Genomic DNA, 1,125,706 nt, shown 5'->3' with positions numbered 1-1,125,706 from the left:
TAGAAATTATAGTGCTATATTATTAGATTTGTGTATGTGTATATCACTCATACCTCAATTCAAAAGGAAAAGGTCAAGACCTATAAGTAAACTGACTGTAGATGAATAAATCAATTTTCACTAAAGGGAAAAGTAAGTTTTGTAGAATGCAGTTGTCTCATATGCTGAACTGTCATATGCAAGGTATTTTTCCATTCCTGGCCACCAGTCAGATCATTCTTAGTTCACTAGTGTGCTGGAGCCAGCTTACACTGGCTTGCAAAAGCCAACTGTATACATTTAATCCCTCTCTGCCTTCAGCGACATCAAGTTGGTAGCCTGACATTGAATATGAAGGGAGTATTTACACTGTAATTGGCAAACACGGCAAATCAGGGCTCTTTTTTTGTGGGGAGCCAGTTGTTGAACATGTATCATCAGCGCATCACTGATTAGCCACTCTAGAGGCCACATTTCTGTTTCTACTCTTACAAACATAAAGGAAACATATCAAGGCAAATCCCCACAGGCCCATCCAAAATTGCATTTGAATCTTTTCCATGTGGGAACTATGGGTCATAGTTGTCTTCTGACCGAAGTGTATCTCTGTTTAATCACGTTTTGATCAGAGGAAATCTTTCTGGGCTAGCACCAAGCTGCCAATCCATTAAAGACTATCCAGATGATCAGGAAATAAGACACGGCTACGGAACTGAGGAGGGCAAACTACAGCCTAAGGTCTGTTGTAAAGTATTAAGCTCAAAATAAGCAAAGCTAGGTATTGAGCAATCAAGGGCTGTTTGTCTGGTTTGTGATTCTTAATATAATTACATATTTTAGTTATTTAGTTATTAGTTATTTTACAAATGTTTATTGATTTCAGTTTATTTTGGAAGTTTTCATTGTGAATTAATGGCTTGACAGGGTGAAAGAAGAATTTAAAAAATCAGACTTTCATACCTGTTAGTACTTGTAGTACTAACAAGGAGAATATAAACTAATGTGCAAACTATTGCTTCAGGATTGTTGCTGGACTGAATATTTTCTAAGTCCTATTTCTCTGCCGTACAGTTGTGTTCATTGCACATGCTAGTAAGGTTAACACTCAAAATCCTTCAAGCCCGGCTTTAGCAGTACGTGAACCAATAATTCCAGATGTGCAAGCTGGATTTAGAAAAGGCAGAGGAACCAGAGATCAAATTTCCAACATCCACTGGATCACAGAAAAAGTGAGGGAATTCCAGAAAAACATTTACTACATTGCCTACACTAAAGCCTTTGACAGTGTGGATCACAACAAACTGGAAGATTCTTCAAGAGATTGGAATACCAGACCACCTTAGCTGTCTCCTGAGAAACCTGTATGCAGTTCAAGAAGCAACAGTTAGAACCAGACGTGGAATAATGAACTGGTTAAAAATTGAGAAAGGAGTATGTCAAGGCTGTGTATCGTCACCCTGCTTATTTAACTTCTATGCAGAGTACATCATGCGAAATGCTGGGCTGGATGAAGCACAAGCTGGAATCAAGATTGTAGGGAGAAATATCAATAACCCCAGATATGCAGATGATACCACTCTAACGGCAGAAAGTGAAGAGGAACTAAGAGCCTCTTGATGAGGGTGAAAGAGGAGAGTAAAATGGCTGATTTAAAACTCAACATTCAGAAAACTAAGATCATGACATCTGGTCTCATCATTTCATGGCAAATAGATGGGGGGGGCGGGGAATGGAAACAGAGACTAATTTTATTTTCTTGGGCTCCAAAAAATCACTGCAGATGGTGACTGCAGCCATGAAATTAGAATACGCTTGCTCCTTGGAAGGAAAGCTCTGACAAACCTAGACGTGTATTAAAAAGCAGAGACATCACTTTGCCAGCAAAGGTCTGTATAGTCAGAGCTATGGTTTTTCCATTAGTCACATACGGATGTGAGAGTTGGACCATAAAGAAGGCTGAGTGCCAGAGAACTGATGCTTTTTTAACTGTGGTTGGAGAAGACTTGAGAGTCCCTTGAACTGCAAGGAGATCAAACCAGTTCAATCTTAAGGAAAATCAACCCTGAATACTCATTGGAAGGACTGACGCTGACGCTGAAACTCCAATACAGCAGCCACCTGATGGGAAGAGCTGACTCATTGGAAAAGACCCTAATGCTGGGAATGATGGAAGGCAAGAGGAGGAAAGGGTGACGGATGGCTGGATGGCATCAGACACAACGGACGTGAGTTTGAGCAAACTCAGCGAGATAGTGAAGGACAGGGAAGCCTGGTGTGCTGCAGTCCATGGTGATGAAAAGAGCTGGACACGACTTAGTGACTGAACAATAACAGTTTCTCTGCCCAACCCTTAATTTTTGATGTTCCAGATTGTTCTTTCATCGGTCTACACATTACCGTGGGCAATACCACCACTCCCACAGCTTCAGTTACCATTTCACACTAACAGCTCTCCAGTCTACATCTCCATTTCAGAGAGTTCTATGCAGAATATCAGATCCATACATTCAACTGCTTGCCCAACATCTGTTCTTGCTTATCCCTTAGTACCCAAAATTTAACGTGTCCAGAAAAGGAACTCGGCATCTTTTTCCCAGACATTTTCTTCCTGTGTTTCTAGTCTTAGCAAACAACACGATTGCCTCCTGCACGGCCCACGTGTAACCTATCACTCTTTCACCGTGTTCTTTTACCTCCTGAAAAATCTTGCCACTTCTTCCATTCACAGTATCACTAACCTAGTCCATACTGCCATCCATAGATTGCTATCAGAATCCTCACTGATCTCCTGCCTTCATTTTTCCGTGTTATAATCAGAATAATTTTTCTAAAATGTGACTGATGTCCTTGGCCTAAATCTTTTCAATGACTTCCTATTACCATTATGAGAAAATGCTTAGTCCTTAGTATAGATTTCATGAACCCTTCGTGAACTGGTTCTTACATACCTTACCTGTCTCTGCAGCCACCTTCCCTTCCCAAGTCTCACTGTACTGATTGTTTTCAGCTGAAAGCTGTACTTTCTTTCTTCCAAAACTCTTTTACCTTCTTTCTTTAGCTCCTCTCCGCCAAATTGAGCAGCACATCCACAGCTTTAAGGCTTATTTAGATATTGTGTCCCCTGGGGGAAATTTCTCTGCCTCTTTTAAATCCAGTTTTGGTATTTCATAGGGCTTCCCTGATGGCTCAGTTGGTAAAGAATCTGCCTGCAATGCAGGAGACCCTCGTTCGATTCCTGGGTCAGGAAAATCCGCTGGAGAAGGGACAGGCTACCCACTGCAGTATTCTTGGGCTTACCTTGTGGCTCAGCTAGTAAAGAATCCACCTGCAATGCAGGAGACCTGGTTTGGGAAGATCCCCTGGAGAAGGGAATGGCTACATACTCCAGTATTCTGGAGAATTCGACAGACTGTATAGTCCGTGGGGTCGCAAAGAGTCAGACACGACTGAGCGATTTTCACTTTCACCTCTCACTTTGGTATTTCATGTGCTTTCAGAGGACCCTGTGTTTCCCCTGTCCACATTTGTCTTGTTATATTGTAAAAGTTTATGGTCAGCTTCTTCCATTAAACAATAGGCTTCACAGGCAGAGACATGTCTATCATGTCCATAATTGCATCACCTAACACAATGACTGGCATACAGTATGTGCTCAAAATCTTTGCCAAATAAATAAATCAGCTTCATTTATTCATATTCTCCCTAGAGGGTGTTCACAAAGACCTAGAGTTGGTTGTACTTTAAAGTTTTTTGACTCCAAAAATATACCCTATTTGCATAAAGAGCATGGATTGATTTATATGTTATCACTTATAAAGTTTATTCACTTTCAGTGGAAGAATATTGCTGTTTTTGCATACATATACAGCATTGCTACTCTATGCTTACATTTTTAGAAGAAAAATGTATTTTCATGTTGTGCTTGATGAAATCACTATTTCTCCAGAATGCAAATGGTAACTCATGCTACCTAAATTTCATATTTTTCCAATATTTTTCAATAGATATTTATTTTCTAAACTTTAATTTTTAAAAATCTCAGAAATGTGAGCAGGAATTCTCAAGTATCTAACCTTGGTATTTTACGCCCCTGAATAAATTCACAACTAGAGTGACCTAGCTGCCCAGATTATATATGTTAAATAACACATATATAAAATACTTTGTTATTCTTTCTAATAAATAATACCCTTTCACAGCCATGCATTCTGAGTCTCCCTTCTGACTCCTTACATTGTTTTCTGCTTGTCAGTTAATTACTGCGCATCAAGTTTGGGTATAGTCACCTGAGAGTGAAAAGAGCATGCTTTCCTCATCCTTATTGCTGGAGCAGAAAGCCAAGGCCTGATGGATGTGCAGCTTCCCAGACAATAGAGTACTGGGAAAATCCAGATCTAGATGAGCCAAACTGTATTTCTTCTTTAAAATTACTGAATGAACTCAGCAGATGCCAGCTAAGATCCAAAACTTGGTCATTCAAATGCTTATTAAATTTGAATTGTTATTTTTTCAGCAAAGTTCAATCACTTAACCTTTCATTGACTTCATCAGCTGGAAATTCTTTACTAGAATACAGTGATTTTTACCACAAGACCATCGACCATTTTTGTTATGGGTTTACCCCTGTATTACAAGAGGCTAGCTGATGGTACATTTTTTAATGTGAGATTTTTTTAAGGAAAGAATGAAAATTCTATAAACAGTATACTTATTTATACCATAGTTGGTTCAAAACAAAATCTTCAGAATTATTTTTGTGGGAGGAGGGAATGAGATATATAACAACTCAATATTTGAGACTATGTACCATCTACAAAATGCCCTTCTCTGGTCTGTCAATAAATTTTCCTGGTTTTCAGTTCAGTCCAGTCGCTCAGTCATGTCTGACTCTGCGACCCCATGAATCGCAGCACGCCAGGCCTCCCTGTCCATCACCAACTCCCGGAGTTCACTCAGACTCACGTCCATCAAGTCAGTTTTACATATATATCAAAAATATTCATGACTATCATTTAATGTATTTTCAGCTTTAAAAGGCACAACAGTAAATGTGTAAACACACCATACAAATAAAGGTGAAGAAGAAACAGTTATGAAAGGAAAACACTTAGATGTTGGTTTGTAAAGATTAACCTAAATTAACCCTGCACAAAACCATAATGATGATTTTTCATATAAGGCTTAGTATAACATTGTTTAATTGTTAGACCAGTGGCTTTCAAAGGTTTTAATTTGTTTTGCTTTAAGGGGACTATAAATATATGAGTGATTATGATAAAGCAGAGCTTTACACAAACATAAATGATAAAAGCAGAGCTGTTTTAGTTGATTTTGCTGTAGTTCCCTGGGAAGTTAGTAAGCAGGAAATTTACTAGGGAGTGCTCTAGAGTAAGATCCTATAAAGCGAGTAAAAGAAGCAGGATGGGGCAGTTCAGTACAGTCACAGCAAGGCCTCAATGACTCTACTGGGTGTTCTCAAACGGGAATGATCCTTCAGGATTGACCTATAGTTGGGACAAGGAAGCTCTCTTCAGCCAGAAGTGACTGCCAGAGAGGACTGATAGCTGGGGGTTGTCAGCTAGCAGCATTCCAGCAGTCACCAGAGAAGACTGGCTCTTCGGAACTTTGGTTCTAATGGAAGGATCTGATCAGCACACACAGCATCCACATACACTCCCTCGTTTTCTCACCTCATCTTCCATAACCCGACTCTTCAGAGTACAGTATGAAGGTGACTAATTTCAAACTCACTAGTCAAGATACTTTTAAAAATTTAAGAAGGGAGCTTCCCAGGTGGCTCAGTGTAAAGAATCTCCCTGCCAAAGCAGGAGACATGGGTTCAATCCCTGGGTCAGGAAGATCCCTTGGAGAAAGAAATGGCAACCCATCCTAGTAGTATTCTTGCCTGGAAAACCCCATGCACAGAGAAGCCTGGTGGGCTCCAGTCCATGGGGTTGCAAGAATCGAATACAACATAGCAGCTAAACAACAACAGCCTTTTTAGTCTATTGTGTTGCCTGCTTCTGTTATGAGATTTGGCTGTTAGATTATGACAAAGTTTTAGTTGACTCAACAGTGTGCCCTGAATTCAGAAAAGGCTTGAGGTTGCTACAAATAGGTGAACAGATGATTGACAGAAAAGCTCATTACTTAAAATCAGGAGTAGGAAATCCATGAAAGTTTGTATACGTAACTGCTCACACCAAACTTATGCTAGTGAGCCCCTCAGGTAGTCCCTCACAAGGCATCAGGACAAAGCATCAGGGCATGTCTTGGGAGCTGGGTAAGTTTAAGCCTAGATGTAGGTAAGTGCTTTGTGCTTTGGCCCCTTTCTCAAGTTAAAGTAGTTTTAATCCTCAGACTTTGGAAGTGAGTTGAAAATAAGATTTCCAACGGTAGTGCAGAACTCACTTGTAAAGAAACCATATTCCCCTGCCCCCAGCACACTGCTGCAACTGATTTATGACTTGGAGATTTGGCCCTAATCATGGCTTTTCTATTTATTTGTAGCACAAAAGGTAGCAGCAGCTAAATTTGGTAATTCAGTAGGCATGAACTTTCTCTTGTCTTGGCTCAGAATATTTGGGGGGTCCCTAAGAGTAATTTTACTTACTATTTTTAATCCCTGGAACTTTAGGACTGAGCAAGATCAAGCAACACAGTGGCCCCAAGCCAGTTATATACTAAAACTATAACATTGTTTAGGCATGATTTCCCCCTTTGGTTATAGAAAAATATATTAGAACAACATACAAACTTTCAGAATGATGTCTTTATGTTAGACCTGACTTTAAGACACGGTTCTGCATTTACTAACTGTACAATCTGTATAAGTCATAACCACATCTCTTTAAAATCCAAGATTCTCTGTAAAGTGGGGTAACTATCTAAGACTGAATAAATTATTGCATATCTTATCATAGTACCTTACACATAGCAAGCTTTCAATAAATGCTAGTCATTAAACATAAACATCCACACATACGAGAGGACATTCTTCACTATCCATGGATATACTTGGAGCCATAAAAGATGAGTATTTTATTGTTGCCAAAAGATAGCTAAATACAAGGGAATTCTGTAATACTGCTATGGTTCACAATTCCTCATGATTAAAATCTTTTGTGAATTGTCTTATTAGCTTCAACTATTAGTGTTTCATGAATCAAAATGATCATAAAAATAAGGAATTAAAAAACAAGAAGTAAAGAATGCAAAGACTTGAATAGAAATAAAATATGCTCTGTGCAACCACACTTTGCTTAATGAGATGTCATTTTCTCTAAACACCTATTTACTGCAATACCATACATTTTATGTGCTCCTTTGCCTTAGTAAACTTAGGTATAGAAACACACTCACCAATGCATACACAGGCCTGCTGTGGATTTGAAGAGTTTCCAAAACGAAATCAGTTCTAAAAATACTTCTCTAAGTTTTACTCCATTACATAAGCCAGGTGAAGTGAAAGTTAGTTCCTTAGTCCTTTTTGCGACCCCTTGGACTGTAGCCTGCCAGGCTCCTCTGTGCATGGACTTCTCCAGGCAATAATATGTGCGTGGGGAGCAATTTCCTTCTCCAGGGGATCTTCCCAACCCAGGGATCAAACCCAGGTCTCCTGCACTGTAGGCAGATTCTCTACCATCTGAGCTACCAGGGAAGTTTTTTATAGCTTATAGAATTGCAAACAGCATCTTGCCTTGATTACAAAGAAATTTCAGATTAATCTGGTGGGGTTTATATGTTTCATGTTTTCAATGTGCCCCAGGAATGCTGTCACCAAGATAAATATAACTGAACCCTGGGACTCACATGCTTCCTGGGCAGCTCAGTGATAAAGAATCCACCTGCCAATGCAGGAGACACAGCTGACACAGGATCAATCCCTGAGTCAAGAGGCTCACCTAGAGGAGGAAATGGAAGCCTGCTCTAGTGTTGTTGTCTGGAAAATTCCATGGACAGAGGAGCTTGGCAGGCTACAGTGCATGGGGCCACAAAGAGCTGGGCATGACTCGGCAACTGAACACACACTCTCACATAGGAAAACGAGTATATGCCAGTATACATGGATACTTTCTGTGTGCAGGAGAGGAGAAGCCAGTAAACATTATTCGTATATAATGTTTAAAAGTATTCTTAATTTGTTCATAAAGTCTTATTTTTTTAGTCTGTAAAAACACACTAAAGGCTTATTACGATCTTAATTTTTTTTATTGTAGTAGATCTTCAACTGCATTTTCTCCATCCTGGATTTCTCTTTCTTTCTTTTTTTTTTTTTAACACTTAAGAGGTGATCTTTAGTTGAAGTTTGTTTTTCTTCCCCAGCCACAAAACTCAGGGTTGACTTGCTTGGTCAGGTGAAGGCAGAAAAGAAAAAAGTTTTCAGAATGGAAAGCACAAGTCCAGTCTTCAGAGTAAATGCAGAGTCCATTTTGAAGCATAGGAAATGTTCATCAAATTCCATTCCAGTGACTCAAGCTGGAATTCCAAGTGCAGCCCCTGGATTGTCCTGGGCATGACACGGAAGGCAAGTGTGTGAGCACTCGAGGCTGTGCGTGTGGGAACATGAATGCCACTCATTGCACAGCAGTGGGAACCTGAGTGGTAGCTGAACACCAGAAGGAGTGTATGATTTTATGCCAAGAAACTAAGGATCTAGAAGATGGACACCTGGGAACTCCTTGAAGGATCTTTATTCTTGGTGGCAGTCTAGGAAATCCTCTCCTGGTCTGGAATCTGACAAAGGAAACAGGTGCAGACCCCTGCGGTGGCTGGCCACAGGTTAGGGGGTGGTTCACTCGCCCAGAGTGGTGGCATCCTCTTGTTAGCGAGACCCTGTTGGCGCTCCTGGGACAGTATCACCTGTCATCCATCATAGTTTAAGGCTAATGCCTTAAACTAAGGCTGAAGCCTCGTAGTGAGGCTTCTACACCTGGGTCGGGGCTGATGGACAGTCACAAGCTCCCTTCTGGATCCAGATCTTAATGAAAGAAGGATTCACTGGGGAAGCAAAGCATGATTTGGAAGACAGTCCGGGCTGGCTTTGTGGGCAGGGAAGTTGAGCAGTTGCACAGAACCTGATGTTCAGAGAGGCCCCAGGCTTGGCTTAAAGCGCTGCTGCTTCCATCTCGAAATTCTTAATCCTTTCCTCTTTCAACTTGTGTTTTGGCTTCACGAGCACAGAATCCCTCTGTAACGATGACGCATGGGAGTTGAGTGAGACAAGACGTGAAGCAAGTACAAGGTAAGCCATAGGGCGGCTGATAGCCTAGAGAGGCCACGCTTCCCATGAGAACCAGAGCTTGCTTCGGACACAGAAAGAAGGCAACGACGTCCTGAGAACCATGAATGACCAAGGAACTCCCTCAAGCTCTATTCACTCATGCTTCATGCTACCCCCTGTATTTCCAATCACTTGCACTGCCATAGAATGAAGGAGAAGAGAGGGCAACTCAGTAGCTTTTTTCCCCTCAGCACTTTCTTACTTATTTGTAAGTGAAAGGCAGAGAGTGTTGGCAGAATGTGGATCAATCAAGAAGCAAACAATTTAGGGACTTCCCCGGTGGCCTAGTGGTCAAGACTCTTCGCTCCCAATGAGGGGACCTGGGTTAGATCCCCGTCAGGGAACTAGATCCCACATGCCATAACTAAGAGCCCACATATCATCCTTCTGCGAGGCATGGCATGCTCAATCATGTCAGACTCTTTGCGACCCCCTGGGCTGTAGCCTGCCAGGCTCCTCTCTGTCCATGGAATTCTCCAGGCAAGAATACTGGAGTGGGTTGCCATTTCCTTCTCCAGGTAGGTTTCTCTTTCCTATTTCCTTTTAAGTCATTCTCCCTCCCTGAAAAGTGAACGTTCCTCAAATCAGACATTTATGGCTATGAATGTTTTATAATAAATTATGGCATATCTTTAGTGCCATCTCCTAGTGTATTTCAAAACTGGTTCTCCCACATTTTCCTTAACTGTCAGTTTACGCTTTCAGATATTTTTATAAGATGCTCAGATAGAGCTTATGTTGGCAAAACACAGCTCTCCTCAGGCATTTCTTCCTTTTTCAACTTGAAACATTTCTTGAGAGCTGCATGTCTAGCTACCTGACCACCACAGTCCCCTCCCTCTGTAATGGAAAGATACTGAGCTTTTCCTTTCCTGCCGTATCACTGACACCCAAGTCAATGACACAGGTGTTTTTTCTACCAACTTGGCAAAAGACCTATGGTAACAAAGAAGACATTATTTTTGTAATGCAGAGAGTTAGACATAAAAAGACCTGAACATTAATACTTGTTTTAAATTTCAGATGCTTCACTGATACCACTTACTGGTGCTAGGAGCTGCTGTCTCGTCTCTGCCAAAGACAAACTGCTTTAACATGACCTCCTAAGCACATGAGTCACTTCTCCCTTCTTCAAGGTCTGTCAGAAATGGTCATACCAGGAAAAAAGTGATTCTAGTAACTTCTCTAAGTATATCCAAACTTCATATTTAACCTCTTCACTACCACCTGGTCAAAGAGCAGGCTTGTTGCTCCTCCTGCCCGACTCCTCCATTTCTTCTAATGCTGACCGTGCTTCCAGTTCTATGCACAGCTTTGTGCCTCCGAGAACCATGTTTTTCAATGCAGACTGCATTGCAAGATTAGATTAATCTTCAGAGGAGGCCTAGAGAATGGACAGTGATTTTTTTAGCAGATTTGGCACATATCATCAGAGCAAGACTAAAAGGAAACTTTCTGTGAGGCACCATCTGCTGCCAACTTTTTCTTTCTGGAACAAGGAACATCATCAGCATGAACTCATGTTTAGCCTAATATAAATACAGATAAATAAAAACAGATAAAGATAAATAAACAGATACAGAAATAAGTATAGATATGAGTACATACACGGGGTTACTGTTGAAAGAGTTCAGGCCATGCCACCCGTAAAATATATCACTTGTGTACATTGATTATTTTGAGCTGAAAGCACTTAAAAAGCAGCCAATGCTAAGGAGGTTTTCTCTGAACTCCCCTTATCTGCCTAAAGACAGATCCTCTAAAAGGAATTCAGTTGTCATAAATTCCCTTGACAGGAGTTTCATCAACCAGGGAACACTGACTCCTATCAGACTAGTGCACCTGAGAGTCAGACAAACTTTGTCACAAACCACCATACCATCTGTCCCATCTATTCTTCTAAAAGCCCATTCACCTTCCCCGAAAATCATTTCCTGAACTGCCTACATCCCCTTCCCCAATTAAGATGGCATCATGTTCGTGCTTAGCTGCTCAGTCCTGTCCAGTCGTGTCCAGCTCTTTGTGACTCTAGACTGTGGCCCACCAGGCTCCTCTGTGCGTGGGCTTTTCTAGTCAAGAGTACTGGAATGGGTTGCCATTTCCTCCTCCAGGGGATCTTGCCAGCCCAGAGATCAAGCCTACATCTCCTGTGTCTCCTGCATTGCAGGCGGATTCTTTACCTGCTGAGCCATCGGGGAACCCCAACTAACATGGTATGTAAGTTCTCAGATCTCACCAATTTAGGGGCGAGGGTATTCAGTTTTATTTTCTGTGCGTGAGATATTAAAGTTTAATGAATTTATATACCTTTATCCTGTTAGTCTGCCTATTGTCAGTTTATTTCATAGACACATATTTCCAAACTGAGAGCACCCAGAAGTAACAACACCCCAGTGGTAACCAGCACACTAGTACCCCTTTGTTTCTGAGGTCTTCCTCTCAAGACACCGTATCTCCGTGTGTATCACGGGGAAAATATTTGACAAATTCAGATTGAGGATCATTCTAGAACATATCTGACTGGTACTCCTCGCACCTGTCAAGGTCATCAAGAACAAGGAAATTCTGAGTAACTCTTCCAGATGAGTGGAGGCTTAGGAGACATGATTATTGAATATAATGTGGTATCCTGGAAAAGACTGTGAAAGAAAAAGAACATGAGGTAAATAAAACAAAGGAATTTCTGAATAATATATGTACTTCAATTAATAATAATGTATCAATATTGGTTCATTAGTTGTGACAAATGTACTATACTATAAATATAAGATTTTAATAAGAGAAACTGGATACTGGATATATAGGAACCCTATGCATACTCTTTGCAACTTTTCCATAAATTTCAAGCTATTCTAAAATTAAAAGTTTGTTTTAGGGTGGGACACAAACTGGGAGGGAAGCTCAAGAGGTAGGGTGTATACGTACACTTACAGCTGATTCGTGTTGTTGTATGGCAGAAACTGACACAACATTGTAAAGCAATTATCCTCCAATTAAAAATAAACTTTTTTTAAAAGTTTGTTTTACATGTATACTATCATGTAAGAATCGAATCGCCAGTCTATGTCCGATGCAGGATGCAGCATGCTTGGGGCTGGTGCACGGGGATGACCCAGAGAGATGTTATGGGGAGGGAGGTGGGAGGGGGGGTTCGTGTTTGGGAACGCATGTACACCCGTGATGGATTCATGTCAATGTATGGCAAAACCAATACAGTATTGTAAAGTAAAATAAAGTAAAAAAAAAATTTTTTTTTAAAGTTTGTTTTAAAAAAAGGCAATTTAACATATTCTACTAAATCCTTAGTCAAGTCAGTAACTGTGTATTATCCCCTTTACTATAAATGTAATTTGTGTTATCAGACAACATGAGTTCTAATGACTTCTCCTTTCATCCTCTTCTTTCTATGTATTATTTTATAGCCGCAATACAAAGTTCACAATAATTCACTCTTCTCTGAAAATTTATTGATTTGTTACTTTCCATGTATCTGATTAATGTTTAATAAGTTTCCAGGGGAAGGGAATAGGAATCTAAATGTCCTAATGCAAAGCAATGAGCTCATGCTGAAGAGCGCCTTTGGGTTTGACATATACTCCTGTGCTTCTAGAGGTTCCTGCTGGGTGTGGGGTATACCTCCAGAAGGCCCTGAAAGTGGACACACTGTGACTATGTCAGAGTCTGCTGGCTCAGAGGTCCTGAAGAGCCTCACCCCTGTTGAGAACTCTGACCTGCTCAGGACACAGCAAACTGGAACATCATCTCCTTCCCCCACCAACCCCCAAAAGACAAACTGAATCTCAGAGCTTACCCAGAAGAGAGTTCCTAGACTAGAAATATCTTTAAAAGTCTTTCCAGAGAGACCTCCCAGGTCCATATTAACATGACTCCGTGGCCTGAAGGCACCTGGAGAGGAAGGATGCAGGTTGGGTCCTGCAGGCTGGCAACCTCCTTTCGCACTCATGCCTACCCATGGGGGCATCCTCAGTGTATCTGCACCGAGAGGCCCTCCCGGGGGAGGGTAACAGGTGCTGGGTACTCCCTGTAGTGTAAGGCTTTACCAGGTTTGATAACTGCTTGTGACAGCAACACCTGTTCTCATTAAGCTATCTGTGCTTTATGAGAATTTGAAATTATTTCTGCCTGAATATCTTCAGTATACTCTCTACCAGCTTTTGAAAAAACTTTGAGAAGTATAGAGTCGGTGACTCTGACTATCCATGGGTGATTATAGAGACGATCTATACACTGAACAGGTGAAAAAAGAATTTTGCTTGTAATCTAATTCTTCACTCCTTGTCAGTGTCAGTTTAAGCACTCAAAGGGATAAAACATTATCAGATAAGGTTTTAAAAACATCTTGACCCTAGTTAAATATTAAATTTCAATTAATTGGGTTATAGTTATAATTCTATATATAATTTATTATGAATGTGCATTATATTTATTTAATTTTTATATACATTTTCCAGAAGACATAGTAAGGTGTTAACAGTGGTGACCTCTGAGTGGTAGGTGTGTTTTTATTTAATCATTTTTGCTTAGTTTATTTTCTACAATGCAGTCCATGTCCACTAAAAACAAAAGGCTATTGTTTTTAATCTATGCTAATTTATGCATTTCTTGCATTAAATTTTTCTACCTTCTATCTGGTCCCTAGCTGACAGAAAAGTGATTTCTTTAAAGGATAATCTGTTTAATGAAACAGAAAAGCTGCAAAAATACATACAAAGAATGCTAATAAACTGAGTTTTTACTCATTAAAAAAATGCTTCTCAAAGTTTTCCATGAGGTACTGGCCTTCAGGATGGAAATTTCCAAACTGTTTCCACTTGCTACTATAAAAATTGCATGAGTGATCAGGCCTGAACACAGATGGGGAAATTTGGCGATGCTTAGATGACAAAAAGGATAATAAGGCCCATACGCTGAGCTGTTTGCTTTACACTGCCCTGGTCCCAGCGGCCCCAAAGTGTTCCAAAGCCAATGTCATAACTGGTTGTTGGGAAATGAGCTTAATGTCCCAGAAAGGTCAGTTGTAACACTGAAAACCATCTGAACTGAGAACTTAGCACTGTACTTTGAACATTATGTTTATACAGTTATTTTGTTCAACTGTTTGCATTGTTGTTGTTCAGTCACTGAGACATATCCGACTCTGCAGCCCCATGAACTGCAACACGCCAGGCTTCCTGTCCTTCACTATTTCCAGAAGTTTGCTCAAACTTATGTCCATTAAGTCAGTGATGCCATCCAATCATCTCATTCTCTGTTGCTCCCTTCTCCTCATGCCCTTAATCTTTCCTGGCATCAGGTTCTTTTCCAATGAGTCAGTTCTTCGCATCAGGTGTCCAAATTTTAGAGTTTCAGTTTCAGCATCTGGAGAAGGCAATGGCAACCCACCCCAGTACTCTTGCCTGGAAAATCCCATGGACGGGGGAGCCTGGTGGGCTGCTGTCTATGGGGTCACACAGAGTCAGACACGACTGAAGTGACTTAGCAGCAGCAGTTTCAGCATCAGTCGTTCCAATGAATACTCAGGGTTGATTTCCTTTAGGGTTGGCTGGTTTGCTCTCCTTTCAGTCCAAGGGACTCTCAAGAGTCTTCTCCAGCACCACAGTTCAAAAACATCAATTCTTTGGCACTCAGCTTTCTTTATGGTCCAACTCTCACATCCATACATGACTACTGGAAAAACCATAGCTTTGACTATATGGACTTTTATCAGCAAAGTGATGTCTCTGCTTTTTAATATGCTGTCCAGATTTGTCATAGCTTTTCTTTCAAAGAGCAAAGGTCTTTTAAATTCATGGCTGCAGTCACCATCCGCAGTGATTTTGGAATCCAAGAAAAAGAAATCTGTCTGTTTCCACTTTTTCCCCTTCTATTCACCATGAAGTGATGGGACCAGATGTCATGATCTTAGTTTTTTGAATGTTGACTTTTAAGCCAGCTTTTTCACTCTCCTCTTTCACCTTCGTCAAGAGGCTCTTTAGATCCTCTTCACTTTCTGCCATTAGAGTGGTGTTATCTGCATATCTGAGGTTATTGATATTTCTCCTGGCAATCTTGATTCCAGCTTGTGCTTCATCCAGCCTGGCATTTCACATCATGTACTCTGCATAGAAGTTAAATAAGCAGGGTGACATACAGTCTTGACATACCCCTTTCCCAATTTGGAACCAGTCCATTGTTCCATGTCTGGTTCTAACTGTTGCTTCTTGACCTACATACAAGTTTCTCAGGAGACAGGTAAGGTGGTCTGGTATTCCCATCACTTAAAGAATTTTCCACAGATTGTTTTGATCCACATGGTCAAAGGTTTCAGCATAAGTAGTGAAGCAGAAGGTTTTTGGAATCCCCATGCTTTTTCTATGGTTCAAGGAATGTTGGCAATCAAGGAATGTTGGCAATTTGATCTCTGGCTCCTCTGCTTTTCTAAACCCAGCTTGTACATCTGGAAGTTGTTGGTTCATGCACTGTTGAAGCCTAACTTGAAGGATTTTGAGCATTACCTTGTGGGCATGTGAAATGAGTTCAATTGTACAGTAGTTTGAACATTCTTTAGCATTGCCTTTCTTTGGAATTGGAAAGAAAACACCTTTTCCAGTCCAGTGGCCACTGCTGAGTTTTCCAATATGCTGGCATATTGACTTTAACAGAGTCATCTTTTAGGACTTTTCAAAAGCTAAGCTGAAATTCCATCACCTCCACTAGCTTTGTTCATTGTAATGCCTCCTAGGCTTCCCTGGTAGCTTGGACGGTAAAGTGTCTGCCTCCAACGCGGGAGACCCGTGTTCGATCCCTGGGTCGGAAAGATCTCCTGAAGAAGGAAACGGCAACCCACTCCAGTATTCATGCCTGGAAAATCCCATGGACCGAGGAGCCTGGTGGGCTACAGTCCATCGGGTCACAAAGAGCTGGACACAACTGAGCGACTTCTCTTCCTCTTCCTTCTTCCAGTGCTTCCTAAGGCCCACTTGACTTCACACTCTAGGGTATCTGGCTCTAGGTGAGCAATCACACGACCATGGTTATTCAGGTCATTAAGACCTTTTTTGTGTGTAGTTCTTCTGTGTTCTCTTGCTACCTCTTCTTAATCTCTTTTGCCTCTGTTGGGTCCTTGCCATTTCTGTACTTTATTGTGCCCATCTTTGCACAAAGAGAGTATGTAGTTAATGCATTATAAATAAAGTTCAAGTTATATTAATTTGGCTCCAAATTTCACTTGACTAATTTTGGAAGTTCTATATAAGGATTCTAATTCTTTTGTTTGAATTTTTTTTTCTCTCTATTTCATGAATCAAAAGAAATTCAAGGCAAAAACAATGTGACAGAAACTATTCATCATCATCAAATATGCATGCACTTCTGCTCATGTCATAGCCTTCCCGACAGTCAGGCTGGGGCCATGAATCAAGTTCTGGTCATACATTGTGAGAAGTGATGAATGTGACAGTCATGCTGAGATGAGACTGTTAAAACTTGAGTTGCCTTTTCAAGCCCTCTTTTCTCTCCCAAAGCAACTTTGAATAGCACATGCTCCAAATCTATAAGAAGATATCTCAATCATTATTGAACTATGTTGTAAATGCAAAGGAAATATTTATTGTGTTAAATTATTAATTTTATTAATTATTAATTATTAATCTATTAACTAAGCACAGCAAAGTATACAGTGACTAATTCATACTGCCAATACTTCAGTTAAATATTTAAAAGTACAATTTTTATGTCCTAAGTAAATTGTTTTTATCCTTATTAGAAAGTAAGCTATTTCCTTTCAAGAACAATAAAAGCAAATGATACTGGAATATTTATATCTAGTCACTGTAACATCATACTGAACCTCAGTTAATTGTGATCGAATGGGTAAGACTTTAAGAAAAATAGCTTCAAGTACAAAAAAGCTTTGAGGAAAAATTAATGAATGGAAGTCAAGCTCAGAAAAATCCAGGGATTAAGAGAAATTATAAAATAAGTTCATGATTTTATGTGAAATTCACTATCAATTGACATTTCCTAAAGTTAAATCCATAACTTAAAAAATAATTCATGGAAGAAAGAAGAAAAATTCAGTTAAATAAGCATATTCCTAATCTTTGGAGGCTAAAATCTGAGATAAATAAGGTTTTGCACATGGCAAGACTTATGGTTATGTACATACTAAATGATATAAAATTGAATTTCTAAATCCAACCATTATTTTTTAGAAATCTTTTCACATGTGTCAGTTGGAATGGAAGATTGTTGAATAAGGGAGGTAAAGAGGATGAAGTTGTCGAAAGAACAAGTGAAAAAAATGGGAATTAAGAAAACTAGCAAAAATCAGGAAAGACTGGTAAAGCAGTGGGAGAAAGAAGGTGCTAGATTATTGTGTTAATAAATAAAGAAACAATGAGTATTGATCACAAATTCAATCCCGTTCAAAAAGAAAAAAGGCCCAGTGAATGTGTTATTTTATTTTGTGCCAGCAGGTGGCAGCTCTTACTAAGTGTATAACAGAGATGTTCCAGAGTATTTCTGTACGGTTCTCAGGCAGGCAATCCTGAAAATTTAATCCAGGCTCTCACTTTAAAATGGAAAGAAAGGAAGAAGCCAAAATTTTATATCAGTCACTTCTTTATACAGCACGAAAATAGGACTTTTCAAAATTGTTTAATTGTAAGAAAAATACAAAACAATTACCTTCTAGGGGTACAATAGAAACAAAATAATATTTCCTCCAATGGAACAATTTTCAGTTACTTCTTGAACTCCTTTCTGTTTCGTTTTGTTTGTTTTTGTAAACTTTGAGTTGTCAGAACTCACTAGCGTACTCTAGGTCAGATCATGAAATGCCAGGATTGGATGTATGGGACTTAGCATTATCCTAATCACACAAAAAGTGTTAAACACACACAAAAACCACTGTGCATTTCTCAAGGGTATGTATATCTTTAAATAAGTATCAAGAAGGTATATTGAAAGGACATATATGCATTAGTTCTAATGTTTATGAAAGAGAGGGAATGGGATTAGGTATAGAAAATGGAAAGAAAAAGTATATTTAGATTTATCCATAAATATGTCATAGTTTCTGTCACTTTAGTAAACAGCATATTTTTATCACACTTCCAATTGCTTGTCATGATACATACAGAAATATGGTTGATTTTTGTGTATTGACCTTATATCCTGAAATTCAGCCAAATTCACTTATTGACATTAGTATTATTTTGTAGATTCATTCAGATTTCCTATCTACAGGTTCATGTCATCTTTGAATAAAGACAAGGACTGACTATCACCAATCTGTATATATATGATTTCTCTCTATCTTTTGTCTACTTCACTGCCTAGAATTTCCAGTTTAATAGAAATGGTGAAAGCTGACATCCTTGCCTGTTTTTTAATCTTAGCAATAAATTCACTCTTTCATCATTAAGTATGATTATAGCTGGAGGTATTTTATAGAGTTTCTTCATCAAGTTGGGAAAGTTTCCTTCTTTTCCTAGTTTGCTGAAAATTTTTATAACAGATGTTAAATTTTGTGAAATACTTTTTTCTGTGTCTTTGGAAAGTGTTGTATGGTTTTTCCTTTATAGTCTGTTGATATGGTGAATTACACTGATTAATTAGCCTGAACCAAGCCTACAGTCATGCAGAAGGCAATGGCACCCCACTCCAGTACTCTTGCCTGGAAAATCCCATGGATGGAGGAGCCTGGTAGGCTGCAGTCCATTGGGTCACAAAGAGTCAGACACGACTGAGCGACTTCACTTTCACTTTTCACTTTCATGCATTGGAGAAGGAAATGGCAACCCACCCCAGTGTTCTTGCCTGGAGAATCCCAGGGGAGCCTGGTGGGCTGCCATCAGAGGGGTTGCATAGAGTCAGACACAACTAAAGCGACTTAGCAGCAGCAGCAGCAGCAAGCCTACAGTCCTGGGAGAATCCAACTTAGTTATGATGTTTTATCCTTTTTGTATATTTCTGGATTTTATTGGCTAATATTTTGTTGAAAATATTTGCATCCATGTTTACATGACATAAATTGTCTTTTCTAGAAATGTCTTTGACCTGGTATCAGAGTAATGCTAGTCTCATAAAGTAAGTTGGGAAGTATTCTTTTCCCTTCTATTACCAAAAAAATTTGAGCAAAATTGGTATATTTCTTCCTTCTTCCTTAAATGTTTGGAGAATTTACCAGTGAAGCCATCTGAACATGGAGTTTTCTTTATGGAGAAGTTTTTAACTATAAATTCAATTCAGTCTATTGATAAAATGTCTGCCATCCAACTGGGATGTTTGAAGCATTTATATTTAATGTAATTATTTATGTGAAGTATGAAAGTGTTAGTCGCTCAGTCATGTCTGACTCTTTGCAACTCCATGGACAATAGCCCACCAGGCTCCTCTGTCCATGGAATTCTCTAGGAAAGAAGACTGGAGTGGGAATTTAAATCTACCACTGTGTTATTTGGGCTTCCGTCATAGCTCAGTTGGTAAAGAATCCACCTGCAATGCAGGAGACTCTGGTTTGATTCCTGGGAGATCCCCTGGAGAAGGGAAAGGCTACCCACTCCAGTATTCTGGCCTGGAGAAATCCATGGCCTAAAGTCCAAGGGGTTGCAAAGAGTCAGATGTGACTTTCACTTTCACTGTGTTATTTTTTCCTTTCTCCCACCAGTAAACTGTTATTGTTTGTTACTTGATGGGTAGTTTATGATGGGACTTTGTTGTTGTTATTATTGTCTAGTCACTAAGTTGTGTCCAACTCTTTGCAACCCCATGGACTGTAGCCCACCAGGCCCCTCTGTCCATGGGATTTCCCAGGCAAGAATATTGGAATGGATTGCCATTTCCTTCTCTAGGGCATCTTCTTGACCCAGGGATGCAACCCATGTCTCCTGCATTTGCAAGCAGAGTCTTTACCACTGTGCCATCAGGGAAGCCCCATGGTGGAATGAAGAAGGTTCTTATTTCTCCTGGCCATCCTGAGCCTTAGGCAGGCCATGTGTACCTGGGGCCTTAGGTAAGCTTTCCCAGTTTTCCCAACCCTGCCAGCTCTTAGAATCAACCTCTTGAGAATCTTGGGCTAGAGAAGGTTTTCTGCCCCTCCTCCATCATCATACTTCTCCTCTTGTTACTCATTGCAAAATTCATGGTTGGGCAGAGGGGTTTCTTCTCCTTCTCACTACAGCACATGGCTTTTGCTTCTGTCCCTTCCTTAATAGCAGTGTATCTTTGCCTGGGCCCTGGTAGTACAATGGCTTCCTGCTCATCTCCCAGAGGTTTATAGCTTCTGCTTTGGATGTAAGAAGAGTCTAGAAAATGCACAAATTTTCACTAAGGAGCATGCTCTCAGATCCCCTGGTCTATACCCAAGATTGTACTCATAGTCATTTTCATGAATACCAGGTAGAGACCAATGGAAAAGAACTGATAAATGAATGACTCCAAGGTTCCCAAAGACCCTAAACTGCCACTGTAGTTCACACTCAGCCTTTAAGGAGTTGTTAAAAGTTTAGCTGTTTTCTTTTTCTTGATTTTATGACAACAACCTCTTCCATCTGTGATCTGTGAAAGGGGAAACAGATCGTATGTGCCATTAGAAATGAAAATGGAGAGGTCACAACAGACAACACAGAAATACAAAGGATCATAAGAAACTACTATCCTCAGTTATATGCCAATAAAATGGCCAACCTGGAAGAAATGGACAAATTCTTAGAAAAGTATAGCTTTCCAAAACTGAACCAGGAAGAAATAGAAAATCTTAACAGACCCATCACAAGCATGGAAATTGAAACTGTAATCAGAAATCTTCCAGCAAACAAAAGCCCAGGTCCAGACAGCTTCACAGCTGAATTCTACCAAAAATTTAGAGAAGAGCTAACACCTATCCTACTCAAACTCTTCCAGAAAATTTCAGAGGAAGGTAAACTTCCAAACTCATTCTATGAGGCCACCATCACCCTAATACCAAAACCTGACAAAGATGCCACCAAAAAAAGAAAACTACATCTGGTCCCATCACTTCATGGGAAATAGATGGGGAAACAGTGGAAACAATGTCAGACTTTACCTTTTTGGGCTCCACAATCACTGCAGATGGTGACTGCAGCCACAAAATTAAAAGACGCTTACTCCTTGGAAGAAAAGTATGACCAACCTAGATAGCATATTCAAAAGCAGAGACATTACTTTGCCAACAAAGGTCTGTCTAGTCAAGGCTGTGGTTTTTCCAGTAGTCATGTATGGATGTGAGAGTTGGACTGTGAAGAAGGCACAGGGCCAAAGAATTGATGCTTTTGAACTGTGGTGTTGGAGAAGACTCTTGAGAGTCCCTTGGACTGCAAGGAGATCCAACCAGTCCATTCTAAAGATCAGCCCTGGGATTTCTTTGGAAGGAATGATGCTAAAGCTGAAACTCCAGTACTTTGGCCACCTCATGGGAAGAGTTGACTCATTGGAAAAGACTGTGATGCTGGGAGGGATCGGGGGCAGGAGGAGAAGGGGACGACAGAGGATGAGATGGCTGGATGGCATCACTGACTCAATGGACGTGAATCTGAGTGAACTCCGGGAGCTGGTGATGGACAGGGAGGCCTGGTGTGCTGCAATTCATGGGGTCACAAAGTGTTGGACATGACTGAGCAACTGAACTGAATTGAATAGGCCAATATCACTGATGAACATTGATGCAAAAATCCTTAACAAAATTCTAGGAATCAGAATCCAACAACACATTAAAAAGATCATACATCATGACCAACTGGGCTTTATCCCAGGGATGCAAGGATTCTTCAATATCCACAAATCAGTCAATGTAATACACCACATTAACAAATTAAAAAATAAAAGCCATATGATTATCTCTATAGATGCAGAGAAGGCCTTTGACAAAATTCAACATCCATTTATGATAAAAACCCTCCAGAAAGCAGGAATAGAAGGAACATACCTCAACATAATAAAAGCTATATATGACAAACCCACAGCAAACATTATTCTCAATGGTGAAAAATTGAAAGCATTTCCCCTAAAGTCAGGAATAAGACAAGAGTGCCCACTCTCACCACTACTATTCAACATAGTTTTGGAAGTTTTGGCCACAGCAATCAGAGCAGAAAAAGAAATAAAAGGAATCCAGATTGGAAAAGAAGAAGTAAAACTCTCACTGTTTTCAGATGACATGATCCTCTATGTAGAAAACCCTAAAGACTCCACCAGAAAATTACTAGAGCTAATCAATGATTAGCTCTACAAGTAAAGTTGCAGGATATAAAATCAACACACAGAAATCCCTTGCATTCCTACACACTAATAATGATAAAATAGAAAGAGAAATTAAGGAAACAATTCCTTTCACCATTGCAATGAAAAGAATAAAATATTTAGGAATATATCTACCTAAAGAAACAAAAGACCTATATATAGAAAACTGTAAAACACTGGTGAAAGAAATCAAAGAGGACACTAATAGATGGAGAAATATACCATGTTCATGGATAGGAAGAATCAATATAGTGAAACTGAGTATACTACCCAAAGCATTCTATAGATTCAATGCAATCCCTATCAAGCTACCAATGGTATTTTTCACAGAGCTAGAACAAATAATTTCACAATTTGTATGGAAATACAAAAAACCTCAAATAGCCAAAGCAATCTTGAGAAAGAAGAATGGAACTGGAGGAACCAACCTGCCTGACTTCAGACTACACTACAAAGCCACAGTCATCAAGACAGTATGGTACTGTCACAAAGACAGAAATATAGATCAATGGAACAAAATAGAAAGCCCAGAGATAAATCCATGCACCTATGGACACCTTATCTTCGACAAAGGAGACAAGAATATACAATGGGGAAAAGACAAATCTCTTTAACAAGTGGTGCTGGGAAAACTGGTCAACCACTTGTAAAAGAATGAAACTAGAACACTTTCTAACACCATACACAAAAATAAACTCAAAATAGATTAAAAATCTAAATGTGAGACCAGAAACTATAAAACTCCTAGAGAACATAGGCAAAACACTCTCCGACATAAATCACAGCAGGATCCTCTATGACCCACCTCCCAGAATATTGGAAATAAAAGCAAAAATAAACAAATGGGACCTAATTAAAATTAAAAGGTTCTGCACAACAAAGGAAACTATAAGCAAGGTGAAAAGACAGCCTTCAGAATGGGAGAAAATAATAGCAAATGAAGCAACCAACAAATAATTAATCTCAAAAATATACAAACAACTCCTGCAGCTCAACTCCAGAAAAATAAATGACCCAATCGAAAAATGGGCCAAAGAACTAAATAGACATTTCTCCAAAGAAGACATAGAGATTGCTAACAAACACATGAAAAGATGCTCAGCATCACTCATTATCAGAGAAATGCAAATCAAAACCACAATGAGGTGCCATTTCACTCCAGTCAGAATGGCTGCGATCCAAAAGTCTATAAGAAATAAATGCTGGAGAGGGTGTGGAGAAAAGGGAACCCTCTTACACTGTTGGTGGGAATGCAAATTAGTACAGCTACTATGGAGAACAGTGTGGAGATTCCTTAAAAAACTGGAAATAGAACTTCCATATGACCCAGCAATCCCACTGTTGCATATACACACCGAGGAAACCAGAATTGAAAGAGACACGTGTACCCCAATGTTCATTGCAGCACTGTTTATAATAGCCAGGACATGGAAGCAACCTAGAGGTCCATCAGCAGATGAATGGATAAGAAAGCTGTGGTACATATACACAATGGAGTATTACTCAGCCATTAAAAAGAATACATTTGAATCAGTTCTAATGAGGTGGATGAAACTGGAGCCTATTAATAGAGTGAAGTAAGCCAGAAAAACACCAATACAGTATACTAATACATATATATGGAATTTAGAAAAATAGAAACGATAACCCTGTATGTGAGACAGCAAAAGAGACACAGATGTATAGAACAGTCGTTTGGACTCTGTGGGGGAGGGCAAGGGTGGGATGATTTGGGAGAATGGCATTGAAACATATATAATATCTTATGTGAAATGAATCGCCAGTCCAGGTTCAATGCATGATACAGGATGCTCGGGGCTGGTGCACTGGGATGACCCAGAGGGATGGTATGGGGAGGGGGGTGGGAGGGGGGTTCAGGATGGGGACCACGTGTACACTCGTGGCGGATTCATGTTGATGTATGGCAAAACCAACACAATATTGTAAAGTAATTAGCCTCCAATTAATATAAATAAATTTATATTAAAAAATAATAATAGAATAGTCTTTGATAAACTGAGTTTATATAATAAAGGATTTTACCTCTGAAAGCAGAAGAATGTTAGAAAGAATGGTGAGGAATCTGCCCTAATAATTAACTCATAGACTCTGATTATTGCATTTTCATCCCATGACTTCTACATTTAGCAATCTTCTTGTTTGCCAATGTTGTTAATTTCACTCTGTGTAAAGGCGTTAATTTTACTGTCAACTGAACTTTTTGTTACCAGTCTTTTTGTTACCAGCTATTACAGATACTTGCGAAGATTTCAATCCTGGGAGAAAGGACCCCAATGATGAAGAAAACTTATGAAATACTCCAGCCCATAAGAAAAAGATTCTCCCACTCCTTTTTTTTTTTTTCAATTGAAATAGACTGGATTTACAATGCTGTGCTAGTTTCAGGTATCCAGTTTGTGACTGCCACACCCAGCATCTGAGTTCAGGCCTTCGTTGTATAACCTGCATTGTTGTCGTAGCACTACAACTGGTTTCCATTATGCTGGTATCTAATATATTGCTGTCAAAATAAGCATCTTACAGTGCTGCTCTAATTATGTCACTTCAGAACATGATTTTGAAATTCTGTGTAACTCTATTGCTTGCCAAATTAAATACAGACTTTTCAACTAGCTTTCAAGACCATCCAAAACATCCCAAATATCTTTCTAGACTTGCTTCACCCTAAACCTTTGTTCATTCATTCAATAAATGGGAAGCAGTACCTATGAAGTACCAAGGCACTGTGCTGGAGTGAACCAGTGATCTAATAAAGAAAATGTCTTTTTGAGTTCTGTAAACCACTCTGCAAATTAATCAAACTGAAGGAAGAGGTCATGGGAACCTTCATTATATAACTGGTTGGTCAAAAGCACAGATAACAACCTCAGCTTGCAATGGGCATAGGAAGTAGGGAGGGATTGGGAAGTCTTGTGCAACTAAGCCCTTGACTTGTGGAATCCAGTGCTATCTCTGGGTAGATAAGGTAGAAATATAGAATACCCAGCTGGTGTCAAAACATTGCTTGTTAGAGGTGTGGGGAATTAAACTCCTCGCCTTGCAACTTTGAATTGTGTGCTCAAAACTAAAACTATTTTACAAATTGGAAAACTGCGGCAACAGAAAAGCTAAGTGTCTTGCCTGAGGCTACGTAAGGAGTAGAACTGTCATTACAAACCAAAGCAACTGATTCAAGAGTCCACACTCTTAACTACGAATTAACAGATGAAAAGGTAAAAGAAAGAATTACAAGCAGATGAAACAGCCCATGAAAATACCCCGTGGGCTTGGTGAGAATGGGGACTCAATGTCCAGGGTGGCTAGAGCAGAGAGGGGAAATAAGCATGAAGGTGTCTCTGAGAGGAAGCAGAGGCCCATCTTGCAGAACCTTCTAAACCAGGTTGTGGAATACTGTCCACTCTGAGAATGATGGGATGCCATTTAAGTATAGTAAGTAGGGACTAATAGGAATTTTGAAGATATTCTGGTCGCAGTGTGGAAAAGAGATTAGAGAGAGGATTAGAGTGGATGTGAATAAACTAGTTATTGCTGATGTACACATGAGATACATTGAGAGGTGGACTATGATAAAAGTCAGCTTGAAGAAAGAATGGCAAGTTGGAAATACATGTCTTATTGCATAACACAGAAGTCCTTTTCTAGACTTTTGTACTTGGTCTAAATACTTCCCATAAGAATTCATCTCCAATCTTATAATGGAAGTTAACAGGAAATGAATTCCTACAATATTTAACTTTAAAGAGATAATATTAGATATTATATTCTGTGGCTACATTCTGTTTTTACAAATGAGAAGACTCATCCAAGCAGTGGTGTTAATACTTTAATAAACAATAAAATAACTTGGAAAAGTACCTGGCAGAACACAGCATGTATTAGTCACTCAGTAATATTTATTGAAACTACAATCACAGACAACTAGCGAATCTGATCACACAGACCACAGCCTTGTCTAACTCAATAAACTAAGCCATCCTGTGTGTGGCCACCCAAGATGGCCAGGTCATGGTGGAGAGGTCTGACAGAATGTGGTCCACTGGAGAAGGGAATGGCAAACCACTTCAGTATTCTTGCCTTTAGAACCCCATGAACAGTATGAAAAGGCAAAAAGGTAGGATGTTGAAAGATGAACTCCCCAGGTCGGTAGGTGCGCAGTATGCTACTGGAGATAAGTGGAGAAATAACTCCAGAAAGAATGAAGGGATGGAGCCAAAGCAAAAACCATACCCAGTTGTGGATGGGACTGGTGATGGAAGCAGGGGTCGATGCTGTAAAGAGCAATATTGCATAGGAACCTGGAATGTCAGGTCCATGAATCAAGGCAATTGGAAGTGGTCAAACAGGATATGACAAGAGTGAACGTCGACATTCTAGGAATCAGTGAACTAAGATGGACTGGAATGGGTGAATTTAACTCAGATGACCATTATATCTACTACTGTGGGCAGGAATCCCTTAGAAGAAATGGAGTAGCCATCATGGTCAACAAAAGAGTCCAAAATGCAGTACTTGGATGCAATCTCAAAAACGACAGAATGATCACTGTTCGTTGCCAAGGCAAACCATTCAATATCACAGTGATCCAAGTCTATGCCCCGACCAGTAATGCCGAAGAGGCTGAAGTTGAACAGCTCTATGAAGACCTACAAGACCTTCTAGAACTAACACCCAAAAAAGACATCATTTTCATTATAGGGCACTGGAAGGCCAAAGTAGGAAGTCAAGAAACACCTGGAGTAACAGGCAAATTTGGCCTTGGAGGACAGAATGAAGCGGGGCAAAGGCTAATAGAGTTCTGCCAAGAGAACAAACTGGTTATAGCAAACACCCTCTTCCAACAACATAAGAGAAGACTCTACACATGGACATCACCAGATGGTCGACACCAAAATCAGATTGATTATACCCTTTGCAGCCAAAGATGGAGAAGCTCTATATAGTCAGCAAAAACAAGACCAGGAGCTGACTGTGGCTCGGATCATGAACTCCTTATTGCCAAATTCAGACTGAAATTGAAGAAAGTGGAGAAAACCACTAGACCATTCAGGTATGACCTAAATCAAATCCCTTATGACTATACAGTGGAAGTGAGAAATAGATTTAAGGGACTAGATCTGATAGAGTGCCTGATGAACTATGGATGGAGGTTTGTGACATTGTACAGGAGACAGGAATCAAGACCATCCCCAAGAAAAAGAAATGCAAGCAAAACGGCTGTCTGAGGAGGCCTTACAAATAGCTGTGGAAAGAAGGGAAGTGAAAAGCAAAGGAGAAAAGGAAAGATATACCCATTTGAATGCAGAGTTCCAAAGAATAGCAAGGAGATATAAGAAAGCCTTCCTCAGTTTTATGATTACTATTGCTATTTTTGATAACCATTATGTTAACAAAAAGAATTCAATAGATGTTTGTTCAGTGAGTTCTATGTGTCAGATGTTGGCCTAGGTTTGGAATATAAAAATAACTAAAATACAATCCTATGTTTCAGCTCTTACGTTCATATCCTACTGATGATTAGGTAAAAGTCTACATTACAACGTGAGAGATAACTGCAACATAGTAAGGGTTAACGCATTACTTTTAATTGTATGGGAATCCAAGCCTTATTACACTCAATTGGTTTTAACGTAGGGATTTTCATAGCATGAATACAGTAAAAATCAATGTTCAAAGCTCAAAGCTTCTGTGGTTCAAAGTTCAATAAAATAGTTATACTTTTCTTTTAAGAGCAATCTGGATCCCAGAGAAAATGTAACCAGATAATAGGTTATAAAACCGAATTTTATTTGGATTTTTATGACTGACTGGGAGAATCCATGCTTATAAGGATTATTTTGTTTAGATTAAGACCCCGGGCACTTCATATTAAGTAGGCATGCATGTGTGCTCAGTAGTGTCTGACTCTCTGTGACCCCATGGACTGTAGCCCACCAGGCACCCCTGTCCACAGGATTCTCCAGGCAAGAATACTGGAGGGGGTTGCCATGCTCTCCTCCAGGGGATCTTCCCAATCCAGGAATTGAACCTGCATCGCCTTTGTCTCTTAAATTGCAGGCAGAACTTTTACCCACTGAACCACCTGGGAAGCCCCACATTAGGCGTAGTGTTAAATATATTAAACCTGAGAAGTGGTTTAGAGGACACTTCCTTTCTGCTCAGCATCCTTTCCTTTGGATTAGTGTGGAAGTTCATCCATTCCATATTAATATTTTCAGTCCATGCAAAGCAGGTAAGAATGTCATGACTCAAACAAAATCAATTAAAATATCTCCAGATCATCAGAGATTTCATATCAGGTCGCTAGGAGGGAGTGTGATGTTCTCTTTTTCTGGACAAATGACTTGTAAAATGAAGTAGATTAGGCATCTTTTCATTATGATCATCTCTTTCTAAGAAGTCAGGCAAAGATGGGTAATCCGAGCGATGGAGAGAAATGGAGTCCTAAGGACATCATTTCAACCCTTGTATCTATCTGTGCCTTAAAGTTCTAGCTCCTCCCATCAAAATGTCCGCATACATGAACCAAAACAGTATGTATTCTACTTCAGCTTGTAGGAGTTGAGTTTCTTTTGTTTGCAACCAAATGGTCCTGACCCTTACATGCTGGTAGTACATAACATTTATTGCTGTTATTATTTCATAATTATTCAGAAGCAGTAATACATTATGCAAAACATTGAACAATATAAAACAATTTTAGCACCACAATTCCTAGGAACTTATTTAAATTAAGTCATAAAAATGAGAAGGATATTCATTTGCCAGGAAAGAAGATGAGGTAAACAGAAAGGAAAAGATTGTGATATTACACTGATCTCTCTGCTGGGCTTTTCCTTAGATATCACTCTTACCCTTTCAGAGGACAACCTGCAGTTATTTTACTAGATTAAATCAAGAATGAAAAGGTAGACTAATATCTAACAAGAAGATAATTTAATCGCCATATACTCATAAAACTAGAATACAACAGCAGTAAAATAAATGAACCACAGCTTCACACATCACGTTGATGAATCTCGAACGTGATGTTGAGTGACAAAGCCATTTCAGCCAGTAAGTGTTATAAATAACACTTAACATACCACTAGAAGTATATACAGATGGAATATAATGAAAAGTGAGGAGATAATTAAACTAATATTCAGAATAATAGTCACCCTTGGTAGGAAAGGGGAGAGACGTTATTGGAGAGGCGCAGAGGCTCTCAGAGGCACGGTTAATGTTCTATCGCTTAACCTGGGGTGACAGCATATAGGTGTATGGATTCTTATTGCTGCTGTAACAACATACAGCAAACTTGGTAGTGTAAAACAATAAAAATTCATTATCTCACAGGTTGAAGTTCAGAAGTCTGAAATGGGTCTTATGGAGCATAAATTAAAGTGTTGGCAGAGCCGAGAGTTTTCTGGAGGATCAAGAAGAGAATATATTTTGGGGCTCTTCCAGTGTTCAGAGGCTGCTGCATGTCTTGACTTCTAACCATGCTGCTCCAGCCTGCTTCTATCATCACATGCTCCTCTCTGATTCTGACTTTCCTACCTCCCTCTTTATCAGAACCCTTACTATTGCACTGGGCCACACAGATAATCCAGCTATATTGTACACAGCTATAACCTACCCACACAAGTGAGGATTTATATGGCTAGGGGAAATACATTGTATGAACTGGCAAGCATAGACAGATGTTGCCTGGAAGCACTGAGCCGTTTGGTTTGGAGCCAGCCCTCGTAGGAGAGATCTAAACCACCATGGACTCAGAGACTGGGGAAAAAAGTCTATTATGGAGTAAACACTCATTTGTCAGCAAGTGTGTAGTGCAGGATAGGTGGCAGACATTTTTTTCTGGAAATCTAGCCTTGGCCTAAAAACCCAACACAATTTTAGAACTCACTAGGTACTTTGAACCGAAAATAACAAATCCAAAACCTAAAAACGAATTGAAAGACGAATAAAGCAACCTACCTTCTAAGATCAGGAAAGGTACTGTTTTAGACTTGCTCCTTAGTTTCCCATGTCCAGCTTGATGTTAGCCTCCTAGAACAGTAAAGAAAAAAATGCTTTTGAAATCATATTTGGACCTAAATCATAACTATGCCACATTTTTGTTTTGTGAGCTTGGACAGTGCCTAATTATTTTAACTTCAGCTTTCTCATTTGCAAATCTAATTTCCTCACTGAGAAGGAAAAATGAAATAACTAATTTAAACTTTAAGATTCTAAAACGCTATGAAACTATGTTTCTGTCCTTAATGAAACTCGTGTTGATGATGAGGGGTTGACAGTGTTACCACCTTAACTATAATCAATAGAATCAAGACATTAAAAGAAAAAGAAAATGATACAACGGCATCATGAAAGAGGAGTCTGGTGGAGCAGGCCTTCTGTCCATTCAATAAATGACTAACAAAAACAATTACATTAGAAATAATGTTAATATTAGATTTGTATACTAAAGCAATCTACCTTCTAGGCAGCCATCCTAATTAACCAGTGAATCTAGCCCTTCTTCCCAGGTGCATAATTCATAAAATATGTTAATACCATAAGAAACAGTTAACCAAGTCATAAGCTCATTCTCATATATACTAAACAACAAAAAACATGAAATTACTAACTTGATGGTCTCAAGATTATGTTTCTCATAATTGCAGGAAAAATGCTAGCATGAGTTCACTTCTTGTCAAGGCCGTTGGTTCAAAGGCATGACATTATAGAAAAGGAGGAGAATAGAGGCTAACTTAGAATATTATAAATGACTCAACTAGTTGCCAGTAACCTGAATTCAAACAAATGAACAATTTTACTTCACATAAGCCACTTTATTTGGCTGGGCTTCAGCAGTTACGAATACATTCATTAATCATTAGTTTGTTTATTCAACAGATGTTTCTTGATCATATACTAAGTGCCAAGCACTGCTTAGTTGCTAGTGATTCAGTGGTGAGCAAATACAGATATAGTTTCTACCCTCTTGGAGTTAACACTAAAACTTGTTTCACTTTGCAAATCAACTATACTTCAATTTTTTAAAAAACAACAAAAACCTGTTTCACTGAATAATTGTGAGAAAGAAACAGTTAATGTACTCAAAATATTTTGTTGTAATGGAAGAAAAAAAAAGCTTCAGTGTCTACCATTCTTTGATTATTTAAGCATTTAGAAAAGTATGGGAAATGACATAAAACTACTCCAGCTCTAGTCAATCTTGCCATTGTGCCTTGTTTTGTTTCTTTGTTTGGTTTAGCTCTCCTTTGCCTCTATTTTTTCCCAATCTTATTTCCCTTCCTTCTTCCCTACTTGTAGCTACTATCCTCAATGTTGTGCTTAACATTTCTGTGTGTTAAAAAAAAATTTACTATATAAATTAGTACCTTACGGTAGTATTGTATATTTTGGAATTCCATAGAAATTGTATTACTCTGTACATATTGTTCACCAGCTTGCCTTTTTTTCATTAAAAATTTTATTGGCGATTTTAAAAAAATATTACCATAGTAGTGCTGCTGCTGCTGCTGCTAAGTCACTTGTCATGTCCGACTCTGTGCGACGCCATAGACGGCAGCCCACCAGGCTCCGCCATCCCTGGGATTCTCCAGGCAAGAACACTGGAGTGAGTTGCCATTTCCTTCTCCAATGCATGAAAGTGAAAAGTGAAAGTAAAGTGGCTCAGTCGTGTCCGACTCTTTGCGACCCCATGGACTGCTGCCTACCAGGCTCCTCCATCCATGGGATTTTCCAGGCAAGAGTACTGGAATGAGGTACCATTGCCTTAGTTCATTCACTTTCAGTGCTATAGAGAAAGGACTGGCAAACTTTCTCTGTTAAGGGCCAGACAGAAAATATTTTAGGCTTTGCAGACTATATGGCCTTTGTGGCAATTAGTCTGTGCTGTGGCACAGAAGTAGACATAAAGGACACACAACAAATGAGGATGACCATGTTCCAATAAAACTTTATCTACAAAAATAGCAGCTCAGAGCGGTAGTTTGCCATCCTCAGCTGCTGAGCAGTAGTTCTCAACCTTGACAGTAATTAGTATTACCCGGAGAGCCTTTTCAAAATACCCATGCTTGGTATTGAGACAGAGCTTCCCAGGTGGCTCAGTGGTAAAGAATCCGCCTGCCAAGCAGGAGACACAGGTTCAATCCCAGGGTTGGGAAGATCTCCTGGAGAAGCAAAAGGCAACCCACTCCAGTATTCTTGCCTGGGAAATCCCATGGACAGAGGCGCATGGCAGGCTACAGTATATGAAGTCACGAAAGAGCTGGACACAACTTAGCTATTAAACAACAGCAACAAAGACTATTTCAGTTCAGTTCAGTTCAGTTCAGTCGCTCAGTCGTGTCCAACTCTTTGTGACCCCATGGACTGCAGCACGCCAGGCCTCCCTGTCCATCACCAACTCCTGGAGTTTACCCAAACTCATGTCCATTGAGTCAGTGATGCCATCCAACCATCTCATCCTCTGTTGTCCCCTTCTTTCAATAAACTCTGCACTAAACTGAGAGTAATTGGGTGACTTAATAGTCTCAATACATAAAGAAGTTCTCTTAATATTGCTACCGAGCAAGGGCTTGACATGCAGAGAAGCCAATAATACTGCACCAGCCTTTGAGCAAAAAAAGAGCTTGTGTGCGAGGTCAACTGTCATGGCAGGAGGCAGGGCTCAAGTCTGTCTCCCCTGTCTAGGGTTTGGTTAAACTTTTTTTGAATTATGAACGACAGGCTGGTATGTAGAAGCGCTAGCGGGGCAGTTTCCCATTGGAGAGCTTTGTGTTTAGTCGCTCAGTCGTGTCTGACTCTTTGCAACACCATGGACTATACAGTCCATGTAATTCTCCAGGTCAGAATACTGGAGTGGGTAGCCTTTCCCTTCTCCAGGAGATCTTCCCAACACTTGGCCATAGACAGTAAGGTACAGAATGGTGGGTTTTAGCACTGGATCTTCCAGGACAATGGAGCCCTCATTTCTGAAAGGGTTCCAGTGTTCAGGTTCCAAGTGGAGGAGATGTGGGTTCTGAGTGTTACCTGAGGGAGATTTTCCTTATCTGCACATGCTCAGATTCGTGACTTGCACTTCTGGCTCTGCTGTGTTTGCAAGACAACTAGACATCCATTTATCTGTCGACAGAGAAGGACCAATTTGAGCTGGTCCTGAAGTTACATTAACAATTTTAACTGTTAAAGTATTGACTTATATTAATTTCTTCCCAATTCTCATATTGCCATCTAAGATTTTTACATAGTTACTAAGTCTATTATCTCTTACTAGATTATCATACTTAATTAGGTCACACCTAATCCTACAACGTATGGCTTCCCTGGTGGCTCAGACGGTAAAGCGTCTGTCTACAATGTGGGAGACCTGGTTTTGAGCCCTGGGTTGGGAAGATCCCCTGGAGAAGGGAATGGCAATCCACTCCAGGACTATTGCCTGGAAAATCCCATGGACAGAGGAGCCTGGTAGGCTACAGGCCATGGGGTCGCCAAGAGTGGACACGACTGAGCGACTTTACTTACTTTTACTTTCTAATCCTACAATCCAGAAGCAGCACAGTATGGCAGTGATCACAACTGGCTCTGTGTTGGAGCTTCCTGGGTTCAAATCTCAATTCTACAAATTAATTTTTTAATATCTTCATTATGTTTTAGCATTGCCATTTTTAAAATGAGAGTGGTAGTAACAATTCTATGACCCAGATGTGTTAATGCACGTTTAATGGGACACCTGGTACAGAGGAAGCAGTATAGAATTTAGTGCTTATTTTTATTACAAGAACAAATGTTGTGCGCCTATGATGGAGGGTGTAAAAAAGGTTTTAACAAAGTCATCCAATTAAATAGAACTGAAAATAAATAGGGTAACAAAAGGGGCACCCTCTGGCTTCAAACCACTCATGTTGGTCTGCTTATCCTCTCTGGCCTTGTGTCTGTCACAGAATGTCTCTTATGCTGGAAGAACCTGCAGCATCAGAACAGGGCCAAAGGTGTCCTCCATTACTGCTATCAACTGATTTCTCTGTTTCATCAGAGCTTTCTCAGAGGCAAAGTCCTAAGGAGATTACAGGTTCTACAAGTGGTCATTCAAAGGTGAATCCAAAGGAGCGTCAGCCTGCAGCAGGTGGCCACAGCATTGGGCAGGGAGCCAGCCCAGTGCTGGGTGTTGGTCCCCCAGGATACAAGCACTGCTACCAGTGTGGCAGACGGCCCCTTTGGCCTGGAGAACACTGTGTGATGGGTGCTGGCACCCGGGAGCCACAGACACCTGCACACACTGTCAGTGGCACCCATGTGGACCCCACCACCACAACCAGTGCCAGGTGACAGGCGCAGGCAGAGCACAGGCCGGTCCTTGGGTGGCTCTCTGGGACACCCAGTGGCAGTGCCTGGGGGGCCGGACGCAACTAAACAAATTAGAAACCAATCACAGGGCTGGAGCAAGGTCCTGTAAGCCTCTCTCTGTGCCAGGGATTAACCTTTTAATGTTAGATTGTAGAGAGATGGGAGGGAAGGCGCTAAAGGGACACTCCGAGGGCTTCTGTGTGTGTGTGCTCAGTCCTGTACGACTCTTTGTGACCCCATGAACAGTAGCTTACCACTCTCTGTCCATGGAATTTTCCTGCCGAGAATACTGGAGTGGGCTGCCATTTACTCCTCGAGGAGATCTTCTTGACCCAGGGATCAAACCCCACATCTCTTGTGCCTCCTGCATTGGCAGGCAGATTCTTTACACTGCGCTTCCTAGGAAGCCCCCAGAGGGCTTGGTGCAATAGCTATTTACCAATCAACATGAAAGTACCCCAGTATCTGAACAACAGTTGTGTGATATTTTTAATAAAATAGGTATAACAGATATTTTTATTTTGCTCTGACTGCTGAACAATGTTTTATTTGGGTATTGGTTTATTTTCTCTCAGCACTTTGAGTATATTATTCCATGGTCTTCTGGGTTTTATTGAGGCATTGAGAAGTCTTTTGAGGGTCATTATTCCTATAAATATAATATGTTTCTTCTTTGGCATTCTTTTTTAATATCTTTATGATGCAGTTGTTTTTCAGTTTTCATATGATACTTCTAGAAATGGATTCTTTTTTTCTCAGGAATTGCATTTTCCAAATTTGAGGCTTCATTTCTCATCAAGTATTGATAATACTTCAGCTATTATCTCTTTGAGTATTTCCAAACTTTATCTTTTCTTGTTTCTCCGTCTAGAACTCCTATTATACCCATCCATTCTATTTCCTCCTCTATTAACTTCTTTTTCATATTTCCATCTTTCTGTACTAAATCCTGGGCAACTCGCTCAGAATTTTTATTAATGCATAAGTTCTCTTTTAAAAAACTTATTTGTACCATGGTAAGAATTTAAAGTATCAAAGAGGCAACCATTTTAATTTTTTCTACTGATCCCTTTCGATATGACTTTCATATCACTAAATACCATGCTTTTATTGCTGGTTCTTGATTTTTTCAGATATATAGGTATCGTATCTATTATCTATTGCTGTACAACAAACCACCCAAAATGTAGTGGCTTAAAACAACTTATTATCTTTCATAATTCTGTAAGGTGACATGGTGGTTCTTCTTCATGTGATACCTACTAAGATACTGGACAACTGGAAGGCTTAGATGACTCTCTCTTGAAGCTGGCCATTTGTCTGGGCTGCCAGTTGGAAGCTCAGCCAGAGCCGTGGACAGAGCACTTCAGCTCTTTTTCATAGGGTCTAACATGGTAGCCAAATTCACAGATTCAGTTATTAAGTACTTGACACAAGTTAGGGCTTCCCTGGTGGTTTGATGGTAAAGAATCCACCTACAATGCAGGAAACACAGGAGACATAGTTTCCATCCCTGAGTTGGGAAGATCCCTTGGAGGAGGGCATGGCAACCCACTCCAGGATTTTTGCCTGGAGAATCCTCACGGACAGAAGAGCCTGGCAGACTACAGTCCATAGGGTCACAAAGAATCGGACATGACTGAAGTGACTCAGCACAACTTAGCATACACGCCATGCACAAGTTAGAATTGCTATGTCTTCTTGATTAATTCAGTTTTACGACAATTAAAACATCCCTCTTTACCACTGGTAATGTTCCTTGTACTGCTGTCCAATTTGTCTCATATTAACATAATCATACCAGTTCTATGGTTTAATTAGTGTTTGTATAGTTATCTTGATCCTTACTTTTAATCTGTTTCCACATTAAAAGTGCATCTCTTGTAAACAACACATTGTGGGATTTTGTTTTAATCCAGTCTGTGAAAAAAATTCTTACTTTTGAATTGAAGTGTTTAGCCCATTTACAGTAATAATTAATATGGTTGGTTCTACTATCTTGTAATTTGTCTTTCATTTATCCCATCAATTCTTCCTCTTTTTTCTTATTTACTGCACTATTTTGGATTGAATTATCTGTTTATTTCCTTGCTTTTAATATGCCTTCTTGCTTCTTCCACAGACTTTATAGCTATTACTGTTTGGTGTGTGTGTGTGTTTCCTTCATCGTGTGTCTTCCAATGATTGCCTTAGGGGAGTGGTTCTCAATAGGAGGCAATATTATTTCTCAGAGGACACTGGCAATAACTGAAGGAATTTTTGGTTGTCACACTGGGGGTCATGGATACCATGTGTCTGGTGGTTAGAGGCCAATGATGCTGCTAAACATCCTGTAGTGTACAGAACAGACCCCCATGACAAAGAATCATCTGGTCCAATATGTCAATGACGCTGAGATTAAGCAATCCTGTTTTAGAAATTATCATACGCATCCTTAATTTACCATAGAAATTGAAATTATATTAAACTATTTCTCTACTAATAGAGGGCTTCCCAGGTGGCACAGTGGTAAAGAATCCACCTGCCAATGCAGGAGATGCAAGAGACTCAGGCTCTATCCCTAGGCGGGGAAGATTCCCTGGAGCAGGAAACGGCAACCCACTCCAGAATTTCTTCCCTGGAAAATTCCATGGACACAGCAGCCTGGTAGGCTACAGTCCACGGGGTTGCAAGGAGTCAGATAAGACTGAGCACACACACACATACTGCTAATCGATGAATCTTACAACTGTATATTTCTATTTAACCTCTCCATTCCTTTGTGCTACTATGCCTTATAAAGTCAGTTTTCCTTTTAAAATTTTAAAGAAAAGAACCAATGGTTTATATTTATCCACATTTCCAGCACTCTTCATTCTTTCTTATAAATCTGCATGTCCATCTGGTATCATTTCCATACAGCCTGATGAGCCTGACCAGCACTTTTATAGTAAAAATATGTTGCATTAAAAATTGTGTGTTTATCAGAAAATCTGCCTTCATTTCTGAAGGATATATTCCCTAAATACAGACATCTAAGTTAACAGTTGTTGTTGTTTTTTCCTTTCAGCCCTTTAAAGTAGTCCATTGTGGCTTCAGTCAGTTAGTCAGTTCAGTCGCTCAGTCGTGTCTGACCCTTTGCGATCCCATGAATCGCAGCACGCCAGGCCTCCCTGTCCATCACCAACTCTTGGAGTTCACTCAGACTCATGTCCATCGAGTCAGTGATGCCATCCAGCCATCTCACCCTCTGTCGTCCCCTTCTCCTCCTGCCCCCAATCCCTCCCAGCATCAGAGTCTTTTCCAATGAGTCAACTCTTCGCATGAGGTGGCCAAAGTATTGGAGTTTCAGTTTTAGCATCATTCCTTCCAAAGAACAGCCAGGGCTGATCTCCTTCAGAATGGACTGGTTGGATGTCCTTGCAGTCCAAGGAACTCAAGAGTCTTCTCCAACACCACAGTTCAAAAGCATCAATTCTGCGGTGCTCAGCCTTCTTCACAGTCCAACTCTCACATCCATACACGACTACTGGAAAAACCATAGCCTTGACTAGACGGACCTTTGTTGGCAAAGTAATGTCTCTGCTTCTGGATATGCTGTCTAGGTTGGTCATAACTTTTCTTCCAAGGAGTAGGCGTCTTTTAATTTCATGGCTGCAGTCACCATCTGCAGTGATTTTGGAGCCCCCCAAAAATAAAGTCTGACACTGTTTCCCCATCTATTTCCCATGAAGTGATGGGACCAGATGCCATGATCTTCATTTTCTGAATGTTGAGCTTTAAGCCAACTTTTTCACTCTCCTCTTTCACTTTCATTAAGAGGCTTTTTAGTTCCTCTTCACTTTCTGCCATAACGGTGGTGTCATCTGCATATCTGAGGTTATTGATATTTCTCCTGGCAATCTTGATTCCAGCCTGTGCTTCTTCCAGCCCACCGCTTCTCATGATGTACTCTGCATAGAAGTTAACTAAGCAGGGTGACAATATACAGCCTTGATGTACTCCTTTTCCTATTTGGAACCAGTCTGTTGTTCCATGTCCAGTTCTAACTGTTGCTTCCTGACCTGCATTGTGGCTTACACTTGTTCTAATAAATCAGATGGAGTTCTCACTATTGTTATCCTGTAATTAGTGTTTTCTCCCTCGAAGCTTTTTTTGTTTTTTAGATTTTCTTTTTATCCTTTATTTTCAGCAATTTGACCATGATATGTGTAGGTATTGATTCTTTGTATTTATCCTGTTTAGTGTTTGTTAAGTTTTTTTGGATATATGGTTTGATGTTTTTCATCAAATGTAAATAATTTTTTTTGCTATTACTTCTTCTTCAAATACTTTTTTCTACCCAATTCTCTCTTTCCCTCTCTTTTGTAACTCAAGTGCAAATAGGCTGAACTACTTGATATTATCTCATAGACTGTTGACAATCTGAATTTTTTCTCCTATCTTTTCTCTCTTGGGATTAGTTAATTTCCTTTTAACATTTTCTAGTTAATTAATCCTTTCTTCTACACTATCAAATCTGGATGTTAAGACTAATGGATACTTTTAAAGAATATTTCTGGTATTACATTTTCCAATACAATTTTTAGTTCTAAAATTTATTTTCTTCTGATATTTTTCTTTACTGAAATATTATATAGCTTCACCTATTGTATCTATGCTTTCTTATATATGCTTCCATATATTTATAATAGTTGTGGTAAAGTTCCAGTCTACAGAGTCTAATAGGTGGGTCTTCTCTTAGCTGTTCATTCACTAAGTTGTGTCCGATTCTCTGCGAACCCATGGACTATAGCATGCCAGGCTCCTTTGTCCTCCACTATCTCCTGGAATTAGCTCAAATTCATGTCTAGGGTCATCTCTAGGTCTACGTTTATTGACTATATTTTTCTTGACTATGGTCCCATTTTTTTCTGCTTATTTTCACATCCATTAAAAAATTAACTTAGATATTTATTTTTAAGAACATTGAAAACTGAAATATAATTTGTTTTGTTTTGCTTATTCCCAGAGAGTGCAAGCCCACTCCTTAGTTAAGATGAGGGTGATTATTCAGATTATTACAAGTTATATTCAACACAGGGTTTATTTTCAAGCTTTAATTCACTCATAATCAGCCTAACTCCCCCAACACATTAACTCTATGTCTTTGATTTTCTGTTTTTTTAGTCTTTGAGTTGGGAAGAGGTTGGGTACTTTCAGATATTTTGGGCTCATTTTTAGATTCAAATCTGATAAGGTCCAGAACCCAAACATTGTGAGGATATAGAGGACTGTGTTTTTAAATACCTATTTTCCAGGATTTACTTCTTATTGCTGCTTTCCTGGTAATATTTGAGTATAAGTGGCATGTAGAGAGGGGTGAACTATCAAGGTGGGTAATTTATTGTCAAATTTGGAGCTTATTCTGGTTATCTATTGCTTCATCACATATTGCCCCAAATTTAGAAGTTTAAACATTTGATATACTGACATTTGAACTGAAATAAAACAATAAAAACTGAAATATGACCATTGTATTATATTCAGGAACCATGTGAATCAGGCTGGAGGTAACCTGCCTCCAGGGAGTAGGAATCTTCTAGAGATGGCTCCAATCACGTGCCTGCTGGTTGATCCCAAATGTTGGCTGAGAATTAAGCTTGGGATGACCCTGAACACCACCACATGACGTTTCCTCACACCATAGCAGCTGTGGACTCCTTATACTGCAGTGGAATTTGCAACATCATGTATCCCAAGAGGGCCAGCCTCAGAATTCACATATCATTATTTTCACCATTGTCACAAATTTGACCAGATTCAAGGCAAGAATCATGAACACTACTACTCCATGGAAGGAATGTCATTGTCACATTGTAGAAGATTCTGCAGGATGGAAGATACTCTTGAGGACATTTTTTTTGAAAACTCAATCTACTATAGTCTTCTTCAAAATTCCTTTGCATCCCACAAGCCCACATTATTGTCTAAATCTTGGTTGATTTCTTCTCTTCTCTTCTCCATCTTTGACAAGCTAATTATCCATCCACCTGTATTTAGTCAGTCAGTTAGTTAGTTCAGTCACTCAGTCGTATCTGACTCTTTGCAACCTCATGGACTGCAGCATGCCAGGCTTCCCGGTCCATCACCAACTACCAGAGCTTACTCAAACTCATGTCCATTGAGTCACTCATGCCATCCAACCATCTCATCCTATGTCGTCCCTTTCTCCTCCTGCCTTCAATCTTTCCCAGCATCAGGGTCTTCTCCAATGAGGCAGTTCTTCGCATCAGGTGGCCAAAGTTTTGGAGTTTCAGCTTCAGCATCAGTCCTTGCAATGAATATTCAGGACTGATCTCCTTTAGGATGGACTAGTTGGATCTCCTTGCAGTCCAAGGGACTCTCTAGAGTCTTCTCCAACACCACAGTTCAAAAGCATCGATTGTTCAGTGCTCATCTTTCTTCACAGTCCAACTCTCCAGGTGACTACTGGAGGTTTTCTGTTTATTTATGAATACCTATTTCTCTTTGGAAAGCACTTTCTCAGGGCTTTCTTTCATTCTTCATTCCTTGCTGACCTCATTGAAAAATATTATTTTTTGTTGAGGTTTTTCTTGTTGCTACGATTTGTCTTTCACATCCTTCTACATCTTAACTGAAAGCAGGAGTTTCTCTATTAGTTTAATTTTATTACCTTCACTTTTGATATCTATTAGTTGTTTTAATCAACTATTCTCTTGTGTCCCTGATTTCTTTTTTACGACATTAAGTATTTTAAGCATATGTTATAGAATCTGATTGCTTTATTACATTTATTCTATAAAATTCATGGGAATTTTTTCCTCTGCTATCCCTGTGTCTTGCCTATGTCATGGTCGTTTGTAATACGTGACTGCAAGTTCATTTTCAGTATGGTTTTATATTTACAGAAGTCCTGTGCAAACTAGATCTATTATCTCCCCCCCCAGAGAGATTCTGTTTTTAATTTGCAAGAAATCTCAAAGGTATCATTGCATCAAAACCCACTTTTTATGTTAATGTCTTGGCCTGGCATTTCAAGACCCTGAGGTTACTGTAAATTCCAGTTCCTTAACTAGTAAGATGGTAAGCCTTGTTTGTTTGTTTTTTTTTCCCTAACCCAGATCACATCAACATTAACAAATTTCCTTTGTATCTCCCACCTTTCTCTGCCCTGTTTTTTGATGCTACAAATCAATTCTGCACACTACCTTTCTCTTCCGCTGGCAGGTTCTATGTTGGGATCTTTTAATAAGGGTGATGGAGGAACACTGCAAGGAAGGAAGAAGCAATTCAATACTTGTCCGCTGTTCTATTCTCCGCATGGTGGCAAGCAGATCAGCAGGAGGGAACCCTGGTAGTGATCACCATAGTGGCCACAGCCTTCCTACTTCAATGGTGAATGCCCCCAGCCCCAGCCCACAGATATGGGTTCACAGGCAGACATGTCTCATGTAGCTTCTCAGTTACCACAGTGATGGGCAGCATGTTTCTACGGCATTCACACTGTCTTCTCAGAGGTCTGAATGTCTACCATGTAGGGCCTTCCTCTAAATATCTAAATTTCTTCTTCATTTTTCCTCAGTTCTGGGCTGGTGGTGGCTCCCTGTAGTACCTACATCTTTTAGACTTTCGAGTTTCCTTCTAGAATTAACCACTACTTACCTACTTAATGATTCCTTCTGTTAAGTTTTCCCTGCACAAATTACTAGTATAGTTTCTGAACAGGCAAGAAAGATCTAAATCAAACTGCCCAATGGACGCACTCCATATTAATCACATAACTGCTCTTATTAATCCCTCATTTTGTGAGGCGTAAATGTTGAATGAGCAAAGAAGGAAGGAAATCACTGTGTGCATTGTACTCAGTCATACTGAGCAGCTAATAAAGCTCATTATACAACCAAAAGTGAGAATAAATGGAGCACTGGTGATTCAGCCAAGAGTTCAGTAACTTCCCCTTCTAGTTTTCCTTTTATCTTAAGCCTGTCTCTGTATTCCTTTGTTCTCAGAAAATCACTTAAAGTGTCCATTTAGCTATTTACCTCTGCAAAAAGACCACTCCAGGAATTAAAGGCATTTGAGAAGAGTGATTTTAAGGAGGTAAGCCTCTCTTGTATGATAACACAAAGGTGGTCTGCATTGTAGGGAGAGCTAGTTCACTTGCACTTTTTTTGGAGAAATGTTTGTTTTTAAAGTCTGAAGTTAAGCTGCGACATGCCTGCAAAATGTTAGGACTTAATTTTATAGAACTATGCTCTTTTCAAGCTGTTGAGTATTCAGAGGCTGAAACTAGCTTTACTGCAACTTAATTTTTCACTTCTTAATACAAGTAAATATGTACCAAAAAACTAGGTAATGTTGGGTTAAGTCAAGCCTGGACTGGACTATTGGTCTTTTTATATAGTTAAGAACTAATGGACTTCCCTGGTGGTCCACTGGTTAAGTGGTCCCAGTGGTCAATGCAAGGAACACAGGTTCAGTCCCTGCTCTGGGAAGACCCCATAGTTTGCAGGGCAGCTAAGCCCATGAGTCACTCTACCCAGTCCATGCTCTAAAGCCCATGCTCTGCAACAAGGCAAGTCACCACAACGAGAAGCCTATTCACGGCAACTAGAGAAAGCCCATACGCAGCAATGAAGACCCAGTCTAATCAAAAATTTAAAAATAAAATTAATAACAAGACTTTAGGGACCATAATGATACTGGATTATTGTGTTCTGGTGAGATTTGGGGTTTCCAAGACAAAAACTCCTAGTTGGCCAGGGATAAGGTCTCCCTATTAGTGGATATTCTCAATTTTGACCATCCTAGAAAGAGGGAGATCATGGGACAGATAAGTCCTGAGAGTTGGAGAACTCATTCCTGTGTAGGCCACACTTTCTTAGAGCCTGACTTCAAGAAGTAATGTAGGGTATGCCTGAATGCATGTATACGAGGTAGAATTTTGAAAAAGCTAACTTTTCTTCATGGAATGCCAAGGATATAGCTACAAAGGAGAGAATACTTGTTGATGAAAATCTCCTTTGGCTTGTGGATAATAGTAACAACTAATATTTATATTACATTTATGAGATTACACATAATTACAGCATAATATACAGCACACTACAGGAATTATAGTGTATATTACACTAAGCACTTTTATGTTACTAAGCATTTGATTAAATGCTTAATCATTTATACTAACAATGCCAAATTTTATTATCTATAGTGGGCATATGTAGTATCCTGTGCAAATTTTGGTAATTCAAACATGCTCCAGTGAATTAAAAGGATGCATTTACCTCTATAAACTCAGTAGGCCAGGGTGCTAATGGGGTGCAGAGAATTCTTCCCAAGCAGAGAAACCCTAGGCCCAAGAACAACATGATGGTAGCAACCAATCTCAAAACAACAAAAAGTGATTAGTAGTCAATATACAAGGAGTTATGAGCAAAAAGATTCAAATTTGGAACTACATAATCCAAAAGACAGTTCAAGGTACAGATTGCATCCTGATTGACTCCAGAGTATCTATAAGAAAAACTCTTGCTTTGACTACAGGATAAACTACAATACAGAAAAGAACTTCTGAAAGGGATGGCAAAGACATAGAAAGGTCCCACTACCTGGAAGGTGGGCAAGTGGTATCTATCTAGAAGGCTGACATTAAGTGGTTATCATTGTAAATAATCTATTTGTGTCTCTTACCGGTAAACTGAATATTGTGCCTGGGTAATTGCCATATGAATAAATTCTTTAGCTGTAATGAATGAAACATATATATCTTACCAGGATACATTTGTCTATTGTCTTACTGATTTCATAACCATTCCCAAATGTGAAAGTGAAAGTGAAGTCGCTCAGTTGTGTCCGACCCCGTGGACTGTAGCCCACCAAGCTCCTATGTCCATGGGATTCTCCAGGCAAGAGTACTGGAGTGGGTTGCCATTTCCTCCTCCAGGGGATCTTCCCGACCCAGGGATCAAACCCAGGTCTCCCGCATTGCAGGCAGACGCTTTAACCTCTGAGCCACCAGGGAAGCCCATAGTTGGGAATCTGATGCTGTATCCACTTAATATACTTTCCTACAGATTCTCTTAAGGTATGTATGGCAGGGTATGTTTAACAGTAGGATTCCTGTGTGCTATTTCTTATCTCTCTTGAACCCTCTGTTCCTTATCAGTTCCTGAAAGGATCAAGAGGAGTGGCTTGACTGAGGTCAAAGAGATGGGATTCTTGCATAGGATTTCCTTCATTAGCTTTTCCATATGGTCAAAGAGATTATCTACGACCCTCTTTTGATATGGATTGCCTTTTGGCCTTATGGCCTCTATTGCTCCTTGTTTCCTTGGTAACTTGTAAAGCCTGGTCTTTTGATCTTTATCTGAAGAAGCTACCTTGTAATATGGTATACATACTCACACAGAATTCAATAAAGCACCTTTGTTCCATCAGACTTGGGTCCCCGTGTCCTTCCTTCTCTCTCTCTATTTCTGGCTGATTCCCTGGAGCGCGAAGGCCAGCTGCATAACCCAGGGAATATTAGCCTCTTTCCTTCTTTCACTTTCTTATCTTCGACTCCAGACCACCAGGTTCTGGTCCATTAAAGGACCCCAACATGTATATATCAGTGTGCTCTGCTGTGCTTAGTCACTCAGTCCTGTCCAACTCTGTGAACCTGTGGACTGTAGCCTGCTAGGCTCCTCTGTGCATGGGGATTCTCCAGGCAAGCATACTGGAGTGGGTTGCCATGCCCTCCTCCAGTGTGTGTATCAATAATATGTTCCTTTTCATTGCTGAGTAGTACTCCATGGAGTGGAAATTCCATTGGAATAGAAATTCCAGCTGGAATAGAAATTACAGTTTCTTTAAACAATTAGAGTTAAAATTTAAAGACTGTTTCACAAACATATTACTTGATTTCAGGGGTGAGAGAGGGAAAGAAAATAGTCATTATTCAGGAAGTTATTAAGTCATTCCACCAACATTCACTGATAGCAGATTATTGGGCCAAATATATCCCTATACACTTGATTACAAAAAATGACTAAGACCAAAATAGGGTCAAAATGAGTTAAGCAGCGGGGTTAAGACTGAAACCCAGGTCGGTCTAGAACTTAGGAAGCAAGAAAATGAATAGGTCAAAGAACATGTTATCATTAATAATAATTTTTTTTAACGTACCAATTTTTCTAGGTTAAATTAAGACAGTCTAAAAATGGGTACCTCTGGTTAGTTAGCATTCTAGACCATGCGTTTACTAAGCCACGCCTTACACCGGTTTTAAGGTCAACCACAGACAAAAACCCAGTCATAAAGCAGCACTTGAGGACAGTGGGGCAAACCAAGTCGCATCAGAGTAGCTATCTCTTCCCATCTACTACTGTTCTGGAAAATACGCTTGGACTGGTAAGTCTGGTGTCCCTGAATTATCTTAGGCCTCTAATTTATTTCCTCTAGACCTCTGAAATTATTTGAAGATTTGATTTTAAACAAAGCAAAGCCAGTAGGGTACTGTTTATAAACTTCCGTACAATGCTCACAGTATGGAGACTGAAACGCAAACTGGAGACCAAATAGAAAAAATTCTTGGTGCTTCAAAACAACCACAATCGGTTCTCTGACTATTTGCCATTTAGGGTGTAATATACACAAAACCTAAGCACACACCTCCCAGAGAAGTGTCCCCTTCACACCTGATGCCTCTTGACCTGGGGCTCACAAGGCTTTGGTACAAAGTTCGAAAACAGAGCCTTGCTCCTACGACACTGGAGACTCTTGGGACCAGAGGCGGGTAACTGCAAGGTGTTAAGATTTCCTAGTCAGGTCAAGGTCCAACAGAACAAAACACACTCAAGAACTCCCCGGCACACGCCGGTGTTGGCGGAAGTGACGTCAGGGACAGTCGCCGCAGGAGGCGGGGCGGCCGAGGGAACGGCCTATTGGGGCCCGGGAGAGGCCGGGGGTGTGGCGGCGTCGGTGGCGAGGCGCCGGCCTGGGCGCGCCGGAGGGCGGGGACTGCCCTCCTTCGGCAGCGGGAGGCGGTCACTCGAACTGGGCTCGGGGGCTGAGGCGACCGAGGGGCCATGCGGACTGCGAGGGAGTCCAGACCCTGCCCGGCCCTCCTCCCTCGCGCGGCGGCGACTCGGCGGCCGCAAGAGTAATCCCTGTCTTTGTTCCTTCCGTCGCCCTTGCCTCCAGGCCGCCGCGCTCCGGCCGGCCCGCCCTTGGCCCCCGAGTCCCCATTCGGCTCGTGCCGCGCGGATGCGGCTTCCGGGCCTGGGTTTGGGCTTTGAGTGGGAGGAGGAGGAGCGGCGACGCCTGGACGGCATGCGATGGGGAACTGCTGCTGGACGCAGTGCTTCGGACTCCTCCGCAAGGAAGCTGGGCGGCTGCAGCGTGTAGGAGGCGGCGGAGGGTAAGCCCCCGGGAGGAGGGGCCCGGCGCCCCTGGCTCCTCCTATTCGGCCTGGCGGGGAACCCCGGTCAGTCCCCCGTCGGCTTAGAGGAGGCTGGGCGGCCAGCGACCCTGCGGCTGCACAGACGTCGAGTGGGTGGTCGTAGTGGGGCCCTGATCTGGAGGGGCCTTCCAGGGAAAGCTGAAAAGCGGGCGAGGTGTCGCTTCTGCCGCCTCCGAGCGAGATTCCTGCTGGGCGCGCTGTCACGCGGGGAAGAGTCACGGGAGGCAACGTGTCTGGGAAGCTCGGGGCACCCTCCCAAGAAAGGGCGGTAGAGCAGAAGGATCCACCGCAGCCTGAGCACACCCTGCGTTGAACTTGGGTTTATTGCCGAAGGTGGTAGTAGCTCTGTATTTGATTCTCTCTTTGGCACTGACGGAGCAGGTGAAGAATCTGCTTCCAAAAAGTTATGTCCCTAAGAGGGGTTTTGTTTTTGTTTTTGTTTTTTAGTAGAAATCATTTGGATGTTGGAGTAAAATTAAGTTCCAGACATTGAGCAGTTAATTCTTCGATATTTACGATTTGCTAGGTTTCCTGTGGGCATTTAGATTCGTAATACCAGTAACAAGAGGGACAGTGTATAACTCTTTAATATTAAGTTTTTGGAATTTCGAGAGGAATGTCATGCCCCGATTGCTACCCACAAATTTTGTGACACCAGGGAAATCACAGTCCTTCTGAAGTTTTCTTGATTAAATCTGGGATATGCATAGATTTTTCTACTGACATCATCCATAGAATAATAGAATTTCATAATTATTCCTTTTTTCTGTGTTTATTTCATAAGACATTTAAAAACTTAAAACAAATGCCTTTGAAACTGACTTTGTTGTTGTCTAATATTTCCCAGGAATTCAAACTTAGAATTGAAAATCTGAAGCACACCACTTTATGTAAGAAATGGCATTAATTTTGCACTTTATGAAACAGATTGCCAAGTTTTCAGGATCTGTCCCATTTAACCAACATCATTAGGTAGTTCAACATACATTGAAGCCAAATGATTTATCATTTGGATCTTTTGGTGATGTAGATCTAATATGAATTACTCATTGGTTCATCAGGCATTTTGTCACCTCTGATTCTGAGTAGCTAGGGCTTTACACTGTGTCCCTTGAATGAAAAAGTAAGGATTTAAAGACTTTGGGCCTAGTTTCGTATTTTAATTTCCCTAACTTAAGGGCTATTACCGTTACAGGGGAGCATGGCAGCTATTTTATCTTCTCCACAGAAGTCATCTAAATTACTTCTAATTTTTATTTGTGGATGCTCTCATTTAGTCAAGCTGCTTTAATAGGCTTGCCTTAGGACTAGATGTCACAGAATCCTTGACCTTGTTATTGTTTTTATTTATGCTTATATGTAGTTATATTGTAGGATAATTAAAAATGGGATCTTATACCCAAATGAAGTAAACAACATTATGTTTCACTTCAGAGTACATTATTTCATGTCTTTGGGATTTTGGCTTTTTGCTCTTTCCTGCTGATTTTACAAACTAAAAGTGTTTTCCTTAGAGTATAGCATTAAAATTACGGGTTTTACTCCCTGAGCACATGAACTTTGCAGCTTAGGGAAGATAAGGGAAAAATCAGTGAATCACTGTCAGTGCTAATTGTCTGTAGATGTGCCATAAAATCTTAATAGTGGGAGCTGTACTCATTTGGTTGTGGGCCAGACTTGAACAAACAAGTTCTGTTGAGGCAATGAGAGTCTGTGGGTTGTAGACACTGTCACCTAAAACAATATAATGATGACATCCATCCTTCTGTTTTAATCCTGAAATGCAGGTTTGGACAGTCCACTACTTGAATCTTCAATTAACTTATTGTTGTTATTCATTTTAACTTTGTTTTAGGAGCTTCTAATAAACATGCAGAGATAGGTGAATATAGTTTGTTTTTGTTTACAAATAAGGTTAAACTTTACCTGTCATTTTAGTAGTTGCTTTTTTTTTTAATCCCCTGGTAGTTCTGATTTTCTTTCAGGTATAGGTCTAGATGGTTAACTAGTAGTTCATCCAAGAACAAAAAAGTTGAGGAGCAATCACAAAAACTTGATTTCTGTTTGTCAATGTGATGACCTTAGATGAAGAATCCTGGGCTTTCTTAGGCCACTTTAAGCTGGGCCTCACAAGGGTACGTTATAATCCAGGGACTGGTTTTTGAGCCTTGTAGATTTCCCACAAGTATCTCAGAGTCAGACCACTCATTTTTCACTATCCAAGTACAAAACCAGAATTATCTATTTTTAAATTTGTAAAATTTTAGAGAATTGTGGTATTTTATGTTCTAGAATATGTCGACTAGTCAGAATATAAATATCAGTGTTATGCCAGAAATCTTGATACTAGTAAAGTTATTTGGTGGTTAAAACAAAAGAAGTTAAATATCTTTTAAGTATCTTTCAGGGATAACATTTAGACATCCTAATGAGTCATCCTTTTTCACTATAGGGAGTTTTGCCTTACCCATATAGTCTAGAGGGCTCCATCTGCTGGTCAGTTCTTTTTCCTTGCGTGATAGGAGAAATCTGGTGCATAGACACTTAGCATGTTAGTTTTTTTCTTTCTCAAACTGAAGATCCAATATATTTTGTTGTGTTGTATTTTAATTCCCATTTTTATCTTACTGTATAATTCCACATAGTGCTTCCAGCTAAGATGGACTATAAAAAGAAATGGTCATGTTTTATATCCCCCTTGATATTTAACATGTGTTGGCCTTTTTGGCTCCAGCAGCAAAGTTACCTTCAGATGATAGTTCACAATGATTTTCTGTTTGTTTTTTTCCTGGTAAAAATGATTTTAATAATAACTGCCAACATTTGATTACTTCCTGTGTTCCAGGCACTATTCTTAAGTATTTTGCATTATCTCATTTATTCCTCACCACAATCCTGTGAGGAAGGTGAGTACTGTTAGAGACATGATAGATTGAGAATTAAAAGTTAGGAAGTTTAACTTGCCCAGGATAGCAGAGCTGGGTTTGCAGCCCAGGTCCTTCTGAATTGAGAACCTTTATCATGAACAGGAACACTTGGATGTACCAAGGCTCCTCATGTCAACTTATCTAAAGAATCTAATAGCTGTCTACCATTAAATGTCTGAAATCCTGCATTTTCTTTCCCCCTAGATTTCTTCTTCTGCTTCATTTATCCCCTAATCAGGGATTCGGGACTCCTGTAACAGCTCCCATTCAGAGTCTCTGTGCTACAAACTTTATGTCCTCTAGGGGGAGAGGGGTGAAGAATCCCCCTGCAGTGCAGGAGATGCAGGTTCGATCCCTGGGTTGGGAAGATCCCTTGGAGTAGGAAATGGCAACCCACTCCAGTATTCTTGCCTGGAAAACTCCATGGACAGAGGAGCCTGGCGTGCTACAGTGCATGGGGTTGCAAAGGATTGGGCTCGATTGAGCCTGCATGCACCACCTAAGCTGCTAGTCAGTGTCTTCTTAATATATACTGAACCTATGTCCTTCTTTCTTAAACTTTGTCTTTCAAATCACCTGCTCAGTGACATCTAGACTGCTCTCCCTGGTGTATCTCTCTGCTTTGGGCCATCTTCCTTTCCTGTCAGTGGAATTAAACTTTCTAAAACCCATACTTGGCTTTCCCTGGCTTAACAGTTTCCATCTGCACACTATTTCCTACAGCTAAGTTGCCCAGCCTTTTTTTCCTTCCGTGACAGATGATGAATTGCATGGCATTCAAACATACAACATAGTGTCCATCTGAATGCGCAGGATTATATGCAGGTGTGCATTTGGGTAAAGAGTGTGATCTCACTCTCTGTTCTCTCATTCAGAAAATCTTGTCAGAATACCAATCAAATAACATTAAAAGGAAACATTGACTATTCTAATCTCAGAAAACTTTTAACTCATTCATAAACCTTAGTATTTTAACTTTTTTTGATAAATGATAATCTTCCAATTCAGAGTAGTATGAAGTTCAGACACCTGACAAGATAACCTTCATCTATTTTTCCAGCCTAATTACATTTTCTATTTATAGTTCCCTTAGAGTACAGCATTAAAATTGTAGGTTTTATTCCTTGTTGACATGAACAGGGCAGCATAGGCAGGGGAAGTCAGTGAAAGGATTCTCCGTCATTTTTTCGCTTGGCATATGCCAAGTACCCGGTATACCAAACGGACGCTACCTGTTTCTGCTTTCCTAACATGCAGCGTTCTGTCTTCTTATGCCTTTCTGTATGTGATATTTTTATTCTTTTCCTGTTCTTGGTGAGCTTTTACTTATCCTTCAATATTACCTTCCCTGTGAAACCTGCTCTAACCCCCTGAAACAATATTATCTCCCTGAGGAAATAGTATTTCCTACAGGCTTAAGTCTACTGTGTATTAGGGATTGCAGACTTTTTCTGTAAAGGGCCAACTAATACACATTTTAGGCTTTGCAGGCCATAACATCTCTGTTGCAGCTATTCACCATTGCCATTTTAGCACAAAGGCAGCCAAGGACAGTATGTAAATAAATGAAGGTGACTGTGTTCCATTAAAACTTTATTAACAGAAACAGGCATTGGGCCATATTTGGCCTGTGGACTGTAGTCTGCTGCCTCCTGGTATATACAGTGGTATGGGCTGAGAGCTCTTCTAGGTCGGGAACTATGTTTTATCTTTCTTCATTTTTAGTATCTCATGTTTGTCAAATGAATATTACTTGTGAACTTGTAAGTTCTAGGAAATAGTACGTATTCTTCTTTTTTTTCAAACTATCCCCTACCTTTGGAAAAACATTACACAGTGAAACATACATCCCACCAGTTTTGTGTTGACTTTCTTTTTAGAAACCATATGGAGTACCGATGAGAATTTTAAAATATTTTACAATAATGTGTATTACTAAAATATAGTAATAAGTAGTCATTATTGAGAGATTCAGTTTGGTTTTCTGCATATTTGTCAGCTTTGAGAAATATATAAGCGTAAGATGTTTCTCTTGGAATTTCAGAAGTTAGGAAGGAAAACCGTAGTAGCCTGAAATGAGTATGAATTTCTTGGACATTCTGGGTTGTACCTTGAGGAGTCCCCAGGGCTCTGTTCTGAATCTCCCTCTGTTCTTCCTTAATATATTTGCCTTCCATAATATACTTTCCCTGGCTGATGGCAGGAAAGCACATGGTTTTACCTACTACCTGCATACTAATGCGCTCAGTCATCTCAGTCTGAGCCCTGAGCATCTTAATTGCCTACTGAGTATTTCCCCTTGGATATCAAACATAACCTCAAATTCAGTTTGTAAAGTTGAGCTCACCTTTCTTTCCTTCTCACAGTTCTTTACTCCTTTTTTTTCCCACCATTTTTTTAAAACCCCAAGTATTTTTACTACTTTGTGCCATACTTTGTGAATGGCAAAACGATATACAATTACCGAAGCCATGAGTCTGAGAAGCATATGAAAGTCCTCCCTCTCACTCATCCTCCAAGTCCCAAGTTTTCACGTTCTGTAGATTATGCCTTCTGAATGTCCCCTACCATTTTCTTCAGTGGTTTACCATACTTCCAGGATAAAGACTGAAATCTCCAGTGTAGCTTTCAAGACCTCACATTATCTGTTCCTTGCGTTTTTTGTTTGTTTTTGCCTCATTTTGTCACACTCTTCCTTGAATCAATTTCTTCCCTATTTACTTAGATAAATCTTACTTACTCATCTTTTAGTCGCCATTTCAAAGATTATTTCTCACAGAAGTCTTCCCAGTCTGTTTCCCACACTCCGAGGGTAAGTTCTCACCATAATGGAACCGTCTTCCTTATCTTGTCAGCACTTCCTCAGACTATAACTAAACCTGCAATAGTGTGCTTATTTGATTAATGGTCGTTTCCTGCTCTCGGTTTAAAGGAACACGTTCGTGCTTACTTTGCTTACCATTGACTACCCAACTCCAGGTTATATGCTTGGTATGTAGATGTTTAGTAAATACTTGTTGACAGAATTAATGTATACAGTCTTGATCTTTTCATTCCCCTTTGCTTTTGGTAGCTACTGCTGCTCCCTAAACATTTCTTTCCACTACTGGGGGCCTGGCTGATTCCTTCTTCTTCAGCTGATTTTTGATGCTCCTCTTGAGAACATAGCCCTTTCAGAGCATGGTAGTTGTTAATTCACCTGTGTGTCTGTCCCATTAGACTGTAAATCTCCTGAATCATGGGTCAATTTTTACTCATTTTTATATTTTAAATATAAATACATAGCTATGTCCGTCATTCATCCAGGGAAGTAAGAAGAATTAGAAGATTCAAAATCATGGACACATTAAGCAGCAACAGTTTTTAAAAGAAGAAGGTTGTCTACAATTTCAGATGCTGCTCATAGACTGCAGAAGATGAGTGAGAAAGAAATAAAAGACCTCTAAGGTCCCTTCTAGTTATTGGTTTCTTCTAAGTCAGGTTTCTCTTAAAGGACAGTGGCTTTTTTTTTAATCTGTGTTTTCTGTCTTCAACATGTTTAGCAGGAAGATTTGCCTCTTCTCTGCAAAAGCCCTCTGCAAAAGGAACATAATAAGTTTTTTGAACATCCATTTTTCCTAAATTTGCCTCCATTAGGGAGAGACTTATTTAACAGCAAATATTATTACTTTATTATTACCACCTATGTTGATGCTGTTCCTACCTGGAAAATCTGTTGATGGATTATCCCTTGAGATTGGAATGGTTAAACCTGCATTGATGTATTTGATACTACTTGAAAAATGATTTGTCCATGGTCATCAATGTAATAGCTTTTGCCAGGGCTTCTGTCTCTAACCTTTCCAATCCTCTGTCCAGAAAAGAAGAGTCCTGAGGAGCTTTTAATTTTTAATAGACTATGGAACAAATTTACCATGATGCTTCATTAATTATTTATAATGTCAAACAGAAGATGAAAGACTATTATTTTAACAGATATTATACAGTAGAATATGAAGAAAAGGAACTACAAGAATGTAGGATTTATGAGAATTTTTAAGTTATCTTTTACTTAAGTCACTTTGATATAAGAGTATTTGCCTGCTTTGCGAAATAGCATGTAGAAGCATAAAGAACTGTATTTTCATCCTATTCTTAATGAGACTGATTCTGTCCTAAATAAATGATTGTCTTAATATCTGCCTTGATAGCACTGATAAACAGATATATATACAAGAATCACCGTTTTTGTACCCTTTTACTTTCAGACTCTTACAAGCTCTTTTACTTGCCATGATCATTTGGAGTAGGATAGCCTATCTGTTCTACCTCTTTAATACCCTTTACATACTGGAGTCAACTTTCACTTCTTTAGCAACAGTAGAATGGTTATACAGAAACTTAACATTACTTAGAGAAAGCTCTCAGGGACATGATGATTGTGTGTAAAGAAATGTGCAAGGATTGCTTTGGAGAGTTCTAGACTGTATTTAAAAAGAGGGAAAATAGACTTTTGTTTTAAATTATTGGTTTTGGAACCTGTTTCAGCAGCTCATAATTAGTGCACCTGAATATACATGCTCTTGAATACAATGGTGGATTGTTCCCCATTTTATTTGTCATCTTCCCCTTCCCTCCAGGGCTTATGACGAAATTCATGATGCACATGTGATGTGACTTTAACCAATTATTTCACCGCTCATCACCACTCAGCTGTATTTTATGTGATACTGTGATCCTAGAGGGCTTTTGCAGCTTTTTACACCACTTTGTCCTTTTTCCTTTTCCTCCTCTGGCATTTAAGTTTTGGGTCTTGGATTTACCACATTTATTTTTTCTCCTGCACCTCCATTCCTGACACTTGCTTCTTTTCTGTTACATCCCCATTGAGATTATGACCCTTCTCATCATCTTGCATTTTCCAGTCCATCTCCCTCACCAGCTGATTTTTATCTTCTAAATATTTCTTTAATCTATTCATTTCTCTCAATGACACCACTCTAGTCCACACTGTCTAGGCTCAAATTTTAATTGCATAATTATCCGTACATCCCCTCTTTCTCTGTGCCTTTATCCCTACTCATTTCTCTATGATCTACATGGTTCCTGACACTTGCAGGAGCAAATTCTTACGAGAGCCCACGTTTTCTCTTAACTTGAAGGAAATAATGGTGTTTTCATTCCCCATATAGTCAGAGACAAATTCTTCATTAAAGGAAGAGAGTGATGATTGCTGAGGGAGAGCATATAGCACTTTAAACGTAAATCATGATACCAGAACACAGTGCTACTGGAAAACTCATCTCATTTCTGCTTTTATTTGAAAAATGGGAAAGATAGAAGAATGGGAGCACTAGATGCCTGGAATATTAGGGTACTTTATTTACATTGCATATATTTCATGAATTATGATAATATAATTATTATGGTAATAATATAATTCTGATAATACCAAATGTTTTGGTTTTTACTGATGATCTCTTAATGGGCAATAAAACTGCTTTGCATCTGTTAGCAAATAAAGATTGTACAGGAAAAATTATTTTTTATTCTTTATGATAATAAACATTTAGTCATGGTAATACACCATTCTCTTTTACTAAACCTGTCTGCATCTCTGCACACACATACACATAATAAAAAGTATTCTGATCTGTCCTAACTCCTGGATTTTTCCATCTCCCAGAGGGGTGCTTTCTGTTAAAGAATCCTGACACACTAGGAACCCACAGTGTGAGTTTTGGATCCCCATGGGAAGATGGCGGGTGTTCTCTGCCATCAGTTTAGGCAACAGTAATAGGATCCACGTTATAAGTGAAAGTTTTAAAATTTCCAGGCACTTGCAGTAGTAAAGGAGTTTGAGGGACTCTGACCTGTACCAACTTGTATACTGTAATAGTTAGAAGACATACAGTTAATGGAATGTGGTCATATCTTTGGAGCAGGTATTACATAGGAGACATTATTTGACTGCATGTGAGTTTCACTAGTAGGAGCAGAAAAAAATGATTAGAATTTTTAAATTTCAGCTTTATTCAGATATAATTGACGTAATTGTAAGACATATAAGGTATGCATCATGCTGAGTTGACATATGTATACATTGTGAGGAGGAATGAAAAGTAAAGTCAATATTTGGCCCTAGCTGGAAAAGGTAATGGATTATTTGGTTGATGTATATATGAAGTATATTGTTTTTCATTTTCTTTCTCTTACTTTTGCAGGCATGGCTTTGTATAAACATATATGATCCCACTGGGGCTTTCCACATGGCACTGGTGGTAAAGAACCCTCCTGCCAGTGCAAGAGACATAAGAGACATGGGTTCAATCCCTGGGTCAGGAAGATCCCCTGGAGGAGGGCCTGGCAACCCACTCCAGTATTCTTGGCTGGAGAATCCCGTGGACAAAGCAGCCTGGCGGGCTGCAGTCCATGGGGTCACAGAGAGACACGACTGAAGCAACTTGGCATGCATGCTTGCATGTGGTCCCACCATCTAGAGATAACCACTCTTAGCATCTTTTTAGATTTTTGTTGTTTGTGGAATCATATATGTTTATACATTTTCTCTAACAAAATTGGGAACATGCTCTTATAGATTATTTAACACACCAGTATTTTAACAAGATATTTTTCTTGATACAGTAAAAAGAATGAGATAAAATTTTAAATTTAATTGTATTCTATTCTATGTAATAAATATATATAAATTAACTTAAGATTACCAGTTTTGTAACTGTTAGGACCAATAGAAAATTATGAGTTGACTAAACGCTTAAACTGCATTTAAAAATCTGGACTATCTGTATTCTTTTGTAAGTTCGATGTTTCCTTTTTGTAAATATAAGATGCCATATGTTGGGGAATTTAAAGTTGCTTTTGAGGAAATAATTTTTATTACATTATAAACTATAGTAACTCAGTTTTAGCATTAATTGTAATTTTTAAAGTTGTTATTCTGTTTTTCTTCCCAGATCCAAGTATTTTAGAACATGCTCAAGAGGTGAGCACTTAACTATAGAGGTAAGTAGTGTTGTAAGTCTGATTGGATAAAAGTACCTTGAGAAGGGCAAGAGGGACATTTTTTTTTTTTATTTAGGGGGAAGGATGTGGACCTAAATTTAGTGGACTATTTATATTTCAGTATCGTCCATGCTGGTGAAGAAGGAAAGAATTGGAGTGGTGGGGGAAGTGTAAATGGGGAAAACAAGTTAGCAGAAGATTAAGGTCCTGTTCTTCTAATAGAATTGCTTAAGGGAGAGTGTTTTTGTGTTCTGTTTTTGTCTTTTCTGCCCTGCACAGCTGAGGTTGAGGGCACTCTTCTGTCAGTTACAGCGGCTTAGTAGCTGTGAGTCTAGACATCACTGGCCTGCCCTAGCAGAGCTGTGACAGAATCAGAGCAGCAAGTTGATCTGAAGCAACTCTACAGAAAGACTCACTGAGTTGATTATTCTTTCCTATGTAAAACATAATGACAGAATCTGCCATTTGCTCAGTCCCTACTATGCACCAGCCTTCTCCATATAGTTTATCAATGTCATTGCACATTCTTGCTACAATTCTGTTGAACAGGTGGTTGTCACCTTGCTTTATGGGTAAGAATCAGAGGCTTAGACAGGAGAACAAATTGGACTACTTTGCAACACTTATATGTGGCAACACCTATAGCCAATCCAGAACTGCCTGTTATATTAAATAAAGAAACATGTGAACCAGGAATTAGGTTTATTTGTTTGTTTTTAATAAATTACAAACCAGCACAAAATATAAGTTCAAAGTAATAAGGTTAAATACTTTAAAGTCATCACTTTAGATTCTTGTAGTTTCTAAACATTTTGAATTCACTGTTTCCTGATCTTTAAACAACAAAAAAATATTAACAGTTACATTTTCCTTTCTTTCAAGTAGTCACATATCATATTATTTCTATTTTAAAGTATAAATATTTTCATAATATAATTTAACATGATGACTTTCATTTGGTCATTTGACATGATAGCATTCATCACATTATGATCAAATTTTTTACATTTATAGCTCTAGAAAGACACTGTATTTAGAAATAGCAACTACCATCTTGATTATCAGTGAATAGTTATATAAATGAATAGATGAATAAATAAAAACATAAGATAAGTTCTTGAATATCTTTTAGTTCTATTTCTTGAGGGACTTACAATATTAAATAATTCTTTCTGAACTCAGGTGAATTAGGAAATTCTGGCAGTGTGGACTTAAAAGATCCACGAAATAGTTAATTCAGCTAGTTCAGGTGAAGGTTTTGGTATATAAGTTTCTGATTTATATAGAAAATTGCTGTAATTTTCCATATTATTTTTAATAAAAGTCACAAATGATGTATTCTTATCTTGGCTGTCTTGTTTTATAAATCAAATGAAATGGTGTATAAAGAGATACATTACGTATATCTTATAAAATAAAGGTATATTATTTTTGAAATGAAAAAGTGACTTAAAATTTTTTGTGAGACATGTACCTTAGACAAATATTCATCCTAACACTTTCTTTCTTGTTTCAGTTTGAGAATCTAGTAGAAAGTGATGAAGTAAGTATTTTCACAGTAGTACAAAATCCAATTTGTTCTCAAAGAGCATCTCACTACTTCTGACAGTTGTTTTTTAACATTTTCATTATGTTATCTTTTCTTTTAGAATTTTTAACATTTTAGTTTTTATTTTTACTTTTTAGTCCCTTATTTCCTTCTCTTAGTAATTTATATTAGCAAATTATTCAGAATTTTCTATGATGAAAGATAGGTAACACTACATATGTATATGCAGCCTCTGTAAAATACCACATATGTATATAATATATATAGTTTCATCTATCACTTATATATGTGTTTATAGATACATATTTTTAAAACAGGTTTTAACAGTGTTTTGTAGAACTTGAGGAACTTTAAGAAAAGATATTTCTAACATTTTGCCACTAAGTAGGTTAAATTCCTCAATGATCCAGAGTAAACCATTCTTTGACCCATAGTTTTCACAAATTTCTGAGAGTAGAATTTATATATGTTTGTTTTACAGTCACTTTCTGACTTTAGCCATTATATTTTTATCAGTTTTCTTTTTGTTTATTTTTACATTTCAGTTCAGTTCAGTTCAGTTGCTCAGTTGTGTCCAACTCTTTGTGACCGCATGAATCGCAGCACTCCAGGCCTCCCTGTCCATCACCAAATCCCAGAGTTGACTCAGACCCGTGTCCATCGAGTTAGTGATGCCATCCAGCCATCTCATCCTCTGTCGTCCCCTTCTCCTCCTGCCCCCAACCCCTCCCAGCATCACAGTCTTTTCCAATGAGTCAACTCTTTTCATGAGGTGGCCAAAGTACTGGAGTTTCAGCTTTAGCATCATTCCTTCCAAAGAAATCCCAGGGCTGATCTTCAGAATGGACTGGTTGGATCTCCTTGCATTCTAAGGGACTCTCAAGAGTCTTCTCCAACACCACAGTTCAAAAGCATCAATTCTTCGGCGCTCAGCCTTCTTCACAGTCCAACTCTCACATCCATACATGACTACTGGAAAAACCATAGCCTTGACTAGATGGACCTTTGTTGGCAAAGTAATGTCTCTGCTTTTCAATATGCTATCTAGGTTGGTCATAACTTTTCTTCCAAGGAGTAAGCGGCTTTTAATTTCATGGCTGCAGTCACCATCTGCAGTGATTTTGGAGCCCAAAAAAATAAAGTGACACTGTTTCCCCTGTTTCCCCATCTATTTGCCATGAAGTGATGGGACCAGATGCCATGATCTTCGTTTTCTGAATGTTGAGCTTTAAGCCAACTTTTTCACTCTCCTCTTTCACTTTCATCAAGAGGCTTTTTAGTTCCTCTTCACTTTCTGCCATAAGGGTGGTGTCATCTGCATATCTGAGGTTATCGATATTTCTCCTGGCAATCTTGATTCCAGCTTGTGTTTCTTCCAGCCCGGCATTTCTCATGATGCACTCTGCATATAAGTTAAATAAGCAAGGTGACAATATACAGCCTTGACCCACTCATTTTCCTATTTGGAACCAGTCTGTTGTTCCCTGTCCAGTTCTAACTGTTGCTTCCTGACCTGCATACAGGTTTCTCAAGAGGCAGGTCAGGTGGTCTGGTATTCCCATCTCTCTCAGAATTTTTCACAGTTGATTGTGATCCACACAGTCAAAGGCTTTGAAATAGTCAATAAAGCAGAAATAGATGTTTTTCTGGAACTCTCTTGCTTTTTCCATGATCCAGCGCATGTTGGCAATTTGATCTCTGGTTCCTCTGCCTTTTCTAAAACCAGCTTGAACATCAGGAAGTTCACGGTTCACATATTGTTGAAGCCTGGCTTGGAGAATTTTGAGCATTACTTTACTAGCATGTGAGATGAGTGCAATTGTGTGGTAGTTTGAGCATTCTTTGGCATTGCCTTTCTTTGGGATTGGAATGAAAACTGACCTTTTCCAGTCCTGTGGCCACTGCTGAGTTTTCCAAATTTGCGGGCATATTGAGTACAGCACTTTCACAGCATCATCTTTCAGGATTTGAAATAGTTCCACTGGAATTCCATCACTTCCACTAGCTTTGTTCGTAGTGATGCTTTCTAAGGCCCACTTGACTTCACATTCCAGGATGTCTGGCTCTAGATGAGTGATCACACCATCGTGATTATCCGGGTCTTGAAGATCTTTTTGTACAGTTCTGCTGTGTATTCTTGCCACCTCTTCTTAATATCTTCTGCTTCTGTTAGGTCCATACCATTTCTGTCCTTTATCGAGCCCATCTTTGCATGAAATATTCCCTTGGTATCTCTAATTTTCTTGAAGAGATCTCTAGTCTTTCCCATTCTGTTGTTTTCCTCTGTTTCTTTGCATTGATCGCTGAAGGCGGCTTTCTTATCTCTTCTTGCTGTTCTTTGGAACTCTGCATTCAGATGCTTATATATCTTTCCTTTTACATTTCACCTCATCTAGAAATCAATTTAAAGATGTATCCCAAGTACAGAAATGTTAAAATGGGAAGAAAAAAAGTACGTTTTAGAATTAGTGCAGTATGGTATATGTTTCTTAGGCACTGGTATAGTTAGAGTTTTAGTTTGTGTGTTAATTTTGATCTTTACTAATTATATGAGTTTGTGCAAATTACTTAACCTTCCTTGAGCCTACTTCTCACATCTCTAAAGTGAATGTATATAGAAGAGCATTGCTGGTTTTCTCTTTCTGTATCATTTTTGTTTTCTGAGGAAAGAGGAAAATATATTACACCAAATTTAAATTATTCTTTAGCCCAGCATTTCCCATAGTGTGTACACGATACTAGTCTCAGTATAAATTAGCATATTAAAGGTTCTGAGAAGAACTAGTAAAGAAATTGTTAAAGAACTGTTAAAATCATTTCAAATTGTCCAATTTAGCATTTCCCAAATTAATTTGGGTATAACTCCATTTTTAAAATAGTAATACATATTTATTATCATCTGATAGAACATATTTGAGAAACTATCTTTTAACCTTTTGTTTTCCCAGTAAAATTTCTCCCAGATAGTTTTAATGTTTCGTAGAATCTAGTTTCTTTCCCTTTTCAGAAGTAACTTTAATTTTATGTATTTTTTTAAATAAGCACTTAACAGGGTATTTTTAAAGTTTCTGACAAGTACTAAATGTAAGAGTTCTCTTAACCTTCAATACAGTTCATCCTCACATTTCACGACTTTTCTTTAAAAAAATGTGATTGCTTATGTTTTCCTAAGTGGCGTTTTGTTGGTTTGAGTTTGTCTGCTGACCAGTCTGTTCCTCTCTCATGTCATAGCGTTTGGTTTAATTGAATGTCATGTCCTGCTTTGCAGTGCTTCTTCCTAAGTTGATGTGGACCATTTGGAATTTTCTTTCTGCAGTTACTTAGTCATATATTTTAGTTGTGGGATGTGAATAGCTCAAATATGTAAGAAATGCATAACTCCATGGTAATTATGTTCTATAAAGTTGCTGTGAATGCTCAGTTAGTGAATACCAGAACATTACTCCTAGGGAAAATACAGCATTAGCTTCCTGCAAGCTTCTGATCACATTTTTATCAGCTGAACAACATATAACTTTGTTTTGTGTTTCTGTTTGACATCTTATTTTTAATGTATACTATTGATTCATTAACTTTGAACTCACTGTGCACAGCACGTAATAATTTATGTCTGAATGTAGCTTATCTAACACATATTTTCTTCACAAACTATCATAACTTCTCGTGTGATTAGGAACAATAGATAGCACTTTGCACTACACATGGGGGTCATTTCAAACAGCAAAATCAGCAACAGAAAAAGGGACAAAAAAGTGGCACTGCATAGGCTGCTCAGAGGGCGCCCAGCAGGTGCTGAAACAGGGAGGCAGAGCATCGCCTTCCGCCTGAGCTGGGGTGTGCGTATCAGGCAGCTTGGGTTGTTGCTGCTCTGGTCATGCTCGTGAATGACCCCAAGAATGCAGGGAGTATTGGTTTTGATGTTACAAATAAATTTTAGCTCATTGGTGAATTTGCAGTTTTGGAGTCTGCAAATAGTGAAGATCAGTTGTAAATAATCAGAGCATAGAGAGTATGTCTGTCTAGTACCATCTTGAACCCAGAAGTTCATTTGGTATATAATAAATATTTGTTATTAAAAAATTAGGAAATGCTCAGCAATTGGTTGCTTTTTAATTAAGCTAGATATTAAAGTAAATTCTGCCTTTGAGAAATAGTAAAATGTTAAAGCTTTTTGTTTAAAACACTTTTAGTAATGAAATCTGTTAAAGATAGATAAGCAGAAAAAATTTTGACTAAATAAAAATTTTATTGGCTTGCCTTAAATAGAATTCAGCTAGTAAAATTTGTGTAATTGTTTAATTAATTCTTGTACAGGGAGAAAGCCCAGGAAGCAGTCATAGGTAAGGCTTTTTTTTTTTTTAAACAAACTACTTCTATGTAAACTATAATAAGCTTCTAAAAATCCAGGCTGTGTCATCTGCTTGCTTTGAGGCATTGAACAGTTTACATTTCAGGACCTTGGTTATTTCTTTCTATAAGATTGAGATAAATAATAACATTTCAAAAGATTGTTTTAAACATCAAAGATTTTAATGTGCCTAAGTGCTTTCTTATTGAACCTAAGTTTTTATGTGTATTTTAGTTTAAAAAACTATATTAATATTGATAAGTAAATTTCTTTGAATTTTTTAAAACTTTATACCCCTTTTCCTTCCTTAATGACATTCTGAAACTTGTTTTACTAATCATGTTTTTCACTTTGTATAAATAATACCTCAAAACACACACACACACACAAAAAAGCCCAGCAGAAGTTAGGGCTAGAGGAACAAATGTAGGAGGAGACATTACTATATACAGTGCTGGTTAAAACCATGATAATTATCAAGACCTAAGGCTGGAGAAGATGAGGAGGTGGGGTGTTGGATCATGGAGAGAGAGCATTGGTTTAGTGGTTTGAGGATTAAATAGACAGACACTTAGAAGAGGATTCAGAGGACAATCAAGAAGCAGTGGGCAAAAGCAATCAGAGGAGCATAGAAAGCCAAGGAAGGAGGTAGAGACAGACTAACAGACAGATGGAGTGGAGGGAATGGCCAGCACTGCCACAGGAAACGGAAGTAATAGTATAAGGACTTAAAACTGTCTATTACATTTGGCAACACAGAAGCCATTGATTACCTAGTAATGAAAGCAGAGGCAGACGGCCATTTTTCGATGAGAGAATGGGGAGTAAGTACATAGAAGGTAAGAGAAACAGAGTAGTTAAGAGCAAGGAGCTAGACTACTTGGGTTCAGATTCTAGCTTTGCCATGACTTACGTGGACATAATCTGTCTTTGCCTCATTTCCTGTATCCATCTACCTTACAGGGTTGTTGCAAAAGTTAACATTAGTATATGCAAAACACATAAAAGAGAACCTGATACATAGTAACTGCCAGATGCGTTTTCAATCAAACTTAATTTCAGACGTTTTGGCCCAATTGGGAAAGAGAGGGAGCAGTAGTTAAGAGACAGGTGTAGATCAATTGAAAGTTTTCCCTTCTTCTTTCCTTTCTTCCTGTCTTCACAAGGAAGAGAGGTGAAAGCAGATACGAGTCGACTTAAGAAGAGAGGGGCTAATTGATGGTGCAGTGGCCCGCAGAATTCCCTGGAGTAGGGGTGGGATGGGACTAGCACCAATGACGCATGAATCAAGTATAAGCAGGGTGGGTGACCCTGAACAAATTAAGGAATGCCACTTGTGTCGAGGAAAGAAAGGAGAGAAGGGAGGATAGATCTAGGCAAGAGGAGGACTGGCAAGAAATTGAGGGATTTGATGGTTGGAGACATGTTTCCTCATGTCTCGTAGTGGGATGCAGTTGACTTCTAAGAGAAAAGAGTTTGCATGAGGAACTTAAAGAGTGTGTATGTGAAGATTTTGAAATAATTAGAATAGTATATGCAAGGAAGTTGGCCACGTATAAGTAAAGGGTATTGCTAGGGGCAGAGGCCCAAGTGTATGTTTGATTTTTTTCTAGCAGCTCTCAGCAGGAAGAGCTAATCTTGGAAATGATCCAGAGTCAGAGAATGAGTAATCTGGGTGAATAAGGTATAATGAAGGTTATGCAAGAGGGTGATTGTGTGGGTAAGAGAGTCCTTCAGATTTGCCATGGGATCCATATTGGTTGTAAGTGAAGTGAAGCCAGAAGATGATCAGGATAGATAAACAAGAGAGACAAGGGAAGGATCAAGGGCCTGAGGTGGCCAAGGGGATTGAGCAGGATAAATAGGAGGGCAGTGGGTAAGAGAGTTAAGAATTACAGAATGACATGAGGGCTGATAGCAAGAGTATAGTGTACTGAGGTTTTTTATGATGCACATCTAGGGATATGGTCAGAAAGTACCAAATTAGTACATACAAAAAGTACGAGAATGTATGATTTTTTTTTTTTTACCCTTAAGAGTTGAAATCAGCATCAAATTGCTTTAGCACATTTTGACAGTAAAATTTCAGAATTTCACTGATTTTATGAGTGTTTTATTTAAACTTGAACTTACCAGCACTTTTCTTTTCACTTTGTTTCTCTTCCTTATTTTTCTGTGTAGGCCTCTTACTGAGGAAGAAATTGTTGACCTGAGAGAGAAGCATTATGATTCCATTGTTGAAAAACAGAAAGATCTTGATATGAAAATCCAAAAAGAGGTAATTAGTCTCATGTTGCTTAATATATTTTATCATGTCTCTGTTTATAGGAGAAAGGTGTTATTAAATAATATATTGCATATGAATAGTCATTGGACCTAAATTTAGATAGACGCAGATGAAAATTATTTAAAAAAATTATTCCAGCATATAATAATTTGGCTTAGTTTGGTTTAATTTATCAGCAATCGTATGCTGCCAGTAAGTGAAGAGAATACATCCTTCTGAAAACGATCTTCTGAACTCACAGTTAGGCACTGTGGTAAAATACCTGAACCTTCGTGTTTAAAACTAACATTAAAAAATGATTGTGTTTCACAAAAAGTGGTTCATTTTTTTTTAATCTTTCTGTTAGTCTTGGATTTAATTACTCTTAATAAGTGAACCAAGTACTTCTAACAATCATAAATGTTCTATTTATTTTAGTATATTTATAGAAATGGCCTATAAATAGTTTTGCTATTCATTCAACTAAATGGAATTAGTCATATTCCATTATACATTTAAAAATAGTCTGTTTAGTACCTATTTAATACTAAATTATTTCCAATTAATGATTTCAACAGCATTAACTTCAGCTATACAATAGATGCTAATATTAGGCTAAAGAAAAATATTGTGTTGGAATTTGATTTTTAAATTTGATTTGACTTGCAACAGATTATCACTAAAGCAGTTTGTATGCTACTATGAATGGCAGGAACTTAAATTTGGAATTAATTTTTTAATGATAGTAATAAAATTCAGGACACATGTATCAATGTGACATGAACTTTGTGAAAGCTTACTTCACTTTGGTAGACAATGATATGATCGACCTTAGTTTTGAAGACCTTGAACTAACAAGGGCCCAAACAATACACTAAGTAGGGTGATAGGCATTGGAATGATTGTTGAGAATGATCACTGCATATTCTAAAGAAAGAAACAGTCTTGTATTTATGCAAACTAGATGCTCTACTTTATGACTCAGCTTCTAAGAATTCTGTAATATGTTTGATACTATTTGAAATACTTTGTAAAAAGAGAAATTGAAATAAATCACAGAATTGAAAATTTCAATTCTGTTATGCTTTGTAGAGCTCAATTCTTTTTTTAATAATTTCTTTTTATTTTATAAATAGAAACATTTTATCTTTAGAGCAGTTAGACAGGTTCTGATTTTTGTTAATCCTTATTGTTTTGTTCATGTACAGTTAGCCTTACAAGAAGAGAAGTTAAGACTAGAAGAAGAAGCTTTATACGCTGCACAGCGTGAAGCAGCCAGGGCAGCAAAGCAGCGAGAGCTCTTGGAGGTGAGGGGAGAAGACCCCAGCATATGCTTAGGGCTGCTTTTCTCCTGATTTTCTCTGACAAATCTTAGTTGGGACATTTTTTCCCCTAGAGTCAAGGGCTTCTTGTTTAACAATGAATCTATTTATTCCTACACTCTTAGGAATTTTAAAGGCAAATTAGTGGGTCTTTAGCAGCTATCTGCTGCTGCTAAGTCGCTTCAGTCGTGTCCAACTCTGTGCGACCCCATAGACAGCAGCCCACCAGACTCCCCCATCCCTGGGATTCTCCAGACAAGAACACTGGAGTGGGTTGCCATTTCCTTCTCCAGTGCCTGAAAGTGAAAAGTGAAAGTGACGTTGCTCAGTCGTGTCGGACTCTTAGCAACCCCATGGACTGCAGCCTACCAGGTTCCTCCGTCCATGGGATTTTCCAGGCAAGAGTACTGGAGTGGGGTGCCATTTGCTTTCTCCGTTAGCAGCTAGAAATAGCATCAAATTTTATACTTGACATTGAGCGTTGTTTGGCTTTAAATTAGGAGAAGCTAATTCTTGTTAGGGTTTTCCAGGGGGCTCCATGGTGAAGAATCCACCTGCCAATACAGGAGACACAGATTCAATCCCTGGGTTGGGAAGATCCCCTGGAGAAAGAAATGACAACCCACTCCAGTATTCTTGCCTGGGAAATCATATGGATAGAGGAGCCTGGCGGGCTACAGTCCATGGGGTTGCAGAAGGGTTGGACACCACTTAATGACTGAACAACACCAATTTTTGTTTATCCCAAAGAACAAATTTACTTTTCCAAAATTCAGTATTCCGTTGGAAAAATAAATATACTCTTCCATGAAACACTGCAAAAGTGACCTTTAAATACAATTTTTGCAGCTTTTTAAAGTTTATTTTTGTGAAGTTTTTCCGTACCCCCGCCACCAATTTCTTGAACTGTTAGTTTCTTATGCTTCCTAAAATTGGGATAAGCTAAGTGATTTCGCCACATAGGAATACTATATTTTTCATCTTTGTACTTGTGTGTTTGGGAGATTGACAATTTGGGTCTTTGGAAATCTTTGACATATTATCAGAGAAAATAATAGTGTTATCATAATTTACCATGTGGTATTCAAATATGGCATTCTCATAATGCCAGACAAGCTTAATACCAGACATTTATGGAGCCCTGGCAGGAATTGTTTTGATTAGTTTACATGTTTTACCTTATTTAGTCCTCACAACAATCCTGGGAGAACGATAGTGTTTTTAATCCTCATTTCACAGGCGATGAAACCAAGGAACAGAGATATTAAATAACTTAAGCTCCTACAGCTAATAAGTGGCAGAGCCCATGTTCAAGCATCGCTCAGCCAGTTTTCTGCTTAGTGTCTTGCGCCGTCTTTTGCCCGCATGAACTCTGCTGCCGTGTGAACTGAAGTGCAGTACAAGGATTATGTCGCATAATAACTACTGTGACTTAGAGAAACTAAAAAATCATGTATCATGTTTCCATGTAATTTCTGTGTGACGTGTGCTCTTTACCTCTTTCTCCTGTTTTTGGTGTTTTGACAGATTAATCAGATTATATGAGGGAGTTTTATTTTGTTTAGTAAGTTCTAAGGCATGGAAAAGGTTTAAAATTAACTACCATTTACTAAGAAAGTAAATATTTTTCTGATTCTAATTTAACCATCTCTTTCTACTATAATTCTCTGCTGCTTGCCTTTTAAAGACTAAAAAGGATTCCATATGCAGAATCTATTTGAGTTCTTGAGTTTTTTTCTTCTTGAATAAATAGATATGGGAACACATGCAGTCTGTACAGCATACACTGACGCAGAGGTTACACATTATGCGAATTCATTTGATTTTCACAATAGCGCTGTGAATTTGCTAGGGCAGTATTATAGCCGTCTGTAATTTACAGATGAAGAAACAGAAGATACAGGACATGCCAGGGACACACGACTAATAACTGTCAGAGCCACCACTCCTGACAGGTTTTCTAAATCCTTTGTTTTTATTGTTTCTGAGTAAACTCAGCCAGGTCTTTTAGTTCTTTTATTTTATTGCTAATTTCACCCAGAACAGAACTGCATATACTGTTTTAACTATTACTTTCTTGCTCCTCATCTTTCCAGTTATTAGAAGGTCTTAGGTGCAATAAGGAAGTTACCAATATATATCTTTAAAGTTATTTTTAATAGCCCTATGAATATTCTGACCATGTAAGGATTATACACTGAAAAATTAAGAGAAATTCTGCTCTTAAATAAGATGATATAGAAGTGAACAGTGGTGAATTTAAGGAAAAAGACTTCAATAGAGTCATTTTTTAAGTTTTAAAATTTTGGCATTTCATGAATAGTTTTAGAAAATATAATTTTACAGCAGACTGATCTTGTGTCACATTATGTTTCCAAAGCAAGAGAGGCAGAGAGTTGTGCAGCGATGCCGCGCTTCCAACAATGGAGACTATCAAAGGTAAATAATGAAACATACTTCTTCCCTTTGTGGTAGGAAATATTATTTCTAAAGAGAAAGCATTTCGTCTCTGGATGTTTGCATACATGTTTGTGTGTACGTGCTCCATAAAAAGAACAGTTGTTTCTTGAAGATACTGTCTTGTAAAATACTGAGAACGTTTGTTTATGTTGGAAAATCATCATCATTTATTTTAAATTGACTTTATTGCATTCTTAAGAGTGATTACATCTTTCGTATAGAATGTGATGCAATAGCACATTGAAATACCTTTGGATGAATTGTTTATGCCTTGCTTGTTTTTGTTTTCCTTAGCTCTTTTCTTAAAATAAAGTTTATGTGTGATCATTTTTTAGAAGATGTAATTTCACTGTCACATTTCCAGGAGTGTTTCCTGCTCATCCAAAGAACCTCGTTCATGCTTCAGTAATGTAAATTATAAAGTTAGACTTATGGCTGAGCTTTGGATTTGACTTCAACACTAACCAAAATCTTACCAATATTATTTTCAGTTTATTGCTAGCATTAAGAAAAGTGAGACCTGTTTTGACTAGGGTATTCTGATTGTAAGTAATTATGAATTTGTGTGAGATATACCTTTTCTAATCAAAATGACATCATTTAACTTTAGCCTGCATTAGGTTGTATTGACTATTAATCTATATTTAAAAATTCACTTTTATTACAGTCCAGGACCAGAAGATGACTTTGAATCTTGTTTGAGAAATATAAAGTCACAGTATGAAGTTTTTCGAAGTAGTAGTAAGTCTTTTAAAATATGTGGGTACATTTTAAAGTTACTTTATGCCACATTAAACAGATAATTGAAGATCCTGACTCTCTTTTTCTCAAACTTCCTGCCCTTCAATTTATGTTGCCCAAATAACTAGCTCTTAAATATACAGTTGTATTTTTACTTTTTTAAAGGAGTTGGCGAAACGGAAACAATTTCAGAGCCATAGAGAACAGATTTGTGATTGCCGAGGGGGAGGAGGGGCAGAGGAGAGATGGGATGGGCGCTTAGGACTAGCAGATTCAAACTGTTCGACACAGAATGTGGAAACAGCAAGGCCCCCCTGTATGCACAGCGAATTACATTCTATGTCTTATAATAAACCATAATAGAAAAGAATATGAATATATATATATATAACTCACTTTGCTTTACAGCAGAAATTAACATGACCTTATAAATCAACTATACTTCAATAAAATAAATTTTAAATAAAAGGTGTTGGAGTAAAGAAAAATCTCAGGCTATTTTTATAGTTATGTGTAGGGAGTCTGGCCCTCCTTTTTCCATTGAGTTTATCATATTTGAAAAATCTGTAATTCATTTAAATTTGTGTATTTACTGTGCTAGATGACCAAAAAAAAGTAAAAAGAAAGCAGGGGAAACCATTTATACTATTTCTAACAGAAGCTTACCAATGTAATGATTTCAGTAATTGTTTCTTACGATGTTAAACGGAGTAGTAGTATTTGAAGAGAGATCATTATTGCAAAATAAATGGTTGTAGTAAAGGAGTATTGTGTCACTACATCTAATTGGATTTGGTGTATATTCTAGGGCTTTCATCAGATGCCACAGTTTTGACACCAAATACAGAAAGCAGTTGTGACTTAATGACCAAAACTAAATCAACTAGTGGAAATGATGACAGCACATCTTTAGATCTAGAATGGGAAGATGAAGAAGGTATTTTATGTTTAAATTTTACCTGAAAATTTTTATTTAATTTGTGTTAATTTATAGAAATCTACTTTGTCTTTTACTTTCCTTAAACTGAAATGAATGCAAAGCCTTTAAAATTTCTTAGACTCTTATTGTATTAGTGATTATCATTTGTTGGTGAACTGTTTAGAAAGTTGCTTAATTCTTAATGTTTCTTGAGATTTAGAAGGAAAATGTTATTTTTCATTTTAAGATTTTTGTAATGCAGCCGCTTAACTCAGTAGGAATCATTGCCCCATTGTGAGCAGCTAATTAACTTTTTCTTCATAATGATGTGTGCTGCAGTCCATGGAGTCGCAAAGAGTTGGACACGACGGAGTGACTGAACTGAAATAAATAAGCAGTTTGTTAGGTTTTTTGGGAGTACAAAAGCCATAACACAGGCGTGAATTAGAATTTTACTGGTATGTCTTCCTAGCTGTAGTACTTAAGATAGATTTCTTAATCTCTCTAAGCTGCAGTTCATCATAAAAAGAAAATTATAAAGCTGCTTTAAAGAATGATTATTCAGTTATATAGTGAGGATCTAAAAAAGCTTGGCACATAATAGGCATCTATAGGTATTTGAACAAATGAAAACATGAATGTTGTGAGGATTAAATGAAATTTATGTAAAACATCCAGCACATAGTGTGACACATAGCAAGTACTCAAAATTGTAGCTAAAATGTAGATTTTGTTTAAAGCTTTTTCACTGAATAAGGCCCAAGCTTCTATTTTTACTTTAAGAAATGTGTTAGTCGCTCAGTCAGGTCTGACTCTGCGACCCCATGGACTGTAGCCCTCCAGGCTCCTCTGTCCATGAGATTCTCCAAGCAAGAATACTGGAGTGGGTTGCCATTTCCTTCTCCAATTTTAAGAAATAGGTAATCCAGAAAGGAAGAACCAATTGCAAAATATAGGACTTTAAGAAAAATCATAAACATTAAATATTTCCTAGAATTTTGAGATAGAATAGACCTTAGATATCCTTTAGACAAGCCATTAGTTTTATCAATAGAGAAACTGAATAACTTTAGCAAAGATTGAATTAAGTCGTCTTCTCAACTAAACACCATTTCTCCAGCTCTATATTTTTCTTATTATTTAGATCCCAATTAGAAAATTTTAAACTTTATTTTAACAACTTGTTCAATTTGATCTAAAGACTTTTCAGGTCTTTTAATTGCTGACTCTGTCATCCTTGCTGTATGCTAACTAGATTTTTAGATAACATGACTTTCAAAGTCATTATTCAAGTCATTATAATAGAATTATTAAAGTAGACTTCGTAGAGGACAGAACTCGCTGGAAACCTTATGATGTACAATTCAGCTTCCGTTAGACATAGTATTATTCAATTAAATACAAATCCTCAAAATTATATTAGTTTCCAGCTCCCATTTTTATCATGTCTACAAAGATGATGTAGTTTGCTAGGTTGAGTCCGTGATTTGAGGGGAGTGATAACAGTGATAGATTAAATATTTTTTTAATTATTGTTATTGTAGGATTGGATTCTTTAAGCTCGGAAAACAAAATTGCTGAACGTGTCTAGGGATTACTCTCTTATGATCTCTTCCTTGATTTTAATTCTCTTCCTAATGTGGATCCTACACACGCAGATCAAGGCTCTTTTCTGTCCTCCCTCTCTTCGTTCTGCCAAAATGATGTTTTTTTCCTTCCAAGATTTTTGCTACTTTCACTTTACTGACCAGTTTCTTTCTGTTCAGAATTAGATCTAGAACAGTTTCCCCTAGAAACGTCTCTGTTTTGTTGTGCTAGAGTCAGAATAGCAAGAGCACAGACTTTGAAGCCCAAGGGGAGGGAGTCGCATTCTTGCCCCAGCACCCCTGCATCTGTGTGACCGCGGGGGAGTCACCGTCCTCTTCCTGCCCAGCTTCCCTCAGCTTCAGGATGGGGTGTAGGGATCGTGCTGTGTGTATCTTCATAGAGGGGTTGAGGACCAGATCAGCTCAGATATGTCATTTGCAAACAGTGTTACTGGAACCTAGTAAGTACTAGAAATGTGCCTATTGTTATCATTATCATTAGAGTTATTATAACTCTGGGAAATGAAATTGTCATCTAGGTAGGAAAGAAGCTTGGCCCACACACTAACTTGGCCATATAAGACTAATAGCAATTGAAATCCTCCATCCATTCTGCTTTACTTGCAGCTTTTCAGAAATTTCATCTCATCAGTGTTACATCGAAACCGTCCTTTGTTGAGTGCTCATGCTCACTATAGGACTAGACTTTTAACATCTCCCTTAAAAAGTCTTCCATAGGACTGTTTATTTTTGAGAACCTGGTCTAATTTTTAAAGGCTCTTTAACCTTACTTTTGACTGCACTGGGTCTCCATCCAAGACGCAGCTGCTCCTTGCCGCAGTGCACCGGCCTCCCGCTGCAGCGGCTCCTCTTGCCGCAGGGCGCCGGCCTCCCGCTGCAGTGGCTCCTCTTGCCGCAGGGCACGGGCTGTTGCATGCAGGCTTCAGGAGCTGTGGCTCACGGGCTTCACTGCCCCGCGCCATGTGGGATCTTCCTGGGCCAAGGATTAGACCCAGGTCCCTTGCGTTGGCAAGCAGATTCTTGGTTAAGAAGAGTCTTAACCAAGGAAGATTGGACTTACTGGACCACCAGGGAAGTCCAGGATTGGTTTTTTTAAGTTAATTCACAGGTCAAGCGTGATAGTTTCAGTCTTTGAATAAAGTTTTTAAATCTTCACTGAGATTTCTAACAACTCTGCCCATATAATAGGAATGAATCGAATGCTCCCAATGAGAGAACGTTCCAAAACAGAGGAAGACATTCTCCGGGCAGCACTTAAGTATAGCTGCAAGAAGACTGGAAGTAATCCTACATCAGCCTCTGATGATTCCAATGGGCTGGAGTGGGAGAACGATTTTGTTAGTGCCGAAATGGATGATAATGGCAATTCCGAGTATTGTGGATTTGTAAATCCTGTATTAGAACTGTCCGATTCTGGTCTAAAGCAATATGATTCAGATCAACAAAAACGATAGGAAAACATTATGTGATCTTGTTTATCAGTTATGACCAAATGTTATAAACCAACTAGAATGTATAAATGGTTGTGCTGAGCCTTTTTGTGAGGGGAGGTAAGAAATTGTTTTGTAAATGCTTATTAGAAAGGAATAGGAATGATAGGCTGTGTCTGAACTGCTTCAGAATTAAGTGCAATTTCATCATCTGCCTTCTGCTTTTCAAATACAATTGAATGGTTCTGTCATGTTACTAATTAAATTTATTAACTCTTTAGCAATCCTGTTTACTATTTATTGCTTTTCACTTTTTAAAATAGTTGATCTTACTTCAAATGCTTCCTTAATCCTATTTTAGTAGCTAACTATGAAAATATTAAGGCATTTTGTGTTAATTCTCAGCAGACATGAAGGGAGCCTGAAGAGGGACTGCCAGATTCAGACAGAATAGTGTTCCCTTTTCCAGCATTATTTATTCCTATGACTTATTAAATTATGTCATCTAATAGTAAGCACAATTAATTTGAGTAGATGACCCTAAAGAAACCCTGAAATATAAGTTTCTTCCTACACTTACTGCATATCCTAGTATGTCAATGTTCATTCAGTCTGAGCAAAGGATATGATACATTAAAATAATCTTTCAGAATTTGGACACTTGAAGTTAGTATCAAAAGATATTTAAGAAAATATATATACTTAGGTTTTTCAGTTCCTTTTCTGTGCCACTATAAATGATTGTTGAATTTAGTCAATTGATATATTAAATTTCTAGCTGTCATTTTTTAAAATTCTATATTTCCAGTGAATGGTCTTAAAATATTTTACATGGAACATATTCTCTGTGCATGGTTTATTAAGAAAGGAAAACCTAAAAAAGGTAATACGGGTATTTCAAAGTAAATAAAATCCTTTCTGATATGAAAGAATCTCATTGATTTCATTAAGCTTTCCTTTGCCTTGTAATACAAGGTACTTTAATAGGATGGAACTAAGTAAATCAATATATAACTGTATTTTGTGATATACAGTTAACTTTTTTTGCTCTAAAGTTTATGTATCAATTTAAAAGACCAAGGATATGGCACATTCCTTATTGCTTGTCTTGATTTTGCTGAGGATTGAGTATGATTTTAGTAAGCAAACTTTTTTCAATTATTCCTTAGTTTTTGTTTTTTTTTCTTGCAACAATGACAGTGCATGTTCTCAAAATTATAGGAAGGTCCAGATATAAATAGTAACTTAAAGTTCTTGCCGTACTTTAAAAAACAATCATGTGGCCCTTTCAATATTTGAACAGCTGGGCCATAACATCTATAGTTTTGTCTCCTTTTTTTAATCTTAGGAATAAATATGACACTTTAAATATGTAAATATATTAGGTAATGCTGTTATTTATGTCTCTTAACATAATTTAAGTTGTAGCTATGTCACTGGAAATATTTTAAAGATAATCTATATTCACATTGCCTGTGTTATGCTTTTTAAAGTTTGTATACATAAGATGTATATTTTTGGTTTGGCATAAGCTACTATTGTAATTTTTCTTGGCATTTTGTTCATAAAGAATTTTTTGAAGGAATGGTGACTTCTCAAAGATTGTGAATAAACACATTTTTACATTTAAAAATAATAAATTATTTGATTATTACTAGTTTTATACCATAAACATGCAACAGTTTTGACTCCTGACAGAGCTATTTTATTCAAGACAAAAAGGAATGAATTAGTAAAGCAGGATGGAACTAAACTTGAAAATGTTTGTGTTTGAACTGCTAAGAAAAGGATATCAGTTTTCTTGCTTTATATGTTTATAGAAAACACTAGAAATAACGTTTATTCAGCAAATATTGGAGAATCTACTATATCCAGTGGGATGTTAGGGAGAGTGAATTTTACTTGATGTATAATAGGAAGCCACTGATTTTTGTAAGCCAGAGTGTGCAGGGATAAGATTTGCATATTTGAAAATTCCTCTGTGGGTGAATGTACGGTGCTCCCAGTGGCACATGGAGCGGCTTGGATAGATGACTGCTGTAGGAGTGCTCAGTAGATTAGCTGCAGAGGTGGGCCAACAAGAGTTTTTTTCATTTTGAGATGTAATTGACACGGAGCACTGTATGAGTTTAAGTTATGCAGCATAATAATTTGACCTACGTACCTCATGAAATGATTATCACAATGAATTTAGTGAGCATTTATCGTGTTATACATATAAAATTAAATAGGAAAAAGTTATTTTTCTTGTGATGAGAGCTCTTAGTATTTACTGTCTTAACTTTGATATATAACACACAGCAGCATTTATTTAATATATTTATCGTATTGTACATTACATCCCTAGTACTTATTTATCTTATAACTGAAAATTTGTACCTTCTGACTGCCTTCTTCCAGCTCACCCTCACCTTCCCCTCCACTGCTGTTAATCATAAATCTGATCTCTGTTTTTTGTTGTTTTGTATTGTTTTTGAAGTATAATTGGCCTGCAACACTGTGAGTTCCTGTTATACAACATAATGATTCGGTATTTCTATTATACATTCCAGAATGATCACCACAATAAATCTGGTTATCATCTGTCACCATACAAAGATACTATTACATAGTTACTGACTATTCCCCACACTGGGCATTTCATACCCATTACTCATTAATTTTGCAACTGGAAGTTTTTACCTCAAAATCTCTCTCACCTATTTCTGTACTCCCTTTACCTACCCCCACTTTGGGAACCAGTTGTTTATCCTCTATGTCTATGACAGGTTTTGTTACGTTTATTTGTTTTTTAGATTCCACATAAGTGAAGTCACACAGTATTCATCTTTCCCTGACTCACTTCCCTTAGCCATCATACCCTCTAGGTCCATCCATGTGTTGCAAAAGGCAAGGCTTTGTCCTTTTTATGGTTGAGTGATACACATCTTCTGTATCCATTTACCTCCTGATGGGCGCTTTGGGTGCTTCCATCTCTCTGCTGTTGTAAGTAATGCTTAAGTGAGCACCGGAGCACGTACATCCTTTCTAGCTAGTGTTTTTATTTTCTTCAGATAAGTATCCAGAGTAGCACTGCTGAATCTCATGGTAGTTCTGTTTTTAATTTTTTGAGGAATCTCCACACTGTTTTCTGTAGTGGCTGCACCAATTTACATCCCCACCAGAAGTGCACAAGGGTTCCCTCTTCTACACGTCTATTCAGCTTGTTATTTCCTGTCTTTTTAATAATAGCCATTCTGACAGACGTGAGGTGATATCTTACTGTGGTTTTGATTTGCACTCCCTAATGATTAGTGATGTTGAGCATCTTTTCATGTGCCCGTTGGCCATCTGTATGTCGTCTTTGGAAAAACATCTTCAGATCCTCTGCCCATTAACTGTAGGGTGATGCAGTCAGCATGGGGCCCTTATGACCTTGCTCACTTTGCATATCCACATGGCAACACTTAACCATAGCCTGACACACATCTTGACGGAAAGCCCTATGATCCTCCCTGGAACATGGCAAGACAGGCAGTCTTAGAGGAGCCACACAGGGCCATTTATCGTCTGCTTTGTATCTTGTAGAAGGCTGCTGTGAGGCATTTTCTGATCGCACTTGCTGGCTCCAGTGTGGCATGGGATTTCCACATTGAGGTACAGTATGTAGGCTAATAAAACTGCTTGGTTGGAGTTTACAGTTGGCCCCTCAATAGCAGACCCACCCTCCACTTAAGGCATCTGTCATCTGGCCCCCCTGGTTCAGTGTCAGCTAGGGACATCCCTAGGGACCAGAGATGTGGGTCACTGACTCCACACTGGTCTTGCTTTTGCTGTCTGTGAGCAATAAACTCTCTAAATCTATTTGAGCTCATTGACTCCCTATTGGCCAAATCTGTGGAAGGATGACGACCAAACCTAGCAACTGCAGCCAACTCTTGACAATAACTTCTTGGTTTCTGACTTAAATGTAGTAGGAGGTACAGGTATGGGAAATGCAAGTTCTGATTTGGAAAGTTAAATCTGAGGTATCTATGCAAAACAGAAATGAAGATGTCAAGTAGGTGATGGGGATATATGTCTGCAGCTTAGAGAATGGGTGCAAGTCTAGGAGTCAGTAGTAGGAGAAGGAAATGGCAACCCACTCCAGTGGAGAATCCCAGGGACAGAGGAGCCTAGTGGGCTGCCGTCTATGGGGTCGCACCGAGTTGGACACGACTGAAGCGACTTAGCAGCAGCAGCAGCAGTAGGTGAATAGTAATGTAAGTCATTATTCCAGCTGAGATCCTCCTGAGGAAGCCGGCAGAGAAGCTCAACTAAGTGCTGACCTTTAAAAGTCAGGGATAGAGAATGGGTCAGAAGCAGCAGATACGGGAGGAATTTGAGGAGCCAAAGAACGATGTCACCAGAGTCAGAAAAAGAGGAGTCAGTGATATCAAATGTAACTTGGGCACTGAGAGAAAGGATGGCTGCATCTGGTGGGTCTGGGGACAGGAATATTTGTTGCTTGTGATCATTTTTTCAAATGAAAGAATGGAAACTGAGAAGTATCTTGTAAGAGATGAAGAATAAAGAATGGTCAGTGTAGGCAATTTATTTGAAAAGTGAACTGTCAGAGCAAGAAACGGGGTAACTGGAGGGTATGTGGAGTTGTGTGAGGGTTCAGATGTTAGAACTTTTAAAATGATATAACCAGGAATTATGCCTGCTTTTATTCTTTCATCCAGTAATTGGAGAAATATGGCTTTTTAGTAGAGGTCCCAATTTTCATTTTACTTTACTTAAAGATGTCCTAATCATAATTTTAGAACACAGACATCTAAAAAAGACTGTATATCAAATATATTAATAGTGTTCTCCCATATTCATTTACTTGGTACCTCTGATTAATTATCTGGCAGGAAAGGAGGTCATGAAAGAGTTCAGTATCAAACACAGATTTCCAGTATCTGACTCTTATATCCTCAGGAAGTATTAAAGCTGAAAATGAAATTAAATTGGAAAAATGATATTAAATTTTTATGTGATTTTTTAATATTACAAATGAAAGGAGTTCTTTCTGACACTCAGAAGTAAGCAGTACTGCCTCTGTAATAAATCTTTCATATGCAGCCGCTTGTGTTCAGTGCCACTTATAATAACGTGTACCACATATAGCAGTGTGGTGAGGTCTCGCCATACTTTAGTTCAGCTGATTTTCACAGAAGCCCTTCCCAGGAGGCACTGGTTTAATCCCTGTTTTTTCAGAAGAGGAAACTGAAGCTCAGAGCTAATGACAGGTTACACAGGGAATGGTAGCTAAGCCCAAGCAGTATGATTCAGAGCCCACACTCGGCACTACACATGCTTCCTTTCTGTAGAAATTAGGACAGAATTGTTTTTGAGGATTTTCTGAAGTTTGGAGGCTTTTTAACGATTAGACTAAGTCTGTCTTTCTTTGGATGACTGAAAGACTGCTTTGAGATATAAAAAATCATATTATTGTAAAAAGGCATTTTGACCTAAGGTGAAGTTCCACTATCGTCTTTTGGCCACGCTGTGTGGCTGGCGGGAATCTCACTTTCCTAACCAGGGACTGAACCGGTATCCTCAGCAGTGAAAGCAAGGAGTCCTAACCACTGGACAGCCAGGGAATTCCCACGCCATACCTTATCTTGACTATCTAACCTCAGAAGTTTCCTGTTTTAAAACGTTACCACCTTGGGCTTCCCTGGTGGCTCAGTGGTAAGGAATCCACCTGCCAGTGCAGGAGACCAGGTTTGACCCCTGCTCTGGGAAGATTCCCATGTGCCGCAGGGCAACTAAGCCCATGCACCCAACTACTGAGCCCACGTACCACAACTACTAAAGCCCACGCGCCCTAGAGCCCAGGCCCCACGTCAGGCCACCGCAGTGAGAAGCTCGTGCCCTGCAACTAGAGTAGCTCCTGCTCACCTCAACTAGAGAAAAAGGCCACTCAGCAACAAAGACCCAGCACATCCAGGACTAAAACATTAAAAAAAAAAATGTTGCTACCTTGATACGGACTCTTGAGAAGTGATTCTGCCAACACTGTTAAGAAAGGTGTTGTAAGCAGTGCCAAGCTGGCTCAGCTCTAGTCCCTCAGTGGCCTTCAACCCACAATAAAATGTTGAAACCAGAAACAGAACTAAAATTACCGCTTTCCTATTTTTTCACCAGTGTCGCTACCCTAAATGCATTGCTTAAAAAGATACCACTGGCCAAATAAATACTTTTATATAGGTTGGATAGCAGAAGGGTGAGTGATTGGACTTAGGGACAATTTGTATCAACTAGAAGCCCAGGGAATTCCAGCCACAGCTTTTCAAGCACTCATCCTCCATCCTCACTTGAGATGGAAGATCTAATTGTTTCAATCAGAGTTCAGAGAGTAAAAGAGGAACCTCACTTGTTGTTTTAACATAATTACTGTAAGGAATTAAACAGATGTTGGAGAACTGAAAAAGTTAAAAAGGGCCATTACATAGAAAGTGAAAGTCACTCAGTCGTGTCTGACTCTTTGAGACCCCATGGACTACCCAGTCCCTGGAATTCTCCAGGTCAGAATACTGGCGTGGGTAGCCATTCTCTTCTCCAGGGGATATTCCCAACCCAGAGATCGAACTCAGATCCCCGGCATTGCAGGCAGATTCTTCACCAGCTGAACCACCAGGGAAGCCCAGATAACACAGAAGCAGCTACAAAAGATATACACACAACATATATAACTATCGTTATCTCCTGGTAATAAAATACTAGCTAATTTTTCTACAAGGCCTACTAATTAAATACTACACTCATGTTAGAGCATAAAAGAAATGCTTCCTCAGATCAGTCAATGCTGTAGATAGCAGAGACAGAATCTTCTAGAATGTAGTTATATAATCATATAGCATATGAGACTTCACCACTGGAAAGCCTCTCTTGTCATAAAGTTGCAGGTTCAAGAAGACACTGCCTTAACACTGGCACCAATTAATATACCCCTCTACTTAAAGAGCCCAAGAGAAAAATCAGTTCCTGGGACAAATGAGCCCTTGAGAACTGAAAATGTTTCACAACTTAGCTGCAGTGCGTAGTATCAGACACCAATATTTTTGTTTGCCCTCACGCCCAAACCATGTCATACCTTACCTAGACTGTCTAACCTCAGACCCCAACCCACTGTGGCCATTTGTTGAGAAAATGCTTTTCCTTTGCACCTGATCACTGACTGGAGCAGCTGTGACTTAGCATGGCCTGAGGACAGTTGATCGGGAGAATGGGCATGTGGCCTAAGCTGACCCTTTTTCTTTGGACTGGAATTGAGAGTAAGGCTGTCTTCAGGTGGCTGATCAGTAACGTATAAAATCTGGGAGCCACTGTTGGCCACGTGCCGCCATGTGGAGGCAGGAACAGAGGGAACGGAGCCAGCATGCGCTGAGGGACACAGCGGGACGCATGTGAATTCACAGCCTTTGCCAGTGGCCTCCTGCGTTCCTCCCTTACAGACGTCGACAGCAGTTCTTCCTTCAGAAAGAGTTCCAAAGAAAATGGTTAAGAGAATTAGACTCTGACTTTATTAGGTACATAGCTGTTGTTAAAATTTTGAATTCATGGAGTTAAAAACCCTGTAGTACACTTAAAAACTAAAAGTTGGTACACAAAATAATAATTCTAAACAGTGGTTCATTGGAATGTTTAAAGTATCAGTTTCAGATACTGAATATAGAAAAGGAGAACTGTATTCTTAGGAATAAACACTATAATTCTATAGATAAAAAACACAGAAAATCAAGGTATTATTGCTCAAATAAGTCTTCCCATATTAAAACCTCAGTGGCACACACACTAAAACACATGCCCTGTTCTAATACTCTGGTACTATAAATGCCAACAGGCTACAACACACATAATAATTTGCTTGTAGCCTTGACCTTGAAAACAAATGGCTGCTGTGAGATAACATGACCAAACCAAGAGACGATAACGTACAAATCAAAATGAAACAATACAAAACATAGGAACAAAATCCGGCATAAAAAGAAAAGAACATAACCTTAGTTTGAGAACACTGTTCCTTCATCATGAAGAATACATGTTGTACATTCATGCTCACATATATACACTTAAGAAAAATTCTTCATACATCCAGCAATGCAACGGGTGACTCAATCGACTACTAACACAATTTGCAGACTTCAAACAATAATACCAGATCTCAAACTTAGCTTTAACAAATGACAGTAAAATACTATACTAAGAAACGTAGTAAGTGGAATGCCTGTAAAACGAGTACAGAGTGCTTCGTCCTTCATAATTCTCTTAGCTTTCAGCATTTACCACTCATTTTCACCCGCTTCCGTGGGAGAGTTGTTTTGAGTGGAACAGGGTGAACAGCTGCCACACTCGGGTGTGGGCTTCTGGGGAAGCCACTTGTTTTCTTGCAGGAGTGGTCTTATCGACAAAAAAAACTGAATCTCAAAAAATTCTAATGACTCTCCATCTTCCTTCTCGACCAGGAACTGATAGTCGCCAAACCTAATCAGGCATTTGTCTGGAAGATCCATTTTATTTAGGTAGCCCAGCTCCTTGTCGTCCACAAGCAGATTGGTCTTCTTACTCATATTTTTAATTTCAAAAGAGACAACTGAACTATCAAACTTTTTAAACAGCTGTAGAGAAAACTGAACTCGAGAAACCTGTTTGTCCTGAAAGGTATAACGACAGGTGCTAGAATTTCGGCCAAATTTCACAACTTCGCTGGTGGGGAGTGTCTCTCGGTTACAAAACTTTATTGATTGGAATATTCCACTTCGCTGGTGGCCAGGATGGTAAAGAGTCATGTGGAGACTAGTTACTGTCTCTTCTGTGTCCACATCCTCAAAACTGGACATGATGAGCACCGGAATCTGACCTGCCTGCAACAATTAAATCAGCACATTAGTTCACCCCAGAGATCAGATTCTGAGATCTCTGATTCCAATATTTTGATGAAAAGCTTTCCAATAGGTAACTGATTTAGACTTTAAGAAAACAATACATAGGCAAGATGCTTTCATTTAACTAGTAGATATGTGAAATCTTATACCAAGCTCCATATGCACTAGTGTGTTCTATTTTCTTCTCTTTCATTTCCAATTTGACAGTAAGACCATAATCTGGACGATAACAAGGAATGATTATTGATAAAATGATTTAGTGGGGGGAAGCATATAGAAACTTCAGTTCCTTTCTCATTTAAATAGGATGACTTGGGCCCAGACCAAATAGAACAGCTGTTTGTACTTTAGAAAGAAAATCAGGAATAAAGAATCTCTTTGGGGGTGGGAGGTGGGAGGAAGGTTCAAGCGGGTGGGAAAATATGTATACTGATTCATGTTGATATATGGCAGAAACCAACACAACATGGTAAGGCAATTATCTCCCAATTAAAAATAAATGAATTCTTTTTTTAAAAAGAATCCCTTTGGTTTAAATCCTCAGGATATACATATAAGGAAAACCTACAGTTTACTAGCTAAATTAAAATTTAATGTATTATGAATTTTGTGTTTTGGGTGGAACAATATGAGTAACCGTCATACTCAGAGAAAGGCTTCTGTGATTTTTACTGTGTATTGTCCTGACTAAAGAAATGTAGACGTTAGAAACAAGTAACTGCAACACTTGTCCTTTATATCCTGACTTAGATTTCTGGTAGGTAAAGGTAAAAATAGTAAGTGCTCTAAACGTTTATTTTATTCTATAATTTTTTAATTTAAAAAATAATCAATTTCCACAAGGTAGTTCTAAATATCATAGTCTGTACTCATACTGGAGTTATTTGTTTTTGTCAGTGGTTCCTAATGACTGGACAGACAAACTGTCATTTACCCCAAGCAGCACAATCTAACTGTTCTTAATCACATCTCTCTAGAGTGCGTGGCCCTGTGGTGACCTTTCCTCCACATCACGGTATGTACCTTAGTCAGTGGAGTAGTTTAAGCAGCAATTAGTTACTAAAATCTGTGAAAGGTTTGACACAAAACTGCCATTTTAATTGGCTTTAAAAGAATTACATGCACATGATTTTAAAAATTCAAACACTTGAAAGGATCTTTTTAAGTATCTTCCCTCTCTGACCTAATCATTTTTTTTTACTCTTTCAGAGCCAACCATTGTAAAAGTTGGTTTTATCCTTACAGAATTCTTTATACAACAAGCAAAACTTTGTTTTCAAAGACATACACATTTTCTACAAAGGAAAAATTTTCTTATACAAATAGGAACATACTGTATTTAGTTCTAGACCTTGCATGTTTTTCAGTTAATAATACAAGTGGGTGATTTTTTTCCATTTATCTATACTTGTAAATATACCTCAATCTTAAACAGCTGCATAGAATTCCTTTAAACTAGTGTGGTAAATTACATCAGTAGATGGAATGATACTGAGAGCTCCCTTCATTCTTTAAATACTGTACAATATTTACCGTGGGGTTTGGGGAGCAACAGCCTTAAGGTAATCTGTAGTTTTACTGGGTTTTGTCTGCCATCTATATTAGATATTGCTATCAAAATTATGCTTGCTAAACAGGAAAAAAACAAAATGTTTTCTTTCCATGCTGTTTGCTTTTAAAGTACAATCTTTTCTTCTGTTTTGCATAGTTGTATTGCTAAAAATCAAACTCAGTTTATTGACTTAGCAAATGATATAACAAAGCAAAATTTTTTATTGATTTAGAAATACATTTTTAATTTGCTTTCATAATAGGTTCTTTCTTGACATTATTATATCATATTGCCCTAGCCAATCAGACAACAAATGCCCAGCTATAAGCAGAAAAAGAGAAGAATACTCAAAATCTTGGGGCAAGGGTAGTAAAAGTTGCTATGAAACCAAAGGCAGCAAGAATTAACACACTGCGGGTAGAACTGGTTAATCACCATGATTTGAAAATACTTTAATTACAATAATAAAGTCATTATTCAAGAAGCAGACAGCTTAAAGGAGAATAATTATAACAAGTCATGAGATGATGCAATTAGTGGCTGACAAGAAAAGAATTTGCTGTTAAAAAGTAAAAAGCCTAAAAAGAGCAAGGATCTATCATGATCTCCGCCTTGTCGGGCTACACTGCCATCACTCAAATTCATTCTTGGGCTTTGCACAGTAACAGTTCGAAAGGAGACCTGGATTTTAAAACACAGTATATTCTGGATATCGTCTTTTGGTAGCACCCAACTTTTGTTCTTGTGATCTTTGTATAACCTATTAGCTTAGAATTTAGCCTTTCGAGCAAATCCACCCTCAAGAAAATGTTGCCCTATACAGGCTCTTAATGCCTAGTTACCCAGGGCAGGTACATTATTCACTGCAGAGGAAAAATCTGACATTCTGGTTTATAAATTGAATCAATAAAGTGAATCAATTCTCACCTTTTGATGAACTTCTGGTTTCACAACTGTGACCCTCCAACAATGAGGTAGACTGTGTTACCATCTGCTGCCCCTCACTACCAGACCTGTCCCTACTGGTTCTGCCCCTTTGCAAAAATGATACTTCCCACTCCAGTGTCAACCATATTAAAGAAATGTGAATGGAAGTAACATGGAAGCTTATTTCCAAGGGTAGGTTTTAAAAACCACTATGTAGATAGACCTGTCTCTCCTCCTTCCATGTATGCCATGTCAGTGCCACGGAAGGAGCAGCTAAGCATGGGGTCTCAAAGGCGAGGGCCAAAAACAACCATAGAGACTTATAATGTGAGCAGCAAATCAACCCGCCTTCTAAGCAGTTACTGACCCATGATGTTCCCTAACATACGCACTCACCTTTCTTATGAACATATGAAATGATTACAGAGCCCAACAGTAACAAGACTGCCACTTACTGTATGCCTTTCATATGCCAGGCACAGTGCTAGCTCTTTATACATCAGTATCAGTTCAGTCACTCAGTCATGTCTGACTCTTTGCAACCCCATGAACTGCAGCACCCCAGGCCTCCCTGTCCATCACCAGCTCCCAGAGTCCACCCAAACCCCTGTCCGTCGAGTCGGTGATGCCATCCAGCCATCTCATCCTCTGTCCTCCCCTTCTCCTCCTGCCCTCAATCTTTCCCAGCATCAGGATCTTTTCAAATGAGTCAGCTCTTCGTATCAGGTGGCCAAAGTATTGGAGTTTCAGCTTCAACATTAGTCCTTCCAATGAACACCCAGGACTGATCTCTTTCGGGATGGACTGGTTGGATCTTGCAGTCCAAAGGACTCTCAAGAGTCCTCCAACACCACAGTTCAAAAGCATCAATTCTTCGGTGCTCAGCTTTCTTCACCGTCCAACTCTCACATCTATACATGACCACAGGAAAAACCATAGCCTTGACTAGATGGACCTTTGTTGACAAAGTGATGTCTCTGCTTTTTAATATGCTGTCTAGCTTGGTCATAACTTTTCTTCCAAGGAGTAAGCGTCTTTTAATTTCATGGCTGCAGTCACCATCTGCAGCAATTTTGGAGCCCAGAAAAATAAAGTCTGACACTGTTTTCACTGTTTCCCCATCTATTTCCCATGAAGTGCTGGGCCTAGATGCCATGATCTTAGTTTTCTGAATGTTGAGCTTTAAGCCAACTTTTTCGCTCTTCTCTCACTTTCATCAAGAGGCCCTTTAGTTCTTCTTCACTTTCTGCCATAAGGGTGGTGTCATCTGCATATCTGAGGTTATTGATACTATCTGCTTTTCAAAATAACCCGTCAAAATCACCACGCCACAGATGAGGGAGCTAAGTCTCAGAGGGTTTAGCTAGGTAGCCCAGGTCACAAAGCCCTGCCAAAAGGAGGATTCAAACACAGGAGAAATGCACACTCTCTCTTGCCAACTACAAACATCACTACTTACTTCACAAACTATAGCAGCCAATCAACAGGGAAGAGGGCCACGGGTTGGGTGTGCCAGAACTGGCAAGACACCAGGAATCTAGTGTTCAGAAGAAAAATGCACTGTTACTGCCTCCTCGTAGAAGAGGCTGTGAAGCACCAGATTACAGTGAGTATCAGTTATCCTTAAGCCTCATGTACGTATGTTGGCATGTCTCTAGTAATTATGGTGGCTGATTAGGGAGCTCCAAAGTTAGTGAACCATGGTCTCAGCCTTCAGGGAACTTAGAAACTAAGCTATTCATTAATTTCCAGAGCTGCAAGTTCCCTCTACAAAGTGACCTGAATCTCTGACATTTCAGAGTGGTCAGGAGAAAAAGACACTAACAAAAAAATCAAAATGATAAAATTGGTGGCTCTTTTAAATAATCACTAGCATGCAGGTGCTCAAAAGTAGCTTTTTCAAATCTATTTGGCCTAAGTTATCAAAGAAACCTAAGAACAAAGAGCTTAATAGTGAGGGAGCTTCGGGAACCTGGGGTAGGGGGTGGAAAGGAGGTGTTCTGCTGCACACTCTGTACCTGTGGGATTTTATACCTGCATCTAATATCTATTCAAACATATAACAAGTTTTTTCTTTACAAAGTCAGAAAGCATTAGTCACTCAGTCGTGTCTGACTCTTTGTTGACCCCATGGACTGTAGCCCACCAGGGTCCTCTGTCCACGGAATTCTCCAGGCAAGAATGCTGGAGTGGGTTGCCATGCCCTTCTCCAGGGGATCTTCCCCACCCAGGGATCAAACCTGGGTGGAGATCCAGGTTGATCTGCCCGCATTGCAGGTAGGTTCTTCACCATCTGAGCCAACTGGGAGGTCACAAGCCACCTGATTTTTACGGAACTAAATGGAGTTACGAGATTATTATCAAAGCTGGTAAACTATGTTCTCTGACATCAAAAAGCTGTAAAACACTGGAATGATGTGTGGCATACAGTAATACTTGTGTTAGCAAATCAGCACAATAACTTCGCTGACACTGAGCTAACAGGAAAGGAAGAGAAAACTTGGAAGCACAGCAAAAAACAGCTATCCTGACCCCCTGCACCAGGTCATCATCCAGCAGTCTCGCTCTGAAGACAAACGGAACAGAATTCAGCAGAATTAATACTTAGTTAAGCAACAGGTCTTGCTAAAAGAGTCGTAAAACCCAAAATCAGCAGGAGGAAAGGCTTAGTAAAGGCTCAGGTTTCTCTCCCCCCGGAGATGGTGTCTTTCTCCCACTCTGCCTGATTGGCTTGTTTCTAGCCGAAACTGCTGCGTCGGATGCCCGGTGGCAGCGGACTTCCGCTGCGAGGCTCAGTGTGTATTCAAGCTCCAAAAAATTTGAGAAATTCCATTCAATCTGAAAGCTAGAGAAAGTCCCAGAAAACCACGGATTACGTTATTTTCCTAACCAAGCAGTCTGAACAACGGAGTGGGTTGAAGTAAATGACAACCCACTCCAGTGTTCTTGCCTGGAGAATCCCAGGGACGGGGGAGCCTGGTGGGCTGCCGTCTATGGGGTCGCACAGAGTCGGACACGACTGAAGCGACTCAGCAGCAGCAACAGCATACATATATGCATATATTTATGTACATTTATATATATTTATTGGAGAAGGAATTGGCAGTCCACTCCAGTGTTCTTGCCTGGAGAATCCCAGGGACGGGGGAGCCTGGTAGGCTGCAGTCCATGGGGTCGCTAAGAGTCGGACACGACTGGGCGACTTCACTTTCACTTTTCACTTTCATGCATTGGAGAAGGAAATGGCAACCCACTCCAGTGTTCTTGCCTGGAGAATCCCAGGGACGGGGGAGCCTGTTGGGCTGCCGTCTATGGGGTCGCACACGGTCGGACACGACTGAAGCGACTTAGCAGCAGCAGTAGCAGCAGCAAGCAGCCTGAAGCAAGGCAGGTATACACGCAATCGCGCGGTGAGCTACACTTCATACATGGAATTATTTTCTATTTACTAAAGGGGGGGGGGCTTTGCAAAGCACAGAAAAGTACAAGGAACACGCATCCCAATAGTTCCTGTCAGTGCTCCTCCGCTCCATTTATAAATATTCCTCTATTTTGTAAAGCTAAAACCACGCCGTAAACAATCGCTCGAGCGTCTGCTCGCAGCCGAGCCAGCGGGAGGAGCAGGTGATGACTTTCCCTGCAACGCTCCTGGACACAGCTTCTCTCTCCAGGCGATAAGCAGACACGACGCAGCCCCACTTCACCCCACCCCCCCGCGCCCCCCAGACCGCCACCTGGCAGGTACCTTGGGGTTCGAGTGTCCGTGAACTTCGCTTCGCTTTCTCAGCGCCGCACCGGGTTAACGCGCGAGCCCGCGGAGGCCCGGGATCGCGGGACGCAGACCGCCGCGCTCGCTCACCGCGCCGCAGCCGGGGAGGGCGCCCGCCCGCTGCGCCGCGCCTACCGCGCAGGGGGCTTGGGGTGGGGGACGGGGAGACGGGACCGAGGGGGAGAGGGACGCAGACGCGGCCCAGTCGGGGGCTACAGGGGCTACGGAAACTGCGGGCTCCAGGCCCGGTGCGCGCGGCGACTCCTTCCACCGACCGGCCGAGTGCGCCCCTTCCCCGCAACCCTTAAGTAAACCGAAAGCGCCGAGGTTCCGGGAATCCGCGGCGCCGTCCGCCCACCCCCCCCTGCTCCGCTCTGGCGCCTTCTGCGCGTCCCCAGCCGCCTTTTCAGACCGAAAGCCCAGCCCCCAGGTCGGGTGTAAAGCGTGGCAAACCTGGCGGGGACCCCGCTTGCCAATCAAGGGCCCCTCCGAAGAGGATGTGAGTTTTGAAAAGGGGACGCGATCACCGTAGCAGTAAGGGCGACTTTCTCCGGCACCCCTCCCCCCCAAACAAACACACTGCCAAGGGTGGGGAGAGAAGAGCTGAATTAACCTAGCAAGCAAGCCAGGTGCAGGGCCCGCATTATTCTTTTCTAATCTTCACAGTCGGGAGAGTAGGTCCCCCTGACAGATGAGTAAACTGAGGCCCAGAAAGTGGTTAGGTTTCCGGGGGGCGGTGAGGAGCAGCAATATTTAAACTTGCCCCAGAGCTCCCATGGACCGAGGAGCCTGGTGGGCTGCAGTCCATGGGGTAGCGAAGAGTCGGACACGACTGAGCGACTTCATTTTCACTTTTCACTTTCCTGCATTGGAGAAGAAAATGGCAACCCACTCCAGTGTTCTTGCCTGGAGAATCCCAGGGACGGGGGAGCCTGGTGGGCTGACGCGTATGAGGTTGCAGAGTCGGACGCGACTGAAGTGACTTAGCAGAGCTCCTAAGCTCTCTCTTGCTACCCCATGGTGCCCTCACCTTACACCCGAGCATCCAGGGGCTTCCTCTCCCCGCCATCCACCTGAAGGGACTCCTCACTCAACACCCAGGGTCCCGGGTTCCAAAAGTAAGGGCTGATACTTGGCGCAACAGGAAACACAACCTCCCAAGAGGCTTATAGAACTTAGGGTGAACAAGGTGATACTCTTTTCCTGCCTCAAGGAGAAGATTTGCGATGAGCTAAAGGTGGAGAGAGCCTAAAGACAATAGGTGTCTAGAGGGAGACAGGAAGAAAAGGACCCAGAACAGCGGCCAAGGTCGTACTGGCCTATTTACTTCAGGGCTTGGGAAACCGCCCATCAATTCTGGTAAATGTCTGGTGAAAGCCTTTCATTTGTCTGGGTTCCACCCTTGACTCCATGAGTGCTTGTTTATGGGTCCATTTCTCTAGCAATAAAACAACGGTGATGCTTGCTCTTGCTTCACCACTTGATAAAGAGGTTCTGAGGAGGGGTTAGGTATTGAGCTCTCAGAGTTACATATAATCAAGAACCATAAAGCTGAGGAAGGATGAGTGCATCTGTAAGTGAAGCAGATTCCTGTAAGGCTGCGTTTTGTTCGTTAATCCCTGAGAGACAGTCACTACTTTTTTTCTGTCCAAGAACATTAGAGCAGGTGGAAGATAAGACATGCAATTTGACTACACCAATAAAGTCACACAATAAAATAATGTTATCTGAATTGCAGCGTCTGATCTCTAACCTTTAAAATCAAAGAAGATATGAAAATGCTCTATAAATTGCAAAGGATTATTTAACTCCATGCTATTGATGAATAGATAAAATTAAATGATAAAATTCATGATGCTGAACATTATTCCACGCTTCTCTGTCCTATAAGATGATTTATTTGATTTGCTAAATTATCCAAAATGAAATTTGAATAAGCCTTCAATTCCAGGTCAGACTCTAAGCTCAGTGATCGTTTTCTCCCTCTGACAACTGGTTAAAAATAATGGGCCTTAAACCAAAAATGTCTTGTGTGAGTTGAGAAACAGCCAAGAGTGCACCTTTGAAAAGTTTTTGTTCCTTAAATGTTTGAAGAGACGTTTGGTGCTGGCTACAACTCCTGGTTTCAAACTATACCACAAAGCCACAGTAATCAAAACAGTATGGTACTGCACTTCCCTAGTGGTCCAGTGGTTAAGAATCCACCTGCCGAGGCAGGAGGCATGGATTCAGTCCCCGGTCTGGGAAGATTCCACATGCTGTGGGACAGATAAGCCTATGTGCCACCACTACTGAAGCCTGTGTGCCTAGAGCCTGTGGTTGGCAACAGGAGAAGCCCCAGTGAAGAGCAGCCCACGCACCGAATTAGAGTAGCCCCCACTCAGCACAGCTAGGGAAAGTCCACACACAGTAGCAGAGAATAAATTAATTAGTTAAAAAAGTAAAATAAGTGAATGCCTTTTTAAAAAACAAACAGTATGGTGCTGGCACAAAAACAGACACATAGATCAATGTAACAGAATAGAGTCCAGAAATAAGCCCCTGCGCCGATTAATCTAGACAAAGGCTGCAAAAATATACAAAGAGGAAAAGAGCATGTCTTCAATAATTTATGTTGGGAAAACAGGATGGTTTACATGCAAAAGAATAGAACCAGACCATTTTCTTACAACAAATATAAAAATAAATTCATAATAGATTAAAAACTTAAATGTGAGCCCTGAAACCTAAAACTCCGGGAAGAAAACATAGACATTACATTCTTTGACACTCGTCTTAGCAATATTTGTGAGAGAGTTGCGGGGGGCAGGGTCTGTCTCCTCAGGCAAGGGCAACAATAGCAAAAATAAATGGGCGTGCATCAAACTAAAAAGGTTTTGCACAGTGAAGGAAACCATCACAAACCAAAAAGGAAACATAGTCGGTGGGAGAAGATACTTGCAAATGACGTATCTGATAAGGAGCTTACATTCAACATATGCAAAGAACTCATATAACTTATAATAACATTTATTTTCAAAAGCAAACAATCCAATTAAAAACATATAGAAGACCTGAACGGATATTCTTTCAAAGAAGACATACAGATGGCCAACAGGCAAGTGAAAAAAAGCTCAGCATCACTAATCACCAGAGAAATGCAAATCAAAACTACAGTGAGATATCATCTCATATCTGTCAGGATGGCTATTATCAGAAAAACAACAAATAAGTATTGGCAAGGATTTGGAGAAAAGGAAACACTCATGAATGGTGGATGGAAATTTAAATTGGTGCAGCCGCTATGGGAATCAGTATAGAGTCCACAAAAGTTAAAAATAGAACTGCCATACAGATCAACATTGCTATTCCTGGATGTTGATCCAAAGGAAACAAAACACAGATTTGAAAAGGTATATGCACCCCCAATGTTCATTGCAGCATTATTTAGAGTAATGAAGATAGAGAAGCAACCTAAGTGTCCACTGGTAGATGAATGTATAAAGAAGATATGGTAAATATTTACAATGTAACATAGTCATAAAAAGAAAGAAATCTTGGGATTTATGACAACATGGATGAACCTACAAGGCATTATGCTACATGGTCTAAGTCAGACAGAGAAAGACAAATACTGTATAATTGTACTTATATGTGGAATCTGGAAAAGAAAAAAAAAACAGTAAAAATGGAAACACTCATAGATACAGAGAACATCCTGGTTATGGTATGTTTTATAAGTCTCCAGTTATAGAATAAATAAGTCACAGAGATATAATGTACAAGATAGGGAATACAATAAACAATGTCATAACTTAGTTGGCAAATGGTAACTGAACTTACCAGAGTGATCATTTCATAAAACGTAAAAATATCGAATCATTCTCTGGTATGCCTGGAACTCATATAGTATCATAAGTTATTTGTACTTCACTTTAGAAAGGAGATTTTAAATCACTGGTATCTAAATTAGGCAAAGTAATTTGCAGTGTGTGCTTTACTTTGTTACTGCTTCTGTTTGTATAAAATCACTAAAAGCATTTTTAAAAGAAGAGGTTATTTTGAAGTTTTGCTACAGGTTTTACTTGTTTTATTGTTATTCAGGGTCAGAGTTTAAATAGAGTACCAATAGCGTTTACAGAAAAACATGAAATCATTCTTTGATAAAGAAAATGCCTTTGCTGTTGAAGGAATACAGTAGGACTTTCTGTGGTGGAGGTTTACTAGCTATTACAGGAAAAGGTTTATAAAATAAAGTCATCTCAAGCTATGATTTCTCTGAGAACAATGAATCATAAGAAGTGCCCTGTGAAAATACTTCAGCCAAAGTAACATCAGACTGAAGAAAGGTAAGAATTCTAGTACGTGCTCACAAATGTGCTCGTGAGAAGGTACGTGCTAAAAGTCACTTTTGAGGCCCTCTTATTTGCAGATTTCCTCTCTGGAAAGGAACAAAACAATTTTTGTTTTGGTTCCAATGTGATTTTGCTATTTTGACAAATCCATTCTTCAATTCTGAAGTTTCAAGCACTTTCTCTTGCACTCACAACTACTCATGGACTGTCAATATATTTTGAATTACACATAATGTGGTTAAACTCCTTTCCAGTAAGTTTAATGAAGGAAGACTTGAGGTGGCTTTAAAGCTTGGTTAGAGCTTCCCAGGTGGCTCAGTGATAAAGAATCTTCCTGCTAAGCAAGAAACTCAGGTTTGATCCCTGCGTGAGGAAGATCCCCTGTAGAAGGAAATGGCAACCAACTCCAGTATTCTTGCCTGGGAAATCTCATGAACAGAGGAGCCTGTCAGGCTACAGTCCATGAGGCTGCAAAAGAGTTAGACATGACTTAGCACTAAACAACAACAATAGCAAACCTTGGTTGTAACTTCATTTGACACAGCCAGATACTGTGAGTGTTGCTCACAGATACACAGAGTAAGCAAAATGCTTTCTGGATGGTTTAAGCATTCCTAGGCTACTAATTGAAGAAAGTAGAGAAAACCACTAGACTATTCAGGTATGACCTAAATCAAATCCCTTACGTTATACAGTGGAAGTAACAAATATTTTCAAGGGATTAGATCTAATAGCGTGCCTGAAAAACTATGGACAGAGGTTCGTGACATTGTACAGGAGGCAGTGATCAGGACCATCCCCAAGAAAAAGAAATGCAAAAAGGCAAAATGGTTGTCCTAGGAGGCCTTACAATAGCTGAGAAAAGAAGACACAGAAGCCAAAGGAGAAAATGAAAGATACACCCATTGGAATGCAGAGTTCCAAAGAATAGCAAGGAGAGATAAGAAAGCCTTCCTCAGTGATCAGTGCAAAGAAATAGAGGAAAACAATAGAATGGGAAAGACTACAGATCTTTTCAAGAAAATTAGAGATACCAAGGGAACATTTCATGCAAAGATGGGCACAATAAAGGACAGAAATGGTATGGAGCTAACAGAAGCAGAAGATACTAAGAAGAGGTGCAAGAATACACAGAACCATACAAAAAAAGATCTTCATGATCCAGATTACCATGATGGTGTGATCACTCAGCTGGAGCCAGACACCCTGGAATGCGAAGTCAAGTGGGCCTTAGGAAGAATCACTACGAACAAAGCTAGTGGAGGTGATGGAATTCCAGTTGAGCTATTTCTAATTCTAAAAGATGATGCTGTGAAAGTGCTGCACTCAATTAGCCAGCAAATTTGGAAAACTCAGCTGTGGCCACAGGACTGGAAAAGGTCAGTGTCCTTTCCAATCCCAAAGAAAGGCAATGCCAAAGAATGTTCAAACTACCACACAATTGTACTCATCTCACACACTAGCAAAGTAATGCTCAAAATTCTCCAAGCCAGACTTCAGCAGCACATGAACCATGAACTTCCAGATGTTCCAGCTGGTTTTAGAAAAGGCAGAGGAACCAGAGATCAAGTTGCCAACATCTGTTGGATCATCGAAAAAGGAAGAGTTCCAGAAAAACATCTATTTCTGCTTTATTGACTATGCCAAAGCCTTTGTGTGGATCACAATAAACTGTGGAAAATTCTGAAAGAGATGGGAATACCAGACCACCTGACCTGCCTCCTGAGAAATCTGTATGCAGGTCAAGAAGCAACAGTTAGAACTGGACATGAAACAACAGACTGGCTCCAAATAGGGAAAGGAGTACGTCAAGGCTGAATATTGTCACCCTGCTTATTTAACTTATATGCAGAGAAATGCATCATGAGAAATGCTGGGCTGGATGAAGCACAAGCTGGAATCAAGATTGCCAGGAGAAATATCAATAACCTTAGATGTGCAGAAGACACCACCCATATGGCAGAAAGCAAAGAAAAACTAAAGAGTCTCTTGATGAAAGTGAAAGAGGAGAGTGAAAAAGTTGGCTTAAAACTCAACATTCAGAAAATGAAGCTCATGGCATCTGGTCCCATCACTTCATGGCAAATAGATGGGAAAACAATGGAAACAGTGACTGACTTTATTTTGGGGGGCTCCAAAATCACTGCAGATGGTGACCACAGCCATGAAATGAAAAGATGCTTGCTCCATGGAAGAAAAGTTATGACCAACCTAGACAGCATATTAAAAAGCAGAGACATTACTTTGTCAACAAAGGTCCATCTAGTCAAAGCTATGGTTTTTTCAGTAGTCATGTATGGATGTGAGAGTTGGACTGTAAAGAAAGCTGAGCACCAAAGCATTGATGCTTTTGAACTGTGGTGTTGGAGAAGACTCTTGAGGGTCCCTTGGATTGCAAGGAGATCCAACCAGTCCATCCTAAAGGAAATCAGTCCTGAATATTCATTGGAAGGACTGATGCTGAAGCTGAAACTCCAGTCCTTTGGCACCTGATGTGAAGAACTGACTCATTGGGAAAGACCCTGATGCTGTGAAAGATTGAAGGCAAGAGAAGACGACGACGGGATGAGATGGCTGAATGGCATCACTGACTCGATGGATGTGAGTCTGAGTGAACTCCGGGAGCTGGTGATAGACAGGGAGGCCTGGCGTGCTGCGGTTCATGGGGTTGCAGAGTCGGACACAACTGAGCAACTGAACTGAACTGAGCAATCACACACGATAAAGAAGAAATTAGAAAGTGGTGCTTTTTTGTGTTGCTTCATAAGCAGGTTCTATGATACTCCCCTCTGCTCAATGCACTCAAAGCATCTTGGATACAGACTCATCTAACTCTACCCAGTCCAGCTCAGATGTTCAGATTTGGACTAACTCAGTTCAGAAGTGCCCCTTCTCAGGCTGATCCTCTCTGCCAGCCTGTGAAAACGTTCGGGATCAACTGAGATAACTCAGCTCTTTTCCCATTGTCCCCTAAATGGGGGACAAGAGTAGGTCCAAAGTATTGAGAATGAAGAAAAGCTACTCTGGACTTCACTTTCTCGCTGTTTGTGGGGTTAAACGACTGCAGTTAAAACAATTTAGATCTAAGTGGAAAGATCTGCTGGATGCACCACTAAAGCAAAAAACCAAAGTGCAGAACAAAAATGCTATAACTGTGGTGATGAGGGGGGAGATGTCTATAAACACGTGATCTACAAAGAGATCCAAGAAATGGAGCTGTAATATCGGTTAATCTGAGAGAAAGAATTTGAGAGACAGAGAAGGTGGACATGGAACAGATTTTTCATTGGGTGCTTTTCCAAACTGTTTGAATCTCAGTCTCATTTGCATGCAATATGGCTACATGCACGCACGCACACACACACACACACACACACACAGAGTTTTGTTTTGTTTTGTTTTTAAGAAAAACCAAGTCTTCCCAGGTGGCTCCAGGGGTAAAGAATCCTCCTACCAATGCAGGAGATGCAAGAGACACAGGTGCATCGCCTGGGTTGGGAGATTTCCCCTGAGGTAGGAAATGGCAACCTGCTCCAGCGTTCTTGGGCCTCCCTGATGGCTCAGCAGGTAAAGTGAAGGTGAAGTCACACAGTCGTGTCCAACTCTTCACGACCCCATGGACTGTAGCCTACCAGGCTTCTCCATCCATGGGATTCTGCAGGCAAGAGTACTGGAGTGGGGTGCCATTGCCTTCTCCAGGGGATCTTCCCGACCCAGGGATCAAACCTGGGTCTCCCGCGTTTCAGGCAGATGCTTTACCGTGTGAGCCACCAGGGAAGCTTTTATTAGTTAATAATAATATTCAATATTTATTCACTAATTGTGAAAAATGTACCACCCCAACATAAGATATAACAACACCAGAAACTAGGAGTGGGGTATACAGTAATTCTCTATTAGCTTCACAATAATTTTGCACTTCTGAACTTTTAAAAATAAAATCTTTATTAAAAAAATAACAAGTGATTTGGGAGGACATACTCTTCAATTTTCAAGTACCAAGATAATGGTATTTTTTTTAATGTTGAATTCAACTAATTTATGTTTTGAGACTCATACATGGAGAATTATATTCTACATTAAAGTTTTGAATTAAAGATGTACACATCTATAAATTATTCAGTTATATTCTCTCCTCTAATGAAGAAAGAAAATAGCACTAGCAACACAAACCTTTTTTTCGAGAATAATTGTTATTGGAGTTTGAAGGAGATTATCATATGTGCATTAGTTATATATTGTAGCATGACAAATTACCCCAAATTTAGTGGTTTGAAACAATATATAATTCCTATACCACAGTTTCTATGGATCTAGAATCTGAGTGTATCTTAGCTGGGTCGTCTGCTTAGGGTCTCGTAAGATGCTGGTCATGAGACAAGAAGGGGGCAGGGCGCAACCATTAAAGGAATGACATAATCCAAGAACACATCAGGAACTAAAGAGAACCAAATAGGTCCAAGATGGCGGACGAGTCAACTTCCACTGTTACACGTCAGCAAGCGAGATGACACACCCACAGGCGCCATGTTCATTCCAAGGCCAGCCATAAAGGTCAAAAAGTGGGCAGGAGGCCAATTCTTAGAAATCCCCACCCCTTCTCCCAAATAGCTGGAATGCTCCTCCCACTTATTAGCCTAAGAAATACCCTCCCCTATAAGAACAGATAACCCCACACCTTGCCATGTCTTGCCCTATGAGATGGCCTGTTTTTGTGAAGCCAAGAACTCACACTTGGCAGCTCTCCCAGGGACTCAGATGTGACCTGGGATGTGACCATCCTCTCATACCCTACTCTCTTTCCCACAACAAGTAGGCTGTGTTCCTTTTAGAAGCTTGTTTTTTTTTTTCTTTCTTTCTTCTTGGTTCATGTGGTTGTTGGCGGGATTCACTTGAGGTTGTAGAACTGAGGTCCCTTGTTTTCTTGTTAGCTGGCATCTGGGTCGCTTTCATCTCCCAGGTGTCACTCGAGGTTCCTGGCCATGGGGCTGTTGGCCTCTCACAGGCCCTGTCACAACATGGCTACTCACTTCAAAACCAGCAGGAGGATCTTGGACTCCTGTCTGCTAGGACAGAGACTTGCATCCAGCAGGTAAAGTATCCACCTGCAAAGCAGGAGACACAGAAGACCTAACCTTGATCCCTGGGTTGGGAAGACCCCTTGGAGGAGGAAAATGGCAACCCACTCCAGTATTCTTGTCTGAAAAATCCCATGGACAGAGAAGCCTGTCCACAGGGGTCGCAAACAATGGAACGTGCCTAAGCACACACATGAAAGAAGTCTCCTGAGAGAAAATTCTCACTTAATTTTTTGATGCTTCAATATTTTTCACATGTGGAGAACTGCAATAAAATTCAGGCTCTCAAGACAATGATGAGATGGTGAGAAGGAAATTGGCAGGGCACTTGAAGGATGGAGAGAGAGGAGTTGGCCTGCTTTTTTTTTTTTTTTTTTTTGCTTTTGTATACCAAAGAACCTTTATAACTTTTCTTTTAAATTCTTAAATGCTTATAAAATGTACATCTAGTTATAATTTCATTTTATAGACAGTTAAATGCATCTTCATTTATAAATATTTTATATTTACTTCATAGAACAGATTGTTTAATGGGTGTTAAATTTGTGTTAATTTTTAGGTAACAATAGAACACTAATATGGTTTTTTTGGTTAGAGGAGCCCAGTGGATTATGAGATCCCCAGTAGATCTGATCCTGGAATCCCCAATCACTTATTATGAGAGCCAGAGGCTATGGAAGCAGAAAGAGAAGGGCCGGTTTGGGAGAGTGAATTGTTCTACCAGGGCTTCCCTAGCGGCTCAGACTGTAAAGAGTCTGCCTGCAGTGCTGGAGACTCAGGTTCAGTGCCTGGCCGGGAACATCCCCTGGAGAAGGGAATATCAACCCACTTCAGTACTCTTGCCTGGAGAATCCCCAAACAGTTGGACATGACTGAGTGACTAACACTTAAAACTTTTTTTTTTTCTTTTGATTAGTCATTTACTTTCTCAGTTTGGGGGAAACATATCAAAAGGGCTCTACCAAGATTTATCAAATTACTACTAGTGAAATCTTTCATTCCTTCACTTTCGGATACTTCTTTAACCCAGCAGGCTCAGAAAGGACTGAGAAAATTAAAAGTACTGACATCAATAATTTTTTCAATAAAATGTTAAACATTTACCAACCTTTTCATGTACTTTTGGTATTTTTTGTCAGAATTTGGAGCACAGATTTATACTGAAGGATGATGTCCACCATGTGATGCAATTAGACAGTCCTCACTGTCAAATCCAGCAGACCGACGAGATTTTCTATGAGATAAATTCCAACCTCATTTTTCAACCCCCTCCAAAACTTGGTGATATAGGTGTCCCTGTGACAAGCTCAGCTGTACACACTAATTCTAAAATAGATAAGAGTACTGAATGGAGCCTTAACAAGAGTTTCTTTTGATAATAGATAAAAAACAATGTCATGCTCATTTCTTCTAACTGACATTCTCTCAGTGGACTGGCTCTCCATTCTGACTCAATCCAAATAAGGAGTTTTCGTGCACTTTTTTAAGAAGGGACTTCTCTGTAGCAATACAACTCCCAGAATACCTTTCACTAAAGCAATTCCTAAAGGGGAGTGTCTTATGGCGCAGAACTGCTGAAAAGTCCCCGAGAATTACACAGACTCTGAGACAATAACAGGCCATGTTTTCTTTTAAATTCCTACTTCCTGAAATGGAGGCTGTTTATGAGAAACAGTATATTTCAGGGAACTTGTGCTATAATTAACTTTTTAAGAGTTAGATTTGCTTCTTTAAAGTGTATTTCCTCTTCCTCGAGATAATGGTGAGTATCAGCCTTCTAATGACAAAAGCGTAGTATACGTGGGTATAAAGGAATAATTTTTAAGGAAGTATTTTCTTAAATTGTGATCCTGTTTTCATCCGGTGGTCTTCTCTACATTTAAATAACTTTGGAGTTTCCAGAACATTTGCATTTCTGAAAACTCCCTAGAAAGGGAGGGGGAGTGGGGGCCGGGGAAGGGCCACCTGTAGTGGTGTTAGGTTATTAGGAAGAGAAGAAAAGAAACGGTTTTTTTTTTGTTTTTTTTTTAAGGTTTAAATGATGAAGTCCTCAAGTCCAGAGGCATGCTAGAGCTGCTAGTGAAAATCTGGCTTCATTTATCACTGAATTGAGGTGTTTGATTAAGTAGTTGGGATTACTTATTTGAAAAATTAACCCTGGGACGTTTGGCTGGAGTATGTAGGTAGTGATAACAGCAGCTATCACTTTTGGCTGGAGAATTACTCTTCTCATTTGGGACGAACCGAGGGGAATTCTGCATATAAAGAAGTATTATGTAGAGGGAAAATATCTAGAAAAATTAAAATTCTTCGTATTTCTATTCCAAAGAGTCTTCATTCCAAAGCATTTTCATTAAAACGCCAATTTTAGCACTTAAAATTAAGGCTCCAAATGACTTTGGAAAGCCACAGATTAAGCACCTTTAGAATTGTTTGGAATTTGCAGGTGGGTGAGTGTGCAAAGAGGCAGGGTGGGAAAGGAGGGGGCTTTATGTCACAACATAATGGCATCTCTGTAGCGTTCGCATCTATCTGCCTCTGCCTCTTTAAACTCGGTGCAGCTAGCACTCTTATGAGAAACAGGATCCGATTTTGGTTGGCTGATACTTTATTGTTATAAACATCTTTAATTCCTCACTTGTAATCACTTTTGCTGTACAAGTCTTTACTGATGTTTCAGCATGGTCTCCACATTCTTTGCTTTCTCCTCTTTCTTCCCTGCGAATTAAAACGAGCAATAGTAGTCGTACCACAGAAGCTTTGTTCCCCTAGGTCTGATTGGTGTGTCAACAGATTATGTGACTGTATGGTATGCATTATTTGGGGTAGGGGGTGGGTGTAGGTTAATTTACCACTTGGAAGACACACAGACCTAAACAATTGTCAAACCAAGTCTTTCTATCCGCTTTATATCCAAAAAAAATTTGTCTCCCTTCACATCTCTTCTGTCCAAATTCTATCAACCTGTAGCCTCAAGGAAACAAAATACTTTAAATTATTCGAGCAATAATTTACTTTCTACTTCAAATATCTTTTTGAGCCTGAGATGAATTCTTCAATTCTTCCCCCAGCAAGACACCAGAATTTTATACTCATCTACTTGCATAAGTAGGGAGACAATAAATATATATAAATATTTTTTGAAGTTGAAAAAGCCATATGCAAATTATGATGGATATTATAAAACCCCACCCAAAATAATACTGTGTAATGAGCGCACCTGACTTGTTAAACTGTAACAATCTCCCTTCAAGGGCTGTGTGATTTAAGCTTGGGTTTAGAAGCTGGAATTTTTATTGAGTAAATGTGTGCATTTCAAGATATTTCTGAAATTCCATGTCTTCTCCCATTCCAAGAGAATGTCACTGACCCTTTTCCCAGAACACAGCACATACACTGCTTTTCCTGTCCTTTAATCTATTTCAGAAAATGAGGGCTTTTCCAAATAAAATGTCCCTTGGAAATGCTTTTGTTTCCTGAGTTTTAAGTGTCTAGGTTGAAGAACTTTGAACAGGACTGTACATTCCAACTTTTGGTGTAAACTAATTCCGTATTTATTTTTACTGTATTTGCTGCCTCTCTCTGTACTCTGTTCTTCGTTACTGACGTGCATACGTGCTCAGTTGCTAAGTCGTGTCCGACTCCTTGGTGACCCCATGGACTGTAGCCCACCAGGTTCCTCTGTCAATGGAATTTTCCAGGTAAGAATACTGGAGAGGGTTGCCATTTCCTCCTCCAAGGGATCTTCTCAACCCAGGGATGAAAGTCTCTTCTCCTGCATCTCCTGCATTGGCAGGCAGATTCCTTACCACTAAGCCACCTGGAGAGTCCTTCTTATTGACAGTGACATCTATTTTTGCAACGTTGCTTTGCAAATCACAACAAAGATGTTGTGATGTCCTTTGTTTCTAGAGTTCCATGGGACAGATTTAAAAGTAAGAATATTATCTGATGCTGTCATTCCTCTTTGGCTGAAGAACAGAAAGAGATGATCGCAGCTTAAATATCAGTTACATATTCATTTAACTTGGCCAAAATATGGTATACAAACTACCAATTTTAGGTGACACATATCCTAACTTTGAAAATTTGAGTTGTGCTTAGTTCAAGGTACATTGAAAATGCAACTAGCTTTTAAAATCTATAATTTCATGGATTTTATCGCTCAGGAAGATGCTAAGTAAAAATAAATTTACTATTGATTTTAAGGAAATTATTAAATAAAAACTATTACAGGTAATATGCAGATATAGTAAAGATTGTGAAGGTGGTATGTAAATGGCTAAAGTTTTGGAAATACTGCCCTAACATATTTGAGAAGTTGATATTTTCTGAACCAGTGAAGTATCTTTGAACTTCACTGGTCCTTGGTGACAGATTTCAATGTTAACACGATCTGCTGAATTGCCTAATTATAGATGTACAAAATATAGGTAGATAAAGAAATGCTTTATCAAACTTTTATCAGATCTGCAGCCCTCACCACTTGTCATAAAATTGAAGAGATGCAGAATCTAGCTAATAGTTTTTGAAATAAGAATCATAGAAAGGATGAATTACCCAGACTAAGTATTATGGCTCCATTCTGCCTGTTTCACTGAGGCACCATGAACTCTGAAATTGGGGTGGGGTTGGGGCTGGAGGGTAGCAGTTGGGGAGGACATGATAAGCGTCTTGTAGGTCCAGGGCCATTAACATATCATGGTATGTGCCAGTGACCATTAAAATAGTCATACTGGCAATTTTAAGGGATTCATTCTAAGGAGGAAATAATTCTAAGTCCCATGGAAAACATGTGCTAGCAGTCCAGGCTGACACTGATCCTGTTACTTGCTGCTCAATTTTGAGAGATGTGAAATAGTATTGTGGAATCACAGAGTTGGAAAGGACTTTAGAGTCTGCTGCTGCTGCTGCTAAGTCACTTCAGTCGTGTCCAGCTCTGTGCGACCCCATAGACGGCAGCCCACCAGGCTCCCCCGCCCCTGGGATTCTCTAGTCAAGAACACTGGAGTGGGTTGCCATTTCCTTCTCAATCCTCCTAATTCCAAATTTTTTCTTTTCCTAACATTCTTTTTTATATTTTATGTTTAAATAAATTTTTTAAAAGAATACATAAAATTGTTTTACACTAGAGTATAATTTACAATGTTGCATTAGTCTCAGGTCCACAGCAAAGTGATTTCATTATACGTATATATGTATATTCTTTTGCAGATTCTTTTCCCACCTAGGTCATTACAGAGTCTTCAGTAGAGTTCCTTGTGCTATACAGGGGGCCTCTGTTGATTATCTGTTTTATATATACTAGTGTGTATATGTTAATCCCAATCTCCTAATTTATCTCCCAGCACTCCACCTTTCCCCTTTGGTAACTTTAAGTTTGTTTTGGAAGTCTGTGAGTCTGTTTCTATTTTGTAAATAAGTACTTTTGTATCATTTTTTTTTCAGATATCACATATAAGTAATGTCATACGATTTTTATCTTTCTCTGTCTAACTTACTTCACCTAGCATGATAATCTCTAAAACTCCCCCAATTTTCAAGGTGAGGAAATTGAGGTCTAGCAGGGAAAGGTGATTTGCCTAAATTCACACAACTAGTTTGTGACCCAGCCAGAATTAGAACCAGATCCCCTAATGTGTGATGAATGGAAAGCGACTGGGAGCAGGGGACTTACTGTGTGGCTGGGATTCAACATGAGGTGAACAGATCCCAGAGTTCAGGAATTCACAAACAGGCAGTATCTAAAGGTCTGATAAACCAAGGAAACATGTCTCCCACTCACTATAAATGACATTCAATCTGGTCACCACTGCTAGATTAAGATGCTGCTGCTGCTGCTAAGTCGCTTCAGGCGCGTCCAACCCTTTGCAACTCCACGGACTGTAGCCCACCAGGCTCCTCAGTCCATGGGATTCTCCAGGCAAGAATACTGGAGTGGGATGCCATGCCCTCCTCCAGGGGATCTTTCCAACCCAGGATTTGAACCCGTATCTCCTGAATCTCCTGCATTTCAGATGGATTCTTCACTGCTGGGCCACCAGGGAAGCCCCTCTAAATAATAATATAAATGTTTATTATTCAGGCTTCCCGGATGGCTCAGGGATAAAGAATCCATCTACAGTGCAGGAGATGCAGGAGACACAGTTTCAGTCCCTGGGTCAGGAAGACCCCCTGGAGAAGCAAATGGCAACCCACTCCAGTATTCTTGCCTGGAAAATCCCATGCACAGAGGAGCCTGGTGGGCTTACAGTCCACGGGAGTCGCAAAAGAGTTGGACATGACTGAGTATGCTCACATTCATTATTTATTAATGCACATTTATTAAGTATATTCTGTGCAGTAGTCCCCCCCAACCTTATCTATGGTTTTGCTTTTCATGGTTTTACTTACTCTTGATCCAGAAACATTAAATGAAAAAAATTCAGCTAAATTTTTTTTAAATTATTTTTAATCTAAAAAGAAAACTTTTTGTCTGTGCTGGGTCTTCCTTGCTGAGTGGGCTTTTCTCTAGTTGCTGGGAGTGAGGGAGCTACTCTTTTCATGGCAGTGTCTTGCACCGGCTCTAGGAGTGTGGTTTCAGTAGCTGCAGCTCGTGAGCTCAGTATTTGCAGCTCCTGGGCTCTGGAACACATGCTCAACAGTTGTGGTGCCTGGGCTTAGCTGCTCCTCAGCACGTGGAATTTTCTCAGAGGGAAGGGATCAAACGTGTGTCTCCTGCAACGGATGCTTTACCACCGAGCCACCAGGCGCTTGCTAAGTTGCTTCGGTCACGTCGAACTCTTTGCAACTCTATGGACTGTACCCCCCCAGGCTCCTCTGTCCATATTCTCCAGGCAAGAACACTAGAACGAGTCGCCATGATCTCCTCCATGGAATCTTCCCAACCCAGGGATAAAACACACGTCTCTTATGTCTCCTGCACTGGCAGGCCAGTTCTTTACCTTTGGCACCACCAGGATGCCCCCAAAATATTAAATTACCTTCCCTTTAGAGTAGCGTGATGAAATCCTGCGCTGTCTGGCCCGGGCGTGAATCTCGTGATTTGAGTGTGGAGCGTCGCCCCCCTGTCAGTCACCTAGCGGCCGTCTTGGTTATCCAATACACTGTCCCAGCAGTAAGCCAGCCTTATTTTACTTCATAATGGCCCTAATGAGCCAGAGTAGTCACACTGGCAATTCGGGTATGCCAAAGAGAAGCCATAAAGTGCTTCCTCTAAGTGGAAAGATGAAAGTTCTTGACTTAATCAGGAAAGGAAAAAAATGTATGCTGAACTTGCTAAGATCTGCTGTAAGGACAAGCCTTCTTTTCATGAAGTTGTGAAGAATGAAAATAAAATTTGTGCTAGTTTGCTACCACACCTCAAATTGCAAATGTTTTGGCCATAGTTTGTGATTAATGTGTAGTTAAAATAGAAAGGCATTGTGAGTGAGTGAAGTCACTCAGTTGTGTCCGACTCTTTGCGACCCCGGGGCCTGTAGCCCTCCAGGCTCATCCGTCCGTGGGATTCTCCAGGCAAGAATACTGGAGTGGGTTGCCATTTCCTTCTCCAGGGGATCTTTCCGACCCAGGGATCAAACCCAGGTCTCCCGCATTGCAGGCAGATGCTTTACCCTCTGAGCCACCAGGGAAGCCCAGAAAGGCATTAAATTTATGCAAAAAGTTATTTTGAGAGAGAAAGAGAGAGAGAGAGAGACCACGTTCATGTAACTTCAGTTACAGTATATTGTTACAATTGTTCTCTTTTATTATTAGTTATTGTTATTCTTCTGTTGTGCCCAATTTATAAATTAAACTTTGTCATAGATATGTATGTAAGGTATATATAGGGTTTGATACTGTCAACCAAAACTCACTTAACAATAAAGTTAAGAAGAAAACATTGTTAGCATTGAAAAAAGGAAAAACTTGATCTTTGCATTCCCACCTTTGAGGTCTGGCTTCCCAGGTGGCTCTAGTGATAAAGAGCCTGCCTGCCAACGCAGGAGACAAAAGAGATGCAGACTCGATCCCTGGGGTGGGGAGATCCGCTGGAGGAGGGCATGACAACCCATTCAAGTATTCTTGCCTGGAGAATCCTGAGAATCCCGTGGACAGGAGAGCCTTTATATAATGCAGATGAACATTGCACACTAAACGGGGAGGGAGAAGGCCCAAATGGAGAGAGAATTTTATGCTTAAATTTTCTTGTCTTCCTTTAAAATATAAATTTTATCCCATTAGTTCTATCCATGGTTTCAGTCATCCACTGGGGTGTCTTAGAAACAATTTCCTGTGGATACGAGGAGACTACTGTATGTCAGTCTTATTGCTACAAGGCTTATATACATTTATTTTATTTAATACTCACTACAGTTTGTGAGACGGGTACTATTATTCATCATATTTACTTAATAAATGGTAATAATTATTATTTCCACCTCTTTGCTATGCTGTTAACATCTCTCCATTACTCTGCCTCATGCAATACACTTCCTCTACCTCGAATTCCAACCATTTACTAGAGCTCTGCCAATTGTCTCTTAATATCCCTTCTGAGTAAGATGGCACGCGTGCCAAACCAGACTTTCCCCAGTACCTGCAACTATGTCTGTCCTTCACTTGCCTTCCTGACTTGAACAAATAACTCCAAAGGAGGTTCTGGCCTTACCCCAGGCTCCTGCATCCTGCTATTAAGAGTACAGTGCCTGCCACATACCCAGTAGGAGAGATCTTCTCTTAGGAACACTTTGATAAAAGTTAACAGTTACTACTGAGGGTTGGGATTAGTTTTCTGTGTTAGGTGGGATGTGGGGGTGGGCGAAGTGGTGAGGAAGTCTAGTTCTGAAGTAAGGCTGACAGAGAAACAAGAGATAACACACGTGGAACTGCCTCTAAGTTAACCATAGGATACGAGTGAAAGAGAGGAAGGCAACGGCGACCCACTCCAGTACTGTTGCCTGGAAAATCCCATGGGCGGAGCAGCCCATGGGGTCGCTAAGAGTTGGACACGATTGAGCGACTTCACTTTCACTTTTCACTTTCATGCATTGGGGAAGGAAATGGCAAGCCACTTCAGTGCCTGGAGAATCCCAGGGATGGGGGAGCCTGGTAGGCTGCCTGCTGTCTGTGGGGTCGCACAGAGTCGGACACGACTGAAGCAACTTAGCAGCAGCAGCAGCGTGAGTGAAAGAGAAGCCACCAAAATATGTACTGAGTCACAGTGTTTTGTTAAATCACTTCTGAGTGTATCTAGGCATCACAGTTGAGAGACAAATATCAGACTGCTTGATTATGGTCAAAGAATACTTAAATTTTGAGAACTTACACTTTTTAAAACTTCATCGTAAATATTATAACTATGCATAGAAATAATGCTATCAAACTATAATGCTTAGTTCTTAGTGCAACCAAGGGTAATTCTTTTCTTTTTTACCATATTTTTTCTACAAATTTTCTACAATAACACTGTTTTGCTCTCATAATAATAACATGTTTCAAAATTCTAGAGTCTTAAAAAATATATCAGAAATAACAGTGGTACAATCTTAAAATCGTTTATGATTTAAATACTTCTTGATCATGACTTCTGGGAAGCATCTGGTAGGCTGGTAATAACTCATTTGCAAGCTAGTAGCCACCATGTGTGAAAAGGGAAGTTAGTATGAAAGAAAAGCATTGCTTATTATGCAACAGATTTCAGAAGTTCCACAGCATCTTAATACCATAATTCCCGAAAGTCACAGTTGTCAGAGAAAAAACTTCTTAGACTGAAGCTGCACACATACAAAGTAAAAGCCTCAGTGGACATGAGGGAACCAAGGAGTTCCCCTGGCCAAATTTTCTCCAAAGATGTATCCCTTCCAAACACCCCATCTGCTTCTACTCAGCCTCTTCTGAACACAGTTCTTCTAAGAGCTGGCCTTTCACTTCACTCTCCTGGAAAGGTGGGGTCATTAGCTGAGGCAGATCAGGATTTCAATGTGGACATTTTTGAAAATGTGTTGCTTATTGAATATCCAAGTGCACATAATCAAACAGTTGAAAATATGCTTCTGTAAAGTTCAAGAGAGAAGTTTGAATGGGAGAGAGGAAATAGATGATTTTCAACCAATACACGTTATTTAAAGTATTAGTCACTCAGTCGTGTCCAACTCGTTGTGACCTCATGGACTGTAGCCCACCAGGCTCCTCTGTCCATGGAATTCTCCAGGCAAGGATACTGGAGTGGGTAGGCATTCCCTTCTCCAGGGGATCTTCCCCACCCGGGGATCGAACCCATGTCTCCTGCATTGCAGGCAGATTCTTTTCCATCTGAGCCACCAGGGAAGCACACGTGATTTAAAACCATAAACTAAATGACATCACCAAGGAGTGGATTTAGATGGAGAAAGCAGGAGGGCCAGAGGCTGAGCCTTTGCACATTCCAGCAGGATGGGATTTAGGAGAGAAAGAGAACCAGTCCAAAGGCCATGAAGGAGTGACCCATAATGTTGGAGGACAGACAAAAGACCGAGGTGTCCTGGAGGGCGGTAGAGGAGGCAGGGTCTGCGTCACAAGCTGTTGGTGTGTTGACTAAGATGAGGAATGAGAATGGACCGCTGGATTCAGGTATGTAGAGTCTATCAGGGATGTTGATCAAGGCATTTTCAGTAGCGTGATGGAACGAAAGTCTGGCTGAAGTAATAGCTGTCTTCCTGTGTAATCAAAAGTGAGGAGGAGTGATGACCAGTTGTAACTTCTCCACTCTCTTGGGGGACAAAGGAACGTGAGTTTCCTCTGTTCTCTTATCCGGATGTTTCAGATAGCAAGCATGCAACAATGCCTATGACACAATGCAGGAAATAGAAACTTAGAGACTATTTCTTACTGTGTTTATTCAAAGGCCTCTGCGTTTAAAATTTTTTTTTTTTAACTAGGAGGTTCTTCTAAATCAGAAATGGATTGAAATCTAATAAACACAGATTTGGGGTAAGTTTTCATCTGAAACTTTTGAATTCTTTTTTTCCTAATGCTATAACTCTGTATAGTCACTGTAGAAAATATGAAAAGAGGAAATAATCAAAAAGTATGACTTTAGAAGCAAAAGCTCAATATTTTGGTGTATTTCCTTCTGATTAACTTTTTATGTTTCCCTTATTTTTTAATTGGTGGAAAATTGCTTTACAATTTTGTACGGCAGTGCGAATCAGTCAAAATTATATGTATACCCCTTCTCTCCTTAGCCTCCCGCACTTCCGCCCATCCCACCCCTCTGGGTCATCACAGACAGCCAGATTGGGCTCCTGGCCTCCTGATTATTTTTAAATTGTTTGCATGAATTTTGGTTATATGCACATCAAGTTTACTTTTATAACTATTTTTAATGTACACGTTTAAGTGGTATTTTGTGCTACCATCATTCCCATCCATCCACTGAATTCTTTTCACCTTGTACAGTCAAACAATCACTTTTCATTCTCCCCTCCACCCAGCCCTGGGAACCATCATTCTACTTCCTGTCTCTATGAATCTGACAACTCTAGGTGCCTTGTGTGAGTAGAATCAGGCAGTATTTGTTCTCTCGTGACTTACTTATTACACTTAGTATGATGTTCTCAGGTTTATCCTTCTTGTAGCAGATGTCTAAATTTCCCTTTTAAGGCTGAATAGTATTCCACTGTATGTGTATACCACATTTCTCGTATCCGTTTATCTGTTAATGGACATATAGGTTGCTTCCATCTTTTCTGGCTATTGTGAATATTAGCATGGTACACAGATATCTCTTCAAGTCACTGCTTTCAGTTATTTTGGGTATGTACTTGGAAGTGGAGTTGCTGGATCAGACGATTTTTCTATGTTTTAATTTTTTGAAGAACCATCATGCTGTTTTCCATAGCAGCTGTACCATTTTGTATTCCCACCAACAGCGTGCTAGGGTTCCAACTTCTCCACATTGTGGCCAACACTTTTTCTGTTCCTGTGTTTTTTTTCATAGCAGCCATTCTAATGGGTGTGAGGCAGCATCTCATTTCAATTTTAATGTTCATTCCTTTATGATTAGTAATGATGAGCTTATTCATTTCTGTAATGGTTAGTAACAGGGAGCTTATCTTTTCCTATGCTTGTTGGCCATTTGTATATCTTCTTCGGAGAAATGTTGAAGTCCCTTGACTAATTTTTCGATTGGGTTGTTTGTGTTGTTGGGTAGTAAGAATTCCTTGCATATTCTGGATATAAACTCCTTATCAGCTACATGATTTGCAAATACCTGCCCCATTCCATGGGTTTCCTTTTCACTCTGTTTACTGTGTCCTTTGATGCACAAAAGTTTTTTAATTTTGATGTAGTCCAGTTTTTCTAAAAATGGCAGCCCCCCAGTTTTATTCTTCTTTTAAAGATTGTTTTGATTATTTAGGGTCCCTTCAGATTTTATATTAATTTTAGGGTGGATTTTTGCTATTTCTGGAAAAAAAAATGATTGATCCTCAGTGACTTTTTAAAATATAATTGCTATCATGCTGTATGAATTAATGTATATTCTATTTTTTCTTACTTAACATTATAATATAGTTATTCCATTAAAATATAAACATTAGTTCACTTTATTGAAATACTTCATAGACATACTTTACAATGACTAAATGAAAGAAAATAAACAAATGGAAGTATACCCAAAAGATTAGAAAATATTTATGCTTCAAATTGTGTGACCTCTATATACTTTGGATACTATAATCATAAAGATGAGAAAATTTTTATTTGAGCCATGTCAGAGTATTAAGATGTAATATTTACCCTAAGTGAGTAGGAAGGAATGAAAAGCAATTGTATTAGTTTAAAAGTCTGTTAAAATATGTATTTATATCACTTTTGACCAAATATGACTCTGGAATTCACTTATTTACTTAGGAAACATTACTGAGTCTCTGTAGTTTTTGAAGCCCTGGAAACCTAGATTTAAATTAGATGTGGTCTGGAGAAATCCAGGGACTGCATGAGGTCACAGAGGGAAGGACAAAACTGAGTGACTTTCACTTTCACCCTCAGGGAAAGGGAATAAATACTAAAACTTCACAAAAATCTCAAATGTGTCATAAGCAGTGCAGGATCTTAGTTCCCCAACCAGGGACAGAAACTGCGCTCCCTGCGGTGGAAACACAGAGCCTCAGCCTCTGGACTGCCAGGAAAGTTCCTCACTTCCTCTTTAAGCTTTGCATTAAACCTATGGGGAAGTGGTGTTAGCCTCATGTAGAGAGGGAGGGGGAATGTTCATTTTAGAAAAGCAGATAAAATAGAATAATTGGGGCATTCGCTGGCAGTCCAGTGGTTAGGACTCTGCTTTCACTGATGAGGGCACAGGTTCAATCCCTGGCCAGGAAGGTAAGATCCCCTGCAAGCCATGTGACAGAGCCAGTAGATAAATAAATAGAATAATGTAACAATAATGTCCTACGGGATAGCACAGGGAACTGTGTTTAATACCTTGTGATAAACCATAATGGAAAAGAATATATGCGCTTAACTCACTTTACTAAATAGCAGAAATTGGCACAATATTGTAAATCAACCATACTTCAATTTTTAAAAATTAAAAATGAGCTGACTTACCTATCGAAGGTGACAGGAAGAGTGAGTGACAGGACTAAATACAAGCTCCGGGTTGTCTACCTCCAGCTCATGCCCTTTTCACTCCCCCAGGCTGCCTTTCAGTGGGTACGACCTGAAAGGAGGCTGGAGTATATACAACGGAGAGGTGAAGTCGCTCAGTTGTGTCCGACTCTTTGCGACCCCATGGACTTCTCTGTCCATGGGATTCTCCAGGCAAGAATACTGGAGTGGATTGCCATTTCCTTCTCCAGGGGATCTTCCCAACCCGGGGATCGAACCCGGGTCTCCTGCATTGGAGGCAGACGCTTTAACCTCTGAGCCACCAGGGAAGCACAACTAATTTATATGAACAAAAAAAAACTGTGACTGCAATTACTTATGCTAGGTAAGAGTCAAGAAAGGTTTTAGAGAGGTGGCACTATAAAACTCAAAAACTGAAGAATTCCCTAAAGATGGGGAGAACAGCCTTTGTTCATTCATTCATCTATTCACAAACCTGCACTGAGCTTCCCCTGTGTGTTAGTCATGGAGCAAGCTCAGCTGCATGCTGGAGATTCAAAGGAGAGCCAAGGAGACACTGGGCACTCTCAGGACTCACGGTCTCTTGGGAGACGATTAAGTAACCGATGTATAACAGAGCCTTGGACCAAGCTCTGCCACAGAGTCAAAAACAGCAGAGTGCTGTGGGATGCTACTCCAGGACGCTCAAGGGCAGAAACTACGTTACATTGCTTGCAGAGCTGAGCAAGGCAGGTTGGACTCTCCATGCCAAGACCAGAGGCCTCGACTTCAGCCCACAGGCAACAGAAAGCCAACAGACATTTTTAAGTAGAGGTGACACTGTTCTGTTTTTAAGAAGCTATCTGGCCGTCCATGAAGGGTAGAGTGTGGAAACAGAGAGGGACAGATAGCAGGAAAACTGGTGTAGAGGCTGACCGTATGAGCTGACTGTATGTACCGGCAGCAACAGGAGAGACAGAGAGAGTAGAGACCACATTTATGAGAAGTTTGTCAGTCTTCGCCGACTGTAGGATGTGTAGTGAGAATAAGGTAGGGGTCGAGACAAGAGCAGGAACAAAGGCTTGAGTTCATGTGTATGTTCAGAACCACTACATTATTTGCTAGTGAAGGACTTCTGGAGCATTTCATAAACAGCTAATACTCCTTTAATTATCAGTATTTCTTTCATATATTTAGTCACTGTAAAATACCCTCATAGTTTAATAGATCTTTTTTTTTTCCCTCTCAAGCCATTTAAACATGCCTTGCAATGCTAGTGAGTGAATGAAAGTCTCTCAGTCGTGTCCGATTCTTTGCGACCCCATGGACTATACAGTCCATGGAATCCTCCAGGCCAGAATACTGGAGTGAGTAGCCTTTCCTTTCTCCAGGGGATCTTCCCAACCCAGGGATCGAACCCAGGTCTCCTGCATGGCAGGGGGATTCTTTACCAGCTGAGCCACAAGGGAAGCCCTTGTTAGCAAACTCTTTCTCCATAGCCCAAGTGTAAACTTTATTGTAGTTACAGTGGAATATCATAGAGATGAAACAATGGATTACTTTTTCTATATTGAAATTCAAAACAGTTAATGGATTTTTACTGAAACAGTTAAAAAAAGATTGTTGGTTAGGTAAATGGTATGTGTCACTATTTTAATGTTTCAAAAAAGTTTTCCAAAAAAAAAAAAAGTTTTCCAGTTTCTTACACCATGACTAAGTCTTGTAATTTATTTATAACTTTTTTGTTTTATGGAGTGCCATATTTGTTTTCATTCATAAGTGAAAATATGCGTGCATGCTCAGTCACTAAGTCATGTCCAACTCTTTGCAATCCCACTGACTGTACCTCTGTCCATGGGATTTCCCGGGCAAGAATAGTGGAGTGGATTGCCCTTTCCTTCTCCAGGGGATCTTCCCGACCCAGGAACTGCACCTGTGTCTCCTGAATTGCAGGTGGATTCTTTACCCCGAGACTCCAGGGAAGCCCAAGTAAAAATGAACATCTATTAATAGTTATCTGGCAATGGCAGCCCACTCCAGTACTCTTGCCTGGAGAATCCCATGGACGGAGGAGCCTGGTGGGCTGCAGTCCGTGGGGTCGCTAGGAGTCGGACACGACTGAGCGACCTCACTTTCAGTTTCCACTTTCATGCGTTGCAGAAGGAAATGGCAACCCACTCCAGTGTTCTTGCCTGGAGAATCCCAGGGATGGGGGAGCCTGGTGGGCTGCCGTCTCTGAGGTCGCACAGAGTCGGACACGACTGAAGCGACTTAGCAGCAGCAGCAGCAGCCTAAGCTGTTATGTGCCACCAGAAGAGGGCAGCAGTGAGGCACTATAAAGAATAATATTTACAGATTCTTCAATTACAGACAGTTAAGACCATGATTTGAATGAATGGATACGTTCCTTCTGGCTAACATCCTAATTAACTGGCTTATTTTCTGAGCTACAGACTATGACATAAACATTGCTACAGAAATTTCAGAAAGTCTGAAGATGATCTCATAATGCAACGTGGTGAGAAATTTATGGAAATTTCTATTAAAACTGATGAGGATTAACACTGAGAAATACTCTGAAAATTTTACATCAATTTGAAAGGAAGAGATTGGACGATGAGTTAAAAGCAAGCATGTTGTTTCTTGTCATTTCAACAGTGTATGCAGAGAATGTAATAGTTTACAGAGACAATAAAAGGCATCTTATTCTCTTTGAACATTACAGATATTCATGAGATGAAAAGAAACATTTCCAGTTTGTCACGTATGCAGTAAGCAGTGAGTAGCATTAATCAACTAACAGAGGCTGCCTGTATTTAGCCAGTATCTTCTTTTAGAAACATTTAACAACCACAACGTTTAAATTGAACTAGAGTTGATTTACAATGTTGTGCTCGTTTCTGCCGTACAGCAAAGTGATTCAGTTATACATATATATCCAGATATATATCCATTCTTTTTTTAAAGAACATATTTGCTTTTCTATTATGGTTTATCACAAGATATTGAATGCAGTTCTCTATGCTATACAGTAGGTCCTTGTCATCTATCCATCTAAATGTTAATAGTTTGCATCGGCTAACCCCAGAGTCCCACTCCATCCCTCCAACACACCTCCTTACCCTTGGCAATCACACGTCAGCAAGTATTTTTTGAATACCCTTATGTGCTAGGAACTGGTTTAGGTGTTCAATATTCCAGGCTATAGGACGGAAGAGAACAGACATATTCCCTGACCTGTTGAAGAGTATAATATAGTGGGGAGGATAGACTTTAAACAAAACCTCAAAATTAATTCATTAGTTATAGGTGAGAGAGAAAATGGAAAGCAGTCTACCACGGGGCCATAAATAAATTAGTCTGGGCTCAACCCACAAATTGGAAAGTAAATAAAATTTTTAAAAGGACTCAAGAAAAACCTCTGAAGTTCTTAACACCCATTTATATTATCCTTGTGTTTTAACAATACATAGAGTGGATAAGGTGAAATTTACGGATGTTTGAAAACAACAGTCAGAAGAGTATTTGGGTAGTTGATAAGCAGCCATAAAACACTTTGCCAATTTGAAGTGTTATAAAATGCCCCGAGCCTCGCTGACCACCTCAGTCAACTCCACCAGTCATGAGGCTAGCCTGAGCTGCCGCGGACTCTCTGTCCTCTCTTGATCCACTCTAAACTACAGATCCCTATCAAACCTGGAAAACAGGTGTGTGAATATAATCCCCCCTCTTCTTTTTCATTCATCTTCATCGGTGGTTTTCCCGGGCTGTGAGTCCACTTCTAGACTCTCTAGCTTCCCTGTGAGTCTAGACCCCTTGGTTAAATGTATCTAAATGTCTACAAGCACTATAGACTTCTGTTTTGTCTCTTTGACCTCCATTGTATATACACTTCCCAGACCCGGGTTCGCTCAGCTCTCTAGGCCAGAGCTAATACAGTGCCCCAGCTGACTCTGATGGGACCCATTATGATGATCCATAGCTGAGCTCTGAAAGATGCTTGTCGATTCTTTTCTTCATCCTTAATTGTCTTTTCAATTCTCCACAGCACTGTTCCAATCCAGGTTCTCTCTTTTCAAGCTGAATTTACGCCTGCCAAATTTCCTTGTATCTGACTGATAGGTTACCGGATTATGCATGGAGAATGCTCAGATTTTCTCTGAATCATTAGCCATTTGTTTCTCCTTCCATTCTGCCTCAGAAAAACGATATTCTACCTTGTATTCAAGCCTACCCCCTCTGTGTTAAAGTGACATCTTTTTACCTACTTTGTGACTTGACTCATTATTCCTTGTCCCTTTCTTTCATTTCTCTTTTTTAAAAATTTTGCCTTTTGACATCTTCTCCTTAGCCTATACACATATTCAAATTGAATGATTCGTTATGAAATGTTCATTTCCTTTGAGACTATCTTCTCTCTTTTCCCTTCTTTTAACAGCCGCACTTCTCAAAATAGTAGTGGATAGTTAAGTCTACATTCATCCCTTTCACTTCCTTGTTTGCCACTCATCCATCAACTTCTGTCCTCTTCTGTAACCTCTCTTTACAGAAACAAGGGGAACTTCTCAATCACCCAATCTAGTTGCCTCTTTTTCTTCATGGGAAATAGATGGGAAAACAGTGGAAACAGTATCAGTCTTCATTTTGGGGGCTTCAAAATCACTGCAGATGGTGACTGCAGCCATGAAATTAAAAGACGCCTACTCCTTGGAAGGAAAGTTATCACCAACCTAGACAGCATATTCAACAGCAGAGACATTACTTTGTCAACAAAGGTCCATCTAGTCAAGGCTATGATTTTTCCAGTGGTCATGTATGGATGTGAGAGTTGGACTGTGAAGAAAGCTGAGTGCCGAAGAACTGATGCTTTTGACCTGTGGTGTTAGAGAAGACTCTTGAGAGTCCCTTGGACTGCAAGGCGATCCAACCAGTCCATCCTAAAGGAGATCAGTCCTGGGTATTCATTGGAAGGACTGATGCTGAGGCTGGAACTCCAATACTTTGGCCACCTCATACGAAGAGTTGACTCATTGGAAAAGACCCTGATGCTAGGAGGGATTGGGGGCAGGAGGAGAAGGGGACGGCAGAGGATGAGACGGCTGGATGGCATCACCAACTCGATGGACATGAGTTTGGGTAAACTCCGGGAGCTGGTGATGAACAAGGAGGCCTGGCGTGCTGCTATTCATGGGGTCGCGTGAGACCTGAACTGAACTGAACTGAACTGAGTAACTCCCTGGGGCTTCCTGCAAAACTTGTTACCCAGTATCACTTCTCCACAGTCTCCTGGTCCTCACACCTGGCCAGCTACTTCTTTTGCAGGCTACTGTTTGCCTCCTTTATTCTCGTATAATGGCTTCAAGTATTGCCCCTTATTCCCAAATGTATCTCCTGTTCTAATCTCTCTCCTGAGTTTAACTCACATTTCCCACCTCTTGTAGAGAGCACGGTTTCTCTGCAAGCTTTCATGGGCACTTCAAACAGAACTCGTCTGAACTTATGTCTCTCAGTGGCATCCAGGCACCCTGAACCACCCTGAACCACCTGCTGACTCCAGTTGGGATCTGCAAAATCGCTTTGCCCTTTGTCTTGCTGTGTCCCTATCCCGCACTATCTGTCTGCAGTGCACCTCCTCACGCCATTTCCCTTGTTTCCCACACCCTGCCTCCCCATCATTCTCCCACTTGTTGGAGTTGCCATCCTTCAATGTTTGACTCTTGTTTTACCCTCTGAATGAATAATAACTGAACTAAACCTCTTCCCTATTCTTCACCCATTCTTTGCTTAGAATTCAGCTGTATCTGATCATACTCAGTCTTGTATTTGAGATACACCTTTGTGCTTGCTGTCTCTATCAAAGCCGGAGTCCTAAAAGTATGGGGCTGTGCCGTATTCACCTTTTTATCTCTACTGCAAACCACGGCACATAGCAGAAACCCTGAACATTTTGGTTAGTTTGTATTGTTGGAAGAAAAGTACCACAGATCTTAATTTTTAAGAATTGTTTCTTTTGAAGAGCGCAGTTTGTAATTCACAGGCTACAAATTTGGGAGATTGTAGCAAGTATAAAAACAAATACACTGAATAAAGTTGACATTTTTGCCTTTATCCTATTTCAGTTAACACAGATTTTTAGGCAATTCTACTCTGTAAGAGGCTTGTTGAAGGGTGATGAAATTCTTGGAAGTCTGGTGTGCAGCGCAGGGCTGGCCGGGGCTGCGTCGCCATGGAGCGGGACGGGGAGGGGATCAGCTGTCCACGCGGCCCGCCCTCAAGACCCAGGGGCTGCGTTTCCTTCACGTCACAGTGGGCTCCCTGCTGGCCACTTACGGCTGGTACTCGTCTTCAGCTGCATCCTTCTCTACGTGGTGTTTCAGAAGCTTTCCACCCGGTTGAGGGCCTTGAGGCAGAGGCACTTAGATCAAGCTGCCGCTGCTCTGGAACCTGATATTGTTGTTAAACGACAGGAGGCTTTAGCAGCTGCTCGTTTGAAAATGCAAGAAGAATTAAATGCACAAGTTGAAAAACATAAAGAGAAATTAAGACAGCTTGAAGAAGAAAAAAGGAGACAGAAGACTGAAATGTGGGATAGCATGCAAGAAGGAAAAAGTTATAAAGGAAATACAAGAAAGCCTCAGGAAGAAGACAGTCCTGGGCCTTCTACTTCATCAGTCATCCCCAAATGAAAATCCGACAGAAAGCCTTTGCGAGGAGGAGGTTCCAATCCTTTGTCTGGTGAAGATGGTGGACCTGCTTCTGGAGACCTGGACGCAGAGGACCCTCATCTGCTGGATGAGGCTAAGAATCTTGTTAGTGTCACTTTTGACATTAGCAAGATGAATCCTTAACCCTCAACTCAACTGTCTTAGGCACGCTTTTCACAGTCATTAGCCAGGGGGAGGGGCTTTCTTTCTGTTCTTAACTACACTGATGACTTCAAGGATCGAAGGCGGCATAGGGTGTGGACATGGCCACTAGGCAGTAATTGCAGTTAATCACACTGCACTGAAGCCACTGACTGTTCATTGATTTTACAGGTCTTTGTTAGTTGGTAGCTAAGGGCTTCCAGGTGATTGGTGATCTTGATAAAAGAGACCTGGCAATGATCCTTCAAGTTAAGAGGTCCTGGCCGGTAGGAGTTTCTGTGACAGCTTGCGTTGAATGATGTCTTCCTTGTAAATGGTGAGCTCACCAGCAAGGATTACTGATGCAGACAGTTGACGGGGTTGTTCTGTAAATTTATATGTACAGAACTGTTTTAAAAAAGAGAGAGAGAGACTGTAAATATTTTTTTTTAATGCAGAGAACATTTTCAGTATCTTTATTAAATTTAAGGAAATTTCTTTATGCACTTGAATTTGTCTATCGAACATAATACAGTTTTTTATCATTCAAAAAAAAAAAGATGAAGTCTGAGGGTCTGGGATTTTGTTTTACTTTCCTTAGAGTTAGTACGTTAGCCTGCTACTTCTCCATGGACGCTGACTGAAGATGTGAGACTCCTGGGTCAAAGACAAAGGACTTCACTACTCAGAGCACAGCAAGGAGCATGACCATCATGTTGACACCAGTTCCTCATGTCTTCCTAGGTCGAAGGAGTGATACTGAGCAGTCTAGGTGGATGTTGGTGGGTTTGTGTTGCAGCCAAGTTACACTGAGTTTGAGGAATCCTCTTTGGCCCAGAGGGAGACATTACCTCATTCCTCACAGCTGCTGTAAATACAACCTGCTAGATAGCCCAGAAAAGAGAGATTGATCAGGCATTCATAACATACCCAGAGTCTGCCTGCAATGCAGGAGACCCAGGTTCAATCCTGGACTGGGAAGAAACCTGGAAAAGGAATTGGCAACCCGCTCCAGTATTCTTGCCTGGAGAATCCTACAGACAGAGGAGCCTGGTGGGCTACATTCCATGGGGTCACAAAGAGTCAGACAAGACTGACTACCACTTTACCCCCTGAGAAAACAGTTCTAGATTTTAAACCTGATGAGAATTAAAAAAAAAAAAAAAATCAGAGGGTTAATGAGAATAAGACTTTGTAGTCTACCTGGTTTTATAACAAATAAAATTTCTAACCACTTTACCTCATGAGAAGTGAATCTAGGCCTCATATATAAAATAACCACCAACTAAATCCAAAAGACCTCAGGCAATGTCTGTAACTTGCTAAGTTAGTAGTATAGAAACTATAGTTCTTTACATCTGCAGCCTTTTGCCATATACTGAGCTTCTTTGAAAGTTTTAAGAACTTTATACTCATCAGAGGATTTTTATCAGGTATGACTTTTACTCTCTCAAAATGGTAAATTGAACTGTAAATTAGAGTATGCTAGTAAACTGGATTAGAATTAAACACTTCCTTGAATGTGTGCAGTTGAACAAATAAAATACCTTTTCCTCTCAAGATTCTCTTGAAAGAAAGGAGTTAACCTGAAATTTCTTGTCAGCCTATAGAGGTGAGGTACTTGAGACAGAAGGGGACGACAGAGGATGAGATGGTTGGATGGCATCACCGACTTGATGGACAGGAGTTTGAGCAAGCTCCAGGAGTTGGTGAAGGACAGGGAGGCCTGGCGTGCTCCAGTCCATGGGGTCGCAAAGAGTCGGACACGACTGAGCGACTGGACTGAACTGAACTGAACTGACTTGAGACATGCGAGGTGGCAGCCCAGACTTGAGAGGGGAGTTACTTTTTACATTGATGATTGTAACTCCTGTTTCCCAAGACCAAATTAGCCCTAGTGACTAAAACGCTTAGGCAACAGTCACAGAAATTTTGTTATTGCCTATTCCGACTTTCAGCCTCTCCACTCCCCGTGTTTTTCAGGATGCTTTCCAAGCTCTACAAGCCTCTGCTGTAGTGTCACCGTCACTCTTAAAATTGGAGATTGACCGCCTCCAAGGTTCACAAATGTTTCAGCAACCCTAGGTAATTTGAACTTCTAAGCTGCCACGAGTTGCTCAGACTTTGCAAGGAAGGCCTTGTTTTGTACGAGCTCTAATTCGCTTGCTCCCTTTCTCTCCCCTTGCAAGGAAAGTCACCCGGGCTTCCCCGAAGCAGAGTTACAGGGCTTTTGAGTAACTCATTCATCACTCGGATGGAGCCTTCCACTCCGACTCAAACTGGTTTCCAACATAGGCCATATGCCTGGAGACCCTACCACACCTCATGGTGAGTTTTCAGCCTTCCTGAGTTGCTTTCCTTTCCTTCCCTCGAGTTTATGGAAACTTTCATCACCCTTTTATGTTTGAAAATCTTTGCAGTAGAGGTGATCATCATTTCTTTAGCAGCCATATGCTCATTACCAACATCCCATTTTCACAGTTTGCTCTGTTATTCTTCCCTGACTGCTGAGATTGTCCTATACAACCCCCCCCGCCCCACCCCCCTACCCCCCCCCCGCCCCTCTACCCCGCCCCCCCCCCGCCCCCAGAGTCATTGTTTCTTTAACTGATCAGACCAGGGAAGGACAGATGATGCCCACAGGTAAGGAGCTGTGTGTTGCGCTAAGACTTTATCTTTGAACTAAGGATGCTGAGACTGAGTCATTTTCTATTAAGCTGTTGAATCAGAAGGGCAGGTAAAGCCAGGATGAGTGAGTCAGATAAGGGTGGTTTACAGAGAGAAATAAATCAGACTCTGTCTCTTCTGTTCACCTCTGTGCTCTTTGCACCTAGCATGGTACCTGGCATAGCAGGCTTTCAGTAAGTCTTAGTGGAATGAATGAGGCAGACTGTGGGGGTGTGTGTGTGAGAGAGAGACAGACTACTTTTGCCTCCTACAGCTTTCATTTCCTGATCCCAGTCCCACATGAAGACAACCTTCATTTTCTGCCCTATGTCCATGAGATATCCCTGTGTCCATCTAATAATTTTTCCTTTATGCTAAAGTTAGTTTGGGTGTGTTCTGCTCCTTTGCAGCTAAATTAAACCTAAGAATCTCCCACTTCAGTGGGCATGTTTCCACTTGGTCCAAGTGAGCCTCACCTTTTGGGGATGAATAGAAACTCAAATTCAACTGAGAATTAAAAAAAAAAGACCTCCACAAATAAAGCTTCTTGATCTCCTTAAAAGGCAACCTCTGAAGAAAAACATGATAGAAACTGCAAATTGAGGATCCTTTTGGAGACAGGGTCAGACTTTAGGCATTGTTGAGTGAACACGACTTTATTTAAAGTCAATGGAGAGTGTCAGATATGATCAGGACACTCTTGCCAACCTAAGCTCCAGGTAGAGGAAGAAGAACAGTGAGTCACAGCTTTACCCTGAACTCTGGAATGCTACTGGAGTGACTTGGTGATACAGAGACTTCTTTACAGTTTCTGATTGTACTCTTGGCTGTTGTATAGCACACCATAGAAAAAGGTTATTCTTTCCTGCTCCCTGCCTTGGAGGACACATATAAACCTGGGAGGCAGAAAAGTAGTTGAAAAATTCATTGGCAACCATCATAGGCTTGAAACAAGGGAAAATGTAATACTGGAAGCAGTATGGTGTATTTTTCAAGAGCATAGTTTTGATGTGAGACCAATGTCAAGAACCAACTCTCCAACTTACTAACTAGCTCTGTGTCCTTGACTAAGCTGCTTAGTGCCTTAGAGCTGCAGATTTCTCATCTACAAAGTGCAGATAAAAAATACTTATAAATATGCTTTAAGTATTAGATTAGATAATGTCTGTAAGTTCCTAGGCCAACGGTACCAACCAAGTGTTCAGTAAGTAGTAAGGGTGGTTAGGATAATTAGTGCTTTGTAATACAAGGATCAATGAAAAGTGTGTTATTTTCCTGTTAACTGGAAGGGAGGTTGTATTTTTTTAAGTTTGTGTATGTGTGAGCACGTGCTCAATCATGTCCGACTCTTTGTGACCCCATGGGCTGTAGCCCACCAGGCTCCTCTGTCCATGGGATTTTTCAGGAAGAATACTGGAGTGAATTGCCATTTCCTACCCCAGGGGCTCTACACAGGGAGTGAACCCGCTTCTCTTGTGTCTCCTGCATTGGCGGGCAGATTCTTTACCACTAGTGCCATCCGAGAAGCTTAAGTTTAGAAACTTAAACACACTAAAACCTGTATTTCATAGCTCTTCTATACTGTTATCTTTTGCAAATAAATCCCTGAGTGTAGACAAATGTAAAAGAAGGGTCCAGGAAACATCTAACAAGATAGTAGTTATGCAATAGATAGCCATCAGTTGTGGTGTCAGTCAACAGCAGAGTTCAGTTTAGTTCAGTTCACTCGCTCAGTCGTGTCCGACTCTTTGCAATTCCATGGACTACAGCACGCCAGGCCTCCCTGTTTATCACCAACTCCCGGAGTTTACAACCCATGTCCACTGAGTCTGTGATGCCATCCGACCATCTCATCCTCTGTTGTCCCCTTCTCCTCCCGCCTTTAATCTTTCCCAGCATCAGGGTCTTTTCAGATGAGTCGGTTCTTCGCATCAGGTGGTCAAAATAGTAGCAGAAGCAGAGTAAACTCCCCCAAAAGGAGGCACATGTGAATTCTCACAGGTGATCGTCTCAAGACCTTAAAAGCAATTGTAGACCATATGACCTGTAGATGGCGAGCTTGGATAGGGTGAATATTAAGCAATGACTACATGGAAAAGAAAGCAGTGGGTTTTCTTTTGTTAAAGGGAGGACTAAGAAAAGCGGATACATTCTTAAAAAGCTGCACAACACACACCAAGCCAAAAGCATCCTTCGCCAACACACTGGGTTCTTTCTTCCAAGGGGACCATCAGCCTGGATGTCAGAGTGAGCCCACCCTCAGTCATGTGTGCCACTGAGAGACAAGACTGTATTTGCTGGTAGAAATGTTTTGGTTGAGTAGTCATGCTAGTTGCTAGTTAGCAATACAAGGAAAAGGACTGTCAAGTAGGGAACATAAATAGATTTCTTGTAAATCTCTTGAGGGGTATAGAAACATTACCTTCTCAGAATATCCATAGGTAACACTCTGTACCTGAACCGATTGTGCATGTCCAAAATAGCCACATCTTTTGATCTGAATATTATAAATAATTATATCCTCCCTTGCTCGATTACTGCCGCTGTGGTGTGTTTGCTCTGTTACCCTCCTCAAGGCAATTTCTTTAGGGACCAATTACCATTCTTTGCTGATGTCATTTCACTGGCTGAGGATTTCTAGAGCACCACGCAGGGCATTCAGGACTACTAGAGGAGCTCTGTAGTACTTTGAACAATGTATGTGCCCTGCCTACTGGATACATGTGGGGTTTTCTCCCTTAAAATTCTATCTTGGAGTACAGATTTTACTATCCCAGGTCACAGCTACCTATAGCACTTGAGTTTGTAGGGAAATGAGTATGACTTTCCAAAACTGCCTGCACCTACAGTGGCCTGAGATGTTCTGCTGGTTCTTTCAGCTGTGAAGAAAGCTCAGCAACTCCTCCAGCAGGCTGGACTGATGACCGCGTGCTGCCTTATAAAACAGGGTCACTGTCCCTAAAGGGCCGCTCAGCTTGTGGGTCAGGTGAAAGGACATCTTTAGACTTCTATGGTGCCTCTGCCCTGTCATTTATTATGAGGCTGAAATTATTGTCTGCACATTGGCCTCCCCACAACTGTGGACTTCCAGAGTCCAGAAACAGCATCATATTCATCTCTTTATCCTTAAACTGTTTGTGTTTGGCACACAGTAGGTACTAATAGAAATCTTGAAAGAATTAAAGAATTAATATATGTGCTTGGGATGGACAAGAATGCAGGAAGGTGGAAATGTCAATTTAGAGTGAAAAAAAAAAAAAGGAGGAAGGTAGGCAACCTACACATGAGGAATTGTACCAATGTTAGACAAATATTATTCCTAAAGAATAGAAGAAGAGAAAAGAGCCGCAGACTGTGTATGGCCTAATCCATTTATTTTTACTAACCAAACTCTCAAGAGATTGACTAACATCCTGTTAACTGTTGCCACCGGAGAACACACCTCTCCAGAGATCGCAGTGTTTGTGTCCTAATTCTATGTATTTCGTATCTTCATTCATTTTACTACACAGAGTACTAACCACTATATGATCACAATCACAGTGTCTTCATGCATTTCATTTTTTTATAGCTATTGTATATGATTTTTTTTTAATTTTTTAAATTTTAATATCTTTAATTCTTACATGCGTTCCCAAACATGAACCCCCCTCCCACCTCCCTCCCCATAACATCACTCTGGGTCATCCCCATGCACCAGCCCCAAGCATGCTGCATCCTGCGTCAGACATAGACTGGCGATTCAATTCTTACATGATAGCATATATGTTAGAATGTCATTCTCCCAAATCATCCCACCCTCTCCCTCTCCCTCTGAGTCCAAAGGTCCGTTATACACATCTGTGTCTCTTTCCCTGTCTTGCATACAGGGTCGTCATTGCCATCTTCCTAAATTCCTTATATATGTGTTAGTATACTGTATTGGTGTTTTTCTTTCTGGCTTACTTCACTCTGTATAATCGGCTCCAGTTTCATCCATCTCATCAGAATGCATTTCAAAAGGAAGAAAGTCATTAGCTCTCAGGGTGAGGCAGTTCTGGTGTTCAGGTGCTTCTAAAAGGTTGCAGTTAGGCTAAGCTATGGTAAATAGAGACGTTATTTGAACATCCAGAAATTGTAAGATCTTACCTAAGAGTGGATTTGGGTATAAAGGCGCCCACTGGTGAAACACAGACCCTAGAGCTTGGGAGGGACGAACAGTGAGGAACAGACTGTGAGAGACAGCCCGAATACGAGGAGCCACACATCACCCCAGTGCTGCCCGTGGAACTGACAGTGAGCATCTGACATAAAACAGCGGGGATAGTCGAGGACGTGGGGACTGTGTACAGTGATGGGATAGGTCTATTGTGTCTGCACGTGATAAGCACTGAGGAAACACTGGTGGAATGAACAGGCCATTCTAAGGCTGAGCTGCTGCTAAGGGAAGTCATGAACTGCTTCGCTAATGGAGCATTCATTTATAAACAGAAACTGAAATGAAAAAAAAAAAAAAGGGTAGAAACCAGTGCAGGAAAAGATAAAATGAAAAGCACTAATCAGAAACAATTCAGAAGAAAGGAAGGAAGCAATGTCTGGAAACCTGAATGAATGGATTATTATAATGGTGCTTATAAAACTCTCTGTTTCGGGCAACCAGTTTAAAAGAGAAACATGCTATGTAGTATGGTTTTCATCAGTCAGCAAAGTGTGTAAATTCATCTGGAAATGCAGATTCATCCTTAGAAGTTAACTTAAATAAGATAAATAAAAGGACATTTGATAGATTTTGTAAAAGCTGCTGCTGCTGCTGCTAAGTCACTTCAGTCATGTCCAACTCTGTGCAACCCCATAGACAGCAGCCCACTAGGCTCCTCCATCCCTGGGATTCTCCAGGCAAGAATATTGGAGTGGGTTGCCATTTCCTTCTCCAATGCATGAAAGTGAAAAGTGAAAGTGAAGTTGCTCAGTCGTGCCCGACTCTTAGCGACCCCATGACTGCAGCCCACCAGGCTTCTCCATCCATGGGATTTTCCAGGCGAGAGTACTGGAGTGGGGTGCCATTGCCTTCTCCGTTGTAAAAACTACATACATGTTATTCATGTACTAAACTATAAAGATAACTACCACCAATACAGCCTATATAACAGGTGAAAAGGAGAGGTGGGCAAGAAATAGGTTACTGCATGAACATATACACTGCCATGCAAGCAAGAAAATATAAATATTGACCACAGCCCCCATAGCAACTGATTATGACATTACAATTATAACTTTCGTAATGTACTTTGCCAATAAAGGTCCATCGAGTCAAGGCTATGGTTTTTCCAGTGGTAATGTATAGATGTGAGAGTTGGACTGTAAAGAAAGCTGAGCACCCAAGAATTGAGGCTTTTGAACTGTGGTGTTGGAGAAGACTCTTGAGAGTCCCTTGGACTGCAAGGAGATCCAACCAGTCCATTCTGAAGGAGATCAGTCCAGGGTGTTCTTTGGAAGGAATGATGCTAAAGCTGAAACTCCAGTACTTTGGCCACCTCAAGCGAAATATTGGAAAAGACCCTGATGCTGGGAGGGATTGGGAGCAGGAGGATAAGGGGACAACAGAGGATGAGATGGCTGGATGACATCACCGACTCGATGGACATGAGTTTGGATGAACTCCAGGAGTTGGTGATGGAGAGGGAGGCCTGGCGTGCTGCGATTCGTGGGGTTACAAAGAGTCAGACACGACTGAGCAACTGAAATGAAACTGAATGTACTCTCAGTAAGGAGGGGGGGAAGGGTAGTGCGAGAGGCTCTGCTCCTTCACATAGAGAAAGCTGAGCGTGGAAGAATTGATGCTTTTGAACTGTGGTGTTGGAAAAGACTCTTGACAGTCCCTTGAACTGCAAGGAGATCAAACCAGTTAATCCTAAAAGAAATCAGTCCTGAATGTTCATTGGAAGGACTGATGCTAACGCTGAAACTCCAATACTTTGGCCACCTGATGTGAAGAGCTGACTCGTTGGAGAAGACCTTGATGCTGGGAAAGATTGAAGGAGGGAGGAGAAGGGGATGACAGAGGATGAGATGCTTGGATGGCATCACTGACTCGATGGACGTGAGTTTGACCAAACTCTGGGAGATGGTGAAGGACAGCAAAGCCTAGCATGCTGCTGTCCATGGGACTGCAAAGAGTCAGACACGGCTGAACAACAACAGTGATGATCCCATCTGATCTGCCCTTGGATGAAACAGGCCATATACTGGTTATTGATTTGGAGCATACGCCATTTTCTCTAGGCTAGTGCCCCCACTTTGTAAGGTGTCCTCCACCTGGCTCTGTAACCAAGCCTTCAGCAGACTATCGCACTGCTCTGCAAGGCCAGCTGCTCCTGGTTTACGGTAAAACCAATGAATCCTGTGGGAATCCTACAGCATTCTTGACCAGAAGCAGTACTGCATGCATTACTGTGGATGAAATTAACTTTCAGTAAGTCCGCAGAAAGTTTTGCTAATAGAACATAGCAGGGGGGTAAAATCTATGCACAGAGCATAGATCCATTTTAGTGAGAAAAATTGCTACCAAGTCCACAATGAAAGTGCTTTGATATAATCATTCCACCCCATTCACCACGCTGGGAGCTGTATGGAGGGCTCAGCATGGGTTTCTGCTGCTGGCCTTTAAAGCGTTCATTTGTGGTGGTAGTAGCCAGATCTGCCTTGGTAAGAAGGTCTCATGGTTGAGCCCATGGATAACCTCCATCTTCGCTTTTGAACCTACTGAGAAATAGTGATTCCTGGGGAAGAGGACAGCTGACATTTGCAGTCCTGATCTTCCTGCCCATTTGATTACTGAGTCTCCTCCGTAGTGAGAGCCCTTTGCTGAGCATTCACATGGGGCACAATATTCTCACACCTGTGAACCTATTTTAAGAGGTCCATACAAGTACCTCTACCCTAAACCTCCTGTCAATCCAATCTTTTTCCTTCCTACTTGCTCATCATCAAAAGAAACCCTTAGACTCTATGTATATACCTTTACTATGGTGATCTTTCTCTCTAGGTAAAATGTACAAATAGATGTACTTCTTAAAGTTCTGCTTATTGTGAAGATTTATCTTCCTACTTGTCCTTCATTGTGACAGTGTGAAGAACTCTAATGCAGCATGAACTTTTTTTATGGCTCTTGCCTGTATACTGTGCATAACCATTAGTAAATCAGTCTTGAGCCATTTCTCCCCTGTCCATATACGTGGGTCCAGGTAGAGGCGGGCCTTGAAGCAAGACTAGGTGCCACAAAACTTGGAGCCATTTGCTCCCGAAATCTTCTTGGGCCTCTAGAACTTGGTTGAGTGTGATCTTGTATGTGCTGTTTCATCTTGATGATGAAGAGCTGCTCTGCCCCTCCAAATTTAACAAGTCAGAGGCCTCAGTCAGTTCAGTCACTCAGTCGTGTCCATCTCTTTGCAACTCCATGGACTACAGCACGCCAGGCCTCCCTGTTCATCACCAACTCCCAGAGTTTTCTCAAATTCATGTCCATTGAGTCAGTGATGCCATCCAACCATCTCATCCTCTGTCGTCCCCTTCTCCTCCCACCTTCAATCTTTCCCAGCATCAGGGTCTTTTCCAATGAGCCAGTTCTTCGCATCAGAGGCCAAACTACTGGGGTTTTGGCTTTAGCATCAGTCCTTCTAATGAATATTCAGGACCGATTTCCTTTAGGATTGACTGGTTTGATCTTACAGTCCAAGGGACTGTCAAGAGTCTTCTCTAACACCATAGTTCAAAAGCATCAATTCTTAAGTGCTCAGCTTACTTTATAGTCCTATTCTTCACATCCACACATGACTAGTGGAAAAACCTTAGCTTTGACTAGATGGACCTTTGTCAGCAGAGAAATATCTCTGCTTTTGGTCATAGCTTTGTTTCCAAGCAGCAAGCATCTTTTAATTTCATGGCTGCAGTCACCATCTGCAGTGATTTTGGAGCCCAAGAAAATAAAATCTGTCACTGTCATTGTTTCCCCATCTATTTGCCATAAAGTGATGGGACCAGATGCCATGATCTTAGTTTTTGAATGTTGGGTTTTTAAGCCAGCTTTTTCACTCTCCTCTTTCACTTTCATCAAGAGGATCTTAGTTCCTCTTCACTTTCTGCCATAAGGGTGGTGTCATCTGCATATTTGAGGTTATTGATATTTCTCCTGGCAATCTTGATTCCAGCTTGTGCTTCATCCAGCCCAGTGTTTCTCATGATGTACTCTGCATATAAGTTAAATAAGCAGGGTGACAATATACAGCCTTGACCCACTCATTTTCCTATTTGGAACCAGTCCGTTGTTCCATGTCCGGTTCTAGCTGTTGCTTCCTGACCTGCATACAGGTTTCTCAAGAGGCAGGTAAGGCAGTCTGGTATTCACATCTCTTGAAGAATATTCCATAGTTTGTTGTGATCCACACAGTCAAAGGCTTTGACATAGTCAATAAAGCAGAAATAAATGTTTTTCTGAAACTCTCTTGCTTTTTCAGTGATCCAACAGATGTTGGCAATTTGATCTCTGGTTCCTCTGCATTTTCTAAATCCAACTTGAACATCTGGAAGTTCACGGTTCACATATTGTTGAGCCTGGCTTGGAGAATTTTGAGCATTACTTTTTAGCGTGTGAGATGAGTACAATTGTGTGGTAGTTTGAACATTCTTTGACATTGCATTTCTTTGGAATTAGAATGAAAACTGATATTTTCCAGTCCTGTGGCCACTTCTGCGTTTTCCAAATTTGCTGGCATATTGAGTGTAGCACTTTCACAGCATCATCTTTTAGGATTTGAAAGAGCTCAACTGGAATTCCATCACCTCCACTAGCTTTGTTTGTAGTGATGCTTTCTAAGGCCCACTTGACTTCACATTCCAGGATGTCTGGCTCTAGGTGAGTAATGACATCATCGTGATTATCTGGGTCATGAAGATCTTTTTTGTACAGTTCTTCTGTGTATTCTTGCCACCTTTTCTTAATATCTTCTGCTTCTGTTAGGTCCATACCATTTCTGTCCTTTATCGAGCCCATCTTTGCATGAAATGTTCCCTTGGTATCTCTAATTTTCTTGAAAAGATCTCTAATCTTTCCCATTCTATTGTTTTCCTCTATTTCTTTACATTGATCACTGAGGAAGACTGTCTTATCTCTCCTTGCTTTTCTTTGGAACTCTGCATTCAGATGGGTATATCTTTCCTTTTCTCCTTTGCTTTTCGCTTCTCTTCTTTTCTCAGCTATTTGTAAGGCCTCCTCAGACAACCATTTTGCCTTTTTGAATTTCTTTTTCTTGGGATGGTCTTGATCACTGCCTCCTATATGATGACACAAACCTCCGTCCATAGTTCTTCAGGTATTCTGTTTATCAGATCTAATCCCTTGAATCTATTTGTAATTTTCACTGTATAATCGTAAGGGATTTGATTTAGGTCATACCTGAATGGTTTAGTGGTTTTCCCTGCTGCTACTGCTAAGTCACTTCAGTCGTGTCCGACTCTGTGCAACCCCATAGACAGCAGCCCACTAGGCTCCTCTGTCTCTGGGATTCTCCAGGCAAGAATACTGGAATGGATTGCCATTGCCTTCTCCAATGCATGAAAGTGAAAAGCAAAAGTGCAGTCACTCAGTTGTGCCGACTCTTAGCGACCCCATGGACTGCAGCCTACCAGGCTCCTCCATCCATGGGACTTTCCAGGCAAGAGTACTGCAACAGGGTGCCATTGCCTTCTCCAGTGGTTTTCCCTGCTTTCTTCAATTTAAGTCTAAATTTTGCAATAAGAAGTTCATGGACTGAGCCACAGTCTGCTCCTGGTCTTGTTTTTGCTGACTGTATAGAGCTTCTCCAACGTCAGCTGCAAAGAATATAATCAATCTTATTTCACTGTTGACCATCTGGTGATATCCATGTGTAGAGTCTTCTCTTGTGTTGTTGGAATAGGGTGTTTACTACGACCAGTGCGTTCTCTTGGCAAAACTCTGTTAGCCTTTGCCCTGCTTCATTTTGTACTCCAAGGCCAAACTTGCCTGTTACCCCAGGTATCCCTTGACCTCCTACTTTTGCATTCCAGTCCTCTGTGATGAAAAGGACATCTTCTTTTTTGGCTTTAGTTCTAGAAGGTGTTGTAGTTCATCATAGAACCATTCAACTTCAGCCCTTTTTGACATTACTGCTTGGGGCCTAGACTTGGATTACTGTGACATTGAATGGTTTGCCTTGGAAACGAACAGAAATTGTGTCGTTTTTGAGACTGCATCCAAATACTGCATTTCAGACTCTTGTTGACTATGAGGGCTACTCCATTTCTTCTAAGGGATTCTTGCCCATGGCAGTAGATATAATGGTCATCTGAATTAAATTCATCCATTCCAGTCCATTTTAGTTTGCTGATTCCTAAAATGTCAATGTTCACTCTTGCCATCTCCTGTTTGACCACTTCCAATTTGCGTTGATTCATGGGCCTGACATTCCAGGTTCCTATGCAATATTGTTGTTTACAGCATAGGACTATACTTCCATCACCAGTCACATCCACAACTGGGTGTTGTTTTTGCTTTGGCTCCATCCCTTCATTCTTTCTGGAGTTATTTCTCCACTGACCTCCAGTAGCATATTGGGAACCTACTGACCTGGAGAGTTCCCCTTTCAGTATCCTATCATTTTGCCTTTTCATACTGTTCATGGGGTTCTCAAGGCAAGAATACTGAAGTGGTTTGCCATTCCCTTCTCCAGTGGACCACATTCTGTCAGACCTCTCCACCATGACCCGTCCGTGTTGGGTAGTCCTACACGGCATGGCTCATAGTTTTATTGAGTTAGACAAGGCTGTGGTCCGTGTGATCAGATTGGTTAGTTTTCTGTGACTGTGGTTTTCGTTCTGTCTGTCCTCTGATGGAGAAGGATAAGAGGCTTATGGAAGCTTCCTGATGGGAGAGATGACTGAGGGGGAAACTGGATCTTGTTCTGATGGGCCACCAGAGAAGCATTTAACAAGAGGTCCATCAAAATAGCATCTAGAGAAATCACAGGTCTCACTATCTGCTCATTCTCCATGACCAGATATTCAGTCTTTATCAGGATGCAGCAGGAAAAAAAAAAAAAAGCAGCTGTTTCTTGAGGAAAATAGTTATTTGTCAAAGAGGTGTGGCTTTTCTCTCAATTCTAGGGGCTGTACTGTTTTATTTGGGAATTCTATAAGCTCAATGATCTGCTACAGAATACTGCACACATTAGATTTCCTGGGTCACAAGCTCTAACGGCTGGTAAAAATGGCTTACTCTTTAAACTGAACTGACTGAAGACTACTCCTTGGCTTTGGGCCCTCTTTAAATATAGAATCCTTATGGTTTATTCAGTAAGTAGGAAGGAGCAACACAAATATAATATTATTTTTCCTGTCTTATGCTAAAAATCCCAAGAAATGTGTGTGCCTCTTTCTTCATGGAATGAGATACAAGGTACGGTAAACTATCTTTTAGTTTGGAGGAGATCCCTAAGTATACCCCCTGACATCTGGACTCCTGGCCACATCAGTGAGTTAGGAGATCTCTGAACTTTCATGAAATTTATCTCTCATCCTCAGTGACATATGTGTCTTATCAAGGTGTCTTATGTATTTTACACTTTCTGACCAAACTGTGGTACCCAGCCTGCCCCACCTCGTGGATAGCACAATGCATCTCAAGTCTCTGGTAAATGTTCCCATGTTAATCCTTTTGACCCAAGGGAGCTATGTTCCTTTTCCCTTCTTAGTTTATCATTTTAGAATTTATTTACACACACATTCCCCTGGTTCCTACAGATACAAGTTAGAAAAAAAACATATAATTTTTTGTGGGGATGTGTAAACCTATTCCTTGAGGTATGACTTGGTCAGACTCTTTTTCTGGTATTTAGCCACCTCAGTTTCAAGAGGTTAGACCTGAAAACTCGCTGATATTTTCCCTTTCCCTTCCTTCCTTCCTTTCTCTCTCTCTCCCTCTTTTCTTCCCTCTCTTTATTCCTTTCTCCTTTCTTTCTTCTTTTAGAAAACAGCATAAATTGGCTTTATTTTTATTTTTTAACCTAACATACAGTAAAATTGACCTTTAGTTTGGTCTTTACCATCTTAACCCATATATAGATCTGTGTAACCCTCATACAGTGGAGATAGATAAGAAAGTACCCTGCATAGACTCACTCATAGAGTGGGTCAAGGGAGATTCAGTAGGAATTCAATCAGTTAATTCAATCAGCGAGGCACAGGCAGACAGAAATTACAGTTGAAGGTATGAATTCTATCATGTGAAACAAAAAGCTCTAACAGCAAGCAAGTTACTTCCTTGAGTCTCTTTGCCTTGAGATGCAATTTCCTTGAGTCTCATTTGCCTCTTTTGTAAATAGAGATGATGATAACTTAATGAACGAAACTTTGCTAAATACAGGTTTAACGTCTTTGTGCACCTGCTCAGTCACTTCTGTCATGTCCGACTCTTTGTGACTTGCGGACTGTAGTCCACAGGCTGCTCTGTCCATGGAATTCTTCCAGGGAAGAATGCCGGGGTGGGTTGCCATGCCCTCCTCCAGGGGATCTTCCCCACCCAGAGATGGAACCTGAGTCTCCTGCGTTGCAGGTGGATTCTTTACTGCTGAGCCGCTGGGGAAGCCCGTTTAACATCTTAGTTAAAGGGGCTTCAACTAAGAGAAGTTAAAAGCTTCCCTTTAACTAAGTGTCCTTAGTCGATCAGTGGTGTCTGACTCTTTGCAACCCCATGGACTGCAACCCGCCAGGCTCCTCTGTCCATGGGGATTCTCCAGGCAAGAATACTGGAGTAGGTTGCCATGCCCTCCTCCAAGGGAGCTTCCCAACCCTAGGATGGAAGCCAGGTCTCCCACATTGCAGGCAGATTCTTTACTATCTGAGCCACCAGGAAAGCCCTTTAAAATCTTTATTGAGATACAATTTACATAACATAAAATCTACTCATTTTAACAGTACGATTTAATTCTTCTTAGTAAATTTACCAAGTTATGCAAATGAAACTTCAACCTGAACTTACGTATTGCCAGGATTAAAGGTGTACAGCTTGAAAATTTATGGCAAAATTTTGTTTTGTGTATGGAAGTGCTGAAGTTGCCCACAGTGAGAGAAATAATTGGTTGCCTGCCTCACAGCTCAGTCACCTCAGAAGGGAAGAAATTGTCCCTGCTTCATAGCTGGTATACAACAAATCTAGGCCCATTTATTAACAACTCCAGATGCTGAATTCTGTCCATTGTTCTGTAAAGACTTTCTGGCATATGCTTGTAAAGAAAATGGCCAAGTTAAATAAGGAACTCTATTGTGAAATGTATTTAACTTGCACACATGTTCAAAATTATTTTAAAATTACCAAAAAGAGATATATTCATCTCTAAAACTACTTAGGCAACAGTAAAGAATGTGGACCAAGTAATGAAGGATTTGTATTAGATGGTTTATAAAGCTTAGGTTTTTGTAGTCTAATAAAAAGAAATATTTCCATTTGGCATGAAAATCAAAAAAATTGTCCCTTTTCGCCTTTCCTCCCAGGAAACTCAGATTCTGTGATCAGTTCCACCTTAAGTAAAACTGGGCTTCGCTGGTGGCTCAGAGGTTGAATCTGCCTGCAGTGCAGGAGAACCTGTTCCATCCCTGGGTTGGGAAGATCCTCTGGAAAAGGAAATGGAGCAACCCACTCCAGTATTCTTGCCTGGAGAAATTCCATGGACAGAGGCTTGATGGGCTACAAAGTTCATGGGGTCGAAAAGAGTCGGACATGACTGAGGAACTAACACTGAGTAAAATAACATTAAGCAGTATACTAGACATCTTCAATAGCAATTTTTACCAAATAATTATTTCCCAAATTACAACTTAGAAACCATTTTTGCCAATTAATTATAATAAAATAAAACAAATAAGATCAATTTTATTTACAGTATAATCTAAACGTTAGTAAGAGAGTATCCTCAGCAGAGGGATGTACTCACTTCTTTTCTTTGTTTTTAACTAAAAACTTACGTTTTCTGCAATGTTGTACAACTATTAGTTTGTTATATTTTGTTGAAATTAGATTACTGGATTATCAATTTGCTGCATAAATAATACCAGCTAAGCCATCTTTGTCTGCAAGAAAGTGAGCTGCTACAGACTACTGCACCTAAATGTTTAATGCTATCCCATCAAAATAAGGGTAAAGAAAAGAAGATCTGTGGCATCACTGAGTCTCTTTCCTCTGATTAACCAGTCAGATTCCCTAGATGAAAGATGTGGTTAGAACTTGATGCTAATCAAAGGACCAAAAACACTTGAATATAGTTCATTTTAATCTTAGTTGAAAAGATTGTGGATAGACACTTAGGAAAAAGTGAAATCAGTATAATATCTCTTCTTCAAGTACAGTCCAGCTTTCAGACTGGTAACGTGGATTTCAGCCTCCTCGTAATTCTCCTTGATGAAAACAGAAGCATTTCACAGTGCAGAAAGCAGAGGTTTATGAGTCTGGATACAGACGGACGCACAAGAGAACTCTGTTCATCATCTTCAAAGTGATGCAGCGATGGCAGGGCTGCTGCTGTGGCCGCATGTAATATAGCCTGTAACTCTTTAAAGAGGATTAGCTTTAGCGCGCTGGGAGCATTCAACGCTGGATTTCACGTGGAGTAGAATATGCTAATGAAATGTAAATGTCTATGGCAAACATTGCATAATATCGAAAACCTTCAAAACTCAGCTTTGTCTCTTGCACAGTGGGAAACCCAACTTTATCATATCAGAAGAACAAGTAAAAGGGAAAACCTTATACTTTTCTGCCTATGCATCTGCTGCTATATAAATGAATTTAAATATATATTCATATATATTTATATTTAAACTAAGTTGCCTTGTCAGTAGAAAAACCAAAGTTTAGTCATTCAAAAGCATCCTACTAGATTTTTGTCCAGAAATGAAATAATTTATCTTTGTAGAAAAGGATACACATATGAGTTTTTAAAAAACATTTTAACTCTATTTTTTAAACACTATTTTAGGATTACAGAAGGCTTGCAGAGTGGGTCTTTTCCCCATTTCACCTTAAAATTTCTTGCTTGTGGTCCTTTTGCCTGCACACTCTTTCTGCTCAATATTGGACAACTGTATCTTTATCATAATTTTCCATATACTGTTTTTACTACTTTCATGGAAAGCAAATGTGAGATTTGATTAGTTTCTTAAAACTGTGTGTATACTCAGTTAATATGAAAATTATTTTCACATATTTAGAATTTCAGAATACATCTGGCATTGGGAAAGTGAATTCATTATCAGGTGTGTGATTTGCAAAGCATGTAACTGTGTGTAGCTCTCAGAATCCATACACGTGGTTCCCAGAGACTGAAAGCCCCCTGAAGATTTCATCTCAATTACTAGGAAATAAAGACCATGCACACACATGCAACCGGGTGCCTGTGGCTCGATTTCCAACGCGTGATCTTTCATTAGTTACTAGCATTTCACGACACTCAACCGAATAGCTTAGGTTCTCTTGGTTTTTGTTGTTCAGCAGTGTGTGTGTGTTTTATATCTCAGTTTTGAAGGGTTTGTCTCTGTAGGCTTCAAGGGACGGTAATACATATTCATGAAAGAGCACTCTTTCCAGCCCTTGCCACCACTGACAAAGCCTTAGCTGTTTCACACAGCAAGCTGACTGGGGTTGTGTGTGGGGGCTGCACGGCCAGATTAGTGCAAACAGCGAGCCCACTTCTCTGCTTGTTAGGCCTTGCCTTCCTGACAATTTCCCCAATTGTCATTTGTGACAAGGCTGTCATTAGGTGATGGCTTCTTTTGGCCATTTTCAGATAAAGATAATTTCCTTAACTTCCATTTTATTTGACAACAAGCAGTTTGGGAGAGAAAGGAAGTGCTTCAGTAGTTTATGGATTAGGGTTTTGTCACTTCAAAGGCATCTTTGATCTAAAAATATGTGCTGTACCAAATTCATTATGTCTTTCCTTAAAGAGCTTTTAAATTTATTGATCTTCTCCTCAATTATTCTCTTTTTACGTCCAGTAATGATGTGTGAGATGGTAGTGTTGGGAAAAGCCTAAGGAGGAGTGTGGGGAAAATGCAGCCAACTGGTCACTTCTGAGGCTATTACGAGAACCAAACAACAGGTGCTTTTGTTTAGGGTCAATTCTCTTCTGAATCTCTATGCAGACAAAGGCCCCTCTGCTGTCTATAGATCAACATGAAGATATTATACCAACAGAATAAGACAGGATTATGTTTGGCATTGCAGCCTAGTAAAGATTTTGAAAACCTCACAATTTGTGCAAAAATTGTGCCCGCAATTGTCTTCATCCTCATCATTGAGTCCATGGGTTTTGAAAGCCAGCAAATGAGTCAAGAAGAAAGAGCAAGTGCTTCTTTGTGAACCAATAATTTGGCTTTCTCTTGAGGCTTTCTCCTTGAGGCTCAGCTTGCTCAAGTTCTTATAATTGGATCATTAGAAAATCATACAGAGCAGAAAGTAGAGGCTAAGAATCCATAAGTGAAAATAGACTTTAAAAACACGGGAAGATGAGCTTGTACAGTTAGATATTGGTTCTCTTGTTCAGAAGGTCCACTTACCCTTTTTGACCTCTTTGCTGCTGTTCTAAACAATTGTTACATGGAATTACTGTGTTTTAAACAACACCATGGACAAAGGAGTAAATAGTTTATATCTAAACTATCACAATTAACCATTGTCTTCTAAAACCTCACATATAATTACTTCAATTGACTGTAGCACAAGCCACTCACTTCCATTTCTACAACTAAGAAAAGGGAGTTAAAACAAATGGCTTAAATTTGGGGGAGGTGTGTGTCTATACTATTTCATTAGCCTCTTGACAGGTTATTTTATCATGTTCAGAGATATCTAGATGCTATGATAATAAGTTCATTTCAGCAAATCATAATTTCAAAATCTTACACATTAAAGGAAATGTATAATTTTAAAGCACGATAAAGTTCCTAAAAGCAATACAAATTGTTTCTTTTGAAAATCAGTTCCCTGAATTTCTAAAAACTAGTAGAACATTATGCCTTTCACTTTGAAAAATCACTTGAGAGGTTTGGGATTCTACCCTTGGGCCCTCAATACTCCTCTCTGTAAAGTCAGAATAGAAATAGCTGTCAAACAGTGTCAGAAACATTTTCCGTGTGTGAGGTTATTTTATCTTTATTAAGAGGTAGATATGATTATTAGCTTGATTTTACAGATGAGGAAACTGAGGCTCAAAGAAGGTCAGTAACTGGCCCATTGACTCATATCCAGGAAGTGGTGGAGCCAGGCGTGGGTACTTTGGGTTCAAAGCCTCTGTTCTTAGCCCTGGGACCTGGAAGACACAGGATCGAGAATACCCAAATAGTCATCTCCTAATTCCTCCCGGTACTGCACAAGTAAATGTTAGTACTCATCTTCCCTGCTGCTCTTCAGCTCCCCAGTCCTGGCTGTTTGCTCCATGCTATCCGAGGACCTAAGAGGGTGCAAGGGGATTCTTACTCTCTGCTTAGGTTCATCCAGTTTTCCTTCTGCCTGCACGTTAAACACAGGGGGATTGGCCTGCCAAAATCTGATAAATTCAGATAGTAGGGTTCAGGGTTCATTTTGCTGTCTTTTCAAGGACTCCTCCACCACTTCCTGAAAGTTCTGTGATGTAATTTATCTTGACTTTCTTTTAACCAGAAAAACCTTGATTTTTCACTTCCTTGCGAAATCAGTAAAAGCTCCTTTGGAGGAGGAAAGAAGTAGATTTTGAAGACGAATGTTTTGAAGAAAGATCTCTGTTTTGTCTTAGAGTTCACCTGCTTTGTGACACGTGAATGCACCACATTAACTGGCAGACAGCAACACCATCAGCCTGCCTCGAAGAGACCAAAGTAAACACCCGTCTCAAAGAGACTGCACTGAAATATGATATCAGCTGCAAGAGAGGGCCATCTCCTCCGGTCAAATGAGAAAAATCATATTATCCTCACTGTGGTATACAAATAGCTTGTAAGCCACATTCTCCATTTGAATGCTAACAATAAAGTGCTAACCTCACCGCTTAGGGCCAGCCCGATCCCATCTCCAAACACAAACACTCTGCCTCGGTTTTGGCTGGGGGCTGTGTCATGGCCTCCCCACCCCCACCCTTTCTTCCCCCCTGTTAATTGGCTGAGACCACCAGAATTTGGAGGACACAGATGTCACTGATCGTTTGCCTAGGGAGCACATTCATGCCCATCTGTTGCAGCCTAGAAGGCTGTTCATATATCCACAAGGCCTTCATTTAATTCTTGTCAGAAAGTAATGTAAATCCAGTTTACCTCAGAGGTCGCAGCCGAGATTTATGCCAATGAGCCCCCTGCAATTTACACACACTGTAGTTGTATAGGATGAAAAGAAAGCCTTTCATGTTGGTGCATATTAACAAGAAAGCCTGCCTTCCGAGAGGGCCTTTTTGATTGAGGTTTCTCCTGATTTTAATACAGCCGATGCCAGTTGGTATACCCAGCTTTAGAAAAAGAGAAAAATCTAATCTTTAAAGTTTCTTCTTTTATAACAGGTAAAAGAGAAAGAGAGAAATCCTAGCAAGTGGCACTGCCATGCCTTTAATTATCCTTACGAAACAAAACTCCCGCGAACTCGGAGAATATAGAGTGTGACAGGAGAGCGTGTTCTGGCTTGAATTACTGCTGGCTGAAATCTAGAGAGAATTCAGTTGTGAGCAATTGTCTTTCCAGTGTGAAAATAGTAGGAGTGACCATCTGAACTAGTCTCTGGCTTTTCAGCTGTCTCTCTCTAGTGTATTTAGAGGAAACTGTGAAATTTGATCAACTTTCTCTGGACCAGGCTGGGTAGAAATTGATTCATTAGTGAAATGGAAGCATACATATGTAATACGCACATATATATTTGTAGAATTATTTTATTGGAAGTATGATAAGAGTACCTAGAAGGGCTTCTGTTAATCCTATCTTTCTGTGTATTAACACACTCTGAAATATTCAGGACTATGTCAGTAAGCTGGAAGGCAAATGGCTTTAAAAACACCCATGGAGTCAAAATCTTCTTGAAAGTTTGAATATGCCCCCTTATTCTTTATGTGATCTTAAGACAAATTACTTACCCTCCATGACCCTCAATTTTCTTATTTCTAATGTGGGAATAATAAAGCCTACATCACAAGGGATTGTGTCTGAGGTGTATAGTACAAGAAGTATAGAAAGTATTCAACCAATGAAAAATTCCCTCTCCACCCTGCCTTTTGGGGTCAGCAAACTGTGGGTTTAGAATACTAGTTAACTTAATCCAAATACCTAAACATTCAAATCATAAGACTAATTTTTCACATTTAGAAAGTTTTTGAAGACAGATGAAGTTGGAGATTTTTTTTCTTCCATGGTTTGGAATTTTTGTTTTGCTTAACTTTTTAATTCTCTAAAAGTAGGATAGGAGCATGTCACTCATATGGCAAAAATAGTCACGGCCTCTCTACTTACTCACAGTAGTTTATCTTCTGTGTCCCCCAGACAGTGTTAATAGGGGATGAGCTTCTTGTGTTTTTATAGACTGAACTCATTTACCTGTGCTAATAACTTGGAAATATTTGGTATGATTATTTTTGTACCACATTTGCCTTTTTGTTTCTATTTTGCTTAAGATAATATTAAACTTGGGATGTGATTTCAAAGTACAAACTAACAGAGAAATACAATAGCATACCCTACAAATATATATAATGGGTGTATGGGTGGAATAGAGCTGTGATTAAAAAAATACAGTGTGTTATTGGTAACTCATTAGGCAGACACTCCAGATGTACAATCACAATCTGGGCTGGATTATGAAGCTGGATAAAGCCATAGCCTCACTTTACGGAGCCTTACTCCACATTAGGGAACTGAAGCCCAATTTTGCTGGCTATCTAAAGCTGGGACTAGGCAGAATTAAAGTAATTTCAGAATTGTCTTTTGCTGCCTCTCAGAGTTCACGAAAGCCATTCCTTTTTGCCTGTGTGCTGTGCTCAGTTGCTCAGTCATATCTGACTTTTTGCAACCCCACGGATTGTAGCTCACCAGGCTCCTCTGTCCATGGGATTTTCCAGGCAGGAATACTGGAGTGGGTCATTTCCTTCTCCAGGGGATCTTCCCAGATGAGAGATCAAACCCAGGGCTTCTGCATTTCCTGCACTGGCAAGTGGATTCCTTACCACTGAGCCACCTGGAAAGCCCTCCTTTTTGCTTTACAGTCCTCAAAACAAAATCTTTACAGAATTTTATAAAGAAAGATTTCAAATATATGCAGAAGTGGTGCAAAATACAAAATCTAATGTAATTTGATTCAGCCTCAACATTTAATGACCTATAGCCAATCTTGCCTAATTTACATCCCCACTTCCATGAGAGAACTGCACTTCCATGCCCCACATCTCAGATTCATATAATTTTATCTGTAAATATTTCAGAGTATTTCCTTAACAGATATGAACTTCTATTTAAGGTAACCACAATACTGTTATCTCACCTTTATGTTTAAGACACTTCCTTAATATCATTTATTGTGACTTAATATTATCATAATATTATATGACTTAATATTTTGCCCCCTCCCTTTTAAAATAAGTTTGATTACTTGGCTGTCATGTTCCAAATTAGTTGTTTTGCTTCCATGACATAGTGGTTTCATGAATACTCTTTCATAATGACCTTCTTTGGGGATATATGTAGTTGGTATATTTTGTGGTATGTGGTAGTATCTTCCTAGAATGAGAATTTATCATCTGATTGAAAAATAAAAATTGAGTCATTATCCTGCTCCTACCCCACCCTCATTGATTCAGTTGGGTAAGTTTTCTAAACTTCTTAGCTTCAAATGAAACTGTTAATATATGGGAAGGCCACTGTAGAATGTGGATGGAAATGATACTGCTCTGGGAGATCCTGCTGAACATTCATTCAGACTAGTCTTTCCCCATGTGGGGTCTTGCAGATTTTGGTACGTGAGTGCTTTTTAAATAAATGTATAGCATTTTCCCCTTTTGATCAGGGCAGGCAAATTGCTGTATGAAGCAGTAAAAAGAGTAAGAGAGGATTGCATTTATAGCCAGTATAACAAAAAAAAAGACAGTACAGTGCTTAATTTTTAAGTTTACTACCGCTAAAAAAAATGTTTCACTTAAAAGAAATTCAAATGCTTATTGTAATCAGAAAAATCCACTGTGCTCATAAATAATGACCCCACTTCTCAGTTGGCTGTATTGAGGTCTCCTGGGAGGAGATGTATTTCCTCCCTGTCAGGATTAATCTATAAATGCAATCACCACTTAGACTTCATCAGATCCTTCCTTTCTCTTCATTGGTCCCCCTGGAATTATATTACTGCTTGAATAAGGTCAAATTAGGATACTTTTTTTTTCCCAAGAAAAAACATAGCTGCTCTGTTTTCAGTGCTTTAAAATTTAAGAATCAAGTCTGCTTTTTAAAACAAATCAGGTTATACATTTCTGTCACAGTATCACCATCTACCTAAATAATACATTTTTTTTTTTTTAGTGTGTTTATTGGTTTCTTCCCCACAAAATCCAGGACACAGAGTGGTCTCATGAAAAAACCAGTGGACTGAATGTTTAAAAGCTTGTGTCTAACTCCAGCAGATAATCCCAGTGAGTTGTCATTTGAACTTGGACAAATCACTAAATTTCTGACTTTCTTTATCTTCAAATTGGCACCATATTACTTGCCACCTTCCCCACTGTAATCTTATAATCAACCCAATTCTTCTGTTTCCTCTTATCAATATGTACTATGAAATACCTTTTCTTCTATAATAGTGGGAAAGATAGAGTCCATTCTCTGACTTGTCTAAATTTAAGTAAACTCATCCTGTGGGTCTGAATGTTGCTTTGGAATTTTTTGTAAGTTGAATTAGACACTGATTTTATTTCCCCAATGAGGTTATCTTTGAGGATTGGAAATATTTATTCTGTTTCCTGGTAACTTTCAAAAGTTTGAAGTACAATATATAATGGATACTCAATAAATGCTTAACTACCACTCAGGAGTTTGCAAATACTAGTCAGTATGTATTATTTTATTACTCTAAAAGTTTTACTCTAAAAGTTAGTTATTAAAACAAAGCATTAAGGAAACAGTAGTAAACAAAAAATTTTTCTACCAGTAATAGATTGTGTAAGAAACTAGTGCGTTTTACTTGTCTTTTATGATTTACTAACTTTTTAAAAACTTTTTTCTGTATCACTGTTAACTCTATACTGGCAAATATTCCTTCAATAGTTAAAAAGCAAAGGAGTTAACACCAAGTCTCAGATCTCTATCCTCTTTATTAGAGAAAAGAGGAAATAAGAGTTCTTCCCCTTGAGGAACTACAAAAGAAAGTGACTGGAGTGGCTGAAAAACAATCAAATTGTCCCCCAAATCAGGTGATTGACACACTGAGCACATTAGTTCCGACAGTGAGTGGCATTTTACTCAGTAGCAGAACTCTTACAGAAAGCATAGGATCCTGAGATTCTAAAACGGCACTCATTTTCCAAGTCAGCCTGAAGAAGAGAGGGCCTGCAGGTTCTCTGCAGGTTCAGAGAGAGCAGAGTGGGCCTGGGTTTTTAACTGAGCCTTTTTATTTACTTTTTAAATTTTATTTTTTTAAATTGGAGGATAGTTGCTTTAGAGTGTTGCATTGGTTTCTGCCATACATCAACATGAATCAGCCATAGACTTCAACGTGTTCCCTCCTTCTTGAGCCGCCATCCCACCGCCCACCCCATCCCACCCCTCTGGGTTTTCACAGGGCACCAGGCTGAGTTCCCTGTGCTACACAGCACCTTCCCACTAGCTAGCTATTTCACACGTGGTAATGTACATATTTCAATGTCACTCTCTCAATTTGTCCCACCCACTCCTGCCCCCGCGGCGTCCGTAAGTCTGTTCTCTATGTCTGAGTCTCTATTCCGGCCCTGCAACTAGCTTCATCAGTACCATCTTTCTAGATTCCATACATATGTGTCAATCTATAATATATATTTTTTTCCTTTCTGACTTATTTCACTCTGTATAACAGTACTTTAGACTTTTCAGCTAAGATGAGCCATGCTGAGGACTCTGTGTTTGCATGCGTGCTGGGATACCTACCTCAAGAGGTGAAAGCGAAAGCGAAAGTGTTAGTCACTCAGTCTTGTCCAGCTCCTTGCAACCCCATGGCTCTTCTTTCCACGGCATTTCCCAGGCAAGAACACTGGAGTGGGTTGCCATTTCCTTCTCCAGGAGATCTTCTCGACCCAGGGTTCGAACCTCCATCTCCTGCACTGGCAGGTGGATTCTTGACCACTGACTGAGCCCCCAGAGCAACTACACCTCAAGAGGTGAATACCCCCAAACATGCTATCTTTCCTTTCCTGACACTTTTTTCTTTACCATCAGACAAAAGTAGCAAAATTCTGTTGTAAAATCCTTGTCCTACAGAGTCCCATGCCGCTGGGTTGTCACTGTGTTAAAGTAGTTTGGTGTGTGGATGTTTGCCCCAGTGAACAACGCTGTTGCCTTTTGGCCCTCAAAGCCCGTGAATATCTGAGTGCTGCTCCGTCACGGCCCACGGCCACTTGCCCCTGGAGGAAACACAAGTCTGTGCTTGTTCCCAGGCCAGAAGGAGGCTCCCTGCCAAGATCCATCGGTTGCTGGTGACATGCACATGCTGTGTGAATCCCACGGCCACATGGTAGACTTTTATTATGTCTGTCCAGGAGTGTGGTCTGCCGATCCCCTGTCCGGAGGCCCAGCCCCAGGCGCCTTTGACACTGCAAGTGTAAAATAAATAAGGAGCTTTGCCTGTGTCTCAGAGCAAAGAAGAAGATAAGGGGCCAGGGGTGTTTCTGTCTGATCTGTAATCCGATGGCCGCCCTTTCCCTTAGCTGCTCCCGGGCTCACTTTTCTGATACCTCAGACAGATGACTAAACCAAGTTAGCTGGTTTTTAAGTGGTTCTTTTTAAAGTAAATAAAATTTACATCTTTCTTCCTGAAGTTGTCTGACTGGTCATAATATTTCAATTCTCTAAGAGCATTTTATTCCTTCATTGAATGTGGATCTGGAGAATTATTTAGGGGATAATCCCATTATTACATGGCTTTATACTGAGAAAATGATCAAGAACCTGAAGACTTTACAGAACCAAGCAATTTTTTTCTCAAAGCCATAAACTCTAATGAAGCCAACAAAACCCAAATCCAAAGAAAAAGCAGATTAAGGAGGAACTGGGTGACCCTTTAAAAAATAAAATTTTATTTCTTGAAAATTGTATTGACAACAGTAACTGATACCTACAGAGCACTATTTACATTCTAAGTAACATTCTTCATATTTTACAAATATTAACTCAATTGACCCTTTTAGCACTCTGTGTGATTAGTCCTATGACTAGCCCTTTTTTAGAGATGAGAAAACTGAGACATGATTTGTCTAAGGCTGCTCAGCTGGCAAGTAGTGGAACTGAAATTTAAACCTAAGAAACCTGACTGCAAAACGCAAGTGCTTCACTTGGCGGCCAGCCGATAACTTAGACAGTGAAACTGCAGTTCTTCATATCAATACCTTCGTTTTTCTCTTCCAACAGTTTCAGAGTCCCCTCATTCCTTTTCTCCAATACAGACTGCTTCTTTGCGGGCCATCTCTAACTTCAAAATCCACATGGTTCTTTGAAAACTAACTCTTGGCCATGGGAATTATATATACAGACTTGAAAATATTTTGTTGCAAAGTTAATCTTAATCTTCATATTTGCTGGCCTCACCAAAAGTACATAATGCTTCATAGCCCTGGCAATTTATATCATAGTATGCTTCATGCGGGGCTTCCCAGGTGGCGCTAGCAGTAAAGAGCCTGCATGTCAATGGAGAAGACAGACACGGATTCGATTCCTGGTGTGGAAAGATTCTCTGGTGAAGGGAATGGCAACCCACTCCAGTACTCTTGCCTGGAGAATCCAATGGAAAGAGGAGCCTGGTGAGCTACCGTCCATAAGGTCACAAAAAGCTGGACATGACTGAAGCAACTTAGCCGCATGCAGGCATGCATGCTTCATGCTATTTCCATATACATACCATAGCATCACCTGGACTTTCTCCCTATTCCACCCCTGGAAACTTCCAGTAAGTTTGCCATTCTGACTCTGTAGGAGTAAATGGAGCACTTCAGTTGCCTCATCCGCCACAGCACAGACTGCTCCATTTCTTCTCTTAATGAAATTTCTCTTTTAAAAGAGAATTGTTTCTCTCCTAGCAAATTACACTTGCTGTGTTAATCTCCAGAACTCTAATACTATTTAAAAGGTAGCAAACAATGCTCCAACTAGCGCACAATTGCACTCATCTCACACGCTAGTAAAGTAATGCTCAAAATTCTCCAAGCCAGGCTTCAGCAATACATGAACCGTGAACAAAGAATTGATGCTTTTGAACTGTGGTGTTGGAGAAGACTCTTGAGAGTCCCTTGGACTGCGAGGAGATCCAACCAGTCCATTCTGAAGATCGGTCCTGGGTGTTCTTTGGAAGGAATGATGCTAAAGCTGAAACTCCAGTACTTTGGCCACCTCATGCGAAGAGTTGATTCATTGGAAAAGACTCTGATGCTGGGAGGGATTGGGGGCAGGAGGAGAAGGGGACGACAGAGGATGAGATGGCTGGATGGCATCACCGACTCGATGGACGTGAGTTTGAGTGAACTCTGGGAGTTGGTGATGGACAGGGAGGCCTAGCGTGCTGCAATTCATAGGGTCACAAAGAGTGAACTGAAAGTGTGTTTTGAAAGTGAACTGAACTGAACTGAAAGTGTGTTTTGAGGACAAGTCAGAATCCCTGAATTCTTATCCTGATCTTTGCTTGTTACTCGACCTCTTTCTGCCTTTCACTCCTCTTCATGGCTCAAATTCTTTACCGAGAGTTTGAGTAGACAATATCTGCTTCCCAAAAACATGCCTCAGATTAAAGGCCCTTCAAATTTGTAAGAATAATTTTTCCTACTCTGTGACTGGCTCCCAGTTTCATGCAGTTCTGGATTTGAGACATAACAGAGCCTGTATATGGGACTGCTCTTCTTCTATTTGGGGTGCAGAGATACAAAGAAAATTCCCCTAGAAGGATCATTTGGCAGTCATAAGCACAGGAGCCCGGAGCAGGACCAGATGGCAGGCCTGACTCACCTTGACCTGAGAAGTTGCTTTTCTCGCCATGGGGGCTAGGCTAATAGTTCTTCAGATGTCACCGTAGCTGATGAAGTGGGTAACTGTAGCCGGGGAGTAACAGCAGCAGACCCTGAAACAATGACTTTTTCTTTTTCCTCTTCTTTCTTCCTGAGGCCAGCAGGTAACCTGTTTGTGACCCGGAACACTCTCATTGCACTTTCCTGTGCAGTCAAGTTTGATAAACACATGCAGGGAACTGGAGAGGGTGGTGCGCAAGAGCAGGAGAGAAAGAGGGAAGAGGCAGCACTGGGCTCCGATCTCCCGTTTTAACAAGGCGTGGCCCTGAGGTTGGAAACCTTGGTACCAAAGAGCCATAGCAAAGACCTTCATTTTCACTTATAGAATTTTCTAACGTCTATTTCACTATTTTTTTAAAAATCCCAACACTTTCCTTTATCAATGGATGGGAAGATAAATTTCTGTGCAATCTAGTGTTTGTTAAACTAACGGTTCAAGTCGCCTGTCTCATAAATTCTTTCAGTAGCCTGTGCATACTCATGGCTTCCCAACACAAGAGGAGGATCTCTTCCTTGAATTCGAACTTCATTCCCCAACTAGATTTCTTTCCTTCTCTTCTCTCTTCAGCTATTCCAAATCCTACCCTGGAGAAGCCCCTGTGCAAGTGCGCCTCCCTGCTCTGAAATCCTGAGCCTTTTACTCTCTTTTGATGAAATCACTGGCTCCAGTCCTAAGGGTTTGTTACCTATGCAATACACCTAGATTTGAATTTCCATCTTATTATTTTTAGTTTTTTCATTAAATGTCAATAGGCATCAAAAACTTGTGCAGTAGGTGTAATATACACAAAACACAGTGAATATCCATAGATCCAACAACCAAGTTAAGTAAAAGAACCTATCACTTCCTTTGAAATCTCCCGTGTCCATATACCCACCTCCCAACTTCTTCACTCTTCCCTCAGTAAATCCAGTGTTCTGAATTTTTGGTTTATCATTCCCTTACTTTTATTTGTAATTTTACCTTATGTATTTGTATCTTATGTATGTTGTTTAGTTGTGAATGTTTATAAATTGTATGCATGTATTCATCTGTGGCCTCCTTTTTTATTTCCAAAATTCATCCATGTTGTTGTATGTAACTGTAATCACTCATTTGCTTATTCTATTCAGTGTATAATTACACTTCAGTTTTCTAATTCATTCTCCTATTGATGGGTATTCAAATTGCCTCCTATTGTTTGCTACTACAAACTGTGTTACAGTGAACATTTTTATACGTATTTCCTTAACCCAGGTCCAAGAGCTTCCCTACACTAGAGTATATGCCTAAGAGTGGACACCGAGCCACAGTGTGTGCATCTTTGATTTTACTGGATATTACCAAGCAGTGGTGGATGGGAATAAAACACTGGCTGTTCTTGACAACTATTATCCAACTTACATTTTTCTTCCAATCAAGAAGTTGTGAATGTTTTTCGTTGTGGTTTGAGTTTCTGTTTCTTAATTACTGATGAGCAAACTCTGGGAGATAATGAAAGACAGGTAAGCCTGACCTGCTGCAGCCCATTGAGTCATAAAGAGGTGAATATGGCTGAGTGACTGAATGACAGTAATTACTGATGAGGCTGGATTCTTTTCATAAGTCCTTTGACCATCATGTTTCCTTGTGTGAAGCATCTGTTCAATTTTTTGCTCATTCTTTTTCTTCTATGATCCTTCTCTCACTGGTTTACAGGAATTCTTTACATATTCTGGATAGAAATCTTTCGTCAGTTACATATGTTACAAATACTCTCTCCCAGTTTGTGACTTGTCTTTTCATTTTCTTTTCGATGTCTTTTTATTAATCAGAAAAGTGTCTTTCCAGTTAATTAAATATATCAATCTTTTCCTTTATAATTTGCTATTTTTGTGTTTAACAAATTCTTTCCTAACCATAAGTCATAAAGATAATCTTTTAGGTATATTTTTTAAGTTGAATGGTTTTGTTTTTCACATTTTGGTCTTTAATCTGACTTGTATTGATTTAAAATAAACAGTGAGCTCAAAGTTATATATTGAGCTCTGTAATAAGTCAAGTTTTCATATGTATTGGACTCCTGATTTTATTTAGAAGATCAATTTGGTCCATCTTAGTGCCAATAATTTTTGTATCATTTAAGGTAATTTTTTATTATTGACATTGTCTCTACTAATGCTTTTTGCCTTGAAGTCTATTTTATCTATTAATATAAGTACATCAGCTTTTAGTTAGTATTTTTCTAGTATATCTTTTTCCATCTTATTACTTTTACCTTTTCTATATTCTTATGCTTTCCTAAATCCATGTAACTATTTTTAATCTAGTCTATCATTATCATTTTACTATAGTATTTAATTCCTTTATCTTTATCAGAAGCATTGATATGATTATGTTCCACTTTGAATTACACTTGGCTATGTAGTATTTATCATTTCATAATAATGACTTCTTTGACTTGAGTCATTTAGAAGTATATTTCTTAATTTTCCTTTTTCTTGCCTTCTTTTAGATCTTTTTTTTCATTTTTTTCCTTCTGCTAGTTTTAAAGTTATATGTTTTATTTTAATTTTTTAGGGATTATCTTAGACATTTTATCAGAGTCTAATGTTAATGTCTCCAATCCTTCTGACCAATTCAAGGATCTTAGAAAACTTAAATGTCAATCACTGTCCTTCTGACATATATGCTTGTTGTTTGTGTTTGTATATATATTTTTAATATTTTTCACCCTACAAGACAGACGTTGTTGTAGATTTTTGCAATCACTATTTGTTTATACTCAGCCAATAACATACCACTTTTATGGTTATTATTTCTCCTTGAATCTCTGGCTCTTCACCTGTAATTAGTTTCCTTCTACCTAAAGTACTAACTATAGACGTATGCTTGAACTATTGATGTTTATTATTATTTTGCAGGGTTTCCCCCTTCTAGCATAGATTAAAGCTATCTTTTCACTGTCTCCTAGTTTCCATTGTTGCTTTTAGGTAGCTATCTATAAATGTATTGTTATTTCTTTGATGGTAATCTGCCTTTTCTCTCTGGCCATTTTAAGGATCTTCTCTATATCTTTTTTGCTACCTAGTTTCACTGTGATATTTCTAGGTATGAATTTTTATTTGTTTGAGTATTATGGGAATTCTGATTATTGTCTTTCTCCTGGCCTAAAAGTTGTTAGTCATCCTCTCTCCAAAGTCATTCTGTTTCTTTCCATCTAGGACTCTGAATATATGTTAGAGCTCTTCCTCAGTCCTCCGTATTTCTTAATCTCTCTCGCATTTTCCATCCCTTTGTCTTTTTCCTGTTGCCTTCTAGGTGGCATGTTCTGATGTATCATTCGGTTCAAAAGTTCTGTTTTCAGCCAGAGCTAAATTTGATCAAATATATCCAATTCCTTACATTTAAAATTTTTAATTATTATAAAAAATAAATAATAGAAATTTTATGATTTTTAATATGCCTTTTTATAGTTTCTCGATCTTTATTCATACACTCAACATACTCTTTCGGTTCTTTAAACATGCATATTCTGTAGTATAGATCTGAAATCCCCTCATCTATAGTCTTTTGTGGGTCTAATTTTACTGTTGTTTCTGCTTTCATCCATTGTTTCTTTTTACCTTATATATTTTGACAGCTTTGATCTGGAGCTCATATTTCTTGGTATTTTATAGGTGAGCATCTTTGAGACTTGGGTTGAAATCAGATTTCTTTAGAGATGATTATGTTTCAGTCAACCAGTTGGCCAAGAAAACCACCAACCTGGGCTTATTTGTAAATAATTTACTTAAAAATAATTATCAGCTAGAGGTTTTTTGGATCTGTGACTTCAGATTTGCAAGAGAAAAACTTTTTGTTCTCTTCCTTGAAGCTTCCTATTTTACCATAGACCATTTTCCTGAAAAGCAGGGGAAGAAGATGAGAAAACATTTTTAGCTCACCCATATGCTGTGATTCATGGGGTCGCAAAGAGTCGGACACTACTGAGCGACTAAAATGAAATGAACTGAACTGAACTGATGCTAAAAGTACAAGCTTTAGGATCTCAGTTTTATGCAAGGGGTGGGGGGCGCTGGTCTCTTCTTATACCTCCCTCCTGGGTAGGCCTTTGGTTTTATTTCCTATCCTCCCACATTCTAAAATAATGAAAACCAGTTTCAGCTCACAATGTTTGGCAGATATACTCAAGGCAAAGGTTAGCTTCCGTGTTAACTTTCTAGCTTCCAGTTTTCACTTGTTTTGTCTTCTGTGCAGTCTTTCCTCTCTTGCTATTTCGCTGATACACTTTAGGGATTTTAACATGCTTCTCCAGTGTTATTAGTTGTTTTCAGCAGGAATGTTGGTCAGAGCATAGTCTTCCATACTGCTAGAAATATAAGGCTACTCTTTAGCTGTTTGGTGGCTTAGAAGTTGGCTTCTCTTCCCTTTTTATGCAGTTTTTAAATGGTAACAAATGTCTGTCATTCAAACATCCAACCAAGCTACACAGTTGTGTTACACTCCAATCAGATTTTTTTCTCTTTTTACTTACCCATTTCCACCACCAATCCCTTCCTTGTGGCTCAGCTGGTAAAGAATCCACCTGCAGTGCCAAGACGTGGGTTCAATCCTGGGTTGGGAAGATCCCCTGGAGAAGGGAAAGGCTACCCACTCCAGTATTCTGGCCTAGAGAATTCCATGGACTGTATAGTCCATGGGGTCGCAAAGAGTCGGACACAACTGAGCAACTTTCACTTCACTTCACTACCAATCAGTATAAGACGTGTTATGGTCAGAGGGGACTTGTGATGTGGCTCAAAAGAGGATGAAAGTGTGGGAAAGACTGGATTGTCGTTGCTAGGGCCTGATAGGAGAAACATATTCTTTTTGTTGAATATATTTTCTCCTAAAAACAATGTGATAAATAATTTTGAATGTAGATGAAAAAGATTTTTAGTATAATTATTCATGTGCATATGAATTAAATGAGTTCTGTAAGCTTGCTTATAAATTTAACCAACCATTAATTGAATTCCAAAGATAATTTAAATTGAGCATTTAGAATACAATCATGTGTGATATGCTTTGTATAGTTAATTTTTTATATATGTATGTGTTATTCCTCTAATTAGTTGTAAATTCCCTAATGGTAGAGACCATCTCTTTTACTTCTTTATGCTTCCCCACATCCTCAAACCTAAGATTCTCACTAGTTGGCTGGTCAATTATTACCGAGGTGGTAGCCAGTAGACCATGGAATACTTTTGGAGTTCTTTCATTTTCCTTAATTTATCCCCTAGTAGAGGCACTGATCATACAGTGGAAAAAACTCAAGCATAAATACCAAAAGAAATGGGGCTTTGAATAATTGCCTCATTTTCTTCTTTCTAATGATGGCCAACTTGCCAGTTATTCTGTAACTTAGCCACTCAGCTAAATTCTTAATCATGGATAGAACTGAAGTATCAATATGCCAAAATCAAATGCAGAATGTGTGAACACATAGCCATTTGGCTGTATGTATGCATGTGTGTCTCAAATTGTATGATTCTGTTTGCATGTTTCATTGCTTTTTCTGGCCTCTTTCTACTTGATTTTTAAGGAAAAAAATATAGGGGACATTAAAATAGAAAAAATAATACATCGATTATAAAAAAAAATTGGGAAACATCCATTTTCCAATTTGGAAATAATGTATAGCTCATAGAGTGTTGCAGTTCAAGGGGGAAAAATTGATATGTGTTAAAATTGAAAATGATTCTTTTTATACTTGAAGCTGACCAAAATTTTCAGTGGGACTGTTGCCTGAAGGAAAATTTCCTGGGCTCCAGCCTCTGTTATGTCTAACAATGAACCATACAAATCTAGACAGATGGTTGGATTCCAAAGTGTTTCTCATATGACAGTATTTTCTTCCTATTGTCTCTCCTGAATTCTATAGGGAAAGGGGGAAATGCTGTAACTTTCAAAAAAGTATGGAGAATATCTTCAGTACAGTTTGGAAATTCATAAGGAACAAACATTCATTGTCCTGGAAATCTCTCCTTCCTTTTTAGACATGCTTTCTTGATTAAAATCTGGTTGCTTATGTTGGACAGTATGATTTATCTTCCTTGCTATATTGCTAGAAATAGATGTATTTATGCCTTTTCTTGTCTGTATTCTGTGTCTCAAAGTATGTCAACATCATCCATTCAGTTTTGAGCTATGGTGAAGCAGACATTTGGGACTAATCCTTAAGAGCATTCCTAGCCATCCAACACCAAAGCTGCAACTACTCCATAAACAGTTCCCAAATCTGTCCGATTTTCTGTATTTCTGATATCATTACTCTAGTGCAGAGTCCTGGTATCTCTCACCTGGATTCTTGCAATAAGTACTTAACTGATCTACCTGCCATTTCCTCCCTGCCCTCAATACACAAACTATGTTCAAAACAGGATGATCATTCCCAGGTGTAAAGCTGGTTGTGTTCCTATTGTTGCTAGTAGTTTTCTGTGACTCTTAGGGTAAGCACAAAATTCCTTACCTAGTACACAAGGCCTTTCACAGTCCCTGCTTACCCTTCCAGCATCACTTCATATCAACTTTCTCCTTTTATGTATAGTTCAGCCAACCTGACTTTTCATTCCCTCTATACTTCCTCCTACATTAGTTAGGGCTGTTCCCTACCATTTCAACTTCATTAAGCCTTGTTCCTCTTTCAGAGCTTGATTCAGGCATCACATCCTCCTCGAAGCCCCCAGTAACCCACCCTGTCCTTACCCAAATGATTAGGTCAAGTCCTGCTGTTTGCCCTCACAAAACCATGGATCTTATCTCTCTTTCACAGCACTTAGACAAAGGGAAGAGATTTATGATCTTGTACATCAGGAATTAGGGTTTCAAGTGAGGAAACAAAAGCAAAGAAGAATATTCAGCAATAATCTGGCCTCTAAGATTCAAGCCAACACTTCTAAACCACAGAGGAAAGTATGCATAAAAATATTATATTTCAGTGTATTGAAAAGAGCCAGGAATTTTTCAGCAAATAAACATCAGATGTTGTTTAGCAATAGACAACCTTGTGCTGCTGAATATGGAATTTAAGACTTGGAAAGATTTCAACAACTGTTCCTAATCAATCAGCTCAAAATACAGATGAGAAAAATGAATCTCAAATGTGAATCTCAGAGGTCTCAGGCACAGATAGTTAACAGTAGAGAACGAAGTGGAATTAGTCATTGAGCATTATTACATATATATGTTTTCCTATTTCTAGGTCCTCTTTTCTTTGCTATATACTCTTTCAGCTTAAAATATTAACAGAAACAAAGCAAATAAAAATTATAGTGGAAGACAACTGTCTGCCTTAAGAGGATGATACAGCACCAATAAAACATTACTATAAACCTTTAGACAAAGGCATGATGTGCTAGTAAAATTTTATATAGTGCAGTTTTATTTCTTTGCACACAAGCTCTTGTATTTTCTTATTACACCTCTCTTTGGGCTTCCCTGATGGCTCAGATGGTAAAGAATCTGCCTGCAATGCTAGAGACCTGGGTTTGATCCATGGGTCTGGAAGATCCCCTGAAGAAGGGAATGGTTACCTAGTCCAGTATTCTTTCCTGGAGAATCCCACGGACAGAGGAGCCTGGCGGAGCCCCAAATAGTCAGACACGACCGGGCAACTAATGCTTCTGTATGAAGTCCTTAAAAAAGGGAGAAAGAGAATCCCTTTCTTGATTTAACTTAGGCCTTAAAGAAAATTGTGTCCTCCTCACCCATAACTCATTCTGAGCAACTTTTGTTCTTAACCTTCTCATCCAGCACCTGCATTTCTCAGTCTGCACATAGCTTCCCGTTACAGTCACCATCTCCTTTTTTCAGGGAATGGTGGGAATGGGATATCACTGCTACATGGCCTCTTGCTCACTCTAGTCTGCTAATTAACCCTGACCAGTCATTATTGTTTAGTTCTTCTCATAGAAAAGCAAGTTAATGGTCAACTTGTACCACAGAAACACTAACTTAACAAACACTTGAGCTAAAAGGGACACTGAAAACTGGTTAGTCCAACAACCCAATCCAAGCAGGAACACTTTCTGAAACATCTTAAGCAGAAAAGAAGTTAGATTTATATTTACATTTAAATGCTTCAAGTAACTAATTTCATGACCTCACTTATGTGAATGCTCTTTCAAGTAACAGAACGTTGCATGAAAGCCCTCTGCTTGTGTTCTTCAATAAATACATGATGGTCTTCACAAAACAAGTCTGTCAAGTTCTAAAATTTCGCTTTGGCAGTTCCATCTGTGTGAAGTAAGTGTGCGTTATCTGTTTTAAAACCTAAAGCATAACAATTCAGGTTAGAATGAGAATTACAAAATTTAGGTTTCACGGCTTATCCTTCATTTTCTATTCCTTTTAAACCATAAGATAGAAAAATGCTTTCTTGCGATTTCAAATTCGAAACCAACTTCTTAAAGTGAGGGTAGCAGAGCACATTTTCCCCAAGAACACTGCAGTAACTCACCACTTTAATATTTTTAATGATTACTAAAGCAGTAAATTATTGTGTTGCATGGATCTGCGAGGTGACAGAGCGAGTCGAGTCATCCATACATCTGTTATACTTTCTTTCTTTTCAGATTCTCTTGCATTGGTAATAAGATTCTAAGTGCCATACAAGAGTGCCTAAGCCAAATGGCATCTCCACTGTCTATCCTGGCAAATTCAGAAAGATAATAACTTCCGTTGTTTTGTTTATAATGTACATTTTTTTTAAAAAAGGAAAGCAAAAAGATTTGTCAACTGCTATGTATAAAATAGATAAACAACAAGGATCTACTGTATGGCACAGGGAATAGATGAAATTGAATCACTTTGCTGTATACCAGAAATGAGCACAACATTGTAAATCAACTATGCATGCATGCATAGCAGTTACTTCAGTTGTGTCCGTCTCTTTGTGACCCTATGGACTATAGCCTGTCAGGCTTCTCTGTCCACGGGTTTCTCCAGGCGACAATGCTGGAATGGGTTGCCATGCCGTCTTCCAGGGGATCTTCCTGACCCAGGGATCAAACCCGTGTCTCCTGCATTGCAGGCGGATTCTTTACTGCTAAGTCACTGGGGAAGCCCAAATCAACTATACTTCAACTTAAACATGATTTATTAATCAAGAGACTTTTTGGTATTCATTTGTCAGGCATTTTTTATACTGTCGGTGAGTTATTTTGTTCTTGAAATTACCTTGACTGCAATAGCTCATTACAACATACTCATATTTACATAAGTCTCTCAACTGTATGTGTGTTAAATAGGATGTAAGTAGATCTTATCCATATGATGGATCTAGAAAACTGGATTTTCTGGGATTTCATTTCTCCATTTTATTTGGCAATGTGCCTGGCAGTGAAGAGCTTTAAATTTGACATCTGTCATTGCCTATTTTGGTCCAAATTATATGATGCTAAATACCACAAAGGACGCTGCACAGGGGAAATCAGCAGTGGGTTACGAGAGCGGTAAACTTCATATTACCATGTGCTTGTGTCTGAATATTAGAACTGTTAGCCAGACGCTTCCTGTAGACTTTCAGAGAAGCAGAAAGTGGTGTGCCACTGGGATCCAGAGGCACTGATGTGAAGTGTGCAGAAGATACATAAATCATAGGGTATATTCATTTCATTTGACTCCATGTGATTCCACTGACTACACTGTGGGTGACTGAGGTCTGCCCCAGGACCCTCTCCCTTCTGCTCTCTGATGCCTTCGAGGTGCTGCCCATCTAGACCAGGCCTGCAGTAATTTCACACCCTCCCCTAATAAACTCCTCAGGGGCTGTCATGTATTTTCATGTGTTTGCTCTATTATCCCTCCCTGCTTGAGTCTTACATATAATTGATGACGCTTCAGTTAATCATCTCTCCCCTTCTTTGTTCACCAGGTACCTAAGGCTTGAAGGGGCTCTTTTATTGAGAATCGATGTCTTCTCCTAGGTAATTGATCACCGTAGACCCAGGGACACTCGACTCATCATCAAGAGAGGGTAATCGTCATGAATAATCAAAAAGCTGTGGCTACGCTGCTGCAAGAGTGCAAGCAAGTGCTGGATCAGCTCCTGTTGGAGGCGTCAGATGTGTCAGAGGAGGACAAGAGGGAGGACCAGAGATGCAGAGGTGAGGTCCAATGGGAGGCGCTGGGGGCAGCGGGGAGCCGCAGGTTTGCCCTCCTTTACCCTGTCTGAACGACACGGTCTCATCTCTGCCCTATTTTTCTTCTCTTGGCAGATGACCACCGAGAGATGAGTGGATTTCTAGGGCATGAATGGGACATGGGCTGCGGGTGGACGGGCAGGGGAGGAAGCCCACTTTGTTGCAGTGAATTGCTGTCAGTTTGAATTTTAAGCTTCAGTAAACACGAGGGCTACAAGAAACAGTTTAGTTCAAGAAGAACAAAGGGCCCAAGTGGGCTGGTGCACGTAAATTTCAATTATTAAAAAATTGAAGCAACTTCTGAATGGTGGTGCCTACTTTTGTTTCAAACTAGGCTTTTGTGCCTCATCAGTTTCCATAGACATCTACAGTTTCCACAAATATGTCATCTTATCAGTCCCATCTCTCTTTTTTGACCATCAATACATTTCTCATGTTGTATTTACATACCATTTATAAATAAATTTACTCAAACTGATAAATACTTATTACATCATTACCAGGATTTGAGAATGTGGCCTTTTCGCTCATTCATAGTTTGTACCATACCTAGTTTTCGATGAGTCATTGTTTGGGAAATTTCAATCACAAAATCTAGATAGTTAAAGCAATTCTAATTTCTTCTTTAGCTAGTTTTGGAGAGGCAACCTTCTTTCCTTAGATTTCTTCTTAGCATTCAGATAAATTTCCCTTCATTTCTATCAGGGTATCTCTCTTATGTGCTTTGAATATTTTTCTTTGTATTTTTAGTTGACTGCTATTGGTTACAGAAACAAGATTCCCATATAAAATGCACACTCCCCATCTGTTTTGTTTCTGTTAATTATGTAATGGGAAAAGTTTCTGGGAGAGCCTTTTCCCCACATTCTTGTATAGTGCATATGTTTTTACAGGGGAACTTTTAGGTGCCTTTAGAAGTCTAGTTTTCTGTAACCTGTCTGTCATCCGTGCTCTTTTCAAGATAAAATGCCCTGTGTCCAGTTGTTTCATAACCTTAGTGTTTTCTTTCTTTACTGGCCACAAACATCAGTGTCTGATTTTGCTCGCCCCAGTGCTGGTCCTCGTTCTCCCCAGGGGCAGTGTGTTGTGTTCTGTTACTTCTCCTGAACGTTTTCTCTTCTCCTTTGGCTACATCATGTCCTTTGTCCCTTCAGCTTAAATTCCTTTAAGTTTTGTGTTCTCCGTAGTGAAGACTCTGAACCCCTAATCGGGGAGCGTTTTCTTTTTCTTTCTCTTCTCTAGTGCCACAGAATAGGAGAAATAATCAGTTTAGTTCCAGATAAGGCAAATCACGACTGCAAAATCACTCAATTAGCCATGGCCCTCCAGGTGAGCTGCTTGGGGAAGTCAGAGATCAGAGAGGCAAAGGAGGCTCCTGCTCAGTCAGGGGCTGACTGCTGGGGTGGGCTGAATCTGATCAACCAATGTGGGAGGAATCCTATGCTGAGCCATCGACAAGCTCAGCATTTGCCCATCGCCACTGCCTGTTGCACGGTCCATCCAAGCGCCATTGCTGCAGCTGGTCGCAGTCTGAGCGCAGAACCTGTCCCTCGGCAGCTGGTTCCTGAGCAGCTCTAGCTCACGGTCGGGCTGCCGCTGCCACCGATGTCTCTCTCCCGCGTGAGCTCGCAGAGAGAGGCATTAGCACAGGGTCATTTAAGGCAATGGGGCAGCAGGACTCGAACGTTAACACTGTGGGTTTCATTCGTTTCCCTCCTCCTCTCAACCCCATCATTTTCCCTCAGATGTTGTCCCAGTCAGCATGGGTGGCTAGCCTTAGAGACTCTAACCCCCCGCAATAGAGAAGCAACTGAAATCCAAACACATAGATATTTTAAAAACATATTTCAGGGGCATCTTTCATTTCAGTGTGCCCCACTGGACAATCCACATTCTGGCACGACCTGTAGGGAAAGAGAGTGGTATGAGGAGGAAAAAAAATTTTTTATAACAAACAGATTTTCCTCATCACCATGAAGAAAAGTTAAAAGTAGTTAAAGCTATTTAGTGCCAAAATATAGTGAAATTCCATGAATCCAAAAATCACATTTCTTTTGTCATTTTACTACTTCTCTGACTCCTGAGTTTGACACTCATAGGCAGAGTGTCCAAACAATTTATCAGAATTAAAATACTTTTGAGAGTGAAAAGGCTCTGTTAACAAGCACGCTATGACTACATGCTGCTGCTGCTGCGAAGTCGCTTCAGTCGTGTCCGACTCTGTGCGCCCCCATAGACGGCAGCCCACCAGGCTCCCCCATCCCTGGGATTCTCCAGGCAAGAACACTGGAGTGGGTTGCCATTTCCTTCTCCACTATGACTACATGGGACTGTCCTAAGCAAACAGAACTGGATAGTCATCCTATTCGTGACTATTTAGAAATATCATTTAAGAAATTTTCTCTACACGTACATCAAAAACATTTTCAGAGATTGAAAGTACGTCAATGGTGGTAAGAAGAGATTGTGAAATCAGGTTGGTCTCCAACCTCCTATTTTTGCTTTCATTAGAGGAGTGCATTGCACAGAAGAGGCTCAATAGTTCTGGGTTACTGAATGAGGCAGGGGGGACAGTGGTTTCACTGTGATATTTGTAAGTCACGCTTAGTAGCCAGTCCAGATCAGTCATTCATTGATGTAGCCCATGAATTATCCCCTCAATGCCAAGAAATCCCTCTCCATCGGGAGGCTTCCTTACATTTGCCCAGTTGGTGGCAAGGACACCAAAAGGCATCATGAGCCAAGACAGAGTTAGGTTTTCTCCCTTCTCTTCTTCTTTTTTTTATTCTCTCTCATACCTCTTTTGTCTTATTTAGCATATCTCATGTAAACATAAGACTAATCTTTCTTTTAACCATCATGGTGGGATTTACAAGCATGGTAGGACATGATGCCTGTCTTCAGGAAGCTCACAATCCACAGTCCAGTGAAAGGACAGATGTAGCTGGAGAGCAGTGGGGTGGATGCTGAAAGGAGTGTGCCCCTGCGGGCTTGAGAATGCTCCTGAGGAGCATCTCAATTCCACTGGGAGATCATGGCAGGGCTGATGAGAAGAGCTTGGTCATTAGGCAGCTGAGGCAGGACAATGCCTAATATGAAGGCAGGATATACAGAAGCATTAAAGAATTTTATGCAGAGCAACGTCCTAGTCCATCTTATTTTTAGAAAAATGGGACTCAACCATGTGGAAGATGAAGTGGATAGGAGGAGATAGAAGACAATGAATCAGGCAAGAATTACTGATGATTAAACGAAAGAAATCCATTTTAGGATCCACAGAATGTGCTAACCAGTTAGACTCAGGGAGGAAGAGCAAAAAGTCTAGACTGACTTCTGGGTTTCAGACTTGGGTGACTCAGTGAATGGCAGTAGCATTCATCAACAGAGAACAGAGAGGGAAATACAACATTTAGAAAAAAGGTAATGAATTCAGTGTTAGATATACTGAGTCTGAGGTGTCTGCAAGACAAGCGCTTAAAGATGTATAGCTGGCAGTCGTGTATACAGGTCCATGATCCCTTATTCACAACCCTGGTGGTCACACGTGCTTCAGAATTCAGAATTTTTTCAAATGTTAGAAAGGGTAGTATGGTGCATATACCATTTGTTATACTAACACTGCAGTAGAAGCGAGGGACAGCACCATCAAACATTAAAACTTTCAGGGCAAAACGTTGACTAATCTCACCATAGCAAGATTACAGATAATCTCCAGTCAGTTCAAGTCTGGTTTGGGGCCAAAGTTAAAAAAAAAAAAATCTAGTTTCCAGAGCTTTCTAGGTTTCCCAAGTTTGGATAAGAGATTACTGACTTATATTTTTAATGAAATTTGATGTCTATTAAGAGATTGAATATATCTCCTAAAGTGATACAAGGCTATTTCATAATAAATTGATGTGGGTTTGTTTATATTCATCGTCTATATTCAGACATAGCCCACGGTGAAAGTCTGAGGCGAGGTGAGGTCTTACAGGAGTAAAAAAGAGATTGATTTGCTGCGTTACCCAGCCGCAAGCCCCAAATGCCATTCCGTCTCAGGCCCTTTCTCATTTTACAGGAAAAATAATATTTCCTTCATTCCTTTCTCTGATTCTTCATGCAGAGACAGTCACTGAAGTGCTTTACTTCCTGCTAAAACCTTTCTTAATGCCTGACTACCCCAATTTACCTGTAGGGCAAAGTAGACCAGGGCCACCCCCTGACAGATAGCTTTTTGCTATTCTTCTTTGAGTCAGAGCACCAGGTTAGGCCAGCCAGTGAGAAGTAGGAAAAAAAAAATTGTGCCACTGAGGTGCTTCATCATAACATAGGTAACTCAACAACCTTTTCTTCAACTGCAATTTGCTTATCTGAACTCTGACCTTTTCAGCCTCACTCCCCAGCGAGTTAAGAACCCTGATCCAGGAGGCAAAGGAAATGAAATGGCCCTTCGTGCCTGAAAAGTGGCAATACAAACAAGCTGTGGGCCCAGAGGACAAAACAAACCTGCAGGATGTGATTGGCGCCAGCTTGCAGCAGTTACTGGTAGGAAGAACCACACCACCTGTTCCTTGACACCCCCAAGTGAGGCATTTAGCCTCTAAATGGTCTAATAGATTAAATTTCTCTGAAGCATAAGACAGCCCCTACCCTTATGGTCAGCTCTGCCAAATTGACTAATGTTGGGGGGAAAGCTTTTCAAAGAGCTCTGTTTGCCCATAAGACCTTCTGTTGGAAAGGCGAATCAAGTAAAAGTGGAGAAGCGTGGTCAGTGGGCCAATGAGAACCTGTCGTGCAGAAATATCTGCATGTTCTTGGTGGGCTGGAAGCAGTAGTTTTAATTCCACCATGCTTCATTAGCATTTTTATTTTGAAATGCTACTTGCTAAGAGTTGGGTAACTTAAAAAAATAAACTCACCACTATTTCATCCATGTGACTTGGTGTCTAAGCTGTTGAAGCCTGGCATGTCCCTTCCTGAGTCCTGCCTGAAATCCTGTTCTCTCCCTTATCTCCTCATGATTCACACTGTTTGGGAAGTATCGTCAGAGTCACTGGCATTATTATTCCTTAACTCACTTAATGGAAATGAATCCAACGGGTACCTCTACCCCAGAGAGGAGAGAGCCTCAAGAATAACACATGAACTCAGATTGGAGCCCAGATTTCAGGCTTAGGTTCTGGGGGTGCTTCTATAAGTGCCAATTTGCTTTTTGATAGTGTTCCCCAGCCCCCCACATTCTCTTAGATGATTATCAAAGGGACTCTGTTAGCTTGTTTGGTTTTTTTTTTTCCACATAAAATACAGACATTTGTACGGAGACCAAGCATTACAAGCAATGACAATCTCTTAAAATTTTTATTTTATTGGTTTACATGGGAATGTGTTTGGGGGGGTCATCCCAAAATAAATGTATAAATAGACATTATCTTTGTCTATCAAAAAAAAATCCAGAAAAGATCCCCCTGATCTATGTACACATAACAGCATTGTTGGAGACTTCGTAGAAACAGTAACCTCCTCATCAACATTTCCCACTCTCCGAAAAACAGGCTGAAGTTAAACAGACTGAGGACCACAGGCAAAGGAAAGTGAATGCTTTGAACAAATCTGGTGGTGAGCCAGGGTTTTTAAATAAGTATGCTTGTTATTAGTGGAGAAGTGGAATGGAAAACAATTATAGTGTATATATCATTTTGGGTTTATAGAATGCTTGTATGTACATCATCTTATTTAATTTTCAAAATAGCCCTCCAGTGATCATTACCATTATCATACCCATTTTGCAGATGACAAAGTTAAGGTATGGGGAGATTAACTTTCTCATGGGAGCAGATCAGTGAGTGGCGGAGCTGTGACTCAGCTCCTTCCTCTGTCCTACGCCAATTCTCCCTCTAGGAGCCCCAAGGGATGAACTTGAGCACCCAGGTGGAAGCCCTGAAACTCGTTTACTCTGATGCAAGCTGTAGGCTGTCCGGTAGAACTTTCAATGATGGAAATGTTCTATATTTCTGTTGCCCAATACGCTAGGCCCTGCCCTCATATGACTCTTGAGCACCTGAAATGTGGCTAGAATGACTGAAGAACTGAGTTTTTAGTTTTATTTCATTTAAAAAATTAACTTCTACATACACATTTCCATGTAACTAGGGCTACTATCAGAGAAGGCAATGGCACCCCACTCCAGTACTCTTGCCTGGAAAATCCCATGGACGGGGGAGCCTGGTAGGCTGCAGTCCATGGGGTCGCTAAGAGTTCGGCACTACTGAGCAACTTCACTTTCACTTTTCACTTTCATGCACTGGAGAAGGAAATGGCAACCCACTCCAGTATTCTTGCCTGGAGAATCCTAGGGACGGGGGAGCCTAGTGGGCTGCCGTCTATGGGGTCCCACAGAGTCGGACACGACTGAAGCGACTTAGCAGCAGCAGCAGCAGCAGGGCTACTATTTAATTAGCTGTGCTCAGTCTCTCAGTCGTGGCCAACTCTGTGTGACCCCATGGACTGTAGCCCACCAGGTTCCTCTGCCCATGGAATTCTCCAGGCAGGAGTACTGCAGTGAGTTGCCATTTCCTTCTGCACTAATTGGATAGTGCAGCTCTAAAGCAGTGGTGCTTAAAGTTAGATTTCCAAACAAAAGCACTTCAGTTCAGTTCAGTTCAGTCGCTCAGTCGTGTCCGACTCTTTGCGACCCCATGAATCGCAACACGCCAGGCCTCCCTGTCCATCACCAACTCCTGGAGTTCACTCAGACTCATGTCCATTGAGTCAGCGATGCCATCCAGCCATCTCATCCTCTATCATGCCCTTCTCCTCCTGCCCCAATCCCTCCAAGCATCAGAGTCTTTTCCAATGAGTCAACTCTTCACATGAAGTGGCCAAAGTACTGGAATTTCAGCTTTAGCATCATTCCTTCCAAAGAAATCCCAGGGCTGATCTCCTTCAGAATGGACTGGTTGGATCTCCTTGCAGTCCAAGGGACTCTCAAGAGTCTTCTCCAACACCGCAGTTCAAAAGTATCAATTCTTCAGCACTCAGCCTTCTTCACAGTCCAACTCTCACATCCATACATGACCACAGGAAAAACCATAGCCTTGACTAGACGGACCTTAGTCAGCAAAGTAATGTCTCTGCTTTTGAATATGCTATCTAGGTTGGTCATAACTTTTCTTCCAAGGAGTAAGTGTCTTTTAATTTCATGGCTGCAGTCACCATCTCAGTGATTTTGGAGCCCCCCAAAAATAAAAGTCTGACACTGTTTCCACTGTTTCCCCATCTATTTCCCATGAAGTGTTGGGACCAGATGCCATGATCTTCGTTTTCTGAATGTTGAGCTTTAAGCCAGCTTTTTCACTCTCCTCTTTCACTTTCATCAAGAGGCTTTGTAGTTCCTCTTCACTTTCTGCCATAAGGGTGGTATCATCTGCATATCTGTGGTTATTGATATTTCTCCCAGCAATCTTGATTCCAGCTTGTGTTTCTTCCAGTCCAGCGTTTCTCATGATGCACTCTGCATAGAAGTTAAATAAGCAGGGTGACAATATACAGCCTTGATGTACTCCTTTTCCTATTTGGAACCAGTCTGTTGTTCCATGTCCAGTTCTAACTATTGCTTCCTGGCCTGCATACAGATTTCTCAACAATAGCACTTAGTATCACCCAAAAACTGGCTCAGATTCTTGGGCCATATATTAGTCTTACCAAATCAAAAACTCTGGGGGTGAGGGTCTAGCAATCAACACTGATAAGCCCTTCTGATGATTCTGACGCACGTTAGAGTTTGAGAATGACTGTTGAAAAGAGAACAGGGTGGCGATTGATTGGGCAGCTCAAATAAGTCCATTAGGCTGCTTTAGCCCATAATGTGTTTAAACTGGGAGCTTTTTGAACTCTGAGCATCATTTTCTTTAGCTTACCCAGGAAGCTATAAATTAAAGACAGAGAGCCTGAACAAAAATGTGAGAGGAGAAGGGCTTTGAAAGCCCTGGGTGTTCAGCCAGTGGCATATAAGCTCTGTGTATGGCTTCCAAGGAAGGTGAGAGCATGGTAGCTTCAGAGGAAGAGACCCCTGCTTCGACCTTCGAGGCTTAGAAAGTTCCTCTGGATTTCCAGCGTAGACTGAGATGTAGCACATCTCTATAACCAGGGTTTTACTCCCTTCATTTCATCCATGCTTACTAGATAGCCCTAGGTGCATTCAAAGCTGGTAGTGACATTGGCCGAAAAACTGGAAATGGTGTTTTAAAGTCTTGCTGCATTTGGGGGTTAATGTGAGTTGAGAGACAAATGGCTCATAGGTGTTAGACTGTGTCAGGAGTCCATTCATTATTGCTTCTACTTTCCCTCTATATATTGCACAGATATCACAATTGGGGGAGCATAAAGGCACAAAGAATTTAAGAAGTTTATGCCCTGCTCACAAGGTCACTCAGGGGCAGCTCTAGGAATCAGCCCATTAGGCTGCTTTAGCTCATAATGTGTTTAACCTGGGAGCTTTTTTGAATGCTTAGCATCATTTTCTTTAGCTTACCCAGCAAGCTATAAATTAAGCAACCACACCTCCCAAAGAGCCTTGAGATGCTTTCTTATTGTGTCAGACCCCAAGTGCACAATTGCTAAACCACTCTGTTTTGTAAATGCGGAGAACTGTAGTGCTATCTTAGCTTGTCAAAAGTATCGCAAGGAAATTCCATGATTTGTTTTTGTCCCATTATCCACTGATTTCAATATCACATTTTACCAAGGCTGGATGGCCATGTTATTATAATAATCAATTAATTGTGAGATTCTATTCTTACACTAAAAAATAAAGGTTGCTGAGTTTTTTTTCAGTTATGTGTTCTTATAGATTTGTTTCATAAATCTAAATTTCCATGATACTTTTATACCTTGAAACAAATCCTCATAAAAAGTTTTCCTTCCATTTTAAAAATTAGCATTACATTTGGAGTGTAAACACTACATTTAATTCCATAGATAACAGAGCAAAGTTAAGCGTGAAACTGTGCTGAGTGCCTGAGTTGGTAAAATGAAGGGTCATTTCTAATGTCCCTCACTTAGGCTTAAGTTAATTAGCAAAAATCATGTGTTTTGTGCTCTGCTTTCTGCTCTCCACAGCCTCCTCTGTTTCCTCCCTCGCCTACTTTCCCATCCCCCCATCTTCTCTCCTTTGGTGTGTGGCCACAGACAGAAATTTATGGCAGGGGCCAGCCTCCTTTACACTCCACACAAAGCTTGCTGACTTGAGAGAGTCTGTCCTCCCTCTCCCAGAAAAAACACCTGCAGTACGCTCCCCGAGAAACCTGGAGAGATGGGAGATTAATGGGGCTGTGATAGCTGGGCAGTGTTTTTGGTATTATGCCCTCTCCCCAGGTAGATGGGTCTTTTCCGAGATGATACCAATTATTTATTGCTGAAACATCTGTTGATAACTGCAGCTGCCCTTGTGAGACAAAGCATATCACAGGGTCACAGGCTATAGGGACGTAAAATCTTACCTCATGCTAGCTTCAGACTATTCAGCAACACCCTCAAGTCCATGGGTTACCGTCATCTGTAGTGTCTCATCGTGCCATAGAAAATACTTTGTAAACATTGCCCTGCCCTGCCCTATAAGCTTTGAAGTGTTATTTCATCTTCATCGGTAATTTATATTCCAGTGCCATTGTACGGTGGGAAAAAGAGGGGGAACCTTTTTTGTTTTCTATCTAATTGTATATCGCCTGACACTTTGACCTGTATTATTAGTATTAGTCAGAAAAAGGATTTTCTCCCTCTCTTATTTAAAAATAAAATTTCAAGGGAAAGTAAGCGCTCCTTCAGCTCCTTTCACTCAAAACAATGTTTACACTCTGAGAGGGAAAGATGAAAAGCACAAGCAATTTTTTTCAAGTGTCCAAGAAGGGCATTTCAGTTTTTGAAAGAGAACAGTAAGGCCCTTATAAATATCATTCAGAAAAACCTTTGATGGATTTTTCAAAAAGTATTGAAAGCTTTTAGCATTAGCTTCTGTTTAGCTTGGTTTGGGTGGACACAGTAGAATTCTAACTAGTAAAACTGTCCTTACGTGTGAGATGCCAGGACATGAAGGCACTTACCTCCATATGATTGCCGACTTGTGTGATTTCTTCAGTAACTTGTACACTCCTGAAAAGGACAATTGCTACCTAATTTAGGGAAGATATGAAAAGAAAACTTCTGAAAGGGAGATTAAGGGCATGTTTGGATTTGTATGTCAGTGGCATTTGGGAGAAGATGGGGTTGCCAGGCCAAAACTTGTTTCATAGACCGCAGTTTTGAGCATTCCCTGCAAATTTGGGGGTCCTAATGCTGGGAGGGACTGGCCTCTCCCCAGCTCTACTTCTGTGGGGGAGGAAACCTGAATTTAGTCTGGCACCTTTGTAAGGAGACACACTGCAGTCTTCACAGGCTGGCTGATTACAAGGGGATGAAGCAGGCTCAGAATGAGGATTTTTTTTCCATTTCCTTTTCAACTTTACGACCATGAAAATGGGTAATTTGATAACTTTCATCCAGCAGACATTTTTGGAAATATCTGTGCTACCTTGCAGTAATTTTAAGAGAGATTTTTAAAAAATGATTATTGGTTTTCTTATGCTAATATGGTTGAAAAATGTTTGTGAATGGAGTTTGATAAATTTAGCTTTCAGGATATTTTTTAATAAGTCTCTTTAGATATTCTGGGTGCCTTTAAGTTGACATTTTAGATTTTGAACTACTTAAAGTATTAAATGGTCAAGAATTAAAACATGAATAAATGTAAGAATTGCTCATTACGAGATTGCAGGGAAATATTTTTAAAAATCTAATTACTTTACAATATTGTATTGATTTTGTCATAAATTGACATGAACCCACCATGTAATTAATCCGCTAAAGTAATTAGCCTCCAATTAAAATAAATAAATTTATATTTTAAAAAAAATTCTAGTGTGAATAACCTGGGAGTAGAGAGGTGAAAAGCAGCCTTTAGCAAAAGATAACTAAAGTATGAATTTATTAGAAAATGAAATGTCAAGTCAAAGAAAGATATGAAGGGTATGAAGACGAGGTAAGAGGGTGAGATGCTTTCCATGGGAACAATAAAATTTCTTCCATGAATAAGTTCTGGGTTAAAAGATCATCTTAAAAATCATTTTTAAAGCATTTATTTCAGATAAGTTTTCATAGTAATAGTAGAGAACTCAACACCCATAGTAGATACGTTTGGGATTATGATTTGTTCAGCAAATGATTTTTCTCAAATGAGGTTTTCATCTTTAACTATGGCCTTGGGACTTTAATAACTGAAATGTTCTTCATCAGGATGCAAAAAAGCAAAGTGAATATAAACTGTATATTTGTTCATTCATTCAGTAAAACTTTACTGAGTGTTAACACATGCCAGGCGTTGATATAGATCACCCAGAGTAATGTAAGAGAAATCGAAGACCTAATTTATGTTCTGGAAAAACTGCAAGAATGAAGAGATAGGGCAACGCTTTGTCAAAAGTCTGCTTATTGGAATGGTCCCTTCTATTTATTGAACACCAAATATGTGGCAGGTACTCAACACATGTTCTTCTAATCCCTACAAACTTGGCCCTATGATCGATCTGCCCTACCTGTGAAAGGTAGATAGGAAGTGATGACGTTTCTCAGTCCCAAGCAGTATAAGCCATTGTGTAGTTCAGCAGTTGGAAGCTTTCCTTTGCTTCATAAACAGGAGAAGGGCTACTCCCTCAATCTGGATCCTGGAAAGGGGCAGAAGCGGAGCCTCAGAGTTGGAACCAAACTGCACCCAAATGTGAAATACAGACAACCACCAAAAACTTTATTATTATAGGTCCTGAAATCTGGGGGTTATCATACTTTTCCCAAGTGTTATGGGTTGATGTTTTCCCCATTAAAATACTTTGAAGTTCTAACTCTCAATGCTTCAGAAAGTGACTTTATTTGAAAATAGGGCCGTTCAGTTCAGTTCAGTCGCTCAGTCATGTCCGACTCTTTGTGATCCCATTCACTGCCACGTGCTGGGCTTCCCTGTCCATCACCAACTCCCAGAGCCAACTGAAACTCATGCCCACTGCATCAGTGATGCCATCCAAACATCTCATCCTCTGTCATCCCCTTCTTTTCCCACCTTCAATTTTTCCCGGCATCAGGGCCTTTTCCAATGAGTCAGTTCTTCATATCAGGTGGCCAAAGTATTGGAGCTTCAGCTTCAGCATCAGTCCTTCCAATGAATATTCAGGGCTGATTTCCTTGAGGATGGACTGGTTGGAGCTCCTTGCAGTCCAAGGGACTCTCAAGAGTCTTCTCCAATACCGCAATTCAAAAGCATCAATTCTCCAGCACTCAGCTTTCTTTATAGTCAACTCTCACATCCATACATGACTACTGGAAAAACCATAGCTGTAACTAGATGGACCTTTGTTGGCAAAGTAATGTCTCTGCTTTTTAATATACTGTCTAGGTTGGTCATAGCTTTTCTTCCAAGGAGAAAGCATCTTTTAATTTCATGGCCGCAGTCACCATCTGCAGTGATTTTGGGGTCCCTAAAAATAAAGTCTCTCACTGCTCCCATTACAGATGTAATTTGTTCAGATAAGGTCATACTGGAGTAGGATGAGCCCTTAATTCAATCTGACTGGTGTCCTTATTGGAAGACAGCCATGTGAAGACACAAAGATGCAGAGAGAATGCCAGAGGCATTCTGTGATGGCAGAGGCAGACGTTGAGGTTATGCAGCTACTGGCCAAGGAATACCAGGGATTTCTGGCGCCACCAGAAGCTAAGAGAAAGGCATGGAACCTTAGCAGAGCACGACCCTACTGACACTGATTTCAGACCTCTAACCTCCAAAACTTTGAAATAGCACATCTCTATGTTGTAAGCCTCTCCACTTGTGGTACTTTGTTATGTCAGCCCCAGGAAACTAACACACCAAGTAAAAGCTGGCTTATGCACATGTAGAATATGAGGAAGCAAGAAAGCTCTCAAATGGTTTCAAGATTCTTAGCATGCCATCTTATGTCCCTACAGGAAGAAAGGTGAAATAAATCACTGTCAAGAACAGAATTTGTTCCAAAGAACAAAAATAGTTTCTACAAGAAAAAAAAATGTAGGTTCTAGTATCGACTGTATTATATCATCCCTAAACACGGGAGAAAGTCGATTGGAGAAAACATATCACAATACAACAGCCTGCTAAATATCTCTATTTGCATGCTCCAGACAGCTCCACTCCAATAGGTCAAAACCTGAACTCCTCATCTTCCGTCTCCTTCTCCCTCCACCAATCACATTTTATCCTCCTCCAGTGGCCACATGTAATTAAATGTTACCACAAGCCACCCAGTCACCCAAATCAAGACAGGAATCATCTTTAACTCTATCTTCACCCTCAATTCTCGTACTCATTGGTTATCACAGCCTCCTGATTTCCCCTTAAATATCTCTCAAATGACATCTTCTTCAACCCTATTGCAGCTATTCTGGTTCGGACCCTATCATCTCTTTCCTAGATCACATCCAACTCCTCTCCCTATCTAGTCATGTCTCCTGTATTATAAGGATAGTAAGGTTATGCTGCAGGAAAAAAATCCAAATAGCTCCAAAACCTTAGGGGTTTAAAGTAAATAAAGACTTGTTCCTTGTTCTTCCTTTGGGTCCCTCTGAGGGGACACTGGGGGAAGCTCAGCCTTACGTCACTCTTCCTCAGGGACTCAGCTTCATGGAATGCCTATCATTTAAAATATTGCTGATTGCTATGGCAGGGGGAAGAAGAAATTGTGACTTGCATAGTGGCTCTTAAATATTTTCATACAGAAGTGGCCATCGGTCAAGATAAGCCATGCAGTCATGCCTCACTTCAAGGAGCCAGGGAAGTACAACTGTACCACATGCCCAGAAGGAGGAGACCCAGAAACAGATGGGTGGACAGTCCCCATTATTGCCACAGCTCCACAAGTTTTCTCTGCGCTGTAACCAAAGCCATCTTTCTGATATAGCAATCTGACATTTTTTCTTGCTTAAATCTTTGGTGTGAGGGTGGAGGAATCTCAGTTAATTTAGAAATAATAAATAAGTAACATGTATACTTTACAAAAACACCTAAAACTAATCCTGAACAATAAAATCTAAATAAATTTGAATGAACATTTTCACTAGAGTGGTAGATTACAAGCTAATTTTTTTATATTTCTTTAATTTCATAAAAGACATCTGCTACTGTTATTAAAAAAAAAAAAAAAGGGAAGATGATTGAGAGAAAGAGAAAAGCCTCTGCTGTCCAGTTGTCCTCAAATCTAAATAGGATCAAATATTCAAAAACCTAAGTAAGGATAGTAAGGTAATGGTGCATCACTTCTCTGAGAGCAAAAACAAGTACTGAACTCAGATTCTAATGGAAAAGCTAACATCATTAATTAAATGACATTGACCATGCATCTTTCCACTAATAAAGTGAGGATTCAAAATGCAGTGCTCTTGTTTCTGAATCTTTCCTTTTCCCATTTGATGGCCTGCTATGAGCTAAGTTCTCCTGTTAAGTTTTTGGAGATCATTTTAGCACATATGTGTGCATACACATACAGACACCTATGGAATATACATATATATATATATCTCCATATAATTAATATTCATGAATACAAGTTATTTCTTTATTGAATGATAGAATACCAAAACTGGAGGGAAATTTTGTTGTTCAGTTGTGTCCAACTCTTTGCAACCCCATGAACTGCGGCACGCCAGGGTTCCTATCCTTCACTATCTCCCATAGTATACTCAAACTCATGTTCATTGAGTCAGTGATGCCATCCAATGATCTCATCCTCTGTAGCCCCCTTCTCCTGCCCTCAGTCTTTCCCCAAATCAGGATATTTTCCATGAGTCAGTTCTTTACAACAGGTGGCCAAAGTATTGGAGCTTCAGCTTCAGCATCAGTCCTTCCAGTGAATATTCAGGGTAGGTTTCCTTTTGGATTGACTGGTTTGATCTCCTTGCTGTCCAAGGCACTCTCAAGAGTCTTCTTCAGCACCACAGTTTGTAAGCATCAATTCTTTGGCATTCAGCCTTCTTTATGGTCCAGCTCTCACATCCATACTTGACTACTGGAAAATCCATAGCTTTGACTATATAGACCTTGGTTGGCAAAGTGATGTTTCTGCTTTTTAATACACTGTCTGGGTTTGTCATAGCTTTTCTTCCAGGGAGGGAAATGTAAAGGTCATCTATTTCAAGCCCATCATTTGATAGATGGGGAAATGAAACCCAGAGAGGGTAAGAAGTGACTTGCTGTAAGTTACACCACCTGTTAGTGGGAGCAGCAGGACCCAGCACCCAGGTTTCTGAGCCTGACTGAGCCTGGCATGTCTTCCCTGAGTCTACACAGGTCCATTCTTCATACACGGCTGCTACGGGCCAGGGCAGCCTTTCCCTGGTGCATTCCTATTGCCTCGGCTGCCCTGTAACCTGCTCTCTTCTCTCTCTGTCAATGCGATTTCACTTTTTTACTCAGTGCAGGATTGAGACAGAAATCTTATATAATTTTCAATAATCAACATTTAAAACTTTAGTTTCTTCTGCTGAACATTATAGTTCTTCTTTTGAAAAGGAGCCAGACAAAAGGTTCAGATCCTTCAAAAATGAATTTCATTTAATACGTAAAAATTAGGCACCAAGAGAATGAAACCTTCCGAGGATAAATATTAGTCCCAAGGCCTATGCGAATTCAAACTTTAAGATAGCATATGATTAAAATCACCAAGGATTTAAACCCTGCTCTAAAACTGTGCCAAAAAACTACCCCCTTTAATACGGTACTTTCAAGTTTCAATGGAAGATAAATTAAAATGGTGACTTGTCCTTAGAATTCTACCAATGAAACTTTGGTTGCCACAGAATCAGGCATGCAAGTTATCCCTTTGATGAGGACTAACCCTATGGCATGGATTTCATGTCTCCTCATAATGAAGCCCAAAAGCTGAGCCAAGTCGGTGGAGTTGATCAAACTAAGACAAGTGGGCAGAGCAATCCAGTTCAAAATGCAGAAAATGAGCAGATTGAAGTGCTGGGCAGAAAGAAGAAAGTGATGACCTTCAGAAAATGATCAGTCCTAGGGATGTGCTTATCCTGTCCTGTCAGCAAGAAAGAATAACATCACCTCCTACACTTTATGTTAAGCAAATTAAGGAGGTTGAACAATATTATCTCTAAACATATATATATATATATGTATCTCCACATATCTGATGCTGTTTATATTAATTGAACCGCAGTGTTTTGTTGTATATCAACAAGCACCAAATACTGACAATCTCATGTGATTCTGTATGATATGCTTTTAACAACATATTAATTTGAGGACAACCCTACAAATAGAACTGATTATGCCCATTTTGCTGATGAGACAGTTGGCTCAGAGAGCTTGAGAGATGTTCCCTATCCACACTACAAAGTGTGGTTAAGCTGGGATGTGACCCTAAGCCTCCCCTCTGTGCCACCCCCCTCTGCCTGCCACCATCCCTTCATGATGTAGAATCACTTGCCTTGCTTATTAAAACAACTTGCTTCTGAGGGCAGAAACCAAAACCTTTTAAGCTCAACAAATTCAAAGATATTTGGAATTACTTCTTTCTCTTTTTGGCTATATTTGTATAGAACAAAAGAAAAATCTTTTACGATCTCATTGATTAATTCATTCTGAATCAGTTGTTTTTAATATTTTTTACTGATCATCAGTAAAAACTTTTGAGCAGGCACTCTAATACACATTTGTTTGTTTAATAAAGTATATGCAGGTGCTATGCATTCCTATGTTATATATTTCTGCTTTAATACAACCTTTCTGCTTGTATTAAAATTATAATCAAATATGATTAACTGTTTTTTTAAACTCAGCTTAGCAGTGCCTGTTGAAGATATGGCTAGCACAGTTTATTTCAGTACTTAGTTCTAATGACTGTAATAGTTGAAAAAATTATGTCTCAAAGGTATGTTGATCCAAATAAAAGAGGTAGGCTGTGATTGCTAATTCACGCTACTCATATTTCAATCCACCCACCAATTATGAAAAATCATTTGTTGAAATTCAGCTAGCAAATTTCCACTTTCCTTAATGTCAATAGTGTGCTTCTGCAAGGTAATCAGAAGACATTACATTTTAACAAAGGATGTTGAAACTTATTCAAATTCTTCATTTGGAAGATTTTTAAACAGGTTGAAAGTTTCCCATTTGTATGAGTGTTTTTAATATAGATACTTTCTTTTAAAATCACAATGCTGAAAACACTTCCAGTATCATTATCTGAAAAATATTTTCAGAATATCTGTTGGATAACATACTGTTGTCAGCTACTTGTCATCGCAGAAAGGCTAGTAAATTTGGAGCACCTGTGTGTTTCCATTAGCTGTTTCCACACCTCAGATAAAACTTATTGGCTGTGATACTACCAAAGTGGGCTTCCCAGGTGGTTCAGTGGTAAAGAATCCACCTACCAATACAGGAGCACAGAAGACACAGATTCGGTCCCTGGGTCGGGAAGATCTCCTAGAGGAAGAAATGGCAGCCCACTCCAGTATACTTGCCTGGAGAATCCCATGGACAGAGGAGCCTGGCGGGCTACAGTCCATGGGGTCGCAGAGAGTCAGACACGACTGAGCACACACACACTGCCAAAACACAAAACTAGCACTTGTCTGTTTATAAAGCTATGATGGCCAGACTCTTTACATTTGACTATTGTTTAAAGAACTTTGCTTTGAGCTTTTTGCAGTCTTTCCCCCCTTATTATGAATTATTCTGAAGTGTCTTTGATTTGTGATAATATAAACTGCGAATCTATTTAACCAGGTATAACTGCAATATCCGAGAATGCAATGGCACCCCACTCCAGTACTCTTGCCTGGAAAATCCCATAGATGGAGGAGCCTGGTGGGCTGCAGTCCATGAGGTCGCTAAGAGTCGGACACGACTGAGTGACTTCACTTTCACTTTTCACTTTCATGCATTGGAGAAGGAAATGGCAACCCACTCCAGTGTTCTTGCCTGGAGAAACCCAGGGACGGGGGAGCCTGGTGGGCTGCCATCTATGGGGTCGCACAGAGTCGGACACGACTGAAGCCACTTAGCAGCAGCAGCAGCAGCAGCAACTGCAATATAATAAACTGAAAACAGTTCAGTGGGTGAGTCCTCATCATCGGCCCCTCCAAGATGAGCAATTCCTCTGTGCAGTTTGTCATGAGTCACCATTTGACATACAGGCAAAGGAAGGGGCTAGGGTCTACCCACTTTTTAAAATGTTATAGTAAAGCTTACTTTCTTTCTCATTGGTAAACTTTGGTGGAAACTTTTAAATTTTTCATTATATTTTGAGATATGAGGGACTGATTCCACACACCTACCACCAGTCCACTCTCAAAATAATGTTATTCATTGAGTATCTACTAAGTGCAAGGCACTTTACATATATTTTTCTTTAATTTTCTCAGTAATCTCTGTGGTTTTATTATCCTTATTCTATATATAACAGAATGAAATTTTAAAAATTAAGTAGCTTACTTAGTTTGGACAAAGAGGTGTAAAGCAAATAGTGCCTCAGCTCAATCCAAGCCCAGTATTTTTCACTTTCCCACAGCATCTCCCCCTAGTAACTGATTTGATTCTCTTCCTCCTGAGAATAGTCTCAAACTAACTTTTTTTCCATACGCATGTGCAATCCATCACATTTTGAAAGCATTACCAACCCAGTCCTGGAACTTTTTATATTTCTTCACCGTGTAAATACTGAAAGCAATATATGTTTCTTTCATGGTTACTGAAAACCTTCTATCATGTTAGGCATGAATTATTCCCACTGGCACTGTATATGAAATTGAAACCTCTGCGCCTCTGGAGTCATTGTCAAGTAGAATGTTAAAGGGGCACAGGAGTCAGACCTCTAACGTTCTTTCCCAGTAAGTCTCACATTTTACGATTTGTACACAGGACTACAGCAGCTTCCAGTCGTTCTTTGTGTAAGGCCAAGTCTTTGCCTAATGCGCTTAAAATGCACATAATTTAGACTTGCTCATGATTTTAGTGATTTATGGTTGAGATTCTAAATACTGCTCAAGGGACTGACTGAACCAGGATTACCTGTGTGTCTGTTTATCTGTGTGTATCTGTGTGGGAATATGCATTAGCTGGGGAGGGAGAGAAAGAATGAGGAAAAGTTTAGCTTCTAACATTTTTTTCCACAAGTTCTACTATCCAGAGATTCTGATTTAGTGAATAACCAATCATACTTTGTGAATAACTTCCTAGTAGTGAGATTTTTTTAAATGAGGTTTTATTGCAGCAAGGCTAACCTTTACTGTTAAAACATTGATTTCTGCTTTGCTTATATAAATGTGATTCTCTTGGATAATAAGATTCTAAAGTGACAAGTCAGTCTATTTGTTTTTCTAATCGTGCATAGCTCTTAAAATTGCAACAGGCATAATTAAGCTCTCAAACCTTTCAATGATAATTATTACCTTAAGAACAAATGAAAAGTCCTAGGGACAATGAGGTCCAAACAGTTCTCTTTGTACTCTGTATCTGCCACTATTCTAGTATGTGGTTTTGATAATAATGTCAATGACAGTCTTGATGAAATTAAGGTCATACAGGTAGGGATTAAGGAAGCTGACTTGGGCTGGACTGCCTGGGTTGGAGCCCTGTCGCTGCCTCATTAGCTTCGTCATCTTGGGCACCTTACCTAAACACTTGGCTTCCATTTTTCTACCCCTACAATGGTATAACTACTTTATAGACTGTTAGAGGATTAGTGAATGAATAACGTGGGAAATGCTTAGAATCGTGCCTGTCCTTCACTCGCTGAGTCATGTCTGGCTCTTTGCAACCACCTGGACTGCAGCACCCCAGGCTTCCCTGTCCTTCACCAACTCCCAGAGCTTGCTCAAACTCATGTCCACCGAGTCAGTGATGCCATCCAACCATCTCATCCTCTGTCGTCCTCTTCTCCTCTTGCCCTCAATCTTTCTCAGCATCAGGGTGTTTTCAAATGAGTCAGCTCTTCCCATCAGTTGGCCAAAGTATTGGAGTTTCAGCTTCAGCATGGTTGCAGGAAGGGGAAATCCCTGCCAGGGCCCGAGAGTGGACTCTTGTCTAACATTTGGAAATGAGTTGTCTGAGGAGACACACATGCTGACAAAGCAAGAGAGTTATTGGAAAGGGCACCCAGCCAGAGAACAGCAGAATAAGGGGAGGCAAATTTCTAATAATGGCTGGAATTAAAGTGGTTGCTCTAGAGGAGGTGAAGAGTGGTCAGAGCTTGTGCGTATTTTAAAGGCGGGAACCAACTATATAGCTGAGCTGTATAGCTCTGCTCAGTCTTCTGTGATGACCTAGAGGAGTGGGATGAGGGGGTGGGAGAAAGGCTCAAGAGGGAAGGGATGCATATATATATTTATAGCTGATTCGTGTTGTCATACAGCAGAAACTAACACAACATTGAAAAGCAATCATACTCTAATTTTTTAATTAATTAACTTATTTTTTGGCTGTGCTGGGCTTTCTCTGCTGCAAATGGGGCTCCTTTGTAGTTGCGGCATGCAGGATTCTCGTCGTGGTGGCTTCTCTTGTTGCTGAGCATGCGCTCTAGGGGTTCACGGGCCTCAGCAGTTGCGGTTCCCAGGCTCCAGAGCGCAGACTCAATAGCTGTGGTGCGTGGGCTTTGTTGCTCCGCAGCATGTGGAGTCTTCCCAGACCAGGGATCGAACCTGTGTCCCCTGCATTGACAGGCAGATTCTTAACCACTGAGCCACCAGGGAAGCCCTAGACTCCAATTTTTTTAATAAATTTTTTTAAGGTGTAGCCAATATCATTTGCAGATGGATTCGATGTAGAGGATGAGAGAAGAGCCACCAACAGAGTGAAAACTCTAAAGGTTTGTCCTCAGCAAATGAATGAATGAATTGTCATTAATGAAATGAAGAAGCAAGTACCGAAGAGAAATTAAAGTGTTTTGTCTTAAACATATTAAGTCTGAGATACGTAACTGACATCCGCATCAGGCTATTTATCTCGCAGGCAATTTTGTATACTGCACAGCACTGCAGGGAAGAGACTCAGAATTCTTTTTTTTTTTTCTTTTTTAACTTAAATTTATATATTTTTAATTGGAGGATAATTGCTTAACAATAGCATAGTATTTTAGTTTGGAGTTATCAACACGAGTCATATTTGAGGCCAGGGGACCATCTAAATGAGTGTGTGCTAGAGAACGGAAGCAGTCTTAGGACTGACTCCTTGGGCCATCAACATGCAGAGGCTGGAGAAGGATGTGCCAGCAAAGCAGAGTGAGCAGTCAATGAAGGAGAAAGAAAACCAGGGGAGTGTGAAATGCCAGAAGTCACATGAACAAAAAAGGAGGGGTTGATGGTCACAGCCAAATGCATCTAGGAGTTTGAATAAGATGAGGATTAATAAACGATCATTGGATTTGGAGGTTGTTGGCAACCTTTAAAAGAGTGGGTTCAGTGGAGTGTTGGGGAAGGTGAGAAAGCATGGCAGTGAGTTTAGACAACTCTTTTGAGATTGACTGTAAGGAGGGACAGAGAAATCGGACAGGTGCTAGAAGGAGAATGCTGGGGACTGGCTATTTGTACCCTTACTTCCCACATTCATAGGCTGAAATCCTACCCTTCAAGGTGATGGTTTTGGAGGAGGTGCTTTGGGGAAGTGATTAGGCCTTGAGGACAGATTCCTCATGAATGGGATTAGTGCTCTTAAAAAGAAGTTCCAGAGAGACACAGAGAAAAGATGCCACCTGTAAACCAGGAAGAAGGCCCTCACCCAACATCAGATCTGCTGGTTCCTTAATCCTGGACTTTCCAATGCCAGAACTATGAGAAATAAGCTTCTATTGCTTATAAAATACCCAGTTTATGACATTATTGTTACATCATCCTGAAAGGACTAAGAGATATATGGTTAAGGAAGGACTTTTTAAGATGGAAGGTACAATGTTTGTATGCCGATGAGAATGATCCAGCAGAGATGAGGAAATGAATGATGCAGAAGTGAAGGGAAGTGTTTACAGGCATCACGTCCTAGCGTAAAGCAGGCAGGATAGATTCAAGTATATAGCGGCAGTTGGTCTTAAACATGCCAGTAGAGTAAGGAGGACACATGAGTTACAACATAAGAGGGTTGGCAGATTTGGGAAAGAGAGTAAGGAAGGTCTCACCTCACTGACTATTATCTTAGTGAATTCAGAAGCCAGGTCATCAGTTGAGTAGAGGAGGTAAAGGGGCTGTGGCAGCTGTAGAGGAGAGCAAAGGTGTAAAAGCTGGATTGTCTGGCCATGCTGAGGGCAAGCTTCAGGTTATGGTCATAAATTTGAAGTGTTACAGTTGTGTGTTTTTCTCCAGCCACACTCATTTGCTTGGGTGCAAGCCCAGTTTAGGTAGAGAATTAGATATAATTTGAAAATATTAAGTGACAATAAATAATATTCATCTTCTCCTGTGTTCAGAACCTACTGAAAGACAGATGTAAAAGAGCAACCTTTATTATTCTAAAACAGGAGAACGTAGCTCTAGGTTTTTGGGTAAGTAGTTGGAAAATTCTTCATGCATCTTGCTGCTGCCAGGCCCCTTCCCTTTTTGTAGAACAGGGAGGAAGATTCGAAGAGAGGAAAGAAGAAGGTCTGAGCCTGCTATGCCATTCCCATCAGAAAACTCACTCAACTCCCATCAGGGAGGAGGGAGTGAAGGGTGGGGAAAGAGGCTAAAGGTCAGGGACAGGTGGTTTCAAAGCTGGAATCATTGGAATCACCTGGGGATCGTTGGTATCACCTGGGCATTGTAAGTAGCAACTGATGCCTGAGCACACATCCAGAGATTCTGATTTAACAGGCCAAGGGTGCCATCTGGGCATCTAGATTTTTAAAAAGCCTCCGTAGGCGATTCGAATATGAGGTCAACATTTTCCTTTAACAGTAAACATGGTAGAATTGCCAGACAAATATGGCGGAAGTAGAAAGTGGCAGAGGAGTCAAGAATGCTTATTTAAAAGCTGTTATGTTGATGCACCATGGATTTTAAGAGGCAAATGAGGACATGAGGGACTGATGGCATAGCCAAACAAGCAAACGAAACAGTAGGGTTAGCAGTGTGGCTATCCCATAAATGTTGCAGAATCACTGAAGTTCGGCTATCCAGGAAGAAAGCTGGGAGAATAGGAGATAAATCAGAAAGTCAAATGGCAAGTTCTGACCATGAGAGTGACTAAGGTTGAGTGTAGAGCAAGCTCGCTGGAGATCAGGAGGCCAGCGAGACAGGGTAAGTCATGTGTGCTGGGTAAGTCATGTGTGCTGGGTAAGTCATGGGTGCTGGGTAAGTAAGTCATGTGTGCTGGGTAAGTCATCAGTATGGACGCTGAAATCACCAAGAATGATGACGAGAGTCATCGCAGCCATAGCAACCGGGAATCCAGAAGACAGGTGCAGGTCCATGGTACGCGGGGGCCTTGAGCTTCACCAGGATCCTGGTGGATCTATTTTGATATTGCTTTTTCTTTCAACAGGCAGCCCAATTCCATTCACAGTAGATGTGTGGGAGGGAGGGTAAGAAAGCAGGGATAGATGACCCAACATATTATCTTCAAGTATTGGGATCAAGAAAAAGGTTATATCAAGAACTATTTTCTGAAAGTGATTGAGTCTGCATGTTCCACTGGTGAAATGAAGGCAAGATTGATGAAATATTAATAAGCCCCAAGCATAAGCTGTAGGAAAGTTCAGGGTTTTTCCCGTCCTCCTCCTCATGGTTCAGTGGGTGGACAAACGTGGAGCATTTGTGCTTGGTCTTCCCTTGACCTTGAGGAGTCCAGTTGGGTCGGTTGACTCTTACTCTGCTTTACTGTTGACACATAACTGTGTAGGCGTCAATCACTTTTCATTTGTTTATTCTGCTAATTCCTCACCTCAGGACATTTCCCCCTCTCCCTTTCCCCTGCCTTTTTCCTATCTCCCAATTTGCCATGCAGCAATAATTTCCCTTTACACTGCGCCTGCCAATTGCAATGCCAGATGGCTTTGGTTCTGAGTCCCCTCACCCAGCCCCCCTTGAGAACAGCTGCCATTGTCATTGCTGTGAACACATCACGGCTTTGAACCCATAGCTGGGACCCAAACTTGATGCTCAGCATTGGGAGGGGCTAGCGTTAATGCAAGGAACTCTGAAAATAGCACACACTTTTCCTTGCTGCTGTTCAGCAAAAGCCCTTAGAACAGGCTCTTTAGCATTTTTTCAATCATCTGTGTATTGAAATCTCATTGTGGAATTTAATTCCTTTACCACCTGACTCAGCTTCCTCGCCATGAAGTTCCCTTTGTACCACAAATTCAATTAGAACCCCATATTTCCCATCCTGAAAACAGATGCAAAAAAATGTAGGGTATGTGTGTGTGTGCACATTTGCAAGCCTATCTTTAGAAATCCAGCATACACACTGCCTTATCTGTGTCCATATATTTTCATTTAAACACGTTCACTCAACAAGAAAAACACAATTTAGTGACTAGTTGAACAAGATTTCCCTTAAGTCAGCCTCCGAGCAAAGATAAAGGAATAGAATTCCTTTTTTAAAAAAATCTTGAGTTATGTTATATTGGTTCCATCACTAAAATTCTGTTACTGTGACATCATCTTAAAAGATTTTATTTTTGAGTCCTCTGTGATGGCAGGTCCGTTGTGGGCCTAAAAACCCAAACAAAAAGAACCCTGAATCAAATACCATGTAGACCAATATGCATTTCAAAGGCACTGCCACGTAGTCAGTGGGTTAGGGTTTTTGTGTTGTTTTCTTTTTTTTTTCTTTTTTGGGGAGTGGGGGAGGGAAAGGGACTCTCTTTCATGTTAATCTAATTGTGCATAACCCAGGCACAGTTTGCCATGTAGGGAAACTTTCTCTTTCCCTACCACACACCCGGGGCCTCCTTTCATTCCTCCCCTTCTGAAGTCAGAGTGCTCCCCGGGCAGACACTTGGGGGAGATTCCCAGGATGGTGATGTATTCGGCTTTGCTGCTGAGGAATTTACTATCCCCTCACTTGGCAGCAAATGAAAGTGGGTATTAATTTCTCAGAGTGCTGGTAGAAACACGAGAGCGGGACTGCAAGCATGATACCCACCCAAATCTGTATGTGACGCACAGCAGGCCGCCGTTTCAAAGGAGGGAGAGGAAAGACAATGACAAGAAAGAAGAGATTCTCCGGAGTTGACTTTCTCTGCATTTTGCGTCGTTAGGTTTTGGAGAAAGATGCGAGAGGTTCAGGCCCTGAACGGAGTTAAATTATGCAGCTGTGGGGACGCCAGGCCCTCCAGAATAGGATGGTTCGTTTAGATTTTCCACAATGCTATTGAAGTGCTTATTTTCCTCCTGAAGAGACACAAACAGATGCAAACTTCTGTAAACACTTTAGAAATGAATTCAGAGAGTTTGGCCTCTCAGCAGTGCTCAATAGCTGACAGAAAAATGTCTAATTAGTGCAAGTGGAAATAATAGGGCCACTTGGATTCCTTCCATCCTCCTCCGAGTCTACTTCTCCAAGGAACTCAAAGGGCCTTTGTCTGGCAGGTCACCCTCTCTCAGGCTTTTGTGCTCCAAACTATTAAGAGTAGAAGGGGGAAAAACAGATGAGGCAATGTTCTCTGCTCAAATATATGGCGTGTTCATGCGGGATGCAGAAGAGGGTGTTTGCAACATCCTTTTCAGGTGCTCGGAAGGGATTCCTCCATTGGCCACAGCCAAAAGCAGCTCGCACGTGCATGCTGAGAAAGCTGCCTTTCAAGCACCAGCTTCCCTTCGCCAACTGCTCGTGGAGCCTGCTCATTTTCCTTTTCTTTCTTTTCTTTTCTCAGTTTCTAGTAACATCACTCCTTAGACAGGGCAAAGAGAAGAAAGAAATTAAATGAGAGGCTCCACCATTTTCTGAGATAAACCTTAGAGATGTTATAGGAATGATCTGTTACTTCCTTTTTGCTCTCCTGAAAATTCCGCTGACATTTATTGTACGAGTCTATCTTCGCTTGGTGCCATTTTGTCATACAGGGAAATGGGAGCAAAGGAACTAAGTTCTTGTCCCTGTTTTGTTCCCCTTCATTTATTAAGCACCCATAATGTGCCAGGCTCTGTGCTGAACAATTGACCCACATTTCTTCTAATTCTCAAACAGCACTAAAAATCGATATTATCCACATGTCACAGATGAGGAAACTGAGACTCAGAGAGGTTAAGTAACTTGCCATGGCAAATGAACAGAAGACCTTGGACACAATCCAGATACTTACAGTTTCATCTCAGACGTTTTTTATCCCTAGAAGTGGATTTGGATGGTTTTTACATCTCTGAGGTCCCTTCAGTTCAGTTCAGTTCAGTTCAGTCGCTCAGTCGTGTCCGACTCTTTGCGACCCCATGAATAGTAGTACACCAGGCCTCCCTGTCCATCACCAACTCCTGGAGTTCACTCAGACTCACGTCCATCGAGTCAGTGATGCCATCCAGACATCTCATCCTCTGGCGTCCCCTTCTCCTCCTGCCCCCAATCCCTCCCAGCATCAGAGTCTTTTCCAATGAGTCAACTCTTCACATGACGTGGCCAAAGTACTGGAGTTTCAGCTTTAGCATCAGTCCTTCCAAAGAAATCCCAGGGCTGGTCTCCTTCAGAATGGACTGGTTGGATCTCCTTGCAGTCCAAGGGACTCTCAAGAGTCTTCTCCAACACCACAGTTCAAAAGCATCAATTCTTCGGCACTCAGCCTTCTTCACAGTCCAACTCTCACATCCATACATGACCACAGGAAAAACCATAGCCTTGACTAGACGGACCTTAGTCGGCAAAGTAATGTCTCTGCTTTTGAATATGCTATCTATGTTGGTCATAACTTTTCTTCCAAGGAGTAAGCGTCTTTTAATTTCATGGCTGCAGTTACCATCTGCAGTGATTTGGTAGCCCCCCAAAATAAAAGTCTGACACTGTTTCCACTGTTTCCCCATCTATTTCCCATGAAGTGATGACATACCTTAGAAGAGTCAAATTCATAGAAACAGAAAGTAAAATGGAGGTTACCTGGAGCTAGGGAGAAGGGAGAAAGGGTTTATTTAATGTGTAATGAGTTTCATATTTGCAAGATAAAAAGTTCTGAAGATCTAATTTACAACAATATGAATACACTTAACACTACTGAATGCCATACTTAAAAAAAGCTAAGACAGTAAACTTTATGTTCTGTGCTTTTCTACCACAACAGAAAAGGGGGGGAGGAAATGATAGAGACTTGAGTTCCTTCCTGCCTGACCCTGACCCTTTGACTTTGTAACTTTGGAAAGTCGACCTCTCAGTCTGTTTCCTTACCTTACTTAGATTTTGTAGTTACTATAAATATAAATGAAATCACGTGTGTGAACATTTTTCATAAACTATATGGTACTACAAAGATGGAAACCATTATTGTCAAGGAGGAAAGGGAGGAGAATCAGCCCTGGAGAACAGACCTGCCTCTAAACATTGCATCCCACATAGGTACTCTTACTCAGAAAACTGAAGCGAGACCCCTATGAGAATGAAGAGCAGAACTAAACATCAGGCATGCACCTCAAAGAGAAGGGGCTCACTGTGGCTTGCTGAGTACCCTCCATAGGGTCATGAGCGGGGTGACAGGAACAGAGTTGCTGTTTCAAAGAACGGTTTAAGAGAGCCTGGCCATGGCAGACGCTGCACATTCTGCAGATAGCAGCTCACATTGCAAACCAAAGGGCCGTGTTGTGCACCTAGCGTCGAGGACTCTTGATCAGAGACTCCATGTTAAACAGAGCTGGGCATAGATAAAGTCAGCAATTTCCTTTTCTATCTTTAAATTTACGTTTTACAAATGTCAAATGACTGCCTTGTTCTCATTTTAAAACTTGTGTTTTCAGATTAATGGTTTACCTGACAATCCTCAATAGCAGTTTGGAGCGTTTCCGTTTTAGTTAGGCATTTTTGGTTGAGTTAAACAGAGGCTCACACAAGGAAATTCATAGAACAGGGTGTACATTATTATGAACATACACATGGGATGATAAAGGAAGCCTGTAACTCTAATAATAGCGCTGGTGAAAACGTGGATCTGGATTCACAGTCACGCGGGTGTTATACATAAACGTAGCTTAGCGAAACTCTACTCTCTGCTTCTTCCTCTCCTGCAGCAACAGGAAAATTCTGTGTTTCTTAGTTTAAACTGATAAATTCATTTTTCAATCCAGGCCACAGAGTCATGGGCTAGGTATGAGGTAGGTACTCTTAGGTTAGCCTTCAGCTGGTGGTAAGATGGGAAGAGGGGATCAAGGTCAACAAAAAACGTTGCTGCTTCAAAGGCAGGAGCTGTGAGCAGAGCAGTTTCCTTTAGAAAGGGTTATGGTGTGTTAGGTGGACTTCCCAGATGGCACTCATGATAAAGAACCCGCCTGCCTATGCAGGAGACCTAAAGAGATATAGGTTCGATCCCTAGGTAGGAAAGATCCCCTGGATGAGGGCACTCTAGTATTCTTGCCTGGAGAATCCCTTGGACACAATGAGTCACAAAGGTTTCGGACACGACTGAAGCAACTTAGCACACAGCACACATGGTGTGTCAGGTAATGATTAACATTGGGGTCTTTGGGCAGATCCAATAAACAACACCTCTCTTACCCTCCTAGAGCAAACTAAGAAATAAAACAAAAGAGTTAGGGAGACAAGAGATTAAATATTACCTTTAATTCTGACAAAGGCTAACTTGGATACAGCTAGGTTTTAGGGCAAGGGGTTCTGCTAGATGAACCCCAGAATTATGTTGACTTCCCTATTCAGTCACAGAAATTACTGAGCCAAGCAGATCACCCCATAAGGGGTGGTTTTCTAGATAAGGCATGACATAGAAGAGCAGAGAAGAATCCCTATTTCCTTTAGACACTCTGATCCCAAAAGAAAAAATTGAGGAGCTAAGCAATGCATGCCCAGTTTCTTCCCAAGTTTACCAATCAAAATCGTCCACCTCTCCTGGGGCAGAATAAGTAGAAAGAGGCCAGGAGTGCTGCAGTAACTGAGCTCCCTGCACATGGAAGGAAACAGCAAAGGAGAGAAGAGATATTCCCCCTAACAATTGGTATTACTATTAATATCACAATTTCAATAGTGATCAACTAAGAACAAAAGGACAAATACCAGAGCACATTATCACTTTTTAAACTTAAAAAACACAGTAATAGGTTAAAAGCCTTAATGAGAATGCATTAGTTTGAAAAGAGAAGGATTATTGCGGTGGTTCTTGGTAGCAAGGTATAAATGAAAAGAAATGTTGAGCTGGCCAAAACATTCATTTGGGTTTTTCATAAGATATTCTGGAGAAATCCAAATGAACTTTTTTGGTCAACCCAGTAGGATTTTAGGAGTCAGAATGGGAGGAATAATTCAATTGGATGATTAAAATACTGATTTTGACAAGTAAATAGAATCTGCCTCTTAGGATTTTTGGTGATGATTAAATAAATTAATACATATAAAGCTCTTAGCACTGTGCCTGGTACCTAGTTTTGCCCAATAAATGTTAGTACTCATGTGATGAAGAAAGCAGTGTTTGTATAAAAAGATTGTGGTAGGAAAATGGCAACGCTTATAATGCTTTCTAAGCTTCATATGTGAACTGACAAGCCCAGAAAACATTCTACTTGGTTTAGCAAATGGGTGGTAAATTCATTTATGTTCAGCTGTGTGACTTTTAGTGTCTTTAGCATAATACCTTAGGCTTCCGTGATCTCAGTTGGTAAGGAATCTGGCGGAATCTGGCTGAATCTGACTGAATCTGAAGGGATAGGCTACCCACTCCAGTATTCTGGCCTGGAGAATTCCGTGGACTGTAAGGTCCATGGGGTTGCAAAGAGTTGGACATGACTGAGCAACTTTCACTCACAGTATAATACCTTAAAAGCCCTAAATATGGTGTTTTTCCATAAAAGTTTGCCTCATTTAAATCTCTATTTCTCACTCTTTGTTATACTTGCATGTCTGAAAGTACATTCAGACATCCTTTTCTTATTTTATTCATTAACTACACATGACCATATAAATATAAAATATTACCTAGACTTCTATATTTCTTATTAATTAAAATGTAGGCAATAAATGAAGCAGGGTGTTATGAACTGATATGGAAAGCTATTCTAGATGTTATGATGACTGAAGAAACCAAGTAACACAACAGTATGTCTAGTGTAATTTCATTTAGGATGGAAAGGAAGGAAAAGAAAGGGAGAGAAAAAAGAGAAGGAAGAAAAAGAGAGAAAAGGAGAAAGAGGAAGAAAGGCACTGCAAGGAATCAATTAATGTCTAAATATACATAAAAGGATTCGGAGAAAGTGATGGCACCCCACTCCAGCACTTTTGCCTGGAAAATCCCATGGACGGAGGAGCCGGGTGGGCTGCAGTCCATGGGGTCGCACAGAGTCAGACACAACTGAGCGACTTCACTTTCACTTTTCACTTTCATGCATTGGAGAAGGAAATGGCAACCCATTCCAGTGTTCTTGCCTGGAGAATCCCAGGGACGGGGGAGCCTGGTGGGCTGCCATCTATGGGGTCGCACGGAGTCGGACACGACTGAAGCGACTTAGCAGCAGTAGCAGCATACATAAAAGGGTAGAGGAAGTTCTGGAAAGATCTCTGTGAAACCATTCTCAGAAAGAACAAGTATGAAATTGGTGGGAGGAAGGGAGAAAATAAAGTAGGGAATCAGGAAACAAAGGGGCACATTTAATTTTGACTTGGTATTGTCTGGACTTTTAATAGCATATATGCATTTTATCACCTGTATAATTTTAGAAATGGAATAGGGAAAATGGAATAAAAAATACTTAATCCCACAAATGAATTGGGATGACGACGACGATGATGACTGTCTTTTGGTTCAGTCTCCTCCTGGCTCCCCTAGCTCTAGGTTTTGTTGTTCTTTTGATCACAATACCAAGACGACTAGCCTGGTCCCAAGGCTGCTCTCTTTTCTGCGGGCGCTCTTTCGGTCCTGTTGATGGTGTCTGGTGGATGTTCCCCCAGGCGTGCCTGAAAGCCTCCATCCTCGCCCGGGACTGCGCCACGGCCGCCGCCATCGTGTTCCTGAGCGACCGTCTCCTGTACGGGCTCGACGTCTCGGGCCAGCTGCTGCAGGTCGCCAAAGCGCTGCACAGGCTGCAGCCCGCGACGCCCATCGCCCCGCAGGTGGTCATCCGCCAGGCCCGAATCTCGATGCATGCAGGTAGGCTTCCTCCGGCGGGCCCCCCTTGTCCCGGAGGCGGCCCGTCCGGGGCTCGTCTGCCCTCGGGGCTCTTTGACTTCCGCAGGGCAGACGGGAACCGCGGCCCGCCGGCCTCCCTCTGCCGCCTCCCGCGCTCCCGCCGGCCGGCCTGCCGCGGCGCCCTTCCACCCGCCTCTTGCCAGCACAAAGGCCCTGGCATAAAGGGTTTCAGAGCCAAAAGCAATAGAGAAAATTGTGAAAGGGGGTGGAAAATACTAATTGGAGCTTTTGTCGTCTAACAAATCTGTCCCGCTGCTTTCAAACAGGGGTATCTGAATTGCTGTACTTCTGACCAAGAGCCTTTAAAAAGCAGATTAGAATTCTACTATTTTCTCTTAGCTCTCCTGTCTCCTTTCTGTAGGGCCACTTGACTATGCTAACAATAGAGCTGACAAACCCACTGAAGTAATTTGAGATTTTTTTTTCCATCACTAGGAGCACCGGTACAGTACCTGATTAGGCCTTAAAGTATCTTTTTTTTTTCTTTCTGTCACTTTGAATGAAATGAAAAATGAGGCTGACATTCTAACTGAGGCTGTAATGTAGAGGAGGGCTGGTGGGGGTAGGGGCCTGCTCTGTGTTACAGCAAAGTTCACTTCCATAGAATTCTTGAATTATTTAAATTACTGATAACCATAAGGTTTCCAAGAGTGAAAAAGTAAAGGACAAAAAGAGAATGCAAGTTGCCTCTGCCAGAAACAGAACTGGCTCATTTTTAAAACTGGGTTTAGCTATTGCTATTGTTTTAATAACTTTGTACTTGAAGAGGTTAAAATATCTTTTAACTACTTCATTTCCTTTGAAAAGGAACTGTACTGACTATACTGAATGAGACAGTTGCTGAATACAGAGAGGGGCAGAGATAAAAGGACAGAGAAATGGGCCTGTGGAGGCTAACTTTTCAAAAGCCCAAGCTCATTCACTCTCAAGTTCTTGCAGCTGTGTGTAAATTGTACCGGGGTCGTCTTATAGAGTTTTCTAAAGTAACTACATCAACAGAGTTGAACTTAGGAAATAAAAAGTGTTACTTCAAATATCCATAATTGGGGACATTTTTATAATGTTTGGGGTTTATCATCTTTAAAGTATGAGAGAAACCTAACCACTAATGTTCCTCCTGACAGCATCAGATGGAATGATGTGTCAGCAGAACGTTCTCTGGTGAGGGGGCGGTGGCACCGAAAAATGAGGGATGCGTGTGGGCAGGCAGTGTCCTAACGTCTGTTCTCACTAAATAGAACTTGGAACAGAGGGCATGTCTTATAATACACTGATTTGCTGTAGTGCAACATGCTAATCAAGGTCAAGTTGGTAGGCAGGCGTGTTGATAGCTTTGCTTTACACAAGCAAATAATCTTTCCACTTATTTGGTTGGTTGGTTGTCTCTCACATCTCTAACCAAGGTAGTATCGAGTTTTTCTCCTGATGATGGGTTAAGCCTTGCTACCATCATGAGTAGTACACTTCTCTGCCCACATATCATATGTCTAAGGTATAAGTCGTAGATCTTATTCTCCAACAGTTGGAGTTGTCATTTCCTCAAAGATAGTACCAGAGGTGCCACAAGAAGACAAACTCAGCCTCAGGGTTAGGTGCTTACTTGTGAACATCTGCCCCCAAACATCCCTTGAGCCTCTACCTACTCTGGGTTTCCCAGAGAGAGAGGGGGGCTTAGAGCAGGGGTGGTGTCCTGGAAAGCAGAGAAGGTACAGGGGAAGGGCATCTCAATCCCCAGCATTTGGGAAACGATGATGGAGCAGAAGTGTGTGCGATACTATAAGGGTAAGGAAAAGGAACGAAAATAATGCGAGGGGACAGCACAGTCTTCTTGTTTTGCCCTTTGACCTAGCCTTCCTGGTACCCACTCAAAACACATTCCAAAGGTCTGAGTATTCAACATCATGAGATTTCAGAGGCAAAAGAGGATGTCCTGGGCCTGCTCAGCTCACTCTTGCCTGAAATTAGACAAAACGTTTCAAGCCACAATTAGAAATATAGATTCAGACTTACAGTTCCATTAACATGGAGAAGGCGGAATCTTCTCCCATTACATAAATATAGTAAATTCAATGTTTTTAAATGCATGAAAGATAGATGTTCAAAGTCAGAATAGTAGATTACTGCTCCTGACACTATAGCCAAAGGGATTTACACTTGGATACAGTCTAAGCGAAGGGATTGCCGCCTTAATTCCTGTGCAGGGACAGGGCCTTGGGCTTCGTGGGGTGCAATATTTGCATAAAGCTGGAATTCTTAAAAGTCTGCGCAGCTATGAAATGGGACCGAACAGCTCTACCAACCCAACTAGAGAAGTAGGGGAGGGAAGCCTGCTCTCTGCCCAAGCCCTGAGATGGAAGCCAAATATATACATATGTTTTGTTGTTATTGTTCAGTCACCCAGTCATTCCTGACTCTTTGCGACCCCGTGGACTGCAGCACTCCAGGCCTCCCTGTCCCTCACCATCTCCCGGAGCTTGCCCAAGTTCAGGTTCATTGCATTGGTGATGCCGTCCAGCCATCTCATCCTCTGATGCCCTCTTCTTCTCCTGCCCTCAATTTTTCCCAGCATCAGAGACTTTTCTAATGAGTCGTCTGTTTGTATCAGATGATCAAAATACTGGAACTTCAGCTTTAGCATCAGTCCTTCCAGTGAATATTTAAGGTTGATCTCCCTTAAGATTGACTAGTTTGATCTCCTCGTAGTCCAAGGGACTTTCAGGAGTCTTCTCCAGCACCACAGTTCAAGGGCATCAATTCTTTGGTGTTCTGCCTTCTTTATGTCCAGCTCTCACAACCATACCTGACTCCTGGGAAGACCACAGCCTTGACTATATGGACCTTTGTCAGCGGAGTAATGTCTCTGCTTTTCAACACACTGGCTAGGTTTGTCACCGCTTTTCCTGCCAAGAAGCAATTGTCTTCTGATTTCATGGCTGCAGTCCCTGTCCACAGTAATTTTGGAGCCCAAGAAGAGGAAATCCGTCACCGCTTCCGCTGTTTCCCCTTCTAGTTGCCATGGAATAATATATGTATATATCCATCCAAAAAGAAATAGCAGCAAGTCTGTGCCAGGGGTCCATGTGGAGTCTGAATTTACCCACAATTACCCCAGCAAGTAATTAAGAGAAAACTAATTCAGTACTGAAATTTCTGGGGCCTAGCAGACCAAGTACAAACCTATGCTCCAGAGAAACATCCACACTCCAGAGGTGTCTCTCAATGTCCTGACCAGAAAGGTACACAGTGTCGCTTCTGCCACGTCCTCTGTCCACAGTAGGTCACAGGGCCACTTCAGGCTCAGGGGAAGGAAAATAGATTCTAGATTCCACTTCTTGTTGGAGGAGTGGCAGGGTCACATTGCAAAAGAACATGTGGGTCAGAAGAGATTGTTGTGACCGCCTTTGGAACACACTCTGCCACAATCAGGTATATGGCTGTGTGTGCACTCTGAAATAGGGTGGTCCGGGAAGGCCTTATGAGACAGTGAAGTGACATCTGAGCAAAGACCTAAAGGAGAAGGGAGCAAGCTTTGTACATATCTGAGACAGAAGCATTCCAGACTAAAATAATTGTAAATACAAAGACCCTGACTTGGGAACAAGCCTGACAGGTTCAAGGAATAGTCAGGAAGCCACTACCACCAAAGTAGGAATGAGGATGCGGGAAAGAATGGTAGAGATGAGGTCAGAGAAGTCCTAGAGGCCAGACCATGTAGGGCTTAGAGGGACCTGGAAGCGGAAATGGATAAAAGGATAAATGATTGAGATTCCTACTTACATTCATAGATTAGGCCTATGAATTAGGTTAGGCCTATGAAACAGTCATTCATAGGTTAGGCCCCTCCTATGTAGTGTTGATGAAGTCAGTGAAAAGTTTACAAAGAACTTCTCTACCAACCCCCTAAAAAATTCCTTCCTGATAATTCTATTGTGGTCTAGTTGCTCAGCTGTGTCTAACTCTTTGCGACTCCATGGACTGTAGCACACCAGGCTCCTCTGTCCTGGTGGGGTTTCCCAGGCAAGAATTCTGGAGTGGGTTTTTTGTCTCCTTCTCCAGGGGATCTTCCTGACCCAGAGATTGAACCTGGGTCTCCTACCTTGCAGGCCGTCTCCCGCATTGCAGGCGGATTCTTTACCAACTGAGCCAGCAGGGAAGCCCTGATAATTCTGTAAATAGTCCTGTTCACTTCACAAGCAACTCAACCCTACTTTTGGAGTAGAGTCCTGGCATAGTTTTCACAAGAAGGAGATGCAGCCTCTGAGAAAGGTTTGCCTATACTTCTCAAGCCTTACTCTGTATGAATGGATTGTTTATTCATGTAAGTGAACACATGTATATATACATGTGAATCTAATTGCAGTTTCAGTTACTACATAACTTCCCGTCTTACCGATTCCTGAAAACCGCATCTTCTTTTTCACTTCTGTGTGTGATGTAGTTACTGATTTTAAAGTTTAATATAGGATGTTTCCCTGTTATAACGTGTTAACCTTAGAGCATGAACAGCAGTACTATTTAAAGCACGTGTTCAGAACTAATTATGTGGCATTTGGTTGCTTCTTTTCAGGGAAACTTTTAAAAGCCGAGTATATCCTGAGCAGTCTAATAAGCAACAATGGAGCAACGGGTAAGGTGCTGTCATATCGCCACCATAACCCTCACGCACCGTCCCTACCAGAATTCCAGTTCAGAAACAACTCAGTGACCTCGTAGTTACTATGCACTGGATATTCCTGAACTCCCCGGAACTGGCTCTGCCCCGATGAAAGAAGTGGCTTTGGTCGAGCAGTTTACTTCTCTGTGTTCCCATTTTCTCTTATCAAAAATGAAAACAAAACCACCAAGTCTTCTAATATTGCCCTGCTTTATTGTGGAGGGTGTTACCTAATCAGCATTCGTTGTGAAAGTAGGTAACTCCCTGGGCTTCAGAAAAGGCTCAGCTGAAGCTTTGTAAAGAATTATGAATGAAAATTGAGCCTGTAAGTTCAGGAGAATACACTTACAGCTTTATGTATTTAACTGATCTGAAAAATAAACTGTATTTGGCTACAGAGAAAATGTAATAAAAACGTATTTTGAAATGGATTTCTTAGAATGTTTAATCATACATGAAAGGAAGGAAGTCCTAATAGTTGAGTAACAAGTAATTTAAGCCTCAGATATCTTGTCTGAATTTCTAGGCATTCAACAAGTGTCCCAACAAGTTGAACACAATTCCCAGCCAACTTTTTTTATCCTTATTTTTTGGCTGTGCCACACACGGCATGTGGGATCTTAGTTCCTGGACCAGGGATTGAACCTATGCCCCCTGCAATGGAAGTTCAGTGTCTTAACCACTGAAGCTAGGGAGGTCCCCTAGTTGACTTTTAAGCTCAATATACTTGGATATAGGTCCCAAACTCCTTGAAACTTGTAGACATTTCCAGTGGGAAGCCAACTGGACGTAAAAATATTGACCATACAAAGCCACCATCACTAACCTACAACATGCATCTTTCCCATCTTCTGCACTCCCCAGCACACACACATGTAGATTAAAAGCCAGGGAGAAAGTAAGGGGGTTAGTGTGGCAGAGCGCAGTGAGAGATTATGATAAAGAGCCTGACTATTTTTGATGTTTGGCCACTGGCAGTTATCCGGCCCCAGCTTCTTCCCCTTGTGCCCCACATCTGGACAGGCTGAGTTTTTTTTAAGCTCATTTATCAGTAAACCTTGGCCTAGCTTGTGGGAACCTTAACCCCAGCCCCACACCCTAATCAAAATAAAAAGAGAAGCCACCCACCACTCCCTTCACTTAAGTCAAACGGACCAGCAGAGGTGCCTTCCCTGCCCTCCTCAGAAAGGCTCATTATGTGAGCACTAAATCTTTTCATATCCCCTCAGTGCATGTATGGAACCATCAGTTTCAACATCCAAACCAATTTCGGGTGAATGGGATGGATCCCGCCCTCCTCTCAGGAACCACAAGACAGTGGGGGTGATGCTGTAATTAATTAATCTGGGAAGCCTTGGAGGCAAGACCATTGAGGATGAGCCCTGCAGTAGGAGTTGGAGGGAGCAGAATCCCAGGTAGTGGGAATGACAAGTGCAGATACCATGAAGCAAGTGTGTGTGTGCCTGCACGCATGCAGGTGTTCAGTCGTGTCTGACTGTTTAGGACCCTGTGGACTGTAGCTCACCAGGCTCCTCTGTCCGTGAATCTTTCCAGGCCAGAGTACTGAGGCAGGTAGCCATTTCCTACTCCAGGGGATCTTCCCCGTCCAGGGATCGAACCCGCATCTCTTGCATCTACTGTATTGACAGGCAGATTCTCTACCACTAGCAAGAGTTGGCTGCTCTTATAAGGGACACAAGCAGAGCCCAGTTGGTTATGGGGAGAGGTGGGGACCAGGCAGGAGTCAACTCCTGTGAAGGCTTGTAGGTCATAGGTTAGATCTTATTCTACATACAGAGAAGAGATTGTCTACCGAATCTATGTCACGTGTTCATGAAGGCTTCCATGACCATAGTTTTATTTCACCAGGCTATTTCTGTAATAATTCAAGGCCAAAAATGTTTTTCTTTTCCCCTCTCTTTTATTGTAGGTACCTGGCTGTACGGAAATGAAAGCGACAAGGTCCTGGTGCAGTCAGTCTGCATACAGATAAGAGGGCAAATTCTGCACAAGCTGGGTACAGTCATCCTCTCAGTCTCGTTTACCAAATCTGCCTAAGAGATTTCACTGTGGGCTTTTCTCATTGGATCTGGTTGATATTGTTCCGCTTCCCTTAGTTTCCTCATCAAAAAGAGACTGACACTTAAGATGCCAGGAATATTATGAGCATTAACAAAACAAAATAGTTTTCTGTTGAGTTTTGTTAAAGAAACTTGCGTTTCTATATTGTGACTTTGCTTGGTAATATTTCTGGCATCTGGCTGTCAGTTCAGCAGGACTCCATGTGATAAGTGACACTCTTATTCTAAACCTATGCTGATAACTGGGCTTCCCAGATGGCGCTAGTGGTTAAGAATCCACCTGACAATGCAGGAGATGCAAGAGACACGAGTTCAGTCTCTGGGTCAGGAAGATCCCCGGAGTAGAGAACGTCAACCCACTCCAGTATTCTTCCCTGAAAAATTCCATGGACAGAAGAACCTGACAGGCCACGTGCAGTCCATGGGGCTGCAAAGAGTCAGATATGGCTGAGTGCATGCACACACCCTGATAACTTACCCATGTGTTCCTCGGAGGGTATTTCTGAGTTTTACTAGCAAAGCTTGCTGCTAAGTCACTTCAGTCATATCCGACTCTGTGCGACGCCATAGATGGCAGCCCACCCGGCTCCCCTGTCCCTGGGATTCCCCAGGCAAGAACACTGGAGTGGGTTGCCATTTCCTTCTCCAAGGCATGAAATGAAAAGTGAAAGTGAAGTCACTCAGTCGTATCCGACTCTTAGCGACCCCATGGACTGCAGCCTACCAGGCACCTCCATCCATGGGATTTTCCAGGCAAGAGTACTGGAGTAGGGTGCCTTTGAGGACCTTAATTGTATTTTAAAATGCAAACTAATGTATTTGAAAATTTTGAACAGAAGATGGTAATTGTTTTCTTGAACATAATGGAGATAATCATTTATATATTAATATATTTCATATGTACACATGTGATATGTAATATTTCTTACTGTTTCCCTGTGAAAGGGAAAAATTATCTGTATTAAACCAACCGGAAAAGCAGATTGTTGTTTTTCTAGCAGGTTACTATCTGCTCATTGCTGTCGATCTAATCTAGTTGTAAATTTTCTTACAAAATGCAAAGTCATCTTTCTGTATTAGTTTTTAAAAGTATTTTCTGACACAAGAGCACAGATACTAGCAATTTGTCCTGTCCCCTTTTTCCAGGGATGTGGTATGAAGCAGCAGAGTTAATATGGGCCTCGATCATGGGATACCTGACACTTCCTCAGCCAGATAAAAAGGTTGTTTGTCTCGTATTTATTTTCTCATTTCCTATATTTGCCTTTGGTAAGTTATTACCTTATGGCACAATTGAGTTTATAATTCATCAGTTTTATTGGTTATATTTGTGTTGATTCGTCTGGTTTATTGACTGCCAAAGCCTTTGACTATGTGGATCACAGCAAACTGTGGAAAATTCTGAAAAAGTTGGGAATACCAGACCACCTGACCTGCCTCTTGAGAAATCTGTATGCAGGTCAGGAAGCAGCAGTTAGAACTGGACATGGGACAACAGACTGGTTCCAGATCAGGAAAGGAGTACGTCAAGGCTGTATATTGTCACCCTGCTTATTTGACTTCTATGCAGCGTACATCATGAGAAACGCTGGGCTGGAAGAAGCACAAGCTGGAATCAAGATTGCCAGGAGAAATATCAATAACCTCAGATATGCAGATGACACCACCCTTATGGCAGAAAGTGAAGAGGAACTACAAAGCCTCTTGATGAAAGTAAAAGAGGAGAGTGAAAAAATTGGCTTAAAACTCAATATTCAGAAAATAAAGATTATGGCATCCGGTCCCATCACTTCATGGCAAATAGATGGGGAAACATTGGAAACAGTGACAGACTTTATTTTCTTGGGCTCCAAAATCACTGCAGATGGTGACTGCAGCCATGAAATTAAAAGATGCTTACTCCTTGGAAGGAAAGCTATGACCAACCTAGACAACATATTAAAAAACAGAAGTTAATTTGCCTACAAAGGTCCATCTAGTCAAAGCTATGGTTTTTCCAGTAGTCATGTATGGATGTAGGAGTTGGATTATAAAGAAAGCTGAGCGCCAAAGAATTGATGCTTTTGAGCTGTGGTGTTGGAGAAGACTTTTGAGAGTCCCTTGGACAGCAAGGAGATCCAACCAGTCCATCCTGAAGGAGATCAGTCCTGGGTGTTTATTGGAAGGACTGATGCTGAAGCTGAGACTCCAATACTTTGGCCACTTGTTGCAAAGGACTGACTCATTGTCAAAGACCCTGATGCTGGGAAAGACTGAAGGCAGGAGGAGAAGGGGACGACAGAGGATGAGATGGCTGGATGGCATCACCAACTCAATGGACATGAGTTTGAGTGAACTCCAGGAGTTGGTGATGGACAGGGAGGCCTGGTGGGCTGCAGTCCATGGGGTCGCAAAGAGTCAGACAGGACTGAGCACAAGCATGAATGAATGAACAGTAGGACCAGAAACATTTAAAAACTCCCTCTCTGTCTTGCTCATCCTTACTCACAACTAGACTCCTGGTATGTATTTAGTGTTTCTCTATATATTTGCAACTATCTGTTTGTATATTTATTTCTACTGATCTATTTATTTCTACTGGTATTGATTTTATTATATATTTAGCCTTTACCTCACTCCATAGCAAAGTTGGTATGGCTCAACTGCATTCTGTAAAATCATTCTCCTTTGGTTAAGTGGGAAAAGACCTCAGCCGTTTACATAGCATCTTTATTTGAGAAATTGAGAAGCAACATTAGCTTTCCTTGATGTACTCATCCTCTGTGACTGTGAGAACATTCTCCTCGTTAACTGAAGCTTTGGGTTATACATTTCCCTGAACTGTGTTAGCAACACTGCTGCCTACAATCCTTTTAACAACACAAATGGAGCTGGGGGTGGGAACTCTTGTTTGGGTCAGTTCTGTATACCTAACATTGTGGACAAGTTCATGTCGACGATCGAGCAAAGCCCTGCTAAGAAATAGCTGAGTTTACATTATGCCCATTCCTCAGGATGTGATAATCTTTCAAGCCCAGTGACATCCAGTCAAGAAGTATCTTCAGAGTCATAATAACAAATGATAATAATAAGCAATGGTTCATACGGAGGGCCAATCGTTGACTTTGGGACTTGAGAGCAAGAATTGACTGTAAGTTCCTCATCTGCGTTTTGTTTGTATTTCCTTGCAGGGCATTTCCACATCGCTAGGTATATTGGCAGACATCTTCGTCTCCATGAGCAAGAAAGATTATGAAAAGTTTAAAAGCAATCCTGACATTAACCTGGTAATCATCACTTGGCAAAACTACAGTGCAGAGTGGCATCACCTACAAAACTGTCAGTGTTATTCTTGGTTCATTCTCTCTCCAAGAGTCAGGGAGAGTATCTCCCTGTATCTTCCCTCACAGTATCTCACAGTATCTCACAATATCTCCCCTCTTCGAGTAATGTGAACAAGCCTGAGGAACAGTTCCTATGCTGTCCCATTTGGCTGTATTACCCCAGCACCAGACCTACAGAGGTATTAGGGGAAAAAAAAGAATGAATGAAAGAATGAAATCAACGTGATAAATGCTTTGAACCCCATGATTTCCTTTCAGATTATCACAAAATTCAGTTTCTACACTTGAACTCTCTCAATGACAAAGTAAAAGGGTAATAACTTAAGATTTTAATTAACAGTCTGTTCAAATCAGGGCATCAGTTGCTTGTCCAGGCTCCTGTCTGTAATAGTCATGATTATAAATATTTATTTATTGTTTTATAACTCAAGAAGTGTGTGTACATATGTATGTGAGCCACACGCACCACGTCTACCTAGGCGTAAGGTAGAGCAGAAGGTGTCACTCCCATTTTAGAGGAAAGTAAACTAAGGTCTAGAGAAACTAGGTAACCTCCGCAACCTGCACAGTCAGTAAGAAAGAGAACTGGGAGCAGAAACCAGATCTCTAACCAGTTCAGAGCATTGCACAGACATTGACTGCTTTCCTGCACTGCACTCAAGTTGACATTTTAATAGTATCATCAACATTGCCTTTTTTTCAAATACCAAAACTACAATAGTAGCTGTACTCAGTACTAATTAGTGTAGCATAAGAACACATATCAGAGAAGGCAATGGCAACCCCTCTAGTACTCTTGCCTGGAAAATCCCAGGGACGGGGGAGCCTGGTGGGCTGCCGTCTATGAGGTCGCACAGAGTCGGACACGACTGAAGCAACTTAGCAGCAGCAGCAGCAGCAGCAGCAGCAAGAATACATATAGCTTGCGGCTTCTACTCTGAATCTTAGCAAAATGTTGCTTTTGCTATCAGACAGACCAAAACACAGGAAAGGGGTTATGTTCCTTGTCCAGTGACGTTATCTCTGAGGATTGTTTAAAATTGCAAACTGCCCTCCCGCCTTGGACCTCCTTGACCTCTTCTTACTGTATTTTTCTCTGGAACATTTATTGCCATCTCAAATATTACACACTTTACTTATTTTGTGTGTTTTTGATCCCCTCCCCTTAATAGAAAATAAGTTCATTGCAGGCTCACTGTCTCCTCTCTCCTTCGTGGCTAGAACAGCGCTTGGCACGTGGGACTATTCAATACATATTTCTGGAATAAATGAATGAATCTTGTTTGCTATGAAATTGTACATTAAAGCCTTCTTTGCCAAGAACAATGCATAAATCATTAGTGAATCTGACTGCAAAACGCTCAGAGTTCTGTGAACAGAGAGCTGCATGATCCTTTGAAGAAACTAGTCTGAATTACTTTGCGTGGGCAGGCAAACTACAAATGTTGGCACATGTGAGGCTGTCTCTGTGGTGCAAGTTGGGGATGGATGGTGTATGGGTGTGGGGGAAAGGATGGTCAATGTCCTGGGGTCTTTGCCCACTTACTCTTTCTTGGCACTGTTCTGAAATGGTTGTGGTGAGGCGTAGGGCACCCCTCAGAATCTTGAAAGAAAAGCAAGGGAATTTTATAGCCTGTCTTTTGCTAATGGGTAAATAATTGTCAACAGTATACACTCGGCCTCTTGTTTTCTCACAATACACTTGGACTCCTGTTCCCTCGCAGCGCTTGCTGAAGGAGTTTGACCACCACTTGCTGTCAGCCGCTGAAGCCTGCAAGCTGGCGGCTGCCTTCAGCCCCTACACGCCCCTCTTCGTGCTCACAGCTATGGTAAGCAGGGCATAGCCCGTCCTTGCTCCTCTCCCCAGTGACAGACATCACCAGGGGGAGGGGAGAGTTGCACCTTAAGATAGGATTTGTGTGCATCACTAGGTAATTGTGAGCGGACTTCATGTATGTAGAGGTCAGATCAGCCAGAGTAGTGACATCCTGCTGATGGGGAGCTAAGTTACTGCAACCGGGGGATATGATGTCAGAATCACCTAAAAACCCTTTCAAAATACATATTCTTGGGCTCTACCCTAAATCCACTACATGTAAAGGCCTGGGATTCTTACCCAGAAATCATTCATTATGGAATACCTCCCAGGTGATCCAAATATCCAGAGGGATTGGGAAGCCACAAGTCTATTGTTTTGACCATCAATAAACAAATTATGTGTTTGTATATAACAAAATTATTTCGTCCATGTCCCATGTATAGACTCTGTTTGCTGAAAATAACATTAGCAACAATGACAGCAATTTTATCATCTTTGATCAAAAGCATCAGGGCTACAGTAGGATGGAAGCTAAAACTAATTTCTTACCCCATTCGTGCCAACCAATCACATATGTCCTAGCCCCTTCTCCTGAGGCATCAAAAAGACCACAGGTCCCTGACTCAATGTTTATGTATTTTTATTAGAATATCCATGGCACATTTTTTAAAAAATACTATCTCTAATATCTGTCCTCTAGGAATGGAAACTTTTCCTGATTCACTTCCAGTTTCTAATTCAGTGTCTGATTTTGTATCTGATATTTTCCTCAGAACATCCGTGGCACATGCCTCTTGTCATATAGTAGTTCTAAGGACTGTCCTCCAGGAATGAAAAATTCATATCTATGTGAAGCCAAAGAAGCCTTTGAAATTGGCCTCCTCACCAAGAAATGTGATGAACCAGTTACGGGAAAACAGGAGCTCCATAGTTTTCTTAAAGCTGCTTTTGGTCTCACCACTGTGCACCAAAGACTCTATGGGGAGATGGAGACCGTCCAAACAGCCAGTCAGCTCTGTAGTGAAGCTATGGGAAAGCTGTATACGTTCAGCAATTCCTCCAGAAGTCAGGAGAGAGAAGCTGTCTCTCAGGAAATCATGTCTGTTATCACCCGGGTGAAGGAACAGTTACAAGTTCAAAGCTTCTCAAATTTAGATGACAAGTCTTATGTTCCAGAGGGATTCAGGCGTGGGTCAGAGAAGCCCCTCTTACTTGGGCAAGTGGATTTCCCCCAAATCCTTGGAGCCTATTCACAGCACCACACTTCAGTGTGTGAAATATTTGAAAGCACGTGTGGAAACAACAAAAATAAACAGAAAGGTATGAAAACAGGAGTCTGTGTCACGGATCTGAAAACAGAAACAAAAAGCATAGATACCGTGAGTGCCACGGGGGACAAAGCACATTTTGAAAAAGGCATGGTGATATCTTCCTCCCAAATGGCAATGAACAGTCAGGAGAAACTCAGGAGGGCGGGAAGGAGAAACTGGGCCGGTTCTGATGCGTTTCGAGTCTCCGTGGATGAAGATGTGGAGACCGAAGCTGAGTCAACAGACCACAGCAGCGGTGGGGGAGCTGTCCTGAACAAGTCTCTGAGTGACAGCCCAAGCTCCAGTTCTTGGAGCAAGTTATCAGGGCACCAGTCTTCTACAAGCTGGGAGGAAGTGAATTATGTTGATGATATGTCCGCAGGAAGAGAGCTGAGCAAGGACGAGCATCTTGTGGACACGCAGTGTTCCACTGCCCTGTCAGACGAGCAGGAAGTGAATGGGGCGAGCAGAGCTGAGCACCCATTGTCTTCAGAGCTGCACGGTCTCTCTCTCCAGGTGCCCAGGGATGACAGTTTAGAGTCTTCTCAAGGTCAGCTGCACGAGTCCATGCCCTTGGCAACCTTCCCACCTCATAGCACAACAGACATTTCATTGGCCTCTGGTGGAGGGCGGTTTAAAGGAGGCATGCAGGAAGTTGGAAATGTGGGGTCCAGAAATACTTCTGCTCATTCCAGACCCTCATTTTGTTCTGCTTCTTGGACTTCTGATTCTGGTTGGCCTAAGAATGTGGCCTCATATCCTTCCATCCAAGAAGAAGAAACCTTTGAAACAATTGATGAGTTTCGAGATATCAACGGTGATGCCAAGGACGAGGATGAAGAAGAGAAGAGAGAAGAAATCAAAGGAGGCACAGGTCCTCCATTTAAAGATAGCCCCTGCTGGGTTGACCCGGAAGGAGAAATAGCAGAAAGAGCAGAGGATGTTCCCGTAGACTTCCACTCAGTCGTGGACGAGTCTCTGGACGAAAGTTCCACAGTAGCATGTAACTCTTACACTCCTCATTGGCTTGTTCAAAACCCTAACTCAGGAAAAAATGGTTGCTCAGTCAAAGAGCAGGGCATTGACCCTGATGCCTCCACGGTGGGTGAGGAGAGCCCACTGCTGGGCAGTGCAGATGTTCACACCACGAGCACACGTGGCTCCCCTAGACCGTGCACTTGGAAGCAGCCGCACATTCAGGGAGCCCAGATCCCCAGTTCCTCAGTAAGCAGTAAGACTTCCACCCCTGTCCTCAGCGAGGACTGCACTACCACGGAGGAAGCAAATGAACCTGGAAACCTGCTAAACTGCAGCCAGAACTCCAGCCTATCCTCACCTTGGTGGCTGAAATCACCGGCAATCTCCAGTGGTTCTTCTGAGGGAGAAAATCCATGGTCTTTTCTGAATTCCAGTGGAAGTTCTTTTGTTTCATTGCCAGGAATGACAAAGCAGGCGATCCTTGAGGCCCGCACCCTGCAGCCTGATGACTTTGAAAAACTCTTGGCAGGGGTGAGGCATGATTGGCTGTTCCAGAGACTGGAGCATACAGGAGTTTTTAAATCCAGCCAGCTCCACGGAGCACATAGTAAGTACACCCTTTCAGGAAGCATCTCTGTATGTTGAGGGCCCTCTGACGTTTCTGTTCTGTGGATCACTTAAAGCTTGTGAAAGGTATAGACAGCTGTGATGCTTTGTGAGTACACAGAGAAAGATGTAGTTCGGGGGCCTTCTTCACTCTGTGATGGACTCTAAAGGTTGCAAAGAATAGAGGCTCACTCAAGCTGCCTCATACATTGGAGGTTTGCTACATAGGCAGTAAGGGAGGATCTTACCAACCGTGGGAGCAGTCATCAGTCAGGGTTTGAAACAGCTCTAGATGCCGTATATACTATCTGTCTCCTCTGTTGATTCTCATTGCCACAGCTGGTTTTTCTCTGTTTCCCATTCAAAACTCCAGGGAATGAAGTTTGCCCTAGTAACACATCATCCTTCTAGTAGGCACTCATGTTCACACCTTTGCTGAGTGGTTTCTTGCCAGGCTCTGCATTGATCACCTGCATTTAGCTGCTGCTTCCTGCCTCAGGAACAGCACAAGGAAGCCTGAGCTGGGGCCACCCAGCAGTCAGCGTGTCTAACGCAGCTTAGAAGCAGTGGAGAAGCTGGGGAGAAGACAAAAGAAGGTTCTTCTCTTAGCCCAGAGGATCACATTGTAATAGCCTCCAAGGTACTGAAGAATTATTTGAATGAGGAAAAAAACTATTGTAAAATGCCTTTCAGAGGAAACAAGCTATGTGGATTGCTAAGTACTGGATACTAACGTAGTAGTTCTCAACACTGGTACCACATGAGAATCTCCCAAGAGGCTTTTTAGCTCTTTAAATCTCCCAGTGCCTCACCCCAGAGATTCCAGTCTCATGTGTCTATGGTGTGGGTCCAGGCATCTGTATTTTTTGAGCTCCCCAGTGATTTTTTGTATAAAGCCAATGTTACAAACTTCTGCTTCAAAGTATTTCAGTGTTTTACCTGGCACCTTGAAGTCAGACTAAAAGATCAAATTGTGGCCAGAAGAAGCAACATTTTCTAATAATAGGGTTTCCCTGCTTACTGTGAGTTTATGCAGTTCCAAAGTCACATTTCTGAGAGTTAGGTACCGGCTTTACTGTTTTGTCTGTTTGCCATTTTATGGGTGAAAAAGCACCTGGGAGGAAGCAAGCCCCAAAGTTGAAGAAACCGGACAAGTTATGCATCCTCTCCTTGCTCCTTCCCTTCATTCACTGCCCTTTCACATGGGTGTGCAGAAAGAAACGGGACAAGTTATGCATCCTCTCCTTGCTCCTTCCCTTCATTCACTGCCCTTTCACATGGGTGTACAGAAAGAAACTGGACAAGTTATGCATCCTTCCTTGCTCCTTCCCTTCATTCACTGCCCTTTCACATGGGTGTGCAGAAAGAAACTGGACAAGTTATGCATCCTCTCCTTGCTTCTTCCCTTCATTCACTGCCCTTTCACATGGGTGTACATGCAGCCCACCTTCATTTCCTTCCCTGGCTTCTCTGAGTCACCCAACCCTGAGCATCATCTCTCCACAACCTCAGTCGTCTCCTTCCTCCCCACCCCAAACCTGTAGGCTCATCTCATTTTAAATATTCCCTTCTCCTGAGTCTCCTGTTCATTTATTCATTACCACAACCTAGTCTCTGGAGGTCCTTGTTCACTTTATTTTAACTTGGATCTCAAAATGTTGCATTTCTTTCTTAGGGTTCATGTTGGTCTTCCCCCTCAAAGAGATCCTTTCTTGCTTGCGCTGATCTTTCTTTCTTTAAGGTGAAAACAACCCTTATTTTTTCCTCTTTATCTTTTTCTTTTTCAGTTGAGTTTTCATCTTTGTACAGTAGCTATATTTTCTCAGTAATTCCTGGAGTTTCCCAACTTAAAATATGTAAGAGAAAATCCGGTTGAACTTTCATATGGAATCTAAGATCCCTGGAGTTGCCAGGAACTTTTGGAGAAAAATTATTCAACTTATTTCTATCTATATGATCTCACATAGGTAGCAGCCTCTTTTATTTGAGATTCCCAGATAATCAGAAGAAGTTGTATTCACATGTCACTTGTTCTAAGAAGGTCTCTGGGCTTTTGCTGTTTGAAAAGCCCTTTTATTTTTCATTACTTTCATAAAGAAACTCTGGCCTTAATACCTTGCCATCACAAACAAGAGATTTTGTGAATCAAAGGCAATTTTCATTGTAATTTCTCAAACTTTGCCTTCTTATTGTACTTCACTAACGTTTTAGTAATAGTCATAGAACAAGATAAAATTTGAGAAAATATATTAAAAAGTTGAATATGTCAAATGAACACAGATTGGTACCTGTGTTACAATTCATCTTATCTGTGAATTGCAAGATCTTTTTGAAAAATAAGGTCAGTATTCATCTTATCTTTTATTCAAGGTGCTCTTTTGTTAAAATATTCCAAGAAATCTGAACTGTGGACAGCCCAAGAAACTGTTGTATATTTGGGGGACTACCTACATGTGACAAAGAAAGGCAGACAAAGAAATGCATTTTGGGTACATCATCTTCATCAAGAAGAAACTCTGGGCAGGTATTGCTTGAAAACATATATAATAATGTGTAATGGCTTGATTTGTCCCTTCTGTTAAGTAATTGTTTATGAGACTATAAAAAGGCTGGAAAAAGTGGCTAAATGTTTTCTAATTCAGCTCCTTTTCCTCTTCCTCATTAGCTAATTAATAACAGTTACCATAGATGGTTGGATGGCATCACCGATTCAATAGACATGAACTTGGGCAAACTCCAGGAGATGGTGAAGGACAGGGAGGCCTAGTGTGCTGTAGTCTGTGGGGGTCACAAAGAGTCAGGCATGACTCAACTGAGCAATAACCACCATAGTCAGAGAACCCACATTATGTCAGCCATTGGGCTGGATGTTTTATGTACATGATTTTAAACCCCTTGGAGAACATTAACCCCATGGTACAGATAAGAAAAATAGAGTTTCTTGCCATATGACAAGTCAGAGAGTCTTGAACACTCTCATTGAAAATGCTGGCAAAAAAGGCTAGTTAAACCATGCAAGCCACACTTCTGATTAAATGAGTGAGCCTGGAAGAAACGGCACAAAACTCCTCTGAGGCCAGTAATGAAACATATTCAGGGATATAAGTGAATGCTGATTCCTTAAGACACTTCTCTTTAGAGGTTTTGGGCAGGGGTGGGATGAGGGAGCAACTCGTGATAAAAGTTACGCATGAAAGGGGATGAGTTCAGAGACCACTGATATAAAGCATTGACTCAGGAATGACTATATCCTCAGAAACAAAAACAAAGGTTAATTTAAAAAATGCCATGTCACTGAAGCAAATAACCTACAAAGATTTTTTGCTTGGCCCTAATTCTTGATGACAACTTTAAGCAAAACTCACCTGCAAATTAGTGTTCACAGGTGGTCCTCGTTTGGTATAAGGCCTAATTTTATACCATATGTATATTTTAAAGAACCTATGGAGCAAGACTGTTAAAGTTGACCTTGCTCTTTTCCCAAATCCAAAAATTATTAGAAATAAATAGGAAGAGAAAAAGAGAGAAATCGGGAAATTCTTAAATAGTAGAAATACATTTCTTGAAAAGGATGTTGATAATAATAACAATAGTAAACATGTAAATTTCATGTGCCAGGCCCCTGTTTTAAGTCATTTATATATTAACTTAATCAATCCTTACAAAACCCAATGAGGTAGGTACTATTGTTATCCCCATCCTACAGATGAGGGAGCCGAGACACAGAGAGGTTAAGAAACCTCCCCAAGTTCGCACATCAAAGTGGTGGAGCCAGGTGATACAAGTATAATTGTGTACCCCCCCACCCCAAATTCGAGTTGAAGTTGTAACCCTGAGTAACTTAGACTGTGATCTTATTTGGAAATGAAGTCACTGCAGATGTAATTAATTAAGATGAGATCAAACTGGAGTAGGGTGGGCCCAGAATCCGCTACGACCGGTGTCCTTATAAAAGAGAGGAAATTTGGAGATGATAGAAACATACAGGGAGGATGCATGTGAAAATTGTAGCTACATGGCCACCAAGCCAGAACCGTCTGGAAAAGTTGACAGCTCCTTCTCTTGCGTCTTCAGAGGGAGCATGACTCTGCTGACACCTTGACCTTGGACTTGTAGACTCTAGAACTATGAGGAATCAATTTCTGTTGCTTAAGCCACCCAGTTTGGACACTTTGTTACAGCAGTCTTAAGCAACTAACACACCAGGATACCTGATAGGAGGATCTGAGATGGGATATAAAAGAGAGAAAAAGAGACATGGAAGATGGAACAAGAGGGTCTAACATACATCTGATCAGAAAAAGATAACAGAGCAAATAGGAAAGAGTTATTATTTTAATAAATCATTTCTGATAGTTTTCCAAAATTGCCTAAATATATTAATCTTCAAATACAGGAATCACAGTGAATCCTGGATAATATAAAAAGTGTTGTACATATATTAGGTGATGATAGAAAGCAAGTATTTGTAGAGATGAAGTAATCACAAAAGGAAGGGGGAGAGAAGGCTTCTGGTTGATCTGTTGACCTGTATAAGGTCATGTTGCAGGCAGTGAAAGATCTGGTTCCAGAGTCCATGCATTTTCCAGCATCCTGGCTGGCTTTCTTGACTTACCCACATCTGGTGAACTGCTACAAGTGGACACTTTCTCATATAAGGAGAAAATAAATCGGTATCACCCCTGGGTCAATGTATTCATCAGGGTTGTCCAGAAATGCAAAACCAATAAGATGTATATGTCTATGTGTGTGTATGGGTGTGTGTGTGTGTGTGTGCTGTGCTGTTCTTAGTCACTCAGTTGTGTCCAACCCTTTGTGACTCCATAGACTACAACCAGGCTCCTCTGTCCATGGGGATTCTCCAAGCAAGAATACTGGAGTGGGTTGCCCTACCCTCCTCCAGAGGATCTTCCCAACCCAACGATTGAACCTAGGTCTCCCACATTTCAGGCAGTTTCTTTACCATCTGAGCCACCAGAGAGGCCCAAGAATACTAGAGTGGGTGACCTATCCCTTCTCCAGGGGATCTTCACGACCCAGGAATCAAACCGGGGTCTCCCGCGTTGCAGAAGGATTCTCTACCAGCTGAGCTACCAGGGAAGCCCATATGTATGTGCGTGTGTGTGTGTGTGTGTGTGTGTGTGTATACAGAGATTTATTATTAGGAGTTGACTCACATAATTATGGATGCTCTCAAGCTTCAGCATCTGCTGTTGAGAGAGCTGACGATCTATAGTTCCAGCCCAAATACCAGCGGGATTGAGGCCCAGGAGGAGATGATGTTTCAGTTCAAGTCCAAAAAGCAGGAAAAGACCAGTGTCCCGGATCAGAGGCAGTCAGAAGAAGAATTATTTCTTACTTGAAATAAGCTCAGCCTTCTGTTCCATTTGGCTCTTCAGTTGATTGGCTGAGGCTCACCCACACTAGGGAGGGCAATCTTCTTTACTCAGTCTACTGATGTAAACATTAGACTCATCCAAAACACCCTCACAGAAACACTGTGAATAGTGTTTGACCAAATATTCGGGCACCCCATGGTCAAATCGAGATGACACATAAACTTAACCATCAGGCAGCTAGTATGAATTGTGTGCCATTGTTCAGGTGGCGCTTACAAAACTATCTGAGTCATGAGATAAGATGATATTAACTAAGATAGAAAAAAAGTAACGTCTTTCAAGCATTTTTGCATCTCTCTCTTAGTCTCTTCTCTCTTACTCTAGAGTAGGATCACTGTGCATCTCTTTCTGTGGCTTTTCTGCATTCACAGATACGTTGGGAAAGAATATAAGGAGCAGAAGGGGCTCTGGCACCACTTCACTGATGTGGAGAGGCAGATGACCGCACAGCACTACGTGACGGAATTTAACAAGAGACTTTACGAGCAGAAGATTCACACGCAGATCTTCTACATACCAGCCTCAGTATTGCTGGTAAGATTAAAGAAATCAGGGGCATGATTAAACAGGTCTAGAAATATATCTGGGGGCTTCCCAGGTGGCACAGTGGTAAAGAATCTACCTGCCAATGCAGGAGACTTGGGTTCAACTCCTGGGTCGGGAAGATCCCCTGGAGAAGGAAATGGCAACCCACTCCAGTATTCTTGCCTGGAGAATCCCATGGACAGAGGAGTCTGGTGGGCTGAAGTCCATGGGGTCGCAAAAGAGTTGGCCATGACTTAGGGAGAGAACAGCAACAGTGCTCCTAAGTAGCAAAGCCTGAGTTCAAAGGCTGAGATCTACTGACCTCAAAGTGAGATCTACTGACCTCGAAACCCATGGCTTTCACCATTGTTATACATCTCCTGTTTCTATTTTTCAGATCTTAGAAGGCAAGACAATAAAAGGATGTGTCAGTGTGGAACCTTACATGCTAGGGGAATTTGTAAAATTATCAAATAACACAAAAGTGGTGAAAACAGAATACAAAGCCACAGAATACGGCTTGGCTTATGGCCACTTTTCTTACGAATTTTCCAATCATAGAGATGTTGTGGTTGATTTACAAGGTATGTGAAACTGGGAATTATTTTTTGTGTTAGGATTATTTATATGTTAATATGAGGTTTTATAACTAGTGCTTCCCTGGTGGCTCAGACAGTAAAGCGTCTGCCTGCAATGCGGAAGACCCGGGTTCAATCCCTGGGTCAGGAAGATCCCCTGGAGAAGGAAATGGCACTCCACTCCAGCACTCTTGCCTGGAAAATCCCATGGACGGAGGAGCCTGATAGGCTACAGTCCATGGGGTCACAAAGAGTCGGACACAACTGAGTGACTTCACTTTCTTTCTTTCTTTTGCTGCTGCTGCTGCTAAGTCGCTTCAGTCGTGTCCAACTCTGTGCGACCCCATAGATGGCAGCCCACCAGGCTCCCCCGTCCCTGGGATTCTCCAGGCAAGAACACTGGAGGGGATTGCCATTTCCTTCTCCAAAGCATGAGTCATTATTTAATAGGTTGTTTAGTGCACAGGCTACTATTTGGAATTAATCAGTCTTGCTGTAGATAGCAAATGACGGATGGGAAATTTTTCTAAAGCTTCTACAAGTGTCTGAGGGCATCAGATAATCAGTGAGGAGATCTGGCTCACATTTTGTTGGGCTTAATTCTAGAGCAAATCCATAACAGTTTTCTTTTTTAATTTTACTCCGGTGGATTTGGGTGATGCAGGTTTCTTAGGATTGTGTGTTTTAGTATGTCAAAACACACTTTCTTTGCTCTAGCCCTTTACCTTCACTACAGGTGTGATATTGGGTTTCATAAGTGGGATCGTTATGGAACAGCAAGCTGTATACCTAAATCTAGCTTCCTTTAAAATCTGCATAATATGTAAATTTTGTTTTAATCTGGTATTTTATCTAACAGAATTATTAGCCATCATTCTGTATTTTATTTAAATGATAAATGAGTTTTGTTATGATTATTTCTAATAATAATCCTCCAAGATGTTTCCATCCCCCATCCACCACATTTATCATCACTGTGTATTATGTATTTTGCTTACTTACATCATTTCTTGATCTTCACAAGAATGTGACACCGAGTACAGAGATTTTTTTACTAACTTGTTCACAAAACACAACAGTGTTTTGTGCAGTGTGTACACTCAATAAATATTTGTTAAATGAACAGAGGAATGTATGAATTGATGAGCAAGGCATTAAAGAAACTTCTGAATCATGAAAGAAAAATATTCAGTGTGATTTAATAATTACACTAAGTGCATGCTATTGCTGATTCCTTGAAAACTGGTTGTCTGGGCATGTCATATTTGACAAATTTAATTACCCAATATTCAGTTCTTCTTAGACCAATAATTGGAATATGCCACACCAGATCCCTTAGCAGAAATTTATTATTCTTCAACCACAGGGCTTCCCTTGTGGCTCAGCTGGTAAAGAATCCACCTGCAATGAGGGAGACCTGGGTTCGATCCCTGGGTTGGGAAGATCCCCTGGAGAAGGGAAAGGCTACCCACTCCAGTACTCTGGCCTGGAGAATTCCATGGACTGTGTAGCCCGTGGGGTCGCAAAGTGTTGGACACAACTAAGCAGCTTTCACACAATAGGATGACCAAGTTACCAAATGTCTATTTCACTGTATGTATATTACATTTTTTCTGAAACACTTTGCTGAAATTTATAGAGGATTTAATTCTCAGACATATTTGTTTCTTTTTTAGGTTGGGTGACTGGGAATGGAAAAGGGCTCATCTACCTCACAGATCCCCAGATTCACTCAGTTGATCAGAAAGATGTCACTACCAATTTTGGAAAGAAAGGAATTTTCTACTTCTTTAATAACCAGCATGTGGAATGTAATGAAATATGCCATCGTCTTTCTTTGACAAGACCTTCGATTGAGAAACCAAACAATCCATAGACTATCTGGAGTGGTAATGACCACTCAGTGCTGCTCACCAATGCTGGGCTCTCCTCTCCATCCAGACACACAAATGATGGCGCAGCCTGGTCCTTGGTTCCGGTGGGCCATGGGACTGGCTAGCCAATAATTTTTGAGAGGAATTGAAGAGTATCTTCTTCAGGCCGATATTCAGCTGCCAGGCAGCACTCTATAGAGTCTCTCCCTCTGCACAATTGCCAAGAATACATCAGAAGTCCCACAATGAGAAGAACTCAGGAAAGAGCTCCAGTTGACCCATGATGAACACGAAGCACATATGAGAAATAAGCTTTTCTAGCTGAAGCCATCGAGATTTGGGGACTTTAGTCACTGTCCATCAAGATTGATACTTTTAGCATTTTTCTTATTGATTTAGGAATTCTTTATAGATATATATTAAAGATTCAGGCCTTTGTGGTATGCATTCCAATTTTTTATCTTTTGACTTTGTAAGAAACTTTCTTTTCCATGCAGAATTTGTTTTATGCTGGTGAATTCATCAGTCTTTTATGGTTTCTAGGTTATACGTCAGCCATAGAGCTTCACTACTCTGAATTTTGTCATTCCTTTTTCTCTTTTATTTTTTTAATATTTATTTGCTTTTAATTGATTGATAATTGCTTTACAGAATTGGGTTAATTTCTGTCATACCTCAATATGAATTAACCATGCTGCTGCTGCTAAGTCGCTTCAGTCGTGTCCAACTCTGTGCGACCCCATAGATGGCAGCCCACCAGGCTCCCCCATCCCTGGGATTCCTCAGGCAAGAACACTGGAGTGGGTTGCCATTTCCTTCTCTGATGCATGAAAGTGAAAAGTGAAAGTGAAGTTGCTCAGTCGTGTCTGACTCTTCACGACCCCATAGGACTGTAGCCTACCAGGCTCCTCCATCCTTGGGATTTTCCAGGCAAGAGTACTGGAATGGAGTGCCATTTCCTTTTCCAGAATTAACCATAGGTGTACCTATGTCTCCTCCCTCTTGAGTCTCCCTCCCACCTCCTGCCATTTCCACCCTTGTCTAGGTTATCACAGAGCCCCATTTTGAGTTCTGTGAGTCATACAGCAAATTCCCATTGGCTGTCTATTCACGTATGGTAGTATATATGCATCCGGGCCACTCTCTCCATTTTTCTCACCCTCTCCATCTTCTCCCCTGACTCTTGTCCATAAGTCTGTTCTGCATGTCTGGGGTTTTGTTATTTGTAACCCTTAATATTTTCTTCTAGCACATTCACACTTGCAGGAGGTGTCAGGGAGATGGTCACGACAGTCCGCACTTGCACCACCCGGATGTGCTGCTCCATACAGGTTTGGAGAGCAGCGCTTCCATGCTCTTGCTGGAGCTTACAAAAGAGATGGGTGAGATACTCCCTCACTGTCCTTAGTCTTTAGGACTGCACCTGGTACACACTCTCTCCTTTCTCCACTATTCATTCTCAATTTCTCTTAACTATCACCTCAACAAATCTTAGTGCCTTATCCAGTGATGTAACTCAGCCCTACGCACATGAACATCCTGAGTTCTGAATTCCAGGTAGGTGCGCCTTTCTTAGTTTGAGGTTACTGCACGTGTCTGTTTACAATTGCAGCTAGAGCTGCTGAGAGCCATTCGGTTCTCTTGCTGTGAACACAGTTGACGGACGCCTCCAGGCTGCCTCATCTGGATCCACCACTGTGTGCGCTCAGCCAGTGACTGAGTGAGACGTGGATGCCAGGCTCAAAATGCTTCTGACAGGTGAGGGCACAAAACCTTCCCACTGGCCGGACCAAAACTTCCTCAGAGCTCTGCTGTAATCTCTGCTGGGACTGCTCCTCTGTTTGCCCTCCCCTCGCACACTGCCAGACCTCCATCATGGTCCCCCTGCATACTGCTGTTCTCTCTCATTTACCCCTTACAGTCATTTCCCTCAATAAATGCCTTGTATGTTTTATATTCCTTCTCGGCATTTGCTTCTTGAAAAACCCAAACTTAACTAAAATTCATTAAAGAAAATTTAAAATTTTTATCCTATTAACAAAATAAAGGGGAAAATTCATAATTTCAAAGATGCAGAAAGATTATTTAATAAGGTTGGAAATCAATTTATGGTTAAGAAAAGCTCTTTGCAAATTAGACATAAAGAAAAACTTCCTGAATCTGAAAAAAAGGTATTTTAACTTTTCTTTTGAACAGCAATATATATCATAATTAATAGTGAAACACTTAAAAGTTTTCACTTGAGAAAGGGAACAAGCAAATGTGCTTACTATCCCAACCCTATCCACATCTGGAAAAATCAGAATATATATATTTACATATATATAGTCTCTGTCCCTGATTCCTGGCACAGAGCTCTTAAATCCCTTGGAATTTACTGATAGGCTGGTCTCTTGTTATAATAAGGTGACTCTATACCTCTATAATAAATCAATAATAAAATAACATTTGGGGGACAATTAGGGACTTTTTAGTTTGTGTTGAGTATTCGATAAAAGTTAATGAAGTGATGTATTTTAAAAATACAAAAGCCAAAGAGAAGTGGAGAAATGAAAGAAGCTTGGCTCTTTCTCGATAGTGTTGAAGCAAGGAGAAGGGTATATAAGGATTCATTACACTAATCTTTCCCCTTTTATATATACTTTTAAATCTCCACAGAAATTTTTTAAAATATGAGATCATATAAAGGAAAAAATATCAAGAAAAATTCAATATATGTTGGACTGAGTAATTCTACAAACCTCTAATGAGGAAATAAACAGAAATGTGAACAAATTCTTATATACAACTGAGTGTATCATAACTTTGCTTATGATAGTAAAAAACAATTTTTCAACAGCAGAGAAATAGTTTTATATATTTAATTTATCCATATGACTACTATTCATTCATTTAAATTGTATATTTTTAAAAATATTTAATTACATACAAACTTTGAAGTAAAAAAGCAATCTTTAAAACAGCATCATACTATTGATCATAATTTCAGTGTATATATATATATATATATATATATATATATATATATATAAACAATATATGTATAATACATGGAAATCTTCATTGTATTTTTCCCTGGCTAGTGAATTTGTGGTAGGGAACTTTATTTTCTTCTCATCTATTTTTTTCCAAGCTTTCTGCAATAAGCATGTATTACTTATTACCAAAAAATAGTATTTAATGAGAAATTCAAATGATTCTCTTTTTCAATAGAAAGCCCACATTATCGGACGATCATATAGTGCTTTCTGCTTTAGCCCATTGCTACTCCCAGTCTTGTAATACGTTCTTTAGGAACACCGAGCTGCTTATCATGTCCATTTGTAATCCACCCTGCCTCCTTCCACCCCAGCACGAAGACGCTTCGTGACTTGATAAGTGTTTTCGTGCTTTTCTTACACCGACGGGGACAATTACCCCCTATATCTTCTCATCCTTGAATACTCACCTCAACCAACACCTCCTTCAGAAAATCCTCCCTGATATCCATCACCCTTAGATATCCCACCAGCTCAGTGACTTTCCACCAGCTCGGTGACTTACCCCCTGTGACCTCCCCAAATAGCTATACAACTATCACTGCGCAGGCTCAGTTATCATGGAAGCTAATACACTCTTGCATCACATTACCTACACTATAGGTAAATTATAATTATCTGTTGTATTATTTATGTTTTGCTACATGACAAATTACCCCAAAACTTAGAGGCTAACAACCACATTTATCTACCATCTCAAAGCTACTCAAGATGAAACAGTGGCAAGTGTCCCTGCTGAGTAATGCTGGCTCAAAATCTCTCCTGAGGCCTGCTGTCAGACGTCAGTGGGACTGCAGTCACCTCAAAGTGTGGCTGGGACTAGAGGGTCTGCCCCCAGGCTCTCTCTCGTGACTCTTGGCAGGAGGCCTCTTCCTTGATGGCCGTTGGCCAGAGGCCTTATCTTCACCACATGGGCCTGTCCATATGAAAACATGGCAGCTGGCTTAAGCCAGAGCATAAAGTCCAAGGGTGAGAGAAACAGAAGTCACAAGGTCTTTTATAACCTAGCTTCAGAAGGGACAAACCATCACTTTCATATTCTGTTAGTCACACAGAAACCCTGGTACCGTGTGGGAGGAGGTCAAAGGGCATGACCAGCCAGAGGCAGGAGTCGCTTGGAGGCCAGCTCGAAGGTGACTCTGTCTGTCTCACTGGCCTAAACTGAGTCTTGGGCCCCTTTGTATCCCCCACCGCACATCTGGGTATTATAGAGCCCGCTTAACAGTTGATAGTTAGTTCATTTTTGTTTAAATACGTGAGTAAATGAATGAGACGTCACTGGTAAATCTATGTATTTTCTATGCTCAATAAGTGCTTACTAGATAACTACCTCTTGCTACCATAAGGCAAGAGGCAATAACGAGCGATGTCTTAATTACAGAAGGAAAGAACTTCTGAGCTCTCCAGCCTTCAGAAGGCCGTTCTCCAATAAGGTGAGTTGTAGGTAGGTTAAGTCGATGGACAGAAGGATGGAGAAAGTTGGAAGGAAAGAAAGGCAAAATTCCCTCCAATCCTACCTCTCTGTGTATAAGGAAAACTATTTGGCTTCATTCTGTTGACCTTTTTCTAACTTCTTTCCCCTATTCTTTAATTTCTCATAGCAAAGTTGATATTAGGACATTTTCAAGTAACTTTTAGAAAAATCCCGCTATAATTTTTCTAAATCAAACTAAAGAATTTTCATTATACTCTCTTGTGTATAAAGTTGTGAAATTACAATATTTTAAAAGCTGAGTTTTGAGGAATTGAGTTCAATGTAAGGAGACTTAATTTCTGTCCCTTCAGACATGAAAAATGTCAGACTTTTCATACTGTCTTTCAGCAGCGCTATTGTTTTGAAGATGATGCTTGTTCTGTGCCGTTTGCATATACAGATGTCCTCTGCCTGAACAGTTCAGTAGAAACTAGGTGTAAAGTGTAAGAAGCCAGAGAGAGTGAGAGAGAGAAAAAAAATAAATCTCTTTATTATGGTGCATAAACCTTCAGTGTGAGGGAGCTTTGCAGCTGCACAAGGAGAAAAATGCATTCAAAACTATAATGCCAGTGTGAATAATCCTTTCTCGAATGCTGCTTGCAGACTGCCCCAGCTTTGTCAGGTGAACTTGAACCAAGCCATCAGATTGGCCCCCATTCCCATTGCACACCCTGTCTATCACCCCAGGGCATTCACCATCTTGACTGTTGTTTAAAGAGAACAAGCAATCCATCATTGAACCAGGGAGTCACTTTCTCATAGAAAAGTAAAATCAGCATGTGACACTACTCAGCCCTAGTGTTTTGCAGATTAAAATGATACATGGCGACTCACGTGTTCCTAGGAAGATTAAGTCAGTTATCTTGTTCCGCTGCCCAGACAAAAGAATTCCCCTCGAGCAGTGAGTGGAAGCTTTACAGAAACTGAAAAGGTTGGGCTCAACTGTACAGTGGTAAAACAAAATTTAGCAAGAAGATAGAAACAAGAATGTTAACTTTACATGTAGGCAACTTTCCTGCAAAAGATGATACAAAGAATCCATCCTCAACAGGGGAGCTATTAAATCTTTCTACAAGCCTCTGCTGTTTGAGGTGCCAATTTTATTACCAGAAATGGATACACAATTTATTGTCTGACTGCCTTAGCAATTGACTTAAATACAGTGAAATAAATGAGCAGCCGCTGGCCCTGGGGCAGTTAGCTTCCTAAGAGTAGGTTACAATCCTATAGCTACAGTATCCAGTTATTAACACTGTTATTCCATTGCGTGATCTACACAGTGATAAAATTTTTAATAAATCTCACACAGAAATGAGTTCACAATGGAAGGCTAGGATTATAGCCTTTAGTTCACCACACTGAGGCCAGTGTTTATTGTATTACAGAAAGCAGATTTTTAAATATTTGAATCTATAGTGGTTATATTTGTTTTTAAAAGTAATTTTCAAAAGGAAGAAAACTAGAGGAAGTATCAAACTGTCTGCGATTAAGTAAGTGCATTAATTAAAGTCATCATAAGAAAAACTCATTTCTCTTTAATTAAATTTTTTAACTTAAAATAATATTAAAGTTTAATTTGTGTTCTGCCATTTAGGCCTTACACTGAAAATGACACATGAGAAAGAATTCTGTTTACTTTTAGGTCCTCATGAATTTTAGGCAACACTGTTGTTAGAAATGTCTGTTTTTACGTTTTGGCTATACTTTGCCACATCAAATTTTCTTAAATGGTACAGACCATTTTTCTAGTCAAAAGGGTTTCAAATCAAAGAATGCCCTATTTTGTAACTTTTAACTAGATTTTCAAACGTTACTTACTTAGTAACCATCTATATGTTCTATACACATTCTGCAAGAATAGATGATAGTGCTAAGAATATATGTTTTCTCCGCCAAAGACAAACACCCGATTTAACCTTCTTTTCCTACACAAATCACCAAAGAGGAGAGGGACTATTTAAACACTTTTGTTAGACATTTGACATGGTCTTTTCCAAATAACAGAAGGACCCACAGAGCCTGGCTTTGAAGGGCCGTGTTCCCAACATGTTTTCAATAGGGAACATTCTCTCCGGGCTGAGCACCTGGATCATGGGCAGCGTTCCCTTGGGCTGGACAGCAGTCACTGAGGCACCTGCAGCAAAGAGGATGGGATATGAGGGACGGGAGCCTCTGGCCAGCTGTATCCTTCCCCAGCCTTCAGGGCATGTTAGTGCAGGAGCCAGGCCAGGCCAGACTAGCACACAGGCAGGCATCATCTGAGTGGCTTTGCCCCTTTGCCCCACTGTGGACCAGTTAGCAAGATCCTTCAATGGGTGTAGTTAAAGGTTAAATGCAATGGAGCCTGGGGTCGTTGAAACATGCCTTGTGCAAGGACTCAAAGCCGTAAATTGTACTGACAGAGGCAATTTAAATTATCAAAGTCCTAGGACTTTCAGACAGCACCAAAGAAGATGATCTGAGATTGAGCTGGATATTAGTGAGAGCCTCACAGTTCAGCATGACCTTGTCAACCTACCACAAAGAGACACGAGCTCATCCCCTCCTGCCTCTTCTTGCCACTCCATCCTGGCAGCTCAACCTTTGCCTTGTCTGAGGCGAGCAAGGACACACACTCAACAAGCAAAAATTATTCCTAAGTATCTTGAGACAACATAATCACGTATAAAGTCGAATTAAATTTGGCATCTCTCAAACTCTGCGTTGCTAGGTATCAGCTTTTATTACATTTGACTCTTGGTTACCAGAGGGAAGGGGAAAATGCAAGCAATCAAAAAGAAGCCTATTGTTTTAGACCCTTTCTCTGCAGGCCAGTAACATGCTGTTGTTGTTGTTGTCAAGTGGCTAACATAGCAACTGATGACTGGGAAATAGAGAGCTTCAAACTGCCCGATATGTCAAGAGAAGCCAGATTTTTGTCAGTAACTTAAAAATTAAAAGATTGAGATAAAATAAGTGCTTTGGTCACTTGATATATGTCAGCTGTTTTACTCCCTTGATGATTTTTGAAAATGTGCCCAAAATGCCTTGCTCAGAACACCTACCAGAGTATATCTCAAATGCTAAAATGGTGAATTGAAAAAAGTATTCAAGAAAATTTAATATTTTATAAATTTTAAAAATCAATCCAGTCATCAAGAAAATATTTTCTTCAGGAAGCATTTTATAGTTTGGTACAGCTTACTCAGGCAATTGCTAGAAGAGAGAAGAGACTCTGCCCACTGGTTTGTATATTTATTGTAGTGTTTTCCATTGGCAAGACTAATTATATATTTCATCCTACTAAAAATCGATATTCTCTTTTGCCTCTGCAAAATAACACTAGAGTTATTTTCTTTTTCAGACACTTAACAACATCATGTTCCTTATGAAAATAGCTAAGACTCAGAGAGCCACAGGCACCTAAGTCTAAATTCAAAAGTATGAACGTTCAGGAAATACACCCACTTTTTTTGGAGAAATCTGTTTAAAAATCCAGACTCTGAATAGCTGCTTCTCAGTTGGAAAGGTCACTTTAAGTGTACTGATCACAATATTAACTAGAAATGACCCTTGTCATCATTCTCAGCATGTGGGACAGAAGAAACAAATGAAAAGACACATCCAGAAGATGGTTTCTAGAATAGGCCACTTGGATGATAGATGAGACCCTGTGACTGTGGACCACATGGGCACCCAGGGCACTGTTCCCCCTGTGGGTGTGAGGGCGCTGGGTGGCTTCAGGATGACAGGGCTGCGGAGAACTGCAGCAGCTCTGGACCACCATCCCGAGGTGATGAGAACATTGCCTAAAGCTTCCTGGCTAAGCACACTCCCTCACTAACATGTTTCAGATTTCGATGTTGCATTTTTGTGGCTATAGATTCCTTCCTATGCACATATTATGGGGAATAAATCAAGAAAAATGTTTTCATTATACGATGTCCACAGAGTTTCTCCACCTCGCTCTTTAGCTGTTGTTGGGAAGGACTTCACTAAGTGGGTTGAGCTCTGTCCTCGAACAGTAAACAGAGTTAAGTTATAGAGCCAGCTGCTTGCTTGCCAGGAAGGTTGGAAAGAGCATCCTGTCTTCACTTTTCTCCCCATGTTACCAAATCTCCTGCACCCTCTCTTTCTCCCTTCCTGCCTTTCTAAAACGAAAACCATGAAAACTAAAAATCAAGAACTTCTGGTATTGAACAGATGCATGGGGCTACACACATTTTCTGGTCTTTCTACTTCTGGGAAATAACTTTTAAACACCAGCTAGTGGTCAGATCAGTTCAGTTCAGTTGCTCAGTCGTGTCCGACTCTTTGCGACCCCATGAATCGCAGCACGCCAGGCCTCCCTGTCCATCACCAACTCCCAGAGTTCACTCAGACTCACGTCCATCGAGTCAATGATGCCATCCAGCCATCTCATCCTCTGTCGTCCCCTTCTCCTCCTGCCCCCAATCCCTCCAAGCATCAGAGTCTTTTCCAATGAGTCAACTCTTCGCATGAGGTGGCCAAAGTACTGGAGTTTCAGCTTTAGCATCATTCCTTCCAAAGAAATCCCAGGGCTGATCTCCTTCAAAATGGACTGGTTGGATCTCCTTGCAGTCCAAGGGACTCTCAAGAGTCTTCTCCAACACCACACTTCAAAAGCATCAATTCTTCAGCGCTCAGCCTTCTTCACAGTCCAACTCTCACATCCATACATGACTACTGGAAAAACCATAGCATTGACTAGACGGACCTTAGTCGACAAAGTAATGTCTCTGCTTTTGAATAGGCTATCTAGGTTGGTCATAACTTTTCTTCCAAGGAGTAAGCGTCTTTTAATTTCATGGCTGCAGTCACCATCTGCAGTGATTTGGTAACCCAAAAAAATAAAATCTGACACTGTTTCCACTGTTTCCCCGTCTATTTCCCATGAAGTGATGGGACCAGATGCCATGATCTTCGTTTTCTGAATGTTGAGCTTTAAGCCAACTTTTTTACTCTCCTCTTTCACTTTCATCAAGAGGCTTTGTAGTTCCTCTTCACTTTCTGCCATAAGGGTGGTGTCATCTGCATATCTGAGGTTATTGATATTTCTCCTGGCAATCTTGATTCCAGCTAGTGCTTCTTCCAGCCCAGCGTTTCTCATGATGTACTCTGCATATAAGTTAAATAAGCTGGGTGACAATATACAGCCTTGACAGACTCCTTTTCCTATTTGGACCAGTCTGTTGTTCCATGTCCAGTTCTAACTGTTGCTTCCTGACCTGCATACAGATTTCTGAGGAGGCAGGTCAAGTGGTCTGGTATTCCCATCTCTCTCAGAATTTTCCACAGTTTATTGTGATCCACACAGTCAAAGGCTTTGGCATAGTCAATAAAGCAGAAATGGATGTTTTTCTGGAACTCTTTTGCTTTTTCCATGATCCAGCGCATGTTGGCAATTTGATTTCTGGTTCCTCTGCCTTTTCTAAAACCAGCTTGAATATCAGGAAGTTCACAGTTCACATATTGCTGAAGCCTGGCTTGGAGAATTTTGAGCATTACTTTACTAGCATGTGAGATGAGTGCAATTGTGTGTTAGTTTGAGCATTCTTTGGCATTGCCTTTCTTTGGGATTAGAATAAAAACTGACCTTTTCCAGTCCTGTGGCCACTGCTGAGTTTTCCAAATTTGCGGGCATATTGAGTGCAGCACTTTCACAGCATCATCTTCCAAGATTTGAAACAGCTCAACTGGAATTCCATCACCTCCACTAGCTTTGTTCGTAGTGATGCTTTCTAAGGCCCACTTAACTTCACATTCCAAGATGTCTGGCTCTAGATTAGTGATCACACCATCGTGATATCCAGGTCATGAAGATCTTTTTTGTATAGTTCCTCTGTGTATTCTTGCCCCCTCTTCTTAATATCTTCTGCTTCTGTTAGGTCCAGACCATTTCTGTCCTTTATCGAGCCCATCTTTGCATGAAATGTTCCCTTGGTATCTCTAATTTTCTTGAAGAGATCTCTAGTCTTTCCCATTCTGTTCTTTTCCTCTATTTCTTTGCATTGATCGCTGAAGAAGGCTTTCTTATCTCTTCTTGCTATTCTCTGGAACTCTGCTTTCAGATGCTTATATCTTTCCTTTTCTCCTTTGCTTTTTGCTTCTCTTCTTTTCAGGCCTCCCCAGACAGCCATTTTGCTTTTTTGCATTTCTTTTCCATGGGGATGGTCTTGATCCCTGTCTCCTGCACAATGTCATGAACCTCGTTCCATAGTTCATCAGGCACTCTATTTATCAGATCTAGGCCCTTAAATCTATTTCTCACTTCCACTGTATAATCATAAGGGTTTGATTTAGGTCATACCTGAATGGTCTAGTGGTTTTCCCTACTTTCTTCAATTTAAATCTGAATTTGGTGGTCAGATGGTCATTTCTAATTTTACCTGCAGTCACTCCCATTATGTCCCCTTGAAGGGAAGCATAAAATGATAGGTATATACCCTGGCTCTGCCACTTGCTAGAAGAGCGGTACCTAGCCTCTCAGACCCTTTGAGTCCCTTATGGGAAGGGCTTCCCTGGTGACTCAGAGGGTAAAGCGTCTGCCTGCAATGCAAGAGACCTGGGTTTGATCCCTGAGTCAGGAAGATCCCCTGGAGAAGGAAATGACAACCCACGCCAGTCCTCTTGCCTGAAAAATCCCATGCACAGAGAAATGGGTGGAGAAAGAGACACCGTGGAGTGTTAAGAGGACCGGAGGTAACATGCGTGAAGGACTTAGCCCAGTGGCTGGCATGTTTTGGTGTTCAGTGAAGGGCAGAATTGTGTTATCATTAGTATCTAAACTCTCCTCCCTTTGCAGGCCTGCTGCTTTCATTTTCCCAGCCCCACTTTCACTAACTTTAGTGGCCAAGACCCCTTAACTGCATGTCATCTTGGATTCTCATTCCCAGACTCAGGGAATAGTCTTGCTTTTAAGAAGTCATTTCTTTTTCAAATTTAAAAAAAAATTGAAGTAGAGTTGATTTACATTGTTGTGTTAGTTTCTGGTGTACAGCAAAGTGATTCAGTACTTTCTTTTCCACTGTGGTTTATTACAGGTTATTGAATATAGTTCCCTGTGCGATAGAGTAGGACCTTGTTGTTTATCTATATGAGGTGCAAGAATGCATATTCATTAATCCCAAACTCCTAATTTATCCTCCTTCCACCCCCTTTCCCCTTTGATAACCATAAATTTATTTTCTATGTCTCTGAGTCTGTTTCTGTTTTGTAAATAAGTTCATTTCTATCATTTTTTTGAGTCCACAGATAAGTGATATCATATTTGTCTTCCTCTTTCTGATCTAATCACTTAGTGTGATAATCTCTAGCTCCATCCATGTTGCTGCAAATGACACTGTTTCATTCTTTGATGAGTAATATTTCATTGTACAATGTATATTTACCAAATCTTCTTTATCCATTCATCTGTCAATGGACATTTAGGTTACTTCCAGGTCTTGACTATTGTAAATAATATCGCTATGAATATTAGTGTGCATGTATTTTTGTGAATTAGAGGTTTTTTCTGGATATATGCCCAGGAGTGAATCATATGGTATTAATAAAACTATTTTTAATTTTTTAAAGAGCCTCCATACTGTTCCCCATAGTCCCTGTACCAATTTACATTCCCACCAACAATGTGAGAGGGAAGATTCACTTTTCATCACACCCTCTGCAGCATTTGTTATCTGTAGACTTTCAGTATTGACCGTTCTGTCTGGTGTGATACTTCATTGTAGCTTTAATTTGCATTTCTCTGATAATTAATGATGTTGAACATCTTTTCATGTGCCTTTTGGCCACTTATATGTCTTCTTTGGAGAAATGTCTATTTAGGTCTTCTGCCTGTTTTTTTATTGAGTTATTTAGGCTTTTACTTGTGAGTTGTGTGAGCCATTTATATATTTTGGAAATTTTCCCGCTGTTGGTAACATCGGTTACAAGTATTTAGGAAAAGTCAGTTCTAATCAGGATATGAAGAAGTGGGAAATGTAAATAACAATGGAAACTGTAGTAGGTTCATTCATGTAGTTATTTATTGGGTTTTGGCCAAAAAGGTTCTTTTTTTCTATAATACTAATGTTTATTCACCATTATCATGTTACCTTGAAATATATTTCAGCTGTATCAAATTACTTGTTTTTTAAGTCAGCATCATCTTATATTGGCAAGTTCATATGATTCAGCCTAAATAACACTCAACATGATCCTCTTGTTCCATCTCTGTTCAACTTCCCCTCCAGGCAGCCCCACATCCTCCCAGCCCCCACCTGACTGCAGTTCCCCAGGTATGACGTGCCTTCCCACAACTGTTTCCTGAGGCTCTTTGCTATGCCTGCAGTATCTGCCTCTGCCTCTGCTGGGAAATTCTTGCCCTTCAAGACTCAAATCAAGTGTCTCCTCGTCCAGGAGACCCTCTCTGACTCTTCTCCTACTTCCCTCTAGTTACACATGCACACAAAGACACACTTGCACACATAGTTGCAGAGTCCCCGTTACATCATCACAGACCTGTTATGGTGGGACCTCGATCGCACAGTAACTACTTGTTTACGTATCTGCCTCCCCCATCGGATTATGAGCGCGTGAAAGCAGAGATTGTCAGTTCATTTTGTCAGCACCAGTGCCTAGCCTAGCACTTGGTCGTTAATAAGGCACTGTTGAATGAAAGAATCAAATCATTAAAAATCATAAGATTAATTAAGAGTGTAGTTTTTTGATTGGCCCATTGGGGCATAACTCCTGGTGTAATACAGTATTTAACGTTGTGCTATGAACACTGCTCGTGTTCCATAAATGTTTGTGAACTGAATGAATGAATGATGGCAGGTGAAAAATCTCTTAATTAGATCCAGAGGGTCCTCTTTATTTGTAAAATCCCAATAAGAAAGGCGTTCTCAGACACTGAAAAAAGCTATGCCGCCATCTTTGTCTTACAAAAGACTCATCTGAATGATAATGAGTGTGGAAAATGGATTAGCTCCTGGGTGGAGGGGGGGCTGGGGGGTTTTTCTTTATTTGTTTGTTATTTGTTTTGGTCTGGGTAAAAAAAAAAAAAAAGATGAGTGCTCCATCACTTAGGGAGATTTAGTCCCCTCTTATTTTCCATGATTTTGATTTTAGTGTTTAAAATTAAGCTATTTTGGAAACATGAATTAAATTGGTAAAAATAATAATAATAATAATAATGGTTCCCAGTGTTGTATTAAAATATTGATTTTTATCATTATGATGCATCTGCCAATCATTTGACTCCGGAGAAATTGATTATTACTTGTTCTTGGATCCTAGTGATAAGGCATCATTATCTCTAGGAGTATTCTACTGTTATGTGGTCATATTTGCTGGTTATCTAATTTTTAAGATGATTATTATAAATGTCCTTACATGTATTATTACACAATATGTTTCAAATAAAGAACTGAATTATTACAAAAATAAGCAATAAAGAAGACCTAATTTATTGGTTTTGGCTCAGAAACCAAGTGTTTTAAAGTGCATTCAGAAGGGTATTTTTCAAGTTCCTTGAATTAAAGACTGTGGTTTGTCCTTTAGCCAGAGCAGCGAAGCATCATTGAGATTAAGGGTACATCATAAAACTAAAGACAAGCAGAATAGACTTCAGAAAAAAAAAAATTATCAGGGATAAAGAGGACTTTTAATTGGGTTAGTATTGGATTTATAAATCAAATTGGGACTCTGATGAAGTGTCTGACTCTAATTTTGATGTTTGCTGATTGACAGCTCTGAAGCCCCACCACTCTGCCTTACCTCTCGGTCCCACATCTGGACAAGCTGACCAGGAAGCCCCGGTGCTGTGTCCTGTGGCACCAGCAGGAAGTTAAAAGCATGAAACCCCAACGCATGAAAGAGCTCTCTGCTGCTGCTGCTGCTAAGTCGCTTCAGTTGTGTCCAACTCTGTGCGACCCCATAGACGGCAGCCCACCAGGCTCCCTCATCCCTGGGATTCTCCAGGCAAGAACACTGGAGTGGGTTGCCATTTTCTTCTCCAATGCATGAAAGTGAAAAGTGAAAGTGAAAAGTAAAAGTGAAGTCGCTCAGTTGTGTCCGACCCTCAGTGACCCCATGGACTACAGCCTACCAGGCTCCTCTGTCCATGGGATTTTCCAGGCAGGAGTACTGGGGTGGGGTGCCATTGCCTTCTCCTGGAAAGAGCTCTCACACAAGCCTTATCCTCTACACACCATAAAACCCTAAGCCCATTCTTTTAAGCCATGTTGCCCTCCTTTGGGAGGCTGCCTTGCTCTTCCCAGAAAACTTCCTTATGTGAATAATAATCTCACACCCTTTTGGTACACATGTGGCATTATCAGTCTTGACATCCAGATTGCGGATGGGGTAGAGACCCATTTCGCATCTGCAAACTGACCACAATAGGGGGAAACTGGCATTTTAAAGCGTGTGAAATATTCTGATCCGTGAGTACCATACATCTCTCCGTGTGTTTAAGTCTTCTTTAATGTTTCACATAAATGCTTTCTCGTTTTCAGCATGTACATTTTGCCCACATTTTATTAAGTTGTCCCTAAGTAGTTTACATTTTGATGCTGTACATAGTCTTTGATGTTGTACATAGTATAATTTTCTTATTTCAGTCTAGCACAGAGAAACGTAATTGAAGTGATATCAGCAGAATGGCAGAATAGGAGTTCTCTACCTTCTTCCCCACACAGTACATCTACTTTTGTAATCATCCACAGATACGAACATCTTTGTTAGAGCCAAGAAGTCTGGCGGAGAAACCCCAGCATGTCATTGAAACTGAAGAATCCAAAAATAAACCACTGAAGGGGTAAGAGGAACAATTTCACTTTGCCCACGTCACTCTTCTACTAAGGCGCAGTGCCAAGAATAACCCCCACAACCGTGACTTCCTTCACCAGGGAAACTGAGAGCACATATGAGTACCCGGATTCTCCAGCCAGACAGGATGCTACCCAAGAAACCCAGTTCTTTCTCACCTCACCCTGCGAGTACTAAGGTGATCTGCAGACTTGAGTGGTGGGAGAAGTTGAGAGGGCACCAGCCAGGGCTCAGAGTTCATCAAAGGAATGCTGCAAACTGCTTCACCCTACTAACTGATTCACAGGTCCTGTCAGAAAGCCCGTCCGGGAGAAACCGGAAATAATGTAAATCGGAAGCATTACCTTAATACAGCTCCCCCTCACTTTGCAAAAGAGCCTTTCCAAATTATATATGTGCATTTTAATCAAGGCCTTCTAGAAATAACCCTTCATCTGCACTAGTTCACTCCACAGTTTCTGAATGGCCATCCTAGAACTAATACCAAGCTGGTTGTGTCAGAATCATTCTTGCTAAAAAAAAAAAAAAAAAAACAGATTCTGGGCTCTAGCCTCAATAAGTCTCATCCTATAATAAGTCTGGGAAAGGAGCTGGGAATTTATAAAATATAACACAAGGGATTCTAGTGATCAGCCCCGTCTGGAGACAAAAGAAACATCCATGTTTCCTGGAAACCACATTGGCTGTATTAGTAATGGAAGGTAAGCTTGTGGTCAACTGCAGGTCAATTCACTTAGCATTATTCCATCCTTAGCATGGTAGATAGTACTGCACCATGTGAACGTGCCATGCCTTGTTTAACTTATGCCCTTTTGATGAACATTAAACTTGATTCCAAACTTTTTTTTACAAGTAACAAACACTATAATAAACACCTGAGCATGTGTGTGTACATGTGTATGTAAAGAAAGAGAGACAATAAGAGACAAAAAGAGAATTTCTGTGGGTAACGTCCTAAAAATAGAATTTCAGGTTCAAGGGGATATGCTTTTCAATTATTGAAACAACCCCTCCAAAACCTCGCTATATAAGCTCCTCTCTTGTTCCATGATGTATAGTATTTATCAAAGGATGAAATACTTTATATCATTCCCCAAAGAATTATATTAATTATAGTTATTAACTATAAATAATGTCACTCAAGTCAACGGTAGTTATGATTATTCTAGATTTTTACTAATCTGGATTTTTATACTTAAAATACCATGTATATTTGTTTCTGAACTTTGCCCCAAAGTTCAGCATGCCAAGTGTTGAGACATGGAGGTTTGAAGCAGAGAAAAGGTTTATTCAGGAGTCAGCCAAGTGAGGACAAACGAGGCCAAGTCTCAAATCTGCCTCCCCCCAGGCAAGAGGCTAGAGATATTTATGGGATAAAGCTGAGGCATGGGGACCATGGAGAAAGGTGATCAAAAACAAGGAAAACGTGAGATAATGGTCCTTCCATGTAGATTCCCAAGGCACAACTCAGTTGCAAACCTCTTCATGGGAAGAAAATGGTGGGGTTAGCACAATGTGAGGGTGGAGTTTTGGGGCTTCTGACGTCACACAGTCACCGAGGGGGCACTTGAGCATGCCCAGCTGGAGGGTCAGTGGTCTCAGCCAGTCAAAATCAGCTCAAACTAGACACAGCTGACTCCAAGTTCATGAAAGAACATCTTGAGCAAACATTGTTCAGGCGACCTGACACTTGGAGGACATGCAAGTTTTTGCAAAAATGCTCAAAGGGAAGATTCATCAGAGAAGGTAAGTTGTAGGCCATTATTTATTAAGCAATCTATAGTTTAAAGGATAACTGGTAACTACCCTTGGTTTCATATTTAGTACACATTTCCAAAAAATAACAAAATAGCAGCCATTTGTTGGGACTGCCTATGTCCCAACCACATTCTGTGTACTAGCTCGCCTAGCTCTATTTAGAAACAGGGAACCAAAGCTAAAATTAAGGTGACCACACAGCTAATAAATATTAAAAATGGGTTTGAACCCAAGCTAACTGATCCCCAAGCTTGGGTATGTGATACTCAGAGTATTCAAGTTTTTATCTTACTGTGATGGAGCCATGTGAATTATAGGTGTAGTACAAGCTTATTGCAACATACATAGAAAGGCCTTATGGTCACCTCAACCTGTTCAAACAACTGTGTTTATGAACAGCTAACTCCCACCTAGTCCACTATCTCATTTCTCAGGTCTTCTGTGTGCTCTTCAAGTCTTCAAAAGATTCTAGGTATGGCTGCAAAAGGTGAACTGTTGCATTAGGAAAAAAAAAAAAAAAGGATTGCTCCGGTAGACCTGTTAATAATGACCACATCTATCTATGACAGGGGCTGAGGGGAGGGTTAACATTCTAACTCCCTACTTTCTTCTTCTCAAACAAAGGAGGGGAGAACTTTTGAGATGTGTCATAACTGAGTATGCATGTAAATAGGAATTTGGAACTGATTGTTCTTTGTTTATTAAAAAAAAAACAACTTCCTTCCTTCGTCAGCATTAACTCAACAAATACTTACTGAGCTCCTACTATGTGGGAGGCACTGTTACAGATGCTGGAGATGGTGTTGCATGAAGCGTGAACATGCACACACACACACACACGCACACACACACACACCCTCATAGATGTTCCAGTGAGGGGAGACAAGGTAAACAAATTAAGTTAGTAAGGTAATATACTTGTTGGAGATAGGCGTGAGAGAAATAAAGATGGCTGGACCTTTCCAAAGCAATGTACACAACTGGACAAGAATTTTAAGAATCGTATATGTATTCAATACATTGCGTTTAATTGAATTAATATCTAAAAATAAGCTATAAACTTATAAAGGAAAATATCACATGTTGACTTGGCTCTCTCCAAGTCTCTGCAAGATAAGGTGAAAATCAGATCTCCTTACTAAAAGATCCATACTTTTATTACTTTTCATGAAATTCAATGACAGAGTAGTATACTGCATCCAGCCTTTGGAAAACAAGGAGGAGAACACTAGTTCATAAGGAATCAAGCAAAAATCCAAACTGCCCTGCTTGGGGCTGGTTCCTCCAGTTTTTACTACCTCTCTTCTGCTCTACAGCTCTCTGCTCTGAGGCCTACCCTCCCCCTCTTCAGCAAACCAGACCATCATGTTAATAAGAGTTGATTTGTAAATAGCGTCTCCCTCATGCCATCTCCACCCCCCTTTGGCCAGGATCCTACTTTTCTGCTCAATGGCACAGATGCGGCTTTGAGCTGACTGGGACCAGGCAGCTATTAGCAGCAAATCCAGTGAGGGAAATTAATGAAGGGGACAACTAATAAAAGACAGCTCAGGACAGCCAGACTAACTTGCTCCGAGCAGTAATTAACTTTTTTCTTTTTTTTTTTTTTTTTTTTAGCTCGTGAAGGTAAATATGCCATCGGCACTGGTCCAGTCTAACTCTTCTTTATTAAAAAGGAAAGAGCAAGAGCATTCATGGGGAGCTGAGACTTAATCTATTTTTCCCCCAAGAAGAACCATTTTAAATTACTTGTGTGATGTGTTTGTAGATCTGTGATGCCCAAATCAAGATATACCTTTAAAGACGAGAGAAAAAGGAGGCAGATGAAGAAATATGAATCTCTGAATAAAAGAAATAGTCATCTTCTACTTGGAGACAGCTTGAAAGAGAATCTTTTTTAAAGGTTTGCTTTTCTTCCCTACATAAAATGATCGACTTTTTCTGTTCAATGCAAATGCTGACTAAAAACAAGATTGGATTCAAAGTGCATGACGAGTCTTAGATGTCAGTGTTAAATATTAGCCTAGCTTGAGGGACATTTCAGTTGCCTTGCTCCAGCCTCCATTTCCCTTTTTTAAAGACACAGTTATGAAAAGCAACTTAAAATTGGCTTTCTTCATCTATTTAAAAAAAATCAACACAGCAGTTCTTCTGAAGATATGTCTTCTGAAAATATACATACCGACATAAAACTGTTGAGTTTCGTCCAAAGTATTTCTAAAAACACACCTATAGTATTTTATTTAAAAAAAAAAAAACACTTTGAAAGTCAGAACTAGAAGAGACTTTAGAAATATCTGGTTTTATCAGGCTGAGAGACTTACCCCTGGTCACATAGCCAATCAGTAACAAAAAAGATCCTTATCAAAAATTCAGCCTGTTGATTCAATTCAATGCTCTGGCTTCCCTAAAATGAGAAGCCTCATCACATACTCTAAAAAGTTAATAAGCTGATTTTGGTACTTCAGCTAAATCTGTAATTTATCAATATAGTCCCCTAATAGGCTTGGATACAACAGGATCAAATAACATTTCATTTGTTATTTTAATTCTAAGTGTCCCAGGAATCAATTTACTCTTCTATCTAGCCTCCAGAACCTATGGTACCATGTCAATCACATTCAGAATTTTGTTGTTGTTCAGTCATTAAGTCGTGTCCGACTCTTTGTGACCCCATGGACTGCAGCACACCAGGCTTCCCTGTCCTTCACTATCTCCTATAGTTTGCCTCAAACTCATGTCCATTGAGTTGGTGATGCTATCTAACCTAATCCTCTGCTGCCCTCTTCTCCTTTTGCCTTCTATCTTTCCCAGTATCAGGGTCTTTTCCAATGAGTTGGCGCTTTGCATCAGCTGGCCAAAATATTGGAGCTTCAGCTTCAGCATCAGTCCTTCCAATGAATATTCAGGATTGATTTCTATTTGGAGAAGGAAATGGCAACCCACTCCAGTATTCTTGCCTGGAGAATCCCATGGATAGTGGGGCCTGGCGGGCTACAATCCATAGGGTCGCAAAGAGTTGGCCACAACTAAGCATGCAGGAGCTTACTACATTCTGGACAGGATGTAGTAAATACATAATTATGTGCAGAACTCTCTCAAGGATAGATGGCTTCAAATAATGGATGCCCTCCCAGAAAACCACCTTCAGGCAATCAGTAACACTATGTAATGGAGAGTACAGCTCCATACTGTTATTTCCCACAAGATAGCAGAAAGGGTAGGTGTGGTGAATAAAAGGACTTTATACATACTTACTTCTGCATCAGCAGTATGGAGAAATAAAATTAATTTATTAAAATAAAATAGAGAAAATGAGGACAGTGACACTAGATGCTTTAAAAATAAAATAGCTTTTATTACATAAGGTATGTAAAGTAGTCAAATTCAAAAGAACAGAAGGAAGAATATTGGCTGCCAGAGGTTGGAGGGGAGGGGAAATGGGGAGTTGTTGTTTGATGTGTGTAGAGTTACAGTTTAGTAAAATGAAAATGTTCTGGAGATTGGTTGAAAACACTGAATATACTCTAACTGTACAGTTAAAAATGATAAAGATGATTTAAAAAAAACTTTTAGAATGGCTATAGACTTTGAGGCATAAAGCTTTCTTGCATGTCCAAAAATAAAATTATCTTTTATAACAGAATCTTCAAACTATGTAACCCTATGGACTATAGCCCACCAGGTTCCTCTGTCCATTGAATTCTCCAGGAAAGAATACTGGAGTGGGTTGCCATGCCATACCCAAGGGGATCTTCCCGACCCAGGATTGAACCTGCATCTCCTGGGACTCTTGCACTACAGGCAGATTCTTTACCACTGAGCTATTGGGGAAGCTCCATTCAGAGGCGAGCCACCAAGTTTTCAGACTTTTTTTTTTTTTGCTACAAATAAGTTATAAAGTTTTCAAATAAATTACATCCATGTTAATTAAAGTGGGCTGTTTTGATGCAACAACAACCTTCCAATCTTCATGGCTTTTAACTCAAAAGTTTTTCTCCCTCAAGTAACACCCACTGTGAGTTGAGGTGGATACTTCATATACTCTTTATATGATCACCCAGAAGTCCAACCAGCTTTAATATTTTGGCCTCACTCACTCAAGAGAAGAGGAAGATAGAGACCACAGATGTAGTCTTGTCCTATTGTAAGGGGCCTGAGCATGCCCAGTAGGGTTAGAACATCAGACACTGGTAGAGACTAGAAATGTCCTCCACAGTATCCAGCAGCAGGATTTTGTCCAGATGGAATGAAATGAAATCACAGGCTTTAAGAATTCCAGAGTAGAATAAAAATGGCACCAATGAAACATGTAGGAATATTGCCAAGTGTATATGGGAGGCACTGTCAGGACAAGAAATGATTCTTTTCAAACAGTGATACAATGCTGAAGGGCAGTAGCTGATGGTTGTGACTGTTACAGATTCCACAAGAAGATTCCATGAGACACAGTGAAGATACTGTGTGGTATAATCATAGCTGCTTCGTTATGTTTTTTGAAGACTCCCAATCCCTTCAAGTATGCTATCAAAATTCTAAAGTGTGTCATGAATATCAAAATGTGGAGAAGTCTAACAACTATGAATACTCTCCTACTCTCTTACAAAAGATCTTGTAACATCCCTTATTTTGCTGGGGCAGATGGTGACTGCAGCCATGAAATTAAAAGACACTTGCTCCTTGGAAGAAAAGCTATGACCAACCTAGACAGTATATTAAAAAGCAGAGACATTACTTTGCTGACAAAGGTCCATCTAGTCAAAGCAAAGATTTTTCCAGTAGTCATGTACAGATGTGAGAGTTGGACGATAAAGAAAGCTGAGCAGAATTGATGCTTTTGAACTGTGGTGTTGGAGAAGACTTTTAAGAGTCCCTTGGACTGCAAGGAGATCCAACCAGTCTATCCTAAAGAAGATCAGTCGTGAGCGTTCATTGGAAGGACTGATGCTGAAGCAGAAACTCCAACACTTTGGCCACCTGATGCAAAGAACTGACTCATTGGAAAAGACCCTGCTGCTGGGAAAGATTGAAGGCAGGAGGAGAAGGGAACGATGATGAGATGGTTGGATGGCATCACGGACTCAATTGACATGGGTTTGAGCAAGCTCCAGGAGTTGGTGATGGACAGGGAACCCAGGTGTGCTGCAGTCCATGGGATCGCAAAGAGTCAGACACGACTGAGTGACTAAACTGACTGGAAAAGAGCACCACTGCAGAAAATTGAACTTAGTTGTCTTTTTGGTGGAAAGAGATAGAATTAGCAATTATCAGATGTCCACCAGCAGACGAATGGATAAGAAAGCTGTGGTACATATACACAATGGAATATCACTCAGCCATTAAAAAGAGTACATTTTAATCAGTTCTAATGCAGTGGATGAAACTGGAGCCTATTATACAGAGTGAAGTAAGCCAGAAAGAAAAACACCAATACACTATAGTAATGCATATATATGGAATTTAGAAAGATGGTAACGATAACCCTGTATGCGAGACAGTAAAAGAGACACAGATGTATGGAACAGTCTTTTGGACTCTGCAGGAGAGGGTGAGGGTGGGATGATGTGGGAGAATGGCATTGAAACATGTATCTTATCATATGTGAAACAAATCGCCAGTCCAGGTTCAATGCATGATACAGGATGCTTGGGGCTGGTGCACTGGGATGACCCAGAGGGATGAGATGGGGAGGGAGGTGGGAGGGGGGTTCACGATGGGGAGCACATGTACACCCGTGGCGGATTCATGTCAATGTATGGCAAAACCAATACAATATTGTAAAGTAATTAGCCTCCAATTAAAATAAATAAATTTTAAAAAAAGAATTAGCAATTATCTGGAGAGCTAAGAACCAGGGAGTTGTCACCATAGGGATTTGCTCCAGCCTCCTTTGTAATGCAGTATCACCATTACCATCTTATACATGTTGTTATCATGAAAGACATAAATATCTGAGAGATTCAGAATAATGTAAAGGTGAGGGGTCTCTGGCCAGTGACTTTGTCAGTTCAGCTTCATCTTCTGTAGCTTAGAACCATGTTGCTCTGATAAAAACTCCAGGAAGTCTCAACAACTCTCCCAAATGTAAGCGAGCAGAATAGTCTAAGATTCCAGAAGTTTTATTCTAGTAGAACTGAAACCCCTTTTAAATTATTTGCTCACCGAGAAATAAAACTCAGTTTTCACTACAGTCCTTCTGATTCTTACCAGACTGAAGATGTCAGATGGACTCTCCTAGGTCTCCTGAAAGTGATAGGAACTTCTTTTGCAAAGCTCTGTTAGTAAGGTTGACTTCCTTCTAATTCAGAAGAAACACTGGGTTTGAACTCAAAACTTTTCAGTGGCTTTACTGCTCTAATAGCAAAATTCAAGTTTTCTTATTTGTCTATTTCAAGCTGCTGCCATGGCCGTTTTGAGTTAAGGAAGATACTAGTTCAGATAGATTTGATTCTGTCTTCTTTTTGATCATGTTCTACACACTGTGAAATGAAAAAAGTATTAATGCATTAGTGCAATAGTCATCTGAAGTTTATGGTTAGACTTTCTCCATACATTTTCAAAGGTATATTCCAGGTTTTACCTCATTTGGTTTCTTTTCCAAAATGATCTGGAAAGTGAGGCAAAAAACAATTATATCCTCACACTGAATCAATCTTCTTGTACATGTTTGCATGTAGTGTTTCAATTTATGTAAAAGGTTGAAAAAAACCACAAAATCAAAGTTATCCCAGAATCTCTCATTTTTAAATTATTTCAGTGCACAGCAAGATTTATGTGTTAACAGAAAGAAAGCAACAGCAAGCCCGTGAGGCTGTCTTTTGTCACACCGGCACTAGTTCGGATTCTTTCTGCTATTCTTATACCAAGGAGGCAATAAACCCCCTTGAGAGTCATAGAGCTGCCTGCGGAGCCCTGACAGGGCATAGAAGCCTTTATGCCAAAGTACAATGCACAAAGGGATCATAAACACATTTGAAAAGGAAGATGACCTCTTTGTCACAAGGAGTTAGGCTTTACTGCAAGCTGCTACCATGGAAACCAGCCCCCAGCTTTCTCTGCTTATTTTGAAGTTTCCTGTTCCCCATATAACATGGACTTCAGCACTTTTAGTTAAATTGTTTCTAGATCAAATAAAATTGGTGAAAGGTTTTGGTTCTTTGCTTCATGGTTGAATGTCTCCAAGTACACCTACAGGTCCTGAAGGAAAACAAGGAGAAAGTAGTGATGGAATCATTAGGAAGGAAAGGTGAAGAAAAAAACTGGCGTCGCGGTCTGTTCTACAATTCAACAAGATCAGAGAAGAGATACACTTGTTATTAAATCATTCAAAGACCAGCTACAGTCCAACAGTGTCTCTTAGAGGTGTGTCCTTTGAAATAATTTTAGCTTTTTGCCTCTGGATTTCTTTCATCTCCGGAATTCAGTATACCCTAGAGTGTCTACAGAGCAACTCTCAAAGTCCAAACAAAATTACAAGTATACTGCCGCTGGGGAAAAATCTAGAATGTTTTATTTTATATGATACAAAGAAAACCGATTGTTTATACAGCTACAGCCTTGAAAAGTAAAAAGAAGAGAATTTATAATGAGCTAAGCAACCGTTGAAGCTCTGCATCCAAAAGCTGATGAGACGCTTGAAGAATGGCCCGTGGTCCAGCTCGGAGGATGCGGGGACTCGGAAGACGGAGAGGTAGTGAGACCCGGTGGCTCAGGTGCTTCGGGGATCCTTCTTCCCCTCGGGAGTCTCCCCACTCCCGGCCTCCCGAAATCCTGGACTCAGGGCGGGGGAGGCTGTGCGTTTCTGCCACAGGTGAGACCTACCCAGCCTGGAGATCAGAGCTGGCACCTGTCCAGTTGCTGGGGCAGCCCCGGCTTTTAACGTAGTGTTTCTAGTCAATAATCAAAGCTGACTTTTCCCAGTTTGCGCTTGAAGGGCTGGAGAAGCTGGCGCAAGCGAAAGCAAACAAGAACACTCGCATCGCCTCCCCTCCTCCCGCGACCCTGGCAGAGAGAGAGAGAGACGAGAAGTCATTTACTGTAGCGCACACACACCATCAGGACTCTTTCCCACTCCATCTTCCGACTCCCGCCACCTTGCACGGAAATCGCAGCTCCGGCCACACTGGCTTTCTCGATCTGCTTTCCGGATGAGTGAATTTCTTTGCTCCTCTCTCCTGTCGGGGACCATCTGAAACTGCCCCCAAGTTGCGTTCCCAGGGACCCTCCCCACTCCGTTTTCACTCGAGAACCAAAGAGCAGCTCACTTCGGCATCCTCCAGAAGACAAACCCCATCCATTCATTCATCTGTGGGTGAACAAGAAGGAAAAGAAGAAGCAGAGGTGGGCCACCAGGCGAAGCGGGAGCGAGAGGAGGACAGTGCTGGGTAAACCAAACCGGGAAAAGAATAACGGGTGAGGGCGAGGAGGACCGCCTCGCCCCTCCTCGGCGCGGGGTGGACCCCTGCGGGCGCCCACGGCGAGCCACGTGGAGAAGCCCCAAGGGAGGGGCAACCCCCGCGCGCCCCCCCCCCCAAGGGTTTTGGAAAAGAAACTGCTGCGGACAAAGAACCCTGAAGGACAGAGAGAGGTGGAGGGAGGTGAGAACCCTCGTCCTTCCTCCTTGCCCCCCTCCTTTTGGACATTCCTTAGGTTTAATCATTAAAGTGGATCCTTTTTGAAAAGGAGGCAGCAGCTGAACAGTGCCGTTTCTGAGAGTCTGCCGCACACTGTCAGTGAAGTGAAAGATCTGGACCGAGCTTGGTTGCCTCGCTACCAATAGCAGACTTGGGGAGACCAAGCCTCCGATTTCTGGCCACATCAAAGCAGTGATTATGCAAATACCCTTTTTTTTTTTTTTAAGAATAAAATGGAGGGGGAATTATTTATCAAACAATGAACCCCCTGCCAGGGCGGGAAACAATAGATCAGACTAGATAGCCCTTCTAGCCCCAGGCTAGGGGAGAGGGAAGGGGGGGATGCTGGCGCCCTCACGTTTTATTGGTCTAACCTAATTTCACTAATTCTCTTTTCACACATTTTCTTTGGCGGATTCGGAGGCCAGGACTTTCACGCTCCCGGGAGCGCCCTGCATTGGCGAGATTCAAGGGCTGCCTGCTTTATTTAATTAATACATTCAAAGCTCGCCTGGGCCCGGAGAGCCTGAGGGTGGGGAAAGACGGAGGCCGGACGTGAGGAGGAGGCGCTTTTAACGGGTTCCAGGTGTCGATGCCCAGAAGTCACAACAGGCCCAAGGCTGTGCGGTGCAGGGGGCGCACGCGGTGGGCGGCAGCGAATCGCAACTTCCAGCCTCTCCAGCAAACCCGACCTTGCCGCAGCCGGGAGCCCAGGCGACCCAGACCGGAGGGTGGGCGCTGCAGAAGCGGGCCTTGGGCCTAGATATCCTCTGCGGGTAACGGGACCCTTGCTGCTTCCCGGCCAAGGCCGTCCGGGGCCTTCCGACGCCCTCACCTCCACTGGGCCCTCGGGGCTCTCTTCCTGAAACTGCGCCCACCCGGCTCCTGCCCAGGGGCGCCCGGGTACTCCTCTGGCTCCCGCTTCGCCTGGCGGACCTCTGTTTCTTCTTGTCCTCCTTGTTCGCCCACAGATGAATGTATTTTAAATCTGGTGAAGGAAAACCAATCTTAAGTCCTGGGCACTTCAGAACAAGTAAATACAATCAATGCCTGAAGCCTGACGGCTCCAAAGCGACGATCCACCCGGGGCAGGACCAACCCTCACACTTCTCCGCGCTTAGGTAAACGCGCCACCGCCGCGCGCCGCTGGCGCTGGGAAGATCTGGCAACTGTAGCGGTGTGGGACTTCATCAGAACATTTGCATGGTCTTGCTTGTAGCGGCTCTCAGCAGAGGGCTCCAGAAATAGAATGGCTTGGTTTAGCTTGCCCAGGAACCTACTTGGTGCAGACAAACCAAGCTGGTCACAGGGCAGGCACAATGGGGGAGGAAGGAATGGATTAAATCGAGGAGCGACTATATTCCCTTCTGCTGAAGATGAGACCTGTAATTCTCATTCTTACAGGGGAGAGAAGAGGACGGCTGGGCCTCAACCCACAGGCTGTGGAGCTTGCGGTGGGTTGGGAAGGAAAACTCCTAGTGCGAAGTGAGGCAGAAAGAACGTTCTTAATCGCTAAAAGTGATCAGACGCCATAAAGAATAATTGCACCTATTAAAATAGGGCTTCCCTGGTGGCTCAGTGGTAAAGAATCCTCCTGCAATGCAGGAGACCCGGGTTCGATCCCTGGGTTGGGAAGATCCCCTGGAGAAGGGAATGGCAACCCACTCCAGCACTCTTCCTTGGAGAATCGCATAAATGGAGGAGCCTGGTGGGGGACAGTCCATGGGGTCGCACAGAGTCGGACACGACTGAAGTGACTAAGTGACAGCAGCAGCGTAAAATAAGATGTGTTGTAGATAGAGAAGGAAAAGCCTGAGTGTAGATCACAGGTGGTAGACGGAATTCCTACCATATATGAGGTGCTTCTCATGTGTAAGAGGACCTGCAAACTCTGGCTGAACGAGACTCTGGCCCTGGAGTAGCTGTGCAGAGGCGACAGCTAGATTCAACTGGGTTGCAGGTTAAGTCATTAGCTGTATTACCATTAATCAAACCAAATCAATTGAACCCTCTCTCAATCCATGCCTCTCCAAATAAGCCATTAGGGTCACCACCTAGTTATAGGATTCCCATCCCCCCTTCCCCCTCCAGTTGAGTTTTCCTGAGTACCTGCACCTGAAGAGTTGCCTCCCCAGACCTGTGTCAGGAACCTGTTTCTTGGCAAGTTTCCAAAAGAAGACTGTTCTCACAACCATCATCATCACTAAAAGAACAGTGATTTGGCATTAAAACTGTGATGTTTTAGAATTCGAATACTACAATTGCTTGGCTTTTTAAACACTAGAAACATAAAAGTGTAGGAGAAATATCTCTTTCCCCTTATTAGATAATCAAGAGTGGTTACGAATAATAAAATCTTTAAACTAGAAGGGGTTTTCCAACAAGTCTCTCTTACATCCAGAGATGAAAACCAAACAAATCCTGGGTTGGTTCTTCCTTTTATTAAAAATAGCTATTCAGTTATTAAACACAATATTTCTACATGAACAGAGAGGAGGAGTAGTTAGGACATTTTAGAATGATCATTGGTTTATGCAGAGTAGTGGAGGATTTGTTTAAACTGGAAGCAGATATGAAATTCATGAGGGTGGGGGGAACTATGAACAACCAACATTTCTTTGCTGGCTTTTTTTTTTTTTTTGGCTAGTGAAGTCTTGGCCACCCTCCTCTAAAGTGGTCAGCCTTCACTTGATCGTCTTTGACCCAAGGCCAGTCAAAGAGCATTGATTTCTGCTTTGGAGACTGAGCTGCAAGTTACAGAGTTATGTATCCTGGTGATTAGGAAACCATTTTTGCTTTCTCTCTGAAGATGTTTTGACTATGTAAACTGCTTTAACAAAGACTGAATTGGCTAACATGAAATCAGCTTCCAATAATGAATTCATAAACTCTCAGTTATGTCACAATGTTAGAGATCACTGTCCATCCCTTTTGTTTACAGACGATAACTGAAGCTCAAAGAAGTGAAGTGTAAGAACCAAATTTCTACACACTCCGTCAAGATAGTTCAACTCCACTATTTTTTAAAAGAAAAGTTTCTGAACTTTGGTGCTCATCATTACTTAATTATAATTTAAATTCCCAAAACCAAAACTTTTTTTTTTTAATAATCTTGTTTGCTCAGAAATTGATTTCTTAAAAACCAAGCTTTTATTTGTATGGAGAGTTAACTTTTATATCAGTGTTAGTGTCTTGAATATAATTCAGCTTCCTGTGATTGCTTAGACCTTATGTCAATGAAATCTTGTGTCAATGAAATCTACACACAAACATTGACAAAACAAAAGCAAACAGGTACTCAATTTGATACAGGGAGTTAAGAAAAAAGTGCAACTTATTCTTCTAAAAGCCACCTAAACAGGAAAGTAATAATGAAACACACAAAAATTATGAAAATTAGATACTTTATTTATAGTTTAATCACAAGAACAATTTTCTTGTTCTTTCAAGACGTAAATACATACTAGAATAAACTCTGTAGAATATACAAAAAATACATACTTTTCCCATGAAATTTTTCTTTATAATAAATAGAAGGAAACACGTGTGTGGCTGATCCTGATAATGCTCCGTGTCTGCTTAGGTTTTCAGTCTGTTGATTTATTTTTAATCTCTTGAAAGAACGGGGGAGTTTCTTCTCCCCTAAAAGGTCGAGATAAATAATTCATGAAGCAATCCTCCCTCCTGATTTTTCCGTTTTCCTCCACATTTTTCCTTTTGATAGAGAGTTCAACCTAAATTTCCACGCTTGCATTCAATCATTACAAAGCCTACAAATTATACAATGACTTCTAACCTGGCCCTCTAACAAAACAACTTTTTCCCCCTTATAAATCATAAGAGACAGATGGCAAAATGGAGAAGAAAAAGGAAAGAGAAGAGCGGGACAATAGGCATTGTGACGAATCTGGGAAACAGAACAAAGTGCACATCAGAGAGAGAAAGTTTGGTTTGACAGGTGAAATTCCCACAGCCCGCAGGCAGCACTGGGAATAAGGCAGATGCCAGCCATTGCAAATCTGTGGATAATATTATTACCGGTAAAATCATTCAGATGCTAAAACACATTTCTTTCTACTCGACATTAACATCTCTATGTAGAAGCAAAGGTGAAGAGATCACAGGAACCGGTTGCGTTCCCCCTGGGAGATTCACATGAATCTCACCGAGAGGGCAGGAGCGTCAGTCCGCCCTACAAACTCTTTAGACGTGTCACCTTTATCTCTTCCCAGCATCTTTTTACCTTAAGTGCCTCCCCCCTCCCCGCCCCAAACTCTACAATCCTCTTTGACAATAAGCTCCATCATACCAATAAATTAGAGAGCCCGGCTGAACTAAGGAAGCCCTTAGCCAAGGAAGGCAACAAATAACCGAGTAATCAGAACGGCTACACATGCTCTGAGTAGTGAGACGGTTTCCCGGGCATGGAAAGCGGGGGGCAGGAGGGGGGTGGGTGGAGGGCTTGATCGGGGGCAGGAAAGGGTACCCACTAAGGCCTGGCGTGGGTAGCAGAGATGGCAGTTCTAGATACAGTCCCTGACTATGGGGAGGTGAGGTGCGTAGCGGTGCTTGTCTGGAGGTGGGGGCTGCCAATAGTCCATGTCTGAACCCTCCGGGCTGGCGGGAGATAAAGTGCAGCTGTAGGGGGAGGTGGAGTTGGAGGACGCCGAGGAAGACTCCGCGGGGCTGTTTGTGCAGCTCCACGTGGAGCCGGGCGAAGGGCTGTCTGCGCTGCTGCTCAAGGCGGCGCTAGTGCCTCCCGGGCTCAGCATGACTGCCTCCGAGAAGAGCGCCCCGGGCAGGCCGCCGCCCCCGCAGTGATCAGCCAGGCGCAGCGTCTCGGTGAGCGCCCATATGTAGTTGTGAGCGAAACGCAGGGTCTCGATCTTGGTGAGCTTGGCGTCCTCTGGGAATGTGGGGAGCACCTCGCGCAGCGCGTCCAGCGCCGCGTTGAGATTGTGCATGCGGTTGCGCTCGCGGTTGTTGGCCTTCAGTCTGCGGGTCTTCTTGATGCGCTGCACGGTCTCGGCCGTCTTGGCGCCGCGAGAAACAGCCCTTGCCCTCGGAGGGCGCCGCTTGCACTCGTGCACCACACCCAGCAGCCGCGCCGGCCGGCAGCCCTCGGCTCCTCCCGGCGAGCCGCCCAGCGCCGCGGGCCCGGCCTCTGCCCCAAGCTGCCGACGCGCTCCGCCCGCCGCGCCCAGCTCCTCCTCTTCCTCCTCGTCAGCGCTGGAAGATACCGGGGTCAGAGCCGCCGAGGCGGGGGAGGCCGAGCCAAGCAGCACCAGCACGTCCTCCTCCTCCTTTAACTCCAAGGTCTCGGATTTGACGAACATCCTGTAGAAGAGAGCAGAGAGGGAGAAAGAACCAAATGGGGTGTGCATATAGCAGCAGAGGTAAGCTGTCAGTGTTATCCGGACTTACTGCTGCGCGCCGGAGAAGACCCGCTTGGAATCGCGCCAAGGAGGAAAGTAAATTGGGGAGGAAACCCTGCCTGTGTTCTCCCAGCTCGCGGGCGCCCCTTGTTGTGACCCTGTCGCCAGCCAACTGGGTTCCGAACTCTGACACGCCCTGACAGCTGGGTTCTCTCCCGGGAAGGGACTGCGACCCCGCGACAAAAGATTGGTAGCCAGCGAAGGGCGTTCGGATGCGGTGGGACGCCGTGCGGGGAACTCCCCTAAGCTGGAAGCCGCAGCGCGGGTACTTACTCGGTTCTCTCTCTAAACGTGCCTGGGCGTCGCTCTTTGGCGCGTGCTGCGGTTCTCCGCGCAGCCGGGAGCTCAGCGCTGCTCCTTCTGCGGGCTTGGAGGCACCGGGCCTGGCGCTGCTGCGGCGCGGCTCCGCGGGGGACCTCTCTGACCGGCGACTTTGCCAAGAGCCCCGGCGGCCTCGGCGACCCGCCCGGGTCTCGTGTGTTGTGGTGGTGGTGCGTGTCTGTCTTGTCAGTCAGTCCCTGGACGCGCGGCTCCTGGCACGCGACTCCCAGGCACTCCAGTTAAAGCGAAGCTGCTTGTGGTTCAGTGGCTGCGTGTCTGGCACACGACTCTCCTTAAAACCCCTTATATACCACCAAGAAAACAATCAGATCTGCCCCCGGGGCCCCCACCGCCCCCCCACCCCCAGCCCTCAGCCGCAGCTTTCTCCTCCCCTCCCCTGTGCTGGCCCCCCTGCTCCCCCGCTTTTCCCTACCCGGCTTACTCTTTTCATCGCATTATCATCATTCATTTCTTTCTTTCTTCACCCACTTCCCCCCCTCCCGTGGCCCTGCCATCCATCCATCCTCCTCTTTCCATCGCCCCCCGCCTCTCTTTCCCCCCTTTATCTAATCAGCATAACACGGTTCTAAAGCTCCCGTTGGAGCTCGAGGCTGCGGTCGGACTGCTGGAGCGGCGGCATCGGCTCAAGCTGCGGCTGTTGTCGCCGTCGCTGCCCATTGTGATTGGTGGCTCGCGCTCGGCTGGAGCGTGCCGCTAATTTATTAATGAATGGAGGTCGCGAGGCGCAGCTGGCCAATCAGGGCGCCCCGGACTCCGGGAGGCCTGCGAGCCACGCGCACAGGAGCCCGCTCCCTTTCAGCGGCTCATTAGGGGCCGGGGCGCTGGGGGCGGGTGGGGAGACCAAGGCGACCGCCCGGGTCCCAGTCCTCGCGGCCGCACCCCACCCCCGTCCCGACGCGCACGCGCACGCACCGCAAGGCAGCCGGCGCCGTCTGGCCTCTGAGCTCCCGGACGTCGGGATCCTGGAAATTAGTTAATAGGGGTCAGAATCCCAGGAAAAGTAGTAAGCCCTCTGCTGCAGCCGGACGTCTCTTGGCAAAGCTTCTTAGGAACGGTCTCAGATAGTAAAGTATTTCAAAACGCTTTCGTTTGGTTAAAGGAGGCATAGGGTATGGATGGCGAGCTGTGGTCACTTGGCGGGCAAGCGTGGTTAGGTTCCAGAAAGACTGACGTGGAAGGGCGAAGAGAGAGGATGTTGGAGGATTCATAGAGGCGTCTTCTGACAGGGAGATCGAGCAGAGGAGCAGCTGATGGACTTTTAGAGGAGGTGAAACTAAAAACACTGACTTATTAGAGCTAAAAGGGGCCTCCTCATTTTACGTGTGACACACAGCACCATACAGGTTTTTGGTTTTCGGGGAAGGGTGGCGGGCGTTCGGACTAACCCCTGTTTATGGTGGGGCGGGACCGCAAACGGCTTCCTGCATAGGTGGCAGCGGGGGGAGCCGCCAACTTGTAGCTCGGCAGGGCGAACGGGCTGCGTTGACATTTCCATGACCTCTGCTCCGCGCTGGGGGGCGTTGTAGGGACATGGGGCCCGTCCTCCCGATTCTCCCGGCTTTTCAATAGGAAAAAAGAGCTGGAGGGCTACTGGACCTCGGAGGGAACTTGTTCTGAATTGCTCAACAGCCATCCCTCCCTCCCTCCCTCCTCCTCCTCCTCCTCTACCCCCTCCTCCTCCTCCTGCCCCCCTCCTCTTCCTCACGCCCACCCTCTTGTCGAAGTGGCTGACTTCTTAGAACCACAGCACCCAGAAGTGTGTGCTGGGCCGAGTGTTAGATGGTGCGTGGGGAGCGGAATGGATCTGGACTCCAGTAGATTGCAGAGGAGTTTCTTTTGCAGATTAAGTTTCAGCAAGGCTCAATAGGAATGTTAAGATTTGAGAAGTGGTGAGAGAAAAAGAATGTTGTCTGTGGTCTCGGTCTCATTTGGATTGTAGGAATTGGAAACAAGCTGTATTTCAGAGAAAGGGTCGATGAAAGTGTTCGGGCAGGGTTTTAATTTGTTTAATGTTTCCTTCAGGGAGATAATGAGCAGGCTCGGAAGCCATAAAGTAAAGAAAATGAAAATTAGAATCTCATGAAAGGGACTGCTACCCGCTGCAGCTATCCAACCTCAGGCTTCTTTGTCTTGAAATAATTGCCACAATTTTCACCTTGCTGGTTGATACTTGTGCTTTGAATCTCTTCCCCCAACCCCCACTTTAAAAACAAATTCCCTAAACATAATAGCATTATTTCCCTAGTATCCTCCTCAGTTCTTTTAGAACAGCTTAATTTCTCACGGTAGAAGTGCAGACATTAAACAAGAAAGAAGGGAAATGTTTAGTCTCTTCAGAACACAGCATCTGCCTGTCTCACCCTTCTTTGGGTGTCTCTCTATGTATCATGAACCCGCAGAATAAGAACTTCATAAGAGAGTTTGTTCAAGAAAAAGATGCATCAGTAGTGAAAGATACCAAAAGTGCTTACCATGGTTGATGCACACATTAGCATTATTTTATAGGATATGATCACTGAGGCCAAATAAGTAAATATTCTTTACAGTCCCCCTAAAATCTACTGTCTTGTCTTAGTCAAAAATGAAGGAACACATGGGAGCAGATGCAGGATTTTTGTATTAATTTGGAAAGAAATAGAATGAGAAAGCTAGATTCTGAGGAAATGATCAACAGCTGCTAAAAACAAATACTGGAATGATGGGAGATATTATGGAGTGTCAGCTTTTACATACCTACACATCATGGCAGGAGTGGCCTGCAAAGAAAGACAAGCCAATAGGTTAATGCAATAGAAACAAAGGAAAGTTTACTTTCGTATCAGTAGAAACATACTTCTTTAGATAGGTCTTAAAATTTTTGGTCTGGCTAGGAAGTGCTGGGTTGATTTGATGATAAACTATATTAGGGGGGAAACAGAATCAGAATCCAATTAAGCGGAGGCTTAAATGAAAACCTGATGAATTTTGTATAACTCCAAACAAACACCAAGATCAAGCTGGTTTTAGTGAAACTAGCAGTAAATGGATTTCTTTGGATGATTTTTAAGACTGTTTGGGTGTCTGATCCCTCAGTTTTTATGTTCTTCCAAGATTTTATGTTTTTATGATGCACTGAAAGGGTACATGCTTTTCTTTGTCAAAACCCAAACTTTCTATACTGTCTGTAAGAAGTTAATAATGACTATTTAAGAGTATCCTGTGCAGATATTTAGTAATAGTAAAATATTATTAGGGTAAATCACACATTTCTGATTCTGGAAATTTCCAGGAAAGGAGACTCTTTCCAAAAGGAAAAAGTATGCAAAGAAACATAAGCTTGTGTACATATTCAAATGACCGAAATCAATCTCTAATCTATGTAGCCATAAAGCTATCATGGAGTTTATGTAACTATTTTTAAAGTAAGGAATTTGTTGGCTATATGCAGTGAGTGCTTTGTGTTAGATTACTGTGCAAAAGTATACTTTTTTTTTTTAAATCACCCTCTATATTATCTTCCAGTTTCCCTGGTGGCTCAGTAGTTAAAAAAAAGTCTGCCTGAAATGCAGGAGACCTGGGTTCAATCCCTGGGGTGGCACGATTCCCTGGCAAAGAAAATGGCAGCTCACTCCAGTATTCTTGCCTGAGAAATCCCATGGACAGAGGAGTCTGATGGGCTACAGTCCATGGGGCTGCAAAGAGTTGGACACGACTGAGTGACTAAACAATAACATTATCTTGGAATTTTAAGAATTTTGGTTCTGTTTTTGATTTGTAGCCTTCAAGAAAAGCATCACTGTTCATAATATATCCGGAAATATTTCCTACTATGAAGAGTATTGTTTTTTAAAAGAAAAGAACATCAAGAACTATTAACACACAAGTGCAGTTCAGAAGCCAGCCATTCACACTCAGTCGCAAAATTTTATTTGTTCCACATTTTGCTTGGTTTTGCTGAAAGAAAGCAATTTCGATTTGTACTCAGATTTCCAAAGACGCGGCTAGTGCCAGATATCCTTAGCTGGACCCTTCTAGCACTCTTTTAACTTAAATAAATTCAAGAGGCACTTGTGTGGTCTAAAAGATTGTCCAGATGAAACGAGGCTGAAATGTTATGCGAAGGGGGAGGGGAGCGCGTGAATAGCGTCAGTGAATTTGGTGACCAAGGGCCGCTCCTGTCCATTGCGTGAACTGTCCTAAAGGGTCAAACTGTTCATCTTCAGCCCCTCTTTCTGTGTTCAATCCCTACTTTAAGAGAACAAAAGCTCAAAGCAGGCAGTTATCAAGAAATGGGAGCCCAGTGATTTAAACTCATCCCCAAGCCTTAAAAAGAAAGGAGGCCCGAGAATGTGTAGGGAGAGAAAAGTGAAGTAAGGGGAGCAGCGAGGGGGGTGGAGACCTTTAGAAAGGCTTTGTTGTTTTTAAGAAGCTTGAACTTTGAGACGACCCAAGAGCCCTAAAGTTTAGGGTAGGTGTTGCTGTGGGGCCTATCCACACATCCCATCCACACTCCGACCTCACAAGTGGCCAAAGAGGACAAATGGTCACCCCACCATACTTTTGCTGCTGCAGGTGAATGGGGGGGGCGGGGAGGGATGGGGGTGAAGATAGGTCCTTTTCCCAGAAAGAGCAAAAGTTGCCTCCCCAGCCAGCCCGTCCCCCAGTTCACAGTAAACCAACTGTCCTGCCTGCAAGGAAAGGGAGGGGCTCTGCTCTGCTAAAAAGGACTACATGATGCGTCTGCCAAGCATGGCTTTGTAGCCTAAATCCTAATCCACCCGGTTAGCTCTCCGAAAGGCGGAAAGATGGAAAGAAAAAGTTAGTCAATCCTGAATAGCTTTAGTTATTTGCTGGGGACTAGAAACACTCCGGTTTCCAGAGTGGTTGAAGACCGAGTGGAAATGATTAGCCCCCTCTGTATCCCCCCGCCCTTCCCCGCGGAGGGCTCTTCGCCATGCCAAAGTTCATTACTAGTGATGAGCAGATGGTGAAGCGCTGCGAGGCAGAGTGGGCTCGGATATTTTGGGGGTCCCCTTCTGTGGAGGCAAGGAGGTCAAGAACAATAACAGTGTAAACTCATCACCCCCTCCCTCCCCGACTTCTTACTGGACCCCTGTGCGGAATTCTGTCTCATCCCGGATCTCTCCCTCGGGTCCTGTGGGGGAGGGTTTGTCTCTCTAGTCCTGCAGAGGTCGGAGCTAGGATGGTGCGCGGCAGCTTCAGTGCGCCAGCCCCACCCCCTTCCGTATTTGGGGATCGGCCAGGAGAATCTACAAGAGGAGGTGCAAGGCAGAGGAGGTCGTAACCCCCCTCTCTCGGGACCCTTATTCCCTTGCCCTAAACCCGTATAATGTGCTTTGGCGCCCCAAGCCAACCATTCAGGGAATCCAGCTTGACGCACGGGGTCTTCTTGATGGTGTTGAAATCCACCCGGCAGGTGCTGAAAGGCTCCCTTCCTTTTGCGCCCTCTCTACCCTCTTCCCACCAGCTCCGGAGAGGCAGCACCCGGCAGGCTTCTCTGCACTCGGTAGGCGACCCGCTGCCCGAGCACTCCTCTTCTTTCCCACGAAGGAAAGAAGTCGCTGTAGGAGATTTGACCAGTCTCCGCCAGCTTTCTGATTGTTTTCCTCAGGTAAGGGGAAAAGAACAGCCGGCGCTTGAATGAGGGGCTGGGGGCCCACTAGGGAGAGAAGCCCCCCTCACCCCTCTGTGCCTGCAAAAAGGGACATTGGCTATCCAGGGGAAAGTGCAAGAAAGAGAGCACTAATCGCTGAACCAGGAGACAAACACGATTACCAGCTCCGAGCCTTGAGTCAGAAAGTCTCATAGACTTTAAGATGTTAATCCCCGGCATAATCCTTCCTTTGGCGTGTAGGAATAGTGCAGCCACAAGAGTTGTTTTGTTATTTATATTGGCGTTTAATAAAACTCAGCCAGTGGTGAATGGGCTGCCCACTCTCCAATGGTAATTAATTCCCTATTTCAGTGACCCAATTGTCCTGGGACAGAGCTGTGAGCCCGTCCCGGTGCCCCGGTCCCTCTTTGTGCGGATACATGGCCCTCGTGCTTCAACAGCTATGGAAACTCATTCTTTTGATGTCATTCAAGGAGTTTTCCTTGGGCATCTTCTAAACTTCAAGGACCCTTTTCTTTCTCCGTTTCATGAAAAGCAGTGCGAGCTTGACCACCTCTGTAGAATTTAATGATTTGGTGAAAGAACTCTTTGGGGTTTGTGTAAGGAGTTAGACAGAGAGAAAGGAAATTTGGCAGCCTGCTCTCTCGCGGGGACAGTCCCAAACCTGAAAAACACAAAACTCATTCAAAGCAATGGAAAAAAGATCTGAAAGCTGATTTTCCCTCTCCTCTCCCCACTAAGGAAAAACGTACCCTCCCCAAACACTGAATTCTCTTCTGGAAATTATTGTTTGTTGATGATATAAATTAAAAGGGTCAGATTGGGATGAATAAATTCGAATCCTAAGCAGAGAAAGTTCTTTAATTTGTTCCTTTGGACAATATCATCTTTCTACCTTAAGGCACTCATTCAGTCATCCCTCCCTTATACATACACTGGTAACCAGTGTGAGCCAAGCACTGCACCAAGCCCTGGGAACAACGCCTGCACAAAATAGACACCATTCCTACCCGCATAGAGCTTACATCCAAATCGGCAGACAAACAATGAAAAAATTAGAAATGTCAGAAAACCGTGTTAGGTAGACAATAAGACTGTAATGTAATACAGCGTCGGAAGAGAGCCAGGCTACGTTTTATTTTCATGGATCCAAAAGGATGCTTTAGGACACAAACCATTTGGGGTCGACCCTAGCACCTGATTAATTCGTCTTTTCTTTCCCCTCAAATTTCATTCCCTCCGTGAGGCGCGGAGTCCGCATAGCAAACGAACCGGCAGCTGCGGTCCGCGGGTCTTAGCCGCGCGCCGGTGCAGAGGCCGGCATCACTTTCCGCGCAGCCAACCGCCCGGGCTCCAGGCCGGGAGGGGGCGGCCGCGGCGCGGCCGGTAGCGCTCCCTGCACAAGTAGCTCTTCTATGTCTTTATACGCACTTCCAAAAAAACTTTCGCAAGTCACAGAAACAATTCAGAATTCAACTAAGAAAATACAGAGTGAACCATATGGCCTGGGTGGCTCGAGTCGGCTGCATTTTACTCCAGACAAAGAAGGGATTGAGAGTTGAAGGAAAGGAGAAAAAAACCAACTTTCCGGCTGATGAAGCTGTTGTCTGGAGGCAATGATCCCAAATCTGAAGGCTTTATTCCGGCTCCGACGGAGACGTGATATGTCATATGATTAGCATCTTTCATATTTACAAGAGTGGTATGGGCTGCCAGTCTTGAGAGAAAGGCTAGAGAAAGAAGGGGGCATATGCTGAAATGGATTTAGCATTTGAAAGAGAGAAAGGAGATCGGATAAATACACTTAAACGAGGATTTCGTTTTACTCCTGTTGAGTTCTAATGGATTGTTGATTGAGATTTTAGGGGCCTGGAACCGAGGTGTCAGCAGTAATTTAAAGAAGGCATTCAGTCCTCCCGCGCCTCTTTTCTCCATTTCCCCCCTCACCCCTCCCACCCTCTCTCATTTACGCCTTCAAGCAGTACCGGGGCGGGGAAGGCTTTTAAAACAAAACACAAAACAGGATCTCAGGCTCGGGCGCTGGCCGAGGGAGCCGGAAAGCGGCTGGGTTTGGAGGCGGAGCCCCCTGCGCCCCAAGGCGGCCTGCGGGGCGGCACCTGAACCTCTGCAGGTCTGGCCGCAGGTGCGGGGCCGCTGCGCGCGCGGCGAGGTCCTGGTGCCCTCTGGCGGGGTCCGCGGAGGAGCCTTCGCCTCTTGGGGCTGGGCGACGTTTCGCATTCCTCCTGGGATGCGCTCTGGGGCCTTCACCTGTGGCTCCGGTTACGGGCGCGTAGGCTCGGCCACTTCTAACCTTCAGGCTCAAAATTGTCGACGGTGTGCTTCTGCGAGTCGAAATAAACTGACGCGTAAGACACCTCTCCCGGTAGTTCTGATGGCTGCCAAGTTTGAGACGAGCAGGCCTGGGTCCCAAGACTTCCGTTGTGAGGATTTAGCTATTTAGCAGCTAGAAGTGAGGCCAAGACTCAGTACTTTGGGGGAAAGCCCTGGACTCCAGACTAGTAAAAGGACCTCTTATGCGCTTGCTGGGAAAATACTGTATCTGTACGGATCAGTATTTCTCCTCCCACCTACAGCCATTTCGAGATTCATTCTCCAGACTGCTTGTCGCTCCCCTGGTATTTTTTATTCTCTTCTGAATTGATGTTCAGCGCCCATTTTAGCTAGATGTCGGGTGTGTAAAATGTTGGGAGAGTGCGAGAGGCACCAAGTGCCGTCGCCTTAGGCCTCATCCCCTGGATCCAGACACCCAAATTCCCATTTCTCTGCTTCATCGCATTTCTGCTTCTGTTTGCTTTTCCTTAACTTTGTCAGGCAAAATTGTACTTTGCCAAGTGTACCTGTGAATCTTTTGAGTTGTCCACATCTGCCAAGAGTAGAGATTGACTCATAATAAATACAATACTGTCACAATACCAAAATGTCATGCAGAGTTTAAGATCATATTTTTGATTGATATTTAGTTTTTAAGTTTTATTTTACTTTTTGGCTGTGCTGAATCCTCCTTGCTGTGCAGGCTTTTGTCTTGGGGCTGCGAGCTGGGGCTACTCTCTAGTTGTGGTGCCAGGACTTCTCCTGGCCGTGGCTTTTCTTGTTGCTGAGTGTGGACTCTAGGTGGCAGGGCTTGGTAGTTGCAGCTCCAGGGCTCTAGCGCACAGGCCCAATAGTTGTGGCTTACAGGCTTAGTTACTCTGAAGCACGTGGGATCTTCCTGGACCAGGGATCAAACCCATGTCTCCTGCATTGGCAGACAGATTCTTTACCACTGAGCCCCCAGGGAAGCCTGGATGTTTAATTTTTTTAAATTTCGAAATAACGCTTAGTGTGACCCCAATACATATGATATGTATCTCTGAATGATTGTAGGGAAATACAAACACATACATCCTGGACAAAAAAGTATTCATAGTGGCTATCTTTTTGTTATTAGTAATTTAAATGTTCTCTTTTTGTGTTTTCCGAGCAAATTTTGGAACATTTATAATCAGAAATTGTTATTAAAAAACAACAACACTGGCCTTCTGCAAAGTGCCTCTGTCTTTTCTACTCTTATTATTAAAGATTGGGAGTAAATTTCAGATCAGAGATATCTGAAGTAGGGGGAGTTATATCATAGTTAAGTGTTAAGTTATATCATAGTTAACTGTGAGCTATATCATAGCTATATCATAGCTCACAGTTATAGTTAAGGCCCTAGAAGTTGGACCCTTTGGGTTAACATGGGATATTGTAGGGCTGCCCAGGTAAAGAATCCTGGAAAAGGCTTCCCTGGTAAAGAATCTGCCTGCCAAGTGCAAGAGATGCAAAGATTCAAGTTTGATCCCCAGGTCAGGAAGATCCCCCAGAGCAGGAAATGGCAACCCCTCCAGTATTCTTGCCTGGAAAATTCCATGGACAGAGGAACCTGGCAAGCTGCAGTCCATCGGGTCACCAAGAGTAGGACAGGACTGAGCACAAACACAGGATATTGTAACGTGGTTTTGTTTTCTTTTTTTTTTTTTCAGAACCATGTAAAACTTGTTCTTGAACTATGATGGAAATGTTGTATGGAAGAGAAACATTCAGTGCTAATTAAAAAAACAATTTTGTGGGGAAGGTAATTACTTTACAATATTGTGCTGATTTCTGCCTTACATCATAAATCAGCTACAGGTATACATATGTCCCCTCCTTAAGCCTCCCTCCTATCTCCATCCCATCGTAGCCTAGCTCATCCTAGACCATCAAGACGAACTTGGGTTGAGCCCCCTGTGTCACACGGTAAATTCCCACTGGCTATCAGGCTCCTCCGTCCATGGGATTCTCCAGGCAAGAGTACTGGAGTGGGTTGCCATTTCCTCCTCCAATCTATTTTACATATGGTAATGTATGTATTTCCATACTGCTCTCTCAAAATTTAATTTTTGTTAACTCACAGTTCCCGGGGTTTCACAGAGAAAGAAAAGCTTCTCAATGCTATTATTTTCTCTATTCTGGGCAAATCACGTCTAATTTTCCCAGAGAGATGAGATCACAGGGACTTGATGAATTTCTAAAGGAAGATTTTTTACCAATGTCTCAAAGTAATAATTCTCTTATTTAATAATATTTGCTAACAGGAAATTACTTGTGTTTAATCTTTCTTAAATGTGTTTCTTGACCAGTCCTCAGAGGTGATTAAAAACTTGCCTCTTCTGTTATTCTGTGCTTGAATATATGGCATCTAAAGCTTCTATTTTTAAAATAATCAGGATCCGGAAGATGTTTAATTCTGAATTTTGCTTACCTATGCTTTTAGGTCTTAGGCTTTCTCTGTTGACAGAAACCATCTTTACCTCAAGGGAGGCTATTGTGGGTTGCTGTTTAACTCTGCATTTTTAAAGCAGCAATCACCACACTGAAACTATGTTGTACTATTGTCAGTGCATGAGACAGCAGGACTTGGAATAAGAGAAAGGAAAGGATTTGCAAGAGGATAATTCTCGGCATTCTTCTCAGCAAATTCTCTTTTTCTCCGGGGTTTTTATTTTTGAGGATTTGAGAGTTCATTTTCTCTTGAAGGAAAAGAAAGAATAACCCCACAATGCAATATCGTGCAGAAAAATCAAGAGAGATTTTCATGGTAAATGTTTACTAAGAAATTCTGAAAAAAAATGAAACAGGCTAGAAATAGAAACTAAAAGTTTATGTCAGTATTAACCCACACTTGAACTCTTGGTTACTGCCTTAACTCGAATATAGCTTTTCCCTTTTAAAAAATTTCCCAGCTGTAGAGAATCTGTGTGACTAAAAATTAGAGGGAAGTACAGCTTTAATATTTCCATGAACCTAGTGACCACTGCTCTTATACCAATTATTTGAGTTGTACTGGATTTGAGACCAACACTATTTCTCAGAAGACGAGTCATGGAGGCTCAAGGACATTGTTTTGGGGCTAAGTGCAGTTCCTTAAGTTGCTGGCCACTCCCAAAGAATCACATGGTATTTTGGATTTTGTTCTGAATCTTACTTTCATCCTCAGTCTCAGGAAATTGGCATCAACAGTGCTCACTTTTCCCTATGCTGATGCTTGAAAACAATCCCTTTGTTTGAAATGAGCTAATTATGAAGTAACATGGTATTAAAATAACAGCCTTTCCTTTCCTCTTATCCCAAGTGTTTTTCTTTTCCTGACAAAATAGGGATGAAATAAAAATATGCCATACAGAATTTTAAAATAATAATGAAAACATATGCAGACAGTCTAATCAGAAGTCAGTAATACATTCCTTCGTTCCACGCACTTGGCCAGGAAAGAATACCTTGATGTGATCTCAGTCACAATTTGCTGGCAGCTGGAAATTTCTAATTCAGTATTTAAGAAGAAATAAACCTGTACCTATAGAACATACAGTGAATTTAATCATTGTCGGAAAGCTAAGTCAAAACTGAGGTCAACAAGGCATGAGGACTCTCATCTTTTTCATTTCCTCTTTATTCATTAATATGGATCAGACGGCATGTACTTCATGGCTGTGCCAAGGCCATGTGGATCAGTAACAGTGCTCTTGGCAAAACCGTTTTCAGAGGGAATTAGTGCGTTTTTTCCTTATTGGCTGCACTGGGTCTTCTTTGCTGCACTTGGGCTTTCTCCGGTTGCAACAAGTGGGGCTTATTCTTTGCTGCAGTGCATGGCTTCTCTTGTTGCGGAGCACAGACTTTAGGTGCACGGGCCTCAGTAGTTATGGCTCGAAGGCTCTGGAGCTTGGATTCAGCAGCTATGGTGCACAGGCTTAGTTGCTCCATGGCATGTGGAATGGAGCCCATTCCCAGACCTGGGATCAAGCCTGTGTACCCTGCATTGCCAGGCAGATTCTTAACCACTGGACTACCAGGGAGGTCCAAAACTGTCTTCTGAAGGAATGATTTCTGTTGCAGTTTTTTCTTCATTTAGTTTTCCCCTATATTTTTAGGTTGCAGTAAGTAGCCAAAGGAGGCAACATTTTCTGGCGTACTTTCCTAAAGGCTTATATGGGTGGCTGATACCTCGTGAAAACTGGGGAAACAGGAACTACCTCTTGTAAAGGAAGCAGACCTACACTCAGCCTGTTGTTCAGTCGCTCAGTCGTGTCCGACTCTTTGCAACCCCACGGACTGCAGCACCAATAAAGTATTTTTAATTTAAAAGCAAAAAAATAAATTCAAAGGAATCTCCTATAGAAAAAGTCAAAGATATAAACAGCAGTAAGGATAAGATACTTATCATTCCAGGAGTTCATCATCTGACTAACAGGAATTTCAGAGAGAACAGAGAAACCAGAGAAGATGAAATTATCTCGGAAGTGAAGAACTGGCGAACAGATTTTAAACAACAAAATTCGTACAACAGAATATGCTCAAATTAAAAGGGATGAACTGCTGATCCATGTAATAACATGGATACACCTGAAAACATGCTGAGTAAAAAAACTCAAAAGAATAGACACTGGTTCAATTTACATGAACTTTTAAGGCAGGCAGAACTGATCTATGGTGACAGAGTAGATTAGTGGTTACCTCACGTAGGGGAGGGATTGATTGAATTCATAGGATTTTTGCATGTTAGAAAAATCATTTTGGTGGGAAGAGTGACTGTAAACAAAGAGCTGAGGCGCTTATTAAGGACGTATAATTTCTGGGCCTATGGGACCTGTGAGATCAGTTATCATAAATGTATTGTGGCAACATCTGCACATTAGTATAATTTTCTCTCCAGCACCCTGCTGCCCAGGTGTAAGATAGTGGAAAAGGATGTTTGGACTGGTCCCTGGAAGAACCTGCAGCAAAGAGGCAAGGCATCAGGACTGTTGAGAATGATTAAACACAATGGTGTCTTGACAGACAGGAAAAGGTAAAAGGAGGCTGGTAGAATAGTAAGGAGTCAGGAGATGAGAGATGTTGCTGGACCTGGCAAGTATGTGGAGGTCAAGTGAGGGCGAGGTTGTGGTCAGCGACATGTTGAAGTAATTTAGGTGATGACAAATCTCAGGCAATTTTTAAAAAGTACAGACAACATGGAATAACTGTAGATATGCTGTTTAGTGAAAAAGGCCAGGCACTGGAAGATGTGTGTGGTAGTTGTCGTTTCTTGTTGTTCAGTTGCCCAGTCGTGTCCGACTCTTGGCAACCCCGTGGACTGCAGCATGGTAGGCTACCATGTAAAAGGGGAGACCATTTATATGTGTGGACTTCCATGTTAGCTAACTGTCTCTTGAAGGAAATATGGTATCAGTTGACTCTGGAGATGAGAGCTAGGTAGCTGGGGACACAGGGTGGAGGGAGACGTTTCACTCTCTTCCCTTCAGTTCCTCTTGAATATTGACCCCACGCATATGCTATTATCTATTAAAAATATATAAGTAAAACTAAAAAAACAAGGAAAAGGCAATAGATGTGCTATAATGAATACAAACAACACAAAATAAGGTCATCATACTTAGCATATGAAGGTCTCCTTCAAGTTATATATGCTTAGGTACATAAATGACCCAGTAGAAGATGGCAAGAGAAATGTATCCTATTTGGTTTGTTTTGAAATATAGGAAAAAAATGCTTAATAAGAAGGCAATCAAAGAAAAGAAAGGCAGATCACTTGATTATATTATCTAAACACTTAGCATCTCCTGTGATGGTGCTGATCCCAAATTATAAATGCAAAATGGCATTCTGAAGAGCCAATGGCTCTAAAGTTATATGTGCAGTTTCTTTGCAATATGTCATCTATTTTGTCCTTGACTCTTTATATTCAGTCAGCTTGCTTATAACGTATGCCAGCACATAAAAGCAAGTCACATACAATATCTAGACTCAGTAATTACACTTTGCCTGATACCCTGACTCATGTGATGTCACCATATGGGTCCAGATTATCATTATGCATTCAAAACGCTGGATAGGGCCCGTGATAGTTAAAAGAAGTCAAAGACCAACAGATGTCATTTGGTTTTACACATGCACACAACTGTGTTGAAAGACCTAGAATTTTTTCATGGCTCAGAATTTGTCAACCATGTATGTGTCTTCCTCACCATGTATAGCCATCCCTCTTCTTACTTCTCACTGCCTTACTTGGTCCTCAGTGTCTGGCCTCAACCTCAAAACCCAGTGTGAAAGGCTGATACTGACTCTATCATAAGAAACCTGAGGATACAGGGAACCTGAGCTCAGGTGTATCTGAGCTCCCGATACATCATGGCCTTGTTGGTTCTTGGTTTATTTAGAAGTACATATTCCAAAATTAGGCCCCCCAAAAGCCCAATTTTCTTACTTCCAGGATTCCACCCAGTTTCTCTATTAGGAGAGCTGTAGCTTGCCCCATATAGGGGTAGAGTGATATGTAACGGATTCACCTATTCTTCATGCCTGGGCTGACAAATAAACCAAGCTGCACGTCTGTTCCAGAATGAACCAGGCTGCTCTCCATGTAACACAGACCAGCCACAGAGTAGATGCTTAGTGAATGCACTGACTTCAGTGGAGCCAAAGAATCTGTTCTGTTCTAAGAATCTACAAATCCATCTTCATTCAGCCAATAAAATCAATGGACTTGAAGGTTTTAATAAGCAATCGTTACCTTAAAACTCACTTAGGAAGTCTTCTCCACTAATTCTTTAGCCTGTGAGTTGACTGCTTCTTAACTTTTCATACACACACACATGCAGACCTTCATTTACTACATTATCAAGACCAGATTTGCTCAGTTAGAAAGAAGAATAGTAAAGAATATCAATAATTAAGAGACTAATAGAAGAGTTTTTTAAAAATCAGCATAACTGGTGTTTTAGGATGAAAGGAATTCAAAGGCTTGCAGTGATATTTGGATTGTATTTTTCCTTTACTTTATAATCAAATCATACTAATATAAGCCAAAAAACACAACTTGAACTAAACATACATTTCACTCAAGACTAATTACAAAGCAGGCATTTCAAATCAGTGTTGAGCTAATGCTTTTAGAGCAATTATTTAATTTTCAGGGTCCAATATCTGTCGAGAAAATCACCAATTTCCATTTCATTCTTATTTAATATAAAAAAATCAAATTAGTATAAAGCTATTTCACAGCTGTCTTTAAATTAAACTGTAGTCAAGAAGAGCGTGAAGCATGTGGGGTTTCCTTTGGCATCTCCAAATCAAACATTCTTTTTGTTCAAATATTAAAGAACTATACCAATAGTTATGTTTTATCTTGAAGTTTTAAGCTGGGCTTCATAATCTCAGCTTTTAACTTCTGATTTTTCACAAGTAACTCAAATATTGAAACATATGTTTCTAAGGATAGGGGTTCGCTGCAGAGCGGAACAGAATATGAATCATTAGTTTTTCATTAACTTTTGATAATAAAAATCACCAGCTCAGTCACATTACTACCTTTTTGTTGATAAATCAGTTTTTCTTCCATTATATCCAAACAGATCTTCTAGTAGCGAATGTAGACCTTCAAGAACTTCAAAGAAAAATCAACAATCCCATTTTTCTAGCAAAGTTCATTTACCAGGAAGGTATAGATTGTTCAAACAAATTATTAGTAAAGTGTTGCATATAAATTAACCAAGTTAAATTAACAGCAAATCAGTCTGGTTTAATCAGAGAGGATTGTAGAATCTTTGGTTCCAGTCTCTCACAGTTTGATAAAGTGAATGACTTACCACTCAGGCAGTGAGTGTAGTAGAAAAGCCTCAGCTGGATTGGTTTGGGTTCTAGCCCTGTCTTGTACTACGTATGGTCGATTAGATGGACCACTTCAATTTCTCTGTTGGCTTTATCGCTTATAAAGTGGGGAAACTACTTGTTCTCCTCCCTAGGGATCAATGTGGTGTTTGTAAAAGAAATGTTGGAAAAAACCTAACACATATACCCAAATGCCTGTATAAAGCAAAGGCAATTGATGAGTGGATTTCAGTCTAGAAATTGGATTGTTTCATTCTATGATGCACAAACAGACGTTTTTATAAATAAAAATGTAGAGAACATTCTTATTATTTTTTATGGCTGAGTAGTATTCATTATATAAATATACCACATCTTCTTCATCCATTCATCTGCCAACAGGGACTTAGGTTGCTCCCATGTCTTGGCTTTCGTAAATAGTACTGCAGTGAATCCTGGGGTGCATGTATCGTTCGAACCATGGCTCTCTCTGGATATATGACCAGGAGTGGGATTGCAGGATCATGTGGTAACTCTATTTTTAGTTTTTTCAGGAACCTCCATAGTGTCCTCCCTAGTGGTTGTACCAATATACATTCCCACCAACCATGTAGGATGTCCTTTTCTCCACATGCTCTCCAGCATTAATTATTTGTAGACTTTCTGATGATAGCCATTCTGACTGGTGTAAAGTGATAGCTCATTGTGGTTTAGATTTGCATTTTTCTAATGATAAGTGATGTTGAACATTTTTTCAAGTGTCTGTTGGCCATCTGTATGTCTTTTCTGGAGAAATAATCTATTTAGATCTTCTGCCCATTTTTTGATTAGGTTGTTTATATTTTTGGTATTGAGCTATATGAGTTATTTGTATATTTCAGAGATTAATCCCTTGTCAGTAGTATTGTCTGCAAATATTTTTTCCCATTCTGTAAGTTGTCTTTTTATTTTGTTCATGTTTTACTTTGCTGTGCAAAAAAACTCTTAAGTTTATTTCTTCTCATTTGTTTAATTTCCATTGCTCTAGCTGGTGGATCCGAAAAGACATTGCCACGATTTATGTCAAAGAGTGTTCTGCCTGTGTTTTCCTTTAAGAATTTTATAGTATCCAGTTTTACATTTGGGTCTTTAATTTACTTTGAATAGATGATGTTAGAGAATGTTCTAATTTCATTCTTTTACATGTAGCTGTTGAGTCTTCCCAGCACCACTCACTGAAGAGACTCTCTTTTCTCCATTCTGTATTCTTGCCTTTGTGACAGGTTAATTGACCACAGGAGCATGTGTTTTATCTCTGGGATTTTTATCCTGTCCCATTGATCAGTATATCTGTTTTTGTGCCAGTACGACATTGTTTTGATTCCTGTAGCTTTGTAGTATAGTCTGTAGTCTGGGAGCCTGATTCCCCTAGCTGTTTTTCTTTCTTAAGATTGCTTTGACTATTTAGGGTCTTTTGTTTCCATACAAATTTTAAAAAAATGTTCTGTGAAAAAATGCCATTGGTAATCTGATAGGAGTTGCATTGAATTTGTAGATTGCTTTGGGTAGTATAGTCATTTTGACAATATTAATTCTTCTAATCCAAGAACACAGTATATCTTTCCATCTGCTTGTATCATCTTTGATTTTTTCGTCAGCATCTTAGAGTTTTCAGAGTGCAGGACATTGTCCCAGAGGTCTCTTAAACTGTTGCAATTTCTTTTCATTCTTTTTATTCTGTTCCAGGGCAGCGATTTCCACCATTCTGTCTTACAGCTCACTTATCTATTCTGCCTCATATATTCTGCGAACTCTCTCAGATAACTGCTTATCTCCATGTCACTTAGTTGTTCTGGGGTTTTGTCTTGTTCCTTCATTTGGAAAATACTCCTTTGCCATCTCATTTCGTCTGTTTATATCTGTATTTTTTATATGTGGAAGGTTAATTATGTTTCTCAACCTTGGATAAGTGGCCATCTGTGGGGGATGTCCTATGTGTCCTAGCAAGGGCCAGGGACCAGCTGGTTGCAGGGTAGGTCTGATCTGCATCTGCAGATTTAGTTCCACAGGCTGCAGGATCTTAGTTTTCTTACTTCTGGTTTCTGCCCACTGGTGGGTGAGGCTGGTCTGGAGGCTTGTGCAGGCTTCCTGATGGGAAGGGCTGGTGCCTGTCCACTGATAAGTAGAGCTGGGTCTTGGCCCTCTGGTGGACAGGGCCATGTCAGAGGATGTGTCTAGAGGTGGCTATGGGCCCAGGAAATCGTTAGGCAGCTTGACTGCTGATGGATGTGGCTGTATTCCTACCCTGTTTGTTGTTTGGCCTAAGATGTCCCAGCACTGGAGCCTACAGGCTGTTGGGTGGGGCAAGGTCTTGGTCCCCCAGTGGCAGCCTCCAGGACCGTTCACATCAGTGGATGCTCCCCAGTACCTCTGTCACTGGTGAGCTCCACAGTGCACCACACCACCCCAGAAGACCCTCTAAGACTGGCAGGTAGATCTGGCCCAGAGCCCTATGAGGTCACTACTTTTGCCTAGGGTCCTGGTGCACATGAGACTGTGTGTGCCCTCCAAGAGTGGAGCTCCTGCACTCAAGCCCTGCTAGATGTCAAAACCAAATGCTCTAGAGACTCCTCCTCTTGATGCCAGACCCCCAGGCCTGATGCGGGACTCAGAACCCTCACTCCTGTGGAAGAACTTGTATAATATAATTGTTCTCCAGTTTGCAGCTTGCCCACCTGGAGTGTTTGGGATTTGATTACATCAAATAAAATCTTGTTGAGTTTCTTCATTTTGTCTTTGGGTGTAGAATATTTTTTGTTATTGCTAGGTTCCAGTCTTTTTACTGATGGTCGTTCAGCAGTTAGTTGTGATTTTGGTGTGCTCATGAGAGAAGAGCTCAAAGTCCTTCTGTTCTGCCATCTTTTCACATCATGAAAATGTGGCTCCTTTGTTGTTCCTATTGTTGACATCATGTGGTGCTCAAGTTTGAATTCTCAAGAGAGCCTGGGAGTAAACTGGTCCATTAAGGTTACTCCTTTTCTTCCGGTTTTAAGACACACAGTTCCAGGGTAGGATAGTAACTTCTGGCTCAGTGGGGCCTGTTTAGGGTAATGACAGATCACTAAAGGCTTCTCTCCACTCCTGTCTTCCCAGATGGTGATGCAGAGCTCAGCTGGGGCACGCAGCTGACTAGCCTGCAGGTGGCATCTCACATGCTATCTCCAGGCCTGGGTCTCTGTCCTAGTTAACCTACTGAAGACACACAGAGCTCACAGGGGTCTGCAGCAGGCAATGGGTGATTTCTGGGGTGTCTCCTATCCAGTTGTGTATAACCTGAACTCAAGTTACAGCTTTTATTTACATTTAAAGAGCACCTGCTGTTGTAACCATTAACACATTGTGGACAAGGCTTGGAGAATTACAACTTTTGTTAGATTCATTTTCTCCCAAACAAAAGAAGAGTTGCATAGAGGTAGCCTGGGTCATTTTTCATAGTGAAGTAATTCCAGTAAGCAATTTTATGCATCTTTTTTTCACTGTGCTGGATCTGTACTGTGGCATATTATTCGTACTGTGGCAATGTATTCCTACTGCAGCTCACAGCCTCTAGAGCTTGCAGGCTCTCTAGGTGCACAGTGCGGGCTTAGTGCCCTGTGCAATGCAGCATCTTAGTTCCATGACCAGGGATTGAACCCATGTCCCCTGCACTGGAAGGCGGATTCTCAACCATTGGACCACCATGGAAGTCCTGCATCTTTAAAATAAATATTGAGTGACTTGAGCCATGAGCTTGTAATTGGTAAAGACAAATATTTCATTGATATTAATTATAATCAAGCCCTTGCTATTTTTCCATGAAGGATAAGTAAATGTTCCTTTGTTAATAATGGCTAAAAATCATACAAGTGGTTTATTTACATACATAAATATAGAATATAAGCATAGAAAAAAGACTGAAGCAATATATCAGCAATTATTATCTCTGTGTAGGGAATCTCTAGATGCTTTTTATTTTTCATTGTGTAGTCTTCTGAATTTTTCAAATTTTCTATAAGGGGAATGTATTCTTTTTATAATGGTTAAAATCCATTATAATATATACCAGTAACTACTGTGCAAACAAATACACAGAGAAAAGACCAGAAGGAAATGAGCCAAGGGGAGTCTTTCATTCATTCTTTGTTCATCCAACAGATCGTTATTGAGCACCTACTATTGCAGAGTCATGGCCGGTTTTGAGCACTGCTATCTCTAGGAACGGACTTTTAGATACTTTTTTTCCTTTCTTTTGTACTTTCTTAAAAGTTTTATTGTGAAGGAATGTCCCTCATGGTCCAGTGGCTAAACTCTGCATTCCCAATCTGGGCATGCAGCCCAGGTTCGATCCATGGTCAGGGAAGTAGATCCCACATGCTGCAGCTGAGACCCAGCACAACCAAATAAACAAATATTTTTTAAAAGGAAGTTTTATTGTGAATGTTTTTACTTACAGAATGATAGGGCAGTATATTTCTTAAGATTCTGATAGCACTGTAGTTCAGAAAGGAGCATGTCAGTATAACTGTGTAGATGCATTTTAAAAGATGAGTTTTTGAGATAATCACTTATTTTTGAAGTAACATCCCCATAAAAGCTTTTTCCTGCTCCTTTTAAAATTCATTTCTTTAGAAACAGAGCCATAATTTTCAGAAATAATTTTTATTGGTGAGATTTTATAGTTCCTTCAACATTTGCCTATCTTAAGTAATTATACTTTTTATGAAGAGCAGATTTTACTTATATTTAAATCTTTTTTTCCCCCCAATTACAAGAGTTAGGGAGTAATAAAAATATACAAATGTATAGTATAAAATGAATTTGAACTTTACAAACTATACCATGTCTTTTTGTGAATAAGATTTTTTATCTGTCAATTTATCTTTTTCAGCCTTTTTCTTCTGTTTTTCTTCTGCTTGTTTTTCAAGATAATCTTTAAGGAGAAGGTCCAGTTGTGGTTCATACTGGCTTGCATGCTGCAATCCACCTTCCCTCCCTTCAAAAGATACAAAACATGAGACAACTATATTTTACAGTGGTGTCCATTTCATCATTTCATTCATCACCCATAGTGGCAAATTCAGAGTAGTTCCTACCTGAAACACCCCAGGCACTAACACAAAAGTCAGTTTTAATTCAAAATGCTTGAATTAAATACATTTTTGTTTTACCTTCACAGTGTTGGATCACACGCCCCCATAGTCGATTTTTCCTCAGACAGGCTAAATTTCCTACAATCAACAAATGCCTCCTTCCTCTGGTCAATGCAACATTCATTCTTTTTTCTGAATCAATAAATCCTACTTGTCTGGTCCTTACGCAGGACAGAATAATGATCTCCTTTTCAGCTCCCTGAAAAGCATCTACTGTGGACACCTGCACAGCTTTCACGTTAGGATGGTCGAAGTCCGCAGCACTGAGTAGATGACAGAGCTACAGAGGAAAGATGACCAGAATCATGCAGTGCAGACAGTGTCTTCATGAAGAACCTACACCTCTCCGCCTGCCCTTGGCTGCCATTATCATTTAACTAATAGTGGGTAACTTTCATTTTATTACTCACAGAGACTTAGTCTCTAAAATGATAAATAACTAGGTGATAATATAAGTTACAAACCAAAATCAAAGTGATGATTTATCTATTGCTGGGAACTCATCTGGATATACTAATTTAGAGTTGATAAACTAATAATGAAACATGACAAATACTAAAAGTAAATTAATATAAATTAAAACTAGTTAGAAGTAACTGGCTTGTGAGTAGATTAATATCTGGGATCTATCTTTGATTTACTGATAAAATGTAACAATAGTGAAAGAACATTTTGGAAAACAGATTCAATCCCATCTGTCTCAAAACACAAAGCATACACCGTATTTCCTTCCCTCTAATTTGTTTATTTGCATTTTTGCCCCAACAGCTGTAAACGGAATTTAATTAAACCTTGTTAGGTTTACATCTAATTATATAGAAAAAAGCCACAGTAGACAAAAATCTAAATGCTGCTTTTTAATCCCTTAAAGTCCTAAAAGCTTTTCTAGCACCAAACCAATACAACCTAAAGCACAATGAATGTAATAACAAATATTATAATATGAAATTATAATATTTAATAATGATAAGTATCATCATATGTAATACGGACCTTGTACATCTGGGATTTGTATAATGTTATCACCCCAATCATGGAGCCCGCTATTCCACTTGCAATCAGTGATTGAATCAACTTGAGTGTAAAAGCAGCTTCTGCCACATTATGAAAGCTGTTACCTCTCTCAATCTGGAATAAGAAACAGAACCTAGATTATATTTCCCAGAAATGCTACAGAAAGTCCAAGAAAGTCATACAGACAACAACAATACAATTAAAACAGGAAGCTAAACTGGGTTGACTCTTATCAACATTAATGTTATTTACCTGTTCCAGTCCTTTTACGTTATAGAAACACAGAGTTGGAAGCCATTCCAGTAAAGGGCTCCTCTCTGTTTCGGAAATGCCATTCATGAGATTTCCTTCATAAAACAGATCATTAGCAATAGCACTGATTGTGGGGTGACAACGGTACTGAGTTCTCAACAGAATTGGCTTGTGACCCTAAGAAATTTAAGTACAGAAAAATAAGGAATTAAAACATTTTTTTCCTTAGGGGAAAAAAAATCCACAATAATATTTTAAAGTTTAAAACTACTGCCATATTGTGCTTTAGTAAATAAATTACAACCATGATAAAATGGACTATGAATAAAAAGAACTTTAAAAAAATTAATAAAAATATTTTCATAGTAAACTTAATATTAAAATTATAAAACAAATCTTAGACTAGTAAATTTGGTATCTAACATTATACCTTCAGAACCTATGTGGAGTTGGCCTAACACTAAATTGAAAAGAAATCTTTAAAAACAAATCAGAAATTGTTGGTGATAACCCATTAACGTTCCTCCTTGGGTACAAGCTATTTTTCACTCCGAATCTTCAAACAAGTTTCTAATTTTGCTAACAGGTCGTAAACTAATTCCCATCTATTTCAGGGCTCTCCTGGTCTTTATTTGCAAAATGTTCTATAATACTGTTTGAACATTTTGAAAAGTTACAAGGTACTCTGATAATAATATGTAATAAAATGCAGGGTTAGTGATCACATGGACAAAGCAGAAAAATATGTGAGGAAAAAAATCAATCCCCAAAACTCTTTTAGGGCATAAATTTATGAACAGACAACCCATCAAATGGAAGAAAATATTTACAAATTATATATCTGATAAGGAACTAATATCCAAAATACATAAAGAACCCCTACAACTGAACAACAGAAACAACCCAATTCAAAATTGGCAAAGGGCTTGAACAGGCATTTTTCCAAAGATAATGCATGAAAGATGTTCAACATCATCATACATTAGGGGAAACACAATGAGATACCGCTTCACACCTATTAAGAAAGTTATTAGTTTTTTAAAAATGAAAAATAACATTATGGTAAAGATGTGGAGAAATTAGAACCCTTGCACATTGCTGTTGGGAATGTACAATGGTACAGCTGCTATGGAAAACAGTTTGTCAGTTTCTCAAAAGTTGGATATAGAAATAGCATCGAAAGCTGAAATGAAAAAAGAGAAAAGAAATAGCATCAGACCCGCAGATGCACTTGGGCTCTTCAACAGTGGACATGGATGAGAGAAACGTCATAGCCTGTTTTTATTTTATAGCAAAATCAATATACTTACTACCCACTACTAAAATTCACAGGGGAAAGATTCATTTTATTGTTAGGTTATTAGTGCTCTCCTTTTCGTTAAGATGAGTACTTTCTAAACGACTCCAATTAAAACAATTTTAGGGCAAGGACCTGGTCTTGCCCTAAATATATTGTATTTTCTATCAACCTACACAGTGAATAATCAGTGAATGATAACTCTGTATGAATTCAGAAGTAGTACCATTAAGCAGAGTCGGTCAAAAAGAGTTTGTTCCAGTCCATTTTCGTGAGCTGCATCAGAACCCTGAATAGTAGGAGGAAGCTGTTTGGGATCTCCAACAAGTATCAGCTTTTCACACTCAAACCTACAACAAAATTCTAAAAATTAATCTAAGCAATGAGAAAAATATGCATTAATATCATTTATTGCACTGTTTTCTAAAATGTATTTCAAAGAATCTGAATACCCTGAAGTGTACTGAGAACATACAAGGCTTAATAGTGCTACTAGGTATATTCAAAGGCTTTAAAAAGTTATGCTTAAGTAAAAAATCCTCTACATAACTTTACTTTTTTCCACATAAAACCTATTAAGTGTCCCCTGCCTTGGCAAGGAATCAGTATTTCACAGAACACACTTTGACAATAATGATTTTTAGAATCTATAAACTTAAGACTTAAAAACTTTCTTAGAAGTCACTTAGCTTAAACTTTTGTTTTACAGATGAAGCCTATTAGGTTCTCAGGGGTTAAATGTCTTTTTAAATAGGAGTAATATATAGCAGGGGAAAATCCAAGTTTTGTAGAAAAACCTATATCCAAGTTTTACCTCTATTATATTCTATGGACACAGCAAGTTATTTAATCTCTACAGTGTCAGTATTTTTATCAGTAACCTTGATATAATAGTACCTTGCAAGGATTATTGCTGTTGTAAGAATTTAAGCATGTAATGTGTTTAGTATACAGTAGATGCTCCGTAAATATTGCTCCTCTTCCCTCTACGCAAGGCCTTACTCTCTCCATCCCCGGCTCCTGATTAGGGTGACCAAACAGTCCTGGTGCCCAGGACTGTCCCAGTTTAAACCCTGAAAGCCCCCTGATGCAGGAACCTCCCAAGTCTCAAGCAGAGCATCACAGTTGATGCCCTCCTCCCTCATCCTTTACGCCTGGGGGAAAAGATCTGTAAATTCACCAAAATAATTGTGTGCTTTATTTTAAAAGTGTTTGTTAATGTTACATCCCCATTTTTTTTTAAGGGAAGAAACCCCATACTTTTGCTTATGATGTGTAGAGATTTATTGCCATATATATTGCATCAAAATATATTAACATAAAAGTACTGGTGAAGTAAAATCTTCCTTGTGTATTTTCAACACTTGTAAACTGGAAATCAGAAGATTAAATATTTACTATAAAGAAGGAAAAAGCAAAACAACAAAGAGGGACAGAACAAGGCCTAGGACTTGAGCCTATTAGTCTGGGCTAGTTTAGCACACCCTCCTCTACCTTTAGGATTCCTCAGAAAGAGACGCTTTAAAAGCAGTATTTCAATGGGCTGAGACAGCTTAGAAGATTTCATAGTTTCCTAAATTTTAGTAGATAACTTTCAACTTATTTTTCTTTATATATGTTATCTACTTTCATAATCTAAAAACTATTCTCGAACGTAAACACTGGAATTATATCAAGGTATTCTTCAGTAGAGTTAGGTTCTTTTTTTTTTTTTTATCCTTTTGTTTTTTTATTTTAATTTTTATTTTTTTTAGTTTTTTATTTTTTAAATTTTAAAATCTTTAATTCTTACATGCATTCCCAAACATGAACCCCCCTCCCACCTCCCTCCCCATAACATCTTTCTGGGTCATCCCCATGCACCAGCCCCAAGCATGCTGCATCCTGCGTCAGACATAGACTGGCGATTCAATTCACATGATAGTATACATGTTAGAATGTCATTCTCCCAAATCATCCCACCCTCTCCCTCTCCCTCTGAGTCCAAAAGTCCGTTATACACATCTGTGTCTCTTTCCCTGTCTTGCATACAGGGTCGTCATTGCCATCTTCCTAAATTCCATATATATGTGTTAGTATACTGTATTGGTGTTTTTCTTTCTGGCTTACTTCACTCTGTATAATCGGCTCCAGTTTCATCCATCTCATCAGAACTGATTCAAATGAATTCTTTTTAACGGCTGAGTAATACTCCATTGTGTATATGTACCACAGCTTTCTTATCCATTCATCTGCTGATGGACATCTAGGTTGTTTCCATGTCCTGGCTATTATAAACAGTGCTGCGATGAACATTGGGGTACATGTGTCTCTTTCAATTCTGGTTTCCTCGATGTGTATGCCCAGAAGTGGGATTGCTGGGTCATAAGGGAGTTCTATTTGCAATTTTTTAAGGAATCTCCACACTGTTCTCCATAGTGGCTGTACTAGTTTGCATTCCCACCAACAGTGTAGGAGGGTTCCCTTTTTTCCACACCCTCTCCAGCATTTATTGCTTGCAGATTTTTGGATCGCAGCCATTCTGACTGGTGTGAAGTGGTACCTCACTGTGGTTTTGATTTGCATTTCTCTAATAATGAGTGATGTTCATTGCAACAAAAAGAATAAAATACTTAGGAATATATCTACCTAAAGAAACTAAAGACCTATATATAGAAAACTATAAAACACTGATGAAAGAAATCAAAGAGGACACTAATAGATGGAGAAATATACCATGTTCATGGATTGGAAGAATCAATATAGTGAAAATGAGTATACTACCCAAAGCAATTTACAAATTCAATGCAATCCCTATCAAGCTACCAGCCACATTTTTCACAGAACTAGAACAAATAATTTCAAGATTTGTATGGAAATACAAAAAACCTCGAATAGCCAAAGCAATCTTGAGAAAGAAGAATGGAACTGGAGGAATCAACTTGCCTGACTTCAGGCTCTACTACAAAGCCACAGTCATCAAGACAGTATGGTACTGGCACAAAGACAGACATATAGATCAATGGAACAAAATAGAAAGCCCAGAGATAAATCCACACACATATGGACACCTTATCTTTGACAAAGGAGGCAAGAATATACAATGGAGTAAAGACAATCTCTTTAACAAGTGGTGCTGGGAAAACTGGTCAACCACTTGTAAAAGAATGAAACTAGATCACTTTCTAACACCGCACACAAAAATAAACTCAAAATGGATTAAAGATCTAAATGTAAGATCAGAAACTATAAAACTCCTAGAGGAGAACATAGGCAAAACACTCTCAGACATAAATCACAGCAGGATCCTCTATGATCCACCTCCCAGAATGCTGGAAATAAAAGCAAAAATAAACAAATGGGATCTAATTAAAATTAAAAGCTTCTGCACAACAAAGGAAAATATAAGCAAGGTGAAAAGACAGCCTTCTGAATGGGAGAAAATAATAGCTAATGAAGCAACTGACAAACAACTAATCTCAAAAATATACAAGCAACTTCTGCAGCTCAAGTCCAGAAAAATAAACGACCCTATCAAAAAATGGGCCAAAGAACTAAATAGACATTTCTCCAAAGAAGACATAGAGTTAGGTTCTTAAACTGTGACTAAAGAGGCACCTTTAATCTGGTTAAGAGATGTGCAATGTTCCAACAGAATCCTAGCACTAGAACTTTCAAGGCTTTTATGAATTACGTGATTCAGGTGTCTAAACTGTGATCTAACCAAATTTTGATATACTAACTCCTCCCCACCTCAAATTTCCTTTTACATTCTTTTAAAGAATCAGTTTAGTACTTGCATTGCTAGGAATTTTCACAAAAGTTTGGTAAGAGTTTCAACTGAGGAAATGTTTGAAATAACTGTAACATCCGAGAGTCTTTGGAAAAGAACCTCTTAGGTTACCTTGCAATGGGAAGGAGAGAAGCAGGTTCTGTTATTTGACTACACTCATCCAGGACAACCACAGGGAACTTCAAATCATTCATGCATGGGAACGGGCAGGCTGCACAGGTAACTCCAACTACTCGAACCTTCATTGTAATGAGAATGTTATTAACAACTATTAAACAAAAGAATATACTTACCAAAGAACTTCTAGGCTAAAATCATAAATGAGCTGCTGCTGCTAAGTCGCTTCAGTTGTGTCCGACTCTGTGTGACCCCGTAGACGGCAGCCCACCAAGCTCCGCCATTCCTGGGATTCTCCAGGCAAGAACACTGGAGTGGGTTGCCATTTTCTTCTCCAATAAATGAGCTAGTCCTAATTTAATCAGCACCAACCAGAAAACAGGCCACGTGACATCTACATTTTCATTATTCCCACACAAGGAATTCCTCTTAAAAGGATTTTACTTATGAACAAGTGACACCAATGAGCAATAGACTATAGCAACATAGCAGTATGCTGGATAAGGATGTAAAGTAAGTGTGTGCGCTAGTCAGTCGTGTCCGACTCTTTGCGACCCCATGGACTATAGCCCACCAGGCTCTTCTGTCCATGGAATTCTCCAGGAAGAATACTGGAGTGGGTTGCCATTCTCTTCTCTAGGGGATCTTCCCAAGTCAGGGATCAAACCCTGGTCTCCTGCATTGCAGACAGATTCTTTACCGTCTGAGCCACCAGAGAAGCTCAAGTAGGTTCACATAAATGACTAATTTGTACTAGCTGAGTGTAGTCAAACTAAGCCCTTCTGGATTTGGTTGGGGAAAAAGGAGGGAAGTTAAGTCCATACTTGGAATAAAAAGCTAGTCTGAAGCATTCTGAGGACTCCTAGAACCAAAACTTATTGTAGACATTACTATTTCCAATTTTCTCTCCTTCACCATGAGAGTATTTATTACTCATCCACACCCTTTACTGTATGACTTTGCAGCGCTTCCCACCAGAGAAGTAGGTGAAGTATATTTCCCAGCCCCACTGATGCTGGGCTTGGTCACATGACCCTGCTATAGCAAGTGCAATGTTAGCAGACATGCTACGAACAAAAGCTTTACATGTATCTGTAGGATCCAGCCTGCCCTCCTGCACTTCTGCCATCTGTCAGGAGAGGGCCATCATGCCACAGACAGCTGTTCTCAGACTGAGAGGTATGACCTACACCACCTGACCACAGAATCACTGATTCATGAAGTTTGTTGTCTTCAGTTACTGAGATTTTGTTTGCTAAGCAATGGTATTTCAGCAGTAGCTCACTGAAATGGTGCCAAGCACCTTGATTGTCCCAAACCTCTTGCAGAAAGTGACCCATGTCCACCCTGTCCAACAAGTCAACAACCCTCTTTTCTTCCACTCCCTTTTCTTCCCCCATGCTTTGTTTTATAGGAGAAAGCTACTGAAGACCTCTCTCCTCAAAGCTGACACCCTGTCTTGAGCCAGAACTTGACAAGGGCGATGATACTACTTGCTACAGCCAGAGACCCTATGTGTCCAACGTGGGCTCCCAATACCTGGGATCCATGGTCTGAGCCTCCCAGGTTCTTGGACACATTTCAGACAGACCCTGAAGGGCTTGGTTTTCTAGGAAAGCATCAAAGATAAAATTCACTTGGATATTTGGCCCAGTGTCAATAAAATAAAACACGGATTGCATAGACAGGCTCACTTTAGTTGACTCTCAGCTATCATAGTTGGGTTTTATTTATTTACTTAAGGGAAATAAATAGGAATAATATTTCTCTCAATAGGAATAAAAATAATATAAATTAAAGAAATAAACAACTGACGCTGTTTCCTCTCACCTGTTTCAGCAAGGTTTTATTGGTCCCCAGTTTATGCTGCTCAATACTTTTCCTCACATAGACTCTTTCCACAGGGGTCAAGTCTTCCTTCATGAGTGCATGTAGTTCTTTTAATTGTTCATTTTCATTTTCTGAGCCAGCATACAAACTTAAAAAACAATTACATAAAAGAATACCCTTTTATTCTATTTTAGTAGTATCACAGAAAAGCAAAACACAAGAGTTCCTAAATTAACACCAAGAAAAAGGCTTTCTCTAGTCTTCTTCAAAAACCAAATTTAAGGTAAGAGTTATGTAAAATTATACTTCTGTGTACATTCTGTGACTTTTGGATTTTGGCATTCTTACCTGTAAGGTAAAACTGGCTTGGCAATCTTTCTGACACTCCCAACTCTGACAAACTTTTCAAATCCAAGACTAAGAAGCCTTTAAAGAAAACAGGGTGAAACAGATTTACTGTTTAGAAAACAGAATCTAAAACAAAATTTCATATAATATACACATTATGAAAATAACTTTGTATAACAATATATTTTATAGTCATGTAGTTTAATGTGAAATGCCTAAACTCAAAGGCAATGTAGCTGAAAAACTTTTTATAAAATGTATTTCAGAGAATTTTTAAAAATATGTATTATCTTATGTTGAGGGCTCATGAAATGTTCATAAAATACTGATGTTAGAATTTATCACAAATAAAATTGCCCTAGGGACTCCCTGACAATCTACTGATCAAGACTTTGTTCTCTCACTGCTGTGGCCCAGTTCCATCCCTGGTTGAGGAATTATAGAAGATCCTACAAGCCGCATGGCATGGCCCAAAAAAAAAAAAAAAAAAAACCACAAAAATAAACAAAAAAGACAAAACTGCCCTAAAGACATCGTGGAAAGCAATAGCTACAATATATTTAACATCAAGGTTTAGTGGGAAGAGTGTTAGCCTCTTTATATACCTTGCCTTGATAATTTAATACTCCTTACAGCTCTGTACGATATCTCATCTTAGAGATGAGGAACTGAAACTCAGCTCTAAGTCAGGTATTTTGCTAAGTCAGGCCACATGGCTAATAAGTGAGGCAATCATGAATCAAACCTGGGCAAGTCTGTCTACCTCCAAAAGATATGGGTGACTGTTCTTCCACACCCGTGACCCCCCTAGTAAGGGCTTTGTGCAGCAGCAGCCCTCTCCCTTCCCTCTTCCGTATCTTACAGCTCCTGCTTTATGTGAGGAACAGAGGAGGGACTCATTGAACATCCAGGCTTCTGAAACATCTATCACCTCAAATGGAGAATAAAGAACTGGAAAATGAAAGAAACTATGGCTCTCCAAACATCGTTTTCCTAGATAATCTTGAAGCAGTTTGTTTAATGTCAATCAATACATGAATAGACTTCAAGTTTTGCATTTTTTAAGTTTTTGTCTTGGATAGCAGCCATTTTTCAGTCTGAAAAACTAGTTGATATATGTTTTTCAATATAAGTGTGTTAATTCTATGAGAACAGTGTAGTATCCTCATCATATCATGGGCAAAAAATATTTTATTTCTTCTCAAGAAATTCTTCATCCTATTCTATCCATTGTGGTTGAAATGCATTATCCAAGTACATAGCTAAATGTCAGTTCAGTGTGAAGAAATGTCTGGGTCCAGCTTACACGCAGTTGGGATAGATACAGATCCTAACTGCAGTCCACATTCCTCAGGCCCTCATCAGAGGCTTAAGCATTAAAGAATCTCTTCTCTGTTTTTTGTTACCTTTCATAGTCAGTCCTCACTCTTCTGGCTTCTTGATTTTTCTCTTCTAAACAGATCAGAGTTAAATTTTTATCTCAAGCTAAGCAATCTAAAGTTCTCTCTAGTTTGTCCCCAAGTAACTGCTCATTATCCTGAGTCAAAAAATATCCTCAGCCACTGTTAGATTACTTAGAATAGTACACACAGGTAGAACTTGCCTAGAGGGCAATCTTACAAAGAATATCAAGAAGCTTTAAAATGTTCATACCTTTTGTTCTAGGCCTAGGTCTGTCCTCAGAAAAGAATCAGAAATGGAGACAAAGATTTATGTTTACGGATCTTGGTTACAATATTATTTATAATAGCAAAGGCTTGGAAAGACCTTACTGATCAAAAATTGTTTATAGATCAAAAATCATGGCATATAATAGAGCTATGGGGAGGGAAGTGGGAGGGGGGTTCAGGAAGGGGAACACGTGTACACCAGTGGCGGATTCATGTTGATGTGTGGCAGAACCAATACAATATTGTAAAGTAATTAGCCTTCAATTAAAATAAATAAATTTAAATTTAAAAAAACAGAGATATGACAATTTTGGTTTCTAAGACAATACCATAAAGAAATAATCTGAGTAAAAAAAAAAAAAAAAGCAGGACACAAAACAAACAGTATATACTGTTGAAAACTAAGTTTGGAAAACAAAATGAATGTCTGTATATGTATTGCAAGTCTGTAAAGAAATGTAATAAAATGTTAGGGCTGCATATTTTCTACTATACCTATTACCTAATACAATTATAAAAGTTAATTTTTTTAAAAGCTATACTTATAAATAATGGATTATTTCTCCTAATTAAACTTTATCATTTGTGTTGAAATTCAGATCATTAAACATTGGAATACTGGTAAAACATTATGTGATACCTTCTTTGCATTTTTTAAAAATCTTACACAAAAATTTTACCCTGTATAACAGATTGCACTATTGCTTCCATGAAACAGCAAGAAGCTAACCTTTTAGTTTGTAACTAGGAAAAAAGATCAAGCTTCCCTGGTGGCTCAGTAGTAAAGAATCTGCCTGCCAATGCAGGAGACATGGGTTTAATCCCTGGGTTAAACCCCTGGAAGAATGGATCGAGAAGATCCCCTGGAGAAGGAAATGGCAACCCACTCCAGTATTCTTGCCTGGAAAATCCCACGGACAGAGGAGCCTGGTGGGCTACAGTCCATGGGGCCATAAAGAGTTGGATATGATTTAATAACTAAACAACAGCAACAAGGAAAAAAATCACATACGAAATCTGATGATTTTGGCACAAGGATGGGACAAAGGTAAAACTAAAGGTGGATCCCTCTTATTGAAACCAAAACATAATTTCATCAAACTGTTAGCTATTTTACTATTATGTGTTCATACAGGAAGGTAGATGAGAGAACAACCTGTAACTTGGTTCTGCAATTTTAGCCTACTTTCAAAGTAGCCACCCTAAGCTCCTGGGTCGGAGACAAAGGACTTTTACTCATGGCATAGGAAGCAGCATAAGCACTAACGTGTCTACAGTGGTCTCCTGTGGTCCCCAAGTCGTATGAGGAGACACAGAGAATGCAGACAGACACCTGCACTGCAGTGGACTGTAGGAAAGGAACACTGAGCCTGGACATCCACTATTTTTGTAACAAGAAATCAGCAGCTCTGCTGTTGGTCCTGGAGGGAGATATCACATCATCAGTCAAGGTTGCTTACTGCAAACACAACTGGGAAAATGTGTTGGGTTAGGTGGATTGCCTCCCCCAACAACGTATGTCCTTGGCTAGATTTTTACATGAGTATCCCATCCTGTGTCAAAACTGTCAAGTTTCGTATGTATTTTATCCTACTTACAAACTATTAAGTCAGCCTCTTCCTGTTTCATGGACTCTGGTTCTTGAGTCAGAGAAAAAGGCCTTGCCTGTCCGGCATGCCCAGCACAAATGTGCATGGACATTTAGGGCCCATGGTAGACTGCCTCTCAACAGCAACCTAAAACATTAGGCACTTAAATACACCTGTCCTACCTACCCAAGAAGCACTCTATCAACAGCTACATTAGTAGAAGAAGAAATTAGAAGTTTCCACGGTCTTGCATTTCCAACTGTAAGAGCTTCACATTTTTCAAATAGTTGCACAAAAAACAAAATCACCACGGCCAGCAAGTAACTCTTCCCTGCTCCGAAAACACCTAATTATTTTGAAGGGGGGAAGAAAAGTAAAAGCAATATTGTAAATAAATTTCTGAAAAGCACAAGAAATATCTCATCCATCCATCTCCCTCTCTCCTTCATTTAATTAATTTATTTAAAAATATTGTGTGCCCACCTTGTGTTTAATTAGCACAAGGAGTAAATGCATAGATAATCAAAGACTTTCACATTTAACGAGACCACAGTCTACTTAGGAAGATAGACAAGTAAAGAACAATGATAAAACAATACGGTTAAGTAAGGCTATTGGCATTAGAGAAAGAACATCTCTCTTTCCTTTGGTGGAGATGGGAATACTTCCTAAAAATAAAAAGAATAGGAGAACTAAGTCTTCCAGGGTAAGATATTCCAACTCTTAAGGAAAGGATCATTCCAGGCAGAGAGGTGACAAAGCATGAAGCTGGTAAGTATTTCTGTATGGCCTGTAGCAAAAAGGCAAGAGAGGAGACGGTCTGACAAAGATGACAAGGGGATAAATCGCAAAGAGTTTTGCTTGCTAAGGCTAAAAGTTTGAATTATATTTTAAAGGCCAGTGGAAATCAACGAAGAATTTTAAGCAATGGAACTGACTTAATCAGTTGTTTTTTTTTTTTTAAGAAAAACTACTTGAGTAAATGGTATGGACCTAACAGAAGCAGAAGATATTAAGAAGAGGTGGCAAGAATACACAGAAGAACTGTACAAAAAAGATCTTCATGACCTGGATAATCACAATGGTGTGATCACTCATCTAGAGCCAGATATCCTGGAATGTGAAGTCAAGTGGGCCTTAGAAAGCATCACTACGAACAAAGCTAGTGGAGATGATGGAATTCCAGTGGAGCTATTTCAAATCCTGAAAGATGATGCTGGGAAAGTGCTGCACTCAATATGCCAGCAAATTTGGAAAACTCAGCAGTGGCCACAGGACTGGAAAAGGTCAGTTTTCATTCCAATCCCAAAGAAAGGCAATGCCAAAAAATGCTCAAACTACCAAACAATTGCACTCATCTTACATGCTAGTACAGTAATGCTCAAAATTCTCCAAGCCAGGCTTCAACAATATGTGAACCGTGAACTTCCTGATGTTCAAGCTGGTTTTAGAAAAGGCAGAGGAACCAGAGATCAAATTGCCAACATCTGCTGGATCATGGATAAAGCAAGAGAGTTCCAGAAAAACATCTATTTCTGCTTTATTGACTATGCCAAAGCCTTTGACTGTGTGGATCACAATACACTGTGGAAAATTCTGAGAGAGATGGGAATACCAGACCACCTGACCTGCCTCTTGAGAAATCTGTATGCAGGTCAGGAAGCAACAGTTAGAACTGGACATGGGACAACAGACTGGTTCCAAACTAGGAAAGGAATGCATCAAGGCTGTATATTGTCACCCTACTTATTTAACTTCTATGCAGAGTAAAGTACATCATGAGAAATGCTGGGCTGGAAGAAGCACAAGCTGGAATCAAGATTGCCAGGAGAAATATCAATAACCTCAGATATGCAGATGACACCACCCTTATGGTAGAAAGTGAAGAGGAACTACAAAGCCTCTTGATGAAAGTGAAAGAGGAGAGTGAAAAAGCTGGCTTAAAGCTCAACATTCAGAAAATGAAGATCATGGTATCTGGTCCCATCACTTCATGGGAAATAGATGGGGAAACAGTGGAAACAGTGTCAGACTTTATTTTGGGGGGCTCCAAAATCACTGCAGATGGTGACTGCAGCCATGAAATTAAAACACGTTTACTCCTTGGAAGAAAAGTTATGACCAACCTAGATAGCATATTCAAAAGCAGAGACATTACTTTGCCGACTAAGGTCCGTCTAGTCAAGGCTATGGTTTTCCCAGTGGTCGTGTACGCATGTGAGAGTTGGACTGTGAAGAAAGCTGAGCACCGAAGAATTGATGCCTTTGAACTGTGGTGTTGGAGAAGACTCTTGAGAGTCCCTTGGACTGCAAGGAGATCCAACCAGTCCATTCTGAAGGAGATCAGCCCTGGGATTTCTTTGGAAGGAATGATGCTGAAGCTGAAACTCCAATACTTTGGCCACCTCATGCGAAGAGCTGACTCACTGGAACAGACTCTGGTGCTGGGAGGGATTGGGGGCAGGAGGAGAAGGGGACGACAGAGGATGAGATGGCTGGATGGCAACAGTGACTCAATGGACTTGAGTCTGAGTGAACTCCAGGAGTTGGTGATGGACAGGGAGGCCTGGCGTGCTGCAATTCATGGGGTCGCAAAGAGTCGGACATGACTGAGCGACTGAACTAAACGGAACTTGAGTGAAGCCCGGCTTGTTGCAGTTCATGGGGTTGCAAAGAGTTGGATACAACTTAGCGACTGAACAACAACTTGAGTGAAAATATGAAGTAAGGAAAAACTAAAGGTAGATCAATTAGAAAGCTGTGTGAGATCATAACTAATACATGCTAACTTTACTAAGTGCCTCCCATGTGCCAGGTACCATTCTGAGCTCTTTATCTATGTTAACATTTGATCCCCCAAACCTATGAGACAGATGCTATTATCACACTTTATTTTACAGAGGAGGGAATGAAAGCTAAGAGCCCACACTCTCACTAACTAGGCGATATGGAGGTATGTTAAAGGCCTGGATTGAGTGGGTACAAATGAGCAGGAGAGGATAGAAAATATGAAATGAAAATGAAACATCAGTATGAAAAATAGGAGGAAACGAGAAGGGACATCTCAGTGACTGATCTAATGGGGGGAAAGAAACAGTAAGAGAGAGGGAGGAGGGTTAAGAGAAAATCACTTAATCCAGAGAGAAAGATACTGAAGGGGGTTCAGGTTTGAAAAGATCTGTTGAGTTATTCTGGAATCTTGTTTGACTAGGAAATTACAAAGGTGCAGATTGAGTGACACAGCTTATATAACAATGTATTTACTATTAGAACTGTTTTCTTTCTGCTTCTTACCGTGGATGATCGTGATAGGGAGGGTGTGAGTTGCCAGTTCCTTCGCTTCTTCAACACTCTGGCGTGATGCCATCATTTGCGCTATCTGAATTAGAGCTGCAGCCTGATCTTTGTTTAACTTGTGCGCCTGAATTAACTCACTAGCCAACTTCAATGTTGCTTCTATACTGAGTAGTTCAAATTTTGTGTTGATATTTGAGAAGGCTGGTGGGATAAACTTTCTCTTATTGACTCTCTTGTTGTTCATTGTAGTTGATGAAGACCTAGTAAAAAGGCAGCATGAAAAAGATTTTTTTAAATGAAAGGCTTTTGAAACAGGTAAGTAGACCTATTTGTAACTTAGCCTTCACTTTATAAGCATCACAGAGAAAGGTTTTTTTGGAGACACAAATGAACATATACCCCAGTTTGGAGGAGGGTGGATGAAAACAGAACATTTGTTGAAAACCTACTATATGCTGGCAGTATGCTAAGCATTTTATGTTACTTGATGTAATCTTCACAACAACACTAAGTACTTATTTATCCCATATAGCGATATAGAAATATTAACCTCTTCCCCCAAAAGCACACAGTTAATAAGTGGTATGCTAACTTTAAAGCCCATGTTCTGTTAAACAAAACCAACTAAGACAGTTAATATAGCTTCCATTTAAGGTAAAATGGAAATAAACTGGTTTTATTTCTATTAAGACTGAATTAAAAAAAAAGACTGAATTCATTTCAAAGTAGATAAATGACATAATGGATAAGGATATTTACCTTTTTTTTTTTTTTTTAAGGATATTTACCTTTTTACCTAGGACTTCATTATGGTGAAAAAAAATGAAATACCACAAGTTAGATCATAACATTCCAAATTAGAATGTAGACTTTTTCTATCACTTTACAGTAAATTCAACATGTCACTTCCAATTTTTTAAAGAAAGGGACAAGGTGGTTGAGAAATTAAAAATGAAGATATAGGTTATGTCAAGAATAAGATCAGTATCAATACATATACTGTATTAAAGCTGTAAAATGTTACATAATTTTAAATGTTTAATAATTTGCAACATAAAATACAGATAAATAAAAAAATAAAAACACTCAAAAGATCCTTAAGAAATTATTCCTTGAAAAATGAAAAAAAAAAAAAAGAAAAATATCTGCAGTAACCCTTGTTAGCCCCAACCACAATAAATAAATAAACAGATTAATTGTTGGGAAATGATGTGTACCTCCCCTTTCTCTTTTTAACTACTAATGAAGAGGAACCCCATAATCCCTGAAAGAAAATTAACACTTTGTTGGCAAAAATTTATGTAACGTACTTTTACTCCATTTTCATACTCATGATTAGTCACCATTTTTGAATACCACCAATGACCCAAAGGTAAACACTGACTTACATTGCTATCAGGTACTGTGTTAGAGGCAGAGTAGCTGGATTAAAGTAGTCACGAATATTCTTTAAAGTGGTCAGCTCTGTGCTGGCATTACAAACCAATAAGGCGTGGACCACTGCTATAGACGCAATACAAAACATGAACATTTAATATAAACAAATGGACAAAAAAAATTAAAAAAAAAAACAACTATTAAATGTCCATGTAACTCAGTTATATGGATTAGTCACAACATAAACCCTTAAGTATATGCAGAAGTCCTTTTATCCATTAAACCAGTATACTACCTGCTCATTCATACTTTATAAACTGCATCACATATCAAATTTGGACTTCCATATATCAGTTAATGAAACAAGAACAACTGTTAGGGCATGGCGACACTGCTTAACAGCTGGCAGTTCCATTTATCAGCATACCACATTGTACTATATAGTAGCATGTGTGTAATTTGAACATTTTTTCCTCAGTTATTTTATAGAAATATAAGGAAAGCAGATTAGAATGCTGTTTATTGGTGAGGAAACAACTGCAACAAATATGAAAATATGCATTCGAAAAATGACAAGTGTTCACTTAATTAGGCTCTTACTGAACTCAAGCTAATTGACGAGGTTTATTCCGTTCTAAAGGGAAAAAAAAATAAAGTTTAAAAAGTCTATGAAATAGGTGAAATGGGTCATTAAATGCCGTGTCTTAATTAGTTATGGATCAAATTGAACCATCAGAAATTATTCCAGAGATCAAAATGTATAGAGAAGTAACAGATTCATAGAATTGGATAGGAATTCAGCTTACCAGGTTGGGAAGATCCCCTGGAGAAGGGAAAGGCCACCCACTCCAGTATTCTGGCCTCAAGAATTCCATGGACTATATATAGTCCATGGGTTCGCAAAGAACCAGACACAACTGAGTGACCTTCACTTTCAGTTTGAGCTTACTAAAGCTTTCTTTATTAAAAACTAGTAATAATTTAAAAAATAAATAAATAAGGCTCATACCCTATTGTGTTATTAACAATTTCTTGGGACCTCCTTGGCAATCTAGAGGTTAAGACTCCATGCTCCCAATACACAGGTACAGGTTGACTCCTGGTTAGGGAACTAAGATCCTGCATGCCACACAATATGGTCAAAAAGAAAAAAGAATTTCTAAAGGCAGATGATAAAATAGCCTCAAAATGAAAATCATCATATCCAACTGCTCACAAAATCTCCTGTAAAATCTACAAGACTTTCTCAATATAAAAATGGTTTATTAAATATATACTACTAGAATAAACCAAGAGAATTAAATAAATCAAGAACCAGAACTTGTAAGAAATTAAGAAAATTCTTATTTATATTTTTAGAAATCAAGTATATACCATGTAAAATTCAACTATAACAGAACACTTAAGTGAGAGGTCAAGATTTTACTGTACTGTTTGTTAGCGCTCTGGGACTTGAGCTATAGAAATATTCTGTATACATGTTTTTAGGAACATCGCATACAGTAATAGGAAGAAGTGAAAGTGAAAGTGGCCCAGTCGTGTCTGACTCTGCGATTCCCGGCGGTCTGACTCTATATGATCCATGGAATTCTCTAGGCCAGAAGACTGGAGTGGGTAGCCTTTCCTTTCTCCGGTGGATCTTCCCGACCCAGGAATCGAACTGGAGTCTCCTGCATTGCAGGTGGATTCTTTACCAACTGAGCTATTAGGGAAGCCCAATAGGAAGTAGAGGCGGATGTTTTTTGTTGGCTTTTTCACTGCTACCAATCCATCTGCCTCCACCCGCCTCATGCCTGTGTGCTCAGTGGTGTAACCCCATGGACTGCAGCCCACCAGGTTTTTCTATCCATGGACTTTTCCAGGCAAGAATACTGGAGTGGGTTGCCATTTCCTTCTCCTTTTTTGTTGGCTTTAATCAAATGATCCCACACAAAGTTGGCAGGCTTGCTTACAGTGCATCACATGTCTTTCATTCTTTTTAAATATAAAGTAATATGGTCATAGTAATACTTACTGTTAGTGGGCCAGTTTGAAGGGAAATAACCTTTCAAAGGTAGAAGCTCTACCTCATTGATAGATGATGGTCCAAAGAAAGTACTACATGCAATAAAAGTATCCAATTCAAAGTCTAGGGTTTTTGAAACCACCCAAAGATCATCTGAAAAGACAAACACTTTTACAGGTCTCAGAACAATCCTCAATCCAAAGCTACCTCGGATTTTCTTTGATGCTTAGTCCTACACTGTTTTTCAAAAAACAAATATGGTTATTATAATTGACATGATTCCACCCAAACAGAGACCTGAACTGGTACCATTTCATTTCCATGATTTTAACTCAATTTTATGCTTTTAAAGTTACTTCATAATTATTTTTAAAAAAAACACTATAAATAAAAACAACATCTAACTCATTTTTCTCTTATAAAACAGTTTTATAGCTACATTTGATTTTTCCAAGGGAGAATATTAGCCTAAAAAGATGCTCTGCCCTTTAACGGTTTCCATGCTCAAATAAATGTGGCAATCTGTGGACAGAATACAAGTTCTCTTAATAGACTTCCAGTTAACAGATGCTCCAGATTAATTAATGTTCTCCTTTCTTCTCCACAGTACACTGAGCACTCACGGCTAGCAGGCTACTTTCCAGACTACCCCTGCATTATTTCTACCATCAGTTTGAATTTACACCTACAACGAGTCAATTCCATTTGTTCTAAAACTTACTTACAATATTAATAGCTGTATTTGCTGCTTTACTTTATAACTTAGTGATTTCCCTGGTGGCTCAGATGGTAAAGCGTCTGCCTACAATGTGGCAGACCCAGGTTCAATTCCTGGGTCGGGAAGATCCTCTGGAGAAGGAAATGGCAACCCACTCCAGTACTCCTGCCTGGAAAATCCCATGGATGGAGGAGCATGGTAGGCTACAGCCCATGGGGTTGCAAGCAGCTGGACACGACTGAGCAACTTCACTCACTCTTCTATAACTTAATCACTATAAGTATGAAGGGGAAAATTACTGTTTACAGAAAACTACGTTCCCACTTTTGTAAGTCCAATGCAAATCACATATTAAAACGGAAAAATCTTGAATTAAGGTTGTTTAATGTGGAACCAATTTTTTAAATTCTTATATTAACTCATATTCAATACCCCTACAGAACTATTTTTTTAAGGAAATATATTTAGGAAACTGAGGAAAAGCTGACCTATAGTATAATTTATACCCAATTTACTTAAAAATATCTGCCAGTTGAGGTAACATATACTTAAGCAATTTCCTATTTGCAAATACTTTTTTATTTAATATTCACAATTTTAAAAAGATCTCCAATTCAAAATAGCTGACAGAAAAAAAAAAAAACCTCTCCTTTCTCCCTAAATCCTATTGAAATGACAGAAGACATATGAAATCCAAATCCAGTACAGTGCTAGAAAACAGCCAGTGGTGGGGCAGGGAAAGCCAGACTTATTTCAGAGATTCTTAAGGAAGTCACAAAAGGAACGGGACAAAAAGGATGATAAAATCTTATAAAATCTTACAAAGCTGGGAAACCACTAATCCTTCAGAGATAGAAAGGAATTCTAAAAACACACACACAAAGAATTTCCCCCAACAGATTCCTAGGTTAACTCCAAGCTTACCAACCAAGGAATTACAGGTACAGAAGGCCAACTGGAACATTATTTAATAGATGATGGAATAATCCTATCACTCTTGGAGCAGTTGACTCCAGAATCCATCCTGAGGTTAAACTCTGGGGAAAAAACTAAGGCTACCAAAAGGACTTTGAGCATGAGAAATGCGGCAGCAACCCACGTAGCTGCTAAGCACCTAGGATAGGTAAATAGATCAGAGTCCATCAGCAGGTCATGTATGTATGGGAATTTTGTGTTTTAAGTAAAACACAATAACCTATGTTACGTTCTGGGTCAGCAGACATTTTAAATGTCAGATAGGTAGTATTATTATTACTATTTTATACATGAAGGAAGATAGTCACCATATATATATTTATATATTAACAAAAGATTACATGAAAAATATATAAAGAACTGTAAGATTATAAACAAAACAATAATAAAATGGGTAAGGAGAAATATATAACTAATAAACACATGAAGAGCTATTCAACATCACTGGCAAGCAGAGAAATGCAAACTAAAACCACAATGAGATCATTTCATACTCATTTGAGTATGCTGAGTCACAAGATAGGAGTATAAACTGACGTCACCACTGTAGAAATCAGTTCGGCACTAGAGCCTACAGGTTTGTGTGGCATTTTCATTTCCTGTAACAGCATTTTCATTCCTAGAATTATATCTAAAAGAAACTCGTGCACATCTACAGGATAGTATAAGAATATTTATGGCACACTGTTCACAATGGCAGACCTTAGAAACCAAACGATCATCGATGGAAGAGTGAATGAATGAACCGTGGCACAGTCACAAAATAAAATGCTATACACAAAACAAGTAATCTAGACTAGATTTTAGATCAACATCAATAATATCTGTGTGCTGCAGCAATGTTATACTATTAAGTAAAAAAGATAAATTCTATAAGATTACTTACAGAACTATATCACTTGAGTAACATTTTAAAAACCTTAAAACTTAAAATATGCTTTCTAAGGACCTTATGTACGCTAATTTGGGTTAATTATTATGTTGGTTTCACGACCTACTCCTGTGATTTATCCTCACCTAGCTTGCTTTAGTTATTTGATTAGTTATTTTAAATGATTAAAGTGAGTCAACAAAGCAAAGCTAAATCTAGTACCTATTATAGCTACCTGTAGTTCATACAAAGAGCACACAGCACACCACACATATAACTGAGATACAAGGCTAGACTCAGTCACAGCAGCATCATATCAACCCACCTTTGCTGTAAGCAGATGAACTTTCTTTCCGACTCAGTTTAAGATAAAGTTTGCTCTTAGGTTCATTATAAAATTCAGGATCTACAGTAGTAAACTTCTTTAGTTTACCGTACCGTTTTCTTTGAAAATCAAATCCTTTTCTGCAAAATGAGTAAGAGACAAAACTGAATTTGAATACTGAAGTATGAAGTTTTTTTGAGATAATTAACATACATTATTCCAGGTGTACAACATCATGATATATGTGTATACTATGAAATTATCACCATAATAAGTTAACATCCATCACCACATAATCACAAAGTTTTTTCTTGTAAAAAAAAAATGGATGAAGTTTTTTATTTTTAAATAAATAAAGGGGAATTCCCTGGTGGCCCAGTGATTAGGATGCCAAGCATTCACTGCAGAGGACTTGGGTTTGATCCCTGGCTGGGGAACTAACATCCCACATGCTGCAAGGCATACCAAATAAATAAATATATTGAATTTTTTTAAAAAGCACTGAAGAACTCATTGCATGTATAAAATTTTTTTATTTTAATGAGAAATCTTACTCTTATCAACTTTCAAATATACAGTAAAATAATATTAACCACAGTCACCATGCTGTATATTACATCTGCAGGACTTATTTTGCACCTGAAAGTTTCAAAGTACAAATGTTTTTTTAAAAATTTCTTTAAAATAGAGTATGAAAAGGAAAGAACCAAAGAGTGTGTATGTTTATATGCTTTTATATACTGTTGTTCTGATTAGTCAATAAGTCATGTCTGACTCTCTTGTGACCCATGGACTGTAGCCCCCATGGACTGTAACCATGTAATTCCAGATGTTCAAGCTGGATTTAGAAAAGGCAGAGGAACCAGAGATCAAATAGACAATATCCGCTGGATCATCAAAAAAGCAAGAGAGTTCCAGAAAAACATCTACTTCTGCTTTATTGACTATGCCAAAGCCTTTGACTGTGTGGATCACAACAAAATGTGGAAGATTCTTAAAGAGATGGGAATACCAGACGACCTTATCTTCCTCCTGAGAAATCTGTATGCAGGTCAAGAAGCAACAGTTAGAACTGGACATGGAACAACAGACTGGTTCCAAATCGGGAAAGGGATACGCCAGGGCTGTATATTGTCACCCTGCTTATTTAACTTATATGCAGAGTACATCATGAGAAATGCTGGGCTGGATGAATTACAAGCTGGAATCAAGATTGCTGGGAGAAATATCAATAACCCCAGACATGAGGATGACACCACCTTTATGGTAGAAAGCGAAAAAGAACTAAAGAGCCTCTTGATGAAAGTGAAAGAGGAGAGTTTAAAAGCTGGCTTAAAATTCAACACTCAGAAAATGAAGATTGTGGCATACAGTCCCATCACTTTATGGCAAATAGATGGGGAAACAATGGAAACAGTGGCAGACTTTATTTCCTTGGGCTCCAAAATCACTGCACATAGTGACTGCAGCCATGAAATTAAAAGATGCTTGCTCCTTGGAAGAAAATCTGTGACCAACCTAGACAGCATATTAAAAAGCAGAGATATTACTTTGTCAACAAATGTCTGTCTAGTCAAAGCTATGGTTTTTCCGGTAGTCATGTATGGATGTGAGAGCTGGACTATAAAGAAAGCTGAGCACCAAAGAATTGATGCTTTTGAAGTGTGGTGTTGGAGAAGACTCTTGAGAGTCCCTTGGAGTGCAAGGAGATCAAACCAGTCCATCCTAAAGGAAATCAGTCCTGAATATTCATTGGAAGGACTGATACTGAAGCTGAGACTCCAATACTTTGGCCACCTGATATGAAGAACCGCCTCATTTGAAAAGACTGTGATGCTAGGAAAGATTGAAAGCAGGAGGAGAAGGAGACAACAGAGGATGAGATGGTTGGATGGCATCACCGACTTGATGAACATGAGTTTGAGCAAGCTCTAGGGGTTGGTGATGGACAGGGAAGCCTGGCGTGCTGCAGTCCATGGGGTCGCACAGAGTCCAACATGACTGAGCGACTGAACTGCACTGGACTGCAGCCAAACAGGCTCCTCTGCTCATGAGATTTCCCAGGCAAAAATACTGGAGTGGGTTGCCATTTTCTTCTCGAGGGGATCTTCCTGACCCAGGGATCAAACCTGTATCTCTTTCTACTTGTGCATTGGCAGGTGAGTTCTTTACCACTGAGCCATCAGGAAACACACTTTCATATGTATATATCAGTTCAGTTCAGTTCAGTCGCTCAGTCATGTCCAAATCTTTGCGACCCCATGAATTGCAGCACACCAGGCCCCCCTGTCTATCACCAACTCCCAGAGTTCACTCAAACTCATGTCCATTGAGTCAGTGATGCCATCCAGCCATCTTATCCTCTTTCATCCCCTTCTCCTCCTGCCCCCAATCCCTCCCAGCATCATAGTCTTTTCCAATGAGTCAACTCTTTGCATGAGGTGGCCAAAGTACTGGAGTTTCAGCTTTAGCATCATTCCTCCCAAAGAGCACCCAGGACTGATCTCCTTTAGAATGGACTGGTTGGATCTCCTATATATACACAATAAAAATACATTGTGTCAAAGACAAGCCTCACAGAAACGTCATTACTTTTCAAAGAGACAGATAGGAATAGTATCTAAAAGAATACTTCAGTTTCTATAACTGTAAAATGGAGTAATAGATTATATTTCCATAGCTTATAAATTATGACAATTAAATAATATTGCAGAGTGTTTAGAAGAGTACCTGACATATACAAGCTCCCAATAAATGCTGTTATTAAATTATCATCCAAATGATCATTATTTTACTTTTTGGGTAATTCAACTTTTATAACAACTGTTTCGAAAAAGTAGCATTCTATGATACTATAAACTATGTAGCTGAGGTCTGTGAATGATCACTATGTATTATCCTCCACTGATAAAAATTATTCTTGGGATTTGTTTCAGAGTTTTCTTCAGGATTATGATTAATGTAAAAGTGGTTAGAAAAATGGCATTCCTGCCAGTAATCTTGATATTGCTGACACTGCTCAATGTTTGTTTAATGTGGTTTACTTGCTAAGTTGTGTCTGACTCTTTGCGACCCTGTGGACTGTAACCCACCAGGCTCCTCTGTCCATGGGATTTTCCAGGTAAGAATACTGGAGTGAGTTACCATTTCTTTCTCCAGGGGATCTTCCTGACCCAGGGATCAAATATACATCTCCTGCATCTCTTGCATTCCCAGGCAGATTCTTTACCACTGAGCCACCCCAAATATCTGCTCAATATTTAGAGGGGACCAAAAACAGCTTTAGAGAATTATTCCCATTTTATAGTTATAAAAACTGAGGTATCTTTTAGATATTTTTCCTAACTCAATCTCTTTGAAAACTGGTGATGTGAGGTTACTGTTTTGATACAATTAGAGGCAGTTACTTAGCATCATAAAACATACCTCACGAAAAGTTGGCATTCCTCATAGAGGGGTATGTTTTGACTTCTTAAGTAGAAGCCAATACTTTTTGTATCACTTAAAACCATGCTAGGTAGAGATTTTTCCTGTGTTGAATATCCTGGGGTCATCTCTTCAAACCACTTAAAAAACTTACATTGGTTAGCTTTGGGTCCATCACAGGCGTAAAAGAGACGACCCTGAGGGGACAAAGATACTGGAGCTTAGTAAGAAAGATAATGTTTTTATTTAGTCAGTTATTTTGCTGTCTTAGTACCATGTTTGTCAAGACTTTTCTAAAGGCTGCTTGGAGACTTCTCCAATATTATTTATGAATTCTTGCTTTTGCAACTAAATTTAAGTCCAAATTTACAAACTCAACTAACGACGAAGTGGAATATGCAAGCAGTGGAGGAAAGTTGTATTATGAGTGAAAGTACAGTTACAAGTACAAACCATCAGTCAACATTATACACATTCTACTAACGTTAACTTCTTCCATAATAATGTTATCAGCAATCTGAATTAAGTCAGTATGCTTCTCTATTCCTCTGGCCTTATCAGTTTTGTTACTCATACTAGAGGCCAGTTTTAGCCCTTACTTTCTTCAGGCTCATCCCTGCAATCGCTAAGCCCTCAGGTGGGGACACATTCCCTTCTCAGTGCTCTTCCTGTAATTTGCGCATCCCTCCTATTTTATAAATTCCAGTATTACATAAAATTTCCTTTTACATCTTTTTCTCCATCTGCTACTATGCAGCAAGTTCCCAAGCAATCTGAAAGCTGATCTTAACTCATATTTTTGTATCCTCGAATGCAGATCATCTTTCAGAAAAAATGTACTGAGTGTTTACTATATGTTCGTTACTAATGCCTCAAGCAGAAGACTCCTAGTCAAGACTTAACCCTTTAACCTTTTGTACAGCAACAGGTACCAAGACTTTTATAAACAAGTAAGTCTAACAAAAGGAGGGGAAAAGAGGAAAAATACCTTATTTGGACCTTCCTTTTTCACCATGACCAGTTTTGCAGGCTGCTGATGATGGCAGGATGGCACATTATTGTCTACATTTTTCAGTTTGTCTCCATCTGATGATGTGTAAAATGATATGTCAACTTTTGAAAGAGCTTTGTGCAACCTTTGTGCCAATCCAAATAGCAATATATTTAAATGTTCTACAAAACAAATTTTTAAGGTAATTTAAAAATATATACAGATGAAAATTAAATACAAAATAATTTCAAGTTTGTATCAGATATGTACTATTAGTTAAATCTGAAAATAGCCTTTGACAGAGTAAACTGTAACATAACATTAACATCCATTTTTAAAAAGACGAGTATTACTCTTGTATTAAAAAACAATCAAAACTAATCACACACCATACTTAAAATTTCCTACTTGATTTATCAAAACTACCTCTAACACTTTTAGTTTTAAAAAAATTTTTATACTACATATTGAAAAAGATAATGCTGTCATTTCCCACTCTTAAATTGTCTTAAATAGACAATTTTGATCTGAAATTAAAATATAAGTTACTGTCAAAACCTGGATTAAATATATAGAAAATACCAAATCTCAAGCAGAAATTTAATGTAAAAATTCATCATATAAGATACTATACTTTCTCACAGTTATACTATTGACATTAAGCAGCAATCAATCATAATAAAATTTTTTAAAAAATCTTGTCTCATACCTGTGAGACAAGATGTAAAAATCTGCTTATAATGAGCAGGAGACTGAAAAACAGCTGGTATGTGAATTTGCCTTTGGAGAAGACATGCAGATTTTACTTTCTGTCCACTTGGGAAGCATAGCTCAGAGTCATTTACCTCCTGAAATGCAATAATTCAAGTTATTACAATAACTCCAGAAAAATACTGTTTATAAGCAAATTCTATAGATATTTTTTCTTTTGATTTCCAGAATGCAAGAAAATCATTTTCTAATTTTAAATGAGAAATTGAGTATAGCAGGAAAGGCTATGACATCACACTTTTAATGATAAATAAGACTAACTTTTCTTGTTGGCCCCTTAATAAATTTTTAAATATTTTTGTAGGAAAAATTTAACTGATGTGAATGAATCATTATGTATCTCTACTTCTGGTCACAATTACAGTAAGAATTGTTCATAACCAATGTAAATAGGATGTACCTTTACCGTAATAATGATCTGGTCAGCAAAACTGAGCTGATAGTGAAATGAAAATAATCAAAACTGAGCTGACAGTAAAAATGAAAACAACAGTAATAGTAGTGGTGGAAGTGATGGTGGAAACAGAACTATAATTTAAGTACCTTTTATGTGCCAGATACTGCACCAGACACTCTCAAATATGTAATTTAGTGTTTACAACCTCTAGAAAGGTCTTAAGTCAAAGATGTGACTGGGACTTTCCTGGTGGTCCAGTGCCTAAGACTCCATGCTCCGAATGCAGGGAGCCTGGGTTTGATTCCTGATCAGGGAACTAAGATCCCATAGGCCACAACTAAGACCTGGTGCAGCCAAATAAATTCATTAAATAAATAAAAAGAATTTTTTTAAAAAATGTGACTGTAGCAAGAGTTCTGGAAAACTCTAAAAAAAATCCTAAAGCCACTGGCTTCAAGACTAAAATCATTTCACCTGTATGACTTTGGTAATTCTTTTGCTGAAATTCAGATAAGTACTGGAAAAGATGCACCAAGAAAACGCTGGTACATTTCCTCACCTGTAAACCTCCTGTTAGACTGCAGTTGTAGTAGGCATACTCTCCTAACAAATTCTGAATTTCCTCGGTCTTAGAAGCCTCGTTTACATTCAAAGAAAATGCCTTCTTTCTGCAAACCGAATCTTGACTGCTAAAATCCTGCTGCTGCTGTTGAAGCATGTGTTTCATCATTTGTAAATGCACAGAGTCTAAAGAACTTTCATTCACAGCATCATTCTCTCTTTCACCTGTGTTACTAAAATGCATCCCAGGAACAGCCTCAGCAAAGAAGCCATCTGTTACTTTCTCATCAACTCTGTCTGGAGCAGTCAAGTTGCACTGGCGTATATTTTGATATTTCAGCCACTTGCTTTGAGTAGATGTATTATCAAGAAGTGAAACATCACTTGGAGTCACTTCCCTAGATTCGTTAGAGAAAGAAGCTTCACTTTGGTCCTTGGGCCCAAAGCTAAAAGAAGGAACTGCTGACTCTTCACACAGGCTGAATATGGGAGAACCGGAAGACTTTTGCCTGTCACGGTCCATCATAAATGAACAAGAATCTAAGTCAGGTGGCCCACTGGCAGGTGGCAAAGTAACAAGTGGAGCTCGGGTTCTACTTACTTCAAAGGAAAGCCTTTGAAGGTTCTTCTTATTCTCCAGAGAACTTGGTTTTTTCATTACTGAAAAAAAAAGAGCTGATTAAAAATGTATTATAGATATCACTCAATCTTTATATAACAGTGGGTATCCATACAAAAAAGCAAAAATTACCTTCTGCCTTGTGCCAGAAAAAGAAAATCACATTTCCTTTAAAAAATTTTAATGGTTTTGGTCTCAAAAAAATAAAGATTTCAAACTTAATTTTAGACTCTGAAACTTTTTTAAGGTTGATATTGAAATCCTTCTCTTTTTCTTTTCTTAGCTAATAATTTCCATTCACCACCACCACACCTACCCCACCAAATACTGCATTATATTTATATAGCACTGAACTTTTCAAGTACTTTACAACCAAGAAGGGATTCATCATTCTCACTTTACAGATGAGGTTGCCAACCAAGGCCTAGAGGTAACATAACTACCAATTGACAGAGTTAAGACAAGAAACCAAACTTAGGTTTTGTTCTCAACTTTATATTCCTTCTCCAGAGACTGAAGTTCAAGGTTTATTTATTGATGTGTTATAACCTCTCATATACTTATTATACTCATGGATTAATATGTTGACCTTCAAGGTAAAGAAGACTTTTAGCTTTATTTTGATACATTGTTATGTGATAAGAGTTCAACTGTGGTAAACACATGTTATGGCAGATTTTGGCTGAGTTTCAGAATTCCTTTCAGCATCACTAGTAGTTGATATATTCCTGAAAATATTAAAAGCAGTAATATTTGCTGAATAAATAGTAATACCGCATGAGAACTATATCAGCTTAAAGTTTTTACCTAAAATGCTATGGTTTCCTATTTTATAATAATGTTCCCTCTTGACAGAGTTTCTGTTTCGTTGGAAATAAACCCTGGCAGTCACTTGGGAAGGTAGCAGGACAGCAGGTAAGTCAATGGCATTCTTTTGTAAAGTGTTATGATGTAATCCTAACAAACTGATTAAGCAACATTGACGGGAAAGTTAAAACCTGATTAAATAGTGAAAGTCATGGCAGGTCTGTGTAGACCATCTGCCTGTCACTATCACTTCACTTGTTTTCAATGCTCACTCTTCCCACACTGACTCTTTCCTACCTTGCTTCTACCACCCACACTCACTAAACCTTCCCCAACCCAATTCTCCAGACACTTTACGGCTTTCTTTCTTTTTTTTTTTTTCGGCTTTCATTTTTATATCATCCACCCACGACCAAAAAATTACCTACAACTTTACTCCTCACTCAGCCTAACTTCAGAATCAAGGGAAGATACACTGATGAGATTGCAAGAAAACAGAGAGGAACAGAAGTTAGTGGAAGAGATCCTATAGATATATTATCTTATCAAGAAGCAGGAAATTACTCACAGGGAAGAGGTATAATGTATGAAGACACAGAAGCCTGAGAATGCAGCTGAGGTCGCAGCAGTTGAAGAGCTCCCTGATAATGCCAGGATCCCAGAGCAAAAGAGGGGAAGCTAAGAGGTTATGAGAAGGTCAACCATGATTGACACTCACAATGAACCCGTTCCCTGGGAGGGGAAGGGGCTACAGAGGGGCCAGGCTCTGGAATTACAGCTGTGAGAAGTGTTGGTAATGGTAGAGGTCTGAGATGAGAAGATGAGAGGATAAAGAAGGAAGGTACCAAAGAACTAGAAGGGAGTACTGGATTTGGAAGTAAGAGCTGTCCTCAACAGAAAAAGTCAAAGCAGAGTGTGGGAAGGCGTGAGGGTATAAGACAGTGAGTCTGGTTTCAAGATTATTTTTAGTTTAGTAGCAATCTCTCACGAAGAAGGCGATGGCACCCCACTTCAGTACTCTTGCCTGGAAAATACCATGGACAGAGGAGCCTGGTAGGCTGCAGTCCATGGGGTTGCGAAGACTCGGACACAACTGAGCGACTCCACTTTCACTTTTCACTTTCACGCATTGGAGAAGGAAATAGCAACCCACTCCAGTGTTCTTGTCCAGGGACGGGGGAGCCTGGTGGGCTGCCGTCTATGGGGTCACAAAGAGTCGGACACAACTGAAGCGACAGCAGCAGCAGCAGCAGCAATCTCTCAAGTGAAAAATTTCATTTTACACGGACAGATAGATTAGAACCATAATGAGATAATTACGGGAGCAATTATGTACACTGAGAAAGTGAACATTACCAGGTAAAGTTTGCGTTTTCAGGGACTCCTCAGAGAATTCTAGCATGAAGTCATCATCTCTTGAGTTAAAAGATAAAGTAGAAACAGGGCTTAATGTTGAGATCTTCTGTTCTGGTGACATCACCTATCCAGAAAGAAGAGACAAAACTACAGACCAAATCCTCTTATTGCATTTTTCCCCTATAGCCTGAACAAATTCTAGTAACTGTATTATAAAAACGATGCTTTCAAGCACATTGTGCAGAGCTATAGTGGGGCAAAGTTCCTTCCAAAAGGGCAGGATAGAATACATGCACTAAAATAAACAAGGATATTGGAAAGTGAAATACAGAACATAAACCTGTTAGATTTATTTGAAATGGGTCAGATTCTGATTTGGATTGATATAAGTTATGGGGATTTGGTTGTGAAGATCAGGTTCCAGTCTTAGGGACACAGGCTTAAGGAGACCTCATGTCTGGAGCTGGGAAGGCAATACTTCCTGCAAACCCAAGGCCTGAACAGCTTTCTCTTTATGTCTTTAGGTCTAGGGTATATCTACAGTTGATCTAAACTTCAAAATATTGCTTCTAAATGGAATAAACTCCTAATATCTTCCATATCTGAATAGTCATATCATCTCTATGTTATTCTCCTTCTAACAGGATTTAATTTTGTTGCTACTTCTAGAAATTAATCACCTTAAAAATCTAATATGGGTTGCAGTGCTCTGTGATAACCCAGAGGGGTAGGATGGAGTGGGAGGTGACAGGGAGGTTCAAGGGAGAGGGGACCTATCTATACCTATGGCTGATTCATCTTGATATGTGGCAGAAACCAACACAACATTGTAAAGCAATTATCCTCCAATGAAAAAAAAATCCAGTATGAATTGAACAGAGCTGGGGCCGGGGCCTCAAAACCAGCTGGAATCGGGGCTTCTGTTGCCACTAACTCTGTCTCTTTCTCTGCAAGCCCGCTTCTGTGTCTCTCCCAGGAGACCAGACTCTTCTGCATGGCAGGAAGCACAGCCCACTGAAAAGTTCCTAAGAGTCCCACCGTTAACCACTGTGGCAGATGCTGCTGCTGTCCTGCCATGTCTCCCTGGCCTATCTCGGAGGTCATCTACAGTGGGGAATTGCTCCTCTCCCTGTCCCAGGCTTCCTACCTCAGCATCTACATCTTTCTGTCTGAGGACAGCGGCTGGGACAGCAGGCAGAGCAGGCCAAACGTGCCAGGTGGTTAATATAACAAGGAGTACCCTTCAGCCAAAGAGATGGGGACTGGTATGTGAATACCTTACTTTTCTTATTCTTCAGGGAGGACAATCCTGAGTTTTGTTTTACAGGCCTCTTAGTGGGTCCCCAGTACGACGCAACACCTTTTATTATTGCTTTCTTCCCCGTCTCCCAGTGTGACTGTGTTTGCAGATGGGGCCTTTAAGACGTAATAAAGGCTAAATGAAGCCCTAAGAGTGGTACCCTGATCCACCAGAATTAGTGTCCTTATAAGAAGAGAATTCTCACTCTCTTGCACTCTCTTTATCCACGTGCACATACCAAGGAAGTATACATGAGAACATAGTGAGAAGGTAGCCGTCCGTATGCCAGGAATAGAGTTCTCATCCGAAACTTGATCTTGGACTTCTACCCTCCAGAACTGTGACAAAATAAATTTCTGTTGTTTAAGTCACTCACCCTCCGTTACAGCAGCCCTAGCAGACGAATAGAGCCCTGCAGCTGACTGCACTCAGTAAAGCCCACTTCAGTCCACTTTGTTAAGTCAGAAATCCAGGAGGCTTTCTCCTCCCCTTCCTTCACTCTGCTCTCTACATCCAATCTAGCAACATCCATGCTTCTGACTCCAAAATTTATCTTACATCTAACTACCAACTCCTCTATACTTTCACTGCCGCAGTCTCTTCTTCAAGTCACTGTCATCTACAGCTAATTTTAACTGGTTTCCTTGCTTCCACCACAGTGTCCATCAAATCCATCTTCCACACAGCAGCCAGCAAAACCTTTTAAAAATGTAAATGTAATGAGTTTTCTGCTGAAACCCTTCAGTAATTTCGCAATGGAACATAGACCAATGTTAAACCTCTTAATCTGACCTGCAAGACTTCACGTATCTGGTCCTGCTCACTTTCCCAATTTCATTTGATTACTGCTTTCCCTGTGACTTTCCACAATCCAGCTACTATGCCCTTCATTCACATTCTTGAACCCACCCAGCTCTTCAGTCTCAGGGTAATTACACTTGCTGTTTCTAAGATTCACCAAATTTTTTTACTCACAACTATTAAAACTGTTTAGGGGATTCCCTGGCAGTCGAGTGGTTAGGACTCAACGCTTTACTATCGGGGCTGGGTTCATCCCTAATTATGGAACTAAAATCCCACAAGCTGCAGGGTGTGGCCACAAAAACAAAGCGAAAAGAAAAACAACTTTGTTCACACTATACCTTATTTTTTTCCCACGAAGTCCTCTCTGTTGATTTAAAATTATTATCCAAATAATTATATAAATGGTCTGAATCTTTAGGAGGGAAATCTAAAATTGCTGTCAGGGGGGAAAAAGCATGAATATTTATATACTAGTTTGTTCAATGTCGAATAACTTTTTAATATTATATTTTATTTATAATATACTTACAATCATTTTTAGTCAAGTCCTTATTAAACTCAGCTCTCACTTGAAAATTGTCTTGAATAGTAAAGCTAGTTTCTCCTTTTGGAAAGTTTTCTTCATTTGGAAACTAGAAAATAGAGATTCATTTATCAGTTTAGAAAAAAGTGTGTATACATCCATAACTTTACCTATCTATCTATATATACATATATATATATATATAGTTTATAGTTATAACTTGAGACACAGAAAAACAAAGAGATGTTATGAAGCCAATTCCATTCAGGGAAAGTAGAGTATATTATATTTCATCAAATCGTTTGGCTCATACTTCTTATCTCTTAACATCTTTGAGGTGGGAATACACCTTGAAAATGATGACATTTTACATCTCTATAGCACAGACAACAGCTGGGACACAGTTATCTCTGCCTGTGCAAGTGTGACTACACGCAAGAGTCATACTGGTCAAATAATGATCACAAATATGAATTTGTGCCTTGTTAATATTGGACATATTAAAGCAATTCTATTGTTTATATGTCCTCAAGAAGACCAAACTAGGGTTTAGCATCAAACAAAAAGTATTGTATTCATGGAAAGACAAGAAAACAAAGCAGTGTGATATACAATAAAACTCTATGTTCAAATAAATCTAAGAGTCTTTCACTAAATATAACATTAAAAATCCAAGTGAAGGTGAACAAAGTTCTGAAGATCTATTTTGTAGCACTGTTAATGTACCTCCCACTACCAAAGTGTGCACATAAAATGGTGAAGATTGTAAATTTTATAGTATGTGTTTTTTACCACATTTTTTAAAAGGCAGTGAAAAAGCACTGTGTAAGGTTAATTGACTAGTGTTAATTTCTTAGTATCATACATTATAATGGTGCTTCTTACAGTTAATTATAGTATCTTGGGATTTTATGAAATACAAGATAATTTTTTAAGTTCAGATACTGCTGTGTGCAAGCAATCTGTCACACTTTAAAAGTTCTTATCTCTTTTGGTAAATCCAGTCATTTTGCCTTAGAACACTTTTTATAAACTTGGGATGTAAAACATGACCATACTGATGTATGTGAAAATATTTAAAAATAAAACAAAGGGACATAAATTTCTTTTGCAGTATGGAGTACTTCTTTATTCTCTTCTCAAAAACAAAACAAACAAGAAATGAGAAACAGAAACACCTCTTACCTTTGATGAAACTAAGAAATAATGGTATCCCTGAATTACAATATATTAAAAGGACGGGGAAACAGTATAGGCTTAGCAATATGGAAGAAAGTCAAACCAAAGTACCGACTACAAGAGATCCTAATGAGAAATAAACAAATTGATAAACCCCAATAACCATGGTAACGCTCTGTTTCTTAAGGGCGGAGGTTACACGGCTGTCTTCACCCTGTGGTAATTACTGAGCTGTGCACTTATGGTCTGTGCACTTATTTTGTATGTGTTTTATGCTTTAATAAAAAATGGAAAAATTTTAAATCTCTTTAACAGATACTGTTTCAAATACATGTATATATCCTTTTCTCAATAATCTCTTCTATCTGGTAGCAATGAGAGGTACTTGCCATCTACTTAGCAGGGGAGAGGGGTGGATATCAGAAGGAAAACAAATCTAATAGCTGTTTTTTTCTACATATAATCTGCCTATTTGCTCTTGTCATGAATTCCTAATATTCTCTGAAGTGAAAAATAATCAAGTTCCTGATCCTAAAAAAGGCAGTAAATCTTTCAAACAGTTTTATCTTACTTAGTTTGATTTATGATGCTTCATGTGAATTTACTAAGCTGTTTTTTAACTTACAGCTGTACGAAGATGTAAATATGTTTTCTCTGAAAAATTTAGTATTGGCATAAAGAAAATGATTTGGCAAGGTGCGACTGTAAGAATAATTTTACCTGCAAGAAGTCAGTCTGCATACAAGTGCTAGGCAACGCTGGTGTCAAAGAACAAGCGTTTGTTGTGCGGCTTTCATACACAGTGCCATCCAAAACCTGATTGCATTCGACCTGCGAGCTGTGTCCTCTGACCACCACAGTGCTAGAAGCAGATCCTTTCACTTGGTGCCCTTGAAACTCAACAGGCTACAGTAAAGTATTAAAACGAGCAGTGAGAAATGTATTCACAATGCACATATACAAAGAACACTGCATAATTCAGTTTTCTATTAAGTATTACTTTTTTTTTTTGGCCATGACACACAGCTCGTGGGATCTTAGTTCCCCAACTTAGGATCAAACCTAGGCCTTAGACAGTGAAAGCACAGAGTCGTAACTATTGAACCACCAGGAAATTCCCCACAGCTCTGCATTACAGACATCATGTGCGTGAGTGCATGCTAAGCTGCTTCAGTCGTGTCCAACTCTTTATGACTATGGACTGTGGCTCACCAGGCTCCTCTGTCCATGAGATTCTCCAGGCCAGAATACTGGACTGGGCTGCCATGCCCTCCTCCAGGGGATCCTCCTGACCCAGGGTTTGAACCCGTGTCTCCCGTGGCGCCTGCACTGCACGTGGATTCTTTACCGCTAAGCCACTGCAGAAGCCCCTATAGCCATCATATTATGCTACAATGAAGTTTCTTCTTTTCTGTATACTAACTGAACTACAAGCTCCTTGAGGGCAGAAACTCTTCCGCTTCATCAAGGTATCGTGTGCATTTAACACCATGCTTGGAATGCAGGAAGGGAAGAAAGAGAAGGAACAGAGAAAGCATTTCCTTTGTTTAAAGGTTTTGTAAACTATCAGGCTATTAGCAAGGGAGATGCTGGGCTCTTAGCCTCCCAGATAATCGGCTCCTGTAGCTCTGAGGACAAACGAGGTCTAAGAATATCAAGACGGACATGTACCTCCGAGGGGTGCTCTCACCCACCAGAGACCTGGTCTGCTTTCAGACTGCAAATGGCTTTCTCTGCTGCCCCCTTGAGGGTTCTAGGATTTTTACTCTACACAAGGTGACAAAGTCTACCCAGAAGATGGAAAAATAGTGTGTAGAGCTGAAGGAAAGGATGTAAAGAATGAATTTATTTTTAACTGATAAATTAACAAAGTGACAATAATATATAATCTGAACATTCTTACTTAAAAATGGAGATTTTAGCTCCCTCTCTCCCTCTCTTTCTCCCTCTCTCCCTCCCCCCACCCCCCACCCGCCCCGTGCCCTCACGCCTGGAAGATGGGTTTTCCTGCTATCTTTTAATAAAATAGAGCTGTAACACTGAGCTGTAACACTGATTTGCCTAAAAGCTATAACATGGTCCATTTGAGACCTGAGAACTATAACACTGTCTGTCCAAGACCTGAGAGCTGTGACATGCCGAGGGGCTTTAATGTCCGTCATTCCAAATCTTTGTTGTGACGAGACCAAGAATCGAGGAACAGACATGACATCGCGTGACATCTATGGTGCCGTGACTTGGATATAACCTGGCTGAAACAACCTCCGCGTGGAAAAGGCCAAGCACAGCCGGAACCCAACTCAGTGAAGCTCCCGCGGTAGACGCGGAACGCCAAGAAAATCCAGCGCAGGGGAAGGCCCATCGAGCTGGAAACCGGGACAGCGGAAAGCCCACACGGCCCAGTCTCAGATCCCAGAAGACCTCCAGTTAAGAAACCTTGGACCACTGGACAAAACCCCGAGAAGGATTGTCAGAAGATCCTCTGACCAACCCTGAGGAAATCTGGTACACTGATGGAAGCAGCTTTGTCTTGGATGGAAAAAGAAGAGCCGGGTCAACAAGCTACAACATGCAGTGCCAGTTCAACAAAGATATAAAACTACAGCCGACCACGGAAAATACCACTCACCCTTAGATGGACACCACTATAAGGACCCTGAGGCTTGAGACCAGCAAGAGGGGGAGGCCCAATACCCCTCGCCGTCCCAGTTCAGCAGGAAGTAGCCAGAAAGACCTCGACGCCTCTATTACCAAAGAATTGGGCCTCCCATCTCTTGAGGGGGGAATGTCAGGTAGGTAAAATAGGGAAAAGGAGTCCAAAATGGCAGTGGCTACAAGACAAGGAAGGGAAAAGCCCGCGAAAATGAAACAAAAGAAGCTCTGGGGACCAGAGTGAGGACCCCAGGTAAGACAAACAACACTCCTGGCTGGCCCAGTTTACATAGGACAGGCCCAGGGAGAGAGAAACATATAAATAGAAGACCAAAAAAAAAAAAAAAAAAATGGAGATTTTAAACCACACATTTTAAAGGAACTAAAATGCCTCTGGAACAGGAGTTTTGTTGAAAACACTCTGAATTTTAAAATATAACACATCAATAAAAAAAGTCTAAACCTTTAAAGACTGTATATTTCTACATCGTTTGATGGGGAATACAAATTCTCTATAAGCAAACAGATGCCTTGCTTTGTTTGCCGCTATGCCTATCTTTTCCAGAGGTATGTTGAGTTTTAAGAACAGAATCATTATTTACAAAACCCACCCATATATATCCTGTTATCTCTATCAGTTTTTGCTGTGGAGTGGGTAGTACTACTTAGAGCTTTGGTCATATACACTTCTACCCATTTAGCCTGAAGTAAAAGTGGTGAAGTAAGCTATAGTAAATGAAAAGCTGTGGACATCTTCACTTTGTTCTGCACTGAGCACTCATTGATGGTACTTTATATATATCATTGTGTCCAATCCCTAAGGTATCCTATGTGTACATAATGCATTAGTCAGTGACAGAGAGAGGGCTCAAGACCAAAAAAGGGGTAGCCGTCATTAGCTTTTCTTGTTCTTAAAATCAGGTTAATTCATTTTGCTCACTAACCTATCTATGAAAACTCTAAAGTTGTGTAAAAAACAGCAGGAAAACATAGTGAGTAAAAAAATCAATTCACAAATTTTACCGTGGGGTCTTTACCGGCTTCTCTCTCCACTTGTTTAGGAATAACAGCTAGAAAAGCAGTCTTTTCTTCAGTGCCCAAGGGAAAGAACTAGGATAAAATATCAATTGGTGTGTTAGCTAAAATAATTTTATAGGTGGTTTATGAGTTTGGTGGGAAAATGTTCCCAAACTTAAAGCACATGTCATCTCCATCTCGCATCTCTCTATACATACACACAATAAACTACCCCTGGCAAAGGAGTGCTCTAGCAAAGAAAGGACTATACTAGTTAATGTAAAACCTCAGCATATTAGAAAATTCTAATTCTAAACTTTAATTGAAATCTTCTAAAACAGTATGTTATAAATCCCATACTAAAATTTATGTTAATGCAGATTATTTAATTCAAAAATTAGTGTGAAATTAAAAGACGAAAATCATAAAAAGTGTAACACTATTTAAAAAATGAATCATTTTCTAGCAACTCTAAAACACAAGATATAGACCACAGCAACTAGTCATTTTTAGTTCAAGTAACTAAAATAGCCATAATTTCTCATGTGAATTACAGACTTGGAGACTTTGAGACTTAACAAATGAACTCAACTCTAAGAGTAATTTTATGTTTAATAATTATGAAGAAAAAAATTGTCACCAAAAGAGGTAAACTGTATTTCTTCACACATGGTCACTTTCATTTATAACTCTATAAGCACAAATGCCAATCAAGTAGCTCTTAGAAACATTCAACTCATATTTTAGAACTAGCATTTTTAATACTAGTGAATTTTAAAACTTAACTAGCATAGCATAATAGCTTCTAGCTCCTTTGCTGTGTGTGAGCAATTACACTTACATAACAAAAGTGAAGGTGGCATTAAGCATATCCTCAAAGAGCACCCTAACTTTAAATTTTGAGAGTGCCTTCTATCACTACTATATATGAAGAGTTTGTTCAGAGTTGTAGCAAGAAAGCTATTATGAAAACAAAAATGTACTTCGATGTTAATACTAAAGAGATTTAAATTACTTTTATTTTGCAAAAGATTCTAAGACCTTTTTCATTACTGTGAGATTATAAAATATTTTGCTTTAAAAATATATGACATTTACTTTAAATGGCAACTCACCGTGAAGGGAGAAACAGTGACAGTGTTAATCTGAAATTTATACTTTGTGATAATTATCACTGAAAAAGTTTAACCGTATTTCTTTTAAGTGAAAACAAAGTAAGAATGTGATCATTTGTAAGTTAAATTAGGAAGCTGCTGTTATGTTATACATTTGATCTTGTAATACTAATATAAGGGTGAAAAATGACTGAGTCACCACACTGAAATTTGTTTTGTTTTGTGCTGTTTTAAGCAACACAGCCTGCAGATGCAGCTGTAACTGTCAATGGCAATTCTTGGATTAGGTAATGCTTGCAAGTTTGCAAAATTAGCTTTATGATAAAAGATGTTATTTAACCAAATCCTATTGGCTACAAAGGGCACTTATACAAGCCAGTAGGCTCATCTAAATGAGTAGAAAAGGGTAATTACAAATAAATTTGAAAACTGGCAATATAAAACACAAACATATAATTACATGCCATACCTATATATACAGATACAGTATCTAACACATTTTTAAAGTTAACTCACCTGCAAAGACTGAAGTGATTCACTTGGTTCAGCTTCATTTTCTTTTATCATCTTAGGAACAGAACATTAATATAAGCCAGAAACATTAATATAAGTTAGAAAAAATAAAGGACACTATTAGTAGTAATCAAAGAAATAAAAGGTAAGTGTTGATTAAATACTATTTCACTTAGGAAGAATTTTAAAAGATCTTAGTACTGGTAAATATAAAGTGAAACAAATATTCATTTGACATTAAAACATTAAAATATTTCAATCTGACTTATATCAACATCTAAGAAAGTTGTTCTTGGCCTTTCAAATTATCAGTTCCACTTCTGAGAATTAAATCTAAGGAAACACTTTAAAATGTAAATAATCATTTATGTGCAAAATTATCTACTAAAGTTTTATTTACAAAAGCAAAATGCTAGAAATCATCTAAATGTCCAAAATAGGGAACGGCTTATCCAAAGCATAGGATATCCACAGGATGGAATGGTAAGTAACCTTTAAAAGGTACATTTAAGAGTTTTTAATAATGTGAGAAAATAAAATACGATATTAAGCAGAAAGGATATAAAACTATCTAGAATAAAACTATTTGTACCCATTAATCTAACCACATTTTTTAATACGCCAAAAAAAGCTGGAACTGTTAACAGTAATTATCTTCAGGTGATATATATGCTAAGTCGCTCAGCCATGTCTGACTCTTGAGATCCTACAGACTGTAGCCTGCCAGGCTCCTCTGTCCAAGGGATTCTCCAGGCAAGAATACTGGAGTGGTTTGCCATTTCCTCCTCCAGGGGATCTTCCTGAACCAGGGATCAAACCCATGACTGTTATATCTGTTACACTGGCACGAAGGTTCTTTACCATTCAGGTGGTTTGGTAAGTTTTATTTTTTTACCTTTTTCTGTATTTAAAAAATGAGGGGAAAATTGATAGTATTTTTTAAAAAAACAGTAACATGAAAAATAAAATGATACAAACTAGGGGTAAATGAAACAATAAAAGAACTGTTTCTTCAAACGTGCTAAAAGCATCTTCACTGGGAAACACTAATTTAGATAATTTATTCTAGAATTTCAATTCACCCCTAATTAGTATTTTTTTTTTTTTTTTTTGGACTGTGCCAAAGCTTGGTTGCAGCATGCAAACTCTGAGTTGCAGCATGTGGGATCTTAGTTCCCCAGCCAGGGATCAAACTTGGGTCCCCTGCATCGGGAGCCTGGAATCTTAGGCACTGGACCACTGGGGAAATCCCAGTATTATTATTTTTCACATTATTTCCATGGTTCCCAAACTAGTGTAACAAGGTACTTTGGGGTGCCTCAGTGTACTCAATGGGGGCTCCATAAGATGATTTAAATTTGAAGGAAACACCATGTCATTAGATATCTGTCAGAAACTGAACAAACTACTAATTCAAGGTAGCTCAGTTTCAACATCAAATCTCCTGTCATTTCTGTCAGTGACATCTTATATTTGTGAAGCTGGGTTTTAGGAAATTGCTATGATAAAAATCAATTACCAAAAGAAAAAAATCAATTACCATGCAAAAATCAGTGTGGACCTAGAAACTGAATCTATTCCAAGGTTTGAGAAACCGGACAGTGTCCAACAAGTACATGCATTCCATTAGTAAATGTCTAAAAATAAAATGTAATCATTTTACATTTTATTGTAATGTAAATGTAATCATTTACATTTTATTGTAATCATTTCACAATCATATATGCATATCCTATATCATCATTATGTTATATATCTTAAACTAATACAATGTTATACTGTTAATTATATCTCCATAAAACTGGAAAGAAAAACCAAAATGCTTGCCAAGTTAATTGGGCATGATAAGTTTTTAATACTACTAACTAAATAAATGGAACTGCTAGGTATTTCCTTTGGCCAAGCGATGCATAAAATCACTGAGATACAGGGGAGGTGGTGAACCAAGATAGCTTCAAACCCTCGGTATTTCTATAATATCATTACAAATTCTAGAGCATTCAACATGAAAATAATATATATACTGACAGAAAAAAAAAATGTACCTGATGAGGATCCTGGTTCAGATGAGGAGACTTTGGTATAGCTTGTGAAACAATTGTAGTCAATGGTTTCCCAGCTATAATGGACAAAATCCAATGATCTTATTCGTCAAACATATAGTAGTGCTCTAAAATTTTTTAAAATTTATTTCTAAAACTGAGTGAAACAACGAATGTAACCATTATTTTGAAATTACAGTATGCCAGACACTGTGGAAATAGCAGTGAACAAGACAAACAAGATTCCCTTGAAAACAGAGGGACACAGAAGGTAAATAAATTCAGCTTGTGATACAAAAGGATTTCATAACACAGGGCAATATGATAGAGCAGTTTTAGCAGGATGATCTGGAGAGATCTCTCATGGGAAGAAATGCTGAAACCTGAGGATAAGAAGACCGGCTATGCAGGAATAAAGATGTTCAGGAAAAAGGCAAAAGGAGTGTCAAGACTCTGAAACAGAAAAGCTGGTAAGGCTGCAGAATGGAAAGGAGGACAGGGTGGCTAAGTCAAAATACCTTATCAGTTATCTGTTTAAGATGGGATTTTTTTTTTCCCTAAAAGTCACCAATAAGACTATAATTTTTAAGTGTTCAATTCTGGTAAAATAAAACAAACAAACGTAGCTGTATCCAGTGTAAACTTCATTTTTTACCAATTATTATTTTTGGTTTCATTATTTTTCTGTAAACATTCAGACTATATTTAAATGAAACAAAAATTTTAGAACTTGAGCTAATTTATATAAAGAATTTTTAAAAGGCACTAGATGAAAATTTTTTCCTTCACTGCCTTCACTCAAGAATAAACTTCTAAATTAACATTTCTAAAATGTATCCCATTATCTCACAAAAACTTTAACATATTGGAGAAAATGTGTTTTGTTTTTATTTTAACATTTTCACACATCCTAAAATGGTGGTAAAACGGATTCTTCTCTAATTCTGAATTAAAATCCATGAAGTCATTTGTTAAATTCTAATAAGAAATTTCATCTCCTCAAACTGTCTCAAGAAAACCAACTTAGTCATTTGTTAGAGAAACATCTATGTCAGAAAATACAGTCAATCCTCATTATTCACAGATCCCACTTACTAAAATTTATTTGTAACCCCAGAATCAAAGCTGTATTTCTGAGGTCATTTGCAGACATGCACAGCTATGAAAAAATGAGTTTCTTGATGTGCACATTCCCAGCTGAGGTAGGAGACACTCCACCTGCTAATTTCAGTGCTCCTGCTCCAAGGGTCCCTTTTGTGATCTGTTTAGTACATTTTTCATAGTTGAGGGCTTTTTATTGATGACTTTGCTATTTTAAATGTTTCCTATGTATAGTGCTGCCTAGTGTTCCTAAGTGCAAGAAGGCTATGGTGTCCCTCATGTAGAAAACAAGTGATAAGTTTCATTCAGGCAGGAGCTAGAGTGCTGGCGGTCATAACTTCAGTGTTAATCAATCACCAGTATATATTAAGTAAGGCATCTATAAATGGAAACACACATAAAACAAGGTTTTACCACCATATGACCCAGCAATCCCACTCCTAGGCATCTACCCTGAGGAAACCAAGGTTGAAAAAGACACATGTATCCCATTGTCCACTGAAGCACTATTTATAATAGCTGGAACAGGGAAGCAACCTAGATGCCCACTGACAGATGAATGGAAAAAGAAGTTGTGGTACATATACACAATGGAACATTATTCAGCCATAAAAAAGGGAACAAGCTTGAGTCAGTTCTCATGAGGTGGACGAACTCAGAACCTCTTACACAGAGTGAAGTGAGTCAGAGAGAGAAAGATAAATCTTGTATTCTAACGCACATATATGGAATCTAGAAAAATGGTTCTGAAGAATTTACAGGGCAGCAATGGAGAAACAGACACAGAGATCAGACTTATGGACCCGGGGAGGGTGGAGGAGAGGGTGAGATGCAGGAAAGAGTAACATGGAAGCTTACATTACTGTATGTAAAGTAGACAGCCAATGGGGATTTGCTGTATGTCTCAGGAAACTCAAACGGGGGCTCTGTATCAACCTAGAGGGGTGGGATGGGGAGGGAGATGGGAGGGAGGTTCAAGAGGGAGGGGATATATGTATACCTATGGCTGATTCATGTTGAGGTTTGATAGAAAACAACAAAATTCTGTAAAGCAATTATCCTTCAATAAAAAAAATAAATAAAAAACCAAGGTTTTATACTAATTAGCTGATGAAATGTTCTGACCAGAGGTTTGAAGGAAACTAACCTTGCATTTCTCCTAACCTTCATTTCTCCTAAAAGCAATGGCCTACTATTCACTAATTTACTGTTTGGTAACTTCATAGAACATATATCACACAAATAATGAGAATTAACTATAATCCTCTTCTCCAACTTGATGAGAAAAAAGAAAAAAATTTCCCAAAACTAAAATTTGTAAGTCCTAAATCTTATATTAGAAATTTATATCCTTATCTGATATTTCATAACCACATTCTACCTACATTTTTCAATAGTTTTTCATTTTTTTTAGAAAATAAACTATAATAATAACCAACAGATTTAACTACATTAAAAAACATTTTCTAGATATAATAATTTATTTCTATTTTTCTCAGGGATTCCTTGAGATAGTCAAATAAAAGTTCAATTTTAACTTTTGAATATTATAAAGTACATTGTTTATTTGTTCATATGTACATATTAATTATGTCCTACATCATTTTTCTTTAAAAAATACGCTGTTGGCAAATACCATAAGCCAAGTCAAAAGGCCAATCAATAACATACTGAAAGAAAATATTTGCAACATATATCATAGACAAAGGGCTGATATTTCTAACCTTTAAAGAATTCTTCCAAGTAAAAGAGAATAAAAAGACCAACAACCGTGAAAAGACTGGATAAAAAGGTAGAACAGACAGTTTGAGAAAAAAGACAAATGATGTTTAAGTATGAAAAGCTCAATTTCACTTGTAGTAGTAGAAATACAAATTTAAAATATACTCTCATTTCTCATCTATTAGATTGGTAAAAATTCAAAAGTTTGGCAACACACTCTATTGGCAATGCTCTGCTGAAACTGGCACTCTCTTACATTATTAGTGGGAGTGAGAAATGATATGATTCCTTTGAGGGAATTCTGAAGTATCTAACAGACACACACTTACTCAACAAACCTACTGCTAGGAATCTGCCCTGGAGACACACCTGCAATAACATGCAAAAACCCAGAGAGTTACACAGATATAAAAGCTTACTCATTGTCACATTACTTCCAATAACAAAATACTGGAGACTGGTTGCACAAATGATGGTTCAACCACACAGTAAAATATTACACAGCTGTAAACAAATAAAACAAGGATGAGACCTGCCATTCTAACCTTCAGGATTGCTATCTGGCTCATATGTCTGTAGAGTTTCTTGTTGTTTAAAGGAGGTATTTTTCAATGCTTCCAAGCCTTCCAAAGCCGTACTGTGTTCAGTCAATGATTTTAAGAGAGAAATGCTATTTACTAATCCAGAAATTTCTGAAGAATTTCTAATATTATTCCAGTATTGTTTGCTTTCTCCAGAAGTTTCTACATCAATATGGTCCTGGGATAAACTTTGACTCCTTCCCACCTCTTCAGATTCAGGAATATGTGATTCTGTGTCTTTGGAAATATGTGTTTTTCCCAAAGGGTAACACAAAGAATTGGAAGCTTGGGTCTGTGATTTATCAAGTGCAATACATTCTTTAGAGTGAATCTGTTTGGCATTTAATAGCTGGGTACTGTTACCACTGCTAGAGGTTAATGGTAAAACCTGATTGGTATTTTTGTCTGAGTCACTTCCCACAATAAAAGGCCGAGTCTGAGCCTGTTCTGAAAATAGGTTGTTTTCAGGTTTCTGATCAGTGGCTATGTTTAAAAAATGAGGAATATGTAAATTTGCGTTCATACTTTCAGATTTACTTGGGAAGGAAGCACTAATGGATTTATTAGCGCCTTCATCATTTTCTACATATCTATCATCAGTCCACTCTAAAGATGAGTCAAAATTGCTTAATGTGTCACTACACACCTCCTTTCTTTCTTTCCCAGTGTTTCCAGCTTTCCAAGTTCCTGTGTCATAACCTACACAAGTTCTATCACAAAACTGTGATACCACAGTTCCACATCCACAAAACTGTGATAGATTCCCATGAATCTCTTTCATGGGAAATGTCTCTGAAAGTTTGCCCCCAGTAGACGTTAAGAGAGGCAGATGTTCACTGCCAACTTCTTTACAACTTATATTCTCACATCTTGAATTGCTGCTATTAACCAAAGTTGCCTTCACCCAATCCTCTGAATCCTGGGAAATTTTGCTGCTTTCCTGTGATTCCTCTTCAGTGTCACTGGTTTCGAAATTGTTTAGATTAAATGTGACTTCCACAAGTGGCTGTGATATATCACTCATGGGTTCATGAATACTACTAAGGCTTTCATCGTTAGTGCTTTTAGAAAATATATCATCAGAGATCCCAGAATTGTTACTTAGTGAAGATTCAATTTGGAGATGATCATACTTCTTTTCTGGTGTTCCATTTATATTTGTCTCCTGTGCTTTCTCTCTAAGAAGAATTGATCCTTTTTTGCCTATCTGGTCATTTTGATCAACAGATCTTTTATTATTTTTTTGAATGTCAGAATCTAACAATAAGCCATCATTTACTACAATGCTACAATTAATTGGTAAGCTACTGTTTTCATAGAGTGAAGGAATTTCTAGTTTTCCTTCTTGATCCCAGGATTGATCATTATCATCTATTGGCTTATCTTCATTATACCTTTTTCCCTTTTCAGCACATGTTTCAAAGAACTGGATCCTTTTTTGCATCGAAAGGTCTTTCAAGTTTAAATTACCTTCTTGGGTCTTGGGTTTCTCTTCCGTATCTTTTCCATCTACTGCAGAAGAATGTGCAGGTGAACTCGGTGAGGATAAATACATGGCCCACCGGCTTTTATTTCTCATGGCGTTTTCTGATTGATGCTGGTTGTGCAAACTTTCTGTGCTCTTCACTTCAGCATACTGTTCCTGTTCAATTAAGCAATTTGGTTCAGCAGGAATTTCTAAACCTCCTTGGGGCTGTATCCGAGGGAAATGGCCTATAATCTCAGAATTTAGCTCCTTAGACGTACTTGTGGATGTGGACTTCAGAAGAGCCAATATCTGGGCTTTGCTTCTAATGTTTTGTGAAACTCCTAAAGCGTGAGATGCCAAACGATCTCTTTTCACGGGTTCATCTTCGGTCAGTAAAGCATCTGAATGCTTATTTACAGAACTGACAGGAGAGCAAACATAATTTTCTTCACATAGCACTTCTGGGTTAATCTTGAAGGATGGAGTAGAGATAACTGAAGAAAAAGGTATGCCATTTCGCTCTCTGTTCTTGTAAGTGACAATGTTCTCAGAGTCTGTTGGCATACTACTTGTATCTTTCTTGCCAATTGTAGAAAACAAAGGAGGTGTGCTGTACAACGGAGAAAGAAAAACAGGACCAGGTTTCTCAGACTCAAGTGAAGCAGCTGGTTCACTATTTTCTGTAATAACCGTTTTCTTTGGCACTTGACGTGGTCCTTGAAAACCCTAAAAATATTAAACAATTATTAGCTATTCTATAGACGATAAAGAAAATGTAAAATGCACTAGCTAAAAAAGAAAAAAGAATGTGCATGTTTTACAAGATAAAGTAACAATTAAGATATAAATTTTGGGAACCTTCCCTGGTGGTCCAGTGGCTCAGACTCTGCACTACCAATGCAGGGGGGCTGGGTTTGATCCCTGGTCTGGGAACTAGATCCCACATGCCACAACTAAGACCCAGCACAGCCAAAAAAAAAAAAAAAGATATAAATTTTGCTATGCTAAAATGCAAACACTCATTTGTATTAAGATTAGAGTTTACTTCCTTTCTACCATAGTGCAAGTGAAATCACTCAGTCGTGTCTGACTCTTTGTGACCTCATGGACTGTAGCCTGCCACATTCCTCCATCCATGGGATTTTTCAGGCAAGAGTACTGGCGTGGGTTGCCATTTCCTTCTCCAGAGGATCTTCCCAACCCAGGGATCAAACCCGGGTCCCCCCACTGTAGGCAGGCGCTTTACTGTCTGAGCCACCAGGGAAGTCTTTTCTACCATAGCCTATACTATGAAGTACAGTTTTAATCATATAGTGCAACAGCTTTACAATTCACTACTTCTTGAAATGATTTTATAGATATATATTATTATTTTCAACAGAGAAACTTACAGTAAACTTCCTTTTTAAACCAGCAGGCTGACACCCAAGGGATCGGCCAGAAGACGTAAACCTCTTTGAATTTAACGCTGGTGCTTCTTTAATGACACCCTGCTTGACAGCTGTGCTTCCAGCAACTTTAACCTCCTCAACTGTGATTAAGTACCGATCACTTTCTAAATCATCTCCAGGTTTAACCTAAATTTTAAAGAATAAACATCAAAATCATGTATGTCTAATTATTTGATTATATACGTGTTGCAATAAACTTCAAGCACAGGCAAAGACACAATGGATATTCAATAAATAGTTGCTAAATGAATCAATAACTATTTATTACTATGTACTAGTTAACTATCAACAAGCACACAAAAAAGTAGTACAACAAAATAAATTCACTAATTTGTTTATTCAGCAATACATATTAAGGATTATATGAGCACTTTTGCTACATGCTGGGGATACAAAGACAAACAAGAAAACTGTGCTTCATCTCAAGGATTTCACTTAGAATTCATAAAATTAAATATAATTCTTAAATTAGAGCTATTAAATATCAGTTATATATGTATATCTTTATAAATTAATTGAATTAGATGTATAAAATTATCACAAATTATTACAAACTATTACTTAAACAATCATATTCCTAATAGCATTTCTAATCAAAATAGCATTTCTAATCAGTTTAATAAACAGAATACAGTACTATTACCATTTCAGACTGCAACATAAAAAGATTATCAACCTAGCTGGTAATATGGAAAATCTGTGTATTAGCATAGATAAGCTACTCAATCTTTACTCATGAAATAACTTTAAATGAAATAACAATAACCACTGTTACCATCAATTAAGTATCTATTAAAATAATGCTCCTCCTAGACCCTCTTTTGATCAATATTAGAATTCCACCACCATTTTTGTCATAAAATTTTAAAACAGATTAAGTACCATGGCCAAAATCAACACAATGATAATAACAATATACACTTTAGCACTTTGAGAATCACTGTACTAAACAGCGAGGCACTTTACCTAAGCTATTTCTAATTTTCTGACCAATCAAGTAGAATACGTCCATGGTCCTCATTTTATAGTAGATAGGGTGAACACAGAGAGGTTAGGTTAGCTAGGAAGTGTGTGAAAGCGGGAAATAAATTCAGAACAAATAACTTCTACTGTCCTTATTCTTTATACTAAAATATTCTTTTGGTTCCCTTTCCTTCCTTCTCCAGAGAAAAAACATGACTGTTTGAGAAAATATTTCAAATAAGAACAATTTCACAAAATATATCCCACTGCAGTTCTCTGATTATCAAAACCACATAATAGAGTTAGAATAACTTTCTTAGCTCAAATCCTAGCCTTACCACTTTAACTCTGTAAACATGGGTAAATTATTTAATCTTTCCGTACTCTACTCTCAGTCTATAAAAATCACAGGGCTGAATAAAGATTAAATAATATCTAAAAGCCTTTAGCAGAGTCTAGCTAATAATAAATGTTCAATAAATACTATCTATAATTACTAACATTAGTGCCATTACTATACTATTTAACAATATTCACAAAGGAAGTAAAAGATTTTTTAACAATAGCTTAAATATAAGATATATTAAAATACCTCAGGGCATTTAAGAAATAAACTCTCCAAACATCCTCCTTTGTCATCATATAAAATTGCCTATATTAAAACAAAACAAATATTAACAATGTTTAAAAAAAAGGATACAACATAATTCTACTTTTTTTAAATATCTTCAAAGCAAACAAAAAGTTGTTATATAAATAAATCATGTCTTAAAGGATTACCCACTTTGTAAACTTGGATTAGAAAGTGCATCTATCTCAAATGTTTACTAACCATCCATTCAGTGTGTGTAAAAAAGCAAAGGCATACTCATAAATTCAAGAAATTAATCCCTACCAGGAGAACCTTAGAATGAAACTGGAGAGAAAACCAAATTGGAATAAGTTACAGGAGGCAAATCAGGAAACAGTATCAGTAAAGAGCTTATTGTAATGCTGTGATATGAAGGATCAAGGAGATGATTAGAACTTGAAATAAGTCCTCAGCAATGGGATAAGACAATTGTTTGAGGCATAAAAAGTAACACTTACTGAATGTGCAGGATATGGGAGAAAAAGGAAACTAAGGTGATGATCATTTTCTGGCTTTCTCCTGTGTCTCTCTAGCTCTCTAGCCATGCTGCTCACTGTTCAGTCGCTCAGTCATGTGTGACTCTTTGCGAACCCATGGACTGCACCAAGCCAGGCCTCCCTGTCCCTCACCATCTCTAGAAGTTTGCCAAGTTCATGTCCATTGCATCAGTGATGCCATCCAGCCATCTCATCCTCTGACACCCTCTTCTCCTTCTGCTTTCAATCTTCCCAGCATCAGGGACTCTTCCAATGAGTCAACTGTTTGCATCAGGTAACCAAAATACTGGAGCTTTAGCATAAGCCCTTCCAACGAGTATTCAGGGTTGATTTCCCTAACTGATTTGACCTCCTTGCTGTCCAGGGTACTTTCAGGAGTCTTCTCCAGCACCTCAGTTCGAAAGCATCAATTCTTTGGTGCTCTGTCTTCTTTACAGTCCAGCTCTCACAACCGTACAATTTTACGTGGCCACTGGGAAGACCACAGCCTTGACAATAAGGACTTTTGCCAGCAGAGTAATGTCTCTGCTTTTCCATGTTGTCTAGGTTTGTCATAGCTTTCCTGCCGAAAAGCAATCATCTTCTGATTTCATGGCTGCAGTCACCATTTGCAGTGATTTTGAAGCCCAAGAAGAGAAAATCTGTCACTATTTCCACCTTTTCCCCTTCTATTTGCCATGCAGTAATGAGGCTGGATGCCATGATCTTAGTTTAATAGTTTTAAGCCAAGTCTCTCACTCTCCTCCTTCGCCCTCATCAAGAGGCTCTTTAGTTCCTCTTCGCTTTCTGCCGTTAGAACGGTATCATCCACATTTCTGAGGTTGTTGCTGTTTCTCCCGCCTGCCTTAATTCCAGCTTGTAACTCATGCAGCCCGGCATTTCTCATGATGTGCTCAGCGTGTAGATTAAATAAACAGGGTGACAGCAGACAGCCCTGTCGTACTCCTTCCTCAATCTTAAATCAATCAGTTGTCCCATACCGGGTTCTAACTGTTGCTTCTTGACCCGCAAACAGGATTCTCAGCAGACAGGTAAGACGGTCTATATTCCCATCTCTTTAAGAGCTTTCCACAGTTTGTTATGATCCATACAGTCAAAGGCTTTAGCCTAATCGATGAAACAGGTTCAAAATGAAACTCAGAATCTTCATTGTTCCCTCTAAATGTGCTTTTCTTTTTCAGAGATCCTATCTTACTCAGTACCATAAGCATAATACAGAAACCTAAAAGTCCCTCTGGATTCTCCTCTCCTTCATATCCAAGACCTTCAGATTCTGTATTTTCAGTTTCTCTCTATTACCATTTCTCTCCATTGTCAATGCTAACGCCTGCATGGGCAGAGCCCCATTATGTTTTGTCTATATTATTCTACAACCTCTTTATTATAAGTCTTTCTAAATCCAATCTTTCATCCTACGTCACTTAAAATGTATATTAGACATAGCTGCCAAAGGGATCTTTCTAAAAACAGAAACAATTACATCATTCTTCTGCTCCTAAATCTTCACTGGCACCTCAGACTGAGCACACAAAGTCCTTTATAATACGCCTCCTGCCCAGGTCTTTAGCTGTATCTTCTACAGTCTTCCAACATGGACCTTTATTCGAGCCACAGTCAATTGTTTCTAGTTCCCAGGAGTGTTTCACACTGTGCTACACCTCCACATTGTTACAGCCTCGACACCATCCTGGCTTCCTTCCCTCAAACCTATCAACTTTGTTTACAAAATGAAACAAATACTCAAAAGAATACTCTTCATCCAGAAAGATTTCTTTGAACCAGAGTCAAATTTTAACATCTCTCATTTATAATCTCATAAAACCTTAAGCGTATCTCTGTACATATTTTAATTATTAGGCTCTTAGATAAAAATTGGATAAAAGTCCCTTGAAGACAAAATCTAACAATAGTTACCTATTCACTGCATGTTTTAAATGTGCCTGGTACCTCCTTAAGAGGTTTGTTTTCTTACAAGTAGTCTTTCTATATTAAAAAGTGTCTTTTACTGATAATTTCAGAGTGATAGAAATGTATTAAAGGAGGGAATATGGAGATCTTTAACTGCTGGCTTCATTCAGGAGGATACAATCTTGCCGTGTCCAATGTTATCAACTCATCTGTAATAAAGTTCTTCTTTTAAATTTGGTAATATTAAGAGAAACAATAGAACCCACATCTCCGGCATTGGCAGGCGGATTCTTTGCCACTGAGCCACCTGGGAAGTCCAAAATACACAATAGATGTAGGTTCAAACCCTGGGTCGAGAAGATCCCCTGGAGAAGGAAATGGCAACCCACTCCAGTATTCTTGCCTGGAAAATCCCATAGACAGAGGAGCCTGGAAGGCTACAGTCCATGGGATCACAAAAAGACACAACTCAGCAACTAAAAAACAACAATTGTTTATTGTTCAGAGTAAATCTTAAAAGTCCTCATCACAAGGAAAAGAAAAAGAATTTTTCTAACTATGGATGGTGATGGATGGGAAATAGACTTACTGTGATCATTCTGCAATGTATACACATATCAAATCATCAAGTTGTATGCTTGAAACCATAATAATGACATGTCAGAAATATACCTCAATAAAATAAATGACTACAGTAGACTGCTGTCCCTCATCCCTTCAGTGGAAGGCCTACATAGAACAAAAAGGCCAAGTAAGAGAAAACCCTTGCCTGTCTCTGAACTGAGACATCCGTTTTTTCCTAACTTATAACTCAAACTGAAATAATGGCTATTCTTGGGTGTCAGGCCTGTTGGCATAAACACTAAAACCACATTATTAGTTCTCATGGGTCTCCAGCTTGCCAACTACAAATGTTGCAACTTGTCAGCCTCCACAATCACACTACACAATTCCTTCCAATAAATCTACCTTTCCTCCATAGAGAAAGAGATAATTTATGTATCTTTATATATCTCTACAAAAGCATGAAGGCCTGAGTCCTGAGTAAAAATTTTAATCATGAGAAGACAATTAGCCAGCAGAAAATACTTAGAAGTGGACAGTAAGCAACATTAGGGGAGTGTGGTGTCACAGAAGTCAAATGAAGAAGAGGTCATATGATGAATGAGGAGACAAGGGTATTAAATAAGGTCATGAGAACGGATAAGAGTACAACATTTAAATTTGACAGATGAAGATAATGATAATCAGGGTGGGAAAAGAAACCCATAGAAGGATCACTATATCTAGTAGGGTCAAAGATTTATCCTAGTAAATAGTTCTCTCAAAACTTGATAGGATATCAGAAAATAATGAAGAAAATCAAAAACAGAAGAAAAGAATCCTACACATAATTTCAGAAATTGGCAGCTTTTCTAAAATATGTCACTCTATAGGTACCATTACACTGTGAGCATTATTGTGGTATAAATATATTTTATAGTAGTTTTTTGGTATAGTTAAACTCTTACTACTGCAATGAAAAAAAAAAAAGCCAAAATTCCTAAAAGTTTCATATAAAATCTGATTTTTTTAAAAATCAAAGGAAATTAAATAGTATTAACTGACTTTTATAATTCACAAATTAATCACTGTGATATAGGAATAATTTGACAACTTCTGTTTTCACATCATATCAGCTTACGGATATATCTAAGGTTTTATCTACAGACTCTTCTTAATATTAAATCAAAAGAACCCAACTTTTAGACTCCTTAGTCCACTGTTTTGCACTTACTTTGTTTCCTAAGTGAGTGATCTTCAGAATTCCATCTTGCCACACTTTTGACTTCTTCATCTTTTGATGAGTATATAGTACCTTATTTCCAAAAGTATAAAGGAAAGAAATGGTTTCTACTTATACGTATTAAATGTTATATGTATTTTTATACCCTTCCTTTATACAAAAAATATGTAAGACATCACAAGGATCTTTTGTTTATTAAAATTAAAGCACAGATATCATAACAATGAAACATCAATTTAAAAGAAAAGGAAGAGGAGACGGAAATGGCAACCCACTCCAGTATTCTTGCCTGGGAAATCCCACCGACAGAGGAGCCTGGTGGGCTGCAGTCTGTGGGGTCTCAAAAAGTCGGACGTGACTGAGCATGCGCACGTGTATGCATATATGATGTATGGATCCAACTTAGAGCCTTCTAGATGGCTACCTAGTCGTTGCCATACAGTTTATTAAATCATGTGTCTCCTCTAAACTCCCACTTTTATAATATTCCAATTCCAATGTGTATTTGGATACATTTGAAAGAAATTAAAGTTTTTCTTGATATTTAAAAAAAAAAAGAAAAGGAAGAAAGAAACCTGGTCATTAAAGACAATGGAGGTGAGAAAGAAGAGGTGAGAGTATAAAGGCCCCTGACACCAAACAGGTTAAGAACCATTAATCTAGACAGAATAGACGTGCCAGTCTTTCGAGAGAAAAAAATTATGCCCTGGTTCCAAGCTTCTGAACAATTTGTTCCAAAGAACTTTGCATAACCAATGTGACTGGAGAAGGAAATGGCAATCCATTCCAGCACTATTGCCCGGAAAATCCCATGGACAGAGGAGCCTGGTAGGCTACAGTCCATAGGGTCACCAAGAATCGGACACGACCAATGTGAACTCTAGGGTTGCCAGACAGAATACAGGGCAATATTTAAGAGATGCATACTCATACTAAAAAATTATTCACTGTTTATCTGAAATTCAAGTTTAACAGAGTGTCCTATTTTAGGTTTGGGTTTTTGTTTTTCGTTTTTCTTTGGTTGCACTAGGTCTTAGTTGCAGCATGTGGGATCTTCTGTCCTCATTGTGGCATGCAGAATCCTTCACTGTGGCATGTGAACTTTTAACTGCAACACGTGGGATCTGTTTCCCTGACTAGGGATCGAACCTGGACTCCTTGCTTTGGGAGCAAGGAGTCTTAGCCATTGGATCACCAGGAAAGTCCCAGGTTTGGGGTTTTTTAAAAATTTATTTTAGGTTTTTTAGCTAAATCTGGCAAATCATTTGTGAAACATGAAAGGAAGGAAGGAAAAAGGAAACAGTGAAAACAAATAAGACTTACAATAAATTCTTGGCTTTCCATTATTTCTTCTGAAATTAGGTTCAGGTGCAGAAAATAATCAGTAGTCATTCAACTATTTATAGCACCTAAAATGAAAAATGACAAATATTCAACCCTGATGAACAGAATAAGTATCAACTACAATTTTTCCCCACCAACTCTTGACCAGAGAGGGGTATTTAAGTGTTGAGACTATGTAATCACCAAGGGAAACACACATGTAGGGAATTCCCTGGCAGTCCAGTGGTTTGCACTCTGTGAATCACTGGTCAGGGAACTAAGATTCCACAAGCTTCCAGGGTAAGCCAAAAGAAAAAAAACCAACCCACAGATGAGTAGGCTGCAGACATTTTTCCAGGTGCCATAATATATATCAGAAAATGGATTCTCTCCCCGCCCCAGAAGCTTGGTTTCTCTAAGAGCTTCAATTTTAAAATTCTCTGAATTGCTATGATCACCACAAGATGGCCCCCTTGCATTTCAAATTTTTCCTTTTACCTTTCCAAAGTCAATGTAACATAGTATCTAAAACCAAATATACATTATAATACACTCTCCAAGGAAAAACTTTTTCAATATAATTGCAATGAGTACTATATTTATCCCATGCTATTGGATAAAACTGTTATTGTGGGCAAATCTGGAAATCTAATATCACTGACAATGAACTGAAGTAAATAGAGATGCCAAAGAAAAGTATTATTATTTTTAACCACTGCCTTAGATCCCTGGGCCAATAGCATTAGCAACACCTGGGAGCTAGTTAGAAATTCAAATTCTTGAGTCTTGAGCTATTAAATCATAAAGGCTGGCATTGGGGTCCAGTACCTGTAATTTAAAAAGCACTGCAGGTGCAGTGATACACACTCAAGTCTGAAACCTACAGGTATTCAATAAAGCAATAATTTGCAATTCTGGATTAAATTCATCCTTTATATGTATAAAATGTACAAAAATAGACCACCTACATGTTATTTATAAATAACATATATTTAGTACTTACTGTGTGCTATGTACTGTGTGTACAGAGCGCTAGGCCAAGATACTAAAACGAACAAAATACTACTCCTAGTCTCAAGGAATTTCAGTATAGCAGGGTAATAAACAGTAATTACAAAAAATATGGAAGGAAAAGCACTAGAGGGACACCCAACTCAGTCTAGGGCATCAAACAAGGTTTCCTGAAAGACATAATGCATATACTGTAAACCGAAATAATCATTAACCAAGGAAAAATCCCAAGGAGGGTATTTCCAAATAAGAATAACACGTACAAAAAAGCTGTGGAAGGCATAATCAAGGAACTCTAGTTTATAATCAAGTGTAAGATAGTGAGTTGTGAGAGATAAGTCTGAAAAAGTGAGCAATAACAGGATGCGAAGGGCATTCTATTTTATGCTAAGTTGTTCGGACTTTTTAAAAAGACAGTAGGAGGCCAAGGCAGAATTTCAAGAATACGTTAACATAATCTGACTTGGGTTTTACAAAGATTGCTCTGGCTGCTAAATGGAGAAAGGGCAGGGCAAACAGTACACAAATGAGAAATGAATACTTGTCCCATGATATAGTTCACAGCACAGGGCCAGACCTACAGAGGCACTGCCTTTCAGAAATATAACTCCATATCCTAATCCCTCCCCTCCAGCTAACAGGATTGATAGATGCCTAGTGAATGCCAAGAAGGTAACAGAGGTCCAAAGAAACACATAGTTGACTGCTGGTTGAACAGCAACTTGCTTCTAGCCACTGAATGGGTTAGACATCAAATATATGTAGATAAGACTACATAGTGTCAACACAATGCTTAGCATGTAGCAGTTAACATTAGATCCCTTTAATAACAGTTATTATTTATTCAGTGTAAATTATATGCTAGAACACTGTTAAAATGCTTTAAATTTTACACCTTATAGTACAGATACTACTTTTTATATTCATTTTACAAAAACAGGAAGTGAGGTACATCAGTATGTAATTTGCCTAAGCTCATGAAGTAAATAAATGGCAGATTCAGAATTTAAAACTAAGTAGTCTAAATTCTGGTGTTCCCATTCACAAAAACTACATTATGTGACTATGGAAAACCTACTGTAACAGGCAAGAATGGGACTGGATTCTTTACATATAATATTTATCAGTCTCATAATCCTAAAAGTTGTTATTACCATCACAATTTACAGGTTAGAAATCCAGTATTTACTTCTTTAGGATTACTTATATGCTGTTTACCAACTGCAAAATAAATTCCCCCATTGTTTTTCTAAATTAGAAATATTACTTGAGGGATTTGCGATGTAAAAGGTATTGAGACGGTCCTAACTCTTGTTAAGTGGTAGATTACTTTAAAGAATTACACTTCAAAAAAAAGGGAGAGATTAAATGTTTTGTGATAATTTAGTACAGAAATACATACATATCTTCACACACATTATTGTGCTGTTTTTTAGATTTATGTATAAAATTCGGTGTTATCACTAAAATATGACCTGTTCTTGCTAAGTACGATGAGATGTTTTTGGTCCTTTTCTTTTGGAACAAGCAGGATCTTTCGAATCCCTAAGTGGTTCACAGATTTAAAAATTTAAGAATCACGAGCCCAATAGCCTTTTAAGAAACGGTCCAGTCCAGACAACCAAAAGATGCTCACATTTCATTTGCCAACGTTCTAATTATCACCAGCTTGTGTAACCAGATGACAATGAAGAAGGGACCCTTTGTCAGTCCTAAAAATAAACAGCAAAACCATCCCGGGTTCTCACACGGATACCGGAACTGCCCAGCAGGAGTTGGGGGAAGGTGGTAAAGACGAAGCACTAATTATTTACAGGTTGCTGGGCCAAGCCGTGAACCAACCTTATCTCCACACAGTTTCGTTACCGAACCCCGTCTGGCGGAGCAAACTCCTTCGCCCGTCGCATCAAAATCAGTGACAGCACCTCGAGCTCAAAACTCCAGCCTATCTACCCTCAATCCCCAGAAACTCCCGAGTGGAAACAGCTCTTTTAACTTGCTCATTGCACAAAACCCACTTTCGAACTTCTCCCGCGAAAAGCCGTGACATCATCAACTCGCGACCGCACCAGATCCAACCCCACTATTTAGCCCGCCCACCACGGCTCCGGACCTGAATGGCCGTTTTCAAACTGCCAATCAAGTTCCTCTTTGGCTGCTAGCCTCTATGGCGACTGCGTTCTCCGATGTCCCGCCCCCACGCTGAGCGGGCCTACGCCAGTGACGTAAATGTCGGTCGCACAACCTCTGGGCCCATCTTTTCCAAGGCGTTCGGAAGAATTGTCGCTCATGTGACGCTAAAATAACCACGACTATAAGGTTCGGGGGACGCGAAGGACTGAAGAACGCAGTCTCTGGCGCTGTATTTTGGGAATTGGACAGAGTAAGTTCTAAGTGGACTCTAGGGAAGCCCAGGTTGGGTGAGATCTAAATTACTCTCAGTGTTTTTCTATGCCGGTCCTTTCTGTCATCTCTGGTCCTTCTCATCCCGCCCCCTCCCACCAACCCATCAGTTAGATTGCCCTAGTGTCCTGGTTCTCTGTGCGCACGCGCAAGAGTCCTCCGGCAGCCCTTGCAGTTCCGGTTTTCTAGTGATTGGGGGCGCTTGCCGCCCGGTTTTGGGAGGTTTGGGGTAGTCCCGCGTCTGACGGCTTCCTTGAGGAAGGACGGGTACCTAAAGGGGCAGTAGTCAAAAGGGGAATTGCTTTTCTTCGCAGATTCGAGTTTTGGTGGCCAAAAGATAGCGAATGTGGACTTGTATTTTTAAATTGAGTCATTTCCTTTTTCAGAACTTTTGTCTCTGTCATTCAGAGAGCTGAACATCCAGTTATGGAAGGAAGAAAAAATACAGTGTATTATTGAGTGCGTTAATAGACATACTTAAAAGGGAAATAGATGAGGCGGTTGTTTAGGGGAAATGTGCTAGCAGAAAGCTAGAAAGAGTAAGATGCCGTTTAACCTGGTCCTTGAAAAGTGAACAGAACTTGATAAGACAAGGAAGACGAGAAGCTTTTAAAGCAGAGGCACAGAGACAAGAAAGTAGGCAACGCTGGATAGTCAGATGTGACTAGAACTATAGTTCTCTTAACCTTTTTGACACACCATTTCCTTTTAAAACGTGATTTAAAAGATATGGATGAGCCTCCCAGGAAAATACATATACATCTCTAAATATTTTCTATAACCTTTTAAAGAAAAATTGTGAAAGACGTTGAAATAGCCAAAAAAAAGAGGTGTCTAGCTTACTTTTCCAGCTTACCTCTGCTTTTCATTGTCATTGAGCTATGTTACAATTATGTAAGTTATAATTGAAATAAGTCTTAAGAGTTATTGCCCTGATTAGTGTTACATCTGTTAACAAGTTCATTTCAATATTTTTGCTTGCTTGTATTTGCGCTTGTCTAGTTTTTGAGTTCACCTTTGAACTGGTTTTTAGCACTTAACTAGTTCCCTGGTTAATTACTTAAATAAAATGATTGACGAGTTCATTTTATAAATGTAGAAAAGTCATGGTTTCACCTTTAAAATTTACCTTTGAAAATTTCGTGGGATTTACAATAATTTTTGAAATCCATCCCAAATTCCATGGATTTCAGGTTAAGAATTTCTGAGCCAGGAGAGATGGACTTGTGGACACAGCCGGGGTGGGGAGGGAGAGAGTGAATGAATGGAGAAGGTAGCATCAACAGATACACACTACCGTGTGTAAAATGGATAGCTGGTGAGAAGTTGCTGTATGACACAGGGAGCCCAGTCTGGTGCTCTGTGTTGACCTAGAGGAGTGGGATGGAGAAAGGGGAGGGAGGCTCAAGAGTGAGGGTATATATGTATATTTATGACTGATGGTGGCGCTACTGTTAAAAAAATCTTGCCTCCCATTGCAGGCGATGTAAGATGCAATGTTAGATCCCTGAGTCAGGAAGATCCCCTGGAGGAGGGCATGGCAACCCACTCCAGTATTCTTGCCTGGAGAATTCCTTGGACAGAGAGGAGCCTGGATGGCTGCAGTCCATGGGATCACAAAGACTCAGACACTGCTGAAGCGACTTAGCACGAACACACAGATGGCTGATTCGAGTTGTTGTACAGCAGAAACCAACACAACATTGTAAAAAAAAAAAAAAATTAACAATTTAAAAAAAGGATTTCTGAGTCAAAACATAGACTACATGGTAAGAGGTTGCAAGAGGTTCTACTAAAACGTAGGCAGTGTGAAAGTTAAACATACCTGAGCTTACTTACCTAGCTAGCTTTAGCCAGGTCACTTAACCTTTGAGCCTTTGTAAAAAGTTAAGAGAAATAACCTAGAGGGATTATGAGGATTTAAAACAAGGTGTGTAAAGTAACTGGTGTTACACAGTAACTTTTATTCTTTGTTTAAACCCTATGAAACTAGTTGATTCATTTAACAATTTTTTAAAAATATATGCTGTGTTACCAAAAGATGCTAAAGAATTATTATTGTTGAAAGTTTTAGCATTAGAGTCACAAAATTAGACCTGTGTTTAGACAAGTTACACAGCTTCTGTGAAGGATGGAGGATTTCTCAAACAATTTATAAACAATTTCCGTATTATTATAACAGTAGTTGTGGAAAACACTGGATGAAGATAAGAGCCATTCCAAAGGTTACATTGATAGGGATTAATGACAGATTGGTAAATGATAAAATGATAATAAATAACAGTTAGATATTGTTGACTGTGTGCTGTATAGCAGCAATGGAAAGTGCTTTATCCATTTTGATTAATTTTTAAAACAACCCTAGTATGTCAGTATAAATTTTATTCCACTTTGTAGATCGTAGAAAGTTGAGTTAACTTGCCCCAAATCCATAGAGCTAGTAAATAGCTCGACTGGTTAACTAAGTAGAATATGTCATCCTTAAAGAAAATGAGGGTGGTGAGAAGAACAGCAGAACAGACATTGCTAAGAAAGGTAAGAACTTTGATTTGGAATGTATGGAATGACAGTATACCTATTTGTTATCATAGGACATTGAAAAAGTAAACTATGACTATCATGTAACTTCCTGATCTTCTGCAACCAATGTGTAGCGAAGAGAACTTGTACCATAGCTTAATTCCTGTTTAATCTAATCCATATCTGTACTCGAAAATGAAGGTATATTTGATTCTCCACAGATTTTTAAGATTGAAAATTGCAGAGTGTTATTCACATGGGGCAAGATTTTCTGAACTTAATTCTCCAGGCCGCAAAATATATATATATATATTTATATATGGGAAAGGAAGGAGAGTATCAGGGCTGAGAAGAGAATGCTGGGAAAAGTCTGATTTCTGGGAGATTTGTGGCTTTCTGTGTTTATGCAGTTTTGTCCACTATCTCCTTAGATGGTGGCTTTGACGATGAAAACAAATGGAGAAGTAGTGTGTGTGTGAAGTCGCTCAGTGTTGTCCGACTCTTCGCAACCCCATGGACTGTAGCTTATCAGGGTCCTCCCTCCATGGGATTCTCCAGGCAAGAGTGCTGGAGTGGGTTGCCATTTCCTTCTCCAGGGGATCTTGCCGACCCAGGGATCGAACCTGGGTCTCCTGCATTCCAGGCAGATGCTTTAACCTCTGAGCCACCAGGAGAAGTGGTAATCTGCCCTTTATAGATTTTTCAGATGAAAGAGTTAGTAGTGAATTCTGTAGTGACGATCATAGCCTACATTTGTATTTTGTTTATAATTCTACCCCCTTACAAAATAACTTGAAATGCTCAATACTTGACAATTTATTAGATGCTGTTAGTTATATTACTTAACTAGACAATAAATGCCAAGGTTGTGATCAAGCTGAAGTCTCTGCCTTCTTAGTGTTTATATTATAATGAAGCAGGCAATAAAATTATAATTCCAGGTAGGAATAAGAGCATATAAGTATAGAAAGTGGTGAGTGAGGGAGGGTAGGGTTATGGTTGGCAGGGAAGGGATATTTTAGATTTGGTGAAAGAGAAAGCCTCTTTGAGAAAGTGACATTTGCAGAGGCCTGGGTGAACAAGGAAGTAATCCCTGCAGATGTGACAGGAAACCTGGGAAACAGCAGGAGCAAAAGCCGTGGAATGGGAATGCATTAGACTGTTCAAGGAACAGAACGATGGTGTGTTGAGGTTGTAATGAGCACCCTGAAAGAAGTTGCAAGTGATGAAGTTAGAGCGAAATCCCCAGGCCAGATGTAATAGGACCTATAGGCCACAATAAGGATTTTTTATTTTATTCTGACTGGGATAAGAAACCTTTGGAGGATTTTGTTCAAGAAATTGACATTTTATTTATATATTTAAATGATCACTCTGACTGCTATCTGGAGAATTGACAATGGAAGAGGAGTAGAAGCAAGTAAATGGGAGGATGTGTTTGAACTGCAGGCAAGGTACCCGTGATAGCTTGGAGCAGGTGGTTGTGATGGAAGAAATGAGGAGTCATACGAATTTTGAAAAGCTAGAGCTAACAGAAATGCTAATGAATTGGCTGTGGGGTGTGAGGAAGAAATTAAGGATTTCAGTGTTTGTGCCCTCTCAGCAGTTTTCACTGGTATTTTCCGAGACGGGAAAAACTAGGAAAAAAACGTGGTTTGCTAAAATTTGAGAGTTCAATTTAAGCTTGAGATATGCTTCAGATGAATAAGTGAAGAGGTCAGGTGGGTATTTGCGTGTTGGAATGGGGAGGTAATGGGGTAAGTCGGGAGTGGAGAAGACAGGTTTGTGAAACATCAGCATAGAGAGCCATGGAGCTTAACGCCAGAGGCCCTCTGGAACGACATGTGTGTAGATAAGGGAGCCCAGGACTGACTGCATTCAGTCCTGGGCATCATGGAAAGGCAGAGCAGAGTCAGAGGGTCCAGAAAAGTAAATGGAGAAGACAACTCATGGAAGCCAAATGAGGAAAATGTTTTGTGAGGGAGTTAGCAACTGCAAATGCTCCTGAGAGGCCTGGTAGATAGTGGGGATCCTAGTTTTCAGTTTCATTAGAATGATGGAAAGGAAAGCCTGACAGGATGGGTTGAAGTGAGAGTGGGAGATGAGAAATAAATGGTTATGCAGCACCTGATTGTTTTTCTAATGATCAATTTTGGCATGTACTTCCATTTTATGAGTTAGGCTAGCATCATCTAAATAATTACCTATGTTTTAGAAATTAGTAGTTACCCGATCAACAGAAGCCTGTTTTAAAAATGCCAAAATACTCTTCCTTTGATGAGAATGCACATTTAGTTGGAGGTTTGAAGTGAAATGCATTCATGGCTTGGTACCCTCCTCCTGAATGTCACTTTGAAACAAAATCTGTTTCTATCTGCAGCATCCCTGCTGCACTTTCAGATTATAGCTGACAGTCAGACTCAGGAGACACAAATAGACTTTTATCTAATAACTGTTTACTGAGCTTTAAAGGATATAAGACAGAAGATAGAGTAGGGGCAGAATCTTCATCTCATCTGGAGAACTAGTCCCAGTCTTCCCAAAATACAGCAATTAACCCACATTCACGGCTTACCCCCCTGCCCTTATCTAAGACTAGTACGGTGTTTTCATCACCTTGATGCCCAAAAGCCCACCAATCTATTCTATCATGCTGGTCACAGCCTCAAGGCCTGCATGCATACCAACTAATAGCATCTCCCACCCCAGTGTGCCAGAGAAGACAGATGAAACTTGCCATTTGTCTTAGTCTCACCCCAGGCCCCCTGTTAGTTCTTTGCTTACTCATTTTTGTGTGTATTTAAGTTTAGTGTATCAGCTAAGATGACACCATTCAACAGATTTTTGTATTACTATATACCAGGAAATGGGAATGTACCAGGGAGCAAAATAAAGAAATAATTCTTTAGGATAATAAATTAGTAAGGTTTTAAGTACAGTAGAGAAGACAGGGAGATAGTTGTCTTGTCAGCAAGTAAAGAACATTTTTAAAAATAAAGTGTTTTTCTCTCATTGGAGGTTGTGAAATGAACATGTCAGTATATCATTCTATACTAGAACGTATGAAAAAATGCTGTTAACATAAGAGATAAATCTTATAAGAAACAGGCAAAATCAATGTTTCCGCAGCTAATAGTGAAAATGTTTCCCTGGTAGAGATATTTGAGCCCATTTCCCTTCAGATAAAGGATAAATTATTTTTTGGTCACTAATTATACTTAATATTTACCTTTTCTTCCTATTTGACAGAAATGGAAACTGAAAGTGGAAATAAAGAAAAGGCAATGGAAGAAAGCATAGAAAAGAAAAAAGAAGTGGAGAAAAAGAAACGGTCTAGAGTTAAACAGGTGCTTGCAGATATTGTGAAGCAAGTGGACTTCTGGTTTGGAGATGCAAATCTCCACAAGGATAGATTTCTTCGAGAGCAGATAGAAAAATCTAGAGATGGTTGTAAGTTTCCTTCAGTGTATTATACCAGTTTTAAGAGCTGTATCTATTTCTAATCCATATATGCTGCATATAATGTACAATGTACACAGTTGAAAATGCTTTTGAATCTTTTTTAAACTTATGTTTTCATTAGATGTTGATATATCACTTCTTGTGTCATTCAACAAAATGAAAAAATTGACCACAGATGGAAAGTTAATAGCCAGAGCACTAAAAAGTTCTGCTGTTGTAGAGGTAAGAATCGTTACATATATTACGTGTCACATGATACTGTTAATTAGTATTGACTTTATGTACTGTTTTAAAGCTGGATTTAGAAGGCACCAGAATCAGGAGGAAAAAGCCACTGGGTGAAAGACCAAAGGATGAGGATGAGCGGACTGTGTATGTGGTAAGCCATTTTTCAGGAAAAGCTCGGAACTGTTGTCTCAACAGAAACATTGTAGTATTCAATTTAAATAAAGCTTTATTTTCAGTTGTTTTTAACACTTTATTATTACTAATTTATCATAGGAACTACTTCCCAAAAATGTTAACCACAGCTGGATTGAGAGAGTATTTGGGAAATGTGGCAATGTTGTTTATATAAGTATACCACATTATAAGTCTACTGGGGACCCAAAGGGATTTGCCTTCGTGGAATTTGAAACAAAAGAACAAGCTGCAAAAGCTATTGAGGTAGGTCCACAACCTAAAAGAAAGAGAAAGAAAATTACTAAGTGTTTTAAACAGTAACAAAATTTTGCTTATTTCATTTCAGTTTCTTAATAACCCACCAGAGGAAGCACCAAGAAAACCTGGTGTATTTCCCAAGACAGTGAAAAACAAGCCCATTCCAGCTCTCACAGTAACTGGTGAGTTATTACTAAAGACTTTATTAAACATACATGAAGTAAAAATAAGTAATTAAAATAACATTGTTACAGAAGAAAAGAAAAAGAAAAAGAAGAAGAAAGGCCGAACAAAGAAAGACGACAATATCCAGACCAAGGAGTCAAATATGGACGCAAGCAACGAAAGTGTCTGTAAGAAAAGATCAAGGACCACATCTGAGAGCTCTGAAGTAGAGGTTACTGAACCCCAAAAGCAACCCACAAAGAAAAAGAAAAAACGAGAAAAAACCGAAGGATCCAGCTTACCTTTAGTCAAAGCAGGGAAGAGGAAAAGAAGCAGCTCTGAAGATGCTGACTGCCTCACTCCCAAAGCGAAGGTTAAGAAAGTGTCTCAGAAAGACCACGTTAAAAAAGAAGCTCCAGAAGTTTGTAAAGAAAGCAAAGGTATTTCTGACTTTATGTTTAGGATTAGATAAGGAGAGTTTTCTTCTTAACTCATGTCTTTATTTCTTGTTAATTTAGAATTAGAAGTCTCTACGGAAGAGGAAAAGGATACTGGAGATATAAAGGACGGATCCCTACTGAAAGCAAAAAGAAAGCATAAGAAAAAACATAAAGAGAGGCATAAAATGGGAGAAGAGGTTATTCCATTACGAGTACTATCAAAGTAAGTCACCAGTACAAATTATATTGTTGGCAAATGACACACTCCATCACCATTGCTAAAGTGCAATTCCAATTTGAATTGAACAGAGTTGCATATTAGCAACAGTAATGGCCTGAAGCCATGATCTGCACAGAAGTTGCAAAATGTTGAGGTTTAAAAAGGAACCACCGCACTAAAACATGGAAGCACTTATTTTTTTATGAAGTCACAGCAAGTGCCTCCATGTTAAAGTAGAGGGTATTCCTTAATAGATTTAAAGGTCCATCTTGAATATACCAAAGACCAGCAGTGTAAGTAAGTACTCCTTGCATTTTCTTGAAGATAAAATGAAAAAAGAAGACTTACCATCACTAAAACATGGAAGCACTTACTTTTTTAGCTACAAAGCAAGTACATCCACGTTTAAGTGGTGGGGAGCCCAGTCTTGGGAAAAATAAAAACGTGAATCTTAACCTGTAAAGTACATTTATAAAATAATCTGGGAACAGAATAAATGCCTGACAAACTTACATTAAGCAAAATGGAAATAACAATTTCACCGTTAAAAGGACTACTTGCTACATTTTCATTACTTTCAGAGCTTCATTAATAGCCAGTTTCAACAGTTTGTTTGGCAAAATGCCAGATCGTAAGTCCTTTTAAAGTACTGACTTGGAGACACCTCCACTGAAACATGGAAGCACTTACTTTTGCTTTACACAGCAGGTACCCCCATGTTAAAGCAGAGGGGATCCCCTTTTAGCTTCGATAAATTATATAAAAGTTGCCATCTTGTATGCAGTGGCGTAATTTGGATTCACTTCTACTAAAACATGGAAGCACTTACTATTTCAAAAGTCACAGAAAGTACTACCATGTTAAAGTTAAAGGGAGCCCATCTTCTCAAGAGGTGGAAGATAAGTAGAAGAAATGGCATACCTTTTAAGAGTTTCTTTCTTAACTTTCCTGGATTACAGTTTCCAAAGACTCCGGTTTTCCTCTTGGAGGGTTAAAAGGCAAGGACTTTGGGTACTTCTATTTATACTATTCTTAACCCCTGAATTCCTTTTCCCTTTTTATCTCAGAGAATCATTACAAGAGCCCTTTGTTATTCTAATGTATCAGCTCTCAGGGAATGTATGGTCCTGGGTGGGTCTGGATTTTTTTTTTTTTTTTTGAAGTATACAGATGTCAATGTTAACAGCTAAAACCATTACCACAGATATTCTCCTCTTTAAAAAAAAAAAAAAAATCCCCTATCTGCTTGTTTGATGGCACAGATTAGGGTAACAATGAGTGCTCCTGCAGAGCCAGGAGAGGCATTGTGTTTCTATCTGGAGGAGCTCTAGCTGTTTGAAGAAACCTCTACACGTTAAATGTATGTAAATAAATAAATTGCTTCCATGGGGTGTTTTTTTTCTTCTTAGAAATTCCTTTGACTCCAGTAAATACTGAGGAATGTTACCTTTCAAATTGGAAGCAGTTTAACAAATCTTAAAATTTTAATTTTTCACCCAGAGTTAACTGACTTTTCTAGTTAAATGTTACTAGTTAGTTGACTCAGTGCTTTTATTTTTGTCAGTCACATATTTGAAAAATACTCAAGAATTGAATCAGCAAATATAAAACATTTAATCTGAATGTTGGGACAGAGGGAACTCCCCTTTTCTTGTTTGCCAGATAGACTTAGAACTCAGGAAATAATTTAAATGTGTTTAAAGAAAGATTGGGAGAATGAGTGGTTGTAAGTCACTGAATGTCTGTATTTTGAGACTTACTTTTTATTTAATGATCTGTTGTCACTGTTTAAAAGTACAATTATTTTCACTACAGAACAGAATGGTTGGATTTGAAGAAAGAGTATTTAGCACTGCAAAAAGCCAGCATGGCTTCTTTAAAAAAAACAATATCCCAGATAAAATCACAATCAGAAATGGAAACAAATGGAGTACCTACTAATTCCGGAATGAAAAATGAAAAAAGTAAGCATCAATATGATAGTTTTTGTAACATTATATTGTACTTATACTAAAACACACTGAGTTATTGTAGGATAAACTTTAGCTTTTGAAACTCAATTATATAGTGGTTGTTATTAAAGCAATTACTGATTTCTCAAGTTGTCCAGATATGATTTATCCTTAACCTAAAAATATTTGAAGGGCTCATTTTAAACTGAATCTTTTTTAATCACATAAATTTTCTCTATACAGTTTTCATTAGTAATCAAAATTAGTGATGAGTGCCTAGTCTGTAGTTCATCGCATTTGTAGAAACAAAGATGATCTTTTATATTTATATTTTAAATTCCCATAAGTTGAAAATATAAATTTCCACATTTGAATTGTAACGGTGTACCTATACCTGTTTATTTCTTTATTGAGTAAAACAATTTGTTATTGGTTCAGTGAAAGGGGACATTTTTTCTTTAAGATTTTAAAAGTGTTCTAATGCTAAAAGTTTGCATTTACAGTAATAAGAGTTTCTGTATTTTACTTTATGGTAATCTGTAATAAATAGTATAACTTACAACATAATGACCTTATGAGTAAGTTTAAATTACTTAAATAAAGCTGGGAGACCATTACTGATACTCTAGAGCAGGCCTATAAGCATTAAATTATTAAATTAAGGGATATTTTTCTGGTCTTGTTCTTTTCGCGTCAACAGCAAACAGTGAAGAGTGTGGTCCTCAGGAGAAAGTTAATGCAGCAGGACCACAGTTTGTGAGTGGTGTGATTGTGAAGATCATTAGCACCGAGCCTTTACCTGGCAGGAAACAAGTCAAGGTAATGCTTTCGAATCCCCATGATAGTTGTTTCTCTTTCTTCGTAAAAACCCCCCTGTGAAAGTGTTTTGAATATGGAAAATAAGGCAAATCAAATTAGAATTTGTTCTTTTGTGGTAAACTGCTTATTGGGTTTGATTCCATAATAACCCTTTAAGTCTGACTTGAAGCAAATTCTGATACCTGAAATTCCTCACTGAATCAAATTTATACTGAATTTAGTTTAATCCTTTATAGGAAAACAGCAATTTGTGCTTATTTTTATTGGTGCCCCAATGGTTGTATATAGGAAAAGTATGAAACCCTACTGTAGTTATTATAGCAAAAGAGGAGATTAAGTTAAATGCTTTTTCCCAATATTTGTTTTCTCAGGGAACCTTTTTTGTTTTTCAGAAAAAATCCAGAGAAACTAGATTTTGGAGCAATACTTAGGGATAAAACTTTCATAAAGATTGAACTAACATTAAAGTTGGTTTGTGATTGTTTCTAAAATAAAACTGTAACTATTTGCTGTTTTCTTATTTGGAGCAAACTAGAGAATTTGTAGTTTGTTTTCATTAGAGCTTTTAGTTTTCAATAAATTCCTAAAAGATTTTGTGACTTAAGAAAAAATCGGAACTATTTTGAAGCAAAAGGGATAGTATGCATATTTTTCACTTACCGTAGACTTAATTTTTGTCTGTTAATGAATCCTCTTGAGAATTGAAATTTTCTCCTGAAAAAAATGCAGGATTGTTGTTTTTGGCAAGAAGAGCGTTTAAAAATTTTATTCCTAAAAGTTTTTTTGGTATTTTCAGTCCACACCGATTATTTTAAAATTTTTGAAACAATTACAGGAAAGTGTAAAGTATTTTGACAATCTCCAGAATTTATAGTTTACACTTGAAGTTCCTATCCCTGCAGTTCTCATCGTCTTTTTTCATTTTATACAGTTTATCCCCTACAGCATTTTGTACTAGCATGGCAATATTTGTTATTCCCATACTCTTTTTAGTGGGAATACCCTATTTACTTTTAAATTTTCTCATCCATTTAAGTGAAACACTTTCTTTTTAATCTAAGTAATGTGTTCTGTAACATAGCAAGTATATTTATAATTCTTAGCTGAGGTCAGCACCATATGGTATGTTGTTTTGGTTTTCCAGAGACTGTTACCAGTAAACATTTTTTAACTTCTGTAACCATTAAAGTTGCTCATTGTAACCATCTGTAAGCACTGTTTATCTGAAACCCTATCCCTTAAAATCCTGTATCTGTCACTAACACGTAAATCTAGACTCTCACTATAGTATTGATGAGGAATTTGGTCAATCCCAAATTGATATACTAGCTTGCACTTCAAAATTTGGTAGCAAAATAGACTTTGCAATAAAAAGGATTAAAAAATTGAAGATGTAAATGCTGCGGTGGTTAGTCAGATGGCCCAAGTTTTCAAAGAAAAATTACTCAAAGTTTGTTATTTTGAATAACTGGAATAGGTTTAATTATATTTATCAGAGAGATTTTATTATCTAAATGGTAATTATGTCAATTACAAATTCTTCATTTTTGATCACCAAAATCATAGAATAAATGCTATTAACCAGGTAAGTACTTACATTTTGCTGGAACAAAAACTGAGCTATGATTCTTACTGCTGTCTGTGAATTGCCCATGTGATAGCCAGGTTAATTTGTCATTCTAAGAAGGGTTTTAAATCTGGAGATTAGCCTGACATTATAATGGATATTTAGTAAATATATCAGTTACAAAACTCTCACTACTACCAGTAAACACATTCAGATTTCATCACTTAATACTTTATATTTCCTTCTTTGTGTTTAAATTAAATACTCATTAACTAGATAGAGAAATGGGAAGAATTGGCAAGTATATTTCTCTCCAGTTTTCAGTTTTTAAATTGAATTTGCCTATAAAGTGTCTATTTTGTGATAAGCAGTGTTTTAAGTGTTGGATAAATTAAGACTTAGTACCTGGCTTATATTAATATATAAGCATGGATTTTTACTACTTATTCTTTATTATTAACTAAGGCACTTTTCTTATGAAGTAATATTTCCAGGTATTGCTGAGTTCTTTCTGTAATTCAGAATTTTAAAATTCAACATCAAAATGTAATCTAGGGAATCCTCTGGTGGTCCAGTAGTTAGGATTCCAAGTTCTCACTGTGAAAGACTTGGGTTCAGTCCCTGGTTGGGGAACTAAGATCCCACGAGCCAAGAAGCGTGGCCAAATAAATATTTCTTTTAATAAATAAATAATCTAAATCAGTTGCATCTTGAAATTTTAGGTTTAAACTCAAGGGGTTGAGGTAGGTAGGGCTTGCTTTTTTTTTTTTTCTTTCAGTTGGGAACCTTCAGTTACTTTAGCTTTATGAATGGAAGTAGATGAATTAAGAATTAGTGTAACATTCCTGCATAATTACCTTGCTTACACTGTAGAACCTGCTGTGAAAAAAAAAATGACTTGGGAATGCAGGAATCTTGTTAATTTGCCCTCACAGCAGGCCTTATAGGTAAAACTTCTCATTGCTACGTGACTCTAAGAGGTTGCTTAGATGTTTTATCAGAGTAAAACCTCTGGCCCTCTCTGTATTCCCATAGACAACTTGAGAACCAAACATCTTTCTGTGCTCCTTGAAACATTTTTCACAAGTGGTTATAAAAAGTTTGCATATATTTTAAGTCCTAAGTGATTTTATCCAGGTAAGTGGAAACACAACTTCTTCCTTAATGCCATTTCAGTTTTGTTTTTCATTTTACTCTCTAAACCCAGACATGGAGCCCTTCTTCTAAATTTGAGGGTTAGAGGAAAGTATTTGTACATTCTGTACTATAGATCTTTTCCCTTATGCCACATTCCCATCTAGTACAACTTTAAAGATACTGTTAAATGAAAAACAGTTGTTAGAGTTGATGTTAAATTGGTCCTCAGCTTTGTCCAAGTCCATTCCTAAGAGCATTTGTTTTGAGGTCTTTTTTTTGGTGGTGGTTTGGTTTTTGGTTTGGGGTCCGTTTTGGGCGTCTTTCTTATTAGCTTATGGGATCTTAGCTCCCAGACCAGGAGTTGAGCCTGTACCCTTGGAAGTGAGAGTGAAGAGTCCTAACCACTAGACTGCCAAGGAATTCTCCATTTGTATATATCTTAGAAGCTAACTGGGATGAATCAGTTACTCCTAATTTGAAATGATACATGGCTTAATTTTATAATAGATCCTACACTGGATTAATTTTAGAATTATAATGAAATGTTTTTATTATTTATTTTAAGCCCTTCTAAATTCTAATGCAGGATACTTTGGCAGCAATCTCAGAAGTTGTTTATGTTGATTTGCTGGAAGGAGATACAGAATGCCATGCTAGATTTAAAACTCCTGAGGATGCTCAAGCAGTAGTAACTGCACATTCGGAAATTAAAAAGAAACACTGCTGGAAACTAGAGATTCTTTCTGGTAAAACTTTATAGAACCTCCTCTTTTTTTTTTATTTTAACAATGCTTATTTTAGGGTGACTGTTTTATAATTTCCGAGTTTGGCAAATGAAACTGGGGGAGGTTTCTTTACACTAATATGTGCAAAAAAGGCATTAAATAACTCAGACAACTATTCTGGTTCTACTGAAAATACAAAGCTATGGATGTGTTTCTTCATTTATATCCTTATGTTCAGTGATAAGCATTTTTGTGTTTGTTTGTTTGTTTAAAGGTGATCATGAACAGAGGTATTGGCAGAAGATTTTGGTAGATAGGCAGGCCAAACTTAATCAACCTCGTGAAAAGAAAAGAGGCACTGAGAAGGTAAATCAGTTCATACTTTGTAATTTTAATTTCTGGCTGTTTTCTTTTATAATTTGGTGGTAAATGATTATTTAAAGATTGTCTTAATGGTAGAAAGCACAGTGTATTTAGAGTGTAGTTTTTAAAGATATGAGTCTCTACAGATAAGACTGAGAAACTATGCATATCATTCCCAATAGCAATGGTAAGCTTTATTCCTTTTTCTCTAGAATAGCTGACAGGGGAAATAAACAAGCTTAAGTTAGTACATTAAATAATTTATAGAAAAAAATAATAATTTAAAGCAAGTCTCTCAGTAATTTTACTTTTAAGAATTTATCAGATGTTTATTGTTGCTAGTAAGCTGTTTATTCTTTTTAAAAATATTATACGTGTTAAAGTTAGTACATCTTAAAGTGCTTAGAGCAAAATAGGGCATATAATAATTATCAATTTCTAAATGTGTACTGTAAAAATCAGTAAAATCCAAAAAGATGTATGTGCATTATTTTATGAAAAATCATACTTCCTATGTTCTGAGTTTGTTAATTGTTCCTATTTATAAAATTCTTTTTTTTATAATTGGAAAATCAAATTTTTTTCATCAGTCTTGCATCTCCTAGGATTCATTGGAATTTAAAATGACTTGGGAGGAGGTTTCCTACTGATCTTTGTTAATTCTCTTTCCATAACTGCAGACTGAATTTGTTGAGATAGAGAGACCTCCTTCCTCTTTAAGGACTCTTTCAGGTCTATGAGGTGTTAATTTCAAAGCCTACTTAAGCTTTGATTAACTTAAATGTTAAAATCATTAATCCAGAACTCACAATTGAAATGAAATCACTTTGTTAAATAATATTTTTCCTTCTAATTGGTGTAAAATATCATTTAAATTGTGTATATTTTTAAAACTAGAAAAAAAGCAGTTTCGTATTTAAGAAAGACTCCATCTATATACATTAAATTTGAGACAAGGAAATATACACTGACAGAGAATGTTGTAAATTGGGTTGAAACCAGTGAGCAGTTCTGTCGTTGAGTTGAAGAGTTCTCATGTGTTAATGAATAGGATCAGGCTTTTAGCATGATTTGTATGTTAGGCAGACATCTGAGAGTATAGAATTCTAGCTAAAGCAGTGAAAGTACTAGTTTGCTCATTTCATAAAATGAAAAAAGGTTCCACACAACCTAGCTCCTCAGAGGAGAGAAGGTTATTCGTTTACTACTTTGTTAATTCATTTAATTAACATTTTTGGTATTGGTTTGTGTTAGCCACTGTTTAAGAACTGAGTGTCTAGCCATGAGTAACAAGGTCTCCTTTTTTCATGAGGCTTAGAGTTAATATAGGTCAGATGATGACCAGTGCTGTGCAGAAAACTCAAAAAGTATAATGAGGTACATCAGATGAGGTTCCTTGGGAAGTTCTCTACAGAGGTGACCGTAGTGCAGACCTTAAGGAAGTGAGCAGACAAGCCAGGAGAATTTAGGCGCTCCGCTTGACACTCTGAGGCAGCAGAAAGCACAGAGGTCTTGAAGGGAGATTGTCAGACTAGGAGGCCAGTGTAGCTGGGATACAGGAAGCAAGCAAGCATGTTAGTAATGGAAAATAAGTGTTTTAGAAAATATTAACAGTCAAAAGTATAGTGTAAATGCCTCACTGACATGCCATTCTACCATTTCTACAGTAGTATACTTGAGTGAAAGAAAAATACTAATAGAAAATCCTGGTTATTCTTTTCACTTTGTAGAGGAGAGGGCTACTGGGGACAGTTTTCTAAGCTCTATTCAGTTTGTAAAGAATTAAAAGACAATTGATAAAGAGATACTTTGTTTTCTATGTATGATATTTTGACATAAAAATCAAGTGCAGATAAATTAAGACCTGTAACAAAAGGTCAGTAAGATGAAGGAAAGACCTGCCATAAGGGGTCTCATTCATTCTACCTCAACCAAATCTTTCTAGTGTACCCTATCACATTAAGCATTTTAGTAAAATTAGATAACAGGTAGTGGAGACACAGTGAGGCTTTTCTCATTTTTCTTTAGCTTGCAAAGCACATTTGAATTTTTTCTTGTTTTTACCAAACTCGTCTTTCCTTTATAGTACTGACAGGTCAGCTATTAAACAGATAAAGATAGAATTCATAAAATTTGCGAAAAGCATATGGTTGTGAGTTTTAAACACTTAAGTTTTGACTCCACTGATCAGTTTGCTTTTAGTTTAACCTGAAAGCGACTTCCTAAAAACTTACCACAATTAAAAAACTGAAAAATAAATAATGGTGACTTCCTGCCAATGACCACTTATCACCAGCTTAAAAAAACTATTTTAATGAATAGTCATTAGAATCTGTGTTTATAAGAGAATAAGATTTTCATTTCCTCCAAAGCTAAATATGCTACTTTAGTTTTTCTATCAAGAAAGCTTTTGGGCACTTTTTTTTTTTTTTAACTGTATCCAGCTTTATTAAAGATACTTTTCATAAACAATCATGGTATTTCAGGCAGGACGTGGGCAGACAATCGTTAACAGTATACAACTTTCAAACTCCCTTCTTCAGTGGACTACCAAAATCAGAAAGCCACTATAAAAACCCAATGAAATCTTCATGTGATGCTCTGAACAGGGAAAGTTTAGAGTGAGGGTTGACATTTCACATTTAGCATGTTGTTTAACAACTTTTCACAAGCCAACCCTGACTTTCAGGAAATGGAAATGAAAATGGCAGAAGTATCACTCTGAGGAGCCGCAGTCTAAAAAAAGGAACTGCTGCTCTTTTGAAGGACGCCATCTCAACGGTGACACTAGAAAGTCCAGATTGCCTGACATACTGGTCATCAATTTTGGGGGGGCACGGGGTTCAGGTTCCAACAGGTCTCTCGGTTTAGTGGAGTCAAGTCTGTGCTGAGGTGGAGAGGGAGAAGAGGACATAAAAACTAAATTTTAGTTTTCCCACACCACAAGGCGTTTGTGCCAAGGTGGCTAATGTGTGTCAACATCAAGGAATCCCTCCTTCCTGGGAACCAAGAGGAAGTCTCTCAAACTAGGCGGGAAAGGTATTTTCCCCCCACGTCAATTCAGCTTCTGAGACATTCTGTTAGTGATGTGCCCTTCCCCAAAAAAACAACAATGAAGTGTTCTGTGTGCTAACAACATAGCTTAAAAAAAAAAAAAGTAAAACAAAATTCTGCATTTTTATAAAACTTGATAAAAAATAGTATTTCAAACTGTACAGTCACCAGAAGTACACAGTTATCAAAAATGCACACACTTCACTTGGCATCTCCAGCACCTTCAGCTTTCTGTGCCTGGTCTGTTTTGGCGTCTCCGTTTTCTGCAGGGTTATTCCCGTCCTTGCCAGCATCGGCTTTCCCCTTTTTCCCTTTAGGTACCTTCTCTCCCTTCTTTGCAGGGGCCTTTTGAGGCTTGGGCTCTGGCTTTGGAGGATCAGGTTTAGCAAATAACCTTGCAGATCTTCTCTGTGGTTCGTCCTTCACCTTGGCTTTATCTCCTTTAGCATCCCCTTCAGCCTTTCTCTTGGGCATGGTGGCTGTGGCAGTGGGACGGAGGCGCTGGACACGGGGATGCAGTGGGGCGAGGGCTTTAAGTCGATCCAGGGGTCGCTCTCACCTCTTCTTCACACTGCTCCGCTTTTGGGCACTTTAAATGGTCTTCTTTATTCTGCATAATTTCATTTGCCTTCTGATTTTTGATTATTTATGTAAGAGTGTAATAATAAGTACTTTTAATAGCAGATCCTTATTTAGAATATTTCTCAAATTTGTAAGCAAAGTGTCTTAATACTCAAACCCCAAGGGACATGATGAAACAAAGATTGGTCTTCAACCCTCCTAAAATGTCAAAAAATTTTTTTTAATTTTATATTGACACATTGGTGATTAACAGTGTTGTATTAGTTTCAGGTGTATAGCAAAGTGATTCAGTTACTACACATATACATGTGTTCTTTTTCAGATCCTTTTCCCATTTAGGTTATTACAGAATACTGAGGAGCATTCCCTGTGCTGAATAGTAGGTCCACGTTGGTGGAATTATGGTTATTTATTAATTAAGTAATAACCAAATTATTGGTTATTTTTAATTGAAAATAATTTTAGTAGTCTAGAACTAAAATACAAGGATCTTAGATAATTCAAAGATTTAATATCTACATTTAATAAGCTCTAACTTAGGTAGTTCTCTCTGTAACTGATTTGACCTGGGCTTAATTGTCTCATTTGTTTTCCTCTTCCCCTTTTTAAAATATTTTATTCAAGCTAATAGTTGTGAGATTTTTCTAGTCATAATTATCTTTCTGTTTTTAGGTATCCAGTTCCTTCTAATTTCTGATTTTTTTCTCTGTAGTTAATCACCAAAGCTGAAAAGATTAGACTCGAAAAGACTCAACAAGCAAGTCAACACATTAGATTTTCTGAATATGACTGAAAAAAATTTTTTGTTTACCTCTTCAGATTTCACTGGATAGTAGAGCTATTCTTAGGAATATCTTTTTTTTTTTTATGGTGGTAATGCATAATGTTTTTCTAAAAGCTACATTTAATTAAATAGTTTTTCTTCAATTTGTAAATACGACTTTTCCTGGAGACAGTTACATTGTTTACCACAGTTGTTCTGTAAACCTTGCGTTTGTTGAAATTATATGACACAAATCAACCTCAAAGTGATTTAGAAAATAAATGTGTTTGAAATTATCATTAAGTTTGCTGTTTTTATATCACAAAAACAACATATATGCAAAAATAATAATACTATCTAAATAGCTTGGAGGAAGTGTTTAACAGAGAATGCTCATTGTGCTTTTTATTTTGTAACTTGCTTTTTCCATTGGAGATATCTTAGATATCCTTTCATGTTGATTTATACAGAGGCGTGTGTGTGATATTTCATTCTGTTTATTGTACTTTGCCTGTCCGAGCTTCCATTGAACTGACCATATGAACTGTTTGCAATTTAAATGTTTTAAACATACTAAGTTTGTTTTCATAAATGAAGTTAAACGTTTTATTTTGATTAGACAAAATAAAATGTACCAGATGCTATAAACAAAGAAAAGAATATCTTTTAGGAACCAGCCTTTGGTATAATTGAAGTGTATCATTTTATTCAGGAAAATCACAGAAGTGAGTGTTGAAGGCCTTCCTAGAACTGAATGTCCAGGGATGTACATGACTGGCATCTTAATCTCTCATCAGGATATCAGGAAAGTACTCTGGATGACCTTGGGATTCATTTCCTTGGGCTACAAACCCATTTCTAGTCCCATCAGCTTTGTCCAGCAGTGGCGGATTAACTTGGATGTCCCTTGGATGCATTGTGGGAGGCAAAGAATCAAGAATCTGTTCACTCCTATGGGCCAGAGATTTGAAGAGATTGGCTGCATCAGGTTAGGGTAGCAGCAGCTTACTACCAAAAATAGGCATGCTGGGAGGTTGCCACTGACTCACTAGTTTTTCTCTCCCCATGAAGAAGAGCTAGCGTACACACTCATGAAGAAAAAGAATGATCAGTAAATTCTTGCTAAACGCTCTTATAAGGATTATGACTAAATATGCTCTGGTTGATCCAGAATAATCGATACTAGGTGTATGTCTCAAGGATTCAGTTAATTTCAAGGAGGGCTGTCATAAGGTGACTTTGGAGAGGTTATCAAGTAAACTTTCAGGAATTCTCCCCTTGGCAGTCTTTAAAACAAGATAGAAAGAAAGTGAAGTCGCTCAGTCGTGTCCAACTCTTTGCGACCCCATAGACTGTAGCCTACCAGGCTTCTCCATCTATAGGATTTTTCAGGCAAGTGTACTGGAGTGGGTTGCCATTTCCTTCTCCAGAGGATCTTCCTGATCCAGGGATCAAACCCGGGCCTCCCACATTGTAGGCAGACACTTTACCGTCTGAGCCACCAGGGAAGCCTAATCAAGACACTATTGTAGCACTTGGGAGGCATTAGTGAAGTAAGTCAAAGATCCCTCTCTCATGGTGCTTATATTCCAGCAGTAGATAGAGACAATAAATAAAAATAAGTAAAAATTACACAATGTTAGATAAGTCCTAGGGACAAGAAGAAAAAGATGGAGGGGGAGAAAATTTCATTCATTCATTCTTGCATTTGTTCTTCAGTTCACTTAACTAAAGGAATACTTATTTGACCCCAGCTTCCCTGGTGGCTCAGATGATAAAGCATCTGCCTACAATGCAGGAGACCTGGGTTCGATCCCTGGGTCGAGAAGATCCCCTGGAGAAAGAAATAGCAACCCACTCCAGTATGCTTGCCTGGAAAATCCCATGAACCCAGGAGCCTGGTAGGCTACAGTCCATGGGATCACAAAGCGTTGGACACGGCAGAACAACTAACATTAACACTAACTAACATATCAGACACTCAGACTGTAGACTTGAGAGACATGAAGAAAAGGTAAGGTCCCCTACCTTTGAGGAATTTACAGCGTTGAGGGACACTGGCAAGTCAACAACATAAACTGGCAGTACAATATAAGTATCAGGACAGTTACTCCAGATGATATGGGATAGGTTCCTGAAAGAGTCCTAATTCTGCATGATCTTGCAAGATATATAACCTTTGATCCTTCAGGTAAGTATATTCCCTTCCTTAACCAATACTTAGCACATAGTAGCTGCTTAATAAATGTGAGTTGAATATGTGCTTCAGGATGTTCCCCAGGATCAAAGCTTGATTTAGTTGCATAAAGGATATTTTCTCTTTCAAGTCGCTGATTCTCAGTGTTCATGTTCCTTTTTTTTCAAGTGTCTGCTACACGCCTGTGTGTCTGTCAGTGGGGTTTGCTTCCCTTAACTGCAGTACTGATTTAAGCACCTTGCAGTACCTCCGTATCACTTTTACAAAGAAAACCTCATTGGCTATTGTCTTGTGTTGGTTGTTTGCAGTGTTATCTCAGTGAAGTAGGTGCCAATGGTATCACCACTTTAAAAATGAAGAAAGCTGAAGCACTTGGCAAAGGTCATAATAGATAGCTAGTCTAGGGTTTAAACTCAGTTTCTCTTACTCTGAAGACCACATATTTAATGATTAGGATACCTCCCTTTCTCCCAACCTCTTGCCAACTTGTTTTCTCCCTCATTTCCTTTTTAACCAGTGCTTTGCATCCCATAGTAGAGATGTACTGCAATTTATATAACTGTACTTCTACTGGACTTGTAGTTGTCTGCTCTGTTTTATTACTAAAAGCAATGCTGCAATGAGCATTGTATCCCCCACCTTTGTTGACATGTGTATGTCTGCAGGATGGATTTCTGGAATGAAGATTGCTGGGAGAAATCTATTTTATATAACGTGACTGAAATAGTCCAAAAATGCTGTATAGACTTTCACTGCCAGCAACAGTTATTGCATTCTTATAAATATCTTCTCCCATTCAATCTCTTGTCTTTCAGTTTGGTTTATGGCACTTTTATTTTATAGATATTTTATATTTTTAAAGAACTATATCTTTGTTTTCTCTTTCTTTGGCCCCATCGAACATGGGCCCATGGCAATGAAAGCACTGAGTCAACCACTGGACCCTCAGGGAATTCCTAGAGCCTTATCTTCTAATCTGCTGTTAACAGAACTTGATTTCTCCTTCTGAAACCTGTGAGTCCTGTCTGTACTTCATTTCTTGATTTTGATACCCAGAAGACAGAGTTGTAAGCAGAAATCTTTCTTGAGTTAGCATGGGTTGAGTCTGTTCCTTGCAGCCAACCACAACCTTAAATAAATATCGTACTTCAAAAAAAGCAATACCATTCTTTAAAAAATAAATCGTACTTTTAGGTTCATGAATTTATTAGGCAGTAGTAATTTCTCAAAAACTCAGCAGACTTCCTATCTGATTTTAGTGAATTCCCCATCCTAATAACCACATCCTTGGTTTTTTTAAGACATACTTCTGTGCTATGTTGGTTCCTTACCTCTCTCTGGATTTAAGAGAGCTTTGGTGACAAAGTTACACTATTCATTTAAAATTTTTCCCCTGAATTCCCTTTTTTTTTTTAAACTCGTTTTAAAATTGAAGTATAGTTAATTTACAATGTTGTGTTAGTTTCAGGTATATAGCAAAGTTTTACATGTATATATATTTTCCAGATCCCTTTCCATTATAAGCTATTACAAGATACTGAATACAGTTCCCTGTGCTATTTGGTAGGTCCTTGTTTTTAAATCACACATTTTTAAAAATGCCTCAGAAAGTTCATAATAGAAAAAAGCAATTGGAATGGAAAACTAGGAAAGAGTTACACTAAGAAAGAGTCAATATTGTCACTTGTACTTAGTCCACACTTGTCTATTGACCTTCTTAATGATGCTATACCAACAAGGCTGCCTTATTCCTATAGAGGCACAAGTCTTACACTGATGGCAGTATTTGCATAGGTTACAATGTGAATGGTGTTCTTGGATTTGTGCAGTGCACAATCTGCCCACTGTTCGTGGCAGCCCAGTGCACAAGAATCTTCAGCTTTTTGTATTTTGTATTTGAGAATATTCTTCCACTCTTGAAGGAAAGAAAACAAAAACTTAACATTCTCTTAAATCATCACAAATAGGTCTGAGGTAATCCAAACCTAGAGACAGGATTTGTAATCTAGACCAGATCATCATCTAAGTAGAGATTTCAAGGTCAGGAATTAAGGCAAGTCTCTAAATGTGGTCCATCTTCCTGAGATTTCCAACTACTAAAGGACACTATTAGTTTTTCATGATTCTTTTCTGTAGCAGTACTTAAAGCTTAACTCCATTCCAAAGGTATGGAATATAATTTATGTTAGCAGAAGTTTTTAGATTTGCTTTGTCTTGACTAAACAGGGCTTGGTATTAAGAAAAGTGTTTTAGTTTTTAATACTATAAACCAATGAGGAAAGATTCAATAATAGAAAAGTGATTAAGGATTAGCAAGTATTAATATAAATGGCAGAGGAACCAGAGATCAAATTAGCAATATCTGTTGGATCATCAAAAAAGCAAGAGAGTTCCAGAAAAACAATTGACTACGCCAAAGCCTTTGTGTGGATCGCGACAAACTGGAAAAGTCTTAAAAGAGATGGGAACACCAGACCACCTGACCTGCCTCCTGAGAAATCTGTATGGCAGGTCAGGAAGCAACAGTTAGAACTGGACATGGAACAACAGACTGGTTCCAAATAGGAAAGGGAGTCCATCAAGGCTGTATATTGTCACCCTGCTTATTTAACTTATATGCAGAGTACATCATGAGAAATGCCAGGCTGAATGAAGTACAAGCTAGAATCAACATTGCTGGGGGAAATATCAATAATCTCAGATATGCAGATCACCCTTATGTCAGAAAGTGAAGAGGAACTAAAGAGCCTCTTGATGAAAGTGAAAGAGAAGAGTGAAAAAGTTGGCTTAAAACTCAACATTCAGACAACGAAGATCATGGCATCTGGTCCCATCACTTCATGGCAAATAGATGGGGAAACAATGGAAACAGTGGCAAACTATTTTTTTGGACTCCAAAATCATTGCAGATGATGACTGTAGCCATGAAATTAAAAGACGCTTGCTCCTTGGAAGAAAATCTATGACCAACCTAGGCAGCATATTAAAGGCAGACATTACTTTGCCAGCAGAGTAATTGCAGTACTTTGCAACTGGAATCCATAGTGTAGTATACAGAGTAATAATTATACCAATGAGCAGTTATTTGAAAGAATAACAATATCAATATCAGCATGCTTATATCCCTGCAATAGACTTAGCTGATGCCAGGCAAAGAAAAGGCTATTTTATGTCTTCGATCCGTTTGATAAGCCTCTTGATTTGTTAATCTTTTGCCTGGAATAGATTTAGATTTGTATTTCCGTGAGAGTCTGGTGGCATGAGTAAATAAAAATTGTCATGATTTAAGGAGTTTATTTTCCTGTACTTAGAGCAATTCATGGAATTAGTTATGAAGTAACCTTTCAAATATACACCTACCTAGTCCTTATTTTAGGGATATGGACAAAATTAGGATGGATCGTTAGCAATTAAGCATCTTGTGGGTTAACTAGTGAATTCATTGTTCAGTTGATAAATTACATTCTGAACCGAATGAGTATAGAAAATAATAATGTACATCTTTACCTAAAATACTACAAAATTCATTATTTCTGTTGCAACAGAAGTCAGCCCACAAACTAAAGTGTCCTAGAAATGTAACTTTATTTTCCTATATAATTCAACTCGGTTTCAAGCCCAACATCCCATAGAGGATTTTAATCTCAATCAATTGAGGGTTCTCTCCCTTTTACTTAGTGTTGAGTCAGAATTCTACACACTTTTGCAATACCCAGTTGTGGAGGCCATTTGCTCCAAAAATTGAGAAGACAGCAAATGTAAAAATAATAAATTTGGAACTCGTCTGGCATGTTTGGAACATAGCAAAGAATTTCAGCAGCTGAAAAGGTAAGTAAAAAGAAAGAAGAAAAAGATAAAAGGATAGGTTGATAAGGATCAGTTCAGTTCAGTTCAGTCACTCAGTCGTGTTGACTCTTTGCAACCCCATGAATCGCAGCACGCTAGGCCTCCCTGTCCATCACCAACTCCTGGAGTTCACCCAAACTCAAGTGCATCGAGTCGGTGATGCCATCTAGCCATCTTATCCTCTGTTGTCCCCTTCTCCTCCTGGCCCCAATCCCTCCCAGCATCACAATCTTTTCCAATGAGTCAACTCTTCGCATGAGGTGGCCAAAGTATTTGAGTTTCAGCCTCAGCATCAGTCCTTCCAATGAACACCCAGGACTGGTCATTAGGATAAACTGGCTGGATCTCCTTGCAGTGCAAGGGACTCTCAAGAGTCTTCACCACCACAGTTCAAAAGCATCAATTCTTCGGTGCTCAGCTTTCTTCACAGTCCAACTCTCACATCCATACATGACCACTGGAAAAACCATAGCCTTCACTGGACGGAACTTTGTTGGCAAAGTAATATCTCTGCTTTTGAATATGCTATCTAGATTGGTCATAACTTTCCTTCCAAGGAGTAAGCGTCTTTTAATTTCATGGCTGCAATTACCATCTGCACTGATTTTGGAGCCCCCCAAAATAAAGTGACACTGTTTCCACTATTTCCCCATCTATTTCCCATGAAGTGATGGGACCAGATGCCATGATCTTCATTTTCTGAATCTTGAGCTTTAAGCCAACTTTTTCACTCTCCACTTTAACTTTCATCAAGAGCCTCTTTAGTTCCTCTTCACTTTCTGCCGTAAGGGTGGTGTCATCTGCATATCTGAGGTTATTGATATTTCTCCTGGCAATCTTGATTCCAGCTTGTGCTTCTTCCAGCCCAGCATTTCTCATGATGTACTCTGCATATAAGTTAAATAAGCAGGGTGACAATATACAGCCTTGACGGACTCCTTTTCCTATTTGGAACCAGTCTGTTGTTCCATGTCCAGTTCTAACTGTTGCTTCCTGACCTACATATTGGTTTCTCAAGAGGCAGATCAGGTGGTCTGGTATTCCCATCTCTCTCAGAATTTTCCACAGTTTATTGTGATCCACACAGTCAAAGGCTTTGGCATAGTCAATAAAGCAGAAATAGATGTTTTTCTGGAACTCTTGTCCTTTTCCAATGATCCAGTGGATGTTGACAATTTGATCTCTGGTTCCCCTGCCTTTTCTAAAACCAGCTTGAACATCTGGAAGTTCACGGTTCACATATTGCTGAAGCCTGGCTTGGAGAATTTTGAGCATTACTTTACTAGCATGTGAGATGAGTGCAGTTGTGCAGTAGTTTGAGCATTCTTTGGCATTGCCTTTCTTTGGGATTGGAATGAAAACTGACATTTTCCAGTCCTGTGGCCGCTGCTGAGTTTTCCAAACTTGCTGGCATATTGAGTGCAGCACTTTCACAGCATCCTCTTTCAGGATTTGAAATAGCTCAACTGGGATTCTATCACCTCCACTAGCTTCATAGTGATGCTTTCTAAGGCCCACTTGACTTCACATTTCAGGATGTCTGGCTCTAGGTGAGTGATCACACCATCGTGATTATCTGGGTCATGAAGATCTTTTTTGTATAGTTCTTCTGTGTATTCTTGCCACCTCTTCTCAATATCTTCTGCTTCTGTTAGGTCCATACCATTTCTGTCCTTTATTGAGCCCATCTTTGCATAAAATGTTCCCTTGGTATCCCTAATTTTTCTGAAGAGATCTCTAGTCTTTCCCATTCTGTTGTTTTCCTCTATTTCTTTGCATTGATTGCTGAGGAAGTCTTTCTTATCTCTCCTTGCTATTCTTTGGAACTCTGATTTCAAATGGGTATATCTTTCCTTTTCTCCTTTGCTTTTTGCTTCTCTTTTCACAGCTATTTGTAAGGCCTCCTCAGACAGCCATTTTGCTTTTTTGCATAATCACAGAAAACTAGCCAATCTGATCACATGGTCCACAGCCTTGTCTAACTCAATGAAACTAAGCCATGCCGTGTGGGGCGACCCAAGACAGACGGTTCATGATGAAGAGGTCTGACAGTATGTGGTCCACTGGAGAAGGGAATGGCAAACCACTTTAATATTCTTGCCTTGAGAACCCCATGAACAGTATGTAAAGACAAAATGATAAGATACTGAAAGAGGAACTCGCAGGTTGGTAGGTGCCCAATATGCTACAGGAGATCAGTGGAGAAATAACTCCAGAAAGAATGAAGGGATGGAGCCAAAGCAAAAGCAACACCCATTTGTGGTTGTGACTGGTGATAAAAGCAAGGTCCGATGCTGTAAAAAGCAATATTGCATAGGAACCTGGAATGTTAGGTCCATGAATCAAGGCAAATTGGAAGTGGTCAAACAGGAGATGGCAATAGTGAATGTTGACATTCTAGGAATCAGAGAACTAAAATGGACTGGAATGGGTGAATTTAACTCTGATGACCATTACATCTACTACTGTGGGCAGGAATCTCTTAGAAGAAATGGAGTAGCCATCATGACAACCAAAGAGTCCGAAATGCAGCACTTGGATGCAATCTCAAAAACAACAGAATGATCTCTGTTCATTTCCAAGGCAAACCAATCAATATTACGGTAATCCAAGCCTATGCCCCAACCAGTAATGCTGAAGAAGCTGAAGTTGAACGGTTCTATGAAGACCTACAAGACCTTCTAGACCTAACACCCAAAAAAAAATGTCCTTTTCATTGTAGGGGACTGGAATGCAAAAATAGGAAGTCAAGAAACACCCAGAGTAACAGGCAAATGTGGCCTTAGAGTACAGAATGAAGCAGGGCAAAGGCTAATAGAGTTTTGCCAAGAGAACACACTGGTCATAGCAAACACCCTCTTCCAACAGCACAAGAGAAGACTCTACACATGGACATCACCAGATGGTCAACACCGAAATCAGATTGATTATATTCTTTGCAACCAAAGATGGAGACGCTCTATACAGTCAGCACAAACAAGACCGGGAGCTGACTGTGGCTCAGATCATGAACTCCTTATTGCCAAATTCAGACTTAAATTGAAGAAAGCAGGGAAAACCTCTAGACCATTCAGGTATGACCTAAATCAAATCCCTTATGATTATACAGTGGAAGTGAGAAATAGATTTAAGGGACTAGATCTGACAGAGTGCCTGATGAACTATGGACAGAGTTTCATGACATTGTACAAGAGACGGGGATCAAGACCATCCCCATGGAAAAGCAAGGGAACGATATCATGAAATATCAGTCCAATGAAACCAACATCAGTATGTAACTCTTTGAAGTGAAGAAGGAAAATCAGATACCACTGAAACAAGATTAGAAAGCCACTAGCATATCTTGGTCATGAGAAAGTAGATTTAAGTGAAAATGGAAAGGGTATGAAGATTGCAAGGCCTGGGTCCAAGGCAGAGCTGACAATCTGGATTGATTCATCAGACATAAGTGTTGATGGAAGTGGAACAGCCAAAGCCTGGGATTTTAGGCTGGGTAGCAGAACACAGCAGTTGATTTTAAAAAAAGAATAAAAAGGGGTTAAGATGAGAATTGATTTTCAGAGGTAGACTGGTAGGGTAGAGGCATGATTCTTAGCTTCTTAATATGTGCTAATTTGGGGGTGGAATTCTAAGTGGAAATGTCTTACAGGTTATTGGACAAATGGGAACCATAATCAGATGATAGCAAGAGGCCAAACACAGGGATTTGGGTTTCCCCCACATAGCTGTGCTATTGAGACTGTGATGCCAGAGCAGCACTCTGGAGAAGAGGGTATAAGGTCACATATATCATTCATTTATTTGTAACATATATTTAGTCGTTTAAACATGCAAAAGTACAGAATTAAAACTCAATGAAAGTAACCTAAGTATTCAGTGTGCTGCCAGAAGAACCAGTGTTTAAGTCTTACAAACAGCAATTGCACTAACAACTCTCTTCAATTTCTTATTGAAGTACAACTTGTACACTGAAAACTGTACTTTAAAGCTTAGTCAACATCAGTGAAATTTTACAGAAGGAATACATTTGTACCCAAATAACCAGGATAACCAGCACCCAAATCAAAAAACAGATAAGTACCGTAGAAACCTCTCTCACTCCCTTCACCAAGTGAGGACTCAACATAGATTAATTTCACCTGATTTTGTGCTTTATGTAAACAATTAAACATTTAGATGTTCTTTTTTGATCACTGTTTTGCTCATTCCAGAATTACTTCTAAAAGAAAAATCCTAAATCATTAGAAAGAGACTAATTGTTTACATAATGGTACATTTATTCAGGGCTTTCCTGGTGGCTCAGTGGTAAAGAATCTGCCTGCAATGCAGGAGACATAGGTTCAATCCCTGGGTCAGGAAGATTCCCTTGGAGAAGGAAATGGCAACCCACTCCAGTATTGTTGCCTGGGAAATTCCATGGACAGAGAAACTTGGCAGGCTATAGTCCATGGGGTCACAAGAGTTGGACATGACTTAGTGGCTGAACTACCACCATATTTATACAATTGAATACTCTGTTGCATTTAAACTAAAGCGGAGAAAAGATGTTACAAATCAGTAATATAGTATGAGCCCATCTGGGCAAACATATTAAAAAGAGAGTATCTCCTTTAAAAAAGCATATATCATATATGTGCTGTTAAATGTATTAAAGGCACTTTAGAATAATACACAGGAAACTTGGTAATAGTGATCCCTTCAGTGAAGAAGAACCAAAGTAAAGACAAAGAATATTATGTCTTTCTGTCCTGTTTGCATATTTTTAAAAATGCATTATTATATTTAATTTTTTTAATATAAATAGAAAGTTGAAGAATCCTCTAAACACAATTCTTACATTTAAAATGAGAACTCTTCCTGACATTTGTACAATAAGACATTGGCCTTTGAACTTAAACTGTAGTGTTGGAAAGGCTCTGCAGATTCTAGGAGGAGATGGTGACCCACTTAATTGTTTAAGCTGCTAAAATTGTTGGTTTAAACTTTGAATCAGGCCATTTTCACAGTCATCATTTTGAAAAAACCATGGAATAAAATTGGACCGATAATTAGTATGCATATCTATTACTCAGGAAATCCAAACAGTTTTAAAAGAAAGTAATGGGAAGAACAAAAAGAATGTTTGGAAGCTTTAGCTGCTATTACTAAGGAAACCAAGTTTATTTGCCCCTTCTCCAGATTAAAAAAATTTTTTTTGATTAAGGGTAAGGAAGGAATACTAAATAAAGGAATGGAAATATATTTATTTTTGAATTATCTCAAGTATTGAAAATTAACTTTAAATTTTTTATTTAAAAAAAATGTTACCCTGCTATTATATCTCAGATACATAAATAATACAGATTCTGAGGAGAAAAATAGAAAATATATGAGAAAAAAAGAAATTCACCAAAATTCTATATATCTTATTATACTGTTTCATAATTTTCTATGTTTACCAAGTAGTATACTATAAAGGTTTTTCTGTCAACAAATATATTCGAGTCAGGTTTTTAATCTGCAAAGTAGAGATAGTAATATTACCTACCATTTGGCACATGCTTGGCATATGGTAATCATTCATCAAATCTCTCAAAATAGTGGAGAAAGCAATGGCACCCCACTCCAGTACTCTTGCCTGGAAAATCCCATGGACAGAGGAGCCTGGTGGGCTGTTGTCTATGGGGTCGCACAGAGTCAGACACGACTGAGCGCTTCACTTTCACTTTTCACTTTCATGCATTGGAGAAGGAAATGGCAACCCACTCCAGTGTTCTTGCCTGGAGAATCCCAGGGACAGGGGAGCCTGGTGGGCTGCCGTCTATGGGGTCGCACAGAGTCGGACATGACTGAAGCGACTTAGCAGCAGCAGCATCCTTATTTTTAATAGCTATTTGGTATGCCATTATGTTATCTCCATAATTTATGAATCAATCCATTATTGCTTGACATTCAGTTTTCTATTTTTTTCATTTTTTTTTCATGTGTGCTTAGGATAAATTCCTAGATATGTTCACGGCAGGTAAGGAGTGAAGTATAGAGAAGGCTGGGGCATGAAATCCTCAGTAAGGGCCTGCTAAATATTTCTAAAAGCCTTTCTTTGCCGCTCCTATAAAGTTAATACGGTTTATGCTCTGCATGTCAAGAACCTACTTGCTCCTGTGACCGTGACTGACGAGACCAGAGCCAAAGGCACACACGTGTGCTGGCCTGGGGGAATCCAGTCACTCCAGCCAGTGTGCCAGTGGGCCCCACAGTATCCTCACTCTGGGCTGTAGGTCTCTGAGGAGCAAGCTGAGCTAATGGGAGGTTCTCCAACAGGACTGCTTTCATCACAGGCTTGATTGGAATGGCTGGTGAGTTGACATCTGTGTCATATTCTAAAGTAATCTGAGTATGTCTCTCCCCCGCCACTTTAAAGGATCTAACCTTCCATCTTCAAAATGAAATAAGAGAAACTGGAAGAAAGGGACACCTAATGAGAAATTTCTAAGACACTATAAGTTTTTTTTTTTTACCTCTGAATATGCCTGCTGTTTCTGAGTACCAGTTGCTCACTGTTGATGCCTGAATGAATCCTCAGATATGCTGTTTCTTCCCAATTGTGTGTTCAGTGTTTTAGTTATCTGATTAAAACACTTTCTAAGAATAAGCTGTCTGAGATATGCAGATGATACCACTCTAATGGCAGAAAGTGAAGAGGAACTGAAGAGCCTCTTGGTGAGAACAAAAGAGGAGAGTGAAAAAGCTGGCTTAAAACTCAACATTCAGAAAACTAAGATCATGGCATCCCATCACTTCATGGAAAAAATGGAAACAGTGACATGTTTTATTTTATTGTGCTCCAAAATCATTGGGGATGGTGACTGCAAACACAAAATTAAAAGATGCTTGCTTCTTGGAAGGAAAGGTATAACAAACCTACACAGAATATTAAAAAACAAAGACATCACTTTGCCAGCAAAAGTCCATCTAGTCAAAGCTATGGTTTTTTCAGTAGTCATGTGGGTATGAGGGTTGTTCTATAAAGAAGGTTGAGTGCCGAAGAACTGATGCTTCTGAATTATGGTGCTGGAGAATACTTGAGAGTCCCTTAGACTGCAAGGAGATCAAACCTGTCAATCCTAAAGGAAATCAACCCTCAATATTCATTGGAAGGACTGATGCTGAAGCTGAAGCTCCAATACTTTGGCCACTTGCTGCAAAGAAGCGACTCGTAAAAGACTCTGATGCTGGGAAAGATTGAGGACAGGAGGAGAAGGGGGCAACAAAGAATGAGATGGTTGGATGGTATCATCAACTCAGTGGACATGTGTTTGAAAAAATCCCGGGAGATAGTGAAGGACAGGGAAGCCTGGCGTGCTGCAGTTCATGGGGTCACAAAGAGTCCGACACAAGTTAGCGAGTGAACAAGAAGAAGCTGCTAATCACATTATGCTATTCACTCGCATTCCTCACTGATCCTACCTAATACCAGCCCTCAGGACTGTTCTCTGTTTCTATGGACTTATTTTGGTTTGGATGGATCTGGCATTAGTCTCAGATTTAATATATCATATATCAAGATTTCTTAGATTACTTTTAAAGAAGAAAGGCTGACCTCAATAACTATGAATATACAGATTTACCAGCTTACCTAAGGCCCCTAGTCCTTACTACACGTTTATCCTCTCTAACCGGAAAATATCCAGCTTGGTTCATGGCAGCCTAGAAGTCACTATCCTATCCATATTTTATTATGAGTATGTGTGCGGAAAGTGAAGTGTTAGTCACTCAGTCATGTCTGACTCTTTGTGACCCATGGACTTGAGCCTGTCAGACTCCTCTTGTCTGTGGGATTTTCCAAGCAAGAAGACTGGAGTGGGTTGCCATTCCCTTCTCCAGAGAATATTCCCAACACAGGGATTGAACCTGGGTCTCCTGCATTGCAGGCAGACTCTTTACAGTCTGAGTCACCAGGGAAGTCCAGGTATGTAGGAAGAGACTTAATTTATGTATAGTGTATTTAATTTTGTTTAAGTAAAAAAAAAAAACAATTGGCCACTTAATTGTGGCATCTTAGTTCCTTGGCCAGGAATTGAACCTGCCCCCCCTGCATTGGAAGCATGGATGGAGTCCTAACATCTGTATTGCCAGGAAAGTCCCTGTATTTAACTCTATGTGATATATTGTGAATATCCATTTCTTTCTGATTATGAAATAAACATAGGTTAGTGAACAAACAAGTTCAAGACCAGAATGATCCCACTCATGTAAGAGAATTAACACACTTAATTCAGGTGTAAATTTTATATATGCATATAGAAATAGGACACATACTAGCCAGACTATTAACACTGGTTATGTATGCAGAGTGGGATGGGGCATTGATTTTCATCTTTTACATTACACATGTCTGTGTGAATTAACAGTAAAAAGAATACTCACAGTTGGTTATGGTGCCAGGCATGGTTATGAGCACTGTGCGTTTATTCACTCCTAGTGATTACAGCCATGAAATTAAACGATGCTTACTCCTTGGAAGGAAAGTTATGACCAACCTAGATAGCATATTCAAAAGCAGAGATATTACTTTGCCGACTAAGGTCCGTCTAGTCAAGGCTATGGTTTTTCTAGTGGTTATGTATGGATGTGAGAGTTGGACTGTGAAGAAAGCTGAGCACCGAAGAATTAATGCTTTTTGAACTGTGGTGTTGGAGAAGACTCTTGAGAGCCCCTTGGACTGCAATGATATCCAACCAGTCCATTCTAAAGGAGATTAGTCCTGGGTGTTCATTGGAAGGACTGATGCTGAAGCTGAAACTCCAATACTTTGGCCACCTCATGTGAAGAGTTGACTCATTGGAAAAGACTCTGATGCTGGGAGGGATTGGGGGCAGGAGGAGAAGGGGATGACAGAGGATGAGATGTCTGGATGGCATCACTGACTCGATGGATGTGAGTCTGAGTGAACTCCGGGAGTTGGTGATGGACAGGGAGGCCTGGCGTGCTGCAATTCATGGGATCGCAAAGAGTCGGACATGACTGAGCAACTGAACCGAACTGAACTGCACAGTCCTAGGAGATATATTTTACCTTTGAGGAAACTGAGGTTCAGAGAAATTGAGAAACTTGTCCAAGGCCACACAGCAAGTAAATGTCAGAGCTGGGATTTCAAACGAGGTGTCTCCAGTGCCTAGATCTGCACCTGGTACATAGGAAGCATCAAAAAAGAGATGCTGGTCACCTCAAAATATGCAGAAAAAGAATTTACCAAAATTCAACATCCTTTCACAATAAAATTCTCAACAAATTAGGTATAGAAGAATGTATATCAATATAATAGAAATAAGAAATAATAAAATAAATTTAAAAATAATAACAGAAATACCACGAATAGTCAAGTGTATCCTAGGGTAAAAAGATCCCCCAAATATACTGCAAAAGCTTGTTCTTTAAGCTCAGCTGAGCCCATTTTCTACCATGCTTAGAAGCAGTCCCTCTTCCTACAGGTGAACAGTGACGTATATGAGGGTCGTGTCGTGTGACAAACGAATCTGTAAATGCTAAAGCACGCTGAAGTGTAGCTTCATAATCACACTCAGAATTGTGGAAGAAGTCAGGGAAGGGCATGTTCCCAGTTCCCAATTAAGGAGGCTTCTCCGTACTAATCAAATTGTCACACTCTCAATCCTCTCCCCCTCTTTCCCTTTCTCCTCTCTCTCTTTTTCTCCCTTTCTCCTTTCTGAGCATGTATGGTTTGCTTTTCAAGGTCAACATACATATTTTATGACTCCATCATATTTGATGGGCCCACAGGCACACAAGAGGAACTGAAATAGTGAGAAGAGAGAAGAAAATACAGGAATGATGGCGTCTGCTGGCCAGGAGGCTACCCAGTGATTTTCTTTGGTTTATATCAAGTAGGAAATCCTTACACTTCTTTTCTCACCATCCTAGTGGCTTACTTTCCCCAAACAAAATCTCATTTCTGTATACTTTTGGCCAAAAGTTAGTGCTGACCCTTAACATGTACTGAATGAAGACCATGAGTTCTGATTTTTAAATACTTTGTTCTCCCTAGCTCTTAGAGTCCTAAACTGGTTTGGAAAAGTTTCTCTTTGAAATCATCACCTCCAGGTTGTGAAGTCTTGGCAAAATTCCTACACTGATTTATTATTCGTCAAATCTGCTCTTGATTTAAATTCACCATGGTATCCTTGATATAGATGGACCCCAGAGTAAACAATTAGAACTCAATTATAGATGCCTTCTTATGCGTCTAGACTATCAAAAAGAAGAAGAAAGCTCAGGATTAGTACTGGACTGGATAGCATCACATTTTCCCTCCTATTTAATATCTTTGACATTTCTAAAATACCAAGATTTTTAAGAGCTATTTCCAGCTTTGTTGCTGCTCCAGTTAAAGATGGCGAAACTCAAGTCTTAAATAAAACTGACATTGTACACAAAGGATGTAGCAAGCAGTGACTTCACTGGTTTGATTAATGTAAAGTGGTAGAGCCTTTACAGCTGAAGGCAAGCGGAGGTTCAGAAATGTAGTTCAGAAATGCAGTGTTAGCATTGGTTCCAAAAAACCCGAGCTACTTTTGCATGATAGAAATTTGGTGTGTTAGAGATTTTTTTCCAGCCCAAGTTTGTTCTTATTTGGTTGCTAAGTCCTATCTGACTTACATGAGAATTATTTCACATAGTGATGCTGAGGGAATAGGGGAGTTATAAAGCAGATTAAGTGTAGAAACAAAAGGAGAGTGATATAATAGTGCAAATAAGTTTGTCTTATTCACAACAATTCCTGCTCTAAATGACTTATCTTGCCAACAATATAAACCTGTGGATTTTACTTCTACATCAGCATGCATTTCAGATGTCAACTTTTTTTAATTGTTTTTATCACATCACTGCCTCATTATAAATCTATCAAGAGCCCCTGTTTACTAGTTACCGTATCTCTCAGTTTAGCATTCTGGGCTTACTGTCAACTCTCCAACCTCAACTTTTGTTATTCCCTAGCATGACCTTCTTCTTGAGCCAAGTTAATTGGCAAATAGCACCCAGCATATGACTTGCTAGTTCCTCTCTTTGAGCCTTTGGAAAGGCCATTCTGTAAACCTGGAATGACTATCCTACTCTCGGCCAATCCAATCTCTCAATGCTGATCCAAAACTTAATTTTCTTCAGGGAGCCTTCCTATTCGGATCACTTCTTTGCTGTGTATTCTCTAATCACTTAAGTACCGTGGTGCTTCTTACTAATTTCCTTAAATTACTTCATGTGACGGTCGTCTCTACAGACTTGGGACTGACTCTTTTTTTCTTTGTTATTTGAATTAAATTTAGCACATGGTAGCACTCAGTGCTGTTTTCTGCAGGAGATTCAAATGCTCTTGCCACTGTTTGTCATAAAAATCGAGTTAGTTATTTTCCATTTTTAAGCCACTGAGAAGGAAACACACAGAAAGATTATAAAGCATAAAAATGAAAAGCATATTGGCTAAACTGATACATGGGAGTGTGTACACAAACCAAGTGAAAATGAAACAGTAGCCTCATATCCTTCATAGATAAAGGTGAAAGCATAAATAAAAAATTAAAATCATATTGCAAAAATAACGCATATACACGGATTTCAACTCAGTAAAATGTTATGCATACCCACTTCATACAGTTTAAATGGTGTTGGAGATTAATTTTTCTGTAAATTTGTTTTTTTTCCAAATTGAGGTATAGTTGTTATATTTTATTAGTTTCAAGTGTCCAATATGGTCCATATTTATATAGATTATACTGCATTTAAAGTCATTGTAAAATAATGCTCTCTTTCCCTGTGCTATACAATATGTCCTTGTTACTTGTTATACATAGCAGTTTATATCTCTTTGCAAATTTGCTTGAGTATAACAAAATCCAAGACATGAGAGATGAGTGATGAAAATTGCTAAGTTCTGCTTCTTTGAGATATATGAATATAGTCCTCCCTTCCCTCTTTTCCTTTCTTTCACAAGCCCACAAGGACTGATGAAAAACCTAGTCTGAGCATGGAATTAGAGGCTGTGATCTATCACCAGGTGATGGTCCTGACGCTTTTTAGAGTTGCAAAACTCCTGCACAGGGCCCAGCTTCACTAGTTCAGTGGCTCTCAAGCTTTAGTGTGTAGCAGACTCCTTGAGGGGCTGGGTAAACTTGTTGGGCTCTACCTGCAGGGTTTCTGATTCAGTAGGTCTGGGGTGGGACTGACACTCTACACCTGAAACAAGTTCCCAGCTGATGGAGATGCCGCTGGTCCAGGGACCACAGTTTGAGGACCATTGTTCTCATGTCTGTCTCATGATTATACATGGAAGTGTATTATTAGCTCATACAACACATTATTGGAATCATCTGGCTTCTTCTACTTGCTTATGCCCCACATCATATTCCCTTCTGGGGTAACCTATAGTCTGCTTCCAACATACTCCCTCTCTATTTATACTTAATTTCTCTTCCCCTAAGATGTCTAAGTAAAAAAAGAACACCATCCTTAAAATAGCCGTTCACTCCATCACTGCTTCTTAACTTACCTATGCCAAGAAAGAGAGAGTTATAATTAAAAGTTTTCCAGGGCACGTTTTGGACAACTCTGCTTTAGTTGGCATCTGAAGCTGGTGTTTAATCCTAAGGCTATGAGACCCTGTGCAGGGCAGGAGAAGTGTTTGTTTTCACTACACCTCCAGCCCCAATCTGTGTATCATTGAAATGTCTCTACTGATCCTATACTTACCTTTGAAATACCTTGAAAAATTAGGAGGGAGCTTAAGACCTTTCTTACATTGTTTTAATCTCAAGAAGTTCTTGAAAACTGACTTCACAGAGACACAGAGACTTGAAGAGGCCCTGGGTACTGGTGTGAGGGTGTGCGTGCTATCAGAAGTGAGAAGAATGCTGTCACCACATGACAAATGTTCCTGCAGCAGCTGGGAAGGCATACATGGCTCCCAGTATGATACAGTGTATTTTTGTCTGGAGTCACGTAGCCTCTGCCTTTAAATATCCAGTTCACACTTGGAAAAGATGGTCCAAATACAAGATCATTTTAAATGTCTAATTATTATATGAAAATAGAGGATTGCAAATCTTGGTTTCTTAAATGTTCCCATTTCAAGGTTGAAATAAGGAACAACAGAATGTGTTCCTTGTTGATAGCATCTTATTTTGGCAGACTTACACAGTCTTTATTTCTTACTGTACGATGTGGCTATATTTAGTTAAGTCATTCCCTTCCAGGCCCTTGAAGCAATTTTTCTCTTTCGGCTCTAGCGCTCTTAGAGGAAAAGGAGAGATCTATTAACATGAATGAGAAATGACCACAAAAGAGTGATTGATTTATTTATTGTGTGTGTGTGTGTTTTTTTTTTTTTTTTTAGTTGCCGCTTCCAAGATCTTTAGTTGAGGCCTGAAGATTTTTTTTTTAGTTGTGGTATGCAAACTCTTAATTACAGCATGTGGGACCTAGTTCCCTGACCACGGATGGAACCCAGACCCCCTACATTGAGAGCATAGAGCTTTAGCCATGGGACCACCAGGGAAGTCCATAATAGGGTTTTAATACGGTGGAATTTCTGAGATGAGGTTTAGGTGTTCTTCAGTTGCCTAGATTAATGCAGTATTGTTTCTGGCCCACTAAAGAGGCTTGACTTTCTGCAAAATGATCAGGTAGATGAGTTTATCTTTTGATTTCTAAGACTGTTCTGGTCCGTGCTCTTTACCTCCTTGGATGTCCCACCTGATTCTCATGCTTCCTCTCAAGATTATACTTTTACTAAAATGTTTTCTTAGATAATGCATTTCAAATGGCACTATATATGATTCATTCATTTATTCTTTTGGCAAATATTTCCTGTGTAGCTATCAATGGGTAAGCATCAGCAATAAAATATATATCTGCCCTTGCTAAACTTAATGCACTAGTGGAAGGAGACAGCAATCTATATAGAAACACATATACACTATTTTGGATTATGACACATTCTATGGAGAAAAACAAAGCCAGGAAGGGTTGGTGTCATTGAAAAGATGACAGCTGAGTGAAGAACTTGCAGGATAGGAGATGGGGGAGGCTCGGTTTTAAGTCCAGGAAGAGCAAATGCAAAAGCCCTGTGGTGGGTGTGTGCCTTGGCTACTGAGGTGCGAGGCTCACACGGCAGCTGTGGAGTCAATAGGGGACAGCGCGATAGAGTGTGAGGCCAAGCACAGAGCTGGAGATCGGGTGATAGCGGTCCTTGGAGGTAAGGAGGTTACTGCAAAACTTTTTTTTTTTAATTTTCATTCTAGAGCAGATGAGAAGCCACTGGAGGGTTCTGAGCAGAATAATGTGACCTTAAACATCTTAAAGTACTTCTCTTCCAAGACACAAAACTGTAAAGATAAAAACAGGGAATTCCCTGGCAGTCCAGTGGCTAAGACTTGGAGATTTCACTGCAAGAGGCACAGGTTCAACCCCTGGTTGGGGTATCAAGATCCTGCATGCTTGCAGCATGGTCAAAAAAAATAAAAGTAAACATAATATATAATTTTATAAAATAGCCGTCACATATTGGCCAATTAATACATATGTGCTAGCACTGTACTAGGCATTTTACAAGGAGCTTCTGAAATAGAATTTCAGGGGTAGGAGGATATTTTTAGGCACACAGTATCATCTTTCTGAAATCACCTCATTTTCTCTCTTCCCGTGTCTATAGATAAGACCAGCCAGACAGTGCCCTGAATTTTGCTGGCAATGTGAGCATGAAGCTCTTCTTTTAGTGACAAAAGGTAAAATAAAAAGTAAAGATAAAAGTTTCAAAATACATTGTTCCAGAAATAATATTCTCACTGTTAACCCATCATTAGAGGGGGACCCATCATTGCTAATTCATCATAAAAAAATTCTGAGCAACTTTTAATGCTTCATATTCTCTCCCCTCTTGGACCCTAAGTTCATTTAAGGATGATGCAGGACAATTATTTCTCTTCTCTTTCTTAAATGCTCTGCCTGAGCCAGATTTATATTTAGAGTCCCTAGAGTTGATGGCTAATGCAAACTCCTGTGTCAATTCAGTAGTGCAGGGTCTCAGGCAACACACGGGAAAATTCCTAGAGCTGTGTCCTACTGGCCGCTCTGAAATTGTCAGTCCCTTTCTTTCCTTTGACATACACCCAGGTAGACTCCATAACCTAGGGTACTGACATGTGAGTGATAGTGCTAAGCACCATTTTTCGACACTGAAGGACCTCGGCAATTTCTGTCTCCCTTGCAAAAATCCTCAGATGCCTATGCTGGCAAAGGATTTATACTCACGTTTATATATGCTAATCTATTTAATTCAGTTGCAACAAATACACATGAGACACGATTATAGTTGTGAGAAGAAATAAAGATTAAAAAAAAACTATGTGCTGGCATTCTATTAGTCATTTAAAATATATCATTTCATTTAAGACTTACATTTGCAGTTGGGAGCTATCAGCTTCATTTCATCTAAAGAAATTGAAGTTTAGAGAATTAAATTGCTTAATGAAGTTCCCACAATTAGTAAGTAGGAAAGTCAGGAGTAAGATTTCAATTTTAAATTACATCAAAACCCGTGTTTTACCAGCACAAACGATAATGTTTTATAAAGTAGAATATGAATATGAAGCATACAGTTTCTATAGAGTTTCATTATTTCATGGAACATTGAACATAAGTAAACTATTTAAACTGTGTATTCCTGTGGCAAGAGATTTCTTTGATCTTTTATTGAAGTGAGAATGTCTCCCAAACACAAGGAAGTTCCCTAAAACAAGGCTGATCATTAGGAGCTTAAGGGATCACTCAGTACCAGCCTGAGTCTCACGGGGATTTGCATCCTGCGGTTAGCACAGGAGTGGGAGTGTAGGCTCACCACGTCTTAGTGTGTGTCTCCTCAAGGGCAGGACAGAGGAGGAGGGTGGGGGGTGGAGGGCAGGCGCTGGTGTCCGGCAGGAGGCCAGATGCAAGATGAGAAGCAACAGCAGCTGAGGACCCAGGGCCTCTGAAGCCTGTCCTTCCTCTTCGACCTTGACTTACTCTTTCCATTTTCTTTGACATCCAGCATCAGCCTTCTCTCACTTTGTCTTTTCCTTTTCCTGAACTGAACAGGTGAGGCTTCCTGCATTCCTTTGAGAAAAACTTTACAACAATATGAAACTTCCATTCAAGGAGGCAGCTTTATTTTTCCCTTCAAGATGAAAATTTAGGTTATTCTCAATTGTTGATGACCAATAACATGATTTATGGTGAACTGCAAAGGGCATATATACATACATTAAAAAAAAAAGGCAGGGGGAGGGAACTTGCCTGGTGGTCCAGTGATTAAGAATCTGTGCTTCCACTGAAAGGAGCATTGGTTTGATCCCTGGTCGGGCAAACCACATGCAGCATAGTGTGGCCAAAAAGAAAAAAATATGTAGAACAGTGTATGCCAGGAATTAGCATTGTTGCTTGGATTACAGCTCTTGGATTCCTTTTTTCCCCTTGTACATTTTATAATGTTCTTTAGTGAACATTGCTTTTTTAATAAAGAAGATGACGATTGTTGTTCAGTCACCCATTTGTGTCTGACTCTTTGTGACCCCACGGACTGCAGCACGCCAGGCCTCCCTCTTCCTCACCATCTCCCAAAGTTTGCCAAGTTCATGCCCATTGCATTGGTGATGCCATCCAGCCATCTCATTCTCTGACGCCCTCTTCTCCTTCTGCTTTCAATCTTTCCCAGCATCAGGGACTTTTCTGACGAGTTGGCTGTTCACATCATGCCAGGAATTAGCATTGTTGCTTGGATTACAGCTCTTGGATTCCTTTTTTTCCCCTTGTATATTTTATAATGTTCTTTAGTGAACATTGCTTTTTTAATAAAGATGATGAAGATTACACATAACTTTAAAATGTGTATGTGATGACTTACCGATATTTTTAAAAGTGGAAAACAACATATGATTTGGAAAGGCTACATAAGAACAGATGTAGCACCAAGATAGACTTAAAGACACTAAATATAATAGGTGGATAGTTAAGGAAACTGTAGAGAGTCTAGCATGGAAACTTCCAAAAGCCTTCTTTTTTTGGAAAACTGTTCAGTAGATGCTAATAGCTTGCTGAGGAAGGAACGGCTAAAACAACCACTGAGCTTGATGGGTTAACTTGCTTAAACTCTGATGGGTGGGTTAGCAATAGTCAAAGGCAGATCGTATTAACATCCGAGTAAATTCCATTCCATTTCATTCCAACTGACAGTCATTTAAAAAGTCAGTTGGGATGGGAATTCCCTGGAGGTCCAGTGGTTAGGACTCAAAACTTTCACTGCTGGGGCCCCAAATTCAATCTCTGGTCAGGAGACTAATATCCCAAAAACCCGGTGGCTAAAAAAAAAAAAAAGAAAGAAAGAAAAGTTTTTTATTTAAGTATGTTTATTAAAAGTGGAGAAGGAAATGGCAACCCACTCCAGTATTCTTGCCTAGAGAATCCTGTGGACGGAGGAGCCTGGTGGGCTGCTGTCCATGGGGTCACACGGAGTCGGACACGACTGAAGCGACTTAGCATGCATGCATGCATTGGAGAAGGAAATGGCAACCCACTCCAGTGTTCTTGCCTGGAGAATCCCAGGGGCAGAGGAGCCTGGTGGGCTGTCGTCTATGGGGTCGCACATAGTCGGACACGACGGAAGCGACTTAGCAGCAGCAGCATGAAAACTGTGTGGAAAGATGTTAAATGAATAAATTGGAATGTGAAATTGTATTTATAGCAGGAAAACAAATGTGTTTTTTTTTTTTGGCTGCTCTGGATTTAATGTTTAGGTAACATGGATGTGGTTTTGGATTTCTGACTCATCAGATACAATCAAAATATTAAGCAATTCAGCCTTCCAAAGAACCAGCCACGAAATCTGAAATACCAGTGTTCTCAGGGCATCGGGATTAGCAACCTCTACCTGCTTAAATTCTGGGAACTGATATGCTGTGCTTTCTCCGGGATACGTTCTTCAATTAAGCCAATATGATTTTGTCTCCTGGAAACCTGAAGCTGTGACTGTATTCCATTCCAGGACATGACGCTGTAGCATGAACAGTTGCTCATTTCTGACTCCTTGCGATCCCATAGACTGTAGCCCACGAGGATCCTCTGCCCACGGAATTTCTCAGGCAAGAATACTGGAATGGGCTGCCATTTCCTTGTCTAAGAAAAACATTATTGTTTTTCAATAAGTTTTTTAAAAATAAAAATAATCAGCATTAAAAAATAGACTGGAAGGAAATCCACTAATAGTCTATCAGTGACTTTGAAGGCGGAACATGAGTAAACTGTTTTTCCTACTTCTATTTTTCAACATTTATAAAACATTTTAAGTGTGTTACTTTTGAATCAAATGGTAAAGCCATAGTACTAGAAGTTTAAAGCTGCCTTTTCACCTATTAAACAAAAAAATTGAGAAAGATTATTCTTCTGGGATTTTTTACTGAAAATTTAGATGTCTAGGCCTCCAAAAATTTTTTATGTTCACCAACTTCAGTTTAATTTTGGTCTTATTTATACAAATATTTAGTAGTTATATTTTAAATGAATGTTGTTGTTAGGCAAATTATTCATTATTTTTGACCCAGCAATCCAAATTTGAAAATTTGGTGTAAAATTATAATCCAAAATTAGAAACATTCCTTCAGGGCTGCTTATAATAAATAAGGAAGAAATGGAAGGAGCTACAAGCAGAATAGTGATTAAAATAGTAACCATTATAAATGTTACTTTTGAATACTATCTAGACAAAAGGCAAAGCTAAATATGCAATAAGATGATAGATTATGCCCAATAATGTCATTATGTAAAAATATGTTGTATCTTGCAAAGTACTAAGAAAGGAATATACAAAACATTAGTAGTAGATTTAGGGAGATGTAACCAGGATAATTTTCCCTCTATTTCCTTAAAAAATATTTTTTATAGATGTAGCTTGTTTTTTAAAGGGAAAAATTATCTTTTAAAAAACCACAGCAACATCACTCAAAAAACAATCCAGGAAGAAGAGGGATTACTTTGTATGAACATGAGTTTTGGCTTGGGCCCAGGTGACAAGTGGCAGAGTTCAGACCCTACGAAAGGATGAGCGGATGAATGAATGAAGACAAAGTCCTCTGCATTCAGGCCAGTTTAACTGCTATCTTTTCCCCATATCTCATATCCAATCAGGGTTTGTCAGCCTTAGCTCCAAAAATAACCCAAACCTGACCTTTCTTATCACCTGCACTGGTACCATCCTAGCCTAAAGTACCAAACTTCCAGAACTGGGCATTTGTAGTAAGCTCTTAACTGCCCCTGCCCCTACTTTCTTTCTTGCCGCATACAATCTATTCTCCATAAAGCAGTAAGAGCTTGACGCGGAATTTCTCACTCTTCCACTCTAAAACCTCCAGTGACTTTCAGTGTCAACCAAAATGAAGCTAGAAGTCCCTACTGAGGCCTATCCAGCCCTCTGCCTCTGCCCCACCTCACATATCTCTGACCTCATCGGCTACCCGTGTTCAGTCCATTTTGGCCACATTAGCTTTTTGCTCCTTCCTTAGGTCCTTTGCAGCTGCCTTCCCCTCTGCCTGGAATTCTCTTCCCCAAAATAACCGCAAAGCTTGCTTCATCACTTCATTTAGGTCCCTGTGTAAATGTCAGCACATCAAAAAGAACTTCCCAGATTCTCCTATTAAAAATAGCCCCATTTCCATCCACCCCTCTCCTGTCATTCTCTATGTCTTTATTCTTCTTTGGGTTTCTCCATAGCCCCTTTAACCACCTGAATATTCATTTGTAATATCTATCGCCCCTACCATTCGCCTGGCTAGAACAAAATTAGAAAACAATTAGTAATTGTTAAATGATTATTGATATGATCTCCCCTCTGAATTATCTCAAATATTTATAATAAGGGCATCTTAAATTCATTTCTTCTTCAATGTCAATTTTGAAAGCTGAAAAGTTCCAAAATATCCTATATAAAATAATGTATTACACTGACTGTAAAATGGCAAGTACTAGCTATCTGGCATGCAAGGTACTATAAAGTAACTTGTATACCAAATTGGAAATATTTTGATTGATTGCATTACAAATTTTAAATATATTGGTTAGCATTAATTCATATTGGAAATGATGTATAACTTATGACAGAAGAAATATGGCAGCAATTATTTATTGATATTTTTCTGAGGTTATGTCTCGTGACTACAGGGATCTGAAACTTGATTTCAACCTCCTGACTGACTGCAGATTGTCTTAACAATTACCTAGAAATACTCCTTCCACAGAGCATGCCCTGTACAGTTGTCTCAAACAATTTAGATGCAGGTCAAGAAGCAACAGCTAGAACTGGACACGGAACAACAGACTGGTTCCAAATAGGAAAAGGAGTACGTCAAGGCTGTATATTGTCACCCTGCCTATTTAACTTATATGCAGAGTACATCATGAGAAACGCTGGGCTGGAGAAAGCACAAGCTGGAATCAAGATTGCCGGGAGAAATATCAATAACCTCAGATATGCAGATGACACCATCCTTATGGCAGAAAGTGAAGAAGAACTAAAGAGCCTCTTGATGAAAGTGAAAGAGGAGACTGAAAAGGTTGGCTTAAAACTCAACATTCATAAAACTAAGATCATGACATCTGGCCCCATCACTTCATGGCAAATAGATGAGGAAACAGTGGAAACAGTGAGAGACTTTATTTTCTTGGGCTCCAAAATCACTGCAGATGGTGACTGTAGCCATGAAATTAAAAGACGCTTTCTCCTTGGAAGAAAAGCTATGACCAACCTAAAGTGAAGTGAAGTCACTCAGTTATGTCCGAGTCTTTGCAACCCCATAGACTGTAGCCTATCAGGCTCCTCTGTCCATGGAATTTTCCAGGCAAGAGTACTGGAGTGGGTTGCCATTTCCTTCTCCAGCAGATTAAAAAGCAGAGACATTACTTACCAACAAATGGCCATGTAGTCAAAGCTTTGTTTTTTCCAGTGGTCATGTATGGATGTGAGAGTTGGATTATAAAGAAAGCTGAGTGCCAAAAAATTGATGCTTTGAACTGTGGTGTTGGAGAAGACTCTTGAGAGTCCCTTGGACTGCAAGGAGACCCAACCAATCCATCCTGAAGGAAATCAGTCCTGACTATTCATTGGAAGAACTGATGTTGAAACTGAAACTCCAATACTTTGGCCACCTCATGCGAAGAACTGACTCATTGGAAAAGACCCTGTTGCTGGGAAAGATTGAAGGCGGGAGGAGAAGGGGACAACAGAGGATAAGATGGTTGGATGGCATCACTGACTCGATGGACATGAGTTTGGGTAGGCTCCGGAAGGCCTGGCGTGCTGAAGTCCATGGCATCACAAAGAGTTGGACACGACTGAGCAACTGAACTGAACTGAACTAAACTGGTTCCACAGAGCATGCCCAGTAGCATTGTCTCAAGCAGTTTAGATGCACTGAATGTTATGATCCTTGCTAATGAATGTATTCTGAGATAATTTAACTCCTCACCTGTTTTGTGATCTTGGCCAAGGGACTTAACTTCTCTAGACGGCCATATCCTTGTCTGTATGGGGATAATAATAGCAGATAACCAGTAGGCTTACTATAGAAATTAAATCAGGCAATATCTATTAAGTAGTTTAGAAGACAGCAGAGGTTTAGGAAAAGGGGCATGTTATTAATGAATATAGAAGGAAACTGCATTTGCTAAATTTATGCTTCCACAATGTGCCCAGACTTCCCTGGTGGCTCAGATGGTAAAGTGTCTGCCTGCAATGTGGGAGACCCGGGTTCAATCCCTGGGTCGGGAAGATCCCCTGGAGAAGGAAATGGCACTCCACTCCAGTACTCTTGCCTGGAAAATTTCCATGGACTAAGGAGCCCGGTAGGCTGCAGTCCATGGGGTCACAAAGAGTCGGACACGACTGAACGAATTCACTTTCACTTTAAGTGCCCAGCCCCAGTAAGTGCTTTATTCAGTAGTGCAGAGCTCATGCTCTGAGACCAGACCTGAGCACGTGGGTCTTTCTTTTCCTTTTGACATTTGTTTATTTGGCTGTGTCGGGTCTTAGTTGCAGCCTAAGGGTCTTGGTTGCTTCATGCAGGCTCAGTAGTTGCGACAGGCCAGGTTCAGTTACTCACAGTATGTGGGATCCTAGTTCCCCGAGGAGCAGGGATCCAACCTGCATCCTCTGCATTGAAAGTGGATTTCTTAACCGCCCAGCGGTCCACCCACTGGACACCAGGGAAGTCCCCTAGACCGCTTGTTTCTAACCCTGCCTCTGACACTACCAGGGTGATCTGGCGTAATTTGCTTAAACCAGAGTTATCCTACGGAAACATAATATGAGACACATAAGCGATTTAAAATTTTCTAGTAGCCATGTTAAAGAAAGTAAAAGAAACAAATGAAATCAACTTTAATAATGTATTTTACTTATGCCAATATATGCAAAATGTTATTTCATCATGCAATCAATGTAAACTCATATTAATGAGATAGTTTACACCCTTTTAATTTGTGTTAAGTGTTTGAAATCTTATGTGTACTTCACCCTCACATCTCAATTCAGACAAGCTACATTTTAAATGCTCACCTGCCACACGGGCTAGTGGCTATCATGTTGAACAACTCGGCTTAAACTTCTGCCTGTTTTCCTATCTGTAAACTGTGTGTAAGAACAGTACAATCTGGAGGGTGGGAAGGAGGGTGAAATGCGTGAAGAAGGCCAAAAGGTGCGAACTTCCAGTTTTAAAATAAATAGATCAAAATAAATAAATAAATAAATAAAATAAAATAAATAGATCATAGGGATGTGATGTATACCATGGTGACTATAGTTAATAGTACTGTATTACATATTTGAAAGTTGCTAAGACAGTAAATCTTAAAAGTTATCACAAGAAAAAGAAATTTTGTAACTATGCATGGTAAGGGATGGTACCTAGACTTATTGTGGTGGTCATTTTGTAATAATACAAATATTGAAATCATGTTGTGTACCTCAAACTAATATAATGTTGTTTGTCAATTATACCTCACTTTAAAATTAAGATAACAAAAAATAAATAAATAAAATTAAGATAACATTAAAAAAAAACCCTGTCTAGTGTGATTAAATGAGTTATTAGATATGAATGCTCAACACAGTTTTAGAGTCCAAATAACAAAACCCTCTCCAAAAATGGCCTGGTGGTCTGTCAGGGAAAAAGAACCACTCAGAGTAGAAGAAGGGAGAGCTGCTGACAGGAGCCTGAGTAAGACTATAATCCTAAATTAGCAAAGGTCACAAGATTGCTTGTAAGAGGCTCTGATAGCATACATTTAAAGGGTTTATAAGATTTGCCCAGTGAAATTTTAATGTTCTATCATTTTGCTGAAACTTCAACTTTCTATTTATTATTGAAGTATACCCCTATGTTATTTTGCAGGTGCTCATTTTTACAAGAGGGAATGTCAAATAGGCAACTACTCTTAAATTATTTTCTTTAAAATTCTTTTATTTTACTGTGGTAAGTCCACTTAACATGAGAGTTACTCTCAACAGATTTTTAAATGTACATGACTGTTGACTATTTAAATTATTATCTTACTCTATTTGCAAACAAGTCAGTAAGAAGGGTGACTTTATCTCTGTTTTTCAGGTTATAGATCTTATAGGTGAAATTAAGGGAGATAGCCAAAGGTCACCCAAAGAATGAACAAAGATTTGGGCCTGTATTTATCTGTCTCCAAAGCTCATGCTCTTTTCATATACTGAAGAATACATAGACCGTGTCAGATTTTTAATTAAATTGACCTTGTGATTTGCCTTTTACAATACCATACATTAATACCATTTCTATCTAAAGCTCAACGAATCATGAAGGAAATCAATCTTAGCAGGCAAAAATAATTGCCATTATGACTCCCATCCTAGAAATCATGACCATTCTCAGAAGAAAGTCTTCAGGACCTCGTTCTGAATCTGTGTTTTGTTATAGCAATTTGTTTCTGTTACAGTTATAGCAATTTTCACAATGTGGCTTCCAAACTTGTAATAGATCAGAATGGTGTTAGAAGAGCAGCTGCCTCAGGTGGCATACTGACAACAGTACTAAGTGACAAATGATTTCATATTAGCAAGGAAGGAAACAGAAAAATGTAGAGGGAAAACTTAAATACTTCAAAGAATAGCAATAAGGAGTCATTTAGAAGAGTCAAGCAGTCTCGGTAGTTTTTTTTTAGAATGCAGGGAGGTTAGAATACATCTTAGAAATTTTTCTACATAAAATGATTAATATAAAAAATTTGTGATGCTTATAAGAAACACTGTCAACTATCCTTAAATATCTCCATCCATCTATCCACTAGACACTGTATTTAATTGAACCCAGAATCCACGGAGTTTGCATTCAAGTGGGGAAGAGAGACGTATAAATCACCATCACATTATGACGATATAATACCTGTCACATGTAGGCACTCAGATGTTTGTTGAGTGAATGAATGAGTAAGATAGGTAAAATAAGGATGTAAGACAGATAAATTTAATGAGACTGATATGGGAGCAGGAGTAGCCGAACTTAGAAGAGGGATCGTAAGCTGTGTTTTAAAGACTGGAAGAACATTTGCGTGATAAGGAGCAGCATGTCTGAAGGCCAGATGGTGGAACACGTGTGCAGGTACAGGAATGGTAGATGGGGGTAGACTGTGAAGAGCTTCGTGCGCTGAACTAAAGAGTTTAGATTTTTTTTCCTGAGTACGATACAGAAACTTTGAAGCAGTGGAAGCAGAAGTGCCCCCTGATTAAACATTTGCTTTAAAAAGATCATTCTAGGATAGATCACAGGACTGGAGTGGGAGAGGCCAGTCAAGAAGTTCCTGCACTAAAAAGATTTTCCTAGTAGCCCATGAATATTCTACTTCTATTTACGGATTCTTAGATCACATTTTAATTGATTAAAAATACATACAAAGTCAAATGTACGTTTTCCCATCTATACATCTACGTCTAACTTGACTTCCTATGCTTATATTCCCCCATTACCTTACCAAGAATTAACTTCGCTAAGGAAACAAGTTCTATTATATGCAAGGAAGGAAGAAAAAAAAGGCAGTGAGAGCCTGAAAAGAGATAGTGGCAACTGTGAGTAAGAGAAGTGGACTGGGACCAAAGAGACTGGTATGAAGAGAATTTAATAACTGACGTGGCTATGACTGGACGAAGAGAGGAAGGAGAGTGAGATAACCTCTGAGTTTCCGATTTTCTCTGAGAGAACGCGGAGAAGCAGCGGAAGTGGCTGTGGACACGCTGAGTTAGAGATGCTGACAGGGCCTGAATAGTTGACCTCTAAAGGATGTTTCAGCCTCATTCAGGTCTCTCATTATTATTCTCCATATTGCTTTTTGCACTGTAAAAAAAGAAGAAGAAGAAGGCATAAAAGTGAGGAATCTATTCCAAGGACACAAACTGAAATTTGCTTGTGTGTTAAATTGAGAAAAAAAAAGAGATATTTATCTTAACAGCTAACTAATATATAAGCACTTTCTGCAGAAATAGGAAAATAATTGCTTAGTTTGGGGATCTAGACGTTATTTTCTTTGCCACAGAAATAAACTACTCTCCATCTCTCTCCTGTTCTTTCTGATCTATTTTTACAAAATCACATATATGTGCCATCTGCAAACCAATGAAATTTGCTATTGAGATTTTCCTAGTTGCCCATGAATATTCTACTCCTATTTACAGATTCTTAGATCACATTTTAATTGATTAAAAATACATAAAAGGTCAAATGTACATTTTCCCATCTATAAATCTACGTCTAACTTGATTTCCTATGCTTATATTGCCCCTATTCCCTTACCAAGAATTAACATCACTAAGGAAACAAGTTCTATTATATGTAAGAATTCTTTTTTTTTTAATGTAAGAATTCTTATGAATTTGCACAATTGTTTTCTAGTTTCCTTTTTTAGAACAGTGCTTTGTGAGAGCATACTGTTTCACATTTTCTGAAACACCTTAGCTGTTTCAGCAATTGTGGGGTTAAACGTGTCCTAAATCTGTAGTTTTCCTCAGTCTTCCTTTTCCTTCACAGTTTGCTAACTGCTGGGGCGATATGATCTTGGTACACTAAGATACTCCCTGTTCTTCAACAGGAAGTTTTTCCAAACACAAGGGTAAGTCCATGAAAGACTGCTCGCCCAGGTGCCCTCCTCAGATAGCTGGTTTTCACCTTAGCTCTTCACGCACCAGCACCAGGCACTCTGCCCTGGTTGAGCTGGAAGATATCCCAGTAGAAAAGAACGTCAGAAGTCTTCTGGGTTTCCTCCACCCAAGGTGACTGTTTCTGTCTCTTAAGTTCAAATTAAATCGTGTTGACCAAATGATAAAGCACATAACAAATGAAATGTTTTTTGAATATTACATATTTTCTACTGGAAAGACTGTCCTGAGCCACACCCAGGATGATATTCATGAAGTTACCATTATACTCCTGAAAACAGCAATGGCCTATATCAATCTCATAACATAATTCCTGATGGTTAGAGTCACTGTGATATGATTTCTTAAAATAAGTTGTGATAGGAGATCCTGTGGCATCTGATAATAGCACACTGCTTATAGTATTAAGATTCTAAGTTACATCACTATGCAGTAAAAAGGAATGAAAAACTCACTGGTGGATGCAACAACTTAGGTGGGATTTCAACAAAAAAGTTACACTCAAAAGGTAACATACTAATATATGATTTCATTTATATTCAATATAACATTTTAAAAATGAGAACATTTTAAGATAGAAAGGACAGATTAGTGCTTACCAGGGTTAAGGAGAGGTATCTATAAAAGGGCAATGTGCAAGATCCTTGTGGTATTAAAACTCTTTAATATATTGCCTTTGATGGTGGATATCTGAGTCAACATAGATGGTAAAGCTGTATAGAACTTAATCTATGTCTACCTTCGTACACACACACATACACACAAAGTTCAGTTCAGTTCAGTTCAGTTCAGTTCAGTCGCTCAGTCGTGTCAGACTCTTTGCAACCCCATGAATCGCAGCACGCCTCCCTGTCCATCACCAACTCCTGGAATTCACTCAGACTCATGTCCATCGAGTCGGTGATGCCATCCAGCCGTCTCACCCTCTGTCGTCCCCTTCTCCTCCTGCCCCCAATCACTCCCAGCATCAGAGTATTTTCCAATGAGTCAATTCTTCGCAAGAGGTGGCCAAAGTACTGGAGTTTCAACCTTAACATCATTCCCTCCAAAGAATACCCAGAACTGATCTCCTTTAGAATGGACTGGTTGGATCTCCTTGCAGTCCAAGGGACTCTCAAGAGTCTTCTCCAACACCACAGTTCAAAAGCATCAATTCTTCGGTGCTCAGCCTTCTTCACAGTCCAACTCTCACATCCATACATGACTACTGGAAAAACCATAGCCTTGACTAGACAGACCTTTGTTGGCAAAGTAATGTCTCTGTTTTTTAATATGTTATCTAGGTTGGTCATAACTTTCCTTCCAAGGAGTAAGCGTCTTTTAATTTCATGGCTGCAGTCACCATCTGCAGTGATTTTGGAGCCCCCCAAAATAAAGTCTGACACTGTTTCCACTGTTTCCCTATCTATTTGCCATGAAGTGATGGGACCGGATTGCATGATCTTCGTTTTCTGAATGTTGAGCTTTAAGCCAACTTTTTCACTCTTCTCTTTCACTTTCATCAAGCGGCTTAATACCTCTTCACTTTCTGCCATAAGGGTGGTGTCATCTGTGTATCTGAGGTTATTGATATTTCTCCCAGCAATCTTGATTCCAGCTTGTGCTTCTTCCAGCCCAGCATTTCTTATGATGTACTCTGCATAGAAGTTAAACAAGCAGGGTGACAATATACAGCCTTGATGGACTCCTTTTCCTATTTGGAACCAGTCTGTTGTTCCATGTCCAGTTCTAACTGTTGCTGCCTGACCTGCATATTGGTTTCTTGAGAGGCAGGTCAGGTGGTCTGGTATTCCCATCCCTTTCAGAATTTTCCACAGTTTATTGTGATCCACACAGTCAAAGGCTTTGGCATAGTCAACAAAGCAGAAATAGATGTTTTTCTGGAACTCTCTTGCTTTTTCCATGATCCAGCGGATGTTGGCAATTTGATCTCTGGTTCCTCTGCCTTTTCTAAAACCAGCTTGAACATCTGGAAGTTCACGGTTCACATATTGCTGAAGCCTGGCTTGGAGAATTTTGAGCATTACTTTACTAGGTAGATTGTATCAAAGTCAATATCTTTGTTGTGAAATTATTTCTTCATAAAATGTTACCATGACAGGTAACTGGACAACGTGTACAAGGAATCTTGGCATATTATTTCATAACTGGAAGTGAATCTATAATTATCTTAATAAAAACTACAATTTAATGAGTAATGTGAAGAATCCATAGTTTGATTATATCAATATAGGCTCATATTTTTTAATTATTATAAATTTGTTATATAAGTTATTTGTAGGTATTAAAAATTTTGAAAAGTAGATTTACATGTACTGATATGGAAACATGCTATACTGTACAGTGAAAAAGAAATAGGATGTATAACACTGTCACCAAATTATACTTCTTATCTCTGCAAATATGTATGCTAAGAATTTAGGAAGGACAATAAGAGACAGTTTTTGGTAGCCTGCTGCTGAGACATGGTACTAGAATAATGGGGAATGGAGGACTCTTAATTTTCACTTTATATACTCCTGTAAAGTGTATATGTTGTTTACCATGAACAGATATTACCTTTACCTTTTTTTTTAAGTGAACTTTTTCTTTCTTTCTTTCTTTTTTAATTTTTAAAATTTTTTATTTTTACTTTATTTTACTTTACAATATTGTATTGATTTTGCCATACATTGACATGAATCCACCAGGGGTGTACATGAGTTCCCAAACATGAACCCCCCTCCCACCTCCCATACCTTTACCTTTTTAATTAACAGTTTACAGAAAAGATTATAGCTTAATAACTATTCTAAATCTTAATAAAATTTATGAAATACTGAAATATATTTGTAAATATGAGAGTCAAAAATATCTGGAATAACTTTAGGTAGTATGGTATCAATAAGCTGTCAACTAAAAACCAATGTGTTTGTCAAAAGTTGCCTCTCTACCCTCCCTATTATTTTGATGAAACCAAAAATGACTTGAAAATGAGAAAAATAATATATATTTTTTAACTTAAAAAACCCCACGTATTTGGAAATTAAATGTCCACTGTTCAATGATGGGTGTATTTAAGAAGCCGTGGGCTTCCCAGGTGTCACAGAGGTAAAGAACCTGCCTGCCAATGCAGAATATGCTGGAGAGGCGGGTTTGATCCCCGGGTTGGGAAGATCCCCTGGAGGAGGTAATAGCAATCCACTCCAGTGTTCTTCCCTAGGAAATCCCATGGACAGAGGAGCCTGGTGGGCCGCAGTCCACCGTGCCACAAACAGTCAGACACAACTGAGCACATACAAGACCAAGAAGCTGTAACAAGGAATTATTTATAAATTCTATAGTTTATATATAATATAATTATATTAGAAAATATTTGTAACAGAATAAAAATGAAAAGATAATTTACCAGAATTCATTGCATGCAGCTGGAGCTGCTCAATGCAACTAAATACAATGTGGAATCTTGAAAAGAATTTTTAAAATTAATGAAGTTGAAATATTATATGGGTGTATAAGTCTATCGTTCACTTATTAAGTATAGTCTTAATGAGGACAGAGAGCGTCAACCAGAGCTTGTGCAGTCATGCTGCTTCTGTGCAGTGGAGATGAAGGAAAGTAAGTCAAGGTCAGCTGTGTCAGATGGAGACAAAGCACACCGCGGCTCAGGAGAGGTGCCCACCAGGAAGCCCTGGGAGGATCAGAGAACGTCCAACCTGCGCTGGGTGTTGAAGACGGTAACAGTCTGCGAAGGGGTGAGCAAGATGAAAGGAGGGACACGAAAGACACAGGAACACAGACGTGAGACTTGCATGGCAAGTCCCTGGGATGGGGGACATGCTAATTCAGAGAGGGAGATGGGCCCAGTTCATGCTTAAACTCGGACTTTATCCTGATGGCACTGGGAGCCCATGTAAGGATTTTTAATCTACTGGCAGGGTGGAGGGGTGGAGGGGTGGAGGGGTGGAGGGGTGGAGGGGTGGAGGGGTGGAGGGGTCGAGGGGTCGAGGGGTCGAGGGGTCGAGGGGTCGAGGGGTCGAGGGGTGGCGGGGAGCAGAGGCTGCAGGCCTCTCCCTGGGGTCTTTAGCTCACGCTTCTCCAGCCTGTAGACTCTTCGCTGGAGGCTCTCCATTTCCGCCCTCTACTCGGCCACCGCAACCCAAGAAGCTCCCAGGCCCACCTCAAGTTCATCCAAGGTGGCCAAGCCCGTCCTGCGGGGCCTTGAAGAGTGTGTGGTCTCAGAGGAAGGCCTGCCCTGGAGACAAGAATGAAGAGTTCTGGCTTCCTGAAAGAGAAACCAGCTGAAAGTTCCTGAGCGCATGAAACTAAAGTTGAAACAGGGTTTCTAGGTCCACTCCCTCGTAAGCCAGAACCCCTCCACATCTGCGTCGCCCCTGCGCATCCCGACCCGGAGGCCCGGCTGCATCCCGACCCGGCGGCCCCAAAATAACACTTTTTAAAAAAGTTCCTTTGTAAAATCAAGTTCATTTTTATTGTTTTCTTCCCTCTCTTTCTGGCAACTCCCTCAAATAATAAAAAAAACATCATTTTTATTTCATGTCTATTTGTGGCATTTGTGCTGGGTTTTGAGAAAAAAAAGCAAGCATATGACATAATCTTTGACTTCAAGATGATGATATAGCTACTGGGAAATAGAGTATATAAATAAAATATACATACGGTACAATAAGCATTATACATAAGTATTATATATACTTTAAAAAAAAGTCGGAATTATACAGTTGCCATAGACAGTAAGTGGTAATAAATTATAAGAGGATGAGGCAGTTACAGAAGTTTAGGGAAATCCAATAATACTTTTGCTAGCAGGCCGAAATAAATGTGGGGATTTATCTAAGAATGAGTGTTTCAGCTCTACAAAGATTTATGTAGAGAAAAGACAGGAAATAAAATTGAAGACCAGTAGGTCAGTTCTAACATGTAGTCTTCAATGTCAGTTTGCTAACAGTCTATATTTAATATGAACATAAAACTTGGATCAAGAGCTATATAAGTAAAGCAATTATCCTTCAATTTAAAAATAAATTTAAAAAATAAAAGTACAAAAAAAAAGATCTATATAAGCTAGAATATCTGAATTTCAGTCTCTTGGTTTGTTTTGTGTAACAGAAACTCCTGTCCTTTTAGTTGATTAGTTTTGAGATTGTTTTGGAGCTTATGCATATTGGTTTGAAAAGTGAACATTGTTTTAGTGTGTTTATTTGGGAATGGGCCCAATTATCTTTAGAGATTTATTACCCTTTTCAAATTTGTCTGGAAGCTGGAGAAAGACTATTTTAACCTTTGCTAGGCTTCCCTGGTGGCACAGTGATAAAGAATCAGCCTGCTAATGCAGGACATGTGGGTTTGATCTCTGTGTAGGGAAGATGCCCTGGAGGAGGAAATGGCAACCCCCTCCAGTATTCTTGTCTGGGAAATCCCATGGACAGAGGAACCTGGCGGGCTATAGTCCATGGGGTCACAAAGAATCAGACATGACTTAGGGACTAAACAACAACAGCTGCTGCTAAGTCACTTCAGTTGTGTCCAACTCTGTGCGACCCCAACAACAGGGTATATTGTGGAATGCAAGGACTAGGGTTTTAGACTACAAATCCCAGCTAAAATATCAACTATACTGTATTAGAACTATTTTCTCTTATGAATAAGATGGGTCCTTAGATTCTTTTCCAGTTATATATGGAAGTAGAGGAGAAAATGCCCGCAAGCTGACTACAAAGCTCTTGCCAGGTGCTGTGCTGCAGGTAATGATCCTCAGCATTCATATGCCATACCCACCTTATCACGTACAGTGTGCTGTCACAGGTATTTCATTCTCAGGCGTGTGGCCCGTGAGAAACACCAAAATGGGTAGAGTAATGGCACGTTAGTGGCAGACCCATAACTTCTTAGGAAGTTGATTCAACTTTTTGTGTGACCTAGTCTGGTGCATTGGAGAAGGAAATGGCAACCCACTCCAGTGTTCTTGCCTGGAGAATCCCAGGGACGGGGGAGTCTGGTGGGCTGCCGTCTGTGGGGTCGCACAGAGTCGGACACGACTGAAGCGACTGAACAGTCTGGGGACACATTGAAGCATTTACTTCATGTTATTCATGGTCTTCAGCTCATCTGAGCAAACAAGTAAAAGCAGGTGGAGGGAAATCAAGTTAGAAATCAAGTTAGAGTTAGAAAAGGAAAGAAAAGAATGCTCTTTAGTCAGAATCAGAAAACACCTGGGAATTTTAATAAAGTTCCACAGTAGTAAAACTGACAACGTATTTGACAAGGGTTCTGCAAACAGTGCTTACTAGCCATGTGACTAGGGTCATAGAAGGAGACTTCTCTGGGCCTTACTTTCCTTAACTGTAACGTAAGTGTCATGTTCTTCTGCTACCCCATGTATTAGTTGTGAAGACCGAATCTGTGATAGAAAGCCTGCAAATGAAAGAGTAATTCTAATGGGAACTTCAGATTAATGAAAAAATAATATCTAATATTGTTTCACACTCACTTAATTCCCAGACACAATAATTCAGTGTTTTATACCCCAATTAGACCTCCTTCCCCAACTTGACACATACACACACACACAAAACAACTGATGAATAGAAAAAAAAAAACAAAACTGATGAGGTTTAGAGCAGTAACTTGCTTAATGTAACAGATTATAAGAGACAGAATCCGAACTCAAAGCCAAGTTTGTCACACCAAAAAAACATACTTTTATTTTTCTGGACCTGCACAAATATGTATGCATGTTGGCAAGATGGTAATGAGTCTCCATTATGAAACAGAAAACAGGAGCTAAACTGGAAACTTTTGAAAGGTTGGGGGCCCTGTGTTTCTAGAAGCTTGATTTGAAATGCTAATTAATGCATCTGTAAAATATATTGTGTATTCATGATGCATATAATAATATTGGGGGAGTTTTGTGACCCTAAGAAAGTCACAAGATCATGAATTTCTGTGTAAATTTCAATTAGTCTGTAAGAAGTTATAATCCTTCCTTAGAGGAAACAAAGCATTCACTTTTGAGAAGTGTTGGCTGTTTTCTGAGAATTGTAAATCAAGAATTATGAGGTCATGTTTCTTTTTTTTCTTGTTAAAGTACTGTTGTGCAGCATGAAGGGTCTTAGGTCCCCAACCAGGGACAGAACCCATGGCCCCAGCGCTGGGAGTTCAGAGTCGGAACCACTGGACCACCTGGGAAGTCTTGTGCTTATGTTTCTCTGCTTCATATTTGATATAATGGTCTCTCAAAATTATTTGTACAAAGACGCATACGAACCTTACACACACACACACACACACACACACACACTTTCACACACACAGTTTGGTGGAACTTCAATGCAGTCAGCTATCTCTGGTTATAGATTATGATTCAAAATTGTTTCAAGTTGTGGTTCTTTAAATCATAAGCTTTAATAAGTACTTTTTTTCATACTGTTCATGGGGTTCTCAAGGCAAGAATACTGAAGTTGTTTGCCATTCCCTTCTCCAGTGGACCACATTCTGTCAGACCTCTCCACCATGACCTGCCCATCTAGGGTGGCCCCACACGGCATGGCTTAGTTTCATTGAGTTAGACAAGGCTGTGGTCCATGTGATTAGATTGACTAGTTTTCTGTGATTATGGTTTCATGTGTCTGCCCTCTGATGCTCTCTCGCAACACCTACTGTCTTACTTGGGAAAGTTCTTACTTGGGAAAGTTCTTACTTGCTGCTGCTAAGTTCTTTTAAAGTTGGACTGCTGCTGCTGCTGCTAAGTCACTTCAGTCGTGTCCGACTCTGTGCGACCCCACAGATGGCAGCCCACCAGGCTCCTCCATCCTGGGATTCTCCAGGCAAGAATACTGGAGTGGGTTGCCATTTCCTTCTAGGCACTGGGAATTTAGAAAAAAATAAAATCCAGCTTTAACTGTTAGGCACTAGTAGTCTGTTTGGGGAGCCAACTGTGTAGACAGACAAATTACGAGAGTGCAAATATTATAACAGAACTAGGAAAAAGTGCTTATGGGACACAGAGCTCAAAACTCTAGTGTGTCTGAGGGAGTCAGGAAGGCTTTCTCTTCATGCAGGTGTTGCCAGGTACATGGAGGTTATCAGATGAAGAAGAGAGATGAAGCCAGAGAGAACCCAGCACAGGTGAGGCTTCAGTCACAGGCAAGGCTAGCTTTCAAGAACTGAGAAGTGGTGCTTCCCTGCTGGTCCAAAGGTTCAGACTTCCAGCTTCCAAGGCAGGGGGCGAGGGTTTGATTTCTGGTCTTGGAACTAAAATCCCACATGTCATGTGGCTCAGCCAAAGGAAAAAACAAAACAAAACTGAAGAGAGGCAGGAACAGAACATCAATGAGGAATAGAAGGAAACAGGCTCAAAAGGTCAGTTGTGGGCAGCCTGGGAAAGGCAGGCATTAGGGAGAAAAAATCCCAACCAACTAATAACTTGAAACAATTTTATTAGGACAACAACTATACCGGAAATAGTTGCCTAAAAAGTAAATAGTATGTGAATGGCATGAATAGCATTTCATTATACATCCCAATATATGGAGTTTATATAATGGATGTACTCAATTTAGGTGATTTCCAGGTTTTATTGTTTATTTGTTTATGTTTTTAGTATTATAAAGAGTGTTGCAAGTAAAAAAAGAATTTGCTCCTGTTCATGATTATTTTCCCAATTCAAAAATTATTCATATTTTTAAGGTTTTTTTTTGTACAGCGTGACAAAGTATACTTCAAAGTGTTTGAACCAATTTACATCTCTATCAACAATGCCTGAATATTCTTTCTGAAGCTCTAGGGAAATTTTCATTACTTGAAATCTCTTCTCTGACAGTTTATAAGTGAAAATAGTATTTTGCTTTTGAATTTCTTTTATTTTTAATGAGACTAAACTTTTTTTTCTTCTGTTCATTGGAATTCACTATTCTTTTGTGAGTTTTCCTAAAATCCCTCCTTCCTTTTGATAACGTTTGTCTTCCCCTCATACTAAGGATATTAACTCCATCTGTCCATAAAAATTGTGTAAATACTTTTTCTTGGTGTTATTTAACTTTTTAAATTTTTTTCTCTTCATACATATGAATATATTACACATTTTCATACCCAAATTATAATAATGTGAGCTTTAACATAAAGAAATATTATACTCTCATATGGGAAAAAATCCATCATCTTTTTCTTTTTTATTCTTTTATAGCTATCCATAAAACTATACAAAAAAGGTCTGATCACCTGGATAACCACGATGGTGTGGTCACTCAGCTATAGCCAGACATCCTGGAATATAAAGTCAAGTGTGCCTTAGGAAGCATTACTACAAACAAAGCTAGTGGAGGTGATGAAATTCCAGCTGAGCTATTTAAAATACTAAAATATGATGCTATGAAAGTGTTGCACTCAATATATCAACAAATTTGGAAAACTCAGCAATGGCCACAAGACTGGAAAAGCTCAGTTTTTATTACCATCCCAAAGAAAGGCAATGCCAAAGAATATTTAAACTATCGCATGATTGCGCTCATTTCACATCCTAGCAAGGTAATGCTCAAAAATCCTTCAAATTAGGCTTCAACAGGGTGTGAACTGAGAACTTCCAGATGTTCAAGTTGGATTTAGGAAAAGGCAGAGGAATCAGAAATCAAATTGCCAACATCTGTTGGGTCATAGAAAAAGCAAGGGAACTCCAGAAAAACATCTACTTCTGCTTCATTTACTACACTAAAGCCTTCGACTGTGTGGATCACCACAAACTGAGGAAAATTCTTAAAGAGAATACCAGACCACTTTACCTATTCCTGAGAAACCTGTATGCCGTCAAGGAGCAACAGTTATAACTGGACATGGAACAACACTGAAGAATTGACGCTTTCAAAATGTGGTGCTGGAGAAGACTCTTGAGAGTCCCTTGGACAGCAAGATCAAACCAGTGAACCCTAAAGGAAATCAACCCTGAATATTCATTGGAAGGACTGATGCTGAAGCTGAAGCTCCAATACTGTGGCCACCTCATGCAAAGAGCTGACTCATCGGAAAAGACCCTGATGCTGGGAAACACTGAGGGCAAGAAGAGAAGGGGGTGACAGAGGATGAGATGGTTGGATGGCATCACCTACTCAATGGACGTGAGTTTGAGCAAACTCCAGGAGATAGTAGACAAGGAAGCCTGGCGTGCTGCAGTCCATGGGGTTGCAAAGAGTTAGACATGACTTAGGGAATGAACAATATAGCTCTCATTCTTGAAAACATCTCCTTCAACACAAAAGGTATATTAATATGAAGAAAGGCTTTTACTTCAAAGTAAAGGGATATTATAGATTTTATCCTGAGGGCAATGGAAAGCCATCAGGGCTTTTGAAATCAGAGAATATCTTTTTTAAGGAAGGTAATTCTGGATGAATTATGCAAGATGTCCCAGGATACAAAAATATCTGCAGTGTCATTATTAAAAGACTACACTAGGCATAGCTGAAATCCTGGACTGAAGCCATGGATATGGAGAAAAAGAAGCAGGATGTTACCATATGAGAGTTCCCAGGGTCTGGCGAGAGATTATACAGTGGAAGAAGTGTAGAGAGGCCTAGAGTTACAGTTCCGTTTCTCATTTGAGCCACTCAGCTGATGGTGAGAATCTTTATCCAGTTTAGGAATGAAGAGGATGGAGCAGGTTTGGAGTATTTGTTATATGGATGGATAGATGGGATGGATAAGAAAAAAGGGATGTGTTATGCTTTAAATATTGCCTATTCTAGGGACTGAATAATGTCATTAGTTAACCCCCTGGAGCAAACACTTTCCCAGAATACTCTTCACTGTTGTGGCAGGTGACAAGTGATGCCAAGATTTATGAAAAAAGGAAATATTTCCCAGTCACAAAATTGTGTTATAAATCTACCTATCCATATCTATCAACCCCAATCTCTACCTCTGTTTTTGTATTTGTCACTTACCTATCTGTCTACTTCGAACCTTAACATTATTTATTGATATGCTTCTTTTTTGTTAATTTGAATTAAATGCCCCAAGCCACTAGCGACTGAAGACTGTTTGGATTTCCATGTGCCCAGTCATGACACAGAAGAGCAGGAAGTCATAGCTGAATTACTGTCATTTGCTTGCCTTACCAAGTTTTCCACAATTCTCTGAAACAGAGTTTTTCTTTTTAACCCTCTTCAGCCTCCTATTATATTTTCTTTTCTTTTAAGCTGAAGTATAGCTGATTTACAGTACCATATTAGTTTCAGGTGCATAGCGAAGTGATTCAGATATACATTTTTTTCAGATTATTTTCTGTTATATTAGGTTATTACAAGATGTTGAGTATAGTTCTATGCAGTAAATCCTTGCTGCTTCTCTGATTTTTTAAGTCTTCATTTAAAAAATGTATTCATTTATTTGGCTGCCTGGGTCTTATTGTAGCACACAGGATCTCCTTCCTTGCAGCATGCGGGATCTTTTTAGTTGCATCATTCAAATTTCAGTTGGTGCATGTGGGATCTAGTTCACTGATCAGGGATACAACCCAGGTCCTCTGCACTGAGAGCCTGAAGTTTTAGTCAGGACCACCAGGGAAGTCCTTATTTTATGTATAGTACTGTATATTTATTAATCCCATACTCCTAATTTATCCCTCCTATGACTCAGCCTCTTATTTTTTAGGTAGCTATTATTACATAAATAGGTAATAATAGTAAAGAGGAGAGGGAGAAATTGGGAAATTGAGATTGACATATACACACTACTATAAATAAAATAGATAACTAATAAGGACCTACTGTATAGCACAGGGAACTCGATACTCTGTGACGGTCTAATGGGAAAATATTTTCAAAAGAGTGGCTATACGTATAACAGATTCACTTTGCTGTAAAGCGGAAACTAACACAGTGTTGGAAATCAACTATACGCCAATAAGAATTTAAACACTAAGAGTCGGACACGACTGAGCGACTTCACTTTCACTTTTCACTTTCCTGCATTGGAGAAGGCAATGGCAGCCCACTCCAGTGTTCTTGCCTGGAGCATCCCAGGGACGGGGGAGCCTGGTGGGCGGCCGTCTATGGGGTCGCACAGAGTCGGACACGACTGAAGCGACTCAGCAGCAGCAATCATAGCAGCAGTAACTATATTATTGGGTTTTTACATTATGTGTTTATAATGTTTATGTACATTATCTCATTTAATAGCCACAGTAACTGCAAAGTAAGTACTATTATTCTTTCTATTTCACAGATGGGGAAGTGTAGAAACATTAACTAGAATTTCAAGGTAGTAAGTGGCTTTTCAGTTCACCATCTTAACCAGCATACTACATTGACATCCTAAAAGTTTTCACCTTGGTTGACTAGAGGAAATGCTTGTAAGGGGTAAACAAACAAACAGTTTCTATGATGTAACTTCATATTTGAACATGAATGTAATTCTTATCTGCACATTTGAAAACCATAGTATAGTGTTTGAGTTATAGTATAGAGTTTGGGCTTGAAGATTTGAACTAGAATTCAAATAATGATTCTGTAGTCAAACAAATTTGAAAAAAATATTTAATTCATTTAACGAATATTTATTGAACATCAATGTGTCAGGCACTGTACAAAGTGCTGGAGGTTCTAGGTATTTTTAACAATGAGCTGGACAGCCTTGATGCTCCAGTGCTTAAGAATCTGCCTGCCAATGCAGGAGACACAGGTTCGATCCCTGGTCCAGGAAGATTCCACATATAGAGGAGCAACCAAGCCCATGCACCACCGTTACTGAGTCCACGAGCTCTCCAGTCCATGAGCCAGAGCTGCTGAAGCCCATGTGACTAAAGCCTGTGCTTTGCAGCAAGAGAAGCCATTGCTATAAGCCTTCGCACTTGCAATGAAGAGTAGCCCCGGCTCACTGCAACTAAAGAGAGTCTGCACACAGCAGTGAAGATCCAGCAGAGCCATAAATAAATTAAAAGAAAACAAACAGTGAACAAACCACTTCCCTGTCCTCATGCTTACCTTCTAGTGATAGGTGAATGTCAATAAACCAATTAATAAATAAATAAACTCTGTCAGAACAGTGACAATTGTATAGGAGAGATGCTCTGCAAGGTAATAGAAACAAGAAGGGTAGAGTGTTATTATCTTACAGTATATATTAATTTTCTAGGGGCGCTATAAGCCACCAAGCAGGTGGCTTAAACCACAGAAATCTATTGTCTCACAGTGCTGGAGGCTGGAAGTCTGTGATATAGCTCTACAGGGTTCCTGTAGAGGGCTATGAAGGGGATTCTATTCCATGCTGCTTTCCTAGAATCTGGTAGTGTGCTGTTTTTTAGGTAGATCGTCTCAATCTCTCCCTTAATGTTCACATTCTAGTTGTTCTCCCTATCTATATGTCTATATCCAAATTTTCCCTTTTAATAAGAACACTGGTCATATCAGACTAGGCACCCACTCTACTCTAGTATGACCTCAACTTAATTAATTACATCTGTAATAACTATTTCCAAATACGGTCACATTCTGATATAAAAAGGATTCAGATTTCAATATCTGCATTTGGGGGGGTGGGCACATACAACAGTTAGAACTGACATGGAACAACAGACTGGTTCCAAACCGGGAAAGGAGTACATCAAGGCTGTATATTGTCACCCTGCTTATTTAACTTATATGCAGAGTACATCATGAGAAACGCTGGGCTGGAGGAAGCACAAGCTGGAATCAAGATTGCTGGGAGAAATATCAATAACCTCAGATATGCAAATAACACCACCATTATGGCAGAAAGTGAAGAACTAAAGAGCCTTTTGATGAAAGTGAAAGAGAGTAAAAAAGTTGGCTTAAAACTCAACATTCAGAAAACTAAGATCAAGGCATCTGGTCCCATCACTTCATGGGAAATAGGGAAATAGTGGAAACAGTGACAGACTACTTTTTTGGGCTCCAAAATCACTGCAGATGGTGACTGCAGCCACAACATTAAAAGACACTTGCTCCTTGGAAGAAAAGTTATGACCAACCTAGATAGCATATTAAAAAGCAGAAACATTACTTTGTCAGCAAAGGTCTGTCTAGTGAAAGCTTTGGTTTTTCCAGTGTTCATGTATGGATGTGAGAGTTGGACTGTGAAGAAAGCTGAGCGCCGAAAAATTGACGCTTTTGAACTGTGGTGTTGGAGAAGACTCTTTCGAGTCCTTTGGACTGCAAGGAAATCCAATCAGTCCATCCTAAAGGAGATCAGTCCTGGGTGTTCATTGGAAGGACTGATGCTAAAGCTGAAACTCCAATACTTTGGCCACCTGATGTGAAGTACTGACTCATTTGAAAACACCCTGATGTTGGGAAAGATTGAAGACGGGAGAAGGGGATGACAGAGGATGAGATGGTTGGATGGCATCAGTGACTCAACGGACATGAGTTTGAGTAAGCTCTGGGAGTTCGTGATGGACAGGGAACCCTGGCCTGCTGCAGTCCATGGGGTTGCAAAGAGTCAGACAAGACTGAGCGACTAAACTGCACCGAACTGACAATTTACCCCATAACAGGGTAATCAGCAAGACCTCACTGATAAGGAGATAGTGGCATCAAGGCCTGAAGGAAGTAAGAGAATGATCCATGCTGATAGCTAGGGGAGGAGTGGTCCAGATACAAAGGACCTGGGGCCTGAGTAGGCCTAGCATGCTCAAAACCAAAACATAGAAACAAGGTCAGTGTGGCCATGGTTACTGAGTGAGGGGATGGTTGGAAATAAAGTTCAAGCCATGGTGGGCAGGAATGGAGGATGGGTTATATAGATCTTCCATCAGGAGCCGGAGAGGCGTTTGTTGTTACTCTGCGAGAGAAGGGGAGACACAGGAGGAATTTGAGCCCTCCCAGGTGCTCTGCGTGAGCCACAGGTAAGCAGCAAGGCTGGAGGAGCAGACTGTTTAAGACTTTTGCTATCAGGCACATGAAAGATAACGGTGATTTGGACCAGACACATTGTGGTGGGAACACAGAAGTAGTTGGATTCTGTATGAATTGCTGTTAGAGCAAATGGGGATCATGAGAACAATAAAGAATTGAAAATAACTCAGAGGTTTTTGTCCTGGGCATCTGAAAAGGTGGGAAAAGCTATACTAGAGCAGTTAACTTGGCCGTGAAAGATAAAACAGAGCCCAGTTTTTTTCTAATTAAAAATAAAAAGCAGCTCAGTTTTGTACATGATCAGCTTGAAAACTCTTAGATATCAATCAGGTAGAGGTGAAGACAGTTGGCAATAGGGGTTTGAACTTAATGGGGAAGATGAGAGATGGAGACATATGTTTGGAAAGACATATTAGAATATAGAGTCTATTCAAAGCAATGAAACTGTGAGATCCACAACAGAGTTGTGGATTAACAACTGAGATAGAGAAGAAAAGGAGAGCCAGAACTAAACTCTCTGACATTTCAAAGCTTAGAGGTCTGAAAGACGAGGAAGAACAAGTAAAGGGGACTGAGGACAACCAACCAGGGAGGTAAGAAGATGATCAAAAGGGGATGGTGTCCAGAGGCTAAGGGAAGACATTTTCAAGAAGGAAGGAGTGATTTAAAAAACTCTTGTTTAGAGGACAAGCCAAATGAGGGCCGAGAATTGACCATTAGACATAGTACTATAGGGGTCACTGGGAAGCTTGTCATTTAGAGAAAGTTTTGTGGAGAAGATGGAAGAAAGCCTGCCTGTTGTGGGCTCAAGGAAGAATGTGAAGAGAGGAACTGGTCATGTTAAAACTTTATAGAGGATCTTGCTGGAAAGCAGTGTAGAAATTGAATACTAGCTTGGGGGAGAGAGAAAGGAGGCAGACGAGGGTGTCTGTGGCAATGGAAAAATTAAGAGGCAACAAAGTAATCTCTTGAGAGTCATCTTCTTATCTGTTCAGTTCAGTTCAGTCACTCAGTCATGTCCGACTCTTTGCGACCCCATGAATCGCAGCACGCCAGGCCTCCCGGTTCATCACCACCTCCCGGAGTTCACTCAGACTCATGTCCATCGAGTCAGTGATGCCATCCAGCCATCTCATCCTCTGTCGTCCCCTTCTCCTCCTGCCCCCAATCACTCCCAGCATCAGAGTCTTTTCTAATGAGTCAACTCTTCACATGAGGTGGCTAAAGTACTGGAGTTTCAGCTTTAGCATCATTCCTTCCAAAGAAATCCCAGGGTTGATCTCCTTCAGAATGGACTGGTTGGATCTCCTTGCAGTCCAAGGGACTCTCAAGAGTCTTCTCCAACACCACAGTTCAAAAGCATCAATTCTTCCGCGCTCAGCCTTCTTCACAGTCCAACTCTCACATCCATACATGACTACTGGAAAAACCATAGCCTTGACTAGACGGACCTTTGTTGGCAAAGTAATGTCTCTACTTTTGAATATGCTATCTAGGTTGGTCATAACTTTTCTTCCAAGGAGTAAGCGTCTTTTAATTTCATGGCTGCAGTCACCATCTGTAGTGATTCTGGAGCCCAAAATATAAAGTCTGACACTGTTTCCACTGTTTCCCCATCTATTTCCCATGAAGTGATGGGACCAGATGCCATGTTCTCAGTTTTCTGAATGTTCAGCTTTAAGCCTATATGCAGATAACACCACCCTTATGGCAGAAAGTGAAGAGGAACTAAAAAGCCTCTTGATGACAGTGAAAGAGGAGAGCGAAGAAGTTGGCTTAAAGCTCAACATTCAGAAAACGAAGATCATGGCATTCGGTCCCATCACTTCATGGGAAATAAATGGGGAAACAGTGGAAACAGTGTCAGACTTTATATTTTGGGCTCCAGAATCACTGCAGATGGTGACTGCAGCCATGAAATTAAAAGACGCTTACTCCTTGGAAGAAAAGTTATGACCAACCTAGACAGCATATTCAAAAGCAGAGACATTACTTTGCCAACAAAGGTCCGTCTAGTCAAGGCTATGGTTTTTCCTGTGGTCATGTATGGATGTGAGAGTTTGACTGTGAAGAAGGCTGAGCGCGGAAGAATTGATGCTTTTGAACTGTGGTGTTGGAGAAGACTCTTGAGAGTCCCTTGGACTGCAAGGAGATCCAACCAGTCCATTCTGAAGGAGATCAGCCCTGGGATTTCTTTGGAAGGACTGATGCTAAAGCTGAAACTCCAGTACTTTGGCCACCTCATGTGAAGAGCTGACTCATTAGAAAAAACTCTGATGCTGGGAGGGATTGGGGGCAGGAGGAGAAGGGGACGACAGAGGATGAGATGGCTGGATGGCATCACTGACTCGATAGACGTGAGTCTGAGTGAACTCCGGGAGATGGTGATGAACAGGGAGGCCTGGCATGCTGCGATTCATGGGGTTGCAAAGAGTCGGACACGACTGAGCGACTGAACTGAACTGAACTCTTATCTGTAAAGAGTCATAATAATTCCCACTTCCAGGAGGCAACTGAGGGAGATAATGATCAGGTGTTGGAAAGCAGTTCGCCCTCAGTCAATGACAGTGCCAACTGCATTCCTGAGAAATAGTGATGCACACAAGGCTGGCCCCTGTGCGGGAGTTTACCTCTCCTGCCACGAGGCCTGGCGCAGACGAAGGTCTGCAAAAGCTGGCCCTGCCCTTTCAGTTCTTCAGTGCTGCAGAAAGGATGCCACCTGTCTTAGTGAGGATGGGGGCCGTCCCTACCCTGTACAGTAGCTGGCACATGCTTTCTCATAGTGAAGAAGGTGGGAAGGGATCTTGGGGAAGCTGGAAACTCCTAAGGCGTGAGACACACGGCTGAAGTCACCTCACTTGGCCAGCTCACATGTGACATAGGTGGAAGTCGCAGTGGCATTTCACACTGCGTTCACTCCAGAAATTAATTCCTCCTTATCAAGAGGGAGTGATTGGCAGAACAAAGAATGCGTGTCTGCAGAGGCTGGCGGTAGGGTGGGTGCCTATCACAACGCGAAAGGGGCGAACACTTCTGAACAGGACGTGTGCGCACGGTATGAATGGAATAGAGCTGAGCGAGTGTGGCGACGCGCAGGGCAGAGCCGGACGCGCCCCAGCGGCCGGGGGCCTCCCGAGGGAACGTCTGCTCGTGATGCGGGAGCGCCCGCCGAGGAGCCTCCTTATCCCCACCCACCTCCCGAACGCCGGCAGTCAGTGGTGCATATAGACATATTTCTGGGAGCTGTCCATGAGCTCATCGCTTTCCCGGCGATAGCAGCAGCAGCAGCAGCAGCAGCACCAACAGCAGCGAGGGAAGCAGCCGCATTTCTCCCGGCGCCGGTAGAATAAGCCCCGCCGCTCGCACATCCAGACACACGCGCGGCGAGCGGCGCCGGGAAGCAGCAGCCGCCGACCCAGCCCCGCGGCCGAGGTCGCGCCCGGCCCCGCCCGCCATGGCCCCGAGTCTCCCGGCCGGGAGGTAGGTGCGCGCGGGCAGGGGGCGACAGGCTCCGGCCAGGACTCCCGGCCGGGCGGGACCAGCTCCGGGGGCGGCCGCCCCTGGCACTCGGCGGCGGAGCGGCCGGCCGGGGCCGCGGGCGCGGCGGAGGAGCCTCCCGGCCCGCCTGGGGCCGCGGGCTGCAGGCCCGGCGCTGAGAAGCCGCGGGAGACGCGAGAGAGCCGGGCGTGACAGCAGGAGGAAGCCGGAGCACCGGGAAGATGGCTTCTCCCACCTCCCCGGCCCCGGAAGGCGGGGCCTCCACCCCGCCGAACCCGCCGCGGATTCGTCAGGTGGGTGCACGGGGCGCGGGGAGGGGCGCCGGCACCCCATTGTCCTCGCCTCCCCCGAGGGCGAGGTCCTCGCCCCCGGGTGCAGAGGCTGACCGGCGGGACGGACACTGGCGGACCTGGCCGCGTCGCCTGGCCCAGGACCTTTCCTGGAATCCCCTCTCCTCAGTCTCGCTTCACACACATAGAAACATGCACAGAAACACACACGCGCTCTTAGAAAAACGCTTTCTCCAAAAGCAGGCGTGTAACTTCTGCGCACACATACATGCATGAGCAGGCTCAAAAGACACCCCACAAACTCATCCCCCCGTCGCGCACAGAGGCACACGCCCAGCTATCACATGACCCACTGCGGCGCTACACCAGGAAAAAGGAGCCCGTGGTGCCCTGATGGGGGACATCTACCCTAGACCCTCATCCCCTTGACGACCTTGAGAGGGACGGCTGGCAGCATTCACCTCCCGCCCTCGGGAGAGGAGTAACTGTGTCTGGAGGTTGCTTACCAGTTCTCAACTTTCAGAGAGAGCTACACCCAACAATTGCAGCCCTGTATTAGACCTTAGTACTAGAAAGAAAACATGTGTTCCTGTTCTCCCGACGTCTGCAGAGACACAGTTTTTCCCCAGCAGTGCAAGGGGAGGGCGGGCGGTGATGCACATGTCTTTGGCTGTCTGAATAAGCCCTGTTTTCTGTTTATATGGTAATATTAAAACATGAGAGTACTCCATCTGGTTGTGATCTGTGATTCGGTATCTGAAAGAGCTCTTTTTTCCTCCTCCTTTTTGTGCTACTATTGCATTGTCAGGAGCTATAGCATTAGCACTTTCGGTTATCGCAGTAGTAACACAAGTGTCAGTGTGCCCTGCGCAGGGTAGTGTATGAGTGTGACAATATGATCCCCTGACTGCCATAGGCAACCTCTTTACCAAAGATAATTGAACTCCTGTTGAGAAATAGGATAAAATTGGATAATGGAGCAGGAAGATCATGTCAAACAGAATGGTTTTTCTCCAAGCTGTGGGGAAATTTTGAAGAACCCAGAAGCTTTAGAATTTATGACATGACAGTAAAATTTGGTTGACACTTAAGAAGGTCTTTGCCATATTTGAATTTTAATGTGTATTGATAATGTTATTTTAGGGATAACCTTTGTTTATGTGCATTTTTAATGTAATGACTAAAAAAAAATCAATGTGTACTTTTTTTAAATGGCCCTCTATGTCTCAATGAAATTGTTAGGGTTTTAAATGCTTATAGAATCCAAGACTCTAATTTTGTGACAATACATTTTTAATTGCACTTGGAGCTGTTTTATTTCCCCTGAAAAACTGTGGTAGCTGACATCATTACACCTATATTTGTGATATTTAGACATCTAAAAATGAAGGCAAAATTACTATTTGCAATACAAAAAAAAATCATATCCTACAGGAAAAATAATTTTTATTCCTATTTGGCTAATATGTATGTATATATGTGTGCATAGTTATATAAGCATTGAGGAAGTAAAATATGTTAGTAGAATATTTATGTTAGTAAAATATTTTAGTAGAATGTAAATACTCATAGGAATCTCTCTGAAGTTGGATTCTATATTTAGGATAATTCTGCTGATTTAAGAAATAGTATTTGAAAATAGCTACTAGAAAAAATTTGCATGAAAGGTCATTGATGTTTTGCAGAGTAGATACTTTACTTAGAGGACTTCCTAATTAGAAGCTGTGTAAATGACATCATGCTGCAACATACAAGTAATTGATATCGTCTGTTTAGCCTTTCATTTATATGACCTTACAGAGGCACTTTTTTAGTGATTGGTGCATTAATTTGCATAGGATGTAGAAATGGGTTGCTGGAATTATTGGTCATCTTGATCTCCCTGATTCATTCAGGCAGGTGGAATGGAAGTACTGACAACATCTGACTGCAGCATTACCACTTTCCTGCAAGTGATTTTGAGCAAATCAGAAATTAAACAAACAGAAGGAATAACAGTGTTTTCCTGCGAAGCAGTGAAATATTTTAGTTTCCAGTTCTAGTGTATTTTCATTATGTCACTGTTTCCCCGACATGTTTCTCCTTGTTCTTTAGTATTCTTTTTCCCAATCAGTTCTGGACTGAATCGGAATTAAAATAAAATCTGAATTCTTTTCCTCTTTTTAAACCATAATTGACAGAAAAAGTGTTATTGAAAGAACAGAAAAGTCCAAAGGCGAAGGATTTTAATGAAATACATAGCATGGGTTTTAGCAACAGATAAACTTATTGGTCATCATTGCAATTATATAATAGAAACATTTTTTATTTTTAAAAAATTTATTTATTCATGTTATTATTTTTGGCTGTGCTGGGTCTTTATTGCTGTGCAGGCTTTTTTCTGTTTGCAGTGAGCAGGGGCTGCTCTCTAGGTGTGGTGTGCAGGCGTCTCATTGCAGGGGCTTCTCTCATGGAGCTGGGCTTCAGTAGCTGCTGCTCCTTGGCTGTGGAGCACAGGCTCAGAGTTGTTGCACAAGGGTGTAGTGGGCCTGCGGCATGTGGGGTCTTCCTGGGCTAGGGACTGAACCTGTGTCTCCTAGCCACCAGGGAAGCCCCTAGAAATATATTTTAGAAAGGCTTTCAGTAAATATATATATCTTGTAAATATGCATATTTAACTACTAATTTCAATGACAATATGCTATGTGAAGACTCATTTATTCAAGTTATTCAGTACAAAGTAATGTTTCATATCCTAAAGATAAAGAAATGAAAAAGATAAAAATCTTATCCATTAGGAGGTGTAGGTGTTTTTAATGAGGATAAGCATTAAAGTAATTGAAATTTGAATTGCCTATGGGGGCCTTTCCACATTATTTAAAAATGTATTTGTCAGCTTTTTGTTTTGATCATTCTTCTAATAGTGAGTCTAATTCCTAAACTTGCATATACCTAAAAAGTCATTGTATGACTGAATTAATGTTTACATACATTTGATATATAATATATTTCATTCTCTTTTAATTACTTAATCTGTTATTAGAATGACATATTAAACAGTATATATTATTTTTACAACTTGATCTTTTAGGCAGTTTTTCTTTTCTTTTTTTAGCTTTTGGAAAATGCTGTTGTAGCATGAAATAGCTGGAAGAGTCCAGTGCCTTTGCATATGCAGTTAAAATCGAGGTTTCCAAAAATGAGCCGATCAAGGGAGAATGACCTTTATCTTCATTCTATCCATAACTATCGTGTTAAGGGAAAGAAAAATTTATTAATATGCTCTGTCTCCTCAGGCTCCTAAGATAATAGATATTTATTTTTTCCTCTTTCAAGAGGTTATATTTTGTTTATTTTCTATACAAGATAACTATAGTACAGAAGTTTCACTAGTTTTTTAAAACATTTAAGTCAAATTAGTTACCAAACTACAAATTTCCTGGATTTCATTTTGTATTTATTCTTTATCCATTTTCTGAACGTAAAAGAAAAATTAAGAAATGATAGTTTTGCAACTAAGTTTTGAAATAGTTTATCTACATATATTACATACTTCAAGAGATCCGTATGATTTCTATGGCTATTGCCAGAAATTTTAAATCAGTTAATTAAATGAGTATTGATTAAGATCTTGAGTTAAGATACTTAGCTAATATCTTTCTGGGCCTTATCATCTTTCTGATGAGCTATGATGAAAAATGAAGAGTCCGACTCTTTGTAACCCCATAGACTGTATAGTCCATGATATTCTCCATACTGGAGTGGGTAGCTTTTCCGTGGGTAGATCTCCAGGGGATCTTCCCAACCCAAGGATCAAACCCAGGTCTCCCGCACTACAGGTGGATTCTTTACCAGTTGAGCCACAAGGGAAGCCCCATGAGCTATGATAGGAGTATCCAAAGCATTGATTACTTTGAGAATTGGAGAGCTATAAGACATCCTTTTTAATTGGTGCCAGTAAAATTTAGTGTCCTTTTCTTGTTTCTTGATCAATCCTTTTCCAAGATCTGTGGGTATTAGTGTTATTTCATTTCTGGCAGCAAACCAGTGTTCATTCTTTCTTTGCTGTAGAAACTCAGAGACATCCCAGATGGTAATAATAAAATATTTACAATGGGCAGGTGTGATGCCAAGCAAGGCACAGTTTTCCCAACAGTCCTGTGAAGGAGATGTTATTATTATTCCCATTTTCCAGATGAGAAGTGTGGGTTTAGAGAAACTAACCTACATCCTCAAAGTCATAGCTAGAAAGTTGCAACTATGCAACGTGGGCATTTAAAACTTGGTCTTGATGCCTTATTTCACACTCACTATTGTTTTTTGGTCTTCTAATTTGTGACTATTGGGGGAGATCTTAGTACCCTTGCTCCTTTGAGCCATGTGTAACTGTTCTCAGGAATTCTCCTTTAGTTTGCCTTAACTGTAGGATTTACAACAGAATTGAAATAATTTTCATTATATCACTTCATCAAATGAGAATGACTTGAATTCCCTTTCTACTTCTGTATTCTTTAAGATAGCATTTCTCCAGCTTCATGGTTGCTAAGAGGAGAAACTAAGGTGCTCATTTAGCTCTTGTTTTCCCTGATGTGAAGTGTTAGTCACTCAGTTGTGTCCAACTCTTTGTAACCCCCGTGGACTGTAGCCCGTCAGGCTCTTCTGATCCATGGAATTCTCCAGGCAAGAATACTGGAGTGGGTTGCCATTCCCTTCTCCAGCGGATCTTCCTGACCCAGGGCTCAAACCCAGGTCTTGTGCATTGCAGGCAGATTCTTTACCATCTGAGCCACCAGGGAAGCCCTGGTTTTCTCTGCGTGCTCCTCAGTTATTCCTGCTCTTTCCATGTTGCTCCTGAGTATGAGCTGAGATAATAATTAATTTTGAGAATGAGTTGAATTAATGGAGAGTCTTCTTATTCAGGAATAAATAAATAGTCGGCTTTCATTTTCAAGGTTTTTAAGTTTCTTCCAGTATTAATTCTATTCTTTGTTTATGCTTGTTAAAGTAAGTTATAGTTTTGAATTTTCTTTTTATGTAAAGTATTTGAGTTACAAAAAGAGGATTCATTCCTTTAGATGGTGAAAGGATGAGAGAGAGAAAAGCAATACGTGAATATAGTGATTCATTGATATAATTGGTTTCAATCTTTAATTTTTTTAGTTTACATACAATAAAATTCACTTTTTTATATTTTTGATAAATTTTGACAGAATCTTAGAGTTGTGTATCTTATCAGCACAATCTAAGTATGGTACAGTTCTAGCTCCTGGAAACTTCCCTTGTGCTTATGCCATTGGAGTCAAACAAATCCTCCTACCTCCAGCCTCTGGCAGCCAGTAAGCTGTCCTGTATCCCTATATTTTTGCCTTTCTCAGACTGCTATATACACGGAATCATTCAGAACATTACCCTTTGAAACTGTTTTTTTTTTTTTTTTTTCTACTCAACATAATGTCCTTAATAGCTATCTAACTTCTTGCATCTGTCAATATTTTGTTCCTTTTTATTTGAGTCGTATTTCACTGTGTGAGTGTTTAGCCATTTAGAAAAAGGACATTTGGGTTGTTTCCAGGTTGGGGCAATTTTGAATAAAGTAGCTATTAAATATTTGTGTAGAGGTTGTAAACATAGATTTTTCACTTCGCTTCGATGTATACCGAGGAGTAGGATTGCTGGACCATGTAGTAAATATCTGTATAACTTCATAAGAAACTGCCAGACTGTTTTCCAAAGTGGCTATACCGCTTTTGCCTTCCTTCCAAGGATGAGTGGGAGTTTCTATTGCTCCAAGTCTGGTAAGGCCTTTCCCCGCCTTGTTTTAGTCATGCTAATGGATCCACTGAGGCATTTCATTGTGATTTTAATTTGTATTTCTCTAATAACAAAGATGTTCAGTGCTTTTGGCAACATTTTCTTTGTTGAGGTGTCCATATATTTTGGCCATCTTTTAAATTGAGTTGTTTTCCTTTTATTGAGAGAGTTTTTTTTATATATTCTGGAGACAAGTTCTTTGTTAGATATATGACTTGATATTTTGTCTTTGTCTATTTCTTCTCTTTTAATTCTCTTTCTGGTGTTTTTCTCGAGCAAGGTTTTTTTTTTTTTTTTGATCAAATCCAGTTACCAGTTTTGTCTTTAATGAGTGGTCCTTTTGTTGTATCTAAGAAATCTTTCTCTAATCCAAAGTCACAAAGATTTTCTCCCATTTTTTAAAAAATCCTATCATTTTGACATTTGTTTGTCAGTCACTTTGAGCTGATTTTTGCAATGTGTCATTCAAGGGTTCTTTTTTTTTTTTTTTGGTCATGCCATGTGGCACTTGGGATCTTACTTTCCCTATCAGGATTTGAAGTTGTACCCCCTGCATTGGGAGAACCACTGGACCTCCAAGGAAGCCTCCCAATAATTCTTTTTCTTTTTTTCTTTTCATTACAGATTAAGTTTTTATTGTGGATTAAGAGATTTTGTCATTTTGTTGTTTAGTCATTAAGTCTTATCTGAGTCTTTGTGACCCCATGGACTGTAGCCCGCCAGGCTCCTCTGTCCATGGGATTTTCCAGGCAAGAATACTGGAGCCAGTAATTCTTAAAATCACTTAAATGACCAGACTTCCCTGGCAGTCCAGTGGTTAAGAAGCCACCTGCCATTGCAGGACACACAGGTTGGATCCCTGGTCTGGGAAGACTCCATGTGCCATAGAGCAGCTAAGGCCATGTGCCGCAGCTACTGAGCCCTGGCTCTAGAGCTGGTGTTCTGCAGCGACTGAAGCCCACACACCTAGAGCCTGCATTCTGCCTCAACAAGAGAGGCCACCGAAATGAGAATCCCGTACGTCACAAGAAGAGGCGCTCCTGCTTGCTGCAACTAGAGAAAGCCCGCTTGCAGCAACAAGGACCCAGCACAGCCAAACCAAGAAATCACTTAATGACCTGTATATGTAGCAACTTGCAAAGCAGATAATCCGTATTTTAGATTTCAGATTAGTTAAGTGGATGCACAAACAGTATAAATAGTTATTTCAGGATTATCTGGCAAAAAAAGGCAGGCTGAACAGTGCCCTGATTAGTTAATTATTTGCTCTTTATCCAGTGAAAAGATACTGTATTTTAAACAAGAGATCAATCAATCACATTTTCAATTTTAACTATCCTTTGGTGGAAGGTTACTAATAATGTAACTCTCCTTTACATTTTCACTTGGATATAGAAAGTATATACTTGGATATATAAAAAGTAGCTCTTAAAATGAGAAATTTATTTTCAATTGTCACTTATAGGATATACCTTAGCAGCCATTTAAAGAGATAACTTCCTCAGATTTTTCAAAAGAAAAGCCATTGTTCTATAAAATTAGCTGTAGTTCATTTGGAAAATTCTTCCTAAAAAGGATGTTAGGTCTGTCCCTGCTGTCCAAAATCTTACAGTCCTCCATAAGAAGATATCAAGCAGTTACATAGCTTGCTATAATACATATAGAATATGGTAAGTATAAAAATAGAGTACAAAATACTATGGGAGGAAGATAAAATAAGTTCATTTTGGTTAGAGGAAATCATATTAGGTTTGGTGGAACAGTTGAAATCTGAATTGAATAGTGAAGAATGGATTTCATTTTGACAGGTAGGGATTAGATAAAAAGCATTTTGGATCCAGAATAAACAGCAAGAAGAGACACATAGAGATGGAAAAATATTAGAGGGCAGGCGGAATGGTTAGTAATCAATCCCGATTGGCTACAGAGTGGGAGACAAGGAGTGATTCAGTTCAGTTCAGTTCAGTCGCTCAGTTGTGTCTGACTCTTTGCGACCCCATGAATCGCAGCATGCCAGGCCTCCCTGTCCATCACCAACTCCCAGAGTTCACTCAGACTCACATCCATCGAGTCAGTGATGCCATCCAGCCATCTCATCCTCTGTTGTCCTCTTCTCCTCCTGACCCCAATCCCTCCCAGCATCAGAGTCTTTTCTAATGAGTCAACTCTTCGCATGAGGTGTCCAAAGTACTGGAGTTTCAGCTTTAGCATCATTCCTTCCAAAGAAAGCCCAGGGTTGATCTCCTTCAGAATGGACTGGTTGGATCTCCTTGCAGTCCAAGGGACTCTCAAGAGTCTTCTCCAGCACCACACTTCAAAAGCATCAATTCTTCGGTGCTCTGCCTTCTTCACAGTCCAAGTCTCACATCCATACATGACCACAGGAAAAACCATAGCCTTGACTAGACGGACCTTAGTCGGTAAAGTAATGTCTCTGCTTTTTAATATGCTGTCTAGGTTGGTCATAACTTTCCTTCCAAGGAGTAAGCGTGTTTTAATTTCATGGCTGCAGTCACCATCTGCAGTGATTTTGGAGCCCCCCAAAATAAAGTCTGACACTGTTTCCACTGTTTCCCTATCTATTTGCCATGAAGTGATGGGACCAGATGCCATGATCTTCGTTTTCTGAATGTTGAGCTTTAAGCCAACTTTTTCACTCTCCACTTTAACTTTCATCAAGAGGCTTTTTAGGTCCTCTTCATTTTCTGCCATAAGGATGGTGTCATCTCCATATCTGAGGTTATTGATATTTCTCCCAGCAATCTTGATTCCAGCTTGTGCTTCTTCCAGTTCAGCATTTCTCATGATGTACTCTGCATAGAAGTTAAATAAGCAGGGTGACAATATACAGCCTTGATGGACTCCTTTTCCTATTTGGAACCAGTCTGTTGTTCCATGTCCAGTTCTAACTGTTGCTGCCTGACCTGCATACAGATTTCTCAAGAGGCAGGTCAGGTGGTCTGGTATTCCCATGTCTCTCAGAATTTTTCACAGTTTATTGTGATCCACACAGTCAAAGGCTTTGGCATAGTCAATAAAGCAGAAATAGATATTTTTCTGGAACTCTCTTGCCTTTTCCATGATCCAGCAGATGTTGGCAATTTGATCTCTGGTTCCTCTGCCTTTCCTAAAACCAGCTTGAACATCAGGAAGTTCACGGTTCACGTATTGCTGAAGCCTGGCTTGGAGAATTTTGAGCATTACTTTACTAGCATGTGAGATGACTGCAATTGTGTGGTAGTTTGAGCATTCTTTGGCATTGCCTTTCTTTGGAATTGGAATGAAAACTGACCTTTTCCAGTCCTGTGGCCACTGCTAAGTTTTCCAAATTTGCTGGCATATTGAGTACAGCACTTCCACAGCATCATCTTTCAGGATTTGAAACGGCTCAACTGGAATTCCATCACCTCCACTAGTTTTGTTCATAGCGATGCTTTCCAAGGCCCACTTGACTTCACACTCCAGGATGTCTGGCTTTAGATTAGTGATCACACCATCATGATTATCTGGGTCGTGAAGATCTTTTTTTGTACAGTTTTTCTGTGTATTCTTGCCACCTCTTCTTAATATCTTCTGCTTCTGTTAGGTCCTTACCATTTCTGTCCTTTATCGAGCCCATCTTTGCATGAAATGTTCCCTTGGTATCTCTAATTTTCTTGAAGAGATCTCTAGTCTTTCCCATTCTGTTGTTTTCCTCTATTTCTTTGCATGATCGCTGAAGAAGGCTTTCTTATCTCTTCTTGCTATTCTCTGGAACTCTGCATTCAGATGCTTATATCTTTCCTTTTCTCCTTTGCTTTTCACCTCTCTTCTTTTCACAGCTATTTGTAAGGCCTCCCCAGACAGCCATTTTGCTTTTTTGCATTTCTTTTCCATGGAGATGGTCTTGATCCCTGTCTCCTGTACAGTGTCATGAACCTCGTTCCACAGTTCATCAGGCACTCTCTCTATCAGATCTAGGCCCTTAAATCTATTTCTCACTTCCACTGTATAGTCATAAGGGATTTGATTTAGGTCATACCTGAATGGTCTAGCGGTTTTCCCTACTTTCTTCAATTTGAGTCTGAATGTGGTAATAAGGAGTTCATGATCTGAGCCACAGTCAGCTCCCGGTCTTGTTTTTGTTGACTTCTCGTCTTTGGCTGCAAAGAATATAATCAGTCTGATTTCAGTGTTGACCATCTGGTGATGTCCATGTGTAGAGTCTTCTCTTGTGTTGTTGGAAGAGGGTGTTTGCTATGACCAGTGCATTTTCTTGGCAAAACTCTATTAGTCTTTGCCCTGCTTCATTCCGCATTCCAAGGCCAAATTTGCCTTTTACTCTGGGTGTTTCTTGACTTCCTACTTTAGCATTCCAGTCCCCTATAATGAAAAGGACATCTTTTTTGGGTGTTAGTTCTAAAAGGTCTTGTAGGTCTTCATAGAACCGACTGGAGAGAAAATTGGTATGATATCATGGAGAGTCTTCAGTTTACCTGAGTTTGGTCTTTATTCTTTGGAATATGAGTACTCTTGCTAGGGTTTGGCTTTATTGTCCACCTCTCTCTCATCCCCAGATAAAAGCTACCTTCAAGTAAAATTATCATCTTCATTATCACCTAATCATGGATATGCCATATTTTCACAATCTTGTGAATAAAAGTTAGTTTAGGAAACATTGCTGTTTTTATCTATTTTGTAACATAAAATCTAAGGAAAACAATAGGTTTACTCTCTGCACAGATACCTTCATGCCAAGTTCCCTTAGACTCTGTGTTTTTTGATCAGATTGCCTTTTCTTGAACAAAAAATGTTGGAGCTTTTGCTACATGTTGGGATTTTAGTTGAGGGACTAATTTATTTCAAAGGCTAAACAATAATAAATTTAAAATTATAGCTGTCACTGAGATGCTTTTGTGGAAACGTAACTTATAGAACACTCAGGAAAAAAATGAGCATTTTAGTCGTTGTTACTTATCTGGTTTGTCTCATTTGAGTACCAGAATCTTGACTAATGTCTGAGAATTACACTAGGTATTTTTTTGTAACAATGCTTGCAAAAAGTTCTTCAGGACTTTACAAAGGTAATGAAAGAATACATAGGTAATAATGAAACTCACAAGATAGAATGAAAATTGCCTGTATTTGCAGATACAATAAGTTAAGCATATCCTTGCAGTTATTAATATTCTTCAGTGGGGTTTCATATGAAGTTCTGTGCTTCTTCAGTATCTCTCAGTCCTGTCTGGATTTCCCTTCTTCCAGATAGAGCCTGATCACATTCTGAATCCCATATCTTTCCCTGTAGTGTTTGTGCTATGGTGGATAAATTCTTTAAGGTCATTATCATTACCTGTACGTTAATGTCATTTGATGCTGTATTTAATCTGGAAATTGTTAATTAATTTTATTAAAAATTAATTTAAATGTTATTCAAAGTACTAAGTTTTATCCTATGATTTGTGGACTATTTTGCCACTGTCACTTTATAAATCTTCTACCATTATATATCTATTATCCTCTTAATGATAGGTCTCCAATCAGGGTCTTTTGTCTTGAGAACGTGTATTTGGCCATGATCACCATTTGGGGAGCTGTGGGTGATGGGAAGGTTATTTTAAGTTATAGCTTACCTTACTAGGTCATTTCTGGATGAGAGTTCAAGCTCAAAACAGACCTCACTGGGCAGAATGATGGTACTTCCAATATTACACACGACCAGAAGCAGAGTCTGTGGGGATGTGCTCAAGTTTGGTGAATGGAAGCCCAGCAGTAAATCAAAGATGTGATCATGCTCAGTGAGACTGGTATCTCACAGCTGAAAAAAATCAGAGGAAATATCAAGATCTGAGTTCTTGGCAAGTGCTTCATCTGGATTTTATTTTTTTCTTTTAATGGAAATGAAACATTCTTTTATTTTACCTGAGAAGGTCTGAAAACAGGTTTGTTCTTTTAAATGCTTTATTTCACATAGGCTGAAGTAGTAATAAATCTCCTCAAATCTTCTGCACTATATTTGTTTATTATTTATTTCTAATTTTTTGGCTGTACTGCATGGCATGTAGGATCTTGGTTGCCTGAACAGGATTGAACCCGCATGCCCTGCAGTGGAATTGTACACTATTTTTATATTTAAGTTATATCTCAACACTTTTACTTTATAATAGATGGTAGCTTGCCAACCGCTTAGTATTAAAAATCAAACACCAGGAAATGCAATTTTTCAAATCCATTAACTTTTATTCAGCTCTTATGGTAATAAATGTAGCAGGATCACATCATTTTTCTGCAGTGTATGATCTAATATATTGCATTTATCTGACCTTTTTTCTGACTGTCCTAAGGATAGGCTTATAAAACTAAAAGAAATCATCCCACAGATTTTATGAATACTGTGTTTCTCTTTTGATGTCCATCTTTGCTTTAATATCATAAGGTTATTTTACCCTAGTTTATTTTGGGATCAGGCAAGTCAAATAAACCTTTTCTGGAACTGGATTTAACTTGGTTTAACCAATTTGCTGCCCCATGTACTGAGTGATAGTCATAAACACAAGCAAGAATATTAGATGCATGATTTTGTGATATTGCTTAAATTGTGTGAGCTTATAAATTTAAGAGTAACAGATATATTTAACGTAAATTTTATGGGCTAATCACTTTCATAATGCCAGTTTAAAAAGAAAATTATTTATTTTATACATTTGCACTATTGAGCTAAAAAATAATACTTGGTAAATCAGTATATTTAGTATTATTTACTATCCATGATGTTTATCAAGTATTTGTATAACTTTGTTAGTTCTCATAGATTCTATTTAGATACCAATGAATGTTTGCCTTAAGAAAACACGAATTTATAAATATAAATAGCTAAAATGTACAAGAGTAAGAGTAGACTAAATCAGAGTACTATTTGGATAAAAAACCTTGCATGTCAACTTAGAAAGTCCTATCTCTATTTTTGATAAAAGCTTAGATTATTGTATCAATGAATTAATTCTTTCATCTGAGTACAAAATGTTTTATTCATGAATGCCTCTTTTATAGCCATCTTCTTCAGTTATAAAAGAAAACCAAGAACACACCTCTACTTCTGAACATCGTATTTTCACGTATTCTTGCTTTCTTCCTATTTCAGAAGAATTATCCTGACTTCAGTCACACTCCTTTTGCTTATTCTAGGACTTGACTATGTCCAGGAGGTGTTTTTCTTTTTTCCCCAGTCTTTTTCATCTTTATTGTTATAGAGACTGGGTCAGGGATGAGCCTGATGGTGAGGTTAAGGAAACCCAACTGCTGTGGATAGAAGGATGCTTTAGTTGAGAATTTAGCAAACTGACAGGCATAATCCTTCTAGACTTCTTACAAGTATTGAGTCTGTTGAATTTTCTCTCCTTCCTGAAACTCTTCCTAATACGATTGTAGAGCTCCATTCATATGTTTATATTAACTCCTCTGGAGTAATGGTGTTCACACTTAACTGAGCCTGAGTGTGTGCTAAGCTCTGTGACAAGTACTCTACCTGTATTATCTCGTTTAATTCTCCCATCCATTGTATAAGGTAGGTGCAATAATTATCCCAATTTAAATTATCCCAGTAATCATGCCAATTTTTTTAAAATTTATTTTTTATTTTACTTTACAATACTGTATTGGTTTTGTCATACATTGACATGAACCCGCCATGGGTGTACATGAGTTCCCAACCCTGAACCCCCCTCCCACCTCTCTCCCCATAGCATCTTTCTGGGTCATCCCAGTGCACCAGCCCCAAGCATCCTGTTTCCTGTATTGAACCTAGACTGGCGATTCATTTCTTACATGATAGTATACATGTTTCAATGCCATTCTCCCAAATCATCCCACCCTCTCCCTCTTCCACAGAGTCCAAAAGTCTGTTCTATACATCTGTGTCTCTTTTGCTGTCTCGCATACAGAATAATCATTACCATCTTTCTAAATTCCATATATATGTGTTAGTATACTGTACTGGTGGAGAAAGCAATGGCACCCCACTCCAGCACTCTTGCCTGGAAAATCCCACGGACAGAGGAGCTTGGTGGGCTGCAGTCCATGGGGTTGCTAAGAGTCGGACACGACTGAACGACTTCACTTTCACGTTTCACTTTCATGCACTGGAGAAGGAAATGGCAACCCATTCCAGTGTTCTTGTCTGGAGAATCCCAGGGACGGGGGAACCTGGTGGGCTGCCGTCTGTGGGGTCGCACAGAGTCGGACACGACTGAAGCGACTTAGCAGCAGCAGCAGCAGCATACTGTATTGCTGTTTTTCTTTCTGGCTTACTTCACTCTGTTTAATCGGCTCCAGTTTCATCCACCTCATTAGAACGGATTCAAATGTATTTTTTTTAATGGCTGAGTAATACTCCATTGTGTATATGTACCACAGCTAATCATGCCGATTAAACTGAGGCTTAGTATTAATAGTTTGCTCAAGATCACACACTAAGTAAGTGGCAGAGTGAGGGATTCATACTCACATGTGTTAAGCAGAATGCTTGTCCTTAAACAGAGCCTGTGATACCACCTCTTCATGCCAGATGCCTTTGTAGTGACTGGAAAAAGAGAGGTGAAAACATTCAGCACTCATGGAACTTATGCTGTAGTTCTGTGGGAAACATGTTAATGGGAAAACAAACTAAACAGTTGTTGTGTGGTTACTCAGTTGTGTCTGACTCTTTGTGACCCCATGGACTGTAGCACACGAGGCTTCCCTGTCCTTCACTATCTCCCAGAATTTGTTCAAACGCACGTCCATTGAGTCGATGATGCCATCCAACTATCTCATCCTGTGTTGTCCCCGTCTCCTCCTGCCGTCAATCTTTTCCAGAATCAGGGTCTTTTCCAATGAGTCAGTTCTTTGCGTCAGGTGCCCAAAGTATTGAAGCTTCAGCTTCAGCATCAATCCTTTCAATGAATATTCAGGACTGGTTTCCTTTAGGATTGACTGGTGTGATCTCCTTGCTGTCCATGGGACTCTCAAGAGTCTTCTCCAACACCATAATTCAAAAAACATCAATTCTTCGGTGCTCAACCTTCTTTATGGTCCAACTTTCGCTTCCATACATCATGACTACTGGGAAAACCATAGCTTTGACCAGATGGACCTTTGTTGGCAAAGTCATGTCTCTGCTTTTCAATATGTTGTCTAGGTTTGTCATAGTTTTTCTTCCAAGGAGCAGGTGTCATTTAATTTCATAGCTGGAGTCACTGCCCACAGAGATTTTGGAGCCTAAGAAAGTCTGTAATTGTTTCCATTTTTTCCCCATCTATTTGCCATGAAGTGATGGTAAAGTGTCTATAACATGACTAAGATAGGGAGGGAATTCCAGGCAGAGGAAAAGCAGATGCAAAGGCATGGAGGTAGCCAGCATATTGAGTTTTGGGGAGTTATCCGCAGTCCTGAATGGCTGGAACACGGTGTTTGGGGAAGGTCACAGGAGATGAGACTGGTGAGTCAGTCTGGAGCCAGATCATAAAAAGCTTTATTTATTATCATGACTGATTTGTTGTTTTCTGCCCTGTGTTTCCCCAGGCACTGCTTTACCATTCTGCTTCTTCACTTCCTTTTCCTTCCCTTGTTATCTAGATATTTGTGTCTCTCAGAGTTCTGCTTTCTATCTTTGAGTTTCTTCTTTTATGTATTTATACTTCTTGCCAGACCCAATCATCCAGCCCTATAGCCTCCACTGAAATTCTGACCTTTCTTCTATCTCTATTTTCCACCCACTCTTGAGTTAATATTTTCATCTGACCTCTGTAAACTTTCTCTGTAAACTTTTTATTCTTCTGATCCTTCAAACTTCAGTTCAGTTCAGTTCAGTTACTCAGTTGTGTCTGACTCTTTGCAACCCCATGGACTGTTGTTTCATGTCCAGTTCTAACTGTTACTGCTTGACCTGCATACAGATTTGTCAGAAGGCAGGTCAGGTGGTCTGGTATTCCCATCTCTTTCAAGAATTTTCCACAGTTTGTGGTGATGCACACAGTCAAAGGCTTTGGCATAGTCAATAAAGCTGAAGTACATGTTTTTCTGGAATTCTCTTGCTTTTTTGATGATCCATCAGGTGTTGGCAATTTGATCTCTGGTTCCTCTGCCTTTTCTAAATCCAGCTTGAACACCTGGAAGTACATAGTTCACATACTGTTGAAGCCTGGCTTGGAGAATTTTGACCATTACTTTGCTAGTGTGTGAGATGAGTGCAATTGTGCGGTAGTTTGAGCATTCTTTGGCATTGCCTTTCTTTGGGTTTGGAATGAAAACGGACCTTTTCCACTCTGTGGCCACTGCTGAGTTTTCCAAATTTGCTGGCATACTGAGTGCAGCACTTTCACACCATCATCTTTTAGGATTTGAGATAACCTTCAAACTTAGTATATCTAAAAAGATATCACTGCTCCCCACTCCACAGAAAGTCTCACATATATGGACTAGATTGAAGGGAAAAACTAGAGGTTGGTTTTACAATGTATTTTTAATAATTAAGGTGTATCAGAGCACTTTACTATGCAATGAATGAGTCATATGTGTTGTCTAGAGATTATGTTGGCAAATGGAAAAACCATTATGTTCTGGGAAAGGACTTAACATTTGGCTATGACTATTTGTGAGAGATGAAGTATATAACATGTCCATGATTAAGAAGTCTTGCCTCCCTGTTGTTTTTGTGGAAAGTTATGTAGCATTATCTCATATTTTTAAAAATCATCTACTGTACCTGCACCAACTTTGTGGGTTCCTTTTACTGTCTTTTTTTTCAGTTCAAAAGCCCATGCCCCCAAGCCACTCTGAAGGTTAGGTTACATGGAAGGTATGATAGGAGAAGGATGCTGAGGAAAGGATAGGAAGGAAGATGAAGAGTGCCCGTGGCCTCTTCAAATTGAGTTTGCTGTTGAGATGAAGGCAGTAGAGATTCCTGCATCATCTTGGAGCAGACTAGGAGGTTGGCTGCTCTGAGGAAGGCAGTGTCATTGTTTCAGTGAATCACCTGGGATCCCACTAATCTAAAGTCATGGCATCTAGAGCGATTTAAATGAGTTTCTCCTAGAAGAGAAGTAAAAGCGTCAGAGAGGGAATATGCATATCTTGCATGCGTTATTATTGGACTTCATTGGTTGTGCAGTCTCATAAAGGGTTTATTAACTTTTTAATTTTTTTTTTTTTAGCTTGTTTTGGCTGCACCAGGTCTTCGTCGCTTCCCCTGGGCTTTCTCTAGTTGTAGCACGCAGGCTTCTTCCTGTGATGCTTATCATATTGCGGAGCACAGGCTCTGGAGTGTAGGTGCTCAGTTGGCTCACAGCAATGTGGAGTCTTCCCGGATGAGGGATCAAACCCGTGTCCCCTGCAGTGGCAGGTGGATCCTTAACCACTAGACCATTAGGGAAATCCTGTTTCATTCATTAGCTTTTATGTCCACCCATTCCTGTATCTGCAGACATATTGTTTGAATGATTTTTAACTCAGTTCAGTTCAGTTACTCAGTCGTGTCTGACTCTTTGCGACCCCATGAATTGCAGCACGCCAGGCCTCCCTGTCCATCACCATCTCCCGGAGTTCACTCAGACTCATGTCCATTGAGTCAGTGATTCCATCCAGCCATCTCATCCTCTGTCGTCCCCTTCTCCTCCTGCCCCCAGTCCCTCCCAGCATCAGAGTCTTTTCCAATGAGTCAACTCTTCGCATGAGGTGGCTAAAGTACTGGAGTTTCAGCTTCAGCATCATTCCCTTCAAAGAAATCCCAGGGCTGATCTTCCAAATGGACTGATTGGATCTCCCTGCAGTCCAAGGGACTCGCAAGAGTCTTCTCCAACACCACAGTTCAAAAGCATCAATTCTTTGGCCCTCAGCTTTCTTCACAGTCCAAGTCTCACATCCATACATGACCACTGGAAAAACCACAGCCTTGACTAGATGGACCTTTGTTGGCAAAGTAATGTCTCTGCTTTTCAATATGCTATCTAGGTTGGTCATAACTTTCCTTCCAAGGAGTAAGTGTCTTTTAATTTCATGGCTGCAGTCAGCATCTGCAGTGATACCCCCATTCTGTATGCTCTAAATTGCTTCAAAGCTGGCAGGGACAGTTCCTGCAAACAGAATGTCATTGCACTATAGCTTCTATTTGGTCTTCAACTCTCTCTCTTTTTAAATCTTTTAAAATTTATTTTTAATTGGAGGATGATTGCTTTACAATCTTGTGTTGGTTTCTGCTGTATAGCAGTGTTAGTCAGCTATAAGTATACATAAATACCTTCCCTCTTGAGCCTCCCTCCCACCACACCCCACATTCCACCCCTCTAGGTTTCAGCTCTGTTTAACTCACTCTTACTTCTGGTTCCCAAAGCTTATAAATTTGAATCGCCTAACAGTCTCTCTCTCTCTCTTTCTTTGCAAATGATGAAGTTCAGTTCAGTTCAGTCGCTCAGTCGTGTCTGACTCTTTGCGACCCCATGAATTGCAGCGCACTAGGCCTCCCTGTCCATCACCAACTCCCGGAGTTCACTCAGACTCATGTCCATTGAGTCAGTGATGCCATCCAGCCATCTCATCCTCGGTCGTCCCCTTCTCCTCCTGCCCCCAATCCCTCCCAGCATCAGAGTCTTTTCTAATGAGTCAACTCTTCGCATGAGGTGGCTAAAGTACTGGAGTTTCAGCTTTAGCATCATTCCTTCCAAAGAAATGCCAGGGCTGATCTCCTTCAGAATGGACTGGTTGGATCCCCTTGCAGTTATGGTCTACATTCATAGCTGTTTAATGGAAGAATTTACCTACAACACACACAAGAAAAATACATACACATTATTTAAGATAGTTCACCTAATCGTGCCCTAAGCCATACAGATATCTACTGTTTAGGTCACCAGGAAGCTGAAGTTATCCATCCCAAGATGGTTGGTTCAGTGCTTCAATAATGTGGTCAGTGATTGAAGCTTCTCTAGGCCCTCTGTTTTGCAGTCCTCAAGAGTTATGTCATCTCTCTTGGTCGCAAGATGGTTGCCACAATTCCAAGCACCATGTCTTTGTATCATAGCTAAAGCCAAAAGGAAGGGTAGGGGGAAGGTGCTGGCCAGGTCTTCCTCTGGTTTGCCTCCTTCTTATAAGGGAGGGAAATCTTTCCTAGGAGCCATCCTGCAAAAGCCTCCTTTCATTTCATTGTTAGAACTAGATCATGTGCCTGCCTACCCTTTGAAAAATCCCTAAAAATGAACAGGATGACATTTGGTTGGGTACATTGTCATCCAACCAGAATGGTTGGGAAAAATTAGAGAAATGTGTTTGGTAGTCAACCAACAAATCTGATACATCTACATAGATAGAATTCCATTGAATTTTAAATCTCATAAATCTGCAGTTAATTTACTGGATGTTTTCCATCCTTAGATTTAAAGGTGTTATCTTATATCAGTATATATATCTATATATCTGTCTCATAGATATGTTTGTCTATATATCTATATCTATCCATCTATGTCATATATATATATATATCTACCTCAATGGAAAGTTATGACCAACCTAGATAGCATATTGAAAAGCAGAGACATTACTTTGCCAACAAAGGTCCATCTAGTCAAGGCTGTGGTTTTTCCAGTGGCCATGTATGGTTGTGAGAGTTGGACTGTGAAGAAAGCTGAGTGCTGAACAATTGATGTGTTTGAACTGTGATGTTGGAGAAGACTCTTGAGAGTCCCTTGGACTGCAAGGAGATCCAACCAGTCCATTCTAAAGGAGATCAGCCCTGGGTGTTCTTTGGAAGGAATGATGCTAAAGCTAAAACTCCAGTACTTTAGCCACCTCATGTGGAAGAGTTGACTCATTAGAAAAGACTGTGATGCTGGGAGGGATTGGGGGCAGGAGGAGAAGGGGACGACCGAGGATGAGATGGCTGGATGGCATCACTGACTCGATGGACATGAGTTTGAGTGAACTCCGGGAGTTGGTGATGGACGGGAGGCCTGGCGTGCTGCAATTCATGGGGTCGCAAAGAATTGGACATGACTGAACTGACTGAACTGACCTCAATGGAAGGAAAAGTTGTTTTTAAATTCTTTTTCTGTTTAGCTATTGCTATAAGGACTTTTGTGGTTGTTGTTTCCATGGTGATCAAAAACACTGTCATCTAAAAGCATTTCTTTAGAACTTAAGAACAAAAGACACAGTTTAGATGATGATCACAGGAACAATGAATATGGTTCTTGACAACTGCTGAGAATGTGCTTTGAAAGAATTTATTCTTCGGTTGGAAGTGATGTATGAATTACATTACTGAAGTTATATCTACTTTAAAATTTTAAAATGTCATCAACAGTAACAAGAGTCTCAATTTTATATTCAAACTTCTGAGAGAATCTGTTAGAGATGGTCTATCTAATAATAATTTTTATATTAAATATTGTCTTATCTTTTCAATTTCAAAGTTATACTGAGATAAATGAACTTTTTTAGGTGAGCTATCATTAGTTCATTCAACAAATTTTTTGGATGCCTAATGTGTATCAGACAGTATTATAGGATTTGGGAAAATAACACGGACAGAAATGAAGTCCTTGCTCTCACAGAGTTTACATAGTAATAGGTAAAAGGGGTAGGCAACAAAGACATAAAAATAAATATATATGATCTCACTGGCATTAGGATGACTACTGTCAAAAAGCAGAAAATAGTGTTGGTGGGGATGTGCAGAAATCCGAACCCTGTGCACTGCTGATGGGAATGTGAAATGGTGCAGCTGCTGTATGAAACAGTATGGTAATTGCTCAAAAAGTTAAAACTAGAATTATCATATGATCCAGCCATCCCACTTCTCGTTATGTAACCGAAAGAATTGAATGCAGGAACTTGAACAGATATCTGCTCACTTGGGTTCAATGTAGCATTATAGCCAAAAAAGTGAAAGCAACTCAAGTGTCCATCAGTGGAATAATGGATAAATAAAAAATCTATACACACACATATACATAGGGCTTCTCAGGTGGGGCTAGTGGTAAAGAACCTGTCTGCCAATGCAGGGGACGTAAGAGACTCAGGTTCAATGCCTAGGTCAGGAAGATCCCCTGGAGGAGAGCATGGCAACCCTCTCTAGTATTCTTGCTCGGAGAATCCCATGGACAGAGGAGCCTGGCAGGCTGCAGTCTGTAGGGTCACAAAGAGTGAGACATGACTCCAGCGACAGCCTGCACCATGCTACATGTATATATATGTTTATGTGTAGAGCCGTCTCTTGGAATCCATAGGGTATCAGTTTCAGCACCCCCTCAGATATCAAAATCTGAGGATGTCCTTTGTGTCAAATGGTGTAGTCTTTGCATATAATATGCACATCCTTCCATATTCTTTATATCATCTCTAGAATACCGGTAACACCCAATATAGTGTAAATCCTATGTATTTAAATAGTTGCCTGCCATGTGTCAAATTCGTTTGGTTTTTAGAAAATTTTTTTGAGTATTTGCAATCTGTGGTTGAGTGAATCATGGATGTAGAACCTTGGACATGGAGGGCCAACTGTACATAAAATGGAATATTATTCAGCCTTAGCAGAAAGGACTCTGACGTGCTGCAATAGGCATGAACCTTGAAGACACTGTTAGGTGAAACGAGCCATCCACAAGAGGACAAGTACCCTCTGATTCTGCTTATATGAGGTGTCCTCAGATTCACAGAGACAGAAAGCAGAATGGTGTTTGCCAGGGTCTGTGGGGAGGCGAAGTGGGAATCTTGTTGGATATAAAGTTTCAGTTTGGGAAGATGAAAAGAATTTTGGAGATTGGTTGCACAACAATGTAAATAATAGTTAAGATGGTACATTTTATGTGTAGCTTACCACAGATAAAAAAAGTATCAGGTGGTGATAAAGTGAAAAAGTGAAAGTGAAAAGTGAAGTCACTCAGTCGTGTCCGACTCTTTGTGACCCCATGGACTGTAGCCTGCCAGGTTCCAGTCCAGGGGATTTTCCAGGCAATAGTCCTGGAGTGGGTTGCCATTTCCTTCTCCAGGGGATCTTCCTGACCCTGGGATTGAACCCTGGTCTCCTGCATTGTAGACAGACGCTTTACCATCTGAGCCGCCAGGGAAGTCCTATTGAAAAGAGAAAACGAGATGATTGTGGGAGCACGAGGGAGGTTGGGGAGGTGTGAACTGTTATTGTACATTTGGTGGTCAGAGAAGACCACCCTAATGAGCGCCTACCAGGCAGAGGTGTGGAGTATCCGAAGGAGGGAACACGCATCTGGGAGAAGGGCGTTTTAGGCGGATGTCAAAGCAAATGGGAACGGTCAGAGGTAGGGCCCGTTTGTGTTTCGGGAACAGGGAGCTTGGCAGTGTAGCTCAAGCAAAGTAGGTGAGGAGGAGAGTGGTAGCAGGAAATCTCAGATCGGGGGGTGATGAGCAGATCATGTTTCAGGTTATGACACTGAGCATGTATAAATGCATCCTTGTATGAATAAAATATGGGTATTATATTTCTCTGTGATTGCAGGCATAGTGTTGGTTTTTTTGAAAGCAGATGATTGTATTGATCGAAATCGTATATGTTTCCCCCCTCTACACCTCTGCGGTTAACAGATAAACATTTGTATTGGCTAACACAGTCCCTGGACCAAATTCATATGATTCTTTCTCACCCCTTCAACCCCCTATGCCAGAACTTCTTCAGAGTCAGAAATTAAGCTTATCTGAAGAATTCTATTATAGTGAAAGTAAATTAAAAATAATGAAAATCAAAGTATCAGCGTTACTGATTTCAGTATTATGAGTCATTCACTGGGCAGTATATACTAAGGTGGGTCTTCTCAGTGTTTATAAATATCTAGCTAGAGCTTACTATGGATTTTATATATGAAATTAAATAATACACACATGGCTCAGTATATAGTGGTTGTTGTAGGGTGAGTTATTGTCCAAATACCATTATATGAGCTAACCCAGATTTTTACATGGAACTGAAAAAAAAGAAAACCAAACAAAAAAACTCAGATAATTATGAAGTGATTTGTGATAATGGAGCAAACCTAAGGTTTAGCCTCAAAAGACGACGTTAAGTATTTCTGTTATTTCCTGGATGTATACCCTTTGGAAGGTTATGAGTCCCCTCTGAGCCTCAGTTTCTTCACTTGGGAATAATATCCATTCACACGGTTGCTGTAAGGATTCGCTGAGACATTGTAAGTGAAGCGTGTGGAATACACAGTTAATTGTTATGAAGTTATAAATCATATATCATAAATAATATCACTCAAATAGAAATCATTCATGCATTTGCAGTGCCTCTATTCTATCTAGGAGGGAATAAGGGTGGAAATCCTGCTAGAAGTGGCAGAGACATTGGGGGAGTCTGTCTTGAGCTGTATTTCCATAATAAATATAGTATTTTAGTTACATGGTGTGTTTTGGGGGGCCTCCTGGGAAGTAGGGCTCCCTGAGTACCACTATAAATTTAGTTATTCTGAATATTATAGGGTATTTGAATGATTCAAAATCAGAGAAAGTACTGTCATATATATTATATTAGTATATTTAGTAACTAATATCTGCATATTGTGTGTGTGTGTGTGTGTGTGTGTGTGTGTGTGTGTGTGTGTGAGAGAGAGAGAGACATAGACAGATAGTGGTTACCAAGTGCCAGACACTTTTATAATGCTTTACATGCAGTGATATGCCATGGGCAGCTTGAGAGAGCCAGTTTGTAAAATATGAGAAATTCTGTAAGCTGATTGGCTTTATGTTGGTAACTTGAAATTAGTCATGGAAGGAAATAAGCAATCTCTGCAGTGTAACCTTATCTCACAGTCCAGTTGTTAAACATTTCCCATCACACCACCGTATGTGTATCAACTTATTTTAATCTCAAAATGACTCCATAGAATGAGTACCATTATCATTCCCATTTTACAGATTAAGGAACAGATTAAGGGAAGTTAAGGTCCATGGCCCATGGTCACTCAGGAAATAAGTAGCAGAGTAGAAATTTTAGTTAGAGCAGTCAGGCTGTAGAGTTCAAGGCCTTGAACTCTTTGCATTGCTACTATTGATTACCCCCAAAGAAGTGTTCTCTCCTTACAGTGCTTTCTACAAAAAAAATGCAGCCTCACAATGAAGGTTGTAAGGTGCTCTTAAAAGTCATCTATGCGGGTCTTCATCGACACTAGACAATATATCAAGTCTACTCTGGATTGTAAAGGGCCTGGGTCTCCTTCTGCATCTAAATTGCACTCACTGTTCTTCCTGAGATGCAGATTCCTCACCAAAAAAAGTAAAGAATTTGGATTTTATTATGTCTAAAACATCTTCTGGGGGTAAAATTCTTGCTTAAGCAAAGCTTATCTAGTTCTGCCCCTTAGCCCTGATGTTTGGAGACTCGGCATCCATTCCATATGTAGCCCATAGCTCAAATTAAGCATTTGAGTCCACTGGTAATTTTTCTCTAGTTGTTTCATACAAGTATATTTTTTTGCACAGATTAGGTAGGTTTTAGACTAATAGCCTATTGTGATTTTGCAAGTTAGACTTTAAACTTTGTGATGGCAGAAACGCTGTTTGGTTCACTGGTGTAGGCTCAGCTTCTAGTTCAAATTAGGCATTTGTTGAATGAATAAATGAAATTTTCTTTGAATTGAACAGGTCAACTTCAACAAGGATTAATACTGTGAATAGAGGTTGAATATATTGGAGGTGGAAAGAAATTGGAAAATTGGACACAGATCAGGTTTATGATGTAATGTGATGTGACTGTGTGTGTTAACATACATATTTGTGTCTCTGTGCGCAAAATATGGAAGAAAATGGGAGAAACTAGCAACATTGCTTTCTTTTTAGGGGTGAGGAGTGAGCGTTCAGTTTTGAGCCCTCTCAGAGTCTCTCTTTATGAGAAGATGCCGTGTTTTCTGCTTTCCGGGTGAGGGAACTAACTCCCCAAACTGGCTTACTGACGTGGCTTGACAATTGTATAGAACATTCTCCTTAGTGTAATAAGTGATGGGAGAATTCCTGCTGTTCCCACTTTCTAGTTAAGTTCAAGGCCAAAATGCACCCCAGGGATGACTTAGTCCCTTCTGTCTTCTGTGTTCAGAGTCATTAATCGTCAGGAACTATTTACTGAGAAAGAGTGCTGGGAAGGGACTTGTTAGGGGTATGTAAAATCAGTGAAAGACAAGTTACCTGCCACCGTGTGGTTGTAATCCTCATTTTGCTTGGTGATACATGGATGTGGAGAGTGATCAGAGAAGGCTTTGAGGAAATCTGACCAAGAGAATATGTCCTTTTATTTTATCAAAGGGACCCCATCTTTCAAGGAGTACTTTCATTTTCCATTGTCATTTATTATAATGAAAATTTATTTCATGGAATGATTTTCTGTTGGACAAGGTGCTCATGCTTATTTTTAAAACAAAAGTAATACAGGGAAGATTAAAAAATCTTTTACCATCCAAAATATAAGCAGCATTATTGTGAAACATTTGTTTCCATTTTTACTTTGTATAGTACTTTGTTGGTGTGTGTAGGAAGTAATCTGGGCATTTTGCCCAGTTTGGTTTAATTTTTGTTTATTTGTGAAGTGTCTTAGATTGCATTATACTTATTAAATCATTACTGTTATTAGCTGTTGCTAATGATACATCATAACATGTTCTTGTCAATCTAAGTTTGAAGTAATAAAAACTTCCTTCACTAGGGCAGTCTTGTGTGTTGTCTTGGTTCTGAAATACCACACAGTGGAAATATAACTGTAACTACCTTGAAGTTGAAATTCCCTGGATTGTGGTTAAGCGTTTCTCCTCTGTGCTGTTCCCTTAGTGCGAGATCAGAGTGGCTCTCTTCTGATCTCCTGGTACCCTAGCCTTTTCTACTTTCCCTGTCGCTTCAATCTTCCCTATCTCTACCTGTCAAGGCTCAAGTCATCTTCAAAGACTGACACCAATTTTACTTCCTACAAGAAGGCTTTCCTTATCACAGTAACATTCACACCAAACTGATGGATCTCTCATTTCCTTGAACCCCTACACTACTGACTTTCTGTACAATTCATGTGGTATGTATATTCATTCTATTGCCTTTCTTTTTTATTGTGGTAAAAACTTCTGACTCAAGCATTTCTAAGTGTGCAGTTCAGTAATGTTGAATATGTTACATTATTGTGCTGCTGATCTCTACAGCTTTTTCAGCCTGCAAAACTTAACTTCTGTACGCATTAAACAGCAGTACCACATTGCATCACTTCGACAGCCTCTGGTAACCACCATTCTACTTTTTGTTTCTATGAATTTAGCTACTCTAGATACCTCATGTGAGTGGTGCTTGGTTGCTTCAGTCGTGTCCGACTCTTTGCAACCCCGTGGATATAGCCAGGGTCCTCTGTTGGTGGTATTTCCCAGGCAAGAATACTGGAGTGGGTTGCCATTCCCTCCCCCAGGGCGTCTTCCCGACCCAGGTGTCAAACTCTCCCCTCCTGCATTGTTTGGTAAAGTGGATTCTTTACTTACCACTTAGTCACAAGGGCGGGGAGGCCCGTCATGTAAGTAGAATCGTACAGTATTTCATATATTACATTTTTCTTGATTGTAATTATTCACATATGTATCTTTTCTTTCCTGCTAGATTTTAAGCTACCAGAAAGATACTGTCATGTACATTTCCTTCTTTTAATGTGCATCTCTGATTGTTCGTATTGATTGGAACAGAAATGTTTTCATTAAATACTTTCAATAAACTTGTATGAAATGAATAAATGGAGATTTTCAAATTTAGCCCATCTATAGCTTTAGCTACATGCTGTGCATGCCATATGAGGGCTACTTCTGCAGCATTTCTTATTCTTGGGTTTAAACATTTTTTTTTTTCTCAATAAGTTTTAATTTTGTTGGCAGATTTCATGTAGATAATTTGTCTGGGAGTCATTTGTACTAAGTGTTTCCTAAATTCTTCCTTTTCTTGTCGGCTTCAGAATAGAAATAAATCCCGTGTATTACCAGTACTGTTCAACTAAGTCATGGTATTTTACACTGCTTTGCCTAGCTTAATGACTTTAGCAGCCAAATTAGCGAATTTACCTAACCTAATGACATTGCTGCTAAATTTATCTTAAAGAAATAAAAAAATTAGAACCGTAGAATTAAAAAGAAAATAGAATTCTCTAATTTCACACATGAAGAAGTTGAGTCCAGAGAACTGGGTTTAGAGAGGTATGTAAAGAGCATTGTCACCTCTCCTCTGAGATGGCACATTTCAGGCATCTACCAGTTGGGGAGAAAATTTCTGGTGAGACAGATTTTCTTTGCATGGTCATATCATTACCATAGGTGCTGATGTTGGCAAGGCTAACTCTCTTTCTGCCAACCGCTTTTAGAGGTGAAATATTGCGGATTCTCCCACTTGACCAGTGGTCCTGGAGGAGCTCTGCTGAGACTAGAAAGACAGGTGGTCAGTGTGACAGATACGCTGTCTTCTTCCTTTAAGAAGCGCAATTAAATGGCTCTGATGAATGGATGGTGGTGGTGGTGCTTTTCTGAGAATCACTGTAGTGTTTTTAAGATCTTGGGCTCTGAAAGCGCATTGCTGAGTTCAGATCTGGCACTGAATCTTGCTTGCTGTGTGACCTTCACCTGGTTACTTCATCTCTCTAACCCTCAGTTTGGTCATCTGTAAACTGGGACTAGTATGTGTGGCATGGGGCTTCCCTGGTTGCTCAGTTGGTAAAGAATCTGCCGACAATGGAGGAGACCCGGCTTTGATCCCTGAGTCAGGAGGATCTCCTGCAGAAGGAAATAGCAACCCATCCAGTATTCTTGCTTGAGAAATCCCATGGACAGAGGAGCCTGGTGGGCTATAGTCCATGGAATCACAATGAGTTGGCCATGACTTAGCAACTAACTACTACCACCATGAGGAGCACAGACCCATTGTGAGGATTAAGTGATGCCTACAATGTGCAGATACTTCATAATGCTTGATTTAATAACACATCAGATTCTCTTATGTTCAGAAAATACATGACTGCTTGACTGGGGTTGGATGGTCCACATCTCAGACGGCCCGTTTACAGACCTGGGAAGTTGGTGCTGGCTTGGGGAGGAGATTCAGTTCTTGCTGTCGGCTGCATTCTCAGCGCTTTTCCGTGGGGCCCCAGCATAATGATTTGGGCTTCCTTCTGTGTTAGTGGTCTCAGGGTAGTTGAATTATGTACCTGGTGGAGGTTGTTCAGTCGCTAAGTCATGTCCAACTCTGTTGTGACCCCCGTGGACTGTAGCCTGCCAGGCTCGTCTGTCTGTGGGATTTCCCAGGCAAGAAATACTGGAGTGGGTTGCCATTTCTTTCCTTCTCCGGGGACCTTCCTGACCCAGGGGTCGGGAACCCACACCTCCTGCATTGGCATGCAGATTCTTTACCACTGATCCACCAGGGAAGCCCCCATGTACATGGAGTAGCTTCCAAATCACCGAAAGAGGATGCTGCTAAGCTTTCTTAAGGTTTGGGCCTGCTTATCGAAAAAGAGTGTCTTCTGCTGTATTTTATTGGGTACAGTGTGTCAGATTTGAAAAGAGGGGACTGCACAGGATGTGAGCAGCAGAGGGCAGTTTATCGAGGCCCATTAATCTAACAGACTGCCACACTTTTCATCTAATATACATATTTGACTACCCTTAGTGTATAAGAGGATATTCACTTATTATTTCCACCGTTATTTACCGAGCATCTATCCTGTGCCAGGGCTCGCAGTAGGCACTGCGGATACACAATTGGACAAAATGCACAAGATCCTTGCCTTGATAGAGCATACGTCAGGCAATTAAACAAATGATTTCATTAACTTGTGATTTGATGGGTGCTCTGAGAATGGTAAGAGCTATTTGTTGGCAGGGTTTAGCGGGCATCTTAACGTAGTCTGGGGCTTCCTCAGTGGCTCAGCTGTAAAGAATTCGCCTGCAGTGCAGAAGACACAGGAGACACGGGTTCGATCCCTGGGTCGAGAAGATCCTCTGGAGGACAGTATGGCAACCCACTCCAGTATCCTTCCTTGGAGAATCCCATGGACAGAGGAGCCTGCTGGGCTATAGTCCCTAGGGTTGCAAAGAGTTGGACACGACTTAGCAACTAAGCATTAACCTAGTCTTCGGGTTCAGGAAAATTCTGGATTCTGAGGTAAAAATGACACATTCAGTATGAGTTCAATGAAAGAAGAGAAGCAGAGGTAAAATAGGTAAGGAACAGTCTCTTTTGTCTGAATACTCTGAATACTAAATGATGGGAAACACTTAACATGGTAAGATGCAGGGGAGGAAACCTTCTAGATGTAAAAACTGATTGCTGAAACTGGAAGCGTGTGTGTGTGTGTGTGTGTGTGTGTGTGTGTTGTTGTTGTTGCTCAGTTGCTCAGTCGTGTCTGACTCTTTGTGACCCCATGGACTGCAGCATGCCAGGCTTTCCCGTCTTTCATCCTGGAGCTTGCTCAAACTCATGTCCATTGAGTCGGTGATGCCATCCAACCATCTCATCCTCTGTCGTCCCCTTCTCCTCCTGCCTTCAATCTTTCCCAGCATCAGGGTCTTTTCCAATCAGTCCGTTCTTCACATCAAGTGGCCAAAGGATTGTAGCTTCAGCTTCAGCATCAGCCCTTTGCCGGGGTCCAGCCCCGGTGGATCCAGGGTGATTCGAAGGTGGGGACGGAGTCAGCGTCTTTGGAAAAATACATAATCACAGATATAGAGAGATTAGAAATGGATAGTGTAGTAGGAAGATTAGTGGAGAAAAAGAGGCTGAATAACTTGGATTACGTGGAATAGCATCCATGCTCCAGATGGGAATTCAGCCAGAAAAACGGGAGCAAGAAAGAAGCGACATGGGGGAATCAGTCTTTCCGGAAACTGATCCGATTTCTTTATTTTTGGGTTTGCTTATATACCTTTTGTTACACATAGGGATGAATACAGAGTCACGCAGGGGGTCAGCAGTCCTGACCTTTATCAAAATCAGGTGCTTCACATAAATGTATTAAAAAAAGGTACATCATCTTCTGGCCATGAGTGAGACCTGCTGACATTTTATGATCCTTTCTTTCTGATAACCAAAAAACTTATTTCTTCCAAGGGTGTTTTTTCTTAAACCAGGCACCACCCTCCAAATAAAGTTACATTCCTATAGGGTGAGGGTGTAGTGAGTTACAATCAAGAAAGGAATTTATTTAACCCAAGGTTAACATGATTAATCTTAAAGGTTAATACTTATTTCTCCTATATGTTTAAAGGTTAATACTTATTTCTCCTATATGTTAGTTATATTCATTATAAGGGTAGGGAACATGGAGATTTAGCAGCAAACATCAGCCCAACAAATGAAAATCCTTTCACCAATGCTCCCCTTAAGATCTATTTAGTCTTAAGATATGATAAAGTTACATTTTTACATAGCAAGGACACAGAGATTTATAACAAAGTACAGTGATCTATTACAAAAGAGAAAATCCATTAACTCAAAAAGTCTAGTATTGCTAACATCAAAAACTACTATATTTCCTTTTCTATATTCCAAATATATTGAGTAATATATTCTCAGGTGCCTAAGGATATGGAGGCCTGGCGGCAATCATTGACTCAACAAGAAGAAAAAGCCCTATGCTAATTAAGACTCTCAAAATACTCCAAAATTCTCTGTGCTGTTTATGGTTGAGAGGTAGTAAACAATCATGTGGCAGGAGTATGGATAATCCTGTCACACAAGCTAGTCTGTCAGCAGAGAGGTTTGATCTGAGACATCCTTGTCCCACCCAGAGCAGGGAATTAGCAGCAATTATTGACACAACAAATGAAAAACCCTTCACCAATATAATTCCTAACCAACCCACTATACTAATAATTTCCAACTCCCCAAAAGAATTTGCCTTTAGTAAGTCTAAAACATCTCGTGCCTCTCAGGTTGGGAGGCTGTAAACAATCACATGTGGCCGGACGAACCTATACAGGTGGGCTAGATAACCTTCAGAGGAGTCCATAAGCTGAAACACTCTTGTCACGCCCAAGAAGTTTTATTGCCTTGGAGCTGCACGTTTACTCCTTCTCCGAGAGAAACGGTTATGGGGGAGAGCCCCCCGTAAAGTCAGAGGTGTAGGTGAGAGCATAAAACAGACTCTGGTTTTGGGGTTAGATGCTCGGGAACAGGGGGTTTCCTGAGGCTTGATCACGCCTTTGCGTATGCCAAGCCTCCTTCCTCATGACCTTTGCCATGGGCGGAGTTCCTCACGCCGGCCCCGGCAGCCCTTCCTATGGATATTGAGGGTTGATTTCCTATAGGATTATGTGTGTGATTGACGTTCCTTTCTGTCGTGGGACTACTCAGATTGTGCTGTTGGTTTACTGCTCTCTAACCTAGAGTCATGAGCCTGTGCTTAGAAACAACAAACAGAGAGGACTGCATTTGATACTCAGGAATCTAGGGATTGACCCTTTGACCTTGAGGTTATCAGTAAAATTCCCAAGTGATCCCAGAAGTGGAGAGGCAAGTAGACCTGGAGACATACACATATATGGAATCACTTTGCCGTGCACCTGAAACTAACACAATTTTGCAAATCAGCTATACTTCCTGCCCCCAGTAAATAAATGATATGCATAGGATGGGAGCTTTTAAAAGCTACCTCTGTCCACACCCTCTAATGCCAAGTTACCAACTTCCTGATATTCCCTTCTGAGAGGAGGGGCAGTTTCCTCCTACCTCCCCTCTACTCTTTCTGATAAATCTGTGTTGTTGCCTTCTCTTTTGTTGGCAGAGGGAAATATTAGAGAATCACTGATTTAATTCAAGTACACTAAAAAGTTTCCAGAAAAACAGTTCTTAAAAATATCATTGTCATTGTGGAACATAACCAGTGTCCAATTTCCTATTAAAGTAGGAATTCTTATCAATTAGAATTAAAAGGAGGCCAGTTTAATCAACTGAGGTATACTCGCATGTGTAATGTGGAAGCTGGATTCAGTCTAGTGATTTAGGCTTCATCCTGTGTTTCTGCTTTAGAGATGAAAACCATGTGGTTCAGGTTTAATTTTTTATTGTTTTTGGCTCCATCGTGTGAGCTCTTAGTTCCCCCATCAGGGATGGAACCTGCGTCCCCTGCATTGGTAGGCAAAGTCTCAACCATTGGACCACCAGGGAAGTCCCCAGGTTTTATTTTTCAAATATGTTTTTGTTTTATTTTTAACATTGATAAAAACATACATTGAAATTTTTTTTAAAAAGGTACAATAACAGGAATCCACAAACTTGAGTTAAATTAAAATCTCCATTTATGTCAAGCCTGGCACCCCACCGTTAAATCTGCATCAGTAGTACCTGGTTTCCTTTTATGTTCGTAATCCTGAGCCTCCAGAGGCTCTTATGCTGTCCAGAAATGTTACAGCAGTTCCCTCATCCCATGTATGCAGATTTCAGTGTATTATTACTCTCACTGGGGCAGGTGCTAGTTAGAAGAAGACATCCAGAAGTACCTCACCTCCAAAGTTTCTGATTCAGTGAGTGTGGTGGGCCTTGAGATCTGTAATTTCTTATAACTTCCCATGTTTTATTAGTACTGCTCGCTGGGCACCACACTTGGCAAACTAGTGCCTTAGACCATTCACTTTATCACTGTATGTTATAATTTCATTTCTCCATTCTCTTAAACATCTAACACCTCATCCTTTACCTTCACTCTCACTTTGCTTCTGGATTCACTGAGAAAAATTAAAGCCATCAGAAGAGAACTTCCCATAAGCTCCCATAAGCACCACCCTGCTTGTCCACCAAGTAGAGTCAAGCACATAGCCAACTCCAGGTTATTATCTTAGGTAAGTCTTACCAACTGTCTTTACAAGAAACATAGATACACAGTTATTCTAGTAAAATAGAGCTCATATCACTTTATATATTGGGTTGCTGTATAATTGTTCATTGAATTATACAGATAAAAACAAAACTAATGGAGGTTAGGACCTTTGAGATCCTGTGTAGCAGAATCATTTTCAGACTTCATTTAATGTGGAATAGTGAGACAGGAATTGAAATGAGACAGAATAATATTCAAGAAGCAAAGGTGGGGAAGGGGGGTGTTTTGCATCCATGGTAAAATTAAGTAGATAAAAACATGCAACAGTTATTCCATCCACTGTCCTGATGAAGAACTTCTGGAAAGCTGCTTATTAGCAGTTGCTTATGAGTTGCCGAACATTAATTGATAATATGTAGGTGAGTGACATCATCTGAATTACTTTTTAAAAAATTCACTCACTACTGATGGAGATTAGGTGAGAGGGGGACAAGAGTATTAGCAAAACTAGTTAAGATAATGTAGTAATCCATGAAGAGGTAATGATAACCTGGATTAGAGTAGTATCAATGGAGATAGAGAAAAGTGGATGGTATTGAAGGTATTTCGGAGATAAAGATGCAGACTTCCTGATGAATTGCCTATGATGGGTGAAGGAAAAGAAGGAAACAACAGGATGCAAAGTTTGTGATTAAAAAAAAAGTAGTTGCAATAATTTAAAATTTCCACCTAAAATACTTTCTATATTACCCAAATTGTCACCTTGAATTAATAATGTTAAAAATGAGTCTAAACCATTTAAAAAGAAGTGTAGACAGAGGGTGAAAGTAACTTCTGAAATATTTGAGTGCTTTATACAATCAAAACTAAAGTATGCTGTGATTTCCTGGCAGTCCAGTGTTTAGGACTCTGAGCTCTCACTGCTAGAACTGGGGTTCCATCCCTGTTCGGGGAACTAAAATTACCACAAACTGGGTCAAAGGAAAAGAGAGAGAGAGAAAGAGACGTATGCTATGAAATACATTTTCAAATTTTCCTTTTATGACATAATATTTTATATTCAGAAAATATGAGGAGATATATATATATATAAACCTTTATTTTTTCGAGTGTAAATTCCACAAGGGCAGGGATTATATATATCTCATTTGTCACTTCCCATGAAACCCAATTGGAACTAAATAAATATTGGTAAATTATATAATACATATATGCAAATATTATTTACATATATACATATGTATAATCTTACATATACTTTCTGAGTTTATATCTAAAATATTTTGTTTATAGTCAACATTTTGACTAATTTACTGAGTGACAGATACTTGAGGCGGCCAGTCTTCTGTCCCATCAGTATGACCTTGTGTTACCATATTTTCTTCAGAAGGATGTGGGAAATTTGTCTAAATAGATTGCATTCCTGATTCTTTCTAGCTCCAAGCAAGCCCAGGTAAATGTCAGGTTAGTAGCGAACGGTTCCTCTACCTATTTCCATGAAACTAACAGTTTGCCCTGAACTAGAAGGTATTTAGATGCCAGTGCACAGTAAGCATTAATGCTCACAGGGCTGTAAAACAACCTGTATGCTTCTGGATTTGTCAGGAAAGTATGGTTGGAGTTTCAGGGCTGGGGGAAGATGTGTACAATACAAACATTTTGATATTAAAACAATGGATGAAAATTTAATCTTTGTCGGTCTATCTCTCACCCCCGCCTCAGCTAGGATGATGAAGTAACATTTCTTAACGCACCTTTGCTCTTTTGCGTTTTCTGGTTCTCATCTCTTTTGTCTTGCCTCGAATGTTCTCTATTTTATCCTTTACTTTGCCGCCAGCATGATCTTTTTAAAATTCAGATTTGATCCTGTTATTTCCTTGCCTGAAACTATTGAATGATTCTTTATTGCCTTTAAGATAAAGTTCAGAGTCTTAATAAGGCTTGTAAGATCCTGATTTGGCCCTTCAGAGCAGGGCCCCACGTCTCTGAATGGGCCATGCAAATTTTGCTTCTCATACAAATTCCTTTGTTTGGATTCCAAGCCTTCCTCCCTCCCTGCCACCCAGGCAGTCTGCCCCTTTCTCTAGACTCATCTTAAGAGTCATTCCTTTAGGGGAGCCTTTTCTGAGTCTCCCAGGTTGAATTGATCAAGTCTTTCTTTGTGCTAGGCCTCTACCTTTATAAGCTTTCATTGTTGCCACCTCTAGTTTAATACACTTCTTTTCTTCTGCTCTTTGTGTTTGGCCACACTGCAAGGCATGTGGGATCATAGTCCCCTCCCTGGGATGGAACACGAGCCCCCTGCAGTAGAAGGGCGGAGTTCTAGCCACTGGACCTCCAGGGAAGTCCCAGTTCAATGCGCTTCTTTGTTTTAACATCTGTAACATCCTCAAGGGGTTGGACTTTATCCCCACCGTCTAGTATGATGCATGATGCAGAGAAGACACAAAATATATGTTCTCTGACTTCTCAAATGAACGGCAATGCTTTTCTTGGGGAAAACCATTCTACAGAAGGAAACTCGTGTGTGCAGGCTCTGTTTTCTAGCTCGGCTGTTTTATTTTCCAAATTCTTACTACAAACCAGCTCCTTTTAAATGTGCTTGGGGTCAGTATTTGTTGTCCAGGTTCTGTTTGAGGGAGTGGGGGAAAAGAGGAAAAAGCAGAAACAAATGGTTATTGCCAAAGGGAGAAAAGCATATTCTCTGAAGGATTATCACATGTGACAACTATTCTCTCCCAAGCAACAACCATTTACTGTGTGCTTCAGGATCCAGAGATTCAGAGATTCAGCTTGCCTTTCTCACCGGGACATAAACACCCAGGAGACCAAGATGAGTGTGACTCACTTTGTTCAGTGATATAACGGCTCCCACTGAGCTTTTCCCTAAACAGTAGACTTTTGTCCTTCCAAAAGCATTTTCCAGTAAGGCCTCTTCTTTCTAACAGGTCTGTCAGGTCTATACTTGGCTTTACCCAGGTAGAGGGTTTCCTTTTCATTACACGGTCACCTGGGCAAAGCAAACTCCCCTGTCCATGCTCTCTGAGGGAAGAGAAGTGTGGGAGAGCTCTGTAGAGTTGCCTAGGATAAATACTCATAGTCATATTTTGCCCTGGATATAATTTTATCATGATACATTTAGTTTTGGTTTCTTGTTCCATTTGAATTTCATCATACTTGCTCTGAAATTGTTCGTGAATCTTTAAAGCTGGTATTGGATTCCATTTTCCTTACACTTTACTTGAATAAGTTATTTACCATTTAGGGCAGAGAATAATAAGTTATTTACTATTTAGGACAGAGAATAAGCACTTAAATAAATAAAATAAAGTGGGATGAATACCACACAAACTCAGGGAATGCTCCACAGAGAATCTGAAGTCCACACTGTTTCTACTGTGTCCTTATCAGACTTTTCACTAAGTTGTTTCTGTGTGTGTGTGTGTGTGTGTGTGTGTGTGTGTGTGTAGGGTGGGTGTGGAATTGGATGAACTGAGATGCTAGATAAGGCCAGTTAAGGCAGGTTGGGACCACAGTGTTAAGCGCGTGTTTGCCTTGATAAGGAAGAGTTTGGGCGTTATCCTTTGAACAATGGTTACCGGTAATAGATTTGTAAGTAGGGAAGTAACACGAACAGCTTTACTTTGTTAAAACAAAGTAATACTAAAATGAGGAAAAAGTCTCCCTAAATGAAATGCCAGATGATCCGCAAATTCCATTCCAACAATCCACAGACAGATTTTGGAGATTTCCATCTTCATTCCATATGTCCTTCTGAGATCTGCTGGGGCCAGCAAATCAAGTCAAAGCCCAAATGTTGACTGTGCTCTTTTTCATGAAGAGTATGGAACTTTAATCTTCCTTAGGCTGTAAAAGCAAATCCTTCCCCACATCAGCTCACTGCATCGCTTGGTCAATAACACAGTCGTTAGGGAACTGGCTTCTTTCCCAGTCTCCCCATTTTAATGGTTTCTAGGTTCTTTCCTTTCCATTTGGAACAGAAACATGAAAATACAGGCAGTCCACGGTTGGTAACTGACAAGTCCATTACAGTGGACCCCTGTAGGAGTCACTTTGTTTAGTTACTAAATTATTATTTACATATTTTGTTTTAACTGTACATATTGAATTTTATTTTAAAGTATTTTTCCGGTTACAGCATGTGTTGTGTGTTTGTTGCTCAGTCATGTCCAACTCTTTGTGACCCCATGGACTATATATAGCCCATCAGGCTCTGTCCGTGGGATTTTCCAGGCAAGAATACTGGAGTGGGTTGCCATTTTCTTCTCCAGGGGACCTTCCTGACCCAGGAATTGAACCCAGGTCCTGCATTGCAGGCAGACTCTGCCATCTGAGCCACCAGGAAAATTACAGCATAATACATGCTTATAAAAACTTGAAATGCTATGGAAATACATTAATGGAAAATACAAGTTGGAGATAGCTAAAGATAACTTCCTTAGCGTGCAGTCTTCCAACTCTTTACATGTCTGTTCTTTAAACCAGCACATGTAGATGTATATTTTCCTGTAGTTTAAATTTTCGCTGAACATTTTAGGTGAAATAACACAAGCACCTTGACTTAATGGCTGCGGAATTACCTTTAATGGGTAATTCTGCTCTTTGGGGACATTTGCATTGTTTTCAATTTTCATGTTATCTTTGATATTTCCTCAGGATTAAATCCTAGAAGTTGAATTTCTGGGTCAGATTGTGTGTATTTTGAATTTTATTATGGACTGCCAAATTGTCCTCTACCGTTGCAGCACAAATTTACATTCCTGCTTAAAGAATATGAGAGTGTGTGTTTCAGCAAATGCTTGTCAATGATAAATATTTCCTCTCATTTTTTATCTCTGCCAATCTGACATTGGATTAGCATGTACTTCTTCATCTGTCTTTAGGTTAGACATATTTCTATGAGCTTGTTGTCCTATCTGTGAATGTTTGCTCACAGTCTTTGTTCTTTCCAGTTGCTGCTTTGATCTCTTTTTAATTATGAGGACTTTTTGTCTATGGTGACGTGTGATCAACTAAATTTTTTTGCAGTTGATTGGAATTCTTGAACTCCATTTATCACAGTTTTTCTTAATCCTGTTCATAAATTGGTGTTCATATTTACCACTTCTTTTCCTTTCATTATATACTTCTCTAATTTTTTTCCTGTGACTAATATTTAAAAAGAAAAATTCCATATACACCTACTGTACAGATACTGAAACATAAGCATCAAATATAAATTCATACATAACAACTCTAATAATATTTTTTGTCTTTTTTTTGGCAATACAGTGTAGATCTTATCCTGTAAATTTACCACCGCTGCTCCTCACTTCATCCCTTGAAAAAAATCTACTGAATTTTCAGTGGTATAGTTGCTAGGATAATTTGGAAGTTAATTAGATATGATTACACATATTTGTGATGACAATTAAGTTAGCATGTATGACCAAGTTTTGTTAATCATTAAAATGTACAAGAATTAAGAAAATTGAAAATTATATTAATCGTAAGGAGCACTTTTTTTGTGTGTTTTACATTAGTTGAAGCTGCTTTTTTAAAAATTTCTTACATATGATGCAAATAAAAGGAGAATCCAAATAAAATGTCTTTTGTATTTTGGAGGTAGCAGAGTTAATTTAGGGGCCAGAAGTGCCTTTAGACACCTACTTCTTTCTAACGTGCAAAATTATCTGGATAAAGAAAAATATCATTATTTGTCTTGTATTAGAAAGATGCAGATGATGAGGTTCTTATCTTTTACAAAAGCTTTACTGTTAAATTATATTCAATTTTTAATCTGAAGATTTGCAGAATAGCAACAACTCTGACAAGTTAAAAGAATTTAGTAATTTTATTTTTATTACTTTAGAATTGGTTTAAATGACTTATTATTATTTTTTCATCTATTATTTTAAATGTTAATTATGCCCAGCAGGGAAAACCTGATAAAGTTTTTAAAAATTATTCCTATTATTTGGTGATCATATACTTTGGTTATTTTATGTTTCTGCAGAGACTTCAACAAATGTATTCAAATATCCAATTTTAAGCAGTAGCTAGGTCTATAACTGTATTCATTTATTTCCAAGATCCCTAAAATGAACTTCAGTATGCATTATATTATTTCAGGAATCGAGTGCAATTAACAGTATCAGATGCATATTCCCCCACAGAAAGGAGTAACAGTAACCAGGTCTTTTGAGATTGAGGAATTTCTAAGAACGAAAGTTATAATGAAGGGTATCAACATCCTGAGGTGATACATTCTTCACCCAGAACTCTGTGGGGATTCTCAAAGTGAGAAATTCTTTTGTATCTTTGAAAACAGGAAAATCAAAGGAATTTCTTTTAATCTGGTTTACATCCAGGCCAGTGAGCGGCACTAATAAGGAACAAACACATTAGCACCAAAAGGAAATGATAATTAGAAATGAAATCTTAATCCAGAGACCACAGGCTGGGATCTCTAAAGCCTCACCACTGGACTTTAAATAGAAAAAATCACATTTAAAGGCCCTAAATGGTAATGTACAATGATATTTGCATGTGAAAATGAGTGGTTTGAGCGCAAATTGGCTAGCTGAATACCTTTTGTAGGAGAGATGGAAGGTGATTGTTCTCCTGGGGTATAGGGCATGGGGGAGGCAGAGTTTTACTGGAAAGCATTAAGTTTAAGAGTAGACTTATCTGCAAATTCATAGTTACATGTCAAGTCCTGACAGTTAAGCAAATAGACTTGGCTCTGAAGCGATTTAATAGTGATTCTCTAATTCCTGATTCCGTTTACTGGAATTCAGCTGCCCTCTTCTTCTTCTTTTTCAGTATTTATTTTTAAATTTTATTTATTTATTTGGCAGAACCAGGTCTTAGTTGAGGCATGCAAGACCTTTAGTTGAGCAAATGAAGTCTTAGTTGTGTCTTGTAGGACCCAGTTCCTCAGCTAGGGAAGGAACCTGGGCCCCGGCATTGGGAGCATGGAGTCTCAGCCACTGGATCACCAGGGGAGTCCCTCAGCTGCCCTCCCCGCCTTTAGTATAGTCTTAAAGTATTTATTCCTTTATTTGACAGTGCTCAGTCTTAATTTCCACAGGCAGGATATTTGATCTTCGTTGCAGCATCTGGGATCTAGTCCCCACATCAGAAATTGAACTTGGGGGGAGCACAGAGTCTTAGCCAATGGACCACCAAGGAAATCCCTCAGTTGCCCTCTTAATATTGAGAACTAAAAGAAGGTGGGAAAAGTATGGAGAGTGATAGGACAGAATGAACAATATCGACTCTAGTAATAGACTTTAACCCTTCAGTATCCTAGGGTTGGAAAGGAAAAATATTAATTATTATATCAGTTCAGTTCGGTCCGTTAAGTCACTCTGTCATGCCTGACCCTTTGCGACGGCATGAACCGCAGCATGCCAGGCCTCCCTGTCCATCACCAACTCCCGGAGTTCACCCACACTCCTGTCCATTGACTTGGTGATGCCATCCAGCCATCTCATCATCTGTTGTCCCCTTCTCCTCCTGCCTTCAATCTTTCCCAACATCAGGGTCTTTTCCAATAAGTCACTTCTTTGCATCAGGTGGCCAAAGTACTGGAGTTTCAGCTTCAATATCAGTGTTCCAATGAACACTCAGGACTGATCTCCTTTAGGATAGACTGGTTGGATCTCCTCGCAGTCCAAGGGACTCTCAAGAGTCTTCTCCAACACCACAGTTCAAAAGCATCAATTCTTCGGCACTCAGCTTTCTTTAATAGTCCAATTCTCACATCCATACATGACTACTAGAAAAACCATAGCTTTGACTAGACAGACCTTTGTTGGCTGTCTCTGCTTTTTAATATGCTGTCCAGGTTGGTCATAGCTTTTCTTTCAAGGAGCAAGCGGCTTTTAATTTCACGGCTGGTTTTGGAGCCCCCAAAAATAAAGTCTGACACTGTTTCCCCATCTATTTGCCATGAAGTGATGGGACCAGATGCCATGAGCTTAGTTTTCTGAATGTTGAGCTTTAGATCAACTTTTTCACTCTCCTCTTTAACTTTCATCAAGAGGGTTTTTAGTTCTTCTTTGCTTTCTGCCATAAGGGTGGTGTCATCTGCATATCTGAGGTTATTGATATTTCTCCCAGCAATCTTGATTCCAGCTTGTGCTTCTTCCAGCCTACCCTTTCTCATGATGTACTTTACATAGAAGTTAAATAAGCAGGGTGACAATATACAGCCTTGATGTACTCCTTTTCCTATTTGAAACCAGTCTGTTGTTCCATGTCCAGTTCTAACTGTTTCTTCCTGACCTGCATACTGATTTCTCAAGAGGCAGGTCAGGTGATCTGATATTCCCATCTCTTTCAGAATTTTCCAGTTTGTTGTGATCCATACAGTGAAAGGCGTTGGCATAGTCAATAAAGCAGAAGTGCATGTTTTTCTGGAACTCTTTTGCCTTTTCAGTGATACAGCAGATGTTGGCAATTTGATCTCTGGTTCCTCTTCTAAAACCAGCTTGAACATCTGGAAGTTCACAGTTCATATATTGCTGAAGCCTGGCTTGGAGAATTTTGAGCATTAGTTTACTAGTGTGTGAGATGAGTACAATTGTGCGGTAGTTTGAGCATTCTTTGGCATTGCCTTTCTTTGGGATTGGAATGAAAACTGACCTTTTCCAGTCCTGATGAATTTTCCAAATTTGCATATGGAGTACAGCACTTTCACAGCATCATCTTTTAGGATTTTAAATAGCTCCACTGGAATTCCGTCACCTTCACTAGTGTTGTTGATAATGGTGCTTCCTAAGGCCCACTTGACTTCATGTTCCAGGATGTCTGGCTCTAGGTGAGTGATCACACCATCGTGATTATCTGGGTCATGAAGATCTTTTTTGTGTAGTTCTTCTGTGTATTCTTGCCACCTCTTCTCAATATCTTCTGCTTCTGTTGGGTCCAAACCACTTCTGTCCTTTATTGAGCCCATCTCTGCATGAAATGTTCCCTTGGTATCTCTGATTTTCTTGAAGAGATCTCTAGTCTTTCCCATTCTGTTGTTTTCCTGTATTTCTTTACACTGACCACTGAGGAAGGCTGTCTTATTTCTCCTTGCTCTTCTCTGGACCTCTGCATTCAAATGGGCATATCTTTCCTTTTCTCTTTTGCTTTTTTGATTCTCTTCTTTTCACAGCTATTTAATGAAGCCTTCTCAGACAGCCATTTTGCTTTTTTGCATTTCTTTTTTCGGTCTTGATCCCTGTCTCCTGTACAATGTCACGAACCTCCTTCCAAAGTTCATCAGGCACTCTATCTGTCAGATCTAGGCCATTAGATGTATTTCTCACTTCTACTGTATAATCATGAGGGATTTGATTTAGGTCATACCGGAATGGTCTAGTGGTTTTCCCCACTTTCTTCAATTTAAGTCTGAATTTGGCACTAAGGAGTTCATGATCTAAGCCACAGGAACTCCCAGTCTTGTTTTTGCTGACTGTGTCGAGCTTCTCCATCTTTGGCTGCAAAGAATGTAATCAGTCTGATTTTGGTATTGACTGTCTGGTGATGTCCATGTGTAGCGTCTTCTCTTGTGTTGTTGAAAAGGGATATTTGCTATGACCAGTGTGTTCTCTTGGCAAAACTCTATTAGCCTTTGCCCTGCTTCATTCTGTACTCCAAGGCCGAATTTGCCTGTTACTCCAGGTGTTTCTTGACTTCCTACTTTTGCATTCAGTCCCCTATAATGAAAAGGACATCTTTTTTTGTGTGTTCGTTCTAAAAGGTCTTGTAGGGTCTTCATAGTACCATTCAGCTTCTTCAGCATTCTGGTCGGGGCATAGACTTGGATTATGGTGATATTGAATGGTTTGCCTTGGAAACAAACAGAGTTCACTTGTTGTTTTTGAGAATTATAAGATAAATGGCATAAATTGGTAAATATTTCTAAATCTAGCATAACCCTAACCCAAGAGTAACCCTTGCACAATGAGTTAATAGTTATTGTAGAGATTCCCAAAGATGTCATCATATGTATATTTATTTTTCTTCTAATTGATGAAAAGATTTGGCTATCATCCTAGAACTTAATGAGTTCTACATTTGCTATTGAGATGTAGTAAAAGCTGTTTTCATACAGACATTTTTTGGTAAGGCATCCTCTAAGTGATTCAATATCTTCGGTACATCAAGAAAATGTAGTGATGAATATTGTATGACGTGGACACTAAAAGCCCTTCTGGAACACTCACTTGTTCTTGAATTTCTGTTCCAATTTACAAGGGATACCTGAGGCAAAAATCCCTATTAAATCTGGAGCTAAATCACCACATTTGCCTTTTTTATACAAAGATGTTTCCCATGTTTAATTCTCATGTAATAATTTTTAGACTGCAAATTAAATTGGTCTTTGTGGATTTCATAAAGCAAATGTAGAGGCACCATCAAATAAAATTCAGAGTCCCCAGTATGCTAAGATCTAACTCAGGCTTGCTTCAACTAAACTGCCAGTGGAAAGATAGAAAAAGTCTTAATAACAAATCTGAAGCACTTACTTTTAGGAAAGTGAGTGACCCAGGGTCTTTAATTCCTGGAGAGGGCTAGTTTCTGGAAAGAGAGTTCATGATAAACTCTTTCCTTAAATCTGACTTTTTTTTTTTTCCCTGGGTCTGCCTGACTTTTGTTTTTTTTAGGTTGGCTGTATCTTTGCCTTATGGTTAACCTGTGAGTATTTGTTAATTTCATACACAAAAAACACATTCCTGTTTACCCTTGTTTTCTTACCTGCTGCTGTTGACTTGTTGGCAGAATTCTGCTGTTGGCAGAATCTCCCAATGTGATTCTGCCCTGCATGTGTTCTGAGAATGAATGAATATAAGATTCTTATCTACTCTGAAGCAAGGGAGTTGAAAACCACTTAGTTGGAGAACATTTTGAAACACAATCATACTTTTTAAATGCTTGGATTTATTGGAAACAAAAATTACAGATAATCAACTTGCTGCTGCTGCTGCTAAGTCGCTTCAGTCATGTCCGACTCTGTGCGACCCCATAGATGGCAGCCCACCAGGCTCCCCTGTCCCTGGGATTCTCCAGGCTAGAACACTGGAGTGGGTTGCCATTTCCTTCTCCAATGCATGAAAATCAAAGTGAAGTTGCTCAGTCATGTCTGACTTAGCGACCCCATAGACTGCAGCTCATCAGGCTCCCCAGTCCATGGGATTTTCCAGGCAAGAGTACTGGAGTGGGGTGCCAATTAGCTTACTGAATAACAATTAAAAGTTGAGGTGGTTCTTTAAAATAAAGACATTGGATTGATTCAAGATTCTATGTCACTTGTAATCGATTCTTTTGTGTCTGTTGCACATGTCAGCATTTATCACCATCTGTAAAATGTTATTACGGGTAACGTCCTTGTGAAGATTTCAAATTTCTTATGGGGACATGTCTTGGTTGACTGTGCACTTAGGTATAAAACTAGATCCACAGATATTAATGGCAAGCATTTGCTTAGGAACCTAAATAAATAATTTGAAATTTAGGAGAAAATATTTCATTCAGATAATGTAAGAAAAAGCATGGGCTGGTTACTTTAAAGCTTCCTGAAGTCATCTGTTCCAACACTGCAGTGCTTTTGAGCTTGATGGGCTGCTACTGAATAGAATCACTGGGTTGAAAACCATCACAGTAATATTTTCTAGGATTGCACCATGATGTTCTGGATGATGCTAGATAACAAAGGAGCAAACTTTTAGGCATAGAGGTTTATCATTGAACATAAAGGGGGTTCATTTCACTGTTGTTCAACTCTAGTTACCTTCCAACACATTATTCTCTTACTTCCATCATTTTTTACTTGGATATTCATAAAAGAGAGTTTAAACAGATCAATCGTGAACAGGCACCTCTTTGTTTCCATGCTGGAGAGCATGGATATTATTAGGCTTTATTTATCTGTAAAGACATCCCCTTTGTCTTAAAGAAAAACAGATATTCAAAAGGTAATGCTCAGAATTCCAGAAAAACATCTACTTCTCCTTCATTGACTATGCTTCAGCCTTTGACTGTGTGGATCACGCCAAACTGGAAAATTCTTAAAGAGATGGGAAAACCAGATCACTTTACCTGCCCCCTGTGATACCTGTATGCAGGTCAAGAAGCAAGAGTTAAAATTGGACATGGAACAATGGAGTGGTTCAAACTTGAGAGGAGTACGTCAAGGCTGTCTGTTGTCACCCTGCTTATTTAACTTATATGCAGAGTACATCATGTGAAATGCTGGGCTGGGTGAAGCACAAGCTGGAATCAGGATTGCCCGGAGAAATATCAATAACCTCAGATATGCAGGTGACACCACCCTTATGGCAGAAAGTGAAGAGGAACTAAAGAGACTCTTGATGGAGGTGAAAGAGGAGAGTGAAAAAGCTGGGTTAAAATTCAACATTCAAAAAACAAATATCATGGCCTCCGGTCCCGTCACTTCATGGCAAATAGATGAGGAAACAATGGAAACAGTGATAGACTTTATTTTCTTGGGCTCCAAAATCACTGCAGATGGTAACTGGAGCCATGAAATTAAAAGACACTTGTTCCTTGGAAGAAAAGCTATGACCAACCTAGATAGAAAGCCTAGGTTAAAAAAACCTAGATTAAAAAGCAGATACATCATTTTGCCAACAAAGGTCTATCTAGTCAAAGCTATGGTTTTTCCAGTAGTCAGGTATGGATGTGAGAGTTGGGCCATAAAGAAGGCTGAGCACTGAAGAAGTGATATTTTGAACTGTGGTGTTGGAGATTCTTCAGAGTCCCTGGGACTGCATGAAGCTCAACCCAGTCAATCCTAAAGGAAATCAACCCTGAACATTCACTGGAAGGACTGATGCTGAAGCTCTAATACTTTGGCCACCGGCTTCAAAGAGCCGACTCATTGGAAAGGACCCTGATGCTGGGAAAGATTGAAGGCAGGAGGAGAAGGGGTCGTCAGAGGAAGAGATGGTTGGATGGCATCACCAACTCGATGGACATGCGTTTGAGCAAGCTCTGGGAGATAGTGCAGGACAGGGAAACTGGCATGCTGCAGTCCATGGGGTAGCAAAGAATGAGACACGACTAAGCGGCTGAGGAACAACAACAGCGCTCAGTTAACTGAAGAATAACTAACAGAAGGAATCAGTGTTTATAGAAAGCCCTGGGGAAATCCTGCAAAAAAACGTGTTTGTGATTGAGCGCATCCAGGAGAGGCAAAGGAAAATGGAAGCCCTCAGACAGAAGCTCACTCGGTAAGAAATACCTACTTCTTTTTTAGAAAAAAATCACCCTTCAGACTTTTATGTATTTAGGTACAGATAAGTTATAGCTTCAAGCAAGAGCACACTGCATTTTGACCAGATGCGTTGTTTGCTGTCTAATAGTAGTATTTACTACTAATGTAACTCTTTGTATCTATTGTGTATATCTATGGGCTTGGATTTCTCCAAAGCTCTACTACCTGTCAGCACAGTCCTTCAAATATCGGCAGATGAAGCAAGACCAGTAGTGCGTTCAGGAGAAGCCCCCAGGTGAGGCGTGAGAGTCAGAGTTACTCTGTGGAGGAAGAGCACCTGCAACAGAGGCTTGAGGCTGAGGGCTTGTGGGAAACTTCCTGAGAACAGCATTGCTGTGAAGTGGGGGCCGTGAAGGAAGGAGCCAGACCCAGCCAGGAAAGTTGCTTGCAAGAGAGGGAAGGAAATGCTGCTTGTATCCTCTGAGCCCTGGCCTAGAAGGAAACAAGAGGCACTTATTGCCCCAAATTTTAACAACCAAGGGAGTTAAGCATCTCTCCTGCTTCATCCTTCTGTTCTGGGTGTGAGAGCGGTGCTCACCCTGCATGCATCCATGCTTGTCACTCAGGGAGGGTTGGTGGGGTTGAAACAGATAACGAAGAGCAGAGAATGATGGCAATAATCTCGTGAGGACAGGACTGCAGAATGAGGTTCCTAATAGTGTTTTGTTTAGAACTCAGTAGATGACTGATGAATGAATAAAGGATAGATTTTTTTCCCCCCTTGATTTTTCTGTCTCCTAAAGAAACTATAGTTCTTCAGTTGTTATTTATCCTCAGGTAGTAAGTCCTAAGAATTGTAACAAAAACGTCAACCAGAGCATACTCCAAACTATGTATGTTCCCCCTCTCCTCTGTACTCGTGGTACAAGCAACTCCCTAAAATGACCCAGCCTTCATTAAGCAGGCTTCCTAGCTCTGCTTCAACACCATCTCTTTAAACCTCAGCACATCCCCCACCAAGATAAGGTCTAAGAAATCTGCCCCACTTCTGAAGTTGTTAACAACTCCCTTGGATTCCTTATGCAGATAGACCTTACTTCCTACTTTAGAGATAAGATCTCTGCCATCTGGTGTAAACTCCCTCCACACCTTAGCATATCTCAGGATGCATTCCAGCCCCTACAGTTTTGCTAAAGTTGTTTCCTTCAATGCCCACCCCCTGCTTCTATTTCCCTCCCTCCCCCCCTTCTACTTAATCCTTCTCATCCTTTAGGACCTAGTCTAATCCATAACTCCTCTGTGGTTTTCTCTGCCCACATTTCCTACCCATAATAATATCTTTCATGTTTGATTTCAGTGAGGTCTGTCCTAAAAAGTCTTAAGATGACTGAACTCCCAGCTCCTTAAGTCCCCTCCCAGTCTTACTCCATAGGTTTAGGTATTTGCCTAGCTGGTTGAAAAACGTAGACCTCTATGTTTTTCATTCCCAGGGCTGTGTTAGCTGCACCACTATGTTTTGTTATTATATTTTAAAAAATAATTTTAGTTGTTTATTTTTGGCTATACTGAGGCTCCCCGGCTGTGCGGGCTTTTCCAGCTGTGGCTTCTCATTGCGGTGGCTTTTCTTACTGTGAAGCCCGGGCTCTAGGCACTCAGGCTGAAGCAGCTGCACCACGTGGTCTCAGTGGCTGTGGCTCCTGGGCTCCAGGGCACAGGCCCAATAGTTGTGGCACATGGCCTTAGTTGCTCTGTGGCACGTGGGATCCTCCCGGATCAGGGATCGAACCCGTGTCTCCTGCATTGGCAGGTAGATTCTTTACCTCTTGAGCCACCTGGGAAGGCCCACCATATTTTAAAAATTAAAATCTAAGTATTTCTTCTCTTTCACAGGTTATCTGATTGTGGTATATGGCATTCTAAAGGCTTGGACCTTCATAAAACTGATTTCCAAGTGTTCACAGATTTTTTTCTCAACTATGTGAGCATGTGAGCAGCTTGAGGATAGCTCTTGAGGGCGTCCATGTACTCTGCCTGGCATTGGAATTCAACCCAAGTTTACACTGGTTCACCTGCACTGAAGGCGTAGCCCCTCCCTGGGCCTGTTTCCTTTTTGCACAATTTTTGCACTTCATGATTTCTAAGACCCTTTTCAATTATAAATTTCTGTACGTAATTAAAACTTCTTGTAAACTAAAAGCATAGGTAGCTGTCAACTTGTGAGCTGAGTTGGGTCCATGTTACATTTTCTGTTGCATGGGTGTTGGGGGCTGAATTTTGGCAAACATTTTTAGTATCCAGTGGTTAAAAGGCTTCACCTAAAAGTACAGATTTTAGATTCTCTTGGAAAAAATGTGGTTTCCTTCTGATAGATATTGGTTGGAGTCACTTTCTTATGGTGACTATCTGTGGCCTTGATAAAGTTTACCATTTCTGTGGTCTACAAGCCTATTATAGCTTTTTGTTGTTATTTCCTAACCACTGTATGTACTGTGTCTGAGTCTCTGCCCTAAAGCTGCTGAGGACAACTTGCTAGAAAGAACAGTGGTAGAAGTGAGAGAGAGAGGAGTCCTGTAAAGAAAAACTAGGAGTGGAGATTGAGGGGATGAAATTCTGAATGAACAATTCTAACGTAACAGTGGTCACCCCTATAAATTAAGACAGAGGAGGAGGGATGGAGAGAAGACTTCTACTTTCTCCTTTAAATGCTGTGTCCTAACAATCTTCAAGTGGGAAAGATCCAAGCTGAAAACTGTAAGGCACATCAGCAACTTAAAAGTAGCTGATATTTACTGTGTCAAGATTTTAAGTCTGATAGTAGACCAAATGTATAGAGCTTGTGTCAGGAGCAACTCCTGTTCATTCTTTTAGCTCCTCAATAAGCACTACAGAGTGATATGGACGCAGAATAAATATTTATTGAGTTTCAATAAGAGAACTAATAATCTTAAGATTATTGAATATATTTCAGCATTTCTCAAAGTTGATTCCTTTGGGCTCTTCTTTGGCTAGCTGAGATTTATAGATGTGATTTGAACCTGTTGGGATAATGGTTCCAGTGTCTCTGACCATGAATCGGTCAGCCCCTAGTCTGACTATTCACCGGAGGATGTTTACTCATTTGGTCCCAGGCTGGGCCCACGGGTTCCAGGATGTCAGTATGTCATCTGACTTTGATTCTGCCCTTTAAACAATATGGGCCTGGTTTCTACAGTGTGAAAAGTCAAGACTAGATTCTTTAAGGCCAGGTGGAAAGTCCTTCATAAATACTTGTTCAATAGAAGACTGTGGTCCTTCCATTGTTACTTTATCCACACTATTATTTAGGGATGTAACTGCTACAGAAAAGAGTGGAGGAAACCAGAGCCTTATCTTAAAAATAGCTATACTTCTGGTTTCAAGAAATTAAATAATCTAAACCTGCAAGCTCTGTTCAGGTCTGTCTATAGTTTCCAACCTTGTTTAAAATGTAAAACATCCACTCTTAAATCTCAGATCAAAAAATATGCAAATCAAATGTACCATTTAAGATTTTTTTCAGGAAAATGTAGATCTGCTGGTCTGCCTTTTCTAATTTTTAGACAAATATGTCTTTTAATTTTGAGCTAAAGTAGACTGTTGCCTTTGTATTAAGTTTTGTTGGAAAAAGCTTGATAAAGCGCTAGCCTTCATAAAATCATAGATTGCTGAGAGAGAATATGAAACCAATAGGTGTCCTGTCCCTATCAGATAGAGAAATTTGTACACAGTTTATAGGAAAACAATCTGAGACTCTTAAAGGTTCTCTCTGATATATCTTTGACATTATTTGATATCACTTAATTAATGACATTCAGTTCTTACTGTGGGTGAGAAGGTACAAGATGTGTAAGGAGCCTCTTACTCCCAACTACTGACAGACTGGGGAGGTTGGGAAGAGGCAGTGTGATAGGGAAAGGGGCTGGCCATAGTAAATCAAGAAGATGAAGACAAAAGTGAAGATGTTGCAGGGAACTCCCTGACGGTCCACTGGTTAGGACTGTGAGCTTTCTCGGCCCAGGGTCTAGGTTTGCTTCCCCCCCACCAAAAAAAAAAAAGAAGAAGTGAAGGTGTTGCAATTCAAAAAGACTGGGAGCATACCAAGTGAAATGATAATTACTCAGAAGGCACTTAATTAGCATTGTTTCCCCCCTAATTTGATTTGCAATCTTGGCTAATCTTGCTAATCCTTATAAATAGGGTAATGGTTTTATTATTATTTCCTAACTAGTGGTCATAAGTTTTCGACACTATTTATCTGTATAACATCATCTTCTATATTAGAAATTATTATTAAAGTAAGTCACCAAGTTTCTAAATAGTTTTTGAAAAGGGAAGAAAATAGCCTATATTCCTTAATAACTATGAGTGGTAAATGCTTTTTGAGTAGAAAGACTCCTCAGTTCCTTTAACAAAGGGTCTTCCTTGATGGGGGGCTTCCCTCATAGCTCAGTTGGTTAAGAATCCGCCTGCAATGCAGGAGACCCGGTTTGATTCCTGGGTTGGGAAGATCCCTTGGAGAAGGGATAGGCTACCCACTCCAGTATTCTGGCCTAGAGAATTCCATGGACTGTACAGTCCACGGGGTCGCGAAGAGTCAGACATGACTGAGCGATTTTTCACTTTCACACTTTCACTTCCTTGCTGGGAGGGCAGCAAGAATGCAAGGTTGATTTCTGGATACTAGAGCCTTCAGCAAGTGAAAAGTGGGATCCAGGAAATTCCCTGTTGGTCCAGTGGTTAGGACTGTGTGCTTCACTGCAGGAGGCATGGGTCTGATCCCTGGTCTGGAAACTAAGATCAAAGAACATTGATCCAGTTAGGTCAGTGGAAAAAGGGGCTAGAAGAGACAGCAAGCATTGGTGGTTTGTTGATTTATTGCTTTAAAACACTCTTTTTCCATATTACAAACCAATGTCCAACTATTGTAAATAGACCATGGTTTGTAGAATTTTCAAAACACTATTATTTTTTCTCTTTGAGGATAGGAAATTATGTTAGGTGAAGGGAAGGATACTTTGAATCTTAAAATATATGTAGTAATTAAAATAGTTTTAGTGATATCTTATAGATGTACTGCTGCTGCTAAGTCTCTTCAGTCGTGTCCAACTCTGTGCTACCCCAGAGACGACAGCCCACCAGGCTCCCCCATCCCTGGGATTCTCCAGGCAAGAACACTGGAGTGGGTTGCCATTTCCTTCTCCAATGCATGAAAGTGAAAAGTGAAAATGAAGTCGCTCAGTTGTGTCCGACTCCCAGCGACCCCATGGACTGCAGCCCACCAGGCTCCTCCGTCCATGGGATTTTCCAGGCAAGAGTACTGGAGTGGGGTGCCATTGCCTTCTTTCTTATTTTGCCATTGCAAAAATAAGAAAGCATATAAGCAAAAAGACAAAGGTAAAAATCCCTGATTTTCCACCTGAAAATGGTCATCATTAACATGTTGGTATATGCTTTTCTGTTTTGTTCCCCTCTGCATCTAGTTTTTAAAAGGAAGCCACTCTTCTTGCAATTAGAAATCAAAATATTTTATATCTGGGAGGAACCTAAGAGATGGAGCTCAGATCCCTCATTTAGAAGTAAGTAGATTGGCAAGGAGATCCAACCAGTCCATCCTAAAGGAGATCAGTCCTGGGTGTTCATTGATGCTGAAGCTGAAACTCCAATACTTTGGCCACCTCATGGGAAGAGTTGACTCATTGGAAAAGACCCTGATGCTGGGAGGGATTGGGGGCAGGAGGAGAAGGGGACGACAGAGGATGAGATGGTTGGATGGCATCATCGACTCAATGGACATGGGTTTGGGTGGACTCTGGGAGTTGGTGATGGACAGGGAGGCCTGGCGTGCTGCAATTCATGGGGTTGCAAAGAGTTGGACACGACTGAGCGACTCAACTGAACTGAACTGAAATGAGATTGGGTTCTGAGAGGTGAGCCACGCAGCTGGTTGTTGATAGACTGAGGCCTCAATCCCAGGTGACGGTGTCTTCCTTCACCACATCACACAGACACATCATTCTTCTGAAGACCTTAGACTCCAGTGTAAGAACAGATGGCACAGGAGAAGCTGGACTTCCCCTGACACTGAAGTTCAGTGTTGATTTGTTTAGGAACTTGATTTAAAGGCCAAGATTGTTAACGGCAGTAGAACCAAAGAACAAGCCAACAAAAATAAAACTGAGGTGATGAAAGCCCTTTAAGCTCTCAGTATGTTCAACAATAAACAATAGTCATTATAAAGAGTTGTGTACTTCTTCGTGTTTTTCCGATTTTTAAAATTACTCTTGTTACGAAAGTGTTCAGTCCTATAGAGTAGTAGAATAGTTTGATGATCCTCTCGATAACATCACTCTGACTCAACAGTTACTAACTTTTGCTCTTACTTCATCTAAACCCAATTTTTACTTTCCTCCTTTCCTTTATTTTTGTGGCTACAGTGTTTTAAGGTCAATCCCTGACTTCTTTTCATTTCACCTTTTCCATTTGTGATGATATCATCCTGCAATCCCTTGTTACACTTCTGTGGTTGACGGTGTAGCTTGACGCTTTCTTGAGGTCTGTTCCTAACAGTGACATTTCTTATTAGTACCTTGGCAGCATTAATGAGAGTCTACCTTGATGGCACACCATGTGTCAGGCACAAGTCCAAGCGTTTTCCATGTGTTAATTTATTAAAGCCTTACAACAACCCTGTGAAATGTGTCTAGTATCTTCTCTGGTTTTATAGATAAAAAATTTGAAATATAGAGAATTGATATATGATGGATTCCTTCTGAGAAGTTCATCACTTACTTCATAAGGAATTCACAGTTAATAAAATTGAAGTCATAGAGTTTCTCAGGCATGAATATCTTACATTTTCCCACATTTTCCCTGTTGCATTGTAGAGTTAATCTTACTTTTCTGTCTGTAGCTGTCTCATCATAATACAGGAGTAAATTCTGTGGATTGAGAAATGGTGTCTGTGGTAAAAGACAGGAATATCAAGGGCTTCATAATTTGGTATTGTTGACTATGGGAGAAGAAAAAGTTTTCCTTGATCTTTTTAGGTTCCTGTCTGGGTTTGGACATGAGACTCACAAAGAGAGATTAATAGGAGAACGTATACAAATGTATGTAATATTTGTTGTTGTTGTTCAGTCATTAAGTCATATCTGACTCTTTGCAACCCCACGGACTGCAGGCTTCCCTGTCCTTCACTGTCTCCCTGAATTTGCTGAGATTCAGGTCCATTGAGTTGGTGATGCTATCTAACCCTTTCATCCTCTGCTGCCCTCTGCTCCTCTTGCCTTCAATCTTTCCCAGCATCGGGGTCTTTTCCAGTGAGTTGGCTCTTCACATCAGGTGGCCAAAGTATTGGAGCTTCAGCCTCAGTCCTTTTTATGTAATGTAAGTGTTATAAAACACACGCACCCTTAAAGCAAATATCAGAAGAAGTTAAAGTGTTAGGAGAAACACACGGACTGAATCCGCTCATCCTGGCCAGGCACCATAATAACCATTGAGTAAGTTAGTTTACGACAGGGCGTTCTTGTAAGGAAGAAGGAACTAAAAAGCCATGAGCAGCTAGAGGAGTTTGAGAAAGATCAAAGGGAGACACCATGTGTCCGGCCACCTCCCAGAATCCTTCTCGCTGGCATCCATCTTGGTTGGGCAACGTGTGTGCCACCAGGAAGGACCCCGAGGCAGAATGATTGGCCTAAGACCACCCAGAGGACTTTCTTGGTGGCTCAGACGGTAAAGCGTCTGCCTACAATGCGAGAGACTTGGGTTCAGTCCCTGGGTTGGGAAGATCTGCTGGAGAAGGAAATGGCAACTGCTCCAGTATTCTTGCCTGGAAAATCCCATGGATGGAGGAGCCTGGTAGGCTACAGTCCGTGCGGTTAAAAAGAGTCAGACACGACTGAGCAATCTCACTTCCTTTCCCTAAGATAACGCGGAAACTGATGCCATCATCATAAAACCCAAGACTGTGAGCCATGAGGCAGGGCAGTCCTGGATTCCGTTACGCTACAGCTCTTCGCCTGGGTGCCCCTTCCCAATAAACTCTTCTGCTTTGTCAGCACGTGTGTTCTTCTTAGACAGTTTATTTCTGAGTGTTAAGACAAGAGCCCTCTTTCAGTCCTGGAAGGGATCCCTCTTCCTGCAACAAAATCTGAGGATTTTTATATTTGGTTGACAAATGGTGGAAGGTCCTGGAAGGATATGGTAAGACAAAGGGGGTGAGGTCAGTGGAGTAAACTGGGGAAATTGAGCAAGTCCTGCCCATTCAGGTTTCTCTCTGTGTCCCCTTTTCTTAGAAGATAGGCATGCTTGTTTCCTCCGGTGTAGGGAGGGCACCTGTCACGTGAGGAACTTGAGACCTGCTTCAGGGAAGGTCAGAAAGGTCTTCCTGCACCTGCTGTTTCTCAGATTCCTTCAGCTTAAAATGTTTAATATGCCAGATGGATGTATTCTGAGGTAGTATGTCCTGATCATGGACTCTGTCATAATCTTTCCAAAGAAAGTGAGTGTTACTCGCTCGGTCCTGTCCGACCCTTTGCGACCCCATGGACTGTAGCCTGCCAGGCTCCTCTGTCCATAAAATTCTCCAGGCAGGAATACTGGAGTGCTTTGCCATTCCCTTCTCCAAAGGATCTTCCCAAACCCAGGGATCAAACCCCAGCCTCCCTCCTTGCAGGCAGGTTCTTTACCATCTGAACCAGCAGGGAAGCCCCTATCTTGTCAAAGATGCAGTGTTGTGGATGTGTGGTTGTGTATAAGTTTTAAAGTTAGAAAAAGAGAATTTTAAAAAATTTATTGTCTAATTTGGATTTGAAATGTAAGCCTACATACATTTTATTCTCTGATCAGTTTTGAATGTCACGTTCTTCCATATTAGTTTTTCTATTTATGATTTTCAGAAAACAATACTAAGGATGAGATTTACTAAACTGTCAGAACAGTCTTTACAAGGCAGCACATCTTTCTAATTACCAAACTTGAATTGCAATTTTCTTTTACCTTCCTAGCAATTGGTATCGGACAATAAGAACAAAGGTGGAAATTGCATAAGAATAAGAGGATTCCCTCTGGTCTGTTCCTTGGTGGTAAATTCCATCTCAATACTGTAGAGAGGTGGGGGGTGAGTAAATTAGCACGTGAAAGGAGAGCCCCTTTGGCTCCCATTCTTAACTTCTGTGGCTTTTGATTGGCTTTGGTGGGATCCCTCCAGCATTTTCCTGTCATCCAGACTTGGAACCTTATTTAATTATTAGAGATTATTAGAGTCTAATAATCTCAATGAGCGCTAAGAATCTCTTGTAGAGGACTTGATGCTTTCAGAGTGCTTCTGCATCCATGATGTATTTCATTTTTTTTCTTCCCTTCATCTTCTCCCTGTCCAGTTTGTGTTAAGTTCCTGTTGATTTCGTGACTATCATATCTTTTACTTTTTTGGGGGGGGGCCATGCCAGCAAATTGTCAGATCTTAGTTCCCCAACCAGGGATTGAACCTGGCTCATGGCAGTAAGAGCACAGACTCCTAACCACTGGACCACCAAGGAATTTCCCATGCCTTTTAGATTCAACCCCTCTATTCCAGTAACTCATACCGTAAAAATCACAGCATGGTGGAGCTGGAAGGATCCTTACAGACCATTTAATTTGAATTCATCATCCGTTAAATAAAGCAGCTGAGATATGAGAGTTACCTAGCTGTGACAGTTTTATAGGTCTACCCCACCATACCTCCCAGCCCCCTGCAGGTACCTGGACCACTTTGCCTTCCTGGCAGAAAGTCATGGTTTGACTGCTTAGTTCCCCTCTCTCATTCCCATCCCCACCTCAATTCCAGTTCGTTCTGTGTGAAGTTGGGAGGAAAATATTTTTCTAATTCCATTTTGTTAAAGTAGGGTTTTCTCCTCTAGACTTAATGAGAGCTCTTATTTTCTGATACACGAAACCAAAAGTTCTTTAGGTGGGTTAATTGTGTATATCTGCTTTATAAATTATTTCATTTTATCTTGAACATTTATCTGTTTTCTTTACAGTAAAAACATTTCATTTAAATGTATATGGCTTTTGTAATACACTGACGTTTGGGGGTATATATGCTTAAAATATATTGAGTTAGAATCTGTGCCATTTGTTTCTTTTGTATACTTTTCACCATGTTTAATACAGTGTTCTGAGTTGGTTCTCAATAAAAATAAAGTTCTCTTTGAAGCTGAGTGCAAAGATAGTGCTTGGAAATATTTCTTTCTGGAGTAGGTTGCCATTCTGTTCTTCAGGGAATCGGCGCAACCAAGGGATTAACCCAGATCACCTGCACTGCAGGCAGATTCTTTATACTCTGAGCCACCAGGGAAGCCTCCTTTCTTTCAATAATGAATGTTTATTTAATATTTACTAATCTTCCTCTACTGTGCTTCCTCTATTCAGCTCAGTTCAGTTCAGTCGCTCGGTTGTGTCCGACTCTTTGCAACCCCACGGACCGCAGCACGCAAGGCTTTCCTGTCCATCACCAACTCCCGGAGTTCACCCACACTCCTGTCCATTGAGTCGGTGATGCCATCCAACCATCTCATCCTCTGTTGTCCCTTTCTCCTCCGGCCTTCAATCTTTCCCAGCATCAGGGTCTTTTCAAGTGAGTCAGTACTTCGCATCAGGTGGCCAAAGTACTGGAGTTTCAGCTTTAGCATCAGTCCTTCCAAAGAAATCCCAGGACTAATCTCCTTTAGAATGGACTGGTTGGATCTCCTTGCAGTCCAAGGGACTCTCAAGAGTCTTCTCCAACACCACAGTTCAAAAGCATCAATTCTTTGGTGCTCAGCTTCCTTTATAGTCCAATTCTCACATCCATACATGACCACTGGAAAAACCATAGCCTTGACTAGACGGACCTTTGTTGGCTAAGTAATGTCTCTGCTTTTTTAATATGCTGTCTAGGTTGGTCATAACTTTCCTTCCAAGGAGTAAGCTTCTTTTAATTTCATGGCTGCAGTTACCATCTGCAGTGATTTTGGGGCCCAGAAAAACAAAGTCAGCCACTGTTTCCACTGTTCTTCCTCCATTATCATATACCTGTTTTTGCATGTACTTGTATTTTTTTGTCATGTCACTCTTTTTTCTCTGTTCTTTTTAGTTCTGTGCTACAACTCCTGTAAGAAAAGACAGATTAACAAGAGAAAAGGATACAAGTTTCTTACAGTGAGTTTTATGTAATATCAGTACCTTTCTAAGGAAATGAAGACCCAGTGAAACTGGATGATGAAACCTGAGTGTTTTCATGCTAGGCTTGATGGAGGGTGAAAAGTTTTGGGAAGGTGCAATGACAGGACAGAGGGTATGAGGCAGGTGCAGTGAGTGAACTGGGAAAACTCGGCAAGGCCTGTCCACTCAGATTTATCTCTGTGTCCCTGTCTCTTTGGAGATAGGGGGGACCCTTTTGTCTGAGGAGAGGGAGGGTTTTATGATCTGCTTTAGAGGAAGGTCAAGAAGTCCTTCCTGCCCCTGCAAGTTCTAAAATTCCTTCGGCTTAAAATGTTAAATATGCCGAGATGCCATATTTTAGGGGCTTCTCAGGAGATGCAGTGGTCAAGAATCTGTCTGCCAGTGCAGGGGACCTGGAGATGCGGGTTTGATCCCTGCCTTGGGCAGATCCCTTGGAGCAGAGAATGACTACCCACTTCAGTGTTCTTGCCTGGAGAATCCCTGGAACAGAGGAGCCTGGCGGGTCACAGAGAGTGGAATCCGAGTGAGCACGCACACACACGCACATATGCCGTGTTCTAGGTCAGTGTGTTCTGAACTCCATGATGTAAACTCTTTGAGGGAAAAAAACAAAGCCTCTCATGCATGGCATATAGTAACTTTTTTTTTTTTTTTCACTAAAAGCTTTTTCCATTACTTTATAAAGTATGGAACGCTTCACGAATTTGCGTGTCATCCTTGCGCAGGGGCCATGCTAATCTTCTCTGTATCGTTCCAATTTTAGTATATGTGCTGCCGAAGCGAGCACCATATAATAACGTTTTAAGAAAAATTTCCTTCATCTATTTACTCTGGAAATACCAAGTGCTGTAGGAGTACCGAGAAGCGTAGAGGAAGGAGTGACTAATTCTTTTATAGGTGATATAGTGTTAAAGGAAAGTGGACCTTGAGCTGGCCCTTGAATTTGTTGGGCTAGGGGGAAGGACTTTTCAGGGAAAAGAAATCATGTCATTAGTATAGAGAGAGTTCCAGCATTTTAGATGTGACTTTATCCAAGTTGTCCCATTTGATCAGTGCACTGAATGAATGAAAATATAGACTTCTAAGAGTTAGTCTGTTTCTTTGGAATACAAGTAAATAATGTTTTCTTAGCTTTTGATTAAATTAATCATTGTAACACAAGAGAATACAAGTAAATGTGTTAGCTAAGGTGAAAATTACTAAGCTGAAATCTGCACCATCAGTAAAGTGAGGTAATTTATTTGGTTAAGCAGAATATCTTCTAATTTAAAATTGCTGTAAGCTTGATAATACAAGATCTTTCTTTACTTTTCTAAGAATTTCTAATATTGTATCGTTTTTAAAAATCAGTCTAAAAATATTTAATGAAAAAGGATAAAATTAAGCAATGAGTTAGATTTTTCTAAATACTTTGACACCCTAACCTGTACTCTATTTTTTAAATACTTCAAAATTTAATGAAAATTTAAAAATGAATTTTTAGCAACTTGAAAAACTGGCATTTTTTAAATGCTCATGCTTCTGAGCATCTGGTGCCCTCTAGTGGCAGGAACGAACTATTAAATCCTTAATTTAGTGTTTTGAAAATGTCAATACTATTTGATTTAGTTAATTTTATGCATATTCAACATTTCATTAGGAGAAAATTAGGCTTTCAACTAATGAGAAGGAAAAACTAATTTGGATTAACATAAAGTAATAACTCCTAGAAACGCTGTTGGAATACTTGATGAATATTCAGTTCATTTAAGAAAAAAAGAATCTGTTGGCTGCAGTTCTCAAAAGGTGTTAAGGTACGTAGTTTGAAACTGACACAGTTGTCTAAGAATCTATGTGTATCACTCAAGAGGAAATGAAGGACATGCCAAGTGGAGTGATAATCTACATAGTTTCTTTCATCTATAGATTTTCAGTAATTAGGAAATTTTGCCCCTGGGAGGTAATAGTCTGCTCCATTCAAAAGATAGATAACCAAGTGCAATGGAATTTTCCTTGATCCCAGAAATCACTTTATGCACGTACAGATTATTGGATAACTGGTCAGGTTTCTTTTGAAAAACTCAGGGCAGGATCATGCAGCTTTAAAATCTTAAAATCTTGCTTGTTGTTGAAGATCAGTTTCCACACCAGTGGAAAGATGCTGCCCATAATACTTAAAATGCCTGTGTTTGTCATCACGCCAATGGAGGGCCCAAGTTCCAGAGTCTGGAGAATGAGTTTGGACACTAACTTCAACCCTGGCTGTTGCCATTTATCCTGTTGCTGGGCTCCGTTTTCTCCTCTGTACAGTGGAAATTGTAACAGCTCATTGTTTATTAGTTTATACCTTAAATGTGTTGGAGAAGGCAATGATACCCCAAATGTGTAGGTAAAGCACTTGCTAATTTTAAAACTACTTTAAAATAAGGTTATTACTATTCCTAGTAATTGCTACTGTTTTTTGGAGGCAGAGCTTGAGGAGACAGAGATGGAGGGCCATTCAGGAGGGTTATTCCAACCCAGCTTCCGGCAACTGCTAAGACATTTTAAAAATGCCGGTCTCTGAGTTCAAAACTATAATGCGCAGAGGAGGTTAGGCCTGAAAGGTCAATAAAGGCAGGTAGAATTAGCCTCCCCCGGGAAGGGGACTGGACATTTCTCTCTGGATCTGGGAGCAGTGTTTTATCGTGCACTGTGCTCTTTTCACTGTGTAACTGTTAAGGCTTAGTTTGGGTCTTTGTGGAGTCTCTAGGGTGTTTTCATTTGCCTTTGTGAATTGTCCTTGAAACTTTTCCAAACACATTTTATATCAATTATCACTTTATTTGGGGCTTCTCAGGTAGTTCTAATGGTAAAACCCCACATGACTGTGCAGGAGACGCAAGAGACATGGGTTCGATCCCTGGGTCAGGAACATCCCCTGGAGGAGGGCATGGCAACCCAGTCCAGTATTCTTGCCTGGAGAATTCCATGGACAAAGGAGCTGTTGGGCTGGGGTCCATGGGGTCATAAAGGGTCAGACCAGACTAAAGATTCAGGCTTCATGAAAAACACTGCTTTTCCCTACTTGAGTCTGCTGGTAGAAGGTAGCACTGTCAGACTCCAAAGAGGCTTCTGAAAAAAAACAAAAAAGCAAAAACCAAAAACCAAAGAGGCTTCTGGAACAGAGGGTTCACTCATCTAAGGGTTCATTCTGCACTTTGACTAGCTCTCAGTTCAGTTCAGTTCAGTCGCTCAGTCTGACTCTTTGCGACCTCATGAATAGCAGCACGCCAGGCCACCCTGCCCATCTCCAACTCCCGGAGTCCACCCAAACTCATGTCCATCGAGTCTGTGATGCTATCCAGCCATCTCATCCTCTGTCGTCCCCTTCTCCTCCTGTCCCCAATCCCTCCCAGCATCAGGGTCTTTTCCAATGAATCACCTCTTTGCATGAGGTGGCCAAAATATTGGAGTTTCAGCTTCAACATCAGTCTTTCCAAGGAACACCCAGGACCGATCTCCTTTAGGATAGACTGGTTGGATCTCCTTGCAGTCCAAGGGACTCTCAAGAGTCTTCTCCAACATCACAGTTCAAAAGCATTAATTCTTCGGCGCTCAGCTTTCTTCACAGTCCAACTCTCATATCCATACATGACCACAGGAAAAACCCTTATGGCAGAAAGTGAAGAAGAGCTAAAAAGCCTCTTGATGAAAGCAGAGACATTACTTTGACTAGCTCTACCATCTGGCAAACAGGAAGTTTTCCGTCAAAGAAGTCGTTCCCTTGGAATCCACACACTTTTCTTCCACCGATGCATTTTCCTGCACCTTCTAACCTGGTCTCCTCACTGCACTCTCTCTTCTCAGTAATTCCTAGCCCCAATCAATGGAGAGCCCAAAATAAAATTACTGAAGCTAATTTCAGGAGTTGCAGGGAATCTTGACTATTAAATAAGCCAGAGGAACCTTGCTGGTGTCATAGTATTAAAATAAAGCAATGACAGTTGCAAGTGTTTCTGGGGCAAAGCTTCTCAATATATCTTGTCTTTTCTTTCACTGGAAATCACCTCTTTTTTTGGCACTCTCTATGCCCCCTAGATTTTCCAGCCTCTCTTTTTACTGGGCACCCTGACTGTGCTCTGGCTTCCTATCTGAGCCCAGGATTTCTATTTCAGTTCTAAATGAAAACCATAGTGAAGAGGCAGCAATACCTCCAGGGGCTACATGTCTTGGATTCTGGCACGGACTTTGTTTTCCAAGACTCTCCTTTGTCACTGATACGCAGCCTCCCTTTAGGGTCTACTGGACCGCTTCCACCTAGTTCTAACTTAATTGCTTTAATAGTGAGTGGGTTGGTTAGTCCAGCTCTTTGAATCAGCTGTTTCTGTGTTCCTTTCTTCTTACCATCCGTATATGAAAAGTGGGTGTACATTTGTACACACACATTTTCTCACTGGATCTTATACTACTACCCTTCTGGATAGGTTACAGTGATCCCATTTCACATGTGTGGTTCACTAACTTAATGACTTGCTACATGAACAAAAATTCTTAAAAAATTTTCAAAATTATTTTTCTGTGTTTGGTCTTCATTACCGTGTGGGCTTTCCTCTAGTTGCGGTGCTGGGCTTCTCACTGCAGTGGTTTCTCCTGTTGCAGAGCACAGGCTCCGGGGCATGTGGGCTGCAGGAGTCGTGGCTTCCAGGCTCTAGAGCACAGGCTCTGTATTTGTGGCACACAGGCTGAGTTGCTCTGCAGTGTGTGGGGTCTGCCTGGACCAGGGATTGAACCCGTGTCTCCTGCATTGGCAGGTGGATTCTTTACCACTGAGCCTTCAGGGAAGCCCCCAAATTCTTTTTCCTACAACATTCAGAAAACGAAGATCATGGCATCTGGTCCCATCACGTCACAGCAAATAGATGGGGAAATAGTGGAAACAGTGGCTGACTATTTTTGGGGGGGCTCCAAAATCACTGCAGGTAGTGATTGCAGCCATGAAATTAAGACGCTTCCTCCTTGGAAGGAAAGTTATGGCCAACCTAGACAGCATATTAAAAAGCAGAGATGTTACTTTGTCAACAGAGGTCCGTCTAGTCAAGGTTATGGTTTTTCCAGTGGTCGTGTATGGATGTGAGAGTTGGACTATAAAGAAAGCTGAGTGCGGAAAAGTTGATGCTTTTGAACTGTGGTGTTGGAGAAGACCCTTGTGAGTCCCTTGGACTGCAAGGAGATCCAACCAGTCCATCCTAAAGGAGATCAGTCCTGGGTGTTCTTTGGAAGGAATGATGCTAAAGCTGAAACTCCAGTACTTTGGCCACCTCATGAGAAGAGTTGACTCACTGGAAAAGACTGTGATGCTGGGAGGGATTGGGGGCAGGAGGAGAAGGGGACGACAGAGAATGAGGTGGTTGGATGGCATCACCGACTCGATGTGGGTGGTCTCTGGGAGTTGGTGATGGACAAGGAGGCTTGGCGTGCTGTGGTTCATGGGGTCGCAAAGAGTCGGACACAACTGAGCGACTGAACTGAACTGAACTGAACTCCAAGTTCCCTGGCTAGAGCCCTATAAACTGATGAAAAACAGATTAATAAGAGAAAAGTGTTTAAGCTGATATAGTGCAAGTTTTATGTGACTCAGGAGCCTTGATAAGGGAATGAAAACCTGAAGCAACTGTTAAGTCCTGAGAGTTTTTGAATTAGGTTTGATGAAGTATGAAGTCATGGAAAAATATGATAGGAGAAAAAGGTAGTTAACTGGGGGAAACTTAGCAAGGCCTGTTCCTCTCTGAGTCTTCCTGTCTTTGGAGATAACAGTGTTCCTTTCCTCCAGGTATAGGGAAGGCAGCTCTCGCAAGAGGGTCTTGAGACTTGTTTCAGGAGAATCAGCAGAGGTCAGAGAGTCCTTCCTGCATCTTCCATTTCTCATATTTCTTTAGCCTAAAACATTCAATATGCAATGGGGCCATGTTTAGGTGAACTGTGTTCACTAGATAATGGCAGAGCCAAAACAAGATTACATGTCTCCAAGATCCTAGTCCCATGTTCTGTTCTTTGAATTACTCTCCCTCTCTTTTGTCTTCTTGACCTCTTACCTCTTTTCCTTTCTTCAAATACTATCTGCCTACTGAGATTTTTCAAGGACAAATGTTGAGTGTGTACTACATCAATATTTTCTATGCAGTCTTGTATTTAATCCTCATGATCTTGTAAGGGAAAGATCTTATATGAACTTTTTTTTTGTTTTTAGTTTTTTAAAACATCAAAGTATAGTTGGTGTGCAGTGTTACATGTTACAGATGTACAGTATAGTGATTCACAATTTTGAAAGGGTGCACTCTATTTGTAGTCATTATAAAGTATTGGCTATATTCCCCACGTTGTACAAGCTGCGAACCTTGTATTACAGATGGCGCACTGGATGAAATATAAAGTGAAGAGGTCTCAAGTCACATGTCTAGTGTTTGGTGACGTGAAGATGTAAATTGAGAAATGGGATTTCAGAGTTCTTGCTGTCAACTCCAGTGCTATGCAGGTTTTGTTTGTTTGTTTTTACTTAAAAAATCCTTCTCTGATCTTGTCAACATGTTCTTTTCCTTTCATCACCAAAAATCACATCCACTATCTCTATTCCCTTATCCCCTGCTTACCCTGGCACTCCTTGCATTCTGGCTCTCCATCAAAAACTTGTTTTTAAGATCAGCAATCACAGTTGTCTAACATATTCTCTTTCTCTTTCTCTTCTTAACCTTCATGTACTCTTGGCATTGATAAGTCTTTCCTCTTTCTTGAAGCTCTTTCCTTCGTTTTCTGTGACACATGAGTCTGACTGGTCCTTCTCCAAACCTCTCATTCAGGCATTCATTCATTCAGTGTGTGTGTGAATGCCTCGAAGGAGGTTGACAGGCACTGTGCTGGTCACTGGATGTTGGAGAATGAGTTCTGTGGTGTTTTATGTTTTGTTTCTCAACTTGATTGCTTATTATATGGATGTGTTTACTTTGTGAAAATTTGTCAAGCCCTACATCATGATTTGTGCACTTTATTAATCTTTAACAAAGCATTTAAAAACAGTAAGAGCAACCAGGAGACTAGGGTCTCGTGTGGGAAAGACACACAGCGTTATAATACTGTACGATCTCAGTGCTATGGTATTATACTGATATGGGTAACCATCCTTGGGGTCCTGGGAATTTACAAACCGAGCAGTGAGAACTGAGGTAGTGGTGCCGGAGTTGAAAGTGAAAAGAATGTTTAATAAGGTCAAGGAGTTTGAAGATTTAATTAAGAGTAAGTAAGTGTAAATACTTTTTGGGCAGAGGTTATAGCATGTGAAACGTACATTTAATACATAGTGAGTTTCCTGATAGTCTAATGGTCAGTATTCACTGCTGTGGCCTGGATTCAATCTCTGGTTGGGGAACTGAGATCCCAAAAGACAAAACCAAAAAAAAAAAACCAACCAAAAAACCCAATACAAAACCATAAAAACCCTCAAGCAAGCAAGCAAGCAAGCAAGCAAGCAAGCAAACGAAAACCATAAAGACATAAAGAGAGCTTGAGGAAGACTCCATAGCCATCCATCTACCCGACAGATTTTGAGTACCTATGCCTACGTGGGCTTCCCAGGAGGCTCTTGTGGTAAAGAGCCTGCCTGCCAGTGCAGGTAGATGTAAGAGAAACAGGTTTGATTCCTGGGTTGGGAAGATCCCCTGGAGGAGGCATGGCAAGCCACTCCAGTACTCTTGCCTGGAGAATGCCACGGACAGAGGAGCCTGGCGGGCTGCAGCCCACTGGGTCGCACAGAATTGCACACAACTGCAGTGAGCGTACATGCACACACGCTTAGGGACTGCGCTGGGAATGACAAACCCAGTCTCTGCTCTCGATGAGTTTCCTCTCCAGTGCGGCATGTGAGATTTTCAGTGAAGCAGTCAATTTAAGGTGTGATGAGTTAACTACTACCAAGAGAGAACATGCTGATACTGAAACTGAAACTTGAAATTAATGAACAGACATTCGCCTGGAAGCTGAGGCCAAACCCTAATGGTCATGTTAATTGCTTAGGATTTTATCCCAAAGGCCATTTTTTCACTGGCACATGAAAGGGTTAGAATTGAGGTTGAGGATGTTTCTCTCTGTGCCTGCAGGATTTAGACTAAAAGCAAGCATGTGTTAGTGCTAAGTTGCTTCAATCGTGTCTGACTTGTTGCAACCCTATGGACTGTAGTTGGCCAGGATCCATTGTCTTAGCCATTGGACCACCAGAGAAGCCCCATCACTTACACTTTAGCATAACTCTCATATTTATTCCCCTACATCTCATGATTATTTTACCTCCACCATCCTCCCATTATATAGCTACTAAATATTGACATTATCTTTGACTATTTACATGTCCAATCAGATGGCTTTTGGTCCCATGGATCTCTTTTCTGTTGTAGTTCCCTAATCTATGGCTCCTTCTAATTCAGTCACTTTTGTGTTTTTTATATTTCTCATTGATTCTTTCCCTTGTATCTTCTAACTGGTCTTCTTGACCCCACTAAATCCCTTTTAACTTATGGTTTGAACTTGGTACGGCTGGCACAGGTGGTAATCATCAATCAAGATGACCTAAAGAGCTTTCTATTACATTCTGCTCCCCTCAAGCCACCCAGGATATATCAGACTTTCAGCAATACACTTTTTCTCTTCTCTCTATATTCTACAGAAAACTAGTGAGTAACAGTCCAGTTTTTACCAAAGAATGAGAATCAGTTAGAGTGATTTCTGGACCTGAGATTACATTTCACTAGATTTTTAATGGGGTTCAGGAATTTGTAGTTTTAGACTCTCTGGTCTAAATAATTCTGTGTGCTATGTGCTAAGTCACTTCAGTCATAGCCGACTCTTTGTGACCCCCATGGACTGTTGCCCACCAGGCTCCTCTGTCCATGGGATTCTCCAGGTAAGAATACTGGAGTGGATTGCCATGCATTCCTTCAGGGCATTCTGTATACACTTGCTAAAGTTTCATTCTTCAAACACAGGTCATGGCTAACCTGGGGTTTCACTTTTTTCTGGAGTCAGAAGCCTGTGATTATGATTTGCCTACATTGTTTATGAGCTCTGTGACTCTAGGCTTCAGTAGTATGTGAACTGAGACCTTCCCGATGTTCAAGCTGGGTTTAGGAAAGGCAGAGGAACCAGAGATTAAATTGCCAAAATCTGCTGGATCTTGGAGAGAGCAAGGGAGTTCCAGAAAAACATCTACTTCTGCTTTGTTGACTATACTAAAGCTTTTGACTGTGTGGATCACAACAAACTGTGGAAAATTCTTAAAAGAGATGGGAATATCAGACCACCTGACCTGCCTCCTGAGAAACCTGAATGCAGGTCAAGAAGCACCAGTTAGAACCAGATGTGGAACAACAGACTGGTTCCAAACTGGGAAAAGAGTATGACAAGGCTGGATATTGTCACCCTGCTTATTTAACGTCTATGCAGAGTACATCATGTGAAATGCTGGACTGGTTGAGTCACAAGCTGGAATCAAGATTGCTGGGAGAAATATCAGCAGCCTCAGAGATGCAGATAATATCACTCTAATGGCAGAAAGTGAAGAAAACTAAAGAGCATATTGAGGAGGAGGAGAGTGAAAAACCTGGCCTAAAACTCAACATTCAAAAAACTAAGATCATGGCATCTGGTCTCATCACTGCATGGCAAATGGAAGAGGGAAAAATGGAAGCAGGGACAGATTTTCTTTTCTTGGGCTCCAAAATCATTGTGGATGGTGACTGCAGTCATGAAATTGACACTTGTTCCTTGGAAGAAAAAGCTATGACAAACCTAGACAGCATATTAAAAAGCAGGAGAAAAAAAAAAAAAAAAACCAAAACAACCCAATCAAAAGCAGAGACTTCATTTTGCTGACAAAGGTCTGTCTAGTCAAAGCTATGGTTTTTCCAGGAGTCATGTATGGATGTGAGAGTTGGACCATGAAGGAAGGTTGAGGGCCAAAGAATGGATGCTTTCAAATTGTGGTGCTGGAAAAGAGTCTTGCGAGTCCCTTTGATTGCAAGGAGATCAAACCAGCCAATCTTAAGGGAAATCTGCCTTGAATATTCACTGGAAGGACTGAAGTTGAAGCTCCAATACTTGGCCACCTGATGTGAAGAGACGATTCATTAGAAAAGATCCTGATGCTGAGAAAGATCGAAGGCAACAGGAAGAGGCTCGAGAGGTAGAGGATGAGACGGTTAGATAACATCACTGACTCTATGGACTTGAATTTGAGCAAACTCTTGGAGCTAGTGGAATACTGAGGAGCCTGGCATGCTGCAATCCATGCAGTCATAAAGAGTTGGATGCAACTTAGTGACTGAACAACAACAAACTTGGTCAAGTCCTTAATATCTTTGAGCCATGTCTATAAAATTGGATGATAATAAATCATGACATTGAGTTCTTATCTGGATCAGTAACTTCTTCAATTATGAAGATCTTTTTTATATTCACATTCCATTTTCTTCTTATAGTAATGTAGATATTGATACCCACTCAGTTTATCTCAGATTCCAGAACTGGATGGTAAAGTGTGAATGGCCCTAGAAGAAAGAGTAGCCAAATGGTGACATATAGAATTGGAGCTATTAAAAAATCCTTTCTTGACTCAGGCCAGTATAAATTCCAAGCTGCAGGCTGGTATCAGGAATTTGATAGGGCATTACTGAGACAGGATGTGAAACCACCACATTCACATATGCAAAGTAAAATTTGGGTCAGTGGTTATCAGCTTGGCTGCTCACAGGACCTGAGAAGCTTTAAAAACTACTGATGCCCAGTTTCTATTCCCAAAGTTTCTGATTTAATTTGTCTACAATAGAGCCTGCAAAGAAGTTTAAAATACTCTCCAGTACCTGGTTTGATTTAATGTACAGTTATAATTATCCAACTCTTTGCAACCCCATGGACTGTAGGCTACCAGGCTCCTCCGTCCATGGAATTTTCCAGGCAAGAAAATTCTTGCCTGGAGGGGGTTGTCATTTCCTTCTCCAGGAGATCTTCCCAACCCAGGGATTGAACCCCGGTCTCCCGCATTGTAGCCAGACGCTTTACCATCTGAGCCACCAGGGAAGTCCTCAATTATAATTTAGAACCATTATTTTAGGATATCTCTTGAGGAGTCTGCCTTTTTCTTCCAAACAGTCACTTATTAAACTGGAATGGTCTTTTTAAAAAAGAATTTATATACAGCTTAATATGTGCCAGGCATTGTTCCAAGCACTTCACAAATGTTAATTCATTTGATCTCATCAACATATAAAATAATTATTATATCTGTTTTACTGATGAAGAAGTTGAGTGTTGAGACATTAAGCAACTTGCCCGTATTTTGGATTCAAGTAGGCTTGAAACGATGTTCTAAGTGTGTAGGTTAAGCTGTTTCTCTAGATTTCCTTTAGCTTTAAGATAAAAAGGAGGCGTGCGCTCTCTCGCGCGCGCGCGCTCTCTCTCTCTCTCTCTCTCTCTCCCTCTCTCTCTCTCTCTCCCTCTCTCTCTCTCTCTCCCTCTCTCCCCCCCTCTCCCTCTCTCCCCCCCTCCTCCTCCCCCCCCCCCCATCCCGCATGCCCTCACGCCTGGAAGATGGGTTTTCCTGCTATCTTCTAAATAAAATAGAGCTGTAACATTGAGCTGTAAGGATGATTTGTCTAAGAGCTATAACATGGTCCATTTGAGACCTGAGAACTATAACACGGTCTGTCCAAAACCTGAGAGCTGTGACATGCCGAGGGGCTTTAATGTCCGTCATTTCAAATCTTTGTTGTGACGAGACCAAGAATCGAGGAACAGACACTCGCGTGACATCTATGGTGCCGTGACTTGGATATAGCCTGGCTGAAACAACCTCCGAGTGGAAAAGGCCAAGCACAGCCGGAACCCAACTCAGTGAAGCTCCCGTGGTAGACGCGGAACGCCAAGAAAATCCAGCGCAGGGGAAGGCCCATTGTGCTGGAAACTGGGACAGCGGAAAGCCCACGTGGCCCAGTCTCAGATCCCAGAAGACCTCCAGTTAAGAAACCTTGGACCACTGGACAAAACCCCGAGAAGGATTGTCAGAAGATCCTCTGACCAACCCTGAGGAAATCTGGTACACTGATGGAAGCAGCTTTGTCTTGGATGGAAAAAGAAGAGCCGGGTATGCAGTAGTCTCCAATTTTGAGACCATAGAGGCTAAGCCTCTGCCACCAGCAGTCAAGGTACCAGGACACGACACCTGGATTCACTACTCATGGGTCAAGCTGTGGAAAAAAACAGAAGAGGACACTCAATACACCTGTCAACAAGCTACAACATGCAGGGCCAGTTCAACAAAGATGTAAAACTACAGCCGACCACGGAAAATATCCCTCACCCTTAGATGGACACCACTATAAGGACCCTGAGGCTTGAGACTAGCAAGAGGGGGAGGCCCAATACCCCTCGCCGTCCCAGTTCAGCAGGAAGTAGCCAGAAAGACCTCGACGCCTCTATTCCCAAAGAATTGGGCCTCCCATCTCTTGAGGGGGGAATGTCAGGAAGAAGACCTACCCCCACCCCAAATGAAAAAGAAGACCCGCCGCCCAGATGAAAAGCGCTAACCACAAGGATATGGACCCTGGACTGGCTGAAACCAGAAGGTTCACGATGCTTGAAACTTCGCCTTGATGCCAGCCAGTCCAAGAACTGGCCATGAGTTGGCCACATTCTGCTCCCTGAACACCAAAAAACTCCTTACTACCCTCTCCAGGGTGGGCCACATGGTCTTCAGGGCATCAGCCCACTGTGGCCCCCTTTGCCTGGCAAAAAAATTGAAGCTACTCTCTTCTACTTTGCTCCAAAAAAATAAAAAAAAAAAAAGATAAAAAGGAGTGGGGAGACCAAAATATTATAGCACAGCTCGTACTCTTCAGTGTTTTTCTTTAATCAAACATTTATTTAAAAAGTTAGAAATTGTTTAAACTAATCTGTAAATAGCATCATTATGTAGAAACTATGTAGGATAGGCTATAGAAAACTGTAGAAAGGATGCATATGTATTATTTCTTCAGTTCACTGATAAAGTTCTCATTTTTTAATTGACATTAGAAAAAATTTTCTAATATAAAGAAAAGTAGTAACAGGCTAGTGAAAATCTATATATCCAGCAGCATTTTAACAAGATAATTAAAAAGCAGTTAAAGAGAGAATTAGAATGCTAAATGAATCTCTAACACAGTGTCCTAGCTTTAACAATTAAGATCCTACCATATTTGCTTCATCAGTCACAAATGACAGCTTCTTAGTGTCATCTAAGATTCAGTCTATGTTAAAATTTTTCCATTTGTTCCCCAAACGTCTTTTACCTCTTATTTGTTAAAGTCAGGATCCAAGCAAGGTCAGCGTATTTATTGTGTTTGGTTGTTTTGTTTCTTAGGTTCCTTAATCTAGGTAGTTCTCACTACCCTTTGTCTTGCTGAGAGAGAGGACCAATTCTCTGCAGAATGTCTCCTTTTTGAATTTGTCAGGTTGAAGCTCTGTTTTACTAATAACTTGTTTTATCTTAATCCTGGCTACTGGTGACCTCAAACATTTTTTTTTCTTTTTGTCCTTAGTCATTTGCTATTTTGTAAATCTTTTTATTTGTTGAAACCCTTATTTGCCTTTTACCTTCTAACAGTAGATATCATTTTGTTCTGACTTGTTGAACAAACTTTTCCCACTCTATTTTTTTTCCTGATGGGTACTTCTGACATGCCCTTTATATTGGCTATGCCTGACAGCTTTAAAATTTTTAGTTCTATGATGTCAGAATCAGGGTCATCCACCCCGCCAACCCCACCTCCCCAGATCAGTAATTCTCAATCCCTTGTGTCCCTGGTGGCTCAGATGGTAAAGACTCTGCCTGCAATGCGAGAGACCCCGGTTTGATCCCTGGGTCTGGAAGATCCCCTGGAGAAGGGAATGACAAGCCACTCACAGAGGAGCCTTCTGTGCTGCACAGTTGCAAAGAGTTGGGACACGACTGAGTGACTGACACACACACTGCCCTCTAGGGGAGCTTCTGGAAATGTGTGACAATTCGAGTTGTCACAGTGAGGACTTCTAGCATCTGTACTGATCATAGACCAGGGATGTTAAATGTTCTTCCCTACTTGGAGTAATCCTGACCAACTAAGAATTACCTTGCCTAAAGTTATTATAGTGCCAATGCTGGAAAACACCACGCAGGTGACCTTGGTTAATTTACTTTTACTTTTGATTGATACACCAGCACATAGTAGGTGCTCCATAAATATTTGTTCAGTGAATAAATTTTGGAATTTGTCCTTTTAAAGCAAACTGTTTTCACACACACACACACACACACACACACACACATTATACGAAACTATTTTGTTAGAATTTACAAGTTTAGTTACAAGTGAGAAAAACTCAGTTCACACTGCATTATGTTATAGGAAAGTTCCAGGATTCTCAACTTCAGAATTGCTAGATCCATGGGTTTAAGTTGTATTAGTGGTACTTGAAGAGTAGGACACGACTGAGCGACCTCACTTTCACTTTTCATTTTCATGCATTGGAGAAGGAAATGGCAACCCACCCCAGTCGTTCTTGCCTGGAGAATCCCAGGGACGGCGGAGCCTGGTGGGCTGTTGTCTATGGGGTCGCACAGAGTTGGACACGACTGAAGCAACTTAGCAGCAGCAGCAGCAGTGGTACTTGATTTCCTTTAACTTTTGACTTTTTATTCTGAATATTGGCTTCGCTTTCTGATGGGGTCTTTCCTCCAGAGAATGCCTAGCAGCTTAAGGATTACGTCCTTTACCTTGAAGTGCAGGAGAAGGAAGGATTTCCTTTTCCCAACAGTTCCAACCCACACTTGAATCTTCCTAGACTCATTTGCATCACCAGCTTGTACATGAGGGCTTCTCAGGTGGAGCAGTGGTAAAGAATCCACCTGCCAGTGCAGGAGACACAGGAGACTCGGGACCCAGTCAGGTTCAGTCTCTGGGGCGGGAAGATCCCCTGGAGTAGGAACTGGCAACCCACTCCAGTACTCTTGCTTGGAGAATCCATGGACAGAGGAGCCTGGTGGGCTACAGTCCATAGGACCACAAAAGAGTTGGACGCAACTGAACACACACACTCACGCATGCTTGTACCTAAACCAATCACTGTGGCCAGGGGAGATGGATAACATCGATGGGTCAGGCATGATTTGTTCTTTTCTGTACTCAGGGCAGGCGTTGAAGTTAGCCCATTGGCCCCAGACACTTTATCAAAAGAAGAGGGGATGGATGCTGAACAGGAACAAACAAACAGCAAAACAGCACACATATCCATTGCTCAAACCCATCACACAGTACAGAACACTAATCAAATATTCACTCAGTCATCATCATCATCAGTATCTGAACTGGGCACAGATTTTTAAAATGTAATTATACAGTGTAATTTTATAATACCGAATGTTAAACATTATTTGTGTATTTTAGATATCTTACGATGTAAAGCATTATTCCTATCTTACCACAAGACTAGAAACTAAAGGAATACTCCAAATAGAACTGAAGGTTTTTTTAAAAATTTATTTCCAGCCACGCTGCATAGCTTGTGAAATCTTAGTTCCCCAACTAGGGATTGAACTCAGGTCCTTGGCAGTGAGAGCCTAGAGTCCTGACTCCTGAATGTGCGTGCTAAGTCTCTTCAGTCATGTCCGACTCTTTGCCATGCCTGGGACCGTAGCCCGCCAGGCTCTTCTGTCCCTGGGATTCTCCAGGCAAGAATACTGGAGTGGGTTGCTGTGCCATCCAGGGGATCTCCCCAACCCACTATACTCCCAGGGAATTCCCCGAAAGAGCTGAAGTCTTTTTTTTTTTTTAACATGTCTTTTACAGTCTTCTTTTCCATTTATCTGTTCTTGGCGGGCCTGGCTCTTCGCTGCTGTATGTGGGCTTTCTCTAGTTGTGGTGAGCGGGTGCTCGTCTCCAGCTGCGTGCGCAGGCGTCTCACCCAGTGGCTTCTCTTGTTGCCGAGCGCAGGCTCTAGGGCACGTGGGCTCGTTAGGTGTGGTGCCTGGGCTTTGTTGCCTCAGACCATGTGCAGTCTTCCTGCACCCAGGGATTGACCCTCTGTCCCTGCGTTGGCAGGCAGATTCTTAACCACTGGGCACCAGGAAAGTCCCTCCTCCAGAGTGCCTGCCTGCAGGGGGTCTTCCTGACCCAGGGATTGAACCAGCGTCTCTTAGGTCTCCGGCATTAGCAGGTGGGTCGTTTACCACTAGTGCCACCTGGGAAGCCACCTTTTAAATGATGTTCCCCACATTTCTTATTTTGCTGTTTAAAAAAGACTTACTCTTTGTTCTCTCTGGGATCAGTTTTATGCTGACAGTGCAAATTTATGTCACCAGCTCAAAATTTCATTTGGGTTCTAGACTTTTGTTTCCATGTTACTTTTTGTTGTTTTTACCTGGACGTCTTATAGCGACCTCAGACTCGTGATGTCTAGACCTGAATTTATCGTTCTGTACTCACATGCTTCTGCTCCTGTTTCAAATTCTCTAGAAAGAGGACTGTTGGCTTCCTTAGTATCTCAGTTACCTGTTGCTGCAACAATGCTGTCTAACGTTCATTCATTATTCTGGCTCGTAGCTCTCAGCTGGTTTCCAGCATGTAAAGTGAGGTCAGCTGCCCCTTGGTTGCATGGTTCTGCTGAGCCTGGATAGGCTTTCATGTGTTTTGGGGGGGCGGGGGGCAGCTGGCTATAGGCTGGTCTAAGATGACCTTAGTTGGATAACTGGGCTCTTTTTCCTGTGTCTCTCATGTAGATGTTTCTCACGTCCCTGTAGGCTAGCCTGAACATGCTTGGAGAATATGCTCCTAGTGATCAAAGAGGAGCAAAAAAAGGTGGAAATTCCTAAAGCTTGTTCAAGTCACTTTTTGCTCCGAGCCTGCTATTGTTCCATTAGTGAAAGCAACCCCGCCCAGAGTTAGAGTAGGCAGGATCTAAGTATAGGGTAAAGGGTATAGATATTGGAGTCTATTTAATTGGGGCCATTAATGGAATCAATTTACTGTACTTGTCTAAGTTTAACTCAGAGTTATCCTTGGTTTTTCTCTTTCTCTTACTTTTCATGCAGTTTGTTGATCATGTCTCCTTTATTTTTAAACTTATTTTTTATTTTGTATTAGCGTATAGTTGATTTACAATGTGTTACTTTCAGGCATACAGCACAGCAATTTAGTTATACATATAAATGTATCTGTTCTTTTTCAGATTCTTTTTCCGTATAGATTATTATAGAATATTGAGTAGAGTTCCCTGTGCTATACAGTAGGTTATTATTGATTATCTGTTTTATATATAGTAGCGTGTACATTGGAAAAGGAAATGGCAACCCACTCCAGTGTTCTTGCCTGGAGAATCCCAGGGACGGGGGAGCCTGGTGGGCTGCCGTCTATGGGGTCGCACAGAGTCGGACACGACTGAAGCGACGTAGCAGCAGCAGCAGCAGCAGCTGTTAATAGAGAGTTAGGTTCCTTCCAAATCTTGGTAGTTACAAATAGTGCTCCAATGAACACTGGAGTGTTCATTTTCTAATTATGGTTTTCTCCATGTATACTTCCAGGAGTGGGATTGCTGGGTCATAAAAATAGTTCTACTTTTAGTTTTTTAGGGAACTTCCATCCTATTCTCCCTAGTAGTTGTACCAACAGAGTAGGAAGTTCCCTTTTCTCCACACCCTCCCAGCATTTACTGTTTGTAGACTTTGTTAAGATGGCCATTCTGACGGTGTGTGGTGACATCTCATTGTATTATTTCTCTATAAAACTGAGCATCTTTTCATGTGCTTTTTGGCCATCTGCATGTCTTCTTTGAAGAAATGCCTACTTTGATCTTTCCATTTTTTGATTTTTTTTTTTTTTTAATAAGGGGCTACATGGGCTGTTCATATATTTTGGAGATTAATCCCTTGTTGGTCACTTTGTTTGCAAATATTTTCTTCCATTCTGTGGGTTATCTTTTCATGTTGTTTATGGGTTTCCTTTGCTGTGCAAAAGCTCTTAAGTGTAATTAGGTCCCATTTGCTTTTGTTTTTATTTTCATTACTCTAGAAGGTGGTTCCAGAAAGATATTGCTGCGATTTATATCAAAAAGTGCCCTGCCTGTGTTTTCCTCTTAAGAGTTTTAATCACGTCTTCTTTATTCTTCGTTTGTCTTCATCAGTGCCCACTAATACTAGTTGATTTAAGACCTTAACCATCACTCTCCTAAATTATTCTAATAGTATTGGTAGAGTTCTCCCACCCCTACCTCATTTTATCAAGTTCTATATCAAATCACAGCAAAACTGGTTCAGTTTCTCTAAGAACCCTGTAGATTTGCCATCAGTTTGGTTTCCCTTTCTGGAAGTTCTGACCCACAGCCCCAGAGATGTTTTAGCCCTCCTAGGCCTGAGCCTAGAGGAGCTTCAGGGAGTGTGGGCATGCAGTGTGGGCAAGCCTGCTGCGGATTCTGTGCTGTTTGTTCATCCAACTTCGAGTATGTTACTGCATACAAGTTTGTGTGCCTGACACACAATGAGGCCAACCGGTACCAAAACCTTGGAGTTTGGAGAAGAGAAAGGTTTATTGTAGGGCCAGGCAAGGAGATGGGTGGCTCATGCCTCCTGAAACTCGTAACCCCCCAAGGGTTTCAGCAAAGCATTATAAAGGCCAGGTCAGGGAGGGGGTTCACAGGGTATGTGGTCAACATGGGCACAGTTCTCCAGTTGATTGATATTGAGGTAACAGGGTGGCTAAACTGATCAGTCCTTAGGCACCAGTGGGTCTGGGGGCTACATGCTCATGATCATCAAACAGTTAATTCATTCCAATTGGTGGTGGCTTTTAACATCGGAAAAACTCAGGAAATATGCATGAGATACTATTATCTGGGTACTTCCAAGAGGAGCTAAAGCAGAGGATACGGCGGAGAGATCTGTACTGGGCAGGGTCTTAAACCAAAGGGTCCTGCTCGCTTATAGACAGGGTATCAGAAAGCATCCCAAGGACTCACACTTCATTCATCAGTAATGTCACTGGTTACATGGGAGGAAAGCAGTTTTAACAGTAGCTAATGCTCATGAAGATTCCAGTTCCCCACAGAGCGCTCATCAGCAGAGAACCGGATGCATCAGCGTTGGAAATAGTTTCTGGAGGCCTCTAACACTGGGGTCACAGAAGGTCACTAAAACAGACCCTGGTTGGGATGCCAGTGTCTCTCTGTGGTGTCTCCTGGTGGGCATGCCTCTGGTGATGCCTTTCAGAGCCTTAAATTGCCAGATTTTCTACAAGAGCAGCAGCTGGTACCACAGGCTCCACATTTCTAAAAGAAAGTCTAGAATCTCTTATGCCCAAAAATGCTGGGTTGGGATATAGGAATATTTCCACCACAAGGACGGAGTGAGAAAGTGTTTGGGGAGCACTGTGACCTCAGAATCATCATGGTGGAAGTTAGCAAGTGTCTCATCCAGGTCTGGCACAGGTGTCTTCGTTTTGTTTATGGCCCTGGGACACAAGGGATGGAGAGGGATTCCATGCTGGAGAGCCTGGTGTCGACTTATCTCGCTGATCCGAGGAGCTCTGGAGCTTTGTGGCAAAGGTCCCAAAGGTATACTCAATTCAGTTCAGTTCAGTTGCTCAGTCATGTCCGACTCTTTGCGACCCCATGAATTGCAGCACGCCAGGCCTCCCTGTCCATCACCAACTTCCGGAGTTCACCCAAACTCATGTCCATTGAGTCAGTGATGCCATCCAGCCGTCTCATCCTCTGTCATCCCCTTCTCCTCCTGCTCCCAATCCCTCCCAGCATCAGAGTCTTTTCCAGTGAGTCAACTCTTCGCATGAGGTGGCCAAAGCACTGGAGTTTCAGCTTTAGCATCAGTCCTTCCAAAGAAATCCCAGGACTAATCTCCTTTAGAATGGACTGGTTGGATCTCCTTGCAGTCCAAGGGACTCTCAAGAGTCTTCTCCAACACCGCAGTTCAAAAGCATCAATTCTTCGGTGCTCAGCTTTCTTCACAGTCCAACTCTCACATCCATACATGACCACTGAAAAACCATAGCCTTGACTAGACAGATCTTTGTTGGCAAAGTAATGTCTCTGCTTTTGAATATGCTATCTAGGTTGGTCATAACTTTCCTTCCAAGGAGTAAGTGTCTTTTAATTTCATGGCTGCAGTCACCATCTGCAGTGATTTTGGAGCCCCCAAAAATAAAGTCTGACAGTTTCCACTGTTTCCCCATCTATTTCCCATGAAGTGATGGGACCAGATGCCATGATCTTAGTTTTCTGAATGTTGAGCTTTAAGCCAACTTTAACACTCTCCTCTTTCACTTTCATCAAGAGGCTTTTTAGTTCCTCTTTAGTCCTTTACTAAAAAGTAATCACATATTGCTTTTCCCTGTTTCTGTCTAGATAATATTTTGGGAATCTACTTTTTGGGAAAGAAATGTACATATTAAATGTACAACTATTTTTATTACAATGTGAGGAAAACTCTGGAACATATGTATAAATGTCCCTCCCTAGCTCCTCTTCCTTTATTTCCTTCTTAAACTGGGCTCTCTCCAAAATCTGCCCTCAGCGCTCTGCTTTCACCATCACCCAGCTGTGAAGCCCCCGCTCTGAAGAAACTAGAAGACACCCATTCAAGTGTTCAGTTTGTGTTAAAGACGGGTTGGGTTGGTTTAACCTTTGTGTGGTGATCATACAATGTGTATTTCCACTCTGTTAGTGTTTATTGAGTGAGTCTTAGTCTGTTCCGCTGCTGTAACAAAATATCACAGCCTGAGTACCTTGTCAACAAAAGCAGTTTAATTCTCAGTTCTGGAGGTTGGGAAGCCCACCATCAGGATGTCAGCACAGTTGGCTGAGGATCTCCTTCCCCGCTGCCAACTTATCACTGTATCCTTATGTGGCCACAGGGGCCAGGGAAGTCTGTGGGCCTTTCTATAAGAGCAATGATTTATTTATGAAGACTCTACCCTTATGACCGAATCACCTTCCAAAGGCTCTGCCTCCTAATGCTATATAACATTAGGTATTAGAATCTCAAAATACGAATTTTGGGAGGACGCAAACATTCAGAGCACAGCACAGTGCTTTCAAAGTAGGCTAAGTAGTAGAAGAGACAGAAATGAATTAAGGTCACCATCACGTCCTTTAGGGCAAATGTTATTAGATAAGTAAATAGCTACCAGGTACCTGTAAGAAAAAGGAAGCTCTCATGGAGGTGTGAGAGATGAGCCATGGGTGGCACAAAGATAACTGATGCTCTGAATCCCAGAAGTCTGTTTTTTTTTTGGGGAAATCACTCTCACTGTTTAATTCCTGAATGGCTTTTGTTTGGGCTTCATCCATTTTGTGCAAGTTATCAGGAGCTCGTCCTCTCATTAACTGAGCAGCTTAACCCATTCCTGGATAAAAAAGTCAGATCAAGTTTATAATCTGGGATTTCATGTGAGTTGCTTCTAAAAATTGAAATGCATTTTAACTTTTCTTATTAGAGGAAAATAAAAATAATATGGGTAACAATGACTGTAAATGTTGGTGTGGTGTGTTCTTGTAATTGGGTTGAGTCGTTGCCATACACAGTTTGGCTCTGAAGGGTGAGCTACCGCTGGCCAGCAGTAAGCACATCGAAGACTCAAATGGGCAAAATCACGTTGTGGGGAACTTGCTCATTAAGTCAAATTTCTAAAAAGCCCTGCTGATAAAAATATTAAAAATTTTAGAAATTAGTTTAACAAAGATCTGTAGTTTCATATTTGAGAAATAACCACTATGAAGATTTAGGTCTATTTCTTTCTAGTCTCATATATATCGTAGAGGAAGAAAATTTTAAAAATTTATTTACTTATTTATTTTGGGTGTTCTGGGTCTTCCTTACTACATGGGCTTTTTCTCTGGTTGCGTCCAGTGGGAGCTACTCTTCTTAGCGGAGTACGGGCTTCTCATTGCAGTGGCTTTTCTTGTGGAGCACTGGCCCTGGGGCGTGAGGGCTCCGTAGTTGCAGCTCCTGGGCTCTCGAGCACAGGCTCAGTAATTGCGGTGCACGGGCTTAGTTGCTCCACAGCATGTGGGATCTTTCCAGATCAGGGATCAAACCTGTCTCTCCTGTGTTGGCAGGTGGATTCTTTACCACTGAGCCACCAGGAAAGCCCGTCTTATTTTTTTATTTTTACTACACTCTTAGGCTCTCTGGCTGGGGCCCTATAAATTAGACTGACAGAAGACAAATTAACGAGAGGAAAGCAACCACATTTATTTTAGTTTTATGTGACATGGGCACCTTCATAAGGAAATGAAGACCTGAAGAAATAGTTAAACCTGAGTGTTTTTATACTAGATTTGATGAAGAATGGACAGTCATGGGCAGAAAAGTCTGAGCTAAAGGTAGTAAACTGGGGGAAACTTAACAAGGCCTACTCATTGAGCTTCGTCTTGGTGCCCCTATGCCTTCAGAGATTTCTTCCAGGTATAAGGAGGGCACCTCTCACATGCAGGTATTATGACTTATTTCAGGGAAGATGGGGGAGGTCAGAGAGTCCTTTCCATATCTGTCATTTTCCTTGAAATATTGATTATGTCAAGGAGCCATATTTTGGGGACAGCATGTTCTGAACTCCATCAATATTTAGCAAATTTAAATTAGATAATTAATTAAATTTTATATCATGCTTTTCAGTTCAGTTCAGTTCAGTTCAGTCGCTTAGTCGTGTCCGACTCTTTGCGACCCCATGAATTGCAGCATGCCAGGCCTCCCTGTCCATCTTCAACTCCCGGAGTTCACTCAAACTTACTCACGTCCATCGAGTCAGTGATGCCATCCAGCCATCTCATCCTCTGTTGTCCCCTTCTCCTCCTGCCCCCAATCCCTCCCAGCATCAGAGTCTTTTCCAAAGAGTCAACCCTTCGCATGAGGTGGCCAAAGTATTGGAGTTTCAGCTTTAGCATCAGTCCTTCCAATGAACACCCAGGACTGATCTCCTTTAGGATGGACTGGTTGGATCTCCTTGCAGTCCAAGGGACTCTCAAGAGTCTTCTCCAACACCACAGTTCAAAAGCAATAATATGGTCATTAAGTATCTTTTGGAAACTTCATTTTTTTATTGGCAGCACTGCATTCTACTTTATGGTTATATCGTAATTTATTGCCTCAAGTTGTATTCTTTTAAGGTTTGTGTGTGTTAGTCACTCAGTTGTGTCTGACTCTTTGTGACCCCATGGACTGTAGCCCACCAGGCTCCTCTGTCCATGGGATTCTCCAGGCAAGAATACTAGAGTGGGTTGCCATTCCTTTCTCCTGAATATCTTCCTGATCCAGGGATTGAACCTGGGTCTCCTACATTGCATTCGGATTCTTCACCCATCTGAGCCATCAGGGAAGCCTTTTTTGTTTTTAACTTTTTATTTTTACTTTGTTTTACTTTATAATACTGTATTGGTTTTAAAGTTTATTCTAATCAAAATATAGTGAGGTAAAGATGAATATTCTTTGTATGATAGAGAATTTCTACAAAAATATCATAATCAGAAATTAACTTTTGGCAACAGTCTCTTTGCTCTTTGGATATTTAGGTGATATCTCATCTGAGTCTAACAGATATGTCTAGTGCTTAAATATGCTCAGCAGTGTTAATTTTCTCAATTTCTCATTTTGTTAGACATGAGTCACCTGTTTGAGACTTTTTTTTGCTAATTGTATGTATGTAACTTTTAACAATACCCAGTAGCAAACATTTATTGAACTCTGTGTATTGACAAGTATTAGATCTGGGAAATTACAGAGGGAAGTCAAATGAGGCCTCTGCTCTTCAAGAGATCTAATGTAGTGAGGCAAAAATATGAGAAGATGATAAATGATAATCAAATTTAGTTTATTAATCAACTATTCTCTGATCTACAGTTCTGAATTAAAGGAAAGAAATTAGGCAGTAGAAATTACATATATATTTTTCCCCTTCTCTAGTGCTGGGAAAATAATACCATCGTGTTAAATATGTGCATTGATTATAAAATACATCCCTATTTCACAAATGTTATGTGTGTAAAGATATATATTTCAGGATTAAGAAATTACAATTTATATGTATGTCTCTGATATCTCTCAGATATATATCTACTTACCTATCACCTATCTAGGGTTCAGCTATTGATCCACATTTTTTTTCCTTTCATATTGTCTATGTGCATGCTAAGTCACTTCAGTCATGTCTGACTCTGCGACCCTAGGAACTGTAGCCTGCCAGGCTCCTCTGTCCATGGGATTTCCCAGGCAAGAATGCCGGAGTAGGTTGCCATGCTTCCAGAGGACCTTCCTGACCAGGGATTGAACCCACGTCTCTTACGTCTCCTGCATTGGTAGGCAGGTTCTTTACCATTAGTGCCACCTGGGAAGCCCCTTATATTGCTTAAGAGAGTCTCTTATTCTAGGGCTATTTTCATGGTTCTTCCTCCTTCAAGTCACTTCTCATCTTGCTCATTACTTCCAGATGAATATTCCCAATCCCCAATTCTCATCAGAATGTAGTAAAAATGAAGACCTTGCTGGCCCTGGGGCCACAGCTGATTCTGGGATTGGCAAGACACTTGATTTTTGTATTGGCTACAAACCAGACCAAGGTCCTGCTGGTAATACCTGAGACCCTGAAGAGATGATCATGGTGGCTGTCATTGGTCCTTTCCATTTCTGTGGTTGTTGTAACTGGATAGTCCCACAGATGAGCTATGGAGAAAAGCACACTGGATATAGTATACCAGAGTCTGAGGCCCCTTTTTGTTTCCTATCTTGGTGTCTTCAATGAAGTCCCATATAGTCTTAGTCAGCTTTTGTAAATCAGGATAATAATTATTCTAGCTTCCTTTAAGACTACGGTAAAGAAGAAACCAGCTATGGATATGAAAGTTCTTTTAAAAGGATACATTGTTTCATGAATATATAGAAGTTAAATTTTATCAGTACTCTGCTACTTCAAGGTCTGGCTGAACACAAATCCTGAAATATGGCTTCCAGCCAACTTCCATGTCAAACAAACATCTGTGGAGGATACAGTGAGACCTGGTGGTGCCAACACCCGGGAAGATGAACATATAGGCCATGTAGTTCTTTGCCTTGAGAGGGTCATCTTGTCTGCCTCCTCTCAAAGCAGGTCTCTGTGCCTTGCTTACCCCTTTGCAAGAGCTGTCATGGAACCAAATCCTTGAAAATTGATGGCAGGCTACAACAAGATTGGCTAGCTATATTATTCCTATTTGTGTTTGGGGGGGTGGGGACACGAGAGAGTGACTTGACTGTCAGATAAACATTCCGCACACCATTGCCTGGAATGGCAATTTATTGCTTTGCTATTTTTTTTTTTTTTTGAATGAGAAAATTGAATTCCATAATACCTTCCGACTTCTAAACATCACCTTTTCCAGGCAGCACTTTGTTGTTTAGTCCCTAAGTCATGTCTGACTCTTTACAACCCCATGGGCTGCAGCATGCAAGACTTCCCTATTGTTCACTGTCTCCCGGAGCTTGTTCAGATTCAACTGAGTCAGTGATGCTATCCAACCATCTCATCCTCTGCTGCCCCCTCCTCCTTTTGCCTTCAATCTTTCCCAGTACCAGGTCTTTTCCAGTGAGTTGACTCTTTGCATCAGGTGGCCAAAGTATTGGATCTTTAGCTTCAGCATGAGTCCTTCCAATGGATCTTCAGGGTTGATTTCCTTTAGGATTGACTGGTTTGATCTCCTTGCAGTCCAAGGAACTCTCTCAAGAGTCTTCTCCAGCACCATAGTTCAAAAACATCAGTTCTTTGGTGCTCAGTCATCTTTATGGTCCAACTCTCACATCTATACGTGACTACTGGAAAAACCATTCCTTTGATTATACCTTTTATTATTACCACTGTTTTCTGACTTCCGGAGCTAGCTTAAATTGCCTATTCTTTACACCGGATTGAACCTCTAAGGAAATCTCCTTTGTATCACAGTGGTCAGAAATGAGGGACTTCCAGGCGGTGCTAGTGGTAAAGAACTCACCTGCCAATGCAAGAGACATAAGAGACGTGGGTTCAATCCCTGGGTTGGGAAGATCTCCTGGAGGAGGGCATGGCAGCCCACTCCAGCATCCTTGCCTGGAGACTGCATGCATGGTCAGAAATGAAAACCTGTTTCTACGCAAGTTTTCTACATTGTCATTCAGTTTGTGTGACATGCAACTTCCATTCATCAATGTTCTCTTCTTGGACTGTGGAAACACTTTTTGGGTGAGGTTCTGTTGTATTTTCTATAGTTGCACATATCTTATACAATCAGTGTGAAATAGGTTAGTGATATTTTTTATAATACTGCATTTTCTTTAAAAATCAGTCACTTTATTCTCATTGAGTATGCAGTGTAATAGTGTATAGATTTCTCATTTTCTTCTCATTTACTCAGCATAATTATCTTACTTTTACGAATGTATGAAAGACAGTCTCAGATTTTATCACCAGCATTTTTCTCGAAGTCCTAGAGAGGTGTACACTACACAGTTGTTTTATATAAATATTTATCTATCTTAATTTCAGACCTTTTCACAATTATTTTTATCAGTCTTTTCTTGCTTCCTGTTGAATGTAATCTTACAGTCAAATTATGGAGGAAAATAAAAAATTTATGATAGAGCTTGACTTTCTGTTTTCCCAGAACAAGGTGTTCATTGCAGTGCATCTTTCAAGGTTTCCTTTCTCCCAGGAACTCTGCCAGAAGACAGCATCCTGTTCCCAGACTCCTTTCTCTGCTGCACCCAGTCATTAGAAATCAGTGAAAACTCTGCAGTTGAAGGCCCATTAGCCTCACAGGGGCTGGCAGGAAGTGAATTTGCTGTACATCTCCAGTGAAGGACAATGCGATTAAGGGCTGCAAAGCTACCAAATCTCAGAGTAAAGATTTTCAAGTTCTATTAACAGCATACTCTTAAGACACTTTCATTTCAATTTGATTCAGGGCTGGAAACCCAAGAAGCACAGGTAGAACACAATTGTGATTATTGAAAAAAACAATTAAATTCCATAAGTGAATCTCTGCATTGAGTTAGCTGGAGAATAGATCTCTGGGTGTTTACAGTTCTTTAATGACCATAGTTGAGTCTGTTTTTAATTTTCAATGGTATTTCCTTTTCAAAAAGGCTGTTTGTTGGTAATGCCTTGAAAAACTACACTGCCAAATTTCTGACTTCCATTCCCATTGCCAGTGGTAACAAATAGTATTTTATATATTCTTTTAGAAATAGTGAAAAGTATCTAAACTGTCTCAAAAGTAGAATTAGGTTCATATCCTTCAACACTGTAATGTGAATTTAAAAATGTAAAATTACTGTGAAAGAGACTGTCAACCATTTGTAAGATGTGACCCAGTTTGGATCCTGATTTGAAAAAAACTGTAAAAAACACACACACAAAAGAAAAACTCAACATTCTATTTCTTCTTCCAAGTACTGGCTGATTACGTGGGAATGTTCACTTTATAAAAATTCAGCAAGCTGTGTACTTATAAATGCTGCAAGACAAAATTTACTTATTTATGAGGCAAGCCAGGAAATTGAAGCAATGAGTAGATATTTGATAATATTAAGGGATTTTTAACTCTTAAAGTGTGATAATGGTATTTTTAGTTATATTTCTGTAAAGTCTTGTGTTTTAAAGATATGTGCTGTGATTCATGGGGTCACAAAGGGTCGGACACGACTGAGCAACTGAACTGAACTGAACTGAATAAAGTATTAATGGATGAAATCTAGGATTCCCTTTAAAATAATCTAATGTATGTTTCTGGGAACAGGGATAGAAATGAAACATATTGGTCATGATTTGCTAATTTTAAAACAAAGTGATTGGTACATCTGGACTTATTGTACTAGTCTCCTTGCTTTTGTTTATATTTAGACAGTTTTCCATAATAAGAAGTGAAAAATATTTTCATGAAATCGTACAGCTGTACGAAAAGCTGTAGAATATAATAGTAGTGTAACAAAGCACAGCCGAGCATGACCAAGCACAGCCCTTAGCACTGCAGCCTTTGTTGGGTGCTATACCCCCACCCCCGCATCCTGTTAGTAGATAGGGGGTACTGTGGGACTATTAGTGATCCTTACTGGTCCTACTCAGCCATTGGTTGGTAATGTGCCCCTCCCACAAGCAGCCAACTGTCAACGAATGACCGTTAGTGGTCCTGCTCAGTCATTGGTTGGTGCCAGGCCCCTCCCACAAGCAACCAACTGTTAGTAAGTGACCGTTAGTGATTCTGCTCAGCCATTGGTTGGTGCCAGGCCCCTCCTACAAGCAGCCAACTGTAAATGAGTGACCCTTAGTGGGACCATTCAGCAAACTGTTGGCAGAGTCGTGGTCCTCAGGCAGAGAGTGAGGTAAGAAGTGGATCTTGGGTTTCTCCATGGGGCTTTCCGGCTCAGCAGGCCTCAGGTCAGCATGTGAGCGGGGGTGGGGGTGGGGGTGGGGGGCCCAGGAACAGGCTGGAGGCTGTGTCCTGCAGGGCTCCAGAGCCCTTGCCAAAACTGCCCACTGGTCGGGCTGAGGCCTTGAGGTGGCAGTGAACTTCTCCCCCATCCCTGCCTCTGTGAAGTAATGGCAGTGGCCCTCTGTCTGGGTCACAGTCTGTGGGGCCTGGCGCCTGCCGTTGGTTGGCCTAAGGAGTCTAAGGGCCAGCTGGGTCCTGGGCATCTGGCCCCCTCAGTGGTGACAGCTGGGTATGGTCTAAGGGAGCTGCCAACTGGGATCTTTTTCTTCAGCCAGGACCTGGACCTCAGTAAGGGGGAAAGTTGTACCCAGGGACCTTCCCTTTCTTGTTAGAACAGAGAATAACATTTGTTTGGTGGAGATTTAGGAGAGCATCATTACCTGACAACACATGTAGTTGTGTTTCAATAACAGTCATCCTTGTTTAGTTGCTAAGTCGTGTCTGACACTTTGAGACCCCATGGTCTGTAGCCCACAGGCTCCTTTGTCCATGGAATTCTCCAGGCAAGAATACTGGAGTGGGTTGCCATTTCCTTCTGTAGGGGATCTTCACTGACCCAAGGATTAAACCCACATCACCTGAATTGTAGGCGGATTCTTTACTGCTGAACCACTGGAAGCAGTAGTTGAATCTAATAGTGCTTACCCATGTGCCAGGTACTATTTAAGTGCTTAATACATATTCAATTATTTGATCTTCATGTACTCTTGTGAGGTATGTTTTATTTTTATCCCCATTTTACAGATGAAGAAATTGGGTTAAATAACTTGTTTCAGGTCATAGATCTAAATAATGGTGGATTGACATGGGTTCTTGTGAACCCATGTGTATCCTCCTCTCAGCTTAAAAAAAAGAAAAAACTATTTAGCATAGTCAAACACCACGTACACATGAGGCTGAACCATATATGACATTGCTCTTTTTGTTGGTGAAAAATGATGGAACATTAGCAGTATCATGTGGCTTAATCTGATTGTGCTCCTGCTCAGTCAGCTTAACCCCATATCTTGTCCCAATTACATCCTCCCCACTAATACTCAGGTGAGTAACTAACATCATTCTGATGCATTTCTTTGTACTCTTATTTCATATATATGTGTCCCTAACAGTAGATGGAATTGTCTCTCATGTTTTAAAAGTTCATATAAATGATATCATATTGTTAGTATTAATACCACTAGTAAATGTAATATCATTAGTAATAAGTATTATTATTTTTTATTTGGCTGCTGTTGCACAGCATGTCGGATCTTAGTTCCCTGACTAGGGTTCAAACCTGTGTCCTCTGCATTGAAAGGGCAGAGTCTTAACCACTGGACCACTGGGAAAGTCCCTTGTTAGTATTTTTGTAATTTGCACTTTACCCTCAACTTATGTTTAGAAGGTACATTTATGTTGATATATTTTATAAATATACTGTGGTATACTCTGGCATACTATACAATTGAAAATACATAAACTAAAGCTAAACTTCCCATTTTCACTTATTTTTCAATGTCACTTATTCTTTGGTGTGCATTACATCATAGAAATATTAGTGTAGTGAATTCTTTTTTATTAGCTGCATAGTATCTATTCTTTGTATGGGGTAAACCAATTTATTTAACTAGCTCCCTAATGATAGACATTTAGATTGCTTCTGGTCTTTTGTTATGACAAGAACTGCCCCTACAAATGTATTTGGCATACTTGTATGATTTATGTTCAAAGGATGAATACGTATCAACAATGGCAAGTTAAAAACTTTACAATTAGTGGATAAAAATCCCACATTTAACTTCTTTTCCTTCTCGAACATATTTGATTGGGTTTTATTTGGTCCTCCCTGAAAACAGTCCAGATGGTTCTCACTGATTCTCATGACACTGTATTTCATTTGTTCTCACAGAAAAACATCCCCTCCCGCCCCTACCACATCTCTAGTGCAACTTTGAATGTGCGTGGATCGACAAAGCAGATAATGTGGCTGAACTGGAAAATGTTTACTTAGTTTGATTCTGTGGCCAATAACATAAAAAAGAGAGAAAGAAGCAGAAATATGAAGAAGGAGGACGTTTTCACATAATAATATATTGTCATATAGAAATAACCTCAGTGTAGCTTTGGTGAAACAGCTGCTTACTCTTGAGAGAGATTCATCTTCAAGAGTCTAGGAGCTGTGGATACAAATGATGGAAGGGTTTGTACATCTGGATTGTTGGTGGAAATATTTATCCTTTTTTTTACTGCTCCAGTCTCACATTTCTTTGGCCACCTCTCCTTGATCCCTAATATATCTTTCTGCTTAAGTCTGGATTATCAACAGCCTTTTTGTTGACCCTCAATGGTTGAGGCTCTTGGAAGCAGTGACTCTTTCTCACATAAAACCTGTAAAGATACAGGGAAGCCTGAGCTTCAGTAATGACTGCTCGCCATACCAAGGTGAATCTTCTCTGCCAAGCTTCCATCGCCCTTGTGCTATTGGTACACACACTTGTGGAAAGAGATGAGGTGCTGGAATGGCTGGAAAATAAGTCGTTAGTATTTGGTGTTGTTTTTTACTTCCGAGCTTTTCTCTTATTCCCAGGTTAGCAATCCTTAGTGGTCACTGTTCCTGCATTGTAGGTGAATTTTTAGTTGAAATTATCTTGGAAAACTAGATGCTTTTTTTTTTCTTTGAATATGAAAGCTTATTTTGTAAAAGGTTTCAGTTGCCCTCACTTCAGAGAGAGTCAAAGAAGATGTTTCAATTAAAGAATTATGGCTAAATTAAAAAAAAATTAAAAGCATACAACTAGACACAAGAAAGAACATTTTAACATCTTAGAGGGCTTCCCTGGTGGCTCAGATGGTAAAGAATCTGCCTGCAATGCAGGAGACCTGGGTTCGATCCCTGGATTGGGAAGATCCCCTGGAGAAGGAAATGGCTGTATTCTTACCTGGAGTATTCCATGGACAGAGGAAGCTGGTGGGCTACAGTTCATGTGGTAGCAAAGAGTAGGACACGACTGAGCAACTAACACTATCGCTTTCACATGCCTTTAAACTTTCTTACTACTTATGCTTTGCTTTAAAAATACTTATAAAGCAGACCCAGCATTACTAGCAACTCCAATACTTTGGGCCACCTGATGCAAAGAACTGACTCATTTAAAAAGACCCTGATACTGGGAAAGATTGAAGGTGGGAGGAGAGTGGGACAATAGAGGATGAGATGGTTGGATGGCATCATCAACTCAATGGACATGAGTCTGAGTGAACTCCGGGAGTTGGTGATGGACAGGGAGGCCTGATGTGCTGCAGTCCATGGGGTCACAGAGTCGGACGCGACTGAGTGACTGAACTGAACTGAACTGATGATGTATGACGTGGGCCATCTTTTCAGATGCTTATTTGCTATCTGTATGCCTTCTTTGGTGAGGTGTCTGGTAAGGGCTTTGGCACATTTTTTAATCTGGTTGTTTTGTTATTATTGAGTTTTAAGAGTTCTTTGTATATTTTGGATAACAGTCCTTTTTCAGCTATGTCTTTTGCAAATGTTTTTTTCTCTTGACAGTGTCTTTTGCAGAGCAGATGTTTTAATTTTAATGAAGTCCAGTTTATCAATTAATTTTTTTATGGATCATGACTTTGTTGTTATTGTTCCCAAGGTCAACTGGGAATTTATCTCCTAGATTTATAGTTCTTGTATTTTACGTCTAGGCTTGTGATCCATTTTTAGTTACCTTTGAAATGAAGAGTGTAAGGGCTTTGTCTAGATTCATTTTTTTCTTTTTTTTTACATATGGTTGTCCAGTTATTCCAGCACCATTTGTTGAAGAGACTACTTTGTTCCATTGTTTTGCCTTTGCTCTTCTGTCAAAGATCAGTTGGTTATATTTATGTGAATTTATTTTTGTCAACTCTGTTCTGGTCTGTTGATCTATTTGTGTATTCTTTCACCAATACTGTGCTGTCTGGATTACGGCCACCTTATTGCAAATCTTGAGGCTGTGTAGGATCAGTCCTTCAATTTTGTTATTCTCTTTCAATATTGTGTTGGCTCTTCTGGGTCTTTTGCCTCTGCACACAAACTTTAGAATCAGTTTGTCAGTATCTATAAAGTAACTTGCTACGATCCTGTTTAGAATTGCATTGGATCAATAGACCAAGCTGGGAAGAACTGACATCTTGACAGTATTGTCTTCCTATCCAGGAAGATGAGTATCTTGATTTCATTCATCAGAGTATTATTTATATAGATCTTATACATATTTTGTTAGATTTATACTACCTAAATATTTCTTTTATTTTTGATATAATGCAAATTTTATTGTGTTTTTAATTTCAAATTCCACTTGTTCATGGTTGGTATATTGAAAGTAATTAGCTTTTATATATTAATCTTGTATCATGGAACCTTGCTATAATTGCTTATTGGTTTCAGGAGTTTGTTTGTTTGATCCTTTTGGACTTTCTACATAGATGATCACATCTCTGCAAATAGTTTTGTGTCTTCTTTCCCAGTGTGCCCTTGTGTATCTTCTATTTCCTTTTCTTGCCTTACTGCATTAGCAAGGACTTCCATTATGATGTTGCAAAGAGGTGGTAAGAGGGAATGTCCTTTCCTTATACCTGATCAGATTGGGAGATGCACATCTTTTTTGTGTGTGAAAAAAGAAAAGGTTTGGAGAGCATCTGCTTATTATGTCAGCACACTGCTGGGTATTTAAATACCTTTGGTTATCTGTTACACATAGGTATAAAATCAAATATTGCTATTTATGGTACTAAAGTCACACTTGCAAATTAATTTATTTCAGTCTCAACTGATAGGCACTCTTGTTTTTTTAAAGTTTTGTCAACTGTGCAATGGCAAAATGAAAGTTGATTCAGTTCAGTTCAGTTCGGTTGCTCAGTCGTGTCTGACTCTTTGCGACCCCATGAATCGCAGCACGCGAGGCCTCCCTGTCCATCACCAACTCCCGGAGTTCACTCAGATTCATGTCCATCGAGTCAGTGATGCCATCAAGCCATCTCATCCTCTGTCGTCCCCTTCTCCTCCTGCCCCCAATCCCTCCTAGCATTAGAGTCTTTTCCAATGAGTCAACTCTTTGCATGAGGTGGCCAAAGTACTGGAGTTTCAGCTTTAGCATCAGTCCTTCCAAAGAAATCTCAGGGTTGATCGCCTTCAGAATGGACTGGTTGGATCTCCTTGCAGTCCAAGGGACTCTCAAGAGTCTTCTCCAACACCACAGTTCAAAAGCATCAATTCTTCGGTGCTCAGCCTTCTTCACAGTCCAACTCTCACATCCATACACGACTACTGGAAAAACCATAGCCTTGACTAGACAGACCTTAGTCGACAAAGTAATTACATTAGGCGAAAAAAAAGAAGGAAAAATATAGCTAGTGTTCAAGGATCTTCACAAGTGAAGACCGTAATCTACTGAATTTACTTTTTGCTGTCCCCTGGATAAACCATTCTTTAGGGTAGACCTGTGTTTTCACTATTCCTAAAATATATCACACTAGGCTTTTTATTGTTGTTGTAAGGAAGAAGTTCATTAAGGTAATCTTAATGAATATAATATAATGAATATAAACACCTTAAGATATAGGGGTTTATTGTAAATACTAAATGTAAATACTAATGTTTTCTGGTGTCTTTCTGGGTGACTCCTCTCTTCTTTGCTTCCCCCTGTTCAATCTTCTCTGCATTCTCCTTAGGAATTCTGGAGGGAGTAGTCTGATTGGACTAATTTCCATTGTCTCAAAAGGAAGATGATGCTTGGAGACCACGGAAGTGGAGAAAGGCCTAGAGAGGAATGACTTTTTCGAGAGGCTGTAAGAATGCAAAAATAAAAATACTTACATTGATTAAATTTGGAGTTGAATTTATTCTGGGCTTAGGAGTGTGGGAAGAAGCAACATGGTCTATAAGGACAATAAGGACAACGTAGATTAATGAATTCTTCGGATCTTACCAGTGATTTACTCAGGTATATGGTTTGTATTCCCTATCCCCCTTATACTCTAGTAAATCTGTGCTTAAAAAAAAAATTAAACTATTATTGTTGTTTGTTATGCAGTTGCTAAATCATGTCTGTTTGTAATAATTGATTTATAGTATTTGTGTTCATTTCAAGTGTACAGCAAAGTGGTTTGGTTATACATATATATGTATATGTTTATATTCTTTTAAATTTTTTCCATTATAGTTTATTATAAGATATGGACTATGGTTCCCTGTGCTGTATAGGAAATCCTTCTTGTTTATTTTATAAGTGGCAGTTTGTATCTGCTAATCCCATACTCCCAGTTTATCCCTTCCTTCCTTCCTTCTCTTTTTGTAGCTGTAAGTTTGTTTTCTGTCTGTGAGTCTGTTTTTGTTTTGTAAATAAGTTCGTTTGTACTGTTTTTTTAAGAGTCCACATATAAGTAATATCATATGATATTTGTCTTTCTCTCTGACTTACTTCAGTTCGTATGATAATCTCTACGTCCATCCACATTGCTGTAAAGGCATTAGTAAATCTGTGCTTTCGATCTCTGTGTTGTGGATCACAGCAGTTTCAAAGTAATTTTTTTTACAATTCAGATGTGACATATTTAGAAGAAAAGCACAATAGAATAAGAGAAAAAGAAAAAAAATCGGTGGGAGAGGACATAAACCAAAAGGGTCCAGGACTTGAGGACAGAAATCTCCCTCTCTTTGATCTTTGGAAGAAGCCAGAGAGTTACCCAAGAGGGTGACTGCAGGGGGCTCACTGAGAAGTTCCCCAGACACCACAGGACTATGCTTATATGCCCTTCTAATGTAGCAGAGGTGGTTTACAAAGCTGTGCATTGGGCTCCCTAGTTTATCCCTATGGAAAAAAGAGAATGAGTAAGAGAAAGCTCGTTTAGACATTTTGGACATAAGAAAGGTGATAAAAAAATTAGTGAATTTTGCTGGTGAGAAGGAGTGAATAAATTGTTTGTCCACAAGGTAAGTAGAAATAATTATTCTCAATGATGTGCTTAAGTATCAGGTCTCCAACCAGCTGGTCTTGAAGTCTATCTTCTGATTTCTGAGTCAGATGACTAGATTTCCAGCAGAATGAGGGGGGCTTATAGAAGGTTTTTCTTTTTAGACAGGTGGTCTCGTTGACTGTTGCCTTCTTAAGAGTTTTTAGTGGTTTTTAGAAAGTAGCTTTTCCTCAGGAAAATGTAGGACTAATTTATCAAAGTATCATGCCTCTGTATTACTCATAGCGTATTTCTAGCTTCCACATTTTAAAGAGAGTCTTGGTAAATTAGAATATGTCTAAGTAAGAGCCCAAGGATATGGAAGATTGTTAAAATATTGGGAACTCTTCATGTAATCTCTTCTTTTAATTGTGAAGATGGATTCAATTTATTTCATGGAGCCCCAGAAGTTTGGTTTGTTGGGTGGGAGCTGCAAAAAGTAGGTTTCTGCTTAAAATAGGAAATTTCCAACACTTTTAATTATTTGAGAGTGGAATTAACCACCTTGTAAAGCTGATGTATTATTAGTCAGCTGCAAAACAAAATTCCATGCCCTAGGTGGAACAAGAGAAATTTATTTTCTCACAGGGCTGGAGGCTGGAACTCTTAGGTCAGGGTTCTGGCTGATTCAGTTTCTAGTGAGATCTCTTTTCCTGGTTTGCAGGTGGCTGCCTTCTCATTATGGACTGTCCTCTTCTGGTCTTTCCTCAGTACATGGAGGGAGAAGGAGAGAGAATGAGCGAGTGCTCTGGTGTCTCCTTTTGTGAGGACATGAATCCTTTTCCGATCAGGCCGCCTTTGGCATCATTTAATCTTAATTACTTCCTTACCAGCTTCATCTCCAAATACAGCCACATTGGAGTTAGGGCTGTAGCAAATGAATTTTGAGGGGACACAAATAAGAGAGGAGAAGCCTGTGTTTGGAGTGTTCAAATAGAAACTGGTTGCCATCTGTCAGGAAAGTTTTAGAGGAAATCCTTGAACTAGGAGAGTCTTGCAGATGCTGTCAGTTTTCTGAAGGAACAAGGTCAAGCTGTCAACTTTTGAAGACAGGCATATATTGGGGCACACATTTGAAAAAAAAATTTGATTTTATTCTGGAAGTCTTGGGAGCCAAAATGACAGATTTTGGAAAATCAAGGTAGAAATAAAGAAAACCTCTAACCTCTAGAGCTGCCTGTACATAGTTAGATTTGAGAATTGAAAACGTTAAAATCTCCCTAGATGGAATTTCAGAATATCTTAATCTTCATAAATAACAGAAATAAAGGGAACGTATATGTATTTGTGCTATTGTTGGTTCTTTAAAGGAAAAATTTATAATAGCATTTTAAATATGTTGTGTAATTCCTGGATGTTGATAACTACTTCTTGACATCAGTTACTTTCATTATTATTATCTTGGCTGGGCTGGGTCTTGGTTGCTGGGTGCTGACCTTCTCTAGTTGTGGCAAGCAGGGGCCCCTCTCTAGTCGCAGTGCACTGGCTTCTCCTCATCGTGGTGGTTTCTCCTGTTGCACAGCATGGGCTCTAGGGCATCTGGGCTCCAGGAGTCGTGGCACGTGAGCTCAGTAGTTGCAGCTCGAAGGCTCCTGAGCACAGGCTCAGCAGTTGTAGCGCACGGGCTCAGTTGCCTATGGCATGGGGCATCCTCCTGGAACAGGGATTGAACCTGTGACCCCTGTATTGGCAGGCAGACTGTCAACAACTGGACCACCAGGAAAGGCTGATAACTACCTTTTGAGAACATAAACCTCATTTAATTTTATTTTTCAACATGTTCCAACAGAATTCCTGATTCAGTAGGCAATGAGGTAAATTTTACATCTGTTAGGATATCAGAATTGAACCAATACAACTAAACATTTGAATGATTTGAAAACATTCTTATATAGGTCATATCTCCTTGGAACTTGAACTCTTTCTTTTTTTATTTGTTAAATTATCAAAATATGGTACATTTACGGGAGACTTAGAAAATACAAAATAAAGTTGCATGTAGTTCCATTGTATATCACAATTATTTTTTAAGTAGATAAATCAAGATTTTGGTTGGAGTTTCAATATCAAGCTGTATAAAATTAATAGAATGAGTATACAGAAAAGTAGAAGGATATACTTGAAAAGCACTATGAACCAATTCAACATAATTAAGGTTTACACAATTTTCACACAATAGGATACAAATTCTATTCAAGCAACTTGAATTCTTTTAGCATGAAAAATAGATGATGGTTTGCATTGTTCAGTGTTGTTGATGACTATAGAATGGTTACTAAGAGGACAGTCATCATCTTAGGTCTTTGATATTTACTCGGGGTCTCACAATTTTTTTTTACTTATTGAATTTTTTGGGCATGCTGGGTGACATGCAGGATACCAGTTTCCTCACCAGGGATCAACTCCGTGCCCCCTGCAGTAGAAGAGTGGATTCTCAATCACTGGACCATGAGAGAAGTCCCACAAAAATATATACTTTATCTTAACTGCAGCGTAATAAATATTTGTTCTGCTACAAGATGTTAGAAAAACATAGATGCTGCTGCTGCTGCTGAGTCGCTTCAGTCGTGTCTGACTCTGTGCGACCCCATAGATGGCAGCCCACCAGGCTCCCCCATCCCTGGGATTCTCCAGGCAAGAATACTGGAGTGGATTGCCATTTCCTTCTCCAATGCGTGAAAGTGAAAAGTGAAAGTGAAAGTGAAGTTGTTCAGTCGTGTCCAACTCTTAGCAACCCCATGGACTGCAGCCTTCCAGGCTCCTCCATCCATGGGCTCCTCCAGGCAAGAGTACTGGAGTGGGGTGCCATGCGACACATCATAATTGTCTGTCTTCCATGCTTAGTTGATTTGCTGCTTTTTAGAAACATGGAGAAATCACAGGCCAAAAGGAAGGAGAGAAATAGAAAAGTTTTGTCCTGAAAAAAAAGAGAATGTGAATTTTATTTGCATGGCATCCTATTCTTTTGTTTTTGTTTTAGTATATATTTGATACATGCTTATTATAGAAAGCTTGAAAAAGAGTGCATTATTTTTAAACTTACCATCTGTTACCTTGAAACTAGACTTTTCTGGGGATAACATGAACTCATCATCCCTTTTGATCTAAAATTATAAAATAAAACCACTACAATGTGGTTTACTTTAAAAAGAACTTCAATTTTTAGAATTAAGGACCAAAAAGTATTAAACATATCAGAAAATCTTCAAATTATTTTTTTATCTTTTGATGCCATTCTTTAAATTATTTTGCCCCCCAAATTAAAATGTCACAAATGAGCCAAAAGTTGAGATAGGTTATCAAGATTATTGATATCAAAGGCTGGAATATTATTTATATTTTGCTCAAATAATATAATTATAGGCATTTTGTTATACAATAATGGCTTAGAAAGGTAGTTATAAGGAAAGTAGTTTTATCATTATTATTTACCCTTAAAACCCTTTTTATCTCATCATGCAACTAATTATTCAAAATTAGATAGGACTTATTTTGTGTTTTGGTTTATCACATTGCTGAATAACCAAATCATAGAAACTCAAAGACTGGACTATCCTTAGAGATGGTTTTAGTCAATTTTTATCTTTAATAAATGAGAAAACTAAAGCTCAGATAGAAATGAGAGAATTTCCTTCATTGAGTAACTACCAGCTCCCCCTTTCCCACCAGCCCCATTGCATTTCATCACATTTCATTTGTGGGTTTATGGCATAATGAAATGAACTGTTAATTTCCCCCATGTTGATCCAGTGTGTTGGAAGACATATTAACAGTACAAGAGACCCTGAAGTGATTCTGTGACAACAGTGGATTTCATTTTAAGACAAGCCATAAAAGGTCATGAAAATCCTTTGGAAAGTTTTCATGCAGTTAATAGCTTATTTGTGCAGATTTCTAACTCAGAAGTCTTATAAAATCAATTGCTGTGTAATAAGATTTCATTTATAAGAATTTGATATACTTAATGCAGTATTTTGATAGACAAGTCCCCTGTTGTCTGGAAGAGGAACTGGTTATTTACTGGAAGATACTCAATTGGTTGACTGATTAATAAAAACAGAGTGTATAGTTATCTTGCTTGTTTATCGCTTTGGTTATCTGTAGCCAATAAAATCAATCCCTTAACAAATACTCCAGAAAATGCAATTAAAGTATAATTAACTCTACACAGTCTTGAATGCTTGTAGGGGAGTACAGTATACAAGCTTGCATATAAACCTAGTGATTTTCAGGCATCAGGTTTAATTTCTTAAATCAATATGAGGCAGGGCTGTTTTCCTTTTGAGCCACAGGAGGTACTGAATGCAGAGATAAGAAGCACTTTCTTCTGTTGCCTCTAATTATTCTTGTTGGGAATCAATTTTTAAGTGCTTTCATCAAAGAACAAACTTGCTGCCAAGAGCCTTATTTGCTGGACAACATAAAAGTTTAGGTATAGATTTTTGTTTTAAGGGTAACATCAGTTCAGTTCAGTTGCTCAGTCATGTCCGATTCTGTGACCCCATGAACTGCAGCACACTAGCCCTTCCTGTCCATCACCAACTCCCGGAGTTTACTCAAACTCATGTCCATTGAGTTGGTGATGCCATCCAACCGTCTCATCCTCTGTTGTCCCCTTCTCCTCCTGCCCTCAATCTTTCTCAGCATCAGGGTCTTTTCAAATGAGTCAGCTCTTTGCATCAGGCAGCCAAAGCATTGGAGTTTCCTCTTCAACATCAGTCCTGCCAATGAATATTCAGGACTGATTTCCTTTAGGATGGACTGGTTGGATCTCCTTGCAGTCCAAGGGACTCTCAAGGGTCTTTTCCAGGGACTTCCCTGGTGGTCCAGTGGTTGAGACTCCATGCTGCCAACGCAGGGAGTGAGGGGTTTGATCCCTGGTCAGGGAACTAAGATCCCACATGCCATGAAATGTGCCCCGCACCCCGACCCCGCTCCCCCCCCCCCCCCAAAAAAAGAGTCTTTTCCAACACCACGGTTCAAAAGCATCAATGCTTTGGTGCTCAGCTTTCTTCATAGTCCAACTCTCACATGCATACATGACTACTGGAAAAACCATAGCCTTGATGAGATGGACCTTTGTGGACAAAGTAATGTCTCTGCTTTTTAATATACTGTCTAGGTTGGTCATAACTTTTCTTCCAAGGAGTAAGCTGCTTTTAATTTCATGACTGCAGTCACCATCTGCAGTGATTTTGAAGCCCCCTCAAATAAAGTCTGCCACTGTTTCCACTGTTTCTCCATCTATTTCCCGTGAAGTGATGGGACCGGATGCCATGATCTTCGTTTTCTGAATGTTAAGTTTTAAGCCAACTTTTTCACTCTCCTCTTTCACTTTAATCAAGAGGCTCTTTAGTTCCTCTTCACTTTCTGCCATAAGGGTGGTGTCATCTGCATATCTGAGGTTATTGATATTTCTCCCAGCAATCTTGATTCCAGCTTGTGCTTCTTCCAGCCCAGTGTTTCTCATGATGTACTCTGCATATAAGTTAAATAAGCAGGGTGACAATATACAGCCTTGATGTACTCCTTTCCCGATCTGGAACCAGTCTGTTGTTCCATGTCCAGTTCTAGCTGTTGCTTCTTGACCTGCATACAGATTTCTCAAGAGTCAGGTCAGGTGGTCTGTAGTCCCGACTCTTTCAGAATTGTCCACAGTTTATTGTGATCCACACAGTCAAAGGCTTTGGCATAGTCAATAAAACAGAAATAGATGTTTTTCTGGAACTCCCTTGCTTTTTCGATGATCCAGCAGATGTTGGCAATTTGATCTCTGGTTCCTCTGCCTTTTCTAAAACCAGCTTGAACATCTGGAAGTTCATGGTTCACGTATTGCTGGAGGCTTTGGAGAATTTTGCGTGTTACTTTACTAGCATGTGAGAGGAGTGCAATTGTGCGATAGTTTGAGCATTCTTTGGCATTGCCTTTCTTTGGGATTGGAATGAAAACTGACCTTTTCCAGTCCTGTGGCCACTGCTGAGTTTTCCAAATTTGCTGGCATATTGAGTGCAGCACTTTCATAGCATCATCTTTTAGGATTTGAAACAGCTCAACTGGAATTCCATCACCTCCGCTAGCTTTGTTTGTAGTGATGCTTTCTAAGGCCCACTTGACTTCACGTTCCAGGATGTCTGGCTCTAAGTGAGTGATCACACCATCGTGATTATCTGGGTCATGAAGATCTTTTTTGTACAGTTCTTCTGTGTATTCTTGCCACCTCTTCTTAATATCTTCTGCTTCTGTTAGGTCCATACCATTTCTGTCCTTTATTGTACCCATCTTTGCATAAAATGTTCCCTTGGTATCTGTCATTTTCTTGAAGAGATCTTTAGTCTTTCCTATTCTATTGTTTTCCTCTATTTCTTTGCACTGATCGCTGAGGAAGGCTTTCTTATCTCTCCTTGCTATTCTTTGGAACTCTGATTTCAAATGGGTATATCTTTCCTTTTTCTGCTTTGCTTTTTGCTTCTCTTCTTGTCACAGCTATTTGTAAGACCTCCCCAGACAGCCATTTTGCTTTTTTGCATTTCTTTTCCGTGAGGATGGTCTTGATCCCTGTCTCCTATACAATGTCACAAACCTGTGTTCATAGTTCATCAGGCAATCCATCAGATCTAGTCCCTTAAATCTATTTCTCACTTCCACTCTATAATCATAAGGGATTTGATTTAGGTCATATCTGAATGGTCTAGTGGTTTTCCCCACTTTCTTCAATTTAAGTTTGAATTTGGCAATAAGGTGTTCATGTTCTTAGCCATACTCTGCTCCCAGTCTTCTTTTTGCTGACTGTATAGAGCTTCTCCATCTTTGGTTACATAGAATATGATAAATCTGATTTTGGTGTTGGCCACTGGTGATGTCCATGTGTTGAGTCTTCTCTTGTGTTGTTTGAAGAGAGTGTTTGCTATGACCAGTGTGTTCTCTTGGCAAAACTCTATTAGTCTTTGCCCTGCTTCATTCTGTACTCCAAGGCCACATTTGCCTGTTACTCCAGGTGTTCCTTGACTTCCTACTTTTGCATTCCAGTCTCCTATAATGAAAAGGACATTTTTTGGGGTGTTAGTTCTAAAAGGTCTTGTAGGTCTTCATAGAACTGTTCAACTTCAGCTTTTTCAGCATTATATGTTGGTGCATAGACTTGGATTACTGTGATACTGAATGGTTTGCCTTAGAAACAAATAGAGATCATTCTGTCATATTTGAGATTGCAACAAAGTACTGCATTTTGGACTGTTTTGTTACTATGATCGCTACTCCATTTCTTCTAAGGAATTCCTGCCCACAGTAGTAGATATAATGGTCATCTAAGTTAAATTCATCCATTCCAGTCCATTTTAGTTTGCTGATTCCTAGAATGTCGACATTCGCTCTTGCCATCTCCTATTTGACCACTTCCAATTTGCCTTGATTCACGGACCAAACATTCCATGTTCCTATGCAATATTGCTGTTTACAGCATCGGATCTTGCTTCTATCACCAGTCACATCCAGAACTGGGTGTTGTTTTTACTTTGGCTCCATCCCTTCATTCTTTCTGAAGTTATTTCTCCACTGATCTCTCCAGTAGCATATTGGGCACCTACCGACCTGGGGAGTTCATCTTTCAGTGTCCTATCTTTTTGCCTTTTAATACTGGTTTCTTTTTGCCTATTCATACAGGGTAACGTATTTCTAAAGAGGGAGCCAGTGGCAGAAATTGACTCCATAGGCAACTGTGAGACAGAACAACAAAATGATTCTGGGCTAAAAGAGTTAGAAAATAATTAGGTTTGAATCCTAGTCCTAGGACTTGCAAGCAAATGACTTTGGGAAATGCTAATTGCTCTAAGCCTTAATTTGGTCATCTATAAAATGAGGATAATAATATGTTCTTTATAAAAATCAAATGAAATAATGAATGTCAAGCACCAGTGGCAGTATCTGGTACGTGCTACAGGTCTTATTTCCCTCCCTGTTTCCCTGCAAATCCAGTTCTACTTCCTTTGGATTCCTTTGGAGACTAAACTGCAGAATAACTGAGGTGGGTACAGAGAACATTGGCCTACTACAGAAGCCATCTTTTCTCTGGACACTGTGTGTATAGGTAGGGGATTGGGATTCCCATTCTCCAGTGTGCCCCCTTCCTAACCCTTTCTCCATTTTCAGGCTGTGTAAATCCAGTTAATTCCACTTCCCCAAAGCCTCATCTCTGGTTATATTACTTACAAACTTGACATCAGAATGAAGGCCTGCATTCCAGGGTAAAGTGATCCAAGATCTGTCCCAGTTGCTTATAGAATCCCAGTGCTCAGGTAAGGTTGGTTACTGTTATTCTTCATGGAAGATAGACAAGACTGCAGATGCTAAAGTAAGATAAATGTTAACAGGATCAGAAAAGGAAACTGGATTAATCTTTATTATTGTCATTTTTTGATTAATCTTTAAAACAATATGGGAAAATATATAATATAAACTTTACTATTTTAACGATTTTAAGGTAAGTGTACAAGTTTAGTGACATTAAATACATTTGTAATGCAAGCATTACTTATATCCATATCTAGAACCTTCTTTTTTTGACTTTGCCATGCAGCTTGATGGATCTCAATTCCTTGACCAGGGATTGAACCCAGGCTCTCAGCAGTGGAAATACCCAGTCCTAATCACTGGGCTATCAGGGAATTCCCTCTAGAACATTTTTATTCTTCCAAAACTGAAAGTCTATACCCATTAAACAGTAAGTCCCTATCCCCAGCCCCTGGTCACCACTGTTCTACTTTCTATCTTTTTTGAGTATTCTAGATACTTCACAAGGGGAATCATACAGATTTGTGCTTTTGTGACTGGCTTATTCTGCTTACCATAATGTTTTCAAGGTTCAACCTGTATTGTAGCTTGTGTCTGAATTTTCTTCCTTTTTGTAGTTGAGTAATATTCTTTTATATATATGTATATACACACACACACACACACACACACACACCACGTTTAGCCATTCCTCTGTCAATGGTTACTTGGGTTGCTTCCATTTCTTGACTATTGTGAATAAGCTTTTAAAGACACGAGTGTATAAATATCTGTTCACGTCTCTGCTTTCAGTTCTTTTGAGTATATACCAAGAAGTAGAATTACTGGATTAAATGGTAGTTATATTTATAATTTTTTGAGGAATCACCAAACTTTTCCATAGTGAGTATATTATTTTACATTCCCACCAGCATTGCACAAGAGTTCCAGTTTCACTATATCCTTGCTGACACTTGTTCTTTTCTTTTTTTTCTTTTTGGATAATGTAATCCTAATGAATGTGAAGTGGTAGATTAATTTTAAAGAAATGATGTATAATGCATAACCTGTCTAGGCTCCATGTATGTAATGAGTGCCTGTTAAATGAATGAGCAAGAATTTGCATTTCATATATGAAGTGAAATATCATTAGAAAATAATCCAGGATGTGTTACAGTACAACTTAATCATCTAGCCATTAATGAAATGGAATGTGTGCCATGCACTACATTAATCATTAGTTCATAGTTCAATAAAAAGTGAGCCAAGACAAATGTGGTTCTGATAGCTTGCAGTTGGATTTGTGATCTCCGATGAAGCAGATTTAGCTTTGGGACCAGGGACCAGACTTGATCACTCAAGAGCTTTTGTGTAGCAGAGTTTTACTAAAGTATAAAAAGCGACAGAGAAAGCTTCTGACATAGTCATCAGAGGGGGGGTGCAGAGTGCCCCCCTCACTACTCTTACCAAGGCCTTATCAACTTTCATCAGACCTACTCCCGCAACATACATCTTAAATTAACAAGATTAGAACTAACAATGGAAAGGTCTTTTGGCTCTAGAGTCTGTATTTTCCAAGCTACATTATTGGTAATGGTACTGTATTCTAGTTTTTTGTGACACATGTATTTTCTTTTACAAATTAGTGCATGTAATATATACATATACACCAGCTTCCCAAGTGGCTCAGTGGTAAAGAATCTGCCTGCCAATGCTGGAGATGCAGGAGACAAGGGTTACATCCCTGAGTTGGGAAGATCCTTTGGAGAAGGAAGTCAACCCACTCCAGTATTCTTGCCTGGAAAATTCCATGGACAGAGGAGCCTGGCAGGACATGACTCATCACGTAGGCACACATACATACACACATGTATACATATATATGTATAAAGTATATATGTGTGCATGTATATATATATAATTTACTTCATGGGATTCAAGCCCCTGGGGGTACTGGAAGTGAAACAGGCCCTAAAGGCTATAAAGCATCTATTGTATGTAATGAATTAACTCCTCTTTCCATCTAGATTGGGAGTAGCTATTTGCCAGCCTTGGAAGAATTGAGAAATGATCTCTCATATAATTTTCTGTATTCTGTGTTCAGATGAAGAACCCCTGTTAAGAAAATCTACCTCAGTGACTTTGTACTTTTGTGTGAAGCAATAAAATCGAGCTTCTGCGCCTGCTCAGCTGAGGACTGTTCGCTGGACCAGGATAATGGCAGAAGCATGGCGGAATCTGTCAGCTCTCCTACCCTATCACTACTTCCGCTTTCTGTACAAATTCAGAAAGATAAGGAGGACGAGTGCTTGGAGCTGAGTCACAGTCAGATTTTCTTCCTGTGCAGAGGAGAATGGGCTGTTTTTGGAGGGGAGACGGTGGGTTTTATTTGTCTTATGCCCAAGTAAACAAAATGCTGTAACAATTATGCTCTCATTTTGCTTATTATGCTCAAGTCATGTGTTGAACTGCCTCCCCGAACATACATGTATAACACTTTGCTAATGGGATCTGCATTCCTCTTTCTACCTATTTAATTCCATGATGTGAAGAGCCGACTCATTTAGAAAAGACCCTAATGCTGGGAAAGATAGAAGGCAGGAGGAGAAGGGGCTGATGGTTGGATTAGAGGTTGAGTAAAGAGGATGAGGATGGTTGGATGGCTTCTCTGATTCAGTAGACGTGAGCTTGAGCAAGCTCTGGGAGTTGGTGAAGGGCAGGGAAGCCTGGTGTGCTGCAGTCCATGGGGTCATAAAGAGTTGGACACGACTGAGCGACTGAACGATGAACAACAAATAAGTATTTATTGAGATCCTACTATGTCCTGAGTACTAGGCTTTGTTGTTGTTGTGTTGTGCTCAGTTGTGTCTGACTCTTTGAGGCCACATGGACTGCAGCAGGCCAGGCCCCTCTGTCCATGGGATTCTCCAGGCGAGAATATTGGAGTAGGTCCTGATGATAGAAAGGTGATCCTGTAGTGTATTGGTGGTGAAAGACAAGTGAATAGGCAATTATAATTGTGAAGAATTAGTAAATGACAGAAAGCACAAGATCTATCTTTTCTGAGATAGAACAGAAAAGAGACCACTAACTCAGACAAGAATTAAGGGGAGAATTCTTGGGAAAACTGGTAGCTAACTTAGGGGCTATCAATTTAATAGGACTTAGCTAAACAAGGAGAGGGAGAGTTTCATTTCTTTCTTTTTTAGAAGAAATAGCACATATACAATTCCAGCGTGGTAAGCATACATTCTTAAAAAAATGAAAAAAAATGAGCATGGGGGTTTAGACCAAAATTGTGAGGGTGTGAGATAAAGGCAGAGAAGGAAGCAGGAAATCGCTGATCTGGGATATTGGAATCCTTTGGTGGCTTTTTGGATGTATGATGTGAGGGAAAAGGGTGACTGGTTTCTGGCTTGGCCACTGGATAAATTGGAAAACAATAGGAGTATGAGGTTCCTGAAGATAGTAAATTCAATTTTAGGTAGTTTATATTTGAGGTGCCTGTTTAACAACCAAGAAGGGTTTTGGGGTGAAAAGTTTAGGGGGAGGTTAGGGGAAATTATTGTTGTTGATGTTTTAATTCTTACCCCTATTGCCAATCCTCTTTTAGGATCCCACTATAGGAGAAATAATTTATGAATTAGAGTTATTTCCTGTAGGATTGGATCCAAAGAGTATAATAAGCAGGAGCATATAACTTGCTGCTTCTTGGAAGCGTAATGGGCTGAGGTAGTATTGTTTTGATTATCACTTTCTGCCAACAGCTGAACAATTGTGCTTTTCTGTTTAGTTAAATATATGTATGGTTGTACATAGATAAGGTCTTGATATATCTGTTGATGTGTGCTCATTAGCATTAGTTGGAGGAGATAGTAATATTACTTTATATACCTTTGAAAAAATGAAAGTGAAGTCGCTCAGTTGTGTCCAACTCTTTGCAACCCATGGACTGTAGTTTACCAGGCTCCTCCGTCCATGGAATTTTCCAGGCAAGGATACTGGAGTGGGGTGCCATTTCCTTCTCCAGGGGATCTTCCCGACCCAGGGATCTAACTCCCGTCTCCTGCATTGCAGGCAGACACTTTACCATCTGAGCCACCTGGGAGGCTTATATTGCTAGATTTTTTTTTTTTTTAAATGCAGAACACTTTATTTTAATGAAAATTATTGAGTGAATGGTTGAGCAAAATTATAGAGTACATTGAGTTGATAAAAAATAGTTAAAGGGGTAGGGAAGTTTTGAAGGGCATTGCAGAAGACATAGAAAATAAAAAGACTGGAAGTAAGATACGTGGTTTGCGGATACTCTACAGACTGCATAGAGCAGGTCTTCCTGCCTTCTTGCCGCCCTAAGTGGTTACCAGGAACCATGTATAAGGATTTTTGTCATTCAGTTGCTGCTGCTTATTTTATTCCGTTGTAGCAGTCCTCCAACATCATACCTGTTAGCGAGAATGATGCTCAGCTGGTGCTCACTGGTAGGCTGTAGTGGTGATTATAGCTAATGTCTCTTGTGATTGGTCTAATTACTGTTGTTATTATCACTACTGCTCTAGTTATTTATACTCTCTGGCATCACTCATCTAGGAAGCCTTTCTTGACATCTTCTTTTTCATCCAGCTCCTTTCAAGTTGAACTTTCAGCTCCTTCTCTGCCTCTCCAGTGTTTCCTGATAAATTCTATCGTGGCTCCTCTGGTGGGTTGATTATTGACCCCTAAAAATATCTGGTCCAAATTCCTGAAAGCCTTACGTGTTACCTTCATTGGATAAGGATCTTTGCAGATGTCATTAAGTTAAAATCTTGAGATGAGAACTATACTGGATTATCCAGATAGGCCCTGAATGCATTACAAGTATCTTTAGATAGGCAGAGAGAGATTTGACACACACACAGGGGAGCAGGCAGTGTAAGTGGAGCAGACAGAGATTTGAAGATGTTGGCTTTACAGATTGGAGAGGTGTGGCTGCAAGCCAAGGGATGTTGGTAGCCACTAGAAGCTAAAAGTGGTAAGCAACAGATTCTCCCCTAGAGCCTTGGGAAGGAATACAGCCTTGTTAACACCTTGATTTTGATTTAGCGAAACTGATTTCAGGATTCTTTAACTCTAGAGATCTGAGAGAATAAATATCCTAAATATATTGAAAATCAATTGTTTATTTGAAATTTCAATCTAACAGGGCAGGCATTTTATATTTTATTTGGTAACCCTAAATAGAAATTATGTGTTAATGTTTGTACTACTATTTAGCAACATTTGGTAAAATGGATGCTTGGGGGGAAAAATAATTTTACAAATAGTTTAAAAATATTTTTATCATTGAAATTTTCAAATGTATTCAAAAGTAGGGAGAATAGTGGAATGAAGCCCCATGTATTTGTCCCTGAGCTTCCACAATTATCAGTGTATAGTCAACCTCACAGTTTTTAAAACAATTCATTGTTCACAATAAGCAGCCCTGGTGGTTTTGTTTTGTATGTATATAATTATGAGTGTATGTAAATATATATAGCAATAAAGGTGGTGGCAATAGCACTGAATTTCCAGATAGCATATCTTTCCAAAGGAAACAGGGAAGTGGAGAATGATAAGCATTTATATATGAATGACAGGAGAGCAAAACGAGACTGTGATTGAAGGTGCTTGCTATGGAATGCAGATGTGGTCAATATTTTCCAAATATAAATTGAAACATAGGCACAGGGACCAGTAAATATAACTTCTGGTAGTCTTGTTCTGCTAAAAGCAAAGCATTTCATGAGGCTTCAACTAGCTTTGCTGCTTTTTACCTCTGATTATAGCAAGGAAGCAAGCAGGAGAGTGGACATCCAGAATTTGATTCTGAACGCCAAGGAAGAACAGATTGGAAGCCTGGAAGTGCCTTCCACTGGGGGAGGGTGTAACCACAGGGCCATATCATCCCTGAATGTGAAGTCCTCAGGGAATGGAGGGTTGGGCTTAGTCAGACCATGGCTGTAGGAAAAATAGACTTCCAACATTCAGGTTTAGTTGTATGAAGATGGTGAATGATGTGCAGGTTTGAGAGAAACAGAAAATTCTGTTAAAAAAATTACAGTTAAGCTTCATACATTTTTATGGGGAGAAAGAAGACCAGAAGGCATCCTAGCACCTGCTGTTGGTTGCCCATCCTCATAACAGGTGGTGTGAACCAATGGAGTGGGCCAGGCCGGTAACTAGCTGAGAGTGCCTTTGCTTTCTTTTATTTTTTATTAAAAAATTTTTTTGGAGTATAGTTTATTTACAATGTTTTGTTAGTTTCAGATGTACAGCAAGGTGAAACAGTTATACATTTTTTTTTTGTAATAGAGCTGTCTTATTTATTTATTTTCTAAATTTTAATTGGAGGCTAATTACTTTACAATATTGTTGAGAGAATCTTTTCTTTTTCCAGCTTTATTGAAGTTTAATTGACAAGTAAATTTGTATATGTCTAAAATATATGAAGATGTAAGAATGAGGACAGAAAAATTAATAGGAAAATCGGTCAGGAAAATGTGCAAAATGTGTCAGAAGAAAGATTGCTTGTTTGTTTACATGTCAGTCATTAAGCATTTATTGTTCTTTCACTGTGCACCTCAAAAATGATACTGTATTACTTTGGGATCTTTTTTTTTTTTTTTTTAAGTTGCTCAGTTGTGTCCAACTCTTTGCGACCCCATGGACACCAGGCTTCTCCATCCATGGGATTTTCTAGGCGAGAGTACTGGAGTGGGTTGCCATTTTCTTCTCCAGAGTACTCTGGGATCTGATCTTGGTCAGGGAACTAGATCCCACATAATGCAACTAAAGATCCTGTATGCCACAATGAAGATGGAAGATCCTGTGTGCTGTAAGTAAGATCCAGTATGGCCAAATACACACAAATAAATATTGAAAATAAAATAATATCTATTTGCAGAGGACATGGGGAGAACTATGTTCATTGATATAATGTGTTTAGTATGTTACCTGGCATGCAGCAAAGACTTTATAAATGTTCTTTGGTATAAGAATCAAAATTGAGAGGCTGGAGTCTTAGCCACTGGACCACCAGGAAAGTCCCAATAGATATTATTTTAATCTACATTTTATAACTGAGGAAACTGAGACAAAAGAGTTACCTTTAGATAGTAAGTAGCAGAAGGGAGTTTTGAGTCTAGAATCATACACATTAAGTAAAATACTTTCTAATTATTCTCTGATGATTGATGTCTATAATGAGAAATATTCAGTAGAAGAATACAGGTCTATAGTAAATATACTTATAAGTGACTCCATACATGTCAGCCTCACAAACTAATTGAGAAAGATATCTAAATTAAGATATTAGTTTTACATTTCAATTATTGATAGTTAAAATCTGATTTAAAGAATGGTTGAGAAAATTATGTTCTCTATTTTGACATATACTCTTTTGCAGTACTTCAAGACAACAAATGTCACCAAAGAAGAATAATTTGAAATCAATATCACTAATTGTCTGTAAATGGGTATTTCTTAAGTAATCAAAATTATTATGATAATTAAAATAATCTTAATCTATTTATAATCCTTTTTAAAGGTTGTACAATGTGATTTATTAGATGTATACAGTGTGAAATGATAAATTAACACATCACCTCACCTAGTTACCAATTTTTATTGTTCTTTTGATAATAGGCATGCTAACATATGTGAGGTGATATTTCACTGTGGTTTTGATTTGCGTTTCCCTAGTGGTGAACATTTAAAAATGCGCCTGTTGCCCATTTGTATGTCTTTGAAAACATGTCTGTTCATGTTCTCTGTCCATTTTTTAATCATATTTTGTTTGTTATTAAGTTGTGTGTATTCTTTATATATTGTGGATATTAACCTCTTATAGGATATATGATTTGCAAGTATTTTCTCTTATTCCATGGGCTGCTCTTTCATTTTGTTGTTTCATTTGCTGTACAGAAGCTTATTAGTTTGACATTTTTTAAAAATTGCTTTTGTTGCCTGTGCTTTTCGTTTCCTATCCAAAAAGTCACTGCTAAGAAGTTGTTTTCCTATTTTATCCTAGGACTTTCAAAGTTTCAGGTCTTACGTTTAAGTCTTAAAATTTTGATTTAATTTTGGGGTATCGTGTAAGATAAGGGTCTAATTTCATTCTTTTACATGTAACTGTCCAGTTTTCCCAACACAGTTTTTTGGAAAAGATTATCTTTTACCTATTGTATATTCTTGGTGTCCTTGTCAAAGACTGGATAACTGTATGTGTGTGCATTTGTTTCTGTTCCATTGATCTATACATCTGTTTTCTGCCAATCACATACTGTTTTGAATACTACAGTTATGTAATATAGTTTGAAATCAGAAAGACTGATGACTTCAGCTTTGTTCTTCTTTCTCAGGATTATTTTGGTATTCAGGGTCTTTTGTTGTTCCATATGAACTGTGAAAATTTTTCTATTTCTGTGAAAAATGTCTTGGGAATTTTGATAGGTGTTGCATTAAATCTATAGATTGCTTTGGAAATATGAATATTTTAACAATATTAATTCTTCAAATTCATGAATATAGGGTATTTTTCCATTGATTTTTGTCTTTAATGTCTTTCATCAGTGTTTCATGGTTTTCAGTGTACAGGTCTTTCACCTTCTTGGTTATATTTATTCCTAAGTTTTTTTTTTTTTCATGCTATTGGAAGTAGGATTGTTCTTTTTTTAAATTGTCATTTCTGATAGTTGGATGTTAGTGCATAGAAACAGAACTGATTTTTGTATTGATTTTGTGTCCTGCAACTTTACTGAATTTATTTATTAATTCTAAGTTGGCGCGTGTGTGTGTGTGTGTGTGTGCGCGTGTGTGTGTGTGTAGTCTTTAGTGTTTTCTATATATAAGGGCATGTTATCTGCAAACAATTTTACTTCTTTCTTTTCTATTTGGATGCCTTTGTTTCTTTCTGCTGCCTTATTACTCTGGCTAAAACTTCTGGTACTGTGCTGAATAGAAGTGCCAAAGTGGGCATCTTTGTCTTTTTCCTGACCTTACAGATGCTTTCAGGTTTTCACTATTGAGCATGATGTTAGATGTGGGCTTGTATTATACAGACGTATATAATACATATTATATTGAGTATAATGTTAGATGTGGCTTGTATATGTTCTTTTGTTGAGGTACATTCTCTCTATACCTAATTTCTTGAGGGTTTTATCATGAAAGGATGTTGAAAATCTTGATGCTTTGTGTGCCCCAGACGCTGACCTAGACTCTGAGGAGACCATTATAAAGTATCCAGAGGAAGGCCCAGGGTTCCAAGAGCTAATATTCTGGTTGTAGTTTAAGACCCCCAGGGAATTAGGGACTGTGACAAAGTATAGCCCGAAGGCTCTGTGGACTTTTGTATCTCTTTTTTTTTTAAGATTGTGTGGGGCAAACAGAATGAGTCTGCAGGGGAACCTGGCGTTGGGGAGGGCTGTTACTTTCTCCTGGAGGATAAAGGTAAAGTTTCTTAGCACGGCTTCCAAGGCCCTCTAACTGCGGTCTCTTCCCATCCTTGCTTCTGCTATTCCATAGCGCTCACTCCAGCAGCGCAGAACTGTTTCTAGTCCTCGTACATACTATGCTGTTTTGCGTCTCTGTTTGTTGTTCTCTCTGTTGTCTCTCTGTCTCCTATTACAGTTGCTGTTAAAATGCCTGCTACTCATTAACTGTAGGTTGAGTTGAACTGAATGTGACTCAGCATTACTTGAGTAACTTAACATCTTGCTGAGAAGACAAACGTGTATGCAAACACCTTCATGGAAGTACATGCAGGTACCATAATAAATTCATGGTTCTAGGACCTAAGGAATGATATTTTAGAGCAATGAAAAAGTGCAGATACAATTCACAGTCAGTAATTTTTTAGGAGAACTGGAGAATGGTAGAGATACTGGGTGATGAGTGATTTTTATTCATAATTTTAGAAAAGGGATCATCTTTGGATTGTGATGTACAATTGGGTTTGCCATTGGTTCTCAGCAAAATTTAGAATGAACTGAAAATAAGAACTATGTGAGCATTCGGAATGGGAAGAGATATCATTAGGAATCAGTTTGAGTTTACAAAGAGCAGGTGAGATCAAACTTGCTCCTTTTTTCATAAATCTCCTAATTGATAAGGAAATGCTAAAGATCCACTATTTCAACTCAGCCCTGGGTAATCCCCCAGAATGAAGTATTTGGTTATTTTGTCATTGGATTTGGTTCTTTTCTATTTGTTAGACATGTTTATTACATTAGCAGATGAGTAAGTTTTAATTCCTTGAAAGTAAAATTAGGATTATAGGTAAGTAAGTGTTAGTCGCTGAGTCGTGCCCGACTCTTTGTGACCCCTTGGACTGCAGCTCACCAGGCTCCTCTGTCCATGAGATTTTCCAGGCAAGGATACTGGAGTGGGTTGCTATTTCCTTCTCCAGGGGATCTTCCCAACCCAGGGATTGAACCCAGGTCTCCTGCACTGCAGGCAGATCCTTTACCAACTGAGCTATTCGGGATGTATAGTTAGGCTGAAATGATGGACCACTGTTGATAAGATGAAATTTCATAAGGATACATATAACGATACATATACAGATAGATTCAGCATTCATCTGCTTATGTTCAAGAAAACATATTAATATTTTAAGAACAATTTAGTGGAAAAGTTCTAGTGATTTTAGTTGACTGCAGGCTTGTTCTGAGCCAATAGTGTGGAGGACTGCCAAGAAAAGTGGGTACAAATCAAGACTGCATTAATAACAGCTGAGTGTTCAGGATAGGATAAATAATAATCCCACTTCTTTGTGTTTCTCAGACCACATATATTTGGAGTCTTGAGTCCTTAGAAATCTGAGTTTCACATTTCCAGAGGAAACACAAAGTGGAGTATATTTGGAAGTGGGTAAGCAGGACAATGAAGAAAATGAAAAATCATGTCAGGAAATGGCTGAATAAACTGGGAACTTAATTGCTGTCTTCAATTATGCAGAAGAAGGAATACATAAATTATATGTCACTCCAGAGAGCAGAACTGAAACAGTGGGGTTGGGAAGTTTGAAGGAAGTACATTATAACTCAATATGCTGAAGAATTAAGAACTGGAGCTCCTAAAATTTGAGTGAGATTAAGTATTAATTGTCAGTAATATAGAGATGATAATTCTTTCCAATTCAATTTTAATCAAACTGCAATAGAAAACAAATAAACTAAAATGAGATTTTGGGGGAGGTTGGGGGCAAATTCCAAAAATTACCTACAAAAACAAATGGACAGGGAAAGGAAAATACTGGGTGATAACACTTATATGTGGAATCTAAAAAAATGAAAATTAGTGAATATAATAACAGCAAACAAAAACAACAGTATTGAAAAACAAATGGGCAATAATGGCTTTAAAAATTGGTAAGAAAAGTTGTTTTATTATTACATAAAGCTATAATGATTAAATTAATATGACACTGGTATAGACAAGTTATTGGAATAATTATCTCAGAAATAGGCCCTAATATATCAACGCTTTAATAAAAGACAAAAGAAGTATAACAATTGTGGAGAAAGAGAAGGATTATTTAATCAATATTTTAGGACAACTGGTTTTATAATTGAGGAAGGACAAAATACTGCAAAAAACAATCCAGGTAATTTAAATTGTTACCTAGTTTAAAAAAAAGTCAAGCCATAAAATTTAGAAATGAATATTTAGAAAACTCTTGGACTTGGAAAGAACTTTTCTGTGTTACTATGTTTTACTATAAAACCTATCAAATATGAAAATAAATGGGGTGAATAGCATGACAAATATCCATACACTTCTATATAGGTTTATTGATCATTAACATTAGCCGTATTTACTCAATTTTATTTTTAAAGCATTTGGTTATAAATCAGAGAATGTTGCTTTATCCCTAGATTCTATAGTATTCATCTCTAAAGACATTTTTCCTAAGCATTATTATCACATCTAAAACATTAATAAAAATTTCCTGATATCTTCTAATATTCAGTACATATTCACATTCTCTCAGTTGTCCCCAAAGGGCATGGTTTTTTGTTTGCTTGTTATTAGCTAATTTGCCCAAACCAGGATCTAATCAGTGACACACAGGGCTGTTACCATTTGGCTATTATAGATCACATTTCTCTGTTAGTCCAGGAAAGTTCCTCCCTTCTCTACTCCCTCTTTTTAAACATTTAGATATACTTGCTCAGATTTAGCCTTGTAGTACAGAATGAAGCAGGGCAAAGGCTAATAGAGTTTTGCCCAGAGAACTCTCTGGTCATAGCAAACACCCTCTTCCAACAACACAGGAGAAAACTCTACACATGGACATCACCAGATGGTCAACACCGAAATCAGATTGATTATATTCTTTGCAGCTAAAGATGGAGAAGCTCTATACAGTCAGCAAAAACAAGACTGGGAGTTGCCCGTGGCTCAGATCATGAACTGGAGAAGGCACTGACAACCCATTCCAGTGGGTTACTCTTGCCTGGAAAATGCCATGGGAGAAGCCTGGTAGGCTGCAGTCCACCGGGTTGCTAAGAGTCACACATGACTGAGCGACTTCACTTTCATTTTTCACTTTCATGCATGGGAGAAGGAAATGGCAACCCACTCCAGTGTTCTTGTCTGGAGAATCCCAGGGACGGGGGAGCCTGGTGGGCTGCCATCTGTGGGGTTGCACAGAGTCGGACATGACTGAAGTGACTTAGCAGCAGCAGCAGATCATAAACTCTTTATTGCCAAATTCAGACTTAAATTGAAGAAAGTAGGGAAAACCAGTAGACCATTCAGGTATGACCCAAATCAAATCCCTAATGATCATACAGTGGAAGTGATAAATAAATTTAAGGGACTGGATATGATAGAGAGCCTGATGCACTATGGACGGAGGTTCGTGACATTGTACAGGAGACAGGGATCAAGACCATACCCAAGAAAAAGAAGTGTAAAAAAGCAAAATGGGTGTCTGAGGAAGCCTTACAAATAGCTGTGAAAAGAAGAGAAGCGAAAAGCTAAGGAGAAAAGGAAAGATAGACCCATTTGAATGCAGAATTCCAAAGACTTGCAAGGAGAGATAAGAAAGCTTCCTTAGTGGTCAGTGCAAAGAAATAGAGGGAAACAATAGAATGGGAAAGACTAGAGATCTCTTCAAGAAAATGAGAGATACCAAGGGAACATTTCATACAAAGATGGGCTCAATAAAGGACAGAAATGGTATGGACCTAACAGAAGCAGAAGTTATTAAGAAGAGGTGGCAAGAATACACAGAAGAACAATACAAAAAAGATCTTCATGACCCAGATAATCCTATGGTGTGATTAGTCACCTAGAGCCAGACATCCTGGAGTCCGAAGTCAAGTGGGCCTTAGGAAGCATCACTATGAATGAACAAAGCTAGTGGAGGTGATGGAATTCCAGTCGGCTATTTCAAATCCTAAAAGATGATGCTGTGAAAGTGCTCTACTCAATATGTCAGCAAGTTTGGAAAACTCAGCAGTGGCCACAGGACTGGAAAAGGTCCGTTTTCATTCCAGTCCTAAATAAAGACAATGCCAAAGAATGCTCAAACCACTGCACAATTGCACTGATCTCACAGGCTAGCAAATAATGCTCAAAATTCTCCAAGCCAGGATTCAGCAATACTTGAACCGTGAACTTCCAGATGTTCAAGCTGGTTTTAGAAAAGGCAGAGGAACCAGAGACCAAATTGCCACCATCTGCTGGATCATCAAAAAAGCAAGAGAGTTCCAGAAAAACATGTACTTCTGCTTTAATGACTATGCCAAAGCCTTTGACTCTGTGGATCACAATAAACTGGAAAATTCTGAAAGAGATGGGAATACCAGACCACCTGACCTGCCTCTTGAGAAATCTGTATGCAGGTCAGGAAGCAACAGCTAGAACTGGACATGGAGCAACAGACTGATTCCAAATTAGGAAAGGAGTACATCAAGGCTGAATATTGTCACCCTGCTTATTTATCTTATATGCAGAGTACATCATGAGAAATGCTGCGCTGGAGGAGAAACGCTTGTGCTTCACAAGTGGAATCAAGATTGCTAGGAGAAATATCAATAACCTCAGATATGCAGATGACACCACCCTTATGGCAGAAAGTGAAGAGGAACTAAAGAGCCTCTTGATGAAAGTGGAAGAGGAGAGTGAAAAAGTTGACTTAAACCTCAACATTCAGAAAACTAAGATCATGGCATCCGGTCCCATCACTTCATGGCAAATAGATGGGGAAACAGTGGCTGACTTTATTTTTGGGGGCTCCAAAATCAGTGCAGATGGTGACTGCAGCCATGAAATTAAAACACGCTTACTCCTTGGAAGAAAAGTTATGACCAACCTAGACATTGAAAAGCAGAGACATTACTTTGTCAACAAAGGTTCATCTAGTCAAGGCTATGGTTTTTCCAGTAGTCATTTATGGATATGAGAGTTGGACTATAAAGAAAGCTGAGTGCTGAAGAATTGATGCTTTTGAACTATGGTGTTGGAGAAGACTCTTGAGAGTCTCTTGGACTGCAAGGAGATCCAACCAGTCCATCCTAAAGGAGATCAGTCCTGGGTGTTCATTGGAAGGCTGATGCTGAAGCTGAAACTGCAGTACTTTGGCCACCTGATGCGAAGAGCTGACTCATTGGAAAAGACCCTGATGCTGGGCAAGGTTGAAGGTGGGAGGAGAAAGGGCCGACAGAGGATGAGATGGTTGGATGGCATCACGACTCAATGGGCATGAGTTTGAGTAGATTCCGGGAGTTGGTGATGGACAGGGAGGCCTGGCATGCTGCAGTCCATGGTGTCGCAGAGTCAGACATGACTGAGTGACTGAAGTGAGTTGGACTGAACTGAACTGATATACTTGTTGAAGAGACTGGGTCAATTTTGTGGTAGAATGCATCTTCTGGTAAAATTCCACCCTCTGGACTTCAATGATTGTTTCCCTCTGGTTTTATTTCACTTTTCATTAACTCTCCATTGTATTTTCTATAAACTGAAAATTGTGATCTTAAGTTATGACTAAAGTCAGGTAAAACATTCCTGTCAGGAATTCTTCATGAGTGACGCTGTGAATATCGTATTATTTTAGGAGTTGCATAATACTCAGTTGTTTTTCTTTTTAGAATGCAAAGCTCCTTCACTGGATTGATGGTTAATGTCCAAGTTGCCACATGAGTCCATTGTAAAGTTACCATTGTTTCCCTTGAGGCAAGTAAATAATCTATGTGTTGATAATTTGGCAGCAGATTAGTATCCAGTCCCTTGTCAACCTCATACTCAGTGCTTTTAGCATCCATTGCTGATTCTTGCCTGAACCACAGTTTCCATTACAAGTTGCCAAATGATGACTTTCCCAATTCGATCAATGTTTTTGCGTTCAGTCATTTTGCATTCATTATTTGGAATTCTTCTGTCAAAAAAAGCTTTCCCTTGTCAGTTGGAGCTAATTGTTACTCTGAAGTACAGTTCCACATGGAAAAGAAAGAATTAATACTTAAATTGCTCTCTTTACCAAGTTTTTTACAATTAAATTTATTTTTAATTAAAGGATAATTGCTTTTACAATATTGTGTAGGTTTCTGCCAAACATCAACATGAATTAGCCAGAGGTGTACCTATATCCCCTCCCTCTTGAACATCTCTCCTACCTCCTTCCCCATCCCATACCTCTTTACCAATTTTCGAGTAAGGAATTAGTAGTCAATGTGTTAATTTTTTTCCTGTGTTGAGTGTGTTTAGAATTTTTACATATTCCAGTACATCAATCAACTATAGTATTCTTGATGATGCTGTGATTGTGTTTTGGTTAATGCACATTTCCCAAATAATCATGATGGTGTGATCACTCACCTAGAGCCAGACATCCTGGAGTCTGAAGTCAAGTGGGCCTTAGGAAGCATCACTACGAACAAAGCTAAGAGGTGATGAAATTCCAGTCAAGCTATTTCAAATCCTAAAAGATGATGCTGTGAAAGTGCTGCACTCAATATGCCAGCAAACTTGGAAAACTCAGCAGTGCATTGAAAAGAGGTTGTGGAAAGACACCATAGAAATATAGAGTTAACTAAGCAGTCCTAATTGTTTCATTCCTTAGCTGTTCACTTCCAGGCAACAGAGATGTGAGTGAACAAGCTCTCTGTAGGTTTCATCCTCCAGCTTTTGAGATGTTCAGTTGATACTGAGCAGAGTAGACATTAGCTGATCCCCCATTGAGCCTTGCCCAGATTGAAGATTTGAGCAAAGAAGAAATGCTTTAAGTCAAGTTTGGTGTGGCTCTTACATAGCCACAGTAATTAGGACAGATGTTTTAACGAAGTTGGTCTTTGAGAGTCTCCCCAAACTGATTCCTGTGTCCTTTGACACAATGCTAGTGCTCTTCAATAGTTTCCCTGTTTTCTGGCATAAGAGAATGTCCTAAGTTTACCTTGTACATTCTCTGCCTCAGATCTGAAATCAGCCTCTTCTCCTAAAACCCCCTAAAAACTTTTTACTGGGTAATAGTATTTAGGTTTCAAAATCTGGGCATTAGGAATGCTTTTCATGAAACAAGTTGCAATAAAAGAATTACAAACTTGACAACAATAAAACATTTCAGCGTATTTCCCAAAAGCAGAATTGAAAGACAAACTATGAAGCTTAGCAGAATGGACAAGAGTACTAAAATTCCAATAAAAATAAAAAATGACATGAATAAGCAATTCTCAAAAGATGGAATGCTGATGAGCAGTAAATCATGTTTAACTTTCTAATAATAAGAGAACATATACTGTTATTGTCCTTTATCAATTCAATAGATTTTCTTTGAAAGAAATAAGCTTCAATGTTGATTAAAATGCAGTAAAACTATAATCTTGTACACACTGGTGGAAATGTCACTTGATTTTTGGCTTTCTGCTAAGTAACTGGGCAATATGAATTAAGTTGCAGTATTAAAAATTGCAACAACTTGTATTAGTTAGGATAGAGCCTCAGATGCTGTGACAAAGAGGTGCCAAATAAAGTGTCTTAAAAAAAATTTATTTTTCTCCCATGTAATAGTCCATAGTAAGTGGTCTAGGATGGAAGAAAAGCTCTGCTTTCTCTGGTCATTTGGGGGCCCTGTTTTCTTCCCTTCTCTTGCTCTGCCATTTCCGAAGTGTTAAAGCTGTGTGGTTGATGCTAGGTCACAGGTAAGTATGTATTGCAGTTCTTATCAAGGGAAAAGAAAGAAGTCTAGAATAAGCCTTTTTATTTTAAACAGGAGATGTAGAATTCTGTTTACAAGGCCTCATCTAGCAAGGGAGGTTGGGAGCTGTAGTCTGCTCAGTTAACTACGTATCTAGCTTAGACATTATTACTTTGGAAGAAGGCCATATCCTTCAATTCAATAATTCCACTTTCTGATAGTCTATCCTAGGGAAATAAATCAGTTACAGAAAATGTGTTAATTACTTAAAGAAGAATAATTCAGCCAAGGAGAGTAATGTTCAGTGTTACTTACTAAAAAAGAAAGGCTCTTGAGAAACATCTATGCACTATTATTGAAGGGTTTTAGAGGCCATGGAAAGGAATTAAATGAGATGGGAAACTGCTGGAAAGTTTCAAGTAGCAGAATGATGCAGTCTGATTAAGAAGAACATTCTGCTTCCTCTATGGAGGACGGAGGAGGCAGTTGCCATAGTCTAGGAGACACATGGTAATGTAGTCTGGACTAGGGTTTTAGCAGTAGCAGTGATAGTCTTTTAAATATTAAACTTTTATTAGCTGTATAGATTTGGAAGGAGTATTTTGTCTGTGAGGCCAGATTTCCTACTTTACTTAGCCCATATAGTAAGAGATAATGGCAAAATATCGCTAAGTGAGGTATTGGTACGGACACTTACCTGGAAAGTGTTATTTTAAAATGTTCAAGTTAATTATGTTTATAAAGTTAAAGGTGAGCAAAATGCCAAGAAACTAAACTAAACGATACTTCTCAAATAGAATAACACATCAATTTCATTTTCTTGTATCTTAATATGCTCTTTCCTACAGAATAATCAAAAGCATTTTAGCTTTGATCTTTACATTTAAAGTGGATTGTGTTGTTTTTCTTGCGTATTTATTAAAGCTATAATATCAGTGTTTAGATAATGTCTATATATCCTCATTGTTATGGAAATAATCTAGTCTAATAATCTATTAATCTATATATTATTCATCTAATAATTTATCTGTCATATATATGTAAGATTTAAGCCATCTATTTGTTTTGCATCAAGCTTGTGATATTTTTTTCCTGAGATTACCAGGTTGCTTGTTTGGAATTCAATATGAGATTCCGAGAGGCAGCTAATTTCCATTTATTCTCTATTGGGAATAATCCACATAAAAAATAAAACTGTTTTGAGCCAATTCATTCTCACTACTTATTGAACAACTATTATGTTTAAGTTACTGTAAGTAATACCGAATTATATGACATACAGTGGGTTTATAAGCTGGTTAGGGAGATCCAGTTTCCACATAAATATCTGAAGTGAAGTTGATTAACCAAATTCATGCCTAGTAATACAGTTAAAGCAGACAGAGTGAATCCTCCTCTTGATTAGGGAAGAATGTATTTTCTGGTCATTGATGCCTAGCTTGGCTATTATTTTGCTTCATAAAAGCATAATAATTTTGGTTATTCTTAAAGGTTATATTTGTTACCATTTAGCATAATAAAATTAGGGTAAAACATGGTTTTGTTATCAGCATTCAGATTTAGTATTAGTTGCAGAACATATCATAAGGAGCCTTGATAAAGCTATTACTTCCACAATTATTACAGAAATAGAACTAGAAGCCCTGTGCCAAATTAAAGAAAATACTGAAACGATGCCTACTGTTCAAATATTCACCTCCTCCCTGCAATTTAATATTCCACCTTTGTTGCTAGGTATCTGGTAGGCGATCAGTAAATTGTCACTGAATGAGTGAACAGAAGCATTAACAGATGATCCTGACTTTCTACCTACTTACTTATCTGTCTCTCTAGGTCTACAAATCTATCTCTGTTGGACTGTATTATGAGTTCCCTCACAGTGGAATTATTGTAACTGGCCCTGAGTCTAGTGGTTACCTCCCTGAGATGATCTTCTGTGAACTAAAATCAGTGGTGACTAGCTTATAAGATCTACAGAGACCCCACCAATATTTTGTGATACCTATGTGTGTGTGTGTATAACATGCGTGATAGTCTACAGAAAGGTTGTGGGGTGGTGGTGATTTGCAGGGGAAACTCCCCCTTGTATTGGCATCGTGACAGTGGCTCATTTCTCACCTTCCCAGAACCAGGCGTGGAAGTCCAGTTACTTCCCATATAGCTGATGAATTCTGGCTGCAAACGAGTCCAAGTCCTTTTCTTATTTTTCCTTCTGTTAGAAACAGAAGAAATCAAGCCAGAAAAATATTTTGTGAGAAAACAGCAGTTCCCTATTCTGTACCACCTGCCTAAAGGCGAGCTGAAGGCACCCCAGTGATGCACCCACGAGTGTGGACGAGGCTGGCGGATGGGCCGTCACGCCTGGCTGGTCTGATGTCACAGCGGATCATGTGGTGCTCTGTGGGCAGCTGGGACTGGCCCGCCGAAAGCACATGGATTACAGTCTGAAGCTGTGATGGGAAAGTCGGCTCCTGGGCTGCTGTCTCCCAGACATCAGCCTGCGGGGAAGCTGGGGGCTCTCTGATTTGCTCTGCTCCGGGGCCCCCTCCTGCTGCATGACTCACGGGCACTTTGCTGAGAAAAGCTGCTGCTCCCAGTAAGTGCTTAAAGACGGGCTTTATTCAGAGCGTTTTGAAGCGAAAAGGAAACGATGGTGTTGTTGGGGGTGCCTGGAAGCCCTTTGTAAAACACTCTCCCAGAATCTGGGCTGGGCAGCATTGCTTTCTATGCCATCCTGGAGTTCACAGGCAGCGCCAATGTGCAAATGTCCCCCAGCCCTGATTTTGGTTTGTTTTCCACGTGATGTGTTTTTCTGAATTTCATTTTCTATTTTTGTGATTGTAGTGTAGATATGCTTGATGTGGTTAAAGCGAACTGATTTCAGATTCTCAGACCCCTGGGTGGACTTGGTGTGGTCTCTGTGTGGTAAGCGAGCGGGGAGAGAGGGTGGTGGCTTTCTAGGTCAGAATCATTGCTTATGTTAAGAAATTGGCTGTGTCTGTGCTGGAAAAATATTTAGCAGTTGCTGGTTCTTTTCTGCTTTGGGTGAGTGTTGAGAGAGAAAGCAGGGTGAACCAGCAGTGAGGAGCATGTAGATTTAGAGTCACTGGTGTTGATAAATTGCCTTGTTTTTAATGGTCAAATTATGTTAGGTGGTGTCATCTGGCGGAACAGGTGCCGGCAGTGGCAGAATGATGGAGTTCTCACTCTCTTTTCAAATTGTCTCGCCTGGTTCAAAAGCCCAATTAAAGAGTGACGAGAACTGCGAGAGTGCAGATTCCTAAGCCCAGCTTTTGGGGGCGATTTTAATTTTTTTGCTGGTAACATGTATCACATTCCCACACTTAGGCATCAGAAGAGATTCTCACCTTGGCAGTGTTTAGGTGTGGCCTTTTTCGAGAACAGGGGAATAAATTCAGTAACATCTTACTGTTCTTTCTGGGCATATGACACTAAATGTTTCAGAGACTGAAAATAAATGTGTATGGTTGTAAGGGATTTTCAAGGGAAATTTAGAACAAATTGTTTGTCTTAGCTGTTTTTTATGAAGACTTGACAGAGTTTTAGGTCAAGTTATATAGGATGTCTACTTGAAGGACAATAGCAAATACATAGACTATGTCTTTAAGCATTGAAAAATATTTATTCTTTCTTTGTTTTATTTTGAGGGATAACCTTAGTCTTTTCTGTGAGTCTCTGCATAAACTGTGGACTTTGGGGCCAAAGACCAATTCCAGAAACATTTAAGCATTGAGGAAACTTTGGGGTGGGAAAGATGGTGAGGTGGGAGCAAGGAAAGTAAGCAGAGATGAGGTCTGTTCTTTTTTTATAGCCTTTTGCAAGAGATGATTTAAGTCACAGAACATCACACAACAGACAAGAGCTTGCCCCACCCATAGTGCTGTGAACATGGATTATTCACTTGCCATTTTATTCCACTTAATTGTATGAGCACTCAGTGCAGAGAGGGTTCCAATTCATCCTTTGAGCTCTGTGGAATAGAGTACAAGCCAAATAAAATGAAGCATAGAAAAATGAAGCTTCCCCCTGTTCTGCCCCACCCCACCTTGTCTGCCTTCCATATTGTTGAGTGAAGCCAGATTTATGCCGGAAAATGCCCTATCACTGCTTGTAATTCTGTTAGTTATTTCAGAGACGCTGACAAAGGCAGAGGAAATGCAGCTGGTACTCTGCTGGTAAAGTAGGTGAGCACAGTATGAGGTGTGTCTTCAGAGGTGCTTTCACTGACATAGCCCTCTCTCGGCCTGAGACCACACCTCCTTTTTTGGCCATGTGCCAAATTCCATCTCTCTCTGAAGGGAAGCCTGATGAAGCGCTGTCCATGCTTGGGCGTGTTGATTCCTTGGACGCAAACTCGAGGAGCCCTCATCTCTTTGTAAGAGAACACTGCCCACTTCTCAGGATAAAGACGCCCATTTATGGGAGTTTTAGAGTTTCTTTTCTGCAAAAGTCGATACATGGCTATGAAAAGAAGTGGAAGGAAATGACCCATTTCTCCTTCTTACGGTAAACGCTCCGTTTACTGTCTTTGTATTCCCTTGTCTTAGTATCATCTCTTTTGGCAGGCTATGATTAATGCAGAGAGGCCATCTACACCCAACTTTGCTACTTTTTAGGGAAAGCACATGCAGGGAGGGACTTAGAGTTGAACAGACCATATTCCCTTATTTTAAGAGGGGAAGACTGGCCAGAGTTATACATGTGCTGAGTGGTAGAATTAGGACTAGCACCCAGATCTCAGTCTGCCTTCTGCAGTCACGCATCACAAGGAAAGAGTCTTTTCCTATGTACTGAGGTCCCCCCACCCCAACTTGAGGTTCTTTTAATTTAGGTGTGGTATTACTGGAGTCGTAAAACCACTGGAATTTCGCTTTTCTTAGAATATCTTGGAATAGATTGGAAAGTCCTTAAAGAGACAATTTTCTTTTCCTTAGGGGTGTAGCATATATACAGTCTTCACAGGTCATGTGGTGAGATCTCAAACACCTGATCATCAGTTTTCCAGTCTTGCCTTCCTGGGAATGGGGACTACCTTAACTAATAGAAGGATTCTTATTCTTTTATTTTGGCAAATCAAACACGCCAAGAACATTTAGAAACTTCTTCCCGTTTGGGTAGTTTTCTGAGTCATATTAATGTTCTTTCTTTATGCAGGCCCTATTTACGGTGACGTATTTAAAACTGTTTATAAGAGATGCTTAATTTAAAATAAAATTTCAGCTTGACTTACTCTCCTAAGATTACTACTAGACCCAAAAGAATTTTTGAAACATACTTATTGATTTAATGATAAGATATACAGAATACCACAATGCCTCTTGTGAGTATAAAAGATAATATAGTATTACACTGTTCCTTTATGGTATTAGAATGTCCCTCTGTTAATTATTCAATCTAATTTTAGTCAGGGTGTGATTAACATAGTTGTTTGAAAATTTTTTTTCTAAAATAAATATGAATAAATGTCACGTTATTCATATATGTTAATGCTATTTGTAAAAGCAATAAACATGTAATTAGATTGGGTACAGTTTAATTACATTTTTTGGAAACCTTCACTACAATACAGAGGCCCTCTGATTATCTCCTTAATGTGCAATAATCCGTTTCTACTGGTCCAGTGAGGGTGTCTTTTCATTCTAGACATTAAAGTATAGTGATATATTGGGAGAAATTAGTTCTGGTAGCTTTGGGTGGTTTCAACAAGAATAATTGGAACACTGTTCTAAGAGCCTGCACTCTCTAGCTCAGAAACAAATGGCTGCATGTGTGACATTTCTAAATGGTGACATAGTCAAGGAACCCTCTGATTTTTTAGTTTAGGCTTCAGGTTATGGAGAAGGGGGGAAAACAGAAAAGGGAAATTAGGGGTTAATGTTTCTAATAAGGGAGAGACTCCAAATAAAGGAACCACTTATTTTTTAAAAGATGTAACTAGGAGGAAATTAAAAAAAAAAAGTGTTCAGTGGAGCCTCCATGCAGTGAATAGCTGCTGCCGTGGCTGGAAACTTCACTCTTAGGTCTCGGGTGCCTTTAACTGGTTCCACGTAGGCCGAAAGCACAAGCAAGTATCTCTTGTTGTAAACAAAGCAACAGATTTAAGTTAATGCTAATGTGTTCACAGCCAGATCCTAAAGCTTTTCAGGGTTATTATAACACACTGGGCTCTTAGCCCATCCATCTAAATGTCTAAAGTAGGCTAAAGTTATGGATCAGCCCATTGTATACACCATCCCACATGAGAGCCAGATGCTACTGTTTACTGTGCTAGTAACTCAGCCAGCTTCAATGTGAAATCTGAGATTGCAGTTTGGGGTCAATGGAAGCTATAGATTGATTTTTCCAATCATGAATTCAAGGTCCTATGCTCCAGTCTGTTTTGATTAATGCTTCTTTTTAGAGCAGTCTCTTAAACCTAATATACACCCAACTGTCTAAACTGTTTAGATGAAGAACTTCCTTGTGAAAACTGTTTATTGTCTTTTGGGCTTTGGGTTTGGTATAGGTCTTCAGCATATTTTTGTCCTTTGTCATGAGCACAGAAAGGAAGGCATGAAGATCTATTGTATAATACCACACTTGAAAATACCACTGCAACACAGCCCTTGAGAAGACTGCATAGAAAAATAGTTCTGTGTATACCGATTTAGAAAAAGACTACCTACTCCTCTCAGTTTCAGAGAAAATTCTGTCATTCGAGACCCAGTATTGGGTTTTGTTGACTTATATATATATGTCTTATTTTAATCTTACTTCATTTGATTTGTGCCTTTTTTATCCAATTTTCGGGAGGTATCATAAGTAATAATAATAATAATAGCAATTGCCACTGCTGAGAACTTCCCATATGCTATACCCTGTACCAACATTTCATTTATTGTGGACATTTCACAGATGGTAAGGTAAACTTGCATCAAAGCACATGACATCAGCCAAGATTCCAACCAGGTCTTTCTAAGTCTAAAGTTCTCTATCTTATAACTTATGCTTATTGTTTCACCTATGGATTTCTATTGAGTTGTGCACACAAACTAAAAGGTTATAATAGAGCCCTTTTTATCTATATACAATACAGATTTGGTGATGGGGGTGTAATTTACAGATGAGGAGGGACTGCCTTTATTTTAGGTAAGATTTCGTTGTGTTAATGAATTGTGGTATGATATGGTTAAAAGGTATGGGGAAGGCTTAGAAGTAATACTAACTTGCTTATTAGTGTTACTCTAAGTATAGCATCTAGAAGACAGTCCCCATAGCAAGTTACTAACGAAAATATAATTTAACAAAACTTTGAATTACAGGATCTTATTTTTAAAAGAGTAGTTCTTTCAACTTTATCCAAAACATGGTAGACTTTACTATAAAGTTCTGCGATGATTAAGGACTTCCTAAAGTAATCAATGAAATTTAATGCACTAATGTCCAGAGAAAACCTTAATTCAGAAAGATACATGCACCCCAATGTGAAGTAAGTCAGAAAGAGAAAAACAAATATCATATATTAACATATATATATATATGAAAACTGGAAAAATTTACCGATAAACCTATTTGCAGTGCAAGAATAGAGGTGCAGATGTAGAGAAGGTACTTATGGACACAGCAGGGGAAGGACAGAAGAGACAGATTAACATATTTACACTACCATGTGTGAAATAGATGCTAGCGGGAAGCAGCTGAATAGCACAGCGAACTCAGTTTGGTACTCTGTGATGGCCTAGATGGGTGGGGTGGGAGGGAGGCTTTCGAGGGAGGGAATATATGTATACTTATAGCTAATCATGTTGTTGTATAGTGGAAACCAATACAACATTGTAAAGCAATTATCTTCCAATTAAAAATAAATTTAAAAAAAGAAAAAAATGTAATTTAATGCACTAATACTCCAAGAAAACTCTAATTCAAAAGATCCATGTACCCCAGTGTTCATTGCAGCACAATTTACAATAGCCAGGACATGGAAGCAACCTAAATGTCCATCAGCATAGGAATGGTTAAAGACAAGTGATGCATGTACACAATGGAATATTAGTCAGCCATAAAAGGGATGAAATTGGGTCATTTGTAGAGATGTGGATGGACCTAGAGACTGTCATACAGAGTGAGGTAAGTCAGAAAAAGAAAAACTAATCTATGAATGCATATATGTGGAATCTAGAAAAATGGTATAGATCTTATTTGTAAAGCAGAAAGAGACACAGTTGTAGAGGACAAATGTATGGACACGAGGGGTAAAGACAGGGAAGAATTGGGATTGACAATATGCACTATTGATGTATACATAAAATAGATAACTAATGAGAATATTGTATAGCACAGGGAACTCTCCTTAATGCAATGTGGTGGCCTGAACATAAACGAGGTCCAAAAGGGAGTGAATACATGTATGTGTGTGGCTCATTCATTTTGCTGGACAATAGGAACTAACAGAATGTTGTAAAGCAACTATACTGCGATAAAAATTCATTTAAAAATTAAATATTTCACAGGACAATATTACTAAAAATCTGAAAAAGCACATTATCATATTTGTTATGTTTTCCTTCTTTTGTGTATCTTTCACGTCCCTGAACTTGAGTAATCAGTTGGCCATGTATCTTTGAAATCTAGTTCTTGAAAGAAAGGTCAGGTTTTACCTTTGTCTTCTCAGCTGGGCACAGTGGCTGGTACAAGATGTTGCTTGTTCTTGGAGGGCAGTTCTTTCAAGGTGTAAGGTTAATGGTTGAAACTTCAAAGTAGAGTTTCGTTTGATTTTTTAAGAGAATACATTGTAGAAAAACAGAAAAGCATCTAAGTAATCCAAACTGAACTGCTTGTGCCTTGGTTTTTGGCAAAGCAATCTGACAAATCCTTTCATGCTAGCCGTTCAGGATAACTACATATTGTTGCTGGTCTTGTTTGTGACACAAAAATGCCCTTGGATGTGCTATCCAAGAGCTAATGCAAAATAGGTTTCTGAAAGTTTTACATATTAGATCTTTTCCTCATCTTGGTGTTGGAACATCAACTCTGCCATTCATAACTTTTCCTCATAACTCAATATCATTGGTTTTATAATAAAAGAAGCATTAAACTATCCCTAATGAAGAATGAAGCTGAGTTGCAAAGTGGATTTTGCACTATTTTACAGTCACATAATTATTTTGTTTTGCCCAGGAAAGCCTATTGGTTCTCCATGTTGTATATTTTATGCTTACTAAAACTGTCGGTATATAGAAAAGCATATTCTTTCCAGTTGTAAAGGGACTTGTGGAATAATACTGCAAAATATTAAATACCACATCCTAATATTGTATGGTATTTAATTTCAGAATAAATTAAATCCTATAAGAACATGTGACCCAGATGTTACTAATAAAAATAATTATTATTCTAAAATTTCATACCGGGAATAATAACATTCCATGATTTTCTATTTGTTATGTACTCTGACTTCATTTTTCATTAGTGGTTGGAAAGAAATTTGGAAAAAAAATATTTAAGAAGGAAGCATCTTTGTGCTTTATAATCTCCCAATATGCTGCCTCAGTTAAGTCTAAATTGTTGCTGTAAAAAGACAACTATACATTTGTGTTTAGGCACTAATCTATTTAAATTATTTAAAATTAAATTTGGAAAAAAGGCAAATCTTCCCTAATGACCCCTAGCCTGGTGTCTGTTAGCTGATCAGCAGTTACCTGGGTTGAAAGGACACAGAATGATCTGTAGTAGCTGGATTGTATATAGGTCTCATTTGAATGTGGGACAGTTGTTAGTTTTCATTTGGAGGATAATAGCTTTACAATATTGTGTTAGTTTCTGCTGTACCAACAACATGAATCAGTGTGAAAGTAACAGTGAAGTTGCTCAGTTGTGTCTGACTCTCAGCGACCCTATGGACTGCAGCCCATCAGGCTCCTCCGCCCATGGGATTTTTCAGGCAAGAGTGGGGTGCCATCGCCTTCTCCGATGAATCAGTGTAAGTATACGCATACTCCTTCCCTCTTGAGCCTCCCTCCCCCAGCCAGTTCCCACCTGTCTGTCACAGGGCACTGCGCTGAGCTCCCTGTGTTATGCAGCGGTGTCCTACTAGCTGCCTGTTTTACACAGGGCAGAGTATATATGTCAGTGTTACCCTCTCACCTCATCCCACCCTCTGAATGGTGGTCTTGCTTTCAGCTTAACCACTGAAAAATAAACAGAAAAGATTTGCTCTACTGAAGAAGGGCTGGAACACAGAAATATAAAAAGGATTGAACAAGAAGCAGCCAAACGTGAGGTAGTAAGTAAGGCAGATGACAGTAAGCTGAAGTGGCATTCTTTTAGATCATAGTAGCTTTAAAACACAATACACCATATTGGATTAAACAGATATCTGATTTTAGAGACATCAGGGCAATTTTCCAACATAATTGGAAGGATCCCAAAGTTAGATTAGTTTAAGCTGTGGCCGATAATCACAGTTAATGATTAGTTTTGATGATACATGATATACCAGATGTTTATACATTGCTTTTTTTTTCCTTTTAATTTCTGATTTATGTTTTTGAGCATATAATATAATATCCGAAAATTTCCCCTGTGGCTCAGTGGTAAAGGATATACCTGCAACGCAGGTAGCTGCAGGAGACATGGGTTCAATCCCTGGGTCGGAAAGATCCCCTGAAGAAGGGCATGGCAACCCACTCCAATATTCTTGCCCGGAGAATCCCATGGACAGAGAAGCTTGGCGGGCTGCAGTCTGTGGGGTTGCAAAGAATCAGACATGATTGAAGCAACTTGGCACGCATCCTAAATTCAACAGATACAAAAGGACAAACACATCTTCTTTCTTCCGTGTGCTGTAGTTGCCCTCTTCAGAGACAACTACTGATTTTAGTTCTATGTGTATTTTCTGATTATATTTCATGATTATGTATATATATGTATATACTCAATGTGTACATATATATTAGCATAGTACATACACTTTTCTGTTTTTTTCACTTAATATGTCTTGAGTATTGTTCTATATCAGTATACACAAAGTTGCCTTATTCATTAAGCAAATATTTTATCGTGAAAAATACCAAATGTATACAAATTTAGGATATATAAGGAACTCCAGGTATCTATTATCCAGCTTCAACATACATATTAATATTTTGACAGTTTTACTATATATGTTAGAAAATATTGAGATTATCATTAACTTTGTTCCAATGATACTGGCCTTAGTTATTAAGTTAAAAAGAAAAATTCCTTATTGATTAGTGAGACATGCTGATGTATTTATAAATGAGATGATATGTTGTCTAATGTTTGAAATTTACTTTAAAATATACAAGAAAAGATGTCTGTAGGAGGAATAGCTTAAATCAAGATTGACAAAATGCTGAAGTTGGATGGATGCAGATTCATTATATTACTTCTCTGCTATTGTGTATGTTGGACAATTTCCATAACAATACCTTTGATACTCTGATTTCATCTCTGCTGCTGCTGCTGCTAAGGTGCTCAGTGGTGTCTGACTCCTAGCGACCCCTTGGACTGCAGCCTACCAGGCTCTTCCGTCCATGGGATTTTCCAGGCAAGAGTACTGGAGTGGGGTGCCATTGCCTTCTCCAGATTTCATCTCTAGCTCTCCTTTTTTCTCTGGAGTATTTTAAAATAAATAGATGATATCGTGTAATTTCACCTGTAAATACTTTAGTTTGTATTCCTAAGGCATACTGAACAAAAACCCACTACAATGCTATTATCACACTCAGAAAGTTGATATCTTTAAATATAATTTATGATAAAATCCAGTCTATTTTTACATTTCCCTGATTTTCTCAAGGATGTCTTTTTAAAGTTGTTTTGTTTAAATTAGGAGCCAAATCAAGTCCACATATGGCATTCATTAAAACTTTTAATCTTTAATAATTCTCTTCCTTTTTTAAAAAATAATTCTCTTCCTTATTCATTTAAGAAACTAAGTTATTTATCCTAAGTTCTTTTACCCCACCATCTGGATTTGACTGTTCCCTCCAGGTGTTGTTCAATTTGTGCCTCTATCCCTGTATTTGGGCTTAATTGTATTCAGATTGAATATTTTTGGCAAGAATCCTTCCTGGGTGGTGCCTGCTGTGTTCTGTTCTGTGGATACATCAGCTTAGGAGGCTCATAGGGCTCACTTTTCACTTAAAGTAATTCAGAAATTGAGCAGAGGATTTGGGTGGTGTCGGTCTGATCTGCCTATTGTAAAGTTTCCCATCAACATTTTATCCAATGTTTTTGGCATCCTGTGATTATTACTGCCTCAGTCTCGGACACGACTGAAGCGACTTAGCAGCAGCAGCAGCAGTCTATTATTCCATTAAGGTGGCAAAATGATTTTCTAGTTCTTCCATTCCTTTCTTGCATCTATTGCCTGCAAGTGTGTACAAAAATATTTCCCATATCAACTTTTTGACTAATCTAAATACAGTTGGCTTATTCTTTTAAAGACCATATGGCATTTGTTGTTGTTCAGTTGCTAAGTTGTGTCTGACTCTTTGCAACCCCATGGATTGCAGCATACCAGGCTTCCCTGTCCTTCACTGTCTCTCACAGTTTGCTCAAACTCATGTCTGTTGAGTTGATGATGCCATCCAGCCATCTCATCCTCTATCACCTACTTCTCCTGCCTCAAACTTTCCCAGCATCAGGGTCTTTTTCAATGAGTCGGCTCTTTGCATCTTGTGGCTAAAACATTGGAGCTTCATTCAGCCTTAGCATCAGTCCTTCCAATGAATATTCAGGGTTGATTTCCTTTAGGATTGACTGGTTGATCTTCTTGCTATTCAAGGGATTCTCAAGAGTCTTCTCCAACACCACAGTTCGAAAGCGTCAATTCTTCAGTGCTCAGCCTAAGGTCAACTCTTATCTCACTAAGACCTCATCTTAGTGAGGTCTTCATCTTAGATTTATGCCTCCATTTACTGCTACACTTACACTTTTTCTCTCTTACCCCTATGGACTTTGGCTTCTAGCATCTCCGCTCCTTACTTTCTGATCTATCTTTCTATTCTCAGAAGCACCAAATGTTGATGAAGTAAGGAGACATTCTGCAGTACTCCTTTGTCCCTGTTACTGGATAAAACTGGCCTTTCTCAGCATTACCTCATTTCTTTTCTCCCATGTTCCTATATAATAGCTGACAAGCGCTTTTTTTTTCACTGGCCCCAGGTTTTTCAGATATACAGTGTACAGGAAGGTTAAGTGATTTGAAATGATATGTTGAAGATAATAACGGAGTCAGCACTGCAGACTGGAAAAGAACAGTTGGCTCCCTGATGCTTGATCAGGCCGTTTTCAATGAAATCTGCTGAAGGGGCACACTCATATTTTAGTAACAGTCTGGAAAACAAGAGGTACTTTTGGTAATTCTAGTGATACTCTATCTGCTTTGACAGAAACATACCATGAACATGTGCTAAGTCTAAAAAGTGGTGAGGCGAAATATTTTGAAAAATTTAAATGACTTTTAAGTATTGAAAAGTGGTTTTGGTTACGATGAATGGTGTATTAATGAGATTTGGAGCAATCACAAACTCTCACAGAATGGTTTTGTTACTTAAATGAAAAATAAAATATAAAGCAGAGGAAAAAGATCAGGAACATGGAGGCTGCTTATTTTTTCAGTGACTTTACAGTTAATCCATGACAAGTTAGTTGAGATGCACATGACCAATGTTAAACAATAATGACCCATCTCTGCTCTTTAAACAAAAATTTTATGTGCCTAGGATGAAGGGTGATATGAAAAAATTTATATGTAGCAGTTGAAATTTTGTCTTGCACATTCTTAGCACCTGGGACTTCTTCAGAGGAAAACCTCTATAAAATGCTTCATGTTGTGTGTTCAGTTACATGACTAATCATTAACAAGTTTAAAAAATGTTAACAAGGGAAAATACTTCTGAACTCTGAGCTTCTGACATCAAGAGTTATTAGACTTGAGTTCTTTTTCAGGAGCTATTTAACATTCTTTCACATATTGTACCAGCTGTCAGAGACCTGGCTTGCAAACAGATCTGGAGTTGTCTTGAATCCGAAGGAAACTGATAAATAAAGGTGGCTCTCTCTCTCTCTTTTTTTCTGTAGAATGAGGACCAAGAGGTCTGACATTTCTTGGACATTTTGCCCAGTAGCCTGGTAATGTAGACATCGTCCAGGCCTTCTTGTAGGAAGAATTACATGCACAAACCGTTGTCCAAAACTGACCAAATCATTCTTAGGCATAGCTTTGCAGCATAAATACTTAGTCCCTGCATTCAACAATACCCCTGCCTCACTGGGCCAGCTTTTGTAGCTTTACTGAAAGGCGTGGTTATTTCTGTTACTTCTGACTGTGAAGAGATGCATGAATTTCTGATAGCCCCCACTGAATATTCATTTTGTTAATTTCAGCTGTTTTCCATTAAAATAATATGTGCTCCTTATTAAAAACATTCAACAGAATACGACTCAGCTTTGCCAGCAGCTTTTGTGTGGGAGAAATTCATATTAAATTAGAGCTTCTCCCTCAACTCTTCTGTTTTCATCCAAATACCAGAAGTTCCACTGAGGTCTCTCCCATTTGACTTATCTGAGGACACCTGACAGAGATGAGAAAAGGGCCCTAGAGCAGAATCTACCAAACTGGAGCTCTAGAGGTCCATGAAATGTTAAAGATGCTCTGTATCAAAGAGTGTTCTGAGGGAGTTCCCTAGTGGGCTTGTGCTTAGGACTTCCCACTTTCACGGTTGTGGCCCCAGCTTCAGTCCCTGGTCAGGGAACTAAGATCCCGCAAGAGGCAGGACACAGCCAAAAAAAAAAATGTATTCTGACTTGAATAAGATTGAAATACATTGTATGCGCCTTCCCACACGCCTTCCTGTTTAATATACATCAGCATAAGGGAAGCTAAGCTAAGTCACTTCAGTCGTGTCCGACTCTGTGCGACCCCATAGACGGCAGCCCACCAGGCTCCCCGGTCTCTGGGATTCTCCAGGCAAGAACACTGGAGTGGGTTGCCGTTTCCTTCTCCAATGCATGAAAGTGAAAAGTGAAAGGGAAGTCGCTCAGTCGTAACCGACTCTTAGCGACCCCATGGACTGCAGCCTACCAGGCTCCTTCGTTCATAGGATTTTCCAGGCAAGAGTACTGGAGTGGGGTGCCATTGCTTTCTCCGAGCATAAGGGAAAGGTACTGACAATTCTTGCTATTGGCTATGATTCTAAATACATTTGACAATAAAAATTTTTTTCTATTTTTTTAAAAAATAATTATCAGTAGTCTTCTGGAGGATATCAGTGTATCATGTTTGGTAACTGTTGTTCTTAATGTGGTCTTTGATTCTAAGACTTAACTATATTGCCCTGAAAAAATAAAATAAGAAGCATATATTAGAGTTGACTCTAAATATCTCCTAAATGACATATTTCCTATTTGTCTACTTATGTGCAACTTAGTTTATTTATATATATTTTTTAGTTTATTTAGATTTTAAGGCAACCAACTTTCATAATTTAAATTCAAAAACTGATATTAAGAATAACTTGTATTTCTGTTAATAAGTATAGTATTTAGAATAGTATTACATGCATACAAATGTTACGTGACTGTGACCACACAAACAAAATTGTTTTAAGAAGGGAGATAGTATCTTGATTTTTTTCAAGGTGTGTAGAAAAATTGACAATTTCTGAATCACCAGACTACTTGAGTCTGTTAATTTGTTGAAAAATTATATTCATCTTTTTCCTATTTTGAGAAGACAGTTCCTCTAATGGGGTCCAGAATGGTACTGGTAACTTATGTTGATTCTCCTGAAAGCTTCCAACAATGCTGTGAAGAGAGCTTTAGCCTCCCTTTCTGGGTTCATGGAAAGATGGTCCTTAGCATAGGTTGACAGTGCGATCTTTGTCAGATAAGACTTTCATTGTACTTTCTTTGTTTCTTTCTTATGATACCAGTCACTTTTTAATCATGCATTATTAATTGTGTTTTATAGTTTATCTGTACCAAGTAAAGTTCCTGAGAGTATATATCCGTCATGTACCTGTTTCAATGCTTTTCCCTTAGCCTGGACTGGACCAGTGTTTGTCAAATGAATGACTCAATGAATGAATGAATGAATGCATTAATTTAGAATGGAAATCCTAGCAATATCAGGTGTGTATGTCAATTATCCATCAGTTGATCCATGCATTTTTATCCTTCCCTACTTAAAATTTGAGGAAACTCCCAAAGATACATATATAGAGAGATTAAGGAAAAAGCTAAATTAAAATTAGGTAAGATAATTACAGCAAAGAAAAGGGTTGGAAAGTAAAATGAGTAAGACTGAACCTTGTTCTGAAAAATATATACCATAAAATCTTATGCATTTGCAAGGAGAGAACATTGATTTGGTGTTAAACTTACTAGAAGCGTATGAAGGAAGCGGTTGATTTTCTGTGTCTAGAAAATTATGTTGCCAGTTGCTCACATGAAACAGTTATTGCTGAAAGTATGACCAGAGAGAAATTCTTCTCATGGTATATCAGAAGGAGTTTACTGTGTAGTATAAAGAATAATGTATTCAGCTTGTCTTTAAGTACAGCAACGCATTTCAAAGAGTATTATATTACCCTTGGTTTATACTGGTAGCATCTTCACCATAGCTTATATAAAAAGTACAGCTGTGGAAAGGGATAAACAGTGGTTCATGAAATCCTGTGATAAAGACAGAATTGGAAAATATCTGTTAAAACATTTTTTGCAAAATCTATATTTAGCAATTAATGTGGATATAAAGTTTCACTAGCAGGTAAAAGAAAAAAAATGTGGATGAGTATAAAATGTATTATATCATTATTAGAATAGATTATAATCAAATAATAGAAACGGTTGTCTGGAGATGGGGCTCAAATATTGATGAGCATCATTTACTTTTTTTTTTTACTTTTCTATGTATAACTATAGAATGCAGCAAGCAGAGCTAGTTGTTAAACAGCAGGGAAAATTCAGTTAAATAGAGAATATATTTCTTCTTTAGGTTGTAGTTTAAGCTCCTTTTCAGTAGAAGGAAATTGACTGTAGTGAAAATTCAGATACCAGTTATCCCAGAAAATGATTACTTAAAGAAAGGTGAGAATAGAAACCAATTAAAGAAGAGCAGGCACCTGGAGCCCTCTCTTGGGGATGGGGAAAGTTGGATAGAAGTGTTGTAACTGCAGGGATGTGATAGCAATAGTATGTCTTTTGGGAAATTAACCATCAGTTTCTTATGTACTTGTGTGGATTTTATATTGCCGTCTTGTAACAGAGGCACCACCAATGTCAGTTTGGAGGTATTTGTCCACATGCAAAAATTTACTGAGGGCTTCCCAGCTGGCTCATTGGTAAAGAATCTGCCTGCCAAAGTAGGAGCTGCGGGAGATATGGGTTTGATCCCTGAGAGGGGAAGAGCCCCTGGAGGAAGAAGTGGCAACCCGCTTCAGTATTCTTGACTGGGGAATCCCACGGACCAGAGAGTCTGGCAGGCTGCAGTTCATGGGGTCACACAGAGTCAGACACAACTGAGGTGACTGAGCACACACAAAAATTTGCTGAAGCGTTTGATAAAATGTGACATCCCCAGAGTTAAATCTTGGGGACTTTTTTGGCTTGTTGTCTTAATATTAGAAATTCTGAGGTTGGGGTAAAACCTTACTCTGACCTCCGTCCTTACTTCTGACTTGTGGCGCTGGTGCCGGCAAGGGTAAGCAGACAGATTTAGGATGGTAAATCAGCCTTCTTATTTGGTTTCTGATTTCTTTGAGTCACCATACATTCAGGAGTTTTAAGCCACATAAAAAAATTATAATCCTGACCCTCAAAATATTTTCTCCATCTCTCTTCCCTTTACTTTTTGAAGCAGTAGTCTTGCCCAACTGTATCTCCTTCCTTCCTGTTAACTTCTAATAGGCCGACCCCTACAATTTCACTGACTTTGTGCCAGCAAAAATCCCCAAGTTTATTAGCCTCTTTAAAATCTCCATCTTAGTTTTCCTGTGCCCCATTTTATATTTCTAAACCAGTCTTCTTCCTGTCTGGAGTTCTCTCCTCTCTCTTGACCTTCTCCTACCCCTGTGGCTATTTCTTTTTGGCCTTGTAAAGTGCCTTTCTTTACCTTTTAGAGATTATTCTTTTGTGTATTTCTCTAGCTTTTCTCTCCTTTTTCTGGAAATCTCATTCATCCTGAGGTTTCTACTATATGCTGATGATCCCTGCAGGAGTCAGAGTGAGGCTAAGCTGCTGCAACAGAGAGGTAGACAGGTGATTCTGTTCCATCTGGTCACCCAGGATCTCAGTTTTCTTCTCTCTTGTACCTTCACCATCTGCTAATGTGCTGTCTTTATTTGTACTGTCTGCAGTAGCCCAATAGCACCAGGAAATGAAGATCAAGAATGGCCTAAGGAAGTGACAGGAAAAAACAAACAAACTATGCAGTGTTTCTGCTGAAATTGCATTGATGAGGATGTAGTCTGCTGACCCCCTGTAGTATCTAAAGGGGTTGGGAGTGAGCTTAATGCCTAGGAGGATGAAGGGGGAGAAGGTGAAATTATTGGGCCCCACAAAAATACCTTTAGCCCCACTGTCTGATGTTCCACCTTCACAGATCTGTCTGCTTTTTGATGTCTTCATTTTAAAAATATATTTCATTAGTTCTTTTTTAAATTTCAACTTTGTTGAGGTGTAATTGACATAAAATGATAAGATATTTAGAGTATATGTTGTGGTGATTGATTCCATAAACATTGTGAAAGAATCTTCTCGTTTAATGTGATGTCTTCTTCTGTGTATCCTGTAGACACCTCAAACTCGTCAAAATGAAACAAATGTGAACTAATTGTTTTCTCCAAGTCTACTCCTCCTAGCAAACTTTCTCATTCTTAGTTAGTGGTCATTGCTATGTTGCTTAAACTATAAAAATCTTGTTGTTCAGTCACTAAGTCCTGCCTGACTTTTTGAGACCCCATGAATTGCAGCATGCCAGGCTTCCCTGTGATTCACTATCTCCTGGAGTTTGCTCAAACTCATGTCCATTGAGTCAGTGACGATATCTGACCATCTCATTCTCTGCCCCGCGCACCGCCCCCCCTTCTCCTCCTGCCCTCAGTCTCTCCCAGTATCAGGGTCTTTTCCAATGACCTTTTTTTTTTTTTAAATTCCCCATGGCAAATTTGCGACCAGGTTCTATATATTTTATTTTGACCATGTTGCATACAGGATGCTAGTTCCCTGACCAGGGATAGAACCCTACTCCCCTGCAGTGGAAGTGCAGTGTCTTATCCACCAGACTATCAGGGAAATCCCTCCAAATTCCATATATTTAAATTATTGAATCCATCCTTCTACCACTGTCCATGTCTATCTAGACCCTAAGAAACTTTATCTTGGGACTTCCCTGGTGGGCCAGTGGCTGGGACTCCACAGCCCAGTGCAGGCAGCCTGGGTTTGATTCCTGGTCGGGGAACTAGATCCCACATGCCACAACTAAGACCTCGCCCAGCCAAGTAAATAAATAAAAATAAATATTTAAAAAGCTGTATCGTGTATTATTTTTGAAGCCTTCTGACTGATCCCCAGTCCAAAAGTTGTTTCCTTAAATGTCTGTCCTCTCCACACAGCCACCGTATTTATCTTTCTAAAACACATATGGATGATTAAAATTCTGTAATGGCCCTCCATTTGCTGTGGGTTTTCTTTAAATATGATTTTTAGAACTGGAATCCTTTTTCCCTTAAAATAAATACTATTCCAAATTCCCCCTATAAAAATATGCAGAATTCTTGAATGGGCATTGTCCTTAGAATGTCATTTGAAAATTACTGGCCTCGGGATTTTAATTCAGATTACTTGTTGATAATTAGAAGTCTCTCACAACCCAGTCCTAGCTGACCTTCTCAAACTTACCTTTAGCCAGTATTTCTATCATCTCTGTTCTAGTCACGTGGCATCAATCACTCCAACACGAGTCAGGTTCTCCTGGGTCTGATTTGCTCCTGTTTCTTCAGTCCTGAGTGGTGCCTCCCTGTTTGCTGGCCACACCGGTACTCACGTGCAAGAGCATGAGCTTTGGAGCTAGATAAACTTGGCTTCAGAGCTCATCTGAGCCTTGATTTCTTCTTTGGAAGAATGGATTAAATAAGAGAATCTACACAAAGTACCCAGGCCAGAGAGAACCTCAAAATGTCAGTTTCTTCACACCCTTTCTCAAATGCCACTTCTGTATTTCTGTGTGTGTGTGATTACTGCAGGAAGAAGTTGGTTTCCCCAGTCTGTGTTTCTATAGCGTTTGATAATGCTTCTGTGGGCTTCCCTGGTAGCTCAGTGGTAAAGAATCCATTTGCCAATGCTGGAGAGTCAGGTTTGATCCCTGGATCAGGAAGATCCCTGGAGTAGGTAATGGCAACTGTCTCCAGTATTCTTTCCTAGGAAATCACATAGACAAAAGAGCCAGTGGGCTACAGCCCATGGGGTCACAGAAGAGTTGGGCATGACTTAGCAACTAAACAACAACAATGCTTCTATAAGAGAACTTTAAATTATTATATTTATTTATGTACATGGTTGTCTCACCTGTTGGACTTTGAGCTCTTTGAAGACAGGAGTCTTGACTCACTCACCTTTTATCCTCGGTGCTAGGGAAAAACAGATATAAAACCAGTGTCTTTAAAGCTGATGTGCATTGAATTGAATTGAAATGAAATGGATTTGTAGTAGACCAATAAAGGTCAATCAGTTTTCTTGGCTCCGACTTACCCTTCCCATGAGGAATGGTAAAGGAATTGGATGGATGGGCATATGCTGTTTTGTAATAAAAAGGAGCAGACTTATGATTTTGAACATGAAATGGCAACTGCTGGACTGTGAAACAATCTGCAAAATTGCATTTATTCTGGAGTGTTTTGTTTTGGCATCAGTAGGGTAGAATGTTGTTTCATAGTCCATGTTTATTGAACCATGTAAGGGATTTACAGGAGCATCTGTTTGGAGGCCAAAGTTGAAGTGGGGCACAGTCCCAAAAAAGTGACATGTAAGACAAATTGATGTATTCAAGCATTCAGAGTTGACAATATAATCTGCTATTTTTATAGAGGGCATTTTGGCACTTGAAGCAGGGTATATATTTATGTGACAAAATCAGGCTTAACATCAGCTTCCCCCTATCAAACAAATAAATTATTCTTCTTTATTTCTTTTTTTTAATGTAGTTAAAAAAAAATATAACACATGATTTGCCTTCATAACTGTTCTTGTGTGTGTGTGCTTAGTCACTCAGTTGTGTCCAACTGTTTGTGACCCTATGAACTGCCTCCTGTCAGGCTCCTCTGTCCATGGGGATTCTCCAGGTAAGAATACTAGAGTGGTTTGCCATGTGCTCCTCCAAGGGATTGTCCCAACCCAGGGACTGAACCCATGTCTAGCTAATTAAAGGCAGATTGTTTACCGACTGATCCACCAGGGAAGCCCAAGAATACTGGAGTGAGTATCCTATCCCTTCTCCAGGGGATCTTCCTGAGGAATTGAACCGGGGTCTCCTGCGTTGCAGGTGGATTTCTTACCGGCTGAGCTGCGAGTGAAGCCTTCATAACCATTCTTAAGTGTATAATTTAGTGGTGTATATTTACAATACTGTACAACAGATCTCTAGAACTTTTTCATCTAGTAACAGTGAAATGCTATACCCACTTAACAGTAATTATTCTTTTTGCTTTATCCCTGCCTTTGGCAACCACCCTTTTAGTTTCTATTTCTGATTTTGACTTCTCTAGATACTTCACATGAGTGGTATCATGGAGCGTTTGTCCTTCCATGACTGGCTTATTTCACTTATAATATTCTTGAGGTTCATCCATGTGGTAGCATGTGACAAGATTTCTTCCTTTTTAAGGCTGCATACTATTTTCTTATTTGTATCTGCCACATCTTATTTATCCATTCACCTGTCAATGAACTTTTGGATTGTTTCCATCTCTTGGCTATTGTGTTAATGCTGTGATGAACATGGGTGTGTAAATATCTTGGAGACTTTCCTTTGAATTCTTTTGGATAAATACCCAGAAATTGGGTAGGTAGATGATATGGTAATTCTGTTTCCATGTTCTTTTCAGTAATGGCTGTGCCATTTTGCACTCCCACCAATGTGCACAAGTGGTTTCAGTCTCTCTTCATTTTCACCATGTTATTTTCCTGTTTTTGTAATCGCCGTCCTAATGGGAGTGAGGTAGTATCTCATGTGATTTTGATTTGCATTTCCCTAATGATTAGTGGAGAAGGAAATGGCATTACTATGAAATGGCATTACTGGAGAAGGAAATGGCAACCCACTCCAGTGTTCTTGCCTGGAGAATCCCAGGGACGGGGGAGCCTGGTGGGCTGCCATCTATGGGGTCGCACAGAGTCGGACACGACTGAAGCGACTTAGCAGCAGCAGCAGCAGCAGCAGCAGCAATAATTAGTGATGTTAAGTGTCTTCTTTGGACAAATGTCTATTCAAGTCCTTTGCCCATTTTTTAAATTGGATGTCATTGTTGTTGAGTTTTTCCTTACATTGGATATTAACCCCTTATTAGATATATGATTTATAGTTATTTTCTTCTATTCTGTAGGCTGCTTTTTTCACCCTATTGGGTGTTTATTTTGATCTTCAGGAGATTTTAAGTTTGATGTAGTCCCACTTATCTGTTTCTGCTTTTTTTGCCTGTAGTTTTGGTGTTCTATTTGACTTTTTAATTTCTTTCAATGGCATTATCAGTCTTTGTGTTACATGGGTCTGAAGTTTTGAAGTTAGCCCTCTCTATTCTTCCTTGTCCCCTGTACTTAGTAGTTCTCTAGTACCCCTCAATTCTGTAGTAGTTCTTATACCCATGCTCTCTCTCTCCACTCCACTGCACATCTGGTTGATCAGTCCTCTCAGGATTTCTCTATCTCCTCGTGTGTTGTCTCTCACTTTTCCAGGCTACTTGATTCACTGCCTCTAGCTTATGCTTCTTAAAGAAGCATGTGTCTCGTCATCGATCTGTTTAGAATACTTAATGTTTGCCCATTGCTATCCAGAAAAGTCTGAATTTTTCTAAAAGCTGGCTCTGACTTACCTCTCTAGCCTATCATTTGTTCTTTTCTCTCGTTCCCTACACAGACTTTATAGATTAGTCAGTCAGGATTAATCGCCTTTCTTATGATGCCCCGTAGTTTTCCGATTTTGCCTGTGCTGGTCTTTCTGCTTGGAATGCTTTAGCATGCATTAGTGACCTGCGTTTGGTTATTCATCTCTCTGTCTGCCATCTTCTGCGCTTATTTCTTTATACTCACTCCTAGGGAATTCAGCTTTAACTGTAACCTATATGTTGATATTTCTTAAATCTGCATCACTGTGTATGGTCTCATTGCCTGAAGAACATTACTGAGGTTTTAGGGGACTAATGACTGGCACTCAACCGCCACACCCGGATATGAGCTAGGTAAGAGATAGACTGGGAGTAAGTCAAATGAAACCAAAACACCATCTTTACTATTAATAAAGTTGCAACTGGAAAAAGTGGCTCATACTTAGAAATCGAGTTCCTCATACTGGGCCTAGAACTAGACAGTCCACTTTGAAACTTGAACAGGTGGAGGGTGAGCAGGATGTACCTCCTCCTGGTAATTGCTGCCCAAGATGAGCAGAAAAAGGAGAGATGTGGGACTTGTCTAACTTTTACTCTCAAATTCCTCAATCAGCCTCATGTGGGAAGGAATGAATGAAGAGGTGGAGTGAGGCCGGGGGATTGCACTACTGGACATTCATCCACGTGGAGGAAACATCGGGAGTGGGAGGGACATTTCTCCTTCTCCCCTCACGTACTTATCTCCTTATAAGTATCTCCTTATAGCCCAGGCTCATCCCAGATCCATGTTCATCACGTCCTCCTCAAAGACAGCTTTCCTTCCTGACTACTCTTATTACACTAGAACTTCTCAAGTAACTTGACTTTGCTCATTTTCCACAAGTATAATATCATTCAGTTCAGTTCAGTCGCTCAGTCATGTCTGACTCTTTGCAACCCCATGGACTGCAGCACACCAGGCCTCCCTGTTCATTACCAACTCCCAGAGTCTACTCAAACTCATGTCCATTGAGTTGGTGATGCCATCCAACCACCTCACCCTCTATTGTCTCCTTCTCCTCCTGCCTTCAGTCGTTCCCAATGTCAAGGTCTTTTCAAATGAATCAGTTCTTCACATCAGGTGGCCAAAGTATTGGAGTTTCAGCTTCAGCATCAGTCCTTCCAATGAATAGTCAGGACTGATTTCCTTTAGGATGAACTGGTTGGGTCTCCTTGTAGTCCAAGGGACTCTCAAGAATCTTTTCCAGCACCACAGTTCAAAAGCATCAATTCTTCGGTGCTCAGCTTTCTTTATAGTCCAACTCTCACATCCATACATGACCACTGGAAAAACCATAGCTTTGACTAGATGGACCTTTGTTGGCAAAGTAATGTCTCTGCTTTTTAATATGCTGTCTAAGTTGGTCATAACTTTTCTTCCAAGGAGCAAGTTTCCTTTAATGTCATGGCTGCAATCACCATCTGCAGTGATTTTGGAGCCCCCCAAAATAAAGTCTGACACTGTTTCTACTGTTTCCACATATATTTGCCACGAAGTGATGGGACCGGATGCCTTGATCTTATTTTTCTGAATGTTGAGCTTTAAGCCAACTTTTTCACTCTCCTCTTTCACTTTCATCAAGAGGCTCTTTAGTGCTTCACTTTCTGCCATAAGGGTGGTGTCATCTGTGTATCTGAAGTAATTGATATTTCTCCTGGCAATCTTGATTCCAGCTTGTGTTTCTTCCAGTCCAGCGTTTCTCATGATGTACTCTGCGTATAAGTTAAATAAGCAGGGTGACAATATACAGCCTTGACGTACTCCTTTCCTGATTTGGAACCAGTCTGTTGTTCCATGTCCAGTTCTAACTGTTGCTTCCTTTCCTGGATACAGATTTCTATCATTACTTTTCTTTAAAATGCTTCTTTTCTTTGTCCATTCTTCAATATTGCTGTCACTAACTCATGACAGGCCCTTATTTGTAAGCATTCTCATTTGCTTCTTATTGAAGACTGTTTACAAATCTGGGGTATTTTGGATTAAATGCACATTGGTATCTAAGTGGTTCTGCATTGCATGACATTCTTTTGTGACAGACTACAGCTTACCAGAAGCACTTTAGAAAGGAAATGCTTTTGGAACATTTCATGCTCATTCCTATTGCATCTTTGCCCAAGTGGACATTTATGCTTGGAAAAAAGCCCCTTGACCCTTTATATTCTTAAATTTCCAATTCAACTTCCATCTCTCCTGGATAGCTTTCTGTGTACTCTAGTTGGCGTCTCTGCCATGGTACTTAAAAAATTTTATATTTTATAATTTCAAAATACTATTATTATTCTTGGTTTTAATTTTTCAACTAATTTTCTTGAAGTCAGGAGGATTTCCTTTGCTTATGTGTGCTCAACCTTACCCTACATATCTAGTATGGACTAAAAACAGCAACAACAAAAATCAGTGACACTGATTAGTAGAGAAAGTTAGGATAATGTGAGTTACTTGATATATTTGAGGTTGAATTTCCAGGCTAAATTGTGAGTCTTCCACATTTTAAAAAGGAAAAAAAAAAAAAAACTTCTCTGTGTTCTAGTTATGAATTTCTGTAAATGAATAGGCATTTATAAGTGTCCTATTTAAAGTTCTGATGCATTCCTTGCTGGATTACAAGACTCTAGACCCTTTTCTTTGTTGGATCCTGAGAGAAGTATTGGAATGGAATATTGACAGGAAAAAAAAAAAAAACAAACCCTCTCAAGATAACACATGGCCTCAATCAAGAAAGCATCAGAAAGAATTAAGCAGGAATTTGGAGAAAAGACATATTGTCATCTGGGCTCATTGATTTTAAAAGAAAACATTTGGGTACATTTAATATTTAAAGCCACTTTCTGGACCATTCATCTTAGAAAATAAAGGAAGTTATTTATTTATAATGACTCCAGTTTCTCTCTGCTATATGTAGTGATGTTTGAATTGACTGTACAATAGCATAAAATATCTGATGGAAAGGCCAACAAGTACTCTAGAGATACCTACTACAATTTAGTTTACTAAAGGGAAATATTAAAAGAAGGAGATTTTGTCTTACTTCAGTTCAGTCACTCAGTCGTGTCTGACTCTTTGTGACCCCATGGACCGCAGTATGCCAGGCCTCCCTGTCCATCACTAACTCCCAGAGTCCACCCAAACCCATGTCCACTGAGTCGGTGATGCCATCCAACCGTCTCATCCTCTGTTGTCCCCTTCTCCTCCCGCCTTCAATCTTTCCTAGCATCAGGGTCTTTTCAAATGAGTCATTTCTTTGCATCAGGTGGCCAAAGTATTGGAGTTTCAGCTTCAACATCAGTCCTTACAATGAATATTCAGGACTGATTCCCTTTCGGATGGACTGGTTAGATCTTCTTGCAGTCCAAGGGACTCTCAAGAGTCTTCAACACCACAGTTCAGCAGCATCAATTCTTTGGTACTCAGCTTTCTTTATAGTCCAGCTCTCACATCCATACATGACTACTGCAAAAACCATAGCCTTGACTAGACGGACCTTTGTTCACAAAGTAATGTGTCTGCTTTTGTCTTACTCACATCCATATAGTTGTTTTTTTCTGATAAATGCAGAACAGCTTGAGAGATTGATTCCCGAAGTTTTTATTGTTCTTGACTTTTAGTTGTTCCTTTTAATAGTAGAAGAACAACTATTGCAAGTTATCTTATCAGTTGAGTCTCCCATCTTTATGAGTGTTTTGGATAGCTAAGAATAAGAAATCTTGGAGAAACCTGGAATGTTTCTTAATTCACAGGATTTCAGGATCTTGGAGCAGGTGCCATGTCTAGGAATGACTATAAGATGGTGTAGAAATAAATACCTTAAACGTACATAAATGTCATTCATTCACTCAGTAAACAAGCACTTATTAGTCCCCAGCTATATACCAGGAATAATGTTAGGCACCAGAGATACTGAAATAGTTTAGATACAGTTCCTGTCCTCAAAGAGCCCAGAGTGTATTAGAGGGAGATGTGCCTGTAAGGAACAGAGGGCGATAGGAGTGTCATAGGGATTTCGCTAGGACTGTTTATTTATTTATTATTTTAGGTCGCTGGGTGTGGCTTGCAGGATCTTGGTTCCCCAGCCAGGGACTGAACCCCACCCCTCAGCAGTGACAGTGCTGAATTCTAACCACTAGACTACAGGGAATTCCTGAAGCTAGAACTCTCTATGACCAAGACTAGGGAACTGAAAGAAGGGATGGGCACTTCTGCAGAAGTTGTGGGATGAAGGAGGGATTGCAGGTTTGTAAAGGCACAGCAGTGAACATGATTCTTAAATAGAATCATATAAACTTGGGGTGAGGGTTTACTAGCAAGAGATTATGTAGATTGTAGAACTGGAGGAGGTGGGGTCTAGGAGCAGAGGAGGGAATCTTTCAGGCAGAATAAGATACGTGCTTGAAGAACCAAGATTGTAAGAACCAGTCTGGCATGTTTAAGGAACTTTAAGCCATTTGGTGTGATTAAGGCAGGCGGTAGGAGAGGAGAGGCTGGTTGTGCGGGGCAGTCGACAGACAGACTGCTGTGCTGTGGGGACGGGATCACCTTGTGTTGCCGCTTGGTTGCTTTTGGAGAAGTGCTGTTGGTGGTGGCAGGCAGGCAGGAGATAAATTGGGAGAGTGTTGTAGACTCCAGAGAGATGATAAGGGCCATTGCTGTAAGAATTCGAGATTAAATCCACATGGTTCGGCAGTTTACCTGTCTGGAAGTGGTTCCAGGTTTCAGGAAAGTACCAAAGGGTTCTTGCTCAACCCTTGTCCAAGATTGGAGTCAATCTTGGAGATTGGCTCTCTGAGTCAATTGGATTCAGGAGCCAAACAAGATGATGGATTCATAATGAACTTGTGTCTGGGGGGTTCAGTTAGGACTTGCTGTGCACAGGTTGGGGGTGGTGTGAGGAAAAGATGGGGAGGACTGTGTGCTGAAGGGAGGGGCTTGGCATGGGAGGAGTCGGGTAGCATGGAGGCGAGATGCTCTGACTTAATTTTAATTGCTTACATTTTTGTATTACTTGTGTTTCTGATTGGGTGTTGAAGAGTTAGGTTGAAGGCATATAGCCAAACCTAAAATTTTTTTTTCAGTTGTTTTTGAACTTTAAGCTCCGATTGAGACAAGTGTTGATTTTGCAGTTTAGTTTCTTAATCTCACAGAGACACTGAAGAAGACAGGCTGTCCACTCTCTGAGTATGGACCACAGCCTTGGCTTCTGAATGGCTGTCTGATGTTGGGCAAGTTAATGAGTTCTTTTCTCAGTTACCTCATCTTGAAATGGGAAAACTTAGGGAATTTCCTGGCAGTCCAGTAGTGAGGACTCCACATTTTCACTGCTGAGGGTCAGGGTTCAATCCCTGGTCTGGGAACCAAGATACTGCAAGCTGTACAGCACGACCAAAAAATAAAATAAAATAGGAAAGTTTATTAAGCAGGAATCTAATGTATAATACTTCTCTTTCCTGCATGAGTTATACATTAACTCGGTGACAAAGGATTCAGGCAAAGAGATAGCAAACTACTAACTTCAGTGCTGAAAAAACTGGGTGAAAGGATGTGGCTTTCATGTGTGGAAACAGTGAGCTTCCTAAGCTTCTTTCTCTCAGTGAAGACCCTGGAATAGGTCAATTGCATTGTTGGCATGGATGCTTTCTGCTGTATTTTGTGAAAAAATCATTTGTCTGGGCTGAAGGTTGCATTCCCCGATGGACACACCCCTGGCCTCATGCAGTTGATGACTCCTGGTGGGTCACACTGCTTCCTGGGATCACCTCAGTGGCAGCACCTCTGGTCCAGAGCCTTGCTGCGCCCATCTGCACCCTCTCGGCACCTACCAATCAGTCTGCTCAGACTGAAGGATGGCCCACATTTCCACTCGGTTGTCTTTGTGCAGTGTAAGCACCTGCTGGGGCAACTTTCAGCTCTGTTCTTTCCTACTTGGGAAGTCGGAGCAATACTAGTGACAGTTTTTGTACTGCCCTGATGACAGGTCACATACGTTTTGACACGTGCCTCTGTTCCTCTTTGTCTTCCTCTCATAAACTACATTTTTAGAGCACAGTTGGGTAGAATACAGAGTTTTTTCTCCAGAATGTTTATCAAGCTGCAGCAAAAATATCTGTAATGATGATAACTAATATTTCTTAGTCCTTTCTGTGTGCAAGGCATTGCCATATTGAGTTATACATACTAGCTTCACAACAAGCCTATGATATAAGTGTATCATGTAGGTGTGTCTGATATATGTGAGGAAACTAGAGGCGCAGAACGGTTAGCGACTTATCTAAGATCCCACATCTGGTGAGTGACGGAGCCAGGGTTCAGACTCTGGCAGTCTGGTTCCAGAGTCCCTGAGCTTAACCACCAAGTGCCCCACATCTTCAAGGTAATGAGTGAGTGAGTGAAGTCTGACTCTTTGCGACCCCATGAACTGTAGCCTACCAGGTCCTCCATCCATGGGATTTTCCAGGCAAGAGTACTGGAGTGGGTTGCCATTTCCTTCTCCAGGAGATCTTCCTGACCCAGGGACTGAACCCGGGTCTCCCGCATTGTAGGCAGACGCTTTACCGTCTGAGCCACCAGGGAAGTCCTCAAGGGAATAGCAAATGGGGAGTAACAGGGGGTGCAAAGGTCGCTTCCATTACCCTCCCCGTTCTTTGCTTTCTCCAGTCTATTTCTCCTATTTCTCCTATTTCTCCAGTTTTCTCCTGCTTTCTCCAGTCTATTTCTCCTATTTTTCTAGTGCCCTCAGTGACTGCATTTTGTCTTTCTGAATAAATGGGGTGTTTTTGTAGCTGCTGCCACTGGGCTGGACTCTCTTTGCCCTGGTAAAGAGGTACCTCCCCCCAGCCCCATGCACTACATGGAATGCCTCTTCTTATCCTCCATGCCTGTCCTCACCTCCTGTCACCAGTAGGGCCTCTTCTGCTTGACAGCACTTGACCTCTAAGCTCTCCACCTTCAAAGGAAAAGCAAAATTTCCCTAGTATTTTTTTGAGAGATGAGAAAGTAATGATGGTGATGTGTGAGAGGGTGTGTGTGTGTGAGTGTTGTGAATGCCAGGCCTTAATCCTTTCCTTTATAAAGTTTGCTGACTGTAACATACCTTTCTTTCTCATCTCCTCCTTTTCTTTCCCCAAGAAGTTGAAGTCCTCACTGTAACTTCAGCTGTTTTCAATGAGTGATGCAGAATATAACATTTAAAAAGTGGTTCCATGGCAATTGTCATTTGGGAAAACCATGGGTTAAAGAAAGTTATACAAGCTCCTTTCCTTCAGAACTTTTCAGAACTGTAAATGCTAATATGGTTTAGAATCTTTAAAATTTATTTATTTAGTTGATTGCACTGGGTCTTTAGTTGCAACATGTGGGGTCTAGTTCACTGGGCAGGGTATGCTAATGAACACATGGAATCGTTTCAAGGAGGATAGAACATTCATTCTTTTCCAAGTTTATTTGATCAAGGTACCATTGTTTGGTTTTTGTTTTATTTATTTATTTATTTTTGAGAACATATCATTGGCTTGTGTTATATAGAATGCAGCCTTGGGAAAGACACTTGCGGATAAGGAAGCACCCAACCAAGGAGATGCCTACGACTTCATCTACTTTGACCTTTTTTTGCTAATTTTTAGACTTGAGAGTACATAGAGGTCTTTTAAAGATTATCCCTAGTGAGGTGCTTGATGTGATGGGGGTCTTGTTATGTAGAGTGCCTGGACCTTTGTAAATGAACCACCCTGTCATCATTTTTTGGCCTTTGGAGGGATATGAGAAGAGTCTCCTGTTGTCTCATTGCTGGGCTTAGCTTGAGCAGTGTGAGTGAAACTAGATGTGGGTACCTGCCCAAGAGATGAGTTAATGCAGGATTATTGGACCTCTGTTCAGCTTGCTCATTTCTGTTTATACTATTGATACAAACAGAGATAGATCATTAGTATTTTGGGACCTCACATTTTTTGTTTAGATGTCTGATTTTACTTAGACTGTATTCAGCATTCTGGGTAAAAATCACAGCCTTGCATAACTTAACTTGTTTTGTTTTGGGTTAAATAGTCTCGGATATACTTTTAATGAATTCTGTTCAAGTTTCTGCTCAATTTCTGTAAATTCTGCTCAGACTGTTCCCAGTGTTTTACAGTTCTCTCTGCGTATGCCGTAGTTCCCTGAGTATGAATTCTTGACAATGTTTCTGTGCTGGGGCTGCTTCTCATTAAGAATTTTAAAAAAGTTTATTGTTAAAGACAAAAGTATTTTGACAGCTGTTAAAAGGGTAAGGAAGACTACTTAGGACTATTATGAAAAATGTCACGACTATTGTAGCAGAAGTGTGAGTGAGATCAGGCTCGACTTCCAATGTAGCAAAGAGAGCTGGGGATTTGAAGCCAATGAGCAGAGTGAGGGAGTCAGTGGATGGAAAGTAATGACGAGGAGACATCAAGGGTAGGAGAATTCTTGCTGAACTGACTTTACAGGATTCTTGCTGAAGACAAGCTGAGGTGACTAGATATCAAGAGTGGGAGATGAAGTATTTGATCAGATATGCAGGGTGGGAGATTTTCTAAACTCACTTAGCAGAATTCTTGCTGAAACTGATCTATCCAGTCCTAACAAGGATGGGGCCAAGACTAAGACTTAGTTGAGGGCTCAAAGGAACCTAACTAAAGTTTGGTAATGAGTTGTTGGTGTTTCCTTGCTAAGTCGTGTCTGACTCTTTTGTGACCTGCATGGACTGTGGGGCTTACCAAGCTTCTCTGTCCATGGGATTTCCCATGGACAAAAACACTGGGGTGGGTTGCCATTTCCTTCTCCAGGAAATCTTCCTAACCCAGGGATCAAACCTCCGTCTCCTGCATTGGCAGGTGGATTCTTTACCACTGAGACACCAGAGAAACCCTTGGAGTGAGTCTTTTGTCAATCAGTGTGAAGAAAAAAAAAAGATTTTAAAAGGACTGTGAGCAATAGACACGTGGATGAAATTACTTTTCTAAGAAATGAAGGAAGGTATTCCTTACACTTACTGAGCTTTTGTATTTCAAGAAGTCAGGAAATGTCAAGTCAATAGTGTCTACCTTCTGAGCTCACCCTCAACTTATTATGTAAACTGTGTTCTCTGCTGCAGAGACCATAGCACAAGGGGCAGACGCTCATGGTTAGGCCAAGGCAGCTTGAAAAATCCATTGACAAGAATTTATTTGTTTATAACTTGACACCATGGATATTCTGAGCCTTGTACACATTGCACAAGGCTTGAACTGGGTTTAAAAGAAGAAATAACATATTACTATGCTGCAGTGACTGACTTAGTCACCTCCTACTGATTAGAAACGGTAACAGAATGCCCACCACTCCAAGTGCCATTAAATATGCAAGTAGAGGAATATGAGGGCTTCCCTAGAGACTCAGCAGTAAAGAATCCACCTGCCAAGGCAGGAGACACAGATTTGATCCCTGGGTCGGGAAGATCCCTTGAAGGAAAAGGCAACCCACTCCAGTGTTATTGCCTTGGAAATCCCATGGACAGAGGAGCCTGGTGGGCTGCAGTCCATGGGGTTGCAGAGAGTTGGACATGACTTGGTAACTAAACAATAACAACAAAGAGGATAGTTAGAGGTCCAGTGTCCCTGAAACTCTAGTGTCTATACACATCACCTGGATGTTGTTAAGATGCAGATTCTGATTCCATAGGTCTGGAGTAGGGTCTCAAATTTTGCATTTCTGTCAACCTCCCAGGTGATGCTGATTCTGTTGGTTTTTGGATTTGTAGCAAAGATCTAACTCAAAAGGAATAGCACTAAGTGCTCTTTCAAGCAATTTATTAATATTTACTCGTCTCCCCTAAAATTAAAATGAGTACTTCCTAGTTTCAAACCATATATGAATTTGTAGAGAAAGAAAACCCTCTTCCTTCAGTTATTGGGATGTTCAAATTAGACTAAAACTGACAAAACAATTAACAGGAGAAAAAACATATACATTTTATTTGGTGTTAATGTTTTAATTTTAGGACACAGAGCCCCTTATAGAAAGAAAACAAAAATTTAAAGAAGCACTTAGCCTCATATACCATTTTCACAAAGCGCAATAAATTGTGGAGAATTGATTAAGTGAAGGAAAAAGGCTTTGGGTTTCTATGGACCATCTTTTGTGGGAGAGTAAATATATACTGTGGGGAGGAGGGTGGTGGTGGAAATAATGGAGTATAAATGGGCTTCCCTGGTGGCTCAGTGGTAAAGAACCTGCCTGTCAATGCAGGAGACACAGGAAATAAGGGTTCAATCCTGGGTTGGGAAGATACCCTGGAGAAGGAAATGGCAACCTACTCCAGTATTCTTGCCTGGAGAATCCCATGGACAGAGGAGCCTGGTGGGCTATAGTCCGTGTGATCACAAAAAAGTAAGATGTGACTTAGCGACTAAAGAGCAACAACAATGAAAGATAAAGGCTTTAGTAAGGCTTGTTTGTGCAGATCAGTCTTGGTGTTAAAATCTTTCTGTCTGCAGTAATAATGCTTGTTTTCCATTTCCTGGTATGGCAGAGGGAGGGGAGAGCACCTTCCAAAAGGGAAACTGATGTTCCACTTTTAGGCAAATAAAGTGAGGGCAGAGATCTCTTTCTACATCCCATATTTGCTGTTGTTTAACCGCTTTCAGCTCAAGACAATTTTTATACAAAAGTGGCATATTTTATGACAGGATAGTTTGATCTCCTTTGTGTTCTTATTACATGGTGAAGAAAATCAGAATTTTAATTTATTTCTCACTTCCAGGCAGTGAAGATGACTACTATTTCATGGAAATTTCATGAATTATTTATTCATAAGTATCACTGCTTCCTTCATTCTAGGATCTCTTGTTAAGAGGAAGCATTTTTATGGACACAAGCTCCTAATGAGTGATAATATTATTGCTCACAAAAATAAGGTCAATAAGAAAAATAATAAAACTGTCATATATTGAGCACAGATTATGTGCTAGGCATTCTTTCAGGTGCTCTTTATATATTATCTTTCTAAGTCCTTATAACCACACTGCAGTTTAGTATTGTGAAATGTATTTTGATTGATGGATGAGGAATCATAGTTCAGAGAAGTTAGGTACCTATAATGAAAGAAGGGAAATTTGAGCTCAGATGTGCTTGACTCTAAAGTTGTTTCTAATCATAAGAGCAGATTTGGGGGCGGTAATGTCAAAATTTGGGGGAATGATGTCAAGGTCCCTTATTTTCTCAGGAGGATTCTATTCTTCACGCTCCATCTTAGTTCTTGTGTTGATTGAAACAGAGGGAAAATTAGAAAAGAAGATCAGCTTGGCTTAAGGATTTTGTTTGGGACCATGACTGTGAGTAACATCTTTGAAGACAAAGATGATTTAGAGAATATTTACCATCTTATTTTGTCTCCTTTGAAAGTTTCTCTTTTTATGACCTGGAATATTGCTTCATGATTATGTACTGCAAATGCTAATCAGCCACTTCTAAAGTATATTAATACACATACACAAATATTTTCAGTCGATTGCCACACTGGCAGCAAAATACTCTGCATAATTTTTTTTTTTCTGGTGAAAAACAGCAAGAAAACTTGATATGTAAGCTGACAAGGCCTAAAGACAAAACACAAAGCAAAGGGCCTGATGGATCCTATCTACTGTAAGTTTTCACAGTTGACTCAACCTTCAGAGGCCATGCCTCCAGTCATCCTAAAATCCCACGATGCTTATCTTGTCAGCGATTAGTGGGATCAATCCGAGTACACCCACCATCACCACACGTCACTCGTATATGGCATTCTTGTCTGTACTGTTTTACCATGCTGCTAACACACTTGGGAGTTACAGAAGTAAATGTCACTTCATAGCTTTTATAGGGTTTTGTTTTAGAGGGGGACATACGTGTGGGAAATTTCCCACTTAACTTTGAGGTGGGCGGTGGTGGCTTCAGTGGTGCCTCTCTCTTGCGGTGTGGCCAGTCAGAGTTCTCAGGCTCTTTTTGTGCAGAGAGCAGTTCCTGCGAGCAGAGGAAACGAGTGAAAGCTGTCTTCTCTCGCATCTACAGGATCACTACCACGTGATGCGATACAGTGAGAGCATGTTCAGACCAAACTGTGTTCTGTGAACACACATTCAGCAGCTGGCAAGTACAGAAGCAGCCACACAACCTGAAATGCAGCTGCTGTTCTCCACTCTTCCGTGCTTTCCTGTAGTCACTGATGTACGAGTTCAGTCTGAGGCAGTGTTATGCTGGTCTGGCAGCAGCGTTCCTGCCCGCGTAGTTGGCACAGGTGACAGAATTCTCTGTTATGTGACAGATGCGGGAACACGTGAGATTCTGCTTATAAGAGCCACCTCATAATTTCTATGTTGCCAGGCTAGACAGGTGCTCGGCTCTGTAGGGTAGGACTGTCCATCCCACGTTTCCAGCCCTTCCCCATTGCCTGAGCACCACGCAGTTCACCAATAACAGGGTGTATCGAAGGCCTTTGTGTTCATTTATGATGCCTCTTGCATAGATTCAGGTGGAGATGCTTACGTGTTTCCCCAAACAACCTTGGGAATTTTGACTCTTGGTGAGGGTTTCTCCAGTGCAGGAAACGACCCCTAGGAAATGTGGCTTAGCTGCCCTCAGAGTGTGGATTAGAATCAGTTTGCGTGTTTGCATGCTAAGTCGCTTCAGTGTACAACTGCATTATCCCACCGCCTACCCTGAAGTCTCTGAAGTAAAATGACAACCGAATATGTCTTGGCTGAGGGCTGTATAATCGCTGGGCTAAATAGTTCTTGGGCAAAGCTAAAGAGAGAACTTCGGGGTTTTCTGAGCACAAAGCATTTTCTCAAAGCATTATACGTTTGGATAAGATAATTACAAGCATTTGTCTCAGTATCTACATTAAAGCACCATGCCTTTTACACTCCTGGTACTCTTCTTTGATGCTTTCTGGATTTGGGAAAGAGTAAGGGCAGCTGGGTCCAGATAGATGTTGGTCTCTCTGGGTTTCATCTGGCCTCAGCAGGCTCCTCCTCCTCATGTCTAGGAAGGCTTCAGCCCTCAAGGGAGCTGTCTTGGCCCATGTTTGTCTCTTCTATTGTCTCTCATTTGCTGCCAGCTTGTATGGCAGGAAGCCAGGGATTTTTGTTCTGCTGCCTGAAGTCTTGTTCAGAAAGTCTCTGCTGAGGATCCAGTGTGTGTGCTCGTGGGTCAGCGTGGTGGCAGTTGCAGCGCTCCTCATCTGTGACCACCTTGCCTGGCCACAAGCCCTTTCTGGAGTTCCCTCTCACCTGGCTGATTTCCATTTGGTGGCTAAGAGCCAGCACTCTCCTGAACTGATGATCTTGATTGCTTGACAGAAAAAAAGCAAAAACCTGAACAGATGAAATTTTAGTACTAAGTTTGCCCTGGTTTCCATGGTGTTTGTTCCCTAACAGCTGGCAATACACAGGCTAATCTGCTAATCATGGGCTGACCACTCTCTGCAGGATGCAGAATACTATTCTCTACATCCATTGGGTGGTGTGGGCTTCCCAGGCGGCCTGCTGGTGAAGTCTGCCTGTCGTTACAGGAGTCACTGGAGATTCGGGTTCAATCCCTGGGGCAAGAAGATCCCCTGGAGAAGGGAATGGCTCCCCACTCTAGTATTCTTGCCTGGAGAATTCCCACGGACAGAGGAAACTGGTGGGGTCACAAAAGAGCTGGACACGACTGAGCATGTGTATCCACTGGGTGGCACATCCCAGCAAATCTGGTCCATTCTGTGGGGAAAAGAGCTGTAGTGAAAGTAAGATTTGTGTCAGCATTTCTTTCTTACAGTGTGCTAGCACTCGGAGAATAAAACGTTTATTTGATTTAGTGCCATTGAGTGTTCTTCTTTCCCAGTCACCCTCTCCTCCCACAGTCTCTTGGAGTCAGATTTACCATTTAAACTTGTGACTCAAGTTTTTAACAGAGGTTTTTTTCTTCCTTTTTTTTTTCTTAAGTTTTAATTTGAACACTAAGAAATAATTGAGAAGATCTGGGTTTTGGACCCACCCTGCTGCTAATGGAAAAGACACTTGAACCCTCTGGGCCTCAAGTTTCTGGAAAAATGAAGCATTTTGAGAAAAATAATTACTGTATCTTTAGGTCTAAAATTGTGTAGTTTACATATACCATATAGTTACAACATAAGGCAATAGTTGCCAAATTAGGAGCTTCTTTAGTTTTGTGGGTTTAATAAGTATCAGTGGAATCTTAAAAAAGTGAACATTTTTGAGTGAAAAGATTTTACAACAGCTAGTTTTTCAGTGTGAGTTTTGCCTTCCAAGTTTGGGTGACTGGGGCTATTGTGATCTGGGGTCCTGAGCCATAGGGGCTGGCAAAGGCTACAAAAGAATTGCTGCACTGTTAATTCTGCCGGACTTTTCTAATGGTAAACAAACTTCCTTTGACATGCCCAAGTTTCCAAAGCGGTGCTTTCCTTAGGGAAGGTAGTTGCAGCAATAGGAGCAAAGCCTTTCGATTTAATTCAGTGGCTGAACATGAAAGCCAGGCATAAATCTTAGAAGAACTGTGCTTTGCTGGCAGGCAGAGAACTCTCCCTGCACTCTGATGTGGGGATATGCAGGAGGAGCCCAGGAGGTCCCTGGGAGGGTGCAAACCAATTAAGTAAAAGTCTTGAGCTGAAATAGCTTTTTATCATCTGGGTGAGAAGCCACAGATTTAAAGAAAAGGGCTATTGTTTGACAAAGACCTAATTAGCTGGGCTACACTCAAGCTCTTGGATTTCTGTCTTCTTGGGAAAAGGAAAGGTTGAAATTGCATATGGACTTCTAATTAGGTTGGAATTCCTTGAAATTTGGAACTTTTAAATCTATTTCTGAGGAATTTAGGATTCTCCCAAAGGCTGATCATATTTGACTAACAAGGATTTAGATTGAGACCCAAACTAAACATGTGGTTACTCTGGTTTACTGAGGGTTGTCTTAAATATGCTCTTTACTGCAGGCATGGTAGCCTACATATTTTAGCCTCTTAAAGCGCATGGACTCTGAAGCAAACAATAGGTGGGTTTCAAATTCAGCTGTACAAAATCTCAACTTCATAGCTACTAAATAGCTGCTTTGAGGGGAGTTACTTGAGTTTATGTATAAGATAGGGTAAGTAAAGAGTTAATAAGAGGATTAAATAAAATTCCAGGGACATGATCTGTGTCCCAAGGGACATGATGAGGCTTCTAATCTTTTTTTTTCTTTTCTTTTTTTTAAAATATAAATTTATTTATTTTAATTGGAGGCTAATTACTTTACAATATTGTATTGGTATGATGTTTTAAAATGGAGCTCTTTCCTGGTGGCAACATTGTATCATAAATGTGCATTGAGATAATTCTTTGTTCAAAACAAGCAAACAAAAAGGTGCTGAGAGAAAGAGGAAAGAATAGGGGGGTAGTAGTCAAAGCTACATGGAGAACATAAAGAAATTTTTCCTTTTTCTGTAAAAGCATTGAGAACTCAGCGCTGAGTTCAAATCCAGAGTCAAATCTAGAGTGACTGGGGCAAGTTACTAAGTGACTGGAGCAAGTTATTTAGCTTATCTGCTTCATTTTCCTCATCTAAAATGGTGAAGGTAATAATATTCCTAATGTTGTCAAACCCAGGCTTGTGTTCCTGGTACACAGTGAGGTCCAACAAACTGAAATGTCTGCGTTTGGAGCAGTGATTTATTACAGGACCAAGCAAGGAGAGCAGGCAGCTTGTGCTCAAAAGATCTAAACTCTGGCTTTCAGGAAAGGGTTTTTAAAGATAGTGTTAGAGGAGAGGTTCATAGGATGTGTGAGCAACTCATGGACATTCTTCTGATTGGTAGCTGGTGAGGCAATGGGGTGATGTATCCGGAATCTCACCCTCCTGGTTCCAGCCAGTCTGAGGTGTTTGTAGTCAGAATGCAGTCACCATCCTTCACCGGGGTGGGTGGGGGTCCTCAGTTTCTGCAGAACAACTCTGATATTCATCAGATCTATCTCCCTTCAGGAGGAGTTAGGAGTTTTGTGGCTGTTGTCCTAATCATTAACTGCTTAATCCTGCTCTTTGGAACTCAGGGAAGGCCTAGGAGTCTAAAGCCATCCCCCTTTTTTTTTCTGGAAAAAGAACAGGGGGGCACAAAAGGGATTTTGTACCTGGAAAGGCCTTGTGAGATCCTGCTCAGTTTCAATCCCCCCTTTTCTCTGATACTCCTCAATTTTGAAGGGGAACAGCTGCAGGACAAGAAAGGAAAAGATTGGGGTAGAGAGGTTAATTATTAATTTGACAGAGGAGCTGAGTTTTAGGGGGTCTAGTTTCACTGGGGGTGGTAGTGAAGATGAAAGAAAGGGTGGAAAGAGAATATCTGGCATTTGCTCAGCACCCAGTAAAAGTTAGGGAGCATCGTCCCCTCCACCACTGTTGTTAAACTGCTGAGCTCTCAATATAAAAAATAGGAACAAAGAGGCTTAATACAATGGTGCTTGACAAATGTAAGGAAGGATTCCTCCTCTTGGAGTAAATTTATTTCATTATTTTTTTAACATCTGATGATTACTTTTTGATTTCATAGAGATGCAGATGGTTTGTCCAATGAGAGCAGTTCTAAGCTATGTTTTTAAACATGCTAATCTTCCATGTGAAAGCTGGACTTCATTATTTCTAGAGTGTTCCTGGCCAAAGCAGATCAGAGGTTTAATTTTTGGAATGCTAACAAGGGCAGCTGTATTCCAGAGTCCCAGTTGTTTTTATGGAATTTTTAAAAAAGCTCAGAAACAAAACTAGTGGGGAAAATGTTTATGGACTCTGCTTTGAGTCTGATTCCTTTGAGAAGGGTTATTTCTCCTCAAAGTAGATGGCAATGAAATTAGTCAATCAAATACTCAAATGTGAAGTCTTATGACCTAATCATATTGTTAGATTAACTAATTTATTTCTTTGCAATTATTTTATATATTTGATTTAGAAAACATTCATAAGACATGAGATAAATGTATTTCCTATGAATAAAAAAAATTAAATGAAAACCATTTACTCTAGAGGATTCAGGAAATTCCAGAACATGAATTTTCAAATAAATACAGTTTTTATACATAAATTATCATGTGTACCTTTAGTAATAAAGCAAAGATTTTGGAATCTATTAAATGTTTTGCCATTTTATAATTTCTTCTAATTTATGTTTATGTTTTATTCCTGGAACAAAAGGTTAGCAAACTACCTCTTCCCTCCCAAAATATGCTTTTTCATTTAAAAAAATGACTTAGACAATAATTTCTACACAATGTGAGTGTAACTATGAAAATATAACAAATGTTTCAATAAAGAAAAAGGCTAGGAGGAAGAGTGGCTATGTTTGGGTAGTAGAAATATTGATGGTTTAGTTTTTCTATCTTTCAAATAGTATCATTAAAAAATATTAATGGTCATGTATTATGTCCTAATTAAATAATTTGTTATTTTATGTAAGGTATAATAAATTCAGTGGCCCAAGATTTCAGCATTATCTTAAAGGTTAGAAAATTTTGTTTTTTTTATTTTTCACTCTTGCACTGCACAATTTTGGGGAAAATATCTAACTTTGGGGTATCTTTATATATTTTTCATGTAGTGATGACTATTTTTTGTATTGTAAGGAAAACAATCAAATATTTGTAAACAAAGGAGGGTCAAATACTATATGATGAAATACTGTTTTTAAAGGAATTCAGTTCAGTTTAGTTCAGTTGCTCAGTCATGTCCGACTGTTTGCAACCCCATGGACTGCAGCATGCCAGGCGTGCTTGTCCATCACCAACTCCTGGAGTTTACCCAAAATCATGTCCATTGAGTCAGTGATGCCATCCAAACCATCTCATCCTCTGTCGTCCCCTTCTCCTCCTGCCTTCAATCTTTCCCAGCATCAGGGTCTTTTCAAATGAGTCAACTCTTTGCATGAGGTGGCCAAAGTATTGGAGTTTCAGCTTCAACATTAGTCCTTCCAATGAAACTCAGGACTGATCTCCTTTAGGATGGACTGGTTGGATCTCCTTGCAGTCCAAGGGACTCTCAAGAGTCTTCTCCAACACCACAGTTCAAAAGCATCAATTCTTTGGCGCTCAGCTTTCTTTATAGTCCAACTCTCTCATCTATACATGACTACTGGAAAAACCATAGCCTTGACTAGATGGACCTTTGTGGACAAAGTAATGTCTCTGCTTTTTATTATGCTGTTTAGGTTGGTCATAACTTTCCTTTCAAGGAGTAAGCATCTTTTAATTTATGGCTATAGTCACCATCTGCAGTGATTTTGGAGCCTAAAAAAGTAAAGTCTATCACTGTTTCCCCATCTATTTGCCATGAATTGATGAGACCAGATGCCACGATCTTAGTTTTCTGAATGTTGAGGTTTAAGCCAATTTTTCCACTCCCTTCTTTCACTTTCATCAAGAGGCTCTTTAGTTCTTTACTTTCTGCCATAATGGTGGTGTCATCTGCATATCTGAGGTTATTGATATTTCTCCTGGTAATCTTGATTCCAGCTTGTGCTTCATCCAGCCCAGCATTTCTCATGATGTATTCTGCATATAAGTTAAATAAGCAAGGTGACAATATACAGCCTTAACTGTTGCTTCCTGACCTGCATACAGGTTTCTCAAGAGGCAGGTCAGGTGGTCTGATATTCCCATCTGTTTCAGAATTTTCCACGGTTTCTTGTGATCCACAAGTTAATGGCTTTGGCATAATCAATAAAGCAGAAATAGATGTTTTTCTGGAAGTCTCTTGCTTTTTCCATGATCCAGCAGATGTTGGCAGTTTGAGCTGTGGTTCCTCTGCCTTTTCTAAAACCAGCTTGAACATCTGGAAGTTCATCGTTCATGTGTTGCTGAAGCCTGGCTTGGAGAATTTTGAGCATCACTTTACTAGCATGTGAGATGAGTGCAATTGTGTGGTAGTTTGAGCATTCTTTTGAGCATTACTTTACTAGCATGTGAGATGAGTAGAATTGTGTGGTAGTTTGAGCATTCTTTGGCATTGCCTTTCTTTGGGATTGGAATGAAAACTGCCCTTTTCCAGTCCTGTGGCCACTGCTGAGTTTTCCAAACTCACTGGCATATTAAGTGCATTACTTTCACAGCATCATCTTTCAGGATTTGAAACAGCTCAACTGGAATTCCATCACCTCCACTAGCTTTGTTCATAGTGATGCTTCCTAAGGCCCACTTGACTTCACATTCCGTGATGTCTGGAATTTTAAAGGAATTAATAAAGGATAAATCGACAGTACAGCCAGGGGTCCCCAAGAGGCTTTCATTTATGTAGGAATACATACAACCAGAAAAACTGTTTAAATGAGCAGTCACAATAAGAAGAAACAGAGATTGAGTACAGTGGAGGCGAGCCAGAATCATTTGTAGAAGGAAGAAGACAGATTCAAGATGATTCAGTTCAGCTCAGTCATGTCCGACTCTTTGCAACCCCATGAATCGCAGCACGCCAGGCCTCCCTTTCCATCACCAACTCCTGGAGTTCACTCAGACTCATGTCCATCAAGTCGGTGATGCCATCCAGCCATCTCATCCTCTGTTGTCCCCTTCTCCTCCTGACCCCAATCCCTCCCAGCATCAGAGTCTTTTCCAATGAGTCAACTCTTCGCATGAGGTGGCCAAAGTATAGGGAAGACCTAAAATAAGGATTCTGGTTAAGAAATGAGTATTAGCATCCTTTTAGCATTCAATAAAGATTTTGTTCCAGATGGGATCAAAATATCCTTTAATCAGAATACATCACTGATTCTCAGTGCTGTCCCATTATTGTGACATTATTACATTTTGGGAAAGACCAATAACGTTTTCAGTAAATGGTAAGGATTTTTTAAACCTAGGTTTAATCAACATACAAAATGGTGGAATATTTAAAGTGTACATCTTGGTGATCTGACATACATATACATTGTGAAAAGGAACTTATTTCTAGTTAATTAACATATTGATAAGGATTTTTAAAGATTTTATTTTTTAAGATGGGCATTGCCAAACATCTGCACTGATGACTTTCCTTTTGTTTTTCCACTATTGATGAATTCTAATTTGAAACAGCACATAGCACATTCTTACTTCAGGTATGTTCATATCCTAAATGAGATGTCAGAGTGTTAATGATCTCAGAGACTGCCACTTACTATGTATCAGGCACTGATCAGGGCCCGGGAACAGGAGATATGCCATTCCCTGACTTGAACTTCTGCTACTCTGTCTCTAAGAAGAGTTTGCATTATGGGCTGATTTTATAGGTTAATTGTTTGTTACTGTTGACATTATTTACTGCCAGTAATAAAAAAAAAGGGGGCAATAACTTTTATTAGGGTTTTGAGCCTACACCTCCAAGACTTTTTTTCTTGTGTACATGGTCAAAAGTGATTCATTAGCTCATGCTATATTTTGAAATTATATAAAAGCAACTAGGTTCTATGCTGATGACCCTTTATTTTGAGGGATTATTAGGAGTAACCTGGGGATTCGTTAGCCTTAGGAATGGCACATGCTAAGACCTGTGTGTGATGATGACTCTGATCCACCCAACGGTACAGGTGACTTCACTTGCTGCCAAAGTAACGGGGAGAACTGTGGCTCAGCATTTTGAGTCATAATCTCCCCAAAGCTTTGTAAACAGTCCTGAAACTTAATGTAGAGAGTTTATAAATTACAGTAAAGAAATTAACCTTCCCGTCTTTTGTTTTCTCAAAAATTTTGAAACCTCTCTAACTTGCAATTACAATGAATTTTGGTGTATACCAAACTCACCACTGTAGAAGGTCTCAATGGGAATGTTTGTGTACTGTTTTTAACTCAAATTTGTTTTTTTTTTTTTAATCTCTTTGAATCTGTGAGAGAATATATATGTATGTATATAACTGATTCACTTTGCTGTACATCTGAAACTAACACAACATTGTAAATTAACTATCTTTCAATCTTCACAACCCAGGGATCAAACCCAGGTCTCCCACATTGCAGGCAGATTCTTTACCACCTGAGCCATAAGGGAAGCCCAATTTAAAAAATGGTTAAAAGTCTCTTTTTGAAAGATACTGGGGTATAAGTATAATATCACGTGTGTTTGTGCACGCACGCGTGTTAGTTGCTCAGTCCTGTCCGACACTTTGTGACCTCATGAACTGTAGCTGTCCAAGCTCCTCTGTCTATGGAATTCTCTGGGCAAGAATACTGGACTGGGTAGCCATTAGGGTTTTGATCCAGGGGATCTTCCTGATGCAGAAATTGAGCCCATATTTCCTGCATTGCAGACAGGTCGTTTACTGTCTGAGCCTTTAGACAAGCCCAAGTATAACATTACTGTGTTACATAAAAAGGATGTGTTTTGTGGCAGTGATCTCACTGTAGGTACTGCTAGGTTCACCCATGAAAAATAGATGATTGAGCTGCTTACAGAATGATGAGGGCAAAACATAATGTGGTGTGGAGTTGGGGAGCAAAGTGAGTCAATAGAATAAAGTTTTGGGGCAGTTAGAATTCATAAAAGGTGTAATGATAGAAAACACTACAAGGTGTCTAATTTCATTTTATACCATAACCTTAAAAATATAGATATTTTCATTTACCTAAGATTTATTTTCTGACATATATTCTTGAAACATTGAAGATGGATGTTTCACAAATTTCCTTGCAGTTTTAAAAATATCTATTATTGGCAGAGGATGGTCCACTAGATTTCTTATGTATTCATTCCAAAAGTCATTGCTCCAAGTTTTAAAGAAATTAATTACTCTGTTATTTTTCCATAGCAATGCACATTTCAGTTGTTGAATAGTGTTTTGTGGGAAATTAAGATTAATTTACTAATAACTAATTTACTAATTTAATTTACTAATTAACTAATAACACATATATGTGTGTACATGTATGTACACACACACACACACACTTTTGACTTTGCTTGATTGTTTGGTGAATCATTTTGCTACATTTATGAAGCATTCTGTTTTAAAAAGTCAGCACTACTGTTTTTCTTAAAGAAATACTACTCATAATTGTTTTTAAGTTGGGGTATGATATATGGTACAGCAAGGAAAAATTATCTTTTGGAGAACTAAATATTCTTAATTATTTGTTATTGGGCATACTTTGTGACTATAATTTATGTCCTCTTCAGTTCAGTTCAGTTCAGTTCAGTTCAGTCGCTCAGTCGTGTCCGACAATTTGCGACCCCATGAATCGCAGCACGCCAGGCCTCCCTGTCCATCACCATCTCCCGGAGTTCACTCAGACTCACGTCCATCGAGTCGGTGATGCCATTCAGCCATCTCATCCTCTGTCGTCCCCTTCTCCTCCTGCCCCCAATCCCTCCCAGCATCAGAGTCTTTTCCAATGAGTCAACTCTTCGCATGAGGTGGCCAAAGTATTGGAGCTTCAGCTTTAGCATCATTCCTTCCAAAGAAATCCCAGGGCTGATCTCCTTCAGAATGGACTGGTTGGATCTCCTTGCAGTCCAGGGGACTCTCAAGAGTCTTTTCCAACACCACAGTTCAAAAGCATCAATTCTTTGGCGCTCAGCTTTCTTCACAGTCCAACTCTCGCATCCATACATGACCACTGGAAAAACCATAGCCTTGACTAGACGGACCTTTGTTGGCAAAGTAATGTCTCTGCTTTTGAATATGCTATCTAGGTTGGTCATAACTTTACTTCCAAGGAGTAAGCGTCTTTTAATTTCATGGCTGCAGTCACCATCTGCTGTACCTCCTGTAAATCCTAGACAGGAAAAATCCTTAAGCAGCATGATGCAATAATGCTGCTTATCCAGCTGCTGGTAAGAACATAAAAATCTTTACTGTGCAGAGGACTAGTTAAGGTCTTAGTCCACATACCTAAGGGAACAATTTATATGAGATTATATAATGACAATAAAAAGACCGTTACTAAACCCAAACTGCAGAAGAATAATGATAAGAAGCAGAATACTCTTCAGATACATAATTATATTTATATAGCACACAATATACATCATTGTTCTTTTTTATAGTTTTTTAATTTAGTTATTACAGAAAATTGATGTTAATAAAATATTTTAAAAACACAAGCAAAATGAAGATAATAAAGTTCATTTATTGTCCAACCACCCGGAAATTAAGTTAATTTTTGATGTTAACACTGGTGTAAACTTTTTACGTGTTTTTCTTCATGTTTATTATTATTTTTTAAAGATATGGAAGCTTTACGTTGTGGTCCCAATGTTAAATTCTTTACTTTTTCATAAGTAGCTTATGTCTATTATCCATCTACCTACTAAAAGACATCTTGGTTGCTTCTATTTTGTGGTGATAATGAATAAAGCTACTATAAATAAACAACAAAAGTCAATTATATCTAGCGGAAACTATGGTCTTTTCCTTTTCCCTAACAATTCTACATTGTCTGCTGATAAACTTTTGTGGTAGTTTATAAGTCTTGGTCTGTGTCAGAATAGTTACTTCCTTGTATCAAAGCTTGCCATAAATTGTAAATATATCTAAGTTTGTGCAATTACTTCAAATTACTTTTCCATACAATATAAAATTATTTTTATTTCTATAGGTCTAGCGATTTTCTAGATTTATGCTATACTGGATTTCTAAGTTCTCCTTTATTATACTCTAAAAAACTTATGTTTTCTCTGTAATGTCCCCTTTTTCTGCTTTTATAATGATTTCCTTTTTTTGAGGTCTGTTACACAGCTTGTGACCCCACTCCAGTAGTCTTGCCTGGAAAATCCCATGGACAGAGGAGCCTGGTGGGCTGCAGTCCATGGGGTCGCTAAGAGTTGGACACGATTGAGCGACTTCACTTTCACTTTTCACTTTCATGCATTGGAGAAGGAAATGGCAACCCACTGCAGTGTTCTTGCCTGGAGAGTCCCAAGGATGGGGGAGCCTGGTGGGCTGCCGTCTGTGGGGTCGCACAGAGTCAGACATGACTGAAGCGACTTAGCAGCAGCAGCAACACAGCTTGTGGGATCTCAGTTCCCTGACGGGGATCTCAGTTCACTGACCAGGGATTGAACCCTGGGCCCTGGCAGTGAAAGTCTGGAATCCTAACTACTAGGCCACTAGGGAACTCCAGAGGGCTTTTAATTTTTTCTTGATTTCTACCAGCTCATGTTTTATCTCCTTTGAAAGTATTGGTATCTCCTTATCTTCCCTAAGTACTTGTATTTTTAGTTTGTGCTCTTATTTTATAAATGCGATTACTTTTAAAAGTTTAAAAAGCATATTAATATTTTTGATTAAATCTGGTCTGTTTTGGGGAGCATTTTTTGGTGAATGATCTTAATTTGTTATTTCTGCTGTTTTTCTTCTTTTTTTGCATTACTTTTTGTATAAATTCGGTTTTTTTAAAAAATTGAGTTATAATATGTATACCGTAAAATTCACCATTTTAAAGCAATGTATTTTTTAAAGCATATTCATAGAGTTGTGCAAATAACTCTATTTAATTCCATTATAATATTTTCATCACCCCCAAAAGAAACTCTATATCTGAAAACTCTGTACCTGTTAGCAGTCACTCCCCTTTCCCACTCCTTTCAGTTCCGTTCAGTTCAGTCGCTCAGTTGTGTCCGACGCTTTGCGATCCCATGGACTTCAGCACACCCGGCTTCCATGTCCATCACTAACTCCTGGAGCCTACTCAAACTCATGTCCATCGTGTAGGTGATGCCATCCAACCATCTCATCCTCTGTCGTCTCCTTCTCCCACCTTCAATCTTTCCCAGCATCAGGGTCTTTTCCAATGAGTCAGTTCTTTGCATCAGGTGGCCAAAATATTAGAATTTCAGCTTCAGCATCAGTCTTTCCAATGAATATTCAAGACTGATTTCCTTTAGGACTGACAGGTTCGATCTCCTTGCAGTCCCCTCTAAACCATGTTCTTTTTCAGTACTGTTTTGGCATTTTGGATACTCCTTTTTTTTTTTTTTAATCCTCCTTTTTTATTCCTGATTTTAGTAATTTGAGAATCCTTTTTTTTTTTCTTGGTCAATCCAATTAAAATTTGTCAGTTTGTTGATCTTTTCAAAGAACCAACTTTTGTGTTTTTTTGATATTTTTTCTGTTGTCTGTTTTGCTTAGTTATTCTCCAGTCTTTATTTTTTCCTTCTTTCTGTTTGCTTGTGGTTTATTCTGCTCTTCTTCTTCTAGTTTCTTGAAGTGAAACATTAGATTTTTGATTTGAAATATTTTTAACATGTATACAGCTATAATTTCCCCCCTGCTATCATTCCAATCCATAAGTTTTGTTATGTTGTGTTTTCATGTCAATTCATCTCAAAGTATTATCTAATAACCCTTGTGATTTCTTCTTTGACCCATTGGTTACTAGAAGTATGTTATTTATTTTCTACATATTTAAAAATTTTTAATATTTTCCACTGTTATAGGTTTCTAATTTCATTCTCTTATGGTTGGAGAATATTCTTCATATACTTCCAGTTCTTTTAAATTTAATGACTTGTTTTATGGCAAAATATATAGTGTATCTTAGAGAATAGTCCATGTGCAAAATGATTTGAAAAACATTTTAAGAGTTCATGTTTTTAAATTTGAATATGATAAATATGGATAGATATAACTCATAAACTAAAGTTCTTTGAGGTTCTTCACAACTTTTCATAATTGTGAGCAGGTCCTAAGATTAAAATGGCTGATAACCACTGACTTAAAGTAATGGTGACAAATGACCCTAGACTCAAATTTGACTGTGATTATGAAAGATGATGATTGCCTTGCCAATAAGTATAGGCTTTCTTTGTAATCAATAGGAAGTCCGTGGGAGTTTTTAGCAGGAATGAATAATTACAGTATCTCCTGCATTTCTGGAGCATGGAATAGTGCCTTCTACTTAGCAGCTCAATAAATATTTGTTGGATGATTGTTTGAAGTGTGGATTGAAAAACTGAGAGGCAGGCAGGATAACTAGTCTGTTTTCAAAATTTTAGGCAAGATATGCTTAGACGAATGAAACCCTTTCTGAGAAATTATGTTTCAACTCTCTAATTACCTTTTCCCCCGTATTTATCATTAAAGCAAAGGTGAAATGCTCCTTGAATATTTGGATTTTTTTTTTCTGTAGCGTGTTCAGTGTCTTTCCAACAGTTTAAAGTGGTTTCATGAATGTGTATGGGCTTCCTGGGTGGCGCTAGTGGTAAAGAACTTGCCTGCCAGTGCAGGAGACACTGGGACGTGATTTCCATCCCTGGATCGGTAAGATACTCTGGAGGAGGGCACGGGCATCCCAGGCAACCCTTTCTAGTATTCTTGCCTGGAGAATGCCATGGACAGAGGAGCCTGGTGGGCTACGATCCGTAGGGCCACAAAGAGTCAGACATGACTGAAGTGACTCAGCACGTACTCATGCATGTCTATAGTCAGTCCTTTGCCAGCGTTGCTATTCAGATGTTGGTTGTTTAAGTAAAGAGAAAGCCAATACATATAAACTGAGCACGAAACAGATGAAAGGGATTCATAAAACCCAGGGCTGATCTCCTTTAGAATGGACTGGTTGGATCTCCTTGCAGTCCTAGGGACTCTCAACAGTCTTCTCCAACAGCACAGTTCATGCATTATGGTTGATAGCAAATTATTTCTTGAATGAGTAAATGACCATCTTTGGATTTTACTCAGTGGATTCTCATGGTGCCAACTGTCCTGTCACTTATTCTATACCTTAGTGACTCCAGATTTTTCTGTAAGTGTGTGACTTCAAAATCTGTATGTAAACTGGTAACTTCAAACCTATATGTCTAACTCTTCCCCTAACTTTAGATAGACACATACACACACATATAGACACAGAAATACATATTTGCTGCTTCTGAGATAGCTTCACCTGGTTGATCAATTGAATACTTCAAATTCAGCGTTTTCCAAACTAAACTGGTTCTTTTCTCCATGATTTCTCCTTTTTCAGTGACTCTTATTTTTAATGGCATTCTGGGCATAAAATACTAAGGGGGACTCATTGAAGGAGAGATTATATTTTCTGACCAATATGAGAAGTTCAGGAAAGATGTCAGCTCTGAAATAGGACTTGAAAGGTAAACTTGGAAAAAAAAAAGGTGGAAGTTGCATAAAAGATAAAATGGATAGGATTATGGTAGCCAGTTTCTAAAACGGTCTCTAAAGATTCCCACCTCCTAACATTTACGTCCTGTGTAATACTCTCCCGCACTGAATGGGGCTGGCTCCTGGGCAGGGCATTGCCAAAACTTGTAAGGCTGGGTTATAAAAGATGTGTGGCTTCTATCTTGTTCTGTTGCATCAGTAGCTCTAGAGGAAGCCACCTGCCTTGGTGTGGGCCCCTCAAACAGCCCCATACCTGTAGAGAGGTCCATCTGTTGAAGAACTGAGGCCTCCAGACAGCAGCCATGTGTGTGTCCCTTCCTGGATACAGATCCTCTGTCCTAACAAACTTCAGATGCTTGGAGTCCTAGCCTGTGTTTTGATGCAACTTCCTCAGAGACCCTGAGATAGAACCACCCAGTCAAGTCACTGTCCAATCTCTGACCCACAGAAACTGAAATAATAATTGTTTATTATTCTAAGCCATTAAGTTTTAGAGTAATTTGTTACATAGCAATGGAAAACTAATACGGAAGGCTTTTTGCTGTATACATTTTAATAGGTATTGTACTCTTGAACCATGGGAATGTATTATCTGTATAAACAAACACAGCAACTACAAAGGGAGCTCTGAAAATTAAATCTCTGCCTAAATCCCCCCGTGGTTTCCCATTACGTTTCGAATTCCTTGCACTTAGCCAGTCTGTGTGATCTTGTTCCACTTGCCTCTTCATTGTCTGCAGCTAGGAGGTACTTGGTGCTGGTTTCCCTGGACTTTCGTCTGTATTCTGACGTTTCAGAATTCTTGGATCAACAAAGATCAGCTTCTTGAATTGAGACCCCAGTTGTACACCCTAAAGCAGCTCTTTAATTGCTGAGAGAAACAGAAACTTTCCTTAAGACAGGAATGAGTTTGGCAAATACTGAGTTTGAAGTAGCGATTGATCAGCCAGGTGAAGATACCTCAGAGGCACCAAATATAAAATTCTCTGTGTGTGTGTGTTTGTGTTGAAAGTTAGGGGAAAAGTTAGACATATAAATTTTTTAATAGAAGGGATATATCCTATGTGTTTCTAGCACAGTGGGATACACACACACGATTTTATAGATGTGTAATTAAAATGTAATAAACTGTACATATTTGAAATGGCAACCCACTCCAGGGGGGACTGGGGAGCCTGGTGGGCTGCTGTGTATGGGGTCGCACAGAGTTGGACACGGCTGAAGCAACTTAGCAGCAGCAGCAGCAGCAGTACATATTTAAAGTATACACTTTGATAGATTTAAGATAAATCTGAAACCATCACTATAGTCAAGATAGTGAATATAGCCATTATGCTTAAAAGTTTCTTCCAAACCCTTACTTCTCACATCATCTCTCTCTTCTCCTAATTATTTTGAACAAATTATACTTCTTTGGGGAAATTCTAAATGTTTCCATCATTATAGAAAGTTCTACTGGAAAGTGCTTGTGCAGGTCTGGTAAAGAATACCCCATTTTATTTTGTTGTAGTTAATATACTGGTTGTTTACAAAGTCTGTGAGCGTTGCAACCTAATCGTGTAGGGAAACAATTCTGTCTATTGACAGTTGTGATGAGATAGCTCTTGAGTTTTAGGGATGTGTTTGCCAGATTGAGATATAGCAAGCTTACCCCATTATGCAGAGTGTGAAATGCTAACAGCAAATCATCATCTTCTTCCAGGAAACTAGCTCCTGACTGTAATTAGAAAAGTTAGCTTTATAGGTTGAAGAGAGATTTGTAGTTTTTGATTGAAGTAGGAAAATAAAACTTGCTGCTTCCATTTAGTTATCACATACAAATATGATCAGGGGATTCCCTATCTGTATCCTCTGATCCTCTTTCCTTTTCCTCTGTTTGATTAGACTAGAGGTTGGTAACTTCCCTATAAATTCCTCAAAGAGATTGATAAATTAGGATTAGGTTAGGATTGATGAATTAGGAAGGATCTTAGTCCTTTTCACTTTCACCCAAAGCCCTCGACTGAGAGGAATATGGCATAATTCAGTGTTTCCCTGGAGAATAGCTCCAGTGGTTTGTTTCTTGGGGAATAGCTCCAAATCAGATGTACAGATAAGGTAAAAAAGTAAAAATCGTAACTATGCCTAACATACAAAAATAGTTTTTCTTTTTTTTTTTAACAATTACAGTGTTATTAACTATTTTCTTATAAACTGAATTCTCATTCTTCTTTATAAGAATGAAAATATACATTTTAAGTGTTATTTACCTACTGTATCATAAATTATTATGTTATCAAATATATTCTATAGCACAATTTAAAATAGCTAATGTATACTTCTTTCCTTTATTTTTTAAATCATGAAAGTATGATAACATTTATAGGAGACTTGGAAAATGCAGAACAAAGTTAGCTAATATATATTTTTGTTTAATGAAATTTGAATATCAGCTGTTGTGGATAAAGACATTTTTTCCTCTAAGCTTTTTACCCTTGAATTGTTTTTATAGTCCCACATACAGGGGAAAAAGTACAAAAGTAATTTCAAGCAATGTTAGGGTCAAGGTTGCCAGGTTAGTTAGAAAAGAAGAAAATATTAATTTTTAGTTGCCGAAATATTCATTTGTAGTTTAAAATGTGTTTTTCATTTCAGATTCTGAATGATGTTTACTAATTGGAATGGCTGGAAATCTGATCTGGTAAATGGAATTTGGCAGCTGGACCATGGTTTAAAACAATAAGAATGTTGATTTAGGATCAGAATCAAAGGATACCATATCTAATTGAAACTTTGGAAAAATTGATGTAGGCAACATGGAATTATCCACATTAGAATTAAGCAAGAATACTAGGTGTAAAGCACCAATAATTGAAAGATTAAAAAACAAAGCAAAGCAAAAAAACTCCTAGATTCTGTTGATTTCATCACTTAATATAAACAGAAAATATTTTAGGTTTTTAAGGAAATCTGAGAATATGAAATATTTCTAGACAAATTCTATGAAAATGAAAGTGTCTTGTACAAAGGATGCAAGCCTGTCTTAGCTTGTGGCAGAGTACAGTAGGTGCTCATGGAGCCCCAGGCTGGATTAATTTATATACTCCTTTCCCCTGGAGAATATGGTGAAGGGGGCCATGATTGCTGAACGCATGTGGTGAGAGGCTACTCTCTGGTCTACCTGGGAGTTGTATGCATACTCACGGTCACTTGTGTTTCTATTTGTATTTGTGATTGTAGTTATGCAAACATATGTGTTACAAAAGCAGATGAAACATATTTGAAAAAAGTTATTTTTATGACAAGCTTTGGAAAGATAATAAAGGTGAGTCAAGGTGGGCCCGAAAACTGAAAGATTAGAGAGAATTTCCTCTTTGATCATGAAGGATCTGTATTCAGATTGTCACACATCTGGCCTGACACTTTCCCTCCACTTACACTGAAATTTGAAGTAGTAGACTCTCCTTTGAGGCTGTGGTGTGTGCAAGGAAGAAGACTTAAAACTTGATATTGCCGTCATGAAATTAAACCAGGGCTCTTGGCCTTACACAGTGGTGAATAAATGACGTTTAATTAAGTTAAAGTATTTAAGTTATTATATATATTTTAAACTGCTTCTCCATTCTAACCTTTTCAATTTATCAGTCAATACTTGGACCTGATTTGTTCTAGATAAGGAGGTAAGAGAGTGAATTTAAACTGTGAGTGATTTTCAATAGGGATTTAAAAAACAAGAAGATTCTGTAACAGTTCAATCAAACTTGGTCTCATTTCATAAATTCCCCTGAGTAACTATAAAAATGTGACTTAGACTCATCAATACTTTTGGTAATTATAGAAAAACTTGGAATTCTGATAAAAGGTTTCCAAAGCAGTGATGGATAGAATATAAATTTTTAGCCTTTTAAAAGTTTTAAATTATTTTTTTGGCCTTGTCACACAGCATGTGTGATCTATGTTCCCTGACTAGAAATTGAATCCTTGTCCCTTGTGTTGGAAGCACAGAGTCTTAATCCCTGCACTGCCAACTAAGTCCCAAATATGTAGTCTTTAAAATTCTCTCTAGTAGTCTTATCACAAAAATGAAACAAACTGGCCTCTTTTGACTAAATAGTTGAAATTGTTGTTCTGTGGTTAATAGAATAGATTAGGAGTTTCATTATTTTTTGACTGTGGGTTGCAACTCTTTTGGTGAAGAGCCAGATAATAAGTCGTTTTGACTTTGTGTATTATATGGTTACTACTCAATTCTACTCATACCCAAAGCAGCCTCAGACAACATGTGATCTAGTCAGCATGGTTGTGTTCTTATACTTATGGGCACTGAAATTTGAATTTCATATAATGTTAACATGTCATATATATTCCTCTTCTTCAGATTTTTTCCCAACCATTTAAAAATATAAAAACTATTTTTGGCTCGCAGTCTGTTAAAAAACATGTGGGTGGCTGGATTTAGCCCTTGGGCTCATTTGCCAATTCCTGGTCTAGCCCTCATTCTAGTTACTCAGCACTGCCTTTTCATGACCTAATCAGGATCTTTCAGCATCACAGAAACACATTGTGTTTATATTTGCTTACACTTTTTTTGCTCGTATTTTTTCTTGCCTGGAATAATCTCTTTGTGTCTCCTAATCCAGAGTTAGCTTACTTCCTCTATTCCTCGTAATGTTCCCAGCTTCCCTCAGGTGTCTCCTTTGCCTTCAGATTCTTTTAAGTACCATTGCTGTCTTTCCTATGATTCAGTTCAGTTCAGTCACTCAGTCCTGTCCGGCTCTGAATCGCAGCACGTCAGGCCTCCCTGTCCATCACCAGCTCCAAGGGGTTCACTCAGATTCACGTCCATCGAATCAGTGATGCCATCCAGCCATCTCATCCTCTGTCATTCCTATGATTAGTGTGAGTCAGTCCTTCATTATTGCAGATCTGTGAGCTTTGATTCTTTTGGTTATAACTTTTGGGACCAGAGATCATGTATTATACTCCCTCTAATTTCCCTCAGCATAGTAGGAAGCACACAAAAGATAAATACTTATTAGATTGGCATGTTTCTTGTCAAAATACAATATTTATTATTTTTTCACTAAATTTTAAAGCACTTTTGAGTCTTTGGTCTCAAATATCCTTTTCCCCTCGTCTTTCTTAATCTTTTCCACTGCCTTTCTTGTCCATCAGTTCAGTTCAGTTCAGTCGCTCAGTCATGTCTGACTCTTTGCGACCCCATGAATTGCAGCACGCCAGGCCTCCCTGTCCATCACCAACTCCCAGAGTTCCCTCAGACTCAAGTGTCCATCGAGTCAGTGATGCCATCCAGCCATCTCATCCTCGGTCGTCCCCTTCTCCTCCTGCCCCCAATCCCTCCCAGCATCAGAGTCTTTTCCAATGAGCCAACTCTTCGCATGAGATGGCCAAAGTACTGGAGCTTCAGCTTTAGCATCATTCCCTCCAAAGAAATGCCAGGGCTGATCTCCTTCAGAATGGACTGGTTGGATCTCCTTGCAGTCCAAGGGACTCTCAAGAGTCTTCTCCAACACCACACTTCAAAAGCATCAATTCTTCGGTGCTCTGCCTTCTTCACAGTCCAACTCTCACATCCATATATGACCACTGGAAAAACCATAGCCTTGACTAGACAGACCTTTGTTGGCAAAGTAATGTCTCTGCTTTTGAATATGCTATCTAGGTTGGTCATAACTTTTCTTCCAAGGAGTAAGCATCTTTTAATTTCATGGCTGCAATCACCATCTGCAGTGATTTTGGACCCCCCAAAAATAAAGTCTGACACTATTTCCACTGTTTCCCCATCTATTTCCCATGAAGTGATGGGACCGAATGCCATGATCTTCGTTTTCTGAATGTTGAGCTTTAAGCCAACTTTTTCACTCTTCTCTTTCACTTTCATCAAGAAGCTTTTTAGTTCCTCTTCACTTTCTGCCATAAGGGTGGTGTCATCTGCATGTCTGAGGTAATTGATATTTCTCCCGGCAATCTTGATTCCAGCTTGTGTTTCTTCCAGTCCAGCATTTCTCATGATGTACTCTGCATAGAAGTTAAATAAGCAGGGTGACAATATACAGCCTTGATGTACTCCTTTTCCTATTTGGAACCAGTCTGTTGTTCCATGTCCAGTTCTAACTGCTGCTTCCTGACCTGCATACAGATTTCTCAAGAGGCAGGTCAGGTGGTCTGGTATTCCCGTCTCTCTCAGAATTTTCCACAGTTTATTGTGATCCACACAGTCAAGTGCTTTGGCATAGTCAAGAAAGCAGAAATAGATGTTTTTCTGGAACTCTCTTGCTTTTTCCATGATCCAGCTGATGTTGGCAATTTGATCTCTGGTTCCTCTGTCTTTTCTAAAACCAACTTGGACATCAGGAAGTTCACGGTTCACGTATTGCTGGAGCCTGGCTTGGAGAATTTTGAGCATTGCTTTACTAGCGTGTGAGATGAGTGCAATTGTGCGGTAGTTTGAGCATTCTTGTCCATAGTCATGCTCAAGTCTGCTCTTTATAGAAAAGCTAACAACAGTAACAGTAAAATGTTCTGCTTATTTTGGTATATGTCTATTCTGTATTGAATTAAGGAATTAATTTTTTCCTAAGATAATATATTTTGGATATCTAAAGGGATGGGGATGAGGTGGCCCTGGTTTCTTTCTGGGAACACTTTTCTGCCATGACGTAAGGAGGTGGAGCCACATGGAGCACCATCTCATAGGGCTGAGAAGGCAGAGATGAGAGCTTGAAACTGCTGGAGCAGCTGGGCTTTGTAGGGCAGGACTCTGGGGGAGTGTCATAGAAGTCTTCTTGGGGACTTACTGTGCATCCTTGACCAAAGGCAAGCCTGCATCTGTATAAGGCAAGATTCCAGGGGGTCCAGCGGAAATCTGCTGCAGGGCAGAGAGGTGAATGTAATACAGAGCTTGTACTATGCTGGGAGGTGGTCAAGTTCTGGTCCAGTGAGAATGGAGATACCACATTGGACACTTTGTGTTTAGCTGAGATTCCCTAAAGACCATGCTTCAGTGAGTGTGTGAAGCAGGGATAAGAGCTGTGGCTTATCCCTACTCAAGTTTAAGTTCAAGATAGATTTGCCCTGACAAAGAATGCAAAATGGATCCTTATGGGACTAAAAGTGTTTGTGAATAATTTAACTGCCTTCCAGAAAAAAAGTACAACATACTTTACATGAAGATGACATAATCCAGACTCCCTACAATATATCACCCACAATGTTCACCAGACATTAAAAATATTACTAGTTATGTGGAAAAGATGAACAAGATCCATGATCAAGAAAGAAATGCAGTCAAGAGAAAGAGAGCCTGAAACAACCCGGCTATCGCCAACCCACAAAAAATCTGTAGTGCCTTTTCCCATGTTTAAAGTTGATATTTAATACATCCTTCAAGATTCTATTTAAATGGTAGGAAAATTTCAAGAGGCTTCCCTAAATTCCTTCAACTTGAAATAATTTATTTCTCTTTTGACTTCTCACTGCTTTATGTCTCTTCCATGCTACCTGATTATCTTATATTATGGTTACCTTGTCGTATACTGTTGTGAGAGTTAGACCATAAAGAAGGCTGAGTGCTGAAGAACGGATGCTTTTGAATTGTAGTGCTGGAGAAGACCCTTGAGAGTCCCTTGGACAACAGGGAGATCAAACTAGTGAATCCTAAAGGATATTAACCCTGAATATTCACTGGAAGGGTTGTTATAGAAGCTCTACTACTTCGCCCACTTTATGCGAAAAGCCAACTCATTGGAAGAGACCCTGATGCTGAGAAAGACTGAAGGTAAAAGGAGAAGTGGACGGCAGAGGGTGAGATGGTTAGATAGCGTCACTGACTCAATGGACATGAATTTGAGCAGACTCAGGGAGATAGTGGAGGACAGAGGAGCCTGGGTTGCAGAGTTGGATACAGCTTACCTACTGAACAGCACCCATCTACATGCATATTTTATTTTCTTGGTTGAGGTCAAGGATTGTATTTCCGAAAAGGTAATTGCTAATTGTTTTTATCCTAAACGTTGAATAAATTTATTTACTTCTGTCTTCTCCTTTAGAATGTAAGCTCCTTGAAGACAGAGACTTTGTTTTTATCACCAGTATTTTCAGCAATTTGTGGCAGATAGTAAATGCTGATAAATAGTTATTAAGTTTCTTATATTTACTGGTATTTGGCCAAACTTTGATAAATATATGGGCTTCCCTGGTGGCCCAGGTGGTAAAGAATCTGCCTGCAATGCCAGAGACCCAAGTTTGATCTCTGAGTCAGGAAGATCCTCTGGGGAGAGGAATGGCTATCCACCACAGTATTCTTGCCTAGAAAATCCCATGGACAGAGGAGCCTGGTAGGCTCCACTGTCCATGGGTATCAAAGAGCGACTAACACAACACCAGTATGGTACTCATTTTAGCGTTTCATGATAATTTATTTTAAACCATTTGAGTGTGTCCAGAAAAATCTTCAGAGTTTCAAATAATTTTTGTCTGAAATGACAATTGCAATATAAGGCCTATTAACTGACATCTACATTTTAATTAAAATGAAACATTCATTTCCTTTACAGGATGCTTTTAGCTGTAGATTTTTTTGCTTTATATGTATATCATACTGATGGTAATTTTATTCTCTCTTTAATAACAACTCACAAATTAAAAAAAAATCAGTGAGTGGGGGATTGCTAGTTATATAAACAGTGACAGTGGTTAATAGAATGTTTAATGTCCTCATAGTTTAAAGTTAAAATGAACCCTGTAGACTCATCTAATTATCACATATGATAAAATAAATTAATTCCAGAAAGTTAAAGAGAGTGGTTCACAGTCAAGAAAAGTTGATATTTTGGATAACTAATAAAACTTTTTTTAAACAAAAATGTATGAGGAAGTTTTTTTTTTCTTTTTGCGTTCTGAGATTAAACAAATGTTTGTATTTTACAATGTAACTAAGATAGATACTCAATATGAAAACATTCTTTTGGGGAAAATTTTAGCAAAATAAGTAGCTCTAAATAATTTTAATTTTGAAATTTTCTTTCAACTTTACAGAAAAAGAGTCCTGACTGTTTTCTAACCTCTCACCCTTCCACCCCCTCAAAAAGAAACTAACAATGCTCAAAGAGATAAATCCAGTCTTTGTTCCTCCAGATTCTTTCAACCTAGAACTGGCACAGCCACTGGCCTGGTCTGATTATAGTTAATCCACTGCCTACAGCATGACAAATGTTTTCGGTCCAAGTTGAATGGCAAAGTCTTTTCAAATAGGAAAAGTAGTTGTCAGCTGTCGTTGTTGTGGTACCAACATGTATCATGTCAGGATAGCCAAACAAAGAAGAGGATGATTCAGAATGCTGACCGCAGTGCACTGAACCTTATTGACTCTGGTGGGGTTTTTGGAAAACTTGTTAGTAGTAATGCAAAAAAAAACACCAAAAAACAATCAGGGCATAAGCTCCACATTCTATTTGGTTCCTTTGACTGATACAAATTTATCTACTAACTTATAGTGAGTGGTGTTGCAAAAATGTGAATTACAATTCCTAACTCTCCTATGAATGACATGTTTCTCTGTAAAATCTCAATTTATGAAGGTTTTCTTAAAATAATAATTCCTCAGTTTTTTAAGCTTGTTAAATAGAAACGACTTCAGTTAGTTCCTGAATTCTTTGAGTGCTATTTCTCTCAAAGTTCTCATTTAAGAAGATAAACTATAAATTCACTTGTACACTGTGGCTACTGTCAGTCTTCTCTTTCATGGAATCTATTAGCTTTTCTCTTTGGAGTGAGTGATGCATGATGCTGCTTCTTAATAGAGTACTGTCTAGACTGTCGCACACATTTATAGATGTGTGCTCCATCCTGCTCCTTCTAGCTACAGTGGGGCCCATAATTCTGTAGCGCTACACTGAATAGAACAGTGTAAACACTTACCTCAACTGTATTTTAGATATCACACTTTGGATTTCGGGGATGTATTATTTTTTATATTTCTTTCTTTTTTTTTTTTTGCTTGGTTCCTGATTTTTTTCTTTTTTTCCTTTTAAAAAATAACCAGTTATTTCTACTTTACAAAATTAATGTGAGAAGTGAAAGTACACCACGATACCTTATTTATTAGTGAGTAATACGATGCAGTCAGTTTATGCTTTAATTTATCCTTGGGAAGAACTAAGTTTATGGCCTTTATTTCACATCCCAGTTGTTAGGGAATTACTGAATCCATAGGGAGTTACATGAATTAAGTAATAACAAGAATTATTTGAGTTTAAAGAAACACAATCACTCCCCGATATAATGATAGCCAATGCTGGATAAATCCACATTCTTCAAGGATTTAGGGTTCCAGAGGTTGGTGGGACTGTGATATTTTCTTAGTTTAGTGCTGTTCTAAACTTATTTCTTCTTCTATAGTTTGTTAGGTGAAAACATGTGATTCTTTGGCATCTTGCCTCACGACCATCTAGCTAAGCCACGCTATGAAGAGAGACTACTGCAAAGATGAAATAAATATTTTTTCCTAGATAATAGGCTTAAGAAATGTTAAACTCATATTTAGTGGGTTTTTATGCATTCAGGTCCCCTCCATTCTTTCTTTCTTCTTTTTCTTCTTTTAAACATAGTACAAGGAGGTACAAACCCTGTATTCCTTGCAGAGTAGTTTTGTTCTTTCCTAGCGGGAGAAAGGGAAAGAACTTCATTTACCTTGCTGCTCTGGGATTTCCTTTCCTGTTCCCTCAAGATGTCTTGAAATTTGGCTCCTCAGTCTTTGAAGTCCCAGATTCTAGAATTAAAATGTGTATCCAAGAGTGTGGTGTGGTTTTGCTACTTCAGCCTACATGGTAAGACCACCTACAAGGAGTGGACATTCCGGCTTCAGAATATTGTGTGGCCTTCAAGGAGTGCATTATGTAACGGATTCATTTTCATAAATAATTCCCAGTACTGTAACTCTGAAGAATAAAAATTATTGTAGGAATAAACGGTATAAATTTCTCTTGGCTCTTAATGTTAAATTCCTATCCAAATCCTGTTTAATTCTTCTAAGAATTCTTTTCCATTTGTAGTAGAAAAATCACATGGAATATAAGAGAAACTGTTCCAAAGAATAACTAAACATGTACTTTTTTTTTTTTGAGACCTTATCATGTTCCACGTACTTTTCCAGCATAATCTTATCTTTGCATCATAGCCATGGGAGCTGGTGTTTTAAACTCTATTTTACAGAGAATATTAGCTGAGACTCAGAGAGGTTACACAACTTGGCCAATGCCACGTAACTAACTATAGCAGAACCTGGTCTTGAATCAAGGTCTATTGACACCTGTTTTTCTGATTTTCCTTCCTCTCCGTATTCCCTTTGTATCTTAATGACTATTATAGAATATTCTTGTGCTGTTTTCTCTTCCAGCCATGTCAAGTTAACTATTATTCTTTTATTGGAAATAGGATGACACTATAATTTATTCTTCAAAGAAGGACACTTTTGAGAGTGAAGTGGGGTGCTATTACTTATTCTGGGAAAATAGACTAATCCCAGAATTATCACAGGCAAATTAGAATGTATACATACTTTAATTATAAAAACAAACAAAAACCTCTCAAGCTGGGATGGCTCATTAAGAGGAGCAGCCCTCACGATAGAACTTAGTCAAGCAGAACCATGATTCTGCTATTTATTAGCCAAATAATTTTTGTGACAGTATCTCACCAGTATGCCTCAATTTTCTCATATATAAAATAGGAATAATATGATTAGTACCTGTTTTATAAGGCCATTGTTTTAAATGAAGTAATACTTATATAGCACTAAAACAGAATAAAACATTTGGTGAGCATTGTCTGTTTTTATACATAGAGAACTTTGAGTGCCATCCAAACACTTGTCAGATGATAAATATAGCTTCATTGGTTCTTAGAATGTAAACATTAGTTTTTGGAAAGTATTACATAGTGAGTTCTCAATAAATGTTAATTAAATGAATGAATGAATATACTATTCCAGATAAATAAAATGTGCTAGCATCCATTTGTGTTATAAGGATAATTTGTATTTTAAAGAAACTGAAAGGAATGGAGATGAGCAGATAGTTTTTGATGGTGGCGGTGGAAGATGGGAGTTTGGGTGGGAGGAATGTGGGCAGCTCCTGGGGGGCAGACTCAGATGGGATGTGGGAGTTCTAGACGTGTTCTCTGGGCCAGTAAAAACTTCTAGGTGTCAGGTGTCATGAAGGGGTGGAAATGGAAAAGGCTTTTAGATGAATGTCATTTGCACAAACATGTTATTGGCATCATATGCTGGGAAAAGAGAAATAGCTCTGGCATGGTAGGAAAATTTGGCTCTTGAAATCAGACTGTCTCTATTAACCTTGAGCAAGTCCCTTGGGCAGGCAGACTCAGCTGCTTCACAGGAAAGCTAGGGATAATAATATTTCCTTTTTAAGGTGGTTGTAGGATTAGAATGAAGTATGTGTGTGCGTGCATGTGCGTATACATGAATATAATGTTTGCTCATAGTAGAAATTCAGCAAATGACAGCTTTATAATTTTTAAGGATCATAGCAACTACCTGACTCATAGAATTTTGAAGTTAAGTACTTGAAAGCTGTTTGTGACTGTAGAGTGCTTTACAAAGATGTGGCCTTGCTATGAATGCTGACGTTGTCCTAGTTACGAGCCCTGGTCCTTGGGTGTGCTGGCCTCCGGAAATAGCCGTGCTCCGTATTCATGTGGTCAGAGTTGAGGCTGTGACTGATGTGTTTGCTAAGCGTATATTGAGGTTAAACTTTAAAGCATACTACTTTTTAAATTCCCTCAAAAAAAATCCCTTAGTGCCCTGAGATCATAGGATATGGGGCTTAAGTGGTTTTGAGCTTAATTACAATCTTTGAAAAACCAGTTTGACGACACATATTCAACTATCAAATGTTGCCACATCAGTGGCCTTTAAGGTGAGAAAAGATGCAACCTTCATGCATTTACTTGAGCTTCAAGTATCTTATTTGTATTTTTTCTTACAAATTATTCAGTAAAATAGATAATAGATCTAAAAAATAGCCATTTCAACTGCATTTTGGATAAATGTTTAAGGTTTTTAACTGTTTTTTTTTGTTTCCTTTAGAAGATTAGATTCTGAGATTCAAATTAATTTTGTAAATATACTTAAGAATATGAACATCAGTTTTTTCTGATATAAAATGGAGATACTACTACTTTATTTGGTTGTTGATTGAGTTAACACGATAAAAGTTATGAGATGCTTAGAAAAGTGCCTTATACCTACAAGTGTGAGATATTATTATTATGAATATGAATAATGATGCATCTTAAATCTTAGCATGCTATAAATAACCTCAGGAAGTGATAGTATCATATTAATTACCATTTATCAAATTCTACGTTTTGCGTACGTCCTTTTTAATGGTCTTGGAGGAAATCACTGCAGTGGTTGAGATATTTATTCAATACCATACAGACAGGAAGTGGTAAAATCAGGATACAAACACAAGCCTGTGCAGTTTCCACCATGTCGTGTTGATTCCTAGTCTCTAAGCTCAGTGATGTCCTAGTTGACTGCTTGTAAGCATATATTTTTTAGCCAAATTCTTTCATTTCTTGAGCATCTACTGTATACGAGGCATGTAAGGCCCAGTAATACAGAGGTGAATACAACACTGGCTCTATCTCTGGGAACTTCTGTGAGGAAGGAGGACTCCATGCATTTGTATAAATAGCTTCTGCTGGCCTTTTCTTTTCAAGGAGATAACTGTTATTGACTGACATAAAATTTGGGGGGCTACTTATTTTCTCTGGGTGTGCTATAAAATGTTTCACAATTGCCTAAGAGATAAATGTAGAAAACACAGGAAAATGCAATTACTTACAGCTCCCTGTTGTTTCTCATTGAAGCATGATGTTTTCTTGGATTCAGTAGCTGCCCCAATTTTTCCATCATCCCTTGGCCATTCCACTGTGAATTCACCGGGATGGAAACAAGGGGGGAGTCTGTGATGCTCATGGTTTCGGTGTGGTTTCTTTTGAGTCACATTAATGAAACATGCTTTAGAACAGCCAAGCTCAAAGATATGGTGAGGCTGCATGGGATGAAGGCCAAGTTGGGTATATACATTTTTTCCCCCTCAGTTTTCATGACTAACAAGTGATAAAATTTCAAGAATTCTCTAAATGCTTGGCAGGGTTAATGTACCAGTTATGCCACTGGTGACATCAGGATGCTGGTGCATTAGACACATTTTGTGCAGTAGTTTTTTGAGGCCACTTCCGATGGAGCCTCTTAGAAATGAAGCATCAATGTTCTGGTAAGTGACCTAAGAATAATTCAGGTATCCTGAGTACTCTTAAACATATTTTCCTAATGGAAATTTTTATTGTGATAAGCATTGAACCACTTAGTTTCATTGCTATCATATTCCATTTGTCTGAGTGAAAATACAGATGGGACTGAAAACAGGCGTAATGCCTAATTAGCCTAATGCCACAGTGCATGACATCAGTACAGTACTTAGGGAGAATTTGATACACTCACCGTAGAGCCTGTGAATCTTCTCTTTCACAGATTTGAGGAGGTAAGCCTCTTTTCAGTTTAACAGAAAAAAATAATCATTCAAAGCAGGATTTGCAAACAGAATTTTCCTTCATTAGAGAAGATCAGCGTTACTTTCCCCACCAATTTTATGGCCGTTAAGGTGAAGAAAGCCATCTGCTTCTCCCCAGAGTAACAGAAAGTTATCATTGTCTGTTCTTCAGGGGAATTAAATAGATTTTTTAAATGCTCAAGTGAGGTCACCGTTTTATGCCCATAGAGCGCCAGAGCTTGCAGATGCTGGCACTTCTGTAGTTTTCAGACAAATGAAAAAACCCAAAGGAACACTTTTAATTCATAAGCAACTGCATCGCATAGTTGTGTTACTTTGAAATTCTCCCTAACTGCGCCCTCCCGCAATCATGAGTCCCCAAACTGATGAGAAATGCAAGATTCTAATGTTTAAAAAGTGCTGGCAAAGACAACAAACCGGGCAAAACATCCAGTCAAATCTATCTTCCTGAGTATTCATGAATCCCAGAATCAGAATATAAGTTACAGTGATTTAAAAATCACTTTCTTGGTTGGCAGTGATTTCCGGGGGACTGTTGGACTCTGAGAGTGTGTGTCAAAGTGAAAGTGTTCACGTCGTCTGTGTTTCCATGTTGGCCCATTGTGGCCCCTACACTGCCTCTGACTGTGTTGTGTTTGTGAGTCAAAGTCTCATTTTTGTCTCGGCAAGCTGCACAATGGAAGCGTTTGTTTTCAGCCTCTTGTCACTACACTGCTTCAGTTCCAAGCCACTGTGTCCACACTCTGAGAAAGGAACTGACTTTAGAATGCTTCGAAGGGTCAGCAGAATTGCTGTACTTGGAGTAAAGCGCTGACTTAATTTACGCCAGCTGGTTATTTTGAGAGCTTACCTGTTTGTATGTTGTTTTCCAGCCATAGGGGAAGTAACGACAGTATACTTTCAAAAATTATTTCTTTTGCCACGGGTGATACAGACCATGGTTTGAAAAAGTTCTGTTTAGAGCAAAGCCATTTATTCACCAGGGTTGTAGTCTTAAGTGCAAGCAGGAATTTCTCCTACATTCCATGTGTTGCCAAGTCCTTTGCTTTGTCTAAGCAAGTAACATTCTGAGAGATAAGTCTGTGCATTGGAAAGAAGGTTCAAACTGTTTTCACCAGAATAAAATAAAGAGCAGGGAGAAAGAAGGTTGAGGAACTCAGCATGAAGCTTCTCAGCTTGTTGAGACTTCTCTGTCCTTGTAGAAAGGATAAATGGGTATCTGGATGCTTTTTTGGGGGTGGGTTAAGACAGAGGTTGAACTCTCATTTAGGGCATCTCAGATGCTGAGAAAGGGGTTAGAGAGCTTTCAGCCAGTTTTTATTGCTGCTATGGGGCTGGTTTGGATGAAAACTATGAATGCTGGGCTTTTTCAGTTGTCACTCAGTTGTCATCAACCTGAGACCTATTAGGGGCTTCACCCTGTGTTCAGCCTTGGAATGTTGGCCATGGGCACTTTCCTGCTCTAAGGACAGCTCCTTCTGACTGGGTCACCACTGACTTTGTAGTCAAACTGTCCTTTGCTGCTGCTGTTAAGTCACTTCAGTCGTGTCTGACTCTGTGTGACCCCATAGACGGCAGCCCACCAGGCTCCCCCGTCCCTGGGTTTCTCCAGGCAAGAACACTGGAGTGGGTTGCCATTTCCTTCTCCAGTGCATGAAAGTGAAAAGTGAAAGTGAAGTCGCTCAGTCGTGTCCGACTCTTTGCGACCCCATGGACTGCAGCCCACCAGGCTCCTCAGTCCATGGGATTTTCCAGGCAAGAGTACTGGAGTGGGGTGCTATTGCCTTCTCCGAAACTGTCCTTTAGGGGAAAGCAAATCGCTTAACTCCAAGTGTGAGGATGCCGACGGAGCACGCGTGAACTATGTACAGAGGTGTCAGTGAAAGTGCAGCCTCTTGTATCCCAGGTGGAGATTGTTCCTCAGTCACAAAGTCCTTTTTTCAGTTTCCCTTCTCCAGTGTGCTCCCCCACTGGTTCTTTTCCAGGTGGTGATATGACAAGTCTTCTTTTGCAGCCAAAGCTCGAGTCTCCTCTCCTTGAGTTTCTCTGGTCACTGGTCACTGAAGAAGGGGCCAGTTCTTTAGGGATTTGGCAGTGAGTATTCAGGGTTTCACTCAAGCAAAACAAAAACTATATCTGCCTCCAAAAACATTGTGTGACTCTGGCTTCTGGAGTCCATCACAGAAGTTAATCCCCACTCCTGGATTTTTCCGTGAGCCTCAAGTTTGCTGACTTAATCTGCCAATCCTCTCTTTCTTTGCCCAGTGCCTCTTACTGTGTCTTTGTTTTTGCTACTGTTTCTATTTTCCCCTTCTTGTTAATAGAAGTTCAAATGGAAAAAATCTTATGTCTCAAGCAAAAATTATTTGCGTACACGATAGAGAAAAGAGGCTGATTTTCTCTAACCTCTTAGAATCAGGCTCTTTATTTTTCATGTTTCAGAAAAGTGTGGAGAGAACTGCTTATTAGTTGGCCATTAAAATTCCCTCATCTGTGAAAATGAAGGGATGAGAGCAAAGAATCTCTTAAGGTCTTTCTTGTGCCAAAAGTTTCCAGGCACTGATGATGCTCTGTCTCCTTGTGGGAGAGAACAGATGGATCTCAGCTTCCATACTGCTCATCTTTTCGATCAATGCATTGAACATCTGTTTGGGATTTCTGACACCACTGGGCTACAGTTCCCACCGCTCTCCCTTTCAGCTGGCAGCAACAGAATGCCTTTCCAGAAGGGGTCATGCCTCTTGTCTCTGGAAGAGTCTTTTATTCTTATTATTTCCGAGAATAATATAAGAGACGCATACATGCAGGCTAAGTCACTTCAGTCACGTACGACTCTGTGTGACCCTATAGACTGTAGCCCGCCAGACTCCTCTGTCCATGGGATTCTTCAGGCAAGAATACTGGAGTGGGTTGCCATGCCCTCCTCCAGTGGATCCTCCTGACCCAGGGATCGAACCTGTGTCTCTTATGTCTACTGTACTGGTAGGCCGGTTCTTTACCATAGCGCCTCCTGGGAAGCCCGATATAAGAGATAGTTTCCATCATATTTCCTTTTTGAGACTGGGAAATCTGTTTTGGGTAATGGAGAAAAAAAGATACATATTCCTCTCAAGTAGCTCAAAAGAACAGATATTTAATATCTAGTATAGTATTAATACATAAAGTGAAATGTCAATTTAAAAGGTAAGAATATATTTTGATTTATTTCATCAAGGAAGAAGTGAACCATTTTAAAAATTAACAGACTTTGTTTTTTAGTCGTTTTATGTCTACAAAAAAACTGAGCAGATAGTACAGAGAATTTCGGTATAACTCTCTAACCCATTTCACCTATTGTTAACATCATACAGTAGTGTAGTACATTTGTTACAATTAATAAGAAATGACTATGAATTATAGTTCTTAGTTGTATTATTAATAGTGGAGTGGGTAGCCATTCCTTTCTCCAGGGGATCTTCCCATTAGGGAAGCCCAATTATTAGTGATAGTCTACAGTTTACTGGGTCCCCAACCTTGGCTCAGATGGAAGAGAATCTGCCTCCAGTGCAGGAGACCTGGGTTCAATCAATGGGTTAGGAAGAGCCCCTGAAGAAGGGAGGCAACTCACAGCAAGGAGATCCAACCAGTCCATCCTAAAGGAAATCAGTCCTGACTATTCATTGGAAGGACTGATGCTGAAGCTGAAACTCCAATACTTTGGCCACCTGATGCAAAGAACTAACTCATTGAAAAAGACCCTGATGCTGGGAAAGATTGAAGGCTGGAGGAGAAGGGGATCACAGGGGATAAGATGGCTGGATGGCATCACCGACTCAACGGACAGAAGTTTGAGTAAACTCTGGGAGTTGGTGATGGACAAGAAAGCCTGATGTGCTGCAGTCCATAGGATTGCAAAGAGTCAGACACGACTGAGCGGCTGAACTGAACTGGACCATCGTCTACATCTTTCTAAAAGGAGTTCTCTTAAAATAAAACCCACTGCACAGATTAATGTGCATTTATGTATTTTTGGTGTCATGCAAAATTATTTTTGTACTATTTATTTATATATTGCTCCATAAACGTTTTTTTCTCATTTTGTCAATGAGTATTCACGTTACTACTGCTTTGTGCATGTCATGTACAATTTCCTTCTTCCTTCTCTGGCCCACATTTATCAATATCATTTTCTTAGCCATTGGCACAAATGACAGGTTCAGAAACATGATTTTCTTTACAGAATTGGGTACAGAGCAGGCACCTAATAGAGGTAGCTATTTTATTATTATTAAAGTGTAAGCAATGTGAGAAGTCTATTCCTTAAAATTTCTTGGATCCACCCCTTGTGCAGTGCTACTACCTCGGTTCCTGCCATTATTTTCTCTGCTTTTCTTTGGTTAAGAACCCTGCAGCTAGAGTGGGCTTTCTCAATATTAAGTTTCGTTACATCCTTTGTGTCTGCACTGTAATTTGTTCTCATCTGCGTATCATGATGACTGTAGATTAGCTAATCACTATTCTTCGTCCTGCCTCCCTGCACGATGATGGGATCTCTGAGGCAGGGACAGTGTCTCATCCACTTTGAATGACAGCCCCAGTACATTGTAGACTCAAAAACCGTGTGTTAGATGAATAAATGAATGAGTTTAACTGTATTTGGAGGATATCTAGTGGACATCTTCATGCATTGACTAAAATATTTGCATTTGTTTTTATTTTATTGCCCACCTTTCATAAGCCTCTGAAACATCTTTGGTGAACATTTTCAAACATGGATCAAAGGAAGGAGAATACTATAATGAATCCTCATGTATCCAGTAAGCTTGAAACTCAACATCATTTTGCTAATTTTGTTTCATCTATCTCCCATCTTACATATTTTGCATTTGATTTTGCTGGAGTATTTAAAAGAGAACACCAGCAGCTTCCCTGGCAGTCCAGTGGTTGAGACTTTGCCTTCCAATGCTGGAGGTATGTGTTTGATCCCTGGTCAGGGAGCTGGGATCCCACATGCCTCATGACTGAAAAGCCAAAACATAGAACAGAAACAATGTTGTAACAAATTCAATAAAGACTTTTAAAATGGTCCACATCAAAAATTTAGAAAAGAAAAATAAAGACCCCAAGACATCAGGTCATTTCACTTATAAATATTTCAGTATGCCTCTTCTTGGTAAGTTCTTTTTTTTCCCCACCATGCCATTAACACAGCTCTTTAATATAACTTAATACCAAATATCTAATATTCATATTTTCGTGATGACCCCAAATCTGCCTTTTTTATGGTTGATGTGTTCAAATCAGAACCCAGATAAGACTTGTATGTTACATTCAGTTTTTATGAGGTCTTGTTTAATCTTCACTTTTAGAGGAGTGTGATTTATATCAGTTCAGTTCAGTTCAGTTGCTCAGTCATGTCTGACTCTTTGCAACCCCATGGACTGCAGCACACCAGGCTTCCCTGTCTATCACCAACTCCCTGAGTCTACTCAAACTCATGTCCATTGAGTCGGTGATGCCATCCAAACATCTTATCCTCTGTCAGCCCCTTCTCCTCCCGCCTTCAATCTTTCCCATCAGGGTCTTTTCAAATGAGTCAGTACTTCGTATCAGGCGGCCAGAGTACTTTAGTTTCAGCTTCAGCATCAGTCCTTCCAATGAGTATTCAGGACTGATGATGGACTGGTTGGATCTCCTTGCAGTCCAAGGGACTCTCAAGAGTCTTCCCCAACACCACAGTTCAAAAGCATCAATTCTTTGGTGCTTAGCTTTCTTTATAGTCTGACTCTCACATCCATGCATGACTACTGGAAAAACCAAAGCTTTGACTAGATGGACATTTGTTGGCAAAGTGATGTCTCTGTTTTTTAATATGCAGTCTATGTTGGGTCATAACATTTCTTCCAAGGAACAAATGTCTTTTAATTTCATGGCTGCAGTCACCATCTGCAGTGATTTTGGAGCCCCAAAATAAAGTCTGTCACTTCATTGTTTTCCCATCTATTTGCCGTGAAGTGATGGGACCAGGTGCTGTGATTTTAGTTTTCTGAATGTTATTTTAAGCCAGTTTTTTCACTCTTCTCTTTCACTTTCATCAGGAAGCTCTTTAGTTCTTCTTTACTTTCTGCCACAAGTGTGGTGTCATCTGCCTATCTGAGGTTATTGATATTTCTCCCAGCAATTTTGATTCCAGCTTGTGCTTCATCCAGCCCAGCGTTTCTCATGATGTACTCTGCAGAGAAGTTAAATAAGCAGGGTGACAATATACAGCCTTGATGTACTCCTTTCCCAATTTGGAACCAGTCTGTTGTTCCATGTCCAGTTCTAACTGTTGCTTCCTGACCGGCATACAGAGGCAGCTCAGGTGGTCTGGTATTCCCATCTCTTTCAGAATTTTCCACAGTTTGTTGTGATTCACACAAAGACTTTGGCATAGTCAATAAAGCAGAAGTAGATATTCTTCTGGAACTCTCTCACTTTTTTGATTATCCAGCGGACGTTGGCAATTTGATCTCTGGTTCCTCTGACTTTTCTAAATCCAGCTTCATCATCTGGAAGTTCGCAGTTCATGTATTGTTGAAGCCTGGCTTGGAGATTTTTGAGCATTACTTTGTTAGCGTGTGAGATGAGTGCAATTGTTTGGTCGTTTGAGCATTCTTTGGCATTGCCTTTCTTTGGGATTGGAATGAAAACTGACCTTTTTAGTCCTGTGGGCACTGCTGAGTTTTCCAGATTTGCTGGCATACTGATTTATGTCAAAGATAGGTAAATGATGGTCTGCATAAAAAGTGTATTTCTGCTTCGATTTTTCTCTGTTCTACTTAAACATTTAATAACAATAGGCCTAGAATTAGCCCTTTACATGATTGAGCATTCTGACTCAGGCATGCATTTCTTCAATAAGTATTTACTCATGCCTACTCAGTGTTAAGCACAGATGTTCATCAATTAAAGTAGCAGTAGCAATCCCTGCCTCATGGAACTTGCATTCTGGTGGCCAGAGCCACTGGAAGTGATAGTGCTAGACTTGACCTGGAGGGAAGAAAGGCAAGTTTACCAATAAGGCCAGAATATTTCACTGATGTAGATTTGGCACTTAGGAACTAAGATGTAATTAAGCTTTGAAGTATTTTGCAGTTGACAGGTCCTTAAATCATTATTTTCATTACAGTTACTTATCTCTAACTCTCATCCAAGCTGTCTGCCTTCTTACTAGATGAATCTCTTTAAGACTCTATTTTGATCCTGTCATTTCCTTACTGAAAAACCTGAAGTATGATGCATCATATTCTATCAATCAATAAAGGTCAAACTGCATAGCTGGACACTGAAAACCCTGAAGTCCAACCTTAGCTTCGGTTTTCAATTTTATCTTTTTTATCTTTCTCTTCTGTTAGCTCTACTGCAGCTAGTAATAACTCTGCTAGTCTCTTCAGCTTGCCTTGGATATTTGCTATGTATCTTGCTTGTTGTTGGTTGCTCAGTTGTATCTGACTGTTTTGCAACCCATGGACTGTAGCCTGCCCGGCTCCCCTGTCCATGGACTCTTCCAGGCAAGAATGATGGATGGGTTGCCCTTTCCTTCTCCAGGGAACCTTCCTGACCCAGGGATTGAACCTGTGTCCCCTGCGTTGGCAGGCTGATTCTGTACAGCTGAGCCACTCGGGAAGCCTCTGTGCATCTTGCGTGTGAGTTGCTCAGTCGTGTCCCGCTCTTGCAACCTCATGGACTGTAGCTCGAAGGCTCCTCTGTCCAGGAATTCTCCAGGCAAGGATACCGGGTGGGTTGCTGTTTCCTCCTCCAGGGGATCTTCCTGACCAAGAGATTGAACCTAGATCTCCTCCACTGCAAGTGGATTCTTTACCATCTGAGCCAGCAGGGAACTCTAGGCCTGGAGTAATGCATCACATGTTACACTTTCCTTTGGGTCTTTCTCTTCCCTCCCATCTCCTTCCCTCCAGTTCTTTTTTCTGTTCTCTCCTCTTAATTACTTCAAAGTTCAGCTTCATCACCTCAGTAAAGGTTACATACCACCAAGCCATTTAATGCCTGCTCTACCAATGATGATGGTGGTTTAGTCATAAGTCGTGTTCGACTCTTTGCAACCCCATGGACTGTAGCCTACCAAGCTCCTCTGCCCATGAGATTTCCCAGGCAAAAGTAGCGGAGTGGGTTGCCATTTCCTTCTCCAGAGGATCTGCCTGACCCAGGACCAAACCAGGGTCTCCTGCATTGGCAGGTAAATTCTTTACTGCTGAGCCACCAGGGAAGCCCACCAATATGTCACTTAATTTACCTTGCCTTCATTTATAACCAACTGTGGCTAAGACCTAGGCTTTATAAGCCAGAGACCTGGATTTGATTTTCAGTCTAATCACTTATTAGCAGTACAGTCTTGGGCAAGTCCTTTTATTTCTCATATTTCTCTTTCCTTGTCTTAGAGTAAAAATATAAGATGATTTCATGGAGTTGTTTTTAACAGTAGCTTGGATAATGTATATAAAGTAATCAATGTAATTTTTGGTACTTGGAAAATTCTATAGGCTCTATTATTATTGAAATAATTTTAGAAAATTCTACAAGTTATTGTTATTATTAATTTTTGCTTAATTATGTCATCTCTAGCTAGACTGAATGGCCCTTAAATAATGCCTAGTATACTCTTGATACTGCATATCATTTTATGGGCAGTCATTTTTTCAGGTTCCTGACCTACCACCTTTAACCCTGGGGTTCCTACATAGTCATCTAAATATTGATCCACCTGTCCAGATATTATTTTTAGTAGTCAGTTGTGAATGGACAACTATAAACTATGAACAGAAAAATACTTTGTGAAAAATGACCAGAACATGCAGGGAAGCAACTGTAGCCATTTTTCCTATTTAAGGAGTTATTAAAATGAGGTCAAAAAGATTAAATTTGTGAGTCTTTGTCTTTACATGGGGTTTTCTATTAAGTTTAGGGAGGAAAGAGATGTTGAGAAACTGACGCTGAGAGATTCTGTCTTGTTAATATTTTATTTGTTGCAAATGGTTTTCTGAGTTGTTTCCTTGCCAACCTCAAAGCAAAATACTCTCCTTTGAAAGAAGAGAAATCAGAGTGTGATATATTTCACTGCAGGAAGCTATTCACAGTCAGAGGCCAAGAGAATCCAGTTAAACTATGTATTTGGAAGAGGCCAAGAAAGTGCGTTTTAAACTCAGCTAAGCACAGGACACTGCCTCATTAAGCGAGGAGAGTTACAGGCTCACAGTGAAGGGGGAAGCACGCAAACTGCTTTTGATTTTCTTGGAGAAGAATAAACACGTATGCAAAGGCCCTGGCACTGGTTTTCGGTTTCAAAAGGAAATCAGGCGTGTTCTTGTCAGTGGAGCTCAAACTATTCAAAGACTCGACAGAACAGCCCAATGGGAGCTAGATGTAAGGACTTCAAGCTCTGTGTTGGTGGCAGTCTCTTGAAATTGGGACAAAAATGAAAAGTAGTTGAGTGCAAGCAGTTCTAAGTGTCAGATGGAACACTTTGCTCGGTGTGTGGTGTACTACATTGGTTTTTCTGTTGTGTGAGATGTTGAATCAGGTCCTTGTGAGTACATGCATGAGTATTAAGAGCTGGAAAGCAACCCAACCCACAATTACTATTCTGCGATGTTATTGGCTATTTGTCTTGAACTTTAATTGGACAAGGTTTCTGTGAGCTTGTTTTCTTCTTTTGACACCTGGAGACGATGTTTTCCGTCTTTCAGTTTGATTGGCCTTTTCCATGGATACATCTTATGAATGCTTAAATGTTATACTTTCTAAATTGGTGCTAAGGCACAGAGAGGATTGCTCACCACAGACAAAGTGGACGAGGGAAGACTTTTTCTAAACAGCATTATGCAAACTGTGTGACCTCTATGGTTAGGTACATGATTCTAAAGCACTTTGAAGTGATGGTTCTGGTTTAAGTGTCTGAATAACTCTGTATGATTTTGTCAGCTCCTAAATGATTGTGTGAATACAGACACTACATCTGTTGAAACTTTAATCTCTTCATCTAGACATTATTATGAATTATGATGTCACTCAGTCGTGTCTGACTCTTTGTGACCCATGGACTGTAGCACATCAGGCCTCCCTGTCCATCACCAACTCCCAGAGTTTACCCAAATTCATGTCCATCGAGTCAGTGATGCCATCCAACCATCTCATCCTCTGTTGTCCCCTTCTCCTCCTGCCTCCAATCCCTCCCAGCATCAGGGTCTTTTCCAATGAGTCAACTCTTTGCATGAGGTGGCCAAAGTATTGGAGTTTCAGCTTTAGCATCAGTCCTTCCAGTGAACACCCAGGACTGATGTCCTTTAGGATGGACTAGTTGGATCTCCTTGCAGTCCAATCTAGACATTATTATGAATTATGATGTCACTCAGTCGTGTCTGACTCTTTGTGTCCCAGGGACTATACAGTCCATGGAATTCTCCAGGCCAGAATACTGGAGTGGAGAGCCTTTTCTGTCTCCAAGGGATCTTCCCAACCCAGGGATTGAACTCAGGTCTCCCTCATTGCAGGTGGATTCTTTACCTGCTGAGCCACAAGGGAAGCCCTAGTCTAGACATAGGGTAGATGAAATAAATAGGGCAGGGAAGAGAAATGGTGGGCATTTGATAGTATATGTATCAGAGAAGGCTCTTTCTTATTGGGAATTTTAAAGAGCCTCCTGGGAAAGTGAAGAATGACACTGCCTTGGCTCCATAATGGTTCTAGAATAGCCTGTAAGTAGGAAGGCTTGCTAAAACATATTATTAGGCCCATTTCCCAAATTTTTAATTCAGAAGACCTAGGGTGGGGCCCAGTACTGTGCATCTCAGTTCCTAGGTGATGCTGACATACTGCTGGTCAGAGATCACTGAAGTAAGGTAATGATTCTTGCCTTATTCTCTCAAACTTCAATATGCAGAAAGATCACATGCAGAGGTTGTACAAAGTTGTTAAGTCTTAAAAAATTATACTGGAGTGAGACTCAAGGCTCTGTGATTTTAAAAAAAGACTTTAGTGATTCTGTTCAGTGATTTTGTAATTGGTCCAGGGAGACCAGTCTATGGGCTCCATGCTGTTGGAACATCACTATCCCTTTAGTACTTGGGTCCTTCATATATACCTGTTTATAGCTCAACTGTCAGTTAAAGACTGTTAAGAGGGCTAATATGCCTTGAAGAGTAAGAGATAATAAAATGAGAACATTATAATATTTGTTTTATAATATTTTAATGGTTTAATGATACAGTAGGCCAAATCACATTTGATAAAAATATAATATATTGTGATATAATATGATGAGCATTTAGCAAAACCTGATATAACAAGACTTTAGCATGAAAAAGTTGCCTAATCTCCTGATATCAAGTAAAGTATAAATAAATTTTTTAAAAGAGGCAGCAAAATGTAACAAACAAGTTGGCAGATGGGCAGCTCCTGACTTCAGCATTTAGCGCCTAGGCATATGATTTAACCTTCTGTCATCTGTGAAAGGGATTTAGTAATTCCTGTCTTATACGTTGGGCTTCCCTGGTGGTTCAACGGTAAAGAATCCTCTTGCCAATGCAGGAGATGCAGGTTCAATCCTTGTATCAGGAAGATCCTCTGGAGAAGGAAATGGCAACCCACTCTAGTATTCTTGCCTGGGAAATCTCATGGACAGAGGAGCCTGGCAAGCTACAGTCCACGGGTCGCCAAAGAGTCAGACACAACTGAACGACTAAACAATCTTACATGTTACAGAGAATTAGATAGATGATACATAGACATATTGTCGATATTTAATAAATGGTAGTTATAAGGGAAGAGGAAATGACAGGATGCAGGCATCTCTCGTTTCAGTTTTTCTCACTGCAGTTTAGCTGTGAGACAGGAGATGCCTGTTCAGCTTAACATTCCTTGGCCAACAATTTCAGTCAATGCTTTTGTGTGAATTTTAGACCGACTCTGCAAGTAAACATCATCCCTCATCTTTCTTTCTTGTGACAATTATAAATGTAAAAACTTGAAGATATAAAACTCAGAAAATTGGAAACTGATTTTGGATGTTATATAATAGAAAGCATGTCTTTCTTTGATTAAGTAAATATATGGTAGATGCATATTTTCTGGAATGCTAGAAAATATTTAAACAATGAAGTGAGTTTTTAGATATTAATATTGGCATGGCTAAGGATCATGAGGCAAAAAAACAACATTATATAATAATATAGTATTTATGAAAGCAGCTATATGTATGTATATAAAGGGATTCTGGGAGTAGTGTGTCTCCTGTTAAGCCTGGTTCTTCCAAGAACAGTTTTCTCATTACTTTCATATCCTTTGTGCATAGAATGTTCTTCTTTGTACTTTTTATGCTTCCATTTTTTTAAAGAGAAGGAATAGGAAGCATTCAGCCAGGATTCTTTTTTTATTTTTATTTTTTACGATTGCACCTTGTGGCATGCAGGATCTTAGTTCCCTGACTATGGTCAAATTGGTGTCCCTGGCAGTGGAAGTGTGGAGGGGACTTCACCACTGACTGCCATGGAAGTCCCTCAGCCAGGATCTTGAAGAGATTTTAATGAAGAGATAGTTTAAGGAGATCTGAGTCAGGTTAAGGGAGCCATCAATGGGTGGTGAGGTATTGTGGGGGCAACCACCATCACCCTCAGGTTAGACCTGAAAGGCTAAAGTGTGGAAACTGTGTTACTTGAATGCAGAATGGAATCTGTTGAATCTGATGGAATCTGTTGATGCTAGAAAAATGCAGCTCTTTCTGGATGTCAAAGTAGGGAGGGAACATGAAGAATACATATGTTAATATCTCACCGATTCCGCTTTGGGATCTGTTGCTGGAGCATTGTACTGAGCAAACACAAATGGAAGTCAGCTGGTAGGAGAGCTTGTGAGACACACTGTGGGGTCAGCCTCATAGAATGAGGGAAGGGTAGAGAAGAAGAGTGAACAGATGGGAGCTCAGGGGTGCCTAGGAAATAACCAGTGCAAGCAGTTATTTCTTTTTTTAATAAGTTTAAAAACAATGAATTATCTTGAGATAAAATATGGAGACAGGAAAAGGAGATAAACTTTTCTAAGTATGTAAAGAGGAATAGCAAGGAATTTGGTCTGTTTGTAGGATGGGTAAAGGGAATTAATGATAATGTTGGAAAAGGTATTTTGAATCAGATAGATGATAAGTGGTTTTAATGACAGTTTCAGCATTATGGGCATTATTCTGTGGATTTTAAAATTAATTAGAAAAGGTGTATTCTTGATCATTTCAATTAAAAAGAAATCTGTAGACTATTATGGAAACCCAGATATTAGTAGGAAAAAGTAATGAAAACAGAAGATAGGACAGAGAGCATTGTCAGCGTAGAGAGAACACTGACTTAGGACCAATGTCAGTTGATTTATTCTAGGCATCAGTGTTAACTGTTACCATGAACTTGTTCAGTATAGACTCTGACCTCATTCCTCATGGAAAGAGGTGTTTCACATGGCTATTGTGAATTTAAAAAAGTAAAAATATATAAAATGCCTGGGATTAGGTCTAGATGCAGTCTTCTGTTATCGGATGATGATACCCACCAGTTTTTGAGTGTAAAATTTATGCCAGGTGCATACTATCTCCTGTGTCTAAGCCCCCAACTAACCTCATTTCAGGAGGAGAACTCAGGCTCAGAGTTACGCCATTTGCAAAGGGCCTATTGTCAGCAAGTGGCCAAGTCAGACCTTGAGACTGGACCAATAAGATCCCAAAGCCAGGCTCTTGCTATTAAATCACAGTTCCCATGCTTTGGCCTTTTCTCCCATAAGGCACATATGCACTTAAAGTAGCTTTCCGAAAAAAGCCAAACCACATAATTGTGTAGTAAGTTTTATCTGAAAATCTGATCAGTTAAAATGATTTAGGTTGGTACTTATAGGCTCCTAATGAAAAGGTATAAAATGTTTGAATATTATGTGGGAGGCAGCATAGTTTATAAGGGATAAAATATTTGAATATTGTGTGGGAGGCAACGTAGTTTATAACTGGAAGGACCACTAAAATCAAAGGCTGCTTTGGAGATGCATCTCAGTAAGTCATGTTAATTGTCCTCATTGTCATGAACTCCAGATTGGTCTGAATACCTTTGTCTAATTATATTAACTTCTCTAATGGGAATACTCAGGAAGAACTTGTGAATTTTTCTTATGGTTTTAAAAGCTGTGATGTAATTAGAGAAATGTTAAAATTTTTGAGGAGCCAATAAACTTTCTAAAGAGAATAAACACAAAAGTATATGAGATAATAGTAGTAATGTATATCAAGGAGAAAATGTAATGAGAAAGAAGTTCTTTTTGGAAATAGCAAGAAAAAGTATTAAGTAATTCAGAATCAGCTTAGCAAAGGGTGTGCCTGGACTATGCAAAGAATACTGAAACTCTTTTGGGAGATGAAAATAAGGGATGGATCACATGGCAAATAATTGTTAGGATGTCAGTTCTTATCAAGTCTGTTTATAGACTGAATGCAGTCCTAATAAGCCTAGTTGGAATTTAAGGACTTTAACTCTCAACAAATTGGCACTACACTTCAGTTGGAAAAGACACAGGCATGAATCAGTTCAGTTCAGTTCAGTCGCTCAGATGTGTCTGACTCTTTGCGACCCTATGAATCGCAGCACGCCCTATGAATCCTATGAATCCATCACCAACTCCCAGAGTTCACTCAGACTCACGTCCATCGAGTCCGTGATGCCATCCAGCCATCTTATCTTCTGTCGTCCCCTTCTCCTCCTGCCCCCAACCCCTCCCAGCATAAGAGTCTTTTCCAATGAGTCAACTCTTTGCATGAGGTGGCCAAAGTACTGGAGTTTCAGCTTTAGCATCAGTCCTTCCAAAGAACACCCAGGGCTGATCTCCTTCAGAATGGACTGGTTGGATGTCCTTGCAGTCCAAGGGACTCTCAAGAGTCTTCTCCAGCACCACAGTTCAAAAGCATCAGTTCTTTGGTGCTCAGCTTTCTTCACAGTCCAACTCTCACATCCATACATGACCACTGGAAAAACCATAGCCTTGACTAGACGGACCTTTGTTGGGAAAGTAATGTCTCTGCTTTTCAATATGCTATCTTGAAACAATAATAGAGAAGGATGTATCGTACCTGATGTAGGGACACGTAAATCAGCAAAAGTTAGGACCAAAGTGAAAAGAAATTGAAAAATGTGTATACACACATACTGAAATGATAATTTATGGAAATTTGACAAAAATTTTTCATTAGGATAATGACTATTGAAACAGCACTGCAGTGCACACACTTGCAGATGTTAAAATGACGTGTATGAACGGTAGATACAAACATGGGGAATAGTTATAAGTGTAAATTACAGGTAAAAAACGAATACAATATTTTGTAATTATAGTGTATTATATGTTCTCAATTTAAAGAAGAACATATTCATGCCTGTTTGAATGAATATCTGTTTAAATGAGTACTTATTCACATTTGTAGGTTTAAAAGAGAAAGAACGTGAATAAATAAACCTGTTGACTTTAGTAGTGGAATAAGAATGATTTTTGTTGTTACTAAAATTGTCCTATTGTTTTTATAATGTTTTAACAACTTACTTAGAAGTTTTAATATAGGTTATGTAAACTTTCATATAGACTGTGCCTAAAGCATCAGCGGAAGCATATTGGCTAAATAATGTTTGTCATACTAAATGTGAACCAATAAAAAACAATTTGGAAGTATGAACACAGAATTTAATTTTGCTCTCAATTATCTTGACCATCTCAAATCTACTAATGTCACTTAAAGTTCTTTATAATTAGATGAACATTTTCATAATTTTTAAAATTTGTTTTGCTTACTTTTCTGAGCTCTTGGAAGATTTACATATTTTTGGCTGCTCTTTCATATTTCTAATAGAGTGCGATTTTCTTAGTAACAGGTTTATCAATGTCTGCGACAAAACTTATTAGAAATGTGAAAGCTGTTCCTTAAGATAAATTGATATGATTTCAGACTGATGTTTTCTTTTTTGTTCTTTTAGGTAAGTAACTGAACAGGGACATGAAGATCTGACATTTCAAATGACAACCATGTTGCAAAAGGTACTTTTGGTGTTTTTAATATTACTGTGGAAGGAATGCTATAAAAAGACACAGAGGTTGAAATGCATAAGTTCTATTTTGGTCAAGATTTGTGTGTGTGTGTGTGTGTGTGTGTGTGTAAATAGATTTAAAGGTCTTCCCAGGTGACACAGTGGTAAAGAATCCGCCTGCCAATTCAGGAGACCCAGGTTTGATCCCTGAGTTAGGAAGATCCCTTGGAGTAGAAAATGCCAACCCACTCCACTATTCTTGCCTGGAAAATTCCATGGACAGAGGAAGCTAGCCATGGGGTTGCAAAGAGTAGGACACAACTGAGCATGCATCCCAATGCAAAACAGATTTAAAGATGTTATAGTTTTAATAATTTAAACATTTAAATTATGGGAAATGCAATATGATAGGGCTTTTCTTTCTGAGTCTGGGAAATTATTGTTAGTATTATTTAGGATTGGAAAGATAAGTAAATTGATCACTTTATCTCATATTCATTGGTAGAATGAGGGAGATGGTGGAAAGAAATTAGATACAATGGACAAAGTGAATACATTGGGATTTGTGCATCAAAATTGTCTGTTTTTCTCCAAAGGATTGTGGTTTGTTTTCTGTGATCAAAAAATTATCTTCAGAATTGCTCATAAAATTGATTGCTCTAAGTTTGTTAGTAAGGCAATTTGATTTTGGATAATTCAAACAGATTGCGTCAGTGTGGAGAATTTTCCAGATTCTGTTACATGAAAAAGATTTTTAATAGAGGAAGAAAGAAATAATGCACTTAAAGAAATAATAGACTATAAAACTTAAATATCTGTCACATTTGTGATTTGGGGAAATCCAATTCCTTTTTGAAGTTATGAACCTTGTTTAGAAGAATTTCTTTATTTTCAAGAAGGAATCTTTAAAATATTACAGAAACCATGATGTCTGGTTACAAGGGAAACAATTGCATTAGGAACTATTAGATGAGCTGTGTGACTGCATCAGTGTTGGCAATTATGCACAGATCTGTGACATTTAGATGCAATGAAGCATGTATTGTCCCTTTATACTAAATTAAAAATTCATTCCAGTGAATAGAAGATATATGAGAATACTAAAAGAGGAGAAATTAGCTTAATGTCTGTATAAAACCACAATTTATAAAACTTTTTAGTTTTGCTGAAGGACCTTACAAAACCCAGGGCAAGTGCTCTGAAGAGGCTTAATTTGAAGCAAAGTTTAAAAAAAGTTAGGGAAATAGCTTTACATCAAAAAGTTTATTCTTTTCCAATGATGATTGTTTAATTAGCAAGAATTTTCTCTACTTTGTGGCTATTTTTTGAATGTCAAATGAGAACCAGGCAACTTTATTAATACTGATAATAAGAGAGCCCTAATTAGCTTGGGCTATTTTTAGACAAGGCAGCTATTACCCTGTCTTATTATATTAATATATTATGATACAATTTGCTTCACTCGAAATACCAGTGATATTTCCAAGCATAAATGCTAAGCTGGCAGTTGGATAGATAGATGAGTCTTAGAAACTCAGAGCAGAGATCTATGGTAGATTTTGGAAACCATGGTCTCACAGTTGGTAACTAAGACTGTGGGAATAAATGAGACCAATTTAGTAGAGATTATAGTGTGATGAAGAACAGAGGACCAGTTCCAATCCTTGAAGAAAAGGAGAGAATGATGAGACAGGTCAAGGAAGATGAAGACTTCAATAAACCCACTGGAATTTTCCACATAAATGTCCTTAGTGACTTTGGCAAAGGGGAATTTTGGGGGAATGGTGGGGGCATATGCCATACTGGAGTGGTTTCGAGAACAAATGTGAGGTAAGGAGATAAAGTTGGCAAGGAGATAGTTCTTATGAAAATTTTGTCTGTGAATAAAAGTAAAGAAAATCCAGTAGCTGGAATGGGATGGTGGGACGATAGAGTTTCAAACGTGTTTTAATGTTACTGGGACAGTGGAGAGAAGGGGATGGATTTAAGGTGTGGGAAGGAAGGGAGGGAGGGAGAAGCGGTGCAGGAAGGGGGACTCCCCGTATCTGATGGGAGGAGCCCCTCACGTACCTAGGGCAGTGGCAGCAGAATGTGAACAGACACGGACAGGCTGATAGGTTTGATAGAGGAAGTTTAGGGGAGTGTCAGCAAACATTTCTGTTTTCTCCATCGTTAGGGTGTGGCCAGAGTAGTTAATAGTGATTTGAGGAAAGAAGAAAAGTTTGAAGTAGTGTTCGTGGAGAAAGGGAGAGGGAACATTGCATTGGGTTGGTATCAATGACTGAAATTTGTAGTATGGTCAAATTCCCTAAATTTTATCAGTGGACTAAAGCTTCCAATCTGTTTACAATTCTCAACTGACCACTGTAGATCATGACAAGCCTTAAGGTGGTGGTAGGAAGATTTATTTAAATCTAATATATAATGACCTCCTCCCAAAGAATTAAAATAGAGCCATATTTGAAGACATGGACCTAAGTGTGGTGTTTTCCCTTAACTTGCATGAACAAATGTGTGTTTATAAGTGAACTATATGTTGAGTATTTCTTCCTAAAAATCAGAAATCTAAGATATTCAGCTTGTAGAAAAGGGATAAAAGAAGTTGTTGAGTCTTTTCTCAGGTACTCATTTTTGGTGTGTGTCTCCTAAGGATGGTGTTTTTATGGCAAAATTTAAGAACACTGTTTGACCAGGTGATTTTTTTTTTTTAATCCAAAACTTTTGTCTTGTGTGCCATGACTGGAGAGAGCCTGCTGTCTGAAGCTACTTAGGCACCGCTGTCTGAAGCCACTCAGGCGTGTTCTTCCTACTCTGGCCTGGGTCCTCTGCACGGTAGAGTTAGACTGTGAAAGTATTAAACAGGCCCAAAGATGAAAAACTTCAGTTTGTTGACTTTGAATTGGGAGTATGTTAATATATCCATTTAATGAGAAAACTCTAAACTTCTATTTCCCATTTTGGTTCTTTTGAGTGTTTACTTGAGAGTGTAGAGATTTTTATAAAACTCGAAAGAGCTCTAGTTGAGGGACTGTCAAATGTTGTTTTAGCTGCAAAACCACATTGAAAAATAAAATCTGTGTAAATAAAGATAAAAAGAGAAGTATTCTGGTTCCAGTAGGCATGGGGGACCTGAACCCAATTGCTCTGGTCACCTCTTTCCCTTCCTTCTTCATCCACTTTTGTGTAAATCCCCTGAGACATCACCATTGACCATTGTTTGAAAAATTGCACTTGTTTGAAGTGGAACATTGTTTGAAAGTTACAATTCTAGGTAGTCTCCACAACCATACTGAATTTCACTAAAATATAAAGTTCTTAAGATAAACTAACTGTGACTTTAATATAATTTTTCTCTCTCCAACAGGCAGGTTAGTGTTTACTTGGACTTTTTTGCTTTGTTAGTGCATAATTATCTTATATTGGTAACTTTAGTGATAATAGATACTGATTTTGGCCAAGGAAACTCCATAAAAAACATTGCTATATATGTGCAAATCTGGAGTTTGAAAAGCCAGGCACTTAGTTTAAAAGTTTGTACATGGGGAGCCTTTTACTAAGTTCAGGAGTGGTCATCAAAAGATGGACATAGGACTATGGCAGGGAGGATTTAACTGCCTTGATCTTGAGCAGCCATGAAAGTATGTGATACAAGTTATAAAGATGTTGTTCTGTTAGGATGTGACTTTATCTAGGGCTGACAGTATTCATAGAAATAGAATGGGATGTTTTAAAGAAAATAATAATAACCTTTTGGGAACTAGAGCATGGATAAGGTAGATACAGGGAATGGTCAAAAGAAAGCTAAATTAGTGTATGTAGAACTTGCTAATAGAGTCATAAAGTCAAACTAATATGCAACAGTGTTGAACATGTGAACAAACAGTATTTGTGCCACATGCTATTTCAAATTGTACACTTCAGTTATTTTTGATAGTTATAGCACCTGAATGAGGTAAATATTATAACTTGATTTTGTATTTGATGAGTCTCCCAGAGGTTAAGCAGTTTGTCCAACTCACACAGTAAATGACCAGCAAGTGTAGTGGAGTCAAAATTGAGATCCAGATCATTCCACCACCACATGGCCTATTGAAGTCAGACTCAACAGCCAGCTGGGATTAGAAGTAACTGAAGTGAAAACAATGTCCTCACTGTTGAGACACAGCAAGAAGACGGCTTGTCCTCCACACCGGAGTGCTTCTCAGGAAGTTAGGCATCTCCACTAGCTCACCAAGAAAGAAGTGACTCTAACAGTCCAATGAGGATTTTTGTCCTTGGAATCTACTGTCTTTCTCATTGCCTCCAGACAGTCCTTCCTCTAAATACTGTGGTGATTAGAGGACTGTCTCTTCACGGCTCAGGTCACTTGGGGCTTTATGCCACCAACAACTTTCAATAGTGAGTTCAGATGGGAAGAACTCTGAGTGGCGCAGGACTCCCCGTGGTGTCCCTGACTTGAGAGTCTGTCCATCGATGGTGAGAGCTTTGTCTTTTTATTCCAGAATTCATTTCCTGGGGAAGGAAAAAGAGCTCAGCTCTGGGTTGTGCCCTGACATCTTTCATTCAAGTGTTGATCCTTGAATCACACACTGGGATCTGTATCTCCTAGTATGTGAAATCTTGTTCTGGCTATACAGAAGCAAGTAGCAAAAGGAAATAGCAATCGAAAAGTTAACTATGATATCATGTGAGCCAGAGATAAAATTTACAATCTTGAGTTTTCAAAAGGCTTTTCAAGACTTGTTTAAAATGTGTAGGGTTACTGGGAGAACGTAGCAAAGACTGATAAACTTCTGAGATGTTAGGGGATAGAATTCCCTGCATTGATACGATTATTGATGATGTGTGATTTTGTTTGCCTGTGATACCAAATTTTTTATACTTAAGTGGTTCCAATTCCTTTTGTATAAATCAAATATAATATTTGAGACTTTGCTACAGTGCTGGAATATTGACCCTTTGTTCTGATCAGTAACTATGATATAATTTGCTTTAATTTAGAAAACTCAAACTCTTAAGCTCTGTATCTTCTGGAATACTTTTTTCTTGGAGAATGTATGTAATTAGGAGTAATGATAGAATTAGACTTGTTCATATTAATCCCCTAGAGTGTTACTAAGCATCAAATCAGTGTGGCAGCTTCCTAGATGCTCTCTCCCTCTCCCCACCCCCTCCCCTCGCTGGCTAAATTTAATAGATATATAATCTTTGTATTACTGGAATTGTATTTTACATACATTCTTACAACTGAAGAATTTTGTCCTTTTGTTTTATACTATTTCCTATTTTATTTTGGTTTTGGTTAAATCTATTTACAGTTGGCAGAAAATCCCTTTTTCTGTCCTCACTGTGAAAGAAGGGGAATATGAAAACTCAGTAAACCAAAGTACTACTGATTTTTCTGAAAGAAAAGAAGAGACTTTGGTGGGGGCGAGAATGGGTTCACTCCATGACAAGGTTTCTGGGAACTAATCAGTCCCCACGTCTGTGGTTAGTTTATGTGCAACGCAACCATGGAGAAAGGATTGATATCTGGTATAATGAACAAAGCTCTCATGAGCTAATTGATTACTTTTTTCCAAGCAAAATTTGCCTCCCCTACCCCCACAGTTCCTTCATTTAATTTGTATAAATTATTCTAGCTGTGCTAATAATTCTTTATTACAGTTACTATATTGATCACGTAATCAGGGGCACAACAGTAAAATTTGTGTTATCTTTTTTATCAACCATATTCTCTAGTTTTTAAAATTTTGTAAACAAAGGAACAATAGAGTAAGCATGTTTGTCTTGGAGAAGTTGGAGAACTTTTTTTTTTAAATCACAAACTGATATGAATCACAGCGATCTACAGTGTCTGAATCCACATGCTTAAGGGCAAAGGATATGAGGAAAGCAGGATCTTCCCCTTCAGTGGACTAAAGCTGGAAATCCTGATCTCACAGCAAAGATCACGCCCTTCTCAGCATGCATCTGGCCCTTTTCGTTTTGCTTTCATCAGCTGGAGCTGCTCAGTGGTGCAAAGAAAACATTATAAAATGATTACAGCTTTTAGAAGTGCTTCTGAACTCTTCAAATAATGGTAAGAGTTGCAAATCTTATAGGAAGAGCCTATCATAGAAAAGCGTTATTCAACTCCACAGGGAATGGTGAATGCCAGATAGTGAGAGCTGCTCTAAAGTGAAATACTTACAAGAAGGGGATACTGAAGTGTGCTTTGTTGAAAAGCTTACAGGGAACAAATGTGTGTTTCATTGCACGTCTAAACCTAGTGTCTGTAAAGGGTGTCTGTGGCCGCCAGCAGAGGGAGAGTGAAATTTTGCAGATGGATAAAAGAACTTTCAGCAGCCTAGCTTAGTTCTTTGGCAAAAATCCAGTGCACTGGGAATTCTCCAGCAAAATGGGTTGAACTTGGCAGATCTGGAAATGTGCATTTTTCTACTCAGAATAATCAGGCAAACATAAACTTCCAGAGGAACTAATTATCTTTTGTCTCTTTTACCTTAGAAAGAGGGTAATATTTGGAAGACAATTAACTCCTAAGAGGTTTTAGAAGCAACATTTGCAAAATGTTGAAAGAAAAATCTATATTTAACCTTTATCAAAATATTTTTAATACCCATTTATGCTCTTTAAATAGTTTATCATAATTAACAGAAGCCCAAGTCGTATGGTTTCTAATTTGAAGACATTTATTTGCTCTTTGCCGTTTTACCCCAAAATTCTATTTCATTATCATTTGTTTTCTTGCTGTTTATTGCTTTAGTTTCATTGTTATGAAACCAGTGCCATCATTTCTCTAAGTATGTATCTGTATGAAACAAATCCTGTTTACATGACAGAAAAACAAGTTATAAAAGAGTTGTTGTTCAGTCACTTAGTCATGTCCGACTCTTTGTGACCCTGAGGACTGCAGCTCGCCAGGCCTCCCTGTCCATCACCAGCTCCCGGAGCTTGTTCAAACTCATGTCCGTTGAATCGGTGATGGCCTCCAACCATCTCATCCTCTGTCATCCCTTTCTCCTCCTGCCTTCTATCTGTCCCAGCATCAGGGTCTTTTCCAGTGAGTCGGCTTTTCACATCAGGTGGCCAAAGTATTGGAGCTTCAGCTTCAGCATCAGGCCTTCCAATGACTAATCTCATTATGAAAGAGTAGAATGAGTTTACTCCAAAGAATATTTTCTAGAAAATGTTGGCATAATGAAAATGTGTCACACACACACATATATATAAATATTAACATACAGAATATACTTTATAGTATATGTGTTTGTGTGAAAATATATGAGATGGGTGATGACATGGTCTTTCAGAACAAATTATTATAGCAATTTAAAGTAATCTGATACAAGTGTTTTAAATTCAATATACATATTTTAAGTTTTTTTTTAATCATACAGAATTAAATCATACAAAACAGTAGAAAGGACTGACTTATTTGAAATGTAAATCTTTGATTTTCACATTTCATAGAATTTTTAGTTACAGTTGGGATATTACAAAATATTTAATGTGGTTAAATTATAGGCATATTTAAAGAGAACATACATTTTTAAGAATGGATGGTGGATGAAAAGTTGTTAAAATAAAATGAATAAATTCATGTATTCTGAGGTGAAAAGATGGCCAAAGTAGAAAAAAAGAAAAATGAAAGAAAAGAAAGTTTTGTAATGCTATGCTTGAATCGATTGCTGTGCCTGGCCACAGTAAATATCTGAAGGACACCAAACTGTTAATGGTGGCTGCCTTTGGTAAATAAGACTCTGTCAGTGGACATGGAAATTTTAATAAATAGATTCTGTATTGTTTGGATCTTCTTTCAATGAGTGTTTATTAATACATATATATTCAAATATACGTACACACACCTATATATATATATATTTAAGAAAATATGTATATATTTTAAGAGGAATAACATAGTGGAAAGACTACTAGTCCTGACTTTGTAATTGAGTGTGTAACCATTAAAAAAAGTAAATAGATTTTCTTATTTTGATATTATTATTTTCTCTTAATATTTTATGATTATCAAGAGAATCATGGATAAGGAAGAGAAGATTAACTATTTTATTGTTAAATAAGGTCACTGACAGGTAGAAAATATAGCAATTCTATTTAGATAATTAGTCTAAGAACTTTGCAATTAGTGTAGAGTTATGATGGTGTCAAGAGAGTAGCACTGAAATAAAATTGTTTCTATTTGTAAATGTTACTCTGAATGAAAGTAATGAAACTGGAGAGTTGCAAAAACGTCATGTGATAGAGAAGATTATCTGTGATAGAGTGACAAAATTCATCATTAGCCATTGCTAGTGAGTGGGAAAATAATTAGCATCTAGCTTTTTTCCCTCATAACATGTGTAGAGTTTTGGTTTGGGTCCATTAGTTTCACTTACTATAAATCTACATTAAAATTCCATATGGTCTGATAATGAATACATCTAGGAAAGCATATTAGGGAAAAAATGTACTAGACTGAATATTCATTAAAGTCTCAAAGGTTTCTTCCAGATCTATACTTTTCTGATATAATAAGTCAATAAAGGGTTGGAACAAGATGCACTACACAGGCCCAGGTTACCTATGTCACAGTGAAAGAACTAATATTAGCTTGTCGTCAGAACTACATAGTTGTTCCCATCTATTGTTGCTGGTTCATCCCACTGTAACTATCCATATTATCTGATACCACTCGAATAGTGCCATTTAAATATTGCCTGAATAACAAATATTTATATAATATAAAATATTTCAGTAAAATAATCAGTCATCAGCACTTCAGCATCTTTTTGCAGTACAATTTTTTGGCAAAATGAAGCTCATTGTAAAAATCTTTTGACCAGTATAATTCCTCTCCTTTTGAATCGGTAAAGTTATTATCATTCCTACTTTCTGAGCAAAGTAACTAAGATACTGAGAAAAAAGATTTGCTCAATATAATAATTCTTAATAAAAGGTTTTTAAAATGAATATGATCTCTGCCATTCTAAAAACAAACAAGGTGAAAAGGAGGGATAGGAGAAATGGAGGGAATGAGAGAGTGTATCATATGAGTACTTTGTCAAGTCCAGATCTACCCCTTTTAAATGGAATACTTTAATGCTGAAAATTGATTTTAGCTTGTACTTTTAAATTATTTTCCTAAAACATTGTTTTTGATCAGGGTTAATTTGAATAATACCTTTGGAAGAGTGCATATTCTTGAATTTTCCCAGTTAGACTTTCAAATTTGTAAGTAATTCCAACACCTTGAATTCTCTAAATGTTTCAAAACTCTCATATCCTTTATTCTCTTCATCTGTATTGTTCTTATCTGTAAACATGTTAGACTTGTACAGATGTAGGTGTTTTTATTTAGTAGCTTGAAAGCTCTGCTTGGAAACTAGAGAAGTTGTAGTGTAAGGCTTAATAAACATGGTGCAGTTTGCTATGAAATTTAGATGTAATAACATCTTCAAGATATGTTTTCTGTATTTATGTTTTCTTATATTAGGGAACTTTTCACAGATACTATTCTGTGTTCTTTTCAATGGAAATGTTTTATTGCAGTAGTAGCTGACATCTTTAGTACTTACTCGCTGCTAAGGACCTCAGGCACATGTTACTTTGAGGTAGATTCTTATACTCATCTTGTAGAAGTGGAAACCAAGGCTTAGCCTGGCTGTATAGCTTGTTTGGATAACATCAGTTGTGGCATAGCTAGGCTTCAAATCCACATCTGTCTCGAACATAAATATAATAATGAAACATCCATTTGTGTAGCACTTACTAACCACATCCAGTCGATGATAGAATTAACGTAGTTATGTGATGGCATACAGTTTCTAACATGAACTACAATCTGATTCCACGCTTGCTTACTGTTGTTTCTGTAACCTGAGGGGGAAAACACCCCAGCTTATGCGTGTTCAGATTGAGAGGCAGTGGCACCTGTTGTTTCCTGTAAGTTAGAGCTTATAAGGGTCTTACAGAGCAGTCCAACCCCTGTTATCTTTAACATTCAAATCCCTAACTCACAGTTGAAATGATAGTCTAGGAAGAACATAATAATGTTTCTTCTGTTGGAGGCAAGATCTGTTGAGGATACATGAAGGAACATGTAAATTTGAAGATGTGAATCCTATTTTTAGAAAGCTTAATGCAACGCTGGATTAATGATAATGGTAATCACTGGGGCTTCTGAGGCTGAGTCTCAGTGACTGCTAGTTTCTTCTGAATAGTTAAAGAAATTACATCTAGACTAAAGGGTGTGACTAAATTTAGTGTCTTTTCCCAAGATAATAAGTCTATGACTTTTAGTGAATTGAATTGAGCTAAAAAATTAGATTTTGATTTCTTTTCTAGTTATTATTGCTCTTTCGATTTCCTGGTTTGTTTTCTAGAGAAAGCTGAAGAGCAGGAGTCTTGTCCATTTTCTTAACCTCAGGATTCTCAGTGCCTAGGAGCTCATGATGGAGCTTGGTAATCATATTGGGATAAACAAACGGCAAATGGCAAACTAGATTGAAATAAATCTTTGCCAAGAACAGATTTGACAGGAAAATTAGACTCCGAACAGATTTTTCTTAAAAGAATAAGTTAAAATTGTCAAGCATAATATAGGATGGAGTTTATCTTGAATAATAATTTTGAGTTTTAAAAACTGATAACAATATAGTATAGATTATTTTTCAGTTTGTGTTAGGTTTTGGTCTTGCATTTGCTTTCATGATGTAGGCTTTGCAGTTTTGCTTCTGGGCACATGACTTTGCTTAGTATAATTACTAAGTCTAAGTGTACTTAGTATAACTTAATGTAACATTTGGCTGTGTATATATCCTTAGCTGCTCATTCGCGTCTGACTCTTTGAGACCCCATGGAATGTAACCTGGAGAGGTTTCTCTGTCCATGTGGATTCTCCAGGCAAGAATACTGGGGTGGGTTGTCACTCCAGGGGATCTTCCCAATTGAGGGATTGCACCCAGGTCTCCTGCATTGCAGGTGGATTCTTTACTGTCTGAGCCACCAGGGAAGCCCAAACATTTGCCTATTAGCACAGAATTTTGTACCCAGGCCATCAAAATTAGCACATGGAAATTTTTTCCTTTCATGTATACTTTTTAGTGTTTTTAATTAATATTTAGCTTCTGCATTGAGAAAAACTGATGTATGACTTTCATTAAGATAAAAAAGTTGTTCAACTGTCCAATAAATATATTTGTTTTAGAGATCAAGCGATACTTTTGGTTGGTGGATTCTAAATGTTACAATTCCTGAATTAATAAAGCAAGCACATGAGTCTGTGGAATTTTTGTGTTCCAATGTGATTTGATGAGGAAATGGGCTAATATTAATATCTAATAGTTTATGGACGTAGGTAATACAAATCTGCCTTTGATTTTATTATTGAAAGTTAATGCACTAAATGTAATATTGCATATTTACCACTGAGCAGGACTCTGAACCTCAGTAATGGAAACTTTGAAAAGTGGGGTCATTTATTGAAAACTATAGTTATGAAGCAGAGGAAATTGATATATAAAAACTTGATGAATAGCCAGTGCATAAATTAAAATTTCTACCTTCAATCTATTAAGTATACAAGTATTTCAATGAAATATATGTAGTTTATGTATATTTTATAGGAATTTGGTGATGAGAGTAAAAGTATCAGCTTTCTGCTAAGCCTGTGCTCTCTGTATAGTCTTATGGGACAGAGAGTACTGTAATGGTCAAGGCCGTGTCACTTTCAGATCTCCCATTCCCAGCACCGGGTCTGACACATTAAAAAGGTAAAAAACTAAAATCTCAATACGCATTTGTCAGATAAGTGAGTAAACGAACATATGTGAGAATATCTTCAACCATTATAATAGCATCAGGATTTCCATTCAGTGTATTTGAATGAATAATTCAATGATCAAATTACATATTTCCTTACTATATATTAATACAAAGTAATGTTATAGCACTTTAGTGGAACTAAGATGACTTAAACAGGGCTCTGCTTTTAAGGAACTTATAATCATGAAGGAGATATACAGGAACAACTTAAATTCCAATTCCATAAATGCTGTGGGAGCAGAGAAGAGGGAAGCCTTAAGCGAAGGACAGTGGATATTTCAGAGGAAAGGAAAAGCGTTTGCAAAGGCACAGGAATATGAAGAAAATGCCAGTTCCAGAATAGCAAGTGATTCAGAACAGTGAGTCCTCGGGGCCTATGGACAGGGTAAGTTTGAATAGAGGGCCCAAGAGTCACACAGCTGCTTTCAGCTACCATCTTTCTGCACAGCACCAAACACCACGTAAAAAAGAACTAAAAGTCTCTTTACTGATAGCTCTCTTGGATATAAGCTACATTTAACATCCAGTTCTATAAGCTTTTGATGCTACTGCTTCTAATGTTATTTCTCATTCTCCTATTTGAGATGTTGCTTCATGACGTTCGATATAACGCATCCTGTGCCCCACCACCAACGCTGCCATGAGTGGCATCCCTGCTGTTGGTACTAACTGTAGGAGGTAAAATTATAAAAAAGATGGGCTTAGATCACAGGGGACCTGTTTTCCATGTTGAGGGTCTGGTGAGAAAGAGGTAGCATTAGCAATAAACTTCAGCTGTTTGGTTGTTATGATGCATTATAAGATGGCATAGATCTCAGTGAATCCATCATGGTTTTGTATTGAATCCTTACTTTGTAGGATCAGGAACTAAGTTTGTTAGGACATCAAGAGTAAATCTCTTAGGGGTGAATTTCATGTTAACTGAACTCACAGAATGTGATATCTAAAACAGGATTCCACTATATTTTTACAGCTTTGGAATAGTGCTAACATGAGTTTGATATTCTGACTACAAGCAAATGAAATTATATGGGTGTCAAATATTTACAGAAGATTTTTCCATAAGCATGAGACTAGAGGAAGAGGAAGATACTTATATAATTTAATTGTCAGGGGCATTAGCCTAGTATCCCAAGACACCATCTGCATAAAAGCGTTATCTGGCTAGTAGGGTAGGCGTGCAGGTGACCTGGGGTCCCTGCATCACTTTCCTTGCTTGGACTGGCACTGTCCACGTGTTTCTTCTTTGACTCTGCTTTACCTGTGAGGCCACCATTGCCCAGACCCTCCTCTGGTCAGAGCATTCTCCTGATTAGCAGTGTATTCAGGAGATAAATGGGTTTTATTTCATGGGCCATCTCCAGCTGATTGGAAGTTGCTATCTGGAGCTGTCTTGAGAAGGACTTGGAGACTCAGACAAGCTTAGAGGACTAGAGTGCCTGGAAGATTGTGATTGAAGAATGTTCTGGGCTCCAGGAGGGGAGGGTAGAGATAATTCACTATATTTTCTTTCTCTGCATGAATAATTCATATTAGGTACTGGTACCTGAAAGAGCATAAGCAGAAAAGTGACCTCATCACATTTTCCTTTAAGGAGGAACCAAGATAATGCAGTTGCCTCCCCAGTTTTGATGTACCCAGTATCACTGAGAGTAAGCTACTTGGGAATGGGTAAGCTACTTGGGAATAGCCAAGGGAAATCGCAGAAATATCTAACCTTGGAGACTAGTTTTCTATAGTTGCCTTCATCATGATGGCATTTGTTGTCCAAGTGAATACTGTTTTTCCTATATGAAGAATAAGGAAAAACATATTAAAAAATATTGGCTTTGTTGAGCAAAGCTGAGGGCCTTTTCATAGAGGCAGCACTCCTCAGTTTAGTGGGAAATTCTTGCTTAATTCTGAGTAATGGTTAACTGAAAGGCAAGCCCATCATACTTCATGGCCTAAATCTACTGGTGCCTTTTAATTTGAACACTGCTAGGTATTATTCATGCCGTTCCGCTAAGTGCTTTTAATGCTCTCTCCCTCACTCCCATGTCCACATCTGAGGATTTATAGTTTTGTTTGTTGCTTTATTTTATTAGTAAGTGGACTCAGTTTGATAAAGCACTACCTAATTGATAAAGAGGGTCGTTTTCATCTGTTTTGCTGTAGGCAGAATTAGGCAGTCCCTGACTGTAGCATGAGTTGAGGGCACATCTCACTAACTATGTTGAGACTTTCATGAGCAGCTTTTTTTTTTTTCCAGACATAGACTTTTTAATGACTTGAGTCTCATTTATCTGTTAAAGAGTATTTTTGTATATGAGGCACCTGGCTTAGGGATATAATTTATTGTAAGACATGGTGTTTTTGCAAGTAACTACCAACTAGTAGACTTGGGCCTTTTATGATCCAGAACTCTTTTTGTTTTTTGTTGTTTTTAGTTGATGAGCCAGACATCATAATTGATGCCCTTTTTTTTTTTTTTCCCAAAATATTTGTATGTAGTTTTGGCTGCACTGGGTCTTGGTTGCTGCGTGGGCTTTCTCTAGTCGCAGTGAGCAGGGGCTCCTCTTCACTGTGGCACACAGGCTTTCCGTTGCTGTGGCTTTTGTTGCATAGCAGGGGTTGTAGGACACAGACTTCACAGGCTCAATAGTTGGGGTACACAGGCCTCGTCGCTTTGCAGCATGTGGGATCTTCCTGGTTCAGGGATCAAGCCCATGCCTCCTGCTTTGGCAAGCAAGTTCTTTACCACTGAGCCACCGGGGAAGCCCTAATTGATGCTTTTTATGTGCTAGACACATAGAAGATACCAGAAGGTATACTAGCATCTTCCATTCATCCGCTGATGGACTAGGTCGTTCCCAAGTCTTGGCTATTGTGAATAGTGCAGCTAGGACAGTAGGGGTACATGTATCTTTTCAAAATTACAGTTTTGTTTGGTATATGCATGGAAGTGGGGTTGCTGGGTCATATGGCAACTCTATTTTTCATTTTTTGGGGAACCTCCATACTGTTTTCCATAGTTGCGGCACCAACTTATATTCCTACCCGTAGTGTAGGAGGGATCCCTTTTCTTCTCACTCTTCATCATTTGTTATTTGTAGACTTTGTAACAATGGCCATTCTCATTAGTGTGAGGTGATTCCTCATTGCAGTTTTTTTAAAAATTAAATTAATTTTTTAAAATAGTTAATTTTAAAATTCTTATTTTGTAACAGCCGATTAAGTGTTGTGGTAGTTCCAGGTGAACAGTAAAGGGACTCAGACAGACATATACATGTATGCATTCTCCCCCAAACCCTGCTTCTATCCAGGCTGGCATGTAACATTGAGCAGAATTCCATCTGCTATACAATAGGTATTTGTTGTTTATTCATTTTTAGTATAGCAGTATGTACATGATCTGATTTGCATTTCTCTAATAATTATTGATATTGAGCATTTTTTCATGTGAGAAGCATCTTTTGTATTAAATGATAGCAGCTATATGGAAGTGTAGTTTATACTTCCATTAACTTTAGTCAGAGTTCATTTATCACAGATCTTTTTCTTTATAGGTATTAACTATACTTTTAGAAAAACATGATATTTTAAAAAAAACATGATATTTTAAATAGAAACTTAACATGAGAAGTCATTAATTGTCATTATGTTGATTGAAATCCAACCTTTCAAGTGAGGAAATAATTAGTTTATTTCATGAAAGCCAATAGAAGATAATTGATGTAACTAATTTGGATATATATTATATTATTTTTAATTTTCCTAAATCCTAAGAATTTGAGTTGCATAGAGTTTTTAATAGTCTCTTTATTTTTCCTAAGACAAATGGAATAAGTGCATTATTTTGCTAAATAGCAAGCAGAAAACACATAAGCCAGCATTTTGCTCATACTTCTGTAATGGGAAAGAACCTTTTATTTGCTTTAGTCATATTAAGTGTCTTGCTAATGCTTGAAAATGTAAGTGGAGCCAAACTAAAGTTCTAGTTGGGAAATGAGAAAAGTGAATTTTAATTGCATGAAAATGTTTGCCATCAATGAAAATTGAATGTCTTAATGAAAAAGTTATTTTGTCTAGAAAACAATAAATATAGTTTTAATTAATGAATATATCAATCTGCTTATAGTATTTTCTCATGCAGATATTAATAAAATTTATTATATTTTAGAGTAGATAATAATAATATTATAGGATTTTAGTTCTCCTAGAAAAGACCCTTATAGATCATTCAGTCCAGTCATCTTATTTTAAGTGCATTAGAAGTGGAGGTTCTCCACTGGGCTAGCTAGTCGCAATGCTAGGTTTAGAGCTCACATCTCCCGTCTCTAACCTCAGAATGTTGTTCCTCACTCAGTGCTGCCTCTGATTATGGTATATAATATCGATTAAACCTTTTATATGACACAAAATCAGTCTGCATTTCTAATGTTGAGGAGACTCAACTCACTTTTCTTTCCTCGAATATTTGTAAAATACATTATGTCTTGGCAACAACTCCTGAAATGGTGTCAGGTGAGAGACGTGATCTCATGACATTTGAGTCAGAAATGTCAATGTATACATACACCTTCCCACACTCAAACAAAATGTGTTCCCTATGGAAAAGCAATTAGCTAAGAAATGGTAAATGTTTCAAAGATATTACACACATATCAGAGGATATAGAATGTAGCACTAAAGATTTGTTTTTTTATTAAGAGCTATGCTTTTAAAATCTGAACAAAATAAAGCAATCTCAATGAGTTTTGATTACAGATATACATTATTTTCAGTTATGAATAGTAATTTCAGCTTGAATATTTTATATTCTCTTGGAATTTTGAAAGATTTACCACAATGGTTATAAATAATGTGCAGACTGGCACAGAGAAGCCAGTTATTGCTTACCTTCTTCATAGATACAATGTGTATAGATTTTGATAATACAAAGATGGTCTTTGATAATCAAAGATGGTCTGTTCTTTTTTATTTAATTGAATCGTCATGTTTACTCCGTAGACTTGCTTTAATTCTGACTATGCCTTATTGCACACATACATACTTAAGGTTAAAGAATTTTCCTTCTACCTTCTCTCGCTTTCTGTTCAGGGTTGCTTTAAATGCCAAATATAAAATTGTTAAATTTTACATTTAACATGCAACCTTTAATCAAAACTTTGGCTTGAATAGCTTAGGGATGTCTGGTTAAGAAATATTCAGACAGTCTTCTTTATTTAAATACATCACGTTATCAGAGTGTTTTTAATGGTGATTAGCCCAAATGAATAATTCTAAGTATTGCCTTCTTATGTGAAAATTTTCTGCTTTAGGTTTCTTTTTTTTTATAGTCACTATTATATGCTCTGATTCAGAGTTAAGTAAGGTGCCTTGAGAAATATGAGATACCATTTCTCTCTAATTTTTATTAGTTTTTTTAAGAGCGACTTTAAATACAATTCCACATTTTTACATTTCTATTTGTTCCTGTGTTTAAATGTTTGTGGCCATGGCAACTAACAAGAATTTATTACTTGTTTCTTGTAAAATGTCCAACAGCATGATCTCCTATGTATAGTGCTTAGAATGCACAGCAATTCAGCTCTGGGTCTCTTGTCCTTGTGTACATCTGCCTGGGGACTATTATCTGACACACAGCGGAGGGAATAGAAGTCTGGTCTGGAAGCTGGAAGACTAGTTCCAGCTGCAGCGCTGTTTAATATTGTGGCCTTGAACACCTGACCCACATGTTTAGGCCTCAGTTTCCTAAATTGTTAAATAAAGGTGTAGGGCTGGATGATGGAAGAAATGCGAAGGGCAATCCCTGTGGGAAGGGGAGACATCTCACTGTTCACCAACCCAGGGGAAGCTCTCCAAACCCCCTATTTTGGGGATGTTTTTGGAACTTCATCATGTCGTATGATTCTTCATGAACTCCATTTTCAGCCCCTCTCCCTTCTCTGGAGAATGGGGGATGGTGGAGCTGAAAATAACAAGCTTCTAAACAAGGCTTGGTGTTTCTGCGGATCTGCCGCCATCCGGGATCTCACTAAGACTTACCTTTTTAGAACAAAAGGCACTCCTGTCTCACAGGGAAATTCCAACTAGTGTCAGAAACTGGGGCCAAAGATAAACTATTAGAACAGAAAGATTATCTTTTTCAGTCCTTGTTATTTACATGGATTTTAGGCTCTCTGTGCCAGGAACCAGCGAGAGACCAATATATATATATTTTTTCTATTATCTTAAACACCATAGTGCCTATTGATTAAAGTGTGTTTGACTTGGAAATACTTGAGATCGTAGCAAAAACTGCTCAGTCTGGTATGATAGATTCAGAGATGGGGTGAATCACTTATTTTGAGCAAAGTTTTTGTAAAGAGATTACTTAAAGTTTCAAAAAGGTCTTAAAGTTTAATGCTGACTTAATACATTAACCGGTTCAGACAGCTCAATATCAATGTCACATTTTAGTTAAGTATGGCCAAACTCTGAAAAAACAGCTGTAATTAAAAATGACTGTCTAATACTTATTGTCACTGACATCAGCCTAGCAAAACTTAAGATACAGAAGCGGAGGCAACAGAGTTACTTTTGCTTGCTTCTCTTTTTTCTAGTATTATAAAAGATAACTTGTTTTTAACGTTCCTTTTAAAAAAGAAAACTTACATAATGCTAGGATTATTTTTCTAACTTCAAAGAAAATAATACTTTGAATTTGTTGTTAGAAAAGCATAGATTTAAATGTCATCGCCAGATAAGTATTAATAGTTTCAAAATGGAGGTCTGGTTTTTCATTAACCAATATATTCTATTGGACTTATTCTATTTTTGGCATTTTTGTATTTTGACATATAATAGTGCTAGAGTCTAAGCCAATCCCACTTAACACATTAATACTAAACTAGAGATTAGAGAAATGAAATTCATTTCTATTCCAATACTTTAAATAATTCCTATAGAAGATAATAATGAAGACTTTTTAAGAATGTCTTTAATGTTGTTGCTTCTTTGCCTTTCCAAATAAAATGCTCAAGCGATCGCTTTGGTAGAGAGTGTTGTATGTTGTAGGTACTTAAACTGCTAACTGAAATATTAAACTCTATAGTATGGAACTCTATAGTATAGTTTTGGAAGCTGATTATTAGGCTAATTGTTGCCATTTTGTTTTAAATGAGTGTTGGGCCAATAAAATGCTAACAAATAGCAAGCTCAAGTTGTAGATGAAGTTGGGGGAAAATAACATGAACTAGATATTTTTTTAAATAAAAAAGATTGTGTTTTGCAAATATGAATTAACTATTAAGTAAAAAAAGTGCATGACTGCTCTAAAATTAGAATGTTTATTTTAAATACTCCTAAGGGCCAAGTGCTGAGATTGGAACAAAATGCGAACCAAAGTATTAATATTAAGTCATCTCTTGAGTAAAGTTGTAAAAAAAAAAAAGAATTGGTCACTTTTTCTATGTTGTTGAGGCATTTTAGATATTGAAATAGAGAGGAATGAGGATTTGGAAAGAAATACAATGCAACGCCCAAATTCTTGGAATTTGACTCAAACCAAAAGGAAATCATCTCTGAAATTTAGCACAAATTTAAAAATAATGGTTCTTCCAGTTGCGATGCACTGTCACACCTCTGTTTTAATGACCTCAAAGATACTTCTATAAGTCTTGGTGTGAAAAACTAAGCGATGATATGTAAAAATGTTTTTTCCTATATAGTTAATTTATTTTTTAAAGAATCTTTTTCCCAATTTATTAAGAAATATTTGACATACATCACTGTGTAAATTTAAGGCATCCAGCATGATGGTTTGATTTACGTACAATGCAAAATGATTACCGCAATAGATTCAGTTAACCTCTATCTCATATAGATACAATAAAAACAGAATGAAGAAAAAAAGGGAAAAATTCTTCCTATGATAAGATCTCTTATAATTTGCTTTCTTAACAATTTTCCTATGTCTAGAAGGCAGTGGCACCCCACTCCAGTACTCTTGCCTGGAATATCCCATGGACGGAGGAGCCTGGTAGGCTGCAGTCCATGGGGTTGCTAACAGTCAGACATGACTGAGCGACTTCACTTTCACTCTTGCACTTTCATGCATTGGAGAGGGAAATGGCAACCCACTCCAGTGTTCTTGCCTGGAGAATCCCAGGGACGGGGGAGCCTGGTGGGCTGCTGTCAATGGGGTCACACAGAGTCGGACACGACTGAAGTGACTTAGTAGCAGCAGCAGCAGCTTATAGCAGTGTTAGCTCTAATCATCATTGTACATTATATCCTTGTGCTTATTTATCTTCTAACTGGAAGTTTGTAACTTTGACCAACTTCCTCTAATTTTCCCTCACTACATCCTACATGTCTGGTATCCAGAAGTCGGATCTCTTTTTCTATGAGGTTATTATTATTTTTTAAATTCCACATGTTAGTGAGATCATACAGTGTTATCTTTCTCTGTCTGATTTATTTCACTTATCGTAATGCCTTCAAGGTCCATGTGGTAGCAAATTCTTATTTTCTTTACGGTCGAATGAGATTCCGTTGTATTTATTTGTGCTGCAGTTTCTTTATTCATTCGCACTGATGGATGCTTAGGATGTTTCCGTAGCTTGGCTGTTGAAAATAATGCTGCAGTAAACCGAGGGGTGCAGGTATCTTTTAGACTTAGTGTTGGTGTTTCTTTTGAACATATTCTCGGAAGTGGACTTGCTGAATCATATGGAAGTTATGTTTATAATTTCTGAGGATCCTTCATACTGTTCTCCACAACGGCTGCACCAGTTTTCAACAACAGTGTGCAGTGGTTTCCCTTTTCTCTACATCCATGCCAGCAATTGTTATCTTTTGTTTTTCTGATGATGTCCAGTCGAACAGGTATGAGATGGTGTCTCATAATGGTTTCTGTTTTTATAAAAATGATTTTTAAATTAATTAAAAACTATATACTGATATTTTAAAGCGATGAGCTCCTTAGATTTCTTGAAACATCTCCAGAAAATTCAAGTAGTTTATCCATGGATGACACTTAGTTTTAGATGACTAGTGTGTAATATGGATAATGCTTGTTGAGAAAAGAGCTTTTTAAAAGCTGATTTACTATTTTATTATGACTCCAAATTAAAAATGATCATATATTTAATAATAAAGTGAAGTCGCTCACTCGTGTCCGACTCTTTGCGACCCCATGGACTGTAGCCTACCAGGCTCCTCTGTCCATGGGATTTTGCAGTCAAGAGTACTGGAGTCGGGTGCCATTTCTTTCTCCAGGGGATCTTCCCAAGGAAATTGTTAAATAAATTATGGTTTATCTTTATCCATGAAATGGAGTATTATGCATCCATTCTTAAAGTATCTTTTAAAAGAAAAGTTAATGACATAAAAATGCTCATTATTTATTACTTTTAAAATTCAGGATGAAAAAAATGCATCCAATATGCCCTCAACTATATTTTTCATATGCATGAAAACATACAAAAGAAATATGTATGTAAATAGTGGTTTTATTGGATACTTATCATTTTTCTTCAACTTTTTAATTTCAAATTTTCTTAGGATGAACACATTATTTTTTAAATTGCAAACTGCATTTTTTAAAGCTTATTTATTCCAAATCTTATTTCAAGCCACAGTGGTGAAATAATCATTATCAATAGTATATGTTAAAAGCTAGGTATTTTTCTGAAATGTGTGGGGGAAAAGCAACAGTGAATGCAAAAATACCTTTGTGAGCCTGAAACTGGGATCAGTTGCTTCAGCTCACCTCTCAGATTAGCAGTCATGATCTTAGAAGAATAACATTCATATGTTTCTATCTGCCATGGGAAATTATATGACATTTTTCCATTAATACAGAAAATATATCTGCCTAATGTAGGTTCCATTGCTTATATGAATTATGTTCTGAAAGAAAAATTGCACATGGTTGGAAGAAAATAATAGCTTAATTCTGGCAAATCCCCACCAAGATGAACCTGGCATAGTCCTCCTAATACATAATGATAGTGATAGTAAGTAACTCAAAGAAATTCTTAATTAATAAAATCTGATGGTGCAAATATCCTGTAAACATTTTAGGGTTTTATTACCTGAGTGTAATAAACTTGGAAGAACTTTGAGAGGTTATTCAGAAGAGTTAGCTGGTACAGAATATAAAATTAATTAAAGTTGTAGAGCATGGCATAAGTTTCTTTCCTGGGCTTCTCTGGTAAGCAGCACATTTATCTACTGTTGACTATAATTACGATAGTTACAGGAGAAAATTTGTAGTGATCATGAAAAGAAAATACAGTGATACTTTGCTTTTAATAGGATAGTTGCAACTGAAGTCAGCCATTAGTTTGTGTTCTGGACTCCCGCACAACAAGTTCAGAACTAACTTCTTTGAACTTTTTCTTTTCCGTCGATTAACAGTGTGTCTTTCCTGTGGTCACACATCAGGATCATTAAAAAAGTCCAGAGACTTGGATCCTATGCCTGGAGAACCGGCTCCAGTAGATTTCAGTAGGATCAGAGTGACTATATTTAAACAAAACGAAACAGAAAATCTCCTCTAGTCATTTTGAAGTGTAGCCTAGATCAGGAATGACTGGGCTGTATGTGCAGATCATTGAGAATATGAAGAAGTAAGACGTCCACGCGTCCTCAAAATTGTTTACTCTCTGAAAGAGTTCAGAGTCTACTCTTTAAAATAGGTAAATACTTATTTTTTCTAATAGAAACTATTATCTTTCTTTCATGAGCACTCATCCCGCATATTGATAGTTTTTATGTCTATTGTCTGAGGTTCTACCGTGCCAGGAATACAGTGACAGAGAACAGGCTGATTGATTCAACTATGTCAGAATAAATTGTCAAAGATCTGAAATGGGCAGGAGAGATTTCTGGGTGTCTGTTCAGTGAAGTGGTAGGTGTTATCAAGGAGACCTTCCTAGAATTATCTGATGTTGTAAGGCTTTGCGTATTTAATTCTCTTTCCAGGCCATTTTATAACTTTGTAGAGGTAGAAGTTAATTTGTAGAAAGCTGATAGGAATGCAAATGATTCTTTTCCTTAAAAATGCTGAAAGACTTTGTCCAGTTTGAATATGATTAATTTCTGTTTTATATAAAAGATAATCCAAAACAATGTTTTTGTGTCAAAAAGGATAGCAACCAGTTTTGTATATGCCAGCCAATTATCTCAGCACTTAATGTACATAGCGACCCATGTGTAAGTCTGTTCTTCAGATTCTCCTCTGAACCAGTTTTACTGATCTTGTCATTAATTAGATACATAAAATCTGACATGTATCATCAAATATTTGAATGATAGTTATGATTTTACCTTTTCAAAAATGATGCTTTCTCAACTGTAAATCCTCGCATGACTTAGATTTGCCTTTGGAAAGGATTTCCTATCAGAAATATTTCTATACCTGCTGCTCTTCCAAGTGGTGGCTGTTTTCTCACTTAATCACTACTTGGGACTGGCGTTGGAGATAGAATATATATCTTTCTTGCCTATCACTGCTTCTTTCATAAGCTGAGACGAGTCTGTCTCTGATATCACACAGAAAAAATTCTCAAAATCATCTACCTTGTCATTTTCTAAAAATCTATTCTGGCAGATTTATTGACAAAAAAATCAACCATCCTGCAGCTTTTAATTACATCATAATCATTCTTACCTCTTTTGCTAAGCTATAGTCATAAACCCCATTGTATTCACTAGAGAAACTTTCCATGCTCCCATGGCAATAAGCAAAATATGTCAAAGCTATATGTAAGTTGTAATTATTTCTTTGACCTGTTGTGTGGAGATGTGACTTTGCTTTTGAAACAATTCAAAGATCCTCTCTTGCTTTCCAGACCAGTAAACTTTCTCATACCAAATGATCAGAGCCATTATAAGGCTATCTCTAGATATTTTTCATGTTTAATTAAGAAAGTCTCTGCTGTGCTATTAGCCTATAAAATGTATAAGCATTTTCTGATTTTCTACTTGTCTTATTGGTTCATTTTATCTTAAAAAATAAAATAAATTAATATGTACACTTTGGGAAATATCAGGAAAAATTTTGCTGAAGAATAGAATCACCTGTGACAACATGTTTAAGTTTTGAAATAATAAGTATAGCTGCATTTTTAACTAGTGCAAATATAGAGAAAATAATAATACATTGGAATTCACAATAAAACAGTTGCTGTGGGGTGTTTTTTTGAATTAGCTTTTGCAATAATTATAATTGATAGGAGGAAGTGTCTTATTTTCCTAAGCTGATGCAGTTAGGAAGTGTTTTAAATAGAAAAAGAATATATTCTGAAGTCATTAGCACTTACAATAGAAAACACAAATGACACTATGAGATATTTCCATTATCAATCATAAAAATGTACATTTTTCTTAAAACATCTAAGGTAGAATATTTTGGAATAGTAACTGTTACGGACTGAATTGTGCCCTCTCAAAATTCATATGTTGAAGTTCTAAGCTCCAGTACTCCAGACTATATTTAGCGATAGATCTTTAAAGAGATAACTAAAATGAGATCATTAGAGTGGTCCTAGTCCAATAGGACTTTTGTCTTTGTAAGAAGAGATTAGGACACAGACTCATTCAGAGTGAAAACCATTTGAAAATCCAGGGAGAAGACAGCCATCTATAAACCCAGGAGAGAGGCTTCAGAAAAAACCAATCTTGACTACACTAGACTTTGGACTTCCGACCTCCAGAATTGTCAGGAAATATTTTTTCTTGTCTAAGCCACCCAGTCTTAAGTTTTGTTTTGTTTTGTTTTGTTTTGTTTTTCATTGAGTTCAAGATAGTATGAGGAACCATGTGTTTTTAAGTTTATAAGTCGGTCGATTTGCTCTTACCAGTCAATGTTTATTTGGCTCATCCTTTGGTCAAAGTTAACTTCTGTATTTAGTAAGTCTCTGATTTATACTGCTATATACCTCTTCATTTAAAGATGATCATACTATTCTGTAGGCAGATATCTATTCTAAACAGTTTGCTGTGATGAAAGCAAATTGCCTTTAGGATTAGGGGAAAAATGAAGAAGTGAGGAGAGCTTTGTGGAAGGGGCATTCCTGACCTAGTAGCCTTGCTGTGACGAATACATATCCTGTCCTTTGGACTCAGCTTGGAACTGTGTTCACGTGCAGCCAGTGCATTTGTCTTTCTTTTTCTGTTTCTGTCGTGATCAGCCTAGGCACTAGCCAGCTGGCCAGGCTGATTTTCCCCTTACCAATCTGTTTCTTTACCTCAGTGACTCTCTCTAGGGGAATGCAGAGATAAATGAGTTTGGATTACAATGAGCCATTGTTCTTACATCCCGATGCAGGCTCTCACCATAACCATCTGATCCACAGATTAAACCTGGATTCTCTGATGACCACAGGTCTCGTGATATCCTTCCACAGGATGAGGACTGGCATAGTGGCCTGTTCTCTCTTGTTACCAGAAAGTAGAGGCTTATATAGGTGTTGGAAGAACTCTCCTATACCCATTTACGATGAGTTGTTACCCAGTGAGGAGACTGTGATGGAGTTTCTGACTCATGAAGTGCAATCTCTAAGTGACTCTCTTGCCACTAGCAGAGTAATGCATTTTTTTGCTTCCAGACCTATAAAGTGGAGCTGGTGAATAAGATGGCACTGAGAGGGTAGAGGAATAGAATATTTGGTGGTGGAAGTTCTTATCAGGATGGGAGCCCACCTTGTACAGTCATTTTCCTGATTATTGACAATACTCAGGTGTTGTTTAGGGTGCCACCTATGAATACCAACCAGGGTATGAGGGGCAGAGAGAGAAGGTGAGATTGGACTGTATATGGGGGAAAAAAGTGAGATGTAAGACTGAGGCTCAAATTGATAAAGGACAGCAGGTAGGAATAGCAGGTGGGGTTGCCTTTGACAAGTGTAAAATGTCTTAGTGGGGAAACTATATTAAGCAAGGATTGAGAATAACTGCTAGGTTTGGTCAGAAGAACACATGTGGAATAGGACACTGAGGTTTCAAGGTGTCAGGTGGAGATGAACAGAAAGTTTGATGTTTTGTAACAGTACTGTAATCTTTTCCTCTTGGTGATGGTAAGAACTTTTAAGCCCTTTATGGACTCTGCATGTGACTAGGGAGAAAGCCTGGGGTCATTTCTGGGAAAGTGGTTGAGCAGAACCAAGCCATGGAGACCAGAGTCTTAATGGTTGGAAATAGAGAGGCCGGAACCTGCAAAGTTGGTCTTCTCCTCAATCCCATGTTATCATTGGCTCACAGCATAAATGAATGGGGATGCAAGAAGCCCTGCGTATTTTGTTGGTTAATGATAACCTTGGTTGCATACTACTAATATTATGTGCTATTCCAGGATTTCTACTTTAACCAGTTCCATAAAGGCTCCTCTCCCAGTTGAAGTTACTGCAGGTTGGTCTTGATACCTTGATTAGAGAGTCAAATGATGATTCCATCAGACAGCATCCCATACTGATTTATATCCCCAATCCTGCTATCTCTAGTTATCTTAATAGGAATTGCATATTTTTTCTTATAGACAAAATTATTTTTCACTCATATTTTGGAGTTGTGATGAAATCAAACACTCAGGCTTATAGGGACTCAAAAATTGGAAACTGCTGCTTAATATAGGTGCTGAAGATTTGGTGTAATTCATATTTTAAAAGACCACAGAATATCATAGTGTTCCTACTGCCATTGACTAGCTGTCTATCAACAAGTGTTAATATGTTGTTTAATAAGTGCAAGGTTTAGCCTCTAGCCTGATGAAAGTGATAAAGGTAAAACATTTGGCTGAAATAGTGAACAGTCTTAAACAAGCTGCTGCTGCTGCTGGTAAGTTGCTTCTGTCGTGTCCGACTCTGTGCGACCCCATAGACGGCAGCCTACTAGGCTCCTCCGTCCATGGGATTTTCCAGGCAAGAATACTGGAGTGGGTTGCCATTGCCTTCTCCGAATATAATTTTCCTTCATTTAATCAAAGGAGTTAACTTCATGTAGGCTTTGATATTCTCCTATTTCTTCCTATATTCAGGAAAATGTAAATATCAGTTAATTGATTAATCAGTCAATTTTCCCTTTCATCTTTGCCTCCTTAAGCATATCTTTTCCCGTTTTGTTTATAATTTCCATGGAATAGAAGAAATAAGAATGGATCAGGAGTTAGGGGTAGCCTGACAGGCTCCTGTGTCCATGGGATTCTCCAGGCAAGAATACTGTAGTCATTCCCTTCTCCAGGGGTTCTTCCTGATCTAGGGATTGAACCCTGGTGTCCTCCATTGAGGGCGTATTCTTTACTGTCTGACCCACCAGGGAAGCCCCAGGTAAGGGGTATGACTCATGAAGAAAATTTATTGCAAAAAAATCCAGCCATTTTGGATAGAAGCAGAGAAATTAGAATATGGGGTGGATAATTAGGTGATATTGAGAAGTTATTGTTAATTTTGTTAGATGTGATCCCAGTTCATGGTTATGTGAGCAGAAGTCCTTATAGTTTAGAGATGCATATTAAAAAATTTAGTGATGGAACGCCAGGATGCATATGCCTAGAATTTGCTTTAAAATACTACAGAATAAAATAACTTAGATGAAGCCAATGTTAATAATTGTTAAATGTAGGGAAAGAGATATGGGTGTTCACTTTACAAAACTCTCTGCTTTTTGTATGTCTTGAAATTTTCCATAATAGAAAGTTAAACAAAAACAAAACTAGAGACAGGTGTTTTATATTGGACCCACACTCTGGATATGTTAATGAGCCCTTCTGATTCTCAGTGTTTCCAACTTAAAACTGAAAAAAAAAAAATGCATTGTACAGTGAGGATTGACCCATAGAACTCATGTAAAGAACTCTGAAGAAATAGAAAGTGTTTTCATAAATGAGGTACAAGTTATAAACAATCATTTAACTTTAACTTATCCTTGTGCAAAATTTTTTTAAGCAAACTAGAAAATTATGATAGATATAAAGGAGATTGACTAAGAAAAAAACGATGACTGTCTGGAAATTATATCCTATTAGAGTGGCCAAAGACATTGTGGAGATTTAGCTTAGAGGGGGAGTGTTTGGGGGAGATGGGGCCAGTTTGTTGCTTTTGAATATTTGGAGATTTGTGGAAAGAGAATCACTATAGTTCTGGAAAGCAGAATGGGACCAGTTTATGGGAGTATAAAGTGGAAGGTTTGGGTTCAGAATTAGAAAGGTCTACTTAATGAGAATTTCTCCAGATAGAATTTGATTATCTTGTCAAATAAGACTCTGTGGTTGAAGCTTTCAGTGGAAGCTAGTGACCTACTATCAAGCCCCTTAGCAGGGGTGGGGGGTGGGGGTTGGATGCTCTTGAACCTTGAGAAAACTTGCAGCTGTTTGTGGTTTTGTAGATCCCTGTAGCTCCATATTTTTCTATTTTTCATTTTATCTAAGTCATTATTCTCTCTCAACATTCTTTTCTTCTCCCTCTGGTCTCCTAATTCCTCTCTACTTGAGGTTTTAGTCAACATCTCTTTTTCCAGCATTTAAGTCAATTCAGTGGTATTTTATTAGGTTCCATGTTTTCTCTTTCTGTCATTAAAGGTCACTGTCAATCCCCCTCCTTCCTTCTCCCAGCATTTACTGAATTTATTTATTCATATTTTGTTAAACACATAGTTATATATTAGGAAGATGATGGAAAATAAACTTAGAATAAATAACTATTGGGCATTTTCTACATGCCAGTGATATTTTGGGTACTAGAGGTACAGCACTGAACAAAATTAGCAAAAGATTCTTGCTCTCATGGAGTTTATATTCTTGGAAGAAGACAGAAAGCAAGCTAATAATAATATATTTGTTAGATAGTAAGAAGTGTTATATGTGAAGGATAGTTTATATGGAGGATATGTAAACTATATATGTAGGATAGTTGTCGTTTTTTTTAACATATAAAATGGACAGGAAAGTCCTTTCTGATTGGAAGACATTTAAGCAAAGATGGGGGCTTCCCTGATAGCTCAGCTGGTAAAGAATCTGCTTGCAATGCAGGAGACCCCCATTTGATTCCTGGGTTGGGAAGATCCCTGGAAAAGTGATAGGCTATCTGCTTCAGTATTCTTGGGCTTGCCCGCTGGCTCGGATGGTAAAAGAATCTGACTGCCATGTGGGAGACCTGGATTCAATCCCTGGGTTGGGAAGATCTCCTGAAGGAGGAGAGTATGGCAACCTGCTCCAGTATTCCTGCCTGGAGAATCCCCATGGACAGAGGAGCTTGGCGGGCTATAGTCCATGTGGTTGCAAAGAGCTGGACACAACTGATTAACAAAGCGCAGGACAGCACAAACAAAAATCTAAAGGAAGTAAAAGAACAGGGTTAATGTTGGAGGAAAGAATATTCTGTATCCAGGGAACAGTGAGGGCGAAGTCTAAAGTTGGAGTGTGCTTGGCTTGTTCCAGGAATTCCAAGGGGTCCACCGTGGTTCAGTTCAGTTCAGTTCAGTCGCTCAGTCGTGTCCAACTCTTTGCAACCCCATGAATCGCAGCACGCCAGGCCTCCCTGTCCATCACCAACTCCTGGAGTTCACTCAGACTCGCGTCCATCAAGTCAGTGATGCCTACCATTTTGCTTTTTCATACTGTTCATGGGGTTCTCAAGGCAAGAATTCTGAAGTGGTTTTCCATTGCCTTCTCCAGTGGTTGGAGGGGTAATAAGCAAGGGATAGTGAAGAGACCGCAGTCAGAGATATGTGTGTGTATGTGTGTAAGGGTACAGCTGGGGTGCTGTAACATACAGAGTCAGGCAAGGGCTTTAGCTTTTCTCCTAGTGAGATATAGGGTGCCATTGGAGATTGCCAGCTGAGAAGTGACAGGAACCAAATTGCATCCTTTTTTATTTTGGCCTCACCAGACAGCCCGCGGAATTTCCTTGGACCAGGGATCAAATCTAAGTCCCCTTCAGTGAAAGCTCAGAGTCTTAACCACTGGACCACTAGGGAAGTCTCCGATTGCATTTTAATGTTTTCTTTACTAAAGATTTATATTCTTGGAGGTGAAAGTAAAAAAACAAAACAAACAAAAAACTTAAGAGTAAAACTGTGAAGGCAAATATGATACAACTTCTTGTTTATTTGAATAAATATTTTGGGGCACAAACCATGGGCCTATGGGGCTTCCCTGGTAGCTCAGCTGGTAAAGAATCTGCCTGCTCGATTCTTTACCAGGATACCCGGCTTGATACCTGGGTCGGGAAGATCCCCTGGAGAAGGGATGCACTACCCACTCCAGTATTCTTGGGTTTCCTTGGTGGCTCAGAATGTAAAGAATCTGCCTGCAATTTGGGAGACCTGGGTTCAACACCTGGGTTGGGAAGATCCCCTGGAAGAGGGCATGGCAATCCACTCTAGTATTCTTGCCTGGAGAATTCCATGGACAGAGGAGCCTGGTAGGCTACAGTCCATGGGGTCACAAAGAGTCAGATATGACTGAGTGACTAAGCACAGCACCATGGGACTATAGCACCTACAACAATATCAGTCATGAGAGAAAAAGATGTCTAAGCCACAACCCTGCCTTTGAGACCGTCCACCTTGTCTTCTCAGTTCTGTGATTTTTGGAGACTGCGCTAAGCATAACAAGGATGACAACAAGTGCCCTTTTGAGGTATTTCCATCTATCATGACTGCTCTCAGCATCTATCAGTGACTGCTCTCAGCATCTATCAGTGGTGGATGCTTTTCTTCTAGAGCGTTAGGTTGTCATTTCTGTAATTGTGTTAATAGAAAGTTTGTAAATGGAGGAGCTTCTCTATTGTATAGCACTAAGTGGAAGATGATTTGACCACTAAGTGCAAAGAGTTCCTGTGATTTGAGAAGCCGGAACAAAAAGAATATTGTTAACACTTATTAAGCTGTTACTATGTGCTAGGTCCAATTCTAGGCATTTTCATGTATTAACTCATTTCACTGTTGCAACTTGAAGAGATACTATTACTACCCCTATTTTACAGACGTGGGGGGGTCAATAACTTTCCCTCAATCTTTTAACTGGCAAGTGGGAAACCAGAATTCTCCAAAATAGTCCACACTCTACAGAGGTCATGTTCCAAACTATTATTTGTACTTCAACAACTTTAAAAAAAAATTACGAACAAATAAATCTGAACTTGCTTTCAAAGAGCTTACACGTATATGAAGGGTTGGATGAAACAGTGGTAGTGTGAGTCAGGAGGCAGATGCCCCCGCCACAGCCAGCATAAAACAACTGGAGATTCATTCCCTATTGACCGAAATTCCAGAATGAAAATAGCAGGACGGTTAAAAGCGGGGAGGCTGGGCCCTACTCAGACGACACATTTCTTTAAGTCAGGAGATCTCTCTGACCACACAGGCACAGAAGACGCTCATTGGAAGTCAAAGGGGAGTTATGTGTAGGGATGTTCTCTACCCATACGCCTTTTTAGTAAAACCCATCTTTGCTAAGAGATGTAAGCACACACATGGGAAGATCCTGCTGCTGCTGCTGCTAAGTCGCTTCAGTCATGTCCAACTCTGGGAAGATCGCGAGATGTACCGAATATGGACTGTGAACCAGGCAAATCAGAATGACTGGCCAAAGCAAACCCAAAAGAAATACTCCATAAAAGTAGTTCAAGCTGCCACGAGGTTGGGAGTCAGCTACTCTCTCTTTGCTTCAGTCCACCAGTGTGCCTGTCCACACATACAGTACTCTTTTCCTCTTAATAAATGCTTTGTTTCATTACTTTCCATCTTCTTGGAAATTCTTTTTTTGCAGAGCTGAAGGCCCAGAGCCCTTGTCACTGACCACTGATCTAGGGGCTAGGATCTGGTGCTTCACTGCTGCGTCTCGGCCCCAGTCACTGGCTGGGAGCCCAGGCCCTACTCCAAGGTATTGCAGGATGAGGCCCTCTGAGATAAGTAGGTGTTAAAAATCTTACCTTTCATTTCTTACCTTTGGGATGGCAGCTCTATGCTGAAGCGACTATAAAAGTACCCAAGATACGTGAGTAAGACTTTATTTGTATGATCACAGTTCTTATCTCTTTCAGTTTGGGCATCTTTAGGTCTGAATAGCTTGATTTCTGTATATGAAGCATTCATTACACTGTCATGTTCTGGAAGAAATTCCTGTTCTTTAGTCCTAGCATCAGAGAAGGCAATGGCAACCCACTCCAGTACTCTTGCCTGGAAAATCCCATGGACAGAGGAGCCTGGTGTAGGCTGCAGTCCATGGGGTCACTAAGAGTCAGACACGACTGAGCGACTTACCTTTTACTTTTCACTTTCATGCTTTGGAGAAGGAAATGCAGCCCACTCCAGTGTTCTTGCCTGGAGAATCCCAGGGACGGGGGAGCCTGGTGGGCTGCCGTCTATGGGGTCACACAGAGTTGGGCACGACTGAAGCGATTTAGCAGCAGCAGCAGCAGCAGCAGCATCAGTCCTAGCATACCCTAAGTGTTCTATTGGCTATGATGTTTTCAGTGGTACAGTCCAGTGGTTCAGTTCAGTTCAGTCGCTCACTCGTGTCTGACTCTTTGTGACCCCATGAATAACAGCACGCCAGGCCTCCCTGTCCATCACCAACTCCCGGAGTTCACTCAAGCTCATGTCCATCGAGTCAGTGATGCCATCCAGCCATCTCATCCTCTGTCGTCCCCTTCTCCTCCTGCCTCCAATCCCTCCCAGCATCAGGGTCTTTTCCAATGAGTCAACTCTTTGCATGAGGTGGCCAAAGTATTGGAGTTTCAGTTTTAGCATCATTCCTTCCAAAGAAATCCCAGGGCTGATCTCCTTCAGAATGGACTGGTTGGATCTCCTTGCAGTCCAAGGGATTCTCAAGAGTCTTCTCCAACACCACAGTTCAAAAGCATTAATTCTTCGGCGCTCAGCTTTCTTTACAATCCAACTCTCACATGTATAGATGACTAGACGGACCTTTGTTGGCAAAGTAATATCTCTGCTTTTCAATATGCTATCTAGGTTGGTCATAACTTTCCTTCCAAGAAGTAAGCGTCTTTTAATTTCATGGTTGCAGTCACCATCTGACACTGTTTCCACTGTTTCCCCATCTATTTCCCATGAAGTGATGGGACCAGATGCCATGATCTTCGTTTTCTGAATGTTGAGCTTTAAGCAAACTTTTTCACTCTTCTCTTTCACTTTCATCAAGAGGCTTTTAAGTTCCTCTTCACTTTCTCCCATAAGGGTGGTGTCATCTTCATATCTGAGGTTATTGATATTTCTCCCGGCAATCTTGATTCCAGCTTGTGCTTCTTCCAGCCCATTGTTTCTCATGATGTACTCTGCATATAAGTTAAATAAGCAGGGCGACAACATACAGCCTTGACATACTCCTTTTCCTATTTGGAACCAGTCTGTTGTTCTATGTCCAGTTCTAACTGTTGCTTCCTACCCTGCATATAGGTTTCTCAAGAGTCAGGTCAGGTGGTCTAGTGGTATTCCCATCTCTTTCAGAATTTTCCACAGTTTATTGTGATCCACACAGTCAAAGGCTTTGGCATAGTCAAGAAAGCAGAAATAGATGTTTTTCTGGAACTCTCTTGCTTTTTTGATGATCCAGCAGATATTGGCAATTTGATCTCTGGTTCTTCTGCCTTTTCTGAAACCAGCTTGAACATCTGGAAGTTCACAGTTCACGTATTGCTGAAGCCTGGCTTGGAGAATTTTAAGCATTACTTTACTAGTGTGTGAGATGAGTGCAATTGTGCGGTAGTTTGAGCATTCTTTGGCATTTCCTTTCTCTGGGCTTGGAATGAAACCTGACCTTTTCCAGCCCTGTGGCCACTGCTGAGTTTTCCAAATTTGCTGGCATATTGAGTGCAGCACTTTCACAGCATCATCTTTCAGAATTTGAAATAGCTCAACTGGAATTCCATCACCTCCACTAGCTTTGTTTGTAGTGATGCTTTCTAAGGCCCACTTGTCTTCACAGTCCAGGATGTCTGGCTCTAGGTGAGTGATTACACCATCGTGATAATCTGGGTCGTGAAGCTCAGTGATACAGGGGCTCCTCAAACAGCTCCTGTAATGGTTGATTTATAAAAATGAGGTGGTCTTTGCAAGAGATGAGCTCTGTCATTTAATAACTGAGTGACTTCTGGCAAGTTATTCTTGCTGTTTGTAACACAGTTTCCTCAGCTGTAAATGAGGATAATAATAGTATCTACCTCATAGTGTTACATTTAAAATATTGAGTTGATATTTTCAAAGCAGTTCAAACAGTTCAAGATAGATAGTAGATAGTAAACACTAATTAAAAATGCTATTTATTATGTTCATAATTCCAAAAATCATGTATCTTGTCCTAGCCAAAATATCTTATCAAAACCATATAGCTAAATGTGTTCAAAATAGCACTTTCACAGATTTTAAATCATTTGATCTTTACAAGACCCCCTTAGATGAGTAAGAAGTTCATGGTGCTTAGGTGAGTTGTCCCTGGTTGCTCACCTAAAGGTGGGTTAAAGGTGAGCTAAAGCTTGGACTTGAACGCACAACTCTAGACACCTTCTGCTGACTTCTCTTCCATCATTCTAGACTAGTTTTCAGGGGTTCTATCCATTTGTGGTGAAGAGTCTATCCACTATTATATGCGTTGGGGTGTGGTTAAGTGATGGATCATACCTTATGTTAGAAGGTGGAATGTGTCAGCACACTTAGTCTGATAGGTCTTCCATTTCTATACTTTTTGTTTCCCCCAAATGGTATGCTTTTAAATTGTGTTTTGGTCACAAAAAATGCAGGGTAAAAATAAAACCAAAGGAGAGACACAAAGAATACATTGTGAACAACTAGTTACATTTATTCTGATCCGTGAAAACAGTGCCACCCAGTGGAGTTTTTCTAGACAGCTCTGCACCAAGAGGAAAAGTGGAAATAATGGAAAACCACGAAGGAAGGAAGGAAGGAAGGAAGGTCGCTCAGTCGTGTCTGACTCTTTGCGACCCCATGGACTGCAGCCTACCAGGCTCCTCTGTCCATGGGATTTTCCAGGCAATAGAAGGGGACATGAATCACCGAGTCTGCTTACCACCTTAGAATCTCTAGTGTACTTTTAACCACTCATCAGTGGAATATTACACTGGAATATAAGCACAATATTTTTTCTCTTCTGTTCATTACTGTATCCCCAAATCCAGAACAGCCTATCACACGTCACAACTCAGTATTCATTAAATGAATTAATTAATGAGCTGACTTCTCATGTTTACATTAAAAATATTATTTGTATATTTTCTTTAGCTGGACAATTTTCTATAGTTCATATATAAAAACAAGATTGAAAGTCTTATTTGCACTTTAGAATTTTGAACTCTATCTCCTTTTACACAGTCACTTTGCTAATATATAAACTTGAAGCATATTTTTTCAAAAAAACCAAAATAGGGCTTGTGGGTATGACTAGTTCGTTAAATTTGCTTGGAGAATGGCAAGTCAGTCAGTAGAAAATGGGAAAGCTCATGGGCAAAGTAATCAAGTACAGAGGAGTCCATTTAAAAAACAAAAGGTCAGGGAAAAATCATTCTTTAAAATTACAGTTTTATTTTAAAATTGGGCAGTCGTTCAAGTGAGACTACCCAAGTTAGACTCAAAATTCAGAAAGTGCGAAAAATGTGAAAATCCTCCCTCCCTGTCTCTGTCTTTGAATTTCCCAGCTCCCTTACCTGGAAGCCACCCGTGTTGTTTTGCCGTGGTCTTTCCTGAGTCGTCTTAGATGTTTGCAAGTGAATACACCTGTCTATAAGATTGTACCTCATATTATAAAACTACTAGACAACTTAAACCTATTATTATTATGAAGAACAAAATTTGATGGAAAACTTAGTTACTTAGTCATCTTAACTTTCATAATATGCTTTTAATTATTAAAAATAGCAGTGTTTTCCCACTGAAAAAATTCCTTTAGGTATTCCCTGAATTATGTTTCAACAGGGGTTCTTATTTTAGTTTTGTCAATTTCTTAAGTCAGTTGTCACAGTACATTTGTCCTTGCATGTACGTTACTTACACAGAGTCTCTGTATGTTGCTTGACAGTTTTACCAGGCTGTTGCGAATGCCCAGCAAGCACTTCATGTTTCCAGCGCCTTGGTAATTTGCTGCAATCATAGCAGCAGGTGGGAGAAGCACAGTTCCAAGCATTTTACCTTATCAAATGTTAGTTGCCTGTTAACCTGGCCAGGTTTTTGCCTAATTTCTTTATTTTCCTATTAAGAAACCAGGTAAAGACACAAGATACGTATTTATTTGACAAGTCATTCTTAAATATGCCTGTAAACCTAAAACTATGCTAGAGACTAAAAATCACTTAGTTATTATGTAGACTATTTGTGGTAAAAATTCTACCTAGGGACACGTGAAAAAAAAAAAAACTAGTGACATTTTAAAACTTGGCTATATTTGAACACACACACAAGGAATGTCTAATTACTTACAAAAAAACATAGTGACACCAGATCACTTTCAGTCTTTGGATAATGAGAAGTGATGTCATGAACTTTTTAAGACTCTTCCAAATGCTGGCAGCACTGTGCAGAAAACTTGGGTACCTTTTAATATCATGCAGTGAGTTTCAGACTGTCTGACACACGGTCAGTTGGATAACTATTATGGGACTTCATTTAACACAACAGCCTCTGAATCATACCTGCAATGCCAGCTCAGTATTTGTATTTTGAATAAAGAACCCAAAGTTAGGGAATCTATTGAGAATCTTTGAACTTTTTTTTTTTTTTTGGTCTGGTTTGTTTTTGCATGGGAAAGCAGCATTTTTAGTTCAGAGAGCTTAAAGCATGTTGATTTGTCCCTGACCCATCCGTCTGTCTTGGTGAAAGCATAGCCAAACAGGGATTCTTGTGTGAAGCTGTAAGATTTATTTATGAACTGGAGTACAAATCTTAATGCTTGATTTCCCATTAAGAACTTAAGAACAACGGGTGAAAGGGACAGATACTTTCAACCCACCATACTGCTGTAGATAATATTTTGGCGTTTTAAAGGTTGAGAAAACATACTGAAACACCACTGTCAGAGGAGTTTGGCTACTTTGCCATGAATGTATTAAAAGCATCTTTATGGACTTCCCTGGTGGCGCAGATGGTAAAGTGTCTGCCTATAATGCAGGAGACCTGGGTTCAATCCCTGGGTCAGGAAGATCTCCTGGAGAAGGAAATGGCAACCGACTCCAGTATTCTTGCCTGGAAAATCCCATGGACAGAGGAGCCTGGTGGGCTACAGTCCATGGGGTCGCCAAGAGTTGGACATGACTGAGCGACTTCACTTCACTTCTGGTGGCTCAGATTGTAAATAATCTGCCTGCAATGCAGGAGACCCAGGTTTGATCCTGGGTCAGGAAGATCCCCTGGAGAAGAAAATGGCACCCCACTCCCATATTCTTGCCTGGAGAATCCCATGGACAGAGAAATGTGGCGGGCTGTAGTCTATGGGGTCACAAAGAGTCGGACACGACTGAGCGACTAACACTGAGATATTTGTATTCTTCATTTATGTAATATGTACTTAAATTATATGTTGGAGAAGGCGATGGCACCCCACTCCAGTACTCTTGCCTGGAAAATCCCATGGATGGAGGAGCCTGGTAGGCTGCAGTCCATGGGGTCGCTGAGTCGGACACGACTGAGCGACTTCACTTTCCCTCTTCACTTTCATTCATTGGAGAAGGAAATGGCAACCCACTCCAGTGTTCTTGCCTGGAGAATCCCAGGGACGGGGGAGCCTGGTGGGCTGCTATCTGTGGGGTCGCACAGAGTCGGACATGACTGAAGTAACTTAGCAGCAGCAGCAAATTATACGTACTAAAATTATAACTAAGAATAGTTAATAATATGGGAAAATGTTCATGCTATGTTGCTGAGTAAATAAAATGTATCAAAACATATTAGAAAAGAATATAAACTGTGTTAATCTCATCTGGTTAAAAAGAAAAACACTTATACATGCACAGGAAAAAACTGAAAAGTGTGTATCAAAACTTTGATAGACAACCTCTCTGTGCCTCAGTTTCTTCAGTTTAAAAGTGAGATTAATGACAGGACTTATTTCATGGGGTTGTTATAAAGATTAAATAAAATAATAGTTATAAAATGCTTAGAATAGTGTCTCCTATAAATAATATCTATTATTATTGTCATCTTTGTTGCTATGAATAGTGTTTTATAGATTGTTGTGTAGATTTACTTTCTTTTTTTCCTTACTTTACTTTTTAATTTTTCTATAGTCAATATGTTAATTTTATGATTGTTATTTATTATTTAAAGACTTCCCTGGCACTCCAGTGGATAAGACTTCGCCTTCTAATGCAGGGGGTATGGTTCAATCCCTGTTCAGGGAGCTTACATCCCTCATGCCTCATGGCCAAAAAACCAAAACATGAAACAGAAGCAATATCGCAACAAATTCAATAAAGACTTTAAAAATGGTTCACATCAAGAAAAATCTTTAAAAAAGTATGTATATATATATAATCTATTTCTAGGAATTTTTTTAGTTCCCAAATGCTGTCATCCAAAGCTTAGTGAGGTAGCTAGGCCCTCATCACTCTCCTTTGCAGCCTATACTGATACTGTAATTCAGTATCTGAGGTTTGTTGTCAGTGAGGATCTTGCTGATTTTGTTTTCCTTTGTGTCTAATGCTCTTCCAGTTCCTAGTCTGTGCTCAGTGAACATTTGTTGAATGAATGAAAGCTAAGGATATGTTCAAAGGCATTTATAGCCGTTTAATATTTTGTGCTATGTCATTTAGTGATATTGCTCCCACTTTACAGATGAGAAAACTATGCTGACTCACAACAAGCAAGCAGTGGGGTCAGGATTTGAACCCAGGTAATGTTATGAAAGGGAGCTGTCTCTCATGAGAAAAATGAGGAAAAGTGATTAAAGCAATACTATTAAGGAGTTGCACCAATAATATAAGACATTCTTGAAATATCTGTTGGTACTGAAAAAATAAAACCAGGAGGAACAGTACAGAATGTGTGCATATCTCGCATGCTTTCCAGATGGGTTTGCACGTGTACACATGCCACATTCTTTCCGTATAATTTCCCAAGCAAATCATTTCTATTTATGTCAACTTTATATTTATCTGCATATCTCTTTATATTACCTCAGATTCATAAGATATAATTAAGAAAATAATTTTCTCCATTAATTTCTTACATGCTATCTCTTCTGGGGGAGGGAAGCTTTTAAAATTCACAGTAATCAAAGTATTAGCAACAAGACAAATGGCAAAATGGAACCTAATTTTACTTGCCCAAACATGTAAATAATTAAACTTGGTAGCCATTTTTAAACAGACTCATTCATTTAACTATGGCTGTGCTGGTGCTCGTTGCTGTGCAGCCTTTGCTCTAGTTGGTTACAGTAGGGGCTGGGCTGCAGCTGTGGTGCGCTGGCTTCTCGCTGCGGCGGCCTGTCCTGCTGTGGAGCGCAGACTCCAGGGCCTGCGGGCTTCCGTAGTTGTGACACGTGAGCTTAGCTGCACCATGGCACGTGGCATCTTCCTGGGCCAGGGGATGAAGATGTGTCTCCTTCACTGGCAGGCAGATTCTTTACCACTGAGCCACCAGGGAAGCCCAAAACATAGTAACCATTTGGCAGCTCTTAATCTTTGTTTTCTTTCTCTAGACTGCTGTGTAGGGGGAGATGGCAGAGTCTTAAGTCTCATATTCATTCTGCTGTGTGCTCAGTCACGTCTGACTGTTTGCCAGCCCGCAGACTGTAGCCCACCAGGCTTCTCTGTCCATGGGATTTTCCAGGCAAGAATACAGGAGAGGGTTGCCATTTCCTCCTCCAGGATCTTCCCGACCTAGGAATCGAACCTGCCTCTCTTGCGTCTCCTGTATTGGCAGGCAGATTCTTTACCACTAGGGCTACCTGGGAAGCCCAAGTCTCATGCTGCTGCTAAGTCGCTTCAGTCGTGTCCAACTCTGTGTGACCCCATAGACGGCAGCCCACCAGGCTCCCCCGTCCCTGGGGTTCTCCAGGCAAGAACACTGGAGTGGGTTGCCATTTCCTTCTCCAGTGCATGAAAGTGAAAAGTGAAAGTGAAGTTGCTCAGTCGTGTCTGACTGTTCGCAACCCCATGGACTGCAGCCTACCAGGCTCCTCTGTCCATAGGATTTTCCAGGCAAGAGTACTGGAGTGGGGTGCCATTGCCTTCTCCCTCATAATAAACCCTTAAATCTGAGTTCAGATTTAAGCAGAAAGATGGGGCTCAGCGGGTAGCTAAGTCTTCTTATCCTAGATGCTAGATGCTGATGTCTGAAATGTACAGCTTGAAAGGAAAGTGTATCCTCTGTGAGAACTCATTATAAACATAGTTTCTCTCTGTGTCTCTTCGCTTCCTTCTTCCTCTGTTGGAGAAAAGTAGAGGTTATTGGGAGAACCAGATTCCTGTTAGTCTCCTTTCTGTTTATTTTCACTTTTGACCGTTGTGCCCTGTTGGGAGTAACTCTTGACTAGAAGTCATATGATCTGGATTCTAGTCCTGGATTTGATTTCTGTAGGATTCTGTCTTCTCATCTTCACAATAACAGCATTAGGCATCTGGAGATCCTTTCAACTTTATACTCTTCTAATTTGATTGTATATCAAAGGTGTGTGTGTGTGTGTGTGTATGTGTGTGTACACAATAATGTCAAGATTAATGACATTTTACAAAAATAACAGTAAAGTGGAGCCTATAATAATTTTTTCCTGTCTTCTCCTCTACCTCATTTTGCTATAAACATTTGGAAGATGGAATTGGGGTGGTGGAAAGAGATGATTACTCAGAGAATATAATTTAATTCATTTTCTGGCATTCTTGGGTAATATTTTTTGATTAGGAAGGCAGAGTTGGCATTCAGTAACAGGCTTTATGGATTCAAATCTAATTTGTCTGTCCGATATAATTTAGATGACTTCAGACTACGTATGTGAAATGAGAATGGATTTTGGTAGCTCTGCATCAGAGAAGTCTAGGTCTTGTTTGCAGAATTTTCAGTCCATTGAACTAATATTTATGTTTAATGAGAACTAGGGAAAACGTGCATCAGGGTTACCTACATAGAAAGCAGCTTTTAAACCCACTTTCCATGCTGGACAAGCCTTTCACTTCATTGTTCTGAGAGGGCTTGGTCTCGGATGAATCTGCTCGTTGCAGCCTGTTCCTAATTGACAAGATGATGACATATGGTATTAGCTGCTTTGTCTATTTGTCTACCATAATCTCACCCGCAGACGACTGTGTAAGTATTTCCATTTCCAGTTAATAAACAGGCAGTGATGTTTGCAGTTGATAGACCCACCAAACATAGTATTTTCTTTAACTCGGGTAAGCAAAATCATGGGCTAATTTGGAATTTTTCCAAAGATGTAAAGATTCTACCTCTTTGTGATAGGATAATGGGAAATTATTATTATGAATAAATACGTTTAGTGAGTGATATAGCACATAAAAAGTATCCTTAACTTTAAGAGCCTGGGCCTTATAAACTCAAATTTTCTCTTTTATATTCATTTCCTCCGTTGTTGATGGTGTAAATGGGTGAATTCCTGAGGTCTGATGAGCCAGGTGGTTGCTTGTACATGGCAGTTGGGAAGTGATTCCAAGGTTAAGGTGCAACGTAGAACAAGAAAGGAAACGACCGCTTATTTTCAGCAAAGAGCTGAGGCAGATAGTGTAGAATAAAAATGTGGCCTGTAGAGGACATTCAGTTCAGTTCAGTTCAGTTCAGTTCAGTTCAGTCGTGTCCGACTCTTTGCAACCCCATGAATTGCAGCACGCCAGGCCTCCCTGTCCGTCACCAACTCCTGGAGTTCACTCAGACTCACGTCCATCGAGTCAGTGATGCCATCCAGCCATCTCATCCTCTGTCGTCCCCTTCTCCTCCTGCCCCCAATCCCTCCCAGCATCAGAGTCTTTTCCAATGAGTCAACTCTTTGCATGAGGTGGGCAAAGTACTGGAGCTTCAGCTTTAGCATCATTCCTTCCAAAGAAATCCCAGGGCTGATCTCCTTCAGAATGGACTGGTTGGATCTCCTTGCAGTCCAAGGGACTCTCAAGAGTCTTCTCCAACACCTCAGTTCAAAAGCATCAATTCTTCAGTGCTCAGCCTTCTTCACAGTCCAACTCTCACATCCATACATGACCACAGGGAAAACCATAGCCTTGACTAGGCAGACCTTAGTCGGCAAAATAATATCTCTGCTTTTGAATATACTATCTAGGTTGGTCATAACTTTTCTTCCAAGGTGTAAGCGTCTTTTAATTTCATGGCTGCATTTGCCATCTGCAGTGATTTTGGAGCCCAAAAAAATAAAGTCTGACACTGTTTCCACTGTTTCCCCATCTATTTTCCATGAAGTGATGGGACCAGATGCCATTCCAAAGTCAGAGGATCACTTCTGGGGCTTTTCTAGGTTTGGAATACTGAATGCTAGTGGATGAGAAAGAATTACTCAGTTGCCTAGGTTGAGGATGGATTTTAAGTTCGAGACCCTATATTCTTAGAGAAAGTAATTCTGGGTTGCTGAAGAATTTTTGGAGGAGGGCGTAGAGGAGCTATCCCACGTGGAAGGTCAGGAGTGGTGGCGGTAAGGAGATACCCCTCATCCAGGGTAGGGAGCAGCGGCTGTACTTTGCTGGAGCAGCCGTGAAGCGATACCCCACCCCAAGGTAGAGGACAGTAGAGGTAAAGAAAGGCAACACAGCCATCAGTGGACTGGTGAGGACGACGCCTCACCTTTGAGGAGTAAGATTCAGTGTAGGTATTTCTCCCTCTAGTGGCTGATTACCTTTTAGGAAAAAGCAGCTTATTGAAAAGGCCAGTGCTACAGTGAAAGCTAACATTCTCAGACCAAGGATTTGATAGCCAAGGTTTTATACAAGTTATTACATAGCATTGAACCAGCTGTGTACCAGTCAAAATGGACAGGGTTATCCTGAAGTGACAAATGACGACAAAACTTATTTACAGCTACAAAGATTTAGCTCTTGGTTTTGTCACATATGCCTCTTGGATTGGTGGGGCCTCTGCCTCACACTGCCCTCATTCAAGGCACGGGCTCATAGAGCTTCCACCATCTGCAGTAGCACCGTGTGCCGTGGCTCAGGTGATGTGGCTGTCGACTGAGAGGCTTCTCCTTAAAGTTAAGGAATGTCACTTCTCCTCATACTCTGGCTAAACCAAGTGCAGGACAAGGACAGATCCACCTTGGGCCCAGAAGGAGGAGAACCAAAAATACTGGTGAATTGCACCGAGCTCAACTGAAAGGAGCAAAGTTTATTTCCAATTACTATTTAGTATCAAGATTTAAGGAAAAAAACAGACACAGTGACTGATCACGAAAAGTTATTTAATAAATCCCTGAGTCAAGGCTAGCTATTATCAGTAACCACATGGCAGTCACTTCGAGAAGTGTAGCTGGGAATGCCTCCGTGGACAACAGGCTGAGGAACCCCAGTTTACGAAACTGAAGTTTTGTTTTCTGAAAGTATTAATTGCAAATTATCACTAAGGAGAAGTTTGTTTCCTTGGGAAAGGGGTGTAATAATTCAGCATGAATACAATAGCAGACACAGGACTGCACTCCCACCTGCAAGCCCCAGCCTCAAGAACTCAGATCAACAGACTCTAGTTTGAGAGATACAAGGCTGTATCCTATCGTGCTTATAATAAGTGATGGTGGTGCTGTGATGCCTATTTTATGGACATGGAGCCCAGGCTGGAAGAGGTCAAGTCACATCTCCCGAGTAGCACGGAGCTTTGTCTGTCTGGCCTCAAAGCACATGTGTTCAACCACACACTCTGCTAGCTTGCAGCAAGCCCAGTGGCATGGGGCACCCGGTTGCCGGGGCCTTGGGGAGTCAGGCGACTGCCTTGGTATGGCCGGATCAGCTGACTCCCTGGGGAAAGAGTGACCGATCTTGGCACTCTGTAGTAGTTGTGCTCATAATCTTACCAGAATAAAGTGTTTTTAAATGAGTGACTTTCTAGACTCCTGCTACAGAAGCCCAGTTATTGTTGTTGTTTGCCCTGGGCGTGGGAGAAAGGCCTTGTCTGAGGCTGGGAGCCAGGGATCTCCCAGAAGGTGAAGACCAGAGCCCTTCCTGGAAAGGAGCCCTTGCCCGGCAGAGCTGGCTTCCTGATACTTGGATGTGGTGGGGTTGAGGGCGAGGTGGGCTTTTAGGAGTCAGAGCTCTGGGAAAATGAACAGGCTGACCGGTATGCCCTAAGTGCTGCCAAAGTGAGAGCAGGCGTGTAAATAGCAGAGGCTGTGAGGGTTCTTGTAAATTGAAGACTGTCTATAATTTGATTAAGGCACAGTCAGCTAATGGACCTTTAAAGGGGTGCTTAAAGCAAACCAAGCGAGGAAGATAGCACTCAGGGAGAATTAAAAGGCAAATAGGGTGAAATTTTCAGTCAACCAGATGTAGGTATCTATTATTCACCATTTCTAACTTACAAATAAATGAGGTCTGTATCATATATATTGTTGTTGCTGTTTAGGTGCTACTGCTAAGTCGCTTCAGTCGTGTCCGACTCTGTGTGACCCCATAGACGGCAGCCCACCAGGCTCCCCTGTCCCTGGGATTCTCTAGGCAAGAACACTGGAGTGGGTTGCCATTTCCTTCTCCAATGCATGAGAGTGAAAAGTGAAAGTGAAGTCGCTCAGTCGTGTCCGACTCTTGGCGACCCCATGGACTGCAGCCCACCAGGCTCCTCTGTCCATGGGGTTTTCCAGGCAGGAGTACTGGAGTGGGTTGCCAGTGCCTTCTAAGTCATGTCCAATTCTGTGACCTCAAGGACTGTAGCGCACCATGCTTCTCTGTCCCTGGGATTTCCCAGGCAAGAACACTGGAGTGGGTTGCCATTCCCTTCTCCAGTGGATCTTCCCAACCCAGGGATCAAACCACATCTCTTGCATTGGCAGACAGAGTCTTGACCACTGAGCTATCAGGGCAGCCCTATATCGTGTATATATATACACCAGGAACAATATCAGTCCAACTAATTTTGGTGTTTACAATAGTAAAAAAAATCTGCTTTTTCTTAAAACTACTAGACAATGCCAGGGTTAGTTCAGTTCAGTTCAGTTACTCAGTTGTGTCTGACTCTTTGCGACTCCATGGACTGCAGCACGACAGGCCTTTCTGTCCATCACCAACTCCTGGAGTCTACTCAAACTCATGTCCATTGAGTCGGTGATGCCATCCAACCATCTCACCCTCTGTTGTCACCTTTTCCTCCCACCTTCATTCTTTCCCAGCATCAGGGTCTTTTCAAATGAGTCAGTTCTCTGCATCAGGTGGCCAAATTATTGGAGTTAATATATATATTATATATATATTATAATATTATTATATTATATTGGAGTTATATATTGGAGATATAGCTTGTTTTATTGACTTCTCACAACAACCCTATGAGAGTTGTTGGTTATGATTCCATTTTATAGGTAAGCGGACTGAAACTTAAGCAGATAATTTTCTCTACAGTTATACAGCTGGAAAGTCGTGGTTCTAAGCTTCAAACATCTGCTTTTCTTTGAAATACACTTGCATAGGTGATTATTTTCAGTGGATCATTTCTAATTTTAAGTTGAAGAATTACCTCTTTTCTCAAAGTCTCTGCTCACCCCACATTTCTGGACTCCCTTTCCTAGTTAACACTGATATGAAACCAATGCAAAAAGAGCAGTATTTTCTCTCGAATGATTCACTCTTATGAATGGGTGCTGCATTAATTAAGTCCACATTATCTTACACATAATATGCCCTTTGGGAGTAGGAACCATAACTAAGCAGTTATTTAACCCCATTATTAATCTCAGTGTGGTGCCTTTCAATTAATGGCTGATTTTATGAAGTGTAGTTCTTTTATGGTTGGCATTTTACTTATTTCACTAACTGATGACATATGCCCAAAATTTAAATAAAAATCTTTGCTTTGGGAGCTTGCTGTCAAATATGGTGCTTATACTTTGTTCTGAGTTATGCCAAAAAATGAGTAGAATTATTTAATTTGCTTTCATAAAGTCAAGATATGAGTGGTGGCACCAGTGGTAAAGAACCTGTCTGCCAGTGCAGGAGACATAAGAGGTCAGGTTTGATCCCTGGGTCAGGAAGACCCCCTGGAGGAGGGCGTGGCAACCTGCTCCAGTGTTCTTGCCTGGGAATCCCATGGACGGAGAAGCCTGGTGGGCTATGGTCCATAGGGTTGCAAAGAGTTGGACATGACTGAAGCCATTTAGTATGCAATCACACAAGAGAAGAGTGCAGGCATCTAGAACAAAGCCACAGAGGGTCGGCCTCGGAAACCTGCATAATTGAAGATTGTCATCGTATTGTTTCCACGCAGTTAGATAGTATATGTTTAGCATAGATGTTATATTGATAATATATGTATGTATATATGTATATATATATATGTATATATATACATACACACACACACACACATCCCATGTCCACTTTTTGTTTTTAGTTCATTTTTGTGAGAATTGATGTAAAATTTTAAGTGTTTGGATTAAAGTTGGACATATTTGCTGTTTGTGTTTGGGCAATTTTAAAGCAACAGTAATTCATCACTGAAATGGTCCCTGGTTAAGGGAGAGACAGACAGATCAATGAGCCAGGATAGAATTGAGAAAGAAATCCAGTTATATGATAGATGTGTAGCTGGCTTGATTCAGTGAAGGGGTTGCGCACAGGAAACAGCTTTGACTTTTCCCTAGCATTTCATTCAAGCTCTGTCATCCTTAGCTCTGGGTATCATCTCAAATCATCTGATAGCTTTTGGTCGCTTTCAGGGGCCCTTTTTAAGATCTCATTTTCAGACCTTTACAAAGTCTAGTCTATGTGCATCGAAGCTTTATTTTGATATCTAGTCTAAAGGCGCTGTCTCCTTTCTGCTCAGGCGTGACTTTTGCTTGGATGTGGTGTCAGCAGAGGGTAAGGAGGAGTGAGGCCTGTGCTTTTACTCTTCTCGTCCCGTATTACCCTCACTTCAGTCTTCCCGGGTTGGGAGGAAAAGGGTAATGAGTCATGTGTTTGTGGCACTTTCGTTCTGTATCAAGCGTCCTCTTTATTTCAAGTACTCAGCTGCTGCCTCTTTTGTGAGGCCACCGTCAATAGAATTCTTTGAGGATCTTCCATGAGATTTCTCCAGTGAGTTTCCGAGTTTCTCTCACCCCTCAGCTTTTGTCCCAGACAATTCAGCCCCCACCGTTTCCTGTTGGGTCCTTCCATCCCACCAGGTAGCAGCTTTCTTGACAATGCCTATTAGTTACTTAAGCTACTTGAGTCTAGTTTCATTGGTCTTAGTGTGAAAGAGAGGTTGGTCTATCTTTAGCTGGGTAGAACTTGGAACCATCTCCCAGGTGGTTCTCTTGGTCCCTCCTTTTTCTACAAGGCTTGGTGGAGGGGAGATATCGCAGAGGATTCTCTTCCCAAAATTGTCTTCAGAGAAACAGCCTTAATGTGTCTAGCCATCTTGTATATATTCACTGGCTGACTCATGTATTTTTTGATTGTTGTGGAGATGATGAATCTTTTTATTGGTTATTTTTAGAATATTTGTAGACACCGCTGACCTACTGGGGCTTTGACTTAAATTCTGGGCCAAAACAAAGAGTTTTATTCCATGGTATTTTTCAAATATAATAACCATACATGTTAGAGAAAATTCTTTCCAAATGGTGTGGTATATCCTGCTGACCATTTGGAACAAAAATAGTATGATCTCTATTTTAATACCACATACAAAAATAAACCTGAAGTGGCTTAATGATTAAAATGGTGAAAAAGTTGATAATAAAATATAGTAGAGAAAAAGAGATATTAATCATTTAATCTGGGCAAAGCCTTTCTAAATTTGATGCCAAAGAAACTGTAAAGGACAGTGATGCTTAATGGAGATATGCAAAAATGAAAGACGTTTATATGATGTGCACCGTTTAAAAGACTAATTATACAATAGATAAATAATTTGCAAAACAGGCTAATATTCTCAATATATGAGATAAAAAATAGAAACATGATAGAAAAATTAACAAAGGCTAGAAATAGGCAACTCAATAAAGATAAATATAGCTGTGATTATATGTTCAGTCTCACAAATGACTTGCTATTTGGTTTGTATTAAATGTTTCCTTCCTTTCCTCACAAATTTTATAGGTTTGATCCTTTTCCTTCAGGTCTTCACTATAATGCCCCTCAACTCAGTAACACTCTGTGTCACAGCCTGCCTGCCTCTATTTGAATAGAACTATCTAAGATCAGGAAACTAATCTCTGTTTTTGTTTGTTTGTTTTTTTTACATATGTCTAGTGCTTGGTCAGGGTAGATTCTCAAATGTTTGTTGAGTAATTGTATAAGTGAATGAAGGAGTTAATAGAAGGTGAATTGAAACATATAATATTTACCTATTGAAAAAGGTTGAAAACAGAAGGTGCACAGTGTGGGTGAAATAATGTATTCTCATAAACTAGCACAATATTTCTGCAGGAAAATTTGGCAGATTGAATCAAATTTTAAAATGTATAGGTCATTTTAATCAAGTAATTTCACAACTTGGAATTTATTCTAAGAAAATTACTGGACAAATTATGCACAAAGATATATGCATATGGTTGATTATAAAAGTATTACCTATAATAGGGAAGGGTTATTAGTAAGTAAATTAATAAATAGGAAATTGATTTGTTGTAGCACATCCAAACAACCTAATATTACACAGTCATTAAAAATGATGTATAGATCTTATTTCTTGGCAGAAAACAATGTTTGTGATACAGCAGGGGGAAAATAAAATTATAAAAAAGTATGCATAATATGATGCTGTTTTTGTAAAACGTATACAAGGATTTTCACCAAAATATTGATAGCAGTTAATTCTTTAGTCATTTTATGGGCCATTTTACTTAATTTATATGGCCTTGTTCATTTTCTCAATTTTTATGCTGAATGTGGACTATTTTGATAACTAGCTACTATACAGGCAGCCTCAAAAATGGTCATAATTTTCTTTCCCAGTATTATTTAATGAGTCAATTGAAAAAAAAACAGATGAAATAATTTCTTTGTAAATTCCTTGTTCCTCTTAGTTTTCCTGTGATTTTCATGATTCTTGTTATTGCCACCTAGTGGATGAGGAGTTGTTTACCATTTTACTATTTGAGATTATAGCTTCTTTTTTCTTTCCCAAAGATAGCTCTATTTTTAAAGCAGTTTTTTAAAAAAAAAATGACCAGGGGTGTACTGGTAAATGTTTGACAACAAAATTTCCAAGAAACTATATATATTCATAAATTTTAACAAATTCTACTCACATAAAAGATGCACACAATTAATGTAAAGGTAGCACACAATGTACAAGTGATAATAAAGTAGGAAATACTGTTTATTTAAGCTATATACACCTAATGGATTATCACAGAATGCTTTCATTGATTTTTTTGCTGACATCATGTGTCTGTAGCTAAACGATGGCTGCAGTTCAACCATAACTTGAAGTATAATTGATTTACAATATTGTGTTAGTCTAGGTGTACAATAAAATGATTTTGTTACATACATATGTGTATATACACACACACACATATATAATTCATCTCAGATTATTTTTCACTAGATGTTATTACAAGATTGACTATAGCTCCCTGTGCTACACACTAAATTCTTGTTGCTTCTCTATTTTATATATAGTAGTTCAGTTCAGTTCAGTTCAGTCGCTCAGTCGTGTCCGACTCTTTGTGACCCCATGAATCGCAGCATGCCAGGCCTCCCTGTCCATCACCATCTCCCGGAGTTCACTCAGACTCACGGCCATCGAGTCCATGATGCCATCCAGCCATCTCATCCTCGATCATCCCCTTCTCCTCCTGCCCCCAGTCCCTCCCAGCATCAGAGTCTTTTCCAATGAGTCAACTCTTCACATGAGGTGGCCAAAGTACTGGAGTTTCAGCTTTAGCATCATTCCTTCCAAAGAAATCCCAGGGCTGATCTCCTTCAGAATGGACTGGTTGGATCTCCTTGTAGTCCAAGGGACTCTCAAGAGTCCTCTCCAACACCGCAGTTCAAAAGCATCAATTCTTCGGTGCTCAGCCTTCTTCACAGTCCAACTCTCATATCCATACATGACCACAGGAAAAACCATAGCCTTGACCAGACGGACCTTAGTCGGCAAAGTAATGTCTCTGCTTTTAAATATGCTATCTAGGTTGGTCATAACTTTTCTTCCAAGGAGTAACCGTCTTTTAATTTCATGGCTGCAATCACCATCTGCAGTGATTTTGGAGCCCCCAAAAATAAAGTCTGACACTGTTTCCCCGTCTATTTGCCATGAAGTGATGGGACCGGATGCCATGATCTTCATTATCTGAACGTTGAGCTTTAAGCCAACTTTTTCACTCTCCACTTTCACTTTCATCAAGAGGCTTTTTAGTTCCTCCTCACTTTCTGCCATAAGGGTGGTGTCATCTGCATATCTGAGGTGATTGATATTTCTTCCGGCAATCTTGATTCCGGCTTGTGCTTCATCCAGCCCAGCGTTTCTCATGATGTACTCTGCATATAAGTTAAGTAAGCAGGGTGACAATATATAGTCTTGACATACTCCTTTGGTGCCTGTTAATCCCATGCTCCTAATTTATTCCTGCCCCTTTCCTCTTTGGTAACTATAAATTTGACTGTCAGGTCTGTGAGTCTGTTTCTATTTTGTATATAGGTTCATTTGTAATAGAGTCTACATATAAGTGATATCATATAGGTTTGTCTTTGACTTATTTAGCTAAGTACAGTATTCTCTAGGTCCATTCACGTTGCTAAAAATGGTAATACTTCATTCTTTTTTGTGGCTGAGTAGTATTCTGTTGTGTCTACACCACATCTTATGCCAGTTGTCAGTTGATGGGAACTTGGGTTGTTTTCATGTCTCACCAGTTGTAAATAGTACTGCTGTGAATGGTGAGGTACCTATATCTTTTCAAATTAGAGTTTTTTTGGATATATGCCCAGGAGTGAGATTGCTGGATTTTGCGGTAGTTCTATTTTTCACTTTTTAAAGGAACCTTCATACTGTTCTGCATAATTGGCTACACCAATTCACATTTCCAGTTATAGTGTAGGAAGCTTTCCTTTTCTCCACATTCTCTCCTGGATTTATTTGTAGACTTTTTGATGATAGCCATTCTGAAGGGTGCTCATTGTTGAGTTCAACCATGATTTGATACATAGAGTTGTGTTCCAATCCACTCTTTTCCCAGTTATATGTGATTTGCTCCATAACTGTTTATCACTCTTGTATGAATTATGTTCATTAAACTCACATCTCACCTTTAGCACTAAACCAAGTCCCCTTTGTATAGCAATTGTAAATTTCTGCTGTGTAAATATTCCCACATAGTCAGTCTTAATCTAATCATTGTGGCCTTTCTAAACACAAATTTAGGAGCAGATGCACAGTAGAACACCATTACACAGTATTTTCAACATAAACAGGTATAATAGTACAATGTAGTAAATGTGATAAATAGGAAGAGATAAGTTTGAAATATACAGTTTTCTTTAGTTTTAATATAATATTAAATTTTAATTGTATTAAAATATTATTAAAATTAATAACTAAAATTATTATTAAATATTTCATTGTAAGTTACCATAACCTCAATAATTGTTACAACTGACTTGCAAAATTCTTGAAAAATTGACTCTTGGCTCTTGCAAGCCTGTGTTAGCCAGTTCCAGTACATCATTGAATATAGCTTTTATCTTTGCTTTCTGAGTTATCTTTATTGTTCTGGGAAAACTGCAGAACCATGAAAGAGAACCATTCTTTGAATTTCTAATTTGTGCAGCATATTATGGCTTGTCTTATTGTTATCTGCCTTTAGTATATGTTGAAGAAGAGTAATTACTTACTTAACATGCATTGATTAAGGAGAAGACTCTTGCTTGACACATGTCTTTTAAATCTCTGAGCTTCTTGTTAAAACATAAAGGTGGGGGGGGCTTCCTTGGTGGTCCAGGGGTTAAGAATCCCACCTTGCAATGAAAGAGACACCGGTCCCATCCCTGGTTTAGGAAGATCCCACATGCCTCGGAGCAACCAGACCCATGTGTCACCACTACTGAGCGCAAAAGCCACAACTACTGATGCCCACATGCATAGAGCCTGCCTGTGCTCCACAACAAGACAGAAACCACCACAAAGAGCAGGCTGCAAAGTACAATGAAGGATAGCCTCTGCTCACAGCAACTAGAGAAAGCCATTTGCAGCAACAAAGACCCACCACAGTCAAAAATTAAATGTTAATTTAAAAAGGGGGAATAAAGCATAAAAGATATATGCAAAGTTCTCAGTTACTGAGTGAAATTATTATCACACAGACAGTTATCCAAAATAAAATATCTCTTGGGGGTAGTTTTATGAAATCTTTTAAAATTGTTTATTCATTTGATCATGTTAACACCCTGTTAAGAGGGTATCATTACTCCCATATTATAGGTTAAGAAATGGGAATACAGAAGGTTAAGTGGCTTGACCAAGGTCAAGAGAGATTAGGAGAGTTATAATAATAATAAAGATTATAATAGTAGTATGTGAACCGAGAACTTCCAGATGTTCAAGCTGGATTTAGAAAAATCAGAGGAACTAGAGATCAAATTGCTAACATTTGCTAGATCATACAGAAAGTGAGGAAATCCCAGAAGAACATCTACTTCTGTTTCATTGACTATGCCAAAGCCTTTGACTCTGTGGAACATAACAAAATATGGAAAACTCTCAAAGAGATGGGAATACCAGACCATCTTACCTGTCTCCTGAGAAACCTGTATGTGCGTCAAGAAGCAGTAGTTAGAATCTTATGTGGAACAGCTGGCTGGTTCAAAATTGAGAAAGGAGTATGACAAGGCTGTTTATTGTGACCCTGTTTATTTAACTTCTATGTGGAGCACATTATGTGAAATGCTGGGCTAGATGAGTTACAAGCTGGAATCAACAACCTCAGATATGCAGATGATACCACACTAACGGCCAAAAACGAAGAGGAACTAAAAGGCTGCTTGATGAGGGGTGAAAGAGAAGAGTGAAAAAGCTGGCTTAAAACTCAGTAATAAAAAACTAAGATCATGAAATCCGGTCCCATCACTTCATGGCAAATAGAAGGGGAAAAGGTGGAAGAAGTGACAGATTTCTCCTTGGGCTCTAAAATGACTGCGGATGGAGACTATAGCCGTGATGTTAGAAGACAGTTGCTTCTTGGCAGGGAAAGCTACGACAAACCTAAACAGTGTTTTAAAAAGCAGAGACATTTTGCTGACAAAGATCCATATGTTCAAGTCTATGGCCTTTCCAGTAGTCATGTATGAATGTGAGGGTTGTGCCATAAGGAAGGCTGAGTGCTGAAGAATAATGTGTTTCAACTGTGGTGCTGCAGAAGACTCTTGAGAACCCCTTGGATTGCAAGGAGATCCAACCAGTCCATCCTAAAGGAAATCAACCGTGAATATTCATTGGAAGGACTGATGCTGAAGCTGAAGTTCCAATACTTTGGCCACCTGGCTGAACCTCTGACTCTTTGGAAATGACCCTGATGCTGGGAAAGACTGAAGACAGAGGAGAAAACGGTGACAGAGGATAACATGGTTGCATGGCATCACCAATTCAATGGACATAAACTTGGGCCAATGTCGGGAGATGCTGAGGGACAGGGAAGCCTGGCGTGCCGCAGGCCATGGGGTCACAAAGAGTCGGACACGACTTGGTGACTGAACAACAACTGGAACAGCAGAAACAGTGTCACTACAGGACTTGTTGGCCAACAACTGGAGATACACTGAACGTTGTAGGTAGTGTTTCATTTAATCCCTTCAGCAAACCAGTAAGTCTCTGTTTTTCAATTAAGGAAATCAGATCATAGAAGAAGAGCAATTGGTGCAAGATTATAAAAGAAGGGAAAAACATGAAGTTTCACAGCCGGGTGTGTCTGACTCCTGAATCTAATTCCAAGAGTCGCAGCAATCTCCTGCCCGCCCACCCCCCCCCCCCCCATTTCTAACCTGTACTCTGTATTCTATGCAGATAAAGAACTGGAAATGTTTAAGATCCGACTCATTTCTCAGGCAGGTCTAATTTACTATTTGAATGTTCCAGGGAAATATCATTAAATACTACCTTTCTCCTTAAACAGGATTGTTTTTCCTTTTTATTTTCCCAAATTTTGGTTATTTAAAGAGCCTCTAAAAAAAAAAAAAAAAAAAGAGCCTCTGAGGAATGTTTAGTATCTTTCCTTTAAATAAATAAAGGAATCATGATGGATGGTTTTTAAAAATATTTTCAAGTTTGTGATAGAGATAATACTGACTAAAACTTACTGAGTTATTTTTAAACCATCGTTTCTGTTTTTAACAGTATTCATACTTTTTTCCCCCTTTTCTTTCTTCAGACACTTTTAGCCTTATCTGAGCGTCTTCTTATCCAAGCTTTGATATGTGTAGTAATTTCTCTTTAACTATTTTAACACCCAGGGGGAAAATACACCATAGCTGTTTTTTAAAATATCTAATTAAAGCTGATTTCTTGTAATAGATATACTCTGTTGTACCACATCTTTGTAGAGTTTTGTTTGCTCATTGACTTTTGTCACATATGAGTTTCTCTCTGCTAACTTACTAAAGTTAATATTCTGCTATTTAGAGGACTGTATATTTTCAAACAATTAGCCACTCAGTAATACAGCTTCATTGTTCTCAGTTTCTATTTTGTATCATTCCGGAAAGAACATGCTGAATTCAGGTATTTGATTCTATGTGAAACTCAAAGACTGAAGTTCTTTTCTGAGGTTCCAGTGAGGGAGATGGTCACACATCAGAGTGGGAGGCCACCCTGCCTCCCATTCCTGAGCCTCCTCACCTGGATGTAGGGAGAACCCCACCATTAGCTGTTGAGAGGATTACTTGTTTCAGTTCAGTTCAGTTGCTCAGTCGTGTCTAACTTTTTGCGACCCCATGGACTGCAGCACGCCAGGCCTCCCTGTCCATCACCAACTCCCAAACAGGATTTAAACCCAAACAGGATTTTATTGCCTAATTGCTATTCCTTTGTGAATAATTTGGTTCATTTTTATGGTATTGTATTAGCCAATGGATATTGATACCTCCCTCTGCTGTCTTCCTCCATCTCTCCCTTCCTCCCTCCCCCTTCCTTCCTTCCTTTCTTCCTCCCTTGCTTCCATCCATTTATCTATCCATCCCTTCATCCCTTCCTTCCTTCAGTTCAGTTCAGTTGCTCAATCGTGTCTGACTCTACGACCCCATGAATTGCAGCATGCCAGGCGTCCCTGTCCATCACCAACTCCCGGAGTTCACTCAAACTCATGTCCATCAACTCGGTGATGCCATCCAGCCATCTCATCCTCTGTCATCCCCTTCTCCTCCTGCCCCCAGTCCCTCGCAGCATCAGGGTCTTTTCCAGTAAGTCAACTCTTCATATGAGGTGGCCAAAGTATTGGCGTTTCAGCTTCAACATCAGTCCTTCCAATGAACCCCCAGGACTGACCTCCTTCAGAATGGAATGGTTGGATCTCCTTGCAGTCCAAGGGACTCTCAAGAGTCTTCTTCAACACCGCAGTTCAAAAGCATCAATTCTTTGGTGCTCAGCTTTCTTTATAGTCCAACTCTCACATCCATACATGACTACTGGAAAAACCATACCTTTGACTAGACATACCTTTGTTGGCAAAGTAATATCTCTGCTTTTGAATATGCTATGTAAGTTGGTCATAACTTTCCTTCCAAGGAGCAAGCGTCTTTTAATGTCATGGCTGCAGTCACCATCTGCAGTGATTTTAGAGCCCGCAGAAATAAAGTCTGACACTGTTTCCACTGTTGCCCCATCTATTTCCTTCCTTCTTATATTTCCATAAATCAATTCAGTAATACATCAGCCCTAAAAAGGCATAGTTCCCTCTACAGAGTTAAAATGGCAAAAGCACTTCCATTAACTTATTTCCTGAACTGAGGCAGAATATTATTTGAACTCCAGTTATGCCATTTATTGTCCATGAGAATAATGTGATAAAGTGTTTAAATGGAGGGGATGGTGCACCAGGAGCCCTGATGGCTCATATCTAACACACAATTCAAATATAAGCACACTAGTAAGAGCTCTAAATTGTTAAACAGGTGGGTGGTTTCTGGGCTTCATTCAGTAGAAAATTGTACTAGCTATCTAAACTAGTAATTCCTGGTTTTTAACCTCCATTGATTTCTTAATAGATTTAATTTTATTTGACCATTAGCTGGCATTTACTTCTAAACAAAAAGAATAGCAGTATCTAAGTATAGTCTCTAAGAAGACATCTTGATAAACTAGAAAGGCACTAGTTTTAGAAATGAAAAAGTTCAGAGAATTGAAGAGTAATCTCTGCTTTTTGTTTGTAGGTACAAATTCTGTGTAGAGAAAGTATTATAAATAGGGTTTGCCCCCTGGCATGAGCATAAGATGGGTAATATTTTTGGATAATTATTTTGAAATATGTAGTAAAAACATGAAAGTGTACACAAGCAAGAAGTCAACGTCTAGGAATCAGCTCTGAGGAAATAATCCCAAATATATTTTAAAAAACTCTACATGGCTAAATATGTTTATAATTGTGAAAAATGTAGATCTCTGGCAAGAAATATGAAGTCACATTAACTATGCTCATATTGCAATTATATTAACACAAGCAAGGCAACAAAATGAAAATTTATGACAATGTAAGTAAAAAGAAGGTAAAAATCATTTTCTTTGATACAAATGATATAAAGGTTCACTAAAAATAGGCAAAAATTTAAACTTTGTGTGGAAGACAATGATGTATTTAATAGTGATTGTGGCCTAACATTTTTTTTAAAAAGATCATATTACTTTTATAATAAAAATCATGAAAAATTAAGAAGCTGCATTCCTCATTCAGAACTAGGCATCTGATTAACCTAGGCCTAATGATTTGTACAAACCATCTTTCATCCCTATAATAATTTAAGATTATACTGAAGGTAAGAAGTTTTAATAGTGAAAGGGCCAGAACTTTAGAGATCACATATTCCAAATTTCCATTTGATTTGTAGATATGACAGCAAAAAAATGCTAAAACTTTAGTCTTTTAATTCTTAGTCTAAAATCTTTTAAACCCCAAAACATCTTATTGTAAAAACCTTTTTAAATGAAAACGAAGTTAATGTATGCTTGATTGCATAAGGAATTACCAATTTACTACATGCATACTTATAGCCTGATACAATGGGATTCCAGTTTGTAATGTCATGAGTGTTATTTACGAAAAACAAGCATATTATATGCAGTAATATGCTGGGCATATAAAACATCAATTATGTAATTGCCAATATTTATGTACTAATCTTTGAATAATAGGATTTGAGGGATGACGGAAAATGAAGGATCTATGTCTCTAGTTAGGAAAGTTTGTATGGATGCCACCTTGTTTCCTTAAGAATTTTTTTTGTTGCAGCAATACAGGCATTTATTAATTTATTCATTCACTTAATAGGTACTTATCAATCACCAGTTGCTATATTTAGTGCAGGAAAGATAATTATTAGCAAAAACATTAAAATGATTTTTATTTTTATTCTTCCTTCAAAGAGAACTGTTGCATTTTACAAATATTAGGCACAAGATAATCATTGTGGATGATGTCTAAGTCATTTTCTCGTGGGGTCTTGGTGAAAAAGCTAAAATTGAAAGAAGGGAGTAAAGTGGATAAAGACATTGAGTGCTCTGGGTATCAGTTAAGTATAATGGCTAAGGATTGGAAGGTGGACACTATCTATACTATGTAGTTGATGGCATATTTCTTTAAAGTGGCCTCTTAAATTTCAATATAGTGTATCTGCAATATTGCCCTTGTCTTGAAGATTTAATATGTACCACATAAGGTTAAGTTGATTACACTTGAAAAAGAGTTAATGATAAACTACTTAATATATGGAGCCAAGTGTTTGTCCCTATCCAGTGATAATAGTTTCTTTTATTGGGTGAAAAGGAGGCTGAAATTCAGACTTAACCCCTAAAGAAGCAGATTTTCTGGGGAAAAAAGTGTCAGAATATGAAATGTTATTTTATTAATGAAGTGTTCCCTACTGCCACAAATGAAGAGGATGTTCCTTAGGGATATTAATAAATTATTTTTGATTCTCTAATGCTTTAATCAATGTTTTATCTAAATGAAGTGATGCAAAGGTGAAAAATAAAGGCCTAGGATCTTCATGGAGATATCATAAGACACATACATGCATATGGATAGCTAGATCGATACTAGCTTATTTTACTTGAGTTAGTCTCTAACTCAGGTACCACTTTTTATGATCAGAATTCTTTCAAATTTGTTGATGTTTAGAAACATATGTACATTCAAGTTTTCTTCTTTGCCATTACTGAAAGTGCTGGCAGTAAGATTAAAGAATGGAAATAAGAAATACTAGCTGATGAACTCTAGGAATATTGGAGAAGAATTGTAAAGTCCAGGCACCAGTACTTGTGTGGTCCATGAGGAGCACCTTGGGACTTCCCTGGTGCTCCAGTGCTGCCCTGGTGCTCCACTACTCTGCTTGCAACGCAGAGGGCAAGGGTTCATACCAGATCAGGGATCAAAGATCCTGCATACTGCCTGGAACAGCCAAAAAAAGAAAAACATGAGGAGAACCGTATGTCAACCCAGTTTGAGACACTCCTGTTTGATAGCTGCCTCAGAACTGTCAGCCATTACAAATGCTCCTGCAATCTGGAGGTCAAGGCTTAGACTGATCTAAGATTAAACAGCTGAAATGCCTTGAAACCAGACAGAGAAAGTGCATAATGGAAACTCTGATGAGCCTTCCATTGTGTTGATCTCCTGTGGTGACACTGGTAATAATTAAGAATTTATTTCAAATAACCTGCTGCTGCTAAGTCACTTCAGTCGTGTCCGACTCTGTGCGACGCCATAGACAGCAGCCCACCAGGCTCCCCCGTCCCTGGGATTCTCCAGTCAAGAACACTGGAGTGGGTTGCCATTTCTTTCTCCAATGCATAAACGTGAAAAGAGAAAGTGAAGTCGCTCAGTCGTGTCCGACCCTCAGCCTAGGTGAAGACAAAAGACTGCGTATCCATGCCTAACGACTTGGATGCATAGTATCATCTAAGAGGAAAGCTTTTGAGAAAACCTCACTATAATAGTACGAAGCCCATCTGAGTCAGGAATGTCAGGAGGTGCCCCTAGGCTTTAGGGCCTACGTGTATTGTCAGAAAGCCACTTTCTGAGGGCAAGGTTGTCTAAACACGATGACCGTAAATGAAATGTGTGTAGATTCTGGTAGATTCCAAACCAGAGAAGGAACAGTGTGAATGCTGCATTTTAAAACATACTGTTATCTTTTGGTATCTCATTTCCAAAGTGACTCAAAATGACAGAAAATAGTTGACCGTTACACCAGACACATTTGTTATTCAGTTACTCAGTCATGTCTGACTCTTTGTGACCCCATGGACTGCAGGATGCCAGCCTCCCCTGTCCTTCACCATGTCCCGGAGTTTGCTCAAATTCATGTTCATTGAGTCAGTCATTGCCATACAGCCTTGTCCTCTGAGATCTCATCCCATCCACCAGACACATAGAAAGTTTCTATTTTCTAATATGGTTTTTCTGGTTCCCAAGTATAATCCCTGTTTGCTGCTTTTCCAATTTTTTTAAATGTTATTTATTTACTTTTGGAATTTTTGGAGATATCCTTATTTCACTCATTCTTAAATATGTCTATACAGCCATTAGAAAAAGTATGTGATCTCTGTTCCCTGTTATAACTGTTTGCAATGCAGCTTGCAAGTACCATGTTAAAAAATGAGATATAATTGACACCAGGGCATTGCAATAGAATGGGGCATAAGATGATGGTCATATCCCAGGTCTCAGGTGAGTCCCTGAGACATGCCACCAAGTAAGGGTCCTTGGCTTCTTGCTGGAAAGAATTCAGGAGTGGGCTGAAGTAAAATGAAAGGAAGTTTATTTAGAGAGATACGCATTCTATGTATAGAACATAGTTCAAGTCAGAAAGTGAGAGTGACTCGTTTGTTTTTTTTTCCTGCTTTTTTGTTGTTTGTTTTTTTAAGAACCAGAACTCAAAACATCTTTTATTTTAGAAGAAATTACTAGTTCTAATCTTGAATGCAATCATAATGCCTAAAATTAGATTGTGTTTAGCTCAAGACCAGAATTAAATCAATTTAAAATAAGCAAACACTATTATGTTGATAAATATATTCTTTAAAATAATAAATTAGTGATAATTCTTAAAATAAAATTTACCTCTACCAATATTTTCCTTAACTGCACCATTTTTATAGTAGTAAGAGCAATTTATTTTATATATTGGCTTGCCAAGTTTCCTTCCGTGCTTTTTCCCTCTTAACCTTTGTAACATCCCCATGAGGATATTGAGGATAAGTATCATTACTCTAATTTTACCAAAAAAATCAAGGTTCCTCAGAAAATAACAATTTGCTTTTTCCCTTAGGATGTAAGTTCCAGGTTTTTCTCAGTTTACCACATTGCCTTATCATCAGATGCTTTTACAGATCATCAGATTTGTAAGCTATTTGCAAAGCTCAATTTCTATGTGAATCTGTATAGCATGGTTATTTTTTTAAGATTATTGTAAATTCTTTAGCTTATGTAAATTGTTTAAGTAATTGCTATTATAATAGTGGGCTGAATTGAGGCAAATAGGTTACAGATAAAATTCCTTTACAAAAATGCCACTACAGAGAAGAGTTCTATACAAACAGCTATTTCCTTGCTTGGGCAAACAGCCCATGGAAAGTGTTTGTCTGATCTACTTGCAGTGAATTCTGTGTGAAGAAAAGCAAATGCAGTACATCATATGCAGCAACACTCCTGTGTGCTACCTTCAACATTGGTGGGAAAAGGAGAACTGACTTAAAGGATTTTTTTTTTTTCAGGTATACAAGTGATCGTTACTTCTTTCCATCTCAAAGATACTATCAAGCAATCTGTTTTTACACCAGAATTACCAAAACAAAGTTATGAACATAAAGATTCTGAACATAGGATGGAGAAAGGAAAATTCTATATTTAATCAGCTTATTTCTTTAGTAGGTTCTAAATGCCTTAGAGACTGAGCATTGGCTTACCTATAGGTACTGTAGCTAGACAATAAAATTTGCTTTTTGCAGACTATGATTTCTATAACCAAGATGAAAGCATGTTGCATTTGCCTTCATTTTTAGACCATTGAACCATGTGTCTTTGGTCAACTTCTCGTTAACAGTTTTCTCCCATTTTTCAGTTAATGTAAGATAATATGCTGATGGAGCTTTCCAGGTGGTGCTAGTGGTAAAGAACCTGTCTGCCAAAGCAGGAGACGTAAGAGACTTTGGTTTGATCCCTGAGTCAGAAAGATCCTCCATGGAGAAAGAAATGGCAACCCACTCCAGTATTCCTGCATGGAGAATCCAATGGGCAGAGGAGCCTGGTGGGCTACAGTCCATGGAGTCCCAAGAGGTGGACCCGACTGAGCGACTAACACTTTCACATTCACAGAGTAGACTTAAAAGCTTTCAAGAAAACAAAAGAATGCAGTGGTTCTCAACCTTGTGTGTCCATTGTAATGACTTGAGGGGCTTTAAAAGGTAATGGTATTTGAGTCCTTCTTCAGAAATCTCTGATTTAATTTGTCCGGAGTGGGACCTGTGCCTAGGAATTTTTGTGAAGCTTTCCTTTGGAAGCTTCCTACCTACAATATGCTGTCAGAGTTAAGAACCATTAATCTAGTCTTTAGTCTTCAAACCTTGGTTCCCTGTAGATGAAAGTTAAAGCGAAAGTGTTAGTTGCTCAGTCTTGTCTTAGCCATGACTCTTTGCAGCCCTGCAGCCCGCCAGGCTCTTTGTCCATGGGATTTTCCTGACAAGAATACTTCCTGTAGATAATTGGAAAACTAAATATGGAATATATATCTAGTTTAGGTCAGTTCAGTCACTCAGTCATGTCTGACTCTTTACAACCCCATGATCTGCAGCATGTCAGGCTTCCCTGTCCATCACCAATTCCCGGAGCTTGCTCAAGCTCATGTCTATTGTGTTGGTGATGCTATCCAACCATCTCATCCTCTGTCGTTCCCTTCTCCTCCTGCCTACAGTCTTCCCCAACGTCAGGGTCTTTTCCAGTGAGTCAGCTCTTTCCATCAGGTGCCCAAATGTTGGAGTTTCAGCTTCAGCATCAGTCCTTCCAGTGAATATTCAAGACTGATCTCCTTTAGGATGGACTGGTTGGATCTCCTTACAGTCCAAGTGATATAAAAATTTACTCTTATAAAATTTAGAAAATTATTCACATTAGTCACATTAGCCACCTAAATTAGTGTTAATGTTTTACTTTTCTTTCTAGTCCTTTTAAAATTATATATATATATATATATGTCTCTCTCTATATATAATTAGGTCTATATATAGACATATATATATATACTTTTAAAAGCAAATTTGTGATCATGTTGAAAATTAATCTTTCTAGTTAATTATATAGTAGGAATTTCTTCATGTTTATAAATATGCTCAGAAAATGTTATCAGTATTGCTTTTTTTTTTAACTATTTCAAGTAGTGCTACAGTGAATATTTTTGTACATAGAGTTGATTTTTAGAGAATTAAAAATAACTGTGCTTGAGTATGACTGAAAACCATAGCCATGTTTAAGATGGCATATATAGAAAACAATGTATTCTATATAAGACTTTGAAAATCTATTATGAAATCATTTTATAAACAATTGAAAAATCTTGATTGGTGGTATTTGGTTGACAATGCATAAAATGTTGTAAAGCCTATTAAATAAAAGTGTTACTCTTCTGACCCTTTCCTTTTGGAATGGCAAAATCTCATTTTCAGCCTGAACAAGCACTGCCAATAAATGTAAGAAAGCTTGATGAGAGCCTTGGGGTTAGCATGTCAAGCAAACTGCAGGCTCTTTTGGCATAATAGTTGTTTGGAGATGTTCTAAAGACAAACTGAGCAGCTTTGAGTGGTAGGAGAAAATATATTCTCTACAGATAATTTAGAAATATCCTTAGTTGATCTCTTCATGAAATAAGAGATCTCTTCATGAAATGTAATAAGATCTCTTCATGAAATAATTTTATTATTTTAAAATGTTGCAATATTATGGTATTGTACTGAGTTTCAAATAAGAAATATAAATGATGTCATCTCCACCCACCAGGAGGGTATGCTTTGCATGTTTGTGCACATGGCCTGGCCTTTCCAGGGCTGAAAACCAAGACTCAAGATCAAGATTAAACTAATCCAGATCTTTTTTTTTTTTTTTTGAACATGATTTTTAAAGAGGTGAAACAGTTTTCCCCCAAGCCACATTATTCTGTGTCAGAACTGAGACTTGCATTTGAGGGCTTGAGTTTGCCTCGTTTCCTCTCCCCACCACTTAGACGGAGGTTCAGAAGTCTCTTTCCTTTATTTGATAATCCAAATAGTAATTTAGATGAGAAAAGTTGTCCATTTTTAAATGACTTTTGCCTTTTTAGAAAAATCTGTGAAAATGACTACTGAAATGTTGTATACATTTCCAAAGATGTAAAAAAATAAAAATGAACAGAGATGATACCAAAGTTGTAGCAAGTCGAAAGGATTAATCGTTTCATATTTCTCCTTAAAAACTATGTCAAGCCAATATGTTTTTAATGTTATATTGATTTTTATTTTAGTTCAATCCTTTATTTTTAGCTTATTAGTCATACTCAGACAGCTCTTAAATGCAAAATCCTTAGATGTGGGTGGCAGAGAGACATAGCAGCTTGCTTATTTTAAATTTAATCATTTCCCCTCTCAGTCTGAGGTGAATAGACAGATACGTGTGGACATATCAAGGAAGACTGTCAAATCCATTGTCTCTCAAAATAGATAAAATCTAACTAATCCATTTTGTTTAGCATCCAGACATTTCCCTAGAAGTTGATGGTAAATTACATATGTTAGGAGATAAAATTAGATGATTCTTACAGTGATTTTTATTCATTTTTGACATTTTAAAATTTATTCCAGAGAGATTTATTCAGTCATAGAATATGTAAATTTTGAAGGCATTGGACTTTCAGTTGATTATTCGTCTGAAGGACCTTCCTATGAATCATTAATTATAATTTAACATGAATTATTAGTGGGTTAGTGAAATTCTTAAATTAAAATCTGTATCACTGAACAGGGTTCAAAGAGGTAGTAGTACTATTAAATCATGGTTAGATGCATTGATCCTCGCAGGCACAGATTTTATTCTCAGATGTTAGAGCAGTTGACTGGGGTATCTGTCACCTCACCATTGACAGGGCTCGTCAGACTGGCTGGTCGGTGCTTTCCCCTGGCTCAGCTCTCCTATGCCGTACTCTTGGCTGAAAGGGATGGCCATCCCAGAGAAAAGCCTGAGTCCTTGGTTGAGGAATTGCTCATGTAGCCCTAGGCTTGGTTGTTTCTTCTACTTCTCTTTAGGAAATTTATCCTGCCCCCAAAATGAAGAACAGAGGGATAAGGATATAGAACTTCTGCCAAGAGAGATTCCCTATAGAATAACCTCCTTTTTTGTTTTTCCTCTTTTCCTACATTCTGACCACTGTTGCCAATAGCAACTACTGTTATAACACTCAAAGCAATTTTTACTACAATAGGAAGGAATCCCAAGTTAGAAATTACATGCTTTTTCCATAAGGGACACAAACGTTTATTATATAATTATCTTAGTATAGGGTTAAAGCATTAAATGATATATCCTAGAGAGTTTAATATTTAACTTACTGTTTAGGTGCTCATTTGTTTATTGATACTGACCTTTCTTGATTTTTTTAAACTGGTCCTACATATCTGGAGGAGCTGGTTTTCGTGTGTGTGTGTGTGTGTGAGTCTTGGCCTCAGATTCATCCTGATAGCCTGAACTCAGAATGGCTCTCTTCCTTAATAATAATTACAGATTAAAATTGCTTAACTAGTAGTTTGAATAGCACAGGAACTACACTGTAAGTTCTGCATACGTTGTCTGATCTTTACCTTTATATTGCAAAGTGTGTGATCACCCACATTGTACACATGGAAAAATGAGGGTCTGGGCCAATGGTGGTGGTGTTCGTGGTAAAGAACCATCCGCCATTGCAGGGACATAAGCGATGCAGATTCTATCCCTGGGTCTGGAAGATCCCCTGGAGGAGGGTACGGCAGCCCACCCCAGTATTCTTGTCTGGAGAATCCCAGGGACACAGGAACCTGGAGAGCTGCAGTCCCTAGGGTCTCAAAGAGTTGGACACGACTGAAGGAACTTGGCAGGTACACACATGGTTAATAAATGGTGGTATCTAGATCTCTCAGACTTCAGGCACTGAAGCTCTGTTTTCTTGACTCCACAGCTCTCTAGTGAGAGCTACTTGCATCTCCACTTAGATTTCAGGCCATAAAAAATGCCTTGAATATTTTTTGCCCTGGACATGCAACATTTCGTTTTTCCTGGGGAAGAGGCTACCATTTCCTCAGTGTCCTGGGAAGAGGTATTGCCTTTTCCCAAAATTTTCCTTTTTATTTTTAGATCTCTCATTTTAGTTCTTAGCCTTCTTTTCTGACTTCTCATGCAGTTGGCCTTGCCCAGGACTTGCATATTGAACAGTTTATGCTGTTTCCAAACTATGTTTAGATGTTTCAAGGGTAAGACTTAAGGAAAATGAAGTGGTAGGGAGGGGAAAAAAAATGGAAAAGTGAGCTTGAGGCTGATGTTTTGGAAAGGTGGAATATGAGCTGAATGGTGTGGAGGAGAAAAACTCAAGCAAACCTCATCTCAGTTCAGTTCAGTCGCTCAGTCATGTCCGACTCTTTGTGACCTCATGAATTGCAGCACGCCAGGCCTCCCTGTCTATCACCAACTCCCGGAGTTCACTGAAACTCATCATATCGTTTTAATTGACAGTTCTGCCAAACTATGTATATATGTACATATATGTATGATATAAATCTCTTTTTATATGTTATCTCTATATAAATGATATATGACATGTAAATGCTAAATGATTCAGGAGAGCTTACAAAAGTACATATAACAAAATGGTTAAGTATAAATGGAGATTTAAAATCTTGATTACATAAAATATCTTAAAGTGATTTTAAAAATGAAAAACCCTAATTCAAGAAAATATAAAATGAATGCATATTACAGATGTCATTCATCATATTAATTGATGAGGGAACAAGTAAAATGTTAAGAATCAGTCCAAAGAACATTTGGGTTTTACTAAATTTATTACAATTTATTAGATTACTAAATTAGATGCAAAATTGGTGACTGTCCAACAGGGCTATAAACCAAGATATTCTGGTTCCACTGGACAGAAGTTATTTGCAAGTCTATTGACAGAATCTACATTTTAACTTCTGTTTCAACAGAGTTGTAAATAGAATGTCAAGCACAGTACTGCACAAAATCATATGCAGTAGTTTCTTTTGCCTATTTCAAGTTTGATAATTTTTCTTTAAGATAATTCATAAAATTAGTGTAAATGATCAAGTTTAAAGGTGGGACATTGACTAAAAGTTCATAGACTAGCTGTAAGGTCCTATATAATTGATATGTTTGAAATCTGTATTTAGTTATAGGTCTTCTCGGAGAAGGCAGTGGCTTCTCGAAGGATTCTTCTCGGAGAATCCCGTGGATGGAGAAGCCTGGCAGGCTGCAGTCCATGGGGTCGCAAAGAGTCGGATACGACTGAGTGACTTCATTTTCACTTTTCACTTTCATGCATTGGAGAAGGAAATGGCAACCCACTCCAGTGTTCTTGACAGGAGAATCCCAGGGACGGGGGAGCCTGGTGGGCTGCCGTCTATGGGGTCACGCAGAGTCTGACACAACTGAAGCGACTTAGCCCCATAGGTCTTCTGGTATGCAAAGAGAATAGAAGATAAGAAAGGGTAGAAGATTTTATGGCTGAAAATAATACATCAATTCATAAAAAAAAGACAAATTTATCCTGGGGAGCCTCTTATTAGGGGTCAGGGAATGGGAACTTGGAATTTTACATCTCAGTCCTCAAAACAGTTCTCCAGAAAATGCAATAACAAATGTCGTAGAGCTGTCTTCTTAGTGCCCTGTGATGGAGGCCTCAGAAATGATGTTAAAATCCACCCAAATAAAGCAGTTCCACTGGGACTGAGATAGGGTGAGAATGGAGTGGAAACAATAATTATAGTCCAAGAATCTGACTTTAAGATGGCTTATGTGATCTACCTCTAGTAATGATTCTTTTCGAAGAGATGTAGAAGAATCACCCAAGGTTCAATGAGCTCTTTTTACAGTTGAGCCAGGAGCAGTGTGAAATTTAAGGGAAAGGAGTGAATGCTTATGGTGAATGATGTTGGATTTGTTATCTCTGAAGCAGAAGATTTAGCTTCGGGACAAGAGACCAGTGTTGATCACTCAAGAGCTTCTGTGTAGCAGAGTTTTATTAAAGTTAAAAAGGGACAGAGAATACTTCTGACATAGACATCAGAGGGGGGACGGAGACTGCCTCCCTCGCTAGCCTGAGAAAAGGGAATTATATACTTTTTCGATCGGTTATTACAATAAATCAAAAGACTGTTTCAAGGTTGTAAAAGTCTTACCAGACCCATGCACACGATATACATTTTAAGATAATGGGATTAGAACTAACAATAGGAAGGTCTTACCAGACCCACTCCCATAATATACATTTTAAAATGGCAGGATTAGCTGGAAGGTTTTCAGGAAGGAGAAACTGTCCTCAAGCAGGATACCTTGTTGTTATATAACCCTTAGTATAGAGTTTAAACTGAGTTGTTTGTTGTATAATCATCAGTTCCCTTAAAGAAAAAAAATTTTTTATGTGACTAAGACTAAGGAATGTAGAGAAAAAAAGACATTTGTCCTTTCCCCCTCCTTGAGAATTCCAGACCCCTTTCTCCTCCTCCTATCAACCTGCCTAGGAATTGCCTCTCTCAGGAGGCCTGCCAGGGCAGAAACAATAAGGGTATTGAAAACATGTTGTGTAGTGCCTGACGTGAGGTAAGGGTTCAGTAAACTAACTGCTATTTTCATCACTATCATTATTATTCTTAATAAAGTAAGCTTAGCCGTGCTTCTTAGATATGCAGGTGGGGATGTTAGGTGGACTGAACTGACGGAGGTTCAGAGCAGAGAAGGGATCTGGTGGTGAGTGTCGAGAGTTGCACGCACAGATGTTACTCTCGGCCAGGGGAGGGCCTGGGTGCGAGGGTGAGCGGGCGGCGGTGGCCTCGGCCGTAGGATGGCACAGGTGATGCAGACAGTCGTCCATAAATGTAATTCCCTCCATAAAACTTCCGTATGAGTAGGACCACAGAAAGCCGAGGTTATTTTCCCTGGAATGCATGCTTTTCCTGTCTTTATTTTTAAAATCGAGTGAACAGATGCAGTTTGAGTTTCACAAAACTCTAGCAAATAGGTGTGGTAGGATATTTTTATAGTTTATAGTTCACAGATTATAGAGAAGCAGAGTGATACACTCAAGATTTAAATATATGTTTTAAAATATACATTTATACTATATAATTATAATAATAATCAATGATGTATTATATATTTATCTGTAGGTGGCAGAGTTAGGCCTTGACCTCAGAGCTCTGACTAGCTTAGTGCTTTTCTCTCTTCTCTTTCCTCCTCCACTGTGTCTTATCTACTCTCCTTGCCTAGTTCTGTTGTGTTGCTTTTGATAAGGATCCAATGAGACATGATCCCAGAGAGCTGATTAGCATTTTCTCAGGTGCTGGCCACTGCCTTCCTTCAAACCTGGCTCCCTCTTCAGACTTAATAAGCATGCCCTTTGCGCTGTCATTTAGGATACTGTCTGAAATGTTAACTCATCCAGTTGCAGGCCACTTCTTGCCTTTGTTCCTTCGGTCTCAGTTGTCACACTTTGGGTGACGGGTTGTGTGATGTAGGTTGTGCTCTATTGAGGAACAGGATTAAAATCAGAGATGTATTTCTTATAGGCCACTGCACTGTTGTTAAGGGTCAGTCACTGTCCATCTGACTGGATAGATAACTGAAAGGAAGAAATATTTCATTATAATCTTAGGAAAGCCTCAAATTACTTACGCCACCAGCTCTAATACTTGAAAAAGCAAGTCACTGAAAGGTACAATAATTAAAGCAGTGCCTCACCGTGACCTTGTCACTTGATTCTCTGAGACATAAAAATTGTTTGCAACCTCAGTCAGCTTTTGATTCGTGGTGTCTTTGAAGAACAATTCGAATCATGTATTGGAAAGAGGCCAGGAGACCCATCTGCTTAGTTTGTCTTTCTAAATTGGGTGCAGTGCGTAGTGCTGAGGGAAATGGCACACCTCTCTTATTCATGTTTTCATGAGCCTTCTCAGTCTCTAGAGAATCCACCCATGCACTGTTAAATTGTGTCATTTGTGGAAGCACAATGACAAGGGCCTAAAGTGGAAAGCAATATAGAGTTAGCAAGAAAACATTTTCCTTTAAAAGAGGGCCTTGCTAATTTCCTATGTCCAATATAAAGAGCCTAGAGGGATCAAATAAACATAAAATGCTAATTCGAAAGGCCTACTTTCTCTTGTTGCTAAATTAAAATACCACTTGACATTTCATATAGATCATCACAGTGAAGTGGAACTGCAAATGTTTGCGAGGAAAGGGAAAATAAAATTAAAAGAAGAAAGAGGGGATATAGATGATTCTGGACTTGTCTTATTTCTCCTTCCACCTCCCCACTATAAATAAACAATAGCAATAATAGCCAGAATTTATTAAATGCTTTCTATGCAGCAAGGCCTACATATGGATTATCTCAGTAATCCTTGGGATAATTTTATCATTTCACATTATAGATGGACACAGTGAAGTTTAGGGAGATTAACAAACTGGTCTAGTCTCATTTCCCTAATTAGTGTTCTTTAAAGAACTCACAAAATCCATAGACATGTCATGTCTGTTTCTTCTCTCCAAGTTAGACCCCAGTCTTGCCTTGGCAAATGTAGAAAAAGGAGAAAGGAAGTTAGCATAGGTGTATCCTGTGCTTACTTAAAAGTGGAGAAGCAGGGTTATCAAAAGAAGAGAAGAAATACCATAGAAAGGAGTTTTCAGTTTCTGTAGTCCAACATTTTCATTTTCAGATGTTTTAACGATACTTTCAAGATAATAAAATAGAACATTTAGTTAGAAGTAAGCTTGGACTTGAAACTAGTTTTGCCCATTTCCAGTCTAGTACTATCCATAGACTGTATTACGTTGCTTTTCTTAATTTCAAACTGAGAAAATGCCCCCTTCGCAGACAATTTAAGTTAGATGTGGCTATGTATCTGTCTGACATAGACTTTTTGTAAAGGCATATACTGGTTAGGAACTTCCATTCAGTTACTTGTATCAGTATATTTTATTGATGTTTATGTTCACTTAGCAGGAATTGTAATTTTCTTAAGTTCATGATGATTATTTTTTTACAATTTTTTTCTTGCTAGAGTAAATTTGAAGTTGCCATTGATGCTTCAAATAAAATAATATAGTTTTCAGACTGTCAAATATCATTGAAGTCAATATAAACTTGGAAGGAAAAAACACTGGATCCTAAAAGATTTTTTTGGAAAACATTACACAGAACTTCAGATGATTTTTCCTTGTTTGGTAGTATGGAAGGGCTTCCCTGGTGGCTCAGCTGGTAAAGAATCCACCTGCAATGAGGGAGACCTGGGTTCTATCCCTGTGTTGGGAAGATCTCCTGGAGAAGGGAAACACTAAATACAGGAAAAAAAAAAAAAGGATTTAATTAAGCTAGAGGAAATAAATCAAAAGGAAGGGCTGACAGTTTTATCTACAGTGACCTATTAATTGAAAGCAAACATCATCAACCTCTCTAATGTTTATTCCCTCCATAAATAATATACAGCAGGACTGGAAGCAAACTCTGTTTTAGTGTTCTCCACTTTTTTTTTTTTTTTTTTTACACAAAGGCTTTTCTTAGTGTTGACAGCAATCAGGAGGCATGGCTTACAGTAGTTCTTCTATATTGTGGTAATCAGATAATTTCAATTAAACTATTAGATTATTAGATTACAGCAGCAATTAATTACTTTTTAGAAAATTTCTCTACACATGGAGAATGGCTACCATTTGTGGGTATATTTGAATATGCCAAATCTGTGTCTAGTGTTAGTTAATCTTTCTTTCTTTTTTTTTTTTTTAATTCAGAAAGCCTCAGAAAGATAAGAGGTTGTTTCCATTTACTTTTAATTGATGTTTCTCAATTTGAAAATGTGATATACCAAAACTTGCTTCTGACATTTTTTTGTTTCTTGCAGACTTGTTTCTACAATCCACAGTTTCCCTGTGCCTTTGTTTTGTGAATATGTTGGTGTAAGTGCAGTGAGGAAGCAGTTTAGGAATTAAAAGAGTTTATTGTGAACAATCCTGGGCTTCCCAGGTTGCTTTTAGCACTTCCATGGTGGCTTAGATGGTAAAGAATCCGCCTGTAATGCAGGAGACCTGGGTTCAATCCCTGAGTCAGGAAGATCCCCTGGAGAAGCCAATGGCAACCCACTCCAGTATTGTTTCCCAGAAAATTTCATGGACAGATGGGTCTGGAGGGCTACAGTCCATGGGGTCGTAAAAAGTTGGACACGACTGAGTGCATGCACACGCGTGCGCGCACACACACACACACACACACACACACAGAGGCCTCCATGGGTTGTTTATATCCAGCAGTGTGTGAGGAATTGCTTAATAAATTTTACGATGAAACATAAGGTGATATTAGAAATGTAAGGTGATACTACTATTTATATTGGTTTTTTTCTAGACATCCATTCCAAACTATGTACTGTGCTGTGCTTAGTTAGCTCAGTCATGTCCGACTCTTTGCGACCCCATGGCCTAGAGCCCGCCAGATTCCTCTGTCCATGGGGACACTCCAGGCAAGAATACTGGAGTGGTTGCCATGCCCTCCTCCAGGGGATCTTCTCAACTCAGGAATCGAATGCAGGTCTCCCTGATTGCAGGCAGGTTCTTTACCGTCTGCATCACCAGGGAAGCCCATTCCAAACTAGAGAGACTTGTAATTTTGATTTTTTTCATTTGCCTTTAAGAGGGCTCCAGAATCACCGTCTTCAAGCTGACTGCTTCTTTGGGTCCCTACTGTACTTTGAATCTACCTCTGTTGTGAAGTCTGCTTCTTTGAGTCTCTGCTCACAACGTAGAGATGCATTTACATGCATGTTTGTATTTTCCAGAGACTTAGTTCCTTGAGAACAGGGAGAAAAGGCCTTAGTCATCTTTGTAGCCCTAGAATTTCATACTGGGTTTTGCCAATTGCATGCTCTTGCAAGTCTCTGTTGAGTTAGATTTAATTTGCTAGACAAGAAAGCAGGGCTTATGTATTCTATTCTTCCACTTGTTTATCTTTTCTTAAAAAAAAAAACAGAGGTTTGCTCTGCTAAAAGAAAGTTTATACTGAGCCAAATTTATTTTAAAGATTAGGTGTTTATGGAAGGAGAAGCTAATAGCAGGTGTTAGACTAATCACTGGAGAAGGAATGGCAACCCACTCCAGCATTCTTACCTGGAGAATCCTGTGGACAGAGGAGCCTGGTGGGCTGCTGTCTGTCCATAAGGGCTGCTGTCCATAGGGTCACATAGAGTCGGACACGACTGCAGCGACTTAGCATGCATGCTTGCATTGAAAAGGAAATGGCAACCCACTTCAGTATTCTTGCCTGGAGAATCCCAGGGACAGGGGAGCCTGGTGGGCTGCTGAATATGGGGTTGCACAGAGTTGGACACGACTGAAGTGACTTAGCAGCAGCAGCAGCAAACTGTAATCTTATAGCTTTCTTTCATCTTTATTGTAATCTTTAAAGAAATGAATTGATCATGTCAAATATGCTGTTTTGATATGGAAATAGTTACTTTTAAGTTATTTGTTATGGCTAATTACCTTTCTCCCTTAGAGAATATTGTTGAAATTAACAATAGCAAAGTACACTTTTCTTCATCAACAAGGTACAAGCTGTTTTGAATTCAGTTTCAAGAACAATTTATATTAACTCTAAAAGAAATTTGAAGTTAGTTTGAATCATTGACTGTAATGTCTTTTCTGAATTTCTTTTAAATGTGATTCTTTTTCTAATGTCTGTCATCATTCTTCTTTAAGTACTTAACATTAATTTGTTCATTTTTTCATAAAATTCTGATAAAAAGTATTTATTAGTCTTTTTTGAAAGTTTGTTTCCTGTTACTTTCATTTAAAAATTCCTCTTACTCTGAATTTGCAAGGTAGTTTTGATCTATTTTTAATTTTATTTTTTAAATTTACCATTTAAGCATTTTTAAGTGTATAGTTCACTGGCATACCACCATTCCTCTCTAGAACTTTTGCATTTTCCCAAACTGAAGCTTATATCCATTAAATAATAACTACTTTTCCTCCATTTTCTCAGACCCTGGCAACCACCTTTCTTCCTCATACCCGTATGAATCTGATTATACTATATACCTAATGTAAGTGGTATGATGTTTGTCATTTTGTGACTAGCTTATTTCAGTTATTGTAATGTCTTTAGAGTTTATCCATGTTGGAGCGTGTGAGAATTTCCTTACCCTTTAAGGCTGAATAATATTCCATTGTACGTGTATACCACGTATTGCTCACTCATTCACCCTTCAGTGGACATTTGTGTTTCCATCCATGTTGAAAGGAAAAACTGGGAACTATCATTTTTTTAGACTGAAGTGGGCATCTTCTTGGAGGACATTTTGGAAGACATGCTGAAGGATGAGGTCATTGAAACAAAAGATGATAGAAAAGAAAATTTATCAAAAGAAGAAACTTCAAGACATGTTTCTGTTTTAAAGGGAAAGGTAGAGAAAGAGGAGAATGGAGGAGGTATGATCATTGAGAGGTACAGGGAGAAGCAGAAAGCTGATAAGGGGAAAGTCTTGCGTTAGAGGTCAGTGATCTCAAGGATTAAATTTTGAAAAAGGATCGTCATCTTTGACAGACACTGAAAAGCCACACTATTGTCTCATATACAGCTATCAATGTGAAATAATCAGAAAAACAGAATAATCTAGTTTGTATGAGTAGCATAAATTGAACTTGTCCTGTAGATGGGGAGACAGTGACATAAAAGCTGGCCAAATTTGAATCGAACCACCAAGAACACACTGTTTACACCTTTAGCAGTTCTAGGAAGTACCATCATTTAGTGTATATTCTGTTACTCCTCCTGATAGTTGAAGGAAAAAGCAGATATGGAAAAGCTGTTTTGCAGTCTGTGCAGTGGAGTTCATTCTTTCAGTCTTTGTTATTATTGCAGAACTGTTTTATCCTCTTTTTGGAGAATGCAACAGTATACACCATGGCAACCAGTATACCAGACCCACACGGTATTTCAGCCACTCCAACAAGACTAATAATAGGAATCATTTTCATTTCTCTCATTAACTCTAAGTGATATTTTTTAGCTATCTTTAAAGTCAAAATACTCTTTATTATCTTGAAGGAAAACTGTCATGCTGAATTAGAAAAGAATACTCATTTCTCAATATAATGTGTTTATTTCCTCACATCACTATATATTTTATTTTATTCAGCACGCTAGATTTTTCTTATTTTCTAGATCATGTATATTTATATAATTATTCAGATAATGACAAAAATGATTGTGTTTCCTTGGCATTTGTGTGCATTAAATCTCTATCTGAGGGGCATAGACTTCTAACATCAGAGTGTAAAATGTGGGCTAAAAAAATTGAACTTCCTTTATAAATTTATCTCCTGTAATTTCTTTTCCTCTTTCTCCCTATTTTAATAGATAAAATGGAACAGACAGAACTGAGTTCTAGAAGAGTGAACAGCTGTTTTCCCCTTTTGTCCCTTTCATGGCTCCTGAATCATGATTCAGGAGCCACTTTAGAAATTTTGGGGACCTCAGGGCCATCATTCAACAACCCAAATATTTTTCAGTAGATGTATGGAAGTTGATATAGAGTCTCCTTAAAAGAATTTATCTATATTTCTAATATTCTAAAAAAGAAATAGTGATGGTAATTTGATATCCTACTGCCCAAAAGGGATTTTAACAGTTCTAGACAGTCCTGGGCAACACTCTGCTGCTGCTGCTGCTAAGTCACTTCAGTCGTGTATGACTCTGTGCGACCCCATAGACGGCAGCCCACTAGGCTCCCCCATCCCTGGGATTTCTCCAGGCAAGAACGCTGGAGTGGGTTGCCATCTCCTTCTCCAATGCATGAAAGTGAAAAGTGAAAGTGAAGTCGCTCAGTCGTGTCCGACTCTCAGTGACCCCATGGACTGCAGCCCACCCGGCTCCTCCATCCATGGGATTTTCCACGCAAGAGTACTGGAGTGGGGTGCTATTGCCTTCTCCAGGGCAAAGCTCAGTCAATATGAAATCATAACCAAACTTCTCCTACTCTGTGTTCAGTTGTGTAGAATTGGAATTAGTGCAATACTATTTACAATAGCCTAGACTTGGGAGTAACCTAAAAGTCCATTGACAGAGGACTGGATAAAGAAGATACGGTACACATATGCAATGGAATATTCGCCATAAAATAGAATTAAATAATGCCATTTGCAGCAACGTGGATGGACCTAGAGATTATCATACTAAATGAAGTAAGTCAGACAAAGACAAATATCATATAATTCACTGTGGAATCTAATTAAAAATAATACAAATGATGGTGGTGATTTAGTTGCTAAGTCATGTCTGACTCTTACAACCCCATGGACTGTTGCCTGCCAGGCTCCTCTGTCCAGTATTCTCCAGGCAAGAATACTGGAGTGGGTTGCCATTTTCTTCTCCAGGGGATCTTCCCAACCCAGGAATTGAACCCAGGTCTCCTGCAGTGCAGTCAGATTCTTTACTGACTGAGCTACGAGGGAAGCCTCTGATACAATACAAATACAAATGAACTTATTTATAAAAAATAATAATGCAAAGGAACTTATTTATAAAAATAAGCAGACTTATAGATTTCAAAAACAAATTTATGGTTATCAAAGGGGAAATGTTGGGGGGAAGTTTAAATCAGGAGTTTAGGATTAGCGTACACACGCTACTGTAAATAAGATAGATAATCAACAAGGACCTATGGTATAGCACAGGGAACGCTACTCAATATTCTGTGATAACCTAATGGGAAGATGATCTGAAAAAGAATGAATATATGTATATGTATAATTGAATCACTTTGCTGTGTACCTGAAACTAACATAGTATTGTAAATCAACTATACTCCAATAATGTTTTTAAAAAAGGAAAATCAAGAATGCTTCAATAAATTAAAAATATATTTTCAGAGGAAAAAAATAAAAATTAAAAAATTGAAATTAGTGTCTTTGTTTTTCTGATGTATAGGGAGAGGATCAGGAAGATTGATAGTGTAAAGTGGCAGAATCAAGGTCTGAACTATGATCCAGAGCCCAGGTTTTTATTACTAGATCCCTGCTTTCCATGTAAAGAATAAAGATGACTGGGTGTGTAGAGCCCCAGAAATTCATCTAATCCAAGTAGGTTACTGACTATTTTTTTAAAATTTCAGCTTTACTGAGATATAATTAATGAATAGTGATTTGATATATGTTTTAATATACATTGCAAAAGGATTTTTTATCCGTTAAAGAAATTTCTATTGTTGTTGTGAACGTTTGTGTTCTACTCTCTTAGCAAATTTCCGTTATATAAAATGTTATAAACTCATAGTCCCTATGTTTTACATTAGGTCCTAGAACTTAGTCATCTTACAGATGAAAGATTGCACCCTTTTACCAACCTCTGCTTGTTTTCTCCACCCCCTAGCCTCTGGTCGTCAGTTTTCTACTTTCTCTTTCTGTGTGTTTGATTATTTTTTAATATTCCACATATAAGTGATAGCATTCAGTATTTGCCTTTATCTGGCTTTTTTTTTTTTAACTTAGCATAATGGCCTCAAGATCCATCCATGTTGTTGCAAATGTTATTGACTGTTATTAAAGTTCATCCTAGCAGTCAGGAGTGAGCTCATACATGCCAACCTGCAGAGAACATTCAGCCCGCCTTTAGATTCGAGCTGCTCAATTGTGTTACCAGTATGTACTGAGCCGCATGTAGCCCCTGATAAACTAAGCTCAGTGAACTAACTCCTCTGTAGTGTGGTTTTTCCTCAACAGTGTCTAACATTTTATTATGAAAAATTCAAATATATAGAGTAACTGTATTGTGAATGTTCATATGCCTACAACCTATATTCTATAATTAAATTTTTATATAAATTCATCTATATCTGCTGTTATCAAGTTAGCAATATTTGTATTTCTAACCTACCTACTGAATCACCGAAGGGGCTCCCACAAAATACCCACATTTTTTTTGGCAGTGCCATCTGGTTTGCAGGATCTTAGTTCCCCAATTAGAGGGTTGAACCCATGCCCCTTGCAGTAAAAGGGCAGAGCCCTAGCCACTGGACCACCAGGGAAATCCCCAAATCTACTTTCGAATTCTGTTCTATGCCTAAGCCTCTCCTACTGAGATGTGTGTGTGTCTGTGTGCTAAGTCACTTCAGTTGTGTCTGACTCTTTGTGACCCAATGGACCGTAGCATGCCAGGCCCCTCTGTCCACGGAATTCTCCAGAGTAGAATACTGGAGTGGTTGCCATTTTCTCCTCCAGGGGATCTTTCTGACCCAGGGATCAAACTTGAGAATCTTATGTCTCCTCCATTTGGCAGCCAGGTTCTTCACCACTAGCACCACCTGGGAAGTCCTACTGAGATATAGTTCCAGCTATTACCAGTTGAGTGTTTTCTGCAAACTTGTCATGTTGCACTCTCACAGGTAAGAAATTTGTATTACAGTTGCGACTACCACACAACACCCACCTGTACCAGCATACTAAGAATGCTAACACAAGCCTGTTTTCTTCCCCCTTCTCTCTAGTCATTTTTCTACGGGTGGAAGATAGGCAGTGACAACAAAAGGGCTTCTAGAGAAGGCTCTCAAACAGTGACGCGCTTTCCCTCTGAAGCTATGTCGTGGTTTTAACAGAAAGAAACCTCTTTCTGAGCTTTTATTAAGAATAGTCCTTTTTTTCATATTAATAAAATGGTTCTCCTCTGGACGTTTATAAAGATATTCACTCTTCCACAGGGACCTGATTGGTTTAATGTTAGTTCTTTGAAGCTACTAGCTTCAGAAGACATCTGTATATTACTTTAGTAATATAGCAGTCTACCTGTAGTCTCATTATTCAAGTTGTTGGAGGGCCGTTCTGATTAGGCTTCACAGCTCCCTTAGGAGGGCAGGATTTGGGACTGAAGATCTAGGGACCCTTGGCTCTGATTAAAGAAATATACTCTGGTCTAAGTTAATAGAATCAGAGTTTAAGATCCCAGTAAAGTCAATTGGTTTCTGTTTGTAACTAAGCTGTACAATATATTTAGAAAAATGTACAATTCCTGTATCAGTTTCAGTTCAGTTGCTCAATTGTGTCTGACTCTTTGCAACCCCATGGACTGCAGCATGCCAGGCCTCCTTGTCCATCACTAACTCCTGGAGTCTACTCAAACTCATGTCCATTGAGTGGATGATGCCATCCAACCATCTCATCCTCTGTCGTCCCCTTCTCCTCCTGCCCTCAGTCTTTCTCAGCATCAGGGTCTTTTCAAATGAGTCAATTCTTTGCATTAGGTGGCCAAAGTATTGGAGTTTCAGTCTCAACATCAGTCCCTCCAATAAACATCCAGGACTGATCTCCTTTAGAATGGACTGGTTGTATCTCCTTGCAGTCAAAGGGACTCTCAAGAGTCTTTCCCAACACTATAGTTCAAAAGCATCAATTCTTCAGTGCTCAGTTTTCTTTGCAGTCCAACTGTCACATCCATACATGACTACTGGAAAAACCATAGCCTTGACTAGATGGACCTTTGTTGGCGAAGTAATGTCTCTGCTTTTTAATATGCTGTCTAGGTTGGTCATAACTTTCCTTCCAAGGAGTAAGCATCTTTTAATTTTGTGGCTGCAGTCACCATCTGCAGTGATTTTGGAGCCCCCCCAAAATGAAGTCAACCACTATTTCTCCATCTATTTGCCATGAAGTGATGGGACCTGATGCCATGGTCTTAGTTTTCTGAATGTTGAGCTTTAAGCCAACTTTTTCACTCTCCTCCTTTACTTTCATCAAGAGGCTCTTTAGTTCTTCACTTTCTGCCATAAGGGTGGTGTCATCTGCATATCTGAGGTTATTGATATTTCTCCCAGCAATCTTGATTGCAGCTTGTGCTTCATCTAGCCCAGCGTTTCTCATAATTTACTCTGCATATAGATTAAATAAGCAGGGTGATAATATACAGCCTTGAAATACTCCTTTTCCTATTTGGGACCAGTCTGTTGTGCCATGTCCAGTTCAAACTGTTGCTTCCTGACCTGCATACAGATTTCTCAGGAGTCAGGTAAGGTGGTTTGGTATTCCCACCTCTTTCAGAATTTTCTAGTTTATTGTGATCCACACAGTCAAAGGCTTTGGCATAGTCAATAAAGCAGAAATAGATGTTTTTCTGGAACTCTCTTGCTTTTTCGATGATTCAGTAGATGTTGGCAATTTGATCTCTGGTTCCTCTGCCTTTTCGAAAACCAGCTTGAACATCACGAAGTTCACGTTCAAGTATTGTTGAAGCCTGGCTTGGAGAATTTTAAGCATTACTTTACTAGCGTGTAAGATGAGTGCAGTTGTGCAGTAGTTTGAGCATTCTTTGGCATTGCCTTTCTTTGGGGTTGGAGTGAAAACTGACATTTTCCAGTCCTGTGGCCACTGCTGAGTTTTCCAAATTTTCGGACATAGAGAGTGCAGCACTTTGATAACATCATCTTTTAGGATTTGAAACAGCTCAACTGGAATTCCATCACCTCCACTAGCTCTGTTTGTAGTGATGCTTTCTAAGGCCCACTTGACTTCACATTCCAGGATGTTTGGCTCAAGGTGAGTGATCACACCATTGTGATTATCTGGGTCATGAAGATCTTTATTTACAGTTCTTCTGTGTATTCTTTCCACCTCTTCTTAATATCTTCTGCTTCTGTTAGGTCCATACCATTTCTGTCCTTTATCGAGCCCATCTTTGCATGAAATGTTCCCTTGGTATCTCTAATTTTCTTGAAGAGATATCTAGTCTTTCCCATTCTATTACTTTCCTTTTTTTCTTTGCACTGATCACTGAGGAAGGCTTTCTTAATTTCCCTGCTATTCTTTGGAACTCTGCATTCAAATGGGCATATCTTTTCTTTTCTCCTTGCTTTTCACTTTCCTTCCTTTCACAGCTATTTCTAAGGCCTCCTCAGACAGCCATTTTGCTTTTTTGCATTTCTTTTCTTGGGGATGGTCTTGCTCCCTGTCTCCTGTACAATATCACGAACCTCTGTCCAAATTTCATCAGGCACTCTATCAGATCTAGTCCCTTAAATATATTTCTCACTTCCACTGTTTAATCATAAGGGATTTGCTTTAGGTCATACCTGAATTGTCTAGTGGTTTCCCCCACTTTCTTCAATTTAAGTCTGAATTTGGTAATAAGGATTTTATGATATGAGCCAAAGTCAGCTCCTGGTCTTGTTTTTGCTGACTATATAAACTTGTTTGTTTCCAAGGCAAACCATTCAATATCACAGTAATCCAAGTCTATGCCCCAACCAGTAATGCTGAAGAAGCTGAATTTGAATGGTTCTATGAACATCTATAAAACCTAGATGTTTTGTAGACATCTAACACCCAGAAAAGATGTCCCTTTCATTATAGGGGACTGGAATGCAATAGCAGGAAGTCAAGAAGCACCTGGAGTAACAGGCAAATTTGGCCTTGGAGTACGGAATGAAGCAGTTCAGTTCAGTTCAGTTCAGTCACTCAGTCGTGTCCGACTCTTTGCAGCCCCATGAGTTGCAGCACGCCAGGCCTTCCTGTCCATCACCAACTCCCGGAGTTCACTCAATCTCATGTCCATTGAGTTGGTGATGCCATCCAGCCATCTCATCCTCTGTCGTCCCCTTCTCCTCCTGCCCCCAATCCCTCCCAGCATCAGAGTCTTTTCCAATGAAGCAGGGCAAAGACTAAAAGAGTTCTGCCAAGAGAACGCACTGGTCATAGCAAACACCCTCTTCCAACAACACAAGAGAAGACTCTACACATGGACATCACCAGATGGCCAACACTGAAATCAGATTGATTACATTCTTTGCAGCCGAAGATGGAGAAGCTCTATACACAGTTACTATATATAAATAGCCAAGTTTTTCTAACTGAACAAGTCATGATTGTATATTCCATTCATATGCATTTTAAGGCTCAAAAGCTTCATTTATAAAAAAAATATGAATTTATAGTATTTGAAATGCTTTCAATTCTAGTTTTAAATGAGGGCATGTATTCTGGTAACCAACATGAGTATAAAACCAGTGAATTGTAAAAACCTCAGAAAGGTGGTTAGCAGAGGGTTTTTCTCCTACGTTACTCTAGCCGGGGAAGTGCTGAGAGTGGAAGAAGAAACACATGCATGGAAAAAATGGCTTTGACTTTGGAGAAGACTCTTCCTAGTAACATTCCGCTTGGAAAATCCTCAACATGTCTGAGATGCCCTATATATGTGTGACTGACTGCAACGTATCTCTCTGTAGGTGACATTTTTCCAGAAGACAGTAACAGAGTGTTTGCTTTTAAGGTGTTTCACTATTAAGCATTCCAGTATTTTGGATTTGTGAGACATCAAATTGCTAAATGGTATTATGGGTGTACTATTTAGATAGATAGTAGAGTAATAGTATTTTGGGTGATAAAGTTGGTATAGCTGTTCAGAGGGAACATTTAGTGCTTGTAGACAACAACACTGCGCCATGTTCCACCTTTTCTGTTCAGATTTCACTTGCACTTTGATACACTAGATGGTATCAACACAGATTGCATATATCTAATTCAATTTTTCACAAATCAGCTGCCCAGTTATTTCAAGATCTTGCATGGTTCTCTGGTCCTGTCTTCCCATCTGTTCATCCTAGGTTGGCATACAGGGCAGATGTCTGCTCTTCTGGCTGAGACTCCCTCTCCTATGGTGGGCAGTGCTGGGCTGTAATCAGGTTACGTGCTCACCTCTCCAGGTGAGGTTAGTGGAAGAAGAGGGTGATCGAAGATGAGATGGTTGGATGGCATCACCGATTCAATGAACGTGAACTTGGGCAAACTCTGGGAGATGGTGAGGGACAGGGAAGCCCGGCATGCTGCAGTCCATGGGGTCACAAAGAGTCAGACAAGACTTGGAGACTCAACAACAACAACAACAGCAGCCACTTGTGCTTTGTTTCAGGTACTAGCCTGGTTCAGATTGGAGGTTGGCTTTGGGACCCGCCTTTGCTAGAAGATGTCCTGTCTTGGGGAAGGGAATGCCTGACTAAATGTGGCAGGACACAGGAGTGACCTTCATTTACTGAATGATAAATGAGTTGAATGATAATAATATCATTTCAGATTCCAGGAAGTGACAGTATTTGTGTGCAACAGAATAGGAAATAGACCAGGGAAGGTGACTCAGATATCAGAGCAGAACTAGCGTAGGAAAGAAGGAATGGGCTCCAAATTAGGATTTCATTTATGCTCTAGTACTTTCTCAGTGCCCTAGTGAAAAGAAATCAGTCCCTTGCACTGCAGACTAATAATAGCTACACATATGTGACTGCTATGTGAGAAAAGAATCTTTTCGAAGTTGCTAAGCTAGCATACTTGAATAGGTTAATTTGTTCACTAGACATTTATTGGGCACTTTCTGTATGCCAGGATGTTCCCTGGTGGCACAGCCTGTAAAGAATCTGCGTGCAAAGCGGGAGACCTGGGTTTGTTTCCTGGGTTGGGAAGATCTTGGAGAATTCCATGGACAGAGGAGCCTAGCAGACTACAGTCCTTGAGTTTGCAAAGAGTTGGACACAACTGAGCCACTTTCAGTTCACTTCTGTGTGCCAGGCTCTATTCCCACAGCTGGGTGCAACATTAAACAAAACAGAGAAAACCCTTTGTTCACTGGCCATTTACATTGTGGTAGCAATCAAGTGTCCTCAACAGAGCTTGTCCCTGTTATTCTGGTCACCACATTAGGAGCATTGCTTACAGGATGATGGCTGAAGTACTCTGAGTGGGGGATCTGCTTCTTAGTTACGTGGACTTGTTATTCCATGTTTTACTCTAACCCTCCCCTTGGGTAGATTCTGAGATGTGGAAGTGAGGCTTTATGAAACCAGAGGAAAGAAGGATTGAACTGAGAAGAAATCCAGCATATACTTACTCTCAAAGCAAGAGGAAACAATTTGCTACAGGGCAAGCAGTCACCTCCAGTCTCTAGACTTAGTCATGGAAACTGGAGAATCCTATCCAGAGAAACAATGACTGATTAACTTGGGATATATTTTAGCTTTGTTTACTTGTTGTTTGTTAAATTGTTGTTGTTGTTCCGTCAGCGTGTCATGTTCATGTTTGTTAAATAGTAACAGCTAAAATACATACAGTGCCTTATGACCTACAGTCTCCTTTCACCTAATTCAGGCTTTATAGAACCTAACAGAAACCCTGTAGGTGAATTGAAAAGGTCCGTTAACCTGTATGTGTATGTGAGAACATATAGATGAAATAAAGGTTAGAGTCTTTATTCTGCTTCTAACTTTTAATCAACTTTTGCTGGGTAACCCAAATGGTTAAAAAAATCTGACGGATGTCAACTGCAAATAAAGCACACCCTAATATTTGAGAATTATTATTTTTAAAATATTGATTTATTTGTGTATTTATTTGGCTGTGCCAGGTCCTAGTTGTGGCACTTGGGGTCTCTTAGTTGCTGCATGCAGGATCTAGTTCCCTCAGCAGGGACCTAACCCAGGCCCTTTGCGCTGGGAGCACAGAGTCCCAGTCCCTGGGAAGTCCTGAGAATTATTTTCTATTCAGCAGACATACTGAGAGGACTTGACGCCTGGAAGACCGCCTCTCAGACAGTTGTGAGGGACTCTTCTGAAGAGTTAAGGAGCAGCCACGATATACAGGCATTTTTGGCAACAAAACCCTGGTGGTCTGAACATCAGAAGATTGTTGTTAATTAAAGAAAAACCAGACATCTCGGGTTAATGAACTTAGCATTTTTCAGTGCATGGGAAGATTGCAAGAGTCTGTGCTCTCTGAAATCAGTCTTTTGATATGCACCTTTACTGTCTAGGGTCGGTATCCTGTTTCCTGGGTTTTTTTCCCCCAATCTGAATCCCCTCAGGGTACACATGGGGCAACTTCAGTTGCTGATGGCTTGATGGACTGCAGCGTCCTTTGATTACTGACATGGGAGGAGACTTTCTTCATCCACCTGGGAGAGAAAAAGAGCTTGGTCTTAGTCTGATGGGAGGAGGCAGATTTTCTAGGTGAGCCACATGCCAAGAGAATGATTCTGCTCAGCTCTCTGTAGACAAATGTTACTTTCATTTATGTGTAGATGTATCTCCATGTTGTGTTTTTCTTAAAGAGGATAAAAACCAGCACATCACTAGAGGTAACCCTGGAGATCCAGTTCTTCTCATACTTTAATAAGAAAACTGAGACACAAAGAAGTCATCAGTTTCCCAAGTTAAAAATTTCTTAATAGTATAACAGAAACTCATAAAATAGGACAATTTACATTATAATATTGATGAAAATGAAATCTGTAGACACAAACATATGGTAAAACATGTGGTCTTACCGATTCATTGATTCCTCTTAGCCGTAATGTTTACCTGCCAAATTTCTTTCTGTTTGTGGTGCTATTTTATATTTTTTGTAGCTAATTGATTCTGGGGATAAAAATAAGCCCTAGTGCCTCTGACTCAGTAGCCTCATACAGTTCGTTCTCACTATAGTTTCATAAAATATGTCTCAACCGGGCAAATTTTAAATGAGTAGTTTTCGAAAATACCCTGCAGCCTCGTGGTGTAGTCTTGTCAACTCCCCAAAACGGTGGAAATTCATAAGAGATCTTGGAAAGAGAAGAGTTTTAAAGGGAATGGTGAGAGGTCTTGGAAAGAGAAGAGTTTTAAAGGGAATGGTGAGAGGTCAGTGAGCTTGATGGTTTAATGGTAGTATAATTGTGTGCCAGGTTTTGTACTGTGGGAATAATACCTGCTTTTAAACCAATGGATCATAAGGAGATATTTTTTTTAACTTTGGATAATTCATGACTGTATCCTTCCAAGACGAAACTGAGAATTAACATTGAATTCCATAGCTCAATAGGTGTTGTTGAAATTACAATACATTAGCAAACTGAATTAATAATTTTTGACACTAATGTATGTATTAAGCCAAAACAAGAGCTTTGAGGCCCTGAGAAGGCTGGCCTGAGCAGAATCTCTAAGAGGGTAGATGACACTCTACTCTGAGTATTATTTTTGGATTAAGCCCAGATACTTCTTTGTTCTCTGATATCCAGCATGTTTGTGGTTGTGTACCTTCTATATGTCATGCATTGTCACGAGTACTAGGAACACAGGGATAAGTGAAACAAAGTCCCCAGGTACATGGAGCTTATGTGCTAGCGGCAGTTGCGGTCCTGAGCTCATCCATGCATACAGACATATTTCTGTTTGATGGACTGTCATCTTATCGGAGCATCTAATTCATTGCTAGGTAGATCTGCATGCTGATGCTTGGACCTGAGTGGATCAGTGAATGCAATAATAAAAACAGATATTAACCAATTTTCTAGTGATGGTTTTCACTTTATCTCAGAGACATCTTTACAGGTTCTCTTTGACACTGAGGAAAGGAATTTCTTCTTCCACGCTTTTGTCACATATTACAATAAACAAGTAGATAGATAAAATCCCTTTCACTGGTAGATTCATTACAATTAATAGCAAAAAGAAAAATGATGTGATTGTTTACAGAATATGACATTTTTATTCTAGGGCCAATAATTCATAAGAAAATTAGCGAAGATTACTTTGGGTTTCCTCTACTATTAATAATAAAGTTTGGCAGCACTCAGACTGCAAGATTTTATGAGTAAGTTCTTCATTAGTTTAAAAAAATTCTTTGTGATCTATATGTTGAATTTTTGATAGTATGGTCTATTTTCATGGGATATTGGTGAGGATTCCATGTCTTTTCCAACTTCCATACAATGCTAGTGGGAATGTAAAATGGTACAGTCCCTCTGGAGAAAAATATGATTGTCTCTTAAAAAGTTAAACACACACCTACCATACTCAGCCATTTCACTCCTAAATATTTACCCAAGATAAGTGAGAGCATGAATCCATACAAAGATTGCTGCTGCTGCTGCTAAGTCACTTCAGTCATGTCCGACTCTGTGCGACCCCATAGATGGCAGCCCACCAGGCTCCCCCGTCCCTGGGATTCTCCAGGCAAGGACACTGGAGTGGGTATGCAAATATTTACAACAGCTTTATTTGTAATAGCCTCAAACTTGAAACAAGCCAAATATCTATCAGCTGGCTAATGGGTAAACAAAAGGAACAAACTATTGATTTCTACACCAACATAGATGATCTCAAAATAATTATCTAAGTAAAAAAACCTGGACATAAAACAAACACATACTGTATTATTCCATTTATATAAAACTCTAGAAAATGCCAACAAATCCATAGTGACAGAAAGCAGAGTTATGAGTTTCTGGGGACAAGGTTGGGTATAGAGAGGGTCAGATTACAAAGAGACATCAGGAAATTTGGGGGAGTGATGGATATGTTCATTATCTCAACTGTGGTGATTGCTTAACATATGTTACATGTATATACATACATTAAAGCTTCTGATTGTATACTTTAAATACATGCAGGTTATTTTACATAAATTTTACCTCAATAAAACTATATTAAAAAGGGAAAGCATATATATTCATTTTACACATCAAACACGGACTGGGCTCATAGAATGCAATAGGAATATTTTACTGCACTATCCACTTAATTTGTATCATAATATTTCATTCATTTCAACCGACATAAATTTTAGAGTTCTCTTCTAGTGCTTCTGTGCTAAGTGTATCTTCACTAGTCAAGAGTGTCAACTAAAAAGATGCACAATGTGAGAGTTGCGAGTTAAGTTTTATTGGGGGCAAAAGGAGGACTGCAGCCTGGGAGACAGCGCCTCAGATAGCTCTGAGAGAGGAGACTGCTCCAAAGAGGGAGTGGGGAAAGGTTAACATATAAGATTTTGGTGAAGGGGAGTTCAATGCAATTGGTTACTTGCTTTACAAGAGGTTTTCTGCTGGTCACAAGGAGCTGATGTCACCATGAAGGGATTTAACGCTTTTCTAGATATGAGGAGATGCAAGGATTGGGATCATGAACTCAGTTCCTGAGAATATCTAACTGTCTAAACACCAATACAGTATACTAACACATATATATGGAATTTAGGAAGATGGCAATGACGACCCTGTATGCAAGACAGGAAAAAAGACACAGATGTGTATAATGGACTTTTGGACTCAGAGGGAGAGGGAGAGGGTGGGATGATTTGGGAGAATGGCATTCTAACATGTATACTATCATGTAAGAATTGAATCGCCAGTCTATGTCTGACGCAGGATACAGCATGCTTGGGGCTGGTGCATGGGGATGACCCAGAGAGATGTTGTGGGGAGGGAGGTGGGAGGGGGGTCCATGTTTGGGAACGCATGTAAGAATTAAAGATTTTAAAATTTAAAAAATAAAAAACTAAGAAAAAAAAATAAAGGATTGCAAACTCATTAAAAAAAATAATAATAAAATAAAGACCTGTCCCGTCAGTGTCCCTGGCGCACAGAGTGCCTCAGTCTCTACCCTGACCTCCCTTCAGGGCGCGCTGCAGGTCAGTAGCTGCAGTAGCACAGGGTTCAGCCTCCACAGAGGCAGACGGCAAACGTCCTGGAAAAGCACATTTGTAGCTGACAGGAGTATGATGGAGTTTCTTTTCCAGTAGTAAGAGTAGTAAAAATTTTCCAATCGAACGTGTATTGCACTTTGTGGAATCTGGCAGAATCAAATCAAATCTAGGAGCTTGTCTCCCCTAGCCCCCTCTCCATTTCACCCCTCCTCCTTCCCCCAGGAAACCACTGCTAATACAACAAGCTTTAACAGTGTCAACCAGGTCTTCATCTTGAAACCCTTCAGAGGCTGAGGTGATTTCTCCATCACAGTTCAGTTCAGTTTAGTTCAGTCGCTCAGTCGTGTCTGACTCTTTGCGACCCCATGAATCGCAGCACGCCAGGCCTCCGTGTCCATCACCAACTCTTGGAGTTCACTCAAACTCACGTCCATCGAGTCGGTGATGCCATCCAGCCATCTCATCCTCTGTCGTCCCCTTCTCCTCTTGCCCTCAATCCCTCCCAGCATCAGAGTCTTTTCCAATGAGTCAGCCCTTCACATGAGGTGGCCAAAGTACTGGAGTTTCAGCTTTAGCATCATTCCTTCCAAAGAACACCCAGGGCTGATCTCCTTCAGAATGGGCTGGTTGGATCTCCTTGCAGTCCAAGGGACTCTCAAGAGTCTTCTCCAACACCATAGTTCAAAAGCATCAGTTCTTCAGTGCTCAGCTTTCTTCCCAGTCCAACCCTCACATCCATACATGACTCTTGGATTTTTCACCCTTGGGAACTCATTTCTACTCAAACACTAAAAACACTCAACAGAACTCCCTTGTTCTTAGAGAGTGTAGCGTTTTGTTTTATTCTCACGGTATGCATGTACACAAATACTTTGGCCATTATTTTCTAATTGTAGCATCAGTTTTCACAAAACTTTGTTGAATTTTATAGCATGTGGAAAATTGTAACATACACCAAGGTCATCTTTTGGGCATGTGGTCCTAAACATGATGGTCTTTTTTTTTTTTTTTTTACTAAACATGACGGTCTTAATTCCTCATATTTTATTCTCGAAAGTTAAAAGAAATTTTAAAAGGTCCATTAGTTGAGACTAATATTTTTATAGTCTGGCACACTTTGAGTTTTTCATAAATCTCAGAAAATCCAATGGTAATAAATAATTGCCATTTTCAAGGTACATTTGGCTGTTTTGCCAAGGGCAAACTGACTATTTCAAGCAGAAGTCAATTATGCTTGCCTCATATTAGGTGCAATTTTCCCCTCACCCCCTAGGCCCTGAGGGTATAATTCAGAAGCGGTTTTGTGTCCAAAATGACTGATGGTGTTTAACAACTGTAATACTTTGTACCATTTGCCAGAAGTGTCCCTGTGCCTTTCGTTCGATCTCAGTCACGTGGAGGCATGTTTCGTTTGCATTTGTCAGGGTTTTCCAGGATGACTTTTAGGTTGAAATGTTAGTGAGGAAAAAAGAGCTCAGCAAGCCTAGTGTAGAGTCAGCACTGGGTGTCTTTTATTTTATAGTGACTGTTTCATATTTGGAACAGGTTCCAGCATTTCCTACATTGTATTATGCAGAACACTGGAGGTTCATAAGCTATTAATAGGGGGTTAGTTTAAAAAAAAATGAGTGTCATGGTTAAATAAATTTGGGAAACTGTTAAATGAAGTTGAACAGATTCCTCTGTTGCAAGATTTCTTGGAACCTTTCATAAGTTGCTGTATTTTTAATCTGTAAAATAAGCATAGAGTCCACAGTATAGACTAAACATATTTGATCACAGCACATTTTTTTAAAATAAAAAATACCAGTTTTCATCTTGCAGGAAATAAACACACGTCTAAATTAATTTGGAGAAATCTTTCTATATATGCCGGTTTTCCTGTATATTTTGTTGCAAATAGAAAAAAGGAGAAATCAGGAAGATAATCAGGAATTTAGCAAGAGTAACCTAGTTTCTATTCTTGTATATGTATAAGGCATACACATATATAAACTATTGCAACACATCTATTAGACAACTCTGTATGTGCACATTATGCCTTTTTAAATATTAAAATTGACATGCATTATACTCTGCCGTTTTCCTGTGTGATGCAGATAGATGCTGAGATCATTCCTCATGGTTGAAAATATTTTGCTCTATTTTAATAATAAAATAGTGATAAAGAATATAATTTCAAAAGAGTAACTAATACTCTATATTAAAAGTGAAAGTGAAGTCACTCAGTCGTGTCCGACTCTTTGTGACCCCCATGGACTGCAGCTCACCAGCCTCCTCCGTCCATGGGATTTTCTAGGCAAGAGTACTAGAGTGGCTTGCCATTTCCTTCTCCAGGGGATCTTCCTGACCCAGGGATCGAACCCGGGTCTCCCGCATTGTAGGCAGACGCTTTTACCATCTGAGCCACCAGGGAAGTCCTATACTCTATATTAGGATGTCACAGATTTCCAAGCAATTTTAAATGTATCATTTAACTGAGTCTTTGAAATCAAACTGTGGAGTAGACAGGTCCAGTCTGACTTCCTTTTACAGTTGAGGAAATGGAAATCAGAGAGGTTAAATGACTTGCTGAAGACCACGCAGCCTGATCTAAGCCTCTCAGGAGGCAAAGGGATAAAAATTCCTAAAGTCTATATATAGCTTTGAAATACTCAGTTCACTGTTTTGGTTCACTGAAGAATATCTGAAATTGCATACTGCAAAAGCAGGGGACTTCCAGCAATATACCGTCTTCCCTTCTCTCCTCCCTCCACGTCCCCTTCCTAAAAAAATTAAAAAAAGAAGAAGGAAAGAGCCCATGGAATACCAACCACGAGGGCTTTTGCTGTGAACTTTAATTTTATTTGAACCTCCCCGAATCCTGTCTGGCTTTTCTTGACAAACATCATAAGAAAGTTGATTTGGGGCCGTGAAATCTAGAGGGTCTTAGAAATGACTACGGGCTAGATTGCTAAAGAGACTTACTCAATAACATATAATAAAGCTAGGGCAATCTAAGGTTCTTAATACACCACCCAGTATTTTTCTCATCATACCACACTGGCCAGGGTGTTAATGGAGGATGATAATCCGATAAGTGTGTGGCAAGTTTCAGGGATATAGAAAGAAATGAAGAGAAGTTGAATCTGGTAGCTAAAGACAGAGTCATAATTTGAGTAAACCAGGAAAACTAGATTTGTGCACACAGCTTCTGATGAAAGCATGTGGGTGGTTCAGATCAACTACCAACAATTGACTCAAAACTCCAGATGCCTTCACGTGGCTCCTTGTTATAGGTTCATGACCGAACAATGTTGATTTTATGATTCTCCGTATTACCCAAACCATCATCACTGTAAGGAAGATTGTAAAGACATAATTATTTGTCACTTTTTCTAAATGTTTACAAAAAACACAGGAATAATTTCTACAAAATTTTGGTCTCATCTGTGATGGTAAAGATATGAGATGAGTGTTGAACGTTTTCTTCCTTTCTATTGCATTTTTCTTGCTTCTGTTCTTTAAAAACAGTGTGAACCTTTTAATAAAAATACTTTTTTTATACAGAAAAACATAAAGCAAATGTAGTTTATGAAGCAAAACTACCAGAGATAAGACTGCAATCAAATGATTGACATATTCTTGAATATTCTGAGAGTGTGTCAGATTAATAAATATTTAACTAAGATTTTTCCTTCCCCATCCCACTCCACCCCCCAGAACTAAGCCACTCAAGTGCCCCTATATTTCTGATGAGATGAAAATTATTCAAATATTATTTTACCTTTGATGTTGGTGACCACTCACTCTTTGTGAGTTTGGTCCTGCACTGGATTCTGAGACACCGCTGAGTCAATTCCACTTACAATTCTGCTTATTCCTCAGTCTCACAAGGATTCCCTTCCTCCACTTGACACTTAGAGTCTGGGGTTTCGTAGGTCTCTGCTGTCACACCTGTCCCCTCCACCTCACCACTCGAGTGAATGGTGATGAGGTAAACCACCACCGAATGAGCATCTTGACTTTGGCAGTGTGTTTCATCTGTCTCCAAATATTTACTGTCTTGAAGTTCTGTCTCTAGTCCTTGCCTGGTACGTGCTCAAGGCAGAAAGCTGGAATCTTCCTTCTTTCTTTACATATTCTATTATTTATAAGTCCTGAAATTCAATTCTACTTCCTGAGAATCAATTTAATACTTTCATTGAACTCCGTAGTTCAGATCTTTGTTATTTCCTATCTTTAAGTTTGAAATATTCTCCTATTTTCCTAATTTCTGGGCTAGCCCCTAATTTCTGGGGGTACTTTGGACCTTTTCTGTTTATAACCCTTAATATCTATAAAGTTTAAACACCTTGCAAGGACACAGAGTTCCCTTGTGATTGGACTCTTACCCACCTTTTCAGCCTCATCTCCTCCTAACTCTCTCTAAGGTTCTGACAGATTTGCTCTGAGAAACTATTTACAGTACATCAAGTCACCTCTTTCTCGCAGGCATCTGGACAGATTTTTCCATCTGAAATGCATTTGGTCTTTTGGGACTCCTCTGTGTGCTCATCTCCATGGTCCCATTTTCATAGAGTGCTTTTACAGACTTTTTAAATGGCACACATCACATTATAGGCGTTAAACTCTTTTTAGATATCTTATCGTGCAATTCTTTGTACTCCCAATTAATAACAGCAACAGGAAAGATAAAATACTTTAGAATAAATAAAACAAGGAATGCGTGAGCTTTTATGAAAAAACAAAAAGTTATATCTATTCCTGAAGTCTCAAAGATATGAACAAAAGGAAAGGCAATACCATGTTTTCACATAGGAAAATTCAATATCATATACATTTTTCTCCAGTTAATCTATACGTTTAACATGATGCCCAAAATAATATTATTGTTTCTTTTTTCTATTTCTTTTTTGAGCAAGACAAGCTGAATCTAACTTTCAAGTGAAAAAATAATCAAAAATTGCCTAAAAGCTTCTATAAAAGGTGAACAATACATGGGGGAAGAGAGCTGTGCATGCGTGCTAAGTTTCTTCAGTTGTATCCGACTCTGCCCACCAGGCTCCTCTGTCCATGGGATTCTCCAGGCAAGCATACTGGAGTGGGTTGACATGCCTCCTCCAGAGCATCTTCCAGACCCAGGGATTGAACCCATGTCTCTTACATATCCTTCATTCGCAGATGGGTTCTTTACCACTAGCGCCACCTGGAGCCTGGATATTTAAAATATTATATTAAATATTTAAAATGTTAAATATTTGAAAATACTATAAAAGCATGAAACATAGAACATTAGTTTTGGAATACGAAAAGAAACAAGTCAATGAAACCAACTGGAAGATGAAGAAATAGACTGGAATACATATGAGGACTGAATATATGATTAACATGACATCTCAAATCTGTAGAGACTACTGATCAGTTAGGAAAAAGAATCTTATGTGATACCACAATGAATGGCAATGAATTAAAGATTTAAATATGAAGAATGGAAGCATAATATAAATCCTTCAATAAGCCACAGGAGAATATTTTTATACAACTGGAGTAGGGAAAAATCTTTCTAAGTATGACATAAAAACAGTAAGCCATAAGAAAGAAAAATAAGTTCAACTACATATAAAGAATTTCTGCATGCGGAGATCACTATAGTCAATTCAAGAAATAATCTCTTAATAAGGGAAACATTTGCAACTTGTGTCATGGACTTAGGACTTATTTAGGAAATATATAAAGGACCCTCATATATGAATAAGAAAAAGTCCAATGAGCCAATAAAAATAGGTAAAATAAATGAGATAGTTAACAGAAAATGAAATGTCTTGGACATATGAATAGAGGCATGATTTTACTCACAAGAGTGGTACACATTGAAGCTTATTGGGGTATCATGCATCATCTTTCTGATTAGAAAAATGAAGAAAATTCTGATAATTGTGCTAGAAGATGTGGGAAGACAATTTTTCTCATGGGTTGTTGGTAGGACTGTAAGTGGGTACAACTTTTATAGAGGGTAGTTGGCAAAATTTGTCAACATTACAAGTAAATATGCCCTTTGATTAGGTATTTTTACATGTAGGGATTAAATTCACAGATATAGTTAGAACTGTATTAATGTATTTCCTATATTAAAATATAAATACAACTTTATTTTATTTTTAAAAACCTTTATTCATAAGATTTTAGTCCACCATTGTCCTTTTCTCCTTACTACATTTCTCCATCACCAGCTAGGGCAATGTGTCTCCCTATATTTTGCTTCAAACATGTAAGACTCTCATGAATCCACCGTGAATCTGACGAATGCATTTCCACAGAAACTCATACTTTAAAGACTGTTAGCAATTAGAAAATTTACAGAAGGAAAAGAGTTACTCTTCCTATCTTCTATTTTGAAACTGAAATGCTAGCATTTTATTTAGCCTGAGCAAATAAATGGTCTAAAAATTATAGGTACCCCATACACTGGCAGGTACTATCCATTGCTTTTCTAAAATATCTGTTTTTAAAGAGAGTTGTGTCTTTTAGGGTACATGCTTTGATTTTATAATACAAATGGAAAAATATATAATACATGGAATTTCTTGACTTATTTTGTGGAGCTGTTGGTTGTAAATACTTTGACCTTGGTCATGGCCTCGGGGGAGTAGAGTAAGCGTTAAGCTTTTCAAGCAGGTGGCTAAGTCTGACCCTGGCCCACAAACCCCTAAAGATTTAGCCCTACCTGACAACTATATTCAGAAACTGTGAAGAATCAATAGTTCCATTACAGGACACCCAAAGTGCCATCTGCTGAAGTGGGTATATGTATTTTTTCCGTGTACTTTATTCAGAGTGTTTTATTCTCCCCATCCCAGGAGAAAACTATTACTCAAAGAAAAGAAAGAGCTCTGAAGGACTTTGATGTAAGAAAATATTATTTAGCATCACATCACATTAATGATTTGGGTTGCTAAACAGAGAACATGCATACTGAATTTATGAACAGTGTGCAAGTTTGTATCTGAAAGTACAACATTAAGATTTAAAAACAGAAACAAAAAGATAGAAGTGAATAAAAAGGCAAGGTTATATAAACACAAGCATAACTCAACTGAAAGCCAGTATTAGAGTAGGTTGCAAAATAAATGTGGAACGATACCGTCATATGGTAGTAATACGGCATGAAAAAATGAAAATGCAGCATACAGAAATTATAGAGTGCTATTTCTCCACACCATATAAATCCAGCTCGTGAGCTTCAGGATCCCAGTTCAGCTACTCTAAAATCTTCCAGGGTTAAGAACAGCAAATATTTTTTTCCTTGGAGCCACCATCATGTACAGTTTTAATTAGTACATTTTACAGTAGTTTTTACCCTGATAGTATTGTATCTGCACCATTCACTTCTTAAGCTTTTTTATTTTTATTTTTTTCCTGAATGGAATTTTTTCTTTTTCCTTATGAACTAAGTTTTAATGGAAATAAACTCAGGTTATAACTTCAGGATTTCTCATTTGCATAGGACTGTGAACACTGCTTAAAGCCTTCTGTGCTACGCTTTATTGGCTATTAAAGGCAGTTAAGTGGAGGTTTTTCTACAAAAGTCTTGTATTTGTAATTAGAGGAAAACCTCGCATGATTGTCATCTGTTTGTTTTTGCAAGTGTAGCCTTAGCATTTAGTTCTGATACGCCAATAGGAATGTTATTTTAGCTTTAGTTAAGATTGAAGTTTTTAGACAGGAAATTTAATTCTCATACCAGAAGGAGTATTTTTGACCTCTGATTATAGCCAGTTTTAGGCTAAAAGTTTGAAAATCATTTACCAAAAAAATGTAATAGGTGATGAAAGAATTTAGTTTAATTCATGCTTATTATGTAGTTGGGGGGGAGTTCCCCTGAAATAAGCCTTTGGTATTTGGTATTTTAATGTGAATTTAAAAGAAATGAGGTCCTCTGTAGAAAAGTTAAACATAAGTGTATCCAAATACTACTGGGAGAACATCGGGCAGAAAATTATTGAATCAAAGGTGATTTTTCATTTTGTATCATTAGTGGGATAATTTTATTATCTAATATCCCAGACACGCCATTACTTAAACAGCATGCTCGGTGGCCGTTGGCAGGTGTGGCTCTGGGGTCCTGTATTCCACGTCTGGGGTAAATAGGAGCAGTGCCGTCCAGATGCTCCCCAGCCCCCAGACCCAGCCTGTTCATTAGGGAAAAGGGCTCAGTGACCAGAGCTAACAATGACACGCTCGGAAATAAAGCAAAAAACTTGCAGCTGCTGGTCTTCAGCTGCCTCACTTAAGGGGCCTCAGAGAAAGAATTCTGTGTTCTAAACAGCACTTTTTAAATAACAATGCAACACACCTGCGCACCATAGTCTAGGCAGAGGGCTGGCGGGAACTGATTCCTCCACCAGGCCTGAGCCAGAGATGTTTAATTATAATCATTGCAGACATGCAGATAAAGGAGAACTCTGTTCTGGTGAGTGACTTGGTTTTGTTTTGCTTTTTGAGCCGCTGTTAGAGAAAGACCTAAGTGAGATGGATGTGGTGTCAAATGATTCCTCAAAATGATAGCAAATCCATGCCGTTCTTGATTTAAACGTATCCTGGAAACTATAGTGTCCACAAGATCCGGAGCTGTTTTAAATATACATTAGTCATTTTAGAATTTGATGTGTTTAGGATGTATTTCTTCATTGTCCTGATACCTTTTCAGTTGAAGTACCTCCAATTTCATAGCAATGGTCCCAGGTACATTAAAGGTACAAAATATAAAACAGAGTGTGCAAAAAAGACAAAACATTATGTGTGGGAAACAGTGTGTGGCAAGTCTGCAAACACTGGGATATTTCCAGGTAGTTTCCTGAAAATGCTTTTGGAGGTTGAAGGAAGCATATTGAGAATGTTTTGTGTAAATGTGGCTGTAATATGATGTAGCTTTTCTGTTTCCAAACGCTCTGTAGTTCTCGAGGCTGTGGGTGGCTGGGTCAGAGGACAGGGCGCTTTCTCTTGCTCGGTGCTGGACTGCTTCTCAGGATAAAATGGGTCTTGGCAACGAATTTGGAAATTTTAGCATTTGGTTGTATGTGTCCTTTGTAAAATGATCCACAGTAACTCAGCATGATGAATCCATTTTAGAAATGCCTCCTTGTGGATTTTAAAAATGTTTTACCTTTATGAAGTAGGTTTGTGTTTCTAATTCTCAGCCTCTCTCCATCAATAGGAAGAGAGTTGTTTGGCCCAAGGTTTTTGGTAGATTCCGTGGTTTTCAAGGCCTTGTTGTTGGGAGAGATCACATATATACATGTATACACACCCGATATGCTGGTGGTACAGTATGGGTAGTGCTTTGGTTCAAGAATTAGGCAGGAGAGCAAATAACATAATAAATCCACACTTGGTGAAAAAGTGACAGTTTGAAACAGTTGAAGAAAAAATGTGCAACATCTAGAGAGGTTTACTTTTTTGTTGTTGGAGTAAAATCGCTTGACAATGTTGCTAGTTTCTGCTATACAACAAAGTGAAGCAGCTGTATGTATGTTAAGAGAGGCTTACTTTTATCTTTCATTTTTATTCTGTGTGGTTTCTCATTTTGGTGGAGCTGTGCTGTGTGGTCCTGACTTGAAGAAATTCTTGATTGTTGCGACCTTTTTGTAATAGTAAGTGTTTTCAGAGAAGTGTTTGGTGTGAGTGAAAGTCGCTCAGTCATGTCCGACTCTTTGCGACCCCATGGACTCCATGGGATTCTCCAGACCAGAATACTGGAGTGGGTAGCTGTTCCCTTCTCCAGGAGATCTTCCCAACCCAGGGATCAAACCCACGTCTCTGGCATTGCAGGGAGATTCTTTACCAGCTGAGCCATCAGGGAAGAACGTGATGTAATGTGAATCAATTAATCATGGACAAGCGTGTGTGTGTGCTAAGTTGCTTCAGTCATTTCTGACTGTTTGTGACCCTGTGGACTATAGCCTGTCAGGTTCCTCTGTCCATGCGGGTTCTTCAGGCAAGAATACTGGAGTGGGTAGCCATGCTCTCCTCCAGGGGATCTTCCTGATCCAAGGATCTAACCCAGATCTCCCATATTGCAGGCGGATTCTTTACTGTCTGAGCCACCAGGGAAGCCCAATTGTGTGAGGCAAATAGGTATCTGCCCTCCTAGAGCTAGTTAGGGGGAGACAGTCACTAGATTGCAAGCCAAGAAACAAATGAGATCACCAATAGTTATAGGAAGAACTGTGAAGGAAGAATAACCAGCGTGTGTGGTGGAGAGTAACTGCAGGGGTTTTCTTTAGGCTTAAGTGGGAACCCACTCCGAAAGGAGACTTAGGAAGTCCAGACCTGAGGGATGAGAAGAAGCAAGTCATGTAACAGTCAAGAAGAGAGTATGGCAGGCAGAGACAACACCGGGTATATCACTGTCCACATTTTCTTTGTTTTGATATATAATTGAGGAATTTTTAAACTTTTGAAATGTAATATGGTTAAATTCAAATACTAGGAAACATTTTCAGCAGTGTCTGTGGTAGCACTCTGCAATCAAACACATGAGTATTTCTGCAGTGAACCATAAGAATAATCACACTGTGTGAGACAAATAAAGCCTCTGAATAGTCTCACTTCCAGTTAGATTTTGGTGTTAAATGAGTCTGGTCAGATCAGGTTTTTCTGCCAGTTAAGTTATATATAAAATTTTGATTTTTTATACTTTTTAGGTTTCAAGATGACAGGTAAGAGGGTTGTGGAGCAGGATTTCATGATACAAGACACCATAATTAATTTAGTCAATGCCACGTTTTTATATATTTAGACTGTTTCCAGTGAAGTTATTTGTTATTTTTGACTGCTGGGTTAAACATTCTTCTAATCATGCATATGTGCACGATAATAATTTTCTTATATTAAATTTTTATATAGGGATGTGCAAAAAGTTTTCAATGCAGAATTAAGATAGAATTGAAAGTTTAAAATAAATATCAAAATTGGAGACCCCTCAAAAGTGTTTTCTAATTCTGTCTCTTAGCTGAGAGTCATTATTTTCAGAATATTGTATCCATGTCTCAAATTTAATAACTTTCAAAGGCAATGACAACAGCAGCAAAAGATTCTGGTTATTTTTCACCTTAATTCCTTCCCACTGTACTCCTCTATTTATAACAGAAACGGTATATATATGGAGAGACTGGGTTATTAACTGCCAGAGTATAGCCATTCAGGGGAGGCTAAGAATGTAATTGGGCTCTTTCCATATCAGAACAGAATGATTCAGGATCTCAGTTTATAGAAAAGCATCCTTTATTCAGTTATAGAATCATGGACTGTGTTTGTAGCTTTCTGGGCTGTTTTCTTTTCTGAGCCTTCATAGATCTGATCCTGCTTTTGACCTTCCTGTTATGATCAGCCTGGAGATGACTGCAGAATTTGGTCTTCAAAATCTTATCCTGCTCAGGATGTGACAGGTCCTTTCCTGCAGAGCAGTAACTCAATCCATCGCTTGTATCAGCTCTGGCTTAAGCACGCGTGATAAAGGCAGTATTTTTGCTGTGCCCCCTCATAATTAGCCATACCCTCACTCTCATTAGTGGCTGTGGTTTTTCAAGTGTGATACCGGTTTTGATGAAAGCTTTAGAATCAAAATGTCAAATTGTTGCTGTAGGTCACAAACATGAAAGTTTTTTGTTATCTCTGTTAATTCAGTATGAAATATACTATTTGAGAAGCATGTAAACTTTAGTTACTACAGTATGAAATTGAAAGATTCTGCTGGTTTACATATACTCCAAGGGCCAAATGAAACATCTTCAGTTTTTAGCCATGTGGAATACACTTTTATATGTGCTTATTGTATGCATATAGGATGTGTTCAAGGCCAAGGTATATTATTTATTAACTTGCTATTCCATTGGACCTCACAGGCCTCTCTCATCCATAGATGTCTGTCACTGAATTCTGTATATTTTAGAGATTGGAATGTCAACATTATTCTTCTTGGAATAAATGAAGGGACTCTGTGGGTGTGAGTTGTGGCTGGTTGCTAAGAATATCTCATCAGGTTGCATTGCTATAGCAACAGTGTTGCTAGGACTTTAAAGTTTCCCTGCAATCAGTTGGAATTCATAAGTGAAAGACATTATTTATCTCAGTGGTATTTTAAAGTGATCCTAGCTAGCATAAGGCAGGAACTCCATACTTTGGAAAGGAACTGATATCCCCAGTGAAATGCACTCTAGTTTATGGTTAGTTCAGAGTATGTAATCTTCAGTACCAGGGTGGTAACTTAGCAAACTGTTTTTTGGAGTGTCTTGATTTCACAGATACTACCTAAGTCAAGGTCAGTACCATCTGACTCTTCTAAGGGCTCACAAAATAGTCAGACCATCAATCTTCACACATTGATTATTTGAAAGCAAAACTATTGTTTCATATTCTGTCATACATCAGAATGCTTGAGGACTCCAAAATAATATTTGTATTTCTCTCTTTTTCAAAATGAAAGTGATTTTTTTATTTTTAATTATACGTGTTACATATTTTTAACCTAAAATATAGAAAGTTTAGATTAAATAAAGCAGATAAAAATCTCCTAGAGCTAACTGCTTTGTGCATCTTGTGGTAAAGATCATGTATATCTGTATCTGCTAAATAAAGAGATGTACAATATGTATTTGTTTCCATGGCAGTGTGTTTTTAAAAGATATCTACATTGAATTATCTTGTGGTTTTGACATTGTTTTTCCTTCACAAGTACAGTGAAACATTGAAATGGTCAGAGCTTAGTCATAAAGTTGAAATCCTTTATGTTTACTAAATATCTGTTCTGTGCTGTTTCAAGAGGTATTCAAAATATTTGGCTTAAGGATTTGGTTAATCACCATCTTAATAGAACACAAAGCCAGCATTTTTTCTTGTTTTTGTCACTAAACTTTTGAACCAGGGAAAGAGACTGTGCAACTGTTTTATTTCAACTTTGTAATGAAGAATTTTAGTCAATTTATGGAATTAAAATAAGTACATATTTTAAGAGGTTGAGCGCTTAAGCCTGGAGAGTTGGTTTTAGGTTGACTGAATATGGGGTTGAGTCAGGCATGAACCAGAAGTGGCATCCTCTATCTGTTGTTTGTCATTTCATGGAGACCATGAATGAAAAATAAAACAGCATATCTTTGATGATTTCATAGGATGATTGGCTAATCAATAAAAATTGAGATGCTTGTGAATCGAAGAGAAATTACTAATAGCCAGTATGTTTTGAGAACTAAGTATGTGCTGTGAAGCTCGCTCAGTCGTGTCTGACTCTTTGTGACCCCATGGACTGTAGCCTGCAATGCTCCTCCGTCCGTGGGATTCTCCAGGCAAGAATACTGGAGTGGGTTGCCATTTCCTTCTCCAGGGGATCTTCCCAACCCAGGGATCAAACCTGGGTCTCCCGCATTGTAGGCAGACGCTTTACCATCTGAGCCACCAGGGAAGCTCTAAGTATGTGCTAGACACTCTTAAGAAGATTCCACCTCTATTAATAATAATAACCCTAGGAAAGTTCTATTATTATTCCTATTTTACAGATAAGAACACTGAGGAAGAGTGAAGTTGAACACCTTTCCAAGGTTACATGACTACTAAGTATTAGAGCCAGAATTCAAGGCCCTTCTTCTAAAACCTCTGTGCTTTGCTCCGAGGGATACTAGATGGTTGTATTAGGCCAAGCCATTCATTCTATTGGGGATATTCATGGCCCATAATTTTGTTCATAGTTTTGCTTGTACAGACCTTAGTTTTTGTATTTTTGTTAATTCATCCAGGGGCATACTATTTTTAATGGTGTGCTCACAGTAAGTACATGCACAGGGTATGGATTGATTAAACCATTCACGAAATAAGATACCACTTTTTCAGATAGACACGTCATCTTCACACCTTGTTTTTTTTTGTGGAAATCTACTCAGGGAACCAAATTACAAATCAGAAAGTTCTGACGAAAATGAAATTAGAATGACTATTTCTCAAAGTATGTTTTCAATTTCACTGTATCTGGTTTTCTTTAACTCTGGGGATGTATTACTATCAAAGAATAAAAAGTTCATGTAAGACCAAAGCACTTTCACTTCACAATGGTACTGGCTAAAAACTAGCCAGTTCGTATTAACTGGCTGTTCTTCATGCATTTAGCTTACTTTCTGTTATGAAAAATGAGAGTTTAGTTCATTTGCTGACCTACCTGAAGAGGTAAAGGCAATATTGCAAAGTGGTTTAGGATCATGGCTATTGTGGGCCAAGAGACTGGGTCCAGTCCTGACTCTGCCACTTAGTAGCTATGTGTCTTTGACAAAGCTACTTCTTTCAGCTGTTTTTGGACATTTTTATATATTATTTTACTGAAGTTAGTTGATTTACAATGTTGTGTTACTTTCTGCTATACAGCAAAGTGATTCAGGTATATATATATACATATATATACACATACACATTCTTTTTTATATTTTTTCCATTATGATTTGTCATAGAATATTGAATATAGTTCTCTGTGCTATACAGTAGGGACCTTGTTGCTTATCCATTCCATGTGTAATAATTTGCATCTCCTCACCCCAACCTCCCTCTTTGTACCCCCCGATCCCCACCAAGCCCCATCCTCCTTGGCAACTACAAGTCTGTTCTCTATGCCCATGAGTCTGTTTCTGTTCTGTAGAGAGGTTCATTTGTATCGTATTTTAGATTCCACTTCTGAATGATATCACACCGTATTTGTCTTTCTTTATGACTTCACTTTGTATGATAATGCCTAGTTGCATCCATGTTGCTGCAAATGACATTGTTTCATCATTGTTTCTGGCTGAATAATATTCCATTGTGTGCATGTACCTCGTCTTTATCCACTCATCTGTCAGTGAACGTCTAGATTGCTACCATGTCTTAGCTATGTAAATAGTGCTGCTGTGAACATGGGATTGCATGTATCTTTTTGAATTAGAGTTTTGCCTGGATATACATCCAAGAATGGGATTGCTGGATCACATGGTGATTCCATTTTATTTTCTGACGAACTGCCATCCTGTTTTCTGTAGTGGCTCTGCCAACATACATTCCCACCAGCAACGGAGGAGGGTTCCCTTTTCTCCACATCCTCTCTAGACACTAATTCTCAAAGCCTCAGTTTTCTCATCTTAATAAATGGAAATAATAAGTAACTTTCTGCTATGGATTGGCTGTGTTTCCCTTGTCCCCATTCATATGTTGAAAACCTAATCCCCAAGTTGATGATATTAGGAAGTGAGCTGTTTGGGAGGTGATTAGGTGATGAGAGTGAAGTTCTCATTAGTGGGATTAGTGCCCTTTAAAAGAGACCCCAGAGGGCTCCCTTACCTCTTCTGCCCTGTGAAGGTACAATGAAAACTCAGCAGTCTGCAACTCAGAAGTGGGCCCTCACCAGAACCCGACCATGCTGGCTCTCTGATCTTAGACTTTCAGCCTCTATATGGAAAGTAAATTTCTGCTGTTTATAAGCTGGTCTAATACCCAGTCTGAGTATTTGTTATAGCAGCCTGAAAGGACTAAGATACTCACTCACACTTACTGTAAAGATTAAATTAAAAAGTGTATATGAAAAACTTTCATTATTTCTGTCACTCACGTAGTGCTGTTAGTACATAGGAGCCACCATTCTTTTCATATGGATTAGACTTATGAGATATCATTTCTGTAAATAGAGAGCATGAAAAATTTTATCTATTGTTAATGGAGCAGGTTTAAAGAAATTTTAGAAAGTATGTGGCTTCTGGCAAACCCCTAGCCTCTTTTAAGCCTTAATTTCTTACTTTCTTTGACAAGATGTAGTAATACCTGATTTTCAAGGTAATAATAGAGTTTAAGGATGAGATGAGAATAGACTTAGCTCAGAGCCCTAAATACATGGTTAGGACTACTTTTTAATAGTGTTCAGTTCAGTTACTAAGTCGTGTCCGACTGTTTGCGACCCTGTGAATCGCAGCACGCCAGGCCTCCCTGTCCATCACCAGCTCCTGGAGTTCACTCCAACTCACGTCCATCAAGTCGGTGATGCCATCCAGCCATCTCATCCTCTGTCGTCCCCTTCTCCTCCTGCCCCTAATCCCTCCCAGCATCAGTCTTTTCCAGTGAGTCAACTCTTCGCATGAGGTGGCCAAAGTACTGGAGTTTCAGCTTTAGCATCATTCCTTCCAAAGAAATCCCAGGGCTGATCTCCTTCAGAATGGACTGGTTGGATCTCCTTGCAGTCCAAGGGACTCTCAAGAGTCTTCTCCAACACCACACTTCAAAAGCATCAATTCTTCGGTGCTCAGCCTTCTTCACAGTCCAACTCTCACATCCATACATGACCACTGGAAAAACCATACTAATTGAAATTTCAAAGGCTCTTATGTTCCTGATCATATGCCCAAACTTTGAGAGCGTCTAACTCAGCCCTCTGTGTGCTGCCCATTGCATTTTCAGCTGTTGAATTAAATGTCATGATTTAATATGTTCATGAGGTCATTAATATGGATTTATTAGTTTCCTTTTTTTGCTGCCTGCAGTTTTGTTGCTCTTTCTTCTACTTCATGAATAGTGTAAAGTATATGGGCTGTTGGAACATATTGAATCGTGTTCTGTTTTCCATGCGAACTACATGGTCTAATGATTCCTGTTAGGGAGGATGCCATTTCACAAAAGCAATTTCGAAGTCCTGTGAAAACTTGACAGATTTTAAATGCTCAATTGTGCATATATTTTTTGGTCCATGTGTTTATTACTTTCATGAATTTTTGCTCATTTTCCTAGAGAGTTAAAGACAATTTAGCATAGATTTTAAAGGTTATGCTCAAGGTTTGAGGAATAATGTCCTGTATAACTGGTGAGACAAGCAAATGATTAATAAGGAGATGATGATATGGCCTTTTAAAAGTCAGTATTTGCAAAACACACATGTAATATCTTTCAGGGAAAAAAGATGTAGAAGCATTTGAGAGAATCGTCAGAGAAAATGATAATTTTCCTCACATTGTTTTGTTTTGTTTTGTTTTTTTTCCAAGCAGGCTTCAGTCTTTAAGGGCTTTTGGAGAATGATCAAGAGGGCTTAGCAAGATGGAAGACCATAGAATCTTTCATGTGCATTCTTAATGTCCAGGAAGCACAAGCTCTTGTAGGTTCTTTATCCACCAAGTTTCTGCTCAGCAACTGGTAGCTCTTACAGTGATGCAGGACAGTTGCGGAAATGGCAACATTGGCGTGTTGTTTTGACAACCACCTGTTTCATTTTCAGAGCTAGAGTCGGACACCACCGAGCGACTGAACTGAACGGAACTGAATGTCTCTTCTCTGCCTCAGGATGCTCTTCCCAGGCCTCCCATTCTTCCCTGGGTTGCCGCCTGGGCCCTGCAAAGGCTATATACTAGTGAAGGGTTAAGTGATAGGGTGGAACCTCCCTCTGCCTCTAGTGGCCGGGACCTTTCTCCTCCACCACAGGGGTTTTGCTTCTTAAATGGTCAAGACCCAAAGGAATGAAAAGTGACACAATAGGAAAGTAGGCCCAAGGTAGCAGTGTGAAAAGAAAGCTGGATCCTGGTTCTGTTGCAGGAAAGGGGACTCCTTCCAGGGTCCGAAGGGCTTCCCTTGTGGCTCAGCTGGTAAAGAATCCCCCTGCAATGCAGGAGACCTGGGTTCCATCCCTGGGTTGGGAAGATCTCCTGGAAAAGGGAAAGGTTACCCACTCCAGTATTCTGGCCTGGAGAATCCCCTGGACTGTATAGTCCATGGGGTCGCAAAGAGTTGGACACAACTGAGTGACTTTCACTTCATTTCACTTCCAGGGCTTGAAAGGGAGCGCTTGTCTAACACTCGGAAATGAGTTGTCTGAGGAGACACATGTGCTGACAAAGGAAAGGATTCCTGGGCAGAGAGCAGTAGAGCGAGGGAACCCAACCCAAGAGATCTGCTCTGCCGAACGGCTCGATGGTGATGGGATTGGTTTCTGTGTTGTCTTTGGCCAATCGTTCTGACACAGGGTCCTTCCTGGTGGTGCTCACATTGCTCGGCCACGATGGATGCCAGCGAGAAGGATTCTGGGAGGTGGTCAGACATGTGCAGTCTCCTTTTGAACGTTTCCTGGCTTGTTAGTTCTGTGTTCCTTACGGGGATCTCCTGTTATAACTCATGCAAATGGTTACTATGGTGCCTGGCCAGGGTGGGCTATTTCAGTGAGTTTGCTTCCCTAACAGTTCTGTAGAACCCACCTATACGTTCTGCCAGAGAGGCTGTGGGAGGTGTTGAGGGAGAGATGAGAAGAGGCTCTGTCTCTGAGGGTCAGAAGCGTGTGGCTTGCCGCTGATCACCCTACCTCACACAACAAGAAGGGCTTGGGGGCCATGTCTCCATACCCCCAGCCTGACTCCTCTCTCCAGCAGACAAAGGAGAATTACCATTAGCATTCTCTACCATCCCCTTCATTTCTAAGCAAGTGTGTACTTAGAAAGGTGGCAGACCACTTCTGAAATAGCAAATAAACAGCTCTTAATTTCTAATGTAAAAGTATCTCAAAAGACTTTGTGGCTGATTTTTGACCTCTATGTATGCTACTGAATTTTCTTTTTGCAAGGGTTAATTTTCCTGTTTTGTTTAGCTAAATATTAAACTTTCATATTCTTTGAGTACATTGTGTAACCTAAAATTTCCCAGTACCCATTGTACTTTCAAGAAGTATCTTGGGTGTTTGGAAACTCTGACTTGATCAGTTTTCTGTTTTTTGAATAACTATGGTTGTTATGACCAACCTAGATAGCATATTCAAAAGCAGAGACATTACTTTGACAACAAAGGTCCGTCTAGTCAAGGCTATGGTTTTTCCAGTGGTCATGTATGGATGTGAGAGTTGGACTGTGAAGAAAGCTGAGTGCCAAAGAATTGATGCTTTTGAACTGTGCTGCTGGAGAAGACTCTTGAGAGTCCCTTGGACTGCAAGGAGATCCAACCAGTCCATTCTGAAGGAGATCAGCCCTGGATGTTCATTGGAAGGACTGATGCTGAGGCTGAAACTCCAATACTTTGGCCACCTCATGCAAAGAGCTGACTCATTGAAAAAGACCCTGATGCTGGGAGGGATTGGGGGCAGGAGGAGAAGGGGATGACAGAGGATGAGATGGCTGGATGGCATCACCGACTCGATGCACATGAGTTTGGGTGAACTCTCGGAGTTGCTGATGGATAGGGAGGCCTGGCATGCTGTGATTCATGGGGTCGCAAAGAATCAGACACAACTGAGCGACTGAACTGAACTGAATGGTTGACTGTATGAACTATGCAAAAAATAGAAAAAACAAAAAGTGAAGCCTGGTGTGCTGCATGTATAGCATGGTAGTCTTTGATCCTTTTACATTAAAGAGAGAATTTTGCAAGACTAAGACTTCTACTTTGGCCTATCACAAAAGAGATAAGCTAAACCAACATTGCAGAAATCAAAGAACCCTAATACATTTCCCAAAGACTCTATAATTTAGTTGATGGAGTCTCTCTTCATGAAGTATGCTGCAAGTATAAATCTTTTAGAAACTCATATTATTTGGGTTCCATCCAAACCTTGAATTTGCATCTCTCATTAACATGCAGATTTTCATGTGGACCTTTAATGCTTCAGTTGTTTTAAGTGCACCTAAAAATGGATTAGAAATACTTGGCTAATGGGGTTGAATTTTAGCTGCAGCATGCAGTTTTTACAGAAGCCCTTATTAACTACACACTCTGAGCCAATGGTATATGATGCAATGAGATCCATACCAATTGCTCTGAAAAGCCTTTTCTCCCTACGTTTACTTCAGCGTCAAATGGCCCAGCAGACCTGATCATTAGATACAGAAAACATTCACTTTCTGGATAATTGGACGTGGTGAGTGTGAGGGCAAAGGGCCACTGAGGCACTCCTTCTTATGTGAATTTAATGGATACAAAGAAGAAAAATTCAAAGCCATACATGTGAAAACAATGGGGATTTATCACAATTCTCTGTGATACTTCCCTTGAAAATAACAAGATGAAATGTTCCGTGTTTGGTTTTTAAAAGAGTGTTTTATTTGTCAGTCATTCTCGATGTCTCTGTGCTCAAACTGACAAGACCAGTATTCTGCTGCCTGAGGCAGCTGGCTGAAATTAATGATATAAAACACAGGCAACTTTACAGGAAGCCATTTTGCAAAGCTAGTGGTTGTGACTTGGAGGAAATTTGAAATTAAGTCTGTCTTGGGGTGAGGGCCGTCCTTTGAGGGATATTAATCATTGACCATCCCTCAGAACATCAGCTTGCAGTTAAAGTGCGTAATTTTGCTTTGGTAGCACAATTCCTAAGGAACCATTGTGTTAAAAATCAACATCATAGGAGTGGGTCATATTCTCTTTCTTAGGAGCAAAGCCTGTATGAATGGAAGAAAAATTAAACCATTCTTTACTCTGTGACAGCTCACCAGTCCAGAAACTTAAGAGTTTAAGTTTAGAGTCTAAAGGGTGCTTCCTTTAGCACTTCTGCCAAATGTGGTGAGTGAGATGATTTTTTTTAAGGCCGTAGCCAGGGCTAATCAAAGCATAACTGTAAGAAATAAAGCAGTTCTAGCGTCAGCATGGTTTTCCCTCTGATCATGTCACAGATCAGCGGAGCCCAAGGCTTGGCGGCTGCTTCTTCAGCGTGTCCCTGGGTGGCACTACTGTCTTCACTTTCCACATTTCCTTGGGATGTAAATGGACAGAGTTGGGTTGATGATTCTTGCAAGAATATACATTTCTTGTTTCATTCCACAGTTCCCTCTGATTATCTATTATTCTTTTCATCCAAGTAGACACATAAATTCAGGGTGTAGCTGAATGTCCTAAAATATTGGACTTCTCAGATTAACCAACTGAGGAGAACTATGTGACTTCCTTATTCTTGAGCATTTATGATAGGATTTCAAACACTTTTATTTAGGGTAACAATTAAAGGTGTATGTTCATATTTATTTTAAAGATATCTGTACTTACAGATTCTGTGTTTAAGAAAAGGTAGTTAACCTACTGCCGGTAGGTTTGAAAGAAATTAAATATTTTAGTTAAGATATTCTGTATTATTCAACAATATTTATTTAAAGATTCTCGTCAGTTCTCTGTCACTATACTTATAGTCTGAAACAGATACACAGATACTTTAATCACACTTTTAAATAAAGTTTTGAGCACACATTCTATATCTAAAATCTGCCCTCTGTATAAAAAGTCAGTTCTTCAAAGCAAAATATTTTCAGTTACATGTTTTTGTTTGATTTTTTGGAACAGAAAGAAATCAGGTGAAACAAAACACACAAAATATTACAGAAAAAATCATTTTAGTTTTTAATGACTGAGTAAATGCAACTATTTTTGCTCATATTAGTACTTGGATCTTTTTTTTTAAAAATTAGTCTTAAAAAAGGAATGAAAATGTATTTTCATGGATGTGTATTAAAAATAATTTTGAACACAAAAATACCTTCTGTATATGAAAAATTATAATGCTATTCAAAACAATTTGAGTACTTCAGAGAATCTGGTTTTGTAGCTTTATAATATTTTAGGGAGAAAAGTCCCAATTTTCTGTTTTATGAAAGAGATCACTAGCTTAAAATCTGAAGTAGCCAAACTATTTTTTATGACCATAAAAATCCAGAAAAATAGTGAATATATTGCTAGATACAACTAAATATATTTATGCTGTAGATTTTATTTCTGAACTAAATATAGATTAGTAAATTGTTCTCTATCATCTAATAAATATGTAGATGCAATTGTATAGATAAGGAGCAAACTACAAAGACTAGATCTTATTAGTTGCATCAATGATATATTGGTCCTCCTGTGATTCGGAACATCTGGGTAACTGGTTAGGCTTTCAGTGATAAGATTGTACTAGCTGTGCAGAATTCTTCTGTTTTGAATGTTTGTCATTTAAAAAATTTATATGCAAGACATTTCCCATTTTCACAGTCTTGAAATTTTCTTCTTTGTATTTTTTGGCTCCCTGAGACAAAGAAATCTTTTTCACTTTTACTTATGAAACAGCTTTAATGATAAAATATTTCTGGTCTGTATTGTAGCAAAAGACAAGGAAGGATTCTTAATGAATGTATTAGAAAAATGGAGAGAATAACATAGCAGTTCATTTAGAAGATAGGGATGAGAAATCAGATATTTCTTTGGGTTAGGGAAATAGAGAAAATGTAACTTTTCTCCCTTTTTTTCTTTTTGACATATTCGTTCACTGTAAGGCAGGAGCTATAGCATTAATTAATAAATAATGATGGAATGGAACACATTCTTTGGAATGCAGTTTATGGCTTCTTGCCCACGATGGCAGAACAGCTGTTTCTGCTGAATTATTGGAATGTGAGAAGAAATGATGTAAACGCTTCAAAGCACAGAGAGTAAAGGGGATTTTTTTTTTCTCTTAAGTCCCAGTGAATAGAAGCTTTTATACACAAAGAAAGAATTCAGAGAGCCCTGTACTCTTTGAGCACAACACTTCTCCTTGTGCATTCCCATTATTCTGCCAGATCCTCAGGGTACAATGTTTCAGGGGCTTCTGGTCGCACAGGACTATTCTGTTCTCCCACGGATCACTCAGAACCAGAAGACCCTATATTCACCTTCGGGTGAACCTCTATAAGATCTCTGCAGGGAGAGGGTGGGGAGCAATGGCAAGCTGGGGCAGGGCTGGCAGGGGATGCAGTGGGGTAGTTAGGGGCTCTGGAGTTGAAAGACCTCCAAGCAGACCCCAGATCTGCTTTGTAACACTGGGACCTCTGTCAAGTTAATACAGAGAGCATGTTACTCAACTGTACCTCTATGCTTTATCAATAGCATGAGGATAATAATAGAATTGATCTCATAGAGTCTTTAATGAGTATTATCAGAAATGATTTATGTAAGGGAAAATGTCTGGCTCATGTAAACACTGAATAAATGGTAGTTATTTTTATTAGGCATTTTATTCCACAGCACTTCTGAATAGGTCTGTTGTACAGAATGTGACATTTATGGCATTGAATAATTTCTATACTTTAAAAAAAAGATACTGAAATGGAAGTCAAACCAGATCCTGATCAGACACCACTAAATACTTGCTGTGTGATTTAGCAAAGTCATTTAAATTCTTCAAATCTCAGTTCACTTATCTGAAAAATGAAAGTAATGGTTTCTATTGATTCTATGCTTATTACATTCTAGGTGCTGTGCTAAGTGCATTATAGGGCTTAACGAGGTTTAATCGCCTTAACAACCTTAAATAATAGGAACTATTACAACATTTTACAGAGAAAGAAACAAGTACAGAGAAGGAACCTGACTCTGTTCATTTAAACAGCCCCTGTTACCTGTTAGATACCTCTTCTTGATGCTCAACATATAGCCATGAACAACTCAGACAAAAAAGGCAGGGTCTTATAGGCCTGTGTTCTAATAGGGAAGGGGAATGAAGAATTAAAAAAAAAAAAAATATATATATATATATATACATTGGAGTGATAAGTGCAAAGAGGAAAGAGGAAAAAGAAAAATAAAGCTGTGAAACATGTGGGATGACTTATAATTTTAGGTAGGGTCACCAGGGACAGTCTCACAGAAAAAGGTGGCATTTTGGAGGTAAAAACCTAAAAGGATTAAGGAAGAGTCCCAGAGAAAAGAAAGAAGCAAGTGTTTGCATTTTCAAATGCTCCCTTATGTTGCTGGTATAAATCTACCTACCTCTTTGGGCTCTTGAGAAAATTAAGGGAAATAATATGATTAAACTGTGTAAACAATAAAGCACTAGGTAAGTGATAATTATTACTATTCAAAAGAGGAAGAGAACATTGCGATGCAGTTTAGTATCAGACAGAGGTCTATCAGGTTTTCTCTACTGTTTTCCTGTCCTTTTGTTCCTTAAAACTACATTTTCAAAAAATGTTCTAGTACACACGATGTGAATTCACTTCCTAAGGCAATCACAATAGAAAAAACACATCACTGCTGTTCCACCTGATACAGACTCATCACTGAATTTCAATAGCTCTTTAGAAACATTCAGAATAGTTTTCTGCCTGTAATGGAAACCAAACATTTTTTTATAAAACCATTCTTGGTTTCCCAAATGAAGGCCATTTGGGATATCAGAAATTTCCTCATCCTCTTGCTGATATTAGCTTCAGTGAGACAGCTTGTTCAAAGTGACAGATTTTTATTAAAATGCTCCATTAATTGTTAGGTCACCCATATGATTCAGTCAAGCCTGCCTGAAAACTAGCACTGAAAACACTTGTAAATTTTATTTCATGATTCTCTAATGACCCAGTTGAGACCAGGTTATTCAAAATGACTGACAGCTTACTCCTATGATTGAATCCAGGATCCTCTTATTTTCTGTTCTTGTTTTCTTTTTTAAGGTAGCTTTAAGTAAGAATTCTTCCAATATATTTTCTGAAGTTCAGGAGTCTCAAAGTAAAGGGATTCATTAAAGAGAAACTCATAGAACTGAAAGAAGGTTTTCGTTCAAGGGTGCAAAACTTGCAGGTCATGTAACCTACAAGGTACAAGGCCTTGTTTTAATTCTGAAAATAGTGAGTACCACTCTCATTTAAGTAACTGTTAATACCCAGTGTGATGCTTCATTTCTTTTATTTTATTAAAAGGAACTTTAAATATAAATATTAATTTCAGTTTTGTGGTAAAAAGGCCTCCCAAAGGCTGGGAGAGGATGATATAGAGAACTTTGGTAATGGATCCTGAGCTGAGAAGGCATATTCATGGTAGAGTCAGGAAAGAAACTCAGCCTGGATTTTGGAGGAGAGAGAGATGACATTTTTTATTTACCCTAACTGGGTTAGATCTCCTTTTATCTATTTTGTATGATTTTTTAAATAATCAAATAACTTTGCCATCTTTATAAGGAGATGCCTTTCTGAGACATGTATAACTGTTTATTACTCATTGATTGGGACATAGTATTATGTATTTATGGCCACCTCTCTCCCTATGTGACTGTTAAAGCTGGCTTACATATAAGTATGTATTAGGTAATGTGAGCCATGGCTTTTGAGGAGCTTGGAATCTAAAGGGAAAGAAAAGACACTTAGATAAAACTGTTGTAAGAATTAACTACGTTTTAAAATATTAATAACAAGTTATGTTTAAACAATGTAACACTAAGCTTCCCACTTGGAAGTCAATGGTCTGGATTGCTTTCTTTTATTTCCTCCTTTCCCCAATCTTTTAGAACTTAGAAATTTTCCGAAGTTTGGATAATTTTATATTAATAGGTAAAAGCTTTGGGATTCTTTGGTCAGGGCGTCCAGCAAGATTGCTTTTACAGAGAATATATGTGTGTGTACCTGGATGAGTTTGTTTGTGTTTCCCCCTACTGGGAAGGAAAACTAGGGTAGATCATCAATTTGTCCATGTGATGTTGCTGATCATATGTGTTTGATAACATACATGAATTAACTGGTTAGTGTGTTTGGGCAAGTTCAGCAACATTGCTCCTGTCGTTTATGAATGCATGTTTTCCCAGCTTGCAAATTAAAGCTTAAGAGGAAAAGCATTACTTTTATTAGAATCTATTCTAATTCCTCATCCTTAAATTGGACATTCCTAACCCATATTGTGTTTGATAATCAGTTCCAAGATAACAGCATTTTCCAACTGGAAAGGGGCTCAGCTACAAATTCATCGTTTTTCACAGTGACTCAGAGTGGTTCAGAGATTTTTCTAGTTCTTGGGAGCCCTAGAATCCTGGTTATATCCTACAGGCACTTGACCATTCCCTGCCAGGGGACACTGTCTTTATGTGAATGAATTTTCAATTCAGTTCAGTTCAGTCGTTTAGTTGTGTCTGACTCTTTGTGTCCCCATGGACTGTAGCATGCCAGGCTTCCTTGTCCATCACCAACTCCTGGAGTTTACTCAAACTCGTGTCCGTTAAGTCAGTGATGCCATCCAACCATCTCATACTCTGTCGTCCCCTTCTCCTCCTGCCCTCAGTCTTTCCCAGCATCAGGGTCTTTTCCAGTGAGCCAGTTCTTCACAATGGGTGGCCAAAGTGTTGGAGTTTCAGCTTCAGCATCAGTCCTTCCAATGAATATTCAGGACTGATTTACTTTAGGATGGACTGGTTGGATCTCCTTGCAGTCCAAGGGACTCTCAAGAGTCTTCTCCAACACCACAGTTCAAAAGCATTAATTTTTCTGTGCTCAGCATTCTTTATAGTCCAACTCTCACATCCATACATGACTACTGGAAAAACCATAGCCTTGACTAGATGGACCTTTGTTGGCAAAGTAATGTCTCTGCTTTTTAATATGCTGTCTAGGTTGGTCATAACTTTTCTTCCAAGGAGTAAGCCTCTTTTAATGACATGGCTGCAGTCACCATCTGCAGTGATTTTGGAGCCCCCCAAAATAGTCTGTCACTGTTTCCACTGGTTCCCCATCTATTTGAAGTGAATTTTAGGGTTATATCATTCATTTAGGGCTAACTATGATAGAAAAATTTAAAAATGTAAAAATATAGTTGCTCCTTGTCTTAGTGTGGCTGACACTATTTCACTTAACCTTGAGGGGGTTCAGGGAGTGGTCTGTTTTTAGCAGAGACTTCATTGCACCTTTCATTGGGTAATGCAGTGATGATGAGTCCTGAAAAATCAGCCAAATTTTTATCATTATGCTTTCTTCTATCCTGACAGGAGCCGTGTTGCTAAATTTCGAGAGGTTAGCATAATCAATACAATGAAGCTATAGCAAAAGAGATGATTTCTCCTTCCATTAGTTGAATTTTTATAAAAGTAATACTATGTTCGGATTGATTAAAAAAAATCTGTGTATAGCTCCAGGTGATGTCTATTATTAAAAAATGGTTTAAAGTATGGGTGGGATAGGAAATTAGGAGTGAGTCAGTCCAAGAATATGGAGCACAGAATAGAGTGAATTCAGATCACAGCTTAAAACGCTGTTCTTTCTCATTAAACCCACATCTCGTTTCACAGGTTCCACACCCGCAGTCTAACCCAGCAGGAGCCCGGCTCTCCATGGATGGCCCTGGCTACCTCAGCCCCATCACTCTCTGCCTCCTATCCTTCACTCCATCCACCTAGACCTTCTTGGTCTTCAAGTTCTCCATGCAGGCACATTCTAATCTGCTGCTTGGAACGCCTTGTAAAGAAAGATGTGCTGGTGGCTGGTTCCCACACTCCATTCAGGTCTTTGAACAAAAGCCGCTTTCTCAGAGCCATTGTGTCTGAATACCTCATCCAAGACCTCTCCACCCTCACCACACTCTTACTGCCTCACCCTACATGGTCTTCGTGTCACCACTGGCCATGTTCCATCGTCATTTGTTTCCTGTCTCTTGGCTCTGTTATTCCAGCTTCATGAGTTGGGGTCTTTGTTTTGTTATTGTTATATCCCCAGCATCTAGATCAGTTCCTGGTACTTAGTAGGTGCTTAATAATAATTGGAGTAAAATCAGTGAGTTCCTTCATGAGAAGATAATTTTGAAAGGCAAACAGGGAAGGAAACCAGCAAAGTTCCTTCCTTCATGGAATTTAACATATTTAGCCTCTTATTTTAGTAACTTTACCTACATTCTAATCTATTAAAGCAGAACATATATCAGGCCTAGAAACCAGGGAATGAGAATAGAAACTGAGAAGAATACATTTAAAGGAATTCTTTAACTTATTAACAGCAGAAAATTGTATATTTACTCAAAGAGCATCTTCTTCCGCTGCAGAAGCAGGGCTTAGTAATGAACAGCATATGTTCATCAGTTTAATTTAAGGATTACAAACATACTAGACCTTCTCTCAGAGACACAGGTGAGATAGTCTGTTGTTCAATTTTAGGGTACCAGATTTCTTTTCTCCCATTAAAATGTTTTTCTCTCTACTAATTTATTTTGTTAATTTGTCACATGAAGAAAGCACTCTTAAAAGGATGCAGAAAATTTCTTTTATCTACAAAAACAAACAAACAGTAAAAGTTTAAAAAAAAATACAGCAATAGTCACCTGACCCGTGACCGGCAAGATACTGTGAAGGTCGCCGGGACAAACAATTCTCTGTGTCTTTGTGAGGAACACAGAGCTTGTAGATTAATGACCCTGAGGACATAATGCAAATTTAAATACACCTCCGGGGTGGGGGGGGGGGAAATACACCTCTGTTTCCCAGCCTTACAAAGAACATACAGGGAATGCCATGTATAAGTAATTGTTTGAGACTGGAAGCTAGTACAATTTATGTTATTGGTTCTAAATATTTGTTAGTCACAAAATTTCAGTCCCTGTGATAACAGCAAAAAGTATGAAGAATGTATTATTCAGAATGTTAAAGGTTAATATTTTCCAGCATGTACTTTCGTTTATGTTTCAAACTAAAGAGAATTTCTTTATTTTAAAAAAGAAAAACAAATTATTTATTTATTTTGACTACACCATGCAGCATGCAGGCTCTTTAGTTCTCCAACCAGGGATGGAACCCGAGCCTCCAGCAGTGAAAGTGTGGAGTCTTAACCACTGGCCTGCCAGGAAAGTCCCCAGACTATTTTTTTTAAATTTGTTTTTAACTGGAGAATAATTGCTTTACAATGATGTGTTGGTCCAAACTATTTCCTAAAAGCAGTTCTAGGTTCACGTCAAATTTAAAAGTAAGGTACAGAGATTACCCAAGCAACCCCTTATCCTTACATTCATAGTTAATCTGCTTGTGTCAACTTTTAGAAATTAATATTTTATGTTCTGTATCTTTTATTTTTAAAGCATACAATTGATTTATAACTCTGGGAATGTTATTTCATTATTATTCAAAAACTAAAATTCTGAAAGTCATCATTTCCCTCCTAATTCCTATTATATCCTCAATCCTTGTTCAAAGTACCCCTCGATATTCCTCCAACTCTTTTCTACTTATTTTCTTTGGCTCTTCTTCTGCCCTCTTTACCAATTTCGGACTTCCCTGGTGGCTCAGACCGTAAAGCGTCTGTCTACAATGCGGGAGACCTGGGTTCAGTCCTTGGGTCACGAAGGTCCGCTGGAGAAGGAAATGGCAATCCACTCCAGTACTATTGCCTGGAAAATCCCATGGACAGAGGAGCCTGGTAGGCTACAGTCCACGGGGTTGCAAAGAGTCGGACACGACTGAGCAACATTCCTTCCCCAATTTCTAAACATAATAGCCAGCATCAATCTTCAGATGCCACTCTAATCACATTGCATTTTTTTTTTGCAACAAGGCAACATGTTGCCTCTGTGAACTCTCCACTCTTTATCCCTAGCCACACACACTGGAAATGTAAGAATCATGATGTAAGAATCGTGACAGAGCAAGGAAGTTTGTATGTACTCGTGGACTTGGAGAATCTCCTTGGTTATTGTGTCTTTTTTGTTTTTAGAGTTTTTTTTTTGATGTGGACCATTTTAAAATCTTTGTTGAATTTGTTACAGTAATACTTCCTTTTTATGTTATTTTATTTTTTTGCCTCAAGGCCTGTGGGATCCCAGCTCTCTTACCGCACCCCGTAAACTGGAAGGAAAAGTTTTAACCCCTGGACCACCGGGGAAGTCCCTCCTTGGCTGTTTTTATACATCACTTCACTGCTGCCCCCTCCTTCACACGTGTTTTACCTGACAGGCCCATCTCCAGTCGTATTCTTCTTTTTGTTCAAGCAAATGTAAATTTTTCTTTTCTTTGAGCCTTTATGGATAATATCCAAACTCCTGATAACATAATGTTTCTCCGATTCAAAGCATTGCTAAAAATTAATCTCTGTGACACTTTCTAACGCTTCTTTTTAATCATACTCACATTCTTTCAAAATGAATGTAGCTATCTCCTTATGCAATTGTAATTAGCTCTGTTCTTTCTTGGGCTTCTATGAATGGTTAATGAGTGCTTCTTTCTCTTTGTGAAATCTGTAAATATAAATTGTTAAGGGGATCCTAGGGGGTTGGGGGGATGGGGAGCATCTCACTCTGATGGAGCGATCAGGGATTATTTTCTGGGAAAAAATGGTTTTCAGGGATGTGGAGATATGGATGTATAACTAATAGCTGTGTAACTTTCAATAGTGAGCAGTGATACATGGTTGAACTCGTGTGTGTGTGCTGTGTGCTTAGTTGCTCAGTCCTGTCCGACTCTTGCGACCCCATAGACTGTAGCCTGCCAGGCTCCGTGGGATTCTCCAGGCAAGAGTACTGGAGTAGGTTGCCATTTCCTTCTCCAGGGGAATCTTCCCGACCCAGGAATCAAACCCAGGTCTCCTGCCTTGCAGGCAGACTCTTTACCGGCTGAGCTGCGAGGGAAGCCCATCATTGAGTTTACGTAGGTTATTTCATCTTTATGTATGTTAATGTCCTAATTTATAAAATTAGGAGGTCAGGAATATGAATTAAAACAGAAACAAGCATGTTAAATAAGCAAATGAAGCTGGATGGGCATAAGAAGCATTTCATTGTTTCTTGATCATTTTGCACTTTGACATTTAATAGCCACAAAGGATGAGATAAATTTCTTAAGGGAAACCGCCCCACAAACACAAGTGCTATGATGTATGGCAGCTGACACTTGGGACCTGATATGTAGAAAGCAAATGCCCTATCTGAAGGGAACTGTAGCAGTTTAGCTCTACTTATTGTTGTCATGTAGGATTGTGAGCTCAATGTGTCTAGACCTGAATTTTCAAAAGAATTGAGAAATTGGAATTTTGATACAAAATCTCTTGATTTTTTAAAGTGACCTCTAACAAAACAAAGCTGTGTAGACCAAACTAAACCCAATGAGGTCACACAATGAAGGCATACCCAGCTAAGGGCCTGCCATGATATGTTTCCTAACGACTAGATCACTCTAAGATTCCTTTCTGTGCTAGAGAGCTCCATGCTAAGTTCTTTGAGGGCAGGAACTATCTATTCTTTATATAAAAAGCATTGCTACTGTGGATCAGCAACTGACAAAAATACTTAATCAGAACTTTCCTTGGATTGAATTTTTATGGGGAAATTTGACCTATAAAGGTACTTTTAGTGGACAAAGTACATAGTTATAAGGGAAGTTATGTTTAAGAAAGAGCCCAGGTGATAAACTCTGGAACCTATGTTAGAATCTGGTTAGAAAAGATTTAACAGGATGCAAAGGAAAATGACAACTAGCTGGAGTATGTCTGAAAGTACAGGACAATGGGGAATCAAGGAGAAGGGAGTTATTCATAATAGTGGACTGTGCTGACCAGCTTTGGGGAGTGAAGAAATCAAGTGATTAGTCCAGGGAAGAAGCAGTTTGATTTGGCTGAGAGGAGGTTATTGGAAACCTTGGAAACGGTGGCCCTTTGCATGAGCTGAGATGGAAGCCAGCTTGGAGAAGGTTACCGGAGTTAGCAGTGAGAAATTGGAAGCTCCGGAAGTATGCGACTTTCTCAGGAGTCTAGATACAAAGAGAACAGAGACTAGGGGAGAGTAGCGGAATCCATTGGTTTCAGGGAAGACAGTGTGTTGGAAATGCGGAGTACCTGTGCTCGCTTGAAGCTGGATGGTGATACACTCTCTTCATTGTTACTGGTATATTGGAAAGTAAGTGACCTCTTTTGACTAGCATGCCTGGTGACTTATGTGAACCCCTCTCTGGTGTGCAGAGTTGAAACATAAAATTTCTTGCTAGCTTCTGCATGAGATAATTAATAAAATTATGACTCATCACTTGAGTGTATTTGGAGTATATTCACAAGTTCAATACCTTCCCTATCTCGCAGGTTGCCAGAAATCAACTATCTCTCCTATGTTTGAAAGTCACTTTAGCATGTAACAGTGTCTCCAGACCCATGGATTTAGTTCATTAAAGGTGGCTTGTACTTTAAGAAATTGAGTGTGGGGCCAAGCTGAGCCAAGAGCTTCCTGTGGTTATTTTTGCAGGCTGTGCAGAACAGGATCTCTACCTGTCTATGCGTAGCCCTTCCTCTGAATTCCATGTCTGTCCCCTTCCTGGGGCCACTATTACCTAAGCTGACCCACATGCTCTGGCCTTGGACTCCATCATAATATCAGATTGCTAAGAGCTATGGAAGACCTCATGTCCTCAGGTGTCTTACAGCCATTTCTTTTTTTTTTTTCTTCTACTGAATAGTACAACACACTTCTGTTTACACGAATTTTAAAGTTCCTGTTAGCCTGTTTGCAGAAGTTAAACATAAATCCTGTGTTGTATGGTATATAGGCAATACATAGAAATAGAAATCTGTCTTTTTGGTTGACATTCCCTAAGAAACATAAATGAAGCTTGTATACAAGAGGGGAGACTAGTGGATTTATCTTGAAATGGTGACTTTGGATGAAATGATTGATTTTCTTGGTTATACTATTGTGCTGTTGTGTAATGTGACATAGTTTTATTGATATTAAGAATAACATAAATGTGATGGTGTAAAAATGTGCATTCCTCCAGCAAATCCATTTATTTATTTCAGATTTAAAATTAACTTACTTCAAATTTATTTCTTCTCTTCTGGTAAAGGTATTAAAACAGGTAACTGGGAATTCCCTGGCAATCCAGTGGTTAGGACTTTGCACTTTCACTGCTTAGGGCACCGTTCAATCCCCGATTGGGGAACTAAGATCTCACAAGCTGCCTTAGTGCAGCCAGAAAATTAAAAAAAAAAAAAAAAGGTGACTGATAGTTATCCATCCAACTAGCATTTACTTAGCACCTTTGTGGATTATGCCCTGGTGCTGATGATAAAGCATTTGAATGTGTTTATGTGTATCTAGCAGGGAACATGGTCAATTAAGTGACTGCAATCGAGCGGCAGGTGCCGTACCTCGAGAACACAGCGTGAGCAAGCAACTAAGCCTACGGGACAGGGCTTTCTCAGAGGAAGTCACCTGTGGCAGAAAACCCGAGGAGCATCGGAGGGAGCCAAATGCGGGGTGTCGGGCGAGGGTTCTGAACAGAGGGAGAGGCGGATGACACCGTCCCAGACTCCAGCCAGACAGAGCAATTCAGAAAATGCAGAGAACATTTGTTAGCTCTCATTCATCCAATGAAGAGATATATTAAGCACCTACAGTGTGCCAGGCACTATACTAAAGTCAGTTATAAAGTCAAAGCAACTATCTTCACGTGTCTGCTCTGTAGTCAGGAAGCAGCATTAACACATTAACAAGTAATTGCAGGACCGTATGTAAGCAGTGGGATAGACAGACATGTACAAAGGCTGCAGTGGGACAAAGGAGGAATAGCCAGTTATGTTTAGAGGTTTGAAGGGAGGCTGGAGACTTTTTTTTTACCACAGTCCAAAAGTTAAAGGGGCTTTTTGTTCAGTTTTTACTTAGGTGCTTAATTCTGAATTCAAGATTGTACTACCAAGGTAATATGTTTGCTTTCAGCTGGTTTCAGAATAAGACACCTAGAGTAAGTGCTTGTGGAGTCTACTCATTCTATTTGGGAGATTGTTTCCATGATGGAGAAAATGAATTGCTAACTCAGATGTTGCAGGAGAAACTTTAAAGGCCATCTACTTCCATTGCACTTTGCTTTATGTAAACCCAATACACGTAGTCTCCTTAGGAAGAAGATTGAAGTAAACAGTCAACTCAAGTACTCTGTATTAATATAAATTAATATCTTGGAATGATGTGTTGCTCAGAGTTGTATTTTTTTTTTAGTATATTTCAGCTTCTAAAAGCTTGATGATACCTTGTATCAATACAATTGAATTAGTTTAATACATATTTTAAAAAATATTTATTTATTTACTTGGCTGTGCCAGGTTTAGTTGTGGCACAATGGATCTTTATTTGCAACAGGCCAACTCTTGGTCGCGACATGTGGGATCTATTCCCTGACCAGGGATCCAACTCAGACCCCCTGTATTAGGAGCATGGAGTCTTAGCCATTAGACCACCAGGGAAGTCCCACAATTGAATGAATGTAGATGATTAAAATGGAAACCTGGATTCGGACTAGCTGGGAAAACTATAAACACTATTAACATATAAATAAGAGTAAATTATACTGATTCCTAGAAATTAATTCCTAGACAAATAATATTTTAAGTAAACAAAATTATTCTAAAGCAAGGACCTTTTTTGTTTTCTTCTAAGGAGCAGGCATCTTTTAATTTCATGGCTGCAGTCACCATCCGTAGTGATTTTGGAGCCCAAGAAAATAGAGTCTGTCACTCTTCACAATTTCCCCACCTGTTTGCCATGAAGTGATGGGACCAGATGCCATGATCTTAGTTTTTTGAATGTTGAATTTTAAGCCAGCTTTTTCACTCTCCTCTTTCACTCTCATCAAGAGGCTCTTTTTCAGTTATGGTTTCCTCAGGGTATATGCCCAGTCATGGGATTGTTGGGTCACATGGTAGTTTTATTCCTAGGTTTTTAAGGAATCTCCACACTGTTTTCCATAGTGGCTGTATCAGTTTACATTTCCATCAACAGTCAAAGAGGGTTCCCTTTTCTCCACATCCTCTCCAGCATTTATTGTTTGTAGACTTTTTGATGATGGCCGTTCTGACCAGGGTGAGATGATAACCTCCTTGTATTAATAGTTCTGATTCACATTTCTCTAATAATGAGCAACGCTGAGCATCTTTTCATGTGTTTATTAGCCGTCTGTATGTCTTCATTAGAGAAATGCTTGTTTAGGTCTTTTGCCCACTTTCTGACTGGGTTGTTTGTTTTTCTAGCATTGAGCTGCATGAGCTGCTTGTATATTTTGGAGATTAATCCTTTGTCAGTTGTTTCCTTTGCAATTATTTCTCCTGTTCTGAAGGTTGTCTTTCCACCTTTGTAAAGTTTCCTTCACTGTGCAAAAGGTTTTAAGTTTAGTTAGGCCCCATTTAAAATTTTTTTATTTTTATTGTCATTAATATAGGAGGTGGGTCATAGAAGATCTTGCAGTGATTTCTGTCAAAGAGTGTTTTACCTATGTTTTCCTCTATGAGTTTTATAGTTTCTGGTCCTACATTTAGGTCTTTAACACATTTTGAGTTTATTTATACATATGATGTTAGGAAGTGTTCTAATTTCATCCTTTTACATGTAGCTGTCCAGTTTTTTCCCCAGCACCACTTGTTGAAGAGACTTTCTTTTCTCCAGGGTATATTCTTCCTTTGTCAAACATAAGGTGCTCATAGGTGCATAGGTTTATCTCTGGGTAAAGAAAGGACTTTTATGATATATGGGGATTTAGGGATTTGACAGAAGGTACTACAAATAAATATGGCAGACCTTTCCCTTAAAAAATGGACCTTTAGCACTTAAGAGGCCAGAGTGATTAGTGCGGCCCATTGAGACCCAGCAAACTGGAGTTTCCTGTTCAGAAAGACGCATCCACAGTCGGGCTCACCTGCGCACCTTCTGACTTTCGCCTGTGCTTGTTCTCTGTGCCTCCATGCTTCAGAATGACGTCCTTATCTTGACAGCCCAAATGCCCAGGAGAGTAAGGAGAGAGATTAAAGAGGTAGGGTTACAGGGATGTCTGTTGACTTGTTCTTACATTTAAAAGTGAGAGAAATAATAAAATGCACATACCTTATCAATTAATATTCACACAATTTTGCGTGGTTTTCTCCTTGTTCTATTTGAAATTGGTGTAAAAATTTAATAAATTTGAAATTTAGTGTAAAATCTGGTTTACTTAAAAATTTACCTGCTACTAAAGTATATTTTTTCAATGAAAAATAAATCTATTTGTTATTTAGAATAAAAATATATATTAAAAATAATGTCAAATAGACTGGCAGTATGGAAAATAAAGCATGTATTTCATCTGTGGAACTAAAGATCAGAAGACAAAGTACATGCTTTATATTGTAGTAAAAACAATCAGATAACTTAAAGGAGGGGCTGAGGGTGGAAAGTCTTATATTTGACATCACTTGATAGGTGACTCAGGAATAAAGAGTCCTGCAGGAGGCACAGGAATTGCGGGTTCAGTCACTGTATCAGGAAGATCCCCTGAAGAAGGGAATGGCAGCCTGCTCCAGTATTCTTGCCTGGAAAATCCCATGGACAGAGGAGCCTGGCAGGCTACAGTCCATGGGGTTGCGAAGAGTTGGACACGACTTAGTGACTGAGTACGCATGATAGCTTCCTAAACAAAGCAGTTGTCTCCAGCCAGGCTGACTGTTGGGCAGAAGAGTGACCTTGAAGCAAGAACCTACACAGTTCTCGGTAGCACATTTCCTTTCTTTTAGAATATCAAGCAACTGGAATGAGTTTGGGGCCACTTGCTTTAGCATCTTTAGAGAGGAGTAGAGGAAAGAATCTGGAATATATTTGTCAGATTTGTACTTCATGCAAGGCAAGACCCCAAAGGATAGAAGTAAAGCTCAAGTTGTTTTACATACAGAGAAGTATGGTACTTTTGTAATTTAAACACATAATTTGACTCAGCAAAAGAAAAGAAGAAAAAGACCAGGGGAAAGATCTGGTATAAGCTGAATATTAACAATACAATGTCATTATTTTAAAATGTCTGTTCCGTGATGATTGTAGTTTTTGTTAAGTCTGTATTTGTGAAAGGCCAGTGTACTTTAAGAACTAACAGGTAAAACTGAAGATTGCTGAAAAGTAACCCAAATGATATAAAAGAAAGAATAAGAAGGTCATACATGAGTACATATTTAACAAATCAGGATGGTTCAGTCCAGAAAATTAAAAAATAACAAATGAGCTTAAAAATTACTTAAATAGATGCTTTTAAGTACAGGAAGGAATTTTTTAAGTAAGAGGAAGGTTGATTATTTTGTCTTTAAATTGAAATGGAAGGAAAAGAGTTTCAGTAAAGGCAAAAAGACATTTTGATGACTATCAGATTGATAACTATTAGAGAAGACAAGGAGAATAGTGAAATTACCATCCTGGAAATCTTGACTGAGATAATGAATGGTTGTTTTTCCCGAAAATTTGAGATATTTACTTACTTGAAAAATACTTGGCAGATGACTTGAATTGTCTTGTCTACCATTCCTGAGACTATAATTTGAAGTTTGCCAAAAACTCTGAAAAAAATGATAAGTTTTAATTGAAATAAATGAAACGCAGAACTATGTAATGTTATTTTTGAGACTCCTATGAGATGCATTAGGGAAACTTACATTTTATAATTAATTTCTTAATTGCCTGAAAATTTCTCTTTCTTTTATCCTTTTTTGGGGAGATACTCATCTCTCTGTGCAGTAGTCATATATCTTGCCTTAGGTTTATTCATTTAAGGAGAGGGAGGGTGCCCTGGGGACTGTTGGAGAATAATGGGCAGATGGGCTGATTTCTTGCTTATTAGTAAGCTGGAATGGTTTGGCTTTAAACTTCTTCCTGAGGGAGAGGAGCCACTTAAAATGAGGTTTACTCAATCATGGAAATATAATTAAAAGTAAAGATATTATTTTGTTTCCCCCAGCCCTCACTTATTTCTAATTTTTGGTATTCTGGCTTGATTTGGTGATTTAGTGTTGTCACTGATGAGTCCTTAAATGGACCAGTGGTTTGTTCTTTTGTTCTTTTGTTATCAGGGTAGGACAGATGTAACTGCAGGGTTCAGCGGGAGGTAGCTGGGAGAAGCCTCTCATTAAAGAAGAACTGGGAAATCCCATCTGAACATCCTTCCTCCTATTATTTTGTAAATGTAGGACACATGATGAATAAAACAGTGAGATCCTTAGAATCAAATGCAAGGGTATGTGAGAACTGCAGTAAACCCTGTGCTTTCTTCCTTCTTTGTCTTTTTTTTTTTCCTTCCCTTAAACAAAACCTTCATAAGTACTCAAGCATAGCAGGATTTGAGGTAGTCCCATTTGATGTCATTACTGTGTGATCAAATTGAAGTGTAATCCCTCTATGAGCCCAATAGAGTACTTTAGAAATCAAGAGCTTCTCAAACCAAAGCATCCCAGATATCCATGGCAGAGATGTTAATGCCCTCACACATGAATCAAAGCATTATCTTGACTCTAATTAGCAGTTCTATTTACTGTACTACTCTGGCTACAAACACTATTTGAAAAACATATGCAACTGTGGTTTGGGGGAGGGAGAAACACATGAGGAATGTTTTGAATCTCTTGTTTTTTTCTGTAATTCCAGTTGGCTTCTACATTTAGAAAACCCGTTATCCCATGGATTTGTCCCAGACCTGGGGCACATGGAAAGTCAAGGGCATGGGTTAAATATAAGGAATGTGAAAGAGTGGAAATGTGAACTGGAGGACCTGCATTGAAGCCTGTCTCTGCCACTGACTGGGGTTTGCTTTGGCTAGTACTTAACCTCTTTGAGCTACAAGTCTCCTCCCATGTAAAATGACAGAACCAAAGAGAACCTCTTCATAGAGGGTTCTGATGTTAGACCGAGGGCAATAATCTAGGTGAAGTCACCTTGTGAATGCCATGTGCTATGATATCAGTTTGGTTTCTCACTGGGGAACTAAACTCCATTTTCCCATTGGGGCATAAGAGGGATTCCAGAGCAACGACAAATCAATCTTTCTTTCTCTGAGTCCTTTTTCTATTACCAGTTATTCTTCATTCCTGCTTTTACACTTACTCATTTTTGATCATCTCTAAGTTTTATTTTTTAATTGAATTATATTCGATTTACAATATTGTGTTGGTTTTAGGTATAGTACAGCATAGTGGTTCAATATTTTTATAAACCCCCTTTAAAGTTATTACAAAAGCATGGCTATGTTTCCAAATGCTGCATAGTATATCCTTGTTGCTTACCTGTTTTATACATAGTAGTTTGTATCTCTTAATCCCCTACCCTGTCTTGTCCCCTCTCTCCTTCCCTCTCTGCAGTGGTATCCAAAAATTTGTTCTCTATATCTGTGAGTCTGTTTCTGTTTTATTTTTCAGATTCCACCTATAAGTGTTAACATTCAGTATTCACCTTTAACTGTTTTCCCAAAGGGGTTCACTGAGAGTATAGATTATTAATTTCCCAATCTGGTAATTTTGGTGTTGAGATTCTGGAAATAGATGGAGAGATGTTTGTGTGGTTCCCAAATCTTCCCCTTAGCAATGAGGGACGGCTGTAACATGTCTGTGAGGTGTTTTCAAAGGTAGCTGCTTCTGTTTTCCAAAGTCAGTGCTACCAGTGAAAGATGTAAGAATCAGTTTAGTACAGCCACCCATACTGTTTTCTTTCTCATAGGATAGTGTTCCTAAGCTGAGTTAGAATTCTCACTTAAACACTTATAGAAATATCTTTTCTGAAAATATCTGCTATCAGACAGGTGAAATATTGTTCTCTTACCCAGGAAAACAATGAGTTTCTCCCAGAAGAATCAAATTTTAGAGTGAGTTTTGGAAGAGGGTCCAGTTGACATTCACTATACTACAAAAGAGCTTCCATTAGCAGAAGCATCTGCACTCTGGTGGAAAAGCAAATGCTGCTGTTTGCCCACGTGGGTCATTTAAATTAGATTACACTTGAGAAACATCAAACAGCCTCTTTCTGGTGTTTGAAAAACCAGTTATTATCTGGACTTCAGAAACATGGTAAATAATCATGCAAGGAATACCATGTGGCCACCAGTGTAATGCAGGATACATCACGATCTTGTATTACATGAGGTGAGAATGATTGAGTGTCTTCCAGGGTTACAAGCCTGTAGAGCAACCCTGGAAATCATACCTATAGTTTAACTTTCTTATTTCAGAAATAAAGACACTGAGCTTCAGGTAAAGTGACTTGCCAACCATCGTAATATCATTAGTGGTTGATCCAGGAATGAGACTCTTGAGTCTTGACTGCTTGTCCTGTGCGTGCACGTGTGTGTGCTGAGTTGTGTCCAACGCTTTGTGGCCGCATGAACTACAGCCCTCCAGGCTCCCCGTCCATGTAGTTTTCCAGGCAAGAATACTGGAGTGGGTTGCCAGTCCAGGAGGTTGTCCCTCCTCCAGGGAATCTTCCTGACCCAGGGATCAAACCTGCTGTCTCAGGTGTCTCCTTCATTGGCAGGCAGATTCTTTACTGCTGTGCGACCTGGGAAGCCTTGCTTATACTGTACAGCAGACCAAAAACTCAAGGTGAATAATGGATGATAGGGGGAAAAAAAAGGGCTCTCTAGGGAATTAAACCTTAGAAAATTGAGAAATACTATTAAAGTCAAACAAAACTCCACATCAAGTGTGAACTTTGTATTATTATCATATGCCTTTTATTATATTTTTGGAGAGGAGAGATTTCTTTCCCTAGTAATAGCTACCGACAATTTGAAAAAGAAGTTTGTGGATTCTATTTCAAGTTGGGTCAAATGGGAGTTGTCATCTTCACGACTGCTCTCATTTAATAGTATCCTGAAGCCCAGCCAAGTATGTGACTCTTTATGGTAAAAAGCAAATTAAGTGGGCATCTTCCATTTGTTTTAGGTGTATAGGGTCTAAGACAGACAGCACTGTAGGGACAATCTAACTGCCATGTGTTACTGGCACTTGACCCCTATGTTGACAGTCTCCAGCAGTCATATGCCTTAATCTCCTACATTGTCTCATTACCATATCTTGGATGACTGGTTGAGTCATCCAAGGAATGAGAGTGAGTCTTGACTTCCTCGTTGAGCCTCCTGGTAGAATGCAGTGTGTAGACCTGTTTTCCTGCTTGCTGAGGCCAATCTGTTTTCCTGCTTGCTTCGTTTTTTTCTGTCAGTATGCTGTCATGTCAGATTAGCTGGAAGAATGGAATAAGTAAATTTGCTGCTGCTGCTAAGTCACTTCAGTCGTGTCCAACTCTGTGCGACCCCATAGATGGCAGCCCACCAGGCTCCCCCGTCCCTGGGATTCTCCAGGCAAGAACGCTGGAGTGGAATTACCAAAAAATTTCTAGAGGAAGAGGCTCTGAATTCAAGGGAAGATCCAGGTTGAATGTTGGAACAGGAATGCCTTAAAGATGGGTAAATTTGAGAATGAAATGATACTGAGGGGAAATCAAGATTAATGTAAGTATGTCACAGATGTTCTCTAGATAGGCCAAAAAAGAAGAATCTCTGCTATCTATTTGTATTTTTATGTAGCTTATAACCAGATGGAGTTTTTTCAGTTAAACTTACAGTAACTAAGTAGTCTAGATTTATCTGCTGTCTATTCAATTGATATGCATATTCAAGAAATATGCACTGTCTGCTGAGTGACCAGCATTATTGGAAAGAAAATACTGATGAAAAGATACTGTGACCAATACCAAGGCACCTCCTGGAGGTGGTTTTAACCTTCCTAATTTATAGCAAAGGTGGGAACAGAGAGTTTCAATTAGAAGAAACCACCTTTGTATGTACCCTTGAAGGCAAGACATATTTCTTAATTATCTTTGCATCTCTAGAATGGAGAACAGACCCCAGCACTTAGCAGGTGTACAATAATGTTTGCTGAAGGAGTATTGACATCTTTTTTGGACAAATGTAAAGAATGAGTAAATGACTTGATTCTTTTCCACCTAATGACCTCCCTCTCTCCATTTCCCCCTATTTCCCTGCTCAGGCTACCATGTTGAGGAAGTGCATTTTGGCATCTCTAGTGGAAAATGAAATTCACTTTCCTATGGAAGACATGTTTAAAACAGCAGTTTGGATGTAATTGAAAAACCATTTGGGGGAATGCAAAGAGTTTTGTGGGTTATCCATCAGGTCACATATATTTTCTGGGACCAAATATGTTCAAACTTGGAACCCAATCCTTTTTATAAATTAGGGTCTCACATCCACCTTTTATATATATATATATATATATATATATATATATATATATATATATATAAGCTTTTCTACTGTTCTTACTGCTTTGACTGTAGAGGGAATAAAAAATATCAAGTGCCTTTCACTCAGGATAAAAAGATATTTATAAAGGGGATAAGTGGTGGTGTGGGGAGTTGTTCCAAGTTCATCCATTGTTTTTTTTATTCAACATTGCAAGGCATTTAGTTGGGCATAAAAGATAGATATATATCAAACAGTTAACTAGCTTGTGTGATTAATACACAGAAGGAGCCCAGTAATCTTGAGAGAAAGAAAGTTCAGTGTACTTTGCAGTTAGAAAAAGCTCCATGATCAGTTTTGGACTTGAGGTGGGTAGATTTTAGGGAGAAAAAAGAAAAGAAGAATAGGTAATTTTTTTTTAACTGGGAATTATTCACAGGCCCACCTTATTGATGCAATTCATAAACGCTCATTCTAAAAGATCGGATAACATTTTCTTAAGAAAAATTTGAACACATTGTATTGTGATATATCTATCTCCTTTAAAATAAACCATTGAATAAAACACTTGAAGACAGAAATATATAGATGAATTTGAGTAATAATTGAGGGTATTCAAACTTTATTCTGAGGATGATGAAGACTAGAAAAACATGTTTTATGAACAACAGAAGTACAATAGTCTGCAGGTCAGATTGAAGGAGGAAACTGGAAGGTGATGAGGCAGCAAATTCTGTTGATTTAAGTAGTTCAGGTGGGAAAAAGAAAGTGGTGGCACAGTGGCGACAGGAAGGAGGGGAAGACAGAAGAATAAATGAGATTTCCAGGGTAGAAACGAAAGACTTTACTTCCTGGGTATGAAAACCTGAACAGAGAGAAGGGGGAAGTGACAAAAGTTTCTAGCCTAGTAGACATTTTCTTTCTGTCCAGACTGGTGGGTAAAACTCCACAGCATCCTTATGAGTGCCAAATTTGTTTTACAGCTCCACATAATTTGTATTATAACTGTCAGCATTTCTGTTTTCCCTAGTTATTTCTGACTTCATTTGTTGACCTTGAGTAAAGTTAGGTTCTATAGTCTCATGTGTTTTTCAATGTCTCTGTTTTCTATTAGAAGAAAGAAAAGGAAATGGAAAATAAAGACAGCCACACCACGTTCTGATTGATACTGAATCACTGGCTATTTAATCTGCAATTAAATTCTCTTTGAGGCATATTTTGTCCTTTAAAATGTAGGTTCATAGATTCAAGGACGTGTGGCAATAAAAAAGAAATAGAGAATATCTAGGAGAAAAATAAGAGAATGAACATATATTCAGAGATGTGGAAACTAAGGTCCAGGTAAATTATATGATTTGCTGTGAGCCGTGTTGTCAGTTGATGACAGCATGCTGATGAAAACCCAGATGTGCTGACTTTCAAACCGTTGCTCCTTACTGTGTGTTATAGTAATATTGGCCAAACTACAAATAATGTGTGCTGCTGCTACTGCTAAGCCGCTTCAGTCGTGTCCGACTCTGTGCGACCCCATAGATGGCAGCCCACCAGGCTCCCCCGTCCCTGGGATTCTCCAGGCAAGAACACTGGAGCGGGTTGCCATTTCCTTCTCCAATGCATGACAGTGAAAAGTGAAAGTGAAGTGGCTCAATCGTGTCCGACTCTTCGAAACCCCGTGGACTGCAGCCCACCAGGCTCCCTTGTCCATGGGATTTTCCAGGCAAGAGTACTGGAGTGGGGTGCCACTGCCTTCTCCAACAAATAATGTGTAAAATCTTCCAAATGTTTACAACTAAGATAACTGTTAAAACTTATTGCACAGACATGTATGTAGAGAATTTGTAGGAAATCTTGTTCAATTTCCACTTACATTTAGACAGTCACAAAGAACAATTTGGCATTTATCTCATCTGTATTTTTTTAAAAACTTTCTGTTGAAGAGAGAATTTCTGTTGGTTTCTTACACTTCTTTACATTTCGCCCTGGTTTTCTTTGTTTAGATTATTTTTTCCAAGATGTTGGTATAGCATACAGCCCTAGAAGATAGCAGAGCAAAGATCAGACTTGCTTATTATCCAGTATAATAAAGATAATGACTCCCTGTGGAGCAAAGTACAGATATGCTTATTGTCTGCTGTAAAAGATTCAGGATCCTAAGAGTTCCTCTCCCGTGTACAACCCATTGAGTGTGCAGGTATGCATTTGAGCCTCTGTGAAAATTGATAGTAAGGAAAATTGACACAGGTATATTGATGTCCATGCTGCTTGCTATGCCATGAGTAATAAAGTTCTTTGTCTTGGACCCAGGAGTTTCATATCTTCTACCAACATCCATGAACCTGTAGCAGGCTAACTTGTTAGCTTGCAAGTAGGATCTCAGACCCTTCACAATTCTTAACAGTTTCTAGGTAGAGAGGTTAATGGACCTTGGAAAAGTCTGATAATTGGCTAGGCATAAAGGAAATTTGCCTAGGCATAAAGGAAATTTGCCTAGGCGTAAAGGAAATTTGTCCATCATGTTGATGGACATAAGTTTGAGTAAGCTCTGGGAGTTGGTGATGGACAGGGAAGCCTGGCATGCTGCAGTCCTTGGGGTTGCCAAGAGTCGGACACAACTGAGCAACTGAACTGAAAGGAAATTTGAAGTGCTGTATATCAGTTTTTACTTGGTTAGACTTCTATAATTTTAGATAGAATAGTCATAGATCCAAGTGTGGCATTAATATCCTGGGATTAACTGATAGTAGCATTTGTGAAATAACACTTTCTTTCACCCTTTACAACATATAGAGCATTGAATACATTATTCTTGTTATATTCTAAAGGTTTGTGTGAATTGACATAGTGAAAAAAGTTATTTTGGGATATTTATGCAGGATCAACTGGCAAGTAGATATTATATAGTAATTTATATAGATAGTCAGTGTGATCAAAATGGATGGATTGACTATACCCTGGTTCCTGAATTTTGCAAAAAACTTCCTTGAGGAAGATTTTTCTTCCTACCTGAATTTGGAAACGCTCTTTCACTTAAGCTTATCACTATACTATCAAGACCCAAGGCACAATTTGCTCTTGGTAGTTAAGCAGATTGAATAATTAAAATAGATACTGTCTGTTTTAGTTTTACCACCAAGCCATAAACACTAAATCTGAGGCCTAATTAGAATAGAACACTAAGAATATAGATTGATAAAGAAAACCCGTTAGACACTTAGAATTTGTTAGGGCCCTGAACAAATATAATATCCAGCATTTGTATATATCAGCCCTATAGACTAAATTTTGGGCTGTAGTAACTGTGCAGTTAACAAGTTAATAATCTTGTCTCCAGTTATTTATAGGGTTTAAACAACGAATATGGGTGCAGTGCATACCTTTCTCTTTAGACATTCAGTTCAGTTCAGTACAGCCGCTCAGTTGTGTCCGATTCTTTGCGACCCCATGAATCGCAGCACACCAGGCCTCCCTGTCCATCACCAACTCCTGGAGTTCACTCAAACTCACGTCCATCGAGTCAGTGATGCCATCCAGCCATCTCATCCTCTGTCGTCCCCTTCTTCTCCTGCCCCCAATCCCTCTTTAGACATTAGCTGAAGTTAATTCTAAACTATAACATATTTTCATTTTCTTTTTAAGCTTTTTTATTATCATATTTTTTTATCATATTTTTCATACTGTGAAATTTAAGGTTGTTATGAGGCACATTGATATTATATGGAAGGATAGAATGGATGTAAGAGTGAGTGAGAGGTCAAGGAGAATGAAAAGAAAGAGTAAAAAGAGGAAGTACAAGACAAGCTGCACTTCAGATATACAAAATACTTCCTGTGAATTTATTAGCCACAATGGGTCACAGTTAGAAAGTGTCATATGTGAGACTCATCTTCAGTGATCAACAGAGACTTTGCTTTAAGAGGAAATAGTCCACTTTGACTCAGTAATATATAGTTAATCATTCCAGAAATTAATATTGATGACCTTTTTTTTGTAATAAAATAAATGAAAGAATGCAGAACACAGCCTTTATAGCTAGCAGAGTCTGTTCATTTGGAAAAAGAGCTTGTGTTTATAGTGTGCAGAATCAGCCCTTGTTCACCTGCCACATTGCCTACGTTACTTGCCAGCCGTCTACGGCAGGTTGCATTTTCCAAGATGGCTTGGAAAATGGTCCCATATGGTCTTCTGTCAGGTGACCTTGCCACCCTTCTCATCAGGAAGTGGAGTCCATTTCTTTACCTTCTGAATCTGGACTGGCCTTGTGACTGCACTACAATATGGTAGCACCCTTAATTGGCACTTTCCACAGCCTACCTCTTAGAAGCCGGCTGTCACAGAAGGATACAGTCACCTTGAGACCACCACACAGTGCGAAGCCACAGCCTTGCGCGACCTGGAAAATGAAATGCCATGTGGATAGAGAGAGAGACCAGTCAGTACCAGATGTACGAGTAAGGATGCCAGTGTGGGAGTGGGGCCTCCAGCCCTGGCTGTCTCACTTGATACCGCATGAATATGAATGGATCCGTCAGCTGCGCGCTTCCTGAACCCCAGGCCCACAAGTCTGTGAGCCAAATAGAACTATTGTTTTAAGCCACTTAGTTTATGAGGTAGTTTGCAACAGCAATAAATATTTGGAATACCATCAGTCTGGACAGGATGGTAGTTACAAGTCAGAGCACTAATAGATATAAACTCTTCACTTTGACCTTGTTTTAAATGGATGGAATAGTAGTGGTCATTCATTAATAATTCATTCTCATCTGCCTTTTTTAATTATAGCCATTTGTTTAAAGTCTCTTTGAAGCTTTAAAGTTCATAGTATCACTAATTTTCTGTCATTTTTTGAGTCTTTGGAGAAGAGCAACATTGGGGGAAAAAACAGTCCTCCTTTGCCCTCTCCTGTGATTCTGTTATAGTAGATGTTATACTAAACTCTGGTCCAAACTTGGGATACTTTGCAACATTAGAAAATATTTTGTCTCATTTAGTTCTCTACTTCTCATGCCTGAAACATTTATGCCTGGTGTATAAGGAATCATATAATTTTTTATCTGTTCTTTCAATAACTGGGCCATCACTGGGCCTATGTGTTTGCTGAGGAGGGAGGGCTTCTTGAAGTCTATTATAGTAAAGAGACACCCCACTGGAAGATATCAATCCTCGGTCAGGAATGAGAAAACTTGAAGTTGAATTCAAAGTGCTAATAACTGTAGGTACAGCATTGAGTAAGTAGCATACAAAGTTGGGCTTCCATTTTCTTGTTAAAAGCAAGGAGCTGGATACAGTAGTCTCTAAATTACCTTCTAACACTGTAATTCTTTGTGGTTTGTCACCTGTGACCACTGTGGTTATACAACTTCTAAAATATGATTTATATTTGTATGAGACTTAAGCCTCTGGATTATTTTAATGTGGGGTATTTATCAAGGGCCACACGATTTCTCTTTGTAGTTTAAAAAATTGTTGTAACTTATTTTCAAGCTGGGTTAGGTTAAGGTTTAAAATGTTTACAGTAATAAAGTTAAATTGCACTGGGAAAATGTCTGTCAAGGACACAGCCTGCCCGAATGTACCATTTGCATCTGCAGAGAAACTCAATTATAACAGCTATTTTCAAGAACTCATACCACTGGAGACTGAGCAGAGTCACCCTATAGTAGAGCAAGCAGATAACAGTGCGTCCTAAAAAACTGACCTAGACAGGGACATGTACATGGTGAGCTCACCCGTATTTTGTTATTCGCGCATAAAATTCTGCCTTTGATCTAAAGTATTGTTGCTGATATTGATGTAAAATGAGACTGTAATTAATGACTATGCTAATTTTCGGGCTTCCCAGGTGGCTCAGTGGTAAAGAATCCACCTGCCGATGCAGGAGACACAGAGACACAGGTTTGATCCCTGGGTTGGAAAGATGCCCTGGAAAAGGAGACTCACTCCAATATTCTTGCCTGCAAAATTCCATGGACAAAGGAGCCTTATGAGATATAGTCCATGGGGTTGCAAAGAGTCAGACATGACTGAACACACACACAGACACACGCTAATTTTAATAATTAGGTTCTTCAGGTTCCCTGATAGCTCAGTTGGTAAAGAATCCGCCTGCAATGCAGAAGACCCTGGTTTGATTCCTGGGTCAGGAAGATCTGCAGGAGAAGGGATAAGGCTACCCACTCGAGTATTCTTGGGATTCCCTTGTGGCTCCGCTGGTAAAGAATCTGCCTGCAATGTGGGAGACCTGGGTTTGATCCCTGAGTTGGGAAGATCCCCTGGAGAAGGGAAAGGCTACCCACTCTAGTATTCTGGCCTAGAGAATTCCAAGGACTGTATAGTCCATGGGGTTGCAAAGAGTCGGACATGACTGAGTAACTTTCACTTTGACTTTGCAGGTGAAGTGAGGTACTCAAATTGTTTGCTGGGGGTTCCCAAAGCTCCTTTTTATGCTGGACATGGTATATTTAGCAATCAAATATCTCTTTGGTAAACCCTAAAGGGGAAGAACTAGGTCCCTAATCAGTTGTTGCTGATGCTTCAAGATACATCTCAATGAAACATTTAATAAACCTGCTTCAATCCAGGCTGAACACATACCATTTTACATGAGAAACAAGGGTCTTTCTTTCCAATCATTCCCTGAGAGTCGTGGTTGTTCAGTGAACTAATTTCTCTCTAATTTCCGTTACATCTTCTGTAAATAATACAGATAGCTAAGATTTGACATCAGCTTTCTAAGTGCGCCTATGTGAAGATTACCATGGTATAAAGGCTGCTCAGTGAGGTGGCGTGAGTCCAGGATCCTGGTCTTCCTTCAGCTACTAACTAGTCATAAAAGCTTGGGAACAACTTCTAATCTTCCTGAGTCTTGTTCTTTCTTTGTTAAATGAAATGGATTTCCAAAATTTTTCTTTGAGGCCTTTCCTAAATATAAATCTTCACTGAGGAGGAGGTCTCTTTCTTCTTGTGTTTTAGGCAGGATGTCTCCCCATTGCCCTCTTCTCACTTCCTCCCAGAACTTTTAATTTTTGTTGGTGTTGTTGGGTTGCTCAGTCATGTATGACTCTTTGTGACCCCATGGACTGTAGCCCGCCAGGCTCCTCTGTCCATGGGATTCTCTAGGCAAGAATACTGGAGTTTTTGCCATGCCCTCCTCCAGGGGGTCTTCCAGAAACAGGGATTGAATCCAGGTCTCCTGCTTTGCAGGCAGATTCTTTACCATCTGAGCCATTAGGGAAGCCTGAGTATATATTCTAAGCTAAAAGGGTCAGGTATCACACTTGGATGGAGCTTCCCAGGTGGCTCAGTGGTAAAGAATCCACCTGCCAATGCAGGAGAGGCAGGTTTGATCACCGAGTTGGGAAGATCCCCTGGAGAAGTAAATGGCAACCCACTCCAGTATTCTTGCCTGGAAAATTCCATGGACAGAGGAGCCTGGCAGGCTACAGTTCATGGGCTTGCAAAGAGTCAGACATGACTGAGTGACTAAACACACAGGCATGATCACACTTGGATACCTCCATGGGGCAATAATCAGCCTGTGGACAGGTAGATTGGTTGAAACATTAAGGCCTAGGATGAAGTGGTTACTATAGGCCTGACTGGGGCGACCATACAACAAGTGGTCCTTGTCTCAACTGCAAGGATGTTGCATAGCATTACTTCAGGCCCACCTCTATGGTTGGGGCTATTCTCAAAGAATGGCAGTTGTGAGCTGGGAATGAACCTGATTGGTATTTGATATAATAGGTATTCCTATTAATTCTATACAAATGATTCTCTCCAGTTGAAATGAAAAGCCTGAGGGCCAGCTGAGTTCTGGGCACCTTGCTCCCTCAGTGATGACAACGGGGAAGGGTCTGGGATCCTGAGGGTGCCACCAGTTTAGATCTGCCTCTTTAGTCATGCCTGGGCACTGGCAGGAGGACCCAGACTGGGTGCTGAATGAATGCTTTCAGACAGGGTAACTGGTCTGTACAGGGACTCCCCTCATCTTAAACGAAGACTGGACCTCAGAGGGTAAAAGTTGAGCCTCAGGACCTTGCCCTTTCTGCTCAGTACAGAGGATAACATTTGTTTTGGTGGAGGTGAACAGAGCATCGTGACCTGGCTGTGACCTGACCTCAAAAACAAAGGATCTGACACCAAAAAGTTTACAACAACTAACCACAGCCTTCCCTCACCTTTCCTATAAAAGGGCTTTGCTGAAAGCTTTTGGGTAGTTTGGGGTTTTTAAGGCATGACTCATTGGAAAAGACCCCGAGGCTGGGAAAGATTGGGGGCAGGAGGAGCTAGGGACGACAGAGGATAAGGTGGTTGGATGGCATCACCGACTCAGTGGACATGGGTTTGGGTGGACTCTGGGAGTTGCTGATGGACAGGGAGGCCTGGCATGCCACGGTTCATGGGGTTGCAAAGAGTCGGACAGGACTGAGCGACTGAACTGAACTCAACTGAAGGCATGATCCACTTGTTTCCTTGCATGGCCCTGCAATAAACCTTTCCCTGCTGTAACTCTGATGTTTTAGTGTTGGTATTTGACCTCACTGTGCAGTGGGCACATGGACTTGTGTTCCATAATGCTAGAACAAGTCATATGCCTGGGTGCATTTGCCAGGGTGGCTGGTAAATATGGTTGTATTAGTTTCCTAGGATTGCCATAACAAAGGGCCACAAACTGAGCAATTTAAGATAACAAAGCTTTATTCTCTCACAGTTATGGAGGATAGAAGTCTGAAATCAAGGTGCTGTTAGAGCCTCGCTCCTTCCAAAAGCTCTAGAGAAGGATCCTTCCTTACCTCGTCCTAGTTTCCGGTGGCTGCTGGCAATTGGTCTTTCTTGGCTTGCAGCCGTATTACTCCTATTTCTGCCTCAGTCTTCACATGGCTGTCTTCCTGCTATGTGTCTCTGTGCCCAGATTTCTCCCCTTTTATAAGGATACTAGTCATTGGATTAAGTCTAACTCTAATCCATCATGACCTCATCTTTACATGATTCTATTCACAAAAGGCTCTATTCCCAAGGAAGGTCACATTCACAGGTGCTGGAGGGTAGGACATAAATCTTTTTTTTTTTTTTTTTGGAAGAGGGGACAGTTCAACCCAGGACAGTGGTCTAGTTGGCCAGGAGGAAAAGAGATTTTCTGATGAACGACTGTCCAATCTCTGCCTAGTTGTTAAGATTCTCTACTACAAGTATTAGTGAGTAGGAAAGATTTTTGAGAATTTTGGAGAACTAAGCCTTTATTGATAGCACTGTTTCTGTGAAAAAAATATTTTTAACACCAGGAGACTTTAACTGACAAACTTTTGGAAGATAACCTATCTTTAAGACACAATTGCGTACATTTCAGGGAAATTCTCCCAACTCAAATAATGCTATAATGTGTCAGTATGAGTGTGTATATATGTCAGATTCTGTAATGTTGTTAATTCAAATGGTTTAATAAAACATACTAGGCATAGTAAACTTAATATAATTACCTCTAAAACTCCATGCTTATAAAATATGCTTAAAATAAAACTAATAAAGATTTCCTTTTTCTACTTGGATCATTGTCATCTGACTATGGTTTCTGCTCTTGGCATTTTCCATCTTTTGTACTTTATTAAGTGGCTGCTCTTCATTGAAGCAAGCCATGATTTAATAAAAGAATAGTGACATTAGAATTAGGAGACGTTGAGCTCTGTCTCTTATTAACCTTGTTACCTGGGGAAAGTCACCCAAACTGCTTTTTACCTCAGTTTTTTCACCTGCACTGTATTGATGTTAATCTTTTTCCCTGTGTGGTTGTGAGAGCCCCATAAAGTCACTAAATAATTATGTCATCTGCCAGTATTGTTATAAGCCCTCAGGCTAGATCAGTGAGCAAAGAACTCAGTCTTTATGGACCTTCCATTTTGGAGCTACAAAGTATATAAATTGTAAAATGCTTTAAAATGTAAGGTACTATCAGTTCAGTTCAGTTCAGTTCAGTTCAGTTGTGTCCGACCCCATGAATCGCAGCACGCCAGGCCTCCCTGTCCATCACCAACTCCTGGAGTTCACTTAAACTCATGTCCATTGAGTTGGTGATGCCATCCAGCCGTCTCATCCTCTGTCATCCGCTTCTCCTCCTGCCCCCAATCCCTCCCAGCATCAGAGTCTTTTCCAATGTGTCAACTCTTCACATGAGGTGGCCAAAGTATTGGAGTTTCAGCTTTAGCATCATCCCTTCCAAAGAAATCCCAGGGCTGATCTCCTTCAGAATGGACGGGTTGGACCTCCTTGCAGTCCAGGGGCTCTCAAGATACTATTATCACTGCTATTTTACGTGCTGCAACTCTAGTTTCTCAAATATCTTTAAAAATCTTATGTGAAATCAAGCTTAGCTCCTAGATGTCAGAAAGTACACAAAATATGAAGAATTTACCCACTGGAAGTTTAGCCATAAGTATAAATTCATGGTAAATATTTACAATGTTTCCTTATTGCATTTAAAAATCAGCCATGGGCCCCTATTATATACCATCCAATGTCTTAGGTTCCACGTGGAATGCAAAGACAGTAGTCTTGCCTTCAAGAAGCTTCATGTCCAGCTGGACAGATGCCCACAAAAATTGCACTATAAGATTGGAAAGGGAAGAGTGTCCGCTAGAGAGGCACAGAGAAATTGATTGAAAGCTTCAAAAGAGAAATCCACACAATCACAATACTATAACATGTTGTTGATAACCTCTATGTGTATAAAATTCACCTTCTAATATTGTAATGCATGTAATACTACTAGCACCTGTTTATCTACTTGCTGAGATGTTTATTTAACACTTTGAATATGGGTGCTTACCTCTGTGGTATGCTGGTCTAGTATGTGTACTTTACTTTCACTCTGTAAAGACAGTGTATTATGGAAAGGCTTAGCATTTCAGAAGAAGCACACAGTGTCCAAATCGGAGGCCCGCGGGTGTGTGTCTAAGTTGTGTACTATGTATTTGGATGTTGAGAGAGAAGGCAGTGTTACAAGAGGTGGGTTCAAACACAATCAAAAGTTGCTGATTCATAAAGTAATGAAATATGAAGTACATCTGTTTGTGATTTACATTGCAGAGATGATATAAAAACAATGATTAGGTTCCTAATTGGGCTACCAAACCCATTGATTGAAAAGCACATTCTGGCATCAAACACGAATAAAGGGTATTAATAACATCTCTCTCCTATAGATCCAGTTTGTGGAAAAGTTTTCCTTTTTCCTTTTTTTCCCCTTTTGGAGTATCATAGTTTTTCTAATGTGTTTGACAAGAAATTCCCATTTCAGGACTTTTGAACTGCTTTTCTCTTTGCCTGGAGGGCAAGATTAGCATCTATCTATAAATCCCACATGGAACCTAACACATTGCATGGCATATAATAGGGGCCTAAAGTTCGTTCTTAATGCAATAAGGAAACATATTCTTCCTCCAGATAATTGCTTTGCTTGGTTCTTAACCTCATTCAGGTTTCTAGAGACTGTTCTGTCAGCAGCTTATCTAAAATAGCATCTGTTCCCCATCGTTCTTTACCCTACTTCCCTCCACCCCCCGCCCCCGCCATAGCTCTTAGCACCGTTATTTGTGTTTACTCTCTGTTTTCCCTGTTAGAATATAAGCACCATGATTGCAAAAAACATTGCCTGTTTTGTTCACCATTGTATCCCTGGAGGTTAGGACAGTGTCTCCCTAGTGGTTAATTCCTAGCACATGATAGGCATTCAGTAAACATTTATTGAGTAAATTAATACAGTTTCCAGGCTGAGGGTGCTCCTAAGAAAGGTCAAAAAGGAGTTACTATGGGAACAGGTGAGGGAATGAGTGAAGAGCTGGCTGAGGGGATAGTGGAGGAATGGGGGGATATTGTGAGGGATTTTGGCGTGGGCTCTGACAGCAGTGGGGGTTAGGCTTTTGGGGCTTTTGTAGAAGTTCTTGTAGGATTTCATTTAGGAAAAAAGAGTTCCGTTGCCTCTGTCCTATCTGTGGGATCTGAGGAATCATGAGGGACGGGTTTGCTCCCAATTTTGGTAGCCATTTTCCTGTAGGAAACATTTTTAAGGTAGATTTTTCTGAGTTGAAAAGTACCTATATTTGTAATAATAATAGGATTACAATAACACATTTATATGAAGTGAAGTCACTCAGTCGTGTCCGACTCTGTGCGACCCCATAGACGGCGGCCCACCAGGCTCCCCTGTCCCTGGGATTCTCCAGGCAAGAACACTGGAGTGGGTTGCCATTTCCTTCTCCAATGCATCAAAGTGAAAAGTGAAAGTGAAGTCGCTCAGTCGTATCTGACTCTTAGCGACCCCATGGACTGCAGCCCACCAGGCTCCTCCGTCCATGGGATTCTCCAGGCGAGAGTACTGGAGTGGGGTGCCATTGCCTTCTCCAACACATTTATATAGGAGCCTTCAGTTTTCAAAGTGTATATATATAAAATCTCACTGATTTAATCCTTTACTCCATTTTTACATTTAAGTATTCTTTGTGTTATCCTTTGAGTTTGTTTTCTAGGAATAGAGATGAGTGTTAAGTATGTGCTTGTGTGTCTTTGTACAAAACATGTTGGGGTCTGGTTGTATCCACAATTTACAACAAATTGTGACCACCTCAATATACAAATATGGCCACCACAATCCAATAGGTGAAGTTGTTTTTTCTTGTTGTTGTTGTTATAAAAACAAACGCTGATTTCTTTTCTCATCGAGAAGAATTCTGGAACTTTATAAACTCCTGGAGAGCAGGAATTATGTTTTGTTCATCAGTTAGTAGAGAGAATTACGTTAAGAAGACTTTTAAGATCAGCTATAAAATGTTTCAACTCTACGACTTTCTTATATTTATGTTACACACACACACACACACACAATATATATATATATATCTCTGGCTGTAAGAAGCTCCTGGCCTGTCAAAAATAGACAGCTGGGTGAACAGTTGGGTATTACAGGTGCTATGTCAGAACAGTTCAGGGGAAGGAGGAGGCAAGGAAGAGGAAGTGGTCCGTGCTACCTGGTTGCTGGGGAGCCTGCTCCCAAGGCTTTACAACAGAAATCATCTTTGAGCTGAGTTATGAAAGATTATCATCTGGAATCAAATGAAGAACATCTTAAAAATGTAGCTTACCTTTACTTTAGAATAATAATGGCTAACCCTTTTCATCGAGTAGCCTCTTCACCAGCTAAAATGTACCTCTTCAGGTTCAGAGACGCATTCAAGGATGTCACAGTTTTCTCATTACACATTGTGTCTGCTCGGTGTTGAAGTACCTGTAGGAAAAAAATTAAGTGCAGGTTTTGCGTGTGGGTGGAAAGCCGATCGAATTGCGGGTGTGTCAAAAACCAACCAGCAGAGTCCCCAATCATTCGAGTCCCTGGTGGTTTTTTTTTTTTTTTTTTTTTTTCTGAAGGCTTTCTTCATTGTAACCGGTCCCTGATGGTAATTGGTTGAATCAGATTTAACAATGCAGTCAGATAAACAGTTGTGGCAGCTGCTGCCATGGCAACGCCACCGTCCTCACCCTCCCAGTGCGCGCCCCTTCCCCACCCCTCGTCCTCCGCCTGCTTTCCTCCAGTAAGTGCATACTCGCTAGTGGTCTGTGCCGGCGGCAGGGTTTAATGGCAGAGCTATTTTCTTTCCAAACTGTTCGAAATGATGAACGAAGATGCAGCTCAGAAAAGCGACAGTGGAGAGAAGTTCAATGGCAGTAGTCAGAGAAGAAAAAAACCCAAAAAGGTAAATTGCTGCCGTATAGAGGTGTGGTTGTGTGTGTGTGTGTGTGTGTGTGTGTGTAATATTAGTGGGGCTGTAGAAACCGTGGAGCGTTATGAGTAACTATAGACTATAACTGTGCCAAGCATTGCATTTTAAAGAGGCAGGTGCAAGCTGCTGCTTTTTGAGAAGAGGAAGAGAACTGGGGTTCATAATGGATAGGTTGACTGGAGCATGGTGAGGAGCACAGAGTTAAGGTGTGTTCTGCATACGTATTTGTGGCCACAGATGCTTCTGGCAGTAACTGGGTACAGAGAGAGTCATTTTATGTTTTGAATGGGTGAGTTCTTTAGAAGGGAATGGGTTAAGCAGTGTGGAGCAGAAGGAAGATTTGGGGCCAGATGTGTTTGCTCCGTGGTGATCCTGAGATGGCTGGACAGTGAATGCCTTTTGCCTCTGTGCTAGGTGTATTCTTAAGGAGAAAAGACTGTTCTGACAGGAGAAATTTGATCCCCACCATGATATTTCTTTGGTTTGCTTAGCTCCTCTGCAGTTTTCCCAGACATTAATGTGATAGCTCTTTCATTGATTAAGGTAAATAGCTAACAGTGTTATGGAGGAGGGGGTATTGGGCACACAGAGCAAAATGTAGGATTTCTTACCCTGGCGTACATTCCCACATCTGTGATTATCATGGAAATGATACCAGTGAGAAACAGTGGGAAAAGATGCAAACTATTCGGCCCCACCCAATGCCAGCACTTCTTTCTTTATGGCCTGACTCCTGGTAAACTGTTGCAGCCTCACAGAGCTCTTTGAGCTCCACCTCTGAAAGAGATGCCTTTGAAATAGTCTCCTAAAATCTTTTATTTCCTGAGTCAATAATATGGGCCAGATCTGTGATTCTAATGTAAATGGTTTCCAGTGCTAGATGCTTTAGGGTTTTGAATGAGCAGATTAAAAAAATAAGTATCTTGAAGAAGCGAATATTTTTTTTATTTTAATAATGTAGAAATTACATGGTGTTTGAAGTGATAGATCTGTAATGTACTAAATGTCTCATAATTAAAAAAATTCAAAACCTCTAATATCAAAAGATCACTGTATAAGCAAACAAGGGGTTAGTATATTTGTACAATGCCATGTAATTTGATAAAAATAAGTATGCTCACCTATGACAATTTTTAGATAATAGCATGAGGATAATGATGCAATCTGATAAAGGCAAAAGGATAATTCAGGGCAGGCAGGAACATTGGTAGAATATGCTTTTGTACTTAAAGATTCTGGATACCCCAACCCTTGAGGTCATTTTTATAGTGTTAGCTAACTGATCAACATTAAAAGAAAACAATTAGAAAAGAGAAAGAGAGCGAGAGAGAGGAAAAAGGGAATTTTTGCTTGAATTCACAATATCATTCCAAAATCCTCTTAATTTCTCTCTGAAGGGCCTGGCCTATATTAGAAACAATATACTCAGAACTATTAAAGGGTTTGAGGATGTATCTCAAGGAGATTTTAAGCTCTGAGTGATGATACTAAATTCACACAACCAAAGCCATCTTAAAGTGTTTGAGGGGATAGAGGAGACAAAATCATCATATGTGATAATTATAATATTTTTAAAGCTCCACCATTTTCTCAAACATATTTACTTTAAGAATAAATTTTCTTCCACACTTGCAGTCAAAATGATAGCAACTGATAGCAAGCTTTGAATGTGTGTATGTTTGTACATACATTGATAGGCATATATTAAATGAACTGTTAAGATAGTGAATTTTGAGTATTAAAAGTAATTTCATCTAAAAAGAACACATTCACACATACACACGCATAAAGATCCTTCACTTTGATAAATCAGACATAAGTGGGTTGGAATCTTAATTCTATCCTTTCATATTATGTTTGGAGCCTATCACTAATTTCTCTGATCCAGGTCCTCATTTGTAAGATGTGAATACTTTTTGGTATTTTGTGAGGGTTAAAAATAATGTATATAGTATTGTTTGAGCAGTATTTAATATATTATTGACAGTAACTTTTAGGTGTTGTTGCTGTTCCCTTAAGTGGAAATTATTTACTGGAATAAAGCATATAGAAGGAAAGTCTATATATAGAGACTATAGAGATTATTTTAGAGAGGCATAATATACTGTTGGTACTTTGCAAAGGCTTATAGTCACTTTTCAAAATGTCACAAGTTATATTTAAAATCGGAAACTTTTGATTTCATACAAATTATTGAGATTTACAAAAATGTACCCTAGGTCTTCAGAGTCCTGCTTCACATCTTTTGCCCAGCAGGCAACTTTAATTTAATATTTAGAAACTTTTAAATTGTCCAAGCCAGAAAACACCAGACATCCCTCTCTCCTGCTAAATTCAACAGACCATTAAATGTGCTTTGATGAGGAAATAATAATCAAGAAATAAGCATCCCTAATAAGGATGAAATCTGAGAAAAGGATGAAATCTGAGAAAAGCAAGAACTGGAGCAAAGTCAATGCCGTATATCACTTTAATTCAGTTGTCTGCTTTATACTAGAGGTTTCTATTGAATCCTCTATAGGATTCTATACAGTATCCAGGATTACAGACCACCAGGCTCACTGTGGCCTGGGTGTTGATCTAATATGTTGAATCTTAATTTTTGGAAATATGCCTCTTCCTCAAGTAAATATCTAACAGATGAGCACAATCCACCTGTTTATTCTACGGCTCACAACAGTAACTCTTCTGAGGGTCAAAACTAAAGGGTCCTTTGCCATAAAACCCACCATGTGAGAAAATAAACTCGTTTATTTTGCATTAGAAATTTAGTGAGTATCTGGAAGTTAGAAATTCTTTTAGCTTTTGTTAAGAATGTCTGTTCTGACTTCAGTCACTGAGTTTGTTGGTGCTCTCCTGCAAAGCCTACCAGGAGCACACATGGGGTTAGGTGTGCTGGGATTACAGCCCATTGCGCTGAGGATGGATGTTCATCATGGGGAACTGAGTGTGAAATGACCCATTAGATTTGGACCTTGAATGAGTGATCTGGAGGAGGGTCCAAGAAAATGAGGACTCACTCTGGGTTGGGTGTTCTCAGGAAGCAGGGGCAGTTTTATGATTGTGTATCCCAGTAAATCTTAGCTCTAGGAGAGCAGACTAAAGCTGAATCAGTAAAGAAGTGGCAGTCTCTCAGAAGTCTGGAATCTTGTGGCTTGGACAGTATTCATGTTTTGTCTGTGTTTAGACATGATAAGAGAGTGGTGTCATTTTTGTCCCTCTCCATCACGGTCACATAGTGGCCTGGTCTGATGATGGGATGCTCTGGGAAATTATTTATGTTCAGCAGCAGAACACCAAGGTCAAGCTGATAGGAACAGACCAGTTCCTGGATGTCAGTGATAGCTTTTTCTCAGGCTTGTACACAAAGATGCTTTTGAGAGAGACAGATGTATTTATTATTGGCTGCTCCTTAGAGTCCAAAGAAAATAAATCAGATAGCGTTGTTGCCAAAGTATTCATAGAAACTTTTTCATTTAGTGCTCCATTAAAATATTTTCCTTAAGGCCCAATTATTTCACACAAATATCAGTAAATCTTAGCTGAGGCACAGATTTGAGGTTGATGTTCTAGTGAGGTTCAGTGGAGAAGAGGATATGGAAATGCTGGAATTCTCACCTGGTATCCTGAACGAAAAGGAAGCATTGACTCTTGTGTGATGTATCAGGGTGAGTGTTTAGCCTGTTCTAAATCCCAACCAACTCTATAAAAATTTCTTATCCCAGATAATATTTTGGCAGATTAGATGAAAATAATCCAAGACCATATTCATGTGCAGCATCCCACACTTTTCAATTCTGTGTCAATGACATTACAATGGATTTGCCCTGAAAGAGGCTGCAAGAGCCTTAGGTGATTTGCATAAATGATAATGGAAATGCCCAGACATCAATCACATATGGCAGAGCCATCTGAAGCCACTAGGTTTGGTGAGTTCTTCTAAAACAAGTAAATAATTAAATGGCTTTATAATTATTTTCCTTGTTTGGTGAAATGAATATAAAGATGAAGTTGAAATATAAATGTGTACTGTAGTTTTTAACAGAATAGCAAGATAAAATGGCTTTATATATACCTTATATTCATTTAAACAGTTTTGACCTGGATCATTATTTGAGAATATTTATGACCATTGCAACATTATTTTGATTTTATATAATTTTATTGCTGTTTACTTGCCACCGCCTAAATGGAGAGATGAAAGTAGTGCCAGACATATGATTGAAATGCTGCCATTTTAAATTCTGCCATTGAAACATGAGTGACAAACCTAGTGAAAGGTTTATTTTTATAGCAGCCACAGCAAGCATGACTTTTTTAGTGAAATCAGGTAGCAGATACAGTGTTTGGGTGTTGGCTCTGGCAGTTGTCTGGCAGTCAGATTAGTTTTGATTTCAGTTAGTGCCTGATCTTGTTCAACCAGGACTAGAAAGGCTTCAATGTATAATTCTCCCAGAATAATACCCCATTTCTTCAATTTTCCAAAAACTTATTATTTACCCTTTATTTTACATTAGTTTATAATCCAAAACAGTGTGTGTTGCTGGAAGATGGCAGTTCCCCATCAGTGAAGGTACTTAAAATGACCATCTGTCAGAGATGATGGAAATATTTTTACTGGATGGAAAAATCCCGTGCAACTTGATATTCCATGATTTTCTTTCTATATCTGTGACTCGTTTCCATTTCTTTGGACTCACCTTCATGATACTTATTTTTTTTCCCACTGCTAATTTTATATGCAATAACTAGAACATTAATCCTAAAATGTGCTTTTTAGAGTAAAGTGCTGTCTGCTGACCACAGCTACCAGAATTACCTGGGTTGCCTACTAAAAGAATAAAATTCTTAGGATCCACTTTAGATCTGCTCAATCATTTTTGGTGAGTTTTGATAGGCGTCCCACTTTTTTTGATGTGTGCTGGAGTTTAGAACCATTGCTTTGGAATGTGGTCTGCAAGCTGAGTTCCTTTAGAAAGAAGAATCTCTGATTTCAGTTAGATATGTTAAATTGCTTCTTGGCTATTACATTTGTTTATTTTAAGTCTAAATGGCAATAGTAATGATACAAGAGAAGAGAAAGGATTTTTCTCCTATTGTGTTCTTATTCTACGTCTAGAACCTTGAATGCTTCACATACACCATATCATTTAATCTTCACAATAACTCCTGTCGGAGTACTGTTATCCCAGTTTTGTAGATTAGCAACTGGAGACTCAGAAGCTTCATCTAGAGATGGTGATAGAGAAATGATGGACATTTTCTCCACTAATCAAGAAGTGACATATTTTGAACCATTTTTCCCATGCAAACCAGATGCTAAGTTATTCTGTGCTAAGCTATTCCTGTGTCTCTAGCAAAGCTTCTAAGCTATCTATAGTTTCGTCTTCTGCTAAAATTTCCTCCAGATTTTTCCCCCCAATGTTACTTCCTATCTTTCATCAGTTGATCACGGTTTCCAAAATGCCCACTCTAATCCCTGGAAATAATATGTAAAGAGGATATTTGTCCTGACTCTCTGAAATATTCTTCTAAGCAGGACTTCTCTTCCTGTTCATTTTGCGTCCATTACATCTTGTGGCATGTTTGTGTAGATGTTCCTTTCAGTTTACACAGACAATGTACTGGACTTCGAAAATCCACAGAAATGAATGGAATGCCAAAGAAAAGTAAACAGGTATCTTGACGTGGTTTAGGTGTGTTAAATTAAGCTAGCATAAAAAGTTGATCCTTCTTTCATAATGTGAGTTCTAATTATTCTTTTGAGGAGCTTTGTTAGCATGATATTTTCAGTAATTATTCTATAGAAGACTGTTCTTCATGTACTCTTTTATGAAGTGTTTGAGGTTTCTTTTTCCTTCTTGATAAAGTTTCTAAAGAGACAAGTGATTGCATATTGAAATAGAATTAAGATCTTTAATCTGCATTTGTTAGAACATGCTCAATTATAAATGAGTCTACAGTTGTGTTTCTTTCCTGCTTGCATTCTGTAGTAGCAGAAACAAAATCACTATTTTTATCTTAGTTGGCACTGAGCAGATTCATCACAGCAAATAAATTTACCGTCTCCATTTCCTTTGACTTTGGAAAGTCAGAGTTGGGATTGCTACCAAATGAAACAATTTTTTGATAGAAAAAAATCTTTCGTATACTTGAGACCAAGTAAATATGATAGGGCGTTTCTTTTCTTTGAAATCCATTAATGCCTTCCAACCCTTCAGGGAGGGTGAATTTTTTAAAGCTGCTGCTGGTGGTGGTTTAGTCGTTAAGTCATGTCTAACTCTTGTGACCTCATAGACTGTAGCCCACCAGGCTTCTCTGTCCATGGGATTTTCAAGGCAAGAATACTAGAGGGGGTTGTCATTTCCTTCTCCAGGAGGTCTTCTCGACCCAAAGATTGAACCCGTGTCTCTTGCATTGCAGGCAGATTCTTTACCACTGAGCCACCAGGGAATGAGATAGTTAGAAATGTTCTAGCTAATGATACACCTAAATCTAGAGGGTAAGCTTATGCTTAGTTACCAGACCTGTTTTTTTTTTTTTTTCCTCCTGGTAGCTCATAGACAACTATCATCTTCTACCCACTAATTTGTGTTTGTGTTCATTAAGACAAAGACCTTGATTTCTAACACTTACTTAACGAGCTTCAATTTCTAAGAATCAACTTGTTTAACTCAGCTTAATTTAGCTGTTTCTTCCTTATGCATAGAAAAGTTCCTTTAATTCACCAGTGGTTTGCTAGGTGTATAGTCCTGCAATAACTGCTGTGGTATTAACTAAACTGAAAGTCGATGCTTGATACCCTTCCTTTGAGTTTATAATCTGGTTGAGCAGACATTTCTATTGAAAAATAAGCCATTTGGAGAAATATTATGAATAATATGTATAACCTATGTTCTAATAATTATTATGTTGTACATTGCCAAAAATTAATTCTGTAAGAGCTTGGAGGAGAACAAGAGATCAGTGTGATTTTGTGAAAACACTAAGCCGTATGAGTGGATGAGCAATAGCCCTAAGCCTTGGATTTCAATGAATACTTCAGTATGAAGGAACACAGGCAATCAGATGGAGCAACGTGGGCCATATAGTTTCAAGTTACACCCATGGCGGATTCATGTCAATGTATGGCAAAACCAATACAGTGTTGTAAAGTAAAAAAAATAAAAAACAAAATAAAAAATAAAGAGCAAAAAATAAAAATAAAAAAATAATAAAGACTAAGAAACTGTTGAGACATTGATGGTAGCTCACAGCTATAAACTTTGAGAGTGAACTCTCGCTGTTGTGTCCTAATGCTCTGAGCCTTGGTCGGTTCTGGGCTGGCATTTTGCAATCCATTTTCTTTGGGGAATTTTACTGTGTCCTTCTCTTCTATATCTCTAGTCACTTATTTATGAAGGCCTTGCTCCATATATATTTATATTTATACATTATTTCTGTAGTCAGTAGTAAATTCCAATAAATAAACATTGAGAACATTTTTATAAATTATCCGAATTATCAGTTTCTGCCTTTACCTTAAGAGATACTGATATGGTGAACTCAGGACTGTAACTACCTAGAACACTTATACAGGAATTTCTAAGATTTTGCATATTAGCTGAAAATGGCTTTTCTTATTTGGTTATTATTATATCCGTTGTGCATTAGCCTGCTTTGTGTATTGGCATACTTCTGAGTTCTCTCCGCGTAGCTAGGTCCTGTTGTATTTTCAGATCTTCGACTATGAAATTCATGACTTTTTCCTTTGTTCCCACTTACCTGGTCTGCCTACAGGTTTCTGCCCTTGGTCTTTGTCCATCTTCACTGACAGGCAGAGTGACTCATGGCCAATTATTTTACCTCTAGCTGCCTTGGACTTTCTATCCATAAAATAAGGACAGTAATAGCTACTGCTACTTCAAAGAACACTTAAGGTATGAAGAGGAAGAAGTAAGGGAGTATTTTCTAAGTAAAACTATGAAGACAGAAATAAGTGTTAGGATCTGTGTGGATTTTGCAAATTTGAAGAAGTTAAAAATGAAACGTGGACCATTCTAGAATGTTTCCCAAGTTCTAGTAAGTGATACCTTTTTATAAGCATTTTAATGTAATCATTTATTGTCATGCTGATCTTTAGCAACAAATATCTCTGGCAAAGTGAACCAGTTTAGACGAGGGTGTTCTAACTTTTAAAAAATTATTGAAAGTTTTAAAAAAGCAAAACATTATAAGAACTATATATGAGAAGTCTGGTATTTTCTGTGTCCGGATTTCGGTTCTCTTTTCATAAAATGTGTATCTCTAAAGATTCCTTTTCCTAGATGTTCTAAATATTTGCCCTGATTTGAGAGGGTGTTGTGGCAAGATGCCCTCCTCTCTTATTTTATAGCATTGTCTCATTGTACTCATTACACAGAGAGGTGGCAACAGAGCTAAAAACCAATATTCTAAAATGAAAATCAGGAAGAAAAGAAAAAACTAGAACAAGTACAGATACTTTATATTCAGTAATTTAGAGATACAGTTAGAACCATCCATCCTATTGGCTTATTAAAATGAGTCTGAGTATTTGCTTTCATTAACTCACATCCAGTGAAATCTGTGTTAGATGTGTTTCACTTGCTATAATTGTATAGTATTTTCCATGTAAGACAATAAATCATTTCAGTGCCCTCTGAAATCAGTCAGATTCAAGAGACAAGAGGAATTTGGTATGCATATGTTGTCAAGAACTGTAGTAGTATAGTCCAGTTAACAATTGTGTATGCAACTGAGGCTTAGCGTGATTTATCATGTATCATCATTTGTGCAGAAAAGTTGTTCCAAAGCTTGTATTTAATGGCCAAAGAGTAGACTTGGTAAATAGCCTATAGGAATCAGTTCTGTTCTGCCTCAGCATGCAGATGAGAGGGCTATCATCATAGTGTGTCTGTATGAATTATTCCTCTGTCCCAGGACTTTGATGTGGCTGTATGCCACACACCTGTTGATTGCTGGGTCACACAGAATGTACTGGGGGTGTGTGCCTGTGACAGCGTTGAGGCAGATTTGTCATATTCAGGGTTGTGATGTTTCTTTTGAATCTCCTGAAGAAAGCTAATATGACTTTTAGTATGATTGTCAGCTTCCCATCCTCTATAGAAAGTCAAGGTGCTGCTCTGCCCTGATGATGCCTTATCCTGTGTAGTAGAGGTAAGGAGAAGGATGGAGGGAATGTCCCATGGCCTCTTCCACCCATATCAGAAGACACGCATCAGAGTTTGTAGATTCAGCAGGATACAATACATTTGCAACTAGAGTTTATCTGCACAGCAGATTTTTTTCTTTTGGTATGGGTTTCAAGGTACTATAATTGTTCATTTTGAACAAGTAAATCTGATATTAGAATAGAATCTACATCACAGAGTTTACCCTCTAGTTCTAACAAAGGGATTTGGTTCTCCCAGGACAACATTCAGAACAAAATGAAACAAGTGATGGGGATAAAATAAGGTACATATGTAAAATTCTTTTTGGAGAGTTTTGTATCTGTACGTTGAGAATTCCAAAATTGGCAACAGTTTCCTCATAGCCTGTAATTTATAGTAGTGATTAGGAAAAGTCTTAATGTCAATTACCCATTTATTTTAGTAAATTTAGACTATTTTGAAAACCGTATTGGAGTAACATTAATAAAATGTTTGTGACTAATACATCAGTCTGTTCTAAGACTCTGAATAAGTCCATATACTGAGCTTAAGCCTTTGACTGTGTAGATCATGACAAACTTTGGAAAGTTCTTAGAGAGATGGGAATACCAGGACATCTTACCTGTCTTCTGAGAAACCTGTATGCAGGTCAAAAAGCAACAGTTAGAACCCTGTATGGGACAACTGATTGGCTCAAAATTGAGAAAAGAGTACAACAGGGCTGTCTGCTGTCACACTGTTTATTTAATCTATATGCTGAGCACATCACGAGAAATGCCAGGCTGGAATAAAGATAGGCGGGAGAAACATCAACAACCTCAGATAAGCAGATGGTCCCACTCTAATGGCAGATAGTGAAGAGGAACTGAAGAGCCTCCTGATAAGGGTGAAGGAGGAGAGTGAAAGAGCCAGTTTAAGACTAACTATTAATAAAACTAAGATTGTAGCATCTGACCCCATTAGTGCATGGCAAATAGAAGGGGAAATGGTGGAAGTAGAGACAGATTTCCCCTTCTTGGGTTCCCAAATCACTGCGGATGGTGACTGCGGCCTTGAAATCAGAAGACAACTGCTTCTTGGCGGTAAGGGGATGACAAACCTAGACAGTGTGTTGAAAAGCAGACACATTACTCTGCCGACAAAGGTCTGTATCAAGGCTATACAACCCAGTGGTCACGTTGGTTTTGAGAGCTGGACCATAAAGAATGCAGAACACCAAAGAATTTATACCTTCAAACTGTGGTGCTGGAGAAGACTCCTGAAAGTCCCTTGGACAGCAAAGAGATCAAACCAGTCAATCTTAAAGGAGACCAACCCTGAATATTCACTGGAAGGACTGATGCTGAAGCTGAAGCTGCAGTATTTTGATCATCTGATGCGAACAGATGACACATTGGAAAAGTCCCTGGTGCTGGGAAAGATCAAGGGTAGAAGGAGAAGAGGGCATTGGAGGATGAGATGGATGAATAGCATCACTGATGCAATGGACATGAACTTGGGCAAATTCTGGGAGATAGGGAGGCTTGGTGTGCTGCAGTCCATGGGGTCGCAAAGAGTCAGACATGACTGGATGACTAAATGACAGCAATAATGACACTGGGGTTTTAGGATTAATAGTGACTGGGTTTTGGTTTGAATTGCTCAGCTATTGAGGGCATAGTGCTAGTCTAGCCACTATATTCCATATAGACCAATTATCTGTAGCTCAAACCTTGGACTTCATTCTTAACCTTAAAGAGCAGTTGATTGAAGGGAGGCAGAGAAGGAGAATACTGCTAGATATGTGTAAATCCAAATCCATTACCCAACACATACACTTTGAGAAATGGATATTGTTGAAACATTTATGTATCAGTATTCCTCCCTAATTACTTATCTTTCTCTTCAATAAAAATGTTCTCTTTTGTAGAGGGTCCACATGAGGAGTGAGTCCTCTATAACTTATGTTTGCCTAAGTCAATTAATTATGCTTTTTCCAATAAACTGAGCAATTTAATAATAGAAAAAATATTCATTAAGAAAAGTAGTTCACCTCATTGTAACAACATTTTACAAGAATAGATAAAAAGCAATAATTAAAAGTACTGAGAGCTTATAGTATTAGGTGCTAGCCACTGTGCTGAGTTCTGCATAGATTAATTTTCTCTTCACAATTATTCAATGAGTGGCTGACCATATAATCTTCATATTAAAGATGAGGAAATTGATCTAAATGGATTGAAAACTTCCAAGACTGAATCTGTGTAGCTATCCCAGATGTAACCTGAGGTCAAACCTACCATTTTGCCTATCTCCAGAACCCCCTCATATGCTGATAGAACAGGTTAAATAATTAAGACAGGACCCAAGAATGAAAGAGATAAAGGTTTCTTTATGTGCTAAACCCATTGTTACCAATATGCCTTCACTGATTGGCCAATGAATCTAAAAAGCTATTTTGATTGAATTTTTTCAAAAATAGTTCAAAATAAAAATATAAATCCAAATAGGAAAATGTTTTTTATGTAGTTGTTGACTGAAATTCTCAAAAGCTTTCATAATATCCAAGCCAGAGGTGAATTCTTAGTCTTAGCCCTGGAACACTGAAGAATGGAGCTTTATCCATTGGTATTTCCATCTGTTCTTCAGCTATTTCAGTCAAATGACTGACACTATTAACACGGCCTCTCCAATATAAGGAGGAATTTGTTAGTGAGTTTCTGTTGCTTGTCCTAATTTGAAAGGTCACTAATCTATCATGTGTTCCATAATCTCATTACACAGCAGGGACCTCTTTCCAGTTGTTAAAGAATCAGTAGGAGTGATTGCACTATTACACGGGGCCAATCAGGCATTTGTCTCCTGGCCGTGGAGTAACCTGGACCTTTTGAGAGGATAGGAGGTCCATTTCCACACTCTTCCAAATGGCCTAATCCCAAGTGGCTTCCATGCCTGATTTGTGAAGATAGTTCTTAGGTAACAGCAACAAGTCCATGTGATTTGGGTACTTTTACTGTTGACAGAATACCTTGGTAAGACAAAGAACTACTCTTGGAACAATTTTCTGAATCACTGGCCAGAGTTCACTGAGATACTGCACATCCTTTCCTTATTGCTTCTTTCTGATTATAATATTAAGGGATGATTTTTTTTTATTGTAACGTCTGACTTACACTTTATCTACATGTGAAGACAATTAGTAGAGTGGAATTATTTTTTCCTTTGCAAAGAAATTAATTTTTCTTTTCAAAAAGGATATTAGGAGATCAACTTTTTATAGGTTGCCTATACAGCAATGTCAAAAGGTTTAGGAAAAAATTGTATACACACATACATATACATTTTTATTATTCTGAGTTTCAGCTATAATACTATTGGAGATGGCTTAGAAACGTTTGATTTGAAAAAGAAGTTATAACCATACTCTAACTCACATTTGCCTGGATGTTTGAAATACCTTTATTATTGGTGTTGTCCTAAAAAGTTTCTGTAATGAATTATCCTCATTCTAAAAAGCTAGTGCTATGCCATATACAGATTTTAGATTCTTGTGTACAACCGGATTATTAATTTGGAAGTAATAAATTGAATTTCCAAATGTCCAAAAAGTCTTCCTTCCTCTTATGGTGGGTTAGACTACTTTTATCTGTGTATGTCAGAATCTGTGAACAGTCTCAAGTTCCAACCCAGGAGTCAAGATCATGTGGAAACTATCATGGGATGGCCTATGATTCAAATATCATGTACAGCTCACCTTAACACTTTAACATAAAGAAAGTAACATTAGTGTGCGCTATGGAATTTTTACTGTTTAGAATGATTTCTCATTCATTTCAAGGTGATCAGTGAGTTTAGGTTTTGTTATATTCTTTATTGGCTACGAACTCTTTGTATATTCCTATATGAATACATATCACCTTTTCATAGTACCTTTTTTTAACCTCCAGAGGAACTTTATTTTGAATAAAGATTATTTAATACTATATGAGATGCAGATGACACCACCTTTATGGCAGAAAGTGAAGAGGAACTAAAAAGCCTCTTGATGAAAGTGAGAGAGGAGAGTGAAGAACTTGGCTTACAGCTCAACATTTAGAAAGCTAAGATCATGGCATCTGGTCCCATGACTTCATGGGAAATAGATGGGGAAACAGTGGAAACAGTGTCTCACTTTATTTTTGGGGGCTCCAAAGTCACTGCAGATGCTGACTGCAGCCATGAAATTAAAAGACGCTTACTCCTTGGAAGAAAAGTTATGACCAACCTAGATAGCATGTTGAAAAGCAGAGACATTACTTTGCCAACAAAGGTCCGTCTAGTAAAGGCTGTGGTTTTTCCAGTGGTCATGTATGGATGTGAGAGTTGGACTGTGAAGAAAGCTGAGTGCCAAAGAATTGATGCTTTTGAACTGTGGTGTTGGAGAAGACTCTTGAGAGTCCCTTGGACTGCAAGGAGATCCAACCAGTCCATTCTGAAGGCGATCAACCCTGGGATTTCTTTGGAAGGAATGCTTCTAAAGCTGAAACTCCAGTACTTTGGCCACCTCATGGGAAGAGTTGACTCACTGGAAAAGACTCTGATGCTGGGAGGGATTGGGGGCAGGAGGAGAAGGGGACAACAGAGGATGAGATGGCTGGATGGCATCACTGACTCGATGGACGTGAGTCTGAGTGAACTCCAGGAGTTGGTGATGGACAGGGAGGCCTGGCGTGCTGTGATTCATGGGGTCGCAAAGAGTCGGACACGACTGAGCGACTGAACTGAACTGAACTGAACTGAATTGATCTGAAAAAGTGAACAGAATTCAATAAACTGAGAATATGGGACCCAACATGGAACTCCTAGAATCTTTTTGATACAAATAATTACATCATGGGGTGATTGATACTTAAGCAGATATGGCTGACTACGTATTTCTATATTTCTACATTTACTGTACTGAATGTTCTGGAATATGAAAATGATTCCTTGCATTTGCTCAGTGGCAGTTGTCTAGTACTTATTCATCTATTACTTAACCAGTAATTTCAAGACTGTATAGCTGAGATATTTAAAAATAGATTTAATATTTTTACTTTTTCCTTCTACAGAACTAATTTGATTAGTGCCACAGTGAAAAGTAATTATGTCTATTTACCCAAAAATGACCTTGAGAAATGAGGCGGTTATACCAATATGTCTGTATTATCAGTTCAGGTCAGTTCAGTCACTTAGTTGTGTCTGACTCTTTGCAACCTCATGGACTGAAGCACGCCAGGCCTCCCTGTCCATCACCAACCCCCAGAATTCACTCAAACTCATGACCATTGAGTCGATGATGCCATCCAACCATCTCATCCTCTGTCGTCCCCTTCTCCTCCCATCTTCAATCTTTCCCAGCATCAGGGTCTTTTCAGATGAGTCAGTTCTTCACATCAGGTGGCCAAAGTGTTGGAGTTTCAGCTTCAGCATTGGTCCTTCCAATGAATATTCGGGACTGATTTCCTTTAGGATGGACTGGTTGGATTTGCAGTCCAAGGGACTCTCAAGAGTCTTCTCCAGCAATTCAGTTCAAAAGCGTCAATTCTTTGGTGCTCAGCTTTCTTTATATATTTATGTATTTCTTTATTTTTGTATTGGTCTGTATTATAGGTGACCAAAAATCAAGTTCTGTAATGTATTATCTACTTGAATCAAAATTTTGAAATTGAATATGATATTTAGTAAAAATATATTCAGTGGAATAGATATGAGCATGTATTTATATATATATGTATATGTATAACAAATATTTGGATATTGCCAAATAATAGCAAAAGAGACCATAAAATTTGCTACCTTTTCTAAGTTATAGTACTGGATTATCATTTAGTAAAATCATACCTGCAGCCAACATTGCAGGTAAGATAATATCTTTAACAGTCATTATTAAAATAAATTCAGAGGAAGAGGGATTTCAGTATTTTCTCTCAGAAAATATATTGTAGCTCTTGAGTTCACTTTCACTATATGTCTAGTCAAAATTTGTATTTCTTTAATGGGGCAGATGTCATTCTCCATTGTAAAAAGAATTGCGTTTTGTTACAATAAAAAGACTTTTTATGTGGCCGCTTTCTCAGTTGGGAGAAGATGGAAGACCAAATAAACTGGTAAATAGTAATCTACATCTATGATATTTATTAGAGATTATTTTCATTTGCTGGCAGTTGTTGTTTTTGTGTTTTAATTTCAAAAATTCTTAAAAATTAATGTACATATGAAAATCAAAAAATTGAATTATGGAAAATGATATTTTGTCTCATAATAAAATACTTCTACTTTTTAAAATTATGAAACCAAAATCAATGCAAATGTAACAGTAAGGCTGAAAACTAAACCTCTGGTCTATTTTGAGTAGACATTATAATAATTTTCAACTAAATTCATTAGAATTTATTTAGGTTGCAAAGGGAAAGATATGTTTCTGCTTCTGTATTTCATTTGATGGCTCAAATGGCACTTTATTTATGGAAAACTCACCACTAATAAACTCACTCATACAATGTTTTATTTTGGGGTTGACCTAAAACATTAAACTGAAATTGATTTTTTTAAAAGACACACAAAAATTTTTATTTATTTTTTTCCCAGTAGATATGTGCAAATGACTTTCCTTCTGTTGAAAGTCATTTTTGGAACGTTTAGCACCGTGCTGCAGTTTAAATTGTATTGGTTTTAGGTATTAAAGATGTATATGACTTACTTTTTGAGAAATTTTGACTCAATTCTTTATGAATTTGAAACCCTTTAGAGTTTGATATGACATAAATGCAATTCACTGCAAATCTAACAGCTAAAAAAAAAGATCCCTTCCACTTCCCTCATCATCTCTCTGTGTGGATTAAGCTCCCTCAACAATACTCCTTGGGGCTTATCATGATGATAGGATTTTGTGCCTGCTTTAATTGTGTTTCCCATATGCAGGTGCCAATTGTTCAGTGAGTACATACATTACAGCAGGCGTGCCAGTCAGGATTTAGCCAGGATTAGCCAGGAGGACTCTATGCTCCACTGTGGCACAGAGCCACCTTTTGTTTTTCCCGTGCCAGAAGCCCCCTGTTACTCCATTTTTTTTTTTTTTAGAATATCCAGACTATTGTGAACAATATGACCTTGTATGATTCTTTGAGAAGTAAGCAATCTTTTATTTATGGTTTAAATCATAAATTGCCATTCAGTTTCTGTGTATCTGTAGAAGCTCTACCAAATAAACAATTTTAGAATTGAAATTTAAACAAATGTAATACCTCTCAAATATCCATAGTACCTATCCTATGTGTATAATACACAGGATAAAAGGTAACATTTTTTATTATTGCAAAACCAATAGATTTATGAATGCTTAGTGTCTCTCCCTCTCTTGTGTGTATGAATATGTGTGTTAATGTGTATGCATCCAAGTGACTTTACTGTGTGATTCTTATTAATTTCTTTGAGAGTATAAACTTTAGGGCTCCAAGTAGCTTAAAATGGAGCTGAAATTAGCTTAAAATTTCTAAGTCCAAATGTCTTATTTTATATGAGGACACTAAGATGCAGAGAAATCAGATATGTTGGCCACAATCGTGTCATTAGTGGCAGACCTGGACCTAGACTTCATGTCTCCTGACTCCTAGAACAGTGATCTTTCGATTGCTTGGGGGTCGTCTTAAATAGCAATCAGAGCCTAGTAATGAGAAGAATAAAAAGTTTCGATTTTGAGCAAGGTAAAACTTTACGAAGGCCCCTTTTATGCTTATAGAGGAGACTTAGGTCAGCTGACAGGACAAGCCATGTTTCTAATGCCAAGTGATGTGCTAAGCTTTCATCTGCAGGGTTATTAGGCAGAAGCTAATTTCTTGATATTTAGTATTCAGATGCTTCATGAGAACTTGTTATACTAGTGCTCTCAATCTAGGGCAGTCTTGGGACATGTGACGGGGGGCTACTTTCCTGGAGTCACTACTTTTGTGTCCACTGGGTTCAGGTATATATTTTATAATACGTGAAGGCCTTTAAAAATTAGAACTTTAAAAACAAACTAAAAAAGGTAGCTGGAATCAAAACATTATTAGGAAACTGTATGTGGATTTGTTGAACCGTTAACATATATCCATCTTATAAGGGGACTTAGTTTTACTTAACAGACTGTGTATTAATAGCTTCAATTTTAAAAAATCAATTACTCTTGCATTTATTCTAAATAACAGACTGTGTATTAATAGCTTCAATTTTTAAAAATCAATTACTCTTGCATTTATTCTAAATTATTAGACTATAAGATCTGTTGCACACACTTTACATTATAACAACCCACAGTTCACGAGATCTTTTTCTGTCCCAACTCCACCTTCAAGCTTCAGCATACATTTTCCCTCCTTCTCTATATCCTCAGTGGAGTACATCCTGTCTCTGTTCCTTGCCAGGCTCACTGAATTCAAGATAGATTTTTATAACACCTAAATGCTTGTATTATTCCTAGTCAACAGTTAATATCAGATGGTGGTGCAGTATTATTTAATATTCCATTCTTTGATGTTCTTTTAAGCATCTAGTGCTTAAGTGTAAACTTTAAATTTTATCTGGAAGTATTTTCCTTGGTAACTCAGTGGTAAGGAACCCACCTGCCAATGCAGCTGATGCAGGTTCGATCCCTGGGTCAGGAAGATCCCCTGGAGAAGGAAATGGCAACTCACTCCAGTATTCTTGCCTGGGAGATCCCATGGACAGAGGAGCCTGGTGGGCTACAGTCTCTAGGGTTGCACAAGTTGGACATGAGTTAGCAACTAAACAACAACAAACAACATATATTGACTTGCTGTGACTACAAACCCAAGATGCAGTAAAAGTGCTAGAAGAGCTTGCCAAAAGGTTACTTCTAAGAGCCTATCAAGCAGCTTTAATATTTTATTTTGGATTATGCAAAGTTTATAAATAAGACTGTTAAAAAATAATGGGGATGAGAAGACTTTCTATCACTTTATATCTGAGTAGAGGGAATAAAATGGGAGTTTATATCTCTACCCCATTGGGCAAGGACTGAGGACATGCAGCTTCAATTTTTAATCTCTTCCTACTTTGATTCATGTTGTCCTCCCCCACCTCCCAACACACACACACACACATACACACACATGTGCGCCTTATGGTTCTCGTAAGCCTCCTGCAGGGGCTAATAGATTCATTCTGTGAGTGTTGACATTTTTGTTGCTCTGCTACTCTTATTAGGAAAGGCTCTTGGTTACTCTTGCAGGGTGCTCTTTATTTATCCAGGTACTATTAATCCTTCACTGAACACACATTTATTGAATGCCTCTGGACACTATACGGTGCAAAATAAAGAATACTAATTCCTTGAAGCCCAAGAATATGTCTCCCTCACTTAATAGCTGATTCTCAGATGATAACTGATATGCTGGAAGTGTGCATAGTCTAGTACAAGAGCAGAGAAGGGCCAGGCAAAGCTCGTGCAAGTGGTGGTGACTGAGTTGAGCTCTGGAGGATGAGTGGGAGTGACCCGCGCACAGGTGCAGCAGAAGCATTTCTGACCAAAGTTAGAGCATGACTCACGTCATGAGAAGTGGAAATAGGCCTGCTCACCTGGAGAAGAAGCGCAGAATGGGGCAGAGGTCAGAGTCTGGAATGGGACAGGTGCTCTGCTGTGTGTGAGGTATGTAAGTTTGGATGAGCAATTTAGCTTTTCTGTGTTTTACTTTCCTCATCTGTAAAAATGGAGATAATTATAGAACTTGCTTACTAGGGTTTCTGTGAGAATTAGTGAGTTAATATATGTAAAGTGCTTAGAGGAAGACTTGGCAATAATGAACATCACGTAAGTTTTCTTTCGCTAGATTATAAAGTGGAAAGTAAGTCGGGCATGTGATAAATGAGGCTGAAGATACGGGCAAAAGGAAAGCTGTTGTGCCTCATGGTGGTGAGCTTGGACTGTATGTTGTGTAGCTAAAGGGGAGACTTTAAAAGGCTTTAAGCAATGAGGTGATGTGACCAGATTTAGTTTTTCCATCACTCTGGAGACTGAATTGGAAATTGTGCATGCGTGCATGCTCAGTTGTGTCCGACTCTTTGAGACCCCATGGACAGTAGCCTGCCAGGGTACTGCCTGTAAATCTGTCCATGGGGTTTCTCAGGGAAGAAGACTGGAGTGGGTTGCCATTTCCTCCTCCAGGGTATAGGGAGAATTTATCTAGGAAGCAATAAAGCTTGGGAAATGTGATACGGGAATAAACTAAGATGTCATAGTGGTAGGTATGGAGAGGAAGGGACATAAACTTAAATGAGTCTGATTGTGGATAGTGGTGAGGTGGATTAAGGGAAGAGCAAGAGTCAAAATGACTCCTTGGTGTCCAATTTTGGTGATTTGGTGGCTGGTATTGCTAACAACTGGCATAGTAAATAGCACAGGAGGAGCAGATTCAGAGGGAAAGGTGTTGGGTCCTAATTTTCACCAGTAGGGCTTGTAGTTCCTGTAGGATATGCTGAGGGAAAAATCCAACAAACATTTGAAGTGTGATACTTGGGGGAATGATCTGGATAGGTGTAATTTTAAGAACCGTCAGCATGGTGAGGTTGAAATCGTGAGCAGTAATGAAATCACTCATAGATGGAGGATGGAATCTTGGAGACACTTGTAGTTACAGGGAAGGCTAAGAAAGAGATTCTCAGGATAGAGACGAGAGGAGATAGAGAGCTCCCAGGAGAGCTGGGAAAGAGCAGATGCTCGCCTTTGTCTCCAGGTATGCTAATGCCAGGGCAAACCATGAGTCTAAGGTTGCCTGGTTTTCCACCCAGGCTGCATGGCTTATAGTGAAAATGCTAAGTGATCACATGTTTCTCATTGGTTAGGTGGACCAAGCTCATTCTCTTGTCCATTGATCACATTGTGTCTTTGGGGTCACTGAGTGATGCCAGTTGATTTTCTAAGCATGCTGTATCATTGGGGCATTAAGTAGATTGTTTAGGTAGTTATTCCCACACTAAAGAGATCACTAAAGATCATTTGGGGAGGTTCAAGAGGGAGGGAATGTATATATACTTATAGCTGATTCGTGTTAATGTATGGCAGAAACCAACATAACATTGCAAAGCAGTTATCCTCCAATTAAAAATAAGTAAATTTAAAAAATGGGTAACCAACAAGGTCCTACTGTGTAGCATAGCTGTGCTTAGTCGCTCAGTCATGTCTGACTTTTTGTGACCCCATGGACTATAGCCTGCCAGCCTCCTCTGTCCATGGGATTCTCCAGGCAAGAATACTCGAGTGGGTTGCCATTTCCTTCTCCAGGGCATCTTCGCGATCCAGGGATGAACCCAGGTCTCCCACGTTGCAGGCAGGTTCTTTACCATCTGAGCCACCAGTAGAGCATAGCAATCACTGCTCAATATTATGTAACAAGCTAAATGGGAAAATAAATTTTAAAAGAATAGATATACATATATGTATCGCTGAATCACTTTGTTGTACACCTGAAACTAATGCATACTTCATATAAAAGGTTTTTAAAAAGTTCATTTGGGCAACTATTCCCAAAGAAATTCAGATCATCTCTATGATATTTTTCTTCAGTTTTCTCTTGAGTGTGGAAAGACCTGAACTTTATAGCTACATCTTTGCAGAAAAACAAATCTGCTAATAATTGCCTGTAAATACCAGATAAAAATCTTTAAGCTATTCCTGCCTTTGTGAGTGAATTTCTCCTATACAAGGAAAAAATTGTAAAGATATACAAAACTGAGGCAATTAGTTATGTATATACTGGATGTTTTGCATGTACGTGATGACAGAAACTATTGTAAGAATATTTACCTTGTTATTTTAAAATAATTTGCAAAATAGAGATCTCTGGAAGTCCTTTAGACTTGTGTTACTCTTGTTTGCTTCCACCAGTTGCTGTATTGTGAATGTTATACAAACAGGCATCCCCTAAAAATGCTGGAAAATTGTAACTTGATGATATATCATGAAAAGCAAATAAAATTACACCATTTTAGTAATGGAATAGAAAAGTGCCTACAGGAGCACCTGCATGTATTTTCCAGATTTCAGATTAGAGTTTGATATCAGATGGGGATCAGATGGCTTCCTGGGTAGCTCAGCTGGTAAAGAATCCTACAGGAGACCCTGGTTCTATTCCTGGGATAAGAAGGGATAAGCTACCCACTTCAGTGTTCTTGGACTTCCCTGGTAACTCAGATGGTGAAGACTCTGCCTGCAATGGGGCAGACCTGGGTTGATCCCTGGGTTGGGAAGATCCCCTGGAGGAGGGCATTGCAACCCACTCCAGTCTTCTTACATGGAGAATCCCCATGGACAGAGGAGCCTGGCAGGCTACAGTACGTGGGGTCACAAAGAGTCAGACACAACCGAGTGACTAAGCACACACAGAGAATCATGAGAATGATCCAGAATGACTCATATGATTGTATACTTGTTACCAAGAGAATGATAATATGGCTGAGAGTCCCAAAATGTAGGCAATTGTATAATAAATAAATAATAAAGTAGCATTCTAGATTTAGGGAAACACTAAAAAGATATAAAATCAGGTAAGGGCTGTCAGACTCAACAGATGAGGAAAGTTAGAAATGAAGCCCAAAGTCCTGGAAGGCATAGGTGATGTGGACAGATTGCAGGGGACACTGCAGAACAAGGAGGGAACTTTGTCTCTGGGCTTGTAATCAGCAAGGTCAGGGAGAAGGGAAGAAAAGAACATTTATGCCCTAATTAGCCAGCAATTTGTTGTAAAACAACCTTGCCACCTGGAGAGCAGAATTGTAGTGTCTATTGGCACAAGCCATCAAATGAGCCAAATTAGAGCAGGCCAGCATCCAGGTCTCCAGGACAAGATGCAGTGGACGATTAGCAGAAGCTGGGGGCGGGGCGGGGGGCGGGGCGGGGGCGGGGACTGGGGAGACAAGAAAGGGTACTCAGTAAAAGAAGGGACAGTGCAATCCCAGAAGATCCTTGAACGTTCATGAGACTTCCCCACTGCAGTCAGCCTTCCCCCCGCCCCTCCCCAATTTTTTGCTACACTGTGCCACCTGTGGGATCTTAGTTCCCTGGCCAGTAATCCAGCCCTCGCCCCAGGCAGTGGAAGCACAGAGTCTTAACCACTGGACCACCAGGAAAGTCCCGCAATCAGTCTTTTAAAAGTCAAATAATTCATTTGGCCTTTGGCACAACTACTGTGTGTGTTATCTTAAACTGAGTATTTTGCTACTGAGTGAAATTAAATAGGACAAGGAAAGAGCTGCTCATCTTTTTATTACATCATCATTTATGCTGAACTTTTCCATTAAAGGGTATTGTTTCTCTTTAACCTTGGGGACCGCCTGTGACTCACTGCTTTTCTTATGCTAAATAGCCAAGGTGTCTCTGTAGTTCATCACTTTTCCCTTGACCACAGTCCCTATTCATTTCTCCTTCTCTGGCCTTCCTCAAGGATGTATGACTGTTCTACAGTAGTGCTGCTGCGAAGTTCTGTCTTCTGCTTGACTCTGTTAATCTCCTCCTCCCTTTCATCTTGTTTTCTCTGCAAGGGGGCTTCAGAGCTTTATATCATGCTTTAAATGAATTATCTACCTCCGTGTTGACACTTGACCAGAATAACCTAACCCATCTTATCCCAAGCCCAGTTGGATGTCCAGTCAACTGGAGGTTCAGCCCACATGTCAGTCTTTACGCCACTTGTCTGTTTTGCTCCTCATCCTGGGAGAACACTGCGGAGAACTGGTCCCTAAATTCTCCTCTCCATGCATTTCTGCTCAGAGAGAATATGTGTCATACTCTCCAAATTAAAAATGTAGCCTCGAGTATCCATTTCTGTGGTTGTGGAATGTTTTCCCTTCTAGACAATGCTGATCAGCTTTTCTTTGCCCTCTACTGAGTTCCATTCCTAAAATACCAACATTGTCACTTTATCATTAAATTCATGAAACTGTGGGTCTTAATTTGACGTGTAATGGCGATTCTCCGCACACATAATTTCTTGGCATCTTTTACTCCGGAAATAATCAGTACAAATGGCATTGCCCCATGTTTGAATTATTTCTTCTGATTTCAGCTGAATTTAGTGACTCACTCAGTTTGAATTCCAACAAAAATGCACTTACTTGAATTTCCTGGAAATGCAAGGTGTGTTTGAAAAATCACTGCATTTGTCTGAAAGATGGAATGTCCGCCCTGTGAGTCTGTCACTACACTTCTGGAGCAGCAACCATTCCTGCTCAGTGAGATTGTGCATTTCCTTGAAAGGCGATCCAGTGGCCTCATTCCCCTATGTGACTTTCCTGACTTTACTTGCTGTTGCCATTGAAGGCACTGAATCTTTTGAAAACACTTAAATACTAATTAAATTTACGGCATGTGTCATTAACATCCCATCCTGCCTTGGTCTTTTCTGTCTAAGACAATAAGCCCTTGGGACATTTGAAATGCTTTTATTTACTTGCTTAGTAAACCCTTAGTAATCGATCATGGTATCCAGTTTTGATGACTGTAATGGTGGTAGATAGAGGACACTGTCACACCCCAGAGAAGTTTTGAGCAAGAATGTCTAGCTAGATTTATTTAGAAAGAAGTAACAGACAGGAGAAAGCCTTAAGAATAAAATTAAGTTCATTTTAAATTGAGATGACAATCATCGCATAGTTCTAAAATAATGACTGCTTCTAATATATACTGTTCTTGTCTTAATTACCTCACATTTATTTAAAAACAGGCCTAAATGAAATAGGAGGTGACAGAAGCTTAGGCCTGATGTCTTTTCACTCGGATTAGCGACAAGGAATGGCAGATATAACAGCGTGGTTTCCAATGTCAGTCAGCAGATAGGATGGAAGCCTAGATAATAAACAGCGTTTACAGTTCATTTTAATGAAGGCAATGCTACATATTTTTGAACAGTGGTATAGAAATGTACAATACCATCCTCAAACTGAGGGATCAGGTATCACTTTGTGAACATCTCCACGTATTTCGTACCTGTACCTTACCTGGACTACTTACCTTGGTTGGCAAAACAAAACAAAACAAAAAAAAAACCACAAAACTCTTCCCAGACTTAAATCCACCTTCTCCTTAACCAAGCTTCCTCATTCCTTGATTGACTAACATGCTTACTCTTCCCTACTCACTACCCATCAGTTCAGTTCAGTTCAGTCGCTCAGTCGTGTCCGACTCTTTGCGACCCCATGAATTGCAGCACGCCAGGCCTCCCTGTCCATCACCAACTCCGAAGCATTGATGCTTTTGAACTGTGGTGTTGGAGAAGACTCTTGAGAGTCCCTTGGACTGCAAGGAGATCCAACCAGTCCATTCTAAAGGAGATCAGCCCTGGGATTTCTTTGGAAGGAATGATGCTAAAGCTGAAACTCCAGTCCTTTGGCCACCTCACTACCCATACCCCAGTAGAATTCATTGCTTCCTTTTTATTGCTCTTGCTGTTTAGTTGCTAAGTTGTGTCTGACTCTTGTGCGACCCTGTGGACTGTAGCCCAGGCTTGTCTGTCCATGGGATTTCCTAGGCAAGAATATTGGAGTGGGTTGCCATTTCTTCCTCCAGGGTATCTTCTTGACTCAGGGATTGAACCTGTGTCTCCTGCATTGCAGGTGAATTCTTTACTGCTGAGCCACCAGGGAAGCCCTTCTGTTGCTATAATAGCTTTATAATCTGGTCTAGGCTTAGACTGTGGAACACCCTTGCCTTTCTCTCTTTTTAATAAAATCTGCTCCATACAGCCATAGATTAGCCAGAAAGACAAGTACCTTGACGAGGCATTTACAAACTAACCTCTCTACTCTTACCAACACTTCTACCATTGTCCTATTGATGTAAGTAGGAGTGGCCTTTGGCTTCATGATAACCTAAGGGCTACTTGGTATGGGAAAGAAGGCCAATAAAACACAGCTTCTGTAACAACATTTCTATGCTCATACCAAATCCTCTATGAACATATCATGTAGGGTTACCCAAGATAGACGGGTCATGGTGGAGAGTTCTGACAAAACGTGGTCCACTGGAGAAAGGAATGGCAAACTACTTCAGTATTTTTGCCTTGAGAAGCACATGAACAGTATGAAAAGGCAAAAAGATATGATACTGAAAGATGAACTCCCGAGGTCGGTAGGTGCCCAATATGCTACTGGAGAAGGGTGGAGAGATAACTCCAGAAAGAATGGAGAGATGGAGCCAAAGTGGAAACAATGCCCAGATGTGGATTTGACTGGTGATGAAGTAAAGTCCGATGCTGTAAAGAGCAATATTGCATAGGAAGCTGGTCCATGAATCACAGTAAATTAGAAGCAGTCAGACAGGAGATGGTAAGAGTGAACGTTGACATTTTAGGAACCAGTGAACTAAAGTGGACCAAAATGGGTGAATTTAATTCAGATGATAATTATATCTACAACTGTGGGCAAGAATCCCTTAGAAGAAACGGAGTAGCCCTCATAGTCAACAAAAGAGTTGTAAATGCAGTACTTAGGTGCAATCTAAAAATGACAGAATGATCTCTTCATTTCCAAGGCAAACCATTCATTATCACAGTGATCCAAGTCTATGCCACAACGAGTAATGCTGAAGAAGCTGAAGTTGAATGGTTCTATAGGTCTTCAAGACCTATAAGACTTTCTAGAACTAACACCCAAAAAAGATGTCCTTTTCATCATAAGGGACTGGAATGCAAAAGTAAGAAGTCAAGAGCTACCTGGAGTAACAGGCAAATTTGGCCTTGGAGTACAAAATGAAGCAGGGCAAAGGCTAACAGAGTTTTGTCAAGAGAATGCACTGGTCATAGCAAACACCCTCTTCCAACAACACAAGAGAAGACTCTACACATGGACATCACCAGATGGTCAACACCGAAATCAGACTGATTATATTCTTTGCAGCCAAAGATGGAGAAGCTCTATACAGTCAGCAAAAACAAGACCAGGAGCTGACTGTGGCTCAGATCACGAACTCCTTATTGCCAAATTCACACTTAAATTGAAGAAACTAGGGAAAACCACTAGACCACTCAGGTAAGACCTAAATCAAATCCTGTACAATTATACAGTGGAAGTGAGAAATAGATTCAAGGGATTAAGTCTGATAGAGTGCCTGATGAACTATGGATGGAGGTTTGTGACATTGTACAGGAGGCAGTGATCAAGACCATCCCCAAGAAAAGGTGATGCAAAATGATTGTCTGAGGAGGCCTTACAAATAGCTGAGAAAAGAGGAGAAGCTAAAGGTAGAGAAGGAAAGATATACCCATTTGAATGCAGAGTTAAAAGAATAGCAAGGAGAGATAAGAACGCCTTCCTCAGAGATCAATGCAAAGAAATAGAGGAAAACAATAGAATGGGAAAGACTAGAAAATTAGAGATATCAAGGGAACATTTCATGCAAAGATGGGCACAATAAAGGACAGAAATGATATGGACCTAACAGAAGCAGAAGATATTAAGAGGTGGCAACAATACACAGAAGAACTGTACAAAAAACATCTTCATGACACAGATGGTGTGATCACTCACCTAGAGCCAGACATCCTCGAATGTGAAGTCAAGTGGGCCTTAGGAAGCATCACTATGAACAAAGCTAGTAGAGGTGATGGAATTACAGTTGAGCTATTTCAAATCCTAAAAGATGATATTGTGAAAGTGCTGCACTCAATATATCAGCAAATTTAGAAGACTCAGCATTGGCCACAGGACTGGAAAAGGTCAATTTTCATTCTAATCCCAAAGAAAGGCATGTCAAAGAATGCTCAAACTATCACACAGTTGCACTCATCTCACACACTAGTGAAGTAATGCTCATAATTCTCCAAGTCAGGCTTCAAAATTACATGAACCATGAAATTCCAGATATTCAAGCTGGATTTAGAAAAGGCAGAGGAACCAGAGATCAAATTGCCAACATCCATTGGATCATCACAAAAACAAGAGAATTCCAGGAAAATATCTACTTCTGCTTCATTGATTACATCAAAGCCTTTGACTGTGTGGATCACAACAAATGGTGGAAAATTCTTAAAGAGATGGGAATACCAGACCACCTTACATGCCTTCTGAGAAATCTGTATTCAGGTCAAGAAGCAACAGTTAGAACCGGACATGGAACAACAAACTGGTTCCAAATTAGGGAAGGAGTACATCAAGGCTGTATATTGTCACCCTGTTTTATATGCAGAGTACATCATGCGAAATGCTGGACTGGATGAAGCACAAGCTGGAATCAAGATTGCTGGGAGAAATATCAAAAACTTCAGATGATAGCACCCTTATGGCAGAAAGTGAAGAGGAACTGAAGAGACTCTTGATGAAAGTGAAAGAGGAGAGTGAAAAGGCTGTCTTAAAACTCAACGTTCAAAAATCGAAGATCATAGCATCTGGTCCCATCACTTTATGACCTGTAGATGGGGAAACAATGGAAAAAGTGACAGACTTTATTTTTTCAGGCTCCAAAATCACTGCAGATGGTGACTATAGCCATGAAAATAAAAGATGCTTGCTTCTTGGAAGAAAAGTTATGATCAACCTGATAGCATATTAAAAAGTAGAGACATTACTTTGCCGATAAAAGTCCGTCTAGTCAAAGCTGTGATTTTTCAGTAGTCATGTATGGATATGAGAGTTGGACTGTAAAGAAAGCTGAGCTCCAAAGAATTAGTGCTTTTGAACTGTGGTGTTGGAGAAGACTCTTGAGAGTCCCTTGGACTGCAAGGAGATCCAACCAGTCCATCCTAAAGGAAATCAGTCCTGAACATTCATTGGAAAGACTGATGCTGAAGCTGAAACTCTAATACTTTGGCCACCTGATGATAAAAACTGGCTCATTGGAAAAGACCCTGATGCTGGGAAAGACTGAAAGCAGGAGGAGAAGGTGATGACAGAGGATGAGATGGCTGGATGGCATCACCGACTCAATGGACATGAGTTTGAGCAAGTTCTGGGAGTTGGTGATGGACAGGGAAGCCTGGTGTGCTGCAGTCCACGGGGTCACAAATAATTGAACACAACTGAGCAACTAAACTGAACTGAAGCAGATCCTCTGCCCAGGGCATCTCCAGCAGGGAGAGATGAGAGGTAGATTTGTATGGAGTCATTTAAGAAGCAAACTCAAACAACATAGACAATTGTATTTTTAGGGGGAAAACTGTGTCTTGAATGGTCGAGTTCAAGTGGCAGTATATCCAGGTATTCAGATGTCAGTCTTCTTGCTAGACTGGTCTTGGTGACATCCAAGTAAAGTAAGTATGAGATAGTCTGAAATTGAGAAGAATCTTTTTTAGAGGTTTTGGTGGTGGGACTAGAGGTACTAGCTGGATAGGGAAGTTGTGGTAATTGTTCAGGCAGTGTTGTTGTTTAGTTGCCAAATCGTGTCCGACTCAGCATGCCAGCCTTCCCTGTCCTTCATCATTTCCCAGAGTTTGTCCAAGTTCATATCCACTGAATCGGTGATGCCATCCAGCTATCTCATCCTCTGTTGCCCCCTTTTCTGTCTTCAGTCTTTCCCAACATCAGGGTCTTTTGTAATGAGTCAGCTGTTTGTATCAGGTGGCCAAAACAATACCTTATTCAACTCAACCAAAATCTGAGAAATTACCATGATGGCTCTGATTGTAATTTCTATTTTCTTTAAAGGCTTTTTACTTCAAAAAAAATTTTTTTTGCTGTCCTTCCTTTCCAGCTCCTAAAGCTTATGTTTAGGTTATTTCTGGGTGCTTAATTAAAAATACTAGTGTCTCTATTCAAACCCTATTATAGAATTTATGACAGTTGAATGGTATTGTTCACAGACCTGCCTATTTTCTCCACTGCATCCGTTAATTATTGCAGTTTTGCACAACTTGGCACATAAATGTTGCCCAGTTAATTTCTTTTTAGTATTATGAGTAAATTAACTCATTATTAATTGAACACATACAATTTAGATCTCTACTAAATAATATTGAAGAATACTGAAGAATACTGGATAATATTGTCAGGGCAACCCAATATACCTGGGTCATTTGTGTAATTCTGGTGATACCAGGACTCAGCCTGAATTGCTTAAATAATCCCCCTGGTGCTTTGTAGAAGACTGTAAGGCAGCGGTAGAAGAAAGCAAAGGGAATAGCATTCTTTCCTCCAGCTGGCTTTTCAAACACCCTACTTCCTTGTTTCTATATAAGAAAATCTCCTGCATGCATTGCCAGGAGAGTCCCCTTAGGAATTTAAAAGAAGAAAGAAAAGAAAGCAAGATACAGAAACCCATTGCAGTGTTTTCTGAAAACAGCTTGGCTCTCCTGCTGGTCACCCACGGCTGCCAGGCCGTAGAAACACCGCATCTGATGGCACCCAAGCCGCCTCTACTCAGCATGCTGGAAGCTTGTGATTAATTTTGTTTGACAGTGGCAAAAAGTGCGCCCTACCTTGGATGTCAGCTGATTATTTCCAGTATGGTTGCTGCTGAAAATTCCATTAATGATTTGTAATATCTATTCAACTCAAAGAGAGGAGAAAAGTGCTTGTCCAAAAAAAGAAAATTAAATTGGACCCAGTCTTATGGAAAATCTTAATTTACAGAGTGAACATTTGAGTGGAGGAATATATCAGCAATTTCACCTTTTTTGTCTTTTTTTACAGAAGGATTTGTTCTGTTATTGACTGTCTATCACTAAAGAATGTGTTGTGAAGAATAAAACTTTTTTGATTGATATGCTTTCCTTTTCTTCCCAGTATTCAAGTATGGAAAATTTACATGTTCAATTTGATGTGTATTTATTAAATGCCTACTGTGTTTAAGGGCCTCAGTAAATATTTATTGAGTTGAACTGAGTGTACTGTTCTGAATATTTATGCCTGAGACCTAGTGTGACCCTTTGGAGAGCCTACCATCTAAGATAGTGATTCTCAACTGTGGCCACATGTTAGAATCTGATGCCTGGTTCTCACTCCCCAGATACTTTGATTTAAGAAGCCTTAGGTGAGGCTTGTGGCCTCAGTAGTTTTCATATGTCTCCTCATACACATAATGTGCTGCTGGATTTGAGGAAGGACAGCTGGTCTAAAGGAAGTGACAGGTACATGGCCAAGTTCCAATAGATGTTTAAAGGACAGTGTTTTTAATGGTCTGTCTGTTTGAAAAGTGTGAGGATTTAGAAGAGGGGTGAATTACATTCTATTGAGGCCATCAGGAAAAATTTCACGAAGGAGGTAATATTTCAATGGACTTGACATGTGTGAAAATTTGATTGGCAGAGTTGGGCATCCAGGAAGAGGGTCAAAGGCAAGGATGGGAAAGAATGGGCCCAGTTCTGAGAACACTGAGAATGATTATGGTAAAAGGAGTACACAGCTGATTGTTGTTATGAAAAGTACTATGGATTTGTATTAATTATTTTGGGCTAGCAAGAGCTCAAGTACATGTATGAAATGATGGGATATTTCAGCAACCTTTTTTCTCACGCTCTAAGAGTTACTCCTACCACAAGGTTGAAAGTGTCTCATGATATAATAGATATCATGATAGGCATAGATACAAAAATGCACTTTAGACAGCATTGTAAATTATACTTCAATGAAACATGGTAATGAAAAAGGTACTTAAGTAAGTAAGTGTTAGTCGCTCAGTCGTGCCCGATGCTTAAGCTCCCAGGCCAGGCCGTCTCCCTGTGTATATCAGGTCTGTTCTGGCATTCAGGTTTCCGGGGATAAAGTTTCACAGGCCCCTCTTCTTCTTTCCCTTCTGCCACATGCCACCAAACCCATGTGCAGTGGAATGGCAGTGGCACAGTATATTGGATTATAATGGGTTTCAGAGGTGAGTTTTGAGGACATCCATTTGAAAAGGAAATATTATCAAGGTCTACAGTTGTAAGATCCTCATTTAAGATATTAGGACGGGAACTAAAGAGGAAAACTTCTTCAAAGTCACTCAAATTTAAATGTACAGTAGTTTTGGATGGGGTGATCTGGTTAAATATCCTTAGGTTGGTATTTGGCAACAAGAGCTATTTTGCTTTATGTACAAAAACCATCTGCCTTTCTCAGTCTTTAGCGTGCAAAAGAATATGTGAGGAAGTTGTTAAAAAAAATTATTCCAACCTTACTGAGATTCTGATCTTGTAGTTTAGAAAAGGCTCAGGTATCCGCACTGAAACAGATATTCCAAGAGATTCTGTTGTTCTTAGTTGGTGCTAATAGTACTTACTATATTTGAAAAAAACATTGCTTGTAGGCGTTATAATCTTAGGAATTAATAACTTTCTTCCAGTATCAGTATTTCTAAAACCCACTTGTCAGGCTATTACCTGAGCTTTGTAAACTGTAGATTGATCCACTTGATCAGGCAGACTTTCTGAAGGAGATGATATTAAGAAATGACTTTTTAATTCACTGTAGAATTTCATATTCTAAGCATTGAAATGTACAATCGATTATATTTGAGTATTGATCATGTTTCATTTTTGTAGAAAATAGTTCAGTACATTTTTTTGGTAAGAAATCTACAATTAGCATCTGATTTTCCGAGACTGAAAACTGTTTTGTTGGTTTGGTTTGTTTTTTTCCATACTTACCATTGTAGAAGGGAGGAAAGGTAGGAGAAAAAAAGTGAAGTGATGTTTCTGTCCATCTGTGGGCTGAGAAATATTAGATAATTAGTTATCTTATTGTAAATCTGCTGCAGGATCCGTGTTGAATTTTATCTTGGAAAGTGAGGAGTTTGTGCCACTTCTCATGCTTAATTTATCAGTGAATTTTTGCAACTGTGAATAGTCAATGACTTCATTGCATTTCCATGTAAAATGAAGCTAAGAGAATTTGTAATATAAAAGGAGATTGTTGTTGTTCAGTGGCTAAGTCGAATCCAACTCTGGGATCTCACGAACTGCAGCATACAAGGTTCGTCTGTCCTCCACTATCTCCCAGAGTTTTGCTCAACTTCATGTCCATAGAAGGAGATACAAGAGTTAAAATACTCAGGTAGACAAATTTGAGATACCTTTTTGACAAGTAAAGATAAATATATATTTGTTGTGTGTATTTAAGACACCAAGAAATCTTTTATTTGAGATATGATTAAATTACCTCCATGTTCCATTTCACTTTATCTCTGTTCTTAACTTTATTCTGCATCAAGTGACAACAACAAGTGTTTGTAGCATTTTAAACTTTGTTATATTCAGTCTATTCAATCATTCATGTGGGATTTTGTCAAGGGAGGATGTAAAATCCCATTCTCTGAATATCTTTAAAAATAGAAGACAATTCAGGAATACTTGCAAATTTTTGTTTATTTTTATTATTATTTTGACTGGGTCTTCCCTGGTTTGCCGAGGCTTTCTCTAGTCGTGGTGAGCAGGGTTCCTCTTTGTTGAGATGTGCAGACTTCTCACTCTGGTGGCTTTTCTTGGTTTGGAGCACAGGCTCTAGGTTTCTGGGCTGCAGTATTTGCAACACACAGGCTCCACGGTTGTGGCCCACAGGCTTAGTTGCTACATGACATGTGGAGTCTTCCCAGACCAGGGATCAAACCCATGTTGCCTGCACTGGCATGAGGTTTCTTATCCACTGTGCCACCAGGGAGGTCCTACAAGCTTTTGGATTAGCAAATTCAAACGTGAATATAAAACATTATTTAAAGGTGATGAAGGTTAAGAGTCCCTCTTATATGTTGCTGGTGCTTTTTTGAAAACAAGAGTCATAGTTGTATTAAAAAATCTGTGTGTGTGTGTGTGTGTGTGTGTGTGTGTGTGTGTGTGCTTAGTCACTTTAGTCATATCTAACTCTTTGTGACCCTGTGGATATAGCTTGCCAGGCTCCTCTGTCCATGGGGATTCTCCAGGCAAGAATATTGGAATGGGTTGCCTTATCCTCCTCCTCCAGGGGATCTTCCCAACCCAGGGACCAAACCCATATCTCCTATGTCTCCTGTGTTGGCAAGTAGGTTCTTTACCACTAGCACCACCTGGGAAGCCCCCCAAATCATAAACTCTTAATATTTCCTCAGCTAGTAATTCCCTCTGTAAGAATTTAAGGAAGTAGTCATTTGAACAAATTTGAACAATCATCTCTGTAAATGGATGATCATTGCAGCTTTCTTTGTCAATAGCAAAGTGAACTTTACTGTTGAACCATAGAAACAAGGGTAAACATATTATGTCATATTCGTATGAGAGAAAATGCAAAATGTTTTTAATTAATTTATTTTTTATTGAAGGATAATTTCTTTCCAGAATTGTGTTGGTTTCTGCCAAAAATCAACATGAGTCAGCCATAGGTATACGTATGTCCCCTCCCTCTCGAACCTCCTTACCACCTCCCTTTCCACCCCGCCCCTCTACTTTGTTACAGAGCCCCAGTTTGCATTCTGAGTTATACAGCAAATTCCCACTGGCTATCTATTTTACGTATGGTAATGTAAGTTTCCATGTTACTCTCTTCATACATCTCACCCTCTCCTTCCTCCCCCCAACGCATGTCCGTAAGTCTGTTCTCTATGTCTAGTGTCTTCTTTGCTGCCCTGCAAATAATTTCACCAGCCATTTAAATGTAATATTTTTCAACAGTATTTAACAGGAAGTATCTCATCACATAATCAGGCTTCTCTCATATAATGTTAAGAGAAAAAACAGGATTAATAAAATTAATTTTGAGAACAAAAATAAAAGCATACACATAAAAATTGAATAGAAACAAAACCAACAATGGTCATATCTAGAGTATTGGATTTGGGGTGACTTTAATTTCTTTCTTGATAATTTTCTGTATAGTTCAAAATCTTCTTTGTGAGCTTATGTGGCTTCCATAATTAGGAAACATTTTAAAGAAATTTAAACGTTAAAAATCCAAAGTTGTGTGAAGTGTGGTTCTCTGAATGACAGGAGGATGAATGAAATGGACCTTTAGCGTCCCTTCAATTTTAAGGACCATCTGTCCAGTTCTGTTAACCAGTAACCATCGAAAGAAGTTAGATCCAGTTAGTAAAGGCAAAAAGAAATGTGTCTTTGTGAGTTCTATTCTTTATCCCCGTGCATATCTGCTGCCTTACTAATGGAGCTATTTATTGAGTTCAAACTGTCCCCAAGGAAGGCTGCTTTCTACTTTGCTTCTATGCAAGTGTTGTTCACTTTTTACAACTGGCTACTGAATCAAAGCCAGCAGCTGGCCATCCACACTAGTACAGAGAACAATAGTCCAAGCCCAAGCTTCTCAAGAGGGGCCCTGCTCCCATATCTTGAGTATGCCTGCCTGAAAGGCAGACACTACTGAGTACAGTTGTATCTGCTCCTGCTCATCCAAAAATACAGAAACTATGAAGACAGAATGCAGGATGGCTACATCTTATTGAGTGACCTTGGAAAACTCGAGTGAACTTAAATTTATTCATCTTTAAAATTGGACTCATAATGGCTTTCTCTAACTCCTGTAAAACGTGTAAGAAAGAAGTTTGTAACCTACATTTCTAAAATAGTTGTTAGAGGATTAGGTTCACATTTTTCTCGTGATTTCTTTTCCTTTTCAAGTACGTGGTGATGCTAAGGAGACAGTAAAATAGCATCAGACCTCCTGCCTTGCCCAGGACTGCCTGCTGCTTTGTAATGTGATCTCAGAATGGAGTGCAACTGGATGGCCCGATGCTATTTATTATCACCACTTAAAGTGAGTCCATATGCCAGTAGCATATTGAGCTGACAGGCTGTGATGTCATTGGCAGGAGCAGCACTACCAGAAGGCAGAGCGGCTGAGGATCGTTTGTGACATTACTCTCTCAGCATATTGGATGCCGCTGGTCAGTAGTGGCAGTGATGTCTGGGGAAGAAAGGTCAAGTGAAGCACCATGTTACTAGTGATTTAGTGAACAGCTACAGCCTGTCTGCGGTGTAGGCTGGACACAGATGAATTATGATTTCTTTTCCTAAAATTAAGCTTAAACCTCATAGAGTCATCAGCACCGAATTCTTTGCCTTCTAAAAGTTGATTAATTTTGTGGTAGATAGACATTTTCCTCTTTCTTGTCAGAATAGAAAAGTACCCAGGTGTGAGCCTGTCCTGCTGTGTTTTCTTTAGCTGTTTTATTACCAAATTTATAGAGCAGTAGTCCTACCTATTTGAGAAAGGAGAAATACTATTGATGTTTTTTACAGAACAATATACTGTTCTGATTCTCCTTCTGCCTGACTGATTAAACCTTGCCTGATGCTCTCCATAAGATTTGGTGATTTTTTTTTTTCCTGGTATGCAAAGAGGTAAGCAGGCACCATATTTTTTGAGATCTTTAAAAACTAAGGTACATTGTCCTTTAGGCAATGAAGTTTCAATCAGGAGAGGAAATTATGGCAGTATTTGTAATTATAGAAAAGTCACTTTGGCAGCTATGCAGGCAAGGAGACATAGGATGTGATTATCATCCAGGCAACAGATGGGGACTTCTTCAGTGAGGTATTGGTAGTCAGGGATGGGAAGCAGAATTCAAGAAACACTCAGGAGGTGAGATCAAGAGGTAGAGACTGGGTGTAAAGCTGACTGCCAGGTCTCTAGATTGGGGGTCTAGGATGACACATTAACAAGTAGCTGTCAATATTCTCTGTCTAGTTACAGTCTAGCAGAGAAAGGTAAAAACGTGTAAGGATGTTTCGAAGTCAAAACATGAATTGAACAATTGGTGTGCCAGACATTATGCAAAACATACTTTGTCTCGTTGATCCTTCTCCTCAGTCCTGTGATATACTGTTGTTACTGCTATTTTAAAGAAGAAAGCGAGGCTATGAAAAACCCGGCAGTGCACTCAAGGTCAATGGACCAAACTTTGAAGCCTCCCAGGTAGACTGATTATAAAACCTCTGCTGCACAGTATCTAGCAATGTCTACCTATAAATATTCTAAACAAAGTTCAAAAAGGAACATTGAAGCACTTAGAAGGCCCAACTGCCAGAGGCTATTTTAGGATTAGTCATTCATGTAAAAATAATGCAAAGTAGTAAGCTGCTTTCTTCTTAAACTCATAGCTTTAACATCCAAATAAAATTGCTAATTCTCAAATTAGAGACTCGTAGAAGGGAGTTTCAAATGGAGTTTCAGATGGAAAGTTGCAGAATATTTCATATAAACCATTGCTTTCCTAAAAATGAAAAATTAAAACCTAGAGAAAGCTCACTTGCTCCAAAAATTCTCATGGTGAAACAGATGGAACCTAGGCAAGAACTAAAGCACAGAATATTCAAACCTAATCAGCGATGAAAGCAGAAGGCACTTTTAACCATCCGAGAGAGAGCAGCCAGCTGCCGCCCTGACACTCTTCATGTCTTGCTCCTGGTGGATACAATTCTAGCTAATTTGGCTATGGTCCTTCCTGACTTCTAAGAATTATGAACTTGCCAGTGGTTAGCTGGGCTTTAAGATGATCTCTAGAGCAAAACAGTTGCTATTGCTCCCCTAAGGAAGATATTTGTGTGTGGTTTATTAAGGTAGAATTGGTTTTGTTTGTTATAGCAGTCTGCTGTTTCACAATCAGCCTCTAATGGTTGTATTTTTCATTATTATTCTTTATCACTAGAAGCCTTTAAAAATCAGGAGTAATAAAATAGAGTATAAAAACCCTGGGAAGCCTTTTAAGTTGTTTGATAGAAGAACAAGTGCACATTCTGGAAGCCTCCTTCCCATATCATTCTGAGAGAATGTACCCAACGTAACGGATATAGACTCTAGTATCTGTAGACCTTAGATTCTAACCAAAGTTAAAGATCACCTTCTAAATTGAGCGGTAACCAATTTATTTATCTATTTTTATTATTTTATTTTGTAAAAGTTGAAATATAGTTGACTTACAGTGTTTCAGGTATACAGCAAAGTTACTCTTTTCCATTATAGGTTATTGCAAGATATTGCATATAGCTCCTTGTTCTATGCAAAAGTTCCTGTTGTTTATCTACTTGTACATAGTAGTGCGTATCTATTAATCGCAACCTCTTAATTTATTCCCTTCACCTCCTTTCCCCTTTGGTAACCGTGTTTGTTTTCTGTGTCTGTAAATCCCTTTCTGTTTTGTACATAAGTTCGTTGATCATTTTTTAGATGATACATGTATAAGCGGTCTCACATCTTCTTTATCCATTCTTTTCTTGGTGGACACTTAGGTGGCTTCCGTGCTTTAGCTATTATAAACAGTGCTGCTCTGAACATTGAGGTGCATGTATCGTTTCGTACTAAAGTGTTTGTCTTTTCTGGATATGTGCCCAGAAGTGGGAATGCTGGATCGTATGATAACTCTATTTTTAGTTTTTTAAGGAACCTCCAAGCCATGACCAGTTTTTAGATGATTATAATTGTGACTGACTAAGTTACACAGGAAAACTGATTTCATGATTTTATGCTCTTACAGGTTCAAATTTTCAAGCCTGGAATTAGTATAGGTATATGCAAGACTTCTAAAAGCCCTTCAAATGGAAGGCAAGAAAATCTGTTATACCTGTGATTGGCTTAGTCTGCTCACTGGTTTTCCTGTTTGTGCCATCACCTGGTGGTTAGTGGGCAAGTAACTCACTGATTTTTTTATTTTGTATAGCTTTGTATTTGGAATCAGTCTCCCTAGGACAGAAAGGCAAAGGGGGGGTGTGGCAGAAAGTGAAACTAGGGATACTGTGAACAGGAAATAACAGGGGTGGAAAGGGAGGAGCTGACAGAGAAAAAAGATACAGCCAAGCCGAGTAAGGACAGTGTGGTAACCTCCACACTGATCCATTAGAGACGCGTTGACCGTATGGACAGAACTGTGTGGGAAGATTTTAATCTATAAAATACATGAACAAACTATTTTCAAGCTCTTTAAAGGTATTACTTACAAAACATATATCAGACCCTGCTGCTGCTGCTAAGTCGCTTCAGTCATGTCCCACTCTGTGTGACCCCATTGATGGCAGCCCACCAAGCTCCCCCGTCTCTGGGATTCTCCAGGCAAGAACACTGGAGTGGGTTGCCATTTAGGAAAATATTAGATTGTGTTTTTTAAAGAAGTTGAATTTCTTTTTAAAAATAATAAAGAGATTTCACTAACTCGACTGTCTTTGCATTTAGTTAGGCTTGTTAATAAGATTTTTACTGTGTATATCTAGTACCACTTACCACTTTAGATTTTTAAGCTCAGCATAAATGGATACCAGTGGGAATCTCCTATGTATATTGATTGCTTTTAAGTTTAAAATAGTCGTTAGTTCCTTCAAAGAACATGATTCCACTCTGGGGTAGCAGTCTTCAATGCCTTGCTGGAATGACTGGGCATTTTTTCCCAGTTAATAAAGCTGACTTCCATTGAATTTTGAGTTCATCACTAATTCGATCCCAGCAGAATGACATTAAGGACTGTTTAGTAATAAAGTCGGAGAAGGCAATGGCACCCCACTCCAGTACTCTTGCCTGGAAAATCCCATGGACAGAGGAGCCTGGTGGGCCGCAATCCATGGGGTCACTAAAAGTCGGACACGATTGAGCGACTTCACTTTCACTTTTCACTTTCATGCATTGGAGAAGGAAATGGCAACCCACTCCGGTCTTTTTGCCTGGTGAATCCCAGGGATGGGGGAGCCTGGTAGGCTGCTGTCTATGAGGTCGCACAGAGTTGGACACGACCGAAGCGACTTAGCAGCAGTAGCACCAGCAGTAATAAATTAATAAGAAGCCGAATATTTAATTGAATTTAAAAAAAGACCTGTTCTTTGGTGTGAAAAGTTTTTTATCATTGACAGTTCTTGGGGAGATTTTTGCTGTCATGTCAACTATTCATAGCAGAATCTTGCCTTACTCTTCTTTGGGACCAAGGTTTCGATGGTTGAATAAATTATTTAAATCACTTGTGGAGAACATGTAATCATTGTTGGTTCAGACTTCAGATAGTTTTATAAGTGCTTTTAATGATGATGAAAAATTATTTATTAATGACAGGCAAAATTGGCAAGTCTGTCAAGTCTTGGGTTAGATCCTGTTTCCTTGGGAAAATCTTTTCTACTTAAGTAAATTCAAGCATTCTATACTTTTTCATCTTGCTCCCTGTAAAATAACTTGATCCTACTTATATTCCCAGCAATTAGTACAGTAGCTGCGCCTTCTAAGTACTTGATAAATATTTGCCCAATAAATCATACATGAAAATCTGTAATATACAAAATTTTACATTTTATACCAACTTGGATTTGGATTTATATGATCGACATTTTTGTGTTTAAATATGCAACAAAATGTATATAGTATTTCAACTTCATTTAGTACAAGAATGTATTACTTCTTATTTCTGTAGGATTACTTTTATTTTCAGATTTTATAATAGTTAAACATTTTAATAACTGATTTAATGATATTATACTACTATTAATGATGAAATGCCATGATTATTAAAGTTTAATGGAACATGTTTAGTTTTAGCATACAGTTTACTCTTTCCATTGTATCCATTGGACTGTTTACAAAACCAATTCAGTTTTAGTGTTTGAAACATGATGAGAGTATTCCTCTGTTGTGGATAACTGCTTCAGTTGAGAATATTATACAAGAGGGGAGAGAAAACATGGTTCAAATATTCTGACTCAATATACTTTTCATCTTATGAATATTACAAAACAATGTCTCTGTAATTTATTCTAGTTCTCTCTTTAAATTTAATATATTTAGGGTTCATTGTTATGCTTCTTAAAATATTGTATAAATTTTGTTATAAATGTTGAGCCATCTTTGTGAAACTGATTCTGCTTAAAACTGCAAAATCTGTCTGAATCTCAAAGGTGGAAACATGTCTTGGTAGCTTGGGCGCAAGTAGTGTGAGTTTCTCTCGAGTTAGGAGGGTGTAATTGGTACACGCCCTCAGCTTCATCTGGATGGAACAGTGCATTTCCATATAATTTCCTTTAGAAGTAACTTCAATTAGGTTACACAAATGACTTGCATCTTGTTCTTAACTCCATCTTCTTTCAGAGTCACAAACCAGGTCCATGACGGATTAAGGAGTGGGTAAGGGGGATTAACAATGTATTCCTTCCACTGTATAATCTGTAAGGCGCTCTGAGCCAAGCAAAATCATGTGGGCATTGAATTTCAAAGCTGTAACATAGATGTGTTGATTTATAATGACAGCATTGATTAGGAAAGAAGAAATCTCAATCTCATTAAAGATAGTAGCCAGTAGCAAGTTTAGTACAGAAAATATTTATGTATCTGGAAAAATCATTCATTCATTCATGTTATTTGTTTTTCCTGAAAATTCTCTTGGCTATTTAAGATTTTATGCTAAATTTAGGTGATATAAGAGGGATGGTTGATGGTCACTATCGTATAAAAGCCTGAAATTTCATGTCTTCGTACAGAAGCAGCTTAGTTTTTGTTCACATAAAGTCTAGTGCAATGATGATGGATTGGGAGTTAAGGTTCTTATGTCTTCTGCATGCCGTTGTCAGGGACTTGGCTTTATATGCGTTTGTTTAGAGACTCGGGTTGATAGAAACTCTGCTTCTTCTAACATTGGCTTCTGAGGTCTCCCTCGGGGTTTACCAACTAAGGAAAATGTGGAGAATCGTGTAGGATATTTTCATCTGAAAGGGGTGTATTCCTTCTATTTGGGTTCCATAATCTGTCTTACTGTTCATGGGGTTCTCAAGGCAAGAATACTGGAGTGGTTTGCCATTCCCTCCTCCAACAGGAGAAGGGGCGACAGAGGATGAGACGATTGGATAGCATGTTGACTTAATTAATGGACTTGAGTGTGAACACGCTCTGGGAGGTAGTGAGGGACAGGGAAGCCTGGCGTGCTGCAGTCTGTGGGGTCGCAGAGTCAGACACGATTTAGTGACTGAACAACAGCAATGTCTTATAGTCTAAGCAGATGTAAAGGGAACAAGAAGACAGGGTCTTCAGCGGGTGGCCATTTTCCAAAAACAATACTTCTCTGTGAAAGGACAGCATGAACTTTTAGTAAATAGCTAGCTTCCTCTGCTTTGGTTAGAAGGTGATTATGATTGCATATTCGAGCAACAACTGAGAATTGTCTTTAGAGTAATGGTATTAAAAATAAGGCTATTTTTAAAAACAACAACTAAGCATTATCAATGCATAATTGAATAAATTTAGGACTATTGTTTTAGAACTACATGGGTTGTGTCATCAAGTAGAATCCCATTTAAATGATTATGGAGATATTCTTAAATATCAGAAGTTTAAAATAGTTATTTCCTTTTTTTCCTGCTCTGGTGATTGTTTTGAAGTAACGCAATAAAAGCTGTCTTTCTGTAGCTGCTTAAATAAAATTGCTAAGCAAGATGATAGTTTTATTTAGAAGATATATTCAATACATCATTTTGTATTGTAATGATTATGACATATAATCATTCTGTGCTGCTAAAATAAATTTCTGTGATTAAGAATAACTGTGTCCTTAGAGTACTTTTCAAAGTTTTCTGAGTCCTTATACCACTTGAGACAATCAATGAGTCTTTGAGAAACATAGAAAAGGTGTTATTAGTCCCCTGTTTGGATAAGAAATATAGACTCACAGTGTTTAAATGACTAGCTTAAAATCCTTTGGATTGTAAGTATTAGATGCCTTAGAAGTATAATCTTGTAATGCTGTTTTCTTTACTTCCGTGACTGCATCTATCTGAACACTGGAAAAGACCATTAGTCTGAATTTTTCAGTTTGTACAATCTATAAAAATGACCACTGATGCAGGTGATGTGAGACTCGCAAGGTGACTGAAAGAACAGATCAGCATTGTTGGGCTTACTCATTTTTGCCAGTGTAGGCATATCTCGTGTATTAGCTTTTAAATATTTATAGAGTAGAATTCCAGGAGTGGATAGATCTTAAGGCTTTTTCTTTTAATCTAGAAGGGCCATCAAAACTGTAGCTCCAGTGTATTTCTAAATGAACCCAGAACTCCTCTATATTTTTCAAAATGCTTTTTTTTAGTATAGTTGACTTTTAACCTTTTTGTTCATTGGTACATTGATGAGCTTTTATTGCCTAAAATTGTTGTTAACAGATATAACAGACTAAGTCACTTTTCTCAAGAAGATCAGTCTCATGAGGTCAGAGAGTAAGCAGAGACTTCTCAATCCATAAAGGTGATGCGAGAAGAATATTCAGGGAGCCTTATAAGCCCCCAGAGTAGGGTGGGATGGAATGGGTGGGATGGGGTGGGTGCCATAGAAGGTGATGTTTGAATTGGTTCTGGAAGGATGAGTAGAAGTTCAAACCAGACATGGTGTTTTTTAAAATATAAAATATAAAGTTCAGTTACATTATAATTATTTAACTTAAAATTCTGAAATAATATCAAAACATAATATCTACATCTGGGCTTCAGAAAAGGAATTTGAAGGATGGCTCAGTAGAGAGCCATTGGTTCAGTTCAGTTCTGTTCAGTCACTCAGTCGTGTCCAACTCTTTGTGACCCCATGGACTGCAGCATTCCAGACCTCCCTGTCCATCACCGACTCCCAGAGTTTACTCAAACTCATGTCCATTAAGTAGGTGATGCCATCCAACCATCTCATCCTCTGTCATCCCATAAACACTGGGAAATAAAACCAATTAAAAATATAGGATACTGTAGTAGACATGAATTATGGTTGAGTGTGTGTTAGTCGCTCAGTTGTGTCCAGCTCTTTGTGACCTCACGGACTGTAGCCAGCGAGGCTCCTTTGTCTATGGAATTTCCTAGACAAGGAGACTGGAGCAGGTTGTCATTCCCTTCTCCAGGGAGGGCAATCTATTCCATAAATATAAATCTCTTATGGTTAGATTTATAATTAACTTGAGCTTATTCTGTGCTTCCTCACGAACAGTGACCCACGTGTATCTCTTTGCAGTGTGCCCTTCTCTTTACTCTGTCTCTGTGCTACCGCTGGCAGCTGCCGCTCAGTCGCTTCAGTCGTGTCCGACTCTGTGCGACCCCATAGACGGCAGCCCACCAGGCTCCCCCATCCCTGGGATTCTCCAGGCAAGAACGCTGGAGTGGGTTGCCATTTCCTTCTCCAACGCATGAAAGTGAAACGTGAAAGTGAAGTCGCTCAGTCGTGCCCGACTCTTAGTGACCCCACGGACTGCAGCCCGCCAGGCTCCTCTGTCCAGGGGATTTTCCAGGCAAGAGTGCTGGAGTGGGGTGCCATTGCCTTCTCCACTACCTCTGGCTAAGCCTGCATTAATCATTTCCCGTGCCTGCTGTGATGTACTTGTTACGTGTAGTTGTTTCCATGTGTCTAACTTACGCCCAACTTTATTGTGTTAGTCCTTGTCCTTTACATGTTTCTGTAACACTTTTGTTTCTGGAGGCTTTGTGTTTTTGTTTTTTTTTTATTAATTCCAGTGGCAATATTTATTGCCTACCTAGAAGTCACCAGTGGATGCAAATTGTGACTTTGCATATTAAGATTCTATGGGAGATCAGAGAAAGTTCATTATAGAGAACAGACCTAAAACACAAGTTTGTAATACTGTTGAACCCTCTGAAGGCCCTGTTAGCAGAGAGGCTGGCTGTGAGGAAAGGGGTGGGGAAGCCTTACCACCCCAGACTTAGATGCAGCCTAAGAGGTTGAGAGGAAGGAAGGACTTTCAGTCGCTAGACTTTGTAAAACCTTGACCTATTTTTCCTTGAAAAAAAAATAGTTTCTCATCATCTGGACCAGTTTTCTTGAAGCACTGCATAAATGTAGGGAGGAAAGATGGACAGAGTGGAGGACCTAGCAAGACTGCTTTTAGCTTCATGTCCTTGTAAAATCTGTCAGCTGGCTAATCGGTTTTTCCTTATATATGTCCCCAAATCTGTTCCAGTGTTATATATTTTTTGATCATTTATCAGAAGATTATAGTAGAACTAGTTTAATATATTTAATATAAACACAAAAACTGCCTCAGAATTCATTTAAGAACCACTGTGCTTCCTTAATATATACCTTGAAAGCATCTTGCCTGCCTTTGACATGAGTTTCAAAAGTCAATAAAAGATAGTATGTCTGCAAGATTCTCCCTTCTTTTTTAAAAAACCGTTTTGTTTTTTATTGAAAAAGCAATACAATAAAATTAAAGAAAAGTTTGAAAAGAGGTTAATTGCTATATTATCTTAAAATCGAATTATATTCCATTCTTTGCACTCATTGATATTTTTCTAGAGTTGCGATTCAGTTTAACTCAAGCATTGATCATTCATTTATTCAACAAGTGTTGACTAAGTGCCCACCCTGTGACAGGCCCTGTTCTGAGTGCAGAACACACTGCCGTGGATAAAGCAGTGTCCCTCCCCTTATGGTGATTATGTTTAGTGGAGGAGGGGTAGGGCAGACAGGGGAGACATCAATCAACAGACAGACAATGTCAGATGGCAATAAAGTCTATGACCAAAGCTAAAACCCAGTAAGGGGCTAGAGAGTGATATGTGGCTGTTTAAACTAGGGTAGTTAAAGAAAGGAAGTATTGGTGACATTTGATTGGAGACCTGAGAGGGAGTAGCCTCTGTGACTCTCACGTACGCCATTCCTGGCAGAGAAACGGTAGTTCCTGAAAAGGGAACTTTCTTGGTATGCTTGATGAGGAGCAAAGGGTCATTAATTCTGAAGCATATGAAGCAAGAAGGAGAATGGTCAGAGGTAAAGTCAGAGGTCACCAGGGGCCACACTTAATTTCTTCTCTAGGTGGCACGTGTATGCTGGGAGACAGAAATACAGAAGTGACTAAGACAGCCCTTAGCTGCACGGAGCTTACATTCAAATAACGCATGGATGTAAAGTGAATAAATGACATTCAGTGTCTCAGGCGCCATTGTGAAGGCAGGAGCAAGGTGCCGTGGATATTATAGCTGACTGCCCTGGCGGGACAGTGATGCCGAAACGGAACCTGAAAGATGAGGACGAGCTTTCCAGGACGGGAAGGGAGGAGCATATGCCAGAGTCAAGGTGTATTTTTAGATTTAACAAAATGTCCAGTGAGATTAAGATAAAGCCAAACAAAACCCCCAAAGATGTATTTTGGAAAGTAATGGGAGATGAGGCTGGAGAATAGATTAGAATCAAATTGTAAAAGTTCCAAGTCAAAAAAAAAAAAAAGAGAAAACTGAACATTAAATATCCCAGACAGTTTTTCCTTTTTAATTTGAGTTACTTTATGCTATGGAAGTTTAAAATTTTATCAATTACATTAAAGTCATTGTTTTTCCTCTGTTTTTTTTTTTTGGAGGGGGCACTCCTTAAAAGTAGGGCAAACTGTTAATAAGAATTAATAATATCAAAGATAGATCTATTTTTCTATTTCTTCAGGGCAGGCAAATAAGAAGAATTTCCATGTTTGCTTTAACTTTCAGTTTGGGGGAAAAAAAAATCAAGATCTCAAAGCTGTATCTACTTTACTTAATAATTACTTAAAAAAAATGATCGATTTTCTAGTTTCCTCACAGAAATTGAGTTAGTTCTAGGGACATAAATATAGTAATCTATTTTTTAACAACTCTTTCTTGCTCAAGTAATATTTTCAGGAGATTCCATATGATTTGAATGACTGTTAGTATTATTTAAAATTTATTTGCTTTATTGTCTTACATCCTGGCTGGAAAGTTTTAGAAATGGATTGTAAATAAATTCTAGACCCTGAACATAAACTTCCCAATGCAATATTTTTATTGGTATTTTTTTTTATTGTTTGTTTAGCTTTGATTTTGTAATCATAAACCTAATTCTATAATCCAGCTAGACCTACATGGAGACAGGAAAACACTGACCTTGAAGAACTGCAGTGAGAGCATGATTATGCGATATTGCCTGCCAATGAGGGTCGAAGGGTGTTCTCCTGAGCTGCAGGAGGAGGACCTGGTGGTTAAGGTAATACACAAGTCAAATTGATTAGAAGCACTCACAGTGGACATTGGTGAGCTTCTTGATGGTCCTGCCAGTCCTTGACCAAAAGTGCTCCATGACTTCTAATATGTACCTTCTTTTGCCTTACTTGCATGTGCCGCCCGCCCTCTCTGTCTTGACAGTACGAGTAAAAAATGGAACTTTTTGTGTTGGCCCAGTATTTGCCACGGACAAGATGCCCAGCTATGCTTCAGGAAAAAGTTTGCATCATCAGATTTCTCCCCCTACAGGAACTTGCCGCTAGTGCCTTTACCATGTGAGAAGTCACACCTTGACATACACACTCCAGAGTAATTCTGTGAAAGCAGCAACCTTTACAACCAAATCTTCTCTCTCCAGGGGTCAGAATGCAAATATTCTGCTGTCTTTGGAACTTTGTTTGCAAGTAGCTTGAAAGAGATGTGGCTGAAGGTCTCACCCTTGACTGTGATGTCAAAGAACAGGGCGGGTTGACCTCGGCTGGGTGTTGATGTTGGTGGCATCTGCAAAACCTCATTGGTACTGTTTTTGAAGATTAAAATGCTCCTAGAATTCTTCTAGCAGTGCTGTTATGTTGTCTATAAGAAATCAGAATTCACTTGTGAATGTTGTTCACTGGGTAGGTTTAAGGCTGATAAATTGCTGAGTCAAACTCTCCCTTGACGCTCTTCATTACAGTTAAAAGTACTGTGTGTAGTAATGTCTTGGGAACCACAGGCTGTGTGGAACCTGAGCTCAGGGACTCTGAGGTTCTTCAGAGGTGTAGGCAGCCCCATAGAGGTACAGTTGGGTCACTGGGAGTTTTTCATGGGCGCCTCTCTGACTGTGTGACAGAGAGGCCTTTCTTTAGTGGTTGCCAGCAGTCGCAGTTCACCTAGGAATGATCAGATAACACTGGTATTTTAGAATATGTATGTCCTTGTGAACAGAACATTAGCATCTTCCTTAATCTTCAAACACCATTTTAAAGTGGAGATTTTCAGAGCACATCATCATCCACAATTGGCCTCACATGCCTAAAAGCACGATTGTGCTCTTTCTTTAATAAGCTTTATGTAATAAAGCTCAAAATCCCAGAATATTAACCTTTTACAAAATGTTATTTAGAAAAGAAGACCATTTTATGTCTCCAAAAGACAGTGAAACAGAAGACAAATGACCTAAGTTGGGAAGGCAACCAAACTGTATCTGGTTTTTTTGCTTAGTTCATGTGTCGCAATTTGTTACACAGACATCGTTAGCACCATATTTTACAGATGAGTAAACCGAGGCTCAAGGAGAAGGCAGTGGCACCCCACTCCAGTACTCTTGCCTGGAAAATCCCATGGACGGAGGAGCCTGGTAGGCTGCAGTCCATGGGGTCGCTAAGAGTCAGACACGATGAGCGACTTCACTTTCACGTTTCACTTTCATGCATTGGAGAAGGAAATGGCAACCCTCTCCAGTGTTCTTGGCTGGAGAATCCCAGGGACAGGGGAGTCTGGTGGGCTGCCGTCTCTGGGGTCGCACAGAGTTGGACATAACTGAAGCGACTTAGCAGCAGCAGCAGCAGCAGCAAACTGAGGCTCAAAGACACTGGATGACAAGATCATGAATCCGAATGCAGCCTTTCTGGCTCTGACGTCCATGGTCTTGCCTATCATGAGTCCTGGTTCTGCTTAAACACGTCATTAGTTTGTTCTGAGCCTTAGTTCTGCTCTAGTTAATTATTACAGCATAACAAACCACTGGAACACTTAATGGTTTAAAACAACAGCAGTTTAAATTCTCTCATACTCTAGTAGAGTCAATCAGTTCTCTTTCATGGTGGTCTCAAGGCAACAGAAAAGAAGGTAGAAATGAAAGTTGCAAGGTGTCTTGAGACCTGGGCTCTGAAAGTCCCATGGTGCCGCTTTACCACATTGCACTAGTCAAAGCAAGTCACAGGGGAAGCCCAGACTCACTGGGATGGAAAAAGATTTCGTCTCCTGATGGGAAGGACTACAAACATATTATGATCATATCTAATTGGTTGCTATTCTTTTCTGTTTTTGACTTTTAATATGTGATATTGTGTTGCATTATTACCAAAACTGAAGAATGTTAGAAAATAATGCTTTAGGTTCTTGAATGTATCTCCTAATTTTGCCCTACTTTACCATTTCAAAGGAGATTTGAGCATCAAGGTATCTTCAGTTCAGTTCAGTCGCTCAGTCGTGTCCGACTCTTTGCAACCCCATGAATCGCAGCACGCCAGGCCTCCCTGTCCATCACCATCTCCCGGAGTTCACTCAGACTCATGTCCATCGAGTCGGTGATGCCATCCAGCCATCTCATCCTCTGTCGCCCCCTTCTCCTCCTGCCCCCAATCGCTCTCAACATCAGAGTCTTTTCCAGTGAGTCAACTCTTCGCATGATAGGGCCAAAGTACTGGAGTTTCAGCTTTAGCATCATTCCTTCCAAAGAACACCCAGGACTGATCTCCTTTAGGATAGACTAGTTGGATCTCCTCGCAGTCCAAGGGACTCTCAAGAGTCTTCTCCAACAACACAGTTCAAAAGCATCAATTCTTCAGCACTCAGCTTTCCTCACAGTCCAACTCTCACATCCATACATGACCACTAGAAAAACCATAACCTTGACTAGACGGACCTTTGTTGGCAAAGTAATGTCTCTGCTTTTCAATGTGCTATCTACGTTAGTCATAACTTTTCTTCCAAGGAGTAAGCGTCTTTTAATTTCATGGCTGCAGTCACCATCTGCAGTGATTTTGGAGCCCCCCAAAATATAAATAGAGCCCTCTGTAATTTAAGATGTTATGATTTATAAAAGACGGTAGATTTGTAGTTAAAAGGAATTTTCAATAGATTAAAACGATTAAAAAGAAATGTGAAACAATATCTAGTTCATAGGGCATAGGAATTTTCTTCTAGACTTACAGAAGCATAGTTTACTGAAATGCAATGAAATGTGATTTTCTTTATTGTATTTTTTTTTTGCATAGAAACAAGAAATAAGTAAAAGCTATGTGAAGTCCAACTCTTGCCATCCTTTAGATGGTTAATACTATTAGATCCAGTTGTTTTTATATCAAGAAGTCTATAGAATCATATTATGAGCATGGAATGGTTCTGGCTAAATGAGGAGAGGGCAACAGAGGATGAGATAGTTGAATGGCATCATCGACTCAATGGACACGAGTTTGAGCAAACTCTGGGAGATACTGAAGGATAGGAAGCCTGGCGTGCTGCACTCCTTGGGGTCGCAGAGAGTTGGACACAACTGAGCGACTGAAAAACAAACAACAATGCAGAAATGCCTGCTAACTCCAAAGGTTTTCTCCCAATATAACATTTCTCACTGACATCCTTTCTTTCTAATAATTATTCTAACCTTGAATATGACTTTCATAAAAACATCAAATAATTGATAAGCTTCCATTTTGTGTTATAAATCATGACTCTTAACTCTTAATTAAGACGCAAACTCTTAATGGTTTGAGACTGAATAGAAATTGCCCTGTTTGGATAGGGTGAATGCAGTGTTGGTCACCATCACCCCTTCTTCTTATGCTTATATAACCTGTTTACCTCTAGATGCATTTTGAGTTTGAGATAGCAGAGGGCTTATGGCTGACAGGATCCAAACACCCCTGTGATGTTTGAGAATCAAAGACTTTGGAGGCTACAGTGGGGTTTCAGTGGTAGATACGTGACTGAGTGTGGAGACCATCAGGTGTATGGGCACAAAAACAAATACCAAGAAAGAACCTCTGTCTATCCACCTCCTGATCGAGTTCCGAACTGCAGTGGTACAGATTCTGTCTGTCTCTGAACCGTATCATAAACCTGATTTTGGCAGTAATACTTCAGGGCTAGATTGCACCTGCTGTTTTAAAAATACTTAGCAGTCATCTTTAACATTATATTGAAATGCAAGCCAACATAGCCTGAAATTGTGACTTCTCTGAATACTCTTCTAAAGCTATAAAAAACTAAAAAATATAATTTCAAGTTACCTTGAATTCTGAATTCAGGAATCTAGGCAAACTAAATAGTGGTCAAATTCTTTCATCATATTTTGGATTGATATCCAAGCCTCTTTTTATGTATAGTTCTTCTGTGTATTCTTGCTGCCTCTTCTAAATATCTTCTGCTTCTGTTAGATCCATACCATTTCATTGATCACTGAGGAAGGCTTTCTTATCTCTCCTTGCTATTCTTTGTAACTGCATTCAAATGGGTATGTCTTTCCTTTCTTCCTTTGCCTTTCACTTCTCTTCTTTTCACAGCTATTTGTAAGGATAACCATTTTGCCTTTTTGCATTTCTTTTCTTGGGGATGGTCTTGATCCCTGCCTCCTGTACAGTGTCACATACCTCTGTCCCTAGTTCTTCAGGCTCTCTGTCTATCATATCTAATCCCTTGAATCTATTTGTCACTTCAACTGTATAATCATAAGGGATTTGATTTAAACATACCTGAATGGTCTAGTGGTTTTCCCTACTTTCTTCAATTTAAGTCTGAATTTGGCAATAAGGAGTTCATGATCTGAGCCACAGTCAGCTCCTGGTCTTGTTTTTGCTGACTAGAGCTGCATAGAGCTAAGTGGGCCTTAGGAAGCGTCACTGTGAGCAAAGCTAGTGGAGGTGATGGAATTCCAGTTGAGCTATTCAGATCCTAAAAGCTGATGCTATGAAAGTGCTGCACTCAATATGCCAGCACATTTGGAAAACTCAGCAGTGGCCACAGGATTAGAAAAGGTCAGTTTTCATTCCAATCCCAAAGAAAGGCAATGCCAAAGAATGCTCAAACTACTGCACAATTACACTCATCTCACATGCTAGTAAAATAATGCTCAGTTCTCCAAGCCAGGCTTCAGCAATATGTGAACTGTGAACTTCCAGATGTTCAAGCTGGATTTAGAAAAGGCAGAAGAACCAGAGATCAAATTGCCAACATTTGTTGGATCATCAAAAAAGCAAGAGAGTTCCAGAAAAACATATATTTCTGCTTTATTGACTATGCCAAAGCCTTTGACTGTGTGGATCACAAGAAACTGTGGAAAATTCTTTAAAAGATGGGAATACCAGAGCACCTGACCTGTCTCTTGAGAAATCTGTATGCAGGTCAGGAAGCAACAGTTAGAATCAGACATGGAAGAGACTGGTTCCAAATAGGAAAAGGAGTACGTCAAGGCTGTATATTGTCACCCTGCTTATTTAACTTACATGCAGAGTATATCATGTGAAATGCTGGGCTGGATAAAGCACAAGCTGGAATCAAGACTGTTGGGAGAAATATTAATAACCTCAGACATGCAGATGACACCACCCTTATGGCAGAAAGTGAAGAACTGAAAAGCCTCTTAATGAAAGTGAAAAAGTTGGCTTAAAATTCAACATTTAGGAAACTAAGATTGTAGCATCTGGTCCCATCACTTCATGGCAAATGGATGGGAAAACAGTAAGAGACTTTATGTTTTGGGGCTCCAAAATCACTGCAGATGGTGACGGTAGCCATGAAATTAAAAGACGCTTGGTCCTTGGAAGAAAAGTTATGGCCAACCTAGGCAGCATATTAAAAAGCAGAGACATTACTTTGCCAAGAAAGGTCTGTCTAGTCAAGACTATGGTTTTTCCAGTAGTCATGTATGGATGAGAGAGGTGGACTATAAAGAAAGCTGAGCGAAGAATTGATGCTTTCGAACTGTGGTGTTGAAAAAGGCTCTTGAGAGTCCCTTGGACTGCGAAGAGATCCAACCAGTCCATCCTAAAGGAAATTAGTTCTGAATAGGAACTAATAGGAAGGAGTGATTCTGAAGCTGAAACTCCAAATACTTTGGCCACGTGATGTGAAGTACTGACTCATTTGAAAAGACCCTGATGCTGAGAAAGATTGACGGCAGGAGGTGAAGGGGATGACAGAGGATGAGATGGCTGGATGGCATCACCAACTCAATGGACATGAGTTTGAGTAAACTCCAGGAGTTGGTGATGGACAGGAGGCCTGGTGTGCTGCAGTTCATGGGGTCGCAAAGAGTTGGACACGACTGAGCAACCGAACTGAAGTGATCCAAGCCATTATGATATGTGTTTCTTGATCTCTCTATTTTAAAATGCTATGTGTTCTGCCTTGTTATTATTAATTTTTTCCAGAATATAGTTATGAATTTCATGTCAATTTTAAGGTTGTTTAAAAAGAAAAAAATTACGAAGTTTTTCTTGTTCTCCTTTTTGAATCAAAGAATGGATCACCATGAATAAATTTTGAAAATGATCAAAATTAGTTTTTGGCAGTAGTAGCTAACATTATTGAGTGCTTATTACATGCTAGTATTTAAAGTTCTATATTAATTAACTCATTTATTCCTATTAGAGAGCCCTACTTTATAGATTTAAAAAATTGAGGCATAGAAAGGGGATAAAATTTGTCTAAACTCACAGAGCACAGGAATGTGTTTCCTGGCAGTCTGTATTCCAGATCTGCTCTTAATCACTCTTTTCTACCACCTCTTGCCTGGTTTCTCTGACACGCATTCCAGCCTCTGCTGAATTTCATAAAGGCCTGTTTCCAGATGTTTCAATAATGTGCAGGAGTCTACAATGTTTGTGGCTTCTGGAACATATTGTATGAAACTTAAAGACTTTTCATCCCAGGTACTATGTGTGCATGTGTGTTAGTCTCTCGGTTGTGTCTGACTCTGTGACCCACCTGATCCACTGTCCATGGGCTTCTGCAGGCAAGAATCCAGTGAAGTGAGTCGCCATTCCCTTCTCCAGGGCATCTTCCTGACTCAGGGATCAAATCAGGGTTTCCTGCATTGCAGGCAGATTCTTTACCACCTTAGCCACCAGGGAAGCCCTGTAGGGACTATAATGACAGATAACAACAAGATTCTTCAATCTGAAGATTTGTAGAATCTTATAAAACAAAATCATGTGTTTCTACTCTAAACATTACTTTTCTTCTCTAAGATGGCTTGAATAGAGTCAGTGTACACTCTCAAAGTTCTTCTTAAAATGTGGTAATGTGCAAGGATGAAAATGAAGGTTAGAATGTTTGAATTTACCTAGGGCTTCCCAGGTGGTCCTCGTGGTACAGAATCCCCCTGCCAGTGCAGGAGATGCAGGAGACACAGGTTCAGTCCCTGGGTTGGGAAGATGCCCTGGAGAAGGGAATGGCGATTCACTTCACTGGAAATTGCAACACACTGCAGTACTCTTGCCTGAAAAGTTCCATGGAAAGAGGTGCCTGGCAAGCTCCATGGGGTCACAGAGTCCGATATGATTGAGCGCTTGAACACAGAGCACAGATTTGCATTTGTTTAGAATGGCATCTGGTGATAGGATTAAAATCCATGTGGTCAAAGTGTTTACCATACAAGATAGCAAAGGTATATACTACACTTATCCCAGTGCAGAACTGCCCTTACCCCTGACTGTGGGGACTAGGGTTTAATAAGTATTAAGCTTAATAAATATAAGGAAGAATTAGTGAGAAGTAACTTGACGCAGAGGCGGAAACAATGGTATAAATCCTTGCTAATCAAAGTATAACCATAGGCCAGAAGGACGGGCATTCCCTTGTAAAAACTGCATAATCTCAGATGCCAGCCCAGACCAGGGAATCAGAACCTATGTTTACATTAATGAGTGATTCATGTACCTGCTAAAGTTTGAAAAGCACTTGGCTAGAGATATTGGATTCCACCAGTTATTAGCTGTGTAATCTTTAGTAAGCCACTTACTATGCTCATATTTTAGTTTCCTCCTTCCTTGTCACTTGCCACATTGATTCTGGACAAATTATTCTGTATCTCCATTTAGTTGCTTGGAAAACAGAGGTAATAATAATACCTACCTCACCCTATTGTGCATATTAAATGATGTAATTGTTAAAAGGTGTATGGACTAACATTCACTTGTTGTATGTAATAAATGCATGCAGTGATTTTTTTCCTTGTTTCTCTGATGTACTGTATTATATTGCCTTTATCACATAGCAAGTGAAATAATACACTTATTTCAGAATTCCCTATACCTGTAGATAGACATGTTTTATGCATGTTTTCAATTTTATGAGGTAGTACAAAATTGTTTTCCAGTTATACCAATGTAAATATGCTTTTAAAAATTGAAAGTAAAAGGAGCAAGATTTTCCAGTTAAAGAGCCCAGTGGAAGAACATTGTGGTAGGAATTAGACAAACTATATTCTAGTCCCATTCTCTTGACCTTGAACCTGAAGTCTAACATCTTTGGATGTCATGACTATTATATGAGAACATAAAATGCTATAAAATGCTTATAGTACTCTTTTACAGATTTTATAGAACTGGCAAAACCACTTACCATCTTAATGATGAGAATTTGTGTTCCGATGACTATTCTTTTGTGGTACTATATCGGGTACTTTTAGAAGTTTCAGAAAATCGTTCAAATGATTGTTACTGTTTCCACCACACATATATGCTCTAATTACCCATATCTACAGAGAAGGAAATGGCAACCCATTTTAGTATTCTTGCCTGGAAAATCCCTGGAGTGCTGCAGTCCGTGGAGTCGCAAAATATCGGACACGACTGCGAGACGGAGCATTCACGCAATCCATATCTAATCCCAAATCCATTATTTCTATAGGCAATAACTGGCTATTTGAAAATGCAGTCGCTCATTTACTAAAGCTTGGAATAGAAGTTGGCTGTCCTCTCCTTTTTCTGTCACCTTACTGTCCAGGCTCTATGTGAGCATATTGGCTGAATCATTGCAAACGCGCAGCACATCTTCACTGGATGAAAGACAGAACCTTCACTCTAATTGTCTGTTTTCCATTGGAAATTCTCTGAAGTTAGTTGCTTCTCTTTTCTGGTTATAAAGTTTGTAGCAAAATTTCAACTCTATGATAACCAAGTTGTTTTTGGTTTGGAGTTCATTAATTCTTCTTTGCCTGAAAAACCTCTCCCAAATTCCTAATCAACTCAGTCAGTGTTTATGTGGATCCAGAGTGTATTATGAAAGTTTTATAAATGAATAGAACTTCTTGGACCTTTCTTCATTTGCTGCTTTCAGTTCTCTTTCTCAATTAGTGATGATAAATTTTCCTGGTGAACATGTGGCCAGCACATTGAATAAATATTTAAACTGAGTTGCCTGTTAACGTGAATACAAATTCAATGGGGTCATTTTTTCTGCTTATTTTAATTCATCTGCAACTCATATCCCATTGAGGTTCTCTGCGATTTTTAAAAAAGGGTAGTTTTTTAAAAACCATGAGAATACTGTTTTGCTTCATTGTCAGACTCATAAATAAGTAAAGACTTTACTTATCAACAGATCTCTGAGGCAGAGACTTTGTGTCATTAGAAAAGAGACAATCTCAAGGGAACCATGTTTATATAAAGTTTAAAAGTTTGGACATTCATCTGGAGAAGGGACTTTGGTTATGGATGCAAAATTATTACTTCAATACTGAGAAGGCCAGAAAACATTTACTGCTATGGAGAGGAGTGTGTAGCTCTTGTTTGGGTGTGTGTATCTTCTTTTCTACTGTGTGTGTGTGCTCAGCCGTGTCCGACGCTTTATGAGTCCATGAGCTGTAGCCTGTGAGGCTCCTCCGCCTGTGTACTTTTCCAAGCAAGAGTACTGGAGCGGGGTGCCTTTTCCTTCTCCAGGGGATGGGATCGAACTTGCATCTCTTGTTTCCTGCGTTGGCAGTTGGTTTCTTTACCACTAGCAGGGCCACCTGGGAAGCCCCTGTGTTTTAGTAACAGCTTTTAAAAATATAATTGACATAAATATTTAGTGTAGTGTACAATATGACAAGTTTTGACAAATGTGCAAACCATAAAGCCATTACCACAATCAAGATAATCAATATATTTAGTTATATTTGGATTGATTGAGATGTTCAATTGAAATATCCAAACCAAATCCCATCTCTTCTCCAGAAAAATGTTTTACTATTATGTTTACCATTATGTGTTTAGTCACAAATAAATGTGCACATTTATTGTGTACATTACAACGTATACAAATGTATATGTTTATTGTGTACATTTATTTGTGTTTAGTCATTGTTTTTATAAGTGTCGTTTAGGTACGAATATATTTTTAATTTAGGGTGTGGCTGCAATTTATACTGTAGCATGACTGGCCTCCAGTGGTGTCTTGGCAGAATAGCATTGCTGCTAGATTGAAAGCAACAGAAGAATATAGAGACCAATGATACATCAGCTAAGATCATGCATCACGTGCTAATCGGAAGGGCTAGCAGTGAAAGGGGACATCAGGTCTTCCATAATGGGAGGTCAGAACTGCCTTCCTCTAATCTTGGGATTCCCCCACCATGGGAAAAGCGTTCTGATGCTGGGGGTCACTTTATTGCAGTTGTTGCTCAGGCCTGTTTCACAGAGAAAGTTTTATACTGATTTTCTTTTTCTCAGTGAAGAGACTTATTTCTCTCTGGCTATCTTCTCTCTGCTATGCTGATAGTTCTCCAAGATATACCCTTGTTGTATTACCTGTTTTTTCTTTTCTGCCTTTTTCTCTGGCAGCTTTTAATTTTGGCTAGATACTCTAAGAATTCTGAAATGGTGCCTATATAGGTGAAAATGAAGGATCCACCCATGTAACAAGAGCCCTATTAATTTGAATTAATTTGAATTTAAAATCAATGATAGTGTGGGTAACTGAGAGGTTTGCGTGAAGACAGAGTATTAGACCTTAAACTGTTGTTTTGGCATGTCCTTTCTCCTTATTATTTTTCTCTATTTTTCTATAGTCTCCAGAAATGACACCTCTTGTCACCATAAATAAAAGGATACAGACCCGGGAAAGAGCCTAGATTAGAAGAGGTGAAGCAAATATTGTATTTTTTTTAAAATTATGAATGTATTGATTCTTATGTAGAAAGTCAAATTCTTCAGCATTTTGAAAGGAGAACCTCAGCTACCAGTTGGACTGGTTAGGACCAGCTGTGAGCAAATCTGCACCACTACTGTTTTCCAAGATTATGCTGCTCGCCTCCTGCAGGCCCCCGCTGCTACACCCTTTTTCTCCTTCTGCTTTCCTGGACCAGGAGCTCTGGAATCTTCTTCATCCCTTGCTTCAGTCTCTCATCTAGATACACTCATACTGTATATCTCACTGTTTCTGCTCATATTTATTTTCTTCTGTAATTTATGTGGCATTTTGCTTTAGTTAACTAAAACAATGGCAATGGCTGACGGAAACCACATCTGGATTCCAAACGTTTTTAGGCCTCAGCAGTCATGGATACAAATGAGGTCAGTTTAATAGTCACGGGTCTTCTTTAATGACCCGTATCCCCATCTCAGTCTCCTGAGAAGCCTGCTGTCCTTGCCCTCATTCACCACTCTTGTATTTAAGGAAGGGAGGGATCACTGGTGTGGTCTAACCAGTGTTCGTCTTCAAGTCTGGTGAGCCAGCTCATTGGCTGTTGTAAGATTTCTGAGCACGTCACTCCTTTTCTCCACTGCCCACTGCTCTCTCACCAGGCTCCACTGATGCATCAGTGCCCTTGAGGCACCAAGGAACTGACTGGAATGCATTTCCCACCGTGCCAGACGGGGAACAGCAGCCAAAGCACTGTAGCTTGTGCCCCAGTGTCTTACAAATTTCTTTCCAGTTCTTTCTGCAAAGTAGCTGACTTAAATATCTGTGACAGCTGCCAGCTCTTCCTGTTTCCTGAAGATGACCTTGTTACTGCATGAATCTTCTGTGAATCACTCCTTTTTCTATTTGAATGAGTTATTTTTTTTAAATTGTTGCAGTATATTTGATTTACAATATTGTGTTAGTTTCAGATGTGTGGCAAAGTGATTCAGATATCTTCTCTCTCTCTAAATGTATCTTATATGTGTCTTATATATATATAGAGATATCTGATATATATAGAGATACAGATATAAATATAGATTTTCAGATTCTTTTCCAGCTTCATTTCCATTATAGGTTATTACAAGATATTAACCGTAGCTTCTTGTACTGTATATTAGGTACATGTTATTTTGTATACAGGAGCATATATCTGTTAATTCCAATCTCCTAATTAATCCCCTCTTTTCCTTTTTGGTAACCATAAGTTTGCTTTCTATGTCTATAAATATGTTTCTGACATGAACTCTTTTTTTTTTTTTAATTTTTCTTTATTTTTTAAATTTTAAAATCTTGTCAGCTGCAAGGACATTAAATAAAATGGCTAACTGAAGTTAAATATACAAAAAAAATATGTTTCTGTTTTGTAAACAAGTTCATTTGTGTCATTTTTTAAGATTCCACATATAAGTGATATCACATGATCTTTGTCTTTCTCTGTCTGACTTACTTCACTTAGTATGATAATATCTAGGTCCATGCATGTTGCTGAAAATGGCAATGTTTTCTCTTTTTTATGACTAATAGTCTGTTGAATATATGTACCTCATCTTATTTATCCATTCATTTGTTGATGGTCATATAGGTGGCTTTGTAAACAGTACTGCTGTGAACACTAAGGTGCATGCACCTTTTCAAATTAGAGTTTCCATCTTTTCCGGGTGTATGCCCAGCAGTGGGATTGTTGAATCATATGGTACTTCTATTTTTAGTTTTTTGAGGAACCGCTGTACTGTTTTCCACAGTGAGTGCACCGGTTTATATTCCCTGCAACAGTGTAGGAGGGCTCCCTTTTCTGCACACCCTCTCCTGCGTTTATTATTTGTGGAGCTTGTTTGATGATGGCCATTCTGACTCTTGTAAGGTGATAATACATTGTACTGTTAATTTGCGTTTCTCTAATAATGAGTGATGAGGAACATCTTTTCATGTGCCTATTGGCCATCTGTATGTATTCCTTGGAGAAATATCTGTTTAAATCTTCTGCCCATGATTTGATTGGGTTGTTTGTTCTTTTTATATTGAGCTGCATAAGCTCCTCATTTATTTTGGAGACTAATCCCTTGACAGTCACATCATTTGCAAATATTTTCTCCCATTCTGTGGGTTGTCTTTTCATTTTGTTTATAGTTTCTTTGCTATGCAAAAGTTTATATGTTTGATTAGGTCCTGTTTATTTTTGCTTTTATTTCTTTTCTTTGGGAGACTGATCTAAGAAAGTATTGCCGTGATTTATGAGAGAGATGTTTTGCTTACGTTTTCTTCTAGGAATTTAATGGTGTCATGTCATACATTTAAGTCTTTAAGCCATTTTGAGTTAATTTTTGAATATGGTGTGAGGGAGTGTTTTAACTTCAATAATTTATATGCAGTTGCCCAGCTTTCCCAGCACCACTTGCTGAAGAGATTGAATGAGTTGTTTTTCGTTTTTAACCTAAAAGTTCCCTGAAAAGTGAAAGTGTCAGTCACTCAGTCATGTTTTAGCCCATCAGGCTCCTCTGTCCATGGGATTCTCCAGGCAAGAATGCTGGAGAGGGTAGCCTTTCCCTTCTCCAGAGGATCTTCCCTACCCAGAGATTGAACCTGAGTCTCCTGCATTGCAGGTAAATCTCATCATTAATTAGGATTCATTAGTTTACTGATTGATTTATCACTGGAACCATTAAAAATTCATAGTAATAGTGGCCTAAATGAGATAGAAGTTCATTTCTGTTTCACATAAAATAATCTGGGGCTGATGAGGTATTCCCCTGGGTCAGGAATCCAGGGTCCTTTTATCTTTTTGCCCAGCCGTCCTCACCATTAGTCTTCTTCCTCATAGCCTGGAATAATGGCTTACACTCTAGTCATCATATCTAGCAGTTAGGAGGGGTATTCATGCCTTGTCATTAAGGACACTTTGAAAAGTTGCAAGCAGTCATTAAAAAAAAAAATCCTTTCGGTTAAAAATCAATTTATCAGGATCAATTAATGTTTAGATCATTCTCAGAGCTATCTGCTTTTGGTACACATTTATTTCAGGAGGCATTATGTGGTTGAAAAAATGTTCTAATTTTTGCCTAAGGCTGAACCTGTTTGAAGGGAAATTAATTTTTAGATACAATCAAGAGAAATTGTAGACAGATTCAGTAACATCATATGCTGCAGATATTTGAGAACTGCTAATCATTTTACCTTTGAGAATGCTAATTTTGAAATTTCAGTAAGCCATTAACTCAGAGGAAAAACCAAGAAAGCTATAGGCATTTTTCTTTTGTACATACACATAAGCATATATACGTGTATGATTTGAATAAAGTGCTACACAGGTCTAACATATCTTAGTGATCAATAAATTCTATGCATGTTTCAGAGTTTATATTGCTTTTCTATATTTGCCTATATGTGTGATAGGGGCTTCCCTGGTAGCTCAGCTGGTAAAGAATCTGCTGGCCAGTGCAAGGAGATGCAAAAGACATGGGTTCAATCCTTGGGTCGGAAAGATCCCTTGGAGAGGAAAATGGTAACCTAGTCCAGTATTTTTGTCTGGAAAATTCCATGGACAGAGAAGCCTGGTGGGCTACAGGTGTTGCAAAGAGCCCAGCATTGCTGAGCACACATGTACACACTCATGCATATGTGTAATACGTGTTGAGTTTCTTTTGAAAAGTTCAAACATCCAGATGAACAAAACAAAACAGCAAGAACAGTGCTTAGAAGGACATTTATGGCCTTGAATGCAGTTTTAGAAAAGAAAATCCAAAACCCAGTAATCTAGGCTGCCACCCTAGGAAGCTGTAGGAGGAAGAGCAATGTAAACCTCAAGCAAGCAGAAGCAAAGAAATAATAAAAACTAGAGCAGACGTTAGTGAAATTGAAAATAGTAAAACAATACAGAAAATCAACCAAACCAAAAACTGGTTCTTTGAGGAGGTCAGTGAAATTGATAAAATTCTAATGTTTGGGACATCCCTAGTGGTCCAGATGTGGGTTTGATCCCTGGTTGGGGAACTAAAAATCACACGTACCAATGGGCAACCAAGCCCACCAGCCACAATTAAACCCTGATATAGCCAAAAATAAATGAATAATTTTTAAAACTCCTAACTAGGCTAACCAAGAGGGAAAAAGGGAAGACATAAATTATTAATATCACAAATGAAAGAGGGACTATCAATACTGACCCCATGTACATTAAAAGGAAAATAAAGAAATATTTTTTATTGAAAAAAGAAATTGATTAATTCACTGAAAAATATAATTACCAAAATTCATATAAGGAAAAATAGTATGAATAAGCCTGTGCATACATGCTCAGTTGTAACTGACTGCAACCCCATGTACTGTAGCCTGCCAAGTTCCTCTGTCCTTGGGATTTTCCCAGGAAGAATGCTAGAGTGGACTGCCATTTCCTCCTCCAGGGGATCTTCCTGACCCAGGGATCAAACCTGGGTATCCTGCATTTACTGGCAGATTCTTTATGACTGTGCCACCTGGGCCTATGGATAAACCTATATCTATTAAAAAATTATATCAATAATATCTTTTCAATCACAAAGCATCAGGCCCAGATGATTTCACTGATGAAGTCAACAAAACATCTAAGGAGGGAATAATATCAATTCTCTACAATCTCTTCCAGGGAATATAAAGAGAGAGCACATCCTAAACCATTCTATGAGGCCATCATTACTCTAATACCAAAATCATGACAAGAAAGGAAGACTGCAGACCAATATCTGTCTTGAAAATAGATGTAAAAATCTTTAATAAAAATATTGACAAATAAAGTAAAATGATGATATATGAGGTTATTTCAATAGTGAAAAATCAGTTAAAATAATCCATTACATCAATAGTCTAAAGCAAAAATATTATATGATCGTATCAATAGATATAGAAAAAAATGTTTGACAAAATCAAACATCCTTTCAATATGCTGAGTTACTAATAAATCATTCATGCGTTCATCCATCTGTCAAACAAAAAGACTCCATATTATGTGCTAGTAAGTGTTTGTGGCACCAGGAACTTGCCTTCATGGAGTTGACATCCCAATGCGGGGGGCGGGGCAGGGGGAGACATTAACCAGGTAAGAACCTAATTAACTGGACCATTATAAATTGTGATAAATGCTATACAGATTGTTATAAGAGAGTTTTATAAGAAAACCTAATTTGGCTTGGTTGAGAACGTTATCAGAGGAACCTACTATAAGCAAGTAACCCTGAATCTGTGATTTGAAAGGTGAGTGAGGAGAATGAAGACACCATCCTAGGCAGAGGGAAGCAGATGTCCTCCAGTGGGACAAGGCTTGTGGCGCACAGGGACAGGGACTGAAGTAAGACCAGGTCCCTGGAGCAGAGTCAGGAGAGGAGCAACGGACAGCCAGGTCATGAAGACTTTGAGACTGTTGCTAAGCTCAGTGTGAATTCCTTGGAACTGTTTAGGCATTTGCTAAGCAGTATGCAATTTATACTTTGACACCTTTTTATTGAGAGGAAGGCAGGAGGGATGGAGGGAAAGTGAGGAGTTAATAAGAAGCTATTGTGATTGCCTTGGTGAGAGGCAGTGATAATGCAGGGATGCGAGGAACACAGAGACGAAGATACATTTAGGTGAGAAAGCATAGGTTCAAGATAGATTAAATGTGGACAATTCCCAGGCTGCTGGCTGGCTGCTCTTCATGGTGCATGGTGCTGCTGGGGAATATGTGTAGCATGAGAAGAGGTGAGACCCCAGGACAGTTCTGAACATCTGAGTTCAGATAATGGATAAGGAGGACACCTCAAAGGAGGCTGAAGCATAGCTAAAATGATGGGAGGAAGAACAGAAGTTTCTAGAGCCAGAACTGCGGAGAGTTTTCCAAACGAGTAAGGAATATTCAGGCATATGAAATACTGTGAGGACTGACAGCCCTCCATTAGATTTGGCAACATGGGGGTCACTGGTAACTTAGGAAGGTATTTTGAAAGCACATAACTAGACTGAACTGAATTTCTAGGACATCCTCATCTTTATCCTTTTCACCTTTGTATCGTCACCAGGGAATGACTGCATTTTCTGTTCCACTCCAGCTTATCCTCCCCTATCTAATTTTTCTTTTCTTTTCTTTTTTTTTTTTGAGCCAAAAGAAAAGTATGACACATGGAGAGGGCAGGCAGGGAGAATGGGACAGGACAAAAGAAAAAGTTAATGCAACACATGTCCAATATATAATTATTTTCTACTGTCCTTCATAGAATTACTTTTCTTCCTTTTTATATTAATTTACTTACCTTCATCTACTTAGGAGAATCAGTAATAAAATATTATCTGTTTTATCAAACCCATGTGAATACATCCTTATTTTGTCTACTCCTGGCAGGTTAAGTCACAAATAGAGCTCTCTTTGCAATGTGATTTGCTGGAACCCATTGTATAAAATGAAATTGGCCTCAATTTGGAACATAAATACTTGACATGGCTTGTGTCATGATGACTTGAAATTTCTCATATTTTTTCACTTATTTAATTTTTTATAACATTCATAGAAGAAAGGACATGGCATTAAAGGCTAAGAAATAAATGCTTATATGGCCAGGAATTGATGGCAACTTTGATGTCATTTGTGGTACAAAAACATCAAATGTTTTAAATGTAGTATTAAATATAGTGTTGCTGCTGCTGCTGCTGCCAAGTCGCTTCAGTCATGTCCGACTCTGTGCAACCCCATAGATGGCAGCCCACCAGGCTCCCCCGTCCCTGGGATTCTCCAGGCAAGAACACTGGAGTGGGTTGCCATTTCCTTCTCCAATGCATGAAAGTGAAAAGTGAAAGTGAAGTCGCTCAGTCATGCCCGACTCTTAGCGACCCCATGGACTGCAGCCCACGAGGCTCCTCCATCCATGGGATTTTCCAGGCAAGAGTACTGGAGTGGAGTGCCATTGCCTTCTCCGAAATATAGTGTTAATTATAGTTAAATGTAGTTTTAAAGATAGTGTTATCTAAGACTGAAGATTTCTTCTAAGTAGAAAATGTTTCTCGAGATAAAAAAGAATATTAGTGACATTTTCAAAGCAATTTTTGGAAGTAATCAAAAATTGCTCCAGTATATGCATAATTGTGAATTTACTGTAAATGAGTTAAATAATCTAGAATCTTGCTTGACACTAAGCAAAATCCAGTTAAAATAATGCTTAGTACTTTTGAGACATATAAGATTTCTGGAAATGCATTCCTGGATATAATTTGTGCCTTGAATGGTTGATTCTCATTTAGGAATATTAGCTTTTATTGCCACTGTTTTAAAAGTCAGCTGTATTACATTGATAGAGCATATACATTAGATGTATCCATTAGTCATTTTTAAGGATATTGCATAAATTTTGCATGAAATATTGAATGTTTATTTAATATTTATAAACATTTGAATGTTTATTTAACTACAAAGTAAGAGGAAGATGTTTAAGCCTAGTTTGATAGTAAAAGATGAATAATATTTGGATTTTAGGAAGTTAAAAAATATGAATTGTCATTTTTGTCCCTATCTTCCTACATGCCTTTCATTCTTGTCCTTGGAAAACAGACAAAATGCTGACTTGGGCAGTGCTTTTTAAAATATCAAGGCTCTAAGAGACCTGAGGTTTGATGAATATTTGTTGACGTTAGAAGCAGATTGAAGGGTAAACCTGCTTTGTCCACGTGACTTTTCCCCTAGTCTGTTTCTTTTTTCAGTATCAGGCTAAGAATGTAACCCCTACTTCATGTTACTGTTCCCCAGGTGAAATGTCATAGTCTTTCCCCCCAACAGTTAGTGATTTATGATTTGATGAAGACATCATGAGACTTTTCAGTTGGGAAATAAGGAGAAAAGCAAAAGCAGACTTTCACCTTAAAAAGAAAATTGAAAACTTTAATATCACAGAAGAGCTGTGTAAATCTGGACAGTTGTTTTGAAGACGAGTGAAAAGCATATAGAATGGAGGAAAAACTGAAGGACAAGGGAGGATCGTTAAAAAAATAAAGTGAAGCGTCATGTGATTGAATATAAATGAAAATACAATGGGCGAAGGTGAAGAACAGTATTTTGGTAGTGAGCACAGTACCTTGGGACTCCTCCAGCAGTGTCTCATTAGGAACAGTGAGCAGCAGAAACAGAAAACAGTGAGACTTGGTATACCCAGTAGTTAGGGTAGTGGTAGAAAATGGCCTCAGGAATATGTGATAATCCAAACATATTGAGAGGATCTAATGTGTGTCCCAGCAGACAGGTAAGGCATGAAGATGGAAATTTGGGAGGAGAGTTGTTCCTGGTATTTGGTAGAATGATGGGCAGTTGGTGACAGGCAACTATGGAACCCAGGTCTCCTGCGTTGCAGGTGGATTATTCACCATCTGAGCCACCAGGGAATCCCTGTCAGTAGGTAGCACTTCTGAAGTCATAGGCATTTTACTAAGCCCGGTTGAGATTAAATTTTGACATGAAAGCATAAACCAAGTTATCTAAACTGAGATATAAAAGTGAGTTGGTCCTGCATTTTAGATAATTGGAAATTAATTCCTAAACCCTTTTTGCCTTGGGACAAGATTAAAAGAATTTGAAAGTGAACATCAAGTGGCCTCTGCTGGGAGGATGGGAACACTGAATACTGGGGACTGGATAAAACCTCATCAGTTAGTTTTAGGAAGCGGTAATGACAGGGGCTGGGCGTATGAAGAGGATGGGCATATCCCATCCCCAGTGATACAACAGGAAGATGGGATTTCGAAAGATTGGATACGTGAAATAAAATTCAGTTCAGTTCAGTTGCTCAGTCGTGTCCGACTTTGCAACCCCATGAATCGCAGCACACCAGGCCTCCCTGTCCATCACCAACTCCCGGAGTCTACCCAAACTCATGTCCATTGAGTCGGTGATGCCATCCAGCCATCTCATCCTCTGTCATCCCCTTCTCCTCTTGCCCCAATCCCTCCCAGCATCAGGGTCTTTTCCAATGAGTCAACTCTTCGCATGAGGTGGCCAAAGTTTTGGAGTTTCAGCTTCAGCATCAGTCCTTCCAATGAATTAACCAGAAATTAATCCAAGTTCTAAAGAGACTATTTCAAGGCTCATTCATTTTTAAGGCTTACTACTGAGGCTTCAAAATATACAACAAATAATTTTCCAATTGGGTTTCATAAGCATGAAAGTTCATTTGTGAAACAGGTTTTGGAAAAATAGTATTGTTCTAGGACCTGGCTTGCTTCAGAAATTGCACATCCAAACTAAGAGTTGAATATTCTAAAGTGATTCTACCATTATGTTTAGAAATTTACTTTAAGCAAAAAGACTGATCATATTTTATTAGTCAAATGTATGTAAGATTAGATCTCACAGTGCATATTACTAGACAGTTTAAGACTGCATCAACAGGTAATTTTTAATTAAGAGAAATCCTGGTTTGGGACTTGACAACTGAAAACATTCAAATGTATTTGTTGTCTGCAAATTTTAGTTGCTTTGTTTCAATTTCTTTTTTAAGAAAACTGCAAGGTATTTTAATAATAATCTCCATTATATTCTTCTAGTTAGATGTTACATTACATGGCTTGGCAGAAAGGATATTTCCTGTCTCTCTTCTGCAATAACAGAAAATATCCACTAAACAAAAATACACGTATAGTAAGCATTAAAGGAGTCCTATAATCCATATGAAAACATTTAATTCCTCAAATAATACTTTAGAGCAACTGGCTTTAATATCTTTCAGCCAGCAGAGGGCTACCAAACTCTATCAATTTCTATTTACACACATGACTACAAATTTACATAGTTTATTTCTCTGATATAAACTATTAAATCCAGTTGCTCTAAAGAATTATTTGAGGAACTGAATGTTTTGATCCCAAGTGGCACAGTGGTAAAGAATCCACCTGCCAATGCAGAAGGTGCAAGAGATGTGGGTTTGACCCCTGGGTTGGAAAGATCCCCTGGAGAAGGGAATGGCAACCCACTCCAGGATTCTTGCCTGGAAAATTCCGTGGACAGAGGAGCCTGGCGGGCTACAGTCCATGGCATCTCAGAGTCAGACAGACAAGACTGAGCACAAACACACCGGATTTCAGTTTTCTAGTTTTTGTTTGTTTGTTGAGCACCAGATCCTTTTCCTAAAATGGAATTTTCCAACACATAGAGGAGATACACGTGGAGCTGCTTTAATTGCAGAAGAGCCCCCGAATGCCTCTGCAGAAACCCCAGTGAGGTGAGGAAAATAATCGAAACTCTCTGCTCTGATTTATCCAAAAATATTCTTCCAAATTCAAAGTCAGCTCTTCTCGAGCAGTGTCGTAAATATTTTTCCCTCTGTGACAATCATAATGCTGACACAGCAGGAAAAAATAGAAGCAGAATAATGTGTGAGTTATGAAAGTTCCTCACACAGGTTTTTGTCTTCAATTATAATTCCGACTGTGTGGTTGTAGGTCTTGTTTTTTTTGTTTGTTTGTTTGTTTTGTTTCAGGAAAGATGGCCGTTTTATTTCCAATCTTAGGAATGGAAAAGACTTTTTTTAACTATTTAAATTGGAGTATATCCGATTAACAATTTCAGACGAACAGATGAACAGTTTCAGATGAAGAGTGGAGGGACTAGCCGTACACATACATGTATCCATTGTCCCCCAAAACTCCCCTCCCATCCAGGCTGCCACATAACATTCAACAGAATACCCTGTGCTGTACAGTAGGAGGCAAAGGCATTTATTTTGACCGATTTTCTCAGTTTTCATAGGTGTGCCAAACTGATAGACTGTTTGTGTACTTGTGAAACTATTCCTGTAATGGGGCCAGTGGTGCCCTTTACTAAAATTGAATTTTAGGGACTAATTACAAGAGTGAAAAAGCATTCCATCTCCTACCTGTTTCTTACTTTGCCTTGGTTATAAATCTATTTACAAGAGAAACCATTACAGGACCTTCCATTTGGAACTGTGGCTCCCCCGTGGCCAGACGGTAATTGTTCTTTGTTTTGTTTTTCCAATCGAGAGTGAAGCTTTTGTAAGATGTTCCTTTATTCTGATTGAGGCCTGGTCTAAGTCTTTGGTACTTAATTTATTTAAGCAACACAACTATAAAAGTCATGCTTTCATAGGGGCTAATGACTACTTTCCGAGGCACATGTGTTATCTCCATCTATTCAAGGTACGGTAACAAAATACAGACTGGGTAGCTTATAAGCAACAGGGATGCATTCTTAGAGTTCTGGAGTCTGGAAGACCGAGAATAAGCAACAGGGATGCATTCTTAGAGTTCTGGAGTCTGGAAGACCGAGAATAAGCAACAGGGATGCATTCTTAGAGTTCTGGAGTCTGGAAGACCGAGAATAAGCAACAGGGATGCATTCTTAGAGTTCTGGAGTCTGGAAGACCGAGAATAAGCAACAGGGATGCATTCTTAGAGTTCTGGAGTCTGGAAGTCCGAGATCAGGGTGCCAACATGGTCAGGTGAGATGAGGGCCCTCTTCCAGGTAGCAGGCTTCTTGTTGTATTCCCCCATGGTGCAAAGCAGGCAGGGAGCTCTCTCGGGTATCTTTCACAAGGGCATTGATCTCGTTCATGACCTAGTTGCCTCCTGAAGGCCCACCTGATAATATCATTGCATTTGGTATTAGGATTTCAACCTGTGCATTTTGGGGTGAAGGAACAAACATTCAGACCTTATCACATGTTCATTGACTTTAAGACTTATTCTGTGTTACAAGGACTGTGTTGGCTTTCGTTATTCATGTAGTCCAGAGAAGTGAGTTTATTAATGGTGTTGGTTATCCAAAGTGATCAGCATTTTCTATCTACACACACTATTTTGAAGGTTATTCTATCTCATGTCCTATTTCCTGTGTTTCTGTTTTACAGGTTGAATGTGCTTCCCTTTCATGCGTTTATATTCATGCTTTTCTTTTTTTCCTCAGAACAGATGTTATTTGTGCGCGAGTTCTCTTGGTTCTATTTGATAGACATTATCCCCATTTATAGGACTTTCCTGGTGGCTCAGACGGTAAAGCGTCTGTCTACAATACAGGAGACCTGGGTTCGATTCCTGGGTTGGGAAGATGCCGTGGAGAAGGAAATGGCAATCCCTATTTATATAAAAAGAAGACTGAAGTCTTTGTCGACTAGATAATATACCCAAAGTTATAAAGCCAAAGTTGGAATTCAAAACCCAAACTCAAGACCCTTTACTACACAAAAGAAACTCTATTTTCTAACATTATCAAAACTATTATTTTATCCCTTAGTAAAAAACCAAAAAGATGATTAACGCAGAGAATCAAAAACAATGATACATACATATATAAAACATTTTATTTTAACTTGAAATGTATACATTGGAATTTTTTTTACCAATGGTTTGATGTAAGATCATAACATTTCATTTAAGAATATTTTGTTTACGAACTTGCCACTGTTTGGGGCTTCACCTTATCTTTTTTAACAATACATACTCATAGGTATTGTCTCATCTCTGTTTTTCAGTTTGATATCTTTTAATTGGAGTCAGAACTTAAAGACATTTTCAAAACAATTTGCTTGGATAATTTCTAGATTTTCAAAGCCACTTCCCTCATCTTTTACATTTGTTTCAGCAAGTATAATAATTATTTATACCTATAATTCAATAATAGTATTTGTTAGGGATTCATCTTTATCAAGTCCTTACAAAGCATTTATGTTAATTTCATAAAATAATTCTTTTGCACCCATATTTCATTAGAAATGATTTATTAATTTATATTATATAATCACAATAAAATTAAAACTGAGATTAAAAAGATTGTTAGTAAATGTTCCTGGCTCTTGGTAATCATACAACTTTACTGGTGGGAGAAGAATATACACATAGTATTCAAGAGCTAATAAGCTACAAGCTTTTAATATTTGGTGAGCATTAGTCAGTATTTATAGAGAGCATAGAGACATTTTATTAAGTAAAGGTTTGTTAGAACTTCTACTCCATGTTTTTTAAGAAATGAGGGGAGGAAGAAAACTCATTCCCTTTCTCTGAAGACACTGAAATCTAAATGTATCACAGACTTGAAACATTAAAAACTCTCTATGCTGCTGCTGCTGCTGCTGCTAAGTCGCTTCAGTCGTGTCCGACTCTGTGTGACCCCATAGACGGCAGCCCACCAGGCTCCCCCGTCCCTAGGACTCTCCAGGCAAGAACACTGGTGTGGGTTGCCATTTCCTTCTCCAATGCATGAAAGTGAAAAGTCAAAGTGAAGTTGCTCAGTCGTGTCCGACTCTTCGCGACCCCCTGGACAGCAGCCCACCAGGCTCCTCTGTCCATGGGATTTTCCAGGCAAGAGTACTGGAGTCGGGTGCCATTGCCGTCTCCAAAAACTCTCTATAGTTTTTCTATTTTACAATGTTTGGTTGAACATTGCCTAAAGTTTCTACCTAAGCCATCAAGTTTGTTTTTTGTATAAAACTTCTAACTTGTGAAAAATATTTCTATTGTATTTTTTCAGTAACATGTATTTATTAGATTTTGGTGCCATTTTTGAATTATCAAACATTGAAGGATGCAATTCTTTATTAAGGTTTGTTACTTCATTGTTAAAACTTTTTATTAAGAAATAAGTATATTGTTCTAAAGCCCTATAGTATATATTGCTTCTACAATTCATTTGATGCTTATATTGCCCTTTTATCTAACATTTATTGTTATTTGTTCTTATGCAAATAGTGTAGTTTGGTGGAAGGGTACAGAAAAATATGAGATAAGACTGTGCTTGAAGAGTTCAGATTATTTAACTTCTAATCTGCTTAACGCTACTTTGGGGAACCAGAACTGAATATTTTTTTCCTTTAATTTATCTCTTTTGTGTCTGTGCCTTGTCCATAGTTCCCTTTTGTTCAAGTCTTTATAGGTCTGTCTCTCTGCTCTGTGGTTTTTGCTGTATGTTTGGTTGTTTTTTATTGCGGGCAGGTCACTGTACTTGAAAAATTATTTATGTAGATAATTTGAGGCCCGAAGGTAACTTCTTCAGAGAAGATACATATTTAGTTCTCCCAGGCTCTGTGGTCACAAATCATTTGGAAATCACCCTAATCCAAGTTCAGGGTTTGAGTTTTGTTGAAACTCCAGGCAATAAAACCTCTGCTGAAGGGCTGCTTATTTATTATTCTACTCCTAGCTTGAGAATATAGCTTTTTGTTGTAGGGAGGCACTTATTTGATTCTGCACCTTGTTTAGACATTGATTGCACTTTGATTTCTGCCTTCCTTTTTAAAATTACATTTTAGTGGAGTACAGTTGCTGTACAATGTAGTGTTAGTTTCTGCTGAACAGCAAAGTGAATCAGCTGTATGTATAAATACTGGGTTGGCCAAAACGTTTGTTGAACTTCTTGGCCAATCCAATCTATCCCCTCTTTTGACTTTCCTTGCCACAGAGCATTGAGTAGAGTTTCCGATTTCTGCCCTCTTGCTGATGAACTTTTCAAAATGAAAGTTCAAATTTTTTAGGAAATACACTCAGGAAAAAAAGGAATTTCTCTGCTTTTTTATCTCCCGGTGGTTCCATTTTCTTTCAGTTTTGCCTAGGAATTCCTTGTTATCACGTCAGTTATTTGTTGCTATTAAGAAGTTCTTTTTATATTTCATCCAACATGGCTAGTGTGTTTCAGTAGCTGGAAACATGTACTGTATATGTTGGTGTTTAGTATTTCCATGATTGATTTGATTTCAAAGTGGTATTTGATTTCACCAGGTCACAGAAAAGACTTGACCATGCCTTACCTCTAAAATGTGGTTTCCAAAGAAAGTTTGATTAAATTTTATACTTTGGCTCCCTATTCATGGACTATGACTTTGCATGAGTAAGTATAAAATGAAAAGTGCTGGTCATGCCTAAAGCAAGAAACATCGACTGCCTACCAACAGATTTTATTTATAGGTTAATTAAACAAAGGTTGCAATAAAAAGAACATTTTTTGGAAACAGTTCATGGACACTCAGTGAGTCAGAGACGGGATGGCTAACTATATGGAGTAGCACCAGAAGCAACAATAATCCAGATCTTCATAAAAATTTCTAACTACCCATGGATATAATGGTAACACTTTATGGTACTTCAGTTTTCTGGTACAGCAATTCTGCCACAAGCGGATTTTTTTAAAGTGTTTGTATTATTGAAACACCATATTTTATGTCTTTTATACCTATTGAAGTATCTACTACACACACAGAAACTCTACTGGGCATTAAAGTGGTTGTTGAAACTCTGGAAAGTGTTTATGTGCATGTTTTAATGATAAGTGCATTGGGTTGGAAAATCAGAGATCTGAAATGTCTATCACTGATTTGATATTTGATCTTCAGCAGATTTGCTTATAGTCTAAGATTACACTTTGCCCTTTTTATATGGTTAATTTTGAAAAACAATGAGACCTTTTGGCTAATAATTTACTGGCCGGGAATAATGAGTTAGATGGCTACAATTCATGGTCCATAAAAAGTATAGAATAATAGCCCATTCATTCAAACCCCCACTTACTGGCCTTACTGATTTATAAGCAAATATGTTATTTCACAAAAATTTAGGATATACATGGCTTAATTTGGATTCACACAAAGAACAAGAATTAAAAATAATTTTGTCACAATCAAGAAAATATCTGTTTTTGTGTCTAACTAAAACGTGTTCTGTCAAACTATTTCAGTGGCACTTCTGTAATTGACATTGTACAAATATCAGCCTTCAAGTAGTGACCAGACTCCTCTCTCCCTTACCAATAACTTGTTTCATTTGAGATGCTAAAACTACTGTCAAATAATAATTCCTGAGTAAAAGTAAAATTTCTTAAAACATAAATTCCTTTATGGATAATGCTGCTGCTGCTAAGTCGCTTCAGTCATGTCCGACTCTGTGCGACCCCATAGACGGCAGCCCACCAGGCTCCCCCGTCCCTGGGATTCTCCAGGCAAGAACACTGGAGTGGGTTGCCATTTCCTTCTCCAATGCATGAAAGTGAAAAGTGAAAGTGAAGTCGCTCAGTCGTGTCCTACTGTGACCCCATGGTCAAGATTTGAATATTCATAGTGTCAGAAACTAGATAATACAAAGGGACTGAGATGCTGCAAGGAAGTCTGAGAACATATTAACAGCTAGACTTTCTCCTCCGTGAGGGCAGAGACTGTCTTTTTCACTAAGGGATCCCCAGTGCTCCTTGACTGGCTCTTAGGGGCCTTCAGTAACTATATTTGATAAAAAGATGGCACCAGAGACAAGCTGTGCAGTAATGAGGTGGGGACAGGGAGAAAGTTTTTATTTGAAAAATATTTTAGAAGTGCTTTTTAAGATTAATTCCTAGGCTTTTAATCTAAGATATTATAGAGTAGATTAAAAGGAAGAAAGATTTTTAGCATTGTGGGGCTTTTCTGATTCCTGAATGAATTTGTTTCTTTATTTCCTGTCCAACTGAGCTCGAGAAAATAAATTTGAATAAGAAGCCTCGATGGAAGGGATTTTCTGTCGAAGTTTTTCACAGTGGGCAAATACAACCCATGCTCACAAGCTTCCATCTTCACCAGTGAGGCTAAGGCACAGTCATCTTTGTTCATCTAAATTTGCAATTGGGGAATGAATGATTGGAGATGAGGGTTGGCAGAATTCAGGGAGAGATGGGGTGTGTCTCTCTTTTTCTTCTGAATTGTGGCTTTTTCGATTTTCCCTTCTCTGTCTGTGCTTTCCTCTTACCTCTCCGTGTTACAGATGTGGCTGCTGCCCATGATCCCCTGACTGTTCTCATAGAGCCGAGGCCTATGCTGACAAAATGTTAGCTATTTATCTCCTACAGTTTGTGTGGCTGGAAGTTTTTCACTCCTTGTGCCCTTACCATTGTTACCAGCTGGAAAGTTTCTGGGAAACCTCAGAAGTGCTGTGAGCTTGTTTCAGAGGCTGGAAGGTGAGGGCCTTGGTACTGCTTCTGCTTCTCCATCCTGAGTTATGTTGTTTTTGTTCAGTTGCTCAGTTGTGTCTGACTCTTTTGCAACCCCATGAACTGTAGCCAGGCTCCCCTGCCGATGGAATTCTCTGGCAAGAATACCGGAGTGAGTTGCCATTTTCTTCTCCAGGGGATCTTCCTGACCCAGGGATTGAACTCCAGTCTCCTTCATGGCAGCAGATTCTTTTACCGCTGAGTCACCATCCTGAGCTATGGAAACTCTTTGTTTCCATTCCTCAGGCAGAAGTAGAAGGAAGACATGATTTGGGTATTGTAATTGTAACCAAGGCATCTTCCTACAGAAAGTATTATCAATAGAAAGTAGGACCTATTACACTGCCAGCAAGCTCTGCTATATTAATTTGTGTCATCAAATTGACTTTTGGTTTGGCTTGAGTAAAACAATCTGGGGGCTTCTCTGGTGGCTCAGGAGTACAGAATCCACCTGCCAATGCAGAAGACACGGGTTTGATCCCTGGGTCAGGAAGATGCCTTGGAGAAGGAAATTGCAATACACTCAAGTATTCTTGCCTGGGAAATCCCATGGACAGAGGAGCCTGGTCGACTATAGTCCATAGGGTTGCAAAAGAGTCAGACACAACTTAGCGACTAAACAACAACAAAACAAATTGGGCGGAGATATAGCGATGTAGTCACTCATTTGGTCTACTTTACCTTACCCTGACCATTCATCTGTCTGAGAACACACGTACATTTTTAAATATGGATAAACACCCTTGAACTCGAATAGAATGAACTCTTGGTTCATAGTTCACGTTAGCAGAGCCTTTTAATTTTTCCTGACTAGGTGATATTTTAGGTCTTTGTAGTACCTTTGCTTCTTTTCCCACTTACCATCCACTTTCCATTTGTGGAGGAGTGACAGTATATGCTGTTTAATTGTATAGCTGCTTCTCCTGGGTGAGGCTGGGGAGAGAGCAGGGAGATTAAATTGCATATGGCTAGCTCAGTTGTTATTGACAACGTCCCGACTGATGCCTGATGTCTGCGGAGGATTTTCTTGGGATTCTGGATCAATGGAACGCTAGAGACTGAGAACAGCGAATGGCCGTTTTCTCTCCTGTCTTTAAAGTGAAGTATGTCCTCTCTGGAGAGCAGTCTATCTAAGCTGGCTCTCAAGTTTAAATGTAAACGACAGTGTGTTCCTTACTTTGAAGGCAGACACAAGCTTATCCCAGTGATGGCCAAAATGCTTTGTAAAAGGAAGCAGGTTTTGTTACAAGTTCAGAATTCAGCCAGTATTCTCTCTCTGCTGGAGGCCTGATGGGAAGACTCCTTTTTTTGTGGTACACGCATCATTTAAATGGCCTGGAGCTCCTGGGACTGGAACCTGGTGCCCTGTCTCTGCAGAGGTCAGCTGGTGAGTGTATGCTGCTCTTTCTTCAGAAAATTGAGACTTTTTTTTCCATTCAAATAGAAAATCATAGGAGGGTGTGAGCAACACAAATATACAAGAAGGAATGATTTTATAAAATGATTTTCTCGACAGTTTACTATTAAATAAGTCAGTAGTAGAGAGGCAACATCATCACTGGATAGGAATGTCCGGTCTGACGCTCCAAAAAGGATTATGTGCTTCTATCCATCTTATGTGGGAAGAAAACTTTCTGTGATTGGGAAAAGGATGAGTGAAAAATCACAGGCTAAAAAAGAACTTGTGATCAGTTTATTTTATTTAAATGTATTCATACTAGTCTGAGATTTCCTATAATTTGAATAGGAGAGCCCACAGTGAGGCTTTCTGGGTGCGTTCCTTCTCCTGAGGTGGGCTGATTTAAAAACACAGAACCTCATCCTTCCTGCCATTCCTGGGGAGGGCTATCTGGAGCAAGTCATTGTCCTTCTGGGGTCCTCAACTGTAAAATCACGGTGACTTTGCTCCCTGAGTTGCATCCAAAGATATTATGAGAAAATGTAATCAAAGCAGTGTAATTATTGTTTTTAAAGATCTGGCAATCATGGTGCTTTGTGGAAGATTAATGTCAAACTAACATCTGATTTATTACCTTCTCGTCATGTGACAGAATGAGGAAAAGAGCTCTCATACTTTTTGTAGAAAAATGGAGGGAATCTAGAGGATTAAGACTTTGTTAACTGTGCCTAAAATCATTTTTGTAAACTTATTAGATTGCAGTTTTAAAAATATGTAATTCTCCTGGCACTAGAAAATCATATAATTAAACCAATATTGTCCAATTTTACAAGTAGGTCTATTGAGTTCATTAAAGGCTCATTAAAGGCCCCACTTTCTTCTCTAGCTATGCTTGTGGTTTTTCATTTTCCTTTGGGGAGGTTTATAGAGAGGAGAAGATATTGTGATCCAGTATAAGCAGGTTCTAAAGGGGTGTGGGAGAGGCATCGTCCCAGACAAGCCCAGAAAGATTCTCACTAAAGAGAATCTGCTTTAGGAGACTCAGGTACAGTTTGTTGGGATTCATGTTATTAAGTTAAAAGGATATTCACAAATCAAGTAAGACTTGTTGGTTGTAAACATTTTAAAAAATGATGAGAAGAAAAGAGAATGCCAGATGGCGTTAGGATCACCCTGTGCTTCAGTCTTGTTACTTTCGCTGAACCACTTTCATTTCTAACAGCAGCTTTGATACCATCACAGATGATTATCTCAAAGTCCCTCAGAGGAGAAAATGTTTGAATTATCTTGTATCAAGTGGCAGGTCATGACTCACCTGGTCAAGGAACTTAAATATCTATGTATGTTTCTTTGTAAATACGTATAAGATTTTCCAGAGGCGGGAGTTAGTAAGAAGCTGATTTTTTTTTTTTTTTTTTTAGAAGATGAATTCTCAGCTGCTCAAGTCAGAGAAAGCTATGCTCATCATATATAAAAAAAAAAAACTAGTAATGCTGGCTGAAAGTTAACCGACCTGTGAATCTTCATGGTGCTAATACAATGCCGGCTCATGCCGTGGCAATTATTTATATTTTTTGACTGACTTGAGTCCAATTTAAGTGCAGGGTTCCCTGTATCAGGGGTCCCCAACCTCCAGGATCTAATGCCTAATAATCTGAGGTGGAGCTGATGTAATAATAATAGAAATAAAGTGTATGATAAATGTAATATGCTTGAATCATCCCCCAAACTTCCCCCCCATCCCAGTCTATCAAAAAATTGTCTACCATGAAACCTGTCGCTGATGCCCAAAAGGTTGGGGACCACTGCCTTGAACTACCATGAAGTACATTTTGCTTGCTTATGGGATATTGTATTAATCCTTTCTTTCAACTTCGTTTAGGTAAAAATGAAAAATTACAAATTATGTTGTAATAGGTCAAAATATGTAGAGATGACCCACGGTATAGAAAATTAGTATGTTCCCTCCCAGAAGAGTTACTCTCTTCATGTAGTATGGGAAATGAAACGTTACATTTTCCTTTATCTAGGTAGATATGTCATAGAATTAGGATACAAAAATATGCCATTTTGTAAAAGAGCACTTTTAATAGTTTACCTTTTTCCTAATAATAGGATCTAAGTAGGATAGGATTATATTGTTTAAATGTCAACAATTATAGTACAAGTCAAAAATTTTCTTCTAAAATGAGACAACTGTGTGATTATATGTAGGGATGGGGGTTCCATAATCCACTCTGTACAACACTGTGTTATGACTCTAGAGCCCAGAGATGAATAATTAAGAAAGGAGTGACATTTTTTTGGCCCTAGATAAAATTGTAAACTTCTAAGAAAAAAGACTGGTACTGTAAGCGATTGAAACCCTATACAGAACTGCATCTTCTTGAATTAACAGGTTGTATCCTTTCTCTTCTTTCATTGCGTCTCTTTTTGGGTATACATACAGGAACATCCCGAAATATTAATCCTGTGTGACCTCATCACGTTAATTTTGTATTTAAGGAAAGCCTTTGGTAATGAATGATGAGTACCTGTGTGCCTCTCAGAATGATGGCGAGTGACTTCAGGTGTTGCCTGCTTCTCTCTCTCCCTTTCTCTGCCTCTGCTCTCCTCTCTCTCTTTGGAGGGCCCCTCTTTCTCCCAGGATAACCTGGCTGAGTCCAGATTATGCTGTGTACTCGCTGACAGCTCCTTTCCATTCCCTGCTTAATGCAGCTGCCTAATGCGGGCTCACGCCTGACAGTACTCCCAGCCCTTCCCAGACGGGCTCACCCCCGTGTTTCTCTGCAAGTGACTCCAACTGCTCTCCTCTTCCCGCCCCCCCCGCCCCCCCCCCCCAAACTGCAGCGTTGATCTTCCCTCTTAAATGACCCTTGGAGAGGGGAAGGGCTGAGAGATTTAAGAGACGGGAATTCATGTCATGTGCTACAGCAGAGCAGCCCTAGCAACGGCAGTAGCAGCAGCAGCAGCAGCGAGTCATTTAGCAAGACTGCACCATTTTCTTCTCACCCTGCGTAGAGGTGTGGTTGCAAGCGGCAATCAACTACCCACCCCCTACCAGTTCCACGGAGGTGGCCTCTTCCTGGCTCCAGTCGGAAGACACAGACTGTCTGGAGGAGTCCCCAAAGACCGTTCCAATTGGTGATGTGTGTCTAAGAGGAAGGCTTTTTCAACTAGTAGGATGCTTGTCTGCCCTTGCGGCCATCCAACGGCTGAAGAGCTCGGAATCTAGTGCTCCGCCTTCCCCGTGGGACCATTTCTAAGTGTGGGCGCCCACCTATGCCCGCGTGTGTGCAGGTGTGCGCTCCTGGAGGGGCTTGGCCGCGGACCTTGGTACCTTGTGAATTATGAATGCTGCGGAGGCTGGAGCAAGATTCCGACCTAGCTCGGGGGCGGAGTGGATTATTTTGTGAGTGTTCTGGCTGCCAGCCGTTGCCCTGGTGGGGGAAATCTCCTCCCCATCTAGCTCTAATATCACCTGGATTGCTGGGGAGTGGAAACTGAGCTGCCGCAACTGCTCCTGCTGCTCTCCTCTGCAAAAATGGCTCACGCTGCTGCTTCTATTAAAAAAGTTCGAGAGGCTGAACTGGATGAAAAGGAAAAAAACCTTGAGAGAGAGAGAAAAAAACAACGGAAAATCCCCAGGGAACGTATGGAACGGAAAAGAAAGGTATGAGGAGCATCCCTTTCGGCCCTTGCTTCTGAGGCTCAGTGTAGAACCATCAGCTTCAGAGCTGGCAACTTCCTCCTCCCTTCCCTCCATCATTACCCTGCACCATTTCCAAGCTCAGTTTGCAGGCTATAGCTCATGCCTAGATTTGCTGCATTGGGAGGAGATGCCTGAGCAGGGCAAATTTCCTTGGCTTAACCAAGTGAAGACCAAAAAAAACAACAAAAAAAGTCTCCACTTCATTTTTCTGCTTTTCCTTAATATCTTTATTCAGTCTCAAAGCTAGGTGTTTTTTTTTAATTCCTCCAAGTGACTCTGAACACTTGTCATAGAAGCAGGAACGGTTGGTTGGAGGGTTAAAGTATTTTCTTCTTGCTCATCACCTCTACTACAGGATCTTTAGCCTGTGCCTTCTCTCCGACTTTATGTATCTGCTGTAGACCTCTGGTGAGAATAAACCGCAGGTTTTATTTACTCTTCCCCCACCCCACCTTGTAAAGGTTGACACTGATCCATATCAAACTAAACTGAAAGTATTGATGCAGTGAGCTGTGTCTCAGAATTTTTAAAATTATAATTTTAATTAATTCACTTTTTGGTTTTCATGATTAATCTTATGATTTTCTTTTCTGACTGTAGCCACTAAGTGAAAAGACCAGGGTTAAGTAAATGGAACAAAATGTTGATTCCACTTACATTAAAGTATAGAATCATTGTCTTTCTCTTTCTGTCTTTTAAAATATTTTTTTCTTTAAGACAGAAACAATCTTACAACTTGATGGAACTGAACTATTCCGTTAGCTAGTGGTCTGTTTCTATAAGGCAAGGAGATTTCTATAAATGCTTTAATTAACAAAGTGGGTCAGTGAATAATTTCAGAAGATGATAAATGACATATTACATTAGCAGAGCATAAAAATAGTGGTTTGTACACAAGCCGTTAAACATAGCTCTGGGATTAGGGATGCACTGGGGATCCATAGGCTTAATAATCCATGTGCTCAATGTCTTTTGTTTCTTCAGTAATAGATGCGTTTACCTTTTCATTTGGGGGTTGTTATCTTTGCCTCACTTTTGGAAGGACACTTGAGGACCCACATCAAGTTCAGATCTTACTGCACAGGGACTCCTTACATTTCAGTTTTACTACTTATTTCATCAGTAGTTAGATCAAATGATTGTCATTAGGCGATACAAACAAATAAAATTTTCAGTATATTATTATTTTCCTTCTGGGGGAAACTTTAATACTGCCTGCCTGACCTTTAAATGGCCTTGTTTTAAGGATGCATTCATTCTGTTTTATAATATCAAGAATGTTATTGGCTATTTTGGTGGGAGTCGGCTCCCTTTTTGACAGTTACTGCAGTTCTGTTTCTAATTGTCTAAATGGAACACTGTGCCGTAAAGTAGTTTCCTGTAATTATATCTTTTTTTAATCTTTTGTTCTCTGAAACACAGTGTATTATTTTTTGGCCAGGAGTGCTTGTTTAGCGTATACTGTAACCTAATAACTTTGCCTACCTAAAGTACCACTCCTACCGCTCTCTTGGTCTGCCTTTGGCTTGCTTCTGTATCTAGTTCAAGCTTCCTCTTTTTCTGTACTTTAGTAAAATTGCAGAGCCACATCATTAAGATGGAAGAGTGCCAGCAGTTGCTGAGTCTCAGTTGCCTGGGTGCTGCATTGCTTTAGCTTGAATCCAGCTCGGCAGAGAGAGATCATTGGTTGATCCTGTGATCATATGATGGGATCATCTGATCTTCGTATTTAGATAGTATCATTAAATTAGGGAAATAATGGCATAGCTACTATTTGTTTTTGCTCCTCCTCTTTTAGGGGGGAGATACACGACTCTATTGGTCCTCTTCCCTTTCCTACTGTAGATGTGTGTGGCATCACACAGCTATTCACACAGCACAAGTGCTTGCTAAAAGAGTGGCTGGGTGTTTTAGCTGTGTGAGGTTTATCTTCTCTATATATTTCCACCTCCCCCTCCCCTGGCCCTATGCACACATAACCAAATTGAGTTAGTTCTAAAATTTGGTTTAAAAGAAGAAAGCTCTACCTCAAAATTACTCCTTAAGGTATATATAATGGTAATTCAAAAAGAAATGAAAAAAGGATGGTTGCTTATTAGCAGCACTCTGGAACACCATCTCTAGAAATTAACCTAAAAATGATTATACTTTTATTTGCTGATGCCATTTTATAACCATAAAGGAATACATCCGTTGTAGAGATGATTGAGTTTATCATTTACATATCCATTTGTAAAGTGTATTGTAGATGAACCAGTTTATTCAAAAAATTCAGATGAGACATGCCCCGGTGGTGTTAAAACCAACTGTGGATTTAAAAAAAATTAACTGATTTTGAAAACACTTTTACTGAAGTAAAATATTATAGAGTATTAAATCAATTAAGCATCCTCATATTTAGATTTCATTTTAATATTCTTTTATAAACTTGCTGTTAATTAAAATAATCTTTGCATTGTTATTTTATATTCCATAAAACATTTTAAATAAGTTTTAATTATTTGTAAAGTTAAAACACTTTGCATGCTTGGCCGTCACCCCTCTACCAGCTTCTCAGTGATACGGTTTTTGTAAACGCTGGATTTGTATACTGAGGAACCTAGTTTCAACTTCATTACAAGCAAGATTTATCTTAGAATAAAATGTTCAGGCTTCTTTGGACTGTTTTAAATATAGTGTGTACCAAACATATATGGTACATGTGTCATACTGCGGTAGACCAAGAATAAAACTAAGCTTCAAGCAAATGGACCAAGAGTAAGATCATTTGAAGCAAGCTAATTTATCATTTATTTGCTTAAAAGAGTACATTGATATTCTAGCTTTTTTACAGAGATGAGAGCTCATTATTTGCTGATTAACTTAAGTCATTTCTGTATATGTCCAGATATATAGTTTTCATACTAAACTCTGAGAACTTTAGACTTGAGGATTCCAAAAGGAATGCTTTCTCACAGACTTCTAAGACTTTGTTCTAGAAAGCAATTTTGAGTATAATATTCATTCCACAGTCATATACTCTTTCCCAAACGTAGTTTTTTTTAAATTTGGAAAAATGTATAATTTTCAGAGGATCACCAAACAAAACGGTTTTGTTCTTGAAAGGAAAATATATGTTTAAATTATCTTTGTCATTTAAAATTATGATTACCAGTTCAAATAAATAGATGTATTCTCCATTTTTCAGCATGGACAAACCATTTTCTAATCCATCATACTGTCTGAAATATTTATTTAAATCATATAGCATGAAAGGCAATTTGTATGACTAGTTCTTGGCATTGTAATGCTAGAATTATTCCTATTATTTTTATTTATACTATTAAAATGCCAAAGTTCATATTTTGTGTGAAAATTATGGTAATATTTACTGAGTACCAAGGTGGTCCCATGTCTGGCACACACATTGTACTATTTAATCCTAATGGCAGCTCTATACATTAGGTATTCTCTCCATTTCACAAGTGAGGAAACTTAGGGTCACATTATGGAACTTGCTTAATCATATCCAACTAGTATATGGCAGAGTTGGGATTTGAACCTCAGGCTCCAAAATTCATTGGGAAAAAAGGTAGTGTGATTTCTTGGTCTTACACCTACCCTGAATCTAGAGCATAAGTAAATCATTTAATCTGCCAAAGTCTCAATTTTCTAACCTCTAAAATATTTTCATATAACTGAGAGAAATTTAATTACTGTGGGAATAAGTTAAATGACATATTTTAGAGGAAACTGTATACATTTAAGGTTATGCTTCTACTATAATTGCACCAAAATAGTCCATGAGATTTTTTTGGAAAATCAATTGTTAGAAGTCAACATATGCTTCTTAAACATAGCAATTGCTGTCAGTGATAAATGATTATATATGGTCAGTCTTTGTTACAGTTTTATCAAGACATCAGATGTATTTGCGTAGTTACACTTATTTAAGTAACACAGAAAGGTGATTTTGCATAGGATTAAGTAGAAAATCGGAGAAGGCAATGGCAACCCACTCCAGTACTCTTGCCTGGAAAACCCCATGGGCAGAGGCGCCTGGTAGGCTGCAGTCCATGGGGTCGCTACGAGTCGGACATGACTGAGCGACTTCATTTTCACTTTTCACTTTCATGCACTGGAGAAGGAAATGGCAACCCACTCCAGTGTTCTTGCCTGGAGAATCCCAGGGACGGGGGAGCCTGGTTGGCTGCCGTCTATGGGGTCGCACAGAGTTGGACACAACTGAAGCGACTTAGCAGCAGTAGCAAGTAGAAAATAAAAGCAAACTTTTTTCCAAGTCCTTTTCATTGACTCTCATAAAAAAGGGTTTTGATCAGTTATTTGCTTTCTTTTAAATGTATATAATTATTATTTTGGAAAGAATAAGACTTATTTCTAGGATAACTTTTGGGTACTGTCCCAACCATATTCTTCTTGTCCATTTTGTTATTGATGACAATGAGAAGTCTTACTGAGTATATTTAATGGACCTATCACTAAGTTGTAAGGGAACATGGAAATATAAAGAATATTGAAAGTTAGTTAGTATACTTTGTTAAAATGGAGAAATGCTTATTTACAAGTGTGGAGAGGAATGTATTCTGTAACTTTTGAATTATGTTATGGGTTTAAAATAAGCATAAAATACAATGACCAGCTGAGCCTGCTTTCCTGGTGGTCTGAATGCACTCAGTTGTATAGGAGGAGGAGAGGACAGGCCAGTCAGCTCTCCTGTGCTGGCCCCTTCTGCACGGACACCCAGCCTGCTCCTGAAGGGAAGCCCTCCCGTGAGATGAGCAATGCTTAGTCAAGAACCATGTATGCAGTTTTCTGGATAGTAAGCTAAATGCAATATGCTTAAACGTACAAATCACAACAGAATGATGTGGGTCCTGCATACTGTATTACATTCGAGAACTCTTCAAATATGGAAAATTCCAATAATGTATGTTAGCACTTGTATCAAACTGTCTTCATGTCGTTTCGTATAACCCCTTCAGCGACACATTAGTACTTCCAGAAACCACATTTACATAAAGTAGATTGCTGAGATCTTGAGCTTGATCTGGACAGCTTTCTCTCTTTTTATGTCTTAATAGTCACTTGAGTCTAAATAAGTATGTTCAGGCATATCTGTTTACATGGGGAAGCTTCTATAGAGTCACGATTTTTTTAAAACCTATATGTTTTTTCTTTTGCATTCCTTCTATCCTCCTCTCTTAGTTCAATTCAGAAACCCCTTCCTGGCTAGAATAATTATTTTTATGTAAGTGACTTGCACGATTAATGGTACTCTTGAATAGCACAGTAATCTAAGTTTTTATTAGTTTTTAATTATAAAGAACCTCTTTCAACCACTTGAGTGGGTGACTAACTACTAGTTTAGGATTACAACTGTCAAATTTGTGGGATTGTGGCAGAAATAGTCCCAAGTATATGGCTTGAGATAAGTTTTTAAGAAGACTAAAAAGACAAAAATCTTAAATAAGCTACTATGAATGGGTTCATTTTTGGAATCTAAATTCTTTAAGCATACTTCAGTGGAATTCGCCACCCCCTTTTGTTTATGTTAATCTGAATTCATATAAATGTTTTAATCTTTATGAAAACAGATTTCATTGGTGACCTTTATTAAAAAATTTTTATTAGTTACTGTATTCATTTACTTGGATAAAAGTAATGCTATTTATCGTACATTTTTACATCATAAAGAATACTGAAATATTTTGTAGAAGTATTATAGGAGTCAGTGAAAATACAAGGAAGTTAAGAATTCAACTCGTGCCATATTTAATGATTTTTTGTGTTTGTATTTTTCCATTATATCACTCTTCTCATTTGTATTTCTCAAAATAATTTCTTCACAAAGAATGACTACCTTTATTATCAGAGACAGAGATATAGTATATTAAAATAAAGAATAGTACAAAAAAGGCACTTCCCGAATTTTGGAGTTCTACAGGAATTGCTAGTGGAATCATCAGCTGTTTGAGTATGACCCTTTTGCTTCAAAGGTGACTTGTCATTTTTAAATGCATATTGTGGAAAATCTCATTAAAGTCATCTAGCTCCATTCCATTCATAATAAATCAGGATCCTGGGGTAGGCTAAAAAGGAAAGAAGACCATAAACTATATACATTTAAAGCTCCCCTGGTGATTCCAACCAAAATTGGAAACCGCTGCAATAAATACTTTCATCTCCCCATCATCCTTACTCTACCCACCCCATCTTTGAATTTGAAGCAATAGCAGATCTGCTTTTAATAATCAGTATGATTCCACATTGCGATTGAGAAAAAATTTTCCATGTGTATATATGAGACACCATAGTGATTTTTTGAATGTTTAATGACACGAATTGGTCTATCTAATAACTAACTAATTTTTTGGAATTTTAAAAAATTATAGGATAAAATTGCTTTACAATGTGGTGTTAGTTTCTGCTGTTCTTCAGCGTGAACCAGCCATAAGTATACAAATATCTCCTCCCTATTTGAGCCTTCCTTCCACCCTGCCCTCCAGTTACCTTTGAGCATGGAAAAGAGGAAACAGTTTTATCAGATAAGTTGAAAGGCTGTATGATCTGCATGAAGTATGACTGTCTCTGTCCTAGTGGTATGATCTTCAGGAATGAGGCTGTGTGTTTCTGATACATACATATATAACTAAGCTCATAGAGGCCCCAGGTGTTAGTCAAGCTGAATTTTTGAAAGAAGACCACTAAAGTGTGATTTAAAAATTCTGCCTTAAATAGACTGTGCTGTTTTGAATAAACTTCGATAAATATCCTGGGGATTTAATTGGTAATTTGTCAGCCTTGGAGACCTCAAACCTTTAGAGACATCAGCAGTTCTGAAACTCCTAAACACAAGACAGCAACTACTTTTTGTTCTTTGTCCTTGACTTTGGTAGATTTTCCATATCTTTAAAATAGTATAAAATCCATGAATGTAGGGAAGAAGGAAGGAATGAGCAGCTCATAGGTTAATTCTCTCTCCCAGTTCCTCAGATATCTCCTTTTAGTAGTTCTAACTCAACAAACTCTTTAGGATGCCAGGGTTGTGTCTGTTTGTTTCTTTGTTATATTTTTGGTTACTCGCATGAATGTTTTACCAGCTGCTCTCTCAGTCTCGTCCTCGCTCACCAGAGCTTCCAGGGTAGCCAGAAAGGGATTCCCCACCAGGTTATACAGAATTCTGAAATGGACTTTTCAGCATGTATAGCTGGACTGTTACTCCCTCCATTTTCCTTCACTTCATTAGTACCTTGCCCAAACTTTTCCCATTAGATCTGCGTTGATGCCAGCTTAGCCCTTTTCTAGAGATGTCCCTTTACTGTATATTTATCATTACTATACTGCTCATATCATGAGGAACACCTCAATAAAAAAGTATGTATTATTAAGGAGAAATATCAGGGATACAAAAATTATTATGAACATATCAACCTCATCTTTATTTGGTTAGAGAAATAGTATCATTTTACAGTAATAATTTCGCATTAATGCGTATTTCTTGGCTCTCTATATATTTGCATGCATGCATGCTTGTGGCTCAGTCGTGTTCAGCTCTTTGTGATCTCATGGACTCTAGCCCCCCAGGCTTCTCTGTCCATGGGACTTTTCAGGCAGGAATGCTGGATTGGGTTGCCTTTTTCTCCTCCAGGGGATCTTCCTGAGCCAGGGATAAAACCTGTGTCTCCTGCATTGGCCAGTGGATTCTGTACCGCTGACCCAAATAGAGACCTGTTAATTACCAATTTTAACTCATTTTTTCACAGTTTGTCTGTAAAAAAAGGTTGAAATCGAAACTGACTTTGACCTCTATGTATCTTTATGTGAATAATGATGGTTTTACCAAATATCTTTTTTTTTTCAAGGGAGTTATTTACTCTCTAGATCAATTTTTTTTGAGAGTTTTGCTTTATTTGTTGGATATTCTTAGGACTTCAAGCCTAGGAGACAGCCTTTCAAGAGACCCTGAGAGAATTGCTCCAAGGAGGCAAAGGGAGGAGCCAGGTTATATAGAAGTTTTGCAACAAAGAAACTTAATTTCAAGTGCTAAAGTAGTATTTGATCCCTATATATTAATGAAAAGCTAAAGTAGATTATCTTAGAGTTCATGTTTGTGTTACTAATATAATTTTTAAAAATTTTTAAAAATTAATATTGATTAGATTTTAAAAGTAAATTATGTTAGCATTACAAACATGAACTCTTAAGAATCTACTGTAATTTTTTATTAATTATAGGGATCAAATATTACTTTTGCATTTGAAACTAAGTTTAGCTGCCAATCCTTGCAAGACATTCAGCACGATTGGAGGTGGATATGGTACATAGGGTTATAAAGAACAGAAAACATACTAGAAAGCTGTTTACTAATTTAATAAGTGATATTTACATAAAATTACCAGATACTCCTAAAGTTCCATAAAGACAAATTCAGGAGACCTGTGTATGATTGCATCTACTAACTATGACACTGGGCAAACTATTAACCTGACTTTAGTTTTCTCACATGAAATGATGTGGCCCTGAAATCTATTAGCGATCTTTCTTGTTCCTATATGATTCTGCACTGTTTTCAATTGTTTTTGCTTTTCTTTATTTTTGTAAGTGATTGAGGTAGTTCCATTGAATTTCCAAGTTTTCCTTCATATAATAAGAATTGCTTTGGCCTGACACTATGTCCCAGACACAGTCCCTGCAACCAAGAAGCTCTCATACCACTTGGGGTGATAGATACAAATAACAAGAATAAATGTTATTTGGGCCATTAAGGTGGAAGGGAGATTGTCTATTTTTGTGTATATGACGCAAGTTTTATTTAATAGACTGTGTATTTTTGTAAGCTCTTATTTGGCAGAGAAAAATAATGGAAGAAAGTAGTTCCTGTTGTGGTAACACTTGAAATTTTCTGGAAGTAGTTAAGACAGAAGATACAGAAAATGAAGTAATCTTATGAAGCTGTGCAGTTGTTTTTGTTTTGTATTTTAGGGACTGATTTGAGTCATTTTGCAGGAAGAAGTTTATTGTGGTTCCATTATTTTCTGTTAGAGCCTGTGTATCCTGATAATGCCGCATCTTATAAACCCACAGCAAGTATCATCGTGGTGTTAATCGTTTTACAAAGATCCAATGATAGTGATGATAGCTGCCTTTGAACTAGAGGGTGCTATGGCGAAAAGAGCCCGTGGTAAGCACTTAAAGGAACCTCAGCAGTTCACAAACAATTCAGCTGTATAGCTCAGTGAAAATAAGACCTTTCCTGCATTCTTCTAGGGATAGTGGTACAAACTTCCTCCTTGTTTCCGGCTTCTGCCTCAAACTGCTCAAACTGTGCCAGATGCTTACATCCTAGCATGACTGAAACCAATAAAGTATAGGTAGAACAGGTAACCTGGAAACATGACTCCTTTGAGGAGGTCACTTAGGAAATGAGGAGCTTTTGCTTGGGGCAGTTACCTACCAAACATGGGGCTGCAAAGCATGTGGGCTCTGAAGGACACGAGTCAAAGGCTGGGCGTGGGTGGTGGAGAAAAAAGCCATCTGCGGAAGCACAAGTTGTCATTAATGGGGAGGAGCAGATGACAAAGGACCCAGCAGCAGATGCCAACCCTATAACTACAAACACTTTATCAGCCACAGAAAGGACTTTGTATATAACATAAAACACTCACACTCACCCATTGAACACAAGTGGCAATATTTCAGAACTTTCGACTTTTATGCTAGAAAACAGCACTGGAAGAAGAATTTATAGTAAGCTAGTAAGGGAAATCTTTTTGGCCATCAAAGGAAGCTTGGTAACTGAGATGCATGTCTCTTTAATCACTGTAATTAGCCTTCACACATGAGCCTTCTGGGTTATGTATTCTAGAGTAAGTTGCGTAAGAGCTTACAAAACCATTTAGTCCCTCCAATGATCTTTAAAATTCTGTGAAACTCAATCAAGAAACTCAGATGATTATTTTAGAAAGTTGAACATTTTCCGCTTAAAGCCACCCAGAAGCTTTTATATTGTACTTATTAATTTCTCTTCTTTTTTATGTTACATTAAAAAATATTATCAAAATTCATTTCCCATTAATCCTCCTATTTCCATTATGAATGCAGATATACTTCAGCATATTGCACTACCTTGGATAAAATAATTATTAAGTGAATAACTACTACGAACTAGACTTTGAATGGTAAAGATTTTTGGTTGAATAAAAAAATAATTTATATCAAACAACGTCTCTTCTAGACAGGTACTTGAGTTTGTTTTGGTAATGTGTATAAGTATATTTATTTGCTGGTAATAAAATTACATTGGCAACTAACATTTGCTGAGCACTTTTCATCCTCCCATTGGTGTGCAAAATTATAATTTTACATAGTTTGAATTCCTGGGATAATTGTACTACTTCTCTGCCTCTTTTGTAAGTTGACACATACTGTGAATCTTGCAGAACCTATACAGTTTGCTCCCGCCGTTTCAGTGGTAACAGTGTATGTCTTGAGTAGCCCTTTTTCTACCTTGGCTATGAGAATTGACTTTGTCTTTGATTTACCATACTTAATTCTCTGATTATTTTCAGAAGCAGGCATCTGCTCTCCACATACAGATAATAACCTCACAAATTATGACTCAATCCCTGGTCCCTCCCAAGAGTACACTTCGTTTCTAGTTGCAATTTACTTTCCTACTGAATGGCCAAACTCAGTAATTTTTTTCCTTTCTGATTTCTTTGCCATTAGTCGTCCGCTTGCCTACCTCAGTCTAGCTTGATAGAATATTTAGATGTGTAAAGTTGGTTCATTTATCTGTGTAATGTTGGTTCACTCTTGACACTAAATTCATCGCTATGATCAAGGGTATGATGACCTTGTAAGCTGAGCTGTTTTCAACAACCTCCTGTAGAGAGCACTTGTACTCTAATCAGAACACACACAAGCACTTCTGTTAATGTTCCATGCATTTTTCTCTGTGTAAGTGACTGCATGATATAGTGATAACTAAATGTGTTTACCTGGGAGGACTAAAGTTCTTTCTTTAAGCCTACGTACTTTGTAGTTTTAATTTATAAGATGAGAACGGTGTCCCACATACCCTGGTGTCATGGAATTTGACCGATTTGCTGTGTCGATAATAATGGCTGATTTTCTTCCTATACTGTGTCACCATTGCCTAAGACACAGTAGATACCCTACCAATTCTAAACACCTGAGTACTAGTTTTGTGTCATCAACTCTAATTTGTTATAGCTTAGTCTTTTGAAGCAAACCTAGGAAGAAAAGTTTATTTGGTCAACTTGTGGATTGTAGCATAAACAGTTATCACAGAATGAAACAGAACCAGAAATGTTAACATTTTATGAAAAACTATTCTCAATTACATTTATTAGCAGGGAAATTAAAGATATTATGAAGAGTGGGACAAAAATTTTTCTAGAGGAATATTTTTTATCTTCCTTTGTATGTTTGAAAGTTAATGCACAGAATTTGCATCTTAAAAATCACACTAATGTTTAAAACTATAAATTAATAATTTTGTAAACTATTAATTTCCTGTTTTCAGTGCAAATTCCCTTGTCTGCGTAGTATTTGAAACTTTCCTCTGGGGTGCATGAACTCTGCTGCATTAGGCTGGCAACACTCTCTCATAACTCCTGTTTGCCCTGTTTCTCCTCTTAACCTTGATCCTTGTTCACACATAATAATGGCACGCTTTGCTGGCCAAAGTCAGTAACTGTTTCCGTTCTCTTCCTGCTCTATTTTGATGAATGCTACCCAGGCTCCTGTGATGAAGTGTCTGCGTGCCAGTGACCCATACATGTGGCTTGTTTAGATATAGGCTGCACTACTGAAATCATGATTTTATCCTTTGTGAACTATATCAAGGTTCCAGTGATTTCTAAAACTTTTGAAGGATTCTCTCTTCTGTCTTAGCATACACGCATGCGTGCTAAGTCGCTTTGGTCGTGTCTGACTGTTTGTGGCCCCATGGACTGTAGCCCACCAGACTCCTCTGTCCATGGGATTCTCCAGGCAAGAATACTGGAGTGGGTTGCCATTCCCTTCTCCAGGAGATCTTCCCAACCCAGGGAGCAAACCCGCGTCTCTTTTGTCCCCTGCATTTACAGGCAAGTTCTTTACCACTAGTGCCACCTGGGAAGCTCTCTGACATGTGTGGGTTTTTCCAGTGGAAAGCTGCTAGAAAGTGTACACATCATTGTAGTGCAAAAATAAAGCAAGGAACTGTGAAGCTCATTTAGACTTTAAAGACTGGCAAAGAAACTGGCATGTCAGTGTATTTTATAGACTGTCAAGTGGAGAGCAATCTGCAGAACAGAACACCAAAGGCACACTTCTGTTGCAACAAGCAGTATATTGTAACCGAGTATAAAACCTTCTAACATTCCTGTACGCAAAAGCATGGTGGAATTCAATGGGATTCTTCATGAGTCTTCATATTCTGAAGAAGCAGTTTTTTCCTTTGTGAAACCACATTTATTTTCATGGAAGATTCAGGGGGTAAAAACACACACAGGCAAGATATAAAAATGAAATATAGACTTCATACAAAAGCTTCCTACGGCTTTTGTAAAGATAAAAGCTTTAATGGTTCAAAGGCTCTTCCCACCCCGCTTTCTTCTGTGAGTTCAATGATTGTCTAATTCCTTGGAGTACATAGGTCAACAGTGTGACCTACTAGAGAAGTAAAGTTGACTAGGAAATTATCATATAAAAGAAAAAATAGAACACTGTTCTGAGATGTCACAAGATGATAAATTCTATTGCAACTTGATTAGAGGTGTTTTTTTTTTTTTTCCTTCTAACTAGCTTATTTGAAGTAGTATCTTTTCTGAGAAAACCTTTCCTTGGAACTCTGTTCCTAAGGTATGATGTATATGTATGCACATAGGATCTAGATTCTATACATCTGTATTTCTCAAAATTTTATTTCTCTCCTCTACTTTTTCTCCCCCTGAGTTTTCAATATATTTAAGTTACAGTGTTGTCATCTTATTTGTAGTGTGTACTTCAAGTGTACTTAAGTATGTGAAATTAAAAACAAATTTTGGAAGTTCAAAAGTACCAACATTTAAAATATAGAATCATTTGACAGCACTACTTTCTATCTTGCAACGCTGGCTTGAGGCCTGATGACACGGTCTCAGTGAGACAGCCCATGAGATGGATGGGAACGTTTGGGGTCTGGCTTTAGACCCATGGAGTTGCAGTCTGGACCCAGACAGGTATGCCAGGCTTTGCTGTTGTTTAGTTACTAAGTCACGTCTGACTCTTGCGACCCCAGGGACTGTCGCCCTCCAGACTCCTGTGTCTATGGCGTTTCCCAGGCGAGGATACTGAAGTGGGTTGCCGTTTCCTTCTCTGGGGGTCTCCCCAGCCCAGGGATTGAACACGGGCCTCGTGCACTGACAGGCATATTCTTTATCACTGAGCCATCTGGGAAGCCCATGCCAGATGCGGCGTCACACAGTCACCTCATCCACAATGTGCAAAGCGGCAAACACTGGGGTTTTTATTGGGCAGGGGAATATAGCAGTGGGGAATTTCAGCGGCTTGGCAATCAAGCAGGCTTCTCTTCTTGGCCAGGATGATATGACTCCATGTTACAGATTATGGGACAAAGCTTTGGTATTGGAGAGAAAAGTGTCATAAATGTACCTTGGAAGCTATACCACCTACCACCTTCTTCGTGACAACCCTCCAACCAGAGAGAGGCACACAGACTAGATTTAGAAGGAAGGGTTACTCCTTTTCAGTGACAACATGGACAGAAAAACGGAGAGGAAAATGAAGTTATATTTGGGGGATGACATCATTACTGGTTGTCCTTAGATGCAGATGAAGCTTCAAGGACTTGCTTCCAAATGGTTGGTAAATGAGACAGGGGAGCAGGAGGAACTTTTCCTGAAACTGACTTCAACGTGAGCTACCACTAGGTGGAAACCTGAGGAAGTTTGACCCATTTGCTTTGAAATTAAGGATGAATGGATGCAGCAAATGGGATCTAGAGAGAAATAAGACCATATAGCCTCTGTAGTTTTTTAAAAAAACAATAATTCATTATATTATTTGATCCCCACAATAAAGTATATTTTCAGCCTCATTTTTCAGGTGCATAAATGAGGTTGAGAAAGATTAATTTATTTTCCTCCAAATCTCAGAGCAACATCCCAGATATCCAATTCCAGAGCTCATGCCTTTTCTCTAAACCATGCTGGTGTGTACTGTGACACAATATCTAATTTTTCAGCACTTTTAAATTATATTGTGTGTGTGCTCAGATGCTCAGTCATGTCTGACTCTTTGCAACCCCATGGACTGTAGCCCCCCAGGCTCCTCTGTCCAAGGGATTCTCCAGGCAAGAATACTGGAGTGGGTTGCCATTTCCTCCTCCAGGGCCTCTTCCCAACCCAGGGATCAAACCTGTTTATGTTACATCTCTGCATTGGCAGGTGGATTCTTTACCACTGCTGCTGCTGCTCTTATGTCGCTTCAGTCGTGTCCAGCTCTGTGCGACCTCATAAATGGCAGCCCACCAGGCTCCCCCGTCCCTGGGATTCTCCAGGCAAGAACGCTGGAGTGGGTTGCCATTTCCTTCTCCAATGCATGGAAGTGAAAAGTCAAAGTGAAGTCGCTCAATCGTGTCTGACTCTTAGCGTCCCCATGGACTGCAGCCTACCAGGCAGGCTCTTCCATCCATGGGATTTTCCAGGCAAGAGTACTGGAATGAGGTGCCATTGCCTTCTCCATTACCACTAGTACCACCAAATTGTAGAACAGATAAATAAATACAAGTGCAATTCAAACAAAGAAAAATAAAGTGAGGAAAATTTATCATAGCTAACATTTCCTGAACAATGCAGTGTGCCAGGCACTATGTTAAGTATTTATATAGCAACTATTTCAACTCTCACAACACTGTGAAATAGAAATGATTATAACCCCCTTTTGTCAAATGGAAAAATGAGGTTTAAGGAAGAAGAAAGAGAAAGCTCTTGACAACTTGTATCTGCACTTCTACTTATAATGCTGGAGAGAAAAGTAGCTGTGATGTAGGATATATAACACCAAGACACATGAAAATATTTCTGACATTTCCAGGAACAAAGCAAATAGGATAGAGCAGCCTCTTAAGAGTCATGATGTGCTTTACCCTATATCAAGTTCTTCAATAGTAAGGTTATAGAATGAAGGACAAAGTCATTAAAATTATTAAGTGCTCAAGTATGACTTGCATCTCCAACAATCAAAATAACTTCAAAGCAGATGTCGAAGTCCTAGATGTCTCTAAGAGGAATATGTTGTAAAAGTGGAAGATAGATGAGGTAGGTCTCGTGGAGCTGTGAGTATCAAATAGCTGATTAATTTGAAGTCAGTTTATCAAACTGTGGATGCAGCTGGTTCTAAATTTTCTTGAAAGTTAGTTTTTTCACTGGACCGTAAAGAGAAGCCAAGGACCAAAATACAAAACAAACTGGAAAAGAAAGATCACGGAGGCATTGTTGATTCTGAGCACAAAAAGGTATAGAGCACATAAAGGTCTTTGGGTGGCCTTTCGGCTTTGCTGAGCAGTGAGGACCAGGATCTGTATGTTATCTGTGTAACTCAGAGAGATCGATCGTGCTGTTCCTTAGTGTGGGCTATTAATAAACTGAACTATTTTGGGTTCCAGAGCAAAGAGAAGCAAACTTTTAAGAAATGATTTTTAACATTTGATCCCCAAAGCAGCTAGAATCAAATGTTATTAAAATAGAACATATTTCGGCAAAATTGACATTTTAAAATGTCAGTGGTTAATGAAAGCTACATTTGCACTTATTGATGTCATAAAATGCTTCTTAGTCAGTCAAATAAAACATTACCTATGTGTTTATTGAAATTTGACAAAAATCTGATTAGAATCTTGCAATATAATCCTATGAGTTATTAAAATATGAAGTTAGGAATAAATGTTATTGCCATAGGGATTTAGAAATTGTAAATTGTAATTTCAAGCTTTAGAATTATCATAAAAAAGGCAAGACTTTGAATTTTTGTGGTGCTCCTTTCTTCAGGACACAGATTTATTGCAGTTAACATATATCAGAATCACTGGCAGCTAATAGTGGCAAATATCGGAGAGTTCCACTTGAGAACTTTAATTGATTATTTTTTGTGAACTAAAGTTGAAAGTGCAAATCTTTTCTACGAGTACCTACTGTAGATAGATCCCTGTGGGGTGTTTTTGCACTTACGGATTTGCTGTGCTATTGGTTGTTGTCTGCAGATGTTCGTGTTTTTCACTGAAGGTTAGATATGTGAGAAGTAAGGGTACGTGTGAAGAAATAAAAACTGGCGAGAGGAGATGGAAGTGGGTTTCACAGATTGGAGGCAATGTCAGAGGAGGTCCTGACTGTATAGAGGTGATGGCCAAGAAGAGGATTAGATGTGACAGTAAAGGCAGGGATTATTGATAATCTATCATCATCAGTAAAAAAGAGCCAATAGTGAAGGAGCACAGAGCAGCACCCCAGGTGGAAAGAATGGAATGAAAATACGTTTCTACCACAAGTAACACATTAGAGACCCAGAGTGCCCAAACCACAGAGTAGTGTGGGGGTGTAAACATTCATTGTAAGAGTAATCTATTTGGGCCTCTAGACAACAGTCATTGCATTTTTCTGGCATTAGCAGTGATTACTCTCCATAGGTTTTAGCCATGGATGAACTATCCATGATAAAAATCAGTAGTTTTTCTCTTACTTAATAAACCATATTCTGGTTTGTGGCTACTTTTGTGGTCATTTGTATTTTTGTTCTTTTCACGCCTGCTCATATGCTAATGATTACCAATAGGTTCAGTGCCTAGACTATTTCATGACAAAAATTAAACATCTGAAAAAATGATCATAAGAGAACTGACAGAATAATAATATGAACAAAGCCAAGGCGCGTTAACTGGTAATTGAATAGTTTGCTGTGGATTGCCATTCTCAGAGATTTATTGAAGGATTTCTGTGTGTACATCAGAAATATTACACATTTGCCTCTTTTTACATAAATGATATATTTGAACCTGGCTTATACTGCTGAATAAATATTAATGAGATGAATGAAATAAATGTTTTTAAAAGCCAATTTTATTTTAAATGTGTTAAGGAAGATTATTTTTTTATATATTCAATAATCAATTACAAGTGGCTGCTATATCAGAAGCATTATCAGAAGCACTGGAGACAAATAGGAAAATAAATATACAATGAACTCATACTCTTGTGAAGAAGACAGGCATGTAAAAAGATGATTACAGTTCAGTGTAGCAATCACTGTGATAGTTCTGTTGGCAATAGGCCCTAATCCTGTTGGCCAGGCAGGGCTTCCAAGAGAAGTCTTGCAGATATAGAGGGAGGGAGGGAGAGAGGGGATCCAGGTGGAATACTAGTTGTTTATAAAAGTCTGGAAGAAATTACAAGAGAAAAGGCTAAGGTGAAGGGAGGAGGGGACCAGATCGTACAGGACTCTGCAGACCACATTAGAGATTCTCCCTTTTATCAGGAAAATTATGAGAAGTGCCCTGAACAGGTTTAAGCTTTGGAAAGATCCCTCTAGCTATGGTGTAGAGAATGGATTGGAATAGAGGAAGGCTAGAAGTAGGAACCTGTTTAGGAAGTGGTTATAGTAAAACAGCCAGGAAATGGTAAATTCCTACGTAACACAGTAGCAAAGGGGTTTACAAAAGTAGCCTCTTCAGGCCTGGGTGTATGGAAAAGGGGACGTTAAATACATCAGCAGTTTCCAGCTGGAACACGAGGTGTGCAAGGGTGCTGCTCAGTGAGCTGGAGAAGACAGGGTCGGGAGTGGGTTTGGGGGAAACAGTGGCTCAGAGGAGAGAATTTTAATGACCTTGGAAAGCCCTGAGCATGTTTAAATGCCAACTTTTAAGATCTATTAGAAAGGAGAAACTTTTTAAAAAGATTTTTTAAATAACCTCTCTTAAAATACTCAAGATTTCGAAACAGATCTGTGTTTTCATATCGTATTTACGTTCCCTCTTTCTTTCCTTCCCTTCTTTCTTATCTGCTGCAGAGAAGATATCATTTGCTGAGCTCATAGTATGATTTATAGATTACAACTCTAAAGATTAAAGACATACAAGTCTTAGTATAAGAGTCTGTTTACTGTAGCTCATTATTATACAGGTAAGAATAAATTTCAGCATGGCAGCTAGCAGCACTCTGTTCAGTATTCATTCTTTAACAACACGTGGCCAATAACATTGTAGCTCAGAGGACGTAAGACCACACTGACACTATGAAGACTTGAGTTTTCAATATTAATTTTATGATATTTTAATTTTTATGGTTTTTGATTGGCTATAAAATTATTCTGCCATCAAAAGATGTAAGACATTATTAAAACTTAAAAAACTTTCCACTTTTCAGGGAGAATAACTGATATTTAATCAGTATATTTATTTATTTAAAAAATTTATTGACGTATAGTTGATTTACAATGTTGTATTACTTTCTGCTGTACAGCAAAGTGAATCAGTTACACGTATACATGTACTCACTGTTTTTGGGTTCTTTTCCCCTATAGGTCATTATAGAGTGCTGATAGTTTCCTATGCTATGCAGCAGGTTCTTTCAGTTGTCTATTTTGGGATTTCTTTGGAGGGAATGATGCTGAAGCTGGAACTCCAGTACTTTGGCCACCTCATGCGAAGAGTTGACTCACTGGAAAAGACTCTGATGCTGGGAGGGATTGGGGGCAGGAGGAGAAGGGGACGACAGAGGATGAGATGACTCGATGGACGTGAGTCTGAGTGAAGTCCGGGAGTTGGTGATGGACAGGGATGCCTGGCGTGCTGTGATTCATGGGGTTGCAGAGAGTCGGACACGACTGAGTGACTGAACTGAACTGAGTGTGTATATGTGCTTCCCTGGTGGCTCGGACAGTAAAGATTGCCTGCAGTGAGGGGAGACCTGGGATCGATCCCTGGGTTGGGAAGATCCCCTGTAGGAGGAAATGGCAGCCCACTCTGGTACTTTTGCCTGGAGAATCCCATGGACAGAGGAGCCTGGCAGGCTACAGTCCATAGGGTTGCAAAGAGTTGAACACGACTGAGCAACTTTCACATTCACATGTGTATATATCAATCCCAATCTCCCAATTTATTTCCGCCCCCATTGGTTGCCGTAAGATTGTTTTCTATATCTGACCAGAATATTCTAGTATAAATAACATATGAAAATAAAGTTGTTTGTACTTTAAGGTGCATAGAATACATTTGTTCTAGAGAGAGCTTAAAATAGATTCTAAATTAATTATCATTTGGACAATGAAATTCAGATGCTTTCTGGTACTCTAATTTATCACAGCCTTTGAAATAAATTCAATTTAGTCTGTCATCTTGTAGTTCATTTAATTCTAGATTAAATGCACACTCAACAAGTAGTTTTAAAAGAAAACTAGTGATACCATATTTTACAGTCAAACTTGGATGAAACTAGTTGTTTCAGTGTTTTTAATATATTACAAGAATATTGGGTACCATACTCATAATAATTCAGTTTATAATTTTGATAAATACTCATATCTGCTCCAATTTGGTTATATATGTAGTTTGAAGTTGAATTTGTTCTTGATTGATCAATACTTGGCTATAGCCTGACAGTCTGTTTCAAATGGTGTGTCTGTGTGTATACATCTGCTCTTATTTTGTTTGGAAAATATTATTTTAAAATATTTGAGACCAACAAATTAAAATATCTGAGTATATGATTGCATTGAACTGGACTCTGTTTTACAGCTGAAGACATTCTTGCAGTAATGACAAGTTGATTAAAACATTTAAACCATCATGTTGGATGGCATAACCCTCAAAGTTGCTGAAAAGTTGCTATTTCTCTGGACCCTCCAGGGTGAATGTACAAACTGAGACTATAAATGCATGTAGCTTAACGCCTGTGAATCATCAAAGGAAAACATTGTCCAGCTTCTGAGTGAAGTGAGAATTGAGAAGTATGGAAAGGATAAGTAAATTTTAATTTTTTTGTCTCAGTCATGGATAATTAATTTGAGCTTCCTAGTGGGAGTTCCTGTATGCTTAATAGTAGGACATTATTTGAAGAGATTGATTATAAATTCTTACTACTATAGCTCTCCTGTTTATCTTGTCCTAAGGTTTAAGTCCTGTGTCTAATCGCTGTGGTGCTCAGAGGCCTCTTTGATAGGCAGGTCTAGAGAACCGTGGCAAACAACGGACAGAACAGAGCTGGTCAGCTTTCTCCGCAGCCTTGGAGAACGTTGTTCCTTTGAACACTAGACTTTCCCCATTAACTGATCCACAGCTGTTCTCCACACCATTCATTGATTTTTAAATCACCTTAACAGAATCCTTTTCGGATTCCCTTTGTCAGCTATCTTTCTAGTTTATAGGTGGAAATTTACAAGAAGTGTTGATAAACTAAAGCCAGATTGAAGTAGAGCCCTCTACCTGCTTTTTTATTTTTGTCACGTGGTCCTCTCTATAAACAGTGCTTGTCGGGAACCCTTGCTTTAGTTGTTAACCTCTGTCTGAGTATTATGTACACATATAGTTTTCTTCAGAAAAAGTAGCAGTGCACAATGGCTAAATTGTTTTATTCATGTTGTGTTTCAAAATCCAGTTTAATGTGACAGGGCATAGAGCTGGTCAAATGGCCCTTTAGACCGAGTTTGCACACCCTACAATTCTTGCCTCATGGTCTCTTGAATGTTAGTCAAAGACATTTACTGAGTGCCCACTTTGTGGTGGGCATTGTGTGGAGTAGCCTTTAGAAAACTTCTCAAGTTGTTAGCACTGTTTATTAAAGAATGTCGTCCTTTATGTACTAGAAGTGAAGAGCCAGCAGTCTGGAATGAAAATAATCACTGGCAGGAATGTAAAATTAAATTGGTTAATTGATGTTTGTGGGCATATGAATAGCTTGGCAATATTCATCTTGATTAATTTATGTGTAGCATAAACAGTAAAACACCTTTGCAGTGACCTCAATTAGAAAAGTTACGCCACATGTTACTACAGGGAATCTAGCGTGGATCTATAAATTATGCAATGGTTTTTCTGATCGATCAATTATATAACAGTTCCGACTGGTGAAAATCATTATATATTTAACTTCTAGTCAAAGACATGACATTGAATGTATCCAGACAAGGGAGAAAATAACATGCTGCCTCAGTTTTTGCACAAAGTGTTCCAGTTTTATTTCCACAGGTCAGTGGTTCCAAAGTTAGAAGAACCTGTCCTTGGTTTCATGTGGTTGGGCATGGAGAATTTTGCACACAATAGGAGTAACAAAATACTACTCTAATCCGATAAATACATTTGACCATAACAATTAGTCTTGAATTGGGGGGAAAAAGGCAGAAAGACAGAGATGGTTTGTAATTTAAGCAGATTTCTAAATTCAGCAGAAGTAAAATAAATCTTACATATTAACAGTAGCCTTCAAAATACAATCAAAGTGTTAACTAAATATCATGTTAGAACTGTACACTTGGTACATGATAGTTCAGATTAAGAGAGATTTTACCTTGAATTTTTCATCTAATAGATATTCCTGAAAAACCCTTACTACTTGGAAGAGAGGGAAAAAATGAATTTCCATGATTCTGAGTGAAATTTTCTTTCTGATTTGCCACTTTTAAGAATTTTGGCAAAAGATTTTCCTTTCAGTATTTTCTATATGATAGCGCTTGCCCTTTAAGAACAAATGAATCAAAATATTTGAGGGAAAATGAAACCCTTACTAGTATTTGCAGTTGATTTTCAAACACGTCTCCTACAGAGTCCTATAAAGCTATCCTACCTCGCCCATTTTGGTGAATGAGACCATTCCAAGTGAAAGTTCTGTTACAAACTGTGAAATATAGAATAGTGGCAGGGTGCAGTTTCCAAAATGTTTGAAAGTTTTCAGTGGGGCTAATATTCGGAAAGTGAAAGAAAGTGAAGTCACTCAGTCGTGTCCGACTCTTTTGCGACCCCATGGACTGTAGCCTACCAGGCTCCTCCCTCCATGGGATTCTCCAGGCAAGAGTACTGAAGTGGGTTGAGTCTACATCCTCTATGCTAACAAAGAGTTGGCCATATCTCACACTATGGTCCTTTCTTCTCTATTAGTCTCCCAGGGAAATGCTATGCGTCACAGTCAGCTCATAGCACAGGGGCCCGTGATGCAAGATGCTGAGTACTTATTCTTTTTGTTTGTTTTTAACACTAATGAACTAAACAGATGTCACCTTCACTCATCACCTTGTGTTAGATGTATGTTCAAGTGTTAACTTATTTCATAGAAGTAAAGAGCTTCAGAGCTGGAAGGAATCTAGCAATCATTCAGTCATAACCCCCTTATTTTAGAAAAGAGAAAATGAAAGCCCTGATTTGATATAGGTTACACACATCTGCACAGGTGTATTAGTAGTAAAACCAAAATCCAGAATTAGTTACTCCTAGCTATGAGGTCTTTTCATGCCTCTGCAGAAGCTGTGATCTAACTCTATAGGTTAACTTGTAGAACCTTGACAGGTATTTCTTCTCCAAGGTGTTAGTTTTCTGATGATTCTGTAATCATTGCTTCTTACTTAGGAGGTGAAATGTAAAACTACAGGGGGTGGTTTTCAGATTTGCCACCATAGGGACTGCAGGAGCTACTTTCAGAAGATTAGAGCTGAGAAGATGGCCTTTGTTCTCAGTCCTGAATCACTTCTCTCTTGATGGATTTGAAACACAGCAATATAGGTGAAATAATAACAGTACAAGTGCCTGAGGATTTATGAAGATATTGCAAATACGTCACATCGCAGGTGTCTGTAATTTCACTTTCTACATCATACACCAAGTTCAAGTATCCTGCTCCAAGTGTGGCCAAACATGCAAATATTTGCTTTCTGAGTAATTTGCCCTAATGACTTTGGAACATTTTTGAGAAACAGTGGTGACATTGTTCTGCCCTAGCAGAAAGCATACTCCTTGTTGTATCCACAGAAATCCTAGCACTCTGTGGGCATACTGTCGGGGCATGGGTGCGGCACAGTACACACTAACTTTCCTTCTAGATGACACCGTGTTAGGTATATACATTGTCATGTCACCCGAGGCTTTGTCACAGACTTGTCTGGCGGTCACTCTGACTTAAGCACTAGGTGTGAAACTGGAAATGTCGTAACTTCTGAAGTAATGCCTTTTTCTGTGGACCCTTCCCATCGTTTTGTCTTGATCAGACTGAAAGCATCAGACCACTGGCAAAGTTTGGGATGTGAAAGCTATTTGTTGGAAGTTCTGTTTTCAGTAGCTATTGTATCTTCCAAGTCAATACTTTAAATCTAAAAGCCAGAAAATAGAAAATGTCAGCAGTTGTAGGAGCACCAGTCTTGTGTACTTTTCCTTTGCCCATTTTTGTTTAGCCATTGACCTTTGGCAATGGGATTTTGGTACCACTATGGGACATATTTTGGGCTGCTCAAATGATAGCAGCGTGGATATTATAGTCAACAAACATGACATTTCTCTTCTAGGAAAAGAATGAGAAGATGTCCCTGGAATAAAAATGTAAGAAAAAGGTTGAAGATTGATTGCTAGTCCTTTAGAAAAAGTATCTTCTAAGAGTTGTTAACAGCTTCTTTGTTGGAATTTTTTTTTTCTTTTGTAACAAAGCACTACAAATTCTTTTCTAGGAAGATTCACCCAAACAATGTTAATATTTTTTTTCAAAGACTAAAAAGGGTGTTTATTGCAGATCTGGAAATAAAATTAAAGAATTGTCATGTTTAAAATGTTTATAATGATTAAATCTATCACTGTTAATGTAGGAAAGGAGAAGTTTAGGTCAGTGTAGTCCAGTTAAATATTGATGTTACAAATTGTGCTCCTATCTGCGGCTACCTTTTATTCATTTACTTAACAAACACTTAATACTCTTGTGTGGGTTTTACCTCTGAGAAGGTCAGTGAGAGACATGAAGAATATTATATAAAAAGACAAGAGCCAATGGTAGTCTCAACTTTGTTCAAGATAGAACAAATAGAAAAAGAGACTACCATAGATGTAATTAAGACTCCCAGAAGGAAGTGAATTTTAAGAGTTTTGCAAAAGACAATGAGCTTGTACTGGCAGAGGAATGGCAAGGCGTGCTTGGCTGAAAGAGAAACAGAATCTAAGGCTCAGTGGTGGTAGAATGGGTAATGTATTAACATGGCAGAAACATGCCAGGAAAGACTTTATGCTGGTGAAGCACTGTAAAAGTATTTTACCAAGCACCGAAGAACATCTCTTCCAGTCTGGAGTAGTTAATTTTTTCCTTTTTTCAACATGGTTTAGTACTGATTTTCAGATCTGAGCTCAGTGAAGGCTCAAGAAGGCTAGAGAGAATTTTTAGGATTTGCTTCCAGTTATTAAGTTGCATAATTCTATATAAATTGAATATTAAATTTCTTGTTTAAAAAAAGTCAACTAGTTGATTCTAAAGGTGGGGCTAAATGGCTAGTGAAACCTTGATTTATATTTTGAATAAAATAGTGCATATATATTCAGGAAGAAGCAGCTATTGTAAGAGTTTGTAATGCATTGTAAGGCTTTTAAGTGCCTTCTAGAAAAGAGAGGGAAATTTCAAACATATTCTTTTGATAGAATTTGTAACCACATCATTAAACATCATAGCTTACCTTATTCCTGCAGAACATGGTTCAAGTACATAGAACATTTGATGAAAAACTACCATACCATGCAAATAGTTTATTTAAGGATAATTCAGGCAACATGGAAGGCTTTTCCTTGATATACCTCAGTTACCAATCCAATCGTGTAACTGATACTGAAGCTCCATCTTTTTTAATACCTTCATCCAAACCTTTAACATTTAAAGTGTTTACATTATGTTACTCTTTGACGTGAATGAAGAAATCATGTCCACCCCTCCATTGTTGTCCTGATACTGTTGGTTCAGTCAATTAAAAAAAAAAGTCTATATATATATATACACTGTGCTGTGCTTAGTCACTCACTCATGTCCACTCGTTGCGACCCCAGGGACTGCAGTCCGTGAGGCTCCTCTGTTCATGGGGATTCTCTAGGCAAGAATACTGGAGTGGGTTGCCATGCCCTCCTCCTGGGGATTTTCCCAACCCAGGTATCAAAGCAGGGTCTCCTGCATTGCAGGCGGATTCTTTACTAGCTGAGCTACCAGGGAAGCCCATATATATGTATACTTAAAGCTGATTTGATCCCTGGGTTGGGAAGATCCCTTGGAGGAGGAAATGGCAACCCACTCCAGTATTTTTGCCTGGAGAACCCCATGGACAGAGGAGCCTGACGGGCTACAGCCCATGGGGTTGCAAATAGGCGGATACAACTGAGCATGCACGCGACCCAAGCAAATAGCTGGTTCATATCGTCGTACAGCAGAAACTAAGACAGCATCGTAAAGCAGTTATCCTCCAATTAAAAAAAAAAAGAAAGAAATCAAAGGTTAAAAAACAAACCAACCAAGATTGGTAAAAGAAAAACAGCGCGAGGCTCTTACAAAAGTCAACAATCCAGAAGTATCATTCTCAGATTTAAGTTCATAGAGTTTTGGACAGCAATATAGAGTAATAGACTATTTCTGGAATGCCGTTTTTAATGGAAAAAAATGACAAAGCATGTTTAGTTTTTTTTTTTTTAATGCCAAATTGAAAGGTGAGCTCTAGTTATCAAGTGTAATGTGTTTGATTCATAAGTATCTTCCACTTCCTGTTTTCCCCAAATAATCATTTTCAATTCAGTTGAAAACATTTAAGCATTTACTATTTAATATGTAACATATGGATGGATGACATAAAAATCAAAACTGGACCCTACAAGTGAATAGTTTAAAAACCTATTTGGAAGAGAAAATATGCATACACAAAACAAATAACAATTGAGGAAGGATAGAACTACTAGAATAACTAAATATATAAATTTTAGAGGAAGTTCTCTGGGGGGAATAAAGTTCAGCCCATAATATGTGTTAGTCGCTCAGTTGTGTCCGACTCTTTGCCACCCCATGCACTGTAGCCTGCCAGGCTCCTCTGTCCGTGGGACTCTCCAGCAAGAATAGTGGAGTGGGTTGCCATGTCCTTTTCCATCAACCCATAATAGTCTATAACAAAGTCGTGATTTTTTTAAAATCATCATTGGCTTTAAAAACCTATGGTTTGCTGTGCTTATCTCAGTGGAGAACAGTTTCTTTCAAAATCTGTAATATGGTTTCAAAGATAGTATGTATTGTGTTGAAAACCATTCTTGAATATCTATTATAAAGCTGAGTGAAGCATTTTCAAAATAGTACAAATTAAAACAAATTATGTAAAAAGTGTTATTTACTCAGTCTGACTCTGCGACCCCGTGGACTGTAGCCCGCCATGCTCCTCTGTCCTTGGAATTCTCCAGGCAAGAATACAGGAGTGGGTTGCCATGCCCTTCTACAGGGGATCTTCCCGACCCAAGGATCCAACCGTGGTCTCCTGCATTGCAGGCAGATTCTTTACTTTCTGAACCGCCAGGGAAACCCAAAATGAATTATAAATGAAGCAAAATGTTTGTTCTTCCTGAAATGCTGGCAGGTAATGAAAAACTGTGGATAACTTATAAAATTTCAAACATCCATATTGGTGTAAAATGAACCATTTTGATGGATGTTTTTCCAGTGGACTTTAAATGCTGCAAGGATGGTTAATTGTCTCCTGTAAATGATTATGAAAAAAAATCTATTTAAGCCAAGGGGCTGCTTCTTGGTTTATGCAATTACAAAAGTAATTTTTACCTGTTATGTTGGTGAAGTGAGGTTAGCAGCTTTGGTGTTCTGTGTGAGTAGAAAGACTGAGGGGGAAAAATCAAAGGCATTCATTGAGTAATGCAGGAATTCTATGTAGAGACATTTTACACAGCAGGAACTTAAGTCCATGTGTAAAGCAGGCTGCTCGCATGGTGAAAAACAAAACAACACCGCCCCCTGCCCTGCCCCGCCTCGGCCTCGCCCCCCCTCACTGCATTGACATGCATAGCTGGCCTGGTAGGTGTAAAAATAGACTGGCAGCGCCTGAATTGGAAATGGTCACTGAAGGCAGCCTGCAGTTGCTGGGGTTTTGAGTTCTCTCTGACACCAGCAAGCCAGCCAGCAGATGGGGAGAACGGGTGAGGGGCGTGTAGGGGAATTGAGCAGAGGAGCCAAGGATCGCCTGGATGAATCGTCCACGTTAGTGTCCCCCTGGGAGCCCTGGACAGAGCATAGAGGGCAAGGCCGGGCCTACTGACAGCAGGAAGAACTGAGATGGGGAACGCAGCTCTCTGCCCGTCTTGCCAAGCGGATAAGAGCGTAAGAGCACAGGGACACTTGCAGGAATTGGACAGAACCCCAGACTACTACGGCTGTCACGGCGAGGACACCAAAGAACTTGGGCCGCGGGTAAGTTCTGAGCTCCAGACCGGAGGAGAGGAGGATGGTGGCATAAGAATCAACATTGGACCTCATTGGTTAAAGCTCTGAACTTCCTGGAAGGAAGCTGACAGAATAAAACCAATGCGATCAAACCAGCTGACTGCCTCTGGTTCTGTGGCCTGCTGCTGCTTCCTCCTCGTGACCCGCGAGGTTCATGTTTGCACCTTCTGATCTGACTTTAGCGATGAACTGACATGTGGGAGTATTACAAGGATGCCATCTCTTTAATTTAAAATTTGCAAAACTGAATATATATTTTATTACAGAGTGACTTGCAGCAGTATTGCACAGATTCACTTACATTCAACCGGTTAATTTATTTTGCCTGTTGATATATTGATAGTTGATTTTTCATTAGAATCACAGATTATTTTTGAAAAGCTCATGCTAACTTCAAATCTCAGTTTCAGCCTATAAAGGCATTTTTTCTTCTAAGATTTAATTGACCTCAGTGGAAAGCCCTTTAAATACTGTTCCTATTATGATAATAATATTTTGTTCAGGGTCCTAGAGAAGTTGAGCCATCACTTATTTAAGTTGACTTACATGCTTTAATAATTCAGTCGTGGTAGGTTCCCTAAACTGGTTACAAAGGCTTATTGTGAATTTTTTTTTGGGGGGGGGGGAGGGCCAGAAATCTTTCTGAAATATTTTGATTTTCATTTTTGCTGGAGGATAAAGTGTATCTTTGATCTGTCAGATGCAGGAATTTGACCTGCATTGCAAGGCATTTGTTTCAGAGTGAAACCATGAAACTAAGATAAGGAGGATTTCCGAATCAGAGAAGCATGCTTTGTATTAACACTTTGAAGGGTTTGCCTGATATTTCCAGGAGTGAGGACTTTGAGGCGACTCCCTATGCTCTTTGGCTTTTGCTCTGACCTGGATAATTTCATCATATTGTAGCTTTGAAATTCTGTCAGCCCACAGTGAAACAGAAAGAGAAACTAAGAATTTATCAATAAAAATAACGTGCAGGGCCAGCGTTTGCAGCTCCAGTGAAAAGGGTCTGTCAACACTGTAGTGCAAAGGAAGATGGTGCTCTGGAATTAGAAAGACGCCACCCCGGGCAAGAGATGAAGCAAAAAGGTGGGGACGGAGGTGCTCCCCTGCAGAGGGAAGCTGCCTGCCTTTAAAACTGCCTTAAAAATAGCTTGGGTTTGCGACCCAGGGCTGTCGCAGGTTATGGTTTAAGGTTTAAATTTCCCATATCCACCAGGAGTGTCATTCAGAATTTCTGAGTAGCCACTTGGAGTCCAGTTATCACCTGAAGGGGCTAGAGAGGGTGAACTTTTGGGTAACTGTTCAGCAGCCTCTACAAGCTTGCTTAGTTGCATTATATATTTATATTTTCTAAGCAGTGACTACCTTGTTCAAAAAATAACTTCTAGGGATTTTTTTCCCCTTAATTTATCATTTAGGCCATTCTTTGAAATATTAACTAAGACTTCCTTCAATATTTTTAAGTTACACAACTCTATTCCATGTTTTCACCTCTTAAAAACCAATAAGGAAAATGTAAAGCATGAAAATAAATTAAGAGTACTTTAAAAGTCCAATATAAAGGCCTATTTTTAAAATGTAGAGAAGAGACAGTATTCTGATGCACTGATGGTTTCTTTCAGGTAAAGAAGAGCAAGTGTTAGAGTTAGTGAGTTAAGAAGAGCAAGAAGAGTTAGTGTGATTTTGAGATGCAAGGGCTAAAATAAATTCATTTAAAACTTCTGAGTTCAGAAAATGATTTAAAAAAGCTTTTTAAGAAGAAATAATCATTCCCTTGTTAAAAATCCTCGTATCTCTTGTAATATAGATATTAGCCCTAAAAAACTTTTGAGTTGATTTTTTAAAAAATAATTACAGTCTAATTTCTGTGAATTAAATAATATACTTGTAGCCTGCTGATAGTTAAATAAATCCTTCTGTCAAAGATTTTACAGGCAGGAGCATATAATGATTGCTGTGATATGGAAAGAAATGGCAGAAGTGAATGCACCTGTTGTCTGCCTTATGTAGTGATATTCTGCTCAGGATTTTATCACTTTAATCATGGGCAAAAAGATTAATTAATATCAATAATAGCAAGCAAAATATGTGGTTCTCTCTAGCTTAAGTTCCCCAAATTTAAGTAATCTACCATCTTTCTTTACTTTTTAATGGGTACTGTAAGACTGAAGTCACTCACTCCTTAGGCCATCTAAATAACTACATATCTTAATTAGTCTCTTTCTGTATCATTCAGGCTTATCACAATTTATGATTCAGTTAAGAGGTTCAAGTCTTATTATATTTTTATAATATTCTTTTTTTAAGGGGAAAACCAGAAACAGAGGTCCTTAGCACTTTTTTTTTCTTCTGAGAATTAACTTATACATGTTTTATAGAGCTTGTTGTGTTTGGGGACCAACAATTTCCCAATAAATTTCCCAACTTTATTCATAATCAGAATTAAATTCATGGGGAAAATTTAAATTTAAGATTCTAAAATTGCTGGGCTTTATGTAAATTAATACTTCATTCTTTTCCTTAAGTTTTTATTTAGAATTTTGGATATTCTGACATTTGCTTGTATAGATAAGTATAGCAATGAGGAATAAGTATGTTACTAGAAATTGTGTTGGAAGTAAGCAAGCAAAAAGAATTTCTTCTTGTGTGTGTATATTTGAAATTTCACTTATAGACTTATCCATTTTTAAAACGTTTTTAATTGGAAGAAAATTGCTTTACAGTGTTGTGTTGTTCATTTTTTATAAGATAAAAAAATCAGACCAGAATAATTTCCAAGTTTGTTACATAGTTAAGCCCAGAAGTTATACCAAAAAAGTAGAAAATGAAACTAAATATTGTGGCAATATAATAACTTCCTAAGCTTTAAAGCAACTTTAAAAGACTATAGCAACAAAGATGAACAGTTCATACACCACCGCATGTAAAAATTCTACAGCTGGATAAAAATAGGTTATTTTATAACTTATGTACAAATTAATAATTGCAGAGCCAGATTCAACAAACCCCTTCTGTAAAGGGCTGGAGAGTGGATTTTATAGGCATTGTGGGCACGTGGGCTCTGTTGCAGCCTCTCTGCTGTGTTTGGTTGTAGAGAAAAAGCAGTAGTAGACAGGAGACAGCTGGCTGTATTAAAACAATTACTAAATTTTTAAATTAAATTTTTGATTGCTGGTTTTTTCAGCCACTAAAATATTAATTTTAGTTACTTTTTACATTTTGTAATACTATCCTTTAAAAAATAATAAAATGTCATTCTATTTGTAAACAAGGAATATAGTGATATTCAGTCTCAGAAGAATGCTTTGAGGCTGGTAGACATTCCTGGGTATGCTATAAACCTTTTCTAAATATTTGGAATGCAATCTGGGAATGTATTTCAAACTAGTTACAGTATCTCTTTTCATTTTGCTAGTGCAGTGAGGACGCTAGTAGCAAGGAGGTATTTGCATGGGGAAAAAGAGTAGGCAAACCTTCTGGGCAGACTCCTAGCCCCAACTACACTGGACTCCAACCCCTCTATTGTGAGTATTCCCAAGCCTACCCCTCCCTTACTGCAAACTTTAAGGGTGCCAGAGAACTCTACCCTCAGAGACCTTATTCCAAATCCACCGAGAAAAAAATGTCTGGAGAGGTAAGCGTCCTGAGCATCTGTTAGGGTTTTCCTCTGAAGTGTGGTTGTCTCTTACATCAGTCCTTAAAGGCTCCACAGTCTGCTATTATCAGTCAGCTTGACAGTTCCAGAAAGAGGAAGCATGTGGGGCAGGAGAGAGTCAAGAACAAAATTCAAGTTCTTACTCAGAGTAAGTTCTAGTAATAGTTCTAAATGTTTCTGTTGATCACAGAAGGGAAAATGGGATTGTTCTCAGATACTTTTTCCTTTTCATTTACGCAGATGACTGGTATGTTTATTCTAGGTTCACTTATTAAAGAGGAAGTTCTAAGAGATACCTTACAGAATTTGTCCTGGATCCTTAGGGGAGCTCTATCAGGGACATAAGTTTGCAAAGCCATGCAGGGGCTGAGCCCAGCTTCCAGAGAGACAGCTTCCCATGATTTGGTAAAGTGCAGTCTAGAGCAACATCAGGGATGTATCTTTGTTTCTTGTTCTTGGCTTGTGTTTTTGTTATGGCGTCATTTATAGATTTGCATTTTGGTCTGTATATTTTTCTTGCATGAAGATCATGTACTTTTCATTGTAGTTTCTTTACTATTTCGGATTAATTTGTCTTGTCCCAAGAGCAAAACCATAAATGTGATGCTTCATTGCAAATGTTACTTAGATTATCCATCCTGATTTTTGAATTACGATATCCTTGTTTTATCAGGTTTTTTCTCAGAGATTTTTATTGTCTTGTTTCATTTATTTATTTCCCCAGTTATAGCAAAGAATTTTATTTTATTTCAGGTTTTTTGTTACTGTATAAATCTTCTGTGACTTTAGTCCATGATCATTGAGCTCTGGTGTTATTGTGAAAACGATTCAGTACTTTTCTTCTGTGCTGAATCAAAAGGTAGTAAGTCAGTCAGAAAATATTTATTGAGCTAGGTATTGATCTGAATGCTGGCGATATGTTGATGAGACAGAGTAAGGGGAGACAGACTTTAACCATGCTTAGGGAGGTTTGGGGAACATGGTGCCCAGCTCAGGTAGGAGTGTGTTGGGTTAATTTAAGGGGCAGAAAGACAGCGTGGTTGCAGCATTGTGAACAGAGGGGCTGGCAACAAGGTCTGAGAGGTGGACCCAAGCCTACCTTGACAGACGTTTAGCTTTCTTTCTAATTGTAGTGGGTCTTGGTAAAGGACTTTGGATTTCATTTAAAGTACAGTGGGAAATCTCTGAAAGGTTTAGGGAAATAGTAGAACCTCTGTTTTGCTTCAAAAGATCTCTGTGTCCCTCCTCCCACTCTTACTCCCTCCCTATGTCTCTGTCTCTGCCTCTCTCTTTGTCTGTCTTTGCTTGGTGGAGAATGGGTTGTACATTCTATCAAGGGAGGAAGAAGGGGAGCTGATTTGAGCTGCCCAGAAACCCCTGAGGTAAACAGTGTTGTTTAGTTGCTAAGTCATGCCCAACTCTTTTGCAAGCCCATGGACAGTAGCCTGCCAGGCAAATGATGACATAGGATTAAATCAGGGTGTTATCAGTGGTAGTGCAAAGTTATCAATTTCTCGGAGTACGTTTTGTTTTTATCAAAGGTTGTATCGGCATATAAAAGAAAGACGAGGAGTTATTGGTTTAAGCAACTGGGGACCAGATGGTGCTGTTTACTGAGATGGAGTGGCGTGTTTAAGAGTGTGAATGAATGTGGTGTGTAGGTGAGAGAAAGAGATAATTCCTTATCCATGAAGTACACAGACTGTCAGGAGGGTTAAACTTTTCAAGTTTCAGTTCTAAGAAGACAGAAATAAGAGACTTGGATATTGTGAACGTTACCTTGTGAAGTCTTTCTATAACGGCTAATAAAAGGTCCTTCATATAGTTTTGTTATGAACCCTCAAAAGATCTGCAAGTATAATGAAAATCTTTCTGGGAAAACATTAAGAGTATAAAATGATACAGAGCATGATTATGTAACTTTTGGATGATTTATTAAAGGTAAATATTGAAAGAAGAAAGATATGGCTTCTGTCCTCTAGGAATTTTCAGTCTAGTTGTAGAAGCAGGGCTTATTCACATGAAATCAGTGAACCCTCAGTAGGAGAGTAGGTGGCCCTGTGGGTGGTGAAATGAGTACCTACAAGATGCCAAGGAAGGAGAGGAACGGCACAGCCCACAGTGTTTGGGGGATAACCACAGACAGGGCTGAGATTCAGCCAGTATGGAGGAGAACAGCTGTGCCAGTTGTTTCCAGTTTGAAACGTTTTCACGCAGACTAACTAAATAGCTGCTTCTGTGAGCTCACCAAGCTGTTCCTTCTATAATGCCTACCTGGAGCCCACCCCAGGATGCTTCAGCTTACTTCCAACCCTAACATGAGCAAACAAAGGATTACTGTGTGGGCCAGCTAGGGGCCTTCAGGACCACTTTCCTCCAGTGCTACAGCCAGCATCCTATGTGATTGTTTGATGTGTGAACTGTACCAGTTGTTACATATTCTGAATATCCAGTCTGTTAATGGATATGTTGTAGCCTGTAGTAGATCTTTTTATTTTTGAATGTTTTTATTGCAGTATGCTGCTGCTGCTAAGTCGCTTCAGTCGTGTCCGACTCTGTGTGACCCCATAGATGGCAGCCCACTAGGCTCTCTCGTCCCTGGGATTCTCCAGGCAAGAACACTGGAGTGGGTTGCCATTTCCTTCTCCAATGCATGAAAGTGAAAAGTGAAAGTGAAGTTGCTCATTCGTGTCCGACTCTGTGCGACCCCATAGACAGCAGCCCACTAGGCTCTCCCGTCCCTGGGATTCTCCAGGCAAGAACACTGGAGTGGGTTGCCATTTCCTTCTCCAGTGCATGAAAGTGAAAAGTGAAAGTGAAGTCGCTCAGTCATGCCTGACTCTTAGCGACCCCATGGACAGCAGCCTACCAGGCTCCTCCATCCATGGGATTTTCCCGGCCAGAGTACTGGAGTGGGGTGCCACTGCAGTATAGTTGGTATATAATATTATATAAGTTTCAGGTGTACAGTGTAGTGATTTACAGTTTTTAAAGGTTATACTCCATGTATAAGTATCACAAGATATTGGCTGTATTCTCTAAACTATACAATATATCCTTGCAGTTTATTTATTTTATGTATAGTTTATACCTCTTAAACCCCTAGCCCTAACTTGCCTCCCCACCCTCTGCAACTGGTGTTGACCAGTTTGTTCTCTACGTCTATTTCTTTTTTCTTATATTCACTAGTTTGTTGTATTTTTTAGATTCCACATAAAAGTGATATCATACATTACTCGTCTTTCTCATTTCACTTAGCATATTACCCTTTAAGTCCATCCATGTTGTTACAAATGGCAAGTTTTCATTCATTTTTATGACTGGGTAGTACTCCATTGTACACATTATATAGATATGCTAACCTGCAGTAGATCTTGGAAGCAGAGTACAATCTTGGTTCCTGTTGGGAAGAAGGGACATTTCCTAAGCATTTTTTGAACGTCTATTAAGTGCCTGGCATGGGGCCTACCAAGATGAATAAGACCTGCAAGCTTTACTTGAAGGAGCGTGATCCAAGGATGGACAAAGCAGGAGTCCCAGTACTGTGTTACAGTGCGGTGAGAAGGCACAGGGTGTGTGGAATACCTTAGAATGACAACCGAGTCTCAGAGAGTTACAGAAAAGTCAAATGTTGAAGCATAATGAGCAGATCACAAACTCCGTCTTGGAGTCAGTTGTAATGTTAGAATGATAAGAGAAGCAGTGTATGAGTGCCCCTGGAGGTGACACCTCATTTTTATTGGACATATGTGGGATTTGTGAAATGTGGTTAGTATTCATGACATCAGGCTATCAAGAGCTTCATAAGCCAAGCTTCAGAATTTGGCTTCTGTTCTACTGAAAGAGCCCTGACAAAGGCTTTTTTAGGAGAACCAGTTGGATTGTGGAGAAGGTAATGGCACCCCACTCCAGTACTCTTGCCTGGAAAATCCCATGGACGGAGGAGCCTGGTAGGCTGCAGTCCATGGGGTCGCTTTAAGAGTTGGACACGACTGAGCGACTTCACTTTGACTTTTCACTTTCACGCATTGGAGAAGGAAATGGCAACCCACTCCAGTGTTCTTGCCTAGAGAATCCCAGGGATGAGGGAGCCCGGTGGGCTGCCATCTATGGGGTTGCACAGAGTCGGACACGACTGAAGCGACTTAGCAGCAGCAGCAGCAGCAGATGGATTGTGGTTTGCATTTCAGAAGCTTCACTCTGTTCTCAGTGCCTCACAAGCACCTAGCACCTAACAGATGCTCAATAAATGTTTTTGGAAAATATGAATTAATTAATAGCTAAGAAGTCACCCAAGGTAGCAAATCTAGTTGTGGGCATTTTGTAGCTACAGGTGACCCACAAGCCCCTGGATAAAACCAGAGGCTGTGAAGATTGAAAAAGTGATAAAGATACAAAAAGCATTTCTAAAAATATTTAAAGAACATGGAAAAACTAAGAATTGAAACTAAGAAGTTTTAATTATAACCTTCTGCTCAAAAAAAAAAGTACTACAAGTACACACACATTACTGCTGTGAAATAGTAATTGCATAAAGCATATTTACTATAATAATTTCTTGAACTATTATGCATTCTCCATACAAAATTATTCAAAAATGGAATAGATGCCCTCAGTGAAAGGTTACACTGTGATAAGAGGAATCATTTTCATAATATAAAAGATCAATATATATACTATTTCTGCTATATTTTTCTTACAGTGATGTTCATCCAAACCAAATTTGAACGATGTAATAATTTTTAAATCTTCTCTCTGCTATATTTAATAAGATTGGGTCTACCGGATATACAGTGGCCTTTGCAAGGTCACAGTATGGTGGAGCTGAGAAGACTCTGTTGAGAGAGAGCTGTCTTTCCAACCGTGTTCTCTTTTCTTCCCACACAGGCATCTGCTGTTTCTTACCCAGTTTCAGTTGCTGTTTTGGATTGAATGCCCTTTTAATGGGTGAAACTTAAAATTTGTTTGCCATAAGAAATAGCTACTGGCTTTCTGGTTTCTTCATTTTCATTTAAAGGTTTCTCTTGGAAGTTTGGGGCATATAATATTACATTTTTATTGCCAAAATTTTAATAGTTTGACTTTTCAAACCTTACATTCATGTCATATTTCTTTGACCTTATGTGATTATAGTAAAACTTCCCTTAATATTTGCTTATATGAGGTAAAATGTTACAATGATCGTCAGAATCATAATCATTTCAATGGTGTCTTTGAGCTAATGAATTCTATCTAAAACCTATGTGAAAGCCAGGTGTTGAATAGAGATTGTGAGCTGAAACAGTGTTTTTGATTAATTATAAATGTTGCTGACATATTGTTTATTCTAAAATTTGGATTTTTCTACTCTTTACCTACCTCAGTTATCAATGAGTTTCAAAGGGGGCTTTGAAATATAATCTTATGTTTTACCTGATACCATAGCAATTTCTATATCTAGTATAACAACTCTATTAAATAAACATATCATATAGTTAAAATTAAATCTCTAAGACTAATCATTTGTCTAGTGAGGAATTCTTACTTTATCATGGGAAGGATCACGTCAGGCCGAAATAATGCATTAAAACTAGAGTTGAAGCCTCTTTAGATTTGCTACTTTGGAATCATATCTTTCTAGACTGTCAGCCTTCTGAGGGAAATAAGAAGGCATGTGTCAATACTGAGACATCTAGTAAAACAGAAGTAAATAGGAAAATTTGTGGTTCTTTTTCTTTTCGAAAACCGCTGGTTGTCACATATAATTTTTCCTTTAGATTGACAAAAGAAAAAGCTCATTTTTCAGAAGTGAAACCCTTTTAACAGTTCTCTGTTAGTAAGGTGTATGTTTCATAAAATTGTCCATATATCTGTAGTATATAATTATTTCTTTAGAAATGGCTTATCGTTTAGCTTCTTATGCATTCTTAGCTCATACATTCTGACTGCCTAAATGATTGCGGATGACATAAAGGATAAAGTGTATTTGGGTTGTGTAATAAATACATAGAATGAGAGGTCTAGTTAATCCCTTATGTCATCACCTCTCAAAGTGTGTTCCTTGAACTGCTCTCATCAGAAGAATCACCTGCAGTGTTTTAAACTGATGTAGATTGCTGAGCTCCACTCCAGACCTTCAGAATTAGAATCTCTGAGGTGGGAGCCAAGAATATTTATTTAACAGGATTAAGCATGATCTCTAAGTAACCCTTAAGTGCATTAGTGTATGATAACCACTGCTTTATGTTCTAAGTGGTTGACTTTACTGAAGAGATGGGGCTGCATATGTAACAACTGCACATAAGGGCATATGAGTATAAAAACCCTTCATATTATATTAAGTTTCTTCTATTTCAGGTTAATTCAACAATTGCCAAATTCCATTTCCTGACAAAGACACCAGGACCACATAGGACTTGGGAACTAAGGCTACTCTGCCAGTGAATGGGGCTTCCTATAGTCCCGTGCATTATCTTAAAAGTAAAGGTGTTTGCATTGTATTGCAATGAAACTTTAAACCACAACTCTTAAATGTAAACTCTACTTCTAAAAAGTAATCATCGCTATATACCTATATAGAGTCCTTTCATTGCTTAAGTTTATAAACTTCCATCAGAAACCTAGACACTGAGGTACCGTAAGACGTTGTTATGAAAATGTGCCCCCGATTTTTTGTGAAAGTCAACATTTCATTCCATGTTGAGCTAGAACAGTAAGATTGTTCTGAATGATTTGATCCTCCCGTGGAATTGAAGTCGAGTATAATTTCCTGGCTCAGTTCCACACTTGTGACTAAAAAGTCATGTTGCATGTGAGGGATGATTGACAGTTCTTCTGGCCTTATTAAAATTTCCTAGTAAAATAAATTAACTAATGTGAGGTGTTCAATATTCACTCTGTCTGTTTTCAGTGTTTAAAAGTATATGTGCGTTTCTGAAAGACCTGTAAAATTAAGTATTAAATCAGGTTTTTTCCAAGCAAGTAAATAGTGAACTCCATTGTGTGCATACTCCCTTCTTTCTTTCGTGACACAGCATGAGCATATAAATACAGGTTAAAGAGCCTGTCTTTTCTTTGGTGTTGGTTTGTGTAAACTTACTAGTGAATTCTTTGAAGAACTGAGCAGTAATCCAGATGGACAGGCCAACTTCCATTTCCATTTAAAGTGGCTCACGCAGTTCTAGCCATGTCAGACCTTGGCCATGAGATCGCCCGCCAAGTTACGGATCCTGGGGCGCCTTCTGGTCTGTGGCTAACTGCTTGATTTGGCATTGGGACTGGATCTATTCTTCTGATAATAAACAGTTGACTTAGATGTGGAAAACAGCAGGAGAATAAAAAATAAGTAAAAGGGTGTAGAAATGTCAATGCATCTGTCATTTATTGAGCTCCTATTGTTTGCTGGGTTATGTAATGGTGGTCTACATACCATTTATATATACAGCTTTCATTTACTCCTAACGATAGCTCTTAAGCAAGTATTAAAACGTACTTTTACTGAGTGTCTGCTATCCCAATGTACTCTTCTTAGGGATTTTACTTGTATTTCCTAAATTAGTCCATATACATTTTATGAACAAGTAAACTGAGGCTTATTTGAGTTCAGTGCTTTGCTCAAGGTCGTATAACTCATGGTAAGTGGTAGAACTAGATGGAAAAGGTAGTTCTTCACATTTCTTCTTCTTTTGTTCTCTTGTGATTTGATGGTTATCTTTAGTGCTATGTTGGATTCCCTTTTCTTTTCTGTGTGTGTATCTATAACAGATTTTTGGTTTGTGGCTGCCACGAGGTTTTATTTATAACAGTCTGTATATGTATTTGTGATTGATTTCTTAATTTTAAATGCATTAAAAACCCTACATTTATAGTCTCCTTGAAAAGATAGTTCTAAGCTCATTGTATTGGACTTTTGGAAGAAAGCAAATTGTACAAAGGAAACATTAAAGAAAATTAATAGTGGGTTCAATGATTTTCAACAATTGAAAAAATTGCCCACTTGGGAAATTTCAAGTAAGATCAGTACTTAAACTCTATACCCAAACAAATTTCAGATAATTAAAAGTTAAATGGAAACAAAAATAATTTTTTAAACCTAGAAGAGAATGAAAGGAAGTATTTCATTGATTTTAGGGTTGTAAGACATAAAAGCGATGGAATAAAAATCTAGAAGTAGAAGTTTATACTTTTAAAATTTCCATTAAAGAGAAAATAGAAAACTTGGAAAAATTTGCAACAAATATGGCAAAATATTATCTTGCCTGTATGAAGTTTTTAAAAATAATAAAAAAAGACATTTGAAACTCTAAAAGGACAAAAATATGGGCAAGTCAAAGAAGACAAAAATTGCAATAGGCATTAAATGTATGACTGAGTTTTTAAACTCTTCAAAAATAAAAAAGATAAATCAAGACCATAATGATAGACATATTAATTGAGTAAAGCAGATTTGAGCATGTGACTGAGTTGAGAAAGACTATTCCACAAACAGTTATGGTGACATCTGCTTCAGCCTCTCTCAAGGATAGTTTTGCAGTATTAAAATATGTATCAACAATCTGCATCCATTTGACAGCACTATTCCATATTGAGGAATTTGAATAGTGGACATAATCAAGGCAAGGACAAAGACTTAGGTATATAACGTTTTGTCATAGCAAGCATTCTTTCTCCATGTGGGATCTTAGTTCCCTGATCAGAGACCAAACTTGTGCCCCCTGCCTTGAGAGCACAGAGTCTTCACCGCTGGGCTGCCCTGGGAGTCCCTATTGTAGCGTTCTTGACAACAGTGAAAACAAAGGCACTATTCTGCAAATAACTAGGGAAAGCTAAAAAAAAAAAGTTGTAATCCAACTATAAACTACTATATGAGATTTTGAATTTCCTTTACAACTTTTGAATGGTGTGAAAAGTGAAAGTGAAGTCGCTCAGTCGTGTCTGACTCTTTGCGACCCCATGGACTGTAGCCTACCAGGCTCCTCCCTCCATGGGATTCTCCAGGCAAGAGTACTGGAGTGGGGTGCCGTTTCCTTCTCCAGGGGATCTTCCCGACCCAGGGATCGAACCGAGGTCTTCTGCATTCCAGGCAGGCATTTTAACCTCTGAGCCACCAGGGAATGGTGTAGGCATTATCAATTTGGTAACGTTAGTTTTTATTTTTATTTATTTATTTAAATTCATTGGGTTTACTTTAATTTACAGGCTTTTGAAAATAGACCATCCACTCAACAGATTTGCTTGAACAGCTCGTGTACATCAAGTAATGTTAGTTTTTGAAAGTAGAAGACGAGGTATTATTATCCCAATTTTGTAAAAATATTACTTATATGCATAGATACAATGTATATTAGAAAACTTCTAAAAGAAAGTACATCGAAGGGTGGGGTGATTTGGGAGAATGGCATTGAAATATGTATAATATCATATATGAAACGAATCGCCAGTCCATGTTCGATACATGATACAGGATGCTCGGGGCTGGTGCACTGGGATGACCCAGAGGGATGGTACGGGGAGGGAGGTGGGAGGGGGGATTCAGGATGGCAAACACATGTACACCCGTGGCAGGTTCATGTTGATGTATGGCAAAACCAATACAATATTGTAAAGTAATTAGCCTCCAATTAAAATAAATATATTTAAATTTTAAAAAAAGTACATTGAAATAAGCAGTGTTAAGTTTGAGTAATGGAACTAGAGCTGCTGACTGTTTTTCTTTAATGTATGTTTTATTTTTTAATTTATTTTTTGGTTGTGCTGTGAGGTTTGTGGGATCTTAATGACCTGACCAGGGATAAGTGCAGAGCCTTAACCACTGGACTGCCAGGGAGTTCCCTTTAACTCACTGTTAAAATGTTCTGTGAGAATATGTATATGCTTTTATAGTGATTCCCCCTGTTGTTGTTTTTTTTTTAAAGAAGGGAGATTTTAAAAACAAAAAAGGACTTAAAGAACCTAGAGAGTTATATGTGCATGCTAAGCCACTTCAGTCTTGTCTGACGCTGTGCAACCCTATGGGCTGCAGCCTGCCTGGCTTCTCTGTCCATAGGAGTCTCCAGACAAGAATACTGGAGCAGTTTGCCATGCCCTCCTCCAGGGAATCTTCCCAACCCAGAGGGATCAAACCCAAGTTTCTTAGGTCTCCTGCATTGGCAGGTGGGTTCTTTACCACAAGCACCCCCTGGGAAGCCCAGAAAGTTATACTCTGATGGAATATGCTTTTCTGTTTCCTTTAGGTTGCATAAGAAATTATTATTTACTATTCTACATTTAACTTTTCAATTAATTTGGAGGAGAGGACTTTTTATAGGTATACTTTACTAAAGTTTTACTAGGAAAACAAGATTTACTATTGTGTTTGTATAGGTGTAATCAACATTTAAATAGCAGGTATGGTGATTAATTAAGAACAGCTGAGAGAGATTTTATCCACTTTGGAAGCAGTCCAGGTTTAAATCCCACTCAGGAAAATGTGTCAGTAAGAGCTTGTAAAAGTCTGCATGCTGCTTTGAAAACAGAGGAACAAATGTTGTCTTTGAAGCCTACTGTGCTCTGGAGCTTGAAACTTTTTCCCTGTGCATCGTAGTAATAACAAGCGTGATGGAGACATTGCTCTGGATTCACTTGTTGAATATAATATGCAATAATATTTTGAAGTACTGTGTTTGAGTCCCTGAGAGTCACAGCTCTCGAGCTAGCAACATTAAAGAAAAGAAATCTTGGTATTCCAGTGGTGTCAGTGCCATATGCTCAGACTTCAGGCCCTGCCCCTGGCACGGGAGAGGGAGTTGGGTGCCAAGGGAAACCAGAGCATGATCACTGGGGCCACCAACATGACTGCATTAATTTGCCCCCAGAACAGGAAGCAGCAGACACTTCTACAAGGCATTCAGTAGTGGAAAGATATATGGCACCTTTGGGCAGAGCCTGGGAGATGGTATCTTATGGTGATATGATCATGGCCTCTGGAATAAGACTGACTGGGTACCGAACACAGCTCTGACACTTATTACGAAATATCCATGGACAAGTGCTTTTTCTTTTTTTTAAGTAAAGTATCTTTATTATATTAAAAATAAATCCAAAGGAAATCTTTCATGTAAAACACTGGGGAAAATCACTTGAAGTATTTATCTTCAGGGCCAAACCTAAGTTTGGAGGTAGAATAGTCAAAAAGTGAGTGAAGTTGCTCAGTCGTGTCCGACTCCACGCGACCCCATGGACTGTAGCCTACCAGGCTCCTCTGTCCATGGGATTTTCCAGGCAAGGGTACTAGAGTGGGTTGCCATTTCCTTCTCCATGGACGAGTGCTTTAATCTAACAATACCTCAGTTTCTTCAATAGCATGTTTTATTCAATGAGAACCTAAATATTTTGGCATATAGTAGGATTAGCCTACAGTTAGTATTGTAGTAGTAAGTGTGAGAAAGTCAAAAAGTACAAACTATTATTCATTCCTTCAGGGAGCTGACTAGCCAGAGTGTAACCACACAGAGCAGACTGCACATCACACAGTCTCATGAGTAGAAGAATGACTTAGAAAAAAGCAGATCTAGGTGGCGTGTAGAATTCTTTTTTTGTTTCGTTTTCTTTTTGGCTGCACCATGTAGCATGTGGAATCTTAGGTCCCTGACCAGGGATTGAACCTGGACCCCCTGCAGTGGAAGCACAGAGTCTTAACTACTGGATCGCCAAGGAAGCCCCATAGAATTCTAATATGGTATATGTCAGTTCATATGCTATCAGAAAATCCTTTTTAAATTTAGGAAAAAATCACTAAAACGACATGAATGTGCACGAACCTTGTAAAAATGGTCAACAATTGACTTATTCAGTGTGCCTTTGACAATTATCTTTGAATGGAACATAGTGAACGCAAGTGTGGTGACCCTAATCAAAACACGTGCAATTAATTCTCTTACTTGAAATTATAACCAGACGAGAAAGGCTTTAGGTCAGGATAATCTTTGTAATGATTTCTTTACATAATTCATGTTAAATTAATAGTTAAATCTATGAAAAGATGTCATTAGTAGGGGGAACTGAACTGCTAAAATATGCCACACTTACATGTGGAAAAGTGTTAGTTGCTATCGTGTCTGACTTTTTGGGATTTCCTGGACTGTAGCCCCGAAGGCTCCTCTGTCCGTGGAATTCTCTAGGCAACAATCTTGGAGTGGATAGCCATTGCCTTTTCCAGGGCATCTTCCTGACTCAGGTCTCCCGCATTGCAAGTAGATTCTTAATTGTCTGAGCACCAGGAAAGCCCAATAGGAAAAGGAAACCAAACAGAAGTGGAGCTTCTCCAACTATAAAGGACGTACCTTGTTGGGATGCCACAGGAGTTTAGTATATACCCAAATTCTCATCAAGCTTCATATTATGTGCTGGGTTCCCATATTAAACATTGCTAATCAGAAGTGGCACAATCTAAACATCTTTTGATTTTGATTTTTATTGAGGTATAGTTGATGTACTATATTATGTAAATTATAAGTACAGTGATTCACAATTTTTAAAGGTTACACTCCATTTATAAGTAAATTTATAAAATGTTGGCTGTATTCCCTATGCTGTAAATTATATATCCTTCTGCTGCTGCTAAGTCTCTTCAGTCGTGTCCGACTCTGTGCGACGCCGTAGACGGCAGCCCACCAGGCTCCCCCATCCCTGGGATTCTCCAGGCAAGAACACTGGAGTGGGTTGCCATTTCCTTCTCCAATGGGTGAAAGTGAAACGTGAAAGTGAAGTCGCTCAGTCATGTCCGACTATTAGCGACCCCATGGAGTGCAGCCCACCAGGCTCCTCCGCCCATGGGATTTTCCAGGCAAGAGTACTGGAGTGGGGGGCCATTGCCTTCTCCCATATATCCTTCTAGCTTATTTTATACATAATGGCTTGTATCTCTTATTCCTCTACTCCTGTGCTCCTCTGCTCCTTTAATCCCCCTCCTTTCCTCTCCCCATTGGTAACTACTAGTTTGTTTTCTATATCTGAGTTTGCTTCTTTTTTGTTACATTTACTCAGTTCAGTTCAGTTCAGTTCAGTTCTGTCGCTCAGTCGTGCCTGACACTAGTTTGTTGTATTTTGGATTCCACATATAAGTGATATCATATGGCATTTGTCTTTCTGTATCTGACTTATCTCACTGGGCATAATACCCCCCAAATCCATCCATATTGCTGCAAATGGCAAAATTTCATTTTTTATGGATGGGTATTATTACATAGTGTGTGTATCTCTGTATATGTATATATCTCAGCTGCTTTATCCAGTCATATGTTGATGGACATTTAGGTTGCTTCCATAGCTTGGCAGTTGTAAATAATGCTGTTGTGAACATCAGGGTGCAGGTACCTTTTTGAGTTAGCAGTTTTGGTTTGTTTCAGCATGGAATTTCTGAGTCACATGGTAGTTCTCTTTGTAGTTTTTTGAGAAACCTCTATACGGTTTTCCACCATGGCTGCACTAATTTACATTCTCACTGACAGTATACAAAGGTTCTCTTTCTCCACATTTTTACCGTTTGTTATTTGCTGTCTTTTTGATGATAGCCATTCTGACAGGTGTGAGGTGATATTTCATTGTGGTTTTGATTTGCATTTCCCTGATGGTTAGTGATGTTAAGCATCTTTACACATGACTGTTAGCATCCGCATTTCTTCTTTGGAAAAAATGTCTGTTCAGTTCTTTTCCCCATTTTTTAAAAAATTGAATTGTTTGGTTTTCTTTTCCCCCCCTGTTTTTTTTTTTAAGTTGAATTGTTTTTTTTTTTATGTTGAATTGTATAAGCTCTTTATATATTCTGAATATTAACCCCTTGTCCATCATATTGTTTACAAATATTTTCTCCCACTCAGTAGGTTGTCTCCTTCACTCTCCACACAAATTCTTACACACACACCTCACACACACCTGTGCACATAAATGTTGGTTTAATTTTATATATCTTGTAACAGATATAAGAATGTGGAGGTAGAAGTACATATATAGTTTCCCTATGAGTGAAGTGAGGTGTATTTTATATGCATAATAATTCTAAAAGAAAATAGCCTCTCTCATTGGTATCTTGGTCAAAATAATTTAAACATGCCAATCATCTCTTTTATTTAGAAGTTAGTCTTATTGTAACTACTGGGGATAGTGCAGTGTATTACTATGTGTTGTTATACATTATAATCCCTTCTTCTTTGGATAATTTTTGCAATAATGGAAGCTTAGGTTACTGCTTTATGTAAAGTTTCCCCCTCCAGAAAAGAACAATTTTATAATAACAAAACAATAACAGTTTAAACAATTTTATTAAAAATCATTTAACAATTTGAGCAATAATAACAATTTTATAATAAAATTATAGTTTATTATTTCTGAGAAACAGGATACTAATAGTTCTATGTAGTCAATATCAGTAAAACACTTTTTCTTTCTGTGTTTAATTTCTTTACTAATGTCATAGTTGGCAGTTATCTGTTAAACTAAGTAAGCTCAGAGAATGTTGAGTCCATGGCCTATGTAACCAATTCCACTGTTAAGTTTTCCCATGATTTCAGCTGTAAGATAATAATGATACAGATGGAGGGCCCGCATGCGTGCTAAGGAGCTTCAGTTGTGTCGGACTCTTTGCGACCCTATGGACAGTAGGGTGTACCCCACCAGGCTCCTCTGTCCACGGGATTCTCCAGGCAGGAATACTGGAGTGGGTTGCCATGTCCTCCTCCAGGGGGTCTTCCCAACCCAGGGATCGACATTGCATCTTCTGAATATCAGGCAGCTTCTTTACTGCTGAGTCACTGGGGAAGTCCCGTAGTTGGAGGGCATCCTGACCCCATTACTCTATATTCACATACCCTTAGGAAGAGTTAGGCAAGATTTGGTTTTATTGTGGTTATCTAATAGAATTATAAAGGTGAAATAATATAACAAGTATAAATGTTGCTGATCAGGATTTTGGTTTTTAATTTATTTTTTAATTGGAGGAAAACTGCTTTACGGTGTTGTGTTGGTTTCTGCCATACAACAATAACCAGTCATAATGACATATATAATCTCTTCTTCTTTAGCCTCCCTCCCCTGCCCCCATCCCATCCCTCTAGGCTTTCACAGAGTGCCAGGCTGTTATATAGTGTGTGTTATATGGCAGTTTGCCACTAGCTATCCATTTTATACATGACAGTGTATACATGTTGATTTTAAACCAAGTTTTAAAATTTAGTAAGTCTGTGAAAATGTACTTGATTCACCAAAATTTCATTAGTTTAATTCATAGTGACCAGTGCTGCTTCATGTGTCTATTTGGCCAGTTTCACTTTGTTGAACTTCTTCCTTCATTTTGTCTTATTTCCACAAAGGTTTATTGATCTACTCTCTGTTAAACCCTGTGCTGGGCCGTGGAGACACCCAAGATGAATAAGTGATGGCCTCATCTATCCTGGAGGGTCAGGCTAGTTTGGGAGAGAGATGTGTCAGCGTATATTTGGGGATCCTGCTGTAGCCATTCACAACATTTGGTGCAGTGTTGTTTTTATCACTAGTAGTCAACAAGTGTTTATGAATGACTGAATGAGTCTCAGGGTGTTATGGAACCCCAGAGTAGTGGAACTTGGTCAGACCTGAGGCGAGAAGGGTGGGTTGGGAGGGTGTTGTGAAGATGTTTTCCCAAGCCTCTGGAAATAGACCCACAGGATCCACTTAATACAAATTCTTGTAGAAAATTGAAGGCGGGAGGAGAAGGGGACAACAGAGGATGAGATAGTTGGATGGCATCACCAACTCAGTGGACATGAGTTTGAGTAAACTCTGGGAGTTGGTGATGGACAGGGAAGCCTGGCGTGCTACAGTCCGTGGGATCGCAAAGAGTCAGGCATGACTGAGCAACTGAACTGAACTGAACTGTAGAAGTCAAAGAATAAAAAACAACTAATAGAGAATTCTCCATTTCTCATTAAACCTGGCTTAAGCTTAATTTTTAAAAAACGGTCTTGAGCATCTGAACTAAAGCTTAGTTTCATGAGATGAATTAACCCTACTTTTGTTTTTAGTTATGTTTAAATTAGGAGATCCCTTACTTTTCAAAATTCTCTTTGGAGTTGATGCCAATACTTTTACCCCAACAAATCAAGAATTTGTTTTGGAAGCTGCCTCAGAAGAAGTTCAGATATTCTGTGAAATGCAATAATAACTGGAGGGGTTTTTATTGACTGATTTCCAACAGAGATTTTGTAGTATAAGCTAAATTTTTTTTTTTTTTAAGGCAGTGCAAGCTACAGATACTTGATTTGCTAGTCCTTTCCCACTGCCATGTGTCAGGTACTATAATTAATTAAACACATTTCTTTTTAAAGCCACTTTTCCATGCCTTTTTTATATTTGAGTGTAAAGTTAAGGAATCTCTTTACCTTTCATAGAATTAGAACTGAATAGCTGGAGCCATTCTAGACATTTATAGTTCATACATAGCACAAGGGTAAATTTAGAAAGTTACAGCAGGTCACATCCATTGTGGATAAAGCGGTACTTCAGTTGTGCCCTGGTCTTATGGGGAAACGTCAGCTGCATGCTATTAGTATTCTAAGCTCATGAGAAACCTCCCGTACAGATTTCTGTTTTAGTCTCACTGGTATATGCATATACATGTATACTGAAGTATACGTATACATTGTAATTTTTATTTTATCAGCACTTCCTGGCATTCATGCAAGATGTTGATAGGTCAGCAGTATTTGCTTCCACAGGCAACACAAGAAGTGCTTTCCTATTCTGAGGAGGCTCATTGACAGAGAAATGGTAAGGAGTGAAGACAAATCCAGTATCACTGCAAAAAACCCCAGACCATGTCCCAGAGGTTACGCTGTGGCCTCTGTCTATAGTCCACACACTCTCCTAGACCTTTCAGTCTTGCATTTTGAACACACTGCCATGCTGGGATAGCACATCAGACTTCATTAGACCAAAACCACACTGTTGTGTTCTCTCCAATTTTAGGTATTGTTTCCCCAATTTTCTGATCTTGATTAGTATTATTGCTCATTATGTACCACAGCTAGATGTTTCCAAGCTTTCCTTAATTTCTTCTTTCCTATAAATCCTTAAGTTCAGTTCCCCCAAGTTGTATAACTTCTTTCCCCTGCATGTATGACAGATCACTTCCTTTTTTCACATTGCTGTCCCTGAAACGTTGCTCACTAGGACCATTGCAATAGTATCCAAACTGTCTTACAGACTTCATTCCCTTTACCTCTAACTCACCCTCCATATGTGACTCCAGTGATTATTTTGAGGACAGCATTCTGATCTTGGCAGTTCCTGCCCTTTCACCTAAAGGGTAATATTCAGTCGTCTTCTTATAGCATGGAAGAACATTCATAGGCTGGGGCCCTGCCTTACGTGGAGAATTTTAACTTCTTTGTCATTTCCAACTTTATGATTCACCACACTGCATTGCTCATAGTTTCCTGCCTACTGTCTTCTTCCCTACCACTATGACATTTCACTTGCTAGTCCTATGCCCGCTGTGTCTTTCACCTAACTTATCACCAGGAACTGTGTAAAATACTGTGTTGCTATTCCTATTATGTTCCAAATGTAAAATATATTGTAAAACACACAAGAATTTATTGCTTGGACTACTGTTTCTAAATGGATATCCATGGATCCATTTTTGCCCGCTTCTATCTGATTCATGGACTATGTTGCAGCTAAAAGATATTTTCTAAAGGCAGATCTTAAAATCTTTTGAGGGGATGTATGTGTGTTCAGTCACTCAGTCTTTGTTACCCCATGGACTGTAGCCTGTCAGGCTCCTATCTCCATGGAATTTTCCAGACAGAGTACTGGAGTGGGTTGCCATTTCTTACTCCAGGGAATCTTCCTGACCCAGGGATAGAACCCAAGTCTCTTGTGTCTCCTGCTTTGGCAGGCAGATTCTTTACCACTGAGCTACCTGGGAAGCCTTTGAGGGGATAGATCATGTTTATTTTTTCTGCATTTAATTCTTTGCATTTAACACACTGCTGGGCTTCAAAATTGTCTTATTCTCAACTAAATAACTTCTTATAAAGAACTGGTTAAATTCTTTTAACTATTAAAAAATTTTTTTATTAAAGCATAGTTGATTGACAGTTTTGTTAGTCTCTGGTGTACAAAAAAGTGATTCACACACATATATATATTCTTTTTCATATTCTTTCTATTATGATTTATTAAAGAATACTGACTATAATTCCCTGTGCTATACAGTTAGACCTTGTTGTTTGTCCATCCTATATATATATTTTATTATCAAAATAATCTGTTTTTAGACTAATTTGTTTTCACTTTTTTCAAACTGAAGCTTTGATTTTTCCAGTATGTACACATTTATATCTTTTCAGTAATTTAATCAAGTTAATAAAATGAGTCAAACTGGGGAACGATTTCCTTCTTATACAGTACACATATTGTGTATCCTTTAGGTATTTTTAATTTAACTTTAAAGTTTTGTTGACTTTCAACTGTGCACCACTGGGCCAGCATAGAGTCAAGAAATGAGTGTGAAAAATGATTTTGTATGTTATATTTAGCATAATGCAGACTTTTTGAGAACTGGAATTTTGCTTTCCATGTAGATCATCACAGATGTACAGAAGAGTCTGAAAACTGTATACTCCTTTGGGATCCACATGCTTTGGAGAATGGGTTGAATAAACAACTTCTCAAAAATTATATGCACATTAGAAGGATTGACTTTTGCCATTTTGTAGATAACAATAAACTTAAGACAGTTTAACCAAAGGGACTAGTGACTCAAATTATTTCCAATAAGCAACATAATTATAATGCTGAAATTCCTGACACCCAGTAATTAGAAAGATTTCTAAAAAAATAGAAATGCTAAGAGTGGCACAAATAGAGTTCTTAGGTCTGTTATTCCTATAAAATTAAAATATCATCTTGGGACAAAAATGATACTAGAAAGTAATGAATTCAAATTCCTATTTTATTCTGGAGTAGATATTAATATTATATAACATATGTACTCAAAAAAGTAAAATTAAAAAATTGAGTTACTCAGTTTTGATGCCTTTTCTCTAAATTGGTCTTTTATGGAAAATGATTTCCTATAAATGGGAAATGAGTCCAGTGTTACATTTTAAACAAGTAGAGTCAGGTTATCACTGTGTGTGGTTGGTAAGCTGTAAATAAGTGATACTGTTCTAGAAAATCAATCTGACTGACAATTACAGATATACACTGGACTGTTGTAAACAGAAAACTCTTCTGTATCTCCATGTGAGTTTTAGGAGGGCCACACTAAAATTAACAATGTAAGAATCAAAAAATACATGCAAGTTCTTCTAAAATAGTGGTCATATTTTAAGGTAAGCCACTGTGAAGCTTTCCTTGGAAGAATGTATTTTCTTGTTCAGTCTTGAATAATTCAGTGCTAGAGAAGCAACCAGCTCTTTCGTGTGTACAGTGTGTGGGGGTGCGGTCAGTGCCTCCTTTGTGCTGTGTCCCGAAGCTGCTTTTGACTGAGTGATGTCTGCTTCAGAACAGATGGTCTAAAGATGAATAATCAGACCAATGGGGATAGAAATTCAGTGCCTACCTCAAGGGGGCAATAGTAAATTAACACTGTAGGATGCCCAGCATAATAAAGAATTGATGAAAGACATTTTCACTTGGTTGGGTTTATTTTTTTTCCTATCACGACAGTTCTAAAGGCTTTCAGGGAGACTAAAACCTAATTCAGGTTCATTTATCTTGATCCTTGAGTATGGCAGTGGGATAAACTCTAATATACCTTTCCTCCCAAAGGCTCTGTAATATTTTAACACATGGATTAGTCAGGGAATGAGAAGAGTTTTGTGTAGAGAATATTTCTTAAAGAAAGAATTAAATAAACAATTGTTACCAAATTATATCGAAAGCTCTGTCTTTTTTCTTCTGACTGGAGTGTTATTATGGTAGGTTATTATTCATTTATGAAACCTACTCTTATGGACAGTGCTGGGCAAAGGGAAATTCCTTTGGGGATTTGTGTATATGACAGAAGGCTTGAACATCTCTTCCATGCTTTGGCCCATGTTCATTTAAGTTTAAGATGCTGGCAGAACATTTTTACGGAGATGTCCAGCTCATTGAAAATTAGGAAAGATATTAGGCTTGGGATACAGATTGTTTTAAAAATATGTTTTCAATGTTTTACTCTCAATTAATACTGGTTGGAGATCCCAAAGCAATAGTAGAGAACTGTTTAGAATTCAATCCTATACAGATGTGGTGTGTGCTATTAAATTTCTATCGTGGAACTCTAGGTTTTCATTTTTTTTTTTAATTGGAGGATAACTGCTTTACAGTGTTGTAGTGGTCTCAGCCATACATCAGCACAAATCAGTCATATTTATATATATCCCCTCCCTCATAAGGGGCTTCCTTGGCGGCTCAGATGGTAAAGCTTCTGCGTGCAATGCAGGAGACCCGGGTTCAATCCCTGAGTCGGGAAGATCCCCTGGAGCAGGAAATGGCAACCCACTCCAGTACTCTTGCCTGGAAAATTCCATGGATAGAGGAGGCTAGTAGGCTACAGTCCATGGGGTTGCAAAGAGTCGGACACGACTGAGCGACTTCTGACTTGCATTTCCTCCCTGGTAAGCCTCAGCCTGGCCCGCCACACCCCCGCGCCCGCCTCCCCCCCCCCCCCCATTCAACCCCTCTAGGTTGTGGGCGTGCCAGGCTGGGGCCCCTGTGTTGTGCAGCAGTTCCCCACTAGTTACTTACGTTACACACGAGCATGTATATATGTCCATGCCATTTTCGCAATTTGCCCTACCCCCTCCTTCCTCCAGTGTTTCTACCAGACTGTTTGCTTTGTCTCGATTTCTTCTCAGTAAATAGGTTCACCAGTGCTATTTTTCCAGAAATCAGAAAGAGAAAGCCAAATATCAAATATTAATGCATGCATATGGAATGTGAGTTTTCATTAATTTTGTTGTTGGCATGTGAAATGCAGATTTCCATTATACGTCGGCTATTGAAAAAATTAGCGAATATTATGGAGGAACTAATATTCTGTAATATAAGATATGTAGAATATTTTTGTTGGCCTTTGCCTTGTTAGCGTTCTGAACATAAATAAATAGAGCAGAACTTTTCAAATCCATCAGTTCAGGTAGTCCTGTGAGGGGTGGTGTATGGCATGAAGCGTAATGTGATGGGATACCCCTACACCAAGAGGAACCTGAATGGTTGAAAGTGAGGGTCACAATCTCCTGACCATGTGCCATTTTTTTCCCAGTACGATATGCTCTTTAGGGAGGAATAGTAACTCTAGATCAACAGTTTAAAGCAATTATTAAGGTGCTTAGCTCACTGACTGTAGTACTACCTTTAATCTGTTTGTGTAATTGAAACCTCCCAAAGAGCTTTCCTGGTGGCTCAGACAGTAAAGAATCCCCCTGCAGTGCAGGAGACCTGGGTTCCTTCTCTGGGATGGGAAGATCCCCTGGAGAAGGGAAGGGCTACCTACTCCAGTATTCTGGCCTGGAGAATCCCCATGGACAGAGGAGCTTGGTGGGCTACAGTTCATGGGGTCTGCAGAGTCAGACATGACAGAGCGACTATCACTTTCATACTTTCACAGAGTTTCTTATCCCTTGGAAAAATCTGAAGCATTCAGTTGCAGTGTTCTAAAATTTAAAATTGTAAGATGAACCTGAAACTATTTAATCTAATGTCTGACTTATAGGTATGGCAAAATATTTCCCTTTTTCTGATTTCCTTTGATTTGTAAGTATTGTGGTGGAGCCATTACTATCTTCCCATTTAAATACAGAAAAAAAATTGACATGTACTTTGTGACAGAATTTCTGAGTTCTGTAGGCGTTTTAGAGTCATAGGCAGAACATATAGCTAGAATACAAATAATCAAAATCTGTTGATTTTTCTGACTTAGGAGAAGTTGTTTTAATTTTCAGTTTATGATAATGTTCAGTAGAAAACTGAAACTTATAAACACTTAAGAAAGTTTCTACCTTTTCTTTGTAAAAGTTCCTGTTTTAGTTAAGGTTTCAGTATGTCTCATTTGTAATTTTTGTTAAACCAAACTCATGTCAGCAAAACAGAGTTACTTTTCAAGTCAGACTTCTACTGTCTGAGGATATACTAACTGAGGAATTCATACTTCTTCTGTTTAATAATTATTTTTAAATGGATATATCTGTGTATAAATCACAGGGAATCTGAAGTATAAATAGTTATCAATCAAATGTACAATTATTTTTTTGATTTAAGGTTTTTGTTCCTATTAGTTGTGTGTTCTTGCCATATTTTTAATTTACTGAGGAAAGATATTGTTACATTGTTAGTATTTTGACTCAGTGTTCAAAAATGTGATGCAGAAATTTTTTTAAGGTATAAAATTATCTCTAACAACTTACTTCTATTTATCCTAGAAGACTTAACAATCAAGATCTTTGAGCCATATCTAGTCTTCCTGGATTCATGTTAAATATTTTTGAAGACCAGAGGATGCTATTAGAATAGTATAATAAAAAGATGCTCTAGAATTTGACTCAGCATCACAGTTTGAGTTCAAGGACATAGCCATGCGTACTTAGTAATCTGCATTGTTTCTTTCTTGCCTGTGTGGCACCTTGAAAGTAAAAGAGCAGGTCACTCAGTTGTGTCTGACTCTGCCACCCTATGGATGGTAGCCCGCCAGGCTCCTTTGTCCATGGAATTTTTCCAGGCAAGAATTCTGAAGCAGGTTGCCATTTCCTACTCCAGAGGATTTTCCCGACTCAGGGCTCCCTCTCTTGGTCTCTTGGTCTCCTTCATTTGCTGCTGGTTTCTTTACCTCTAGCGCCCTGCATAATATGAATAATCTGCATTAGAAAAACTGCCTCCACAGTAAAAAAAAAATATATATTGCTTTTGAATACTAATTTTTTCATCTATTTACTCTTCAGTGGTTTTGTCACCATTGTGTAAGTTAGGAACAACTAATTTTTCAGTGTCACCATCTTTTTAAAGATGGTATCCTGTGGTATCCTATAGGCAGTTCTTCTCATGGATAATAATCTCAGGGGAAACATTGATAATGAAAAGATTTATTTAGTGTGCTAGTGCGAATCAATGTCAAAATGTCATATGAAGTTAAGGAAAAAAAAATCTTTGTCTTTATGTAAAAGTAATTTCAAATGATCTTGCATATCAAATAGGTAGTTGCTTGAAATATTCAGGTGCAATTTATTTGTTTAATTAAAGTTAGATATTGTTTTGATACAATTCTCAATTTTATGTGTTAATCATTAATTATTTTAAGTATTGTTTTAAAAGTAAAAATAGAACCACCTGTATCGGAACTACAATTCTTAAAACATATGTCAATGAAGTAAAAACAACCTTTCGAGAGGGTATGTTAATTCTTTCTGAAGATCAGAGCTCCTTCAGCATTTTCCATTTAGTTGCAGTGTAAAGACCTGTTAAAATGACACTAAAAATGTAGTTTGAGCTGCAGTGTACAAACTTAGGTTTTATCGTAATTTTTGTTATTAGTGGCCAGCTAAATTGAAAGTAAGTGGGGTTTTAACACTCACTTTAACAGTTAGGACGCTTTAACAGTTAGCAGGATATTTTCAAATACTCTGGTCTTCTAGCAGCACCTTCTTATTTAAAGCAGATAATACATATGCCTCTATCCTTTGATTTGCCATTGTTGTCTTGCCTTTATAATTTACAAGATAAACTGCAATTAAGAAAAGCTCAGTCAGTGTCTACTGTGCCCTAAGCACTTTAAATCATATTTCATTCTTACAGCAATTCTATAAAGTACCTTTATTTTTTTGATAAGGAAATTGAGACCCACGAAGACTCAAGATCATACACCTTGTGATTTGCTGGACATAGTTTTAACATTCCTAAGAAAAGACCTAAGGAATTGTAGAAATGTCCCTTATTTTATTATGTTCATATTAAGATTTTTCCCCTCAAGTGATTTTAATATATTTTGTTTATTTTGTATTACTGTAAAAATGTAGATCTCCGGGTAGGCAGGTAAATGACCCCATTTTTTTTTTTTTTTAAAGAATAACTGTATCCTAAGAAAATAAGCAAATTCCCTAAGTTTCACATGAAAAATGTGCTTTCTTATGGTTAATTGGTTGGAAAATATTTGTGGAGGGTACAGGATAAGCCACAGACTAAGGGGAGGTACCCAGTGTCACTTGCTAGGTTAGTTGAGGCTGGTGGCTAATTCATCCTAGAGGATGTGAGCGTCTCAAATATTAATAATATATTCCTCTCTTTGGAGTATGAAAATAGTTTGTAACCTCTAGTATTATGTTTATTAGACTAATAATTTTTTATTAAAAACATTTTTGGGGGGCCTCACCATGTGGATTGCAGGAGTTTAGCACTCTGAGCAGGGATTAAGCATGGGCCCTTGGCCTATGAGAGCTTGGAGTCCTAACCCTTGGACTGCCGCAGAATTCCCTTTAGTGGTAATTTAAATGTAAAAATCAAACTACATAAAACTCCTTAAACTCTTAGACCATTACTAAAATGAAAGTTGTACAAATTAAACATGAACAGAACTACAAAACTAGTATTATTCAAAAAAAAAAATAGCGCCAGTGTAATAGAATGGACAGAACTGTGTAAAACTAATCACAGATGTTGGTTTAATAGTAAAAAGATTTAACCTTGTATTTCTATAATGTATTTCTGAATTTGCCCTAAATAAAAATACAGAGCATACATTTTTAGAAGCATGTCATACAACCATTATTAATACATTTAAACTTTTGTTTCCTACTTCAGAATAAAAACATAAAGCTATCAGAGAACTTCTCCCATGCCAATATTGAAAGTGAAAGTGAAGTTGCTCAGTCATGTCCAACTCTTTGGAATTTCCAGGCAAAAGTACTAGAGTGGGTTGCCATTTCCTTCTCCAGGGTATCTTCCCAACCCGGGGATTGAACCTAGGTTCAACATTGCAGGCAGACACTTTACCATCCGAGCCACCTGGGAAACCAGTTTTAAAGGCATGCTATTTGATAATCATTTAAAACTCTCTTCATTTACTTGGTGATGGAATTAGTATTGTGCTAAAGATATGTACCTAAGCCAATAACACTGCAGTTAGGAACTGAAAAACATTTTACTCTGGATTTTCTATTATGCTTACTGCCAATAGTCAAGGCAAGTTGGACCACTCAGAGATAGCATCTGAGCCTATTATTTGTAACTTTATTTTTTTATTAGTGGGTTTTTTTTTTTTTTTTTTTTTTTGCCTCTCTGTGCAACATGTGGGACCTTAGTTTCCTGGGCAAGGATCAAACCTGCTCCCTCCACAGAGGAAGTTTGGAGTCTTAGCCACTGAACTGCCAAGGAAGTCCCTATTAGTATGCAGGGTCTGCAGCTTAGTTAGTAAAGAATCTTCCTGTAATGCAGGAGACGCAGGTTCAATCCCTGAATTAGGAAGATCCCCTGGAGAAGGAAATGGCAACCCACTCCAGTATTCTTGCCTGGAAAATCCCATGGACAGAGGAGCCTGGCGGGCTACAGTCCATGGGGTCCCAAGAGTTGGACACAACTTAGTGACTAAACGAACACTGATGTGCTACTGTGTGCTGTGCTCAGGTTCTTTAGTGCATCCTGCCGTGCATGATGGCCAGATTCTCTGACGAGTCTCAGTTCTAAGGCAAAATATTTTGCATATTGTGCATCTGTCTGTATTCCATCTCCCCTTCACCTGTTATGCATTGAGTTATAAACACAAAGTCACATACCGAAGATAGATGGCTGTATTCAGTAAAAGGGTAGCCATCCAGAAGACCTGGAACATGCTTATATTCTCCCTGTTAGGCTATTATTGAACTGTAGGCATAGACGTTTTGCAAAATCTTGGAGCAAACTCAAGGACCCCTGTGAGTGAGCCCCTGGATCTTTTGGGGAAGCACTCCTTCAGGCCGAAACGAGGCTCTGTGGACGCACATTCCTCCTTGCCTTTCATGTCCGCTCTGCTGGATGCTGAGAAAGTATTGTTTTTCTAACATTTGGATCAAAAAACGTACAGAACTGTGTCAAGAAGAATTGAAGAGGAAATTTTTCTTTCTCGGCTTGAGATGCCACACTCGGGACAAGTTTTAATGACATCCATCTGTTGCGGATTAAAATAAGTGGAGCTCAGCATTTGAATGCCTTGTTCAGAGTCAGACTTTATATAGGCATAAGCACAGTTGGTTTTAGGATCCAGAGTTCTAGGGACAGACAGCAACAAAGCATAAAAAGTTAGTCTGTATGTCAGACTTTGCTCTCAAAGGAATTGCTGTTGCCTTCTTCTCTCTTTCTCGTGCTTTTTGTGCGTGAAATCTCCTGGGTCAAGCCAAGAGACAACAGTCTGTTTTGAAAGCATGCCTCTCCCATTACTAATACCTAATTTTAATTTTTAAGTTCTTACTTTTGTCATACTCAGAGGGAAACATAGCGTGGTAAAAATTGCTGCGTCTCTCACCAGGAGTCCCGGAATCCTCTTTCATCTCTGTGTTGATTGAAGGTAACCAGACTAAAAGCTGTTTATCCTAAGCTCTTATGTCAAGAGCTTTAATCACAGATTGACCTCTTTGTAGTACAGGGTTTGCAAGTGTTTATCTGGAAGTAGGAGAAAAATATATACTTCTGTACCAATCTATACTTTTAACCTTCAGTAATGCCAGGATCTACATATACATTTTGAAGTTTCATTTTAAGTTTGTTCTTGAAACTCATGATCTGAAAGCATTTTATAATAACACACTTAGTTGCATTTGCAAAATGCGTTTCTAATGCATTTTCTTACTTTGGAGAAACTAAATCCTTTAATGGGGTTCTAGAAGAATACAGCTTATAGCAAAATTTACTGTGACTCAACTGCTGAAGAGATCCTTGCCAGGATAGCTCACGTGTTTCCTTTCCATTGGCTCTAACCTGTCTAAAAACCTGGAAACTATTTTTTTGTTGTTGCTAGAATTCCAGGGACTGGCCTTAAATCTTTTACTTGCCTTTACTTTTTAGGAGTTTGATTCAGAAAAGAGAAAATTAGTTATTAAAACTTGTTATTATGTAACAGCAAAAGCAATCCTCAATGTCATGCCCAGCCCCTACAGAAGGTTCTGAGAGGGTCTAATAGGTACCCCTCCATGACACCTGAAGTCCCTTCAGACCAACAATAGCACCCCCCACCCCCAAGCTTCCACAGGGTGTCTTTGGGTGTTTCTTCATTCCTGCAGGGTCAGCTACACCCTCTGTCTCTACTTCATGGCTTTCTTTATTTTTTTTATTTTAACAGGGATGATAGTGAACCCTGATCATAGTTTGTGAGTTTGATCATGTTAGACATGTAGAGAAAGACAGTCAACTGGCTTTTTAATGCAGAATGTACTTTACTGTCTCTTTCCTTATTCCGAAGTGAATGTGTTTCTAAGTAGTTTGTCTCAAGCCAACTCTTCATTTTTCTAGGTGCATAGATGGCTGATAAATTTGAGGCTAAAGCTGTCAGCCAAGAATTCTCTCTCTAGCTAAGGCACTCTATCAAGCAAGTGCCAGGATTTACAGAGCAAATAGGTAGACCAAGGGCATACTGAGGTTATCACAAACAAACTAAACCTATAGCTGAGCTTAGGTAGCTACAGTAACATCTGCTTTGATACTTTGCACAGATGAGGCAGAACAGCAGATAAGACTTGCTGCTTCGAGACTGAGAAACAGGAGTTAAACCTTGGATCTTCCACTGAAAAATTCTGTGACCTTAAAAATTTTCTAAACCTCTCCTCACCTATTAAATGAGCATAATAATAGTTGCTTTCTCCTGGTATTATTGTAGTCACAATATAATGCATATGACTTCTTAACTCTGTGCCTGACCCACCATAAACATTCATGTGCTCAGTCTGACTCTTTGTGGCCCGTTGGACTGTAGCCCGCCAGACTCCTCTGTCCATGGAATTTTCCAGGCAAGAATACTGGAGGGGGAAGCCACTTCTTACTCCAGGGGATCTTCCAGACCCAAGGATTGAACCTGTGTCCTGCGTCTCCTGCATTGGCAAGTTGATTCTTTACCACCAGCACCACCTGGAAAGTGCTTGACATTCATAAATGTTACTTATAATTATGAAGCCTTGTGTACCGGATGGAAGTACTTTCTAGGCATCATCTTTAATATAGTATGTAATATATGTGCGTACTAAGTCACTTCAGTCATGTTGGACTCTTGTAGCCCGCCAGGCTCCGCTGTCCATGGGGATTCTCCAGGCAAGAATATTGGAGTGGGTTGCCATGCCCTCTAGGGGATCTTCCCAACCCAGGGGTCGAACCTGCATCTTTGGGTGAATTCTTTACCACTAGTACTACCTGGGAAGACCAAGAATATATATAGCATGTGGATTCATTTTTAAAAACCTAGATATTGGAAATAATGCTGCTGTCATACTTTTCGTGACCTAATGTTATTTAATTGCTGTTTTGTAATAACTAATGTTTCTTGTGGGATATTGACAGAGCGTAATGCAAAGTATTATCATGTTTCACTTCTAAGTGCTAGGGCAAGAAACTTGAAGGAGGAAAATCTTCCTGGCATTTAGAATTTGCTGCAAATCCCAAATACTTCCATAGCATAGGCATTTCAAAATGAGTTACCATTCAGTCCCTGCAATGTTGCAGATATGCCGGGGGCACCCTGCCATGAGCATAGCTTTCAGGAAGGGTGAAGCGCAGAGTGGGGAGGAGGAAGGTAGCACCATGTTAGTCACACCGGGATATGTTTCTGAAGGCCCCGAGCATGCAGTCCAGACGTGCAGATTTCAGTCGTACCTTTTGACTCCTCATAAATTATCTATCAAATTTGTAAATATATATGGCATTGTGGCATTTGGCTTAAATGTGAGGTAATTTTGTCTTAGGGTGTTCAGTCTTCCCCGGTGTAAATCATTTTAACAGTCTGCAAGTAATTCCATATTTGAGACTCCCAGAGGAAACACTTCCATTTCTATGTGTGTACTTCATCACCGGTCATAATAAACAGGTCCAGGAATATGCCAAGGGCCCTTGCCGAGTCCTTTCGAGAGAGAAGGAGGCAGCAGTGTAGCCTACTGGGGAGAAGGGTGGATTAAGAGCCATCTCACCTGCATCTCCCTTTCTAGTAGGTCCCTTTTCGTAGGGATCTACTCTTGTAGGTAGGTTGCTGTTTTCTCTTTGCGTGTGTGTGTGTGTGTGTGCTAAGTGGCTTCAGTCGCGTCTGACTCTTTGTGACCCTATGGACCATAACGTGCCAGTCTCCTCTGTCCATGGGGATTCTCCAGACATGAATACTGGGCTGGGTTGCCATGCCCTCCTCCAGGGGATCTTCCTGATCCAGGGATTGAACCCACATCTCTTATGTCTCCTGCATTGGCAGGCGGGTTCTTTACCACTAGCGCCACCTGGGAAGCCCATTTCCTCTTTAGTCAGATGTTACACCACAAGATCTATAGAGTGAGGCCAGTATCTTGGAACCTAATGAAGTTTTATCATCATCCTTATGTTAAGGTTTGAAAATCAGACTTTGTCAGCAAGTCAGAGAGGCAAGGTGCCTGTGGCTACGTCTCTGAAATAGCCTCCTTTGGACATATTTTTTGGTGGGGGTGGGGGGATTCAGTTGATTTTCTCAGGATCTGGTTTTGAGAGGAATGGACTCAAGATGAGGACTTAGAAGGCAGTTTCCACTCGGACTGATCATCTTTACCAAGAGATTTGAATCTGGTATTATGTCAGCTGGTTTAAATTTAATCTTGTTCTTCCAAAATCACTAGGATCACAAAATTTGCATTGGCCCAGTCTGTACCTGCCAGCTAGCACTATCTGCTTTCCTCAAAGCATCCTTGCAACTTTCTGTTTTTCCCCTATCATAAGGACAGATGACTTCCAGGCGACCCGTAGTCGGTATTCTCCCTCAGATGCATCTGAAAACCAGTCAAGGAAGAAAGAAGAAACCCAGAACCTTTCATTTCTTTGCAGTTTTTTATTCCTTTTTGGCTTCATACTAGGCTCAGTATAAAGTCACTAGCTTCCTGAAGCTAAAATGATTGGGTAACAGTGGATTTGGGGGTATAAATTCATCTTCAAATGTAGCCAAAGATTTGGAATAAAGCAGTACAATTATTTTTATTTTAATGATTCTTTTACATTCTTTAATAGGGCAGAATGTATTCCTATTGACATTAATGTCCTTAGCCCTCTAGAAATGTTGTGAGGTTGCTCACTAGTCCTATTAATTGTTATTAAGTGTTTTAAACTCAGGTTTGAATTATTTTGCAGCCAAAGCTTTTCTGACGCGCGGTGCAAACATTCTTGTTTCTTTGTTTTTGATATGTTCTCGCTTTATCAGTAACTCACTGAAGCTCTTTTCTGTCTCTCACAGTCTGACAGCAATGCAAGCTTCCTCCGTGCCGCCAGAGCAGGCAATTTAGACAAAGTCGTGGAATATCTGAAGGGGGGCATAGACATCAATACCTGCAACCAGGTAAGCGCCCTGCAGCTGCCTCTGTATTATACGCCAAAGACACTCCTGTTACCTATAGATACACTCGAAAAGCCCAGCAGGGTTTTTGTCTCTTGTTAAATTTACTAAAATAGCACCAGTCCAGAATTATGAAAGTTCATTTTTGCCTCCTTACCAACTTTTAAAGCCTCAGACATTTGTATCTAGAGCTAATAATACCAGCAAAGTAGATAGATCAAAAATGATTGAACATCAGGTTTGCCTATGAAATGATCTGGGCTGCCCTTAGCTGAAATACTGCTCATTTATTATCAACTAGTTATCCAGATGCTGGCTTCTATTCTTGTCTGCTGTAAGCCTTTTATTCAGGGGGTAACTGATTATTACAACTTGGGATAGAGAAATAAAAGAATAAAATCAAAATTATGCACCTACTTACCCCTCCCCACCCTGCCATTACTTTTAAAGTATGGATTTGAGTGAGAAGAGTTTGAAACTGTTGGCTTAAATGAGGTGTTTGGATTATTCATTTATCACATCCATTTGCTAAGGACTTCAGATGGTATTATACATTCTGGATATTATTTGATCCCAGGGATGTTGAGACTTTTGTGTTTTCTGTAAGATTTTAATACCATGAATAAAAGTGTCTCGTGAACACCAGTATTCGCTATAGTGTGCTAAATGTTGCTGATGTGTGTGTGTGCATGACAGAGCTAACTGGGAAATGAGTAATCCTGCCTAATTATAAGCTAGCAGGAGATAAATTTCATTGTCTAGTTCTAAATCATCTATAGAATGTCGTGATATATACTGATATATATATCCTGATGTGTATTTAGTGCAGTTATGTTCATTCTGTAGTCCCCTGAAATTAGTGAATCTTTCAAATACAACTTCTCAAAAACTGAATCCAGTGTCTTGTCATACTCAAACTTGCTCTCCTCCCAAATTCCTAACTGCTGATTTTCTTTTTGTTGTTCAGTTGCGAAGTCGTGTGTGACTCTTTGTGACCCCATGAATTGCAGCGTGCTAGGCTTCTCTGTCCGTCACTGTCTCCCTGAGTTTACGTAAACTCATGTCCATTGAGTCGGTGATGCCATCTCATCCTCTGTCATCCTCTTCTCCTTCTGCCTTCAGTCTTTCCCAGCATCAGGGTCTTTTCAAGTGAATCGCTCTTCTCATGAGGTGGCCAAAGTATTAGAGCTTCAGCTTCAGCATTAGTCCTTTCAATGAATATGCAAGGTTGATTTCCTTTAGGATTGACTGATTTAATCTCCTTGTTGTCCAAGAGACTCTCAAGAGTCTTCTCCAGCACTACATTCCAAAAGTATCAATTCTTTGGCAGTCAGCCTTCTTTATGGTCCAATTCTCGCAAGCATGCATAACTACTGGAAAAACCATAGCTTTGACTATATGGACCTTTGTCAGCAAAGTGATGTCTCTGCGTTTTAATACGCTAAGTTTGTCATAGCTATCCTTCCAAGGAGCATCTTTTAATTTCGTGCTGCAGTCAGCATCTGCATTGGTTTTGGAGCCCAAGAGAAAGAAATCTGACACTGTTCCCATATTTTCCTCATCTATTTGCTATGAAGTGATTGGACTGGATGCCATGATCTTTGTGTTTTGAATGTTGAGTTTTAAGCCAGCTTTTTCACTCTCCTCTTTCACCTTCATCAAGAGACTCTTTAGTTCCTCTTCACTTTCTGTCATTAAAGTGGTATCATCTGCATATCTGAGGTTGTTGATATTTCTCCCGGAAATCTTGATTCCAGCTTGTGCTTCATCCAACCCAGCATTTTGCATGATGTACTCTGCATATAATAAGTTAAATAAGAAGGGTGATAATATACAGGCTTGACATACTCCTTTCCCAGTTTTGAACCAGTCTGTTGTTCCATGTTTGGTTCTAACTGTTGCTTCTTGTCCTGCATACAGGTTTCTCAGGAGGCAGGTAAGGTGATCTGATATTCCCATTTCTTTAAGAATATCCCACAGTTTGTTGTGATCCACACAGTGAAAGGCTTTAGCATAGTCAATTTCCTTACTAATACTTAGTTCCAACAGGCTTCTACCCTTGTCTTCTCCCCTACTTCAGTCCAGCACTCCTTTCCTGGTTCATTTTCCACATCCACAAATTTGCATTAACCCACAGTATGGTCACTTACCATAGTTGCTGTAAGCCCCTGCTTAATTAGGTTCTCTCTTCATCTCGTCACTCTGGTCAATCTCTATGCTGTCTTGAGTCATCTTTCTAAAATAAAAATATTTTTATGGTACTCCTCCACCCCCAAACTTTCTATGGCTTCCAATGCTTAGATCAGTGTGGTTGTCATATAAAAATTACCTGCAGACTTTTGCAAAAGGTGCAGGAATTTCCTTGCTCTTCCCAAGACTTTCCACTATAGGAAGTATTGTCACCAATGGCAATATTTCTTGTCCTTTAGGGAAGTATATCTCTTGGCATAAAAAATATTGAGTGCTGCTTGCTTTTAGGAATCAATCTGCTATAACCCTGAGCATCCCTATGTATTCCTTTGGGTGTGACAAGAATGAAAGACACTGAATGCTGTTTATCTGGGGCATATCTCAAGGTAGTGTTTGCAGTGAGCAACCTTAAGGGATTAGGTAGCTCATTCCTTCAGAGAAAATGTAGGCTTATTCATTTTTAGTTTAAAAGCTGTGAATCCCTGAAGGTTAATTCTTCTTTAACACAACCCACGGTATGCACAGGTATCCATGTTCCTCTGTGTAACTTCCTTGGGATTGGGAAGGGACATAGGGAACTGATGTAGGCAACATGTTGACAGCCAGCCGATTCTTTGCTGTGAACTATGAAGTCCACTGAGCTTCCCTTGTGTCTCAATAGTAAAGAATCCACCTGCAATGCACGAGCCTCAGGAGATGCAGGTTCAGTTCCTGAGTCGGGAAGACCCCCTCAGTAGGACGTGGCAACCTACTCCAGGATTCTTGCCTGGGAAATCCTATGGATAGAGGAGCCTGGTAGGCTACAGTCCGTAGGTCGCAAACAGTTGGACACAACTGATGCAACTTAGCATGCGTGCATGAAGTCCATTGTCTTTCATCTAGGAGACTCGGGTCTTCTTCTAGCATTAGGAAGCCATAGCAGTTTAACAGTTTCACTTATAGGTAAGATAAAATAGCAGACCTTACATAGTTTTTGGCGCTGACATATGGAATCAAGCCAAATGCCTTTATCCTAGTATATAAGACCTTCACATTTTATACTTCCATTTCTTATTTGTCTTATATTTCGTTATGAATTCTTTTATTTGATATGTTTCTAGTAGTTTTTGAACAAATAATTTGGGGTTTTCATATATTAAAAGAGAAAGAACATCCAAATTCTTATTCTTATTGCTGTTCAGTCTCCAAGTCATGTCCGACTCTGTGACCCCACGGACTACTGCTGTCCTTTACCATCTCCTGGAGTTTGCTCAATTTCATGTGCATTGAGTCGGTGATGCTATTTACCAATCTCATCTTCTACTGCCCCTTTCTCCTTTTTCCTTCAATCTTTCCCACCATTAGTGTCTTTTCCAATGAGACAGCTCTTCATATCAGGTGACCAAAGTATTGGAGCTTCAGCTTCAGCATCAGTCCTTCCAATGAATACTCAAGGTTGATTTCCTTTAGGATTGACTTGTTTGATCTCCTGGTAGCTTAAGAGATTCTCAAGAGTCTTCTCCAGCACCACAATTCAAAAGCATCAATTCTCTGGCACTCAGCCTTCTGTATGGTCCAACTCTCATATCCAAACATGACTATTGGAAAAATATAGCTTTGACTATATGAAATTCCTATATAGATGTATGAACTTCCTCCAAATTCCTATATAGACATATGAACTTCTTCCAAAACTGCCTGTGAGAATGAATATAAATTGTTTAAATATTTTAACATGCTTTTTTAGAGTTTTTTTCAAGTACATTAAATACATTTTCCCAATTTTAATACCAATTCATTAACATTCTATATTTGTAATATGCTAGAAAAAAGGCATGAAACTGTCTGAGGTATTAGTTTATTTAGATAAAATCTTCATAAGTGATGCCAGAAGAGGAACTCAAGGAAAACGACATTAACTTCAGTCAAACCAAGTCCACTTTACCCTAAAATATAAGAAATATCTTAATCATATAAAAGATCTTTGGATTTTTTTTAAAGAAAAACTCTCAGCAGTAGATGCTGACTTCTTATCTGCTTTATAGAGTTATGAACCTAACCTCTTGAGTTACCTAGAAAAGTTTTGAGTAGCTTGACATGTTTTTCTTGTGGCCCAGTGTCCACTAACACATTACTATAAAAGGGAAGAACATTTGTTTTTGTGAGAAGGCAACAAAATGTCATGAAATCACACAGAATTTAGAGCCCAGAGGCTCAAGTTTAAGTTCTGTCTCCACTTTCGTCAAGTCATTTCAAGTTAGAAAGTGACATCTTTCTAATCTCTAGGACAAGAAAATAACAATATGTTCAATTTTACACAGTGAGCAGCAAGGTGAATTAATATATGAAATACGAAAGGACTTTCTAAGGTGTACATATTCTAATTGCTATTACTGTGTATAATCTACTGAGACCCAGGAAAATTGAAGTAGACCTCCTTGCAAAGTATGACGTTGATTCTCCTCAGTCACCAGAATTTAACCAGGTAATAAAGTAATGCAGAGTTGCAAAGAATGGCAAGGAGGGATAAGAAAGCCTTCCTCAGTGAGCAGTGCAAAGAAACAGAGGAAAATATCAGAATGGGAAAGACTAGAGATCTCTTCAAGAAAATTAGCGATACCAAGAGAACATTTCATGCAAAGATGGGCTCGATAAAGGACAGAAATGGTCTGGACCTAACAGAAGCAGAAGATATTAAGAAAAGGTGGCAAGAATACACAGAAAAACTGTACAGAAAAGATCTTCACGACCCAGATAATCACGATGGTGTGATCACTCACCTGAGCCAGACATCCTGGAATATGAAGTCAAGTGGGCCTTAGAAAGCATCACTATGAACAAAGCTAGTAGAGGTGATGGCATTCCAGTTGAGCTATTTCAAATCCTGAAAGATGATGCTGTGAAAGTGCTGCACTCAATATGCCAGCAAATTTGGAAAACTCAGCAGTGGCCACAGGACTGGAAAAGGTGAGTTTTCATTCCAATCCCAAAGAAAGGCAATGCCAAAGAATGTTCAAACCACCGCACAATTGCACTCATCTCACATGCTAGTAAAGTAATGCTAAAAATTCTCCAAGCCAGGCTTCAGCAATAAGTGAACCATGAACTTCCTGATGTTCAAGCTGGTTTTAGAAAAGGCAGAGGAACCAGAAATCAAATTGCCAACATCTGCTGGATCATCAAAGATGCAAGAGAGTTCCAGAAAAACATCTATTTCTGTTTTATTGACTATTCCAAAGCCTTTGACTGTGTGAATCACAATAAACTGTGGAAAATTCTGAAAGAGATGGGAATACCAGACCACCTGACCTGCCTCTTGAGAAATCTGTATGCAGGTGAGGAAGCAACAGTTAGAACTGGACATGGAACAACAGACTGGTTCCAAATAGGAAAAGGAGTATGTTAAGGCTGTATATTGTCACCCTCCTTATTTAACTTCTATGCAGAGTACATCATGAGAAACGCTGGACTGGAAGAAACACAAGCTGGAATGAAGACTGCTGGGAGAAATATCAATAACCTCAGATACGCAGATGACACCACCCTTACAGCAGAAAATGAAGAGGAACTAAAAAGCCTCTTGATGAAAGTGAAAGTGAAGAGTGAAAAAGTTGGCTTAAAGCTCAACATTCAGAAAACAAAGATCATGGCATCCGGTCCCGTCACTTCATGGGAAATAGATGGGGAAACAGTGGAAACAGAGTCAGACTTTATTTTTCTGGGCTCCAAAATCACGGCAGATGGTGATTGCAGCCATGAAATTAAAAGACGCTTATTCCTTGGAAGAAAAGTTATGACCAACCTAGACAGCATATCCTAAAGCAGAGACATTAGTTTGCCAACAAAGGTCTGTCTAGTCAAGGCTATGGTTTTTCCAGTGGCCATGTATGGATGTGAGAGTCGGACTGTGAAGAAAGCTGAGCGCCGAAGAATTGATGCTTTTGAACCATGGTGTTGGAGAAGACTCTTGCGAGTCCCTTGGACTGCAAGGAGATCCAACCAGTCCATCCTAAAGGAGATCAGTCCTGGGTGTTCATTGGAAGGATTGATGTTAAAGCTGAAACTCCAGTACTTTTGCCACCTCATGCGAAGAATGACTCAGTGGAAAAGACCTGATTCTGGGAGAGATTGAGGGCAGGAGGAGAAGGGGACGACAGAGGATGAGATGGCTGGATGGCATCACCGAGTCGATGGACATGAGTTTGAGTGAACTCCAGGAGTTGGTGATGGACAGGGAGGCCTGGCGTGCTGCGATTCATGGGGTCGCAAAGAGTCGGACACGACTGAGTGCGACTGAACTGAACTGAAAGTAAATATTGTTGTCTGGTGTTTGCTCTGTTTTAATACCATTCAGGAATGTACCTCAAGTAGAGGTTAGGCAAATGAAGTGACAAATGCTAACTAATTAGTTACTACGTATCAGGCTTTGTGTTGATGGCCTGATACTTCATCAATCAGCAGAGACAAATGTAAGGGGGACACTCCCCTGAGTACAAATACAGGAAGAGTCCATAAGTAGCTAAGTGATGTCCTCAGGGTCACAGAGGTCTGTTCTCTTTCAACTTGTAATCTTCCTGAGATGTTTGAATCTGCCCTTCAAAATTTGTCGTGGTGCTGCCCTTTATTTTAAAGCTCAAATCTTATTTTTAATGTAATGTTGCTGGTATAAAAAGGACCTTATTCATCCACAGATTAGCATAATATGCAATTAAGGGAACTTTTAAGTCAAAGAGCACCACCACCAGGATTACTACTTAAACTCAAATAAAATATAGAACAGAAATAATTCCCAAACATCCAGGAGAGCAAAAGAGGCAACTCTTTAGCCAAAGTATTGCTATTTCTAAATACATAAAATATCAAAGCTAATATTGCATATCTTGCTCATAAGCCTGAGCTTCTGGGGAGCATTATGACATGTAACATAGAAACCAGGACTTTCTGTACCATGTTGTATTTCTCAATGAAAGGCAATCTGGGCTGTACCAGCTTCCCAAAAATACCATGTGTGTTGGCGTGCTAAGATTCCTTAAACTAAAATATGGATGAAAGTCCTTTTCTGAATAAAATTGGTCTCATAACTACCATGAAAATTTTCAAATTTAATTGAAAAATGCCATTTGGCTTCTACTTTCATTTGAAGGATATGACGAAAATTCAAAATTTGGCATAAGATAGATTTCTTTAAAAAAAAGAACTGAATTTTCATTTTTCTCTTTTCATAGCAATCACAATTTTTTTAACTTTCATTTTTGTTAAAAGATTAAGCTGTTAATGTATTTTCTATCTCTTGTACTTTCAGAAAAAGAGAATAAATCTTAGCTTTTGCTCCCTATTTTTAAAACTCATGTGTACTTATATTTACTTAGTAATTATTCATAAGATAATATTATAAACAAAGTTAACATCTAGATATTAAAAATAGCCTCTATGATCTTTTCATAAGATTTTATAGCCAGTCTGTGGCTCAGACGGTTAAGAATCCACCTGTAATGCAAGAGACCTGTGTTTGATCCCTGGGTTGGGAAGATCCCCTGGAGGAGCACATGGCAATCCAGTCCAATATTCTTACCTGGAGAATCCCCATGGACAGAGGTGTCTGGCAGGCTCCCAGTCTGTGGGGTCACAAAGAGTCAGACCCGACTGAGCAACTAAGCACAGCATATACATCAATAAAAGCCTCTGAAGGTTCAGATACTTTCACCATGTACAAAACTTATTGGTTCCACTGCAGTGACTTCAGAATGAAGGATATCACATTCATTTATTGGACATAATTCTAATTATTACCTTAAAGGTTAACAGTTCTTAAAGTGTTCTGATTTTTGGTCTTGACATTTTTACCACTGAAGTGATAAAGTGCAAAATATCAGTTACAGCCTATGTTTCATTTCTCAAAAGCAGAAGGCAATGTCAGTGCACCCACCAATGACTTTATCATAAGCTCACATAGTTATGACTCAGACCACACAGCCTTTTTGGAAGCCACATTAAAAATGTGGGTGCTGAAATCCAAATTCTCATTTCAGCCACCTCTCAGCTACCTGACCCTGGGCAGTCAACTTCTTCACAACCTGTTTTCTCAAAATAGTGATCATAACAACACTGAAGTCATAGGGCTTTTATGATAATTAAATATGATGTTTGCAAAATGCTTAACAGAGCAAGCATTCTAAAATTATTAGCAAATTATAATCCTTGTACCAGTGTAATATTTTTATATTGATTCTCAACCTGAGCTTTAGTAAAAGTAGTGCTGGTTCTCATAGGCAGAACATAAAAGGTATTATCATAGCCTGTGTCATCAAATAGGAAAGATCCCATTTAGTAGCAATTTGGTAACAGTTACTGTTTATATGGATTATTTTAAACTAAAATTTTTTTTGGAACAAAAATCTTTTTTATGAATGTCATTTGGCTCCATCTGGTCAGAACTTCTTTTTAAAAATGCCAAAAACAATTGTTAGCCTGGGACTTTATAAAGATAAAAAGAAAAATGAATAGCTGAGAACTGAATTCATAAAATTAATGGAATATGAAATGAACTACACCCAGTTTTCTAACAAGTGAAATGAAGTACAAATATTTGTACAAATAATCTAGGTGTATATCTATGAGTTCATTGTGACACCTCTTTTAGAGGAAGCAAAAGGTAGTGCATTTTTCTGATTCAGGTTAGGTACACTCTTTTGTTATTGGATTCTGCATCATTCTCTGATTTTCTTCAATACATTAACACTAATTCTTGCTTTATACTGAGTAGTATTGACTCAAATTGGATTTCAATGATGTCTGCCAAATAATTGGAGCACTTAGAATTTTCAGTTTCAGAGATAAGTCATTCAATGTAAAGAAATTCCAATAGAGACTTTTCCTCAGCTAATTCTCCATAGCTCTTAAAAGCTTTATTTCCATGTGTAACCACCCAGATTTACGAAATGTTTGAAATGTAACTCTTCTTTCACTTTAAAACAGCTTTCCCTGGTGGTTCAGATGACAAAGCGTCTGCCTGCAATGCAGGAGGCCCGAGCCTGCAATGCAGGAGGCCCGAGTTCGATCTCTGGGTCAGGAAGATCCCCAGGAGAAGGGGAGCTCCAGTATTCCTGCCTGGAGAATCCCATGGACAGAGGAGGCTGGTGGGCTACAGTCCATGGAGTAGCATAGCGTCAGAGAAGACTGAGCAACTAACATTTTCACACTTTTCATTTAAAAACTCCCAAGGGTAGCTTCCTGCAGATTATTCCTGTCACTGTCTTCTTAAGTACTTTGCTAAGTGATTTAGACTGAACAGAACACTTTATATTCTAAGAATATTCTTCAGTGCTTGCTTTCTATAACTTAAAAGATGTTGATTTTTAAACATAACAACCAGGCAGTTGCTCATTCCTCCCTAGGTCATCTCAGATTTTACCCTCATAGCAGCCTTTCTGCCAGTCTGAATGCAAGCTTACCATCTGTGGATCTGTTTATTTAAGCACATATTATATGTTTACTGTGTGGCAGGCAGAATTCTAGGTGCCATGAAGGGAGAAGCAGAACCCTGCCCTCATGTAGCTTACAGTCTGCCTGAGAGGAGAGAGATGGTCACCAAGGGAAAAAGTAAAGTATGTGGGAAGAGAGATGGCAATAGATGACAAGGAGAAAAATACAGCCAGGACGAAGAAAGGGAGGGGGATGGGGAGCAGCATGTTATTGAAGGCGGGATGGTTAGAAGACCTGGAAGAGTTGAACAAGGAAACTCGGCTTGTTTGGAGGGAGTACATTTTATTTTATTTTTTACTTTTTCTTGGAGTGTGGTTGCTCTACAATGTTGGGTTAGCTTCTGCTGTACAGAAAAGTGAACCAGCTATAAATACATATATCCCCTCTTTTGGGGGTTTGCTTCCCGTTTAGGTCACCGCAGAGCCCAGAGTAGAGTTCCCCGAGCTCTACAGTAGCTTCTCGTTAGTTATCTCCTTTATCCATAGTATCAGTAGTGCATATATGTCAATCCCAGGGAGTACTTTTTAATAGAAGCCTTAGCAGAGAGAAAGCCCCAAGTGAGGAGTGTGCCTGGCGTGTTTGAGGCCAGTGTAGCTGGGTAGCATGAGGGAGGGGAAGAGAAGGTCAGGGGAGAGCCCAAGGCAGCACCAAAGAGCATATAGGCTATTTCAGGAACTTTGGCTTTAATTTGAGGGAAGAGGATTGATTAGGAGTAATAGCAAAGACGGGGCATAAACTGACTTTATGTTGAAAAGTAGCCCTTAAATTGAAAGGGAGCAAGGGCAGAAGGAGGAAATGCTTTGGGATACTTTATGAAGAGGGAATGTTACTCTTTACACAGAAGCATGCATTCAGTTCAGTTCAGTTCAGTCACTCAGTCGCGTCCGACTCTTTGCGACCCCATGAATCGCAGCACACCAGGCCTCCCTGTCCATCACCAACTCCTGGAGTTCACTCAGACTCACGTCCATCGAGTCCGTGATGCCATCCAGCCATCTCATCCTCGGTCGTCCCCTTCTCCTCCTGCCCCCAATCCCTCCCAGAATCAGGGTCTTTTCCAATGAATCAACTCTTTGCAGGAGGTGGCCAAAGTATTGGAGTTTCAGCTTTAGCATCAGTCTTTCCAATGAACACTCAGGACTGATCTCCTTTAGGATGGACTGGTTGGATCTCCTTGCAGTCCAAGGGACTCTCAAGAGTCTTCTCCAACACCACAGTTCAAAAGCATCAATTCTTTGGCGCTCAGTTTTCTTCACAGTCCAACACTTCCATCCATACATGACCACTGGAAAAACCATAGCCTTGACTAGATGCACCTTTGTTGGCAAAGTAATGACTCTGCTTTTGAATATGCTCTCTGGGTTGGTCATAACTTTCCTCCCAAGTACCTTTTTAATTTCATGGCTGCAGTCACCATCTGCAGTGATTTTGGAGCCCCCCAAAATAAAGTCTGACACTGTTTCCACTGTTTCCCCATCTATTTCCCATGAAGTGATGGGACCAGATGCCATGATCTTAGTTACACTTCTGTAATACCTTAGGTGAGAGATGAGGTGTTCTGTTCTAAGGCATCAGATTGGAGAGATATGAGAAGTGGTTGGAGTCTCGATATATTTTTAAGATAGAGCTGATAAATGTTGTTGATGGATTTAATGTAGTCTGAGAGCCAGAGAGAGATATTGGGGATGATATTGGGCTACAAGGAGACTCATGAGGGTTGAAGATTTGTTACTGGAGAGGAGAGAGAAGTTGTAAAATGATCGTCTAGGAGAGTGGAAGAGAGTGATGAAGGGTAACCGAATGGTTATGTGTGTCTGTGCTCAGTTGCTAAGTTGTGTGTGACTCTTTGTGACTCCACGGACTGTAGCCTGCCAGGTTCCTCTGTCCATGGAATTTTCCACTCAAGAATACTGGAGGGGTTGCCATTTCCTTCTCCAGGGGATCTTCCCAACCCAGGGATTAAACCCAAGACTCTCCCGTGTCTCCTGCACTGGCAGGTGGATTCTTTACCACTGCACCGCCCGTGAAGTGAACGGTTGCCAAGCAGCAAAGTAGAATGAGTGGAAACAACAGGAGTTGGGGATGAAGGTTGGGGTCACAAGAATAGTGAGGGTTAAAAGTTTCATTAACTGAGATGGGAAAGACTGTGATTTGAGTAGGTTTAAGGAAATAATCGTAAGTTCAGCTGTGAATATAAGTTCAATTCATCTATTTGATATCCAAAAGTTGGGCATGTGGTTGGGCATATGAGTCTTGGGTTCAGAGGAGAGCTTTTTACCAGAGATACATATTTTGGAGCATCCAGTGTTATAGATGTTATGTAAAGCCATGAAGGTGGAGCATGTCCCCAAAACAATATATGAAAATGATGTGAGAGAACTGAAGAGGTCCAAGGACTGAGCCTTGGGACACTCCAACTCCTAGAGGTCAGGAAGATGAGGTGGAGCTGGGAAGGAGAATGGAGAAAAGTGCCCCGAAAAGTGGGGGAAAACCTGGAGTGTGGTGTCCAGGAAACCGAGTGAAAGGTTTATTTTCAGGTGGAGAAAAATGCTCTGTAAAACACTGTTCAGATAAGCTGAAGGAGGGAACAAGAGCCTTAGTAAAGTGGTGATAGCTAATGACTTGATTAAAGCTTCCTTGGTTGCCTGACTGGAATTGATTCAGTCGAAATGGGAAGACCAGATACTACTGCAGGGACTCTATAAAGGGAAGGAGAAAACAGAGGAGGGAGCTGGAAGAGGAGGTAGAATTGAGAGAGGCTTTTAAAAAAAATATGAGATAAAGTATAGCGTTTTTGTCTCATTAATGGAAAAAATAAGCAGAGGGGTGAAAAGTCAATGAGGCATGAGAGAGAAGGGAGAAATGCTGGATGCTGCCCTGAGGTGGGTGAAAGGGGACGGGGCCTGGTATACACAAGGGGAGTTGGCCTTTGCTAAGAACAGGGCTAGTTCAGGAAAAGGGAAGGGTTTACAGATAAAAGAGCAAGAAGCACTTCAGAGGAGGTGCTGGGAGCTGGATGTGGAATGGAAGTTCTTTTCATTGCTTCTGTTTTTTTTTAGTGAAATCTGAATGAAGGTCATCAGCAGAGAGGAGAGATGGGAGAGAGGTGGTATTGGAGACTGAGGAGAGAGACGATGTGATATGATCACCTAGGGGAATGGGAGAAACAGTAAGAGTGTGGTTGCCAGGCAGCATGATGAGCGAGCATGTATGCGTGGGTTCTTCTGCAGCCGCATTCAGACATGGTGTCACATGGAGAGGTCTGTCACCAGGAATGTGGTTCAGCTAAGCATGTATGGTATAGCTTGAGAAGGTCAACCCAACTGAGGATGCCTGCAATGGAATGAATAAAATTATTTTAAAGACTATGCATGGAATTTAGGCTGAGTGAGGAAAGAAATGGACACAGTAAGGAGGTGAGCAGACTCTAGGTGTCAGGGACTGGACGATTGTTGGATTTGGGTCAGGAGATTGGCAGGAGAGTAAATGGTAGTGAACAGATTCGATGCTTGAAGTTGAAATCCTGGAGGAAGATTCTGTTACTGGATATGACTGTGGAGAGAGTAGATGACATAGAGAGAAGGAAACATTATTGATAGAGAAGTCAGGATCCTGACAGTGGTTTTGGAAAAACCACCTTCGTATTTGTTGGAAAAAGTGGCAACAAACTAGAAGCAAAATCTTCAAGAGATGAGGATGGAGTCTGAAAGATACAGGCTGATGGCATCTGGAGATTTATGTAAAAGGAGAAGGAAAAATAGTTTTGAAGAGCAGTGAGGAGCAAGAAGCATCAGCACAGCTCCACCAAGTCCAGTGGTTAACTGGGGCATGGGGGATAAATATAATATTATCACTTGAGTGGACTTCAGGGAAGAAGTGGTTTTGAGTTTCAGTTAGAACAGAAGGGTTAAAAGGAATGTTAAGAAAAGAGATTTAAGGCACAGAGACACTGCTAATAACCACATGCATGTGTTCTAGAAGACCTTCTGTAAGAGTTTCAGAATATGGGAGGTGATCAGAGATGATCAGAAAAAGGGACGCGTATGGGGGTTGCATTTGGAGGGATGAGGATTGACCTGGTGACTGGCATACACAAAGATACAGGGTATGCTAAGTTCTGTTAAATTTAGTTTATATAGTCCCAGCCAGATAGTGATGGTGAGACTGTGAAAGTTGCCTGGAAAAAGATATGAGGCAGTGGGGAGTCTAACCAGGAGCCCACAGAGCTCTGGAGTCCCGCCTTGATTTCGGCTGTGGAGGGTCAAGAGAGGGAAGATGTTTATCCAAACATGTATTCAGTAGAGCTCTTCAGATACTCACAGCCGCCAAACACAGGTGGTGTGTGAAGTGAGGTGTATTTAGATGCCATTCTTGCTTAGTCATTTTTCTGCTTGGTTTCTTTCCTTGTGCCATTAAAAATCAGCCAGCTCTTCTGCAGTAGCTGAGGTTTTGCCCACTCCTGGTCTAACAGGCTCTTTCTTGGCTAATCACTAATTCCAGTCTTTTCCCACTCGTCTATAGACGTTTCCCAGGCCTTTACCATGCCTGTCTACCCTCGTAATTTTCTCTTTCTCCTGTGTGTGAGTGTGTTTTGATGATTGTAAAGGAGCAACCCCCAATCCTAGGATCTCTAGTCTTCAAATTCTTCTCTTATGGCTAAGGAGTAGGAAAGAAAAGGAAACCCTGTTTTCAGATGGCAGCTTCTTCAGATTCTTAGAAATGAGGAAAACAGACATGTAGACGAGAATTCAGCAGCTCCATGTGGTTGTCCATTGAAATGGACATGATCGGGAGCTACCTGTCTGTTGATGAGCCTGTGTATGTACAGGTGTATAACTTGATGTAAGTGATTGATTTTAGTACCATACTGTTTTTTCTTCGGTCTCTTCCCTCAGAAATTAAAGGTCTTCAGGGTAGGATAAAAGAGTCTAAAATGCAGATGGACAAGGGCTCATAAGGGCACACCTTGGAAAAGGTAATGCCTGGCTCTTCCCTTCCTCTGACTCCCTTCACTACCACCACCACCACCAAAAAAAGTTACCAACAATACAAAGAAGATAAGTTCTTTGTGCAGGGTAGAGGGTACGGTGCGGACAATCTGATATCAAACCCTGCACCTGATCATGTACACAAACCCATTGCTGGGGTGAGAGAAGGATGCTCCTGCTCTTGGGAAAGAGGTTTATTGGAGAACCTGTGATGTGATATTTCCCTTAAGGAATGAAGGAAGATAGCAAAGTGCCCATGGAAGGCAGGGGAGAGAAGTAGGGATGGAAGGAAGCAATTTATCAGGGAGATGAGAATATATTTTCTCATCCAAAGCGACCAAAGAGGAGTTGCTTAAGAGATTTGCTGTTCAAATTCTGTTGAAATTATTAATTTGAAAAACAAACTATCTATGATCTCTATAGCCTTTTTTAATGACTCCTTTTAGTGGGATTTTTATGTCTCTAAAGAAGGCACTCTGTTTTTATTAACCATTTGTATCCAGAGCTCACAATTTAGCAAAACGCAGAACGAAATGAATGCACAACCCACAAATGGAAAACTTGGAACATTAACAGCATAGAAAGATTAAGGGGTTTAAAAAAGAGAAGTCCCTGAAGTATAGCAATCGAAATATGGTTACTGACTTATATGAACCAGCTCACGAAGAATGATTTATAAGCTAAAATTTAAGCTTCAGTGTTGTTTAGTGAAAAGGGCACTTTGCTGGAAGGACTGGCACACAATAGGTTTCCAATTAATATTCACTAAAGAATAATTGGATAAATATGGATATTGAGCCATTCTCCTAAATCATTCTGAATCTCATATTACCCAGTCATGAAATGGGAAATAATACCTGTGGTATTAAATAATACTTTATTGCATGCCGGGTACATGCTCGTCACTGTCTATGTACTTTATATATGTAATAACCTTCACAGTGTAGTTCTCTTCCTCAAAGCAAGACTACTTTAGGCTCAGATGATATCAGAGAAAACCCACTGTGTTGCACACACTTATTCAGGGGACAAATTATGGCTGTGTTAGTTGCAGTTGGATAGAAGTTAACAAAAATGTTGGGCTGGGCACAGTTACTGATTTCACTCAAGCTAGAGTAGCTGGACGGAGAAGGCAATGGCAACCCACTCCAGTACTCTTGCCTGGAAAATCCCATGGACGGAGAAGCCTGATGGGCTGCAGTCCATGGGGTTGCGAAGAGTCAGACACGACTGAGTGACTCGACTTTTCACTTTCACGCATTGGAGAAGGAAATGGCAACCCACTCCAGTGTTCTTGCCTGGAGAATCCCAGGCATAGGGGAGCCTGGTGGGCTGCCGTCTCTGGGGTCGCACAGAGTCGGACACGACTGAAGCGACGCAGCAGCAGCAGCAGCAGCAGCAGAGTAGCTGGATGGACAAATTCTGGATAAATTCTAACAAGTGTATTCCTTCCAATATGATCAATATTGTCAGTATTCATTTCAGGTAATTTATAATTCTCTGGGACATAGTAAAGCTTCTAATGCTTAGGAAGGTTCTTTTACTTTAATTGGAGGATAATTGCTTTACAACCTTGTGTTGGCTCCTGCTGAACAACGGCCCCCATCAGTCATATATGCAGGGGCCTCCCTCTTGAGCTTCGTTCCCCTCTCCCATCCCACACCTCTCAGTCATCACAGAGCATCAGGCTGGGCTCCTTGTGTTACGTAGCAGCTTCCTACCACATGCTTCCTTTTACACATGATAGTGTATGATGTCTGTGATACTTTCTCAATCAGTCCCGCCTCTCTCCTTCCCCTGCTGTGTCCACAGGTCTGTTCCCTATGTCTGCATCTCCATTCCTTCCCTGTAAACAGGTTCATCTGTACTCTTTTTCTAGATTCCATATATATATATATATGCATTATTATGTTCGTTTTTCTCTGACTTCTATAACAGGCTCTAGGTTCATTCACCTCACAACTGACTCCAATTTGTTTCTTTTTATGGCTGAGTAGTTCTTATCTTGCCTCCTCAAGCATCTGTGCTACTTTCTAATTGGAGCAACCCAAGTTTCATTAGGTTATGTTTACGAACCATCTCTCGAGGCCATATTTCCTCTACTTAGAGAAGGAGACTATTTTGAGAACCGTGAGAATATATCTGTATGCTTCAGGTTAAGAAATACTGCATTAAAAATTCATGTTCCTTTAAATGACCCTTGGGAATCAATCAAGAATATGAGAACAAGAAATTGCTAGATGGTATTTAATTAAATGTGATTATTCAGATGATCCAGCATACATGTGTATTAACTTTGAGATTGGCACTTGCATGAAAATGCCAAATTAACAAAATTCTCAGAGAATTCAGAGATCCTTAAGAGCACATCCAAGGATTTCAGGCTGAGAGAAACCACTTTAAGTATTTATCTCAGAGTCTAATTTGCTGGTATATATGTTAATGTTAACCAACTTCAGCCTCAGAGAGTGCACTGTTCTTGATTGTATTTCCAAAGGCTAAAGGTGGATGTAATTGTCCCTGACTTGTCTGTGCACCCGTCGCATTTACTGACAAAATGCACAGTTATTGGGTGAATTAAGCTAACTCTTGTTTACCTCTGCATGGCACTTACTATTTATTAGCTCATTCATTGTAAGAACATTACTGGTGTCCTTCCTCTTGTTCCAGGTACTATGTTAGGTGTAGAGTTTACAAGGTTGAATAGATTTGACTGTTGTTCATGAGAAACCTTATTTCTCAGAGAAGATAAACAGGAAACACACAATACAATCAATTGTGAAAAGAAACAAATTTTGTGATTGGGCAAAGGATAACGCGACTAAGCCAGTGAGTGTATCTGAGACAAATCTGAAACTGATACCAAGTACAAATTGCAGGAATCATTTTATTATGATGTAAAACAGAGTGATGATGAGCTGCTTAGAAGACTGCTGTAAGCTAACTTTTGTTGTTTGAGGGTTCCCTCCTCTCTCTTGCCGTAGTCTTGTAGAGCCCAGAAAGCCAAATTTGGCTTATTTTTAATTAAAATTGTAAAATGGGGGGAGAGATGATTAATTATTAATTCCCTAATAACATTACTAGATTTTTTTATGGGTACCTTGAAATGTAGACTTGGTACCTAGAATGATGCTTGGCATTTAATGCATGTACAAAACTGTTTAAATAGTTGAATAATTGATATTCAGTTATTATTAATTATTGAATTTAAGCTTTCTCTAGTCTATATTAATATAAAACTCTGTGCCAGGCTTAACAGTAGCAGGACGTGGCGCAACTGGAATGAACTGTGTGGGACCTTTTAAGGGTCTGTTCTGTGTTACTTCCTTCCCTTGGAGACCCTGCCACTCTTCCCTCTCTCACTTCAATTTTACCCTTTACCCCTGAATGCACATCCAATTCAGGCTGTCCTACTAGGGGAGTGTTTTCATTTCATTTTTTAAAAAAGAGATTGCTGGTTAATTCTGATGTAGCCTCCTTCCCCTGCTTCTAATCTTGATAAATTCAATGTCAGAAGGAGAAGAGCCTTGTTTTTAAAGTTTTCTGTCAAGGTGAGTTGATTGAAAAGTTAAACGCGTGATAAGTATACAAGGAGAAGACTTGTATATTTATTCATCTCAAGGATACTTTCCTTAAATCATCTGGAAATTACACTCTCCTTACTTGTTATTTAAGAACCAAAGAATTTTATTACTGTATACAACTTAAAAGATCAACTACACTGAACCTGCTTAACCAACTAAGTTTGGCATGTACGTGACGCAACAGTTAGAACTCTCTATAGAATTCATTTCTAATTTTGACACATTTAGACATTGTAAGTGTAGAGGCCTCGAGGAAATCATTTTTCTCCTTAACTGCTGACTTATTATCAAAGGCTGAGATATTTTTATTCTAAAAAATACCAAATAACAGTTGATGAGAAACTGAGGTCTAAAGGAAGTGAAATAAAATTATAATAAAGGGCCCATATAGTTTCCCTTTGTCTTGATTGTAGGAGTGGAGTATTGTTTCTGAGCTAGAATCACCAGGTAGTTCATAACTCATAATGTTCCATTCAGGGTTAAATGAGTTAATGCAATTAAAAGGTTAGAGTCAAGCCTTACACAAGGGTATAAATTTGAATAAGTTTGAGTTATTATTTAAATGATTTGCTGCTGACTTGTAATGTTTAAATTGCTTTAAACCATGATATTAGAATAAGTAGCTCAAGTAATTTTCTGTCTGTGAGTGTCACGGTAAGTCAGCTGTCTTGCTTCAGCACAAGTCAGATACTAAAATAATTTATCATTTCTTACAAAATTAAATTAACCAAAGATCGTGTGAAAATGATATTTACGTTAAGAGAGTTAAAACTCAGAAGTAAAATAGCAGTTCTTTGAATTATTGACAGGATGGCTACTAAAGGACCAGGTTCCCATCTGCTTTTTTTTGGGTTCATTAGAATTCTAAAAAAATTAAAATGAGGCTTCCCAGGTGGCTAAGTGGTAAAGAATCCACCTGCCAGTGCTGTAGACAGGGGTTCAATTCCTGGGTTGGGAAGAACTACTGAAGCAGAAAATGGCAACCCACTCCAGTATTCTTGTCTGGGAAATCCCATGGACAGAGAAGCCTGGTGGGGTGCAGTCCATCGGGCTGCAAAGAGTTAAACACGTCTGAGTGAGTGACTGAGCACACACACACTTGCACACACATAGACAGCAGTGCGTTAAACACGTGTGTGTGTGTGTCTAAGCACACAGAATTCAAAATACTTTTCAAAGTAATCATTTCTGTTTAAATTAATAATTTTCCCAGCCCAGGTAAACATTATGGGTTAGACCCCAAACACTCAAGACTGGTTTGCACATGCTGGGCTGTGGGCTTTAAAGATGGAGAAAGGGGCCACCAGCCAAGGAATGCAGGTGGCCTCTAGAAGCTAGAAAAGGCAAAGAAACCGTTCTACCCTAGAACCTCTGGAAGGAAAACAGTGCTGCTGACACCATGATTTTAGCCCAGTGAAATTCGATTTCAACATCTGACTTCTAGAATGCCATTTGCTTGTGGTCCATTTCATGAAAAAATACTCAGTTCAGCTCATCATCCGTCAGCCAAATGTCTGTGATAGAAAACAGAAGGAAAGACTTAGGAATATGTGTGAATTTATTACTATTTGCATCTAACCTACTCTTGCATGTTACTTGATAAATTCCAGACAACAGAAACATACATTATTTTATATTCTCTTATAAGTAGCTATCTGAAGTGAGCAGAATGGAAATGTCCCATTTTATACTAGTGAAGAAACTAAATTATATTGTCAGTAATAGAGAGACAGGATTGGGTCCCTAACATGTGTCTTCTCTACTATACCACAACCCTTCTTAGAACTCAAAATGTGGATGTCATTTAACTGTGATTCTGCCAGTATTTTCAAAATAAAGAAATCTTGTTTATGCCAATGTCATTTATTTTATTTACATCACAACACTCATCTAAAATGAAAATTACTTTTGAAATTTCATGAAATTTCTGAAATTTTATTTCATAAAATTCAAATAGACATATCATAAAAACCATTTTTCTTTTAGAATGATCATTTTATCAGCTTTTTAACTTACTTATTGGTCTGAAACAACATCTTGTTTCCCCAAGATGCTCTCATGTTTTGGGTCTTCAAGCTTTTCTTGTAATGTAGAGCAGTGTGCGTGTACACATACACACACAAACACAGGTGCACACTGCATGCACACCCAGTGCAGATGTGTGCACATGTGTTCAGTTCAGTTGCTCAGTCATGTCTGACTTTTTGCAACCCCATGGACTGTAGCACGGCAGGCTTCCCTGTCCATCACCAGCTCCTGGAGCTTAAACTCATGTCCATCGAGTCGGTGATGCCATCCAACCATCTCATCCTCTGTCGTCCCCTTCTCCTCCCACCTTCAATCTTTCCCGGCATCAGGGTCTTTTCAAATGAGTCAGTTCTTCACATCAGGTGGCCAAAGTATTGGAGCTTCAGCTTCAGCATCAGTCCTTCCAGTGAATATTCAGGACTGATTTCCTTTAGGCTGGACTGGTTGGATCTCCTTGCAGTCCAAGGCACTCTCAAGAGCCTTGACTAGATGAACCTTTGTACACAAAGTAATGTCTCTGCTTTTTAATATGCTGTCTAGGTTGGTCATAACTTTCCTTCCAAGGAGTAAGCATCTTTTAATTTCATGGCTGCAATCACCATCTGCAGTGATTTTGGAGCCCCCCAAAATAAAGTCTGGCACTGTTTCCAGTGTTTCCCCATCTATTTCCCATGAAGTGATGGGACCAGATGCCATAATCTTAGTGTCCTGAATGTTGAGCTTTAAGCCAACTTTTTCACTCTTCTCTTTTACTTTCATCAAGAGGTTCTTTACTTCTTCACTTTCTGCCATAAGGGTGGTGTCATCTGCATATCTGAGGTTATTGGTATTTCTCCCAGCAGTCTCCCTTCCAGCTTGTGCTTCTTCCAGCCCAGCATTTCGCATGATGTAGTCTGCATATATATTAAATAAGCAGGGTGACTATATACAGCCTTGACATACTCCTTTCCCTATTTGGAACCAGTCTGTTGTTTCATGTCCAGTTCTACACTGTTGCTTCTTGAACTGCATACAGATTTCTCAGGAGGCAGGTCAGGTGGTCTAATATTCTCATTTCGATAAGAATTTTCCACATGTGTACATGTGTATGTGTACGTACAGTTTCACCAAAAAAAAAAAAAAACCGAGATAATATCAACACTTGCCATTCACACTATACTCCGTTTTTCTTTGTTCTACGTCATGTTTTGAAATACGTTGATTGGCAATCCATTAAATAGATTTTAGATGTATTTGTGCATGATAACCTACCATTTGAAACACTAGTGTAGAGCTACATTGTTTTCAGTTCAGTTCAGTCACTCAGTCGTGTCCAACTCTTTGCGACCCCATGAATCGCAGCACGCCAGGCCTCCCTGTCCATCAGCAACTCCCGGAGTTCACTCAGACTCACGTCCATTGAGTCAGTGATGCCATCCAGCCATCTCATCCTCGGTCGTCCCCTTCTCCTCCTGCCCCCAATCCCTCCCAGCATCAGTCTTTTCCAGTGAGTCAACTCTTCACATGAGGTGGCCAAAGTACTGGAGTTTCAGCTTCAGCATCATTCCTTCCAAAGAAATCCCAGGGCTGATCTCCTTCAGAATGGACTGGTTGGATCTCCTTGGGGTCCAAGGGACTCTCAAGAGTCTTCTCCAACACCACAGTTCAAATGCATCAATTCTTCGGCGCTCAGCCTTCTTCACAGTCCAACTCTCACATCCATACATGACTACTGGAAAAACCATAGCCTTGACTAGACGGACCTTAGTCGGCAAAGTAATGTCTCTGCTTTTGAATATGCTATCTAGGTTGGTCATAACTTTTCTTCCAAGGAGTAAGCGTTTTTTAATTTCATGGCTGCAATCACCATCTGCAGTGATTTTGGAGCCCAGAAAAATAAAGTCTGACACTGTTTCCCCATCTATTTGCCATGAAGTGATGGGACCGGATACCATGATCTTCGTTTTCTGAATGTTGAGCTTTAAGCCAACTTTTTCACTCTTCTCTTTTACTTTCATCAAGAGGCTTTTTAGTTCCTCTTCACTTTCTGCCATAAGGGTGGTGTCATCTGCATATCTGAGGTTGTTGATATTTCTCCTGGCAATCTTGATTCCAGCTTGTGTTTCTTCCAGTCCAGCGTTTCTCATGATATACTCTGCATAGAAGTTAAATAAGCAGGATGACAATATACAGCCTTGATGCACTCCTTTTCCTATTTGGAACCAGTCTGTTGTTCCATGTCCAGTTCTAACCGTTGCTCCCTGACCTGCATACAGGTTTCTCAAGAGGCAGGTCAGGTGGTCTGGTATTCCCATCTCTTTCAGAATTTTCCACAGTTTATTGTGATTCACACAGTCAAAGGCTTTGGCATAGTCAATAAAGCAGAAATAGATGTTTTTCTGGAACTCTCTTGCTTTTTCGATGATCCAGCGGATGTTGGCAATTTGATCTCTGGTTCCTCTGCCTTTTCTAAAACCAGCTTGAACATTAGGGAGTTCACAGTTCACTTATTGCTGAAGCCTGGCTTGGAGAATTTTGAGCATTACTTTACTAGCATGTGAGATGAGTGCAATTATGCTGTAGTTTGAGCATTCTTTGGCATTGCCTTTCTTTGGGATTGGAATGAAAACTGACCTTTTCCAGTCCTGTGGCCACTGCTGAGTTTTCCAAGTTTGCTGGCATAGTGAGTGCAGCACTTTCACAGCATCATCTTTCAGGATTTGAAATAGCTCAACTGGAATTCCATCACCTCCACTAGCTTTGTTCGTAGTGATGCTTTCTAAGGCCCACTTGACTTCACATTCCAGGATGTCTGGCTCTAGATGAGTGATCACACCATCGTGATTATCTGGGTCATGAAGATCCTTTTTGTACAGTTTTTCTGTGTATTCTTGCCACCTCTTCTTAATATCTTCTGCTTCTGTTAGGTCCAGACCATTTCTGTCCTTTATCGAGCCCATCTTTGCATGAAATGTTCCCTTGGTATCTCTAATTTTCTTGAAGAGATCTCTAGTCTTTCCCATTCTGTTCTTTTCCTCTATTTCTTTGCACTGATCACTGAAGAAGGCTTTCTTATCTCTTCTTGCTATTCTCTGGAACTCTGCATTCAGATGCTTATATCTTTCCTTTTCTCCTTCGCTTTTCACTTCTCTTCTTTTCACAGCTATGTGTAAAGCTTCCCCAGAGAGCCATTTTGCTTTTTTACATTTCTTTTCCATGGGGATGGTCTTGATCCCTGTCTCCTGTACAATGTCACGAACTTCAGTCCACAGTTCATCAGGCACTCTCTCTATCAGATCTAGGCCCTTAAATCTATTTCTCGCTTCCACTGTATAGTCATAAGGGATTTGATTTAGGTCATACCTGAATGGTCTAGCGGTTTTCCCTACTTTCTTCAATTTGAGTTTGAATTTGGTAATAAGGAGTTCATGATCTGAGCCACAGTCAGCTCCTGGTCTTGCTTTTGTTGACTGTATAGAGCTTCTCCATCTTTGGCTGCAAAGAATATAATCAATGTGATTTCGGTGTTGACCATCTGGTGATGTCCATGTGTAGCGTCTTCTCTTGTGCTGTTGGAAGAGGGTGTTTGCTATGACCAGTGCATCTTCTTGGCAAAACTCTATTAGCCTTTGCCCTGCTTCATTCCACATTCCAAGGCCAAATTTGCCTGTTACTCCAGGTATTTCTTGACTTCCTACTTTTGCATTCCAGTCCCCTATAATGAAAAGGACATCTTTTTTGGGTGTTAGTTCTAAAAGATCTTGTAGGTCTTCATAGAACCGTTCAACTTCAGCTTCTTCAGCGTTACTGGTTGGGGCATAGACTTGATTTACTGTGATATTGAATGGTTTGCCTTGGAAACAAACAGATCATTCTGTCGTTTTGAGGTTTTATCCAAGTACTTCATTTCGGACTCTTTTGTTGACCATGATGGCTACTCCATTTCTTCTGAGGGATTCCTGCCCACAGTAGTAGATATAATGGTCATTTGAGTTAAATTCACCCATTCCAGTCCATTTTAGTTCGCTGATTCCTAGAATGTTGACGTTCACTCTTGCCATCTCTTGTTTGACCACTTCCAATTTGTCTTGATTCATGGACCTGACATTCCGGGTTCCTATGCAATATTGCTCTTTACAGCATCGGATCTTGCTTCTATCACCAGTCACATCCACAGCTGGGTATTGTTTTTGCTTTGGCTCCATCCCTTCACTCTTTTTGCAGTTATTTCTCCACTGATCTCCAGTAGCATATTGGGCACCTACTGAGCTGTGGAGTTCCTCTTTCAGTATCCTATCATTTTGCCTTTTCATACTGTTCATGGGGTTCTCAAGGCAAGAATACTGAAGTGGTTTGCCATTCCCTTCTCCAGTGGACCACATTCTGTCAGACCTCTCCACCATCACCCACCCGTCTTGGGTTGCTCCGTGGGCATGGCTTAGTTTCTTTGAGTTAGACAAGGCTGTGGTCCTAGTGTGATTAGATTGACTAGTTTTCTGTGAGTATGGTTTCAGTGTGTCTGCCCTCTGATGCCCTCTTGCAACACCTACCATCTTACTTGGGTTTCTCTTACCTTGGGCGTGGGGTATCTCTTCACGGCTGCTCCAGCAAAGCGCAGCCACTGCTCCTTACCTTGAATGAGGGGTATCTCCACACCACTGCCCTTCCTGACCTTCAACGTAAAGCATGAGTTTGGAAATCAGATCTAAGTTTGAGTTTTTTGTCTTCCTCTTCTTAATGGTAAGGATCTTTGAGGCAAGTCCCTTGGCGTCTTAGGGTTTTAGTATCTTCATCTGTAAAATATTATAATGTGATATAATATATGTTCAGTGTAGAATATAATAATGATATTTATGTCATAAGCTTGTCTTTCATTCATTAAGTATTTATATCTCAGCTCCGATAATATTTTCATTCTTCTTGGTAAGATTTTGAAGGATTTCTGCAACTCTTTCTTCTCTCAGGTAACTCACCATCATATTTAGTGTCTTTCTCTATCTTTGGGAATTTTACAATAGAAACATTTGGCTGGACAGGGGAGAAGGACCAGCAGCCATAAAGGGAGCTACCAGCTAGGGATGCTAGATAGGCCTTCTACTATGTTTGAAATGGAGATCCAGAAACAGGCTTTATAAAGTAGTATCTTCAAAGCACTTATATTCTCACTTTTCTTTATAAAGTTATCAATGAGTCACAAAATTTCAAGCCTCATTGTAAATATTTTTAAATTAAAGACTCAGTAAATCCTCATAAATATTTATCATTTGCAAATTAAAAAGAAAGTCTTCAGGATTTGAGAATAACTCACTAACAAAACAATATTCCTATTCGATTATCCGTAGCTTGATTTACTTATTAAATCAGAAATCTTTGGACATCAAGACACAGTGTTGTTCAATCGCTCAGTTGTGTCCAACTCTTTGCGACCCCATGGACTGCAGCCTGCCAGGCTTCCCTGTCCTTCATCATCTCCTGGAGCTTGCTCAAACTCATGTCCATTGAGTCAGTGATGCCATCTTGTCTCTCTGTCATCCCCTTTTCCTCCTGCCATTAGTCTTTCCCAGCATCAGGGTCTTTTCAGATGGTCACCTCTTCACATCAGATGGCCGAAATATTGGAGCATCAGTCCTTCTGATGAATATTCAGGATTGATTTCCTCTAGGATTGACTGGTTTGATCTCCTTACAGTACAAGGGACTTAGTACAAGACTTGACTACAGTACAAGAGTCTTCTCCAGCATCACAGCTCAAAAGCATCAATTCTTCGACACAGTAAAACCAGTTAAACTGATAAAGATGACACATGCTTTACTTTTCCTTGTTTTCGTGAAAACTGAATACATTCTTAATTCTGTCACACAGTGAGTACTCTTAGTTTAGAGCAGCCACCGTGAAAGAGATGGGAAAGGTGCAGATAGATTCTGGATGAGTTTACCGAGTGGGAAGTGGATTGGGAATATGTAAACAGTCTTTTTCATTTTGAGTTTGATTTTTTTTCTTCCTGTTATAGGTGATTCCTTTTATCAGTGTCATTTATGCTAATGGCAGAGTAAAACTCTAAATGGTGGTGTTTTATTTACTAAGTTGTGTTTGACTCTTTGTGACCCTTTGGACTGTAACCCACCAAATTCCTTTGTCCATGGGATTTTCCAGGCAAGAATACTGGAATGTGTTGCTGTTATCTTCTCAAGAGGATCTTCCTTACCCAAGCATCTCCTGCTTGGCAAGTGGATTCTTTACCACTGAGCCACTTGGGAAGCTTGAAACAGTAAATAGCATTTCACAATTATTTGCATCTCTATATGTGGGCATTTAGTTGCCTTTGAAAAGAGCTTCTGGTTTCGTGTCTCTGACACAGGAATCCCATTAAGAGTGGGGGTGGGATGGAGGTTAGGGACCAAGTTTTGCTTTCTCCTGTTATTTGCCTTTTGATGTATCCATCTTTTTCCTTTAATATTTTTCAATAACTCATATTTATTTGCAATTGCCTCCTTTCAGATATTTAACTATTGATGTTATTAAGGAAGTTATATAAGTTAGTTATACTTTTCAAACAGATTGAAGAACCTTTAACTCTACATGTAAGTTTTGCAAAGTAGAATAGACAAAGATTTGAAAAAGTCATGGACAAGTATATGTTAGTGTAGAAGCAATTTTCAGTAGTTTAATAATAAATATTTCAGGGCTCTTTGGGGCTCGAAACTATGCCATGGGTCCTCCCTTAGCACCTAGCACCTAGAGCTGATCACTTGGTCGGAACTTAGCAAATGCTTGTTGATTAACTGCTAAGTTTGTATTAATTACAGATTTGTCCTAGGATGCTAAACAGTTTAATGGATTTCGATGCTTTTAACATTCAGTTATATTTAGCTGTTCTTCTTGAATCTGTTCCTCAGCTTTTAGAAATGGATTAATCTATGCATATTCTGTGTGTGTCAGAAATGTAAACAATTGTCAGTGGCTCTATAAAATTTTATTGACTGTTTCACCTGGGTTTTCATCCACTAGTTTTATATGATCATGGAAAAGCAGTCAATGGGCAAAATATCTCATAAAATCAGTTAGAGAAATGGAGAATAGAGCTGATTGTAAAATTTAATTGTAAATAAAATAGTACAATATTACTTTAAAAGTGCTAATGCAAAGAGGTAACTCTGTCCTTCGATTAATGGACATATGGTTGTTTCAAAGTAGTGGTAAGATCTTATTTTTTAACCATGTGGTATATTTAGTCATTTTAATGATATTATATAGAAATAGCATTAATCCAAAAGTTGTGTAGATCAAGGTGATGTCTTGCTTGGGATTCACAGATGTATAAGCCCAATCAGTATTTTGCTCTCAGTAAGCCAGCTCAATGGATATTTTTTCATTGTTTCAAAAGACTCAAGTTCATATATTTTTGCTTATTCCTTTTTCTCAAGTTCATATTCTTTTATCAACATTAACTTACATAAAGCCAATATCAAAGAGTTATCAACAGTAGCCTGTTTTGGTTGGTCTGTATTCAGGATGCCGCCACAGTAAAGACATCAGCTGGTGGGTCAGCCTCACAATTCCTGGGTCCACAAGGACCCCTGGTCGTGGGCCTTGGTTCCAACACCCAGGTGAGGGCAGCAAGAAATGCTTGAAAGAGATGGAGACAGAGATGGCCCTGTTCCAGCAGGCAGCTCTGGGGCTCTGGCAACCAGAATCCCGACTATATACCTGCTTCACCCACAGTCCCCGCAGGAGAAGCAGTGCAGTCCCAGCAGTTCCAGCGGCCTGCCCAGTGATGGCAACCCACACCTACTGGCAGGCCCACACCTACTGGCAGGTTGCGCCAGTTCCAGGCAGCTATTGTAGCCGCAGTGGTTCCTCCCATGGCGGATGCCCCTCCTTTTGTGGACTTGGGTATGTTTAGCCATGGTCATTGGAGTCACCTGGACAGTCCAGTGGCTTGAGACGCCCTGTTTCTGCCACCAGCAGCTGTGGCCACCTCGCCCGAGGGCTCCTGTCCTGCATCCAGCCCTAATCCCCCGCATGCTACAGTGAGCACCATCTACTCTTTCCTCTGCAGCAGGTGGTCCTCACCCCATGGCCTTGCAGCTCCATCACTAGGCCCGCGTGGGCCTCCTTTTCTGCCTGGGCCATCCCTGGTCTACCTCTAACACTGCTTCCAATGGCTTGGAACCCTGGGCCCCTTCTCTGGTCTGCTCTGAGACCTCTCTTAGAAGAGCCAGCAGCGCCTCAAGAGGTGGTCATTGGTTTGGGATTAATCCTGAAAGAGAAGGAAGGGGCAGTGATATTTACTTCTTCGCCTCTCTGAATCAAAACCATTGGAAATTATTCTCTGAAATTAAGAGCTTCAAGCTAATGCAGAAAGAGAGAAAATGTTAGGATCAGAGTCTGTCTATCCTCTGGGTTTTATACTTGCTTAATATTAGCGACGGTGTGCCTCATCATCACTCCGCTTCTGAGCCTTGTTGCTTTCTCCTTTCAGAATGGACTCAACGCGCTTCACCTGGCTGCCAAGGAAGGCCACGTGGGGCTAGTTCAGGAGCTGCTGGGAAGAGGGTCTGCTGTGGACTCTGCCACCAAGGTAATGTTTGTGCTGGTCATATTTATCTCATGGTAAAGAAGAAACAGTTTCAACCTTCTTTTCCCTGGCTGTATATTTCAGAGGTTTGTAGGAATACCAAGATTCTTCACAATGCAGAACTGAAATTGAAACCCCTGTTCATTAAATCTTGCAGAGTTTGAATTGTGTCCTTTAGGGACTTAACAGAGACTAAAGAATTCTGTATCTTTAGTTTTTAATATTTTATCTTTTATTTTCTCATTTGATTCACATAGAGACTAGATTAATATAATCCTCTATAGACAAAAGCACCTATTTTCCCAAGATTAATTCATTTTTAAAAATGAATTGACATAGTAAACTACTTGATGGAAATGAACAAGTGATTTTCATGCTTTCAGTAAGTTGTTATAACTTTTAATATATTCATTTAACTTGATAGAGAATATACAGATACTTTATACTCTAATGGAAAAGAGATTTTTGATCATAGGTTGAATTATTAGGGCAAAACTAGATTTTTGTCACTATAATGTGTATTTGTAAAGAAATTGAGCTCATTTTTAAAGGCGTTTTTAAGATGCTCAGTACACTAGTACCTGTTACTTGTTGATGCTGTTTTTGGTGAAATATATTTGAACTTTGGGGGATCATTTCAGAAACAAGTATTTTAAAAAATATCATCAGTGGTGACAAATCTGTATCTTTAGAAGGTGAAAATTTAATTTGGAAAAAAAAAAAACACCCATAGCCAATCAGAGTCAAGCCTGTTGACTAGGGCTGAAGTATGACAATTTGATTGTGTTTGACGCAGAGAGAGGTTGCAGGCACCCCAACCCCCAGCTGGGTCATTAGCCTAGTCAGGAATAGACAAAAAGAGTGCTGGAGTAAATTAGAAATATGACCATTTAACCCGAATTTCCAATACCTCATACATAATTGCCAAAATGTGGACTGACACTACCCCCAGTGTAGTATACAGCAGTTCCAGTGGAAATATAAAAACAAAACCAAGTGAAAAACTCTTTGGCAATTCCAAAGAAGTTAAAATATAAGTTCACCATATGCAAGAAATTGCTTACTTTTAAGTCTAAAGAGAGAGTAAACATTTTTAACGTTTCTCTTGAGAACGTCAAATAAAGTTAAACATTTAAAGAATGTAAATTTGTCATTTTCTTCACCACTTAAAATTCCTAGGTTTCGCTACATAATGAAATAAATTCAGATAAACTTTTTTTTTTTTTTTGTTAACTTTATCTTTAGGGTAGGACTTTTTTTGTTGTTGATTAAATGACATGAATGGTAATATTGTCACTCACACACGTGTATGCACGTGTCCCAAATTATTTACTTCAGTAAGATCTCAAGTCTTTCCATGTTCTTAACATTAAACCAGGATTGTACAGAATAGAGAAGGAAAACATTGTATAGGATGGCCAATGTTTTGATGGTAAAAATTATTTTTTCTCGAGCTGGGCTGCTATCTTAACAGAATAACAAGTTTTAAGCACTTGAAATAATCAGCAAAATTGAAAATATCTGTACATTTTGATTTCTACAAGGTTTAGAAGCCTCCAACATTTTCTATTTTGTTTCAAAACAGAAAGGAAATACTGCTCTTCACATTGCATCTTTGGCTGGACAAGCAGAAGTTGTCAAAGTTCTTGTCAAGGAAGGAGCCAACATTAACGCACAGTCTCAGGTATTACATTCTGATTTTCTATAATGTAAAGAAATTTAAATTAACCTTGTGAAATTGATGTAATATGTTTAGCCAGCTATTGGGTACATAAATTTCCTATAAACACTCTGTGATTTATTTCAGCCAAGTTATTTTACTAGCTCGTACCATTTCTGATTTTCCTTATGTATCATCATCTTCCTCTTCTTTTCTAGCTTCTTTCCTTTTCTTTTTATTTTGGTTGACATTGTTATGCTAATTTCTGCTATACAGAAAAGTGATTCAGTTTTACATATATTTGCATACATTCTTTTTCACATTCTTTTCCATGGTTTATCATAGTATATGAATATAGATCCCTATGCTGTTTAATGGGACCTCGTTGTTTATCCATCTAGAGATGTAATAGTTTGCATCCGCTAATTCTGGATTCCCAATCCATCCTTCCCCCTCCTCCTTAGCAACCACAAGTCTGTTCTCTGTCTGTGTATCTTTTTTGTTTTGTAGATACGTTCATTTGTGTCATATTTTAGATCCTACTTATAAGTGATATCATATGGTATTTGTCTTTCTCTCTCTGACTTATTTCACTTAGTACATCATCTTCCTGTTAATATAACTTGAAAATTTGACAAGTTCACAGTCTATCATTGTCTTTAAGTGCATTAAAAAATGATATAGTGTTTTTCCTTGAATGTAACATCTGTGAAAGGTGAATTATTCATGCAAGTTATATCACTCTATAAAGTATTTTCCTTCCTTAAATTAAAAAAACTTATCAAAAAATTAATAGTCCAGTGGAGAATCTGCTATAAAGTGGGAATCATACTCCTTTGGGGAGTTTCATGTTAAATGTGGGCTTTACAGATCTCCTTAGGGAAATAGGAAAATTCAAGACCCATAGCCTTATGGTGCATGTAATACTAATTATATGGTATAGAGAATGATAATCTTAAAATGAAACTAATTACAATTTTAAAATAATAATCACAATGCACCATACTACAAACTTGATCCCTATTTTTTCTGGTTGAAAGGTCGAGAAAATATTGCTTTGCCAAAAGCTTTATTCTTAGTTTCTATTATATATTTATGCAGAAATTGAGGTGCATATCTTTCAAATCCATTTGTTCTGTTTTTAAAGTTTTTAGCCTTTCTAACAACATAGACCACACCAGAGGTGTTATTGGCAAAATAAACCAGTTCCTGTGTGTCCGTTCCTTGGGTTAATCTCTCCAGCTTGCCTTTGAAGACCTTTGTACAGGAATACATATTACCTGTACTGTTCATTCATTCATCACGCAGACATGGTTCTGCTTGTATAAGTGACACAACTTCTGGACCCAGAAACACTAGTGGGTGGAATTTAAAATCAGCCCTATTTTCTTTGACCTTAACTGTAGGGAAGAATCTGTTGAAATTACAACAGATAAAACATTATCAATTTTTATCTCTATACCATACTGTTTTGAATAACCACATTTCCCTTTATAAGTCACGCTTTTAGTTAAGTGTGTATCAGCATTTTAACACTTATTGAGAATATGCCATATTCTAAAATCTTTGTTAAATGAAATTCTTTAAAATAATCGGTATCATTGTAAAGAACTCTAATATATTCTATAAAGTATAATGGCATCTTGGGCTTAGAGACATAGGACACTGCAAAATTGACTGCTCCAAAGTAAGGGATAAAAACTTTTCTTCATTCCTGTTGATGTTTGGTAGAAACCAACACAGTACTGTAAAGCAATTATTCTTCATTTAAAAATAAATACGTTAAAAAATTTAAAAAAGAAACAAGCAAACTTTTCTTCATAGCTAGAGAATATCTTTTGGCTTTAAAGCAGAGTTTCACAAACTTTAGCCAGCATCGCCTGAATGACTTGTTAAAACACCTGTTTCTGGGCTACACCTCAGAGCTTCTGATTCAGTTCAGATGAGGGACCTGAGAATTTTCATTTCTTACAGATTCTCAGGTAATGCTGATGTTGCTGATCTAGGGACCACACTTTGAGAACCTCTGCTTTGGAGAGAATGTAAGAGAAAACTGAGTGTAAGGATATTGCAGTAAGATTGTCTAAATACAGATTCAACTGCATATAATAAATCAGTAGTCTGTGACCTTAAAAAGAGCATGGAAACAGAAACCCTCCTTATCCCATAGGAGGTTGCTTTTGATGGAGAGTTTACATATATGTTGGTACTGTATATCTATCAAAAGAATTTGCCTACTTTCCTCAAAATGGTCAACTAAGCGTAGTAATTTCATATAAGCGGACAGGTATCAAATGCTGTAAGGTAAAAACTTGTTAAAAGTTATATCAGTTATTTTACTGTCTGTTAGATATTATATGCTTTGGAGACTTCTCAAAGAAAACAAACCATTTAATCAGTGATTTGCTTTCAGTGTCAATGAGGCTGTTCTTTATAGTCACACCATGCCAGATTATAACAGATCTTAAAGGAAATTTTATATTGTCTTTGAGATTAAAATAATTTTTATTTGTCTGTATTCAGTTAACTCAATTTAGGTTTATAATGTAGGGAATCCTGACGGATAGCTTCACACTAATTTCTATATTTTCATATATTTTTGTGAGAAAGTTTTAGAGTAAGAAAAAATCATAATTAAAATTTAGTTTTTCGAATGCCTAAGTCATTTGATGAGATCTATAACACTATTTGCTATATTAAATTTAGGTAGCCATCACTACCAATTAACAAAAATTATTATAACTGAGAATATTTTATAATTTATAATTGAACTTAAAATGCTGGGATTTATGTAAAACAGATTGATTATTTGCCATGTGTGTGAGCAAATTGCAAAGGCATCATTTTAAGGATTGTTGAAGGAGAATGTGAGCCCTTCTCCATGTATGATTCTTGTCAGTGGCGGCTTGTTAAGGTACAGATTTCTTGTGTGAGAACAGTGAATGTCAGGTGAATCAGTAGGAACTGTGCTTATGATGGTTGGACACTCACTCCCTTTTGAGAACCATAAAAAGAGCATAGGAATCCCAGATGTATAATGTTAAATCCTGAATTTTGTACTTGAATTACGTCTTCTACTTTTTTGTGAGAACCTAATGCATGGCGAATGCAGAATAGTCTGTTACTGTAGCATCATGCACTCTAGTCTGCCTTTGACAAACTTCTGAGTTATTTGGAAATGGAGCACTAAGGTTATTGTTGAATTGGGAACGTAGGAAACTCTGAAAGGCTCCAAGGAACCGTCACTGAATCAACATTTACAGACTCTTAGGTTATGGAGATGTATGCCTCTATGGATTCTTATGTATTCTCTTCATGAACAGTGAGATCCATGGGAGGCTTACCTTCATATGGCACCGTGCCATGTTTGGTAGGTAGTATCCTTCATTCAAGAAGAATTCCAGAAAACCAGCAGGAACAATTTAAGTGTTTTAAGTAGAACTAACTATGTGATGGATAGAGAAACAGTCAGCAAATGATTCTTTGTTCAGCAGTGGTAGCAGTGTGGTCTCTACTGAGTCAGTTCTTGGTGTGATTTTAACCCTCGCCTTGACCATGTAGCTCCTTGGCCTGGTTCTTTGGTCTTCTGGATTTAGTGGCGTGAAGATCTCAGCAAGACCTCAGTTCTACCTTCACTACAGACCCCAGAGGATAATTTTTTTCTTCTGGCTGAAATCCTATTAAGGTCTAAATAAGCTGATTCTCTTGAAGCAGAATCCGTACAAAAGGTTTAATATGAAAAAATTTTAACTAGTATTTGTTGTATAAATATATGGCAATATATAAATGTTATATCTTTGCAGAAAGTTCAAAACATGAACATGTGCTATTTCTCCAAAGATATGTGGCCTGAGAAATCTCCCCTATTTAATTTCCTCTATCAAAATTTGTCAACAGAGAAACATTTCTCTATCAACTCTTGTTCCTCATATAAGTGTATGTTTTTAGATCTTTATTATAGTCTCTCTATATAAAATTATTAAAATAAGAATGCTGCTGTTGCTAAGTCACTTCAATCGTGTCTGACTCTGTGCAGCCCCGTAGAGGGCAACCTACCAGGCCCCCTGGTCCCTGGGATTCTCCAGGCAAGAACACTGGAGTGGGTTGCCATTTCCTTCTCCAGTGCATGAAAGTGAAAAGTGAAAGTGAAGTCGCTCAGTCGTGTCCAACTCTTAGCGACCCATTCGACTCATTCCATAGTTCATCAGGCACTCTATCTATCAGATCTAGGCCCTTAAATCTATTTCTCACTTCCACTGTATAATCATAAGGGATTTGATTTAGGTCATACCTGAATGGTCTATAAAATTGTGAGTTAGTTGAAGTGTACCACATGATAATTGGTTATATATATTCTTTGTGAAAGGATACCCCCACAAGCCATCAAGTTAATTAACAATCCATCACCTCAAATATTTCTTCCTTCCTTCCTCTCTGTCTTCCCTTCCCTTCTTTCTCTCTTCCTTCATCCCTCCCTTCCTCCTCTCCTTTCTTTCTTTCTTCCCTTCCTTCTTTCTTTTATAAGAACATTTAAGTTCTATTCTCTTAGCAAATTTACATTATACAAGTGTTATCAGCTATAGCCACCATGTTATACTTTAGCTCCTCAAACTTTATTCACCTTATAATTGAAATTTAATACCTCTTACCAACCTCTGTTTCTCTCATCCCCCAGCTCCTGGCAGCTACTTTTCTACCCTCTGTTTGTATGAGTTTGGCTTTTTTTTTTTTTTTTTAGATTGCACATATAAGTGATACCGTGTGGTATTTCTCTTTCTCTGTCTGACTTACTTCATTTAGCATGATTTCCTCCAGTGACCTGTTCTCTTAAAGAAAGGAGTTAATATTACTATTAGGGATAAGAGGAGATAGTGTGTGCTATGGCAAGATGAAGTAGCGCGTGCATGAGCCTAAAAGAAACCTGAGGGTTGAAACATTCAGGGGAAAATGAGATATATATGAGGCCTGAGAGAGAAAATGAGAGCCTGTGGGGCCCTGTGAACCATGTTGAAGAGTTTGTTTTAAGCTGTTTGTCCTAAGCCCAGTGTGAGGTGGAGATGGGAGATAACATGGGACTTAGGTTTTGAAAAGGTCACCTGGTGCAGTTAGAGAACAGCTGGGAGGGAGACGGGACAGATGCAGAGCAAACTGTTTGGAGATGATTGCAGAGGCCGACTCTAGCCAATAGGTGATGTTAGCTCAGAGCGGAGTGCTTGCTGGTGCTTTGGGTGATGGAGAACGGGAACTGCTTTAAAGGAGATACAGGACCTCGTTCATCACTTGGTCATGATGGCATAAAGTAGGTGAGGAAGAGGATGGTGACAGTGATGGCTTTTGGATTTCCCATAGAGGACGCTGGATAAGGACAAGGTTTTGTTTTTGTTGTCAGGGGTGGGGTGGGTAAAGAACATGAGTTTTAGGTGCTAGCTAGACATCCAAGAGGAGGTTTTAATGGGAAGCTGGAGCTGCAGGTCTGGCGTTCAGAGAATTCTGGAATGAAATGAAGACATTTATGGGTCATCTGACAGATAGAGTTATTGAAGCAGCGGACTTCAATGAGACTGCCAAAGCAGTGAAGCCAGGGAGAGGTAGAGGAGGGTGTAGGTTTCAAAGACATTTTTCATATTGAAGAAAACTTGGGACATATGGCCAAAAACTGTAAAAATGTTATAGTAATTGTCTTGAGGATTCTGGGTCCTTAATGTAAAGTGAGTGAAAAATAGTACATTTTGAAGAATTAGAATGAGAACCATTTAAGACCAGTGTAATGAGCACTTGATTTAAAGTTGGACGGACTTCAGTTTAACAGTGATTAAGAGCATCAACTCAGGAGTCATAATCTAGAATCCTAAATCCTGCTTCACTGACTAAGCTTGTGATTTTGAGCAAGTTCCTTACCATATTTGTGTCTGGGTTTACTTATCTGTAAAACAGGAGTAACTATATTACATAAATCTAGGATTATTATGAGGATTGAAGTATGTAGCACAATCCATGGTACATTGTTGTTGTTTTTTTATTCTTTTTGTTGTTGGCTTCATGGGCATGGGAAGGATATTGCTCTATGTGGGAAGCAATGGTTCAGTTGTTATTGATTCATTAGGTCCTAAATTACTTTCCCTCTTTTTATTAAATTTATTGATTCTTAGGAATAAAAACATAAGGTGCAATCTAAGTTTGCATTCACAAGTAAAGCATAGTGTAAAAGAGAGGAGAGCAGGGTAAGGACCACTGAAAGAAACCTGGGAACCACTGAAAACGAAAAATAAAAAAAAACAAAAAGAGGCACCAAGAGAAAACCCAAAATATGAAACTATATCAAGGCCTTTTAAACAGATCAGAGATTTGCAACTTATACACCTACTTCAATTCTGATTAAAAAGTGATTCTTGTATCAATGTGCACACCATATATTGTATATAATGACAAACATTCTAACAGTCATGAGTTTGTTAGTTGTGCCAGTTTATAACTCAGACATTTGATAAACTGGACCAACTGCAAAGACTTTGGAGATGGCCCATCTTTTCCTTTATTCTAATGTGTCATTCATTAGCAGTTAAACAGCTTTGCAGTTTGGAGCTAGGTTCAGTATCCTACAGAGAAGGAAATGGCAACCCACCCCCGTTTTCTTGCCTGGAGAATCCCATAGACAGAGTAGCCTGGCAGGCACCAGTCCAGGGGGTCGCAAAGAGTCGGACAGGACCAAGCGACTGCCACTGACTCCCTCATTCAGTGTGTTACACCTTACATGGATACTGTGGTGTTTTTTTTTATTTTATGAAATTGTTTTGAAGAGCTTTTGACCTTCTGTATTCACTGTATTTTGTGCTTTCGCAAAAACAGTAGAGGTAATAGGGTGGGGACAGTATTCTATTTTGAGGGTAAGTCTCCTCTAATGAACTATTAAGTATTTGCTTTATTTTGGGGCTGTGAGTTCCTAACATTCTCTCCTTATTATGTCCCTCACCAATTATTAGAGTTTAGAAGTGAAAGAGTAGTATTAGAGACAGCCTATCTCTAGCACGAATTATAGGAATCTGAGGTCTACAGAGCCAAGTGTCTTACCCAAAGTCATATTGGTGTCACTTGTCTTCTGATATCTGGTTAAATACTCCATGTGATTTGAGTGTCTAGCTATCTATCTTAACAGGTAACATGTGAATTTATTCTTATTGTAAACAATCAAAACAGTGCAAAAGTATACTTAAAAAGCGCTAATTCCCATTTCCCAGCTACCATGCCCTTCCTCAGAAGTAATTATTTTTCTGGTTTCTTTCTATGCAGTTAAACTCTCTTTATACCATTGATACATTATAATACTTCATAAGTAATTGCATTTTTATTGGCCCTTCATGGAATTTTTTAGGTATGTGTGTCTGAAACTCTGAAGAGCACAAGGAAATTTATTGAGAATATTGTATGATTCCTCGCTGCATTATTTGTACAGAGATCAGCCATTTCTTCATTTTGTAGAGAGGAAATTGAGAGTTTAGATAACATTCATGGTTTCAGTGATTTTGTTTATATCCCAAACATTGATTAATTATATAACCATAATTGAAGATGAAAATTAGCATCTACCTTATGTATTAAGTTTTTAAACTTTCATATTTGGTACAATTCCTCATAATTCTTTTTAAGTGTTATTCTAACCAATATCTTTAAAAAAATTTTATTTACTTACTGTTGGCTGTGCTGGGTCTTTATTGCTGTGTACCGGCTTTCTCTGGTTGTAGTGAGTAGAGGGTTATTCTTCGCTGCAGTGCACAGGCTTCTTACTGTGGTGGCTTCTCTTGTTGCACAGCATGGGTTCTAGGTGCATGGGCTTCAGTAGCTGCAGCTTGCAGGCTTAGTTGCCCTGCAGCATGAGGAATCCTCATGGACCAGGGATTGCACCCATATCCCCTGCACTGGCAGTCAGATTCTTAACCGCTGGACCGCCAGGGACGTCCTCTAACTAATATCTTAAGTATTCATTTATTTTCTTATTTGGGAAAGTTTGCAGCACCAAATACGCAAGAGGCCTGGGTTCAGTCCCTGGGTTGGGATGATCCCCTGGAGAAGGGAATGGCAACTCACTTCAGTGTTCTTGCCTGGAGAATCCCAGGGACAGAGGAACCTGGCGGGCTACAGTCCAGGGGGCCACAAAGAGTTGGATATGACTGAGTGACTAACACACACACACACACACACACACATACAAGCAGTGCCCAGTAATTTACTGCACATGTAAAATACTGCAAATTTATATGTAAATATATTACACCTTTGGGGCTTCCCAGGTGGCGCTAGTGGTAAAGAACTTGCTTGCCAATGCAGGTAGATGTAAGAGACATGGATTTGATCCCTGGGTCTGGAAGATCTCCTGGAGAAGAGCATGGCAACCCACTCCAGTGTTCTTGCCTGGAGAATCCCACGGACAGAGGAGCCTGCTGGACTATAGTCCATAGGGTCACAAAGAGTCAGACACGACTGAAACGACTTAGTACTGGGACATATTACAGCGTTAACTATAGCTTAACTACTTATGTGTTATAACTGAAATCTTCGGATTGTTTCTACTTTTTATGTCCACTCTTGAATCCATGAAATCAAATACATGTTTTTAAGATATAAAATTTCCCATGACCACTTTTGACATTGCATAGGTAGGCAGCATAGTGAAGTGGATGAGAACACAAATTCTGAAGCGAGATTATCAAACTCTTCTACTTCCTACTCATGTAACCATGCTTCAGTGTCTCCCTCTCTAAAGCGAAATTGAAAGTGAAGTCGCTCACTCATGTCTGACTCTTTGCGACCCCATGGACTGTAGCCTACCAGGTTCCTTTGTCCATGGGATTTTCCAGGCAAGAATACTGGACTGGGTTGCCATTTCCTTCAGCAAGAGATCTTCCCAACCCAGGGACTGAACCCGTGTCTCCCGTGTTGTAGGCAGACGCTTTACCGTCTGAGTCACCAGGGAAGTCTTCCTCTCTAAAAGGGGCATAATAATAATAGTATTTCCCTCATAGAAGTTGTTGTGAGAATTAAGCTAGTTAACTCATGTATAGCACTTAGAATGGGGCCTGGCATAAGAGCTCAATGACTGTTGCTGCTGCTGCTGCTAAGTCGCGTCAGTCGTGTCCAGCTCCGCTAGATTCAATGACAGTGCATTTGTGTAATGACGGCCACTCGGCATACTCAGTGCTGCCTGTTCTTAGCAAAGTGAAGAATGTAACAAAGTCAGCTCATTGACGTAGATTAAGAGATTGCTACTAACAGTGAAATCTGTAGATCACGTGACTGGCTTTTTCCACATGCTCTTCAGAGCACTGCCATTTGGCTGTAGTTATTCTAAGCATAGATGCAATAGTAATTTGCTTGGTTAAGTAATTGAATGATCAGGTCTTTTAGCGTATAAACATTGATTACCTAGAGACCCTCACAGCTTCATACTAATGGATTAAAGAATGAGAATTCTCAATTTATATATTCTGGATAGTGAACACTGAAGTACAAATAGCAAAATGTGGTTAGAATGAAATGTCATTATTTTTGAAAATTGCTTTCAGGGGCAAATTCCAAATGTCGAAAATTCTAAATAGAATACCATAAACCTTATAAGGATGGTTTACATTTTGCTTATAGTACAATAATAAAAAATATTTTTGAAGATATCTAAAATATAGTGCTAGTACACCTTAGTTAGAACAAGGTATCAATGTTGCTAAAGTCCCAGGTTGAAGAGAAAGTTTAAATTCTTTAAAAAACGTCCAGAGTGTTTCATTGATATGGACTGGTTTTCTTTAAAGTTCCATACTACATTTATTATTTGGGCAGATAGCACTTTTCAGGATTAATTGGTGGTACTTTTAAGGGTCGTTTTAGTCCTTTACTACTCATATTTTTGTATCTAACATTGTAATATCATTTTAAATGATGTTTCAAACATGTATTTAAATTAATAAATTAAATTTTAATTTTAATAATGTAAAAAATATTCAACTAGTAATATTAGGCTGCTTATGAAGGAATATACCAAAAACCACTGAAATGTCAGCCTAAATGTTAAAATATTAGAAGTATTCTCCTTAAAGTCTGAAACAAATAAAAAGACTCTTGTTTGTGATACTATTCAGCATTGCAGTCAAGCCCTAGCCAATGCCGTGAAATAAGAAGAATATGAATGAGAAGAAAAGACAATATGGTTTCATATAAGATTTAATTGTTTACATAATCCAAAACTAATCCGTTATTAAAATATTACTTTCCTTCACTAATTTATTAAGAGCTTACTACCTGCATAATTCTATCCCATGCCTCACAAAGTTGTCCTTTTGTGAAAATACTATGATTTTCAGCAGTATGAAAGCTGAAACTTTTTTATTCTTTAAAAAAGTTAAATATTAAAGTAAAGAAGGGAATTTCATATCTAAAAATGACAGATTAGGACTTTAAGGGCTTCTGGTGGCTCAGTGGTAAAGAATCCACCTGCCAATGCAAGAGACGTGGGTTCCATCCCTGGACTGGAAAGATCCCTTTGAGAAGGACATAGCCAACCACTTCAGTATTCTTGCCTGAACAGAAGGGCCTGGAGGGTTAAGTCCATGGAATTGCAGAGTTGGGCATGACTGAGCATACATGCACAGAAGACTTTGAAGATCTTAAATGAAATTAGATTTGAGAAGTACAAGCAAGAGAGTTCCAGAAAAACTTACACTTCTGTTTTATTGACTATGCCAAAGCCTTTGACTGTGTGGATCACAACAAAATGTGGAAAATTCTTGAACAGGTGGCAGTATCAAACCACTTTACCTGGCTCCAGAGAAATCTTTATGCAGGTCAAGAAGCAATAGTTAGAACCAGACATGGAACAACAGACTGGTTCCAAATCGGGAAAGGGATACGTCAGGGCTGTATATTGTCATCATGCTTATTTAACTTATATACAGAGTACATCATGAGAAATGCTGGACTGCAAGAAGCACAAGCTGGAATCAAGATTGCTGGGAGAAATGTTAATAACCTCAGATACACAGATGACACCACCCTTATGGCAGAAAGTGAAGAACTAAAGAGCCTCTTGATGAAAGTGAAAGAGGAGAGTGAAAAAGTTGGCTTAAAGTACAACATTTAAAAAACAAAGATCATGATATCCAGTCCCATCACTTCATGGGAAATAGATGGATAAACAATGGAAACAGTGTCAGACTTTATTCTTTGGGGCTCCAAATTCACTGCAGATGGTGACTGCAGCCATGACATTAAAAGATGCTGGCTCCTTGGAAGAAAAGCTATGACGAACCTAGACAGTATCTTAAAAAGCAGAGATGTTACTTTGCAGACAAAGGTCCATCTAGTCAAAGCTATAGTTTTTCCAGTAGTCATGTACGGATGTGAGAGTTGGACTATAAAGAAAGCTGAGCACTGAAGAATCTATGCTTTTGAACTGTGGTGTTGGAGAAGACCCTTGAGAGTCCCTTGGACTGCAAGGAGATCCAGCCCGTCCATTCTAAAGGAAATCAGCCCTGAATATTCATTGGAAGGACTGATGCTGAAGCTGAAACTCCAAAACTTTGGCCACCTGATGCAAAGAACTGACTCATTGGGAAAGACCCTGATGCTGGGAAAGATTGAAGGTGGGAAGAGAAGGGGATGGCAGAGGATGAGATGGTTGGATGGCTTCACCGACTCAATGGACATGAGTTTGAGTAAGCTCTGGGAATTGGTGATGGACAGGGAAGCCTGGCTTGCTGCAGTCCACGGGGTCATAAAGAGTTGGACGTGACTGAGCGACTGAACTAAACTGAACAAGTTAAAGCTTTATTATAGTGTGCTTATATAACTCACTTCAACCATATTTTCTGTTCTTCTCAAATCATTGGTAAATTTAAAAAATGATTTTAAAATGTCACAAAACCTTATCATTGTGAAAATATATATTTTTTCATTTATAAGCAGCAGTCCTTTGAAATTTTGGATTTTCAGAAATTGAAACACATAAGAACCAAAAATGTCATCAAAAGATATTTATTATTTTTCCAGTTGTACTAGGGGTTGTCACACATGCAGTCTGAGCCTACTTGGTAAAATATTTTTAAATCTAACTATTTTAACATATTGATTTAAAGACTCCCACATAGCAGAAAATGTAAGCAGTAGAGTGAAACTTTGACATTAAAATGTAAAACAAAGGTGTATCGTTTCAGGAGAGCAAGATAAAGACTCTACTAGGTGACCACAAACACAATTCCATTCAGTTCAGTTGCTCAGTCATGTCCGACTCTGCGACCCCATGGACTGCAGCATGCCAGGCCTCCGTGTCCATCACCAACTCCCAGAGCTTACTCAAACTCATGTCCATCAAAGTCGGTGATGCCATACAGCCATCTCATCCTCTGTCATCCCCTTCTCCTGCCTTCAATCTTTCCCAGCACCAGGGTCTTTCCCAATGAGTCAGTTCTTTGCAAAGTATTGGAGTTTCAGCTTCAGCATCAGTCCTTCCAATGAATATTCAGGACTGATCTCCTTTAGGATGGACTGGTTGGATCTCCTTGCAGTCCAAGGGACTCTCAAGAGTCTTCTTCAACACCACAGCTCAAAAGCATCAATTCTTCGGTGCTCAGCTTTCTTTATAGTACAACTCTCACATTCATACATGACTACTGGAAAACTATAGCTTTGACCAGATGGACCTTTGTTGGCAAAGTAATGTTTCTGCTTTTAAATATGCTGTCTAGTTTGGTCACAACTTTTCTTCCAAGGAGCAAGTGTCTTTTAATGTCATGGCTGCAGTCACCATCTACAGTTATTTTGGAGCCCCCTGAAAATAAAGTCTGTCATTGTTTCCACTGTTTCCCCATCTATTTGCCATGGCGAGATGGGACCAGATATCATGATCTTGTTTTTCTGAATGTTGAGTTTTAAGCCAACTTTTTCCCTCTTCTCTTTCACTTTCCTCAAGAGGCTCTTTAGTTCTCTTCACTTTCTGCCATAAGGGTGGTGTCATCTGCATATCTAAGGTTATTGATATTTCTCCCAGCAATCTTGATTCCAGCTTGTGCTTCTTCCAGTCCAGCATTTCTCATGATGTACTCTGCATATAAGTTAAATAAGCATGGTGACTATATACAGCCTTGACGTACTCCTTTCCCTGTTTGTAACCAGTCTGTTATTCCATGTCCAGTTCTAACTGTTGCTTCTTGACCTGCATACAGATTTCTTAGGAGGCAGGTAAGGTGGTCTGGTATTCCTTTCTCTTGAAGAATTTTCCACATTTTGTTGTGATCCACACAGTCAAAGGCTTTGGCATAGTTAATAAAGGAGAAGTAGATCTTTTCCAGGAACTCTCTTGCCTTTTTGATGATGCATTTGATGTTGGCAATTTGATCTTTGGTTCCTCTGCCTTTTCTAAATCCATCTTGAACATGTGGAAGTTCACTTTTGCATACTGTTGAAACCTGGCTTGGGGAATTTTGAGTATTATTTTACTAGCATGTGAAATGAGTGTAATTGTGCAGTACTTATGAACATTCTTTGGCATTGCTTTTCTTTAGTATTGGAATGAAAAGAAACTGACTTTTTCCAGTCCTGTGGGGTTTCCAAATTTATTGGCATATTGAGTGCAGCACTTTCACTGTATCATCTTTTAGGATTTGAAATAGCTCACTCAACTGGAATTCCATCACCTCCACTAGCTTTGTTCGCAGTGATGCTTCCTAAGCCCTACTTTTCACATTCCAGGATGTCTGGCTCCAGGTTATTGATCATACCATGGTGATTATCTGGGTTGTCTAGATATTTTTTGCATAGTTTTTCTGTGTATTCTTGCCACCTCTTCTTAATATCTTCTGCTTCTATTAGGTCCATACCATTTTGGTCCTTTATTGAGACCATCTTTGCATGAAATGTTCCTTGGTATCTCTAATTTTCTTTAAGAAATCTCTAGTCTTACATCTATTTCTCATTTCCACTATATGGGAATTTGTATGGGATTTGATTTAGGTCATACCTGAATGGTCTAGTGGTTTCCCCTACTTTATTCAATTTAAGTCTGAATTTGGCAATAAAGAGTTCATGATCTGTGCCACAGTGAACTCCTGGTCTTGTTTTTGCTGACTGTATAGAGGTTCTCCATCTTTGGCTGCAAAGAATATAATCAGTCTGATTTCGGTATTGACCATCTGGTGATGTCCATGTGTAGAGTCTTCTCTTGTGTTGTTGGAAGAGGGTGTTTGCTATGACAAGTGGATTATCTTGGCAAAACTCTATTAGCCTTTGCCCTGTTTTATTCTGTACTCCAAGGCCAAACTTGCCTGTTACTCCACGTATTTCTTGACTTCCTACTTTTGCCTTCCAGTCCCCTATAATAAAAAGGACATCTTTTTTGGGTGTTAGTTCTAGAAAGTCTTGTAGGTCTTCATAGAACCATTCAACTTCAGCTTCTTCAGCATTACTGGTCAGGGCATAGACTTGGAACACTGTGATATTGAACAGTTTGCCTTGGAAATGAACAGAGGTCATTCTGTCATTTTTGAGATTGCATCCAAGTACTGCATTTCGGCCTCTTCTGTTGACTATGATGGCTACTCCATTTCTCCTAAAGGATTCCTGCCCACTTTAGTAGACATTATGGTCATCTGAGTTAAATTCCCTTATTCCAGTCCATTTTAGTTCACTGATTCCTAAAATGTCGATGTTCACTCTTGCCATCTCGTGTTTGACCATTTCCAATTTGCCTTGATTCATGGACCTAACATTCCAGGTTCCTATGCAATATTGCTCCTTACAACACTCCTTATAGCATCAGACTTTACTTCTATCACAGTCACATCCACAACTGGGTGTTGTTTTTGCTTTGGCTCCATCCCTTCATTCTTTCTGGAGTTATTTCTCCACTGATCTCCAGTAACTTATTGGGTACCTCCTGACCTAGGAAGTTCATCTTTCAGTATTCTATCTTTTTGCCTTTTCATACGGTTCATGGAGTTCTCAAGGCAAGAGTACTGAAGTGGTTTGCCTTTCCTTTCTCCAGTGGACCATGTTTTTCAGAGCTCTCCACCATGACCTGTCCATCTTGGGTGGCCCCACACAGCATGGCTCATAGTTTCATTGAGTTAGACAAGGCTGTGGTCCATGTGATCTGACTGGCTGGTTTTCTGTGACTGTGGTTTTCAGTATGTCTGCCCTTTCATGGAGAAGGGTAAGAGGCGATGGCAGCTTCCTGATGGGGGAGACTGACTGAGGGGGAAAGTGGGTGTTGCCACAGGCACAGGAACCTGGCAAATTTTCCATTACTTCTGAGTAAGAGATAGAAGGCAATGAAATATGTTCAGTTAACCCTGGAAAACTGCACGCGGGGCTGTAGACTCCATGAGAGACGCTGTAGTCTTTTGGCTATGAACCCCTACTCTGTGACTTACTATTTGTATGACCTTGGGCTTATTACTGAAACTCTCATTGACTCTATATTCTCGACTTTAAAATAGGGATAATTGTATTTACTGCGCAGTTTAAGTATAAAGATGAAGTGGGTCAGTACATGTAAAGTGCTTAGAACAAGTCCCTGGTGCACAATAAACGCAGTATTCTGCTGTTGCTTGTTTAGTCACCAGTCGTGTCCAGCTCTTTGCCACCATGTGGACTGAGTGCACCAGGCTCCTTTCTGTCCCTGGGATTTCCCAGACGAGAATATTGGAGTGGGTTGCCATTTCCTTCTTCAGGCTGCTGCTGCTGCTGCTAAGTCGCTTCAGTCGTGTCCGACTCTGTGCGACCCCATAGACAGCAGCCCGCCAGGCTCCCCCGTCCCTGGGATTCTCCAGGCAAGAACACTGGAGTGGGTTGCCATTGCCTTCTCCAATGCATGAAAGTGAAAAGTGAAAGTGAAGTCGCTCAGTCGTGTCCGACTCTTAGCGACTCCATGGACTGCAGCCCACCAGGCTCCTCCGTCCGTGGGATTTTCCAGGCAAGAGCACTGGAGTGGGGTGCCATTGCCTTCTCCCCTTCTTCAGGCGATTGTCCCAATCTAGGGATCAAACCCAGGTCTCTTGCTTGGCTGGCTGATTCTTTACCACTGAGCCACCTGGGAAGCCCAAATGCAATTTATATATTAGCTATTATCCTAATTATTAGATATATTGGTATTACCTGCTTATTATTGAGTTATTGAGTGAGAGATAAATGGTATGGAGATCAGTTAGGACAATATCTGTTAGTTTGGATGATTGTCCATTCCAGCTATGAGGTCATTATATTATCCGGAGAGAAGCAGAGGAAAGTTTTGACAAAAATTTTATCTTTAGTGATTAACAATATATAACTTTTTCTTGATATAATGTAGGTTCAGAGCAAAGGGCATGAAGTTGAAAGATGAGAAAAGGAACTTTCTGCAAACAGCAAGAAAGAAAAAAGACTGTATTCATTGAACACGTACCATATGCCAAGCATTGCTGTTGCTGCTGGCAGTGCAAGAAAAAGAATCTGTTTTATCAACTTTTTCATAGTTAAAACAACCAAACTGGAAAGTATTACCTTTCTCTTGTATCTTTTTAAAAATTTATTTTTAATTGGAGGATAATTGCTTTACAATATTGTGCCTTGTGTTATCTTTATCTAATAATTAATTTTCTCTTTTCCATTATTTCAACATAACTTACACTTTAAACTGCAGTATTTAACAAATTTTGTTAAATATGATTTCATAGTGGAAAAAGCTGTTCTTTTTATCTTGTTACACATGAAAAACACATTTTGAAGGCCAAAGATAAGAAAATCACTTGCTTAGAAAAATCCTATTTTTTCTTTTTCCACTGTTAAATTAAGCTACCCTCTCTACATTTTCTTGGTATAAATCAAGTCCCACCCTCTTAATATATTACTTCATGTAAAGAGCAAGCTATTTTTGGCAAAACTATTTCATGACTAATATTTGTCATCATCTTTCAGTTTCCTGAGGAAATTATTAAAACAGTATACATTTTCCTGAACCATTTTACCAATTTTTTGTCACCTTCTGATTTTGTAACTAGAAACAGTTTCAGCTCAAGTTAAAGGATGCTGTGAGCAACCTCACACAGTACAGGCTTTCTCAACTAGTGTAGTTTATAACACCAAGAAGGAAAAGCACTGTCTATTGACAAATGAGATTCTAAGTTTAGACCTGTAAAGGTGCTTAAGTCTAAAACAACCTGATTCTGTACTTACATGATTTAGTAAACATTTACTTGCCATAGCCAAAAGAAAGATAAGAATTCTGTTCAATGGCAATGATGATGATTTATAAACAGAAACTAGTAGTAATCCTTTTGCAATTAGATCTGTTAAGACATCATCATTTGGCAACATAATAATTATTACTATCTTAGAGACCATGAGAAATGTGGGAGGGCATGCTTCAGAAACACATCTAAAAGCTGGTTGGTTGCTGCTGTGTACTGTTTGAAGCCACCATTCAGGACTATCAGAATGTTTTTGTTCAAAATCTGATTTTTAATGGCAGAATAAGGAATGGATTGGACTTCCCTGGTGGCTCAGAAGGAAGGAATCTGCTTGCAATGCAGGAGACACGGATTCTTTCCCTGGGTCAGGAAGATCCCTTGGAGGAGAGCATGGAAACCCACTCCAGTATTCTTGCCTAGAGAATTGCCTGAATAGAGGAGCCTGGTGGGCTATGGTTCATGGAGTTGCAAAGGCATGACTGAATGACTAACACTTTCACTTTCAAGGAGTGAATGGGGCATATTTATATCCACATATGAGTGAACTTGAAGGGTACGTCTTCCCTCAAAATAATTTGGATAAAAATTTTAGCTTTTCTATTTTGAGATCAAGAATTCCATGCACCCAAACTTTTTAAGCAGATCAAACACAGTTTTTGAAGAGAAGGGTTGCTGTTCGTACCTCTAAGTTGCAGTAAGGCAGCCTCTGACTCAAGAAGGATATATCACGCTCATAGCTTTCAGGAATAGCATGAATCAGCCTTGTCACCTCAGATGCTAATTAGAGTTTATTTCCCTGGAGGAGAGCTTGCTCTCCATTCAGTGACAGTTCTTGCCTTGACATTTTTGTACCCGAGACCACTCTCGCAAGGAATAAATAGCCTCAGGAATGCTTAGACAACCAGCTTCTGTGTCTTCTCTGTCTCTTGTATGAAATTGAGATTCTAGAGGGTAGTCAGCAAGCTTCCTTTTTCCAAAAATAAGGCAACTCCCACCATCTCTCACATTCCCCTTATTTCTGTGGCTGCAAAAATTCAAGTGTTCAGTGATCACAGCCAGCTCATTCTGGGCCCTGCTTATCCTCACTAGATTTCTGCAACTAGTTTGTTGATTGAAGGCCTTTATAGCCCTATCTTAACTATAGGTATATATGTTAACTCTATGTGTATATGTAACCTAAAGTCCTTTGTGAATATGAATATATTTCAAATTATAAATAACACTCCAAGGGACACCAAGTCTGAGTACATGACTGAGTGGTTTCACGTGTTGTCTACATGAGTTTCTGAATCATTACATTATTCATTCTTTGAGGTTATATCTTTGGCAAGTTGTGAACTACATGTATAGAGCAGCGGTTAAATATTGAGTATATCATCTGGGGCTGGTTATTTTAATGGATCTATTTTCTTTCTCGGTCTCAACACTGCCTGGAAGCACTGTCTGCTGTAACTCCATGGCAGCTTTTAAGAGAGGTTAGATAAGGGTAAATCAACACAGATAAAACCCCATACTTAGTAAGGGAAGAGTTCCGTATTAAGGCTTTTGTTGCCCTGCTGCTGCTAAGTTGCTTCAGTTCGTGTCCAACTCTATGCGACCCCATAGACAGCAGCCCATCAGGGTACACTGTCCTTGGGATTCTCCAGGCAAGAGTACTGGAGTGGGGTGCCATTGCCTTCTCCAATGCATGAAAGTGAAAAGTGAAAGTGAAGTCGCTCAGTCGTCTCCGACTGTTAGCAACCCCATGGACTGCAGCCCACCAGGCTTCTCCGTCCATGGGATTTGCCAGGCAAGAGTACTGGAGTGGGGTGCCTACTACTCTGTTATTCAGATATTACCGAACCTGTTTATATTGCAGAGTTTTGTTCTAATTTCTGTTGGTGTAATATGTCTAATATGATACAAAATGATATGTTATTTATATCAAACAAAATGAGATGTTATGAGAGGTTATTTATATTTATATAAATTGTTACTTATATAACAATTTGTATGAAATTGTTAACATTTGACAAGAGGTAAGAATAGCAATGCAAGTCTGACCACTATTGAGTGATTAAAAAAACTTATAGCAAATATTTTGGAAACAAAGAAAAGGAAACTTTTACTTGGGAAAATTAAGAAAAAAATGTTTGAAACCCAATGGGGTTGGGTGTCTGCATGTTCTCAACAATATGGTTTAATTTTTATATTAGCTTGCAAAGTACTTTAATTATTAAATGGCAAAAAGTGACTGACATCACTGAGGGAAGCAATGATGTCATTTGCATTAAATATTTAAACTTTCTGAATACGTGTCTCAGGTGATAAAGAAATGCTATTTGATCGCATTCTATATTTATTAACAAAACTAAGTTTCCTAGTTGGAGCTGTTGACAGGATTATGAGAAATATGGCTTTACATTTGTTGGTCTAAATGAATCATATATTGTTCTGATGTTAGGTGTATTTTTAAAGACTTAGAGCAGCATTTTATTTTCTCAAAGCCAGCTGAGTAGAAATAAGAAAACTATTTAGTAAGCATTAATTTAATATTTTTGTATAATGTGCAAGAGAATTACTTATTACTCCCATTATACTTATTTTGAGTATTTTAATCTGGTGAGTCAAAGTTCTTTGATCCTTATTAGATTTAATCAACCTCAAAATAGTAAAACAATAATCAATTAAGTTAGTACTATAGCTTAATTTGGGGCTTCCCTGGTGGCTCAGACAGTAAAGAATCTGCCTGCAGTGTGGAGACCGAGGTTTGATCCCTGGGTGGAAGAATATGCTGAAGGAGGGAATGGCTACCCACTTCACTTTCCTTGACTAGAGAATTCCATGGACACAGGAACCTGGCCAGCTATAGTCCATGGGGTTGCAAAGAGCTGGACATAACTAAGACTAACACAGCTTAATCCAGGGCTTCCCAGCTAGCACTAGGGGTAAATAACCCCCTCTGCCAATGAAGGAGAAGTCAGAGACGTGGATTCGATCCCTGGGTCAGGAAGGTCCCCTGAAGAAGAGTACGGCAACAACCCCCTCTAGTATTCTTGCCTCGAGAAACCCGTGGACAGAGGAGCCTGATTGACCTACAGTCCATAGGGTTGTAGGGTTGCAAAGAGTTGATACAACTGAAGCAACTTAGCATGCATGCATAGCTTAATTCAAAATAATTATTTCAGTTTTAGGGATTTTACTCTGCTGAGGGAAAATAAAAGCACCCCTCCAGTGATTGTTATTGGCTTAATTTTCTCCATGTCATAGGCCTGTACAATAGTCGATATTTTTGCTTTTGGAGGTGACACATTTCTTCTTGCTTCAAAAGTTTTGGGTCATTATGAAGCTGCCCCAAAATGCACACTTTTTTAAAGCACCTGCTACATATACCAAGTAAATTGTGTTACAAACTAAAGTTCTGAACCTAATAATCTATGTTATTTAGCAATTTGAGCGTCTAGAAAAGTATACTTAAACCCTATGTTTCAGATAATTAATTTCCATGTAATTTCAGTATTCAAATATTAATTAACTATATGTTAAATTTTCATCTTTGATGTTTAGACATTTTTATTACTTCTATAGAGATTAGTTCTATTAAAACATCTTCAAATTTAATTTTTATCATTAAAATCATTTACTACACGTGCAACATAAAAGCATTTATATAGATTATTATATAAATTTTATGTGATTAGTGAGAAAGCATTTAATCCAGGGGTACATAAATTTGCTATTTCTATCAATAATTTAAATAAAAGTTAGCATTTATATGTGGAAAAACAGTAATGGGAGAAAACTTACCACTGAATACCTTAGTTAGTATTTGCCATTCACACAGAAATATTTTAAATCTTATTGCTTGGAAGAGCAAATATATTTCCTTACTGAAAATGATCCACTTGCCTTTTTGTAGTTTAACCTCATTCTTAAAAGTCTAATTATATTTTTATTATTTTCAGTTTTATTGAAAAAATGTTTCAGTTTTATTGATCACATAAGCTTAAGGTGTATAGTGTGATGGTTTGATTTACATATATTTTGAATAGTTACCACATAGTATCAGCTGACATCCACCTTTTCATATAGATATGATAAAAAGAATAAGAAAGAAAATAAAAATTTTCTCCCTGTGATGAGAACTCATAGGATTTACTCTCTTAACAGCCTCCTGTATACCATACAGTAGTGTTAGCTATAGTCATCTTGTTGTAGATTGCATCCCTATTAATGTTTCTACTTCTGTGATATACTTTGTAATACTCCGGATTTCCTGGAATATACTTTATTTTAAACTAATGGCAATATAAGCTTTATTTTAGTGTAGGTGTCTATATCAACTAGGATGCCTTCAATTGCAAACAAGAAAAAACTTACTTCATATTTGGGTAAATAAAAAAGGGACTTTCTTAGTTTTCATGAGAACAACGTTCAAATGCAGCCATGCTATGCCTGCTGCTCAGTAATATTCAACTCTTTGGGATACCATGGACTGTAGCCCGCCAGGTTCCTCGGTCCATGCAATTTCCCAGGCAAGAATACTGGAGTGGGGTGCCATTTCCTACTCCAGGGATCTTCCTGATCCATGAATCAAACCAGCATCTCTTATACCTCCTGCATTGGCAGGCAGATTCTTTACCACTGTGCTACCTGGGAAGCCCACAGTGTTGAAACAGATAAATGCTCAATTCCAGCACTAAATTATTTTTGTTGTTTCCCCCCACCTCCCCCTGCCAGGTATTCATAGCCAAGAGCTCAGATTCACTCTTTCTCTTTGCTGTGGTTTCTGCAGCTTTATTCTAGACTGGGTTTCCATGTGGACCTAAGATTAAAGCCAGGGATTTTCTTGCTCAGGGTTAAAATAAGGGAACTCTGCTCCAGCTTTCCATAAGAGAATCCTGAGTCTGACTAATTGGGCCATCTTAAACTCTCTTGCCCAAACTTGAGACACTGATTATATGTAAGAGAATGAAAAGTGTTGATTGTCTTAGGTCATCTGATACTCTTCCTGGAGCTAGACGATGAGGGGAGAAGTTCAATTTTGTTGGAATTACGTGAACTGTGTCAGGAAAGACACAAATATCTAGAGTATCTCTTAGATATTCTAAGACAAAACCAGAATGCTTTTTTAAAAAGTGGAAGATTTCAACCATAGCATCAATTAAAACTATGTATTTTAATCAACTGAAAAAAAAAAGTGGAAGGATCCTGGGTAGGCATTAACCTACCGCCATATCCTGGGCATTGCAATAAAAAAAAAATTCAGTTGCTTTCTTTAGTTTTAAAATGTCATTTACTTTCTTTTAAAATGCATTTGCTTCCTCTATGTTTATTTAAAAATTCATTTGACTTCTCATTTTTTGTTTGCAAATTCAAGAACATAAACTGTGTAATTATTCAGTAATGGCTTAACAATGTAATGAGGTATCTATTTACCTTTGTAAAGTAAAACACGGAGATAAATGTTTTCAGTATTTTGGAGTTCTGTGAGAATGAATAAACATCACCAGCTACCTTAGCTCCTTTGTAGAATGAACTGGTGCTATGTCACCTGTTAAATTTAAAATTTAAATGAGAAAGGAGAAAAGCACAAATCTAAGCTCTTGGTAGTTGTCAGGAACTGAGGGTAAACTGTTAGTCAGAAGCTGTTTAAAGCTAGTGGGGGTGATGGAATTCCAGCTGAGCTATTTCAAATCCTGAAAGATGATGCTGTGAAAGTGCTGCACTCAATATGCCAGCAAATTTGGAAGACTCAGCAGTGGCCACAGGACTGGAAAAGGTCAGTTTTCATTCCAAGCCCGAAGAAAGGCAATGCCAAAGAATGCTCAAACTACCGCACGATTGCACTCATCTCACACGCTCGTAAAGTAATGCTCAAAATTCTCCAAGCCAGGCTTCAGCAATACGTGAACCATGAACTCCCTGATGTTCAAGCTGGATTTAGAAAAGGCAGAGGAACCAGAGATCAAATTGCCAACATCCGCTGGATCATGAAAAAAGCAATAGAGTTCCAGAAAAACATCTATTTCTGCTTTATTGACTATTCCAAAGCCTTTGACTGTGTGGATCACAAGAAACTGTGGAAAATTCTGAAAGAGATGGGAATACCAGACCACCTGACCTGCCTCTGGAGAAATCTGTATGCAGGTCAGGAAGCAACAGTTAGACCTGTACATGGAACAACAGACAGGTTCCAAATAGGAAAAGGAGTATGTCAAGGCTGTATATTGTTACCCTGCTTATTTAACTTCTATGCAGAGTGCATCACGAGAAATGCTGGGCTGGAGGAAGCACAAGCTGGAATCAAGATTGTCGGGAGAAATAACAATAACCTCAGGTATGCAGATGACACCACCCTTATGGCAGAAAGTGAAGGGGAACTCAAAAGCCTCTTGATGAAAGTGAAAGTGGAGAGTTTAAAAGTTGGCTTAGAGCTCAACATTCAGAAAACGAAGATCATGGCATCTGGTCCCATCACTTCATGGCATCTGGTCCCATCACTTCATGGCAAATAGATGGGGAAACAATGGAAACAGTGAGAGACTTTATTTTTTTGGGCTCCAAAATCACTGCAGATGGTGACTGCAGCCATGAAATTAAAAGACGCTTACTTGTTGGAAGAAAAGTTATGACCAACCTAGACAGCATATCGAAAAGCAGAGACATTACTTTTCCAGCAAAGGTCTGTCTAGTCAAGGCTATGGTTTTTCCAGTGGCCATGTTTGGATGTGAGAGTTGGACTGTGAAGAAGACTGAGCACCAAAGAATTGATGCTTTTGAACTGTGGTGTTGGAGAAGACTCTTGAGAGTCTCTTGGACTGCAAGGAGATCCAACCAGTCCATTCTGAAGGAGATCAGCCCTGGGATTTCTTTTTTTTATTTTTATTTTTATTTTTACTTTATTTTACTTTACAATACTGCATTGGTTTTGCCATACATTGACATGAATCCACCATGGGTGTACATGCGTTCCCAAACATGAACCCCCCTCCCACCTCCCTCCCCATAACATCTCTCCAGGTCATCCCCGTGCACCAGCCCCAAGCATGTTGTATCCTGCATTGGACACAGACTGGTGATTCGATTCTTACATGAGAGTATACATGTTTCAATGCCATTCCCCCCAATCATCCCACCCTCTCCCTCTCCCTCTGAGTCCGAAAGTCTGCTATACACATCTGTGTCTTTTTTGCTGTCTTGCATACAGAGTCGTCATTGCCATCTTTCTAAATTCCATATATATGTGTTATTATACTATATTGGTGTTTTTCTTTCTGGCTTACTTCACTCTGTATAATCGGCTCCAGTTTGATCTGTCTCATCAGAACTGATTCAAATGTATTCTTTTTAACGGCTGAGTAATACTCCATTGTGTATATGTACCACAGCTTTCTTATCCATTCATCTGCTGATGGACATCTAGGGTGTTTCCATGTCCTGGCTATTATAAACAGTGCTGCGATGAACATTGGGGTACATGTGTCTCTATAGAATCCAACAACACATTAAAAAGATCAGACACCATGACCAAGTGGGCTTTATCCCAGGGATGCAAGGATTTTTCAATATCTGCAAATCAATCAATGTAATTCACCACATTAACAAATTGAAAAATAAAAGCCATATGATTATCTCAATAGATGCAGAGAAGGCCTTTGACAAAATTCAACATCCATTTATGATAAAAACTCTCCAGAAAGCAGGAATAGAAGGAACATACCTCAACATAATAAAAGCTATATATGACAAACCCACGGCAAACATTATCCTCAATGGTGAAAAATTGAAAGCATTTCCCCTAAAGTCAGGAACAAGACAAGGGTGCCCACTTTCACCGCTGCTATTCAACATAGTTCTAGAAGTTTTGGCCACAACAATCAGAGCAGAAAAAGAAATAAAAGGAATCCAAACTGGAAAAGAAGAAGTAAAACTCTCACTGTTTGCAGATGACATGATCCTCTACATAGAAAACCCTAAAGACTCCACCAGAAAATTACTAGAGCTAATCAATGAATATTGTAAAGTTGCAGGATATAAAATCAACACACAGAAATCCCTTGCATTCCTATACACTAATAATGAGAAAGTAGAAAAAGAAATTAAGGAAACAATTCCATTCACCATTGCAATGAAAAGAATAAAATACTTAGGAATATATCAACCTAAAGAAACTAAAGACCTGTATATAGAAAACTATAAAACACTGATGAAAGAAATCAAAGAGGACACTAATAGATGGAGAAATATACTATGTTTATGGATCGGAAGAATCAATATAGTGAAAGTGAATATACTACCCAAAGCAATTTACAAATTCAATGCAATCCCTATCAAGCTACCAGCGATATTTTTCACAGAACTAGAACAAATAATTTCAAGCTTTGTATGGAAATACAAAAAACCTCGAATAGCCAAAGCAATCTTGAGAAAGAAGAATGGAACTGGAGGAATCAACTTGCCTGACTTCAGGCTTTACTACAAAGCCACAGTCATCAAGACAGTATGGTACTGGCACAAAGACAGACATATAGATCAATGGAACAAAATAGAAAGCCCAGAGATAAATCCACACACATATGGACACCTTATCTTTGACAAAGGAGGCAAGAATATACAATGGAGTAAAGACAATCTCTTTAACAAGTGGTGCTGGGAAAACTGGTCAACCACTTGTAAAAGAATGAAACTAGATCACTTTCTAACACCATACACAAAAATAAACTCAAAATGGATTAAAGATCTAAACGTAAGACCAGAAACTATAAAACTCCTAGAGGAGAACATAGGCAAAACACTCTCTGACATAAATCACAGCAGGATCCTCTGTGATCCACCTCCCAGAATTCTGGAAATAAAAGCAAAAATAAACAAATGGGATCTAATTAAAATTAAAAGCTTCTGCACAACAAAGGAAAATATAAGCAAGGTGAAAAGACAGCCTTCTGAATGGGAGAAAATAATAGCAAATGAAGCAACTGACAAACAACTAATCTCAAAAATATACAAGCAACTTATGCAGCTCAATTCCAGAAAAATAAATGACCCAATCAAAAAATGGGCCAAAGAACTAAATAGACGTTTCTCCAAAGAAGACATATGGATGACTAACAAACACATGAAAAGATGCTCAACATCACTCATTATTAGAGAAATGCAAATCAAAACCACAATGAGGTACCACTTCACACCAGTCAGAATGGTTGCGATCCAAAAATCTGCAAGCAATAAATGCTGGAGAGGGTGTGGAGAAAAGTGAACCCTCCTACACTGTTGGTGGGAATGCAAACTAGTACAGCCACTATGGAGAACAGTGTGGAGATTCCTTAAAAAATTGCAAATAGAACAGCCCTGGGATTTCTTTGGAGGGAATCATGCTGAAGCTGAAACTCCAGTACTTTGGCCACCTAATGCGAAGAATTGACTCATTGGAAAAAACTCTGATGCTGGGAGGGATTGGGGGCAGGAGGAGGAGGGGACGACAGAGGATGAGATGGCTGGATGGCATCACCGACTCGATGGACATGAGTCTGAGTGAACTCCGGGAGTTGGTGATGGCCAGGGAGGCCTGGCGTGCTGCGATTCATGGGGTCGCAAAGAGTCGGACACAACTGAGCGACTGAACTGAACTGTGTACTCAGCAGAGTCATTGCTGTGGAAGATTCTGAACAAGTGTGAGGCAGGAAGCTGCTTTAAAAAGTATATAGGCTATCTGCAACGTCCAGACAAGCACACAGGGAAAGGTAAATAACAGAAGATGGTAGACAATTTGATATAACTTGTATGGAACAGGCTACATTCTAGAGGGGCTTCCCTGATAGCTCAGATGGTAAAGAATTCCTCTATAATGCAAGAGACCTGAGTTCGATTCCTGGGTTGGGAAGACCCACTGGAGAAGGGAATGGCTCCCCATTCCAGTATTCTTGCAGGAGAATCCCATGGACAGAGGAGCCTGGTGGGCCCATGAGGTCAGAATGAGTCGGACACAACTGAGCGACTGACACAACCACATAGAGAGGAAGGTTGAAATTGGCTAAATTCTGTTAATGAAAAATTCTCAGAGGATTGAGCCCAGCATTGAGAAGGAGCTAAGGTCTGCCGCGGGGAAAACTGAAACAGAAGGCTTTCCACATGGGAAGATTAATTACAACAAAGGCGGAAGGTACAGTTGAGCTTGGTGAGTGTAGAAACGCTGATGAGAGGCTGGTTTGGAATGACACTCTATTACGCATTGAAAGTTTGTTCTTAATATGACAGTGGGTGAGGATAGAAACGGTCTTTGTCCTTAGCCATGGTCGTTGCTTATGGTCAGTAAGATGACAGTCAGTGCAGGAAAGTGTTGCAAATAGTTTTAAAGAAATTGGTTCAGGTTGATGTATAAGGTGCACTGGAGTAACTTGAAATATGTGATAAAATACTGTCTGTCAAATTTGCTGCTAAAACACATGGCAGATTAGTGTAGTAGGAAGAACATGAGCTCTAGAACTAGTTATATGTTGGTTCAAATCCCAGCTCCATGTTGTAATGGTGTGAAAATTTAGGCACACTTCTTTTTTATTTTAAGTTTTTTTTTGATGTAACTATTTTAAAAGTCTGTATTGAATTTGTTACAGTATTGCTTCTGTTTTTTGTTGTTGTTGTTGTTGTCGTTGTTGTTTTTTGGCCATGAGGCATGTAGGATCTTAGCTCCTGAACCAGGGATTGAACCCACAACCCCTGCATTGGAAGGGGAAGCCTTATTCACTGGACCACCAGGGAAATCCATAGTCATGCTCCTTAATCCCTGTGAATGTTAATTACTTTGAGTCATATAGAGATATATGACTTATTTCACTCGTTAGGGTTAAATAGCAAATATAAAGTATGTAGCCTTCTCTCTCCTCACGACCCCTACCTTAAATTTCTTAGTCACTGGAAATAAAGACTGGAAGAATTCTCATGCCTAAGAGTGCACTTGGGCATTCTTCGTCAAGCAAGTCACAGCATTTCTAATGCTGTCACCTCTTGTGAAGAGTCTAAGAGAAGGCTCGTTGTCTGATTACTAGAGAGAAGTCTGTTCTCTGAGGCGATGGAATTCTGGTTGAAGGGGACAGCTGAGGGGAGAGGAGGGAGCGCTGCATTTAGCGTCATTCAGGCTTCAGACCCTGATCGTACCGCTTGTGGTGTGCCCTTGGGTGAATGACTGTGAACTATAATCTCCTTTCTTTTAACATTTATTTATTCGGCAGCATGTGGTATCAATGTTGCATCATGTCGGATCTTCTGTTGCGGTACACAGACTTTCTAGTTGTGCTGCTCAGGCTTAGTGGCTCCAACGCGTGTGGGATCTTAGTTCCCTGGCTCGGGATCAAACCCGTGTCCCCTTCAGTGCAAGGCAGATTCTTAACCACCTGACCAGCAAGGACGCCCCAGCCATCATCTTAAATGATGTTAATAACATAGAGTGGGGATGGAACACGATGACATAGCAAACACTTCATAAAGTTTAACCTTCCTAGAAAAATTTAGTATTGATCATTTTAGTGTCATGTAATAGTTTAGCTATAATCCTTTAAAGAGACCTTTGGAGAAAAGATGGTTATAACAGATAATATCCTAACCATTGTAAGGAAATGGCATGTTTAGATTATCTGAGAAAATTTATATGACATTTTAATTAATAAAATGCCTTCTTAACTACTAAGCGAGTGTATAATTGTATCTTTTGTTCTTTTGCCATAAGCACACTCCCGAAGTACACAAAGTAGCCTTCATTTTTGAGAGTGCAATTAGTACTCATTGGCTTTTTGCATCCTTTGCAGCTGTGCATTTACAGTATATTTAGGCAAATAATTTGAATCATCCTGACTTTGAAGCTATGTGATAATTTGGGGATGCTTTCTAACCTTATCCCTCACAATGCTAATTCAAAATAAGATGATACATAGTATTTGAAATAGAAACTAGAGGAGTAATTCCTAACCAGTGCTAACTGGTATGTGACAAACAGCCTCTGAGCACGTCATAGCTGAGGCTGCTGAAGAATTCTGCTCTGTGAAAAAGCTAAATCTTGATAGTGACCTTCCTGCAAAAGACAGAAGGTTTCATTGAAAAGGAAATTATACTTTTGCTGAGTTCAAACCCAGAGTTATTTATGTGCTGTCGTGTCCGACTCTTTGTGGTCCCATGGACTGGAGCCTACCAGGCTCCTCTGTCTTTGGAATTTTCCAAGCAAGAATACAGCAGTGGGTTGTCAGTTCCTTCTCCAGGGGATCTTCCCTACCCAGGGATAGAACCCAGGTCTGCCGACTCTGATGTCTCCTGCATTGACAGGTGGATTCTTTACCACTAGCACTACCTGGGAAGCTCAGAGCTATTTATACCCACTACCATTTTCTGCTTTTAGAACTGATTGTGTAACTTGTTGATGAGTTTTCCAGTAGATATGGAGAGTATATGTAATGTTTTTATCCACTGGCAAATGACACAGGGAATTAAGAGTATTATAAATATTTAAAGCTGCTGTTTTCAAACTCTCTGAAATACAGATTGCTCCATCTAAGCAAATATATGCAAACTGCCTACTTCACTCATTTCTTCTTCTTATTGTGAAGACTATATCATTTTTAAATGCAAAATACTAAAGGAAAAGTAACACATGACTATGAAATTATGCTGCTCTGTCTTTGTTCAAACAGTGATAACTCATAAAACTCACTATTCTACTAGGAGGAACCCTGATATACCTCCTGGGAACACAACAGTTTATAAACAATTGTCCTAGTAGTCTGCAAATAAGGAAGACATTGAACAGTTGTGACGCCTCAACATCAAACAGAGGACCCCGTTTATTTAATATTTTATTTTCAAAATTTTTAGGTTAGATAGCATTTGAAGAAAGTTGTATGATTAGAAAATTTGAAAAAAACAAAACAAAATTAGGATCTGAATTTCTTTTGTGAACAGAAAGGGGATAGTTGAGAGTGAGAGTGGAAAGAGACATGGTCGGCAAGGTAGACCACGGCCCGATCACATATGGCTTTGTTGGACATGTGTCAGTTAGTTATTGCTATGTAACAAATTATCCCAAAACGTAGTGGCCTAAAACAGTAACAAACACATGTTATCATTACCATATATGTGAATCAGGAATTCATTAGTAGCTTAATGGTGAAATTATGGCTCAGAGTCTCTTAGGAGGCTGTAGAGAAGAGGCTGACCAGGGCTTTCCTGAGGCTGGAGGATTCACTCCCCAGAAAGCTTTCTATCACATGGTTGACAAGGCGGTGCTGATTGTTGGTGAGAAGTTTCAGTTCTTTCTCTTGTGAGTCTCTCCACAGGCTGTTTGAATGCTAACATGACATGGCAGCTCATTTCCTTCAGCACAGACAACCCAAGAGAGACCTGGTAATAGGACAGGGACTTTAGACCATGGCCCCAAGGAGTCACACATGTCAGTTCCACCCTAATCAGTGCATTGGAAACAAAGTACTAAGTTGGCCCACACTCTAGGGAAAGAGAATTATGCTCCACCTTTTGAAGGGAGGAGTGTCAAAGAATTTGCAGACACATTTTATTTTTGTGTATGAATTTAAAATTTTTACTTATAGTTTTATTTTAGATACCATTGCCAACAACACAGTTCTTTTCCAGAATTCTGTCATGATATGTACATAAGATTTGAGCTTTTAGACATATGCAGTGCTCTTTTTTGGTAAATTTTTATTTTATATTGGCGAATAGTTGATTGATTTACAGTGCTGTGTTAGTTTTCAGTTGTACAGCAAAGTGATTCAGTTATACATATACCTAAGTCTATTCTTCTTGGGGATTTTCATATACATACCACTATGTATAAAGTAGATAATCAGTAAGAACCTACTTTACAGCATGGGGAGCTCTACTCAATATTTGTAATAAACTTTATGGGAAAAGAACAGGCAGACGTATTCTAAAACCAGGACAGACATAAACAAATCTTGGGTCCTAGTCCACTTTATTGATTCATCCATTGTTAAGCATTGTTATGTGTGCGGATGAGGCCTCCCAGGGAAGGTGACACTTGTGTCAGGGCTTGAAAGATGAGAAGGAAAGGGTTACAGATCCCGAGCATCTTTGCCCCTGCTGTGCCATTTATTTCCAACTGACCTGTTCCAGGCTTCCCAGGTGGCTCAGTGGTAAAGAATGTTCCTGCCAATGCAGGGGATGCGGGTTCGATCCCTGGGTTGGGAAGATCCCCTGGAGAAGGGAACGGCAACCCACTCCAGTGTTCTTGTCTGGGAAATCTCATGCATAGAGGAGCCTGGTGGGCTACAGTCCTTGGGATCACAGTTGGATATGACTTATCAACTAAACAACAGCAAACCTTCTGGTCTCTGCTTAACCTCTTTTGCTGCCCTGTCCACTTGAAAGTTCACTCAGTCTCTGGGTTAAAATTTCCTCAATTGTAAAATGATGAGTCTCCTTTTAGATAGAACATCTTAATCTAGAAAAATAGGGCAGTTTTTTAAATCATTGAAATATACTTAATTTTAGTAGCATAGAACTGAAATTAAGAACAAATAAAATGATAATGAGCAGTTATAAGGAAATTAATTTGAACATCATTTGAAATTTCCATAATAATTTTCTATTCTTTTAGCTCACTCTTGATATATAAAATTACCTAAAGTATATCTTTAGCTGGGTAGTAATATGCTAAATGAGAATTGGAGTTTTCTGTTAGAAGCCTAAGAGATCTTTGAGTTTTTTCTTTTAATTTTTAGACCTGTAAGAATCTTTTGAGTTTTCACACAAAAATCACATCTCTTGAGAGATAGAGAAAATGAGAAAGAAAAAAAGAGCTGCAAAGAATGTTTCATTTTCTCTAGATCTACCCTCTTGATTTCATTAGTTCCTAATTTCCTCTTAGATCTGTGTGCTTAGGCCAGTGATGCCATTTTTCCATGTTAATTGCTCACTCTTTAGTGCCCTGAAAACATTTTATTCATGTTTCTCTTTTGGCAATTATAATGTCTTGTGCTATGATTCTGTGTATGTGTAGTGATCAATGAATTCTGTTGCATCTTCTGCTCTTGAGGGCAGGAACAATATTATAGTCATAATTGTTGCTCTCAAAGCAGCTATTCCAGTGCTAAAGTGAAAAACTTTAGAACAAATCTGGTGCTGTTAAAAAAGACCTTTTTTTGAAGTTTTCATTATTGTAAAAATTATGATCTTAGAAGATAACTGGGCTTACTTTGTTAATCACTTCTCAATATGTATAACCTTTAAGTCATTATGTTATGCACCTGAAACGAATATCATATGTCAATTTTATCTAATTTTAAAAAATACCTATTGAATTGAATGGTAACATTGACTCTTACGTTAAGATGAAAGTGATTTTGTATGAACAACCATTTCAAATAATCCAACGGATAAATCTTAATTTGTGTAACAGAAGAATAAGGTTATATGTTCTGGCATAATTAAGTCTGAAAAGTTAAGATTTGTTAAAAATTGGTGATAATGATAGTTCTTAGAATTTTGGTCCTTATCTAAAACTTTGATTCTGATCCATTCATTACTTTTCATACTCACATTATCTGTTGCTATATAATTTCTTTGAAATGACATATAAATAGCAATAGATTAATTGCATTAAAATCTTCCCAATACTGTAATAAATCTATATTTGTTAGGAAAATTATTAGCTCATGTTCATTCAATTTTCCAAAATAATCCAATTACCAAAAAATTTCTCTCCAATACTAAACCCTCATTACTGGTTCATAGTTATATCACTAATGAAAGTAGGAAAAATATTTTTGGTAATATTGCAAGTGTTTGAATTTTCCAAAATATAATTTCTGGATTTGAAGAAAAGTCTTTTAACTTTTCAATAAATCTGAGAAATGTTATAATGACTAATAAATTATGCAGACTGAAACCACTTTCAATCTTTAAGTAGCATATAAATACATATAAATAGCTAATGACAGTTCAAAATCCCCAAATCATATTAAATATTTCTAATCCTCATTTCACATCTGAATTATTACAAAAATCTTCTTTCTACTCTTCCAGACTATTCTCTGATGGTTTTTTAATTCATCCTCCCCATTCTGGCAATGTTATGTCTTTAAAATGCAAATGTGAATATGTCAAACCCCTGTTTAAAACCCTTTGTATGTGCATGTGAAGTCACTTCATTCATGTTCGAATCTGTGTGACCTTATGGACTGTAGCCCGCCAGCCTCCTCTGTCTGTGGGATTCTCCAGGCAAGATTACTAGAATGGTTTGCCATGCTCTCCTCCAGGGGATTTTCCCAACCCAGGGATCAAACATGCGTCTCTTAATGTCTCCTGCACTGGCAAGCAGATTCTTTACTACCAGCGCCACCTGCTGCTGCTGCTGCTGCTAAGTCGCTTCAGTCGTGTCCAACTCTGTGCGACCCCATAGATGGCAGCCCACCAGGCTCCCCTGTCCCTGGGATTCTCCAGGCAAGAACACTGAAGTGGGTTGCCATTGCCTTCTCCAATGCATGAAAGTGAAAAGTGAAAGTGACGTCACTCTGTCGTGTCCAACTCTTAGCGACCCCATGGACTGCAGCCTACCAGGCTCCTCCTCCATGGGATTTTCCAGGCAAGAGTACTGGAGTGGGGTGCCATTGCCTTCTCCTAGGAAGCCCTAAAACCCTTCGGTGACTCCCAAGACTTTAGAATAAAATTCAGATGCCTTTGTGTGAGGGATGGGTGCTGATCCCTGCCCGTCTCAGCCTGTTCTCCTCACTTGTCAAAGTGAATTTTCTGGAAATCCATATACGGTCAGGATTTTCTCTTCTCATGGGCTTTCCTCTGTTTGGAAAACCTTGCCTACCTCTGTGCCTAAATTCTGTGTTTTTTAGCTTAGCTCAAGCCAAATCACTCCCAAGTTCTTCCAAGTATCACTCCCAAGGTTTCCTTCAGATATAATTTTTTTATTCCGTTGAGTTCTGTGTCCCTTTATGTTCTCCTTGTATCCAACACATAATTTTTTTAAAAGAAATTTAACTAGATATGTGCTCACTGAATTGTAATACTGTAGTTTTCTTACTTGTCCATCTCAGCCTCTGGACCATGAGCTCCTCATAAGCAGGGAGCTTTCATTTCTGAATCACTGGAGCTGAGCACAATGCCTGGCAGTGAAGTCACCAAACAGTTTTGTTTAGTGAATAAATATAAATGAATGGCAAATAATTAATAATTGCTATGGAGAGGAACAGCATTCAAAATATTTAATAACTAGTTGGTAGAGGCTTCTGTTGGTCACCTTGGAACTACTCTGACAACAAATATTTAATTTATTGTATTTATTTATTTTAAAATATGTATTGATTTCTTCATCTGTGCCAGGTCTTAGTTGCAGCATGCAGAATCTTTAGTTGTGGCCTGTGGGATCTAGTTCCCTGACCAGGGATTGAACCCAGGGCCCCCTGTATTGGGAACGTGCAGTTTTAACCACTGGACCATCAGGGAAGTCCCTGTGACGTTGATATCAACAAGGAGTAAATATCAAATGTATACTTTGATGCCTACATGCAGTCAGACTGTTACAGAAAAACATGGAGACATAATTTATTGGAAAGTACTTGTATACACGGACACAGGAGCCAATAATCCTGTGTTGAGGACCTGTCAATGCAAGAAGATAAAAGCTTCCCTATAAAACTGACAGTGGTGTTAAAGTGTTGCCATGCCCTTTCCCAGTTACCCAGAGATGTGTTTCATATTGTCTGGTAGACTAGTTCTTACTAAATAGCATCAGTAAGTGAAGGAGGGATAATTTCCAACATCTTTAGCACCTGTAGTAAATCTTTACTGCCTTCTTACTTCACACATTTAGTAACAGTAAATAGCTCCCCTTCCTTCTTAGCAAAGATGATGTCTTAGCTCATGTGTCCTTCATCTTTTCCATACACTTTCTCAAATATTGCAAAAGCTGATTAATCCCATATTTCAATTTCTGTCCCCTACCATCCCAAACCAAGGCATCTGTGGTCACCAGAGTGACCTTTCCAAAATGCAACTGTGATCCCTGCCAAAAGCCTTGTCATCTTTTGCATTGCCTATAACAAAGTCCTAAAGGTAGTTAAAAAAAATTTTTTTTTTAATGCATGTGTGTTGATTTCCTATCTGGATACTCCACTTCAAGGGAGGCAGGGTAGTCCCTAGGCTTTCTTACAAGTTTCACAGGAGATTCTATCACACAGCCAGGCTGAGAATCCCACATCCACAGGATCGGGTCCTTTGTAGGGAAGAAGGCTCTCCGTGGACTGCCTCCTCCCTGTCGCTTCCAGTTCACTTAATACCTGTGAGATTTTTGGCAGGGTTACCTAATACTTGAGCCCCAGCTGCCTTATTGCAAATGGGGATAATAATACCAGTGTTACAGCACAATTTTAAATATTCAAGATAGTATTGGGCCTTTTATCACCTGAACTGAGACTCTCTTAATAATTACTCCAAGATATTATTCATAACTTAGACCATCCCAGGCAACTGAGACATGTGGTCATAGTAATTTGAAGCCTTATATTCAAAGCATTTCTCGCAGTGAATGATATATAGCGTGTGTTCAATAAATCACTTTTATTTTCATTGTTCTTCACATCTGCATCCCGCACTCTGTTGGAAGCCCTTACATGCTGAGGTTGTGGCACAGAGAGCAAATGGTGATCAGGGTGCCCCCTAACTAAGATCCCGGACGTTTGTCATTGCCTTTCCCCCCTGGACATTATACACTGTCACCATTGATATTTCTCTGTTTCTAGATTTTCCCTTTTCTTGTCTATTATTCTAGTCTACCATTAAAGTCACAGGGCCCAGGACAAGAGCGCAAAAGAGGTCCACTCATAGCATATTTTTAAATTAAAAGTTATGTATCAAGCAAATACACTATCAAATCAACCTCCATTGGGTTTCCCCAGGGGCTCAGCAGTAAAGAATCCGCCTGTGATGCAGAAGATGCAGGAGACATGGGTTCAGTCCCTGGGTCAAGAAGATCCCCTGGAGGAGGACATGGCAATCCACTCCAGTATTCTTGCCTGGAGAATCCCATGGACAGAGGAGCCTGGCAGGCTGTAGTCCATAGGGTTGCAAAGAGCTGGACATGACTGAAGCAACTGAACATGCATACCTCCTCCTACATTGATAAATATCTTTCTAGCAATATGATAAGTCCGAATTTAGACTTCTTAAAAATCCTGGAGTTCATTTTTTGCAGGATTGGGACTGATTCTGGACTCTGGCTCCTTCCCCTTCCTCACCCTAGGCTCCAACCATACCATAGGAACATCATGTGTAAAGGTGTAGACACCCCAGCCTGTACATTCAGGCTCTGTTCATCAATCACTGGCACCCTTCCTCACAAAAACATCTAGTAAGTGTGTGTTAGACTCGTGTTGCTGCTGTAACAGTTATCATAAATTCAGTGACTTAACATAACTCATTCTTCGTATATTAACACACGTGTATACAGTCTAGAAAGATGGTGCTGATGAACCTATTTGCAGGGCTGCTGCTGCTGCTGCTAAGTCGCTTCAGTCGTGTCCGGCTCCGTGCAACCCCAGAGATGGCAGCCCACCAGGCTCCCCTGTTCCTGGGATTCTTCAGGCAAGAACACTGGAATGGGTTGCCATTTCCTTCTCCAATGCATGAAAGTGAAAAGTGAAAGTGAAGTTGCTCAGTCGTGTCCAACTCTTCGCGACGCCATGGACTGCAGCCCACCAGGCTCCTCTGTCCATGGGATTTTCTAGGCAAGAGTAGTGGAGTGGGGTGCCATCGCCTTCTCCATTTGCAGGGCAGCAATGGAGCTGCTTTTAGAAAAGGCAGAGGAACCAGAGATCAAATTGCCAACATCTGCTGGATCATCAAAAAAGCAAGAGAGTTCCAGAAAAACATCTATTTCTGCTTTATTGACTATGCCAAAGCCTTTGACTGTGTGGATCACAATTAACTGTGGACAATTCTGAAATAGATGGGAATATCAGATCACCTGACCTGCCTCTTGAGAAATCTGTATGCAGGTCAGGAAGCAACAGTTAGAACTGGAAATGGAACAACAGACTGGTTCCAAATAGGAAAAGGAGTATGTCAAGGCTGTATATTGTCACCCTGCTTATTTAACTTATATGCAGAGTACATCATGAGAAACGCTGGGCTGGATGCAAAAGCTGGAATCAAGATTGCCGGGACAATAGCAATAACCTCATATGCAAATGACACCACCCTTATGGCAGAAAGTGAAGAGGAACTAAAAATTCTCTTGATGAAAGTGCAAGAGGAGAGTGAAAAAGTTGGCTTAAAGCTCAACATTCAGAAAACGAAGATCATGGCATCTGGTCCCATCACTTCATGGGAAATAGATGGGTAAACAGTGGAAACAGTGTCACACTTTATTTTTGGGGGCTCCAAAATCACTGCAGATGGTGATTGCAGCCATGAAATTAAAAGACGCTTACTCCTTGGAAGAAAAGTTATGACCAACCTAGACAGCATATTCAAAAGCAGAGATATTACTTTGCCAACAAAGGTCAAGTCAAGGCTATGGTTTTTCCAGTGGTCATGTATGGATGTGAGAGCTGGACTGTGAAGAAAGCTGAGCGCTGAAGAATTGATGTTTTTGAACTGTGGTGTTGGAGAAGACTCTTGATAGTCCCTTGGACTTCAAGGAGATCCAAGCAATCCATCCTAAAAGAGACCAGTCCTGGGTATTCATTGGAAAGAATGATGCTAAGGCTGAAACTCCAATACTTTGGCCACCTCAAGCAGAGTTGACTCATTGGAAAAGACCCTGATGCTGGGGATGGGGGGGATTGAGGGCAGGAGAAGAAGGGGACGACAGAGGATGAAATGGTTGGATTGCATCACCGACTCGATGGACATGAGTTTGGGTGTACTCCGGGAGTTGGTGATGGACAGGGAGGCCTGGCGTGCTGCGATTTATGGGGTCTCAAAGAGTCAGACACGAATGAGTGACTGAACTGAACTGACTGAACTGAATGGAGTTGCAGACAGAGAGAAGAAACTTGTGGACACAGTAAGAAGAAAGGAGAGGGTGGGATGAATGGAGAGAATAGCATAAAAACATGTACATTACCATATGTAAAATCGATGACCAGTGGGAATTTGCTGTATGTCTCAGTGAGCCAAAAGCAGTGCTCTGTGACAACCTAAAGGGGTGGGATGGGGTGGAAGGAGGGAGGGAGGTTCAAGAGAGATGGGACATATGTATACCTAAGGCTGATTCATGTTGATGTATGATGGAAAGCAGCACAATATTATAAAGCATCCTTCAATGAAAAATATCAAGCTGTAGTAAAAAAAAAAACCCACAATTTATTTTTTTTGTTATTCTTTTATAATTTTAGAAGTCTGAAGTCTAAAATCACTCCTACAGGGTTAATGCCAAGGTGCTGGCACGGCTGATTCCTACTAAATGCTCCGAGTAAATCTTTCCTTTCTCACTTGCTGCCTCCCTATTGTAAAAACCTTTTGTGATTCCATCAAGCCCACCTGCGTAATTCAGGTTAATCTCCTCATCTCAGAATCTTTAACTTAATCACATCTGCACGATTCCTTTTGCCATTATAGGTAATATTTACATGTTCTGGGGATTAGGATGTGGACATATTTGAGGACTACTTTTCAACCCCTGCAGGGTGTGCTTGCCAGTGGGCCCTTGAGAGGATGATCCCAAGGAAGAAGTCTGAGCCAGCGCTTAAGCACACTTGGGGCTGCACGGGAGGGAGCTCTGGGTGGCAGCATGTCTGATGTGTGATCTGAGGGCAGGGGAGCTGCAGGATCAGAGAGGGAGTGTCCCCTTAGCCTCTGGATCCCTTACCCTGCTCAGCTAGAGGAGGTCCCTTTAAAGTCCACGACCCAAGACAGAAGCCTAAGGATGGCCCATTGCTCCTTCCCCCTGCCATCTGGCAGCCACAGTGTATTTACCTTTCTCCTGATCCACATACAAGGTTCCGAGGGAAACATGTAAGCAACTTATTTTATTCTGTTCAAAGTTCTTTTTTTCTTTTTGCATCTCTGCCTTTTACTTGTCGTGAAAGAGCCCCAATCCACACCCACTCATTGTTTGTAACCGTCCTCACTGGCTTTCCCTTCCTCTGAATCTCTAATTCCATCCTTCCGCCACCTCTTCAGTTCTTAAAATACACAAGATTTCACCTGTTTTCTGTGTTTTTTAAAAAATATGCTCTCCAGCTAGCAAGTTATTCCTGAATCCTACAAAACTGTCAGTTCATTCCTCTTGTAATATTTCTTTGTTTTAAAATTTCCACCATCATTTGAAACCTACAGATTTTCTTTTGTAATCAAATTTTAAATAACTTTTCTTATTCCACTTGTATCTGTGCGTGCATGCTCAGTTGCTCAGTCATGTCTGACTCTTTGTGACCGAATGGACTGTGGCCTGCCAGGCTCCTCTGTCCATGGGATTTCCCAGGAAAAAATACTGGAGTGGGTTGCCATGCCCTCCTCCAGGGGATCTTTCCACCCAGGGATCAAACCCAAGTCTCCTGCATTGGCAGGTGGGTTCTTTACCACTGAGCCACCCAAGAAGCCCATTCTACTTATACCCTTGTGTATTTATATTTTGCTGTATCTTGACCATTTTGAATAACGTTTCCACACTTATAGAATGTATACGGAAGAATTTTTCAAAAAAGCTATTTTTCTTTCCTTGTAAGTTTTTGAAACTCCCTGAAGTTTCATCTGTAGTTTTACTTATTCTCATTAATGCATTCAAGTTTTAAGGGAACCAACTGTGTTTAAGATTCTGACATAATTTTGAGAGAATGTTGAGTTTTGATAGTTTATGAATTATTTCATGTGTTTTTAAAAGTAAAGCTTTATGGGTTTTTACCGTAATAAAATATTACATATTGCAAATGTTCTAATGAAAAGAAAATTTGCCAGTTTAAACTTAGTTTCGAACTCATTTATAAAATGTAAATGCTTTGAAAAACAATGACTACATGATATTGTCATATTACTGTGGTATGTTCTCCAGGAGGGCGGATGTCTGTCCTGTTTGTGATCATTTCCCAGCAATGGCCCAGCTCCCAGTGCTTGGATTTTTGTAAAAAATTGAGTAAATGAATATGAGAATTAACAAATAATAGAATTTCAGAATAGATTTTAAAAAGTAAAGAGGGTTCAGTATAAATCATGCTACCTCAGTCAGAACATTGAAATACAGATTTTTAAATTTTCAATCAGATTTATAATGTCTCCCAGGCTATTTTGATATGAGTAATATTTTATACCTTTAAGAATGTTGAAATGTGTATATTCAAGATAATGATCATCTGTTTAAATGATTTATGAATTGATAAATACAGGAGATATTACATAACATTACTTTATATAGATAGTATATATAATGAGAATTCTATATATTATAGAATTATATAGATATTTAGATACTAAATAGCTTTAGTTTTAACACAGTGTTGGGTGATAAGAAATGTGACTCTCTGATACTGAAATGAAGGCAGGAAATGAGGGGGATATTTCTTCCATTTCTCCTCCTTCTTTGAAATATCTTAGGTGGGAATTGGTTAATTTTGATTTTGTCTAATTTTATGATGGTAAATGCAGGTATGACTTCTTCAGTATGAAGGTATGTTATTTGTTTCAACAGGTCAGAATTTTTCTCCATAGTGTTCATTCTTTCCTTGTCTTGCATTCTTCCCTGCTTTAAACTTGTCAAATGACTGAAGATGCCTGTTTCACTGTTTGTCCTCAGAATGGCTTCACTCCGTTATACATGGCTGCTCAAGAGAATCACATTGATGTGGTAAAATATTTGCTGGAAAATGGAGCTAATCAGAGCACTGCTACTGAGGTAAGACTGTCAGCTCTGAAGACTTGAATTTTTCTGATGTTAATGTCCATTTTCTTTGTATCTAACTGTAAAGGGTCTCCGTTATCTTTATTTTAGGAATGTTTATGTCACTATTGTAATCTACAACAGTGGCCGTGAACGAGCAATCCAGGGCACAGTTCAATGAGTTTATAATTTGGGATTCATATCAATTTATTCTTACGTGAAATCACACTTCCATCAATTTTGCCATTCTGTAGCCTTTTTGGAGCTTTATACCATTCTCAAATCAAATTATAGTAAATTCTACCCATCTCTTTTCATCATTATTTTATCTTTGTTAGGATCTAATACAATTCCTTAAAGGGACTTTTTTTTTTAGTGATAAGCACTGATTCATAGTTCTTTGTATTTGTACAGTTTCATGAGGAATAGAACATCAGAAAGGCGTTCGTATTTCTGAAGTTCAAATTATGATGTGGTTGTATGACTGTGCTTATGGCAGCAACTGAGTAGAATGTTCAAAATCAATCCAGTCTCCAAATATTCAGGACATCTAGACATAGAAATGGTTTTGGAATTAGCCAACATGGTGTATCACTTTCCTTTCCCTGTGTGTGTTCTCCAATAAGCAGAACCTGCTTTGTATTTTCCTTCTGATGTTTGCCCTAGGCAGATTAAGGAATGACTTTAGTGACTGTTTGGAATAGTGATTTGTACCTGATGGTCAGGATGTTTTCGAGCTTGGGGAAAATGCTCAGGGGCCCCCCTGGGAGGTTGGGAGTAGGTGACACTGGAGAGGAAGGGAGGAGACCTCCACTGGGACATGCCTCTCCTCACCCATTTCAATCAGCTTTTATTTCCCTGGTTCATGTTCTGTGGCTCCACTGACAAAACTTCAAAACTCCTGGCGAGGAGTGAAAGATGACTAATAGAAACTGTCTTGTTAATTTTTAATGTCTAAATGACCTCCTTTATGGGCAGTTAAATCTCCAGATGAAATAAACACAACCTGCATTCTAACCTGCATTATGGGGAGAGGTCATTATAAGCTATTGAACTCATGTCCAGGCCCTTTGATAGAAAACTTTTTGTGGAGCCTCATAGTAACTTTCTGACCGCTTATTCTCATTAGTTAAAAACAATCCCAAGACATCACTATTAATGAGACCACGTTTCCTGCTTACGACTGGAAAATACAAATACCTAGTGTGAAACGATTTCATATTCTCTACTAAGCACACACAGATTTTACCCTCTTACCACATGAGTACAGTGTAATTTTTATAACTATGATTTATGATTGATTTTATGACTTTCTGAGATACTAATTCTGTCAATGAGTGGTGTGTGAATATCCTCAGGCAAAGCTTGGGTAACAATAGGAGACTATATCTCTGCATCACATCCTCTGAGAATTGTAGCTAAATATGCTTATCTGCATTTGTTTTATTTCCTTGAAAACCGATTCATTTACCTGGAGAAATCTTTACACTATAGAATTCTGCCAATCATATAGACTTATTATTTCTAGTGTGTGGTTTAGGGAAGCGCGGCCTGCCAGCACTCTCAGCTGTCTTATGGCTCCTCCAGACTAGACCTCTGTACCATCCCAGTCTGTTTCCAGAAATATTAACACCTTTTTATGTGTGTTGCATTGGTTGAGTCCATGTCACACTGTGGTCCTCAGAAAATGAAAGTGGTCTTTGATTTCCACACAGAAGTCAGTCTTGCAAGAAGAAGAGCCACCGAAGTGGCTCTTGCAAGTCAATCACATGGGGTTTTGAATCCTGGTGTAGATTCATTTACGCCTGTTGTTTCATTTTTTAATCATTTGCGTTAGGAATCCTCAGTTGTGTCCAACTTTTGCAACATCATGGACTGTAGCTGTCCAGGCTGCTCTGCCCATGGAATTTTCCAGGTGAGAATATTGGAGGGTGTTGCCATTTCCTCCTTCAGGGGATCTTCCCAACCTGGGGATCCATCCCATATCTCTTGAGTCTCCTGCCTTACGGGCGGATTCTTTACCGCTGCACCACAGGGGAAGCCCCTTAATCATTTAAATAACTATAATTTTTTCTGAGTGGACATGTATAAACTTAATTGGTTCTTCCACACCACTGGCCTTAATGGTTATCAGCAAATGCACTAATGGAAAACTCTTTGCATGTTTCCCTTTAGTCTATTGGGCTTCCCAGGTGACACAGTGGTAAAAAATCCACCTGCCAATGCAGGAGATGGGAGTTTGATCCCTAGGTCGGGAAGATCCCCTGGAGGAAAAGATGGCACCCCACTCCAGTATTCTTGCCTGGAAAATTCCGTGGACAGAGGAGCCTGGCAGACTACAGTCTGTGGGGTCGGAAAGAGTCAGACCCAACTGAACAGGCACGAGTGCATGCTTTAGTTATCATTCTGTGAATAAATGACATCTTCATGGGCTTTATAGTTGATTACTATGTGATATTTTAGGCTGTATTGCTAAATACCTTCAATGATTATGTGTGCATGTATGAAAATACCTAAAGAAGACACCCTGAACCCATTAACAGCCCTAATTTGCAAAAATTACTAAGCAAGACATTATGACCAGTTTATCAGATAGTTTGAGATCATTCAGTATGGCAGTGAAACTCATATTTGAAAAGAAATATTTAAAGTTTTGAAATTTCCCATAATTATAGCAATTGGCATTGGTAAATGGATGGTGAAAAATGAAGCTTATTGAATTTTAATATTGGTTTCCTTTTCATAGAGTTAGTGGAGATACTTGAAAAAAATAATTAAAAAAAATATTTACTCTTCTTCCATGAAGTGTAGATTAGGATGAAATCATGTGGTGGAGATTCAAAGTTAAATTCTCTGCAAGGAATTATCTGTCCATCCAGCATCATTTTTATAATTTTCTACTTTCTTCCTTCTTCCTGAATTTTACCAAAATTGAAAGCTAGGAATTTTTAAATCAGGCCCTGTACTGTCAGCAAATGCCTTGTCTCTAACGAAAAAATAAAGTTCACACTCTTTTAATATAAACTATCTCACTCTTGCAGGGGGAATCAAATTAAATATGTGTGATAATGAGCCTGTTCTTTCCTCCTTCACAGAGGACTTGATTTGTGCCAAAGTTCCAAATTTAGGCTACTCTCTTTCATCTTACAACACTACATGCTTTACTCTTCCATTTCATTAAGTAATGTGTTGATTTGAAATTCACTTCTAATTTTGAAAATTCAGTCCTTATTGTGGTAGTGTTGCAGGAAGGGGGACCCCTTCCAGGGCCCGAAACTGGGCTCTTGTCTAACACTCGGAAATGAATTGTCCGAGGAGACACATGTGCTGACAAAGCAAGAGATTTTATTGGGAAGGGGCACCCGAGTGGAGAGCAGTAGGGTAAGGGAACCCAGGAGAACTGCTCTGCTGCGTGGCTTGCAGTCTCGGGTTTTATGGTGATGGGATTAGTTTCCGGGTGGTCTTTGGCCAATCACTCTCATTCAGAGTCTTTCCTGGTGGCGCACGCGTCACTCAGCCAAGATGGATGCTTGCGAGAGGGTTTCTGGGAAGTGGACAGACACGCAGTGTCTCCTTTCCACCCTTCCCGAACTCCTCCGGTTGGTGGTGGCTTATTAGTTCCGTATTCCTTATCAGGATCTTCTGTCGTAAAACAGCTCATGCAAATGGTTACTCTGGTGCCTGGCCAGGGTGGGCGGTTTCAGTGTGCTTCCCCTAACAGCAGTGCATATATGATATGTACACTTGGGGAAAATAATTTTCCCTCCGAAGTCTACAGTTACCTTTTTTAAAAGTTAGCTAATTCACTTATTTTTGGTTGTACTGGGCCTTCCTTGCTGCACAAGCTTTTTCTCTAGTTGTGGCACGCGGAGGCTGCCTTTATTGCACTGCGCAAGCTTCTCATTGTGGCGGCTTCTCTTGCTGCGGATCCCGGGATCTAGGGCGCGGGGGCTTGGGTAGTTGTGGCCTGCGGGCTCAATAATTGCAGTTCTTGGGCTCTAGAGCGCAGGCTCAATAGTTGTGGTACACCGGCTTCGTTGCTGACGGCATGCGGGATCTTCCTGGACCAGGGATCAAACCCGTGTCTCCTGCAATGGCAGGTAGGATTCTTTACCACTGAGCCACCAGGGGAATCCTAAGTTACCTTTTTAAAAATTATTCTTGGAAACAAATGGAGCAGTTGGATGTCGTTAAATAGCCATGGTGTCTGGTATGCATTTGTTAGACTTACCATCCAATTCCTCTTGTCTCTTCTATGAATGGAAACTTTTAATTCTGAGACTTATTTCAAGCTTTTGTGAATTAGGGGAGGTTTTCACATTAACAGAGCCTAGAGTATATTTTTGTTTCTACTTGTCACCTTTCCATTTTTGAATACATGTTTCCAGAGAGAAAATATAGCTTCCCAGTTTTCCAGTATGGTTATCCATTTACCACTAAGACTCCTCTAACTTTGATGATCTGTGCTATTTCTTTAATTTTTTTTTTTAAGTTTCAAAGTGAAAGGCTGATTTTCTACATTATTTAGCACAATTTTATATTCAAAAGACATTATATAATTCAACTAAGTGCAAAATTAATGAACTAGCCTTATTTGCCAAAGAATTTTAGATTATATTATGTCCCAGGTTTCCCAAATTAATTGGGAATAGACCATCCCATTAACAGTTGTTGTTTTCCCTAATCAATACAGAGATATTTAGCAGCTTTGCAAAGTTAATCGTGTCATTTATTTCCCTGTGTTGGCTACCATATCAGTCAGACTTGATTTTCATTATTTCTCCCCTTCCCACAGTTTTCCTTATATAAGCAGGCATCACTTTGAGTTGCTTCTAATTTTTATTTTCAGATTCAAAACATAATTGAGCATATCCTGTGTGCAGTATGCTTCATTAGGAAATGCAGATGTTTTTAAAAATATATATAGAACAGCTATTTTAAACTATCTGATGAAGCTGGTACATAGTATAATAAATGACTATAATTTGCTGCAGTCTTCACAGTAATATTTATTCCTTTCAATGTTTTTGTCAATCTTAATCTTTAATTTGAAAATTAGATGCACTGTTTCTTGGAGTTGAATCCCAGGCTTCCCAAAGTTGATGGAAATTTTTTCCTTCTGTCTTCCCAGGATGGCTTTACGCCCCTGGCGGTGGCACTCCAGCAGGGACACAACCAGGCAGTGGCCATCCTCCTGGAGAACGACACCAAAGGGAAGGTGAGGCTGCCAGCTCTGCATATTGCGGCCAGGAAAGATGACACCAAATCTGCCGCCCTCCTGCTTCAGAACGATCACAACGCTGACGTGCAGTCCAAGGTAAAAGCTGCATGTGCTTGTGGACAGGAACTCTTCAGCTGCCGGCTTCCTCCTGGGGGATGATAAAGAAGTAGGCCACGGTGATAATGCAAAATTACTTCTGGCCATCAAAAGAGATAAGTTACTTTCAGAGGTATTTCAGAATAAAGGGGACTGTCTACTGGGTACAGCAAGAAAACAAAAAAAGAACCCTATAAGATAATTTTCTCTAAAAGGTGAAGCTTTTTAGAAATCTTCTTATTTATTCTGTTTATGATAAAAAATAACAGGAACAGAAATAGAAAGATACAATTGTATAGTGTTGTGGTTGCCTTTGCTAAATAGAATGCATTTTGGCATGCTGGAATGGTGTAGCCAATTGCAGAGAGCAGGTTGATTGTTTCCTTAATTTTGCACTATGTAATATCTTCCCTCTTTTCCCCACACAACACTGCTTCAGATGATGGTGAATAGGACAACCGAGGTACAGTATTGCGGTTATACCAAAATATATCTTTTTAAAAATTTTATTGTATTTTTTGTCCGATTAGAATAAATGCTCACTAATTCATACTAATGATTAGAACTTTCATTAGTAGGAAATTAATTTGGAAACTTTGTGTATAATTAGGGCAAATAGGTAGTTCAAAAATTTTAATATAACATATTTTTGAAACATTATTAATCAGTATAACTATTTAAATAGCTCATTAGAGTAGAGCATGAAACAATACTGTTCCATAATATTTATTTTGCTAAGTGAGCTTTATTATTAACTTTTTGCCAATGAGAGATGTGACCTCCTTCTCTTAATGAGAATTCTCCATTTAGAATCTAGTGAAGTGTAATTTAAGGAGGTTGCTCTGCCAGTGTTTCATCCTCTTATCTAATTGCAACTGCCCTTTTTTGTATTTTTTTATCACGTTCTATATAATCAGTAATGATGTTGAACATACCATGAACAAAATATTTTCATCATCTTGCTATCTGATAATAGTTGTCATGAAATCATCTGTTTTCCGCATACCTAAATAAGTCCCATCCACCAACAAAATCAATGAGAGCGTTTGGTTTAGAGTGTGTGTGTGAGAGAGAGAGAGTATGTCTGAGTGCGTGTGTGTAGTGGTCTCTCTTTGTTGCTATCAAGAGGCACTAATACAAAAACCGTTGAAAGTGTATTATAAAAATTAAGCTGTATTATAAAATTTAACCTTCAAAGGCAAGTGACTGTTTCTGTAGATGATTTTCACTTTGCTGAGAAAATTCTCTAGATTAACATTTCATATGATCACTGGGTTGTGGACCTATGAGGATTTTGAGCATTTGTGCTTAGTATAAGTAGTGTATTTCTAAAACTAATACCTGTTTATTAACAAGTTTATCCATTGAGATGTGAATAGACTTAAATTCTTCATATCATTTCTTCTGTTCCAAATCTTCGGTCAGAGACTTTAAAAAATGCCCAACTGCTTGGTGAAATTGCTCAAGACTGGAATAATACAAATTGATATATCTTAATTACTGATTTTAATATTTTTACTTTTAAGTGATTTTTGGTAATTATTTACATTTTTGAAAGCAGGTTCTAATCATTATGCAGCAATTTGAGTAGATACATACTGAGTTAGATGTGTTTCTTCAAGGACAGTAGAATAACAAAGAAGAGAAACCCATTCATCCATAGTCCTGTAGAATCGTGACCTGAGCCTTCCATCTCCCTGTTTATCAGGGAAGGATTCCTGAGGGGCTTACGCCAGCCTGATGCTAATCCAAGAGTCACAGCCTGAGGCATCACTGTGGATTTTCAATGAGGCTGTGTCAAGCAATAAATTAGTTTATTTCTGAAAATGGGAAAAATAATATTATTATACTTGAATGATTTGAAAATGATTCATCAGTGATCTCTGTGTTTTTCTGAAATTAAATTGTAACTCAAATAATAGATACATGTTCAGGATATGACTGGGTGACAGGAAATATCAAGATAAAAATGAAAAACATCTAGTCAATTATTTCCTAAAATATTAAAGTTTGACATTTTGTAAAATAGCCCCCAGGTTGTAGGCTGATTTTTTTTTCTTCTGTATTGACATGAATATTTGGCATCATGTAGACACAAAATAAAAATATCATGACTATAAGCGTAGGCTTTGGATTCATAGTTGCTATTCTTATTTTGTATCTTGCTTCGCTAGAGTCAGAAATTATTTGCAGCTAATTTGGCTACTAGCACAGAGGAATTTCTGTTACCTAAGGTATCTGAATACTTATTTAGACTATTTTAAAAGCAAAGTCACTAAGTGAATAGGAAAATAATGGTTGTGATGTGAGTAACATTTCTTAAGAACAATATTGTGTATATCAAAATTCATTTCAAACAAAAGAGGGCAATGCAAAATGGTCTCAGAACTGCAGGATTTGATACCCAGCTTTACAGGAACAGTCTTTATTGTTCCTGTTATTTTTATTAAGCAATGGAAATTATGGAGAGCAGGAACAATGCTTTTTTTAATACAGTAAATAAGAAAAGAATCAGTATGCTTCTGCTGTGAAAATGGCAGAAGTTTCTAACTATGCTTTCATTAGCAAAAATGAAAGGAAATATGCTTTTCTCTATTTAAGATTTTCAGACTCATTTTTAAAACACTCAGAGTAAACCGTTCTCTAATGCTCATATGATTTAATTTATTTTTTATATTAGTCTTACTGATAAAATTTATTTTAATTAAATTCAAATTTGGATTCCACTTAATTTATTTTATTTTATATTCATATTTATTCTACTGTATTGTTTAACTATTGCTTTTTAAACTTTTTTTCATAACAATATAGACGGACAAAACTCAGTTGTTAAAGAGGATAGAAATATCAGGATAGTATAAATGATGTGGGATGAAATTGTATATCTTCTGTAAGAATTTCTCACAATGTATTCATAGTTCCAAAGATTCAATTATCAACTAATGCTATTTTTCATTTTGAAAAACACCCAAACTAAAACACAAATTTTAAAAACAGAAGATGTGAAATTTTCTTGGGAAAAACATTCTTTATTCATAGTTATATTCTATGGCTGAAAAAATACTGTTGTTTAATCATATTTTGTTTTGCTTTAAAGCTAAATCAACTCAGGAAACATGGTTTTATATAAACAACCAATCTCATAAATAAATAAATTGTTATAGTAATTAGAAATAATGTTGCCAAGAAATATAGGATTTTTGTTTACCTTTCTATGTTGACTTATTTACCACTAAATTTAAGTAATACCACTCAAACTTAAAAATCTTATTAAAGCATTCATGACCTGATTTACTTTGCCCACGTGTTAGGTAGACAGTTACCATGTGACTTTCTTCACTAATCCAGTGACTATAACACATGGCAGTAAAATGCTTTACTCACTGCTGGTTTCTTTGCTTTCCATAGAGTGGATTCACCCCTTTGCACATCGCTGCCCACTATGGAAACGTCAACGTGGCAACTCTTCTTCTAAACCGGGGAGCTGCTGTGGACTTCACAGCCAGGGTATGGATTCAAATAGTTTCTCTTTTAATTTAATTTATTGGTTGACTGGCTACATTGTGTGGCTTGCAGCATCTTGGTTCCCTGAGCAGGGATTAAACTGAGCCCGCAGCAGTTAAAGTGTCCTAACCACTGGACTGCCAGGGAATTTGGCATTTCACTAAAGTAAAAATAAACAGTGATAAAGATTTTATTTATTTTTTTCTTAATGGATTTATCTGTGCTGGAGAAATTAGATTTTCCATTTTTTTTCTCTTCAAATCGTAGGAAGTCATTATGAGCCAGCAAGTGAAAAGTAGTGTGTAAATTCACATGCATGCAGATCATTTTCGATAAGGAGGATGCTGATTCTGACATCAATATGAGCAGTTATATTTAAAGGTCACACCATGAATCATGAATGAGAAGCTTCAAGTCAACAAAAAACTGTTAAAATGTTCAGTATAAAATATATAAGTACATTTATACTGTGTCCTAACAGTGATTATAGGGAACATAATTTGACATGGATTTTTTAAAATAAATTGAGAATTTGGTCATATGAGGAGTCTTATTAGCTAAAGATATTACGATGTGTTATAGGTTTAATGGTATACTTTCATTGGAAAGAATTCACTTACATGACAGATATAAAATTCAGTATACTTAATATACTGTAAACGCAATACTTGATTTTGCAAAATCATAGCATACCAAAAAATCAGGTACATATCCTTGACATCATGATGATTATAGAATAGCCAAGAAAAGAGATACATATAATTCCTGCTTACAGTGTTTTTGTCCTTAGAAGTCTTCTGCCCTGAAACTGTATTGAGTTATTTTCAAGTTTCTCATTCTGAATTATTCTGAAGATGTTTTTAAGAATCCTTTTTCCATTGGGTATTTATTGGCATATGTATATTCCATTTTTAAGCATAGCAAACTTTAGGATCCCAGAATCTTTAAGTGCATGAATGTTTTAAGAAAGATAGACTTTGGACTAGGTAGGATCTGAAATTTTGCTTCTGTTACGCAAAATTGCTTCCTTTGGGTCTTGACTGTGATGTGTCGATTCAGTACATATGTTGTAGTTATTGATTAACTTAGTTATGCAGTTTTATTATGTTTTTCATTCTCTATAGTGCTATGTAGTTTGTGTGCTTTTTTTGTTCCTTAAAAATCAAAAGCATTGAAGCCATAGAAACCTTGGATAAAATTGCAAAATAGGTCACAGTCTCCTTTGTGCTCTTCAGCACAAAGCCATCACCACCATGCCCTGTCACACCCAACATGCTCTTGCTTGGTCTCTCCACTTTGTAGAATGGAATCACTCCTCTGCATGTGGCTTCCAAAAGGGGAAACACAAACATGGTGAAGCTCCTACTGGATCGTGGTGGTCAGATTGATGCCAAAACTAGGGTGAGTGTCTCTGTTCTTTCAATTTCCTACCATTATTATTTTTTGTATTCTTTTAGTAGGCACTTTAAAATGCCAGTCCCTAAACACAAGCAGTGCATTTTCAAGGAAATCACCTTCTTGGATTTGCTTTAAAATTCATACATTATATAAATGTTTTACATGATAAAGTGGCATTAATATTTGATCATAAGTACCCAGAGAAGCAAAATGCTAGCTCCTCAACGAGACAGTTTTTCAAGTTCTTGTTTCCTGATTTTCTGGGCACAAAGATCAAAAACTGAACTTGCTCATCTGTGATTTGGCTAGTCATAAATATCAAGAGCCCAAACTCATTAGGACACATTAAGCTACGAGAGTGTGGTTTTTACATAAAAATATTTTAAAACATGTTGAACATCTTTTGGGTTGAACTTTTCAATTCCTAAGTCATTTTTCTTAACTGGTTATACTGTAGGGATCTGAGCAGGAGATCTCTGGTTATGCTTATAGAAAAAAAGGCATACAGTTATTGCTAGGTTGCACGTTTACTCATGTCAACTGGCCAAGAGGCAGTGCCCTTCATTCATTTCAAATTTTTTGAGTGAAATATAGCTCTGAGTTTTTATGCAGTCCCCAAAACTAGATACTAAGATAGCAGGACAAAGCACTGTTTAAAGTGCAGACTCCGAATGCAGAGTACCTGATTTCAAATCCTGCCTTCTGCTTACTAGCTGAGTGATATTAACCTTTTACTTGTCTTCTCTAAACTTAGTTAGGCTAATAATACTACCTGCCTCTTAGGGCTGTGTGAGAATCAACTCTTAGGTATTTTTTTAAGCATTTTGTGGTTAGTCGCTCAGTTGTGTCTGACTCTTTGCAGCCCATGGACTATAGCCCACCAGGCTCCTCTGTCCATGGGGATTCTCCAGGCAAGAATAATACTGGAGTGGGTTACCATGCCCTCCTTCAGGGGAGCTTCCCAGTCCAGGGATCAAACCCACGTCTCCTACATTGCAGGTGGATTCTTTACCATCTGAGCCACCAGGGAAACCCTAAAATACTGGAATGGGTAGCCTATCCCTTCTCCAGAGAATCGTCCCAGCCCAAAAAGCAAACCAGGTTCTCCTGCATTGTGGATTCTTTACCAGCTGAACTACCAATAAATTACTTAGCTACTCATAATTTTTATCATGTTATGGAAATGATGTACAATTACTTGCTTAAACATTAAACTAGTACTTTAGTGTTAAGTCTCGAGTACATTTGATTACTCATAGACTTAAGCAAAACTTTAAACATCCCTATTATGTAAAATTCTGAAATGTATGGTGGAAGAAGTCTATATAAGTTAGTAGATAGAATATGTCCCTTATGATATTTTATTATCACTTTGTTTAATTCTGGGGCTTTGCATTCTCATAGTCGAAGGAATAGAGATCTAATTCCCTTGCAAATCTTAAGACTAAAAAATATTTTAATAAATCATCATCTTTGAGCTTTTAGAAACTATACCAGTCCCAGACTATACATTTTGGTTTTTAATGACTTTAGACTATGTTGCTTTTTACATCTCATTTCTCTACGACATTTGGTCCAGAGCACCTGGGTCATCATGTGGGAACTCTGAAATGGTTTGCTTTGTCTGTCAAGGTCTTTGCTGTGATGTCTAGTGTCTTTCATCAGGGTTTTATGTGGTTTCTGCCCTTTGCTTTGAGGGCCTGTCTTTTCTCTTGCTATGCTGTAGGTATGCAGAAATTGGAATAATTACATATAATGTCACATGCTTTGCTTACTTGTTATCTGTATTTGAAAGAAAGAGTTTCGGTGCCTCCTTCTTTAAATCCATTCTTTACATAATGAGTCCCTTTACACTGACCTGTCTGTCTCTACTGAGACTCTCTAGTAACTGAGAGGACCAATGTAAAGATAGCACTTTGTAAATGCAAAAAAAAAATTATCTACGTCAGTGTTTTAAGGATGCATGTTACTCTTACTAATGCTTTTCTGGTGTATTCATTCATTATTGGGGCGATTGATTTTGTTTTTATTGATCATCACAATATTTGCTTTGTCCTTTACAATACGCTCTAATTTGCTGGCCCTTCATACATTTGCGTATATGATTTAAAGGACTTCCCTTGTAGCTCAGTTGGTAAAGAATCTGCCTGCAGTGCAGGAAACCCGGGTTTGATCCCTGGGTTGGGAAGATCCCTTGGAGAAGGAAATGGCAACCCACTCCAGTATCCTTGCCTGGAAAATCTCAAGGACTAAGGACAGAGGAGCCTGATGGGCTGCAGTCCATTGGGTCACAAAGAGTCGGGCACGACTGAGTGGCTAACACTAACACTTAACACTGTATGGTTTAAAAGTGTAACTGCAAGTGAGCATTGCTTTTTCATAGAAAGGGTTCTGAGAAATGGATTTTTATGCTGGTTCTGTCAGTGTAAGCATTGCTTTCTTCTTCTTACAGGGAATATTTGGACTGTATTTCACCCAGTGTAGCTTTTAGATATAGCAAATAAACAGAATTTCACTCAGGAATTTATAAAGTGAAAATAGACTTTCTAATTGTACACATTCCTTCCTTAAATAAATAGTTATTGATTTCCTACCTGACGTTATGAACCCTAGTGATACAGCTGTTAACAAAGACAGACTAGATCTCTGTACTCAGAGATGCATATCAAGAATACCCAAGGGAGCAGGTTAGCAGCATACTGGTAAAAGTTTAATAATAAGCTCTTCAAAAAAATAAACTATAGACTCTGATTTGTAGCCTTTCCCTCTGGTGATTCGCATGGTGTAAATACTTCCATACTTCTATCATGGCCAACCAGAGCTACCAATGTCATATCACTGACGCAGAACTGAGAAAAGCTAGGCAAAAAATTGACTCTCACCGATTTGCGCAAACTGATTCCAGTGTACCCTGGGATCAGTCACAATACTGAAGGTGGCACTGAGCTGTTCCCGTAAGTGAAAACATTTCCTCATTTCTCAAGTAGAATTTTAAAAGCTGTTACATTCTTTAGGTTTGGGCTATAATTATTAGACCCGTATCCTTCTTACCAAAAGTAAAATCTCATAGAGGTAAATGCTGAAAATCCAGGACTATGTCTGGAATCAGGAGGCCAATTCATGGTTTGTTTTTTCTTTTGTCCTTTAAAAATATATTTTAAAATTTAAAAATGTTGTATTTGTTTTTGACTATCTTTTTAGGTAGTATAATAATGTGTCTATAGATTAATTTTAAATAATATACATATTATTCTGTAATATTATATGTAAAGGCTTTGGGGCAATTTAAAAAATCAAACCCACAGTTTCTCACCACTTTCACCAGCATTATGTCAGTCATTGAAACATTTTGCATTTCAGAGGCATTCTCATCATTGACTAGAATCTCATGTGAAACTCTTAAGACATTTTCACCAGAGCCTTGGTTTACTAGTGTCTGAAAAACCTCATTTTCATGTCAAAACAAATGTTATAGCTAGTTAAACATGATATTATTAACTTAACTTTTATTAAAGGCATTATTCTTTTTTATTTTTAAACTTATTTTTATCTAAATGTGGAAATACTTCTTATAAGGATTATGGTTAAAAGATTGAAATATGTATTTCAATGCAAGCAATAAAAATGTACAAAAAACATTAGAGGATGATAAATGAAAAACAATGCATCAGAAAAAGAGATCACCCTTGCTACTTATTATTAGAAGTAATAATTAAAGTAGTAGCAGTGGCTATAAGCTGTCATATGCACATGCTTTTCTAGGCACCTTGTTAAGTACTATGCTAATATCATCTTAATTCATCTTCCTAACAACTTACCAAGTATTATTGTTTTCTTGTTGAGAAAATATGGTGGTTTCAATTGAGAAATGAGACTACCAGTGTGAAAAATGAGTTTCAGAGGAGTTATATAACTTATCCAGGGACACACAGCTTAGTAATTAGCAGAGCTTATATTAACACATAGACTTCAGGATACATTGCTGGAAGAATAATCTAAGCTGACAGGGAGGAGAGGAAAAGATAAGAAGAGAAATGGTTGTAAGAAGCTAATGCTGTGGGTTACTAGCCAGATACATGGTGTCCTTTTAAGGATTACAGACGTCAGGGTGTGATTTGAATGATTCCAGTGTGGTGGGGGGAAGAGAACACACAGAAGGGGCCTCTGAAGCGGGAGAAAAGGTGATCTTCAAATACAGTCTTAGGAATGTAAGTGGAAAAAAAAAAAAGGGTAATGAACAGGTAATAGCTCCTAAGAGTTTAAAACATTCTTGAATATAAAACATCTCGATAAAGATTTGGGGCAGGGGATGAGACACTGTACTTTTTAGAATATATCCAAAATCTTCCCAGATTGATAATGTTGGGCAACTTGAATTTGATACAATTTACATATCGTTTATACAGGCAGATAAATTACATCACTAAATTGTAATATTTATTAGTAGAACCAATTATTTAACCCTTACTGCTCCTTGATATTCTGGTGGGTTTATTAAGTGTTCTCCATATTTTCCTATTATTCTGAGAGCATTTTGGAGGTTTCAAAATGATTATGCAATGAATATTTCATATAATCTGTAGAAAGCAATACCTTTTCTAAAAGTGATTTAAAATAGCATCCCTTCATCTTTCGAACAAGGCTGTAAGTTAAACTGGGTAAGAAAAACCATCCTCATTCAACATATCGTGAAGCTGAGCCTCAGGCAGATTCACCCAGAATCTGGGTTGATCCGAGACACACGCACACCCAGAGCTCAGTGGTTCCAGAAACCACTGGACATGCCGGACTGTGTGCGTCGTGTCTTCATTTACTGTGTTGGATTTCTCAAGCTCTAGATCTCCATGAAGCCCCCACCAAGAATAGTTTTGAGATATAAAGTTGCATCTAATTGCTATTTCACTTATAATAGAGCAACCAGTGCTCAGTATGTCCACCACCAGTCACTGGTACCAGTGTACAAATGCGTCATCATGGTAATCACCTTGCCCACACAGTTTTTCTTTTAAGTTCTTTTTGGCAAACTTTAAAATTAATTGGCATCTCAACTGCAGTAGTTTATATATATATATATATATTGCAGAGAAGACAGTCTTTTCATGCTAATTCTCAGATACCCCAAAACTGCAGGGTCTATTTTGGTTGCTAGTATCTCAATACTGGCCGAATAGATTTAACAAAGCAAGGAATAGTTATCATTAAGGTCCTAGCCAAAATCAGAGGACACACTCAAATTTGATAATTTGACTAGAGATTATTCAAGGGCTTATTTACTCCATTGTAGCTGGACTGAAGGGGAGGCAACAGGGAAGGTGGCATATCCCTGGCGCTAGTTGCCCACAGGGCTCATTACCAACCCTAGGTCTGAAAGGTGAGAAGTAGAAGAGGTCACCTGCCCTTCAAAGGAGAGAGCTGTACACGGAAGGCTGCTTTGGTAGGAGTGCACACTTGGTTAAAGAGACACTGCCAGACACTGCAGACCCTTCAGGAAGTTGCTTCCATATCTTGCTGTGTATCCCATTGGCCAACCCCAGCCAGAAGCCAGGGGGCAGGGTAGCCCACGGTAGAGAAGGGTAGAGCACAGATCTGGATAGCTAGCTTAGACATCACAGAACGTTGGACCAGGAAGAGTGTTGCAAACCAGATGAGTGATATTCATTAGGAGGAAAACATAACCCAGAGATAGCAGTCATTGAAGCAGAAACACAAAAGGTAGGCCATTAAAATTCTGGATAAATCAGAAGCTTCTAAAGTCCTCTTAACTGCTTGTCATCCCTCATTTTCTCAAACACTACATATCTTCTCAACCTCTTTTCCTGAGGCAATCCTTTTTTTGTTTTTCCTTTAAATCTGAAATCACTAGTAAATTTATGTACTCAGGGTTTTATTTTCTGTTTTGCTTCTTACCCATTGTTCTTATATATCTTATACCATATTTTCCATCTATTCTGCTCTTGGGCCATGTTACCCATAAAGCCCAAAAGACAGAGGGTACTTGGAGATTCAGTTCAGTTCAGTTGCTCAGTCGTGTCTGACTCTTTGCGACCCCGTGGACTGCAGCACGCCAGGTTTCCCTGTCCACCACCAACTCCTAAAGCTTGCTCAAACTCATGTCCATCGAGTCAGTGATGCCATCCAACCATCTCATCCTCTGTCGTCCCCTTCTCCTCCTGCCTTCAATCTTTCCCAGCATCAGAGTCTTTTCCAATGAGTCAGTTCTTCACATCAGGTGGCCAAAGTATTGGAGATTGCCCTAGAGTTAAAAACTACCCGTGACATTATCAAGGTCAGAAACATGCAGTTGTGTCATAATTTTGACAGTAGTTTAATGCTATTTACTGATAATAAATTTAATCTTTGAAAAATAATTATGTATTTTGTAAAATGATGGAAATATGAGCAGAAACCTTTAGAAGAAGGTGAAAAAAATTGACCCTTTTTTTTTATAAGCCTCATGGAGCATTTCAGAAGAATTTATCAAAAGTGACCAATCAAGGAGAAGATAGATGGACAAGTTAGATTAAGAAGAATTTTTAGGAGCTGTGTTAGAATAACCAGAATGAAAATAGAATCATCAAATATCATCTCTGGGGGTGGCTCCAGGCAAGTAGGACTTTGAAGTTCAGCAAATGCAGCACACTTTGCTTCTCCATCTTCCTAAATATGCAAATTCATGACCAGCCACAGTTTCTTTTTATTTTTTATTTTTTATTTTTTACGTTGAACCTCCACACATGGCATTTTTCTTTCTCTCCCTCTTTCTGTTTTGTCTTTGCCTTTCTCTTTCTCTCTATCAAGATCTCTCTATCTTGTTTTCTCTCTTACGTTTTCTTCTCTGTCACTTAACTGATCTGAGTCACTGGAACTGAATTTAGGAACCCCTCTCTTCAAGATGGCAGTAGATCCAATCTTGGTTGGTTTGTTTTAAGTGAACTCAGGCCTATCTTTCATTCTTTTGGCAGGATGGGTTGACACCCCTTCATTGTGCTGCAAGAAGCGGTCATGACCAAGTGGTGGAGCTTCTGCTGGAGCGGGGCGCTCCCTTGCTGGCAAGGACGAAGGTGAGTTGTTACGAGGAAGACGGTGTCCAGCAAACTCTTTAATACATTTTTTGGTAATATCTATTCTTGAAATCAAAGCATCAGCTGAACACATTCTAGTTCCTCAATAGTTGTGTTTGAGGAATGAGTTGTAGGTATCAAACTTTAAAAATTATTTTAAAAAATACATGCATTGAGGTGTATTAAATGTGTCAGTTCAGTTGAATCGCTCAGTCATGTCCAACTCTTTGTGACGTCATGGACTGCAGCGCGCCAAGCCTCCCTGTCTATCACCAACTCCAGAGTTTACTCAAACTCATGTCCATTGAGTCAGCGATGACATCCAACCATCTGATCCTCTGTCCTCCCCTTCTCCTCCTGCCCTCAATCTTTCCCAGCATCAGGGTCTTTTCCAGTGAGTCAGTTCTTCACATCAGCTGGCCAAAGTATTGGAGTTTCATTCAACATCAGTCCTTCCAATGAATATTCAGGACTGATTTCCTTTAGGATGGACTGGTTATATCTCCTTCAGTTCAAGGGACTCTCAAGATTCTTCTCCAACACCACAGCTCAAAAGCATCAATTCTTTGGCACTCAGCTTTCTTTATAGTCAAACTCTCACATCTGTATATGACTATTGGATAAACTGTAGCCTTGACTAAATGGACCTTTGTTGGCAAAGTAATGTCTCTGCTTTTTAATATGCTGTCTATGTTGGTCATAACTTTTCTTCCAGGGAGTAAGCATCTTTTAATTTCATGGCTGCAGTCACCATCTACAGTGATTTTTGAACCCCCCAAAATAAAGTCTGTCACTGTTTCCACTGTTTCCCCATCTATTTGCCATGAAGTGATGGGACTGGATGCTGTGATCTTAGTTTTCTGAGTGTTGACTTTTAAGCCAACTTTATTTTATAGTAAATGTATAACTTCCAATTATTTCTGTATTTTTACCTGCTGTTCTCTCTGTAGATAGAAATGTGAATATTACTGTATTATATGTAAATGAGGATATTATATATGTGATAATGTCTCTAAACATTGTTAGTCTACATTTTTATGATACTCTGAGATGGCTGTAAAACACATATAAAATTATGTTTTAAAGACGTACAAGTAACAATACAAGAAAAGATTGTATAGGTTAAGCTGTCTAATCTTTATTTGTTAGACAGTACTATTAAAAAGAATTACTCACCAGTGGTATTGGTTGATTATAATTGGGATTAATAGGTGATATGAAAAGCAAAAGTTAGGATAGTCTAGCTACAGAGAACCATTAAACAAGCATATTGTTCTCTATGGCATAGTACATCTAGTATATTTTGGTCTCATTTCATCAGTGTTCGTAGCCATGAGGAAAACTCTTATCCATACAAATAGAAACAGAGTGATGAGCTGATTTATTGGATATTTTCTTTGGGTTACCAAAAGATATTGTGAGGCACAGTTTGCAAATAATCACACAGAGTTATTTAATGGGAAATGTAACAACACTTGGATCCTTAAATAGAGCAGAAATTTAGACAGGGGGCATTTCTTTTATTTTCTCCCTATTGCATTTCTCCCATCCTTTGAGCATGATTCATATCAACTGCTGCTGTAACTAGGGTAAGCTGAGAAAAATAAGGCAGTACACAAGGACATATTTTTCAATTTATGTTATAATTAAATATTTAATTGAAATCATTGGAGCAAAACCCAGCCCACAGGTTCAGAATTTGTATGGAATGAACTCAGTCTTTAGAGATGTGCCTCATAGGTCCTGAAAGAGTGGTTTCAAATCAGAAGTATATGAAGACAAAGAATAAATCATCTGCATCATTTTCATTCTCATATCTATACTATGAATGTTGTAGAGATCTGCCTTTAAAATGCAACCTTTGGGGCTGGGTAATGCATACATAATTAAGGAAAATTTTTGTTGAGGAAATAGATTGAAATTTAAATGGAAGGAACAAAGTTTCACACTGGTCATGCTATAACTAATAAAAGACCTGTATCAAATGGAGGGTAGGCAGATAGGCCAGTCCACAAACTATAAAATAATCTCATCTGCAGAATTCGCCTGTAATTATAATCACTAATGAGGACTATGGATTACCTTGATGGAATTTTTTAATGGCCTACTTGTAAAAATCAGATGTCATTCATATATCATCAAACTGGTCTTCCCAGGAGACTCAGTGGGTAAAGTATCTGCTTGCAATACACGAGATCCAGGAGACGCAGGTTTGACCCCTGTGTCGGGAAGATCCCCTGGAGAAGGGTTTGGCAAACCACTGCAGTATTCTTGCCTGGAGAATCCCATGGAGAGCGGATCCTGGTGGGCTACAGTCCTTAGTGTTGCAAAGAGTCAGGCGTGATTGAAATGATTGAGCATGCAGGCACACGTGCATCATCAGTCTATCGTAGTGAGTAGCTGCAATGTGCCAAGCAGTGTTCTGAACACCAAGGGACTGTCAAGAAAAATAATATGCCATCTGTAGTTTCAAGAAGCTCGGAATTTACGTGGGTAAGATAGACAAGGAGTTAGCTACAAAAAGTAGAACTATGTTTATGGTAAGGAACAGAAGAAAGTGAATTAACCATCTTGGAGCGAGGTGACAATACAAGCCTGGAAAGGGCCAAGGCAACTAATACCAGACTAGCTTCCCTCCCTCTCCATATCGCCCGGCTTTGTATCATCTTTTATTCCTCCTTCAAGCAAATATTCATCTATCTAGTTGTCAGCCTCCCTCTTTCTTTGAAAATTCAAATTCTCAGTAAACTGTGACTCTTCTCTACAACTCATCCTTTAGAAAAAAAACACAACACAAAACATGTATCTATTATTTATTTGGATGCACTGGGTCTTAGTTGTGATGCAAGATCGAGTCCATGACCAGGGATCAAACCTGGACCTCTTGCATTGAGAGTGTCGGGTCTTAGCCACTGGACCACCAGGGAAGTCCCCACAACCCCTGTTCTAACTGGTGATTTTAACAATCTTGGTGAGAGCAGTAGATGATCCTCATGCTTGGCCTCTCCGTTTGGTCACTGTAAAGCCTCTGTAATTTTTGTGTTTAACCTCCCCTTTGTCCAACCACCTCCTTCTCTGTTTCACTGAATACCCTCCAGAAGCCCAACTCCAGAAAAGTGTTTATTGCGCTGGTGCCATTAGGCAGGTGTTGAACTGTCCCTCATTCACCTTATGCCCTCACCTCTATGCACCAGGAATTCCCTGGTTACTTGTACCACTTCCTGACATCCTCATACACACTTGCTACATTTCACCCTGATAAGTCCAGCTCCCATTTTTGAGGCTGAATGGGGCTCTCTTTAACTTTGTAATCCCTGATGATCCCTGTGATCCCTGAGTCAGCCTGATGCTGCCTGACTACACACTGTATTTTCCCTGCCATCTGATTATTCTATACATTTTCATTTTCCTTCAAACTTCTTTGTGAAAAAAATTTTATTAGAGTATTGTTGATTTACAATGTTATGTTAATTTCAGGTGTGAGTGTTAGTTTCAGCAAAGTGAGTCAGTTATACATACACCCACTGTTTTTAGATTCTTTTCTCATATAGGCCATTGCAGAGTATTGAGTAGAGTGCCTGTGCTACACAATAGGTCCTTATTAATTATCTATTTATTTTTAGTAGTGTGTATATATCAACTTCAATCCCCCAATTTATCCCTCTTCCACCCTTATCCCTCCATAACCTTAAGTTTGTTGTCTGCATCTGTGATTCTGCTTCTGTTTTGTAAATAAGTTCATCTGTGCCCTTTTTCTAGATTCCACCTATAAGTGATACCATATGATATGTCTTTCTCTCTCTTACATTACTCAGTATGACTAAAATGTGGGCCTGGTTTGGTTTTGATGTGCAGAATGGGCTGTCTCCACTTCACATGGCTGCGCAGGGAGACCACGTGGAATGCGTGAAGCACCTGCTCCAGCACAAGGCGCCTGTTGATGACGTCACTTTGGACTACTTGACGGCCCTCCACGTTGCCGCACACTGTGGCCACTACCGTGTAACCAAACTTCTTCTGGACAAGAGAGCCAACCCGAACGCCAGAGCCCTGGTAAACCTGGCCCAGTCCACGTTAAATGAACACAGATTGACACCAGCAAACCCACACTGATTGATCAATGGTTGCAGACAGCAGCAGTGCATGGTTACAGATATGCAATTAATTCTAAATATGTCACCTCCCACAAGTTGCCTGCCTACTTCATGCCTTCACAGTTTGCTGTTAAATAATGGCAGGGATAGGTTTAAGAGAACACCAAGGTAACATTGCCATAATTAGCAAGTCATAGATAATATGAAACCTCTGGAGTGATAAGCATTTTTAAATGGAAAATCGGAGTTGCAAAATAGGCAGTTACAAAAATAAGTTCTATACACCTCTATATAGAGTCAGAATAAAATTGTAAAAAAGCTAAACTTTATAACCTTTGGGGGAAAAATGTTTTAAAGTGAACAGATTTGACTGTGTAAGGTAATGTAAAATGTAAGCTGTAAAGAATTCACTCGGAGAGGTACTCAACCATAGACTAATAGAAAAGTGATGCTTTTCATCTCTTTACTTCAGGAAGCATTTTATATGAACTATTTCAGCAGTTGCTCAAGAGAAATCTGCAAGTGGTTGTCCCTAGAGCACCTTCTGTTTTCCTCACGGTCTAATATTGAATAAGTTTCCTTGCTGCACTTATATCTTAACCGTAATCATTGGAAATATTAGGAGTGTATTAATTTATGCCTCTTGTTTCCTAATTCTCTAACTAAAGGCAAATCCTTTTTTCTATTTGTTTATGTCAGTTAAATTAGTCTTCAGGCAATGAATATTTAAGAGAATGTATTAGAATTAGAAAATATTGGATCTACTTTTATAAGAAATTTTCCATTGGAATCAACTTATTTATTATTGCTTGGGAAACAACTATACGTTTTGGGTTATGTGCAATTACATGATGTTTGTTTTCTTATAAAGAAAAAAGTACTCATTTTTAATTGGATAGTGGCCAATAAGCTTGTAAAATATCATACTCTAATCATTGAAGATCTTTTAAGTGCTACATATACATGTGGTTATTTATATCTGGCTTGTTACATAGCTAATAGATGGGAAATTAGTTTTAAAATGTTGTGAATAATAATGTCATAGGTTAAAGAAAATTATATACTTTCCCGAGAACTGTTAATGTAGCAAAATATTTTCTGATAAAAAGTCCCTATTGGGACATGCAAAATTGTTAACTAGCAGAATGGATACAGCTATTCCATATAGAGTCATCATCGTTCAAATAAAAATATAATACTTAAACATAACACATAAGGATTAAGCATGGGGTTAATAAATTTTTATGTAATTTCCCCCAATTCCTGCACATTATCCTAGTATGGAAAGTTAAAAAGTACCTTAAAGACTTCTCCACATTTCTTTGCTTTTAAGAGATATCTTCTTACAGTTATTTCAAAAATTCTTCATACTATTTTTGAAAATATTTCAGCACTTTTTAATTTCTTTCTAAAACAAATATATCTTGATTGGCATGTTATAAAAATATATTAAAAATATAAGAAATATAACATGGCTATAAAGATATTATCAACATAAATAATGATTTCTGCTAACATGCAACAACTCATAAAACGTTTTAAATATAAACAGTATAACTTCTGGCTATAAAAAATGATCAACACAAATAATGATTTCTGTTAATTTGTAACACCTGTTCACTAAAAAAAATAGTAGCTAACCTGAAACATTTACTATAGAGGTAGTCATAAATCTTAGATTTTCAAAATAAAACAGGTAATGATTTTCACTCTAAGAAATAGCCCATCATCAAAAAAAAAATGTATTCTTATCTTTGAAGCATCTTTAAGCCATTTCATCATCTGTCCTATTAGTATACTTTAAACCATTTTAGAACTAAACTATAATTATGTGTGTTTTTTCCATCTTAGAAGAATAGGCCCACGCCCCTTTTGTTTTCTCTGTAACCACACAACAATGCCATACCTGCCCCCCACATATGACACAAGCCACCAGGAATACACCATCACTGTCTCTCTAACTCCAACAGCTACAGCGTTTGAAGAAATGGTAACATTATGTGACGATGTAGCATTACTGCCTGCAGTGTGCCAGCATGGAGTTGTGTGAGACTCGTTTCTGCATGTTTTCAACTAACTTGATTGTCTTTTGCACAGAATGGTTTTACTCCACTGCACATTGCCTGCAAGAAAAACCGCATCAAAGTCATGGAACTGCTGGTGAAATATGGGGCTTCAATCCAAGCTATAACAGAGGTAGAAAAATGTTTCAGCTTGTCACGAAACATTCCTTGTCGTACTCCTTCTTCCCCTTCCTTCCACCCATCTTCTGTCCTCTCCGAGTCTGATTTATCTGAAGAAGCCCCAAGGCCCCCACCGGTGCAGAGGAGTAAAACTGCTGTCGCTTTGTTTCGCAGTCTGGCCTCACACCAATACATGTGGCTGCCTTCATGGGCCACTTGAACATTGTCCTCCTTCTGCTGCAGAACGGAGCCTCTCCAGATGTCACTAACATTGTGAGTATGGCTTGGGTCAGAATAACCACAGGAGAGAGAGCGAGAGGATGTGTGCGGCTGTGTGTAGAGGGGTGTGTGTGTGCGATCAAAGCTCAGTGGCCGGCCGAGCTTTGGGAAGCACCCCTGTGATAACTTTATTGAAATAATTGCTAGGATGTCGCTGAGGAGAACCTCTATAGGGTAAGAAATATTTCCCACAGTACATTGGAAGCTGTGGAGCAAGACTGTGTCAGCTTCCTGATGCAGACGAATTGGCCACACATCTTAAATACACTTATTAAAACAAAATGTGTTTTAAGAGGTGCTCTGAATGTGAATGAATTATTGGTTGGAATAAAAACTTTATGGCTCAATATACTTGTTTTGAGTGAATCATATCCAGATAATTTTGGTTAAAATATTGAGTACCATAATTGGTTATATCAAATGATTAACCAGAGGTAGACCAAGAGTTGTTTTGGTTTTTTTTTTTACTTAATATCAAATTCTCCCTCTTTAAATTACATAGATTTTCCATTTTCTAACCTTACTATGATTTTTCCTTTTGATTTGATTCTGTTTGCTGAAATAGTTATACTTTGCAACTTTTTCACATGTCCTAAAGTCCATGTTGGTCTCCAGACAACTTTTGTTCTGCCAATAAACGCTGGATATTTCAGAATTCTCCTACATAATCTAAGTTAGGATTTTTATTTCCCATTTCTTATTTCTCTCATTTTCTTGGAGTCTGCCCAGTTAAACTTTGATCATTGAATGCAGATTTTCTTTTGAACAAGAGAACTTGCTCTGTACAAGGTGATGTCAAGTATTTGAAGCTCACCAGGACCCACTGAACCACTGAGAGGCTTTAAAAAAAGTATTCAACAGAAATAACTCCCCCAGTACATGTTAGTGTTTATTATTAATTATGCTTTTAAAAGCAGTTGGTTTACCATGGCTATTAATTTTGGGTATCCCATTCATTTTAGGTTGTAAAACAGAATGTTCAATTTCACTTTTATTCATATTCCCTCTCACTTTCTCATTTCCTTGTGTTTTACACACTGTTCCCATGCTGAAGATTCTGATGCATGGACAAAATCCATATGAAATAAATTCATTAGATTTTAAATGTGATTTAGTACCTTTCCATAGTATTCACAATTGGAGTATAAAACCACTGAAGAATTGAAATCTAGTCTATATTTATAATTCCCCTACTTATACCTTATTGATCCTAAAGTAATACTGTATGCAAATTTTAATTTCTCCCTTAAAGATAAATTTCACAACATGCCAACTTGAGTTTAATTTATGGTCACTTCTTAGGACTTTAAAAGAAATCAACAGCATCATTTTTTGTGTTCAGAAATGACTGCCTCTCTTTTTTTTAATTGAGACCCGTACAATCCAGTACGTGTTAAAAGAAGTTCTCTGAAAAAAAAAAAGAAGTTCCCTGAGTACTTTCTCACTGTACTGTATTTTCCTTCTCTTCATTAAAATGCAGGATCTCAGGAGCAATGGGGATACTATGTTAATTACATTATCATGCAATAATGCTATAATAATATAGATAAGTATAGTCCATGCAATGCTTGATTGAAACTCCCTATGTTAATCTTTCTGAGGGGAGACTTTTTGGAAAATCTTTTTGAGGAGAGATTTTTGCTAAATATTTTCTTAATCAAAGAAATCCACAAGAAATGGTTGTATGATTCTGTGGCACTCTTAATTTGGTTCTTAACTGACCAATTCAAAATTATTTGATGCTATGGATTTACTCCATATTGATATGCTCCATTCCACAAAAAACAAACAAACAAACAAACAAAAACACCTGTGTAGGCTACATATAGATTTTCAAGTAAAAATAAATAGCAATTAAAGCAATAAAAATATTGACATCTTTAGGTTCCTAAATACTCCCAAATTTGGCAATTGCTATATTAAACTTTAACTTCCACCTGTTGGTCATTATAAAGTTCTTCATTCTTCATCTTCTCATTTGTCCATCCATACTCTTTTCCTTCAAATCCTTCAAAATAAATATTTGAGGGGCACCTGCCAACGTAATCCTCTCCTTGAACATGTTTCCTAGTTGCTTTTTGTTTGTTCATTTTAAGTTTTGTATGATGTGTCCTTCAGGGAACAGATACCATATAGATAGGATTGCCAGAAAAAATACAGTACTCCCAGTTAAATTTGAATTTCAGATAGACAACACATAATTGTTTTTAGTATATGCATTCCCCAGGCAATAGTCTAGACACACTTACGCCAAATCAATTATTCTTTGTCTGGAATTCAAATTTAACCGGCCATCCTGTATTTTGATTTGGTAATTCTGGCAACCCAACATTTAGAGGAATCTATCTTTCTGTAGCAGTGGGATGCCTGTGAACTGATGTATTCTCAGAACGTGAGGCATAGCTACTGGATCCAGAATTCTTTGCAGGTTGATTAAGAAACCATGTGAACACTGGCTGCCTGCTTGCTGTGTCAGAGTTGGTCATTTCCTGACCCCAAAGTACCCCACCCTTGGAGCCTTTGTGTGTTGCCTGAAATCATGTTGCATTTTTGAATGCAATGCTGTCTGTTGTGCTTTGATGCTTTCCAACTGATGTAGCCAAAGTGGAAGTCAGCGTAGCTGTCCGCAGAGTCGGTCTTAATGACGGGGAGGAGGCGCATGACATTTAGTACCTGCTTTGGACATGAGCATACTCATTCTCCTGCCAGTCTTGTTTCTGTCTCAAAATTCACTCCAGGTTTGAAGTGTGCCAACAACTCAGTCATGTGCAAATATTATTACTGTAAACTTCCCTTTCCAGAAAGCTCACAAATGTACTTTAAAACCTAGAAAGCTGAGCCGACAGTTGCGATACATCCATAATCCAAAGTACGCATTGACAAGCGTGGGAGTAAAAACCCCAGCACTCTGGGGGCTGTCCAGACTGCAGTGTGGGGGACACAGAGTTTTTCTCTTCTTATAGTTAATCAGTGGGTTCATGGCTTAAGTTCACACTGCATATTATATTCAAGAATGTCCCCTAATCCTTAAGGTTAATTAGCTTAAGATAAGGAAAACAAGATCATTGAATAAGATGAGGTACCCAGTAACTAAGAAATGGAAGTTACTGATTAAAATAATATATAACATCTTTCATTTTCTTATTTATACTTATATATAAACAAGGATAACATAAAGCTAAAAGAATAAGGACAATTTATGATAAAAGTAAATTATCCAAAAGTCATTAAATAAGAATTGAACACGGCCATTGTTTTAAAGCAGACAGATGATTTGCGTGTATATGTGTGTAACTTTTCTTTGAATATAATGTTTAATATTTTAGGGTTTATATCTTACTTATCAATTTCAAATGTGTAAAAACTATAAAAAAATAACTTGTTTTAAGTACAAATAAAGGTATTGAAAATACTAAGACTAATACTGGAAACACTACCTTTTGAAAACCCCTTACTGATAAAATTTGGCTTGTAAAGGAAACATATAAAATTCATCATTAAGTAGGTACTCCTGAGACCGCTTTGATTTAACTTCTTTTAAGGAAACTTATTTTTGTCTTCATTTCTTCCAAAATTAGTAAAATTGCCATATTATTATAGGACTGTGAATAAAAAATTTGAGGTTTTTTTTTTTTTCCCCTAAATCAGAAGATCTTGCTTCATCTATTTAGGGACAGGTTTTAAGTGATACAGAAAACTTAGAAATTGTGGTTGGCTGAAGAGGAAAAATCTTCCCATACATCCAAAGGGTAAAACAAATACAGCTATTCTGATAATGTTATTTGATGTGATAACATACTCCGATACATTTACAAAAGTCAAAAAAGAGCATCAGAAAATAAGGCCATTAGAGGATAAATGAATCACCAACAAAAAGAAAATTAGAGTTAGATATCCAATTCAGTGCTTTTAAATTCAGATCATTGGAAATGAATTTCTTATAATTTCATAAGGAGTGGAACACTGAACACTAGCAAAAAATGAACTGTGAGCTAAGTACCAAACTAAAGTTTGTCTTAAATCTGCTTAGTCTAAGTGTTTGTTGTGCAAAGAATCAGAAGAAATTATTCACCGGGACTTGTCAGGTGTTATCTAATTACCTCAACCAACTTTGAAATCAATTTAGTCTGTTTGGAACGGTTTACTTTACCAGGTTGAAGTCAACCTTCTTTTCTAGTATAGTTGTGGTGACAAAAATAACTTTTATTCTAGAATCTTGTTCTTTTGTAATTGTAAAATTGTTTAACAGAATGAACCCCTGCTTTCTTTAGAACTACTGTGGTTTTAGTATGCCGATTGGAAAAGAAAAAAAAAAATCTCTCTCTTAGAGGCAGTAATTAACAGGCTTCCTAATGAGAAAATTCTCTTATGTCTAACCGTCATCCTTCACGCTGCAGGGTAAGCTGCCTTTTCCTGATAGGCGTGTCTTCCTTGATGTAGCACGGAGATGCTTAAGGAGAGACCTGAAGCTCAGTGCTGCCCACCTCAACCTATGGCATTGCTAACGCTGCTGTACTCACTGCTGAGTGGTTCTATCAAATAACTGTCTGTAATTCAACATGCTCATCAGTGATAAGCAGGGACCTCCTGGGCAAATCAGATTTCTCATAGGAGCTGTCTGTAGTCTCATAACACCAAGACAAATGTAAAATAATAGCTTATTTCAGAAGTAGATGTTGAGTTCTGGAAAGGAATGGCTTCCGTATGGTGCAGGTGCTGCGGTGTTTTGTGTTGATTTGATCTTCAGCCTCTGGAGTTTCGCATTAGTAATAACAGGATGAAGTCGTAATCAATAGGCAAGTGTGACAGATTTAGGTTTGCTGGATAAAAGACGACTTCATGTCACCAAAGACAGTTTAGTTTATGTTGGTTACAAAGTCAAACCTCAGGGTGTCCTGGATGTTTGGGTAAGTTCGCTAGTTTTGTAAGGAGTGAAGTGAAGTGAAGTCGCTCAGTCGTGTCTGACTCTTTGCGACCCCATGGATTGTAGCCTACCGGGCTCCTCCGTCCATGGGATTTTCCAGGCAAGAGTACTGGAGTGGGTTGCCATTTCCTTCTCCAGGGTATCTTCCTGATCCAGGGATCGAACCTGGGTCTTCCGCATTGTAGGCAGACGCTTTACCATCTGAGCCAGAAAAATACTTACATAAACATTTGTTCTATCTATCCTTATGAAGATGGAGAAGATACCTAACTGTTTTTCCAGACTGGAGAATTATGAAGTAATTGTGCCTTTACCTAGATTTCTTACACCTTTGGATATAATGCTATCTTTCACAAAAAGGCACATGTTTATCGTGTGCCATCCAGAGCGATGGGTTTGCTTAAGATTCAGTGATCTCTGTTTCCTGGCAGCGCGGGGAGACGGCCCTGCACATGGCGGCCCGTGCAGGACAGGTGGAAGTGGTCCGATGCCTCCTGAGGAACGGTGCCCTCGTCGATGCCAGAGCCAGGGTAGGTGCTGGTGCTTGGGGCTTGCTGCTGTTACGCTCATGACTTTCATCTCCAAGGGATGCTGTTGTCCTTCATCTCCTGATGTGGAAATGCCAAGGACTGTAGGTGAACGCACCAATTCAGTAACAGGTTTTCAGGCAGAAACAAAATGGTACAGTGAGTATACACGATGGAAAATACACTCCAATTTTAGAAACGTTAACATTTGAAAAAAATATACAGTATATAAGAAATTTGGCATTAAGTAACATTTTAATGATTTTTTTAACCTATGAAAGCACTTCCACAAATATCTTCATTTTCATGAGCATTAATATTTTTATCTATATTATAAAGATACTTACATAATAGTTATTTCTTACCACCAAAGCTGATCAACTTTCCATAGACATTTCTTACTAGTTACTGAGAAACAAATCATGTTCAACGTTTTCATGTTTCCCCTTCGTCTGCTTTACTTTCCTCCTTTTTGTAATGAGTTCCACTCTTCTTCTCACTCTGATTTTCCATGTTTAGATGTTCTGCCCTTCCACTCTTCCAGAATATGGGAGATTGTGTGATTGGCTTCTTCCACTTCTAATTCCCCCACAACTTGATTTTTTTTTTCCCTCTTCTTTTAAAAAAAGTTTTGCTTCCCTGTTGCTTTTTTCACTTTCTTCCTTTACACTGAATATTTTAGCAAGATCTTCTGTTTCCTTTTCCACGCTGTTCTGTTAACTTCTACACTAGCATCTTTCGGATTCTCATAGAAGATTTAAATACTTTTTCTCTCCTTGTTCAATATCTAAGCTAGAGCTCACTTCAGCATGACTCCCACCATTGTGAGTCCATTTCAGAAACATTAGTGTACTGGAATGAACGCATTCTGCTGGAGTCATACAAATTGTCATTTTAGGCAAGTCATTTCACTTCCGGGTCTTTATGCTTAAAATGTAAGCTTGGCCTTAGAAACCTTGAAACTCCTCTAGACTTCCTTAACATTCTCTGACTCTGTGGATGTTGCAGCATTTTATCCTGCAGGCCTTCATGCAGAATGCAGTGATGCATGGGCAGTCTTGACATTACTGTTGTGTGTTTAGATTTTATCCACCTTTCTATCCACTGTACAAGTAGTGTAACTTACATTCTTTGGTAATCATTATTATTATTTTATGCTCTTATGGATCAAATGTTTTGTTATTCAATCTCTATTCTTCCCTGCCTTGGCATTTTTCTTGGTTCCCTCTCCCCTCCCTGACCCTTAAAGACTATTTTTTAAAAGCAGTGTTAGTTTCACAGCAAAATTGAGAGGAAGGTTCATAGATTTCCAAAAGGCACCTGACCCCATAACCTCCAGATTATCAGCATTCCCCACTGGAGTGGAACGTTGATTATGAACGATGAACCTACATTGATACACCGTGATACCCTCAAGCCCATAGTTTACACAAGGGTTCCCCCTAGGTGTCGTACACTCTCTGGGTTTGGACAAATGTATAATGACATGTATCCATCCGTAAGGCATCAAACAGAGTAGTTTCACTGCCCTAAAATCCTCTGTTCTCTACCTATTCTCACTTCCTTTTAAGTTTGCCTGGCAATTCAGCTCTTAGAAAAACAGTTATGGTCAGTCAATGCCCTCTGAGTCCTATGAACTTCACTAAGTTTACCAGAAATTGTGGTAGTGTTCTGGTAAATATTTTATAATCCATGCTTAATCATAAAAGGCCTTCACATTTCTCTCTCTCAATATGAAACGAAGTGAAAGTGAAAGTTACTCAGTTACGTCTGACTCTATGTGACCCTTTGCGACCATGGAATTCTCCAGGCCAGAATACTGGAGTGGGTAGCCTATCCCTTCTCCAGTGGATCTTCCTGACCCAGGAATCGAACCAGGGTCTCCTGCGTTGCAGGTGGATTCTTTACCAACTGAGCTATCAGGGAAGCCCTCTCTCTTAATATGAAACTACCTAATAGTTTGAGTCAAATTCCCACATGCATGCACTTCTGAAAACTCCCTCTCTTAACCTAATACCATTGTGCTAAAATTCACTTTCTTACAAAGGGGAGACAGTAAAGTTTTACCCGGTTACCACACTGATCTGTGTGCTTGCCCCACCCCCTGGACCTAACTGGGGGCGCTGCTAGGACCTGCGCTTCTGGGAGCTTTCTAGCTTTAAGTGCCCACGTTCTGTTGGCACAATATGGGGGTCTGGCATTTTCTTTAGGTATTGAGCAATCACAGGGCTCCTAATTTAAACTCACTTGAAACTTAATGAAGATTTTAGTTAGCTGCCAGCAGATATGGTTCCTGGGGATCTTGTTAGCTAGAAACTAGTAGCGGAAATTTTCTCAAACATTTAAACCCGGTCCCAGCCATTGCTTTTTTGTCATTTTGGTAAAAGGGGTTTGGGGCTCAGAAAGCCTCCCTGACTTTTCAAGCTAGTAGTGATGGTAAGGCTGAGCCCATATCTGCCTGGATCAGGCTGTATCACAGTCAGTGATGCTTTATGATGAGAGAATTGCTGCCCCTCATACTGTCGATGGTGACTGCAGCCATGAAATTAAAAGATGCTTGCTCCTTGGAAGAAAAGCTTTGACCAACCTAGACAGCATATTATAAAGCAGAGATATTACTTTGTGAACAAAGGTCCATCTAGTCAAAGCTATGGTTTTTCCAGTGGTCATGTATGGATGTGAGAGTTGGACTATAAAGAAAGCTGAGCACTGAAGAATTGATGCTTTTGAACTGTGGTGTTGGAAAAGACTCTTGAGAGTCCCTTGGACTGCCAGGAGATCCAGCCAGTCCATCCTAAAGGAAATCAGTCCTGAATATTCACTGGAAGGACTGATGTTGAAGCTGAAACTCCAATACTTTGCCCACCTGATATGAAGCACTGACTTATTGGAAAAGACCCTGATGCTGGGGAAGATTGAGGGCAGGAGGAGAAGGGGACGACAGAGAATGAGATGGTTGGATGGCATCACCGACTTGATGGACATGAGTCTGAGCAAGCTCTGGGAGTTGGTGATGGACAGGGAAGCCTGGCATGCTGCAGTCCATGGGGTCCAAAGAGTCGGACACAACTGAACAACTGAACTGATAGTTGGAGGAGACCGAGAAGGTCAAGACACACAGTTTTTCTTGAATATCATCTTCTCTGCTTTCCCAATTCTTTGTTTTGAATTGAATTAGCTTTAACTGGGGGTGGCAAATTAAACCTTTGTTATTCAACAGGAAAACAACAACCCACACATTCAGAAGTCTTAGAATCTCTGATTTCAGGTGGAAAAATTTTCTTATTGAATCTGTATGTTCTTTCCTTTTCAATTTTCAGATAGGATTGTACCAAAAATTGAAGAAATTAGGCAAGAAAGCTTATTTCTTAACTTTAAAAATAAACAAAAAACAAGTACCTTAATGCTCTATGGTCTAAGAACCAAGAGACACTGATAATTTAGCCAGTTACTCGGTCACCACTAGTCAAGGTTTGTCGCTTCCCAGCTATGGATTGAGGGGTTATCATTGCCTCAACTCTCTCCCTTGCTCGCTGAAAACACATGTTAGAGCGTGTCACGTGCAATACCCACCTCTGTCAAAATCTGCTGGGCAGAAGTCCAAGAAAGGACACCCAGAAACGACAGATGTTCATGATTGCTGTCCTCAAGTTCTTTGGTCTTTTGATTGTTGCTGTTGTTTTTGCTCTCCATTGATTTGGGTAGTTGTTAATTCTCTTCACTCGTCTCTTATCTCCTCTATATTTCAGAGAAAGTTGTATCTTTTAAAGTGTTGTCAGTTTCCTTTTCTATCGAGAATCCCCCATTGTCCTATTAGTTTTCTTATATGTGTGCTAAGTTGCTCAGTCATGTCCAATTCTTTGCGAACCTTTGGACTGTAACCCACCAGGATCCTCTCTCCGTGGGATTTTCCAGGCAAGAATACTGGAGTGGGTTGCCATGCCCTCCTCCAGGAGATCTTCCCAGCCCAGGGATCGAACCCATGTCTCTTATGTCTCCAGTATTGGCAGGCAGGTTCTTTACCACTGGTGCCACCTGGGAAGCCCATTAGTTTTCTTAGTGGCCGTCATATTGTCTCTGTAGAATGAATAGACATAGAAATGTCTTTAGAATCCATTGCCTGAGTTCACGTTCTGTTTTAATAACTGAATAACCTTGGACAGTCCTGGAGAACTCATTTAATTCCTCTGGAAAAGACCGACTAATACATCCTACACCTTCCTTTGAGGTCTGTTATAAGCATAGGACTTGTCGAGTACATGAAAGACATTTAGAAAGTGCAAATTTTTCTAAAATCCCAGTTCTATATAATTCAGTTCAGTTCAGTCCCTCAGTCATGCCTGACTCTTTGCGACCCCATGAATCGCAGCACGCCAGGCCTCCCTGTCCATCACCAACTCCCGGAGTTCACTCAGACTCACATCCATCGAGTCCGTGATGCCATCCAGCCATCTCATCCTCTGTCATCTCCTTCTCCTCCTGCCCCCAATTCCTCCCAGCATCAATGAGTCAACTCTTCGCATGAGGTGGCCAAAGTACTGGAGTTTCAGCTTTAGCATCATTCCTTCCAAAGAAATCCCAGGGCTGGTCTTCTTTAGAATGGACTGGTTGGATCTCCTTGCAGTCTAAGGGACTCTCAAGAGTCTTCTCCAACACCACAGTTCAAAAGCATCAGTTCTTCAGTGCTCAGCCTTCTTCACAGTCCAACTCTCACATCCATACATGACTACAGGGAAAACCATAGCCTTGACTAGACGGACCTTAGTCGGCAAAGTAATGTCTCTGCTTTTGAATATGCTATCTATGTTGGTCATAACTTGTCTTCCAAGGAGTAAGCGTCTTTTAATTTCATGGCTGTGGTCACCATATGCTGTGATTTTGGAGCCCCCAAAATAAAGTCTGACAATTACTGTTTATTATTTTGTTCTTACCATCCTGGAATGCATATAGGCTATTTCATCTCTTCTTTTCACTCCCTCTTAATACTTCTTTTCTTATAACTTTAAGATACTGTGTTTTTTGAATAGTTCTTCCCCACTGTATCTTCTCTATTCATTCTTAGCCCTGGAAGCTGGCCCAGCTTTTCCTCCTTCACCTTTGTTAGGACATGCCCTTGGGCAGATGAGAGATATACCTCTTTTCATCACTAAGGTTACCCACAATTTTCTTTTTATAAGAGAATAGTTTGGCCTGGTTTTCTGAACACTGAAAACGTTTTCCTGTCCACACATTAGAGTCAGGTGTTTTCTTGAGCCTCCTTGAATGTGTCCTTCCTGTCTCTTATACTAGCTGTATCCTCTCCCTTTTTAAAATGAAAAGCACTTGGCAAATTCTTAACCCCATTATCTTCTTGCCAGACTTCCATTTGATCTTTGAAGTCCTGGATGCAAGTCCCAGACCTGTCTGCTACGTTTCCTGGAATGACATCTTTTAAAATTAGATTACGATATCTTCTTTATCCACAGTCTCTCCTTGAAGAAAATAACCAGCATGAGTATCCTTGGCTTGCTAAGTGGAATAATAACATTTTCCCAGCATCCTTTGTTCTTTTTCTCTTGATACAGTTCCCAGAATACTGTCTCTCGGTGAAAGCTTTTGGATGAGAATCTAGGTCTTAGGACTTCTGGACTAGATTTCTTTCTTATTCAGAACCATAAGCTGGTTTATATTTAAACATCAGTGAGGGCTGAAGCCTTAATGAGTTGAGAAGCATTTTGGCATGTACAGAAAACAATGACCAAGTTCATGGAAATATCTACTTTTAAAAAATCTGAGGAAGAGTTTGTCATTCTGTAATAAGATATAAGTTGTGGTCAGAGTTGAAATAATTTCCTCTGGGGTAGAGGTTCCTAGAGATTCCGAGAAGACATCATGAAACATCTCGGTGAAATGCATTGTTGGTAAAGTTCGGTGTATCCTGGCACTAACTTTTTCCTTGACTTGAGTTGTAGGAGGAACAGACGCCTTTGCATATTGCCTCCCGCCTGGGTAAGACAGAAATTGTTCAGCTGCTTCTGCAACATATGGCTCACCCAGATGCGGCCACTACAAATGGGTACACGCCGCTGCACATCTCTGCCAGGGAAGGGCAGGTGGACGTGGCCTCGGTCCTCCTGGAAGCGGGGGCAGCCCACTCCTTGGCAACCAAGGTGAGAAGAGTGGCTTCCCGCCGACGTGGACCAGGAGCAGCCCTGTGTCCCAGAGGCAGGGAGGGCGGGGCTCCTGTCAGCCTCCCACTCACTTCTTTCTCTTTGCATGTTTTAGATTCATTTTCCAGATGACCAAGGGGGATTGTGAGATCACGTATAGTGTCTTCAATAAAGAGGGCTGGATTTTCTTCTTCTAATTTAATGCCAGTGTTATTTCTAGAACTGTATTATTATTATTGTTTTGGCCAGGCTGTCTGGCTTGTGGGATCTCAGTTCCCTGACCAGGGATCAAACCTGGGCTCCCTGCGGTGGGAATGTGGGGTCCTAACCACTGGACTGCCTGGGAATCCCCCCTAGAACTTTAATTAAGATGATTTCCATAAAGCAGGGGCTACATTCTCTTCACTTTCCATGGTAAAATCTGTTAATATAGTGCCACAAGGGAAAAAAATACTATTCCCAATAGCATTGAGCTAGTATTACTAGTGAGGAAAAGAACACTGCATTAGATTGGCAGTACTGTATTTGTTAAGAGTTAAGAGTTTGTTAAGAGTACCACCTAGAAGTTCACTTTATTTAATCTTGCATTTTCCCAACCTTGGTATCAGCTATCACGCCTTTTCTGGTTTCTACTTAACCAGCTCACGGTGGTTCAACAGTGGACTAAACAGAAGTGGGCTGCAGAATCATACTTTATTAGTCACTATTGTCTAATATAAAATTAGACAATTTAAATCTAATTCTAATCTAATTAGAAAATTAGATTTTGTAAAGAAGATCTATATCACAGAATTTTAGTTATGTTCAAAGTTTAATGCTAGGGCAGACAATTTTTTTTCCACTTGACGCATTCTATTTGAGATCCACTATTTGAATGTGACTTAGAATGAAAAATGAACACAATTTACTGGAGCAAAAGAAATGAACTAGTCCAGAAGAGGAGAATGAGCCATGTTACAGCCTACAACAACTGAATTAATTTGCAGGGCAAAATAATTCCGACAAGTCCAAAAGTGATTCAGATTATTAAAGAGATACCTTCAAGTTGCTCATAATGAAAGTAAAAATGAAGTCGCTTAGTCATGTCCGACTCTTTGTGACCCCGTGGACTGTAGCCAGCCAGGCTCTTCCGTCCATGGGATTCTCCAGGCAAGAATACAGAAGTGGGTTGCCATTTCCTTCTCCAGAGTATTTTCCCAAACCAGGGATCGAACCCAGGTGTCCCACATTGCAGGCAGATGCTTTAACCTCTGAGCCACCAGGGAAGCTTGCTCATAATAAATAGACATAAATACTACATCTAAGAGAGAAGGAAGCTTTCAAGTATAAACTGAAGTATTGTGGCTTCTGTCCTCTTAGCTGTAGAAGCAGTCCATTATCCGTTATAAATTTGATCCTTGAACACTGAGGAGGTTAAGGGCACCCACCTTTCATGCAGTAGAAAATATTCATATAACTTGCAGTCTGTCCTCGTATCCGCACTTCCTCTGTATCCTGGTTTCTTCCATATCCATTGTACAGCCTTGGATTCAGCCAAATGCAGACTGTGCAGTACTATAGTATTTGCCACTGCAAAAAATCTGCATATAAGTGAACTCCCACAGTGTAAACGCATTTTATTCAAGGGTCAACTCCATAATAATAATAGCAGCAATAGCAGCCCAAGAAAGGTTGGGTGATTGTCTCCTCAGACAAAGGTGATAAATAAATGAAATTCAGATATGCAAAATACAGAAATAGGGAATAAAATATAGTTGTCCCTTGTCTTTCAAAGATTTTTAGAATTAAAGATATATCTAAAGCAATATTAAATTACGACAGTTAAATAGAAGAAACTATTAAACAAAACAGTTCCACCGTGGAAGTGCCTGGGGTTCTGAAGAGTAGTTGACTCATCATTATTAAAGCTATTTGTGTGTTTATAAATATCAGAGGGCAAGTGAAATCCTGATGAGATTAACATAGGGGAAGGAGGAAAATGTGTGACTCAAGAGAGATTTTCCACCCTCTATTTTGTGATTCTACAGTAAAGATTCTATGTAGTCTTGTCTAATAATAGTTTCCAAATTTATAAAGGGGCTGGACCACTATTCCAGCAAGACTTTAAGGATAAAAGTTTAGTTTTTTTCTTCTTTACCACGTGGTTTGTCTCAAAGAACTCTACTTCACCCTGGGGGTCACCCCGGTCATTGTGTGTAGGGAGGAGAGTATTAATAACATATGTTGGCTTAAATGGACTTCTTATATTCCTCCCACGCTTGCAAAAAGCAGATTTACTCTCCTCCAAAGACTGACTAGTACCTAAGGTTCAAAAAAAGCAAAAAGAAAAGACATCTTAGTTAAAAATAATGTGTAAAGTGATACCATGAGAAAGCAGCGTTGTTTCTTGAGGGATGTTCTGTATTCTGACGAGGGCCTAAGTGCTCTGGAGGATAGAGCATATCTTAGACCACTTAACCCAGGTGTGTTTGTTGTGTGTGTTTTGCAAGGCCTGGTTAGCTTTAGAATCCTCCCACACCCACCGCAGTGCCAGAAGAGCGTGTGGTTAGATTGTCTGGCCAATAGGATAGATTTGAGATCATGGTGTAGGAGCTGTGCCATCCTAGAGATCTGAGTCCAGGAGCTTGGCTATATTTGTAACAGACTGCTAATTACAGAGTGATGTGGATTAGGCACACAAGACATTGAATCTGTACATACAAACGTGTAGGAGAGCAACAGTTAATCTGGTGTTAATCAGCTCAATAGAATGCCAGAAGTAAAGTGTATTTTCCAAAAGGTATTAGATAAAGGGTGGGTCTTCTGAGAAAAGGGATAACAGTCAGGAAGAGAGGTGGTTTTTAAGGTGAACACTTTTTGTTCTGTCCACCATTCATCTTGCTATTTCTGCAGGAAATGCTATCAGCTGAATCACAAATCATTTTATTTTATCATGACTGCTAAAATACCCTAAATCTTAGATGAAGAAATTTGGAATTCAGATATTATGAAAAGAATAGGAAAAAAGAGTCTGGACAGAAGGCACTATTGGTTTAATCCTGTTAACTTTAGAGGTAAGAAAAAGACAGGAATATTTTTTCACTCACAGATCAGAGCTATTTTACTGACCCTTGCGCATTCCAAGCCTATAAGGTCCAATTTCAGTCTCCAAGCCCTCAAAATAAGATTTTTTTTTGTCCAGTCTATCAAGCCAAACTCTTGCTTGTTAAAGTTTATTCCTTATTCTAGTCCTCGTTTATGACTAACAGATTTAATGTTTCCAGTATTTTTCCCAAGTGGAGAATCAACATAGTTTGCTTAGTAGGTTTTGTTAAAATGATTTTGTTAGCAGTCACAAAGACAAATGCTGCATTTTACTTTTGTTCTTCCCATTTTCAGAAGGGTTTTACCCCTTTGCACGTAGCTGCCAAGTATGGAAGCCTGGATGTGGCAAAACTTCTCTTGCAACGCCATGCTGCCGCAGACTCTGCGGGGAAGGTAAAAGTTTTCAGTAATGCACGTTTGTTCTTAGCCTGTAACTCGGTTAAGTTGGAAACTTGGGGGGTCGCTGTTTCAAGATATTTTTCTCACTCTTCTGAAAGAAATATCAATATAATTGTTGAAACTATGCCAAAGAGACATGATGCAGGTGTCTGTCCATGACCTGTCCACATACATACCGATTCTGAAGGTGTTTAAACAAGCTGTGTCTCAAACGTGTGTTGGTATCACAACAGGGTCCAGAACTTCTGTATATTAAGAAGAATCCTTGCAATGTTAATGTAATAATTCTTACATGGCATTTTAGACGTTTTTTTATGGTGGAATCCAGATGCTCTGTGTTAATCGTAAGCTCAACTGCTCATTTTCAGTTTTAGTTACATTTCTAGCATGAAAATCATGAGATATTTACTTTGATTTTTTCCTATTGACTATATTAATGCATTAACGTGAACTTAATCTGTATCAGTTTCCATGCATCCTGGCAGCTTTACAGCAGCTAATGCTAATTTATTAATACTGAAACTTAAACACACCCTTTGCAGAATGGCCTTACCCCGCTCCATGTTGCTGCTCACTATGACAACCAGAAGGTGGCGCTGCTGTTACTGGAGAAGGGTGCTTCCCCTCACGCCACGGCCAAGGTGAGGAGCCCAGAAATGGCTTACACATGTAGGATGTAACTGTTCTGATGGTGCGTGGGAACTGGTTTTTAAACATACGGTATTGTTATAACTGCAACTAGTACTGATAGTAGCTTTTGGTATTAACATTTTTTCCCTTCCATTTGATTCCACAAAACCTTTTAAAATTTTTTTACAAGTCGGCAAATATTAAGGAGATGGGCCCAGGAGCCAGGAAAGATGACTCTTTCTGCCAGGACTCCGTGTTTTAGACTCAGAAGTATGAGTTTTGACTTGAGAAAGTTCAGGTTTTTCCTTTTCTTGTATAAACCAAATGTTGTGATACACCCACCCTTTTATTTGCTCATTTTTTTCTCAGAATTTCCACTGTGCTCTATGAAATGCTCTTTGGTTTTTAAATGTTGCATGCTTGTTAACTATAGCATACATCCTTTTAAATTTCTAGTCTAGGAATGCATTTTTGGGAGTATGTGTAGTAGCAACTCATAAAAGAGCTCCAACTAAGACTTGAACCTTTGGATGATGTTTCTATCATCCGAGCCGCCTCTTTATTACACTGAAAATACACGAGTGTCCTATAACACCTAACGTCGTTATTGTCTGCTGCATTTATTCATTCAGCAGACATGTATTGAAAACATGTCAGAGTTTATTTAAAAAGAAACTATTTATTGTGGTGGAAAAATATTCATGCTATATTAGATGACATAGCAGAGCAACAGCTGTTAGCATCTATATGCCGAACACTTGACAAGCAATGTCTCATTTACTTTCATAATGATGCTGTGAGATTAGGGTAATAATTTCTATCTTACAGATGAGGAAGTGAGATTTAAATAGGTTGGTTTGTAAGTCCAAAGTCACATGACTAAGAATTGACAGAACAAGGATTTGATCTCAGACAATCGGACTTTAGAGCCAGTACTCTTAACTACTAGGGCTGTTGTGTCCCACAGCATTAGAGAGAGAATTATCCCGCTTTTAGAATAGCAATATGTACATATATACTCACATGTCTATTTAAATTATATACATTATACATACGTAAGAAAATGGAATACTCTATTTAGAAGTATATTTTGTATAATACCAAATATTTTGTATATAAAAATGTTATATATGATAAACTATTACAAATACTTAAACTTTTTACCCATACCTATATATGTGCCTATATGTGTACGTATAAATATATATACACATATTTTATTGTTACAAATATATAGCTTGTGATGTTTATCAAAAGAACAGGGCAGATTTTATTATTGCATATACTATTCTTATTGATAACCCCTGTTCTCTATAATGTCATCAATTCTGCATTTGTCATAAAATGTCTTTCTTCTTACTAGACTATAAACTATTTGAGGACAGTAATCATGTGATACTCACATTTGTATGTCTCTGAGGTGTCTCATAAAGTTGTATGTAGGTTCCCAATACATTTTAGTGAAAAAATGAAGACTGAGCAACTATCCCAATGGAATAACATCCCAGTGTTTTTTCCATTAACTTTCTAGGCTGACCATTTTGAACAAAGATAGAAAGACTTTGTCAATACCCAATACAACTCTTTATCTGAACTCTTAATATATGTAAAGAAAGGGTTGTTGTAAAACTATAAATGGATGTTCTCCCCCCACAAGAGACTCTCAATCTACCAGGGAGAGAAGACCTAACTTATAAAGTGTATGGTTTTTCTAAAGAGACAAATATAGCCTTGATCTCTCACCTGGACAAAGTGTGGTCCTTACTCAGGAGCAAACATACAGAGTCCCGAAGACTGGGGAGAGCAGCCTCTGCTCCAGGGTTTGCAGTGGGCAGGTTTCAGAGGCTCCTCTCGTATCTTCTGCTCACCTGCCCCGGCTTGTCAGGGAGCATGAGGCCTGCGGCTCTGAGGCTGCTCCAAGAGGCTGCCAGTGGGCGGACCCCAGCCCTACTGCCACTCTGGACCCCATCCATCCCCCACCCCAAACCACCCCACCCCATCTGCCACACACACACACACACACACACACACACACACACACACACAGCTCTGAGGCTGCTCCAAGAGGCTGCCAGTGGGCGGACCCCAGCCCTACTGCCACTCTGGACCCTCTGCTCACTACAGCACCCTAACCGCCCCCAAACCCCATCCATCCCCACCCCACCCCACCCAACCCCACCCCACCTGCCCCCAAAACACACAGTCCCTGGGATCCTGGAACCTCTTTGCTTCTTTCTATCAAACTCCAGAATCCTTTCTTAGTTTTCATTGGGTTTGTTGTTGTTATTTGGTTCCCCAAAATTTGACTCTATATGGAGTTAGGAGGGTTCTTCAGACTAGCAGGTTAAGTATCTGCTGGACAGTCAGACCTCTTATATTGCTACAACAGCATTCTCTTTGATCTCTTGTGTTGTTCTTTTTATTTTTTAAAACCTCTCTGTCCTTCTCTACATGAGTCCCGGATTTTACCTTACCTTGGTAGGTTTACTGATACTTTGCTTAGCTTTGGTAGTCTGTGCTACAGGACTGGGGAGAGTTGGGGCTGAAGAAAGAAAGCCCACTGCAAAAAAAAAAAAAAAATTGTAAACTTATAGGGTCCACAATAATCTATGTGCTGTTCTATTCAGTAGAGCCCATGGTTCAAGTGCAGTGTTCTAGATCACGTGGAACATAAGGGGCCTGTGAAAAGACTTCCAGGAAGAGCTGCTGAATTTCCCGAGCAGCTCAGAGGGAAATGTCCACTGGAACTGAAAGATGCTTCTGTTGACTTGGAGAGAAGGAGACAGTGGGATAACATAGGGATGTGTGAGGCTCCAGATTTCATGACTATACAGAGGCCTTTTAAAGTCTCAAAGCCCCTTTTCGTTTTTCAGTACACTTTGCAGTTAGACTTTAGGAGTCTCATAAGAAGCACTTCATCAGTATGCTGTGCTTCCCTTCAGCGTCTCACAATTAATGGCAAGTCACTGTTTTTCATGAAAAATTCTACCAGAATTCACAAAGAGGAGGAAAGGAAACAGTGTAGGTTCCAGACTTCACTTGTTCCGGAGTTTTGCTAATCTGTTTGTCCTTTTAACTAAGTATGAGGTTTAAACTTAGGCTGTTATAAGCAAAGTTTGAGTTCTCTGGTTTCTGGTTCTCTCCACAAACTCCCACGTAAAACTAGTAGCCTCATATTTCTACCTTTGAGCAGCTTTTAGAGACAAAAAGGAGGTTGAGGATTTTAGTTGGCCACAAGATTAATATAAGCTGATTTTATTGTTTAAATTGAAGAAAGTAGGGAAAGCCACTAGGCCATTCAGATCTAACCTAAATCAACCCCCTTATTAATATACAGCGGAGATGAATAAATTCAAGAGATTCGATCTAGTAGACAGAGTACCTGAAGAACTATGGACTGAGGCCCATAATATTGTACAGGAGGCCATGACCATAACCATTCCAAAGAGAAGGAAATGCAAGAAGGCAAAACAGTTGTCTGAGAGGGTTTTACAAATTGCTGACGAAAGAAGAAAAGTGAAAGGCAAGGGAAAATGGGAAAAATATGCCTAACTGAATGGAGAGTTTCTGAGAATAGCAAGGAGAGATAAGAAAACCTTAAATGAACAATGCAAAGAAATAGAGGAAACCAATAGAATGAGGAAGATCAGACTTCTCTTGAAGAAAACTGGAGATATCAAGGAAACATTCCATGCATGAATGGTCATGATAAAGGACAGATGCGGTAAGGACCTAATGGAAGCAGAAGAGATTAAGAAGAGGTGGCAAGAATACACAGAAGAACTATATAAGAAAGGTCTCAATGACCCAGATAACCACGGTGGTGTGATCACTCACCTAGAGCTAGACATCTTGGAGTATGAAGTTAGTGGGCCTTAGGAAGTATCACTATGAACAAAGCTAGAATTTGTTCTAGCTTTGATGGAATTCCATCAAATGACGATTCCATCATTTGATGGAATTCCAGCTGAGCTATTTGAAATCCTAAAAGATGATGCCGTGAAAGTGCTGCACTCAATATGTTAGCAAATTTGGAAAACTCAGCATGGCCACAGGACTGGAAAAGGTCAGTTTTTATTCCAATCCCAAAGAAGGGCAATGCCAAAAAGTGTTCAAACTGCCATACAGCTGTCCTCATTTCACATACTAGCAAGATAATGCTCAAAATCCCTTAAGCTAGGCTTTGAGTATGTGAACTGAGAGCTTCCAGATATACAGGTTGGATTTAGAAAAGGCAGAAGAACCAGAGATCAAATTGCCAACATCCATTGGATCATGGAGAAAGCACGGGAATTCCAGAAAAAACATCTACTTCTGCTTCATTGACTAGGTGAAAGCTTTTGACTGTGTGGATCACAACAAACTGGAAGTTCTTAAAGAGATGGGAATATCAGATCACTTTACCTGTCTTCTGAGAAATCTGTATTTGGGTCAAGAAGTAACAGTTAGAACTGGACATGGAACAACAGACTGGTTCAAAATTATGAAAGGAGTATGACAAGGGTGTATATTATCACCCTGCTTATTTAACTTATATGCAGAGTGCATCATGCAAAATGCCAGACTGCATAAATCACAAGCTGGAATCAAGATTTCTGGGAGAAATATCAACAATCTCAGAAATGCAGATGATACCACTCTAATGATAGAAAGTGAAGAGGAGCTAAAGAGCCTTTTGATGAGGGTGAAAGAAGAGAGTGAAAAAGCTGGCTTGAAACTCAACATTTAAAAGATCATGGATCTGGTCCCATCACTTCATGGCCAATAGAGAAAAGGGGGAAAAGTGACAGAGACAGACTTTGTTTTCTTGGGCTCCAAAATCACTTCTCACAGTGACTGCAGCCATGAAATTAAAAGGCTCTTGCTTCTTAGAAGGAAAACCCTGACAAACCTAGACAGGGTATTATAAAGCAGAGATATCACTTTGCTGACAAAAGTCCATATAGTCAAAGTTATGGTTTTTCCAGTAGTCATGTACAGATGTGAGAGTTGGACCATAAAGAAGGCTGAGCCCTGAAGAATTGATGCTTTTGAATTGTGGAACTGTGGAAGACTCTCAGACTCTTGAGTCTGTTGGATAGCAAGGATATCAAATCAGTCAATCCTAAAGAAAATCAACCCTGAATATTCATTGGAAGGACTGATGCTGAAGCTGAAGCAGCAGTGCTTTGGCCACTTGAGGCTAAGAGCCAACTCACTGGAAAAGACCTTGATGCTAGGAAAGATTGAAGGCAAAAGGAGAAGACGGTGGCAGAGGATGAGATGGTTAGATAGCATCACTGACTCAGTGGACATGAATTTGAGCAAACTCCTGGGGATGGTGAAGGACAGGGAGGCCTGGTGTGCTACAGTCCATGGGGTCGCAAAGAGTTGGACATGGCTTAGCAACTGAACAATAACAGAAATCTTTTTCACCACACCACACACGCTGACTGGCTATGGTAGGCACATACTAAATAATTGTTATATGATTAAAAAGTACACTCCAACTTGAAGCACATTGGTAGGGGTGTTAAAACAAGATCATGGAAATAATGCTGTTTTATTCTGTGTTATTAAAATCATATCTAAAGTATATTAACAAATGAGAGTCAGTCCAAAGCACGTCCTCCTCAATGGAGAACTCTAGAAATGGGGCTTCTGTCAGGAATAGTTGAAGGAATGGGAAATTTAACCTGAAAAAAAGACTAAAGGGAGATATGAAAACCATCTCCAGGTATTTAAAGGACGGTGATGTAGATGAGGAATCTGGCTTGTTGTTCTTCAGGAGTAGCATTATGATGGGGAGATTTTAAGCTTTGGGGCATTTGTGTCTATATCTGTCTTATAGTAGAATGGTTTGCAAAGATTTGGGTGTTATTGGACTGAAACTTACGATGAGCAAGAATTTGGATTTCTTATAACCTTACTTTTTAACTTTTCTGTTGATTAGGGATTCTTATTTCCATTAGGCGTACATCAGGGCAATGGCTAAGGTTACAACATAGGTGTGTTTTTATTTTTTTAGAATGGCTACACTCCTTTACATATTGCTGCCAAGAAGAATCAAATGCAGATAGCTTCCACACTCCTGAGCTACGGAGCAGAGACGAACATCGTGACAAAGCAAGGGGTCACTCCACTCCATCTGGCCTCGCAGGAGGGACACACAGATATGGTCACCTTGCTTCTGGATAAGGGAGCCAATATCCACATGGCAACCAAGGTATTCCAGTTTGGCCTCTTGCTTTCGCGAAGAGTCTTTTGAGTGAACATAAATAGAAACCAATCTAAGACAATTTGAAACAAAAAGGGGGGCGTGTATTGGAGACAAACAGGGATATCTTATAGAATTCAAGGGAAGCAAAGGAGTCAAGCCTTATGAGGGGCTGGAAAATCAGAAGGAAGTGAGGGGCAAGGCTCACAGACTCTGCCTGGAGGGCTGTCTGGTTGTGTCCTGACTTTTCCGGCAAGTTGGTATCCTTTTCCTCTCTCTGTGTGCCTGCTCCCTTTGCTTCTCTATGTCTGTGACCAGAGAGGCTATCCTATCGCTCCCAAGAGTTAGTATCACCACAGTTCAAGCAGCTGTCCAGATTGCTATAGAACCTGCTGGTCCTACTTCCAGATTCCAGAGAGAGAGGAGACTTGGCTGTTTCATCTTGGGCCCAATCCAAACACTTGCTTCTAAGCTGTCGTTCTGTGCCTGCAACCCAAGTCATTCTCAACGGGGCTGAGCATCAGAGGCACCTGTTGATCAGTAGCAGGGAACTCAGTAAACTAATGATTTCTGCTTAGCTTGGGTGGTTATGGTGGTGGTCAGAGAATCAGTGTTTTTAATAAAGCTTCTCTCCAGAGAATAGCCTTTGTGGACAAGTGTATTAACTATAATAGAGCAAGTCAGGGACATATTGGAAAAAGATATTAAAATTTTTGCAAGTACATGCCAGTCTTTCTCCATATATATCCATAACCCTGTCTATTTATGTATCTTATCTTTTTTTTTTTTTACACTTCTTTGTACTCCATTGGAACCAGCTGCTGAGAAACAAAAAAATTGGAGCTTGTTTATAAGTTAGTCATCATTTATATCTTCTGATGCTTTTTTTTTAACACATGGTGTGGGTTTAGTGAAAGTTAAGTTTCTTAGGATTTCCCACAAATAAACAAATAAGATATTTTCCACATTTCACTGTTGAGTTAATTATTACTTTTGGAGACTCAATTGTAAGTTGGTCTTAATAACATTTGTAAATAGGTTATGTAGCTTATGTCCTTTAGAAAGAGCTGTGAAAAAGACAGAGTGTCTTGACAGCCTCCAGAGTCCTATTCTGTGCCTTAATCCCTCAGAAGTATTCCAGTACATTCCTTGCCCTTATGCATTTCTCTCTTCTCTATCAAAAGGCCTCAGAGATCCTTTTTTAAAGTATGGTGAGATGAATTATAGGCTTAACCCTCCAAAAGATATTTGCATTTTTAACAAGAATGAACATGAAGATGCTTTACGGTGAAATTCAATGTGTCAGTCAGACAATCCTTAAAGTCTGGGGCATGGGTTTCCTTGTGATTGTTAAAATCATGGGACTCAAGGGGTCTTTTAGCTCACTGGGGACAGTCTCATCATGAAACCAGTGGTAGAATATTTCATTTTACATCAGTACACAAATGAGTCATATGTTTATTGACCATTAAAAACAAATCTTCATTTGAGAATAAACACAAGAAATCCATAAACGAATCATGCAAACTTTTGAGTAGAATTGATATTTCGTGAAACTGATCACACTGTGCTTCTGATGGTGTAATTTTTAATTCATAAAAATCGCACACATCTATCTAGAATCAGTTTGCTGTGTCCTCCCTGATGGTATTCTTCTAAACATATTACTTCTTTTGAGACAATTTTAGCAGTCAACAAATACTTAATGAGTATTTTTGAATATTTTCTCCACTCAGCAATGGAGAAGAATATTCCATTTGAATTACAAAGTATTTATGTTATCTGTATAATGTGATTTCAATACTGGGTGATTTCCTAAAGATCAACGATGATGTATTTGTTACTGGAGTAAAACTTTAGTAAATATGTTAAGATATATCTAAATAACAATATGATATCGAAAAATATAACTTTGCTTTTTGGTTGGTGTTATTTATTTTATAAATTATAATAATAAATTTATATGAAATAAATACAGGAAAATGCAACTGTGAAGGTATCTTAGATAATAAGCGAAGCTAATAATAAATTTTCCATTGCTCTTTCAAACTACATACATATATTCTTTTTCTATTTAAGACCAACTAAAATCAGGGACTTCCCTGGCGGTCTGGTGGTTAAGAATCCATGCTTTCACTAAAGGGCACATGGGTTCAATCCCTGGTTTGAGAATTAAGATCTCTCATGCCACTCAGTGTGGCCAAAAAGAAAGAAAGGTCAACCAAAATCAACTACTATGCTCTAAGTGGCTATTTCTCAGTAAGAACTATAATACAGAAATAGATATTTCATTCCTTACCCAATCACCCATCTAATAATAAAACCAATTGTAGAGTCTACCAGTGCATCTTAGGAAATAGATTACTTTTTTTTGAAAAGAATTCTTTCAACATCTTCTGTTTTCTTAATTTATTAGGAAGGTATACATAATTTGATGTACCTTTACCATAATAAACTGTAGAAGATTTATACACTGGTTGTTAGTTTGCCATCTTATATTGTAAAAAATCCATTCTGCAAATAATGTAGCAGTCAGCACATACATTTGGAATGCCATTAAAGATGCCTTTGAGACATCTGATGATTACTTCATTTAATGATCACTTCAGTAACATTTTTAAAAGACTGATTATTTATTTCTAAGGGGAAATAATTTTATGTTTGCTATTTTAATATAGAGAATAACAGTATGAAGAAAAATCTGCTTTGTCCTAATATTCATAATGTTTGTACTTTGGGACTATATACTATTTGTTTAGAAATGATAACATTGTAATGCAGAAGGGTGTATCTTCCATCTCATTCTTACGGTTTGTGAAACTCAAAGCTGAGCTCAGTCAGAACTCTACGAATTAAAAGGCCTCAGACTTAAACATAAAGACTTAAACTTTCTCTAGTTGGAGAATCTTTTTCTGTTTTTTTTTACTCTGTAGCTATTACTTCGATTTTTTAAAGGTCAGAGAACGTGTCACTTTATAGAAGTAACACCATGGCTAGAGAGCATGAATTTTGAAGAACGTGGTTTAGATTTCTCAACCCAAGCAGCCTGCAGGAGAGCCGGCCTGCAGGCCATAGTTGAGACACTTTGATTGGATATGAGCTCGGGGAGTGAGAGTGCCAACTGAGAGGACAAGTAGGATAGCGCAGTATGGAGAGGCAAGATGCACCGGGAGAGGATAAATACGCTAGGTGTTTGAACGATACAGCAGGAGATGAACATATTTTATGAATATCCTGTTGCTGCTGCTGCTGCTGCTAAGTCGCTTCAGTCGTGTCCGACTCTGTGCGACCCCATAGACGGCAGCCCACCGGGCTCCCCCGTCCCTGGGATTCTCCAGGTGAATATCCTGGTAGCTGGAATGTAAGTTCTAAAAGGGCAGCAGCTTTTGTTCACTGATGTATTCAAGTGTCTAGGACACTTCCTGGCATATGAGAGGTACTCAAAAAACACGTTTTAAACATACAAGTGATTTAGGTTTTAAAGATACCCTTTAAATTTCAGTTTTGCTTGATGGGAGATACTTACATATGTAGTGAGGCTGTCATTGACAATAAATCACTTTTCCCTCCGTTCTCTATTCTTTTATTAATTCTTAACTGTACTTTATCTGCATGCCTAATTACTTAAAGTAATTACTTGATGTACCTATGCCAGGAAATTTACATATAACTGGCCAAATATATGGCGTGATATATGAGTGATCGGGTCACTATTTATCACTTAGGTAAATCCCTAAAATAGTATCCTGTCTTTGGGTGCTGGAGAAATTTATTCTGAACTCATTTCCTGTAACTCTGGATGTTTTTTACATTGATGTGATGTTTTACTGATGAAAATATACATTATTGCTGCAGTTATAAAGTAGAAGTAGTAATTGGTTGATCAGTTATTCAAGTGAATAAATAGATTCAGCAGGAGAATCAGAACGGGTTTGAAATGAATGTTGTTTGGAAGCTTATTAGCTGGGTTATTTTAAAATCTCACATCGTAATATAAGTACCCAATACAGAAAATGTAATTTGAGGGCAGTGTTGATTAACTTAGAGAGCATGTCTTGATGGAAAGTTATATTCACTTGGAGGGTTTGTTTTAGATATCAAAAGATGCAGTTTCTAGGGAGCGGTTCTGAATTTTCCAGGATTTTTTGCACGACGTGCTATTATAGATGCTACTGTGTATTTTCTTCTTCAAATGTAACCCCCTTGTTTCATTCTCTCCATAGAGTGGACTCACATCTTTACACCTTGCCGCCCAGGAAGATAAAGTGAATGTCGCCGATGTTCTCACCAAGCACGGGGCTGACCAGGATGCTCACACAAAGGTAAAGCCAGTCACTGTTGATGTCGGGACAGGTCCTATCCTGGATGATTCCCAGTGGCCCACATTCATGTCACCCCAAGTCCAAGTCCCCGCCCCTTCAGACGGCCATTCTGATTTAATTGTGGCTCTCTCTGCTCACAGATATGTAACGGTGCTCCATTTTTGCTGGAATCAAGTCAAATGGATAGCAAAAGATACCAAAAGATTCCAACTTTGCAGGCTTAAGTTTACCCTCTCCCCTTCATCACATCGGAGAAGGCAATGGCACCCCAGTCCAGTACTCTTGCCTGGAAAATCCCATGGGTGGAGGAGCCTGGTGGGCTGCAGGCTAAGAGTCTGACATGACTGAGCACCTTCACTTTCATGCATTGGAGAAGGAAATGGCAACCCACTCCAGTGTTCTTGCCTGGAGAATCCCAGGGATGGGGGAGCCTGGTGGGCTGCCATCTATGGGGTCGCAAAGTCAGACACGACTGAAGTGACTTAGCAGCAGCAGCAGCCTCATCACATCTGTTAGGCAAAATGAGTTGCTTTCTTCTTTCTGTGCCTGCTTGCCTCCATGTCCTTGCTTTCTAAACAGCTTTTCTCTCTCTGTCATTAAATTCTCCGAGCTCACCTTATTCCCATAGGTGAGCAAACACAAAATTTTCTGTGTTCTGTGCGTCTCCTCTGGATCCTATTAGACTCAGTCTCTCTTCCTTGCTTTCAGATCCTATTATCTGTGTCTCTCTCTTAGCTCTTTGTCAGGTTAAGTTGCCCAGTGACGGATCTGCTGTGCTGCGTTAAGTTCCTATGCTCTGAGGTCTGCTCTATGTCTGTATCCACAGGATGCATATATCATCTGCTAATAATATCTGTACAAGCAAACAGAATTTCTACCAATCCTCCCAGAACTGAAGTTCTCCCTAATCCCTCTCCCCTTCAGTGTTAACCACTGGAGTAGTAACTTACTTATTATTCTTTATAGCTTGGTTACACTCCTTTAATTGTGGCCTGTCACTATGGAAACGTGAAAATGGTCAACTTCCTTCTGAAGCAGGGAGCAAATGTCAACGCAAAAACCAAGGTAAAATGCTTGCGCTCATTTCTGTTTTCTGTGAACCATTGGTTCAGCCACAGGGACACTTCACCAGCTCACCATAGTTACATATTTTCCTCTTAGTGCTTCTAGTGATTTTGAATAAGCCATGTAGCTTTGTGCAATTGTTTGAGACTTTTCTTTGTAATAACCTTTGACAGCCATGTAGGTCAGCTTCAGAACTACTTCTGTTAGGAAGTTCAAGTAGCTGACATTGATTTAACAATTCACGGCAGGATGCAATAGATGCCGGCAAGAACATCTTGATGTTCAGGCCGATTTCCTTTACCTTGTTTCAGAGCCTTGACCCCCCTTCCCCCAGCCCTCCTCCCATAGTGAGAAAATACAATTAGGCCGCCTGGACTGCCTGCCTTTCATTTTAATGAACTCTTGTCACATTTGGAATACCACGTGGTTGTGCTCAGTGAGGCAGTAATAGGTAAGCCTGGGTTGGGAGTTTTCAAGGATAATATAGAGCTGAGTATGTTTCCTGGGGTAATCTGAAGGGGTCTATCCTGCAAAGCATGATGGGAACATAACACCACACTTCAGTACATTCAGGTTATTTCAAGGGAAGAGAAATGGGTAAAATAACTGTTGGTACTATGCATAGTGTAAGCTACGAGCTCCGATTTTTTTTTAGCCCAAAAATGTATGTAATTGCATCATTTATATATCACAAATCCCCAATTTTCAGCTATGTGAGTAGGCTCAAGTAAATTACTGTGAGCACATTCAGGATTTTTCAAAGTCATCATTCAAGGTGATACTAATTAGAAACATACACAAATTTCAGAAGTTAGCTTTTTCATATCCTCTTTGAAGCATAAACAAAAGCATGTCTATACATAAGCATATTTGTAAGTGAATTAAAGTTATTTTAAAATTATACTATTAACATTTGAGATACAAAACTTCTAATCTGGCTCAGGCAACAATGGTGACTGCCTAGTTTCTGAGCAGTTCTTGAGTTCTCATGAAACTGTACTTGGAGACTTATTTAAAAGCTCCAATATGAGGTCTCCCTCAGGCATTAATGTGTAATACCATTTTGGCTGAGTCAGTTCACGTACCAGTACTACAGAAAAGACTTGGAATCCAGGTATTCTCTTGTAAGGCCTAATGCAGCAATGCAAAGAGATTTTGGCAGAACTTGAAAATATTTACTATATTTTTATCTTAGGTGTTTGACTGTTGAAATAGTTATAATATTGAGGAGCCAAACATGTGGTCTAGATAGCATCATTTGTCTCCCTTGGGTTTGATCTGCATTCAAATGGACATTTAGAGAAAAATCTCAGTTTAACTTTTAAGGTTTTTAAAAAGTGAACTATGTAGATTTTACTTGCAGTTGGAATTCTCTTTTCATATCTCTTCAGAGGAGTGGATTGATCCATACCCCAAAGGACAGTCTTTTAATACACTTCAGAATGTTTTCACATAGAATGACACTTTTGGAGAAGAAATTTAGTTTTCTTCCTCACATCTCATATGTAACCATAGTTACTACAAATTGTTTTGATGCTATGAAAATATGTGTATTTCCTTTACTCTTCAAACGTTCATCACTTGGTATAAAAATTTGGAAAAGTTTGTAAAACTTTGGTGTAGTATTTATAAACGCAATGGAAAGGGAAAAAAAAATTAAGAAATATTACTTATTTTATGCTCCTGAAATATCCATGGATTGCCTGATTTGAGAGCAGAGTGCCTGCAACAGCTATGTTTTCAGAGTCCCTGAAGTTGATTTTTATTTCCAGGTTTCCTGGAGTCATCTCATTACAGGGATACATAGCAGACAAGGCTGAGCTGATGACATTGCAGTCTGAGAGATCCTCAGACAGACTCTCACACATACGGTACATCCCCATGGATGGAAAGGCCCAAGTGAAAGCATAGACGGAGTCATGTGACACCCTGTGCATTGCTTTTTCAAAAGTCTTTAAGTCAAGTAAATTTTAAAGCTCTAGTTGGCTTTATTAAATGAGTCATGAATCGGTGGCATCCATCTAGCAAGTAGGGAGGAGTTCCCAAGGAAGACAGAAAGGGAAGGGTTTCTAAATGCAGAACAAGGAAGTCGTAAAGAAAAAAAAAAAAAGTAACCTATGTATGGCAGACAGAAGGGGTCTCAGTGGCAGATTACCTCATCTTCCTTGTATGCAGGGGGCCCACGTGGTGGATTATCTCCTTGGTGCAGACCAGAAAATTCCTGACTGACAATTAAGTTGACATTTCTGGGGAGGTTGAAGCTGCTATTAGGTTAGGTGTTAAGCCCCAGTGTGGTGGGGTTGCCTGGCATAAGTGACTCTATTTGGGGCCTGTAGTGTTCTTTTTAGCAGCATAGAGATAGTCACTTCATGTAGACAGGAGAAGCAAATGTGCCTGTGGGTCATGAAGAGGGAGTGGCACTAGAAATAGGGGATGTATACTCTTAACACGTTTAAGGTATGAATGGGCTGCCCAGAGCTTAGAGCCCAGGACTCAGGGCTGAGGCAGGTGGACAATAAAAAAGTAATCTGATGGTCGTTGTCTTCATGATCTGCTACCTAGGATCGGAACCTAGAATAATTGTGAACAAATGACTTAGCCCCGTTATTTTCACTTTCATCATCTCTGAAATAGGGAGACAGTTCTTCATTCACTCATTTGTTCATGGATTCATTTATAAGACACCTACTATGTACCAAGCACCCTCATTTTCAGAATGGTAGTAAAGATTAAGAGAATAAAGATAAGATCCAATATCTGGCATAAAATGGGTCCTTAGGACACGACAGCTATTACTGTTTCACTGTGCCTCCAAGGATTCCAGTGCAATTTGCTTGCATTGATGTGCATATGCGACCAATCCAGAGAAGGCAATGGCACCCCACTCCAGTACTCTTGCCTGGAGAATCCCAGGGACGAGGGAGCCTGCTGGGCTGTCGTCTGTGGGGTCGCGCAGGATCGGACACGACTGAAGCGACTTAGCAGCAGCAGCAGCATGCAACCAATCTGTACCATCCCTAGCACTCCTAGAGTTCTGAGCAAGATTGGCTTCTCACTAACCTCAGCTACAATTTTTCACAAATCACAGTTGCAGAACTTTGATCTAAGTGAAAGTTCAGACCAGAATGTTTAAAAGAACCTACTTTTAAAGGAGTTTTTATTTGAAACTGGGCCACTCAGCTTCCAATGAAATCTTCTGTTCAGTGTGTACATCTTTGACTGAAGATTTTCTGAAAGGAATAGAAGGTTTTGATGTACTGTCACTGGTTTAGAATTGCTAAAACTAGCCCAGAGGTTAGTGACGCAGGAAGTCGCAGTGAACAAACTGGTTTGTATGATCCTCCTAGGTTTCAGTTAAACAGTTGAGGCTTCCATTTTTCCTAGGGAAGGAATCGCTTTGATAACACTCTTCCTCATTATAAATCTCCTCGCTCAGCATATCCATTGTGAATGCTAATTAGAATGCTAATTGGTGAAAATATAATATCAGTTACCATTTGGAGTCTGTCGATCTTGCTAATTTCAGAAGCCAGCCTCTTTGTTTAGCGGACCATAAGGTGTGAGGGAGTTTCGCTGCTGAGAAAATGGGTTGCTGGTGATATCTTGCTGCAGAGAAACAGGCCTCCGCGCCGACTCGGGTGTAAATAAGACTACGAAATTCAAAAAGAAGGCTAACTAGTTTCCCTCCTTCTCCCGCACACCGCTGCTGGGTCCGCCGCCGCCGCCGCCTGCAGAACGGCTACACGCCTTTGCACCAGGCCGCTCAGCAAGGCCACACGCACATCGTCAACGTCCTGCTGCAGCGCGGGGCCGAGCCCAACGCCGCCACCGCGGTAAGGGGGCGCCGGCTGCCCCTCACCACGCTGCCCCTCTTTCCCTTTGATTAACTCAGAATCCCCCTTCCCGGGAGCCGCTTGGCCGAGCTGAGTCCCCCAGCCCCCTACATCCTTCTTAAACCTCCGCACTCGGGGGGGGGGGGGAAAGCCCGGGATTTCCAGAAATCAGCATGTGATTTCTGAGAGCGCTGGTCCCGGGAGAGAGTGCAGAGGCCTGACTCAGTTTTCCCTCCCGGGAGGGGGCCCTCGGCTCGGGCTGCGGAAGCAGGCTCGGCTTCCAGCTGGCTCTCGGCTGGGAGCGGAGTCCACCCCTCCCGCCCGATCTTCTTAAGGGAGTACGCCTTTTGAGGCCGCTGGCTCCGACTGAGCTCTTTGGGATGTGGAGCCATTGAAATGTAAACTAAGCGGTGCAATTAAACCAACCGAGATCCCCAGTGGCCTGGCCTGGGGCCTCAGTTGCTTGCTAGTGTTCTTTTGCTGCACGGAGAACTTCTGCACAGCTGTAGCTAAATATGTTGCCGCGTTCCCTGTGGTAACATCTTACCTGCTGCAGATGGCCTGCCTGCTGATGAGGGCTGAGTGTACTTGATTCTTGTTCTTCGGAGGCCTCCTTCTGGATTCAAAGGTGACTCTCCTAAGCACAGTACAGAATTCGGAGCGCTTCCTTGACAACCTCAGGGTTAAAGCAATCGAGTGCTTCTTATTAGAGCAGGCAGATGCAGCTTGTTGTGTTACCATGGTGACCTGGGCTATAGTTTGAAGAAGTTACAAAGAAGATTCAGATGTAATGGTAAAAACTAGTGATTTTCCTAAGCTGTGCCTTGTTTTGGAAGAAAATGCTGGCTCATGTGGAGCCGCGGGTGAGCTCATTGGCTCACCCCGCCATCCCTCCACTCCGCTCTCACTTCCCTTTCTCTCTCTTTCGCTCGCTCTTCAGAATGGCAACACTGCCTTGGCGATTGCTAAGCGTCTGGGCTACATCTCCGTGGTGGACACCCTGAAGGTTGTAACGGAGGAGGTCACCACCACCACCACGGTAAGTAAAAGGAACCCATCGACTTTGGCTCCGTTGTTGTGGTTTTTAAGCCACAGGCATTTTCATTTACAAAATGTTTTGAGTGTTTGAACTTCTTTGTGTGAACAGGTTGTAGAGACTTTGGGTGAATATATTGTAAAGAGCCTGTGTACCTTGAAGTATGCAGATGTAAACGCATTTGCACAGCTCATAGGGATTTCAGCTTCCTTTTGTCAACGTAAATCCATATAAAATGTGAGAATGCAACTTTATACCACTTAGCCCTTTTTCTGTGACTCACTTCTTTTTCTCTGGCTCTTCTGCCCTGTTGCTGGGGTTGGGTGTGACACGCACTGCTGGCAAAGTGGTAGGACACTCCACTTTTCATCTCAGCCTGAAGGTCACTCCAGATGCTGGGAAGACCTTGACCCCTTCTTAGCTCAGGACTAGCTCAGATGCATTCGCAGTGAGAACAGTTCATCCTGATTTTCTTCCTATTTCTGAGTATTATTTTTTATTCAAAAAGAAAATTGAGTGTGCTTAGGAGAGAAACCGTGTCTGCATCTTGACAGAGTGTATATTTAATTTTTTTTTCATTATATGGAATACAAGTGCTGATTCTTTAGGCCAGTGATCATCACTGGCCTTTGCCAGAGAAACTCTGGAATAGTGAAGACCGTGATGCAATTGTTCCTAATGCTCTTGTGCTATTCAGTTGGAGCAGAGCTTAAAGGAGGCCTCCTGAGAGGGAGACTCACAGCTAACAGTGCTCTTTGCTTTTCTTTATTAACTTTCCTCTTTGAGCGAGAACAACAGCTCTATAATTTCTATTCCTAAAGTAGAAAAGTAGAGTGACAGCAGATCACTAGCTGTTCCTTAGAGATGAGATGAGATCCAATGAGATCATGAATCAACAAGTAAAAAATTCTGAATGAGGTTCTAATACATGCTCCAAGCTAGGAGCGATGCATATAGTTTTAGAACTCTTGCTTCTTTTGATAGATGTGAAGAAGAAGAAGAGAATTTTGTTCTTCAGGCTGGCAGCAAGTCCCTGCTGACAGACCTTGAAGCAGTTTGACATGAAGTTTTAAGTAGAGTGGAAGGATGATGTATTAATGAACTGCAAGACACAGACTGATTCTAGATAAGAAAATGGCACTGCTTGTTTCCCCAAGCGAAATCTTTGGCCAGTACGCGACAATATTTTTAAAGATTTAAAGCATAGCATTCATAAATTATATAGGAGAAAAACAAGTCTTGTCACCATCTAGCGCTGTCCTGAGTCACTGTATATGAATGGATCGTAATGGCTTTTTCTTACTGTATGGTTTCTTATACCAGGAGAATCTTCACATTAGGGACCTTTACGTATGTCTTTATTTGGAACCTTTGAAACAGTGTGCACATCACAGATAAGTGGAACTTTAGGTGGCAAGATTGGCTAAACATTTGTGCTAGTCTCTCAACTTTATAACCTCTTCTTTCTAGGAGTCATGTATATGCGTTTTTATCAAATGGCCACTAGATGGCCTCTTTTTGCTCTCGTGACCTGCTTTCCTTTCATTTAGTCTTTATTGGATATAAAAGGTGTGTTGGATTCCGTGCTGGGTGCTGGAGTCATCAGTGATAAAAACATTATTCCTCCCGACCAATAACTTACAGTGTAGGGGGAGTGGAAAATGAGATTGTAAGTTTTGAAAGAAAATCTTCTTTAATATTACCAAAACTATAAAATTTACATGTTTCAAAAAGATCTCAGGCTCATAAATATTACTTAGAGTGATACTTTAACCATTCAGAGCTATGTTTTAAAAGAGGAGCAATTGCTTTTAAATTCTATGGCCACACAAGTTCTCAGATACCTTGTCACAAATCAGACATCGGTCATATCTCCACATGTAGCTCTAGGGGGATGTGAAAACTCCTCAAAGCTCCTCTGTGAGCTTTTTTTCTTGTGTCTATTATTCTTTACGCTGCCTCGCTAAGCATTGCTCCAATAAAAACCACCGTACTTAGCAATCAAATTTCTGTGTGAAAAGCCAGCAAATAAATATAAGACATAATAAAATGTTTTAGATTGTAACCGCTTTCAGTACGCAAAATGAGAACTCATCGCCCACGTTAACCACACGAGTACCCCCTTTCTCTAAATGGGTAGTTTTACCGGTTACATGCTTTGCTACTGTCCTGTCTTTCTTTTCTGCTTCTCTTAGCATTGGATTCTTGGAATTATGAGTTTCATTGTTTTATGAGATGGAATTTGGGTCTAAGGATTGAAAATACAAACCTATTCCTCCTGTGATGTAGGTCTTACGACTTTATACTCTTTTTCAGAAGGGATTTTCATTCTTTCTTTTTCCACATAATGATGATATTTAAAGCTATGACAATTATTTAGTAAGTTACAAATATGCCAAACATTGAGGGTAGATCTAGGATTCAGATTTAGGTTGTCAGATTACAAAATCCATATTCTTAATCTTTCTGATATAATTGACCTTGGCTTTACTAAAAGTAGTTTAATAGGAATTTTCAACTTTTAAAAACTTACATAAATAATACCCTTTATTGATTTTCATGGAAGGATCATATTCAGTATCATTTTCTAAAGTCTATAGAGTCACTAAAAATTATTTGGAACTACTCACTGGTGGTAGGCAAATAGCATGAAGCAATTTAATAATATGTAAAATGAACCAAATTAAATTTAATATTATTACCATTTGAATGTATTAGCTGAGCTACAGCCACACACCTAACATACAAACCTCACATCATTCACTTAGTACAATGTGCCATTTGAACAGCCATGTGAGCTCTTTGCCATCAGAGAAAGTCTCCTTAGCTATTCCTCCTTCCAGAGTTCTTTACCCCAAAGTATGAATAAAGTCATTGTGTAGAGAGGAGAGTGAGGTAGCAGTTTGTAAAGGAAAAGTCATTGCTTCAGAAATTTGTGAGACATTTTGGGATTGCAGTTTGTTTCCTTAACCTTTGCTTTTCTAGCTTCATAAGACGCAGCAGGGAATATGAGACAGTTGAGCATTCTCCAGGGATTACAATTATTGTCTGTTTGCCGGAATGGACATCAAAGTGGGAGGGACACATTTCTGGCCACAGAAGCCAACAAGCTCAATCTCCTAATGCACTTTGGAAGAACTGTGAGATATGACTCATCCTTTTGTTATTGATCGTGCGTGCTAAGTCGCTTCAATCCTGTCCAACTCTGTGCGACCCTATGGACTGTAACTCGCCAGGCTCCTCTGTCCATGGGATTCTTCAAGCAAAAACACTTGAGTGGGTTGCCATGTCCTTCTCCAGGGGATCTTCGACCCAGGAATCAAACCTGGGTCTCCTGAATTGCAGGCAGATTCTTTGCCATCTGAGCCGCTAGGGAGCAGTGGCTCAGATGATTGATCAGCAATCATCAGTTATTTGCACAGTGTTAAAGTGTTGTGTTTTGTGTTGCATATGATCATTGATATGTAGGGCATACATACTGAATAACCTAAAATAAAAATGAGTGAAAAATAATAAAAGTAATAAATAAATAAAGATGTCATCTTAAAGAGATAGTCTGTGTACAGAGCTTTTTAAAACTTTTGACTCAGAACACTGAGTCACACACTCAGAACACTTTGATTCAGAACCTTCTGCAAAAGGTTCTGAATGCAGAACCTTTTTAAACTTTTGACATATTTTTTCCCAATGTGCTATAATTGTCTCAACCACATATGAGTAGCAGTTATTTTTGGCAATTCACCTTCATTGAGACTTTCCAACCTTTAATAGAAAAATATTACTTACATAGTACTTAAATCATATACAGAAGTTATGTTAACATGTACAGTTGGTATAAAGGTTGAGCTTGCAGTACTGATGGGAGACTGTGGCCGCTGGAAGGCGGTACACTAGCTAGGGTGGCCCCGAATGCTGTGACTTGCAGAGTATGTGATACTAAGGGAATGGTTGGCCAGGGGACCATATGGAGGGCGGTGAAGCACGCTTTTTCTTTCACATGAAACAAACCAGGCGTTATCCCCCATTTATAAAAATAACATGTTAAGGACTCATGTTTTATTTTCTGCATTATTATGTAAGTTAAGTCTGCCGGGTATCAAATACTTGTTTTGCCACAATATATGATTTAACTACTTCCTATTAAACTTACACTTTGTGCACTACTCATTTTAATTTTAAAGTTGTTTCTAGTCTTGACCATAGAATCTGAGATTCTATAGCAGAAGAAGATGCCTATGATCATTTAATTATATCCTTGTTTTCTGTGGACTATTCAGATGGAGTTGCCCAAAACTATATTTATGTTTGGCTAATCAAGTTTTCAAAGGACAGTTCATTTAAAGGGATGGGTTTTTTTTTTTTTCATTTCTTTTATCATTAGTCATGAGTACAAGACTTATTATCCATTTAACAAATATTCACTGATGATTTTTTAAAGGTCAGACACTATGTCATGTAAAAATGCGTCCTATATTTACTGCTTTGTAAATAGAAGGCATTTTTAACATCTACCAAAAAATATCCATGACTAATATGATCAGTGTGTTACTTTTTCTGTTGCCGCATATATTTGCTGATAGTAACTTTAATAGCATGCAGTAACCAAACTAATGCAAAGCTAGTTCCGCTGTCACGAGTTCAAAGAAAATACAGTCACATTATCAGCATCTGAAACAGAAACTGAGAATGTTGGGCAATGTAAGTTACCTATTTAAAGTATATTTCTATCAGTTTTTAAGTTGAGATGCATCCTCTTGTGGAACTATTTCCAGTGAAGGACAATTACTCTAGAACGTTCCTGCAAAAACTGACTTTCTAGTGTAGTTTAATACAGCAGATATCCCTTAACTTTTTAAATCATTTAATTTACACTTAGACTTATTTTTAAAGTTTCCCCAGCAGTCATAATTTAATAGGATCTCATTATCTCTATCCTATATATAAAATGCAAAAAAAAAAAAAAAGTCATTTTCCTGCAATCTATGCACTTTCTTAATACAGGAAAAGGGTAACAGGTTGCAAATTGAGTTGCACAATAGACCCACCCGAAGAACATTTTTTAAACACCTGTAATTGGTTCCTCTCTTAAACGATACAGATTTAATTGACTGTGTTGAGACCCAAGCAATAATATGTTTTAAACTTCTCTAATAATTATAATACGCAGCTAGAGTTGAGAACCATTGATATAGAACTTAGATTATCATCTTTTTGTGTTCAATTCATAAATTAATCTTATAACCAAACGGTGTATTTTTAAAATTTGTTCATTCATCAAATACTTATTTACCCCCTGTTAGTCTCCATAATTTTGGATAGGTGCTTTTGTCATTTCTACAGTGTTTACTTTGTTTTCAGTGAATAAGACATTATGGAACTATCTGAACATCAGAAGCAACATTCTGGAAAGCTGAGCTTCCTACGAGAGTCTTCAGTGTGCCCTCCTCTGGATAACATAAGGCTTTCTCCATTTCTTCCTTTACTTTTCTTCCCCAGAGGAAATCTGCGTAGTCATTACGTGGATTTTAAATGTATTTGCATAATTTTATGTCATCGATTTGTTCCTCTGTGTGTTTGAGAAGCCCCTACTATGTTTCTGGTTCTGTGGAAACCATCTCTTTAATGACTCACACTCAGGTAGGAGGCGGCTAAGGCATGCACAGGTGTGTGTGGCGTGGCCCCCATGATGTTGTAGGAGTGAGTAGTAGCAGATAAACACAGCTAAACAAATACATGCATTGGGGAGGGTCAAGGAGTGTTTCTCCAAGGAAGTTACATCTTACATGAGCCAGGAAAAGAAAAAAAGAACATTTCTTGTAAAGAAAAGGTTATGGGAGGAAAATGGAGGCGTAAGAGAACGTGGCTGCCAACACGGATGCAGGGTTGGGGGAGCGATGTGGTCTCCCTGCCTCTGGCTACATCACCAGGCATTATCGAAGCCAGTTCATCTGACTCCCTGACAACCTAGGCAGTTCATCCAAGTGAAACTTAACAGTCAGCCATGCCCCGTCCCGCATCCATGGATTTAGCCAACCTCGGATCATATAGTAATGTAGTAAGTACTTTTGGAAAATAGCCTATGTAAGTGGACCCATGCAGTTCAAACCTGAATTATTTAGGGATCAACTATATTCAGTTTTTTTCTGAAGAAAATGGGAAGCTGCTGAAAAGTTGTTCAGTATCATGTTATAATTTAATCAGTCCCTCTTACTACAAAGAAATTATACCTGTATATTGGCCTTCCCTGGTGGCTCAGACGGTAAAGAATCTACCTGCAATGCCAGAGACCTGGGTTCGATCCCTAGATTGGGAAGATCCCCTAGAGGAGGTCATAGCAACCCACACCAGTGTTCTTGCCTGGAGAATTCCATAGACAGAGGAGTCTGGTGGGCTACAGTCCTTGGGGTCGCAAAGAGTCAGACATCACTAAGAGATGAAGCACAGCACACATACAAATATATTTTCAAATTAATCAACTGAATTTCCCTATAAATATGAAGTTCTTTAATGCTTTTGGAAAGAAACGAGCTGGTAATGGGATACTAAAGACAAACAAGTCTGGAATATCTATGCAGCAAAGTTTAAAAACCTTGACAACCTATTGACTGTATTTTGGTGTCTTTAGTTGAAGATTATACTCTTTATTCTGAGAGATTAGTCTTTGAACGTTCTCATGGCTATGCCAATTGATGTACTTAATACACTTTCAATACAGAAACAAGAGACAGGGATACAGAAAAAAGAGATTGAGCCATCTCTAAGTGATATTTAAAGTTGTGGGATTTGACGTTTTATCTTTAGTTTTTAATCACCTTGGTATCCCTGGTGTCTCAACAGTGCCTATCATGGAATAGGCACTCAAAATGTTTCTTGAGTGCCTGAATGACTAAAAAGTTCAGAGGACCTTTGTTTTTAAGACTAACTTAATATCAAATTATGATAAGTTATGCTAGCTAATATTTATTGAATACTATTATATTCTAAACTCTGTTCTTAGAGCTCTTCTATATATTGTTTCATCTAATCTTCATAACAGTTTTAGGAAGTAGTATTATTATTCCCATTTTATAAATGAGGGAATTAAGGCATGGAAAAAATAGAGGCTTTGCTAAGGCCTCATAGCTGATGAGTGATGAAGTTAGAATCTGAACTTAGGCAGCCAGACTCCAGAGCGTGATCTCGTAACCCTACCTGGTACGTCAGGGCTGGAAGGCAGAGAATTTGGCAGCTCTGGGGTGCTACTGTGGAAGGTGGCTAAGTAGCAAGCCAGAATTGTAGCCCAGTGAAAGTCTGCAAGGATGGTTGGCCATCCACTGTTGATCTTGGTCCAGAACACATGCATCATATTTTCTGCCCAAGCCTGTCACATTGCTTACAACTTCTAACCAATGGTTTTGTTTGTAATAGATTGCCTGTGTTCACTGCTTCTTTTTAAAGATTGTCTAGAGACATAACTTAGTCCATTTTAGGGAAGCCCTGAAAACATGAATCTGTTTCCTCCACATGGCTCTAATGCTATTGCTAAAGAATGTGTTTTGCAAATGGGAACTCAAAATAATGAACTTTCTCTTAACAACTTCACTGGAATAAATGGTCGTTTATCTTCAGAAAGAACAAAGGAACTTCCGTAAAGGAGAGTAAGAGAGTAAGTTTCCAGAATGTCCACGTGGAGGAGACGGCGTGCTCAGGGCCTGATCACTTGCTGATGCTACTGACTGTGTTCTCCTCTAGGATTCTTCTAATCCTTTGTCTTAAGTTGAACATTAATGATTTTTGTCTTTCCAGACTATCACTGAAAAACACAAGCTAAATGTTCCTGAGACCATGACTGAGGTTCTTGATGTTTCTGATGAAGAAGGTAAGACTTTTATTCAATCTCCTATGAAATCTGTCACGATCTTACATGAAGGAAATCATCTCTTTTTTTCAGGGACGAAGCTGGTACAGTGGGTGTAGGTGACAACATCTTAGCGCTTAAAGTCACTTTTTCACCTTCGTTTCAGTACATTTACTTTTTCAGTTTGAGGGGAGGGAGGATTCTGTTAATGTATTTTCAACTGGTGTTATCTTTAATGACTAAATAACAGGACTGGGAAAAGGGAAAGCAACTGGAAACTGACCATCTGTTAAAATGTCTACCTGATAACACAGTTGTTGTTAGTATGGTTTAACTGTGCTAAAATATGTTCTTTATTAAAATGCCTGAAAGCAAAAGAACTTAAAGCATGTTTTATCGAGGGTACATTGAGAAATTTCTGCTTTCTGATTGGTTCAATCACACAGAATCTACTTTAAATCCAGAGGAAAATAGCCTTAGAGAAGGTTAAGAATAGCATAGAAATTAAACCTGAGATTTGATTCTTTAAGTCAGAAAATGTGCCTGCTATAGTTTAAAAGTTGATAAAAATTATCTGAGCCAGTGGATTTCAAAGTTCTGAGAAGCTCTGTGAGGAGCGCTAGGGACTCTCTGGGGTGGGTAAGAGGTATTATGCTTGAGGTCCAGCCAGCAGGTTTGCACTACTGTACTTCACCAGAGTAGTTGACTTTTCTTGAACAAAAAGAAAAATCTAAAAAGTTTGTGAATGAATAAAGTGAATAACCAAGTTTCAGTAGTACAGCTATTGGTCAGGCGTACATGTCTGAAAAACGTGTGTACATATGTATGCACGTAGCAAGTGTATATGTTTGAAAAACTGTTGCCATACTGGCCCTAGTAGTAGGCCCCATGCTAACTGCTTTTATGGAGAAATATTAAAGATATTTCTTTAGGTTCTTCAAGATAAAATCATAAGGCCAGACTTTCCATTGAGATGCCCTCGTTGGAAACCAGTTCATTAATTCACTTATCAGTGACAGACATTGAGTTGTCTCAACTTTTGTAAGGACTTATGATAAGAACAAACAAATGTTGGGTCAGATTGAAAGATGTTGCCAAAAATAATGGTTCCGGGTATTTATTATGATGATTCTGTCTTCCATCCTAATACTTGCCAATTTTCTGCATTCGTATTTGCACACTCTATTTTGCTTTGTGTGATCATCTTTCTTATCTTCACTTACATGTTGAACAGCTTTAAAACAGTTTGGTGACCACTTTATTGATGGGGAAGTCCTTAGTGATTCAGGTACCTTTCGAGGAAATTGTTGGAGTGAAAGCCTGTCTTTGCTTTAAATTTTTCTTAACTGGCTAGAAGCAACTTGCTTAATATTTACATCTGGGTGCCTAATACTCATCTGTTTTTGTTTTTGTTTTATATAGCACGTGTAATATGAGTGGAATTGTTTCCATGTGTACTTGAGTGTGTGGATTGTATTAATTTGGAAGTTTAATGCCTTGAATTGCTTATACTATAATACTAATGATTTGAAACTATTATTGAGACCTATTAACTAATTACACTATCTAATGACACTATAGAAATATTTTTAGAAACTGATATTTCTTCTTAGAATACAAATTTAGAGAAAAATTAATTTTTGGCAAGTTGACATTGAATTAGCATGAACATATTAACTTCATTAGACTGCTTGAATATGTAGTCATACCATTCTTGGATAAAGATTTATTTTAGATGTAGTTAAAAATATATTTGGTTAGTAATTATAATCTAATTTTTTTAATTACCTAGAAATAAAGTAATCTTTAAAAATTTAGGGGAGACTTTGGCACATAGGGAAAAATGAATAATATAAAATATCCTTTCTATCAAGAAGACTCCAAAATACATGTGGTACCACTTTAAGGAAACCTATTACATGAAAATCTAAATTTATAAATGAGATAAATTAGGTAGTGATTATTAAATTTAAAAATAGTTCCTTATTTCTAAAATACTTGATAAAGAATTCCAATGGCTAATGCTTCCAAAGTATTTACTGAGGGTTTAGAAATTTCATTTGTATGAAACAACCTCTTGAACCTATGCATTGCATAACATAAGATCTAGTTATAGCATCTTATATACTTTTGCTAAAACTTTTAAAGTTATTAGTGATAAGAACTCTGAAGGAATATTGGTGAATGATCACGAATATCTTTCACGGTGAGAGAGGAAGCTTCCTGTGGCTTCCTGCGTGCCAAGTCGCTTCAGTCGTGTCTGACTCTTTGTGACCCCGTAGACTGCATCCCACCAGGCTCCTCTGTCCAGGAAATTCTCCAGGCAAGAATGCTGGAGTGGGTTGCCATTCCCTTCTCCAGGGGATCCTCCCGACCCAGGAATCAAACCTGAGTCTCCTGCGTCTCTTACATTGCAGGCAGATTCTTCACCACTAGCGCCACCAGGGAGCATTTTTCCCTACTAAGAAATTCAAGTCGAATAATTTTCTCGTGTAGAATATAGCTAAGTATTGTGAAGTAACATTTTAGTACAATTAGTATAAAAGAGTTTGACTAGTTGACATTGGCGATCCTTTAATTTTTTGTGAGTTTCAAATGTTTTCTTGGAACCTGCCATCATTTATATGGGCGAAGTACAGCTGCATGTGTTTGGACAGTATTAGCTAATCCCTGTTTTCTTTACAACTCTACTGTTTTAATAATAGTCTGTGTATCAATAGTTAGAAGAGTATTCAAGCCAAGTATAGATGTCCTAGCAGGCCAACTTGCTATAGTGAAATCAGAATTTTCCGTTCATGAATCCAGTCTGCAGATGGTGAAAGTTATGTTACTGTGTGTAAGCGCTATGACTGGTACTGAGGCAGAATCAAAGATGAACATATATGGAGATGCAGTGGATAAATTCATGAAGCGCGGCTGAAGGCACTGTGCCATCCGCTTTTTGTGTGTGCCTGGGAACATCACGAGCAGGACCCAGCATGGTCTCGTGGACTTGCTGAGAGACGAATAGGAGGGTGGCGCAGGTTTTAGGGCGTGAAAAGGAACAGGACGGAAGGTCCTGCGATAGGAAAGTACAGAGGGGGACACAGGGTGGATCTAGCCATTCAGTGTGGCTGACGGGTTAAGACATGCGGATTTCGCTGTGGAAAGCAGGTATCTGAGGGAGAAGAAAGCAGTAAACATCACAGCGCTCGGAGCGTTATCCCATCCCCAAAGCACCCATATGAGATCAACTGTGGATTTCCCCGCATTTTATTTTCAGGTGAGAAAGACTCACCTAAGGGTGAGGAGACTGAGGCTTAAACATATTCAATAGTTTGTTCCGTGACACAGAGCTACTAAGTGGTAGATGTGGAATCTAAACCCACTTGGAAAGCTGCTAATAGCTCAGTCAGGATGTAAAATAAGTCAGATGGCAGAGAAGTGGGAATTCCATCTAAGAATATTCTACTGTGCAGACTAAAACCAAGCTGCCAATGTAATCCTTTACATCTTCGTAGGATTGTGAGCTGCTTCCTATCTTTGCTGACTCAGCTCCCCAGCCGTAAATTACATGATGGGGCTCTGGGATTATAACACCTGTGTAACTAAATTAGCTGTGGAAATGTGACCCATGTGTCCCTTATACTCAGGGATTTGTGAGCGGGAGGTTTGTACAAACTTCTCCACTCGTTCTCTGGGATGGTGTGTCCTAATAATCAAGAGAACTCCAGAGTGGCTGAGTGTTGGGATGAATGCAGAGGCACACCTGTCTTTTCCTTTTGGCCCACTTCCACTGTGGACACTTGACCCTAGGATGGCACCTCCCCCAGATTTCAGTCCTTTACACACTTAACTGCAGAAGTGCTAAGTAGTCTTAAGAGGGAGAGACCTCAGGAACATTTCAGAGACTCTCCTTCTTCCTGGCATTGTGAAGGGTTGTCAGGAGGAAGAATCCTGGGCCCTTCCCACTGTGCGTAGGTATCTGTTCCCATACTCTTGTGATCTGTGCCCTCTAGAGACTGACGGTGGCTCAGGCCCTGAGGACTCTTTAGTTTCTGGATATTAAAATAGGAAACTTTGAAAGCAAGCAATACATGAATGCTATACAATTAGTAGGAAAGGGTTTTCATGAAGTTGTTTGGAATAATTGGAGAATACAATGAAAAACAAGTTAACTCCTAAAATCTGGCAGTCAGAATTCTGTGAAGTAAGTAGAATTCTGTTAAGTAAGTAAATATGTAATGTCAGGGAAGGGGTTGTTCAAATATAAGAAACAGAAAGGAAGTTCACTTTAGGTTTGTTATGACGCAAAAAAAAAAATTCTTTTTGAGTAATTTGCTTTTTACTTATTTTACAACAAATAAGAAAGTTGATAAGACAAAGAATTCTAGGGTATAACCACTCTGTCATGAACTCTTTCCAAGCCTGTAGAACTGTACTTGAACAAATAAGGGTTAAGTATTTAAATTCAGAATCTTATTTGAAAGTAGTCCTATATCCCTTTTGCCCGCCTTGGCTCATGTAGGGAAGTAGTTGTACTGTGTGTTCACGTAGGGAATTTGCAGAGAGAAGCAGATGGATGAAGAGGAAGGTGGGGAAAAAGATGAGTCGGGGGTCACCATGCTGAACCCGAGACGCTTATAGCAAGTTCGGGGGGGCAGCCCAGGAAACATTTGAATATGCACATTGAGTTTGTGAGAGAGGTTTGGGATGGATGCACAAAGTGTGTAAGCAAAATGCAGGAGATCTTTGACGTGTTAAAAACGCATGGTTATGTATCAAATAAGAAGAAAGTGTGGAAGGGAAGTGTCAACATTTAAGGAGAGTGGAGACTGGAAAGAAAGACTCAAAGATGTAAGGGGGAAGACCAGGCAGGATTTACGGTCAGAGAAATTAAGGAGGGGAGTTTTGCAAAGAAGTCACCTCTTGGCCCCTGATTCATTTGTAAAAACAGAAAGCCTCTCTTTGTGAAAGGAAAAGGACTCAGAGTATGAAATAAAGAAGGCCTAAGCGTTGGAGGAAGAGATTACTGTATTCCAAAGAGGGCAGGAACACGGACGTTTCTGAGGAAAGACAGGGCTGGCAGAGAAGCAGAGGTCGAATAAAGGCTCTAACAGACAGGAGTTCAGGAAGATGAGAGATGAGGGTTTAAAGGCTGGGATAGGCTCTCCTTGGACTGTAGAAGTCATCTTCCTTACCGCGTTGAAAGGCAAGAATATGGTTGTCTTATTTTTTTGGACACTATAATAACATTTAAAGCATTATCTGTATCATGTTTTTTCCAGACTTATTTTTCATTAATGTCTATAGACATTTCTGCTTTCCATCCCACACTGCAGACACTATCAAATAGCATGGTTTATACACACATGTCCTGGGAGAGGAGTTTTATGGAGAGAATAGTACCTGAGTACGCACCTTTCCAGATAATTCCAACATTGGGTTAGCATCTGGCCGCTGACACCAGCGTGTTGGGATTCTGCGTCTTTGACCATTTCTCTCTGAGACGTAAGTGTTCCCTGGCGGCTCAGATGGTAAAGAGTCTATCTGCAGTGCAGGAGCCTTGGGTTTGATCCCTGGGTCAGGAAGATTCCCTGGAGAAGGGAATTATAACCCACTCAAGTATTCTCTTTTTTATCATTTTATTTAAATTTTTTATTTTATATTGGAGTATAGCCAGTTAGCAATGTTGTAATAGTTTCAGGTGGGCAGCAAAGGGACTTGGCCGTACGTGAAAGTGAAAGTCAAAGTTGCTCAGTCGTGTCTGACTCTTTGCAACACCATGGATAAAGAATCCATGGAATTCTCCAGGCCAGAATACTGGAGTGGGTAGCCTTTCTCTTCTCCAGGGGATCTTCTCAACCTAGGGATTGAACCCAGGTCTCCAGCATTGCAGGCAGATCGTTTACCAACTGAGCTATCAGGGAAGCCCACCAGCCATACATATACATGTGCATTCTTTCCCAAACTCCCCTCCCATCCAGACTGCCACATAATGTCGAGCAGAGTTCCAAGTGCTATATTGTAGGACCTCCACTCCAGTATTCTTGCCTGGAGAATTCCATGGCTAGAGGAGCCAGGCGGGCTACAGAGCATGGGGTCGCAGAGAGTCGAGTTGGATGCGACTGAGCGACTCTGAAACATAATTGGGCATCAGGATAGACACAAGGCCACCGAAGGGGTCTCTGAACCCTTGAACTTCACATTTGGTAATACAGAGCCTAGGGTGCAATTTTTTTTAATGTAGCAGCTGTCTTGGGCAGATAGCACTGTAATAAAACCATCAAAATGCAGAAATGTGGACGGATGTAAAGGACATCCACTCTCACGAACTCAGTGAAATAAGGGCTCTTTCAGTTGTGCATTGACGTATCCCCACAGTCACTCAGTCTGATATATTTGATTAAAAGTGTCCTCTTCCTGTTGCTTTCTTTCTGTCTTTTAATATAACTACATGCACAGGAGGGGCAGGCTAAGTTCATTTGCATCTTCTACAACGTAAAACTGCTGACACTGGGCCTTGCTTCTCGAGACGGGGAGTGAGTCCAGCTGAGTGACATTCTCTTCTCTTTCCTTCACCGTGTAAATCTTCTGTCCACTTAGGGATGACAAGAGGGGAAGAAGAAGGGGAGGAATAAGACAGAGAACCTGAAGTGTAAGCCCTACTTTATTAAGGAATTTTGAGTAATTTGGGGGCTTCCTTGGTGGTTAAGGTAGTAAGGAGTTTGCCTGCAATGCAAGGAGACCCAGGTTTGATCCCTGGGTCAGGAAGATCCCCTGGAGAAGGGAATGGCAACCCACTCCAGTATTATTGTCTGGATAATTCCATGGACAGAGGAACCTGGTGGGCTACAGTCCATGGGGTCGCAAAGAGTTGGACCTGACTGAGCGGCTAATGCTTTCACTTGTGAGTGATTTTAAGAAGAAATTGAAGCTCATTGTGACTTGTCTTTGTTCTCTGTAACCATCTTGGTTGCTAAGAGACTGGTGAGAGCTGGCAAATTATGAGAAGCAAGATGAAATGCAAAAGCCCATTGACTCTGGGGATGGGTAGGATGCCTCAGTCTGGGTGAAATTAGGAATTTGATGCTAGAAGGCAAAGCTCAACTATTTGATTGCTGGAGCTTAGAGGAAGGTTGGGGTAGTAGAGTGGGGGATAGAGCAAGAACGAGAGAGTACATTCAGGCACTTTTGGGTTTTAAATAGTTCTGTAGGCCTTTTGCTCAAGGGATCCATGAAGTACAGCTTGTTTTATATGTCACCGTGAATTCAGCCATCCCCTCTACTTTCTCATAAATAAGGCTTAGTTTTCTCAAAGGTTAACAAAACTTGCATTTTCTTTTCTGAAATAATTTAGGCTTATATCCAGACAATACTTGTGTTTTAATAAGCCAAGTCTTAGAATTGATCTTAGAACTTTTTGTCTCCCAGAAATAAACGAAGGGGGAATCACAACTTATTTGACTCATAAAAATACTCCTGTGTAAAGACTTACCAGTTATACAAGAGGGAGAAAGCGGAAAGTCCCACAAGTCCTGTAATAAAATGTCCAAGCTTCCTGATCTCATTGCTGTGTTCAGAGACAGACTTTCTTCGTAGATTCTTCCCGTTGCTCACCAACATGAACACTGACTAACGCTAAGTCATTCCACTTAGTATTCTCTCAGAAAGCAATGCACGTTACTCTTATATTCGTACTGTTTGTGCTTCCCTCCATGACCCCTCACACACCAGCCTCTCACTTGAAATACACTCATCTCTGCCCATCACACACCCCACTCCAGTGCTCTTGCCTGGAAAATCCCATGGGCGGAGGAGCCTGGTGGGCTGCAGTCCATGGCGTCGCTAAGGGTCGGACACGACTGAGCGACTTCACTTTCACGTTTCACTTTCATGCACTGGAGAAGGAAATGGCAGCCCACTCCAGTGTCCTTGCCTAGAGAATCCCAGGGACGGGGGAGCCTGGTGGGCTGCCGTCTGTGGGGTCGCACAGAGTCGGACACGACTGAAGCGACTTAGCAGCAGCAGCAGCAGCAGCAGCAGCAGCAGCCGCAGCCTATCACAACTGCCCCCAGGCAATTGACCATCTCCCATTCCTTCTTCAGCTATCCCTTTTGCAGCTTCCCTGGAATTTCCTAGGACCACTGCAGCAGAATCACCGCAGATTTATCCGCTCGCAGGTCTGGAGGCTGAAGTCCGTGGTGGGACCATGCTCACCTCCGAGAGCTGCGGGGAAGAACTCTTGGCCACTGCTTCCAGCCTCAGTGCCTGTCGGCAGCCCTTGGTGTTCCTGGGCTTAGAGACATGTCTCTTTAACGTCTGCATTCGCGTGGCATTCTCCTCCGAGTCTCTTTGTGTCCTTCTCTGTCTCTTGTGAAAACACTCTTTTTGAAATTATCCTGTATGATCTCATCTAAATCCTTCTTTAACATCTAGGACCCTGACTCCACATAAGACCACATCCTGGGGCTCCAAGTTGACAAAATGAAATTTCGGGGGGACACTGCTCAACCCACTGCACTACAAGAGATCTCTCCCTCCTTTGGCCTTTTTGGTCCGTAAAGTTAACGAACATCATGCATTTCATGTGGATCTGTATTGTTATTTATCTATGGGTTGCTGCTGTTGCTATTGGAGAAGGAAATGGCAACCCACTCCAGTATTCTTGCCTGGAGAATCCCAGGGACGGGGGAGCCTGGTGGGCTGCCGTCTATGGGATCGCACAGAGTCGGACACGACTGAAGCGACTTCGCAGCAGCAGCAGCTGCTGTTGCTGCATCTGGTTTTGTGAGGGAACACTTTAAGGAAGAGATTATATACAAGAGTTGAGGGGGAACCAGTTTAACAAAATTAATTTTAAAAATTTACTCGTGTTTTCATTAGAGTTATATTTATGAACTATTTAAGCAGTGCAATTATATTTTTCTTTATATATTTTCAAAATTATTTTGTATAAATGAAGTTTAGCTTATATTTCAGAGTGTCAACACTTTGACCATTTTGTGTTAACAAAAATAATACCTAGTAATATTATATCCTAGAACTCTATAATATGTCCTTATGTATTATTTAATTCAGATCCCCAGCATGTGAGATAGATTATTAGTATCACTCTCATGGGAAGATTAACTGGCCAGTAAGTAGCAGAATTAGAATTTTAAACCAGGTCTATCTGATTTTAAAGACTCAACTTTTAATTACTTTTCTGTGTAGCCTCACTCAACTAAAACTAAATAAAAATATAATTCTTTCACTGAGGAAAAATAAAAAGTAATTTTAATGATGAGACTTGTAACTGCCAAATATTAAGTGTAATGATTCTGACAAAAACCTCCAGTGGTGAATAGATTGCATCTCTGTTCACTGGAAGATCTTTTGTTCAAGCTGTCTTTGGCTTTAAGTAATTTAGAAAGCTAATAAATCTTTTGATTATGGGCTGTTCAGATCGTGTATACAGGGAAGTGATAAAATGCTGAAGACGTGCTTCTTACGGTTCTTTGATGCTGTGTCTTTATAAATAAGTTAGTGCTGATTTGAAATAGTTATTTTAAACAGAAGAAATTAAAATAATATTTAACTTAAAAGAATGAAGTACATTCCTTCCAGTTTACACTGACATAGGTTTTCAGGCTTTGTGTGATTAGTGCCCTTCAAAGATCTTCAAAAATAGTTTCTCTGAGCTAAATTATTCCCCCATTCTGGCACATTAAAGCTTTAGAGAGCATTTGTGTGAATGAGGTATCATTTACTGAATTTCCTGAAATCTGTATTTTTGAAAGCGTTCTATTCCAGTTCATGGGCAGGGAATGTACTCTCGCCATCTGTGCTTCCAAATGACAGCTACAACACTTAGTCATCTCTTTCTGCCACTGCTTCGTTGCTTAGCTCACTTTTTCCCTGGTACTTCACCTTTGGGAAGCCATCCCAAAGCTTCCTTTCTAAGCTCTGTAATGTTTTTAAAATTAAATCCCTGGTTGTTTATTAAAATGTCACAATCTGCCCACTTCGTTGAAGTGTTCTTTTCCTAACGTGCATTATTTTGGTAATATCTGTATATAAGCCATAAGCCATATTAACTCCATTTAGTACACTTCTTCTTTGTTTTAGAGCAGTAGATATTTCTTAGCATATTGTTGATTACATGAAGACTGTTAATGCTGGCTACTGTGTATAAAATTATGGAAACCACATTCAGAAGCTAAGTTGTACATATTGTACTAACTAAGTTAAATATAAAGCTATAAATCAGCTATTATGATAATAAATGAGTAAAGAAGGTTGACTGATATTAAAAGAATTCCAATTCAGGTAATTATTTCTTCTTGTAAAGTAATAGGAAAATGGGTCAAATATTGTTTCCCTGAGATTCAGCACTTTTTAATTGCATGTGTTCCGTTTCCTCCAGTACGCAGTATTTCAAGTGATGTCAATGCTATTATGCTGATTTTTTCACAATTATAATCATATTTTGTAGTTGATATTACATTCAACAAATAAGTCTCCATCTCTCTCTGTTTCAAGGTGATGACACAATGACGGGTGATGGGGGAGAGTACCTCAGACCCGAGGACCTAAAGGAACTGGGTGATGACTCCCTCCCCAGCAGTCAGTTCCTGGACGGGATGAATTACCTGCGATACAGCTTGGAGGGGGGACGCTCCGACAGGTATTCACAGAAAGCACTCCCTTTGCGATGATAGTAATAAAAAAAAAAAGCAGACACGATCATTGACATTTCAGAGGTATCCTATCCTCTCAGCAGTTAAAGTATTATCTTATGGCATTCTCTAACAACTTTGTGTCCATTTTAAAGGAAACTGAGGCCTAGAGAGATTAAGTCGGTCAGTGAAAGTTTAACTTTGTCAGAAGCAGAGTCATGACAAATAAAGAGCTCTGAACCATTAAAGTATGATACTTCTAATCATCTGCAACTTTTTCTCGAGGCCAGTTAAAAGGATGGTTTTGCCTTATGGGCAGTCTGTACTCAGTGGCAGTTACAGGTACTCCCAAACCCCCTTGGGGTTTTTGTTAGTAGAATCATTTCTGTGAACCAAACTGTATTGTGAAGAAGGATTTACAAATAACAAATTGAGAAGGAAACATTGCCTGGAACTGACTGTTTTATGAAAAAGAATTGGAATAGAATCCTCCAAGAGGCTGGATACCAAGAGCAATCTGAGCAAAATCTGAAGGAGACCAGGTTTTATCACCAGATCCAAGGAGGTTTACATTTTATTCTGAAATATACAATCAATTTTGGGGGTTATTACTAACTAGCACATCAGGTGTTTATTATTTTTTGAGACAAACTGACTAAGAACATTCCATGGTGCCTCATCAAAAGTATGACTGCCAATTTAGATTGTGTGTGATTGTTCATATAATGTAATATCTTTTGCCAATCAATAATCTCAGGTTTATACTTTTAATATTGGCTCTATTTTTGGCTATATCCAGCAAATGTGGAGTGTAAGAAATAAATACCTTAAAGCCTAGTCAATTTTAAAGGGATAATTAGCAAAAACAAGCCTACCTTGGGTTTTTTCCTTGAGTACTAATGCCTCCCTCCTATCTTTTTTTTTTTTTTAATTCAATGTGCATATAAGTGCCTTTCTGGACTGGCTTTGTGGTAGGTGCTGGAGGTACAAAGATGACTAAGATATGATTGCTAAATTCACAATCTAATGGTGTGAGAGAAAGATGAGGCCAGTGGTACCACAGTGTACCTGGATCCCTGAGGCTCAGGCTTCCTGGAGCGGATGAGCCTAGATCGAGAAGGAATGAGTAGTAGTGGTGAGGAGAGGCAGGGAGGGCATTTGAAGCTTTAGGGAGGTGAGCAAAGGCTTGTGGTGTGTGAGAGAAACAGTAGTGTAGTACAGCTGGAGTGCAAGTGTGAAGGAAGGGAGGCCTCGTCTGCATTTTGGATGATCTCTCTGACAGTGAGACAGAGGGTAAATTTCAGCGGCTTTGTCAAAGGGCCACCCACCTCTGGCAGTAGTGACCAGCTGAGAAGCTCCTGCTGCAATGTTTGCTGGAGTAGCTAGGACAAGACTTGAACTTTTAACCTGGGCGGTAGCAATCCTGGAGAGAATTTTAGAAGTGAAAAATTTGAGAACATATCAGTGAGGCAAAACTGGCCAGATGTGGTGACAGGTTTTATGGCGTGCGTGAGGAAGAGGAAGAAGACCCAATTGGCTCGTTGGCTTCAGTAACTTAGATGGAGAGGGTCCTTGGGATCAGGATATAGGGGGAGCTGCTCAGAGAGTGAGGGTAGGGGAACTTGTGAGGGGTCAGTGTTCTAGATTCTGAATTTTGATACGCTGATTGATTTGAGCCTTACAGTCTTATGAGATTCTTGAAAGACTTTAAATTGCAATAAAATATTTATGGCCTTGCAAAAATTCACAGTAATCTGTGAATAATCATATTGCTGTTATCTAAAAATCCTTTTTTTTTTTTTCAGCTTGATTTCTCTTTTGTAAGAATAAGTGCTTAACTTGATCCTTTTGCCTACTTTGAAATACTTAGTGCGGAGAAAGATTTAAAACAATGCTTTCTATAAGACTAGTATCAGTGGTTTGAGGATTCTACCTAAACTGAATACTTCTCAGCTTGTAAAGACAGGGGATATGAAACAAGGAAGACACGATCAGTTGTCTGGGGCCACGCTTGCATTTGTAAAACGCCAGATGCATTCATCCTTTCCGAGCTGGCATTATAGTCAGTGTTTCATTTTCATGGTCGCATTTTTTTTTTTTTTTTAGTTTTGCTTAGCCAATTGAATATGTTATCTTTTTCGGTAATCATTTTTTCCTTCTCATTTCCTTATTTGGTGTGCTTTCAATAGTACCATGCCCAGGTAGGTATTAATTGCATACCATGAAAACGTGACCTTCCTGGATACACCCATGTTTCCCTGCTCACTGCTCAATATATGTGTATTGTGTGTGTGTGTGTGTGCGCGCGCGCGTACACGCATGCATATATGTTTTGGCAAGGATTGCTTATATTCTAGAATTATGGATTTATTCTCAAATTAGGATTTTTGTGTATTAAATTGAGTATCTATTAATATTTGAGCTAGAGGAGGGGGAATATTTTACTAGGATGAAAGTCTGTGACATGCCCCCACCCGACTTTATTTTAACTGTCACAGCTCCACCTTGTGGTTGATCAAACATTAGCATGGCTTCCCCAAAAGAAAAGTGTTTGTGTTAAGTCACTCAGTCATGTCCGACTCTTCGTGACCCCATGCGCTGCTGCCCACCAGGCTCTTCTGTCCATGGGATTCTCGAGGCAAGAACACTGGAGTGGGTTGCCATTTCCTTCTCCAAAAGAAATGTAATTAGCCTATTCATAGTTGGAGATGATAGAGAAAATTACTCTGATGCCTAAAATGTATATGGATGCAGAGGAATAAAAATAGCTAAACTTCGATTACATTGAATAGCAACACAATCAAGATCTGATTAGTTGGATTTTGTTTCCATTTTATTTTATTATTGCTTACAAATTAAAAAGTGCTATTCAGAGTCAGTGCAGAACTAAATAACAGTGAACCACAAAAGCTTCCCCATGTATTAAAGCAAACACATTGAATTTTGGGATATTCACTTGTTATAACAGCTTTGAAAACACCATTAATTGAATTTCTGATAAATCTTGCAGCTTACTAAGATAGTAATTATTACACTTTTCAGTGAAATTACAAACACTGATACTACCTAATATGTGTCCATAAAGCAGCTATATCATGGTGAAAAAGTTTAAATTTAAGATTATAAAAAAACTTTTGGCTCATCCCTTAGCTGAACAGCAAGTAAAAATGTACACTTCTATAGATATGTTATGGCAAGTTTAACTGAACAGCACCACCTCTGACCTAATTTTTAAAAAGTGGCAATTCTGTTGCAAAATATTTGCATTTACTTGCAGTGTTTTAAACCAGAGTAGACAGTTTCTGATCCAGAGACTTGAATTATAGTCATCAGTCCTTTAGAGAGAAGAATTTCCTTACTCTTGGAATATTCTAACTTCATTAATTTCATTTCAGTAGATTCTTTGATAGCATAGAAAAAAGAGCAATTAGAACTGTAAACATTAATTAAATACCAATTAGCATTTTAGAAGGCAGTAAACAGAGAGCAAAAATAAAATCAGAGGGTAGAGATATTCAGACATATGGTTATAACTTGCTCATTCTCTTCATTCTGTCTCTCTAACTTCCCTCACTCTCTGTAGATCCTAATATCATTTTCTCCCTACCCTAATCTCCTTTTTGTGATCATTTTGTCTGTTTCTTTCTTGTCTTCTCCCTCTGTGTTTCTTTGGTCTTTGGGCTCTAGGAAAGACAAAAAATAGCACCAACATCCCTTTTCTCCTCTTGGTTCAAAACCAATTGAAAGGTAGACCCAGGTATTAGGTCGATGGATATCAGTAATCCACCTTTATTACTGACACACTTACTGCAGGATGTGGCTTTAAATTCGCGTTCCAAGGAACTCTTAAAAACCTCATTAATACCTCTTTCCATTCACACCCAAAGGAGCCCTTAAATACCTCGTTCCTAAAGCAGACACACCTCCACTCGGTTGTGGGGTCTCCCTGAGAGCGGCAGTTGAGACCTGGCTGCCTCTCTACAAGTTTATACTTTTACAGTGGTGGCAGCCACGTCACTGGGTCTTAACTGAGGCATCTTTTTTTTTTAATCCATTCAATTTTTTCCCATCCAAGCTAAATATCCATTTTCCCTTTGAGACCTGTGTTTCTGCTATTGCACGGCTGCATTTAAGGGTAAAGTCTACATAGTGAAGGAGTCTCTACATGCTGTTATGAGCAGGCATTTTGATTCCTGTACTCCAGTGCCTGTTGGTCCTTCTGTACTGTTCATTAATATAAATCTAGCACTTTTAAATGTATCAAGTCACCTCTGGATCTATGAATTTCAAAGCCGAGGATAGAGACTATGTAATTAGTACATCTAAACCCAGTAGATCTTGATGGGGGAAGATGGATGAGCCCATAGACAACATATCATTCCAAGAGGTTGACCTCTCTACTATTTTTTCCCTTCTTGGTTCAATTCAAAACAAAATAAAGGAGAAGAGAATTTAAGAGCTGTTGACGTAGTGCTGCCTGGTACGAAACACATACAAGTGAATCTTTAGCTATCTTTGTAGTTTAAAGCAGGAAAAAAAAAAAAATACTCAGTCCACCAGTTGAGACAAGCTTTTGCTGAGATTAAAGACCCCTGTTCCCAATAGTTTAATCCCTTTCCTGTCCTCAATTTCAAAGTCAGGCCAAGGTTAGTCACAGTAGCCTATTTATGAAGTGCACCATCAAAATATAGCTGCATAGCTGTAAAAATAACTATAATATAAGCTGCTTCCAGGTGCCAGAACTAAAACCCCTGTGGAGAGTTTGCTTGGCATCCAGGCTGCTCCTGCCACGGCTGTGTCAGGAGCCTCTATCTTCCCCAAGAGCCTGTAGGACATAAAATAGTGTATTGACAAATTCTATTTAGATTTAATTGTATTATAAACACAGAGACTTATATAGGTGTAAATACATAGGATCAGATAATTTGACTTTTTTGATTCATGTCACTTACCCTCTAATATTCAGCATTTACTTTGAGGGCATAGATCCTACAGCAAAATAGGAGAAGGCCCCAAATTGCTATAAATTATCTACCAAGTGATGATTTCCTCAAAGATAGATGGAGATATTGATACCTCTCAAAGACGACAATATATGGCTTACAAACTTAGGTATATTTGCAAAAGAAAATAGTTTCTACTAATAGATCTGCTAACTTGATGTTTAGTCCATAATTCTACAGCGCTTCACTGGCCAAATACCTACTGGCTAAAAGTAAATGAAATCTTGCTTCTATAAATAAGGTGAAAGTTTGCCTATCTCTTCATTTTCCCTTATGGGCTTTGGGCTAGTATTTTGAATACAGATCTTTAATTCTTGGGCTAACCTGTATAAAACATAGTTTATTTAAGATACCAACGTGTTTGTCATTTGATTAGACAAATTGACTAGGAAGTAAGGAAATTGCATCTATGCACATATTGAATTTCACCCATTACATATGAGTATGTAATTCAGAACTTTGAAATTCAGATTTACCAAAACTGTAAAGCATTGCTTACCAAGGCCTAAATCCCATTGTGAAGCCAAACCTCAGTTTTGGTCAGTGTCGGCTGGCAATTCATTTTCACGCTGGCAGCTGTGTGTGCGCACGCGTGTTGTGGGTCGGTCTTAGAAACGGTTTTTCGTGCTCTTGCATCTCATTGCCACAGCAGCCAGCATTCTTTGGTGCTTCACTCACCACACACAGGACATGCACCGGGAGCAGTGCTGTCCTTTGAAATACCTTTGTTGGAAACACCAGAGACAAACCGGAGAAACACTGCTTCCACAGGAAGCGTGCATCTGGCCACCATTCATCTCTCTCTGTAGCTTCCAGGGGTGTGCCCCAACATTCAGTCATTCACAGCTGGAGAGGAGGAGAAAGAGGTGTGGAGAGAAAGGAAAATGAGTGAAAATGAAACCTCTCTCCGAGGGCTGTCTTCTACTCTACTAATATTTTTCCTAGCTGCAGGGAGATTTACATTTAACACAGATTTAAGCAGTCTATCCTGGGATTACTTTCTGTGTGAATTTCTTATACTAGCAGTAAGCTACAGTTGCCGGTTTAACATTTCTGGGAAGAAAATGAATCAGATTAGGAGGATCAAATTTTATCTTCTGGATTCCCTTGTGCCCTGGCCATTGAGTGGTAGGAACCAGTCAAAGGATGTGTTAGTTTAGTTGCTGGACAGAGAGGTGTGGCAACACAGAGACCCGGGTTTCCTTCTTCCACAGTTGCGATTTATGTCCCCCTGGAAGTTGCACCGTTAGCTAATAGCACGCTTTTTTCATTCTCCTGCTCGGCTCATCATTCCATCCTCCCAACCCTACTACTGCTGTTGGTATATCACCATGACCTCCTGCCAACCTACCAGTCTTCGATCCTTCAGTTCCGACAGGTCTCACACGCTGAGCCATGCCTCGTACCTGAGGGACAGTGCCATGATCGACGACACAGTTGTGATCCCCAGTCACCAGGTATGTGACTTTTTGCCTTTGCGTTTCTGTTTTCTGGAGGCCTTTTTAACATTATCTGATGTTGGAAATACCTGGAAGATTTTTAACCTGAAAAAACACAAACAAAACTGTCTTAATTCGGACGATAAGCCTAGGATAAGAGATTTACAAGTTTTTCAAAAGCATAAAGAATGTTTGCTGCATTTCTCAATGAGCAGAGTTTTCCTAAAATAATATACTACTTGTGTCTTCAGCTATACTGGATTCTTCTGTGAAGATTATATATAAAACTCAGTTTCTCTGTGAAATCTCTATTAAAGGAAAATGTAAGGTTGGATGCATTTTAAAGTATAAGATAAAAGGTACAGGTTAAAACATGTCTCTCAATATTTAAAATTGTTTTCTATGAGAAAAGGTGTAGAATTTGTTATGAACTCAATTTTAGATATGATTTTATCAGTTTTGACTGTTTTCTGGAAGGAAGTAGATGAAACCTATGTTTTTCAAAGACAACTACTCAAGTGTAACCCCACATCAATAATGTAAGTTAAATCGGAATGTATTTTAAATGCCTCATATCATATTTTTAAATGAATGTTTTTCCATGTAATACCACTTTCTGTGATTCCAGTTATTGAAGTTCATTATATTTTAATTTAATTGGAAGAAAGTCTTTCTTATTAAATCCAGTGTTCTTTGTGTTCAGGTGACAACTCTAGCCAAGGAGGCAGAAAGGAATTCTTATCGTCTAAGCTGGGGCACTGAAAACTTGGACAACGTGGCTCTTTCTTCCAGCCCTATTCATTCAGGGTGAGTAAATCAATATTATGTATCCAGATCAAGAGGTAACAAGAGATGAGTGAAAATAACAGCTTTGTCCAGTAGCTTTAGCTGATGGCTAGCTTACAGGGGAAGTGACCTTTTTTAAAAAGGTCATGCTTTATCCGCCATGGACTCTCTCCACACAAACAGACCAGCAAAAAGGGTTGAATTCCACACAGAAGAACTGCCATTGTTTTAAAATAACACATAGAACTGCGTCAGATAGCTTGTTAACTAACCAGAGTATACCTGTGGCCTCCTTATTATTCATATTTTTGTCTTCAAGATTCCTTGAAAAGAGGGGCAAGAGCATTTGCTTTTGAAAGTTCTGTTTACTAAGATTGACTAGTTTAATAAATGCCTTTCCTTGCATATTAATGCATTTAAAATAATGTTCACAGGAGTCTGAGTCATACAGATCTACAAAGGAGTTCACATGATGGTTGAAGTAGGAATATATTAAAAAGGGAGGTTTGAGTGCAACCAGTTAGGTTCTCAATTATCATTCTAAAGTCATTCAGGTAATATATATGACACTACTTAAGAAATGCTGCCTATTTATATTATCTCGTTAAAAAATGGGACTTTGAGTTAATGATTTTAAATATCCTTAGAGATGATCTTAAGTTAGAAGAATTCAATTATTTGGAATATAAATTACTTAAGGGGCTTTAAATTGTAATACTCTTCACAACTGGTCTTTTTCTTACATTTTAATGGTTTCAAGTTGTATAGTAATTCCATAATTATGAATAAACTTTTAAAATGTTTTTCTTTAATTACTTTTTAAACCCTGCTCATATTTTATCTAACTAAATATAATATTTTGATTTAAATTATTATCCCAAACTCCTTATCCATAATCCCCAGAATGATTTTGAGTGATGGATCCTTTCTTATTTTTATTATTCTAAAATATTCTCCTTTCAGGAAAGATTCTAAGATACTGTAGTTTAAAATTTGGGACTTCTTAATCTGATCTGTTAAAGGCTCGTAAAATTAGTTGCATAGATATAAAATTAGTTACATAGATACTGAAAATAATTATAATACTCTTCTATGTTAAATAAGTAAAAGCTAGTTCTTGATGCAAGTGTTATTCAGGGGAATAAAAGCCAATTAAACCTCGTTCAAATTTACTTATTTTAAGTAGGAAATGAGATAATTAAAATCTGACAGCTATAAGCGGTTCAAAAAGCATAACATCACATACTAAAATTTTCCACAATAATAAGAAGAAAAAAACCTTGGGCCTAGAGTGTTGATGGATAATAGATCAGAATTTAGAAACCATAATCTAGTATTTGAAGTCCATGTCCAGCCTACAAAGTGACAAGATAATTTTAAGCAAAATGTGACATAGAAAAATTGTCTTATTGCAGACCAAGATTTTAAAGATCCTTATTTTTTTACTATGAAACATGATCACTAACTCTGATCCTCAACTCTGGCTGTACATGGGAATCACTTGGGAGCTTTAAAAATACTGATGCCCAGGCCCCAGCTGAAACCAGTTCTATCACAGTCTCTATTGTTGGGGCCTTGCCATTGGTATTTTCTACACGTACCAGCTGTCAAATATATTTGTTTTATATAGGCTATTAGAAAGGAACACTATTGCCTAATAAAGCTTCGACTATAAGTTTGGCTTAGGTAATTTACATATGACTAGTTACCTCAAATATCTTTTTATCCTTTCCATTTACTTAAGTATTCTCTCTTCACACACTGTTGAGTTCTGCAACGCACCAAATTTTGTGCCAGGCACCAAGGAAAACAGATGAGTAAGTCATAGCCAGTACCTTTAAGAAGCTTGCTGATGTGTTGTTATTTGAATTTGGGAGACAGTCTCCAAAAGAGCAGTAACATGATGGTTAAGAGTGTGCTTTGGAATCATATCAAACAGAATTCAGATCCTGGCCCTGCCATTCAATATGTGACACTGGGCAAGTTGTGTAAAGTGTTTCAGTTTATTTATCTATAAGATGAGTATAATATTATAGACTCTATAGGGGAGACTTACGGATTAGATGCTTCTTAAGTAGTTAGCATTTTGCCTAGAAAGAATAAGTACTCAATAGATTTTAGCCATTAGTATTTATACAATCCACACACATATCTTTAGCAAATTTCCAGTTAGTGAAACAAAAGTATTCTGAATTCTCTAAATGGGAATAACCAATGTGGTACAATTCATAATGGCAATGTTTGACTTATTTTGTATCAGGTAATCTATCTTAAGGTTGTGTTTCTACTATAGTATTTGAATGAATACTGCAAAAGATGACTCCAAAGAAATGGATAGTTACCACTAAAAATTCAATATTTCCGAGTGTGATGGTATTTGAAAGCTACTGTGATATTAATATAAATACTATTTATAATATATCATATAAAAATGACTTCTTATAATTTTATTCACTATACACCAGGTTCCTGAGTAATAGTTTTTATATAATTTACAAGGAGCTGAGTTTCTCTTTAATTAGGTGAATTCCCAGCCACTTCAAAGCCTGCCCAAATTGTAAGAAAAAAATGATTTTTGATGGAGAAGATAATAAAGCTAGCTTTTATAAGCATATGTCACTAATTTGTGGATAATGATCTATTAGATTAGATGGAGATTTTAGGTTAATAGAAGACACAACTTCTACCAATAAGCACCATTATTTTCTTTTACTTCTACTGTTTCCAATGACTAGTGTTCATCACAATAGGAGAATAGGTCTCGGTGATTAAAAAATCGGTTCTGACCAATAAATACAGCCAGTACCTAGCAAAAGAAAGGCTGACTGTAATATTGTTGTTGTTGTTCTTAAAGAAGTTGCCTTACTGATTCACAGTGTGATGATTATTTCTAGTATCCTAACCATGATCACATCCAGTGCAAGCTTGGATAAGAGCTTAAATTTTACATTTCTTCCCCATTTCATAAGTGCATAATGAATCAACAGATGTAAGCCACAAATTCCTATGAATAGCCAGTTTTGTGACTCATTTTAAATATTATTTCAAAAGCCTTTATTGTTATAGTTTTTTAATGTCAGCCAAGTGCTAACAAATAAATGCCAGTTCATAATGTCGTATATAAGACATAGTAACTAGAAGTCAATAGGAAAGTAAAGTTTTATAGGACTTTTTCATAAAAACATGTTGAAGATGGTTTTGCTGTGAACCTAAAACTACCCTAAAAAATATAGTCTATTTTTTTTAATGTAAAAATGTTAGCTCATATAGTGGAAGTTGATATTTGAAATTCATAGAAATTAAAGATGTTTTTCATTTGATGACATCAATATTTATCTAAGTACCTGTGGCTGTTAATTTAGTTGTTCATATATTTCAAACACTCTTTTTTTTAATGGTACACGAAGGTAAATTCTTTGGGGTGAAGAAAATTGTTTCATAAAACAACTGCTTTGTCAAGTTAGGTTTCTGGTCCAGAGGATACACATATCCATTTGTAAATCATCAGGTGTTGAAAACCCAAGTGGACTCTTATGAAAACGTACGGAGCATTTTGAGGAAGAGCAGATTCAAGCAGAAGAGGAATGAGACAGGACCGTAAAGCAAGATCAAACAATGTGACCAGCGAGGAAGACAGGGAATGGAAGGCTTGAGAAAGCCCTGAGACTCCGTTCACATAGTTTTTGTTACCTGTAGTAGGTAATTAATGTTACCTACTCTGCCTTATAGTTTATGCTACTGTTTGTCACTGGAGCTAATTTTTAAATAGCACCTTTTCTGTTTGCATTTCTTACGTAGCAGCCCAAAGGGCATTACCATTATTTTGAAAGTCTTACAAGTGTGAGTGAAAAGCTACGGAGGCAAAACTATGTCTATCAAATCAAAGACTTTTTATCTTTCTTTATACTGCCCCTTGATGTTGTGTAGCTTCTTGGATATGTAGACTTTGAGTACCCACATACACCAGTGTTGAGTAAGGCCACAAATCCCTCTCCAGTGATTTTATATCCCAGTTCCCTAACCTGGGAGTTACTCCATAGCCCCCATATCTGGGTCTTCTCTCAGCCTTTTCATAGAGCTGTATCTCATTTGTATTTCCATCCTTTTTTTCAGTGGGCACGGTATTGGTATATAAATATTTCATTTGAAAGTCACTTCTGATTTCCTTCTTTGTATTTCACTTGATCCATTCCTTCTCTGTGCTAAAGTATCTATTCTGTTGCAGCCGCACCTCTCCATGTCTTGATCGTGACAACAGCAGGTGAACTTCCGTATAATTCCTACTCTGAACATGTTGCCTCTCCTCTTCCCCTTTCTCCATGTCTTTCTCCCTGTACCTTGCCTCGGGATGCTTTAGTGTGACATACCTAGCCAGAGAGAGCAAGAGAGGGCGCACACGAGGGAGAATGGTGTATTGCCTCCACATCATGACCATTACTGAGTTCCCCATTATGGTGCAGGGACAGCGAGTATTTGTTATTTTGTTGGAAATAAGTGGGGTTATGCTAAAATGAGCGTAGACCTAATGTGAGAGGCTGTCTTCATCATAAGTCTCCGTATCTCTGCTGCTTTTGAGAGAAAAAGGGCTACATAGAGCTGAAAGATGTTATTCCCAGCAACTATGCAAATTGGTTAAGCTGTTTTCAAGTTACAGTAAAGGTTATGATTTTAAGTGTCACTTAGCAAGAGTTTTTTAAAGCTATAGTCTAGGGGAACCAAAGGCTGAAAGTTTATTAATAGTACACTTGCTTGCTAGTACTGCTTTAAATGCAACTTTTGATATTTTGGAAATTGTACTATAGAATGATTCCAGTGTTCTAAAAATATCTATGCTTCTATGTTATTTTTATAAGCTTATTTTTAAAAGTTCTTATCAGACTACTGGTTATAGTATTTTTATTATACAGTCATGCATCAGGATCAGGATACTGAAGATTGTCTACAAATCAGACAATTTTCAATTTTGACAAATTTATATCCATTTTTTTTACTTTTTCGGCAATACCCACTAAATATTTTGTGTCTATACATGAACATAGTGATAAATACATTTTTGGTGATTTTAACAGGTTTGAGGCACTTTATTTCAAAGGTGTTTTCATCAGTTTTTCAGTTGATGGAATTTGGAAGATTAGGAAGAAATTAAGGAAATTATAGAGGACAGGGAGCTCACGGTACGGTTTTCTCACAGTAACCCAGAAATCAGATTTAATTCAAGGCCCTCTTGCTATGTATGTGTAAATCACTGAAGCACCCTGATGACAGATTTCTTTTTCCTATTTTCACTCAATAACTAACTCTGAATGCTGCAATCTCCTCTCCATCCTTACCCCATGGTCCTGGATGAATTAAACGTAAACCTAAGGATTCATAACTTTTGGGGTGGAGGATATAGTCCTCAAAAGACCAGAATCATTGTTTTCTGCTGCCTCCACTGAAGCATGTATCTGTCTAGCTAATCAACTACATATTCCTAGGCAAGTCATTTGCATAATAATGGTGGATTGCTTTTGCTTTTATCCCTTTTAAATTGTGATAACAGTGTATCTCACAATTTTGAAAACTTCAATAAGGATTTCTACTTTGCATGACTGCTAAATTTCCTTTGAAGAGTAAGATAAACAATTAAAACCAAGTATGTTATGTGATGTTTTTTTGTCTGTACAGTCTGAAGTCAATGTTTAGTGTAGTATGTGTATAGATTTTTTGCAAAACTACTCTTGATTGTTTTAGCCATACAGCAAAAATAGTATATATTTCTTGGAGGAATAGCAGTTTGTTTTTCAAATAGTAATGCTTCCAGAACTTATGAAATGGAACATTCCAGTAGGTCGCCTAACCTAGTTAGAATTTTAATACCAGAATGCCGAATTAGAGTTTGAGTTTAATCAAAGTCTCTCATTTTGGGGATGAGAAAACTGAAACCTAAAGATGTTAAATGACTTGCCGGAGGTTACAGCGGAAATTCAACACAGGGTTAGATCTCGTGATAGATCCAAGCTGGAGCCAGGAAAGAATGTGGTACTTGTTGAATTATCTTGTGCTCTATACTAATAGTGTTTTTTACATCTTCTTTAGTACAGTTCATAAACTCATCAAAACTCCATATTAAACTACTTTAGCAAAGTTCTGGGTTCACTGTAGATATTTAATAAATGTTAGTTTCTCTGTTTAACTTTGTATATTATATGCTAATTTTAAGACATTCAAAATATATAAAATTATATGCATTTATTGAATTCTATCTGCTTGACCCACAATGATTTAATTCTCATTCTACCCTTAAGTGGTGATAGGATGATCCCTCATTGACAGATGAGGTTTCAGTCACAGCTCACAAACAATGGAACTGAACTTCAATCCATTTATCAATACATTTTACTTTAGTTCTTTTCATCTCCCAATGTTAGGGTTAGGGTTATCTTGTCCCATTTTTAATCTCCTGAAAATATGAGAAAATCAAATTTACTTAATCAAATCTGGTATGTGAACTAATTTCTCTCATGATTCACCCTAACCTTTCACTTTTTCCTGTGATACCAAAAAAAAAAAAAAAAAGTCTCTTAACATCTGCTTTTTGAAATTGTTATACATCACAAAATAACTATCCACTAATCTATTACCTCAGCTTCGCTGGTGGCTCAGTGGTTGACAACCCGCCTGCCAATACTGGTGACGTGGGTTTGATCCCTGGGTTGGGAAGATCCCCTGGAGAAGGAAATGGTGACCCACTCCAGTGGGAAATCCCATGGACAGAAAGGAGCGTGGCACACAGTTGGACACAACTGAATGACTAACACACACATCCAAGCAGTAACACCTTTGATATCCTGATATTTTTAATGAAAATATTCAAATGCTAAGCCAATTTTATATTATAAACTATTGGGATTCACTGATTAGCATGTTGACTTTTATCAAAAGACTTTGTATCAGTACCTAGAAAAAAAAAATTGAATGGTTACTTCTCTTATTCTCTTTTAGTTGAAGGAAAGACTTTTATATATAATTCTGCATAGTCAGCTTTTTAATTAGTTGGAGAAGGAAATGGCAACCCACTCCAGTGTTCTTGCCTAGAGAATCCCAGGGATGGGGGAGCCTGGTGGGCTGCCATCTGTGGGGTCACACAGAGTCGGACACGACTGAAGTAACTTAGCTTAGCTTACTTTGATGAAGTCTGACTGGTGTTTGGTCCCTGGTTGTCCAGGGACCAAAGAATTAAATAACTTTCTACTTTAGCCTTCTTTTCAATTAGAAATAAATATATACAGCTTCTCACAACTGACCCTTTTCACTCTTCCACCATTCACTATTAAGCAGCATCTACAGTTACACTATTTGAGTCTGATTTGCTTAGAGTATTTTCTTACTAAATTTGTAAACATTTTTATTCATGTTGACTATCAATATTTAGCTCTTTCATGACTTCCCATCCCTTTGTTTCTTTCTTGATAGCTTTGTGATTTACATTCTTCTCTTTCTGCCTGCCCCTCTCTTCCTTCATCTCTCTCTCCCTCTCTCATCTAATAATTCCCTCAATAGAGCTTGTTGTTTTTTATTAGCCTAGTGCACTTCCTTTAGTTATTTCATAAAGACACAAAAGCTTGTTTCTGCTGGAAATTTTCTCTGACTTAGACACATTGCCACTTTAATTTTTCAAATTTGCTTGCTGTTCTGGTGTGATACTTAAATACAATTTTCTACATCTGTGATGACACCAAGACATATATAGTTAGATTTATTTACTGCAGCTCCAGTCTTTAAGTCCTTTTACTTCCCAGTCTTTGGTCTTTCTTCATAGAGTTTTCATTCCTAACAAAATCATTACTTTGGTGTATCCAAACTCTTGGTTTTCTGCTTACTCTCATTTTCTACTTATCCTCTATCAAGGGAATTAAATATGTTCACTCTGTCATTTTCAAGCAGGGAAATGCCTGTAGAGGAATATTTAATATTGAAGACAATCCTTCTCGTCTATTTAGCTATTTTATGAACTGAAATGAATGAGTGTAGTAATTTGAATGAGGTCTGACTGGATTGGTTGTCCAGGAATCAAAGAATTAAATAACCTTCTACTTTAGCCTTCGTCTCAATTAGAAACAAATATATACAGCTTCTCACAACTTACCCTTTTCACTCTTCCATTCATTCACTATTAAGCAATTACGTATTAACGGCCTACTATGTGCCCCATTCACATTGCACTAGGCCCTTGGGACACACAGGAAGAAATTTGGAGCACAGGGTCACTGCCACTGTGACACTGATATGGACCTGTGTGTGGTTAGGTCCTTCCTCCTTGACCAGGAGAGTAACTGATTCCGAGTAAGTGAAATCATCGTGTGGCATTTGGGGCTTAGACTGTGAGCATCTCGGCAGCACTGACTATGTCTTTACTTTCTGTATCCTTGCTAAGTTCCTAGGAGAGCACCTGGCACTTTCAAGAAGTGTACAAAATGTGACATGAAAAGCAGCGTGGAAATTATGGGGTACATGAGAACAAAAGAGAATTTTAAAAGAAAGTAACATAGAAATCAGAGAAAGTAATCAAACATGTAGGTGCTTAGACATTGTTGCAGCCAAGTATATAGCTACTTCAATTCACTCCTTACAGAATGCACCACTAGAAGATATTCTGAAAGGAATATATAGGCTGTGAACCATTACTGGAATAAATCTAGTGCAAATATAATAGCATGTACCATGAATGGGGAAACACCCTGGATGCTTTCCAAAAATACAGAGAGTATTGGATGTTGATAATATTAATCAGATGTATTATAGTAATTCCGTACTTTTTTGAGTCCCTGTTCTTCAGCAATGGTGCTAGTAATCAAAAGATGAAAAAGAACTCAAAGAAAGTAGAGAAAGTCAGAAATACAGCATTGAGTTCGAAATAGCACCGGTCGAAACTTCAGTCATTTTTTTCTAGTTTTTATAAAAATCAATAAATATCATAGTCAAATGAAAATGATCAAATGGAAAAGAAACCTTTCTAGTCATCTAGACGTTTTACCAGTTCTTTCATTCTTTTGAGCGATAGTGCATTTTAAAAAGCAAATAGAAAATAATTTAAGAATTCCTACTTAAACGCTAGTAATAAGAAAAGCAGCCAACATTTTCTCATTGCATTTTGATAAAGACCAGAAACATCCACACCTCAGAGCTGACCTGTTGCTTATACTCCCCAGTTTGTGCCCCGTACTAAAAGCTGAGAGGACGGGGTTGGAACCGATAGGTCTAGACTGGCTCCTGCATGGGGGAAGAAGAGTGAGACCTCCTCTCTCGGTCTTGTTCTGCATGACTTGCTTCAGATAGGCACTCTGGGCTCCTTCCCAGATGTCTGTATTCCTAGCAGCAGGGTTCTGTTCAGTAGCATGCTTGATGAGTTCTGTGTTCTGCTATGAAGAGGATGCTAAGGTATTTTTCCTTCACTTATTTAAAAATAACACAAATATATTGTGCTTCTATCCCGTAACTTACTGTAACGAAATGCCTTTCAAATGTTTTACGTGTTTGTCATGGATGCAATGTCTGAGTGTGATGAATCTAGTATAGTTCTGTGCTGGTTAAGCTATCCGTAGATCTTACGACACCTATGTGTTGCTTTCCTCTTTCTGTTTTGGTATAAAATTCTTGCAAGTGCAAGGAGAATTGGGAAAGACAGTAATGTTATTTGTGAGAGGGTGTGCACATTATTTGTGTGTGTCTTTGTGTATATGTATACGACCAGCAGATTGCCTGGTTTAATTTTTCCTCCTTGACAAAGTGAGTGCTTCCCACACTTTGAGTTTTACACTAACCTAGTGAGACGAACTCAAACTAAGCTGCAGAAACATCCTGAAGGAACCAACCTCAGAGTTGAGACAAACCCTTTCTCTTGGTACAGTTAAAATAAGCCAAATTACCTTGGATCATTATTCCCCTATTCATGAACAATTAGGTTGGCAAAAAAGAAGCAAAAGAAGAGATGCCTTTACATTTCCGAATTACTAGCTATAATTTTCCATGTTTAATTTATTATAATTTGGGGAAAATCACAATGCCCAGATGTCTTCCATTAGCATGAGCCCAGGATTTCCCCCTCAAAACCTAGAGCAGAGGGGATTGATAATCATGTTTTCTTTCTCTCCTATCAATTACAATGGTATAGAAGAGATATTTCTACTTAAGAAGTGAAAAAGCACCTTTGAATCGGTAAATGGGCTCTTCCCAAAGCATTTGATTATTTTGGTTTTCCTCTTTTTCCGAATGTAATCAGTTAAAAACCCGCATCCTGGGTATGACAGTGTTGGAGCGGGATGCATGTACATGGATTTGGTCTTGAGAGAAAGCCTTTGAATTTTTCTTAAGTCCTAGAATTATGCTAAAATGATCTGGACATGATGTAATTTTTAAAAGTCAAGTTGAATTAACTTAGAAAAGCTACAATTTAGTCTTTCCTCTCTGCTCTATCTTTATATTATTTCAAACTATGGATTTTTCAGGACTCATATAGAGGGAAGCAAATGCCTCTGCATTTATAACAAAAAGAGACTCATATTCTTTATGTAATTTCATTCCACTTTCTAAGTCAGATGGATATATGTTTAATTTACAAGTTCATGTTTAATATTACCATTGTCAAATTAGGAGCAGAACTGTTCTTTAGTAACAGATCAAAAAATACAAAAGTTAAAACAGCAACCAAACTGAAGTAAAGGCACTGGTATACAGTAAAATTACTTTTTAAGGGCATGCTTTTGGCCACCATGCATATAAATAAGAAATGTTTTCAGAACAGAGCATTATGGGAAAAAAGCTAACTTGACAAAGCTTGTTGATCTGCCTTCGATATTTCAAAACACCGCCTAATCTTCCATTTTAATTTTTAGTTTCCTGGTTAGTTTTATGGTGGATGCCCGAGGTGGTGCTATGCGAGGATGCAGACACAACGGGCTCCGCATCATTATTCCACCTCGGAAATGTACTGCCCCAACACGAGTCACCTGCCGACTGGTCAAACGCCATAGACTGGCGACAATGCCCCCAATGGTGGAAGGAGAAGGCCTGGCCAGTCGCCTGATTGAAGTCGGACCTTCTGGTGCTCAGTTCCTTGGGTAAGGGTTTCTGCTAAACCTCCCAGTTAGTCAACCGGTGAGCTTGAGTCCTCTACATGAAATCACTAGGATGGAATGGAAAAAGGTACGTCAAGCTTTTGAAAGAAGATTGGCCCCTATGAAATTTTTTAAGAATTGAAAGTAATGCCTCAATGTTTGACCGCACTTAAATGCCTCTTATTTTAAGGCATTAATGGGTTAAGCATTCAGGTTGATTATTACTCTTTCTCTTTGGATGTGATAGTGGCTGCCAGGCTTCCACTATGAATAATCATACTTTGGTTGAAGGTAGGTATTTTTTAATCTGGATTTCAGTGGGAAAGTCGTAGAGAAAAAATACAGTTGGCCCTTGAATGATGCAGAGGTTAGAGGTGCTGACCGCCCCCTATACCGTCGAAACTTTGCAAACACCTGAGGGTTGGCTCTGCCTGTAAGAGGCTCCGCCACATCCCAGGTACTGCATCTGTGGATCCAACAACCACTGATGGACCACGTGGTTCTGAACCATTTGCCGTTGAAAAAAATCAAATGGACCTGCCTAGTTGTTCAAGGGTCAACTGTACTAGTCTGTTCTGAACATGAACTTAACGTCTTATATAGTTACTACAAACAGAATCATCATCTTCGCTTTGGAGGGCAGTGTTCTTTATAGCACATACAAAAATTTAATCTATGTGATTTGTCTTTTCTGTTATCAAAATTGCTACCATGAGTTAAAAATTATCCTGGCAGTTTTATTTGGCATAGATTTCATTAAGAGGACAAAAATCCAGACTGACGTTTACCATGCTCATTTTAGCAATTTTGAGCAGAAATAAGCTTTTCTTCTATTTGTACTGCTGCTGTGATATTACCTGGTATCTCAGTATGCCAAGAAATGAGTAGCACCTCCTGAAAACTGACAAAACAAAGTTTTGGAGGGGGACAAGTTTCAAAATATTTTGAAACAAATCAGTTGTATACAAGTCTTGTTATATAAAGTCTTTGTGCTGAAAAACTGGGAGAAAATCCTATTCATTATGAACTCTTTTGCTTTGCCAGTGTCATACTGGGGAAGTGGATTTCTGCCTTTAGAACTCAGGAAACTGTTCTAAAGCCTCATAATTTGGAGCAAACTGTTAACAGGTTGTTCCAAATTATGTTCACACCTGAAAAGGTGTGTGTATGTATTTCCCAGTTATGGAAACTACCTCCCACGTCCTCCAATCAGACAGACCACAGATTTAGAAGGAGCCTGTGAAGTTCTGGGTTGCATCAGAAAATTCCATCATGGTTGGAATAATTCCCCAGTGATTCCTTTCATATTCTGTACAAGGTCCTTTCTCCTACAGATAGTTGTAGGCTTTTTAATAATTGTCAGATCTGTTGAGAAATACCCATGAAAACTTCTGGCCTCATTACAGAGTCAGAGTTTTTATTGTATTCCCAACAGCTTTGTCTTTCCTGTGGAGCATATTTTATTTTATTTTTTTTGGCTCATGCCCTGGCGGTGAACCTCAGCAGGAATAGATCCGACCCCAAGCGCCCTCCTTCCACGCGCCTCCATTGCACACTCTGGGTCTCTGTTCTTGCTCTTTGTGACCAATGGAGGGGGCAGAACCAAACGCAGTGTGAAACCAAACTTCACTCTGTTCGTCAGCTGGTGACGCTGGGGTTCTGTGGAACACAACACCTGAAGCTTACCTATGTTCTTTCTTTCACTGCTGCTTTGGATGTACTCAGTAAACTTCACCTGCCAACGGCTCCTCCCCCACTTAATGAGGGAGAAAGTTTGGTCAGCCGCATCCTTCAGCTGGGGCCTCCTGGAACCAAATTCCTTGGGTAGGAGTGACTTAAAACAAATTGATGGCTGCGGGCCCCCATTCTTCTCCTCCTTCTGCAATATGATTTCTCTTTTTGTCATTGTGCCCATGACATGTCCCTCTCTATGATTTAAATTCTGTACGACCTATCTTTAGTGGACCATTTCTGACCCTTGTGGTATGTGACTTTTATTTTTGAGTGATGTTTTTATATCTTTTCCCTTAAGTGCTGTGACCTTCATTTTCGTTTAAAGCATGAGATTTCTGCCTAGTTGTACTATGTGCTAGTTACGATGTTGTTATGATAAATTCGGAGTCTGTATCAAAGCAACCTGGACTGAAAAAAAAAATCAAAAGCCTCTCTGGATTTCGAGAGTGAATGTGACTGAAACACAGTAGGGCCGTGCATGTTCTGGATCCTGAATAAAATAGGCACTGGACACAACCTGGCTGCCTGCTGAGCGCTCCTGTAGCGCCGCCCTGTGTGCACATGCCTATGTCTCCTTGAATGGAAGAAATAGACGGAGAGAGTCCTTGAGTGCATGCCTCTCGAGTTCCGAAGCAGTTGTCTTTTCTGACATCTCCTCATTTATGGCACATGAAATTACGCAGTGTATGAGCCATTTTCCCTCTTAAACCATTTTGTCATTTTGCACCTTGTAGAAAACATTTAAAGAGATTGGCATACCTCATAGATATGCATGTCCGTTTCTTTTGGTTAAATGTGTTATCCTTACGTTTATCAAAGGAGAAGTTCCAGAATGCCACATGCACTCACAGGGAGACATCATTGGCTTAAGGTAGCAGCATGGCCCCGAGGATTGGTGCCCCTGAGGTGGAGTGCTAGCTGCAGGGCTCCGGAGGATGGCCCCGCTCTGTCCCTGTCCCCAGAAAGAGAAGAATTCCAGGTCACTTTGCAACAGACCGCATCGAGGTGCTTGTCTTGCTGGTGGTTAGCTCCTGTCCACACTGAATGTTCTGCCTTGCTGTGTCAGGCCTGTGATCGTGGAGATCCCTCATTTCGCTGCCCTGCGAGGAAAAGAGAGGGAACTGGTGGTCCTGCGCAGCGAGAACGGGGACAGCTGGAAAGAGCATTACTGTGAATACACGGAGGAGGAGCTGAATGAAATCCTGAATGGCATGGATGAAGGTACTTCATACTGAAGGTTTTAAAAGGACTCTGAAGTGGAGGCGTGATAGTGATGCATTTGTTTATATCCTAGGGGGCGTGTGTGTGTTACCTAGTCCAATTTTCTCTGCTGGCGCTTGCACAGTAAAGCCTGCCTATTGACACGAGGTTGTGGTGAAGGAAATAATACCAGGTTATTGCAGGTGCCAAACAAGAAGTCTGGGTTTTTGAGCATTAGTTGCCCAGACCCCTTGTTTAGCACCAGTGACTCAGTGCTAAAGAATCCATCTGCCAGTGCAGGAGACGTGGGTTTGATCCCTGGGTTGGGAAGGTCCCCTGGAGAAGGAAATGGCAACCCACTCCAGTATTCTTGCCTGGGAAATTCCATGGACAGAGCAGCCTGGCAGGCTACAGTCCATGGGGTTACAAAAGAGTTGGACATGATTTAGTGACTAAAAACAATAGAGTGTTCTGGTATATTACCATGGTGATGCATTGGAGTGCACAGTATATTTGCCTTGTCTTATTTTTGTTGCATTCAGGAAAATGAAATTTTTTAATAGTAAATATCTTGGATTAATAAAGAAATACAGTCCATCTCTATCTTTCATGCAAACTTTTCTAAAATACATGTATATGGAATTTAGAAAGATGGTAATGATAACCCTTTATGTGAGACAGCAAAAGAGACACAGATGTAAAGAACAGACTTTTGGACTCTGTGGGAGAGGGAGAGGGTGGGATGATTTCGGAGAATGGCATTGAAACATATATACTATCATTTAAGAAACGAATCACTAGTCTAGGTTCGATACAGGATAAGAAAAAAAGAAAGGAAAAAAAAAAAGAAATAGAATAGATGCTGTTTCCAGAGAAGGCAATGGCACGCCACTCCAGTACTCTCGCCTGGAAAATCCCACTACAACCTAGTAGGCTGCAGTCAATGGGGTTGCTAAGAGTTGGACACAACTGAGTGACTTCACTTTCACTTTCCACTTTCATGCAGTTGAGAAGGAAATGGCAACCCACTCCAATGTACTTGCCTGGAGAATCCCTGGGATGGGGGAGCCTGGTGGGCTGCCGTCTATGGGGTCGCACAGAGTCGGACACGACTGAAGCGACTTAGCAGCAGCAGCAGATACTGTTTCATAACAAAATGAATAGATATTGGATAATATATCCATGATTTTAAAAAATACCTAATCTGAACATTTAGATATTTAAGACACTGATAAAAAGTGCTAAATTTTTCTATAGGAAAACTTACATATACCCATAACTACTACATTATAGGACAATAGAATTTTTTCTTTCATTAACATTTTTCAGTTGGAGGAAAATAGCTTTACAATGTTGTATTGTTTTCTGCCATGCAACAATGCAGATCAGCCATATAATGCACATACTGTGTGTGCTAAGTTGCTTTAGTCATGTCGAACTCTTTGCCACTCTGTGGACTGTAACCCACCAAACTCCTCTCTCCGTGGGATTCTCTAGGCAAGAATACTGGAGTGGGTTGCCATTTCATTCTCCAGGGAATCTTCCCAACCCAGGAACTGAAACCACACCTCTTACTTCTGCATTGGCAGGCAGGTTCTTTGCCATTAGCACCACCTGAGAAGTCCTTTACCTCTCTTTTATGCCTCCCTCCCCTGCCCCATCCCATCCCTCTAGAGCATCACAGAGCACCAGGCTGGGCTCTCTGTGCTATACAGCAACTTCTCAGTAGAATAATACTTTTAACTTTCTATTAAGGACTTAGGAAAATTAAGTTCACTCACAGTTTACACTTTTTAAACAGAGAGTTAGCTACGGTTGAATTTCATATGCACACTTACACGTATAGTTAAGGATCGTGTTTTTCATTAGGGCTTTAATCTCTGTAAATCTCAAATCCTAGTTTAGGCCATTTAGCCTCAGGTTGAAATACTTTAGTTTGGCTAGAGGGAGGTGTTCTTTCTTAGACTTCCTGAGGTTGCACAGAGATGAGGTGTCAGTCCTGATAACCAGGGATATGTTCCACTTTACGTGACTACACAAATAGGCACTTGTTTTTTTGCCCAAGTGCCAAGAACATACCAAAATTTGCATTGACCTGGGCACACAACTGTGTGGCTGTTTGCCAGATTTTATCAGTCTTCCAGGACCACTAATTGTAGCTTCATGTGTGGCTCATGGATAGTGAAGTGTAGCCTGACAGCAGCTGCTTTAATGTTTCTTCCTGTATCCTGCTGAGGGTTAGTAAGAAGAGAGGCCATGGAAGAGGAAATGATGCCTTCTAGACGTGTGGGTCAGTATTTTCCAATTAAGATGAAAAGATCAGGATTCTTACTGATAAAGCTTGTTCTGTCCTGTATTTAGCTGCTTCTGCTCCTGGGAACCATTTCTTTTGCATGCGTTGAGTTTAGGATATTTCCCTCTGATATATTTACCTGTCATTAACAATGCCATGTTGTCCTTAGATGGGGACCCACTCTTATATAATTTTTTACATAAATAAAAAGCTCATTTTGAAGCAGAATTGAATTTGTATATTTTTATGTTTGTTATGTTTGTTCTGTGAAAACCTGTTTTTTCATAAGTATATGCTAGTAATTGCCAATGTATCAGTCTTCAGTCATGAATGATCAGATGCTGGGACTTCTGACTTTTGCTATCTACTTATATTCAAGAGTCAAGAAGAAGGCACTTGCTGTTCATGCCTCTGTAAGAATTGTAAAATGCTTTCTAAAAATGAATAGCTTTCCATAATCTCTTAAAATTCAGTAATCTACTTAGTTCAAAGTTTCAAATTTTAAACCAGTTGGATTTACTGTATTGCCCTACATATCTACACTAATGCAATTTATCAAGAGTCCATTATCCCATTCTCCTGATGTTAGATGATCTGCTTGGTAAGTTCATGATTTCAGGGGAATATTGAAACCCTAAATCTGCAATCAGTGATCTTTTTAAAATATCCACGGTGATTATCTCAGAGACAACCATGCCACTGGAATGAACACACTGATACAAATCTTACCCTTCGAAGACAGATTTTATTCCCACACTACTCCCCTGAGAACCAAAAGGACCATATTACTAATGAAAACCACAAATAACTAGTTTTGAGCTAACTTTGAAATTTGTAAAGAAAGGAGCCCGTGGTCAATTTCCTCTTCCTCACGTTGAGCCAAAAATAGGACAGGTTTGTTTCATTGCCCTCAAACCCCCTTACTTACAAAGACAGCCTTGCAATATCGCACCTGGAACTAAATGCTTTGTTTCACAGTGCCCTGGAAAGATGTCGTTTTCACAGAGAGAAAATGTGCGAACCAAATGCTGACAAGTCTTGAGAGATTCTGGTATTGTTAGGATAGCCTTGCTTTTAAAATTTTCCTATTATTTAAAAAACGTTTTTGCTGCCACATCTGTTCAGTGTTAACCTATGCCAGTGAGTTTGCTAGAATGCTTTCAAAAGCGAATCCTTGCTCTGTGAAGATGGGTCATTTCTTATCTCAGTGCTGGATACCCCGGAAGACCTAGAAAAGAAACGAGTCTGCCGCATCATCACCCGTGACTTCCCACAGTACTTTGCGGTGGTGTCTCGCATCAAGCAGGACAGCAACCTGATTGGGCCGGAGGGAGGCGTGCTGAGCAGCACCGTGGTGCCCCAGGTGCAGGCCGTGTTCCCCGAGGGGGCGCTGACCAAGCGGATCCGCGTTGGCCTACAGGTACGCCCACAGCAAGATGCAAGTTAACCTAACGTGGATTTTATTCCGGTGATTCAGAATCAGCTTTTCCAAAGAGGATTAAATGGCTAAAGCATCCAGTTATTCCTGGGTGAGCAAAAGCTGCCCTTAGAAGTCATCAGTGGCATAAAGTTTTATATGAGCGTTTGGTAACAGTGGGAAATTACAGTTGCCATATTTGAAGACACAAAACTGATTTATGAAATAAAAATGTATTAAGAAATTTGACATGGAATATAATGATGTATTGTTTATTTTAATATTTTTCCTTTCTTTTAAAAGGCTCAACCTATGCACAGTGAGCTGGTTAAGAAGATTCTGGGCAACAAAGCTACCTTCAGCCCTATAGTCACTTTGGAACCTAGAAGAAGAAAATTTCACAAGCCAATTACCATGACCATTCCTGTCCCCAAAGCTTCAAGTGATGTCATGTTGAATGGTTTTGGGGGAGATGCACCAACCTTAAGATTGCTATGCAGCATCACAGGTGAGTCACATAGGACTATTTTGTTAATAATAGACAGTTCTGGAAGAAGAAACTTAGATTGTAAATGCTAAATTACCTTTGTTCTAAGATGCCTGCATCTTACTAATATGCGTTAATTCAGGAAAAGCACACTGACTAGGGAAGTGAGAGGGGACAGGAAATGAACTAATATTTTCTAAATAAAGCCTGATGCCAGCCAGACTTTTAGACACTTGAAACACATGGTCATTTTTATCTCCAAAGTAGCCCTCTGAGGAAAGTTTAATCCCCTTTTACTAGAAAGGAAAACAAGACTGAGAGAAGTTTTTTTACAATTTGCCTGAGATTATACTGTAAATATCTGACAGAGTTGGGATTCAAACCCAAGTCCATGTACCTCTAAACCCAAGCTTTAAGCCTTCATTGAAGATATCACCTTATACCTGTGGCAAACTAAATGATACCTTGAATAATTATACCAACTATTTCAAACTTTTCTGTCCAGGAATTGGTTATGACTTTATCATTAATCTGTTGGCTAACTTCTCAGTTGGAAGTTGCAATAGCTTTCAGTTAACCATCAAACTCCAGAAAGATATTCCCAGGACACTGGTTGTCGCAGACCAATACTACTACCACAGATGGTGAGAGAGAAAAAAATCCACACAAGTAACCTGTGCTGGAACTACATCAATGAGAATTTCCCTATTTAACAGAAACTGAATGGTACTAGCATTCAGTAAATATTCATACTGTTTTTAGTAGGAATAATAACCATATCTGCTTCAGTATTATTGGATTTTTTTTTCATTTCTCCTCATTTTAGCAGGAGTGTTCATCCTTCTTTTATCCTCTCTCTCATTCTTCCTTCTTATCAATGTTTTTTTTTTTCCTGTACTCTTGATAGCAAACCATTGAGACTCTACCCCACAAGTTTAATAGTATGACATAATTTTAAAATACATGGGGGTTTCCCTGGTGGTCTAGTGGTTAAGACTGTGCTTCCAGTGTAGAGGGCTCAGGTTTGATCCATGGTTGGGGGAACCAAGGTCCTACATGCCACATGGCATGACCACCAAAAAAAAAAAAAGACACTCAAAACCAAAACAAAGCAAAAATAATAAAAGAAAATATGTGCCCTAAAATGAGAGTAGTGAGAAATCATATGCTTCACTCAGGGCCTCTCCCAGTTATTCATGTCTGCTTATTATATAGCCTTCCCATACTTACTGATTCATGTGTATATGATTAATCATCCTATAATATGCTATGTAGCAGCGCAGATGCAAAACAAGTCGGATTGAAAAATGTCCGTGGCACATCCTGCCCTTCTAGATGATCAAATGAAGATACCACCTGGGCCTTGACACCATCTAGTCTAGTTATTCTGGGCCTCTGTCTTGGGGTGGATTTGTTCTGAGCAACTTCTTAAATTTACTTGTTAATTTTTACAAATATGTTAGTAGATTTTTGGATTTTTGTGTTTTGCTGTATTATATAATTCTGTTTAGAATGTATATTTTATGGGCCTCCTAGAATAAGGAATTTTGATAACTCATTCCCTTCTTTAAAATTCCTTTAGAGTCAAAATTTGTCTTCCTCTCAAACATACATTTCTCCTGCAATGCCTGAAGACAGTGTTGTCCTTATTTATGCCAACTTAATTTCTCAGTAGAAGTGAAAGTCAGCATCACCCTCCAGAGTGATGTGTCGGTGTACAGAGGCATTCACTGATTTGTTCTTTCACTTTGCAATATTTACTGAGCTTTTAATATTTTCCAAGGATTTTTGCCAACCTTCAATCGCAAATTGAAAGGAAATTTTGTTTCTTGAAAATAATTGCCTAAAATATCAAGTGAAAGAGTATTTGGATTTTTGCTTTAACAAAGCATTCAGCTCCTTGGTTAGTCGAAGGATCTTTTAAAATCATCAACTGAATACAATTCAAAATTATCTTCAGAAACTAGCAATTACAATAAAAAAAAAAACTTTAGAATGTCAGGGAGAGAAAAGAGCACCTAGTAATTTGAAGCAGTTATTCAAATGACCTCCCTTAAATTTAGTTCCGTGAAATGTGGTGCTAATGTCTGTTTCCAGTGTGTCATTGTCTTAGCACGTAGTTTTCAGTCACTTTGTTTCCAGGGTGTCATCCTGAAGAGTGAATGAACGTAGCCAGAAGCCAGAACCACAAAGCCTTTATTTTATAGCACCGAGTTTGGAGTTCTGCCTAATTTTTTTTCAACAATCCTGTTATTTCAGGTGGAACCACCCCTGCTCAGTGGGAAGATATTACAGGAACTACGCCATTAACATTTGTCAATGAATGTGTTTCCTTTACAACCAATGTGTCTGCCAGGTACGGTTATACTGCACAGAAAAACCATTGGAATTGTGTGCCCAAATGTCCTTTGTTTTACTTTGTTTCATACATTCTTTAAAAGTAATTTTTTGGGGGGTTTGGTTTTAAAAATGGTCTGCATTTACTTTCATGTCTTAAACCAGACTCACCAGTGAATGTAATAGTGATAATGCATTAATGAAGTATGAAGTACAGCCATTCAGATTAAAATCTAAAGAAAGTAAATTATTGCTGGCTATTACTGTATGACCCAGACTCTAGTTTTAGCAGCCACAGCCAATTTTTCCAGTCCTGAAGGACTTAGGAATGATGAATTTCCTGCTGTCAACAAAATAGCCTGAACTGTTGTTTTGTTTTTTTTTTTCCCCAAACAGAATGATAACCAAACCACAGAGCATATCATGGTTTGCTTGCACAGTTTAGAGTTTTCAGTGACTTGTGTGCACCATAACATATTTACACATTATCCTTTTTGTGTCAGATATCTTTAAAAAGCTTAAGCTGTTTAGTTTCATTGCATGTGTATACACCAACTCACTAGTTCTCATTTGCTTGATCTTTAATGGATTGCCAAGTGTTTTCCTATTTTAATTTGATTACTATAAACTCTTGTGACTTAAGAGCAAGAGGCAATATGTCCATTTTATTTTATTTTACTTTATTTTACTTTACAATACTGCATTGGTTTTGCCATATATCAACATGAATCCACCACGGGTATATACGTGTTCCCAATCCTGAACCCCCCTCCCACCTCCCTCCCCATACCATCTCTCTGGGTCATCCCAGTGCACCAGCCCCAAGCATCCTGTATCCTGCATCGAACCTAGATTGGCAGTTCGTTTCTTATATGATATTATACATGTTTCATTGCCATTCTCCCAAATCATCCCATCCTCTCCCTCTCCCACAGAGTCCAAAAGACCAATACAGTATGCTAACACATATATATGGAATTTAGAAAGATGGTAACGATAAGCCTGTATTCGAGACAGCAAAAGAGACACAGATGTATAGAATATGTCCATTTTAAAGATGAGAAGGTGAAGTAGAGAGTAGTTAAAGCTTACATTCTTATTCAGGGGGTAAAACGATAGATGCATGAATAACAATGCACAGCAATAGCTGGGTGTGGTGATCCATTTGTAGTCGGAGCCACCCAAAGGGCTCACCTGTGAGTCTCTGATTCTGTGTGTCTGTGTGTCTGTGTGTCCTGCCATTCACTCATCTCCACTCTAATGCCAGAAAATGACAAGTTCTGAATGGAAAGGTACAAAAGAGTTACTGAAAGAATTCAAAAAAGGGTGTTCACATCAGGGTGGTCAGAGAGAAGGTAGCCCATGAGATAGACAGAAACCTAACAGGCAGATAAAAGTGGAAAAGAAGGTAACATGAGCTGAGATGCAGAAGGGCATTGGAGGCTGGCAACAATGGAGTCTGTAATTCAGAAATAATGCCAGAATGTTAACATTATTTACAGCAGGCCTTATAGGAGAGACAAAGAAATCGGGAGTTATTATATTATTATAGGAATAATGTAATTCTTTCAGACAGTCGAAGAAGCAGTGAGTCAAGGATAGCTGAATCAGTATAAAGAGGAAGGAGGTAATACTGAGGGCCTGCCAAGGACCAGGAACTAGGCTGCCTTCAAAGCATTACAGTAAATGAAATAGGCCAGACCCAAAAGAACAAATATTGCGTGTCTCCACATAAATGAGGTACCTAGGATAGGCAAGTTCATAGAGACAGAGTTTAATAGAGTTTACCAGGGACTGAGGTGAACAGGAAGGTTCAAAGTTACTGTCTAATGGGTATAGTGTCTCTGTTTGGGATGATGAAACATTTCTGGAAATGGAGAGTGGCTGTGGTTGCGTAGTATTTTAAATGTACTATTGCCACTGAATTTCGCACTCAAGAATGGTTAAAATGACAAATTTTACATTATCATTAGTGCACACAGCCCATTTCTTGGAGTTGAGGCTGCCAATTAAATTATATTTTATCACAATTAAAAAGTAGAAGAGGAGAGATAGATCAGGAACTTGAAGGAAAGAAAAGCTAAGAAGATAAGGAAATTTCCAAATCTTTAAAGATTATGAGCAATGAGTCAGGAAGGAGGGATCAGTGATGGAGGAAGGTTTCAAAGTGAGAGGATCTGGAAAAAATCTTGGACGTGTATAAAGAGCAGATTGAGAAAATGTGCATCTGATGGTTACTGCTTTTTCTGTGAAGTTACCTTTCTGAAGGCCTGAGGGGTGTCATAAAGGTTTAGCAACATTACTGTAATGTATAAAATGATATCTAAGGGAAAAAATTACCAAAATATGTCACAGATTTGACTGAAGCTAGAAATGATAAATTATTCACAAAGCCAATAATTTCTTCTATGGATTATATTAAGCAGTATTTAGGAGTTCTGAAGCAAAAGCAGATTTTTTAAAAAAGTAGTTTGGCTGATCCAACCTTGGTGACTATGAGTCCTTTGGAAAAGAATGATGAGATGAAGAAACATTAGGTAGATTTTGTTGAAAAGAGTTTTAGGAAATGAAATGAGGAACAGCAAGGGTGATGAAAGAAAATAGAAACTCATCCAGCAAGATACTGGTATAATACCAGGGTGCACCATAAAAGGATTCTAGACGCTGAAGATGTATTTCAGAAGACTGAATACTCAGAAGACTTCCCAAGGAAGAAAGTTACACAGTGTTTAATATTTGGGCTGAAACACCTGCACATCCTTGTCTCTCCCTCCTTCTCATCCATCCTCCTCCATTGCCCCCTCCCTGTCTTTCTTTCCCTTTGTTTTTGCTTTCTCTCATTATCTCCCTCTCTTGCTTCTCACTTTTTCCAAGAGGCATGCAATGATGACTCTGATTGTATTGAAGGAACTGATTTATTTTTCATGTAACTGACTATCCTTTTTCACAGTTGTGGAGTCCATGGATACAGAGGGCCGACTGTATTCTGCCTTTTTGTAAAATGAACCTGAGCATCTGTGGATCATGATATCTGTGGAGTTCCAAGAACCAATCCTCCGTAGATACTGAGGGATGACTGTAATTAAATTTCAGATAACTGACTTTGTTTTATTTTATAGGTTCTGGCTGATCGATTGTCGACAAATTCAGGAATCTGTTACCTTTGCATCACAAGTATATAGAGAAATTATCTGTGTACCATATATGGCCAAATTTGTAGTGTTTGCCAAATCACATGACCCCATTGAAGCCAGATTGAGGTGTTTCTGCATGACTGATGATAAAGTGGATAAGACCCTGGAACAACAAGAGAACTTTGCTGAGGTGGCCAGAAGCAGGGATGTGGAGGTACTGTGTTTCAAAAACCAATTTATGTTAGCAGGTTGTTTACACCTCTTTTAATATATTTAAAATAGTATATAATAAATGTTATTCAGTCGCTAAGTCGTGTCCAGCTCTTTGCAATTCCATGAACTGTAGCCCACCAGGCTCCTCTGTCCCTGGGATTTCCCAGGCAAGAATACTGGAGTGGGTTGCCATTTCCTCTTCCAAGGGATCTTCCCGACCCAGGGACTGAACCTGCATCTCCTGCACTGGCAGAGGGGTTCTTCATGCTGGGCCGCCAGGGCAGCCCATCTAATAAATAATGCCATCAGAAACAGACCATCAACATCCTGATCAGCTAGAGGGCCAGTGTCTACAACGCGCCATTTTCAGCCAATTTGGACCCATTCAGTAGGGATAAAAGGACTCTCTTAAAGATTATTAAGGGAGAAATTATGCATTATCAATAAATTATAAGTATATAAATGGATAAAGCAATTTACGTGTTGTTATGTTTCCTTGTTTTTTTGAGGTGACTATTTATTGGATTTTTTTCCCCTATTATTCTTTAATCATAAAGAAAACAACCTGGAGGGGTGGGATGGGTGGGATGGAGGTTCAGAAAGGAAGGGGCATGTGACTCCCGTGGCTGACTCATGCTGATGTACAGCAGAAACCAACACAATATTGTAGAGCAATTACCCTCCAATTAAAATTAAGCAAATTTTAAGGAAATTTAAAAACTAGTAAAGGAAACAGCCCAGGAGGTATATCCTTTGTGTAAACGTAAAAATACAATATCCAGGGCTTTGCTACACTACTCTGTCTTATTTCTTAATTTTCCATAAGTGTGTATTTTTGATATTGAATTCAAGTAACCCAGTTCATTGTGATGTCAAAAATATAAATTTATGATTTAAAGACATATTGATTTGGGAAAATAACATGGTACAGTGTTAGAAATGAGTACAGTAAGATTAAATGCCCCCATGCATTTGAAGATTCCTATTACTAGTAAGGGACTTCCCTGGTGGCTCAGACGATAAAGCGGTAAAGCATCTGTCTACAATGCAGGAGACCCGGGTTCGAGCCCTGGGTTGGGAAGATCCCCTGGAGAAGGGAGGGGGTGTGCTGGTCCATGCTTGTCACAGATAAGACAAAATGTCAGTCAGGATTTTAAAGATTATTGTATGCACATTTTAAGAATGTTAATGTTCCAGTAATGTAATAATTTCAGCTATGGTATTCTTTTTGTTTTTCTCTATTTTCGTCAGGTCTTAGAAGGAAAACCCATCTATGTTGATTGTTTTGGCAACCTGGTGCCATTAACCAAGAGTGGCCAACATCATATATTCAGTTTTTTTGCCTTCAAAGAAAACAGACTTCCTCTCTTTGTCAAGGTAATATATACATGGAATTTGGGAATGTGTTTTATTCAGCATCAAGTAAGGCTTTGACTTCCTTTGGTAGAAGAGAATATTTGCTTTTCAATCATTTCTAATGATTTTTTTAAGTATTTCTATAAAATTTTAAACTCCTAAAAACTATTTTTTTTAAAATTTCAGATTCAACCTTGATTTTTAGTTATAGGCTAAAGAATGAGGGACAAATTGCCTGCGATTAATTAGGAAAACTGGTCATTCTTTTCCAAATTTTAAGAGAAGCCTCTCTTAATTTTTTTAACTATTATTTCTTTTAAATATTTGTGTTTAAATTTTTTTTGATATATGAACTTCACAAATGTGGAGACCAAAAAGAGTTCTTAGTGACAAATTTTTATAGTAAAAGCTCTTAAAAGACCCAGTGAATCTATCAAGAAATTATCCCAGATAGAGCAATAGACTGGATATACGTTCATAAATTCATTCAATAAACATTTGTGGAGACACTTCAATGTACCATGAATTTGTTGTCCCTGTTTAGGAATGTTAATCTAAGTTAGGAATTTATCATATTTAACATATGCAATTTATCATAATTTAACATATGCAAGTTACATTTTAGATACCAGTTCTGAAGAGAACAAAGATGAGTATGAGGGAGAGATTTCATGAAATAAAAGGAAATAATAATTCTACTTAAGTTTTAATGTCCGTTTTCTCAAGATCTCTACTGAAAGCCTTCATTGTGCCATTTCTGGTTCAGTGGTTTTCCTGATTAAAGATAGGTTCTTCTAAGGGGTATTGGATCCATTTACTATGCTATGTAATTATGCTAATATTTGATATTGTTAGTGGGCAAAAGTTTTCAAATACAAAAATAGGAAAATGACTTAAATATTTCTCTAAAGAAGATGTACAAATGACCAATAAACACATGAAATGATGTTTAACAGCAGAGAAATTCAGATTCAAACCACTATGAGATACCACTCAGTACTCATTAGGATGGCTATTATCAAAAACAAAACAAAATAGCAAATATTGGTGAGGATATGGAGAAATGGGGACCCTGATGCCTTGCTGGAAAGAATATAAAATGGTGTAGCCATTCCATACTGTGGAAAATAGTATGACAGTTCCTCAAAAAGTTAAAACATAGAATTAGCATATCATCCAACAATTCCCCAAAAATTGAAAGCAGGGACTCAACCAGTTACTTGCAATATTCATAGCATCATTATTCCCAATAGTCAAAAAGTGGAAATACTCTAAATATCCATCGACAGATGAATGGATATACAAAATGTGATATATGCATACAATGTAATATTATTCAGCCTTAAATGAGTAAAATTAGCCAGACACCAAAAGACAAGTATTGTATGTTTCCTCTTATATGAGCTACCTAGAGTTGTCAACTAGTCAGAAAATAGAATAGTGGTTACCAGGATATGGGGGAAGGAAGGAATAGAAAATTATTGTTTTATGGAAACAGTTTCAGTCTGTGAAGGTGCAAACATTCTGAAGATGCATGGTGGTAATGATTGTACAACAATGTGTATGTACTTAATGCTAGTAAACTATACATGTAAAAATGGTTGAAATGCTGTTTTATGTACAATTTAACACAATTTAAAAAAAAAGAAATTCTGGTATATATTGCAATGTGAAGGAATCTTAATAATATTATGCAACCTGAAACAACAGATACAAATGAACAAAGATTTATAACTCTGTCTATACAAGGTACCTAGAACAAGCAAATTTATAGGGACAGAAAGTTAAGGAGAGGCTGTTAGGTGCTAGAGAGAGAGGAGAATGGGGAGTTATTGCTTAATGGTGTAATGTTGCTGTTTGGGATGATGGGAAATTTTGCGCAGTAGTGATACTCACATAACTTTGTGAATGAGCTTCCTGCCACTGAGTTGTATGCATAACAATGGTAAGAATATAAGTGGAAATGGTCAGTTTTGTGTTACATACACTTTATCACAATATTTAAAAAGCTGAATGATTTTTTAAATCGTTCTAAATGATAATAGGAAAGGGGAAAAGGAACACTTCCAAATCCTCGCTTAGCATCACCAAGTGAATGTTACTTTTCTCTGGTTGTTTTGAGTGTCATCTCACTAAAGTGAACAGTGTGTGTCACACGTGAGTGAAGCATGTATGCCTTTCTTGTTCAAGGTACGTGATACGACTCAGGAACCTTGCGGACGACTATCATTTATGAAAGAGCCAAAATCTACAAGAGGCCTGGTGCACCAAGCTATTTGCAACTTAAACATCACCCTGCCAATTTATACGAAGGTATTATAATCTGCTGTAGTGCAGTTCAGGCTGTAGAGGATTTGATTTTCAAATCCTTTAGAATAGATACAGGCAAAGACACTGAATGCAGCCACGTATAATAGTCATTTTTGATACCCTGTCCAGTTTGTGATTTTCCGTTTAAGTAGGGAAAAAAGTAGCTCTACCTTATTTTGCATTAAATTCACTTTGATGGAAAAGTTTCTATAAGTATGTATTGGATACGGAAGAGAGAAGATTTCAATGGAAGATGTAACCTTTTGGACTGATTTTGAACATGAAATTACTCACTTTGCCTTCCTTATTGTTTTTATGCGCCCTCCTGGCACCATGCTCGTAGTGCTTTCGGCCCTGCCAAAACATTATGAGTCTATTAGCTTCTGTTTCCTGCCAGTTCACAGGCGGATTATGTATTATGAAATTCAGAGCAACTTCAGGGTATTTTACCTTGTTGCTAAAATAATTATGTGTTCATTCTGTAACCTGTACTATCTGGGGAGCATCAGATTCATTGTTCCAACTATTTTAACATGATGAGTATACAAAATACTCACATGTTATAGGAATAGATTTGAAACATTGTTGAAAGGAAAATTAACACTTGACCCAAATCTACTAGAAGTTTTTCTTTCTAGTCAAACTTCTCCTCTTTACAGAATTCCTTGATTACTCTGATAAAATCAAAGAAGACTAGGGAATAGATTAAATGTTGGGAAAAGCTTCTTTTATTTTTTGAAAAATTTTGACCAGTATTCCTTTTTAACGGAAAGTTCCCATGTGGCAATTTACGGAAGGTTATAGCAAGTTGTCAGAGTGTATTTTAGAGGTTGAAAAGTGGGATACTAGCAGGTGAGACTTGGAGGAGAGGTGAAAGGTCAAAGTGAATGTCGCTCAGTCGTGTCCGACTCTTTGCGACCCCGTGGATTCTACAGTCCATGGAATTCTCCAGGCCAGAATACTGAAGTGGGTAGCCTCTCCCTCCTTCAGGGGATCTTCCCAACCCAGGGATCAAACCCAGGTCTCCCTCATTGCAGGCTGATTCTTTATCTACTGAGCCACAAGGGAAGCCCAGGAGGAGAGGTAGAAACATATTTAAAATCCTAAATCTTAACTCCGTGAAACAGAACATTTTCTGTGTTTATTTTCATTCACCATTTTTCATGATTAATTATTCTTACAAATTAGAACTCGGTCACATAGAGAAAACTATGTAGCATCGTATTTAACACTAAATTCTTATTTAACGATCAAAATGAAATACCACAATCTGCGTATGTAAATTTACATGTTATTACAAGAATTAAAATACAGTGGTAGGGATATGCATCCAAATAACCGTTATCTAATAGCATTCCAGTGGTAAAGAATGTACTTTGGGGGTTGTAGTGCTGAGCACTTTTGAATCACTGAAGCAGAATGCCAAATAAGAACCACAGAGAAATATGTAAATGCTGGGGCAGTCCATCTGAGTGATGTGTAAAGATGAATGAGCTTTGTCTCTGATTCAAATGAGCTTTCAGTATGCTAGAAAAGAAAGCATTTAGTTCATTATTCCTTTTTGTATCTAAGTCAAGATATATCCGGCACAGTTATTAATTCTATGATGGTCCCGGACAGCTCTCCATTTAGTAACTAAAACAAAAAGAAAACATTGACAAACATGGTAGAGTTTAGATATATTTTAGAACAGAGTAGCTCTTTATTACAAGAGAACTCCTAAGTATTGCCTGTGTATTGAAAATATCTTCAATGCATGTTCATTTGTGGCTTTTACATGTTTAATCAATACCTGTAATGGCTGAGATAGTCAGTTCAGTTGCTCAGCTGTGTCTGACTCTTTGCGACCCCATGGACTGCAGCACGCCAGGCTTCCCTGTCCTTCACCAGCTCCCGGAGTTTGCTCAAACACATGTCCATTGAGTCGGTGATGTCATCCAACCATCTCATCCTCTGTCATCCCCTTCTCCTCTCGCCTTCAATCTTTCCCAGAGTGAGGGTCTTTTCCAATGAGCCAGTTCTTCGTATCAGGTGGCCAAAGTATTGGAGTTTCAGTTTAAGCATCAGTCCTTCCAGTGAATATTCAGGACTGATTTCCTTTAGGATGGACTGGTTGGATCTCCTTGCTGTCCAAGGGACTCTCAAGAGTCTTCTCCAATACCACAGTTCAAAAGCATCAAGATATTATGCTGAAATATTATCATCACCATTTCTGTAGACATATGCCATCAAATCCACGAAATGTCACACTTTGTGACTGCTGGTAACCTATATCTGAAATGAATACATTTATAATATTCGTTCTTTTGTCTAATAGATTAGTATATTTATAATTTTGGTTCTTTTGAATCTATAGATGTTTGCATTTAAATCAATCTTCTTTAATTTTTGTGCTTGTCTTCTGTAAACTGTTAGTAAGAAAAAATATGTGAATGCTAACTGTATGCTTGCCTGTTGATGTTTATTGTCAGGGTATTTAGTCTTGTCTTTTCTTCTAAATACTCTCTACTCTTCCTGCTCTCTTTCTCCACCTTGCATGGCATCTTGGGGTGGCCAGGAATCAGAGTCAGATCAAGAACAGGAGGAAGAGGTAATTATATGGCCTTGTCGCTTGTTAATGGCTGTGTCATTGCTGTAACCACTGATAAGAGCACATGATTAACAGAGAATGGTTATACAGTTGTTTTTAGTAATCGAAGGGTCACAGTTTTACTTAACTCCCTGAACTTGTTTTCTCATGTTATGGGCTCATTTCATAGGACACTAAGACTTCTCTATAATGTGCAATAATACAGATTTCTCTACCAATTACTGAAAATCAAACCAAAATCTCAGTGGTTCTCAAAGGTTGGTCAGGAGATGCCAGGAGGATAAAACCGTTTCCTTAATACTGAGTCATCATTTGCCTTTTAGCCCCCATATCCTCACAAGCTACACAGAAGTATTCCAGAGGCTGCATTGCCTATGATGACATTATCACCCCGACACGCTGGAGTGTGTGCTTGTTTACACTCGGGTTCTTGTATTTTCTCAGCTGTCATTTATAATACAGATACATATTTACATATATTAAACATAAGCAAAAGTTCTTCAGACTCCCCAGGATTTTTTTAGGAGTATAAAGGGAGTCTTAAGAACAAAAGTCTGAGAACCACTGAAATCAAAAGGAACATATAGTTCATCCATTTTACTGTACTAATATTATAATGCAGAACTCTACCAATAATGAGCGCTTCTTATACGGTAGACACTTTATTAAGTATTCCACATACCCCGTCAACAGCGATCTCACAGTCATGCCAAAAGATGTATGTTGTCATACCATAGGGGCTATATGACAGAGGAAAAAATGAGTCTTAGAGAGGTTACCTTGAATAAATAGCCATTTGAATTATACCTGCTTTGATAGTCAAAGAAAGTATTTTGTTTTCCTAATAAAGATCTGAAAATGCCTAAGCGTTATAGAAACAAAAGAAATTATTGAAAAAGTTACTATACTTAATTAACATATTGCTTCATATCTCTAAGAAAAATGGAATTGTTATTTGTTTCACATAAATGTTTTCAAATATACCAGTTTTATTTTTTGATGTTATTCTGATGGATTTGAAATACAAAACCCTAAAGAAAAACATAATAAATACCCTTGTGCTCACCAGCTTAAAATTTAAGGCCTTTATCTGTTCAGAGACTACCCATCAATCCCCTTCTTTATTCATACCAGCCGTGGAGCAGGATGAGAGGGGTCATTATAGACTCCTTGTCCTACCGTGTATGACCAGATGCACAATAAACTTACAAGACTGAAGCCATGCTTACCCTCAAGTGTCCGGTCACTCTCTGCCTCACATATTCAGTTTCCCTTCTGTAGCTGATGACTCGATCCCCAGGCTGGTCAAAATGACACCTACATACTTTGTTGAGAGAGCAACACAATTATGAAACCAGCTTTGCTATTATATCCAAATGAGTTTTTCTATTAGGCTTACGATTTTCTATTGAATATTTTCAGGAACTATTCAGTGCAATAGACCTAGTTTGTGTTATTTTGGGGATTTGGAATTCTGTCTTGTAACTAATAATGAAACTGTTTCTATAGAACATATCACCCTGGCATGTTCTTTGCTTTTTCTCAACTAAATTGACACTTACTGTTTTATACCTACTTCACTTTTTTTTTTCCTGGCCCTTTTCTCTAATATGTATTTCTAACAGCAAACACCTCTAGGTCATATCTTCCCAAAGAAACATGTTGGGAAGGACTTTCTACCCATAGAGTCTAGAAAGCAGATTTGTTTTTTCCAAAGTTAGGATAAGAATCAAAGACATTCTTGGGGAAGAACTGTAGCAAATTACTCTGACCTTCCTATAACTTATGGTGTCTCCCATGTTTATAATTATGATAGAGTTTATTGTGTACATCGGGGATGTGGGACACAACACTATTTGTAACCATTCAATTTATGTATCTTTTCTTTCAGATCGATATGACATCAGAAAAAAGTAAGATTTCAAATAAAACTGAGTTTGTTTGAAAGCTGGCTACAATAAAGAAAAGCATGAATTAAGATGCAAGCTAGTTGCCATTACTAACCATTATAATAATTATATTTTTATATTATCCTTATTAATCATTAATATATTTTTAGAGAAGCAGCTTGGCCAGTTAAATTATGAATATATCTAATTTGTGAGCAAATTATCAGTAAAATGCAATGATTATTCATCTAAGCATTCACTTTCTTTTGGATCCCTATTAACCCTGCTTTTGCTGTTATGCTTGTTTAGAAACTCACCATACCATTTTTGTCCATTTGTTAGCATAACATTGTCATCTCATTTTTTTAAGCTCTGAAGTGACAGTATCACTTTTTATATCAAGCGACCCTGACATCAGCAGAGAGCTCATTACTTATGTAGGCCACACCTGCAAAAGTGATACTGTCTCAATAGTTCTCAGCTAAAGCTAATGTTCCCCTCACACCACCCCCCGACCCCTTGCACCTCTTACTGTGGTGAAGTGTAACTGACTTCTCTAGGGCTGAGGTCTAATTATAAAAGTGTTCTGAAAAAATTAAGAACCAGGAAAAGCAAAAAGGAAAACCTCCTGGATGAAATTACTAATCGTAACAGTATGTCATAATAGGGCTAATTTTAAATAATGATGCAAAGCCTAAACATAATATAGTACAGAAAGAACTGATTTTTATAGACATTGAGAGAGCTATCTTAGAGCTCATTTTAGGTTTGTAGCATTCAGTTAAATTTTCAGTTTGTTGGCTTGTTTCTGGTGACTAGGTTCTTGTGTGGAAGAAATTGAGTTTTTCAGGATTCTTTCTTACTCTTATGCCCCAAATGCTTTAGAAAAAAATCTGATTTTTAATGTTTATTCATCTAAAGATTTATTTTGATTTACTGTATTTCAGAGTGTTATTCCTGAAAGGAGAAAACTTAGAAGTATGTTTAATATGGTCTTTAGGCCCAATGCAGTAATCTTTGGACTTCCCCCCCCTTTCTTAAGGTCCTAGCACAATGTTAATTTACTGCTAAGTTTTTGAAATACTTTTAATTGAGTCTCTTTACCCTCTTAAATATGAGGGTTAAGATCATGATGTAAGATACAAGCTAGTTGCCATTATTAACCACTATAAATCTTTGTTTAGGACTAGCATATTTAAAATTCTGGATGTTTTCATTGTTTTATATCTGAACAAATCTGTATTAATATAAGTTAAATGTATCTTTATATATGCATTTCACAGAGTATATCCCAACAAATATTCTCTCAAGAGAAGGCACTTATGTTTATAAAAAATTTTACATTATTATTGATTTCATTAATTCCTTTTTATAAAGAGATTTTATTATTCCACTTTTTTCTTTGGTACTAATGTTTATTTAAATGACCCTTTATTCCTTCGATACAAGCTTATAGGAATTAAAAATTCATCCATCTGGCTCAATCATTTAAAAAAAAAAGGTTACTATATTGATATAGTGCCATTAATCCTCCTGAATGAATCAAGGTATCGTGACTGTTTAAAAATTTTCAAATATAGGCTTACATTTGGCCTCCCTTTGCAGGGGCTACACTGTGCAGCATGTGGGATCTTAGTTCCCCGACCAGGGATCAAATGCTTATCCCCTGTAGTGGAAGCTCTTAACCACTGAACTGCCAGGGAAGTCCCATGTTTGGCTTTCTTTTAATGTAAAAACAATCATAAAATAATCTTCATCCAGGTATGAAATAATCTCCAAAGAAGAGCTCTGTTGAAAGGGCTTTTTGAACTAAGGTCTTTAACTGAGTAAATTCTAAGAGTTTGAGTTTTCCTCCTTGCTTTAATGGGTGCAGGCACCCACTGCCCATGCCTCAAGCATATTGCATTGAGCATCTTGTTATGGACTTTTAGGGAAATAACTATGCTTCACCACAGTCGTTTTCCGCATTTGTTCTAATCTCTCACCATCTTCCCGCCCGTGCATCTCCGCAAGGCTGCCTCTCCCACCAGTTTTAGTGCACCTTTGCTTTGCATGGAAATAACTTGGCTTACATAAACTGTGTGTGTGTCCCGTGTGACTGTCTCTGATTTGGGTTGCCATGCATCACATTTTAACTTTGGACTCACATATAAGTTTAATCACAATCGTTTTTGTTGTTTTCCTTTCCTTTCCTTTCTTTCCCTCCTTGGTCTGTCCATTATGTGTCTAAGCAAGGAGGTTGCTCCAAGGAAAGGACCATGCCTCTCAGCACAAGACTGTTTGTTTCACTGTTAGGTGTGAATTTCCCTTAGATGAAATGCCGGTTTGCAGCTAATTCAGATATATTTTATATAGTCGTTGTATATTGGCAGAACTAAACATGCTGCGTTCCAGATTTTTCTATGATTAAATAATGTATATACATCATTAGGAAGTATTCTGAGTTTGCTACTACTGGCTTTCTCCTAGAGGAAATCAACTATCTGCAATTTCTAATGCTTTTTTCCTTTTTTTCCCATATTCATTTTTTTTCGACATTGATCTGTAACATCTGAACAATCTTGAGATATCTCTGTGTAATTTCACTGCGTTCGTTCTTTGTTTTGTGATTGTGTGTGTCTTGATTATTTGTTAAAGCTTTGTTATATGTGTGGATGTGCTACAAGTGAGAAAATTAAGCAAGTTATTTCCTGCTCATTTTTCCTTTTCAGTTTTTTTTCCGTTAGCCTTGCTTTGCTTTTGTATCCTGAGACCTTGTGGATCCACCATTCCCAGCCCATTTTGTTGTCCCTCCCGCCACGACAGGAAAAGACACTGTGTCGTTTCAGTCCTGATTACATTTGCCAATATCTTTTTTGATTTCCATTTTACTTTCGATGTTTTTCCATTCACATCAAAGATGATGAGACAGAATCTACAGAAACATCTGTCCTGAAAAGTCACCTGGTTAATGAAGTTCCTGTCCTGGCAAGTCCGGACTTGCTCTCTGAAGTTTCTGAGATGAAACAAGATTTGATCAAAATGACCGCCATCTTGACCACAGATGGATCTGATAGGGCAGGTTCCATCAAAGTGAAGGAGCTGGTGAAGGCTGCCGAGGAAGAGCCAGGGGAGCCTTTTGAAATTGTTGAAAGAGTTAAAGAGGACTTAGAGAAGGTGAACGAAATCCTGAGAAGCGGAACCTGCACAGGAGATGAAGGCAGTGTGCCGAGGTCTCAGCCAGAGAAAGAGTTAGAGGAGGAGGAGTGGGTCATTGTCAGTGAGGAGGAGATAGAGGAGGCTAAGCAGAAAGCATCTTCAGAGATCACCGAATACCCATGTGTAGAAGTTAGACTAGATAAAGAGACCAAAGCAGAAGTAGAGAAAGACTCAACGGGGCTAGTGAACTACCTTACTGAGGATCTGAACTCCTACGTGCCTCCTCACGAAGAGCAGCCCCAGAAGGAGCGAGGTATGGTAGGGGAGAAGCGTGAGGCTCAGGGTCCCAGCAGGCGCTCAGAAAGCGAAGGCAAGGATGCACCCTCAGAGGAGACACAGAGTACACAGAAACAGCCCAAACCAAGCCTGGGGATAAAGAAGCCGGTGAGAAGGAAACTAAAGGAGAAACAAAAGCAGAAGGAGGACAGCTCACAAGCTGGTGCAGAAAAAACAGACCTTAAAAAAGGGAGTTCAGAAGAGTCATTAGATGAAGACACAGGTTCAGCCCCCGAGCCTCTTCCCGCTGTAAAAGCTACGTCACCTTTGATAGAGGAAACGCCCATTGGTTCCATAAAGGACAAGGTGAAGGCCCTTCAGAAACGAGTGGAAGATGAACAGAAAGGTCGAAGCAAGTTGCCTGTCAGAGTCAAGGGCAAAGAGGATGTGCCAAAAAAGATAACACAAAGGACACATTTGGCTGCATCCCCCTCTCTGAAGTCAGAGAGGCATGCGCCAGCATCCGCCTCCTCTAGAACAGAAAGACACACTTCTCTTTCCTCCTCTGCCAAAACAGAAAGGCACCCTCCGGTGTCACCGTCGAGTAAGAACGAGAAACACTCACCCGTGTCACCCTCTGCGAAAACTGAAAGGCACTCCCCTGTGTCCTCTGCAAGTAAAACTGAGAAACACTCACCCGTGTCACCCTCGACCAAAACGGAAAGACACTCCCCTGTGTCCTCTTCTGCAAAAACAGAAAGACACCCACCTGTTTCACCGTCGGGTAAGACAGATAAGCGCCCCCCTGGATCTCCCTCTGGGAGAACCGAGAAACATCCGCCAGTGTCTCCTGGCAGAACAGAGAAACGTTTGCCGGTGTCACCTGCTGGAAGGATGGAAAAGCATTCTCCTGCCCCAAGCTCCGGGAAAACTGAGAAGCACCTGCCAGTGTCACCTTCTGGGAAAACAGACAAACAACCACCTGTCTCCCCCACCTCAAAAACAGAAAGAATCGAGGAGACCATGTCTGTTCGGGAGCTGATGAAAGCTTTCCAGTCAGGTCAGGACCCGTCGAAACACAAGACCGGGCTCTTTGAGCACAAATCTACAAAACAAAAACAGCCGCAAGAAAAAGGCAGAGGTCGGCTAGAAAAAGAAAAGGGGCCGATAGTAACCCCAAGAGAAGCGCAGAAAACGGAGAGTCAGACAATCAAACGAGGCCAGAGGTTCCTGGTCACGGGACTTTCAGAACCCAGAAGAGCAGTCCGTGCTTCCTCCACAGGGTTGAAGAGAGAAGATGGGGCTGGAGAAAAGGAGAAATCTCCCAACCACAAGACACCCGAACCTGTTCAGCCAGTGCCTGAAGAAGAAAGCCATAAAGACAGCGAAGTCCCCAAAGAAAAGCTGGCCGACGACCAGGGAGACATGGATCTCCAGATCAGCCCAGACCGGAAAACCTCCACTGACTTTTCTGACGTCATTAAGCAAGAACTGGAAGACAATGACAAATACCAGCAGTTCCGTATGACTGAGGAGCCTGAGAAGGCACAGCTTCACTTAGACCAAGTGCTCACTAGTCCTTTCAACACGACATTTCCACTAGATTACATGAAAGATGAGTTCCTCCCAGCCCTGTCTTTGCAGAGTGGCGCTTTACCTGGCAGTTCTGAGAGCCTGAAGCCCGAAGGGGTGGCAGATTCTCCGTGTGGCAGCCTGATGGAAGGGACCCCTCAGATTAGTTCAGAGGAAAGCTATAAGCATGAGGGCCTAGCCGAGACCCCTGAGACAAGCCCAGAGAGCCTTTCCTTCTCGCCAAAGAAAAGTGAGGAGCAGATCGGGGAAACACACGAAACTACCAAGTTAGAAACAGCACCAGAAAGTCATTCCGAAAAAGGACATCCCTCAACCAAAGATGTTGCTGATGGTTCTGAAGGGCAAGGCGCTGCAGTCACTGAGGCAGCAGAGTCCTCTGCTGAGTGTCAGCTGACAGAGGCCACCCCAGACCCTTCCAAAGACATGTGCCCCCCACAAGAAGGCGACAGCCTCAGTGGTCAGAGTGTATCATTAGCAAAAGAAACACCCGAAGGACTGACTGAGGAAGCGACCTGTGACGAAGGTCCGGTTGCACACATTAGTCCATCCCACAAGCCGCAAACTGATACCGAAGCTCAGGAATCCACAGCCACCAAGCCCTCAGAGGAGCCCTCGCCGTTGTCGGAGGCTGATGTAAAGGCAGGCTCAGGGACTGAATCAAAGCCCCAGGCAGCCATCAGAAGTCCGCAAGGGTTAGAACTCGCACTCCCTAGCCGTGAGAGTGAGGTTTTCAGCCCCGGGGCTGATGAATCCTTCGCTGTGAGCCACAAAGACTCCCTGGAGGCCAGCCCTGTGCTGGAAGATAACTCCTCACACAAAACTCCCGATTCTCTGGAACCAAGTCCTCTGAAGGAATCCCCTTGCCGTGACTCTCTTGAAAGCAGCCCCGTTGAACCAAAGATGAAGGCTGGAATTCTCCCAAGTCACTTTCCTCTTCCCTCAGCTGTTGCCAAGACCGAGCTCTTCACGGAAGTGGCCTCTGTGCGGTCCCGGCTGCTCCGAGACCCTGACGGCAGTGCCGAGGATGACAGCCTCGAGCAGACGTCACTCATGGAGAGCTCGGGGAAGAGCCCCCTTTCCCCAGACACCCCCAGCTCCGAAGAAGTTAGCTACGAGGTCACGCCCAAAACCACAGACACGCCCAAACCAGCTGTGATTCCTGAATGTGCGGAGGAGGACGACTCAGAAAATGGGGAGAAAAAGAGGTTCACACCGGAAGAGGAAATGTTTAAAATGGTAACCAAAGTCAAAACGTTTGATGAACTTGAACAAGAAGCAAAGCAGAAAAGGGACTACAAAAGGGAACCCAAGCAGGAAGAATCTTCTTCATCCTCTGATGCAGATGTCGACTGTTCAGCAGACACGGATGAACCAAAACACACAGAGAGTGTTGAGGATGAAAGTGACGCTCCTGTGGTAGTAACAACAGAGGGCAGGAAGGCTTCTTCCTCCTCAGAAAGTGAACCTGAGTTGACGCAGCTGAAGAAAGGTGCTGACTCAGGTCTCTTGGCAGAGCCAGTTATTCGAGTGCAGCCTCCTTCCCCACTTCCATCCAGCATAGACTCAAATTCCAGTCCTGAAGAAATACAATTCCAGCCCATCGTTTCCAAACAATACACTTTTAAGATGAATGAAGATGCTCAGGAAGATTCAGATAAATCAGAAGAAGAAAAAGATTATAAATCTCGCTTACCTGAAGACAGTCATGCTCTTCCCACTGATGGACCAGAGATATCTTATGATGATCTGAATGGAGATACTTATCAACCAAAACTTTGTGATAGCGTTGGGTGTGAGATTGGGAGTCCTACCAACTCAGCCGCTCCTGTCTCTTCAGGTCTCCACAGTTCCCCTGGTGACGATGTCAGTGAGCAGCTAGTTATCCATAAGGAATCACTAGCCCTCCAAGACACTAGTGAGAAAGACCTAGAAGAAGAGCTTGATGTTCCTGGAGTCGAATCTCCACAAGCAGATCCCCCCAGTGAAAGCTCTCCATCTTTCTCCTCTTTACCTCTTTGTCCAGCATCTGAAGCAAAAGAATTAGATGAAGACATGGTCTCTACAGCTTCTGCTACAGAAATGGAGGTCACAAAAACTGACCAAGCTTTTGAGAGCTTACCAGAGGACTGTTCCGTTCAAGATTCACTCATTACTACTCAAACTGATAGATCATCCTTGGATGTTCCGGTGTCAGACCCAATAGAGACGGATGAAATCTATGAGCCTCAAGTCATAAGCCCATATGAAAATGTTCCCTCTCAATCTTTTTTCTCTGGTGAAGAAAGCAAAACCCAAACAGATACAAGACATGCAAGTTTTCATTCTTCTGAAGAGTATTCTGTTACCATCACATCCTCTGTTGAAGATGTAGTAGAGACAAGCTCCTCTGATAAAACTGTTTCAAGTAAAGAAGCTAATTTTGAGGACCAGGTCTTGGAAGTAGAATCCAAGCAAGAGAGTACCTTGCAGGAAGTACAGTCAGATGGAGCCTCCTCATCTTTGGAGACAACTGTACCAAAAACATCAACAGTTGTCAGTGAACAGATAAGCAAAGTCATTATCACAAAAACGGATGTGGATTCTGATTCCTGGAGTGAAATCCGTGAGGATGACGAAGCCTTTGAGGCTCGAGTGAAAGAGGAAGAACAGAAGATATTTGGTTTGATGGTAGACAGACAGTCTCAGGGTACCACCCCTGACACCACTCCTGCTAGGACCCCAACTGAAGAGGGGACCCCAACCAGTGAGCAAAATCCATTTCTCTTTCAGGAAGGAAAATTGTTTGAGATGACCCGAAGTGGTGCCATTGATATGACCAAAAGGTCCTATGCCGATGAAAGCTTTCACTTTTTCCAAATTGGGCAAGAATCCAGGGAAGAGACTCTCTCACAAGACATGAAAGAAGGGGGTACAGGTGCTGAGGCCCCACAGGTGGAGGCATCAGCTGAGTCATTAACACTCTCAGAATCAAAAGAAACAGTGGATGATGAAGCAGAGTTACTCCCAGATGACCTGAGTGAGGAGGTAGAAGAAATACACACTTCAGATACCCCACTTAGCTCCCAAATAGACATTTCAGCCTCCATAGAAACATCCATGAAAGAGGCTACTTCTACAGGGCTTGAGGACCTACCCACCAGGCAAATGGGTGATTCCCTTCCTCTGTCCAGCGTGAAGCAGACCACTTGCCCTGACTTCCCTGAACAAGTTGTACAAGTTCAGTTAGATTTTTCCACAGTCACTAGGTCTGTATATTCAGATCGGGGTGATGATTCTCCCGATTCCTCCCCAGAGGAACAGAAATCAGTCATTGAAATCCCTACTGCACCCATGGAGAATGTGCCTTCTACTGAGAGCAAATCCAAAATCCCTGTAAGGACTATCCCCACTTCAACCTCAGTACCTCCGTCGGCGGAATATGAGAGTTCTCTTTCTGAAGATTTTCTACCCGGCCTGGATGAGGAAAGTAAAGAAGATGAAGCAAAACCAAAGTCTAAAATCCCCGTGAAAGCACCTGTCCAAAGAGTGGAGCAGCAACCTTCACATCTGGACTCACCTCTAAAGAAGACAGATGGTCCCCAGGGACAGGACTTGACAAGCAGCGCACCAGATGATAGAAGCAAATCTGAATCTGATGCCAGTTTGGGCATGAAGACCAAATGCCCAATAGAAATTAGAAGTTACATTGAGACAGAAACAGAAAGCACAGGTGAGGAAGAGGAGCTTGAGTTAGAATCAGAGGAAGGGGCCACAAGACCAAAGATATTTGCATCCCGATTGCCAGTAAAGAGCAAAAGCACCACATCTTCCTGCAGGGGGCCCACAAGCCCCACAAAAGACAATAAGGAGCATTTCTTTGATCTTTACAGGAACTCCATAGAATTCTTTGAGGAGATTAGTGATGAAGCTTCCAAGTTAGTGGATAGACTTACACAGTCAGAAAGGGAGCAAGATTTAGTTTCAGATGATGAAAGTAGTAGTGCCCTGGAAGTTTCAGTAATTGAAAACCTGCCACCTGTTGAGACCGAGAACTCAATTCCTGAGGACATCTTTGACACAAGGCCCATTTGGGATGAGTCCATTGAGACTCTGATTGAACGCATCCCTGATGAAAATGGCCATGACCGTGCTGAAGGTATTTGCCAGCCACTGGGATTCCCTGTGCTACGCATGTCATAAATTGATATAGTTTTGTTTTTTTTTGTATGTCTGTTTTATTTGGTGATTTGTGTCTCATTTCCTTTAAGCTTTCTGTAGTGGTTACTATGTTTGTGTAAGCCCTTTGTGTTTTGTGCTTTCTCTGTATACTCTTGTCCGTGGAAACAATCTCAAGATTGAGTAATGAGAATGCTTATGGAAAACATAAACATGATCGGCAGGCAACCAGGATCTTGCCTTTTCTCTAGCTGCTGCACGTGAGGCCATGCAAGCTTTGAGTTTTGTTGTTCTGACTTTGCAGGCTTAGCCTCAAATTAAGCACATGGATTTATTTGGTTTGGTTTTGTATTATGAGGATTCATTGCTTTCTCTTCTTAACCTTTGTGTACTTTGAAATAATTAGTACTTTGCAAGTTTATGATCATCAGAAAGCCGTTTGCACAAGATGATTTCACATATCATGAAATTCTAATTGTTGTGGATTTGTTTTTGATTTAGAAAGGTTGGATTTCAGATACCAATGGTAAATACTTTAAGCAGTCATAAGGTAAAAGCATGCTTTTCATTTATGCGACAGATGAATAGAGAATGGACTCTGATTAGATGCAGCAGACAACGAAAACTCAAACTTTGCATGATTTAAGTTGACTGTGAGGGGATGATGACTCTTTGAATTATGAAAAAAGGAAACCATAGATGGCTTTGAGAAGAAGCCTCTGGTCTTCCAATATCTCTACAATAAAGACTATTATCTTAAATTTGGATTATAAAAAATGTCATGATACCATGACCTAAAATGCTGCCCATCAATTAACGGAAGTTAAAAGGCAAAATTTTAGTCTGTGGGAGTATTATCTGAGTTTACTTAGTGATAAGCAGACAGAAACTTTGCCCAAAAAACATATATACATACTAATATAAGGTACACATACAACTATGTACATTTTTTTCTTCCTTCTTCCAAGGTCACCAGGACCAAGATAAACATTGTTTCTGGCCATACGGAAAAAAACCGGGATGGTCCGATCAACCGGTGATCTAGATCTCTTTTGAATCTTGGAAGTGATTTTTTGCTACGTGACTCAGAAGTGATCTTATACTCCCACAGGCAATATTAGGAAGTCCTAACTAATTACTCCACTTCTCCATCCCATTTATGATTTTTCTGCTGTTTGATGAGCAAGATGATTATCTTAGGGTGGGCAGTATCCTCTCAGACAATTTAAGAGGAAAGTTGTAAGAGTACTAGAAATCAGTAACTTATGCAGTTATGTCCAATGGCTAGTCTTGATTAAAGAGATATGGAAGCAGATGGTTTCCATGATTTTTATTAAATGTATCCCCCCCATTCCATTCCAGAAATCAGGCAAACACACAGTTTAATATGATTTAAAATGGAATAGTTAACTTGTGCTATAATCAGATATTTGGACAATTGACTGTCTTTCTTTGGATGATCAGTACTGTGGTTCCTCTCCTGTCATGGACAACTTTTGGCCATTCTGTTTTTGACCTTCTGTAGATCAGCAGGATGAGCAGGAACGGATTGAGGAGAGGCTGGCATATATTGCTGACCACCTTGGCTTCAGCTGGACAGGTAAGAGGCATGTGACCCATTTCTTCAACAAAACCTGCTCGGTTTGAATGGCATAGTTTGCGTCAGCCAAGTGTCATTAACAGTGAAAAAGGTCTTTTTTCCCCCTTTGAAGAAGACCACATGGAATAGTGAAAAGAATGATAAACTGTGAACTCAAAAATCCAGGGACTGCATTAACTCACTGTGTGAACCAGGGCAAGCCTTCTATTGTCTCTGGAATTTTGAATAATAGAACTTTAGATTGAGAACAAAACAACTCCCACCACCCTCCTTTGGATATCTAAATTTCGGAGAGATTACTGTGTTAGATGCAGTTGTCATAGAATTTAATTTGAAATTCAACCAGAATTTAATTTGAAATTCAATTTGAATTTCTTGTTTTAGATACCTTGTATCAGATATTTTCATTGCAAACGGTACTAAATGTAACTTCAAATGAAAGTTAAAATACATATAAATGAGATGTTCAGTAATTTTCTGAGAAATAGGAATGTTTCAGTTTAGAAATTATATGTTAAATAATTTTTCTGATGCAAAGTGAATTCTAAAATCAATGTGGCTTATTTATAAATCAGGATTTAAAAGGTATACCCTTTCATCTTTCCTATGATATAACATACTAAAGCAAGATTGTCAGGATTTTTTGCTTTTTCCTAGTTTTTTTTTGGTCTGACCTTTATGTCATTTGTGACTACTTAACTTAAACAGTATAAGCGCTTCCCCGGTGGCCCAGACAGTAAAGAATCCGCCTGCATTGTGGGAGACCTGGATTCGATCCCTAGGTTGGGAAGATCCCCTGGAGAAGGGAATGGCTACCCACTCCAGTATTCTGGCCTGGAGAATTCCATGGGCAGAGGAACCTGGCAGACTACATAATTGAAACATTATAAAGTTAATATTAAGCTCCTTTAAGTTTCTTAAAGATTTAGTATGAAGTCATAATACTCTTAACAAAGATAATTGATAATGTAGAATAAATGACTGAAATAGAATTTAATAATACTGATCATATTTATTTAATTGAGGAATTTAGAGGAAGGGAGGATCTCAAAATATCCCTAGTTGACTTATTAAATAGGTAGCATTCCAAATTATTTACTTTGCCTTTTAGTATGTATGTATGTATATGTATGTTAAATGCAGTATCTATTATAGTTGGTGAAAATTCAAACCTTAAAATCATATGGAATGGTATAAAATGTAAACAAGTCCCTCACACTGCCTACATCTTATCTTCAAGTTCCATTCCTCAAGGGTAACTGCTAACACTTTCTCATATATTCAGATAAAATCTGCAGTGCTCACGTGTATGCCTATTATTTAAAAAATAGAGCTGTGTAATGAACAGTATTTCTCATACATAATCCATCAGCATAGAAATATCTATGTAATTCTTTTAAATACATATTTAACTCCACTGTATAGGAGGCCATTTTATCAATGGCCTTTGTTGATGGATGCCTAGGTTGTTTCTTGTTAGTGGCAGTAAATACCTTTGGGCACTGGTAGTTTTGTGGCTGTGTCTGCAGGGCATGGGCTTCTCTGGTGGCTCAGAGGTAAAGAATCCACCTGCTAATGCAGGAGATGCAAGCAGTGTGGGTTTGATCCCTGGGTCGGGAAGATCCTCTGGAAAAAGAAGTGGCAACCCACTCCAGTATTTTACCTGGAAAACTCCATGGACAGAGGAGCCTGGCGGGCTATAGTCCATGGGTTCGCACAGAGTCAGACAGCGCACGCACGCACTGTAGGGCATACCCCTAAAAGGAAAATTGCGGGGCAAGGATATGTATCTTTTTAATTTAGAAAGATATTAGCAAATTACCCTCTAAAGAGGACACCTCATTTACACACACACACACCCCTGAATACATTAGCATCCATGTAGAATGTTAATGGTATAGACTTTAAATAAGAACTTTGTGGCTTCTTCCCTAGGTCAGTTAATGCTTCCCAGACCTTTTATTCATATGACTTAATGTTATAGAAAAGAGTTTATCCAACCACCATAATACAGCTTCAACCAATATTTATCCAAGTACTGAGAAACAGGATTTATAGTATTTGAAAATTACCAAATTATGATTAAAAGTGAGACATGGTCTCTTCTACTGTTTTCACTCATTTACTTTCCATTATCTTGGTTAAGAGTATAAGCCAGTATTAATGGTCTCTTCTCAATTTTGGAATTAAATGGGCCTGAATTTACGTATTTTTTAATCATTGTTTCAAACTTACTTTTTCCACTGTGACAGTGATCAATTCTAAACCCAGTTGTAAGGAAAATAACTGGAATTAGTGCTAGAAGAGCAAAGGCATATGAAAGTCTTTTCTGATAGGAAAACATAAGGGAACTCTGTTACAGCAGTACCAAGAACGCACCGTTTGCAAAATCACAAGACAAGGTGCTGCGACTCAGACTTGGAAGCTAATGTGTTTACGAAGAAGTATTTTCTCTTCTAGAGTTAGCAAGAGAACTGGACTTCACTGAAGAGCAAATTCATCAAATTCGAATTGAGAACCCGAACTCCCTCCAGGATCAGAGTCATGCACTGTTGAAGTACTGGCTAGAAAGGGACGGGAAGCATGCTACAGGTAGGTGGGGAGCTCTAACTAAAAGGCAGTAGGATGGAGGTGGAAATAAGCCTTATTCAATGCCTTTTATGCCAGGTGCCACCAATCTGAAGTGCTGCTCTAAGCAAATGAGAAGAGGTGATAACATTTCTCAGATAACCACATTGCATGAAACTCCTTGTACTGTGTTTCTGTGAACAGCATTAAGTAGTGAAAAGTGATCCTAGCACTGGTTGCTAACAGGAATCTTATTTAAGAAATCCTTAAGGTTTCTAAATATTGACAGCAGACACTTGCTTTATTAGTCATTGTTTTATTGATGGTAGATTACATTCAGTTTCTGCTTCCTTTACTCCTAAATGACTAAAATGGGGGAAAAACGTCAAGTGGATATTCTGACCACATCAAACAAAATGGGAAGTAGCCATAACTGCTTCTTATCCTTCAGCTGGTCTAAATTTGCTATTTCCTTTAATATCTCTTTGAAGACCTTACCTAGAGACTTCCAGCCCACATTTATCTTTCCTTCTCTTACCATTTTTCTCGACAGGATTGCCAGAAAATAAAAATAAAAATAGAGAGCACCCAGTTAAATCTAAATTTCAGGTAGTCAACAAATACTTCTTCTAGTATAAATATATCCCATGCAGTATTTGGGATATACTTTTACCTAAAAAAATTGTTTTTTATCAGAGGTTCACATTTGACAGGACCTTCTACGTGTTGTCTGGTAACTCTGCTTTTAGGGCTTATTACCATGCTGTGTCACTCATGCTGTGTGTTTGTCTTGTTTGTTTGCTTACAAAGATCCTTAGTTGGGCTTTGGCTGTTTGGGGTACAGATATCAAAGTTTTAGTAAATTTTTTCCTATACTTAAAATGTATCAACGAAAAAATTGACTAAGACAACTAAAGGAAAGGGTTTAAGGGACTAACCCTCTGATATAATCAATGTTTTTTCTTTAATATCCCAGATACCAGTCTCATTGAATGTCTCACCAAGATCAACCGAATGGATATTGTGCATCTCATGGAGACCAGCACAGAATCTCTCCAGGAGCGTATCGGTCACAGCTATGCAGAGATTGAGCAGACCATTACCCTGGACCATAGTGAAGGTCAGACAGCTTGTGTGTGTATGAGTGTCTGTTGTGTACGGTTAATTCAGGCAATGGGACCCACCATCTTCCTTTCTCAGAGGGTTGCCTATGGTCTTCGGTCATACATTCTTCTCCTCACTACCCTGAGGCTTCCTTGCCCACTTTAGGTACCCGAATACTGCTCATACTTTGATATTTCCTCACCGTCTCAGTCATCGTGGGCTGCTCCAACGGAAAACCATGATCTCCAACAGAAAACTATGGTAGCTTAAATAACAGAAATTTATTTCTCTTGGTTCTGAAAACTGCAAGTTCCAGGTCTGGGTGATAGCATAATCAGGGTCTGGTGAGGGCCCTCTTCAGGGTGGTTCATGGCTGTCTTCTTGCTCTGTCCTCACGTCAAGGACAGCCAGCTCTCTAACCTCTTCTTATAAGGGCACTCACTAATCATATTCCTGAGGGCTCTCCCCTCATGACCTAATCCCCTCCTAGGGATACATTGTCCAGATACCATCACGCTGGGACTAGGGTTTCAGCATATGAATTTGAAGGGACCCAACCAACGTTCTCAGGTGGCTCAGTGGGTAAAGAATCTGCCTGCAATTCAGAAGACACAGGCAGATGCAAGTTTGATTCCCAGGTCAGGAAGATCCCCTGGAGAAGGGCATGGCAACCCACTCTAGTATTCCTGCCTGGAGAATCCCATGACCAGAGAATTGGGTGGATTACAGTTCGTGAGGTCGCACAGTTGGACATGACTGAAGCGACTCAGTGTCCGCACATGCACACAAATAGTCCATAGCAACCATCCGCACAGGTGACCACCCAGTGCCCTTTCTTCAGCTCCTTGGTGGCGCTTCTGCTGCTTGTGTCTTTTACTCTACCTTAGTAACCGTTTCTATGCCTGCAACCCAAACTGAGTCCTCAGTGACTGTACTACTTCCAAGTCCTAACTTGAGGTATTATACTTGCATCGTCTTTTGCTTCTACACAGTCATCCTTCAAACCCACTGGACCTCCAGCCATTGTTCCTACCTCATTTTTTATATTAAAATTTCTGTAATTTTCCCTGACTCTTTCTCCTTCTGTCTGTCTCATCACTATTTTTGCACTTTCTCTTCTTTTGAGCCTCCAATATTTCTCTTCTTTTCTTTTTTTCCAACCTGATCATAATTCACATTCTAATTCACATTTTTCACATAATTCACATTTTTAGAAAAAATAACTATAAGCAAATGTCCATATCCATTTACCACAAAATCTCCCAACTTACGTGCGTCTCAGTGCTTATACTCTACCTTCCCTGCTGTATGAAATGGCCTTGCTTTGCTAAAACCATCATCTCGTCTTTCATACTGGATTACATCCCCTTTACTAGCTATGGGCTTCTCTCCTGCAGTGACCCACTCTGTCTTCCTACAACCATGCTCTAGAGCATTACAATGTACTTCATAGATCCCAGCTTTAAAAAACGAAGCAAAGCAAATCCAACATGTCCCCCTGACGGTTCTGTTTCTCCAGCCATTTCATGGGAAATCTCTTCCAAAGAAGAGTCTAACTTTCCCATCTCTACTTTTTCTCTTCCTGTTCTCTATAGAACTGTCTCTAGAATCCATACAGGCCATGTGTGGTCATCACCACTCAACAGAAAAAAATCTTGCAAAATTCACCAGTTTCTCCTCATCACCAAACGCACTGAGCAACTCAGTCTTCATCTTCCTTTACCCGCTTGTAACATTGGACACAGAAAATTAATCCCTTCTTCTCCTTCTTAAAATGATATCCTCTCTTCTTTTTTCCCCTGTTTCACAGGGTAGTCTCCCTCAGTGTCTTTGTGCAGTTTACATTCTGTAAATTCACGCAGTGGCATGTATTATTGTCAGCGGGAGCCTCATAGCTTGTCCTGTCTCCCTTCTCTCCCTGTCTTTCCAAGTCCGAGACACCTGACTTCTGGGCTGATCCCTGAGCACCTCCATCTTCTCAGGCTTCTAGGCTCTGGTGCTTTCTGTTTCCTCTGTTCTGAGGTATTCTTCCCTCAGATCATCAGGTACCTTTTTCTCTCACTTTATTCAGGCCTCTGCTCAAGTATCAGCTCCTGAAAGGAGCCTTTTCTGACAAGTTTATCTGAAATACTGGCCCCATTTTACTCTATACTTTTCCCCTGGTTTCCTTGCCCCCTAAAAGTTATTATAAATCTATATCCACAGAAATGCAAGTTCAATGAGGCCAGAAACTTTTCCTGTCCTGTTTACTACTATGTATCCAGCATCTAAACAACACCTATTAGGTATAAAAACTCAACATATTATATCTGTTGAGTGAATAGAGAGATAGATAAACGTCAGTCACATCTCTGCCAAAAAATTTTTCAGTGACTCCTTATTGCCTTTGATATAATGAAATTCCGTGCCCTGGCCTAAGAGACCTTTCATAAAAAGAGTACTAACCTCAGAGTGTTTGTTTAATACATGTTCATACTTGAAAAGCACCTATAATAGTTCCCGTGCTGTGCTAAGTCGCTTCAGTCGTGTCTGGTTCTATGCGATCCTATGGACTGTAGCCCACCAGGCTCCTCTGTCCATGGGATTCGCCAAGCAAGAATACTGGAGTGGGATGCCATGCCCTCCTCCAGGGGATCTTCCATATCCAGGGTTCAAACCCGTGTCTCTCATGTCTCCTACCTCGGCAGACAGGTTCTTTACCACTAGCACCACCTGGGAAGCCCACAATGGTACCTGATGTGTAGTATAAATATTCAGAATGTGTTAGCTAGTAGTAGTAGTATTTTTATTACCATTCTTACTAACCCTCTTCTTACTACGTAGGTTTATGCCTTGATTATTGCAGTGGATTCCTGCTTATCTTTAGGTCTCCTAAAGATGTCCCACCCTCTGCATTTCCTTTCCTCATTGTTTAACCCTGTGGATGAACTTCCCTGGTAGTTCATCAGCTAGTGCTGGTGGCCCAGTCACTGTGCATTTTCATATTTCTTACTTGCCTGTGCTTCCCTAGATGGTCAGTATTAGATGGAAAGCAGACACGGTGCCTCTATCAACTTTGTAACCATGAACCTATCACAGACGTAGCATAGTTACTTAATAAATACCTACTTAATATAGTTAAGCTTCAATTAAGCACTTACTTTGAATCATTCTCCCCTCTAGGGTTCTCAGTACTCCAAGAGGAGCTGTGCACTGCCCAGCACAAGCAGAAAGAGGAGCATGCTGCTTCTAAAGAGGACGAGGCCTCTGACCACCCTCCCATCGTCTCGGAGGAAGACATTTCTGTTGGTTACTCCACTTTTCAGGATGGCATCCCCAAAACTGAGGGTGACGGCTCTGCAACCGAGCTCCTTCCCCAGACTCAGAAGGAGCAAGTTCAACAGGATTTCTCAGGGAAAATGCAAGACCTGCCTGAGGAGTCATCTCTTGAACAGCAAGAATACTTGTGAGTTCCAAAAGAAAGGCTGTGCTGGGTCAGTCCAGAGATGCCAGCCAACTTGGCGAGGGTGCCAGCCATGTCCAAGCGTAAAGCGTTTTCAGATAGTTCTCAAATGACCCCACAGATAACAAGTGCCAGAACTAGAGGAAAAGAAGCAAGATATTTAATAGACGTCGTGTGGCAGCATTGCACGGCACAAGTCTGCCTGAACCACTTTCCAGTTCGGTGACCTTGGGTGAATGCCTAAGCCCTTTGAGTTTCCGTTTCCACATCTATCGATTATGATAATAATATCCACTTTACTCACCTCACAGGGTCAGAGGTCAAGGGTGTGTCTCTGAAGGCATTGTTGATGCTGTAGACTGTGCGGCCATGACTTGTGTATCAGGCTGCACCTCACTTCTGTGTGTGCGTGCCGGTTGTGTTCTGACTGGTGCAGAGTGTGAACAGGGCAAGTGCAGGAGAAGCCACCATGTGTATTTCAACAAAGCTATGAGATGGCTGACAATAAATACAGAAATGCCGCACAAATTACGCATACAGATTGAAAGACCGTTATAGGTTGGAATGGGAATGAAGAGAAGTCGTCTAGAGAGCTTCTGGATAAAGGAAGCTGCAGAGTGCAGTGAGCTTAGAACTCAAGCTCTGGGCTTCCTGGAAGCAAAAGCAAAAGCAAAAGCAAGTTTCTTAAATGACACTTGTCTAGAAAACCGACCAGTTCACGAGAAAGGCAAGCATGTCCCCGCCCTGAAATGTGAGACTAGTGTGTCAGGAGGCTCTTTGTCGTTGACTGAGCTTTATGCTGAAATCACTGGATTTGGAGAAGAGGGTAAAATGGGCATTAAGATGACCTTGCCTTCCACAGAGCACCGCCTTCTCACCCACCTGCCTTTAGATTGTAGGGGAGAGCATAAAGGAGAGGTCAGGAACAGACAGAAGGAAGAAGGAAAACATGGGAAGCAAAGAGGAACTATCAGAAAAGCACTCGGGGCATTTAACATCTATAGAGTGACAGAAAATTATAATAAAGTAGGGGAACATTTTTTTTTCTTTTAGAAATTGAGATGATAGGAACATCCCTGGTAGTCTAGTGGCTAAGACTCCATGCTCCCAATCTCTGGTCAGCAAACTAGATCCTGAGTGCCTCAACTAAGACCTGGTGTAACCAAATAATTTTTTAAAAAAGAAATTGCAATTATAAACATTGCATTACTAAAACTATATCAATAGAAAAAGTTTCAATACCAAAAGATCTTATCAAGTAATAACGATTTTCCAGAGATATAACAAGAATCTCCCTCTATTTATAATTATGGTAACTATATTTAACATGGGGTTTATATATTGCTTTTTAAAATTTTTGCCAAACTTTGGTCTTGCTTCAGAAGCCTTATTGTCCATGGATCTTTCTTATATAAACCTCCTCAGATCATCAATATTACCTTGAGTTATCAAAGAAAGATGAAATCATTTATTTATTAATATCTCATATTATTTATTACCCGACTTTGTAGAGATTAGGAAATGGTAATACATTTGAGAATAATTTTTACCTTTTTAAAATGCATCTTTCCCAGTCAATGCTACATCAACGTGCTGTAACTATATTTTACATACAATATTTGTTCACAGTTCATTTCTTGGCCAAATTTAGAAAACATATTTATACTTCCATGGACTATGAAGACAGATTTCATCTTCCCTTCCTTCAGTGGGGGCACAAATGCCTGTGTTCTCATGGTATACTGGGGCTTTTCCATTTCAGCGTGACAACCCCAGGGACAGAAATGTCAGAGACTCAGAAGGCCACGGGAACATCGGGCTCCCCCGCCAAGACACCGGAGGAAATTGTCACCCCTCCCGAGGAGGAGAGGCTGTATCTCCAAACTCCGACATCGAGTGAGCGGGGAGGCTCTCCAGTTGTGCAGGAACCTGAGGAGCCCCCCGAAAGCAGGGAGGAGAGTTCACCTCGGAAAACCAGCCTCGTGATCGTGGAGTCGGCCGAGGACCAGCCTCAGGCCTTCGAGAAGCTTGATGAAGATGCTGCTTTTCAAAAGGTAAAATCTCCCCCTCTGTCTCTTTGTCCACGTGGAACAAAGCTCCACACCCTCTCCCATGTCCTTTTCTCCAGTGACCTGTTTTTCTCACAGAACAGCTTGCCAAATTAATTAACTTGGGCCATGGGAAGCCCGCCAATCCCTAGAACCCGTGAATCTAGAAAAAGAGTACTACATGGTCCTAATTCTAGCTCTTTGACCATCAGCCCCAGTTTTATAGTTGGAAACCCTTTTGCTAAGAAAAATGAGCATTGGGGTGAAATAATATACCTGATATTACCTTTCAGAATTACTTATCTTATAAATAAAGATGACTAGTGAGGGGAATTTACCGAGCATCAGGTAAGCTGGCCAGCCGTGGGAGAGTGCTGGAATCTGCCCTCTTGGCAAGTCTGTCTGTGCGGTCCGGTGATAAGCACACCAACTGTGGGTACTGAGTGGGGTTTACCTCCCAAAGCAAATGTTTCTCATTAGAGGAAGTATTATTTCCAAGTGGGAGCTCCTATTTATTTTAAGAATGACTTAGAAAAAGGACATTACACCTACGCTGATGGCTGGTTCCAAAAGTCAGAAAACGAATAGCAGCATGAGGACGCGTCACTGTCTTTTCTCTGTTTTTAAGTGAGGTTTTGATATTGTGGAGAGAGGTGGAGACCATCTTAAGAAACTGAGTTGAACCATTTATTCTCAGAACACGGTCTGAATGGTTCGTATTGCTCCTTCCTCAGAACTCCTGGATCAGAATGAACCCAGGGAGGGGAAAGGACAAGAACCAGCATTTTCAATAGCTCCCTGAAGGAATCACACACGTACACACACACACACACACACACACACACACACACACGTGTGAACTTCTTTCTGAATTAAACAATATAAATTAAATTAGATATATTTTTCCTTTTTTTGGATTTAAAAACATTTTATATGTCAGAGTATTTTTAAAGCATGCATATACATCTTTTAGGAAAGAATGTTTTATAAAAGAATTAAGACTGGAGGGAAAATGTCTTCAGGCTTAACATCTACATTTGTTTTTGTTCACTCTGAGTGTGATGTCTGCTGGCAAGATTTATCTAAAATCATAGTTTAAAATTAGGGGAGATCCAGGCAGATAAGAACTGCTCCAAATTTTGGCAGCTATTTTAAATAATGAATTCATCCCATGAATGGATGTTTATTCCAAGTTTGCCTTTGTACAGCCTTTATTCGTCTCTCAAGTTCTTGGCTTAAATGAATTTCTAGTAAAAATGTTTCATAGATGCTGTCTGAACTTAAAATTTGCCAATTTTAGTCTATGAATATATAGGCTAACTGAACTGGACACTTGAAACAATTACCTGGATAATTCGTATATTTAATCTGTCCTATGCACATGAGTAAATTTTGATAAATTGCCCTATATTCCACATTATTTATGTGGGGCTATTCTACTTATTATTGATGAATTTCTAATTCCTTCTCTTAAGCTTCCTATTTTGACCCTTTTCATCTCATGACCCTGACTTAAGGGTCCAATTTCAGTCACTTTTCTTACTGACCATATTTCTAGGCAGTAGGTTCCTAAGTGTACTTAAAGTATAATTTGGCTGGAAATTTACATGTTTTCCTGCAGCACGAAAGAATATGGAAATATAAGTGAAATTTTAAAGTATGTTGACAAAATTTAGTTGAGTAATCTTTTCTATTTTTCAATAGAATTTTTAAAAATAGCATTCCATTAGGAAAGAATGATTCAATATATGGCTCCCAAGAGATATGTTTTCATCTAAAGTTATGACCTTAGCTCCGGCTCTGGCTTTGGGTCAGACCCATAAAATTGGATTGGCCTCTGCACCTCAGCTCCTCTGCACAGCGAGTCTAATACTATTCATAGCCTGTCTTCCTTGATGGCAGGGAAACTCACTACTGGCCAGATACTAGCTACAGGAAATTTTGGCTTCCTGCAGAAAGTTCTTCTACAAGCATAGGCTATTTCTGTGCCTTTGGTGGGTCATTCCACGCCTGAGCCCAAGAATCGACAGCTCACAGGTGTTTTCTGAGCTGCCTGTGATCTGTGCCTGCATCAGGAGTTGAAGTCCAAGAAGAGTAGGCAAGTTGCTTCTTTCTTCTGATGCAGTTTGACGGATGGGTGCTCAGGCTGCTCTCAGAATTTCAGATTTTTTTTTTTTAATTCAGTAAACAAAAAGCTATATTCTCACTGAAGTCTGAGCCCAGCATGTGCCTTTTTCACCCCTCCTGGCTTTTCTACCGAAGCCTCCACGAATAGAACTTGCAGAAACCAGTGTGAGCTAAAACAGAAACCTGTAGTGAAGAGACATTCCTTAGCATGATAAACAGAAACCCTGCTTCCGTGCTTCCACCAGGAGCTAACAGAGGAATTAGGTGAGCTGGAGGCCAGCTCAGATGAGGAGGCGATGGTAACAACCAGGGTTGTCCGCCGACGAGTGATTATTCAGGTACCAGTTGTTCCGTTACTGCACGTCCAGGACACTTCTGTCCCCATTACCCTTTGAGAGTGAGCAGCCTGGAGTGGAGGGCTTGGCATGCTCCTTAGGTAGTGCACGGCCTTGAGAAAGCAGATCCTTAACCCTCCTAAGTTCTGTTTGTAAAGAAATGCAGCAGTAATGACATCCACAGCCCCCCTCTGAGAGAACGAACAGCAAGAGCAAGATTTGGCATCTCCAGCTCCACCCACCTCACCTCTGGCTGGTCTATTTTTGTTTGTTTGTTTAAGTTTGAGCTAACTTTGGTCAGATTTTCTAGCATGTTATTACCCACCTGTTTTTTTTTTTTTTTAAACTTACTACTTGACAGGATTTGGCATCTCAGCAATGCTTCTCAAAGCTCCTTTAATTTTCTAACATTCCTTGCATTATAAGCACTTGGGAGTAGTTCTTTAGCACTGATGTTAAACACAGAAGTGACCCTTTTCTCTCAACTGTGTAGGGAGATGATATGCCTGACATACCCCCAGAAACAGTCACAGAAGAAGAATACATCGATGAGCATGGACACACCGTGGTAAAGAAGGTATTATCTTAAGTATCTTAACATGATTGATTCAAGTTTTCTGTCTAAACGTGTATCAGTACCCTGGCACTGTCACTTAAAAACAAGTTACATGAATAAAATGTCTTCTAGGTTACTAGGAAAATTATTAGGCGGTTCATCTCCTCTGATGGCACAGAGAAAGAAGAGATTACGATGCAGGGAACACCACAGGATTCTGTCAGTGTTGAAGAAGGGGATGGCTATTCCAAAGTCATAAAACGCATTGTATTGAAGAGTGACACCGAGCAGTCAGAGGTGAGCCCATAACGTCTCCAGAACTGACTTTATGGAGAGGTGTAAAATAGAGCTCACAAGAGTTGGACGAGATAGTTTAATCCTGTTGGCCTCACTTCTCCCCTTTGTAAGGCAGTCTGTGTTTAGTTACACATTGATTTTTTTTTTGTCTTTGTGATTTAGAAAATTTTTAAATAACCACGAGGGAGATTTGTAACCACTGTACTGACTGTCTTTGGTCCTTTCCATTTCCACTTTCTCATTAATTCAATTGACAGCAGCAGACATCCAAAAGTCAAAATTTTAAAGACAGCAATCCTATTAGGAGGCAAGTGGTAGATTCTGGAAAAGAAACTTGTGCAAATGCACTGTGGTGCTGTGCCCCGTCAGTCACCGCAGCCTTCTCTAGGGCACCTTTGATAAATACTGGATTTCTAAACTTCTGCATTTCAGAGTCACTGAAATCAGGATCCAGAAACTCCCTTGATTTGTAGTTTCATTTCTTCCTGTTTTACTTCCCTCTTTCAGAAGCGTATCTACTCTCTTTGACATGTAGTTTGGGACATTCTCACCATCTTGCATCCATTCACATCCTCAAAACGTTATTATTATACACATGAGGATCTCTAAAAATCTGCATTGTCAGTTTCTCATGTCTCTCTAAGCTCCTTCTTTGATGGTTAATTTTGTCTTCATAATGTCAGAACAACCCATTTACACTTGGGAAAAGAGAGTTCATCCATAGGGCACTGTGTCTGCACTGAGCAGCCAGTTCCTCAGTCATGAAACTTCCTGATCAACCTCTGTCCAAGCAACGAATTAAGTGGCTGATTTGGTGCTGTGTCTGTATAGTCATTACCTAGATGTTACCAGTTGATTGTAGTTTTTTTCTGCTTCTTGTGGACAAAAAGCTGTTTTTAAGATACACCATTGTAGTATGTGGGTTTTGGCCTAGAAAAATTCATCATTGTTACATTTTGGTCATCAGAAACTGTATGTTGTGTGTCCTTCATTCATCAGGTAACTTTGTCTGAGCCCAGCATTTTGTCCAGTACCTCACAATTTCAGGCTGAACCAGTGGAAGGCCGTAGAGTCAGCAAAGTTGTTAAGACAACTGTGGTCCATGGAGAGAGGATGGAGAAACATCTGGGGGATTCTAGTTTAGCCACTGATCTTCCTTCAGCCAAAGATGACTTTGAAGAGGTATAGAAGCGTCATCACCTTGTCTTTATGTGCTTTCTGTTTGAGAAGAAAATGATTTATCATTGTGTCATTCCATACCTGTATTCATGGAAGGATGCAGAATAATTCAAGAGCGTAGAATTCCTATTTGAATAATGTGTACAGTGAAATAATTTTCCTCAACATGTGTTCATTTGAGCCACCTGAAGAGTTTTGAAAAATCCATATGACCAGGATTCACTTCAGCTCATTCTGAATCAGAATCTCCAAAGTGGGGGCATGATGGTACCTCTTGCCTTAAAGTCTCAGAACTGACTTGTACTTCCAATTAGTAAGGGAAAAAATTAGATATTGCCCCTTATTTTTGCTCATGGATATTCTCAGATATTTCCAATGATAAGCATTAAAGAAGATTCAGATATCTTTCATAACCATAAATAAATCAAGCATTTATAATTAAGTTCTGATTTTCAATAATTACAAAATGGGTCCACAGTGATATCCATAAACACTTACTACAATACAAAAACTCCTCAAATTTTGAAAACCGAAACAAATTTTTTCAGATAGTAGCAAGCTAGTGTGGCAGAAAAACTTAGTGTGAACTGACAAGGAATTGTAATGACTTGGAGTCTTTTTTATTCCAAAAGAATGAATGTTTGTGTTTTTCTATTGATATATTAATGGGTATGATTTCAGGATGCTGTCCCTAACCCAGCTGAGATATTAGAATATACCGTGTATACCTCATATTACCTAAAATCCAAAAAGGGAAAAAACCTGAAATTTGAAACACATTTGGTCCCAAAGATTCAGCTAAGGGCTGGTGGGCATGTGCAAAATACGTCTATGAAACATTCTTTGCTATTGAAACATTTTGAAGTTAAATGTTATGTGTTGCTGCTGCTGCTGCTAGGTCACTTCGGTCATGTCCAACCCTGTGCAACCCCATAGATGGCAGCCCACCAGGCTGCCCCATCCCTGGGATTGTCTAGGCAAGAATACTGGAGTGGGTTGCCAGTTCCTTCTCCAGTGCATGAAAGTGAAAAGTCAAAGTGAAGTCTCTCAGTCGTGACTGACTCTTAGCGACCCCATGGACTACAGCCTACCAGGCTCCTCTGTCCATGGGATTTTCCAGGCAAGAGTACTGAAGTGGGGTGCCATTGCCTTCTCCAAAATGTTATGTGTATGCCCTCTTTTACACCCACAGTATGCATTGAGATTATATATGAATGCATTAGGATATTAAGAGCATACTTTATTTATAATACTCTTCACATTTTGACAACTGGCGACCTTGAACTATCAAAAGAAGAATCCCCTGAGTTATACACTTTGGGCTTTATTTTTTTGTTGCTTGTTTTTGCCTCTGGTCATTATTGATTGTATTTGTCATTAAAGTCTGCGTTGTAGAAAGGAGCAGGGTGAGGCGAGGAGGAAATTAGAAATCAACCAGTATAGGCAGGGACAACTGTAAAGTAGTTGAACAAGTCTCCTTCATGAATGGAAGAAATTTTACAGACCTGTTAAATAAAACCTGATCCTTAGATCTGCTCCTAAGAATTGCTTTTCTTTATCCTTTCAAGCATGTATTTTTATATTGACTATCCATTATGCAGAGTGGTAGATAAAGTCTGTGGTTTATGATGGACTTTGTCTTGTTCTGTTTTTTCCTTATTTCAGGCTTTGAGTTACACAGGTAGCCACATGAAAGTCTACTCCCCCAGTTTAGTAGAGAATGAAGTCCTGAAGGAGGATGGATCAATAATTAGAAGGTTTGGGTTAGCATGGGGTGATGCTTTGCCAACTAACACTTTTTAAAAGCTTTCTAATTTTAAGAAAAGATAAATAGAGTCCGCACATCTACCCTAAAACCTCTGGGAGCTACAGACTCACCCTGCATTTTAAGACTTCCGTCAAGTGACACTTCTGTCGATGTGTCATTCCTGAAGTGTTCTCCTGATGCTTTAAAAGTAGTACTCAGGTGCTTCCCTGGTGGCTCAGTGGTGAGGAATCCACTTGCCAATGCAGGAGACCTGGGTTCAATCCCTGGTCCAGGAAGATCCCACATACCACGGAAATGAAGACCCAGCACAGCCATAAATAAATGAACAAATAAAAAAATTTTTAAGTAACACTAAGACATGATAATAGATGACTGTTAGACAGTCCCTTCGTAGATTTCAGCAAGTCACCAGTTTCATTGGGCCAACCATCTGGGATATTCCATTGTAGAACAGAGTAAGAGGAACCCAATTAAATTGCTCACAAATTAATCTAGCTGCCTTCAGCTCAATCTTGGTAAATCATTCCTTTGATGGGTTTTTGTCTTTAACAGCTGTTTCATGATCCTGCATGTGAGTGGCAAATAACATGAGCATGAATTTGATACCCATGAAGCTGAATGTACCTAGTGAGGCTGAAACTGGGGGCCTAATAAATTCAGAAAGCATTATAAAAGCAGTAAGCAGCTCATATCTGTGCATATGAACAAGAATTCACTCTGAGGCTTTCTGGTCTACCCTCATCCCCATCGCCTGTTCGATATGTAAACTTGGGCACTGTTACCTCACTTCTTTCTGGACTTCTAGCAATGCCATGTGTATTAACAAAATGTTCTCAGCTTCTCATTGAAGACACAGTGGAAATTGAAGTTACTGCTGTGCATTTCATTTCAGTGAAAAGAAAAGAAAGATGGTCATTTATAGTACTCTACAAGACTATTTTTAGCCTTATAGAACATAATAATTAGAACAGTGAAATTAAAGGTTCTGTCACAATTCCACCCTCCAACCACATGTGAAAAACAGCCCCCAGCTAGGAATTTAAGAGAGAGTAATTGCTCACAGAACTTTAAAAATGCTATATGAATTAAGGATAAAGTGCTTTTTATACTCTGAACTTTTACGTCTTTTTACTCAGTTATTCATATGGGACCACATAAACCACGCACACCCTAGCATCACGAGATCTTAAGATGGAATTAGATTGAGACCAGTTCATCCAGAACTGTCAGTGACAGCTGGTGAATTTGAAGCCGGGAATATAGACATCTCAGTCCAGTCCCACAGCTACTTAGTTTATGGAACTCTATTTGTGATCCACAACACTTTATCTTACATGTTGCTGAAGACATTCGATCACACCCGCTGCTCCCCTGATAGGCATGCAGTTCATCCCACTGTTTGAGCCGTCATGTAAGTGTATTCATAAACACATTGATTGACGTTTGTGGACACAAAGCACCAAGCAGTGTCCTCTGATAGAAGCTTAACCCCCAACGCCAGTGCCCTGAAGGTTTATGCTAGATCTTGGTGGCAACAGTCAGAAATTTGCATTTCGGGCGAAAAAAATATATATGGATGCTGAATAGTGATAAAACAATCTGATTTCAACCACTGGCACCAAATTTGATGTTTTACTCAAAAGGAACAAGTGAAAGTTTGCTTTCAGGTCCCAAATAATTCAGGTAGACTCAAAGGAAAGGGGTGATAAGACAGCACAAGAGACAGAAGGAGACAAGATGTCCAAAGGTAAGCCGGAAGTGTTTTGACTGAAGTCAGCCATTTAAAAAATCAAGGTGTTCTTGACCGATGTGTAGAGATGTCAGAAGGAAGAATAATGCTTAAGGGCAGCCCGTGGGCAGAACCCTCAGCTTCTTGACACTAGGAATCTGTAAGGAAAATACTGGGTAAAGCTTCAAAAACTTGATACTTCCAATGCTGGTATAAAGTTGGTCTCTGTGGCCTCATGGTTATAGATTCAAATCCTGAAATCTTTGATTTTGGGCCCTGCTCTCTAGTAACTGAGCTATTTTTTTTATTTGGAGCATTGCTTAAATTCTCTGAGATCCAGTTTCCTTACTTGCTATTATAATAATAGTACCTGGTCCATAAGACATGTTCATCACTTATTTGTGGAGTGAAGAATTGTATTTACAAGTAGAGAGGGAGCAAATCACAGTGTGATCACCTTGCAGTAAGGATGCAGGAAAATAATTGTACCAATATAACAGTACTTCGAGCTGAAGCAGTGCCCTAATCAAAACAGGCATGATTGTACGGTTAGTTCTTAAGAGAATCATGAAAGCAACATTTAATTTATTTGAAATATTTCTTAAAGTTTTAAAAAAAAATGCTCCTTGTTCCAGAATACTTTTTAGAAATCTCATGAGTCATTTAAATAGGAGAGCCGTGTTTGAAAGAAAGAAGTGCAGAGATGGTAACTGCCCAGTACAGAGGCGTCGACAATAAGTACTGCCTTCATGTCTTGGGTCCCCTCGTGCCAAAGGTAGTAGCTGCCTTTAGCAGTAAAGAAAGAATGTAACATTCTCTTGTCTGCTTTCCTCCAGGACAACAATGAGTAAAGCTAGAACCCAGAAGAGGGCTGTGGTGAAGGACCAGCAGGGAAAACGCATTTACTTGGAGCACCTGGAGGATGTCCCAGAAGCCCTAGACCAGGATGACCTCCAGCATGACCTCCAGCAACTCCTTCGGCATTTCTGCAAGGAGGACTCGAAGCAAGAGGCTCAGTGAGGGGCTGCCCAGTTCTCACACCAGAAACCACACCTTCACTCAATATGCAGCGTCCTGTTTCATAAGAGGAGTGACCTCACTGGCCTGATTAATGGGATACCCTGACATTTCACTTCTAGGAAACATGCGGCATTTGGTTTGAGTTTTCCCCCATCCTCTTTAACTGTAAGCTAATTTGTGACCAAAGATAGCATCCCTTACTCTGGATGCTGTATCCACTACTCTGTTGTGTCTGTGCTGACCTGGGACCTGGCCACCTCCATTGTTATTCTTGGCTTCTGCACAAGCTCCATGAAAATCCATTCAACGGGAGAACTTCACCTGCAGACCTCTTCAAATGATGACACGTAGGAATCCTTCCAAGAGATACCCGTGTACGATGTATATAGCTAATGCTCAGATGAACACTATATTAAAATTAAAACCACTGCCTATCATGACTACACTGGGCATCACGGAGTAAAAGGCCTCTAGAGGAATTGGTGAACCACGGTTCATTAAGACATTGCTAACACAATCGAATGATAATACAGTTCTACCACAAAAGAAGCACTTCAGACCTACCATGTCCTTAGAATTTCCAGAGTAGCCCTGGCTCCTAGTTAAAGATGGGTTCATAACCTTGAAGAACTGTCCTAACTAAGCACTTACTGCTGGTGCTGGCCAGCCACGATTTATGACTCTCCAGCCGTCATCGAGGGCGGGGAGGCAGGGAGCCGAGGCAACGAGATGAAGCAGTGAGGTGTTCAGTTGCCAGCAGCAGCATCCCACAGCTGTCTAGCATCTTCAGGTCCTTTAGATTTGGGACATGTTGGCAGGGTATTTTAAAAAGCTATAACTACTGTAGTTTCCCAGTTTTCATTGCTGCTTTAGCAAACCACGCTGTCTTATTGGTGGTACTTTCTCCTGGCCACTGCACTGTAGATAATTCATCGGAAACAAGACTTGCCCAACACAAATGGTTGAACTCCTTCACCATGTTGAAGTGGTTTCTTCTTTTTTTTTTTTTTTTTTCCGCTCCAGGTTTATATCTTCTCTAATACCTGCATGTAGCATTGAAGACTCAAACCACAAACCCCTCTTCTAATCACATCGATGGTTTTCATTCTTTTTACCCTCAGCAAGCACTTTTCACTTTTCTGCTAGGTCTGTTTTGTAGCTTGCAGACGAGATTGAGAAATCCTGAAAATTTTGGTTTGGGTTTAAAATTTTTAGTTTATTTATTTGAAATCCGAACTCCCTTGGAAACTCAAGTGCATTTGTGCACGTTCCTGTCTGTCTGCTTCAAAGAAGGGACTTTAATCATCTGAGTGATTTCCATGTCCCACTCCTCATTACTCTAGTGGTTGAAGCTGTGTAGCATTTTAACATATATATATTCACAAATATATTCATATAAACAGTATACATTTTGACTCAGTTATTTGTTAAAGAAAAGTATATTCAATGAAGATGAAATTTAAAAATTTTAAAAACTAGAGTCTATCCTCCAGGGATTGAACATTTTCCAATTCTATCTGGTCTTTTCCGGTTGTGCGAAAATGACTCATTGTTCCGAATGTCAAAAACAAAGATGACAAACAATGGTACTTCATCATTTCAAGTAATGTTGCCAAGAGAGAAAATTTCCTGGGAGGGAGGTTTCCCACAAGCCAAATCTCCTAAACCTCAAATGATAGCACTTTTTGGCATTTGGATAGGAAATAAAGCATTCTTTGGCAGCCAAAATGAGGGAGGCCAGTGGTGAAACTTTTTGAGCACACCATGGCCTTCTTGTCCAAACCTTCACTGGAGCTCAAGAAAAGCATTTCTGTTGTGTTATTTGCAGTGCAGATGATGTCTGTGTAACAACATAATGGTTATTCACCTTTTTTTTTCTTTTTTTGGTTTTGATTTTTGCTGTGTAATCAAAAAACTTGAATACTGTGAGAAGAAGTGAATTTTCAGTTGATGAATCAGCATCTTGTTCCCATGGTGATAACACTAATTGAATATATCTTTGAGGGCATGTATTAGTTAACGGAAAAAATACAACACTAACAATACATAGCTGCAATGTGTACAATGGCTGATTTAATTAAATAAAATGTACAAGTGTTAAATGTGGCAACAGTGATTGGTTGTTCTTTATCACTCACCTTTGATTCCAGGAGATTACAGATTAATATTAAAGAGATAACATAGATGTGAAGCCTGAAGGAAGACACAATTTGCTTTTGTTCTTGTTTGGGAGCTGAATATTCTTCATGCCCGATGCTGTTAAGCACTGGGAGAAACAGACTGTATTCTGTCTTGAAAGAATTTTTATTGTTATGCAAAAGGAGAAAAACAATGATTTATTTTTAGTTTTTGGATCACAAGTAAACGAGAAATGAGAATTTGGGGGCCTGGAAGAGATGCGAAGAGGGGCCGTGATTCACTTCTCTTCTGTGCGGTCATGGTGCTCAGAGAACGCCTTCTGCCTTTGGGAGCACCGTTTAGCTCTGGGGCTTTACTCGTCTCTCAACGACTGAGACTTAGAAGTGAAACGGATCCTTTAATGCAAATAAAGGACAGGGCAGGGATGTGAAAACCTGAAACCAGTTTTGTTTGGAGAGTATCTTTGGTTTTGTTTTTGGAAGAAGTCCTTTAGCGCTGCTATGACGTTTTTACTGCAGAAACAACAGAAAGACACAGCTTAAGAATTGAGTCGTTTTATTTATTTTATGCTTTTTTTATTGAAGTATAATTGCTTTACAATGGTCTGTTACTTTCTGGTGAAGTGAATCAGCTCTGTGTATACATGTATCCTTTCCTTTTTGCACCTCCTTGCCACCATCCCCCACCCCTGGTCCTACCCATCTAGGTCATCACAGAGCACCCAGCCGAGCTTCCTAAACGTTGTAGCAGGTTCCCACCAGCTATCTAGCTTACCCGTGGTAGTGTATGTATGTCAGTCCTAGCCTCCCAATTTGTCCCACCCTCCCCTTCCCCTAACCCTGTGTCCACACGTTCATTCTCGGCATCAGTGGCTCTGTACCTACCCTGGAAATGGGTTCATTCCAACCCATTCGTGTAGGGCATTCTCAGTGCCCTACACGACTGAGCAACTTCACTTTCACTTTTCACTTTCATGCATTGGAGAAGAAAATGGCAACCCACTCCAGTGTTCTTGCCTGGAGAATCCCAGGGACGGGGGAGCCTGGTGGCCCGCCTTCTATGGGGTCGCACAGAGTCGGACACGACTGAAGCGACTTAGCAGCAGCAGCAGCAGCAGTACCGTTTTTATAGTTTCCACATGTATGCATTAATATACAATGTTTGTTTTTCTCTGACTAACTTCACTCTAGGTCCATGCACTTCTCTGCAAATGACCCAGTATCATTCCTTTTTCTGGTTGAGTAATATTTCATTGTATATATGTACTGTGTCTTCCTTATCCATTCACCTGTTGTTAGATGTTTAGTTTCCATGTCCTGGCTACTGTAAATAGTGTTGCAGTGACATTGGGGTTACATGTGTCTTTTTGGATTATGCCCCAAAAGTATATATGCTCAGTACATATGCCCAGTATGGGGATTGCTGGGTCTTACGGTACTTTTATTTTTAGGTTTTAAAGGAAACTCCATACTGTTTTCCACAGTGGCTTTATCAATATACATTCCCACCCATAGTGCAAGTTCAGTTCAGTTCAGTTGCTAAGTCGAGTCTGACTCTTTGTGACCCCATGGACTGCAGCGTGCCAGGCTTCCCTGTCCATCACCAACTCCCGGAGTCATGCCTATCAAGTCAATGATGCCATCCAACCATCTCACTGTCTGTCATCCCCAGCATCAGGGTCTTTTCTAATGCGTCAGCTCCTCTGCCTTTTCTAAATACAGCTTGAACAGCTGGAAGGTCTCTGTTCATGTACTGTTGAAGTCTAGCTTGGAGAATTTTGAGCTTTACATAGTGCAAGAGGGTTCCTTTTTGCCACATCCTCTCCAGTAATTTATTATTTGTAAATATTTTGATGATGGCCATTCTGACAGGTCTGAGGTGATATCTGTACTTTTGATTTGCGTTTCTCTAATAATTAGTGATCTTGAGCATCTTTTCATGTGCCTCTTAGCCATCTGTATGTCTTCTTTAGAGAGGTGTCTGTTTAGATCTGCTCATTTTTTGATTGGGCTGTCTTGTTTTTTTGATATTGAGCTGCATGAGGTGTTTGTATATTTTGGAAATTAACCCTTTGTTAATTGCTTCATTTGCAAATATTTTCTCCCATTCTGAGGGTTGTTTTTCATCTTGTGGTTTCCTTTGCTGTACAAAAGCTTTAAGTTTAATTAGGTCTCATTTGCTTATTTTTGTGTTTATTTTCATTAGGAGGTTAAAAAAAAATCTTGCTGTTGTTTATGTCAGTGTGTTTTCCCTATGTTTTCCTCTAAGAGTTTTATAGTGTCTGGTCTTACATTTAGATCTTTAATCCATGTTGAGTTTATTTGTGTGTGTGCTGTTACGTAGTGTTCTAATTCATTCTTTTACACATAGGTGTTCAGTTTTCCCAGCACCATTCATTGAAGCGGCTGTCTTTTATCCACTGTATATCCTTGCCTCCTGTGTCATTGATTAGGTGGCCATAGATGTATAGGTTTATCTCTAGACTTTCTATTCTGTACCATTGATCTATATTTCTTCTTCTGTGCTGGTACCATACTGTCTTGTTACTGTAGTTTTATAGTATAGTTTGAAGTCAGGGAGCCTGATTCCTCTGTTTTACTTTCTCAAGGTTGCTTTGCCTATTCAGGGTCTTTTGTATTTCCACACAAACTGTAAAATTTTTTGTTCTAATTCTGTGAAGAATGTGATTGGTAATTTGATAGAGATTGCATTGAATTTCTAGATTGCCTTGGGTAATATAATCATTTCACAGTATTGATTCTTCCAATCCAAGAACGTGGTATATTTCTCCATATGTTTGTCATCTTTGATTTCTTTCATCAGTGTTTTACAGTTATCTGAGTAGAGATCTTTTGCATGCTAATCTTTAATTGTTAGTATATAGGAATGTAAGATATTTCTGGGCATTAATTTTGTATCTTGCAACTTTACCAAATTCACTGATTAGCTTTAGTATTAATAATTTTCTGGTGGCATCTTTAGGATTTTCTATGTATAGTATCATGTCATCTGCAAATAGTGACAGTTTTACTTCTTTTCCAATTTGGATTCCTTTGGGTTTTTTTTCTCTGATTGCCATGGCTAGGACTTCCAAAACTGTGTTGAAAAGAGTAATGAGACTACACATCCTGTCTTATTCCTGGTATTAGAGGAAATGCTTTCAGTTTTTCACCATAGAGAATGGTGTTTGCTTTGGGTTTGTTGTATATGGCTTTTATTATGGAGGAGTAGGAGGACATGGAGTTCACCTTTCCTCATAACTTAGGGTGCCTACCAGATGCTGATAGGGGACTTTGACACACAAGGGGACAAGAGGAACTCCTGAGTGACCAGGTAGAATGTTGGGGTGGGGAGGAGTGGAGGTTAGGACTGGCACCCCTGGCTTGGGGAAGAGAGGTGTTCCCACACCTGGAGAGGCCCCTCACTGCAAGGGGATCAATGGGGATGGGGAGAGATCCTCCAGGATTCAGAAAATCAGGGAAATGCTGCTAGTGTTTCCCCTACCCACTCAGGCCCTGGGGAGCCTGCTAGGGTCCTAAGTCCCGCCCCCGCACCCCAGGCCCTGAGCCTGGACCCCGCCTGCTCCCTACACCCCACCCTCACAGCCAAGGCCTTTTCTGGTCCTCTTTTTTTTTTTTTCCTTTTTGCTATTGTTCTGTTTTACCTTCCAGTTATTTTTTCATTTCTATTTTTCCTAATATATGTTAGCTTTATAATTTTAGTTTTTATTCTTTGTTATTGTTCTGCTCCCTTTTGTTTGGCACACTGTGCGGCTTGCGGAAATCTTGGTTCATGACCCCTGAGCTCCTGTGGTGGGAGCACTGAGCACAAACTGCCGGACTGACAGAGAACCTCAGACCCCAGAGAATATTAACTGGGGTGAAGTCTTCTGAGGGTCCTCATTTTGGCACCAAGCACGGCTCTGCCCAACTGCTTGCAGACTCCTGTGCTGGAGGCCTCAGGCCAAATATCCAGTAAGACAGGAACACACACACACACACAAATGAGATGACAAAAAAACATGTTACAGATGAAGGAGCAAGGTAAAAACCTAAGATCTGTTTAAATCTCACCTAGTATGGGATAGAAAGCTCACTGGATCTGGCTTATCAGCCTAGTTGATTTGCAAGATCTTCCAAAATTGAATACCAATTACACTTGAAGTATTTCAAAGAAAAAAGAATCAACATTAAAAGGATTTTTTCCTAAGTGGGAGAAGCTGTGTGACCATCCCATTTATTTCATGTGTTATGCTTTCTATTGACAGGAACTCTGAGCTTCCATTTCCTTGAGCTTGATTAGGAGATTAAAGCATCAGAGAATGTTCAATGTCTTCCCGTGCTTATGTGGTTTGCAACCCCAAATAAAAATTGAGCAGTGATTCATATCACATTTTACAGAAAAATCTTTAAAACATGAAGTTGAGGGGAACCCCCTAGACTGAGGGAAGATTATGCACATCTCATGAATGACTTGAGTTAACTGTGGATAGGTGCAGATCACCTACATGCACATTGAAACCGACTTGAATTTAAACTTGAGTTGCCCTTGTCGTTTATGCCACCATGGCAGTTCTGGGTGTGGCAAGTAGACAATAAACAGATAAAGGGAAGCTAAACAAATATTTAATGAGAACCAAAATCATTACAAGATTTTCTTGATTCACAGAGTAAAGGTGGTCTGCTTATTTTCATTATGGTATAAAAAAGGCATTGGAAAGCCTGTCTTCAGTCATGCCCTATTGAAAAACTACACTGTCCTCCCTCCAGTTAAGGTATGATTTTTATTTCTGATCTAATTAAAACTAGAATTACAATCTTAGAATGAATCACCTATGTCAATATGTGACTTTTTCTCACTCAACAGAATATTTAAGAAAATATTTTAAAGACCTTAAGAGAAACCTGCATTCCCATCCAATTCTTGCACACAAGTTAAACTATTCTTTCTTTATTATTATATTCAGACTTCGTGGGAAAAAAGAAGCACTCCCTTGTTTTGAATTACTCCATGGTATTAATATACATCAATATATTGATCAATATACTTTATATGTCAATACACATCAGTACACTTCGGGCTCAGCTGTTCTGTATAGTAGCCAGAGACTCAACAGATCTCTTCAATCACTGGAAATGTTCAGCTGATACATCCTTGAAATGTCTCTGTGAAGCAAAGGTTAAATAGACGACATGAAGGTTAAACAGATGATCGTGAATAAGACTGGACTGGAATCAGCCTAGCTATGTCAGCATTTATGTGACTTTGTGAATAGGTTTACCCACTTGAACACAATTCCCTTATGAGGAAAATAAGAGATAATAATCAGTTATCCCTCATTATCCTCCAGAAATGGTTCCAGAAGCCCCCCATGGACATCAAAACCCATGGATGCTCAAGTCTTCTGTATAAAATTGCCTGATAGAGTCAGCCCTCCAAACCCATGGGTTCTGCGGCCAAGGATTCAGTAGGCTACAAAATGGTCCATAGTTGGTTGAATCCGAAATGGGAGAACCCACATAAGGAGGGCTGACTGTACTTGCCTCAGAATCCTCTCGCCTTACCAGATGCAGGGAAGGACCTCAAGTCCTGCCTCACCCGTCACCTTTAATCCAGAAATGTCACCATGTCCTATGTGTCCTTGGAGGCCATTAGGCATGGACCCATGTTTGTGACCTTCCACCTCTGTGGGAAGGAGTGAGCCTCTGATTTGGAACTGAAGGTGGGAGCCCTCTAGGTTAGCAAATTTAGCCACTTCCTCCCAGAGACTCACAGGACACGCTTGTCAATTAAGCCTTTGATTTACTTCCCTTCTGAGGAAGGATTCTTCAGGATCTCATTTCTTCTCATCAGGTCCTTAGAGCACAGTTCTAGTTTCCAATACTTTTTCAGACTTCCCACACATATTCTGTTGGGGGTTTTCTTTCTTTCCTTTTTTTTTTTTTTCCACTTTCAAAACTGCAGAATTGCATAAAACCACCCGAACTCTCCTAGGTCCAGCTTAGCTGCTGTAGGGAGAAGTGCTGGCAGGGGCCTGAGCTGGACTGGAGGCGGGTCTGAACACAACAGCTGTCTTCGTGGTTGTGCAGAAACAATTGAATTATAACGTCAGCATGAAATCCTCATCCTGCCAGTTTTTTCCGGGCGTTGAACTCAGACCTCCTTTAAGCCGTGATGTAGGCAGGGTTGACATGCCTCTAGCGTAGCAGCAACTTCTGCATGAGTTGGCCTTGTATGCATTTTCTGAGTGACTCCCAAATGTTTGATACCTTAAAGAACCACCTCCCCAACCAGTCTGTCACTCCAAGCATCAGAGGGACAATTTGGAGCGTCTGTTCCAAAGATGCAGTTACTGTTTAGACTGGTGTGTTCGTTTCCTAGGACTGTGATGAAAGAACGCCACATATTACAGGGCTTGAAAAACAGATGTGTTTTCTGGCAGCTCTGGAGGGCAGGAATCAGGTCAAGATGTCAGCAGAACTAGTTTCTCTTCTCTTTCTCTTTGCCACCTTCTCACTATGTCCTCACATTTTCTTTCTTCTGTGTGTAGGTAGCCTGGTGTCTCTTTGTGTGTCCAAATGTCATCTCATGTTACCAGTCAGATTCAGCTGGGCCAACTATAGTGGTCTCATTTTAAACAAGTCATCTCTTTAAAGGCCCTGTTTCCAACTACAGTTACATTTTGAAGTACTGGAGCTTAATGCTTAATTAATCCAATGTGAATTTTGGGGCATACAATTCCAATCGCAACAATTGGATTTAGTCTGCTTTAGAAGTACAAACATCTACTTCTGCTTTATTGACTCCCCTAAAGCCTTTGACCAACTATGGAAAATTCTTAAAGAGATGGGAATACCAGACCACTTACCTGCCTCCTGAGAAATCTATATGCAGGTCAAGAAAAAACAGTTAGAACTGGACCTGGAACAACAGACTGGTTCCAAATTGGGAATACATCAAGGCTGTATATTGTCACCCTGCTTATTTAACTTATATGCAGAAAACATCACGTGAAATGCTGGCTGGATGAAGCACAAGCTGGAATCAAGATTGCTGGGAGAAATATCAATAACCTCAGATACACAGATGACATCACCCTTATGGTGGAAAGTGAAGAACTAAAGAACCTCTTGATGAAAGTTAAAGAGGAGAGTGAAAAAGCTGGCTTAAAACTCAATATTCAGAAAACTAAGATCATGGCATCTGGTCCCATCACTTCATGGCAAATAGATGGGGAAATAATGGAAACAGTGACAGACTTTATATTCTTGGGCTCCAAAATCACTGCAGATGGTGACTGCAGCTATAAAATTAAAAGACATTTGTGCCTTGGAAGAAAAGCTGTGACCAACCTAGACAGCATATTAAAAAGCAGAGACATTACTTTGCCAACAAAGGTCCATCTAGTCAAGGCTATGGTTTTCCAAGCAGTCATGTACGGATATGAGAGTTGGACCATAAAGAAAGCTGAGCACCAAAGAATTGGTGCTTTTGAACTGTGGTGTTGGAGAAGACTCTTGAGAGTCCCTTGGACTGCAAGGAGATCCAACCAGTCAATCCTAAAGAAATCAGTCCTGAATATTCACTGGAAGGCCTGATGCTGAAGCTGAAACTCCAATATTTTGGCCACCTGATGCGAAGAACTGACTCATTGGAAAAGACCCTGATGCTGGGGAAGATTGAAGATAGGAGGAGAAGGTGATGACAGAGGATGAGACGGTTGGATGGCATCACTGACTCAATGGACATGAGTTTGAGCAAGCTCCAGGAGTTGGTGATAGACAGGGATGCCTGGTGTGCTGCAGTCCATGGAGTTGCAAAGAGTTGGACACGTCTGAGCGACTGAACTGAACTGAAAGTCCATTGGGTATTTTTAGCAGGAAAGGGTTTAATGCAGGGAATTACTTATACAAATGTTGGAAGGCAGTGAAGTTGATGCTACTTTAAAAAAATTCGTAGGTGCAGAAATCAGAACTTCAGCCACTGACAGGTTCAGCTTTTTGCAGCAACAAGTGTGGGCTGCTTAAGAGAAGGCCCAGACGTGAGTGCAGAAAACCCTTCCTCTGTCTTCTGCCAAAGCCCAGCTGCTCCTTGACAAGTAAACTTTTTCCTTCTCTTTCTCTTTCAGACATCAGATGAACATGTATCACTGGCAGAATCTATCACACAACACCACTAGAAAGAGGGTGCCAGGAAATAGAGTTCTGAGGATCTTCCCCCAGCCTGAAAGGAACACTGTAGAGTGGAAATGATGCTGAGTTAGCAACAACCAGAGGGGCTGAGCCACAGAATAATCATCTTCCTCCATCCACTCATTCCTGCATTCAAGCCCTATTCTGTTCCAGGCATTTTGCTAAGTCCTCATGGTAGATGCAGGCCAAGACAATCACGAGCTTTTCCATTGACAGTCACCACTGAAAGTCGCTTTGAAACTTCTTCAATCTCTAGCAAAACCCTTGAAGTAGATACAACTGAGGAAACTGTCCTGAGGGGCAGGGAGGCTGGGTAATTCGCTCAAGACCAGGCAGTTAAAAAACAGCAAAGTTGGGATTAAAAATCCAAGCAATGACTCCAACAGTAACCATGCTCCATCTTCGAAAGGCACAGTCTCTACCCCTTGAGTTTGTAATCTTGCAGTAGAGACATGTGGAACCACTAATTTGACAAATAATTAAAAATTAATTTTCTTCTAGAGAAATATCTTGTTCCTTATTTATAAGGAAATCAGCCCTGTTCAGTATCATCCTCATTTCTGCTCTTCTGCGAAGTCTCTCTCTTTCTCTGAAAGCTTACTTTCTCTTTCTCATCTACTTCACACTCAGCTGATGACCTTGACTCTGGTGGATAAGACAGTAGATGTTAATGGGCATTCATTACTTCAATTCTGTAATAGGGTTCTACAGAGAAACAGGAACTATAAGATGAATAGAAACTAATTAAAATGAATTGGCACGCATGACTTTAGAAGCTGAGAAGTCTCACAGTCTGCAGTCAGCAAGCTGAGATCCAGGACGGTGTACTTCTAGTCCAAGAGCCAACAGGCTCCAAATCGAAGAGGCAACGTTTCAGTCCAAGTCTGAAGGCAGGAAAAGACCAATGTCCCAACTCAAGGCAGTCAGGCAGCAGACAGTCTCTCCTACTCAAGGTAGAGTCAGCCTTTGTGTTCTGGGCTGGCCTCCAACTGCGTGGGTGAGGCCCACCCACACAGGAGAGGGCAGTTTGCTTTACCCAAATTGGTGACCAATTCAAAGGTTAATCGCATCCGAAAGGACTCTCACAGACATTCAGAACAATGCTTGACCAGGTATCTACCACCCAGGACCTGGGCAAGTTGACAAAAAGTTAACCATCACAAACGCTTTTCCCATTCCTACCTCCCAAATTACTCGTGCTCACTTGCACACGAGCCCTCACTGACCTCCCCAGCCATGCTCTCTGCTCGCTCTGTCCAAGCAGAGACAGACACTCAGGTGTCTCCCAGTTTCTGAAAGTCATCCTCCAGCCCCGGCAACCAGTTCTCTTTCTCCCTTTCCCCACATACGCTTCCCTAGTTTCCTCTTTCACTATCCTCAAGTCGGGCTTCACAAAAAACTCGACAAACTTAATGTGTGAGAAACTACGTGATGTGTTTAAGCAGAGGTCACAGGAAAACTGAAAGCCTCAAACTAGGGGACATAACTCTTCCGCCTAGAACTGCCAGATAGGAAAACAACGTGTGGATTGTCTGGGCAAAGAAAAGAGCTAGTTAGGCCTGTGGCAAACCTAGAGTTTGCCACATGTTATATATATTGAGATAAATATAAACCTTCAAGAGCCAACTTATTAATTACAATAGAAAACAGTAAAAATACAAAATATATCCGAGCTGTCTTTTGAAACAATAATACAGAATTGCCACTAACATAAATAAGAGGTCAAAGAAAAAGCAGAAATGTGCAATGTTAAGAAAGACAATGGATGAATGTGATACTGTGATTTATAGTAAGAAATATGTTTGATCTTCATCTGTTTCTGGCACAGAGCTCCCCAAACCTTGGGAATTTCCTGAAGGACAAGAGCAATGGGAACATCTTGTGTTACAATATTTGGTCGCAGTTCCTCAAATGGCTTCAGAGCCATAAACATGAAATGGATGTCTTGTTATTCTCAACAAGCCCTTTCCACCACACCTGAGTTTAGACTAATGAGGTGACTTTTGCAAAGCACCTAAGGATGGGGGCTGGTTGTCAGGGGAACCAACTGTGACTATTGTTGCTTAGGTGCTAAGTCATGTCTGACTCTTTTGCAACGCCGTGGACTGTAGCCCACCAGGCTGCTCTGTCCATGGGTTGAGTAGAGAGGTGGAATATTCAGTCCCACCCTAAGATTTCCAGGGAGAAGCAAGGGGCAGGAGGTTAAATGAGTTACCAACAGCCACTGATTTAGTCACTCATGCCTGTATAGTGAAGCCTCCATAAAAAGCCAAAGGAAGGGGTTTGGAGAGTTTCTTGGTGGGTGAATGAACCCTGGCAGCTGTGGGGAGAGTGGGCACCAGGAAGAGAGGGCGTGGAGGCTCGGTGTCCCTTCCCACACCTCACCCCATGCTGCTTTATCCTCTGGCGGTGCCTGAGTTGTGTCCTTTTATAATAAACCAGCGGCTGAGAAAGTAAAATGTTTATCTGAGTTCTGTAAGCCACTCTGGCAACTTAATTGAACACAACAAGGGGCTTGTTGGAGCCTCTATAGTTGGCTGGTCAGAAGCAGAGGGAACAACTTGAGCCTTTGACTGGTGTCTGCCGTTGGGGCAGAGAGGGTGGGCGTATGGGAGAGAACAGTCTTGTAAGACAGAGACCTCAGCCTGTGGGGTCTGATAGGGTCTCTGGGTAGGAATAGTGTCAGAATTGACCCCATCCAACTGGTGTTGGCGGATTGCACCCTAAGTGTGGGGTATCCCTCCAACATACATACACACACGAATTGGGAACACAATCCCTTTAGGAAGAAATATTATTTCCCAGGGAGGAAATAATGATAAAAAAAGAAATAGAACCTAACTTTATGAAAGTAAATGTAGAAACCTGAATAAAAGAGATGATTTTGTTTAAAAATTGACTGCAGAAGAGATAGTAAAGGTAAACCCCAAAGGGATGGTTCATTTTATCTGTCAACTTGCCTGTGCTAATGGGTGCTCAGAGAGGTGCTGCAACATGCCGTCTGGGTGTCTGTGCAGCTGTTGGTAGTAGAGCATCTGATGGGTAGACTAAGTGGGATTTGATAAAGAAACCCCGCCTCACCCACGCAGGTGAGGATCATCGTTCCATTAAGGCTTGACCAGAACGAAAGGCAGAGAAAGGGTGAGTTTGCTTTAGCGGGGCGTTTATCTTCTGCTCTTAGATGTCAGTACTCCTGGCTCTGGGGCTTTGGGACTTGGGCCATACCTTACACAATGGACCCCCTGGTTCTTGGCCCTTTGGGTTTGGACTGGAGCCCCACCGCTGGCTTCCAAGGGCTTCCAGCTTGCACACTTCCCTCCATAACCGGGTAAGTCAGTTCCTCACAGTAAATCTTGTTCTGTCGCAGAGGTATCGGACGCAAGAGGATGGTCACGTCCCAGGTCTCAGGTGAGCCCCCAGGTGGGCCGGCCAGTGAGGGGCTTTTGCAAGACTGAATTCAGGAGCGAGTGAAGTGAGAGCAGGTCTTGCAGAGAAATAGACATTCCGTAGATAGAATGAGGCCCAAGTCAGAAGGCGAGAGCGGCCTGGGATAAGGGGGCAGTTAGTTGTAATGGGCTGGGTAATTTCATAGGCTAGAAAATGGGAGGATTATTCCAGTTATTTTGGGAAAGCGGAGAGGATTTCCAAGGATTGGTCCACCACCTACTTCATGGTTTCTTGTGGTCAGCCTGGGAGCTGTCCTGGCACGTGTGGGTGTGTCATTTACAGGCTAACTAATGTGTTACACTGAGCATAGAGTGAGGCTCAAGATCCACTGGGAGCTGACTTTTTCACCATCTTGAATCCAGTTGTTTCTAATTAGCTTATGGCGTATCTGCCATGGCTGTGTCATCTTTTTAAAGGTTGTACCCCGTCCCCTTCCCTCCTGTCTCATTTCTATTTATATATATCCAATTGGTTCTGTTTCTCAGAACACTGATTAACACACCCAATAATCACAAAAGAAATCAAGAAAATAGCCAAAGATCTGACCCCACAAGAAAGCTTTAGATCATTGTGCTGTCCCCAGTGGATTATACTACGTTTTCAGTAAACGGATAATTCCGATACCATTTTTAACTGCCACAGGGCCCTGGGAGAAAAGAAAATTTCCCATTACTATTATTATTTTTTTTAACAAAGCACGTATATCTTTGGACAAAATGCAAGCAAAAAAATCCAAAATAACAACAACAAATAAACCTCATAGACCAGTTTTACTAAGGCATAACTATGCAAAAATCATAAAATAACAAACATAATTTGGCACACACTTTTTAAAATAATAAACTGTGACCAAGTGGCTTCATTCCAAGACAAAAGTGGCTCATTGCTAACAGCTCTTAATATATTGTTCATGTTCTATGTGCTCAGCCATGTCCAACTCTCTGTGGTCCCATGGGCTGCAGCCCACCAGGCTCCTCCGTTAATGAATTCCCTGGCAAGAATACTGGAATGGATTGCAATTTCCTACTCCAAGGGATCTTCCCGACCCAGGGGTTGAACTCATCTCTCCTGCATTGGCAGGCGGATTCTTTACCACTAGGGCCACCCCTGGGAAGAGCTAACTTATTGGGAAAGACCCTGATGCTGGGAAAGATTGAAGGCAAAGGAGAGTGGGGTAGAAGAGGATGTGACGGTTGGATGGCACTGCAGACTCAATGGACCTGAGTTTGAGCAAACTCTGGGAGACAGTGAAGGACAGGGAAGCCGGGCATGCTGCAGTCACAGGGGTCAGATATGACCTAGAAACTGAACAACAATAAACAGTGCTTCCCAAGTGGTGAAGTGCTCCTGCTGAGGGTCCTGAGGTCAACAGCAAGTTTTATAGAGCATTACAGGAGGCAAATCAGGAAAAGGGCATGACTGGCCAGGAGGTCGAGGATTTCCTTACAAGGCTAGCAGGTACTATTTTCTAGGGTCAGGTGAGCCACCTGAAGCCAAGTTGGAGGGTTGTGATTGGTAGCCATTCCCTTCTCCAGGGGCATCTTCCCAACTTAAGGATTGAACCCACATCTGCATCAGCAGGCAGATTCTTTACCATGAAGCCACCAGAGGAGTGCCTTGCAAGCAAACCAAAGCTAACTTTGAGGGCTGTGATTGGTATATTAGCTTTCCTTGACAGTAAGGTGTTTCCTGGAAGTGTGGACTGACTGAGATTTGCAACATGGCTCAGACCACTGGGGCAGCCTCCACTCTGTGGGTCCCAGTGTAAAAATCTCCTTTATCACCAGTGAAAGCATTTTTTTTTCTCTTTTCTTCCCCTCAACCCCCAAGGATATTTTTAATCAGATTTTTTTTAATTGACCTGTTGTTGGTGTACAATACTATATAAATTTCAGGTGTACAATATAGTGATTCACAATTTTAAAGGTTATATTCCATTTTAGTTATTATAAAATAATTGCATTAGTCTCCATGCTGTACAATATATTCTTGTAACTTAATTTTTTTAAAGTTTATTTGGGGCTGTGTTCAGTCTTCGATGCTGTGGGGCTTTTCTCAGGTTGTGGCAAGTGGGGGCTACTCTCTAGTTGCCCTGGGCAGGATTCTCTTTGCAGTGGCTCCCTTGTTGCAGAGTATGAGCTCTAGGGTGCTTGGGCCCAGTACTTGTGGCACATGGGCTCAGTGCTTGTGGCACATGGGCTCAGTCCTTGTGGTGCGTGGGCCCAGTCCTTGTGGCGCGTGGGCCCAGTCCTTGTGGCGCGTGGGCCCACTACTTGTGGCGCGTGGGCCCACTACTTGTGGCGCGTGGGCTCAGTACTTGTGGCGCGTGGGCTCAGTCCTTGTGGTGTGTGGGCTCAGTACTTGTGGCACATGGGCTCAGTCCTTGTGGTGTGTGGGCTCAGTCCTTGTGGCGCGTGGGCCCAGTCCTTGTGGCGCGTGGGCCCAGTCCTTGTGGCGCGTGGGCCCAGTCCTTGTGGTGCGTGGGCCCACTACTTGTGGCGCGTGGGCCCACTACTTGTGGCGCGTGGGCTCAGTACTTGTGGCACGTGGGCCCAGTCCTTGTGGTGTGTGGGCTCAGTACTTGTGGCACATGGGCTCAGTCCTTGTGGTGTGTGGGCTCAGTCCTTGTGGTGTGTGGGCTCAGTCCTTGTGGCGTGTGGGCTCAGTACTTGTGGCGTGTGGGCTCAGTACTTGTGCGTGGGCCCAGTCCTTGTGGCGTGTGGGCTCAGTACTTGTGGTGCGTGGGCCCAGTACTTGTGCCATGTGGGCTCAGTCCTTGTGGCGCGTGGGCCCAGTCCTTGTGGCGTGTGGGCTCAGTACTTGTGGCGTGTGGGCTCAGTACTTGTGGTGCGTGGGCCCAGTCCTTGTGGCGTGTGGGCTCAGTACTTGTGGTGCGTGGGCCCAGTCCTTGTGGCGTGTGGGCTCAGTACTTGTGGTGCGTGGGCCCAGTACTTGTGCCATGTGGGCTCAGTCCTTGTGGCGCGTGGGCCCAGTCCTTGTGGCGTGTGGGCTCAGTACTTGTGGTGCGTGGGCCCAGTACTTGTGCCATGTGGGCTCAGTCCTTGTGGCGCGTGGGCCCAGTCCTTGTGGCGTGTGGGCTCAGTACTTGTGGTGCGTGGGCCCAGTACTTGTGCCATGTGGGCTCAGTCCTTGTGGCGCGTGGGCCCAGTCCTTGTGGCGTGTGGGCTCAGTACTTGTGGCGTGTGGGCTCAGTACTTGTGGTGCGTGGGCCCAGTCCTTGTGGCGTGTGGGCTCAGTACTTGTGGTGCGTGGGCCCAGTACTTGTGCCATGTGGGCCCAGTCCTTGTGGCGCGTGGGCTCAGTACTTGTGGCGCGTGGGCCCAGTCCTTGTGGTGCGTGGGCCCAGTCCTTGTGGCGTGTGGGCTCAGTACTTGTGGTGCGTGGGCCCAGTCCTTGTGGCGTGTGGGCTCAGTACTTGTGGTGCGTGGGCCCAGTCCTTGTGGCGCGTGGGCTCAGTCCTTGTGGAGCGTGGGCCCAGTACTTGTGCCATGTGGGCCCAGTCCTTGTGGCGCGTGGGCTCAGTCCTTGTGGCGCGTGGGCTCAGTCCTTGTGGCGCGTGGGCCCAGTCCTTGTGGTGCGTGGGCCCAGTCCTTGTGGCGCGTGGGCTCAGTACTTGTGGCGCGTGGGCCCAGTCCTTGTGGTGCGTGGGCTCAGTACTTGTGGCGCGTGGGCCCAGTCCTTGTGGCGCATGGGCTCAGTCCTTGTGGCACGTGGGCTCAGTACTTGTGGCGCGTGGGCCCAGTCCTTGTGGTGCGTGGGCTCAGTACTTGTGGCACATGGGCTCTAGAGCACACGCTCAGTGGCTGTGGTGCACAGGCTTGGCTGCTCTGTGGCATGTGGGATCTTCCCAGATCAGGGATTGAACCCATGTGTCCTGCACTGACAGGCAGATTCTTTACCACTGAGCCACTAGGGAAGACCCATAGCTTAATTAAGACCTTAAGACCTATAGGCTTATACCTAATAGCTATAGCCCTTAATCCCCTACCCCATCTTGCCCCTCCTCCTTCCCTCTCCCCACTGTAACAGTTTGTTCTCTATGTCTATGATCTGCTTCTATTTTGTTTTATTCACTACTGTGTATTTTTTTAGATTCCACATACAAGTGATACCATAGTCTTTGTCTTTCTCTGTCAGACTTATTTCACTCAGCATAATACCCTCCAAATGTGTCCATGTTGCTGCAAATGACAAAATTTCATTGAAAACATACATTTTTCCTTTGTATCCAAGCTTGTCTCTCTGTAAGATGATGTCATGTATGGAATATTTATGAACCTTCACATGTAAAATTTCAAAATTAATACATTCATTAAGTTATTTAAAGCATAAGAACAGAAAAAAATGTGCAGCAAATTTTGTTACATATATAATGCAAATAGAAAGAACTCATAAGATGTTCTTCACAAATGATGCTGCAATTTTAAGCAAAATTTGTGCCTCATAGAAAATAACTTATTTCATTGCACACAAGCTGATTTTTTAAAAAAATATATGTTAAGAGCACAAAGGAGGGGACACACCATAATTCATCTTGTTTAATGTTGAACACTGGGAATATCCCTATTTTAAAACTGTGAACAAGACAAAAAAGTCCATTATTTCCATTACTTCTTGATCAATTCTGGGTAGTATTAATGCAAATTCAAATGAAAAACAAAGAAATTGAAGCATAAAAGTTGGAAAAGAAGAAAAAAAAATTATCAACTTGTGCAGATAATATATTTGTGAAACCAGAAAAGCAGAGAGAAACTGAAAGAAAAATTAGTCAACACTTTTGTCACTTTTTTCAAAATTAACATTAAAAAGTCCATTACTTTCTTTAACATAGAAAATCTCCAGATTAAAAATAAAAATGAAAGAAATAGTAAATTTGATTTATAACAGCAACAAAATGATTTAAATGCCTAATTATAAATTTAACAAGAAATCTACAAAGCCTATTAAAAATGTTTTAAAGGCTTTACTTAAATAATTGGATAAATATATACTGTCTTGTATGTAATTATAAAATATTTTAAAGGTGTCAGTTTTCCATTAATTTGTTTCCTAATATTATTACAATAAAATTTCTAGTAGAATTTTATTTTAGTTTGAGTTTGTATGACAGAAATCAAGCATGTGATATTAAGCAAGAAGATTCTAGGGGTTAAAAAAAAGAAATGTCTATAACAAGGTAGAACCACTAGATGCTAAAATGTATTTTAATACATTCTAAAATACTTTAATATGTCTTTTTAGAAGTGGTGATAGTCTACTGCTTCTGAAATAGTTTATTATTAGCATAGCAAGTGACAGCAAGAGCAATGAAATAGCATGGGGAATCCAGAAGGAGAAATTGATCCAAAACGGAAATTCTGTATATGATCAATCAGGAAGCAACAGTTAGAACTGGACATGGAACAACAGACTGGTTCCAAATAGGAAAAGGAGTACATCAAGGCTGTATATTGTCACCTTGCTTATTTAACCTATATACAGAGTACCTCATGAGAAATGCTGGACTGGAAGAAACACAAGCTGGAATCCAGATTGCCGGGAGAAATATCAATAACCTCAGATATGCAGATGACACCACCCTTACGGCAGAAAGTGAAGAGGAACTAAAAAGCCTCTTGAAAGTAAGAGAGGAGAGTGAAAAAGTTGGCTTAAAGCTCAACATTCAGAAAACGAAGATCATGGCATCTGGTCCCATCACTTCATGGGAAATAGATGGAGAAACAGTGCAGTGTCAGACTTTATTATTTTGGGCTCCAAAATCACTGCAGATGGTGACTGCAGCCATGAAATTAAAAGACGCTTACTCCTTGGAAGAAAAGTTATGACCAACCTAGATAGCATATTCAAAAGCAGAGACATTACTTTGCCAACAAAGGTCGGTCTGGTCAAGGCTGTGGTTTTTCCTGTGGTCATGTATGGATGTGAGAGTTGGACTGTGAAGAAGGCTGAGCGCCGAATTGATGCTTTTGAACTGTGGTGTTGGAGAAGACTCTTGAGAGTCCCTTGGACTGCAAGGAGATCCAACCAGTCCATTCTGAAGGAGATCAGCCCTGGGATTTCTTTGGAAGGAATGATGCTAAAGCTGAAACTCCAGTACTTTGGCCACCTCATGCGAAGAGTTGACTCATTGGAAAAGACTCTGATGCTGGGAGAGATTGGGGGCAGAAGGAGAAGGGGACGACAGAGGATGAGATGGCTGGATGGTATTACTGACTCGATGGGCGTGAGTCTGAGTGAACTCCGGGAGTTGGTGATGGACAGGGAGGGCTGGCGTGCTGCGATTCATGGGGTCACAAAGAGTCAGACACGACGGAGCAACTGAACTGAACTGAATGTCGCCTTTCAAATCACCCAGAAAAGAGCAGATTAATATATACAGTGTTAGGGGAGGAAAAAAAGCTAAATTCCTATTTGTTTGCTTCACAAAAACAAATTAGAGATAGCTCAATTATTTAAATGCCAAAAATTTAAAAGAAACCATAAAAAGAAAGTGATAGCAAAAAAAAGAAAAAAATCACCTTAAATAAAAAACATCTTTGTAGATAAGAAAAAAACTCAGAAGCCTAGATGAAACAAAACCTATTCATTTGACTGTATAAATATCTAAACTTTCTATCCAGGAAAAATATTATAAGCAAAATTAAAAGATAGATGGAATAGTATGAATTCACTCAGTGTATAAAGAGACCACACATATCAACAACGTAATATGAAAACAAAAAAGAATATGGCGAGACTTCACAAAGGCACAGGGAAAAATTCAAATAACTTGTTTACCTGAGAAAAAAGCCCCATCTGGCCTACAATTAGACATCATAAATTAAAACAATAAGATGCTATTTTTAAACCAATTTGGACACACTTAGAATTTTCACTGGGCTTCCTTGGTGGCTCAGATAGTAAAGAGTCTGCCTGCAATTCCGGGAGACCTAGGTTCGATCCCTGGGTAGGGAAGATCCCCTGGTGGAGGGCATGGCAACCCACTCCAGTATTCTTGCCTGGAGAATCCCCATGGACAGAGGGCCTGGTGGGGTCCATGGGGGTCACAAAGAGTCAGACATGACTGAGCAGATAACCACAGCACAGAATTTTCATTAAGACCTAGTATTAGCCTAGGTCTTAAGACCTAAAATTAGACCTAGTATTCCAAGTACGGAAACATGGGGCTCTTACATGCCAGTGGAAATGAAAAATAATTTACAAAGCAATGCCTTTCAGGATTAAATATGTACAAATCCTTTGACTCAACAGTGTTACCTTAAGGGATTTATTGATGGTGTCCATGGGAATGGAAAATACTATACTTAAGAAAAAACAAAAGCCGGAGACAAATTTTATATCCATAATAGGATACATATTGGAAGAGTATGCAGCTGTTATCTTCAAGTATGTCCTTCATGAGTAAGTAAAGTCCAGAGGAAAGGGAATGTTAATAGTATGCCCACATCTGTGCGGAACTTAATTTATCTGTGTTGGTGTGAGGGCGCGAATCTACTGCAGTATTTTCCCAGGTTGTACGCACAGGAGACTAACAGCTTCTGGCTGTGTTTAACTTCTTTCTTCTTTTTCTAAAAACCACATGCTATTTGAGAGAGAGGATCCAGTCACTGTACAGGGAATTGAGCCCACGTAGCAGTCTGCAGGGTCGCAAAGAGTCGGACACGACTGAGCGATTTCACTTTCACTTTCCACTTCCATGCACTGGAGAAGGAAATGGCAACCCACTCCAGTGTTCTTGCCTGGAGAATCCCAGGGACGCGGGAGCCTGGTCGGCTGCCATCTACGGGGTCGCACAAAGTCGGACACGACTGAAGCGACTTAGCAAGCAAGCAAGCAAGAAATAGACAGGCTTCCCTTGTGGCTCAGCTTGTAAAAATCTGCCTGCAAGGCGGGAGACCAGAGTTTGATCCCTGAGTTGGGAAGATCCCCTGGAGAAAGGAAAGACTACCCACCCCAGTATTCTGAGTCAAGACATGACTGAGCAACTTTCATTTACTTACTTGTGTGTGTTAAACACATTTTTGACTTACAATATTTTCAACTAACGATGGGTTTGTCAGCAAGTAACCCCATTGTAAGCTGAGGGAAATCTGTATACGAAAGAGGAATAATCTCTTATGTGTGTGGAAGAATTTTAACTACTTATAATAACACAGCTAGTAATTTTAACTTTCATTTAATTATAAAGACCATGTATTGAGACTTTGGTCCATGCTTGTGCCTGCTGCTTGCTGCTAAGTCACTTCAGTCGTGTCCGACTCTGTGCGACCCCATAGACGGCAGCCCACCAGGCTCCCCCGTCCCTGGGATTCTCCAGGCAAGAACACTGGAGCAGGTTGCCATTTCCTTCTCCAGTGCATGAAAGTGAAACGTGAAAGTGAAGTCGCTCAGTCGTGTCCGACTCTTAGCAACCCCATGGACTGCAGCCTACCAGGCTCCTCCGTCCATGGGATTTTCCAGGCAAGAGTACTGGAGTGGGGTGCCATTGCCTTCTTGCTTGTGAAACTTTCTACAAAAAAGTCCTTCCTGTAGGGTCAACCGTGAACAACATAGGTTTGAACTTCGCGGGTTCACTTAGCTACAGATTTTTCTCATTAGCGAGCACTGCAGTGTGGCGTGATTCTTGGTGGAGAACCTTGGATGTGGAACGGCAGGTACTGAAGACCAGCTACAAGATATCCCTGAGTTTTCAACTGCTTTTAAAGTTGGCACCCCTAACAACTGCTCTCTCATATTCAAAGGTCAACTGTACTATCGTTGGGCTTCCCAGGTGGCGCCAGTAGTAAAGAACCTGACTGTCAATGCGGGAGACATAAGAGATGCAGGTTTGATCCCTGGGTCAGGAAGATCCCTGGGAGCAGAAAATAGCAACCCACTGTAGTATTCTTGCCTGGAAAATTCTATGGACAGAAGAACCTGGCGGCCTGCAGTCCACGGGGTTACTAAGAGTCGGACGTGACTGAAGCGACTTAGCACCACTATCCTTAGTACAAGATTCTTATCTGTTAGTGGCCATAAGGGCGTCCCTGGTGGCTCAGCTGGTAAAGAATCTGCCTGAAGTGCATGAGACCCCGGTTAGATTCCTGGGTTGGGAAGATCCCCTCGAGAAGGGATAGGCTACCCGCTCCAGTATTCTTGGACTTCTTGGTGGCTCAGACAGTGCAGAATCCGCCTGCAATGAGGGAGACCTGGGTTTGATCCCTAGGTGGGGAAGATCCCCTGGAGGAGGGGATGGCAACCCACTCCAGTATTCTTGCCTGGAGAATCCCCATGGACAGAGGGTCCATGGTGTCGCAAAGAGTCGGACACGACTGAGCGACTAAGCAAAGCACACTGTACCTAAGAAAAATTCCCTAACGTGCCACAAGAGGGCAACAGAGGATCAGTTATTTCCCCGACTGCGCCAGGTGGCGGCTGCCACAATAGAGTGGAAACCTCCCAGCTCGGGAGCTGTGCGACTGGAAAAGTTCGGGAACTTTTCCAGTCTCAGTTTTACCAGGAAAATGGGAGGGGCTGTGAAATAAGACCTCTGCCAGCTCTAACAGGACGTTATTGTAACTCGCAGTTAGATTCACTTAGTGACTGTAGCAACTGTTAGAATTTAACCTTGTTAAACTTTACCCATTAAATAAACAAACCCGATTTAAGCCAGAGTCTATGTAGATACTATTCTATTCCTTTGCGGGGAAAAAAGCCAACAGTTACTGAGAGCATTTTATGAGCCAGATACTGTTCTAAGCCCTTTGCTGGTACACAATCTTCCATTTACTGCTACACAAGTGCTCCCATTTTGCAGAAGAGAAAGTTGAGGTATAAAGAAGTGAGGTAACTTGCTCAAAGTCTCTCAGCCAGGAGGGGTAGGGCTGGGATGTGAGTGTTCTGATGCAAGAGCCGTATTGATCATAACTGCTCCATCACACAGGGAAACTGTGCAATGAAAGGCACACCCAAATGTCTAATAAAATGTTATTAATTGCATCTGGCTGGCAATTCATAGTTTTGTCTTTACAGAAAATGACTTTCTTGGGGGCTTTCCTGAGGCACATAACCACGCAGCTGCACCCCATACCTTGCTATCTGAGCACTATTTTGTTGCCAGAAGAGCACTGTAATCTGTCCACTGCCATGGCTGCTGGTCTCTGAACCAATCTCTCCCCACCCTCCTCTCCACAGCGTTGGCAATGTCCCTTTATGGCTTTTCTTAGCTCATCTTAAACTGTTTCCCCCAAATGCATTCCATATCTCTTCCTCCCCACACTTAAGGCCAAAATGTTTACCTGCTAATCCTGGGTGGGTGGAGAGGAGCCCCTGAGCAATGTAGAAGCAAGACCAGGGAGGTGGGTGCAGGTGAGCCCTCTCTGCAGGGAATACAAACAGTTTTCATGACGAGAAAGCTAGTTTTGGGGAACAATGAGAAGTAAATCTGAAAAGGTCTTTTTTAAAAATTAGATTACAGAAAGCAAGAGTTAGGGTTGCCAAACTGGTTTCTCAAGCCCAGCCTGTCCCGGGCTGGAGAGATGGCCAAGTACCTATAGTTCTTGCCTACTGGGCTCACAAAGGCTCCAGGCTCTGAGTCAGCAGAAGAGGACCCTTTAGCATCTGAGACACACACACTCACACACACATGGGTACACTCTCTTGCTCACACTTGCAGGCTCTCACACTTACGCACATACCTCACACACTCATGAGGAATGGCAAGAGGGACAGTAGTCATCTGTGAGTACAAAAATTAATTCTTATTCTTTTCTTTCTGCTTTTCTGTGCTTTTTAACTTTTCTGCCTTGAAAATATATTTCACAAGTAACAAAATATTAAATATTGTAAAATGTAAGAAAATAAAGGCAAAATTAATTCTATATAATTCACTCAAATTTGGCAAAACTCCTCCGGGAAAGAATATTTCCTCTTGTATGTTTAATGAGCCATTAGACTCATTTCTATTTGTGAAACTTTATAGTTTCATTCTTTATCTTGAAGAAATCCTTACTTTTATAATACAAAGTAGTGTACAACGCTGTGAAATACTTATATATTTTAAGTTATTACACCTTTTAAAAGACTTTACAATGGTGCTGATTTCATATTTGGTTGAAAATTCAGCTTGGGGCTTTATAATGCATTAGAAATGAGTGTGGCTCATAAATATTTATTTAGAAAATCTGATTAAATCATGATTGCTCTTTTCCTTCAAACAGTCACAACAGGAGCCTAGAATCACACACAAGACGTCAGCAGAACTTCATCCCCATCCCTGCTTATCTCCACACAAACTGGGGTTTCTGAACGTCCCCTCATTTGGGCCGCACATGTCACAGGCAGCCACCAAGTCATCACCAGTGAAACTCACAGGTGATCTTGGAATTGGCCAAGAACAAACTCAACAAACCATTCACAAAGGATATTGGAATTTCCACTTTCAAAATGAATTTTTGAAAACAGTTTTCATAAACCAAATATCTGAGTTTACGTATAAGGAAGTGAATATTCTTCCTTGATTATCCACCCCCCGGCTTGCAGTGAGTCACATCCCCTCTTCTCTGAGTTCTAAACCAGGTGGGAAAAGCTGAGGAGTAAAGATCATTGGAGAAGGAAATGGCAACCCACTCCAGTGTTCTTGCCTGGAGAATCCCAGGGACGGGGGAGCCTGGTGGGCTGCCGTCTATGGGGTCGCACAGAGTCGGACACAACTGAAGTGACTTGGCAAAGATTAGCTTCACTTTGGCAGTAAGATAAGGTAGGAGCAGGCAGGGGTTTGGGCCAAAATTGGGCTTCCTTACTCTGTTCCACTTTTCCTTACTGATTTTTCCACCCAGTGTAAATGAGTGGATGGAGAGACTTTGCCCGCCCTTTTCATGTGGTGGCAGCATTCCTGATCCAAACTGGGGTCCCCTCACCCCTCCCAGGAAAGCCAATCTACTGGCATTGGGTTGTGGTGAAGGAGAGTGTGGTGTTTATTGTAGGGAGCCATAAGGGAGTCAAGGCAACTCATGTTTAAAAGGCCTGAACTCCCCGATGGCTCTCAGGGGAAGGTTTTTAAAGACGGGGCAAGGGAGATGGTCAAAGAAGGCAATGGCACCCCACTCCCGTGGTCTTGCCTGGAAAACCCCATGGACGGAGGAGCCTGGTAGGCTGCAGTCCATGGGGTCGCAAAGAGTCAGACACGACTGAGCGACTTCACTTTCACGTTTCACTTTCATGCATTGGAGAAGGAAATGGCAACCCACTCCAGTGTTCTTGCCTGGAGAATCCCAGGGACGGGGGAGCCTGGTGGGCTGCCATCTATGGGGTCGCACAGAGTCGGACACGACTGAAGTGACTTAGCAAGGGAGATGGTGGTGGGTTGTGCGATGAGGTCATGGACTTTCTTCTGATTGGCTGGTGGTGAGGTGACCAGGGGTCAACATCTTCAGTCTTCTGGTCCCAGCTGGTCTGGGCTCTGTCTGTGCATTTGTGGTCAGCATACAGCTAGCTTCTCCAACCTGGTGAGGGTTTCAGAATCTGCAAAAGAGCTCAAAGATAGGACTCAGAATATTATCTGTAGCCCTTGAGGAGGAACAAAAGGTCCTCGACTTTGTTTAGTGACTAACCTGTTAGCATTTTGTCTTCTTCACTATTTTCCTTTGTTTCTGGATTTTCTCACTTCTCTGATTAAATTTATTCTTTGGAACTCAGGAAAGGCCTGAAAATGAAAGTGTTAGTCACTCAGTCATGTCTGACTTTTTGAGACCCCCCCAGGGACTGTAGCCCACCAGGCTCCTCTGTCCATGGATTTCTGCAGGCAAGAATACTGGAGTGGGGTGCTATTTCCTTCTCCAGGGGACCTTTCTGGCCTGGAATCAAACCCAGGTCTCCTGCATTGTAGGCGAATGCCATCTTGAGTCACCAGGGGGCCTTGAAGCAAGGAAGGCCTAGGAGGGTACAGTTTTACTACAGACAAGAAGCAGGTAGAGAACGTGGGTGCAGTGAGGTCTGACCTGGGAAGGCCCAGTAGGGTCCTGCTTGGTTACAGCAAGGTGTGTCCTGCAACCTTTCAGGACCTGCCAAACCAAGGTGAGAGGAAAAGCAATCATTTTCTTCAAAAGCTGTTCATTCACAGGGAATAGAGCTGCCTCATTAACAATATGAGGAATGTAGTAATAAATGTCATGCTTACAACTGAACATGTCTGAGTTCTTTTTTCCTGTTCGTAAAGACACAGGACTCTGTTTATGAAATGGGGTTGTATCAGTGGATTGCCTCACCCAATGTCCATGCTGTTTGTTTCAATTGCACTTACTTAGGATTTTATATATTTCCTTCCTTTGGATTAAATAAATGGATTTAATGATCATTAAAGTGAAGAGGGTAAATCATGAAGAGTTTTAAAATAAGAGTTCAGTTTCAGGAAGAGCTAACAGCAATGTTTATCGGGCTTCCTGTTTGGCTTAGGAATGAATGGAGTAAACAGATCATTATGGCCTCATGTCCTCCCCTATCAGGGAGAGATCTGGTAACTGAACTCTTCCTGAAACAGCCTATGAGTCTTGCAACAAATGGAAGCTGATGAATAGAGGTTTTATTTGTTTCTGGCCTTGATTCCTCAATAACAGTCCAAGATTTTAGGCAGAGAACCGAGGTTTGGTGTGGATCCAGGGTTTTGTGTTAGGAGCCAATTTGAATCAAGAGCCAAGAGCTGAGGAAAGGTCAGACGCCTTGATCAGGGAGGAAGGCTGGGAGTGGAGACAAGGAAGAAGGCTCTCTGTCCAGCCTCTGTGTCCACAATGGCCCGGATCCTCCCTTCCCCTCAGCTCCTGCACTAGTGGAGGCCGACCTTGTCCTTCTGAAATGCAGTCTTCCAGAACACGGACAGATGTTACATATGGGTAAAGTTCCTCATCTTAAAGGAAAAAGAGGAAAGTCAATGCCCTCAGTTCAGTTTAGTCGCTCACTTGTGTCCAACTCTGCAACACCATGAACCGCTGCATGCCAGGCCTCCCTGTCTATCACCAACTCCTGGAGTTAACTCAAAACATATCCACTGAGTCGGTGATGACATCCAACCATCTCATCCTCTATTGTCCCCTTCTCCTCCTGCCTTCAGTCTTTCCAAGCATCAGGGTCTTTTGCAATGAGTCAGCTCTTTGCATCAGGTGGCCAAAGTATTGGAGTTTCAGCTTCAACATCAGTCCTTCCAATGAACACTCAGGACTGATCTTTAGGATTGATTGGTTGGATCTCCTTGCAGTCCAAGGGACTCTCAAGAGTCTTCTCCAACACCACAGTTCAAAAGCATCAATTCTTCTGCGCTCAGCTTTATAGTCCAACTCTCGCATCCATACATGACCACAGGAAAAACCATAGCCTTGACTAGATGGACCTTTGTTGGCAAAGTAATTAATGTCTCTGCTTTTTAATATGCTATCTAGGTTGGTCGTAGCTTTTCTTCCAAGGCACAAGTGGCTTTTAATTTCATGGCTGCAGTCACCATCTGCAGTGATATTGGAGCCCCCCAAAATAAAGTCAGCCACTGTTTCTACTGTTTCCCCATCTATTTGCCATGAAGTGATGGGACCAGATGCCATGATCTTCGTTTTCTGAATGTTGAGTTTTAAGCCAACTTTTTCACTCTCCTCTTTCAGTTTCAAGAGGCTTTTTAGTTCCTCTTCCCTTTCTGCCATAAGGGTGATATCATCTGCATATCTGAGGTTATTGATATTTCTCCCGGCAATCTTGATTCCAGTCCAGCATTTCTCATGATGTGCTCTGCATGGAAGTTAAATAAACAGGGTGACAATGTGCAGCCTTGATGCACTCCTTTTCCTATTTGGAACCAGTCTGTTGTTCCATGTCCAGTTCTAACTGTTGCTTCCTGGCCTGCATACAGATTTCTCAAGAGGCAGGTCAGGTGGTCTGGTATTCTCATCTCTTTCAGAATTTTCCATAGTTTCTTGTTATCCACACAGTCAAGGCTTTGGCATAGTCAATTAAGCAGAAGTACATGTTTTTCTGGAACTGTCTTGCTTTTTTGATGATCCAGCAGATGTTGGCAATTTGATCTCTGATGTGCCTTTTCTAAAACCAGCTTGAACATCTGGAAGTTCAAAGTTCACATATTGTTGAAGCCTGGCTTGGAGGATTTTGAGCATTACTTTATTAGTGTGAGATGCGTGCGATTGTGCGGTAGTTTGAGCATTCTTTTGCATTGCCTTTTTTTGGGATTAGAATGAAAACTGACCTTTTTCAACAAACACTGGATCCCTAGCACACAGTATGTATTCGATAAATGCTCTTCACCTAAATTGAAGTAGTTTGGAAATGGCTGTTTGTGTCAGGAGGACCCTTGACTGATTCACTGCTGACTAGCACATGAACTATTATACAATTATATATATGAATTGATGCTTTTGAACTGTGGTGTTGGAGAAGACTCTTGAGAGTCCCTTGGATTACAAGGAGATCCAACCAGTCCATTTTGAAGGAGATCAACCCTGGGATTTCTTTGGAAGGAATGATGCTAAAGCTGAAATTCCAGTACTCTGGCCACCTCATGCGAAGAGTTGACTCATTGGAAAAGACTCTGATGCTGGGAGGGATTGGGGGCAGGAGGAGAAGGGGATGACCGAGGATGAGATGGCTGGATGGCATCACTGACTTGATGGACGTGAGTCTGAATGAACTCCAGGAGTTGGTGATGGACAGGGAGGCCTGGTGTGCCGCAATTCATGGGGTTGCAAAGAGTCAGACACAACTGAGCAACTGAACTGAACTGATATATATATAATCTGCTTTGCATGAGGTGGCCAAAGTACTGGAGCTTCAGCTTTAGCATCATTCCTTCCAAAGAAATCCCAGGGTTGATCTCCTTCACAATGGACTGGTTGGATCTCCTTGTAGTCCAAGGGACTCTCAAGAGTCTTCTTCAAAAGCATCAATTCTTCGGTGCTCAGCTTTCTTCACAGTCCAACTGTTACATCCATTCTTGACCACTGGAAAAACCATAGCCTTGACTAGACGGACCTTAGTCGGCAAAGTAATGTCTCTGTTTTTGAATATATTATCTAGGATGGTCATAACTTTTCTTCCAAGGAGTAAGCGTCTTTTAATTTCATGGCTGCAATCACCATCTGCAGTGATTTTGGAGCCAAACAAAATAAAGTCTGACACTGTTTCCATTGTTTCCCCATCTATTTCCCATGAAGTGATGGGACTGGATACCATGATCTTAGTTTTCTGAATGTTGAGCTTTAAGCCAACTTTTTCACTCTCCTCTTTCACTTTCATCAAGAGGCTTTTTAGTTTCTCTTCACTTTCTGCCATAAGGGTGGTGTCATCTGCATATCTGAGGTTATTGATATTTCTCCCAGCAATCTTGATTCCAGCTTGTGCTTCTTCCAGTCCAGCATTTCTCATGATGTACTCTGCATATAAGTTAAATAAGCAGGGTGACAATATACAGCCTTGACGGACTCCTTTTCCTCTTTAGGACCAGTCTGTTGTTCCATGTCCAGTTCTAACTGTTGCTTCCTGACCTGCATACAGGTTTCTCAAGAGGCAGGTCAGGTGGTCTGGTATTCCCATCTCTTTCTGAATTTTCCACCGTTGATTGTGATCCACACAGTCAAAGGCTTTGGCACAGTCAATACAGCAGAAATAGATGTTTTTCTGGAACTCTCTTGCTTTTTCCATGATCCATGGATGTTGGCAATTTGATCTCTGGTTCCTCTGCCTTTTCTAAAACCAGCTTGAACATCTGGAAGTTCACAGTTCACGTATTGCTGAAGCCTGGCTTGGATAATTTTGAGCATTACTCTACTAGCATGTGAGATGAGTGCAATTGTGCGGTAGTTTGAACATTCTTTGACATTGCATTTCTTTGGAATTAGAATGAAAACTGCCCCTTTCCAGTCCTATGGCCACTGCTGAGTTTTCCAAATCTGCTGGCATACTGGGTGCAGCACTTTCACAGCATCATCTTTCAGGATTTGAAACAGCTCAACTGGAATTCCATCACCTCCACTAGCTTTGTTCGTAGTGATGCTTTCTAAGGCCCACTTGACTTCACATTCCAAGATGTCTGGCTCTAGATTAGTGATCACATCATCATGATTATCTGGGTTGTGAAGATCTTTTTTGTACAGTTCTTCCATGTATTCTTGCCCCCTCTTCTTAATATCTTCTGCTTCTGTTAGATCCAGACCATTTCTGTCCTTTATCGAGCCCATCTTTGCATGAAATGTTCTCTTGGTATCTCTAATTTTCTTGAAGAGATCTCTAGTCTTTCCTGTTCTGTTCTTTTCCTCTATTTCTTTGCATTGATCGCTGAAGAAGGCTTTCTTATCTCTTCTTGCTATTTTTTGGAACTCTGCATTCAGATGCTTATATCTTTCCTTTTCTCCTTTGCTTTTCACTTCTCTTCTTTTCACAGCTATTTGTAAGGCCTCCCCAGACAGCCATTTTGCTTCTTTGCATTTCTTTTCCATGGGGATGGTCTTGATCCCTGTCTCCTGTACAATGTCACAAACCTCCATCCATAGTTCATCAGGCACTCTATCTATCAGATCTAGGCCCTTAAATCTACTTCTCACTTCCACTGTATAATCATAAGGGATTTGATTTAGGTCATACCTGAATGGTCTAGGGGTTTTCCCTACTTTCTTCAATTTAAGTCTAAATTTGGTAATAAGGGGTTCATGATCTGAGCCACAGTCAGCTCTTGGTCTTGTTTTTGTTGACTGTATAGAGCTTCTCCATCTTTGGCTGCAAAGAATAGAATCAATCTGATTTAGGTGTTGACCATCTGGTGATGTCCATGTGTAGAGTCTTCTCTTGTGTTGTTGGAAGAGGGTGTTTGCTATGACCAGGGCATTTTCTTGGCAAAACTCTATTAGTTTTTGCCCTGCTTCATTCCGCATTCCAAGGCCAAATTTGCCTGTTATTCCAGGTGTTTCTTGACTTCCTACTTTTGCATTCCAGTCTCCTATAATGAAAAGGACATCTTTTGTGGGTGTTAGTTCTAAAAGGTCTTGTAGGTGTTCATAAAACCATTCAACTTCAGTTTCTTCAGTGTTACTGGTTGGAGCATAGACTTGGATAACTGTGATATTGAATGGTTTGCCTTGGAGATGAACAGAGATCATTCTGTCGTTTTTGAGATTGCATCCAAGTACTGCATTTCGGATTCTTTTGTTGACCATGATGGCTACTCCATTTCTTCTGAGGGATTCCTGCCCGCAGTAGTAGATATAATGGTCATCTGAGTTAAATTCACCCATTCCAGATGTATAATTTGATATATATATGTGTGTGTGTGTATATATGTATATATATATATATATGATAGATGGTAAAAAAGCAGATTGAGATGGCAAGATAAACACAAGCCCGGTAATTACTCCTTAAGACTGCTGAAAGCAGAGTTGTTGAGTTGCAGCTAAAACGCACTTAGAACTGTTGCTAATCATTCTTTGTCTCTCCTGGTCTCATAAGCACAGATATTTGAAAGATGACTATGATATTATGTAACACTGACTTTATCACATATTCATATTAAGAGTTTAATATTTTTTTTCCTCTGTGTAACACTGTGTTACTGTGATTTATAATGAGAAATATGTATTTGGTTAGCAGCAGAGCCAAAATGAGTTCAGTAGATCAAAGCTTCCTTTGGAAGCAGGCACCTTTATAAAAGATATCAGTCATCACGTTGTCCAAGGGGATCCTCAGCCGTGGTGACCTTGAATAGGAGGTGTGAGCTCCACCTTACCCTGTAGAAATCCCAGCCATAAGAATCTGAGGTCTGTTAATCCCAGCAGGGGGGAGCAGCTCTTTGGGACCTTGCATGTACATTAGCTGACACGTGGTGCGTGCTCAGTCCATAGAGAAGAACTCCTTTACACATGCCCCAGAGAACAGCAGAGAGCTGGTTTTCTGAGCAAGGCTGGGAGAAAAGCCATTCCTCCAATAAACACAGAGAGGATAGGATTTGGTCTTAATCAATCCATCACATCGTAAGAGCGAGTCCACTCAAAGTTGGGAAAGACTTAAAGGTCACGCTCACTTACTCTCTTGGCATCCTGATCTCTCCTCCCTTCCTACATGTGTTCCTGCCTTTTTATGTCCCCTTCTCTGTGATCCATGTCATAATCACTTTTCAGGAAATTTCTGATTCACTCGTCTCACTAAGGAGAAAATAACTAAGAAAGCATTTATTTTATATATCCCGGGTGTATTTGTCTTTTATTGGGGTTGGACAATGGAGTAAACTGTCATCCAAAGTCTGTTTCCAGCAGTGGAACTGAAGGTAGTGTATGAATTGGGACCAGCTAAATCCCAACGGACATGATCAAATACAACAGAATTTTTCACAGCTGGTTCACATAGCAGTTCAGTGTAGATGCGACTGGATAGCTTTCCTTCACATGGTGATTCAGAGACCCACACGTTGGGCTGAAGAAGGAATTCATAGGGCCTGGACTCCATCTTAGGCCTGTTCATGCTGATCATGCTCGGCCACCTTTCCAGTGGACTCTGAATTGTGTGTTTCAGTTCAGTTCATTTCAGTCACTCAGTCAGGTCTGACCCTGCGACCCCATGAATCGCAGCACGCCAGGCCTCCCTGTCCATCACCAACTCCCGGAGCTCACTCAGATTCACGTCCATCGAGTCAGTGATGCCATCCAACCATCTCATCCTCTGTCGTCCCCTTCTCCTCCTGCCCCCAATCCCTCCCAGCATCAAAGTCTTTTCCAATGAGTCAACTCTTCGCATGAGGTGGCCAGAGTACTGGAGTTTCAGCTTTAGCATCATTCCTTCCAAAGAAATCCCAGGGTTGATCTCCTTCAAAATGGACTGGTTGGATCTCCCTGCAGTCCAAGGGACTCTCAAGAGTCTTCTCCAACACCATAGTTCAAAAGCATCAATTCTTCAGTGCTCAGGCTTCTTCACAGTCCAACTCTCACATCCATACATGAAAACAACAACAGAAGGATAAGACCCCCTCCAGACAGGGGAACCTTGAAGATCGTATCTAGGTTATTTATCGCCTAAGAGAAAACTTACTCTAATCACCCCTTCCTCCAGACAGGCCATAAATTTTTCTGTATCAATCGGAGTGTAACCTCGGGTTTATTGATTATTGGCTAATTGTTTGACTGAGCACATGAGCACATAGCACGCGAATGATGGGGTTATTGGGATTGTATTTTCCTTGGTTTATGTAAGTCTCAAGGGATTTGGAGTGGTGGGTTCAGACACGTACACATGGGGTATAAAAGATTTTCACAAATGCTGGTCAGGGTCCTTGGCTAAGGGGAGACTCTGCCTTGGGCCCGCCAGTGTCATAAACTGCACTCCACTGTCTGCATCGTCCTTCTGAGTGAGTTTGTTTCCCGGAACACGTGGCTACAACAGGGCCTTACCAGTATACTCGGACAGCAGTGGAAGGGAAAGAGGGTGGGTGCCCTGCTGCTCTGAAAAGTCTGGCCCTTTAGAGTTTTGTCACCTTGGAAGAAAAGCGAGGATGGATTTGGGCAGATGACCAAGTCTCAGCCAAAGTCCCAGAGCGGGGAGCTCTGTTGCTCTGGAGGGTGCAGACATGAGGGAGGCTGATCTTTTACCAGTCAGGAAACCACGTCCTGTAACCAGTCATCACCTAAACTGGAGCCTCTTGCTGGTGCTGTGCTGAAATTCCCAGGATTTTCTGGGCACATTCACTTAACATCATTTAAACCTTTGTAGCTGTCCTCAGGTTTGTAACAGTAGAAAGGTACAACATGGACCTGTGTGTCAGTGCCCATGGGGCCCAGAGCTGTTCACATTTCCTCCACTGCTCCCAGCAGATCCTGAATTCAAAGAGTAAATCCCATGAGCCCCTTGACTGCATGGGGCTCCTGCCCACTAACTCAGGGCCTTTGCTTGTTCAGGACCAGCCTGACCCCAGATTTCTCCTCTTTTGTCTGTTTCTTCTCTTTTCAACTATTTCTACTCAACTGCTTTACTGCTAATTAGCACCTGAACCAAATGCTGAAGAGGCGCTGGAGATGGTGAAGTAAACAAGCCTGTTAATTACTTCTTAAATCTGGTGAAAATAGTTGACCAGTTGCAGTTGAAATGCAGTTAGAACTGTGGATGAATCATCCTTTATCGCCTCCCGGTCTCCTACACGCATATTCTTAAGAGGCATCAGTGATATTATTTAACGCTCTAAATGTATCGCATATTCATGGGAAGAAGAGTTTAATGCATTTTTCTCACATCATGATATTGTGATTTAAAATAAGTATATTTTAGACCTTGGTCCCCTTTTTTTGCTTAGAGCTCCTAAAACCATTAGAATTTCCTAAAGGATGAGAAGAATACAACATCTTTTATTATGTTAATGAGCTGACCTTCGGAAAGCACTTGTGTTGAGGGCTCCAGTGGGCCCGTCAATCATGCCTACGTAATATCACTGCCATAAAACCCCCAAAAGGGCTGGGGGAACTTCCTGGATGGTGCAAGGTACCTGGAGAGGTTGTGGAACCCTGCCTTATGAGTCTTCTATGTGGATATTCCCCTGTATCCTTGATCACATCCTGTAAGAAGGCCCAGTAAAGGTAAGTAGGTCTTTCTGTGAATTCTGTGTGCTGCTCTGGCAAACTAAATTCAAGGATGGAGACTTTGGAAGTTCAGAGTTAGTAGGTCAGAAGCACAGGTGACATCAGGGTTTGCAAACAGCATCCCAGAGAGGGGCAGCAGTCGTGGGACTGAGCCCCGACTCTGTGGAATCTGATGCTGTACTTGAGTACATAGTGTCAGAGTTGGATTAAACTGTAGGACACCCAGCTGGGCTGGAGAAATGGGTGGTGTGGGGAAAACCCCAAGATATTTGGTGATTAGAAGTGTCAGAAGTGAAGTGTGGTTTCTTGTTGTTGAGTAGTAAAGGAGATACACAGTTATAGCAAGAAATCATTGTAACAAAATCATAAGTGGGGTGTGGCTACTCCCTGTGCAAAAGTCAATAAAGAGGCCAAGCTGGTGGAAAGGGAAACATGCTTTATTTTGGATGCTGGCAGCCTGTGGGGGTGGTGGGCCTGTTGGGCCCGTCCAGAGGCCAACTCCTTCCCATTAACAATCAGTGGGTAAGAGCTTTTATAGACAGGGTTGGGGAGAGGGGGGCTGTGTGCAGAAAGAGCACAGACAGCTCTGAGCGTCATCTTGAAACTGGGCACCTGTGGTCTGACCAACATCATGTTGATTAAGTATTGTTCATTTTCAGTTCCAGGGTCAGTTTGGCCCCATTTCTTTGAGGCCAAGTCTCAGAATTGTGGCAACTCATGTCATGTTGCAGTTTGGTCATCATGCTGTTAACTTCTTCCACCTGCTGGGGGTTTCAGTACCTGTGAGACCACTCAGGATGTGGCTCAGTTTTATCCGTAGACCTTCTGCTGCCTGTGTGCTCAGTCAGTCAGTTCAGTTCAGTTC

General features: G+C 39.5%; 7 protein-coding genes, 4 long non-coding RNA genes, 2 other non-coding genes and 2 pseudogenes across 87 annotated transcripts; 7 read left to right on the top strand and 8 right to left on the bottom strand.

The window, feature by feature from the left end:
- Positions 1 to 46,803: 46,803 nt before the first annotated feature.
- AP1AR (adaptor related protein complex 1 associated regulatory protein) lies at positions 46,804 to 76,335 on the top strand. Of its 3 annotated transcripts, XM_069593520.1 has the most exons (11): positions 46,814 to 46,910; positions 47,092 to 47,270; positions 57,193 to 57,241; positions 58,758 to 58,784; positions 63,105 to 63,130; positions 65,320 to 65,416; positions 66,613 to 66,711; positions 69,107 to 69,165; positions 69,854 to 69,927; positions 70,736 to 70,864; positions 73,642 to 76,335. In XM_069593520.1, the coding sequence occupies exons 2-11, from the start codon at positions 47,188 to 47,190 to the stop codon at positions 73,905 to 73,907; spliced, it is 909 nt and encodes a 302-aa protein (XP_069449621.1). In that variant the 5' UTR covers positions 46,814 to 46,910; positions 47,092 to 47,187; the 3' UTR covers positions 73,908 to 76,335. The 3 variants fall into 3 exon arrangements, with proteins under 3 accessions (XP_069449620.1, XP_069449621.1, XP_069449622.1); XM_069593519.1 differs by having other exon boundaries at positions 46,804 to 47,270; XM_069593521.1 differs by lacking the exon at positions 63,105 to 63,130 and having other exon boundaries at positions 46,883 to 46,910.
- On the bottom strand, positions 59,307 to 65,868 carry LOC138442315 (uncharacterized). The gene is made up of 2 exons (XR_011257636.1): positions 65,272 to 65,868; positions 59,307 to 61,182 (listed from the first exon to the last, which is right to left on the bottom strand). It is a non-coding gene; the product is annotated as an uncharacterized lncRNA (long non-coding RNA).
- A 5,063-nt stretch (positions 76,336 to 81,398) lies between the features above and the next one.
- Positions 81,399 to 89,311, bottom strand: TIFA (TRAF interacting protein with forkhead associated domain). Its single transcript, XM_069593522.1, has 2 exons — positions 89,008 to 89,311; positions 81,399 to 82,762 (listed from the first exon to the last, which is right to left on the bottom strand). The coding sequence occupies exon 2, from the start codon at positions 82,736 to 82,738 to the stop codon at positions 82,181 to 82,183; it is 558 nt and encodes a 185-aa protein (XP_069449623.1). The 5' UTR covers positions 82,739 to 82,762; positions 89,008 to 89,311; the 3' UTR covers positions 81,399 to 82,180.
- A 10,661-nt stretch (positions 89,312 to 99,972) lies between these two features.
- On the top strand, positions 99,973 to 214,387 carry ALPK1 (alpha kinase 1). 29 transcript variants are annotated; one of them, XM_069593497.1, is made up of 19 exons: positions 99,973 to 100,205; positions 109,342 to 109,393; positions 120,844 to 120,945; positions 121,050 to 121,188; positions 143,086 to 143,195; positions 155,932 to 156,048; positions 157,679 to 157,910; positions 162,316 to 162,470; positions 189,049 to 189,247; positions 193,854 to 193,913; positions 195,871 to 195,957; positions 197,168 to 197,244; positions 199,192 to 199,287; positions 201,069 to 201,173; positions 201,937 to 204,058; positions 206,428 to 206,581; positions 209,828 to 209,990; positions 210,379 to 210,565; positions 212,236 to 214,387. In XM_069593497.1, the coding sequence occupies exons 7-19, from the start codon at positions 157,790 to 157,792 to the stop codon at positions 212,433 to 212,435; spliced, it is 3,726 nt and encodes a 1,241-aa protein (XP_069449598.1). In that variant the 5' UTR covers positions 99,973 to 100,205; positions 109,342 to 109,393; positions 120,844 to 120,945; positions 121,050 to 121,188; positions 143,086 to 143,195; positions 155,932 to 156,048; positions 157,679 to 157,789; the 3' UTR covers positions 212,436 to 214,387. The 29 variants fall into 29 exon arrangements, with proteins under 29 accessions (XP_069449598.1, XP_069449592.1, XP_069449596.1 ...); XM_069593489.1 differs by lacking the exons at positions 143,086 to 143,195; positions 155,932 to 156,048 and adding an exon at positions 102,067 to 102,144 and having other exon boundaries at positions 99,974 to 100,205; positions 157,731 to 157,910; XM_069593492.1 differs by lacking the exons at positions 143,086 to 143,195; positions 155,932 to 156,048 and adding an exon at positions 102,067 to 102,144 and having other exon boundaries at positions 99,974 to 100,205.
- On the bottom strand, positions 112,273 to 112,344 carry TRNAW-CCA (transfer RNA tryptophan (anticodon CCA)). The gene has a single exon. It is a non-coding gene; the product is annotated as a tRNA-Trp (tRNA).
- On the top strand, positions 116,620 to 118,884 carry LOC138442312 (selenoprotein S pseudogene; annotated as a pseudogene).
- A 22,290-nt stretch (positions 214,388 to 236,677) lies between the features above and the next one.
- LOC138442307 (uncharacterized) lies at positions 236,678 to 240,398 on the top strand. The gene is made up of 3 exons (XR_011257634.1): positions 236,678 to 238,115; positions 239,123 to 239,272; positions 239,556 to 240,398. It is a non-coding gene; the product is annotated as an uncharacterized lncRNA (long non-coding RNA).
- Positions 240,399 to 241,538: 1,140 nt separating this feature from the next.
- Positions 241,539 to 244,138, bottom strand: NEUROG2 (neurogenin 2). The gene is made up of 2 exons (XM_069593487.1): positions 243,860 to 244,138; positions 241,539 to 243,488 (listed from the first exon to the last, which is right to left on the bottom strand). The coding sequence occupies exon 2, from the start codon at positions 243,485 to 243,487 to the stop codon at positions 242,675 to 242,677; it is 813 nt and encodes a 270-aa protein (XP_069449588.1). The 5' UTR covers position 243,488; positions 243,860 to 244,138; the 3' UTR covers positions 241,539 to 242,674.
- On the top strand, positions 243,393 to 302,068 carry LOC138442308 (uncharacterized). Its single transcript, XR_011257635.1, has 5 exons — positions 243,393 to 243,547; positions 277,729 to 279,504; positions 280,310 to 280,375; positions 293,952 to 294,011; positions 299,693 to 302,068. It is a non-coding gene; the product is annotated as an uncharacterized lncRNA (long non-coding RNA).
- Positions 264,368 to 323,050, bottom strand: ZGRF1 (zinc finger GRF-type containing 1). 10 transcript variants are annotated; one of them, XM_069593481.1, is made up of 31 exons: positions 322,689 to 323,050; positions 319,836 to 319,921; positions 318,504 to 318,584; positions 314,283 to 314,342; positions 312,668 to 312,853; positions 309,773 to 312,002; positions 306,408 to 306,481; positions 304,366 to 304,416; positions 302,741 to 302,827; positions 299,786 to 299,971; positions 297,893 to 297,995; positions 297,702 to 297,799; positions 295,260 to 295,383; positions 293,079 to 293,137; positions 292,476 to 292,619; positions 291,458 to 291,596; positions 290,746 to 290,930; positions 289,758 to 289,954; positions 286,332 to 286,471; positions 283,452 to 283,595; positions 281,449 to 281,563; positions 280,058 to 280,320; positions 276,950 to 277,109; positions 273,505 to 273,582; positions 273,157 to 273,304; positions 271,321 to 271,448; positions 267,664 to 267,787; positions 266,141 to 266,317; positions 265,868 to 266,002; positions 264,893 to 265,154; positions 264,368 to 264,717 (listed from the first exon to the last, which is right to left on the bottom strand). In XM_069593481.1, exons 2-31 carry the CDS (start codon positions 319,902 to 319,904, stop codon positions 264,557 to 264,559), a joined length of 6,108 nt encoding a protein of 2,035 aa, XP_069449582.1. In that variant the 5' UTR covers positions 319,905 to 319,921; positions 322,689 to 323,050; the 3' UTR covers positions 264,368 to 264,556. The 10 variants fall into 10 exon arrangements, 7 of the variants coding, with proteins under 7 accessions (XP_069449582.1, XP_069449578.1, XP_069449579.1 ...); XM_069593477.1 differs by having other exon boundaries at positions 292,476 to 293,137; XM_069593478.1 differs by having other exon boundaries at positions 281,449 to 281,560; positions 292,476 to 293,137.
- Positions 322,324 to 341,977, top strand: LARP7 (La ribonucleoprotein 7, transcriptional regulator). Of its 4 annotated transcripts, none has more exons than XR_011257633.1 (13): positions 322,324 to 323,229; positions 329,019 to 329,219; positions 329,353 to 329,453; positions 329,527 to 329,610; positions 329,733 to 329,897; positions 329,980 to 330,073; positions 330,149 to 330,496; positions 330,575 to 330,719; positions 332,532 to 332,680; positions 333,369 to 333,487; positions 336,757 to 336,937; positions 337,191 to 337,282; positions 341,628 to 341,977. XR_011257633.1 is itself a non-coding variant. In XM_069593486.1 (13 exons), exons 2-13 carry the CDS (start codon positions 329,021 to 329,023, stop codon positions 341,706 to 341,708), a joined length of 1,737 nt encoding a protein of 578 aa, XP_069449587.1. In that variant the 5' UTR covers positions 322,324 to 323,229; positions 329,019 to 329,020; the 3' UTR covers positions 341,709 to 341,977. The 4 variants fall into 4 exon arrangements, 2 of the variants coding, with proteins under 2 accessions (XP_069449587.1, XP_069449586.1); XR_011257632.1 differs by having other exon boundaries at positions 330,146 to 330,496; XM_069593486.1 differs by having other exon boundaries at positions 336,778 to 336,937.
- LOC138442305 (non-histone chromosomal protein HMG-17 pseudogene) lies at positions 340,438 to 340,905 on the bottom strand (annotated as a pseudogene).
- Positions 341,978 to 391,688: 49,711 nt separating the features above from the next.
- Positions 391,689 to 1,091,570, top strand: ANK2 (ankyrin 2). 32 transcript variants are annotated; one of them, XM_069593471.1, is made up of 50 exons: positions 840,427 to 841,093; positions 875,173 to 875,274; positions 903,984 to 904,082; positions 905,665 to 905,763; positions 946,684 to 946,782; positions 951,899 to 952,084; positions 955,493 to 955,591; positions 956,891 to 956,989; positions 963,949 to 964,047; positions 967,903 to 968,100; positions 970,239 to 970,337; positions 970,499 to 970,597; positions 975,959 to 976,057; positions 982,006 to 982,203; positions 985,582 to 985,680; positions 986,229 to 986,327; positions 992,324 to 992,521; positions 996,736 to 996,834; positions 997,801 to 997,899; positions 1,001,634 to 1,001,732; positions 1,002,673 to 1,002,771; positions 1,010,554 to 1,010,626; positions 1,011,840 to 1,011,893; positions 1,021,109 to 1,021,253; positions 1,027,603 to 1,027,705; positions 1,028,391 to 1,028,494; positions 1,032,699 to 1,032,734; positions 1,039,348 to 1,039,572; positions 1,041,295 to 1,041,393; positions 1,042,370 to 1,042,524; positions 1,046,005 to 1,046,216; positions 1,046,517 to 1,046,721; positions 1,048,960 to 1,049,056; positions 1,052,157 to 1,052,385; positions 1,053,636 to 1,053,761; positions 1,055,931 to 1,056,053; positions 1,058,608 to 1,058,640; positions 1,060,532 to 1,060,553; positions 1,063,429 to 1,069,671; positions 1,071,217 to 1,071,291; positions 1,073,752 to 1,073,883; positions 1,074,836 to 1,074,979; positions 1,078,126 to 1,078,408; positions 1,080,168 to 1,080,459; positions 1,082,826 to 1,082,918; positions 1,083,409 to 1,083,492; positions 1,083,604 to 1,083,768; positions 1,084,768 to 1,084,950; positions 1,086,613 to 1,086,704; positions 1,089,281 to 1,091,570. In XM_069593471.1, exons 1-50 carry the CDS (start codon positions 840,959 to 840,961, stop codon positions 1,089,462 to 1,089,464), a joined length of 12,513 nt encoding a protein of 4,170 aa, XP_069449572.1. In that variant the 5' UTR covers positions 840,427 to 840,958; the 3' UTR covers positions 1,089,465 to 1,091,570. The 32 variants fall into 32 exon arrangements, with proteins under 32 accessions (XP_069449548.1, XP_069449566.1, XP_069449553.1 ...); XM_069593452.1 differs by lacking the exons at positions 840,427 to 841,093; positions 1,041,295 to 1,041,393; positions 1,063,429 to 1,069,671 and adding exons at positions 391,739 to 392,615; positions 591,415 to 591,475; XM_069593450.1 differs by lacking the exons at positions 840,427 to 841,093; positions 1,041,295 to 1,041,393; positions 1,063,429 to 1,069,671 and adding exons at positions 512,816 to 513,156; positions 591,415 to 591,475.
- On the bottom strand, positions 450,331 to 450,437 carry LOC138443049 (U6 spliceosomal RNA). Its single transcript, XR_011257975.1, has one exon. It is a non-coding gene; the product is annotated as a U6 spliceosomal RNA (small nuclear RNA).
- Positions 1,057,166 to 1,064,627, bottom strand: LOC138442301 (uncharacterized). Of its 2 annotated transcripts, none has more exons than XR_011257628.1 (4): positions 1,064,569 to 1,064,627; positions 1,059,870 to 1,059,964; positions 1,059,323 to 1,059,380; positions 1,057,166 to 1,058,691 (listed from the first exon to the last, which is right to left on the bottom strand). It is a non-coding gene; the product is annotated as an uncharacterized lncRNA (long non-coding RNA). The 2 variants fall into 2 exon arrangements; XR_011257627.1 differs by lacking the exon at positions 1,064,569 to 1,064,627 and adding an exon at positions 1,063,473 to 1,063,644.
- Positions 1,091,571 to 1,125,706: the final 34,136 nt, after the last annotated feature.

The sequence above is a fragment of the Ovis canadensis genome, chromosome 6 (genome assembly GCF_042477335.2).
Source record: "Ovis canadensis isolate MfBH-ARS-UI-01 breed Bighorn chromosome 6, ARS-UI_OviCan_v2, whole genome shotgun sequence".
In the NCBI taxonomy this organism is placed as follows: Eukaryota; Metazoa; Chordata; class Mammalia; order Artiodactyla; family Bovidae; genus Ovis; species Ovis canadensis.
This window is presented reverse-complemented; position numbering and strand designations above follow the sequence as displayed.

What these genes read in the sequence shown, in the direction of transcription:
- LARP7 (XM_069593485.1), top strand. Translation starts at nt 329,021, where the DNA reads ATGGAAACTGAAAGTGGAAATAAAGAAAAGGCAATGGAAGAAAGCATA. An exon ending in AAGCTGCAAAAGCTATTGAG is followed by an intron (nt 329,898 to 329,979) that starts GTAGGTCCACAA and finishes ATTTCATTTCAG; the next exon opens with TTTCTTAATAACCCACCAGA. An exon ending in CGGAATGAAAAATGAAAAAA is followed by an intron (nt 332,681 to 333,368) that starts GTAAGCATCAAT and finishes TCGCGTCAACAG; the next exon opens with CAAACAGTGAAGAGTGTGGT.
- TIFA (XM_069593522.1), bottom strand. Translation starts at nt 82,738, where the DNA reads ATGTCCAGTTTTGAGGATGTGGACACAGAAGAGACAGTAACTAGTCTC.
- ALPK1 (XM_069593491.1), top strand. Translation starts at nt 157,790, where the DNA reads ATGAATAATCAAAAAGCTGTGGCTACGCTGCTGCAAGAGTGCAAGCAA. An exon ending in GCAAATTCTGCACAAGCTGG is followed by an intron (nt 195,958 to 197,167) that starts GTACAGTCATCC and finishes CCCTTTTTCCAG; the next exon opens with GGATGTGGTATGAAGCAGCA. An exon ending in GCAATCCTGACATTAACCTG is followed by an intron (nt 199,288 to 201,068) that starts GTAATCATCACT and finishes GTTCCCTCGCAG; the next exon opens with CGCTTGCTGAAGGAGTTTGA.
- ZGRF1 (XM_069593477.1), bottom strand. Translation starts at nt 319,904, where the DNA reads ATGACTACTGATTATTTTCTGCACCTGAACCTAATTTCAGAAGAAATA. An exon ending in GCCAGATAGCAATCCTGAAG is followed by an intron (nt 306,482 to 309,772) that starts GTTAGAATGGCA and finishes TGTCCATTATAG; the next exon opens with CTGGGAAACCATTGACTACA. An exon ending in CCCTATCACGATCATCCACG is followed by an intron (nt 277,110 to 280,057) that starts GTAAGAAGCAGA and finishes CAAAATAATTAG; the next exon opens with GTGTTTTCGGAGCAGGGAAG.
- AP1AR (XM_069593519.1), top strand. Translation starts at nt 47,188, where the DNA reads ATGGGGAACTGCTGCTGGACGCAGTGCTTCGGACTCCTCCGCAAGGAA. An exon ending in ATCTAGTAGAAAGTGATGAA is followed by an intron (nt 58,785 to 63,104) that starts GTAAGTATTTTC and finishes ATTCTTGTACAG; the next exon opens with GGAGAAAGCCCAGGAAGCAG. An exon ending in AGCCCAGGAAGCAGTCATAG is followed by an intron (nt 63,131 to 65,319) that starts GTAAGGCTTTTT and finishes TTTTCTGTGTAG; the next exon opens with GCCTCTTACTGAGGAAGAAA.
- NEUROG2 (XM_069593487.1), bottom strand. Translation starts at nt 243,487, where the DNA reads ATGTTCGTCAAATCCGAGACCTTGGAGTTAAAGGAGGAGGAGGACGTG.
- ANK2 (XM_069593471.1), top strand. Translation starts at nt 840,959, where the DNA reads ATGGGGAACGCAGCTCTCTGCCCGTCTTGCCAAGCGGATAAGAGCGTA. An exon ending in ATCAGAGCACTGCTACTGAG is followed by an intron (nt 946,783 to 951,898) that starts GTAAGACTGTCA and finishes CTGTCTTCCCAG; the next exon opens with GATGGCTTTACGCCCCTGGC. An exon ending in TCCAGCCCTATTCATTCAGG is followed by an intron (nt 1,028,495 to 1,032,698) that starts GTGAGTAAATCA and finishes ATTCTGTTGCAG; the next exon opens with CCGCACCTCTCCATGTCTTG.